Source organism: Heloderma suspectum, chromosome 2 (assembly GCF_057233095.1).
Source record: "Heloderma suspectum isolate Gila_16-S chromosome 2, 16-S_ref, whole genome shotgun sequence".
NCBI classification, from domain to species: Eukaryota; Metazoa; Chordata; class Lepidosauria; order Squamata; family Helodermatidae; genus Heloderma; species Heloderma suspectum.
The window spans coordinates 27385354-28538786 of NC_139459.1; the positions used below are offsets into that span (position 1 = coordinate 27385354).

Genomic DNA, 1153433 nt, shown 5'->3' on the forward strand with positions numbered 1-1153433 from the left:
GCACAAACACCTGCAGTCATGTGCAATTTATTTCTTGACAGTTTAATTCTTTTCCCCTAAGCAATCCAATTATTAAAACATTATCGCTGTAGCTGTAACAGATCATGGTTTTGATGTTCATAGCCAGTTACTGAAATGTCATATTTCCCTTTTTTTCTTTATGTCTCTAGCTTCCATTGTCCCTGATCAAGGAGCACGCACTTTCTTCCTTCTTTTCTGGGGAATTTTTTAACATTAGTAAACTATAAAGAAGATTTTTTCCTGAGATACAGATGACTAAAAGTAACGGAGAAGACGCAAGATCAGGCAATAGGATGGAGCGCTTACAGCAAGGGGTCCGGAAACGTACACTTATGGCAAAAAAGAAGGTGCAGAGCATCACAAAGGATGATGTTAAAAGTTACTTACTGAGGAATTTTTTTGTGCTGTTCACCATCATTGCAGTCATTGTTGGTGAGTAATTAGATTGAGACAACAATCTTGAAAAAACATCACATGGACAGAGCCACTGCTGTTCGCTTTCTGCCCCCATGGAGAAGAACTTTAAGGCTTGAAAACTTTTCTATCTGACTGCTCCATGTTGTTCAAGAGCTGGAAGAGTTTTACTGTTGATAGTCAGGTCTACAATTTTTCAGTTACACATCCCATCAGTTTAAATCAGTAGTGCTCGAAGGGGACTAATTGGAAGGAAGATTGTTGAGTTACTTTGCTGATTCCTTAAAAAAAAAAATCCTGATCAGTCCTGAATTAGAAGCCGCTTTTAATTTTATTTCTTTATATATTTCTTTACAACATTTATATACCACTCCATATCTAAACAGATTCCAGAGTGGTAAACAATAAAAGATAAAAAGAAAAAACACCAAATTAAAAGTTAAAAACAAAACAGAATGCCAATAAAAACCATGCCTGGTGAATCAAGGAAGGTTTCTGGAAATAAAGATGTTATCGGCCCTTAATACTACTTAAATATTAAAGAAAATCAGCTACAAGCTCAGTGCAGTCCCCGTGTGATTCTCGAAGTGTGTTTGTCAGTTATAACCTATAAATGCAGAGGCAGGCAACCTGGCAACCTTCAGATTTTTGGAGTACAATTTCCATCAGTTCCAGTCAGCATGGCTAATGGTCAGGGATTATGGGAGTTGTAATTGAAAACATCTGGAGGCACTGGGTTGCCTGCTGCTGGACTAGAGAGACTAAAATTTCCAACGTCTCTTGATTTTAACAGCCAAACCACAGAAATGAGAATGGACAACCTAATATTTAACTATTTTCTCCTCACAGTCAAAGAATTACAGCCACATGTTCAAGGTCAAGTGTTTCACTACCTATGTTACTCATGCAATTTAATAGCCAATGGGAGATCTACTTCTGCAAAGAAAACTGGATTAGTTATTGCTTACAAAGCTGATTAGGGCAATGTTTGCAAAGGTCTTATATTTTGATTATCTCTAATCAGAAGGGAAAAGGTTGACTTGGGAATTGTCCTCCTTGTATTTAAATATATCCATATTTTTAAAAATGCTACAGATAAGAATTGATGGTGGCCTGGATCCAAAGAATTGTGCAAAAATTTCTACATGGCAAGGAAACTGAGCTTACATTTCTCAATCACTAGTGCCCCCCTTGCCTTGGGGCAAATCTATTTTTGAAACTTTGAAAAAGATATAGCATTGTAGTTTGCCATTCAAATACAATTTCTAAAAACTCCCACCAGATCACCCAACAGGCCTTAGGCACATCTAAAGTAGCTCTTTGGACTGTGGCCGCTGGGTTCCTTTTTGTGACAAAATATTTTTATAAGAAGGAAAGAATTCACTGAAGTGTGGCATGTATGAAAAATATTTGATTCTAGGATTCTGCTGTCTATAAACAAAAATCATTGTATGAATAGTCACTTTCTTTATTTTGGAGAGTATAAAGCACTGGGGTGATTAAAAACAAGAAAGAAATTTGCTTATTCCAGTCAAAGGAACTAACTTGGCTTGCTTCGTTACCCTCTTTAGGTGTCACACATCAAAGTTATTTTTCCGTAGGGGTTTTACAGGAAGGGCAATGCAGGTACCTTTTCAGATTCCAAAACCACTTTCTGAGGGCATGCCTTACATGCATCTTGGTCCAAAGTCTTCCAGCCTTCTGACATCGTGTTTTCAGGAGACAATCTGGTGTGAACCCCTTCGGCATGAGTCCCACTGAAATGAATGGGACCTGCACAACACTATGGGTGGTCTTGTACAGTTCCCATTAATTTCCACTGGTCTTTGTAAAGGAGAACTTCCAACTAGATTGGGCTCTTACTCATTTTAAGAAATAGATTTGACTCTCAAGCTGTCTTGGAGGCATAATATGGTACTTTAAAAAAACTAAGGCTGCAATCCTATAGCCACTTTCCTAGGAGTAAGCTCCACTGAACTTAATGTGACTTACTTCTGAGTAAACATGTATAGGATTGTGCTGTCACTGTTTAGGTCAGTCTTCCCCAACCCGGTGCCCTCTAGATGTTTTGGACTTCAATGCCCAGCAGCCCCAGGCATCAAGGTCAATGGGGCAGTAATGTTGGGAGCTGTAGTCCAAAATATCTGGAGGGCCTCATGTTGGGGAATGCTGTTATTGAAAATGTAACCATCAGAATGCTCACTTTGTTACTCTTTGCTTTTAAGAGTTACAATTCCTTCAGAAAGCAATGAGTGCCTTACATGGAGGATCAGGAAATCTCCCATCCAGGCATTGACTAGACAAAGAACTGTATCGTTTTAACAGATTATGAGTGTAACAGCATCATATGCCCTTAGACTGTTCTCTTGGATGTTAGCTGACTTCCCAAATAAACTTGAAAAATTGTTGAAAGGAGAATTACATGGTTGTACAACTCCAACTGATCACAAAAATTGTCTGGGTTAGGCATTAGAAATCTATGTCCGCAAGCATTGGAGCAGCTGTGAAATTATGGGATACAATTTAAATGGAAAATCCTCAGTGCTTTAATTCCCATTAGAAAAAAAGTAACCAAATGGACAGATGGTTTTACTGAAAGACAGAAAACACTTCCACATCCATTTTACCCAATGGTTATTTGGATTAACCAGCTACACATGTCCTCAAAATATGGTTCATGCAAACAGCCCACTTCTATGTCCAAAGTGCTGTTAGAACCACAAACTCGTGTGAGATTGCGGCTCCCCTTATCTACTGGGGTGGGGCAGGGGAATCATAGCTGGAGATTTTCCTGTTCAAGGAAGGGAAGGAGCAACCTTGCTTGAGCATGTTGCACATATTCTACTGCTCCACATTTAGATGGTTGCTGTGAGCAGGTTTTTATAGAACTAAGCAACTTGCCAATCATCAGAACTGACTGTATTGGTGGATTTGTGTATATTTGTGTGACAATTGGGAATTTTGTATGAGCCGCTTCCTTCTTGTCCGTTGTATTTGCCAGTGTTTGAACATTTGCCAGTGTTTGCAATGTTAGAAGTTCCAAACTTTAATCATACCAGTGCACTAATGTATTCTGAAATGTCTGTTAGAAAGGGTCACATCTGGAAAGCTTAGTTAATGTAGTGCCTACTTTTCTTGGTTTCTGAACTGGAATGATATTAGCAGAATTGCAGGTCTAAGCATACAGTCTCACAGTCACATTTTCAAATGGCTCATTTGAATATTGAATCTGAGCAATATAACTTTACCCCCCGCCCCAATCCAAACAATAGCACTGCCTGATAATGTCTTTATTGGGACCAACTCATGAGCTAGCTTTTGAGTTTCACAGAATTCTTCCTCAGGCTTGATGTTTATTTGTTTTTAAAAAATGATCAGGAGAAGAGAAAAAGACATTGCGGATACAAGGTATGGTAGGATCCCATTGGTGATATGCAACCAGCTTTAGATGGTGATTCAGTGAGCATTTTGCAGACTGGTTTAGTTTCCATCAAGTGCAAAAGATCTTAGGTTGCACCAAATAATTTTTGCCTAAATGGATCCACCTGGTTAATGTTTGTAATCTTAGAATTTGATCTTTTCTTTGTGCATGGATATTGCTGGTTTTAATCAGGAATGCATAGAGTGGCAAGAATTCTTTTCTGAAATGGGGAACCATTTGTTAGCTATGATTCTTCGTGGTGCGGAGATGAACGCTGGAAAAAATTGATGAGAGCAAGGGTGGATGTTTCTACTTAACAGAGGAGCAACTCTCTAGGTAGACAGCTGAGCTGTGCTAAGGGCACTTCAAACTGTCAGGCAACACTGAGGAAGGAAAATAAACCTAATGGTTAAAACTAGGGTGAAAAAGGCTTTCTCATAGAAGAAACGTTGCAGCAGATTTAATAATAAATGCACAAACATGCTGTGTTGTGTGTGATCAGAAATCTGGTTATGAGTGCCGATAGCATGAGAACGAAATGTTCACTAGGGCAGTCCACATTATGATCACTGCTAGCTCACATTGACTAGTAGGACCAGCATGAGGAATGGACATATGATGATGCCAGAATTACAATGATAACTTTAAACCCCACCAACAAAAAGTACTTCTTTTTTTAAAGTACCTTTTTCATATTTGCCAGCTAGCATTGCTTATTGGAGGTACCTGTAGCTGTACAGCACAATCCTAGGTGTGTTTATTCAGAAGTAAGTCCCACTGATTTCAGTGGGAGAGAAGGTGCTTCCAGATGGAAAAAGACATTGTCAAAAGACATTGGTAAGCTTTTCCTCCTTAATCAATTTTTTGTGTGGAAGGGGAAAAGTGGTTGGAAAACGTTGCAGGGTTCCAAGTTGAAGACAATATTCTTTAGACCCTGTAAGATTCCATGAATGAGGCAGGAGGATTATATGACAGAAGCCTACAGTTTAAGTATACGCAGGGTCCAGCCATAGTATTTGACTCCTGCAATATGATCCTTGCTGAACGTTCTATCAACTTTACCATTTATCTAACTGCTCTGTAGTTACTAGTCTACTGTGGTGGTGATTTAAATAAAATTATAGTCTATTCATACACGCTAGGTTTCATCTGAAAACCCTTAAGTTAAACTAATGACCTGAAAACCCTTCCAGTACCATTTCATTGCAATACTGGTGCATCTCATTGGCGCCTCTTCTCTGATAGTAGGACACTCAGTCTTGGATTGTGTGGGTTAATCTGTCTGGGTCTGATGTGTGTAGGATTTCATGTCTGGTAGGAATTGTGAGCAGTCCCTTTACACACTTCTGATTCTATAATTTTGCATCCAAAGGAGTTGTCTTGACATGGAGATTTGGGGAAATAGTTGGGAGGGATTCCATCAGTGAACTGAGATAATTGATTTAATACAGTCTGAACTATTCTCATTAATGAGACTAAGATATAACATTGCCCTGTTTTTAAGGTTACCTCCAGACCCTGTACTGAGCAGCAATGGTAGCACCTCAATTAAGAGGTATTTCCTACTGCAGATGCTTAAGGGGCAGCAGTCTTATTCTGATGTGATGGTAGATGCTTTGACTTGGATTCCTGCATTGAGCAGGGGGTTGGACTCTATGGTCTTATAGGCCCCTTCCAACCCTACTATTCTATGATTCTAGATGCTACTGTATTGAACCTGCTAGCCTGCCTGGACTAGCAATGGACAGCAAGGGGTCAGATTGGGGATTAGAAGTTAGCAGTGCTTTGATTCAGAATACTGATCATGGGCAAATCCACTACATCTGGAATAAGACATAAATATCCATCCATACATCATCTCTGTAAGAACCACCCTGTTCAGTAAGCAAGTACTATTATTATTTCCATATTACAGACTAACAAAGGACAAGTGATCACCATCAAACCTCCTTCCAGGAAGCTCGCCTCTTTCCTTATCCTATAATGTCACATCAAACTTTTATAGACAGGAGTTTCATGAATCCTTTGGCTACTCTGATGTCACAGATGGCCACACAGCTTTGAGCCACTCAGTTGAATGCTCGGGGGAATCTAAGACTCGGTCTACTTTTTAAATTTAGCCACTTTATCAAATAAAGTCAAAGATTTATCATGATGATAGACCAGTATAATTACAACTAAAACCAAAATTTAAAATATTAGATCAGCATTTCCTTAGTCTTATTCTCATTGCATTTACTAAAGAAAGTTGCAAAAACCTCAGTCTGATGTCTGTCGCTTACAGAAATGAAACATCCAGTTATCTCATTCAAGGATTTCCTTACAACTGACAGTTTCAGTTTGGCCTCCACATAAAATGGAAAGCATAATAAGACATGTGTCTTATTATACATGTGACTTCGACTTCTCCAATTCCACAAGGAGATAATCATGCAGCAAAAGGAATACCCTGAAATCTTCTTTGTAGCAGTACATAGGGAAAAACATTGAACCCAGCTAATGTTAGAGCATTTAGGAAGAATGTTTCTTCCAGCGATGTTAACTCCAGCCTTGGCTTCATCAAGCCCAGCACATCGCATGATGTGTTCTGCGTACAGGTTGAATAGGTAGGGTGAGAGTATACAACCTGCCGTACTCCTTTCCCAATCTTAAACGAGTCCGTTGATCCATGGTCTGCTCTTACCGTTGCTACTTGGTCGTTATACAGATTCCTCAGGAGGCAGACAAGATGACTTGGTATCCCCATACCACCAAGAACTTGCCACAATTTGTTATGATCCACACAGTCAAAGGCTTTAGAATAGTCAATAAAACAGAAATAGATGTTTTTCTGAAACTCCCTGGCTTTCTCCATTATCCAGCGGATATTGGCAATTTTGTCTGTAGTTCCTCTGCCTTTTCTACACCCAGCTTGTACATCTGGCAATTCTCGTTCCATGAATTGCTGGAGTCTACCTTGCAAGACCTTGAGCATTACCTTACTGGCATGTGGAATAAGTGCCACTGTTGGATAGTTTGAACATTCTTTGGTGCTTCCCTTTTTTGGTATGGGGATATAATTTGATTTTTTCCAATCTGTTGGCCATTCTTTATATAATTCTATGAGACAGTAAATAGCATAAGAAGCCCCCAGTATTATGCTTTATCTTTGTCCTAATGCCGTGGGCTTTCAAGTGATGCCTAAATTGATAGAAATTCATTGTGGGGGAGGTGAGCTGACACTGAGAGATACAGGCTTGCCTATGACTTCCCTTCATTTCTGGCTGAGGCAAGGTGTGAATTGGAGACTTCCAGTTCCTGCTCCAAACCACCACACTGCACAAGCTCCAAGAGCAGGAAGTTTCTGTCTTGTGTACTAGTGAAGGAACAAATTAGTCTTCAGGATGGCTGCCATATCGCATCCACATTTTGGGATTTGGTTGCTGAATGGGGACAAACCCATCGAAACTTGTAGAAACGTACTCTTCCTTGTGGTTTCAGTGTAGACCATGAGCCCAGCAAGCCACATCAAGACATGCTATAAAAAGCAAGTGAATGCCATGAACCTCTTTAATTGATGCCTAAATTCTTCTTTGATTTAATATCCCTGAATTTTTCATTTAATTCCTTGTGTCACATTATATTGCCTAATTGCATGTACCAGTGGCTCCAAAGCTAAATAAATAGGTGAGGGGAGAGTGGGCATTTGTAGTTCCATCATTAGTCTGAGTTCTCAATCTGTTGTCCAGACTAAGCAACCTTTCAGGTGCTATAAGAGGAATAGGATGCCATTGCTTGTCAACAAAGAACTTCACAATTCCTATTTTATTTGCTTTCAGTACTGCCCCCTTATACCATATGGATTGAAATTTCGCATCTCTTTTCTTTGGAATAACCAAGTAGCTAAAGAAGGCTTTAAAACAGCTATTTGCCTACTCACCTATGGCAAATAAAATTTTCTTCCAGACTACCATACAGGGAATTTTTTGCAAAATGAAAGAGAGTTAGTTCTTTTTACCCCTTTTAAGGCAAAAAGGGATAAATGAATAGTTTCCATTGAGATGTGTGGACTAGTATCTGAGGTAAAGAATGATGCAGGCTGACAAATAAGTACTTAGATAGACCTGATGAAAACATACAAAGTTGCCTTATATGGTGTGAGACTATCGTCCAGTTAGCCCAATATGTCTATTCTCCAAGGTCTCAGGTTGAGGCCTTTCCCAGCCCTCCTGCTTGAGATACTTTTTAGTAGAGATATTGGGCATGGAACCTGATACTTTATATACACAAAGCATGCACTCTACCACAAAGCTATGACCCCTAACTGAGAACAGTGTTTTCTGAGAAACTATTCTTAGGAAAACACTTAAGGATAGGATAGTGCTGGGATCTACAGCCTCCAAATGTATGCTTTTGATACTTTGAGGAAAAGTTATTTGCAAACTTATTATTAATTACATTTTATCCCACCCTTTCTCCAAGAACCTATGTGGTACACATGCTCCCCCTCCATTTTATCTTCACAAAAACCCTGTAAGATAGGTTAGGTTGAGAGACAGTGGGCTGCTTTGTGCATAACACTAACTTGTGGTTTATTTAACCTATGGTTAACCCATGGTTTTCTGCCCTACCCAAGGTTTTCCAAGCAGATGACTGAAAAAACTGTGGCTTGTTTTCTCAGTCCCTGGGTTGTTGGTTTGCCTCCTCCTCTGTCTGCTCCTTCCCTGTATCCCAAATGCCGTTGAGGCACTGTAGTACTGGCATGTAGAACAGCTGGGTGTTTCTTTTTACCGCTCTTGGCTGCCACCTCTGTAGCCTGGCAAAACAAACCATGAACAACCCACAGTTCTGGGTTCACATGTAACAACAACCCATGGTTTAAACAACCCAACAATAAACCATAGATTCTCTTACGGGGTTCTTCATGGTTGACAAACCATGGTTGTTAATGCAGCCATATTCATACATCACAACAACCCAGAATTCAATAAACCATGGGCTGGCATGGAGGTCTCCAACCCACCAAAGACCCTTAAGGAAAGAGAGTCTTTGGTGGGGTAGATGTTTGCCCCCCCCAGCCATTTTTTTGGTAGGGGGGCTTTTCCTTCCCTATTAAACCCAATGGGACGATTTGTCCATTGACTTGTTTCCAAGCACTTAACCATTCTTCAGGGCTTGCACATCATGGGAAGCTATGAGTAAGAGCTGAATTGCAGCTTGTTTTGCCACTTGCATGAAGGGAGGAGTGAAGCATCAGGTAGATACCACTTGTTCACATCCTGGCTTATTGTGAAGCACGGATTTCGCCATAGCGGAAAGCTCTGGAAAGATCAGTGCAGTGTATTGCAGCAGGGAAATAAAGCAAACCAAGTGTTAAAAACATTACGAAAGGAAATGAGAATAAAACAGAAAAAGTATCATAATGCTGTCATATAAATCTATGATGTATCTCTTTTTAGAATTGTTGTTGTTCAGTCGTTCAGTCGTGTCCAACTCTTCGTGACCCCATGGACCATAGCACGCCAGGCCTTCCTGTCCTGCGCTCTCTCCCGGAGCGTGCTCAAGTTCATATTCATTGCATCCGTGATGCTATCTAGCCATCTCATCCTCTGCCGTCCCCTTCTCCTTTTGCCTTCAGTCTTTCCCAGCATCAGGGTCTTTTCCAGGGAGTTTTCTCTTCGCATTAGGTGGCCAAAATATTGGAGCTTCAGCTTCATTATCTGTCCTTCCAATGAGCACTCAGGGTTGATTTCCTTTAGGATGGACTGATTTGACCTCCTTGAAGTCCAGGGGACTCATAAGAGTCTTCTCCAGCACCACAGTTCGAAAGCATCAATTCTTTGGCGCTCAGCCTTCCTTATAGTCCAGCTCTCACAGCCATACATTACTACTGGGAAAACCATAGCTTTGATTAGACGGACCTTTGTCGGCAAGGTGATGTCTCTGCTTCTTACTATGCTGTCTAGGTTTGCCATAGCTTTCCTCCCAAGGAGCAAGCGTCTTTTAATTTCATGGCTACAGTCACCGTCTGCGGTGATCTTGGAGCCCAAGAAAGTAAAATCTGTCACTGCTTCCATTTCTTCCCCTTCTATATGCCAGGAAGTGATGGGGCCAGATGCCATGATCTTAGTTTTTTTAATGTTGAGTTTCAAACCAGCTTTTGCACTCTCCTCTTTCACCCTCAACAAGAGGCTCTTGAGATCCTCTTCGCTTTCTGCCATTAGGGTGGTATCGTCTGCATATCGGAGGTTGTTGATAATTCTCCCAGCAATCTTAATTCCGACCTCTGATTCATCCAACCCGGCATTTCTCATGATGTACTCTGCATATAAGTTAAATAAGCAGGGTGACAATATGCAGCCTTGTCGTACTCCTTTCCCAATTTTGAACCAATCGGTTGTTCCATGTCTGGTTCTGACTGTTGCTTCTTGACCCTCGTACAGGTTTCTCAGGAGACAGGTAAGGTGGTCTGGTACTCCCATCACTTTAAGAATTTGCCACAGTTTGTCGTGATCCACACAATCAAAGGCTTTAGCGTAGTCAATGAAGCAGAAATAGACGTTTTTCTGGAATTCTCTTGCTTTCTCCATGATGCAGCGAATGTTGGCGATTTGATCTCTAGTTCCTCTGCCTCTTCTAAACCCAGCTTGTACTTCCGGTAGTTCTCGGTTCGCATACTGCTGAAGCCTAGCTTGTAGGATTTTGAGCATCACCTTGCTGGCATGTGAAATGAGCGCAATTGTGCGGTAGTTTGAACACTCTTTGGCGTTGCCCTTCTTTGGAATTGGAATGTAAACTGACCTTTTCCAGTCTTGTGGCCACTGTTGAGTGTTCCAGATTTGTTGGCATATTGAATGCAGCACTTTAACCGCATCATCTTTTAGGATTTTAAATAGCTCTGCTGGAATACTGTCATCTCCGCTAGCTTTGTTGTTACTAATGCTTCCTAAGGCCCACTTGACTTCACTCTCTAGGATGTCCGGCTCAAGTTCAGTGACCGCACTCTTATGGCTATCAGGGACATTCAGATCTTTCCTGTATAGTTCTTCTGTGTATTCTTGCCACCTCTTCTTAATCTCATCTGCTTCTGTTAGGTCCCTGCCTTCTTTGTCCTTTATCATGCCCGTCTTTGCACAAAACGTTCCCTTGAGATCTCCAATTTTCTTGAAGAGATCTCTAGTCTTTCCCATTCTGTTGTTTTCCTCGATTTCTTTGCATTGTTCATTTAAGAAGGCCTTCTTGTCTCTCCTTGCTATTCTCTGGAACTCTGCATTCAGTTGGGTATATCTTCTCCTTTCTCCCTTGCTTTTTGCTTCCCTTCTTTCCTCAGCTACTTGTAAAGCCTCATCAGACAGCCACTTTGCTTTCTTGCATTTCTTTTTCTTTGGGATGGATTTCGTTGCTGCCTCCTGAACAATGTTACGGACCTCCGTCCATAGTTCCTCAGGCACTCTGTCTATCAGGTCTAATCCCTGAAATCTATTCCTCACCTCCACTGTATATTCATCAGGGATATGATTTAGGTCATACCTGAACGGTTTAGTGGTTTTCCCGACGTTCTTCAATTTAAGACGAAATTTTGCAAGAAGCAGCTCATGATCTGAGCCACAGTCAGCTCCAGGTCTTGTTTTTACTGACTGTATGGAGCTTCTCCATCTTTGGCTGCAAAGGACATAATCAATCTGATTTCGATATTGACCATCTGGTGACGTCCATGTGTAGAGTCGCCTCTTGTGCTGTTGGAAAAGAGTGTTTGCTATGATCAGCATGTTCTCTTGGCAAAACTCTATGAGCTTTTGTCCTGCTTCATTTTGTACACCAAGGCCATGCCTGCCTGTTATCCCGGTGATTTCTTGACTTCCTACTTTAGCATTCCAATCCCCTATGATGAAGAGGACATCTTTTTTTGGTGTTAGTTCTAGAAGGTGTTGTAGGTCTTCATAGAACTGATCAACCTCAGCTTCTTCGGCCTCAGTGGTTGGGGCATAGACTTGAATTACTGTGATGTTGAATGGTTTGCCTTGGATTCGTACTGAGATCATTCTATCATTTTTAAAATTGTACCCCAGTACTGCTTTTCCCACCCTTTTGTTGACTATGAGTGCTACTCCATTTCTTCTAAGGGATTCTTGCCCACAATAGTAGATATGATGGTCACCTGAATTAAATTCGCCCATGCCTGTCCATTTTAGTTCGCTGAATACTTTTTAGAATACTGTGTGTAATTGTAGATTCCCCATCTGATAAACAATGGTATAGAGCTACAAAGTAGGAGACACCAAAATGATTAAGGGCTTGGAGCATCTTCCTTATGAAAAAACGTTTGAGATTCTTCTTAGTTTAGGGGTGGAAAAAGGGGGCACCCATCACTGAAGTTTAAAAAATTATGAAAGATTTGGAATGGATATATTCTTTCTTGCAAAACACTTGAATTCACTGCCATCCAATGAAGCTGACTGCACTTGGTTCAGGACAAACAGAAGAAATGTTTCTTCACATACGGAATTAATTCCAAGAGCATGTTGTGGTGCTCAGTAAAGAGACTGCTAAAGAATGGACAAGATCAGCCATCCCCAAGCTGGTGCACTCAACTCCTATCATCCCCAAGTCAACATACCATGCTGACTGGAAAATTAGACAAATACCAAGTCAACTGACCATGCTGACTGGAAAATTAAACAAATTTCTTTCAATAGCTGCTGTCTGTGAATGTTAAGAACACTTGCAACATGGTGGGTGCTTCCAGATAGAGGGCTTCTAGTGCAACTAATCAGAAAGCATTGTGTGGCAATTCCACCTTTTTTCTTCAGGGATTTTGTCTGGTAAGAGAAAAGATGGGAAAAGAGGTGGGAAAACACAGGAGGGTTATGAGTGAAAGACAGCAATGTCTGGACACACTGTAAAATTCTGTGAATGAGGAAGGGTGATGATGCTATAAAAGCCTTCTCTGGTAGCACTACTTTTAAGTTAGGACATAATCCAATAGGGATAGTTGGCCGCCTCAGAACTCAGAGGTGGTCAACTACCCAAGGCAGGACGGATGGAGAATGGAGGGGATCCTCTCCTCCACGCTCTGGCCACCCTGCATTTGCGGCTAGACAGCCAAGTTTGGCTGTTTAGCCAGGGTATGTTGAAGTGGGAGGAAGGGAGGCTGGATGGTGCATAGGAAGTGTTATAATGATGCTTCCGCATGTCTCCTCCCCTCCCCACCACTGGGAACACCCCCTTTTCACCTGCTCCACGCTGCACTTATGAGCGCGGAGATGGGGATGAACTGCACTGCCTAGGAGGCGGTGGGGGCAGGGGTGGGGAGGGGGAGTGAGGTTTCTGGGAACCGAGCTTGGAGCCCTGGCTCGGAGCTCAGTTCCCAGAAACCAAAAAATCCTATGGCCATCTAGATGCTGTTTAGCGACCATAGGATTGCTCCCTCCATTATCAGAGCAACAGATTTAAAGATTAAATGCCTGCTGGAAGAGGAAGGTCTTAGCCTGGCATCTAAAGACGTATAGTGAATGCACCAGATATATCTTCCTGGGAAGCGCATTCCATAGATGCGGCGGTGGTGGTGGGGCACTACAGAGAAGGTCTTTCCCTGGTAGCCACCCATTGCACTATTGTGGGTAGCGGCACCCAGAGAAGATCATCTTCGCAAGTGGGCAGGAACATAAGGGAGAAGGTGCTCCTTCAGGCTGACTGGTCCTGGGCCATTTAGGGCTTTGAAGGTCATCACCAACCTTTGAACTGGGCCTGGCAATTGGCTGGCAACTGGGGTGATACTGGCCAGTCCGAGGATGCAGCCTAGCTGCTTGCTCTGTTCTGCACTAACGGAACCTTTCTTGCTGTTGAGGTGTGAAAGGTTCTTGAATTATCTTAATTAGGAAGTGGTTGATTTAGTGCCGTTCCATGCTTATTTGCATGGTGCAAGACTTTAAACAGTATCAACAGAATGCAATAGTTTGCTAATAGCGGCCTGGTTCAGAAGTCACAAGCAAACCATGGGTGATCTGTCAGAGCAATGCCGTGGGTTTGCACAATCTTATTCCCTCCCTCACTTCCTGTTTCATTCTAACTATGTGCCATGATGTCTGAATCAGGCAAGCTATGGGTTTTAAAAATATGTATGTATTATGTTTAGATCGTATTGTTACATGGGCCTCCCTGCAATCTCCTATCCAAGGGAGTGAACAAGTCTGCAACTGCCTAGCATCAGCAATCCTGCAGCCCACTGTGTGCTCCCAGATAATTTCCTGGACCCTCAAATATGGTTACTCCAAGAATTGGAAGCCTAGTTCTAAATGTTGCCTCCAGTTCTGGTTTAGAGGTAAACACTAATTTACAGTAACCATAGTTTGAACAACTGGGATGTAACAGCAAATGGTACTTAGTGCAAACCGGAGAGGGAACTGGAGTGTAAGAGAGGAAGAAGGGGGAGGACACAGAAGCCTGAGGCACAGCCTTGATAGCTAAATCATAGTTTGGATGTGACATCTGAACTGAGCCACTGAATTGGATGTGTATGTTATCAAAGGAAAATGGACAAAACTGAAATAAGTGTTAATTCTTAGTATCTGAGTTCCTTAGAGGATAAGTAGGATTTACATGTAATAAGTGATGCGAGGAGCCATTTTATTCAGCAGCAGCTTATCCTTCCTGTTCCTTTGTATAGTGCACTGCTTCTTAATAGATGATCCTCCACAACTCATGAAATCATGTTCCTGATTAGTTTTTATCTATGTTTTTCTGTTTCAGCTTATTTTGGATAGGAAGCATCATTATTTCAATTTAGTGATAACACTTCCCCGACACACTGCTCTGCATAAGAGAACATCATTTTGGATGACATATAAAAATGAATTGTCATCTTAAGTCTGAACTGCTTTCTAGAAGCCACTCCCCCATGAACTTTCTTTGTTCCTGTCTCCTCTGTGTATCCTGGCTACATCCTCTGGACCTTAGGACAGTTCAGAAAGTCTAGGACACTCTGCTGTTAATTATATTTCACTGTACAGTGAAATAACTAAATGTGTAGCTTCAGCTAAATGTGCAAGCTTCACTCAGTTTAATCAGTAGATTAATAATCTACTCCTTCCGTCTCTCTTATGCCCTGCTGACAAGAATCAGGTGGGACAGAAGGAGGATGGAGGCAATTTTGTCTCCCATTCATTCTCCTCCTCTTCAAAAATATCTTCAGCTAGATGATCCTCTGAGCCCATCTTGCTCACTTACCAATGGTGGGTAGGAACAGGTGATGGAGAGGCCTTAGGATCCTGGGATACTGGATCCCTTCCCCACTCACTGGAATGCCCCCCTTTTGACCTCTACAGAGTCAGCTGAGGTCACTTTTCTGACCTTGGAAAGTGGTTGCCATGGTGCTTTCTGTGGTGGTTGTTAGGGGTATACGATCTGAGAAGAATTCAATCTCAGATTCCCCCTGCCAAGGTTGTAGGAGAGTCTGAGTAATGGTTTGAATGAGGAGTAAGTTGAACTGGATATATTGTTAGCTGGATGGTCCAATGGATCTGAGAAGTGGTGTTCAACTTGTTTTGGATGGGGTTGCAATCCCCCTGAAGGAGCAAGTTTGCAGCTTTGGAGTGCTGTTAGCCGTGGCCCTTACCTCAGATGCCCACGTGATATCCGTGGCATGAAACACCTTTTGCCAGCTGCACCCCCTCTTGGGCAGAGATGATCTTGCCACAATTATCCATGGCCTAGTAACTCCCAGACTTGACAACTGCAATGTGTTGTACATGGGACTACCTTGAAAAGAACTTGGAAACTTCAGCTGATTCATGATATGGCAGCCAGGTTATTGACTGGTACTAGCTGCTAACACATCTTGCCAGCATGAAAAGACCTTCACTAGCTCCTGTTTCTTTCTGGGCACAACTCAAGGAAGTGGTTTTGACCTATGAAGTCTAATATGGCTTGGGACAAGGTTATCTTGAGGACTTCACTCCCATGTGAACACACTTGTTTATTGAGGTCCACCTCAGAGGGTCTACTCAGCATGCCACCACCATCACAGGACAGGTGGGTGATAATCAGAAATAGGGCCTTTTTGGTGATGGCATCCTGGTTGTGAATGCTCTCCCCAGGAACGCTTACATGGCAGCTATTCTACTGGGATCTGGATGCATGGTTATTCTTGGAAACTTTTAATTAGGAATTTTATTCCTGCTGGTCCTCTGGTTTTTTTATTGCTTCTTTTAGTGTTGCATTTCTGTTTTGTAGATTTTGAATTATTGTTAATGTTGAATTTTAATTTTTGATAGCTGCCTTGGAGGATCTAAAAGGCATTGGAAATAATTTAGATAAATGAGGGATGGGAACCGCCAGCTTGCCAGGATTCCCCTTCCAGCCTATGAGCTTCTTCTACACCCTGCCCCCTCTAGTTCTGGCAGGAAACTCCCACTCACTGTTTGGAGCTGTGATTTACCTGCAGAGCACTGAGGAAAGACAGCCAGCTCAGTGCAGGGAAACCCTTCTTATCTCTGATCAGAGATCAGGTATTTAAAGGCATTTAAATGTTAAATATCCTGCTCCTTAAAGACCTCTAAAATTAAAGGTGTTTAAAGACTTTTAAAATTTAAAGATGTTTAATTTAAAGGTATCTAAAGACTTTTAAAATTTAAAAGTGTATCTAAAGAGTAAGATATTTAAACCAGTGTCTTACTTCTGTACTCTGTAGCTTACTTCTGAGAAGACTTGCATGGAACTGAGTTGTGCTTTGCATGTCTGAAAGCTGTTGCACTTGGACTTAATCCTGAGTAGATCTGCATAAAACTGAGCAGTTGTTTTGGTTTGTTTTGGTATGCTTGGTGGAAAAATGTCCAAAGTGGTACCAATTACATCTGGCCCCTCCCCCTGCTAGAATATGGGATGAGACCCTTCCCAAATTAGAATTCCACCGCTGGGCCAAAAAAGGCTCCCACTCCTGTGATAAATAATTATTTTTAAATGCTGTCTATGAGCCAGCAAACCCAATCACCTCTAAATGCCATTAATTTCAATGGAACTTGCAAGGATCATGCCCAGTATTTCTAGAAAGTGTCACTTACGAAAATGTTTTACCCATTGGACCAAGTCTTTGATGTGAGCTAGTAAAACTTGCATAGTGGCTGTGTATAAAATGGCTGTCTGGGTGGAAGGATAAGGATTGAGGCAAGGAATAAGGTGCAGAGGAATGGACTCTAAATGTTTTTGTGAATGTGGACAAGGAAAGGTACATATCATGTAGGCATGAGTATTGTTGGCCTACAGGACCATGTGACCCAGCCTGGTGATCATTTTATCTACAGGAGTCTCACATAACCCAGTCAGATGATCAGTAGCAGTATTCTGCAATTGGCTTTGGGTGTGGTCAAAGTTTGGTAAACTTTGCTTTGATTTTGCTTTAAAAGTAGTTCTTGGCTAGGGAGGAGTTTCATTCCTAGATACTTGGGTTAAGCCTTCAGTCTGGCCAAGGGGGAAATACAGTCAGGCCAAACACACACACACACACGCGCGCGCACACATACACACACACGGGCTCTATGGTTGGAGACAAGAAGTTATTCTGTTGGCTTATCAAAAACTACCCTAAAAATGTTTAAATGAAGGGTGGGGTATGGATAAAGACATTATATAGTTTAGCTACTACATAGCACTGGACATAATTGTATCTGGGCGGAGTCAAGAGTTTCCTGTGTTCTGTTCATGTTGGAAAGAGACAATAAGTTCTTTTTTAAAAATATATTTTTATTTATTTTATCTATATAAATGAAATAATACCAAAAATACCAACAACCTGATCAATACTACAATTTCCCAACAATACAATATTCTGATGAGGACACCACAATAACAAAAAGAGAAGGAAAAAGAAAAGGAAAAGGGAGGAAGAAAGGAAGGAAGTGAAGAAAAAAAGAAGATTCTTTCCCCTTCCCTCCCCCTCTTCCTCCCCTTTAAAGAATTAAGTTTGAACTCCAATACCCCCCGGCCTCCGATGCCATTCTGTTTTAAAAACTACATCTATAACCTTAACAATCTTACAGTTTAATAAACAACCTTACATTTCAATATCATATCATCAATCTTATAACAAAGACACAGGTCTACAGTTCATTCCCAGTAGCCTATATTATTATTATTATTATTATTAAATATAGTGCTATATAGTAATGAAACTTAAAATAAACCTTCAACAGTCAGTAATATATTTTATACTAGATATGTAAGTGCACAATATACCCTCAAACAATAAATTTAAATACAGCATACCATATCTCTTTTGAAATAAAAAATATAAAGAAAAGCAAGAAAAAATGAAAGATGAAAGAGAATAAACGAATATATGTATAATCATTTATCTTCTGACCTAGCCTGGATCATGTAGACTAAACAAAAACAGTTAACAAAGCTTATTTAAAGATTCCAGTTCATGGGGTTGTAACAGAAATCTCATGCATTTTTACATTCAGCCATGCCTCCGCCATTTCATGATTTAGAAACGTCTTCATCTGACCTTCAGACACAATACAAAGTGTTGTTGTTGTTGTTGTTCAGTCGTTCAGTCGTGTCCGACTCTTCGTGACCCCATGGACCATAGCACGCCAGGCCTTCCTGTCCTGCGCTCTCTCCCGGAGCGTGCTCAAGTTCATATTCATTGCATCCGTGATGCTATCTAGCCATCTCATCCTCTGCCGTCCCCTTCTCCTTTTGCCTTCAGTCTTTCCCAGCATCAGGGTCTTTTCCAGGGAGTTTTCTCTTCGCATTAGGTGGCCAAAATATTTCAGCTTCAGCTTCAGTATCTGTCCTTCCAATGAGCACTCAGGGTTGATTTCCTTTAGGATGGACTGATTTGACCTCCTTGCAGTCCAGGGGACTCATAAGAGTCTTCTCCAGCACCACAGTTCGAAAGCATCAATTCTTCAGCGCTCAGCCTTCCTTATAGTCCAGCTCTCACAGCCATACATTACTACTGGGAAAACCATAGCTTTGATTAGACGGACCTTTGTCGGCAAGGTGATGTCTCTGCTTCTGACTATGCTGTCTAGGTTGGCCATAGCTTTCCTCCCAAGGAGCAAGCGTCTTTTAATTTCATGGCTACAGTCACCGTCTGCGGTGATCTTGGAGCCCAAGAAAGTAAAATCTGTCACTGCTTCCATTTCTTCCCCTTCTATATGCCAGGAAGTGATGGGGCCAGATGCCATGATCTTAGTTTTTTTAATGTTGAGTTTCAAACCAGCTTTTGCACTCTCCTCTTTCACCCTCAACAAGAGGCTCTTGAGATCCTCTTCGCTTTCTGCCATTAGGGTGGTATCGTCTGCATATCGGAGGTTGTTGATAATTCTCCCAGCAATCTTAATTCTGACCTCTGATTCATCCAACCCGGCATTTCTCATGATGTACTCTGCATATAAGTTAAATAAGCAGGGTGACAATATGCAGCCTTGTCGTACTCCTTTCCCAATTTTGAACCAATCGGTTGTTCCATGTCTGGTTCTGACTGTTGCTTCTTGACCCTCGTACAGGTTTCTCAGGAGACAGGTAAGGTGGTCTGGTACTCCCATCACTTTAAGAATTTGCCACAGTTTGTTGTGATCCACACAATCAAAGGCTTTAGCGTAGTCAATGAAGCAGAAATAGACGTTTTTCTGGAATTCTCTTGCTTTCTCCATGATGCAGCGAATGTTGGCGATTTGATTTCTAGTTCCTCTGCCTCTTCTAAACCCAGCTTGTACTTCCGGTAGTTCTCGGTTCGCATACTGCTGAAGCCTAGCTTGTAGGATTTTGAGCGTCACCTTGCTGGCATGTGAAATGAGCGCAATTGTGCGGTAGTTTGAACACTCTTTGGCGTTGCCCTTCTTTGGAATTGGAATGTAAACTGACCTTTTCCAGTCTTGTGGCCACTGTTGAGTGTTCCAGATTTGTTGGCATATTGAATGCAGCACTTTAACCGCATCATCTTTTAGGATTTTAAATAGCTCTGCTGGAATACTGTCAATTCCGCTAGCTTTGTTGTTACTAATGCTTCCTAAGGCCCACTTGACTTCACTCTCTAGGATGTCCGGCTCAAGTTCAGTGACCGCACTCTCATGGCTATCAGGGACATTCAGATCTTTCCTGTATAGTTCTTCTTTGTATTCTTGCCACCTCTTCTTAATCTCATCTGCTTCTGTTAGGTCCCTGCCTTCTTTGTCCTTTATCATGCCCGTCTTTGCACAAAACGTTCCCTTGAGATCTCCAATTTTCTTGAAGAGATCTCTAGTCTTTCCCATTCTGTTGTTTTCCTCGATTTCTTTGCATTGTTCATTTAAGAAGGCCTTCTTGTCTCTCCTTGCTATTCTCTGGAACTCTGCATTCAGTTGGGTATATCTTCTCCTTTCTCCCTTGCTTTTTGCTTCCCTTCTTTCCTCAGCTACTTGTAAAGCCTCATCAGACAGCCACTTTGCTTTCTTGCATTTCTTTTTCTTTGGGATGGATTTCGTTGCTGCCTCCTGAACAATGTTACGGACCTCCGTCCATAGTTCCTCAGGCACTCTGTCTATCAGGTCTAATCCCTGAAATCTATTCCTCACCTCCACTGTATATTCATCAGGGATATGATTTAGGTCATACCTGAACGGTTTAGTGGTTTTCCCGACGTTCTTCAATTTAAGACGAAATTTTGCAAGAAGCAGCTCATGATCTGAGCCACAGTCAGCTCCAGGTCTTGTTTTTACTGACTGTATGGAGCTTCTCCATCTTTGGCTGCAAAGGACATAATCAATCTGATTTCGATATTGACCATCTGGTGACGTCCATGTGTAGAGTCGCCTCTTGTGCTGTTGGAAAAGAGTGTTTGCTATGATCAGCATGTTCTCTTGGCAAAACTCTATGAGCTTTTGTCCTGCTTCATTTTGTACACCAAGGCCATGCCTGCCTGTTATCCCGGTGATTTCTTGACTTCCTACTTTAGCATTCCAATCCCCTATGATGAAGAGGACATCTTTTTTTGGTGTTAGTTCTAGAAGGTGTTGTAGGTCTTCATAGATCAACCTCAGCTTCTTCGGCCTCAGTGGTTGGGGCATAGACTTGAATTACTGTAATGTTAAATGGTTTGCCTTGGATTCGTGCTGAGATCATTCTATCATTTTTAAGATTGTACCCCAGTACTGCTTTTCCCACCCTTTTGTTGACTATGAGTGCTACTCCATTTCTTCTAAGGGATTCTTGCCCACAATAGTAGATATAATGGTCACCTGAATTAAATTCGCCCATGCCTGTCCATTTTAGTTCACTGATTCCCAAGATGTCGATGTTCAATCTTGCCATCTCATGTTTGACCACCTCCAGCTTACCTTGATTCATTGATCTGACATTCCAGGTTCCTAAACAATATTGTTCTTTACAGCATCGGATTTTCTTTTCACCACCAGACACATCCACAGCTGAGTGTCCTTTCGGCTTTGGCCCAGCCGCTTCGCTCTTTCTGGCACTACTTGGAAATACCCTCTGCTCTTCCCCAGTAGCATATTGGACACCTTCCGACCTGAGGGGCTCATCTTCCGGCGTCATCTCTTTTAGCCTTGTGATACGTTCCATGGGGTTTTCTTGGCAAGAATACTGGAGTGGGTTGCCATTTCCTTCTCCAGTGGACCACATTTTGTCAGAACTCTCTGCCATGACCTGTCCGTCTTGGGTGGCCCTGCACGGCATAGCTTATGGCTTCACTGAGTTACGCAAGCCCCTTCGCCACAACAAGGCAGTGATCCATGAAGGGGAATACAAAGTGTAGCAGGATGTTTTAAGTAATACTGTAAGTTCATTTGTTTTGCCATGTTTTTTGCTTTGATAAATTGCCTTCTTTTATTTGCCACCTCTTTGATGTAATCTGGAAATAACATAACTTTATCTTGTTTCCAGGAAAGGCTTCCACCCTCTCTTGCCAAACGCATGATTATAATTCTTTGTGGAGACTTTTGCAAATTGGACTATGATCGTATAGTCAGTCCTTTTAGCATTTGGCACACGAAATGCCTGCTCAATATCAAGTAAATAATCAGATGGGAAAGAGAGTATCTCCTGCAAAAGTTTATCCACAAAAATAGGCAATTTTACATCATTAGACAGATTTTTAATCCCAATAATACGTACATTGGATCTTCTCGTGAAGGCCTCCAGTTGAGAAATTCTGTCAGAGGCATTTTTAAAACAAACTTGTATCATAGTTTCATTCCCTGCCACTCGGTCTTCTAGCTTGTTAATTTTCGTCTCCATTTTTTTCCATGATGCATTAATTAGATCCACAGCTCCTTGCAAGGCAGTGATGGTATTTTGGATTAAATCCAACCTTTTGACTTGCTCCATAAATTGTGAAGATAAAGTCTTTATAAGAGTAAATAATTCCCCTATATCTTCTGTTTTCAAAACTTTTGACACAGGAGGAACGGGGCGAGTTGGCGGTAATGCCAGCCCCTTTCTTCTCCTCGGTGTAGTCATGTTTCTCTCAAACAGATCTTGTAGGTCCTCAGATGTTCTCAAATATTGTTAATATTTCTTAAATCATCCCTCAGGAGTTGTTGATATTTCTTAAAGCATATATTATTATGGAACACGTCAGCCCTGTTTTCTCCTGTGAAATAGGAGTCTCAGAACGGCTTTTTGCATTGGTAAAGCTCTGGGGAGATAATCCTGGAATCCAGCCCCACCACTATCTCGAGGTATCTTCTTCAAGATATTCATCTTCTTCAAGATGTTATCCATATGCTACCTTTGTTGTTGTTCAGTCGTTAAATCGTGTCCGACTCTTCGTGACCCCATGGACCATAGCACACCAGGCCTTCCTGTCCTCCACTCTTTCCCGGAGTGTGCTCAAATTCATATTCATTGCATCGGTGATGCTATCTAGCCATCTCATCCTCTGCCGTCCCCTTCTCCTTTTGCCTTCAATCTTTCCCAGCATCAGGGTCTTTTCCAGGGAGTGTTCTCTTCGCATTAGGTGGCCAAAATATTTGAGCTTCAGCTTCAGGTTCTGTCCTTCTAATGAGCAGTCAGGGTTGATTTCCTTTAGGACTGACTGATTTGACCTCCTTGAAGTCCAGGGGACTCATAAGAGTCTTCTCCAGCACCACAGTTTGAAGGCATCAATTCTTCCAGCCCTCGGCCTTCCTTATAGTCCAGCTCTCACAGCCATATGTTGCTACTGGGAAGACAATAGCTTTGATTAGACGAACCTTTGTCGGCAAGGTGATGTCTCTGCTTCTTACTATGCTGTCTAGGTTTGCCATAGCTTTCCTCCCAAGGAGCAAGCGTCTTTTAATTTCATGGCTACAGTCACCGTCTGTGGTGATCTTGGAGCCCAAGAAAATAAAATCTGTCACTGCTTCCATTTCTTCCCCTTCTATATGCCAGGAAGTGATGGGGCCAGATGCCATGATCTTCGTTTTTTTAATGTTGAGTTTCAAACCAGCTTTTGCACTCTGCACTTTCACCCTCCACAAGAGGCTCTTTAGATCCTCTTCGCTTTCTGCCATTAGGGTGGTATCATCTGTGTATCTGAGGTTGTTGATCATTCTCCCGGCAATCTTAATTCCAACCTGTGATTCATCCAACCTGGCGTTTCTCATGATGTACTCTGCATATAAATTAAATAAGCAGGGCGACAATATTGAATATACAGCCTTGTCATACTCCTTTCCCAATTTTGAACCAATCAGTTGTTCCTTGTCCGGTTCTTACTGTTGCTTCTTGTCCCTCATACAGGTTTCTCAGGAGACAGGTAAGGTGGTCTGGTACTCCCATCTCTTTAAGAATTTAGTGTAGTCAATGAAGCAGAAATAGACATTTTTCTGGAATTCTCTTGCTTTCTCCATGATCCAGCGAATGTTGGCAATTTGATCTCTAGTTCCTCTGCCTCTTCGAAACCCAGCTTGTACTTCTGGTAGTTCTTGGTTCACATGCTGCTGAAGCCTAGCTTGTAGGATTTTGAGCATAACCTTGCTGGCATTAGGGATGTACGAAAATCACTTACCTTTCAGGGATTATGCTGATGGTGGGGGGGGAGGCGTTCCATCCCTCCCCCCGGAATCCTCGCCGGGGGGGGCACTCCGTTCCTCCCCACCCGGAATCCTGGCCAGCCGGCTGTGCTCCGCAGCGATTCTGTGGAGCCGCCGGCTGGCTCCGCCAGCAGCCGGACATCTGGCCGCTGGCTAGCAGGGATGCAAATGGCGGTTGCCGTAGCCGCCGCCGTTTGCGTCCCTGCAGTCAGCCATGATAGGCTACGTAAATGTTTACGTAGCTTATCACGGCTGATTAAAAAACAAACAAAAATGCGCGTATGCAAATGGTGGCGGCCACGGCCGCCGCCATTTGCGTTCCTTATTTTGGCACGTCTTAGTCTACATAAACATTTACGTAGACTAAGACGGCGAAAATAAGGGGAACGCAAATAGCGTAGCATCTACGCTATTTGCGTTCCCCTTATTTTTGCCGTCTTAGTCTACGTAAATGTTTACGTGGACTAAGACGTGCCAAAATAAGGAACGCAAATGGCAGTGGTCATGGCCGCCGCCATTAGCATACGCGCATCCAGAAACAGGCATAGCTCAAAAGTGAAGCAGTCCAGAAACAGGCATAGCTCAAAAGGCAAACAGAGGTCCAGAAGTCAGCCGCACAGGAGGTCCGTCAGCAAGCAGAGCAGAGTCCGGTAACATAATTTGCAAGGGTCTGGGAGCTGAAAATGGTTAGCAGCTCCCAGGCCTCAACTGAGAGCTTATACAGTCTGGTCTCTTGGATCCTGCCCAGGTCTATCTGCAAGCACTTATTCTCCTCCACTTTACTCCCAAGGAGCTGCCTACTCATGAGCAGCTCTGTTACTTTGGGCTTTCAGGCGTGCACTCATTCTCTAGGTGGCTGCCTTAACCTGCTCTTTCTGGTGTCTATACTCTTTGGGGCCAGGAGGCAACTCAACCTCCCCCTCTGACTCAGAAAGGGGTTCTCCTGATGCAGTTGAGCTGGGAACCCACCCCAAGGGTCCTTCCGGGACATTCTCTGGAGACAGGTCTGCTGAGGTCTCTCCCTGAATATTGGGATCTTCCTGGCGGTTCCCTGACTTTGGGGGTTCTGGGTCCTCATCTGAGGAGGATTCCTCCTGGGTCAGGCTAGGTCTCAGGCATGACAAAAGCAATGAGAACTGGGAAAGAAAACATGTGGTTGCTTGATAAAACTATACAGTCCAGTCTCTCCTTCCCTTTCTTGGGAGAAGCCATTGGTGAGCCGACCTAATTCACAGTTCCTGAACAAATATGCAAACTAGAACACAGTTATCCTTTGGTTTTCACACAAAACCACCATCCAATCACAGAGCACATCTGCCTCCAAGGACTGAACCAGAAAAATCACGGATCTGCCACTCGCAGGCACAGTCACAGTGCAAAAACAGGGAAAAATGACTCCCCCATTCCTCGAAACAAGAGAGCTGCCAGTCTGCATCCAGAGGGCCTAGGAGCTGGTGGCGGCAGTGGCGACAGCCCACTCTCATTGGCAGAAGTCATCCTCCAACTGCGTGCCCTCCCCTCTTTCCAAAGAAGGGAGAGAGCGCAGTTGGAGGGTGACTCCTGCCCTCGTGCCTATTGGTGGTTGGCGGGCTGTGACAGGCAGCCTTTTCCTGGTAGCATTTTCCATGGCAGCACTGGGAGTGCCTGTAAAGGGCTCCTTGGTGGCCTCTTTCAGTCTAATCCAGTAGCCAAATCCAGACACAGACAAAGGGATTCTTTTCAAAGCTTTATTCCTCTTTTACAACTTAACAACTCTACTGTTAGCAACTAGATATGAGCAGCAGAGTACCTATGCCCTAAGTTGGAACAGCTGGTCCCCGTTTGAAAGGGAATCACTGGCAGACCCTGAACTTATGGGCTAGGGAGAGTCCCTCCCCTTTTCCCTTGGATCCTCTGGGCGCAACCGTTGTTTGCGCGCCAACCAGGCACTACGCCTCCTTTCCGCGCCCTCCATTTGGCGCCACTCCCTGCATCGGTGTCGCGCGTCCAGCAAGCCCTCTTCCCGTGCTCTCTCACTCCCGGGACCTCTATCTATGTCAGGAATGCCGGTGGGAGGAATCTCTGCCAGCTGTTGGCCCTGGGAAGGATGAGCGCGCTCCTGTCCCAGGAGCAGCTGCTCTACCTCAGAATCAGAACTACTCTGGGATTCTATGGGCTCAGTGTCCACCCTGACAGCGCCTTCCCTGGTGGCACCAGCAGCTGTGGTGACGGATCCCCCCCCCCGCCCCTATGGAAGAAGGGCCCAGGTAAAGAGCTGGGGGCTGGGCGGTGTGTTGAGGGGGCTAAAGTGGGATTTGGATGTCTGAATCCCGCTTCAGCTTTGTGGGCCAAGGTGGGTTGCGGGGGGGGCCTTGAATCAGTCCAAGCTGAATCAGGCCTACCTCAGAAGCCCCCAAGCAGCTTCTGCATCGGATCAGGAGGTCGTTGCACAGTATTACAGAGTTTAGCTTCTACAGCCCTATTTGGGCATTCAGTCTCCCACATGATTAAAATTGTCTCCCCGCCACCACCTGTCACTCAGCCCCACTGTCATCCACACATTGGAGGTTAAAGGTCTGAAGTAGAGAGAATGCCCTACTTTTTTCTGTTTAAACATGGATAGGATTATACCCTTAATTGTATCTGAGTGAAGTCAGGAATTTCCTGTTGCTGTTCTTTCTTATCAAAAGGTTTTATATTTTAATATGTTTGGTGGTTATACACATCTGCATGTGTTATGTCTTCACTTTAGTCTCTGTTTTATATTAAGACTGCAGCCCTGAAAAGTTTCTTTAAATATATGGTTCTCCAGGAAAAATCAGAGATATGGAATTGCTTTGCCATTTGGAAATATGTGCTTCTTCTGTCCTCTTTCTGAATGTTTGCTCTCGCCTTCCCATGTGAAAGGTCAAGGGAAAACTTGTAGAACAGCTTTGGGGGATTTCTCACAAGGCTTTGTTCTATTGAAGTGCTCACAAATTATTTGGAAACCTGAAACTTCTACTGAGAAGGGTTGCTCCAGATCACATCTTTTCAGGGCTGATCCTGCAGTGTGTTAAGTTTCTCTTGAGTGATACTAGGGATGGACAAATCTATCTGTTTCACTTTCTATAATGTCCACATTTTTTCAAGTACAGGTTTATTCAGTCCCCTTTCCACATCAGTTGGCAATTTAATAATAAATCCACACAAAAGTTGTTACACATGTATGAGCACATGAAAATCCATGTGCAGTTTTGTGCCCGACTTTCTTGAAGAGATAGATCTTTTGCAAGTGCTTTCCCCTGATTTATGCATTTTTTTATGTTATTTTCCCTAACGTGTGTATTTTTGTACACAATTTTGATTGGAGAATTGCACTGCAAAATTCAGAGGAGTGTGAAAACCAAAGGATAACTGTGTTCTAGTTTGCATATTTGTTCAGGAACTGTGAATTAGGTCGGCTTGGATTAAAATGCAAACCAAACATATTTCGCCCCATCCCGAAGTGATAGTAAGCACCCTCATAATTTTCAGAGAGGTATAGTTGTAATTTAATATTGCTCACATGGTGGTGGTAAAGATCCCATCTACGCAGCATTATAGGCCATTTACACCTGTAATGTTGCATAGATGGGGCCTTTATGGCTGCCATGTGCGCAATATTAAATGTGCGGAAGTTCCCAAATCACTGTTTTTTTTCGCAAAATGACAGGCGCTTGCAGATGGCTCAAGGTACGTGTGGGCAGCTTGGCGAGCACGGGAGGCTCAGGAGTGGGAGTGGGGTGTGCAAGTGGGAGCAGTGGCTCAGCAGGTGGGGCCCGGAGGCGTGAGTGGGGGGGGGGAGTCCATTGGGCTCCCAGACCCAACCAGGTGCCCGTGCCATGCCATGCCATGCCATGCCATGCCTATCATCAAATAATAAAAATATACATGTGGATAAGGCTTAAGAATGGTATTTGATTTTTTTTTATTTTTTTGCTTATAAATCACATGAAACAACCTAACTGACCACAATAATTAAAGATGTTTGAATTAAAAATGTATCTCTTCTGTTTTTTCTGTTACTGCATTGGCCACATTCAGAAGTGACGGATTGTAGACTAAAAGGCATTCAAAGCACCATTTCTGAAATGTTCTGTTCTATCTTTAACCCTAAATGATTTGGGCCCCAAATACCAACTTTCTCCTTCTTACCAAATGTGTCTGCTTTTTAAGATCTGCAGGGAAGGCTTTACTCTATGTCCCAATGGCGGTGGAGACACAACTGGTTAGGATGTGGAAGAGAGTCTTTTCTGGGACCATACCCACACTCTGGAACTCACTGCCATAGAACATCCATCTCGTCCCCTCCCTCTTGATTTTATTTTATTATTAATTTTTGTCCCCTTGTTAGGGCATTTCTCTTCTGGAAGGCTTTTAGCTTACTGGACTGAAGAATTTTTAGTGGACAGCTCTCCTGGGCAAGATGCTTTTATCTGTGGTACTTGTCTCTGTTTAATGTTTCAGTGGTTTATTGTTTGTTTGATTTTAGGGCGAGGGGAATGTAAACCCTACCCCATTGCAACCGCAGTAGAAGAGCCTTCCCCAACCTGCTGCCCTCCAGATGTGATGGACTACAACTCTTACAAGAGTTGCAGTCCAATGCTGTCTGAGGATTGTGGGAGTTGTAGTCCAACACTTCTGGAGGACACCAGGTTGGGGAAGGCTGCAGTTAAGGGTTGGCATATAAATTATCTTAATACAGAAAACAAATAATACCTCTTTCCAATCTTACATACTATGGGCACAGTCTTGTAGCTGCAAGCCACACACAGCTGTACAAGCCAAAGCATTTTCAATACTGACAAGAAGACGCACAGCCTGATGTGCCTGCTCTGTGTTCTTCGGCCCTGTACTTCAATGCAGAGTTCAGGAAGGCACCAGAAAGGTGCACTGTGTGGGGAGACTGTAGCAAAAGAGGCAAAGGATGCTTCTGCATCCAGCAGCATCTGGCACCTTCAGATGAGTTAGAGGCCCTTTCTTGCACACAAACTATTTTCATGTAGGAAAATGCCATAACATGTGAAAAAGAAGCCTTCAGGTCCTGACTCTGACTCTTTCTGCATACCAGTGCCATGCTTGGATACTGTCTGAAGCATACCAAGCTGTGGGCTTGGCAATACAGCATCTTCGGCTCTGTGCTAAGATTCTACCCACTTTGGCATATTTAGCAGACTTGAGAACTTAGGCTGCAATATACTCACTTATCTGGGAGTAAGCCCCATTGAGCTCAGTATGACCGACTTCTGCGTATATTTGTAAACTAACGCACACTATGGTTAGCATATAGTTGTTGCACATCATTTATTTTATTTATTATTTTATTATTAAATTTATTAATCGCCCATCTGGCTGGTCACCCAGCCACTCTGGGCGATTTACAGTATACAATAAAACAGTTTAAAACAATAAAATTCTACAATAAAAACATTTTCTAAAATACCCTAACCCACCCCAAATGCCTGCCTGAACAACCACATTTTTAATGCACGACGGAAGCTCATTAAACATCATGCAGCCTTCCAGTTTAAAAGTAAGATCACTCCTTCCACAGCCGTTCCTCTTGCCTTGGAGCAAAACAGAAGCAAGCTATAGATTTGGCACATGCATGGCCTTGGGGATCTCAGGCCTGGTGCACAGGACCACCCTGCTTGTGGCAGCCACACTGATTTGCAAAATGTCAACGTCTCCTTGTGGTGCACAACCCAGATGACCCATTCACCATGGGAAGGAAAAGCCACCATGGCAGGCCAGAAAAGAAATCCACACTTCCGTAAGCAGGGCAGTCATGTGCACTGGCCCTCAATGACTGACTGTTCAAGTGCAAATTAAGTTAGCAGAAGAAAATAAAAGTTTATGTGAAGGTTCCTCTTCGGAGCAAGACCTATGCAAATGAACTCAGGGCATGTTTATGCCACAGACAAACTGGTGTAATGGTCGTCATTCCCTGTCTCTGGGGAACTCTGGGAACTGTAGTTTTAGGATTCTTTAACAGGGAGTGTTCAGCTGCTTCACCTCCCAGGATTCTTTGCTGGAAGCCATGACAGTTCAACTGATATAAAACTGATTCAACTTTGTCATGTAAATTATATGCTTAGTATTTCAGTGAGCCCACTATTCAGTTACAGCTGCCCAGAACCCATGTAAATTATACATTTTTGCTTAAGAAGAAAGTTTCATGGTTTTCCTTTCTCCTCAGGTATCATCCTTGGATTTGGTCTCCGGTCGTACCACTTCAGCTACCGAGAAGTGAAGTACTTTTCCTTCCCTGGTGAACTCTTAATGAGAATGTTGCAAATGTTGGTTTTGCCTCTCATTGTATCCAGCTTAGTAACAGGTACAGTTGTCTGTCTGTCTGTCTGTCTGTCTGTCTGTCTTTCTTTCACTGCTATTGCTGTTAAATTTTAGATTCATTTTGTTTGTGTGTAAATTTGTTAGTGAAAAAACACAGCCCTTACAAGCAAGTGCATTAAAGAATCCAGATATATGGTGTTTTGATTCCATAATCCATGGGAGAGATTTCTGATTCCATAATCCATGGTAGAGATTATTAGGAAAGGGTCCAAGAATAAAACCCTTCATATATGCAGGGAAGGGCAATGGCTCAGTGGCAAAGGATGAAGCTGGACAGCCATCTGTCAGGGTTGTTTTGACTTAGATTCTAGCATTGAGCAGGGGGTTAGACTCGATGGTCTTGTAGGCCCCTTCCAACCCTACTATTCTATGATTCTATGACTTGCTTTATATATAGATGGTTGGATCCAGATTTATGCTGGATCAACTGTGCCGATAGAAGTGGACTTCACCGCTCCCTCCTTCCCATAGCAGCCCCACCAGTCCTTTGAAAGCGCTACACAGAGGCCCAGTTCACATGTAATGAGAAGCCACCATGAAGGAATTTCCCTGTGGGGTTTTGTTGTTGCAATGGCAGCTGCCATTTTGAATTTTTAAGCAGTGTATCTTGTTATGTGCAAACCTGGCAAGGGTGGGTTGTTGGGGTGCTTGACAAGCCACCTGCAACCCTAAAACCACCCATGGGTTCTGGGTGGTTTTAGGGTGGCTTGTCAACCACCCCAACAACTTATGTTCACTGGGTTTGCATGTAATGCCAATCTATGGCACATCCCCACTGCGGCTCGAATATTCAGAATTGCAGCTGCCACTGCAACAATCACCCCCATGGGGAAATTCCCCCAAGGTGGCCTCTTGTTTCATGCGAACCAGGTCAGAGAGTTAGGAGACCCTGCTGAATGGGGTGAACTGTAGTGTGTGAGGGAGGGAGATCCCCAAAAGCCAAGTAGAGGGACCTTATGCAAGTGGAGTCCATCCTCTCGTAGAAGACAGATTCTGGATCCAACCCAGAATGTCACAGGTATAGTCCCTGACGTTTCCAGTTAAAACGATCAACAAAAAGTATTCTCAGTTGAATGGAATAATAATATGAAAGACTGTATAATGGAAATATGCATAATATCTGACATAAAGATAAAAATAAATGGAATATCTATATATATTTTTTTAAATGATCAAGAAGCAGATGGTGGGAAAGAGCCCTGTCTGCCTGCAGTCTTGGAGAGTTGCTGCCTGTCAGAGTAACAATAGTGGATTGCATGGACAATTAGTCTGACCTGGTATAAGCTTCCTTACGGTGTAATCCTATGCATGTTTAGACAGAAAAAAGGCCTACAACTCCCAGCATGCCCCAGCTAGCCTTCAACTCCCAGCATTCCCCAGCCAGCATTGTAGGCCTTTTTTCTGCCTAAACATACATAGGATTGCACCCTTAAACTGCTATTATCCTAATCCTTTTAGAAAAGGTCAACCCAAATTACCAGAGGGCCGCAGAACCTCCCTTAAGAGGAAAGGCTACAACTTTTAGGGCTTTCTGGCTTAGAAGAAAAGGTGATTAAGAGAGGGGACAAAAACAGAGGTTTATTTATTTATTTTTTAAAGATGCAAAGTGTGGAGAAAATGAATAGAGTTATCTTTTTATGTCTCATAATATTGGAACTAAACAAGTAGAGTCATGCACTAAAACTGATCAAGATGAAATTCAGGACAGAATAAATATTCTGAGCATAACTAGAGATGTATGAGAATTTTGTTTTTGCACGTGTTCACTGAAAATATTTGCAAGTTGTCAAACACGTGCTCATGTTCATCTCATTCCTGATTCCCAGTTCAATTTGTGCAGATTTCCTAATTTGTGCAAACTTTCTCTGTAGACTGAATCAGCCCCACTTTAGCCTATGGAGAAAAGTTGCACAAATTAGGAGATTTGCACAAATTTAGGGAAACTTGCACAAATGCCCCGTTCAAGTGCAGCTCAATTTGCGCAGGTTTCCCATTTGTGCAGAGTGAGCAGTGATCACAAATGCGAATGGGAACCGGGCAGGACAAAGTTTGGAAAATCCTAGTGGTCTTGAACATCGCTCCTTCGCCCATTCCTAAGCATAACTGGTGTATAGAATAAACTCTCGCAATGGGTAGTTTGGTTATTTAATTGATGTATGCTGGGTTATTTAACCAACTTTTAAAAGATGAGATGTGAGATGTATTTCTAGTTACACTGTAGAAATTATAAATGTGCAGTTCTACATATAAATTAGCATAAGTAAGTTTTATGCAAACGGGCATCCTCTTTTTTTCTGTTGTATTTCCTCTTTTGGAGGGCAGTGCATAAGGGCAATGTTTGATGGAACCTGTAGTTTGGCTCTGAGTGCCAGTTGCTTGTGGGAGCAAGGATGGGAGAAGTGCTGTTCCTTTCATGTCCTGCTCGTGGACTTCCGGGATGCATCTGGTTGGCTGCTCTGGAAAACAGACTGCTGGGCCTTTTGATCAGATCCGGCAGCGCTCTTCGTACATTCACAGTCAGCTTGGTTACTGCCATGTCCCTAACAGCAACAAAAAGGAGCTATACGTAGTAGCCCTTTTCTACTATGTGCATCCATAGTACCCTTCTGGATGCACATACACGGAATGCATGCAGGGGAGTGGGATCACACCTGCTGTCCCCAGTGCCAACCTCCTGGCAATTGTTCTTCATTTGAAAGGCCTACATATGCAGAAGTTGCATGCGCCATTTGGGATGCTGAAACAGCCTGTGCACGTGGAATTGTACGTGTAGTCAACTCTGTTCACAGAGGAACAACAAACACCTGGAAGGGAAGAAGGTGTTAACCCTCTCTGTATGCTCTTTTCCCAGTCTAAAACCTGAAACTGCTGTTAGCCCTAAATGGGGAAAAATAGAGGCCTCTGATATGAACTGGTGTACACTATTACGTTCAGGACTGCTGTCATAATGCTGAACAAACAATGATCATTTTGAAGCTGTGAGATGAGGATTCCGAATTGATAACCCTGCGCCACTACCGTAACCACTGTGCTTTCCTGACCACAGTGCATCAGTAGTTTAAAGAGAAATATTCTCCCTGCCACCCTCTTATAGAATAACCTCATGCCTTTCTACGCCAACTTGCTGAGCGATCCTGCTTACAATCCACATAGACCAGATGTAGTGAACCTCTTTCAGCCAAAGGGCTAAATTCCATTTTGGAGAAACACTTGGGGGCCACATTCCAGCTGTGGATGGAGCCAAAGGCAAATGGGCGGAGCCAAAAATACCAGCATCTTTTCTCTTAAAGCTCGTACTGCCAGTAACTAAGCCTTAGGAGAGAGGAATGTCAACCTTTTAGAATGGGGGGAAAACTGCACAAAGGCCAGGAAGCCACCAAATAATTGGTGGTTGGGGGAGAGGGATTGTCAATCTGCAGAGTCCCGGAGGACCAGTTTGGGACCCTAGGTGGGCCAGATTTGGCCCCCAGGCCTAAGGTTCTACACCCCTGACATAAACAGAAAGTGTTCCTACTTGTGGTAACAACAGCACTGAAGCAAAAATCAGAACAAAAAACCCACCCTCCAACGCATTCTCCTGCTTATGCTCTTCCTTGAGACTTACTGGCCCCAGTCGCAACTGCTCCCATGATGCCCAAATCAGTGCTGCAGTGTGCCCTACTTTACAGAGGATAATCCTCTATTTGAAGGTATCCTCTATTCGAAAGGCTGTCCCATCCAAATGTTGTTTAAAGATAAAGATTGTTGCCTATCTATAGTTGCTACCGGGACAGCAGACTGGTCACCTGGTCATAGTCTTCCCCCCCTATGGTGAGACGTACTGTATTTCTATTTAAATTATAGCAAATATTTCCAAATTAGCATTGCTATATAAAAATTAGCGTATTTAAATTTTATGCAAACATGTGCCCTCTTTTGTCCTCTTTTTTGGTGATGCGTCAGTGGCCACCCTAACTGTAATATATTTGCATATGAGAGTGCAAAGCCTTGTACTCTGCACAAAGGCCCTTGACTGTCAGGATTCTCTCATGTCTAGTAACTATGTCGGGAATGCACCAATGAAAGGAAACTTTTTTCGGAGTTAGGTCATACCATTACGCTCAGTTTTTTCCCACCTGCTTTATTTCATATCTGTAATTTTGGCACATTTTTCAGCTTGGCATTGTGTATATCACTGTCCATTGGAGAATATTTTAGCCACATCTAGCCCTTTCCTCCCCTCTCAAAAAATAAAACAGGGAGATTAGGATTTTACACACCCTGCCTACAAATTCCAAAAAGGTTTGCTACATAAGTAGTGCTTGGAGTGTTGTGCCTTGTATTGAATAGATATGCAGTGGCTTAAAATAGGCTTAGAATCTTCTCAACTTCTCTGTATAACTATAAAATCCAACAATATTATTAATATTATTATTATTAAAGATAACCTTTCCTTTCATGTGTCCCCCCCTCCTCCAAAAATCTTCAATGTTTTCTTGGCAATGATGGTCTCCTACATTCCTTTCTAACGCTTCCAACTGTTCACCCCATCCCTTTTTGTAACTGAAATGTACACAAAAGTTGATTTTGTTAGACATCCCTTTGAGCCAGAAGCCATTTTGGGGTGGGGAGGGGGCAGTGGGGTGTTCACTGTATTCCGGTGGCTTTCAAACAGTTCCAAGAGACCTTGGAGTTCCTTAGTGAGAAGATCTCACTCAGGAACATATTTCTTGATAAGACAGCTTACTGGGGTTGGATTCGGGTTAGCAGGGTTCCTCAGCAATGTGGTCTCTGATGGGTCCCGTCCCACATCAGTTAGGGACGGAACCCAGGGCTTTATGAAGGTGAGCCCTGGTGGGCTTTGTGGCATCAGGCAGCAGCGGAGCTCTCATCAGCAGTGGACAACAGAGAGTCACCACTTAAGCTAAAGTTGTTTTTTCTTAGCTTGCAGAGGAGACAAAGGGCCACACCAGATATGTGTGTGCTTGCTAAACACACGCTTGCTGGTTCAACTATAAAATGGGGTTGGGGGTCCACTTTTATCACTGAATAGAGCATACTGGGAATGGGAACAAAACCTGCCTCCTCTCTGCTGTACCTCCCCATGTTTATTATTATTTATTAAATTTATTAATCGCCCATCTGGCTGGTCACCCAGCCACTCTGCAGCTTTCATTCCCCCCCTCCTCAGCCTGACTCCAATACTGGAAGTGAGCCAGCCTCGGGCAGGTGAGGGAGAGTCTTCAAGCAGTGGAACATGGGGAGGTGAGTTTATAAAACTCAAGTTGTTTCTCTTTTAGCCTGATTAAAAACTGGAAAGCTGTTTCTGTCAGACCCTACCCAGATAGGCAGGATGTGACCAAAAATGCAGTGGCTTGGAGTAGTCACAGCCATCAATAACCATTAATAAAGATTGATTGATTTGATTTGTACCCTGCCTTTCTGCCAAGAAAACTGACAGTCAAGCCAGCTTACAGTCATTAATAAAACTTGATTAAAGCAAAAACAAAACAAATGCATTAAAACAATTAAAAACACAATAGGAGAATAAAAGCAGCAGCAAACCCAACAGACCTGCTTACACACCAAAGGCCTGCTTGAATAAAGAGGTCTAGTTTCCCTCCGCAGGGAGGTGCACAGCCTGGGAGTGGCCACTGAGATGTGTTTGTCTACTATTAATACACAAAGCCTAGAGAGCAGCAAGGGCGGGAGTGCAGTGTGCAGAGCCAAAGAGGATGCCTGCAACAATATCTTAGGTTTACAAATAGGTGGACAATGGAAAACATTCAGCAATGCTGTTTCAAAATCACCGTTCCTTGAGGCTTTTGAAACACAGCTGGATATAAACCAGTAAGGTTATTTAGGTCTAGTGAATTCTGGTGTTAAATATAATTTATTCAGGATCCTTCATTATCCCACTCAGATCTATGGTGCGACCACACTTGTGTACAGTTCTGTGCACCGCATCTCAAAAAAGATATTGTAGAACTAGAAAAAAAGTGGGAAGTGGCAACCAAATTGATCGAGGGGTTGGAGTAACTTGCCTGTGAGGAAAGGTTGCAAATATGGAGCTTTTTGGCATGGAACAAAGATTAGTAAGAGGGACATGATAGAAGTGTATAAAATAATGCATGGTGTGGAGGAAGTGGTTAGGGAGATAACCAGATAAAAAGGAGTCTTTCTTCGGAGACTGCAGAGTTAAACGAGGGAGTTAAACTACCACATAGTGTAATGATGGCCACCAACTTGTTGTTGTTCAGTCGTTAAGTCGTGTCCGACTTTTCATGACCCCATGGACCATAGCACGCCAGGCCTTCCTGTCCTCCGCTCTCTCCCGGAGCGTGCTCAAGTTCATATTCATTGCATCGGTGATGCTATCTAGCCATCTCATCCTCTGCCGTCCCTTTCTCCTTTTGCCTTCAGTCCTTCCCAACATCAGGGTCTTTACCAGTGAGTTTTCTCTTCGCACTAGGTGGCCAAACTATTTGAGCTTCAGCTTCAGGATCTGTCCTTCCAAGGAGCAGTCAGGGTTGATTTTCTTTAGGATTGACTGATCTGACCTCCTTGCAGTCCAGGGGACTCGTAAGAGTCTTCTCCAGCACCACAGTTCGAAAGCATCAATTCTTTGGCGCTCAGCCTTCCTTATAGTCCAGCTCTCACAGCCATACGTTACTACTGGGAAAACCATAGCTTTGATTATGCGGACCTTTGTCGGCAAGATGATGTCTTTGCTTCTTACTATGCTGTCTAGGTTTGCCATAGCTTTCCTCCCAAGGAGCAAGCGTCTTTTAATTTCATGGCTACAGTCACCGTCTGCGGTGATCTTGGAGCCCAAGAAAATAAAATCTGTCACTGCTTCCATTTCTTCCCCTTCTATATGCCAGGAAGTGATGGGGCCAGATGCCATGATCATAGTTTTTTTAATGTTGAGTTTCAAATCAGCTTTTGCACTCTCCACTTTCACCCTCCACAAGAGGCTCTTTAGATCCTCATCGCTTTCTGCCATTAGGGTGGTATCATCTGCATATCGGAGGTTGTTGATAATTCTCCCAGCAATCTTAATTCCGACCTCTGATTCATCCAACCCGGCATTTCTCATGATGTACTCTGCATATAAGTTAAATAAGCAGGGTGACAATATGCAGCCTTGTCGTACTCCTTTCCCAATTTTGAACCAATCGGTTGTTCCATCTCTAGTTCTTACTGTTGCTTCTTGTCCCTCGTACAGGTTTCTCAGGAGACAGGTAAGGTGGTCTGGTACTCCCATCTCTTTAAGAATTTGCCAGAGTTTGTTGTGATCCACACAATCAAAGGCTTTAGCGTAGTCAATGAAGCAGAAATAGATGTTTTTCTGGAATTCTCTTTCTTTCTCCACGATCCAGCGAATGTTGGCGATTTGATCTCTAGTTCCTCTGCCTCTTCGAAACCCAGCTTGTACTTCCCGTAGTTCTCGGTTCACATGCTACTGAAGCCTAGCTTGTAGGATTTTGAACATAACCTTGCTGGCATGTGAAATGAGCGCAATTGTGCGGTAGTTGGAGCACTCTTTGGCGTTGCCCTTCTTTGGAATTGGAATGTAAACTGACCTTTTCCAGTCTTGTGGCCACTGTTGAGTGTTCCAAATTTGTTGGCATATTGAGTGCAGCACTTTAACATCATCATCTTTTAGGATTTTAAATAGCTCGGCTGGAATACTGTCATCTCCGCTAGCTTTGTTGTTACTAATGCTCCCTAAGGCCCACTTGACTTCACTCTCTAGGATGTCCGGCTCAAGTTCAGTGACTGCACTATCATGGCTATCAAGGACATTAAGATCTTTCTTGTATAGTTCTTCTGTGTATTCTTTTCACCTCTTCTTAATCTCATCTGCTTCTGTTAGGTCCCTGCCTTCTTTGTCCTTTATCATGCCCATCTTTGCACAAAACGTTCCCTCGATATCTCCAATTTTCTTGAAAAGATCTCTAGTCTTTCCCATTCTATTGTTTTCCTCGATTTCTTTGCATTGTTCATTTAAGAAGGCCTTCTTGTCTCTCCTTGCTATTCTCTGGAACTCTGCATTCAGTTGGATATATCTTCCCCTTTCTCCCTTGCTTTTCACTTCCCTTCTTTCCTCAGCTACATGTAAAGCCTCATCAGACAGCCACTTTGCTTTCTTGCATTTCTTTTTCTTTGGGATGGATTTCATTGCTGCCTCCTGAATAATGTTACGGACCTCCGTCCATAGTTCCTCAGGCACTCTGTCTATCAGGTCTAATCCCTTAAATCTATTTGTCACCTCCACTGTATATTCATAAGGGATATTATTTAGGTCATACCTGAATGGTTTAGTGGTTTTCCCTACGTTCTTCAATTTAAGCCAAAATTTTGCAATAAGAAGCTCATGATCTGAGCCATACTCAGCTCCAGGTCTTGTTTTTACTGACTGTATAGAGCTTCTCCATCTTTGGCTGCAAAGTACATAATCAATCTGATTTCGATATTGACCATCTGGTGATGTCTATGTGTAGAGTCGCCAACTTAGATGGCTTTAATTAGACAAGTCAAATTTCATTGGACAAATTCATGAAGGATAAGGCTTTCAATGGATACTGCTCATGATGGTTATGTTACCCTCAGTATCAGAGGCAGTATTTAATATAAACAAAACTCAGTAAAAAAAATGCTACAAGGAAAGGCAACACTTCCACAAGGGGTGCTTCCAGACAAGAGGTTTTTTTGTGCAATTGCCCTGCTTCCTTCATGGAATTTTATAGGGGTCCAGACAACAATGTCTTCCATTTGTAACCTTCCCGTGTTTTCACACTGCTTCTTCCAACCCCTTGGACAATGCATTTTCATGTGTACTTTTCCCTAATATACACATTTTTGTGCACATTTTCCTTAATATATGCATATTCTGCACATTTCTTGAATTGCAACCTGCACTGCAAAATTCTAAAAAGTATGGATTTCAGTGTTGGGTCTGTTCTGACTCACAGATAGGTTCAGGAGGTGCAAATGGACCAAATGTGTATAAAAATTCAGATCAAATTAATTTCTCCTCCATCCCTACTCACAGTTTTTTCTGCTCATCTTTGTCCGTTGCAGTCTTCTGTGTCTTCTTCACACAATCTCCCAAGCCTTTGTCCCAGATCCCACCCCTGAAGGTGAATTTGCCAAGCCAGGTGAACAGCCTCAGCAGACCCAGTCACAGTAATGGGACAACAAACTCACAACGATAAATACCTGTTGATGTGTTTTATTTGGAGTTGGTGGTTTTTGCTGTTGCTGTGGCTTACTTCTAAAACACCTTACAAATAAATCCAATAATATACATTTTAAAAAGAGGGAAATGTGGCTGTGACCTTTCTTGGTAGATGAGAGAAAGCATATGGCAAATGATTACTGTAATCCCTGGGACCAAAGCACTTGGAGCAAGGTCCCCCATATGCCATCCATCTGCTTGCCCAGTGGGGGTTCCAAAGAGTTATTTTGGTGCCTCTTGTCAAATTCTGACAGTGTAACATTCATGCAATCATAGAAATCCAAAAGTGGAGGGTACTTTGGGGGTCATCTAGTCCAACTCCCTGCTCAGTGCAGGAATCTTGCAACTACAGGATCCCTGACGGATGGCTGCCCAGACTCTGCATAAACACCTTCAGCAAAGGTCACCATGTTCCGAGGCACCCTGTTCCACTGTCAAACAGCTCTTGCCTTTGGGAAGTTTCTCCTAATGTTTACCTGAAATCTGGTTCCTTCCAATTTCCACTCATTTAGGTTCAAGGCAATTGTACCCCTAGGTGTGACTGCTAGGATGCTGCTCACCTTTACCTTGCTGTTCCCAAGGCTTCACTCTCTTTCAGCAGTGCTTTGTTCTTAGCCCATTTCATGCAGCCAGATGCTCCAATAATGCCATCCTTAAGCCCTATTACTTTCATGCGATAATAGATGATGAAGCACCATCATGGTAATATGGGAATTACCCTCCCAGGAACATGGTGTGATTATTTCTGAGCTTGCTCTGTAGCTATCTGCAAAGAATGGTGCTGACCCACAGTCTGCACTTTCAATGAGGCCATGATCTCTGACTCACATTTCCAGAGGTCAGAATGCAATGCCTGATTGTGTAGCTGGAAACCTGGGTTTTTATATATGACACTGTGACCCCATGCCTGCAGCTACAGGAGAATAGCTCCATAGCTCATGTTTCAAGGGAATGTTGTCTTACTGGTTTGCATTCTTTTTCCATCTCCAAGCATCATTGTCATCTATTTTAGGGAAAACGTTACTCTCTAGTTTTGGTAGAAATGAGAGCATTTGGAAAATCTGGTCTAGGAACAGACTGAAAAGGCCTCTACAGTTTTGCCACCCTATTCACAGCTTGCAAAGTTGGGGAGATCATTTTGGCAATTTTCAGGAACATGAAAGGGGACAAAGCTGGCCACAAACTTACCACCAGTGACAATAGTGCTCCCAGGAGTCCTGGTGCTGGGTGGCCACAATTGTTTTCTCCCCAAAAGCTTTGCTACATGAGGCTGTTAATCTGCTGTATCTACTTTCAGTTTTGTCACAGAATTGAGATCCAAGCACTACACAAGGAATGTTTCCTTTCCTGCTTTTCTGCTACATAACCTCTAGGTGGTACTGTGGTCTAGCAGAATAGTGCAAATACACAAGAGGGAATCACACCCCTATTGCTTTCACAATTAAATGCCGCATTTTCCCTGCTCTAAAAATTTTTGCCGAAAGTGCTGGTTAGATACAGAAGTGAAACCGGAGGGTCACGACATTGTCTAATGAACCTGTAAACAACCGTAAGTAGGGAATGACAAGCTTATAATAAATTCCCCGTGTAGAAAAGCCCCAAGACTTTGTACATTGAGGGCAGGATGTCATCAGATAGCGTTATCATGAAGCCAGTCAGAGTGAGAATAATATTTCTTATCCTATCAGGCTAGGACAAGGGTGGGTAACTTGTGACCCTCCACATGTTTTGGCCTACAATTCCCATCAGGCCTAGCCAACATAACCAATGGTGAGGGATCATGGGAGTTGTCGGCCACAAGTTACCTGCTTCTGCTCTAGGGCATCGGGGTGGTGGAAGGTGGCCACCATGTGCTGGGATTCCTAGATACACGGTTGCATTGTTGGCAGGACTGCAAAATAGGCAGTAGCAGCCAAAAAAATTTGAACAGGGCTGGTGATGAACCAGGGTGGGAGGAGTGCAATCTCAGGAAATTCCACCCACCCAGAGCTTCCAAATTTTGAATCAAAAGTTCATCTAGGACAATTTTTGGCATGGTCCTAATGATGATGGACTTGGAAGTTCCCAATTTGTGTGTCTGCTCAGCCTTGAACTTACTGAGTAACCTTAACCAAGCTTTAATCTTTCACCATCAACCACTCATTTAAGTATGGTAATAATAATACTAATCTAACTTCCAGTGTTGCTTTAAAGAGGGGCCATAGCTCAGTGCTACATCACCTGTTTTGCAGGCAGACGGTCCCAGGTCCATTCCCTGGCATCTCCAGGTACAGCTGGAAAACTCCTGCCCGAAATCCATTAGAGCTGCTGCCATTCAGTGTTGCCTGATGGTCTGACTCCATATAAAGTAGGACTGTGCACCTCTTCAGCCCGAGGCCTGAACCAAATGGGCTGCTCCAGGTCACTTTGTGCCCCTTCCAGGTAAAGCAGAGGGGGCACGAAGTGACCTGGAGCAGGTCGGGGGCTCTCCAAAGCACTCGGTGCACTTCGGAGCTTCGGCCCCCAGCCCAGCCCCCCCAGCACCACCTGGTCCTCACCTGAGCTGCTGCCACTGCCTTCTCCTTGCTGCCGCTGCTGCGCCACCGCCTTCTCCACTGCCGTGCCGCCACCTTCTCCATCGTCACCACCGCCGCCTTCGCCGCCGCCGCCTGCCACCACCGCCGCCTGCCACCACCATATTCTCTGTCACCGCCGCCTGCCACCACCATATTCTCTGTCACCGCCGCCTGCCACCACCATATTCTCTGTCACCGCCGCCTGCCACCACCATATTCTCTGCCACTGCCCGCCACCACCGCCACTGTCTTTTCCACCATCTCCTGAGGCCTGGACACACGGTGACTCATCTTCTTGCAGGGAGTTGCCATTTTTAAAATGGCAAGAAGATCAGTTGTCGTGCGTCCAGGCCTCAGGAAATGGCAACAGCAGAGAAGGCGGCAGCAGCGGCAGCAGCGGCAGCAACAGAGAAGGTGGTGGAGAAGGCGGCTGAGAAGGTGGTGGCGGTGTGGTAACAGAGAAGGCAATGGCTGTGGCAGCGGAGGAGGAGGCGGCACAGGTAAGGAGATGGGAGGTTGCACGGGGGCATCAGGAGAGGAACCGAACTGAACCGGGGTTCGCCACCTGAACCCTGCTTCGGGGCCAAGGCGGATCAGGGCCCCCCCGAATCTGCCTGAGCCAAATTGGCTGCCTGAGCCGCAAAGCGGCTTCCAAATCGGATCGGGGGGGTCTCTGCGCAGCCCTAGTATAAAGCAGCTTCTTGTGTTGGTATAATATATGCCTGGCCTGCACAACTTGCGAACCCCTGAACCTAAGATAGCCCACCAGCCACATATTATCATGTGCCCTCTTTTTAGCAGCCCTGCTCCAGCTTTTGCATTTCAAGGGGGGTTATTATTTTATTTTAATGTCGAAAGTTTATATCCAGCTTTTTCACTGTAAGAACAGTGCTCAGTTCCTAGTGGGCTGCTGTACATGGATATCGGGCTGCTTTCAGCTTGTTGAGCCTTAAGTTGTGCGGGGCCGATGTATGCAGCACACTTAGGAAAAAGCATTCTATAAATGAGGCATAATTATGCGGACTGGTTGTACAAATCCACACATACAGTACTTCTGGCTGGTGAGTTTAATGTGAGAAAGACGGTAACCTCTGGCCAAATGAATATAATGATCTTTCAAGCAGATACAAGTCCCTCTTGTTTTACATGTATCGAGGATTTGCTTCAAATGTGTTGTTTTACCAGGATATTAATTTTTCTGCTACGCTGCTCTGCATTCTGAGAGATTGGGCTCTTTGTCCAGCTTAAGAAGTTACTATGATGAACTCGCCTCTCATTAAACAAAAGTAATTCACTGCATTACATCATGCTTACTTTAACATTAGGAGATCCAACAAAATCATCAACTGGCAGTCCTTTCTCAGAAGCAAGTGGCCTTTGAAATGGGAAGGCTGTTGTTTCCGCCACGCCACCGCCACAACCAATCTTGGTGAATGGGTGTCTTTAAACTTTTTAGTGAGGAGGGGAAATGGCTCTTGTAGAAGAGCGTGCTAATTTAAATGTCACATTCCTAAAAGGATGGCCTTTTTGATCTCTACTAAGCAGGTATCAGCTGTGTTTTGTTACTGAAAAATTTTGTGCTGCTCTTCGCCATGGCTCCTGCATTTCTGCTTCTTGGCCCTGGGACAGTAAGTCCTTTGTACTCTGGTATTACAATGAGGCAACCCAAGAGAAAGAGTCTTGGTCTGAGGCTGTCAGCTGTTACTAATCACTCTTCTATGGCTTGCTGTGAATCCCTGCTAGTGCCTACCTCCTGCTCTGCTTAGCACACATAAAGAAGTTAAATTACCCCCTTAGTTTCCTTTAAAAAGCATATTGTGTGGTGCATTCCAATACCATGAGCAAAAGACGGAAAAATGCAAAGAGTTAAATTGGTATCTAAACAGCCTGCACAGCAGGCCCCTGCCCTGGCAGATGTGAGGAATAGGAAATGTACCGCTGGGCCGAGCATCCAAAAGTGTCTTGTTATCTTGCACTTGAGTGTTTAAATGAGACGCCTTCCAAAGGACAACATGGGGCTTATTTTGAGCCAGGGGGCTCCAGCTGTGGAAGTTGGGCTCCATGCCAAGGGTCTCAGCATCTTAGAACATGGGAAGTAGTAAGAGAAGACAAGAGCACATCCGATCATGTACAAAATGCCTTCCATATATATCTCTTGAGTAAGATCAGCCCACAAAATCTGACATTGGGGGAACCTGACTGAGGTCTTGACTCCAATGAAGGATTCATGAGCCATGGCCCAAATGAATATATTTCTTCATCAACTTCACTCTGAGAACCCTCTGCATTACATAGTGAACCTAGCTAATACCAGATTTGTTGTGTTTTATTTATATTTACAATTGTATAAACTTTTTTGGACCTGTGGGCACATTTGGGAATTTGAGAGACGGCTTTGGCATCTACCTGTCGCCGCATCTATGGTTCTTAGACTGCTTCTTACTCAGCAAAAACTTTTGTTTTGTGTCTATTGGACACGGCAGCGTCTCTTTAATAAAGGATTGTCTAATTCAGCTCATTGCTGGTGGTGCAATACAGCTAATGCTTCTTTTAAACATATGTTTTGGCAATATCCAATAGTTGCTTCTTTTGGTGAGGAGAATATTATACAGATAAATTTTGTACTGGAACACTCTTTAATATTCCCTGATGTACATGCTCTTTTAAATGATTTACCTGCTTCATGGAAATTAACAAATGGTCAGCATAAATGGATTCTCTGTGCCCTTTTGACAGCTAAAAGACTGATATTACAACACTGGAAAAATAAACACCTCCTATAATGCAATGGATTAAGGACCTTACAACACTTTGAATGGGTGGCATGTAGACACCACCTTGAAATAGAAACTTCTTTGGATATTTTGTCTGCTTTTGTTGAAGCCTATATATAATTCCTACAAAGCTGTATGCATTTCATACAAATCCATGTATGTATATTTTAAAAATGAGACAAAATAAAATATAAAAATATTTTTAAAAATTGGGTGCCTACAGGCACTTTGTTGGGGACCCCTTCACGGGTGCCATTGGAGGCGCTCAGGGTGCCATGCTGGGGACCCCTGCTTTATTCATATACCCTTTTTGCTGTTAAAGTCAGATTTTCACTTCCTCCCTGGCCAAAAACAGACGTTACTTCAAATCTGTGTCTAGCAGTTATGTCTTTTTTTCATTTTTACTCTAGACTTGTAGAGTGGCCAGGTCTCCCTTTTACGGAGAGCAGTCCTCTTTGGCTATTGGGTGGTACAGAAATTTTATTTGTTTGAAGGGCTGCCAGAGGACCATCCTCTATTTTTAGGTGTCTGCTATTCAAAGGGATGTCCTGTTCAATTCCAGTTTAAAGATCATAAACCATAAGAACTCTTTCCCATGAATCCCATCCACAGTTAGCACCTGATAGGCTGAACAGGCAGGGCACTCAGGTCACCTGGTCACAGTCTTCCACAGTATGGTGGAGGGGAGTGTATTCGTACTGAAATTACAAAAATTTCTAAATTTGCATCTGTGCCTATAAATTAGCATATGCAAAGGTTATGCAAATCACTGTCCTCTTTTGGGGTAGTTCAAAAGTGGCCACCCTACTTTAGAATAGATCTTAAAAGTCCCCTCCCCCCCACACACACACACACTAGGGTCCCAATCTGGATTTGGACTCTATAGAGTAAACATTTATCTGTGTAATAATTTCTAAATTTGCATCAGTACCTATAAATCAGCCTATGCAAACGTTACGCAAACCACTGTCCTCCTTTTTGGTGATGCATTTCCTCCTTTTTTATTATTCAAGTGTCCACCCTAGTTTGAGGGAGAATGTCAGCAGCAGAGGGCCTGGCTACTCTATTCATGTAGCCCCCCCCGCCATTCAGAACCCCGATCTACTAGGGTTCTAAACCACCTGGGCTCACTGCTGCAGACATTTATCCTCCAACTCATAGAGGGCAATAGGGACAGTGACAGAAGGGCCTCAGTTAGCACACTCATCCCTGCTCTCCCGCACACAATTCTAATGATGTGGGGAACTGGAACACCTGAATAGGGATTGTGTCTGTCCTGTTCTGGCTATGAGCAGAAGCTCACAGGTTCTATGACAAACAGAGCCATTAGAGAGTCAGTGTGGTGTAATGGTTTGAATGTTGGACAGACCCAGGAGATCCGGGTTCTAGACCCTACTTGGTGATGAGGCTCACTGGGTGACTTTGGGCCAGTCACTGACTCTCAGCTTAACCTATCTCACAAGGTTCTTGTGAGGATAAAATGGAGAGGAGGGTATTCATGTTTGCCAGCTTGGGATCCTTGGAGAAAAGGTGGGATATAAATGAAACAAACAAATGGATAAAATGGAGTGGAGGAGGATCATATAAGCTGGCTTGGATTCCTCAGAGGAAGAAAAAAGACAGAACATTATGTAACTTGGCTGCAAGTAAGTTAACAGCTAGGCACCAAAACCAACCATAATGCATCCTTATGCAGGGTCGGAGATGCATCCTCCCCGTATAAATTTCATTCTCCTTTACATGTGTCGGCCTAGTGTCTTGCTGGGAAGCTTCAGAGTCATGTCAATGTGATCTTGAAATTTTATATTCTTTTTACTCTTTGTAACTTTGTCTGCTATTTTTATCAAATTTTATCTACTATTTTGTTGTATTCTATTTTAGCCTATCCTCCTATATGTATTTTATTTTAAATATATCAAATTGTGATGGCTTATCACTTCTGGCAGTAAAGGTTTTATCATTATCATTATCAAAAATAAAATAGAAAGTAGTAGATCAGGCCAGGGTTACAGGACCTCAAACAACTCCAAGTTAGCAAGTTGCTCCCAAAAGATCTGGAGTTCAGTTGAGCCTTCAGGTACACCTCCTGGGTCTTGAGTACTTCTGCCAGGCTCCACCCACTTCCTGAGCAGTGGAGAGCCTTAAACTGGCCTGGAGCTTACCACACCTCTGCCCTTCTGCTAACTCCCACCAGATGAATTGCTTGCAGTGCTGAGGAGGCCTCCAGAAGCATGAAGCCCCTGTTGTAGAGGTGGCTGGTCCCTTGGCAGATTCTAGTCCAGGCGTGCTGTCCCCAGGGTTTCCAGTACAGGGGTCTCTGGTTCAAGGAGCTCCTTCATGGCAGGCTCAGCTTGGTGTCAGGGCCTGGTTCTGAGTTCTCATTTGGCTCCTCGTCCTTGGGTTTTAGAGTCTGGGCTGCTGCTTAATCACCAGACATGCCATTGTCTGGTGATTATCCTCTTCTATTTGGCTGCTTGTGCATGTGGGCTTTCTACTTACTGACCTCTCTCTCGTGAGCCTGATGTGTAGAGAATCTCATATGGCACAGACTGGATTGTGCCCTTATTGTTTATTTTCTATTGCCTATTCCTTCTGCTTCCTAATAAATAGTTTTGATATGTATTTTTGTGCATTTGCCTTGGAATTCAAGGCTTCTGCCCTAAGTCATAGATGTTTTGGTTATTGCTGGTTTTATCATGCCATGGTGATCCAGATCCATGAAGAGTGGTAGATGGTTGAGAGTGGAAGGTCCCTGTCTAACTGAGTTGATGGCAGTACCTAGCCTTCTCAGATGCTTTGCTCCCTGATTTGCCTGACAGCATGGATGGCAATGCCACGTAGCCATTTTTAAATCTGAAACAAAAAGTCAAAATGGCTGCCTCACATTGCTGATTTTAAATTGCACACAAAGTCTGGTTAGAGTTGTTGGATAATAGGAACAACCCTGCATGCTTCCAGACGCTAGGGGGAGATAGAGAATGTCCTGTAGCTTGATTAGTTCCTATTTCCTGCACCCTCCCCTTCCCCTTCCTTCTGCCTGTGCCTCTGCAGCAAGTGCCATGTGGCTTTCTCCTGGAAGGAAGCAAGTAACCGTATCTCATGCCTTTGCTCATATACACTCACACACACAGTTTTAGGGGGTGCCTGTAGTTAAATAGTGTTAGATAGCCTTCTCTGATGATGTGTATAAAAGCTTTACTAAAGCAAGTTGATTTGAACCTTTTGAACAGGCTGTAGCCTGCATTTATTGCCTTTGCATTTATTGCTAAATGCTGTCTTGCCATGCTTTCTTTATATAAAGCAACTCTGCTGTAAATTACACCAGACTTTCCAACAAGGAATTCTGACACCTTTGGAATCTACTACCTTTGTCAAATTGATGCAGACAGAAATGCTGTCTCTCTTTGTCCTTCATTTGAGAAGCTTTTTCTTCCTTTATTCTTTGTGAATGTATAACATTTTACCCATGTATCCGTGGGAGTACTGGTATATGGATGTACTCACACAAGTTCAGCGTATATTTAAAATTGCAACTTAAAGAGGAGTACATCTGTTGGAAACATGATTAAGGCACAGTAAGAGACAACACTAGCTGGATATTTTACATAATAGTATCTATAGTCAAATACATAATGTTCATTATGTAGTGTTTTAAAGATATTATTTTGTACAGTTTTGGAAACATGACTGGTTCATTTTATAAACAAATAAGAAATTCAGGCACAAACTTTTATTGTGTACTCCTCAGTAGAATGCAGTGCATTCTGAAAACATAGATATGTTCCTGACTGTTATTTCAGAGTCACTCTTTCCCAATCCAAGGGAATTGGATTCTGTGCACGAAGGAGAAACAGGACAACTTCCACCCTATCTATGTGCTGGTGGATCCCTGATTGCTGGCATGAAGCACACTGTGCCCAACTTTCAAGGGAGATGGTAGAAAATGGTAGAAATTGACCATTTTCACACTTTTCTAATAAGAACATAAGAAGAGCCTTGCTGGATCATACCAAGGGTCCATCTAAGCCAGTATCCTGTTCCAACAGTGACCAGCCAAATGACTCTTGGAAGTGCAAAAACAGAGCACGATAGCAGCAGCCCTGCCACTTTTTGTGGGCATCTCTACATGAAGCAAAACCACTGCACCATTACCAGGCTTTCTTCTTCCAGAGTCTTTCCAGGTTCATGATGGGCTCCTTTAGACGGTGAACATGTGATCTGGAATTGAAAACTTCCCTTCTCAGCAATGCTCTATATGTTCAATGAAACAGTGCCATCTAGTGGTTGTATTATAATGCAATGCCAGCTTTACACACTGCCGATATAGCGGCATTAAGGTTTATTTCAGCTTATCTCCAATCTTTATAAAAGCGAGATAAAGGGCGGAAAGTACGGGAGACATCCTGGAGGGTGATGACGTCATGTAAAGGACCCACAAAATTCTGTGAGTGGCCAATCATGAGCGTGCAATAAATTGCTCGTGTAGAGAAGCTCTGTATCTCCAGCATCCAGTATTAAAATGATATACTGCCTCTGGACAAAAGATAGTGTCTCTTGCACCACGTGCGCACCAAATTTTAGCTTGCTGTCTGTTGTGGAGGTATGAGGGACAACATCAGGGGGTGGAAGTATCTGTCCTGCTTAGGCTCAGCCAGACTCAGCATAAAAGTAATCAAGGGACTAAATAACTGACCTTGATCTACTAGATCAAGATCAGTTATTTAGGCTTTACTTTTTATTATTACATTTATATCCCAACTTTTTCCTCTTGTAAGAAACCCAGAACAGCTTACATGCTCCTCCTCCTCTCCATTTTATCCTCGCAACAACCCTGTGAGGTAGGCTAGGCTGAGAGCCAGTGACTGGCCCAGTGAGCTTCATGGCCGAGTGGGGACTAGAACTGAGATCACCCAAATCCTAGTCCAACTCTCTAACCACTACACCACATGGGCTCTCATTTAGACTCTATGGGACATGCTCAGTCACAACCCTTTCAGCTGCCCTCATTCGCAACTTCCCAGGAAGATTGATGGTCCCAGTGATTGAGGCGATCTTGTGCTTGAGGTGGGAGGGGCGGAGTTGAAAAATGGTGATACAGTAGCCTCCATAGAGGAATGGAACCTGTGTTGTGGTCATCTTTCCACCAAAAAGCATTTGATCTGCCATGTCTTTTCACAGTTTACTAAGATGTATAGCCTCTAGCTTTACACTTGGGCTTCCATTTGCTAGGAGTTGCTGCCCTGGACAGTAAAGCCTCAGGAAAGATGGGACTCCGAGCAGTCGTGTACTACATGAGTACCACAATCATTGCTGTCCTGATTGGAATAATCATGGTGGTCATCATCCACCCTGGGAAAGGGTCAAAGGAAAAAATGCACCGAGAAGGCAAGATTGTGCGAGTGACAGCTGCAGATGCCTTTCTGGACTTAATTAGGTAAGGTGGCATTTTCTATGGTGTTAGCAAAATTGTTTCACTAGGCAAAACACTGTTATGGGTGACACTGTATGGCTAAATGGATTAATGTCATGATGGCACACTCAGAGTTATCAATCCTTCCCCCCCCCCAAGATGGCACCCTGAGCTCATTAATAATATACAAACATAGACCTAAGGCAGCCTTGTATTTAACAACTCCCCTGGTAGCCATAGGCGATCAGAAAATTCCATGTAGGCAAGTGTGTGAGCTGGTGGAGAAAGGACAGAGTGCTCCATTCTTCCTATACCACTTTGGCTTTTGTGCTAGCCACAGAGGAAGGAAAAACTTTTCCCTAGTGGAAAACAGTTGTGTGTTTTTTTAATTGGCCTGCTCAAAGGCTAGTTGCTTGCATTTCCATGTTGGCTGTATAGGAGGGGACTTGATTCATTCATTCATTCAAAACTATGTTTTGTCCGCCTTTGAGGGTGGGATCCTACCAAGGTAGTGTACAAGATAAAAGAAACAATGTAACTCAATAAAATTCAATCCAAACAAGGATGATAAATAAAACCAGCAACTGAAACATTAAGAAAAGGACAGTGAAAACAGGTGGGCCTTCAGGGGCCTGATGAACCCCCAACGGAAGCTTGTTCTAGAGGTATGGGGCCACTACCGAAAATGCCCTCTCTCTTAAATTCACCAACCTAACTCCCCTTGGCAGCAGGCAGGTAAGAAGGCCTCTGTTGATTACCTTGAAGTACAGGCAGGTTCATATGGGTGAAGACTTGGGCCCAAACTTTTTAAGTAACTTGGGCCCAAAATGTTTAAGATTTTACAGCAGGGATGCGGAATGTGTGGTCCTCCAGATGTTGTTGGACTGCATCTCCCATATAGGCCATACTGGGTAGGGCTGATGGGAATTGCATTCCCCCAACATCTGAAGTGCCACGTGTTCCCTGCCCTCCTTTAAATGTTAAAACCAGCTTTTTAAATTGGGCTGGAAATGCAGTGGCAACTACTACAACTGGCACAGTATCAGTGTCACATGAGCTGATTGTCCAGCCCGCACCAATATCTGGGAAGCCATATTCTGCACCAGCTGAAGTTTCCAAAATATCTTTAAAGGCAGCCCCACATACAGCACATTACATTAGTCCAGCCTGGATGTCATCAGAGCATGAATAACCAAGGCAAGATCATCCCTCTCTAGATTTCATTTTCATTTCATTTATTATATTTCTATATCACCCCACAGCCAAAGCTCTTTGGGCGGTTAACAAAAATAGAGTTGCAGCTGCAATACCAACTTAAACTGGTAAAAAGTACTCCTCACCACTGGCACCACCTGATTTCCCCCAGTTAACACTGAATACAGGAGCCCTCCAAAACTGTACCCTTAGTCCGTCAGGAGAAGTGCAACATATAATCCTCTATCCAGATTAGTCGGCTTCCCTACCCACAGTACCTGTGTCTTGTCTGGATTAAGTTTCAGCTTGTTTGCCTTCATCCATCCAAAACCAACCTCCAGATACTGGTTTAAGAGTTCAACAGCTTTCCTAGTCTCATTAGATTGAAATGAGTGGTAGAGCTGAGTGTCATCCGCGTACTGATGGCATTTCAGCCCAAAGCACTTCCCCCAGCAGTTTTGTTTAGATATTGAAAAGTATAGGAGATAGGGATGGCTGGACGCTCCCCAGCTTGGGTCCTCCGGACAACCGCCCAGATGCTGACGCAGCTTGTGCCCCCTGGACCGACATCCAAGCCCCCCCCCAGGCTCATCAAGCCGCCCACACTCACCCTGGACCTGTCCATCAAGCTCTGGGATCGCCATTTTGTGAAAGAAAATGGCGATTGTGAAAATGCACACATCTGATCTTATGCAAAATGGTGCCGTGAATGGCCGATATATGCAAGATTATAGGTGTAAATGGGCCATTTACACCTGTGATCTTATGTATATCGGCCATTCACAGTGCCATTTTTCGTAAGATCAGATGTTCGCATTTTCGCAATTGCCATTTTCGTCAGCAAAATGCAATCGCAGAGTTCGCTGGGCAGGCCCAGGGTGAGTTCAGGTGGCTTGATGAGCATGGGGGGAGCTCAAGTAGGGCAGGGGCTCGGCAGGCACAGCTTGGGGCAGTGGACAGGGGGAGTCCGCCAGATTCCTGGACCCAATCGGCTGTCTGCACCATCCCTAATAGGAGATAAGGTGGGACTTTGTGGCTCCACACAGGCCAATGGAAGGGCCAGAATCACTGTAACACCATGGCACCTATGCCCTGCCTGGATAAATGATCCGAAAGGATTCCATGGTTGATGATATCAAAAGTCACTAAGTGGTCGAGGAGAACCAACAGAGTCACAATCCCTCCCCCCGCACCATCCATTCCTTAGCCTTGGTCACTCTCCATCCTCAGGCTTGACTAGCAGACCAAGGTCAATAACCAGGAGGCCCTTGGAGTTCTACACAGATTAGAGAGCCTCAATAAGACAGGCAGCAAGAGGACCAAGGCATCACAGCAAACAGGGTTCAGGCAGGAAGAATGGTCAATGGGAAGTCCACAAGGTAGTTACTTGAGATTCACTCCAAGGGGGAGTTAGGTAAGACCCCACAGCTGATAAAGCAGGAAGTGTAGTCAAAAGCCAGTCCAGAGGTATTCATGATGGGTTCAGTCCAATGGGAGCTAGGGATTCAAAGGCAAAAAGGGCTGGCACTAGATCAGTAGGACAGACATTGTTTCTAGCAACTCTTCCAGCTCCCAACTGCTGTTTGTAAGCAGACACTGTCAGAACCCAGCCTAAGGTCCAGCTGAGGCTTATGAGTAGCTTCTAGAAAGAGTCTCCTCTTGAAGAGTCCCCTTTCTCTCAATGAGCCCTCTACTACAGCCGGGTACTTCTCTTGGGCACAAGGAGCCCGGCTTGCCTCTTCAGTCTACATTGCTCCTGAGGGCTTGTGGTCTCTCCTCTTCTGTCTTCGGGCCCTGTGTGGACATTACCAAGGCCCAGGCTCCTCTAGGCCTTCTGTCCCTGACAGGTCCTGAGCCTCAGCAGCTGTGGAGGCTCTGGGTCTTCCTCTGAGGAGGACTCATCCAGTGTCGGCATGTTACCCTAGTAGATGACATAAGTCATCTACTAGGGTGACCAAGGCTGTTTCTTTCCCAAAGCCAGGCCTGAACCCAGATTGGAATGGATCCAAAGTATCATCTAACACTACCTGGAGCTGATCAGCCACCACACATGCCGACACCTTGCCCAGGAATGATAAATTTGACACCGGGTGCTAATTATAAAAAAAAATGGGTCTAGACTAGGTTTCTTCAATAGTGGCTTCAACGCTCTTTCCTTTAAGCTAGTGGGGACTAGCTCAAGGAGGCATTAATCACCTCCGAGGCCCAAATACCCAGCCTACCCCTGACAGATTTCACAACTCAGGATGGGCAAGGCTCATCATTCACATTCTCAGACTGTACAGGTTTAAATGCATCCATGATAATATGGCCAGACAGCACTCTGGTCATATTGATCTCTGACTCTGTTAAAACAGTAGAGTCTAAGTCAGCACAGATACGAGCGACTTTATCTGCAAAATGTCTAGAAAATTGGTCAGAGAAAGCTTTTGAAGGCTGAAGCTGTTGCTACCCAGGGCTCACTCCACGAAGACTCTTCACCATTCTAAAGAGCTCTGCTGGATGACACTGAAGAGACTCAACGGTAGCAGACATGTAGGATCTCTTCACCGCTATCACCACAACAGAATAAGATCAACAATGGATTCTTAACTGTGTTCAATCATACTCAATATGAGTCTTTTGCTATTTGCACTCTAGTTGTTCACTTTGTCATTTCATTGCCCTCAGCTCCCAGGAATGCCAGGGAGCAGATGTAGCTTTATGACTAGATTGAGGATGTTTGGGAAGAATTGTATCAAGGTCCCTAATCACCCCTTCATTCCAAGCGGAGACCAGAGCCTTGGCAGGACAACAGGCTGAACCTACAGGAAAGTCCACAAGAGTCCTCATCTGGATTCACCAGTCTCCTGGGACAGACCGTCACATTTGGTCCACAACCCCTGCAGAGCTTACAGGCAGCATGAAGGTCAAGACTGATCAGGTGATCAGGCCAACAGAGTCACTACTGGCTCCTCCCACTCAGATCATTATCCCCTAGTCCAGTAAAGAAAACCAAATCTAAGGTGTGTCCTGCTACATGCGTTGGGCCAGATATTAACTGAGACAGGCCCGTGTTTGGTGTGGAGGCCATGAAGTCCTGATCCACCCATATCAAGAGAGCCTCAGCATGAATATTAAAGTCCCCTGAGACCACCAACCTTGGGGTCCTCAACACCACACTCAAGACCACCTCCATCAGCTCAGGTAGGGAGACCATTAGGCAGTGGGGTGGGTGGTATACCAACAGAATCCCAATCTTGTCTCAAGATCCCAGCACCAAATCTAAACATTCAAAGCTGCCTGAGTGCTGGACTGGGTACTTGATCAGGAGATGGATTCCCTGTAGACTAAGGTTAGCCCCCCTCCCCACCTCTCGAGTTGAGCCTAGGGCTGCACCAAGAACCCTGGTGAACATATCTGGGAGAGGCTGAGTCCTCCCGCTTAGGGTAACTTCCCCTAATCCACAGCCAGCATGGAAACACAGTGCAGGCAAATATTTTTTTTGCCTGCTAGTAACTTTTGTGGACTTATTTGCAAGGCTGATTCACAAGGGTTTATTGATCAGATCTATAACCATCTTTAAATTAAGTTGTGCTGTTTATTAATGAAGTCTAGCATTGAATAACTTCCCAATTCTTCCCATAGTTGGACCTTGTAAAAGCATTTGAAAATTTTGAGAATTACTTCTATGAATTGATTGCAAGGCATTTTTGTAATGCATTTTTGGCACTAGTATTTAAACCATGTCCACACAATATTTGGTGGGATGCTATCATAAAATATCAATGGAATAGTGCCTCATTATTTGTGGTAGATTATTAGTGTCATTATTCACTATATTGTTCATTATATTCTGAATGGAGAAGTTCAATTTGAACCTCTATGTCCAATGCCAATGATCAAATTAAAATCATACTTCTATTGTTCAACCAAGACAGACTTATTTGTTTGTTTAAACTGCTTCTATTCTGCTTGACATCCTAGAATGTCTAAGCAATTTACACATACAGTACAGTGTAATAACCACATACAGGATAGTGTAAAAACCGATATAAAAACAGTATAAAACAATAAATACCATAAAAGCATTACAACAAAAGCTGTAAAGCAGAGCAGTGTGTCATGAGTGATTACAAGTCAGGGAGAGCCTGAGTGAACAAATGCATTTTCAAGAGGCGTTTGAAGCTCGCCACAGGTTCCACCTCTCGAACCACACATGGGAGAGTGTTCCAGAGGGTGGGAGCTACTACCGAGAAAGCCTGCTAACTTGCAGTGACCTGGCAACACAGTGTTGGTCGTGGAATGACCAATAAAGCCAATAAGAAGTCCTGACTTCTAACAGAAAATAGTTACCAGGTTTGTAGTGGCTGCTCAAACATTAAGGGGGATGTTCACTAAGATTAATTTGGGGAGCTGCAAAGATGTACATGGTAGACAGTGGAGGCTGGTGGCTCCGATGTCAGTGGAGCAGTGAATCTGCTCCGGGTTTCAGTCAGAACTAGTCAGAACTCTAAAGGAACTATCCAAGCATGTTGAATAGCTCCTTTAGAGTTCTGATGGGTTCTGACTGAAACCTGGAGCGGATTCACTGCCCCACTGACATCGGAGTCACCAGGCTCCAGTGGTGGTAGATGACACACTTTTTATATTCATGCATCTCCTGTTAAATAGATCAGGTAGCAGGCAATGGGAAAGATGTTTTTCTGTGACCCTTGAGAGCTACTAGCAGTCAAGGTAAATAACAGTGGCTAGACGCACAGTTAATCTTCCCTGAGATAAGGCAGCTTCCTATGTTGCTATGGATGGTGACCACACAACCCAAACCTATACTTGTTTTCTTGGATGTAAATCCTACTGAGTTCAAAGGGGCTTACTCCCTAATACATGTGCACTGGATTGCACCTTGTCTCAAACACACTTTATCTCTGCACTATAAACCAAAACTTTGCACCAACTTTACTATGGAGCAAAAATAAGTTGATTTCTTCCCTTCTTGGTCTTGAAATCATGGTAAAAGATGTGTAATGCATCTCAAATAGGTTTCTTTTCTTCTTCACAGGAACATGTTTCCCCCAAATCTGGTAGAAGCCTGCTTTAAACAGGTAATAGTGTGCTGCTCTTTTCAAACAAGAGTCCAGTAGTTTATGTTTTGTGTTACACAGAGCTCTTCTGCTCGATGAAGAGCTCTGTGGAGTTTAGTAGCTTGTTCACTCCTACATAAGGTTCACATTATGGAAACAAAAGCATATTATCACATTTAGATGGCATCAATGTGCACGTTTTTATGGCCACATTATGTTCCGATCTGGTCAAAATACATTTTTAAAAATTGTGTAGGAGTTAGAAGGGCCAAAGAGAAGCATGTACTTGAAGAGGGTTTCCATCTCATGCTTTGAAAACTCAGGAGCCAGAGCAAACTGAGAGAAAAAGAGTGTAAGGCTTCAAATCCTTCCCTATCATTTTTCTAGCAAATCCTTTTGTGGTTGTTCATTCTTATAAATGAGCTCCATTTAGTGAAATATGGATACAACTGTAGGTGATTGCTCTATAATACTTAGGGGTTGGACTTGATGGTCTTACAGGCCCCTTCCAACCTTACTATTCAATGATAATGATACATTTCAGTCTCCCCTTGTCAAACTGACTCCCCTTGTCAGTCTGGCTCAGTAATGCTCTCAAAAAATGAACTATCCCTCTGCCCAACTCTCCCAAGGTGCATGATACTTCCTTTGTGGGGTTGCACTCCCCCAGAGGGACCAGCTTTGAAGTATGGGGAATGCTACTTGATCCATCTTTGTCACTGGACACATCCTGGCATCTCTAGGGAGAGCTAGATGTCAAGATGATTAGCCCTCCCTCTAAACAACCAGCATAACAGAGACTCGAACTTCAAACTAGTCATGGCTTTTCTTAGGCTAATTGGCGAGGTTTTCCACAATACAAGGAAAGGAAAAAACAAAGGTTCCTCCTGTGCAAGCACTGAGTCATTGCTGACTCCTAGAGGGACACCGCTTTCACTGGCATTTTCATGGCAGGCTGTAGCGGGGTGGTTTGCCATTGCCTTCCTCAGTCGTGACTACCTTTCCCCCAGCAAGCTGGGTACTCATTTTACTGACCTCGGAAGGATGGAAGGCTGAGTCAACAATACAACTTCAGTGAAACTCAAAGACTGCCCCAGCGCCTAAACAGCTAATTTTGAGCTCTCTATTAGGGAAGGCTTTGCAAGGTAGAGAAGTGGCCACCCAATTGAAGATAGGCAGGCAGCTATGGTGAAATCTGAAAAGCAGCTTATGCCCCTACCTTAGGGAGGCTGCCTATTACGTATGCTCCAGTGAGAGGCTATTCTGGGCTGGCAGAGCGTCTCGAGCCACTCCCTAACCCTGCCTGCTTGGACTGACGACATGCCCTTGCATCCACCAAGTCACACCCCTCCTCCTCAGAAGGGACTAGGTTTCCCACCCGGTGGGGAGGCAGTGTCTCTGCTTGGGCCACCTGGTTGTCAAGGCCTTGAGAAGATTCTTCACCAACTCCTGGAGACTCTCGGAGAATTTCTTCCCCCACTCTCTGGTCTAACTGTTCTAGTTCTGGCTCTGAATCAGAATAATCAGAAACTGCAGGGGCCCTGGTCTCAATCCTGACACTAGGAAATAATTATGCCTGAAAACCTGGAGAGCCACTGCCAGTCAGTGTTAACAAAACTGGGCTAGTTGGACCAATGATCTGACTCAGTATAAGGTAGCTTCCTATGTTCCTATGAGGCACACATAGCCTCTGTTACACAGAACATCATTTACCAGCTTTACCCTGCCTCAGGGGTGGGCAACATGTGGTCTGTGAGCATGCAAATTTGCCACAGAAATTTGGCAGTGTGGCAGCAAAAGGGCTAGTGGTTTGTTGCCAGAATTCAGCAGTGCAGCAGTAAAAAGGGTCAATTTTAAAGACAAATTGCCCCCTTTTTGCTGCCATGGTGGCAAATTCAGCACCATGGCGGGCGGGGGGGGGGGGTGCAGCCCACAGTGGGTTGCAGGGAAGAATTGGACCCCAGACCCCCAGAAGTTTCCCACACCTGCCTTAGTTCAATACAGATAGCATGGTCCAGAACTGAGATCAGATTTGCCAATTGCATCTTCTACATAGGCCCCGTGGCTTACCAGGAAAGCTATATAAATGGTCCTGTGATTACTGTTGGTATATCAATGTCGGAATAAGGAGAATAATATATTGTTTTGTTCAAAATCAAAATTAGAACACTGGAAGCAGGGAAGATTTGATTGCCTCTATCTTAGTACAGCAGGTTTCAAGTAAATCGTTTGAGTGTGGCAACTGAGTGGTCTTAGGAATAATGTTTCCTGAATGCCTGGAAAACAATATCTATCCTTTCCCCCCCATCTCTGACAGTTCAAAACAAACTATGAGGAACGAATACCTAGTACAGGCCATGATTCTAATGAAACATCTGTCCTTGCTGGCATTATAAACAACGTGTCAGAAGCAATGGAAAATCTAACTCAATTGAAAAAGGAGATTATCCCTGTTCCAGGGGCTGTAAATGGAGTAAATGCACTTGGACTGGTTGTGTTCTCAATCAGCTTTGGACTGGTGATTGGGAACATGAAGGAACAAGGACGGGCACTGAGAGACTTCTTTGACAGCCTTAATGAGGCTATCATGCGATTGGTAGGACTAATCATGTGGTAAGTATTGAATGCTACTCTCTTGCCAGCTGCAGCCCCTCAGAGTTCCTTACCTCATTAGGCTACGCTCAACTTCCATCTTGGGCTTTCAGACAGACCTGAAAGGCTTGAGCGGGGAGTGAAAGGCCAATCTGGGCAGCCCACCCATGCTTCCTCCTCATTGAGCCCCCTCCTGGTGCGTTCTCTGACTGTTCAGTGAAGCGGACACCCTTGGTGCATGCCACCGCCAGCCAGCCTGCGCTCTCCTCAGAGAGACTCCATAAGCTGGCTGTGGCTCCCTCACCACCTCATTCCAATCTGACTATGTTTATTTCCAGCCAGATAGGCAGTGTGGGGTAGTGTCCCTCTCCACCTCATCACAGCTACAACTGTTTGTTCATGTGTTTATGCACAGCTCTTTACAGAATACAAGAGGATAGCACCCTGCCCTGAGGGCCTTGCATTCTGTAATTCAACACTGGGGGGGGGGAAGAGGAAGGAGAGGGAACATCGATTACTTCAGTTACACACACTTAGACCAAGTTCAGTGCTGGCTCTGGGTTTCTGAGGGCCCTCAATGGGCTCATTCCCTCAGTGAGTCTACCTTCTCCCCACCGTTGTCACCAGCTGGTTTTGCTCCTCATCGTTTTTATCGTCATTCCTACCACTTGCTTGCTGGACAGGCAGAGAGCCAGTGAGCAAGTAGGCAGTGGCATCTCCTGCTCCACCTTCTCACCACCATAGTTGTCTGGGCCAGAGCGAGAGGCAGATGAACAAGCAGGCTGGAGTGGTGAAGAGGAGGAGCAACTCCTGGGGCTCTTGTCAGCCCTGGCTAAGTTATAGTAGTGTATGGGCACTAGGAGGTTGTTGTGCCAAAGTCTTTATGAAACACTAGGGGTTTCTTGAGGGATTTGAAGGAAGAAACAGAGGACGCTGTTCCAGGCATAAGGGCCAGCAAGGGAAATGGGGGAAAGTCACTGGGGGAGCAGGAAGCCTTCAAATTGTGGAAGTGGAGGAGTGAAGGCTACAGGTAGGATATACTGGAATATAAGAGTGGAGAGATGCAGAGTGAGGAGGGGGGCAAGGCCATTGAGGGATACAGTAAATTATTTGTTAAAACTACAGTCAGTGTTACCACTAGCAAATAGGCCAGTTCCTGAACTGGTATAAGTTCGTGTAACATTAGTTTACTTCATGCTGGCTGGGGAACGCTGGGAATTGTAGACCTTTCTTCTGTCTAAACATGCATAAAAGGATTGTGCCTTTAGAATGCAGCAGGGAAGTTCTGAGTGTGAGAGAATAAGGATGTGTTATATCAGCCACACATAATTTTGCCCATATATAGTCTTGTAATCAGATAGCAGGATAGCACAGTATTAACTTTGCAATTTGTTTGTAGGTACGCACCACTTGGTATCTTGTTTTTGATTGCTGGAAAAATTGTTGAGATGGAAGATATGGGTGTGATTGGAGGACAGCTTGCCATGTATACCATTACAGTTATAATTGGCTTACTCATCCATGCTATTATTGTTCTCCCACTACTTTATTTTCTAATTACTCGAAAGAACCCTTGGGTCTTTATTGGAGGATTGCTGCAAGCTCTCATCACAGCCTTGGGAACATCTTCAAGGTAGGAATATTTACAGCCAAGTCAAGTTTGGCTTTGGGTTGAATTTTTAATGGGATATGTATTGAACTGCAATCATTGAGGTATGGTTTCCATGTGTGTGGACATTATTTCATCAGTCCACAGTTGTACCCCAATCCAGCCTTAGTCATGCTTTGCAAAGGTACCTACACATGACTAGTTCTACCAGAGTATGGTACTAGTACTCTGGTAGAACTAGAGTACCAATAATATGTGAATTCACATGAATTGTGAATTCACATATCATTGAAAGCAGTGCACTGAATATAAATGGTATCCACCTTGGCATGCATGTTCCAGTGTGCACTTGAGTGCACATTTGATTTACACCCATGGTTCCCGATCCAGTAAGTGAACATTTGAAGCTGCCTTATCCTGATTCACACCACTTAGCCCAGTACTGTCTACTGTGATGGGCATCAATTCTTGAAGGCCTCAGGCAGAGGTCTATGGTCTTCAGCTGAAATGACAGGGATTGAACAGGGAAGACTAGGTTGTGATGTTATACACACACACACACACACGTGTGTGTGTGTGTGTGTGTGTAGTTTGTAAGTATAATAATGTATTCCTGTTAAAAGTGTATGTTTATGCTGAGTATCTCTAGGATGAATGGCAGGAAGAATGGTGGATTTACATATGTATGATGATTGGCTGAGTGAGTGAAGGGGGGAGTGAAGTCTGTGTGCTATATAAACAGTGTGTTGTGCTTGTGTGGGTCAGACAGAGTTTGTAAAAGAGATGAGATATGGATATAGATAGGATTTTAGGATTGAAAACAGAGAGAGAGAGAGAGAGAGAGAGAGAGAGAGAGGTCTGTGGTGATTGTGAAGTGTTTGATTTGAGAGTGGAATCTGGTGTATGGTGTATGAGAGAACATACATTAATAGAACCATTAAGAGTTGCTTATTTACTGTTCAACAACTTATGTGCTGTAATTAATAAAGTTTGTTTGTTTAACCAAATCCTACAACTTCTGCTCTGAGCTATGTAAGGGGAAGGTAATAAAGGAAACAATATAGGTGATATTATAAACAAGTGTGTCCTCGCAGATAGTGGATTGAGTGTGGGTTGGACCTGAGCTTTAAAGGTCCTGGTGTTAGCTTGCTTGTATGGGGGAAGGTGTTTCCTGCTAGGGGTGAGAAAAGCCTTAGAGAAGGGGTATTCTCACTGAGAAAAGGGAGGAACACCACAGTGGTCTACCAGAAAGATATGGCCCCTTCCAGTAATATACACACAGAAGGTTGACTATGCATGCAGATATCCTTAGCCAGATGGGGACATTGGGCAGTATCTAATGCAACATGAATGCTAATGTAAATCACGCTGTGCTAGCATAGGGAAACTCTAGCACAACACCAATAGCATTAGCTGGTGCAATGGGATTCCCTACAAAACCCGTCATGTTAGCTAGCGCTATTAGCGTTGCACTAGAGGTCTTTTACACTAGTGCAACGTAATTTATGTTAGCGCTCGTGTTGCATTGGATACTCACAGCTCAATGCTGTGAGACAATTGCACTGAAAAACATAGTCTTTCAGATAATTTGAGGTGACAGGAATTTCTGTTTATGATATTTCTTCTGGGTGGATCATTCACACATGCAAAGCTCCATGGTGTCAGCACTATTGTTTAGTCATCGTCCACGTCAATTTTCCTGCTTTTTCCAGTGTTGTAATGCTATCTTTCGCCCTCTTTGCTTTTAGTTCTGCCACCTTGCCAATCACGTTTAGGTGTTTGGAAGAGAATAATGGAATAGATAAACGCATTACAAGATTTGTGCTCCCTGTGGGTGCAACTATTAATATGGATGGAACAGCATTGTATGAGGCACTGGCTGCAATTTTCATTGCACAGGTTAATAACATGGATCTAAACTTCGGACAGATTATCACAATCAGGTTGGTAAACCTTGCAAAAACCTCCAAGTTTGAAAGGCCGTGAGGTCTGCTTATCACATTGTGTTGAAATTAAGGTCGGCTTATCACATTGCATGGCGGAAAACACATTTTTCTTTCACCACATGTACACGTATTGGGGACCAGGGCATATTTCAGCTCCTGGACTTTTTTAAATCAATTTTTATTGTGAGTTTCAAGAAAACAAAACAAACAAAAACATAACAAAACCAAAAAACTGAAAGTATAACAACGTACTCTAAAATCCTCAGTTTCATATATTACAACATTTGGGCGGGGCAATAGTTTACACAGTAAAAGCAGACCAGATATTCAACTATAAATCCATGTGCAAGTGACACCTACATACCATTCTTTCAAATGTTGCTAGTGTTGTTAAGTCTTCAATCCATTGCATTATAGGCAGTAAACTTTTCATCCTTCCAGTAATATCAGTCTTTTAGCAGGCAAGAGGGCATGAAAAATCCATTTACGCTGACCATGTGTTATATTCCAAATTGCAGGTAAATAGTTTAAGAGAATATGTACATCAGTAAATATTAAAGAGCTTTCCAATTCAAAGTTTAGCCATATGATAACTTCCTCCCAAAAGGAGGCAACTATTGGGCATTTCTAGAACATATGAATAAAAGAAGCATTAACTGCATTACACTTCCAACAATTAGCCAAGTTTGACAAACCTTTGTTAAAGAGATGTTGTGGCATCTAATAGACCCAAAACAAAAGTTTTTGCAGAATAAGATGCAACTGGAGGTCCATAGAGATATCAGATACAGATGCCAAAATGGTGGTCCATTGATTAAACAAAATAGGACATTCCAATTCCCTGTTCCATTCCTACTGTAGACCCCATGTGTTACAAGCTCCCGGGCCCCATCTACATGGCACCGCTTTCACCCCCCACCCCATCGCAACTGTGCAGCAATGTAGCGTCAAGCTAGCATCCCCTGCGATACACTTGCGATTTACTGCGAGCTTCCCTAATAGACTTGCAGTGCCGTTCTTCTTTTTTGCCATTATACTTAAATGTGCAGCTGTGCAGTCCCATGAGCATGGGGGTGCAACACTTCATTGGCTGTTTTGTATTTTAGGGGTCCTGTTGTATCTTTCCCTCCCTTGTTAGTTAAAAATTGGTTGTTCTGTGTTCCTTCATTTCCACGCCATCTGTTTGTCAGTTCCTCAGCCAGAGACTCTTGCGATGGCTCACACTCACAAGCACGAGACGTACGTGCCTACCTGTCACTCCAAAATGGTGGTTGGAGCGAAGATATTCCTCCCCCAAGACACACACACCCCTGGCCCTTGGGCACTGAGTCCAAAAGCAACTGTTGTGAAGATTGTTGTTGTTGTTCAGTTGTGAAGATACAAAGCTGCAAAAATGTGCGAAAGTGTGATTAAATAACTGGAAACGCCTCTCTGTGCCTCTGTAACTGCGCAGCTGTGAAGGGATGGGAGGAGTAAAGGGGCGTCACAGAGCGACGCAAGCACTATGCATGCCTACAACATGCCCACAGCAAAATGTGAAGTCAGTTCGGGGAAGGGATAGACCCAAAGCAACCCCCCAAAATCGCAGCAAAACGCCACCTCGGAAATCCGCATTTTCCGGGAGAAAACCACGGATGGCTTCAAAGTGGCAACTGTGTCATCTATCCCAAGGGAACTCGACTCACAGCTGCCCCGGAGTAAAGGCTCATGTAGATGGGGCACCAGACTTGTGTACCTCATTATATCCATGACTTAACACAGGGGAGCAGGCTATTGTTGGGGTGGGGGCAAGATTTCTTCCCCAGACCCTTGGCAGGCCAGATGATGTGAGTAAGTGTGGCCACAGCCACTAACATCCTCCTCCTACCCAGCACGCATTTTCACTTTCTTTGTGCACATAAGAGGCACTAAGTTCCATGTATTCCCTTTCGCCACTTCAGTTATTTTCCATGGTGTGTCAAATGTGCTATCAAATGGATATAGAGCAAATCATCATCCCTGATGCATAGGTTTGTCATTAAGTATCGCTGCAAGCTTCAACTAGTTTAATTTGCAGATTGCAGCACAATTCTATCCATGTCTACTCACAAGTAAGTCACATTGAGTTCACTGGGAATTAGCCCCACTGAATTGCAATGCTGTACTCACTTACCTGAAAGTAAGGCCATTGAGCTCAAGGGGACTTACTTCTGAGAAGGCGTGCATAGGATTGCATGGTTAATTGGTTACAACTGTAATTATTTGCTCAATTAACTTTTAATCAGGAGGATTGTGAGTTAAGGGCACATTAATTAATTGTTTGATGCCATGTTGGTTCTGGTGTATTACTGTAATAGGGAATCATAAAAAGAAAGCTTTAAAGACAGCCTTTCCATCTAATGATGAGTGTTGGATCATTGTTTACTAGTTCTTTATCATACATTGCTGTGAGAACTTTTAGTAGAACTGTGACTATTTCTCTTTCATTTTATTTATTTATTTATTTATTTCTAAGTTGCCCTAGAGCTAATAAGTCTCAGGGCATTGTATTTAAGAATACAAATAAAATCCAAAATCCATATCAATCAAAACAAAAGCAACATAATAAAACAAGAACCAGAAGCTAAAGCAACAGACATCACAGCAAGAAGATTTTAAAAAATATATCAGAAAGATATATTACTTAAAAACACAACATAGCAGCAAGAGTATACAGAGGATTAAAGGCCTGAGATAATACGGTCTTTGCCTGGTGACAAAAAGATAATGAAGTAAGTGCCAGGCAGACCTCTCTGGGGAGGGTATTCCATAATGGGGGGTGGGGGTACTACTGAAAATGCCTGCTCCTGCCACCCACCATACCTCGGAGGAGGGCCTCTGATTTTTATTTTATTTATTTACAACATTTATATACTGCTCCACATCTAAACAGATTCCAGAGTGAAGATGACAATCTCAAGACCCAGGTAGGAATATAATAAATGCAGTTAATTAATGACACAATCCTACCCATATGCAGAGACAGAAGCTTCTTTTTCCCTCCCATGCACATTCTTAGCATGCATAAACAGGCATGTGCAGTAGCACACCTGGGCAGTCTGGGGAATGAGACGTCTGTGCATGCTTTTCATATCCCCATTTAGCCTTCCTTCTCCACTCTCTTACTCCAGTTCCAGATACATGGAGACATGCCCAGACCTCCAGTTCCCCCCAATGACTGTTTACACTGCCTGCACACATGCCCAAGTGGGGGACAAAGGTGTGGGGGACAAAGTTCAGTTGAGACCTATGAGGATCCCTGCACTACCAAAGTATTAAGAATATAAGGGAGCAATCCTATGTCGCCTAGATAGTGTCTGGGGGACATAGGATATTTCGATTTCCTGGCTCTGAGCTCAGAGACAGGGCTCCAAGCTCAAAGCCAGGAAACCGCACTCCCCACCTCCTCCCCCTCCCCCTTGTAGCCTGCGCAGAGAGAACCATGCCAGCTACCTCTCCACACTCCTAAAACAGAGCATGGAGATGAGGAAAAGGAGTGATTCCCAGGGGAGGGGAGGAGACTGGAACAGCATATCCTATGGCCGCCCCAGCCTCCTTCCCTCCCCCTCCCTGAAGCATCCACAAGACAGGCGAAAATGCCCGTCTAACTAAAATGCAGAGTGGGAGGTGAGATGCCTGTCCTGCTCTGCATTGGATACTTGTAAGGGTCAGAGTTCGAAGGCTTAGGAGTGTCCAGGGCGCATCCCATAGGATTGCACCCTAAGTAGAGTTGTGCTTGGATAGTTCAGCATTCTGTTCCCACAGTGGCCAGCCAGATGCCTCTCGGAAGCCCACAAGCAGGACCTGAGTGCCTCACGTTCATGTTCCCCGATGATAGGTATTTAGAGGCATACTGCCTCTGATCTTGGAGGTAATGTGTTCATAACCAGTAGCCGTTGATAGCCTTATCCTCCCTTATCCTTCCTGAACATTAAAGGCACCTATATATGTTTGGTAATACGAAAATGTAATACGAAACAGATTAACTTGCAGTTAATCAGTTAAGAGCCAGGTGAATTTATCAGCTAACAATTCATACATTTGTTGACATTCTATCCATGCTCTTATCGTTGCATATTAGCTGCCATTCAATCAATTCAGTATGAAATTCTGCTTTGGCATTCATTTGTATTTGGGATTTGTTGTTCTGTAAACATGCCTGAAATGCTCTATGAGTGTTTCATCTAGCTGGTGAATACAGTATTCATTCTGTATTCACCAGCTAGATGTACTCATTCATACGGCATATATACAGACTGAAGTATTCATTCATACAGCATATATGCAGTATCCCAATATCTTATTGTAACTGTTTTAGCTTTTTACATTGTTTCCAATTTTGTAGGTTAACATAAACGTTTATGTTAAAGATTCTGAATTATGTTTTAATTATCTTATATTTCTGGGATGTATTTTTTATGAACTGCCCAGAGAGCTTTTGCTGTTGGGTGGTATAGAAATGAAATAAATGAAGGGAAATGAAATATGAAGTGTTGGAGGGAGCAATCCTGTGTCCCCTGGACAGCTTCTGGGGGGGGGGGGCATAGGATTGTTCGGTTTCCTGGCTCTGAGCTCGTAGACAGGGCTCTGAGCATGGAGCCAGGAAACCATGCTCCCTGCCCCCAACCCCTCCCAGCCAGCATGGAGAGAACCGCACCAGCTACCTTTCTGTGCTCACGAAACAGAGCGTGGAGATGAAGAAAAGGAGGCATTCCTGGGGGCAGAGAGGGGAGGAGACTGGAGACATGGGGCTACGAGGTATCCCCAGCCTCCTCCCCTCCCCCTCCCCAAAGCCTCCGCTAGGTGAGCAAAATTGGCTGTCTAGCTAAAAAGCAGAGCGGGAGGCATAAGGCACCTCCTGCTCTGCATTGGATACATGTAAGCCTTCGGGTTGGGAGGCTTAGAAGTACCCAGGACCAAGCCCTTAATGAATGCTCTCTCTGGGTTATTAACATTGTATGGTCTAATTGATGAAGCAGAGAGGCATCATTGCTGATTATTTATCTAGCCACAGGACTCAAGCCACAGCATTTAACTCCGCATCCCCAATTCCTCTAAAATGAGTGGGTAACATGCATCCCGCAAGCCACGGGAGGCCCCTGCCATCCAGCATGACCCCTGCCACCGACCTGTCAAAATTTGGAGCGGCATCCAAAAAAATGCCTATTTGGCTCCAGAATTCAATGAGAAACTGCTGCAGAACACTATGCTGGCTGAATGTAGCTTGTTTCCAAGCTAAATATGGCCAGTATAGCATTCTGTTGTGGTTTGCCGCCAAAAATTGGCAGCAAAACTCTGTGTTTTTTCTTGTTGGCAGTGGCAAAGGTCTGGCCTGTGTGCGGGGATGTGTGTGTGGCCCCTGGACCTCCCAAGGTTCCCCAGCCCTGCTCTTGGGACATTTGCATGTTTTTAAAAAGTTACAAACTCACCCCACACTGGAGGCATTCAAGATGAGGCTGGACAGCCATCTGTCAGGGATGTTTTGACTTAGATTCCTGCACTGAGCAGGGGGTTGGACTCGATGGCCTTGTAGGCCCCTTCCAACTCTGCTATTCTATGATTCTATGATTATGATTGTGTTGGCGTTTCCTTTCTCTGAACAGCATCACAGCTACAGCTGCCAGCATTGGTGCAGCAGGAATTCCTCAGGCTGGCCTGGTCACTATGGTGATTGTATTGACATCGGTTGGTTTGCCTACAGACGATATCACCCTCATCATTGCTGTGGATTGGTTTTTGTGAGTATTTCTCACAAATGCAGTGTAAGGTGTATTATAACATGAAATAAGCTAGGGGACTCTTGTGAAAACTAAACTTTCAAATAATTTTAGTTCGTTTCTCTATGGATATATTGCGTTCCTTTAAATCAATAATAGCCAGAAATGGTCACTTCATATACAAAACAAGCCAGCATGGTGTAGTCCTTAAGATCTTTACCTGGCCCTGGAGACATCAACTCTCTGTTCACCCAAGAAGCCTGCTAGTTGGCCTCCTCTCTTTCTCTCTCTCTCACACCCCCCCCCCCACATACACATCTTTAACACATAGGGGTACTGGGATGCAAAAAAGGAAGATAACCCCATGTCCACCATTCCTAAGACAAGGGAACAAATGCAGATGTAACAAATAAAAGTCTTTGCATATTTGTGTAACTGCATGGCTCCCCACCATGGTGCTTTTTCTAATCTGTGTTGTTGAAAAGTTCCATCATGACACAGATAGTCTCACTGGCCATCACATTTTCAGCAAGAAAAAATTAACTTCAAATGTATCCATTGCATGATCGATCCTTCCATATGAAGGATCTTCATCCATATCGATGGCATTTTACAGAATAACATATGCAAAAAAGGATTGGTCCCTGCTCAGTAGAGCATATGTACAGTGGTAAAAGCTCATTCTCCTGGCTTTCTGGATGTGCCATTTAATTATTTAGATATGCTTCTTAGTTGAGATCAGAATTGAATTTTGCCTGCATACTGTCAGTGTTCTCATTATTACAGTACCAACACTGAAACAGATTAAATTCTACTGCAGATTATATTTTCCTTTCCTAATTTCGGTGAATAAATGTGTACATGTGTTTTATCATCTAGTAGTTGCCTTCAATGACTGTTTTTAAATGGTCATTCTGCCTAGTTTATTTAAAATGCAACCTATTCTGTAGGGATCGTCTGCGTACCACTACCAACGTTTTGGGAGACTCTATTGGTGCAGGGATTGTAGAACACTTATCACGGCACGAGCTGAGGAACAAGGATGCTGAGATGGGTAATTCCGTGATAGAAGAGAACGAAATGAAGAAACCTTACCAGCTAATCTCACAAGAGCATGAGAATGAAAAGCCCTTAGACAGTGAAACCAAGATGTAAGGTAGAGGAAGTTCAACACAAAGCACTAAATATATGAAAAATGTATACTTTGCCCAGTCCTTACTGTATCCTGACTTATATCTCTCTATACAAACAGCACTGAAAAGACTTAGGGCTTAACTAGACATAATGAGAGATATGAAGCTGTCACACAAGGTCTCTTTGCCTCCTCTTCCTTGAAACATCTAAGTAAGGACAATGCACAATGTGATGCCATCATTCTGTGTGAGTTGCCCTGCAGTAATTAATGTGAGGCAGGAGGAGGGCAATGCCAGCAGGACAATAATATCAGGTCACATGTTGTTTTACCTAGATGTTATTTGGAAGAAGAGGAAAAAGATGTGGAATGGTAACAGCTTCACATTTCTTGTAATGTCTAGTTAAGCCCTTCATGAAAAATATTCCTAATTAGTAATGACTGAGGTATATACAGTAATTGCATCCCATTTTTAAAACATAAGAAATAGCATGCAAAGTTGTGATGTGATGTGCTGAGGGATGGAAAATATTTTGTAGTCAAATTAATAAGAATATTGAAGTGTACATGTTTCTTAGTCCTGTAAATGTGATCTTACTTAATATAAGCTCAAAGGGCAAAGCATAGAATAAATCCTGAAAAGGATTTTATTTGTTTAAATGACGGTTGCATGTTTTTAACACCACAAAGGGTGCAATCCTATGCATGTTTAGACAGAAAAAGATCCTACAACTCCCAGCATGCCTGGCTGGGGAATGCTGGGAGTTGTAGGACTTCTTTCTGTCTAAATGTGCATAGGATTGTGCCCTAAAACTGCAATCTGATACCCTCTTACCTGGCAGTAAACCCCATTGGACTCAATGAGAGCCAGTGTGGTGTAGTGGTGAGAGTGTTGGACTGGGAGCCGGGAGATCCGGGTTCTAGTCCCCACTCGGCCATGGAAGCTCACTGGGTGACTTTGGGCCCATCACAGCCTCTCAGCTCAGCCTACCTCACAGGGTTGTTGTTGTGAGGATAAAATGGAGAGGAGGAGGAGGATAACGTAAGCCGCCTTGGGTTCCTTGCAAGAGGAAAAATGGTGGGATATAAATGCAAGCAAGCAATAAATAAATAAATAAAATGGGGCTTACTTCTGAAAAGACATGTAATACAATAAGATTGTATTGCAAGTCAACTTTTTACACTTGATACATTCCCGAGAGAAGTGAGTAGCAAATTTTTAAAGCTATGATTTCCTTATTTTACTGCTATAGGAGCAGTACAAGTATAAATACTGATTTTTTTAAAGGATGAAATATATGGATAACATACCCCACACTTGTTACCAGCTAAGCAAAAAAAAAAAAAGGATGTATCATCATTTTCACTTCTATTCAATGGGATATTTTAGGACTAGGAAGAGTCTGATACTTCCTGGTACTGTGCACCTTCAAGCCCCATTGACTTCCTAGATCATGAACCTGCAAATACCTCTGTGTATGTGTAATTTTACGGTTCCTCTTTGGACTACTACTTAACACAAGTTATGCTATCCATGCACACTGTCTTTTCAGGATCAGAGATCTAATATTTGTATTTGTATTTGTATATGTATATGTGTGTGTACATACATACATACATACATACAGCACACACATGCACTTTGGAACAGGAACTATATCTTCACCCCTTTGGGGGATGTTAAACTGTTGGTACTGCATCAGTGTGGGCTTTTGAAATAACTACTGAGCATCCAGCTCCCTTTGGATACCATTATCAAACCACTCTGAACATTCCAGTGATCTGACTAGATCAAGCCTGCATAAGTTGTGACTCACCTAGCCCCAAATGTAGCCCACTGGCCACATATGGTGGCCCACCAGAAGTTAAAGAAACTGCCTGTTTTTGCTGCCGGCCTGGGACTGCAAAAACCAAGGATTGCCAACCATCAGACAGACCTGAATACACAGCTGATGAGCTACATTCAGCTTCATCATGGGTCATAAATTGTGTAGGCCTGACATAAATTGTATAGTTTATAGCTGCACAGTGAGTGATTTTGACAGACAATTTCAGTGGAAGTTGGGATCCTAACCGACACTTTTTAAAGGAGTCCCTACATTATGCATGTATATACCCATGTAACTGTTGTGGCTTTTCCAATTGGTTCTGGAAATCGTAATTTAGTCAGCTTGCTGGGAATTCTGTTAAAGAGTCCTGACCCACCCACCGACCCACTCCCACAATCACCCAAAGTCAAACTACACATTACACGAATCACATACTGTATAGCGGAAAGTCAGTGTTTTATTTACTCTTGCGTAAGCATGCACATCCCCAATTCAGATCAAGGTTACATTTCTCTGGCGCACACACACACACATACATGCACACACACACACTGCCCCCATACACACATACCATTTCCCCCCTAGAAATCCCCACCTTTTGTGGGGGGGGGGAGTTTTTTTAAAGGGTAGAAGTAACTTTTGGTATCAATAGAGGCTTGTTTTCTTTTCTCCCCACCACTACCGCCACCACCAATGGAGGGGGGTGGAATGGAGGGAGATGGTTTAATTGTCTCCTCCCAGTGCATGGTGGTCCTGATCTGAACTGGGGCCATACATGCTTACACTAGAGTAAATAAAAAGCTAACCATCACCTACATGCTATTTGATTAGCATAACATTTAATTTGGCTCACACACACAAAACAAGAGCTTCCTGGAAAGAGAGACTGACTATTAAGCCAGTTTAAATCTGTGATACAGATATTATCTAACTCTTTAGGATCTTCCTTCAAACTGCTGTTACATGTCCATTAAAATTGGCCATCTAAGGGTGAAGACAGGTATTTTAAAGTGCGGTGAAAATGGGTTTTGAACACCTATTTGTTGTATTCCAAGCCATTTGTTTTCAGAGCAGACACTGGCTGCATTCACATGTAACACTAAACCATAATTTAGCACTAAATGCACTTCCCCATCCCGCATGACCAGGATAAGGAATAAGAAACCTTATTTTAATTTCACTTTAGCAGGTTCCTGGCTTGTCATTGACGTACAAACCAGGGGCAGGGTCCGGCTGTGACATTCCATTAGCACAAATGAGGTTGTCTTAGTGGAAACTAGGTTCTGAACTATGCGCAAGAGGAGAATCCAACTAAAGTTACGTTTGTGTAAGTATGGTTGCCCAGGCGGTTGTGCATTGTGCTTGTGCAACCCTTGGTGCAACCAGATATACATAACTCCTGTACAACCTGTTGTGTGACCTATCGTGCAACCTGTTGCGCATTCTGCTTGTGCAACCCTTGGTGCAACTAGATATACATAACTCCTGTACAACCTGTTGTGTGACCTATCGTGCAACCTGTTGCGCATTCTGCTTGTGCAACCAGTTGCACAAGTGTAATGGGCTACCGCCTGCACAACGGAAAGATTCCGCAGAACTGCGCTAGTGCTATTTGAATTTGTGGAATGACACTGTTTGATACCCCCAGGAATCATGATTTAAAATAAATTCTAGTTCATGCACACAAGCCAGCAAAACAACCCAGGATTTGTTGTTGGCTTGTTTCTCAGTTGACTAGAGTTTATTTTAAACCACAATTCCTGGTTTTCATATAACAGTAAGCCAGCAATCTGCTAAAGTGAAACTTAATTGTGTTTTATTTCTTCTCCTGGTTGAGAGAGGGGAGTGGGGAGTGTGCTAGTTCATGATTGTGTGTGGGCTCTTTTCTGCTCATGCATGTAGCACTAAATTATAGGTTAGACTAGAGTTGCATGTGAATGCAGCCAATGTGAGTTCAAACTACTTCTGCACAGTTAAAATGTCTGTCTGTCTTCACCCTTCTATATTTTAACGGGAGACACCATTGAAAATTCCTGCCACTATCTAAACAAGAACGTGTAGAGAAAATGGTAGACAGCAGAACGCACAGAGCATCCGACAGGGTTCAGTAACATTTCCACTGTCATTTTGGGATTGCAGAGGATAAGAGAATGCTTTTGGGAAGAGTGACCTTCCAATCAATTTGGTCGGTTTCATTCTGTTGATAAACAAAGGGAAATTGTTGCCAAATGCATTAAAAAATAACATTTGGGGGTACAAGGGAAAATTGCTAAGTTCTCCATACTAGCAGCATCTCCCCTGTAGGGGGTAATATTTTAGAACAGTAAAACTAATGTGGTGCTTGATTACTGTTTACTAGGAAAAAGAATATATAAACAGCAGAACAGTGAATACATTTAATAAATATTGAAAATATAAGAGAGGATTTTAAAAGAGCAATATTATAATATCTTCTTCAGGGTATAAAGACAGGGCACATTTTAAAAATTGTGTTGAGATCCAAATACTATGATTTATTATTATTATTGTCCATTTCAGGCTTACTCCCTGATGAAGCCCATTTATTAAAATAAAATGAAGAATGATTTTTATATATTTAACATGCATTGTTGTAGGAGTCAGACAGGAAAGGTTTATGGAAGCAAAACAGGTAGAGTGCAGAAAAACACACGTGCGCACACACGCACACACACACTGATTAAATAATAATCGATTTTTTTAAAAATAGCATTTCTGTGAGATAGGCACAATATATTCCTTTAATCACAGCTGCCATGCTAACATTTCAAGGTTAACGCTTGTAACTTTTGTCCTTGAGAGTTCATTCATTTGGTCACAGATTTCAAAGAAACATGAAAGACACAAGATCTGTGGTGTGTTTCCTCCCACCTAATTCTCAATACACTGCAAAGTTAAACACTGATTTCCAGTTCTGTCACTTCCCTTCACAAAATGCTTGGGGTAATCATGGCTAATCTAAGATGACATGCTTCCTATGGCACTTCCCCAGTGAAACAGTAGAGGTTTCAAAAACCAGTTGTGAGGTAGAGGAAAATTCAGCCTCGTTATAATTCGATTAATTATTTCCTGTGCCATCCAGGTATTAGAGACAAAACTAAGTTGAACAAAAGAGGTGTGGTTGGCATTCCCAAATTCTGAATTTGCAAGCCACCGTGGGTTTTCTGAAATGCATCCAGCATCATTTGTTCAAAAGTGTGACCTGTGAATAAGCCCTGCAGAAGTAGAAATGTTAAGATTGTTCTGAAAGTGTCAGAATGCTGGACATAGGCAGGTCTTTCCTTTGGAGCAATGAGACAGGCTCCTTATTCCACAAGTAGCAAATCCTACTCACTTAGCCTCACCTTGAGCACTTCCGTATAGAAAGTGAATCGGAGTTAATCTAGCGCATTCAGGAATCGGGGGTGCCTTAAACAATGCAAAGCTCTTGAGTAATCTCTGACTGAATGCAGTAATGGATTCTCCTTTTTATGATTTGTTTCTTATTTGTTCTAACAAAAAGGAAGCCTAGGTTACGGACAGGCATCTTCTGATATGTAACTAGATATATTTTTATAGAGATACTGTATTCAGTATGTGTGTACAAAAGTTAATATTAGATTATATGGAGTAACGTTTTAATTATGTTTGTGCTTTTGATTGGATACTATTTCTGAAAATACGCTGCAAAGAGGATTTCATGTAAAAGTTTGTCCTTCCATGTCATCAATATAGGAACAAAAATGTGTTACAAAGTATGTCAGCTTTTTAATCATTTTTTACACTAACTCTGTTTCTTACAGAAATCAGGTACCATAGAACAATCTCTTTTCTGTGCCCATTCTGGGTTGGCAGCTGGGTGCACCCAGTGTGGCTTGAAAAATATTACTTTGTAGGTGTATTTTCAATAAAAATAGTTTTACATTATTATTTTTGAATGGTGTGGTATTCTCCCTGACTCCATCCCCAAGAGAATAACAGGCCACCAAATATGATGGATTCTAGACACATCCTCACACTTATCTCAAGTTCTCAACACCCATGTTGACCCCAGGCCTAAGAATGTTAGCTTCAAAGTAAGTTTCAGTTGTTCAAAAAAGCTAAAGCCAGGTCTAGAGTTTATTCTTACCACATTGTTAGTCACTGACATGGGAAATGAGGTGTAATATTGCCATGTATGTTGTTTGCTCTAAACCACTCTTATGTGATGGCAATTCCCACATAGTCAAAATTGTCCTTTATTTGTGGGGAGTTTATTTTTACTGCATTGTGGAAGCATATCGCATCAGACATGGGTAGTATTGAAAAGGAAATTTTGCCTTCTGTTCCCATGGTGTCTGCCCTTCACTAATATGGCCACTCTGCTTGGGCAGATTCATAACTCCTTCCCCTTGAGTCTACTGTGTGACTCAGTCCTTCCCACGCATGCATTACAATTGTGGCAACCAAGTGTTGCATTTTGCATTGCCACATAACCCAACCCCACTGATTCTACAGTTGTGTCTGCACAGCCTCCCTATCCCCACCCCAAAATCTTTTATTTAGCGCTCCTCGTCTATGCAGTTGTAGAGCATGGGAGGGGGGGTCAGCCAATGCAATTGCCAGGCCCATGATAGACTTCTGCAATATGGATGGGCAGATCTGTCAATTTCGATTTCACTCAGTTTCTCATTTTCACTGTCTCCACTAGATTGGCCACTCTGGCCACTGCCTAAACAGGTCTGCTCTCAGGCCACATCCTGGGGTTTCTCGGGGTCCACCATTACTGAAGGGCCAGATGTAGCTTCTCCACAGCTGTCAGGGGTATCACTAGAGTCAGGGTCTTCGGGCTCTCCAATGCCAGGATCTTCATCCAAAGAGTAATCCTCGGTGAGGCCTGACAACTTCATCTCAAGCCACATCCTATGTGAACTTAATGTAAATATTACACATCATATGAGTAGGACTGCATGTCAAAGGATCATGGAATTCCTGAGGTGGAAAGTCAGAAACTCAACATGCCACCCGCACATTATACACATTGCAAATAGCAAAGTCATCCTATGAGAACTCCAGACATCACGAGGCGACTGTAAAGTGCACTTTCAGATCACAGCTGTTAATTCTGTGCATGTTCAATCCTATGCATGTTCACTCAAAAGTTAGTCCCACTCTGAGTGCTTCCAGATAGAGGGCTCATAGTGCTACCAATCAGAAAGCATTGCACAGCAATTCTGTCGTCTTCTTTTTTCTTAACTGATCTTCTGTGGCAAGGAAAAAGATGGAAGCAGCGGTGGAAAAATATGGGATGCTATTTGTTGAAAATGACAACATCTGGATCCCCTGTAAAATTCCATGATGGGAAAAATCCTCATCTTGAAGCCCTCTGTGTTCGATGGGGCTTATGTCCATATAAGTCGGCATACAGCCTCAGTTCTATCCAGACGTTCCAGCACAGGTTAAATCACAAAGATGAGAATAGTATTATACCCCACCCCCATGCAGCAACAAAGCACTGGATGCAGAAGAAGGTTTCTGCACATGATGACAATGGTTTTGATCCAGATCCATCATTCCATTAGTGGAAGGATGCCACTTGTGGAAAGGGCCATCTGTGTCCTCCCCGCTGGAACCCCCAGCACACACCCTAAATCTGCTACAGGGGGTCCGCCTTCTACTGGTAGAACAACAGATCTAAATCCAACCTAATTTGGATATGGCTGCACCTTTGTAATAGCCCCTGCATCTACATTGCAATGTTAATCAGTGACCCACTGGACTTGGTATACAGATTTATTTATTTATTTGTTTATTGCATTTGTATACTGCTTCACATTCTAAACAGGTTCTGGAACGATGAAAAGCAAGATAAAATGAACAAAAGATAAAAAGGATGAAACATATTAAAATTATCCTTTAAAAAACAGAGTGCCAATAAAACTGAGGTTGGTCAAACAAAGGAAGGCTTCCTGGAAAACAGCTGTTTTCAGGAGGCATGGAAAACAACACAGTGTTGGCGCCTGCCTGACTCCAGAGTAGGGATGTATGAAAGTAACTTACCTTCTCATGAAATTGATTCGCGGTGGGGGGGAGGCGCTCCGTCCCTCCCCCCCGAAATTCTGGCTGGGGGGGGAGGCGCTCCGTCCCTCCCCTCCCAAATCCTGGCTGGTTAGGTGCGCAAATGGCAGCGGCTGTAGCCGCCGCCGTTTGCATCCCTACAGTCAGCCGTGATAGGCTACGTAAATGTTTACGTAGCCTATCACGGCTGAGTAAAAAAAAAACCACGCGTACGCAAATGGTGGCGCCCACGGGCGCCGCCATTTGCATTCCTTATTTTGGCACGTGTAGTCTATGTAAACATTTCCGTAGACTACGGCGAAAATAAGGGGAACGCAAATAGCTTAGACGCTACGCTATTTGCATTCCCCTTATTTTCGCCGTAGTCTACGTAAATGTTTACGTAGACTACACGTGCCAAAATAAGGAACGCAAATGGCGGCGCCCATGGGCACCGCCATTTGCATATGCGCAGGTTTGTTTGTTTTTTACTCAGCCGTGATAGGCTACGTAAACATTTACATAGCCTATCACGGTATTTTTTTAAAATCTAGCTGTGATAGGCTACGTAAATCTTTACGTAGCCTATCACTTTTTTTGTTTTGTTTTTGTTGTTACTGGAAATGGCGGTGGCAGCAGCCAGTCGGAAGACCGGCAGCTGCAGCTGCCACCGCTGCACCACCACCGCACCACCACCTGAGCCGCCGCCGCCAGGAGGATTCGCCCAAGGTAAGTCCCATCCCGGGGGGGTGGCGCAGGGGTGGCAGACCGTTTCGCCACCAATTTTGGGGGGCCGAATGCGCTGGCATTCAGCCTCCCCGAGAGTCGTGGCGAAATTCTCTGACATCCCTATTCCAGAGGCAGGGAGTTCCACAGGAAGGAAGCTGCCACACTGAAGGGTCTTCTCCAGGTGGACTCCATTCAGGCCATTGGTCCATGTGGAACCACCAGGAGCATTACCTCTGATGCATATCCCATATCTGAGGACGCTGGTTGGTGATGCACAGGGAACTAAAGCTGGGTTGAGGTCATATTTTTAAAGGAAAAAATAGAGGGACAAATGACATGTAAAAGAGGTCAAGTTGGTTTGTACAAGGCTTGGATATTCTGTCTGTTAAAACCTTAGTTTTGCTAATCTTAAAGAAATAGCCATGTTATTAAAGTATTTGCAGTTTCACATCCAACCAAAGCACTGAACAGTATATGACAATTTTGCTGATTGTGGCTGGAGTCTAAAACCTGGAATGAAAAAGTGCACTCCCTCACTTAGGATTACTAAATTATGGTTTATGATCACAACAAATGGGTTCATGTACTATTAGTGGGTACTGTGGGATGAGTGGAATGAGAATGGCACATTCCAGGATATATGGAGCTCTTGAATTACTTACCAAAATTCTGTTGATCCAAATTGTACTGCTGAATAACATATTTTGACTTATGTTGTAAAAGGCATTTTCTTCATAGTATACATCTTGTCTGTATTGCTGCAAAAAGGTAGTCACTCATTCTTCCTACACTTCTAGTGACAGGAAGTTTCAGGAGTGACCTATTGACAGGGAGCCTCTCTACATGAGGCTTTTATCCTGCAATTGAGATTGGTTACTCATGAAAGTTTACTTTCGTTACTCACGAAAGTGCTCACATCCTTTACATGACATCGTCAGCCTCCTTGGCCTCTCCTGTGTCTTCTGATCTTTATCCCGTTTTTTTTTAAGATTGGGGATAATGAGCTATTAAAACACAGCTCGTTGAATTTCTCCTTGAAAAGAGGAAGTCACGCAATAACAGGAGCTATACCACAGTGCCATCTTGTGTCTGCATAATGAAACCGGCAGATAAAGCCGGGGGGGGGGGAGTGCATGTAAAAGACTGTCTTAATCCCACAAAGAATCCAGAAGCAAAAGCCCCAGTAAAATTGCGGGATAAAGGCTCTGTATGGAGAAGCCCAGGGCCTGTTTCCTTGTAATAAGAGAGCACACTGCAGCCTTCATGCCTACTCAGAAATAAATCCCAGTGTGAGTTCAATGGGGCTTACTGTCAAGTAAGTGTGCATGCAAGTAAATGCATAGGATTGGGTTGCATGTAGTGATGGACGAATTCCCACCAGCTCAATTTGGATCTGGGTCAGCAATTCTGTGCATCATCAGAGAATGTCAAACAATAACCCTTGGTTTCCCTTCCCCCAAGTTCTAAATTGACTCATGATATTGGTTACACCTTACAATGTCTTTAAAATCTTTGCCCAAGTCCTGGACTAGAATCACGGAATCATAGAATAGTAGGGTTGGAACTTGGATGGGGCCTACAAGGCCATCGAGTCCAACCCCCTGCTCAATGCAGGAATCTAAGTCACAGCATCCCCGACAGAAGGCTGTCCAGCCTCGTCTTGAAAGCCTCCAGTGTGGGAGAGCCCGCCACCTCCCTAGGTCATTGGTTCCATTGTCGTCTTGCTCTAACAGTCAGGAAGTTTTTCCTGGTGTTCAGCTGGAATCTGGCTTCCTATAACTTGAGCCCATTATTCAGTGTCCTGCACTCTGGGATGATCAAGAAGAGATCCTGGCCTTCCCTCTGTCACAACCTTTCAAGAACTTGAAGAGCACTATCATATCTCCCCTCAGTCTTCTCTTCTCAAGTCTAAATATGCCCAGTTCTTTCAGTCTCTCTTCATAGGGCTTCGTTTCCAGTCCCCTGATCATCTTTGCTGCCCTCCTCTGAACCCTCTCCAGTTTGTCTGCATCCTCCTTAAAATGTGGTGCCCAGAACTGGACACAGCACTCCAGATGAGGCCTAACCAGTGCTGAGTAGAGGGGAACCAGTACTTCCTGGGATTTGGAAGCTATGCTTCTATTAATGCAGCCCCAAATAGCATTTGCCTTTTTTGCAGCCACATCACATTATTGGCTCATATTCAACTTGTGATCTACAACAAATCACAGCTCAGACAGAATGCCAGGGGACCCATAAATACTGGTTTTGTTCCCTACCCAGCCATGATTTGTGGTTGCCACCAGTTCCCTTCTCTGCATCCTCTGGTATTCAGAGCGGGCTTGGGAGAGAGGCATGCTCTTCTCTCATTTGTGTAGGGGAATAGAGAAGGTAGAGGAATAGAGAAGAAGAAGCAGAAATCTCTCAGACTGATTGGAAGGAACGTCTGCTGTTTCCTACTTGCTTGGAAACTGCAGTGGAAATTAAACCTCTGGGGTAGAGATCTGCATGGTGACGGGTGCCCTGCTCACCAAGACTGAGGACACTTGCCCCTGGTGATCTGGTGAGTGGATTTGTGGATGCTTGTAGAACCAATCTCTACACATGTGCAAAATCTTTTATATTTCAAGTTATTGGAGAATTTTCAGTGGGTGGGGCATGGTGCTAAGTGAGTATTACCAGCAACTGAACTTTGTGCATCAAGTGCGATAATGATACATTTTGCCAACAACAATAGCTCTACGTTACATGTTTCAATCTAGCTCCATTTTCTTGCATTAAAGTACAAACTATTCTTCTTTACACGAATCATGGCAGTGTATCTTTTGACAAGAAATAATATTCAACTGCTTGTCTAAGGGAGCAATCCTATCTAGATAGGCGGCTGCTTCCAAACTCGGAGGCAACTACCTATCCAAAGCAGGGCAAGAGAAGCACAGAGGGGATCGTTCCCTCCACGCTTCTCCTGCCCTGGTTTTTTGGCTAAGCCAATTATGGCTGTCTAGCTGCAGGAGGGCCGAGTGGCGGAGGAGGGCGCTGTACGATACATTGGATATGTCATTTCTGCCCTCCCCGCCCCAGAATGTCCTCTGGGAACGCCCCTTTTCGGCCGCTCCACACTCCTCTTGCGAGCGTGGAGCACAGGGCTGTTCCCCACTGCCTCTGAGGCAGTGCGGAAGTGGGGGGAGATCAGTTCTCTGGGAACCGAACTTGGAGCGCAGGTTCCAAGGTCAGTTCCCAGGAAACAGCATATCCTATGGCCGTCTAGCAGCCATAGGATTGCTCCCTTGATATCCTTTAAATATAATTGAGTTAGCTGTGATGTGCACTTTTTAAATTCGTTCATCTCCATTGCATGGAAGAGTTGTCATCACCATTACATTGCGTGATTCTTGAATAATTTGTGGCAGGTGCAAACCCCATGGCTGCTTTGTAATGGCTTTAGATAAGGTTTTTTTTTTAAGGTATCAAATTCAGATGCTAATTGCAGACATTAAAAAGTGACAACGTATTCTCAGGAAACTAATATATTAAATTTTGTTTCAATTTACACATACAAATGTGTGTTCACTTCTCTAAAGAAAATCATAAAGAAGGCAAACCCATCAGAGGTCTTTCAGTAGGCTCCAATGCTATATACTTACTTTCTACTAATAATGCTACCTAAAGTATTTATTCCCCTTCATGGATCACTGCCTTGTTGTGGTGAAGGGGCTTGCGTAACTCAGTGAAGCCATAAGCTATGCTGTGCAGGGCCACCCAAGACAGACAGGTCATGGCAGAGAGTTCTGACAAAATGCGGTCCACTGGAGAAGGAAATGGCAACCCACTCCAGTATTCATGCCAAGAAAACCCCATGGAACGTATCACAAGGCTAAAAGAGATGACGCCGGAAGATGAGCCCCTCAGGTCGGAAGGTGTCCAATATACTACTGAGGAAGAGCAGAGGGTATTTCCAAGTAGCGCCAGAAAGAGTGAAGCGGCTGGGCCAAACCCGAAAGGACACTCAGCTGTGGATGTGTCTGGTGGTGAAAAGAAAGTCCGATGCTGTAAAGAACAATATTGTTTAGGAACCTGGAATATAAGATCAATGAATCAAGGTAAGCTGGAGGTGGTCAAACATGAGATGGCAAGATTGAACATCGACATCTTGGGAATCAGCGAACTAAAATTGCATGGGCGACCATCATATCTACTATTCAGATATTCATAATTCAGGTGACCATCATATCTACTACTGTGGGCAAGAATCCCTTAGAAGAAATGGAGTAGCACTCATAGTTAACAAAAGGGTGGGAAAAGCAGTACTGGGGTACAATCTTAAAAACGATAGAATGATCTCAGTAAGAATCCAAGGCAAACCATTCAACATCACAGTAATTCAAGTCTATGCCCCAACCACTGATGCCGAAGAAGCTGAGGTTGATCGGTTCTATGAAGACCAACAACACCTTCTAGAACTAACACCTAAAAAAGATGTCCTCTTCATCATAGGGGATTGGAATGCTAAAGTAGGAAGTCAAGAAATCACCGGGATAACAGGCAAGCATGGCCTTGGTGTACAAAATGAAGCAGGACAAAGGCTAATGGAGTTTTGCCACGAGAACACGCTGATCATAGCAAACACTCTTTTCCAGCAGCACAAGAGGCGACTCTACTCATGGACATCACCAAATGGTCAATATCGAAATCAGACTGATTATGTCCTTTGCAGCCAAAGATGGAGAAGCTCCATACCAGTCAGTAAAAACAAGACCTGGAGCTGACTGTGGCTCAGATCATGAGCTGCTTCTTGCAAAATTTCGGCTGAAATTGAAGAACATAGGGAAAAACACTAAACCATTCTGGTATGACCTAAATCATATCCCTGATGAATATACAGTGGAGGTGACTAATAGATTTAAGGGATTAGACCTGATAGAGTGCCTGAGGAACTATGGACGGAGGTCCGTAACGTTGTTCAGGAGGCAGCAACTCAATCCATCCCAAAGAAAAAGAAATGCAAGAAAGCCAAGTGGCTGTCTGATGAGGCTTTACAAGTAGCTGAGGAAACAAGGGAAGCGAAAAGCAAGGGAGAAAGGGGAAGATATACCCAACTGAATGCAGATTTCCAGAGAATAGCAAGGAGAGACAAGAAGGCCTTCTTAAATGAACAATGCAAAGAAATGGAGGAAAACAACAGAATGGGAAAGACTGGAGATCTCTTCAAGAAAATTGGAGATCTCAAGGGAACGTTTTGTGCAAAGACGGGCATGATAAAGGACAAAGAAGGCAGGGACCTAACAGAAGCAGATGAGATTTAGAAGCGGTGGCAAGAATACACAAAAGAACTCTACAGGAAAGATCTGAATGTCCCTGATAGCCATGATAGTGCGGTCACTGAACTTGAGCCGGACATCCTAGAGAGTGAAGTCAAGTGGGCCTTAGGAAGCATTACTAACAACAAAGCTAGCGGAGATGACAGTCTTCCAGCCGAACTATTTAAAATCCTAAAAGATGATGCTGTCAAAGTGCTGCACTCAATATGCCAACAAATTTGGAACACTCAACAGTGGCCACAAGCCTGGAAAAGGTCAGTTTACATTCCAATTCCAAAGAAGGGCAATGCCAAAGAGAGTTCAAACTACCGTACAATTGCGCTCATTTCACATGCCAGCAAAGTGATGCTCAAAATCCTACAAGCTAGGTTTCAGCAGTATGCAAACTGAGAACTACCGGAAGTACAAGCTGGGTTTTGAAGAGGCAGAGGAACTAGAGATCAAATCGCCAACATTCGCTGCATCATGGAGAAAGCAAGAGAATTCCAGAAAAACATCTATTTCTGCTTCATTGACTACGCTAAAGCCTTTGATTGTGTGGATCACAACAAACTGTGGCAAATTCTTAAAGTGATGGGAGTACCAGACCACCTTACCTGTCTCCTGAGAAACCTGTACGAGGGTCAAGAAGCAACAGTAAGAACCAGACATGGAACAACGAATTGGTACAAAATTGGGAAAGGAGTACGACAAGGCTGCATATTGTCACCCTGCTTTTTTAACTTATATGCAGAGTACATCATGAGAAACGCCGGGTTGGATGAATCACAGGTCGGAATTAAGATTGCCAGGAGAATTATCAACAACCTCCGATATGCAGATGATACCACCCTAATGGCAGAAAGCAAAGAGGATCTAAAGAGCCTCTTGTTGAGGGTGAAAGAGGAGAGTGCAAAAGCTGGTTTGAAACTCAACATTAAAAAAACGAAGATCATGGCATCTCGCCCCATCACTTCCTGGCATATGGAAGGGGAAGAAATGGAAGCAGTGACAGGTTTTACTTTCTCGGGCTCCAAGATCACCACAAACGGTGACTGTAGCCATGAAATTAGAAGACGCTTGCTCCTTGGGAGGAAAGCTATGGCAAACCTAGACAGCATAGTAAGAAGCAGAGACATCACCTTGCCGACAAAGGTCCATCTAATCAAAGCTATGGTTTTCCCAGTAGTAACGTATGGCTGTGAGAGCTGGACTATAAGGAAGGCTGAGCACCGAAGAATTGATGTTTTTGAACTGTGGTGCTGGAGAAGACTCTTACAAGTCCCTTGGACTGCAAGGAGGTCAAACCAGTCCATACTAAAGGAAATCAACCCTGAGTGCTCATTGGAATGACAGATACTGAAGCTGAAGTGCAAATATTTTGGCCACCTAATGCGAAGAGAAAACTCTCTGGAAAAGACCCTGATGCTGGGAAAGACTGAAGGCAAAAGGAGAAGGGGACGGCAGAGGATGAGATGGCTAGATAGCATCACTGATGCAATGGATATGGACTTGAGCATGCTCCGGGAGACAGGAAGGCCTGGCGTGCTATGGTCCATGGGGTCACGAAGAGTCGGACACGACTGAACGACTGAACAACAACAACAAAGTATTTATTGAAGAACATAAGAAGAGCCATGCTGGATCAGACCAAAGTCCATCTAGTCCAGCATTCTGTTCACACAGTGGCCTATCAGCCATTTGTTTACTTATCTGTTGAATGTATAACCCACTTTTCAATATAGGCAGTTTCCCAAAGCAGTGCATGAAGGCTTTGTTAGCTATGTCAATGACAAGACCACTTTCTTGTCACTATGCAGCATTCATAGGGACACTTTAAATTAAACTGGAAGCACGTTTATTGGTAATACATGATAGAAATTGCAGGCCAACACATCTAGTGGGCATCTAGTGGGGAAGACTGGTCTATTATTGGGGGTCTCAGGTGGAGAGACACCTTTCCTGCCATTTACTACCTGATCCTTTTTTTTCCTTCTTTCCCATCCGCTGGGACTGAACCTCAGAGAGCTTTTGCATTCAAAGCATATGCTCTACCAGTGATCAGCATTCACACACACCCTCACTTTTTAAAATCTGGATTTCTCCTTCACCAGAGTGCACACATAATTAAAAGGGCCCCCCAAGCAGTATATTTACTCCTCCAATCTATTACATATATACGTGTGGATGGGGATAGCACGCCTGTTAGCACTGAAAAGGAACTTGCAGGGGTCTGGCACGAAACATGTAGGTTGGGGCATGCTTTGGTTATATGTTGTGAAACGCCATCACATGAACCACTGGGCTTTTCTACAAGAGGCAGTTATCGTGTACTCATCATTCCCTCTGCATAGCTGTTCATGGGTTCTTTAGATGACGTCATGACCCCCCAGTTTCACTTCTGTGTCTAACCAGCACTTTCAGTGAGTTTTTTTCAGAGCAGAAAAAATGCGGCATTTCGTATTTCCTCTTGTCTATGTGCACTACTCTGCTATACCGCAGTGCCACCTAGGGGTTATCTAGCAGAAAAGCAGGAAGAAACACTCCTTGTGTAGTGCTCAGATCTCAATTCTGCAACAAAACTGAAAGTAGATATAGCGGATTAACACCTCAGGTAGAAAAGCTCATTGTTTTGTTCCAGGATGTGAACAACTTAGTTAATGCTGTGGGCCAATTCTCTCTCTCTGTCACACACACACACACACTCACACAGTTAAGATGAAGTAAGTACTGAGCATGTTATGTGGCACTCCCATCCTGCTACACTATTCTCAGATTTGGGAGTGTGTTCCTTCTTATGCATGTGTTTGGAAGACAGGTGGTTAAACACCACTTTTTTCCTTCCAGAAAGCATTTTGCCTGTCTCACTTAAGGCTATTAGCAGGCCCCACCCCTTCTCCAAACAGAACAGAAATGCTTGCTCTTGCGAGTTCTAGTGGAACAAGCAAATCCTGCTGTGAAGTTGCAGTTCTATTACAGCAGTAGAGGAGAGAACTGGGAGACTGAACATAGTAACATGGCTGATTCCATGTACAACCTCAGTCAAGTTTATTGTCATGCCATGTTGCATACTTGGCATTTGTGAAGTAGTAAAAATAAACATTTCATATCATATTAAGAGATGGGAGGGAAATGCTAACGTACAGTCATGGAAAAATATGTTCTCCTGGGGTGAGCGTTGTTTCAAAGGTAAAAGAAATGTATACACATTTGCCAAAAAACTGAATGTACGTTGGCCTTGGTCCAGCTATAGTCGTGTTGTATGGGTTGCATATAACCAGTAGCAAAATTAGGCAGATGCACCCTGAAGAACTCACCCTAAACAGTAAAGTGCAATGTGCATCTGGATCGCATCTTGATGAGATACAATTGTGCCTTTGCATCACATCTGCTCTCTATACACAGGAAGCTCAATATATGTATAGACATTGCTGGACTGGAGTTATTATGTTAAATTGTGTTGGCATTAGTCCTGCTGCTTTTCAGTGACCAGTGCGAGAGGGTAACAACCTTCCAAAATTGTGTCTTTCGGCCAACTAAATATCCTGGAAATTGAGTTGCTGTCAGCATTTGGCCCAACTTTAAAAAATGGGACTTATTACAAAGGGGAAGGACCCACCCCCTCCGAGATGTTTCAGATATAATCACTCTACCTGTTAAACAGTTAAACTCCTAAACATCCCCCCACCCCCAGAATAAAAGGGCTCAAGCAATTTTGCAATGTTTCAATAGCGCTTTTATGCAGGAGCTGGGGAACATAATGAGCAACCTATTCAGAAACAAGAGTTTGTGTCTGTGTAACAGCATGTGGGAAGGATAAAGGAGAGGGCCCATTCATGTGGAAAAATCAATTATGGGCCCAGCAAAGTGCTTCTGTTCCTTGCTTTGAAGGACTATACTTTCAAAAAAATTCCAGACTGAAACTTGTGCTCCAATGTAGCTGTAAATGCTGAGAACTCTCATTTTATCCCTCTTGCACCATACAACATCCCACCCCAACAGGGAAGTACAGCAGGCTTTTGCCAAGTATTTATTCAGCACCCCCACTCCAATTCCTTTGTTAATTTTTGAGTCAGATGGATCTCTCCAACGAGTGCTTCAGTGTTGATCAAATGCAGCAGTTTGCATTTTGCTGCGGTTTATAAGAATGATTCGAAGCTGCCAGTACAGAGTACCACAGGAGGAGGAGAAAGGTGGACGTGTATGGACGAGGCCTAAGGTGAAGCTGGATGCTGCTGCTTTTTTTCTGTACATTTGAGCATGTGCAGAATGACTTTCCTTTCCTATTGACTACTTACAAACAGCTCCTGCACAGCTAAGCACTATGGGGAAAGGCTTTCAGAAGAGAAAGTCACTTCGACCAGGAAAAGCAGTAGATGTTGCTTTTAGGTAACCTTGAGCCCTGGCATTTTATTTTTATTTATTTACCGCATTTCTATGCTGTCCAATAGCTGCATAACAACTGGCATAAGTGGAAACAATGGGATGTGAATTACTCAGCATTTTGGAACTACGTTCTCTATAGCACTGCTTTTGAAAGGCAGGGATGCATTTAGCCCTGGGTAATATATTTTAGGGACTCCATCCAGTGTCACGCAAGCAGACCTCTGCTTGCTCAACAGCCTTCCCTTGCTCTCCTCCCACCTGCATTCCCCCAGATCTCCTCTGGAGGCTCCCGCAACCCACCACTGCAGATCTGGGTCACGCGCAGGGGGCAGTCCGTTCCGCCAGCTGTTTCTGTTCCACCGGCGGATGGAAGCGTTAGATCCAACCACCGGGGAGCAGGGAGGCAAGTGGCTACTTACGAACTTGGCTCAAGTGCTCTCTCTGGTGCTAATGGGGAGCACAGCCTCTGGATTGTAGCTAACTGAAGGGTAACTGAACTTCCTGGAACTAAACAAGAAAGTACTAGAAGCAAGCAGCCTGTCCCGATATTACGTCTAATTTGACATCTAATCTGGAAGGCGCAAGGCTGTCTTCCATTCGTCCATGAAACAGGACACAGATATAAAGAAATTAATTCACCTTTAATGGAAGATGTTGTTGTTCAGTCGTTCAGTCGTGTCCGACTCTTCGTGACCCCATGGACCATAGCACGCCAGGCCTTCCTGTCCTGCGCTGTCTCCCGGAGCATGCTCAAGTTCATATCCATTGCATCGGTGATGCTATCTAGCCATCTCATCCTCTGCCATCCCCTTCTCCTTTTGCCTTCAGTCTTTCCCAGCATCAGGGTCTTTTCCAGGGAGTTTTCGCATTAGGTGGCCAAAATATTTGAGCTTCAGCTTCAGTATCTGTCCTTCCAATGGGCAGTCAGGGTTGATTTCCTTTAGGACTGACTGATCTGACCTCCTTGCAGTCCAGGGGACTCGTAAGAGTCTTCTCCAGCACCACAGTTTGAAAGCATCAATTCTTCGGCGCTCAGCCTTCCTTATAGTCCAGCTCTCACAGCCATACCTTACTACTGGGAAAACCATAGCTTTGATTAGACAGACCTTTGTTGGCAAGGTGATGTCTCTGCTTCTTACTATGCTGTCTAGGTTTGCCATAGCATTTGCCCTTCTTTGGAATTAGAATGTAAACTGACCTTTTCCAGGCTTGTGGCCACTGTTGAGTGTTCCAAAGTGGTTGGCTTACTGAGTGCAGCACTTTAACATCATCATCTTTTAGGATTTTAAATAGCTCAGCTGGAAGACTGTCATCTCCGCTAGCTTTGTTGTTACTAATGCTTCCTAAGGCCCACTTGACTTCACTCTCTAGGATGTCCGGCTCAAGTTCAGTGACCGCACTATCATGGTTATCAGGGACATTAAGATCTTTCCTGTATAGTTCTTCTGTGTATTCTTTCCACCTCTTCTTAATCTCATCTGCTTCTGTTAGGTCCCTGCCTTCTTTGTCCTTTATCATGCCCATCTTTGCACAAAACGTTTCCTTGAGATGTCCGATTTTCTTGAAGAGATCTCTAGTCTTTCCCATTCTATTGTTTTCCTTGATTTCTTTGCATTGTTCATTTAAGAAGGCCTTCTTGTCTCTCCTTGCTATTCTCTGGAACTCTGCATTCAGTTGGATATATCTTCCCCTTTCTCCTTTGCTTTTCACTTCCCTTCTTTCCTCAGCTACTTGTAAAGCCTCATCAGACAGCCACTTGGCTTTCTTGCATTTCTTTTTCTTTGGGATGGATTGAGTTGCTGCCTCCTGAACAACGTTACAGACCTCCGTCCATAGTTCCTCAGGCACTCTATCAGGTCTAATCCCTGCATTAATTGCTTAATGCAGGAATCTAAGTCAGAGCATCCCTGACAGATGGCTGTCCAGCCTTGTCTTGATCTTGAATGCCTCCAGTGTGGGAGAGCCCACTACCTCCCTAGGTCATTGGTTCCATGGTCGTATTGCTCTAACAGTCAGGAAGTTTGTCCTGATGTTAAGCTGAAATCTGGCTTCCTATAACTTGAGTCCATTATTCCATGTCCTGCATTCTGGGATGATCAAAAAGAGATCCCAGCCTTCCTCTCTGTGACAACCTTTCAAGTACTTGAAGAGTGCTATCATATCTCTCCTCAGTTTCCTCTTCTCAAGGCTAAACATGCCCAGTTCTTTCAGTCTGTCTTCATAGGGCTTTGTTTCCAGTCCCCTGATCATCTTTGTTGCCTTCCTCTGAACCCTCTCCAGCTTGTCTTGTTGTTGTAGTTCAGTCGTTCAGTCGTGTCCAACTCTTCGTGACCCCATGGACCATAGCACGCCAGGCCTTCCTGTCCTGTGCACTCTCCCGGAGTGTGCTCAGGTTCATATTCATTGCATCGGTGATGCTATCTAGCCATCTCATCCTCTGCCGTCCCCTTCTCCTTTTGCCTTCAGTCTTTCCCAGCATCAGGGTCTTTTCCAGAGAGTTTTCTCTTCGCATTAGGTGGCCAAAATATTTGAGCTTCAGCTTCAGTATCTGTCCTTCCAAAGAGCACTCAGGGTTGATTTCCTTTAGGATTGACTGATTTGACCTCCTTCAGTCCAGGGGACTCATAAGAGTCTTCTCCAGCACCACAGTTTGAAAGCATCAATTCTTCGGCGCTCAGCCTTCCTTATAGTCCAGCTCTCACAGCCATACATTACTACTGGGAAAACCATAGCTTTGATTAGACAGACCTTTGTTGGCAAGGTGATGTCTCTGCTTCTTACTATGCTGTCTAGGTTTGCCATAGCTTTCCTCCCAAGGAGCAAGCGTCTTTTAATTTCATGGCTACAGTCACCGTCTGCAGTGATCTTGGAGCCCAAGAAAGTAAAATCTGTCACTGCTTCCAATTCTTCCCCTTCTATATGCCAGGAAGTGATAGGGCCAGATGCCATGATCTTAGTTTTTTTAATGTTGAGTTTCAAACCAGCTTTTGCACTCTCCTCTTTCACCCTCAACAAGAGGCTCTTTAGATCCTCTTCGCTTTCTGCCATTAGGGTGGTATCGTCTGCATATCGGAGGTTGTTGATCATTCTCCCGGCAATCTTAATTCCGACCTCTGATTCATCCAACCCGGCATTTCTCATGATGTACTCTGCATATAAGTTAAATAAGCAGGGTGACAATATTCAGCCTTGTCGTACTCCTTTCCCAGTTTTGAACCACTCGGTTGTTCCATGTCCGGTTCTTACTGTTGCTTCTTGACCCTCGTACAGGTTTCTCAGGAGACAGGTAAGGTGGTCTGGTACTCCCATCACTTTAAGAATTTGCCACAGTTTGTTGTGATCCACACAATCAAAGGCTTTGGCGTAGTCAATGAAGCAGAAATAGACGTTTTTCTGGAATTCTCTTGCTTTCTCCATGATGCAGCGAATGTTGGCGATTTGAGCTCTAGTTCCTCTGCCTCTTTGAAACCCAGCTTGTACTTCCGGTAGTTCTCGGTTCGCATATTGCTGAAGCCTAGCTTGTAGGATTTTGAGCATCACCTTGCTGGCATGTGAAATGAGCGCAATTGTGCGGTAGTTTGAACACTCTTTGGCGTTGCCCTTCTTTGGAATTGGAATGTAAACTGACCTTTTCCAGTCTTGCGGCCATTGCTGAGTGTTCCAAATTTGTTGGCATATTGAATGCAGCACTTTAACAGCATCATCTTTTAGGATTTTAAATAGCTCAGCTGGAATACTGTCATCTCCGCTAGCTTTGTTGTTACTAATGCTTCCTAAGGCCCACTTGACTTCACTCTCGAGGATGTCCGGCTCAAGTTCAGTGACCGCACTATCATGGCTATCAAGGACATTACTATCATGGCTATCAAGGACATTAAGATCTTTCCTGTATAGTTCTTCTTTGTATTCTTGCCACCTCTTCTTAATCTCATCTGCTTCTGTGAGGTCCCTGCCTTCTTTGTCCTTTATCATGCCCGTCTTTGCACAAAACGTTCCCTTGAGATCTCCAATTTTCTTGAAGAGATCTCTAGTCTTTCCCATTCTGTTGTTTTCCTCCATTTCCTTGCATTGTTCATTTAAGAAGGCCTTCTTGTCTCTCCTTGCTATTCTCTGGAACTCTGCATTCAGTTGGATATATCTTCCCCTTTCTCCCTTGCTTTTTGCTTCCCTTCTTTCCTCAGCTACTTGTAAAGCCTCATCAGACAGCCACTTGGCTTTCTTGCATTTCTTTTTCTTTGGGATGGATTTTGTTGCTGCCTCCTGAACAATGTTACGGACCTCCGTCCATAGTTCCTCAGGTACTCTGTCTATCAGGTCTAATCCCTGAAATCTATTCCTCACCTCCACTGTATATTCATCAGGGATATGATTTAGGTCATACCTGAATGGTTTAGTGGTTTTCCCTACGTTCTTCAATTTCAGCCGAAATTTTGCAAGAAGCAGCTCATGATCTGAGCCACAGTCAGCTCCAGGTCTTGTTTTTACTGACTGTATGGAGCTTCTCCATCTTTGGCTGCAAAGGACATAATCAATCTGATTTCGATATTGACCATCTGGTGATGTCCATGTGTAGAGTCGTCTCTTGTGCTGTTGGAAAAGAGTGTTTGCTATGATCAGCGTGTTCTCTTGGCAAAACTCTATTAGCTTTTGCCCTGCTTCATTTTGTACACCAAGGCCATGCCTGCCTGTTATCCCGGTGATTTCTTGACTTCCTACTTTAGCATTCCAGTCCCCTATGATGAAGAGGACATCTTTTTTTGGTGTTAGTTCTAGAAGGTGTTGGAGGTCTTCATAGAACCGATCAACCTCAGCTTCTTCGGCATCAGTGGTTGGGGCATAGACTTGAATTACTGTGATGTTGAATGGTTTGCCTTGGATTCTTACTGAGATCATTCTGTCATTTTTAAGATTGTACCCCAGTACTGCTTTTCCCACCCTTTTGTTGACTATGAGTGCTACTCCATTTCTTCTAAGGGATTCTTGGCCACAATAGTAGATATGATGGTCACCTGAATTAAATTCGCCCATGCCTGTCCATTTTAGTTCGCTGATTCCCAAGATGTCGATGTTCAATCTTGCCATCTCATGTTTGACCACCTCCAGCTTACCTTGATTCATTGATCTAACATTCCAGGTTCCTAAACAATATTGTTCTTTGCAGCATCGGACTTTCTTTTCACCACCAGACACATCCACAGCTGAGTGTCTTTTCGGTTTTGGCCCAGCCGCTTCACTCTTTCTGGTGCTACTTGGAAATACCCTCTGCTCTTCCCCAGTAGTATATTGGACACCTTCCCACCTGAGGGGCTCATCTTCCAGCGTCATATCTTTTAGCCTTGTGATACGTTCCATGGGTTTTCTTAGCAAGAATACTGGAGTGGGTTGCCATTTCCTTCTCCAGTGGACCACATTTTGTCAGAACTCTCCACCATGACCTGTCCGTCTTGGGTGGCCCTGCACGGTATAGCTTATGGCTTCACTGAGTTACGCAAGCCCCTTCGCCACAACAAGGCAGTGATCCATGAAGGGGCCAGTGATCCATGAAGGGGATCCAGCTTGTCTGCATCCTTCTTAAAGTGCAGTGCCCAGAACTGGACACAGTACTCCAGATGAGGCCTAACCAGTGCTGAGTAGAGGGGAACTAGAACTTCCTGGGAGTTGGAAGCTATGCTTCTATTAATGCACCCCCAAATAGCATTGGCCTTTTTTGCAGCCACATCGCATTGTTGGCTCATATTCAGCTTGTGATCGACAACAATTCCAAGGTCCTTCTTGCCTGTAGTGTTGTTGAGCCACGTATCCCCCATCTTGTAACTGCATTTGGTTTCTTTTTCCTAGGTGCAGAACTTTGCATTTATCCCTATTAAATGTCATTCTGTTGTTTTCTGCCCAGCACTCCAGTCTGTCAAGATCACTTTGAATTCTGTTTCTGTCTTCCAGGGTATTAGCTATCCCACCCAATTTTGTGTCATGTGCAAATCTGATCAGCATTCCTTGCACCTCCTCATCCAAGTCATTAATAAAAATGTTGAAGAGCACTGGGCCCAGGACTGAGCCCCGCGGTACCCTGCTCATTACCGCTCCCCAGCTGGAGAAGATCCCAAAGGTAAGCACTCTTTGAATCTGATCCTATAGCCAACTGTGGAACCACCTGATCATTGTTTCATCTAGTCCACTTTGAGCTAGTTTGCTCATCAGGATACCATGGGGCACTTTGTCGAAAGCTTTGCTGAAGTTGAGATATATGATGTCCACAGCATTCCCACAGTCGACAAGGGAGGTTACTTGATCAAAAAATGAAATCAGATTCATCTGGCAGGATTTGTTCTTGACAAATCCATGTTGGCTTTGAGTAATCACTGCATTGTTTTCAAGGTGCTTACAGATGGATTGCTTTATAATCTGCTCCAGAATTCTCCCAGGGATTGACGTCAGACTGACTGGTCTGTAGTTCCCAGGTTCCTCCTTTTTGCCCTTTTTGAAGATAGGGACAACATTAGCCCTCCTCCAATCATCTGGCACTTCTCCCGTCCTCCATGATTTCTCAAAGATAATAAACAGTGGTTTGTAGAGACCTTCTGCCAGTTCCTTTATTACTCTAGGGTGCAGTTGGCCCTGGAGATTTGAACTCATTCAAAGTAATCAGGTGTTCCTTGAACATATGCCTATCGATCTCAAGCTGCAATCCTTCCCCTCAGCCTGTACTTCACCTTTGCCAGGGGACTCATAGACCCTCTTTTGGAGGAAAACTGAGCCAAAGTAGGAACTGCGCACTTCTGCCTTTTCCTTGTCATCTGTTATAATTTTGCCATCCTTATTTAATAGCTGAACCACCATTTCTTTCCTCTGCCTTTTACTGTGCAGATATCTGAAGAAAGCCTTTTTGTTGCTTTTAGCATCCCTCGCTAACCTCAGCTCTTTCTCAGCTTTAGCCTTCCTGACGCCATGCCTGCAATTCTGTGCTACCTGCCTGTACTCTTCCTTTGTAGCTTGGCCTTCCTTCCACTTCCTGTATGTGTCCTTTTTTGTTTTCAGGTTATCTCTAAGCTTTTTGTGAAGCCACATTGGCTTCTTCTGTTGTCTTCCACCTTTTTTTCTTGTTGGAATTGTTTGTAATTGTGCCTTGAGAACTTCCTTTTTTAAAAACTCCCACCCATCTTGGGCTCCTTTTCTCATTAGAGTCACTTGCCATGGGACCTTATTTATCATTGTTTTGAGTTTATTAAAATCAGCTTTCCTAAAATCCAGGGTATGCGTTTGGCTACACTCAGCTTTTGCTTCCTTTAGAACAAAGAACTCAAGTATAACATGTTTACTTTCCCCCAGAGTTCTCGTAACTGCTACTTTATCCACTAAGTCATCTCTATTGGTTAGGATTAAGTCAAGGATATCCGATCCTCTAGTTCCTTCTCCTACTTTCTGTAGGAGGAAATTATCAGCCACACAAGTCAGGAATCTCTTGGAGGGACCATGTTTTGCAGAATTTGTCTCCCAACAAATATCGGGGAAATTGAAGTCCCCCATTACCACTACATCATGCTTCCTTGAAACATTGGCAATTTGCTTCTCAAAAGTTTCATCCTCATCTTCTCCTTGATTGGGTGGCTGATAGTAGACTCCGACCACCATGTTCCTTTTATTCTTTGCTCCATTTATTTTAACCCAGATGCTTTCGATGGGGCTACCAAGCTCATCCTCATGTATTTCTCTGCAGAGATATGTGTTTTTCACATATAGTGCAACCCCACCTCCCTTTCTGATCCTCCTGTTCTTTTTGAACAACTTATATCCTTCAACTGCTGTATTCCAGTCATGTGAGTCATCCCACCAAGTTTTAGTTACACCTATCAAGTCGTAATTTCCCTCCTGTATAAGAGGTCAAATTTGTTCTGTTTGTTTCCCATACTCTGGGCATTAGTGTGTAGACATCGAAGACCATGTGCTTTATAGTCTTGCTTTCTTCCTACATGTTTGTGAAGACTATTATTGGGTGCTATTAGAGTTGTTCTCTCCATTGCGGTGAATGAGCCTTCATTGTTACCCCCAACTTTATGTCTCCCTCCCCTGTAGGATTCAGTTTAAAGCCCTCCTGATGGAGTTCTTCATGTTGTGGCCATGGACTAGAGGGATCCATGACCAAATTCCCACACAGTCATGAAGATCAACACTATTGATCAACTTAGACTACCTCACAAGGTTGCTGTGAGGATAAAGTTGGGGATAGCCAGTACACCAGCCTAAGTTCCTTGGAGAAGAGTATCGTAAAAAAGTATAATTAATCAGAAAATTAACCTCCTATTTATTTATTTATTTATTCATTCATTCATTCATTCATTTCATTTCTATACCGCCCAATAGCCGAAGCTCTATTTTTTCTTTCTCTTTCAAAGACCATTATCGCTAGCACAATAAATGCACAAAGAGAAACTAATGTTATGGGGGGGGTGTGACCAATTGTGCATGTGTGCATGCATGTGTGTGTGTGCTGGAAATGAGAAAAGATTAGGTGAGGAAATGAAAGAAGATTCACTTGGCTGACCTTCAGCCTCTTGCTCACTCTCATGCAGGTTCCCCTGTAATTCTTCCTCTGCAGGCTGTCCTCCGGTGTCACCCGTTTCCAAGTACTTGAGGATGAGACTGGAGGACAGCCTGCAGAGGAAGAATTACAGGGGAATCTGCATGAGAGTGAGCAAGAGGCTGAAGGTCAGCCAAGTGAAGGCACTGAAACTGTCTACAACAACAAGAAGAGAAGAGTAGTAGTAGTGGGAGACTCCTTGCTGCATGGGATCGAAACCCAAGTATGTCACAAAGACCCGTGGACTCGCCAGGTATGCTGTCTCCCGGGAGGACAGATTAGAGACGTGACTGAAGGGTTGCCTGCACTCATAAAGCCCACTGACAGGTATCCCTTTCTTCTCATCCATGTGGGAACAAATGATACCGCCAAGCGGAGCTACGAAGAAATCACGTCAGGCTTTGAAGCTTTGGGAAGGAAACTCAAAAACTTTGGGGCCCAGATAGTTTTCTCATCCATCCTTCCAGTAGTTAGAAGAGGGATAGAAAGGGAAAGAAAAATACTCCAGGTGAATGACTGGCTATGAAGGTGGTGCCGACAAGAGAGATTTGGATTTGGGGACCACAGGCTATCCTTCCTGGAAGATGGACTGTTGGCAAGGGACGGGTTGCACCTCACAAAGGCTGGGAAGAATGTGTTTGGCCACAGCATGAAGAACTTCATCAAGAGGGCTTTAAACTGAATCCTACATGGAAGGGAGATGTAAAGCGGGGGGTAACAATGGACTCATGCACCGCAACGGAGAGAACAGCTCTAATAGCGACCAATAATAGTCTTCACAAACATGTAGGAAGAAAGCCAGACCATGAAGCACATGGTCTTCAATGTCTATATACTAATGCCCAGAGTATGGGAAACAAACAGAACCAACCTGAACCCTTAATACAAGAGGGAAATTATGACTTGATAGGTGTAACTGAGACTTGGTGGGATGACTCTCATGACTGGCATACAGCAATTGAAGGATATAAGGCCACCCAATCAAGGAGAAGATGAGGATGAAACTTTTGAGAAGCAAATTGCCAATGTTTCAAGGAAGCATGATGTAGTGGTAATGGGGGACTTCAATTTCCCCGATATTTGTTGGGAGACAAATTCTGCAAAACATGGTCCCTCCAAGAGATTCCTGACTTGTGTGGCTGATAATTTCCTCCTACAGAAAGTAGGAGAAGGAACTAGAGGATCGGATATCCTTGACTTAATCCTAACCAATAGAGATGACTTAGTGGATAAAGTAGCAGTTACGAGAACTCTGGGGGAAAGTAAACATGTTATACTTGAGTTCTTTGTTCTAAAGGAAGCAAAAGCTGAGTGTAGCCAAACGCATACCCTGGATTTTAGGAAAGCTGATTTTAATAAACTCAAAACAATGATAAATAAGGTCCCATGGCAAGTGACTCTAATGAGAAAAGGAGCCCAAGATGGGTGGGAGTTTTTAAAAAAGGAAGTTCTCAAGGCACAATTACAAACAATTCCAACAAGAAAAAAAGGTGGAAGACAACAGAAGAAGCCAATGTGGCTTCACAAAAAGCTTAGAGATAACCTGAAAACAAAAAAGGACACATACAGGAAGTGGAAGGAAGGCCAAGCTACAAAGGAAGAGTACAGGCAGGTAGCACAGAATTGCAGGCATGGCGTCAGGAAGGCTAAAGCTGAGAAAGAGCTGAGGTTAGCGAGGGATGCTAAAAGCAACAAAAAGGCTTTCTTCAGATATCTGCACAGTAAAAGGCAGAGGAAAGAAATGGTGGTTCAGCTATTAAATAAGGATGGCAAAATTATAACAGATGACAAGGAAAAGGCAGAAGTGCGCAGTTCCTACTTTGGCTCAGTTTTCTCCCAAAAGAGGGTCTATGAGTCCCCTGGCAAAGGTGAAGTACAGGCTGAGGGGCAGGATTGCAGCTTGAGATCGATAGGCATATGTTCAAGGAACACCTGATTACTTTGAATGAGTTCAAATCTCCAGGGCCAACTGCACCCTAGAGTAATAAAGGAACTGGCAGAAGGTCTCTACAAACCACTGTTTATTATCTTTGAGAAATCATGGAGGACGGGAGAAGTGCCAGATGATTGGAGGAGGGCTAATGTTGTCCCTATCTTCAAAAAGGGCAAAAAGGAGGAACCTGGGAACTACAGACCAGTCAGTCTGACGTCAATCCCTGGGAGAATTCTGGAGCAGATTATAAAGCAATCCATCTGTAAGCACCTTGAAAACAATGCAGTGATTACTCAAAGCCAACATGGATTTGTCAAGAACAAATCCTGCCAGATGAATCTGATTTCATTTTTTGATCAAGTAACCTCCCTTGTCGACTGTGGGAATGCTGTGGACATCATATATCTCAACTTCAGCAAAGCTTTCGACAAAGTGCCCCATGGTATCCTGATGAGCAAACTAGCTCAAAGTGGACTAGATGAAACAATGATCAGGTGGTTCCACAGTTGGCTATAGGATCAGATTCAAAGAGTGCTTACCTTTGGGATCTTCTCCAGCTGGGGAGCGGTAATGAGCAGGGTACCGCGGGGCTCAGTCCTGGGCCCAGTGCTCTTCAACATTTTTATTAATGACTTGGATGAGGAGGTGCAAGGAATGCTGATCAGATTTGCACATGACACAAAATTGGGTGGGATAGCTAATACCCTGGAAGACAGAAACAGAATTCAAAGTGATCTTGACAGACTGGAGTGCTGGGCAGAAAACAACAGAATGACATTTAATAGGGATAAATGCAAAGTTCTGCACCTAGGAAAAAGAAACCAAATGCAGTTACAAGATGGGGGATACGTGGCTCAACAACACTACAGGCAAGAAGGACCTTGGAATTGTTGTCGATCACAAGCTGAATATGAGCCAACAATGCGATGTGGCTGCAAAAAAGGCCAATGCTATTTGGGGGTGCATTAATAGAAGCATAGCTTCCAACTCCCAGGAAGTTCTAGTTCCCCTCTACTCAGCACTGGTTAGGCCTCATCTGGAGTACTGTGTCCAGTTCTGGGCACTGCACTTTAAGAAGGATGCAGACAAGCTGGATCCCCTTCATGGATCACTGGCCCCTTCATGGATCACTGCCTTGTTGTGGCGAAGGGGCTTGCGTAACTCAGTGAAGCCATAAGCTATACCGTGCAGGGCCACCCAAGACGGACAGGTCATGGTGGAGAGTTCTGACAAAATGTGGTCCACTGGAGAAGGAAATGGCAACCCACTCCAGTATTCTTGCTAAGAAAACCCATGGAACGTATCACAAGGCTAAAAGATATGACGCTGGAAGATGAGCCCCTCAGGTGGGAAGGTGTCCAATATACTACTGGGGAAGAGCAGAGGGTATTTCCAAGTAGCACCAGAAAGAGTGAAGCGGCTGGGCCAAAACCGAAAAGACACTCAGCTGTGGATGTGTCTGGTGGTGAAAAGAAAGTCCGATGCTGCAAAGAACAATATTGTTTAGGAACCTGGAATGTTAGATCAATGAATCAAGGTAAGCTGGAGGTGGTCAAACATGAGATGGCAAGATTGAACATCGACATCTTGGGAATCAGCGAACTAAAATGGACAGGCATGGGCGAATTTAATTCAGGTGACCATCATATCTACTATTGTGGCCAAGAATCCCTTAGAAGAAATGGAGTAGCACTCATAGTCAACAAAAGGGTGGGAAAAGCAGTACTGGGGTACAATCTTAAAAATGACAGAATGATCTCAGTAAGAATCCAAGGCAAACCATTCAACATCACAGTAATTCAAGTCTATGCCCCAACCACTGATGCCGAAGAAGCTGAGGTTGATCGGTTCTATGAAGACCTCCAACACCTTCTAGAACTAACACCAAAAAAAGATGTCCTCTTCATCATAGGGGACTGGAATGCTAAAGTAGGAAGTCAAGAAATCACCGGGATAACAGGCAGGCATGGCCTTGGTGTACAAAATGAAGCAGGGCAAAAGCTAATAGAGTTTTGCCAAGAGAACACGCTGATCATAGCAAACACTCTTTTCCAACAGCACAAGAGACGACTCTACACATGGACATCACCAGATGGTCAATATCGAAATCAGATTGATTATGTCCTTTGCAGCCAAAGATGGAGAAGCTCCATACAGTCAGTAAAAACAAGACCTGGAGCTGACTGTGGCTCAGATCATGAGCTGCTTCTTGCAAAATTTCGGCTGAAATTGAAGAACGTAGGGAAAACCACTAAACCATTCAGGTATGACCTAAATCATATCCCTGATGAATATACAGTGGAGGTGAGGAATAGATTTCAGGGATTAGACCTGATAGACAGAGTACCTGAGGAACTATGGACGGAGGTCCGTAACATTGTTCAGGAGGCAGCAACAAAATCCATCCCAAAGAAAAAGAAATGCAAGAAAGCCAAGTGGCTGTCTGATGAGGCTTTACAAGTAGCTGAGGAAAGAAGGGAAGCAAAAAGCAAGGGAGAAAGGGGAAGATATATCCAACTGAATGCAGAGTTCCAGAGAATAGCAAGGAGAGACAAGAAGGCCTTCTTAAATGAACAATGCAAGGAAATGGAGGAAAACAACAGAATGGGAAAGACTAGAGATCTCTTCAAGAAAATTGGAGATCTCAAGGGAACGTTTTGTGCAAAGACGGGCATGATAAAGGACAAAGAAGGCAGGGACCTCACAGAAGCAGATGAGATTAAGAAGAGGTGGCAAGAATACAAAGAAGAACTATACAGGAAAGATCTTAATGTCCTTGATAGCCATGATAGTAATGTCCTTGATAGCCATGATAGTGCGGTCACTGAACTTGAGCCGGACATCCTCGAGAGTGAAGTCAAGTGGGCCTTAGGAAGCATTAGTAACAACAAAGCTAGCGGAGATGACAGTATTCCAGCTGAGCTATTTAAAATCCTAAAAGATGATGCTGTTAAAGTGCTGCATTCAATATGCCAACAAATTTGGAACACTCAGCAATGGCCGCAAGACTGGAAAAGGTCAGTTTACATTCCAATTCCAAAGAAGGGCAACGCCAAAGAGTGTTCAAACTACCGCACAATTGCGCTCATTTCACATGCCAGCAAGGTGATGCTCAAAATCCTACAAGCTAGGCTTCAGCAATATGCGAACCGAGAACTACCGGAAGTACAAGCTGGGTTTCAAAGAGGCAGAGGAACTAGAGCTCAAATCGCCAACATTCGCTGCATCATGGAGAAAGCAAGAGAATTCCAGAAAAACGTCTATTTCTGCTTCATTGACTACGCCAAAGCCTTTGATTGTGTGGATCACAACAAACTGTGGCAAATTCTTAAAGTGATGGGAGTACCAGACCACCTTACCTGTCTCCTGAGAAACCTGTACGAGGGTCAAGAAGCAACAGTAAGAACCGGACATGGAACAACCGAGTGGTTCAAAACTGGGAAAGGAGTACGACAAGGCTGAATATTGTCACCCTGCTTATTTAACTTATATGCAGAGTACATCATGAGAAATGCCGGGTTGGATGAATCAGAGGTCGGAATTAAGATTGCCGGGAGAATGATCAACAACCTCCGATATGCAGACGATACCACCCTAATGGCAGAAAGCGAAGAGGATCTAAAGAGCCTCTTGTTGAGGGTGAAAGAGGAGAGTGCAAAAGCTGGTTTGAAACTCAACATTAAAAAAACTAAGATCATGGCATCTGGCCCCATCACTTCCTGGCATATAGAAGGGGAAGAATTGGAAGCAGTGACAGATTTTACTTTCTTGGGCTCCAAGATCACTGCAGACGGTGACTGTAGCCATGAAATTAAAAGACGCTTGCTCCTTGGGAGGAAAGCTATGGCAAACCTAGACAGCATAGTAAGAAGCAGAGACATCACCTTGCCAACAAAGGTCTGTCTAATCAAAGCTATGGTTTTCCCAGTAGTAATGTATGGCTGTGAGAGCTGGACTATAAGGAAGGCTGAGCGCCGAAGAATTGATGCTTTCAAACTGTGGTGCTGGAGAAGACTCTTATGAGTCCCCTGGACTGCAAGGAGGTCAAATCAGTCAATCCTAAAGGAAATCAACCCTGAGTGCTCTTTGGAAGGACAGATACTGAAGCTGAAGCTCAAATATTTTGGCCACCTAATGCGAAGAGAAAACTCTCTGGAAAAGACCCTGATGCTGGGAAAGACTGAAGGCAAAAGGAGAAGGGGACGGCAGAGGATGAGATGGCTAGATAGCATCACCGATGCAATGAATATGAACCTGAGCACACTCCGGGAGAGTGCACAGGACAGGAAGGCCTGGCGTGCTATGGTCCATGGGGTCACGAAGAGTCGGACACGACTGAACGACTGAACTACAACAACAAGACAAGCTGGAGAGGGTTCAGAGGAAGGCAACAAAGATGATCAGGGGACTGGAAACAAAGCCCTATGAAGACAGACTGAAAGAACTGGGCATGTTTAGCCTTGAGAAGAGGAAACTGAGGAGAGATATGATAGCACTCTTCAAGTACTTGAAAGGTTGTCACAGAGAGGAAGGCTGGGATCTCTTTTTGATCATCCCAGAATGCAGGACATGGAATAATGGACTCAAGTTATAGGAAGCCAGATTTCAGCTTAACATCAGGACAAACTTCCTGACTGTTAGAGCAATACGACCATGGAACCAATGACCTAGGGAGGTAGTGGGCTCTCCCACACTGGAGGCATTCAAGATCAAGACAAGGCTGGACAGCCATCTGTCAGGGATGCTCTGACTTAGATTCCTGCATTAAGCAGGGGGTTGGACTTGATGGTCTTGTAGGACCCTTCCAAACCTACTATTCTATGATTCTATGATGTCATACTGGGAAAAGTTAACTATAATAATTAATGTAATATTTGGACATAAAATTACCATTATACCATTAGTTATGTATTGTTATATATCCAGAACAATATAATGCAATCAACCCAAACAACCCATTACACAGTTGTACAGAATTTGCTGGTTGCTGCTAGAATCATTTGGGCATACTTTTGCAGATGGGGCAGGGAATCATCCTCAAAACTGATGCATATAGATGTTTCCTAAACAACTATTTAAAGGAAAGCAAAATAGACTTCGAAGCCATATGGAAACCATTTCTCCTATATGGGAACAAAGCTCCAATTCTACAGCTGAACAGCATCTGCTTTCTAGTCAATGAATTTTCATCATGCCATTTATGTATATCTCAGGAGAGCTGAATTTTGCCGGGATGAAAAATGAAACAGGCTGGAGAATGCTCCCCAAGTTTCTTGAAAGAAGTTGGTGCTGACAGAGCAAAACTCTTCAGCTTGGTGAGAACAGGTGCTGTACCTGTTTCCTCCACCCTTCCATGCCAGGCTGCATTTATCTTCAACTTTGGCCCCTAAGGCTCTCCTAACCCTGTCCCTGCCAAGCTGAATGGTTATTTCATGGCTGGAATACTGGAATGAATGGAAAAGCCTAGTAGAAAGAGACCACCCATTATGCTTTCATTTATTAGCTAAAGCCAGGATGTAAAAACCATGACTCCAGAAGAAAAAGGCTATGACACTAAACCACTGTAGCTCCTGTAAAGCGGTCAGGGGTGGGGGACAATCTATTCAGACTCTGCCAGGATTTCAGCACCACCCCCATATCCATGAGCTTTGCAACCATCAGCTGCTGCTAGCCACAATGTATCTCAGCCAGATTTCCTAACAGGTTGGCTTATGCTGCCACCCTGTGGCAAACTGTTTTTACCTCAAGGCAAACCTAAAATTAAGGACACACAAAAAACAGAATTCTAAAATCCACAGTTGAGCTATACCTTAGGACTGCACCAACCAAGATGTCACAAAATAGCAAGCAAGCTTTCACTTTCAGGCTAGGTGTTAAGCAAGGCAGGAGAGGAAAAAAGCTGGCTTGGTGTAGAAGTCATAAACTCTGCATTCGCCTCAGTATTAAGATGGAGTGTGGGAAGAGGTGGCAGATTAAGGCTGCAATCCTATGCATGTTTAGACAGGGGGTGGGGGAGTCCTGTGAATCCCAGCATTCCCCAACCACGAGGGCTGGCTGGGGAATGCTGGGAGTTGTAGGACACTTTTCTGTTTAAACATGCATAGGATTGTACCCTAACTGTGCAATCCAACGCAGGTCCACTCAGAAGTAAAGCCCACTCAGTTCCATGATGCTTACTCCCAGGTAAGGGCATAGAAGTGTAGTCTTGATTAGCTTTGCAGGTTTCAGGTTACACCTACAGATGCCAGGATGAAGAAACACACAATGGCCAATTCCCCCTTTTTAAATATATATATATATATATACACCATCAGTTACCCAGATAGGGAAACCATAAAGATTTCTGGAGAATTCAAAACTTGCTTGCTATTTTGTGATGTTTTGGTTGGCCCTAAAAATGGTGTTGCCCTACTGTAGATTTTAAAATGAAGGCATTTCTGCATTCACCTGAGAGTAGTTCCAAAGTAATTACTACATTTAAATTCCATGCTTCCACCAAATTGCTCAGGGTAGCGTAGATGGTCAGTTGGAGTTAGGGGCAAATGACCCAGGCAATCACCCAGGGTGTCAGGATTGGGGGCACCAGACGAAGAAGACCCAGGCTGTTTACTCAACTATCCATCAACAACTGAAGTACAGAACAGTTCTCTTATAAAGCTCAGCAACACGCCCTGCATGGCCAGCACAGTGTTCGTGATAAATGTTTAAATTCAGGGCAAAATGTACGGCATCAGTGCTCATTCAACAAACAATGTGTGTGTGAGCAACTGCATTCACAATTACATAGAATCATAGAATAGTAGGGTTGGAAGGGGCCTACAAGGCCATCGAGTCCAACCCCTGCTCAATGCAGGAATCCAAGTCAGAGCATCCCTGGCAGATGGCTGTCCAGCCTCATCTTGAACGCCTCCAGTGTGGGAGAGCCCACCACCTCCTCAGGTAATTGGTTCCAACTTGCATGTAAGAGTTATCTCTATCATATATGATGATACACTTACAAATGTATCATCATATATGATAGAGATAACTCTTACATGCAAGTTGGGCATCAGAGAGGGCCTACAAGTACAAAAAAGCACACAGTCTATACACTATACTGTACATTACTGGATATGTGCTTATGATGAGCACGTGAACTATTTTTCTCATACGCATACTTTATATTTATGATACTGTTTGGCTGCCTGTATATTCATATCTGTGTCAGCTGTACATAGTTAATTTTGTAACTAGAGATTACATTTCAATATGATGCTATTCTTTTACCATTTCTTATGCATTAGTAAGTAGTTGTTGCAGGCATTTTAATAACACTTCTCTTTAGGTTGTGGATTAAGGAGAAACAGTTACTACAGGTGTGGGGAAAGACACACATTTCTCGTTCGAATCGGACCTTATAATAAGAGAAGAACAAGAGTCAACTGGAGATACCAATTGCTGAGGAACACAAGCAGGAGGGACCTGTTACATTCATGTCCTACTTGCGGGCTTCCGATTGGGGCATCTGATGGGCCACTGTGGGAACAGAATGCTGGATTAGGTACACCTTTGGTCTGATCCAACACAGCTCTTCTTATGTTCTTATATTCTTAGAATTTTGAGAGATAAGGCATGCTGCAGAACTTACAGCGTTGTTCATTATTCAACAGAGAATTTATTTTCAAGTAAGAAAGTAGTTCCAGAAGCTGTCCTTGGACATCTATGCCTATCTCAATCTGTATAAAGAGATAAACTGAAGAGGGAAGTGCTTTGAGAGATACCAACTACTGATACATATTTTCTCTAGGTTCAAACCTAAGTACAGGCTTCAATACCTGCAGCAGCTGTCTCCAACCCGGCACCCTCCAGCTGTATTAGACTACAGTTCCCATCATCACCAGCATTGGCCATGTTGTCTGGGAATGGTGGGAATTGTTGTCCAACACATCTGAAGGGCATTAAGTTGGGGAAGACACACTTAGAGAGTCCACCTTCTGTGAGGAAATGATTACCAACAAATAGGGCTTGAATACAATATTCAGTGTCATCAAGGAAGGTATGATATGCTTGCATTTTACAAAAACCACTTATGCTTTTACATGGGGTCATCACATTTTGTCGGCATCAACCATATACAAGAGTGCAACCTCTAGTGGCATTAATCAAAAACTGATTGGAAATTTCCACGTTTTTTGTTTGGAGTCATTTTATGCTTTGTTCTTTGCTTATTTGACTCTCTCTCTCTCTCTCTCCTCTCTCTCTCTCTCTGTGTGTGTGTGTGTGTGCTTCAAATCACATATTTATGAATAATACATACATAGGATCACTTACACAGGCAAGAAACAAGGTGTGTTTACAGCGGCGCAATTCCCATTTACGTGAATAAGAACATATTATGCAGAGGGGTTTGGGGCATTTCTAATGACCAAACAAGCTTACATCAAGGCCAACCAGGGATCAGTGTGGATCTGGTTTGGAACCCAGCCTATGAATCAATCAGGTAGGAAGGCATTTCTCACAGCAATCAAGTTGTGAGTGGTCCATCCACATTTCATCAAGGATTTAAAAGTCTTGTATGAGGCCTGCTACAAATAAGTTGCGATTAGAATATACAAAAGGCAGTGGGAGTGATCCTATGGCTGCTAGTCAGCGTCTAGATGGCCATAGGATATGTGGTTTTCCAGGAACCGACCTTGGAGTCCACGTTCTGAGATCGGTTCCTGGAGAACTGACCTTCCCCCCCACTTCCGCACTGCCTTGCACTCCACACTCGGAAGAGGAGCGCGGAGCAGCCAAAATGGGGCGTTCCAGGGCGGGGAAGGCAGAAATGCCAGTACGACACTTCCTATGTGTTGTCCAGCAGCCTCCTCCTCTCCTCCGCCTTCCCACAGCTAGATAGCCAAAATTGGCTGTCTAGCCGCAAATGCAGGGCAGGAGAAGCATGGAGGGAACAATCCCCTCTGTGCTTCTCCTGACCTGCATTAGATAGGCGGTTGCCTCCGAGTTCAGAGGCAGCTGCCTATTCCCATAGGATTGCGCCCTAAATTGGTTTTCAGCATTAAAAAATGACAGTATGGCTTTGCTTTTAACTGTTATAGTGTATGATCTGATCTGCATGATCTGATTTAGGGGTGGGCAGAAGGTATGTCTCTAGATGTCATGCAGACAATGGAGCAGACTTGTTTCTGTTGCTCTAGAGGGTAGGACTAGATCCAATGTGTGGAAATTGCACATAAGCCGATTCAGCTAAACGTTAGGAGAAACTTCCTAAGAGTGAGAGCTATTCAGCAGTGGAGGTGGTGGGTTCTCCTTCACTGCATGGCCATCTGTCAGGGACACTGTAGGTGCACCCCGTAGTGCAGAGCCTGCATTGAGCAGGGGGTTGGACTAGATGATCTCCAAAGTCCCCTTCCAACTCTATGATTTTAAGGTTTTGGACTTCAACTCCTGGAAGTCCCTGCCAGCATGGCCAATGGTCAGGAATGCTGGGAGTTGAAGTCCAAAACATCTGGAGATCTTCCATCTGCCCACCCCTGACTGATTAATGAACATGTTTTGAAAAGTTGAACTAGTTCCCCTGGTCATTTTTAGCTGCAAGATCATCCAGGTCTTGAACAAGGAATCTGTGGGCCAAACTACATGTGTGCACATTGCATCAGGGGTGCCTGAGCAGCCATGGGAGTAGGGAGGGGAGTTTTAACACTGGGCTCCTTCACACTGGGCTTTTATCCTGCAATTGAGATTGCTCCTTCATGGAAGTTTGCGGGCTCTTTACATGAAGCTGTGAACCTCCAAGGCATCTCCTGCACTAAACGCCCTTTGTTCCATTTTTAAATAGATCGCAGATAATGAGCTATCAAATTACCCTGTTGTGTTCTGCTTTAGTTCTCTCTGTCAAAAGAGTTAGAGCGGCAAGAAGAGGAGCAAGATCAATGGAAGATAATGGAAGACTCAGCTACCTGGGAGAAAGCGGGGGGAAGGGGTGGGGGGAAAGGAAGCACGTGAAAAAGAGAGTCGTGATCCTGCATTTAAAACAGAAGCAGAAAGCCCCATTTTAAATACAGGATTTTAGGCTGGTGTAGAGATGCCCACTGTGGGCCAGTTTGGACAACATGAATATGCAACCCCTGTCTGGGGGTTGCTTTGGCTTGTCATGTCATCCGAACCGAGCCAGGGAGAACAGACCTTGGGTTATGAGAGTAGTAGGTGATGAGGGCAACAGAAGAAAACTCCATTTTATACCTCTAGTCAAAGGGATGCTAGGATTTAAGATAATTTAAAATGCAAAACTCCACATGATTTAGAGTATTTTTTAAAATCAGGGTTGGCAAACAGTTTTGTTGTTGTTATTCTAACATTATCAGGAATGTAGAAGCAGTTATAAAGTATGGAATGGTAGTAGCAGGGGAGAAAAGTTAGTTTTGTGCTCCACAACTGAAGTAAACACATGACTATCTAAAGCACCCCCTTCATGGATCACTGCCTTGTTGTGGCGAAGGGGCTTGCGTAACTCAGTGAAGCCATAAGCTATGCCGTGCAGGGCCACCCAAGACGGGCAGGTCATGGCAGAGAGTTCTGACAAAATGTGGTCCACTGGAGAAGGAAATGGCAACCCACTCCAGTATTCTTGCCAAGAAAACCCCATGGAACGTATCACAAGGCTAAAAGAGATGACGCCGGAAGAGGAGCCCCTCAGGTCGGAAGGTGTCCAATATGCTACTGGGGAAGAGCAGAGGGTATTTCCAAGTAGTGCCAGAAAGAGTGAAGCGGCTGGGCCAAACCCGAAAGGACACTCAGCTGTGGATGTGTCTGGTGGTGAAAAGAAAGTCCGATGCTGTAAAGAACAATATTGTTTAGGAACCTGGAATGTCAGATCAATGAATCAAGGTAAGCTGGAGGTGGTCAAACATGAGATGGCAAGATTGAACATCGACATCTTGGGAATCAGTGAACTAAAATGGACAGGCATGGGCGAATTTAATTCAGGTGACCATCATATCTACTATTGTGGCCAAGAATCCCTTAGAAGAAATGGAGTAGCACTCATAGTCAACAAAAGGGTGGGGAAAGCAGTACTGGGGTACAATCTTAAAAATGATAGAATGATCTCAGTACAAATCCAAGGCAAACCATTCAACATCACAGTAATTCAAGTCTATGCTCCAACCACTGAGGCTGAAGAAGCTGAGGTTGATCGGTTCTATGAAGACCTACAACACCTTCTAGAACTAACACCAAAAAAAGATGTCCTCTTCATCATAGGGGATTGGAATGCTAAAGTAGGAAGTCAAGAAATCACCGGGATAACAGGCAGGCATGGCCTTGGTGTACAAAATGAAGCAGGACAAAAGCTAATAGAGTTTTGCCAAGAGAACATGCTGATCATAGCAAACACTCTTTTCCAACAGCACAAGAGGCGACTCTACACATGGACGTCACCAGATGGTCAATATCGAAATCAGATTGATTATGTCCTTTGCAGCCAAAGATGGAGAAGCTCCAAACAGTCAGTAAAAACAAGACCTGGAGCTGATGGTGGCTCAGATCATGAGCTGCTTCTTGCAAAATTTCGGCTGAAATTGAAGAACGTAGGGAAAACCACTAAACCGTTCAGGTATGACCTAAATCATATCCCTGATGAATATACAGTGGAGGTGAGGAATAGATTTCAGGGATTAGACCTGATAGACAGAGTACCTGAGGAACTATGGATGGAGGTCTGTAACATTGTTCAGGAGGCAGCAACAAAATCCATCCCAAAGAAAAAGAAATGCAAGAAAGCCAAGTGGCTGTCTGATGAGGCTTTACAAGTAGCTGAGGAAAGAAGGGAAGCAAAAAGCAAGGGAGAAAGGGGAAGATATATCCAACTGAATGCAGAGTTCCAGAGAATAGCAAGGAGAGACAAGAAGGCCTTCTTAAATGAACAATGCAAAGAAATCGAGGAAAACAACAGAATGGGAAAGACTAGAGATCTCTTCAAGAAAATTGGAGATCTCAAGGGAACGTTTTGTGCAAAGACGGGCATGATAAAGGACAAAGAAGGCAGGGACCTAACAGAAGCAGATGAGATTAAGAAGAGGTGGCAAGAATACACAGAAGAACTATACAGGAAAGATCTGAATGTCCCTGATAGCCATGATAGTGCGGTCACTGAACTTGAGCCGGACATCCTCGAGAGTGAAGTCAAGTGGGCCTTAGGAAGCATTAGTAACAACAAAGCTAGTGGAGATGACAGTATTCCAGCCGAGCTATTTAAAATCCTAAAACATGATGCTGTTAAAGTGCTGCATTCAATATGCCAACAAATCTGGAACACTCAACAGTGGCCACAAGACTGGAAAAGGTCAGTTTACATTCCAATTCCAAAGAAGGGCAACGCCAAAGAGTGTTCAAACTACCGCACAATTGCGCTCATTTCACATGCCAACAAGGTGATGCTCAAAATCCTACAAGCTAGGCTTCAGCAGTATGCGAACCGAGAACTACCGGAAGTACAAGCTGGGTTTAGAAGAGGCAGAGGAACTAGAGATCAAATCGCCAACATTCGCTGCATCATGGAGAAAGCAAGAGAATTCCAGAAAAACGTCTATTTCTGCTTCACTGACTACGCTAAAGCCTTTGATTGTGTGGATCACAACAAACTGTGGCAAATTCTTAAAGTGATGGGAGTACCAGACCACCTTACCTGTCTCTGAGAAACCTGTACGAGGGTCAAGAAGCAACAGTAAGAACCAGACATGGAACAACCGATTGGTTCAAAATTGGGAAAGGAGTACGACAAGGCTGCATATTGCCACCCTGCATATTTAACTTATATGCAGAGTACATCATGAGAAATGCCGGGTTGGATGAATCAGAGGTCGGAATTAAGATTGCTGGGAGAATTATCAACAACCTCCGATATGCAGACGATACCACCCTAATGGCAGAAAGCGAAGAGGATCTCAAGAGCCTCTTGTTGAGGGTGAAAGAGGAGAGTGCAAAAGCTGGTTTGAAACTCAACATTAAAAAAACGAAGATCATGGCATCTGGCCCTATCACTTCCTGGCATATAGAAGGGGAAGAAATGGAAGCAGTGACAGATTTTACTTTCTTGGGCTCCAAGATCACCGCAGTCGGTGACTGTAGCCATGAAATTAAAAGACGCTTGCTCCTTGGGAGGAAAGCTATGGCCAACCTAGACAGCATAGTCAGAAGCAGAGACATCACCTTGCCGACAAAGGTCTGTCTAATCAAAGCTATGGTTTTCCCAGTAGTAATGTATGGCTGTGAGAGCTGGACTATAAGGAAGGCTGAGCGCCGAAGAATTGATGCTTTCGAACTGTGGTGCTGGAGAAGACTCTTACGAGTCCCCTGGACTGCAAGGAGGTCAAATCAGTCAATCCTAAAGGAAATCAACCCTGAGTGCTCATTGGAAGGACAGATAATGAAGCTGAAGCTCCAATATTTTGGCCACCTAATGCGAAGAGAAAACTCCCTGGAAAAGACCCTGATGCTGGGAAAGACTGAAGGCAAAAGGAGAAGGGGACAGCAGAGGATGAGATGGCTAGATAGCATCACGGATGCAATGAATATGAACTTGAGCACGCTCTGGGAGAGAGCGCAGGACAGGAAGGCCTGGCGTGCTATGGTCCATGGGGTCACGAAGAGTCGGACACAACTGAACGACTGAACAACAACAACATCTAAAGCACACACACCCCTAAATAAGATAATTAAGTCCAGGGCCTAAAATTACCTGGCTGCACCAGTGTTCTGTACACTAAGGCCTCAGAACCTCCTTCAAGCACAACAGGGGAAAAGGGTGCCCCTAACCTCAACTCCTGTGATAGACAGGCAGTAAGCACCCTCTGGACGGGTGGAGCAATGTGTAATTACCAGAAGCTTGGCAGATCATCTTTTCTTGGCTACTGGAGTGGGACGCCCTGCCAGCTCCAGTTCCTGAGAATGACTACAGTGACCTAGTTGGTCATAAGTAAGGCCATCAGCAGCCCTGACCCGGCCTTGACATTAGCAGGTATATACAGGAAGGCAAATATCAGGGAAGAAGTCAAACAGCTTTACCCTAAAGGCCACAATCCAACCAAGTGTGAACTGAGAGTTTAGGCAATTGTATTCTGCAAAATCACATTTGTGGCATCTCCCTGGGCCAAACTAGGCAAGACGTTAAATACATGATGACTTTAAATATGTGTGATTTTGTTCTTTTAACTAACAGCTGTGGGGGGAACCCAATTGCAGCATGCAGGGAAGGGGTTAACCCTTCCCCAAGCCTATCACAATCCCAGTTAAAATCACCCAGGATTAAAAATCTCCCAGTGGGAAGCTAATAGTAGCTTGGGCAGAGGTTAATCAGGGCAATGGGGAAGATTTAACCCCCCTCCCCACATCCTAATCCTGATTTCCACCCCAACCCCCCCCCCCCCCGCAGCTGTTATTCAGAAGAACAAACATAGACACATTAAATGGAATCATGAATTTAACATCATGTCTAGTTTGGCCCTATCTGAGAAAATGGAAATAGCGTTGGTATCAGTTGGCATTGCTATGCCAACTATCACCAGATGTTGCGTAGCATTGTGTGCAAGAGTGGCCAAAGAGAGGGGCAGGCAAGAGCAGAGATAGGGGCAATATACCTCCGCATCTTAACACCATTTTGGCTGCCACAGAGAAACCTAGGGCTGATCTACATGAGGTTTTTTTTTCATCATTGTAACACTTTGCTCACTCGCATGACTCACAATGCACTCCTTACTCCGTTTTTCTCACCCTACCTCAGCCCTTATATCCCAGAATTTTTATAACAATTTTTGGCTGTCTTGCGGTTTACTTGCAGAGTACGAGCGGTGTTTGTGCATCTTATCATTGAGGCTTCACTGCCTGTCCTGGAGGGAGTGGCTTCACCTGTGGAACTTCAGCAATGGCCAATCCCTGGCAGGGGGCCAGGCAGGTACTGCGTGGTTCTACGGGGGGTGGAAGTGGGTCTGTCCTCCATTTCCTGCTATCCTCAGTGGCGGATCAAATCACCAATTAAATTTGGGGTGGGAGTGTTGCAGTCTTCCTGAGCACCTCTGCATCTGTGAAGAATGGGATTTGTGGGCAGGAATCCATGCTTATACAGCAGTTCATTGCATAGATCAGTTGATTTTCTCCATGGCACTATACATAGCAGCATGGAAAAGGTTGCCCAGTCTACAAGGTGGTCTGAACAACTCTGACAGTGGCAACAGCCACAAAGTGGAGTGATGCAACCACAGCACATGTACCAGCCCTGACACACAGTACAGCACCAGTTGCTAGTCACCGGATGTCACCATAGCCTCGTTGCATTGTACACCATCATTGCTAGGGTGGCCCCTTACACATTGGCAAAAAGAGAGGAAATGCATCACCAAATAAAGGACACTACATAACATTGGCATATGCTAATTTCTATGTATGGACGTACATTTAGAAAGAATAACTATCATTTAAATAGAAATGCAATACATTCACCAGCAAGATGGTGACCGCTCAATCTGTGTGGCTGCTCAGTCTGCTGTCCAGGTGCTAACTGCTGACGGACAACTTCAAGGCCTCTTCCTGCTCTCCCTCCTTGCAATTCTTTATCTTTAAACGGCACTTGGACTGGGCAGGCTTTCAAATAGAGGATTGTCCTCTATAAGTAGGACACCTGGCCACCCTACGGTTCATATTGAATTACTGGAGTTGCCAGGCTTATTTCAAATGGGAAAAGACAGTGGATAGTACCCTATTGTGTCCATGAGCATGCGGGAGCAACCCTCACACAGCGGAGTTTTTGCACTTCTAAGAATAACCCTGAAAATGAGTGGAAATGCTAGTTTCCAGATCAGGACAGGTCAGCAGAGCTCCCAGAAGGGAGCTCCGCTCACCTGCCCCGTTCAAGAAACGAGCATTTCCACTCATTTTCAGGGTTATTCTTAGAAGTGCAAAAACTCCGCTGTGTGAGTGGTCGCTCCTGCAACCACAACAGAACCAACGGAACACAATGGCAGAGCAGCACCTTTGGACACTACCCGATAAAACCAAATAAGAAATACTACGATTTTGGTTCTCCAGAATGAGTATATATAATCAGGCTTGCACAGGTTGTGATCACCCAAACTGAATGCAGCACTCCAGGCATGGATGGTAGCTTACCAGATACCTCCCAGATGCACATTCCGTCCCTCCTCCTAGTTTTTACAATACCAGGCAGCCAGCAGAGATAGGAGGTTTACTGAGGTCCCTGTGGGCCACTGTGCATGGCTGCTAGGCTTTATTCAGCCTGGCAGGTCACAAGTTGTATAAGCCTGGTGTAAAAGACTAACTGCAGGAGAACTTTAAGCACTATGCTATATTGCAAACAATTACTATTCAAGAAGCATTTGTAACTCTGATATTCTACTGTAACTATTTCTAATAGTCAGACTTCTTATAATCTATCATGGGAATTCAGCTTTCCTGTTTCCCCCACTCCCGCCCAGTGAGTCTCAGCTGTGACTTTCTACCCCACCGCCTTACTGTCATTATATTATTCTACCAAACTATATATTATTGACAATATCATTTAACACAAAAGAGCAAATATAATTCCAAAAGTGGGAAAATCGTAATACAACCCATTAATAACCATGCTTTTTTCAATTCAGTACGTCTTACTTTATTCCAGTCAAACTTACATTATAATTAATTATAGTTATTTTACCAAACTTAAGCCACAGAGTGTATAGGCTCTTTAAAACAACAGAAGAAGAAGAAGAAGAAGAAGAAGAAGAAGAAGAAGAAGAAGAAGAAGAAGAAGAAGAAGAAGAAGAAGATTGGAGTGCTCTTCTGCCTAGTTTCATGGATTTTTAAAATTTCCTTCCTGTTGAGCCAATTTTACTTTTGGAAATCTGTTTTCCCACTTTGTTATAGCAGAGACAAGAGGACGTTTTGTTTATAAGCTTCCTCTCTCCGTCCATCCTTTCCCAGCGGAGCAAGAACTTGCTCCCTTGCTACCAGCCTGGTAACTGCTCTTGCATCAGCTTATTGGCTTAGTCTGTACTCCTATTGACAGAACAAAGTGATGAAAGAGGCTGCACTTCTGATGCAAGGTCTTAAGCCCTCAGTGGCCGTTGGAGTCGATTCACTGTTTCTGTGTTTGCCACTGAGCCTGGTTTGGTCCTCTGCTGGTGCAGGTTACTGGTACGGAGAAGGCACTTCCAGGCATCTTTTGTTATCTTTTGCTTCTTTTAAAAAAACATTTTATTCGTTTTCCAAATACAAAGACAAACATACAAAGAAAGAAAGAAAGAAACATCAAGTTTAAATCTAGTTCATGACAAAGGGCAGTATGTTTAACTTTTTTCCCCTTCTTTATTTTACAGGCAAAAATATGGGTGGAATCTATTGGCTGCTTGGAGATTTTCTTTATATTTAGGATTGGATCCAGAATATGCCTTCTGCAAGATGAAGAGAATCATTCATAGAAGGTCCCTCCACCCAGTTTTGGGGGATTTTCCCTTCCCACAACACAGCTCACCCCATTCAGCAGGGTACTCTGACTCTCTGTATAATGTTTTCAGGGGGCTGGAGGGGCTGCTGTGGGAAGGAGGGGGCGGGGAAGTCCATTTCTGCTAATGCAACTGATTCAGCTTAAATCTGGATCCAACCCTTAGAGCTTCTTCACACAGGGCTTTTATTCTGTGATCAAGATTGGTTACTCATGGACGTTTGCGGATCCTTAACATGATGTCATCAAGTTCCAGGGTCTCTCCCATGCTTTGTGACTTTTATCCAGTTTTTTTTAAGATCACAGAGCTACCTAAATATGCCAAGTTGATTTTTCCCATGAAAAGAGAAAGTGGCACTATAACACAGCATCATCTAGTGGCTGTATAATGAAACATATAAAGCTTGCAGATAAAGGAACTCCTCTAGGGGGAAAAGCAGAAGTGTGTGAGAAGGCGCGAGCTTAATCCCACAAAGAATACAGAAACAGAAGCCCCAGTAAAGTTGCGGGATAAAGAGTCTGGTGTGGAGAAGCCCTATGTCTCTTTTCCACATACTGAGGAAAGGCTTTGACCGATGTTTGCTGCACATGTCCCTGAAATATTTTAACTTAGTATCTTTAGCTTTTTATTAACAAAGTTTGCTTACTTTTTACTGGCCCTCATACGTGCCTTTAACAGCAGGCTGAACCACACAATTAAAGCTTTTCCTGCCCTTTATCTCCTTGCCTGAAAAAGCTGCGTGCTTCCGCTGGCTCCCCCTATCTGCAGAGTGCAGGATCCCATTAGCAACAAGCCGAGTTCCCCTCTTACCAGGGAGCCGTGATTGGGGCGGGGGGCCCACAGGCTGACAGTGAAGGAAGGAAAGGCTGAAGAGGAGCGGTGGCACAGCCGCAATGTCAGCACCTTCACAGGCAGAGGACTGCTGCGCCAATCGGCGCTCCCCTGGGCTTGATGGGAGTGGGGCCAAAGGGGCAGACCCACTGGAATGAGAGCTCTCCTTTGTTCCTATTACAGTTCACCTGAAGCCCCTAAAAGCAGGCCTGCCACACGGCTGCAGGATTGGTAACTTCCTCAAGAGTAAATCCATGGGAGAAAGAGAGGACCGAGCTTGCAAAAGAGCTCTGGAAGATGAGCTGGACAAGTAGCATGCCCCTCTGCCTGCCCATAGAGGAGGAGCAGGCAAAAGAGCTCAAGAGGCCAGGCAAGGAAGAGCAATGCCGCCGCTGCCGCCTTCAAGACGAGGTCGTTTTCAAAGAGCAGAGGAAGAGGAGCAAACTCGCTTGTTTGCAGGGAGGTTTGGTGAAAGGAAAACCGGAGGTGGGGGAAAGAAGCAGGAGAGGAGGCTGCATAACAGTGCAACTGGGGCAGCAAAAGACTATGACTTTATGGCTGCTCCTGCCCAGGAAGCAACATGCCCCCTGCCCTCCCCCCCGCCCTTAATATTTCATTAGCTCAGGCAGGCTGAAGGAGGATGGGTACAATACCCCCATCCCCACACTCAGTACAGCATGTGGCAGCCACCATTTGAAAAGGATAGGACACATGGTGGTTGCCATTTTAAAGGAGCCACAGGCCGGGGGCAGTGGCCACGTAAGTAGGAGGGCAGGCGACAGTAGCAAAGGTGCGAGTTACTACCCGCTTTTTTCACTATAAGAGAGGGTCGTGGTCCCTGCCATCCTGCTTTCAACACGTGCAATGCTCCCTCGGCCCAGCTAAGCTTATGTGTGGCTGCTAAACTGTTATTAGCTGCCACTCAGGCACTAAAAGGCCCTAAGCCTTTGTTCCTTCACGAGGCATGAGGACCCGCTACCCAAGCCCCTTGGTTCTGCCCAAGAGGCTGGTAGGGGCTGCCAGCTTTCCCCGCCATGCGGTGGCCAAACAACCTATCTGTATAAGGCTGCCACTAGGCCTGAGGCCGAGGCCCTTCCCTCCCCTACATGCCCCAAACTGCTGTTCCGTGATCTAGGGCTGCACTTAGCAGCAGCCAGAATGGAAAGAAATCATCACCAACTGTAGAGAGAGGGCAGACAATAAAGCAGCCATATAAATGGACATTACAGCACTCTCAATACTCTTCCCCCCCACCCCAATACACCCTCTCCTATGAATGCTTACTGGAGGGGCTGCGGCTCAGTGGTAGAACACATTCTTGGTAACTGGAAGGCTCCCACAGCGCTTTAAAGGGGGTGTGTATTAAGGCTGCAAAAAGCACCCAGGCATAGCCACAACCAGGCACAAACCTACACACACACACACCCCGGGGAGGGAGGTACATAAGAATAATAGCAATATGGTTTAGCATCTTCTTCATATGCAGCAGGTTCCAGTCTCAACCCCCTGCCCCAATACTTAGGCATATGTAAAATTATGTATAATTAGAAAAGGATTTTTTTTAAAGTGCCAAGCTCAGACTGCCCCTACACAAATATGTGGTGCGACCACACTTAGAATACTATGTTCAGTTCTGGTCACACACCTAAAAACAAACAAAAAACGAACCAAACAACGGGTATTGCACCATCGGGAAAAGTGCAGAAACGGCAACTAAAATCATCAAGGGGCTGAAGCAACTCCCTTACAAGGAAAGGTTTCAGCATCTGGGACTGTTTAGCTTAGAAATGGGGCAAGTGAGGGGAGACATGGTATGCATGTTGTGGAGAAAGTGGATAGGGAGACATTTTTCTCCCTATCCCATAATACTAGAACCCAATAGGATCATCCCATGCAGCTGATTGATGGGGGATTCAGGGCAGATCAAAGGAAGTTCTTCACACAGCGCATAGTTAAAGTATGGAACTCACTACCACAAGATGTTGCAATGGCCATCATTTTGGCTTTAAAAGGGGATTGGACAAATTCCAGGAGGAGAAGGCTATCAGTGGCTACTAGCCCATAGGCACCTGGTTGGCCAGTGTGTGAGTAGATTCCTGGACCGGATGAACCTTGGTCTGTTCCAGCATGACTCTTTATGTTCTTATGTGAAAAGTTGCATGTGTGGGTTATAGAGGTATAAGCACCAGGGAAACCAGACCCCAGCACCGGCTCTGTACACAGTATGCCTCAGATGGAGGGTTGGGAGCATGTGAACTGGCTTTCCATGTAGTAGGTCCCAGAGCCAACTCAGATATTCTTGAAAACGGGGTCAGATCTAGCAGAAGGCTGCACCTCATGATAATTAATCTCACAAGGGATAAGACATTGAGGAAGAAGTAGGTATAACACACTGACAATGTTTCTTCTCAGCATAGTCTTTGTTCAACAGGACACCACCTGGGAAAGCAAACTCAGGAAGGCATCATACTCACCACCTCAAACCAAAGAGCATAAGCAACAGTAGACCCAGTTCAACCAACAGAGAATGCATAGAGGGGCTAGGTGAGTAGGAGTTGCAATAACCAGGAGCTACAGGAGCAGGACTGCAACATGCTGAGGTCTGACTCTGGTCCTGACCTGCATTAATGAGCACACAGAGTAGATGCAGGGAGAGCCAATGAGGGGTAAGGGTTAGAGATGGGACTGGGACTCAGGAGATCTGGGTTCTGGTCCCCACTCAGCCATGGAGCTTGCTTTGGGCCAGTTGCTACACTCAGCCTAACCTACCTAACAGGTTGAAGATGACATCTTCTCCAACTGCTGTGGAAACCAGCATGCGTAGGCCGTACAACCCACTGGAGTGTTGGGCAACAGAATCCCACACATCAGCTCAAGAACAGAGCAAGTAAGAAAGGCCCAGAATGGGTAGGGCCAAAAGGACCAGGAAGAGCCAGAAAACCAAGGAATCACCTTAGAAACAAAGAAGGGGTACCCACCACAGGCATCACATGCGACCTCACTTCTCAGACAGAGTCATGCAGCTAGTCAGGAATTTTGTATTGGTATGTTTTCAGTCAACACAGGGTTTTCAGCACATGTTCCAGGTGTAGATAATATTGCAGAACCCTTCTCTTACTTCCAGGAGGAGAGATTTCCAATCTGGGACACTAGAAGTTGGAATCAGCCTAGACCCCTTTCTGAGATGACCTGTGGGCACTTCAAAATCCACACTGAGACCAGGCATCTGGCCCCCATCCGAACTGATGGTCTTTCAGTATCCACAGTTCTCTGGAACCAAGGTCCGGCTCCCCAAATCTTGAACATCCAAGGGGCAGCCATTTCCCCCTTTTGTAAAGCCCATGGTAGGCCTGAGCCCTGACCTCCTGTTGGGCTAGAAGGACAGTAGAGGGCTTGCGCTAGAAGTGACCAGCACACCCAATGGGAGAGACCCGTAATGATGACTTTGCTGGCTCAGCGGGGCCATATCACTGCTAAGTTATGGTGGTCACAGTTCAAGGCCACACTATGCAGGGCAGCCTTCAGCCTGGCAATTTTGGGGCCTTAAGTTTATGCAAACTAGTTGCTGCATACCAGGTAGATGCCACAAGGTGAACTTTGGTGTCTAAGATATGACACCACTGGTAAAGTGGGTATGCCTTAACATTAGGAGTTAAAAGACTGCTCAAAAGGGGGCACTTGGTTCACCTGGAGACCTTGACTAAGAGCCCATGCTCCACCCCCTAAAGGCAGCATGGGAATGTTAGCAGTACAGTTGATGAGCATACTATGGGATGGTATCAGCTTCTTGGGCCTCTCTCTTCATGAGTTTTAATTCAGGATTGGGGCAGCCACAACAGCAGCTGACTGGGGCATGCTGGGGGACTACATAAATAAATGAAAATAAATAAATGAAAAACAAAAAAGCCAGGCAATTGGCTGTTGGAAATCATCCACCAACAGATCATCTACCAGCCCACGAAAGGCCTTTTATCATTAATCTCATCCATTTATAGCTGCAGGGCAAGAAATGCCACCTCAGTGTGAATGTGCAGACACGGTATCATACACTGGAAATGACAACAGGCTTTAAGGAATAGCTGGGTCTCGGATTGAACTCCTGAAACACACGTTTGGAGGTGGGCCAAAGACCTGGCCAGAGTGGAGGTGGCCAGATGGAAGATGAATAAGGCCATACAGTGCCTTGTGCAAGCCCAGAGCAGGCAATATACCCAACAGAAACTGTACAGTCCTGATGGTGTCCACCTGTCTGAGAAAGGTTGGAAGATGACCAAGACAGTATCATGAATTGGCTGCAACCTGCAACCATGGTGGGGACTCCTGTAAGGGACCTTGGGGAAGTGGCACCAAGACCAGACCAGCGTGGGGGCTGTGAGCTGACCACATCTGGGGTGGTGAAAAGGGGCTCACATTAGCAGTATATGCCGTGGTGTGCTCCTTGCCCTGCCATCCACCACCAGCACTCCTGGCACATGGGCAGGAAGGGGGAATCGGACCGCAAGCAGGCTGGCCAATGACAGGATCCATGCCGTATACTACCGCCAAGCCTATTCAAGTGGAAGTCAATAAAGTTGCGGCCAATTTATTATCCCAGCTATGTCTGTGTGTCTAATTTGTTCTCTTCCCCTTGCCAACCGGATGCAATTAAGCATTGCTCACACAACAGTCCCTCTCCAGAAGAAGAGACACAACTGCAGAGTGTCAGGTTCCATACACTCGCAGCCCATGGTCTCAGTGCAATTTGGGCTCCCCCTAAATTCAGTGGGAAAGCTTTCAAACATTTGAGATCCTTGTTTATTGCCTTCAAACTCCCCATTGCATTTGCAAGGAAAAACACTCTTCAACCCAAATCTGTTTAATGTTTTTATTGACTGCCAAGGACAATTTCTTTGTTGTTGCCTCTGCCTGATCTTCGAGAATATCAGGAGGAACAGACAATCCTAGATGTAGGTCATTTTCAAGAAAGTGTATAACCAAGCAATCTAGGTAAGCTATTTTGTGAAACATGCATGTAAAACTGGCACTCTTAAGATACAACTTTTATTAAATAAAAAATAGTACATTAGAGAGAAGCATAATACACAGAAATAGCATAAAAATAGCAAAAATATGCCTTTCTTCACTGCTGGGCTAGTGAAGAAACCTACGTTTCCAAAATTCCTTTGTTCAGGCTATTTCAGTGGGTTAAATCCAATGTCTCATAAGCAGCTTTCACTCTTGCAATGGGAGTTCCCCATACTGCCTTTCCACTGCAGCCTCTCATGCCACTCCAGATCTGCTCCTGAGGGTCTCCAACCCTCCGGACCAGATTTGGGGATAGAGGGGCTGCAGTGAGGAGGGGAAACATGTTCCACCAGCAGTTTCCATTTCAGTGGCAGCTGGCCAGAGCTGGATACAACCCAAAGAATCCAAGATGGCACTGACCACATGGTACCAGGGTTGTCTCACCAGCTATCAGGTAGAATCCACTACAGGTGGGAGGAGGGGAGAGAAGAGGCTGAACAATCCAAATTTGTTCTTGTTCCCATCTTGGTATCAATATCATACATCCATTCCCCCAGGCCCTGGGCCAATTAGAATTCAGCAGGTCCTGGATGACATCAGACACAGGAGCAGAACAACCACTTCACTCTTAATTTACAAACATTAACATCTAAATTGAGATTGCCCAGAGGCACGCACGCACACACACACTATTTCAATTCCTGGAGAAAACACTGACTGCACTGTCTTGCTCTAATTTTTATAGAAACATAAAGAAACTGGAATTTTTTTATCTTCTCTCATTCAAATGGAGACTACAAAGGATTAAAAACAAATCTAAATGAAGAGAGCACATATTCCGTTCATGCTTAACTCAGAAGAGTTACTTATGCATTCCTATAGTGGGAGATAAGGAGTTAAAATGTAATTTGAACTAATGGTTCCCAGAAGTTTAATATTCATTCAGTAAATACTAGTCAGGAAACACACACGCACGCACACGCCAACAAGCAGTAGTCTTCTCTCCGCCACCTTTTCTCTACCACCCCATCCCGTCTTGTCTAGTTGTTCTCTTTGGTCACCGACATCATATTTACCAGTCTACTTTAGGCCAAGCATGATAAGTTAATCAAATATCAACCCAACATTTTCTCGCAGAATATTGACAAAGAAAATAATGGCGTCATTAAACAGCACACTGGTATGAACTCATTAACAAATGCAGCCACCAGTCAATCAGAAGTAGCGTCTTAATTAAAACATAAGTTACTCTGATTTGGGATCATGTTTTTTTGTACTTATGAACATGCATATGATAGAGGAAGCAGTCATTTTTATTTTTTTATTTTAGTTCCTAGAAATGATTTGTTGTATGCCCAGTAAATAAACTTGGCGCTGGTTCACACATGCATTTTATTATTTGATTTCTAGTGCATCAAACGATCGCTTGCATGTCCGAATGGGCCATCACCGAACTAAACATCATAGTGTCCTGCTCCAGAGCAAGTCTTGGCTGTTTGCAAGCAAGTACAGGGAGCGATGCGATAGAGCAGTCAAGTTGGCAAGCAAAGGTCAAGCACACAGGTTTCAGTCCAAGGAGGTTTAAGCTAAGGCAAGAGTGGTCAAAATCCGGGCAGAGATCAGAACGCAGGCAGGCAGGCAGGCAGGCAGGCAACAAAGATCAGGCAGCAGCAGGAGCAGTCAAGATAACATGCAAGAGGTTAAACACAGTAAATCAGTCAGGTATGTTACATGGCCCAGAAGCAGGGTCATTGAGCAGTCCAGAAGGTCAGGAAACAGAGCATCAGTCACAAGGCACAAGGCAAGGTACATAGCAGAGGCTGGATGGACCAAGTTGTTCCAATGCTGGCTGAGTTTCCCCCTGAAGACTTATGCTCCAAGCCAGCCAGACCCCACCCAGAGCCCAGCTGTAGCAATCAGAGCTCCCTTCCCAGAGCCTACTCCTGAGGAGTCCCTTTCTCCTGAAGAGACCTCTTCTGGAGGCAAGCACTCCTTCGCACAGGAGCCCTGCTAGCCTGTCGCTTGAGGCGATGATGCTCCCAGGGATCAGAGAGTGGCCCAGCCTCTGCCTCTCTCCTGACCAGGATGGCCCTGCAGCCACTTCCCCCGAGGGTTCAGGCTCCTATGGGTCTGGTGGCAGTCCCTGGCCTGGGGTATCCTGGGCTTTGAGGGCCTCTAGCTCCTCCTCTGAGGACTCTTCCAGTCAGGGCATGACACTTGTATAGAACTTCCATATCACTTCAAATACAATGAAATGAATTTGGGGATTGGACTCGATGGCCTTGTAGGCCCCTTCCAACCCTACTATTCTATGACTACTATTCTATGAACTCACTTTCTCTAGGTGCCTGAATGCGTGGAAAAGGGAGTTGGATAATTCCCATTGGCTTCAACCCTGACTTCTTATTTATTTATTGCATTTATATCCCGCCTCTTTCAAGGAACCCAAGGCAGCTTACATTATTCTCCTCTTCCTCTCCATTTTATCCTCATAACAACAACCCTGTGATGTAGGTTGGGCTGAGAGGCTGTGACTGGCTCACAGTCACCCAGTGAGCTTCCATGGCTGAGTGGGGACTAGGACCTGGATCTCCCGACTCCCAGTCCAACACTCTAGCCGCTACACCACGCTAGCTCTCACTGGCCCACACATGTTCAGCAGAAGGCAAGAATGGGGTCTATATGCACACAGAAGCCCCATTCTCACTTTCATGGGGAGGCTTTAGGGATGTCGTAGGTGCCCAACTGGGTCCAGAAGTCCGTCAGGCCCCCCCCTGTCCGCAACTCCCAGACTGCGCCCACCAAGATGCTGTCTTTGCTTGCATCCTCCAGGACTCACCACGATCCTGTCTAGTGAGCACCCATTTTCCCGCCTTTGCTGTGTGCGCAAAAAGGAAGTTAAAAAATGCTCATATTTAAATATGTGCAGTTTGGGGGACAGGAAAGCTTAATGTGCACCATGTTAGAGGCATAATGCCTCTAATATTGCGCATACTAAGCTTTCTTGGCCCCCAAACTGCACATATTTAAATATGAGCATTTTTAACTTCCTTTTTGCATAGACAACAAAGGTGTGAAAATGGCAGGCGCTCACTGAATGGGATCGCGGTGAGTCCGGCAACTCACCAAACTCATGGGTGGCCTGAGCGCAGGTCCAGGCGGGAGCGAGCAGGGCCGTGCTTCTGCGGGCGCCCAGAGAACCTGAGCTGGGATGGGTTCTCACATCCCTAGGAGGTTTGGAGGCAAGGCCAGTTGATAAGATCCCGCTCTCCTCTCAATATGCATTCACTTTATGCATATAGAAAAGGCGAGAATTGTATTAATAGTTTTCAGTTAAGCCAATTCATACATTCAGCTACTAGTCATTAAGTGATATACATGCACCTGTGAACCAAAGTATAATCTGTTAAAGAAGTATTTTTGTTTGTTAAATTTATACACCGCCCAACTGGCAAATGGCCGTGGGATGGTTTACAATCATAAAATAACCACAGAACAATAAAATAACAAAAGAAAAAAATATATAACTACATACTCAGAGAAGAACTTCCAGAGATAATCTCTGCAATTGGGCAGGAATATATGGGAGAAGGCACTTTGGGCTCAGAAATTGATTGGCAACCAGTGCAATTAACGCAGCACTGGAGTAATATGTTCAGAACAGCAAATCCCAGTAAGATAGTTGGTTCACATAGTATATAATTCCTACATGGATATGTAGAATTTAGCATCAAACTTGTATGTAGATTGTCACATCTGATTATTTCAGGGACATTTTTCCCCTCACTGCCTGAAAGGGCTGAATATTGTAAATTTATGTGGATCTCATTTGCCACTAACCCTCTGGAGAAATAGCCTCCCACTTTGGGACTGGCCTAAAGACATGCCCAACCCTGCACTAGAAAATGGTTGAAACAGTATATTCAAGAATGTTCTGAACATGCCTCATATGTGTCAAGGTGCATACAGATATTTGGCTAGCTACTAAGGGATTTGTGCTTGATTAAAGACATAATGAACAAGCTTTCTCTGGCTTTTCCCAAGCCTAGACATCCGCAGTTTTTGAACCTAGCTGGAAATCCATGTCCTAAAACAAAGAAACTTATTACTTTGGTATCATGCAATGCGGGAATTGTGCAACCCAAAATAACATCTCCCACCTGTCCCTCCTTTAACATAGCACCATTGAAGAAAGGTTTAGCACAATTTCATTTCCAACAGATTATAAATATGTTCTGGTTAGTATTAAAATGTACAGCTCAACATTTAGTTTTTCAGTGGTTCAGGTACAGCACAGAAAAATAGCAGTAGTGATTGTGGCAAAAGTACCCTGCCACTTTGATTCTCTAAGGATGTAATCCTATGCATATTTAGACAGAAAAAAGTTCTAAAGCTCCCAGCATGCCCCAGCTAGCATGGCTGGCTGAGGCATGCGGGGAGTTGTTTTTCTGTCTAAACACGCGTAGGATTGCGCCCTAAACAGGTGAAGGTTCAGTAAGTCATGTGTAGATGCCACAGGGGCACAGAGAAGAGAGTCTGTGAGATCTGCATACACTTTCCAGTTATAATATTTAGCAATTCTCTCCCTTCAAAATGCTTTACAGGCACTAATTAATTAAGGCCCCTTCTACTCTATTCTCCTGTGAGAGCAAATAAAAATAAAGTAAAGCCAGGAAGGTGCACAGAACAGACAGGGAGAGGGTGGAAGAAAATGTTACTTTGTCTTCCCCAAGCTGGTGCCCTCCATATGTGCTGGACTACAACTCTGAAGGATGAGTGACATTACATGATCCAAGAGTTGCACATCACCACCATTTGCAAAAGATGTTGGAACAGAACTCTGGGCTCGCATAAAACTGCACGGCACACGTGGTCCAGAATATGCCAGTTGCATGCCAGAATATTTTCCAAGCTTGCAAGAAATGCTGAGGCTCACCTCTCATATCGCACAGTGCTTTAATTGGGGCTCCTCAACACTTTTTTTATTTATTACATGTCATAGATGCCTTTCTTTTAAAAAAGGCAACTTTCAGTAGAATTAAACATACAAAATTCAAAACAGCTACAACTGTTATCCATTAAAATATAACTATCCTGTAGTTACAACTAAAACACAACCATAAACAATTCAACTGATGCATTTAACAGCCCATCCCATGCCATCAGATACCTGGGAATAGAGGAAACTCTTAATCTGGCACCAAAAAAAAGGCAACATTGGTGCCAGGCAGGCCTTGCTGGGGAAAGCATCCCATAAAACATAAGAGTTGAATATTGCTGCTTAAAGCATATGCTTGGGTTGCTTGCATGGTCAGTCCAACTCTGGAGGGAAACAAGATAAGATTGAGTGGACAGTTACAAAAAGAAGGCGCAAGAGTCTTGTCACACCATTGCATGTAATATAAGATCATCCAAATGCATTTTGAGCAACAAAGGCTCCTTGGAGTGAGTGGGAATCTGATGTGCTCATTAATATACTGCAACACAACATACTTAAATATAAGAGGAGTGAAACCTTAGCTCAGTGGTAGAGCATATGCTTGGCATGAAAAGAGTCCCAGGTTCAATCCCTGGCATTTCCAACTAAAATAAAGGATCAGGAAGCAGGTGATATGAAAGACCTCTGCCAGAACCCCTGGAAAGCTACTCCCAGCCAAAGTCAACAATATTGGGCTAGATGGACAAATAGCCCAACCTGGCGATTGATGGGATTATTTAGTAATGCTGCCTTTTGTTAGAAAGACAGAGAGAGAAAACAAAAGACAAAACAGAGTGTTTACCAGTCCCACATGCATAAAACTATCTTAGCACAATAAAAGGTTAGACCACACCCTTCCTCAGAGGAAGAAACAAAACAGCTTTACTCACAGATATTCTTGGATGCGGGTACAGCGTACAGTTTCAAAAGAGTTTGTTCAGTCCATTTTGTACACTGGCAGAAGCAAGAGAGCAAACAGGAAATCACAGGAAACCACATTGTGGGCTACAGAGATCCAAAGGTTAGCTGTGGTCAACCGTCAAAATGCCCATGAACTAACTGCAACACTGCCCCCTGCCAGTAACTTGCAGATGAGATTGCAACAGCTATTTCCTAAGTCCCTATTGTTTTACAATAGGCAGAAAGTAATATGAAGTTCCCATTAGATCCAGAGAAATATAATGCATTCAAGATATAAACCACCACCACCACGGCCCTGATATCTGTCTTGACCTATCCTAACAAGGACCTTTCCTGGCATGGGTATATTAATGCCACTTAGGGTGCAATCCTATGCACACAATAGGAGTAAATCCCATTGAACACAGTGGGCCTTACTCCTGAGTAAACATGCATAGGGTTATGCTCTCTATGTCAATCTATCGGAAACAGCACCTCACCAAATATTGCGGCCACCAAAGAATCAAACTTCCTGCTATTCAGGCTGAGCATTTCTGGCTTTTCGCAACATCACAAATGACAGACAATCTGTTGATGCATTCAAGCACTTATTTTCCCACACAGTCATGGCTAGAACAAGGCCTTAATAATGTATTAATATATATGTCTAAAAGGGATAAGAACAAAGGGGCAGGTTTGCTTGTATGTTATTGCAGAGAAATTCACTTGAACATAATTCTGATGAAACCAAATGGCTTAATTTCTTCATCAGGGAACTGTTTTGTTAATTCTGTACTGAGAGGCAACTTGGGGTGGGGAGACCATTTACCTATTAAATTGGTTTTATTTATCTGATGTCACTTTCCCTCTGCTTTGTAAGCAAGCACTTTCCACTTTTGCTAAAATCGGTTTCAAAGTACCAAGATACACCACCAGAGGGCAACGCTACATGGTCAATCTGGCTTTATCTTCTGTCTAGAAAGATTGAATCCCAGTTTTGCCCCTATTCGACTAACTGGCTGCCTGTGGACTGAGAAGAGCCAGAGATCACCTTACCTGAGACTTTTAGAAACAGAGTTTAAAAGCAGCAGAGCAACAGGAACAATTTAAACAGATGACAATCAAGGCACCCTAGTAAGTTGTTACAAAGAGCCCAAGGCTGTAACAATTCCTACTAATGACTGATCACAGATTTTGATCCTGAGGAGACAATCAGGTACTGGTAGTATTAAGTTACTGAGAACCTGGGGGTCCTGGGAAGGCCCTGCAAAGAAAGCTTCCACACCCGTACCCCTAAGGAAGAGGGAGCTGATTATATGCAGCCAAAAACTATGATTGTCCTAAACTTCATTTCCAATATTCTTCATTCAACCTGATTCAGTCATTTCTGCTTCTCCGAGGCTCTTTCCATCTGCTGCTTTTATTTTTTGGTGTTTCTGCCCTGTTGACTCCTTTCCCATCCCCACCACCACCAAAGTTGCCACTTGCCAACTTATTTAGTAGCCATGCTCCAATGTTTTCAGTCCAACTGAAATTAATCAGGTGAAGGTTTCCTGCCCATCCCTGGAGATAAATTGATAGAGAAAATATTACCTGCTAAATTTGAGTGTCAGGTACTGTTAAAGGCTCAGGGACAGGGACAGTAAAAAAGTTAGCAATCTTGCCTTCATCCCACCTCGTTTGCATTTTAATTTTAGATTTGAACAGGTAAAGGTTTGTTTCTGTTGTCCACCACTTAGAATGTTAGGACTTTGTTCTTTTATTTCTCATTCATACTTACAGTCTGCTTTTCAAAATAGTCCCCCCCCCCAAAGTAGCCTTCAAAACCAAGCAAAAATTAAAACATTCTTAAAATTAAAAAGCAACAGCAACAATAAACATCAACACTGAAAACATTGAAATATACCCTCAAATACACATTCAGACTAACCAGATAAAAAAAATAAAAAGGCAAAACATCAGCATGAAAGACTAAAACCTCCTTAACCAAAGGCAGCCTAGAATAAAACTTCCTCTTGTATTTCTTTTTGGCTCAACAAACTGGACCTACTAGCCCACCTCCATACGCTCACCTGTTCCTATTTAGGAGGGACACTTCCTGTTTTCTGGGGCTTGTCCCTGGTAAAACACTGCCCTTATTTTGCCCTATTGGAGAGAGATGTTGGAGGATACTTTTACATGTTTTGTTAATGAGTATATACATGCACTTCTGTACTTCAGGTTTCAGCTTCCCCCTCCAGAGCTAGATATTAAATAGATGGGGGTGGAGTGAGGCTGGCCCTACCATTAGGGAGAGTGACGTGGCTGCCTCAAGCAGCAGATTTTTGGTGTCATGAAAAGGCAGCCAATGGTTAGTTACTGATGATATTATTTTGTAATAGTTCCTCTGGTTAGAAAGGCAATTAGCCTAAAGCAAAAGGCAGAATGAGCATTTATCAGCCCCACATGCACACAGGCCAACTTAAAATAATAAAAAGGAGACCACACCTTTCTTCGGTGAAGGAAAGAAAACAGTTTTACTCACAAATATTCTTACATATACAATGCAGGTGCAGCATAAAGTTGCCAAAGAGTTTGTTCAATCCATTTTGTACACCGGCAGAAGCGAGACAGCAAACAGGTATGCTCCCAATGGTGGAAGTCCCCCCCCCCCCGAGGGGGGCGGGAATAGAAAGGAAGAAGTCACAGGAAATGACATTGTAAGCTATAGAGATCCTAAATCTTGCTGTGGTCAAAATTCCCATTAATTAATTAACTGCAACACTGCCTCCCTTCCAGTAACTTGTAGCTGAGGTTGCAACATTCCCAACAGTTATTAACATATTAGTATTGTATTATTGGATTCGACCTTGGGGGAGCTGGGGGTGGCGACGGCCGACAGGAAGCTCTGGCGTGGGCTGGTCCATGAAGTCACGAAGAGTTGGAAGTGACTGTCCGAATAAACAACAACAACAATTGTATTATTAGGGGGAGAGGCATGTGTGTGATTTTCTGCCTCAAGAGGCAAAATAACTTGGCTGGCCTTGGGTACTATGCACCTTGAGGGTGGGGTGGGGTACCATTTGATGCTCTGCCTCAAACAGCAAAGCGTCCTGAGCTGGCCCTGGCAGATGCATCTCAGCACCAGTATAAGGCAGCGTATAGGAAGCTGCCTTATATGAGGTCTGACTATTGCTCAACTAGTCCAGTATTGACTACTCCAAGGGTGGGGAACCTATGGCCCTAAAGATGATGTTGAACTCCAGCTCCCATCAGCCCCAGCCAGCATATCCACTGGTCAGGGAGGATGGGTGTTGAAGTCCATCAACATCTGGATGGCCACCAGTTCCCCACACCTGGTCTGTTCAAACTGGCCGTGGTTTTCTGTGGTCTTTGGCAGAGATCTGTCACCTCACCTGCTGCCTGATCCTTTGTTTTAGCTAGAAATGCCAGGGGTTGAACCTGAGACCTTCTGCATGCAACACATATACTCTGCCATGGAGCTATGGCTCTTCCCAAATTCAGGCAATGAGCCTAACATGAATTTAAAACATCAGTATACTACTTCTTTTACATCTCTCCCATTAGGATCTGTACAGTTCATGAACTTTGCTGAATGTATTCTAGTTGCAGCTGTTTTATATGAAGTACAATTGGATCCATTCTGAGATTATGCATTCTATTCAATATCCTTACATTAAAAAACCAAACAATGGTCAGTTTCATATACAGCAAGCAGAGATCAATATGTAATGGGGGACACTCAGATAGTGGCCCTTGATGTGAGCACTGTTGAGTTAGAACTATTTCAGTTATTTGTATTTATTCAAAGATTTATATCCCTCCCTTCTAGTGCATTTGCATTACTCAGAGCAGCTTACAACAATCGAAATACCACAATCCATAATAAAAACAGCAGCATAAAAACCAAACAATATAAAAACAGACTCAGCAGATATAAAAACAGGCTCAGCAGATTTTTAAAAGAAGCCCTAAACAGGGCTCACCATCTAAAATCCCATCTGCCCAGCACAATAAAAGCTTGTCAGAACAGGAACGTTTTCACCAACTGATGAAAAGCAGAAAGGGAGGGGAACAAACAACCGTCATGGGGCAAGGTATTCCACAATCTGGGTGCGGCCACTGAGAAAATCATTTTCCCGCATCCCAACCAAATGAACCTTCACCACAGGTAGAATACATAGAAAGGACTCCCAACCAGATCTTAGGGAGTAGGCAGGAAGAAGCAATACCTAAGGTTTCCTGGACAGCCCTATTTTCAACTGTGCAATGTTGGAGAATAGGAATCAACCTCTTGGGTGTAGAGGTTCCCAAGAACCCCACTCTGTTCTCTCATTCTCTTGCACTAACGCCCACACGTTGTTACATGCACCCCCAAATCCATGTATATTTACTTGAAAGAAAGTCCCACGTAGTTCAGTGGAAGGTACTTCTCTGTACATGCACATAGGATTGCAGCCTTAATGGCATTATGTCATTTCTGAAAAGAACACTGGCTTTAATTGATAAAAGACTTTTATATACAAGTCTTGTTATTAAAAGTAATGTTACAAAAATAGCTCTTCAATATGCAGTTTTCAATATGCAGTTAAAACTTCATTCATTAAAAGATGTGTGTGTGGGGGGGAAAAACTACATTCATTAATATAGGCAGCTGGATACTTAACACCATCATTATCTATGACTGGATTTTGGCAGCTTGGTTCCCGATGGCGTATACACTGCTGCAAAGGGGAGCATGTGAACTAATTGACTAGGTTGAATACAAGAAGTCACTACCTATATGTAGGTTACTTGCTTCATGGAAAATTTCTTTCTATATTTAAAAAAATGCTATACCTTTCAGTGGCAAGAGTGTAGATGCAAAATTGAAAAGGTGTGGTGAACCTGCAGTATTCCAGTCATCAGAGAAAGGACTTTTATTTCTTGCTTCTAGGTGACCTGATATAGTACAAGTAGGGTTACCAGCTTCTCAACCAACCCCTTCTCCTGTGTCTAACAATTGTTGGATATACAGACATTGGTATGTGATGTTTATCTCCATGCTCTCAACAGTTTTATTTTATGAATTCTACAGAACAAGGTAGGAGGACAATCCTAGGAGGAGTCTCTGCATCACAGAAACCAAAAGGCTTTATCTGTATCTAGTTAAGGTTAGCAGGAGTTGTGCTGTTACTCTGGCTCTGCTCCTGTGTCTTTAACAGCAGCCTAATGCAAATAAATTTAAGGTGCAATCCTATGCATGTTTAGACAGGAAAAAAAATCACCCTTAGGAGATGCAGAGTTTTTCTTAGAAGCTTCACTGGCTAAATTTGTGTCTCAGACTGCTGTTAAAGGCACAGAAACATGGTCTGAAGAACAGGTGACAACCTTAGCTATAACAAGGAATTGATCCCTCACTGAAGTAGTTCTATGCTGGATTATCCACTGTTAACTGATTCCTGCAATGTACAAACACAGGCCCTGTATGAGAGTACTGTGGTTTCTGCTTCTTCCCTGCAGTAATACAATAGCAAGAGACAATTCTTTAACCTGTTCTAAACACTATTAACTTTGATTTATTATACATATATAACACCTGTCATCCAGAACAGTCTCTTCTCCTGTTGAGGGACTTTTGTTGTTAAGGGGAGCCTGCAGTCTGCTGCCAGGGGACACACACCTGACAGGTGCAGATGGCTCCCTAATCCTCTTTTATCTAATAGAGGCAAGCAGGCACCTGGCTTTCTGACTTCTTCTTCATATCCATTGTTATAGCCCTTTAATACATTTGACCCCTGCCGATCCCAAGCTGTTAACACTCCCATCTCTGCCCTCTCACACTTGAGTCTTTGGAAAGAAAGGGGGGGCAGTCAGAGCCGAAAATAAGAACAAAAAGATGCCTGAGCACGGTTTTATCTGTTCTGCCTTAGGGACGTACTACATGTGACCAGGCCATGTTTGTTGTTCATGTGAAAAGATGACATCCTAAAAAGAACGAAGGTGAATAGCCATTGAGATGCACTGATTCCTTCCAAACGGCCATGGGAATATGTGAGATTCTGAGTAGCTTTAGAATGCATCCAAGTGGCCATTTCGAAAGAAGAAATATATTCCATGGTGGTCATTAGCTGTCATTCTTTTTAGAATGTCCTCACATGAAGAGCAGGATAAGGTTGTTTGTTTGTTTTTTTACAATAGAAGGTGCACAGAGGTAAGATAATCTGAATCCTCCCTTATTGTGTTCCATCACTGCTGGAAGTGTTTCCTTTCCCCCCATCCCAGCTCCAAAAGTGGAATTAGTTATATTGAGGAGCAAAGTGGTGGAGCATGGTGAGGTAAGGTGAGAGAGAGTCTTGCTGGATGAAGAGAGTAGAGATGCTGATAAGTGAAAAGGAAAAAAGGCATACAAGAGATTGTGCAATGGAGGGTGGCTACAAGAGATAAGGCCTTTTCAGTGGTAGCACCCTGAATGTGGAATGCCCTACCCAGAGAGACTTTCCTGGCTCCTACGTTATCATCTTTTTGGTGCCAAGTTAAGACCTTTTTATTCTTTTATTCCAGGTATTATAAAAATGGTTTTATTGCTTTAAGCTCTTGAGAACATAAGGAGAACCATGCTGGATCAGACCAAAGGTCCATCTAGTATCGCATTCTGTTTGCACAGTAGCCAAAAAGCTGCCTGTACGAAACCCACAAGCAGGACATCAGTGAAAAGCACCCTCCCACCCATGTTCCCCAGCAACTGGTGGTCATATACTGCCTCTGATACTGGAGGTAGCATATAGCCATCAGCACTACTAGCCATGGATAGCCTTATCCTCTGCGAATTTGTCCAGTCCTCTTTTAAAGCCATCCAAATTGGTGGCCATCACTACATCTTGTAGAAGTAAATTCCATAGTTTAACTATGCACTGTGTGAAGAAGTACTTCCTCTGATCTGTCCTGAATCTCCCACCAATCAGCCCAGGTTCTAGTATTATGAGAGAGGGAGAAAAGTGTCTCCTTATCCTCTTCTCCACACCATGCATAATTTTGTGCACTTCTACCATGTCTCCCCTCACTCATCTTTTCTCTAAGATACACAGTCCCTGATGTTGTAACCTTCCCTCATAAGGGAGTTGCTCCAGCCCCTTGATCATTTTAGTTGCCCCTTTCTGTACTTTTTCCAACTCTACAATATCATTATTATTTTTAGGTATGGTGACCAGAACTGTACACAATATTCCAGGTGTGGTAGTACCAGTTATATAACGGCAGTATGATATTGGCAGTTTTATTTTCGATTCCTTTCTTAATTATGCCTAACATGGAATTTGCCCTTTTCACAGTAGCTGCCCACTGGGACAACATTTTCACTGAGTTGTCCATAGAAAATTTGCAGAAAATTTACATATGTTAATTTTATAATTTGAAATTATTGCTATACTTTTAAGTTGAAATACGATACATTTCTTTTTATTTTATATATTTATAGTGGAGAAGACTGTGACCAGCTGGCCTGTGTGCCTTGCTCAGTCTGGTGTCCAGGCAGTGGACAGGAAGACTATTAACTGGGACTGCCTGATATGATCATTTTACAACAGTACGTTTGTATCTGCGCTAGCAGCCAATCCATTTCTGGGCCTAATTGAAAGTATTTGTATTAAACTTTAAAGTGGTAAATGGCTTGGGGGCAGGTAACCTGAAGGATTGCCTCCTCCCACATATACCTTGCTTGACCATAAGACTGTCTTCAGAGGCCTTTCTCTGGGTGCCCCCACCAAATGAGGTGCAACAGGTGGCTACCAGAGAAAGGGCCTTTTCAGTGGTGGTGCCCCAGTTGTGCAGTGCCCTTCCCAGACAGGCTCACTTCTCACCCATGCTGTGCTCATTTCAGTGCCAGGTTTTAATCTTAGGAGCTTTTAGTGCCTTTACGTCTGCTGTATTAATGTTTTGCTCCTGATGGTTTTATGTATTTTAATTTACATTGTGGTTTTATTCTCTCTTGATTTTTCTGAGATCAATGTGTCCCCAAGGACATAACTTTCCTTTCCTGTGAGGAACCTTTGAGATCAAGCTGGCTTCCTTTGCCCTATTCTTGTCCTTAACCACAAGCGTTGTGTTAGGAATCTTCATATAATACCTAGAAACTCCAATAGTCAAGATTAACAGTCATGACCTCTCCTACATTCTCCTCATCTCCCTCCTGCTGTCCTACTTGTCCTCCTTCATGTTCTTCGGCCATCCAAGCAACGCCACTTGCCTTCTCCAACAAACATCCTTCAGCATCATCTTCTCAGTTGCCATCTCTTCTGTGCTGGCCAAAGCGATCACTGTAGTGCTGACCTTCCTGGCCACCGAACCAGGGAACAAGAGGAAGAGATGGCTGGGGAAGAGCCTTGCCCACTCCATTGTAATTTCTTTTTCCAGTGTCCAAGTTGTCACCTGCTCCATCTGGTAGGGGATCTCTCCATCATTCCCTGACTCTGGTATGCTCTCCCAGCCTGGAGAGATACTACTGAAATGCAGTGAAGGGTTGGTCACTATGTTTTATACCACCCTTGGCTACATGGGCTTCCTAGCTGCCACCTGCATCATGGTGGCTTTCCTAGACAGGAGGCTACCTGGGGCCTTCAATGAAGCTAAGCTTATTACCTTCAGCATGTTGCTCTTTTGCATTGTTCTGTTTTAATCTTTATGGATTTAAATTTTATTGTTAACTGGCCAAAACATCAGTTATTGGGTGGTATACACTGGAAATAAATACATACATAAATAACAAGTCAACTCGGAGTGGAAACACCAACTTCCTTTTGCCGTTTCACATGTTAAAGGATTTTGACCAGGATTTATCTGATCAACACTGAGCATTTTATGTACCAGCCTATTGTTTTCATGCTACAGATAATTCCTCATTTCAGAGATTTGAACCCTGTTTCAAAGAGGAGCTATGGTGTGCACATGCATCCTACTTTCACCTCTACTAAACAGGTTTTGTAGGATTTTGGATTGATATAAAGCTCTGCTTGAGCAGAGAAACAACAATGGGACAGAAGAAATATATCCATAACCATAGGAAGCAAAGTCTCTCTCAAACTAGTTTGTACTCTTTTAAAAAGTATTGTTTGTCTCCAACTTTACTCTCTTTTATTGAGACAGTGTTTCCATTCCATCGCCTGGCACCTACTTTGTACTCCTTTCAGTGCCAGGTGAAGACCTTTTTATTTTCCCAGCATTTTAGCACTCCGGTCTTTTAGCTCTGCTGTTTTAAATCTGTATTTTAAATCTCTGTGTTCCTGTTAGGTTTTATTCTGGTTGCACTTTTACGTTGTAGTTTTAAGCTTTTATATTTTATAATGTTTTACGTTGTACTTTGTGGTTTTAGTTTTTGTGAACCGCCCAGAGAGCTTCAGCTGTTGGGCAGTATAGAAATGAAACAAACAAACAAACAAACAAATTCCTGCAAACACTTTGGTGGCTCTTAATAATATCAACCTGGAGACTGCATACTTTCACAGAAGAAGCATGTCTTCAGAAATTGTTTCACATGTAAAGGCACTGCTGGTTCCAGGTTTTCGGGGGTCCTTGGGCAAGATGCTCTTGCTGGGGCCCCCTCCTTGAGTACACCCACCACCTCCTCTTCACCACCAGGGGCATTGTTAAGTAGAGGCCCACCTGGGCACAAGCCCCAGATCTTTTCTGAGCTGTGCCCCGGATCTTTTGAGCTGTCCTAATTGCCATTTCTTTACATTTTCCCATTGACTTGCATTGGAAAACAGAAATATCCATAACTTTTTTATTTTGTATGATAAATTATGAAATTTGGAGTGCTGATAGCCCCCATGGGGCTGCTTGAACCTACCCAATTTCAGGTAGTTAGGTCTAGTGGCTTTTGTGTTAGACACAGGTAAAATTTGCTATTTTCAAGAAGATCTGCCAAAGCAAAGAGCTATATTTTTGTGTGCTTCCACATACATGCATGGAATTTGGGGACCTGGCAGCCCCTATGGAGCTGACTGAACCTGCCAAATTTCAGACAGTTAGGTCCAGTGGCTTTTGTGCTAGCCATGTGTAAAGTTTCCTTTTCTCAAAGACTAAAACAAAAAGTAAAAACTGCCAAGCCACACAGGGGATTAGAGATCCTAATCCAAGGGTATTTAAGGTGACCATTAGGAGGTCACTATCCCTAATCTCTGGTGTCAGTGTTGTTGTTTTTTTGTTTTTTAAGGTGCAAAAAACCTCTTTCCCCCTACTTTTCTGCTCTTACATGCCCACTGTTGGGAGCTTGCTTACAATGACATTTTGAAGAGGGACAAGGAAGGGAAGAAAGAGCTGTATGTGAAATACTAGTATTTCACACAGCACCTGATTTTACTGCCCCAAAGTGGAACCTTTGGCTTCTGCAGAAGTTTAGTAGCTTCAGTACAGCAAAGGATCCAATCAGCCTCCACAAACTTCTTTCTCCCCCTCCACTTTAATTTCTCCGAAATAGCGGTAGGACTCAAATTGTTTCAAAAGAAGGGTTAGGACTATGTGGCATCATGATCGAGGAACTGCTAAGGCTTTTAAACAAGTTCTACAGTTTTAAAAAGCTAGAAAAAGCCCTAAGCCACCTCACCTCATAAAGTTAATTGAAGTACTGCAATCCTTACAAACCCTCCACAGCCTCCAGAATTCCTCTGAAGTACTACCTCTCTGAAAGGAGCCACTTGGCTTAGGGAATTCTCTCTACCCCCCCTTGCATTTCCAGTCACCATTCTTCTTTTCTTCTCCCCTCCCCTCCCCTATCCTGTTCTTTCTTTCTCTTCTTTATTCCACCCAGAGCATATATTGGGGAATTCTTAAAGAGAATTCTCTTCAGTGGGTAAGAGAAGTTCTGAACTGTATTTGACTTTTTACAAACAGTCAAGAGGGTTGGTTTTTCTCCTTCTCACTCAAGTCTTTGAGAAAAGTGGGTTCATATGGTTGCAGAGAAACAAATCTGGGGCTGTTTTGTTTGTCAGTTGCCATTATCCAGCAATAGGAAGGGCTGTAGCTCAGTGGCAGAGCACATGCTTGGCATGCAGAAGGTCCCAGGTTCGATCCCCAGCATCTCCAGGTAGGGCTAGGCAAGAATCCTGCCTGAAACTCTGGAGAGCCGCTGCTGCCAGTCAGTGTCAACAATACTGTGCTAGATGGACCCAGGGTCTGACTCAGTATAAGGCAGCTTCCTATGTTCCTATGAACAGAACGCTTTAATAAAAATAGGAGGCTTGGGTTTGTTTTTTTAAGTGGAGGGGAGACAAATACTGCTCATTTATACAATCCTATGTATGCCTACTCAGAAGCCCCATTATGTTTAATGAAGCTTACCCGCAGGAAAGTGTGCATAGGATTCCAGCACAAGTTACTTTTGCAGTGAGGTTTGCACCTTGCTGTTCTGCATGTTTACTCAGACATAAGTCCTGAGTTGTGAGCATGGTACTGCAGGCTTAATACAGTGCCTACCCAATTCAATCTAATGAATTGACTACCCTTTCAGCTCAGTCCTATGCATGTTTTGTCACTTGTGTTTTCACTTTTTTTCATTTTGCGTGAACTCTAGCTTCAGTGGTGAAGGAAAGACACTTAGTACATGCTCAGAGTTTCTCCATAAATGAGCCCTAGTTTTGAAAACAGACTCATTGGCTGAATCCTGGTGAAGTCTTGGCACAAATGAAGTTATGGGGAGGAAGATACAATGAGAACTTGTGCATAACAAGTTTTTGTGAACCGCCCAGAGAGCTTCGGCTATTGGGCGGTATAGTAATGAAATAAATAAATAAATAAATAACAAGGAGGAGGTAGAGGAGAGTTGCACAAAACAAGACATCTGTTTTTATGAAGAGTTGCTGGAGGATGGTAGGATGAGGAGGGATGGTTGCATAGTGGGGAAAAGAGTTGGTAGTGGGGAAATGTAAATGCTTAGTGGTGAAGGAAAAGCATTCTGCATATACTCAGAGGCACTCTATATTTAAGAACATAAGAGCCATGCTACATCAGACCAAGGTCCATCTAGTCCAGCATTCTGTTCACACAGTGGCCAACCAGGTGCCCATGGGAAACCCACAAGTAAGATACGAGTGCAATAGCACCTTCACACCCATGTTCCCCTGCTGCTAATATTGGTGAAATGTAAATAAATTTTAGTCATTCTAAATCCTTCAGAAACTTTGCAGGTTTCTTGCCTGGGAGACACCTCAAATGACTTGTGCATTTTCATACAAATTTGCTCAAAAATCTTTTGGGGAAGGGGTGAAGGGAAAGCAAATCACTCCCTCCTCAAACTGGAGAACTCCCCTTCCACATGAACTGCTGCACGTGTCCTTCTGAAACTTTGCTGGTTTCTTACTTAGGGACAACTCTAGGCTGTCTGTAATTTTCAGAACAATGGTCCACAAGGAAAATAAGGAGAGAAGTATGTCCTCTTTTGGAGACCTCAAAATGTCAAGGCCACCCTTGCACAGAAACCCTTGTGGCTATCATTCTGAAATTTGGAGACAAGATCTCCTCTGATGGGGCAATGAATCCTGAAATGTTTATCCAATTCTTCCAAGTAATAAAAATGTTATTGGCAGTTCCCTTTAAAATAAAATCAAAATATAAACCCTGCACCTATTTTTCTGACATTGGGCAGGTGTAATCCCCTCTAGGGGGCTACTATACCTGAAATGATCATCCAGTTCTAACCAAGAGAAAAAAGTTAGTTTTTTTTTTTAAAAAAAAATTCCAATGGTAGTCAACAGGAAGCACAAAGGCTCATTTTTCCAAACCTTGACTCAGGTTTGGTGCTGAGTTGAAATGGTCTGACTACAAATTGGCCCGAGCAGAAGTAGGATGTTTTCCAAAATGCTGAATCGGGGTCTGAGTTGAAGTGGGGTAGGGAGGTCAGTGCACACTTCTTATGTATGTATGTAATCTATACACACACGCAAGCACACCACATGCACGCATGCACGCACGCACACACACACACACACATATACATATATATATATATATATATATATATATATATATTAGAGGTGCACTTAGACTCGGATATTATATTTATATTGCGCAAATTTGTGTTATGGCCCTGTGCCCTGGATCTTTTAAGAACCTAGCAGTGCCCCTGTTCACCACTATTGCCACTGCCCATTTGCCTGGCTGTCCCTCTGGAGCCAATTCACACCACCTCCCAGAGAAAGCATGTAGAGATTCCTGCTCCTTGTTCTTAATTCTCTCATGGCTTGCATACTTGGAAAGGGCAGGTGAAGAGGCAGCAAGAGCAAGGTGAGGATGAGTAAGTGCAGGAGACTCCAGACTGACTCAGGAGGCATGAGCCTTGACAGGTGTCCAGTTATGCCGACCTTTGGTACTGGCCCTGTGTAAAGATCACACACTGAATTACTACTATACAGGAGCAATAGATTCACGGACAACAGCGTAGGAGCACAGGGTCAACAAGTTCAGGGAAGTGTTACTTACCATCATTATACTGAGAAAGTATTGTCGTTGAATGCTGAGATTAATCTTTGATCTAATCCTATTGAATAAGCTATTAGCATCAAGCAGGTTGCCTTAAATACGCAGCAATTTCCCACTTTAACAGGATTATCTATCAAGATTACGTTTTATCTCTTTAATTATCTAACTGAACAAGGATACTGCCTTCCCCTCCTGTCATAAATGAACTACAAGACCTGGAGCTGATTGTAGTTCAGATCACGAACTTCTTATTGCACAATTTAGAATCAGACAAAAGAGAGTAGGGAAGACCCACAGATCAGTTAGATATGAGCTCACTAATATTCCTCATGAATATGCAGTGGAGGTGAAGAATAGATTTAAGGGACTAGATTTAGTAGATAGGGTCCCGGAAGAACTATGGACAGAAGTTCGCAACATTGTTCAGGAGGCGGCAACAAAAAACGTCCCAAAGAAAAAGAAAACCAAGAAGGCAAGATGGCTGTCTGCTGAGACACTGGAAGCAGCCCAAGAAAGAAGGAAAGCAAAAGGCAACAGTGATAGGGGGAGATATGCCCAATTAAATGCAAAATTCCAGAGGTTAGCCAGAAGAGATAAGGAATTATTTTTAAACAAGCAATGCACGGAAGCGGAAGAAGATAATAGAAGAGGAAGGACAAGAGACCTCTTCCAGAAAATTAGAAACATCGGAGGTAAATTCCAGGCAAAAATGGGTATGATCAAAAACAAAGATGGCAAGGACCTAACAGAAGCAGAAGAAATCAAGAAAAGGTGGCAAGGATATACGGAAGATCTGTATAGGAAGCATAATAATATCGGGGATAGATTTGACGGTGTGGTCAGTGAGCTAGAGCCAGACATCCTGAAGAGTGAGGTTGAATGGGTCTTAAGAAGCATTGCTAATTACAAGGCAGCAGGAGATGACGGTATCCCAACTGAACTGTTTAAACTCTTGCAAGATGGTGCTGTCAAGGTGATGCATGCCATATGCCAGCAAATTTGGAAAACACAAGAATGGCCAACAGATTGGAAAAAATTAACCTATATCCCCATACCAAAAAAGGGAAGCACCAAAGAATGTTCAAACTATCAAACAGTGGCACTTAATTCACATGCCAGTAAGGTAATGCTCAAGATCTTGCAAGGTAGACTTCAGCAATTCATGGAACGAGAATTGCCAGATATACAAGCTGGGTTTAGAAAAGGCAGAGGAACTAGAGACCAAATTGCCAATATCCGCTGGATAATGGAGAAAGCCAGGGAGTTTCAGAAAAACATCTATTTCTGTTTTATTGACTATTCTAAAGCCTTTGACTGTGTGGATCATAACAAATTGTGGCAAGTTCTTGGTGGTATGTGGATACCAAGTCATCTTGTCTGCCTCCTGAGGAATCTGTATAATGACCAAGTAGCAACGGTAAGAACAGACCATGGAACAACGGACTGGTTTCAGATTGGGAAAGGAGTACGGCAGGGTTGTATACTCTCACCCTACCTATTCAACCTGTACGCAGAACACATCATGCAATGTGCTGGGCTTGATGAAGCCAAGGCTGGAGTTAAAATCGCTGGAAGAAACATTAACAATCTCAGATATGCAGATGATACCACTTTGATGGCTGAAAGCGAGGAGGAGCTGAGGAACCTCATGACAAAGGTGAAAGAAGAAAGTGCAAAAGCTGGGTTGCAGTTAAACCTCAAAAAAACTAAGATTATGACAACCAGCTTGATTGATAACTGGCAAATAGAGGGAGAAAACGTGGAGGCAGTGACAAACTTTGTCTTTCTAGGTGCAAAGATTACTGCAGACGCTGACTGCAGCCAGGAAATCAGAAGGCGTTTACTTCTTGGGAGGACAGCAATGACAAATCTTGATAAAATAGTGAAGAGCAGAGACATCACACTGACAACAAAGGTCCGCATAGTTAAAGCAATGGTATTCCCCGTAGTAACCTATGGCTGTGAGAGCTGGACCATAAGGAAGGCTGAGTGAAGGAAGATAGATGCTTTTGAACTGTGGTGCTGGAGGAAAATTCTGAGAATGCCTTGGACTGCAAGAAGATCAAACCAGTCCATACTCCAGGAAATGAAGCCAGACTGCTCACTTGAGAGAATGATATTAAAGGCAAAACTGAAGTACTTTGGCCACATAAAGAAGACAGGATACCCTGGAGAAGATGCTGATGCCAGGGAAAGTGGAAGGCAAAAGGAAGTGGGGCCGACCAATGGCAAGGTGGATGGATGATATTCTGGAGGTGACAGACTCGACCTTGGGGGAGCTGGGGGTGGCAACGGCCCACAGGAAGCTCTGGCGTGGGCTGGTCCATGAAGTCACGAAGAGTCGGAAGCGAATGACCAAATAAACAACAACAAATATCTGGCTTGGGCAGCTATCAATAATATATGTAATTTCACTTTGTGCAAATGACAACCAATGTTGGAAACCAAAAATTCCATTACAAAATATATATATTTAAATCCTGATAGAATAATTCCAAATATGTTTAGTCAAAAGTAAGTCACACTGAGTTCAGTGGGACATGCCACTCAATGCTATGCATATTTGCTTTAAAGCTAAGACCCACTATGCTGAATAGGGTTATTCCAATGTAATTGTGTATAGGATTACAGCTTTACTGTCTAGAAATGTGTTTAGGATTGCAACAATGAAACGAAATCCTATGCATGTTTACACAGAAGTAAGAACTATTGAATTCAATGGGTTACTCCCAAGTAAGTGTGCCTAAATTTGCTGCCGTCTTGGAGATTAGCAGATGAACATGTTTTCCTAGGAAAGGATTCCTGTGTGTAATACAATAAGACTCTGCACCATTTTTAAAATATGTCAACACTCTATTTTCGAAATTATAGAGCAGTGTATGAGATGAGGCCATTTGTGCTTTGCCAGTGGAATTCAAAAGCTACAGCTGATGGAGCATGTGTGAAAAGAACATGTTATTTCCATAGTTGTTCTGTCTGCTCCATGTTATTTCTGCAGTTGATATATAACCTTAACTGTATCTATTCAGCTGTGGCAATGTGCAGGAAGCATCAAGTACGTACAAAACAGTAAATTGCAATCCTCTAATACCCACAGAAAAGCATTAAGCAAAAAACAAACCAAGCATTAGTGTGTTATGAATTTTTTTAAAATGGGAGAAATTAAGCCTATATTGCTGAAGTGCAAATAAACACAAAGGAACAGATGCTCAGACCAAAAATGATTTGTGAGTACAAGAATATGGATGCAATTAAGTGCAGGTGCAAAACCAGAGGCCCAGCTGCTAGATATAGATATGTGATGCTCCGTGCCATTTAAATAATAGCAAATATTTACATTTGCCAAATATTATTGTGGACTGCCTGATTCTATCGTCTAGAGGTACATGCAAGTCCATATTCTATTGTCATCCAGCGACAACATACCACAATTGACACAAAGACGTGAATATCATGTGATGTCTTGCACATGTGAAAAGGCCATTTCAGATGAATTATCACAGACATAGCTTTCATATCATCCAAAGTCAACTTAAATAAACTATTCTTCAGTGGAATCATTTCACACATTTGGTTGAGACTCATTAAATGTTGAGAAATCTAGGAATGAAGTATCACATGTCATAAATATATCTGTGGAACAATCCCAAGGCCATATATTCACACATCCTTTTTCAAGCATTGGTCATGGAGCCATTGGCTGTCAAGATGCAGATTTCATCAAGCTTGCATGAGCTGACATTGTAGTCTTTATTCATTTCAAAATCTAATTCATCTGCTAAGGATCAGGAAGCTGATGAGTAAATCCTGGTATATCATAGCACAAAAGCTGACAGTTCTTCGACACTCTGAGACAAAAAAGTATGTACAGAGCTGGACTACCTGGACTATAGACTGGAAGCCTTTCAAGAACAGCTAAAATCCCACCAACCAAGCTGAATTCCTCTCCCACTCCCTAAACCGCCGGCTGTTGGAATTTTAACAATTTTGAAAAGATTCTTTCCCTACTGTAAAACCCAATTGTTGGATTGTAAAGGGGGAATAATGGATACAGGACAGATTTGTGCATGCAGTTCCCTATCCAGCTGGGAAATATGCACTTGAAAACCAATATATACACGTATGAATGTTTCCTAGCTGAATCAGGGGAAAAGGATGCTGTTATAGCATTTAGTTTATTTAATAGTAACTAGATAAAGCTAATCAGATTTTGAAATAATAATTACAAAACTTAACAGCTGTCAGAATATATCTGTTCAGTCTTGCAGTTATATTGCATTGTATATATTTATATCAGATTGTGATTTTGGGGGGAACCTCATGACAATGGAATGAGAAGCACATTGGAGTATTATCTGGATTTTCATGCAATTGGCCTTGGTCTGTCAGGGACACATGAAGCAAGAAAAGCCAAGTGTACCATACTTTTAAAATCTGGTTATCACGGATCACACAGTGCTTGAAAGGACCATACTTCCAGGTTGGGTCGGGCGGGAGTGGAAGTGAACATCATCAACTGGGCAGGGGCTGCTCACCAAAGAGAGAGGCTTGCTTCCCAGGCCATGTCCATGCTCCCCACCCCCACTACTACATTATTATGAATGGAGAGTAACTAATTCACAATTCTCCAGAAATCACCCAGTTATCTAGTGCAGCATCAGAAGGCTCCCCGTGAGAGAATCCCACCACCCAATTTCACCCCATTCCAGCAAACTGTTGTGGAGTTATTGCTCCCACCCCATTTTCCCCAATGGGCGCAGATTTCCCCAAAGAAGCCAAAATCCCTGACTAACCAGTGCAACATCTGAAGGCCCACAATTTCTTCCCATTCCAGCAAACTGTCATGGAATTATAGCTTCCAACTCCCCTTCTCCTTCTCTGGGCACTTTCTCCCTGCTTGCAATGACAGGCTCCCTTGATCTCAAGACTTCGTCATAAAGCTCTTACACAACATCAGAGAAACAACTTTACACAACATCGCAGAAGCAATTTAACATAACATTGGGGAAGCAATGCAAACATCAGAGAAGTGCATAAATACTGAGGCTAATTGCTCCCATTGGCAAAAGAGAAGTGCAGGGCGATTCTGAAAGCTCAGAAGAGTGCTCTAGGGCTTTGATGTGTTGGAAAGGCAGATGAGTTACTCTAGTTACCTAGGTTACCAAGGGCATGGCCAGGTGAAAGACACACCCCTAGGAACCCCCTAATCATACCAAATGTAAAGCAGAGGGATGGGCACACAGCGGTTGAACCACAGGGGAGTTGAATTAAAGAAAAACAATGAAGTAAAAGTATTCTGCAAAAATGTGGCTTCCCCATGGGTAAACTCCAGCATGGCTGCAGAGTGGGCATGACATCATGTGTTCCTAATGACTTTAAGCCACAGCAGCATCGGAGAAAACCTCCCATGTAGATGGGCCCCTAGTTATACACACACTTATATTTAATTTATATTTTACCCATTACCATCACTGCATCCTTTGGGAGCACTCATTTGTGTTAAATGAGGAATGGGTTTAACATATAGGTGTATATGGTTGGGTTATCTATTCTAGCCCCTGTCCCAGAATGTCCTATACCTAAAGCATCCATACAAACCAGTATAGTATGATAGAGAGATCATTGGACTTGGACTGGAAGTACCTGTTAAAATCCCTGCTCAGCTATGTAGGTCACTGGGTGACCTTGGGTCAGTCATTACCTTTCGGTCTAACTTACCTTACTGGATAGTTGTGAGGATAAAATGGAGGAGGCATATGTATGCTACAATAAAATCCTAGGTGGGATATCATCATAAAATAACAATCCATTAATTCCTGAACTTCGAAGAAGGAAATGCTACAAACTCATATTAACCATTTTTCCATTGCTGAACTCATAGGTGTTGTTATAGTAGGTATCCCAGATCTTCTGAGCTGCCCTAAACAGCTTGGGGCCAGGTTACAGGTAATATCCAATGATATTACCTGCCTTAATACAAGCTTGCCTCTTCCCTCCAAGCTCAGCAGACTTGCAGTGTCTAGGACACCTCAGGATTCACTCCCTCAGCATACTAATAGGAGGTATAGCATGAAGGTCTTTTAAAGTATAGGAAATACTGCTACCTTTCTTTCCATAGTCAACTCATTTCTCTCTCTCTCTCTCTCTCTCTCTCCCTACCTTTCTACTCTTATATTCTCCCTGCAGGGAGCTCGTTTGCAAGGAAAGTTTGAAGAAGCAGGGGGAAGGGCAAGAAGAGCTCCCTATGAAATACTTATATTTCAAACAGTGTCCAGTTTTACTGCCCCAAACTGGAACACTGGCTTTTGCAGAAGCTCAGTGGCTTTAGCCCAGCAAATAATTTAATTAGCCCCCACAAATGCCTTTTTACCCTTCCACCTTTAACTTCTCCCACATAGCTGCAGACAACAGAATATACCAAAGGAGAGTTAGGACTCTATGATGCCATTCCACTCTGTGGAATTCCCTCCCTAGTGACCTCCACCATGCCCCCTCTTTGATGAGCTTCCACCAGGCTTTGAAAACCTGGCTGTTCAGGTGGGCATTTGGGGTGGGGTTTTTTTAGAGCAATGTTTTGTTCAGTTGATTATGTAAATTTGTTGTATTTCATGTTGTTATTTGTACTGTATGCCTCCTGGAGTGGCTGGGTAGCTGGCCAAATGGGCGGTTAATAAATCTAATAAATAAAAAAATTAAAATGCACTTTTATCAGCTTAGGCTGATATATCAGTGATGAACCTATCTGGACAGAGATAGCCTGGCTATAGTTATTCATGCTCTGGTAACCTCTCATTTGGATTACTGCAAAGTGTTGTACATGAGGCAGCCTTTGATAATGCTCTGGAAACTTCAGCTGGTCCAAAGTAGGGAAACAAGATTGTTAACAGGGGCTGGTAGATATTATACCACTATTCCATGTTCTTCATTGGCTTCCAATCCATTTCTGGACCCAATTCAAAGTGCTTGAATTAACTTTTAAAGCCCTAAACAGCTTGGGGCCAGGTTACAGGAAGACTCAGATACAGGGAGAAGGAGCGGGGAAGAGGAGAGGGAAAAGGAAGCATGTGAAAAAAGGAGTCGTGATTCTGCATTTAAAACAGTATCAGAAAGCCTCATTTTAAATGCAGGGTTTTAGGCTGGTTTAGAGATGCCTCATATCTTCTATTATCTTTCATTGCTCTCACTCCTCTTCTTGCCTCTTTTCCTCTTTTCAGGGTGGGAACTCAAGCAGAACACAACAGGGTAGTTTGATAGCTCATTGTTGTTGTTCAGTCGTTCAGTCGTGTCCGACTCTTCGTGACCCCATGGACCATAGCACGCCAGGCCTTCCTGTCCTGCGCTCTCTCCCGGAGCGTGCTCAAGTTCATATTCATTGCATCCGTGATGCTATCTAGCCATCTCATCCTCTGCCGTCCCCTTCTCCTTTTGCCTTCAGTCTTTCCCAGCATCAGGGTCTTTTCCAGGAAGTTTTCTCTTCGCATTAGGTGGCCAAAATATTGGAGCTTCAGCTTCATTATCTGTCCTTCCAATGAGCACTCAGGGCTGATTTCCTTTAGGATGGACTGATTTGACCTCCTTGCAGTCCAGGGGACTCGTAAGAGTCTTCTCCAGCACCACAGTTCGAAAGCATCAATTCTTCAGCGCTCAGCCTTCCTTATAGTCCAGCTCTCACAGCCATACATTACTACTGGGAAAACCATAGCTTTGATTAGACGGACCTTTGTCGGCAAGGTGATGTCTCTGCTTCTTACTATGCTGTCTAGGTTTGCCATAGCTTTCCTCCCAAGGAGCAAGCGTCTTTTAATTTCATGGCTACAGTCACCGTCTGCGGTGATCTTGGAGCCCAAGAAAGTAAAATCTGTCACTGCTTCCATTTCTTCCCCTTCTATATGCCAGGAAGTGATAGGGCCAGATGACATGATCTTAGTTTTTTTAATGTTGAGTTTCAAACCAGCTTTTGCACTCTCCTCTTTCACCCTCAACAAGAGGCTCTTGAGATCCTCTTCGCTTTCTGCCATTAGGGTGGTATCGTCTGCATATCGGAGGTTGTTGATAATTCTCCCGGCAATCTTAATTCTGACCTCTGATTCATCCAACCCGGCATTTCTCATGATGTACTCTGCATATAAGTTAAATAAGCAGGGTGACAATATGCAGCCTTGTCATACTCCTTTCCCAATTTTGAACCACTCGGTTGTTTCATCTCTGGTTCTTACTGTTGCTTCTTGACCCTCGTACAGGTTTCTCAGGAGACAGGTAAGGTGGTCTGGTACTCCCATCACTTTAAGAATTTGCCACAGTTTGTTGTGATCCACACAATCAAAGGCTTTAGCGTAGTCAATGAAGCAGAAATAGACGTTTTTCTGCAATTCTCTTGCTTTCTCCATGATGCAACGAATGTTGGCGATTTGATCTCTAGTTCCTCTGCCTCTTCGAAACCCAGCTTGTACTTCCGGTAGTTCTCGGTTCACATACTGCTGAAGCCTAGCTTGTAGGATTTTGAGCATCACCTTGCTGGCATGTGAAATGAGCGCAATTGTGCAGTAGTTTGAACACTCTTTGGCGTTGCCCTTCTTTGGAATTGGAATGTAAACTGACCTTTTCCAGTCTTGTGGCCACTGTTGAGTGTTCCAGATTTGTTGGCATATTGAATGCAGCACTTTAACAGCATCATCTTTTAGGATTTCAAATAGCTCGGCTGGAATACTGTCATCTCCGCTAGCTTTGTTGTTACTAATGCTTCCTAAGGCCCACTTGACTTCACTCTCGAGGATGTCCGGCTCAAGTTCAGTGACCGCATTATCATGGCTATCAGGGACATTCAGATCTTTCCTGTATAGTTCTTCTGTGTATTCTTGCCACCTCTTCTTAATCTCATCTGCTTCTGTGAGGTCCCTGCCTTCTTTGTCCTTTATCATGCCCGTCTTTGCACAAAACGTTCCCTTGAGATCTCTGGTTTTCTTGAAGAGATCTCTAGTCTTTCCCATTCTGTTGTTTTCCTCGATTTCTTTGCATTGTTCATTTAAGAAGGCCTTCTTGTCTCTCCTTGCTATTCTCTGGAACTCTGCATTCAGTTGGGTATATCTTCCCCTTTCTCCTTTGGTTTTCGCTTCCCTTCTTTCGTGAGCTACTTGTAAAGCCTCATCAGACAGCCACTTGGCTTTCTTGCATTTCTTTTTCTTTGGGACGGATTTCGTTGCTGCCTCCTGAACAATGTTACGGACCTCCGTCCATAGTTCCTCAGGCACTCTGTCTATCAGGTCTAATCCCTGAAATCTATTCCTCACCTCCACTGTATATTCATCAGGGATATGATTTAGGTCATACCTGAATGGTTTAGTGGTTTTCCCTACGTTCTTCAATTTCAGCTGAAATTTTGCAAGAAGCAGCTCATGATCTGAGCCACAGTCAGCTCCAGGTCTTGTTTTTACTGACTGTATGGAGCTTCTCCATCTTTGGCTGCAAAGGACATAATCAATCTGATTTCAATATTGACCATCTGGTGACGTCCATGTGTAGAGTCGCCTCTTGTGCTGTTGGAAAAGAGTGTTTGCTATGATCAGCATGTTCTCTTGGCAAAACTCTATTAGCTTTTGTCCTGCTTCATTTTGTACACCAAGGCCATGCCTGCCTGTTATCCCGGTGATTTCTTGACTTCCTACTTTAGCATTCCAATCCCCTATGATGAAGAGGACATCTTTTTTTGGTGTTAGTTCTAGAAGGTGTTGTAGGTCTTCATAGAACCGATCAACCTCAGCTTCTTCGGCCTCAGTGGTTGGGGCATAGACTTGAATTACTGTGATGTTGAATGGTTTGCCTTGGATTCGTACTGAGATCATTCTATCATTTTTAAGATTGTACCCCAGTACTGCTTTTCCCACCCTTTTGTTGACTATGAGTGCTACTCCATTTCTTTTAAGGGATTCTTGCCCACAATAGTAGATATGATGGTCACCTGAATTAAATTCGCCCATGCCTGTCCATTTGAGTTCGCTGATTCCCAAGATGTCGATGTTCAATCTTGCCATCTCATGTTTGACCACCTCCAGCTTACCTTGATTCATTGATCTGACATTCCAGGTTCCTAAACAATATTGTTCTTTACAGCATCGGATTTTCTTTTCACCACCAGACACATCCACAGCTGAGTGTCCTTTCGGGTTTGGCCCAGCCGCTTCACTCTTTCTGGCGCTACTTGGAAATACCCTCTGCACTTCCCCAGTAGCATATTGGACACCTTCCGACCTGAGGGGCTCATCTTCCGGCATCATATCTTTTAGCCTTGTGATACGTTCCATGGGGTTTTCTTGGCAAGAATACTGGAGTGGGTTGCCATTTCCTTCTCCAGTGGACCACATTTTGTCAGAACTCTCTGCCATGACCTGTCCATCTTGGGTGGCCCTGCACGGCATAGCTTATGGCTTCACTGAGTTACGCAAGCCCCTTCGCCACAACAAGGCAGTGATCCATGAAGGGGTGATAGCTCATTATCTGCGATCTATTTAAAAATGGAACAAAGGGCATTTAGTGCAGGTGAAGTATTGGAGGATCACGGTGTCATGTAAAGAGCCCTCAGACTTCCATGAAGGAGCAATCTCAATCACAGCATAAAAGCTCCTTGTGAAGAAAGCCTAAGTTATGGGGGGGAGGAGACAACAAGAGCTTGCACATAACGAGTAGGAGGTAGAGGAGAGCTGCAACCCCACCACACCAAAATCTGTTTTTATGGAATGTTGCTGGAGGATGGAAAAATTAGAAGGAACTGTTGTGTGGACAGGAGCAGAATGTACGTGATCTGGTTGTGGTTTCCTTGCAACAGGTGTGGTCAGTGCTTAATCTCTAAAAAGGGAAGGCTAAGGCTTTGCTCTGTGTGGGATATATCCCGTAAATAATAAGTATGTAGGGAGGAGGAGACTTTAATTGCTTATTTGTGAGAGAAAAGCATTTTGCATGTGTTCAGAGACACTTTAAAAAATTTCACTGCTATTTTTGCTAACATTTGTGAAATATAAATTCTAGCAATTCTAAACTTGCATGTGTGTGTGTGTGCGCGCGCGCACACACACACACACACCCATGAAAATGTTGTGTTTTTTTAAAATCTTAACCACACTCTGCCCTCTAGTATTTTAAATCCATTGTTTCTTGTCCTGTTATCATTGGGATAACAGGTCCTTTTTATATATTTATAGGTCCTTTATCATCTTTTTAACTTTCCTCTGAACCTTTCCCAATTTTTCTTGATTCTTCTTGAATGATGGGGCCCATTACTGAGTTTTGGAATCTAATTGGCTCCGTAAGTCTTCAGGGGAGAACAATCAAAATAAACTACCATACAGCCATAGTATTAGAACACAGAAATCAAAGCCTTTGGGAGGTGATGATAGAACTGTCATAACAGTATCTTCTCAGTAGCCCAATAACCAAAGAGCCTGTTGCCAGATAAATGCAAAATGTTAGATACAATGTTTGTCCCACATTTTAAGTTAGGCAAGTTATCATCTTGAATCTAGCTTAATTCAATGGCCTTGTGTACAATTTTAATTCAATATCCTCCCTACTTGCTAACTCATGAGACTATTAGCTCTACAAATACCCTGTATTATTTACACAGCCAATATAACTTTGCTTTGTTCTTATTATCAGATAAATGATTCCCTTCTAGTCTCTCTTAAGGATTCAAATTCACATTATTTTATTTACACAAACCTGTGACATACTGATCTATTAATGTCTCTCTTGAGAATTGAATTCATGTACAAACAGTGCTAGCTTTTGACACAGATTACAGTACTCTTTATTTCTTTATATATTGCCCTGCTAATTTGCTTCTGGGTTTGCTGTAGATATTATGTCCTTCACCTAAAGAAGATTCCTTAGGTTCTAAAACAGGGGTGGGCCAGCCGACACCCCCCCCCCCCCGGCCACACTGTCAAATTTTGTGGCAGCAAAAAACCCAAAAATTTAACCAAAAAAAGAGGTGTATTTAGTGCTACAGAGTGCTAAAAGGGTTAAATTTAGCTTGTCCTGAAGCTAAATCTGACCCTTTTAGCACTCTGTAACTGCTACAGAACACAAAATGATCAAATTTAGCTTGGGAATACGCTAAATGTAACCCTTTTAGCACTATAGCGCCATTTGCTGCCAAATTTCAGTGGCAAATTCTTCTTTTGGCCATTTTTTTCAGGACTGTGTGGTGCTCTGTAGAGCGTGGCCTGGAGGAGGGCAAAAATGGCCCAAAAGTTGCCTACCCCATGCTAAAACAAAACAATGTGCTGGTCCAGGGATGGCCAATTTCTGTCTTTTTGGAGGCAACTGTATTATCCAGGACAGTGGTTGCAGGGGGAGGGTGGGGGGAAGAGAAGTGAGGAAGTTCTATAACAGCCTTCCCCCACCTGGTGCCCTCCAGATGTGTAGGCTCCAGACTGGGGAAGAATGTTGTAACAGAACATTCTTCCCCAGTGTTTGCTATGATCAGCGTGTTCTCTTGGCAAAACTCTATCAGCTTTTGTCCTGCTTCATTTTGTGCACCAAGGCCATGCCTGCCTGTTATCCAGGTGATTTCTTGACTTCCTACTTTAGCATTCCAATCCCCTATGATGAAGAGGACATCTTTTTTTGGTGTGAACAAGTGGGTTGTAATGGTGAAGAGAAGGAGCAACTCCAGGGAACTCCTGTCAGTGGGCCCCTACTGGGGTGTAGTGCCAAATGATGCCTACCCTTGATGCCAGCCCAGAGGGGTGTTCAGAAAAGCGAGAGCCCATGCTCAAATGATTGCAACCATGATCAAGGAAGCATAGCTCTGCTCACAGCCTACTTTAAGCAGGGCTATTAGGGCTGTGCTTGCCTTAAACCTGAAAACCACCTCTACCTTGCCCTGCGGAAAAACCCCTCACTTTGGGGGAAGGTGTCATCAGAGGGTGCTCATAGATCCCTACTAGAGCATCTTTTCAGTGGGAAAATTGGGAGTGGGATGAGCAGTACCAGAATCCCCAGAGAAATCCTGATCATATGGAGCCCTGCTACCACACATGGATGTACATTACAGACACGCGTTTCAATGTGCAGATGGCAAGGGCAGACCCTACCATTGACCACACTCTGTAGATTCATTCTACACATGGAAAAGAGCCCTAATGACTAGAACAGGGCTTGTATGTTGACATAAATCTGCACACCTGATATGTATCCTGCTAAAGTAGCATTGCAACTAGCAAGCAGCATAGAAATGTGAATTTATTTCACTTGATTGTGATAGCATGATGTTGTATCTCTTTTGTCAAAAACGATTATGTGCACCATTACAGCTATGCAAATTTTTAGAATAGTGATATCAGCCATTAAAAACAAAACAACACACAACCTCAAGGTAGGGATGGGAGAACCAGTTATTTTTGAGCTTGCCTAAATTCTCTGAAAATCACTTTGAAGCTTATTTCAGCTCCCTCCCATTTTAATTTATGACCTGTTTTTCAGCTCGTTCAAATGGGGAAAGCATGCATTTCTGTATTTTTCAAAAGCATGCACTTTCCCCCCATTGACTAAAGCGTGAAACTGCAGATTTAAAAAACAACAGCAATGGGCATTTCAAAAGCACATTTTTCTAATGCAATTGCAAATTCAGGAATTTGAGAACACTTCTTGGAAAAAGGCACTCCTGTTCACACCTGCACTCGGGATTGTGAACAGGACATGTGAACAGAAGTAAAATTCTCATACATCCCTACCCAAGGCAAGTAACGTTCCCATTTCAAATGCTTGGGTCAAATACAACCAGGCAGGTTCACAACAGCTGCTTGCTAACGGTACTTTCTCTCCACTTCCTCCATTCTCCTAATAGATCTTCTCCTCTCGAAGCCATAATTGATCTCATACTTTGCATTTGTCAACCACCCATGAGTGCTGAAGTGGCATTGTGTTTATGTAACTATGCTAACTGCAGTAATCAATAAATAGCACTTTTAAAAGCTTGTCCTAGTCAATATTATTCAACTGAAATGTTCACAGTGACACAGTCATTGTTTTTAGTATGTGCTGTTTGTCTTTTTTAATTTTAAAACAAAAGATGGAACATGTGTAATATTGATTATGCTTTCTCCTGGTAACTGTATAAAAAGTGTGACTCTGCTAGTGGAATTAATATTTTATTAAAATAAGGATTTTATTTTTCATAGTTACAACTACTCTAATGTAAGTTAAATGTTTTGAATTATTGTGGCAACCTTATATGCTTGGGCAGCTTTGAGACACTGAGGCATAAGCTTCTCCTTGCACTGTACTAACTAGTGAAGCAGCAAATGAACAGGCTGTTGGAAGGATTTTGCACAGCACTAGAACCTGCACTATCTAGGGCAGAGTCTGAAAGCACATCCTGCAGCAACCTTATTGAAGTTAAGGAGGTCTGGTATGGTCAGTGCTTGGATGGGAAGACTGCTGGTGGCTCTCTAGATGTTGCTAGACTGCAACTCCCATCATCCCTGCTCACTGGCTATGCTGGCTGGGACTGATGATGGGAATTGGAGTCTAACAACTTCTGGAGGGGCACAGATTCTCCACCCCTGCCATATGTACACCATCTTAAGTTCCATCATGGAAGAAAAATGTGTGTGTGAGAGAGATAATAATCAAGTGGGAACTGCAACAAAATATTGTGATGTATGATTAACTCCTACAAGCTCCTGTTCAGGTTCCAGCCAGCTAACTAGCCATGCTCTCCTCTAGGATGCTCCAGGGCAGGGTAGGCAATGTGGTGCCTACAGGCACCAGTGGGCTCCGGACACCTTTCTTGGTGCTTGCCAACATGTCCGCCCCCTCTCACTTTTTACAAAAAAATAAAACATTTCCTTACTGGCAGCTGGGATCACTGTGAATTAGGTTTTTCTTGGTGCTGAAAACTGTGGGTTCAAATGAGTTGTTTAGTATGTTGGGGCTCAGACTCCATCTCTGCCTTGTACTTGTTTTTTTGGGTAGGTTCCTTGTCCTTTGCAATGCTTCCCACAGCAGCCATTTTGTGGTGGTGCCCAGGATAGTTTATCAAATCACCAAATGTGCCCACAGCCCCAAACAGTTGCCTATCGCTGCTCTAGGGGATCAAGCAAGCGACTCCATTTGTGTCTCCCATTTTCTAGTCTCTTCTAATTCCATGACTACAGAGTATGCTCAGTCTTCATTGGTCTGTGTTTCGGGGGGGGGGGGTGCCCCTTTATTTTTTAAAAAGATTTTTTGTACTTTTGCAAACCTCCAAGTTTCCCCAACTTGCTGAGCATTTTGTTTCTCAGTGGCCCCATCTTGGCTTCAGTCCTGTTTGCACTCTCCATCTTAGTTGCTATTAAAGGCAGTAATAATTATTCCCACCCTAATTGGGACTATAATTATCCAAGAACTCCTCTATGTGGAGAGTAGATCTATCCTACTCCTCCGAGGCTCCTTCACAAATCAGAACATCACCTAACAGGTAGGGGTGTCATCCCAGATTGTGATGAATTTAGGGAATCTCCAATTCACACTGCTAGGCTTCTGTACATTTAAGAATGACCTAGTGGGGGAAATTCCACCAGATGTAGTTTATCTTCTCACTGAAAAATGGTGATGGACAAAACAAGCATCTGGTGAATTGGCCATTCTTGCAAATGTTAAATGTTTAGGAGCTCTCTTAGAGTCTGAGCTTGGAGAACCTAACTGGGGAAATATCTAGGGGTGGACGAAAGTCACTTACCTTTCGTCGAAGGTTGTTTGCGGTGGGGGGGGAGGCGCTTCGCTGCCCCCCCCATGAAGTTCAGGCCAGGGGGGGAGGCTTCCCGCCTCGCCCCGGCCGAAATTCAGGCCGGGGAGGAGGCTTCCCGCCTCACCCGGCCGCGAACTCGAAAGTTTTTTTTTTTAAAAAAACGCCCCCGTGATAGGCTACGTGATGATTAACGTAGCCTATCACGGCTAGATCTGCAAAGTCAGCCATGATAGGCTACGTTAATCGTCACGTAGCCTATCACGGGTAACTTAAAAAAAAAAAAAAGCGCATACGCTAATGGCGGCCCCCATAGGGAGCCGCCATTCGCGTTCCTTATTTGGTCGCTGTAGTCTACGTAAATCTTTACGTAGACTACGGCGAAAATAAGGGCAACGCAAATAGCGTTGCCCTTATTTTCGTCGTAGTCTACGTAAATCTTTACGTAGACTACAGCGACCAAATAAGGAACGGGAATGGTGGCTCCCTATGGGGGCCGCCATTATCCGTACGCGCTTTTTTCTTTTTTTTTTAAAGTCACCCGTGATAGGCTACATGACGATTTACGTAGCCTATTATGGCTGACTTTGCAAATCTAGCCATGATAGGCTACGTTAATCGTCATGTAGCCTATCATGGGGGCGTTGTTTTTTTTTTCTTTCATTGGAATGGCGGTGGCGGCGGCAGCTGGTCAAAAGACCGGCTGCCGCTCCCGCCCCGCTCGAACACCCGCCGAACCGCTGGCCGGACCCGCCGCCGGGAAGGACATTCGGCGAAGGTAAGTTCCGTCCCGGGGGGGGTGCGGGGGACAGGGGGGTGCGGAGGATTTCTCCCCGAAACTTGTTCGGGGGGCCGAACACGTTGGCGCTCAGCCCCCCGAAGTTTTGGGGAGAAATTCTCCGCCATCCCTAGAAATATCTTTCCTGTGGCCATGGAAAGGTGCTGGCAGTTAGAAGAGACAATACTGGGCTAGAGGAACCACTGGTCTCTCTCGGTAGCTCTCTTCACATATTATGATAAATGTGTATAGAGTGGGGAGTAGGATGCCCTACTAATGTTCTGCATAACTTATGCAAGAGTCTATATTCATACAAACCAGGTATGCATAGGTTGTACATTTGTATAGTTTGCATGCACATAGGTTCTTTCACAAGTTATGCTGAAAGTGAATGGGGCTGGGGTGGAAACAAGAGTAGCAGTCACAAGATAATTGAAGAAGACTGAAACTATCATGGCATAGACAAGGGGCATGAGTTCAGAATCATGAGCCCGAGGATCAAACTAGACATGACATCATTCACGTCATAAAACAAATAGCTGATGCGGCAGCTCAAGCTGGATCAGGACCATGGCATGGGGGAAGGGGACTTTAACACTTTGCCCCTGTTGCAGCCCTGATTGGACTCTCCCTCCTCTGTGCCTGTTATTTGCTATGGAGGAAAAGCTTTCACTCTGTCTGAACAAGTAAAATTGTAGTATTACTAGGAAATTTGAAGGGGTAGGAGAGGAGACACACAAAGCATAATTGACATGCACAGCTTTCAGCTCTGGACTATAAAATCAGGAACAAGGCACTCAAATCATTGACACAATGGGAGAAGAGCTAGTAGGTTGCTCCATAACCTCTGTCTGGCTAATGCCATAATTGTTTTTGACAGTGATTGCTCTTTCTCCCTATCTGACTTGGTCTCAAGTAGGGAAAACAGCTGGACAATGGTGCGAAGCTATGTGAGAGGGAAGCACTACTAGGTTATCAAACTTAAAACAGAGGAAAAATCCAAAATGGTACAAGCCAATATTTATCAGAAGGCTCTCCAACATATTTTAAGCACACAGCTCTTCTTCGTGGTAGCAATTCTTTTAAAGCCAACATGCCCTGTTTTCTATGAATGTAGATCCTGGTAAAAGAGCTCTTTGTCATGCTTCCTCTGTAGAAGTTTCTTGTGTTCAAAACACACCAGGGGTGGATCTACATTGTGACTGCTAGCGCATTGAAGTTGGTAGACTCCCGAGTTAAATGCCATCACATTGAAACGTGATTATTCACTCTCACCCTGTTTCCCCATTCCAGTACTTCATCGAATGCACAAGCTCGGTTCACACTGGAGTGCTGTGCTCTTTTCCTGCTCTTAAAGAAGGCAGCTCTCATTGGAGGAGCAGTAACTTTTCCTGTTTTGGCCAATTCCCCACCCACCATCCCTCTCTTCCTCTATCCCTGTGTGTGTGTAGGGATGGTGCGAGCATCGTCTTGGGGCTTGAAGCCTAGCAAGAAGTTGCCACTCTGCCCCCACACACACACCAGTTGCCTCAGCAAGAAGAGGGGAAGAAGGCAGCACCTCCCATCCTCCCCACATCATTGCTACAGCAGCAGTGGCGCGGGAGAGACTGGTCGTTTTCCGACAGTTTTCCTGGCCTTACGGAAAATGACCACCTTGTCCCTTGCTGTGACAACTGTGACTTGCTGTGACAGGTGGGGGTGGAGGGAAGAAGGAGGCACCTATCCTCTTCTCCCCCCGCACCCACTGAAGGCCAGGGTGAGAGGCTGGGGGGTGTCTGCCGAGGCTCTTTTCCCCGCGCCAGCCCTTGACAGCTGGCGTGAGGAAGAGGGGTGGCTGTGGCAGCACCCCAGTGCTCAGATTTGGGGAGGGGGCTGCTTGCATCTTTGAAGCTTCAAAGACTGTCCTGTTTTTGTCCGCCGTGGAGGGAAATCCCGTTGAAAGCAAATTGCCTTCTGATTTGGAGGTGACAGACACTGCTTTCCCACCCAAGCAGTAGTGCCTAAAGCAACTGCTTTTAAAAAGTATCTTAAAAGATGCCAAGCTCTCCCAGATGAATTGCATGAACGGCACAACCCTATGCATGTTTAGACAGAAAAGAAGTCCTACAACTCCCAGCATTCCGCAGCCGGCTGGCTGGAGAATGCTGAGAGTTGTAGGACTTTTTTTCTCTCTAAATATGCATAGGATTGTGCCCTAAGTAGCGAAATCATAACTTTGAAGGCTTTCTCCTGCTTGGCTGAAAAAGAAGACTCCTCCATCCACCCAGGGACCCAATCTGTTGGGAGGTACTGGGTAAAACAAGGGTACATAAAATCAAAAAAGGGATCCTCATAATTTCATATGATTTTTAAAGGGGAGACCCACAAAACCAGTATCCAATCACAGACCACATCTGCCTCCACGGACTGAAGTTGAAAAATATGGATGTTCCACCAGCCTAAAATCCAGCATTTAAAATGTGGTTTTCTGCTTCTGTTTTAAATGCAGGATCACAACTGACTGCCCTTATACATGCTCCCTTACTCCCTCCTTACCCCCCTTCTCCCAGTAGCTTAACTTCTGCTGTACTGTTTTCTCATGGCCCCAATCCTGGGCACTTACTTACATGGGAGTAAGCCACATTGAACTCAATGGGACTTACTTCTGAGTGGACATAAGATCACCCTGTAGGTCTGCAACCTTCCAGTAAGCCCCATTGAACTTAATAGGGTGCTCTGAAACAACAGAGGACGTTGCTTCTGAGCTTGGTGGGGTGGGGGATCAGATGTGTCTCCCTTCATTGCAGGGAAGTGTTTTACCCTCTTCTCCCTCCAATTGAGAAATGCAGAGGCAGGGGTCGCTTGGATTTGTGGGGGGTGTACTTGCGTCTTCGAAGCTTCGAAGACTGCCCTTTTTTCCCCTGCCGCTCATGAGATGATGTTAAAATTGTCCACGGACATTTTTATTGATGTTTGTCTGTGAATAGTGATGACTGTCTGCCTGGATGTGTCTGTGTGTCTTTCCATTCAGGACAGTGAGCTGCAAGCATGGAGGGGACTGTGAAAAAATGCATGGTTGCCAGGGCTGTGCAAAGAAATCGGGCTGGAAGCTATGATTCTTCAAAGATTTGAAGATAATTCCTTAATTATTTTTTTTAAAGCAGGGGATAGAAGGAGGTAAAAGTTAGTGTCATTTGAAGGGATAGAACAACCCCCTGCTAAGTACAGGAAGCCTGATTCCCAGGTGGTCTCCCATCCAAGTACTGACCAGAGCTGACCCTGCTGAATTTCTGAGATCAGACAAGAGCAGGCACATCCAGCCCTTTGCTTATTGGCAATAAAACTTTGAGTGCTGGGGAAGCTATGCTATCAGTAGCCAGAAGACCACATGGGGCCATTGAGAGCTGTGATCGGACAGGAGGGAAATACAAACACCGCCGTATATGGACAGGCGTGGGAGGGGACTACGACCTTATAAGGTAATGAACATGGAAGAGCAGAGCACATGAATGAAATCTACTCAGAGATCATGAAATATCAGGGTAATGAAAGTGGTAACAGGTCAGCGGGAAATTGCAGTTCCAATACAAAACAGAGGGAGCATAATGTGAAAGGAGGGGAATGAAGCCTCATCAGAAGTGTAAAAAACTGTAAGTCTAGATCAGCCCCAGGACCTCCTAATAATTATTGGCTTGCACCACTTTGGATTTTTCCTCTTTTTTGTTGCTGTAGTTGTGTAGAGACCCCTTTGCAATATACTGGTCTTCTCAATCATCTCTATTCATCAAAGCTGCAGGAAATGCAGAACTGAGGCAGATTCAAGATTTCCATTATGAATCAGGGACTTTCCAAGGATAATAAAGACATAGGAATACATTTAACAATTAGCTTAAGAATCAGACACATCCCTGAAAATCAAAGATACCTGAGAGGTCAGTTGATAAGATCCTTTGGGCAGTGTTCAGTGATAATTTGTAATGAAATTGTACTTTTAATTAAGCACAATCATCTTCAGCAACAAGCGAAATATTCAGAAGAGTGAAATGCCACAAACAACATTTATGACATTAAAGCAACAAACTTAGTTTAAATATTTCTCTAAAAAAATAAAAATGTCTTTGAAAGCTCAGGGTAGCTTATTTGAATTTCCTCTTAGAATCCTATCCAAGCTCTAGTCAAGCCTATAGTCTTAGTTACAACAATGCTACAGCAACGAGTGCAGGATGCCCATTTTTGGAGCTTTATAAAAAAAACTGCAATTGTATCAATGGGATTTACTTCTTTGTAAATAGATAAAGGACAGTAGTGTTAGCTTACTAAAAAAATAAGATTTTTTCATTCCATGGGCAGCTTTTATGAAATTACTCTGAACGTGGAGAAAAATAACAGCCTAATGGCTACATACAGATACCTCAATGCCCTAATCTTAGCAGTGTCTGCTGGAAGAAGAATTGCTGTAATCTGAGCACTTTTGGAATAGTACCCAGGATTGCATATGCCTTATTTTTACAGTATTGTCTCTGAACAAATAAAAATTATTGATAAAGGAAGTCACAGAGGGCACAATCCTATGGGGATAGTTGGCCGCCTCCAAACTCGGAGGTGACCAGCTATCCAATGCAGGGTGTGTGGAGCATGGAGGAGATCCTCTCCTCCGCACTCTGGCCATTTGCTGCTAGACAGCCAATTTCAGCTGTCCAACCGAGGTGCCTCGGAGCAGGGGGAGGGAGGCTGGATGGTGCATAGGAAGCATTGTAACAGTGCTTCCATGGACCCATCCCCTCCCCTCCCTGCCCCAGGAATGCCCCTTTTCAGCCACTCCACACTGCTCTTCCAAGCGTGGAGCTGGGGATGACCCACACCTCCAAGGCAGCAAGGGAAGGGATGGGCAGTCAGATTTCTGGGAACTGAGCTTGGAACACTGGCTCTGAGCTCAATTCCAGAGACTGAAAAATCCTATGGCTGACTAGACAATATCATAGAATCATAGAATAGTAGGGTTGGAAGGGGCCTATAATACCATCAAGTCCAACCCCCTGCTCAATGCAGGAATCTAGCCAAAGCATCCCTGATGGATGGCTGTCCAGCTTCATCTTGAATGCCTCCAGTGTGGGAGAGCCCACTACCTAGGTAATTGGTTCCATTGTTGTATTGCTCTAACAGTCAGAAGTTTGTCCTGATGTTCAGCCAGAATCTGGCTTCCTGTCACTTGAGCCCATTCTTCCGTGTCCTGCACTCTGGGATGATGGAGGAGAGATCTTGGCCTTCCTCTCTGTGACAACCTTTCAAGTATTTGAAGAGCACTATCATATCTCCCCTCAGTCTTCTCTTCTCAAGGCTAAACATGCCCAGTTCTTTCAGTCTCTCCTCACAGGGCTTTGTTTCCAGTCCCCTTATCATCTTTGTTGCCCTCCTCTGAACCCTCTCCAGTTTGTCTGTAATGTATCCTTCTTAAAGTGTGGCGCCCAGAACTGGACACAGTACTCCAGATGAGGGCTAACCAGTCCTGAGTAGAGGGGAACTAGTACTTCATGTGATTTGGAAGCTATACTTCTATTAATGCAGCCCCAAATAGCATTTGCCTTTTTTGCAGCCACATCACATTGTTGGCTCATATTCAGCTTGTGATCTACAACAATTCCAAGATCCTTCTCGCTTGTAGTATTGTTGAGCCAAGTATTGCCCATCTTGTAACTGTACATTTGTTTTCTTTTTCCTAGGTGCAGAACTTGGCATTTATCCTTATTAAATTTCATTCTGTTGTTTTCTGCCCAGCACTCCAGCCCATGTCTAGTAACCATAGGATCACGCCCTAAAGGATTGCGCTGTTACTGTTGAAAGCACTATTGTCAACACTTTATGATCTTCTTTCAACAGATAGAGCTGTTCCTTAAAAGAATATGAGGCATAATAGAAACAACTATTCATCAGAATGTCCAATTATAAAGACAGATCAGTCACTAAAAATAATAAAGTACCATTGGACCATTACTTAAATTCCATTGGCATGCCTGACAGGTACAGAATAATGTAAAAATCTTATAAAAGCTCAATTTCTTTTAAGTGTTTGGTCTCAGCACTGAAACATTTATTCAGAAGTATGTTACAAACCTCCTTGATTATCAGATACTGAGTTATATTGAAATAGGACTCTAAGGAGGTGCATAATGAATTCATTACATTTTGAGTAAATTTGTTTTGATGGAATTTAGTGGGTCTATTTGCAAGTACGGGTAGGTTTGCAGCATTTATAATTAATACACTGGAGTCCATGGTTTTTTGTAGGTGTGATATTCAACACAGACGTATAGATTCAGAGTGTGAGCTTTTAATGACACTCTTTGATAACATACCATGGAAGGAATAGCGTGCACCATCTGAGCGAACAGTGAAAAATTAACTGATACTGAAATGACATACTAGAGTATGTTAAATAAGTGGTTTTCAAACTGTTCCCAGCAGCCCTGTGATTCCTCAGAATCTTTTTAGGGATATCTCAGCAAGAAGATCAGTCATGTCAGAAAGGTATCTTGTCAACCTCTACTGATGTTCCCCTACAATGTGCTGCCTTGGGGAACTATTGGAAACATTCTGGTTCATATACTCAGTTTGTGTAGGGAATTCCGCTTTTGGTGTCACTGGCACTCTAGAATGAGTTCCCAGAATACTTTACAGCATATAGGGGTTATATAGATTACATATATGAGGGATTTCTTGGCAGACAAACCAATGTGGGAAGGAGGTTTGGAAAACACTGTGTTAAATACACGTGTAAAAACCATTCTTTGTGATTCATATTTGTAGCTGTAACTGTTTGTGATCTAGATTGGTGACATTTGGAAGCTTTATCCAGTCCTGAATTCTCATTTTACATATATTATCTTTAAATGGAGGACATAAATGTTACTTTACTATTGTTATTCTAAGGATGCTTTTATTTACCATATTTCTCATTATATATTTCCTGCAATCATTTATCCTGTGACAACCTGCAAGGGATGCAATATTGTGAAAAAGACATACCTCCTCTGTCTGCACCATTTGTTTTATTTATTTTACGTTTCTGTCTCATCCTTCCTACAAGCAGCTCAGGACACAGCAGGGGGAAGGGGTATCCCCTTTTATCTCTACATCAGTTGTGTGAAGTAGGTTAGAGAGAGAGAAAGTGACTTACCTAAGGCCATATAAATGGCTGTGTGTGTGAGCAGGGAATCCAGGGGGGTTTCTCCACAAGTAAGTTACTCTGAGCTGGCTGCATTTGGAGGTCGTTAGGGATATATGATGCCGTGGCCATGCAGCAGCCACCCTGGAGCTTATCACGGAAAAACCAGATTTCCTGAGACTGCTTGAAGTCTGATTCTTTTCCTTAAGTCAGGTTCTCCTCAGTATAGTTGTTGTGTGCCCCAACCCCCGCATTTACCTTGGGTGTGCTAGCCCTGCCTTTCACCGTGACCCTGATCAAGGGGTGTTTCCCGTGTGTTTCCCATTCCTGCACGAACCAGTTAGGGTCTACACAGAAGTAACTCCCATTGTGCTCAATGAGGCTTGTCCCCTGAATGCACACATCAGCATTTACAGAGATCCCCTCAACTGAAATGGCACAGTTTAAAGCACAAAGTCCCTTAAGGCTGTAAAGCGCAATCTTGAGGTGCTGATTCTCCATTGTTTGGTTTATTGCCTTAAGAAGTAACTACTTCACACCTTTGTTATAGGAATCCTGTGCAGCATTGGGTTAGAAAGGGGGCTGGTTTCCCATTCCTGTGTTCGCCCACCATCTTTCCCATCACAAGCATATGTGTGTCTACTTGGAAGTAACTCCTGTTGTGCTCAATGAGCCTTGTCCCCAAAATGCGCACTCCAGGGAGTCACTGAGATTCCCATGAATTGAAATAATGCATTTAGCAGCCTTAGTGTTGAAGCTTCGAAGCTTCGATTGATCCAGCACAGCAGCTAGAACACTGTGTTCCTAGTGATTGTTTATTTAGCACTCTGTTCTTTTAATGATTGTCACTTTAAGAAAGTACTTAATGGGGGTGCAGGGAGGGGAGGAAGAGAGGAGGAGTGGTTTTTATTGAGACAAAAGGTGTTTCCTGTTTCCAGCACAAACATGTGTGTGTCTTCTCAGAAGTAACTGCCATGGTGGTCAATGAAATGCAGCTTCAGGGGAAAGAAGAAAGGGAGAGAGCCTGAGTGGGGAGCCTCTCTTATTGGTTGAGCAGCCCCTGCCAGTCAGATGATGTTCACTCCACCCCCCGCCCCTACCCAGAAATATTTTCTGTGAAGCGATTTTACTGGTGCGGAGAACCTGCTCGTGGAGCCCTGCATGGACCAAAGTGCAGCAAAGCTGATTTCTTTATAAAAAATCCGGTACTCCTCCATTCACTTCTCCTTCCATTCTCATGGAAATACCGCCCAGGTCTCTTCCACTCTTGACCAACACTATCCAAGTTGATTCTCAGAATCTCCAAGATGATTGGATGAATGATAGTCTTCTTTCTAGAAGAGCTGGCAGAAGTGCACTGTCATATCCCCTCTGGAGGACTCCTCTTTGGAGGATGACCTGGAGTCCCCCAAGCTGAACGTTGAAGAAGCTGCCTATGCCAAGGAACCTTGAGGCAGATTTGAGGGATCCTGGGCCCACCAGGGAGACAGCCATTGTACCTTCCTCTCAAGACACACTTGGTACAGGCTTGGCTGGCTACCAGATGCAGGAGTGCCCACTCCTGCATCTGAGGAATAGGGACTCCTCATATGAGTAAAAGTATACTTGTGAGCAGACGATTCCTCAAGTGGCACTGATGGCCTGCAGTTGTGCCCTGGGTGGGGGGGGGTCTGAGAGCTCAGGCTTAAAAGCCTTCAGGTCTAGGCACAGCATGCTGGAACAATGTTTGTGCACCACCCCACAGAATCCTGATAACAGTGCTCTTCTATGGACCTCCCTGTGTTTGGACTACCTACTCACCTTGCCTTTGTTCTTCTCTGGACTTCCCTATGTTTGGACAGTCTACTGACCTTGCTGTTGGATTCGATCCTGGCTATATCTGCCCCTGTGCCGCTGTACACAGGACATACTGATATGTTCACAATCAATGCATTGGATCCAGATTTATGCATGTACAACTGGGCTGGCAGAAGCAGACCTCCCCTTCCCCTCTGCCTCACAGAAGCCCTGGGAACCCTGCTGAATGGGTTAGGCAGTGGTGTGAGGAGAAGGGGATCCCTGAAAATTGGGCAGAGCCACTTGACTGGAACTCATCAAGTGGCATTAGTATTGGCTCTTCATCTTCAATCTGTGGATAATAATACTTACTTACATAGAATTCTTCCAAGGATAATATATGTGATCTAAACACTCTAAAGCAATAAATAACAACTTAATATTATGGTAAATGTGCCCCTACAACTATTAGAACGACAATTCTGTTCTTGACTGGGCAGAATATGTTGATCACATGGCAGTTGTGCTAATCAAAACCAGTAGTACCCATGTGAGACACCCAGCATGGAAACAAGATTACAACTTCTACAGTTCAGTATTTTATACATTTTCAAGTAGAACTGAATAATGAGTGCAGACAGAAGACCTACAACACCTTCTAGAACTAACACCAAAAAAAGATGTCCTCTTCATCATAGGGGATTGGAATGCTAAAGTAGGAAGTCAAGAAATCACCTGGATAACAGGCAAGCAGGCAAACAAACAAGACCTGGAGCTGACTGTGGCTCAGATCATGAGCTGCTTCTTGCAAAATTTCGGCTTAAATTGAAGAACGTAGGGAAAACCACTAAACCATTCAGGTATGACCTAAATCATATCCCTGATGAATATACAGTGGAGGTGACAAATAGATTTAAGGGATTAGACCTGATAGACAGAGTGCCTGAGGAACTATGGATGGAGGTCTGTAACATTGTTCAGGAGGCAGCAACGAAATCCATCCCAAAGAAAAAGAAATGCAAGAAAGCCAAGTGGCTGTCTGATGAGGCTTTACAAGTAGCTGAGGAAAGAAGGGAAGCGAAAAGCAAGGGAGAAAGAGGAAGATATACCCAATTGAATGCAGAGTTCCAGAGAATAGCAAGGAGAGACAAGAAGGCCTTCTTAAATGAACAATGCAAAGAAATTGAGGAAAACAATAGAATGGGAAAGACTAGAGATCTCTTCAAGAAAACCAGAGATCTCAAGGGAACGTTTTGTGCAAAGACGGGCATGATAAAGGACAAAGAAGGCAGGGACCTAACAGAAGCAGATGAGATTAAGAAGAGGTGGAAAGAATACACAGAAGAACTATACAGGAAAGATCTGAATGTCCCTGATAGCCATGATAGTGCGGTCACTGAACTTGAGCTGGACATCCTAGAGAGTGAAGCCAAGTGGGCCTTATGAAGCATTACTAACAACAAAGCTAGCGGAGATGACAGTATTCCAGCTGAGCTATTTAAGATCCTAAAAGATGATGCTGTTAAAGTGCTACACTCAATATGCCAACAAATCTGGAACACTCAACAGTGGCCACAAGACTGGAAAAGGTCAGTTTACATTCCAATTCCAAAGAAGGGCAATGCCAAAGAGTGTTCAAACTACTGTACAATTGCGCTTTCACATGCCAGCAAGGTTATGCTCAAAATCCTACAAGCTAGGTTTCAGCAGTATGTGAACCGAGAACTACCGGAAGTACAAGTGGGGTTTCGAAGAGGCAGAGGAACTAGAGATCAAATCGCCAACTTTCGCTGCATCATGGAGAAAGCCAGAGAATTCCAGAAAAACATCTATTTCTGCTTCATTGACTACGCTAAAGCCTTTGATTGTGTGGATCACAACAAACTGTGGCAAATTCTTAAAGAGATGGGAGTACCAGACCACCTTACCTGTCTCCTGAGAAACCTGTATGAGGGTCAAGAAGCAACAGTAAGAACCGGACATGGAACAACCAATTGGTTCAAAATTGGGAAAGGAGTACGACAAGGCTGTATATTGTCGCCCTGCTTATTTAACTTATATGCAGAGTACATCATGAGAAACGCTGAGTTGGATGAATCACAGGTTGGAATTAAGATTGCTGGGAGAATTATCAACAACCTCAGATATGCAGACAATACCACCCTAATGGCAGAAAGCAAAGAGGATCTAAAGAGCCTCTTGTTGAGGGTGAAAGTGGAGAGTGCAAAAGCTGGTTTGAAACTCAACATTAAAAAAACAAAGATCATGGCATCTGGCCCTATCACTTCCTGGCATATAGAAGGGGAAGAAATGGAAGAAGTGACAGATTTTATTTCCTTGGGCTCCAAGATCACTGCACACGGTGACTGTAGCCATGAAATTAAAAGACGCTTGGGAGGAAAGCTATGGCAAACCTAGACAGCATAGTAAGAAGCAGAGACATCACCTTGCCGACAAAGATTCGTATAATCAAAGCTATGGTTTCCCCAGTAGCAACATATGGCTGTGAGAGCTGGACTATAAGGAAGGCTGAGCGCCGAAGAATTGATGCTTTCAAACTGTGGTGCTGGAGAAGACTCTTACGAGTCCCCTGGACTGCAAGGAGGTCAAATCAGTCCATCCTAAAGGAAATCAGCCCTGAGTGCTCATTGGAAGGACAGATACTGAAGCTGAAGCTCAAATATTTTGGCCACCTAATGCAAAGAGAAAACTCTCTGGAAAAGACCCTGATGCTGGGAAAGATTGAAGGCAAAAGGAGAAGGAGACGGCAGAGGATGAGATGGCTAGATAACATCACTGATGCAATGAATATGAACTTGAGCGCACTCCGGGAGAGAGTGGAGGACAGGAAGGCCTGGCGTGCTATGGTCCATGGGGTCACGAAGAGTTGGACACGACTTAACGACTGAATAACAACAACAACAGTATCTTTATCTGTTTGACATTACAGCTGGGAAAAGTTGTACTTTAAAGATGCTCACTGGCACTGTCTTTCAAACCCACTGTCACTTTACTGCCTGAGCTTTCCAAATGCTATATTTGTCAGTTTTTATAATATGTATTTATCAAATGGTAAATCAAATGGTTGAAGAAAAATAATCAGTACCAAAAAAACACATTTTGTTGCCAAGGAGTGGTGATTCAGCCAAAGCAAACCCTATAAAATGTTATAGAATGTTATATAAAGCATATGTTTTAGAGTGCCCCCCACCCCCCACAAGCTAGCTTGTCTGTCAGTTGCTGTCACTGCTCATTTGCACCTAAGTGGATCTCCTTTATCAGGAAAGTTGTGAATATAATATTCCAAATAATTGCTACAGCAGTTGATTGCATTTGATATCACCACAGTGTGCCGGATGTTTCACAGAATAAGAAATGACATGGTCTCTATTCTGTTCCTGTCTGTTCTCCAGCCCCCAAGCCCAAAAACTCTCCCTGCTCTTCACCCTCCCTATCCATCACTGTCTGATGATGCCATCACCTCAAGCAGAGGAAGGGACAAGGCCATATCTGCTTTTCGAAACTTGGTTTCAACGTCAAATATAACTTCCATCCCCTGAGGAGGAAGTCAGGAATTCTCTTTCCCATTTCTGTCCAGAAGCTTCATTTTAGGTGATGATAGTAAAACATGCTTTGGCTCTTTTTTCTACCCCCATCCTCAAACAACTTCTTTCTGGGGTGGGGGGAGTGTCAGAAACGCATTGCCTCTTCCCTGCAAATCTGAATTGCTTTCATGAGAGGGAGGAGTGGCATTGTATCTCCAGTGGGTTCAGAGTGATGTGTAAATTTTGGCAGTGTTATTACTAAGTGCAGCTGTGTACCCACCCCTGTATCTGGCGCAAGAGCTGCTTTTGTTTGTCCCCTCTCAACCATATCCCTGATTACCACCCATTTACTTTGCTTCATAGAATTTACTAGGAGACATTGAGAACCAAACCATCTTTTTGTTTCTGTATAGTCTTCCTGGTTTCTGTTTGTTGCTGGATTGTGATGGAATGTGTTGAGTCAGCATGCTGGAAACCAGCTTATTATGGAGATATATCCAGCACAATCATATGCATGTTTACTCATAAGCAGGGGCATAAGATTTGGTGAAACCTCATGAGATTTCAGGCAAGACATGGGAGGTCTACATAAAGCCTATTCCAATGAGGCCTGGCCTCTGCAGGAGGTTGCTACTAGTTGGGTGTTCCACCTGCTGGCCTACCCAGTTGGGTGCCAGCCATAGAGGGCCTGGCCAGGTAGCAGGCAGTAGTGGGCAGTAGTGGTTCAGAAGTAAGTGTCACTATAAGTGTTTTTAGGATTGCATCCATATATCACTTTTAATTAGATATCACCTGTGTATGAATGTTTGGAATACTGACTAATGGGAGCTTGTCTCTCTGCTGACCTGTGCCACTTCATATTCCATGTATTCCTAAAGGGAATTATAATTTTGTGGCGTTTCAACCTATACTCTTCCTGATTTTTTTTGTTTTATTTGAGGAAAATTAACACTGCATTCTTATTACTTCTTATTACACAATAACTTCTTATTGCACAATTTATAATCAGACTAAAGAGAATAGGGAAGACCCACAGATCAGTTAGATATGAGCTCACTAATATTCCTCATGAATATGCAGTGGAGGTGAAGAATAGATTTAAGGAACTAGATTTAGTAGATAGGGTCCCAGAAGAACTATGGACAGAAGTTTGCAACATTGTTCAGGAGGTGGCAACAAAAAAGTCCCAAAGAAAAAGAAAACCAAGAAGGCAAGATGGCTGTCTGCTGAGACACTGGAAGCAGCCCAAGAAAGAAGGAAAGCAAAAGGCAACAGTGATAGGGGGAGATATGCCCAATTAAATGCAAAATTCCAGAGGTTAGCCAGAAGAGATAAGGAATTATTTTTAAACAAGCAATGCACGGAAGCGGAAGAAGATAATAGAATAGGAAGGACAAGAGACCTCTTCCAGAAAATTAGAAACATCGGAGGTAAATTCCAGGCAAAAATGGGTATGATCAAAAACAAAGATGGCAAGGACCTAACAGAAGCAGAAGAGATCAAGAAAAGGTGGCAAGGATATATGGAAGATCTGTATAGGAAGGATAATAATATCGGGGGTAGATTTGACGGTGTGGTCAGTGAGCTAGAGCCAGACATCCTGAAGAGTGAGGTTGAATGGGCCTTAAGAAGCATTGCTAATTACAAGGCAGCAGGAGATGACGGTATCCCAGCTGAACTGTTTAAAATCTTGCAAGATGATGAGGTCAAGGTGATGCTTGCCATATGCCAGCAAATTTGGAAAATACAAGAATGGCCAACAGATTGGAAAAAATCAACTTATATCCCCATACCAAAAAAGGGAAGCACCAAAGAATGTTCAAACTATCGAACAGTGGCACTTAATTCACATGCGAGTAAGGTAATGCTCAAGATCTTGCAAGGTGGACTCCAGCAATTCATGGAACGAGAATTGCCAGATATACAAGCTGGGTTTAGAAAAGGCAGAGGAACTAGAGACCAAATTGCCAATATCTGCTGGATAATGGAGAAAGCCAGGGATTTTATTGACTATTCTAAAGCCTTTGACTATGTGGATCATAACAAATTGTGGCAAGTCCTTGGTGGTATGGGGATACCAAGTCATCTTGTCTGCCACCTGAGGAATCTATATAATGACCAAGTAGCAATGGTAAGAACAGACCACGGAACAACGGACTGGTTTCAGATTGGGAAAGGAGTACGGCAGGGTTGTATACTCTCACCCTATCTATTCAACCTGTACGCAGAACACATCATGCGACGTGCTGGGCTTGATGAAGCCAAGGCTGGAGTTAAAATCGCTGGAAGAAACATTAACAATCTCCGATATGCAGATGATACCACTTTGATGGCTGAAAGTGAGGAGGAGCTGAGTAACCTTATGACGAAGGTGAAAGAAGAAAGTGCAAAAGCTGGGTTGCAGTTAAACCTCAAAAAAACCAAGATTATGGCAACCAGCTTGATTGATAACTGGCAAATCGAGGGAGAAAACATGGAGGCAGTGACAGACTTTGTCTTTCTAGGCGCAAAGATTACTGCAGACGCTGACTGCAGCCAGGAAATCGGAAGACGTTTACTTCTTGGGAGGACAGCAATGACAAATCTTGATAAAATAGTGAAGAGCAGAGACATCACACTGACAACAAAGGTCCGCATAGTTAAAGCAATGGTATTCCCCATAGTAACCTATGGCTGCGAGAGCTGGACCATAAGGAAGGCTGAGCGAAGGAAGATAGATGCTTTTGAACTGTGGTGCTGGAGGAAAATTCTGAGAGTGCCTTGGACTGCAAGAAGATCAAACCTGTCCATACTCCAGGAAATAAAGCCAGACTGCTCACTTGAGGGAATGATATTCAAGGCAAAACTGAAGTACTTTGGCCACATAATGAGAAGACAGAATACCCTGGAGAAGATGCTGATGCTAGGGAAAGTGGAAGGCAAAAAGAAGAGGGGCCGACCAAGAGCAAGGTGGATGGATGATATTCTGGAGGTGACGGGCTCGACCTTGGGGGAGCTGGGGGTGGCGACGGCCGACAGGAAGCTCTGGCGTGGACTGGTCCATGAAGTCACGAAGAGTCAGAAGCGACTGACCGAATAAACAACAACAACAACAGCAACAACAACACTGCATTACCAAGGTAAAACATGGTGAAAAGTCTAATCTGGCAACACATTTGTTACTTTATATTGACAATGCAGTAATTAACCTAACGAACTGTTAGCCATTTTTGTCGTTTTAAATTAGTATCCAGGAGACTGTCGGTTGAATGAAATTGTGCATGAATAAGTTATCAGGAGACTGCTATATCCTATAGGAATTAACACTGGATTTTAGAAACCCCAGATACCATACACTGTACTGGGACAATAATCCTTAGTTATTGTATTAATACAATTTTTAAAATGTTTACATTAAATTGGGGTCATTGTCAAATATCAAAGAATCATCTTTCATTTTCTATTACTAAATTGGGGTCTATTTGACACCAAAATCTGCATTTTCCTCTTCAGTGTGCTTTTGAATTGAAGTGATTGTTCCAGCCTGACAGCACAATCCTATGCATATTTTATTAGGAAAGAAGTCTCACTGTGTTAAATGGGCCTTATTCCCAGGTAAGTATGCACAAGATTGCAGCCTGACAGCACAATCATGTACATACCTTCTCAGCCATAAGTCCTACTGAGGTAAATGGGACTTACTTCCAGGTAAGTGTGTACAGGATTGCAGCCTTAGTTGGGAATAAACTCCAAGTAAGTGGTGCTTTCTTCTGAGTAATGAAGCATAGGATCAGGCAGCACATCTTGACATGAATTAATGCTTACTAGACGTCTCATTTTATTTTCTTAAAAAAAATTTTAGAACTGAAACTTAGTTAATGGGAGATAAAGTACTGTCTGCCTAAGGAAAATGGGTCCCAGCGGTGATATTACACAAAAAGCATGAAAAATGCTTTTGAAGACACTAGAGTGCATAAAGCATTAATGAATATTAGTGTCTTAGAACTGTATATATCTTATGAAAAAGTGTGCATATGTTTGTAAGTAATAAAACGCATTTCAGCTAATATTGTATTTGTATCCTTTATTATGCTGTTAAAAATTACATGATGGAACACCACATATATGCTAATAAACAGGTTAATGTTTAAAAGATTATAATAATTTGTATTCTTTAAAAATCTCAAGTTAAGTCTAGTCCATATTATTTGGTTTTCCATGCATTGACACAACAGAAGAAACAAAGAAGCATTTCACTTCATGCTGCTGAGAAAAACTTTACTGGACTGTTCCACTAGCCAGACAAGAAGAGAGATAACTTATTGTTTTCAATTAATTGATGCATTTTCTTTTAAAAAATATTACAAATGAATCCACAATATCCTTGTAAAAACTGTGAGATATATGCCTATGAAATAAAATAGTTAAACCTGAGGTAAATTTTTGAGGGCATATATGTGCTCTTTCTTATAGCAGTGGAATAGTCTGGAAGTTGACTGAGGAGAGGAAAGAGGAGGGAATTCTTCTCACTCAAGAAGGCCACACTAGAAACCTCACAGGGGATCATAGCTAGCTCTTAAGAGACTTTATGAACCTCTGTTAAATATTGTGATGGTATGGAGTATTATAAGGTCTGTTGGGGGACTACATTTGACAAAAATATTACTGCTCTTTCTATATTTTCTGCATGATGAGATAAAAAAGGGATAAACATGACAGACTTTCACTTTAAATACTCTTTCCAACTTTGATCATTTTTAAATTAAAAGGCAGTTTGTATTAAAAATATAACTAATGAATAAACACACCATGATGCCGCAAATATTTAGCCCTTCTGAGAGATACAGATTACCACAAATTACGCAGACGTTTCGGTTATGTAATGATGAGGGGAGAGCATATTCTAAATATACTTAAGAAATATTTGCAGTTCCTAGATAAATTTAGGGCGCAATCCTATGGCTGCTAGTCAGTGGCTAGATGGCCATAGGATAGGTCGGTTTCCGGGATCAGACCTCAGAGCCCGTGCTCTGAGGTTGGTTCCCGGAGAACCGACCCCCCACCCTGCGCCGCCTCGTAGGCAGTGCGTATCGGCAAAAATGGGGCATTCCTGGGGGCAGGCTGGGGCGGGGAGGTTGGAAATGCCGGTATGACACATCCTATGCGTCATCTGGCTGCTGCTTCCCGTGCTCTGAGGTCCCGCGGCTAGACAGCTGAAATCAGCTGTCTAGCCGCGAAAGCCGGGAGGGGCGAGCGAGGAGGAGATCCACCCCTCATCACTCCTCCTGCCCTGGATAGGCAATTGCCCCCAGGCTCGGAGGCGACCGTCAATCCAGATAGGACTGCTCCTTATTTACTTTAAAAAAGGTTCCTGTGAAGGTGTGCTATGGAGCTGAAGTGCTCTGAAATTAGAAAACTCTGCTAAGCTCTGTAGGGCTTTAATGTTTTGGGATAGTACTGGGGCCTACTCTCCTAAGGAGAGGAATATGGCTTTTACTGTTGCCACTTTTTTTTTAGGGTCTAGTGATGGGTCTTCTGTATCTGTGCTTCCAGTATGACTGTAGGCTTTACTGTGCAATGCTTCTCAGAAATAAGCCCCATTGAGCTCAGTGGGACTCACTCCTGGGTAAGTGTGTATAGGATTAAATCACTTAAGCTTTAATACCAGATTCAAATTTTCCACTGAATAATCAGTGGGCTGACAAGAAGTAAGATCTGTGGTACTCTTGGAGGGCCTACTCCTGTGGGGGACATATAGGTTATTCAGCCCCGTTCTCCCTGCACTGAATTTGATGAAAAAGAACTGTAAGCATCTCTTACTTTCTTTTTGGCTTTTACCCAAACTGATAGCAACTGTCCTTTTCCTTCAGGTGCTTAAGGTATAGCCCACATATACATACACAGCAGAATGGACAGTGGCATTTCACACTTCAAGCAGGGAATAACATCTTTGAATGTTCCCTCATGTAGGCAAGCAAGTAAGGGCTCCAATCCAATACTCACATACCTGCGAGCAAGCTGCATTGAACTCAATGGGATTACCTTCTGAGTAGAGGTATATAGGATTGTGACTTAGGCAAAAGGCAGAGGAATCTTGGGTGAGGAAGGGGGTAATGATGGGACACAACTTCCACAGCATCCCCACCAGTTCATGTCACCCAGGGTGAAAGATTGTGAAGTGGGCAATTTCAGCAGGTTTTTCAGCCTGGTGGATCCTTGAATTTCCAACCCTAACCCCCTTAACAACAATCCTAAACTGTTCTAGCCATCAACATTTGGGGGTTAGGACTGAGCTCTCAGTAAGTGAGTAAATAAATAAATTTAGCTGTGGCAGAACATTTCTTCCTGCTGTAGTTTTCTACTTGGAGGGAGGGGTTTCCCCCCTTTCTTTTTAAACATTTGAGCATTCAAATTGGCATCTGTCATTTGCTACCTGAAATCCATTTTATTCATTCTATGAATCCATTTTATCACCTCAGGCTTGTATTATTTTACTCTGCTACATGTGTAGAATGCACTGAATAATTGTAATATGTAAATATATTTGAATTTTATTAATTGTTGAAAAACAGGTAGTTAATAATGTTTTTTTTTAATTAGTTGGTGACAGCCCTAGTTCTAAGGGGTTGCTTTATTATCTTCCTAAATGTTTGTCTTATTTTGGTATCAGGGAAGCAGACTCTGATCCTCAAAACTAATGTTGTTGAATGGTTCAGAGGCATTGGGTTGCATACATTCATTTTTATGTACACCGTCCTCAAATTCTCTTTGGGTAAAGATGCAGTTTTTAAATTTTAAAGCAAATAAATAGATAAAATAAAACAGATACATGCACAAATATATGCTGATGAAATCACCAAAATGCTCTGATCAGGTGTTATATACTAATACCCATGCTGGGCAGTCCACCATTCCAAACTCCCCACTATAATTTATGCTAGGGAGGCATAGAAGTAGTAGCTAATTCTCATACATTTCTCAGCAATGTTGTGGTACAATCCCACACTGCAGTTTTTTAATAGATGGCCTATCTGTAGAGGGATTTTTTCCCCTTTTACATCTGATGAGCCCACAGAGACGTCTCAGCCCCTTCTCCAAGCTCAAAATAAAATGCTCTCAGTTTAGCCCAAGAGCATGTGTAAATAGTTTGGTGTAGTGGTTAGAGCGTTAGACTGGGACTCTAGAGATCTCAGCCATGAAGCTCTAGTCTCCACTCTGGTGATTTTGGGCCAATTGCTGACTCTCAGCCTAACCTACCTCACAGGGTTGTTGCGAGGATAAAATGGAGAGGAGGATGATAATCTAAGCCATGTTGTGTTCCTTCAAAGAGGAAAAATGGTGGGATATAAATGTAATAATACATCTGTAATAATAAATAATATCTGCCACCCGTACATCCTTACAGAAGCTTTCTACGATATCCATATATAGTGGATCTATGAAATGTAAAATATGAAACTATGGCAAATAAAAGTCACAAAAGATTACATTTTGGAACTTACTGCTAAATTAAAAAGTAACAAGTCATTTTAGCTTGAGAGCTCTGTCCCAAAGAATTCAAATATGCATGGTTAATCCATTAACTAAATTATGAAAGATCACTAAAATCACACTCCTTGTTATGTTGAAAGGTAGGGATATAGGGCGATTCAGAAAACTACAGACCTATTGGCCCAAGTTCTTTCTCAGAGAAAATATTGTTAGAATAGTCAATCCGGGAGACAAACATGTCTTGCTGTTGCTTAAGAGGAATCAGTGTCACTTGTGAAACAAGGAAGTTTTGCTTTATCAGTTTTATATTTCTTAGACAATGGGAACAAACAAGTAGATAGGTGTTATTTAACAGATGTAGGGAGCAATGCTATGTCCCAATGAAAAAATACACCTAATGATATATTTAACTTATACTACATTATTATGAAATAATTAATCTTAACATATCAAAATCTTACCATGTCAGTGGCATATGTTAAGGCAGGAGATCTTCAGACATCTCTAACACTTGTGAGATCAAGGAAAAGGAAGTGGGTATACACATATATAATACCATGTCAGATTGAAGGAGAGATAATGACACTATCACTTGTTGGAAGTTACTATAGTATAGATATGTTTCTATGATGGTGGGTTTGGGTAACCCCCTAAGTTGTGCTGATATGGTTTGGATGACAGTTCCATTGAAATAAAGGGGATTTACTTCCAAGTAAATGTGTTTAGAACCATGGTGCCACTTTAGTCCATTAAGGGCACAATCCTAACTAAATAGGCAGCTGCCTCCGACCTCGGAGCTTTGCCTATCCAAAGCAAGGCAGGAGAGGGGACCGACCGGGAGAGGAAGCTGCCATACGACACATTGGATGTGTCATGTGTGCAGCTCCAGTCTCCCCACACCGGAACACCTCCCAGCCCCACCCCTTTTCAGTCGCTCTGTGCTCCTCTTGCGAACGTGGAGGATGGGGCTTCTTCACGCTGCCTCTGAGGCAGCGCGGACGAGGACAGTGATCAGTTTTCTGGGAACCGACCTTGGAGCACAGGCTCCGAGGTCGGTTTCCAGAAAAGAGCATATCCTATGGCCCTCTAGACAATGTCAAGTGGCCATAGGATTGCTGGGCTTAGTGGACTGCTACACTTAGTGGATTGAACTAAGTTTTAGTAAGGTTTCTATTGTATTCTTAGAAATTCTTCAATATTAGGTCCCTCAACACTGCCAGCAATAGGAAACTTGTGAATGCAGGCCTTCTGTCAAACGCAGCATGGTGGGGCAAATTCTGGGGCCAAGGACCCTAGCGGCCCCACCATAGCTGACACTGGCCTCTTTTTCTTTTCTTTACTTTTTTAATGGCCCGGTGCTGAAAAGAGAAGTGTTGGGCCATATGGCTGACGCTGCTACCTTCCTTATTCCCAGTGCCTCTATAGAAATCACCAAGGAGAGGCCTTTTGCTTTCAAAAATCTCACTGTGAGTGCCAATCGAACAAGGGTATATAAGGGCGCAATCCTATCCAGATAGGCGGCTGTCTCCAAGGCAGGGCAGGAGAAGCACAGAGACGATCGCTTGCGCCACGCTCCTCCTGCCCTGCATTTTTGGCTAGACAGCCGATTGCAGCTGTCTAGCTGCGGGAAGGCTGAGCGGGGGAGGAGGCTGCTGTATGACACATTGGATGTGTCGTACAGGCATTTCCGCCCTCCCCGCTCCGGAACGCCCCCAGACATGCCCCTTTTCAGCCACTCCACGCTCCTCTTGTGAGTGCGGAGGACAGGGCTGTTCCGTACTGCCTCGGAGGCAGCTTGGAAGTGGGGGGAGGTCAGTTCTCCAGGAACCAACCTCGGAGCATGGACTCCCAGGTCAGTTCCCGGAAAACAGGATATCCTATGGCTGTCTAGCCGCTGTCCAGTGGCCATAGGATTGCTCCCTTAGCTACTTACTACTATTGAATCACAGTAAGCTGGTTTCAGTACAAATATGCTTAAGTGCTTGATAGCCCACAGTTGCCTTCACTGCATTAGCTTTAAATGAAAAATCAACATTCGGTCCCATCTTTCTCTAGCTTTGTTTTTCAGAAAGTATGCCAGAGTCTCAAAGCCTGACAAAAAATGAAATTGCTATTGCAAGATTATCTGATGCTTTGATATTAATTTAACAAGGGTACGTATAGTTTTGAAGCTTCACTGGAACTGCAAAAAGACCCCAGTTCACATGTACATAACGCATCTGCTTTCCCTTCACTGTTGTTAGGCAACATTTGCAATCACGATTAGGATTGCTCTGTTAGTCTTTAAGGTGCCACAGGACTCTTTGTTGTATCTTATTTGCTGTAGTTGTATCCTAAGGAGTTTAGAGCAGCATTGCATCTTGAGAGGTAGCAAATTCCAGGGGGCTAGGCTATGTTAGTCTGTTAGAGCAAACACAGAGTCTTGTGGCACCATAAAGACTAACATATTTATTCTGTCCATGAAAGCTTATGCCAGAATAAATCTTTTATCATTTAAATTACAAGGCTTCTTTTTGTGTTTCCATTGAGCTGATGACTTGCTCAAGGCTATCCTGTGAATTTTGGAATCAAGTAGGGGTATGAACCTGGGCTTTCTGTATCCCAAGTCAACACCTCTACCTATTGCACCATACAGTAGTAAAGTGTATATTTATACCCTCATCACACTCTGCCTCTATCTATTTTGTGCTGCTGGTACTACTAGTGTAATGTTTTTCACATTTGAGAGTAACAACAACTTCAACAGAAAAAAGTTTATTGCACTTATTATATATTGTTGTTTATTCGTTCAGTCGCTTCCGACTCTCCCTCACGGCCGAGTCCATCACCTCTAGAATATTATCCATCCATCTTGCCCTTGGTTGGCCCCTCTTCCTTTTGCCTTCCACTTTCCCTAGCATCAGCATCTTCTCCAGGGTATCCTGTCTTCTTTATGTGGCCAAAGTACTTCAGTTTTGCCTTGAATATCATTCCCTCAAGTGAGCAGTCTGGCTTTATTTCCTGGAGTATGGACTGGTTTGATCTTCTTGCAGTCCAAGGCACTCTCAGAATTTTCCTCCAGCACCACAGTTCAAAAGCATCTATCTTCCTTCGCTCAGCCTTCCTTATGGTCCAGCTCTCGCAGCCATAGGTTACTACGGGAAATACCATTGCTTTAACTATGCGGACCTTTGTTGTCAGTGTGATGTCTCTGCTCTTCACTATTTTATCAAGATTTGTCATTGCTCCCAATAAGTAAACTTATTACATACCATTATAAAATTGGTAAAACTGGTCTAGCAGCCACAACTCATCAGCTATAATATTCATGCAAATTGTATGCCTGATACATTTAGAAAACAGCTTTGTAAACGTGCTGAAAATGCAACTCAAGATATTGTATTCTATTTGACTCTCACTAGTAATGATGTCCACCCTGCACCTAGACTTTAAGAAGGGTGCTGGTTCCTGTATTCTTTAAAGGACAACATATTGGCAAAATATATATTTTGACATTTATTACTGTCTATTTTCAGCTTTTCCAGAATACATGTGTGTAAAGAAGGAAAATATTCATTTTTCCATTGAGATTTCCTGAAAATAACTCAAGAGTCTTCTGGCCTTTTTGTAGTTTTCCACAGGAGGGCACAATTTGGCTCTTTACATTCCTACTTAGTTTGAACATTCTCCACTAGAAAAAGTTTTGTGACTGTACAAGGCTAAAAATATCTAAGGAGATTTTTAGATCTGTCATGTTAATATGTAATATTTGCATATCTCAGAAAATATTCAGCTTGTAAACCCACAAAACATTAAACATTTAACTAAATATGTTTTATTTCACAGCCTTCAAAAGATGTTTTAAGTGTTGATATTTGCATCACTGAAGACCTATATTTAGGATGATATCAAGTATCTTACCAAGTGATCCACACAAAAATGGAGCACAAAAATCTACCAAAGGGCATAGGGCCAACCATGTATTAAGTTCATATATAATCTATAGATGAAGTGTAATACATGATTTTGAAGCTTCTTTGCAACATGTTCTAAACTGCCAGGAATTATAACTCTATTTCCCCACATTTTTATCAGAACGCACCATGTACAGAACTTGGACTCATAAGAATCTTACATACATTTTACATAAGACAAGCATTTTGCAATGTATTATTTTTTTGCCATAGGTCATAAGAACATAAGAGCCATGCTGGATCAGACCAAGGCTCCATCTAGTCCAGCATTCTCTTCATACAGTGACCAACCCAGCTGCCCACGGGAAACCCACAAGCAGGACTTGAGTGCTACAACACCCTCCCGCCCATGTTCCCCAGCAACTGGTGTATACAGGCATACGGCCTCTGCTACTGGAGACAGCATATAGCCATCGGGACTAGTAGTTATTGATAGGCTTGTCCGCCATGAATTTGTCAAATCCCCTTTTAAAGCCATCCAAATTGGTGGCCATCACTACATCTTGTGGAAGTGAATTCCATAGTTTAACTATGCACTGTGTGAAGAAGTACTTTTATCTGTCCTGAATCTCCCAATCCACTTTCTGCACATCATGCAGAATTTTGTACACCTCTCTCATGTCATAAACTTATAGTAAAACTTACACATTTGATAACACTTTTAGCCTCAACGTTTTAGGTAATGGGGAAATATGGTCTCTCTCTAAGTTTCTGTTAGGAAACCAACTGCTTACAGGTAGTGTCATTAGCCTGAGATCTCTAACCGGTGGTCTTCAATAACACTAGGAAAACAACCCATTTTAGTTTCTTTAAAAACTTAGGATAATCTACATGTTAATTATACATCTCACATGTACAAGTACAACTTGTAGGATAAATGCAACCAACATACGCTGGCCTCAACCCAACTAACGTCATGACTACATCCAACTAAAATAAATGGAACAAGTTAGTTGGAAGCCCCATTGCTTTGTATGGAATATCCAGCCCAATCATACACGTTTTAGTCAAAAGCAAATCATACTGTGTCCAGTGGAGCTTATTCACAGGTGAGCGTGCATAGATTGCAGCCTTAGTCATAACCGTAGGTGGACTGGAGTCTTTTAACCTAGTATATCTATACTATACCTTGATTATTCAACGACTTGCAGCACAGAATTCTACAAGCAACCTAATTCAAATCATAATCACAGAGTATTATGCATATACTTAAAAACTATTCTTACCTGTGGAGGACTGATTTACACAGAATAGTCTGCATGAACATGCTGTACAGAATCACCAACTTCTGTCTTAGGTTTGCAGATCTTACTGTACAGAACATTATGGGGAACTGACTCTGATAGAACTGTTGTGTTTAAAAATAAACACCCAGTCACATTTTGTGGGTGGATGGGCTACAATGTTCTCGAATCCTTCAAACCTTTCAAAATAATTAATCAAGGTGTCTGGCTGAATAATAGGATGCCAAACGCTGCATAAAGGAGCAGGCATTTAAGTAAACTTACATGAATTACCTTTCATTTCTATTCAGTAATATTGCACACAATTTACCTGAAAGGAAAATAGATAAGCTTTCAAGGTCGTCACTGTCCCCTTTTCCAAAGACTGTTTTCACAACCCATAATTAGACTATTTGCAGGAAATCTGTCAACAGCTGTATGAATTTCCAGCGAAGGAGCCTTCACCTCACATCAGGGATTCCCCCCCTTTCATGTTACCTCAGAATACACCATTTTGGGGGAAAAACACATGCCCATCTGGAAATCAGTCAACTCGGAATTTTCAACACCGGGAGCTTCAAATCCAACGATATCAGGACCATCGCCTTACAAGAGCACACGTAAAAACACCAACGTGGCATTCAATGGTAAAACAAAAAGAGCTGCACGCGGGAGCCGCCTTTCAATAGTCCATCTGGGCATGGAAGAATGTAGCACGCATTTCCCCCCACTTCCACTTCTTTCTTAGACGTTCTTTGTATCTTCAATCCTCTCATAGGGCGTTGGTTATTAACAAACAAACACACAAAATACACAACAGAATTATTTCAACGAGAAAAAAAAAGAGACTTCGCTTCACAAAATTATTTCGGCCGCGTTCCTCATCTTGACAGATCGCCGAGTTCCTTTCCCCCTCGCAATTCCAGGCCTTGTCTGCAAACTCCCCACCTTTCCTTTCTTATGCACATCGGAAAGACAGGAAACAAAAGCGCGACCGAGAAAGCAGAAGAAGAGGAGACAAGAGACGCACGGACACACAACACAGACCAGCCATCAGCTGTCGCTACGACGAGGCGTCCGGAAGAGCCGCTCCAGCTGTTCTCCGTGCGTGGACTTCTCGGCAGGGAAGGACGGGAGCGGGCGGCCGCAACAGCGGCGGAGAGAAGCGGGGAGGCTGTTGGTGTTTGGCGCCGGCGGAGGGAGTCATTCCTGCAGCTGCACTTCCGGTCGGCATTTTGTTCTGGGAGGGAGCGAGAGCGACGCTCGCGTTCACGCAGGATCCTGTTTTCCCTCCCTCCCCCCCTTTCCTCCCTCCCCGGTACCGACTCACCGTAGCCCAAGCGATCCCCGCCCCGCCCGGCCCCGCCCGCGCACACAGAGGGAGAGGAGGCGGGGGTGGCGCTGGTGACGACGGCGGCGGAAGAGAAGGAGCGAGCCGCGGCAGAGGAGATTCCCCCCTCCCCTCCCTTGCGCTCGCTCCTTGCCTCCCTCCCTTCCCGGGGTTGGTCGGTCGGTCGGTCGGTGCGTGAGGTGTTTATCGAATCCGGTTCGGCCCGGCCTGTGTGGATGTTGGTGTGAATTAGGCTTGGTAGGAGGACGACGGCAAGGAGGAGAAGGAAGAAGAAGAAGAAGAAGAAGAAAAAAAAGAGGAGGAGGAAGGCGACGGCGACTTAAGGGATTCGCTTCGGCCGCTCTCCCCCCTCCCCGGCTCTACATGTTCGCTGCACTGAGGAGGAGACGGAAGAGGAGCCAGCCCCCCTCCCGGCCCGGATTATTGTTGTTATATTATCTCCCCTCCTCCTCCTCCCGCTCCGCGGCGGCCCAGCGGCGGGTCTTCTGAGGAGGGAGGGGGGCGGATTTTTTTTTCTCCTTCCCCCCCCGCCTGGCTTTCGGTTGGATTGAGACGGCGTTTTGCTCAGGTAACTCCCCCCCCCCCCCTTTCGGGTTTCTTCTCCGTGGAAGGGAAACAGCGAGTTGGGCCTCCTCTCAGGCGAGGCGGCCCAGTCGGGAAGCAGAGCGGGGATTAGCCCTTTCGGCCGGTGTGGGAAGGGGAGGAGGGGGGAGCGAAAGAGGGAAATAATGAGTGGCAGCCGGGGGTGTTTGCTTCACGTTTCTCTCCGTCGCCTCCTCCTGGGGCTTGGTGGATGAAGCAGCCGAGCTGCTGGAGAAGCGCAGGCCCGGAGGAGGGCGCAGGCCCAGCGGCCAGCGCTTTCACTCAAGCTCGGGGATTTGAGAGGCGAAGTGCCTCTCTGTGACAGGCCTCGGCGCCCGAGAGCAAGAGTGGGAGGAGGAAACAATACAGTTAAACAGCGACTGGGCACCGAACCTGTGCCATATTTACAACTTCACCGGCCGGGGGGCGGGGGAGAAGAAGGAGAGGAAAGAAAAGGCCCCGGCCAATTCGGGCAGCGGGGAGAGAGACGGGAACTCGCACGCACGCCGTGTGTGTAAAGATCTTTTATTTATTCTTGGACAATCTCAACGCTCAGATACTTAATATCTGTACATTTGAATGGTTGGAAAAGATCATTACTATCTCTACATGTGTATATCTCTTTGAATGCGTATATTTCATTGGTAGATAAAACTAGTACTTATTGCATGATTGACAGAACACAAACATCTGCCCAACTCACAAAACTTACACGGGTTGCAGCATGCTACCATTATTACTCTTTTTAGTTCGCTGTGCACAGAAAGATACATAGTAAGCGATTATAGCCCACGGGAAAAAAATGTTTATTCTTTGTAACAACGGATGCCCAAACAGAGAAGGGGTCATCGATGCAGTTGTTTGACACTTTCGGAGCCAAAGGTTAATCTGGAATCTCCTCACAAATCGTGGTAATTAAGGCTGCAATCTCAAACATACTTATGTGGGAGTAAGTCCTGCTGAAGCCAGTGTAACCCAGTTGTGAGTAAACATGGTTAAGATTGGACTGAAAAATGGTTCAAAATCATGCAAAATCGAGTTCTCGTAATTTCGTATAAAGGTAGATTAGTTTCAGATTCATATATGTTGTTTGTGTCCATGCTGTTTGTTTAACAGGGTGACCTCTATAATTCAGATGTCTGAAAGTTCATTAAGTCTTTTAACAGTATTAAATGGTAGTAAATATAATAATACTTTTTGGAGAAACTTTAGCATATTTTAGAAATTAAAGATATGTTAGATACCTGTAAATGTTACCTCTAGGTACAATCCTTTACCCACTTACCTAAGAGTAATCCCTATTGAACTCAATGGAACTTCCTCCTGAGTAGGCATAGAGAATTGTGCTGTGTACAGACCAAATTGTTTTGCATAACTATGAAGAATTGGGTTCATCAGCTGGTTTGGTAGCTATTTTTAAATAACTAATTGCCAAATGAAGTCTTCCAATGGTAGTTAGAGAATAGGAACATTTCTCAGTGTCCAGCTTTCATAATGTTGTTGTAGGTGTTTTAGTTGTTTCGGGAGCTAGCTTCTGATTAGTACGTCTCATCGGTAAAGTAACTTTTGTTGTTCAGAAAGTACTATTGTGCTTTTATGGCCTGATACAGGTTTAAAAGGGTGAAGTTAATATAGCTGTCACGTAGGAGGCGTGTTTTTAATGCTGTAAATCCATGTAGTAGTCAGTATTCTGTCCGTGATTTGTATTGGTCAGGCAGCAGTTTGAATTTTAAAAAGCCTGAAGATCCTGCTGAGCCCCAAACCCGGCCTCCCTCCCTCCCACCCACTAATCTGCCATTCCTGTCTTTGTGCTGCCTGGGCCTGTTAGACACTGTTTGCAACAGGGCCTCAGGCCTATATACATGGGAGAGGAACCATTTTCAGTTTGAAAAAGCAGCTTTTATTTCTGAACTTTATGAATTACTGAACAAGTCATGAGTTGTTTCTAATTGTGTGTGACTGTATCTTTGTTTTCTTTTGAGCTGAGGTGTGTGTGGAGGCCAAGCATAGTCTAGGTTACAGACAAGAAAGGACTGTATGGAAAGTAGTTGTACTAAAGCGTTTTTCATCATCAGAAAGCGACAGTAGATCTGATAAATTCTTTTGTCGCTTAGGTTACACATGTGTGGCTTTGCTTAATTTGCAGTGGGGTTTATGCTCATATCTTGTGTATCCTCAGAGGTTCTCTATTTTAGTTCCAGTTTTGATTATGAATTAATTTCCTATACATGCTTCTTGCCATACCCTTCTACTATTTTTAAAGGTTTCATGCATTTTGAAATTATCCAAGTTATACATTGTGAATGGAAAATTCAGGACCTTAAGCCTTAAGTTTTTTCCCTTAAGCATTTCTAAATGTATACCTATGATCTAGACTTTGACAGTGCCATGGTATGTCTTAAATTTAATTTCATGCAAGATTATAAAGTGCCAGAGTTGCTGTTGGTAGCTAAGGGAAAACTTTTTTTCCAGAAATATCTGGAAATGTTAAATAATTGTTGGTTAAGTATGTGTGATTAGTATGCCTTACTGATGAACATTTTTTGCTTGCTTCCTAAGGATTTATAGGTAATGCACAGTTTCTGGATTTTTTTAAGGCCTTTAATAATATTTTTTCATAGGAAGTCATATAAGGGAGAGTATATTAATAAAGAGTAATAAACTTCTCTAATTTCCTAATCCCAGTTAATCTTAAATTGAAACTGATTTATTCTCATTGAAGTTAACAGGAAAAAGATGGTTCAAAGACTGAGTAGTAGGTTTTACTTGTGTAAGCGTTACATTTTATCTGAAAGGAGAGGGTTTTTTCTCCAAGTTTCTGTATGCTTTTGGGAATAGTGAATGTGTTTGTGCAAACAGCAGAGGTAGGAATACATTTTAAATACTCATGCTTTGCAGTATGAAATTATATAAAACCTACAATTGTTTGAAATAATTGCATTTTAGGTGTCCACCGAGGATAACATGCACCATGTTTAATTGTCTTAACAAAACAGCTCACAAATTAGTGTAGGCCTTAATTCTGAGTTCTAACACTGGAGCTGCCACTACATGCCTACACACTCTTGCACCCTATTTATTTTGGTAACATGGCATATATTCTAATTGTATGGATTAAGTGTGCAATCAATGCCTTGTATGCAATCAATCTAGGTCAAGGACAATGTCCCTTTCTCGTATCTGGTGCCTAGGACAATGCCCCTCTGATCCTGAATGAGCACACAAGATGTGCCCATTCACATCTTGTGTGCTCTATAAATATGACAAAACTAGTTATTGCTGAGTAGGTTAAAGAATTTACAGTGAATGAGACAAATGAATTAAATATCCTACATCAGTGTTTTTAGAGGTAATGTAATGCAAGTAGTGCCATACTTCATTATGCAGAAGTCTTGATGTTTATCATGTTATATTGCAGTCTGTCTCAAAGATCCTGGAAAATGAACAAAATTAGTAAAAGTGATCGTTATTCACTTTAGGAAGACAAATGAATTGTAAATTATTATGCCTTGAGAAGATTGGACTGAAGTCTGCAAGGTAATGATTCTACCAAATACTTTTTAGTCTATGGTCCTAAGCACAATTTTTTAGAAATAGGTTCCACTTGAATTTCTGTGACTTGCTTCCATGTGTTCAAGCCAGGATTGGAGATTTCCAGCATATGGCAATTATGTATATATACGTATAGTAGCTAAGAACAGGGCTGGAAAAAACCTACAAGCCTTGGAACTATTTATTTAGCCTTGCAGAATCCTCATGCTTAAAATTGACATTGGCTGTTAAATGTTGCTGCTGGGGCTTAAATATTACTGCAGTTTAGGAATAATTTGTAAATAAGTCAGATGTGGTGGTTTTTCATCATGCCTTTTCTATTTCAATCATCTGACTAGCAATTTTAGTTTTTTTCAGACGTGCTATACTAAAACCAGTAACCAGTCTTGGAAATGACTGCAAAAGTTATTGAATACTCAATAAAAAAGTTAAAACTAGCTTCTCTGTCAGTCTATTCCTATGTTAAGCATTTATGGCTCACTGATAGTCTGCAAAGCAAAAGGAAGAAGCTCTTCCAGTTTACTAGTCTTCCCTCCTACAATTAACAGTTTTATTCCAATGCTTATTTTAAATTTGGGGTTGGAGAGATGGAGGTTGTATCTTTGTTACAAAATGGATCCAGCCTGATTTCTAAAGGATTGTTGGCATCTGAATTGGGTTACTGTGGAAGCTCAATGTGTTTTCTAGTTATAAGATTTGCTTATTGCAGAGGTTACTAGCTTTGTCATACATCCCAAATGAAGCTTAAGGCTACACTCTTGTGCACATTTATCTGAGACTAAGATAGTTCTTCCGGATAGTTCTTCAGAACTTGAGTTAGCATTTGTTAGATTGCACACTAAATCAGCCTTGTGAAGTATTGCTCAAGGAGTAGGTGCCTTCTCTTGGCCTTAACGGGCCATTGGCTCTTTCTCTAGAGTCAGCATACACCACACATCCAGCCTCCATAGTGTGATTCTGCATTTATCACAGAGCTGGGGATCACTCTTCTAGCATTAAAGAGCCAATAAAATAACAAACGTGCTAGGCCAGGGTAGATACAGACATTGTTTTATCATGCTAGGGTAGTGTGACCTTCATGCCTCCTTCATGGGCAGCTTCCACCAGGGTAGTGAGGAATTGCACAGCTGGCATAAATACTTTCTACAGTTGTCCTGAAATTTTGGGCATGGAATGTGTGTGTTTCAGTTGTAGACTAGCAATTTCCAAGCCTGCTCACCTGGAGTAAGTACCAGTTATTTCTAGGTGAGCTTCTCAACTGTGTGTATAGCTGACCAAGCGCTGCTGCTTGCTGTGCATGCAGTTCAAGACTGGATGCTCCGGTTATGTGCAGTTTTCCCCATCTCTGTTGTCTTAAGGGTTACTTGCCCTTTAAAGCAGAAGAGAAGTAGAAAGAGCCATGCTTTCTACTTAAAGTGGCAGCACCTTGCTCAAGCATGCTGCTGTGTTTTCCTTCTTTCTCTCTGTCCTGTCTGGTACCGAGCCAGGAAACGCACTGGCTAGCATTTGCCAGTGTACTTTATAGAAGTTTGTCAGGAAACACAGTAGGTCTCTTGCAGGTGGCTCTCCTTTCTTCTCTGTACCGCTACCAGAGAGATATAGAACATAGAGGCCCTACCTGGCTTTCTCTATGCCTTCAGTTCTTAACTTGAAGGCACAGTAGAGTTGAGTAAAACTGCCACCTCAGAATAACACCCTGAATGTACGGCAGCTGTATTGCATTGACTGTACCTAACTTTCTGCAGTGTTTGAAAATAAAACAAAAATAAGGAATTGTCAACAATATGGCCCAAATATGATAGTTTAACAAAAAAGATAAAAATTCCAAAGCCTTCTCAGGGCAAACAATTCTGAATAGCAAATTGAAATGTAACTCCTTCTGCACTCTGATGCATCTGTACTGTATGTGTGGGGTGAAGGAAAAGCTTTGCTAGGTAACAAGTGGTACTGAATTAGTGTATGCTTCTCATCACTGAGATGTGCATCAGGTGCATCACTACAGTTCACAGAGTGTAGCCACTGGAAATGCTTCTGTGTGGTGGTGCTTGTAATGTGAGTGATGTGTGAACATCACTCACAGTGGGGAAGATTGATATGGTGAACAGCTTTCACTGAAGAGTTGAACCTTAAAAAAATTAGGTTTAGTTGCACTTTAGTTCTGGTTTAGTTTCAGTTCAGCTGCTAATTGTTGCACTCCACCAAGATTAGACAGTAGCTTTAGTCAGCAACTTGTTTCTACTACTGTGACCTTGCTCCAAAGTATTTCATGTAGATTAATGTCATATACCAGCCCTCCCCAACATCCTTCAGATGTTTTGGATTACAATTTCCAACAGCATCAGCTAGTGTAGCTAATGGTTAGAGTTGGTGGGAGCTTAGTTTGAAACATCTGGAGGGCACAATGTTGGGGAAGGCTGCCATCTACTTGCTTGTGGTGTAACTTCTATGCAATACTAAATAAGTTGAGCTATTTCTTAAACATCTTGGCTAGGATCCAAAGAGTTATACTGGGTTCTTCTGCATATGCAATGGCACTTTTGAGAATCTCCTCCCAATTCTTATTTCAATTCCTGGGCCACCCAAAAAGCGGCTCCTGATAGTCAAGGGCAGCTCGCAAGAAGCATGAACTTAAGTTGGGTGGGAAAACTGGAATATCTCATATATACAGAACTGCTTGGTTATATGCATGGGATGTTTGAATCACAATTGTTTGTGTGCAGTAATGCCATATCGAGAATTCTTATCAGTCATATGTGACCATGGGCTGCATAGTGAAATTTGGCTTTTGAACTGCTCTTTTTATGACTACTTGCATTAACAGGAACAGCAAATACAATTTTAAGTGTATTTGAGATTCAAGTATCATTTTTGGTCTCTTCCAACACTGAAGAATATTTTCAGTTTTGCTGAGACAAGGCTCACTGATAATGGAATTTAGGAAAGGACTAATGTATTTTGTAACTTTGATTTTACCAAGAATTCTCACAGAGTGGTATCCATCTAGTGTCTTCTCCAAGTGGAAAGGTGTATCTCAGCAGAGCAGATCTCCTCTCCCGCTGCAGCTTCCTGTGCCCCCCAAATCTGCTCCAGAGAGTTGGGGGACCCTCCAGAACAGATTTTTTTTGTGGGGGACAAGGGCATACAGGGTGGAGGAGGGGAAGGGAAATTTTTGTCAGATTTCACTCACACAGTATTCAGTATCACTCTTACTTTTTGTGGTTGTCATATGAACAAACTGGATTTTTGAACAAAAGATGAGCAATCCAGTTTACCTTTTCCAAATTAGCGAACGTACTCGATTCATCTTAGCTTGGTCCTTATCTGTGAGAAACAGTTTGTAGCTAAGGTCTAAGTAAATGCAGGAGAACTACCAGTCTCAGAACTCTGTCTTCCACTTCTCCTTTTCTTCTTCTGTGGCTTCTTAGAGAAAAATATTGTTCTCCTTTTTCTCTCTGATTAGAGCATACGGAGAGCATAACTCTTTTTAACAGTCCCAAAATAACTACTTAAGTACATGATCATTGAGGCGGCAATCCTGTGCCCATGTAGTTGAGAGGAAGCCCCACTGAAATCAATGGGACTTATTGAGTGGATATATTTAGGATTGTCCTGTGAACTGCTTCTTTTGAACCAAACACCATATTTTGAGTTTGGAAGTTTAATTTTGGTTCTACTTCAAGGGAATTGAAACGTTTTAGGTTTTGGTTCAGTTTACTGAAAAAAAAATGTCAGGGGTAGTCTGAGATACCGTTGTCAGCTTATGGAGCAGCAGCCACATGAATTTTTTTAAAGTAGCCTCTCCTTAAAGCAGCCTCTCCTTAATTACTGTAATGTAAGAAGAATTTATGCAGAATAGCTTGGTCCTACACATGTTTACTCAGACCTAAGCTCAATTTAATTCAGTGGGACTTCCAAGTACGTTTGTGTAGAATTTGTAACCAATGTCTGGGACACAGAGAAACAGCAGTGCCTATGTATTGTCTTATCTTTCCCCTCAGCCAGCACTTTTAGAGAAGTTGGAGTAAATTGGAAGCCTTTCTGGTGGCCCCCTTCCGTATGTCGTATGAAGATCATATGAAGCTGTCTTCTCCTTAATCAGATTATTGGACCATCTAGCTCAGTATTATCTACTCTTATAGTGGCTCTCCAGGGTCCAGTCAGAGGTCTTCACCATTACCTTTTAGCTGCACATGCTGGGGGTTAAAGGTGGGGAGGGGGGGTTGGTATGCAAAGCATATTCTCTGCAACTGAGCTATGGTTACTCTCGAAGTAAATGTATTGGCTTACAAATAGTTGATGTAGAAGTTGAAATTGTTCACATATATTATCTTGGTGATACAACAAACCTGCAAGGTGGATTAATATTGACAGAAAGGCTTGCTTACCTAGTGAGTTCATGTCTGAGACAAGATTTGAACTTGGTGTGGGTGTTTGATTAAAATTAATACTCTTAGAAGTACGCTATACTAAAGAAAAGGCAAGCCAGAATAGTGGTCTTCAATGTAGGAGATAGTAAAATGGGTAAAGAAATCACAGTTATTGTACCACTGGAACATGAAGACAAAGAGAAAGAGGCAATACTATTGATAAAGTACTGTATAAACAACCAGAACATATGTGCATTGGACTTGAAGCCTCATTCATAAGATTGAGATACTTGACTTAAGCAGACGTATGTAATACTGTGAGTGCCTGCTAAGGGTTGCTGCTTTTCTAGCTCATATATCACTACAAGCTAGTCAGTGCCCTTTGGATCTTTGTACTTGGGACTCAGATTCTTAATAGGACAGCTCTGGTGCAAGTGGTCAGAGAGGGTCTTGGTTCTGTTGATGTGGTTAGGATTGCACTTAGTGGTGGCCCTAGACTGTTTCCCTCTGCCATATTATCTCGTCTGCATTTGACTCATATAAAACATTGGATGATGCACCTTCACTGTCTTGTGACCCTGGTGCAGTACGACGTTCCATAAAATCACAGTGGTGCAAATCTCCCACCTCATTGTATCTACTTCTGTATTATACAGCAACCCAAAGGAATGGGTTGTTGATCTAACAATTGTTAGTCATTATGACTATATGCTACCTCCAGGATCAGAGGCAGTGTGCTGATGAACAGTGGGAGAGGGCTGTTGCTCTCATGATCTGCTTGTGAGCTTCCCAGGGCCATCCAGTTGGCCACTATTTAAAACAAGACTAGATGTTAGGCGTTTCATCTGATCTGGCATGAACTCAGTGGGATCCCAATAGTAAAAGTTACTTGAAAGTAAGCCCCATTGAAGTTGTTTGAGTAAGTATGGGACATAGCCTCAAGCAAACATGTTGGACATAGTTAGCTTCAAGCAAAGAATTTAACTAGTTTGCTGCTAGGCCTATATAACTACTGGTAGCTGAATTTAATGTAACAGATTATAGTGGTCTAGATACAGCATAAAATGGTGATAAGTGATGTGACACCATTTGAGTATGTGTGAGTTAACTGCTGTGTTGGAGGCAGATGAGGTTCCTGGAAGTATTTTGCATTTTTGTTTCACTATTCATTCTTTTCAAAGTACTTAAAATACTACTACTACTTTGCTTTTATTTTAAAGAGGCAATAATGAGCTAGGCACTGTATAGCCAACAAGTAGTGTGGTTCTGAGCAGACAGCTTTCAATCTATTTCTTTAATATTTTTATATTGCCTTTTAAGCAAAGCCTCCTCAAGGTGATTTACAAGATAAAATTATCTTCCAGGTTTTTAAGGCCCATTTAAAAACAGGGAGGGAGACAGACATTGGGCAAGATATTCTATAAAGATGGGGGCACCACAGAAAAGGCCTTATCTCTTGTTCCCACTGACCTGATAGATCTTATCTGCAGGCACACGAGCAGGGCCTCTTTGGCTAATCTTAAGACCTAGGCAGGGATCATACAGGTGCGGGCAGTTCTTCAAATTACCCGGTACTCTGCTATTTGGGGCTTTAAAGGTGATCACCAGCACTTTTCATTGAGCCTGGAGATTAATTAGATCTGCAAATCTATTTTTTAAAAAAAATCTTTGCTAAGTCATGTGGTTATATGTTCATATTTGTATAACCTTTTCTAACTTTCCTTTGTTCCTCCCACTGTAAATAAGCCGTAGTTCAGTGTTATGAGAATGAGCAGAAGTACCTACCCCAGGCTTTCATGTTCTCTCTCATTTCCCTCCCCTTCCTTTCCTCTGGCATGGTTGCAAGGAGGAGTTTGGAAGTTTTCAGTTCTATTTTACAGCTTGCTGTGTTACCTGAACTCAGACAAACTGAAGTTAATCTTAACTATGGTTTATGAAGCTGGCTTATCTTCACTAACATTGTTAAGTTTAGTGTCTGGACAACATGCTAAACTACAGTTAATCTAAAATGGAAACTTCTGCTCTCCTCTTCACAGTCCTGCTAGAGGAAGAGAGAGAATATGTAAGCCCAAGGGGAGGCTACGCTCATTCTCATAATGCTAAACCATGGTTTAGCATTATGTCTGAACATAGCCACAGTCTTCACAAGGATAAATGTTAAGAAGCTAGAATACATTAAATGGGAGTACTTATGGTCATGTTGCCCTAAAATGTATGTTAGTATGTATGTAAAATGTACCCTTATGGAACTTTTGAAATGGATTTGGCATTCATCCTGAAAATATTGAATATATAGAATTTTCTGCACAGGGTAAGCATGTGTATTCTTTTCGGACAATAAAATACCCCCCCCCCCGGCCTCCCCTTGCCGCAACCCCCATTTAGACAGGCTTAGATCCTGAGTTCCCATGAGCAGAACTCCACTCATAGGATGCTCTTGCTTGAGGAAGTGTTGGAAGGTGATGTTTGCCAGTTCTTCTTTTACCCTGCAGCCCCTGAAAAGCAGATCTAGAGGGTTATGGGAACCTCTGGAATAGTGTGGGAGATGGCATGGGGGGCTCTAGGGGATAGATGACAATCATTGTCCCCCCCCCCAAAAGCAGGAACCTCTGCTGGACTGTAGTCCCTCCTGTGAACAAAAGGAGCCCTTCCATTCATGAAAAATACATTTTGGATCCAGCACATTGTAGCTAACTATGACTGTAATTGATATATTTGTAGGTGGCACTTCTTTCCAAGATATCCAATATCTCTGATGATTCATAGCCATGTTAGCTGTTGGTTATTTAGTTTTGGTTTTGAGCACGGTCAGGTTATATAATATAGACTTGTATTTTGATTACTAGGCTCTTCTCTGGCTTTAGCTACAGAGCATCATCTGGTCCAGTTTTGTGTGATCAGTTTCAGTTGTTGATGCAATCTGAAGATGTGGGCAAGGTATTTAGAGGTCCAACCAGTGTTCTTGACCCTTCCCATCTTTGGCCTCTTACATCAAGCCTGAGGGGATTGACCCCCCAAAGGGATTGGTCCAGGAAGTTAGTAATGTCTTGAAGCAGGTGGTTGTGAGACAACTTCGTAACAAACAATCTTCTGAGTCCATTGAGGCCAACAACTGTTGCCAGGTCATAAATATCCCTTTTGGGGGCTAGGTGCATGAGAACATGTTGGTAGCCCAGCTTCAGGTGCTTTGGATGAAACAAATAATCCAGAACTACTTAAATCCAGGTTTATGCTGGGGGCTGGCACTGAAACAGCCTTGGTCACACTAAGATCTATCTGAAGCTACTGGGTGAAGTAATCCAGGGAACTGGAGTGAGGTGTTGTCAGTATGCTGATAACATCTAGTTCTTTCTCTCGGTGTCATCTGAATCAGGTGAAGTTGTGGGGGTGCTGATGGGATGGATGTAGGTCAATAATCTGAAGCTATACTTGTGGTTTTAATTTTTGTGAACTGCACAGAGAGCTTGGGCTATTGGGTGGTATAGAAATGTAATAAATAATAAAATAGATAAGCTGAATCTTGATAATACAGGGGCACAGTGCATAGGTGATTCCCAGTCTGGGAACTTCATGTATTACTCTTCTGGGTAGGGTTTCACTCCCCCTGAAGGAACAAGTACACATATTGGGGCTGTTCCTTGATTCAACATAGTGGGGCTGTTCTCATGACACGACAGTCCACTGTGGGTGAGGCTGTGGTGTGTGTGGACACTGTTTTGAATATGCAACCCCTACTCAGGGGTTATTGTGTCATGCAAACCTGGCGAGTGTGGGTTATGCAAGAGTTAAGCAACCCTTGCATAACCCATGTTCTGTTTTAGGATTATGGTAGGGCTGCTTAACACCCATATGACCCACATTTTCTGGTTCACATGACACAATAACCTCCGAGCAGGGGTTGCACATAAATAACCCATGCTGAACTGTCCAAACCTGGTCAGTTACTAGAGGCTGAAGTAACCTTGGTGACCTGGAACACCTTTTACCAGCTTCAGCTTATTCTCCAGCTGTGGCCTTCCCTAGATAGGAAAAGCCTTGCTGCGGTGATCCATGCTCTGGTAATCACCAGGTTGGATTACTGTACTGCCTTTAGATGCAGTGCTTCTGTTGAAAATTGTTCAGAAGCTTCAACTCATGCAGAATTTGGCAGCTAGAATGCTGACAGTTTTACTTGGTTGGAGCAATGTTGCATCAATTCTCAAGGAATTACATTGGCTCCATATTTGCTACCAGGACCAATTTAAAGTGCTGGTTATCACCATTAAAGCTCTAAATAACTCACCCTCTCCCATATCATTCTGCCTGTGCATTAAGATCTTCAGAGGCAGCCCTTCACCAAGTGCCATCAGTGGTAGAAATACATTATCCATTTACAAAAGAGAGGGTGTTACTTGTGGTGGCACCCTGAGTTTAGAACGTCCTCCTGAGGGAGATACAGTTGGTGCCAACCTTGCTTTCTGTTTGGCAACAGATCGAAACATTCCTTATTGTCCAACATGTAAAGTTTTTTTAATTACTTGATTCATTTGTTTTTTGCTGATTGAATCATTTATATGTCTCTTATTTTGTAATTTTATTACTGCCACCTTCCCCAACCTGTTGCCATCCAGATATTTTGGACTATAGTTCCCAGCGTTCCTGACCACTAGCCATGCTGGCTGGGGCTGATGGGGGGTTGAAGTTAAAAACATCTGGAGGGCACCAGGTTGGGGAAATCTGTTATATTGTTTTTGCCTTTTTAAAATGTAATGTACCCTGCCATAAGATCTTTTTTGGATTTAAAAATAAAGTAGGATAAGAGAACCATAACAATGGTGGGCTGCTTATTCAGAAAGGCACATAGCCAGTTTGAAAAAATAGTTAACTGCATGTTTTGCTTGTACATGTTTCGGTTGCATTTTCTTATTTCTAATTAATATGGTAGGTGTGACAAGAGACATGTTGCATTTTCTGATCCAGCCTGTTGAATCTTGGGTTAGGTATCATAGAACTTGAGAGAAATAGTTCTCTTATTTATATTGACATTTTTAATGTGCAGAGTCTCAAAACTTTGTTCTTGACAATCCCATGAGGTTGGTGGGTATTCCTGTTTCTATTATGGGAGCAGCTTTCTGAGAGAGTTGCCAGAGGTCATCTAACAGGTCCCTGGCAAGCCATAGTCTGTAGCTACTGGGGCTGTATTACATCCTTCAGGTTTTATTACTATCACATATTTGAGTTTCTGTACAACTGTGGGGCCTGGAAACACTCTTATTAAAAATAATTAAATGGAAGGTGCAGTTCTTTGCATACTAATTAGAGAAGGCAGATGAAAAAAAAAGAATGTGTGTCTACTTACATTTTATAGAGGTGAATGCTTTCAAGTTATGATTTTCTAGGCATTGTTTGTACTCTGGTTGGTGTATAATGTTTTAATGTTTCTTACTGCTTTTAATGTTCTTGTGTTTATTATTTTAAGAATTACTGTTTTAAATTGTGGTATACTACCTTGATGGCTTTTTAGCAGATAAGGCAGTATATAAATGTTATAAATAAATACTGTAGCGCTGAATGGGGTTTGATGTTTCCTGCTTAATAAAAGTTGCACATTATAAATCTATGTGTTCTATATCTTATAGAGAAGATTTAAATATTATGTTGCTGAAAGAAATCTTTGCATTCTCTCTACAATTTCACAAACGTTATGCTGCCAAGTTGGATTTGCATCATCGTGTTTAAAATCTTCCTGGCTGAAACTTGGCAGACACCTTTCAGAAATATTTTATTTTATTGACTGTAAATAATGCTTGAGGTGAATTCTTCCTCAATTAAATAGATATTTCTGCAAGGTCAGGTGTAAATCCTCCTCCATCCCATCTTGCAAAACATACATATCAGATCTTTATTATAGGATCTCAAGGGCATATATTCATATTTATGTTTTGAAGATAGAGGTCACAATGCATTGAAGAACACTTGTTTAATTCTGTAAAAATATATTAAGGAAAAGCATAAATGCAGGTTATCAGTTTGTGTACATAGTATATTAGGGAGCAATCCTATGGCCACTAGACACTGTCTAGAGGGCTGTAGAATTGTTTGGTTACCAGAAACCACACTCCCTGCTCCCTCATAGCCAGCGTGGTTCTCTCCGCACCAGTTACATCTCCATGCTTGGAAATGGAGTGCAGAGATGGGGAAAAGGGGTTGGTCCTGGGAGGAGAGGGAGGAGGCGGCTCTACTCAACCTCCTATCGGGTCTCCAGGCCCTTTCCCTCCCTAACCCACGCCTAGATGGGTGAAATCAGAGTAGCATACTGTATGAAATCACCAGTCTAGGCAAAAATGCAGGGTGGCCCTCCATGCTCCAGGTGCCCTGTATAGGATAGTTGGCAGCCTCCAAACTGCAGCATGGGCCCACTTCAGAGTTTTTCTTGTGTATACCCATTTTCTCTTTATGTGACCTGGTGCAAAGGAGGGCAAGAATCCTAGATTTTTATAATTTATATAAAGTAATTCACTTCTCAGGTACATATTATTCAGTTGTTGAAAAACCTATATGAAACGTAATACCTCTTATCTACACAACTGTAACAGATGAAAGAACTCTTTTCCTCTGGTTACCCTTTTCTGTTTCTCTCTCCTTGTAAAAAGCCTCCACTCTCCAGTAGTGGTGGTGCCACTGGTGCAATTCTGTTGAGTCTTGAACCACCAGTTTAAAACAAATGGTATAGTGGAGAGTGTGCTGGGCTTGGGAGACCTTGCTTTGAGTTCTACTCGGTCACAAAGCTCATAGGGTGGTGATTTGTCACTCGGGAATTCTTAGCTTAATCTATCTCTCAGGGTACGGAGAGGAAAGAAAATTCGGGTAATATACTACCCTGAGTTCCTTAGAAAAAAGGCAAGATAAAAAAATGTGTAATATTTAACATCCCGCCTTTCCTCCAAGGAGCTAAAAGTGGTGTTCATGTTCCCCCACCCCGCAACTTATCCTCACAGTGGTTCTGTGAGATAGGTTAGGCTGAGAGCTTGTGATTGGCTTCATGCTTGTGAGCATTTCCAAGTAGATTTGAGCTAGTCCCAGAGTAACACTAACCACTATATAATGACATGGTTTGAACAATCAAACAGCCCATGGTGAACAAATCATGGGTTGTTCGTCAGCATGTACATGTGCTGGTTCCCACTTGCTTCCCTGCTTTTGGAAACAATCCAGGAACAACCTACTTTGCATGTTACGAGTGAAGTGATCCCTGTACCCTTGTCATTTCCACTTTCAATTAACCCACATTCAGTTAACAACAAATAACAAATTCCTGGGTTGTTGTTGTGACGTCTGAATCCAGAACTCTGGGTTGTTTAGGGGTTAAACAACTCAGTTAACCCAATAATCATCCATAGTCTGTTGTTGGTTAACTTTGGGTTATTTAACCAATAAACATCCCAGAGTTTCTGGGCTCACACATCATGAAACAACCCAGGAATGGGGTGTTCCTGAGCTGTTAATTGAAATGATGAGAGCTTGGGAGACTGTGCACTTGTCACTTTGCTTGTGTCTGGCAATTCCTGGGTTAAACAACCTGGGAATTGCAGTATGATGTGCAAACCAGGTGATTATTTTATTTCAGTGGTGAGCAGGCTTCAAGTTGTTTTATTCCTAGATCCCTGAGATCCACCAACTGGACCCAAGTGAAAAACAGTGGTTTAGAAAGCACCGTGGACATAGGCTTAAAATTAAGGAACAGAGCAGGATATTTTCCTTTAGAATTATGAATAAAATGTTTAAGACAAGGTGTTCATATATTGTCACCCAAAACTTTACTCCCCTCAATTATTTCTAAAAACTATGTAATAACACTTTTATAAGCAGTGTAGAGATGTAACATTTCTAGAAGTAATGAAGTCATAGGGGGGATTTTTTTTTAATCCTCTCTGTAAGATTATCAGCATATTTATTACTTCCATTCCTTATCAAAGTTATTGATCTAATGTATCTTTTCCTGTTAGACATTTGGGAATGCTCCAAGTCATAATCGGTTTCCCAGCATGTGAGTTTGGTCACCATGTCATAATGTGGAAGAAAATATGCATTCTTGACTGTTTGCGTTTTGTTCTATAAAGTCTTGTGTTTCTGGGCTTGTTTTGGTTTGATGCTGTAAGTCAATTAATGTAGTTCTAATCTAAAACCCACATGTGAAAGAAACAGTGTAGGTTATTTCACCACTACAACCAGATGTGACAGAACAGCTGCAGTAGCTTTTCTTTCAGACCAGACTTCCCTAAGTTCTATCCCATAAACAGGAACAGGTTTAGGAATTTGCCTAAGCTTCCTTACTAACAGGAACAGATGCTGTACACCAGTCTTGCCTCCTAGGACGATTCAGATGTTTCAGGGAGCACTTGCTGAACTTTCCTCTGGTCAGACATAAAATAGGAATCTAAAATTATAACTTGGCTTGTTCATAAAATTATGTTTAGTATATTAAATTTAAAAGTAGTTTATTGAGACAATAATTACAAATTTACTGAGTTTATTTTTAATAGTTTTTAAAGTTAATGATAATTTTATGAGCAAACCAAGTTATACATAATATAATTTATGTTGCTAAAGCAGCCTTCCCCAACTTGGTGCCCTCCAGATGTTTAAGACTACAACACCCAGGATTTTTGACCATTGACAATGCTGCCTGGGGCTGATGGGAGTTGAAGTCCAAAAGATCTGGAGCACACCATCGTGAGGAAGGTTGTCCTAAAGCAACAAAGTGACTTTAGATCTGTAAATAGAGCTAAAGAAAACAAGTATTGCTTATTTTTCTATTTTCCCCATAATCGCCCCCCCCCACTATTTTTTTCCCTTGGCTTCAAAATTTCTTGAATATTTACATCTCTAGAATCCTGTGGGGAAAAAGAATGATCTAGGACTGCAGATATGCACCATACTACATTGAAGAAGGAGTAAAATGTATATAGTTCCATGGGAAGGATCATGGCTAGAAAGTGCTATATGGATTTTGTTGTACTTAATTTTAAGTGTACCTAAAATTAAAGTTTTTGTGGAGATGGAAGCATCAGACATATACTGGAGCCTCTCCTTCAGGAAGGAGAACAGGGACATTGCTTCTCCTTTCGCCTGCAACTCTTGGTATCCCTATTGGTGTTGAGCAGGTTTTACCCCTACTATCATAGTTGTGTTCCCAAAGCAGGCAGCATTTTACTTTTTCCATAGAAATGAATGACAGCCACCTATTTATACTGGAATAAGCAATGGTGAAGGGAGTTGCATGTTTAGGGCAGGGGCTATACCTGTTCCCCATGATCGCAGTAACTGGAGTAAGAAGCAGGTTTTTCCTTCACAGTTGTGGAGAAGTTAGGGCTATCACAGGTCTGCAGTGGATTCAGATGCGTTCAGATTCCTATCTGAATCCAACCTGCAGATTCTGCAGCGGACTGTTTTTTTATTTTTTGCCTGGGGGGGGTTCTGTGCAAACGTGCACTAGCGTAAGTGCACATTTGCAAACAGGAACGAATATGCATTGTTTTGCTTTTTTATATGCATAAACCTTCATTTCATAGTTACGCAAGAGTGTAATAGAACGTTGAGAGAGTGAGGCCCAATATAAATGACCAGCTCACCAGGTGGTAATGTAATGTTTTCCACCATAGATTTGCTTTGTCCTCAAGTGTTGACAAAAGCATAGTAAGACGTTTTCCGTCATGGATTCTTGTATATGCCAAAGGCTGGGGTTCCTCATTAACTACTTGGTGAGTTGCTTGTTTATATTCGCAATCTGTGGCAAGTCACATTGATTGAGGAAGGTTCTCTAGAGTTTTATGGCTAGAGTTGTCTTTTAAGGAATAGGTTTGACTTCTGGCTTTTTTCTCCAGGCTTTTCAGGTTTTAAAACTATGATTTCTATTCCAAGTGCTTACGTATTTTGAAATATTGAAATATTTGCTGTTTTCTGCAGTACTTCTAGTTTTTCATTAACATTTTGGTGATATGTGTGAGGAGCTCACACACAGAGTCACATTTATGAAGTTAAGTCTTTTTTTATATTGTGTGGTGAGAGGGCAGGATGGAGGGAGCGTTTTTGTGATTGATTTTGATTTCAAGGTTTAAACTAAAATTACGTTTTTCTACCTTAATTTTTTATTCTGAATGTGGTGTATGCACATATGCACACCATCAGTATTTTTCAGTCATTGGTCATAACAGTGATTGTGGTGTTTCCTGGGTTTTTGCTTAGTTACATACATTTTGGAGGATTATTTAAAATGATCAATGTTATATGCTCCCTTTTGTGTGTGGAAAGTAATTGCAGTTTCTAAAGATCTCTGATTGCTTTGACTGCATTGAAAAGAAGTCCTTAGATGGTAAGGATAGGCTGTCAACTTGTTAGCTGTGATTTCATATGGGTGAAAGTGTTTTTAGGCTATTATCAGAGTACTAGAGGTAAAATCCTAGTAATAAAATTTAGAATTAGCTGACTTACCAAATTGCCGTTACACTTGGAAGTGACTAATCCAAAATGGTTATAGTATGTAATAGTTTCCCGGACCTCTGGATTGTTTCAGCTTTGAGAATATAGTGAGAAAAAACATTACTTGAGGCTACAGTCTTATACGCACTTTCCTAGGAATAAGTGCTGTTAAACCTGATGGGACTTACTCATGAGTAAATATGCTCATGAGGATTGTGACTACATGAGTAGCACAGACTGGGATTATAAGAAGAGAAAGTTTGGATCCTGCACCCTTGGCTGTGTGGAAACATCTTTAATATTCATGTATTAATATTTGTTCAAACATTACACATTGTAGGTAATACTGCTGGGGAGAGCAAGGGAAACGTATCTGCTTGGGGAACCTTCTTCACAAGTAGATCTGCTGCAGGAGATCTGGTTCCCCAGAGAGTTCCTGCTTCCTTGAGAGGGCTGGCAGTGATTCCGCATTTTTTCAGCAGCCTTTTTGTGTGTGGTTTCTGTGGTGAGCTTTTAGTACTGCTTAGACCTCTTACAACAGGTATCTTTAGGAGGTTGTTTTAATGCTGCTATAGGTGGGCTTTTTGCCATGTATCTTAGAGAGTGGGGAAATGGGAGTAATTTGGGAGCGACTATTCAAATGGCAGGGGGAGATGTGGTAGAGATTCCAACCTAGCCATTGCAGGGAAAGGAGAGTAGGCTGCTGTTTGTCCTTCCATCCTTTCAGGTTGTTATCTACTGAAAGAAGCCATGGTGACTGTGAAGGTAGTCATCCCAGCCTAAAGGCCCTGCTCTTTAATGTCAGATCAGTTATTAGGAAAAGATCACTCATCCAGGATTTAATTATGGATGAAGATGTGGACACGGTGCTAGGTCCAATCCACATGTATTATGGAGAAGAGCGGGAAGTGTGTCTCACCCAGCTCTGACTCTGTGGTACAGCAGCTGGGACTGTAGGGCAGGGATGTGAAGTGTCAGCAGTCTATAAAAATTCTGGCTCACTAACGAGATGCTCCATCTAGCAGCCCATTAATTTTGAGTGCATGCTGCTATGGTTGGGTAGCTAGGACATTCTGTTGGTGTGCCATCCACCTCGCTGCTCAACAGTCTACCTTCCTGAACTAACTGGGGTGATCTTGAGGCTGGTGCTGTATCAATCCAGGGTTCTTGTTCCGGGGGATTTCAACATTCATACTGAGATCACTCAATCAGGAGCAGCTCAGGATTTCATGTCCTTCATGGCAACCATTAAGCAGTCCCAGTTAGTATCTGGCCTTATGCATGCAGGAAGGCATATTCTCAATTTGGTATTCTGTTCTAATGGAGACCCATTTTTCATGGACAGATTACTGTCTGGTTAGCTTTGAGCTGGTTGCTGGTATGGACCTCTGTAGGGATGGAGGATTGGTTAAAATGGTCCACCCCAGGTGCTTGATGGATCCGGATGGTTTCCTGAATGTGCTTCCTACCTTGTTCGTTGGTGGTACTGTCAAAGCCCTGACTGATCTGTGAAACATGGAAATGGCCTGGGCCACGAACACTATCACTCCTAAGTGTCCACTCCCTCCTGATGGAGCCAAGTCAGTTCCTTGGTTTAATAGGGAGTTAAGGGCAATGAAAGAGGAGGGAATTTGGCTAGAGCACCATTGGAAATTTTTTTTGGGATGAATCCAGCCAAACATGGGTGACAGACCATTTAAAGACCCATACTGTGGTGGTGAGAGCAGCAAAGAAAAATTACTTATCTACTGCCTTCATGTCCACACAGAATAGATCAGCAATGCTTTTCCACACTTTGTGAGGCCACCTTCATCAGGATGCTGAAGAGGGGGAACCAGAGCAGTCTCTGAAAAATGTGCTTCTTTTTTTGCAGATAAACTTGCTCAGATTAGTCTTGACTTGGAGGTTAATGGCAACCACTTGTCCCGTTGCTTTGGGTTCTTTCCAGCTTGTAGATCTCAAGGATGTGGACAGGATATCTGGAGCAGTTAGGGGCACAGCTGGTGTACTTGACCCTTGTCCTTGTTGGCTGATGACAAGGTGGGACTGATGCTGTGGCTAAGGGAAGTCAGTGAGTCAGACCACTGGCCTGTGTAGCCCAGTATTGTTGACACTGACTGGCAGTGGCTCTCCGGGGTTTCAGGGAGGATTCTTTCCTAGCCCTACCTGGAGATGCCAGGGATTGGACCTAGCACCATTTGCATGCAGAACATTTGCTCTACTATTGAACTGTGTGAAGCCCAGAACTTTCAAAAAGCAAGAGATGGTGGTTAGGTTGGACAGAGCCATTTTTATGAGGGGAAAACTGAAATGAATGCCCCTGTTTAATTGTTATGGGTGTGAGTGTGACAGAGCCATTCATTCATTTTTATCAGACTGTAAGTATAGGTTTAGGATGGTTGTGATTAGATTTAATTGTACGTATGTTATTTTTTAAATGAGAGAAATGTAGTATTTTATTAATGATTTAAAAATTAAAAATCTGATGTAAATTAAACACTAATTAAAATAAAAATGTGATTTTAAAATTATTTTTTAATCGCTGCTGATTTTTATCCACCCTGGATAACCATAGTGTTTTAGTTTGAAGTTGGTAATAACTTTACAGAAATTGTTTCAAAGAGAAAGTTTGTGCATGTAAAATCAGATGTCATGGAGCAAAAACGATTCATTCAGTTGTCTCGGTTAATAAGCGATAGCCTCTTCAGGAGCTTCCTCTTTACATAGAGGATTTTTGACAGTGTTTTTTCCACACTGGTGCTGAGGTTTTTTCCCCTTCTTTCTTTTTCTCTCCTCATTAGGCTTGCCTTGTTTTGGTTGTTGCCTAAAAAAAAAAGTTGTCTGTCTTGTTAATTTTTTGGTTTTTCACTGTGGCTGTGGTCTTGTGGCCATAAAAGGTGCCTTTTTTGAAAATGCGTCAAAATGTGGGAGTAAGTTGCCCCCCACTGACCCTCACTCTTAGCCTTTTTTATTTGGGTGAGGGTCATTTACCTGGCGCCTGTTGTTTGTGCCAGTCATTCACCAAACAGGCTCAGAAGAACAGGTCAGACAGACTCAAGGCAGAGCTGTGAAGGAGGGTGTTGTTGGCCACAGATACAAAAAGCTTGGCTGACTCCCGTGTAAAGGGACAGATAGTGACTACTATATCATTGTCAAAGCTGCTGTCTCCTCATCCCCCAGGTTCTGCTGAGCAATCTGCCCTTCTGAATCCGGGGTGCTCCTTAGCACTCTTCAGTCACAAGGAAGATTTCAGAAGAGGCTAAGGTGCCAAAGTCGGGATCTGATAGCCTGAAGAAACAAAAGAAAAAGAGAGTTGGTGATAAGCTTTCGAAACCGAAGATTCCAACCCCTCCACTTTTACTGGGCTCAACTATCTGGGTGTTGTCGTCGGTACTGAAAACTCCTGTAATCGAGCCAATTTCTACAGTGTTGGAAGGTGAAATATTAGAGCTGTCTCCTTCGCAGCCAGTTTCTTGAGACTGAGAAACCACTCCGTTGGAGGATCGCCAGTTGTTGTCCTCCATGAAGGAAGAGGCTCCTCAACAGTGATTACCGTCTCCTAGGGATCGAGGAATTTCTTTCCTCCTCCTGAGGTGTTTAAATCCCCTTATGGGGATTGTCGTCATGAGTATCCCTATAGAGAGAGGTCCATGTCTCCTCATGGAGATTGGGATAGGAACTCTGAGTGGTCTTAACCTCTGTTACGGCGCTGTGTTTTCGAGGATTGGTATTATTCTCAGGATTGAGACTATTATTCTGATCAGGCAAGATACTTTGGAGCCCCTTTGCCTCGGTACCTTCCTCAACTGTTGGTGACTCTTTCTTGTCCTATGATAGACGACTTGATTCCACCGCCACCTGTGCTCATTGTCCTTACTTTGAAGCCAGGCTACTTTGGCCAAACCAAATTAGCTGTCACCTTCACCTGTGGGGCAACCTGATCCTCAACCTGTTCTGGCTCCTTAACCATCCTTGCTTCATAATTCCACAGATGATTACCAGTCTGACACCTCTTAGTATTCTTCCATCCTGCCATTGGTTCCTTCTCTGGATGATGTTGCAAGAGTGCAGGAGGGAGCTTCTCCCTCGAAGGATATGTTTACTTTTGGTGAGCAAGTTAGCAAGATGGCCCATTTGCTCAGTATTGATGTTCAACATCTGGAGCAGCATGTTCGAGTCCTGGTTTTTGATACAGTTCATACTGAATCATCGAAGCTGGTAGCCGTCCCCTTTGTTCCAGCCCTTCATCAGATGGTGCAACAATCATGGAAGGCTCCGTCTTCGATGGCGCTAATGTCTAAGCGACTTGAGTCCCTGTACGGCATACAAGAAAAAGATGGAGCGTTTTTATAGTCCCATCCACAGCCGAATTCTATTATTGTTGAATCAGCACAAGGGAGGTTGCAGAAAGTTCATGCTTCCCCCGTCGATAAAGAAGGTAGAAGATTGGATTTGTTGGGGAGACGGTTGTCCTCTTCTGCTGCCCTTGGTCTCCGTGTGGCGAATTATCAGGCCATGATGGCCAGATACCAAGTGTGGTATCTAGCCTCTTTTTGTGCTTATCTCCCAGAGGACCAGAGGAATCTCGCCAGAGGTTTTCACGTGGAAGCTGTCACGTTGTCCAGCAGCAGATTAACAGTTCCTGACATGAAGGTGATTGTAGCACCAAATAGATGGTGGGTGCCGTTGCGCGCTGGAGGCATTCTTGGGTGTGGTCTGTGGGTTTAACCCCTGAGGCTCAATCAAGAATTGAGGATTTGCTCTTCGGTGGTGAAGGGCTCTTTAATGCCAAAACTGATGAGCAAATGGACTCTGTTCAAAAGGCAAAGACAACCATCCTAAAAATGGGCTCGGGTCCTCAACCTCTGCAGCAACTATACAAGTCGCACAGGTGGTTCCACCATCCACTGTATATGAACAAGCAGCAGTTTGAGTGTTATCCTCACTAGGAGCCTCCTCAGCAGCAGAAGAACCAGTCTGCTGTTTCTTCAAAATATCATCGGGGCCGTGGAAGACCTGACTCTTCTTCTAAGTGGCGCCTTTGACTCTTCGGTGCTCGCTGTTCTTCTTCGTGGTCTCTGTGCATCACACATATGGGCTCTGTGCCTGTGTGGAACCTCGATTCGGGAAACTTCTAAAGCTGAGAAAGTTAGGGTGGGAACCCTCCCCCACCAACTCATTGTGCATGTCTGGATGGGTTCCTGCCTATTCCCTCAGTTCTTCGACTGCCAGCTGTGGTGCCTCGTTGGGAACTTTGCCCATTATAGGACTGCATTGGCTATTGTGCTGAGGTTTTTATTCTGTCTGTATCTTTTTCTTTCTGTCATTATTTCACTCTTTTGAGTTTTATTTTACTTTATATTGGGTATTATTTTTTGTTTTTGAGAAGAGAGCGATCCTTGATTGTGCGTTGTTCGCCTCAAGGCGTATGGCCTTGAAGGCGCCCTTTTGGAAGTGCTCACAGTGTGGGAGTAAGTTGCCACCCTCGGATAGGCACTTCCTTTGTCTCTTCTGTCTAGGAGAGGGACATGTGGTAGAGGCATGCCCACTCTGCCAGGGTTTCTCAAAGCAGGCCCGCAGAAACCGAGTGGGCAGACTTCGCACAGAGCTTTGGAAGAGGGCATTGACCTCTGTTAAAGCCTCCAAAGCACCGATGGCACAGGCACCTGCCTCTGTAAAAGAAGGATGTGTGCCCCAAACTGAAGAGAGAGAGAGCCCAAACTCCCTCCTCTCCTCCTGTGCCAGCTGTAGCCATGGGCAGGATGGAGAAGCCTCTTGCTCCAGGGAGGTCCTTACCATTGTCTACAGCTCAAAAATCATCAAAAAAGGCTCGGATTTCAGACCCAAAGACAAAGAGGAGAGTTGACAAAAAATTGCCAGCAGAATGTCCAAAGGATCTTCCGCCACTGCTGCCTCTATTAATATACTGAGAAGACCAGAGATGTTGGTACAGAGGCCCGGGACCGTGGAGGTGTCGATACTGAGGATTGACATGATACAGATTGCCTCAACATCAAAGGGCGAAATCAGAGATTCAACTTCTCCTCCTCCTCCTGACAAGGAACAGGACCAGATTCATCAACCACCTGCATACTTACCTCAACACCGGGACTCTCCTGAATCCAGATCTTTGATTTATTACACTCAGGACCATAGGACGAATCCTGCTTATGTACCTCGCCCTTGACATTGTTCACCGATGTCAGATTGGGATAGACGGTTGGAGTGGTCTCTCCCTCCTTGTCCTACCTACTTTTGGGATGACTGGAGGTCCCACAATAATTTCTGTGACTATATGGACTTGGCTTCACATCGCCCAAGACCCATTCCGACAGCCACTTTGCCGCAACCCCCTGCAGAGGACATATCTCACCAGTGGAAGGAAACTGATCTTGAGCTGGTTCCTCAGATGCCACCACCTTTACCACCGATGGCTCTGCAGTCTCCAGTACTTCCTCAGGTTACTGCTTTAGCATCTGCTAGGGTGTGTGACGAAGATCTCCCATCTCGTCCAGAGGTGTCTCCACATTTTACCACGGATGACTACCAATTTGACTCTGCCTCCTGCTCCTTGGTGGCTCCGTCAGTCTCATCACCAGATGGAGCAGTAGGATCACAGAACCCAGTTTCGCCTTCAGAAGACTTGGGCCAGTTCTCTGAGCAGATCCTGAGAATGGCGCAGTCTCTTGGGATAGAAACCCTGAAGCCCATTGAAAGGCTACAAGATAAGGTGTTTGACGTTGTTAAAGTAGAAACATTGATGTCTGTTGCCATTCCTTTCTTGCCTGCGCTGCTACAGACTGTCAGAACAGTCGTGGAAGACACTGGCATCCATGGCCCCTATTTCAAAGAGGTTGGAGAGCATGTACAGAGTTTTGGAAAAGGACGCTGAATTTCTATTTACACATCTGTGCCCTAGCTCTATAATTGTTGAATTGATGCAGAGTCGTCCCCACAAGGCTCACTCTGCCCTTGTAGATAAGAAGGGATGAAGACCTTATGGCCAGCAGGATTTATTTATCTGCAGCATTGAGTCTTCAGGTCACTAACTATCAGGCGACAATGGTGCAATATCAAATGTTTCCCTCTGGGAAAAAGTTTGATCACTTTGTGACCACTTACTGATGATCTGAGAGAACTGGCCAGGGTGTTTTAGGAGGAAGCAACCTGGGTGGTGAGGCAACAGATACACCGCTCATCATCAGACAGATTGTGGGGTGAATGCAATGATTGGGGCAGTCGCTTTCCATTCAGGAGGCATGCCTGGCTGAGGTCAGCTGGTTTGTCTCAAGAAGCCAGGTCCAGAATTGAGGATCTCCCTTTTGATGGCGCGGGTTTGTTTAACGCAACTACAGATGACGTCATGGATTCTGTCCAAAAGGTGAAAACTACAGCAAAAAAAAAAAAAATGGGACTTGCTCAACCTCCAGTCCCATTCAAGCCTCGCTGTTGGTTTACACACCCAGGATTCCAGCAAGGCGAGACCTACCAACAGCAACAGCAGCATTCACCTGCGTCCATGCTACTGAGGCCACCTGAGCCTCAGGTGACAATTATGGCTCCAGGAGAACCCCCAAGCTTTAGGGGGAGTGAATCCCCATTCAGAACACGCTGAACACCCTCCATCCGGTCAGAAGAACCACCCACTAACAGTGTCTTGGTCTTGTCTGGCCTGAGCTTCAGTTTATTAGCTCTCATCCAGTCCATTTTTGCAGCCAGACAGTGATGTAGCACATGCACTACCCCATCCGATGAAAATGAAAAGGAGAAATAGTGCTGCATGTTATCAGCATACTGATGACAATGCATTCCCAAACTCCTTATGACCCCACTCATCAGTTTCATGTAGACATTAAATAGCCTGGGGACCAAACTGACCCCTGCAGAACCTCATTGTGGAGAATCCATGGGGCCGAACAATATTCCCCAAGCACCACTTTCTGGAGCCAACCATCCAAGTAGGAGCGAAACCACTGCAATGTAGTACCTCCCACTCTGAAGTCAGACAATTGCCCATGGTCATTGCTGTTGAAAGCTGCTGAGATATCAAAGAGAATCAACAGGATCACACCCCCTCTGTCTCTCTCCTGACGTAGGTCATCATTATACAAGGTGGCCAAGGCTGTTTCTGTGCCAAAACCCGGCCTAATCCCCAACTGAATTGGATCTAGATAATAGGTTGGCAACCACCTGCTGAAGGACCATGTCCAGGAAAGGACCATTATCTGTTCTGGATGGGGTTACATTACCCTCTGGAAGCTGTGGCTTTTCCTGGGTGGGAATAGCCTTGCTGTGGTGATCCATGCTCTGGCAACCTCCAAGTTGGATTGCTATAATGTGTTGTACTAGACTGCCCTTGAAAATGGTTTAAAAGCTTCAACTGGTACAGAATTTGGTTACTAGTATTCTGATTGGTTTACCTAGGTAGAATCATGTCACACCAATTCTCAAGCAATTAACATTTGGTCCCTATTCACCACCAGGCCCAACTCAAGGTGCTGGTTATCTTTAAAACTCTTAAATGGCTTGGGGCCCAAATACCTGAAGGAATGCCTCCTCCCATATCATCTTGTCCATGCATTAAATTGTTCAGAGCAGACCCTTCTCTGAGTGCCTTTGTTGGGAGAAATACATCACATATTTACCAGAAAAATGGCCTTGTCTGTGGTGGCTCTCCAACTCTGGATGCCCTCCCAGGGAGATATAATTGGTGTTAACTTTGCTTTCTTCTCAGTGCCAAATCAAAACATTCCTGTTTTGCATAGTTTTTTACCTACAGAGGAGATGTCATTAAAATATTCCTATATAGGATGTTTTTTTACTATTAGCAGCCATGACAGTTTGTGAAGTGTAGTGTGGCTATAAGAAACTTGTATGCTGGAAATTTTGTGATTTTCCCCCAGTGTTGTTCCTTCCTGCAGTGCTGTGGCTTGGCCCACCCACATCCCCACCATCACAAAACCAAAGTAGTGAACAAAATTAAATGTCTGTGCCTGATAGGTTGAAGTAAGGCCTGGTATTTATTGGGCAGAATAGTGCAGTTTATTTTCATGAGGTAAAAATGAAATTTCTATCTTTGGTAGGTAATGGTTTGAGAAATGATCAAATTGGTTTGTCGTTTATGTAGAAAACCAAAAGCATTGATTGTGTTTAAAGGGTTAACATAAAAATCTACTGAGTGAGGTCATCTGGGAATTTTGAGGTTGCGTGCCCTTAGTATGGTAATGATATCAGCTTTTTTCTGCTTTTTTGGTCAAATTTGGATGAAACTGTGGACTTGCTGAACTATGTCTGGGATTGGTTATGGACAGGATGGAGGCCAACAAACCCCACAGGATTGAGGAGGTAGTGTTTGGCTTCAGCCTGCTCTTCTGGATGCAATGGCATTTCCTTAGAAGATTCAGGTCCCTAGTCAGGAGGTGGTTTTAGATTCACTATTGTCTTTGGAGGCTCAAGTGGCCACTGTGAAGCATTTTTAACAATGAAGGCTGATGTGTTGGCTGCGACTGCTCTAGGACCTGACAGTAGTTACCTGTGCTCTGGTAACGTCTTGTTTAGATAACAGCAGTGTGTTCTACATGGGGCTGCCTTTGGATGCTGCCTGGAAACTGCACTTTGTTCAGAATACAGCTAGGATAATGGACCGATGTATAAAACACATCTTGCCTGTTCTCAAAAACCTAAGTTTGGAATCTAGGTACCTATGAGGATCACTATCAAGAGTGGATAGGGTCTTTCACTGAGTAACCATGTCATCAGCACTTAAAGCTGGTGATGACCAGAGAGAGATTTGCTTGGTGCCATCTTTGTTTTCTTTCTTGTGCTAGGTGAAGACCTTCCCATGTTTTGTTGTTGCTTCAGGCTTTTTAGCCATCAGCTTAAATTTTAAGCTTTGTTGGTTGATTTTATTGCATTTTTATCTGATTTGGTTTCTTATATTTTTATATAAGCCATTCTGAGAGCGTGTTCAGCTGAAGAGCAGCAATTGCATTCTGGAATAGTAATAATCTGTCATATTTTGAGCCATCATTGTACTATCTAAATTGTATATTTGACAGGCATACGATGAATAAAAATCACTTAAAAAAAACTTAAATTGATTTTTTTTAAAAAAAACCCAAAGTAAGTAAAATACTATATTTCTCTCTAACTTTACAAATAACATAGTTATAATTAAATCTCATTCTAAACATGCTAAACCTACACTTACAGTCCCATAAAAATGAAGTTACCTACTAGAATGGGTAATAATTTAATTTTTTCAATCTCATGAAGATGGCTCTGTCCAGTCGAACTAATAGCTCTTGATTCTTAAAAGTTCTGGGCTTTCAGTTTCACTGACTAAAGTCACATGTGCGGAGACACACAGGCTAGATGCGATTGTTGTTCTGTGCTTATGTGGTGTTGGTGTTGGGCAAAGCAATGCAGAGGAATTAAGACAGAAAGACAATATAGCAGGGTGGATACAAACTGATGCCTTAAATGTATTTAATTTTTTTTAATTAGGTTTTTTTCAGCCCAAACCTTGCTTTGACCTATCATGGGCATATAATTTTTTTGCTACTTTGTTTCTATAAGGGTAAGGCTGGGCCATGACATTGTGAAGCAGAATGGAGCAACACTAGAAAGAAAAAGAGAAGACAAAATTGTCCAGTGTGCATCTTCCTGTATTCTCATACTAAGACTGCAATCTTATACCCACTGACATGGGAGTAAGACCCACTGAACGCAATGGAACATATTTAGGAGGAGAGATGGATAAGATTGAGCTGTTAACCTTAAACTGTCCTGGGTGCTGGTCATAAGAAAGACCCTATATGGGTATATTTTAAAGACATTCCCTCTATAGGTAAAAAGAAAAGCATGCCAAATATATGCAGTGAGACAAAGAGATGTGAAGTATGTTTGTAAGAATGAAACTGTAAATAATACTCTAGTTGCAAATTAATATGGCTTAGTGGTCAGGTTTACATCACTTGTTCAGGAAATATTTGAAAAAGTTTCAGTGCGAAACTTAATTTAAATCAGTGATTTAAATCACCCTTTTTTCTTGCTAATTTAAATCATGATTTAAATCAGTGTTTTAAATTGCCTTCATTTAGATCAGTCCACCTTGGACAGAGAAATGCTTTTGTGACCATGGTACCCGTTTACCACATGCCAGTTATGATGGTTTACAAAGCAGTTCATAACAGTCTCCTTTTCAGTGACAGGTTTGTGGTAAGAGATTTTTAGAGAAACGGTATTACCTTCTTAATGTGTTAGTACCTTGTTGTATGTTATAACTTCTAATCTCTAACATTTGAATGATATATCTGGCCTTTTACTTTTTCACCAAAATTCAGAATATCTTTTAATGTTTTACGAGACACCAATTTGGTGGTAAACTACTCACCATGAGTATGAAGTATGATGTTAATACTAGTAGTTTAGATCAAGGGTGGGCAAAATGTGGACTGAAATGTCTGGAGGGCCACAACTCCCATCAGCCCTAGTCAGCATAGTCAGTGGTGAGGAATGATGGGAGTTATCGACCAAAACATCTGGAGGGCCACAAGTTGCCCACCCCTGGTTTAGATTTTTAAAATATATATTAGGCATTGATTTTTGTAAGTCAGATAATTGATGTGATGTCTGTCTCTGGTGTATCGTGAATAGTGAGCAGACTTTGGCTGTGCTCTTGATGTAGAGATGAGAAGGCCTGGACCCCCCCCCCCCCAGAAAACAGTCGTTCTCATCCCCCATTTCTCTCTCCAGAGGTATGAAATGGAAACATCACGGGGAGGGGAGTTGAGAAGAACATTGTGCAATATTTCTCTCAAAATGAGTGAAATACTTTGTAAAGCAGTGTATGGAAATGATACTGAGCTGTTGCAAGATCTTGGATCCAAGATTCAAAGGTAGCAATATTAGTGGCAATAGCATTGTTCCTCTGTTTGGCTGGATTACTAATAGTCAAACAATACACTTGATATTGGAAAAGTACTTTCAGGTATTTTACAGTACAAGTATTTGGCCCAGAGTGCCAATTGTTTTGTTTCTCTCACTTGGTGGCAGGGCCTTCTGTACAATCCAGCCTTTGACTTCTCTTGCTTCAAATGCCTTCATCTTCTGTATCTAGTCAAAGAAACTGTTGAATGTTTGCAAATTTGCTCGCAAGAAACAGTTTACAAATGAATATGCAGAATCATCTTTTAGTTCATGCAAGCCACTCATTTTCTGAAGTCCATGAAACTCAGTATCAAACTCTGAATCTTTTCAGACATGGTTATGATTAGAGAAATAGTTATATCTTTGAGTATTTTTTTCAAGGGTATATTTATTGGGGTGGAGCAAGATATAAACAAATAAGTATCCAGGATAACTAACTTTGTCTACAGTTACTGTGACATTTGCAGCCTGACTCCATGCATATTTACTTGGAAGGAACTCTTACTGAGTTCAGTAGGCTTAATCCTAGGTAAGCGTGTGTAGGATTTCAGCTTTACCATGTGTTGCAGTATACTATTGAAGAGTTCAGTGTTACTATAAAGTTTTAACTGAATACTCACACTTAATGTTATTCACAAAGAGGGAGATCTATTTTTTTTTAGCTTTTTCCTTTTTTATTTCTTCATGATGATGTTGAACAGTTGCCAGGATCCAGAGAGCTATTTTTGATGGGCTCAGGGGACTGGCCATGCCCAGTGGAATAATTTTCTTTGAAAAAGCAGATCCACATACCATATCAGAAACTGATTTTGCAATTTCGTTGTTTCAGGAGAGATTTGCCATGTGGGGCTTGTGTTCAAGAGAGATGAGCCAAAAGCCTCCTTCGGCATAAAGGACTAGTTGCATGGGTCTTTGGGTTCACTCTACTTTTTCTAAGCCCAGATAACAAAATCTTCTGTTTGTTTACTACACTGTTGATTTTCAACTTTGATTTCTATTTTCCCAAATGGCAAAAACTAAGATACACTGGATACCTTAGGACTGAGCAGCTTGTAGCTCCATCGGTAATATTGGGTATATTTATTTGAAAAAATTAAGGAATTTATATTTTTTAATTGCATGATTATAACAAAGACTACAATAAACTCTGCTAAGTTTTATATATAATACATTGCACGTTCTTAAGAGTAGTAAAGTAAGTTTATATCTAATGGATTATTGCATTTCCCCCCAAAATGTCAGTTTTGGGGTGTGTGCGAGGGTTGGAATAGGGCACAATTTTTTCCATGGCTTCAGACATTCTGGAAATTACCAAGTAGGTAGACTTTAGACTAGGGATGTAAACATGCACAGGACTGAGCTATTTTATGGTCATTACTGACAATTTGGGATGATTTTGAAAACACTCATTGGAACTATGCTTATGTTCTTTTAATCTCTAAAAAAATCTTCTATGACTGACATAAACAATGTCATGGCAAGATAGAGGGGCTGTTTCCATGTAACGGTGGCAAATTGTAGGTGAATTAACCAATGATTTGCCATGGTGTGTGATTGGTGTGTTCTGCAGCCTTTTTTTAATATTCAACCCCCCATTGGGTCTATCGGGGCTTGCTATGTGACATCCGGACCAAGACTCTATAGGTTAATTGTGGGTTAAACATCCACACTTAACCTAACTACTCATTGTAGGTTAACTGTGGGTTGTTAAAACCATGATTAACCTATAGAGGCTATTCAGACGATCATCGGGGGGGGTGTCATCGTGACTTCTCCCCCCATTTCTGCATGTGCTGCACACCAGTTGTTTGCATATACCCGCGCTGCAGCACAGGTTGGCATGTCACCCAAACCTCGTGGGCAGTACAGCAGGGGTAGCTTTGTACCTACTCTACAACCCCTAGAGTAGGTTGTAGGGTGGGTATGAAGCCACTCCCACTGTGCTATAGCAGTGCGGGTAATTTTGTAAATGACGGGTGGGGGCCAGGGGAGAAGCCACCATGGCTTCTTTTCTCCCTTTGATTGTCTGAACCCAGACATAGTGTCCAGGTTTGGACATCATGTAGCAACACCCAGTCGGCCTGATCAAGGGTTGAATATTCAGAATGGCTGCACTGTGGTGAATAGTGGGTTAATTAACCCAATATTTGCCACCATTATGTGCAAGTGTAGTAATCAGAGTGTAATAATAAGCTTCAGGACTTGAAGACAAAAGGATCATAGTGCAGCCTTCTGCTGTTCTTGAAGCAGTGTGTGATTACTGAGTAACTGTCACTTTAATCAAGTTCCTGCTGGATCTACAGTCCAGTCAGCTATATATGGGTATCCACTTTGTAGAAATGGAGAATTTAGGGATGCCTAAATGTAATAAGTACCACACAAATATTCTTCTTTGCTGTTTATTAGAGAGATTGGTGTACCTGATTGAGCGCAGTTCAGTGACTTGGGCCAGTTTTGATCTTTCATTAATTCATGCATTCTAGATCAAATATCAAAGTGTTTGAAATCATATACGGCTTGAGGGTTAAATATGTAAGAAAAAGGTATAACACATACTTTTTAATTCCTAATTGTTCTTGTTTTGGTAATCTGAAGCCACAGTGTCAAAGAACGTGTTTTTGAAAGAAACACATCTTTTGAAAATGTGCCGTATTTGGCTTTGAGTAAAGATGGATAACATAAAAAAGTTACTATTTTTCTAAAAGTTAAATCAGCAGACTTTATCAGGAACTGAATTCATCACACAATATCGCTTGTTGAGTTTTTCCCTTCATTTGCACTGCAGAGTGATGCGTTTACAATGTTTCTTGAATTATGGAAATAGCTACTTGTAGGTGTATCTAGTTTCCCACCTATTAAAAATGCCTATTATCTGTACCTTTTGGAACTTCAGAGTTTTGGATTCCTAGCCAGTATAGGATGACTTAGAAGATAAGAATTGGTTTTGGAGTACTGTGTTCTGTTCTGGGTTCCACAGCTTACGAAGTACTCAGAGGGAGAGCTACAAATATGATATAATAGATGTGAGAAAAGAGAGTGAGCTAGTTATATTTAGCTTATAGCAAAGATGCTTTAGAAGGAATTGGGGGCACATCATTCTGATAGTGTTTTGGTTGCTTTGAAGGATGGAACATGATAGTATACAATTATCTGGAAAGGAGACATGTGAAGGAATGGGAAGGCTCAATTAAACACAAGTAAAATTTCTTATATCCAAGGGATCCGCATTGGGACAACTTTCTCAGGAATATTATTGCATTTGCTTTCTCATATATTTCAAGAGAAGTTTACACAGGTATCTGCTGAAGGCACTTGAGATATATGATGCTTGACCTTTAGGCAGGACTGGATGAGAACTCCTTTAACTAGTTTTTCACTCTGTTTCCATCGCTCAGGCCTTTAGGACAGGTGTGGGGAACCTGTGGCCCTCCAGTTTTTTGTTGAACTCGAACTCCCATTAGCCCCAGCCAGCATGACCAATGGCCAGGGATGATGGGAGTTGTTCCCCATCCCTGCTTTAGGGTCATTAAAACATTTAGAGTGACATGATATTCCCATTAATAGCTGTTGATATATTGTATTTGGATTATATCTCTTTTAAAATGTAGCTATATTAGTGCTTTCACACTATTCTGCAGCAGTGAATTCCACAAGTAAAGAGCACTTAAAATGAAAATCTATTCCTCTCTTTCTTTGTTTCAATCTTAACGTTAATTTCTTTTCAAATACCTTTGTTCATAGGCTCTTGCTAAGATTGTGTCTTGCACCTGGAAAGGTGTATGTGATCTGTACAGACCCTACAGTCATAGTGCGATGTGTTCCTGGTGAGCTGCTCTGTTATCTGAACAGTTTTGTTGGGAGCACCATGTAGAACATTCTGCACAGATCAATTCTTGACAAAAGTCATGTCTGGTGGTATATAGATTTGTAATAGAGTGTCTTAGAAGATGCAGTACTCCTAGCCCTTTATATGATTGAACTGATAGGTGACATCCACAGCTCTCTGACACTATCTTTGCCAGCTATCATTTATCAGTATTGTCTGGGTTCAGCTTCAGTTGGCTATCCTGCTGCATTCTTTCTGTAGGCATGCCTGGATGTTGCATAAGTACAAACACTGTGTGGGTGGAAGTAGATGAATGGTTGCCTTTTGTGTCGATGTGTACCTTTTACTTAGTAAAATTAAGTTTTTTTTATTGTGTGTAGACCATTTTCCAGCTTTAGGTTTCTAAAAATAAAGGCATAGGTTGAGTATAGAATATGAAAATGCTACTTCTCTAATGAAAATTGCATGGTTGCTCTATTTTTGTGTTTCTAATGCTGTTCTCATCACTTTGAAAATAGTAATAATAAGGAATAGAATGGCAGGATTCTAGTTTGTTTTCAAATGCTGGTTCTGTTAAGAGGCTAGTATTTTATACATTAATACAGGTATGTTCTGGGAATGCTCAACAGGAAGGAAAATGACAAGTTCCCAAAGACTATCTGAAACAGTTGTGGGAGGCTAAGCCTGTCCCCCCTCCCCTTGACAAATTAGTGCAACCTTCTTCTGTTGACTTGTGTGTGTATGTGTGTGCACAGGTAGACCCCCCCCCCCCACATATCATAATGACAAGCACTTTGCTGGTTATAAATAAAACTAATAGCTGAGTTATCAGGTTAGAGGGAAATATTTTATGTGACATTTTGTGTCATTGACTTTCTCTCGGTTTCTTCTGTGTTTTTCAAAATCTAACTATGTGTTCATTTACTGGTCTGAGATTTGAGAGAACACTTCTGGTAATTCAAAAATGAGCAGTTTTGTTGCATAGAAGCTTACTTTGTCAGCAGATGAAGACACATTTGTTCAAAATAGCAAGAATACTGAATTGAGGAGTTCTGAGGCTGAATGCAGAATAAAAGTTAATTCTTTTTTTTCCTGGCAATATACTAGAAAATATGTTTATAGTGGAACAGATATTTGAGGATGGAGGCTGTATCAGATGGAAACGAGGATAGGATTTGGTGCTAATTTTGCTTTTACCATAAGTAGCCTTAAGTATTATAACAGTCAGACAGTGTTAAAATTTAGATAGTAAGCTTCTGTGGCCAAGGACTTCACTTGTACTTAAGTTACTGTGTAAAGCACCATGTACATTGATGGTGCTATGTAAAGAATAAAGTAACATTTATTTGTATTTAGAAAGATTTCGTAAATTGTTCCCCTGAAAGAGCCCTCTTTTTCTGCTTATTTATGTTATATATGGTTTGTATTAAATGTTCAGTATCTTCTGTAATATGAAAGCACCGTTTCTCCAGTTCTTGATGCTAGTAACTGGACAGAAATTGACTGCTTTTAAAAGGAACAAGTGCAGTATTTTGGAAGTAGGGATTATCCATATAGTGGAAAACAGAGAATGAAGTTTTCCCCTAACAGGTCAAAAGCTTAAAGATACAATGTAAACTTTTCCTCATACGCCTTGGGTTGAAATGTGCAGCAGTAATCAGTGCTATCTTCCTGTTATGATCTCTGGAGCTATATTGAAATGTTACTTTTAAAAAGTATGTTGGTGGGGAAGGGTAGTGCATGTCATATGCACAGCACCAGTAGGGCCTTTATTTGTTAAAGGAGCAATCCTATGGCCGCTAGACAGTGGCTAGATGGTGATAGGATATCTTGTTTTCCAGGAACCGACCTCGGAGCCCGTGCTCCAAGGTCAGTTCCCGGAGAACCGAATTCCCCCGACTTCCGCGCTGCCTTGGAGGTAGCATGGAACAGACCTGTCCTCTGCGCTTGCAAGAGGAGCATGGAGTGGCTGAAAAGGGGCGTGGCTGGGGGCATTCTGGGGTGGGGAGAGTGGAAATGCCTGCACGACACATCCAATGTGTCGTATAGCAGCCTCCTTCCCTGCTCAGCCCTCCCAGTGTCTAGCTGAAGATGCAGGGCAGGAGGAGCACGGAGGGAACAATTCTCTCTGCGCTTCTCTTGCCCTGCATTGGATAGGCAGTCACCTCCTGAGTTCAGAGGTGGATTGTGTCCTTAATTATTTATTACATTTCTATACTGCCCGGTGCCAAAGCTGTCTGAGTGGTTCATAACAATGAAAACCGTAGAATACAACATGATAAAATACAATATCAAAGTTTAAAACTACAGTACAAAATAAAAACCAAAACCAAATGACTCTCCTTTCTCATCATCTAAATAGTTGCCCAAGGCCTCAGTACGGCATGCTCCTTCTCTTCTATGCTCCCTCTGGCTCTGACAAACTCAGATCTTTCTTCCTCTGCCTCTTCCTCATTTTGATTCCTTTAAGCAACTCTTGAATACACATTTAATTTCCTATTCCATCTCCAGCCTCATGCTCACTTGGATGAAGGCTCATCTCCTGGTTGGATAATGATTTTAAGCTGCTGCACCTGCAGTTTTGTGCTCTTTGCCACAAATGCACAGCCACCTGCTGCTTCAGGTGTCAGGTGTTTTCCTGTGTCTCAGGGCCTCAGTGCAATAGGGGTGTCCCTGACCTCCCACAACAAGCATAGCTAGTCTTGAAAGTCTCTCCCACCATGATTACTGTAGGCTTATATTAAAAAAAAAAAAATTTTTCCCCAGGTGGCTTTCATGGACTTCCTCCTCTCCATTTTATTCTCACAACAATTGTGTGAAGTAGGTTAGGCTGAGAGTCTGTGACTGGCCCAGAGTCACCCAGTGAGCTTCATGGCTGAGTGGGGACTAGAACCTGGATCTCCCGAGTCACAGTCCAACACTCTAATCACTACACCACACTGGCTGTCCCTAATCCATTTCAGTCTCAACCAGAGAGGTGTAATACTGATGACTTTAATGTGGATACCCACCTCAACCATGCACCTATTAGGCCAGATGTGCCAAACCATTGTGTGTGTGTGTGTGTGGGGGGGCAAATTGCCTTGCTCTGGTCCCTCTGTGGGCTGGATGATGTCAGTCGGCATGGCCATGCCCAATGACATCTTCCCCTCCCATTTTGCCTTTCTCTGTGTTGAGAGAGGCATGGAGTTCTGTATCTCTCTCAGCACAGAGAAAGAAATTTGGCTGGCACTGAGAAGAGTGGCTGCTGTTTCCAGTGTTGGCTGAGTTCCTGGCTTTGTGTGGTGCATGCTGTGTGAAAGTACTCTGCCAGCACCGGAAATAGTGGCAGCTCCTCCCAGCACCGGCCACTCTCATCCCTGCTGTTATCTTCAATCTCAGATGTGAGATAACAGCAGGAATTCCTTCAGGGAGGATTGGTCAGGGGGGGGGAGTCTCACCCCTGGAGGCTCTGTGGGCTGGCTGAAGAACATTGATGGGCTGGATTAGGCCTGTGGGCCTGAGGTTCTGCATCCCAGCCTTATGGAAGTCATAATCCCCCAATTTAGTAACCTATTGTGAGATAGATGAAATTAAAAATGGTAAAAGCATTTGTATACTGGAAAGTGATATTGCCTCTTTCCTCATATCGTATAGATTTTGAAAGAGTCCCAAGGTTTAAATTCAGACACCCTCTATAGCAGGGAAAGTTGAGGGATAGGGATGTCTGACTGAAGAGAACCACTCCCAACCGCAGTAGTTATTGCTAAGCAGTTTGTTTTTGCTTTTTAAAACAAATATGGTATAATTACTTTTGCATTTAGGTTTCAAAATGATTTGAAACTGTAATTCTGAAGCTCTTGCCTTTTTCGGGTATATAAGCTGTCTTCATTGATAGACAAATTGTCAGAAAGTCAACTTCCACAAATGTGGGCTAATAATCCTAAAAAGCAGCCTGATTTCTGAATTGAGCTACTGTAGAGGTACACACTCTCTTTTCTATTAGTTAAGATTACTATTGTGTCTTATCCCAGTGGGCAGTGACACACATTTTCATTGTAAGAGTATTCCTTAAAAGCTCTTCGGAATGTGAACAGTGGGGGACTGGTGCCCCTTTGCTGTTTTTGCTGATAGATCTGTTCTGAGAGGACATGCTGTTAAGAACAAGAGAGTTTTGTGGCAATTTTAGACTTGGGCTGATCTCCCACTTTTTGCTCAAGTTGTTTGCAAGCAGACTAGTTTCTCTAAATCGGGGATTAACAAATTTAACTTCAAGTAGAAAGTGGAAATTTTAGTTTAAAAAATCATTACACTCCAGGTCCTCTTGCTATCTGGTTAAATTCCTTTATCTCATTTTTAAATGTAGGAATACAGGGACCTGGGTTGGCTGTACACCATGCTAAAAAAAGGTTTAACCAAAATGATTAATTTGTCAACGTTTATACATCAAGTGAATTGAACAAATTTGCATAATATCCCATGTAATTGTTTACCATATTACATAATTCTGGTTCTGTTAGTGATGGGCCACAGGTGAAAATCTACATGCCAGAGACATCTGGAGAGGGACATCAGTATTTCTGTGTTAATGCTGGACTCCTCTGAACCAAGTTGGAAGAGTTAGAGTGTTTGGTTTTACAGGAGAACATAGATCAAGTGGGCATAATTGAAACCTGGTGGAATAGAGAGAACCAGTTGGATATGGTAATCTCTAGATACAAGGTCTATAGGAAGGACAGGGAAGAGTGCACTGGATGTGGTCTGCATGGTGTCAAACTAGAAACCTTAAAAGTGGCAAACTCCTTCACAGAATTGCTGTGGGTGATAATACCAGACCCCCAAACTAATTAAATACTGGGGGCATGCTAAATCCAGCATCCCTGGACTTAATTAATCCAAAGTGGAGCCACCGAGGACCTAGTGTGAGATGTGAGTGTTGAACCAGTTGGAAACAGTGACCACAGTGCTATCACATTTAATTTATATGTAAGTGGAAAGTTTACAAGGAAGTCCAACACAGTTAGATTTGACTTCAAATGAGGAAAATTATCTAAAATGAGGCCCAGTCTAGAAGTGAGTGTTTTAGAGAGAGGCTTATTCTGTCCCCTGAGTGTCTCCCTCCCACATTGTAATGGGCTTAGCACCCAGCAGGGCTAAAATATTTCTTTAATGGCTACCAGCTGCATATTGTAGGTGGAAGTTGTATGCATATGGAACATAATCCTGAGGTAATCATTGAACATCTTTCCAAAGATATTTGCTACACAAGATTTTAGGCATCAGTGTCAATAGAACCAGTCTGAAAGAACTTCTCGCATTCATCCCAGTTCTTTGTGAGGATAACATTCGCTGAGACTTTGTGCTCACATTTGAAGAAGGATGCCCACAATGCCATGTGATGCCTGTAAAAACAATGCAGTCAGTGATGGGATGTTTGTGCAGCAAAGATTACTTGGAGAGACATGTTGGAATATCCCAAGTTTGTTGTGTCTTTTACCCAACAATGCAAATTACTCATAAATAGCCCCATTGACTTCTGTGGGACTTGCACGCTTCATCTGGGCTCTATGAGCAAGTGCTTCCTTGGGTGACTTGCCAACTTACATATAACTTCGACCTGCAATATGCAGCTGGTAGCCCGGAGGGAAAAATTGTGTTCCTATCTAGTGGTAAATTCCAAAATTATTCTTCATGGTGAGGGGGATCCTTGGGTAGCAGCAAGTGAAATACTTTTGCTCTAAGCTCCTGTTGCTTACTTGTGGCAGGATGGGAGTTTATTCTGCCCCAGTGTGAAATAATAGACTGTCATTCCAGCAACATGTGTAACGAGCCTTTCTAAGTGTGGGGGGCAGTCACAGCTGCTGCTTTAACTTTACAGCTTGCTTTATGTTAGCTTAATTTGGGAGGAGAATCATGGAGAGTGATAGAATTTCGCAAGCATGTGAGTGGTGGCTTTGTAATCACCTGAGCAGCCCCTTTCGCTTTCGATTCCTCCTGTCAGCATGAACAGGCTATAAAATTAAAGCTGAAACAGTAGTGGCTAACTAAACAATAGCTGTCATTTGTGCCTTAAGTTTACTGGTATAACTAAGTGAAGTTTTTTTTCCTTTTGAGTTGGTGGCTTTCTTAGAGATTTTGCTTAAGTACTGTCAGTTTCTGAGCCCTAATGTATGTGGATCAGACTTCAAAGCAGATGTTTTGTTGTTGTTGATGCATCTCAAACTTTGAAACAAATCCCTGACTTCTGGTCTTATAAGTATGTAAAGAACTGCCTTATATGGAGTCAGACTATTGATTGTTCTAGACCAGTACTATCTTCTGTTGTATTTGGCAGCAGCCAGTGGTCTGTCTCAACTCTGCTACCTACAGTTTTTTGACTAGAGATGCAGAACATGTGCCTTTTAATTTTCAGCCTTTCCATGCCAATCAGGCAATAAGTTTCCTCCCTTTTATCCCTGTTTTACACTAATGCTTGCTCTCCGCATCCACTCAGCCATCATTGTTATTCACTTCACTCCTCTCCCTCTTTGAAATGTTTTAATGGATTGCTTACTCTTCCCCACAATATTAACAACGCATGTTCTCTATGTGGGGTGGTGTCAGGATTGATTCTGAGCACAGGGAGATAGTTATCAGCTCAGATTCAGAAGAGGAGCAGCCAAAACTGGGGGAGGCATTTTCACAAGCCAGTTCAGATACGGGTAGGTGTGCTTCTCAGGTTACCAACTCCCAGATAGACGGGCATGAAGCTTCCTCCTTACCCTCCTCTGTGAGAAGCAGCAAGCAGGAGGAGGAGGGGATTGAAAACTGTGACATTATTATTATATTTATACCCTGCCTTTTTCACAGTACTGGGACACAAGGCGGCTTACAAAAATTAAGACCTAGGAGACATGAGGTGGCAGCGCAGAGCTAAGAGGGAAACATCAGAGGTGGAGCTCAGACGGTTGACCCAGTTAGCGATGCGTGAGAGGCTATGCAAGGAAGCATCATGTGAGGGGTGGGACCTCCCTCCCTAAGTTAGCCTAGCCAGATAGCCTCCCTTTCAAACTGCAGGCAACTTTCGGTAATCCCATTTGAATCCCCTTTAGGTATTCCTTTGTAGCCAGAGAATCTTCGAGGATTTGCATCTGTAATGAACCTGTGAATAATGAATTAAAGGTGTGAGACTGAAGCTTCTCTATTTGTGTTGTGAGACTGAAGCTTCTCTATGTGTGTGTGCGCGCGTGCATGCGCGCTTACAGATAGAGGGGGCCAAGGGATTTGTGACAGGTAGTGGTATAGATGTACCATACATATATCCAAACATGTGCCTAATGTGGTGGTATTACATTCTCTCCCCCCAACTAATTTCTTTAAGCCTAGAAGTAACACTGGGTGTCTCACAATTCCCAGGTTAAGGCACAACTTGGGAGTTCTGACAGCCGATGAGAACTTAAGAGTTTTTGCTTTTGGCAAGATATTAGAAAGTATACGAGACACTCAAATATCTGTTTTCTCCAGTTCCTATGGTATAACACAGTACAAGAATATATTTCTCAAGGAGCACAAGAGCAAATAGGGAATTTTAATGTCAATATGAAATTGTATACAGACCTGTGCAGCTGTGGACCAAGACTTTGTCTCCATGTACAGATGAACTCTGTAGTAGGAGACATACTTTATCGTTTAGTCAAGTTGATGGAGAGAAAAGACATGCTAAGGCTTACTGGTTCTTGTTTACAAAAGGGAGTTAAATAAAAATATACTTCTTTTAAGGGGGCCAAGTAGCATTTGTTTTGGACATGAACCTTACAAGCAGTAATCTGTCATGGTTGGAATATGAGTGTTTACAAGCAGTTGGAATTGAAAGAATAGAAAGCAATTCAGTTACCTATATGGAGGCCAAACCTCTGTGTAGGATAGAGCAAAATTGTACTAAGGCTGAGCAAACAAAGATTATAGTGCAAAGTCAACTGGTGGAACATTTCCATGTGATGATGTGATTACTACTGGTGTAAATTGTTTAAAAATGATTGATAGCAACTAGCCATGATAGTCAAAAGTGCAAGCTCTTTTACAATGACTGAATATCCTTGGGTGCCAAAGCTGATATACTAACAATGGAATGCATATGTTCATCTTTTCTTTGTGAATTTTCCCTGCAGCATATGTCTGAATACTGTGCATGTCTTGTAGCCGGCTTGGCAGCTTATTTATTTATTTCATTTCAATATCTCCCAATAGCCGAAGGTCTCTGGGCAGTTCACAGACTTATTTTACATAGAGACAATATATTGAATTGACCAAGTCTCTACCCACTGAGTTGTGTTCACATGATGTTACCTTAGCTGCAACTTTGACAGAGCTGCTGTTGCTGTGCGTAAGTGTGCACAAGGTATGAAGGAGTTATAAAATTACACACACAACTGTTTTTTTTTAAAGGGTAAGGTCTTTAGACATTTATATGCTAGTATACATCTCCACCCCTTTCTTCTGTGCAAAATGAGACATGGGCAAAGGGCTTGTTAATTTTGGGTCATGTTGAATGGTATCCAGTTGTTTGGTGAATGCAAAACTAAACCATTAATTTCGGACTATGACCCAGTGGTAATACTTGCAATTAACACATTTCCTGGTTTAGTTGTTTGGTTCCCAGGCATGTGCAATATTAGAATTGCTTTTATTAATAGAAATACTTGAAAATGTACACGTTGCAAAACTTTCTTCTCGATGGGTTTCATTGCAAGCTGATGAAAATAAAGTGATCAATTGATGTGAACAGTAAAGAATGTTCCTTGCAGATTATTTTGTTAGTATGTATTTTTGCTGGGTCAAAGTTTTAGTAATTTGTTTGAAAGAGTTAAGTTCTTCTTCATGATCTCTTTGCATCACACATATGGGCTCTGCGCTTGCGCGGAACCTTGTTCGGGAACATTCTCTAGCTGAGGAAAACACAACCCATCCACTGTCCCCGCTTCTGTGTTGATGTCACGATTGTGCACGATGTCGGAGTGAGGTAATTTCCTTGGTAATGAGACCGTTTACTTGGTCTCAAGGAACTGAGGGAACAGGCAGGAACCCTCTGGATATGTGTGGTAGATGGTGGGGGAGGGTTCCCACCAAAAAATGTTTTCCTCAGCTAGAGAATGTTTCTGAACGGGGCTCCGCACAGGCGCAGAGCCCATATGTGTGAATGCACAGATGACCACTCAAAGAACTACAGTTACAGGAAAGCAACTTGCATTTGTCTTCTGTTTGACCGGGGGTGGGGGTTGCCGCTTTTAATCTTGCAAGTTTCAGTTTTTCTGTAAAAATGTAGATGAAAATTTACACGTGCTGTGAGAAATTGTATGGTTTGAAACTTAAGTTGGCAGCTAGTCTAATCTCTCCTAAGAAACTGATGTTTTGGAAAAGTGTACAAGAGCAATAACAGCACATTTTTTTAAACAACATTAAATGTTAATTGATATGCTAGGCAGAAGGATGCAAGCGAGCAAACTCTCATGCGTGGAGGAGATTTGTCATGTGTAGTGATGGTTGGGGATGAACAACAGTCAGGGATACACAAATGGCCACTGTGTAGGTATGGCTACTCACAAAATGGCCACGACAGAGAGGGGCGTGGCTAATTAGAAGATGGTCACGGTGGGGGGTTATCAGGTCAGAAAAACAACAAAGACTGCAAAATAGTTCAAATATGAAATAATTTACTAATAAACAAAACAGAAATACAAACATCCAAATACTATCAACAAATAATAGAAATACACACATCCAAATATTCCTGGGAGAGAAATACAAACAACAAGGATTCAAACATTCTTGCCATAGAAATACAAACATCCAGACTTGCCGGAAAACCATAGCATGCATAGAAGGATCAGGGGCATGGATCATCGTGGTTTTTTTATGGAATCTGTCTCAAACCAATCTGAAATTGTAGATCACATTGCAGATCTGTGATTTTAAGGTGGTTTCTGGGAGTTCACCTGTAGAAATCATGAGTAAGAGAGTGCCCATTTTAATCCTACTGGGAAACTCAACTTTAAAAGCAACAATGAGGCTTATGTGGCACCATAAAAAAAGACTACTAACATGTTAGTACTAACTGGCATAAGCTTTCATGGGTTATAACCAAATTCAGTTATACACAAGAGACCCTCCATATCACATAAGCACTCTCAAACATATATAGAAAAATGTGCCTTTGAGGAGTCTCTGAAAACATGATGGTGGAAGGATAGAGCTGAAGCAGGGATACCTCTCTGCCATTGGAAAACAGACTTGAGGGGCAAAGGAGGGCCAGGAAAATTGGGGTGGTGGGGTAAACAGAAACAAAGTTGAGGAAAGAGAGTGGGGAAGTGCCCTTGCTTTGCTCATGCCACCTCCCCACTGCATTAAGTGCCAATCCTGGCAGCCACCACCAACAGAAAGAAGTTGGGTGGGCAAGTAAGCAGAGAGAAGCTCTAGCTTTCTCCCTCCCCCATTAAAGACCTCTGCTGCCATGCACTGCAAAACAAATGGGGCTGGGTGGAACAGCCAGTGAGCCCAGAAATCTAGTACGCACAATGAACAAAAACAGCACAGGCATGTGAGTGAGCACGTGGCGAAATCCTTAACTTTGCACGTGCTCACCACATGCACCAAACAACATCCAGAGTGCCACAGCAAACACAAGGCAGGTGGCTATGGGGGAGAATGGGAAATGCCCCCACATCACCACTACCTCAAACACGAAAGCCTGGAGGTAAAGCAACATGGGCAGATGAGTGAACAGGCTGGAAATTCCACTGCTTCACCCACCCACCCACTCCCAACAAACAAACAGAAGGGCACAGAGGACAAGCACTGCACCTACCAACACACAAAAATCAAGGGACAGAGACCAAGCAACATCCCCCTCCCCCCTTAAAAAATGCAAATAGGAGGGTGACCAAGCAGGCAGGAAATGCCCTCTTTGCCTGTGCTCCCCTCTTAGATGGAAAAGACCCCAGCCCACTCGGTCCCATTCTCGTGCTGCTGCTTTGCATTCAAGAGGAACACTTACCTTTCCCTTCAAACACAGCCACCCACCACTCACGCCTGCTCCTAGCAGGCACAGAATGGGACTAAGGATGATATAATGTATTACTTTGGCCAGAGAGCAAGGGGACATGTCAAAACTGCAAGTGAAGGTCCATAGACTTAAAAACAGAGAGCAGCCAGGTCCACAGACTTAAAAACATAGAGCAACCAGGAACTCTGCAGACATGCCTTGTATACATATAAATCACCTTGAGGGCACCATTAAAGGCCTTGTGGGTGCACCTGCACCCTTGGGACCCCTGTTGGGGATTACTGGCTTAATGTCACAGGAAAACCTTGGGAAACTAGGGATATAGTCTGCCAGATTTTGGGCAACCAATGCATGGGAAAGGAGTGGCGGAAGTTGAACTCATCTCATGCATCTCAAGTTCATACTGATGATACTTATGCAATTGGGAAATATTGATCATAGTTCTGATCGATTATGAATTAACTAGAATTTTTTTCCCCAAAAAAGGAAATGGTAGTATAAAGCTCTGGATTTTCTACCAAAGTTCTGTAAGATATAATTGTTGCAAGACAAAATTTTAAAACTCGCTATAGCATATTTTGAATTATGTGTACTGCATTTCTTCCATCTTATAATGTGATATGTACATTTACTTTAATTGTTTTAATTGTTTAAATGAATTTTGTATGCTACCGTGTGATTTTGCAATGAAGGGTGGTATAGAAATATTTTAAATAAATAAAATAATAAATAAGTGTGGATAATTTCACAGTGTCAGAAGTTTGCTAAATAGTAAATGAAATGAATTTAAAAATGAATATGAAGGCACTTCATATTGCTCAAACTTTAAATTTTCTTCTTGAGCTTTAAGAGCTGACCGGCCTGTAACTAATTTTATATCTTTTCTTGTGAGGAAGTTTAAATATATGAAAGCTAGATGTATAAACGTTACCAAAAATAGAAAATTATGTTAGTCTAAGGCTGAGGTTGTCTTTGGATAGATGCCAAAGTAAATAATGCTTATATTTGTGGTAGTTCTTAAATATGAAGATACTTTGAAAAGTGGTTTGTAAAAGACACCTCTTTTTTTCAGTATACTTGACTTTAGCCAACCAGCTTTTACTACATTTTGTTTTGATATGCAAGACTAACATGGCATTGGGAAGCTTAGGCTTAGGCGCAATCCTGTGACTGCTAGACGGTGTCTAGATTGTCATAGGATTTTTTGGTTCCTGGAAACTCCCACCTCACCCCCTCCCCCGTTGCCTCATAGGTGGTGTGGTTCGTCCCAAGCTCCTCGCTTGTAAGAGCAGAGTGGAGTGAGCGAAAAGGGGGTTTTCCTGGGGCAGGTGGGGTGGAGACTGCGGAAGCACCATTATGATGCTTCCTATGCACTGTCTGGTCTCCCCCACCACCTGCTCAAACATGCCGTGGCTAGATGGCCGAAATCGGCCATCTAGCTGCAAATACAGGGAGGCCAGAGCGCAGAGGAAAGGATCCCTCTGCCCATCCTGCATTGGATAGTTGGCCGCCTCCAAGTTCGGAGGCGGCTGATTATCCCCATAGGATTGCACCCTTAAAGATCTTTTCTAAATGATGTGCAACCAGGCATGTTTACCGAAACAGTTCAGTGGGACTTAACTTCCAGGTTATTGTGCATAGTGTTGCACTCTTAGACTGAGCTAACTATCCTGTGAGTAAAATTAATTGAATATGAATTTCAGTGTATAAGTCAGACATCCTCAGAATGTTGTCACAGTTTGCCCATGATCTTTGAAGCAGAAAGCATATTGAAATGTAATATTCATAAAGTTATAAAATGCCAGTTCAAGATTGTGGAAAGATGGAAAAATGTGATGTTTCCATAAATTACATGGGGAAGGGAAGTATAGTCGTATGCATGGTTATTCAGTAGTAAGGCCCATTCTGTTCAAATATGTCCAGGATTACTGTTGTAATTATATATCTGTGCCTTTAACAGAAAAAGGCTTTGTCTTTCCTATTTGGTGCATTTTGGCTCTTTCCCTTTTTTCTTCTCTCTGACAGGAAAAACTACATTTGTGTTGCGCATAGTCAGCAAAAATAGTCCCATATATTCTTTCACAGTGTGCTTCACCCTGTTCTTACCCCATATGGATTCCTCTGCTTCTTTCAACTATATGTCTTGGATACAGGCATTTCTACATAGTCTCACTGTTTGTCCCCACTCCATCCCTGTTCACTCTTACAGTCATACATTTCCCAGAAATTCACACTTCACCACTGTAATGTAGCTTTCCTGTTCTCTTTTCTTTTGTTTATCTGGGCAGGCTTGCTTCCTCTTCCACAAGGGGGCAGTGTAATCACTCAATTCAAAAGAGGCTAGAGAGAACAGCTGCTGCAATTTTGAGTTGTAATGATGCCTCCTGCCCACACAGGAAACAGGCAGCTGAGCCAGGGGAATGTTGCATGAGGGTCAGACATGAGAAGCTTGCTTGCTTGTGCTGCCTCATGAAAACCATACTCTGCACACAGGAACTCGTATATGTCACTAGGGTTTAATATAAATCTAATATGCGCATATCCAGTTCATAAAACAAGAGTTGAACTACCCAGCTAATCCTAATGAGTGAAAGATTCATAGAATCATAGGTTGGAAGGGGCCTACAAGGCCATCGAGTCCAACCCCCTGCTCAATGCAGGAATCCAGGTCAGAGCATCTCTGACAGATGGCTGTCCAGCCTCGTCTTGAATGCCTCCAGTGTGGGAGAGCCCCCTACCTCCCTAGGGAATTGGTTCCATTGTCGTATTGCTCTAACAGTCAGGAAGTTTTTCTTGATGTTCAGCCGGAATCAGGCTTCCTGTAACCTCAGCCCATTATTCCATGTCCTGCACTCTGGGATGATGGAGAAGAGATCCTGGCCTTCCTCTCTGTGACCTTTCAAGTACTTGAAGAGCGCTATCATATCTCTCCTCAGTTTTCTCTTCTCAAGGCTAAACATGCCCAGTTCTTTCAGTCTCTCTTCATAGGGCTTTGTTTCCAGTCCCCTGATCATCTTTGTTGCCCTCCTCTGAACCCTCTCCAGTTTGTCTGCATCCTTCTTAAAGTGTGGTGCCCCGAACTGGACACAGTACTCCAGATGAGGCCTAACCAGTGCTGAGTAGAGGGGAACTAGTACTTCCCAGGATTTGGAAGCCATGCTTCTATTAATGCAGCCCAAAATAGCATTTGCCTTTTTTGCAGCAACATCACATTGTTGGCTCATATTCAGCTTGTGATCAACAACAATTCCAAGATCCTTCTTGCTTGTAGTGTTGTTGAGCTAGGTATCCCCCATCTTGTAGTGCAGAACTTGGCATTTATCCCTATTAAATGCCATTCTGTTGTTTTCTGCCCAGCGCTCCAGTCTATCAAGATCACTTTGAATTTTGTTTCTGTCTTCCAAAGTATTAGCTATCCTACCCAATTTTGTGTCATCTGCAAATTTGATCAGCATTCCCTGCACCTTCTCCAAGTCATTAATAAAATTGTTGAAGAGCACTGGGCCCAGGACTGAGCCCCGCGGTACCCCGCTCGTTACCTCTCCCCAGTTTGAGAAGATCCCAAGGGTGACCATCCAGAAGCACTTGGGGGTGATGTACAAATGTACCTCTCTGGGGTCCAGAATTGGTCAGAGGCCTCCATCCCACTTCAAAATGGTGAAACAGTGGGAATAGAACCTGTCATGAAGCTGGTGCTCCAGGACCCACTCTTATTGCTCCCTTCGCCAGAAGGGTATCCATTTCTGTTAGCAATACCTCCAAAGATACAGTGATTTCTGTTTGGAAAGAGATCATTGAACTCAATCTATAACCCTTTTGGATAATAGGGAGGACCCATGAATCTGAAGGCTTGAAGACAGAATGAGAGACGAGTGCCAAAGCCAGGGTGACAGACAGAGGGATGAAAATGAAGATCCAAAGAGTCAAAGATGATGATTGCTGTTGCTGCCTTGTTTCCTGGGGGTGATCCAAAACGTTGTTAACTGGAACTGGAGTCTCAGAGCTTGTGCCAAACCCTGGCAAAAGGCTTGTCCTGCAGGTGAATAGGATTGTTTAAGATGGTTGTCAAAACTGGATGACTGTTGACCAATAACCATCTGTCTTTCTGTATTCTTGGCCTTCTGTACTGAGTCCATTGCCTTGTTGGTCTTGGCATTAAACAAGCCCTCCCTATCAAATGGGAGGTCCTTTGATTCTGGAGCGAGCTTCTTGTGACATGCCCATAGACCTAAGCCATGCATGCTTTGCAAAGCTATTGACCCACCATGGCCTTAGCATCACAGTCAGCCATGTGCCTGGATGTATTTATAAGTTGCTGAGAGAAACGCATTGCCTCACCCTGGAAGACTTGAGCCAAGTCCTGTTTATCATCTGGGATATGGTTGAAGAGGGATCCTATCCTATCTTCTCCCAAAGCAAAAGCTAATATCAGGGCACTGCGGCCTGATAGTTAGCCACGCTCACCCTCTCCCCACAAAAGACAGAGGAATAAATACGACACCCCATTAAATCCACCCACCCACTCTCTTTATCTACAGGCGAGGAATAAACTTCATAGGATTTTTCTTGAGATTACTCAACAAATATAGAATTTAGGATAGGGTGCTGGAACAAAAACCCCATGTCCATCTCAAGAACCTTGTACATTTGTTCAAGGCACTTTGAAGTGGGCAGAACAGAAGGAAGAGCCTTCCAGGATTGTTGGATGCTTTGCAGTAATGCAGGAAGCAAAGGAATAGCTACAGGTATTCAGACTGCACTTCATCAAATACTGGGTCTATTATTTTTTTCCCACTGATGGTTGTGTCTCCGGACCAAGAGATGGTGATATATAGAGTATCTGCTCCAAGAAGGACATTTTATCTTCAGAAGGGGATGGAGAACCTTGATTCCCACTGCAAGATCTTGTGCTGATATCGATGGAGCCACTGAAGCATAGGACGTCGACTCTCACTGATAATCCTCCATTGCCAACTGTGGATAAAGTCCCTCCTGTTGATGGGAAAGCCAGGACTTTGCAAGCTCTGAAGGGGTTAATGTCTTCATATCTGATGGACGGAACAAGGTGGTATGAATGTCTGTAGGGCATAGCCCAATAGGTAGCAGCATGGTGAGTGGTATCCCAGGAAGTGGAGGGATTTGCAATTCCATTGGTGGTGGCATGAGAACAGCGGACAGGGTTGCACTTGGCAGGTGCATTGGTAGTACTGTGGGAATGGTTGAAGTTGACTGACACATTGAAGTTGAAGTTGACTGACACATTGAAGTTGAAGTTGACTGACACATTGGTGGTACATTAGGTACTGATGAGGGAACCAAAAAGGCCTCCTGATCTCATGGTGGTCTCGACGCTGTCACCAAAGGGACGCGCTGGTACTGATAAGGCAAATACTCCACTGGATAGAGGCTTTGTGGTTATTATGTAGCCCCGCCAACTTCCCGAATGTGCCTCCAGTAAGGCGCTTTGACACAGTATCGGTGATGAGGAGGGTCCCAACCGGATGGAGAACATACAGTCAGGGCCAGAAACATTGGAACAAGGATAACTGCCCCGGCAGCCGGCCTCCACACACCACATCACAGCCGAAAGGAAACACACCCAGACGGGAGCGAAGTCAGGACCCCCAGCTGCAACTCAAAAGGCCTGACAAAAGTGGGGCACCAACCATCCAGGAAGGACAGCCAGCGGCACCCCCCCCCCCCAATTGTTGGTGGCTTATAAAGTAATGGAACAAACCAACATCATTTCAAACTTAAGGATCGCCTTTAATACGTGGATGAAAATCCTCTGCAGTCAATGACTGCCTGAAGTCTGGAACCCATGGAAATGACCAAATGCTGAGTTTCCTCCCTCGAGATGCTTTGCCAGGCCTTGACTGCAGCTGCCTTCAGCTGCTGCTTGTTTGTGGGTCTTTCTGCCTTCAGTCTTGTCTTCAGTAAGTGAAAATTCACTTTTTCCTTGTCATTGTTTACTGATAAGAAAATAACAAGCTTTCAAGCATCACTTGGTCTACAGCAAGAATAAAAAGGAGAATTGCAGTGCAGTCCAAAGTATGTTTATGCTGCAATCCTATGCATGGTTACCAGGAGCTGAAGTTCCTTTACACTTTATGGGGCTTATTTGTGAATAGAAGAGTATAGGATTGCACTGTAAATGCAGTAATCTGCAGCAGATTTTACGCTTACATGTAGTGGAGTGGACATAATCCAAAGATTTACACAACTAGTTCCATGTGACCAAGGGGACTTTGGGCTTCTGTCTCTTGAAAAGTAGCTTGTTCTCTTGATGGTACCATCCCCCACAGTTTTGAATGTCTTATCTAAATTGGGGGTGGGCAGACTTTAGACCTGAGGGATCTGCTTTGTTTTTACTAGAATCCTGAGGTCCACTATGTGGAACCAGGTGCAAGACAGTGGGTCATACTGTTTTGCACCCTAACATACTCTGAGAATTAAGGATCAGCGTGCCACTGAACACATGTTCAGTCTTGGAATTCATTTTCAGTAGCAGAAGAGAATTCAGAGTCCAATCATTTGCCGGTGTGTGTGTGTGTGTGTGTGTGTGTGTGTTAAAAATCCATATGGAAATTTGTATGTATTTATAGTGTGCCCATTTATTTATTTATTTACTTACTTACATGCTTACTTACTTACTTTATTAATTGCCCATCTGGCTGGTCATCCAGCCACTCTGGGTGATGTACAGAGTGTATAATAGAACAGTTTAAAACAATAAAATTCTACAGTAAAAACATATTTCTAAAATTACCCTAACCCACCCCAAATGCCTGCCTGAACAACCACATTTTTAATGTGCGGCAGAAGCTCATTAAAGAGGGGGCATGGCTGAGTTCCCTAGGGAGGGGAGTGGGGGGCCACCACAGAGAAGGCCCCCACATTAATATGCCCATTTTAAATGTACGCATTTTTTCAATTACTTTACATTTCTGTCTTGCATGCATTTTTCTCAGATATATGCATTTTCTGCACACTTTCCATAATTTGCATATTTTAATGCATATTTTCCCCAAAGGAAGCTGTATTGGTAATCTTGCAAAAAAAATGTAGATTTTGTAAATCTGTTAAAAACACACACAAACCAATCCTTGAGTGAGTGAATTTCTCACCCATCCCTAAAAGGATTAGACTGTGACCTGGTTTACTTATCACAGTGGCAAATTGTGTTATTTAACTCACAATTTGCAGGTATGCATGCTACCTGCAAGCCACTTCTAGTCTCTGTAAACAAGCTCTGGTAGGTGGTAATCAGCATGACATACAAACACAGGTTCTCACATCACATTGACAATAGGTGCAAACGGAGGTTGTTTACAGAAAACGGCGTACATTTCCACAAATTATGGGTTAACAATGAATGCTGCCACGACATGTAAACAGCCCCATTAAGATTTTAAAAGCACGTATTTAAGTAATAGGCCTCTGAGTAGAAGAAGACTTGGAGATGTTCGTAGCACCATGGCCTGTATGTGTCTTTGGGATAGGTTTCATTTGGAAAATGCGGAGTTATAAAAGGGGTGGTGTAGCCTTGATAGTTTCCCACCTAGATACTTTTGAGTAAGTTATAACTTGGAAGTGTTGCCTTTCTGTGGGAAATTCTAAGCTATGTGTTCCATATTTGACAGCAAAGTAGTTTGATATATGGCAGTGCTTACAGTTGTTGGGAAAAAGTGCTTTGTACTGTCAGAATATAGCTAAGTTTAGTATTTCTAATCAAACATTATTCTATAATGGATATCAAATCCTAAAATTTGAAGAATACTGTGAGAATGAAAATGTGCTTATCTATGATGACAAACATAATGTTCTGTGCTTGGCGGTTGAGGCAAATGTGGCAAGTGTGACAATGTAAAAAGACCTTGCAACTAAGTGCTGATTCATACATTACATAGCAGAAAATATGTTTGCAACCAAGTATGTACATGCCACAGGGAGTTCCATCCCTGCTCCTTGGTGCCTGTACCTGCACATTAACATCACCTCCAACTGTGTCTTGTTCATAGTTTTGTTAGGTGCACGTGTAAAGTATTGTATATGCACACCTAAAAAGAATGTCTGTGGCAGCTCTAAACAATTAATCAGATGCTGTGTAAAGGTTGGCCTTGACTTGAACAAAGATCTGTAAATCCTTTGTGTGGAACAGCTGTTTAGGGGAGGTGTTGCAGGGGGGAATTACCAGTGCTCCTGAAGTAAGTTGCCAGTGTTAACATGGAGTCAGTTGTCATGTCGTTAGCGCCAGATCTCACAATTAATAGCTGGGTTCAGATGTAATGCAGAATAATAGCTCTGTCTGAATGTGAGCCTGCCCACAAACCATAGTTTGTTTGGGGGCTAACACAGGATCACAGTTTGAAGTTGGTTTGCAAACCACCATTGGTGTGGTAACTGTGATTTCCCATTACATCTGAATTCACAAACAGTGGGCAACCTACAGTTACAGCCGTTGCTCAGCTTTAAGCTGCTACACACCATGGAGATCGGTTGCAGTGACTCAGGATCAGGTTGTAATATAAGGATATTAATCCACTTACCTCTTTTTATTTCCTGGTTTCTGTTTCCTTTCTTATTAAATTGTTATTGTTCGGTTTTATGCTGTAGGTCTTAGGCTGACAGGACTACAAACAAAAGTTTGGCTAGCTTGATGTATATATGAGTGGAGTGATGCATAGAGTGGAGGGAAATTCAGTAGCTGATAGATCAACCAACCCCAATCCGATGCCTTCCAGATGTTTTGGACTCCAGCTTCCATCATTCCCGACCTTTGGCTATGCTGGCTGGGAATTATGGGAGTTGTAGTTGAAAGCATCTGGAAGAAAACAGGTTGGGGAAGAGACTGTAGAAGAATCTGTCAAATGGACAGACAACATTGATGTACAGACGAAGTGATGGTTTTTACCTTGAAATACAATTAAAACTTAAAATACTGTCTGCTTTGGAGCACTTAAACTCAGTTTAATCTTTCATGGGAATACTTAATTTCTATATTCTATATTTGCTTTTAGAGCTGCTGATATTAATGCATACAAGGTAAATGTAATTTTATTTTCAAAATCTAGGTGATTCATATTTTTGTCAAATGACTCTTGAATTACTCTTTTAAACTTCTCTTAAAAGACAACTTCATACCTTGTTTAGATTTTAAATGTTGGTAATTGTTTTTAATCTTATGAGTTCTAATAGCTCTTTCTAAATTGTTTTGTCACATTAATCAACATTGTATCATACCCTGTCCTGAAGAATTAGGAAGTAGAAAGATTTGCAGCATGCCATGTTCCCAAACATATTTGTTGTTCGGCCCATATAGTTCTGTGGGATCTATTCTCTTGTAAGAGTGCCTGGCCTTAGACAAGTGAAGCAATATAATAGCCACAAGATTGTAAATATATATCAAGTTAGAATAACTCCCCAACAGGTTGGGAAATGCTATTCAGGAGGAAACTCAGCTGAATTTAAAATGTAGATATAAAACTTTATTATGACATTGAAAGCATTTTCCTAACTTTTGCTGATAAGCTTGACAGCAAATCTTGGAGAACAAAGTGCAACCATAAAGTAAGAACCAGTGGAATACCTTTCTAAATATTCTCAGCAAGGTAAGGAGCCTGCTTGTTTCCCTTTTTGTGTAAGGACCAAACTCATAAATTCGAATTCATAAGCATATTCTGTGTGCTTGAGGGGGATTTAATTGCTGATTAGGCTATGAGATTTTCAAACTGAAGGGTGAAAAGGCTTGTGATTCCATCTGTTGTAAAAATGCTGATGTCGCTTCTGTACAATTTAGTGAATAACATGTGTTATTAAACGATAAATCTCTTTGTTTTTTTTTCAAGATTAGTTCTGTAGAAGTGTAATGTTTTGAAGTCCTGCATCAATTTTAATTTGTTAGACTACTAAAACTGCACTGAATTAGGTGTTATGACACTGTGCATGCGGTGCATTTAGTAGGGAGATCTGGAGAACTTGTCAGTTGCACAAAGGTGGGGAAAGTGAGAAAAGAGAAGTTGCTGCTATTTTCACCAGTGAATGAAGTACACCTATCCATATCTACTCAGGATTTTTCCTTTTAATTTCCTACATGGATCCTGTTGTCATACTAAATCCATTCCTGAAGAGAAATTTCACAGTAATTTGTTAATGGTAATACAGAGCTTTGCAAAATATGAGGTACAATATTCTGTCTTGAGAAATGTAAACTAATTGGAAAAAGAGCTATGAGAATATGCTAATAGTGTCATATTCCTAATTTTATTACTGCTGTTAAAACTACTACTGCTACTTTATCAACCCCCTTTTTGAGTAGGGAATTTCCATAGAAGGCAGATGTCACATAATTATTCAAAAGTACCCTTGTATATATTTTCAGGGTGTTTATTTTGTCACTGAATTCCAAAATTGTCTTGCCTTTAAAGTATTTGAAAGGCTTGAATTCTTTTTCTGAATACTTGAAGTACTTCTAAATGCATGCGCTCATGTTAGAATATGTAAAGTACACTTCTTTAAAATTTTGGTTGTATTTGAAAACAGACTGATAGCACTGATAAAACACTCACCTGCATCTTGTATTTCTGGAAAGTTCTGGCAAGAACAAAAAGTTAAGGAATTGTAAACAGAGCAATGTCAGATTCGTGTAATAACAAATGGACCCCCCCCCCTCGCTGAAATCTAGTGAGATAACATGTTCAAGTGATGTGTTCTAGCTCACACGTAACAACCACCCACAGTATGCGTTGTTGTCTTACACAGAGATTACCTATGATTTGTTTGCACAAAGCACAGGTTGTTTTTTCCATTCCTAGGTTGTTTGATTCCTTCCTCCTTTGCCTGCTCCCTCCTTGTATCCCAGATGCGTGGTGCTGTAGTACTGGCATGTAGAATGGCTTGCCCGCTGCCTCTGTAGCCTGGTGAAACAATCCATAGTTCTGGGTTCACATGTAATGACAATCCATAGTTAGAACAACCTAGAGTTGACAGCCCAACAACAAACCATAGGTTCTCTTCCTGGGTTATTCATGGTTAAAAAACCATAGTTAATCCATAGTTTTGGGTTCACACTTAATGACAACCCAGGATTCAACAACCCATACTTGATCCATACTCTGGATTTTCTTTAGGTCTTTATTCAGCTATGAAATGGGCTACTAACATATCAGGTGTTGTAATAAGGTTTACAAAAGGTATAAAGTTTCTTTTTCCAATAAGCTTCTTATCCATACAACCTCAGAATCTTACATTTAATTTTAATAAAAAATTTAAACAGTCAGTATTAATTGAAAATGTATTAATTTATTTCATTAATGTTATAAATTGCACTACCTATTTACCAGGGGCCTGGAGCAATGTATAATTAAAATACATAATTAAAAGTTTTCTAAAACCAAGAAACATAGGAGCAAAAACCATACCATACAATAAAATTTGAGAGTGGCATAAAATTAAAACTGAAGAGTGACATAAAACATTACACAGCATTAAAAGCCTGACCAAACAGAACAGTCTTTATAGCCTGTCTAAACCAACATAAAGGAGCTGATCTCGCCTCCCACCGGAGGTAGTTCCACAGGGCCTCCAGTGATGATTGTATATTGTGGGGAGGTTCATCTGGAAGGAGGCAGTCCTTCAGAGATAATTGTGGGCTTTCCATCTGTAGGTATATTCAGTGAGGAAAGCACAATCACTGCTTGACAGAGGTAAAACTAGATGTATTTAAAGCCAGTGTTGATATGCATATTTTGCTGCTGATAAATACTGCTTTCTAAAAAGTTTACATTGCTTTAAATTCTTATAATTATGGAATAAATGGAAGGAAACCAATTATTTGGGTGTAGTCAGGGGATTCAGTTGTCCTGCCAAAATTCTACAGTTTGGATAGCTAAATTTTGCAAGCTAAGTGTGAGGCTGAAATTTTGTAGATCAACCCAATTATGTAAATATTTCATTCCTTCAACTAGTCACAAAACTGTGCTGTCCATGGTAGGTGAAATACCTGTTAAAGTAAAGGAACACAAGCAGTTGTAAAGAGGGGGAAATATTTAATCCGGGACACTGGAAATACATCTTCAGGGCAATGAAATTCCCTCTTTAGGGTCCGTGATTTCCCGTTACTTGTATGACCTGCGTGAGTTCCAGGACCCAGACTCTTTCTCTTGTGCAGCCACAAGGAGGAGATCAAATGTATTTGCTTCTACTTTAAATTAACCACATTTCCCTGTTGAGAAATGTTCCCTGAATTCAGAACTTTGTTTTTCTTTTTTCTTTTTTCAAGAGTGGTTTGTTAAAATCAGCTGCGGCAGATGATGGAAGGTTCCCATGGATAGGGTGAAGGAAAAGATGGGTTGTGATGCTATTGACCTGGTTCATACAGTCATGCATGAGCGGGAGAGAGTCCTGTCACTTCTTCTTTTACTCAGCAACCCACGAGTAGCTGCTTTGTAGATTGCTGAGTGTGTCATCCGAACCCAGACCACTGGATTGTTTAGGGGCTAAACAATGCAGTGGTTATCCCACGGCTGGTTGTTGTGTTAACTGCTGGGTTCTGCCTCTAAACAACCCAGCAGTTAGGTTTTGGACATCAAGCTCAGCAACCTATGAAGGAGCTGTTTGCGAGTTGGGAAGTGTCAGGTATGCCTGCTTTCTCCTGCTTGTCCTCGACAGCCCATAGGTTGTTTAATTCATGGGCTGTAGTTTCATGCAAGCTAGCCCACTGAGTTTATGGCTGGGTTTGGACAATCAGCGGGGAAAAGAAGCCAAGGTGGCTTCTTTCCTCTGCTTTGCATGTGCTGCTCCTGCCCCCACCTTTCCCCTAATTACCCTTGCCACAGCACAGGTTGCCGTGTTGTCCAAACCTTTGGATGTGTGTGGCAGGGATTGTGGCCAAATCACCCTGCAACTCGCACCATGGCAAGGGTAGTTAGGGAAATGACAGGCGCACTAGCAGCACATGCAGGGTGGGGAAAAGAAGCCACAGGGGCTACAGGGTCTTCTTTTCCTCCACTGATAGTCCAAACCAAGTCTATGACTGGATTCACACAAGACGATAACCCACACAATATGATAACCCAAGGGTTAAGAGTGGGTTGTCATTGAGCTGCGGGTTGTTGTTGAAATGTGAGTCACCACGTTGTCTGAACCCAGCCACAATAACAAACCATGCTTAGTTAATCATGAACAACCCCACAGTTCACAACCAGGGTTCTCTTTATGGCTTCTTCACGGTTCAACAATAATCCATGGTTCAAAAACAACCCATGGTTCAACCCATATTTAACTCTTGAGTGTGGGTTATTGTGTTTTCTGAGCCCAGTCTGTGTGTGGATAGCTAGGAGGTGGTTGGAAAGCATGCATAGTCCCAAGCAACTATTGCCAGGTGATTGGAATGTTGGAGGGAAGGAGGGTAGTAGTTAAAACTGTGGAGAAGGAGAGGAAAGGTGTGAAGCTGGTAAAAAGAAATGGACCCCTCCAAGTTCTTCTGGGATCTCTTATAGCAGGGGTGGGCACAAGGTAGATATTCAGATGTTTTCGACTTCAACTCCTAGCATTCTTGACCATTGGCTATGCTGGCAGGGGCATATGGGAGTTGAAGTTCAAAATAACTGGACATCATCATCATCATCTATTTCCCACCTTTCTTCCATCATGGAACTCAAAAGTGGCTATATGTGGTTCCCAAGTGGTCTCCGCTCCAAGCACGGACCAGACCTAAACCTGCTCAGCTTCAGCAAGGTGGCTGCCTCATGTGCCTTCAGACCATGCCCTGGGTCATCTACCTTCCGCCCACCCCTGCCTTAGAGTGCATTTTATTCAGGTAAGAGCTGATCCCAGTGAGGGGGTTGTGGTCTGAAGTTGCAAACTGGCAGCAGAGTTTGGGCTGTAGACTGAGTGATCCTGGTGAATGGGAAACAAGGACGAACTTGCAGCCTGAGGTTCCTTGTTTCTAGGGTATGTCTGTGGGGTCACCTAAAGGAAAACCAAGCTATGAGAGGCAGTGTGGCAGCTAAGAGGCAGGGAAATCAGCAGTCTGTGATGTAGAGTTATCACAGGAAGACTGCTTATCATTGTGGCACCTTGGGCAATTCTTCAGCAAGAAGCAGGACTCTGCCAATATAGAAAACTAAGGTGTCAGCATATCCATTGAGAGGGATATGGAGATTCTGAAGCTATTGGGCATCATGTATCAAAGTAAGGCTACTAATCTTCTCTTTAAGCCTTAAGTTTGCCTGTGTTTTTGCACGCACGTGTGTGTGTGTGGTAGGGGTTCAAACTCTCATCCCAGATCATTTCACAATTGGACCATGGCTTAAAATTGCCAGGAAACCAGGATCAAACTATGGTTTGGGATCATGGCTTATTCTGAAACCAAAGTTTGAAGAACATCATAATTCAGTCGTAATGGAGAACTGATAATTAGTTCAACTGTAAAAGAAGAAGCTTCCAATCATGAGGGGTGGGGTTGGGGAATGTGTGAGCCCAAGACTCAGGCATGTAGTGGAAAATCATGGTTTCCTGTTATATCTGAATTGGCCCTAGATCCCTTGAATCTAAAAGATCAAGGAGTAGATGGGCCTGAGGGATGCAGGAATCATTTTGGCAGCTAGAAATTATAGTGAGGAAAAAGGTGAAGCATTGGTTGCTTATACCCTTTTTTACACCAGAGTGAAAAATACCAGGCACATATTTTCTGGGGCAAACTTGGTTAAAAAGGGGCTTTTGGAGATCTAAAATGTTTACTACACCCACTTCTACATTTATTGCCCTTGCTGGCAGCTGCTTTGGTCTCTCTCTCTCTCTGTCTTGCTGGCTGTGTGATTCCAGCTAATCAGTGATAGGGACAGAGATCACACAGGTACAGGGATCACACAGGCACCATGATAGGCTTATGATGTCACATAGCCAGTTGCATTTGGCTACATTGTGATTCCACCTGAGGACAAGTTAAACCCTTGGATTGCCTCATTCTGAATGGGGAGGAGAGGAGTAAGTTCAGTGGATTTTGTTGAGACAATGGGCTGATGACACTTAACTTGCATTGCTGTGCTGGTAGATGATGAAATGGCCAGTGCAGTTTGGCAAGACAGGCACACTGATCTAGCTAAGGAAATCAGCTGATGGAGGGAACCATGTGCAACTTCCAGTGCTGTTAGATAGTCAGCACCCACACTTGGATGCACATTTCAATGTATAACTTACTGAAGCCATGACTCCTGATGCTGTAAATCAGTGGTGGGGAACTTGTGGCTATCCAGATGCTGGACTATAATGTCCATCATCCCTGAGCATGGGCCATGATGGCTGGGGCTGATGGGAGTTGGGAGTTGAACCAGCAACATCTGGAGGGCCACATGTTCCCCACCCCTGCTGTAACTGATTGGTGTGCAAAAGCAGGCTTTTGTACACCCATTTCCTTTATTATGTCAAGGCAGCTGCCAGCACAGTGTTGCAAGACATGGGGCAGCAGCCTGGTTGTCCCAAAGCGTTCCCTCTCCCCGCCCAACAATTTTTCACCCTTTTATGTCCTGCAACCAATTGGCACAGAAGGGTGCACAAAAATGTTTGCAAAACTGGTACCTCAAGTTTGGCACACTTCTAGAAACTGCAGAGCTGAAGAGTTAAGTACCATTATTCTATATTTCCCCAAGTTGGAGCCCTCCAGATGTGTTGCACTAAATTCCCATCATTCCCAAGCAGCATAGCGATTGCTGCTTGGCCATGCTGACTGGAGATGATGGGAGTTATATTTCAACATATCTGGAAGAATGCCAGGCTTTTATGTACCCAATAGAAGGCTTTTCTATTGGGTACATGGTTTGCTGTGCAATCTGAACTGAATGATTGGCTATTTTCCCCATTTTTTTTTTGCACAGAAAAATATCCTTTGGCTAAGTCTGGTTAAGTTTGTGAACAACCTTATTAAGGAACACTTAGTGTGTTGCATGCATCTTTTAAAAGAAAAGCTATGGTATTCTCTTTTGCTGTTTTCCTTCCTTCCTATCCGAAATGTATGCTTAATGGTATTCCAGTTGTCTGTCTCTGTGGCTTTTTTATTTTATTTTTGAACCAAGATGTTCTCAGTTGCTCTTCTGAATGATGAAAAATCTTTGCCAGCCAAGAAACAATTTGCATTGCATGTCTCACCAGACTATTTGGCAAAAATTACTGTGGTATGAGTTTTAATTAGTTTGCTAGATAGTTTAGATTTCTCTTACTAAAGAGATCATTACTGTTGGGCATATTTTGTCAGATATTAGTAGGGCTTTGTGCACTGTGAGATTTTGAAAACAAATACCACAATTCTGTTGCAACTTGGCCAATATAATTTATGCAGTTAAACACACTTAACATATTTTGTGTAGTTCTGGTGTTGCTGGTCCTGGGGAGAGCAAGGACGTCAGAACACTGGAAATCTTACTGACAGTGTAATCCTATGCATTCCTATTTATTACATTTATATCTCCAAAACATACAAAGTCTTTATTCTTTGTTCTTGACTCCCGCGTGACTATTTTCCTCCATTCTGAAGCGTTTCTGATACTTTTTCGAATACCCAGACTTAGCACCCCCACACACGTTTCCAGTGACTGTTTGTTTCATCACTTTAAATACTTGTAGATGGCTACTTCTTATCTGCAGGTTTAACAATATAGATGCTTTTCCTGAATCTCAAGGTGTTTCATGACACTATAGTATGAGGGGAGGATGCTGCTCTCTTTATACAAATGTACTCTGGCTGCATGCTATGCAGCATTGGCATCTGGGGTAGATGTATCTGCTCTACCACGGACTCTACAAACAGGATAGAATCAAGCCATAGGAAACAAAATTTGAGAGTGATAAACATAAAGATAGTAGCTGAAGTCAAAGATAATTTTATTTATTCCTTTAAATCATTTTAACCAACTTTTCAAGTAATAAAGGTGATACTAAAAAATGTAGAACAAAACTTTTTAAAAAAACTGACAGAAAAGAACAAAATTGACATCACCAAATAATAAGACTGTGAATTAGACTGCACTGGGAAAGTAAAATAAAGAAATAGGGGTCTAGGCCCTGGGCCTTGTTGAACTCTGCACAGATGTAAAGGGAGAGGTGGAGATGTTTGGGAGAAAATATCTAGGAGAGAAGCATGCTATAGATGCAGAGAAGTGTTTTATAGCTCAGATAAGTCAGGAAGAATTAGGACTAAGGGAGACTCTGCTGGTTTTTTAAGTGAGCTCAAATAGAAAAAGTTTTATAGGTATTCTAAAAGATGCTTAGAATTGGACAAAATTTGAATGTTTAAGTTTTCAGAATGTTTAAATTTAGCAACATTTGTGCAATTATTAATTACAAAAAAAAACACATTGGTTTTGAAAAAGAGGCAATGGTCCGGTTCACATGACAGAATAATCCACCATGGTTTATTTAAGCCACAGTGGGCTGCGGTGCGTACTGGCAACTATTTCGAATATTCAACGCCTGGCCGTAGCTTGTTGTGTCATCTGAACCCAGGGACCGTGGGTTATGTGAGGATTAAACAACATGGTCTATTGTTGGGTTATGCGAGGGTTATCCTCGGATAAACCACGGTCCCTGGGTTCACATGACATTATAAGCCATAGTTAGGCATTGAATATGCAAATCCTGCCCAACATGTGCTGCAGCCTACCGTGGCTTAAGTAACCCATGGTGGGCTGCTTTGATCATGCAAACCAGGTCACTGAGTCTGATACTACATTTTTTATGGAATAGCTGGCTGGCTGACTCAGGACCATTCAAATCAGTTTATTTTATTTATTTTATTTCTATACTTCCCAGTAGCTGAAGCTCTCTGGGTGGTTCACAGAAACTAAACCCACAAAGCACAGCATAAAACAATATAAAATACGAAAGCTTAAAACCAAAAATAACAGTACAACCAGAATAAAACATAGCAGCAATGCAGAGATTTAAAATACAGATTTAAAACACCAGAGCTAAAAGATTAGGATGCTAAAATGCTGGGAAAATAAAAAGGTCTTCACCTGGCGAATCTCTCTAGGGATCTCGTTCCACAGCAGGGGTGCCACAACAGAAAAGGCCCTCTTCCTGGTAGCCACCCACCTTACTTCCTTTGATGGGGGCTCCCAGAGAAGGAACCCTGAGGATGATTTTAGGGTCTGGGCAGACACATATGGGAGGAAACTTAGAATTAAGCTGGAATAGTTATTCCAGATTAACATGGAGTATATGCATGTAGCACAGGGCTCAAAAGCAGAGATAACTGTACCCACTTCACTTGGTTCTCTATTTGGTTTTGTGATAAGCGTGCATGGAGTCTGTGTAAGTAGTATTACATCTAGGACAAAGCTTCTGTGGTTATTTTTCTGCATATGCATTTCCCTGCTTTCCTGGGGGTAATTTTTTTTTTCTCTTGCTCCTCTACTGATCTGTCGTTTCTTCTGCCGTTCCATGATATATGATTATAAAAGTCAATTTATAGATGGCAGGTGTGGAATTCTGGAGACAAACCAGAAATTGATGGCTGAAAGAAGAAAACTAAACCACCTAATTTTACTTGAGTTCTCTTTATTTTTACTACTATCAAGGCATTGTGTTTAATTTTCTGTTAGCATGTTATGCTTGAACAGCTTATTCAGCATTGTAATCTTAAGTATATGCATTAGAAGGATGTACCTTATTTTGCATATTTGGTTTGTTGGTAAAATAACTGGTACTTTTTGTCCCAGTAGTTCCAGATCAGTAATGTAATTTCTCTCAGTTAATATTTAAACCTAGAATAGTAAAAAATGCTGTTGTCACTTGGTGGGAAATGAGCAAACCTAGAGAGGCTTAATTAGCCATTACTACATGCTGTGCTTTTCTCTCTTTAAAAATCCTTGAAATCCCTTAAATTTCCCTTCAACACATCGATATACAGCAAGCACACAAACAAGTGAGTTCAGAGTATTCCTTCTGGGGGATCAATTGCATCAGTGCCATTAATTTTCAATATTGTGACAGGATCATAATCTACTTGCATTTTATTATGAATACTTTTGGGGGGTAGGGGGAGAATCTGCTGCTACTCATAAAGTTTCCAGTTTGTGGGATCCACCCACAATCAGACATTGGCTAGCTGTCACTGAATAAGGGGAGGAAGGTGGAACCCTGCAGCAGAAATAAGATGAGAATTGTATACACCAAAGTAGAGTAATCAAAATTAGAGCTTGTTTACTAGGAATAGGGGGGAAAGCCAGTCCTCTTAATACAGCAAGCACACAGCTCTTTGTGATAGCATCTTTCTAGGGTCTGAAATAAACAAATCATACACACTGTAGTTGTATTCCATCAGTTCTGAAATGTAGTCCTGCAACGTAAGGGAGCGAAAGAATTGTGACAACAGACAAGTAGATTCTGCAAAATCAAACAAATTGAAATAGTACACTTTTTCTGAAGTGTGTCTAATTTAATGATAGTTACTATATCTTGTTTACACATTTTTAGAGAATTTTTAAATTCTTTGCATTCTAGCTCCTGTTTCCAAGTTCGACCCCATTACAATTTTGGGAGCTAGCTGAATGTTTCTCAGTAAACATAAAAAGGAAGCAGTGAATGTTGAGAAGGGATCAGAAGGAAGTAAAAGGTGGAATTGCATAGGTGTTCTGGTTTGAGGTTGCCCTACAATCAAACCCAAAGATTCTTCCAGGCTTCTTTTTGTTGTCAAACCACTGTTTGCTGTTACGTCCAAATTGAGCATGTATCATGGACTTTCAGTAGGTTAATGCTTAAATTGGGATGTTTTAACTTGACTATTTTGTTCTAAATTTTGAAGATGAAGTAGTAATATTTTTGAAATATAACTTTGGATTTCATAGCTTACCTTCTATTTGTATTAACCAGAAACTAAAGGCTTTATAAAATTATAGACTGAATTATTTCTATCGCCATTTTACATGGTGAGCTAATATAAAAGAAAGGCTTGTATAAACCAATTGTCCTTACAGGATAAGTGTGTATTTGAAGGCTTTGATACAGACAAAAATATGTAGTGTATACATGACTGGAATAATAACTGAATCCTTAAATGAGTTTGGATCCTTAGAATCCTAGAATAGTAGAGTTGGAAGGGGCCTACAAGACCATTGAGCCCAACCCCCCGCTCAATGCAGGAATCCAAGTCAAAGCATCCCTGACAAGTTGCTGTCCTGCTTCATCCTGAATGCTTCCAGTGTGGGAGAACCCACCACCTCCCTAGGTAGTTGGTTCCCTTGTCGTATTGCTCTGACAGTCTGGTAGTTTTTCCTGATGTTCAGCTGGAATCTGGCTTCCTGTAACTTGTGCCCATTATTCCGTGTCCTGCACTCTGGGAAGCAAGAGCAGAATTCCACTTGCAGAATCGGGTTTTCCTGGCTCCTCCCTAAGCCACTCCTGAGGTTTAATACCACTGTGGGATGAGGTGCTGCAGGAGATCAGGAGAATTGGCAGAATTTAGAGGGTTGCTTTCCATGAGTGGTAAGGTATTTCCACTCAAGCAAGGCACCAGTGGATCCAAACCACTGTGTTCTCAAAACACTGCTATTTTGATTTTTAAAATGCTACATTTAAAATAAAATACATTATTTAGATTATGTTATTATTGAACCAGTTCAGCAACACACACTACATTTTGTGTGTGTTTCTTTTGTTGAGTGTGGAGATAGGTATATTTCATATTTATTTATTAGGCACAACAAGGCAAATGTATCCTACAGATATGTCTTCAAGCCTCAGATATTACTAGACCACTTAGATGTTTCTTTTGCAAACTGTCCCTACTGTATTTGAAAGATCCATAGACGAATATAAAATTGGATTGCTTATATAAACTATATTTGAAATGTATATTCATATTACTATTCTTTTCATTCAAGTGATTTATATGTGGTTATCTGAAACTTAATGTGAGAAGTCAGTCCTTGAGATCTCTTTACTACTGCTTTAATGTGTAATTAACTTTTGGTATTTTTTATTTGATCTTCTATTATTTGTCTTTGAAAAATAATTAGAGAAGTTCTGAATATTTGTCAAGAACAACAAAACGTCTTCCATTTTGTCCTTTAAATTGATCTTTTGACAATTATTTGTAGAGCCTCATCTTCTGGTATTCATGCTCGGTTCTTCTCCCTGAGTGTCCACCAGAGGGCATTGCTGAATTCACTGGAATAGCACTTGCAGTGAACTTTTCATAATAGTTGTAATTTTTTTGAGGTCTTGTATGATGAAAGGAAGTTGTTAGTGCTTTTGCAGCACTGGTAAATCTGTAAAAGCAACCAAATGTTAGTGGGAAAGGAATTAATAGATATGAGTAAAGTGTCTTTTATGTAACTTTGTATAAGCATTATATGGCTGCATCCATAGAGAAGCCTCATATGGAGCATGGCCTATGATTACATGTGTCTAGGTTTGAGGGTTTTTTTGACTCTGATAGCAGCTGTACACGTTAGTGACAAACCAAATATAGAGATTGTGATGTGATAGAAATACTATATAGCACCTGCCCTTAATTTATCGATCCTTGCACACTGAGCCCTGTAGAAGTCCATTTTGCCTTGGATCAGCTAGTCCACCTAAATATATATTTATAAATTATCATTTTTTCTGCAGCCACCACCATGGTTTGGTTTTATGTACTTGGAAAAGTACTATTATATTCCCCCCCCCCCCCGGTCTCCTCTTCTCAAGGGTAAACATACCCGGTTCCTTCATTTTTTCCTTGTAGGACTTAGTTTCTAGTCCCCTGCTCATCTTTGCTGCCCTTCTTTGAACTCGTTCCGATTTATCTGAATCCTTCTTAAAATGTGGTGTCCAGAACAGGACTCAATATTTGAGGTGACATCTGACCAGTGCAGAGTAGAGTGGAACTATTACTTCCCGTGATTTTGAAACTATACTTCTATATTGCCAAGCCAGGTATCCTTCATCTTATCCCTGTGCTTCTGATTTCTTTTTCCTAAATGAAGAACTTTGCAGTTGTCTCTGTTGAATTGCATTCCGTTATTTTCAGCCCAGTCTTCTAACCTATTAAAATAACTTTGAATGCTATTTCTCTCTTCTGAGGTATTAATGATTCTACCCAATGTTGTGTCATCTGCAAATCTGATAAGCATTCCCCCCACCTCTTCATCCAGATCATTAACAAAAACACGGCCCAGGACCAAGCCCTGCAGCACCCCACTAGATACCTCCCCTCAGTTTGATGAAGAACCATTGACAAGCACTCTTTGAGTACATTCTACAGTCAGCTGTGGATTCTACTAATGCCATCCAGCCCACTCTTAACTAGCTTGTTAATCACAATATCATGGGGTACCTTGTCAAATGTCTTGCTGAAGTCAAGATATATTATGTCCACAGCATTTCCATGACCTACTAAGGAAGTTGCCCAACTGAAAAATGAAATAAGCTTCATCTGGCAGAACTTGTTCTTGACAAATGCATGCTGGTTTCTAGTGATCACTGCATTAGTGTCAAGGTGCCTACAGATAGAACACTTTATAATCTGCTCTAGAATCTTCCCAGGTATTGATGTTAGACTGTCTGGTCTATATTTCCCCAGATCTTCCTTTTTGAAGATAGGGATGGCATTTACTGTTCTCTTGCACTTCACCCGTTCTCTAGGTTTTCTCAAAGACAATAGATGTTCCAAGAGTCTTACCTGCTAGCTTCTTCAATACCCTAGGATGCGATTTATCTGGACCTGGGGACTTGAGCTCATTTAAAGTGATTAAATATTCCCTGACCATCTCTCAGTCAACCTCAAGCTGCACTTCTGCCCTATCAGCCTGTTCATCTCCCTCTTTTGGGAGAAGACTAAGCCAAAATAGAAATCAGGCAGTTCTTCCTTTTCTGCGTCACCTGTCAGGATTTTGCCATCTTTACTGTAGAACTGGTCTACCACTGCTTTTGTCTTCCTTTTACTTTTAACATATCTGAAGAAGCCCTTTTTGTTACTTCATCCCATCCCAACCTCAAGCTCATCTTGAGCTTTAGCCTTCCTGATGCCATCTCTGCAATCCCAGTTATCTGCCTATATACTTCCTTAGTGATCTGCCCCTCCTTCCACCTCCTTATATGTGTACTTTTTTGAATTTCAGATCATTGCTAAGTTTTTTTGTGTAGCCACGTTGGCTTCTTCTGTTGTCTTCCATTTTCCCCCTTATTGGGATTGTTTCTGATTGTACCTTTAGTATCTCCTTTTTTAGGAACTCCCATCCATCTTGAACTCCTCTTCCTTTTACGTTTCCTGCCATGGAATGCTACTTATCATTGCTCTGAATTTCTTAAAATCAGCTTTCCTGAAGTCCAAGGTACATGTTTGACTACATTTAGCTTTAGTTTTCCTTAAAATCAAGAACTCGAGCATTACATGGTCACTTTTTCCAAAAGTTCCTGCTACTTTCCTCTCATCAACTAGCTCTTCCCTATTGGTCAAAATCAAGTCAAGGATTGATTGGTGATCCCCTCATTCTACCCCCCCCCTCTGAAAAAGAAAGTTGTCAGGAAGGCAAGTTAGGAATTTCCTAGAGTGACCATGCTTGGCATAGTTTGTCTCCCAACAGATATGCGGGTAATTAAAGTCCTCCATTACTAGTACTTCTTGCTTCCTTGTAATATCTGCAATTTTCTCTTGGAAAGCATCATCCACATCTTCTCCATGGTTGAGTGGTCGGTACTAGACTTCAGCCATAGTATTATTTTAATTCCTTCCTCCATTTATTTTAACCCAGATGCTTTCAGTTCCGCCACCATGTTCATTCTCTTGAGTTACGGTTTAGGTTTATACATTTCTAAAATATAGTGCAACTCCTCCCCGTTTTCTATGGCTTCTCTTCTTTTTGAAGAAGTTATATCCTTCAATTGGTATGTTCCACTCATGGGAATCATCCCACCAAGTGGAACAAAATGTGAGTTATCCAATCTGTTTATTTTCTTTAAAAAACAACAACAAAACCATGAGGCTTGGGTCTATGGAACTCACTGACAGAGTTTTTAATAAAGTTGCAGTTAAAACTCACTATTAGGGAATGTTGCCTCAGCTATAAAATCTTTAACCTCAGCCACTGAGATAAACTATATCTAAAAGAAATTCAGTAGCCTGGTTTGTTCAACATAGGCATGAGATTGACATCATCAGTAGAAAAAACATTTCAAAATGAACAAAAATTAAAATGTATATTAAGGAGAATTATTTACAAAAAGAAATCCATTGTTTAAACCAGCTGTCTCCAAACTGGTGCTCTCCAGAAGTTTGAGACTACAGTTCCCAGTATTCCTGACCATTGGCCATGCTGGCTGGGGGTGATGGGAGTTGAAGTCCAAAACCTCTGGAGGGCACCAGGTTGGGGAAGCCCAGCTTTAAGGTTCTTAAATATACTTGATTACCATTCCTAAAAGTCAAGAGAGTCTTCCCCAGCTAAATAAGCTCTCCATAGCTTTTCTTCCAGATTTCCCTGAACTCAACCCCAACTAATTCCTCACAAATAGCAACAACTCCTCCTGTCTGTTCTGGCTTATAGATGATTCAGATGTCTCAAGGACTACTTGCTGAAGTTCCTAAAATGTATTATTTGTAACCTGGTTTGCTCATAAAATTATCATGTTGTTATATCAGATTAAAAAGTATAATTACCTGAATAAACTATACATTTAATAACTGGGTTTACTTTTTAAATGATAATTTTATGAGCAACCAAGTTATACATAATACATTTTATGTTTCTATATTAACAAAGTGACTTGAGTTCTGTGAAGAGTGCTAAAGCCCACAGGGCTTCAGCTATTAGGCAGTATAAAAATGTAATAAATAAATAAATATTTAAAAAGTATTGCATATTTTTCATTTTTACACACAATTTCTGTTTTGGGGGGAGGGGGGAGGGAATGGAAACAAAATCCATTTTTCCCCATGGCTTCAAAATGTTCAGAAATGTTACATCTCTAAGCATGCCTCATTTGCTTTGTCTGTTTCCTCAGTTTTGTATATGAACCAAATTAAATCAAATGTGTAGTTGAAATAGATTTATTCCCACTCAGGTTCCTCCCTTCCCTGTCACCTCTCACCTAACAGCATACTATTATGCATGATCACTTGAAAGTAATTCCTACTGAGCCAAATGGGGCTTACTCCCAGGTAGTTTTGCAAAGCATTGCAGCCTAAATCTATTATAAACAGGAATATTTAGCAGCATAATATTTCTAAACTGTGTTCAATTGAGTAAATTTCCTATACTATTTTTTTCATTTTATTTTGTTTGTAACGGATAGTACTGGAACTAGTGGGTTCCCTTAACCAATCCCATACAGAGCCAGATTAACACAGAGACTCAGCCACTGATGCTATTAGGTATTAGGTTCTCGGTGCTTCTCATGACACACCACTGAAAAACACCCATTTTGTTTATGCTTGTCTTGTATCTAGCATGTTAAAACAATAATTCTTCAAACCTAAAATCTGATTTGCTACTCATTTAGTATTGAAAAGCATTTCTAAAAACAGTGGCCAGGGAGTTTCAGTGATGTGCATATTGACTTAGAAGTAAGTCCCACTAAGTTTAATGGGACTTGCTCCTACGTAATTCTGTATAGGACTGCAGACCTGAAAATATGAATCTACCTTATACTAAGTCAGGCCATTGGCCTGTTTAGGCCAACATTGTATATGAGTGGCAGTGGAACTCTCAGGGCTTCGATGAAAGCTCTTTCCTAGCTTTGCTTCTTCAGGTCCTTTAAACTATAGATATTATAGAACCTAAACTATAGAAACTGGAATCTTGTGCACACATAGCATGTGCTTTGTCTCCAAATTATTGCCCTCTCCCCTTGTTTTCAGAAACTGTATCTGCCCAGGTGTACAATACCATAAAAGAGGACAGAGCTCATGCTTTCATGAATTGCATAGTTTTTTCCTAGAAACCCAAGATCTACCAACTAGAGCCAGGTGCTAAATAGTGATTTATGGGCACGCACACACACTTCAAAATTAAGAAACAGGGTGCCTCTGAGTACGTACCCAGCACAGGAATTATTTTTGGTATCTAAAGTAGGCATACAATTTTCACACAAAAATCCACGCCTGGGACTCCCCTGCCCCCTCACTTTCTTAATTTGAACAGCCTAATTTAGAAAGATGGCCCTGTAGTTGCCATTGTTTAATAGCTGGGGTCCAGAAACTTTTGAAGAACTACTGCACATTACCAGATATCTTCCACTAGTTCCAGAACTACCTTCTGCTTTATCCTCCTCTAGTATATGGAAGCTCTTGCCACAAAAATTCTACTAGTCTTTTTAAGGTACTGCAGAATGCAGTGTTATTTAAGGATATAGTTCTTCGCTTTTGTAATACATTAGTTCAAATTCTTGTCCAAAATAGACATTGTACTGGCCTTTTAAAACAGTAAATACATAATTTTTCAAAGCGTTCATACTATACAATATGTACACTTTCCTGCTACAAACAAAATCTGAAATGTGGCTAGTTGAAAAGTGGGTCCTCCAAAACAAAATGTTGCAGTGTATCCCTAGCATGCTGTTTGTTACCTGAACCTCTGGCTGAGAGGTCGTGGTAATGGAAAAACATGTTCACATTAAAAGCGGGAGTTCTGTTCTAACTTCGGTCTGTCTTTAATTTTGGGGGAGTTTTTTTAACATTTAAGAGTGCAGCCCATCTCTATCCAGATAAATGGAATGTGAGGCTTCTGTATGAAAATGAGTGCTAGATTTGGATTGGGAGGAGATATTAGGGGCCAATTTTGCTGCAAACTGAGAGGTATGGGGGATTTTTGGCTGGGAATCTAAACTAGCCTCAGCCCCACCGCTGACCTAAAATATTAACCATGAACTACATTGCAGGCTGCCGTAAACTGTACTGTTTCAGCACAGCCTCCCAACCTGCAATATAGATATAACATTAAACTACGCTGCAAGGTTATGGTATACTACACTCTTTTATCATGTCTGGGGTATGCTGGGAGTTGTAGTCCAACACATCGGGAGGGCACCAAGTTGGGGAAGGCTGATTTACTCTCTCCTAGCAACAGCCCTTTCCGACCTGTAATATGAATTGCATTTGCTTTAGAATTTATATCAGCAGGGCTATACTTTCAATTTTTCTGAGATCCTAGAATAAAGTACCGTATTTCCTATTCTAGTTAATTTTAGAAAACGTAGTGTTCATAACTTTGGCCATGCTACATCAAAATATCCTAGGCAGTGAATGTCAAATGGTTAGTGGTACTAGGCATGGTTTCCTTTCACATTGTAGTGAGAAGTCTGCAGTTCTCAGCCACTGCTTCAGTTTGAGTGAATTTTCGTGATGGTGCAGATATGAAGTAATGCTGCCCGTTTATGAGGATTAAGAGAATGGGCCGCAGGCACATTCTAGTTTGTGTTAGTCAGGATTAACATCAGTCAGACAAAATACTGAACTGAGCTAAGATGGGGCTGTGGTATTTCATGTTCAAAGGATGGGGGTAGGCCTGTGTGATCACAGGGCAAGCATTGGCTCACATCTGCAGTATTGTATCTATGCTGTTTCATTTATACTGTTGACACTATAAACAAAAATGATAACTGGCAACTTATGAATTTTCTGACAAGATGTTCAAGTTATGGATCATAACATTTTTTATAGTTCAGCTATATTTAGAAAATTGAAAGTTATAGCAGAACAGCATTTTTTTTACTGACTGGGTAAAATTGCATATTTTCCTTAATATCAGATCACTGTTCCTTCAGGATGGATAACAATACATGTTTTAATATTTAAAATCCATGTTTCAGGCTTTTACTTTTTAAACTGTTCATTTTCTTTAAAATACTTTAAAAATCTGAATTCATGTTAAACGTGAAATCTAGACTTGCAGTCTCTTAAAGCAAAATTCATGGCTGCCAAATCAAGCAAATGGTGGTAAAGCTTACCTTCCAGTGTAAAAGATGAAAACATGGAAACGAATAACTGACTATTAGTGACATAATAGTCATGTATTTTGAGATAATGTGAATAATTCTATCTAAGGGAACAATCCTGTTGCCCCAAGACACTGTCTGAGGGGCCATAGGATACTGGGGATTCCCCCCTCTGAGGTTGGAGTTGGAGATCTGGCCCCCTCCCTCACAGCCAGTGTGGAAAGAACCACGCTGGTTGCGCTTCAAGGTTGGAAAAGCGACCTTGGAGAGGGGGAAAAGGGGGTGTTCCGTGGGTGGGTGGAGGCAACCGGAGAGGCCAAGATACGAGGTATCTTGAGGTCTCTCTAGCCTTCTTCCCTCCCCCTCTGAAGTGCCATCACTAGATCAGCTAAAAAGCCCGTCAAGCAAAAAATGCAGGGCAGGAGGACAGGGAGGTGAAGATTGTCTCTGCCATTCTTCCCACCTTGCAATGGATGATCGGAAGCCTCCAAGATAGGATTGCGTCCTAATGTATCTAAATGTAGCATAGACATTTTGTTTCTACCTTGCAGAGAAATATTGTTCTGCCCAGTAGCTAGAAAACTTGTGTAATTCTGTACAGTTCTAGGCATTTAGTATTCAGGTGTGTTTACAATCCTCATGTGGGTAGCCAAACCATTTATCTTACAGTTGCACCCTGGTGTCTGAGAAGATACAATTTTGTAATGCAAAAATGCAGCTGGGTTTCATGATCCAAAAGTTTTGGATGATGTTCTTAGCTGGTATAAAAGTTCTATTCACTTGCAAACCAATAATACGTGTGAACTGTTATAGAAATCAGTCCAAATGTGTACTCGTTCAGGGAATGTTGTTACATGTATATGTATGTATGTAACATCAGTGACAATTTGTTTTACTTTTTCTTACCTCAATGACTTAATTTAAATATTTGATTTAAATCTACCCACACTAAGTTCTTGTACTAAGGACTGTTGCCTATATCTTCTTAAGGTGACTTAGTTCTGCCTTTAAAGCCTTGCTTGTTTGAGTGTTATATTGTACTTTCTACATATTTCACCTGTTGCATTCAGAATGTCGTAGAAGTAATACACGAATGATAGCTGAAGAGTAACTTTGATTTGAAAATATGCCATGTGCCCTCTTGTGGGCAAACATAGACTTTATATGTAGAAAGACTGAAATTACTTGGCCTTGTGCATATGTAAGGATCACTTTGTATTTGCATGATATGATTGAATGGAAAACTACTTACTAAACCCTTTTCCTACTGCCTTAGTATAAATTGGTGCATGGATGGAAAATGGATTCATTTCTATCTTCTTCGAACAAACATATCCTAAACTGTTGAATCAAAAATAACCTCAATAAGAGTATTTACTTACACCAGTGTTGTTAATATTTTCTTGTGTCTTCAAGAGTGTCTTCTTTCACCTTGCTCCTAAAGATGTACAGCTCCACTGTAGACATGATCATAAAAGGACATATGGACACATTTATTCCAGTATTGTCTACTCTGACTTTAAGAGGCTGTCCAGGGTCTCCAGCAGAGGTCACTTCCATCACCTACTACTTAACCATTTAATGCAAGAATGAACTTGGGACCTTCTGTACGCCGTTTGCTCTACTGCTGAGCTATGGCTGTTCCCCGAATGGGAACATAAATGGGAAATAAACTCTTATATATGCCTGCATTCTGCTGTTTTATCTTGAGAACACCTCCAACATAGTTCTACTTGTTTTAATTTATAGAAACTGCATTTATAGTCTGCCAGCACTAGGGCAGAGAGAGGGGCAAAACCAGCATATCAACATTTTCATTAGATTACTATGGTTCTTATGTATGGTATAATTTTGTTTTGACTGGCGGAAGTTGCTTTATTAGCTTCTTGTTGCAGACCTTAAAGCTGCCAGTAGTAATTAGCATCCTGAATTAGAAAATCATTTATTAACAAGACAGGAATACCAAATTTGCCTTGCATTGTAGTCTGATAGCCTGGCATTGAGATGGTACTTCTAGAATGTGGAATATAATTTCCTCTTCTCTTACTTCTTACTCCAGCTTTCCCTTTAACAGTGCAACACATATATATGTTAGTGGTTGATTACTGTGTGGAAGTGCAGTAATGTATGCCTACATTGTGGTGTTTCAGTATCATCATCAGAGCTGTTTAAGTCACTCTTTCATATCCTATTAAAAGAACTAGACATTTTATAGGTTTCTTAGGCTGAAATAAATGGAAGCTATTTCTGTTTCAGTTGGACATCTTGATAGCATAGTCATTGTGAACTGCTTAGTGTGCTTTCTGATATCCATTAGTAATTAGAAGTATGTGAAATTGTGGGGGTTTGTCTAGATTGCTATTCTGTAATTAGCCACTCATCCAGAAATTATAAGGTATTTTTATGTATGTTGCCTACAGAAAATCAGTCTGAACAGTACCTTTTGCACCACCATTGTCCTGATTAGCAAAGAACTATACCTGGATTAAAGAATATATATAGGTGCTGAGTATGCAGTTTCACAACTTCATCTGTCTTCCCCTCCCTGCTCAACACTGGATCAGTGTGGTGTAGTGGTTAGAGCAGGGGTAGGCAACTAGGTTCCTTCTATATGTTTTGGACTATAATTCCCATACTCCCTGAGCATTGGCCATGCTGGCTGGGGTAGAGTGTCCAACCATATCTGGGGAGACTTTGGTTAATTTTCCCACTCAGACATGAAGCCCATTTGGTGACCTTGGGCAAGTCACCATCTCTCACAGCCTATCCTCCCTCATAGGATAGTTGCAAGGATAAAAGGGAGTGGGCCACAACCATGTAAACTTCCCTGAACTCCTTAGAGGAAAGGCAGGATATAAATGTAAGAAATAAATTGATCAGCATGATTCTAGATTTCTTATTTATTTAAAACATTTATATCCCACCCTATATCATTAAGATTTCAGATTCTGAAAGTACTACTGTGCACACATGGTTGGATTGCAACCTATATATTTTGCAGGGCTTCTTTTCCCAAGCTCATTCATTCTTTGACTTAGGTTTTCAAAAAATATTTTTGTGCGTTGTATAGTGTTTTGCATTATTAACCTCAAAACAGCAATAGATAATCTGCCTAATTCAACAGGTGACTTGAGTCTATAAAGGTTTCGTTCTAATATTCTGTAGTATAAGACATTCTGCAAATGTGTGGAGGATAGTGAGACCAGTTAGGTTTAAATTATTATGGAAATGAAAGCAAATATGATCTGTCTAATCTTTCACTTACTGTGAAACACTTGGGATTTTTTGTTTGGCCAGGAGAGTTCATAGTATTCCCTCAACTATTGTGTTTTCTTAAATGCTTAGAATTTATAATCAACAAATTATTTGCCATCAAAGGCTATCTCTTTCTTTCTGAGTCATTTCGCACATGTAGAGACAAATCCTGGGTTGAGACCAAGTGTGTGCACAGCAGCGAGCCAATCCAGACTCTCTAACAAATGTGTACCCATGTGATACATATGATTACAAAAACGTGTTTATTACCTTCACACTTCATATGTTTTTAGGTGTGCGGTTAACCCATTTTATCCAAAACCCCCTAATGTATAAAAGGATTCTTTCATTCCATGCTTGTTATAGTAATGGTTCATCAAGGGGCAACTGTTTTCATAGTTCAGGGTGCAATCCTATGGGTTGTGCTTCCAATAGACAGGAGGCGCCAAGTTCAGTGCCCTCTGCTTATCCTGTTCCTTGTCAGCAAGAGCCAGGCAGGGGAAGAGAAGAATGGAGGTGATTTTGCCTCCATTCAAAATACAAAAAGCAGTTATACAGGCCTCTGAGCCTGTCTAGCTGACTTAACTTTCAGTGGATGGGGAGGGGACTACAGAGGCCATAGGATACTGCATATACTGGCCTTTCCTCTCCTCCTCTCCTCTCCTCTCCTCTCCCCTCCCCATCCACCAGCATGCTCCCCCTTTTCCCTTTCTGACTTGTCTTATGAGGTCACAGATGCAAGAAGATCTTGCAAGAGAAGAGAAGCTTTCCATGGCGGCTGGGAGGGAGTGGGGGAGGGAAAATCCATGATCAGATCTCCTCCTCCGTGCTTGTAGCTCTGCAGGCGTGGAGGAGGAGATCCCCAGCATCCTAGGGTGCCCCAGACTTAGGATTGCTCTCTTAATGAATTAAACCAGAGCTCCTGGCCCAGCTTACTAGTGACATCTGAATGAAATCTTTTTAAAGACTTTCTGCTTTCCTGCCTTGCAGATAAATACACAAAACTGACCGGCCTAATTTTTTAAAAATTGTCCATATGTTTCTCAGGGTAATTTGACTGGTAGACTGGCAAGCTACTTACCTAGGAGGAAGTGTCATGTGAATGTCTACAAAACTGCCAGTTGTTTATCCTGTGTGTTGATTAAATTAATAGATGCATTGCTTACTTTTACTGTAGCTTTTCTTTTCATGTATTCCTCTGCAGTAAAAAAGTTCAGTAAAACTTTGTGCACACTTGGAAATTTCTTGTGGTCCTTTGCAAATGGAGTCTGTCTTTCTCATTCCAGTGCTTGGGAGATGGGAAGTAATGATAGCTGGCACCCGAACTAAAATCTGTGTGTAGGCACTACCATCCCAGCACTTCAGGATGAATGGGGATATGCCTCATGTTCCCATCACTACTCTTGCAGGGATTGCTAGTCTCACAGACCGTAAGTATCCTTTTTTTGGTTAAAGTTACAGTTCAACAGTTAACTTTATTTAATTTTACTTATGAGTAAAATTCTGAATTATGCTTCAGTTTTATTGAAAAAATATCCTTATGTAAGCTCTCTGTTCTTCACCATTGTATGCATTTCTGTTTGTAAATGAACAGAGTGATGGGAGTTGTGTCCCTTTCCTGGACAGAACACGTTGGAACCTTGTGGGACCTTATTCTGTTCTTAACAGAATAAAATTTTATTCATAAATTTAATGGAAACATACAGAGAACAGCTTGGAATCTTATCTATTGCATGCTGCTGTGTGGCCTGGATTCTGCTGCACGATAATATCTCTACTTACAGTTTCTTGGACAGAAGAGAGGACCACATTAAAGGCTCCTTTATCCTGGATTGAGGAGAAAGTAGCAGCACTTTATTGGGCTCCTTTTATGGATCCATGTGGATCCATGGATATACTCCTCTTGTAAGGTCCTGTCACCACTATATCAAGGCCCCTCAGGATTAGAGAACAGATAGGGGAATGTCTTGCTTGAAGCATTAAGGACTTTGCTTCCCAATTGTCAAAAACAAAGAAGTGAAATTGACAGAATTAAAAAAAAAAAATTCAAGAGAGATGTGTCTAGCTCTCTCCAGAACTGTGTTTCGTCTGTGCAGCAAGGCATTGCTGCAGGGGGAACAGGTAGTTTTGCTGGTATTCATGATGCTTAAGGGCAAGATTAATGTTTTGTCACTGGAATGGTACAGAGAAGTAAAACTTTGGAAAAAAAAAAAAGTAAAATGTTTAATATATAATTATGAAATAGACTAAGGAGTTGGGCAGGTATTGGTACCCACTATTCGTCATGGGCACTCTTTATGGGCGTGCTCACAGTTGCATTCAGGATAGCAATAGGAGTGCTAGGTGGGGGAAGAATTACTTTCTAAAGAGTTATTTTTTTGTAGAATCATTGACATTTTTCTTAAACTTTTCAAAATAGTTTTGAACCAGCTGCCTCTTCCATCACCTTTACCTGCTACAACTACAAAAAGCCTGCTCTTTAATGGACGAATTGCAGAGGAGGTGAACTGTCTTTTGGCCTGTAGGGATGAAAATCTGGTTTCACAACTTGTACACAGTCTCAACCAGGTGTCGACAGATCACATGTATGTATTTAAAGCCACTTCACAATGAATGCCAAAATAGCTTGTCATGAGTATAGAATTAGCAGATAGGTTAAAGACATTGTTGGTTTGTTTAAACTGAGCATTATGCAGGATTCTGTGATTGTACATGATTCTGTATTTTTCAGACATGGATGGCCATTTCCTTATGCTATTATTGTTTTGGACCAAACAACTGCAGTAACTTTCAGATTTTGTGCTCTAGAACTATTTTAGAAAGAAGCAAAAGATGCTCGGATTTTAAACTTAGAATTCTAATAAATGGTGTGGTACTTAGTCACTCTCTCTTTCTGGACTGATGAGGTTAAACATACTAAACATTTTGTCAGACTGTACTGCTAATTACAACCTGTGTAGTTCAAGATGAAGGATTTGGAAAGATTTTGCCCCAGACTGTCAGTACTGGACAGTTCCAAGAGTCCCTTGAGGGCCTCAAGGATAAGGAAAAGATCTCTTGGGAAAGAGTTCTGGTCCAAGAAAAAAGTGGCCCAGACACAAACTTATTATGAGTGTGTAACTTATTAACCAAGAATTTTAGTAGAGTAACCTAATGGTCAGCAACATTAATGTTGCAGTAATGTGGGTGGAATGATGAATTTTAGTATCCTTTTCTTGATCTGCATTTGGCATGTGAAAAATGTCTTCAATTTACAGATGTACAATCTAAATTTTAAAAGCTTGATCTGAATGGAGTAGGTTGTCAGAGCCCAGCTGGCATTGTGTGACCCCAGGACTGCGAGCTAGACCTGATGGATCAAAGAAACCTGATCAAAAGTCCTGTTAGGCTTTTGTCCATAGATCCTCAGATCAAATAGGTAATCAGATCTAGGGCCAGGTACTAAAGGCAGTCAGGATGTTTTTTCTGGCTCCAGTTATTGACAGGATTGAGGCCAGGACAGTATTTTCTAACCAGGAACACAGTTTTCAAAATGATGGTCAGAAGGGCAGCATACTCCACCTTCAGAATTACTCAGATAGGCGTAAGTCCAGACGAAGCAAAATAATGGAGAGCAAAATAATGGGGAGGCAGGTAGGAAATGCAAGAAAACTAGGCGTGGATCTATAACTTATATGGTTATGTTTGCCATGGATACACCAAGACTTCACAGAGGATTAGCACAGCTCATGAGATGCCTGCTGTTTTTGTCCAGAGTATTGCTTCGATAAGCTATGTTACCATGCTATAGTTTGGCCTGACGTTCAGGGAGAAGAGTATTGATCCTCATGCATTGTTATCTGGGTGACTGTGGCAAGCAGAGAACAACTGTAGCCCAGTCTTAACATTGCCTGTTTCATAGCAGTGAAGAGCAAGGCATGGTCTAGATTGTGACTTGTCCTCCTTGCAGTTCAGGGGGCTCGTAAGAGTCTTCTCCAGCACCACAGTTCGAAAGCATCAATTCTTCGGCGTTCAGCCTTCCTTATAGTCCAGCTCTCACAGCCATACATTACTACTGGGAAAACCATAGCTTTGATTAGACGGACCTTTGTCGGCAAGGTGATGTCTCTGCTTCTTACTATGCTGTCTAGGTTTGCCATAGCTTTCCTCCCAAGAAGCAAGCGTCTTTTAATTTCAAGGCTACAGTCACCGTCTGCGGTGATCTTGGAGCCCAAGAAAGTAAAATCTGTCACTGCTTCCATTTCTTCCCCTTCTGTATGCCAGGAAGTGATGGGGCCAGATGCCATGATCTTCGTTTTTTTAATGTTGAGTTTCAAACCAGCTTTTGCACTCTCCTCTTTCACCCTGAACAAGAGGCTCTTTAGATCTTCTTCGCTTTCTGCCATTAGGGTGGTATCGTCTGGGTATCTGAGGTTGTTGATAATTCTCCCGGCAGTCTTAATTCCGACCTGTGATTCATCCAACCCGGCGTTTCTCATGATGTACTCTGCATATAAGTTAAATAAGCAGGGCGACAATAGGGACATACCAGCCCGGTTTACACGTAACAACAATCCAAGGTTTTTAAAAACCTGGGTAGCTGTGAACAAGCAAGTGTGATAGTGTACACATCCTGATCACTCCTGCTATCATGACATGGGAGCCAGAAACTCTGGCTTGTCTGACCCCTGATAAACCAGAGAAATGACCCATGGTTTGTTTTTGGATCCTTGGGTTGTTTAGCCACTCTCATTTGCAGTGTGAGAGATCAGGCAGCATGTACCATTAGGAGTAACAATGCTACCTCTGTATCAGATGTTTGAATCAATAGGAGTGTTAGTACTGGTGAGATTTTGGGGATTACTGTTTATAGATGCAAACTTCTAGAACAGGGGAGAGGACTTGCACACATGTTCTTCCTGTCACAGAAATATGAGTTGCAACAGCCCCCACTTGAAGGGAAAAAAGTATATTTTTTGTTTTCTATTTGTTTATAATCGCTTACAGATTTTCTGCTTGGTGACTTTTGAAAACATACTCACTAGTTCCTGTATGCTTATTTCTTCAATGTCAGAGAATTGAAAGATAACCTTGGCAGCGATGATCCAGAAGGCGATATACCAGTCTTGCTCCAGGCTGTCCTGGCAAGGAATCCTAATGTTTTCAGGGAGAAAAGCATGCAAAACAGATATGGGGTACAAAGTGGTGAGAGTTTTTATTCATTTTATTATAATTTCTAAACAAATTATCCATGTTACTTTTTTATTGTGACAATGCAAATGTGGATTCAACCTCAAATTCTGATATTTGTTGTGTATTTTTGCATGAGAATGTTTGCCCTCCTGGTCACTTCAGGGTAGGGCATGAAAAAATGGGATTTAAACTAACTACACAAGATATTCCCTTTCAAACACATGCATATATTCCTAGGAGATGTACTTTTTGTATGTTTTTCTATAGTGCCTAACATACCTATGGCCCTAAGTAAATGATAATAGTAGTAGAGTAGAGCCAGTTCAGATTTATTGTGAGCCATGTGTTTCGTTTAGGGCTGTCAGGCAGTAATTACTGTTGCGGTTTACTAATGAGTGCATGTGCCCGTCGTCTTTTCATTCACTGAGATCAGCCAGGTTTGAGTTAAAATTTGGTAGTTCTTTGGAATCCTTACCGGGACTCAGATATGAGAAAGTACATGCTGTTTTTTCTCACTGTTGCTCCTTACCTCCCTACTGCCTTTGAGAAGAACTGGATCAGTCAGTATGATTAACAACAGTGTGACAGAGATCATACTCTGGAGCACTATTGAAAATATATAGTAGTAAATAGCAGTGCTATGGCAAACACTGCTTGTAAAACTTCATTCATGTAAAATGGTGTACTTTTGTCTAGTTGAAGCAACTGGTCTAAAATGGAAAGAGTAATGGTGGAATTTTTTGGGGGAAAAGTTAGATAAATTTTTAAGTCTACAGTCAGATATAGGCTGTATTCAGACATCACACCAAACCATGCCTTGGTGTGATGTGTAAGTGGACAAGCCTTGGTCATGGCCGTTGCCCTGTCTCTGTAGGCCTCTGCACTGTAAAGATGGAAAATTTCAGCAAACTGGCTGCTCCAAACTATGGCTTGCCTGTACATTTGGAAATTCAAACTTTGCTTAGTGTACACTGCAGTTTGGTGTGATGTCTGAACTGAACTATAGTTTCCTTGGGCACTATCCAATGCTGCTACTGTGCCTCTGCTCATTCTGTTGTAGCCACAGGATCTTCCTAAAGCAACCATGGGAAGAAGCCCAGATGTTCATTTCTGGAATGAGACAGGTCAGTGGAGCTCCCTCGGGAGCCCTGCTGAACTGCCCCATTCAAGAAAGAAATATTTCCGCTCACTTCTGATTGCTTCAGGGACTGCTAGCTTCCTGTTGCACTAATGGTAAGTCCTGCTAGTGTGCGGGCATCAGTGAATACTGCCCACTAAGTGTAGAATGAAGGAAAGTATAGTAGATTAGATTTAGAGCCATAATAGTGGCTGTGGTCCATCGCTCCATGTGTGCTCCATAAGGATAAGTATATTTAACTGCTGAGAAAATTTGCAGAAAGCTAAGTAGTTATCTGTTGTGCTGAGAATGGGTTTTGTGATTGCTGGGATTGTGTCAACTTAGTGCCTGTAAAATGTTGCTCAAAGCTATTTTCATACGTTCACACCCGTTCCCATGCTTGCCTCAGCTTCTCTGGATAATGGCTGTGGTTGTAAGTATTTTGTCATAAAGCTGACAAATTGGGAAACAAACATAAGGAAATGTTAAATCTACAAGTGAACAAATATTTGCATGAAACTTTTAAAACTCTTTTCCCCCTTCTTTTTTAGGAATGATGATGCCACAGTACAAACTGTCTCAGAATTCCATGCATGGTAGTCCTGCATCTTCCAATTATCAGCAAACCACTATCTCTCATAGCCCTTCTAGGTAAACATAGTTTATTACATAGGATTTTTAAATTGTTTGGTCTCTCCCTACTCTTGTTTAGTCTCTCCCTACTCCCATCCCCAAAATACCACATGTGTTGATGCTCAGCTTATTATACACATTTAATACTTTGAGTAATATCTTTCCAAATCTTGGGGTGTAGTCCTTTGGACCCCAGACAAAATGTATATCCAGATGAAGTACAGTATGGCACAGGACTCCTCAGAGAGCAGGATTCTGCAGAACATGCAGACAGGATGCAAATATTCTACAATGAATCCTCAAAACTCCTGCATAAATTCTTCAGAACTACCCTAGCTGCACTCGAACTATGTTTTCCAGCAAGTTTCTTGTTGGCAATTCTTGTGCTACCCGTCCCTTAAACCAGTTTTTTAAAGTTGGGTGTTTAAAGCAAACCTCTGAAATGCTGCTTAGACAGGTGTATAAATAGAAAGTCTGATAGGTTCTTCAGTGGATTCTCTGTTATGAAAATTCAGTGAAATTGTCATTTTGGGAGAAGAACAGAATTTTAAGTTATCTTGTGAAATACACAGGCTACACTAAAGGAAATGTGCACTAAGTATTAGGCAATAAAAGGAAATTACTTAAAAGTTAATGTGAAGTGTGCTGGCTTAATACATTCCTGGCATTATATAAACAGTACACTTAAAATGACAGGAAAAATGTTTTAATTGCATTAGATTACAAGTTAAGGAATGATCAGAGAATGCATGGTGTAGAATCTACACTGTAAATGAATGCATTTACTAGAGCTTGCTGGCTTAGATATGGACAAGGACAGTAAGTTAGCACAGTTTATGATTAAGGAAGGGAGCAATCCTATGGCCACTAGACACTGTCTAGAGGGCCATAAGATATGCTGTTTACCAGGAACTGACCTCTGTTCTCGTGCTCCGAGGTTGGTTCCCGGAAAACTGACCTCCCCGCATGTCCACGCTGCCTCCGAGGCAGTGTGGAGAAGCCCCGTCCTCTGCGCTCAGAAGAGGAGCACGGAGTGACTGAAAAGGGGTGGGGCTGGAGCGTTCCAGGGTGGGGAGAGCGGAGCTGCATGTATGACACATCCAATGTGTCGTACAGCAGCCTCCTCTCCCGGTCGGCCCCCCCATGGCTAGACAGCCGAAAATGTCCATGTAGTGGAAAATAACAGGGCAAGAGAAGCGTGGCGGGAATGATCCCCCCCCCCCCGTGCCTCTCCTGCCTTGCCTTGGATAGGCAGTCACCTCTGAGTTCAGAGACGACCGCCTATCTTGATAGGATTGCGCCCTAAGTGGGCCTCAAACTGGCTGTAAGCGGTTTTTACATAGACAGCAAGTGTACATCATTTTCTAGACATAAAATTTCTGCATGCTTACAGATTCAGTGGTCATGCTTATTTTCTAAAGGATTTCATATGGGTTCACTAGAAATGTTCATGAACAATATGTACTCTAAACAAGCTAAGGTTGGATTCATATATAATCTCATCCCCCCGTCCCAAATCTGAGGAATGGGGATATTGCTGATATTTACAACAGTACAGGGCTATTCTAAGAATTGCCAAGATAAAAGTATACTTAATACATTTAACGCTAATTAGATCGTTGTGTGATCTTGGGCTGGACACTTCATCAGTGTAACCTACTTAACACATTTTCTCTGAAATAGAATGGTATTCTATTGTACAGGAAGGGTGGGACATAAATATAATAAAAATAAACAATGGTTTGGATCCAAAGAACTGTGAAAGGAAGGACAAAGTATGCAAGCACTGTTGATGAAATCTTGCACAAGCACTAATGGAAGACTTTACAGTGATCCAGTTTGCATGTAGTGGCTAACTCTGGGTTGTTTAACCTGCAGTTAGCTGTGGCCACGCGGTAGTAAGTGTGCGTGCTGCCTGCTGTGCGCTCATCATTTCCGCTTTCCTAAACAACCCAGGAACACCCCTTCCTGGGTTGTTGTGTTGGCTGAATCCGTTACTCCGGGTTGTTCAGGGTTAAATAAACCAGAATTTTAACCCAACAAGAAAGCATGGGTTAAAACTCGAGGTTGTTTAACCCTAAAGAACCTGCAGTGCCAGCTTCAGATGTCACAACAACAACCCAGAAATGGTGGCGTTACTGAGTTGTTTAGGAAAGCGGAAGCTGGCATGCTGGCAGGAACCAGCATGCTTGCTTGCTTGCTCCCATGTGGTCACAAACAACCCATGTTTTGTTAGCCATGGGTTGTTTGATGGTTCAGACTGGGTCACTGTGTAGGGCTGTGTTATTGCAATATGAGAAACATGGTGGACAAGAAAGATTCAGGCTGTGTCATATAAACTCCAGTGGACCATAAAAGGGTCTTGAAAAAAGCTAATGTAAAATGGAAGAAACGTGCTTTTGCAGATTGGTTTTGGTTTTTAATAATAGTCTGACACATCTTGAGCAAGCCCTATTTCCATTATACTATAAACCCAACTAACATAGAGCTTGTATCATTTGTGCACTGAATTGTATAAGATTTGTGAGCATAATTCAAGAAAACGTTTGCTTAGATTAGTGCTCGTATGTACTTTCTTTGGATTTTATTTACAGTCGGTTCGTGCCACCACAAACAAGCTCTGGTAATAGATTTATGGCACCACAAAATAGCCCTGTGCCTAGTCCGTATGCTCCTCAAAGCCCTGCAGGATATTTGCCATATTCACATCCTCCAAGTTACACACCTCACCCGCAGATGCAGCAAGGTATTTATCTTCTTTTTCTCTTCCAGTATATGTTGAGTTGCTCTGTATCACATTCTGATGCCCTTCAATCCAAGTGTGGCTTCTCATAGCAGAAATTCATACCATGCACTCAGCAGTTGTGTGAATGAAGTGACAAAAATCAGAGGAAAATATCCAGTTGTGCTGTTGGAAATTGGTTTTGCTTTTTAAAAATGGGCTGACACATCTTGAGCTTTAAAGTTCTCTTTCCATTGTACCATAAAACAAAATACAACCACATATGCTAATTGCTCCCATTTCCATTTTATACAATGCACTATGTACACAGAAGTTATTTTCTTTAAAATGAAGATAAATATTTTGCTTTTTTTCTCTCTAAATCCTTTCTACCACATATTTGATGAGACGGTGTTCAGCTATAAACTGCAATAATTTAAAAAATATTTTATGAAAATGCTGGTAATGTATTTGACAACACAAAAGAATGCTCACTTTTAGAACCCTCTCCAGAGGAAATCTATAAACATTGGCTACTCTGCTAGTTAAAAACATTAGCAAGTAAAACTATTTTTCCTTTTTAATGATGTTAAATAAATACATTTCAATTACAATTTTTTTATTTGTGAAAGACATAGGCTTTTCCATGGTATCCATAATTTTCAACCTGTGTGAGGAAAATCTTGGATTATACATGTTCTTATGTTTATCCATTTAAGTACACGCAGTGGGCCTGATCTATATAACTGCAGGTATAGAAAATTCCTACATCGACTCTTTGTTTCCCCCCTTCCCCTTCCTGTGTATATGGGAAGCACAAGGAACTGTTGAGATGAATTGTAGAGCTATGTGCTCCTCCCTAACCTTCCCCATTCCTTCTTCCACCTCAGTGCAAGCTCCTTGTGTATCCTGTGCCTGCAGTGCTCTAGATTAGATTGGGTCTAATGTATGTTAGCATAGATTTCACAACCTGGGGTGGCAGCTTACATACATTATATTTATTTACATTTATTTACAGTATTTATATACCACCCAATAACAAAACTCTGTGTGGATCAGGGCTAGAGAGTGTACATATTTTGAGATGAATTGCAGCATTTAAAAAACACACTTTTCAGGCAGGCATTTGGGGTGGGTTAGGGTATTTAAAAAAAAAAAATTATGGTAAAATTTTATTGTTTTAAATTGTTTTATGGGGGTTGTACATCGCCCAGAGTGGCTGGGTGACCAGTCAGATGGGCGATTAATAAATTTAATAATAAATAAATAAATAAATAAACTTTTCAGCTGTATCCACATCTGTTTATAAAAACCTACAGACATACATGCTTTCCTTATACTAGTTACCACCCAGTTCCCTGCAAAATAACATGCCCTATGGACAGTTTCTCAGCTCAAAAAGAACAAGTTAAGAAACTTTGGAGTTTCTTGATTTAAAATATTTCTGAGGTGCCCTTCATCCATTCGGATTCCAGAGTGGCATACAACAGGCATAAATAAAACTATTTATACTGAATACAAGACAAAAAACAGTCATAACAAGCAGAGAAAGCGCAACTAAAGACCATAAAGCAGTCTCAGGCAACATAACCAATTAAAATGTTTATTTGCCTGAACAAATAAAAACGTCTTGACATGGTCACCACGGAGAAGGCCCTCTCCTTTGTATATACATAACATACTTCTACTAAAGTAGGCACTTGAAGAAGGGCCTCAACCAAAGATGTTAAGACATTGTCAGCGTGGTATGGGAAGAGGCACTCCTTCAGGTATTTAGTTCCAAGCTGTACAGGGCTTTAAAGGCAAGTACCACTACCTTGAATTTGGATTGGAAACAAATAGATAGCCAACATAATTATTTCAGAATTGGTATAAAATGAGTCTACCTGACTTGAAGCTGTTAAAACTCTGGCAGTGAAATTCTGCACTAATTGAAGCTTCCGAGTCTTTTTCAAGGCCAGCCCCATGTAGACCTTATTACAGTAATCCAGCTGGGAGGTTATCAGGCAGCCAGGATGAGTTGTGAGTGACAGACTACCCTAAAGAAATCAGGGTCTGAAGTAAGTATATATGAATAAGAAAATAGTGGTTTGTAGCCTAACACTTGACAACTAAAATGATCGGGTGGCTGGAGCAACTCCACTATGAGGAAAGGTTACAATATCTGGGACTTTTTAGCTTGGAGGAAAGGCAAGTAAGGGGAGACATGATAAAGGTGTACAAAATTATGCATGGTATGGAGAAAGTAGATAGGGAGATATTTTTCTCCCTCTCTCATAAGGATAGAGCTATCAATGGCTACTAGTCCTGGTGGCTATCTGTTACCTCCAGTATCAGAGGCAGGATGCCTATGTACACTGGTTGCTGGGGAACATGGGCAGGAGGGTGCTGTTGCCCTCATGTCCTGCTTGTGGGTTTCCTGTGGGCAACTGGTTCGACACTGTGTGAACAGAATGCAGGACTAGATCAACCTTGGTCCTATCCAGCACAGTTCTTCTTATGTTCTTATGTTTTCAACTTCAATGTATTTTTAATGCTTCATATAAAGAATTATATTTTTATAATTCTGGTATCTTCTAGCCTCGTACCAGCTTGCTGGAATAAATCACTTATAATTCATTAGCAGACAAAAAGCATTTTATAGCCTTTGCTCCGTATCAGTGTTTCTTTACACAATTACAAGCCATCGTTTGAACACACAGGTGAGCATTTGAGCAATATTCACAATTAAAAAAACAGGAGCTCCTTTAGTAAATAACTTTTTCCATACACAACAGTAAAAACTCTGAATTATCTTTTTGGGTGATAGAAAATTTACAAAAACTGGATGAAAAATATCTGCTTAAGAGGGAAGGTGTTTCTCCCCTGGTTATTCAGTGGCACTGAAGGCCTATAACAAGTTGAGGAGAATGAATAAGGTTGTACTCCGCGTCATATCCATTATCTGCCGTATGTCCTCCACCGGGACAACTGAGCCTGTTTCAGTCCTAAAATTAGGTTGGAAACCAGACTGGAATGGTCTTCCTGAAAGTGCAGGGGGAGGCAACCTGCAGAAGTAGTTTTCACCCAGTTTTTGGAGATTCTCCCATATCCCTTCAGTCCACTAAGTCACAGCTTGCACCATGCAGCTGGGGTGTCCGAACCTTGCAGGAACCTTGTCTGTTGTGGGAGAGGTAGATGTGGGGAAGTCAACTTCAGCCAGCCCCATTATGCCTGTGTTTATCTGGATCCCACCCATCCAAGATAACTTGACTAGATATATTACTGAGTGTATTGTGTCATTGGGAGCAATTTGTGAATTTTCATCTGTATTTTTGTATTACTGTACTTTTGAAGTAAGACCCGTAACACTTGAAACTCCTCAGGTTGTTAAGTCTTCAAAAGCACCTTTTGGATATTTTCCACTGGTTTGTGTTTGTTTCTGTGCAATGCTGGTGTCTAGATTGTGACTAAAGTGACCAGGTGGGGTCCAAAGTTGACAGCAATAGTAAAGGTCAATAGAAACATAGATATTTGTGGAATCATAGATATAGCCACCAAGTACAGAAAATATTATCTTTCTACATACTGATCATACAGTTCACAATTCAGGCTTTTGGAATTTTCAAAAAATTCTCAGGGTTGCTTCATATAGCCTTTCATTACAAAGGTATACAAAAGTGTCAGGAAAATGACATGTATACCATAATGCAGGGATGGGGAATTGCCAGTTTGCAGTGGTTTCTCATTTGGCCCACAGTTTCTCCTTGTCCCTCAAACAAGCTGCCAGTGGAGGAACCGATCACTCTGTTTCTCCCTCATTAGCCTACTATCTTTCCATGCTAGGCACTGAGAGAAGGAAACCTCTTAGTGCCCAACATGCAATTGCCTCTAGCAGATGTGGCTGGGCAATATCCAGTATAACAGGGGTGGGGAACCCCAGGCCCACAGGCCAGATCTGGCCCTTCTGTGGTCCTAATCCAGCCCTCTGAGGTTCCCAGACAGCCATGCCCCTTCCCTGATTGCTGTTTATTCAGTGGTTTTCCAATGTTTACAGTTTTTTCCTATTCTAAAATGTTGAAATGCCTCTCCTAAGGCTTAGTTGCTGGTAATAAGAGCTTTAATCTAAAATATGCCTGCTGCTTTGTCTCTGCCCACCACTGGAATGCCCCCCCCCAACCTGAGAACTTCTCCGAAATTAATTTCGGCCCTTGGGCTGAAAGAGGTTCCCCACCCCGCAATATAAAGACGTCAGGTTCTTCTGTATGTTCCATGTCCAAGGGTGGTTGGACAAACTCCTGGGTGCAGCCCCGTGTGCCTAGCCCAGAGGAAAGGATGCAGTTGGGGAGGACTGGCAGCACTCCGCTGTGAGTGCAACTTCCTATATTTAACTAATAAATTGTGTGGTTTTTTTAAAAAAAAAACGTTTTATGCCTAATGAAATCAAACTTGGAAAGATTTTTTGTTTTTAAAGATGGCAATGCCTTGGATGTTTCTTAGAAGGGCAATCCCAAAGCTGGAGTATGGGTTTATATGGATGTATGTGAGTGTGATTAGATGGATCAGGTGGATGGAGGGGACATAGATTATAGCTCGGCTGGAATACTGTCATCTCCGCTAGCTTTGTTGTTACTAATGCTTCCTAAGGCCCACTTGACTTCACTCTCGAGGATGTCCGGCTCAAGTTCAGTGACCGCACTATCATGGCTATCAGGGACATTCAGATCTTTCCTGTATAGTTCTTCTGTGTATTCTTGCCACCTCTTCTTAATCTCATCTGCTTCTGTGAGGTCCCTGCCTTCTTTGTCCTTTATCATGCCTGTCTTTGCACAAAATGTTCCCTTGATATCTCCGATTTCCTTGAAAAGATCTCTAGTCTTTCCCGTTCTATTGTTTTCCTCGATTTCTTTGCATTGTTCATTTAAGAAGGCCTTCTTGTCTCTCCTCGCTGTTCTCTGGAACTCTGCATTCAGTTGGATATATCTTCCCCTTTCTCCCTTGCTTTTCACTTCCCTTGTTTCCTCAGCGACTTGTAAAGCCTCATCAGACAGCCACTTGGCTTTCTTGCATTTCTTTTTCTTTGGGATGGATTGAGTTGCTGCCTCCTGAACAATGTTACGGACCTCCGTCCATAGTTCCTCAGGCACTCTGTCTATCAGGTCTAATCCCTGAAATCTATTCCTCACCTCCACTGTATATTCATCAGGGATATGATTTAGGTCATACCTGAATGGTTTAGTGGTTTTCCCTACGTTCTTCAATTTAAGCCAAAATTTTGCAAGAAGCAGCTCATGATCTGAGCCACCGTCAGCTCCAGGTCTTGTTTTTACTGACTGTATAGAGCTTCTCCATCTTTGGCTGCAAAGTCCATAATCAATCTGATTTCGATATTGACCATCTGGTGATGTCCATGTGTAGAGTCGTCTCTTGTGCTGTTGGAAAAGAGTGTTTGCTATGATCAGCGTGTTCTCTTGGCCAAACTCGATTAGCCTTTGTCCTGCTTCATTTTGTACACCAAGGCCATGCTTGCCTGTTATCCCGGTGATTTCTTGACTTCTTACTTTGGCATACCAATCCCCTATGATGAAGAGGACATCTTTTTTTGGTGTTAGTTCTAGAAGGTATTGTAGGTCTTCACAGAACCGATCAACTTCAGCTTCTTCGGCCTCAGTGGTTGGGGCATAGATTTGAATTACTGTGATGTTGAATGGTTTGCCTTGGATTCGTACTGAGATCATTCTATCGTTTTTGAGATTGCACCCCAGTATTGCCTTTCCCACCCTTTTGTTGACTATGAGTGCTACTCCATTTCTTCTAAGGGATTTTTGCCACAGTAGTAGATATGATGGTCACCTGAATTAAATTTTAGTTCGCTGATTCCCAAGATGTCGATGTTCAATCTTGCCATCTCATGTTTGACCACCTCCAGCTTACATTGATTCATTCATCTTACATTCCAGGTTCCTAAACAATATTGTTCTTTACAGCATCAGACTTTCTTTTCACCACCAGACACATCCACAGCTGAGTGTCCTTTTGGCTTTGGCCCAGCCGCTTCACTCTTTCTGGCACTACTTGGGAAATACCCTCTGCTCTTCCCCAGTAGTATATTGGACACCTTCCGACCTGAGGGGCTCATCTTCTGGTGTCATATGTTTTAGCCTTGTGCTACATTCCACGGGGTTTTCTTGGCAAGAATACTGGAGTGGGTTGCCATTTCCTTCTCCAGTGGACCACATTTTGTCAGAACTCTCCACCATGACTTGTCCGTCTTGGGTGGCCCTGCACGGCATAGCTTATGGCTGCACTGAGTTACGCAAGCCCCTTTGCCACAACAAGGCAGTGATCCATGAAGGGTGTGTGTGGTTTTGCACCCCTGCAATAAGATATATGTTGATTTGTGAATATATCTTTTCCAAAGCATATATGCTTCCATTTTCTGCTTTCCAGCGTGCATCCTTGCAATACACTGTAGTGTTCACATTACAGTGTGAAAAGGTTGTTTGATGTATTCATATGAAAAATGTCAAGATTGAAATCACTCTTCAACATAGTCTAATGTCCAGATCTGAGAGTACTGCAAGATCTATATAGTGTTTCTCAAGCTAATTAATTGGATTGAATCAAAGTAGTGAAAATTTCACGGCACAGTCTAAACTATGCAGGACAGCATATGGGTGGCACCCTGTGTATAATTGGATTACTTTCTCTATGAAACTGGATATGCGTATCAGCTGGAGCCCTTGGATCTTTTATTCTAGTAATAAGTAGCTTCTAAGTAGTAAAGTAATGTACTAAATAGGAGCAAATGAAGAATGTTTTGAATTTCAGTTGAAGTAAATCTGCATTTTTAGATAAACATGTTGCTTTATCAAGCAAATATACAGCTATTTGCAGTGTACCCATATTTGATCTTCAGCAGTTTGCTTTTTCTAATCATTGCCTTTTATAAATCAGTGGGCCTCTAACAAATTTATAAAACATCAACTGTCTTTCATAATGATCCTATTCAGACATTAGATCTAGCACATGGTGGTAGAAATCAGGATGTGCTTGTCCTGTTTTGGGGCCTATCCAATATCCACATGTTGGCTTGTATAATGGCTTATCCATGTAAGCCTAAATGTGCGCTACATATACTCATGTGTTTGTGATGTACAGGTTGCCCAGCGCATGCCTACAAATGTTAGGCTCTATGCATGTTAGGCTTTGGCCCTGTGCAAATGCGCTGTCCAACATGTGGGTACCAGGGCAAGCCAGCACAGTGGTATTCCCCTTATGTGTATTGGGTCAAAGTCTGCTTAGGGCTTATTCAAAGCTTAGTTTAGGAACCATCCTCATACAGTATAACTAGGAATCTTGGAGCACTTTCGTGCTCAAAATTCCACCACTGTGAAAGATGTGTTTTCAGTTGAAAATAGTAACATTGATTAAGATCTAATATAAAGTGTGTGCTTTGAAGACTTATGCTAGAAAATATTAAAAAGCATGTGTTCACACCATCTTCTCTTGATTTCAGCTTCGGTATCCAGTCCCATTGTCTCAGGTGGGATAAGGAACATACATGAAAATAAGGTTACCAGTCAGTTGTCAGGCAGTTCAGCTAATCACCATGCTGACAATTCTAGACATGGCTCAAATGAAGACTACCTTCAAATGGTGCACAGAATAAGCAGTGAAGTATGTAACGTATAATTATATAATGTTAGTCTTTAATTTTTAATTTTAACAGAAGTTAGCCCTCTACTAGTGTTTTAGAAACATTAAGGCGTTATTCTCTGAATTACATATATCTTTCTTTAGGTATCAATAGTGTGTTAATTTTAGAACGATGTAAAGTTCATTGTACATACATAAAACATAAGCTCAGGCTATGTCTCTGATTTCATTTTATAAATAAGTTGGGTGAAAATGATATGGAGCAGGACAGCCTTTGCTTAGGATGCATCTGTTTAGCGCTGCATCTGAACAGAAAAGGTGTTCCTGTGTTACATTTTGTCAAATAACTTAGAAATAAATTTCATACAGTCACTGCTGATCCTTATTATTTCTAGAATAATAACTTTCTGGTATGATAACCTGCTGAATTCTTACTTTCTCATCTTTCTTAGTATGTTCTAGAACCTTTTCATACCCTTCAAAAGCTTTTTCAGGGGTGACTCGATGACCAGGTTTGCACATAACAACAGCAAATCGTGGGTTAATTCATGATTTGCCGGGCATGTGCCAGCGCCATTTTGCATATGCAACCTCGGACTCATTGGAGGTTGCTCTGTGATGTCAGAACGTGGACACTATGGGTTAACCTACAATTAGTTATTAGGTTATCTGTGGGTTGTTTAGCCCATGATTAACCCATAGTGTCTGAGTTCAGATGTTATGGAGCAACCTCCAGTCACGCCAATAGGAAGCTGCATATGTAAATTGGGGGCGGCATGTGCCTGGCACATACTGTGGCAAAACATGTGTTAATTAACTCACAATTTGTTACTGTTATATGCGAACAGAGCCAATGTGAAGCACCATCTATTTGGAATACTACGTTTGCAGGCTGATCCAATGGTGCCTTTTCAGATGCTGTAGTATAAATATACAGCTTCTCATTGAAACATTTTTACGCTCCCCTTCTATGAGAATTTCTCATATAGCCTTGAACTATCATTGGGAAATCAGAACTGTTTCAGTCTTTTGGGCATGTGGGAGAGAAAGACCAGAATGTGTGGTCGATAGTGTTTTTTCTTCTTTTGCACTATTTCTTCCTTAAATGAGAAATAGACACTGTGGTCAAAATTCTGTCACCTGAACTAAGGCATGCATTGGTGAAAATTCTGTGGAATAGAGGCACATGCATCACTAATTTAGCCTCCTATTTTACTTTCAAGTGGTTGGTGGGTTGGTCTTTCAACAGTATTTCTTGATAGTAGGCATAACCTGAACATCTGAATTAGTTTAAAATTATTAGCTTTTCCATATATGAAAATCTGCCCCCGGGACGATTCCTGCAACCCTCAGGTGCCATTCAGTGCTTAGCCTCCTAATAAGAATTAAGAACAACTCCTTCATTTGCTTCAGCTGTGATTGTGTATGTATATAGGAATACTGAAACAGAGATTGAAGGGAATTTTGCAGGAGTCTCCAGGGACGTAGGAAAATGCAGAGAAGTGGTCTAAGCAGAGTATGGTTTTTACAACAATATTAGTGTTCAAACATGTACCTAAATTTAGGCCTACCAGAATCTTTCGTGGCTGCTTAATCAGGTCTAGTTTGTGGAGAGAATGTGAGTCCTAAACAAAAACTGACTCAACTCTGCTGCAGATTCTGCTGTGCTAGAACTGCTTCAAAAACATGATGTCAACTTCTAAACATTACAAATTTAGGTCCTAGTAATCAAGGAATCTCTCCTGGCCTTTGCTCAGATTGATAAAGCAACACAGCTCATATATACCTTGGTTCTTCTTCGTGGTCTCTGTGCATCACACATATGGGCTCTGCGCCTGCGTGGAGCCTCATTCGGGAAAGATTCTACAGCTGAGGAACGTTTTTGGCAGGAACCTTCCCCCACCGCCCCTCTGCACATGTTTGAGTGGGTTCCTGCCTATCTCCTCAGTTCCTTTTCGACCACCATCACAGTTGCCTCATCGAAAATGCTGTCTGCATTTTTTGTGCAAGTTAGTGCTGAGGTCTTCTTGTTCTTCTTATTCTCTTGTTCTTCTAGTTCTTTCTACTTCTTTCCTAAAACAAACAAACAAAAAAAGTAGTTAGTATAGTTATTTATTACTTTCTTTTTTCTTCTGGCATATGGCATTGAGGGCTCCCTTCAGAAAGTTTGTCTGCTGTGGCAGTAAACTCACCCTGTCTGATAGACAGCCTTTGTGCCTCCTTTGCGTCAGGGAGTCTGACATTGTAGAGATGTGTCATCATTGCTAATCTTTTTTTAAACAAGCCCGTAGAAATCTCTTGGACAGATTAAAAGTGATTTTGTGGGAAAGGGCATTAGAAGCAGTAGATACCCGAAAATCTCAACCTCAGTTGGGTGCCTCTGTGCAAGCTGAGATGCAGCAACCTACCGCAACTTCACCCCCTCAATCAACATCAGTGGTGAGGCAGACATACCCTCCAACACTGGGTCGTTCTTTGGCTCTCTCGGTGGCCAAAATGATTGCCAAAAAGGCTAAATGTATCAAGCTGGTGCCAGAAGCTGTTCCAAAGAAAAAAGAAGAGAAAGGAGCTTAAAAAGACTCCACCAAGAGTTTTGTAGTCAGAGATTCGTCGTCGTCCTCCTCCTCTTCTAAATTCACCACCTTGAAGGCTCTCATTGGTACTGACGGCTGTGGCTCAGTTAAAGCCTCTCTACAGCTTCTGAGGGTGAGATCAGAGATTTTTCTCCTGTTTAACACCAAAATGGTTCCACTCTTGGGATTGTCGCTCACAATCTCCATCTGTGCCACTGGATCACGACTCAACAGTCACCTCGGTATGGAAGGTCTCAATCATCTGCCGTTCCCAGGGATGTTGTCACCACTACAGTACCATAACAATGAATATTCTGAATAGCCTGATCAACATCGAGAGTGGGATTGCCTTTCTACTTGGTCCATGCCACCTCTAAGATCTGACCAATGTGAGGAGTGCTGGCTGTGTCGAGATTACGATCTGTACTCTGATCAAACCAGGTATTTAGGAGAAACTTCTCCTTGGTACAGAACTGGCCCTTTGGCTACAGTCTCACGCCCACTAGTTGACGGGCTTATGCCACCGCCTCTGGTTCGTCTGTGCTCATCTTCATTGAAAAAGCCACGAGGTTATGTCAACCAGGCGCCGCTAGACCACCCGTTGCTGTCTCTTCTGGCGTAACAGCAAGGGTGATCAACTAAAAGCAATGGACCAGAGACATCTCTCCCAGGATTCTGCAGAGGATTATCAATCAGATTCCTCATCCTATTCCTCTCTACCACCTTCTGTTTCATTGCCAGACGAGGTTGTAGGCATGCGAGACAGAGCTTCCCCTTCAGAGGATATGGGTCATTTCTTGGAGCAGGTGCTGTGAATGGCTGTCTCTCGGAATTGATGTGCAGCAGCCCACGGATCATATATAAGATCCAGTGTTTGATGCCGTATACATGGAAACATCAGTGCTAGTGGCAATTCCTTTTCTTCCCACTCTGCTCCAGACCGTGAAACAAACTTGGAATACTCCATCTTTGATGGCCCCCTACCTCGAGGCATCTAGAGTCTATGTATAAAGTTCAAGGAAAAGATGTTGCTTTTCTTTGTTCCCATCCTCGGCCAAATTCAGTAATAGTAGAATCTACCCAAGGTCGGTCCCAAAAATCGCGTGCATCCCCAGTTGACAAGGAGGGATGCAGGCTTGATCTGATGGGATGGAAACTCTACTCATCCGCGGCCTTAAGGCTTCGTGTTGCAAACTACCAGGCCATGATGTTGCAGTATCAGCTCTTTTTATGGGAGAAGATGGATTCTTTGTGTAATTAACTCCCAGATGACCAGAGAGAGCTGGCCAGGTTTCAAGCGGAAGCAGTTAAACTTGCCCGTCAACAAATTCATACTGCATGTCATCAGGTCAACTGTAATGCAAAATACATGGTAGGCTCTGTGGCTTTATGGCATCATGCATGGCTTTGTTTGGTTGGATTAACACTGGAGGCCTGGTCTAGAATTGAAGACTTACCATTTGATGGGGAGGGTTTATTTAATTCTAAAACAGATGACCAGATGGACTCTGTTGAAAAAGCACGGTCAACAACAAAGAAGATGGGCATAGGACAGCCCCAACAACAACAATCTTACAAACCAAGGTGTTGGTTTGGCATCAGCTATACTTTTAGAGGCAATCTGAGGATCATACCCCTCTGTTCCAGCCACAGCAACAGCAGGAGAGGAAACAGTTCTCTTCCTCTAGGTTTTGTCAGTCTTGGGCTAAGACTGAAACTTCTTCAAAGCAGCGTCTTTGATTTGAAACATTTAAGTACCTCTCCAATTCCTCCTATTCTAATGGTTGGAAACTGCCTTTCTCTCTTTCTGCCAGCGTGGCAGGCAGTCACATTGGATGCTTGGGTGCTCATGATTGTTCGATGGGGATACAAAATAGAATTTGACACCCCCCTCCCATGGGAATTGTCAAAATAACTTTACTGTTGGAACTGTTACATCTCGAGATAGAGTCACTTCTTTGGAAGGGTGCCATCAAGCATGTCTCCTCCACTCAGCCACACAGGAGTTTCTTCTCCTGGTACTTTACAGTTCCCAAAAGGGATGGAGGACTGCATCCAATCTTAGAGCTATGACTCTTGAACGAGTTTATCACCCCCAAAAGATTCAGAATGACTACCCTGGCAACAGTCCTCCACCTCCTTCAGAAAGGCGTTTGGTTTGTGACAGTGGATCTCAAGGATGCTTATTTCCATATCAGCATAGAGGAAGCATATCAAAGATACCTGCATTTCGTGATTGGAACCAACATGTTCCAGTTTTGTGTGCTACCCTTCGGACTAGCGACAGCTCCGGGAGCGTTCACGAAATGCATGTTGGTAGTCTGTGCACACCTCCATGCCAGGGGTGTTGAGATCTACCCGTGTTTGGATGACTAGCTTCTTGTAGGTCTCCCCAAGAAGTTTCTGGATCGTGCCATCGTAGTTGTTTTGAATCTTCTCGACACTCTGGGCCCCTGCCTCAATGAAGAGAAGGCAACTTTGTCTCCAGCTCAGGTTATCTCTTTCATCGGAGTGGAATTGGACTTGAGGACAGGTCACGTGTATCTCCCTCGAAAGTGCTTGGATCAGTTAATCACCTTGGTGACTGCTCTGTACCAGCAGCGACAAGTGTGGCTCACACCATTTAGCTCCTCTAAGGCCATATGGTTGCAAGTGTGGGCATATCTGAGAACGAGACCATTGCAGAATTGGTTTATCTGAGTTTTCCCAATGACAACGATGCTCATTGAACCCAACTCTGGATACCGGACCACATTGCGTCCTTTCTTTGCTGGTGGATGGATCCAAACAATCTCAATCAAGGTGTACTGTTTGTTCAGCCGTCTCCATCTCGAGTGCTCACCACAGACTCCTCTCTCCTCGGTTGGGGAGCTCATTGTGGACAGTTATGAATTCAGGGCTGTTGATCAAGAGCAGAAAGATGGACTCGCTTCAGTTTTTTTAGAGTTGTTGGCAGCGTGGAAAGACTTAAGGGCTTTGTCACCTATCTGCAGGGCAGACATGTACAAATTCTGATGGACAACCCCTATGTTCTTTGGCACCCAGTCAGGCAGGGAGATACTCATTCTTCCAAACTGGTGGGCCTCATTCTCAAAATTTACAATTGGGCCATCCTGAGAAACTTTCGTTTGACTGTGATTCATATTGCCAGAGTGGATAACACTGTCGCGAACTCCCTCGGTCAGATTTCCTGAGCATCCCACGAATGGAAATTGTCTCCCTGCATCCTACGTCATCTGTTTCGATGGTAGAGTCAGCCATCAGTGGACCTGTTCGCCAGCCTGTCGAATGCAGTTTCAAGAGCAGGAGTGGGACGTTTGTTGTTGGGAGATGCTTTTCTCCTGCAGTGGAGCAGTGCACTGTTCTATCTCTTTACCCCATTTCCTCTGCTACCGAAGGTGATAGCGAAGATCAGAGCAGAGAAGACCAACTGCCTGGTGATCGCACCCTGGTTGCCCAGGCAACCCTGGTTCATGATCCCGTCTGATATGGCAGGAGGGAATTTTCTTCATCTCCTGGTCCAGCAGGATCTAATCTCTCAAGACCAAGGACAGATCCGTCATCCGGACCTGCACACCTTGAAGTGGACGGCATGGAGGATTTGATAGAAGAGAATAGAACCCTCATTTCATCAGAGGCACAGCAGGTATTGGACGCAGCACAGAAACCAGCTACTCGGTGATTGTACAGTAGTAAGTGGTTAAAGTTTCAAGATTTTGCCGCTTCTAAGGGGTTTCTCCCTTCCTCCAGCTTGATCTCAGGCATGGCCTATGGCTGCTACTTGTGTCTACTGTCATGGAAGGTCGCCTTTTTAGTGGCTATCATGTCGTCTCAAAGAAGGTGTGAATTGTGTGCCCTCCGCATCAATGTACCTTTTACAGTTTTTCACAAAGACAAGGTTGTCCTTCGATGAGATTTCACCTTTCTTCCTAAAGTGGTTTCTGAATTTCATCTCAACAAACCTATTGTGCTTCCAGCTTTCTTCCAGTTGCTGTCTTTGGACCTGGAGAACCGTCTCCATAATCTGGATGTTCAAAGCGCATTAGCTTTCTACAAAGCTAAAACATTTTGAAAATCAGAAAGATTATTCCTTTGCTATGCAGGTCTTAACAAGGGGTTGCCTGTGTCATCCCAGAAGTTAGTTGCCTGGATAGTTCAAACCATCACACTAGTGTACCAACTCCATGGGCAGGTGCCTTTGCATCGAATCTGAGCACATTTGTCTCGGTCTGTGGCTGTGTCAACAACCTCCAGGAGAGGGGTGGCGCTAAAGGACTTTTGTAAAACTGCAACATGGTCTACCCCATCGACCTTTGTGAAGCATTGTAAGCTGGATGTGCATGCTCGATCGGACTGTATGTTTAGAAGAGTGGTGCTCTCCTCTGTGTTACAACAGGACACGTACTCTCCTCCGGGAAGTTGGCTTGTTAATTGCTCATATGTGTGATGCACAGAGACCACGAAGAAGAAAGACAGGTTGCTTACCTGTAACCGTAGTTCTTTGAGTGGTCATCAGTGCGTTTACAGAACCCACCCACCATCCCCTCTTTCGTGTCGATATTTGATGTTGATGCTGATGCAGTCTCAAGGAACTGAGGAGATAGGTGGGAACCCACTCAGACATGTACAGTGGGATGGGGGGGCATTCCTGCCAAAAACGTTCCTCAGCTATAGGAACTTTCCAGAATGAGTCTCCATGCAGGCACAGAGCCCATATGTGGGAATGCACAGATGACCACTAGAAGAACTAGTTACAGGTAAGCAACCTGTCTTTCTTAGTTGGTACTCTGTGTGTGTATGTGTGTGTGTGTGTGTGTTTATGTGTATGTAATAACAAGCTTATTAAGAAATGTCATTGTTTTTAATCACTGATTTGAAGCACAAAATTCTTACTTCAGAATTACTTGGTAAGTCTTAGGTTACATATATTACAGCTATATCATTAACAATTTTATTTCTGTATAAAATTAAATCCTAGTGATTGCTAAAACCTTGCATGAATTACAAATAGTACTGGTAATTATCCTTGTGGTCACTTCACAGAAAGCAAAAATAGTAAGTCATTGAAAGAGTTGCTCATTTCTAATAATCCATTAATATGATCCTAGGACGGTGATTCTTCAATAAGGAACACTGCATCGTTTTCTTTGAGGTCACCACAGTCAGTATGTTCTCCTGCTGGAAGTGATGGAACTCCTAAAGGTACCTTTATAGCTTTGTTATACTCCTGTAGATAAGAATCCTAGATCTGTCTCAAATGTTCGAGGGGAAAAGGTCATTCGTTGAGCAGTCCTATGATCTGGGAGAGCATTCCAGGGAACATAGGATATTTTGGAGTCTCCCTCTCGAGGCCGTAGACACTCCTATGACCTCAGGAAGGGGACTCTGAGATCCGATCCCACCGCCTTGCAGCCGCCGCAGATGGAGCCACAGTGCCTTCTTTCAAGGTTGCAAAAAAAGTGACCTTGGACAGCTTCAAGGAGGGTGAAAAGGTGGTGGGATAGTGGGTGGGGAGAAGAGAGCCTAGGAACTGAATTACCCTGCAGCCTCTCTGTTGCACATTCCTGCCCACTGCTCAGAGGCCTGTCTAGCTTGGGTTTTTTTTTTTTTTTTGTGGAGAAAGGGGAAGCAAAAATGCCTCTGTCCGCCTCCTGTCCTGCTGGTAATTGTCTGGCAGGGCACTGGATATTCAGAAGCATCTTAGCTTGGAGGCTTCCATCTAATGGGATGCAATCCCATAGGATTGTGCCCTAAATAGATAAAGCCAGAAAATGTGAAGATACCTAGACAAGAAATTGATCTTGTATTAATTAAAAACAAATTTAACATCAACATTTAATATTATACCTTGAAAACTGGCAGTCTTTTAACGCATTGACCACTTAGAGGGTTAAAGTGTATTAGAGATGAATGAAGTGTTTTACTCAGTCATAGTTTAAATCCACAGTTACTCCTTTTAATTCTGACATAACATGGCCTAAAATCATCTGTACTGGCTCCTGCTCCTTTACCTTTCTACAACAGAGAGAACCCCAGATGTTACATCCATAGCTGTCTATACCTCTTGGAACTCTCATATCTCTTAAAGACTTGTGACACACCAAGCAGTACATAACCCATAAACCATGTATTGTGGTCTTGTAGATGCTTGACACCCCCTATTTTTGTAGTCCCTGAAAGGGGGAAAGCACACAAGATTTGTTGAGGTCCTAGAGAGGCACCTGGTGATGTGCATATGGCTTAGTGGGTCACAAGTTTGTAGGCCTGCCTTATGAAGTTGAAATAGTAAATCAGGGTTATTGCCCTTAATTCCTGCCCCCTAAAATGGTAATTCTAGCTCAGTTCAGCACTAAATTCTGATGGAACTGAACATTCATAAATGTGAAAAAACAATTTCTTTATTTGATTTATATCCGCCTTTCTCCCAAGGAAATGGTGTTCAAGGCATCTAACAATAATAAAAACCAAAATATAAAATAAAAATATTGTTAAAACTTTGTTAAAATCATAAATCAAATACATTAAAAACACAGCAATAAAAGAAACAGCACCCAATCCAACTGACCAGCTTAAATGCCAAAGGCCTGCTTGAATAAAAATGTCTTTGCCTGCCAGTGGAAGGACAGCAGAGAGGGAACCAACCTATTTTTCCTTGGCAGGGTATCCCAAAGCCTGGGAGCAGCCACCGAGAAGGCCCTCTCTTTCATCCCCACTAAACACACCTGAGATGGTTGTTGTACTGAGAGAAGGGCCTCCTGCAAAGTTTGTAAAACATGAGCACACTCATTCAGGTGAAGACAGTCTTTCATGTAGCCTGGTCCCAAGCTGTATAGGGTTCTATAGGACATAACCAGCACGTTCAGTTCCACCTGGAAACAAATGGGTAGCCAGGGAGGTGTTGCAACAAGGGGGTTCTGTGTTCCCTATAACCCATAATTCTAATTAGAACTTTTGAAAACTGAAGAGCATGTTCTTTTTCTTCTTGAGCTTTGAAAATTTATGTATGGAAGTGGTCAAAAAGTGACTGTGGAATTGCTTCTTTGTGATGGGATTAATTTTTAGTCATGACACCAGGAAAGAAATGTGTTTTTGACCAATCATTGGGCTGTGAAAAGTTGGCTTAATAGTTCAGCTGGTTTGATCTATAATTATTTCCCATACAACTTATTTTGTAAGACTCTTTTACACCTTTTGTTGAATGAAACCGCTATCTGTCTTTGAGATCTCTAGATCTCTCTCATTAAAATAATATATGTAGGGATCTTTTCTACATACAATGTGTGGCAAGCCGGTATCTAATATTCACTAAAGTAATGGGATGGTGGCATTGCCATTCTTCTGAATGAATCCCTTATCTTTCTAGTTAATGATTAAAACCATAGTGTTATCCTAATTCTTTCCAACAGTATTGTTAGCTTTTAAATTTTGTTAGTAATGGTAAATACTTCCCTCCAAATAAAAAGCTTGCCTGCACATCAGCCGTGCAAGTTGGAAAGGCTTTGGAGGAAAGGAGCCCCACAGCTGGGGAACTGACAACAAGAACATTTTTTTCTTTGTCTTATTTGTTAACACTTTTTGCTACGTATTTGGGATGCCATTAAGAGGCTGTTATATTCTGACAATAGATATTATAGAACAAAAGGAAGAAGGCAGCCCCAGCCCAGCGCTAAGTTGTGTCAGTCTGTCCTAAACAGTATTTCAAAATGGCACTTTTGAATGGTGAATGTTTACCTCAAAGCATCTGCAGGATGTTCATTGCCCCAGCTATTGTGTAGTTGATCAAAACTTCCTGGGTCATCAGTTATACTCACTGAATTGCTGAAGGACCTAATGTCCATGCTTTGATATCAACTTCTGGCATTAAAAAGGCGTGCAAGAATAGGAGGGAGCTGGATGATGAAACAAAGCCTAATCATCACAAGCTAATCAGCTAAGATAGTGTTCAAAGTAGTTATTATTAGCCCCTTATTTGCAGATCTTGCATGATAGGAGCCACATCTGTCAAACATATTTTTTTTACAATTGGCATTAGAAGAAGCTTAATGAGAGTGATAAAATTAACTTAAAATGCAGAATTAAGTATAATTCATTGTTTTGCTTATTAACTTGTGCGTGGATTTTCTACTCAAGCTCCTTGGATTTTACTTGTCACAGGATTTCTTTATTTTCTTCTTAATTGAAACCATGAATAAAGTTACAAGTGTCTTCACAGGACAGCCCATTTCAGAAAGGATACCCATTTTCTTGCTTGTAGATGGCAGCTAATCTTTTTCTTCTAAGGCATAAATATTAGTTTGCATTTACATCACTGTTCTGCTACACTCCATTGAACCAAAGACATGCCTCAGGAAACTGAAGCCGACTTTAAAAAAATGGAATGGCAAGCTAGTTCTTACTCCTAGAACATTGGGAGGGTGTGTGCATTCATTCATTTGAGCCTTCTTGGCTCTTCGGGCCATACACAGACTTAAAAGAATTCCAAGTTTCTGATAAATGTTTTGATAATATGTTACAGGTAAGTAATTCCTCTTTCAGGGATTATATGAAGGCACCTCATACTTCATCTGTTATACCAGATCTGTTCCTCATATCTAGAATATAAACAAGTGTTCATACAAGGCAGAATGTAAACAAATCCATGCATTGACTTGGAGAATATTTTCCTTTGCCCTGATCTAACAAGAGAAAGCTATGTGTCAAAATAGACTTTGCATGTTTAGATATGAAGGTTCTCATCTAGGCCGTCTTGAATTGGCTGGATGAGTTTTTATATGCACACTGAGCCACCACTTGCTATGCGTGACTGGTTTCCTGTGGCTAAAGCTGGGCCAACACATCTGTCTCCACACTGACATATTACTGGAAGAACTGAATTGATTGAGCAGCATATGAAGAGAAGACTGCTCTCAGATTTTACGTATTTATCAGTTTTGTTTTAAGACTAGCTGTGATGTTTAGTTTATGAAATGCTATCTTGTTCTGCAAGATCTCAGTATAAAGTAGTTCTTAACAGCACTTGATGCATTTGAACCATGAACTATTTATACTGTATCAATGGATGCAGAGAAATGATCTCTAGGTTCATATAGTGATCGAGCCTATGTGAACTGTTGTGTTTTAAAATGGAGAAAAAGTTGAATAGATTTTATATTTCACTGAACCTGTATAATATCAGTAAGGTGTGTATGCTGCAAAAATGCTGATTTCTAAAATTTCTAGATTGGTAGAAACCATTATTCATTGGATAAAATTTTTAGGGATGAAACAAGAAAATCAGCACCATTTAGGGACTGAACCTCTTCAAGAGCTAAGAGCAGTATCAGTCAATGAAAATGAAGAATGGTAAGGAACTTTCCTCAATAAAAATAAAAGAAGAAAAAGGGGTGGGAGGAATCCTGTATAGGAGGTGAACCTTGGGCTCAAGGTCTTGACTTCATCTTATAATTATGTTTTAAACAGTAGATAAGCCTTTCAGTTGACCTGCGTTTTTACTATGTATAATTGGATCTTGTCACTAGAAATTCCTCTGACTTTCCTGCAGACAACTTAGCTGTTAATACAAAATATTATTGTGCTGTACTTTACCTCAAAAGAGTAATACTAGTACTATGAATCAAGAACGTATTAAATTGGCTAGCAGCTCTATAGTTAAAAAATGTAGGGGTATTTGTGCTTGTACTTGGACAACATACATATTCGAACATCTTGGTAGCAGTTCTTGTGATGAGTGCATCTTCAAGGCTAAGTCAAGATAGAATAAAGAGCTGTCATTTATTTCCATGTGGAAAATGCTGACAGGATTTGGACTCTAGTATGCTGCTGAATGACATATTCACTGATATGTATTTCCAGTTCTGTGGATTAATTTCGGATGTTAGGTGAGGGCTTCAAAAGTCCCTTTGAACTGTGACCATTCCCAGCTAAAGGGGGAGAGAAAAATGAAGGTACCATCCCGAATGTGTTTCTTCAGTTGGTGGAACCAGCTCGTGTAGTGGCCAAATTTACACTTTTAGGATTCCCAAAATATGTACCATGGTGTCAAACTTTTATGGATGGGGCAACAGAGGCATCAGAGTGAAATTGAATTTCAACTGTAGAAACTACAGAATATTCGCTTTAATAGAGGTGAAGGACCATTCTGGTACTCACAGGATCATCTTAAGAGAAGACAGATTAGTACTTGTGTGCGTGTCAGCACAGGTTGGGGAAAAGAAGTCTAAATACCAAATGGTGTAGATTTACTACTTGACTAGTGGATCATCTATTGACGAGCATACTGATGGAGCAGTGGGCCTTTGCAAGTTTGAATTGTTGCTGAACCTGAAAGTTGCTGATACCAAGCAAGCAGAGCCACCTGTAGTTGGATGTGTTGAGGCTGGACATGAAGGTGAGGCCTGAGAAGCAAACCAGATTTCATAAGAAAATGTCTTTGCTCATCGAGAGTGCTTAGCTAAGGACTCCACCTTAGCTAAATCAACCATACAAGCTTTCAGGTAGATCGTGCTGTCTGGTGAAATATCTGGAAAAAGGGCTCTTGCCAGTTGTAAGTTTGTGCTGATGACCAAGCATTAATCTAAATTTCTGCAAGCCCCACCTACAATCATCTGCAAACACATTCTTCAGAAGACAAGACTGCATATAATAATTCCAAATTGATCTTAATTATCTCCATTGCTAACTTAAAAATATAAAGTGTAAATCTCAGACTTAGATGGACCTAGATGGGCCATGTCGTTGAACATGTATCTAAAACATCCTTATTAGATGCTTGTTTTTGAAAAAATTGTACAAGGGGAATTCCACAATCTTTCTGTGCAGCTTGTTCAATTGCTCAGCTTCTCTTATCTCAAAGTGGTGTGGTAGTGAGAATCCCTAATTGCTTCCTGTGAATGAATTTACTTAAGTACTTCTGAATGCTGGTACATAAATTAGTGTTTCCCCCCTTTGACCTACTATATAGTGTATCTGTTTTAACTGACAAGACTTCCTTACACATGTACTTAAATGACAACAACAACAAAAATGACAACAGCAACAAAGATGCAGAACAAAAATAAAATGTAACTGGTGATTCCGAAAGTACAACATTGGCTGGTAATTCCTATGGCACTTTTTCCCATGGCTGATTCAAAATTAACTTTTATACTTCATCAGGGAAGCCAAAGACATGGTATGAAGCCCATATTACAGTGTTGGAGCCAGATGACTGCCCAACACAATCGCTGTTTGGATGAGGAATGAACAGTGTAGGTAAAACACGCTGCTCTGCAAGACTATTCATCTCAAAGGAGCGCAAAAGGAATTGTCCTTTTGCAGCTGCAGTTGTGCCCTAGAGAAGCAAATGCTCATTTTAGTATATAAAGCTCTAGGAGTTTGGACATTATGGATGAATCAGGATGATAGTGTATTGGAGGCATAGCTCTTGTCTCACACAGTAATATACTATCAAATCTCTCAAATTTGCAGGCTGGAAAATAGAGAGAGAGCAGTTGAAAGGCAACTACAGAAATGTAAGAAGGAAGAGTAATGTACCAGAGAGAGAGGGGCAGATGCCCATGCTTTTAATGTGGACTCTTTTTAATTATTGCGTTCACTTTTTTGATATTATCCTGAAGACTATTAGGTAATTTCAGTTGAAGAATATTACTTCTGCTAGTTTCTTCACAGAATGTGACTTCTCCACTTCTGAGGGAGTATGATTTAGGTGCTAGTGATACTTTGGACTAATTCAGATTCTCTATTGCCGAGTGTTACTAGCTGAAAATACAACCGTGTCTGATAAATTCGTCATCCCTTCCCACCTATCTCTTTAAGTGGAGAAGGACCTATTGTTAGTAATGTATGTGCTATGTTTCAGTTGACTGTCCAGCAGTTTAAATTGTTGTGGATGTTATGCTTAATCAGTTATCCCAGACAGCTTTTAAGATAGAAAAGTAGGGTAACAGGTAGTTTGTTGATGAGAAGAGCTGCATTTTATTAGTGACAGGATGTGATGGCAAATGGACTCTGCCTATTCCTCTGAAAGATATTGATGCTATTAACATCTGGGAGGGAAAGAGTTCTTAAACAATAACTGTGTGAGTAATGACATGGCAAAAAGAATACTTCCAATTGTTTATAAGTAGAAAATAGTGTTTTCATATGTAAGAAATTATGCCAGACTCATGTGCGTCACCTATCTTAGTAGTTGAAAAGAGGCAGAAGCAAGTCATCTGTTAGATTCTTTTAAAAGGTAATTTTCTTCTTGCATATGAAGTATGGAAGTTTTTGTTTTTGCAGATCCCTAAGGGTAGGGATCTTCTACAACACTGTGTTGGTCTTGCAGAGCAATTTGATTGTCTAAGGTAATTTAGGGCTTTCATCATTGGACTCTTGTGGGGAGCTAGCTATCTTTAAACTTTGTTTTTCTTTTGGTCTTGGCTGCCTTTTCATTAAACTTGCTCTCTAATAGTTGAAGCCCTGGCCTGAACTGTGGATGTACTGTGTCAAAAGGGTTCCCACCTCTTCTTAGAGTTATACTAGTTCAGCTAGATGTGGATTGCCAAATTGATAGGAGGTCTGGGCATATTTAACTACAGCTGCTTATAGCTGTGTTGTAGTGAAGGTCATGGGCTTCATTCTTCTGCTGGTTTTGTTTTGTAAGTGCGCATATCTGTACAAATACAAATGACTAATATAGGTTACTATTTGTGTGCTTTCATAGAAATGTGAACCAACATAACTATTCAGTTTTTCTGAATTATTATTCTAGGATCAAGACCACCTTTAATACTTCAGTCACAGCCTCCACCATATTCATCACCTAGAGATGTTCCCCCAGACATATTATTAGATTCTCCAGAAAGAAAGCAAAAGAAACAAAAGAAAATGAAGTTAGGCAAGGATGAAAAAGACCAGACTGAAAAAGCTGCAATGTATGATATTATTAGCTCTCCATCCAAGGACTCTACTAAACTTACGTTAAGACTTACTCGTGTAAGATCTTCAGATATGGACCAGCAGGATGATATGCTTTCTGGTTTGGAAAACAGTAACGTGTCGGAAGGGGATATTTCTTTTAATGTGCAGTATCCAGGACAGACTTCTAAAACACCAGTTACTCCACAGGATATTAATCGCCCACTAAATGCTGCTCAGTGTTTGCCACAGCATGAACAAACAGCATTCCTTCAGGCACAACAAGTGCCTGTTTTACAACCGAACACTTCAGTTTCTGCAAAACAACCTCAAAATCCTTTGGTACAGACACATCAACAGGTTTCGCAACATGGAACTATTACGCCATATGATGAAGTAGAATTGGATGCATTGGCTGAAATTGAACGGATAGAACGGGAATCAGCTATTGAAAGGGAACGGTTTTCAAAAGAAGTGCAAGACAAAGGTAAAAATATTGTGTATACGTGCTATATTACATAACATTTATTTTTCTCACCCTAAATGTCCTTGAAAATGAACATATCACCATATAAGTTCATATTCTTAGCACAAGATGGCTATTAGCGATGTTTAAAATTCTAGAGAATAAAGCTGTAGTGTGATTTATTTCTTTTGGGTCCATGAGAAATACATTTTTGTTGTAATCCTGTGTACATTCACTTGGCAGCAAGCCCTATTGATCTTGGTGGGACATCCAAGTAAGGACTCATAGGAAAGGGATGATAATGGATAGTAACTTGCATTTCTGTTCTCAGAATAGATCAAGGGATAAAAGTCCTTGGTATTGGAGGAATATGATGGAATTGTTGATGTAGAGATATACATTTTACAATATTCACTGTGTGATGCACCAGTTAAGGCAAGAGTGAGCAGGCTTTGAGCGTGCAGGATCTAAGTGTTGTTGTTGTTGTTGTTTGTCCAGAACTTTGGGATTCACCAGTTGCAAAATGTTGGTGGCGGGTGGAGCCAGCTGGAAAATGTGGCTGGAGCAGAAACAATTACCTGCTGTAGTTCTATCCTGTGAGCCATACATTGCAATTTATTGCTACAAATTTACATCTCAGTTACCATGGATGAGAGATTTAACAACAAACCTCAAAAATGCTACACACAAGCTACAGAAAGACCTGGCTGCAGTACTTGCAGTTATAATATTGTTTTAAGTTCAGAAAGATTTAAAACATTATAACCCCAATACTCATCAATTTCACATAATCACTCTTCACCCGTTATTCCATGTGAAGGAAATAAGACAGTAGAAAAGAAAAGAAGGTGAGAGAGTGATTATCAATCTTAACTCAGTGAATGGGCCAGTTCACACAACTGAATGGCTGCAGTGTTTTCCGGTGCATGTGGGCAGCTATATTGAATATTCAAGCCATGGCTTGTCGTGTCTTGCGAACCCAGGGACCGTGGGTTATGCGAGGGTTAAACAACAGACTGTGGTCCCTAGGTTTGCATGACACAACAAGCTGGGGCTTGAATTTTCAAAACCCACCTGGCACATGCTGGCATGGCAGCCCACCATGGCTTAATCATGCAAAATGGCGATGTTTAACCAAAAGTAAAAGCAGTAACGTTATTATTCAGGCATTATCAGAACATCAGTCTCACAGACTTGCTGAACTTTTAATTCTATATTTCTTATTGATTCATTTTAGGTAGAGATAAAACCTAGACCTGTGCAGGTATATCCAGAATTGTCACCAAGATTTGTAGGTGGAAATCTGCAATAGAGCTATGGTTGAACAATTCCATAAGAGTAAGATGAGAGCTGATCAGCATATGACACTTTCAGACATGCAGAGCAATACTATGCATGTTTCCTCAGAAGTCAATCCCATGTATTCAGTTGAGCTTACCTCCAGGTAAAGGTGCATAGGATTGCTACCGCTTTAGGTCTGAAGGTATGTCAGATTTTCAAAGAGTATCAGGATCGCTGAAATGCTTAAGTTTTCAGAGTGGAGAGAGAAGTTTTAAGATCTTTTTCAGATGGATTTTTTGCAAGAGTGATACTAAAATTTTAAATACATTTTTAAAATTTTTTTTAGATGTTTTTGCAAGGGAGAGGTATTAAATAGTTTTTTAAAGGGGGATTTTGGTATAGAGGGGATGAAAAAGGGTTTCTAGAGTGGGCTAAGAAGGAAATGGATGTGGATGGGGAAAATATGAATCGGGCAACTCCTAGGTTAGAGCAGGTTGAGCTCTGTTACAGTGGACTCACAGGCAGAGTTACCCTCATTGCAAATACACAAGGGAGGTGGTGGAGGAAGAAAATGTCATGTGCAACAGCTCCCTCCAACAGAGCAAGCTGAGCTCCATCACAACAAGGGCTGCAGCCAGAGCTCTCCAAAACTCGCCTGAATGGGGCAAGGCAAATAATCTTCCCACAAGAGGAGAGAAAGTGTGAAGGAAAAAATTAGGAAAATAGCCAGATCTCCTCCACGCAGGCTTTGACCTCCTCTTTCTGAATGGCTGTTAAACATGCTTGGGAATGGGAGACGAAGGTGAGCAAACTGCTTCTCTCACCTCAGAATGCTGCTAGTTGGGGCTGTAATCAGGGGGGAGTGATCTAAGCAATTTCTCTTTTCTCTATCTGGGCTGCTAACTTTGCCTTCTCCTCAGAACTGTGAAGTTGGATTTTATTGTGCTCCTATCCTTTTCTGCTCTGTCCTGCTTGACAAAAATCCTGCTGGACATGTGCACATAGCAGCAATAAATGAAAAAGCATGCCAACAACTCAGGGTGATGGTGGTAGACATAGCAGTAAAGGTTGACATATCTCCTTGCAATCTATCAGTAGATCACAATCAGTGTTCTGTCCACATCTGAGTGAAGAGACAAATAGAAGTGCCCACTGCTATTCAGTATTGGAATGTGTAGTCTTGTTGCATATTAATATTAAAGCATGTTTTGGCAGCATTTACTTATATGCTTTATAGATACCTGGGGAGAGAACTTATTTCAGACAAATTGGATGCAAACATATAGAACTGTTCGGTCATAAAACAGTTGTTGTTGTTCAGTCGTTCAGTCGTGTCCGACTCTTCGTGACCCCATGGACCATAGCACGCCAGGCCTTCCTGTCCTGTGCTCTCTCCCGGAGCGTGCTCAAGTTCATAGTCATTGCACAGACATTGGTATGAATGATTATGTAGAGGCATGCTTCTCCAAAAGCTGCTTGAACACTAGCTTCTACACTGGAGGCTTATTCTGAACATGCTGCTGCTGCTGCTGCTGCTAAATCTGTACTTTGTATATACAGTTCATTAGTCTATGTTCTCAGCTATAGGTAACTACTTAGCTCAAATTATAATTGTTGCAATCTTTAAGGCATTTATAAGCAGAGATGCAGCATTTGCTGTCAGGGTTAAAAGTTCATGAATTTAGTCTGGGGTTGGTCAAAACAACTGGATTCTTAGTTATCCTGTTGACTGGCTAGGATGATCCTGCTGCCTATACAGCTGTTGCTACTGCCATGCTATGACCTGTATAAAAGGTATTGCTTCACAGGTCCAGTTAATTTCAAACAGCCAGTTCAGTGTTGTATGACACAATTGTAGTCCAAAGTGTTCAGTGGCAAAACTCCACTGAAGTTTAATGTTCATTTGTTCTCTGTAAAATCTACTATATGTCTACTAAAGTCACATGCTTAGTAATGCTCCTGACTTAAATATCTTTATGCCTCTAATTTCATATTTTTAGAAACACAAAAATTCTTGAGAATTCTTGCTTACTGAGAACGAGCAAATGTGCCGGCGCACACAGCTCAGTTGGTCTTGATTGGCCCCTCCTGCGAGTTGGAGCACTTAAACAAATGAAAGAACTTACATCTGTGGTTTGTTTACTATTATGTCCATACCCAGGATCTCTGGCTTGTTGCTCTGCTATCAAGCCCGAATCATCGGCCAAGGTTTGTTTTGGCTTATGATTCTGGCTTATTAGGAGAGCAACAAGCTAGAGATCCTGGTTTGGATGTAACAGTTAACAAACCATGTTTGGAGGTTCCCTGGTTTGTTTAGCTGCTCCCACTGGCAGAAGGAGCCAAGCAGGTATGATTGAGCAATGTGCACAAGCATGCTTGCTTGTTCACAATAAGCCAAAATTCGCAGCAATTACTGTGACATCTGAATTGGGCCAGTGTGTATTGCATCTTAACTTCAGTGACAGAATGTGAAGAATTGTAGAACTGTCTCCTAAAATCTGTATTTTAATTGCTTGTTAATCAATAATATTGGAATGAAGGGAAATGCATTATTTGAATAGCAAATATTGTTTTGTTGTTGTTCAGTCGTTCAGTCGTGTCCGACTCTTCGTGACCCCATGGACCATAGCACGCCAGGCCTTCCTGTCCTGCGCTCTCTCCCGGAGCGTGCTCAAGTTCATATTCATTGCATCGGTGATGCTATCTAGCCATCTCATCCTCTGCCGTCCCCTTCTCCTTTTGCCTTCAGTCTTTCCCAGCATCAGGGTCTTTTCCAGGGAGTTTTCTCTTCGCATTAGGTGGCCAAAATATTGGAGCTTCAGCTTCAGTATCTGTCCTTCCAATGAGCACTCAGGGTTGATTTCCTTTAGGATGGACTGATTTGACCTCCTTGCAGTCCAGGGCACTCGTAAGAGTCTTCTCCAGCACCACAGTTCGAAAGCATCAATTCTTCGGCGCTCAGCCTTCCTTATAGTCCAGCTCTCACAGCCATACAATACTACTGGGAAAACCATAGCTTTGATTAGACGGACCTTTGTCGGCAAGGTGATGTCTCTGCTTCTTACTATGCTGTCTAGGTTGGCCATAGCTTTCCTCCCCAGGAGCAAGCGTCTTTTAATTTCATGGCTACAGTCACCGTCTGCGGTGATCTTGGAGCCCAAGAAAGTAAAATCTGTCACTGCTTCCATTTCTTCCCCTTCTATATGCCAGGAAGTGATGGGGCCAGATGCCATGATCTTCGTTTTTTTAATGTTGAGTTTCAAACCAGCTTTTGCACTCTCCTCTTTCACCCTCAACAAGAGGCTCTTTAGATCCTCTTCGCTTTCTGCCATTAGGGTGGTATCGTCTGCATATCGGAGGTTGTTGATAATTCTCCCAGCAATCTTAATTCCGACCTGTGATTCATCCAACCCGGCATTTCTCATGATGTACTCTGCATATAAGTTAAATAAGCAGGGTGACAATATGCAGCCTTGTCGTACTCCTTTCCCAATTTTGAACCAATCGGTTGTTCCATGTCTGGTTCTTACTGTTGCTTCTTGACCCTCGTACAGGTTTCTCAGGAGACAGGTAAGGTGGTCTGGTACTCCCATCAGTTTCAGCATTTGCCACAGTTTGTTGTGATCCACACAATCAAAGGCTTTAGCGTAGTCAATGAAGCAGAAATAGATGTTTTTCTGGAATTCTCTTGCTTTCTCCATGATGCAGCGAATGTTGGCGATTTGATCTCTAGCTCCTCTGCCTCTTCTAAACCCAGCTTGTACTTCTGGTAGTTCTCGGTTCGCATACTGCTGAAGCCTAGCTTGTAGGATTTTGAGCATCACCTTGCTGGCATGTGAAATGAGCGCAATTGTGCGGTAGTTTGAACACTCTTTGGCGTTGCCCTTCTTTGGAATTGGAATGTAAACTGACCTTTTCCAGTCTTGTGGCCACTGTTGAGTGTTCCAAATTTGTTGGCATATTGAATGCAGCACTTTAACAGCATCATCTTTTAGGATTTTAAATAGCTCGGCTGGAATACTGTCATCTCCGCTAGCTTTGTTGTTACTAATGCTTCCTAAGGCCCACTTGACTTCACTCTCTAGGATATCCGGCTCAAGTTCAGTGACCGCACTATCATGGCTATCAGGGACATTCAGATCTTTCTTGTATAGTTCTTCTGTGTATTCTTTCCACCTCTTCTTAATCTCATCTGCTTCTGTGAGGTCCCTGCCTTCTTTGTCCTTTATCATGCCCGTCTTCGCACAAAACTTTCCCTTGAGATCTCCAGTTTTCTTGAAGAGATCTCTAGTCTTTCCCATTCTGTTGTTTTCCTCGATTTCTTTGCATTGTTCATTTAAGAAGGCCTTCTTGTCTGTCCTTGCTATTCTCTGGAACTCTGCATTCAGTTGGGTATATCTTCCCCTTTCTCCCTTGCTTTTCGCTTCCCTTCTTTCGTGAGCTACTTGTAAAGCCTCATCAGACAGCCACTTTGCTTTCTTGCATTTCTTTTTCTTTGGGATGGATTTCGTTGCTGCCTCCTGAACAATGTTACGGACCTCCGTCCATAGTTCCTCAGGCACTCTGTCTATCAGGTCTAATCCCTGAAATCTTTTCCTCACCTCCACTGTATATTCATCAGGGATATGATCTAGGTCATACCTGAACGGTTTAGTGGTTTTCCCGACGTTCTTCAGTTTCAGCCAAAATTTTGCAAGAAGCAGCTCATGATCTGAGCCACAGTCAGCTCCAGGTCTTGTTTTTACTGACTGTATGGAGCTTCTCCATCTTTGGCTGCAAAGGACATAATCAATCTGATTTCGATATTGACCATCTGGTGACGTCCATGTGTAGAGTCGCCTCTTGTGCAAGAAAAGAGTGTTTGCTATGATCAGCGTGTTCTCTTGGCAAAACTCTATTAGCCTTTGTCCTGCTTCATTTTGTACACCAAGGCCATGCCTGCCTGTTATCCCGGTGATTTCTTGACTTCCTACTTTAGCATTCCAATCCCCTATGATGAAGAGGACATCTTTTTTTGGTGTTAGTTCTAGAAGGTGTTGTAGGTCTTCATAGAACCGATCAACCTCAGCTTCTTCGGCCTCAGTGGTTGGGGCATAGACTTGGATTACTGTGATGTTGAATGGTTTGCCTTGGATTCGTACTGAGATCATTCTATCATTTTTAAGATTGTACCCCAGTACTGCTTTTCCCACCCTTTTGTTGACTATGAGTGCTACTCCATTTCTTCTAAGGGATTCTTGCCCACAGTAGTAGATATGATGGACACCTGAATTAAATTCGCCCATGCCTGTCCATTTTAGTTCGTTGATTCCCAAGATGTCGATGTTCAATCTTGCCATCTCATGTTTGACCACCTCCAGCTTACCTTGATTCATTGATCTGACATTCCAGGTTCCTAAACAATATTGTTCTTTACAGCATCGGATTTTCTTTTCACCACCAGACACATCCACAGCTAAGTGTCCTTTCGGGTTTGGCCCAGCCGCTTCACTCTTTCTGGCGCTACTTGGAAATACCCTCTGCTCTTCCCCAGTAGCATATTGGACACCTTCCGACCTGAGGGGCTCATCTTCCGGCGTCATATCTTTTAGCCTTGTGATACGTTCCATGGGGTTTTCTTGGCAAGAATACTGGCGTGGGTTGCCATTTCCTTCTCCAGTGGACCACATTTTGTCAGAACTCTCTGCCATGACCTGTCCGTCTTGGGTGGCCCTGCACGGCATAGCTTATGGCTTCACTGAGTTACGCAAGCCCCTTCGCCACAACAAGGCAGTGATCCATGAAGGGGAAATGTTGTTTATATATGGCTTATTTTTTTCTCTTAAGGAAAGCTTAGCAGTCAACATGGCTTTATTCAGAACAAATCTCGCTAGACCTAATTACCTCCTTGACTTAATTGAGTGTAAGAGGTCTCATAGCTTAATACAACTGAATTGTTGTATATCGGGATCATAATGAACTTTTGACCTAACCAGATAGTATCCTTAGGGATTAGATGATACTACTATAGGATTGGTATGCTGTTAATTGAAAGTTTATGTCCAGAAATAGTAATACGTTAGTAATACAACATCAAATCAGACCATTTTTCAGCATTCTGCACAAGTCAGTCCATCTTCTATTGCTGTTCAGTATATTCGTTAATTACTTGGAGTTATACAGAGTAGGAAGGCTTATACATCTTCAGAAGAGAGGCTGAAATTCATGTTGATCTGAAACAGAGAGCTGGAAAGAAATTTAGCAAGGTCAAATATAATGTGTGTACACACACACATGCACGCGTGGGGAAAACATGCTTGAACGTATTCTGGGGATAACTAGCTAGACAACATAACACCAGCAGAAGGTTAAGGTTATAGGAGGTCAAAGATACATCATGAGTCAGTATGCATAAAAGCCCGATACCATTTTTGGATGCATTAACAGTGACAGTTACATGACTGGATGAAAGTGTACTGTTGTATCCAGCACTGGCTAAGCCATGTCTGGAGTTCTGTGTTGAGATAATTATCCACGATCTAACTCTAACTGAAACATCAGGAAAAGTTGTATATGCAGTTCAGATATTCTACAAACTATTCAAAGAAGTTGTGGGCAATCTGGTCCTCTGAGTGTATGCACATGATGCCTATACTCTGTACTATACCCTGTCTTTCACAGAGCACAGGCTTGGATCATGTCCATGCTTTTTACAGAGTGTGAATTTCAGGGTTCTGCAGTAATTGCCAGATTCTGCTGCATGTGCAAATTTATCAAGAATTCCACACGTGAGAAATATTCTTAATTGAAATATGTATGCGTACCTAAGTGAACAAAATGAAATGATACATTAATTTTATCTGTGTTATAGTGTAGTCTGTGTTGTTCTTTTTGCCACCTCTAAATATTAAGCTTCCCAGGATTATGTATGATGTGAATCAACGGTTTGATTTTTGATCTAATGAAAAGTCTTAAGAATCTGATAACACCTTCCAGAGTTCAGAGATAATTGTTAGATGTTATCTATTTCCTTCTACTAGTGTCATTCTATGTTTTTCCTCTCATCAGAAGGATTTAGTGTATACTTTTTTTAAAGACAGCATTTTATATTCTCTTACTAAAATACTAAACACTTAACAGTTTAATTTTTGTTTAGGATGGATTGTGATGATGTTTGTAGTAAAGTGTGCTTTACTAGTATACTACAATTGAAGTTCTCTTCTGATGGGCTATCAGCATGGAGTTCTGATTCTAAACTACTATTGGTAGCTTAGTACGTTTAAACTCCAAATTTCCCATTTTGGGATACAAATCAGTGCATACCAGGAAGGCAAAAATAACATATATGTGTGCATATGTTTGCTGCAATAACAGGCCTGTTCAGCTTGTGACTATCAGTGCACTGACAAATTGTGTTCTTCCTGCTGGTGATTTAAAAAACAGGTGGATTGTTGAGCACCTGGTAGACCATAAGGCATGGCTAATGGTCTGGGTTCTGATTGGTGGATTAGAATTTGTGTAGCTCTGCTAATCTATACAAGGTTTACCGTGATGGAGTGCTTTCTTTCTTAAGATAATGTCTTTCTTAAGATACTTACTGATCATGAATCAATATGAGGGGGTTTCATTTATTTAGATTCCACAGACAGAATGTTGTTGAAATCTTCATATGCGCAAACTGATTTGTGGAAAGCAAGGTTAATCACAGTGTGAGTGTAGAGGTGAATTGTGAGAGCATGAACCAGCAGGTCTCTGTACTACCTCTGTATTTCTAAAGACTGTACAGCCCCATCCAACAGTGCCGGAGTTCTCCCAAAGTTCTGTATCCCCTCTCCCCTGAACAACATTTGAATAGTTAAAGCAACTGGTTGGGCCTATTAGCTCATTGGCATGGCATCCCTCCCTTAAAAAAAAATTATATATATATATATATATATATATATATATGGGCCTTCCATTTTCTCTCTCTTCTTAGTCTCTGTACGTAGGTCTTCCAGCTCCAAAAGGTTTGAATTCTGGCTTGGGGTTATTAGATGGGCCTCAGTTCTTCCTTTTTAGCAATCAGTATATTTATTTATGAAATGTATTATCTGCTTTTCATTATAAAATAATCCAGACACAGGGTACAACCAATAAAACAGAATAAAATCCTACATCGTCAACAAAAAAACAATCAAAGTGGGGAGAACAGTAACAGTAAATATCAGTTTACAATATGCAGCAAAAAATTAAATAAAATCAATCAAATTGAACTTCAGGCAAATGCAACAATATCAAGAGGGCATCCCCACTTAGAGTAGGTGGAATCTATTCTTCCATCTCTTTTCAGTCACATGTATGTAGTGTTTCATAACGAACTGCATTGATTGCTTCTACCCCCAGCCCCAGCAGCTGTTTTGAAAGGCATCTGAATTCCTTGGAAATAGAAGGCTGGACTAGATGGATCCTTGGTACGATTAGCAACACAAATGCTTTGAGGTGCTACCCTGCCAGCTGCCATTTCAGGGACTTCAGTGGATTTTATCACCAAATTGTGGCTGGGATCCATCTGATGTTTAATTGTGGGCATTCTCAATTCACTCCTTCAATTCACTCCTTCACTATCTTCCTAGGTTTGCCTCAGCTAGGCATGCTCAGTTCATATGTACTGTTTATATAAAGTGAATCTACTCACTTGTAGGGGGCACTTCTTTGTGCTATGGAGGCAGGTTTTTCCCCAACTCCTGGTTTCCCCTGCTGCACATCTATCAGTTTCAAATGTATGTTGCATTTCAAGAAATGAAAAGCATTTACTGCATATGGCCTTCACTAAAATACAGTTTGTGGTACTCAGATCTAAAAAGGTTGGAAAATACTACAAGTTTCTATGTCAGGAGTTTATAACGCCACAATGTCACCTCAAGGGCATGTAGAAAGAATGATTTATTAACATACTTATTCCTTAAATAATAAATGTTGAGTGAATGTTGGTGAAATTGAATTCTAGCTTGTTCTTGCTGAACTGTAAGTGGTTCACACAGAACTTAGTACATTCCATAAGAAGTTGATTCAACGTTTATACTTTATCTACGCAGCAGTCCAATTTTGGATTCTAATCTGTGAACATACTAAAATGCATATGTTTGTTTGTGTTTTCTTATGTTCATTAATATGACGAGCACTTTTAACTTATTCTTTCTTTGATCTGCAGATAAGCCTTTAAAGAAACGGAAACAAGATTCCTATCCACAGGAGGCTGGAGGTGCTACTGGAGGAAATAAACCAGCTTCTCAGGAGACAGGTTCTGCAGGAAATGGGTCAAGGCCAGCTTTGATGGTTAGTATCGATCTACAGCAAGCAGGACGGGCAGACTCTCAGGCAACTGTTACTCAGGACTCGGACATCATCAAAAAGTCTGAAGAGATAAAGCAGTGTAATGATGGTTCTGTTTTTGTTCCTCAAGAGGATGTTATTGGAGTACTTAAACTAAAATCTGAAAACCATCCGGAAACTCCTAGGAAAAAGTCAGATTCTGAAAGTTTAAAGGTGGAAATACAACACAATGAGAACAAACAAGCAGAAATGCATCAAAATGAGAGTAAAAGGATAGAAACTAAACACAGTGAAAGCAAACAGCCAGAAATTAAACATGAAAGCAAACATGAGAGTAGGCAGGTGGATGTGAAACAAAATGAGGGCAAGCAAAATAATGGCAAACAGGAAATGAGGCAAAGACCTGAGACTCCAAAACAGAAAAATGAAGTGAGGCCAGATACTCCAAAACAGAAAAATGAAGGCAGACCAGAAACCCCAAAGCAGAAGAATGAAGGCAGGCCAGAGACCCCCAAACACAGGCATGAAAACAGGCGGGATTCTGGTAAATCCTTATCAGAGAAGAAGCCTGATATATCTAAATATAAAATGGACATGAAATCTGATCCTTCCAGGGTGAAATCTGAAAGGCCTGATTCATTAAAACAGAGGCCCGATGGACGTTCAGTTCCTGACTCTCTAAGGCGTGATCATGATAACCTTAAACAAAAATCTGAGGACAGGGGTGAATCGGAGAGATATAGAGGAGACTCCTCAAAGCTCAGAAGACCTGAGTATTTGAGGTCTTCAAGTAAGGGCGACCATGACTCTAAACATAGCATTAAATCAGATAACTCAAAAGCAGAAAAACTAGAAAGAAAACACCGGCATGAGTCTGGTGAGTCCCGGGATAGGCTGTCTTCTGGGGATCAGAGATCAAGACCTGACAGCCCTCGTATTAAACAAGAAAGTAAAAGTGATATTGGTAAATTAAGACAGGACAGACCAGGTTTTAAATCACACAACAGTAAAGATGAACGAAGGACAGATGGTAATAAGAGCAAAATGGATAGTAATAAAGCACACACTGACAGTAAAGCTGATTTTCCCAGTTATTTGTTGGGGGGAAGATCTGGGGCTTTGAAACACTTTATCATTCCAAAAATCAAACGTGATAAAGATGGCAATGTCGTGCACGAAGCAAGGAAATCGGAAATTAAGGGTGAACCGAAGAACAAAGTTGAGAAGATTGGGCTAGTGGAGGATCTAAATAAAGGAGCTAAGCCAGTTGTTGTTCTGCAGAAGCTTTCTTTGGATGATGTACAAAAATTTATTAAGGATAGAGAAGACAAATCTAGGAGCACTTGTTTCAGACCTAACAAGAACAAGTCATCTAAATCAAACAAAGGTAAGAGTCCAAGTTTTTATCTATTACCTTTAATATCCTGGGATGTTTGGCTGTAATTATTAGAAGGGGAAATCTGTTTAATTTTGAAACCTTGATTGCAAATGTATTAGCTTGTCTGCAGTATACTGTATTTGTTCAGCTTATCAAATACAGTTTTGTTCCCTCCTGGTAAGTTCACTGGCAGGAGGAGTCAAGATCAAGCAGCGTTCACTAACACACGTGCTCGTAAATGGTAAGCCAGGATCCTCTAGAAATCTGGCTTATAGTTTTGTGAGAACATGGGTATGACTTGAAGCTTGGCATAACGAAACCAATTTAGTTACAACAGTGTGAAAATTCCAGGTATATAGTCAATAACCTGTCTATATCCAGGTTTCAGGAAATAATTACACGGTCACTTTCTCCTTGCATGTTGGATGTCAGCAGTATAAACTTGGCAGTGCTAGCAGTTCCATTGGTTTTACTTTTTAAAAAGTTTGATAGTGTTTGAGACAAATATCAGTCTTCTGTTACGGTGTGTCCTCTATAATATAACGTGTAATGCGCTTGCCATGGTGAGTGTTACTCTTAACTTCATTGAGTGTGACAAACCCCAGCTCTTTTCCTGGGCTTGAAAAAGGAAATAATCTCAATCTTGTGCTGTGGGAACATGGGGAACTACCTTATACCATGTCAGACCATTTGTCTTTCTAGCTCAGTATTATCTACACTGGCAGGCGGTGGCTCTCCAGGGTTTCAGGTAGGGGTATTTCCTAGGCCTGTCTGGAGAGGGACTGGATGATGGCAACTATAAAATTTAGTGATATGCTAAAAGAAGCCAAAACTTGTGACCTCTTGCTTATCTCATATGATATGGATATGAAAGATATATGTACTTCATTCATAAATTGTCATGGTGTGTGGTTGAAATCATCAGACTACATTTTTGATATGGCTTGCCTGTTTTAAAGTAGGTTTTGCTATGAGAGGACACTTCTTTTTTATGAATAGTAGGTAACTTATTGATTAAAATTATTGATTAAACTGTAGATTAATCTTAGTTAGAGCTTTCTTTATGAAAGTTTTGTGTCACTGTAGACTGGGGCCAAGCTAATAAATCCATAGATCTGCTTCTGTCTAGCCACAGAGTTTGCATTCATTCACTGGTATATTTGGCTCCCCTTTGAACAGCAGCCCCCCATGATGTAGCACAAACTGCCTTTAACCTCCCCTCAGTTTCCAAAGTCTTTTGCCATGTATTATAGCGTGACTGATTTTCAAGAAATATAAGTTCAAAACATCCTTAGGGGACACTGAACTAGTTATGTGAATCTTCAGATCCCATCTAGGAGTATTTTAAGCCATACTAGCAAACAGCACATGTGCAAGAGGATTTGATTATATTTTGTTTACTTAAACTTTTGAAAACATCCATAGAGGACCTGAGAAATGTAAAATAGTGTTTTGTGTAACAAACAGAACCTATTCCAGCAGTGAGGTTATTTTGTTATTTTTTAACAAAAAAATTGTTTTAATGTTCGTTAAGCAATTTTGACATCACATGCCTTGCTGTTACTTAATCCCACCTACTTCTGATAGGGGGAGCCTCTCAAATATTGCTGTGGGCTTGTACATTTTTTAAACTTATTTCCAATTAATAAGTTAACTATTGCAGTAGTGGGATAGTGTATAATATGCTAGTGATGACTTTCAACCCACCATTCACACCAGGGTGCCATTTGAGTCCTGCCCTGGTGCTGCTGCATTTTCTTATTCACCTTCCCGGGGGAGGAGAAAGGAGAATGAAGTGCAGCAGCACCCCTCTTGCAAGGAGATCAGGCAACTTGGTAGTTGCTGCAGGAACAATAATGTTGATCCGTGCTTCCTGGGACCATATGGTGCTTGTTAATAAAAAGTGAGGCAGCTGCATACTGAATCCTTGTTGCCTTTGACCTAAAAAATAAAAACAAAACGGTGTGCTTTTTCAATGTGAAGGTCAACTGTTGTTTTTAATTTTCCTGGTTTCATATTTACTAATATTACATATTTCATTGTCTACTTTCAATTAAGATATATGCATATCTACAAAATATGTGTTTATGAATAAATGTTAATTGATTACTTTACATATCATGGACACTTACCAGGCAACGTTTTGATACTTGAATTGATAAGAAATGTCTTCAAAAGATACAGTTTGCTCTGTTTAGAATGACTACATTTGGAAGAGTCCTGAACAATTTTCATATATATCTTTGTCTCAAGTATAGTGTAGAGATCAGGCAATTAATCTTGCTTTAAACAAGTTTAATCTTGGAGAAGGAGATCAATCTGTTTTTCCTCTTTCAAGTGCCGTGCATGCAGATACGATTCTTTCATTTGTTGGTTTATTTACTTACATTTATATGCCACCTTCTAACAAAGTTCTCTGGGTTGTTCACAGTATAAAAACCAGTTAAAATACAACAATGCAATGCAAAAGCAATACCAAATACAGTATTAAAATACCACCAGATAAGATCAAATTACATCAAAGAAAACAAAGAGCAGAGAAATAAAAATAAATAATCAGAGATAGGATAAATAATCAGAGCTAGGATAAATAATCAGAGCTAAAACAATGTTAAGAGCTACAGAAAAATAAAAGATCTTTGTCTGGTTCCAAAAAGACATTAGATAGAGTAGGCACTTGATGGGCCTCTCTTAGAAGAGGCATTGCATAACCAGGCTGCTACTACCGAGAAACCCTTTCACTTGTAAGTCACCTGCCATACACATCACTTGGCTGGAACAAGTGAAGAAGGGCCTTGATTAAACTCTTAACAGTTTAAATGTATATATGGCAATCTAGTAGCTGAACATTATTTTTTTTAAATTGTGGATCTCTAATAAGCGGGTGATTAGCCATATAAACCTAGATTAACTTCTTCAGCTTTTATTGCATTTCTGTTCCTGCCTTGGTTTTGAAACTACTACTGTGTAACACGTTTTCTCATTTGTGAGCTTTTCTCATTGATTAAATTTCCTTTTAAATGCATGGTGTGACATGACATGTATGGCACATGAATGTTTAATTTTATTCAAATTTAAGACTTCAAAAACATGACTGTAAAAAGTATTAGTGTTTTGTGTTGTGGATTTGTGCAAAAAATAGCTAAATGTAGAACGCCAATCTGCTAATAACTTCAGTGTATGATGAGTTGAAAAATGGTGATGTCGACTCTACAGAGGAGCAGTTACTGTATGCTTGTGTAAAAAACTGTTTCCTTGCCCTAGATAAGTAAGAGTGTATCACTTCACTGATTTGTTCTGTTACTCATGCATAATCCTTCAACTCTTTGAAGCTTGCACACATGGAGATATTTCTCATATCTGTGGGAAAAGTCCTTCTCACTATGGATAAATACAACAGTAGAGGAATGTAGAGTGCAGAAAGTTTCAATTTTTTTTTCTGTGTGGTTTGCTTCTTTTATCATTTATTTAGTTTTGCAATTGTTTGCACAGTATTGTTCACTTATCTACAGATGCACATATAGAGTTGCTCTTTCTGCTATAAGCAGTGAATGTGAATCTTGTCAACATAACTAACATCTATAAACAGGAAAATGACTTCAAAGTTGCCTTCACCTGTTGACATACATAACCTATTTGTGTATGCCAGTATGAAACGAATAATGTGTGGTTGCAAAGAAAATGCTGTGTATTGTGCTTATTAAGAGTCTCCTGAAGTAGGCCTCTTTTGAGTGAGGAAGTTGATTTAAAACATTTTATCTTTTGTTTGTTTTTCAAAGGAGAGATCTTTTGGTTTTTGTATTTCAGAGTAAGCATAAAGGTTTTTTTATGGACAGTGATGCATGTTGCTAGTTGCTGTAGCTTTTCATATTTGCAAGCCACCTTGGGAAACAGTGTGAAGAGCTCAACAAAAATGATAATTAGTATTAACTCGCAGATATTAACGTATTGTGTTTAGATTTATATTCACTTACAGTTTACTCTTCATTGATAGGTAGCATAGATCAGTCAGTGTTAAAGGAATTACCTCCAGAACTGCTAGCAGAAATTGAATCTACCATGCCTCTTTGTGAACGAGTGAAAATGAACAAACGTAAGCGTAGCACAGTAAATGAAAAACCAAAATACACTGAAATCAGTTCTGATGAAGACAATGAAAGTGAAGAGGCTTTTGAAAGTAAGTAGAGTGGTGATTTCTCAATTTGATAGTGGTAACACACTGTTTTTGATTATGTGTTTGTGGTGACTTCGTAGTCAGTCTTGCCAGATAGTTTATGCAGATGAGGCCAAGGTAGCTCTTAGCTATGCACACAGCTCAGATTAAAGGAAAGGCCAATCCCAAACAGGAGTACACATTTCCAGTGTGCTGTAGTCTTCATTGAGTAACCCAATAAACAGCCGTTCAGTTTCTACAGTAAACCGCTGTCAGATGTAGCACAGTGAGGCAGAAGCCAAGTGTGCTATTTGACCATTTGAAACCTTAGAACAACTAAGAGTTGAAGCAACTTTTAAGTGTTCTTTCTCCTTTCCAAGGCTGGATGTTTCCCTTGTCCAGGGCTTTAATATCCTTTTCATACTTACATAAGCACCATAAAGCCTTATGCATAATGAGAGAAGTATAGTACTGTAACCTTTTAGTAAGCTGCTCTGAGGTATGCTGATGTAGTTTGATAACTTCTGGGGAGATATCCTGGCGAAAATCACATGCTGCAAGATTTTTTCCTCCTCCATGCATGAGAATAATTTCTCTGGATTCTATTCCAAAAAGTTTAAGTTGAGAGAGATTAAAACTAGGAAGCAAAGCACAGCAATACCCCAGATGAGAAATAAAGACTAAACAAGCGTTTTGCAGTAACCACAAAGAATAAAGTTTAGTATCTTTGTATATTGAATACTGTGCTTATTTTGAAAATTTTCCATAGGATTTAGCAACTTGTACTTTTATCAGTTTCTCTTTGAAGACTACTATAGTACCAAGAAAGAACTTAGACTGTTTAATTTCTCATAGTTGAAGATGTGCGGATTAAACTGACTTTAGCATTGATAAGTGTGTTAATTTTTAGCTTCTCGGAAAAGACATAAAAAAGATAGAGATGATGATAAAGCTTGGGAATATGAAGAGCATGATAGACGAGGTTCTGGAGATCATAAGAGGAGTAGCCATTATCATGAAGGAAGGAGGACCTCTGGTAGCAGTCGATATCGCAACCGTAGTCCAGAAGACTCTGATGTGGATGATTATTCCCCCCCTCCTAGCCTCAGTGAGGGTAATTATCACTTCTTTATTATATTTATTCTCATATTAGTGATACAGCTGTTAAAGAAAACACTTAATTAATTTAAAGTATTATTAAAAACAATGTCATTGTAAATTTATTTGATTTATACCCTGCCTTTCCACCCCAAAAAATGGTGCTCAAAGTGGCTAACAGTAGTAAAAACCAAGATTAAAATCAACATACTTAAAACAATCATAAAAACATTGTTTGTCCACATGTATTATTTTTATTTATTTATTAGATTTATTAGCCGCCCATCTGGCCAGCTACCCGCCACTCTACCCAGCTACCTAGCCACTCCACAAAATACAACATAATCAACTGAATGAAACAACATTGCTCTAAAAAAAAACAAACCCTAACCCACCCCACCTGAATAGCCAGGTTTTCAAAGCCCGGCAGAAGCTCATCAAAAAGGGGGCATGGCAGAGGTCACTAGGGAGGGAATTCCACAGACTGGGGGCCACCACAGAAAAGGCCCTGTCCTTAATCCTCACCAGCCTAGCTGTCCTGGCTGATGGGACAGACAGAAGGCCTTCTGAGGCTGATCTCATTGAGTGGCATCCTTGGTGTTGCTGGAGGCGCTCCTTAAGATAGACTGGGCCAGAACCATATAGGGTTTTAAAGGTCAATACCAACACCTTTAATTGGGCCCAGAAACAATTGGTAACCAGTGCAATTCCTTCAGCACTGCAGTGATGTGATCTTGCCTTTAATCAGGCAGGCTGCTTGTGTTCTGCACCAGCTGCAACTTCCGAACCGTCTTCAAGGGTAACCCTACATAGAGCGGATTACAGTAGTCTAGGCAAGAGGAAAACAGGGCATGAACTACTGAGGGGAACAGATGGTTATGGAGGTAGGGGTGCAGCCGCCGTATCAGATGGAGTTGGTACAGCACTGTCTGGCTCACGGCTGACACCTGAACCTCCATGGACAGCTGGGAGTCTAAAATGACCCCCAGGCTGCAGACTTGGTCCTTCAGGGGCAGCTGCACTCCATTCAACACCAGGTCAACTTCCCCAACCTCCCCTTATCTCCCACCAAAATTACTTTGGTTTTGTCAGGGTTCAGTTTCAGCTTATTTCTTCCCATCTAGCCACTCAGTGACTCCAGACACTTTGACAGAGTTTCTACAGCCACTCTTGGTGAGGATTTAAATGAGAGTTAGAGTTGCGTGTCATCTGCATATTGGCGACACTGCACCCCAAGCCTCCTGATGGTAGCCCCCAGCGGCTTCATATAAATGTTAAACAACATTGGGGAGAAAATAGACCTCTGTGGCACCATGTAATTGAGCAGCCAAGGATCTGAAGTCTCCTCCCACAGAGCTACCCTCTGGTACCTGCCAGAGAGGAAGGAACGGAATCACTGTAATACAGTATCCCATATGCCCAACCCCTTCAGGTGGTCCAGGAGGATACCATGGTCTATGGTATCAAAAGCTGCTGAGAGATCAAGGAGAACAAGGAAAGAACATTCGCCCCTATCCAGAACCCTCCTCATATCATCCACCAAGGCGACCAAGGCCATTTCTGTCCCATGCTCAGGCCCAATTGAAATGGATCCAGATAATTGGTTTCTTCCAAGTGGGCCTGCAACTGCAACACCACCCCCCGCTCAATCACCTTGCCCCAAAATGGCAGATTTGAGACCAGACGAAAGTTGTTCAGGTCTTGGGGATCCAAAGAGGGCTTCTTTAACAGTGGTCTTATCACCGCCTCTTTGAAGGCTGATGGCATCACTCCCTCCTTGAGGGAGGCATTCACCACTGCCTTGATCCCCTCCCTGAGTCTCTCCCTGCAGCTCATAATGAGCCAAGGTGGGTAAGCATTGAGTAAGCAGGTGGTTGGCCTTAAAGATGAAAGCACCTTGTCTGCTTCCTCAGAAGGAAGAAGCTGGAACTGATCCCACAAAACCGGTCTGCCACTGGCTGCCCCTTGTTCACTAACTGTATCTACAGCGCATGAAACAGCACTCCTGATCCTGTCGATTTTATCCGCAAAGTGCTTTGCAAACTCATCACAGGAGGCCTTACAATTCTCCATTGGTTCTGGAACAACTGGACCGACCACTTGGAACAGCCTCCTGGGATGGCACTCTGTGGATGCGATAGAGGCAGCATAAAAATCCTTTTTTGCTGCTCTTATCACCACGTGGTAGGCTGAAGCTACAGCTCTAACCTGTGTTCACTCGTATTTGGAGCAAGATTTCTGCCACTGGCGCTCTAGCTGTCTCAATTCCTGCTTCAGAGCTTGCAACCGTGGGGTGAACCATGATGCAGTCTGAGCTCTGTTCAGGGGGAGAGGGTGTTTCGGAGCCATCCTGTGATTCCAGCATTCCAGCCATCCACCAGGATCTTGACGAAGCAGCCATTTGTGTGCTCCATAGAATCCCCAGGCACAGTCAGGAATCCATTTGGATCCATAAGATGCCTGGGGCGGACCATCTTAATGGGTCCTCCACCCCTGTGGAGTGGTTGTGGAACCAAGAAGTCCAACCCCACCAAATCGTGATCTGACCATGACAAGAGGTTGGTGTGTATACCCCTGATTTCCAGATCACTCCCCACCTCTCCGGAAACAAACACAAGGTCTAATGCATGACCGGCTACATGGGTGGCCCCAGTTGGAATATGGTGCAGCTCCTAGGAAGCCATGGTCCCCATGAAATCCCAAGGTGCTCCCACAAGGATGGCCTCCAAATGTATATTGAAGTCCCCCAACACCAGTAAGTTAGGGGACTGCACACGCACATCGGAGACCACCTCAAGCACCTCGGCCAGGGAGTCTGTCATGCAGCGGGGTGGAAGGTACACAAGCAGAATCCTCAGACTGCCCAGTTAATTGAAAAAACAACAGCATTTGTATAGTTACAGTGTGTTCCATAGAGGAAAGGATTTGTTGCAAATGTTTCATTTTGTACATTTTATTTTTTAAGTGGCTAGAAAAATGAAGAAAAAAGAAAAACAAAAGAAGAGGAAAGCTTATGAACCAAAGTTAACACCTGAAGGTAACTGGCTTTTTTAGTTTTAATGTCTTGTCATTAATTGTTAATTGCCACTAGTTGTTCATGGCTCCAATGTATTATACTTCCTGTCTTTATTAGAAATGATGGATTCTTCTACGTTCAAGAGATTCAGTGCTTCAGTAGAAAATATTTTGGACAATTTGGAAGACATGGATTTTACTGCATTTGGTAAATACATAACTTTCTTTGTATTCAATTCCATCAGCTTCAGTGCTGCTCGAATTCCTCAAAGCCTTTTGGTGATACTAGTATCCTCTATGGTAGACAGTTGTGTATATCTTTACATGATTTGACTGACATCTTTGGGGTCTGACTCTCCCTACAGAAGCTTTTCTTTCCACTAATGGCTGTTGCCTGCACACCCCTGAAAGAAAACAGCACAAAAGTTACTCCCTTTGAGACAGAGAGAGATGATTTGTCTTGAAGTTTTGTGTGGGGCAACACCTTCTTTTGGTGAAAGAGGGTGCAAACCATTGACTTAATTACAATTTATGCCAGGCAGCCATACCTCTGCTGTAGTTACAGGCACTGATGTAGTAAACGTTTGTTCTCCGTGACCGGATTCTCATGATTAAACAACCCATGGTTTGCTAACCATGGGTTGTTTGGAACTGCGCACTGTTTCTCCCTCAGCAACCCAGAGTTCCAGGTTTGGATGTCATGGAGAATAACCCATGAACAAGGCATCCCTGGGTTGTTTAGCGCAGAGGGAGTGGGCAAGCAGGTAGGAGCCTGCTCACTCCCACACTCTCTCAAACAACCCACTGTTAACATAGCTTTGATTTATACAAATGCCTTAAATGCTTTGAAGTATGTTTAATGATAGAATCCTGTTGGAGAGAAAGGTCTTTAGGCTGCAATCCATGGATAAGAGTTCTAGAGTACACACACTTATTGCCCAATAGTAATCAGTTGAGTCTACATGCAACTTCTTAGAACTATGTAGTTTGTGGGTTACAATTAATATCACCCAGATTTCAAGAGAAACGATCTTCTAGGCTACACTTATGTAGGGTTGAAATATTGGTGTTTATCTTTATAATAGCTCTGTCTAACCACTTCATTAAAAAGTGACTACTTAACCCTTTTTACTCTTTTAGGTGATGATGATGAAATTCCTCAGGAGTTACTACTGGGAAAGCATCAACTTAGTGAACTGGGCAGTGAATCTGCGAAAATTAAGGCCATGGGCATTATGGACAGGGTAAGTTAGTACGCTTTAAAAATGAAGAATATAGCACAGATTTTTTTAAGGAGGGATTCTCCCACAAATACCTTTGACCTGGAAGAGATGTAGGGAATTTTGCATTTGGGACAGGCCATAAAAGACAAGTGTGTGTGCACTCTCAATTGCTGTCGGGACATTTCTACTACTACTTTTGGTTCTCAAGTCCAGACCGAGCTCTGTCTGGTCACTAGAGGCAGAGAAAAAATCCTGAGTTAAACTAGAAAACACTTCCTTTTTTCCTTTGAACCATTTCTTCTCTGCCTTAGCAAGTGAAGGGAGGAGACTGAAACAGGATGAGTGATATAGGTTTGTTTATGTCAAGATCCATCTAAATGCCAGACTCAGAGAGGATAGCATATTCATGAAAAGTAATTGGTTTGATAATTTTTTTCTTTGTAGCTTTCAACTGAAAAAACGGTTAAAGTTCTAAACATCTTGGAGAAGAATATTCAGGATGGTGCAAAGCTTTCTACTCTGCTTAACCATGTAAGTTGTTAAAACTGATGATGGTATTTAATGTATACATTACTGCTCTGTACCTTTGATATGCTGTCATTAATATTTTCCTTTTGGTTATCAGACAGATCTGTTCCTTTCTAATTTGCTTTATTTTGATTTCAAATGAATAGTTTATCTTGACATGAAACTCTGGGCAGTATGACTGTGTCATTCCATTAGTGCAAATGATGTTACGCTAGCAGAAACTAGATTCGGAACTACGCCCAAGAGAAAATTCCAACTAAAGTTGCAAGCACAGTTGGATAACCCGTTGCACATAACTCTTGTGCCACCCATTGTGCAATGCATTGTGCATAATGCTTGTGCAATCCACTCCGCAACCCGCTGTGTAACTGGTTGCACAAGCATAATGGGCCACTGCTTGCACAACGGAAAGATTCAGCAGAGCTCCGCTAGCAATTTGAGTTTGCGGAATGACACCATTGGATACTGCCATCAGTTTCAGTTTTCCATAGTCAATGTTTTTTGAAATTGCACAACTATTTGTATTAATTTTTAACAGTGTATAGTGATCAGGGACTTTTACTAATTATTTTCAAATCATAAAAGTATGTAGGGTGCCTGTATTCCTGAATATGTTGCCAGAATATTTTTATTCTGGATAAATTGGTAAACTTTGTATCCTTAGTTGTCTCTTCTTTAAACATTACACATTATTGCCATCATGTGGCAATTCACAGAAACAACAAAGATTACCAAAATAAGCTAAAACCTTGTATAAAGGAGAAAAAATAACAAGCATATCAAAGCATCTCTCCCACTCCCCTCCATTTTAGGTTTCCAGCAGTCTCAGTTAAGACAACTTGTTATTTTTCAAGTGGTCCTGACCATTCACAGTAATGGATAATAGCATATGCTGCTTGCAACAGTCCTGGAATAATTTTTCACGTAATATAGTTTCCATGCAGGAAGGAGCTCAACCCAGAGTGTTCATCTGAGACTGAAAGGGCCTGTGCTTGCACTGCTGTTCAGTTTCTCACTTCTGGTCAGTTCTTGGCTGCTTACTGGAGATTTTTAAATACAGCAAGTGTATACATACTACTCTGCAACGGGACCCCTTTCCCTCCACAGTAAGAGTTGGTTATTGAAAAAAGCAGCTTATAAAATGCAAGCTTTCTAAAACTTTCTACTGATCAACAAGCAAGCCTCCTTTTAGATTCCCATTGACAGACTGACTTATCCAGCCTGCTAAAAACATTCTCTCAAGCCCTACTTCTGAATCTGAGTTTGCATTTGAGCAGCAATGTCTGACAGCCAACAAACAGCAAGGACTGTATGGTGACTGTTGCCAGTATCACTAAATCATGTCACAGGGGAAGTTATAGCTTAAGCAGCAGGGTGTCGTGATTGGGCCCAGGCTCTCTGGTTTGGTTTCTGACTCTGATTCCGATTGGGAGGCAGAGCTAGAAGACGCCCAGCCAGGACATGGAGCGGTGGAGAAAATTCCCCAAGACTCTCAGCAAAGAACCTTCCCAGGGGCTTATTGAGCAGGAGGGTCAAGCTCAAAGACCGTCTTCTCCCACTCCCCATGGGAACTCAGCCTCTATTGGAGGGGGGGGAAACACTGGAATTGACAGATGTCAGAGCCCACCGCCGAGTTAAGTGGGCGGAGCTGAGAGGAAGTGGGAAGCATTTTTATTTTATTTTATTTATGTATTAAATTTATTAATCGCCCATCTGGCTGGTCACCCAGCCACTCTGGGCAATGTACAACATATAATAAAACAGTTTAAAGCAATAAAATTCTACAATAAAAACATTTTCTAAAATACCCTAACCCACCTCAAATGCCTGCCTGAACAACCAAGTTTTTAATGCATGGCAAAAGCTCATTAAAGAGGGGGTATGACAGAGTTCCCTAGGGAGGGAGTTCCACAGAGTGGGGGCCGCCACAGAGAAGGCCCTCTCCCTCGTCCCCACCAGTCTAGCTGTCCTGGCTGATGGGACAGAGAGAAGGCCATCTGAGGCCGATCTTGTTAAGCGGCCTGTCTGGTGCTGCTGGAGGCGCTCCTAAAGATAGGCTGGGCCGGAACCATATAGGGTTTTAAAGGTCAAAACCAACACCTTGAATTTGGCCTGGAAAACAACTGGTAACCAGTACAACTCCTTCAGCACTGGAGTGATGTGATCTTGCCGGCGGCTGCCTTTAATCAGGTGAGCCGCCGCATTCTGTACTAGCTGCAGCTTCTGAACCGTCTTCAAGGGTAACCCCATGTAGAGCGCATTACAGTAGTCTAAACGAGAGGAGACCAGGGCATGTACTACCGATGGGAGCAGATGGTCGGGAAGGTAGGGGTGCAGCTGCCTTATCAGATGGAGTTGATACAGCGCTGTCCGGCTCACAGCTGACACCTGAGCCTCCATGGACAGCTGGGAGTCCAAAATGACCCCCAGGCTGTAGAACTGGTCTTTCAAGGGTAGCCGTACCCCATTCAACACCAGGTCACCATCCCCCAGCCTCCTCTTGTTTCCCACCAAAAGTACCTCGTTCTTGTCAGGGTTCAGCTTCAGCTTATTCCTCCCCATCCAGCCACTCAACGTCTCCAGACATTTGGACAGGGATTCTGTGGCCAACCTTGGTGAAGATTTGAACGAGAGGTAGAGCTGTGTGGCATCCGCATTCTGATGACACTGCACCCCAAACCTCCTGATGATAGCTCCCAGCGGCTTGACATAGATGTTAAATAGCATCGGGGAGAGGATGGAACCCTATGGCACCCCACAAGTGAGTGGCCACGGGTCTGAAACCTCCTCTCCCAGTGCAACCCGCTGGTACCTGCTGGAGAGGAAGAACCGGAACCACCGCAATATGGTGTCTCCAATGCCCAACCCCTCCAGGTGGTCCAGGAGGATACTGTGGTCAACGGTATCAAAAGCCGCTGAGAGGTCGAGGAGAACAAGGAAGGAGCATTCACCCCTGTCCAGAGCCCTCCTCATATCATTCACCAAGGCGACCAAGGCCATTTCTGTCCCATGCCCAAGCCTGAATCCCGACTGAAATGGGTCTAGATAGTCAGTTTCTTCCAAGTGTGCCTTCAACTGCATCGCCACCACCTGCTCAATCACCTTTCCCCAAAATGGCAGATTTGAGACTGGGCAAAAGTTGTTCAGAACTTGGGGATCCAAGGAGGGCTTCTTTAAGAGCAGTCTTATCACTGCCTCCTTGAGGGCTGATGGCATCACTCCCTCCTCAAGGGAGGCATTCACCACCACCCTGATCCCCTCACCCAGTCTCTCTCTGCAGCCCATAATGAGCCAGGGTGGGCAAGGATCAAGTAAGCAGGTGGTCGGCCTTACAGATGAAAGCACCTTGTCCACTTCATCAGGAGGAAGAAGCTGGAACTGATCCCACAAAACTGGTTTGCCACAGGCCGTCTCTTGCTCACTAACTGTATCCACAGCGTGTGGAGTAACACTCCTGATCAGATCAATTTTATCTGCAAAGTGCCTTGCCAAGGCCTCACAGGAGGCCTTAGAATGCTCCAGTGGTTCCGGAGCCACAGGACCGACCAGGCTCCGGACCACTTGGAACAGCCTCCTGGGACAGCACTCTGTAGACACGATAGAGGCAGCATAATAATTCCTTTTTTGCTGCCTTCACCGCCACGTGATAGGCTGAAGATACAGCTCTAGCCCGTGTCTGATCGTCTTTGGAACAAGACTTCCACCACCGGCGCTCTAGCCGTCTCACCTCCTGTTTCAGAGCTCGTAACTGCGGATTGAACCATGGTGCAGTCTGAGCCCTATTCAGGGGGAGAGGGCGTTTCGGAGCCACCTGATCTAATGCCCCAGTGATTGCGGCATTCCAGCCACCCACCGGGGTCTCGACCGAGTGGCCGTTGGCGTGCTCCAGAGAATCCCCAAGTGCGTTCAGGAATCCATTCGGATCCATAAGACGCCTGGGGCGGACCATTTTAATGGGTCCTCCACCCCTGCATAGGGGTTGTGGAACCAAGAAGTCTAACGTCACCAGATAGTGATCTGACCATGACAAGGGGGTGGTGGATATACCCCCGACTTCCAGATCACTCCCTGCTTCTCCAGAAACAAACACAAGGTCTAGTGCATGACCGGCTACATGGGTGGGCCCAGTTAGAATATGGTGCAGCTCCCAGGAGGCCATGGTCTCCATGCAGTCCCGAGGTGCTCCTGTGAGGATGGCCTCTGAATGTACATTGAAGTCCCCCAACACCAGTAAGTTAGGGGTCTGCACTCGCACATCAGAGACCACCTCAAGCACCTTGGCCAGGGAGTCAGTCGTGCAGCGGGGTGGACGGTACACGAGCAGAATCCCCAGACTGCCCTTCGGGCCCAACCTCCAGTACATGCACTCAGCAACCTTGGTCTCCCAGAGAGGGGGTCTGGTGAAGACCAAGGACTCTCAGTAGATAACAGCCACTCCCCCTCCCCGATCCCCAGCCCTCGGCTGCTGTGCATACGAAAATCCAGCTCGTCACATGGCCGCAAGAGTTGGAGCAGCAGCCTCGGCCAGCCAGGTCTCCGTAATACATGCCAGGTCTGCACCCTCGTCCAGGATCATGTCATGGATGAGGGAGGTTTTCTGGGTAACAGACCTGGCATTGCAGAGCAGCAAACGAAGGCCAGAAGATGGAGTCACGTCTCCCCCAGCCATCCTTTGGCTCTGGACGGGCCCCGAGCAGGGGACAGATACTACACATCTCTCCCTTGTTCCCTTTACCTGGCATGGCCTGCCCCTAGCGCTCCATTAGCGCCCGCCGCCCAGCCTCAGTATGTTCTGGCCCCCAACATTCCCCCCACTGCCTCCATCAGGTGGACACATGCCCCCTCGCTCCTGCCTATCAGGCAGGCTACCCACCCCTAAAAACACAACAGAATCCCCCAGAAATTAAACAACAACAACAACTAAAAAATCCCCTTAAAAATAATGCCAGGCAGAAGTCCACGGGGAAGGCCTGGTGTTGGTGGTGGTGGTGGTGGTGGTGTTGGTGGTGGCGGCGGCAGCGGCGGCGGCGGCAGCAGGCCCAGCAGCATCAGGCCCACCTCTTCTCTGGTGGTGGTGGCTTCTCCTGCAGGCCCTGACTCTCCCAGGCCACCTCAGCCAGCCAGCTTATATAGCCCCTCCAGGGAGAGGCAGGTGGAAGCAGCACAGCTGGCTCAGTACCAGGGGGCCTGGTCCTGCAGGGACTGGCGGTCTGCCAGGCAGAAGTCCGTGGGGAAGGCCTGGTGTTGGTGGTGGCAGCAGCAGCAGGCCCAGCGGCAGCAGGCATGCCTCTTCCCCGTTGGTGGTGGCTTGTCCTGCAGGCCCTGGCTCTCTGGCATTCCACCAGATTGGCTGCCTGTCAGAAATTGGGTTGGGAGGATCCTCCCTGGAGGGAGGATCCCAGAAAAAAAAACTGTCAAGCACAGTGGGAAACCCATCCGTTAGTTGAAAAGCAACTGCCCTGCTTTAAGTAACTTCCTTAACAGCCCCACTATTTAGCTAATTAGGCCCAGAGGACAGCTCGCAGCCTTTGGAGATGCTACAGGTATGAAGAGGTGCTGTTAACTTAATAAAAGAGTTTGTGGATTGCATAGTGAGTCTCTGTTGCCTCGCTACTCAGGAGGAGGGCTTGGAACTCCTGACACAGAATAACCTGAAAGCAATCAATTTGCTAATTTAAACCTCCTAAAAGACATTTATGCAGAGTTCCTGTTTGAGTTGAGATGGAGGTTCTACTAGTCCAGGTATGCACACCTCAGATAACAGTATGGACCATTTCTATGTTTTATTAATGTAACAGGGCTGCATTAACTGCAGACAAGTATTTTTGTTACAATTTTAACCATAGGACGTTCTCTTTAGCCCATCCTTTGTTAAAGCTCTCTTATTTTCTATGCCCCATTCTCCTGTTCCTTCTCCCTCTGTAGTGTTACAGGTTTCTCTGAACCTGTCTCTCTGTTCAACCTGCCCTCCCTCTTTTCACCACTGTAGGTCTGCACTCCCATCCTATTATCTCCTTTCTCATTACATAAGTTTCTATGCACTTCGCGTTACTACTTTTCTCTCTGTCCCACATCTCCCATCTTTTTTTTTTCTTGTTTGCTTTCCTTCACCCTTGCGTTTTATCTTTACTCTTCCTTGTTATGATTAGTGGCAAAAGTGTACAAGGATTTTACTCTCCCTAACAATTCACACACTGAGGGAATTACAGATGTGTTTAAGGTGCCACAAGATGCCTTGTGTTTGCTTCAACAGATGACCATGGCTACCCTTCTGGAATTTGTCATCCTTACTTTGTAAATATAAAATTTATCAGTGGACCACAGAAATTCTAATTGTGTGTGTGTGTGTTTTTTAAGTAGACTGCACAAGACTGAGGTTGGCTCATGCCTGCCCTCTAGTGCTATAATTTTTATTTTATTTTAAAATCCCATCTGAGTTTTTATCTCATTTGAAAACCCCGTCTGAAGGCCCAGGATGGGCAACTAAAATGCATTCATATATTTTGTATGTGAATTAAAAAGCACCTATTCTTAGCCCTGCCCACCAGACGCTTGACCATCAGCTGAAAATTCTGAGTAATCATGAGATGCAAACACAGGATACTGCCTTATACTAAATCAGACTGTTGGTCCATCTAGCTCAGTATGTGTACAGAGGGGTGGGCAGTTGTGGCCTTCCAGTTGTTTTGGCCTACAGCTCCCATCACTCCTCACCATTTGCTATGCTGGCTAGGGAACTGTAAGCCAAAACATCTGTTTTGTAAGCCAAAACACTAGTTGCCCACCTCTAATCTGCACTGACTAGAAACACTCTCCAGGATATCACACAAGAATCTTTTCCAGCCCTATCTGGAGATGCTGGGGATTGAACCTGGGACGTTTTACATGCAAAGCATATGCTCTGCCACTGAGCTGTGGCCCTTCCCTTATAAAGGGTTGCCTCATGCATTACTACCTGCTGAACCTGATACTATAAAGCAGGGATTTACCATGCTCTTTTATAAGTGTATCTAGCAATTAAACTAGTGTTCTGCACTCTCATATGGGCTTAGGTATTTTCCATTTTGAGATAAGGTAGGCTTGTCTCACCCATTAGGTCTTGCCCCATTGTGGGATCCATGCCAAGAGATAATCAGCTTAGGCTTCCCTCATGGTGCTCCTGGCACCTTGACATAGCATTCACACTGGTGATCCTCACTTCTCCCAAAGTGGGGTGCTGGAGGGATTTATGTCAGAGCCCATTGTTCAGGACCTCCTACAGAGAAGAAGGAAACCCTTCAATGTTGTGAACCTTTTTCCCAAGGAAAGAAGAATTCCATCCCATTCTGGCAATCATTATAGCTGTTAGCATCTCTGTTGCTGCATACTTCTCAAGCACAGTGATGTCTGCATATTTTAGTTCCTTAGAGTCCTCCTACCATTGTTGTGATTGACTTCTACAGTTCAGTCAAGATCTATTCTCTCCTCTTTTTCCATTGGATTGCCTAAAAGGTTGGCATGGTATATTAAAGTACTGTATAGCAGCCATCTTCAGAAGTGTTTCATATTTAAGGTGTAAATATATTTTTCCCTTATCATCCTAAAGGTGTTGTGTGGGAAATTCTATCCACAACATTAGATTTTGCAAAGACTTTTTGACCTCCCACCTTGGGAGGGAGCTACTGCTCTCATTTACCTATTAATGCAAATGATTGAATGCATTTGTGCTAGAAATTCAGATTGATTATTTATTGGACCTAAGATTGCTTTTGGCCATTCATATGTTGTTTCCTCCCTCCTTGTCTCTTGATTTCCTTATTGGGCAACAGAGGATTTTATCAGGAATGTAGTTCCATCAGATGTCATCTCCATAAATGAGCAAACACTGTACAACGCTCTAGTCCTGCCAGCGTGTGCCTTACCCGCTGGTATGCAGTCATTTTGGGAGAGACTTCTGAACAGATCGGAAAAAACTCTCATTAAGTGTCTTCAACACATAATAGTAATGGAAAGTATATTTTGTTAAATCAGTACACCTGTTCATATTGTTGCATTAACTTTGCTCACATTTGCTTGCTTTTTAAAAGTTTTTAAAAAGTTAACACTCTGAACTTTTCTGCAGAACAATGACACGGAAGATGAGGAAAGATTATGGAGAGACTTGATCATGGAGAGAGTCACAAAATCAGCAGATGCCTGTCTTACAGCTATCAACATCATGACATCACCCAACATGCCCAAAGCTGTGTATATTGAAGATGTAATAGAAAGAGTTATTCAGTATACTAAATTTCACTTGCAGAACACACTTTATCCTCAGTATGATCCTGTTTACCGATTGGATCCTCATGGTGGTTAGTATGAGAACTAACAGATAAATTCTTTATAACTTTCTGAAATCAGATGATGTTAAAAGTTATACAGGCAGATCCCAAACCTTCTACTGAATATCTTTTAATTGCACTTAATTTCTGTTTGGGGCCAATTTCTGAGATGCATCTGTAGTTCCCAAAGTCTCTGCCCATACTTCAGCTCCTTGAGCCACACTGCCTTCGTTCTTGCTACAGAAAAATTGAGGGAAATGTGAGCAAAGCCAATTGAAATGTAAAGTAAGCCCCTCTCTGCTGTACTTGGGTATATTTTATTTAAAATAGCTACATGCTGACTTCTGATCTCATCATCGGAACACACAAGATGGCTAACAACTACCCCACAAAAATACAAAATTTAAAGGAACAAAACGCAAGGCCAGGTCAGGAAGTGGTATACAGATTTTTTAATTACAGGCCTGAGGCATACAACAAGTAACTTATGCTTTTGGACTATGTTGGCTATAATCCCTCGCTTCAAGTAATTTATTTTCAGAATTTATAACCTGCTTTTCTAACAAATATCTGAAACAGCTTGCAATAAAAATAAGCACACAGTAACAAAAACAAATATAAATAAAACCAATGACAATAATAAAGGTTTAAAAAGTAAGAAGGCATTAATAACATGCAATAATCTGAAGAGGATGTTCTCAGTTTGGTGTGAGGAGACATCTACAAAAGGGTTAACTTCCCCCCACTTTCCAGGAAAGGCAGGAATCACGTGACCACAGAACTTTGCCTTGGGATTGTCATCCTGCAGCTCCACCCCTGCCTTTGGCCCAGGACAGAGCTCTCTTCTTCCTTTCTCTATTTATCCTTTGCACTCTCACATTTATATCTATTCCTTTGTATTCTGTGATCCTTATTCTTATTTTTGCTCCTTAATGTTCTTCTCATAAATAAAAAATTACCTCACCCCTCCAAAAGCCAAAGATAGAAACACTTACTCTGTAGCAAAACACACTGTAGGCTACCGCCAGTTCTGACTTGCCTGCTGCACTCACTTTAGCTGTCACTGGCAACCCAAGTAACCGAAGTATTACTACTGAGGGCCTTTTGGCACTGAGCAACGCAGCCCACAGCTGGCCTCACAGTACTCCCATCCCAGACCTCAGTGGTCACAAGTGCCTAGTCAGGGCATAGATTCTGCTTGTGGTGAGCAGTTGGTTTCAGAGCTTGATCACTGAGCATCTCTGCAGGGTCTGACATTGAGAATAACTGGGACACAGATGGCTGTCTTCGTAGTCGGCCGAGGAGGAGATTTGGAGGAACAAAATGGTGCTTCCCTGTTGTCCTCCTTTTTTTGCCCACCAAAAAGATGCACCTTCTTGTAGCCATTTTGGTGCTGTAGTTGGCCAACAGAGGGCATTCACATCCACTGAGCAGTCTCTCCTCCCCACCACACCCTTGTCTTAGCAGGGCAAAACCAGCATTAATTATGTGCCTTTTGCTGCTCAGATTTGCCACAGCAGTAGTTGGGGGAAGGATTCAACTATAACTTTTCAGTGAGCCCTCTTTGCCATCTAGCCTTCCTTCCTGGAGGAGCAGTTTATTCAAGGAATAAGTCAGGTGATAGAACTTATCAACCAACTTCTGCAGCAGCAGCAGGCCTAGTCTCTGCCAACACAACAGGTTCAGGCCCAGCCGCAGCAACACACCAAACCTCATGTCCTCTAAATGAGATAGGTGAGCTCAGTTCTCTGCTTCCTCCTCTTTCCCATCCCCTGCATGGAGGAATAAGGAGGAGAAAAGGGCGCTTAGGCCCAAGCCTTCCACCTCAAGAAACACAGCCCCCCCCCCTTCTGAGGATTCAGCTGTGGATTTCCCCAGCCCTCATATTTATTTATATTTATTTATTATTAAATTTATTAATCGCCCATCTGGCTGGTCACCCAGCCACTCTGGGCGATGTACAGCGTATAATGAAACAGTTTAAAACAATAAAATTCTACAATAAAAACGTTTTCTAAAATACCCTAACCCACCCCAAATGCCTGCCTGAACAACCACGTTTTTAATGCACGGTGGCAGCTCATTAAAGAGGGGGCATGGCGGAGTTCCCTAGGGAGGGAGTTCTACAGAGTGGGGGCCACCACAGAAAAGGCCCTTACTGGCTGGCAAATTGCATGTAATGTAATTGGAATGATGTTGATTCCACTAACTTCTGCATTCTACAGAAATTATCAGATGAGGAGGAGGGAGAATGGTCAGTTCATAGCCACTGAGGAAAGCACCAACACTAACTAGGCTATTTAGCAATGAAGATTTTCTTTCTTTGCTCTTAAAAGCTGTGGTGTCCTTAGGTATTCAACTGGTTTCACAGGAGAAGGCTCAGCAGTCCTCACAGTCAATTTCTGAGTCAGCAGCATGGGGAGCCTCTCTCTTCCACAGGTTAAGGCACCTAACAGAGAAGTACCTCCTCTGCCTTCCTTTGACAAGGCAATTAAGACAGAGTGGGGTGCGCCCTTACAGAGCTGAAAAGCCCACAACAGTACTCATAGGCTTTATCCCTTCTTGCGCAAACTACATAGCCCTAAAAAAGGCCCATGAGGCAGCAGCATTGGCCATCAGAGGATTGACTAAACTGCTTTGATGGCTTTTTAGCAAATAAGGTGGTGTATAGAGAGTAATACTAAAACAATAAAATATTTGGTCTCCTCATGGGTGTCTCTGAATTGAGGATATCTTACAAAATAAAGACTTAGATTGCAAATCCCTGCAAAGGGGGCTCCACAAACTGTATGCATCTTACTTCTTTATAGCTGATGCCACACTAGGTGTAGTCACTATTGCAGCTAGGGCCATTGCAGCAGTCACAGTGGCCAGACTGTCATTCTGGCTTAATCATTATAACATTATATCATGGAGGGTTGATGTACCCTCCAGGGCTAGTTTGGACACAGTACCCTTTAAGGGTGCTCACCTCTTTAACGCTTAATGATATTCAAGCAGAAACAAGGACAAACACAAAGCCATGTGTACTTGTAATAAGAAGGAGGAGAGAAGACAGCCATCAACCTGATAGTGCCCCCTTCTGCTCCAGAGACATATCAAACTGGCCTGGTCCTGCTTCACAGCTGAGACTCAATCCTTGCTCCCCGTTGCATTATTTTCATCTTGGAAACCTACATGTTGTATTGAAGGCACTTTCCAAGACATCATTTGAGCCACTACATCAAGTCCCACTGTGCCTCCTCTTGTTAAAGGTGGCCTTCCTCATAGCAGTCACTTCAGCCTGAACAATCTCTGAATTGGAGACATTATCTGTCAGAGACCACCTTTGCATTTTCTGTGAGGGCTCGGTTGTACTCCAGCCGCATCCATCATTCATCCCCCCAAGTCAACTCTCTTACAGGACGCATGAACTCATTCTTCCCTCTTTCTTCCCTAAATCCTCTCACTCTTCTGAGAGGGCACAGCACAAGCTGGATGCCCACAGAATTCTGAAAGTATATGTACATTGCACAGCATCACTTAGGCACACTGGCACTCTGTTCATCTTTCACCCCACTTCCTTGGGGGGAAATGGCAACCATGGATAAATGGATCAAGGCCTGCATATCTGTGGCCTATGACTCCCAATACTTCCAGTGCCCTAAGCATGTCACAACTCCATGCAAGTCACAGCTGACTTCTTTATTAACGTTCGTCTTGTAGAAATCTGCGGGGTAGCTACCTGGTGCACACTTGGCATCTTCACCTGGCATTACAGACTAGAAACTTTTGCCTTGCCAGAGACTCCCTTCAGGAGATGAGTTCTCCTGCAAGTTCTCTCTCTGTAATCTCAGGCTCTAATCCACCCTTTCTGTGAAGTAGTGTGCACATCCCATTTGTGGATGCCTCCTCGCACCAAACTGGGGATGGAATTTTGGTCGCTTAGTGTGAAGGTTTCCTCTGGTATGGTGTGACGGGGGCATCCACACTACATCCAGATGCTACACTAAGTGGCTGAGTAACAAGTACGCACACAATTGGTCTCTGCTCTTGGTGAACTCCAGCCAGTGCTGAGCCTCTCCTCTTACCTGTTACTGCCGCCTCTTTGCATGTCTTCCTTCTCTTTCATTGTGCTCAATGGATACCTTTTCTGTCCTTTCTTGGCCATGGGATGGAACTGGGTGCAGAGCTACAGGACAACCAGCCTCGGGCAAAGTTCTGTGGTCACATGATCCCTGCTTTTCCTGGGTGGTGGGGAGAGCTAGCCCATTTGTAGATGCCTCTGCCACACCAAATCGAGAGGAATTTTCATGGTAAGTGTTCTACAAAAGCCGTTTAAAATAAAACATTATTTGCTGCTTGTCTAAAACAGCATAGGGGCCTGGCGGGGCTCCCTTTGGAAGCAGTTGCGGATCTTGGGCACTGCAGTTGAAAAGACCTTGTCTCACATACCCACCACTGTATTTCTGACTGGGGGAGGTGGGAGAGGGAGGACTCAAAGCAGAGGGCCTCAGAAGATGAGTGATGATGTTAGGCAGGCTCAGATGGGAAAGGGTGATTCTTAAGATATTCTGTCCCTGTGTAATTTAGAACTTTAAAGGTCAAAATCCTTGAATTGTACCAGAATTATTTATTAGTTCAAGATAATAGTGCAGTATGATCTGATTAGCCAGCCCCAGTCAGAACTTCGACTTCCACATTTTCGAAGAATTGAAGCTTTTGGAGTGGCTTCAATGACTGTCCTACATAGAGCACATCACAACAGTTTAATATGGAGGTGACTAGAGCAGGAATGTTATAAGCAGCAATGTGAGAGCTACTTCCATGCTGGTCTGATAAGGTTTGAAGAAAGCCAATAATGGGTGGAGATGGTGACATGGTTCCTTCCCATAGTAGCACCATCCCGCCATGTGGACTAGTGACATTTGAATGGGAGATAGCCATGTCTGGCCATGTTAGCAAAGCAGCATGAAAGGAACTGCATTGCTGATGGCTGGTAATATAGGAGTTGAGCTTTATTCTTGTCCCTTCCCTCTTTTTTCCAGCTGCAAAAGGTTTAACTTCTGCTCCAGTTTCACGATTTGCCCTTGAAACCTTCATTCTTCTCATGGCTTTCCATCCTTCTCCTCAAAGTTTTCTTTCCCTTACGCTTGTCTTGAAACTCTTTTTAGCTTGTTCCCCACTATACTGTCATACTCAGTTCTTCCCTAACCTTATAAACCATGGCCTCATGTGTCCCCCTGTCTTCCTTCCACAGTGTCACCAAAGTTGGTGGTGACAGAAATAAATGGCGGTTTGTCACAAATGTTGTGTTCAAGCTAAATGTGGCCTTTATAAAGCTCTGTAGTGGGTTTGCTGCCACATTTTGGCAGCAAACCACTTTTTTCTTTTTGCTGCTGTTGCTGCACCACCCAATTTGGTAGCGTGATGGTGGCAGAAATGTGACTTGTAGGGAGGGTCTGGGGGTGGAATGTGGCCTCTGACACCCCAAGGCTGCCCACCCTGTTACAAACCTTGACCAACACCCCAATTTTCTTCCAACTGCCAACACATCTGCATGTTCATACCCCCCTGCCCCACCCCCAGTATTGGTGCAATTCAGAGCCTTGCTAAGAAATTGAAAAGTTGTAAATATAATATGTTTTGTAATATTGCGATCATTGTAAAAAAAAAAATACAACTTGGTTTAAAATTTTGTAGGTGGTGTGTTAAGCTCAAAAGCAAAACGTGCCAAGTGTTCCACCCACAAACAGAGAGTAATAGTGATGTTATACAACAAAGTCTGTGATATTGTTAGCAGTTTGGCTGAATTACTGGAGATACAGCTTCTTACTGACACTACTATTCTTCAGGTAAGCTTGATCAATTTCATCCTGAGATTCTACACCATCCCCCCCCCCACCATGTTTGCCTAAAACCTTTATTAGATACTTCAAATGATTAGATTTTCTACAGTGCATAATAAATGAAATAATTTTTTATCTGTTAGAGATTTTAAAAAATCTATATAAAATATTGGGGCCCAATTATGAATACTTCAGGAGTGGAAAGTTATGCATTTTTGAAGATTATTAACTCTGCAAGTTCTCACATTTGGCTCTCATCTTCTGAACATCCAAACTCTCTAAGACCCAGTTCACACATAACTGGCGTGTTTTGCGGCCATTGTGAAACTTCAACCCCCAGTCAGGGGTTACTATGCGATGTCCAAACCTAGACACTATAGGTTAATCGTGAGTTAAACAACTCACAGTTAACCTATAGTTCTGTGCTGCAACCTCCAGCTTTTTGCATGTTCCTCTTAAAAAAGAAATTGCATTCTGTGGCTGAAGGATGCTTCTTCATAGCTGAATTTATTTGAGGCTAATCTGGAACAAATTGAAATACCAAAAAGAACAAGACCGAAGTATTTTTTGGCTTAGATCTGAAACTTCATCCCACGTTGCTTTAATAGCAGATGTAAGCTACTACAACTATTCTGTGACGTGGGGCTCGCAATTAAAAAAGACGGTCAGAGGACTTACTCTGTTTAAAACAGCTTTTGTATCAGCATGTCAGTTATTAAAAAAAATGTACACTTTTTTCTTGATAGGTTTCTTCAATGGGGATAACACCTTTTTTTGTAGAAAATGTCAGCGAACTTCAGTTGTGCGCCATCAAACTAGTCACTGCAGTAAGCACACCTTTTTAACCAGTATTTAATTTTAAAGACATCGATCACCCCTGATGTTGTGTGTTTTTTCTTTAAAGAGACTGTGTATGGTGTTCATGAATTACCTATCTTCACCAATAACTGTATGCTTTAACTGCACCAAAGACCTTTTTGATATTAGTAATAGAAAAGTCTCATTTTAAAAAATGTGGAACCTAGTGATTCACTTCTGAGGAGTATTTCAGTCCAGAATTCTTAGCCTTTTGTATATGGAAAACTATTATTGAAGAACTACAGTTTGTTAGTTTGCTTGAGATTATTATTTTGTGTACAGGTCAGTTAAACTGAGTCGTATAACCAGATTTCATAGGTTTTAGGTTTTTCCAAACTCAGTATGTTTTTTCCTCTTAAGTGTGCTCTGAATAGGAAGCAACAAATAAATAGTAATTGACAGAAAGCTAAAGCAATCACATACATTATGTTGCATAAACAATTCAAACTATTGTTATTTCTAATTGCCCTTAGTCTGATTTCCTAAACACCTTTGACCTAATCCAGTGAAGGGTAATCCACATACAGAAACAGGCTTCTGTGGGTGTGTTACTACTTCCACAAGAACAAGGGGCTGATGACATAGGTGAAATTACTTGCATTGTGTGTCACATGGCCCTTTGTGCATTCCCCCTAAGTCAGAATGGCAGCAAGAACAAGAGCCCATCCCTACCATAGATCCTTGATTTGTTGGGAAGCAGGAGGGAAGTCTCAATGCAACTGCATTTGCAGATTTCTGGATGGGGCTGAGTGGTTTTTGATTCCTTTTGAAACTAACTGTAGAATGGCAGCTTTAAAGCAGCTAAGGGGGCAATCCTGCGCATGTTTAGACAGAAAAAAGTCCTACAACTCCCAGCATTCCCCAGCCAGCATGGTGTCTGGAGGAATGCTGGGCGTTGTAGGACTTTTTTTCTCTCTAAACATGCATAGGATTGCACCTTAATTTGTCCAGGATGATAACTCGATATGTGGACGGCAAGGTGAACACACTCTAGGGTTCTTCATTTACTAGGAAAAACTAGAAAACATTTTGAAGTGTTATTTTCTACTATCTTAAAAGTAATGTTAACTTGTCCAAGGCCAGTTTTAAACCTAGTCTTGGACAAGGTATTGTTAATGTTACTTTAATTCTTAATACATTTGAAATGAAATAGTTTTTGCAATCTGAATTCATACTTCTCAGCTGATTTGTTGGTAAAAAGGAATTATGTTTTTTAAAACGTGTGTTTGTAAAACCTTTGTATTTAAGACAGTAATATAAGCAACTATAATATTTAAAAGTTTACTGACTTTTAAACAGGTTTTCTCAAGATATGAAAAGCATAGGCAATTGATACTAGAAGAAATTTTCACTTCACTTGCAAGGTTACCAACCAGTAAAAGGAGTTTGAGGAACTTCAGGTAATGTAAATCACATGTCTTTTGTAGATATTTGGGATTTTAGGGGAAAAGTTTCATACTTAAAATGTATCTAACTACCTGCCACTTAAATCAGTGGCATTTAAATATACTTAACTATGCTGGCCCTGTATTGTTTTCAGTTGGATGGCTAAACAAGAATACCCCCCCCCCCACACACACACACACATATATACATGTACACATGCACGTACATACTTACATACATACATATAATTGTAGTGCTGGGATTTAAAGCTAAGCAACAAGGGTAGGGATTTTGCTTGTGAAGTTTGTGGAAGAACAAAAAGCCCCATCGTACTATGTAAGTCTTCATGAAATTGCCTCCACTGTATTTCAGCTCTGCAATGTGTAATCATTTTCTTCTGTGGCTTAACTGAGTGTCAATTAAAGAAAAGCTAGTGTGGTGTAGTGAATAGAGAATTGAACTTGGACTGGGCAAAGCTGTTTTGGGATCCCCCTTTTCACCATGAAACTCACTGGGTGACCTTGGGCCAATCACTGTCTCTCTGCCCAACCTACCTCACAGGGTTGTTGAGAAGATAAAATGGGGGGGGGGCAGGGGAGAGCCATGCATGCCATCCTGAGCATTTTGGGGAAGGGTGGGATAAAAATGTTGTTCAAAAAGATAAAAAGTCATTTGGGGGCGGTTATGAGTGCTTGGCAGGAATACTTGAATTATGTTGTGATGCAAAATAAAGTAATAACTTTTGGATCAGCTTCTGTCCTACCTGTTTTGTGTATTGTATTCTTTGGTGTGAATGCACCATCATCTCTCTATTTTGCAAATCAAATATGTGGTATACTCCTAATAACTGAAACCAATTGACAATTTGTTATGGATTCTAGTGTTTGCCACTGAGTTCATGTCACAGTAGTAAATAGTTTTGTGTCTTTTTAACAGATTGAACAGCAGTGATACTGATGGCGAACCTATGTATATTCAGATGGTGACTGCATTGGTACTACAACTGATTCAGTGTGTAGTGCATCTACCATCAGGCGAGAAGGACTCGAATTCTGAAGATGAGCCAAATAAAAAGGTGAGATATGCTTTAGATATATGGCAGGGGAGGGAATGTTTTTTGGCTCAAGGGCTGAGTTGGTTCCAGGGAAGCATGTTGGGGGCTGCATACCAGCAGTGAGCGGCGTCACATCCAAAAGTAGGTGGGGCCACATGATTGCTGTCATGTCCTGTGATGTGATTACCCAGGCCTCATTCACACTCCAATGCACACATGTGCACACATTGTCCCTCCCCCACTGCAGCCGGACTTTTAAAAAGCCCCATTGGTACCAAGCTTCCAATCTAAGATTGGAGATAAGAGCAGGGAAACTGGCAGGTTAGACCCAATGGCAGGAGGGGCAGAGGATGTTGGAAGCAATGATGGAAAAGTAAGTCGGTGACAGAGAGGAAGGAGAAGACACTGAAGAGACATGACAGAAAAGAGAGAAAGAAGAAAGTGGATAGTCAAGACACTGGAAAAAAGTACAGGAAGAAAAGTGAGTGTGGGCAACAGAACTGATAGACTGAAAGAAATATGGAAAACTATTATTCAGGTATCAACAGTTAACTGACACCTTGCCATATAATTTACAGTGGTTTGGATTTGGATCATTTTGTGGTAATGGTGTGCACTCATTGTTATATCTGTTAATTAACTGACTTGAGTTAATTGTTTTTTAATCTTTAAGGAGTTCATATTCATAAGACTCCAGAATGATGTGCCTCTCCTTATCCATGCTTGAGAACTGTGTGTGTGACATGTACTCTCACATAAATCTCAATGTTTATGCAATGAAGTAGTTCTATGTTCATTTTTAGGTGGACCAGGATGTGCTCATTACGAACTCATATGAAACAGCCATGAGAACAGCACAAAACTTCCTTTCTATTTTTCTCAAAAAGTGAGTGGAACACAACTGTTGGTGTGTTAATAGGTTTTATTTTTATTGTACAATTGTAATAAGTACCCATTGTAGAATAAGATTTTGAGGTCTAGAAACAATTGCAGTTTTTCCTTGAATCGTTCAGGAATGGGAGCCTATCTGCATAAAGATGGAGATGGCCAAGGTTGTTTTTTTAAAAATGTAGACTTATTGTCAAAGTTTGCATTAAAAATGTTGTGTACAGATTCTTAAGTGTTCATTTAGGAGCTTTTAAAAACATAAGAACTACTGTCTTTGACTGACATATCCAGATTCTGTATACTGATGGCCATATGCAACAAGGGATTCATAAGCAGGACACAATAGTTATGTAATAGTCTAAACTTTATCTCCTCATGATCTTATCCTATGAACTGCTTTGCTATGGTAATGGGCAGAAAGTATTATCATAGATGTCTTGTGCCAGCATGCTAGCAGTGAGTAAAGAATAAATTTGTAGACCTTCTTGAGAAGCTGGGCAGAGCTACCTGGCTTTCTCCTACCCCACCCCCAGTATACATTTTCCAGCTGTAGTAATCTCTAACTCATTGCTTGTGTTTCTGAAACTCATTAGGACAATTAAGTTGAAATGTTTGTTAAACACCATAAACAAAATTTCAAAGCAAATACAAATTCAAAGCTGAAAACTGTCCAAATTGTAGCATACATGGAACCAGAATTCTACCTTCTATAATTTTTCCAGCTTATTCCAAAACTGGGATCATTATTCTAATTTCTGATCATTCCATCAGAGCACCTGTAGAATATATGCACCTATGTCCCCTGTCACATTTCGTAACTGTCCAGAGACTGGCTGCCAGTATCTTTCTCCTTCGGCAGACTAGATATTACATCTTTATCCACTCTGCATTCAAACCCTTGTTTCATAGAATGCATTCCTAAGCACAGTCACTAAGAAATCCCATTCAGTAGTGGACTGGATTCATTTAGTCATTTCTGTGCAAACTGTTATCCAGTATATGGTATCTAGCACTCTCGAGATGTTGGCTATAAGCTTGATCTCTAACTCATTGTGTACTATGTCACCAATGGAAATGGCAGAGGATTTTGACTTGACTTAACTGACAGCTACATTAAAACCTCTTAAAAATAATAGACCTCAGAACTGGTTGAAAAATAGTAAGAATAACTAATTTTGATATTTTTAATTTTCCATTTTTTTGGGTAACACTGAATAAGTTTGGCTGGTTTATGAAATATCGTTAAGTTTATATTATATGTTTTTCTTTTATGCCTTATTTTCCCTTCTTATTGTTTTCTTCAAACAGATGTGGTAGCAAGCAAGGGGAAGAAGATTATAGGCCACTCTTCGAGAACTTTGTTCAAGATCTTCTTTCTACTGTCAACAAACCAGAATGGCCAGCTGCAGAGTTGCTGCTTAGTTTATTGGGAAGACTGTTGGTAAGTCACCTGGATAGTTTGAAATATTAATTCTGCTTCCCTCTTAATAATAGCTTGCTTGTTTTGTTTTAAGTTGTGAAAATATTCTTACAGTACTGAATCTGCATAGACTAATATGCAGTGTAATCTACCTTGCGCTGGTAGGGACATAACCTAATTAAGGGCCACAATTATGTTAAGGGGATCAGGAACAGGCCAATATTATGCTTGCTCCCCCCCCCCCTTGCATGAGACTTCTTTTTCTGCCTCTGTTCTCTTACGACATTTGCTCAGAGGGTCTTAGTGATCCTATTTCTACTGTCCTCCAATGTCAGAGGGAGCTGAAGAAGGGCCTAAGAGGTGGATTGAATTCCCAGTCTTCTGATATAGTGGACAACTGAATCAAATCGACTATTTTTAGTATTCTTATTAAGAAGTTGCATTTTCCTCAGTGAAAAGTTTCAAGTGCAGAGGCATGGTGGTAGGTAGTTACCATTTGTTTAGTTAGTATTAATAATCTAAATGCAATTAGTAATAATATAAAGCAATATAACAAAAGAATTAGCGGAAACTAATTATAACTGATTTCGAATTAATTTGAATTATGCTTAAGCTTAAATCTTCTACCACCAGATCTTTCTCTGATAACATTTGGATCAGCTTTGATTTAATAAGGAAGCTTGAGATTAAATATGTTGTTTTGGATAAGTAAGTATAGAGGAAAACTTCTGGATCTTGAAAGAAGTTGTCTTACTATCTGCTGTAGAACACCTGGAAAATTTTAGGTGCTTTATAAGTATGCATCTTAATCATCGAGCTGCTGTAGTTGGTACAACCATTGATTCATAGGGTGAATTTTATCTGCCCTATATTTTTTGTAAGCTTTATTTTCACTGCTGGAGAAGGAGTTGGTGGCAAATCCTTATAAGATACCTAGTACTTCTTTTCTAGTGGGTTCTGTGGAGATGGGAAACTAGCAAGCTTACATACCTGAAAGGTGGGATAGGTTGTCATTAATAGAAGAGAGGTGGCAGGACTATCCATCTGAAAGTGATATCACCTTGAGACTGAACTTCCAAAGCATTGTGCCAGATGAATATTGAAGGTTGCAACTAAGCAGCAGCGCAATATAGTTCTGAAATGGACACCTCCTTGACAGAAGCAAAAAAAGCCATTAGAAAACTGTATGGCTCGTACTCTCAGACCAGGAGGCAATGGATGCTGTGCTAGCTGGCGGCACAGCTGATTAGTGACTCCACCCACTTGGAGATGTGTTGTGGAAATGGTTTATATGCCCCCTACAAGATATCCGTCAATTCAGAGAACCCATGGTTTGTTGTTGGGTTGTGAACTGTGGGTTGTTCGTGGTTAATAAACCATGGTGTTTTTTTAGCACAACTGGGTTCAGACAACAAGATAACCTATTGTTCAACAACCCATGGTTCAGTGACAACCCACACTCAACCCATACTCAATCCTTGAGTGTGGGTTATCGTGTTGTCTAAACCCAACCAGTGTATATAATGTACTAGACATAACAAGAAAATGTTATTAAATGTCAGCTGCTATGTAATGGATACAAACGTGCTCATTTGTGTACCTATTAAATTTATTTGATAAGTTTAAATTGACAACTGCTGTGTGCTTCAAGCTTTTGGGCTGAGGTGGCCAGAAACATATGCAAAAATTAAATAATATTACTGGGCTTCCATTTACCATAGTATTTGGAAATGATCATGCAATATTTTGTGACAACAGAGAGATAAAATGGAGGTCGATAACTTTTTGTTTTGTTTTTGTTAGGTTCATCAATTTAGTAATAAATCTACAGAGATGGCTTTGAGAGTAGCATCGCTTGACTATCTTGGGACTGTAGCAGCACGATTGAGGAAAGATGCCGTCACTAGCAAAATGGATCAAGGATCTATAGCCCGAATTTTAAAACAGGTTTGAATAAAACTTTGTTGATTACTAAATTTGGGTGCTTAAATAAAAGGGATTTATTGATAAAATATTTGGAATAAACCCTATGCAAAATGATGAATATAAAAATGACATCATAACATTAGAGATTTGCTCTCCAGAACAAATTTTTCTGGGTGAGTTTGCCTGACACAACAACTCACCCTGCCGAATAAGCCATGCAGTGTGGGTTGTTGTCAGAACAACCCATGGTGAGCCCAACAGACGATTGGGCTCACTGTGGGTTGTTCTCCCCCTCCTTCCCTCTCAGTCCTTCTGCTGTCTACAGCAGGTATCCCAGGGGACTTGGCAGCAGAACCTGTCTTGCCTGCCACCAAGTTCCCTTCTCCTTTAGTTTATTTTGTAAGCTAAGTGTGTACAGAGACTCATTTTCAGAGATCTACACGCCACCCCCTTTTCATTCCCATTCTCACTAACCACGGGAACTTCTTACAGCTTCTTTGACAGCTGTAAAAGATAGCTGTGGTTAGTGTGAATGGGAGAGAAAAAAAAGGTTGGCTTATAGATCCATGTGAAAAAGACTTGCTCAAGAATGGTACAAGTGAGTATTGAAGCAGGGCACCCACAAGGGTCAGGGCAGTACTTAAAACTGTGGGGATCACCTTGCTTAAGGGGGTGATCTTGACCCCCTTTCCCCACCTGTCAACTGTCTGAGGCTGTCAAATCAGCCTATACGTGGTCATGTCTTGTCAGTTACCTTTTCTGTTTGATAGCTGAAACATACAAGATCTCAGACAAGGCAAGCCTATATATTTTTGACAGTTGGAAGTTGTGCAACTACACAACTCTGAAAACCTGACTAAAAAATAAGAAATGACATTTGCGCACATTCCTAGGGCCAATAAATAAATAAAAATATTGTTTGGCCCCCATTTGCTGAAATGTCATCAGGAAAAAATTAAAGAAGGGTTAGTGAACGAATGACAGCCCCTCCAGAGTGCCACTTGGGCACCATTGGAGGGGCTGTCACTTGTTCCCAGGCAAGATCACTCAGCAAGAGTGGCAGGGCTTTCTGCTGCTCTTGCTGAACGGCTTGCTCACCAATGGCCGCAACCCATGATGGGTTTGAGTTTGGATGACACACCAACCCATTATGGGTTGAACAACCCCAAAAACAAGCCATGGGTTGTTAGGGTGGCTTATTGCCCATAAACAAGCCACCTTACAAGAAATGATCCGGGTTCACACAACATGACAACCCACCGTGGCTTGTCACCGAAAATGGGTTGTCATGTCATGTGAACCCAGTATTTACCACTTTTATGCTTCTTGGTAGGGGTTTGTAACATCTGTCTTGAGAATGAGAATCGAGAGTTCTTGGGATATCTTAGTTAACTTTAGCAATATAGCAAAATAGCAATATAGCAAAATATACATTGAGGAATGTCCACACAATTCCTTTCTCCTGTGGCTGGTTTTTTTAAAATTAATTAATTAATTAATTAATTAATTAATTACATTTACATCCCACCTTTTTTCCTCTTTGAGGAACCCAAGGTGGCATACATAATCCTCCTCCTCTCTATCCCTCACAACAACAACAACAAGCCTCACAACAACAACAACCCTGTGAGGTAGGTTGGGCTGAGAGTCTGTGACTGGCCCAAAGTCACCCAGTGAGCTTCCATGGACGAGTGGGGATTAGAATCCAGATCTCCTGGCTCCCAGTCCAACATTCTAGCCACTATACCACACTGGTTCATACATGTGTGGCTTCCATGAGATTATCTCTAGGAGTATCCTGCTGCTACACGTGCAGCCTGGCCAGGTTCTTTTAAAATACGTCTGGCCTGCCATAAATTAAAACTTTCAAGGTGGTTGGCAGCAATTATAAAATGAACAAATTAAATCCTTTGATATTGATTAAGAATATCAAGAATTTATACTGTGGGATTTGGCCAGAAACATCTAAAAAATAGAGCCAGAAAAGAATGTACTTATATCTGGGGGGACAAAATTTAACTGCAAAGGTGAAATAAAAATGTATTTACAAGGTATGACCTAAATCATATTCCTTATGAATATACAGTGGAGGTGAGGAATAGATTTCAGGGATTAGACCTGATAGACAGAGTGCCTGAGGAACTATGGATGGAGGTCCGTAACATTGTTCAGGAGGCGGCAACAAAATCCATCCCAAAGAAAAAGAAATGCAAGAAAGCCAAGTGGCTGTCTGATGAGGCTTTACAAGTGGCTGAGGAAAGAAGGGAAGCGAAAAGCAAGGGAGAAAGGGGAAGATATATCCAACTGAATGCAGAGTTCCAGAGAATAGCAAGGAGAGACAAGAAGGCCTTCTTAAATGAACAATGCAAAGAAATCGAGGAAAACAACAGAATGGGAAAGACTAGAGATCTCTTCAAGAAAATTGGAGATCTCAAGGGAACGTTTTGTGCAAAGACGGGCATGATAAAGGACAAAGAAGGCAGGGACCTAACAGATGCAGATGAGATTAAGAAGAGGTGGAAAGAATACACAGAAGAACTATACAGGAAAGATCTGAATGTCCCTGATAGCCATGATAGTGCGGTCACTGAACTTGAGCCGGACATCCTTGAGAGTGAAGTCAAGTGGGCCTTAGGAAGCATTAGTAACAACAAAGCTAGCGGAGATGACAGTATTCCAGCTGAGCTATTTAAGATCCTAAAAGATGATGCTGTTAAAGTGCTGCATTCAATATGCCAACAAATCTGGAACACTCAACAGTGGCCACAAGACTGGAAAAGGTCAGTTTACATTCCAATTCCAAAGAAGGGCAACGCCAAAGAGTGTTCAAACTACTGCACAATTGCGCTCATTTCACATGCCAGCAAGGTTAAGCTCAAAATCCTGCAAGCTAGGCTTCAGCAGTATGCGAACCGAGAACTACCGGAAGTACAAGCTGGGTTTTGAAGAGGCAGAGGAACTAGAGATCAAATCGCCAACATTCGCTGCATCATGGAGAAAGCAAGAGAATTGCAGAAAAACGTCTATTTCTGCTTCATTGACTACGCTAAAGCCTTTGATTGTGTGGATCACAACAAACTGTGGCAAATTCTTAAAGTGATGAGAGTACCAGACCACCTTATCTGTCTCCTGAGGGTCAAGAAGCAACAGTAAGAACCAGGCATGGAACAACCGAGTGGTTCAAAATTGAGAAAGGAGTACGACAAGGCTGCATATTGTCAACCTGCTTATTTAACTTATATGCAGAGTACATCATGAGAAATGCCGGGTTGGATGAATCAGAGGTCGGAATTAAGATTGCTGGGAGAATTATCAATAACCTCCGATATGCAGACGATACCACCCTAATGGCAGAAAGCGAAGAGGATCTAAAGAGCCTGTTGTTGAGGGTGAAAGAGGAGAGTGCAAAAGCTGGTTTGAAACTCAACATTAAAAAAACGAAGATCATGGCATCTGGCCCTATCACTTCCTGGCATATAGAAGGGGAAGAAATGGAAGCAGTGACAGATTTTACTTTCTTGGGCTCCAAGATCACTGCAGACGGTGACTGTAGCCATGAAATTAAAAGACGCTTGCTCCTTGGGAGGAAAGCTATGGCAAACCTAGACAGAGAAGAAGCAAGAGACATCGCCTTGCTGACAAAGGTCCATCTAATCAAAGCTATGGTTTTCCCAGTAGTAATGTATGTCTGTGAGAGCTGGACTATAAGGAAGGCTGAGCGCCGAAGAATTGATGCTTTCGAACTGTGGTGCTGGAGAAGACTCTTACGAGTCCCCTGGACTGCAAGGAGGTCAAATCAGTCAGTCCTAAAGGAAATCAACCCTGAGTGCGCATTGGAAGGACAGATACTGAAGCTGAAGCTCCAATATTTTGGCCACCTAATGCGAAGAGAAAACTCTCTGGAAAAGACCCTGATGCTGGGAAAGACTGAAGGCAAAAGGAGAAGGGGACAGCAGAGGATGAGATGGCTAGATAGCATCACGGATGCAATGAATATGAACTTGAGCACGCTCCGGGAGAGAGCGCAGGACAGGAAGGCCTGGCGTGCTATGGTCCATGGGGTCACGAAGAGTCGGACACGACTGAACGACTGAACAACAAAACATGTTCCTAGGAAAAGCCCATTGGAATTCTTGAGGGAGCAAGTGCCACATTCTGGGCACCATATGTATTGATTGTGCATATGCCCACCCTGTTTGATCCCTCTTATTTTGATTGTAGCTCACTGAAACATATGATATAATGGTGTGCATAATCTTTGATTCTGATGTATGCTGCTATTTTATGTTGAAATTGCAATGGACCTGGAGGCTAGTCATTAAAAACCATTCATCTGGACACTACACTTGAAAACGTCCTGTCCCATTTCACTGCCAACAGGACTTGTGAAGGCAATGGGATACGGAGCAAAGGCTCAGTTGATGAACACAGTTTCCAGCCTCCCTTCCCATAGCAACCACTGCATCCCACTTCTTACCCCACAGAAGCTGCTCATGAAGGTTGGAGGGTACAGTAGCACTTCAGAAATGCACATATAGGGCTTTTATTGTTCAGATGAAATCAAAAGCTATAGATGCTTTTTATTTAGTGGCTAGGATTCAGAGTTCAAATGAGGTAAAATGGTTAAATCTAGTGCTGTAATTTCTATATCAAATTCCCACCAACCAAAACATTCTGATTCCCTGGTGCTTTTTTGACCAGTTGCGTTATTTTTTAAGCTTCTGACAGTCCTGTAATAAATTCTGCCTTTTGCAGAACCACTCCTAGCAAGTTAATTAAAAAGAGCTGATTTGCCAAGAAAATGTATATGGAACTCTTAGATTTTAGGCTGTATGTTCTAAATAGCAAGAATGTGTTGTTTCTCTTTTAAAAAATTGTCTGCTTTGAATACCTTTAGGCATGCTTAGAACACAAATCTATGCAGATCCGTTTTGGTGTTGGCAAATGTATGAACTGTCTAAAAATGTATTGCTGTGTGTTACAGGTCTCAGGAGGGGAAGATGAAATCCAACAGCTGCAAAAAGCATTGCTAGATTATTTGGAAGAAAACACAGAAACGGATGCATCATTACTGGTATGTTGGTTAAAATGAAAGTCTGTTTAAGAGAATAGTTCATCAGAAAGAGTCTGTAAAGAATTTTGTTTTGGAATTTTGTATACCAGTGGCTTTGGTAATCTAATCACATACATTCTAAACTAATCCAAAAGAAACTAAACTCCGCAGAAGCACTGAACTGTAGATGCTCAAAAGAAAATCTACTGTAGATGTTCAAAAGACTCTGTGAGAGATTAAGCACCAGTAACTCATTCTCTGTATCCCCCCATCACCCAGGAAGGCAGGGATTATGTGACCAAGATCTTTGCCTTGGTTTGGTATAAATGAGTCCTCCTTTCCAATTCTCTATCCCTGCCTTGACCCAGGATAAAGCTTATCAATCTCTCTTTCTCTCCCCCTGCTCCCCTCTTATCATTATTGGATCTTTACCATTTTAAAATCTCTGTCCTTACCTCATTTCCATTTTCTGAATCATCTTTCACTTCTCCACAACTCTTTGTTTTAAAAAAAGCCTTGGGGAGAGCTACATTCTTCCAGTTCAATGAGAGCTGTTTTTTCTTTCTGGGAATGCTTTATAACATAAGGAAGAAAAGACAAAGCTATGATTATAACACACTTGATGGTACAATCACAAAAATGGCAGAGGCTGCAATCCTGTACCAGCTTACCTGAGAGTAAGCCCCATTGAGCTAAATGGAACTAGTTATTAATAGAAGCATAGCTTCCAAATCCCGGAAAGTAATAGTTCCCCTCTACTCAGCGCTGGTTAGGCCTCATTTGGACTACAGTGTCCAGTTCTGGGCACCGCACTTTAAGAAGGATGCAGACAAGCTGGAGAGTGTTCAGAGGAGGGCAACAAAGATGATCAGGGGACTGGAAATGCCCTATGAAGAGAGACTGAAAGAACTGGGCATGTTTAGCCTTGAGAAGAGAAGACTGAGGGGAGATATGATAGCACTTTTCAAGGACTTGAAAGGTTGTCACAGACAGGAAGGCCAGGATCTCTTCTCAGTCATCCCAGAATGCAGGACACGGAATAATGGGCTCAAGTGACAGGAAACCAGATTCTGGCTGAACATCAGGAAAAACTTCCTGACTGTTAGAGCAATATGACAATGGAACCAATTCCCTAGGGAGGTAATGGGCTCTCCCACACTGGAGGCATTCAAGACGAGGCTGGACAGCCATCTGTCGGGCATGCTCTCGCTTGGATTCCTGCATTGAGCAGGGGGTTGGTCTCGATGGTCTTGTAGGTCCCTTCCAACCCTACAATTCTATGATTCTATGAACTTACTTCTTCATAGACATGTATAGGAAAGCATTGTAAATGATCTTTCAGATGTTCAAAAGAAACAGAAGGGAGGGCAGACACATCAGAGGAAGTTTCACCACATCCTTTCTGACGAGGCCTGAAATTTTAGGGAGCAGAAGCAGGAGTTGCATCTCCTCAGATGTGTCGTCACAGCTTTGTTGTTTTAGTATGTTATGCTGCATTTGTATGAGTGTAAGTAAAAAGTATTAGATATTTTTGTAGAGTTACTAAGGAGAGCAGGCCTTACTTCTGCAGTGTTCAGACATCTTTGAAAAACAAGAATACAAAATAATGTTTTTCCTACAGGATGTCCCTGTTCAGTGAGGTGGATTGTAGATTATACCAAGTCAGGCAATTAGTCCACCTAGCTCAGTATTGTTTAAACGAGTCTTCCATGATCTGGGTTCCTCCAGATGTTTTGGACTACAGCTCGCATCATTCCTGATGATGGGCAGTCCAAAATATTGGGAGTTACCCTCTTTAGAGAAGTCAGGTCTACCCTACCTGGCAGTGGCTCAATGGAGTTTCAGATGGGAGCAGCACTTACTGGAGATGCCATTGGCTGAACCTTGGACCTTTTACATGCAAAGCATGTGCGCTGCCATTGAGCAATGGCCCTTCCCCACTGCATGATAATATACCAAAGTCCTTGCTTCTGCATCCTAGCATGCAAGCAGCAATATTTTATAGTGGGCAAAGGTACCCTGGGAAGGTGAAGAGTAGTTCCTATTAATACTATTAGTAGGAACTCACATTTAATCAACAATAGAGAAATTGAGGGTATTTATGTCTAAATCAGGAGTCTAATTCTATTCTGTTGTCACTTTGAACGCTCTTGCAGTGCATACATATATGGTCCAGAAGTTAAAGTGCATTTGAAAGTAATTTTGTATATAAATGTGACTTTGGAAAAATTCAGTACAACTTTATGTAATTCAAAATACAGTTGGCTTGAAATATGGTAACCCCTTGGTTTATATAATACAAATCCAGTGACAAGAGCTAAAATACATTAAATTATTCTAAAACACTAGTGTCAATATTTATAAGGGAATTATATCCCACCTTTCTGTTGCCATAGCAATACTCAAGGTGGCTTACAGAAATTAAATATTTAAAGAGAAGTCCATCCAACAAACAATAAAAAATACTGAAAGTTGGTCAGACTTTTTTCCCCATGATCAGTCTCTGACATTTCTTTTTTAATTTATTTTTCTACACACTCTCCTACTACACCAGTTTTCTCGGAAATTTTATATAGCTCAGTGGTTTCGGGACACTACTATGGAGACTGAGAAAGCAATGAAATCTCAGAAAGATGAAGATTCATCTGAAGGAACACACCATGCAAAAGAAGTTGAGACAACGGGACAAATCATGCACAGAGCAGAAAGTCGCAAAAAATTTCTTCGCAAGATCATTAAAACAGCACCCTCTCAGTTCAGTACATTAAAGTGAGTTCTCCAGACTATTTTATTTATTTTTCAGTCTTTTTATGGCTTTCATGTATTGGCATATTTTGTTGATAAAGAAGTCCTAAAGTAATTTTCTGCAACTTTGTTACAGGATGAACTCTGATACTGTGGACTATGAAGATGCTTGCTTGATTGTTCGCTACTTGGCCTCTATGAGGCCGTTTGCCCAGAGCTTCGATATTTATTTGACACAGGTAAACTGTGCCAGAAGTCTTAGTGAAATACAGTTGGTTTCCTGGTTCCAAACGCTTATGCGGTAGTGTGCAATATCTGTTCATTGTTGAGCGCAGGTATTTAATAGGTCATGATAACCTCACATGCTTCCATAATTCTGTATCAACTACATAAACATTTTTTCTTTATCCTGCATGCATTTCACATCTCCTTGAAATATATTTCATCTGTGCATTTTTATATACGAGATCATTAAACTAGAACAGTGTCTTAAAAGGATAATGCTAGAAAGCTCTCCATGATCTTTGCCTTATTAGGAATGTAACATAAACTGTATCTTCAGAGAACATGCTAGATCAGCTTAATAACTCTAAATTAAAAAAAAAAACAAACACATTTCAGTAGCTTGCTTGCAGTGCATGGTACTCTTATGAATATGGCAATAATTTAGTGAAGTGATTACTTATATTTCATAGGAATATGAGCATGTTTGAATGAGTCACCATGTTTGGACTCCAGAAATATCTGTACATTCCTGCTTTGTTCAGTTGTTGGCCTTCACAATGGTTCTTGATCAGAGTAGATGGGGAAAGCAGAGAGAAAACAATGGGATAGGCACTATACAGCTCCTGCTTGAAAATTATATATCACAGGAAAAGAAAAGCGATCCTTAGATGCCTATTGAAAAAGAAGATGACATCATCAGCATGCATTAAGTCACTCTGACCATAATATGCTTAGGTCTGCTGTTGGATAGGCTCCATACATTTTAGGGACCAGACCCTCCACAAATCCACTTACAGGGGCAAGTGCCCCTGGCCTGGCCTGACTGCCCTGGGCCAGATCTCCCATGTGATATGAGCAGTCAAGGCACACTAGTATAGTTGTCTAACAGTGGGATGGACAAGATAGTCAGTTTTCCTGGCCTCAGGCTCAGTTCTCACCTTATGCCCCTAAACTGTGCAACTATGGTACTGCCTCGGCTATGACCTGTGCAGAATTCTACCATCTCACAATTTCAACTAGCATTGATGCTCCATGCCCCCTGGAGCTATCTCCCAATCCACCCCTTTTGGACAGGTGCCACAGGGAGTGAATGCACGTCCCCCACCCCAGGAGGTGAGTCTAGTAGGGCACAGATGCCCTGATGGCTGCACCAGTCCCAAGCAGGCAAAAGCTGGACTTTGGTACAGGCAAAAGCATGGTGGTTCTTCCTGTTCCAAAGCTCAGCAAGACATAAGGCACCCCCTCCCCGCAGTCCTATGCGTGTGTGTGTGTGCACCAGATAACACTGGTCAGGCATGGGGGTGTTGGCTTTTGCAAATTATATCTTGCCTACGGAGTTATGCCACAATTTCTGGACCTTAGTCTGAAGGTCTTTCACAAGGAGAGAATGGGTGGTGGTGCAATCAACATGCTTGACAAAGTGCTCTTTTTGAGAGTTTATGCTAGACTTCTAGTAGTTGATTTTTCATTTTACTTTAATTCTGGCATGTTTTCCCCACTTCATTTTTGTTTGTTAAACATTTGCCAGCTACTTTCCAAAAGCAAATAAAATATCATTTTTTGTTTTCTTATTAGATTCTGCGTGTGCTTGGTGAAAATGCAATTGCTGTTCGAACAAAAGCCATGAAGTGTTTGTCTGAGGTTGTTGCTGTAGACCCCAGCATTCTAGCCAGGGTAAAAAAGGAAACAACTCTAACCATATTTACATTCTTCCATTCTCACAAGCAGCTTCATGGTTTTGCTTACTTTGCATTTGCATTTTGTCTGTTGCTTATAGCTGGATATGCAACGAGGTGTCCATGGACGGTTGATGGATAATTCCACTAGTGTACGAGAAGCAGCTGTGGAGTTACTTGGTCGGTTTGTGCTTTGTCGACCGCAGCTTGCTGAACAGTATTACGACATGCTGATTGAGCGAATACTGGTATGGTTAATTTTAAATTTTAATATTTTATAAAATCCTTTTTACATAGTTTTTAATGATGAAAATAAATATTAAAATATTCTGTTCACCAGGCTAACAATGAAACACAATTATACCTTTTGACAAGCATCTCAAGCATCAGTAGTGAATATTTGGAGGATCTTCCATCTGTAGGAGGATTTCCTCTGTATTTAGGAACATTATATAACTGGATGGCTTCTGCTTATTAATATATTTATGATACTGTACAGTCATGATATACAGTCACATTATTTGTATTGCCTGTTAATAAAGCTTTTTATAGCTAATTTATTTTTTAAAAACTTGGGTACAACATTAATTTTAAAAAATAAAATTAGGAGGGAGCAATCCTATGGCCACTAGACAGCTGCTAGATGGCCATAGGATATCGTGTTATCTGAAACCGACTTCGGAGCCCGTGCTGCAAGGTTGGTTTCTGGAGAACCAACCTCCCCCCACTTCTGCGTTGCCTTGGAGGCAGCACGGAACAGCTCTGTCCTCCGCACTCGCAAGAAGGGTGCGGAGCGGCCAAAAAGGGGCATGGCTGGGGGCGTTCTAGGGTGGGGAGAGTGGAAATGCCTGTACGACACATCCTATGTGCTGTACAGCAGCCTCCTTCCCCACTCTGTCTTCCTGTGGCTAGACAGCTGCAAAAATGTGGGGCAGGAGAAGCACGGAGGGAACGATCCCCTCCGTGCTTCTCCTGCCCTGCATTGGATAGGCGGTCACCTCTGTGTTCGGAGGCGGCTGCCTGTCTGGATAGGATTGCGCCCTATATCAACTTTTTTTTTTCTTCCTCAGGATACTGGTATCAGTGTCAGAAAAAGAGTAATAAAGATTCTTAGGGACATCTGCATTGAACAACCAACATTTCCCAAAATTACAGAAATGTGTGTGAAAATGATTCGCAGAGTCAATGATGAAGAAGGAATTAAGGTATTGCGAACAAATGACTTAATATGTATGTTACTTTTATCAAGGCTTGCTTGAGTGTTGAGTTTTTTCTTCTCAAATTCCCATATGTTTGTGTTGAGCTTCCACCAGTTATCTCCCTGGGGCGGGCAACTGTGGGAGGTCTGGGGGCATTTGTGCATGGGCCCCCCACACCCCGAAAATCTTTTCCTCATATCGGTGGTTTGCAGATAGCTTTAGCTATTGGGCGGTATAGAAATGAAATTAATTAATTAAGCGGCAGACTGCTCCGGTTAAAAGGTTCAGATTTAGCTTGCAAACAAGCAACATTTGGCTGTTTGGGCACTCTGTAGCACTAAAACCATCATTCTCCCTCCATCCAAATTTCACTGCTATTAAATTTGGCAGCGCACCAGGGCTGCATCGGGCGCAGCAGGGGCTGCATGTGCTTTTGCAGCCTGTGTGTTGCCACCTTGAAACCTAGACATTCTGGTAGCTTAGAGATTTTGCAAACTAATTTATCTAATCAATAACTATCTTATTCTTTCCAGAAACTGGTAAATGAGACATTCCAGAAGCTGTGGTTTACTCCAACTCCCCATAATGACAAAGAAGCAATGACCAGGAAAATCCTGAACATTACTGATGTGGTATGAGTTAGAATTCCCCTTGACTAATGCATCAATTGTAATAAACTGTGCTGTGTCTATTGTGTTCACAGGCACATATTCTTATTATCTTTGACATCACTGGTGACCTGGTAACATAAGTCTCCTCTACCCCATCCTCTAGTATTTATTTTTTATTCTTTACAGACATGAGTTCCTTTACTGGTACTCAAGCAAATGCTGTAGTATGTAGCACTCATCTCTCCTTATATTAAAAAAAGGTTAGTTATCCACCTGTGTATGATGACGTTCCCTATAGCAGTCTGAAAAACTGTTTTAGAGCAACAGACATGTTGAATTGAGATTAGTTAATTAAATGTTGAATGAGCATGGCACTTTACAGAACCCAATAGGAGAGAGGTCCCTATTCCAAAGATACTGTAGTGTAAGAACAGGATAAGTACAAGCTAGGTTAAAGAAAGTAAAGCAAGAACAATCTAAAATAATAGTGATAATACTAGAAAGCACTTGTATTCTGTATAGTAAACTGTTTAATGTTTAATATTAAAATCTATTTAGTGTTAAAATGTATTTTTATACTTCTCTTAGGTTGCAGCTTGTAGAGATACAGGATATGATTGGTTTGAACAGCTTCTTCAGAACGTAAGTAATAATTCAGATGTCTTGTATTTTAATTTTTTTAGTAGAACCAAAAAAGCAGCTTTTAGGTGGTTCTTAACAGATAGAAAAGGAAAGCTTGAGGGATTCAGAGGGTCTCACAGCATCCTCATAATTCAGAACCTCTTCAGCTTTTATTTTTATCAATAATTTTACAAAGTTGTTAACAGCTGTGATAATTTTGCTTGATCTTGCACCATATCATTTCTGTACTTGAGAAGTAAGATGTTTTCTGGAGCAACTGACAATAGCTTTACTAGCATTGAAAGCTCATTCAGGCCATTTCCAGAATAGCACATCCTGAACCCCCAGAAGCTACATGTGGATGACAGGCAGTTCCTTCCTAATCTTTTTTAGAGCAACATCTCATCTTGATATTTACTTGTTTGGGGGTTACAGTATCCCCTCTTGGTTAGGGGCCAATCCAAAGACAGTTGAATGAGTGGAAGTATGGACAGACTTTTCATTTTTATATGATCTAGGTATTATCTCATAGTTACGTTTTAAAAGCCGTCATTTAAAATAGTTTTCACGTGATATGTAGTCCATTATTATTTGAGGATACTGCTGTTAACTTCTGTGTGTTTAATTAAATTCCTTTCTATTTGCCTTAGCACTGGTATAGTTGCATAGGAGAAATGCTTACGGGATGACAAGCAAATATTCCTTTGCTGATCCCTTGGCCTAAGAGGGAAACCTGTAGAGCACCTTTAGGAAACCCACTTAGGAATTAAATCTAATTTAAACCTGGTACACTGAGAAAATGTTTGAAGGTAGCTTGTGATCAAAACATATTTGTGTATTTTCCCAGTAGATCTGTCGTAGTGCTTGAGTCTGAAATGAAGAGTGCCATTATAGAAATCCAATCTGAAGTTAATTAAAGGAGCCTTCTGCATCCTGCTGCCCTCCAGATGTTTTGGACTTCATTTCCGATCAGCCCCAATCAGCATGGCCAGTAGTTAGGAATGCTGGGAGTTGTAGTCCAAAACATTTGGAGGGCACCAGGTTGGGGGAGGCTAGATTAAAGTACTCTTTGTAGCCAGCACTCCATTCTGTATAGATAAGAATTTGGAAGCAGTTTGTACAGCCATTGAACAAGTGGTTCACATGATAATCTTACTGTGTGCAAATCATAGCTCTATTCCAATTACTTTCCTCATGTGGTGGTAAGATAGTTCTTTGCTATCTTTCCATACTTCCTTATGAAGATGGTCTGTATAGTCTCAGATCCAGCCATTAATATCAATCTTGCCTATTTTGCAGTTGCTAAAATCTGAAGAGGATGCTTCATATAAGCCTGTGAAGAAAGCCTGTACTCAGCTTGTGGATAATTTGGTTGAACATATTTTAAAGTATGAAGAATCTCTGGCAGGTAAAACAGTTGTTTCCATTTCAGTCGTATGCTGTTTAGTGGACCTTGGGTGTCTCCCCTGTGGTCCACTGATGCCCTAGCTACCTCCAAATTGCAGCTGCTCCTGCCCTGCTGCCCGTTTTTTCCTTTCTGCCAAAAACATTACTGGACCTAACTACAGAGCATACCAGATAGTGTGCTGTTCTACCTGGCATACTCTACCGTCAGGCCTCACAGTCCAGCTGTTACACTAAGTTTGACAGGCATGCATTTGTGGATCATATCTGAAGATCACATTATCTGAAAATCAATTTAAAGTTTAAAATTTAATGTAAGTTCCCTGTGTGTCATCTTATGCAGGAGGATGGGGCTGTTGAAGGAAAAGTTACCCTTCCTTCAGGGCCTGAGATTTGGGGGTGGGTGAGCAAAACAAAAATAGCACAATTTCAAGCCTGTGCTTCTTGGGAATGGGGGTGGTGAAGTAACACTTCTCTGCTCGAGCAGGAGGCATCCACACGGGTCACTCTTTCCTCAGTGCAGTTCAATCTCAGAAAGACTGGTGTTTTTTCAAGTGGAAGAGGGAAGGCTGTGTGTGTGTGTGTGTGTGTGAGAGAGAGAGAGAGAGAGAGAGAGAGAGAGAGAGAGAGAGAGGTGGGGGCAGGGGGAGGAAGATACCAGCCTTGACCACACACACTGAGGCCTTCAGCTTTGCCCTCCACTGGCATGCGGCCTTTTGAGGTTGCCCATCCCTGGTTTATGGAAACAAATCAGTTTCATAAACAATGATTCAAAAGTTGGTTTGTTTCTGTAAACCATAGTTAAGACCAGCTACAGTTCAACCAGAACATTGTAAGCAGCTTCAGTTTGTAATTGCCCTTGTTGACTTACCTAGCTAGCATATAGCCACTTAGATGTAATATGTTGTTCGGTCGTGTCTGACTCTTCGTAACCCCATGGACCCTAGCATGCCAGGCCTTCCTGTCCTGCACTCTCTCCCGGAGTGTGCTCAAGTCCATATTCATTGCATCGGTGGTACTATCTAGGCATCTCATCCTCTGCCGTCCCCTTCTCCTTTTGCCTTCAATCTTTCCCAGCATCAGGGTCTTTTCCAAGGAGTTTTCTCTTCGCATTAGGTGGCCAAAATATTTGAGCTTCAGCTTCAGTATCTGTCCTTCCAATGAGCAGTCGGGGTTGATTTCCTTTAGGATGGACTGATTTGACCTCCTTGCAGTCCAGGAGACTCGTAAGAGGCTTCTCCAGCACACAGTTCGAAAGCATCAATTCTTCAGCGCTCAGCCTTCCTTATAGTCCAGCTCTCACAGCCATACGTTGCAACTGGGAAAACCATAGCTTTGATTATATGAACCTTTGTCGGCAAGGTGATGTCTCTGCTTCTTACTATGCTGTCTAGGTTTGCCATAGCTTTCCTCCCAAGGAGCAAGCGTCTTTTAATTTCATGGCTACAGTCACCATCTGCGGTGATCTCGGAGCCCAAGGAAATAAAATCTGTCACTGCTTCCATTTCTTCCCCTTCTATATGCCAGGAAGTGATGGGGCCAGATGCCATGAACTTCGTTTTTTTAATGTTGAGTTTCAAACCAGCTTTTGCACTCTCCTCTTTCACCCTGAACAAGAGGCTCTTTAGATCCTCTTCGCTTTCTGCCATTAGGGTGGTATCATCTGTGTATCTGAGGTTGTTGATCATTCTCCCGGCAATCTTAATTCCGACCTGTGATTCATCCAACCCGGCGTTTCTCATGATGTACTCTGCATATAAATTAAATAAGCAGGGCGACAATATACAGCCTTGTCGTACTCCTTTCCCAATTTTGAACCACTCAGTTGTTCCATGTCTGGTTCTTACTGTTGCTTCTTGACCCTCGTACAGGTTTCTCAGGAGACAGGTAAGGTGGTCTGGTACTCCCATCTCTTTCAGAATTTGCCACAGTTTGTTGTGATCCACACAATCAAAGGCTTTAGCGTAGTCAATTAAGCAGAAATAGATGTTTTTCTGGAATTCTCTTGCTTTCTCCACGATCCAGCGAATGTTGGTGATTTGATGTCTAGTTCCTCTGCCTCTTCGAAACCCAGCTTGTACTTCCGGTAGTTCTCAGTTCACATACTGCTGAAGCCTAGCTTGCAGGATTTTGAGCATCACCTTGCTGGCATGTGAAATAAGCGCACTTGTACCATAGTTGGATCACTCTTTGGCATTGCCCTTCTTTGGAATTGGAATGTAAACTGACCTTTTCCAGTCTTGTGGCCACTGTTGAGTGTTCCAGATTTGTTGGCATATTGAATGCAGCACTTTAACAGCATCATCTTTTAGGATCTTAAATAGCTCAGCTGGAATACTGTCATCTCCGCTAGCTTTGTTGTTACTAATGCTTCCTAAGGCCCACTTGACTTCACTCTCAAGGATGTCCTGCTCAAGTTCAGTGACTGCACTATCATGGCTATCAGGGACATTCAGATCTTTCCTGTATAGTTCTTCTGTGTATTCTTTCCACCTCTTCTTAATCTCATCTGCCTCTGTGAGGTCCCTGCCTTCTTTGTCCTTTATCCTGCCCGTCTTTGCACAAAACGTTCCCTTGAGAGCTCCGATTTTCTTGAAAAGATCTCTACTCTTTCCCATTCTATTGTTTTTCTCGATTTCTTTGCATTGTTCCTTTAAGAAGGCCTTCTTGTCTCTCCTTGCTATTCTCTGGAACTCTGCATTCAGTTGGGTATATCTTCCCCTTTCTCCCTTGCTTTTCACTTCCTTTCTTTCCTCAGCGACTTGTAAAGCCTCATCAGACAGCCACTTGGCTTTCTTGCATTTCTTTTTCTTTGGGATGGATTTCGTTGCTGCCTCCTGAACAATGTTACGGACCTCCGTCCATAGTTCCTCAGGCACTCTGTCTATCAGGTCTAATCCCTTAAATCTATTTGTCACCTCCACTGTATATTCATCAGGGATATGGAGCTTCTCCATTTTTGGCTGCAAAGTACATAATCAATCTGATTTCTATATTGACCATGTGGTGATATCCATGTGTAGAGTCGCCTCTTGTGCTGTTGGAAAAGAGTGTTTGCTATGATCAGCGTGTTCTCTTGGCAAAACTCTATTAGCCTTTAGATGTAATATAACAAGTAACAATTTCTGTGTTTTTGGACATCGTAATGAATATTAAGATGTGTGTTTATATATCTTTGTGTGTTTGTGTCTGTGTTTGTATCTTTATATATACCTATATCTATTATATTTCCTCTTATTTTTGTAGATTCTGACAACAAGGGTGTGAATTCAAGTCGCTTGGTAGCTTGCATAACCACTTTGTTCTTATTCAGCAAAATCAGGCCCCAGTTAATGGTCAAACACGCGATGACCATGCAGCCATATCTTACCACTAAATGCAGTGTAAGTACTCACTATTTTTCAGCTGAACTGTTTCTGCTAATGGTATTTTAAACACATGACTGAAGTGCATGTTGTTGCTATAACAAGTTGTTGCTGTTGCTATATTTCTTGGCTTTTAAGCACCTGGCTAAAGTAGGCCACTTCCTGTGGCCTTTTGGGTTGCCATGGTTAAATCTTTTATTTTATTTTTTTCATTTCTGTTGCTATTTTCTAACGTTGCTAATTTTATTTTTTTCCAGAACTTGGTATAGTTTATATTACTTGAGATTATTTTTAATAGAGGTGTGCATGGACCCTCCAATCCAACTCAGAAGCCACTTTGGGGCTTCCGAAGCAGGTCTGATTCAGCTCGGGCTGATTTGGGGGGCCCCGGACCCATCTTGGCCTACAAAGCCAAAGCGGGATTTGGACGTCCGAATCCCACTTTGCCCCCCCTAACACGCTGCCCAACCCCCAGCTCCTTACCTGGGCCCTTGTTCCGGGGGGGGTGGGGGGCGCTGCTGGGGAAAACGCTGCCTGTTGCAGTTGCCAACAGGTATGAGGGCAGGAGTCGCCCTCCAACTGCGCACTCTCCCTTCCTTGGAAGGAGGAGAGGGTTCCCAGTTAGAGGCTGACTCCTGCCAATGTGGGTGGGCTGTCGCCACTGCCAGCTCCTAGGCCTTCTGGATGTGCTCTGGCAGCTGTCTTGTTCTGGGAAATGGGGGAGTCATTTCACCCTGATTTCTGCCGTGACTGTGCCTGTGAGTGGTAGATCCGTGATTTTTCTGGTTCGGTCTGTGGAAGCAGATGTCCTCTGTGATATGTTGGTGGTTTGGGAGATTTGCTCAGCAAAAATCATATGAAATCAAGAGGATCCCTGCCAAGGTTCCATGTTTTTGCACTGTGGCTGCACCCATGAGTAGTGGATCTGTGGTTTTTCTGGTTGAGTCCATGGAGGCAGATGTGCTCTGTGATTGGATGGTGGTTTTGTGAGTCTCCCCTTTAAAAATCACATTAAATCCTTTTTTGATTGTATAGATGCTCCTTTTACCCAGTCACCATGGCATGCGCTTTCTTCTTGGCTTTGTTCTGCCAAAGGAGAGTGGGAAGGGTTAAGGCTTCCTCTGCCATACCTGGCAGAGACTGGGGTAGTTGCTCCCAGTGGCTAGGACTGGAGCGGAGAGAGAAATGCCATGGAGCTTCTATCTCAGCTCCTGTCTCATCCTGCTGCTGCTGCCGCCGCCGCCATCTCCATCATTATCATTGCACACAGTGGCAGCTTGTCAGGGCAGTGGGAGGCTGCTCAATTATTAGGCGGCTCGCGCACCCCAGTGGATTGTCTTGCGCCCTCCCTGGGGTGCGTGCACCCCACTTTGGAGCCCACTGCTCTGGCCAAATAACATTCAGACAGTCCTCTCCTCTCCAGTAACACCACCTCTGTCACAGTGAGCAAGCAGAGGCTGACTCACAGCAGAGCTCACACCCTCCTCTTCCTCTTCCTCCTCCTCTCCTCTTCCCTTCCCCTGCCTCTCCCAGTGACCGGACCTCTCTCAAATTGATACATTTGGCGCCTCTGCGTCCTCTTGCCTCCCCCCCTCCCCCCTCCCCCTCCCCCCTCCCCCTCTTGACAGTTCATGTCATCTTTCAGAAGTTGATTGGAGACAGCCTGTCTAGGCTGCTCAGAAGGCATAAGAAGAGCTCTGAATATACGAGCTGGACAAGACACTTCAAGGGGGAGCCGCTTCGCAGCACCTCATTGCTGGTCTGATCCGCTTCATATTATGACGAGGCACCTCCGAATCGGCCTGCTTCGCCTCGTTATTTGGGATTCGTACCGAGGTGGTGCACAGCCCTAATTTTTTACTATATTTTGTTAGCTGCCTTGGAGACGTGGTGCTGAAAGGAAAGATAAACTTTTAAATTAGTAAATAGTACATTAAATTGTGCAAACTAGAATTTATTACAGAGTGGAATTTTCTTGTTTTTAGATCACTAGTCCTCTCTTTTGCCTCCTGAATAGAATGTCCGTAGGCCTCTCATTTACAAGTCTCTTAAACAACCCTCACATAACCCATGGTCTGTTTTAGGTGGTTTAACCCTTGCATAACCCATACTTGCTGGGTTCTCACATCACGACAACCCCAAGCAGGGGTTGGATATGCAGTATGGCACCTGTGGGTGCCATGGCTTGTGATGGGTTAAATAACCCACAATGAGCAAGAGTGTGTTGTCTGAACCTGGTGGTGGTGGTGGTGGGAGATCAGTGCCTAGCTCTGGTAATGGGATGGATGACTGCTAACAAACTGATGCTCAATCCAAACAAGTCAGAGTCACTGTTAGTAGGTGGTTCCTTTGTCTAGATGAATGCTGTTCAACCTGTTCTGGAGGGAGTTGCGGTCCCCCTAAAGGATCAGGTTTGTACCTTGGGCACGCTCTTGGATCCAGCACTTTCATTAGAGGCACAAGTGGCCTCTGTAGTAGAGAGTTCTTTTTAACAGCTTAGGGTCATAGCTGGGATACCAACATATTTGGATGTGAACAACCCAGTTTCAGTGGTCTGTGGTGTGGTAACTTCCTCTTTGGATCACTGCAATGTGTAGCATATGTGGTGCCCTTGAAGACAGTCTGGAAACTTCAGCTGTTGGAGAATATGGATGGCTTCCAATTAGCTTCTGGGTCCAATTCAAAGTGCTAGTTTTGGTCTATAAAGTTCTACAAGGTTTGGGACCTCAGTACCTAAAGGAACACCTCTTCCCATTTGAACCTGCCCATGCCCTACAATCATCCACAGAGCTCCTTCGCAGAGTGCCCTCTCAGTCTGGCGTACTACAAGGGAGAGAGCATTTTCAGTGGTAACACCCTAGTTATGGAATGCTCTCCTTAGATAGGCTTAGCTCATTAATATCCTTCTGATGCCAGGCAAAGACAGATTTATCCTCCCAGGCCATTACCATCATTTTAACATATTTCAGTATTTTTAAAGATTATTTTTACAAATTTCTTTAAATATTGGTGGTATTGATATTATTAGTGTCTGCTTTTGGCAGTGGTTGTTGTTAATGCTATGAGGTTTTAGTACTGTGAGGTTGATTTTAGCTCCCTGCATATGATTTGACTCTGGCATGTTTTACTCTGTACTGGTTCTGTATTTTACTGTTGTAATTAATTGTGTTATTGTATATTATGTTTAGTCTTGTTTTAAACTTATTGTACATTGTCTAGAGAGAGTCAATTAACCATTATAACTAATAAATAAAATACCAAATTCCACATCCATACCTTGATTGCAGCAATGCAGATATCCAAGCCCCTGGGTATGCCGCACACTTACTTAGAAAATGTGACTTTTCTTAAGCTAAGGGGGCAGGACCATCAAAATGCAAAACTGAGGAACACTTTTAAATCTCTCCTTCACAAAAGAAGAAAGTGCTCCAGGTCTCCAGTGGCAAAGCCTGTGTGGAGGTTGCTGGTTGCCAGGAAAATTGGTGGCCGACTTTGGCATTGCTGGTCAAGGCTTTCAGACTAGATTGTCTGAAGTCTTGTGAGACCTGCAATTTGTCCCCATGGTCTTGTGAGACTTGGGGTAAAAGACAGGAACTGGACCTATGTAAGGCCTTGTTCCCACCTGAACCATCCACCAGGCAGACCGTGCAAAGTGAATGGGTTAAAACGCATCAGGTTTATCTGAGGCTTATGCTTTGTGGCACCAGGGTTATACTACCTCTGGTGATCCATACCAGTCTCTTGGAGCAGTACTTTGGGAGAAGTGAGAACTAGCTGATCTTATCTGAATTGCATGCATGCCATGTTTTTTCAAAGAAGTTGTGGCCTGTTTAATAACATATATTGGTGTCCATCTCTTTCTTGCCCTTCTATCTGCAATATACTTCTTAATCTTCCCTCCAAGGTGTATATGTAAAGAGAGATGAGAATTGCTTGCCAGAAGTGGCAGAAGTGGACACAGTCGAGTTAGATCTTTGCTCTACCATGGCACCATTCCATTTAATTATGTGCATATTTTGTTTTATGTCATATCCGTTTATTCAGACCTAATGCAGTATAGCAGTAAGAGCACAGCAAAGATGTTTAATCATATGCAATGTTCTCCTATAGAATCAAAATGACTTCATGGTGATCTGCAATGTTGCAAAAATCTTGGAGTTGGTAGTACCACTGATGGAGCATCCGAGTGAGACTTTCCTTGCTACTATAGAAGAAGATCTCATGAAACTTATCATCAAATACGGCATGACAGTAAGGTTTAATTTCTACTTAAAGTTTATCTTGTTTTACTAAAATGCAAAATGTTATATTTGAGGACCAGTTAAGGACCACTGGACCTGTTAACTTAATTTTATAAATATGACTTGGTTTTGTATTTTTGTAATTTATTTTACTGCATTTTATTATTGTTTTTATGTTTACTTTAAATTTGTGAGCCACCTTGGATGTGAATCTTCCAACAGAACAGCAGGCTACAAATATATTAAAATAAATAGCACAGTATTTTCATAATAGCCTTTATTTTTGTATCTAAAATAAAAGCAAGACATTGATTTTTCCAATAACTGCTTTGGATTTTCTAGATTACTTCTAAGACTGTAATATTATCTGCTTTGTTTCTAGGTGGTGCAGCACTGTGTTAGCTGTCTTGGGGCTGTTGTTAACAAGGTCACTCAGAATTATAAATTTGTATGGGCCTGTTTTAATAGATACTATGGTGAGTTAATTTTTATCCAGAATTTCCAATATTTATGTTTAAAGTTCACTAAATTTTTCATGGAAGGAGACCAATTTTTAATACGCTTCATTTTTTTTCTTCAGGAGCACTTTCAAAGTTAAAAAGTCAACATCAAGAAGACCCAAACAGCACTATACTTACAGCAAATAAACCAGCACTCCTTAGATCCCTTTTCACTGTTGGAGCACTGTGTCGGCATTTTGATTTCGATCAAGAGGATTTTAAAGGCAACAGCAAGGTAAAAGTGCTGCATTTATTTGATTATTGCTACATTAAAAAGTAAATGTGTATGGACTAAAATCCCTGGGACAATGACAGATAAACTTAAGAAAACATGTTTAGGTATTAATGATACTTTTTAATGGAGCTGAAACGTTTCCAGGCTTCTTTCCTGATTATCCATGCTGTTTCCCCTTTAACCAGGTTAACATTAAAGATAAAGTACTCGAACTGCTGATGTATTTTACCAAACATTCAGACGAGGAGGTACAAACAAAAGCCATTATTGGTCTAGGTAAGAACTTACAAAAGATTTTGAAGTCTTTATGTTATAAGTCTTACTTGTCTGAGTACTTGGTTGTGATGGTACAGACCTCTGTTTCTATATAGCAGTTTCCCCCAATGTGGTGTCCTCCAGATATTTTGGACTACAACTCCCAGCATTTCTGATTATTGTCCATGCTGGCTACAGCTGATGAGAGGTGAAGACTGGAGGATACCAGGTTGCAGGGGGTTGCAATGCAGCATTTCATGAGAATGTTAATGCATACAGAGTACTGTAGTAGTTTGATTCTGTACATGTGAGCTGTACACTTCAGAGGACATGTAATGCTTTTAAAATGTGCTAGCATCCATTTTGTATATCTGGGTTTATACTTTTGCTGGGGCCTATCTTAAGGTAGCTGCTAATATCCCACAATTCTGTATTTTTTAAATTAAAAAATGTACATTGTGTACAAAATGTAACATTATGTACCCAATAACAAAGTTATCTGGGCCTCTTATGACAATACAATACAACTATAAATAATAAAATCAGTATAGCTCTCAAGTAGCACTAAGAAATAAATTAAAACAGATTTTAGATTTTAAATGTAAGAGTTTAAATAAAAAGGTCTTCACCTGGCACCAAAAAGGACAGAACGTGCAGAGCTTCCGACAGCTGGAGGGTCACCATGGAAAAGGCCCTTTCTCCAGTAGCCGCCCACCACATCTCACTTAGCTGGAGCAGGAAAAAGGCCTCTGAGGATGATATCAGGGTCTGGGCAGGTACATGTGGGAGGAGGGATCCTTCAGGTAAAATAGGTAAAAAACAGTACTTTGAATTGGGCTCAGAAATAGACGGGAATAGACATGCAGATGACACTGTCCTTATGCTGCACTTTTAAGATGCTCAGAACTTTAAAAAAAATCTGATTCAGTAACAAGGTTTACTAAGTTGTATTTTCTTTCCTTATTTTATTTCAGGTTTTGCATTCATACAACATCCAGGTCTAATGTTTGAACAGGAGGTGAAAACATTATACAACAATATTCTTTCTGATAAGAACTCCTCAGTAAACTTAAAAATCCAGGTGTTAAAAAACCTCCAAACTTACCTCCAAGAGGAAGATACACGCATGCAGCAAGCAGACAGAGAATGTGAGTGATGAGCATTACTGCACTTACTGAACATCCTTAATGTAATTAATGTTATGTAACCAGAATTTGGTTTTCAGGTCCATCTCTGTTGTGTAAATACACAGAGAAACATGGAACACAGTTTACTTATTAACTGCAAGTTTCAGGTATTAGGATAACAAATTAGTCTGGATCTACACACGCAGCAGAATGAGGTAGTCGAGTGGACTGTACTGTCTAACTGCAGGTAGAGAATGGCATACTGGAGTATGTTATTCCTCCCACTTGCTTCAACAAGCAGGGCTCATGCTAATCAGCCCTAATAAGAATCTTTGTCCCTGACAGCTGGAGGACCAACTGCCTTCTTCTATTTTCTGGCCTGCTGGCTTCAGAGTGACAGAGATTCTGAGGACTCTGACACCATCTTCAACTTTATTTGACATGGTTAAGCAATGAACAAGAAACTTTTTCTCCCCACTCAAACCTGGATTGAGTAGGAGGCAGGTTCTTTTAGAAGAAAGACTTGCCTGGTGTTTGGACTAGGAGGTGCCTTCCTCTTGCAGTCTTTCTCCTGCCTCCGTAGTAAACTACAACAGAAATGATACTGACCTGGTTCACATGTCACCTGGTTTGCACCCATGGTTTGTTCTTAGATTAACTTTGGGTTGTTTAACCCACAAACAACCCAAAGTGTTTGGGTTTGGATGTCACACTGACAACCTACAAATGGGGTGGTTGTTTCTGAAAACTGGAAGCAGCTTGCACATGATGTGGATCCCCACAAATCATGCCACTAAATACTGCTGTGACATGAACAGCTCCACAGTGTGGGGTATCATGAGACAGCTCGCTTTCTCCTTTAGACGAAGTAATGAAGCTTCATCTTAGTGAGCCTCTGCAACTCAAGATAACAAACTAGTTTAAGCCTGACCTGCTTAGACACTTGGGTACAAAGTCTGGGTCTGAGCTGTATTCTTAGTCTTTGATGGAAGGGGAATTCCCCAAAGGCCCCTAGTACTGTTAGTCATGCCAGCTAGTGTGAAGGCGCACAGGAGGTTAAATCCCACATTGCACAAGTGGTCTCTCCCTTTCCCCTGCTTGCCTCCAAATCTCCTCTGGAGGGTGTGTAGGGGACTGCAGGGGGAGGGGAAATCTGTTCTGCCAGTGGCTTCTGTTTAACTGGTAGACGACCACACTTGGATCCAACCCAGAGGCATATGATCATGTATGTCATGGCGATCAAGAGATTTTGTAGGGAAGAAGGAGATGCTGCCTCTTGGTCCAGACAAAGCATACAGAATAACTGGGGCAAGAGATTTGGTCAGGCAGGTGTTAAGCACTCCCGCTAACAATTGCATACACTTCCTTAGAAAGTCTGTCCCTGAAATGTGTTCCATATAGTATGAAAAAGAATATATGTCTATGTAATGTTCTAAAAACATCATCTTTGGTTTCTGTTTTTCTTAGGGAAAAAGGTAGCAAAGCAGGAAGATCTGAAAGAAATGGGTGATATTTCCTCAGGGATGAGCAGCTCTATCATGCAGTTATATCTCAAACAGGTCCTTGAGGCTTTTTTTCATACACAGTCCAGCGTTCGTCACTTTGCGCTCAATGTTATTGCACTGACATTAAACCAGGGTCTTATCCATCCAGTTCAGGTAAGTCATTGCATAATTAAGGCTGCAATCCTATGCAGGCTTGTTGTTGTTCAGTCGTTCAGTCGTGTCCGACTCTTCGTAACCCCATGGACCATAGCACGCCAGGCCTTCCCGTCCTCCGCTCTCTCCCGGAGTGTGCTCAAGTTCATACTCATTGCATCGGTGATGCTATCTAGCCATCTCATCCTCTGCCGTCCCCTTCTCCTTTTGCCTTCAGTCTTTCCCAGCATCAGGGTCTTTTCCAGAGAGTTTTCTCTTCGCATTAGGTGGCCAAAATATTGGAGCTTCAGCTTCAGTATCTGTCCTTCCAATGAGCACTCAGGGTTGATTACCTTTAGGATGGACTGACTGGACCTCCTTGCAGTCCAGGGGACTCGTAAGAGTCTTCTCCAGCACCACAGTTTGAAAGCATCAATTCTTCGGCGCTCAGCCTTCTTTATAGTCCAGCTCTCACAGCCATACGTTACTACTGGGAAAACCATAACTTTGATTAGACGGACATGCAGGCTTAGCTAGGAGTAAAACCCATTTAATTCAATAAGACTTACTTTCGAGTAGATGTGCTTAGGATTGTGCTGTAAATGTTTTTTATTATATTTTTATACTACAGTGTTATAGGATTTCTCAGGATATGCAGCGAAACATTTTAACTAGATTTTAAAAATTATTTCTAGGATTTATATTCCACTTTTCATTAATAATTAGCATTTTCAAGGTGACTCACATTATAGTAGATGTTCTTCTGTCATTATAATAGTGACTTAAAATAATGATTAGAACTTTGCATAGACGCAAAAATTTTAGCCCACTGAGTCCTTCATCCCAACTAATTGTTTAGGTTTGGTTTATGTAATCCTGTCTACTATTTGTCCTCTTGTTCCTTATAGCATGATGTGTAAACACCACCAGATTTAGCGATTTCCAGTTAATACACACATTTCCAGTAAAATAGTGGATTGAAATTGTACAAGGGAGGCAAAAAAAGTGTTCTAACTGTGGACTACTTTCATGTACCTAAAAATCAATATTTGTATAGTTATTTGTGAAGTGCCTGTTCTATCGTTCATAAATACTTTGGAAGCCAATTTCCAACCCATTTGGGGATTTAAGTGTGTGCTGGGCAGGGTGGACTTTGGCCAGAGTAGCAGGATATTGGGCGATGTGCATAACTTGAAGCAGGTAGCTTATTTGTGTGCTTCTCCTGCCCTTCCCCTGCTTAGGAGGAACCAGAGCAGTGGAGATTAGGCTTGATAGGTCAGACAGCTGCTTTGTTTGCTCTAGGGCAGTGTTACCTTGAAAAATGCTAGCAAACAAAGCAGCCCCTTAAACACCATGTCCATCTCTAGTGTTCCTGTTCCCCTGGTGAAAGAGAAACAACAATTAAGGCAGTGACACAAAGAGGTGAGGAGTGGGATGGGGGTGGCAATGATCCAGGGGATGGTGGGGCTTGACAAAAGGGATAGGGGAGCTCGTGAACTCGGGGGAGTGGGGGGGTGGCCTAAGGTCCTGGGAGATGTGGGGATAGGTAAAGGTGAACTATGAGAAATACCCATCCCCTGGAGTCCTCTGTTCACCTACCACTTGTCTTACATTGCTGTTACCTGGTTGTTCTTTGGTTACAACAGGCTATTGCTCTGTCTTATGGTTGAGATGTCATTCACCTACTTCTCATAGTACACTAAGAAAGTTTTTGTCTTAGTGACAGGGCTTGGATTATATTGTAGGTGCTTCTTAAAAGTGCTGCTTGCACTGAAAACCATGTGTGTTGGCTGATACACCGAAAAATACCTTGACAATATTAGATAATACAATTTTTATTTAAAATGGTATTATTGGAAGTTACATTCACAGGATTGAGGTAGCACTCAGAACTCTGATCCGCTAATATCAATCCAGCCACTGTGGCAGTGTGTGCATTGCTCTTGGCAGACTTGCACTAATAAGTAAATAAATCCATTTCAAATTCTTTTCTTTCAGTATTCCAGGCTTTGAATAACTGCATGCAACAAAAGGATTTGAAATAGCTTTTTTAAAATATTAAGAGAGGGTTCAAATTAGACTCAACAGGTAGCCTTGGTTGTTAATTCTTACCTCAAGTGAGAAAATAGGCTATTCACTTGCTTCTCTGTCAACAGTGATACATGAACTGGTAGCGTTCATAACTAGAATCCTTGACCCATGCCATGCCATGCCCCAGAGGTTAGCTGTTTTGAAAACTACCACCTGGCACAAGTGTTGTCATGCTATCATTTTTTGTGTCGTCTCTTTAGATAATATTCAGTTCATAAATTATGCTGTAGCTCTGTGGTATACACGTTGCTGCCCACAGACCTCTTTTTCTTTCTTGTGGGCTTTAGGCTCTGAATATTGTAGCTTAACAACTGTGAAGAAACAATAATTAACAATAATTGGAGAAAAATACAAATGTCCATAGGCAATAACTTTATTTTAAATAACTTTAAAATAACTTTTCTATCTCTTTTCCAGTGTGTGCCATATTTAATAGCTATGGGCACAGATCCAGAGCCTTCTATGAGGAACAAAGCAGACCAGCAGCTCGTGGAGATAGACAAAAAATATGCTGGATTTATTCATGTATGTACACTTCTATTTAGCTTACTATAAAACTATCACATTTGTATTTTCCTGTGGTTCTGGAAGGATTGATTTGATTGATTAATTGCACTTTTAAACCACTCAGTAACTCAAGTTCTCTGGGTGGTGTACTAAAAACATAAAATACAAACTATGAAACAATGAAATAAAAACAGCACTTAATAAAAGCAAGATGAAACCAGCAGCAAAGTGTAAAAACACTACTGTAAAGCCATCGGCAAAATAAAGAAGTGCTAAAACATAAAAGCACTAAAAACAGTTCTTAAAATGCCTGGGAGAACAAAGAGGTCTTTACCTGTCACTGAAAAGACAATAATGTAGGCACCAGGTGAGTTTCTCTGGGGCGAGCATTCCGCAGACGGGGCACCACCATCTCTTTTGTAGCCACCAGCCTTGCCTCATTTGGCTGGGACACCTGAAAGGGGGCCTGAGATGAAGATCAGGGTAGGTAGATAAGGGAGGAGGCAGTCCTTTAGGTAACGTGGTCTCAAGCCATTTAGGCCCTTAAAGGTTAAAACCAGCACTTTGATTTGGGCTTAGAAACAGAGAGGCAGCCAATACAGATGGCAAAGTACTGGCATAATATGAGCACATATCTTGATCACGTTTTGGCCAGTCCCAGTTAGCTATCTAGCTGCCCTCTTTTGGACTTACAGAAGTTTCCAGACTATTTTCAAAGGCAGCTCTAACACATTGCAATAATCCAAATGGGATGTTACCAGAGTATGAATAATGGTCACAAGGCTATTTTTGTCCAGTACGGTTATAGTTGGTATATCAGTCAAAGCTCATAAAAGATGCTCCAAGCTACTGAAGCTACCTGTGCCTCTCGTAACAGTGATAGGTTTAAGAGAACCCCAAAACTACTCCTTTCCTAAAGGAGTGTCTCCTCCCATATCTACCTACCCAATCTGCTCCTTCAGGGAGACTGCAACTTTCTCTATAAGAGGCTGAACACTACTTAATCGGACAGACAAACCACCCACAACAAGTATCGCCATGTTATCTGGATTGAGTCTGTTGGTTGGCCCTGATCCAGTATATTACCCTGCCCGTGTACTAATTCAGAACATAAACTGTCTCACCTGTATTAGATGAAAAGGAGAAGTAGTGCTAGGTGTTACCCAAATACTGGTGATACCTCAGCCCACATCTCTAGATAACTTTTCCCAGAAGTTTCATGTAGATGTTGAAAAGTATGGGGGATAAAATAGAGCCTTGGGAAACACCACAGTATAGTTGCCATGGGGGCAGAGCCATAATCCCCCAGCACCAGCTCTGGAATTGGCCATCTAAGTAGAAGTGAAACAACTGCAATAGAGTGCCCCCACATCCCCACTCAGACAGCTTATCTGGAAGGATACGATACCATGGTCAATGGTATCAAAAGCTACTAAGGCATCCAAGAGAACTGATAAGATCCCATTCTCTGTCCCTCTCCTGGCACCTGTCATCCTGCAGGGTGCCCAAGGCAGTTTGTGTTCCAAAACCAGGCCTAAAACCCAATATTAATGAATCTAGAAAATCAGTTTCGTCCAAGTGAGCCTGGAATTGATCAGCAACCACTCATTTGAGCACCTTGCCCAAGAAGGGAAAGTTAGCAACTGGCCTATAGTTGTTTTCATCTTCTGGATCCAGGTTAAGTTTCTTCAGGAGTAGCCCGATTAATGAATCATTTGAAGATGCTGGTACCACCCCCTCTCTCAAAGAGGAATTTACAACCTCCTGGACCCAGCTGGGCATTGGATTGTAATAAACCAAAAGGGGCAAGAGTCGAGCATAACAAGTGGTTGTTGGCTGAACATGACCAAGCACCTTCTCCACATCCTCAGGCCTCAACAAATGAAATCCATCCAACACAACTGGACCAGAACGTGTTCTGAATGCCTCCGCTACTGGAATTGATGATGGATGATGTCATCATTAGTCATTGCATCATAATGGATGAAAGTGACTTTATTTTTAAAGTGTCTCACAAACTTGTCACAGCGTGCCACCAACCGTACAACCAACTCTCTGGGCCAGATTGCAACAGGCCCCTCACTGCTCGGAAAAGCTCCACTGGACAACACTCCAAAGATGCAGTGGAAGTGGAAAAGAAATCTTACGTTGCCACCCTCACTGTCACGGAGTAGGCTTGATAATGGGTTTTAAGCTCATTAATTCGATCAGATTCAGAACGAGTTTTTCTCCACCTGCATTCTAGCTGTTGTCCACTTGCCTCATTGCTCAGATGTATATGAAGACACTGCCTGGGCTTTTCCAAGAGGAAGAGGGCACTTATGCATGATTGTTTCAGCTGCCTGGGACATCTGTGTTCCACAGAGTGACCAGGGCATCAACAGGAGCACCAGCCAGACCAATAGGAAAATCCCCCAGAGCCCTCTGGAATCCATTAGCCTCTTGGGGTGGGCCATTTTAATAGATAGATCCCTCACCCTTGCAGAGGGTAAAAGCCATAGCAAGTATAAATTTCAATAGGAAATGACAAGGGAACAGATGTGAAATCCCCCACCTTCCAGATCCTCCTCCCTCCCCCAATGAGAAAACGACATTCAGATTGTCCTGCCATAAGTACAAATGCACAAATATAAATTTGTATATTTGTTAAATATACAAATTAAATTTGCCAGCCCAGCCATGGAATATATAAGGAGCATCAACATGTACTCAAAATAAAGAGGGCATTTAATTTCAGCAGTGGCAGCTGGAACAATTGAATTGGAAGTGCAGTCTCATTCAGATATACAAAACCCTGCAAAATGAAACACTTGTGACTGACTGAGATGGAAGATCAAAATAGTTAGGCTAAATTAGGCTAAATAGTTAGGTAGATGATTTACGCCATCTAGAAGCCCAACGTTTGTTAAACACGTGCTCCAAGACTCTCTGCTTATTATAAAAGTCTGAAAATGAAACTTTGATATATCTCTCCCTCAAAACAGGGAGCCTAATGATCCTATTTTGGAAAGGGATGAATTTAGACCAGTCCGCACAACATAATAAGGCCAAACGTCCATTGTTTGGGGCCTTTTGCCACTTCTAAGACTAGCCTAAAAGGCTTGCCAGAAAACGTGGGTGTGAGAATGCCTGCTTCGCTATATCAGAATTGCTCTTCCTCCTCCCTGGATTCTGAGTACATGGTGTGGTTCCTCAGGCTGTCATGCTAAACAGCCTACCAGCCTGTGTCCAAAATTCTTTCAGCATATGAATTTTTGGGAGAGCCTTGTGTGCATTACCACTGAACTTGGTGAAGAGTAGAGATGGGGTGTTGGGGGCTGGAAGCAAAACAGAACAAAAGAAGACTGAAGGTGGGGTGAAGAGAAAAAGGGACCTGAGGGATGGGGTTGCAGAAAGACTTTAATGTGAAGAAAATTTGGGGGACTGAAATAGGGTGCATGCCTATGGTTGTAAAGAGAGGGAGTCCTATGAGGTGGAGAGAGGGAAGCAGGGCAATATTTATTTATTAATAACACTTATATACTGCTTAATGTAATAAAATCTAAGCAGTTTATAGATCTCTAAGCAGTTTACATTAAGAGGAATCCAGAGATATGGGAGCATAGAGATGGAACAGTACACTCTGAGGCACAGAAAGAAAAAGGAGTAACAGGAAATCACGTAAAAAACAAATACTGAGTCCGGCCAAGAACAATTCCTGATTTACTAAATTACAAGTTAGTGTTACAGGCCCAAATATTCTCCCCTCACCTCCCGTTTCAGTGCCCTAATCCTGGTGAGATTAAACTACAGTTCCCTCTGTGTCTTTATTAACTAGAATCTTAAACCAAGAGTTTCCTAGATGCTGGTTAGTAAACTGATATTAAACTATAGTTCCCTGTTTCAGACAGAACAAGGAGCTGTATTTTATGTTGGGTGCATAGGCCCTATACTCGGTCCCAGGCTGCTAAACTGTAGTTGAGCAAGCTGGGAATGTATATACAATCTGTGCCAGAATTAAAATACTAAGAAACATGCTTTTCTTTCTTTTTTGGACATAGCAATGTAGTACACTTGACGTCTTGCAGTGATTTGAGTTGTGCATTCCAGCATTGTCCTTCCTGTTTTATTATATTCCTGAACCTCCTCATTCTCTGTCCTTTATTTTCCCAGCCTGTAGATTAAGTTTTGTACTGGGAAGGTATGCAGACAGGATGACTTGATCTCCTTATCTTTTGTATTATAAGAAAAAGTATTTTATACCGCTGTCCTTACTACTTTCATTTTAACTGCTGAAGTAGCAGTAAATATCATGTTTGCTGTCAGCATTTCAGATTTTGGGGAGCTGTGGATATAACACCCCATTTATTTTGTGCAAGCAATTAGAAGAAGGAAGTTGAACTTCCTTGTGCATTTTGACAAAGTAATATTGGGAAAACCAGCTCTCTAGCTGGCTTCAGTATACTACCTGGAATTACATTTTGTTGTTGTTCAGTCGTTCAGTCGTGTCCGACTCTTCGTGACCCCATGGACCATAGCACGCCAGGCCTTCCTGTCCTGCGCTCTCTCCCAGAGCGTGCTCAAGTTCATATTCATTGCATCGGTGATGCTATCTAGCCATCTCATCCTCTGCCGTCCCCTTCTCCTTTTGCCTTCAGTCTTTCCCAGCATCAGGGTCATATGCACCATCTAATTCTCATCTTTGACCTAGAAACTCTCTAAATAGAAAATCAACTCTCCATTAATAGAAATTCAACTCTAAGTCAATTCTGCATATCAGTATGTTGATATTGTGCATAATTCTGCTATAAATGTTTTGAAAATTGTTCACTGGAAACCAATTGGGGAAAATGGAAATAAAATGATTCTGAGCTCTGTTTGTTGTGGAATGAAAACAACTATAAATACTTTAAATTCCAGATGAAAGCAGTGGCTGGTATGAAGATGTCTTACCAGGTACAGCAGGCAATCAACACCTGCCTAAAAGATCCTGTGAGGGGCTTTAGGCAGGATGAATCCAGCAGTGCTTTGTGCTCACATCTTTACTCCATGATCCGAGGGAACCGGCAACACCGACGAGCCTTTCTCATTTCTTTGCTCAACCTCTTTGATGACACAGCTGTGAGTCTAATGCAGACTTTCTACACTGTTATGTAAAGTTGTTTTAACTATTTAAAACTTTGCCATATGTGTGTATGTATATATGTATATTCGATTTATTTCACTGCTAAAAAAAATTCCCTGTGAGTTCTTGGTGTTGGATATGGCTTGGTGGGTTGCATTTATTAATCTGGCCTTGACAGTTCCTAGTTGTACCTGAAGATACATTCCCACCCCCACCCCCCAGCAAGGTCCTAAACTGAGTTTAGCAACATTTACAAAAAAACTTTCTTTGGGTTGACAAGGCAGTTGCCAGGGGGTGGGGGCATCTAGGTTCTTGTTGCTTCATTTATGTTTCTTCTTGACAGGAGTGGTCACCCTCCACCCCACCTCTGCTTTGTAGCTTCCCTGGCTCAGCTTAGCTTCCTTCCAATACCTGATGGGCTCTTTTTTCTCTTCTGTTTTGGCCCTGTACTGGTATGCCTAGCTGGTGTGAGTAGAGGCATCAGGAGACAGAATTCCTTCTTGGCACTTGTCTCAGTGAGAATAGTGTCTCCTCTTCACAGAAGTAGAACTTGGCATCTAGCACAAAAATGCTGATTAGTATGGATGGTTATATATTTTTCCTTTTACTTTCACAGAAAACGGAGGTGAATATGCTTTTGTATATAGCAGACAATCTAGCCTGTTTTCCTTATCAAACCCAGGAAGAGCCACTTTTTATAATGCACCATATAGACATTACATTATCAGTTTCTGGTAGTAACCTTCTGCAGTCATTTAAGGAGGTAAGTAAAATTATATTTTAATATCTTGTTGGGAGTTGCCTATCCCATAAAACCTTTTATGGTCCAGTATTCACCTTCAATCATTCAGTATGCATTAAAACATGGTGGCCAAACTGACTTTGGACAAGTCTGGTACTGCTGAAGTCCATATTATGAGAATGCTACTCTGTTGATCAAAATAGTATTTACATAGCCCACTGTGTCTTAGGATGGTTTTGCCTCTAGTCTATGTTGTCTAGGAAGAAACACAGTGTTGGAGAGGGAAGCAAGAGGAGTTTGCTTGAGTGTACTGTAACCAATTCCTTGAGCCTTTTCCTGCTTTCCAAAAGTGCTTCTCTGGTGGTGCCCCTGCTGCAGATTGGCCACCCATACACTAAACATCTTGCAATAAAATTTAGTGTTGTAAGCTACTAAAGGATGTAGAGAAAGGTATACTTTAAGTTGGAGTTGGCTCTTGTCAACAGGGAGCTTAGATAATGTAACTCCAAAGCGGTCTGTTCTCTGCACAATCTTTGTGGTGCTAAGTTGTGCATGGTCCTTGAAATATGCACCTTGCAGGGTCTCTCTGGTTTAAGTAAAGATCTGTGCAAGAAGTTTGTCTCAGTAGTGCCAGTGTGGTGTAGTGGTTAGGATGTTGGACCAGGACTTGGGAGACCTGGGTTCTAGTCCCCACTTGTCCATGAAACTCACTGGATGACTTTGGGTCAGTCAGTGACTCTCAGCCTAACCTACTACACAGGGTTGTGGTGAGGAAGAAATAGAGAAAAGGAAAACCATGTGTGCTGCCTTGGGCTCCTTGGAGGAAAGGCGGGATAGGAATAAAAAAATAAAAAATCCCTCTCAAAGTAGAGTTGCCTTTTTGTAAGATTTCATCTGTTCCCAAAAATGTCTTTCCACCTTAAGTATTCAAAGAAAAGTCATTTCTAGCTCTTACCAATGTAATGCACAACGTTCTTCATCAGTGTCAGTTAATTAAGCCATCAAAGTCTTTCAGAATGGTTAAATTATGAACCTTATTTGTAGCACTCCTTTCTAAAATATTTAGAATTTGTAATGTAAAGAATTGGATTTTTTTTTGCACAGTAATGCTGTTTTAGGTATGTGTTTCAGGTGTCCTCTACCTGCATACAAACGTACATGCATGCACACACAGCAGAATAGCGGCCACTTCCATCTGAAGTGACCCTACATTGTCATGTGGGCAGGAGTTAATCATGTGGATCTTTCCCATGGAATCTGCACTTGGAGGGAAAGGCCAATCCCATTGGTCCCACTCATGTTCTTCACACATGCATCCTTTGAGTGTGGGTTCGCATCATGTGGAAGCAACTCCCACACTGCTGGGAGTCTGTGAAAGGGGCCTAATGTTATCAATAAAATGGTTGTGTTTAAAAGGCTTCATTCTGGATCTTCCATGTTCTTTCAGAAGAGTTTTTATAACACAGTTAATTACATGAGATTAATGATGTTGCAAAGGCTTGTGAGAACAGATTTTTTTCTTTTACAATTTACCATGTGAGAGAAAGTAGCTTTATCCACTGAATAAAATGCTGCAACAATATATAGGTCTGCTAATAATCAAGTTTACAAATCTTAATTAATTGTGGACACATCTAATGTCAAAAATGTAATAGCTTGGATGGATATGTGTAGGATTCAACCTTTATGTGAGCCTGCTTTTTCTGATATCTTGTCATTAAATTCACCATGATCAGGGAATTGGTAGATCACATTTGTGAATGACTGTGTGTTAGAACAGTTTTCAGATCACTTTCAAAAAGGTTATAATGGTGTTTGCTATTCTTCTAAAGCACCTGTGTCATCCTCTTTCAGTCTATGGTGAAATATAAAAAGGAAAGGAAGCCTTCATCTGATGAAGAGAGTGAGAGTGAAAGTAACAGTGAGAGTGACAGTGAAAGTGAGGAGGAAATTCACAAACCCCGGAAGTCACGAAAACGTGCAGATTCTGATTCAGACACTGATGAAGAGAACGATATAAATGCTGTCATGAAATGTTTGCCAGACAATTCAACTCCTCTAATTGAATTTGCAAATGTCTCCCAGGGTATATTGTTGCTTTTGATGTTAAAACAGCATTTGAAGAACCTCTGTGGATTTTCTGATAGGTAAGGATCTTTTTAGTTTTGTTTACTACATCTGATAATCTCATATTATCCATATTCCTTAGATTTGAACTCTTCAGGACTTGAACAAATTCTGGATTATACTTGTATATTTAGCAAAACCTAGTGCCTTAAGAAAGTTGAAATTCTGTTTATATAATGCTAAGAATGTTTACTCGTATAACTTTGATTATAGTTGCTTCTTTCAAAGAATGTGGGCAATTGTTCATAACTTCTAGCATTTGTTTTGTTTCCCTGGTATAGTAAAATTCAGAAATACTCTCCCTCTGAATCAGCAAAAGTATATGATAAAGCGATAAACCGGAAGGCAGGAATTCACTTCCATCCAAAACAGACACTGGACTTCCTTCGAAGTGATATGGCTAATTCCAAGCTCACAGAAGAAGTGAAGAGGAGTATAGTCAAACAGTACTTGGACGTAAGTATTAAGATACTGCAGAATTTTGCTTTTTATTAGCTTCAGTATAAAAAAAGTTTTGAACTGTATTTTGAGGTCTTTTAAGTCTTCATTATTTAGAAAGATGAACTGCAGTGGCCACAGGCTGAAACTAGTTTTGTTCCAGGTGAGGGGAATGGGGGCAGCAACTATAAGCCATGCTGACTCCTATAGCAAATTGCCCTCTTCAGTTTAATTTTGTTTGTCACATGCCATTATTTACCTATTTGTTAGCCTACTAGAGACTATCCTTATGAGAGCAGTTTGAAAGTCCTTCAGTTTTCAGATGTAGGTGAGGGTGTTGGTGCACAGACATTTTATGTTTCAGTCATGTTGTGGATTCTAGATAATTGGTTGGTTTGAAGGAAAGGGTATGATGCTCTCAGCAAAATTTGTTACCTAGCCAAGAGCTAAAGATAACTGAGAACAGTGAACGGTGGTGTGTTGAGTTGTGGTAAGTTTAAGCTAATGACCTGGTTCACATGATGAAACAGCCCATGGTTTGTTTGGGAGTGAGCAGGAATGAGTGAGCATACTGGCTCCTGACCATTCACCTGCTTTCGGTGTGCTAAACAACCTAGGGATGCTGTGTCCCTGGTTTGTTTTACATGATGTCCAAACTTGGAACTCTGGGTTGTTGGAGGAGATCCCAGAATTAGCCCATGGTTTATTTTTGGGTTATAACTCTGGTTGTAGAGTTCTAGGTTTGGACATCATGGAGAACAATCCCAGGGACAGAGCATCCCTGGGTTGTTTTAACACACCAGAAGTGAGAGAGCCAGCACTCAGTTGCTCCTGCTTTCTCCCAAACAATCCACAGCTAACAAACCATGGGTTGTTTCATTATGTGTTCCTGGTCTTTATGTGCACCACAAATTGGTTTTCTTTAAAAAGTTATCCAAAAGAAGCCTTATGTGTCATCTCCTTTCCGCCTTTTCTTTTCTGTTTCACGGCTCCTTTTAAGATGGTTTCTAATGTGATCTCCAATATCCTTTCTTAGTTCAAACTTCTTATGGAACACTTGGATCCTGATGAAGAGGAAGAAGACGGGGAAGTGTCTGCTAGCACAAATGCTCGCAACAAAGCTATTACCTCGCTGCTCGGAGGAGGCAGCCCTAAAAACAATGCAGCTGAGACAGAGGATGATGAGAGTGATGGGGAGGATAGAGGAGGAGGCACTTCAGGGGTGAGGCGGAGGAGGAGTCAACGTATTTCGCAGCGTATTACGTAAAATGATTTTTATGTGCTTATAAATGTCAGTCTATAATAAAATGTACACTGAGTAATGTAATCCATATGAAAAAATTTGTAGATAGAAATTCTTAACCGTTTATACAACTTTTTGTAGAAAGTTTTAACAAAAAACAATAAAAAACATAGAGATTTTATCTAGCATAAAATTTTTAATTTTCCTTTGGAATGTACTGTGTGTATCCTTTTTATTGTTGCCAAGTTTTTATGTAGCTTTATGATTCATTTGTACATATAATTTTATATATCAATAAGAGTTAAAAGACACGGGTACAAATTAAAATATGTGATTTTGCAAGGATATGTTAACCCCTTGGCGCTGGCGGTCGCGGTGCGTCTCATTGCCGGCAATGGAATGTGTGCTGGGAAATCCCCACTCCCGGCGTCAAGGGATTAAAAGCAATAAAAGCAATAATTTCACTCAAGTTCTTTTGTGTAACACTTGGTCTTTTTTCCCCTCCCAATGTTTTAGTCATTGAGAAGGTCAAAACGAAATTCAGACTCTACGGAGTTGGCAGCACAGATGAATGAAAGTGTTGATGTCATGGATGTCATCGCTATTTGCTGTCCAAAGTACAAAGATCGACCACAAATTGCAAGAGTAGTACAGAAAACCAGCAATGGCTTCAGTGTTCAGTGGATGGCAGGCTCCTACAGTGGCTCCTGGACTGAGGCTAAGCGCCGTGATGGCCGCAAACTGGTGCCTTGGGTAGACACTATTAAAGAGTCAGACATTATTTACAAAAAAATTGCTCTAACGAGTGCTAATAAGCTGACTAATAAAGTGGTTCAGACTTTACGATCGCTGTATGCCGCCAAGGATGGAACTTCCAGCTAATGCATTTGTATATGCAGCCAAATTTTACAGGAAATGAAATAACAGAAAAAAAAAACTTGAAATACCAACTTTCTGGCAAAAAAAAATCATTAATGAAGAGTAAGAATGACACCTGGGATGCAGGAAACAGAAGGAAATGTTTGGTAAACATTTTTGTGGGAGCTTCCTTCGCTGTTGTGCAGCAGAAACTTCTCAGTTCATTTTTACTCCCACTGTATAATAGTTTAACAAAAATTGTTTATATCTTGAAAAAAAACCTTTCTGTTTTAAAAAAAATAAACAAGTGAATGTTGGAAATTAGTCTGTTAATGTTCTTAATAAAGTGTTCTTGGAGTTTAACCTAGCAGCGGATGGCTTTCTTTAGCTTAGCCCAGTTTCCAGGGAAGCATTGTTTTTCCAGGCTGTAAAATGGCAGAATCTCCTGGATATATAATTTATTCTGTTGGGGGAAAAAAGCATGCAGTATCTATGACCTATCTGCAGGAGGAGTTTTTGTAAATGTAGATTTTGATGTATTAGGTCACCCTAAAATAATACAAGAAAAGGGATCCCCAGCAAATCTGGTGGAACGAATACTGCAATAAATTTTTTTACTTCTCTTTGTTACTTGTCTGTTTCCATTTGAATTTCTTATTGTAAAGATCTGTTTAAATCCATTTATATTATTTTGCAGTCTTTTATGTAAAATTTACTATATCGGTGGTTTTCAAAGCAAGACATAAATATTGTTTATACAGTTTGTATAGGCTGACTTCTGAATAATTGGTATCTTTTATTTTTATCCCTTAAAAGGGTGTAAACACAAGTTAACTCCAGGGTTTTATTGTATCCTGCAATATTTAGTATTAACTATATATGATTTAGCACTGTGCCAAACACATTTTCAAGAGTACATTTTGATATAAAAAGAAACTATAGTTTATGCCTTGTACGCTTCAATTTCTTTCTAATGCTGTTCACATAGGGAAAAACAACCATCACTCTGGTCTGAGTAACTAGCCATGTATAGATTTCACTTGGTTAGGACATCATAGCGTTTTGCTCCAGGAACAATTGTTGTGATCAAGAGCACCGTTTGTGCACCTGGGTCCTATTGTCGCTTCGGCTTTCATAGCTGGGAACCAGAAAATCCTAGCAACACACATGATACTCCCTTGCTGAATTGCAGACTGAGGCTGCAAATGGCAGGAATGAATATGGATTTGTAACTTATAGTTGCGCTACCATGTCTTCTTAAATGATTTTTTGAAAGTTGGGTGGGAATACTTGGTTATATTGTAGACAGGTTTTTTAATTAATTAATCTTTTTTCACATTTTATACACTGAAAATGCTATTTTAAACAGTCTCTGGAGCGGTCACTTCAATATATGTTGTCACCAGCCTTTCATAAACTGTTCTAATTTCTGGATAGTGACATAAGGAAGTTGAGTTTTGCATAATGACACAAGCAGAAGAAATGAATAGTAGCGAAATAATTAACAGATGACTATTTTAAATCTTTTTGTGTTTTCAAGCTTATTTAAAGGTGGGTGTTCATCAAACAAAGATTTTGGATGCATCCATTTTCTTCTATAAAACTAATATATGATGGGATGTGGTTTTTATTGCATTAATTTACAGAACTCTTGTGTTACTTGATCTGTGAGGAATAGTGACACAACTAATTTAAATATTTTCTTGTACAGAATTAAAAAATTAAACTGACATGATTAATAATTCATCAGAATCTATTTAATAATTCCTCTATGAAATATTTTTCATTTCCTCCTCTTTGTCTTAAGCGTCTTGCTGCAAGTACTTCTGGGACAAAATAATTTTTTCAAGTTGGGAAAACAAAGGCTATGCTCGAGTACGTTTTACCTCTTTATAATACAATGCTGCAGTTAGTAGTTACTTGTTTATCTTCCTAGGTGCTTGCAAATTAGTTTTATTACTTTAATTTTACCTAAGGAAGGTATTAGAATAGCTCTGTATTACTTGACACATCTATGTTGTTGCTGTGGAATACAGCTAAAAAAATGTTTGTAATGTCTTGGTGATATAGTCTCATAGCTGAATAAGCCTATTCCTCACAGTGATTGGCCCAGGATACAGAATATCCAAATGAGATTGTGTGGGTTTTCACAGAAGCCATGCTGAGTGGTTTAGTTGGCTTCTAGCAACGTTCCCAAAGGGAGGGGGTGCTGCTGGTTGGTGGTGGATGAATTCTGGGGATGTCTCAAGGATTCCATTCTATTCTACCCACTGCTGTTACATATGTAAGTTATGTCTGTGTCCAGGTTGATCTCTTCATACAGCTTGAATCTTGGTGCTTAGTCTGGGTCTGAATATGGTTGAAGATTGCATGTAAAGTCAAATTGAAGCCAACGCCAGACAAAATTGAAATGATCATGGTTGTCAGGATTTTGCTGTCTCCAATCACAATGCATTTCATGTTCACAAATATGATAGTGTTCTTGAATATTCAGATTGGCGGCATAGACAATAGCAGTTATTGCATTTATCTAGTGGGAAATCAATGACCTTTTCCAACTCAGATCTGGCAACTATTATTCATCCATTCAGTTAGTATCACAAGAGGCTGTCTTTGCTGAACACTTGCGAGTTGTCATTTTAGTTCAGTATATGGCTGCCTCATGGTGCGTAACCATTAACCATGTAACCATGTGTAACCATGGTGTGTAACCACTTCATTAACCAGTGCTCCATATTTTCCATTAGCTCTCTTAATAGTCTTCAAGGCACCATAAACTGCTAGTCATAAATAGATTGTATTGTGATGTAACAAAGATGTACAGAAACCAATCTAAAATAATATTGAAAGTCTTGGCTTGGAGAAAGTTCTTATCCGTTTGGCAGCCTGTTGGGCCAGATTATCCTAAGTTTAGTTGTCCAGATATTCAGATTTCTACCTCATCCTTGATGCCCAACAGTTAGTCTTTTTTACTTGTCTCTAGTTCCACCAACTGGCAAAAGGAGAAGACGGCAGAGGATAAGATGGCTAGATAGCATCACCGATGCAATGAATATGAACTTGAGCACGCTCCGGGAGAGAGCGGAGGACAGGAAGGCCTGGCGTGCTATGGTCCATGGGGTCACGAAGAGTCAGACACGACTGAACGACTGATCAACAAAAAGTTCCACCAACTAGCATGAACTAGGGTTTTTCTCCTTGTTTAATATCTCTTAATTTTTCATCCCCTTCAGACTTCTTCACTTGCTCCCCAAATTTTCCTTGTCCAGGCACATGACAACCACAGCCTTCTAAACATTACAAAGGTTACTGTCCTTTTAAGAATTTGTAGTTAACCTATAGAAAGGATAGTTCTGGCCAACTGAGGCAGCATCAGGTCAGTGATGTTCAAAATCTTATTCAGCTTGCTAGGCTTCATGATGTCCTGTGAGCACAATATTTCTGTGAACACAGTTCTACCTTCACTGCATTCATAGCTCCATCCCAGGACCTCATAATAGGGAACATCAATTACTTACTCAAATTCCTTGTCCTTTCTCTGAGCAGAAGAAATGAGTTCATTTCCAGGGGTGAAGCTGGACATTCTGACAGTATCAGTTCGCATGGGATGGGGGAATCCCTGAATCTCAATACAGTGCTCTAGGGCAAGTTTCATAACCCTGGGAGTTTCAAACTGTCTTCTCATGTGGTCCAGAGTCCAGATGTTCTGGTCTGAGAAGGGATCAGGTCCACCAGACTAGCTGGAGGCGCAAAGGTTGCCTGTTTGGATGGCAATCCTAAATGCCACCCATATTGGAAACATCAATTGCAAAAAAGTGAATTGACAGTCAACAGGAACTAAAATGGAATGAGAAGGGCCTCAGTCAGCAGGTGTTAAAACATGGCAGTGGTTAAGAACCGTAAGAAATGGAACCAGAAGCACAGGTTCTACAATAGCAGAGACCTTGGTGTAGACATGCTATCAAGGATGATGCAGAGTTTTGTTATGCTTCATTATTACCAGTTTGGGGCAAGACCCTCCGCACTATAGAAACTACAAGATTACAGTAGAAGTGGGCCAGTACTGCAAGTAGTTTTGCAGGCCTTAGTTCTCCAAGATGTTGAAAATTAGTGTACAGATTACTGTTGTGCTGGAGCAATCTCCAAATCTACTTCAGTAAGGGCTGGCATAAAAAGAAATATATTGAAAATGCAATGGCATCTGAGATGGCGGTATATCATGCCTTACTCCTCAGGGAGCTCTAAGGTGGGAAATGACAGCTTACCTAGGAGCACAAGAAGCTGCCTTATACTGAGCCAGACTAGCTCAGTATTGTCAGCACGGACTGGCAGCGGCTCTCCAAGGTTTCAACAGGATTCCTTCCTAGCCCTACCTGGAGTTGCCAGGGATTGAACCTGGGACCTTCGGCATGCAAAGCAGGGGCTCTGCCAGTGAGCTATAGGCTGTCCCCAATTACCTCATGCATAATCAGTAATATTTAAGAAGTTGTGAAACTTTGTGATGTGGTGCCAGAATTGCTCATTTCCCCATGGCCAAGTGCAGGTATGCCCCATCTACAATTTTCTCCCATGTGGGATGGGTAAAGGACAGAAGCCCACCATAAAAAATAACAAGAATCAGCATTTGGCGATTCTCTCCTGTAGGTCAACACAACAGGATTTTATGCATGTGCTGATGCTGTATATATCCACACTGCAATTGCTTTCTATGGGATATACATTTGAGTACACATCCCCACCCACATTCTGGTGCAACTAGTTACATAACAATGCCCTTTTTGAAGAGTGACTAGCGGGGCTGGGGCATTCATTATGTGTATTACCCATTCTATGAAGCTCTAGAGAAGATTTCCTAGCTGGATTTTATATTAAGATTATTAGGAATAAACAGTATCTGAGATTTGTCAGAACAAGACAAATATGTAACGTAAGGCAGCATAAAAGGTGAGGCATAAGTTTATACAATCACATGATATACCTGTCAAGGAGATAACGGGCTGTAAAAAACTGCTCTGGTTAGGTATACTGACTTGTACTACTTGTTTTGTGATGACCTGTGGCTACAAATGAATAAATTGAACTGTACTGGCAACTTTAACTCTCCCGGGGGGGTTATGCTTTGGTACAGCCAGGTCTAGGGTGGCACTTGAGACAACCAGGAGAATGGCCAACTCACTTTCCATGCAGTTGTACTTCTTAGTCAGTCTCTAGTTCCAACCCATGCCACCAATTGGGATTAAATCACATACACTCTATGAAGGGGAAAAGGTAGCAGCAGATCAGTAAAACTGCATAAATTGATTTCTGCTCAGTCACTGTGCTTGGACAATTGGTATAAAGATAAATCATATTCCAGGCATGGTGCTTTGGAATGGGGCAGAGGAAAGAACATTCTTCCCTTTTGAGTTAAAGTTCACTTTTCAGTTAAGTGCTTTTACTTTTCTTCAACTTAACAATATATTTTTGCAGTGGCATTTACAGCTTTTGAAGAAATCACCTGGAAACTAAAAGAAAGGGTGCTTCTGGAAGCAAATAGCACATTTGGGACTCTGACCTACAAGGTTTACTTGCTCTGAAGTGCCAACTGAGAACAACTCAAAGGTAAGGAACTAAATTTCTAAACAATTAGGCTCAACACAACACAACCTTGTTCCCTCTCCAAAAACACCTCACAAAAGTATCAAACAGTTAAAAAAACCCATTTTATTACATGCATACTATTTAAATATAAAACATAATTCAGGATCTTAGGCAAGAGTTAAATGTAGACCCTTTAATCACTCTGCAAGTCTGGCCATTTAAATTCTATTTTAACTGCATAATTGTTTTCAGAAATAAAAATTAATAATACCCCCAAGAATCTTGTTTGCTAGATTTATTCAACACCTGTATGTTCCAAGAAGCCTAAGCACACTTCATAATTGAACATTCTGCATAATTCCACAATTTGGCATTGATATATTAATCTCAGATTATTTATTTGAGGAGAACAAGATTTTTTTTTATTTCCTTGGAATTTTGCTGCACTATTTTGCAGAATTTCCTGTATGGATGAAGACTGGTCCTTGATGTTAACTTGGCTGTACCTTTCCTTGCAATCTCATCTGTTATTTCTCCAAATTATATTAAGCCTAATGTCCCTTTAAAGGGTAGAGCAGCCAAGAAACTGTGGCTTTATTTTTCTTTCACATTTGCTACCATGGCCTCCACCGCATTCCAGTCAAGCCTGCTAAGGATGCTGCTGGTACTGTCAGACACACTGTCAAAGTTGTTAAAGCTGGCAATGGAGCAACCATCTTCTTGAGGTAAAGATTCCTATGGAGAAACAGAGGTATAAATGAGAGAAGAGGCAGGGAGCCCAAGATCCCAAAAGTACTTGTTCTACATGGGCTAAAACAAAGCAAATTATAGTAATGTTTATAAGAATAAATGCTCCAACAAGGCCTAATATACTTGACAACTACCAGAAAAGATCAATTTTTCCTTCTCCTTCCGGGCTCTTGTTTAAATTATCCCCAATCCACATTTTCCCCTGTGGCTCCAAGAGAGCTTTCCAAACTTTCAAGATAGCAACTCCTCTGGAGCAGCAGCCAGGGTCCTATTCTTGTAACAGAAAGGAGAGTCTACCTTGCCATTCAAGACCGACTATCCCTAGTGACAGTGAAGTAGGGTTTATGTGGAGCTCCTGAAAGCCCATGCCACTTACTTTCCATCATCTACCCCTTGACACAGCAGGAGCAAAGAACTGGCAAGCCACTGCAGGGTTCCAGCTGTGCTGCAGCACCAACTTTAGGGTAGACCAGACATCCAAAATAAAAAAAGGAACAGCTGCACCAACTGAATTCCCAACGTGTTTTGACACACGCTTCTATCAAGGGAAAACCTGTTAGAGACTTTTCTGGAGGATTCTCTCTCCCTCACTTCTTCCAAAGAAAAATCCCGTATCTTAAGTGGGTTTCCCTTGATAAAGAGCCATGTCAAAACTGGTTGGGAATTCAACTGGTGTAGCTGTTCCATTTGTTATTTTGGTTTCCAGTCTTCTGTTTTTTTCTGATCCCTATTGGTACTGTAGGCCAGACATCCCTCTAGTAACATGGCAATATGGCAAGGCACTAGCACCAAAAGAACAAGCTGCCTGGGCCTCCAGCATTGCTTCTGAGTCTCCCCTCCATGTAGGCAGGAAGGAAACAATGCCATACTTATAGCAGCCTCCAAAGGGCCCCTTTTCAAGCACAGGGATGGTCACAATTTCAGCGCTAGATGAGAGAGGTGTAATTTAGGGGAAGGCTTAGATCCCCTAAGCTCTTTAGACAGCTGTTTGCTTCCAGAACATGGCATGTAGCAATCGATGGAGATTTTGAGTATATACGGGACTACTGAGTGCCCCGACCATCTTTCCAGATCTCAGTGGGGTTTGTGTCTACCTCCTCCTTTGATTGAAGGCACTAGTGGCTCAGGAAGTGTGAGAGACTATTCCGTTTGGGGCAGGGAGTAGAAAAAAGCCACAAAAGGCCTCATGAGCATAAAACGCAGCTGCCACAGCCGATCCAGAGGTAGGTCCATGCACATGCATGTAAGAGGTGTCTCAGATCATGATTCCAGAGCTTTTCATCTGACAGCCACTCCAAGCGATGCTAATGGGAGCCCCAATGGCAGTTGCTTTGGAGCAGATGCAGGCTGTAAGCCTGCCGTGCTCTAGATTGAGTCTCATCTGTTTGCAAACAACTACAGAAAGCGAGGCAATAGAGTAGTCAAGTTGGCAAGCAAACGGCCAAGCACAAAACAGGTTTCAGTCCAAGGAGGTTTAAGCTAAGGCAGGAGTGGTCAAAATCCAGGCACAGGTCAGAATGCAGGCAGGCAGGAAACAAGGATGAGGCCACAGCAGGAGTAGTCAAGATAACAAGCAAGAAGTCAGACACAGTAAATCAGTCAGGTACGTTACATAGTCCAGAAGCGGGGTCATTGAGCAGTCCAGAAGTTCAGGAAACAGAGCATCACTCACAGGGCATGATTCAGGAGACAAGGTACACAACAGAGGCTGGATGGACCAAGTTATTCCAACAGAGTCTGGGTTTCCAGTGAAAGCTTTTAAGCCCCAAACCAGCCAGACCCACCCACAGCTCAGCTGCAGCAATCAGAGCTCCCTTTCCAGAGCCTACTCCTGAGGAGTTCCTTTTTCCTGAGGAGACCTCTTCTGGAGGCAAGCACTCCGTTGCACAGGAGCCCTGCTAGCCTGTCTCTTGTGGCAACGATGCTCCCGGGGATCAGGGGGTGGCTCAGCCTCTGCCTCAGAGGCAGAGTCCCTTTCTCCTGACCAGGATAGCCCTGAAGCCACTTCCCCCAAAGGTTCAGGCTCCTGTGAGTCTGGTAGCACTCCCTGGTCTGGGGTACCCCACACTTCTGGGGCCTCCAGCTCTTCTTCTGAGGTAGCAGACTCCTCCAGTCAGGGCATGACACCCAGGCAACCAAACTGAGAAGGGCATAGCTTGCGCAATGGCAAGGCATACTTTCTCCGAACTCTGGGAGCAAAAGAGACACTGGAAGAGGAGTGGGCAAAGATGTGGTGCCTAGGGGGTCATACCCAGGGCTGCTCATTTTCTACTTCCCTGCCCAAGCTGAAAGCTTTCATAGCCTCTGATACCAGAGAGGAAGGGAAGCTGTCTGAGGACCACCTTTTCCCCCACTAAACCTTTTCTTCCCTTGCACTTTACAACAGCAACAGAGGGAACAATTCTCCCGCCCAGGGGTTTCAGGGCTGCTTTCTCCAACCTCTTTCAAAACCTCTAAGGGCATCTTTTCCTGAATTTTTGGCAGGGTGTGAAAAGGAGAATGGGACAATCCCCCCAGAAGCAAATTTACAAACTGGCTGATAAACTTTACTCACTCCCAGACACCACTATGGAGACTCTTAAAGTCCAGTTCTCACTAAGGTCTTAGGACCCATCAATCCACTTAGCAGGTTGGGGGGCAAAACTCTTAGATATTCAAGCAATCAAACTTGTCCCATGGATTCTATTTGATTATTTTTTCTTGGCTTCCAAAAGAATGGAGTTGTGGGGACATCTTGGGCTTGGAAGTAGCTGAACAGCTTTTTCTGAAGGACGCACTTCAGGATAAAAATCTCAAGATCCATAACAACCATCACTAAATGTGATTTCTGGGCATGCATCCAGTCCATCCGAGGTGTATCTTCAATCACAGGAGTTACTTCTGGTTCTCTTAAAGCCACCTTTATTTTAATACAGGGCACTACCATTCAGGGTGACATTTTTTGTGAATTGCTTAGAACTTTGGCTATGGGGCAGTATAGAAATATAATAAATGAAATTAAATCAGGTCCCAATGTTCACTAAGGTCCTGCTTGCCCTGGTAGTACGTCTGAGGGATGTACAGCACACATTGTCTTGTGTTCTGTACTGAACATAAGGCAACTACTGAATCAGGGCTTAGTTGTCATAGACAAGAGTTCCCAGCATCTAACACAGTGCTTAGAGCACCTGGGAATAGTTCTGCCACACTTTGGTACAGGATGTTTGTCTCAGGTGAGGGACAATACAAGATCCTACAGTTGGTGTGGTCAGGCAAAGATATTGAAAGAGTGGACCTCATGACCCTAGCTAAATTGTTGGTAACACCAAGCTGCTTCAAGAGATGCTTTTACCTCTTCAGGTATCTAACCAAGCTTGCTGGTTGGTGGAGGTTTCCCACAGTTTGCAACTTTCCTTGGTGCCTGGTAGTTAGTCTTGCAACAACCACTTGGAGTGGAGCCAGCCTCACAATACGCAGAAGGATTGTAATCACCAGAGATGTATTTTTTTGTTCTCGCTGCCCCACTGTCTTCGCAAAGGGCTTCCACCAACAGGGTATATAGGGCTACCTAGAATGCATACATCACTTGGTGCACCTGAGCAGGCACGAACACTCCAAACCATCCCAAATATTTTAGAATCCTTGGATCAAGCCTGGCACATGATTTAAGCACAAACATGCTCAAGGGCCAGGAGGCAGCCCTGAGTAGTACCTTGAGATGTGAAGGAGAGAGGGTTTGCCTCAAGATACTCCCATATTTGTAGGTTTCATAAAGGGACAGTCCTTCTAAGTCTGCACATAGTCCACAGGTTTCCTACATGGAAGTGGAACTGTATTTTACAGTGTTTATAGGGGGTCCTTTCAAGCCTATGGCTACATGTATTCTTAAAATTCTGTCCTTTAAAACAATCTTCATGTTGGTAACCTTCCTGTTCAGCAAGAAGGGTGCCTAAATTAGGAACTTTCTCCTTTGATTTATGTTTTTTTTTAATGCTGATGCTTAGACCCAACCACTGGGACATTCCTAAGATTGTTTTTCCAAGGAACTGTTCTTGCAATCCTTCTGTCCAATGTCTGTACCCCTGCAAAAAAAGCCTGGCCCAAGGCAATTATCTCTTAATGGCTCCAGGAGTGTATCATGCTAGCCTCTCAGAGCCTAGAAAAGCAGCTGCCTGCACGGATCATGGCCCATGCAATTTGGGAACTGGCTAGCACAGTAGGTTCCCTTTCAAAGAGATATGTAAGACCTTGCTATGTACCTTTGCCAGACACCATAAGAATAGTTGTTTGCTTCTGCAGCTGCAGTCTGTAGGACAGGGTGGGCAATACAAGGAACATATGTGGCCCCCCCATAGCCATTTTTGCAGCCCCCATCTGTGTTCCCCAGCTGGCACTGCTGCTGAATTTGGTGCTGCAGCAGTATGGCAGCAAACATTATGGCAATCTTTCAGGGAAAGAAAGCACACAGGGAGCTTATGTCTTGTTTGCAAGCAGGTTCATGCTCCTGGAAGCACAATTCTGTTTGGAAACAAGGCACGCACACCCCATACACCTTGTTTCCTTGCAAAATCACTGTGATTTTTGCTACCACCACCGCCACCACCACCACTGCAGCAGTGGTGGCAAATCTGACTGCGTCAGGTACGGCACCCAGTGGGTTCTGGGTGGGCAATGTGGCCCCCCAACCCCTGGAAGTTACCCACCCCTGCTTTAGGAGGAGAAGTGCAAATCTGTATTTTCAGTCTACATAGGACAATATGGCTCTGATGCATCCTGAATGTTTGGAATCTCCTCCAGGAACAGAAGGGAACAGGGACATTTCTTAGAGCAGATTCGTGTGCTGTAATGCTGAAATTTGGCAGCATGGTTGCAGCAGGAAAAAAAAGCTTCAAAATAGCTCCCTCTTTTAAAAGAGGAAAAGGGGGCTATTTTGCTTTAAAATAGCCCCTTTTTGCCACAGCAACATTTTCCGTTTAAAATAGGGAGCTATTTTGAAGCTTCCCCCCACCCCCATCAAAGGAGTGTGTGCAGCATTGAATAAAATACCTTGTGTGTCAAAATGTTCTATTGTTTGTTAAACATTACATTCATTGTCATCATTTCACATGATTAGTATAATCACATTTTTATTCTGTAATTTCTTCAAGCAGCTCAGGATGCCTTCAAAACAGCTCAGCAGTTTTCCCTGCCCATTTCATCCTCACAGCAGTATCTGTCCTAAAGTCACCTAGAGGCTTAATGGCTAAGCAGGAATCTGAACCCAGGTTCTGCTCTGATGGTCTCCACTACACCACACTAGGGCAGTGAAACAGCCTCCATTTCTTCTCAACTGGGACTACATATAAAACTTGCAGTAAGTTTCTTTGATATACTTGTCATGGCTTACATTAAAAATTGAACACAAAAGTGATTAGAAGAAAGTAACTATCCCAAAGCTGCAGAGTGGGTCACTGCTAATTATATTTCCTACCCTCACCTTTTTGAAATGGAAATTAGAACTGCCATACAGTATCTGCTGAATCTCATCAGGGACACTCCAAACACTCACAGCATCATCTTCACTCTCCTCATTGGCCTGAGTCACTGTGTCAGTGGTTAGGAACCTTCTCTGACTCGCTGATTCTCTTGTCTGATCAGAAGCTGAAAGGGAGCAAATTGTGGTAAGGCCTTCTCAGTGTTGCAAAAGTCAAAGGCCCCCAAATCTAGGATCAAGGAAGCACAGCCCAATGCTCTATCCCTCCTCCATTCTGTGTTCAGTTTTATTGGAGTGGACAATAATGATTACTCTTCATGTTGCCAAAAGTCATAATTAACCAAATACAAATATGTCCTGTTCATAACACTCAGATGCAATACATAATCCTCATGTCCCTCAAATGTTCTTCTACAACTCAGAATAGTAGAGAGAGAACAGAAAATGTACTCCTTCATGGATCACTGCCTTGTTGTGGCGAAGGGGCTTGTGTAACTCAGTGAAGCCATAAGCTATGCCATGCGGGGCCACCCAAGACGGACAGGTCATGGCAGAGAGTTCTGACAAAATGTGGTCCACTGGAGAAGGAAATGGCAACCCACTCCAGTATTCTTGCCAAGAAAGCCCCATGGAACGCATCACAAGGCTAAAAGATATGATGCCGGAAGATGAGCCCCTCAGATCAGAAGGTGTCCAATATACTACTGGGGAAGAGCAGAGGGAATTTCCAAGTAGCACCAGAAAGAGTGAAGCGGCTGGGCCAAAGCTGAAAGGACACGCAGCTGTGGATGTGTCTGGTGGTGAAAAGAAAATGCGATGCTGTAAAGAACAATATTGTTTAGGAACCTGGAATGTCAGATCAATGAATCAAAGTAAGCTGGAGGTGGTCAAACGTGAGATGGCAAGATTTGAACATCGACATCTTGGGAATCAGCGAACTAAAATGGACAGGCATGGGCGAATTTAATTCAGGTGACCATCATATCTGCTACTGTGGGCAAGAATCCCTTAGAAGAAATGGAGTAGCACTCATAGTCAAAAAAAGGGTGGGAAAAGCAGTACTGGGGTACAATCTCAAAAACGATAGAATGATGTCAGTACGAATCCAAGGCAAACCATTCAACATCACAGTAATTCAAGCCTATGCCCCAGCCACTGATGCCAAAGAAGCTGAGGTTGATCGGTTCTATGAAGACCTACAACAGCTTCTAGAACTAACACCAAAAAAAGATGTCCTCTTCATCATAGGGGATTGGAATGCTAAAGTAGGAAGTCAAGAAATCACCGGGATAACAGGCAAGCATGGCCTTGGTGTACAAAATGAAGCAGGACAAAGGCTAATAGTGTTTTGCCAAGAGAACACGCTGATCAGAGCAAACACTCTTTTCTTGCACAAGAGGCGACTCTACACATGGACGTCACCAGATGGTCAATATCGAAATCAGATTGATTATGTCCTTTGCAGCCAAAGATGGACTCTATACAGTCCGTAAAAACAAGACCTGGAGCTGACTGTGCCTCAGATCATGAGCTTCTTATCGCAAAATTTCAGATTAAATTGAAGAATGTAGGGAAAACCACTAAACCATTCAGGTATGACCTAAGTCATATCCCTTATGAATATACAGTGGAGGTGAGGAATAGATTGAAGAGATTAGACCTGATAGACAGAGTGCCTGAGGAACTATGGACGGAGGTCTGTAACATTGTTCAGGAGGCAGCAACGAAATCCATCCCAAAGAAAAAGAAATGCAAGAAAGCCAAGTGGCTGTCTGATGAGGCTTTACAAGTAGCTGAGGAAAGAAGGGAAGTGAAAAGCAAGGGAGAAAGGGGAAGATATATCCACCTGAATGCAGAGTTCCAGAGAATAGCAAGGAGAGACAAGAAGGCCTTCTTAAATGAACAATGCAAAGAAATGGAGGAAAACAACAGAATCGGAAAGACTAGAGATCTTTTCAAGAAAACCAGAGATCTCAAGGGAACGTTTTGTGCAAAGACGGGCAGGATAAAGGACAAAGAAGGCAGGGACCTAACAGAAGCAGATGAGATTAAGAAGAGGTGGAAAGAATACACAGAAGAACTATACAGGAAAGATCTGAATATCCCTGATAGCCATGATAGTATGGTCACTGAACTTGAGCCGGACATCCTCGAGAGTGAAGTCAAGTGGGCCTTAGGAAGCATTAGTAACAACAAAGCTAGCGGAGATGACAGTCTTCCAGCTGAGCTATTTAAGATCCTAAAAGATGATGCTGTTAAAGTGCTGCACTCAATATGCCAACACATTTGGAACACTCAACAGCAGCCACAAGACTGGAAAAGGTCAGTTTACATTCCAATTCCAAAGAAGGGCAATGCCAAAGAGTGTTCCAACTACCGTACAATTGCGCCCATTTCACATGCCAGCAAGGTTATGCTCAAGATCCTACAAGCTAGGCTTCAGCAGTATGTGAACCGAGAACTACTGGAAGTACAAGCGGGGTTTTGAAGAGGCAGAGGAACTAGAGATCAAATCGCCAACATTTGCTGGATCGTGTAGAAAGCAAGAGAATTCCAGAAAAACATCTATTTCTGCTTCATTGACTACGCTAAAGCCTTTGATTGTGTGGATCACAACAAACTGTGGCAAGTTCTTAAAGAGATGAGAGTACCAGACCACCTTACCTGTCTCCTGAGAAACCTGTACGAGGGTCAAGAAGCAACAGTAAGAACCGGACATGGAGCAACCGATTGGTTCAAAATTGGGAAAGGAGTACGACAAGGCTGTATATTGTCGCCCTGCTTATTTAATTTATATGCAGAGTACATCATGAGAAACGCCGGGTTGGATGAATCACAGGTCGGAATTAAGATTGCCGGGAGAATTATCAACAACCTCAGATACGCAGACGATACCACCCTAATGGCAGAAAGCGAAGAAGATCTAAAGAGCCTCTTGTTGAGGGTGAAAATGGAGAGTGCAAAAGCTGGTTTGAAACTCAACATTAAAAAAACGAAGATCATGGCATCTGGCCCCATCACTTCCTGGCATACAGAAGGGGAAGAAATGGAAGCAGTGACAGATTTTACTTTCTTGGGCTCCAAGATCACGGCAGACGGTGACTGTAGCCATGAAATTAAAAGACGCTTGCTCCTTGGGAGGAAAGCTATGGCAAACCTAGACAGCATAGTAAGAAGCAGAGACATCACCTTGCCGACAAAGATTCGTATAATCAAAGCTATGGTTTTCCCAGTAGTAACGTATGGCTGTGAGAGCTGGACTATAAGGAAGGCTGAGCGCCAAAGAATCGATGCTTTCGAACTGTGGTGCTGGAGAAGACTCTTACGAGTCCCCTGGACTGCAAGGAGGTCAAATCAGTCAATCCTAAAGGAAATCAACCCTGAGTGCTCATTGGAAGGACAGATACTGAAGCTGAAGCTCCAATATTTTGGCCACCTAATGCGAAGAGAAAAGTCCCTGGAAAAGACCCTGATGCTGGGAAAGATTGAAGGCAAAAGGAGAAGGGGACGGCAGAGGATGAGATGGCTAGATAGCATCACCGATGCAATGAATATGGACTTGAGCACACTCCGGGAGAGAGCGGAGGACAGGAAGGCCTGGCGTGCTATGGTCCATGGGGTCACAAAGAGTCGGACACGACTGAACGACAACAACAGAAAATACTTTTCAATGTAAACCTATTGTTACTGCAAGTTTTGGATTACAATTACTACTTGCACTGAGCTAACCAAGTACACCCAACATGGATTTTTAAAGCCCTCTCAAACAGTGGGCAGACTTCAGTGATGATGCCAAGATTTGTGGGGGGAAAAACTGCCCAGACCCTGACCTTGTTTAACCAAGCTCTGGAAAGTGCTCAAACCCAAGCAGTCAAAACCTTAGGTAAAGCCTCTTAGTACAGGCTTTGCTAATTACCCCACTAGCCTATCCTGTGTCTTTTTGACTCTTTAGCTTATGATGGGACAAAAAAGTTTTCCTCCCGAATGCCTCGGCATTCAGTGAAAATTACAGCATCCAACATAAACACAGAGGCATCCAGAAGAACAACGCAGATGAGAACCGGTGAACAGCACTGGAATTTGTCCAATTACAAACCTTGACTTCTTAAGTCAAGACTGCTACTTGACCAGTGCTTGTAGCTTCTGCTGCTTTTCCCTCGTTTCTCCCTTTGACAGGATTCTGATTCCATTCTTCTGTAAGGAGCTTGGCATATTCGGCCTTAAGCAGAAAATACAGCAAAACTACTCATTTTACATAATGGACCAGGAAGTAAAAAGCAGAATAATATAATCCCAATACAGTTCAGTGTGAACTAATGATGGTGTCTACCTCCAGCATGGTAGCACTGACCCACCCTGCTGGTATTTATGCTTACAGTCCCCCAAACACCCCCAGCAGGCTGTGATGTTACATTCCATCCTAACCATTTTATTTATTTAAAGCATTTTTCCCCTGCCCTTCAGCCAAAAAAGTTCTGAGTGGCTTACAGATCAATCCAAAACAAGAATCCCTAGATAGTCCGTGTCCTCAGGCTTACAATCTAAACATGCTCCTTGTAATTGTATTGCAAATCTAATAATGACTGCTACTGCAAAATGGACCATTGGTACTTACCAAGACAGTTCCTTCTGGGTTGGTGCGTGGAAGGCATCTCTACAATGCATTATCGTTCTCTATTGCCCAGGAAAAGCAGGGGCCACATGACAGAGTTTTGTGTAGTCTGACAGTCCTAGACTCCTCCCTCCCAGTTCTGTCCATGGCTACAGCTCAGTAACAGAGATCAGGAAAAAAATTCCCCAGTATAAAGATCCACAGAGGAGAAAACTTTCCAGGGAGGACAAATATATAAAATAAAGGAAATCAGATCCCAAGGTGAAGGCCTGACCTGGAAGATGCAGAGGCAGGTGATCATGGTGGACAATAGACTCAGGAATCAAAAAGTTTGGGGTGTGGCTGGGATGCCTCTGCACATCAATCCAGAAAGAAGCTTCTCAGTAAGCACCAACGTTCCATTCTCCAGGTTGGTGTGAGGAAGGCATCCCTATGAAGGGATCCCTATGAAGGGATCTGCTAAAGCAAAGTGCCAATTAGGGTGGGAGAACTTGTAAGTACCATGTCTACTGAGAACTAACTACCTGCTGGAGAACCCTCCTGCTGAAGGAGGCATCTGCAGATGTGTGTCTATCTTATAATGCCTGGTATAGATCCCAAGTCACAGCCTTTCATATTTCTGCTACTGAGGCGCTGATGAAAAGGGGCGCTGAGATTGCTGCTGATCTGGTGGAGAGTGCCATGACCTTTAAAGGTTTAGGACGGCATGAAGTCTTGTAGGCATAAAAAAAATACATGCTCTGAGCCACCTGGCTAGTGTGGATCTGGAAACTTTCTTACCCATGGCTGTGGGATGAAATGGAAACAAAAAGGGAGTCAAATTTGCAGAAGGACTGTGTGCATTTTAGGTAGTCTTTGATAGCTCTGCATGTGTCCCGCTAGCCCTTCTCCAAGGGGTGAGGGCAGAAGGAAGATGAGTTCTTATGAAACAAGGTACTGACTTTAGGAATGAAGGTAGGGTCAGGTCTGAGGGTGACCGTCTCCTTCTGAAAGGTTATCAAGCCCTTCCATACTGAAAGGGCTTAGAGCTCTTGACACTCTTCATGCTGATGTAAAGGCCATTAAAAACAATACTTTTTGAGATAAGAGCCTGACTGGAATAGTCTTGAGAGGCTCAAATGGCAGTTTTGTGAGTGCAGACAGAACGGTTTAGAGACTCCGAGTTGGGAATCTGTGAATGGTAGGTGGAGGTAACATAGCAACTCCCATGAGGAAGCGCTTGAGGTGAGGATGGGAACTGAGAGGTGGACAGCCTGGTTTTGATAGGACAGAGGAGATGGCCAAGCTCTGTTACCATAGTCGTGGCTGGTTTGAGACCCATGTAGAGGCCTCTTTGGAGGAATGGCAGGGGCTCTTGGATACCTGCAGACTGGATGTCAATGGTTTTTCATCTGCACAATCTGGTAATGGCAGTTCCAGGTGGTCTTGTATATATGCATAGTAGAGTACTTAGAAGATGCTAGGAGGGTGCTGTTTACTGTGTCTCGGTATCCTAAGCTTATGTAGGTAGACTGCTCAACTTCCAGGTGGGTAGATGAAGCCATCTTGGGTCCAGGTAGAAAACCGGTCCCTGGGAAGAGGAGGTTGAGTTGCCTTGGAAAAAACCAGGGTTCTTCCTGAGCAATATGTAGCATTTTTGTAAATTGTGGTCTTCTGGGCCAGAAGGGTGCAATTAGATTGACTGTTGCTTGCTCTGTCTGAATCTTTCTGCGCACCCTGGCCAATAGTGGCAGAAAGGCATAAAGGCTTTCCCTGGGCCATTACTTGTTTAGACCATCCATATTCTCTGCTCCGTAGCAGCAGAATCTTGAAAGGTACCAGGGAAGATTGTGGTTGTGGCGTGAGGCAAACAAGTCCATCACTAGTGGTCCAGAGCGTGTCTGTATAACTTGGAAGATGGAAAGGTGCAGGCGCCATACCTCCAGATCTAGTTGCTGCCTGGTGAGGTAGTTCGCTGTGTGGTTTTGCTTGTTCTAGATGTGCTGGGCTGAAATGTAGATTAGGTTTTGTTCAGCGCAGAGAAGCACTGATTGTGCCTCCTTGTGGAGGATCCTTGATGAACTGCTGAGTTTGAGCCAACTGATGCTATGTCCTTTTTCTGAGTCCTACCAGTGGCTTTGGGTGACCTGATGGTGGCAATGCATACCCAACCCTCCAGGCTGGTATCTGTGGTCAGTATAATCTTCTGAGGCTTGTGGAATAGAATTTTGTGTTGCAGGTTCTGGGAATGTTGTCGCCATAGAAACAAGTCTTTGACTTGGTGAGGAAGGTATATGAGATTATGCTCTTTCAGCATGATCTGTGTCTGAAAGAGGAGAAGCAGTCATCATACAGGGCAAGAATGTAGGTATGCCCAAGGGACTATGCCTAGGCAGGCTATCATCAGACCTAAAAGGTGAGCAAGTTCCATCAGGTCTGCAGTTCTTCTGTGACTGAGTTGTTCCACCTCTTGCTTGAGTTTTACTGCCGTCTCTGGGGACAGATAAATGTGGCCAGTTGAGGTATCGATGACTGGTCCCAGGTGAAGAAAGGTTTGGGTTGGTTGGAGGTGTCTTTTTTTGTTGATGACAAGGCCGTGATGGTTGAAAGAAGCAAAGGTTAAGATCACAAGACCCATGCTGAATCAGACCAAGGGTCCATCTAGTCCAGCATTCTGTTCACACAGTGGCCAACCAGCTGTTGATGGGAAACCCACAAGCAGGATATAAGTGAAGCAGCACCCTCCTGCCCATGTTCCCCAGCAACTGGTGTACATAGGCTTACTACCTCTGATACTGGAGATAGCATATAGCCATCAGGACTAGTAGCCATTGATATCCTTCTCCTCTAGCAATTTGTCTAACCCCCCTTTTAAAGCCATCCAAATTGGTGGCCATCAGTATGTCTTGTGTTAGTGAATTCCACAGTTTGACTATGTGGTGTGTGAAAAAGTATTTATTTATTTATTACATTTCTACACTGCCCAATAGCCAAAACTCTCTGGGCGGTCTGCACTTTTTCCAGCTCTACAATATCTTTTTTTAGGTGCAGTTACCAGAACTGTACACAGTAGTTTAAGTGTGGTCACACCACAGATTTATATAAAGGCAGTATGATATTGGCAGTTTTATTCTCAATTCCTTTCCTAATTATGCCTTAACGTGGAGTTTGCCTTTGTTACAGCAGCCGCACACTGGGTCGACATTATAATCGAGCTGTCCACCACAACCCCAAGATCTTTTTCTTGGTAGGTCACTGCTAGTTCAGATCTCATCAGGTTATACTTGAAGCTGGGATTTTTTGCGCCAACGAGCATCACTTTACACTTGCTTACATTGAATTGCATTTGCCATTTAGATGCCCATTCTCCCAGTTTGGAGAGATCTTTTTGGAGCTCTTGACAATCCCTTTTTGTTTTCACCACCCTAGATAATTTGGTGTCATCGCAAACTTGGCCACTTCACTGCTCATTCCTCAGTGTAGATCATTTATGAACAAGCTGAAAAGCATTGGTCCCAATACAGATCCCTGTGGGACCCCACTATTTACATCCCTCCATTGGGAGAATGGACCATTTATTCCTACTCTCTGCTTTCTGTTCTTTAACCAGTTACTGAACCGTAAGAGGATCTGTCCTCTTATTCCATGACTGCTAAATCTGCTCAGGAGTCTTTGGTGAGGGTCTTTATCAAAAGGCCTTTGGAAGACCAAGCAGACAATGTCTACTGGATCACCCCTGTCTACATGTTTACTGACACTCTCAAAGAACTCTAAAAGGTTAGTGAGACAGGGTTACCTTTGTGGAGGCCATGTTGATTCTTTTTCAGCAGAGCTTGTCCTTCTATATGTTTATTGTTATCTTTAATAATGCCTTCAACTAATTTACTCGGAACAGACATTAAGCTAACCGGCCTATAAGTTCCTGGATCCCCCTTGGATCTGTTTTTTTAAAAAAAAACACCTAGTGTTACATTGGCCATCTTCCAGTCCTCTGGTACAGAAGCTGATCTTAGGGACATGTTGCATATTTGAGTTCTTTAAGAGCTCTAGGACGGATACTATCTGGGCCCAGTGATTTATTTACTTTCAATTTGTCATTAAGGTTGAGAGCGTCATCTTTTGTCACCACTATTTTCCTCAGACTCCCTTCTTGAAAGCATCAGTTCAGGCACAGGTCCTGTCCTATATCTTCTGCAGTGAAGACAAATGAGAATAATCCATTCAGCTTCTCTGCAATCTTCTTATCCTCCTTTAGTACTCCTTTAACTCCACTGTCATCCAATGGTCCAACTGCCTCCCTAGCTAGTTTCCTGCTTCAGATATATTTAAAGAATTTGTTATTGTTGACCTTGATGTTGTTAGTGATACGCAAAAAAGCATTTGGAGGAGCATCTCTTATTGTCTGTTTGCACTCCCTTTTGTTTTTCTCATTTGGGCCAGACTTCCATTTTCTGGAGGAAGCCCCCTTTTCAATAATAGCTCCCTTGACACCGGAACATAGGAAGGGGCCTTATACTGAGTCAGACCATTGGTCCATCTAGCCCAGTACTGTCGACATTGACTGGCAGTGGCTCTCGAGGGTTTCAGGCAGGATTCCTTCCTTGTCCTATCTGGAGAAGCCAGGGATTGAACTTGGGACCTTCCGCATGCAAAGCATACGCTCTATCACACTGAGCTATGGCTCTGCCCTCGTTAACCATGCCAATGACCTCTTAGTCTTGGTGCTACCTTTCCTAACGTGTGGTATACATTTTAGCTGAGCTTCTATTATTGTGGTTTTGAATAAACTCCAAGCATTTCAAAGGGATTTAACCCTCAACTGCCCCTTTTAACTTCTTTTTCACCAGTTCCCTCATTCTGGAGAAGTTTCCTCTTTTGATGTAAAATGTGGTATGTTGGACTTCCTTGGCAATTTTCCACTTAAATATATATTAAATCTAATAGCACTGTGGTCACTGTTTCCAATTGGTTCAACAACATTTACATCTGGTACTAGGTCACATGCAACACCACTTAGCATTAAATGGTCATCTCCCCTCTGGTTGGTTCCATGATCAACTCTTCTAGGGCACAGTCGTTTAGGGCATCGAGAAATTTAACCTCTTTGTCATGGCTAGAACATGCATTTATCCAATGTGGGGGTCTCTTAAATCTCTTAAAAAGCAATCACATTTCACCTTCCCCCTTAGGTGCAACTTTACTCATTCTCTTGAAGGACACAATTTCCCACATTCTAGCTAGCCTTCCCTGAGACATAAAAGTTCTGTCTGTCTATTTATTACATTTCCATATTGCCCAGTAGCCAAAGCTCTCTGGGCAGTACACAAATTAAAACCACAAAGTACAGCATAAAAACAATATAAAATATAAAAGCTTAAAACTACAGTATAAAAATACAACCAGAATAAAATCCAGCAGCAACACAGAGATTTAAAATACAGTAACAGTTTTAAAACAACAAAGCTAAAAGTCTAGAATGCTAAAATGCTGGGCAAATAAAAAGGTCTTCACCTGGAGCCGGAAAGAGAACAACCAGACAATTAGATGCCAGGCAAACATCTTTAGGGAGCTCATTCCACAGCTGGGGTGCCACAGCGGAAAAGTCCCTCTATCCTGGGCAAAAAGCAGGAACGAACTACGAGCGACTGTCTAGGACTGGCAGACTTCACAAAACTCTGCCATACGGTCCCTGCTTTTCATGGGCAATAGAGGGAGTTAACCCATTGTAGGGATACCTTCCTCACACCAACCTGGAGAATCTGATCTTTCCATTCTTACCTTTTCTCTGAGTTATATCACAGGATAGACTGGAAAAGGATCTTGACTGACCCAAGCCAACTTCAGCAGCAGCCTTGTTCCTTGCAGATTGGTAGCTCTCATGATAACGTCTAAGAAAGATATACCCTATCATTGCAATTATTTCAGAAATAATATTCAAAAGCACACTAGAATAGCTTCTCACAACACTAGACGTGTCTGTGCTGGGTCTAACCTTGTAACATTACACTACCATTGTGTTTGAGACTTGCTATTGCCCAACTGTGGATTTTGGATTTCTCCCAGATGGACCAGCAAGCGGCTTACATACAATCAATAAAATACATTCTTGCTCACAGGCTTATAATCTAAAAGAATCAACACAAAAAGAAAAAGGGATGGGGAGGGAAGGGAAGGGAAGGGGAAAAAAAGAAAAGAAAACTCAGGTACTAATTCTAAAGGTTAAATAGTAGTTCTTTCTTATAATGACCAGCTGGAATGGAAACAGTTCAGTAGAGGAGCCCAACGGAGTGATCTTTCTTTCAGCAGAGGTGATGGAATGGCCCTGCTTCCCATCTCCTACTTCTTCCATCAGGTTATTGCTACAGCTTGATGGAATGGCTGCTGGCAAGTGACAATTGAGGGAGAAGCCTGATGGGGATGACAGCAATGCTGTAATAACAACAAGGTACCACACACTGGCTTTGCTAGGACACTCATCCTGAATCATAATACACTGCAGTAAACAAAAGATAATCCTCTCAGTGTGCAATCTTACTATATTTTTCTGGGAGTAAATTCTATTGAACTCACTGGGACTTCTGAGTAGACATGAACAGGATTTTGTTGTTGACCTGGCAAAATTAAAGGTGAGGGACATCTTAAAATACTTTACCTTCCAGTAGAAGAGATACATGGCCGCTTGAAATCATGAGATGAACTTGTTTTAGACAACAGATTATATTCACTTGAAGAAAGTTGCACTGTATCAGACAACAGCTCATGCATCAGGGTGAGGGCTTCAGAGACTCTAAGATGATAATGCTCAGATAACAAGGCCCTTAAAGGGAAAAATCACGATGCCTATTAAACTATTGTTTACTACATAATTGTAGAAGTCTGTTTCTTTACTGACGTTTCCTCTAGCTTACTAAAAGAAACCTAAGTTTGTCTTTGATGCAATTAAAAAATAGACTATTTTACATACGAAACAGAAAAAAGGCTTAAGTATTACAGATTTTTGCCCCTCTGGAAAAGATTTCATTTTAGTCAAACTAAAAGTCAAAAATTTAACTAAAAACAAGTACTAACCTGTGAAACTGTGCTGAAAGGAGTTTTTAAGAACAGAGCACTCACCTTATTCACACACACACACACACCATATTCACCTATACCCTCTCTGGAAATACCAGGGATCCTGTTTCAATTACAGGCATTGTAATTGAACAGGATGGCTTTATTTCATCATACTTAATGCACCAGGTACCTCAAGATGCACAGGAGGGAGTAAGGAAGGATCTTTCTTTGCTGCTCACCTTCATTTGGCAGGGCTTGGGTAGGCCTCGAATGTTCTCATAAAATATGAGAAAGGAATCCAATAAAATGATATTTGGAATTCCTCCAATGGCTCAGATACAGAGACAGGGGACTGAAGTAACCCACAGGCCTTAAGTTGTCTAGGCTTGCTTTATCATTTCTCCAGCAGAGCAGACATTTCATTCATAGTTATTGGACCTTTTAAATGTGACATCTTTCCGCAGCACAAAGGGTTAGATCAGACTTAGTCATACTTTGAACAGACCCATTAAAATATATGAGACTTAAGTTAGTTATTGCTAATTTGTCCCATTGATTTCAGTGGGTATACTTTAAGTATGACTAAGCCTGGATCCAAATCAAGGTACCCTTTTCTCATCACTTTAAAACTGTTCTACTGATTATTTCCCAGTAACTCCGCGTTTTCCTTTCATGGGGGTTCAGAATGCTAATATCTCTGACAGAAAGAAACCTTCCAAAGCCTTCTACCTGGTTTATTTTTTAGTTGGCTTTTCTTCAGTGTTCTCTGATTCCCATGGTAACTAGAGTTAACCAAAAGCCTACCTTTCTTCTTCTGAGAGTCACGTTGCCCAAGCATAATACTGGCAAATCTTTTAATGTTTTCCCTCTCTGAATGGGCATTTTCTGCACTAAGCCTATTTTTTTAGCAAATCACCAGGGTTGGAGTGTCATATCAAGCCTTAAGTCAACTACCTTTACCTAGAAGAATTACTTGGGGCACAATCCTATGCATGTTTAGATAGAAAAAAGTCCTACAACTCCCAGCATCCCTCAGCCAGTCATGCTGGCTGAAGGATGCTGGGAGCTGTAGGAGTTTTCTCTGTCTAAACATGCATAGGATTGTGTCTTTAATCTGATTATCATATTATATTGGCAGGCTACTAAAAGCTATATGACAGAATGTCATTAATTTACACCCAACACTCCAGAATTAAGACAGTTAATGTTGGCAGTCAGAGCAATAGAAAATTAAAAGACTAGAATGGGTTTTTTGGGGAAAAAACTTACTTATTTTTCTCATCTTTCTTTTTCTGCTGTAATTTAATATCCCGTGTTGAAAATCCAAGTGGCTACACAAGAAATGCAAACAGATATTAAAATTATCTTCTCTTTCATCTCCTAATCACTCTTCTTAGACACTTATTACAAGTACATTTTCAGAGCTAGGGGTTTGCAACTGTGCCCAAGAGGAAAGTTGTGGACAAGCAGAAACTCTGCACCTAGTTGCCTTTAAATGTTCCAAGCCAACAATGTACCACAACTGTACTTTCAACCAGAAAAAATGAACTGTAGGCACAATTCACTCCAAATATTTAGTCAATTGCTCTTAAATAACTACATTGTGACTTGGTAAGACAGCAGTATTTTTCACAATAGTCACTGCTGCCTAAGTACTCTAGTATACCCAGGGCTGTATTTATCACCTTGAAAATGTATGCTCCTGCTTTCCCCCTAAATGGAATAACTGCAGTCTTAAGACAGTAGGTTTCCCACATTAGTTTTATATAATCCACTATTAAAGGCACAGATCAGATTTGGCTGATAGTTTTGAATTGGTTTATGAAATGTTGCCCTCTCTGCATCTCACTTAAGTAGTCCAGCCTTCCCCAACTTGATGCCCTCCAGCTGTTCAGGACTAAAACTCCCAGCATTCCTGATCATTGGCTATGCAAGCTGGGGTTGATGGGAGTTGAAGTTCAAAACATCTAGAGGGCAGCAGGTTGGGGAAGGCTGAACTAGTCCCTTCTGTAGGCCCTGTGTGAAGTATCCCTGCACCTCCCTTTATGCACTGTAACAACCACAACCATCTCCCTTTTTGCCTGTCTGAGTCATCCATTTCCAATAGTAAGACTCAAAACAGGAAATAAAATATACTTAAATCGAGTCCATTAATTAAAACAACCTATTCCATCTGTATGTCTAGCTTCTGAATGCCAAAACAAAGAAGACTTTGCATTGATACAGGAAAATGCCCAGGCTCAAGGTTTGGGTAGGTACCAAAGAGAAAGGAACTCCACAGTGCTGGTAATGCTTCTGAGGATGCCTCTCTGAGAATACTCTCAGGGCTGGTGGAGTACGAATGATGGAACATGGCTTAAAAGATCAGGAATCATACACTTTCTCACTCCACCCCCAAGTCTTCTCACCTGTGGTTTGCACATGTGATCCCACAGCCCAACACACCATAATTAATCTACGATTTGTCATGCCATGTTCTGCTGCCATTTTGAACATGAAATCTCCAATCGGCCTGACCGGAGGTTGCTTTGTGACATCTGAACCCAGATACTATGGATTAATCGTGGGTTAAACAACCCAAACTTAACAACAAATGGCAGGCTAACTTTGGGTTGTTTAACCCATAATTAACCCATAGTGCCTGGCTTCAGACTTTATGGAGCAACTTTCAATTGGGCTGATCCAAGGTTGCATATTTAAAGGGATAGCGGCACACGTGTAGCGCGTGACCCAGTAAATTGTGGGTTAATTAACCCACGGTTTGCTGCCATTATATGCGAACCGGGTCAGCATTTCTCTTTTATCACATTAATGTGGTACATTGTTGTGGCTTAATAATTCAGTGCAAATAGGCTTACCATTTTTTTCCTCAAATGAAATGGATTATGTTCTTTTGCCCTTTGTTCGGCCAGTGTTTGCAGATATTCAGCTAGTCTTTCCTTTCGTTTTCTTTTCATCCAGGTTTGTAACTCTTTTTTATCCTTTTCTGTCTTAAGTGAATGTTTACTCACTGCACCTGAGAGGCTGAAATAAGGCATGAAATAAACAAAGACTGAACTGCTGACACATTTTTTACAACACTGTTATTCATATACATGTTGGGGAAACCATGTAAAAGTAACATGTACATGTTAGTCTCTGTATTGTTCCCAAATTGCTACAAAGATTCCATAAATACACATAGTCACACTGAAAATGAAAGCCATTCCTGAATTTATAGCATCAGTATAAAAAGGAACGTTGGTACTTATCATGATATGCTCATTTTCTGCAGTGGATGGAGGCTATCCTTATATGGGTTGCTCCTTCCACTTGCTCCAACAGGCAGGAACATGCAAATTAACTGAATTGCTTCTCATGTGGGAGAGCAACCTACTTCCAGTTTGGAAGATGTTTCAGCCTCAAATATCCAGTAACTTTATTAGTAAAAACATTGAACAATACCTTCAGAAGAAGAAGTGATTGAGGAAACCCTCCCTCCCCCAGGAAGCAACAGATTACTGCTGTGTGGGCAGGATGTTCTCCATCCACTGCAGAAAATGAACGTGTCATGGTAAGTACCAACGTTCCTTTTTCCTGCAATGGAGGAGGATATCCTTATATGAGAAGCCTAACAGCGGTGCCCCAAACTGGGAGGGTAAGTCGCTGCTAATCCTGATAACGAAACTGTAACCATCTGCTGAAGCAACCTCCAGGTGAAAGATGCCTTGGCCAAAGCAAAGATGTTTGACTTGTAATGTCTCACAATGGAAGACACAGAAGCCCAAGCCGTGAATGACAATGAGGGGGGCATTGGTCCCGAAGGCAGCAGGGGTGGCTACGCTCCTACAAAGTGAGCGGAGATTCCCCCCTGCCCCCCAGGCCAAGCAGAATCAGAAGTGCAACACAGAGGAAAATGCAGGTTTTAATCCACCATGGTAACGTTGACTTAGAGACCTTCTTGCCCATAGCGGAAGGCTGAAATGAAACAGAAAGAGAGTCAAAGCCACAAAAGTCTTTAGTCCTTTTGAGATCGATGTTAACTGCATGTTTTATGTCCAACATGTGCCATTCTCTTTGTAGGAGCCAACTCAGCCTAGGACAAAAGGACAGCAGAACTGTGGAAGATGGAGTTATTTTATTATTATTTGGAATGAAAGTCAGATCCAAGTGAAGTGTAACTGCATCCTGCTGGAAAAAGCATAATTCCTTTCTAGCCAATACCCTGAAGGCCGACATGATGGCTATGGGAAAAAAGAACCTTCCAGTAAAGAAAGGTCAGCAAGACCCTTCGTAGAGACTAGAAAGAGGGCTTGGTAAGAGCTTTGAGAACTTTGTGCAGATCCCAAGTAGGGTACCTGTGGATAGGTGGTGGCTTTAGTAAAGAAACACCCCCTAGAAAACATTTTATATGGGGGTGCACTGCCAGGGATCTATGGGAAGACTCAGGTAACACACAGGATAATGCCATGAACCACCTCTTGAGATTATTGGGCCGAGACCCTGATCCAACCCATTTTGTAGAAATGCCAGGGCCACTCTGATGTCATCCTTAATTGGATCCTCCCCTTTTCTCCTGCACCTCCTGCAAAAAGCTCTCTACAAGATCTCAATGTCATATTTGTGGATTCTCTGCAGGAAAACAAGAAGAGACTAACTTGTCTTTGGAGTTGTAACTGGTGCATTCTAGTACTAATCTTTCACATACCAAGCATGGAATTGTAAACCAGCTGGGGTCAGGATGGATTTTTTTTTTTTTTTTGACAGAGAAGGTCTGGAGCTGTTGGTAATTGCCGATGCTACTAACAGCTGTAAAAGGTCCAAGTAGCAGGCCCTTCTCAGCCAGTATCATGTAGCACATGCTCTGGCTGGATTCTGCACAAGGGTTGAGCTATCCTGGAGGTTGGACTAAAAGGTGTACAGGAAGTCTGTAGGCAGACATGCGAACAAGTCCACAACTAGTCAACTGAAATGTTGAACTACTGCATGAAAGACCACCGAGTTAAAGTTCCATTCTGTCCAGTGAACATCCAGTCAGCTCAGCCAGTCTGCAAAGGAGTTTAAATCCTCTTGAATGTACTTGGTTGATAGGGATACGAGGTTTGACTCTGCCCACTGCAGGAGGCGGTCTGCCTCGGCCATGAGGAAGCACAATCTGGTCCCTCCCTAGCACTTCACATGCGCCTGGCCATCATGTTGTCTGTTCATACAAGCACTACCTTGTACTGGATCAGGTGGCTGAAGGTAAGGAGAGCCAGATGGATTGATACTGTGCAATGCTTCCTCTGGGCTCCATCTGCACTGGGCCATGGTGGATCTGCAGTGGGGCCCCCAACCTCGAAGGCTGGCATCTATTGTACTTTGGACTGAGGGGCTCTCTCTAAGGGACTGCCCCCTGAGGATTGATGGGGAGAATCACCGAGTCAAGGACTTCCAGAGATAATTGCCTTGGTCCGTGTCTCTGACAGCTATATCCTTCTGGGAAAAGGAGGATAAGCCACCAAAGAGGCCTGGAGCTTTTTCTGGCCATGGGACACATCTATGGTAGCGATCAGAACCCCTACAATTGTGTTAGGCCATCAGGTCTGGGGTGGGATTCTGAAGGATCAGTCTTATCATGGCCTGGAGCATTTTTGATCTCTCCAGCAGAAGACAGAACTATACCTGATTGAGTATTCAGTACCAACTCAAGGTGCTGCAGTTCCCTAGAAAGGCAAAACTGACTTTTCCTGACATTCACCAGGAAAACACATGACTGAAGTCATGCTAACGTCCTGTGGACATCTAGAATTCCCTATTGGAGTGAAGGAGACTTGATTAGAATGCTATTGGGGTGAATCTGCTGCCTTCTCAGGGGTACTACCAATACTACCCTGGGGGCAGAGGAGAGACCAAACGGGAGGACTCTGCATTGATAATATTTCCCTGATAGGCAAACCACAATATTGTCTGTGAGCTGGGTGAATCAGGACATGCAAGTACACTTATGTGAGATCCAGAGATGCCAGAATATCTCCTGTATGGAGACATTCAAGAATAGTACAAGTGTCTCCAACTAAAACATTCTGGATTTCTTTTTAATCCACCCATTTCAGGTAAAATAGTATCCTCCAGTCTCTGATCTTTTGGGGGGGACAATGAAAAATACTGAGTAGCAGTCTTTCCAATGATGGCACTGGCTTGATCCCTCTTGACATTAATGAGGTGAGATATGGCCTGCAGGACTAAGTGGTTCTTCCATTTCCTGGACCTTGGGAAGGAGATGAAAAACTTGTGAGCCAGTTGAAGAAAATAAAATATGTATAGCCCTCCCTGATTGTGCATAGCACCCATTAACCTCAGGTGAAGACTTTCCATTGATGATAAAAAGTCTGAAATCTCCCTCCTACTGGGGGAGCTGGATGGTCATGCTTATTGCTGTCCCTTAGGCGCTGTACTGGGGTGGTGGTGGTCAACACCCCTAGCTCTACTGTTGTCTGAGTATGGATCCCCATCTGGCCCAAGTGGACCTGGACCCTCTCCTGTCTCAGGATCTATAGCTTGGACAAAAGGAATTAAAAGAAGACACACACACAAAAGGGCTTACACTTCTCTTTCTTAGAGGTAGAGGGCATGGCTTCTTTCTTTCCCTTTTTTTCTACAAGGATGTTTTCCAAGAGTTTTCCAAGAGCTTATCACCCCCAAAGGGACCCAAGATCAAACTGGATTTGAACACACAGAAACATTCCAATTTTTTAAGCCATATTTGGTGTCTGACTGACTTGGGCTCTGGCAGTGAACTGGCCAATATCCAAACTGGCATTGGCCATGAAGGCTATTACTTCAGCAGTTTATTAACTCCCTGGTGGAGCTTGATATTATTCCCTGTAAAATCTTTAAGAATGTCCTTCACCCAGAGATAGGAGGCTCTAGCCATAATCAATTCTGTGAATGAAGCCCTCAGGGCAGCCTCATGAGCCTCACAGAGGCCCAGTTCTCCCTTTCAGTCCTCTGGGTTCTTTGGGGTATTGTCCCCATGCTTTGAATGTATTGCGCCCAAAACTGGGGCAGCCACAGGGGCAGCCACCAGGCCACCTGTCATTTGTTCATCACCCTTTTTTGGCAAATTATAAAATGTTTTTGTAAAGGAGCTATTTAGTCTGGATGAGCCTGGTTTAACCCATTCTTCCTTTATCGTTCCATAAAGGTGCTGGGGAACAACAGAGGGGAAGAAGTGTGGTTAGGAAAAAACATCTGCCAACCCTTCCGGAATTTCAGAATTCTGCTTCTTTTCCTGTCCTCAACCCTCAAAATTCACATCCAGGGTGTTAGCGGCATTATTTAATAAGACTAGGGAATCCTCAGTCTGACAAGGCCTGTGAGAGGCTGGGCTTTCAGTAGGGACCTCCTCTGCTGAAAAGGCCTCCCTGTTCTCCCTCAGACAGGAATGTAGAAATAGCTGCCTCTGAATCCAATGATCTGAAGGCAGGATGTATGGTAAAGGAGAAGGATCCCCACCCTCAGTGGACTTGTGTTTGCTGCCCTTTGCAGAATAGGCTGGCCTCGGAGACGTGTGGAGGGAGGGAATCGGCCTGTTTGTTCAATGTGGTCTGCCCAAAATGGCAGCTGTACTGAAAAGATGGGAATGTAAATGGTGGCAGGGCACCAGCATAGGGACAACCTCAATGCCTGACTGGGGGGAAGAGGGAGGAGAAAAGATTATTCCCTCCCCTAGTCCCTGTTATCTCTCCAAAGCTTGCACCCAGTTGGCTCTGAAAGAAGTCCAGAGGACTTACCCCAAGCTCTGACTTGCTACGGGAGATATCCAGACAGTTTCCCTCCCTTGCAATGACCTGCTGGATCCTTCAGCAGAAAAGGACTTGGATGTTGATGACTGGTGGTGGGGGTGAATTGGAGGCAGTTTGCTGGGATACAGCCCCCTTGGGACTTACCAGTTCTGAGTCCTCCTTGGATCGTTCCCAGTCCCCAGGCAGGGTTGGGATACGATACCATGCTAGGCCCACCTTGCTCCTACTAGGCCCACCTGCGCTGAGGAGGCCAGGCTTTGCTTCAGCCTGTAGCTGGATGGTGCTGGGAGGTGTCTTATCTGGTTGAACAGACTTGCTCCCGGAGCCCCTGTGGCCCTTTCTTTAGGTTCCAGAAAGGAGTCCCCCAACATTATGGGCTGGATATCTCCAAGGTGAAATCTTGCAGGCGCAGGCCTGGTCACCACTGTAATTAGAAAAGCTTCTAACTCTAAAAAGAGGGGGAAAAGTTTTTGTTTTGGAAACTAAGGGAGAGGTAAATAGGGACAGAGAAGAAGAAAGAAGAAAAAGGTTAGGCAAACTGTAGCTATAAAGGGCTGGAGTGCTGGAGGAGCTACTCCAGCAACCTGCTCGGAGCTGAGGCAGGAAACGAGAAACTGGAAGTAGGTGGCTCTCCCATGTGAGAAGGCAGTTTAGTTAATTTGCATGTCCCTGCCTATTGCAGCAAGTGGGAGGAGCAACCCATATAAGGATAGCCTCCTCCACTGCAGGATAATTAGTAAGGACAATGTAATAAAGAGAATCAGAATGGCAGCACAGCAATAATGGCCACGGGATTAAAGAAACACAATTTAGGCCTTATGGCTACCACTTATATTTTTAGTTACCTATGTTAGTTGCCTAGTTAACTATAATTACTCTGATCTGCCAATGGAAATCCACATGCGGAAGCAGCTTCTTGTGCATATAAGTGACGTGGATGCATTGTTGAACTGTTTGCCTTCTGATGCCATGGGATGAGCTTCCCCATCCAGAGCCACCAGGTATTAGGCACAATAGAGCTAGACTGGTGTCCCAATATATAAAATTTAGGGACAAGTATGAGTGCATACACCCATATATATCTAAGCTTCTTTCATCATTGGTGTGTAACACTATTAACTGCTGTCACGAGGCTCTATAACTCAGGCTGCTGCCAAATGAGGCTTTTATCATGCAACTGCCCTACTTCATTCATGAAATTTTACAGGGAGGTCCAGACAACAATATCTTCCACTTGTAACCCTCCTGTTTTCCCACTGCTTCTTCTTTCTTTGTTCTTTCCACAGAACATCCGTTAAGGATGAAGAGACCAAACAGCTGCACAGCATCTTTGGACTGCTAGCAGTAGGAGCCCTCTGTCTTAAAGCACCCTTCATTTAAGTAAAAGTGTAAATGTAACATTACCTGGAGATCTTTTTAGCCTGTGTATCTGTGAGGCCCAGTTCTGAAGCAGAAATGCCACCCTCAACTATAAGATCAGTAATGATGTCAGAAACACCACTCAAGCCAGTGATCTGCAGGCAATCTTTTGAAAAACTAGGAAAAGCAATTGTATTACTACAAACAGGAAAAATAACTTCTAAGGCAAACTAAGGTGTCAAACCAGACAATAAATTATATGCGTGATGACCCTAACCCTATCCCACGTTTCCAGAGAGTCCCCTATTCTCCTTCTCTGTTTACCCCAGACAGATACCTTAGTACCACATACCTAGAGAGAAAACTTTGTCTCCTGGTAAAGCACCCCACCAAGTCCAACGGAGGGTTCTATGTATAACACAGCACAACCTGCCAGCTCTATACAACCATTCTGGTGCCTGGCTGTGACCTACGTGGGAGTGTTTAGTTCTGAGTCCAAAGTGTGGAAGTGGTCCCGTAGGAAGCACAAAGCACTGGGAAGTAGCTAACAAAAAGTGTTGAGTGAATGCTAACTTCCTGAATTTAATTGGAAACTAAGGAGAAGCACCTTTGGCAAGGTGCTCCATCTAAATCTATTTTTAACCAAAATTGTGGAGGCATTAAGGGTCCTCAATAACAGCTTAGCTTCTGTTCAGTCTCTCCATCCTTGCTCACCAGACACCTTTGTTTTGGATGCTTATGGACAATGTGGTGCAGTCCATTGTCAACAAGGTCAGATTGGTGTGAGGCTCTTACCCCATTTTTGTAATCTGGAACTAAGCTGAGAAAACCACGGGTAGTCTGTGCTCACAGCATTTTTCTAATTTTTGGCAACCAAACGAGTGGTTAGTTGCCAAAGTGAAGTCAGGTAATTGTAGCCAGTCCAATTTGGCTCTATTTCTTCTCCTTTCCTCCTAAATCTATCTTTTTCCACTCCTGTGGCCCACCATTTTCATCAGCACTCAAGCTTCTTGGTCATATAGCCTCCCAATCCCCTGCTTTCCCATTTTCACAGCACCACCCTTCCTTCCTTATTTGGTAAATGCTAATTTCCTCTATCCTTATCTTTTCCTGTCTTCTAAGATAGACCTATTATATAACTTTTATACTGACCCATGTGCTAGGAGGTGGGTACACTTATCAAGTCAGTTTTCTCCTTTGTATTCAATGTCCATGCATGTGTTTTTGAAAAAACCATCTGTAAAAAGTTCATGTTTATTTTTGAGCAGTAGACATTTCCTATTTCGTTCAAACATAGTGCATAAGTCCACTGCATGTGTACTACATCTCAGGTTAAATAACCCCCTTGACCCACGTTGGTCATTACAGATGTGCAAGTTGCATGTCCTTATGAACAAGGTGCACAGCAACAGTGCACATGCATGAGAAGGAGGGAAAAGATGTGTGTGCATGTCCAGTTCCCCAATATGACTCTCCCAATTTCAATACAACTTTAATGAAATATTTTCTGATACATACCTCTCATCCAGTTCTTCTATTCTAAAATTAGTATCTACAAAAGAAATAACTTATCACTAAAATACATTGTAGGAAATATATGTATAATATTAAGCTGTGACCAATATGAGAGGCTGTAAGGATCCATTATTGCAGCCTTCCCCAACCTGGTGCCCTCCAGATGTTTTGGATGACAATTCACAGCATTCCTAACCTTTGGCCATGCTAGTTGGGGCTGATGGAAGTTGAAGTCCAAAATATCTGGAGGGCACCAGGTTGGGAAGGCTGCATTAGGGCTTTCAAAAGTAGTTACTAATTCCATATTAGATAGTGCTACATTACTCAGGACAACTATCAGCTTTAGTTAGTGAGAACTATGGCAAAAATCACTCATTCAAAAGTAATAGCATGTCTTTTCTTATGTGATAATGCTCTGAAATAAATGGTGAATGGGTTGCTACTACTTTTATGTTAAATGGCATCCACAGAATTTAAAAAGTCATGATCTGTAATTTGAGGATGAATGGACCAATCCTATTCACCTTGGTGATGGCAACAAGGTGTAAACCAGGGCTGTGCACTGCTTCAGCTCAAGGCCCGAACCCCGCGTTGAAGCGGGCTGCTTTGGGCCACTCTGTGCCCCTTCCGAGGCGAAGCAGAGGGGGCACGAAGCGGCCTGAAGCAGGTTGGGGACTCAGTGCACTTTGGCCCCTGGCCCAGCCGCCCCCCAGCGCTTCCAGGTCCTTATCTGAGCTGCCTTCTCCTCGCTGCTGTAGCGCCTCTGCTGCCACACCTCTGCCGCCACATCTCCTGAGGCCTGGACGCATGGCGACTCTTCTTGCAGGGAGTCGCCATTTTTAAAATGGCAACTTCCTGGAACTTCCTGGAGGTTGCCATTTTAAAAATGGCGACTCCCTGGAAGGAGAGTCACCATGCGCCCAGGCCTCAGGAGACGGTGAAGATGGCGGCAAAGACAGCAGCAGTGCGCGGCAGCGGCGATGGTGACAGTGGCAAAGGTGGCACAACGGAGAAGGCGGTGGCGGGAGAGTCGGATCAGGGGGTCCCTGCAAAGCCCTAGTGTAAACTATCAGACACTCATGTTATGCGCTAGTGCAAGACCTCAACCATCCAACATGAAGAGCACAAGTGCCATCTTATGCGCAGCACTGTCACACCAAACCTTTCTGTGGCAATGTAATAAGATGAGGTAGGGTGTGTGGGATTATGGAGGGGAAACTATGATCAATATTCTGGCCATTTTATTTTATTTTCTAAAGACAGAAGGTTGGAACCAGATTAAGTGTGAGCAACTGAGCTGGTTGAAGTGGATTTCCCAGCCCCTCTACTCCCCCGCCCCCCCGAAAATTCTACACAGAACATCAGGAGGCTCTGTTGAATGGGGTGAGCTGTGGCAGGCAGAGGGGGGAATCCCCCCAAATCAGGCAGAGGGCCTTTCTGTGAGCAAAGCCCTTCCTTTTGCAGAAGGTCCCTTCCTCTGGTGGAAGACATATCCTGAATCCAATCCAGTGCATGTACATTGCAGAGCATAGGTAACAGAATAGGAAGGAACAATTTGCCATTCTGGGCTACCACAGGAGACCATAAACAGCCAGCCTAGGGAACTAGGCTTGTAATTAAGCATCAAGCCCACAATGCTGCCAGGGGAAACTGTTTTAATGACAAATCAACAAATTGAACTGGCATAGTTAAAATAGCTGTAATTATACATAAGGTTGTATCAATGTTAATTCTACTTAGGGTAGACCCATTAAAAAGATGACGACTTAAGTTAGATTAACAATGGATACAACCCATAATATAGAATCTCTACAGATATTCTGAAGGGGGAAACTAGAAGGATATTGTGGGTGCTCACTGGAACTGATTAGAGTTGTGAAGTTGTATACTATTAGAGTCAGTAGGACTAGCTGCATGAATAATTAGCTGCAGATTTGGTATTAATTTATTATTACATTTATATCTCACACTTCCTCAAAGGAGCTCAAGGAGGTTAAGTGGGGATTTCAGCCTAGCTGTCTCTGCTACCTCATCACTCGATCCAGTATACCACACTGGTTCATTCCAGTTTAACTTTTCTCAACTATAAGTACATGGAGCTGTAAACTTAGAAGTCCTACAGAAGCAGAATTATCACACACAGGTTAAAGTTAAGAGTTTTAAACTGGCTCTTATGAAAACATGGCTACCATGCAGTATAGCAAATAATGATTACTAGAAACAACAGACAGCACAATTGCAGAATCAAAGTAAAACACAAGAACAATTAGAGGATCGTACCAGAAGATGGCTTTTTAACCCTGGGAAGATTAGCAGCAGATGTTGAAGGAGAAATAGAGGGTGTCTGCAAAGCAGTGTAACTGGTTTGATAAGATTCAGTTTCTAAGCTCTCTTCTTCCTCTGTAAAATTCTCTACAATCACACGTGTTGAATAACGTTCTGTTTCAACAGAAGAATAATTGAAAGCAAATGAGTATAAGTTCATTGCGAAAAACACACAATACAAACAGGTGTTCAACCTTGAGATGAGAAGCCATATTAACTGCTGGGGATCAGCAAGCAAACCCAGCACGAGCCAGCCATGTCGTGCAAACTAGCCCATTTTCACCTCTAGCCCATGACCCTTTCTCTCATGCTGGTGACTATTACGCTCCACTTCCCATAGTTCCACCAGGGGAGCCCAAAAGACCCACCTTCTTTGGAAACCTTAACACCTGGTGCAAAGAGTAAAAGGCCATCTTCTCCTGGATCAGCTATCACACCTACATCCTCTACTGTTTCCACTAGCTGAAAAAAGAAGTAAGACTTTTAACACTGATTTTAACACAGGCACTTCCAACAGCAATAAATATGTAATGAATGTATGCACAAAATGATTGCCTTAAAGAGCATTGTTTTTTCTCTCTCTCAGAAACTTTTTCCATTTTAATGACTAAATCTAATGCTTTTAAATTAATAACTCAGGTGCTCCTAACACAGAAAAATCTGTGTGTTCTCCTAGAAGTCTTATACTAACCAAGCATGTACATACCATCAGAAACAGCCACAGTAACACACGAAAGTATATCCTTCCACACAACATTAACCTGTAGCTGCTTTTTGCTGATGTGTGCAACCATGGTACCAGAACACAAATAATTCCTTGCAGAGGTGTGGAAGTCTCTAAGCTGGACTTTACTCCTGCTTCTAGCTCAAGTTAAGCTAATTCTTGATACTTCTATCTACCTAGAGGACACCTCACCTGACCCTTAGAGATGTCCCCTACAGCAGCTGTAGTCAACATGGGTTGACTGAACAACAGATCTTGAGGAATTGCAGGGCTGGTCAAGCTCTGGGGCAGAGTGCATGCCATGCTCTGAATCGCTGCCTCAGGCACCCTGATGGTAGCTGTGGCCAGTATTGGTGGGTTCTGGCAGGCCCTGATAGTGGCCAAGGCCTGAATTTGCAGGCTCCCAAGGGAATTCTGAAGGAGTGTGAGTGTACTGCGAATGGGCTGGTGCTGAGAGCAGTCTGCGAGGTGCGCTGTTTGTTCTTAACCACTCAGACACGCTGTTGCCTTTTGGTTTGCAGTCTTGGATAGCTTCCTCACTGGGGCCATGCCAAACTGGGGGTGGGGGGAAGGGAAGCAAAGGAAGGTGTAAGGCAGAGAACAGTTTTTTACAAAAGCAGGCTGAGAATGGAGTACGGTGAAAAGGACCAAGGAGTGAAGGATTAAGGATAAAGGAAGAATTAAGAACAAGGGAGCTAGAATTGATAAATTCAATCATCTTAAATTGAAAAGAGCAAAGAAAGGACGGACATGGGTGAAATGGAAGGAAGAATTGTGTGTGGAGCCACAGGGTACCAAGCCTAAAGCACTCTTGTCACGTGATCTCTGCTTTTCTGTGAACTGTTGGAGGGCTTATTAGGGAGCGTCCACAGAGCCATCTCTAGAGATGAGGATGTAAGCCTAGTGCTTTGGATTCTGATTTTGAAGGTATCAATAATAGGGCTGATGTCTTAGTGTGTTTGGTTTAAGTCCAATTTGTAGGCATGACTGAAGGAAAGCTCGGAGTCCCTTAAAGCCAGATATTTCTCTGATGGAGCCGCTGGAACTGAAGTCGGGGAGGAGGAGAAGAAAGATATAGGATTGGTGGGGGGGGCATAAATATAAGAAAACAAACAAGATGCAGAGAAGAGTAAAGTAAGAGGGAAAAGAATACAAGGAAAAAACAGACCAAGTAGAAGTGTGTTTTTTCTTTAGGTGAGAGAGAAAATCATGTCTGGTTTCTGAGCTTGGCAGGGAAGGAATTAGAAGAGGATTCCTCTGGAGAGGCAAAAGTATTAAAAATTAAGTAACTTTATCCCTGCACCTTGAGCTAGTAGGAGTAAAACCCAGCCTGGAGACCTTCTCGCATCAATACAAAAATGAAACACTACACATCCAAGGTATTGGGGTTCAAAAGACTAAACATAGTGAAAACTAACATAAACATCAGCAACCGGAGTAAATAAAAATTAACCTTTCATTACTAATTTTTGCTCACATCTGCAGAGGTTTTTGTGTTGGGGATAATGCACAAGGAAGCCCAGATACTTGAAAGCATGGATCTATGCTTTCAACACTGGGGACACTGCAGATTCCAGTGTGTTTTTTTAGTATGATTGTTCCCTTGTAATATAAGTGATAATCCATAATATCACTATTTTTATACATTACATTGTTGTAACTGACAAATGTATTCCATGTTTTAAAAAATGTGATTTATATTAGAAAGTACATATATCATTGATAAATTTAAATTTTCATCCTATTTGTCACAGGAGAGAAAAGAAAGCTCTGAGCAGAAGAAAGTATATAAAGCTTAAATTTACCAGTTTAGTATCGCTAAATTCTTTCTCCATTCTTTCTGCCACGTTCTGTAGGTTCAATAGCTGTCTATCCATTTCCTGTAGTTTGGCAGAAAACTGCTGTCTGCTAATTTTTCTAGCTAACAATTCTGTGGAGAAATTAGTGCTGAAATCTTCATGCAGGAAGTTCAAGGTTAGGTGATCACCAGCAGTTTCTGTCTCTACAATCTCTGGTGGCACTCGCAGTGATTCAGTTTGAAGAATATCTACTTTAAATTTAAAAAAAAATGTTAAGGATTGACCTATGCTATCATTTTGAGCTTCCAAAAGTCAGTACTGTACATGACTACAAGGTTTATTTATTTATTTATAAAGTTTCTCAGTTGCTTTCTCACCAAATGCTAATAAAGTGGCATACAACAATGAAATATACAGTTTTCTGGCAAGAACAGAAAGAGGATTGGAAGGGGTACACCTTTCTCAGGGTGAACAGTAAATGCTATTAAAAGGAATGCATTTTAAAGGTAACTACAAGAAATTGAAGATGTTCACCTTCACTCTTGAATTCTTCCGGTGGAATTGCATTAGTAACAGATGCTGCCATGTGATGCAGTTTTGCAGAAGTTGGGAATTCAGTCTTCACAGGTTGTGTGGTAATGTGTTTTGCAGCAGACTCAGATATATCAGGCAAATTTTTCAGAAGATCACCATTTTCAATATCAATCACATTGATATATTTCCTTCCAGTCTAAACCATATCAAAAAGCACTGTATTATGGAGAGGAAGCAATATTAAAGTATTCAGGATTTTTACAAATAAGTTGTAGAACTGAACCTCTCTCCCTGTAGCTGAACTATTAATGAGATAGACACAGATACATTCTAACTGTTGCATTATTGGCAAATATTTCTCATTACTGACCAAATCAGATGACGTATCAGATAATGAGGATGGCCTAGGCTTCTCTGCTGCTTCAGTAGGGAATCTGAGGTTCAGGTACAGATCTGGTGGCAATGTCTGAGGAACACTTGAAGGCAAAGGTTCTGTGAGAAGAGAAGAAAATGGTCAAAGTCACCATGGGCAGTAAATACCCTGGGATGCTAGAAACCCTATCTAGAAACAATAACAATAGCACTGGTAAGAATACAGCAATGCTTAAAAATGCAATTAAGACATTTTACTCAAGATCTAAGGCAGGGGTGGGCAACATGTGCTCCCCCAATTTATCGAAATTCATTTTTTTTTAAATGGCAGATGTAGTGGCTACAGAGCACCAAAAGGGTCAAAATTAACTTTCAAATGAGCTAATTTTGACCCTATAGCCACTACGGATGCCTTATTTATTTATTAGGCACCGTGAGGTGTTTGTGTGTGTCAAAAATGGCCCCCAGTCCTCTCAAAGTTGCCCAGCCCTGATAAAGCTTTATAAAGGCTCCAGTGTGCATGGAGAACTCTGCAGAGGTTAGGACTTCTTATTTTCTTTGGTTAAGGGCACAATCCTAGGCCTTTTCCCTGTCTAAACGTGTATATGATTGTGCCCTAAAAGGTCTTTGTGCATATATGGAGATTCCTAAACTGCAGGTTCCTGCAGAAAAGAACAGGCAATACCTTGCACACATGGTGTACACTAATGCCTTTGTACATACACAAGAGCCACTAAATTGTGGGCTTTGTTGGCTATCCAGAATGTATTATTCTGTAATTACATTTATATAATGATCTACTGCTTGAGGGGTAACTAATAACTTTGATGACACTCTGCATTCTACAAGTGCTAAACAGTCTTTATTACATTTACATCACAACATGCTCCTAGTCCGTTATTCTTTAAAAAGGCAAGCTTAAAATTCAATGTAATCTCAAACTGGGCATCTGATCTGGTAGCGTAAGCAGACTGGCAACAAAACAATAACATGAAATTCAACAAAAGTACAGAATTACATAATACTTATGCAATCAGAAATGCCCAATGTGCTCCCTACATGATCTCACAAATCTTTGTATGGTAGGCTAGTATTTATCACTTCCACATGATAAGTTAACACAATGGTGCTGAAAAATAGTGACCTGTCTAAGACTACTCATATGATTATAGTTGAGCTGAGATTAGAATCAAAAGATTTCTAGTTGCACTTAACCACTACACTATATATAGAAAAGAATAATCAAGAACTCAGCACCCTAAAATATCTAGTCTTTTCATGCAATTCACTCCTGACAGAAAATTCAGGGTCAGCTGTATATATACCCCAGAAAAACTTGAACTATGTTTCTAGGGGCCACACTACACAAGATGCAGGAGATGCATTACAGAATCTCTTACGATGTTTCTTTCTTTTCCTTCTTCTTGCATTAACAGCAACCATGAGTGGATTCTGATTCTGTTTGTAGCAGCAGCACTGGGGGAGGGGGGTTTAACCCCTTCCCCATCTGGGCAAACAGCAGTTTTGGAGGGGGGATATAGCCTGAGAAAATGGAATGTGGGGAGGAAGTTAACCCTTCCTCTCCCAATGCTGAGCCAATCAAGCATCATAATGAAATAAGTTGTGTGGTGGGGAGTTAATTTCTTCTTAATGATAACATTTGAAATACAAAAATAAACTTTGCTCATAAGTTTTTTTTTCTGAGATCAATGACATGCTCAAGGAAGGGCAAAAGCTAAATATGAACTTCTCAGTGTATCTTTGAAAAATGAATGTCCATGAAAGAGGAGTATGTAAGTGAAAAATGTAGTCTACAAAAATGTGGTTAGCTGTGACAATTAGTCAAGATCAACATGAGCTTTAAACACATATTGACAGGGTAAAGACATTACTCCCCTGTGCAATACTATAGCCATTTTATACATAAAATCTCTCTTTAGATTTTAAGAACGGTGAAATAAGTTAAGACTTTCCTGAAGGAAGATACAATGTACATTAAAAAAAAAGTGAGAACAAATTCACACAAATAGATTGACAGGAAGCACACCTGTTACAGATGCAAAAGCAGAGGTGACTGGTTAGTTTTTACTATATTCTGAAACTATTTAATCCGTGATATTTTGCATATCTGGATGTGATTTAAGAACTAGATAAGAAAAATAAATAAAATAAACATTGATTAACAGAAGGGCAAGATGGATCAACATTCTATCACATATTAAAGGAGAATTATTCCTGTGGGAAAGATGAAATAATTTGGCCTTAAGAGAATAACTGAATGATTTAAAGTTTAATATAAATTAGAGATAATGTAAAGATTAAATGTAAAGATGTAGGCTTGAGTCCAGAGTAGTCCCTTCCATGAACAGAAGGGATCCTTTGCAGAAAGCCTAGCAGTCCAGCAATAACTTCTGCTCATGGAAGAGGGAGGGCAGAGGCGGCAATTTTCACTGATTCCCCCTTCAGCACTTCCAATTTTGGTGATCCCTACAACCCTCCCGAGATGTTTGGGGGAGAGGGGATGTGGGGGTTAGAGGGGGAGTTGGAATAATTTTAAAAAATAACTTCTTCCTTCTGTGGAGTGGGTGGTTCCCTGAGTTGAATTCCGCTCACAGAGCTCTGGATCCAATCGAGTGTGTACAGATTTAAAAAAACACAGTATGTACATTAACATACACAAACAGAAAGCATACCTGTTGCAGATGCAGACGTGACTGGTTGATTTTTGCCAGGTTCATACTCTCTTTCTTCTGAGACAGTTTGTATATCTTGATGTGATTTAAGAACTTGATAAGAAAAAAATCAGAAAAAATAAAATCAAGATAAATCAATAGAAGACAAAATATTCTATTAGCTTATTAAAGGAGAGTTGTTCCTGGGGAAAGATTGGTGGATTTGGCCTGAATAGAACAGATTTCAAATTCAAAATTTAATATAGCAAAAATGTTCTTATTGTCATTTCTTCTACAACTCCTAGGCTGCCAAATTTTCCAGAAGTCAGTCCAGAAGTCAGTTCTGAGTAGACATAGCATTGTGCTCTCAGGAGATATTCTAAAGTAAATTATCTTAGCTGGAAAAAATAGTTTCAAAAGCTTAAAAACAACAACAGCATAACAATTTCTTGCAGGTATTTTACCAGTATCTGTATTTGTGCTAGCATCTTGGAGATCAGCAGTCCTTTTTCTTACAGAAGCTAAGTAATGTAATCCTGCTGAAGAAATAACTGTCTCTGGATCTAAAATGGAGGATCATATAATTACTATTCACATCAAAAGCAGAAAAAATATCTCAACAGCTGTTGGTAATTGCATTTAAGGAGAAAACATAAGAACATCTGCAGTACCCTTGTTCATCTGCCTTCTCCCACCTAAGCTTGCCTGATTGCTACATTTGTCACCCAAGACTTTTCTTTATGTCCCCCTGCCCAGGGCCCGTTTCTTTGGTGGTGGTGGGGGGGACAGGGTGGCTGCCTTGGGCGCCAAATTTTGGGAGGACTAAAACAACCCCCTGAAGGTGGTGGCAGATCCTCCTCCATGCCGGCCACTCCCCCGTCCATGCTGCCCAGACAGCCCCCAATCTCTCGCTCTGAGGATTCTTCTAGAGTGAGAGATTGATTGGGAGGGCTCTCTGGAGAGCCAGCAAGGCCCAAATGGCATGCTTCAAGGGGTCCTTCCTTAAAGAAAGGCATTCTGGGTGAGGTGGTTATGAAGACTGCCTGTGCCATGGCAGGAGAGGCAATCTTCATAGCTTGAGCCACCTCACCCAGAATGCCTCACTTTAAGGAAGGGCCCTTTGAAGCTCAGAATAGTGGGGAGGCAGGCAGTGGGGAGAGTAAAGAATAGGAAGAGGAGGAGGATGCCTGCTCATTCCTATCAATAAACCTGTGAGGTAGGTCACAATGGGCAGTATCCAATACCGCTGCTGTGCTAGGAGGAATGATCACTAGCACAACAGGCAAAGACAGGTTGCTTCCCTGTAACTGCAGTTCTTTGAGTTGTCATCTGTGCATTCACATATATGGGCTCTGCAACTGCATGGAGCCTCAATTCGGAAAACTTCTATAGCTGACACATTCTGGTGGGAACCCTCCCTCACTATCCACTGCATATGTCCCAGCAGTTTCCCACCTATTCCTTCAGTTCCTTGAGACTGACACTGCAGCCTCGGAACCGAAGGGAAAACATCCTTTGGTACTAAAATTCAAAATTGACAATGACACCAAAGACGGGACAATGGATGGGTTGTGTAAAGGTACAGATGACCACTTGAAGAACTATAGTTACAGGTAAGCAACCTGTCCTCCTTCTTTGTGGTCTCTGCATCACACATATGGGTGAGTAACAAGCTGACTTACTGGACATGGGTCAGTGTCCTAGGTAAGTATTGATGACAATACCGCATGTCTGAAGGAGCAATCGGCTCTAGTTCTGATGTCTAGGTGATGGTGCCGAATGAAGGTCAATGGTGTAGACCAAGTAACAGCCCAGGATAGGTCTGGAAGTGCCGTACTTCTCTTGAAAGCAAGACACAGTCATCGCTTGGGTAGACTGACCAGGGATCGGACCTGACAACTCAAGTCTAGCCAACTCATAAGCCAATCTTATGGTTCTTACTACCCAAGATGCGAAGCACTGCAAGAAGAGGGGTAGTCCTTTACAGTGTCCATCACTCCCCCTTCTCTAGTAGTGTCTAAGAATTTCTTGCTGTAAAATGGGCGATGGAGTGGTAACCCTCATGGTACCAACAGATGGAAGGGCATCAAACTCTATCCTGTAGCCTGTTTGAATAATCGAGAGAACCTAGGAGTCCAACATGATTTCTGTCCAGGCAGGGAGGAAAGAAGACAGGATAGCACCAAAGATGGGAGGATGAGCAGAGGGGCAAAGAAGAAGGAAGGAAAAGTCAAAGCCGCTGCTTGCTGCCACCATCACTTTCGCGGTGAGAGCCCCTGAACTTGGACACCGTATACTGTCTGCAAGTGCCCTGTCTTTGCCAAGAGTGTTGAAAAGGAACTGATTGTTGGGGCTGGTATTGGCTTGGTGCTGGTTGGTACCAACATCTCTGTCAAGGCTGCTGTTGCTGTATAAAACCCATACGATGGGCCATACTGTGTGCTTTCTGTAATGAATCTAGGGCTTCATCAGTCTTGGCATTGAAGAGGCCCAGACCACTGAAGGGAAGGTCCTTTAATCCTGGCCCTTGCCTCCTGTGAAAGCCCCACGGATCTTAACCAGGCATGTCAACCCCACCAACACTGTCGCCTCGCAGTCAACCATGCAGTATGAATCTGTTGTCTCAATAGTTTCAATGCTTCATTCTGAAAGACACAGGCAAGTTCTTTCTTATCGTCAGTGAGATGGACAGACAGCTTGCCAACTTTATCCCACAACAGGAGCTGGTATCCTGACATGGTCGCTTGATAATTCGTGACTTTAAGCCCTAAAGCTGCTGAAGAGTAGAACACATCTGCCTAGTAAATCAAGCCAGAACCCCTCTTTATCTACTGGTGAAGAGTGTTGCCTGTGGGATTTTCTTTGGCAGCTTCCACTACAATAGAGTTAGGAGCTGGGTGCAGGAGAAGAAATTCTACATCTGCCTCCTGTACCTTATACATGCGCTCAAGACATTTTGATGTGGCCTGCATGGTAGAAGGAGTTTTCCAGAACTGTTTTATCACTTCCAATAACTCAGGCAATAGGAATTGATACGGGCTGAGCCAAGTCTGTGCTGACAGCATCCAAGATAGGATCTTGCACTGCCGGCACCACCTGTTGATTTGCTAAGCACAGTGACTGCGCAATCCTCAGAATTTGGTCTGCAAATTGACCAAGGTCCTCTGATGGGGAAATAACATCTTGTGATGCCACAGTTGCATCAGGTGATGAAATAGAGAGTGGACAAGAAGAAGGGGAAGTCGATTCAGAAAGATAAACCTTTGTACCAGAAAGTAGAGACTCCTCTGGCCAAGGTTGAGTTGTGGGGAGGGTTTCTGTCACTGCTTCAGCTGGTGCTGGATAGGTAACAGGAAACTGCACACAGGTCTGCTCAGACAGGTCCCTAGGACGAGGAGGCAACCTGCTGAGAAGGAGTTTTTGCTGGCAGCATAAGAGACATCTGAGAAATGTGTGGATCCAGGTTAACTGGAGGTGGGGCTAAGTAAGTGCCCTCAGTATTGGGTGGCCTTGATACTGTCGCAGTAGGGCAATGACAGTAGCGACTTTCCTTCACATCACCCCACTGACACTAGTATGGGTGCTGCAGATAGACTTCAGCTCATTCCAGCTCCCAATAATGTGGATGGCATCATGGAAATCCCAGTCTGGGCGTCGATCCTAACCTTGTGGGGATCAATCTCGAGGCTGATCATAGCAAGGTGGGTAGCCCCGTGCTAAAGACCCTGAAAACATCAAGTCCAGTGACCCCGTCTATGCTCCCATCCCATCTGTTGCCACAGTGAGCTGTATGGCCTTGGGGCTGGAGATATGACTGGAGATATGTCTCTTATTTCACCCTCAGAAGTTGAAGCGATTGGGTGGGTGTCCAGTTCCAAAGTCAGTGGAAGCTGAACAGTCGGCAACGCCAGTATAAGTGGGATTGTTGGTATAGTCTTTGGTATCAGTGATGGGCAGTCCCAAGGAAGAATAACCAGCACAGGAGATTGGGACTGAGGTCATGATGGTGACACTGTTGGCATCGGACCTGAAGGCCCCTGTTAGTCCCGATCATGTTTTACAGAATATTTATTTTGCTTTCTTTTACTCTCAGCAGGAGGTAAGTTCACCTGTTTTGAAGATCTTGCCTTTTTAGTTAGCTTCTTAGCTAATGGTAGCGTAAATGACCGACCCGGAGTAGGGGGTTGGTCTTGCGTGCTTGCCTGGCCTGAGCAGGATGCTGAGGGGATCTTTCTCCCTCTTGTGCAGGCGGAGATACAACTGGTGGTAGAACAGGCTGAACTTGAGCCATGAACGATTTCAGGTCCTCAACAGCCTCAAATGCCTTACTCCACAACACCACCTTCAATCTATCTGAGCAATTTTGTCATGCCTGCTTGGAAAATGCTTGGCAATAGGGGCAAGACTCCTATGCCCTTCTCCCAAACAAAAAACACAGAGGGAGTGGCCATCCGAAGGTGCTAATTACCTCCAGCACTGCACACACTTTCTAAAGGGGGCCCTGAGGGCCATTCGCCATTTCAGGTGATATCTAGAGTGTGAAACCAAAAACTAAAATAAAAATACGCAAAAGATAGAAGAACAATAGCTTGAAAAAGACAGAATAAAACACCTCAGACTGGTACAATCAGATAACCGATCAGGAGAAGCTCCCTTACGAGGCTGCCACAATGGTGGATGAAAGAGAACTGAGGAAACAGGCAAGAACCCACTGGGACATGCACAGTGGGTGGGTGGGTGGGGATTCCCGCCAAAATGCCTCAGCTATAGAAGTTTCCCAAATTGAGGCTCTGCGCAGGTGCAGAGCCCATATGTGTGATGCACAGAGAGCATGAAGAAGAATTACCTGAAACTTTCACTTCCTGAATGGAACTAATCAGCAAAGGTTGCAGAAGAGAGCTCCACTGGCTTATCCCATTCCGGAACTGGTAGCTCTGGGTAGTTTCTTTCCCTTTGTGCTAGCAGTTGTTCCTATGAATGCAATGTTTTTGCAGCTGGCAGACTGCCAGCATTGAATACTGCCCTATATTCCCATTGTAGATAGGAAACTGATGCTGAAAAATAGTGATTTATAGTATAATGAGACCACAGCTGAGAATTGTTTTGAACTCATGACTCTATTCCAACTGTTCATCAATAAAAATAGTGATTCCCAAACTATCCTCGACCACTTCAAAACGCTGGAAGCCATGGCAGATCCCTTAATATACTTTTTTTGGGTCCACTTCCGGGTCATACCAATTTAGAAAAAACACGTTTCACTTCTGGATTAAATATAAAGAAATATAAAACATTTTTTTTCTTCAGTGCTGGCACCATTGTCAAAACCACCATTTTATTATATAAACCACAAGCCCTAGGTCAGGCACTGAGAAAGCCCCCTCTAACAGGTAAAGTTTTAGGGAAAAATTAGTAGACTACAGCAGTGTCATATTATGAAATCATAGGCCCTTAGCCAGGAGCCTGTTCGATAAGCTGGCACTCATCAAAACAGCCTTGATTTTCATCACCAGAAAAAATACATCAAATGGAGGACCAAGTACAGACTGTTTCGCAACCTTTCCATGGACCACTTGAATGGAGCCTATGCAACACCAGTGGTCCATGGACCAGTTTAAGAACCTCTGTTCTAGATCATACTGGCTACTATTGCCATGTAAGATGAAGACCAGATTGCCAGGATTGCACAAGTCCTAACTGGATTTTCCATTTTTTAACATAATTTTGTTGGAAATACTCACTTAGTAAGGAGTCACCATCACTGAGGTCATAGCTGAATTTTGCTTGGTTATCCTAAAGTATAATTAAATACATATGAATGGTTCAATTTACTTGTCACTAGCAGACTTCAATATACCAATAGTACTATTTCAATATGTATAGCTAAGACATAATAAGTGTGCCACACCTTTCAATTAATGTATGGTACCCAGTTTGGAGTTTTCACCATGTGCTTATAAATCATATTATTAAATTAATTTCCTTCTCTGATTCACACCATAATTTTAAAATACTACCTCTATGAAGCATTTGAAAGGGGAAAGATCAAATATATTATGTTCTGATTAGTCCACCCAGTTTGGAAGATCTGCTGCATTCCGAACAAGATTTTATGTATTTTAGCAGACTGCTTATTTCATAAATTGTCTCAGAATTGTTCTGGCTCAGAATAGTATGTATTGGCTGAAATGGTCTGTCCGTATGGTCTGTCCCTTTCCTACAGAGTTCACTTCAACAGGTCAGTTAGGCTGTGAAAACAGCTTTTTTCTTAATTCAGGAACTACACTGACATTTTATCTGTGAGAAAACAGTTCATGAAATAAGCAGAGAAGCTCAAGGGGGAACTATTGCTATACTACACTAGAAGTTAAAAAAGGAACTAACTATACAAGAAGATACAAATGTCTAAACTAAATATATAGCTACAGGGGAAAGGAATGTGTGAGAGAATAGTGGTCTAGTTGTTCACAACTTCTGAAGTGTATCATAACTTAAAAACAAATGATATAACTAACAAGATGATTAAGAATGAGCATTTCTATATCACTGTACCTTAGTTTGCTCTACAATATCAGCGAAAACAATGGAATCATCTTGTTGAAAATTCACAATTGTTTTCTTTGTTTCTTCCTTCTCCTTGATCTGTTTCTCAACACGTCTCTTCTGCCTATCATCACATTAACATTTTAATTACATCCTGATTAAAACAGTATTTCTCTGTTACAAGGCTAGTAGCAAATGCCCATCATTCTAACAGGCCAGGACTGGTTCCAAAGTTGAGGGGGCTCTTAGCAAAGTGGGCCTCCTCCTCTGTCAGTGTGCTCCCCTGACAACAAGCTCACTTGGAAAGAGCACTAGGCAGTTGGGAAACTGCTATTTTAGAAGATAACTGAGGAGCCCACAGAGAAGGTAAAAAAAAGCAGTATCTGCCAAAGAGACAGGATTCAGGGATCCAAGAGAAGGAGCTAGCGAAGGAGCTAGAAAACTGGACTGGAGAGAGTTATGGGAGAAATAGCTCCATCCTGGGCAAAAGGCAGGGATGAACTGGAGGAGGAGCCCTAGATCACTGGTACTAGACAAAGATGTTTGTCATGCGATCCCTGCCTTTCCCAGGCAATGGAGAAACTTAACCCATTGTCAGATGCCTTCTCACACCAAACTGGGAAGTCTGTGGACTACAACTCCCATCATCCCCAATCATTAACTGGGGCTGATGGGAGTTTGAGTCCAACGTCTGGAGGGCAACAGGTTCCCCCTCACCCATCTTACACACTTTGTATGACCAACAGACTGGACAACATGATGGCCCACAGGACCTGGCCTCTCTCTCCCACTGCTATTCTGCACAACAAACTGTGCATGGGGAGAATTCAAGATTTGGTTGCAAGGCTGATGTGAACAGCTCCTCCCCAGTCCTTTAGGGTTCGGAGACCATTTCCTGACTTCTTAAAAGGAGGAGGGACTCTCTAGAGCTAAGAGAATCTTCTTAAAAACACAAGGGAATAAACAACAACAACAACCAGACTTAAGCTCAGTTTGGCAGGCTGAAGGGGAAAAGATGTAAGCATCTGCTGACAGCAAGGCAACTGGCAAAGTCTCTGTGATACTTCCGCAGAAGCAGGGATAACAACTTAGTTCTCTGAAAGAAGGTACTGTGCCTCCTAGTTCAGACCAGAGTCAGTCCATTATCTTCACATATTGTCTCCTCTTGGGCAGAGGAGAGAGCACTGTTTCTGGACCGGCAACTAATAGGGAGAAACTATATTTTCTCTGCAGTGTATCATGAGGCTGTAGGTATCCCTTTTCTTACTACAATAAGCACATTGACATTGACATGATCAAGTTCAGATTGTTGGTCAGTATGACCAAATCAAGGTATATCAGTACTGTTTGCTCTTACCTTTTTTTATTATTCCTATCTTGTCGTGCTTCACATAGTTTAACGTTAGCTTTTAATAACTGATGGTCTTTATGCCCAATATGTGGGGCTTGGACAACCTGGCGGCTTTTCTCAAATGCAATGAGATTTTGAAGTGGTATGAGTTTTGGTATTTGAACCTGTTCACGAAAGCAAACAGAATATGATAGTTATGTTAAGCATGTTTCCCTTCCAAATCCATGGTGAATGGGATAAGCAGAAAAGTTCAGACTCTGACAACATTTGGTGGAGAATAAAGCATAGGCAGGAGTCATATTTACAAATGTGCACTTAAATCTCATGCGTGTATGTTAAAGGAAGTGCTAAAAGGTTTTCATTCAAAATATTATGAACATTTATAAAACCCATTACCTTGGTGAGAGGAGGTAAAGTAGCATAAAGCAATGGTAATCCTGTCTGCCAAAAGGGATCTCTGGAATTTGTTTCCTTTCCTGCAAGTTTATCAGGAATTAAAGCTGAAGGTTGTTTGAATTGTGAGCGGGGCTTCAGATACAGCAGGGGAATGTCAGCAAAATGTTTGTAAGTTTTATGCAAGGGAATGTCACTGTCAACCAGTGGTTTCTCTGCCCTTAAATGTGCACCAAGCTGCTGTGAAGGTGCCACGTTTCCTTTTTTTTCACATTCATCCAGGCGAAGATATTCAGAAGTCTCCTTATTTATAGTTTCTGCCCAATGGTTCATCTGCTCTTGTGTTTGCCTTCTAACTTCATGTTCATAGTTATTCACATTTAGGTGCACTGTTTCCCCATTTTTGTGCCATGGTATCTGTAAACCCTGAAGATTTTTTAGTATAGGAGGAGGTGGACCCCAGGCTTCCCTTTGTTGTGGGAATGGTCCAATAAAAGGTTTTGGGGGTTTTACTGGGCAGATACTGAGAGGCTGGAACTGATAGTTCGGTTTAAGTTTAAGCAAAGGAAACGCATCTGCATTATTTAAGGGTCTTGCCAGTGGAATAAGCTTAGGCTTCTTCTCAGCATGTAGGGAAGCAGATAATAGAGGTAGTGGTCTGGCTGTAACTTGGTGAAGCAAGCTTTGAAATGGTGGAATTAGCCTGGTTTCACTGGACTGGCTCTCCAGTAAGCCTGAAGAACTGTTGATGTGTGAAGAATTCTAAATGAGAAAAAAAAGTTACACTGCAATATTTATTATATGTAATATTTACAAGCATTCTCTTAATATATCATCCAAAAATATTGAAAGCACTGCATGAATTATAACTTTTTATTCTAAAAATGCAAATCTGTACTTACTAGAATATTTCCATTATGGCTTTTTTCATTTAAGCTTTTATTTTCCTGAGGACTGGTGTTTTTCTTATTAACATTCCCACTGTTTTCTAGAGTTGGTGTCTGTGTATTTGGAAAGAAATCTGATGGATGTTTAGGGAGAAAACTTTCTACATTGGTCCCTCCATTTGAAGCCTGGCTTCTTCCCAACTGAAAGGGCTGTGACTGCTGCATCTGCTGTGATATACTTGGCAGGTTGGCAAAGGATGATCCTACTACTTGCATGAGGCTCATAAAGTTGATTTGCTGCAGCTAGAACAGAAATTAAGATTTGCTAAAATGTGTCTTATCTGAAAACCATATACAAAGTATTTGTTGTTGTACAATTATACTATTAAAACAGGTAACATCAGAAATTTTCTCCTGCTTCCTGGTCATACTTTTCTTATTCTAATACACCAATTTTTGAAGTGGCACAAAGTTATCTAAATTCAGTGAAATCAGCAGCTGAATAATACCAAGCATTGTGCTGGGTATCCTCAAATTTATTTATTACCACTTCAAGAGCACAGCTTTGGCCTGTATAATTATTATAAGTACAGTTATTGCCAATGCAGAATTTTTACTGATATAAGAATATGTTCAAATGATTAGTTTACTAAAGTACATTTTCTCACTCATAGTATCATCTGAAAGAACATGACACTGCTTCATTATTCAAAAGCTTCCCCCACACATGTATATACTTAGTGCATGGAAACTTAAGTGGAATTGTGAACCCAGTGCTGAGTGGGTGTGCTCCCAACTATGCCTCTGATCTCCAAGCATTCATTAGAGAGGGGTGGGCAACTGCGGGAGTTCCAGAGGTCTTTCTTGCTCCCTGGGCCACACCTCCTGGGCAGCCACAAAAAATGAAAATAAAATTAAAAATAGCACCTGTTTTGGCTATGGAGCGCCCAATAAGGGTCAAAATCAGCTTGTTTTCAAGCTAAATTTCACCCTTTGGGCATTCCATAGCAGCTACAAAGCACTAAAATGGTCAAATTTAGTTAGGAAACAAGCTTATTTTGACCCTTTGGTTGCTCCATACAAACGCTATTTCCTTCAGGGGGAAATCCCCCCCCCTTTAGGGGGTTAGCGAGGGCTGCATGCAGCCTGTGCGTTACCCACTCCTGCAGTAGACTATTGGAAAGGAGTGTCTATGTATGTACAGCTGTATGCACATAGGCTCTCCATGCAAAGAAAAACCCTGATCATACAGTATTCATGCTGAACACATGGAACTCAGGGTTCAGCTGACATTAGAGGCAAATCCTGCTTCCCCCTTCATGCTTTACACATATACCCCTTCTGTGTTTGCCCTGTAAGCTTGCCTGCGAACCACATTTATTATAAACGTATTTTTGAGTCACCCTCACGGCAACTTACAATTAAGGGTGCAATCCAATTGGTTGCTTCCTTGCTTCTCAGAAGCCTATGAACTTGGAGGCTTCCAAGATTCCTATGCCCTGCTGGGCTGAACCTGGCTCACTGGGATGAGTGGCAGAGGCAATCTTCTCCTCCCTGCCCTCCATCTTTGGTGAGTTTTGCTAGACAGACTTTTCAGCCTTTCTAGCGAGGGCGCTTTGGAGGGGGAAGAGAAGGAGGCTGCAAGAGGCTCAGGATATCTCGCATCTTGGCCTCTCCAGTCTCCTCCCCTCCCTGCCCACCAGAACACCCCCTTTCCTCCACGTCTGAGGATGCTTTTCTGACCTCGGTGCAGTTCTTTCTGCACCAGCTGCAAGGGGGTGGGGGAGGGGGGTCGGATCTCCAACTCCCCCTTCTGAGGTCAGAGCACTGGGTTTTTCTGAGCAATCCCATTGTCCCTGGGAGAGTGTCCCAGGGACCACAGATTGCTCTCTTAGAAACTTTAAACCTCACATGCAGCACAATTAAGAAAAGGGGTAAAACAGTATTTAAAAACAGAGTGTGGAGTGAATAAATTTAAAATCACCTGAAAACCATACAGAACAAAAAAAAAGTAAGACACTCTGAGGGACAGCATGATTTAAGTGTAATTAATGAACAAATAATGCACAAACAACCAAGAAATTATTTCTACTACATTTGGTTCAGATATCCCCAGGAGTTCCACAAATTTTACAGAACTATTCTAGCAGGGTCTGTAGCCCTTGTACTTGTATCCATATTTTGTATAATGAGAAATTTTCACCTGAACCAGTTTAAACATTTCATCCTCTAGCATTTGTCTGACGGCCTCTGAGGGGTTCAATGGTGGTGCTGTCAGATCTCTTGCATCAGCCTCTTCTTTCTTTGGACCAGTGGGATCACTTGAAAGAACACTGGACACAACAGTGAAAGGCTGATCATCTGAGACAGAGATCTCTATGCTGCAGAGATGGAGGGGGAAACATTTTTGTAATAAACCGAGAAACTTACAAAATACCTAGATTCTGGTCCCTTCGCTAGATACATGTAATGTGATATAGACCTGGTTCAGATGTAACAACAACCCATCCGTTTTAAAACCAAGGCGTCGTTGTGCATGTTCAGGAGAGAGCAGGTGTGCTGCCTGCACCATGCCTGCCTCTTCTGCTTTTACTCCACAACCCACGTTTGGCTCCTTTGTAGGTTGTGGAGCATTACATCCATGGATTGTTTAGGGGCTAAACAACTCAGTGGTTAAACCATGCTTTGGACAGCACAGTGCACAACCTACAAAGGAGCCAATCATGGGTTGTAGAGTAAAAGTGGAAGAGGTGGGCATGCTGCAGGCAGTGTGTTCACTCTTTCCCGGTCATGCACAACAACCCATTGGTTTTTAAACTGATGGGTTGTTGTTATGTGCAAACAGGGCCATAGAGCCTGCCTTCAGTCTTTCTATTGCTAGAGCAGCATTCTCCAGCCTGGTGCCCTCATGATGTTTTGGACCACAACTTCCATCAGCCCCAGCCAGCATGTGCAATGGTTAGGCTGGAGCTGTAGTCCAAAACATCTGAAGGGCACTAGGTTGGAGAGGGCTGTGCAAGAGATACTAACTTTCTGGACACAAACAAGTCATTTATAGGAACAGCAAGACTTAGCCAAGTGTTCTGCTACTTTTATCAATCACTGTGAAAGACAGAAAAATAGGCTGTACATAAGATACATGATCCTTAATACTGAACAGACATCAGATATTGTTAACTAGGAACTGACTAAAGGAAATTAGTGCAATCTGGAGCTTGGTAGTAGTGGTGCTTCCTTGAGCACTTAACAGCTCCTTAAACTGTCTACAAACCATGAAATTGAACATGTGACCTGGTGGAACCACTCAGGCTGATTCACATTAATGCTTGTTTGTTTGTTTGGAATGCTTACCACATATCAACAGCACTTATGTTTCTGAAGGAATAAAAGCCACCCCTGTCTTGAAAGCCATTGATGCTGAAAAGCAGGTTCTTAGACTGAAACTTGATGAACTAAAGCTCAAAATTAAACCCAAGAGTTCAGCCATCAGACGTAGGTAGTACTAGACAATGTGATGCAAGTTTATGAAGTGGCCAACTTTGTAAATGATAAGTTTAACTGGTCATATGAAATGGCCACAAGTGCAATAGATGGGGAGAGCCATCCTATGGCCCCTAGACAGCATCTGGGGGAGCCATACGATTCTTCGGTTTCCTGGCTCCAAGGCTGGAGACAACCTTCCCCTCATAGCCAGCACAGAGAGAACCGTGCCAGCTAGCTCCCCACGTTTAGAAAATGGAGCATGGAGATGGGGGAAAGGGGGCATCCCCGGGGACAGGGAAGGGAGTAGAACGGGGTAACTGTGTTATGCCATTTCCAATGCCACCCCAGCCGCCTTCCCTCCCTGTTCTAGGTGCTGCTGCTAGAGGCACGTCTAGCAGAAATGCAGGGCAACTGGAGCACAGAGCCACTGCTCTCCTCCTGCCCTGCACTGGATACTTGGCAGCCTCTGAGTTCTGAGGCTGCCGATTATCTGGATAGGATTGTGCCCTAAGGTGACAAATGACTGTATGGGCGGTGTGTTCATATTAAGTTGAGCAACTTAGTTTCTTTTACCTAGCAGTTTTTGCCTTCACTCCAGGACAGAATGAAGGAGGTACGTTGCTGGGAATTGCCTCACATGTAGTTCTGTAAATGCAGTAAGAATGGTATGTCAGAATTATTTCATCATATTATCTTGATCTGAATGCATGTCAATTATTTTAAAAGAATTTTAATGTAAAATTTCAAGACATATTACTTACAATGCAAACGAATTCATTTTCTGTCAAGCCATGATATTTTTTTTTCTAATTGTAAACAAACACTGTTACCTTGCTCACAACATTTCATTGTTTATATCTAGCCTCCATAGCCATTAGCAACCAACTCAAACAGAAGTGTCTAGTTTACTCACACAAATCTAGGGTGCAATGCTAAGCACACTTAAGATATCAGAGATGATGCCATTTAATTTAGCAAAAGCAAGAAAAATACAAGGGAAACCGTCCTATTAAGATACTCAAAATAAGTGTTTCTGAAGAGAAAACCAATAAACTATTCTTCCAAAGGAAAAGAATCCTTAAAGACATTAGCAAAACCATTTTTACAATTACTTAAATATTAAAGGGGTAATGTCACAAAAAGGGCAATTGTGCTATGGATTTTCATTTCAGTAGACCTCCAGTTTTATTGAGTCTATAAGAACATACCTATTGAACTCTAGCATGCATTCATACAATAAAACAATTCATAACTTAGCAAATATGTCATCATATACACACACACACACACACACACTGTATTTGCATGTGTGTGTGTGAGCAAGCGAGTGAGAGAAAAGATTTCTCACCCATTCAGTTTCATAAATTCTTCCTCCAATGTTTCCTTCAATGGTTGTTCCTGTGGGCATTCAACATCTGATATAGACAGCTGTAATTTAAAAGAGTAATATTTAAGGGCATATGAACATATCATACAACTGCTTTATAGCAATCTCTTCTTTAAACCTATGAAGTCTACTCCATGAATTTACTCCATTTATACCCTGCTTTTCAGCCAATTGCTGAACTTTCAAAAGTAAATAGTATTCTATTTACAGAGACTGCTCTGTAACCACAGCTATGACATCATGTGCTCATAACCACAAGACTCTCGGCTTTCTATTTAAAAAGAATCGTTTTCAGATCTTATTGTGCAGACACAACATGTAACGGACTGAAAGTATGTGGGAGCCCGGCAGGTCTCCCTATAGACAGCAGGTTGGATTTGAGTACATCAAACAACATTCTGTGGCCTCTGCATCTTCCCTGTAATTAGAACAATGCCCATTTTCCACTAGCCCTATGAGTCTCCTTTGAGAAATTTAAAATTCTGCACCTATCTACTAATTTGTCTATTTTCCTTAGCAGTTGAGGATCAGCAACAAGGAGAATGAGACAAAGGATGAGTCTACATTCCAGTGTGTCAGCTGTATGTTTCTTCTGACTAATTTTCCTGTAGTCTGGCTGAAGAACAGTATAAAATCAATATACATCTGCCATGACAGTTATCTCCCAAACCAGCATGTTGAGCCCCTCTTCATCTGCTGTCAGGTTCTTGGTCCAAAGTATTAGCACTTGAGGGAGCTGCCCCACTCCTGATGGCAAGGATGGATGCCTTATGACTCTCTCTGAGATCCAGCTAGTTTCTTCTACATAAATCCCCTTGGGGGCTCATTTGCATTCATAGGAACTTCTACACTAAGTCAGAGCTTCCACTGGGCTGTCTTACTGCCTATACTTGCTTGACAGGCTGGGTTATGCTGGGCCAGCATCAGACTTGTAACATTTTCTTTTCCCCTGTTTGCAGAGCCTTATAAAGGAACAGGCTGGAAGGCAAACTTGATACATTTATGGTTTTCTGGATGTAGCAATTGGAAAAAGCCCACACTTCCAATCTTTAATTTTTTTAAGAACAAAGACTCTGGAAGTTTCTGGTTTTAACTAATTTTCATCAAAACCCACAGAGATTCAAAACTGTTGAAAAATGTTTTCAATGTTTTGATTTAGTACTTTCTCAAAAATCCCACAGGGAACCCCCCCCCCCCACCAGCCCAGTTAGCATGTAATACTACACCCTTGTTTAGTGTTATGGGCACACACTCCTGCCCTCCCATCCCCTTTTCCCACATGATGAGGGTGAAGACTTTGGCAGCATTTAGTTTTGCTTTTACAGAATCTCAGGTTGTCATTGCATATGAATCAGAGGTTTATAACAAACTTTGGTCAGTTTCAAGACAAGCCAACTTCAAACCATGGGTTATGAAGCAGGCTTGTTAAATTAATCACTGTCTTCTTAATAAACCACTAAACTATCTCATTCAGCTATGGCTGAATGGCAATACTTGCAACTGAAGCATTTGTTAGTATCTATGTTTGGCCCTGATGCTTTTATAGCATCAGAGTCTCCATCATTATTGAAAGTATTTATTGAGGCTGGCCAGGTAGAGTGACCCATGATCCATGTCTATAAATACTTATTATTGGCAACTAAATATGATATACAGGGTTCTAAGCAGGAATGGGATAGGGAACTGGATTGCTGCTTTGGTGTTCATACCTATCACGTCTATGGATCTTAGGTTGCATCTTATTCAGCAAAACCTTTTGGTTTGTGTTCACTGGACGTCACAAGGTCTCTTTAATAAAAGTTTGTCTAATTCAGCTAATTGCTGGCAGTATGATGCATGTAATGCTTCTTTTACACATATGTATTGGCAATGAAGACTCTTACGAGTCCCCTGGACTGCAAGGAGGTCAAATCAGTCCATCCTAAAGGAAATCAACCCTGACTGCTCATTGGAAGGACAGATAATGAAGCTGAAGCTCCAATATTTTGGCCACCTAATGCGAAGAGAAAACTCCCTGGAAAAGACCCTGATGCTGGGAAAGACTGAAGGCAAAAGGAGAAGGGGACGGCAGAGGATGAGATGGCTAGATAGCATCACGGATGCAATGAATATGAACTTGAGCACGCTCCGGGAGACAGCGCAGGACAGGAAGGCCTGGCGTGCTATGGTCCATGGGGTCACGAAGAGTCGGACACGACTGAACAACAACAACAAATTGGCAATGTCCAGTAGTTGCTTCTTTTTGGGAGAAGGTTATTATATGGATAAATTTTGTATTTGAACAGTCTTTAATATTCACTGATATACATGCTCTTTTAAATTATCTACCTGCTTCTTGGAAATTCATGAATGGTCAGCATAAGTGCAATCTTTTGACAGCTGAAAGACTAATATTACAACATTGGAAGGATAAACGTTTACCTCCTGTAATGCAATAGATTAAGGACCATACAACACTTTCAATATTTGAATAGCTGGCATATAGATGTCACCTTTGAATGGATACTTCTTTGGATATCTGGTCCACTTTTGTTGAAGCGTATGTATAATTACTACAAAGTTTTATTTCATATATATACATTTCATATGTATTTGTTGATCTGTTGATATAGATACAGATCTATGTATGTATATAATGTTTCTTTCTCTCTCTTTTTGGTTGAAATTTCAAAATAAAAAAGAATTTAAAAAATAAACTAATATCTCTGGCTTGTACACAAGGCAAGATTGTGTGAAAGCAAAATTACACGCTGCTGAAGAGGGAAGGGTGTGAGCCCAAGTCTTGCTCAGGCTTGTTCTAGGTCTGCGCACATAGCACTAAACCATGGTTTAGTGTTATGTGTGAGCACAGTCAATGTGTGTGCGTGTGTAAATACAGGTTTTACAAATATTGAAATAATGAGAATTTACTAATCTTTGTGGCAACTTACCTCTTTTTGTTGTTGTACTGATTTAATGCTGACAGAAATGGTAGGACTCTTTGAAACTGCAAACGGACCTTCATAGTAATCTTTAAAATCAACATACTTAATAAGAACAATTAAATTACTAAAGTGACAATCCAGTCCCTTGACACGTCCTTCCCTTCCCTTCCCCACCCCACCACTGACCCACCCTTCTCTTGTCAATGCACTTGCTGCACGCAGATTTACAGACTGACAGTCTCTTAGGATTATTTATATTCTAAGGCCAGCAGCTCTGAGACTTTGACAACTGGGACCTACAACAAAATGTTGCAGTATATCTTCAAACCCTAAGATGACTACTCCTATCCATAGGTCCACACAGCCTGGAACATGAATGCTGTAGTGCTGTTCGGGCATCTTGAGCCTTTTATTTTCTTCCAACTCAGTGCTTTTCCTGCTGTGCTATACCGCACTAAAGGACAACCAGCCTCAAACCTGTACACTTCATAACAGGGATGGGGAACTGAAACTGGATGGGGGCCAGATGACCCTACATCCAGCCCTCCGTGGGCAGAATGATGTCAGGGGGAGGGACCACACCCCTTGATGTAATTTGGTCCTTGGCCGATGTGCTGGTAGATGATCAACCTGGTGTATCAGCCAGGCCTTGGCTTTGCCAAGGAGCTTTCCCCATGGAGCAAGGCGTATTAGCAACGAAACAGAATTCCGACTGACACAACAGGTGGATCATCCACCTGGTGCGTCAGCTGGGACTGGGCTTTGCCTGCCCTGCATTTTCTCTCCAACATATAAGGCATGGGGCAGGCAAAGCCACCCCAAGGTGCCTGGTGGATGATACACCTGATGCATCAGTCAGAGTGGCTTCATCTGCCCACCTTCTCCCACTGGGGAGAGGACATGGGGCAGGCAAGGCGAAGCTGGCCAGGACCTCCTTTGTGTACCACAGGAGGCACATGAATGGAAGGGACTTGGCTGGTGCTTGCAAGAACTCCTGCAAGTGCTCAGGCTTCGCTCGTCCTTTGCCTTCCCTGCAAAGACAAGCAACGTGCACCTTGCTGGCGCTTGCAGGAGCTCCTGCAAGCACCATCCTCCCCTTGTTATCTCCAGGCTGTGATCTAAGATAACAATGGGGATTCACAATTCCCCTTCATGCAGCATGTGGAGGAAACATCAAAGAAACCATCATCTTTTTAGCGATTTTCTCTATTTTCATCACAGTCACAAGAACCATCTGAAACTGCACTAAGAGCAGCTGTCTTGGAGTGCAATCATTGGCGGACAGGGTTAGGTAGGAGCGAAGCAGAGGATCTACCACCTCACCCAAGCCTTGCTGGCTATGTCAGAAGGTGTGTTTGTGAGGAGTAGTTTTGCCAGGCTTTTTAGCCTGGTGGACTTTATTTTAAAGCTCCCTCCACGCCCCTGTCCGCCACTGGAAGTTTCAAGCTGGTGTAGGTGCAGGGCTCAATCCAGGGCCCCTGTTGGGAGAATGGTTCTGACCTACCCCCACAATACTCTGTTTCAGGGCCTCATGCTTGCAGCCACTGGCAAGAAGACTGCCAGCAGTAGCTTTCCACCTTCTGAGTTCTCTGCAGGCAGATCTGGGCTGCCAGGGTGGACACAGCCTTCTTGCCAGTAGAGCTCCTACTTGCTGGTGGGAGGGTGCCTCTGCCCCAGCTGGTGGCTCTGGGGTTAGGACTGCTCTGCCTGGGTTTAAGGATAAAAATAAATGAGGACAAAATGCAGGGTTTTGCATTATTCTTGTAGCAGTACCACTTTACATAGAAAAATAAGTCTTTGTTACAGAAAGCCATAGTATTACATTTCCCTTATAAAAAAGCTCCCTAATTTCATATATGTGGCATTATTTTAATTAATTTTAATTTAACTAACCTTCATTTTCAGATGTCACATCTATTTCATTTTGTATGAATCGTCCCAGTTCTTCTATCAAACCTGCATCAAAATCTGTTCCTCCAATCTCTGTGTCATGTGTTACAGAATGCCCCTTGAAATTAATGTCTTTCTTCTCAGACTGTTTTTCATACAAAGATCTGTATGTTAGAAAAGATTACAAAAACAGAAGCTTATAGACAGCATTTCTTGGCACCATCCCCAGCTTCATGGCATTCTAAGCTCTTACATGGATTTGAATATTGAATTATTACCTTGGAGCACTTTCACAAGGTTCACTATAGGCGTGTCCATCCCGGATACCAACTGGAGTCCCAACTGGTGGAGAATAGCCTGTGTCCACACTGATGTCTTTCTCTAGTCTGGATCTAAGTGCTGAGGAATGGGTACTTGCAGACTGTTTGTGTGGTTTCTAAAAAAGAATACATTTAGTTTATATGTTGAAATCATATTTGAAGTTGAAATCGTCAATAACAAATCCTGCCAGACGAATCTGATCTCATTTTTTGATCAAGTCACCTCCCTTGTGGACCGTGGGAATGCTGTAGACATCATACACCTCGACTTCAGCAAAGCTTCCGGCAAAGTGCCCCATGATATCCTGATGAGCAAACTAGCTCAAAGTGGGCTAGATGAAACAACGATCCGGTGGATCCACAGTTGGCTACAGAATCAGACTCAAAGAGTGCTTCTCAATGGGACCTTCTCAAACTTAGGAGAGGTAACAAGCAGGGTACCGCAGGGCTCAGTCCTGGGCCCAGTGCTCTTCAACAGTTTTATTAATGACTTGGAGGAGGAGGTGCAGGGAATGCTGATCAAATTTGCAGATGACACAAAATTGGGAGGGATAGCTAATACTTTGGAAGACAGAAACAAAATTCAAAGTGATCTGGATAGACTGGAGCATTGGGCAGAAAAAACAGAATGACATTTAATAGGGATAAATGCCAAGTTCTACACCTAGGAAAAGGAAACCAAATGCACAGTTACAAGATGGGGGATACGTGGCTCAACAACACTACAAGTGAGAAGGATCTTGGAATTGTTGTCGATCGCAAGCTGAATATGAACCAACAATGTGATGTGGCTGCAAAAAAGGCAAATGCTATCTGGGGCTGCATTAATAGCAGCATAGCTTCCAAATCCCGGGAAGTACTAGTTCCCCTCTACTCAGCACTGGTTAGGCCTCATCTGGAGTACAGTTCTGGGCACCGCACTTTAAGAAGGATGCAGACAAATTGGAGAGGGTTCACAGGAGGGCAACAAAGATGATCAGGGGACTGGAAAGAAAGCCCCATGAAAAGAGACTGAAAGAACTGGGCATGTTTAGCCTTGAGAAGAGAAGACTGAGGGGAGATAGGATAGCGCTCTTCAAGTACTTGAAAGGTTGTCACAGAGAGGAAGGCCAGGATCTCTTCTCAATCATCCCAGAGTGCAGGACACGGAAGAATGGGCTCAAGTGACAGGAAGCCAGATCCTGGCTGAACATCAGGACAAATGTCCTGACTGTTAGAGCAATACGAGAATGGAACCAATGACCTAGGGAGGTAGTGGGCTCTCCCACACTGGAGGCGGTCAAGACGAGGCTGGACTGCCATCTGTCAGGGATGCTCTGACTTGGATTCCTGCATTAAGCAGGGGGTTGGACTTGATGGCCTTGTAGGCCCCTTCCAACCCTACTATTCTATGATTCTATGAAATGTGACTTGCAATCATATTTCATTAGAACTAATACAATATTGCCCTCTGTAGATGTTCATGTCCTGATCCAGCAGGTGAGATCTGCCCGCCTAAGAAGGATTCTGTGCATGCAACCAATGTGGATCCTCATTATGACGTTCCTCTAGGCTCTCTGAACTGGCTGGATGTGGGATTCTGATATGAATCTCCATTGATGGCACTAAAAATCATGTACAAGTAGCTGTGTGCTACTAGAGTTGGACTGAGATTAAAATTTTGTTTGAAATGTATGTCCCACCCCCATAATCATAATTTAGTCCCATGGTCATATTTAAATGTAAATCTGACAGATTTGTCTCAAATACATTATTTAATTAGGCCATAGCTTAACAATTTTCTCTTGAGAAATTTAAGAGCTTTTTCTTCATAGAAAGCTTTGCTTCTGTATTAGTTACCCAACTGCTATATTCAGTTTTAATTATATTTCTTCTCAAACCAGGTGAAAAACAATGAACACCATGGCTTCATTTTTTGTATAGTAAGGTACTTAGATATGCCAAGTCTTTTATTAAACCAATACCATAGCCTAGTATTTCTCACTCAAGTCTTCTTGGCCATCTAAATGCATTACAGAAAGAATTTCTGCATTCATGGAATGTTTGTTATTTCCTAGCAACTGCTTTAGAGACAAGTTGATTACTTCACATTCTAAACACTCAGCCAGCATGAAAGCACTTTAAGCAATCAACAACAAATAATGTATGATAGCATTTGCTATAAACATTTTGAATTAATTTATTTCTATAATGAAGTCAACCCATCTCAATATATTCATCTAAATATGTTTCTCACTGAAGTAAAAAAAAGAAAAGAAGCTATTCCCTGAGGATACAGCTGAACTCTACAGGATCAAAGAAATCCAGAAATCAGCCTTTTCCTAACGGACAACCTAAGGGTTTCCTACATCCTAAATTTATATGGGTAGGTCAAGAGAAAGTCAATCTTTAAAGGGAATACAGTGCAACATCAATCCTCTGATCATCTTCATGTGACAGCAAGAGAGTTCAAAGATTATGTATTTCAAACTCTGAGGACCCTGAGTCCAAAAAAACCTTCTCAGGAGCCAATTCTGCTTTCCCGGGCACCTTATTTTGAAACAAAATTGCTGGCTTTTTTGCTGCTGTGGCAGCAGTTTGAGCAGCAGAAAGCAGCCCCCCAGTGGGTTCTGAGGAGGGCAATGTGGCCTCCCCAACCCCCAATCCTATAAATGTTTACTCAGAAGTCCAACTAAATTCAATGGAGTTTGAGCCCAAGTAAGCATACATACATTTGCAGCTGAACATGGTACAGTGTGGAACAAACAATGAACCACAGAAATCCCTACTGCTGTATGGATGCTTGGACTGCTTGTTTTCCTAGCACTCACAGAGATGGAAAGAATGCTGTGTGACTACTTATGTTGTTGCTTACAGTGGATAATTATCACTGGGATCCTACTTTCTGGGGAAATCGCATTGAAAAGATGATACAGAATACTAATAATGCTATGTCAACCATTTGAATTTGGACAATGTATACTTTAAATTTGTTGTCTTTCTGTATGCACATTTTTATTTTCATGCAGATTAATACACATTGACTGAGATCCAAACCTATGCCTGTTGTGAACCACTCAGAGAGATTTGCCTATTGGGTGGTATAGACATGAAATAGATATATAAGTGAAGCCCCGTAGGTTTGATTTTTCTTGCTTACCCAAAGGCATACATTTTCATCTTGTGATCTGTTGTAGTAATGTTGTTCCAAAATCCACAATGAAGCAAGTATAGCAGATGCAGATGTTTTAGCGTGCATCATTGGCTGGCATTCGTGATATGGCTCTGTTGAGATGGAATCATAAAGCAGTCTCCTATCAGACCATCTGATCATCCATTCAAGCAAGCGAGCTACACTGTTAAATTTAACCTTCATCTCTGCAGTTGGTTCCTCTCTCTGTATAACATCATTCGCCTGAATTGCTTTGTAGAAATATTTATAAATTGGAGCTGTTTTGGGGATTGAAGAAGCTTGTTCAGACCAACGCGGCGTTAATACTGGTGTAAGAGTTATTTCTTTACTGGAATCATGTGCACCATAAATGGACTGCTGGCTTAGACCAAATAATCCTCTTCTTGCAGTGAGTCTCATCACTGAATCATGAACAGAAGGCTCAATTGGTTGTTGAATGGAAACAGGCAGTGCTTGTTTTTTAGAATCTTTTTCCTTTTCAGCACACATAGGAGCTACTTTACAATCACTGGGCTCAAAAAGAAGAGTATAGCAAGAACCAGCTCTAAACACATTTTGGCCTTTAGTTTTGATCTGCCTACGTTTCAGTGTTGTATGAACATCAAAAAGAAGAGAGTTGAGTTCATATTCTCTAAGAAGTGCTGAAAAGCTTATCAGAAAAGGAACTGCAGAATCTTTGTGACTGAGCAGGTCTCTTTCAAGCAAGTAAGTTAAAAAGAGGTCCAAAAACTTAATGTATTCATCATCATCACGTTCAAATTCCCATTCGCCAACCAGAGGCAAAAAGTGCTGATTGGAGAAGTTGTTATTGTACTCTTTTTTGTTACTTCTTCCTTCCACATTGAAGTCTTTTATTTTTTCAGTAGTTTTATTATATTCTGTCAATTCTTCTGCACAGTTGGGAACTGCTCTACAACAGGGCAAATCACAACAATGGAGAATAAAAAAGACAATCAACTAACAAACTACTCCTTTTTCTTCCAAAGCAAACTAATTCAATTCAGAAATATTGGTCTTCTGTTTTCAATACAGGTAAGTGGGCGATCCTATGGCCCCTAGACAACATCTGAGGAACTATAGGATACAGGGGATTCCCCATTCCAACCTCGAAAGGGGGCACTGGAGATCTGACTCCCCTCCCCCACCCTCTTGCAGCTGGTGCAGAAAGAATTGTGCCGGCTGGCCTCCGAGGTCAGAAAGTGATGTCTGAGAGGGGGAAAGGGGGCATTTCGGTGGATACGAAGGTATCCTGAGGCCTCTCCAACCTCCTTCCCTCCCTCTCTGAAGCACCATCACTAGAAGGGAAAAAAGGGTCATCTAGCACAAAATGTAGGGTGGGAGGAATATCGCCTCCGCTGCTCCTCCCGCCTTGCACTGGATGATCTGAAGCCTTTCACTTCAGGGACTTCCGATTATCGGGGATGCACTCGATAGGCCTGCACCCTAAAACAACTTTAAAAAAAACCTATCTAGATTAAAATAATACTGCACAAGTTATGGCTCTCAAACTAATGTTAACTCCACATAGAAACACAAGTATAAGTTAAATAGCAAAAAGAATGTGTTAAATATGTTTTTTAATCATAGTTTCATAATATGCTTATTATGTGTTTCTAATAGGGAAACAACACTCTGTGAATGAGTGCTGGAGCTAGGTTCACTCCAGTACTGCTGTTCTCTCACTTTGCTGAGATTCCATATGATCCCCAGACACTAATGGAGCCCAAGAGGAGCAGAAATGAAATGACGCAGTGCTTTCAGGCTGCAATTCTATGCACATTTACCTGGGGGTAAGCTCCAGTGTACATGGTGCAACTTAGTTACAAGTAAATATGCATAGGATCACACTGTTAGAGTAACATGAGACTGTTCTAGGATGAAGGTTGCTGCCCTGGTATTAACCTTCTCTGAAAGGATGGGAGGTGAAATGGGACTATATTCTTATAGACTGTATTCTCACGTTGGATTGCCCACCACCAGGGCTAGCCGACTGCCTTGGGGGTAAGAAGGAGTGAGGGAGACAGGAGCAGGCGGAGGGAACGTTAGGGCCTGCTCCATTTGGATGGCCCCACCTTCAGGAGATGAGGGGCGTGGCAGGGCCTTTCCAACTAGCACTGCTGAAAATCTATTTAATTTTTTCCTTTTCCCTCCACATCCTCTTTTCCTTGTGTTTTATGTCTTTTCAGGTTGTAAGCCTATGAACAGGGACTGTCTTATTTTACTGATTGATTGTAAACTGCTCCAGGAATGTTGTGGGTTGTGTTTTGTTTTTTTTGCTGAGGAGTGGGATAAAAGTACATTAAATTAAAAAGATATATTCAGAAATATATACTTGTGATCTTCTTGCATCTGAGAAGGAATATATTTTCTGGTTTCCTCCATCAGTAATGCTTCAGAGAGTGAATCTGCGGTTTCAGCATCGCTATAAACCTGAGGGTTTCCCAGATCTGAAACTGTGCTTCTGCTCAGACTAGTCCCCAATGAGAATCGATCACAGCAATAAATTCCAGGATCTTGCATCTCCTCTTCTGGTGGCTCCCAGATGTTTCTCTGATGGGGTCCTATGTTTCTTATCACACGCTTTAATGTTTTCACATTCACTTTGTGAGTACTCTGTATAACAGTAGACATCAGTTCTTCACTGTTGGGGCCTAACCATAAAGATAGAGTATTTGTTATTATTATATCTAGAGAAACTACATTAACTAGACATTGAAACTGGGTGATTTAAACTTTGCATGATGAACTCCACATGCAATGGGTGCCATCTTGTATGCATGTATTTATTTAATTTACATATTGCCCTTTGACCAAAATCTATATTCAATGTATCATTTCTCCTGTTATAACAACTTAGGATAAGTATATCTGTATCTTAGACACAGAGGCTACAGCTTGTATTATGCATGTATACTTGTATTTTCCAAAGAAAACTTTTGGGATTTTTAAAAAAGAAAATGCTGTATGTTAGTTGTTCTTTTCATTTCCTTCAGCACTATGCATGGTACCTTTGACTATGCAGTGTCTCAGTCTCTGATGCAGAGCATTATATTTCTCCCTTAATGGGACTCTTACATCTTCAGGGTTAGGAAATGCTTTCACCAAAATTTCTGCCACCTGTACAAAACAAAAAACAAAAACAAAAAGTCCAAATCACTTTAAGCTACTTAGCCAAGTGTCAGAAATACCTGTACATAACTATAAACATGAACATATTTTTATATGTTTTATGAATATTTATAAAGTAAGCTAAACTCTGTAATCCTGTATACCTTTTTGATTGGTGGCAGTTCTCCAGTAAGGCTCAGGATTACATCCTGGACAAGTTCTTCAGCATTCATGAACCTAGCAAAAGGGAGCATTCGACAAGCCCACTCCAATGCACTGAGAGAGTGCTCCACTACACAGGCATCAAATTCAGTCTTCTTGCATTCCTAAAGAGATAATACCAAGTAACTGGTACAAAATATAATTTATCAAAAGCTCTTTTAATAAGAATGGAAAGTTGATACCCTGCATGGTTCTTTAAGGGATTAAAGTTCTGTGCTTTTTATAATTACTTTCTGATCCTCCAAATTCTCTCTTGCGCTTTGGTACCGTCTGCAACTATCAGATAACCTTTCACGAACATGAAGCATCCAGCATAATGCACACAATTCTCTAAAGCACCCTGTTAGAAACAGACATAGAAAGTTTTGATCAAACAAGAAAAAAGGAATGTCACAACACAAATATCAATTATTTCTGCATTTTCTCTTAAAACAGTTGACTTATAAGTGGCAGAATCTATGAGTAAGAGTCCTAATGTGGGTTTTTAATGGTATTAGCTCACTCAGAATTCTGTAGTGGCATGTTTTGTCAATAAGTCTCAATTGGGGATGAATCTTTTACAAGTGATGTTACTCATCCTAAGGTAAGTAATATTGGACAGAGTCTCTTAGAACAAGACAAAAAGGAATAAGCTGATTTCAGATGATTAAATGGTCCATTACAACTTCCAGATCCTTAAATTAATCCGATCATGTTCACAGATTTGAGGTAATATAAAGTGGCTACCAACTACTATTATTTATAATGGTGTATTTACATTTATACTAAATGACAATTTTGTGTCAGATAACATTTCACCAGGACATAGTAGATACAAATGTTTCTCTCAGTAACACTCATGTTGATCAGATTATGTTAATTTTGGGGATCATAGAATAGTAGGGTTGGAAGGGGCCTACAAGACCATCGAGTCCAACCCCCCGCTCAATGCAGGAATCCAAGTCAGAGCATCCCTGACAGATGGCAGTCCAGCCTCGTCTTGACCGCCTCCAGTGTGGGAGAGCCCACTACCTCCCTAGGTCATTGGTTCCATGGTTGTATTGCTCTAACAGTCAGAAAGTTTCTCCTGATGTTCAGCCGGAATCTGGCTTCCTGTCACTTGAGCCCATTCTTCCGTGTCCTGCACTCTGGGATGATTGAGAAGAGATCCTGGCCTTCCTCTCTGTGACAACCTTTCAAGTACTTGAAGAGCGCTATCCTATCTCCCCTCAGTCTTCTCTTCTCAAGGCTAAACATGCCCAGTTCTTTCAGTCTCTTTTCATGGGGCTTTCTTTCCAGTCCCCTGATCATCTTTGTTGCCCTCCTGTGAACCCTCTCCAGCTTGTCTGCATCCTTCTTAAAGTGCGGTGCCCAGAACTGGACACAGTACTCCAGAGGAGGCCTAACCAGTGCTGAGTAGAGGGGAACTAGTACTTCCCGGGATTTGGAAGCTATGCTTCTATTAATGCAGCCCAAAATAGCATTGGCCTTTTTTGCAGCCACTTCACATTGTTGGCTCATATTCAACTTGTGATCGACAACAATTCCAAGATCCTTCTCGCTTGTAGTATTGTTGAGCCACGTATCCCCCATCTTGTAACTACGCATTTGGTTTCTTTTTCCTAGGTGTAGAACTTGGCATTTATCCCTATTAAATGTCATTCTGTTGTTGTTTGCCCAGCACTCCAGCCTATCCAGATCACTGAATTTTGTTTCTGTCTTCCAGGGTATTAGCTATCCCGCCCAATTTTGTGTCATCTGCAAATTTCATCAGCATTCCCTGCACCTCCTCCTCCAAGTCATTAATAAAACTGTTGAAGAGCACTGGGCCCAGGACTGAGCCCTGCGGTACCCCGCTCGTTACCTCTCCCCAGTTGGAGAAGGTCCCATTGATAAGCACTCTTTGAGTCCGATTCTGTAGCCAACTGTGGATCCACCTGATCCTTGTTTCATCTAGCCCACTTTGAGCTAGTTTGCTCATCAGGATATCATGGGGCACTTGGTCGAAAGCTTTGCAGAAACCACAAGGGAGGTGACTTGATCAAAAAATGAGATCAGATTCGTCTGGCAGGATTTGTTCTTGACAAGTCCATGTTGGCTTCAAGTAATCACTGCATTGTTTTCAAGGTGCTTACAGATGGATTGCTTTATCATCTGCTCCAGAATTTCCCCATGGATTGATGTCAGACTGACCGTCTGTAGTTCCCAGGATGTCTACAGGAAGCTCACTGAACTCCTGCTTCAGCACTGTTGCATTATAGAAACACCGCAAAGAAATGCTTCATTGCCTGCAAGGACTGAGCTGGCAGTGCTCAGCCTGAGGCAGTGCTCAGCCTGAGCACCCAATCCCTGAAAGTGCTCTAATAGATACACCCTTCTATTGCTTGAGGGGGTCAACAAGAAAAGAACTGGAGCTGAGAACCCAATTCATTCTTTTGGTCTTTTTTTACAGCAACAGAACTAATATACTCTTCTTCACAGTTGTATCCAGCACATCAATCACAAGTCACAGATAGCTCTCTCACAGTAAGCAATTAATGAAATGGCACGGAGCTTGAACAAATGGTCCTTGCTATTTTCTCAGCTCATTTGCTAGACTAGTGGTCAATACCCTTAGAATGCAGCATGGATGTTTCAACAGGGCTACTGAGAGCAAGTATCACCTCTCCGACATCTTCTCTTATTCCAGTGTAACACTTTTCAGTGTTCTTACACTTCTGTAGATACAAACCTATAGTTTTACATGAAACTTCATCAAGTCTGTGGTCTCCAGAAGATGTAGGCATTAAGAATACTGTGTGACATTTGGAATAATTAAGCAAATTTTCTGGAAGAGCACTTAATGAAGGAAGAGCCCCTTTCTTGCGAATCTGAAAGCATGAGAAGAAAGCCAAGGTTATAGAGAACAATTTAGTTTGTGGTAAGTTAGAGTAAGTGTTCCTCAACACCTTCAGATGTCTTCACATTTCAGGGTCTGCATTAAATCCATTTATTTTAAATAGGGCAGACCATGAACTCCTGTGTTCTGGGAATAAGTAACAAAACAAGAGAGAGAACAGGCAGATTTCTCTTTTTACCTGAAAACATTTTTTTTCAATTTTCCCAAGGGAACAACTGGAATTTTAGGGGAACATTAAAAAAATCCTATGTGAATGAAATGCTTTTTCAGACAAGTTTTTTCTCACTCAAATGCATAGTGTGAAGATTTGTATGTAACACAATTTACAGCATTAGAGAATGGTAACCCCTATGTATACTGCATATACAACATTCAAATCCAAGATGCATTTCTGTATGTGAGGAGCATATAGGGCTTTTATTGCTTGTGAATTGCTATTTGCCTTCTAGTGACCTTTGATCTAGTTTGGAGATGCTACAAGCAACTAACCTGTGCCTGCTATCATTTTGATCTGGTGCAGTGGTTGACCTTTTCAACTCTCCCCTCAAAACTACTGACACACTATGCAGGCTTACCTGGGAGTAAGCTCAACTACACAAGCATGGGTTTTACTTCTGAGTAAACATTCATAGGATTGTTTTATACATTTGTCCCTCTTGCTGTGCTCCTACTCTTCTTTTATTTCTTTGCTGCTTTTTCTTTCTGCCACACAGAGCACACTGCAGCACAGATTTCTTTGCTGCCACACAGAGCACATTGCAGTAATCTAGTCTCGAGGTTACTAATGCCTGTACCACCGTGTCCAAGCTATCCCTGTCCTGGAAAGTCTGTCGCTGGTTTTTGTACCTTTGATTTCTTTTGAAGAGAAACTGGGATACACATTTTATAAGTAAATAAACAAAAGGAGAAAAAAATGACAAACAAACCTCTGTAGGAGTCAATGAGACACTTTTCTTGCAAAAGGAAGTATAAATTAAAAGATCATCAGACTTTTTTGTGGTCTGTCATGTAATGGAAACTACAGGCTTAAGATAAACAACAGAGAAACACTAGGACTACTGTGGGGCAGTATCCAAGTGGGCCGCTGAACAAGTGGAGCCCACCACAGATTCCATTCCACAAGTGGCGCCCACCACTTGTGCAGTGGGGATTTAGCATGGCGGTGGGCCTGCTTGCAGAATAGAATCAGCAGTGGGCTATGCTTGTGAAATGGAATCAGCGGTGGACCCCGCTTGTGGAAAGGCCCGCTTGGATACTGCCCTGGAGTATTTCTGGTCAAAAAATTTGCTTTTAGTAAATTAGCATCACTATGGGCATACTGAAAAGCAATTTCATTAGTATACCTTCTGCATTATTTTTCGCGCCCATTTCAGCTTTACAATATACCACTGAGCAGCAGGGAAAGAACAATGAGCAGCCCGGAAAAGCAGAAGAATTCGTTGAATAACCTCAGACAACTTCTGCCGACAATCTCTCTCCATTCTTAATGGTATATCTGTGTATTCTTCCTGAATATAGCAAAGATTAAAAGGGCATAAAGCATATGGCAATTCATAAGGAAGGAGTGTATACAGTGCAGACTCTCCATCCTAATTCAGGTATCTCCAGCCTATACTCAGGGCTGAAGTTCTAGGAAAAGTTGAATTGTTTCCCACACCCCCACCTCAAAAAAGCAAAGCAGGATGATTTCAAAGTATCTATAAATGTGTTTTAAGGTCAAGTTAATGTCACTTATATGCATGTGCTCAGATGTGCTCGCTGATCTTTCACATCTATAGGAGACACAACTCATTTCAACAGAAGAAAGTGCTGCATACACAAAGAAATGCATGCACAATTACATTCCTCCATAAGAGCCAATGTAGAAACCATTGCAGGAAGGGGAGTTCTATGAGTTCCCTACAGTGGATCACAGTGTGCCTCTCTGCAGACTAAACACCCCAGGACAGACATGCAAAAGTGTAAGCAGAAGAATGGCTTCTTCTCTATGGCACTTCTTATGTTAATAAAGACACATTGCTAATGTTAATTTGAAAGAGAAGCTGATCTAAAATGCAAAGGAAAATAAATAACTGAAGTGTAGGCAAAATTAAATCAACATTCATATAACTCAGGATGCTTACTTCACTAGGAAATGCTGGTTGAGGACAATATAACGGTGGTGCAGGAAGATATAAGCCATCTGGCACCAAACCGCAGAACTTTCTACTAAGATCTTTGGCGAAGTCCACTAATAGTTGAAATGTCTCTGACAGAATGTCTGCTTCTGCCATAACAGCTGCTTTCAGTATTTCTTCTACCGACCTAAAAAGCACATTTGCATCTTCCTCTTCAATAGGGTCTAAAGAAAGTCAGCAGAGCAAGCAATAAAGCAAAAAAAAAAAGCATTGGTAATGCTTCTTGAAAAGTTGTAGTGCTAAATCTGGAAATTCGTTTGTTAGGGCAAAGTCATAATTTTACTGAATTACTTACATCTTGATAAGTTTTCTATCAGAAAGCTAGGCTTTGCACTTGATTCTAAAAACGTTGTTTGTATTCTGATCACTGAGTAGTTAATATAAACAACACATGATAGCAATACCACATTAGGCTTTCAAACTTCTTCCTTGTGTAATTTGACAATATTACAATAAAACAGCATTGCCAAAGCCAAGAGTTTAAATGACAATCCATTTTTTAAAAGCTGCCCATTTAAAGTTTGTATACTAAAGATTTTACACAGGGGACCCATTAACAGAATTCTGATCCATCTATTAGTTCCAACTCCTGGTCCAGAAAATAAATTCCTTTAGCCCTTTATACTGCATTGTAACCAATAATAATTGGGGCAAGACTATTGCAACAACTCATGACAGATCACTAGAATAAATGGACTTCATGTTATGAATTTTTATAGAATTTTTATATATATTTATATGTCTTTCATACCAACAGCTTGAACTAATGAACATATGAAACTGTCCTACACTGAGTCTGACCATCGTCTACTCTGACTGGTGGCTTTCCAAGGTATCAGACAGAGGTCTTCCCTAGCTCTATTACCAGAGATCCTCTTAACTGGAGATGTTAGGGACTGAATCTCAGACATTTTACATGCAAAACATTTTAGAGCCCTACCCTTGGTGGTATTAAACAGGCAGTTATAGTTTTAATTCTCCCTAATAATTTTTTCAATCAATAGCTTTTTTCCTGAATCTATGCTTTTTACTATAGTTATTTTGTTTTTCTGAATATTTGCCTATAAAAACACACTGAAGAAACATTAGATAAATACTCTGCATGTAGAGTATGTGTAGAGTATGGAGGGGCACTCAGTGATCACAGAAAAGGAAAAAGGGTACTTTTTTTGTTTGGTATTATATACTTAGGCTGGAATCCCAGAAAGTTCTGTGTGCACGTGAAACACTCTCTGGCTATGTGCAGGGTTCTCTCTGCTTGCACATAGATTTGACGTACTGCAAACTAAGTGGACATATTATGTAAGATTATATAGGCCTCACTGAGTTAATAAACCTATGTCTATGTTGTATCATTACAGGTAGAGGCTTGCATAATTGAATGTTCCTCCATATAAAAAACCTCTGCACAAAGGAAAGTAGTCAGGGAGAAGGCTACGCTAGAACATTTATCCCAGACATCTAGTATTCTGTCTGCAGGGATTGTGCATTTGATAGGGGTATTCAGTCATGTGGGCCCCCACCTGCAGTCTGACATGGCATAGTTCAAACACAGGCTTACTACCTCAATAAGAACTGGGGCCATTCCAACTCAAAAATGCAGAAGAGTGGTAGGAATATGGGCATGCAGAAACTCCAAATCTAATAAAAGGCATTTGCATTAAAATGTTTTTTAATTCTCAAGAAAACAAACCCAGATGAGGAGATTGCACACCTGTAAGTTGTTTGTATTTGGAGTCTCTGTCATTTGATGCTTCATGGTTGACAGGCTGGCCCAAGAAAGACTGTAGCTTTTCTTGAAAGATTTGTTTCGGAGTCAAGTGCAATGGCAGCCATAGTTCTACTTTTCCTGACCTGAGAGCATATAAAGGGAAACAGGTTAGTTTGCCTTCAAGTGTTGTTCTCTGAATGGCCTCCATGCAGTCACATATGGGATCTACACAACAATGCAAAGCTCTGACAGGAACAGATAACATTTGCACCATCGTATATTATGTGATGATCTGAAGGTGTGGGAATAGGTCTTTCCCACTCAATACCTTTGCTACTGCTGTAGATATATATCAACAAAAGAAGCCACTATGGGGGACCCTTGTCTTTCAAAGACACAGATACTTCATACCATATTTGCATACAGTATGAGAAGTGATGTCTGGTTTACTCAGCAGATGTTAGATTACTGCAGCTGTCAGCTAGAGGCATTGCCACTGGAAGAATAGAACAGAAGACGCCACTCCCACAGGCAAGATAATTCCAAACTAAGATCCTAGGCAGCCTGGGTTCCCTGTTAGCTGCAGTGGTTCGTCTGTTCTGATAATTCCATTACCTGTCTATACTGCATCCCTTGCAGTGCATTCTTAATCCCCACATGAAAGCATCAGGTTGAGGGAAGGAGTCAAAGCAGCAAAAAGTGTACCCTCGTCCAAACTAGTACAGGCCAAGTCACCAACACAGCAATGTCAGAACTATTTCCAGGACCACTGAACAACTTGTTGAAGGCATCTCCAAGAGTATCAACACTTCTTAGGATTCAGAGCTGTAGGTTATGCACATATAGTGTGGCAAAGGGCAATATAAAAGCAGCAGACACCATAGATCCAACGTTTGCTGGGTTGATGTCACCCTCTGGGCAGAAAAAGAGAGGGTATTCATAATTATAAGAATGAGGAGATCTATTTTCTCTGAGTGAAGGCTCTGTCAACAGCAGCATTCATAATTACCCCCATACAGCTCTGATTTCTCAAGTTTGAGCATAAGAACCTAAGAAGAGCCATGCTGGATCAGACCAAGGGTCCATCTAGTCCAGCATTCTGTTCACACAGTGGCAACAGCACCCTCCCGTCCAATTTCTCCAGCAAGTTTTCTGCTGATATATTTAAAGAATTCTTTATTGTTCGTCTTAATGTTGTTAGCAATATGTTCTTCAAATGCTTTTTTGCATCTCTTATTGTCTGCTTGCATCTCCTTTGTGCAAGGTTGTACTCCCCTTTGTTTTCCTCGTTTGGGCAAGACCTCCATTTTCTCCAATAGCTTTCTTGACCCTACTCATTAACCATGCTGTGTTTGGACTTAGTGCTATGTTTCCTAGCCTGAGGTATACATTCTAGCTGAGCTTCTATTACTGTGGTGCTGCATAACATCCAAGCATTTTGAAGGGATTTATTAATCCTCTTGTTTCTCCCTGTCAACTTCTTTTTAACAGTTCCCTCATTTTTGAGAAGTTTCCTCTTTTGAAGTCAAGTGTGACTCTGTTGGATTTTCTTGGCAATTTTCCACTTAAATATATATTAAATCTTATAGCACTGTGGTCACTGTTTCCAATTGGTTCAACAACACTCACATCTTGTACTAGATCCTGGGCAACACCCCTTAGGATTAAATTCAGGGTCTCCTCTGTCTGGGTGGTTCCATGTCCAACTGTTCTAGGGCATACCTCAAGGAAGCCAAAATCTCCCTGCTGAGCTTTCTTAAAAGTGACTGAGATGGGGCTACTAAGAGCCAGACAGCTATATCAGAGAGTGGATGCACCCCCGCTTCACAACTAGTAACTAAAACTGAAAAACCAGTGAAGAGCAAATCCTGTAAGCTATGTTTTGGACAAAACATTAAAAATTCCCCAGCTTCGTGCCCAAGGACCTGCAGAGGGCACGAAGAACTACCAAATAAGACAATAGCCCTCTTCCTCTTCTTCTTTTTTTAACACAGCAGCAACAACAAAATATGTGTTAAAGAATTCAGTTAAAATTCTTGTATACAGTTGATATTCTGTCTCTATATAATAGAAAAATAACACCGCAGTACCAACTTCTATCATTTATACAAACAGGACTCACCTTAGGAAGCAGTCATTACTCTGACAATGCAGATTATAAGCCACCCCAATTGAAACAGCCATTTTCCAGTCTCCAAGTTTACGTGCTAGCCACACAGCTTCTGGGATTAGCCCACCAATAAGCAACAAATCAAGAGCATATTCAACTGTCCAAACGCAAGAGAGGCCATGTTCCCGAACTGCATCAGTGACTATGGAGCGCTGCAGGGGAACAACACGATGACACCTGTCTAAGATACAAAAGAAATTTGTTGGTCCTCTAAGTATAACTGACTTCTGGATGACTTCCAGCTGTGTTGCATGCTTACTCAGAAGTAAGACCCACTGAGTTCTATCCCAAGTAGGTATAACAGCAACCTTCACAATGCAGTATATCATTTTCAGACTATGCTTTCTAGAAGGACAAAAGTTATCATGATCCTTTACGGTGGTAATATTTGCTGCTATTCCCTCTTCACTAACATCCTGCCCCACCCCCTCAGTGCATCACCATCTAATTTTTAATTGTTGTGCTGGAATGGAAATCAAAATGCACAGCAAAGACAAATACTGGGTGCATTTATACAGAAAAGGCACTGTTTGTTCAAAAGAGTAGACAGAAAAGGGAAGAGAGGAAGTATTATCTCAGTGTACAGAAAGAAAAGGTGAGAAACAGACTAATTTCAGTAAATTAGACAGTTATATGGTAGGTCTGTGGCAGGAATAGACTCTAAAAACAATAATATCAAAAACTGAATTCTTTAAGTAGGCAGAAACAAAGTTTTGAGGGAAAACCTCTTCTCATGCTGACATCAATGGGGCTTAAAAAGTGCTACTCTGGCTGAATGACAGTAAGCCAGAACAAGTGCCAATATTAACAGAATACCTGTCCTGATGTGAAGTGGAGGTAAAATATCAACATTGTGTGGAGGAAGCACATAAAGTGGCTCATTCGTGAAGTAGGCTGCCATGAATCGTCCAAGAGACTGAACCACTGCCAGAGCAGCCTCAGTATGAACATCTCTTATCATCCATTCAGCATCTAAAATAATTATTTAAAGACTTAAAATATGATACAGAAATGAAAAGATGCCACTGAGTAACTCAAGTCTATCAACCCTCCTTAGTAAAGTACTCACTGTGCTCTAAGAACTCCTTTGCCTTTCAGAAATGAAACCCTAAGGTGTAATCCTATACATACTTTCCTGGGAGCAAGTCCCATTGAACCCTATGGGATTTACATCTCAGTAGACTTGTACAGGACTGCACTTTAGACTCTTGTGTACATCAGCTAACATTCTCCTCCATGATGACAATGTGTCGTTAAGCTTCACTTTGTAAAATTCTTCACGAAGGAATTCGGTGACCACAAGATCTGATTAACTGACTTGTTTAACTGTGCAGTCCTATGCATGTTTACTCAGAAGTAAGTCCCTCTGAATACTAAGTAGGTGTGCATAGGATTGCAGCAGTAGACATATTATTTCAGTGGAATTACTCCAGAACATGTGGTTATCAGATCACAGCTAGAATGGACAACCTTCTATTGAATTAAAGGGCCTTTGAATCTGGCCTTTTAACAAGCCTACTAACTCTAGAAGAAAACTGTCCCCAAATACATATTGGTACAATTCTGAGGAATTCATTGAGGGTTCTTTAAAGGGGCTTTACAAAGAAAACCATTAAAAGATGCTTAATCTATTCTTAAAGATCTATTCTATTATCCACATTATTAAAAAAAATGTTGTAGGAACAACTCTTTTTAATAGTGCAATGTTACAATTCTTAAAAATACCATAAAAATGACAGATTTATTATATACTAGGTTACGTATCACAGAATATGAACAACTTGCTTTACTAAACTGTGGTTTTCTGCATTCACATACCTGCTGCATCATATTTCTCTCTTACAGAAATTTGAGTCTGTTTTAGAAGCTCACTCACTAGATGATCACACAGCCCCTGAGCCTCACTTAAACTGTAGTGATACAGATGGCAATATAATATAGCAAGATAATATCGAGTTTGAAGAAAGGGCATTCGCTTTCCTCCTGTATAAAAAAGGAAAAGGCTTTGTCTAAAGCTGAAAATACAAACCCTGGTATTTAATGAAAAAATAACCCTAATATACAGGAGTACTAAGCTCACCTTGCCCACCCACAGAAGCATCATATACATAAATAGGAATAAATAATACTAATAAAATGATGATTATACAGATCAGTAATGTGAACGGTAATACAAATGGGATTGACTCTGCCAGCACATTACTTGAAAATAGTACTTTACTGTTAAAGTCCAGGACTTTAACAGGCTCATAGCAAAGAGAAATTGGATAGATGCAGCTTCTTAGTTACCCCGACAGGAGTTTATGCAACTGTCAAACATAACATTTTCTTTAATTTACTTATTACATTTATATCCAGCCTTCTTCCAAAGAGATCAGGGTGCTGCATATGGGGTTCTCCCTACCTCATCTTTTTATCTATAAGGTGTGCTAGGCTGAGAGATAATGACTGACCCAAGAATATCTGGTTAACCAGAGACTTGAATCTGGATTTCCCCAATCCTAGTGTAACTACTACACCACACAGATTTACATTTTTTGTATTTATATCCTGCCTCTTCACTATGCTTGATGCCTGCCATGAAGATATTTAAGGAAAAGAAGTCCTCTTTGGTGCAGGAGTCATATGAGCTACTCTTTACCCCTTTTTTTACTGAAGGAGGCAAAAAATGTACAGGCTGACTGGACAGACAAGCAGCAGTTTGCCTGTTGGGAAGGACTGCACCCAGGGAACACAGCAAGATGGAACCATGTCTATAAAATCCATTGGCAGGATGAGGGAAAATATCTTCTCTCTCAGCTATCCAAAATGTTATGCAGCACTGGAAATTTTAAATGTTAGCTTGAAGAACAGCTTGTCAGTCAATTAAACTACTTAATGAAAACTGTTTCTTTTAATAGATATTTCAGTGCACTGTTATATTTTAAACTTCCTCCCCTTATTTACTAAGCTCAGTTCCATATCATGAACAAGTAATAATTAATCTAAATCCAAGATGTTCTGGCGGCTAAATATAGATTTTACTTAGCATGAAATTTGTTTCATCAAGACTGTTAAAAGTACAAACACTGCAATGTAACAGCAGCGAACATCTTCAGAAATCAAATTTCTAAGATGTCTGTGCTGATAGAAAGGAGCTTCATCAGCAGCCATTCCACCATGCTGTATCAGAGGGAGAAGTAGTGCTACCATCAGCTCACCTGAGAGACCAGCAGTTTTTGGCTCCTCCTCTCTTTGAATTTATTTCCATTCCAGCTGGTCGTAAGACCATACTAAGACTTCTGGCTGCAATATGGCATTATATCTGCATTACAGCTGGTCATTATAGGAACTGCATAACTAAGAATTGGTGCTTGAGTTTTCTTGTTTTCCTTTTCCCTCCTTATCCCTTTTTCCTTTTGGGTCATGTTTTTTGGACTGTAAGCCTGAGGGCAAGTCTTGTTTTCATTGATCTGTAAGCCACTCTGGGAGTCTTTCCAGCAGAAGAGTGAGGCTTAAGTGCTTTAAATACATAAATAGCTATTTCCACTGAGGGTTGTGCCCAAACACTGAACATGTACCTTACCATTTTCTTTTGTTTCTCGAAGTGCTTTCTCCCATGCCTCTACCGATCCTTTGTAAGACCCTATTAGAAATTGCTCCTCACCTTAAAAAACAAACTAAAATTCAGCACGTATACAAGCCATTTTATAATCATATGATTGTACTGAATTATAACAAAGCAATCCTAATGCCTTCAGACAGCTGTCTGAGAAGGGATAGGATGGGGTGGCAGTCCTGCTTTAGTCCTACTCCCACTGGATGGCAAGTGGGGGTGGCATATGCTCGAGACCTCTGTTTCACCCACAGGAAGCCATAATAGCATAAATCTACCACTAGCAGATTTCCTTTCAGTGGTAGGCCCCCAAATAGGGTGTTCTAGGGACAAGGCAGGGCCAGTCTTGGATCTGATGGATTCAAAGCTCCTTTGTCAGCCAGGGAAGCCCCATTCTTTCCCACCTTCTCTTTATATCAGCCTGGAGCTGGCACAACTAATTCCCTCCATTGGAACCAATGGGGGGGGGGTGAATAAAGGAAAATAAAAGCACAAGGGTGAAACACACCTCCCACCCTGAACAACACAAGCCAGCAAGGCTTTGGAATTGGTGGCAAATTCACCCCCCCCACACACACATAGGATTGCACTGCAAGTAATCATGCCACAGAAAGCCTCATAAGGCTGTAACAAAGTTCAAAGCTAACTTCAGCTACATGCTGTAAGATGTTTTCTTTTAGGCAAAGACAATTTGGGGGCAATGGAAACAAATGAGAAAATGTGGGTTTTCTATGCTGGGAATTATTCCCAGCAAAGAAAATCCAAGCAGGCTTAAACATTAAAAAAGGAAGGTTAAGAGAGCAATCCTATGACCCCTAGATGGTGTCTGAGCTTGAAGACAGGAAACTGTGCTCCCCACCCCCTTTGAGAGAACTGCGCTGGCTGCTGCTACAACCTTGCAAACATGAGCTCATAGGGGGTGAAAGAGGGTGTACCCGGGGCGGGGACGTGGGGCTACAAGGTGTCCTCAGCCGTCCCCAGCCTCCTTCCCTCCCCCTTCCCAAAGCCTCCCCTAGACAGGCAAAGTCACCCATCTAGCTAAAATGTGGGCCGGGAGGCATTGGATACTCATAAGCCTCCAAATTTGGAGGCTTATGAGTACCCAGGGCACATCCCATAGGATTGCACCTTAAGTGAAGGAAGACTTTAGGACCCATTTAGAAACAATCAAAGGGGGGACCTGATGAAGATCTCAGGGAAGGGAGTTCTATGTATGTGGAGTCACCACTGAAAAGGCTTTGCCTTCCAGGGCTGTCAACTAGATATTTGGCCCAGGCAGGTTTGTATGATGTAGGTGATCCTTCAAATAACCTGGTCACAAACCACTTACGGGCTTAAAGGTCAAAACCAGTACCTTAAATTGAGCTGGTGAACAAACTGGTAATCAAAGTGATGCAGGTTTGGTGTAAAAGGTGTATCAACTGATGGTATAGTTCTTACAAGATACTAACCAATCACAGAGTTGAGGTTCAGTATTTGTTCCAGCCTCTCTCCTGAAAACTGTAAGATTGCCTGAATATGACTTGCAAGTACTTCAATTATTGGTCCTTCATAAGCAATTTGCGTTTCAGTTACTGGCTTAGTTGAATTATGTGCTTTTCTGTTTAGCTGTGCCCAATAACAAACGACATGCTTATACAATAGTCGCCACATAACAATTAACCTAAAGATGAAAAAAAGGATTGAACACTTATAGCAAAATCACAAATGAAAGAAAATTAGTGATGGGTGGTGTAATACATTGCATATCAGAAGAAACTTGAAACAGTGCCTTAATACTTGCAACTTAATTAGAAACGTATCAGCAAATTAAACAATTGAATGAAAATAGTCTCTTTTAGTGCTCATCAGATATTTCAGTGCATGATCATATTTTAAACTGTGTCCTGCTTTTGTGTACTAACCTCAGATGTTCACTATGCCTAGTAATATTAAGTTTAACTCCAAGATTTCTCTGCTAAATACACTTTGCATAAATTTACTGTCATCAAGCAAGACAAATTACAGGCCAAGACCTCATTGCAACAGCACTGAACTTCTATATAAATTATCTTTTTATTTATTTATTTATTTATTAAATTTATTAATCGCCCATCTGGCTGGTCACCCAGCCACTCTGGGCGATGTACAACAACAGAACAGTTAAAACAATAAAATTCTACATTAAAAACATCATAAAAAATACCCTAACCCACCCCAAATGCCTGCCTGAACAACCACGTTTTTAATGTGCGGCGGAAGCTCATTAAAGAGGGGGTATGGCAGAGTTCCCTAGGGAGGGAGTTCCACAGAGTGGGGGCCACCACAGAGAAGGCCCTCTCCCTCGTCCTCACCAGTCTAGCTGTCCTGGCTGATGGGACAGAGAGAAGGCCATCCGAGGCTGATCTTGTTAAGCGGCCTGTCTGGTGTTGCTGGAGGGGCTCCTTAAGATAGGCTGGGCCAGAACCTCATAGGGTTTTAAAGGTCAAAACCAACACCTTGAATTTGGAAAACAACTGGTAACCAGTGCAACTCCTTCAGCACTGGAGTGATGTGATCTTGCCAGTGGCTGCCTGTAATCAGGCGAGCCGCCGCGTTCTTTACCAGCTGCAGCTTCCGAACCGTCTTCAAGGGTAACCCCACGTAGAGCGCATTACAGTAGTCTAAACAAGAGGAGACCAGGGCATGTACCACCGATGGGAGCAGATGGTCAGGAAGGTAGGGGTGCAGCCGCCGTATCAGATGGAGTTGGTACAGCGCTGTCCAGCTCACAGCTGACACCTGAGCCTCCCTGGTCAGCTGGGAGTCTAAAGTGACCCCCAGGTTGCAGACCTGGTCTTTCAAAGGTAGTCGTAACCCATTCAACACCAGGTCAACATCCCCCAACCTCCTCTCGTCTCCCTCCAAAAGTACCTCGCTCTTGTCAGGGTTCAGCTTCAGCCTATTCCTCCCCATCCAGCCACTCACCGTTTCCAGACATTTGGACAGGGATTCTACGGCCAGCCTTGGTGAAGTTTTGAATGAGAGGTAGAGCTGCGTGTCATCCGCATATTGATGACACCGCACCCCAAACTTCCTGATGATAGCCCCCAGTGGCTTCACATAGATGTTAAATAGCATTGGGGAGAGGATGGAACCCTGTGGCACCCCACAAGTGAAACCTCCTCTCCCAGTGCTACCCTCTGGTACCTGCCAGAGAGGAAGGACCAGAACCACCGCAATACGGTGCCTCCAATGCCCAACCCCTCCAGGAGGTCCAGGAGGATACTGTGATCAACGTTATCAAAAGCTGCTGAGAGGTCAAGGAGAACAAGGAAGGAGCATTCGCCCCTATCCAGAGCCCTCCTCATATCATCCACCACGGCAACCAAGGCTGTTTCTGTCCCATGCCCAGGCCTGAAGCCCGAGTGAAATGGATCTTGATAATCGGCTTCTTCCAAGTGTTCCCTCAACTGCATCGCCACCACCGCTCAATCACCTTGCCCCAAAATGGCAGATTCGAGACTGGGCGAAAGTTGTTCAGAATTTGGGGATCCAAGGAGGGCTTAAGAGTGGTCTTAAGGCTTTTTAAGGCTGCAATCCTACACCTAATTTCCTGGGAGTAAGTCCCATGAACCTTAGTGGGACTTACTTTTAAGTAGATATGAACAGGAGTGCACTGTCTGTAAAGGGAGCAGATAAAAGTCTACCTCAACATGTATTACATTTTCTCTGCAAGATTCTTCTTGAGCCATAAACCCACTTCTGTCTGGTATGGTCAAATACCACTGAACATTGTAGCTCATTTATCAAACATCCAGCCCCAGAAGTTCTTTATTTATAAAGCAACTGGGTAAAAACTACCAGTGCTGTATGTATGAACACAGCTTTTGAACATTTTGCTTTGAATATCTAGGCCTAAGTAAGGCCATTTCTGGCATTCAGTAGTGTGCAGAATGTGGTCTAATAAAGACTACTAGATGAGATCTAGGAAACCCCACATGCAGTCTCACATATCCACTTGGAATTGTCCACAGGTCCTAAGAGGGGAGAACCCTGCTGGCATTCAGTGGCTAAGAGATGTTGGGGGGGGGGGGTGTCTCCATGGGTGATTTGCTGTGAGCTGGCTCCATTTTGAGGTTGTTTGGGGCACAAGACATCATGGACATCCCGCAGCCACCCTGGAGCCTTCCGTGGAAAAACCAGTTCTCCTGAGACTACTTTAAGTCCGATTGTTTTCCTTAAGTCAGGTTCTCCACGGTGTAACTGTTGTGTGCTCCAACCCCTGCATTTACCTCGGGTATGCTAGCCTTGCCCAGGGGTGTGTCTTTCACCATAATTTACAGAGATCCCAGCACAAACATATGTGCGTCTAGTCAGAAGTAACTCCTATTTTGGTCAATAAGGCTTGTTCCTGAAATGCGCACTCCAGAAGTTACCAAGATTCCCATGCATTGAAATAACACATCTAGGAGTCTTAATGTCAATACTGTGTGTCTTTGATGTTTCCTTCCTTGTTCTTTGGAAATAATTAATTCGCAGCTTTGATCCTTTGCAGCATCTGGAGCTTCAGCGGAAAGGAGAAAAGGGATTAGAAAAGGGGCTGGTATGTAAGTATTCAGGGGGTTAACTCTCCTGAAGGCTGTGAAGTGCTATGTTGAAGCTGCTTTCCCAGCTGTAAGGAAGTAATTAACGCAAAGCTTCAATCATTCGCAGCATCGGGAGCTTGGGGAGGGAGGGAGAAGGTTGCAACTGTGTTTCTTTAATGTTTGCTTTGGAGTAATTAATGTGAAGCTTCAAAGCTTCTATCGTTTGCAGCTTTGTCAGCTGTAAGGAAGGATGGGGGAAGCCTCTTGGATGGGGCGGGGGGAAGCCTCTCGCAATGGTTGTTCAGCCTCTGCCAGTCTGATGATGTTCACTCCAATCCCCCCACCCCACCTGGAAGTATCTTCCTGTGAACGGACTTAGAATGGTGCAATGCACTCGTTTGTAGAGCCCTGCACAGACCAAAGCCAGCTCCTTGAAAAATCTGGATAAGCCATCACTGGTTTCTCCTTCCGTTGTTGTGGAGACACCCCCTTGGTGACCTTAATTTGATTGGGTCTTTTGTTTTATTTTTAACTGCCATTACCTACCCCAAGGCCCTGGGAAGGGGTGGGAAAGTAACTGAATCATCTTAACTAAATCATCTTTATCTTTTTGCAATCCACATATTATGCAATGAAACACAACAGTTGGGATCCAAAGAACTGTGTAACTAAGGAAAGTTGTAACTAATTTGGATGTTAGGGGGGTTAACAGCTGCTCCTGAAGTGTAATGGCAAACAGCTTTTGAAAATGAAGAGGAAGGGGGAGCTTGTGATATGGAATGAGGGACTGCTGTTAAAGAAAGCGAAAAATCTGACTGGGTACAAGTAAACCCCTAGCCACACCTAAAATACCCACACTCTTTGCATTCTGGCTAATGTCAGAACTCTCATTTAAAATATTTTGTTTAGAATTCAAGTAAACTGATGAACTCATTTTTTCTCTTAAAATAATTTTTAAAACACTGAAATTCAATTTTAAAAACAACTTCATGCAGAACAGAAATACCTCTTTTCTGGATGCTTGGTCAGGTTTACAGTTGGAGGAGAGAGCTTTAGAATGGAATTCAATGCACAGAAATTTTGATCACTGCTCCAATCCATAGCTTGAAACAGAGGCACAGCCATGGAATCTAGCTCCGCCTTATCACCAGTATCCAGGACTGTGGAAAGGATCTCATACTGTGGTGTGTTTCTGCCATTTAAACAATGAGTAACCATCTTCAGCAAAGAGAAGCCTCCCAAAAGATTACTGGAGAACATGTGATCTTGATGTTCAGCAAACATCAGTTTTAGAGTCTGTGATGTGAGTGTCATCAAATGCCCCAGAGTTTGTCTGTGCTTATCCTCCCAACTCAGTAGAGTCAAAAACTGCTGGAAACATTTTAAGACACACTGAATCCATGGACGATTTTTCACAGGGTTATCTAAATGTATAGAATTAAGTTTTGCATACTGGAGAATGTTAAAAAAGTATGTAATGCAGCGTATGGTACAATTTAACAACATATCCCTTTCTTGTATGCTTCTTGAAATCCCGACTCTCCAAGCTGCAATTAGATTTTTTTGGATATAGTTCAATTCCAAAGATGTGTCATCATTTTCTCCAGTTTCATGCATTGCATGAATAGTGTCGAACATTGATGCAAATTCCAAACGGCCTTCATCACATAAAGAGGTATCTGCTTTTTGGCTTCCCAAAATAAAAGAATGACTTTGAAACAGCTTGTCATCATCAGATTCTTCATCGTAATCCTAAATGTAAGAGAAACTTCATACATCATCTAAGAGATGCCTATTTCTGATACATTTGTAGAAAATATGGGATTAGATCCAAAGAAGCGGTGTTCCACAAACTGTGGAAATCTGAAAGATTTTGTCTGTTCTCTATATGAAACAATTGAAAACCACAGATATAAAATATGAAATCATACTATGTGGAAGAACAAATACAATGGGCGCTATATACTATTATTTTAATTCATGTAATATTATAAAATTATATGTATCAACAGGCTAGTTAAAAAGGAATTTGAATACCTGTAAGTGTGTTACTTCTCCATTTAGTTCTGTTGCTCTCTCCTCATCTTGCAGAAATGCTGGAATGTCAGAGAAGGCAGAACTTTGATTTTGATGGTGTTTTAATAAATTAGTTCTTAGGGAGAATAGTGACTGCAATCGCAGCCTTTTCCCTTTAGGCTGTAGAAAACAACACATTGATATTATTATTTGTTTATTTGTCTTTCTGAAAGAGCTGAATGGTATGCTGAGACTGGCAGCATAGGTAGATCACAAAAATTACATCCAGAGATGAAACCCCAAAAGGAATATAAGTAGCATGGCCTTGCTGGTCATTAAAAAGAGCATTCATTGCACGCAATGTCAAAGTTGGTAGCAATGTCAATATGGTTAGAAGAATGAAGAACTGAAATGTTAACCAGCAAATAAAATCACAGTTAATATTCAGAGAGTTAAACTGGTAAACGTTTTAAAATGCCTGGATAAATAAAAATGTTTTGCCTGGTACCTAAAAGACAATAAAGATGGCACCAGGCATATGTCCCTGGGGAGGACATTCCATAGCTAGAGCACCACACCTGAAAATGGAACATTCGATACTTATTATGCTCCTTCTGGTTTGATGTAACAGGGGTATCCAACAGTGGGTTAACTCACCCTATCGCTCAGGAAAGGCAAGGATCAAGTGATATATTTAATTACATTAGGCTCAATATCTGCAGACTCTTCCCAGTTCTGTCCTGTGGCCGAGCCTGAGATAAGAGTGTGACCTGGGAAGTCTTGCAAGGTAGACCAACAGATGAAAGCCTTCCAGGTCATTTTATATATCCTCCGTGTGGACGGTTTCCCAGAAGCAAGGTGTGAATCACCTCCTGTAGGTAACCCAGGCTTACGAAGGTATCCCTCTCAGATGCCAAGTAACTAGCCTGTGCCACATGCAAGATTCCTGAAAACCATGTTCTTTGGCCAGTGAGAAGCTACAAGGATGGCTGTGGCTTCTTCTATCCTAATTTTCCCCAGAACCCGGGAGAGCAGGGGAGTTGGCAGAAAAGCACACAGAAGTCCTCTTGGTCAGGGGGCATTCAGGGTGTCTAGGGCTTCTGATACCTGGAGAAGTATAAGGGTAGCTTGTGGTTCACTTGAGATATGAAGAAGTCCAGGACTAGGGGACCAAAGCATCCTGGGAGAGTTTGGAATATAGCCTTATCGAGACTCTACTCCCATGGTCTAGTGGTGATTACGGTGTCAGCTGTGACATTCAGAGTCCTTTGAATGTATTGAGTCACTATGGATGAAATGATGCGTTCTGTCAATGTTATCAACACTGACATCTCCTTGCAGAGGAAGCAAAATCTGGTCTCACCTTGTCTGTTCAGTTGAGCTTCCATTGAAACTTTGTTTGTCCTGACTGGAATGTGTGAGTTCTGAATTAGAGGAGCTGCTAAAGCGCAAGGTTGACCACTCACAGCTCCAGCCAACTGATGCTTTGGTTGGACGCTTGACTGGACCAGGTCCCCTGAATGACTTGGCCCAGGCAGTGCACCCCACAGCTGGAGAGACTGGTATCTGTTTTAACTATAATCCTTGGGAGATCGTGCAGAAGCATGTCTCTGCGCAGATTGCAGAGCCTCCCTGACCACTGCAGAGACATCTTGAACTCAGAGGGGAGTGGCACCTGAAGGAGGCACTTGTGGGCAATTTCATTTTGGTAGAGGAGGAACAGCCACTGGAGGTGCCCATGGGAGAAGCTCCAGACAGGAGATCCTCAGTCCTAAGATGCATGCTAGGGATATAAGGTCTGTCAACCTTTGGGTTTGTAGGACTCTTATTTCCAGTAATGGTATCTGAACCCTCTCTGGGTGGTGAAGCAAGAAGAGTGGAAGAGAAGTGAAGTGAGGAGAATGGAAAGTCACAGAAAATAAGAATGTTTTGTTTTTATTTTTAAAAAAACAGGAATGAAGAAAAAGGATTTACATAAGAGATTTACCAGGGGACTTCCTGGACAGGAACAAGGAGTAAGGATTTGAAGCAAACAGCAAGATAAAGTTATTAAGATTGAGGTCGCAATCCTATGGGGACAGTCAGCTGCCTCTGAACTTGGAGGCAGCTGACTATCCAATGCAGGGTGGGCGGAGCGCGGAAGGGATCCTCTCCTCCGTGCTCCGGCCGCCCTGCGTTTGCGGCTCAGTGGCCAATTTCCGCTGTCTAACTGGGGCACCTCGGGAGGGGGGGGATGGCACAATGGTGCTTCCATGGTCCCCTCCCCGCCCCTGGGAACATGCCCTTTTTGGTTGCTCCACACTGCTCTTCTGAGCGCGGAATCGGGGATGAACTGTGCCTCCTTTGAGGTGGTGGGGGAGGGGATGGGGAGTCAGATTTCTGGGAACCGAGCTCGGAGTGCAGGCTCCGAGCTTGGTTCCCAGAAACCAAAAAATGCTATGGCCATCTAGACGCTGTCTAGCGGCCATCGGATTGTGCCCTAAATGTATATTAAGAAGGATTAAAAATACTGGAGCCAGAAATTAAAGCTAAAGGGAGTGTTCTGTCCTGGGCAAAAGGAAGGGAAGAACTGAGAGGAGACTGTGGATGCTGAGCCAAATGCAAATGCAAAAACCTATTATCACGTGATCCCTGCGACCGGGGTCTTGGGCCACTGAGGGAGCTAACCCACTCTTGGATGTCTCCTGACACCAAATAGAGAAAGCCCTCTCCCTAGAGAAATCCCTCACCCTTTGTTCTTCACTGCAAAGTTGAGGACTTGCACATTTTAAATAGAAACATAGATGTAACATTCCCTCTCAACACAGAATAGGCCAAAGCAATATACAGTATAAATATTTAATAATGGACTAAAGCAAACAGGCCTAATGTGACCAATATGTCCTGTCTACATATGTCCATTTCCAGGTAAGAACCTGGGAACCCTAATTGCAACCCTATGCTATAGTAGAAAACTAATGAAGTCACGGTACCTTAGATGTAATGAGACTGTGATGTAGCTTTTCAAGCCTCTGGGCTGAATCAAGAAGTAATGACCTCATATATGTTGAAGGTGAGAAACCATCAGAAAATCTAAGAACTGTGACTATGTAACCATCAGAGGCAATGAGGTAGGGCAAGCTTGGGTGTGATGTTACAGAAAATCTCTGCCTCATGAGGTCTCCTTCAGAGGCTGATGAATCATGAGTGTGATTCGAATCTTGCAACAAAGAGGGCTGTGATCTAGCAGATAAAATAATACATTATGAGAAAATAAAGAAGCAAATGCAAGCTTATGATGCAAAGACATTAAGCTAACCTCCAGATTCACCCCTTTTCACACTAGGGTATTTCCAATCCCCGAATGTGCAAAGTTCTCCCCCTAGGAATAGGATCCGTTCATCCCCATATTTTTTATATATGATATTAAAAATGTGTTCAAGAAAAGCAGCCTCTTATTATAATGGAGAACATAATCCACAGAACCAAACAACTAACTCCTCGTGTCCAGTGGTATTTTCAGCTTTGTGAAATTTTATGGTAACATGTATACTACAAAACATGTAAGGAAGTAACACAACGGAAATGTGGAAAGGGGTGAATATAAGATATTGCAAAACGATGTAGGGTACAATTTCAAGCACAAAAATTATGCTTAGATTGCACTTATACATATACTTTGTATTTTCATTGGACTTTGAGATTTGGGCAGATACTGAAGTATGCTATACATCTATTTTCAAAATACAGATTTTTTATTATTTCTCAACAACCATACAATAATGTAACAACTGACAAGAGTACAATAATAAAAAGTGTCTTGTCTACAACATGGCCAACATTTAAGACCATGACAGCGGCTTTATTTTACAGTAATACACTCTATCATTTCCCTCTATGCCGCTTTTGTATTAAATCTCTCCAAAAGGACATTTGGTCTGTGCTCCTCAGTGTGTTTGTTCATATATGTTATAAACGGAAGCCAAATCTACATAAGAACATAAGAAGAGCCATGCTGGATCAGATCAATGGTCCATCTAGTCCAGCATTCTGTTCACACAGTGGCCAACCAGCTGTCGACCAGGAACCCACAAGCAGGGCATCAGTGCAATAGCACCCTCCCACCCATATTCCCCAGCAACTCGTGTACATAGCCTCACTGCCTCTGGTACTAGAGGTAGCACATAGCGATCAGGACTAGTAGCCATTGATAGCCTTCTCCTCCAGGAATTTCTCCAACCCCCTTTTAAAGCTGTCCAAATTGGTGGCCATCACTACATCCTGTGGTAGCGAATTCCATAGTTTAACTATGCACTGTGTGAAGAAGTACTTCCTTTTATCTGTCCTGAATCTCTCACCAATCAGCTTCATAGAGTAACCCAGGTTCTAGTATTTTGAGAGAGGGAGAAAAATGACTCCCTATCCACATTTTCCACACCATGCATAATTTTGTCCACCTCTATCATGTCTCCCCTTACCCTCCTTTTTTCCAAGATAAACAGTCACAGCTGTTGTAACCTTCTCTTGTAGGGGAGGCTCCAGCCCCTTGATCATTTTAGTTGCCCTTTTCTGCACTTTTTTCAGGTCTACAATATCTTTATTAGGGGCAGTGACCAGAACTGTATACAGTATTCCAAGTGTGGTCGCATCATAGATTTGTATAAGGGCAATATGATATTGGCAGTTTTATTCTCAATTCCTTTTCTAATTATGCCTAACATGGAGTTTGCCTTTTTTACAGCAGCCACATCGTCATCGAGCTGTCTGCCACAACTCCAAGATCTCTTTCCTGGATGGTCACCGCTAGCTCAGGTCCCATCAGGCTATACTGGAAGTTGGGATTTTTTGCCCCAACGTGCATCACTTTACACTTGCTTACACTGAACTGCATTTGTCATTTAGATGCCCATTCTCCCAGTTTGGAGAGGTCCTTTTGGAGCTCTTCACAATCCCTTTTTGTTTTAACCACCCTAAATAATTTGGTGTCTTCTGAAAACCTGGCCACTTCACTGCTCACTCCTAATTCCAGATCGCTTATGAACAGGTTGAAAAGCATTGGTCCTAATACAGATACCTGTGGTACCCCACTATTTACTTCCTTCCATTGGGAGAATTTACCATTTAATCCTACTCTCTGCTTTCTGTTCTTTAATCAGTTACTGAACCATAAGAGGATCTGTCCTATTATTCCATGACTGCTAAGTTTGCTCAGGAGTCTTTGGTGAAGGACTTTGTCAAAAACCTTGTGGAAGACCAAGTAAACAATGTCTACCGATCACCCCTGTTTACATATTGACACCCTCTAAGAACTCTAAAAGGTTAGTGAGACAGGACTTACCTTTGCACAAGCCGTGTTGATTCTTTTTCAGCAGGGCTTGTCCTTCTCTATGCTTACTAATTTTATCTTTAATAATGCCTTCAACCAATTTACCGGGAACAGACATTAACCTGACCGGCCTGTAGTTTCCTGGATCCCCCCTGGATCCCTTTTTGAAAATTGGTGTTACATTGGCTCTCTTCTAGTCCTCTGGTATGGAGGCTAATCTTGGGGACATGTAGCATGTTTGGGTTAGAAGCTCAGCAATTTCATATTTTGAGTTCTTTCATAACTCTAAGATGGATACCATCTGGGCCTGGTTTATTTGCTTTCAATTTATCAAAGAACTTCATCCTTTGTCACCACTGTTTGCCTCAGTTCCTTAGACTTCCTTCCTGAAAACATCAGTTCAGGCACAGGTATCTGTCCTATATCTTCTGCAGCGAAGATGGATCTCATACTAGGTCCTGGGTGACACCACTTAGGGTTAAATCCAAGGCCACCTCCCCTCTGGTCGGTTCCATAACCAACTGTTCTAGGGCACAATCATTTAGGGCATCGAGAAATTTAACTTCTTTGTCGTGGCTAGAACTCGCATTTATCCAATCAATGTGGGGGGGGTCTCTTAAAAAGCAATCACATTTCATCTTCCCCCTTAGGTTTTTACTATGATGCAATTTTACTCATTCTCTTGACGGACACAATCTCCCACATTCTAGCTAGCCGGCCCTGATACATAAAAGCAGCTTGGGTTTTCCAGTAGCATACTGCCTCTATCCATCCTGCTGCCAATAGGAACATAACCAGGTTTTATGAAGAAGGTAATCTTGCAAGTCAGTGACAATTGATAAAAGCATTAATATGGGATCTACCTCAGCAGTTATTTCTGAAATTAGGGTAAATATTTTCTGCCAGAATTTTTTTATGTTTGGACATTCCCATCACATATGGGTTAGGGACTCTTTTGGACAGGAGTGCAGAACCTTCAGCCTGTGGGACGCATCCAACCCACCAGGCACCCTAATCCACCCTGCGACGCCTCTGGGGATTCCTCCAGAGAGTGGGGCTTAGGCTCTAAGCCCCACCCACTGGATGAATACCTTCAAGGGCATCCTCCATTGGTGCGTACCAGATACAGAACCCCTGCTGTTATCTCTGATCTGAGATAACAATGAGGATGCTGAGCAGTAGGACTTGCTTGCACCAGTGAGAGCGGCTGCTCTCCTTAGCAAGAGCCAAGTCCCACTGTCTTGCATCTTTCCATTCCTGCTATTATCTCTGATCAGAGATAAGAGCAGGGATGGAGGTGCGGAGCAGCATTCTGCTTCACCCATCCCACTTCCTTCTCACAATGGGGGAAGGAAAAGGGGTGGGCAAAGCTGGCCGAGTCTCAAGTCCATTGGAGAAGCAAAGAGCATCTGGTCACTCCTGCTTCACCCACCCCATCTCCTTCCAATGAGGGAAGGAGACATGGTGGGCAAAGATGGGGCAGAGCTGACCTAGTTGGCTTTGCTGTGGGGGGGGGGGGCTTCCCTAACTTGGAAAGCCCATGCACAGTGAAACCTGGTCCCTGGCTAGGGAACAAATGACATCAGTTGGGTGTGGTTACATCCACTGATGTTGGGAGTGTGGTGACGTGCACCTGATGTCATACAGCCCACAGAGGGTTGCATAGGGGGTCATCTGGTGCCCCACCCAAAAATGGTTCTGCACCCCTGCTTTAGGATCACACCCCCTTCAGCAGTATGGGGAAACGAGTTATTGATGGGTTGCCATTTTGTAGTGGTGTAATGCCAATGATGCCCCAGTTTAAGCATAGCCTCTTGGATTTTGGCTGAAGTAGTTTTGATTGGCTTTTTAAACCATATGGCATCCCATGTACTAGTTGCTATGGATACATTTAGGTCAGACTTCCATGTGGTTTTAATCCTTGGGTGCCCCCAGAGGATTCATAGTTAAGCATCTTATAAACTGTAGATGTAATTCCTTCCATATTAGTGCGAGATTGGATTCACAGGCTTTCATGTACTGTAAAGGATTATGGTTACCCAAGCTGCAATTTTTTTCTTTTGCAAAAATCTCAGAGAATCTGGAACCATGTCGGGTGTCCCTCCCTGCACAGGACTATACGTTTGGCTTCTTTTATTCGTCTCTCCCTATCAAATAGGTCTTGAATTCTGAATAGCCCTTTGGCTTTTCTCTCTTTAAACTGCCTATATTTGTCCTGGAAAACTGGATGATCTAAAAAGCACTGTAAATGGCTGCATTTAGCGTAAACTAAGACTTTTACGGATGCAAATGGCGTCCTGGATGTCATTTGCCTCCCTGCTTTTTTTTGACGCAATGGGCTATGCAAATATTTGTGTAGCCTATCACGTAAAACAGGGCCGCAAATGGCGTAGTGGACACTGATGGAATCCTGTTTTTTCACGCAATAGGCTACGCAAATATTTGCATATTTAGCAAATATTTGCTAAATGCAGCCATTTATGGCTGCATTTACCTTAAACTAAGATCTTTACAGCCGCAAATGGCGTCCTGGACACCATTCACATCTGCAGTCAATCCCCTTCAGCCAGCAATACGGCATGACGGCCGTATCGCTGGTGGAAATGCCTTGGAGCAGAGCCGGCTGAAGAGGATTCCGGGGGGAGGAACGGATTGCCTCCCCGCTGCGGGTGGATTCCCCACGGACCAGCAGGTAGGAAATCCACCCATCCGTAGCTGGGTGGCAACTAGGGAGAGGACCTTCTCACTGATGGAATCCCACCTAGGAAACTATCTCCAAAGAGAGACTTATTTGGCACCTAATTTTATGTTTTTCTAGCACCAGGTAAGCACCTTTTTATTTTTTCCAGGCCATTTAACTTTTTGCTGAGATCATTTTATGCTACGTTTTCACTATTTTTCACTATTAAAAATAAATCTACTTTATTTTTGTGTAGATTTCTTGCTGCTTTGTTTTTTTAGATGTTATTGTTTTTTTCTATTTCAGAAGTATTTCTATTAGAAATACTTATATTTCCATGCTTATATATTTGGAAATATAAAAATTTAAAATAAGAAATAAATACAAATGAATATTTTGGTACAACAGGAGCAATACAAACAAGAAAATATTAGGAAGTGGGAAGAAATTATTTTTCCTTTACTTTGTTTCCTCAAATCATCCAACTTTGTACTTAGAAGAGAAACCCTTGAAAACAGAGAATGATATTGATGAAATTTTCGTAAGCCACTGTGAGCCCATAAGGAAGGTAAGGATATAAACATACATATGGGGGACATAACCCATAGCAGATGCCTACTTGCTCGAACAGGGAAAGAATGGTTCTCACATTGCCTGTTTCCTCAGCAAAATTGTTTGGTGGAATAGTTCCCTACTGAGTATTTCCTTGTGTTTAGGTTTCTCTCCTTTCCTCTTAATTTGCTTACATACAACAGGAAGTAAATAATTAGTATTATGTTCACTCCTATTTCAAGATACTTCTTACACTTTACTTAACTCTTAATCTTACTATAATTCTGGTGCCAGGTTAAAACCTATTTGCCCAAGCATGTAAAAAGTTTTAAAGCTGGTTTTTATGCTTAGGATACTTTGCTGTTTGATACCTCTGATTGGTTTTGATTATGATATTGTTTCACTGTTTCATTATACTGTATTTTCATACCTCTTGTATACCACCTTGATACCCATTAGGATGAACAGTGGTTTAAAAATACTTCTAATAAATAAAATATAAAGTATTAAGAAAATATATTTGAAAAAAAATAAATCTAAGAATAAAATTCCATATAGAGATCGAACTGGCTATTTTATTCATGTAAAATTATCTACATATACATCCATCTTCAGGATTCTGTATCTAAATGTATATCTTCATTTGGTAATTAGGCTGCAGTTATAGGAATCTCACATTTTGAATGTTTACGTCACACAAGTTTTTTGGGAAGAGTCACTGAATTAATTGAGTGGGTTCACAGAACTGCAACGGATTTTTAGTCAAACGATTATTTTGTTTGTTGTTTTGCTATTGATTATATCATGCAGATTACTAATTTAGCCTCTGAATAATCTATTGGTTTTTTTAAAAAAAATAACTGATCCTAATAATTGCTTAAATAACTTATACTTACATGATGAAAATATCATTTGTTCAGCAGGACAAAGCCATTATAAGAAACAGAAGAGAACTATGAATGAGAAACAGATATTGAGAAGAAAGACACAGAAAAAGCAAAATAATTAATTGAAAGATAAAACATTTTAAACAGAAGAAAATATAAGAAAGACAGATGTGATCAAATGATTGTAATAGACCCCATTTTAATTATCTCACCTGTATGTTATTAGTGGATGCAGAGGAATAAATTCTGCTGGTCCAAATTCTACAGAGCAACCGCAAATAACTAAAGTCAGCAATTCACCCAAACAAGAAATTAAGACCAGTGACCCACGTTTTAACATACAAGCCAAAAAAAGGCTATCTGGAGTCCAGCTCATATCAGCAATCCAGTAAGACCTAAAATAACACAATAAATAACAACTTCAGGAATCACTATCCAGCTACCCATACAGGTTTTTTTTTAACCTCTTCTGAAAAATATGATTAATGTTGATTTCAGATACTGACCTTATAAACTTGGATGGAATTTTCTGATTCTTGTTACCGCAGCCTTTAAGACTACCAGAAGCAGTAATAAAATTCATGGTGCTCATAAACAAAATCTGAGTTGCCTGATTTTTTTTTAAATAGCAAGAGAAAGAATGGTTAAACTGCATGTAAACATGGAGAAATAAAATGCGAGGGTTTATTAATGCTTCTCAGATGTTCCTAGCTTTTACCATGAACTTGATAGATTAATATAACGTATGTAGCACATAGGTTACCATTTGCTGAACAGAAGTACTGATATAATGAACACCATACAAAATGTACTACAGACTCCCATTCTCTGTCCTTGATTTGACTACTACCCTTTTCATAAAAATCTTGCTGGATATATCCTTAAAAGGCGACATCCAATGTCACTTTGGCGGAAGCTGGAAGGAGTTCCTGGAGGCAAACTTCCCCTCCATGTCCCTTGATAGCTTCCAGAACCCCTGAAGATGCTACACAGAGGGTTGGGGGATTCTCCTGAATGGCTGGACTGTGGCACAAAGGAAACTGGAGGTCCCCAAAAATCAGGTGGAGGCACTTTCTGCAGATGGAGCTTCCTTTTCTGGAAAGTGCTTCTGTCCAATTTGAGGGGATCCTCCCATCCCCTTCAGCCCCATTTAGCACAGCTCACCTGATTAAGGAGGGTCCCCAACATGCTGTGTAGCATTTTTGGAAGGCCCTGCAGGCTGCCAGGGGAAGGAAGGGGCAGGAAAATTAGCTTCCAGGAACTCCCTTCCACTAGTGCAACATTGGATGTCACCCAAAGTGATTTACAGTGCCACACTTAATAAATTGCACATGATTAACAGAGTTATTTTTTTCTATTATGCCATTAATGTCCATACCTGTAGATCTTTCTGATTGACACCTATTGCTAACACAAGACCATCATGTGAAAATGCAGTAAGCAAAGCACCTCTTGATTTCACTGACTCACAACGGGGAGCCAGACTAGACAGGGAGCATATTTTTTGTGCCCAGTGTATTTGACATGGAAAAGAGCTACATAAAACAAAGAAGGAAATAGGTAAGTAGATAAAGGGAACATCAATTCTGAATTTCCGTGCTAAATGTGCCTTGAAGTGCCAAATGAAAACAATTTTATTTAGACTTCAGTCATATGCATATTTACCTGGACATAAACACTACTGAACACAATGGGACTAACTTCTGAGTAAACATGCATAGGATTTTATGCTGCTATTACTGTTGCTGCTGTTTATCCTTGGCTTTGTATCTATCTTTATTATTATTTTATTGGGCTGGTTCACATACGATGCTATACCATGGTTTAGTACTATATGCAAAAGCTAGAACGAGCCCAGCAAAGCCTTGGGCTCATGTGCGCCCCACTCTTCCTTCCATATGGTCAGGGGGACCACTACCATTTCCTTTTCATTTCAAAGTATCCTGACTTACTGTTACGTAGGAACCAGAAATTGTGGTTGTAACAAACTCTAATTAAACAAGCCTGCTTCAAAACCCATAGTTTGTTAGAAAATGACCAGAGTTTGTTTTAAACCATGTATGTAACACTAAACACGAATTCTTTGAATACAAGTAAAAAGCTAGTAAAGGCCTTCTTTGAGCTCTGCAGGAGAAGGCAGGGATGGAGCTTCACTCCGTCTCTATCTAACCCACGCACGAAGCACTAAACTATGGTTTAGTTAAGCAGTATACATTATGACCTGGTTTGCACAACATGACAGCCCATCGTGGCTCAATTTACCCATGGCTTAAATAACCCATGTCTTGTTTGAGGGTTACTTGAGGGTTGTCTAACCCTCAAACAATCCCTGCCGCCTGGGTTCTCATGACCAGACAAGCCATAGCAAGCCAGGCACCCATGGGTGCCATGCAAAAATGGAGCCTGTGGGCTCCCAGCATAATGAAAGCCCACCCCCCCACACATGGGTAAATTAGCTCACGGTGGGCTGTCATGACCTGCAAACAGGCCCTATACATATAAAACAAACAAAGCGTCTTGTGGCACCTTAACAAACTTTCGTTATTTTTACTTTTTAACAAACTAACACAGCTACCCTCTGGAAAACACATACATATAAAACATCCAGATTCATGCATATGGAAGCATTTTCATTCATTAAACTATCTCTATGCTATTCAAATCATTTGGTAGCAAACAATCAATTTTTAATATTAGGACGCATAGATCTGTGTTACAATTTAATAAATGTTTTAAACTTACCTTGCATTCTCCTGCCACTTGATTTCCAAAAATGTAAGCATCAAATGCTCCTCAGAACAAAATGCAAAAGAACACAAGCAGCAGTCCCCAAGCATCTGCCAATGAATCAGAATAATGTTTAATAACTTGGCTTAAATGTATGCAATGATTAATATACAAACTATGCTTTAAGTCCTAATTATCTGAAAATTATTCCTATTTTACCAGTGATTGGTAAAACATGAAGCAGCTGGCTAAATAGAAAAGGAAATTCTTACTGTGATTTCTGGAGGGCATTTATTTGCCTCTTCAGTCCAGTACTTGATATGGGGTGGTGTTTTAGGACTTCTGCCTCCGCCGTATATGTTGGGTGTAGGTAGTTTCCTGTGATTAAATTTTGTCTCTCTTGATAATTTTTGACTTATCAAAATTAGTGTCTTTGAAGATGGTTGGTTTTTTGTTTTTTTTGCTGGCATGTTGCCAGGAGTTATAGTGTTAACATATATTCTGTAATTCCTTCTTTTTGGACGTAGTAGGGTTTTTTACTTTTCCAGTACTGGTCTGGAGTAGAAGGATATCCCTCCCTCTGGAAGAGATAGCAAGACGTTGGCCCTGACTACTGACGGAAGAGGAGGGGCTATCTCAAAGAATAAAGAGTGATGAAAGCCTTCCAGGAGTCAGGGCCAACGTCTTGTCATCTCCTCTAGGAAGAGGGATATCTCTCTACTCCAGACCAGTACTGGAAAAGCAAAAAAACCCTACTATGTCCAAAAAGAAGGAACTACATAATATATGTTAACACTGTAACTCCTGGCAACATGCCAGCAAAAAAAAAAAGCCTTCAAACACACTAACGTGAGAAGTCAAAAATTATCAGCAGAGACAAAAATTAATCCCAGGAAACTACCTACCACTCAACATATATGGTGGAGGCAGAAATCCTAAAATACCACCCCATATCAAGTACTGGAATGAAGAGGCAGACAAATGCCCTCCAAGAGTCCTGGAAACAGGAATTCATGATGAGAATCTCCTTTTTTCCAGGACTCGGGCGGGGGGGGGGGGCATTCATCATTCTTTATCCTTCGGGATATACAAGAGCACTGCCATCTGAGGGTGGGAGTCCAGTTAAAAATCTCAAACCTGCACAACCCTTTGCAACACCCTTCTATCAAAAGCTGCATCAGCAGAAGAGAATTTATCAACCTTATAGTGCTTAGAGAAGGTATGTACAGAGGCCCAAGTGGCAGCCCTACAAATCTCTTCTATGGAGGACCTACCCCACAGTTCAGCAGATGTAGCTACCTCCTGGACAGAATGAACGGCCACCCCTTGAAGATGTCAGTTCCCCAAGACCAATATATGCCAGATGAATGTGCTCCCTAAGCCATCTCGAAATGGTTGTCCCTGACACCTTCTTGCCAAAGGATGCATCCATAAAGAACAAAAACAATGATTCAAACTTCCTATTTGCAGCTGTCCTGTCTAAACAGAAATGGAGAGCTCTTCTAATATCAAGCATATGCCAGTTCTTTTCCTGCTGATGTTTTGGCTTAGGGCAGAAAGATGATAGAACCTCCTCCTGGGACATATGGAAAACTGGATTTACCTTGGGAATAGAAGTTGTATCAGGGTGGAGAACCAACTTGCCATTGTGGAAAACACGCAACTGTGGATTAGAGGTCAATGCCACCAACTTCATTCCCCTGCGTGCAGATGTCACAGCCACTTGAAAAACCATTTTCAAGGTAAGAATTCTAAAAGGGATTTTATCTATAAGCTCAAAAGGTACCCCCATAAGTGCTGTAAGAAACCAATTTAAATTCCATGAAGGAAACCTATGGATAGTTGGAGGATTCAGCAATGTTGCCCCTTTTAGGAACTGGCGGACATGGAGATGGGAAGACAGACTCACTCGGCCTCTACACCCAAAAACACTATTCAGGGCTGCTGCCTGCCATTTCAGGGTGTTCATACTCAGCCCTTTTGATAGATCTCCCTGTAGGAAATCCAGGATATCCTGAACCTGCCCCTAAGGATTCTTTTACTTGCACTTACACCACAACAGTAATGCCCTCCAAGTGTTGGAGTGTACCCAATTAGTGGCAGGCTTATGTGGGCCCAGGAGAGTAGCAAGGACCACCTGGAAATAGTCCAGCCCCCCTAACTATTGCTGCTCAGCCTCCAGGCTGTCAGATGAAACATCTGAGGGTGTTCACTGGTCCCTGGGTAAGAAGGTTCACCCTGGTGGGAAGCCTCCAGCCCTGCTATAACAACACGTTGACCAGATCTGGAAACCAAGGTCTCCTTGGCCAGCATGGCGCCACCATTTGTCTTCCCTCTTGGTGGTAGGAAGCATCCTGGCTTTGTCCTTACCTTCCGCAGGGACTTTTTCACAGGATTCTCTGAACAGCTTTGCACCAGTGAAAGGAGAGCTAGCTAGTCTGGCCTGTGAATCTGGGTCAACGTCCCAGCTGCACAGTCATATGTTTCTGCATACTACCACATTAATTGCCATGGCCCTGGATTGGGCATGAATAGCATCCATAGAAGAGTCAGCCAGCAACGCAGCTTGGTGTATAATCTTCTGCAGCCCATCCTTCACCAGTTTGGGAACAGATTCCATTGCACCCAGATATAGACTGCTCTGGAAAACATGGGAGTTTGTGGCAGATGCTCAGAAGGCTGTTGCAGAAGCCTTAAAATCCTTGCGGAGTACCGTCTCCACGCGCTTATCACATGGGTCCCATGGACCGTCTTCTCTATCTGCTGGATTAGCTGCGCTAGAGGTGAATGCACCACTGGAGCATCAACCAGCGGCACCTTCAGCCGATTCATAATTTCCTGAGGAACCATGTAAAGCTTGATAGCCAAGCAGCTGGATGGTCTGCACTTGTTTGGGTTGTCCCAATCTGCCTTACAAAGCTCCTTGAAGAAGGAAGGGGACTGTTAGAGGTTGTTCATCTTCTTGAGGGAAAACCACCTTAGAGAAGGCTTTGTGTCTTCCTCCCCCTCCAGGTTCTGATCCCCTGTGAGCTGGATGGCCCTGCAGGCATGGGCCAGCAATACTGGGAACAGCTCTGTCTGGAAAACCTGTTGACCCTGGGGAGTCACTGGTGTCAAATCCTCCTCTGACAGTTCACCCTCTTCCTTAGGATCAAAGTCAGATTGGACATCTGAAGCATCTAGAGAAAGTTGTGAAAGCACCCTGGAGTCTGCTCTGTTGTGGGCCACCCCAAGGGAGGGGACTTATGCTTGTGTGCCCTGGAGCTGGGGGAAGGTGTCTTACCCTGTGAGTCTGATGGCTCTTGCGCCATCATTGTACACATTTCCCTCCTTTTTTCCTTGCTAGATTGTGGCCTCGACTCAGACGATGAGGGCTGTCTAAAGGATGGACTTCTAGATGAAGAAGAGCGGGATCTGCACCCCCTCTTGTGCTTATGCCTTGATTTGCTGTGACTACGCTTGCATTTTTTCTTCCCCTTATGGGGTTTCTTATGGGGGAGGTTGATCTGGTGGAGGATACCCAGTCAGTCCACACCCCTGGCCTCATGGCCCCCCCTTACCTCCTTGAGGACTAAGGCTTGCACACACTGTAGAAACTCAGGATCGGCCCTGTCCCTACTCAAGTCGGGGGGGGGGGAGGGGAAGAATAATTACTCACCTCCTCCACTGCCCTGAGAAACTCCTCTGGCACCATGCAGTTCTGGCCATCATTGATGTTGGTAGCCATTTCGCTCATGCTGTTGAGGCACTTGGCCTCCATCCCCGTCCCAGCTGGTGCGGAGGAGGAAAGACATGTTCTCCTGTCTGCCTGCCCTGTGAGGACAAGAGGTGGCAGGGCCCACTGCTTCCTGGCAGACTCACAGAGCAGCAACTTTGGCAGCAGCGTGCGGCCTACTGTCTGAGGAAAAAGGGCAGGAAAACACCAAATGTTGCCCTACTGCAGCCCCGGTGGCGAGGTGGGGGAGGTCACAGCGAGAATAACACTTCTTCCTTTGTGCCTTTGAAGAGGCCCCACCACAAACTAGTCCATGTAGGGAAGGGCTGGGAGAGGGAGTGGAGGAGACTCCACAGCTAAAATAAAAATTAAAAAGACACAGAGATCACAGAGCTTACCAGAGGCCCTGCTGTACTGCCAGAGGGCAGGGATGGTCTGGAGAAGAGGGATATCCCTCCCACTAGAGGAGATGGCAAGACCCTGGCCCTGCCTACTGACAGAGGAGGAAGGGCTATCCCAAAAGATAAAGAATGATGAATGCCCTCCGTGAGACCTGGGAAATGTATGCTTTCACATTTTATCCCTTGAAAATTCAAGCTACAAGTATACTGAACTGTGTTGTGTTTGCAGTATAATTGTTCTAAAGTGTTATGGAAGGATCCTAAGACCTGTTGCCTGGGAAAAGGCATGCAAAGTATAGGGCATATTTACTGCTGTCCCATGCACAAACTACAGTGACACACACTGAGTCAGTTCACACATCATGGTGGCAAATCATGGGCTAATTAATCATGGGTTAATTAGCCCATGATTTGCTGGGATGCGTGCACTTACTGTAAACAACCTTTGATCAGAGGTTGTCAGTATACCATGTGAACCCAGACCGATGGGTTATGTAAGGGCTGTTGTTGAGATTAACCCAACAACAAACTATGGGCTAACTGCTGGATTGTTTAGCCCTACACAACCCATAGGTCCGGGTTTGCATGGCACTCTGACAACCTCCAGTCATGCCAATCGGAGGTTGTTCATAGAAGCCAAATGCTCACAGATGGCACATGTCCCTGCAAACTGTGGGTTAAATAACCCATGATTTGCATAACCCATGATTTGCTGCTATGATGTGTGAACCAGGTTACTTGCTGCAGGCAAACTGCTGCCACGAAATGTTAGAAACAAGCTCTCGGACATTCGTGTGTCACAAGTGGGATCTGCAACAAATATTACAGTGTGGAGGGCTTCCTGTTCAGGATTCCAGCCATTCCATTCCATTACTCCCTATTTTCCACACACATGCGCAGTCAGCATTCTGTGGCCACTCAGTCCTCATTGGGCTGTTTGGTTTTTTCCCCCACCCTCCACCTTAGGGTTTTTTTCCCCTAACCTTTTTGTCCTTCTGCAAATCTCAGGGCTTCCCAAGCCTCCTGATATCTCCCTCTTGTGCACGGATGGTGCTGTTCTGGCTACATAAACAGCACCACTCACAGTCTGAGTACTGGAAATAGTGGGAATTATTCAGTCATACTGTACAACCAAAACCTCAATATTAAGAACTTTTACTCACTTAAATTAGTTGATAACAAATATGCAATGTCTTTCCACAATTATCAGAATTACAAGGTTGATACCAGAAAGTTCACTACACATTTTATAGACTGTTTATTGAATCTTGGTAAACATCTAGATGAGACTTATTTTATATTTTACCTCATTTTTTATAAAATCAGCACTCACTGCAGTTTCTTTGTCTTCAATGGATGGCAACACAATAGATGCTTCAGGAATAATTTGTGACCACTGTCCCATGACTGGATTTTTAGATGGTGTACTTTTACATTCTATGCTTTCCCACAGAAAAACACAGACAGTTGGAGTAGTGAGAAGCACCTTATTTCCATCACCGGAAACATATAGGTACAATCTCATAGAACATTCTGGAAAATAATGTTGCGTTAGAACAGCTTCTCAATCTTCACATTCTCTATGTGAAATATTTTGATAGCATACTAGCTGTCATCAGAATCTACTGAAAGTAATTCTTTATTGTATCAAAGTCAACAAACACAAAACAAAGATTAAACCTGCAATGTAGTACATGTTTTATCCTAGAACTAGAATCTCTCCCCACACTGCATTAATAAGTAGGACAGCCTATTAGTGGTATTTCTCAATAAGGTATATCAGCTTTCCCCAGCCTGGTGCCCTCCAAATGTTTTGAACCAACTCCCATCAATCCCAGCCATCATGGTCAATGGTCAGGATTGTTGAGAGTTGTAGTCCAAAACATATAGAGGGCACCAGGCTGGGGAAGGCTGCTATATATGCTAAGGTTTAGCTTAACAAGTCTTTATTTCTGTCATCAAAACTAATTATTATTACATAATCCCAGAATTTATGAATAAATCACACATATTCATTTTCATTTATTAACCTTTAAGCAAAATATTTGATAATTTTTAAAAAATAGAACAGAAAAAAGAATAGTTTCAACAAGTATATTAACTGAATACTCCTACCTTGTGCTGCTATAACGACTTTCTGAGATTCTTCAACTGCTGGGACAGTTTTTATAATGTCTTCGTCTTTGTTCCAAAGAAAGAGCTCTCCTGTTTTAAGTATCCCTGCCAACCAAGCTCCTGTTTGAATAAGGAGATGTTTAAAAACATTGCAACATTTTAGATAAACAGCACACTCCTATGCATATTTACTGAGAAATAAGTCCCATTGCATTTACGTAGGCTTACTCCCAGGTAAATGTACATAGGAATGCATTGTAATTTTTTTCACTTTGATCCCACTTGATTAATAGCTTTAGATCAAGAGTATGCTTATGACAAGCAAAAGGTTCGACAGTACCAGTGCAAGCTATTAGAGAACATGTACATTTTTATTGTTAGAAACATAGTTTAATTTAAATAAATTCAAAAAAATATAATCACAGTTCAACTTCTTAAGTGCTAATACTTAACCATTTCTTGATGTTGTTAAGACAACAACATTCTTCAGCAAGGGATATAACAGTGGAATCTTCTTCTTTGTCCTTCCCGAAAGCAGGTTAATTTCATTAATGTTTTTGTCATCTAAAAGAAAAACAGCCTCCTTTTCCTATTATTAAAAAAAAGTGTCAGTCTTTTATCCAAGAATCTACTTTCTAGTTTTTCCTGAAAATTAATGCCTAACTAAACACAACTATTGTCCTAGAGTTACAGAGATAGCACAAAATTAAATGTCAACATAATGTGTGCAATCCAAAACCTCATGTGTAGGTGTGACCAGACCCTTGCTGGTCATGCCTACAAAATGAAATGCTCCACGTGTTCATGAAAATTCCACACTGTCCAAATTGACTTTTTCCTTGTCACAGAAAAGATGTGGCATGGAAGCACCCATGCACATGGGGTACTGAGGACACTAGAGCTCCCAGATCATGGTTAATGTCTTTTGATATATGGAAGCAAATAATATGAAAAGTAGAATTAATAATATAGAATTCCTAAACACACACACAATTTATTTGATAGGTGAGCAGTAGTCCTGTAGTCCTAAGCGACAGTTGTAGCAATAATGGCATTGTATTTCCTCAGAAACCTCTATCTTTGCTACTGTTCTCTGAATAATGACTTATTTGCTAATATAATAAAATCTAGGCTAAAATCTAATAAAGATTAAGCACTTTTTAAGTCATATTCATTTCAGTAAGGAATCTTAACTCCTTACTGAATTGTACGTCAATTGTATGTCAGTTGTGTCCCCACTGTACGTCATATAAAAATAACAAATGATTACCTGTCCCAGCCAAGTAATTCGAGGCCATGGTTTCTTTTGCTTGATACATGTAGAGGCTAGAACTTCTAATTTAATTTCCATGATCACAAAGCAGTAGGGTAGCCATAAAACTTGTCATCAATGAAAGTCTGCAAAAACCTGTTAAAAGTATTTAGGTATTAAGATATTCAGACCTGAGGAACAACTTCTATGATATTTACATATTATAAAAAGGAATTCTTTTGAAATAAAATGCAATTATTAGTTGTCACACTACTTATTTTTATTTATTTATTTATTTATTTCATTTCTATACCGCCCAATAGCCGAAGCTCTCTGGGCGGTTCACAAAAATTAAAACCAAACAGCACACAATAAAACAATTTAAAATATATAGAACATTAAAACCACAGTATAACAATACAACCACAATAAAACAATTTAAAATATACAGAACATTAAAACCACAATATAACAATACAACCACAATAAAACCTAGCAGCAGTGGAGTTTAAATACAGATTTAAAACACCAAAGCTAAAAGTCTAGAAAGCTAAAACGTTAAAATGCCTGGGAAAATAAAAAGGTCTTCACCTGGCGCCGAAAGGAATACAATGTAGGTGCCAGGCGAACCTCACTAGGGAGCTCATTCCAGAGCCGGGGTGCCACAGCAGAAAAAGCCCTCCTCCTAGTAGCCACATGCCTCACTTCCTTTGGCAGGGGCTCACAGAGAAGGGCCGCTGACGATGATCTTAAGGTCTGGGCAGGCACATATGGGAGGAGGCGATCCTTCAGATAACCTGGCCCCAAGCCGTTAAGGGCTTTAAATGTTAATACCAGCACTTTGAATCGGGCCCGGAAATGGATTGGCAGCCAGTGCAGCTGAAAAAGTACTGGCGTAATATGAGCTCGCAGGCCAGTCCCTGTTAACAATCTTGCTGCCCTATTTTGGACCAGCTGAAGTTTCTGGACCGTTTTCAAAGGCAGCCCCACGTTTAACGCATTGCAGTAATCCAGACGAGAAGTTATCAGAGCATGGATAACTGTAGCTAGGCTGTCAAAGGGCATAGTCGGTATACCAGCCTAAGCTGATAAACAGTGCTCCGTGCCACTGAGTTCACCTGTGCCTCAAGTGACAGTTCTGGATCCAAGAGCACCCCCAAACTACGAACCTGATCCTTTAGGGGGAGTGCAGCCTCCTCCAGAACAGGTTGAATATCACCTAGCCAGGCAGACGAACCACCCACTAACAGTACCTCCATCTTGTCTGGACTGAGTTTCAGTTTATTGGCACTCATCCAGTCCATTATTGTGCCCAGGCACTGATTCAGAACAGCCACTGCCTCACCTGGGTTTGATGAGAAAGAGAGGTAGAGCTGGGTGTCATCCGCATATTGATGGCACCTCAGCCCACACCTCTGGATAACCTCCCCCAGCGGTTTCATGTAGATGTTAAACAGCATAGGGGATAAAACAGAACCCTGTGGAACCCCGTGGCACAATTGCCATGGCACAGAGCAGTAATCCCCCAGCACCACCTTCTGGAATCAGCCATCCAAGTAGGAGCGGAACCACTGTAGTGCAGTGCCTCCAACTCCCAACCCAGACAACTTATCCAGAAGGATACCATGGTCGATGGTATCGAAAGCCGCTGAGAGGTCCAGGAGAATCAACAGGGTCGCACTCCCCCTGTCCCTCTCCCGGCAGAGGTCATCCCAGAGGGTGACCAAGGCAGTTTCCGTTCCAAAACCAGGCCTGAAGCCTGATTGAAATGGATCTAGATAATCCGTTTCATTCAATAGTGCCTGGAGCTATCCTACAACCACCCACTCAAGCACCTTCCCCAGGAAGGGGATGTTGGCCACTGGCCTATAATTGTTAACATCCTCTGGGTCCAGGTTAGGCTTTTTCAGGAGTGGTCTAATTACCGTCTCTTTTAAAGCGGCAGGCACGACTCCCTCTCTCAAGGAGGAATTTACAACCTCCTGGACCCAGCTGGATATCCCCTCCTTGTTTGATTTAATAAGCCATGAAGGGCAAGGGTCAAGCACACAAGTGGTCGATCGGACTTGGCCAAGCACCTTGTCTGCATCCACAGGCCTCAGTAACTGAAACTCATCCAATAAACTGGACCAGACGGTGCTCTGAACGCCTCTACCAATGGAACTGCATTAATCGTGGTGTCCAAGTCATGACGAATCTGAGCGACTTCATCTTCAAAGTGCCTTGCAAACTTATCACAGCGTGCCACCGAGGGTTCCACCGTCTCTCTCCCTGGCCCAGAATGTAACAGGCCACGAACCACTCAGAACATGCTGAGTGTAAAAGAACTGTCTCTTTGCCACCCTCACTGCCACAGAGTAGGCTTGATAGTGGGTGTTATTAACAATGTTAATTATAATAATAATATAATAATTATTATAATTATTATAATAATTAATACATTATTAATAATGTTAATAATAACATTATTAAAGGTTTGGCAGCATTAGTGAGATCCTGTGTTCTACAGGGTCCCACTCCAGATAAACCCATATGGTGGCCCCCTTTCTTTGGAACTCCCTGCCCCTGGAGGTCAGGCAGGCACCAACATTGTCTTGCTTCTTGTGCCTCCTGAAAACAGCACTGGTCCAGGAGGCATCCCTTAACTGACGAGCCATGGTTTTATTGGTATTCTGTTTTTAAAAAGCATAATTTTAATATGGTGTTTTAAACTTCTTATCCTTTTCCTATTTTACCTTTTATGTTCACCGCTCCAAAATCCGTTTTAAATACTGTAAATAAATAAATATGGGACTGGGGTGGGGTGGGGTGGGGAGGACAATGGGCACAACAAGTGTTGAAGATTTCTTATAGTTCATACTAGCTGCTTTGCTAGCTTGTCAATGTCTGGGTGGAAACTGAGCCCATAGAGCCCCAGAGCAGTTCTGATTCTGAGGAAGAGCAACAACCCGTGGGAGAGGAGCTCGCTCATCTCTCACAGGCACAGCGGCAGGGAGAGATTCCTCCTGCCTGCATTCCTGAGAGAGATGGTGACCCTGGCAGCAAGAGAGAAGGGGATGGGGCCTTGCTGGACGCTCGGTGCAGACGCAGGGAGCGGTGCCAGATGGAGGGCGCCGAGAGGAGGCGTTCTGTTCGCTTGGCGCTAAAACAACAGTCGCGTCCGAGGACCCAAGGGTAAGAGGGAGGACCTCTCCATAGCCCATAAGTTCAGAATCTTCCCGCGGTTCTCCTTCAAACGGGGACCAACTGCCTTACCTGAAGCTTAGGCTACTCTGCTAACTACCCCAGTGCAGTTCCTTGCTTAGTTGCTGGTTATTAGCATCTGAAAGAGTTAAGTTGTAAATGGAATAAAGCCTTGGAAAGAATCCTTTTTGTCTGTGTCTTGAGTTGGTTATTGGAGGGGCCTGTAAGAGGCAGCTAGGGCGCTCTCGACAGCCAAGCTGGGAGCAATGAGAGCTAGACAGGCATCCTGGGTCCAATGACTGCAGGATCCACGGTATCTGAATGTACAGACTTACCTGTAGAGGCTGTAAAGACCTCTCTGGCACGCCTCTCCCAGCATGACCCCCTCTGCATCAGCTTTAGTTTGGCTGGGCCTTTAATAAGGTCCAGGCATGAGTGGGTTCTGTATCTCAGAATTGCACAACTAGATGCCCTGATATGAAATGGAAAGAGCATCTCACTGATGCCCCTAGCCTCAGTAGCAATGGCACCATACAAATGCTTTTTGAATACAGGCCCTGGACATGAGCAGCACATTTTACACATGGAACCTCTGGGGCTTGTTTAACTTCATGTGCCCAAACAAGCCCTAGAGACTCTGTGGGTAAAATGTGCAGCTTATGTCCAGGGTCATGTCCAAAAAGCATGTGTATAGTGCCATTGCTGCTGAGGCCAGGTGTATTGTGCCCTCCATTTGTCCAACAATAGGCTGCCCAAAAGCACGCTATTGTTTTTTTACATCCAGCTGTTTCTTAACTCCATGAGGAATAGCATATATGATAACAGTGACCACACTGGCATCTCACTAAATCATCAACGAAAAGGTGAAGGAACCAGATGATAATCTTGCAAGTGGCAAGTCACCTGTGCAGAGTAAAAACTACCTCTAGGTGACCATCAACATAAGAACATAAGAAGAGCCATGCTGGATCAAACCAAAGGCCTATATCTAAGCCATATTCTCTTCCCACCGTGGCCAGCTAGATGCCTATGGGAAGCCCACAAGCAAGACATGAGAGCAATAGCTCCCTCCCACTCATGTTCCCCAACAATTGGCACTCAGAGGCATACTGCCTCTGATACTGGAGGTAATATATAGCCATCATGACTAGTCACCATCATAGAATCATAAAATATTAGGGTTGGAAGGGGCCTATAAGACCATCGAGTCCAACCCCCTGCTCAAGGCGGGAATCCAAGTCAAAGTATCCCTGATAGATGGTTGTCCAGCCTCGTCTTGAATGCCTCTAGTGTGGGAGAGCCCACTACCTCCTTAGGTAATGGGTTCCATTGTCGTATTGCTCTAATAGTCAGGACATTTGTCCTGATGTTCAGCCAGGATCTGGCTTCCTGTAAGTTGAGCTGTAACTTATTCCATGTCCTGCCCAGTTCTTTCAGTCTCTCCTCATAGGACTTTGTTTCCAGTCCCTTGATCATCTTCGTTGCCCTCCTCTGAACTGTCTCCAGTTTATCTGCATCCTTCTTAAAGTGTGGTGCCCAGAACTGGACACAGTACTCCAGATGAGGCCTAACCAGTGCTGAGTGGAGGGGAACTAATAACCTTATTCTTCATGAATTTGTCTAAAATCGTTTCAAAGCCATCCAAGTTGACAAGCATCACCACATGTTCAAAATTACCTCACAGAGGAGATGCTCCAGCCCCATAATCATTTGGTTGATCTTCTCTGCACCTTTTCAAAATCTACAATATCCTTTTTGAGGCTGAGACACCATATTCAAAGTGTGGTTGCATCAGAGATTTGTATAAAGCCATTGTATCAGTAGTTTTATTTTTGATTCCTTTGATCCCCAACATTAAATTTGCATTTTTCACAGCAACATGGATCAATGTTTTCATTGACCTATTCATGACAATGCCAAAATCTATTTCCTGGTTAGTCACCACCAGCTCATACCTCAATTGAAACATTGGATTTTTACTCTAATGTTCATCATGTTACACTTGCCTACATTTCCCATTTTATTACCCTTTGATTCAGTTTGGAGAGATCCTTTTGGAGTTCTTGTTGTCCTGTTTTGTTTCAACAACGCTGGATAATTGGGTATCATCAGCAAACATGGCTACCTCACTGCTCACCAATACCTCCAGATCATTTATGAACAAGTTTAAAAGCACTGGCCCCAATACAAATCCTTGGTGGACCACGCTCTTTTGTTTGTTGTTACAGACTCTCAGTACAATCCTATGCATATGTACTCAGAACGTATGTACCCTTTATGTTCAATGTGGCCTCCTCCGTAGCATGTGTGTCTAGGATGCCACCTTGGTAGTTTACCCCTCTGGAATTTATAGGAAGAACCTACAAAAGCTCCAAATTACTTCATGTGGAAAAACGTTACAGAGGCACCCTTCACCCCTATATTTTGAGTTATGTTAGGTGAAGAAGAAAACGGCTTTAAAGCACACTTAAGCAGGACACACACTGTTATACATCTCTATACCCTTCACCCTACTTTATGGCTGAGATTTCACATGGTCAGCAGCTCAGCATTTTTTAGGCCCAGGGACTATTGAAAAGCCTTTTATCAATCCCCACCTCCATTTTTCTTGCTAGTGCACAAACAAGGGCAATAAACTCCCATGCACATTAGTGGCAGTAATCTTTGGAGTGATCTACATCTCCAAATATATATTAAAAATTGAAATTGAAATATATTAAACTAGGAGTGCAACAAGCTTTTTTGCCCTTGCATGATCCTGCCTCTAATCTCAAAGCAGTGCTTGAATGGAATTATGTAGTGGGATAAGAGAAAGCACTTTGCATGTTCTCAAGGGCACACAATTAATTTGTGAAAGTCACTGCCACAAGACATGGTGATGGCCACCAGCTTAGAAGGCTTTAAAGGAGGATGAGACAAGTTCATGGAGACTAGATCTATTAACCATGAGATGCAAAAAAGCATTTTGAACAGCATATCGCTAACAACATGAAGGCCAAAAATAAAGAATTCTTGGAGGGAGCAATCGTATGGCTACTAGACACTGTCTAGAGGGCCATAGGATATGCTCTTTTCTGGGAACCGACCTCGGAGCCTGTGCTCTGAGGTCGGTTTCTGGAAATCCAACCTCCCCCCTTGTCTGCATTGCCTCAGAGGCAGCGCGGAGAAGCCCCATCCTCTGTGCTCGGAAGACAAGCACAGAGTGCCTGAAAAGGGGAATTCCGGGGAGGGGGGGGGTTCCGGGGGGGGCGTTCCGGGGCAGGGAGAGCGGACCTACTCATACGACACATCCAATGTGTCGGCCCCCCCACTGCTAGACAGCCGAAAACAGCTGTCCAGCAAAAAATAACAAGGCAGGAGAGGCGTAGAGGGAACGATCCCTCCCATGCCTCTCCTGCCTTGCTTAGGATAGGCGGTCGCCTCCGAGTTTGGAGGTGGCTGCCTATCTAGTTAGGATTGCGCCCTAAATATATCAGAAGCAGAAACCCAGCTTGGGAGGCAGTTGGACCATTGGATGACAATGGAAAGGACTACTGAAGGAGGACAAGGAGATTGCAGAGAAGCTGAATGAATTCTTTTCATCTGTCTTCACTGCAGAAGATATAGAACAGATACCTGTGCCTGAACTGATGTTTTCAGGAAGGGAGTCTGAGGAACTGAGGCAAATAGTGGTGACAAAAGATGAAGTTCTCAACCTTAATGATAAACTGAAAGCAAATAAATCACCAGGCCCATATGGTATCCATCTTAGAGTTATGAAAGAACTCAAATATGAAATTGCTGAGCTTCTAACCCAAATATGCCACATGTCCCCAAGATTAGCCTCTATACTAGAGGACTGGAAGATGGCCAACGTAACACCAGTTTTCAAAAAGGGATCCAGGAGGGATCCGGGAAACTACAGGCCAGTTAGCTTAACGTCTGTTCCCGGTAAATTGGTTGAAGGCATTATTAAAGATAAAACTAGTAAGCGTATAGAAGGACAAGCCCTGCTGAAAAAGAATCAACACGGCTTGTGCAAAGGTAAGTCCTGTCTCACTAACCTTTTAGAGTTCTTAGAGGGTGTCAAAAACATGTACACAGGGGTGATTGGTAGACATTGTTTACTTGGTCCTCCACAAGGTTTTTGACAAAGTCCTTCACCAAAGACTCCTGAGCAAACTTAGCAGTCATGGAATAATAGGACAGATCCTCTTATGGTTCAGTAACTGGTTAAAGAACAGAAAGCAGAGAGTAGGATTAAATAGTAAATTCTCCCAATGGAAGGAAGTAAATAGTGGGGTACCACACGTACCTATATTAGGACCAATGCTTTTCAACCTGTTCATAAGCGATCTGGAATTAGGAGTGAGCAGTGAAGTGGCCAGGTTTGCAGAAGACACCAAATTATTTAGGGTGGTTAAAACAAAAAGGGATTGTGAAGAGCTCCAAAAGGACCTCTCCAAACTGGGAGAATGGGAATCTAAATGACAAATGCAGTTCAGTGTAAGCAAGTGTAAAGTGATACACGTTGGGGAAAAAATCCCAACTACCAGTATAGCCTGATGGGACCTGAGCTAGCGGTGACCATCCAGGAAAGAGATCTTGGAGTTGTGGCAGACAGCTCGATGACAATGTGGCTGCTGTAAAAAGGGCAAACTCCATGTTAGGCATAATTAGAAAAGGAATTGAGAATAAAACTGCCAATATCATATTGCCCTTATACAAATCTATGATGCGACCACACTTGGAATATTGTATACAGTTCTGGTCACCGCCCCTAATAAAGATATTGTAGACCTGAAAAAAGTGCAGAAAAGGGCAACTAAAATGATCAAGGGGCTGGAGCATCTCCCCTATGAGAGAAGGTTACAACAGCTGTGACTGTTTATCTTGGAAAAAAGGAAGGTACGGGGAGACATGATAGAGGTCTAGAAAATTATGCATGGTGTGGAGAATGCAGACAGGGAGTCATTTTTCTCCCTCTCTCAAAATACTAGAACCTGGGGTCACCCTATGAAGCTGATTGGTGAGAGATTCAGGACAGATAAAAAGTACTTCTTCACACAGTGCATAGTTAAACTATGGAATTTGCTACCACAGGATGTAATGATGGCCACCAATTTGGACAGCTTTAAAAGGGGGTTAGACAAATTCCTGGAGGAAAAGGCTATCAATGGCTACTAGTCCTGATAGCTATGTGCTACCTCCAGTACCAGAGGCAGTGAGGATATGTACACGAGTTGCTGGGGAATATGGGTGGGAGGGTGCTATTGCGTTCATGCCCTGATTGTGGGTTCCCGGTCAACAGCTGGTTGGCCATTGTGTGAAAAGAATGCTAGACTAGATGGACCCTGGGTCTGATCCAGTATGGTCTTCTGATGTTCTGATGTTCTTAGCCATGATGGTTAAATGGTACTTCCAGATTCAGAGGCCAGATGCTAATGGATGCTAATTGCTGGGAAGCAACAGGAAGAGAAAGCTATTATGCCCTGCTTGTGGAGTTTCCGAAGGCATCTGGCTGGCAAGGAGCAAAAAGCTTGACTAGATGGACTCTTGATCTGACCCAGCAAGAATCTTCTTATGTTGTCAAGTTCCAGAGGGGTAGCTTTGTCAATCTGTTCCAGCAGCAGCAACAAAACTACTCTGAGAATTGTGATCACAGTGGAAAGCCAGGGTAACAACAAGCACAAAAATAAAACACTAACCAATTTTGTGCAGCCGACTGTAGGCCACAAAAGCTATTTAACTGGCACACTTATATCCCACCTTCCCCCCAAGGAGCTCAAGGTGGCATACATGATTCGCCTTTCTCCTGCACACAATTTTATCCTCACAAGAACTCTGCGAGGTAAGTTAGGCTCAAAATTACGTCCAGCCCTTGGTCACGCAGTGAGCTTCATGGTTGAGTAGGGATTTGAGCCTGGATCTCCCTCTCCAATACTACATCACACTGATGCCGGAACAGCACAATCCTCTGCATTTTCACCTAGAAGTACGTCTCACTGTGTTCAATGGGGCTGACTCCCAGGTAAGCGCGTGGAAGACTGCAGCATACATCTTTCAGGGCGCAATCCTATGAGTTTTAAGTCTTTCAGGGTGCAATCCTAGGCATGGTTAGTCAGAAAACAGTCCTACAACTCGGGCATTCTGGGAGTTATAGGGCTTTTGTTTGCTTGTTCGTTTAAACATGTACCGGATCGTGCCCTCAGACGCTTCGTTAAGCGGCCACAGGCAGCCAGCCAGCCAGCCAGCCTGCCTGCCTTTATTTTTTATGCCCAAGGGCAAAAGCGGGACTCGGAGGAGGGCCCACAAAACCCGCGGCTGGTCCCGGGAGCGCCTAGAAGCAGGGCAAGCAAGAGGGCAGCTCCATCCCTTCTCGCCGCTGCGTGGTCGGGAAGAAGCTCGCCCTCAGCCGGCGCCGCGACCCTGCCGCCCCCGCCTTCCCCCAGCCCGGTGCCGGGAGAGAGAAGCCGCCAACCAGCTTTGCCTGCCCGCTCCCCCCTCGGGACTGATGGGTCGGCCTCTCCGCGGCCAAAGGTCTTTCCAATGAGGTGAGGGCTGGGGAAGCAAACTACCCTTCCGTCCCCTCCGAGGGCGCCCGCGGACCCACCGTGTGCGTCGAGCCGCCGCCGCGCGCCGCCGCCTCCTCAACGGCAATTTTGCCTTGCGGCCCCAACAGCTGCCGAGCTCCCAGCCAGGAGGGGCGCGGCGGAAAGCGCGACCAAGCGCGCATGCGTACCACGGTGACGGTCCAACGGCAGAGGGCGGGGCGGAGGGAGAAGCGGCTTCCCTCCCCTCCCCCAACTCCTTGCGTCGCGTAACTCGCGACTTCCCGGCGTAGTTGCTTGACCCGGGCTGGGACTGGTCATCTCGTCAGAACTCCCACACGGGGGGGTAGGTCACCCACAGTGGAGGCTGGTGGCTCCAATGTCGGTGGGGCACTGAATCCGTTCTGGGTTTCAGTCAGAACTCTAAAGGAGCTCTTCAAGGTGCTGAACCTATTTTGGGGTTAGGGTTCAGAACCTTGGACAGCTCCTTTAGCAGTCTGACTGAAGCCCAGAGCGGATTTACCGCCCCAGTGACTTCGGAGCCACCAGCGTCCACTGGTCATGCAGAAACAATAGTCTTATGTGCCGCCTTAAAGACCAAACACATTTATTTGGGTATGCAAGGGTATCAAAAGGCAGTTCTCCCCCCCAACATGTTCCTGCTGGGAACCTTAGGCCATCTTTAGAGGCCCTCCTCCAGATGCCCCCACCAAAGGAAGCTCAGGGGGTGGCTATAAGAGAGAGAGCCTTGTCAGTGGTGGCACCTCACTTATGGAACACGGTCCTGCAAGAGGTTTGCCTGGCACCTAAATGATCTTTTTGGCACCAAGGAAAGACCTTTCTTTTCTCCCAGGCATGTTAGAATTACTTCTAGGTTATCATGGCTGTTTTATCAGTGCCTGTGCTGTTTACTGTTTTGCATTATATTGTATTGTACTCTTTTAAGTATTTGTATTGTATTTTATCTTTTTAACTGTTGCATGCCATTTTAGTTTTTTAACTGTTTGTAATCTGCCCAGAGAACATTAGTTATTGGGTGGATTAGAAATGTACTAAAAAACGTGGTCAAAGAGGATGAGCTTTGTAGTTCAAAACATCTGGAGGGACCCAGGTTGGGGAAAGCTGCATTAAAACCTTGGTAAATCTGCCCTCTTCAAGCTCAAAAGTTGTTTTGATTGGACAGTGCTCATTAAGAAGTGGTGCCAAAGGAGAATAAGGGGCTCCTCCCAAATCTGTATAACAGGGCAGGAGTAAATTCTCACCTGCTCCAACAGTAAGGAATTGTGTACCTCTTCCCCCCACCTCCTTGCAAGCCATAATTTCTAGTGACTGTTATTGTTAAAGCCCAGTTGGCTATTGCATGAAAATGTCTGACAAACTTAAGGCTTGCTTAAACCAGTTTGCTCATAAATCAAATTCAACTGGTTTATATTGTGTTTAGATGTAAATGCAAAGTATGGTTGGCAAAGACCTGCAAACCACTTTAGAAAGCCTGGCACATGAGGGGAGGAAGAAGTGTGCAAGCCCAAGACTTGCTGCTGCTCATGTATTTAACACTAAACCATAGTTTGTCATTGTCTGTGTAGTCAACATATGGAAGTGACAGACTGGCAAAACTGTCTAATGAGCATGTTATGTAGCTTGCCAAGAAGTCCATGGTTAAGAGTATGAGTCACTCATCCATTCCCCAATACAGCTTTCAGATGAGGTGATCTCAACAACTAAAACGCATTCAGCCATTTTTCTCAGTGCAGCAGTAGCTCCTTAAAAGGAACTGGGAGGGCTAGTTACGGAACTGGAGAGGCCAGAGTAGCCTCATCTCTTCATTCCCCATTAAGTGGGGAATATAAATAAGATACAGTGAAGTCTAGCACCACTATCAGTGGTACCAGGCACAGGCTATTAACTATGACAATGTAGTATACAGCTGGAATGGGCAACCCACAGCTCCCAGAGGCTGCCTGCGCAGCCCACTACAGGGGGATGAGTCCCTCCACATTCCCCTTCCCACATCAGAGCATGACTGTGCTGGGAAAGAAGGTACATGGACTCTCCCTGCATGTCCTCTTCCCCAGCTCAGTTGGACTTCTGACATCTGTTTGGCAGGCTGTTGGGCACCCGACTTGAGCTAGGGAAGGTGTATGTGGGGAGAGGCACCTCTAGTCACCCTCTTGTCCCCCTCTTGTCCAGCACAATAAATCCTCAGTAACAGCAGCACAGACACTGCAAACCTAATCAGGATAATAGAATCATAGAATAGTAGGGTTGGAAGATCACTAGCAGGAGGGGGGGGGGGAGAAGTGGCTTAGCCTACCCTTCCCTCAGCAATCCCACCACATGTACGTGTGTCCTAATCCAACACCAAGCATCACATGGTGGCCCTTGGCTTTCCCTGTGATCCTCCACCGTGTACCTTTGTCAGGACAGCTTCATCTGCACCGCACTGCACTACACTGGGGAGGACGCAATGCTGGCAAAGCAGCCCTGCCTGAAGCATTCCCCCAGTTGCTGCCTCATCCCTTGTACACCGAAGTCGCCCTGACCAAGAATACTTGGCCAAGATGTGGCTGCAGCGCACGTGGGCTTTCCCTGGTCAGAGGATAGAGTGTGGCTAAAGCAGCCCCAGCCAGGGCTTTGGCCAGGGAAGGGCTGTCAGGGGATGTGGTCTTTGACATTATCCAGCTGGCAGAGGGATTGGCAGAGGGTCATTCAGACCCCCAGCCAGAAGTGGTCCACTTCTGGTTTACAGTATAGTCAACCCTCAGGCAGGTTTATGGTCAAGTAACTTGCGCAAATTCTATTTAAAATTTAATTATTTTACAAATAATTCTAATTGCCAGGGTGAGATTATACAAGGCATCTTAATCCGAAGCATATAAAACTGGTTTACTATTAGAAAAAAAAGGCAGTAGTAAAAAAGAAACAGCCTGCCATTTGTACATTCTGATACGTGTCGTTAAGAACATACAACGCAGAACTATAATATTTCAATCATCCATTCCAGCAGGAGTTTGATTGTTGTCATGTTTCTTTATAAGCATTTGCCTTTTCTGATTCCAGTGTAGTGACAGTTCATTCCACCTGGGCAAATTGTTTAGTATCACTGTATTCAATGAAGCCGCTCTAATTTAGCCTGTAGAGATTTAAAGTTCCCTGTGATGGTCTGAACAGCTAGTGTTGGACTTATGGACTGCAGTTCAACAAGGTAACAACTAACAGCATCCAAGCAAATATTTGTGAATCGCCGTCTAATAAGGAAGAAAGAAAGAAAGTTAATTTGGTTTCTGGTTCATGTTATTAGTATTGTACGCCACCTAGAGTTGCCAGGTAGCTGGCCAGATGGACAGCTAATTAATTAATTAATTAATTAATTAATTAGGGGACCTCAAATTTTCCTCTTCCTAATTCCAAAGCTATGTTCAGGATCGATCTTTTGCAGACCGTGCTAGCAACAGGATAGACAGAACTGTGTCAGTTCTTAGAACTGGTGTCAATGGAAGACTTTTTTCAAGCATAACTGCTGCACTGGTGTGTGTGTGTGTGGGTGTGTGTGTAATCGTCATCTGTGTGTGGTACGTGTGAATGAACAGGTACACATTATGTGTGGGGGTCTATTGGAAATGCATATCTTTTATTGTGAGAAGATTAACTGAAAACTTTCCCCCCTATTTTATCTTGATATCAAAAATTAGATACACACTAAAATAAACAAGAATGCTTATTTCAACAACTGCACCCTCCTCACCCACCTTATAAAAGATAACCATCCTATTCCCAGCATATACAACGTCTATTTGCAGTGTTTGTATGTTCAGATTAAAGTTACCTCTCAAAGGCAAGCACTTTGTTAGGGTCTTGCACATATCCTGATAATAATACATGAATGCATTCCAAAAGGTGCAAAGGCTTCTTCATTTTGCTCCAGTAAGGGTCCTATAAGGGGGCGGGGGAGGGGTTAAAAGAAGCTCCAAATGATTCATCAAGTTGCAAGTGCATTCAGAATGTTAGTACATGAAATATTAAAATCAATGCATTTGTTAATATTCCTATTACAAAGGAATGACTGAGGATGATTCTGGGCTGAATTTACTTACATGTCAGGCTTTATTATAATTTCACAAGTTCTCAGCAAACTGAAATGTAAAAGGGTTTCTCCTATCCTTACACAGCATCCGAAATTCTCTCTCTGCCTTCCACCCCAGCAAGCAACACAAGCCTCTTGATCAGTCCAGGCACCCACCACAAACTCATATCCTGAGGAGGTACTTACTTGTGGAGGACACACCTTAACAGATACAGCTCTATCCAACTTAGAGCAAGCCCCTTTCTACCATGCTGTGCTACTACACAACATGCACAGACAGGGCTGGTGTTACATCTAAAATTATAAAAATACTCTTGTGGCACCTAAAAAACTGACACATTTATTCTGGCATAAGCTGTCGTGACTATAGCCCACTTTGTCCATGAAAGTCTTTAGGATGCCACAAGAGTCTTTGTTGTTTTTATGGCAATAGACTAACACAGCTACCCTCTGGAAATTATAAAAAATGATGATTCTGAACATCACTGATCACTTTCAGCAATAGAACAGCTAAGAGAAGGTTGTTGCAAAGTCAATGAAGCTATGGCTTATAAGGCATAGAATAAGCAAGGAACTCCTGAGCCACAGGAATTCTTCACTAAAAAGAAGAAACAAAAGATGACATCATATCCCTGAATCTTTATTTTCCCAAGAAATTATTCTGAACCTCTTCTGCAAACAATGTTTGCAGGCAGGGTGTCCCTTTTTGCTCCTTGTATCACCTTGCATGCCAAATTTAATATCTCCCAGACTTTAATCTGGTGCTGAGAGGGGAGATGAAGCCATACAGCAGCTGCTGAACCCCCGGATTACTTGCCTCTCTTTCTTGAGGCTCTCAGCCCCAACCCCAAGCGGGGAAGAAAATGACTCCCTCTTCCCTCTCTGCTGTGTGGAAGAGAGGCAGGGAACCTGATGCTTCAGCAAGCTGGCGCTGGGTTGCGGTAGTCAGTGCCGAGCATTGGTTGAATGCGCCCCTGCTTCTCTGGCCCACCCACCTGCTTCCCTCCATCCCTGTAGCTTATAGTATCCAGAGAGCAGGCCATATGTGGCCCGTGGGTTCCCCACCCCTGTTCTAGAGCATTGGTCTTCAAGTGGTGGATTCTACTCTCATTTAAAAGAGACTCACACCAGTGGAGCCACCACTTTTCTTTCTTGGATTTATCACTTTTTAAAGAGATTGAGAGAGGCTGCCAGGAAAAAAAATGGAAGTAGGGGAGAAAGGGTAACCAGATACAAAACCCCCAATTTTCTTTAATAGCTGTATGGAACTATCTTACCCGTGCTTTGAATAGCTGATCATATACTTCAAGAAGCCTCGGTAATGGCACACCAATTCCTTGCATTGTGTAAGTTACAAATCCCACGTCCCAGTTCAAAGAGCAAACCTGCTGTTCTAGATATTGCACTAAGAAATCTGAGGAAAAAATCATCAGGCAATGAGGTATTAATTTTTGCAGCAAGATGTTAATAGCTACAAAGTTTAAATTGCTACTTTAACCCCTTTTCTTGTAAGCATCTTCACTCAGTTGATTTTGAAAGATAACCTGCTGTGCCACAGGCATGTGGGCTTGGTTGAAGGGAAAATGTCCTGAAGAGAAAAAAACCTGAGGACTTTGCCCATGCAGCTTCTCTAACACACAATAACTAGTTCTAATGTAAAACCAAAGAGCTTTTGCTGTGCTCAAGGTGGTTCGAAGAGAAATGACTGGGAAGGTGCTTGCCTCACATCTATACATATGGAATCACAACTCTTTAGCCAGGGTGAGGGAAGAATGTCTGTCGCCTTATAGTTCAAGAAGGTTCCAAAATGTGGTTTATGCAAGTGAGGCCATATAGAAGCCAGGAAGGAGACTGCCTATTTTAAAATCTTTGGGGAAGGTTCAATGGGATGCAAGGACATCGGTGTAAGATTCAGAGGAGCTTTTCTTCTCTCCCTCCCCAGCTGTCCCTGGGGCATCTATGTAGTCCATCAGGGGTGGGCAGAAAGTAGGCCTCCAGATGTTTTAGACTTCAACTCGCAGCATTCCTGACTGTTGGCCATGCTGGCAGGGGCTTCTGGGAACTGAAGTCCAAGACATCTGGCGATCTACCTTCTGTTCACCCCTGCTCTACATTGTGTTCTGCTCATCCCATTGTTCCTGTCCTCTATGGGGCCCCTGGGTGCAGGTACTTCCAAATCTATTCAGAGCAATTCAGATGATGCTTTGAGCTTGTGTACGTGCAAAATATACTTAAGACTACTACAGTTTTACACCATAATCTACGACATTTCCAATGACGAGGCTGTTGACAGCTAGAACCGCTCAAAATATTAACCCCTATTCCCTAGCCTGAGACGTCTCTAGGCTTTTCACACTTTCATTAAATTTTGTGTTACTATTTTCCTTGAAATGTTGTTCCACCGTGGCCCAAGGCTTTAATAAACACTTGCTATAGAGTTCAATAGCTCAGTTCTTCCAGACTATGCCATCTGAGGCTATTCAACAAGAGGTATTGGCATTGAACTAAGATAAAGTAGTGAAAGGCTTTGGGATTTGTTCCTATTTTTTCCTCCTGTTATTATCAGCTCTACTCTATATTATTTGATTTTACAGTACCTCCCAAACATTTCTAATTTGAATTATATACCTAAAGGGAAATAGCGAGGCGTCCCAGCATAGATTTTTCCAAGCATTACCATCTTCAGGCTAAGAGCCTGCATCCTATCAGGAGCACTCAGAGTCACACTATCACTCAGTGCTGAAAGAGAAAAGATACACTATTTTAGGAGATCTGTTAAACGCTTAAATTTTTATCATTTCCATTTTCTGTTCAACACACAGTACAATTTTAAAAATCGTGACAATTTACTGCCCTATGGGTGGGCTATAAATGCATATCCCTGTTACAGAACACCAGGCTGTAAACATTATTTTGGTAGTGCAAACTATGCATCTCTTTAGGCCAAGAACATAAAGAAGATCATGACACCAAGTTTATCAGGACATTTGTAAAATGTTTAGTTAATGAGAACAATTATTAGTGCCTTACACAGATATTTTCTTTTTATGACAAAATGCTGTTTGTTGTTAACAGCTGTCTTAGCAAGATGACATCTGTGGCAGGCCCAGCATCAGCACCCAGCAGAATCCCTATGCTGGTGGCTGGGCCTGTGAGCTGCCATTTTACATTTTCCAGGGGGTTGCCATTTTTGATTTCCCACAATGCTCCAGGCTAACACTACACTGAAAGTACTGCGAGAAATTTAAAGTGATGGTTTGTAGCCACCTGCTGCTGTCTCATAAGTCCACAGCACTGACCTAAGAGAGAGCCTACCAGAGGGCACTTTGCCAAGGGCACCTCAAATCTGGAATGACCCTGCTCTATATTACAGTTTGTAGCTCCACCATAGTCCTGGAGGTGCCACTGAGTTTTAAAGGGACTCTGATATAATAGGACATAATAATTACACAGCATTTTGTGTGTTTAAAGTGCTTCATGTGTGAGGGGAAAAAAGAGAGAAAGAAACACGCTGAAATGTATTCACTGTATTACCACCTTTAGAAAAATAAAGTCCTGTCCAGACTAAGGGGAAACCTACAACATTTCGCCTCCATTTGCAAGGATTTCTCACTAACTAATCTGTCAGCCTGCTTGTTGAAGAACATTATGCTATGCAAATATACCTTTAGGGCCACATTTTCTCACACAGCTTCACGCCAATTGCTTATTTCTACTGTTGAATACAGAGAATTACAGCCTTTACCATACATGATCTAAAGTGGTCGACCTTCAGAATCAAAAACTCCATCCTACAATATTCTTTCTTTTTTAATTGAAATTGTTAACATTCGTGTGTGTGTGTGGATGCACATTACCCTGGATAGACTGATGACCAACACAGGAATACATAATTTTGTGTAGTTCTGTACTCCTAAGCATCCGTGTTACTAGCTGAACTTACCCTTTTCAATTATTTCTTGCCAAAGAGTCTGCACTAAGATAGGGTCTGAATGACCAGCACAATGTATAATGGCCAGCTTGCACTCAGAGAGTTTGAATGGGTCAGCAAATTCCCCATAAAGCTGTAGTTTAAAAACAAACAGTTTGATTATTCACATATAACGAAGAAATGATGAAATAAAAATGAATTGGCAGCTTACACTAACAAAGTAATGAACATACTGAATAATGTACTTCTCTATCCCAAGTGACCACCAATTAGAGCTTTTATAAAAAGCCTGCTGAAGCTTTCAGCGAGAGTGCTTCACAACAGGAAATATGTAATGTATAAATCTGTATTTTTCATCCTGCACGTAACAGGAGTAGTGGTGATTGTTAAAGACAGAACACAACAGCATATTTTACAAGAATAAAAATGATACACTAGCAAGTCAAAATAATTGTTCTTGATTTAAATACAAAAAATATTTCAGACACACATTATTTATCCCTTATACTGAAGCTTTGGTATTGTTATTATTATTTATTTTAAGAGCACCTTGCTAATTTCCATCAGCTCAGAATCCAGCTGGGAAATTGCATCTTGCACCGAAGAATGATGGGAACACTGATGGTGTAATGCTTCTTGTATTTGAAACTGTATCCTGGCAACCTGGTTAAAACATAAAGATCAGTTTTATGAAAAACTCAATGAACACCAACAAGCTTCTATAATTAATTATAATCTATCATAAAACATTTGATCTATTATAACTATACATAAAATAAATAAAATAGAGACTTTGAACTTAACAATTTAAAAGATGACCTCTCCATTGTCAAACAGAACCATGAAGGCTAGGAACTTACTTTAAAAAAAAAAATCCGTGCTGTACAAGAGTCTTTGAGACCACATACTGCCTACTTCTGACCCATGCTAATATCAATGTTATCTAAATTAATTGTTTTACTTACTTCCATTTTCTCTTCCAGTTCATGTAAAAATTCGCCATCTGCAGCTATTGGCGATATGGCTGTGGAACTCTTTGCACTCAAAATGGCACGTGCAATATACTCAAGACGCTGCTGAAGTGAAATCTCAGTGCTGTTAAATTATAAAACATGTGACTAATATGGTAGCTTCCACGAACAACATTCACAGAAGTGTTATCTGTTTTCAATCTTTTAAAATTTGAGTTCTGTTATTCTGTCTGTCTCTTTTTACTCATCTGCAGTACACCATCCTTCCTTTTGATAATTTACAATTCTATCGTCATAAAAAAATGTCATTCTTTTGATTCCTTTTGCCAGTCTTTGGGTTCCTGTTATTGACCCCTCTGCTTGGCCACCTATACTATCTAGAAATGCACAGCAACCATATTTATAACCATATACAACAATATTTTAGATGTTTCACTTGAAGATGCATGGTTTGACAAGCACTTATCAATTACTATCCTCAATGCATTTATGAAATGTATTTCAATACATTTATGCTGCTGGCCATCACCATGTTTCTTGCCAGAAAGTCTGCCATGGAAAAGAAAAGGTTCCTTTTTAATACCTTTCAAAACTTCTACCTTCAAAACTTCTACTGCTGCCAAAAGGCTAGCTGATCAGATGATACTTTGGGAAAGATTGGGAGTAGGCTTTAGTCACTCCTCTTACTCATAGATAGAAGGTAGCCAAATGCATCTCCAGATCAATACAGCAAAGATGCATTTTCCAAGTTCGCTCATTATCTTTGTGAAGGAAGAGGGTGTGGAGAGGCATATGCTGAAGCCCTAACCCTCTCACGTGGGTACTATACAATGCTACAAACCTTTACCCCCAGTAATGTGTGAAAGATAAAGCTGATGTTTCCCACTTGGACTTTTTAAACCACTCCCAATTTATATATCTCTACCACCTTTACTGCCACATCTTTTATAAATTAAATGGGTTTAATCACTGTAGCTTTGCTGTTGTTAAGACATGGTCAGGGACATCTTCCATTTAAGACAGAATGCAAAAACATTTGACGACCATGCTGAAGCATCACTAATATATAAGTAGATTATACTGACCATCCAGTCCGCAAAATTATACTAATAGTGCAATACACTATTTATACTATACATGTATAATCAGAAGTCCCACTGAGATTAATGGCGCTTACACCCAAGCATGTACAGAACTGCAGCTTAAATCATGTGTTCAGTTCTTCGCAGCATTAATTGTATATTAATTAATTATACAATTAATTGTATTAATTGTATAACGTATTGTATGTTCATATACATGATATAAAAGCATTTAAAAATGTATTAGAACTCATTAAAAACTTCATTTATCTACATAACGATTTAGGGACCAATCCTATGGATCCTAGAAAAAATTTGGGGGCCCACAGGATATTTCAGATTCCTGGATCTGAGGTTGAAGACAGTGCTCTGACCTTGGAGCCAGAAATCCACGCTCTGCCCCCACCCCCTGGAAAGAACTGCACCATCTGCCTCTCCGAGGTGGGGAACACAACCTCAGAGAGGGGGTAAAGGCTGTGTTCCAGGGAGTGGGGACTGGAGAAGCTGGGACATGAGCTATCTTCAGGCATCTACAGCCTGCTTACCTCCACATCCAAAGCGTCCCAGCTAAATGGGCAAAAAAGCCCATCTAGCAAAAATGCAAAATGAGAGTTGCAGGGAGGTGAAGATAGTTTCCACTGCTTCTCTGGCTTTGCATTAGATTACTGTAAGCCTCCGAACTCCTATCCCGATAGGACTGTGCCCTTAATAGCTTTTAGCAACCCTGAACACTTTGTGACTCACCGACCCAGATACAGCTTACCGGCCATTATGGTAATCCAGCAGGACTCAATAAACCTATTTTTGCTGCCTGCTTTGGACCACAAACATAGCAAGGTTGTCAAGCACCTGGAGCCCACAGTACCCAGATGGCGGCCTTGTTCAGTTTGATGAATTGCAATTTGTTTAGGGCTGGCTTTTAGTAACTGATCCTATCGTGAAGATTCCTTTGCAAACATTGTAATATAATAAAACAACCAAATAAGCCAGACATTAAGCCAATGTGACCATATTATGTCAGTACTTTTCCAGCTGCACTGGCTGCCAGTCCATGTCCAGGCCCGATTAAAAGTGCTGCTATTAACATTTAAAGCCCTAAACAGCTTGGGGTCAGGTTATCTGAAGGATCATCTCCTCCCATATGTCCCTGCCTGGACTCTTAAGTTCATCTTCAGGGGTTCTTCTCTGGGAGCCCCTGCCAAAGGAAATGAGGTGGGTGGCTACCAGGAAAAGGCCCATTTCTGCTGTGGCACCCCGGTTGTGGAATGAGCACTCTAGGGAGCCTTGCCCCTATGTTGTACTCTTTCTGGTGCCAGGTGAAGACCTTTTTATTTTCCCAGGAATTTTAACGTTCTAGTCTTTTAGCTCTGTTATTTTAAATGTGTTACTGTATTTTAAATCTCTGCACTGCTGCTAAGTTTTATTCTGGTTGTACTGTACTGTAGTTTTAGGTGTTTATATTTTATACTGTTTTTATGCTGTATTTGTGGTTTTAATTTCTGTGAACTGCTCTGAGAGCTTTGGCTTTTGGGTGGTATAGAAATGTAATAAATAAATAAATAGTTTCCATATTAGAAGCACTGACTGCTGACAAGCTACGCTTACCTGTGCATGTCTGCCAATTTTGCTAGCACCCTGGCTGCATTACTAAAACTTCTATTTTTCTCAAAAAACCTCCACAGGAGATCCATATAGCGAACTTTGTTTTGATCAACTTTGGCCATCCGTGCCAGATATGGCTCCAAAAATGGAGAGTTTATCTGCAGGAATCAGGAAAAAAAGTAAAGTCCTATCAGTTTTCCACTGCTGCATTTTATCCATTCTGACTATAAAGTTCAATTCTCAAATATCAAAAATAGTATCAAACACTGTATTTATTGTTAGCAAGTTCAGTGTGATCTTACCTGCAGCAGTTTATCTGAGAGATCAACTTGGACCAACCAGTTGTAAAGAGCAATACTAAAAAGTTCATCTGTGGAACGTTGAGCCAATTTAAGCATGTGTTCAAACTAGAATCAGGGAGGGAAAAAATATTAAGATAGGTGTGCATAAATGTACACAATAAGTTTCCTTTCAATATATATTACCTTAAAAAGAAGACGAAATATTTAACTGTACATTTTATTATATTTGCAGTCCTATAGAACATTTCCAATTCATCCTTGAAATACTTCCAGCAAATATTGTGTAGGCTAGTATGCCATAATAAAAGTTTTTCAAAAGATTATGGTATGTTATATTGACCTGGACCTAAGGAACCATATGCATCCCCAAAGGATCCTTGGGCATGTGTTCCTCTAAGAGTAGCCTCTACCATGTCACATGTCAAACTTCTTTTGAAATCAAGGGTAGTTTCAATAGCAGTCGCTGATATTGCTTGGGGTCTGCTGTTCAAATGAAAGACATCTATGAGACATGATCAAACCCTTGGGCACACCTAAAGTTGTTCTTTAGATCCTGGCTACTGGATTTAAGAAAAGCAAAGTTAATGACAATTCAGTGTATTCCTTGCTTGTTTCTTACATGAAGTCCTGCTTCTTCATTGCTCAGCATATTGGGATCAGACGACAACACAGGAGGACCAGGTTTTTTGGGCACACTGGGAGACTGAGGAGCAGCTTTACTTTGATTGACTAGCTCCTGAAGAGTGTCTGTGATGCACTTATAGCTGTTTAATCTGCAAAAAGATGCATGACTCATGAGCAAAATCTTCAAGCATTCACAGCAACATCTGGAGCCATAATAATTTTGCCATCCCACTTCTTAAGTATAGGATTTCCTACAAGACAGCAGAAACTTCACTCTGGGTATTGCTTCCTAGAGAGCTAGAGATGAGAATGGCTGCAGAAAGTGCACAGGATATCTATAGGTACAGACCAGGGGTGGGTAACATGTGGCCCTCCAGATGCTTTGGCCTTCAACTCCCATCAGACCTACCCAGCATAGCTAATGGTGAGGGATAATGGAAGTTGTAGACCAAAACACCTGGAGGGCCACAAGTTGCCCACCTCTAGTATGGACTGAACTTCAAAGCATTTAGTGAACAAAGTCACATAAAGAAACCTGTGCTGGCAACCCACTCTGCCGCTGTTCCTTGGGTTGTTCAGATGAGCACAATGACATTACCAAAGAGAAAAAATTAAGGAGAAAGTTGATATCTTAATACAGTTTGTTGCCTGCTCTATCAAAAAGATTCAAGGGTGATGTGAACATTCTGATCATTATCCCCAAATCTCTAAAAGTGCCCAGTCCGCTAAAATCCAACACACTAATGTACAGTGGAACAATTTTTTAAAAAAATCGTTACTGAAATTCCACTCAATTGTTCTGGTGAATTAAATTCCACAATGATCAATCAAATTTGGTATCTTCATAGCAGAATCATCCTATCCTAAACAGATAAAAATATGTATGAGGCATTCATGGTCGTCTTAACTTTGGCACAGTTTATGGAAAAACAAGGAGTATAGAGTCCTATGTTATATGGAATCCTATATTAGGAGCATTTAGTTCCATGTTACATCATGGGAAGCGTGATCCACCCTCACACACTCCCAATGTCTGGCAGCAACCTTATGCTCAACCATCATCTATAGATTTCTGCTGCCCAAAATTGGATTTCAGCTCAGATAACTAGCGTCGTATTGATAATTTGAAATACATACTTACATTACTTTCAACCTATTAATGTTAGGCTATTTCCACACATTCATAACCCCAGTAAATTACTACCACCATCTTTGTTCTGAAGAAAATTTCAATCTGTATCCCAAAACTTACCTCTCTTGGAAAGCCTGGCACCCAGTGACATCTTCTTCCGGTTCTGCATTTTTGTAATAATGGAGTCCAAGACCTTGGGGATCCTTTTTCTCTGCAGCAGTGAGAGAGAGTTCTACCACACCCTCATAGAAACGCACTTGAGATCAAAAAGGAAAAAAAGGAACAACAGTGATAGTGTGTGCATAAACTAATACAAACAACATTCTTCCAATTATAAAATATAACGGACATCACTCAAAGGCCTAATTCTACGCTGTGATGCTGTAGACTGCCGGGGTACCATCTACCCACATTTTTCAAGGAATTTCCACTTAAGAGTCTTGGAAAACTACATTTCTCACGTTTTCATTGCTTTTATATATTTGTAAAACACAGTTTTATCCAAGTATATTATATGTATAATTTAAAACACACACAAAACTCTGTAGAGGTTTAATTCTATTCACAAGTACTGTGTGGTTGTTCTGATAAAAACAGACCCTATTTTAGAACCTATAACGGGATACGTGATTCCTGTCTGAAACATCTCAATTCACATATTAAGTCTTACTTGAAAGATAACACTAATTTCTTAAAATGGTAAAATATCCCTGAAGTACAAAACATAAACATTTATTATAGGGTATAGGTAAAAAGGTCACTTATTTGGACTTCGGGGTAGGGGGCGGCAAAAGAACTGGTGACTAGGAAAGGGCTGTGAAGCCAAACCCAAGGGTTACGAAGAGACGAAACACATCTACCAGGAAGCTGGCTGGAGCCAAGTAACCCGTTACTCTATGAATCCTATCTCTTCCTCCTATTTTTAAATATGCTCTGTAAAAAGCAAAAGATGGAGACATGCATCCATTCACTGCAGAGGCAGAAGAAAGAGTGGTTTCAGAAGGGAAGTGCCTTGTAGGGATGGCGGAGAATTTCTCCCCGAATCTTCAGGGGGCCGAGCGCCAACGCATTCAGCCCCCCGAAATCGGCGGTGAAATTCTCCGCCCCCCCCTCGGGATGGGACTTACCTTTGGCGAATGTCCCTCCCGGCGGTGGGTCCCGGCAGCGGTTCGTCGGCCTTTCGTCGGGGGCGGCAGTCGGTCTTCCGACTGGCTGCCGCCGCCGCCATTACAAAGTGTAAAAAAACAAACAAACCCCATGATAGGCTACGTAACGATTAATGTAGCCTATCACAGCTAGATTTCCAAAGTCAGCCGTGATAGGCTACGTAAATCGTTACGTAGCCTATTACGGGTGACTCTGAAAAAAAAAGAAAAAAGCGCGTATGCAAATGGCGACGCCCTATGGGCGCCATTTGCGTTCCTTATTTGGTCCCGGTAGTCTACGTAAAGATTTAGGTAGACTACGTTGTAGTCTACGTAAATCTTTACGTAGACTACCGGGACCAAATAAGGAACGCAAATGGCGGCACCCATAGAGCGCCGCCATTTGTGTACGCGTTTTGTTTTTTTTTCAAAGTCACCCGTGATAGGCTACGTAACGATTTACGTAGCCTATCACGGCTGACTTTGGAAATCTAGCCGTGATAGGCTACGTTAATCGTTACGTAGCCTATCACGGGGGGGGGGGGGTGTTACACTTTGTTTCGCGGCCGGGGCGCTTCTCCCTGGCCTGAATTTCGGCCGGGCGAGGCGGGAAGCCTCCCCCCCCCGGCCTGAATTTCGGCCGGGCGAGGCGGGATGCCTCCCCCCCCTCGCCTGAACTTCGGGGGGAGAAGCGAAGCGCCTCCCCCCCACCACGAAGCACCCCTGCGAAAAGGTAAGTGACTTTCGTACATCCCTAGTGCCTTGAGCCAACTATTTCTTCAAAAGAGCTGCCTCCTAGTGGATGGAGCAGACAGCACACCCGTGTTCTGGACCAATGAATGGTGACAACTAAAATTTCAAGTATTTCCCCCCATTTTTTGGTTTTTTTAAAAACATATTTGTTATTTACACGCATCACTTTCTATACTGTATCGTCTTCTTGATATTTCTGCTATAGAAGACATGGAGGGACACAGGCATGTTGACATAGAAAGTGATGTTTCCAGCTCACCTTGCCTATACTGTACACAGACGTTTGCAAGATCCACCTGTGTGCTAATCTTCTGATATTCTTTCAGTGACTCTCTTAGCATCTTCTCTTTTTCAGATTTGTTCTGAACTTGTCGGGATCTCTGAAGTAACTCATTTGCCTATTAAGACACAAGCAGACATTCAAGACTTCATCTGAACCAGGGCCACTTCACATGAAAACTTTACATTATTGAAAACTGAAATGGAGGTCTATGCATGTCACACATAATGAATACACATTCTGACTCACCTTTTTCCTACACAGAATTAGTCTTGTGATAAGCAGCCCATATCCTTCTATAGACAATCATGATATAATGCTCAATTGTTTAAGGATACCCTAGCTACCTACTTAATTAATAAATCCATTTTCTGAAACACTGTAGTAATTCATTTGCAGTTTGTTTTTTTAAACTCACAGACCAATCTTATACATGTCTACTCAGAAGTAAGTTCCATTGGGTTCAATGGGGCTTAGGTCCAAGTAAATGTGCACAGGATTGCAGCCTAGTAGAAGTATCTTGTTTCTTGAGAGTGTAAGACACAGTAAATATGAAAGATATACCTTTTACTCATATACTCCCCCCCTCATGACTGGCGGGATGGCTGCAGCAGCTTTTACTTTCAATTTCACTGAATCTAGGCTTACCATGTATGGCTGTGGGAGCTGGACTATAAGGAAGGCTGAGCGCCGAAGAATTGATGCTTTCGAACCGTGGTGCTGGAGAAGACTCTTACGAGTCCCCTGGACTGCAAGGAGGTCCAATCAGTCAATCCTAAAGGAAATCAACCCTGACTGCTCATTGGAAGGACAGATACTGAAGCTGAAGCTCAAATATTTTGGCCACCCAACGCGAAGAGAAAACTCCCTGGAAAAGACCCTGATGCTGGGAAAGACTGAAGGCCAAAGGAGAAGGGGACGGCAGAGGATGAGATGGCTAGTTAGCATCACTGATGCAATGAATATAACTTGAGCACACTCCGGAAGACAGCGGAGGACAGGAAGGCCTGGCGTGCTATGGTCCATGGGTCACGGAAAGTCGGACATGACTTAACTACTGAACAACAACAACATGGTTATTTTAAACAAACCAACTTCATAACCCATGCTTTGAATTTGGCTTATTTTGTTGCTGACCACAGTAATAATGTGAGAATTACAAAATGTAAAAATACCACTTGACAGCAAAATACACAAGTAGCCAAAACCACCCTTGTTTCTTCTCATTGCTTGCTATACCATACCTTGGAACAGATAGCATCATCTGTGCTGTAGAGCAGTGGACAGATGTCTTGTAGATGTGAACTGATACCATCCACAGCAGCATGGTCTCTGATGTAACAATTGATAAGGGAAGCAATGAGGGCTCCAGTTAGCTCTTTGTCTCTAATTACCAAGTCTCTGAAAGTTGTAACCTTCAGATGATCTTGAAATTCCTATGTAAAAAAGCACATCCACAATTTTACTGTAACTCAAATGGTTTTAAATGTCTTAAGCACATACATGCTGTACTCACAGCAAAGGAACAAGGAACTATTGTGGAGAGCACAACTGCTCCAAAACCACTAAGCGCTACCGAATTTCTAGAAGATTCTGACGGAAGAAAACAGTCTGCCTTTAGCAACAAAAAGTGTATGTTTTCTAGCACAAGAAGCTAGGAGTGCCTTTACACATACCTTCTGAAGCTCACCGACAACAACATTGAATTGATGCTCACAAAGAAGCTTCCACAATGCCAAAGCCTGGCAGGTTTTCCGAACGAGCTGCTGGATGCCTTGTAGGGAGGCTTTCTCAGTTAATTGTGCCTCTGCTGCAAAATTGAAACACACACCACTAAGTTACAACCAATCCATGTCCTCCCAACTTGGCTTCCTTAAAGTTTTTCAACTCCATGATTTCCTTTTCACAAAACCTTTTCAAGGAAGCATCAAAGAACCACAGGATGACATGGCCTGAAGGGACTAATCTCCAGGCTCATCTAGTTTCCACCCTCTCCCCACTAGGCAGGATTCACCAGGTTTAAGCAATCCCCAAATGTGGTAATGCAGTAACCTTGAAAAAGAACTCTTACTGCCTCGCTTATCACTGTACGCTGACACTTGGAGCTACTTTCCATAGGCATTGAGAATGCCCATAATTATAGGCATAATTATAGGAAATTATGCCTATAATTTCCATAGGCATGAAATTATAAATCCTATAATTTCAATGAAAATGGCTATGCGCATCAAGACAGACAAATAGATCCCCAGGAAGGCGGGGGGTGGGGGGAGAGCTATTCTTCCATGCAGTAAATGCTATCCTAAAAAGGTTTGGAAGCAGTGCAAATATATTACACACTACTTCCAATGGATAGGACTATATGGCAAAACGAGAAAGGGAAGGAATATATGAATGCGCACACGTGCGTACACACACACACACACACACACACACACAGAGAACAACCTCCTAATTGGCCCTGGAAGGGTGTGGAATTCAAAATGGGTGTGTGTGTCAGATACCAGATGTTGTAGTGTGTTATTATTATTATTAAAACATTTATATCCCTCTATTACAACAGAAACATACAAGGTGGTTTATATCAAAAATTTATTAGGAAATTTTAGGTGCTTTATAAATTAATAATAATTCCTTCCACTGTCTTCTACCTTAATAAATGGAGGGAGCAATCCTATGGCTGCTAGAGAGCAGCTAGACGGCCATAGGATATCGTGTTATCCGGGAACTGATAACTGCCTCGGAGGCAGCGTGGAACAGCCCCATCCTCCGCGCTTGCAAGAGGAGTGCGGAGCGGCCAAAAAGGGGCATGGCTGGGGGCATTCCGGGGTGGGCGGAAATGCCTGTACGACACATCCAATGTGTCATACAGCAGCCTCCTTCCCCGCTGTCCTCCCGCAGCTAGATACCTGCAGTTGGCTGTCTAGCCGAAAATGCAGGGCAGGAGAAGCACAGAGGGTACGATTCCCTCCGTGCTTCTCCTGCCCTGCTTTGGATAAGTGGTCGCCTCTGAGTTCGGAGGTGGCTGCCTATCTGGATAGGATTGCACCCTAAGGGAAGTGGAGGAATGATGGGGAGGGTTCTCAACAGGCATTCCAAATGAGTGTGGGGTGATATAGTCTTGTGACATAATCTTGGCTCCAGAACCAATCCAGATTTCAGATTATGTTTTTGAATTCCAGAAAGTGTTTGCCAATAATCTGATTTCTCTGGATTATTTACAGAGCAGATTTGGGTGGATCTGCTGTCACTAACTATTACTAAGGACCAGCCTCTTTCTTAGGAGGAGAGACAATTCCTCTCTAAACATTAATCCTTGAGAGAACATACATTGTTAACTGTTAAAGTTAGATGGAAAAACACATTCTATCAAAAATAGAGAACAAAGAAGAGGCAATAAAAATGTGAGCTTCTTCTTTACCATGAAACTTCCTCTGGAGCTCTTGCTGCATTTGCTGAGAACTTCCACCATCAGACCTCATGACTCCAAGTAATCGTTGCTGCAGACTAGCTGGAGTGGCGAAACTGATTCAAGAAAAAGAACAAACAGGTATACAGCACAGGTTTAGGCGGTTGTAGCCATACTGTACCAAATGTATGTCAGCAAAAATAGATCAAAGCAATAGTAGAATAATCTCTAAAGGTCACTGCAAAATATCACAAGCTACTAGATGTTAACATAATACCTATCAGAATTTTATTTATTTATTTATTATTAAATTTATTAATCGCCCATCTGGCTGGTCACCCAGCCACTCTAAACAACTAAACTGTTGTTTAAACAACGCTCTAAACAACTAATACTAAACAACTAGTTTAGTATTTTAATGACTAGTGTTAACAATCTACTGTTCCATATGAAGTTTGTTGTATTTTATTGCATTTTGTAAGTTGTTACGAAAACCCACCAAGTTAGTCAGGAAAGTATCAAAATGTTAGAAAAAAAATTAATGCATAAGAGCATAAAAATCCATTCATAAATATTGGAGACACATGGGTTTACTTCAGTAGCACACAGAACAAATTGAACTTTTGTACTAATTATGTATACAATACAACTGGCAAAACAGTAACTTCCACTGCTTGCTTTATTTTCCTTAGCAAAATAAAGAGCTCTTACCTGTGATTTCTAAGCGATCCTACTGCAAATTGTGAATTCCTATCCAAAAAATCCTGTAGTCCTTTTAATTCTTGTAGCACAGATTCTAACACCTGTGCTGGAACACTACTTTCAACCTAAACAAGGAAGAGATTAACTGAAATGAACTTATCCAAAACTTTTACCAATTTTAATTGAACAAGAGATACAAATCTTGTAGTGAAGTATGTATAGGAATATCCTGAGAAGTCTGTATCCATAGACTAATGAATCACATTTATTACTAATATTTTAATTGCACTTTGTTATTTGATGAACAATTGAACAGACTCCAGATCTACACTCACACGCTCTACCTCCCTGCTTCCTTGCATTACTTCCATACAGAAAATTAAAAGACAGTTCAGTCTATCTTTCCCCCCAAATTCTAGTTTTGTAGTGGAGGGTTTGTGTTTTGTTTTTTTTAAAGGAAGGGGGTACATTCAAACTTGCAACCAGCACAACTGGAAGCTTGAGGTGGAGCCATACAGGAAAGGGTTATCACTTACTTGATTCTGAAGAATTAGACAACTAGCATTTTAAGAGTGAGAGTTGGCTGAGCCCTTCTATCTGATATACTATTTTTCCGTGTGAGGGGAATTTGGGACAGGGGAGGTGTTTGGGAAAGCATTCAAAGACACAACTTGCCCCCCATCACCATTTGCTCTTGGACAGTCCAGAAAAAGCTTTACCTTTTGATTCTGCAGTTTGCATAAACTGGCCTTTAAAGGCCTGCATTTAGCACTGAAATAACCTTTTTTTTTCAGGAGCTCTGAACAAGTCTCTACCTGGAACGGTCAAGTGCTTTCCTCTGCTTCACATTAATGTAATTAAAACAGAACTTGGTTACAGTAACCTCTGCTGATTTATCCTGCTCCTAAGGCCAAGCCAAAAGTATTAAATACAAAGGTATATAAGTGAATTACAGGGATAACAATGTTAATACCAAATCCTAAACCATCTTCTCGAAATGAAGAAAATAACTGTACAGCTCTCACACAGAGTTGTGCTTTTTGATTTCACACTAAGCATCAGGCACCAGCATGTGCTTGTCAATATGGTAAGCCACAATCAGGCTATTAGAGGACCCAAGTAAGAAATGCCGAGAGGGAGAGGAAGGCGTGAGGGGAAAAACTGGGAGGGGAGAGACAAAACGGATGGATTGATGGAAGGGGGGAACCCTTTGTAGGTGATCAGACCTCTGTAAGTGTGGTTTATCCCTCCCTGGGCAGCCTGCTCGAACAAGAGGGAGGGCTGGCAGAAAGGAGAGGGAAAGGGAAAAGGGCTAGCAGAAAGAAAAGAAAGAAAAAAGGAAAAGGGGCAGCTTCACCAATCATTGGCATGCGATCCCCAACAGATTACTCCTGAAGGAATGCAGTCCTTGTCAGAAAAAAAGGTTCCCTATCCCTGCTATACAGAGATTAGAAAGCTTATATAAGATTCTGAGAGAAAGAGGCATTAATGCCCAGTAGCACTTACAGCTACAACCTCTCGATTGCCACTCTTGAAAACTCTCTCCACAACGATACTTCCATCCCAAATGTTTCTGAAAAGCAGGAAAATACAACTTTGATCCTTTTTGCTATCATCAGCCCAGCACGCAAATGTCCACTGCATTAAGAACCAAAGACTATTCATACCCCACCTCCACCCTAGCAACAACTAAAAGGCCAATTCATTGCAAAAGTTTGCATCAAAAGATTAGCCATGCATCTATAAAAAATAGTTTGTGTGTGTGTGCGCGCGCATTTCAATATAGCAGCAATTCCTTGGTTTCTTTCTTGACTAGTCTTCCTATACTTTGTGTTGTACCACTTAAGCTGTCTTTGTTTCCCCTCCTTTGTTCTGTATAGGCATCCATTCGTCAAAGAGCCAAATCATATATTCATACTACTGGTTCATGTAGGTAATATAATACAAGAATTGTTGTATTTTCCTCCACTTATTACCAATGGTATAGACTACTGAATAAACTGGTTATTACTGTTGTCTTCCTAAGTGGGTTATTGTATCAAGGATAAGTTATCTACAGATGCTACATGGACAACCTTTCCAACCCAGCCTACTATATTATTGGCTACAGTCTGGACCTGCCTTGAATCATGTATTTAGAATAATAAAACCATTATCTGCATAAGCAGCTGTGAGAATTTACTTCAGCTTGCCATGACACAAGGAAAGTAAAACCTTTACTTCCACAAAAAGTTATTTGTGGAAGTCAACTGAAGACTGGAAAGCCAGAATAAAACGGGTTGCCTAATTTACAAGTATATTGTTTATATTCTTCTACCAAATATAAACCTATAACTATAAAACAGGTGGAGCTTTTAATTGTAAGTGATGGTTACAAACAGGCTTTTCTATTTTACAATGACAATGTTTACAATATTGTTTAATATAAACACAATGCGGCTGTTTGAAAGTCACGGGAGGAAATAATGGATTAATTAATTAACCCATTTGCAAAGATGCACGCTGTGAACAAACTGCTTCCATTTTCTGTAAACAATCTCTGATTGGCGTAATTGGAGGTTGTCAGCATGATGTGCTGACCCAGACCAATGGGTTGTTTAAGGGCTAAACAACCCAGGAATTAACCCATGGTTTGCTGTTGGCTTAACTGCTGGGTTGTTTAGCTCCTAAACAACCCAATTATCCAGGTTCGCACGTCACACTCACAACTTCGGATAGGGCTGATTGGAGGTTGTTTACAGAAACTGGAAGCAGCTCACAGACCGTGTGCATCCCCACAAATCATGGGCTAAATAACCCACAATTAGCTGCCATGACATGTGAACCAGGTGAATCCCACACAATGCTAACTATGTTTTGGCATTACAAGGACAAGCTGCAATGAGCCTTGGACTCACATGCTCCACTCTCCTCTGGTGTGGCCACGAGGAGATTGGATGCTTCCGTGTCAGATAAACCACAGCTTAGCATCAACATGCTAAAACCCTCAATAGTGGTTAATCTTAACTACAGTTAGTGAAAATAAGCCAGCTTTATAAACCACTGTTTGAAGTTGGCCTGTTTCCACTAACCATAGTTAAAATTAACTAAAGTTAAAACAAGTTTGGATTTTTTGTGGAACTTTTGCTGCTTTTGTTACTACGTTGGTTTTTTATTATGAATTTTATTATATGCATTTTATTGTCGTATGCCGCCTTGGAAGGACTCCTGCCTTGAAAGGTGGTCTACTAATATTTCAAATACATAAATACATACATATAGCTTGTTGGGATCAAAAGACACATATACTCACATTTTCACTTACCCAATAATTCGAGAGAAATATAAGCAGATGCCATTGTGCTTTCCAGAAAACACTATCTCAGGACATATCATGCCACTAACTGAAGCACCATGCTGAGGCATGTGACTGCCCGAAGCAAATACTGGAGTTGACACAGCAGGAGGCTGTAAACCTGAAACATCAACATGTGTTTTTTAAAAAAATAAAATTACAATTACAACACAAGTAAAAATATAAAGAATTAAAAGGAAATACCTTGTGCTGGTGTTGCCAAAAAGCTTGGATTAGGGTAGGGACTACCCGCATGCATAGGGGAACCTAACGGAAGAAGAGCAATATATATTATAAAGCAACCATTTTCTGTCAATAATCTAGGCACAGATTTTAAGACACCCTGGGCCATTTTGCACATCACAACAACCCATGAGTTGTTTAACCCCTAAACAACCAGAGTGTCCGGGTTCAGACGCCACAATAACAACCTACGAATGCGGTGATCATGGCTCGTTAACTAGCAGCAGAAGTGACGAGCATGCCAGAGGCAATGCACTTGCTCATTCCTGCTTAGTTTTGGCAATTCGTACGTTAAATAATCCACAAATTGCCATTGCTTGATCTAGGGTCCACCCCCTTTCGCGGCTCCCATTTGGAGGAGTTACTGCCGCATTTAGGATGAATGGGAGTCACAAAAAGAGGGTGGACCCCAGATCTCTCTTAAAAGGATTTGCTGGAGATCTAGGAAGTGTGGAACAGAGGTAGAGCACCCACAAGCATCAGCCCAACACTTAAAACCCTGGGGAACAAATTGCTAAGTGGGCGATCTTTTTCCCGACCTGTTAACGTCTGTCAAATTATCCTATATGCAGTCTCCTCATGTCAATTTCCTTGTATGTTTCATACTGCACTTCATTCCCTTTGACAGCTAAAACATACAAGTGCATTGACAAGGCAAGGCCATATATGGTTTTACAGTTGCAAGTGCGCACTTGCGCAACTGTGAAAGACTGACAAAAAATAAAAAGTAAATTATGAACATATTTGTGCAAATTTCTGGGGTGTGTATATATAAATATATATATATACACACACACACGCATGCACAAATTTCAGGGGCCTATAAAGTAATTTTTAAAAGGAGCGAAAAGGGTCACAATCAGAGAGGGGAGGGGGACGGGATGGGCAGGCAAATTGTGTTCTGCTGTGCAGGACCCTGGGAGGACCAAGGGGATAGGAGTGGGAGAACAACCCACGGTAAGCCTGATCATCTATTGGGGGCACTGGGGGTTGTTTTGTGAATTGTTGTATGAATTATTTGCAGGGTAGGTTGTTGTGTCATGCGAACTCACCCACGGTCAATGCCCTTGACAAGGGCATTCATATGTTCTTTGAAAATGTACTACTGAATCATGAACAAAACAGTAGTGAATACATTCTGACATCCAGCATTACTACAGCTACAAGGAAAAAACATGAAAGGATGGAGTGTATAGAAAAATAAACTTGAAAATTAAACAAACTCCTGCTAAAAGGTAAAGATGTAACATATGAAAGTAAATATGTCATAGTCACATTCATTACTTACTAGGTAGAACAGGAGATCCCAGTACAGATCCTACATTACTTGGGGGAGGCAGGAGAGATGGAAACCGCATCTGTGCTTCACCACCATATCTAAGATTTACCAGATTAAAGTCTCATTATCACAACACTACAACCGGTTTTCTGACGTTTTAAAATGGAGTCCAGTATGCAACAAATACCTTTTTGGTAGTTAAATTGTAAAGCATGTAAAAAAAACCTGCATGCCCACAATAGGGGTATACAAAACCCCGCTTACCTGGCTCCGCCGGGTTCCGCAGGTGGGGGGAGGCAATCCGTTCCTCCCCCCGGAATCTTCGATTGGGGGGGGGGGAGAGGCGATCCATTCCCCCCCCCCCGCCGGAATCCTGCCCGGCTGGCTCTGCTCCGTGGCCAGGCCGCGGAGCCGGCGGCCGGGCCAACCCGCAGCGGGGCCTCCAGCCACTGCCGGGCTGGTGCGGACGCAAATGGCGTCCTGTGTAGGGAACGCCATTTGCGTCCCTACGCTGGCCCGTGATAGGCTACGTAAATACTCACATAGCCTATCACAGCTAAAGCAGGGACGCAAATGGCGTCCCCTATGCCATTTGCGCCCCTCTGTTTTGCCGTGATAGGCTACATAAATAATTACATAGCCTATCATGCCAAAAAAGAAAAAGGGAACGCAAATGGCGGTGGCTACGGCAGCCGCCATTTGCGTTCCCTTTTTTTCCCGCCATGATAGGCTACATAAATATTTACGTAGCCTATTACGGCAAAACAGAGGGGCGCAAATGGCGACCACTACGCCATTTGCACCCCTCTTGCCATGACAGGCTACGTAAATACTTACGTAGCCTATCACGGCTTCCACAGGGAAGCAAATGGCGTCCCTGCGTTAGCCGTGATAGGCTACGTAAGTATTTACGTAGCCTATCACGGCTATATGGAAGAAGCGAATGGCGGCCCAGATGCAGCTGCCATTCGCAATGCAGCGTGGACGGCAGCAGGTAGGTGCTTTGTTCTGGGCCCATTTCGCAGGGTGGGGGGCAGGGGGGCTTCGTTCCACCACGGATTTCGGGGCCCCGAATACACTGGCATTCGGCCTCACTAAGATCCGTGGCGGAATTCTCCGCCATGCCTAGCCTACAAATACAAAGACTGGCCATGTTCTGATGTAAAAATACAGTGTGGTTTATCATTATAAGCCTAGGCAAGCCTCATTCTTGCTAAGTGACAGAGCACATGCTTTGCATGCAGAAAGTCCCAGGTTCAATCCCTGGCATCTCCAGGTAGGGCTGGAAAAATTCCTGCCTTAAACCTTGGAGAGCTGCTGCCACTCATGTTAACAATACTGGGCTAGATAGACCAATAGTCTGACCCAGGCAGCTTCCTATTGATGTTCCTAAGCTCCCCACTTCTCCTCTCCTCCTGCAGTAAGGCTAAGAGATCAGAAACTTTCACTTCTACTTTTGATTACCTGCTGTTCTTTTTTATCATTGTGTATGAATCCTAAATTATGGTTAAACTTAACCATAGTTTACTGAAACAAGCCAACTTCATAAACCATGAAGTTAGCTTGTTTCAGTAAATCACAGTCACAACTAAACACAGTTTGTCTGGGATCAGACAAGATGACAACCTGATTAGTTAAAAAGAGAAGCAAAAGCTCCCAATCTCCTCCTTCCAGTTGCACCGGAGGCTCAAGTAGAGGGGTGGAGCTCACAAGTTCCCATGATGATAAACCACAGTTTATCATTACAGCTGAAGGAGGCCATTGTGTGCTTACCAGTTAAATATGAAAAGGGCCATTTCCATATAAATCATAAACCAGAACAAAAGGATTTCTCCTTCAAAGTCAAACTACTTTCCTCATGTATCACAGTTTAGATCCATGATAACAAAATGAAATAAATCATAATACTGTTACCAAGGTAACATTAGCCAGCTCCTCATGATAAAGCTTCATGCAAAGTTTAGTTTAACAGTTCATATGCTCCATCCAGAGTTCAATGCAGCCTGAAGCAATAGATTTTTAAGTAGCATCTCCTGACATAATGCAAATATGAATCATTTTACCTGAAAAATGCTCTAGTAGCCCAACCTGATACTTCTCTATCACAAGCCGCAGCAGAGCAGGCAAGGATTAGGCAAGTAGCACAAGCCTGTTCTTCCTGCAAGAATCACCATAAAGAAAACAGTAAAATAACATGTCTCATTTGACATAATTCTAATGCATATTCCAGAAATTAATAAGGACTTGGGGCAGGAAGGTGTAACCCTTTCTACTCAGAAATAAGCCCCACTGAGTTCAGTGGAGATTAGTCCCAGGTACATGGGTATACAATTGCAGCCAGAAACATTCTGTTGCCACAAGATGTTAGGTACATATCTACGGGCCCTCACTATAGTGGATAGGTGTGCTGAACTGGTGCAGTTTTTCCAAATAAGAAAAAATAATGCCTGCAAATCAGTGTGGAATAAGTCCCACTGACCTTTGCACGATGTAATTTAACAGACTTTACTATAAGTCACAAAAAGTCATAGTTCACCAGAACATCTATCTTTGACCAACATTTGCACAAATCTATATATGATACATAAATGATAATCATGCACTTAAAATAGCATAGGTAAAGTTTCAAAAACAATTCACTCCAAGTTGCTCGGAAATTTTTTGCTGCATCTATAGTCTAATGCATCATTTTTCATGATTTTCAGGTTCAACAAATTTTAATGTTATTATGGAAGTTCAACTTGATACTGCCTGCTTGAACCTACAAACGAGTCTGAATTTGCTGCTGGGTCCCAAAGGACCAAAACTGTCAAAGATTTGTCTTTCTGTGCAGATTTGCTAAAAAAATAAAATAAAAAATACAAATGAGAAGCTTGGGCAAGCTAAAGACTGGAAACATTTCAGTGGCCCTCAAACCATGGGCCATTACAGTCAACATAACTAGCTTGGAATGCTCACATTTTTAACTGTCCCACTTGTTCAACACATTTCATAACTCGCTCATAGAATCTATTACTGTAAAATAAAGTGAGGGCCACTAATCAAGACCACTTAATAGAGAGTTATCAGAGCATACACTAGTTTCCACTTAGCGAACTGAGCTCTGAGAACGTATGGGGTGTTTTCCTGTTTCAGCTGGTAAGGGAGAACTCCTGCTTCTACGTGTAGGGGTAACCTTCTAGGATTGTGTTACGTAGCCTTCTAAATTAGCAAACCCCATGTGAATGGCAAATGGAAAGGAATAAGGTATGCAGCAGGGGAGGGTAACCTACAGGCTATACGCGGCCCTCTGTTGCTTTACATGTGGCCTGCATGAGCCTTACCCACTTTTCCCTGAAGCCCAGCAGATCAGCTATTAGCTGCGCCAGGACAGCAGCACCAAAGCATCTGGGATCAGTTTCCCTGCCCCTAATGGCAGGATCAGGATCATGGGAGGGGGAGGAAGGAAGCAGCTTTAGCCTCCCCCTCCTTCAGCAATCCACCTCTCCCCCCTTCTCTGTGTGTGCTGCCCTGAGGGCTGGAAAGCTTTGCTCACCCCTAGTATACAGCAAACTCTTGTGAACAAATTTCAAATTGTAAGTATCATTTAAGAGCAAGTAAAAAATTCTCACCGGGTGCAATTTGAAAAACCTTTCAATATCTTCTCCATCACCTCCTGCATTGCACACAAAAAGATGCCGCAGCTGATCTACTGGTCTGAGTTTATGGAACATAAAACTCCCCTACAGGGAAAAAATCAACTTGGTGATGATTTTTATAGCAAGGTCAAAATAATTTACAGTTCTTACACCTTGTTCAATTTCACAACTGCCATTAATAATTCCATTTTACAATAGTGGATAACTGAGCACAAAGTAGTGGCACACCATAGGCTATCCAGAAAATCTGTGGCTGAGCTTTGAACCTGTACTGTGACATGGCAACTAAAGGGCAGTATCCAATAATGCCACTGCACCTCTCCTGTTTGTGTTGCATCAGTGGGACCCAGCATTAATGCAATGGGAAGCTACTGCTTCCTAGAGCAACCCTGGAAATGATCCAAAACACTTGTTTCTGGAACGGGCTAGGTCAGCGAAGCTCCCCTCTACTAGTTCCACTGACCTGTTCTGGAAATGAGCATTTCAGCTCGTTTCCAATTGCATTAGGAAACACTAGCTTCCTGTTCTGCTACTGATGGGTCCTGCTGGCAGTATTCGATATTGCCCATGATGTACAGTACTGTGAAATTTAAGCTACAGTAATGGGATGTAAACCCTCCACCTAAGCCTTAATTTGAGACAGGAATTAGCCTTGAGCCTAGTTTCAGGGATGTGTGAAGTAGTAGTCAATATACTGATCCAGTTCACATGATCACTGCAGCCTACCATGGGATGTTCTAGGGTTATGCGAGGGCTGTTTAACCCTCCCAGGTTTAACGCCACCTGGGTTTGGAGGACATGATAAGCCATGGTGCACACACCACTGCTTGCATATTCAAAATGGTGGCTGGGGCATGTTGCGAAGCCCCATGGGATAACGAATTCATGGCGGCTTGTCATGACATGCAAAGAAGCCCACTGTATCTGTCTCTGACCTTATCCTAACTACCTGGTAACCACAACTGTCTATGTACACACGTAGGATTACGGGATAGTGCTCACAGGTCAACAGGTACTAGAGCCCCATCACCTCATTTTAAAAATTAAGCACTTCTTCAATTCTGAAAATCTGTTTATATCATGTAATGCAAGCATATTGAGGACATTTTATTTTGCATTTATACTAACAAAGAATTTTTCATTTATTTAATGATATTTATTAATCGCTTACATTAAATGACATTCCTAAATGATGTACAAAATATAGTATATGATAATAAAATATTGTATATAATTACAGTAAACTGAAGACAAGATTACCTTTCTGGGAATGCTTGTTGGAACAAGTATGTTTTCAATAGGTACCGAAAACTCAGAAGGGCCAGAGCCTGTAAGTTGTACTGGTAGAGAGTTCCAGAAAGTGGGCGTGGCTACCATACTAAAGGCCCTTTTTGAACCATCATGGACCAGACCATGTTTTACAAATTTATGCTTTACAATTATTATATCCAATCAGCTCCAGCATATCTAAATAATTAACACATCTGATATAGAAAGGGATCTAATAATTTACACCACTGAGCAAGTTTCTTGGAGATAATGATTATGAAGATATGGAAAGCGTAGGCCTCTACGGGTATTGCTCAAACACAAACGCTTCTGTATGTTTTGAGAAGTAACACACATGAATTAAATAAAAATCTTAAACATTATGCTAAATAGTCCAGTCTTGTCAAGAATAATCACAGAAGAAAATATACACATCTGGGCAGTAGATTGTAGCCTTAAATTAAAAATTGTCCTACATACCTGTGCAGAAAGGAGAACAAATTTCTTTGGCGGTAACATATGTTGCTGCACAACTACAGGATAGTCAGTTATCGGAATTAGATCTTTATTCAAAGGTGTTAAAATCCTCTGAACTTTCTGTTCATCTATTGCAGAAAGAGCCCAAGAATGCCCATCAACAGGTGTTTTTGTCTGAAATAAAAACATTGTAGCGTGAGAAATTATACAATGACTTACAGTCCAACTCTATGCTCCAGCTAAGGTGGTTGCCAGTCAATATTTGCCTGTACCTGTGCAAGCCAGCTGTCATAATACCCTTCACTCTGTGCAGTCATTTTATGCCATAGCTGGGCCAGGCAACAGAGTCTACAGCTGTATTTTTAAAAGAATTTTAACACTAATTTCACAAAAGTGCAAACCTGGACATAACTTGTGATATGCCTATGATTTCCGTTGTAATATGAAGTTTTTAAAATAAGAAGTGGGTGGGGAGAGAACATGAGAACTGGAGAAGTCCCAAAGGTATGAAGAGATTACGGAACATTAAGATGAAAGAAATCTAAGCAGGCAAAATTATTATCATCTCTCACAACTCCTGCTTTCAAAACACAGGGTAATATATACATATATAAATTACCTGTGTTTCCATCATTGGCTTTTGGAAAGGAAATGAATCATGATTAATACACCACAGGATATCGTTATCCTCATTTTCTGAAGCAGCCATTAGGAGAACGCCTGACAAGATAATAATAATAATAATAATTAAACTATGATAGATCCAGATCCTAAAGTCAAATCTTACAATTCATCACTGTCTTTCTAGAAGAGAAAAAGAGGCTATATTGAACACAGGAGCCTTAAATTAATGACAAAAAATCATCTCCAAAAGCTACCTTTGCTATAAAGAGCTCGATGCACTTTAGATGGCTTTTCCACATTAGAAGCAGCAGAAAATCCTGGGGGCAGGCGGATGTGAATCAATGTTAATGTTGAAGGACGAGCAAAAGGATGCCTAAATGGGCATACGCTAAAATACATTCGTACACCTAAGGAAAAAAGCATGAGATACTATTAAAGCGCTATGAGCATATTTTGAAAAAGGATTCAATTCAGCTGTTGAACTAGTTATTCTACTAATAAAAAAGTTAGAGAAGAAAGCCTAAGATATTTTTAAAATCCAAAATCCATAGTTGGGCATTACCTTATTTTTATTTATTTATTTATTGCATTTATGTCCTGCCTTTTTTCCTCCAAGTAACCCAAACCAGCATACATAAATAATCCTCCTCCTCTCCACTAGGACCAACCAACTAATTACGTTGGTCTCCATTAGGACCAACCTAATTAGGTCCTCCTCTAATTAGGACCAACCAACATGTTACAAGAGTGTGAAATCTTTCAAGTTCTCAAAAACAGGGTATGGGGAAAGAAACTTTTTGCCACATCACCTCACCTTTGTAGAAATTAAAAGTTTTTCATCCTAAAAGTAAACTAAACCTGCTTCCCACAGTGATGTGAAGGTAATTTTTTTTTCACTACTATATTTTTCTTTGAACAATTTTCTACTTTTAGAAATTTGCTCTGCTTGCAGGCAGGAATGGAGCTAGGTGGGGACGGAAAAAAACAAAGGACACAAGTCAGAAAAAGTTGTGACAACTTTTTTTCTGAACGCCTTTCAAGTAACATGTTCCCAAAGCATAACATGCAGGCATGGATAAAGGCAACCCACATGCTGTCAGAAATTGCACGATCCAGCTCACCTGCTGGGTAAAAGTTGGAAGGTGGAAAGTAACAGTCCTCAGCAGCTTGCGCTGTGACCACTGCTGATGGCATCAGATCCTGAGGTAGACCAGACCATGCTCCCCAAGGCCCTTCTTTTGGGTGAGGAAATGGAGGGCCGTCCCTCAGTCACCTGTCAACTAAGGATTCTGCCAGATGCCCCAGCACCAGATGTCAGTGTCAGCAACAGTTGTGACCGAGGCAATAATCCCCACAGGGGGAAAAAGTGTAGGTAGTCAGAGGTTGTTATGGAGAAGACAAAACCCCCAGAACCTCACAGGAGCCAACTGCTAACATGGAAAAAACTCCTTCTGGGCCCATCAAAATGGCAGCTAACAATATGTTGATAGCAGGGTGTAGCCTGGCTTCAGTGGCAACAGCAAGAATAAGTAAGGAAAAGACTGGGTAGAGCAGAAAGACACTTGTTGGGTCTGCACAGGCCTGATTTTAAACAAGCAGTAGGAAGACTGGAGGGGAGATATTCTCACCCAGGTCCATCCAGGCCAAGTGTTGGTCCTCCCGTGAGCCATGATCTGATGGCTGAGAAGAGGCTAAATTTGGCAAGCCAAGCCAATGCCAGCCAGGGCAGCTGACTGCCTCACATGCTAAGCTCCTTCCACCCCGCCCTCAACTTAGCACACAAAGAGGGGAACCAGATGGGTTTCATAAAATTCATAATGAACTAACACAGTAGGTCAAATTGGGAGACTGGACTAGATACAAGTCAAATCTAAAATCGAGTTGTAATTAACCTTTTTGCAGTTGACTCCCCCTATGAAGCTCATATAGTCACATGCACAACTATTCAAGGAGGCTAAAATCAGGCTGCAATCATATGAATGTATAGGCAGAAAAAGGTTGTAGGACTTTTTTCTGTCTGAACAGGCATAGGAGTAAAGCCTTAGTGTAGTATTTTTCAGTGCCTTTATTTTCCTTAAAATCTAAATAACTTAAGAGAAGTGTACGCTACTAAATTGTCTTAAAATGGTATTCTAATACAATGTCCATTTGCTTTCAATTTGTTTGAATGTAACATTTAATCTACACTAAGTGCATTTTATTGATTTGTACCCTATATCTCATATTTCAGATCAACTACTTACGGCTGTTGGAAAAGCTCTTTGGAAGACGCACATCACTGGCTTCCCATGGTAATGCCTGGACTTTGTGTCTTGAGTTATGAGAACAGAGCTACACAGGATGTCCCCAGTTCTAGTACTAATAACCAATTCCTTTACTATCTCAGAACACAGACTTGGATTCATTTTCCCACTTTAAAGATGGTAGTATATATGCTAACAGAAGCCTGACTAATTCAAATCAATACACAATTTTTAGCCCCAGTCCCTGCATTGCTTAACCGAAAGTGTCCCCTTATGGTCACAAGGTCACAACAGCACAGTGACTGAGGCCACAACTAGCAGCATTTTCCGGTCAGAATCTAGACTCAAGACCTAGCAACCCTACACCACATTGGCTACCTCCATTTCTGCCAACTTCCTTCCACTCAATAGGCCCTCCTATCTGTAGGACCTAGATGTAGTTTTGCCACAGTCTTACTTTCTTCTTTGCTCCTCCTACCCTCAATTGTATGTATCTTCACCACCCACTGATTCTTCAGGTAATGCCTTTCCAGATCCCTGCCCACTCTGTCCCACTATCTTTGACCAGCCTCCTTAGCACTCCTCTCTCCCTCCTCCTATAGCATATAGCCTGCCGTTGGCTTAAGCATTGTGAAGTTTCTTCAGAACTGCTTCTTTGCCTCTATTTCCTCTCTCCTTTTCTCAAGCCTCATTCACTACCTATTGTCTCTTTCTCAGTCCATTGCCTACCTCAGTCACCTGGCCTCTAGTCATTTCCCCTTAGCTTCCCTATTCTGCACCCTCTTCCCATCCCTCATATGGGGTTTTAATCCCAGCCAAACTGACAACATTCCATTCCCTCACAGAAGCTGTTCTGCAAACTGCTCTGTTTTTTGAACAGCTGAACATTCCCTGCCATCATACAGCTCAAGCAGCATCAGAGGCTTAATTACTATAAGCATAATACAATAAGGGTGTTTAAAGTGTTAGAAAATTTTGAAAATATTCACCCATACTTAAGAGTTCATTAATGAATGGATTACCTGTAAAGCATATGAACATTTTCTAAATTCTACTCAGTTCAGACACTCACCGACTCACGATCTTCCTCACGCTTTATGTCTCCACCTACCCTCCACCATGGACATTATGTAGACATTCAACATGGGAATGCACTTGTCTGAACCATCCTTTCACCCTCAAAAAAGGGGCAAGGGAAGGACAATGCAAGGGAAGAACATAGGTCTCCACATGGAAAATCTACCTCATATGGCACATTATGTGTGGGATAGAGGGAAGGAATGTGCACCTGCTCCTGCACCACGTGAGAAAAATTGCCACCAGTAAGTGTATGAACCAGGGCACAGATATGGTACTTTGCAATAAAGACAAGAATACAGAATTCTTACCTGCATGAGTGATTGCCAATAACTGGCAATCTATAGATTCAGAATTTTCAATCACTGCTATCTGAACAATAGGCTTAAACACAGAACGGTCTATTGTCCTAAAAGAAAACCAAGACAGCAGTTCATGTACCTTTACCATGTCAACAAAATAATCCCAAATTTATGTGTAATGTAATAACAGAGACAGTTAGCACCTCAGGCACCATTTCTTCGTGCATACAGTTACCTGGCAATCTTTCCAGCTGCTGATACAAGAGCATTCTGGGAAACAGAAGCAACCCTCATCATCCCTTGACCATCAGGACCTAAGTCATAAACCTGTAATTTAATTATGTACATTTTAGTGAGCTTAAAATAAATTTGCAGAGCATTATTCCATGTTGTAATGTCTAGCTCACATATGCCATGAGACAAATTAACCCTCAAGAGAAAATAGTATATTCCAAGATATTTCCAAGGAGGAAAATACAAGCCCTCTTTAACTGAATGCAGGTTGGATGGTGGAATGGATAGCCTATCCAAGCCTGGATAGAGTACAGAGACAGAACCAGCACACAAGGAAGCTGAGGATAGGGGAGGATAGGGATGAGAGGACAAGGAAATCCTGGAGCTAAAGGGCAGAGGAGGCCTGCAAATTAGTAATAAAGGAAAGGGTATCAGAGGTTCCAGAAGGAAAGACACAGAGTGGAGGAATTTGTAGTAAGTATGTATGGTGAACAGGATATAATCCTGCCATCATCTTTGCATGAAACCTTAATGGTTTGTTTTGTGAACTATCCAGAGTGCTTCAGCTCATGAGAAGCATAGAAACATAATAAATAAATGGGATTTACGCATAAATGAACAGGTACAGGATTGATGGCTAAAGGGAAGACGATAACTTTATGCTGGCAAGAGAAGAAAAAAGAGAAGAGTGCAGAACGAAGTACAGCCAATGGTAGGCAACCCCCAACCCCAACAAATGTATTTGCAAGTCTGTATTAGAACTATGTTCTGTAGCAAGCTTCTATTAATGTAGTCAAGTTAGAATTCTAAAAACAAATTTGTGAACGCTGGGGAGTCAGAATATATTAAGAGTCATACCTGTATCACACCTTTTTCAGAGCGTGTGTATAAGATATTTCGGGAGTTATCGATGGCAATTTGAACAATGGGATCTACAAAATGAATTTTAAAAATCCAGAATTGTTTGGTTAAACCTGTTAACATTTAGGATGCTGTATTAAGAAAGTCTTTTATTCATAATGAGCATCTGCCTAGAAGCCATTACTCGACTACCAAAATATTGCTTCTCTTACCCAAACACTACGTAATTCCAAATTTAAGACCAGCAAAATTACCTGTTACCCAAGGATCCTAATTTATGTAAGATGAAACTGATTCAGCAGTAAAGGTCAGTATTTCAGTGGCTCCGAGCTTGAATGTAAGTAATCAATGTATGGATGTATATATCTAAATAAAAGCATCCAGCTGGGCCAAAAGAGCCAGGCCTCTGAAATGTATTATCTAACACAAATCCATCTATGTTTTATTGTTAGTATTTTATTTCGTTAATATTTTAGCTAAGGATTTTTCATTACCTACCATCTTCGGAGAATGTGAACTGAAGCAACGATGGAACAAGGAAAGAAAGAGTGCTCTTTGAATGATTGATCTTCCTACAACGCTGGCTGAACCAGCCCGCCTCAGCCTACAAAAATAAGGAAACCATTAAAATCTGATAATCATGCAAACCTGTGGATTGCTTTAATTGACCCATCAGGTTATCAATAAATTCAGTAGCTGAAAAAAGTCACATCATATTTTGAAATAGAGTGGGCCAACTGGCACTCTCTGAAAGAATTTTCAGTGCATTCTTTGCAATGAACTAGGTCAGTAGGACCTGCAAATTAATATTTCTGCGCTAAGAAACTCAGTAATCAATTTTTTTTTAAAGAGCTGCAATATAAATATGCAAGAAGGGAGACAACAAGAGCACAGCGTTTTCCATTCCCTGCCTACCCCCTGCCCCCAAGGATCTCTAGCAGACTTTACTTGCCTGGTAAGCGACTTCATACAAACAACCATCCTTGCCAGCCAAAAAGATACGCCCGTTTTCAGTAGAGGTTATAGTCAGCAGATAGGTGTTATCAGTAGGAAGTGAATACAGAGGATCTGGAAGAAGCTGCATTCCACCACACATACTATCATTGAGGGCTCCAGAACCTAATAAAAAAAATATTTCTTGTTGTTTTGCTTGATTAAACTAAAACCATTTCAAGAAATAAGGAAGACCTACAGTAAATCTGTGTATCTATCAGGAGATCTTAAGCATTATTTTCTAAAGGGCACACTGTAGAGTTCACAATGCTTGCTATTATGGCTGCAGTCCTAAACACTCAGAGTAAACAAGTTTAAAATCAAGCCAAAAGTCTCTGTTAAATACTCGTACACACACCTTTACAAAATGAGTCAAAATTCCATTTCATCTCCTTGTGATCAATTAACAATATCAATTTTTTTGCTATTAATACATTTCATGCTATCCATTCCATGAGACAATGGATGAAAACAGGACAAGTGGGAGATTTTATCAGAACATAACCCTTGTGAGTTATCTTGACATATGTTTGTTAACAGAGACTTTTTTCTCGATCTTAAATTTGTTTATTCTTAGCACTCCCAATTGGCAGCCTTAATAGGTCATTACTTCTAGTAAAAGTAGCAGCAGGGCTGGCCTCCCAACAGTCCTATGCTAGCAGCCCCACCTACTGGTTGCTGGCCAGGCACTTGCATCAGTAAAACAGGAAGCTTAATTCAAGAGGAGGTGGGAGTGGGTAACATGAACCAGTCTCAGCCCAGGTGGTAGTGGGGAGATCCTTCAAATTCATTTTACTGCCTCTCTACATGAGCAACTGTGTTTATCCACAAGACTAAGAATTACCCGCTTGCAAGGTAGCATAGCTGAGTCCTAGAATTACTATATCCACAGGAGTAGCCAAAACCAAGAGGTGCCGTATATGGGGCTGAAAGATACCTGTGGATAAAGACATGAGAAGACATCTAAATAATGTTATAGCAGCCTCAATAATCATAATCAAGATCCAAGACCATGAAGAGTCATACACAACACACACTTCTCAAGCACACAGCTTTGCCAACCCCAAGAGCCATTACATATCACTTTAAGCCCTGTAACCAGTACATATCCTACCCCGGACTAATTTCAGTAATGCATATAGCATTGATTTACACTACATGAAGATATCCAGAAAGCACAATTTGTATGAAAATGTTGTTTCTAACATAGAACAGAGATCAATGGCAGCTGGTTCTCAGAAGGATTAAGACAAAGTGATTTTCTCCAAGTGGATTTTGTTACACAGCCTGTTACCTGCTTTTGGTTTCACCAGGCCCACAGAGAGGATGGTTTCACTGAGACCATCAAAATAAGCCAGGTCCCCTCTGTAATGAACAACAGAAAAATCTTTATTAAACAGAAAAGATGTAGTACATAATCATTTCTCAAGGTATCTGGAATTTGTTAGCACAACGATCTGATTCTTACACAAACACTGTATTTTATAATCTATTTCAAATTTAATATCATGCAAAACAAATTCCTAGACATAAATTCTTTATCTACATACCCATCTTCATAGTTCCACATAAAAATGTCACTGTCAATGGTCAGCCATGCTCTACTAATCTCAGGAAAAACTCCCATCATACAATTGCATTGCATATCTGAAATATCCAGATTTAAGGAGTAAATGCATGAAGGTGAGGAGATACAAGTCTGAAATTGTCTGTGCGTGGCAGTGGGCGGGGAAAGAGTTGTAAAAGTCCAGCCTTGAAAGATCATTGAGGTTGCAAGCCTTGGGAATTAGTTGAATTGAATTCAATGACCTGGTTCACACATAACTCTAACCCATGGTTTAAATAACCCATGGTTTGTTGCCTTACCTAGGGTTTGTCTGGCAGATGATCAAACAAACCTTGGTTTGTTTTCTCAGTTCCTGGGTTGTTCATTTCCATCCTACTTCACCTGCTCCCTCCCTGAATCCCAACTGCCTTTGTAGCAGTGCAGTACTGGCATGAAAAGCGGCTTTTTTTTTGCCCGCTGCCTCTGTAGCCTGACGAAACCACCCACGATTCTGGATTCTTGTGTAACAACCAATAGTTCACAACCCAACAACAAACCATGGGTTCTCTTCGTGGGTTGTTAATAGTTAGCAACCCATAATTACCCCATACCTCCAGTTTCACAGGTAACGACAACTCACGATTCAACAAACCATGGTTAAAGTATGGTTTGTTGTTACATACAAACCAGGTCAATGGGACTTACTTCTGAATAGACATGCATAGGATTACACTGTCAGGGTGGTTGCAGAAGTTCAAAGCTCAGTATTTACAAGCGTAAAACTGAAAATACATGTAGCAATTGATTACAGGAATGCTCAATTGACACATTCCTGAATCTTGATAATCATGAACTTCAAAGAAAATGTGGAAGAGATTGGGAGCCAGGCATAAGATTGTATGCTTCCTCCATCCAGTCCCTCTCCTCTCAATTGCAAATTCTACCCACTAGTCTTAACCAAGACTAACCATACAAACCTATGCATGTTTACCAAGAAGCACGTCCCATTATGTCCAATGGGGTGTACTCCCAGGTAACTGTGCAAAGGATTGCAGCCAGCATCAGTCTAATCAAGGTTTGTGACCAGTATTTGCTAGCCTGCTTCTGAAGCAGATGTAAGCCTTAACCAAGACAAGGGGAATTCTTGTGACAGAGGAGAGGCAAGGATGGAAGGAGGAAAATGCAATTCAGGTGTTACACCTGCAGCAGCCTGCACACTCTAACCTCTGAAGAGTGGTATATTTATCTTGTTGCAACTACAGATTGGGAAGCCGATGCACATGTTGTGTACTCATGCCTATATAATGTACACAGTTGCTTTCACGTAGAGATTACCTGTACAGGAAAAATATCATGTGTGAAGCAGCCTTGAGTAGCATCAGTGATTTATTCCAAATAGCAAAATTCGGTTTCAAGAGCAGAATGTCATATTGATGATTATGCAAGTATCTACTCATAATTATTTATATGCACCAAAACCAGTTGCCAAAGTTTTATTTCACTTCTCTCACTTCTGTCATCATCTTTGAAGGGCACAGCAGGCCATAAGTGAAAATCTGGCAATGGATGGAGGGTGAGGGGCTTTGCCCGTAAGGCTATACCCTTAAGGCAGAGGCCTGCTTCTCACCATGCCACACTGATTGGACTTCTGCCATCACAGCCACTACTGAGTGAGGAAAAGATGGGCACTGGAGATGAGGCTATGAGGCATTATGCTTATTTTAGTACAGAGACAAAAGACCACCCAGACCATTTCCAATGCTCTTTTCATGGTTCAGAGAAAGGATGCTGCAGCAGGGGCTAGGCATTAGCAACTACTTGAGACAGAACTGGATGCAACAGCAGAGTACAGCAAAGGTGGGCAACTTGTTTTTCCTTTCTCCACTAAGAAAAAGTAAAAACAAATCAGGGTCGATAGAGAGGAAAAAAACAATCCTAAGGGATGGGGAGAATGCTGGAATGAATAGGCATGAACCAGCAGCCTGGAGCTGACCTTTCAGCTCCATCCTTCCAGCCTTGTGAAATTTCACGGGCCTTTCATTAATATTATCATAATGAGGATACGTCCAAATTGTTCAACCAGTTCAGGGGGTAAAGGAACTCTTCGAATTGAGCTTATTTCTGGAAGACTGGGAATCAAAAGAAGACCAGGTCCCTGTAATGGATAATCCATATCCGACATTCCAGAAACTGAGGGACTACCTGTAATTGTGAAAAAAGTGAAATAAATAAAACTAGTAAAAACAAAACAAGCAAAAATGCTTGGGTATTTTTACTTCAGTTAAATCTTTAATCCAAATAGATTAACTGTCTCTCAGTATATAATACACAACTGCTTCTCTCTACAAACCTAGAAACCAACAAATGTATGCACATCTTTAGATTTAAATCAAGTAAACTGACCTTGCAAGATATACCATCAATATCTTCCAGAAATTGTTAGTATACATTCTTAACATGACAGGCTCGTTGATTTCTGCACCACCTTATGAGTCCATCCTTCCAAAAAGGATCAGAACCACCATAATACCATGCCTCCAAGTCCTACCCCAGAGAGATGACCCAGAAAGGGCAATGAATTGAAAGCTACTGGGAGGTCCAGGAGAACTGGGCTGTACTCCCAGTGTCTATTCCCTAGCACAGATCATCCACCAAGGCAATCAAGGTGGTTTCCATTCCAAACCAGCTCAAAAGCCAGACTAGAATGGATCCAAATAATCAGTGTCATCCAAAACTGCCTGGAGTTGAGAAGATACCACCCACTCCAATACCTTGCTCAAAACAGACAACATTGATACTGCATAAAAGAGACTAGTTCATACACAACAGTAACCCATGGTACCATTTTCAGCCATGTGCCTTATGATGTAATTAATGGTCTCCATTACCCCTTTTTGGAGGGATCAGAAAGCCCCAACAAAGCCAATCAGATTGGACAGTTTGGAATTGTGTACACTATTCCCCAGCATGTACTTCTTGTTTCATCCATGTACCTTATGACATAATAATCACCCCCAGAAAAGGGTTTTGGCGGACTGCCACCCCTAAATGCCCCAGCAGCTGCTAATAAGATTAGCAGTTTTGGAGATGCCACAACTTTTGTAAGATCTCTAGGTAGGCAAATCGTTTGTAGCTTATGACATAAGCGTAACCACGAGTTCTTGGACTGCCTAGAATGCACTGCCTCTGGCTTGATTAACATTACATCCAAACCTGGAACTTTGACTTGTCTCTTCCTCAAAAGCCAGAGTTGCAACTCAGAGTTCATTTCATTTATTATATTTCCATACCACTCCAAAGCCGGAGCTCTCTGGGCGTTCAAAGATTTTAAAAAGTAATTCTCGAATTACAACTCTAGCTTGTTGGTTTGGACATAATGCTAATGTTGCATGTGAACTAGGCCCAGTTGTTCAAATCAGTACGGTCCAAACTAGGTTTCTTCAACAAAAGCCAAAACATTGCCTCTTTCATGGCAGTAAGGGCCACCCTTATTAAAGAGGCATTCACACAGCCTAGTTTTTAACAATTTATCTGTTTGCCATTGGTGACTAGGAATTTCACCCAGGTGGGCTGCCAGAAGAGGGATGGAGCACTGGCCCCTCTTCCCTGTCCAGTGAAGAAACCAAGCAGACTGCTGGGGGAGGAACGGAGTGCTTGGCCCCTCCAATAGCCCATTGCACTGCTATGCTGGGCAGGGAGGAAAGGAAGCCCCTCTTCCCCACCCAGTGCAGAAATGAGGCAGGCTGTCAGAAGAGGCATGGAGTACTTCATCCCTCCTCCAGCAGCCCACTGTCTTTCCATACAAGATGTGCAGGAGGCTGCATATCAAGTATGTGAAAGATGGCAGGTTGGGAGTAGAAGGACAGAGTGATCCATGTTTCTATGCTGGATGTGCAAGTGAGCCCCTGCCAACGGAAGTGAGGCAGCTGGCTACCAGGAAGACAGGCTTTTCTGCTGTGGCACCCTGGCTGTGGAATTAATTCCCTAGAGAGGTTCGCCTGGTGCCTACGTTGTACTCCTTCTGGAGCCAGGTGAAGACCTTTTTATTCTCCCAGTATTTTAGCATTTTAGGGCACAATCCTATGGGGATAGTTGGCTGCCTCCGAACTCGGAGGCGACTGACTATCCAATGCAAGGCGGGCGAGTGTGGAGGTGATCTTCTCCTCCATGCTCCAGCCACCCTGCATTTGCTCTAGCCGGGGTGGCTCAGAGGGGGCGCGCGAACAACGCATAGGAAGCATTGTACTGACGCTTCCACCATCCCCTCCCTGCCCCCAGGAACTCCGCCTTTCCCCCCACTCTGCGCTGCTCTTATGAACACGGAGCTGGGTATGAACTGTGCTGCCTACGAGGCAGCAGGGGTGGGGAGGTGGTTTTCTGGGAACTGACCTTGGAGTGCTGGCTCCGAGGTCAGTTCCTGGAAAACGAAAAATCCTATGGCTGTCTAGCCGCTGTCTAGCGGCCATAGGATTGTGCCCTTAGCTTCCTAGTCTTTTAGGTCTGGTGTTTTAAATCTGTAATTTAAATCTCTGCAATGGTGCTAGGTTTTATTTTTAATATGCTGTTATATTCTAGTTTTAAGCTTCCATATTTTATATTGTTTTATATTGCACTTCATGGTTTTAATTTTTGTGAACTGCCCAGAGAGCTTAAGCTATTAGGTGGTATAGAAATGAAAAAAATGAATGGCAGGCTGGCAAAGCACAGCGCTCTGTGCCTCATCTGCTAGCCTGCTTTGTTTCTAACCTGCAAAACTGTTTTACTAGCCTGCCTTTTATTTATGAGAGGGGCTGGCAAAGGAGGGATGGGGTACTATATCCATCTGCTCTTATGAGTGAAAACAAATGCACCTTCGGGCGCAATCCTAATGTTTAGACAGAAGAAAGTCCCACAACTCCCAGCCAGCCATGCTGGCTGGAGAATGCTGGGAGTTGTAGGACTTTCTTCTGTCTAGGATTGCGCCCTTAGTAACTTTCGGGTGGCTAATTTACAGGCCTACATTAACAAGGATTTGCTGAAAACTTTTTTTCCCCAGGTAAGCACTCTGACTGAAGAGTAAATTCCACCCACTGTCTTAGTGACGTACTTGCTTTTACTGTCGAGTTTTCCATTTTGCATTTTAATTCATTGCACACTGCTCTGCTACCTGTCAATGTGGATCGATGGATACATTTTATAAAAATAAATGAACCTTTGAGGTTCGAAGTGAGAGCTCAGCCCTGGCAGATCTCAAAAGCCAGGAGGAGCAAAGATCCAAGAAGTAGGTTTACTTCCGATAGGGCTGTTACCGAGCAATACGACAATGGGACCAATGACCTAGGGAGGTGGTGGGCTCTCCCACACTGGGGGCATTAAGATGAAGCTGGACAGCCATCTGTCAGGGATGCTCTGACTTGGATTCCTGCACTGAGCAGGGGGTTGGACTCGATGGCCTTGTAGGCGCCTTCCAACAGTACTATTCTATGATTGCCAGTCCTTGCTGGTTCTTGCTAACCACTGGACAGCACTGCCATGGCATGGAATATAAGCAGCCCACGTGACACACCGTGATCAATCTTACGGGGCCGGTGAGCGGGGGGAATATTAGTGCGGAATGTGGACATTACACCCGAGCGCAGGGGCGGGGCGTGACGGGGTCGGTAGAGAGATCGACCCACTGCGAAGGAAGGCGAGGGCGCCCCCTCAACTGGGCTTTCCCGCCCCCTCAGGCTCGGCTCACCGGGCGCCGGCACGGACAGCAACTCGGAGAGGTCCGGGTAGCAGCGGTCATCTTGGATCTGCCGGTCGATGATGCGCCCCGCGTTCTCCAGCGCCTCCTGCAGGCCCGGGACGGCCGCCGGGCTGAGGGCAACCGGCATGGCGGCGGCGGCGGCGATCTAAACGGAGCTTTCCTCAGGAGAGCTGAAGCGAGACGAGAAGGACCCTCCCTCGCGCGCGCCAAATCCCGTCAGCCACCGCGCGCGCCGACGCAGTGGCTGACCATAGAAAGGCAAAGGCTAGAGGAACCGTAACACCTGCACTTCCGGCGTAATCGCCGAACCTCGGCGGCGATAGGAACGTAATGAGAGAGCCGGGCGTGCTGGATCAGGCCGAAAGGTCCGTCTAGTCGCGGCGTAGGCAACCTGCTGCCTTCTCTGGATGTTTTGGGCTACAACGCCCATAATCCCTGGCCACTTGCCACACTGGCTGATGGGAGTTGTAGTCCAAAACATCTTAAGGGCCCTCAGGTTGCCTACCCCCTGATCCAGGAGCCCATCATCTTGTTTTCCATAGTGGCCATCTCGCGAGCAGGGTCTAAATTAACGGGGGGGGGGGGAGGCAACTTGTGGCTGGACTACAACTCCCATCAGCCCAATGATGAGGGATGATGGGAACTGCAGTCCAACTACATTTGAGGGGCCGCAAACTGCCCATTCCTGGTCTGAAGGCAATTGCCTTCCTCCGTCGTGGGGCCTCAGCGAGTGCTTTCCAGACCCTGTGTCTGAACATGGAGGCTCTAAAGAGGCCTTGTAACCAATGGTCTTTCCTGAAGTAAGAGTGCAATCCTATGCAAGTTTAGACAGAAAAAGGTCCTACAGCTCCCAGCACTCCCCAGCCAGCATAATGCTGGGAGACGTAGTCTGGCTGGGGGATGCTGGGAGTTGTAAGACTTCTTTTTCTGCCAAACATGCATAGGCTTGTGCCCTTAATGTGTCTCACATTAAAGGCGCAATCCTATGTATGTTTAGACAGAAAAAGGTCCTACAACTCCTAGCCAGCATGGGGAATTAATCAAAGCATCCAAGCAAGCTGTTGGTGCATGTGCGTGTGCATGGGAGTGGTGGAGAGGAACTGGTCTGTAGCTTAAAATATATATTTTTTAAAGCCTAAGCGAGCTCCAGAGGTTTAGCAAAGTTTCTTATCTCCTATTACACTTAGAAAAAAGTCTTACAACTCCCAGCACGCTGGCTGGAGAATACTGGGAGCCGTAGGGCTTTTTTTCTGTGTAAACATGCATCGGATTGCGCCCTAGCAGTGCAATCCTATACCCACTGACATGCGAGTAAGACCTATTGGACCCGATGCGAGCAGACATGTATAAGGCAGCGTTGTTCACGGCACAGGAATGAAACCCGTACGGGTCTGGGGACGAATCCAGTGGGTCCCCACGCGCGGTCCGCACTTCCTCCGGCCACGAGGGGCCTCACAGTGGCGGACGAGGCGGGGAAGCGGCTCCCTCTCGCCCAGCAGCCGCTTCCTCGGCGACTTCCTCCTGCCAGAGGCAGCTGCTGCGGTTCCTGGAGCAGGCCGGGTGCGCTCTCGGCATGGAGCAGCCGGGCATGGAGAGCGGTGAGTGGCAGGCAGGCGGCTGGGAAGGGGCGCCGGGGAAGGGCCGCTTGCTCGCAGGAGATCCCCCCCTGAACCTTCTCGTTCTCCTTGCAGATGCCGAAGCGGTGGCCGGACCCGACCCGGAGCTGGCCGCCACCATGGGCTTCTCAGGCTTCGGTGAGTTGCGGGGAGACGCGGAGGGGTCGCGGCTTGGGCTGGGAGAGGAAGGAGAGAGGGCGGGCGAGCCCAAGGGGCCGCTGCCGGGCAGCAGGCGTTGCGTGGGCATCCGTGCAGCTAAGGGCGCAGTCCTATGATGTTTAAACAGGGGGAAAAACCCTGCACCTCCCAGCATTTCTCAGCCAGCCGTGCCGGCTGCGGGATGCTGGGAGCTGCGGGGCTCTTTTTTTCATGCCGCCTGGGGGATGCTGGGAGCTGTGGGGCTCTTTTTCATGCCGGCTGGGGGATGCTGGGAGTTGTGGGGCTCTTTTTTTCATGCCGGCTGGGGGATGCTGGGAGTTGTAGGACTCTTTTTTCATGCTGGCTGGGGGAAGCTGGGAGTTGTGGGGCTCTTTTTTTCCATGCTGGCTAGGGGATGCTGGGAGTTGTGGGGCTCTTTTTTTCCATGCTGGCTAGGGGATGCTGGGAGTTGTGGGACTTTTTTTTCTGTCTAACATGTATAGCATTGCACCCTAAGTAATTTTCAACCCTGAATGTACTGGTCTTATGGGAGCCCCCTTTAGATGGCCCTGTGCATTACTTCAGCTGCGAAACACACAGCTAATGTTTCTCTTCCCCCTTCCTGACATCATGCTTTAAAATTGCTTCTGAATTCCTGATATATTAGAACAATGATGACAACAATACTCTGAGCATGTACAGTTTCTAACTTTAAACGTGCTTAAATCCTAGCACCATCAGGACTACAGGAATAAAAGTGCATTTACGTTTGCTGTCCTGATGCTCTCATTATCTGCCACTCTCTGGGTAGCCCCCTGGGCTGTGGAGGCCCTGGACTGTGTCCCAAGGTATACCCCCAGCGGCACCACTGGTGCCCATGTGATTCTGAAGTTGCAGTTCTCTGCGCATGTACTGGGAGCGTGATGCCAGTTTCGATATGTTTGGGTAGGCCTTGATAGCCAGTCAAACCTTGCAAATGTCACCTTGCATCCCATGGGTTGTATCCAGTGTTAGCCTAACTTAAGTCCCATTCAATTCAGTGGGTCTACACCCATCACCAGCACCACCCCAACTCAGAGAAGGGTCAGGGTTCTTTGTCTGACGTGGCACTGGGCTTCAGCGACACCCGCAAGCAGCAAGACGATTTGCTGCCAGAGTGCCTCTGACACTCAGCATAATGTCAGGGATTGAATCCTAGCCCTTCTTCAAAGATGCAGGTTCTGGAGAAAGATGGGGGTGTAGTTGTGGTGATGTGCTAATCTCACATTAGGCAGCCGCAGCAGAGAGCCCTCAGAGGACCTTAGGTGGCAGACTGGGACGTAGGGGAGAAGGCGCTCCCTAAGGTACCTTGGACCTAAACCATGTAAGGCTTTAATGGTAAGAACCAGCACTTTATATTTTGTTCAGAAACAAATTGGCAGCCAGTGTAAAGATTTTAAAACTGGTGTAATATAGTCTCCACGGGATGTCCCAGAGACCAACCTGGCTGCCATATTTTGCACCAGTTGGAGTTTCTGAACTAAATATACAGGCAGCCCCAAGTATAGCGCATTACAGAAATCAGTCCTAGAGGTTACCAGCGCGTGCACCACCATTACCAGGTCCACTTATTCCAGGAACGGGCGTAGCTGGAGCATCAGCTGAAGTTGTTAACAGGCACTTCTCACCGTTGCCTCCACCTGGGGTGCCAGGAGCAGGGTGGGTCAAGAAGCACCCCCAAGCTACAAACTTGCTCCTTCAGTTGGAGTGCAGCCCCATCCAGAACTGTTTGACATACCTCAATACCTGAATTAGGACCCTTCATGATGAGCACCTCTGTCTTGCCTGGATTCAACTTCAGCTTGTTCTCCCTCATCCAGCCCATTACCGACTTCAGGCAGTCATTCAGAGGAGCCATACCTTTCTTGGATAAAGATGTTAAGGAGAAATAGATTTGGGTTTCATCAGCATACTGATAACACTCAGCCCCAAACCTCCTGATGATCTCTCCCCGCAGTTTCATATAAAGGGTACATGAAGGGTATAGCTAAACTGAAGGGTATACCCCCCCCCACCACACAGCTTTTGCTGATTTGTTTGCTAAATTAAAAAATATGGTTGCCCAGTGCTGACTTGGCAAATGCAGTTATAGCGTCATGTTGATACTACAAAGTTCTGTACTGGGGGAGGATAAACTTGCCTCCTTGTCTTTACTTCTCCAAACAGTCCCATGCTGTTCTTTGTGTGTGTGCAGTTGCACCCACAAAAAGCAACTGATTTACTCATGGGTAAGTACTATTCCTGCTTCTCAGATAGTTGATGAGCATCCAGCAAAGTCCTCCAGCATCCTGGGAAAAGCTCCAGCCTGCTGCTTCAGAAGGGCTGTGATATAGCAGCTGGCTGAGAATGGCTCTATTTCAAGCAGCAAGATGGAGTCGTTCTTGTCATTGGGTCTACTGATGAGTATGCATCTGGGGGATTGTGAAGGTTTGAGGTCTACACAGGCAAGGAAAAAGGTCAGTTCTAGAGGCCTGGGGGTTTTTTATTGGGAGGGGATATCCCTGAGAACAGATACTGAAGCTGAAGCTCAAATATTTGGGCCACCTAATGCGAAGAGAAAAGTCACTGGAAAAGACCCTGATGCTGGGAAAGATTGAAGGCAAAAGGAGGACGGCAGAGGATGAGATGGCTAGATAGCATCACTGATGCAATGAATATGAACTTGAGCACACTCCGGGAGAGAGCGGAGGACAGGAAGGCCTGGCGTGCTATGGTCCATGGGGTCACGAAGAGTCAGACACGACTTAACGACTGAACAACAACAATCCCTGAGAGGAATATTTTCATTTCCCCAGTTAAGTTTCAGCTTAATTTCCCCAGTAAGTTTTATTTCTTCAGGTTTGAAATGGTAGTTTTGGTTTTGAGGGAGAAGGGTATATAAAGAGAGTGAGAGAGCAGTAGAGAGAGTTGGGGAGAGCAGAGCCTGAAGGAGCAGGAAGAAGCAATATGGAGAAGTCTAAGTACAGCTAGGATAAAGGAGCTTGTGTTTTTCAACTTTTGTTTTCTCTTAAGGCCTTTTTATCACTCAGCTCTATTGTGTAATACCTTTAGTTGTGATTTGCTTACTTTACTTTACTAGGAAACTGTTGTGGTTAAACCCCTTTGTCTAGAGTGTCAGTCCACACCTATAGCCTAAACCCCACGTTCTTCGGAAGGGGAAGTTTAAAAGAAGGAAGGTGGGACTCTTAAGGAAGCAAGAGATCTTTAAGGAGTTGTTCAGGTGGCCCAGGTCATAAGGGGAGCCCTGACAGGGATCTAAGGGCAGAATTCAATGGGGTGCTTCTGCCCCCACCAATTCTCTTGTGTCCTGCCAATTTCATTTCACATGGGGCCCCCAACACCTGTGCAACAGTGATTAAGCACTTCTGGGGCAATCCAAAATGAGCAGAAACATTTCTGGAAGGAAAGCTTGTGCAATGGAATCAGTGGGACCCACCGCTTGCGGAAGGGAATTGGCAGGGGCAGAAAGGAATTGGCGGGGGCAGAAGTGCCCCGTTGGATTCTGCTCTAAGAGAAGAGGAACTTCTGATCCTGCTGTTCAGACTCGATGGCCTTGTAGACCCCTTCCAACCCTACTACTATTCTATGACTCAGCCTGGCCTTCTGTTTGGTCTTTCCCTCACCTTTGTTTCACCTACGTGTTCTGTCTTCATACTTGCTTCTGTACTCCATGGCTGTTTTGTGCAAAGCAATGAAGCTTTCACAGGGCACGCAACATTATTTTTGCAGGGAGAACTGTGAAATGGCAGTTTTATATCCATGGTCTGCAGCCACAATAAATAAGTGATAACTGTATCTACTCCATGTGTCCATTTTTCACTTCTATTTACCTGCCTTATGCTGGAGACAATGCTGGAAGCTGTTCAGAATAGAGTTGTGGCGGGGGGTGAGTTGCCTTAAAGGACATTTCCAAGTATAAGGAGACTCAACAAATACCTGGTTTTAACTGTTTCGAGAGCTTGTGGTTTCAGGGTGGATTGATTTCAATTAGTACCAAACAAGGTCAATTTAAATCATTGATTTAAATCAAGTTTCCCATTGAAACTTTTTCATATATTTCCTGAACAATGGTGCATATCTGACCACTAAGCCGTGTTAATTTACAACTAACTAGAATATTTTTCTAGTTTCATTCTTACAAGAAGGCTTTACATCTCTTTCTCTCACTGTACATATTTTGCATGCTTTCCTTTTTACCTATAGAGGGAATGTCTATAAAATATTCCTATATAGGCTCTTTCTTATGACCAGCACACATGACAGTTTGAGGCAAACAGCACAGCCTTATAACTGTCTTCTCAGAAATAAGTTCAGTTGAGTTTAATGGGATTTATTCCCAAGTAAGTGGGTATAGGATTGCACCCTTGGTAAGAGAATACAGGAAGATGCACGCTGGACAGTTGTCTTTTTTTCTGAGTGTTGCTCCTTTCTACTTCTCCCTGTCTTCACCCAGCATTGCTCTCATAAAAAATAAAGTAGCAACCAAAAGCAAAATGCTCAGGTTTGATAGTTACTTGGCTGAAAAAATCTAATTTTGGATTTATTTTAAGCATCTATTTTTATCCACCCTGCTATATTGTCTTTGTCTTAGCTAACTCCTCTGCCTTGCTTGGCCCAACTCCACCAACACATAAGCATAAAGAGCCTTCTTCAAGCAGATCCCGTCATTCTCCCCCCCCCCCCCCGTTTCCACTAGGCATGCTGGAGTTTGACAGCTCCTTTGACAGCTGTCAAACTCTGCTGCAGTTAATAGAAAATCAGCAAAAAAGGGGTGGAATGTACTTTTATATGAACACGATCTCCTGCCAACTTAGGGTGGGGTGGACCAGAAGCAACCCCCCCCCCTCCGGGTCAGGGCAAGACTTTAAATCCGGGTGGGGGAACTTGGCTAACTCAGTAATCTTGAGCACTTTATCCACCTGTCAAATCACTCAGTTAGCCAGGTGACCCCAGGGATTTAAAATGTCATCCCAATTCTTGGGGATCCCCTCCCTCTGGTGCACCCCTCCCTGAGTCTGCAGCACCCCATTTGTGTATAAAAGTGCACGCCACCTCATTTTTCTACCCCAAAGGGAGTAACTGCTCCTGGTTTGACAGCTGTCAAAACAGAAGTGGTTACACGATCTGTTAAAAAAAAAAATGGGGTGGCATCTTGAGCACCCTTAAAACAGTTGCTGGGGTCTCGGGCTAGTGGGGATTCCTAGCAGGTGACCCCCAAGGTTCAGGGCAATGCATTGAACCCAGGGTATGCCTTTGCTAGGGAGGTGATCTACTCCCCATTTCCCAACCTGTCAGCTGTGCAAAACTGTGAAAACATCATAGCTACAGTTTAGCCTTGACTGTTACCTTGTATGTATGACATACAAGGGAGCAGCCAAGTCAAGCCCCTATATTTTGGATGCCTGCAGTTGCGCAAGTGTGCAACTGTGAATAACTGAATAAAAAAATAATAAAGGGGCTATTTGCGCACATAAAATGGGGCTGGGAAAATGCGGGGGGAAATCCTGGCCTCATTTTTGCGCATTTAAGAAAAAGAAAACAATACAAACAAGGATCTGATCATGATCAAAGCGGGGACAGAGGCTTGGTGGCAGGCAAGATTGGTTCTGCTGCTAAGCCCCCTGGGATGCCGAACGGAGCCAGCTGGAGGACTGATGGGGTGGGGTGGGGGGAAAACTAACGCACTGTGGGTGGTGCGCCCAGTCATCTGTCGGGTGCACAAACCACGCACTGTGGGTTGTTTGCAACCCACAATGGGTTGGCGTGTCATATGAATGTGCCCATTGTGATACTAGCAAGAATAAGCTTATTGGAAGCATTACCTCCATGACCAAATTGTAGACATTTTGGAGGTACCTCTGGCCACTGTGGGAAACAGGGTACTGGGTTAGATGATCCTTTGGTCTCACCCAGCTTACTATCTTGGGAGTAAGTCCCATTGAACTCAGGGCCTATACATGTCTATAGGATTGCACTGTAAGAAGCCATTATTGCAGATGCTTAACAAGGCATCCAGTTCTCACTGACTTTCATCCTCCTGTTTGTATTTTGGTAAGTCTCTCGGGGTCTTTTCTTTTCATGTAGTCTGGCCTCTCGGTTAATCAGTCTCTCTCTTTCTCATCACCTAGGAAAGAAAGCACGAACATTTGACTTCAATGCAATGTTTGAACAAACTCGAAGAACTGCTGTGGAAAGAAGTAGGAAGATTCTGGGTGAGAGAGCCTATTTCATATCAAGGTTATATTTATTAATTAAAATATTTCTAACCCACCTTATATCAATTTATCTCTGGGTAAGGTACAACAACAACAATAACAATTTCAACATAAAACTAATCCATTGAAATCATCCACAGTTCAAGCAAGCAAGCAAGCAAACCGACAACTGAGCTACGGTCAGTAAAACCCCAAGCCATAAGCCAAGTCTTAAACTTGGCACCAAAATGAGGCCAGTGCCAGCTTGTTTAAAAAGAACATAAAATCATCAGTGTTAGTATTGAATTATGTTTTTATAACAACATACAGTCTTTCTCCTATGTTTCTCACCTCCCCCATTCCAAGGCATTGGGCAACAATGTTACTTATTTATTTGATTCATATCCTGTTTTATCACATGGGCTCAGAGTAGCTTAGAGCAGTTTTTCCTAATTGTTAATAAACCAGTCCCCTAGGGGCTCACAGACTAAGGCAATGAAATGGTTCAGGCGAGAAAAGAGGCCAAATGAAAAGAAAAATGACATCAAGGGATAGGCCGAAGAATTCCTTGCAATGTACTCTTGCTGTCTGAACTTGATGTACTGGTTGCGTAGAGAAGATCCTTTGATTCAGTTTTAGGAATGGATGGGACAGGTGGTTTCAAGGTATGTTTGGAATGCTTTAATTGGGTAAAACCAGCATCTTGAATTTTGTACAGAATACTATAGGGTAGAAAGCTGAAACACCCAAACGTTGAGTAAATCTCTTGATTTATCTGCTTGCTAGGAACTGGAAAAACAGAGGGTTTTTAAGTACCTGGGAGGCCAAACTACCTGGCTGGTGGGCTGCCTTCATCTTGGTGGGCCATAGCCTGCGTAGGCCTACTTTAGCATCCAAAATGGGCCAGGTGATTTGGAACTTGCTAATCTTTGAGCCTTCCATGGGATTTTTGATCTGAGCAAAATTAAAGGCCTGTCCACACTCTGCAGGCTCAGTTGTGTAAGCTGAGGGGTTGATTTCTATTATTTGGTCCAGTTCTGAATAGTGAGGTAGCTTATTTAATTCATGGGCTTATAAATAGAATTTTTTTACAAAAGACAGAGGGGACTCTAAAAGCCCCCCCCCTTCTTTGAGGCTTGTCTCTTAAGGGTGTAACAATGACGCCATGAAAACTCAGACATGGTAGGCTGTGTGAATTTCAATATTACACATTTTTAGAAAATGATTTACTTGATCATCTTTCCAAACATCTTAAAATGCAAGAGCTTCAAAGCTGGTACAGATCTCTCTCTCTCTCTCTCCACATTTTTTACTCTACTTATTCAGAAGATCGTGAAAAAGAGGCAGCTGAGAAAGAAAAAGAATGTGGAAGCCAGCGTGAAGCTGATTCATCAGCTGCAGACTCACGTCCAGTAGTGAGAACATCTCCCAGGTACAGATAGAAATTTTATCCTATAAGTGACTTCTAGTTCTATATCTTTTGCGAGCTTGGAAGGCACTCGGTTGACCTTTGTGCAAGATGGTGTTGCATTATAAACCAGATTACTTAAAATTGCTGTTTAGAGTTAGGTGGCACAGTTTTAAAGAACTGATTTATTTGGTTTTCCAGTATTTCTATGTGCGGGCTGCAGTAGTTCTTGTTGGCTGTGGTAGAAAAAGGCTGTGATGTTATGCACACTCACTTGGAAGTAAATCCTATTAAATACAGTGAAAATTTCTTCTGAGTGCACCTGCTTAGAAATCAGGCCTAAGACTTTTAGATTTTAAATGGCTGTTTGTTTATTAAATTTATATCTTGCCTTTCCATGAGAAGGTTCCCAAAGCAAAATACATTCTAGAAGAGGGATTAGAAACCTTTTTTCTGTTGAGGGGCACATTTAATCAAGGATAATTTGTTGGAGGCTGCATGAGCGCTGAGCAGAGACATACCTTTCTTTCTCTGTCTCTGGCTGGATTCATAGCACACGACAACCCACACTCAGGTTGAGTATGGGTTGAGTGTGGGTTGTCGTTGAACTCTGGGTTGTTGTGTTGTGTGAACCCTGCTGGGCTAACAACCCATGAAGAGAACCCACGGTTTGTTGTTGGGTTGTGAACTGTGGGTTGTTTGTGGTTAATAAACCATGGGTTATTAGCTTGGCTGGGTTCACACATAACAACCCACAGTTCAACGACAACCCACGCTCAAACTTGAGTGTGGGTTGTCATGTTGTGTGAACCGAGTCACTCTTTCACTTGTTCTCTCTGAGAATTTGGCATCTGCCACTTCATAGTATCATGGGTTGTCTTCCCCCCTCCCTGGGCTTTTCTTTCCAGAACCCTCTCCTTCTCATTTTCACCTGTTCTCTCTGCTTTCCCTGCCTACTCATCCTCTGTACCTCTCTGTCCATTTTGGCTGCAGATGCTGCTATGGACCAGACAAAGGTGATGTTCCCCACCTCTTTCTACACCCCCTCCCCAAACACAGGAAGAGGAAGGGGGCAGTCCCTAGAGGCAAGAGCAAGCCCAGAGAGATAAATGATGTTACAAGCTCTCTTCCAACAGCTTGTTTGGTTTCTGTGCTGGCTGTGGAAGGAGGTGCTTCTCTTTCTCTCTGGCCAGGAGCCAAATACAGTGGGTTGCTGGAGAAAGGACAGAATGACCCTTTTCTCCACTGCCAGCCCACCGTGGTTCTGTGCTTACACACAGTGGAGGAAGGGGGAGATGTGGCTGAGGATGGGAGGCTGTGGGCTGGATGAAAAGACATTACAGGCTGGATCTAGCCAGTGGGCCGGCAGTTCTCCAACCCTGTTATAGAAAACAGAGATAAAGCAAGTATTAAAATAAGGTGGGCTTTCCCTTACAACACAAGCATCTATATAAAAAAGCCCAGTTGGCATTGGGTCCTGTTGCCCTTCGGATACAGATCGTCATCCTTCCATTTAGGATGTGTGTTGCAAACAGAAACATTCAGCTTCATCATATTGGGGTGGGGGGCGGGGGTATTCCAAGCTAGATTTGTGCATGTTTGGATTCCCATTCAGCGCCATGTGGCTTCTCCTCCAGGATCAATGATTGGGCATGGTCAGTCCCTTGCTGGGGCCCATAACCTACCGTAGCTGCTGCTTGTTGCTGCTACTGCTACTCCTCCTTGCTATTTGTTATTCAGCTTCCCTCTCCTCAAGCAGCAGCAGTGTGAAGAAGGAGAAGCTGCGGCTCTGATTCTTCTTCCTTGCAGCCACTCCCTCCCTCTGCCTCTCCTGGCTCACAGGTAATGACACCCCAGAGTACAGCTTGAAGCGTGGGTTGTCGTTGAATCGTACACTATGCACTACGGTATATCTATAGGTTGCTAACCACGAACAACCCCGGAAGTTGGGTTGTGAACTCTGGGTTGTTTGTGGTTAACAACCCATAGTTAAGCCATAGTGCAGGCTTCATGTGTAATGATAACCCACGATCCAACAACATCAACTCACGACGCAACAACCCATACTCAACCTGTACTCTGGGTTGTCGTTACATGTGAACCAGCTCACTGTGGTAGAGGGTGAGGAAGAAGGGCAGCTGTCACCAGATGCTTGTCTCTCTGTCCTCGGTGCAGGGAATTTGGGAGGGGACCCCACTCTCGTTAAGGAGACCAGTTGAGGATACCTTCCCTCTAGGCCCCCAAAAGCCTGGAGCTGACCCTGTTCTCCCCCTTGCACTTAAAAAAAAAAAAAGTGCTGTGTAGGAAACCGGGATGCAGAGGGAGAGGCGCTTGTCTCTCATTGCCCAACAGATGGACCTCCTTACAACCATTGTCATCAGCCTACTGCTACTGACAGGGTCAAGGCCAGGGATCGCTGCAGCTGAGGCAAGAGGAGACCATCACATGCCCCACAGTGCTCAGACAAAGCCCCATTCCTCACAAGCTCTGCCCTCTTTTCTCACCAAGCCTGCACCCAGTCGCTTGACGTCCCTTGCACATGGTGATCTCCATTCCCCAATTTGCAGCACCACATGGGCAGATGTGCTGGAGGGAGAAGAGTTTCAGCAATGACCCCATCAGGGATTTCAGCAATGACCACATTAACTGGAGAGGAGGGTACCACAGGTAACGTGTGCGTGCCATTTCACTTCTTGCCATTCTTTCACCTAGAGAGTCAGCTAGTAGTGAAAGCAAGGACAGTTCGGATGAAGAGCTGATCGGTCCCCCTCTGCCGCCCCAAGGGTCAGCAGAAGATTCTGACGATGAGCTCATTGGCCCACCACTTCCGCCTGGGTATAAGGGCAGCGAAGAGGAGGATAGCGATGAGAACATCCAGGAAGAAGAAGAGGTCAGTTTTTAATCCCTCAGTGGATACATTTGCACATAACGATAAGCCAGGTTATCCTGCCCTTTTGTGAACAAACAGCGTGCTGGTGCATGCAGCCCGTTTGCTTCCCCCCTTCACATAAGCAGGTAAAATAAACCGGAAGGGTTAGCTTTTCGTGACGTCCAAACCCAGGATCCTGGTTTGTTGCTCCTAAACAAGCCAGAATCGTAAGCCAGCAACAAATAGCATGGCTTAACATTTTCTCTAGAGTACTAAGCTCCCCAAAATAAGCCTAAGCACACTTTTAGGTGAATGCCCAAAAGAAGTCATCAGCCATGATATTATCCTTTCCCTTGTTATGCATGACGTTGTTCACTTAACAAGTGAAATGTGCCTGACGCTGCGCCACCCATGGGACTGGCGTAGTTGTTTCCCAATGGGAAACCTGCCCCCTCTCTGCCCTGTCTGCAGAGACCCGGCAAGACTATGGTGGACCCCCTTCTCCCACCACCCCGATAGGCAGGATTGCTGTGTTATTTTATTTCTTTCACACCTCTTAAGGCAGCACTTGCCTTGTAGTTTTTATAAGCATTGGCACTGAATGACTTTGTTGTTGTTGTTTGCAATCAGCTGGCTAATTAACTAGGGGCACTTTTTTTTTATTTGATCAAAATGTTTTCCATCAACTAAATATTGTAGCCAATATGTAGGACGTACTGTTAGAAATTATTTCACTTAAAATGCATCTTACTCTATTATTGTAAAGATACATGCAAACTACATTGTATGGCCAGGGACTAGAGTGGATCCTGCAATATGTAAAATGGTAATAGTTAAGTCTAGGAATGAATGGATCCACAGCTATTTGTTTTTGAGGCTTGGGAATAAATTATCACTCATCAAATGTTTGTGAGGACAAGGAAGAGAAACAAGTGAGAGACAACTCATATGGATCATGAAACTTCTGTCTTTCTGTAGTTGGCTACAGGAGGCTTAATTCAATTTTATAGATCAGAACTTTGAATGTAAGGATATGATCATGGGATCGCCCTCCAACAGCAGAATCTCCTAGTTCTGTTAACTTCTCCCCTAGTGAAAGGGTAAAGGGAGAGGGACGTCTCCTGATCTCTCCCTGGAGACAATCCCAGAGATTTTTGCAGGAAGGCAGAATGTCAATTTACTTTTCTACATCACAAGGACTGTAGCATATTGCAAAGGTTCTCAAATGGTCAGTCATATCATGGGAACCAATTGCAGCAGTTATTTTGGCCTCTAATTTATTCACATTTTATTTCCATATGATACTTCATATGGATGCTTTGTTCCAATATACATAGTAGTGTAACAACTTCTTTAAACAGTTGTTTGATGAAGACAAATGTTTGCTTCTTTAAAGACCACTGATTTTAATTTCAGAGTTAGATACATGCATGCTGATTATTAACTGTTAGATGATGACGGTGTTTGAAGTGGGAATATTTTTTTATTTTTATTATGCTTATATCCTGACTTTTTTCCTCTTGCAAGGAACTCAAGGCAGCTTACATGATCCTCCTCCTTTCCATTTTATCCTCACAACAACCCTGTGAGATAGGTTAGGCTGAGAATCAGTGACTGGCCCAAAGCCCCCCAGTGAGCTTCATGACTGAGTGGAGACTACAACCCAAATCTCCTGAGTTGCAATCCAGCACTCTAACCACTGCACCGCGCTGGCACTAATACTTTTGCTTATTATCTTTGGAGTTTCCTGATAAGATAATACTTTTGGGAAGGGGCAAGTAGGTTTCCCCATGTTCAGCACTGATCCTGCTTTCACATTACATTAGTAAGCTACAATGTAAATGAGTGGCGTACATCCCAGTTTTGCTTGTTTTTTTATGCACGCAAACTAGCAACTCCCTGGATTTGTCACCTAAACATAGCTTCCCGTGGTGTGTGGACCTGAGTTAAGTGCCTACAAACAAGCGAGGATTTATAAGCCACCTATAAAAGCTGTCTTGCAGACTGGCATGCGCTCCCACCTCTCTCTTGCAGAAGGACCAGCTGAGTGGCGTCCTTCATGTTCCTTACGCCAAAGTAGCAGGCACCCAGCCCCAGTTATTCACTGGCCACTGCAGAGCTCTGGGGACTCCTGAGAGTAGAGAAGCGACACTTGCCAGTTCTGCTGGTCACACCAGCCCAGGCCTAACTGCTGTTGACGTTTTCCTCTCCTTAAAATAATTAAGAGTGTAGATGAGCAGTTAGGTGAATGGGTAGGATAGATCCTGAGTCCCCGCATACAAGACACTTCAGGAGGTTCAGTTTCAGCATCTTTAGCCAAGACAAAGACTGGTGGAAAAACAGCAAGTTGCACTAAAATTGAAAGATAGCAGTACTTTCTAACTGTTTCTACACTGGTATAACTTCTGAGAGAGGTCTCAAAACTTACATAGGAATGTGAGTATATTCCTTCATGTGCATTGGCATGCATCCCATCTGGGGGGAGGGGATCCAGCAGAGTTTCCCCACGGAATGAAAATGGAGACAAGACACCTCCAAGTTGTAGGGTTCTGTGGGGGCAGGGGTGCAAGGACCCAATAGGTTAGGATTCTGTCTATGGCAATACTTAACACAATTGTTGAATTCATTCAGTCCTGCTTACTTCTGAGTAGACAGGCAGAGACTTGTCCTGCTTTCATAAGAGTAGACATATAGAGGTTTGGTATTTGGGATACTATTTGAAAATGCTGCTGAGTCCTGCTTACTTCTTGAGTAGGCTGAAAATTACATTTGGTCACGTTCACTTTACCTTTAACCATGCCCACAGGCAGAATGCGGCCCCAGAGACTTTTCCTAGACTGGAATTCAGCTTTTGGACTGAAAAAGGTTCCCCACCCCTGCTCTAAGAGATGTAAAGTTGAGATGTTTTTCTTCCTTCCCTCTCAACGTGGAAGAATGCAAAACACTGTGAGGGCTTGCATTGGGAATTATGAATGGAAAATGTCTTCAACGCTGAAGACAAATAGGCCATTTGGGTCTTGAGTTCTTATACAGCAGACTTCCAGTCCTGGTTTGGAAGCACTTAACCATAGCTTTGGGTTTTGCACATCACGGGAGACTGCTTAAGTGCCAAATCCCGGCTCGTTCTATTGCTTGTGCCAACGGAAGAGCAAAGCGGCTGGAGAAGTGCTCTATGGTAATGCTTGCTCCTTGTTCATATCTGTAGCTTATTAAGCCAGGATTTGTGGCTTACTGCTGATGTGCAAACACACCATTATCTGAATACTGTTGAAACCATAGTGGAAGCAACTCAAAACATCCATGAATTCTTTGGTTAGTTTGCAGTTGTCTTCTAATGCTTTAATGAACACTGTTTATAGAGGGATTAAACTTGCTGCTTTTTTCTTTTTCTCCCAGTTTTATTTCTTGGAATCTAATTGACAAAACTCTTCCAGAAGAGCAAGATTTTGAATACTCTTTTAGATATGGATGAATGTCTGTAGACTTCAATGACAACTATATAAAGTTGTTGTTTTTTAATGTTAGAAATTTGAAAGCACTACACTACAACCAAAAGTAACATTTTTAACTTCCTTTCACAAATCATATCAAATTGCTTCCTCTAAAGGAACACAGCAGTCGTAAAGTTTTGAATCTTTTTTTAAAATCAGTTTTATGAGGCTGTTACTTGATTGAATTGTATGTAAACCTCTCAATTGAACCCCAGTGGGTATTCTGAGTGACATTTTAAAATATTGGTGCTGTTTAATGTTTTTGCTTGTATTTTTTTAAAGTAGCTTTTCTGAGGATTTATTGATAAGCACTTCTACTATGTAGATATTGTAGCATAAAATGTTTGGAAATGTTGACTGCAACTGAAGCCTTAAAGGAATATTTATCCATCTACTCTATTTTTAAAGCTAGAATTTTAAAGTTAGAATTCAGCCTGTGCACATTCACCATTGAATTCAATGGAACTTCCTTTTGAGTAGGCATGTGTAGGATTGCACTGTTAAGAGTAGGTGTGTATAATCTGATGTGAAACTGAGACCAATGTTCAATACAGAATGGCTTAGCTGCTGTTTCCTTCCTGTGTCAAAGGCAATGAATATGTTGAAAGCCATCTTTCTTTTCCTTGATCCGTAACGTTTTTTAAAAAACAAATCAACAGTTTTCGCTTCTGGATGATAAATTGGTTAAATTACCTTTGCACATTGCTTTTTCATGCTCCAATGTGGGAAATGTGACAAATGCTGTGTTGCATGTGTATATCCTGAAGTTGGTGCTCAAGGTAAAGGCAGATTGGTTGTCATTTGGAAGGGACAGGTGCAGGAACCAGTAGGAAGGTTGGACAGGTGGATGGAGAGCAGCAGATCCCTCAGCTCAGTGTGCAAGGATTTCATGGCTGATGGGCATCCTAGGCAGAATGGTAGGAGCGGGGAGCCTTGTCACCTCTGCATTCCTCTTGTTCTGCATTTCAGCTAGACAGGTGTTTTTGCCCATCTAGCTGAGGTGCTGGGGAGGGGGAGGGAAGGAGGCTGAGGAGGCCAGAAGATTCCTCATAAGCCAGCCTCCCCAGTCCCCTCCCTTTCGCACCCATAGAATTGCCCCCTTTACCTTCCTTCCGAGGTCGCTTTTGTGACCTGATGCTATCAAGGGGAAATAAATTCTATTTTATTTTTAAAAAAATTCTGTACAAACTTTACTCTACCTTTCCACTAAAAGTGTTCAAGCTGGTTTACAAGTTGACCCGTTCAGGTTCAAATACAGAACAGAACTAAGAAAAGAAATAACAAACCATATAATTAATTCATAGCAAGTGTATATATAATTTTTTTAAAAAGTTAGCTACCTGCTCAATAATAAAGTGGGCAGGACCACACTGATGATGTCATAGGAGAGGGAGAGCTTTGAGTGGGGTCCTGCCCCCCTGACGTTATCCAGCCTGCCTGGCTTGGTCTGAGGAGTTAGCTCAGCTCCTGGACCAGAAGAGGTTGCCCCCCACCATTTAATAATTGAGCTAGTGACTTAGCTTTAAATACCCTGAAAATTGTGGAAATGCTATGGCCATCCTGGGTATAATGGAAATGAACAATTGCAGGTGTTCTGCCATTTGTAGATTCAGTTGGATATTTATGTTGTAAATTCCCTTTGGATTTATATTGAAAATGGAGCCCTAAATACTTAAATTCTTTAACCTGTTCCAAAGCATTCTTCCTTAATGTCCAGTGAAATCTTTCCCGTAATTTGGAGAAAACCGTAATTTTAGAATTTGCAAAGTTTTAGGTCAATGCGTTTTTATCACAATCTGAAAAGGCCCATAATAGTCACTTTAAACCTTGTTGGGTTAAAGATAATATGCAACAGCATCTGTGTATAACAACAGTGGAATTTGTCTCAGACCAGAGATGCTTGTTATGTATACTAGGAAGGCGTCATTGTTGGGAGTGGTAGCGGATGATTGGTACTCATGTGAGCCATGTGGGCCCCCGGACTAGGAGATGGTATGTAGTGTTCAAACTAAAGATCAGTGCACGTGGAATATAAATACAGTTGTTAATCCTGCATCTGCTATCCCTCATCTCTCATCAAAACAACCAGCGTATCCATATCCAAACACTTGCAGCTTTAGCAAAGCTGAAGTCGTGACAGGACTTGATAGCATAGTCCATGATAATGAAATGAAACTGAATGTATGTCATTGTTCTCATAGAAATGGTATTTGCAGAGAAGAAGAGCTTGGTGTAAAGCACCGACAGCATATGGCTTGGTCTTTATAAAAGGCTGATGGCTTTCACAAAATTAAGCACTGGACTTGAAATACTTGGATAACCTGGAAATTCTCTGATTTCATGGGATTGGCCAAGCTGTATATCAGTGCTGGCAGAAGAGTGAGCACAAAACATGGAGAGTTATTGTTATTGTTCACGAGCAAGCATGCTGGTGTATGCTGCCCAATCATGCCAGTTTGACTTTTCCCACCAGGGAGTGGTGATCCAGTAACCAGCACCTCACCAGAAAGAAAAAGCTTAGAGTTGCATCTGAAGTGATACATCTAGGTTGTCGCTCCTCTAGCAAGCCAGATTGCGAAGCCAGGGTTTGAAATTGACTTATGATTCCTGGCTTGTTTGGGAGCAGCAAGCCAGGCGTTGGGTTCAGACATAAAGCTATACTTTTTCTTGCTGGTGAGTTCCTGGTTGTTTAGGCTGTGCCTGCTGGTGGGAGGAGCCAAGTATGAGCAATCATACGCAAGCGCACTCGCTCCTGAATTATAAGACTTCTGGCTTAGTGTTTTGTGTAAACGTGGTCAAACGTGGTCTGTTTCAAAACATTAAGTTCTAATTTTAGTTCTAATTGCCCTTCATTTCTATTAACGTTGTTATACATAATGAAAAAATTGAATGAACTATTGATATGGGGAAAAATGTGATTTGGGAGCAGCATGTACTAAATGTATTTAAGTAAAAAGAGGCTAAATACACTGCTTTGTGTCTACACAAATCAATTACAGGCTGAGTTGCAGAATTTAACAAGATTGCTTTTGAGGAAATGGGAAATAAACAAGCCATGCATGAGTTAAGCTAGAGCTTCTTAAAATTTCAGGGAAGTGAGTGTCTTTATTTCTGACTTAATACATAAAGATGCTGTGTAATGCCCAATCAAGATGATAGGCCTCTCCTCATGCTGATTAAGTATAGTTGTCACTCTAAAGCAGGTATCTGTCCAATAAAAATGGATATATAACCATGATGCTCAGATAAGGAAACAAACATCTGTCCAAAGTATGAATAGTGAACTCATTCCCTGAGTAGATCCTTACGTAGCCAAAAGCACCATCCATGCACAAGAGGTATTGGCAGACTTGGTTTACAGAAGTAAAAAAAAAAATGGGTGGGGGAATCCAAAATAATGGGGCAGGAGGGTGGGAAATTCAATGAGAATGGAGTATGCTCAGTTGGGGCAGAATACTGACTGACTGACCGAGCATTGGGGAGAGAGAAAAAACCAGAAGGGAGGGGATAAAATAGAAGATCCTGACAAAGGGCTGGTGGATGAAATTCTGAACAGGACCCCTTCACACTACAACATTTTGCTGCAGGGCCCACTTGTAGCTGTCACTCCTCCTCCTCCTCTTTCTGAACACTTACCACTTTAAGGCATTTTGCTTCTGGATAGTCTGGAAACAGTAAGAGCATGTTTGGCTATTCTTTCTGTCCAGTGTGCCTGCGATAATTTATTTTCTCCCAAATCAACCTGACATTTACACTTTGGTGGCCTATATTTTGCTCTCTTTCTTTATAATCAACCATGTTGGACCAGCAAAGAGACTATTTCCTCCTCAGGAGGGGCATTGCTAGGTACTTAAAAGATCAGGGGCACAGGCCCATAACACAAATTTGCATCTATCATCTATCTCTTTATAATATATCCAAGTCTAAGTGCACCTCTAATATATATATGTGTGTGTGTGGTGTGTGCATGTGGTGTGCTTGAGTGTGTGTATAGGTTATGTACATACATACATACGAAGTGTGCACTGATCCCCCCACCCCACTTCAACTCAGACCCCGATTCAGCATTTTGGAAAACATCCCGCTTCTGCTTAGGCCAATTTGTAGTTGGACCATTGCAGCTCAGCACCAAACCTGAGTCAAGGTTTGGAAAAATGAGTCTTTATGCTTCCTGTTGACTACCATTGGAAATTTTTTAAAAAACCTGTAACTTTTTTCTCTTGGTCAGAACTGGATGATCATTTCAGGCATAGTAGCTCCCTAGAAGGGGATTACACCTGCCCAATGTCAGAAAAATAGGTGCAGGGTTTATATTGTGATTTTCTTTTAAAGGGAACTGCCAATAAAATTTTTATTACTTGGAAGAATTGGATATACATTTCAGGATTCATTGCCCCATCAGAGAAGATCATGTCTCCAAACTTCAGAATAATAGCCACAAGGATTTTTGTGCAAGGGTGGCCTTGACATTTTGAGGTCTTCAAAAGAGGACATACTAATCTCCTTATTTTCCTTGTGGACCATTGTTCTGAAAATTACAGACAGCCTAGAGTTGTCCCTAAGTAAGAAACCAGCAAAGTTTCAGAAGGACACGTGCAGCAGTTCATGTGGAAGAGGAGTTCTCCAGTTTGAGGAGGGAGTGATTTGCTTTCCCTTCACCCCTTTCCCATTAGTTCTTTGGGTAAATTTGTATGAAAATGCATATGTCATTAGAGGTGTCTCCCAGGGAAGAAACCTGCAAAGTTTCTGAAGGATATACATACATGCAGATTTAGAATGACTAGAATTTATTTACATTTCACCAATATTAGCTGCAGGGGAACATGGGTGGGAAGGTGCTATTGCACTCATGTTCTACTTGTGGGTTTCCCACAGGCATCCGATTGGCCATTGTGTGAACAGAATGCTGAACTAGATGGACCTTGGTCTAATGCAGCATGGCCTTTCTTATGTTCTTAAATATAGAGTACCCCTGAGCATATGCAGAATGCTTTTCTTTCACCACTAAGCACTTACATTCTCCCCCTACCAATTCTATTCCCCTCCATGCAACCATCCCTCCTCATCCTACCATCCTCCAGCAACTCTTCATAAAAACAGATGTCTTGTTTTGTACAACTCCTCTCCACTTCCTCCTTGTTATGTACAAGCTCTCATTGTAACTTCCTCCCCATAACTTCATTTGTGCCAAGACTTCACCAGGTTTCAGCCAATGAGTCTGTTTTCGAAACTAGGGCTAAGTTATGGAGAAACTCTGAGCATGTACTAAGTGCCTTTCCCTCACCACTGAAGCTAGAGCTCATGCAAAAAAACACACACCCAAACCCACAAATGACAAAACATGCATAGGACTGAGCTGAAAGGGTAGTCAATTCATTAGATAGAATTGGGTAGGCACTGTATTAAGCCTGCAATACCATGCTCACAACTCAGGACTTACTTCTGAGTAAATGCCCAGAACATCAAAGTGCAAACATCCCTGCAAAAGTAACTTGTGCTGGAATCCTATGCACACTTTGCTGAAGGTAAGCCTCATTAAACATAACGGGGCTTCTGAGTAGGCATACATAGGATTGTATAAATGAGCAGTATTTATCTCCCCTCCACTTAAAGAACAAACCAAAACTCCTATTTTTATTAAAGCGTTCTGTTCATAGGAACATAGGAAGCTGCCTTATACTGAGTCAGACCCTGGGTCCATCTAGCACAGTATTGTTGACACTGACTGGCAGCAGCGGCTCTCCAGAGTTTCAGGCAGGATTCTTGCCTAGCCATACCTGGAGATGCTGGGGATTGAACCCCAGACCTTCTGCATGCCAAGCATGTGCTCTGCATGTGCTCTGCCACTGAGCTGCAGCCCTTCCTATTGCTGGATAATGGCAACTGACAAAACAGCCCCAGATTTGTTTCTCTGCAACCATGTGAACCCACTCTTTTCAAAGACTTGAGTGAGAAGGAGAAAACCCAAGCCTCTTGTCTGTTTGTATAAAGTCAAATACAGTTCAGAACTTCTCTTACCCACTGAAGATAATTTTCTTCAAGAATTCTTTAAGATATGCTCTGGGTGGAATAAAGAAGAGAAAGAAAGAGCAGGATAGGGGAGGGAAGAAGAAAAGAAGAATGGTGACTGGAAATGCAGGGGGGGGGGTAGAGAGAATTCCCTAAGCCAAGTGGCTCTTTTCAGAGAGGTAGTACTTCAGAGGAATTTAGGAGGCTGTGGAGAGACTGTAAGGATTGCATGTGCTTAAATTACCTTTATGAAGAGAGGTGGCTGAGGGCTTTTTCTAGCTTTTTTAAACCCGTAGAACCTATTTAAAAGCCCCAGCAGTTTCTAAATCATGATGCCACATAGTCCTAACCCTCCCTTTGGGATTATTTGAGTCCTACAGCTATTTAGGGGAAATTAAAGCCGGGGGAGCGGGGGGGAAGAAGTTTGTGGAGGCTGATTGGATCCTTTGCTGTACTGAAGCTACTAAACTTCTGCAGAAGCCAAAGGTTCCAGTTTGGGGCAGTGAAATCAGATGCTGTGTGAAATACCAGTATGTCACATGGAGGTCTTTCTTTCCTTCCTTCTTCCTCTTCAAAATTTCATTGCAAGCAAGCTCTCAACAGTGGGCATGTAAGAGCAGAAAAGTAGGGGGAGAGAGGTTTTTTGCACCTCAAAAAAACCTACACCAGGGATTAGGGATTAGGGATAGTGACCTCCTAATGGTCATCTGAAGTAACTTCTGATTAGGATTTCTAAACCCCTGTGTAGCTTGGCAGTTTTTACTTTTTGTTTTAGTCTTTGAGAAAAGGAAACTTTACGCATGGCTACCACAAAAGCCACTGGATCTAACTGTCTGAAATTTGGCAGGAATTTGGTTCAGTCAGCTGCATAGGGACTGCCAGGTCCCCCAAATCTATGCACTTATGTGGAAGCACACCAAAAATATTGCTCTTTGCTTTGACAGATCTTCTTGAAAATAGCCAATTTTACCTGCGACTAGCACAAAAGCCACTAGACCTAACTTCCTGAAAATGGGCTGGTTCAATCAGCTCCATGGGGGCTACCAGGGGTCCAAATGTCATGTATTTATCATGTAAAAGAAAAAAGTTATGGCCGTTTCTGTTTTCCAATGCAAGTCAATGGGAAAATGTAAAAAAAAAAAAAAAGTCAATTAGGACAGCTCAAAAGATCCGGGGCCCATGCCCAGGTGGGCCCTTTTCTAACAATGTCCCTGATCCTCAGACTTGAGGAGGAAGAGCTGATCTCAGGAAAGCGAGCTTGTAGCAGGTGTCTGTTTCTTTCCTCTGGTTCCCTACTTAAGAAAAACGATAATGCCATAAATATATTTTCCCGGTCATCGTTGGTTGTGAAATTCATGCACATATTGTCAGGAGGCAGAAGTGGAGATGGCACAGATACTTCCAGGAGGCCAAGTGAGGGAGGAATTGGCAGCTGGTGCACAGGGGTCCTCTCTTGCGTAGGGGGCGGATTGGATTGGGGCGGGGGAGCAGTTGCTGACCGCTATCACTGTGCCATGCCCTTTGCTGCAGTCGTTCCTCCCAAACAATTCTGTCTCACTACTGCGACTTCATCCGGCATCGCATCCTGTAGCCAGCTCTACTCCTCCCACCCCCAATGCAAGGCCAGTTCAGGATCTATGCGACTATTTTAAGGCTCTGCTACTATCTCATTGTCCTGCAGTTCTGCTGTGTGATGGCGGTGGAGAACAAGGGTGTGGCTCAGGTATTTCTCCTATGGCCACACTTGAACAACTTGAAAACTATGCATGGTACCGGAATCTCAATCTAGACACTCTTGTTTATGTATTTTTAATTGGTAGCATCATTGAGTTAAACTTTTGTGATCTAATGAAGGAAATTAAGCTAAACCTCTGATTCCTTGTGCTGACAAGCAATAGAATTGCTTCCTTCTGTGCTGTGTACTAAAGCAGACATAGCCAGCTTAATCATGTGGTGTGAGTGCACAATGCTGGGCAGTATGTAATGCTGCTGTGCTAGCGGGAATGACCGCTAGCACAACAGGAAGATGGTTCTGGTTAGTGCAACCAGAAACTAGCCAAAAGTACAGCTTCTGGAATGGGACAAGTCAGCGGAACTTGTTTCCTGTTGCATTAGTGGGCGTTCCTCAAAGCGCACTGTGTTTAGAGCTGGCAGATTGCCAGCACTGGATACTTCCCACTCTTATACTGTAGTTATATTCAAGATAGATAGCGTAGTTATACATAACACTGTAGCCGTACTCAAAACAGTAGATATGTTAGGTATATTAAGAGAGCAATCCTATGCCCCTTAGACAGCATCTGGGGGCGGGGGAGCATAGCATTGTTCGGTTTCTCGGCTCTGACCTTGGAGCCCAGAAACCACGCTCCCCTCCCCACCACCTCTTGTAGCTGGTGCAGTTCTCTCCGTGCTGGCTACGTCTCCACCCTCAAAAATGGAGCATGGAGATGGGAAAAGGGGGCAGGAAGGGGAGGAGATCATGGAAGCTGCTTTATGCAGCTTCCTGTTGGGTCTCCAGACTCCTTCCCTCTCCCTCCCAAAGCTGCAGCTAGACAGGTGAAATCACCCATTTAGCCAAAATTCAGAGCAGCTGCAGCATGGCTCAAAGGATCCCCTCCCCTCCTGATTTTGGAGGCTGGTGACTATCCAGATAGGATTGCAGCCTAACTGTGTTATCCTGTCCATGTCTACTCAGAATCAAGTTCCATTTAATTCAGTGAGACTTACTCCCTGGGGAGTATGTATAGGACTGCAGCTTGAGCTTACAAAAGAGTTGTGTGTGAAGCTTATAACAACATTTTTCCTCTGTACAGACAATATTGGTCGCTTAGCAATTTCTTTTCTCATATCCCATTACATAAAAATGCGCGGTTACAACAGTTCATAATACAGGTTAAATATTAATGTTTCTAAGGCAATTTATGGGTGGCATGGGAGAATTACTAATCAAAACAGTAATAGGATTGGAACCAGCTGTGCATGGTCGGGACAAAATTGCCCTTCCTTCCTTCCTGCAGTATGTTAGACATGTTGTAATTTTTCCAAGGTTTTAAAAATATCTGAGAGAGATTTCATAAATTTGCTGTTTAAATCATTGTGTTTAGCGCTGATACCTTACTTGATGATCTGAAATCTATTTATACTGCCAGTTGCTGTTAGGGCTGAAATGTTTAATTTGATAGATTAATTTAATTAATAAAACATTCTGATTTTTTTTAAAGGTATCCCTAATTAATCATGCAGAAGATTTTTTCAAAATATTATTAGCTGGTTATTTTTCATAGAAGAACTTTACAGAATTTGTGTGTGGCAAGTGACATCTTCAAACAGGCATTCCTCATTCTACCTCAGCAAGGGAATACCTCTTCTAAGATAGTACCTTTTGCCACATGTGACTGCGTTATCTGAATTAACAAGATTTGTCATCTGATTTAAAGAAACCTTACTTGTTTTAATTGTATGAATTTTGGTTAATCTGCATAAATTTGCAAATGAATAAAACACTAGCACCTGAAGGAAAATCCAGCTTCTAGTCCCCAGTCAACCATAAAGCTCATTTGATGACTGGGCCAGTCATAGATTCAGCCTAACCTATCTCACAAGGTTGTTGTGAGGATAAAATGGAGAGGAGGGGGACAGTGTAAACCACCTTGGGTTCCTTGCAAGAGGAAAAAAAAAGTGGGATATAAATATTATTATTAATCATTACTATATTTTCTTCAGATGATGTATGTATGTGTCGTAACAGGCATCATCTTAGAAATGGCATTCTCCCTTCTGCCACATGGGAGTGAGTGCATGCCTCTTCTAAATTGAGGGAGTGATGCTATGCCCCCCAAACAGCGTCTGGCGAGGGTTAGAATAGTTCGATTTCTTGGCTCTGACGTCAGAGGCAGGGTTTCGACCTTGAAGCCAGGAAACCGCTCCCCCGCCCCCCGCAGCCAAAGCAGAGATTACTGCGCTGGTTACCTCTCTGCGCTTGGAAAATGGAATGTGGAGGTGGAGAAAAGGGGGCATTCCCAAGGGCGAGGAGTGGAGGAGACTGGGGCAGCTGTGATACGACGTATACTATGGCTGCCCCAGCCTCCTTCCCTCCCCTTCCCAAGCGTTGCTACTAGACGGGAAAAATCTCCCGTCTAGCAGAAATGCAGAGTGGCTGGAGCATGGAGGCAAAGATCTCCTCCAGTGTCCTCCCACCCTGCACGGGACACTCGGCAGCCTCCATGTTTGATAATCCACATAGGATTGAGCCCTAACGGTTTCATTTTTTTTAAAAAAGGGGCTGTTGCCTGATCTATCATCTGCAAATTTTAAACCTGCCAAAAGGCATTAATTAACTAAACATAGCTGCCCTAATAAAAACAAAAATGCCTTTTCTTCAGAGCTATTTTTATATTTGTGTGTATATGGATATATAGATTCAGACTTAGCCATACTTAGAGTACACCTATTGAAATCAGTGGCGTTCAAGTTAATCCTGACTAACTTAATTTCTGTTGAGTTTATTCGATCTGCTCTCAGTTTTTCAGAGAGCCAAAATATTTGAACAGAAATACCGATTAGACAAACGTTCAGTAAAGCAGAATAAGAGCACAGTGTCATACATGTCTACTCAGAAGTAAGTCCCACTGAGGTCAGTTGGACTAACTCCCAGGTAAGTGTGTATGGGATTGCAGTCTTAATGTGGTTTAAACATTACATTCACATGAATTCAGAGCTTTACTTGGAAATTATTCTTACTTGATGTGTGGAGGGGGAGCCGTGGATCCCACCCACTGGCCCTGTTCCCTGATGTCCAGGTGTTCAGCAGAAAGTGAGAATGGATTCTATGTGCTCACAGTTGTACATGTGATCAGCAACCCTGGTCGCATGTGCAAACCCTATACATATAGGGTTTGAGTGTGCACAGGGTGCATTAGCCCATTACCGCCTTCCATTGATCATGAGAAGATTGGGAAGCAAGGGCCAGAGGAAACACGAAGACTTGGGGTGAGGCCAGCAGCTGTAATCACATCCCTGCTCTATGCTTTGATGGAAGGAAAAGTTGGAGCTTGAGAAGAGGGGTGGGCCATTTGAAAAAAGTTACCTACAGCTTTGAAAGGGCCCGGTTTGAGTGGTCTTCTATCTGTTTATCATTTTATCACTTAATTTTATGAAAATACTCTTTTAAAATGGGAAACTCCTCAAGGGGAAAGATTTTCCGCCCCACACCAGTGTTTCCATCTCATCGGTTGTTTGTGAGAACTAGTCCGTTGCCTCTCAGCAGCACTTCCCTCTAACTGGTAAACGTGTGTGATGAGAGAAACCGTTCCCGCTTTTAATCTGCTGATATCATTTGCCAAGAACCATTGTTCTGTTTCTTGACTAGCATGTAACAGGGACCCAGGAGGGTGAGGAGCCATAGCTCAGTGGTAGAAGACGTGCTTTGCATGCAGATGGTCCCAGGTTCAATCCCCAGCATCTCCACGTAGGGCAGGAAAAACTCCCACCTGAAACCCTGGAGAGTTGCTGCCAGTCAGTGCAGACAATACTGAGCTAGATGGATGAATGGCAGCTGATTTGCTCTAAGGCAACATGAAAGCCTGTGAATCAGTATGATCCAAAAGTTTCATACTGCTTTTGACTACGTTGTATTTACCTTTTGGCCTAGTAGCTGCTTATAACTGCTGACATAACTATGGTCATTCCTGTGTCTTTAACTGTGACTCACACTCTCTTCACCTCATTTTAATGTCTCAGCCATTTCCTCCCGCTCTTGTTCCTGCACTTAAATGCAACTTAATTGTTTTGTTTTCCAGACTCTGATCAGTGTTTGTGGAAAACTCTACTTGCAGCCAAGTATTAGCTGTGTCTGATAAAACAAAGGAAGGGTGCTTATCAGACTTGACATTATATAAAGTATTGATCACTGTAGAACTGTAGTACAGACTGGAAGCATGTTAGATGAGATTAGATTTTTTATGTCCACTCCAAAATTTGATTTAATAGAAGTTAATGGGGCTGGAAAGAAATCAGACAGTACAGTGCCCATTATTTGGATGCACACAATTGCAAATGAAAACAGCCTGGCTTGAGAGTTGAGAAATATAGCAGCTAAGGGTACAATCCTATGCATGTGCAGACAGAAAATAAGTTCTACAAGTCCCAGCATTCCCCAGCTAACCATGCTGGCTGGGGAATGCTGGGACTTGTAGGACTTTTTTCTGTCTAAATATGCACAGGATAGCACCATAAGAGACTGAGCCCTTGGTTCAAATCTTGTCTATGCATAAACTAAATACATTGGCATGCCATTCTTGGCCACCCATCTGTAAAATGGGGATAATAATTGTAATCTACCTTCTAGGGTTTTTTGTAAGCCTTACAAGAAGATAACTGTATGGTGTAGAGTAGAGCCAGTGTGGTGTAGTGGCTAGAGTGTTGGACTGGGAGTCGGGAGATCCGGGTTCTAGTCTCCACTTGGCCATGGAAGCTCACTGGGTGACTTTGGGCCAGTCACAGACTCTCAGCCCAACCCACCTCACAGGGTTGTTGTGAGGATAAAATGGAGGAGGAGGAGGACTACGTACGCCGCCTTGGGTTCCTTAAGGCGGAAAAAAAGTGGGATATAAATGTAATAAATAAATAAATAAATTGTATGTCAAGGGCTTTGAACATTTGAAAGTGCTGTATCTATGTGTTTTTTTTATCATGAAAACAAAGCAAGGCAGGGGGATAAGTAAAAGTAGTGGGTATAGTTGAATGCATAGTATAAAAAGCTGTCAAAAGGATAGAGATTTGAGCATAGAAAGATGGAGAATGATTGTTCACTACTTTCCACTTTATCTCCCTCTGCTGCAGCCTGCTGGAATCATCATCATAAGAATGTGTTTATTTATATGTGTTTACACATATAAATAAACACATAAGAATGTGTTTATTCTTATTGTTACACATCATAAGAATGTGTTATTTATATGTGTTTACACATCATTCTGTATGTGGGTTGGGAGAATTCTGTGTTTATGACTAGACAAAAGTAGAGCAACATTGGAGGTAATCTTATTGACCCAATTCAGTCGTAACTACAGACCATGTTGGGTCTATTATTACGTGAACAAGTTGGCATGAGTACCTGGTTCACGTGCTCCAACTTCTACTTTGCACCTGAGGGAAGGAAAACAACCTTAACTTGGCAAATGGTGGTTTTTACAAACCATAGTTTAACAAGCCAGCCTATCAGATATGTATTTGCTGAGTTCAGATGCAGCAGCCAACCGAAGTTTCTTAACTGACCAGGAATGGAAGGTTTAAATTTCCTGTGCCAGCCAAAGACTCGTACTTTTGCTATAACAACAAATTGTGGTGGATTGTTACATCTGAACCAGGTCACTATGTACAATACCTAATACAGAGTTTATGTTCGGTCCCAGAAGTGTGCCTGTTGTATGTGGTGGGGAGCAAGAGATTTTTTTTATTTTATTTATTGCATTTATAGCCCGCCTTTTTTCCTCTTGCAAGGAACCCAAGGCGGCTCACATTATCCTCCTCCTCTCCATTTTATCCTCACAACAACCCTGTGAGGTGGGTTGGGCTGAGAGTCTGTGACTGGCCCAAAGTCACCCAGCGAGCTTCCATGGCCGAGTGGGGACCAGAACCCGGATCTCCCAGCTCCCAGTCCAGCGCTCTAGCCACTACACCACACCGGCTCTGAGATGTATCAACAGTGTGTTTGGAAGTGCTCCATATTAAAAGAGGGCTACCTTTTTCTTTTGATGGCTCCGTTGCCCAACTTCTAAGGTTGAGGTCATGGAGGTACTTGTTCTTACTTGCTTCCATCTGAGGAATTTATGATCTAGGCATAATTGGGGGTGAGAAGAGGAGTGGTGAACATAATTACAAAGAAGTTCAAACTCAGCATGGTATGATACAGCATAATGTCTGAAGCGATACCTGAAATTCTGCTTTATAGAGATCCTGATTAGTCTCGTAATGGCAGCAACAAGTGGACCTGCAACAAAATGTTGCAGTTTGGGGTGTTCTCATTTATCCCCAAGGATACTCCATTCTGTTTTTACCCACTCCTGACAGTCAGTGTCTCACAACCACTGAGCATGCTTACTCCTTATCAGTGTGTTGTTGAGGTTCCCCCTTGATCGTGGGGAACCTCAAAATTTTCTAACAAATTATTGTTACAAATTATTTCTAACAAATTATTGTACTTTGCAAACATTGGGGTTCCCCAAAGCCTGCTGATACCTCTGTCTTTGCACAGATGGTTCCATTTTGGCTCCGTAAGCAGCAGCACTCGCCTCTGAACATTGGGAACGGAGGGAATGATGTAAGGTTCTAAGTTACACAAACAGAGTATCTTATAGCAATTAGTCAGGCTTATGGTACTGCTCAACAAAGTGTAGAGGGCCATCTGTCAAAGAAGTCATTACTCCTTATACTGTACTACCTAAATGTTTTCCTTCGAAGCATGAAATATTCTTCTCTGGTGTTCCTAATTCTTGGAACGAAATCCCTGGATTCATCTCAACTTGCAACTGAAATTGTGTTCATATATAGGCATTTTTGGGGCGGGTTTGAGATATTTATAGTACATTCTGCAATGTAGGAAGTTTGGAGTTACCTAAAATGGAACGGGGTCACACTGATTCTTCATAAATATTTGGCTATTTTTAAGAGATGTTATGCCAAGGGAGGTTGTTATCTTAATTTTAGTTTTGATTAAACCGTTTTGTTTAAAACTCTGGAATCCCTTGGACAGCACAGCTAATGTTCCCTCTCCAGAATGTGTTTTCAGCAACTTGCTCTTAGAATTCCAAGAGTGAATTTGCATATTTTTATGCTGCACAGGTGGCAGTTGCAAATGTCACTTAATATCTGTAGGTTGGGAATGGCTCCAGCTCCTCTGCTTAAGTTTCTCTGCTCTTTTCGTTTCCAGATTCCTAGCAGTCCTTTTAAAAGGGGGGCGGGGAGAGAAGCTATTGGCAGGCTGATCAAATACATCTATTTAGAACTTATTCTTCTGTTGCTTGTGCCTTGCTCTGCTCTGTCTTCCCCTGAACCTGGTTGGTATGCCTGTTTCCTGTCTCTTTTCCCCTTCGTTTCCCCCCAATCCAGCTAGACTGTCCACATCGTGGGTTGCCCCCAGCACTGCCAATCTGTGAAAATTTCTAGTACTAGTCATCATTTGACAAGTAACCACAGCCCATGACCCTTTACCACTTCAAATAAATATTCTGAATCTGAATTTACACAGGCAGATGAGGTGGTAGGACAAACTCTACCACTTCAGGCTGGAGGTATGATGAATCAATTTCGAAAGCTCCCTCACATTCCCTGCTGTATTCTGCACTAGCTGTAACCTCCAGGCCAGTCTTAAGGGCAGCCCCATATAGAGCGTGTTGCAGTAGTCCAGCCTTTAGGTTACTAGAGCCTGTACCACTGTGGCCAAGCTGCCCCTATCCAAGAGAGGCCATAGCTGGCATACCAGTCAAAACTGCAAAACTAGTAAAAGGTTCTCCGAGCCATTGTGGCCACTTGGGTCTCCAGTGGCCACAATGGTGGCTCTAGGAGTAACCCCAGACTATGAACCTGATCTTTCAAAGGGAGTACAACCCCAGCCAGAACAGGGAATAAACAGATTTGGGAAACATTTACCCACAGGGCTTCTGTCTTGCCAGGATTCAGCTTCAGTTTATTGGCCCTCATCCAGCCCATCACTAAGTCTAGGCGCTGATCCAGGACTTGTGCAGCCTCACCTGATTCAGATGTCGCAGGGAGATAGAGCTGTGTGTCATCAGCATACTGATGGCACTTTGCTCCAGATCCCCTAGTGACCACTCCCAGCAGCTTCATATAGACATTGAACAACATTGGGGACAAGATGGTACCCCACGGAACCCCATAGCTCAATTGCCAAGGGACTGACCAATAGTCATCCAATGTTATTCTCTGAAATCGACCCTGTAGGTAAGTCTGGAACCACTGTAACACAGTGCCTCCGATGCCCAACCCATGGAGCTGAACCAAGAGGATACTCTGGTCGATGGTATCAAAAGCTGATGAGAGATGGAGCAGAATTAACACGATTGCACTCCCACTGGCCCTCTCTTGATAAAGGTAATCCATCAGGGCAACCAAGGCTGATTCGAAACCCAGACTAGAATGGGTAATCATTAGCCTCCAAGAGTGCCTGTGGTTGTTCCGCCATGACCCTCTCAGGTACCTTCCCTAAGAAGGGCGTAGTCACAAGTAGGCAGTAGCGTCAAATACTGTTGGGTCCAGAGTGAGTTTCTTTAGGAGTGGTTGCATGACTGCCTCCTTAAGGACAGCAGGAATCACGCCTTAGCGTAGGGATGCATTTGTCACTCCCTGGACCCACCCTGTCATACATACCCCTCAGCTAGCTTTTATTAGCCAGGAGGGGCAAGAATCAAGAGGCCACATGGTCAGTTGCATTGCTGCAAGCACTCTGTCCACGTCATCAGGCTGCAGCAACAGAAACTGATCCCACAAAATCTGCCAGGCATTAGACACCTTGACTGGAGCTGCACTAACATCAGCATCAAGTTCACCGCAGAGACAAGTTATTTTGTCCTCAAAGTGTGATGCTAAAAGGTCATGGTGGAGCAAAGACTAGATCAAGAGTATGCCTCGCTTGATGAGTTGGGCCGATGACAAACTGAGACAGCCCCATGGTTGTCATGGAGACCCAAGCTGGAACTCCAGAGACAGCCTCATGTGGAAACTGAAGTCACTCAGAACTACCATCCTGGATTCCTCCAGCACCGCACTTGAGATCACCTCGGTCAAGATGAATGCTGGGTAGGAGGGGAGACGATACACCAGCAGCATCCCCAATTTGTCTATATGGCCTAACATCCCCACAAGGCCTGCTCTGAGGTGGAGTGGTTTCCTGGTGAGAGAAATGGAACCTGTGTAAGCTACAGCAATTCCCCCCTCCGGCCCTTCAACCTATGTTGGTGATGCACCGAGTACCCAGGTGGGCAGAGCTGGGTCAGACTAACCCCACCCAACTCACCCACCCAACTCTCAGTAATACACCCCAGATCAGCCCTCTCATTCACAATTAGATAAGTGATGTTCTTTGTGAGTAATGGTTTAAAGGGGTGGGACCCAAACATGTGAGAGAAAAGCCTGAGAAGATGCTTAGGTTCTATTGAATGAAAGCCACCAATTGGAAGAAGTCTGAAGGTTATTGGCAGGAAAGAATTGTTTCAGCATGGATTGTTTGGGAGCAAAAGGAGGCTATTTTTCAATTGGGAGCTAGTGAGCATTTAGTTCAGTTTGTGAAGGAAAGGGAAAGAAGAGTGCTTGAACAGAAGAGGGATTTTCTCCCTAGAAGATGTACATCATTCAAATGGGAATGAGAATGATGGGATTTGCAATCCAACACATTTGCTTGGGGGAGGCTGATGTATAGCGTAACATCTGTAAGTAATACCATTAGGAATATGGGGAAGCGCCATCAGTGGAAGAGCTCATGCTTTGCGTACAGAAGGTCCCAAATTCAGTCCCCAGCACCTCCACATAAGCCTGGGAAGACCCCTGTTTGGAACCCTGGAGAACTGCTGCCAGTCATTGTCGTGTACTGACCAGTGGTCTAACTTAGTATAGGGCTAAGGTGGGAAGGGCTCATGCACAAGCATTTTCATGCTCGCACTCCCTTCGATACAACTGTTTGCGTCTTACTTGGAAACAGCTGAAATAATAGAATCTGAGCATGTAGACCAGAGATGTAGAACCTCAGGCCTGGGGGCCAAATCCAGCCCCAAATGGTCCCTCTTTTCCCCAAACACTGATGGTTTGGTAAAGGGAGACATGATAGAGGTGTACAAAATTATGCATGGTGTGGAGAAAGTAGATAGGGAGATATTTTTCTCCCTCTCTCATAATACTAAAATGTGGGTCATCCCATGAAGCTGATTGGTGGAAGATTCAGGACAGATAAAGGAAGTACATCTTCACACAGCACATAGTTAAGCTATGGAATTCGCTACCACAAGATGTTGTGATGGCCACTAATTTGGATGGCTTTAAAAAGGGATTGAACATATTCATGGAGGAGAAGGCTGTCAATGGCTACTAGTCCTGATGGCTATATGCTACCTTCAGTACCAGAGACAGTATGCCTGTCTACACCAGTTGCTGGGGAACATGGGCGGGAGGGTACTGTTGCACCCAAGTTATGCTTGTGTGTTTCCTTTGGGAAGCTGGTTGGCCACTGTGTGAAAAGAATGCTCGACTAGTTAAACTCTTTGTCTGATCCAGCAGGATTCTTCTTTGTTCTTATGCTGGTGGTTTCTCAGATTTTGTACAGTTCTGCCCCCCTCCCCCAGTTCTAAAAGGTTGAAATGCCTCTCCTACAGGAGAGGCATTACTTAGTTACCAGCAGTAATAGCTTTAAGCTAAAATATTCTGATATTTTTGATATTTGTCCCTACTCCTTTTTCCCCACCCGCTCCTGGAATGGGGCCCCCAAGAGCTATTCTGAAATGGAATTCAGCCCAGGCTCAAACACGTTCAACACCCCTGAGGTAGACTGTCTACCTTTTGACTGCAACAAGAATGGTTTTGGCCCAACCTTGGGAAAGAAGCAGACTATCACGAGTAATTGTCTGATTTTATATAAAGTGGGGAATGTTATGTATAAATTGATCCTATTATGTAATGGTGCATGAGAGTAGGTAAATTGGTTTAACAATGGGCTTTGTTCTTAACCCAGCAGGTGGTGCTTCTGCTTGTACATTCAGCCCAGTAGTTCTGCTAGACGCAGAGGTTTCCTGTGTCTGTCTTTCTGTCCCCAAGCACTGGCTAGACTTGCCAGGCGGGTGGGGGAACCTTTGGTAAAGGGTGGTCTGCATAAATCACCATTTGCTGGTCACTTGAATGCTTCTGCTGGAAAAGAACATAACATCGTTATTAGTCATTGCATTACATGATAATCGTAGTTTATCTAATAGCTGTTATGCACTCATGCTCTCATTTCAAAAAGGAGTTTACCAGCGCAGTGTATTTCTGTCTTATCTGTTGAACATGGACAGTGTCATTAATTACTTGCAAGTATGTTATTTATTTATTACATTTTTATACTGCCCAATAACCGAGGCTCTCTGGGCAGTTCACAATTAAAACCATAAAATACAACTTGACAAGACATAATATAAAACTTTTAAAAGTTTACAAGTACCATGTAAAACCACGTAAAAGTAAAACCCAGCAGCAGTTACAGCCCAGGGAAAGCCTGTGTGTTTTTAGGAAGTGTTTAAAAAATGTTCCATTTTCTGCCTCCTCAGGGTTTTCCAGAGGATGGGTGCCACTTCAGAGAAGGCCTGCCATCGAGGTTCTTCATGGCGACATTCTGTTAATTTCAGAATGACCAGCAAGGCCTCCTTAAATGTCTTCTGGGTATATATAAGGGAAGGTATCCTGGTCCCAAGTTGTTTAGGGCTTTATATGATAAGAACATAACCTTGTACGTGGCTTGGGAGCAAATAGGCAGCCAGTGCAGTTCTTTTAACACAAGTGCTACGTGAGCATAGCTAGGTGTCCCAGTGAGCACCCCAGATGTCCCAAGTTGAGTGGGGTTTATAAGAAATAAATAAAAAATAGGTTTTAAAATCCAAAGTTCTGGCAGCAGAAAGCTAGATGATCTGTCCCCATAAGTAAATTGTTTTTGCTTTTGCAGCTTGCAAAATAGTTTTGTAGGAATTGCTGAACTAGGCATCATGAAAACCTCCTTCCCCTGCCCCTGTGAACACCCCAGGCACTTTTATGATATTCATGAGTAATTGCTACCATTCTTAAAAACAACAATGAAAAACAAGTGGGACTTACTTCTTAACAGACATGTGTAGGACTGCACTGACAGTATTCTGTGGGGATTCATTTATTTCTCCATTTCTATATTTTATTCTATTCTTCCCTTTATTATGCAGGAGAAACAAGTTTTATACACATACTGAGTATTTCTCTTAACACTATTGTCCTTGTTAGGACCCTGTGAAGAAGATTCCTGACTCACATGAAATTACACTGCACCACGGAACCAAAACAGTAAGTATCTTGGCATCTCACTTTCTTTGAGCACTGGGATAAAAAGCTTTGGATACAGAGCTTTACATTATTACTTCTTAAATTGTCTGTTAATCTGCAGCATATCCAATGATTTTCATGTGTGTGTGTATTAACTGCATATAAATGCAGGAGGCTTGATCCTCATGAACAGTGTGGGTATGTTCAAGAAGATGTGCTTGAATGGAAAATAAGTCATATGAAGGAATTCCAGTTTGAAGGAACTGGGAATGTTTAGCCTGGGAAAGAGAAGACTGAGGGTCGACATATAGCACTTTTCAAATCTGTGAAGGGCTGCCACATAATAGAGAGCAAAGGATTGAATCCAAACTTAGTCATACTGAGAGTAGATCCATGCCCAGAGTAGGCTTGTCCCATTGATTTCAGTGGGCCTGAGTTTGACTAAGTCTGGATCCAATCCAGTGACTTGATCTCTGCTGCCCCAGAGGATAGGACTAGATCTAATGGGCTTAAGTTACAGGAGGGTAGATTTCAGTTGGACATCAGGAGAGAACTGCTTGATGAGAAGAGCCGTTTGACAATTACCTAGACGGGTGGTGGGCTCTCCCTCATTGGAGGTCTTCAAGCAGAGGCTAGACAGCCATCTGTTGGGGATGTTCTAGTTCTGGATTTCCTGTATTGACCAGGAGGTCAAACTAGATTGCCTACAACGCACCCTCCAACTCTACAAGTCTATGATTCTATGAATTCAAGAACAGAGCCACCATCTAGCAAAAAAGCTACTGTAGGGCTTTTTCTACTGAGGGCCAATTCACACAGCCTTCAGAACTGTGGGAGCCACCTTCACATAGTACACTCCCATGCTGCTTGGGGCCACCAGCCTCCACTGGTGATGGGGAATGGCCAAGCTGCTAAATGGCAATCCCAATGATATTCTTGAAAAAATATGTTTCTTTATCCTTTTTCAATTTTCAGTCTGTGACTTAATTTTGTTGAAATATATTTCACTGAAACCCAAAGCTCCCATCCATCCTCCCTCTTGCGTAATAAATCAGTCAGTTGCTTGTGCGGTAGTTTGCACTGCACCACCATTCCATGACAGCCAGGCCAAGTTTGCTGTGCCCACTGCTCATTCTCCTTCTGTCACTTGCTGCCCAGAGCCAAGGTTTTAAGGACCCACTGCTCCCCTTGGCCTCCTCTCCAGCTCTCCTGTAAGGTCAGGTCACCAAGACTCCCATCTGTGTCTCTTCAAACTAATGAATTTAAGCTGTTGATTACTGTGTTCCTGTGCAGCTGAGAAATATCAGAAAAGATTTCCCACGTTGAAGATCCTTTCCAGAAACCTAATTAATTTCCCAGTTGCTTTGCCTGTAACAAGAGTGGTTTTCCCAGTGAAACTGCAGGGATAAATTTTCTCCTGACAATTTTGACATGTAGGTGAGCAGCGGAAAGTGTTACATAATCAACTGAGATATTCCACGTGTCATGTTTTCTGTACTCACAATTTACAGCTGCTTCAGCTGTGTACACAGCAACTGTCTAATGTGGTTTTGTCCTCTGTGGCACGAAGTATAGCGCAATCCATTTATACTGGCCTTATTTGCAAAGTCGGCTGGTGTCACCAATGAATAGGCCGGATGGTACTGGCCTGAAAAAGGAAACTTGGAATAGTAAAGGCTGTTGCATTTGTTTTAGAAAAATAACAAAGGAGGATAATTCAGAACAGAAATTTTGATATTGTGTTCAAAAGAATCTGAAGTAAATTAAGAACCAATGGGTACATTCCATTCCTTCCGGCCTAGTGGGAGGAGATCTCCATAGAGATCTCAACTGAGCCTTTAATCCTCATCCGCAACCAGCACAGGCATGTGTAGTACCAAGCACATCCATTATCTAGAGTGGGAGATAGATGAGTGCTTCCCTTAGGTTATTCAGCTGTCTTCCTTCTTCTCAAGGTCTCACACATATGCTCCTCATGTTGTATGTATGAGTAGCATGCACACATTGCTCTTGGGAGGAGAGAATATCATTACAATAATTTACCGTTGTTGTTGTTGTTATTTCATTTATTTATTTCATTTCTATACCACCCAGTACCTGAAGCTCTCTGGGCGATTCAGAAAAATTAAAACCAAAAAGTACACAGTAGAACAATACAAAAATATAAAATCATTAAAACCACAATATAACAATACAACCAGAATAAGACCAGAATAAGACCTAGCAGCAATGCAGAGATTTAAAATACAGATTTAAGACAACAAAGCTAAAAGACTAGAAAGCTAAAAAGCTAAAATTAAAAGCTTATTAACATTTCTATACCACCCAATAGCTGAAGCAATGTAAATATCTAAAAACACAATACATTAAAAAAAAAACTGAAGGAATAAAAGACATGGAAGAATACAGAAGTGCTGAAAAGACCTCAATGTAGGTGCCAGGCAGGTTTTTCTGGGAGGGCATTCCACAGATAGGGTGCTACCACTGAAAAGGCCCTCTCCTTAGTAACCACCCACATCAGCTTATTTAGCAGGGGCACCTGGAGGAAGGCATCTGAAGATGAGAGTAGGTAGACGTATATGAGAGGATATTTTTTTTCAGGTCCCGAGTGTTTATGGCTTTAAAAGTTAATACCAGCACTTTGAATTGGGCCCAGAAATGAGCTAGAAGCCAGTGCAGATCACAAAGCACTCACATAATATGATCATATCAACAAGTCTCTGTTAACAATCTCACTGCCCTATTTTGGACCAGGTGAAGTTTCCAGACGGTTTTCAAAGGCAGCCCCACGGACTAATCCATTGCACTAATCCAGATGACAGGTTACCAGAGCGTGGATAACTGTAGCTAGGCTATCTTTGTCCTTCCCAGCCCTTGTTTTCCTTTTATCATCTTCTGTCTTGTTCCTTATCTTCCTGCTTATCTGATTGAAAACAGAAGACTGGAGTTTCAGTAATTCTGCAGAGATGCATGAGTGTAACAACGGGGATGTAATTTAATCATCAGAAGTCTCTCTTCTTTCTAATAATTTTCTACCACACTAAAATTTTCGAAATATTACGTTTTTCTTTGAACTTTAGTTGCTCGAGTAGGAGGTCTACACACACAAGCTGTGTCCTTGATTTGGGCTGACTGCTGCCTTCCATTGCAGGGGAGGCTAGCGGGGAGGGCTGCAGTGCAAAAGAGGGGTTTTCCTTCTTTTGCACAGCATCGGATGCAATCTAATGAAAGATATTAATATATTACCCATGTGAGACATACATACATGTCGTTAAATAGATCACTCATAAATTGTTCCTATAACAGTTTGTTTATCTTGCTTTATAGGTGTCTGCTTTAGGATTGGATCCTTCAGGGGCCCGTTTGATAACTGGAGGCTATGACTATGATGTTAGATTTTGGGATTTTGCTGGAATGGATGCATCTCTTCAAGCTTTTCGATCCTTGCAACCATGTGAATGGTACGTCCTGATTTTACCCCTGCAGAAACTAATGATAACTTAGTAGCAGTACTATATAGTATGGTAGCTCTCCCCAAACCACACATTTTTGAGATAAAAGGGTGTGGTCATATGTGAGGGTGTTTGGGCCAATAACAACAAAGTGACTCTCCAATCTGTGTGCCAAAATTGCCATCACGATTTTCCTTCAGTGAAAATGAAAATATAATGAAAAAATAAGGGCATCATCTCTAAAATTGGTGCCAGACATTGAAAAAAGAAATCTTATATTTTACTTTTCTAGTTCTTTTCCTGTTGGTTTACCACAAATGTTCCAGAAACGAACAATAAGAATTCAGAAACAGTAGCCTTTCAAATCTTAATGGAGTTTGTGTTGAAAAGTAAGATTGCAAACAGTAAGATTGTTTTTAAGACTGGAATGAAGACTTAAGGCATTGTTGGTTGTGCTGTGACTTCAGATGGATTGCATGATGGATTGCCACCATTTTGTAGCTCTTTGGGGAGGGCAGGAAACAGAGAGAAGATGAACATACATACTAGAAATGAATTGGAAGTTGCACTTTGAGTATTTAAAGTGGGTCTTCCAAGTACTACTACACTTGAAAATATTTCACATGCATGAAAGTGTAGTAGTGCAAGACATTTTTGTCTCATTTGTTTTTTTGTAAATCTAGGGTGGGACATTTCGTATTAGATCACTACTACTTCGTGTAGCCTATTGGCTCTTCTGAGTTCTGAACATATTTTTTTTTAAGTACATGTTGTAATTCTCATACTTGGCTGAGCTAAGTTGGAAGAGGTGCTAGGAAAGATTTCAGACGTTGCCCTCCTTGGCACAGTACGTATTGTCCACCTTTTGCTCTGCATCTCTCCATTTCCCATGACCTTATAACTGTATTGCTTTATTTACTGACAGATTTAGAAATACCCATTTACTGATAAATTTGGAAACACCAACTGAATATATTGCCATATTTTATGAAAAAAGGGAAATAATTTTAACAGTGGTAGTTCTGTTAAGTCTAATAAAAAGTTTGGAATGTGTGCTTCTCACTTGAGTGAATCTTCATACTTTGAAATTTTATCATGGCCAAGCTAGTTAGGTGCCTTATTTCATATCCCTGCATTCTTCTCTTAAGGTCAAGGTAGTTGTAAATAGACAAATCACATTAAATCTTTGGAATTGTGCTTTCTTTTGAGACACGGTCTGTATTTAAATCAAGAAATGGTTGCATTTTGAATAATCACCAGGAGAGAAATTGTTACATCGTACTTCACTCTGCATCTGACAACATGAAGTACTTGTTGTCAGACGGAGTTTCCAAGCAGTTTCTTCTACGCTAAAGATAGATTTGAAGACTTGTATTCTTCTGGAGAAGCTTCTGAAATGAAAGCAGAAATATATTTGGCCAGTCGCAAGACTGTCTGCATTCACATGGAACGATAAGCCAAGATTCTGGCAAATACTGGTTTACTGTGAATTGAGCTATGTGCTGTTGCACTTTGCCTATTCCCTCCCACTTGGCTCTTCCCACTAGTGTGAATGGGTAAGCAAACCAGAAATGGCTTGCTTAGCATGTTATCTGAACCCAGAATCCTGGCTTGTTGCTCCCAACTAAGCCATGATTTGTAAGCCAAGAACAAATTGGTTTAAAGTCCTGGCTTGTAAAGGGTGCAACAAGCCAGGATCTCAGATTCAGAAGACATGATAAGCAAACCCTTTGTGGATTGTTTAGTCATTTGCTCTAGAGGAAAGAGCCAAATGGGAGTGAAAGGGTGGTGTGTGCAAGCATGCAGCTAGTTCACAGTATTCCATTCCGTGTGAATGTGTCCATAGACTCTCTTTGGATGTAACTAGTGAATTAAACCTGATGATTTCAGAGTAGAGCCACATGGGCTAGTGTTACGGTGGGGAAATGTGGATTGCCTTTAGTTTATTCTATGATACGTTTTTACAAAGAGAAGTAGGGTAGGGCAGGAAAAGCACACACCATCTCCCACTTTATGGTTTTCACATCAAATCCTCAAAACTCCTTGTTGAACTTGGGGCAGATTAAAGAGCAGTTTGGTAGCTTTGTAGGGATGGGGCACCTTCCAAAAGGGGAAGTTAAAAGAAATATGCAGTTGCATGTGCAGATAATGTATGCGCCCTTACAGCTTGCAGTCTCAATGCTTAATATCACAGCAGTATGATAACATGGTTTTAATCTTGACTAATAAAATAAGCAGTGTTACTGACTTCCATTCTGAATGTTTCTTAAGGTCTGTAAAGGTGATAATATATTTTTAAGCTTGAATGTTTTATTTAATGTGTAGGTATTAAAAAAGAAAGAGCTCCAGATAAGTCACATCTCTTTCCCTTGAAATCATATGTGCAAGCACTTGTATCATGCACTCTTTCTCTTAACTCCCCCTTGTCCCCACTCCTCCACGTTAATATTTGGCTGCAATAGTATCAACAGAACTGTGATGTCTGCATTTTATTCAACTCTCTGCGTCAGGAATCTTCTCTTAGGGTCACTGGATGTTGTAAATGCTCTCTAATACTTGGACCGATGTTGGCTTTTGCATTTTGGCAGTCCTGATCTTAAACACTCGTCACTATATATTCTCTTGAAGTTTCCCATGTCTTCTGGCTTGAGAATAATAAGGGAGAGGAGGGGAAAACCCTTTAGCTTTGGAAGCTCAAAAGTGGCTGATTCTAGGCCTTTTTGAACATTACTATCTCCCTTCCACTCCCGCTCACTATATATGATGGGATTTGGAGTGATCTTCAAGCTTGCACTCTTCCTTTGTTTTGTTGTTGTTTATTCGGTCAGTCGCTTCCGACTCTTCGTGACTTCATGGACCAGCCCACGCCAGAGCTTCCTGTCAGCCGTCGCCACCCCCAGCTCCCCCAAGATCGAGTCCGTCACCTCCAGAATATCATCCATCCATCTTGCCCGTGGTCGGCCCCTCTTCCTTTTGCCTTCCACTTTCCCTGGCATCAGCATCTTCTCCAGGGTATCCTGTGTTCTCATGATGTGGCCAAAGTACTTCAGTTTTGCCTTGAATATCATTCCCTCAAGTGAGCAGTCTGGCTTTATTTCCTGGAGGATGGACTGGTTTGATCTTCTTGCAGTCCAAGGCACTCTCAGAATTTTCCTCCAGCACCACAGTTCAAAAGCATGTATCTTCCTTCGCTCAGCCTTCCTTATGGTCCAGCTCTCGCAGCCATAGGTTACTATGGGGAATACCATTGCTTTAACTATGCGGACCTTTGTTGTCAGTGTGATGTCTCTGCTCTTCACTATTTTATCAAGATTTGTCATTGCTGTCCTCCCAAGAAGTAAACGTCTTCTGATTTCTTGGCTGCAGTCAGCGTCTGCAGTAATCTTTGCGCCTAGAAAGACAAAGTCTGTCACTGCCTCCACGTTTTCTCCCTCTATTTGCCAGTTATCAATCAAGCTGCTTGCCATAATCTTGGGTTTTTTGAGGTTTCCCTGCCACCCAGTTTTTGCACTTTCTTCTTTCACCTTCGTCATGAGGTTCCTCAGCTCCTCCTCACTTTCAGCCATCCAAGTGGTATCATCTGCATATCTGAGATTGTTAATGTTTCTTCCAGCGATTTTAACTCCAGCCTTGGCTTCATCAAGCCCAGCACATTGCATGATGTGTTCTGTGTACAGGTTGAATAGGTAGGGTGAGAGTATACAACCCTGCCGTACTCCTTTCCCAATCTGAAACCAGTCCGTTGTTCCATGGTCTGTTCTTACTGTTGCTACTTGGTCGTTATACAGATTCCTCAGGAGGCAGACAAGATGACTTGGTATCCCCATACCACCAAGAACTTGCCACAGTTTGTTATGATCCACACAGTCAAAGGCTTTAGAATAGTCAATAAAACAGAAATAGATGTTTTTCTGAAACTCCCTGGCTTTCTCCATCATCCAGCAGATATTGGCAATTTGGTCTCTAGTTCCTCTGCCTTTTCTAAACCCAGCTTGTACATCTGGCAATTCTCGTTCCATAAATTACTGGAGTCTACCTTGCAAGATCTTGAGCATGGTCTTACTGGCATGTGAAATAAGTGCCACTGTTAGATAGTTTGAACATTCTTTGGTGCTTCCCTTTTTTGGTATGGGGATAGAAGTTGATTTTTTCCAATCTGTTGGCCATTCTTGTGTTTTCCAAATTTGCTGGCAGATGGCATGCATTACCTTGAAAGCATCATCTTGCAAGATTTTAAACAGTTCAGCTGGGATACCATCGTCTCCTGCTGCCTTGTTATTAGCAATGCTTCTTAAGGCTCATTCAGCCTCACTCTTCAGGATGTCTGGCTCTAGCTCACTGACCACACCGTCAAATCTATCCCCGATATTATTATCCTTCCTATACAGATCTTCCGTATATTCTTGCCATCTTTTCTTGCTCTCTTCTGCTTCTGTTAGGTCCTTGCCATCTTGTTTTTGATCATACCCATTTTTGCCTGGAATTTACCTCTGATGTTTCTAATTTTCTGGAAGAGATCTCTTGTCCTTCCTATTCTATTATCTTCTTCCGCTTCTGCGCATTGCTTGTTTAAAAATAATTCCTTATCTCTTCTGGCTAACCTCTGGAATTTTGCATTTAATTGGGCATATCTCCCCCTATCACTGTTGCCTTTTGCTTTCCTTCTTTCTTGGGCTGCTTCCAGTGTCTCAGCAGACAGCCATCTTGCCTTCTTGGTTTTCTTTTTCTTTGGGATGTTTTTTGTTGCCGCCTCCTGAACAATGTTGCGAACTTCTGTCCATAGTTCTTCCGGGACCCTATCTACTAAATCTAGTCCCTTAAATCTATTCTTCACCTCCACTGCATATTCATGAGGAATATTAGTGAGCTCATTTCTAACTGATCTGTGGGTCTTCCCTATTCTCTTTAGTCTGATTCTAAATTGTGCAATAAGAAGTTCATGATCTGAACTACAATCAGCTCCAGGTCTTGTTTTTACCAACTACATAGATGTCTGCCACCTTTGGCTACAAAGGATGTAGTCTGATTTCGGTGTAGACCGTCTGGTGAAGTCCATGTATAAAGTCGTCTCTTAGGTTGCTGGAAGAGAGTGTTTGTTATGCGCAGTGAGTTGTCTTGGCAAAATTCTATCAGCCTATGTCCTGCTTCATTTTGTTCTCCCAGACCATGCTTGCCTGTAATTCCAGGTGTCGTTTGACTACCCACCTTAGCATTCCAGTCTCCTGTAATGAAAATAACATCTTTTTTTGGCGTACTATCCAGTAGGTGCTGCAGATCCTCACAGAACTGATCTACTTCTGCTTCTTCAGCATCTGTTGTTGGGGCGTATATTTGGATCACTGTGATGTTAAATGGCTTACCCTGAATTCGAATGGAGATCATTCTGTCATTTTTTGGATTGTATCCAAGCACTGCTTTAGCCACTTTATTATTAATTATGAAGGCTGCTCCATTTCTTCTGTGGTCCTCTTGTCCACAGTAGTAGAACTGGTGGTCATTTGATGTGAAGTGGCCCATTCCAGTCCATTTCAGGTCACTGACACCCAAAATGTCTATATTTAATCTTGACATCTCCCCAGTAACCACATCCAATTTGCCCTGGCTCATAGATCTTACATTCCAAGTTCCTATGGTGTGTTGATCTTTAGAACATCGGATTCGTCGTTCACCACCAGCACCATCGGCTGCTAGCCGTCCTTTTGGCTTTGAGCTAGCTGCGTCATCACATTTGGGGCTAGTTGAACTTATCCTCTTTCCTCCCCAGTAGCATTTTGACCATCTTCCGACCTGGGAGTCCCATCTTCCTATGGTATACCGCCATATCTCTGGTTGTACTGATCCATTTAGTTTTCATGGCAAGAATACTGGGGTGGGTTGCCGTTTCCTTCCCCAGGGATCGTATTTAGTCTGACCTCTCTGCCATGACCTTCCTGTCTTGGGTGTCCCTTCACAGTTTAGCTCATGACGTCATGGAGGAGCTCAAGCTCCAGCACCATGACAAGGTAACGATCTCCTTTGCTGGAGATGGTTACCTTTCCTTTGTTTATCCCTTTGCTTTTCTCACCACTTGTTCAAAATACCATCCAAAACAAAATGAAGGCATACTTTAATAAAGTAACAATAATAAAAAATGATTGCAAGTAAAGACAGCCAAAAACTGCTAAAGCGCACACAATTGATATAGCTCTTAATGTTTATGCAGAAGTCATGTATACATTTTACTGCAATTATATGTAATTTACATGGAATAAAATCCAACTATTTAATGCCTGAAGGCTAATAATTTCTTTTATCTATTAGCAATATTTCTATGCTATTTCTCAACCCTAAAAAGAGATCGAATAACTGAAATGTTGGAATAAAGACAGAGAGTTCTAAATTCTTGAATCAGTACATGTATATTCTTAATGAAATAACATATTGGCACAGAAATCATGACCAAGTTCTAAATTCCTGAATAGACAAGTATTTTTTTTAAGTGACTCATTAATAAGGGAAGCAAAGTACAGGCATCTGGTAATATCTTGTTTCATTCTCATGGCCTAGGATCCCAAACCCTCATCCTCAAAGGATCCCAATCCTTTGTCCTCTGAGGAAGCTCCAGGGATAATGGTTCTAGGAGATACCTTGGCCACAGAAAGGCATCATGGGGCTTCCACCTTTCTAGGATCCAGTTCATCAGAAAACCCTCAGGGATCAGCTCCCCTGCATTCAGAAGTGTTGCATTACTGTCCTCAGACTTTGAGGACCCCGACCATGAAGACACTAGCATACCCCAGCCACTCCCATGTCCTTGCATCCTGAGATTGCTAGAACAGGCCAGGGCTGTGGCAGGGCCAACCAGCATAAAGGCTCTACATTTCTATTTAAGTCTCAGTCTTGCTGTGCTCCTTGTTGGAGCAACATAGAGACAACCCTGTCTAGTTCCAGCCCCAGCACCATTCAGAGCTTTCCGTTGTGCTGTTCTCTTTCCATCTTGCTTCCCGAGAAACCTGACCAAATCTGACCCCTGCTCAAGATCAGATCTGTAGCAGAATCCTGCAACCCCAACTACATCACAGAGCATCGTCCAAACCCACGGCCTGAAATGGTACATTCATTGAGTTTCATCAGATGCTGTCATGGAATAACCAAAATGCTTCCTCCATATGCACCTGTCATAGATCAGGACCAGGACCCCTTGGAGATGGAAGCCTCCAGCAACAGTGACTGCCAAGGAAGCACCAGAACTGGTCCCTGGTCTGAAGCCCACTTCCTCAGATCTCATGTCCTATCCACATGACCCCCCAGGAGGAGCCACTGTCCTCTGACTCCTCTTTGAACACCTGTAATGAACAGGGAGATCCTGAGGTGTAGTCCCTAAGCAGCTCCTCATCCTCCAACTCTCACTCACCAGGAGAAGCCAGTGCTTACAGGAAAAGGCTGCTGGCCTTTAACATCTAGATGCAGCACCGGAGGGGGTGGAGCTTCCAGAAGGACTCTCCTGGCCAGACTATAAATCCCAGTCTGTTGCTTCCAGTCAGTGCTGGGTTAACTTGTCTGGGTTAATGTGCCAGTCCTCCATGACTGCTGTCCTTGGTCCTGAAATTAACTCCCATCTCAGATGTGATCCAGCCACCTGTCCCACATCGTGCCTCCCACCTAGAGCAGACAACAGACTCCAGGATGGAGCAGGACAAGACCACTCTTTCAGGGCTTTCAAAAAAGTGGCCATCAGCTACCCAAAACCCAAGACCTTCTTAAATGGTTAGTAGTTTTATCCAGTGGCTATCATTCTTAAAATAACCAAGTCTACTGGCTTCATCTAGCACAGTATTATCTACACTCGTTGGCAGCGGCTCTCCAGGGTCAGGAAGAAATCCTTCCCAGGCCAATCTGGGACCTTTAGCATGCAAGGTATGTGCTCTGCCCCTGAGCTACAGCCCTTTCCCTTGATGGTTTGCTAATGGGAAGGTATTTCTGGATGCTGCTTGGGCATACACCCAAGATCAATATTTTCATTTCAATTAGCTGATCTAGAGTAGTGACTGCCACTCTTGCAGGGATTGCTCTATCCATAAAATTTCAGTGAGCAATTTCAGGAACAGGAAATGCATACAGTCAGGGCCAGAAATATTGGAACAAGGATAACTGTTTTGGCAGTTGGCCTCTGTACACCACCACATTGAAGCTGAAAGGAAACACACCCAGATGGGAGTGAAGTCAGGACTTGCAGCTGTAATTGAAGGGGTTTGACAAAAGTGGGGCACTAACCATTCCGGAAGGACAGCCAGTGGCTTACACACACCCCCGTCGTTGGTGGCTCATAAGTAAAGGAATGAATGGCTGACAAACAGCTGCATGGCCAGGTGTGGCCTGTTTCCTGGGTACCCCATGACCAATCAAGCAGATAAAAGGCCTGGAGGTGGTTCTGAGTGTTACATTTGCCTTTGGTAGCTGTTCACTGGAACTCCCAACAGAGGTCCAAAGAGGTGTCCATGCGAGTGAAGGAGGCCATCATTAGGCTGAGGAAACAACATAAAGCCATCAGAGAGATAGCAAAAACAGTAGGAGTGGCCAACACAACAGTTTGGAACATCCTGAAAAAGAAGGAATTAAGCTCAGCAACAGCAAAAGGCCTGGAAGACCACAGAAGACAACGAAGTGGATGACCGCAGAATTCTGCTCATGGTGAAGAGGAACCCTTTCGCAACATCTAGCCAGGTCAAGAACACTCTTGCGGAGGTAGGCATGTCATTGTCAACATCTGCAGTCAAGAGACGGCTTTATGAATGTAAATACAGAGGCTTCACAACATGGTGCAAACCACTGGTAACACCCAAGAACAGACAGGCCAGATTAGCCTTTGCCAGAAAACACCTAAAAAAGCCTGCCCAGTTCTGGAATAAGATTCTTTGGACTGATGAAACCAAGATTCACTTTTACCAGAATGATGGGAAGAGAAAAATATGGAGAAGGAAAGGAACAGCTCATGATCCAAAGCGTACCACATCATCTGTCAAACATGGTGGAGGCAGTGTTATGGCATGGACATGTATGGCTGCCAATGGAACCGGGTCACTGGTGTTTATTGATGACCTGACTGCTGATAAAAGCAGCAGGATGAATTCTGAAGTGTAGAGGGCTATACTTTTTGCTCAGATTCAGCCGAATTCTGCCAAACGGATAGGACATCGCTTCATATTGCAGATGAATAATGACCCAAAACAAGCAGCAAAAGCTACCCAAGAGTTTCTGCAGGCAAAGAAGTGGGATGTTCTTCAATGGCCAAGTCAGTCACCTGATCTCAACCCAGTAGAGCATGCTTTTCACTTCCTGAAGACAAGACTGAAGGCAGAAAGACCCACAAACAAGCAGCAGCTGAAGGCAGCTGCAGTCAAGGCCTGGCAAAGCATCTCGAGGGAGGAAACTCAGCATTTGGGTGATGTCCATGGGTTCCAGACTTCAGGCAGTCATTGACTGCAAAGGATTTTCATCCAGGTATTAAAGGTGATCCTTAAGTTTGAAATGATGTTGGTTTGTTCCATTACTTATGAGCCACCAACGATGGGTGTGTGTGTATGCCACTGGCTGTCCTTCCTGAATGGTTAGTGCCCCACTTTTGTCAAACCCCTTGAATTACAGCTGGAAGTCCTGACTTCGCTCCCATCTGGGTGTGTTTCTTTTCAACTTCAATGTGGTAGTGTACAGAGGCCAACTGCCAAAACAGTTATCCTTGTTCCAATATTTCCAGCCCTGACTGTATATTATGTGAAATGAATTGAGGATTAGTATTGGGACAGAGAGGGACAGAAATGAAATGTGATGAGAGTTTCTAGGTAAGCCTAAACTAATAGTAATTAAGGTTGCTCTTTCAATGCAGGTTAAAATGTGTTTGGCTTTTTAATATGATTTGGTGACGCACAGCTTAGGGTAGATTTGCTGTTTGTCCCCTTGAATTACTGTCATGTTAATTTTGTGTTCTGCCTGTATCTGCATACAGGTGGGTTGTGCTGGGAATAAATGAATTGTCCATAGGGTGCACAAGTGGGTTTCCATCATCCTGTGGATTTAACTAAGCTGCAGATGTTGAGTAATGCAACTCTAATTGTGTGCATTAAATGCATTACATAGATTTACATTGATCTTGGCTGAGATTCAGGAATTCACATGTGCACCAGACTCTTCAGCCAGTTTCATTCCGAAAAAAGCTCCCCTGAGTTTACAAAATAAACTTTTTTTCTAAGAAGTTAACTAATATATTATAAATCTATTAATAAATAAATCTATTAAGTTGTCTCCTTGAATACCTTTCAGGAGAGAGGGAGCCAATTTTATTGATCAAATAAGGCCGTAAACTTCTGTTAATTAATAATCAGTTATAGTTATAAATAATAAAGTTATAGGAGTTTCCATTGTTCTGTAATGCAAATTCTTGCTGCTTTAAATAAATTTAATAATTCTAAAATAACAATTTCAGCTTTTGCTTTTAATGTCATAACAGAATTATCTTTTCATCAAATGGAATATCATAGCCCATCATTTTTATTAACTTTTGTTCAAAACTCCCTTCCAAAATCCTTATACATCTGGACAGTTCCAATGCTATGAATAAAATCTGCCTAAATAAAATTACATTGCTTACAGTTCTTAATAGTGTCTGTCTAAAATTTACTCAGTCTGTATGGCATAAGGTGCCACTGATAAAAGTGTCTTGAAATAAATCGTTTTCAAGTTGGCACTAGTTCGTCCGATAAATATATCTTTCAGTAAAGTGTCTCTTGCAATTTAAAGGTTTTAGGGTGTTTTACAGGTATAGGGTTTGGGGTGAGTGTTTTTTTTTTTTTTAAATCAAGGATAAATTTCTTGGTCAAAAGGTGGTGGAAAACATTTCTTGTGTTTACGTTGTTTTATAAAACTACCGTAATATTTTTCTGTTCTCTGACACTCATGATTTCAAGGATGGTGCTATTGACATCTTCATCCCCTAATTTTTCAGTCACCAGATAAAGTCTCTCCAGTATAGCAGCACAGGGGATGTAATTCTTGTCGTCGCGGGCAATTCTCAAGCTAAGGTCCTTGACAGAGATGGCTTTCCTGTAATGGAGTGTGTAAAAGGAGACCAGTACATTGTAGACATGGCAAACACCAAGGTAAGCAGAGAAATGTCTGGCTTAAGCTGTGTGTCTTTATAGACCGTTTCCCTATCCTCAGTGGAGGTTGACAAACCATGTGACAGCTATCTGCACTGCAGATACTGGCAACCCCAGGATGGGCACAGAGGACAACCCCAAGAACTGCCACTTTACACCTTCTATTCCGTTATACTACATTATATCGACATTATACTTCCATTATGACCACATGTTAGTTGGTGATTGCCATTTTCAGCAGGAGCCCCACATTCATCATCACACATTTAGTTCTGTCCTTGAGCTAGTGCTGAGCTCTATAGTAAGTTACTTGAACACACCATGGCATGGTGTGTCTTCATTTGCTGCCCATGAACAAAAGCTCTGAGAGCCATCTGTTGAGCAGACAGGGTGAAATCCTACATTTGGTGAGCAGACTTGGCCTTCCTCTCTTCCCCCCCAGTTGCGCCTCCTGCCCCCATCTGCTTTGGAGCATCCCACAAATGTGTTGAGCTTTGTTTCCTTAAAAATAATGTGGGTATTCTCATTTTATAAATATTTAGAATATGACTGCAATCAAAGGACAAATTTAGTTATAGTGCTATATTTGCTATATGGCGCCTAGAAGTTGCTAAAACTTTCTCCATAGCATCTTTCAACACATTGAGATACTAGCCTGGTTCAGATCAGGTCTCAGCTTAATAAACCAAGATATAAATGAGCCTTTTGCCCATGCATGCAGCCTCTTCTCTTGAGTTGCAATAAAACTAGGAAGTCTGTAGTTAACTATAGTTTCCTCTCTTTTGAGCTGGGAAAGTATGCTTATTAGGTTCAGAACAATCCAAGATCTTAAACCATGGTTTTGCGGGAAACTGTGGTTAGTTAGACACTTCCTGGTTTAATCCTGACTGAAAAGGAAGAGTGGAGGACTATATCTCAGTTTATTAAACTGATGAATGATCATCTGGATGTGTTCTATATCTCTGTTAATTCTGCAGAGCGTTTTGAAAGTATAATGGAATCCAAGGTGTAAAGTGGCAGTTCCTGAAATTCGATTTGCTTGGTAACTACAGAATTATCTTTTACATTAAACATTAAAAAGAACTAGCTAGATACAGTTGTGTATTCAGACAAACATGTTTCATTGCTCAGAATAGCAGTGATTTATGTAAATACTGAAGGGGCATAAGCAAAGATGAAAGAGAAGATATAACTAGGGGCGGAAAGATTGAGAATGCTTAAACATAAGCACTTGAGTGTCAATGTTTTGGACTGTTGCATGATTCTGTTCTGATGCACAATTTGTGTCGACTGAAATGTTTAGAAAGGAAGGGAGCACAAAAAATTGTTCTACAAAAACATTGCTTGCTTCAAGGTGTCATATCCACACCTTCTGTTCCTTAGGGGCACACAGCAATGCTTAATTCAGGCTGTTGGCATCCCAAAATAAAGGAGGAGTTTTTGACGTGTTCCAATGACGGGTGAGTGTTTTTGCAAGACTTTGCTACAGTATTTACGGAATAGGCTTTCTGTTTGGAATTCCGCCCATTCATTTACTTTGCAGAATTTAGAAAAGAGGCTGGGGTTTAACTGGATCGGGTGTCTAATCCGCATTATCAGTGTCTGTACCCTGAAGCTCTCTTACAAATGCTTCACAGATGGCATCCTTTAACTCGATTCAGACATCACACCAAACCATGGTTTTTATTTTTGAATGTACACACCAACCATGATTTAGAATGGCTTGTTTGGTTTGGTTTTTCATCTTTTCATTTGGTTTTTCAGCTTATGGAAGCAGAGCGAGAGCCGTAACTATGATTTATCAATTCAAATGTCACTTTAAATCATGATTTGAAAATCATGATTGCTGAAACTACTATTTATAATCCCAGGAGACTGATTGCAAACTACGCTCAATGCCAAAATAATATTGAAGCTCCTTTTAACTATGGTTTGCTGTGATGTCTGAAGTGAGCTGGAGAGATTTTTTTTAAAAAATGTTGTTTGTAATGACATTTGCCCCAGTCTGGAGCACCATGTGTGTTCCAGCATGCCCGTGAAGTCCCCCCATTCTCAAGGACTTCTCCACTGAGCTTCTGCATAGTGCACGGCTCAAGAGTGTAAGAGGATGTGCATTTTGAGCTGCCCTTTTCATTAAAGTGAATGAGGAAGTCATTCAAACAGTGGTGTTTCATGTGTGCATTGGAATCCTCATGTCCAAAAGGCCAAGTATCTCATGATCAGTTTGCAGGGAAGGAAAGATAATTATAAAATTAAAACAAAAAAAAATGCAGTGTGGTTGGAGTATTTTCTTGTTTTTAAAACTAAGAAGATATTGAGAACTTTCAGTTCCTAGCACAGAAAATAAACCAAGTTTTAATATCTCAGTAGCTACTAAGATTAGACTGAATAACTTCTGTCTCCTAGGATTATAAGTAGTAAGGTGTTTTGCTGTTCCGACACATCTAAAAAATAGAATTTTTACTTAGCAGGACAGCTTTTGACAGTGAAAAATAAGAAACAACATAGTCCAGACTTTCCCATTTTCTCTGTCTAAAAGTGTTTAGCAGTTATTCCAAATATGGGTTCAGGGAACATTTCATGTTGAAACCTCTATCCTGATCACGGGATTATAATTATGTTTCCAAAGACACCAAATTGCCTTACTTAATAAGAAAAGTATTTGAAACTATTCCCTACTAGCGGTAAGCGTCTCTTATATGTTCACACGCCAAGGATCGGGACTTAGGACGCAACAATGTAATACCATAACAGACCTTTTATAGATTAACAAGAGTCATTTGTCAGAATGACAGGACTACTTTTCATATTAATTGGAGTGAAAACGATTTTTCTCCGAAATTGGCGGTACTCTGCAGAGGGGCCCGTCCTAGCACAGTTGGAAAAAGCATGTATTGAATTTTTCTTGAGGTGGGGTGTGTGTGTTATTTTTTGCTTTATCTTCTAAGCTGCAAACAATTAAATATTTAGTCACATGAATAAGGTGGTGTGTAACCCAGGCCAGTTGCACAGTCCATGTGCTGAAAAAGAGCACATGTGCGTCTCAAACCACCTGTGATTTATACGTGGCAAGGGCATACATAAGCCTGGGACTTCCCCTCACATCACACAGTCATCCACAGCCCATGTGCCAGGGGCCTACGTGATCTGGCATTTAATAATTTGGTTGTTGACGCAAGATCCCCGGAAATAGGGAAGGCTTCTCTTAATTAGATAGCTGGTAATGTCTGGCAGTCATTACGCTTTTGGAGCATGCTCACTGACAAGTGAACTGATACAATTAATCCGTTGGGTCAGATGTGGTTATATTTGAGATCTCCAAATCACCCGAAATTCGCAAGGAGAAAAATGGACCTCTTTGCAGTGGGGTACCTTCATGCAGTTATATTCGTCCCACATGTGGATCAAACTTATAGAACTGGTGGTTTAACTTGGTGTTGTCCAGTTTTGAACATGCGCCTAGATATGTTACATTGTGCTAAGCCAATTACTTGTTTCCCTCGGTCCCCTACAGAGGATTAGCAGCCCTGCTAATCTCTCTAGAAGATGATGGGTTGGTTGTGACTTGCGACAAATTTGGTTCCCTGCTTCACTATCCCATGAGTCAATGTAAACATTCATTTTTACTCCTTTTGGATCTTTGGTTTATGAATTAAACCAATTTCACATCCCAGCTACTGTAACAATGAATGCATCTAACTGCGGTCTATACGGTATTGTGTACTTGCAGTACTCACAGGGGAAAATGGGCTTCCTGTATATTTGTCTGCAATGTTATCAGTATCCCTCTCAATCCTTTAGCCCAGCCTTCCCCAACTTGGTGCTCTCCAGATGTGTTGGATGACAAAGCTCATCAACCATGGCCATGCTGGCTGGGAATGATGGGATTGTAGTCCATCCCATCTGGGGGCACCAGGTTGGGGCAGACTGCTTTAGGCCTTGGTGGAGATTCACCTTTGACAGAGTAGAGGATTTCCAAGCCAACTGTTCCAGTCTTGGCCCTGGTGGTGCTGTAGAACTGATTGATATGACCCAGACTTCCTTTTTCTTTCTTTTTTCTGAGACCTTCAATATATTACAACTTCAGTATATTACGACTGAGTGTTCAATTTTATTTTATTGTATTTTGCTTCATTCTTGCTTACCAACGAGAAACTTCGCATCTTCCATTTCATATTTCTGTTGTGTACTCATATCTTACCACTGAAACATTTACAGCAAATGCTGTTTTGTACAATGGCTACTGGGTGGTGCTCAAGCATTGTGAAATAACAAAAACTTTTCCCAGAGAACTAGTCTCAACTCTGCAAAGGTTTCTGGTTTCCATCAACCTCAGGAATAGAAATCCCAAGGTTGTTCCCAAAGTCTCTATTTTTCTTGGCAGCCTGTTTTCTGAGTGGCTAATGGAAACAAATGCCTACTTACAATGTTCCTTCAGTTAATGCGTTTACTGCTTCAGCAAATTAGGCTTCATTATTATTATTACTGTAGGCTATAATCTATGAGATGTGGCTTTTGTTCTGAAGGACACAATCAATTTTTCTTGTTTTCAAGAATGTAACTACGGTTAAAATGTTTTCAAAAGTGCAACAGAAAAGAAATGGGAAATTGCTGATATTTGGGTAATACAGTCAGGGCCAGAAATATCGGAACAAGGATAACTGTTTTGGCAGTTGGCCTCTGTACACCACCACATTGAAGTTGAAAGGAAACACACCCAGATGGGAGCGAAGTCAGGACTTTCAGCTGTAATTCAAGGGGTTTGACAAAAGTGGGGCACTAACCATTCAGGAAGGACAGCCAGTGGCATACACACACACCCATCGTTGGTGGCTCATAAGTAATGGAACAAACCAACATCATTTCAAACTTAAGGATCACCTTTAATACCTGGATGAAAATCCTTTGCAGTCAATGACTGCCTGAAGTCTGGAACCCATGGACATCACCCAAATGCTGAGTTTCCTCCCTCGAGATGCTTTGCCAGGCCTTGACTGCAGCTGCCTTCAGCTGCTGCTTGTTTGTGGGTCTTTCTGCCTTCAGTCTTGTCTTCAGGAAGTGAAAAGCATGCTCTACTGGGTTGAGATCAGGTGACTGACTTGGCCATTGAAGAACATCCCACTTCTTTGCCTGCAGAAACTCTTGGGTAGCTTTTGCTGTATGTTTTGGGTCATTGTCCATCTGCAATATGAAGTGGCATCCTATCAGTTTGGCAGCATTCAGCTGAATCTGAGCAGAAAGTATAGCCCTGTACACTTCAGAATTTGTCCTGCTGCTTTTATCAGCAGTCAGGTCATCAATAAACACCAGTGACCCGGTTCCATTGGCAGCCATACATGCCCATGCCATAACACGGCCTCCACCATGTTTGACAGATGATGTGGTACGCTTTGGATCATGAGCTGTTCCTTTCCTTCTCCATACTTTTCTCTTCCCATCATTCTGGTACAAATTAATCTTGGTTTCATCAGTCCAAATAATTTTATTCCAGAACTGGGCAGGCTTTTTTAGGTGTTTGCTGGCAAAGGCTAATCTGGCCTGTCCGTTCTTGGGTGTTACCAGTGGTTTGCACCTTGTTGTGAAGCCTCTGTATTTACATTCATAAAGCTGTCTCTTGACTGTAGATGTTGTCAATGACGTGCCTACCTCCTCAAGAGCGTTCTTGACCTGGCTAGATGTTGTGAAAGGGCTCCTCTTCACCATGAGCAGAATTCTGCGGTCATCCACTTTAGTTGTCTTCCGTGGTCTTCCAGGCCTTTTGCTGTTGCTGAGCTTGCCAGTTAATTCCTTCTTTTTCAGGATGTTCCAAACTGTTGTGTTGGCCACTCCCAATGTTTTTGCTATCTGTCTGGTGGCTTTATGTTGTTTCCTCAGCCTAATGATGGCCTCCTTCACTTGCATGGACACCTCTTTGGACCTCATGTTGGGAGTTCCAGTGAACAGCTACCAAAGGCAAATGTAACACTCAGAACCACCTCCAGGCCTTTTATCTGCTTGATTGGTCATGGGGTACCCAGGAAACAGGCCACACCTGGCCATGCAGCTCCTTGTCAACCATTCATTCCTTTACTTATGAGCCACCAACGATGGGTGTGTATGCCACTGGCTGTCCTTCCGGAATGGTTAGTGCCCCACTTTTGTCAAACCCCTTGAATTACAGCTGCAAGTCCTGACTTCACTCCCATCTGGGTGTGTTTCCTTTCAACTTCAATGTGGTGCACAGAGGCCAACTGCCAAAAAAGTTATCCTTGTTCCAATATTTCTGGCCCTGAATGTATATTTTAAATACCCATTGATGGTGCTGAAGGTAACCTCGGAAGAAGGCAGGTGCAAGTCAAAATATATGGATTTGTACTAATTGCGAACTCAGGTGATGAGTTAACAGTGGCTGTGTAGTGAAAACAGAGCCACTGAGAAGCAAAATGGAAGGTATTGGCATGGTCAGGGGAGCCAAATGATTTGCAGAAGTAAGCCCCCACCCCCTTTGAAAAAAATAGCCCAACAAGAACTGAGCATGTTGAGCGGCCTCAGAATTCTGACTTACTATTAGAGGGATGGGACAGTAAACAGGATGGGAGGGGTGTATCCTAGAAAAGGGCCTGGCTGTTTACCTAGGATCCTAAACAGGAACACTGCCCACTGCAAGAGTTTGTTGCAGACCCCCCCCCCCCCAATCTGATTTTCAAGAAGGGTAAATGCATACAAGCATCGGTTTGCTAATCCCAGAGTGTTCGGAAAAGATGAACTGGAAAAGGAAGCAAAACCACAAAATGCTGTTTTGGAAAACAGAATTTTATAAAATAGCAAAATGTCTTTATAAAATGCCCAGCATGTTTTGCTAAGGCCTTAAAACCCTTGATTATACATTCTGTTGTTGTTGTTGTTGTTATTGTTATTAACATGGGTTGTTTTATTATAACTAGTTGTAGTGTAAAATAATCTGTTATGGTTGGTTGGTTGGTTTCAGTGCCCCTGAAGGGCTTACCAAAATGCACCCGGCATTTTGCTTCCTTTTTCTGCTTACTTGGGAGGAATCCAGTGGTGATTCTGATGGAACGCATCCATCAGTGGAATGGATTCCCCTTTTCCACTGCAGTCCCCAGCCATCCCCAGTCTGCTCTGAACGAGGGAGGTGCAGGCTTCTGCTCATACAGCGTTGGATGTCCCTTGTGTTTGGTGCTGCACTCCTCCCCCCCCCCCCGGAAATCATGAGCCTCAGCCCTGTTTAAGTAACTCAGATTGATAAGTCAATTAACTTATTGACAATTTTTCTTTCTCAAAATATTTTCAATAGAAAAAATGTGGACAGCTGTTTTAAACGGGGAAAATTCATACATATGTAGTTATAGGTGTCCTAGATGCTAAGGGGGACTGTGGCTCAGTGGCAGAGCACCTGCTTTGTATTCAGAAGATCCCAGGTTCAATTTCTGGCATCTCCAAGTAGGGATAGGAAAGAATCCTGCCTGAAATCCTGGAGAGCCACTCTGTGTCAACAGTGGTGGGCTAAATGGACCAATAGTTTGACTAGGTATTTGGCAGCTTCCTTTTGTTCCTATAAAGCTCCAGCAGTTGAGTCGTATAGAAATGTTATAAATAGGTTTAAATACTCTTCACTAAAACAACAAAAAGGAAGCCTGTTAAGTGAAGGTGTGCATTTGTGTACGTGTGTGTTGTGTACTCCCTGCTGTTTTCTCTCAGGAGCTTCAAGTGGTTCACATATAGAAACACAGTTTCTACGTAGTTTTGCATCCAGGTAGCTTAGAGAGTCAGCCATCCTTACCTCCAGCAGAAGAACTGTCCTGTGTACATTCAGACCATCCAGTGAGCCAAGCCATGAGCAGCATGCATGGGGCTCCCCGTGGTCTCCACCTTTGCATCCAGACCAGTGTGTGGTGCATTTCGGCCTAGCTGTCACTGTGCCATAAACTTTGTATCTACCTACCCAGCTCCCATCCAGGCCCCCTGATGAGGTCCATTCCTACAGCATCAAATCCTCTCAGACCATTCCATCTAGCATCAGCCGATAGGTACTAAAGCTGTATTATATTCATCCTGAATCATGTGACCAATATGGTTGAGAAAGAAACAGTGAAACTTCCTGAATCAGCCATTGGGGTGCTTTGGAACAGAACTTTCTAGACACTTCAAGGTTAAGGCAAAAAAGATGCAGCAACTATTAAAAAAAACAGGGAAAGTAAAACTTTGGTATGAGCAAAGCAGTTGCATTAAATGTGTCTCAGTGACTCTTCAACTTGGTGTGGTCCCATTCCTTTGCTACTGCTACTCTAGTGTAAGTGTACTCTTATCCTTCCCTGTAGTGAGTTAAAACATAACTTCATCTGGCTAATTTAATGCCATATTTTTTGTTATTGTTTTTACTGTGGAGCAGACACAAACTTAATTTTTTGACGGTGGACTTCAGCAATTGCTGATAATGAAACCTTCTACAATCACTTAAATTAGGTGGTTACCAGCAGGGGGCCCCCCAGGGTTGTGAATGGTTGTTCAGAGAAACTTAAACTACACAGATGTATGAGAATTTTGCTTCTGTTTTCAAATCATGTGAATGCGTCCTGTTTGCAAACACAAGTAGGAGCTCTTTTTTTTCTGAGAAATGTTAGCAAATTCAGGTATTTGTGATTTTGTTAGAAAAAATGTATTTTTTTAATGTGTATTTTTAGAAAAATATGTATTTTAACTCTTTATTTAATGGGAGGAGAGTGCACACTTCTGAAAATATACACAGAAATGTGTACTTCTCCCATTCAAAATGTGCACTTTTCCCATTCGAACAAGCCAAAAAACAGGTCAAAAATGAAAATGAAGCAAGGTTTGAACTGATTTTCGGAGAGTTTAGGTGAGCTTGGAAATTGCTGGTTCTCCCAACTCTAACCTAAACACGTCTGACATAAACTCAGTTACTTTGGTTCTTTTTTCTGTATTAGGTAAGAAGCACCTGTTTGCACACATATATATATAAAACCAGACATTGGTTCTGAGAATTTGGAGGCAGGTCGGGGGAAGCCTTTGGTATCCTGCTGTCTGCAAGATTAAGTCAGCGGCCATCCTGTTCCCAGTAATAAATAAGATTATTTGACACATGGTAGATTTTTTCTTGAAAGCATTTCAGATGATACCTCTTATAGCTAACAATGGGTTTATTATGAAAAAGTTGTGCTGCCATTTCTCCCTCTGAAGAAATGAAGCACCAGCACATTAACGTTCACTACATTTCCATCCTGTTATTGTCTCTGAAGTCCTTTCACCATTTTCTGGACTATGCCCATGGAGGAGATGGTACTTGCTGATCTATGCTAACCAACAGTAACACAGGAGGAGGCTGAGAAGCAAGCGAGCACACACACATACACATGAACACTCACACTTTATATATGTTAGTGTATCGTTAGGATAAAATTATAGCAGCATGGTGAGGCGAAAAGTTTTCATAAGTAGAAGTCAGAAATAACGTGACAGAGCAGCTTTAGCTAAAATGAGTTGGTTTTTACCTTAAGAATTAAAAGAGTTCATTTTCTTGAGTGTTTTGCATAATGTGCTAATGGCTGTATTTGCACATCACTTTAAGCCAAACATTGTGGCATAATAAACCACAATGTGAATGAGCTACATGCTGGTACATGCAGCCCATTCATACCCAATTCACTCCTCTCTTCACAAGAACAGCTGAACAAACCAGGAAAAGGTATCTGCACGTGATATCTGAACTCGGGATTATGGTTAAGTGCAGTCAAACAAGCCAGGATCGTAAGCCAACTTTAAATCAGGATTTGTCATTGGCTTACAAATCCTGGCTTGTTCGGGTGCACATAACCATAATCCCATGTTTGAAGCTACCCTTCCTTGGCTTTTTTTACCCACTCTCACGAAGGGAGGAGCAAAGCAGCATCAAATGGGCTGCATCCATCAACATTCAGCTCATACACATCATGGTTTATTAAACCCAGGCTTGTAGTGTTGTCAGAGGTCACCGGAACAGTGTCCCGGTGCTTGCCCAATAGCTAATGCTCTGATGTCACCAACCAGGATGGCCCCTTTTCCCTTTCACTCCTTGCTTTGCAAGCTGTGGGTGGCCCTTTTCCCCTTCCCCACCTCCTTTCTTTGTGAGCTACAGGCCAAGCTGAGCCACTGAGCAAGTGAGACATCAGTGCCTACCCTTTCTGCTAGCGGAGAGAGCTCTAAATCAATCCAACACCACCTTTATCCACCTTTCTCCTTTCTTTCCTTCATCTCTCCTCCGCTGCTGGTGAGTCTGCGTTGGGTAAAAAAAAGTGCTTGTGCTGGGATTGCCCGCCACCAGCAGCACTTGCTGTGGCAGGATCCTCCAGCGGGGTTTGGAATGTTGGACTGTCTGTGTCCAAAACTGAGTCAGATTTCTTCCAAGAAGCTAGCTTGATTGTTGTTGGTTTAAAAAAGTGTTTTTCCTGTTGTTTACTCAGAAATAAACTCTACTGAGTACAATGGGACTTACTCCAAGGTAAACGTGTAAAGGGTTGAAGCCTGAGCAATACTTGAAACCCGGGGGTGGGGGAGGGGAGGCTGGCTTAATAGTTTCTTTTAACAAACGTTTTCTCTGTATGTCAGGTATTACGTTTGGTGTGGTTTTGTTTTGTTTTTTATAATTAATTTGTATTGATTTTTATACAAAACATTAAACAGTAGGACAGCTTGGGAATACCTTGGCTACCATCTGTCATCAATATCCTACATTACAATACAGAGATTGCCTCACCTATATGCTATTCACAATTGAATGTATAACAAATTAGAACTGTATATAAGTGAAACACAGTATGGATTTAGAAGCGGGATGGGAACAAGAGAATTTGGAGTTAACATTTTAATTCAAAGATGTCTTGATATGAATAAAGACATATATTTGGGATTTATTGATTATGAGAAGGCATTTGATAAAGTTCGTCACAAGCGATTGATTGACATAGTGAGAAAAACCAATATTGATAGTCAGGAGATTCAGATTATGGAAAATTTGTATTGGAAAATTTGCTTTTCCATAAGAGCGATTGACCAAACTCTAAGGTACCATTGGTATAATGTGGGTTTGTGTATTCCATTCCAGCTGGCTGCAATTTCCATCCAGGCTGCTGCCCATAAGAAAGTCAGTTTGTTTTGTAGATTGTTATTGTGTTTGTTTTGTAGATTGTTGTCATGTTCGTCATATATTGATAGCAGACCCATAGCTGGAGACAGATCAATCACTTGTCCTGTTATTTTACCAGCTTCTACAAAATCCCTTCTGCCAAAATTGTTGTATAATGACACATGACAACCACATATGAAAAAATGTACCCGTCATATTACAGTTCTGCCAACACTTAGGGATGGTTAATTGGTATATCCAGCTTAACTTTTGTGGTGTTAAGTACCACCTCTATAAAATTGTAATTGTGTTTTATTTTTGTAGAAATACATTTCATTTGACCCTGTCTCCATAATTTTACCCATTCTGTTTGCTCAATTTGTCTGCCCAGATCCTTTCCCTGTATTTGTTTGATCCCTTCTGTATTTCAAAATTGCAAATCAGAGAGAGGCCCATACAGAATTGAAGTGATTACTTTGATTTCCATGTTTTCCTTTATTACTAATGTCTCAAATTCCATTAGTGGCCATACCATTTGTGCCTTTATGGCTAGATTGTTTGAAAAAATTGATGTATTCGCATCCAGTTGAATTTTACTTCCTGTTGTTGATTTGTGATTTGTGTTCCTGCTTTAGGAGATAATCCTGTGTATAGATCTGTTATCCTGTGTAAATCTTCTGAACCTTATAACTGGAATTCTTGAAGCTTACCTTTGTTGTAAAACAAGGGATGTAACAGAGTGGGGATAATGGAAGTGGGGTCACGCATGAGTTTATCTTTTATGCCAAGCTAGTAATATGCACTTAAGGAGAATGGATTTTCTGTTTCCTTGAGGGTTTTTTAATTTAACTGTTCTGCATATCAAGCCTTGTATTTCTTCTATAGATTTCAGGTCTCTTTCCATGTGAATCCAGATTTTGTTTGTTTGTTTGTTTGTTTTTAGAGCTGAGGTGGATTTGGGGGAACATTGTGCTTTAATTTTAATGGGTGAAAATGGATTGTGATTTCTTCCCCATTTGGGCTGTGAAATGACGGATAGGCCTTTCTCAAAATTGTGGGCCAAAGGCTCCAGACGGAACTCTTCAACAGTGCAATCCTGTGCATGTCTCCTTGGAAGGAAACTCCATTGAGTTCAGTGGAACTTATTCCCAGGTAAATTTGTCTTAGATTGCAGCCTGAGCAAAACTGAAACCCTGAAGTGTGTGTGTGTGTGTGTGTGTGTGCGTGTGTCATGGAGAGTAGAAGTTTGTTGTTCTGTGCAACGAGTTCTTCTCTGCTGCTTTAAGCATGCTTTTTAAAAATGCATATTCAGTGTAACATGCAGTTTGCTCCTAAGGCTTGTGTAACCACATGTTCTACCGCTCTCTCTGTGTGCGTGCGCATGTACGGTCAGGAAGCTATCTTTGACTCCTTGTAGCAGAACCCCAAGAATAATTTACACCCAGTTGGGGCTCCATCTAGGACATACCCGAGTTCTGCATTCCCAGAACTCTGAGCAAGGCAAGAGATCATAAGTTCATTTTTATTCTCTAATCGTAGAAGAGATGTGGCTTTGGAATCTGTGGCTTTGGGGGTGTCACGAAAAGCACCTGCACTTCAGAATTTACCACTACACCATTGATTAAGCTACAATGTTTGGCTTAGGGTGATGTGTGAATGTGGCCAAGGACTTGTTAATGAAGTAGCACAAGGACTTCCATGACAGCAAAATGGGCACTATTATAATCAAAATGCTGTATTTGCTCTCCAGATTCTTTACAAACGCTGTTTATAACCAACTGCTAGTCAAAATTATAAGCAATAAAGTAGGTTACAAATGAACACGCAGTAGCCAATTTTATTAAATGAAAAGCACTGACTTGTTCTCCCTGTGGAAGGGCTGTCTACCACAGTAAGCTTATATTAATGTGAAAAGTATTTCTAGTACTTTCTGCTGGGGATTGATTTTGTGCATATTGGAAATTTAGAATTGGAAAACTAAATTGAAACATTTAGTGTGATTTAGCCAGGTTTGTTTTCTTACATGGCTACAAGCTCCTCATTGAGGAGCAAATTCTGAAAAAGTGTGGAATTTTCCAAACTTTGTGTGTAAGGTTATGTTTACGACTAGGTCACTTAATGAATACGCTTTTCTCAGGAATTGGTAAACACGTTCATTTCTTCTCTTTTTTTTTAAGTGTCACTATTTGAGACATGGTCATAAACAGAAAGTAATTTATGGGATTCCAAAAGTCCTGGGCTTTCATGTGGAAACCAAATGGGGATATGAAATGAATTGTCAGGGGTCTTTGGTTTTTATCTGGCTTTTTTCTTACCACACATGTGATGGCTGTTCTTGTGAATAAGCAAGATGGAACTGAGTGATATTAAATTCCCGCACAGCAGGTGTTCTATGTCCCTAGCCTCCCTCTCCTCACTCCACCCCCGTTTTAGAAATAGAATTGCAGCCAACCTTGAAATGTAGCAGTCTTGAGTTTTGTGATTTGTCATCGGAGCCAGTAGTGCGGTTTATCTTGCAGCTGGTTTATTGTAGAAAATTCCTTTACCGGATCAGCCTCTTTCTACCTCTTAGCTACCCAAGTTAGCACTCAGATAAACAAGCAAACAAAGAAATTTGTAGAAAATGTTACTTCCTAGGGTTGTCTTAATAATGCAGCTGGACCTTTTCTGTTTTTACTGTAGCATACTTTATTTATTGTGTTTTTACCTTCTTCCTCCAAGGAGCTCATGGTTTCCCTGTTTAATCCTCACCACAATCCTGTGGAGTAGGCTAGGCTGAGAGATGGCAACTGGCCCGAGATCAACCAGTGTGCTTTGTGGCTGAGAGATCAAACCTAGGTCTCAAGCATGAGGCTATGAAATTAAGTGTAAGCTTGATTCTCAGTGATTGGGGTTTCTAGGCACAGGATTACACCTTCTTTAATTTCTGTCATATTAGTGAACAGTTAAATAGGAAGCTACCTTTTTCCAGATCTGTTATTCCATCTGTCCCAATGCTACCTACTCTGCCTCATTTGCTGCCTGATCCTTTTTTAACTGCAGATGCCAGAAATCAAACCTGGTAACTTTGGCACGCAAAGCATGGGTTCTATCACTGGGCTATCCCTCGTTGTCATTCATGCTAATGGGAAATGTAAAGCACTGTGTTGTTGTTGTTGTTATTATTATTATTATATTAATATATTTCTTAACTGACTTTCAAGACCGTAGTCTTCCTCAGGCAGCTTACAGTATAAAACAGTAAAACTCAGTATTAATGAATTATAGAATCACTCTAAATTGAGACAACTTTAATATAAGACAGTTAAAATACAATACAGTACAATAAACATACATAGCAGCAGCAAATACAATAAAGCCCGATCAATTAAAAGCCAGAGAAAACAGGTATTTTTAATGTCCTCTTAAAAGCAGCCATAGAGGGAGCCAAACATATATCTCTTGGGAAGGAATTCCATAGGGCAAGGGCCACCAATGAGAAGGCCCTCTCTCCAGTGCTCACCAGCCTTTTTGATCTTAGTGTTGGGCCAGAGAGTAGGGTCTCCAAAGATGATTCGAAAACCAGGGCAGGTTCATACGGGTGTAGGCAGGCCTTCAAATAAACTGGACCTAAACCACTTAGGGCTTCAAAGGTCAACATCAACACTTTGAATTGGGCCCAGGATCCCACTGGCAACCAGTGCAGCTGGTGCAGAATTGGTATTGTATGACCTGACCATCTAGCCCCAACAAGGACATAGATGGCCACATTCTGTACCAGCTGAAGTTTCTGAAGTTTCTTCAAAGGCACCCCATGGGGAGTGCATTACAGTAGTCCAGCCTAGGGCCTTTGTAAATGAAGCCAGGTTCGCTTTCCTTAGATAGGGTTGCAGCTGATGTACCAGCTGATACTGGTCAAAGCACTCATGGCTACTGCCTCCACCTGTGCTTCCACAGTCAGCAAGAAGTCCAGAAGGACTCCAAGCTACTGACTTGGCCCTTCAGGGGGAGTGCAACCCCATCCAATGTAAGTTGAAGTTCTCTATCCTGTTCAGTAGATTTCACCCAAAGTACTAACGTCTTGCCTAGATTAAGCTTCAGCTTGTTTCCCCTCATCGATCCCCAAACCACCTCCAAGCACCTATTCAGGAGTTCCACAGCTTCACTGGGATTAGGTAGTGGAAAAGAGAGGTAGAACTGTGTATCATCCACGTGTTGGTTCACATTGCAGCCCACACCTCTGGAAGACTTTACCCAGTGGTTTCAGGTAGATATTAGATAGCATGGGAGACAAGATAAAATCTTGCTTGGTACCCCTCAGACAAAGGCTACAAAACAGAGCAGAAGTCTCCCACACCACCTTCTGAGACCAACTGGCCTGGACACAGCGCTTGAAAACAAGACTCATCCCGCACCCCAGGTGTTTGGACTTTCACTGACAAGGATCCTCCAAGGGATATCGTGGAAGGGGGTGATGTGCACTCCAACCCCTAGAAGCACCTTTCAATCTACTAGCACCTCCCACTGCAGACTTGGTCAAAGACCATCATTCAGTAGCAGGCTTTGCATGCATGAGGTCTCAGGTTCAGTTCTTGGCATGTCCAGTGAATAGGATCAGGTGATGTGGAAAACCTCTGCCTAGGCCCCTGGAGAGCCATTGCCAGTCAAAGTAGACAATCCTAGGCTAGATGGACAAATAACTGGTAGAAGGCAGCTTCTGATGTTCCTAACTTCCAGCACATCATAATAATGGACATTTTGCTAGTCTTTGAGTAAGTTTCAGTAACATTTTGTTCAGCAACACTGGAATACCTGGACCAAAGTGAAGGGCTTTGTCTAATCTTTCTGACTCTCTCTTGTCCTCAACAGAAGCATGTTGGATCTGGGCCAGACAGATAGTGGCACTGCTGTGGAAGAAAATTATTCACCCTTCAGGGCATCCTGAAGTAAAACCCCCAAATTATAGCCAGCTCCAGATATCTTTGTTGAAAATAAAAGTTGTTTTGCCTAAGTCATTGGGAGGGGGAGGGGGAGGGGGCGGAGTGGAGGGATGTGAAATGAATCTATAATACAGGATCACCCTTATAAGTGTCTCCTTTGCTCTAAATTTGTCTCATGCAGCGATCTTGCAAATTAGGTAATACGCTCAGAAGCGGGAAGGACGTTTTTAAAATTTCAGAATGCTGTTCATCCATTTCAGTATGCAAATGGCTCTTTCTGCCGTGGTTGTGGTGCATAAAAGCTGAGGATGAAAGTTATTAGTCTGAACACCTCCTGCGTCATCACAGTATTATACAAACATTTTGTGCTTTGTACACAGCTAACACAGGCCAGGCTGTAGCTCTCTGAGCAGCTGGAGTAGCAGGGAACTCACGCCAAGGCCAGTACCAGACATTTGAATAAACAGCACATATCTCTATGGTTTTGCTGAGATACAGCATTTGTCTTCAGCATTTGAAGACCTGCTGACAAAGAGCACAGGAAAATTGAGCCACCGCATTTCCGTGTTGCTACGCTAGCTTTTATGTTCAAGTGGAAGATCTCTTTGATTTAATGGGTCAGCTTGAAGCTCTTTGCTGTTCTGCACTTATTCTTGTATGGCAGTCTTTCCCAACCAGGTTCCCTGCAGATGTTTTGGACTACAACTCCCAGAATTCTTGACCATTAGTCATGGTGACTGAGGCTGATGGGAGTTGAAGACCAAAACGCCTGGAGGGTACCAGGTTAGGGAAGGCAGCTGTATGGTGCCATGGTAGTATGGTGTGGAATTCCCAAAACTGGTATCCGTGGAATGTGTTTAAGACTGCAGTCTTACTAGGAAGAAAGTTCCAGTTGAGGTCAGTGGGATTTACTGCTAGAGAAAGCGTGCTTATGATTGCAGTGCATAACTGCTCAGACCTTGGAAATTGAAAGACCACCAGCTTCTACAATGCAAACATATTTATTTATTACATTTTTATCTCACTTTTCTTCCAAAGAGCTTAGAGTGGCACACACAGTTCTGTTTCCACACGTATACACACAAATACTTTTATCCGCACAACAACCCTGCAAGGTAGTTAGGTTGAGAGTGAGGGACTGGCCCAAGGTCACCCAGTAAGCTTTTCAGCTGAGTGAAGATTTGAACCTGGATCTCCCTAGTCCTAGTCTGACTGCTGAACGGGCTACTATACTGGCTCTCATAGATCATAGATTGACTTAGAACTGACACCATGTTTCACTTTGATATAGCTATAAGGAATGTTTGTTTTACATATACCGATCGGTTCCGTAGCACGGAATTTGATGAGGGAGAAATGGTCAGGCGATGGAAGATTGTGTGGGCATCATAAGTCAGTGGAAATGAGCAAAAGCCTAAATGCAAGTACTCTGGAGTTTTAGTGCATTTTTATTAAATAGCTGTAATGAATTTCACTAAAATAAACTTTTTGTAAAAAAGAAAGAAGAAAAGGATCCAGCTGCCCACTTGTTCTCAAGCAAGGAAAATAATGCCCCAGAGCCCACCCAGAAGGAGAACACCTACCAGATACTCACCAAGCTGTTCCCAAGCCAGGAAAGTTGATGCACAGTCTGCTGGACAGGAAACTAATACAGGCAAGGTGAACTGGAGCAAAATCGCTGCTATTACAGGCAAAGGAGGGAGTCATCCTTCCCCCATGTCAATACATGCAGTGGAGGGAGAGGTGAAGTTGGACAGCATTGCTTTCCTTGCTTGTCATATCAGTTTTTTGCATGCATTACTCAGAACACTAGGAGGGTTAGAGTAGTTATGCAGTTCATGAGCAGTTAAATGGAATATTCCCTGCATGTCTTTTTTGGTATTATTACCGTAATGACTAGAGACTCCTTTTAAACAAAAGCTGAACATTTAGAGAGCAGGTCTGGGGAATCCATGATGAGGCCTGGCCCCTGTAAGCCCTGTGTGCTACAGAACTGCGGCCAGTAAGTAAGCTTCGACCAGTTAACCCAGCTGCAATGCTAAACCTCTCTGTTCTCCAGGCCCAGAAGGTGTCTGGAATTGAAAACATGTGTTCTGCTACTGAGTTACAGGTTCCTTAGAGTCCTAAAGGATATGAGTCTGATACCTACTTTATCTATTTTATTAATAATACTTTTATACCGCTTAATATAATCTCTAATCTCTAAGCGGTTAACATATCAGTATTAAAAATATATTTAGATACACTATGAAAACACTATTAAAAACAATTTCAGTTAAAATAACAATACAAATACACTTAGAATACACTATTAAAACAATTTAAAACTACAATAACTACTTTCCACAATTATATGAAGAAAGTGGGGAACGGAATGTGTTAATGCCATATAAAAATGTTTAGATTCTTCAGCTTTAAAGGCCCTTTGTGCCTGATTCTTTTTGTCTTCCATGTGCATATGTTTTAACTTGCCTGTTGTAGTGCCACACTGCAACCCAAATGAACCCCATCCCTCCCAAGGTCCTATGCAAGCCCCATTCATCTCAGTGATGGAGACAGCGCCATACACACACAGAAGCACATGGGTAGACCTGTCTCCTCCATTGAAGTGAATAAATTGGAAAGCCCTTGCTATATTGGACTGCATTTCTAGTCTGCTCATTGCTGAGTTAGACTCACCCAATTTCTACAGGCAGTTTTTTTTAACTGGGCCTCTCACGCTTTGTTCTAAGTGAGTTTTAAGTTTTAACAAACCTTTTTAAAAAGAAACTCGCTCAAACACATTTTACTGGTACGTTTAACCCAGATCTTAGATCACATGCATAAATACTATGTTTCTGAGATACTGAAAACCAAAAATATAGTTATACATGTTTTTTTTGCAGCTGTAGATGAAGATTTAGAGTGGATGCACAGTATTTTCATGCAGGAACAGAATAAGAAGCAGTTCCATTTCACAAAATGTAATTTTTTGTATGACATTAAATAGTATTCCTGAGGGCTGTTGGCTTAACGCTATGAAAACTCTGTCTGTATATTTCTACTTTTTATCTCCGATTGTCTTACTGCTGCTTTATTCCTGTATGTTTTAATCATGCATGTGGGAACATTTTTTCCAAGAACTACAATATTTTTCCAGTGGCTCCTGGAAGAATATGTAGAACTGTTGCTGAAAAGTTGAGTGGATTTGTGCTTTTAAATTGTGTGTGTTCAGGGGTAATTTTTATGTCTTTGTTTAAAAATAACAACAATACGCTTTATTCGTTTCGGTGCACTCCAGAGAATGGTAAGCATGCTCGAGTCCTATTGAAATAAATGTCAAATCTTTAAATATCACCAGTGCCCCACGTTTCTTCAGATTACAGGTATCATTAATAATAATAGTATCAGTATAGCTTATTTTTATAATAAAGTTGTTACGTATATGAGGAACGTAAATTCAATTACCAGCATAAGACAGGAGCACACTGTTTATTCAGACTGGCAGATTACATGCTAGACCAACACTACCCTTGTTTGGTTTTTTAGAAACCTCATTATCTACAAGCTTAATTATTATTACAAATCAATGGAAACTAACATCTGTGGCCTTTCTCAAGGAGATAGTTATGCTGTCCTCTTCTGAATTTAACTTACACGTCTTCAGCAAGGGTGGGCAATTTCTTTGGGTCGAGGGCCACTTTTGATGTTGGGCAACTGGTTGGGAGCAGAACAAAACTGAGTTTAATCTTTACTGTAGTTTCCCTTATAGTTCCTTTTTTCAGTTTTTAGGTTACATTAATTTATTTTCTTAATTTCCATGTATTCTCCTTTTATTTTTTCTTAATTTATTTCTACTGTCCTTTACTGTAACCTCCATCCCCATCCTCCCTCCACCCCCTCACTTACTTTTAATATGTGGCTGTCAGTCAATAGCAGGAGCAGTAGGCAGCTCTATGGTTACAGAGCAGGATGCAGGCAGCTCTTTGGTAAAGGTGGGTGACAGAATATACTCCTCTACCACAGAGCCCCGTGACAGTGCAGACCAGAGCATATCTCATAGGGAAGAGACACTGGGTGGGTTCACATGACACAACAACCCACCTTGCAAATAAGCTAAGCAGAATGGATTGTTTGTGGAACAACCCATGGTGCACCCAACAGACGATTGGGCTCACCATGGGTTGTTATCCCCCTACTTCCACCTTGGACTTTCAGCTGGTATCCCAGTGTTCTTCATGGCAGAACCCATCTTGTCTGCCCGTCCCATCTGTCACAAATCCCTTGGCCCCCTCTATCCTTAAGCTCTCTCACACACACAAATAGAGAGGCTTCAGTCTCATGCCTTTAATTCATTATTCACAGGTTCATTACAGATGCAAATCCTAGAAGACTCTCTGGCTACAAAGGAATGCCTCCAGGGGATTCAAATGAGGTCACTGAAAGTTACCCGCAGTTTGAAAGAGAGGCTATCTGGCTAGGCTAACTTAGGGAGGGAGGTCCCACCCCTTGCCTGATGCTTCCCTGCATAGCCTCTCACGCATCGCTAACTGGGTCGACTGTCTGAGCTCCGCCCCTGATGTTTCCCTCTTAGCTCTGTGCCACCACCTTGTGTCTCTTATGTCACAGTCCTCAATCCACTCCTCCTCCTGCTCGCTGCTTCTCACAGCAGGAGGTAAGGAGGAAGCGTCATGCCCGTCCATCTGGGAGTTGGTAACCTGAGAAGCATGCCTACCCATATCTGAACTGGCTTGTGAAAATGCCTCCCCCAGTTCTGGCTGCTCCTCTTCTGAATCTGAGCTGCTAACTATCTCCCTGTGCTCAGAATCAATCCTGACACCATCCCCCTCCCTACTCTGATTGCAACACCTTTTTGTTCCCCAGCTTTAAAAAAAACAAATCAGCCCCTTAAATTTGCACAAATGGGCTGTGATTTTTGTATTTTTTAATTGTTGTTGCTCTTTTGGAGGTGTGCAAGTTCACACTTAACAGCTGTCCAATATATATAGCCTTGCCTTGTCAATGTCCTTGTATGTTTCAGCTGCCAGAGGAGGAAAAGTACAGTAGGAAACATATAAGGAAATTGACAAGATGAGACAGCATATAGGCTAATTTGTGCACCGTAGACAGTGAGAGGTTAGAAAAAGGGGGAAAGATTGGGAGAAGTGCACCAAAAAGGTGGGGGTGACAATATCGCCCACTTAGCAAGGTGATCCTTTGGCTTTTAAACTGACACTTTTCGATGTCCTGCTTCCCTTCATTACTTCCCCAAGTCTCCAGCTTCTCAAGAAGGGGAAGATCTAGGCTTCCCCCCATTTTTGCAGCTCTCATTCAGAGTTGTTTGAACCCCACCACTGGGATGGAGATTCCAGCTTTTGGGGGTGGGGATGGGGTGGGTCAGTAAAAGCAGCAGCAGCAAGTTCAGCAGTTTTGCTCCATGGGAGGGTATGAGGAAGAGAGGATTTGAGAACAGCCGCCATGCTTTCTGTGGTGGTATAATGCTGCAGTCATGCCAAGCAGGGAGGAGAGGAAGTAACAGCCCTGGGCACTTTATTTGGCAGCTTTTTCAGTGGCAACTTTGGCAAAGGGAGTACATTGGAGGCTGCACAAAAGCCCATCAAGGGCCGCGTGTTCCCACATGACTTGATGTTTCGTATCTTGGGGGGGGGGGGAATGCAATGAGTTGCTTTGCTACATAGTTTTGTAACCCAGTGATAACATGCTGTTAATAGTATCCTGTACCCGTGTTTATTTTTTGTGTTGCTGCCTAAAATCTTATGTTAGGTAAGTAGTAAGGAGAGGGTGCTAGCAGATTTGTTGGCCTTTCTTTACTTAGGATGTTTCCTGTCTAAAATCTTAAATTTACACCATGTATTTTGAAACAGGATGATGTACAGTCTACACCTTAGTTCATTTTGTGATTGTGGAAACTTTACTGTCAGCTGTCCATATTGAGATGTACATGCAGTGATGTCCTTGTGATTTAGCATCTCCTGGCAAATGTTCCACTCTTTCATGGTTGAACTCTGAGATAAGATGCAGATCTCCTTATGTCGTCGTAAAACTACTAGACCATGTACATTCCTTCTTCCCAAAATAAATACTTGCGTGTAGAAGATTCTGTTGTCTTTCTGTTGTGAAAGTGAACAGGCATTGAGTTAATAGAAAGCATGGGGGAAAGTTAAGATTATGAAGCACCAAAGGATGACTTCAAAAACAACCACCCCTTTGTATGTGTGCTAAAATGTTATAACCAAACAGACTTGTAGCTGGAAATTAAAGTGAAATCTAGATAATTGCAGCATCAGATGTAGTCAGTCGTCATCTAAATTCACATATTCTGATCCAGAGAAGGCCAGAAGCCCCAAAGTGCTTAGTGCAAGTAGTTCATATCAGCTGTCAAGTGCAGAAACTGGAGGCAAGTAGCCGTTCAAATCCTAGACTGGAAATAATCCTACACTCCTGAGTTCATAGGCGGATAGCCTCTGGTGCCTGCTGTGTAAGGTGCATTTGCAACAGAGCTGGAGATGTCCTCAGGAAGTTATAGTTTTCTATGCACGGTGGGATTCTGGGTGGGATTGATTGGTGCCTAGTTCTGTGATCATCCTACACTAGGACAGGGTGATCTTTTTTTATCCCTCCTCCACTGAATGGCATAGGGACAACCCTTGGGAAATATAAGCTGTAGGATCCCAACTAAAGAAAAAATATTTGTTTCAAAGGTGTGATGGCAATGAATGCTCTCATGTTCCAGATTTCATGTGGTTATTTTTCAGGAGCACCTGTCTTTTTGGTTATTTTAAATGTGTGTGTGGCGGGGGATATATATGTGTATGCATATCCCAAATACATGCTCAAGTAATAACATTTTTGTCACTTTCTGTTGGCAGTCATTTGAAACTTTCTGTGAATCTTGTGCATCCCTCTCCTGAAATATGAAATGGCGGTCTGATATCATTTTAATAAGTTATACTTATTATGCAAGGCTCTTCTTGAGCACTGAAGATGGAATCCAAAGTGATTCTTAGACATGCTTAACCACTTCCAGCCATACAACAGTGGTCTCTCTGCACACTTTCCCCATCCTTGGAGATCACAGCTAATTAAGTTTCATTGAAGGCTACTCCCAAAGTTCTTGGTTTTCAGAGGGCCAAGCTAAACGTGTTGTTGCATTTAACAAGCACATTTTTTTAGTGTAAATAGGTGCCACAGGAGGGAGGGGCTGAGCAGAATTGGGACCACAGTGGGTGAGGAGGGAGAGAGAGTTTAACCCTTCCCCCACCCGATCTCAATGAGAATCCCCCCATGAAGCCATTTGCATCAGGCAGGAAGCTCCCATTGATCTCAACACATTCCTCCTAGTGCTAATAGCATTCACACCATTGAGAACATGGCAGGGAGAGGGGTAAATGCTGTCTTTCCCCTACCTGCCATGATGCCAGTCCAGCTTAGCCATGCACACTCACCCTCCATGCTGACTACATTTGTTTAAAATTGTGAAATGCAGTAATGTATTTAATTTCACATGTCCAGTTTGGCCTAGGATAGCTTGCTGTGGAGGCTGCTTTCAGAAAGGATCATCTCAGAAGTCCCATTGCACACATGGAGTTCTCTGCGCAGTTTGGATCCCAGCTATTATGTGAAAATCTGTGAATGGGATTGTCAAATAATGGAAAGTGAAAATAATGGGACAGGTGTGTTCCACCTCTAGTGTAGGTTGCAATTTTTCATGCTGAAAGGGTTGGGCTTTGCCCCCCAAAGTTTTATGTGCATGTAGCAGATAACTGCTTAAAGTGGCTTAGCAAGTAAACTGGCCTAATGCACAAAACTGTGAATAATGTCTCTCACAGTTCTGGCCCTTGTTGAGTGTTGTATGTTTACAAAAGGTTTAGTAAAGCTATTTTTGTCTTTATAAACAATGTCTGTTTATGTGAATTTCTAAGGTTTGTCTTGATTAAAATGTTAGCTGCTGTGCTGAAAAAGTCCTTATGGAATAGTTTTGCATTTTGAGATGCGTCAAACTGCGCGTATAGAGGGGCATAACTTTTTTTAGCATATTAAAGACTGAAAAAAGGCAAGCCTTTCTCTTCATGCTTCTTGAAAAGTATGAAAATCCATGCTTGATGAAAAAAGTTTTTCTAAATACGGTAATATGGCCCCAGAGACTTATGAGAAGTAGGTTTGAAGTGAATCATACTGCTTTGACTGTCATCAGCAAGGTCACCAAGCTCTTGCTATTCTGTTTTCATTACATTCTGAAAAGTTTATTTCACGTTGATTGTGGCCATGTCATTTTAAGTAGTTACTTTGATAAGCACCATGGGTATGGGTGACCCTGTCCCCATGTACACAGTTCTTAGAGCTCTGTGAGTGGCAGGGAATACCGATAGAGAACTATCAAGTTCTTCCCCCACTGACCCTTGGCTGAGCACACATAGTTCTGGGCACACTGTAATGTGCCCTGCCATTCCCACATGGGGAAAGCTTGTGCATCTCCTGTAGAAGGATTTGGTGGCCCCATTCCTCCCTGGGGCTGCATCTACAGACTGTGCTTGATGTGCATATAACTTTCACATAAAGTCCTAGAGAGCAGTACGGATGCTGGATTTGTGGGAGGATTGCACAATCTTCTCTTTGCAGATAATGGCTAGGGTGTATTGCCATGTGCCCGGCACAATGTGCTTACCCAGGGAGAGAAAGGACTTGCTAACCCAGGGTGATGCCATTCTAAAGAACAAGCCAGCTAAGGCTCTGTAAGTACAGAGCTGCAGCAGAGATGGTCTGATCACAGGACATCTTGGTGGACAAACATCTTATTTGAACAAGATATGAACTAGCATACCGTGTTACTCTGCTCTTCTAGAAAGGTATTCAATACTACAACAGACAGAATAAACATAGTGGTGGTGGTGCCTCCAGTAAATAAGTTAAGAGCAGGAGTAGCATGATACCATGTACTTTGTACCCGCGTTAATGAAGTATAAAGTATTTTTATGACCAAGAGGGGGTAGACCATCCTATAGTCACCAGTGTCCATTGATGGGAGGAAAAAAGTCCTGTATTGATTTTTTTTTGGTGCACAGACACATTTTGAGGACTATACTTCTGCAGTTAACATTGCTTTCTTGTTCTGACCATGTTAAATATCTATTCAGTTTTTCCACAGACAGCTGGAAAGTTCCACCTCCTTGAGTGTCACAGCAAAGCCACAAGGGAAAGGGCTTCTTTTGTCTCCAAGTCCAGCATGCTAAGTGTGCATGGTGCAATGCCGAGGCACTGCCTCAGGCAGACCCACTGTTGTATACCCATCAGGCTTGATGGAAGTATGTGGGAGGGGTCTCATACTCAGTATCGAGGCACCACCACTTTCCCCAGCCCCAGCCACCATCCTATATTGATGATAACTGCCAGGATATTTGATTGGGTTACTCAGTCACCTCTTTATGATTGGGTGTCCTCATCATAACTAGTAAGTTAACTGTTATGTAGTTATGTTAACCCTCTCCTTAGCATAAGGATTGCCTAGACGGGGGGGGGGGGGGGGCAACTTGTAGCCCTTGAGATGTTTTGGCTTACAGCTCCCATCAGCTGTAGCCAGCATAGCCAATGGTGAGGGATGATAGTTGCATTCACACCATCCTTAGAGGACAGTGCAAGAGTTCATGAATACCTCTAGAGCAGGGGTGGGCCCTCCAGATGTTGTTGGACTGCAATTCCCATCAGCCACAGCCAGCATAGCAAATGGTGAAGGATCATGGGAGTTGTAGTCCAACAGCATCTGGAGGGCCACAAGTTGCCTACCCCAGCTCTAGAGGGACCTTGGCCAGCAAGGTTCTGGATGACACCAGCAACATTTGTTATTATTTCATTTCATTTTATTTTATTTGCAGTATTTCTACTCTACTCTTCGGCCCAAAAAGGCTCTCTCAGCAACTTACAAAGTGTAATAATGAGACAGTACGTTCCCTCAGGCTTACAATCTAAAAGACACGGCACAAAAGGAAAGGGGATTGGTAGGGAGGAGGAAGAAAGCAAAATTCAGACACTAGTTCTTAGTTTCAAGTTCTTACAAGTGTTCCTCCTAGGAGGAAAGTGCAAGAAAAGCTCCCTGCAGCTGTTCCTCTTCTGGCCAGTGTATGGGGCTAGCTTGGTCTCCCCTTGCCATGATGGCCTTCCTGGGAGGCAACCTCCCAGTGGCCCTTGGTTCACAGGCCAATGAATGAGACCAGAGTCTCTAGTCCCAGGGAACTGAGTATGAGATGTTAGTATAACAACTTAGTTTACACTGTAGCAGTGCAAACTGTGCTCATGTTGGTTATTTACTATTCTCCCTCTCTCTCTCTCTGAGCGCGCGTGCGCGTGTGTGTGTGCGCGCACTCACCCCACACACACACACACACATGCATACATAATACAGGGGTCTTCTGAATGTGAAGCCCTGTGCCATCAGAAAACATGGGGACTGAGTTGCAGCTTTGTATGAAATGCCCCGTTTTATGGCAATGCATCAAGAGTCACCGTTAATCCCTTAACTTTATTCAGATGCTAAATTTTAGCCATGTGTGTTGATTTCATGGCCAGGCTCATGTTGTTCTGCTGAAATGATAAATGTGGGATATAATGTCCCTTTGATCCATGTTTCTAGTTTACATATCTGGAGTGCTCCTCTGTTTATTAGCAGCGCATTTTAAAACTTTCATTAGAAAAGAGAGTATCCACGGAGTCTGAATCATAAAATCAAGCCTTTTTATAGTTGAATCCCAGCTGTTTACATACACAACTCTGAAAAACATGCCTCTTGGAAATTCATTGTCAACATTAAATCATGCACTTCAATCAAACATTTTTGGAGGCCTCTTTTACATTTTTAAATGGATATTTAATCATTGATGGTTTTATTTTTGAAAGTTGTATGTTGTATGCAGCAGATAGTTCTTCCGATTCGTTCAGCTGTACGTGGAGATTTGATGCATTGTTGGGAAAGCCAAAGGCGGTGAGAATCCTTTGTGTACAGTTCAACGGTGTCTTGATATGCATTAACTGGTCTATGTTCCTCTGAATGGATTTTTATAGAGAGACCCGTGTGTAAGGAATGATCAGAAAATTTGCTCCTGTTCAGCCAGTTACCAAAGCGGCTTGCAGATATTCTCTTCCACGTTTTTTGTGAAATACATCTGGAGCGGAATGCCACTTGCCGCAACTGATGGAAGAATGAAACACAGCAAGGCCAGGCTATTCCTGCAGTGTGAATGATGCCTTCTGCTCTAGCATTACTGCATTCATTCTTCCTTCCCCTATCACAGGGATGCACAACCTGGGTATCTGCTGGGGGTGGGGGGTGAGAGAAAAAATGCTGTAGGAACAGGCCCTGTGGTTTCTGCTATAGAACAGAAACCTCATTCTTAGAGCATTCCAGGAAGTAGGCAGGAACAGTCAAACACTGCTACCTGGGATGCTTTAGGGATGCGGTTTGCATCCTCCCCTGTTTTGAGGGGGGGGAATAGCTGGGGGTCTGGAGGGGGCCAGACAGGTGCTTGGTGTGCCCACCTTTGTCCTGCAGGCTGCACTTTTTGCACCCCTGCCCTACGAGGTCAAGCAAGTAGGACTTCCAAGTTCTACCTCACCACTTGTAGGGAAGGAAGGTGGCAAGATCTAAAGCAGCAGTGCCAGGACAGTAGATGGTGGGGGAGTCCTCTTGATGGCTCAGTCATCAAGATATTTGCAGTCTCTGTTCAAAAGTGGCTTCTCCACTTGTGTGTTTTAAGAAATCTGAACAATTTCCCTTATTTAAGTAAAATGTAACTGGACCACTAACTGGGAAAATATAAACAAAGTCCCAGGTTTTTTTAATTGGACTAGAATGTTCCAGCAATATCAACATTTGCTTACGTTGTTGGTACGTTTTAGGCAGTGCTTAATTGCTGTCAATGATGGCAACTTTCAAGTAAGCTTCGGTGAAATGCACTAATGCAGTGATATGGTTGAGTTATAAGTATTTATATTGGGTTATGTCAGCATCTGGGGGCATTAAACCTATTTAATCATTGTTGCTGCCCAAGTCCTATGTTTGCCTAAAGAAAAAAAAAATAGATGGCAACAGACATTTGCTCTTAATTATTGGAAAAAGACATGCATTAGGGCAGTGTCTAAGCATCATTCCTCTGAGACCGGTACAAACTTGTAAGACAGGTCACTGTCCCCACCCCACCAATGCCTTGTCTGTTTTGAAAAATTGACAGGAAAGGCCTTGGCAGTTTGAAAAATTGGACTCCTGATTGTTGCCCTTCTTTAAGTTCCCTATGTTTCTGGACACCTGATTTGTATTTATAGGCAGACATTATAGGCATCCTTGTATATTAATTATAGACAAATGACCCTCAGGATCTGCTCTCTGTCCTTAGGATCTCATGTTGGTTCTTCTGTGCACCTTGGAGACCAGAGGTTTAATTTATTTCCTCACAAATGGACTGGGACCCATAAATCCTCTCAGCAGCATTGGGTCCCACTGGCCCTGGAATCTCAATGTCCCATGATGTATTTATTTATTGAAAAATTTATAAACCACCTTTACCCACAATACCTCCCCACTCCCCACCCACACACACAGTGTACAGAAAAACATTAAAACATATTCAAGAACAAAAAAAAAGAACAGAACTGTTTCTAAAAGGTTAAGATAGAATAATCTCCACATTAAAAACAATTAAAGGCTGAAGGGAACAAAAGAAATTCACCGCCCACCAGAAGCTGAGCAGTGGAGCTGGACCAGTCTAACCTTTCTTGGGAGGGAATTCTACAGTCAGGGTGCTGCCACAGACAAGGCCCTGTCCCGCGTTCCCATCAACCTAGCCTCCCTTGGGGGCAAGAGATACAACAGATGCCCAGCAGATCATAGAATAGTAGGGTTGGAAGGGGCCTACAAGACCATCGAGTCCAACCTCCTGCTCAATGCAGAAATCCAAGTCAGAGCATCCCTGACAGATGGCTGTCCAGCCTCATCTTGAATGCCTCTGGTGTGGGTGAGCCCACTACCTCCCTAGGTAATGGGGTTCCATTGTCGTATTGCTCTAACAGTCAGGAATTGTTTCCTGATGTTCAGCCGGAATCTGGCTTCCTGTAACTTAAGCCCATTATTCTGTGTCCAGCATTCTGGGATGATCGAGAAGAGATCCTGGCCTTCCTGTCTGTGACAACCTTTCAAGTACTTGAAGAGTGCTGTCATATCTCCCCCTCAGTCTTCTCTTCTGAGGGCTAAACATGCCCAGTTCTTTCAGTCTGTCTTCATAGGGCTTTGTTTCCAGTCCCCTGATCATCCTCGTTGCCCTCCTCTGAACCCTCTCCAGCTTGTCTGCATCCTTCTTAAAGTGTGGTGCCCAGAACTGGACACAGTACTCCAGATGAGGGCTAGCCAGTGCTGAGTGGAGGGGAACTAGTACTGCCCAGGATTTGGAAGCTATGCTTCTATTAATGCAGCTCAACATAGCATTTGCCTTTTTTGCAGCCACATCACATTGTTGGCTCATATTCAGCTTGTGATCTACAACAGTTCCAAGATCCTTCTCGCTTGTAACGTTGTTGAGCCACGTATCCCCCATCTTGTAACTATGCATTTGGTTTCTTTTTCCTAGGTGCAGAACTTGGCATTTATCCCTATTAAATTTCATTCTGTTGTTTTCTGCCCAGTGCTCCAGCCTATCAAGATCACTTTGAATTCTGTTTCTGTCTTCCAGGGTATTAGCTATCCCACCCAATGTTGTGTCATCTGCAAATTTGATCAGCATTCCCTGCACCTCCTCCTCCAAGTCATTAATAAAACTGTTGAAGAGCACTGGGCTCAGGACTGAGCCCTGCGGTACCCCGCTCATTACCTCTCCATAGTATTAAAGAAGATCCTATTGATAAGCACTCTTTGAGTCCAATTCTGTAGTCAACTGTGGATCCACCTGATCCTTGTTTCATCTAGCCCACTTTGAGCTAGTTTGCTCATCAGGATATCATGGGGTACTTTGTCAACAGCTTTGCTGAAGTCGAGATATATGATGTCCACAGCATTCCCACAGTCCACAAGGGAGGTTTCTTGATCAAAAAACGAGATCAGATTAATCTGGCAGGATTTGTTCTTGACAAATCCAAGTTGGCTTCAAGTAATCACTGCATTGTTTTCAAGGTGCTTACAGATGGATTGCTTTATCACCAGAATTTTCCCAGGGATTGATGTCAGACTGACTGGTCTGTAGTTCCCAGGTTCCTCCTTTTTGCCCTTTTTGAAGATAGGGACAACATTAGCCCTCCTCCAGTCATCTGGCACTTCCCCCGTCCTCCATGATTTCTCCAAGATAATAGACAGTGGTTCTAAGAGTTCTTCTGCCAGTTCCTTTATTACTCTAGGGTGCAGTTCATCTGGCCCTGGAGATTTGAACTCATTCAAAGTAATTAGGTGTTCCTTGACCATATGCCTATTGATCTCAAGCTGCAATCCTGCCCCTTCAGCCTGCACTTCGCCTTTGCCAGGGGGGTCATAGACCCTCTTTTGGGAGAAGACTGAGCCAAAGTAGGAATTGAGCATTTCTGCCCTTTCTTTGTCATCTGTTATCATTTTGCCATCCTTATTTAATAACTGAACCACCATTTCTTTCCTCTCTCTTTTACTATGCATGTAGTTGAAGAAAGCTTTTTTGTTGCTTTTAGCATCCCTCACTAACCTCAGCTCTTTCTCAGCTTTAGCCTTCCTGACACCATCCCTGCAATTCTGTGCTACCTGCCTGTACTCTTCCTTTGTTGCTTGTCCTTCTTTTCACTTCCTGTATGTGTCCTTTTTTGTTTTCAGGTCATCTCTAAGCTTTTTGTGAAGCCACATTGGCTTCTTCTGTTGTCTTCCACCTTTTCTTCTTGTTGGAATTGTTTGCCTTCAGAATTTCCTTTTTTAAAAGCTCCCACCCATCTTGGACTCCTTTTCTTGTTAGAGTCGCTTGCCATGGGACCTTTCTTATCATTGTTCAGAGTTTATTAAAATCAGCTTTCCTAAAATCCAGGGTACATGTTTGACTACATTCGGCTTTTGCTTCCTTTAGAACCAAGAACTCAAATATAACATGGTCATTTCCCCCCAGAGTTCCTGTAACTGCTACTTTATCCACTAAGTCATCTCTGTTGGTTAGGATCAAGTCAAGGATAGCTGATCCCCTAGTTCCTTCCTCTACTTTCTGTAGGAGGAAGTTATCCACCACACAAGTGAGGAATTTCCTGGAGGGGCCATGTTTTGCAGAATTTGTCTCCCAACAATTATCGGGGAAATTGAAGTCCCCCATTACTACTACATCATGTTTCCTTAAAACATAGGCTATTTGCTTTTCAAAAGTTTCATTCTCGTCTTCTCCTTGATTGGGTGGCCGGTAGTAGACTCCGACCACCAGGTTCCTTTTATTCTTTGCTCCATTTATTTTGATCCAGATGCTCTCGATGGGGCTACCAAACTCATCCACCTGTAGTTCTGTGCAGAGATATGTATTTTTCACATATAGTGCAACCCCACCTCCCTTTTTGTTCCTTCTGTTCTTTTTGAACAAGTTATATCCTTCAATTGCTGTATGCCAGTCATGAGAGTCATTCCACCAAGTCTCAGTTACACCTATCAAGTCATAATTTCTCTCTTGTATTAAGGGTTCAAGTTCATTCTGTTTGTTTCCCACACTCTGGGCATTAGTATATAGACATCGAAGACCGTGTGCTTCATAGTCTGGCTTTCTTCCTACATGTTTGTGAAGACTATTACTGGGCGCTATTAGAGCTGTTCTCTCCGTTGCGGTGCATGAGCATTCGTCCATTGTTACCCCCAACTTTACATCTCCCTCCCGTGTAGGATTCAATTTAAAGCCCTCCTGATGAAGTTCTTCATGCTGTGGCCAAACACATTCTTCCCAGCCTTTGTGAGGTGCAACCCGTCCCTTGCCAACAGCCCATCTTCCAGGAAGTATAGCCCGTGGTCCCAGAATCCATATCTCTCACGCTGGCACCACCTTCGTAGCCAGTCATTCACCTGGAGTATTTTTCTTTCCCTTTCTATCCCTCTTCTAACTCCTGGAAAGATGGATGAGAAAATTATCTGGGCCCCAAAGTTCTTGAGTTTCCTTCCCAAAGCTTCAAAGTCTGACGTGATTTCTTCGTAGCTCTGCTTGGCGGTATCAGTTGTTCCCACATGGATGAGAAGAAAGGGATACCTGTCAGTGGGCTTTATGAGTGCAGGCAACCCTTCAGTCACATCTCTAATCCGTCCTCCCGGGAGACAGCATACCTGGCAAGTCCACGGGTCTTTGCAACATACTTGGGTTTCGATCCCACGCAGCAAGGAGTCTCCCACTACTACTACTCTTCTCTTCTTCTTGTTGTAGGCCTGAGTTTCATCACCTCTGCTTGACTGACTTTCAGCGTCTTGCTCACTGTCATGCCAGTTCCTCTTTAATTTTTCCTCTGCAGGCTGTCCTCCAGTCTCATCCTCAAGTACCTGAAATCGGTTCCATAGCTCCACTGCTTCCACTGGTGCAGACTGGTGTCTAGTTCTTCTCCTAACTGTCACCCTTTTCCACGGAGTATCCTCTACTGCATTTTTCCTCATCTCAGCATTTCCCACTTCTGCCTCAGCTTGCTGTTGCTCTTCAAGCTTCTGGTCTTCCCTTTGCTGCTGTAGTTCCACCATTCTGTCCAAGAACTGTTTGTGTTCTCTTATTCCCTGGAGGGTTGACAGTCGCTGCTCCAGTCCTCTTACTTTTTCTTCCAGCAGCATGATCAACTTGCACTTGTTGCAGGTGTAGGCCATGTTGTTCTCAGGCAAGAAAAAAACATTGCACACACCTTGCAGGTCACCACCACTGGAGAGTCTTGTCCTTCTATAGCCTCTTTTCCCTTTTTGTGTATAGCTTTCTGATTGTTCTAGACTAGCCTGTGCCTGGTCCTCTACTCACTAGAGTTTAAATGCACCACATTTTATAAAATGTTATAAAATGCACCACATTTTAAGAAGGATGCAGACAAACTGGAAAAGTTTCAGGGGATGGCAACAAAGATGATTAGGGGACTGGAAACAAAGCCCTATGAAGAGAGACTGAAAGAACTGGGCATGTTTAGCCTTGAGAAGAGAAAACTGGGGGGAGATATGATAGCGCTCTTCAAGTACTTGAAAGGTTGTCACAGAGAGGAAGGCCAGGATCTCTCCTCGATCATCCCAGAGTGCAGGACATGGAATAATGGGCTTAAGTTACAGGAAGCCAGATTCCGGCTGAACATCAGGAAAAACCTCCTGACTGTTAGAGCAATACAACAGTGGAACCCATTACCTAGGGAGGTAGTGGGCTCTCCCACACTGGAGGCATTCAAGATGAGGCTGGACAGCCATCTGTCAGGGATGCTCTGACTTGGATTCCTGCATTGAGCAGGGGGTTGGACTTGATGGTCTTGTAGGCCCCTTCCAGCCCTACTATTCTATGATTCTGTGACTCATCCATTGAAGACCCAATCCACTATCACAAATTACTATTTCATATCTTTATTTAAATATATACACTGCCCTTTTCACTAAAACTGCACGCGTGGCTTATAAACATTAAAACAATAATACAAACCCCTCAGAGTTTCAGAAGTGTTTCTTAATGCACTACGTATATGCGTGCTTCCTGATTAATTTTTTTTTTAAAGCATTACAGGTCTCCCGAGCACAGAGTAAAAAATGTGGTGCTGTATCTGGATCATGGCCCCCCATGTGCAAATAGTGCATCCCTAGTACTTACACATCTGTTCTTTCCAAAAGCATCATTCCAATGCACGTATACATTTTCTTTGTGGTAGCTTTGTAGGGGAACCTGCAGACCAGTCTCACAGTGATATGCCCACTGCCATATGGATTGAATGGCTCATGTTTCCATCTCCTTTTCCAGCAGGTGGAAATGATTGGATCTTCTTTCAGCTGCATACATACTCTGAATGAACTCTTTCTTGTGTGGTTGGTTTCAAGGTGGAAGAAGGCAGTGCAATGAACTCAGAGGGATTTGGGAACAGATGAAATTTTAGGGCTGGAGGCAATCAGAACCCTGGCGCATCACAAAAATAATGTGTTTCCTCTCCAGGGACCGTCACAGACGTATGGCTTAGGGCTCAGAAAGGACCTATTTCCATTTTATTCAATTAAAAATAAGGCTGTTGGTGTGCAGGTGGGAAAGTGGGGACTTTTTTTCCAAGAATAAGTCTCTGCCTTAATAAATAATGGGAGTGGTGGTGATGATAATAATACAATATTATTTACAAATTGCCAATTGCTTTTCACTCTTATGGTCTCTTAGCCCTGGATAAATAGTATAGCTTTGAACTCAGGAATAAAACTATCTGGGTTGTGTGTGAGTTTTATAAAATTTGACATGCTTTACTAGTGTTTAAAGTAGTGATAAAATATGATCAATTGCTATCTAAAACAGGCACTTTGCTATTTTAGAGTCTGTTGTCTCTGCCTATGCTCTCCATCCCTTTTAATGTCCCTTTCATTTATCCTCATTCCAAAGTTTGTTTGTTTATTTATTTATTTATTGCATTTATATCCTGCCTTTTTTCCTCTTGCAAGGAACCCAAGGCGGCTTACATTATCATCCTCCTCTTCATTTTATCCTCACAACAACAACCCTGTGAGGTAGGTTGGGCTGAGAGTCTGTGACTGGCCCAAAGTCACCCAGTGAGCTTCCATGGCCGAGTGGGGACTAGAACCCGGATCTCCCGGCTCCCAGTCCAACACTCTCGCCACTACACCACACTGGCTCTCAGTATGACGTATGACGTTTCTGTAGTAACAGAAAATGTTAGGTCATTATTTAAGTTTTGGGATTAACTCATGGGAGCCTTCACATCCTGCGAGAAATCTTCTAGTGATGATAATTGTCCTTTTAGAGTAAAGGTGTTGATATTTATTCCTTCAAATTCTTCGCTTTGTACTGAAGGCAACAGTCATGAAACCATGTCTTCCAAAATAGGATACAGGTTCTGGAATGTAGCCTTAGGAGCCCCTGTTGAATTTCCATGCATTCAGGGTCTTTCCACGCAATGAATTTCCATGCATTCAGGGTCTTTCCACGCAATGAATTTCCATGCATTCAGGGTCTTTCCACATGTCAAAGCATGCTCCAACTTCATTGTGCAGTAATCCATCAAATCCTGTGCAGCAACAATAACTCAATCTCCCATCCGGATATAAGGGATGCATGGGGGCACACAGTTTCCCCCCGAACTGGGGAGGAACATTAGCACAAGAGAAGGTGCACACACTGTAAATGTAAAAAGGAAAAGGGTTGTCAATTGATTAAAAAAAAGTTGCTTAATCGCATGGCTATTGACTGGTTAAATTTAAATAAGTGACTTTTGAGCCATAGGGATGGGGGGAATAGTGAAGGAAGTGTGAGAACTTACGACTTAATAAACAAATGGTATTGCTCATTGTTAAAAGGAAAGGCCATCTTTTAACATTTCCTTTTTCCATTTCCTATTACAATAACAAACCAGAACCACAATAGCCTCACAGAGTAGATTAAATAAACAAATCATATTTAATATTAAATCATTCCCCCCTTTTTATCTAAAATAAAGGATTTCACTAGGTTAACTTCTCCTACATCTCATCATCATGTTGTAAATGTGTACATGAATCTTGGACCAAAGGGGCAGGGGGACGGAAGAAAAACATAGTGCAGAGTGTTCTTGCTTTTTTTTTGGTTGAGTCCTTGATTTCTGTTCATTGTTACTGTAATTGCCTGTGATGGTGAGAAATAAGATGGCAGCATAGGGGCTGCAAAAACAAATCGCTAATGCCTCCATTTGTCAGTGTACAGAATTCCTTTTGAGAGCTTTCTGTTATCGCCTATGGTTGTGGCTGTTTCATGTTAGTCCCAGTCAAAAGTTCTGATTTGGATGGAGATAATTCTAAACCCAGATAAACTGCAAAGCTATTTACAGCCTTAACTAATTGGGATCTTTAGGAGCCATCCTGTTTTCCCAGTGATTCACTCTTACTCTCCATGCTTCATGCAAGGCTACATCTCAGTAATTTCTAATTGAATTGATGATGGTAACCTGAGCTGAACTTCCTGTATCAGACTTCCCCTTTGATCATAACGATGTGTTCATCCTATTTTTCTTCTTATCCTGGAGATTAGTTTGAAATATATCGAGACCTTCCCCCAGCCCCCTTATCAAAAATGGAAGCACAGCATCTTTTTCGTCTCTCCACTTTTTGGAAACCACCAGCCAAATTACATGTTTCTTATCTGATTGTAAAAATAATAATACAAAAACAGGCCAGAATGTTGGTTAACCCAGAAGACCACAACAGATTTTTTTTGCCATTGCATTTTCAGACATACCTTTGCAGCCTTGAAGTAACTTATGAATTACACAGTATAGGCATCTCGAAATTATTGAGCGACCATAATTGCTGTGTACTACACCTGTTTGTTGCCATTAACTTGTAAAGTGTGGAAGGTACCCTTCTATATACTCCTCAGTTTGGATCCAGGACCTGCCTTCCATGGCTCCGCTCATGGAAGGTCCTTCTACCTGATTTTTGGAGATCCCCCCTCCCCACACATGACAGCTCACCCAATACAGCAGGGCCTCCTGACTCTCTGGTCTGGTTTGCACATAATAACCCTGAGAATGGTTTGAGTGTGGGTTGTTGTTGAACAGTGGAGTGCCATTCCGTGTGAACCTTGCATTATGGCTTAACTATAGGTTGTTAACCCCAAACCAGGAGGAGAACCCATGATTTGTTGGGTTGTGAACTCTGGGTTTGTGGTTAACAACCCATAGTTAAACCGTAGTGCAGGGTTTCCATATTACAACAACCCACAATTCAATGACAACCCATTCTCAACCTGTACTCTGGGCTGTCATTACTTGTGAACCAGGTCAATGTATAGCATTTTCAGGGGGCTGGAGAGGCTGCTGTGGGAAGGAGGGGGTGAGGAATCTGGATCTAACCCTTCATCTTTGAGTGCCTGTGTGTGTCTGCAAACCCATTTGGACTGGACTAGAACTACCTGATAACTCCCAAAAGGCCTTCCTAAACTGAAAGATCTTGCCAGTCTGCTAAAAGTCACAAAGGGAGCCTACCTGGCAAACATTTTTAAGGGAGGGAATTCCACAAAACTGGCACCACTACTGAGAAGGTCATGTTCCTTTTCCCCATCCTTGTTACTTCTGCAGGACCAGATATTAGGGGTAACACTTCCCTCATGACCTTAGGGATCAGTGGGGCTCATAGAGGAGAACATGATCCTTCAGTTAACTTAACAAGGCAACCCAATAAGCTTGGTGGATGAGGTATGTGAACCTGAATCTTTTACATGCCATTACAATATTTTATCACAGTTGTTCATGAGCCCCCTGACACCCACCTCACCAGAAAGACAACTCAAAACTTGCTTGGGATTTTTTACATCAATAGTAAGATAATATTCTAGATAGCACTTAATAAACAGAAAGATGTCTGGGCTGCATGCAGACTTCTCTAGTTACTTGTTAAAAAGATGGTGGTACTTCTGTGGTGATGCATTGCAGCCTATTAAATCACATGATGCTGATATTCTTAATAGTAACTGCTGCAGTGTTCTTGTGTTTTAATCCTGCAGGCGGCCAGAAACATGTGAGACTCCTGGAGTTCTGAATTATAGATTGAGAAAGCTGATAAGTCATACTTTAATTTTCTGTGGAGTGTTCCTGCAAAGATTTCTGAAACAGACAGTGTCCTTCAGTAATTCGTCTTATATAGTAAATAGTGCCAAACAACGGCATATCAAAGGTTTTGGTTGGACAAGGTGAAAAAAACTGGAATGGGAAGGAGCTATGTCAGGCCAAGAGAGGAGCTATAAAAAGGATACAAAAGATCAACAATAAATCTTAGAAGGTTAAAAATATGAAAATCTTGGCAAAACATAAAAGAATGGCCCTATGTTGCATGTCAGCAGTTATTTAGGACACTTAAATAGAAGTCATCCTTATGGTTGTTTCTGCCACTTGGTGAACCCTACCATTATTTTGCAGTAAACCTGATGCCAATAGAGGCATTATCTTTACTGGTATGTAAATTGTATTGATCATAAAAGGGCAGAGCTATGATATACAGTACACGTATGACGTAGGATATACTTAGTCAAAGAGACATTGGAGAATGGGAGATTTCATTTGCCGATAAAAAAGTCAGGAAAGGTATGTGTGTGTGTGTGTGAGAGAGAGAGAGAGAGAGAGAATAATTTTGTACCTTTATCATAAATTGTGCCAATAATAATCATGAGTATTATTTTTTTGTATATAGAAATTTGCCTGTTTTTCAGGTTAACATTGGGTTAGAGTCTGTACACATGTGTTAATGCTCACCTCTTTCACAGGATCAATATAGCACATCAGGTGAAAATTTGCAGTGAGTTGAAGCTTCTGTGAGCCCAGATGTACATTTCATGAGTATCTGTAGATTATAGAAATTGCTGCAACCGACATCTGAAAGCTACCACTGGCTCACACATTTCATTGGTCTTGCAAATGCCAAACTGACTTGTTGTTGTTCAGTCGTTCAGTCGTGTCCGACTAACCTACTATAAAAATCCAATCTTTGGATATTGAGTTTATAATAGGTTCTAGCTTTCAGATTGTTGGGATACATTATATTTATTTATTTCAAGATTTATATCCCACTTTCTTTTTTTTTTAACTAATGTTTCCAGTTGGCATTGCCAGCTAGCACTGTATTGGTTGAGAAGGGGCGTAGAGCCAATGGTCTTTCCAATGCTTGCTTCAAGGAAGACTGAGAAAGGATGTAGCTATGAGCGGGTCAAGAAAGAGCCTGTGTTTCTAGTGCTTGTCTCTTTAAAGAGACCTTCCTCACACTTTGAGAGCCACAGTTGTGTATGTTGCAGTTCTCATAAGATTTAAAGTATTTGTGGATTTAAGTTAATTTGTAACTTTGTATAAGGCATTCCTTGGAGGTTTTATTGACTATTCCTCTGAATTTTTCACCACTCCATTAGACTTTATGGCTCTCTTTAGTGTAGTAAAACTAATTAGATATATAAAATAAACAAAAGGATCCCATTTCCATAAAGCCTCTCGTAAATAACTGTCCTTTTGAAGCTTCATAAGGCAGGTCAGCTCTGTTTGTTTTTTCTTCAGATAAGTGTGAAGAGTTGACAAATATATTTTGTCTTCTTTATCCTAAGAATTTCTCTTTCCAGAACCTATGAAACTCTGAACTTGAATGTTTGTCAATTTGTTAATAAAGATGGCACAACAGTAACTGGACTGATGCTGAGTGTTTCTGGCTGACTTACAAGTTCTTCATTTGGATATCATATCAAGGGCTCCCTTCTTTGATTGTAGTTCATGGCCAGTCTGCTCTGTATACTAACAGAGTATGTGACAAATAGTATGCTTAAACCTAGGACCCTTTTTGATGTAATCTTTAGTAACACTGGATCCACTACAGCATGACTCCTTCTTACACTGCTCAGGGACTTTGGAAGTCTGCAGTTGTGTCTAAAGAGACCATGCCAAGGCCTCCTTCCCATGTCAGCTTGCTTCAGTTTTTGGAAGGGCTCCTGTAGCATAGAAAGGAGCCATGTCAAGGACTTCTCGCATGTGACTTTGGACACTGATGTTGTCAAATAATACAAGAAGGAGTTTGACTACAATGGCTGCCATTCCACGAAGGGTAACAAAAAAGAGTTCCTAGCAACACTTCCTACCTAGCACACTTCCCCGTTATCTTCACCTTGTGTATTCAGTATAGCTGCATCAGAATGCAAAAGAAGCTTGAGTCAATTTGGAAGCCTTGCAAATAGCCGTAATATAAAAAAAAGTGGTCTGTGTTCTTAGGTTAAGCAAACCAAAACTGTGGGCATGCAGCACAACAAAGTTTAAGAATTATCTAAACTGGAGCATGTATTGTTCTAGTGTCCACATTTTCTAAATCAGACTTTCCTTGGCCCCCCAGATGTTGTTGGACTACAATGTCCACCATCCTTGACCATTGGTCATGCTGCCTGTGGTTGTGGGAGTTGTAGTCCAAACCACAGGAAGTAGTGATGGGATGGCTTTAAAAGGGGGTTGGCAAGCCCCTGGAAAAAAAGGCTATCAATGGCTACTAGTCTTGATGGCTATGCTACCTCCAATACCAGAGTCAGTGAGCCTATGTACACCAGTTGCTGGGGAACATGGGTGGGAGGGTGCTGTTGTGCTCATTCCCTGCTTGTGGGTTCCTTGTCAACAGCTAGTTGGCCACTGTGTGAACAGAATTCTGGACTAGATGGACCCTTGGTCTGATCCAGCATGGCTCTTCTTATGTTCTTAACATCTGGGAAGTCAGTATTGGGAAAAGCTTTTCTAAATGCTCGCCAAGCTTCTCTGAGAACCCAGCCACACAATCTGCACCATGCAGCTCTAGCTTGAGATTGGATGAAGATGTTAATTTTCATGCTTTCTTCATGTGTATAAAAACAATGTTTTGCTTGCTTGCTTTTCTTAGACAATATTGAAAAACTCTCAGATAAGCTTCCTTGGTTGTCAGATTTGGCTACCAGACTCAAAAACTAAAACTCAGCCATTATACTGTCAGATTTTTCTTAAGCAGTGATTCTGATTTTAAAGGACTTTAAGGGTGCAATCCCATGCATGTTTAGACAGAAAAAAGTCTACGACTCCCAGCATTCCTGAGCCAGCCTTGCTAGCTGGGGAATACTGGGAGTTGTAGGACTTTTTTTCTGTCTAAACAAGCATAGGATTGCACCCTAAATTAGCAATATGCATTAGTTATCGTAATAATTGAAGTTCAGGTTCTCTCCATGGATTGAAGATCTTCCTGTTATTTTTGTTAAGTTTTTTTGCATATGGCCAGGAATGAGTTTGTCTTGTATAACATGGTTTAAATTAACTTAATTCCATTCAGATGCATACTTTTCTGGTACATAGTTTACTCGGAGAATCTGTTGCCAAACAAGTATGGAAAGCTCCTCTTGGTTCCTTGTAGTTTTACAGTACATATCTACTCAGAAGTAGGTACCATTGAGCTGGCTCACATGATCACCGCAGCCCACCGTGGCTTATCAGGCAGAGTGGGTGGTGGAGTCCACATGCACCAGGTTGCCAATCCAAGCCCCCGCTGCTGTAGGTTCTCATTACATGCGAACCCAACAAGGATGAGTTACTGGTGTGGTTGACAAGCCACCCAGAACCTATGGGCTGTTTTAGGGTCGCGGGTGGCTTGTCAAGAACCCCAACAGCTCACCTTTGCCAGGTTCGCACATAACAAGAAGCTACAGGGTGCCCTCACCCTGCCCTGAATATTCAAAATGGCATCCACCACCACAGTAAAAAACCCTGTGGGGAAATTCCCCATGGTGGCTTCTCGTTACGTGTGAAAGAGGCCACTGAATTCAATGGGGCTTAACTCCCAGGTACGCAAATATAGGATTGTAGCCTACGGGTTGTTATTTTCACCTGTAGCTTCCAGTTCTACCACCTTTTGTGTCCTAAGAGCAAAGAGGATCTAAAGAGCCTCTTGCTGAGGGTGAAAGAGGAGAGTGCAAAAGCTGGTTTGAAACTCAACATTAAAAAAACGAAGATCATGGCATCTGGCCCCATCACTTCCTGGCATATAGAAGGGGAAGAAATGGAAGCAGTGACAGATTTTACTTTCTTGGGCTCCAAGATCACCGCAGACGGTGACTGTAGCCATGAAATTAAAAGACGCTTGCTCCTTGGGAGGAAAGCTATGGCCAACCTAGACAGCATAGTAAGAAGCAGAGACATCACCTTGCCGACAAAGGTCCGTCTAATCAAAGCTATGGTTTTCCCAGTAGTAATGTATGGCTGTGAGAGCTGGACTATAAGGAAGGCTGAGCGCCGAAGAATTGATGCTTTCGAACTGTGGTGCTGGAGAAGACTCTTACGAGTCCCCTGGACTGCAAGGAGGTCCAATCAGTCAATCCTAAAGGAAATCAACCCTGAGTGCTCATTGGAAGGACAGATACTGAAGCTGAAGCTCAAATATTTTGGCCACCTAATGCGAAGAGAAAACTCTCTGGAAAAGACCCTGATGCTGGGAAAGACTGAAGGCAAAAGGAGAAGGGGACGGCAGAGGATGAGATGGCTAGATAGCATCACCGATGCAATGAATATGAACTTGAGCACACTCCGGGAGAGAGCGCAGGGCAGGAAGGCCTGGCGTGCTATGGTCCATGGGGTCACGAAGAGTCGGACACGACTGAACGACTGAACAACAACAGCCTCCTGCTAGTCCAGTGGGTCAAAAGATTTTTTTAAACCATTAACAGTAAATGGTAACAGTAACACCTAATAAAAACATATAATAATACGGATACCCAGATACTCAAAGACACATATTTGTTTTATTGCATTTGATTTTACAATCCTAAAAATAGTGTGTTGTGATTAATTGGCAAAGGCACCTAAATTCATTTTCCCTGTAGATTTTTTATTTCTGCAGTGCTTTCAACTGTATGGAGAGCTTTATGTTTTAAATTCATTTATTCTCACAGAATGAATTGGAGTTGGTGTAAGGAGAATACTATGTAAAGTGAAGAGTTTGTCATCTTCTGTTTAAATTGCTTGTTTGCTAATTGTTAAGGGATTGATTGTTTTATGCCAAAATGGGCATCGATGGCTGATGGCTAGGACAAATAACCTTACATGCTCAAGTGGGAACTGCAGAAGCAGTTAGCAGTTGTAAAATAGCCAGCAACAAAGAATCAGGTCTAAAGGAAGGAGCCTTGGGAGGCTCCAACAAGATGCTGTTTGCTTTTTGAGGAATCGATGCAGATCAGGTCTGGGCCTACCTGGGTACATCACCGCTCCTCCATATTCCATGTGTATATTTGCAAATAAACAGATATCGCAAATAGCAGTGTAGGTCTCCAGTGATCCAGAAGGCTACTGAACGCTATAGTGCTGTCTCTGGAACTTCTCACCATTTTGAGGAAGCGGGTAGCATATAACACGATCTCTAGAATTTCCCCATCTGCTGTTTTCAGATCTCCATGCTGCTTTCCAGTTCATTGTTTGTGGGATGTTGTAAAGGAGGAAGTAGACAGAAACGTCAAATCCTTGAAAGTTGAATAGGAACATTCCATTACAGAAAGGTAGTCCTAAGGCAGCTTTCTCCAACCTGGTGCCCTCCAGGTATGTTGGACTGCAACTGCCATCATTGGCTAGGGTGATGGGAATTGTAGCTGAACACAGCTGGAGGGTGCCAGGTTGAGGGGAGGCTGTGCTAAGCAGTACAGAAGCACTCCACATACAAGTTTGCCTATGTGTTTGGGGGGAAGGTATTTCAGTTGGTTTATAGTTTGCCATCTGACTATATTTAGTTCTATGTGGGGTGATAGGCTAGATTTATTAAGCGGGGGCGGGGATCGCACTTTGGCAGCGAGAAAATATAGCCCAATAAATACCCATAATCTGTGATAATAGCCTACTGTACGTATTTTTTTTTCTATCCATTACAGTATACAGGGTATACCAGCAATACATTAGTAATGGGTCTCTGTGAAATTAAAAGGAAACACACATTTCAGGAACTTAAAATTTAACCCAATAATAGAGTCAGCTGTTTACAGAAATTATTTACATTCTCAGATCATGAATATATTCCTATTACCTTCCAAGAGAGAGTTCCAATCCCTTTTAAAATTGCTTTGAATCACTCTTTGGCACTTAGGACATTTTACAAAATCTGTTCTGCAGATGTGGAATCTACCACTGTTTAAAAAGCCAGCTACACGTAAAACGTATATGCATTGTGTATTACGTGTCAGCCCTTCCAGCTTACAAGTATTGTGTAGATCGTAAGGTTTTTCAGAGTTAATTTTTGCTTGTAGCCTGTGACACAGGCACAGAACTGAATCTAAATGTACTGTGGTTATATTAGTGTTTTAAATCTAAAGTGTGTTTAAATTTGGCAGATATTTCTGATGCTTAGCCTATAGCGCGTGAGCATTTTTTTCCATTCTAATTTTGTTCTGAGTAGTGCATTTGCTTTATTAAGTGTATGCTGAACAAAAAGTAAAGTGGCCAGCAATTCCTTTTCTGATCCTGTTTGTAAAATAACAGAATAAATGTTTAGCCTTCATCTGACTGCTGCATTAGCTCCTGGGAAGTATGTCAGAGGCAGTGCCAGTTAGAGGATAGGACTTCACACACTAGTCATACACTCACACACCAGTCATATGCTCAAGGTGCTTTCAGACAGTGGACTCCTGGTGCTACCAATCAAAAGGCATTGTGCAGCTATTCCATCTTCTCTTCCTTAATGGGATCTTTTTGGGGGGAGGCACACGGAAGGGTCACAAATGGAAGGCCACATCATCTGGACCTCCTGTAAAATTCTGTCAATGTGGCAGGGTAATTGCATAATAAAAGCCTCACCTGGAAGCATCCTCACACACCCCTACAGCAGCAGCTTCTTCACGGTTGCAGCAGTGGCAATGAAGGAGCAGCTCCTTCAGGGGCCTTGAGGCACTGGCTCCTGGATGAGATGGCTCCACTCACCCCTCACTTTTCCAGAAAGGTGAGGGACCTTTTGGAGCTGCTATGTCAACTCCCTTATGAGGAAAGGTTACAACATCTGGGATTGTTTAGCTTAGAGAAGAGGTGAGTGAGGGGAGATATGATAGAGGTGTACCACATTATGCATGGTGTATAGATAGTGGCTAGGGAGACATTTTTCTCCCTTTCTCATGCTACTAGAACCCAGGGTCATCAGGTGAAGTGGATTGGTGTGAGATTCAGGACAAATCAAAAGAAGTACAGTCAGCAAGACCACATCACTCCAGTGCTGAAGGAGTTGCACTGGTTACCAGTTGTTTCTGGGGCCAATTGACATTGACCTTTCAAACCATATATGGTTCCGGCCTAGTCTATCTTAAGGAGTGCCTCCAACAACACCAGGGATGCTGCTAATCGAGTTTGGCCTTGGAAGGCCTTCTGTCTGTCCCATCAGCCAGGACAGCTAGGCTGGTGAGGACTAGGAAGAGGGCCTTTTCTGTGGTGGCCCCCACTCTGTGGAATTCCCTCCCTAGTGACCTCTGTCATGCCCCCTCTTTGATGAAGTTCTGCCAGGCTTTGAAAACCTGGCTGTTCAGGCGGGCATTTGGGGTGGGTTAGGTTTTTTGGGTTTTTTTATAACAGCAGTGTTGTTTTGTTCAGTTGATTATGGGCATCTCTACACCTCCAGTTTATTGTGCATTCATGACTGGCCACTCACTGAATTGTGCGGGTCCGTTACATGATGTCGTCATTGTCCAGTCATTATCTCACCATTTCTACCCACCTATCCTGTGTTTTCCTCAGAAGGAAAAAATGTATTTTTCCAAATACGCGCAAATTGAGTGCCATGACCTCCCCATGTATTCTCCCCTAGCGCAAATGAACCGCTGTGTGTTGGCAGCTGTGGGCGGTTGTTTTCAGTTATTGGGGGTGCGATCATGATGGCGAAGGTGGTGACGATGGGATGTGGGGCGTGTCGCCTTCCCATGCCTGCACCACTTTGGGCCCTTGCCATTTTCAGTCTGCAGCGTTCTGAACAAGGCAGAAGGTAGGCAGACCAGCATGTCGGCCTGCCAGGATGCCACCCTGCTGTGCATTCGCAGTGAGCAAACGACTGAGTAAATGGCAGAGATTGTAAAAACCAGTGAACGGGGAGGCGGGGGTGTCCAGGGAGATCGGTGGGGGGACTGTCTGCCTGTCAGTGCCCATCCCCCAGTAACATGCAAGGGGAGGGAAAGGGGCAGGAACCAGGGAGGAGCTGTCGCTACACCCCAAACGTGTGTAATGCTTCTTCGCAGAAAAGTAGCAATGCCTCTGAGCAGCATCACTACCGCCGTGAGAAGGAAAGAAACAAAAAATAACATGATGGAGACAGACATCTAAAGAGAACGACCCAGTCCTGCAATGATACTGGATGGGGAAAGAACCGGCATTGATGTGGAGTGCTCTTCCTGTGTAAATTTATTGTATTTCATGTTGTTATTTGTATTGTACACTGCCTGGAGTGGCTGGGTAGCTGGCCAGATGGGCGGCTAATCTAATAAATAAATAAAGTACTTCGCACAGCGCATATGGAATTTGCTACCACAAGGTCTAGTGATGGCCACCAATTTGGATGGCTTTAAAAAGGGATTAGACACATTCATGGATAATATCAATGGCAACTAGTCCTGATATACTACCACTAGCATCAGAGACAGTATGCCTGTGTACACCAGTTGCTGGGAAACACAAGTGGGAGGGTGCTAAATTGCACTCATGTTCTACTTGTGGGTTTCCCACAGGCAGCTTGTTAGCCACTGTACAAACAGAACGTTGGACAAGATGGACCTTGATCTGACCCAGCATGGCTCTTCTTATGTTCTTAAGGTTCTCCTAGTGACTTGAAGTGGGGGCTTGTGATGGAGCCAGCTTTTCTACCCTTCACCTTTCCCAATGCGAAGGCCATGGGGCAAGCAGAGTCTTTGGGAACTGCTGCTTCAAAGTGCAGCACCTGAGGCGTTGACTCCCGACAAGCCAGCTTGACTCTCCCCTTGCCCTTCATTCCTTGCCCAGGGAAGGGGCCATTGCTCAGCGTTAGAGTACATGCTTTGCATGCAGAAGGTCTGAGATTAGATCCCCAGCATCACCAGGTAGAGCAGGAAAAACTCCTGCCTGAAACCCTGGAGAGTTGCAGCCAGTCAGTGTCGGCAATACTGGGCTAGATGGACCAAATAGTCTGACTCAGTATAGGCAGCTTCCTGCATTCTGTCAGGGGTGTGGCTTCAGGGAGGAACCTCCACCAGGGCCTGACCAAAGTGGCTGCATCACGTGCCATTAGACCAACATTGTTTCAAGGCTAAGGAGAGAGACATCAGTTGTACATAAACAAGAATAAGCATGGGCAGGGAGTGTGTGAAATGTGGTGGAAGCAAAGGATAACATGTGTTGCAGGGAGGGGACTCCCTTTGCACACAGACTCTCTTCTTTATGACCTTCAGCCCCATCCATACAATGGTTGGTCACCATGGAACTTGTATCTAGATCTGTGGACCACAAGCACCACTTCCATGTTCACTATATCACCGAGACAGTTGAGCAGAGAAGGGAATCGAAGGCACTTCAAGTTAACTAGCAGAGTTAGCTGGTCAGAACACTCTTGAGCCTGGAGGTTAGGTGACCATGGGGATCCAGTCATACTCTGCTTTTGGCTATACATCTTCCATGATCTGCTACAGTTTACCAGTTTAGGCAGCTTGTGGCTGAAGTAAGTTTCCAAACTGTTTCTTCTACTCCTTCTCAGATCTTTCTGTCCCACTTCTTGTGCCCTGTGCCTGTTCTTCTGCTTGACATGGCCTGCCTTGCCTTTTCCTTGCACTTTGTGGGTTGTTCCCCCATCCTAGTGGAAAATTTGTTGTTGTTGTTCAGTCGTGTCCGACTCTTCGTGACCCCATGGACCATAGCACGCCAGGCCTTCCTGCCCTGCGCTCTCTCCCGGAGTGTGCTCAACTTCATAGTCATTGCATCGGTGATGCTATCTAGCCATCTCATCCTCTGCCGTCCCCTTCTCCTTTTGCCTTCAGTCTTTCCCAGCATCAGGGTCTTTTCCAGAGAGTTTTCTCTTCGCATTAGGTGGCCAAAATATTGGAGGTTCAGCTTCATTATCTGTCCTTCCAATGAGCACTCAGGGTTGATTTCCTTTAGGATGGACTGATTGGACCTCCTTGCAGTCCAGGGGACTCGTAAGAGTCTTCTCCAGCACCACAGTTCGAAAGCATCAATTCTTCGGCGCTCAGCCTTCCTTATAGTCCAGCTCTCACAGCCATACGTTACTACTGGGAAAACCATAGCTTTGATTAGACGGACCTTTGTCGGCAAGGTGATGTCTCTGCTTCTTACTATGCTGTCTAGGTTGGCCATAGCTTTCCTCCTTCTCCTAAAGGCCCCAAACTGTAGCTATATCACACATAGTCATTCCAATAGCTTCCTAGAGTAATAGCCAGGGAATGCAACTGCCTGGGACTCTTAATATGTTAGAACAATAGGTTTTAGGAACATAGGAAGCTGCCTTTTACTGTGTCAGACCACTGGTCCATCTAGCCCAGTATTGTCAACACTGAGTGGCAGCAGCTCCTCACGGTGTCAGGAAGGATTCTTTCCTGGCCCTACCTGGGGATGCTGGGGTTTGAACCTGAGATCTTCTGTATGCAAAGCATGTGTTCCACCACTGAGCTACAGCCCCTCTCCTTTCATTGATTGGGAGGTCAATCACAAATGGGTACATTTTGCAGAATGCCAACATATTTCATAGTCGTAGATGGAATCCATAGAAATTAAGTGTACAGATTATGGAGGGGGTGGGCAGAAGTGTATTTATGGGCTATAGGAGACTTCCTTCATTTGGCCAGCCCAAACAATTCTTGGCATATAATTATCTGTACCCTTTTGGGATCTTATAACTTGTGCTAATTTGCTAGTGTGTGGTCTACGCATTATGTATGCCCAGTCTGGTTTTGCAGAACCTGCTAGAAATGTTACTCTTGGTCCTCACTCATACAGCCTTATCTTCTTGGAAGATGGTTGACTTGATACAGTAGCATTTGCCTTGGCAAGACAACCGATAAATTGCATATTCTTGGATCCCGAGTACTGTTTGTGTAATCTAAACAAATGAGCTTTGTCCAAAGCGCACATTGATTTCTTTATAATTAATTATCTTCCTGGCCTGCCAAATATTGAAATGTTTTTATGTGTTGGATGCCAGAAGATATTTGAGTTATAATCTGGAAGTAATTCAGCATTCTGAAAGGATAGGAGTCTTTTGTGCATAGAAACGTTTAGCCAGTCCACCTGTATTTTTGTACTTTTTCCTCCGCATTCCCTAAATCTCAACAGTTTTTATGAGTATCTAAGAACCAGAGTAAAACCAAAGGTATCATATATATTTTTTCTTGTAAAATTATTTATGAAATAGGTTGAGGAGGAAAGGTAACTCTGAAAAAGAAATGTCTTACATTAATGAATCACTGTCAAACATACAAAGAGCACAGTATTTAAAAGCTCAATATTACTCCAGAACTCTTCAGCTCATCTGTGTCTTTTCCTAACTGGAGACTGTCTTCCTCTGCATCTATACTCCCACCCCCAACCTTTTGCTGGATTCCTAGGCATGTTGAAATGAAAAGCAACCAACTGGCTCTCCCGTCTGCCAAAATGGCAACTTGCCTGGCCATTAGGCCAGGCACAGATTCCTTTTAGTGAGTTTTAAATCTAAATTGGCATTGAAGTGGCTAGGTTTGTGAGGAGAACAAATGAGCAACAAGCTTTTTGAACTGAAGCTTGTGCTGCAACTGTGATCAAAAGGACTTCCAACGTTTTTCTTCAGGTACAACCGTCCTGTTATGCAGACTCTGGATATAACTGTATTTCTGGTCAAAGATGTTAATCTGCATGCTGTCTTTAACATACCCCCCCCCAAAACCTGGAAATAATATACTACTAGAATGCAATATAAGGCAGATTCCTATGTTCCTCAGGGCGCAATCCTATTGGATTTGCCCTCGATACTCATAAGCCTCTGAACTCGGAGGCTTACGAGTATCCAGCGCTGAACAGGAGGTACGATGGAGGTGATCTTCACCTCTGCCATGCTTCCCACTCTGCAATAGCTGAGGTGTCAGGGAGGGGGAGCGATGGAGGCTGGGGAGGCCTGGGGGTATGGCGTAAGACCTCCCCTCCCTGCCCACTGCCACGCATCCTTTCCCTTCCCCCCAAGATTGCCTTTGCGACCTCGGAGAGGCAACCAGCACAGTTTTGTCCACACTGGTTGCAAGGGGAAAGGAGCAGGGAGCTCGAACTCGTGAGTCAGAGGTCAGAGTGCTGTGGCCAACCTCGGATCCAAGAATCCGAAGTATCCTATGGCCCCCCCAGACTCTGTCTAGGGGCCATAGGATTGCTCTCTGAATCACCTAATTTTTTTTTAACATGCTGGGTGGTGTTTGGAGATGTAAACTGTGTTGTCAGAAGGAACTGAAATGCAGAAAATACAGTGATAATTACCTTAACAGTTGCCATTCACAAAACATTGTTGGGTAATAACACAGACATCATTGCAGTGGTGATCCGATTAACCTATGTGGTATGATTTTTAAAAATAGTCCTTATTCAAATCACAGGAAATAGAGTTGCATCCTTGATCAATTGTACTTCAGCAATTTTTCGTTGATACCTGTCTTTGAAATTCCTTTGTTTAAGAATAGCTACAAGGTGCACATTTTCCCTTTGGGGGAGATTTTGGGTGTATCTTTTAGAGAGAGAAAATTGTATTAGTGTACACGCATGTGCATTATAATGCACTAGATTCTCTTATCCAGGGGTCCCCAACCCCTGGGCTGCAGACTGATACCGGTCCGTGGCCAGTTAGGGATCGGGCTGCAGTAGGGGTATGGGAACCCCCCCCTTACCTTGGGTCTGTGGGGGGGGGAGGCGATCCATCCCTCCCCCCCGGAATCCTCGCCGGCCCTGGCCGGCTCTGCTCCGTGGCAAGTCTGCGGAGGTGCCAGCCAGCTCCGGCCCTGTTCTTTGCAGTAATAGCCTATTACTGCAAAGAACAGGGATGCAAATGGCATCTGCTATGCGGACGCCATTTGTGTCCCAGTGGCCGGAAGTCCGCCCCCGGCCGGAGCCGGCCAGCAGCTCCGCGGACGCGGAGCAGAGCCGGCCAGGGCCAGCGAGGATTCTGGGGGGGGGAACGGATCGCCTCCCCCCCCACGGACCCAAGGTAAGGGGGGGTTCCCACACCCCTACTGTGGCCCGATCCCATCCCCCCCACTCCGTGGAAAAATTCTCTTCCATGGGACCGGTCCCTCGTCCCAAAAAGGTTGGGGACTGCTGCTCTTATCCTAAGCTCATCCAGTGGCCTATCGAGATATAAAATGCTGATGAATGTGGTTTGAGTTGCAGCTGTTCAGTAATAATTATGCCTGATCAATTGTGAGGTTAAGCATTCTATTAGACATTCTTAATATGGGGGGAAAAAACCTGGTTACAGTCAGTTTTACTAATATACCATACTTCAGTAGCCATTGCAGGACAGGCTATTACAGGATAAATAAGTACAGAGTGCAACAGGTCTTCAGTAATGTGTAAAAGGGGTGGGTGGATGTCAGGCTGTGTGGAATCCTTGATGTGGGAATAGGGGTAACATAAGTACATAAGCCAAGTGTTCCGATTTCCATCTGTGAAATGTTGGAGGATATCTGATTACTATTAACTGCTCTGCCTTTCATATTGTGTCCATATGATCATTTTGGATGCTTCATATATAATCCTGCATTTCATGCAATATGGCCTAGCAGTTGCTTACTCCAGAGCACCCAAGTCTTGTCAAACCAGTCAGATCAGCTGTGTTCAATTACACCTATGGTCTGTATGCAGTGGACTATTACTGCCTAATAAGGATTAATTGGTCAGCTTTGCACTCAGTCACATATGAGTAGATTGATCATTGTAGCATCAAAATAACTAATTGGTTATTATGGTTCAAGATGGTATATCGGAAGAGGAGAGGTGGGGGACGGAGAGATACTGTCTAGCCATATTCACACTCGCTGATCACATGGAGGGGCCAGTGGAAATGTACCCGCTGCGCCTGCTCCCAACCCCCACATGTTTAGTTGAAGCTATGAATAGATACATTCTCTGTGCCATCAGGAACATAAGGTAAAATGCGTTTACATTTGTATATGTGTAAACTCTACTCGTATCTTCAACTGAACCCAAGGAGGACTGGGGATAGGATAGTCGGCACAATCCCACCAACTCCACTTTCACGTGTTCAGTGAACGTGGATTTGTTTGTGGCTTAAGCTATGTTTGTAACTGCAAGAGGGCTTGAGTCTATCTTGTTTCAAGTTCTGCTTAATTGTTTTGTTCGTTTGTTTGGTGTTTTGAAAGACTATCTGTGGTTTGTATAAGAACGTAGGAAGAACAAGAGCTTTGCCAGCTAAAGTTTAACGTTGGGAGATATTTGAAGCAAAATCCATTTGTAAAATCAATTCATTAGAATCTACCTTTTTACAGTCATATTTTCCTCTTCACTTAACATTAGGGTTGAGGGGTGTATATATGTGTGTTTTTGTGTACTCCCAGGCTTTCAGCATTGAGCACATGTAAAAAGAGATTATGTCTGTGGTTTGTTTGCATCATAATTAAAATGTGTTTTTTGCACATAAATAGGAATGCATTTTTCATATATATATATATATATATATATATATAATATTTGGCTATATTTAACTATTATTTCTGTTGGACTCTTGCTAGGACTGTGAGAACATGGGATGTTACCAATGACAAAAAACACAAAGGTGTGTTTAAACCACGCTCAGCTCAAGGTAAACGGGTGATTCCTACAAGCTGCACATACAGCAGAGATGGTAAACTCATTGCAGCTGGCTGCCAAGATGGATCCATCCAGATCTGGGATAGGAATATGAATGTAAGTGATCATCTTCTCATTGATCAACTGAAAATTTGAAATGCTGAATTTGTAATCTGGTAAACCCTTTAGGTTAAGGTTACCATAATGCCCATTTAACTTGGTTTTACCCACATCCTAGCATGCTACCCAGTACCTGCTTAGACAATTAACTGGCCCAGATCTCCAGCTTTCATTTTTTTTAAAGTAAGTGTCTAGTTCTTATAGAACCAGAAATAGAAGGCAAAATATGCAGATGCTGTTTTGCCCAATCATTTTGTGAGAAATGAGCCCATTCCCACCTTTCATCGTTTTTAGCCAATAAATGATATCACAACAGAGATTGGCGTTAGGGATGTATTACTATCCACAGAGATTTTGAAGGTCCCACCTATTTTCTGGAGAAGAGACTTCCTGATTCACTTTAAATCCATTTCTTGATCTTCCATGGTGATGTGAATACTGTCCACAGAATGGAATTTGAAATCCAGAATTTTAATGTAGCTGTAAAATAGGATATCCACCCCAGGTAGCAAAGACAGGGGGGTTATGCTCTTTCTAACTTACTTCATGCAAATAAAATGTGGATTCTTCCCCTCCCCTACAGTTTGTAAGTATTTAAAAATTGCCCTGAGAGTGCAAATAAATCCACCATTATTATACTCATATTGTAGAGAGATTGTGCTGTGGCTGAGCCCACTGTTGTTATTCCCATATTGCTGGGAGGTGGGGTTGGAAGAGAACAGTGTATGACAACTCTGCAGTGTAGTCCAGTGTTGTTATCCAGGCTTCTGGAGTGCTAGGGTTTTGGTGGTGGTGTTGTTTTCGAAAATGGACTCAGAGGGGCAGCAGTGAGGGAGTGGGGGCACTGTTAAGAAACCCGTGTGTGTGTGTGTGTGTGTGTGTGTGTGTGTGTGTACCACTATGCGTGTCTTCCAACTGAGGTAATACTTCACGCATCTGATGAAGTGGGCTCTAGTCCAGGAAAGTTTATGCCAAAACAAAACCGTAAGTCTTTCTCAAGGTGCAACTGGTCCCTTCTTTGTGTGTGGGGTGTTTTTTTTGCTACTACCACCCTTCTGGAATTTGCATAGCAGAATTAGGTCTTAAGCCCTCTAGCTGAAGCAGGCTGGAACACCTAAATTTACTTGTGATACTGTGAACTTTGTTTACCATTTTCTCAAAAGGACTGTGGCTGAAAATAATTCAGGATTAAATCCCACAAGAGCAGATAAAGGGGATGACTCTTTTCTAGTCATCAGCAAATGTATAGAGATATCAGCAGCCTGATCATCAGCTAGCTGTAGCAGCTGGTTTGTACCAAATGTACTCAGGGGCAAAATGTCACTGAAATTTCATGGGTCTCCTCCACTTGTTTGTAAATGCTGCACAGCGATGTATTATGTGGTTTTTTTTAAGGCACACAGGAGTTCATAAGGAAAAAGACATGCATAAGCAAACTATTAGGAGTGCTATTGTTAACGCCACACTAGAAACCTTAATATTTGTATAGTGTCTGCGTTTACATCAACAGCCACACAGGTGATGAAAGCCAGCCTCTGAAAAAAATATTATTCTGTTGGAGCAAGTTTACACATTGAATAACTTCTGCAACTTCCATGCCATTAAGAAGTTTTGCTAGGTTTATAGTGGAAATAACAATGGAGATAAAAAGCTGACAATCAAAATAAATTGGGATGTAGCTGGACTAGCATCACTGTGGATTTGTGGCTGAATATTTAGGATGATGGAACCTTTCTCAATTCATCTGCACCCTCCTTTTGCAAGCAGTGTGAAAATTTGATCCAGATTAGCATTACAGTGCTAAGCTATCTGACTTGTAAATTGTTCCTCAGACTAGATAGATATGTTGTGGAGAATGTTGTTATGTCTTTAGGGGTTTGCTGTGTATGCTTGATCCTGAAAAGAAAAAAAAAAGCTGTATGCTTGCTTGATTTTCTGAATGTAAATGTCTTACACAACTATTAAAACACATACAGGGCTAGTTGTGGAATATTATGTCCCCACACAGTCCAGGTGTAACTTTGCTACTAGTGGGAGGGAAGGGTTCTTTAGCCATGCTCAAGAATTAAGGGCTGTTCGTTTATTATATAAAACTAGCGAACTGGCTCGAGGGTTGGAATAGCCTCTAGTTTCATACTGTGAAGCCTTCAAGTAAACTTACACACCTGTCAGAGTTGGACACATTGCGCCTGCCTCGAATGAGTGAAGCCATGCTAACAGGCTTTCCTAGGCATGACCCCTCCCCTGGTGCACCCCTATAGCACCCTGAGGGTGGGGTCTATCTACTCTGTTCCCCTAAAGGAGGGGCACACCACAGCAGGGGGTAGAGGGCAGGTGTATAACTATATCTCTTGGTATATTAATCTCCCCTGGCTTCAGACTGTATGAACTGCAAAGCTATGTGCTGGTTAGGGAGGTCTGCTCCCTAGTGGCTGAAGATGTTACTGCAGGTTTCAACCACATGGACACATTTAAATTAATTAAAATTAATGCATTTTAAAAACAAAATAACCCTGCAGTGCAAACCCCTAGGGTCCCCTTGGTATACATGTCAAGTTTTAGGTGTCTAGGTTTCATGATCTTGGCACAGTGGCCCAGACAGACACACATCCTCTTTTATTATTATAGATATATCTTTCCATTCCTTAAAAGTTCAGGGTGGCTAACCATAATAAAACATAATAAAAAGTTTTTATTTATTTAATGGGTTTTAAGCCACCTTTCAGGATATATTTTTCTCCCAAGTATAAAATGACATACATATCTATCTGGCAGATGTAACTGACAGAAAATAAAAAGAAAATAAAGAAGAAAGTAAAAAAAAGTAAACTTTTCAGCACTGGAATGGCCTAGAATGAAGTCTGAAAAGGGAAGGAGGGAAAAAGGAGGGGGCTTACAAAATAGTCCAGCACTGAGGAGAAGGCAGTGTTTCTGGCTTTGTATTCTGCCCTGGCCCTAGGGCTTGAAGCAGGTAAGACCTTTAAAACTCTGCTTGTCTATCAACAATAAGTGGAAGTGTGCGCGGGGTGGGGGGAGAAAGAGAGACTATTCTTTACTTATGAAGCTTCAGTGTGACAGAAAGGAGAGCATGACTGAGAAGAAGGGGGCCCAGTGTAACTGCTCACAGAGTCATACTACCTTCCCCTGTTGCTCCATTTTCCCTTGATGTCTGTCCATCTGGAAAAAATTCATGACTTCCTTGAATTTTAATAAAGGAAGGATAATATGATGTTCTCACAAGGAGATAACGAAATCTAAGCAGGGCTGTATTATATGTGTCTCTCTTCAGGGAATGCCTCTTGGTAAAGTTGGTAAAACTTTCTTTTGATATTTCACATGCAAGCTTTCTAACATGTAACAAAAACTTCATGAATTTTACTTCTGGTGTACACAGGGAGCACATTTGCACTTATGCGTAATTTAGGAAGGCATGTTATGTAACAAAATAATAAACTGCAACTGAAAAAAAAATCAAAAACTGCACCAACAGACTTAGCTTTTTTAGTTTTATTGAGACATTATTGGTTTTTGAAATTTGATTCACCAGCTGCTGATTTCCCCCCAGCCCATTTTCTATGCCCTTCTGTAAAAGAATGCCCTCCCAATCCTTATTTTCGGCAATTTCCTGGCTGCCAGTCCCTTTCCGGGCCCGATTCAAAGTGCTGGTATTAACATTCAGAGAGCCAGCATGGTGTAGTGGTGGGAGTGTTGGACTGGGAGCGGGGAGATCCGGGTTCTAGTCCCCACTTGGCCATGGAAGCTCACTGGATTACTTTGGGCCAGTCACAGACTCTCAGCCCAACCTACCTCACAGGGTTGTTGTTGTGAGGATTAAAAAATGGAGAGGAGAAGGATAATGTAAGCTGCCTTGGGTTCCTTGCAACAGGAAAAAGGTGGGATATACTTGCAATAAATAAATCACAATAAATAAATGCAAAGCCCTAAATGGCCTGGGGCCAGGTTATCTGAAGGATCACCTCCTCCTATACGTACCTGCCCAGACCCTAAGATCATCTTCATGGGTCCTTCTCCAGGAGCTCCTGCCAAAAGAGGTAAGGCAGGTGGCTACCAGGAAAAAGGCATTTTCTGCTGTGGCACCCTGGCTGCAGAACGAACTCCCTAGAGAGGTTCGCCTAGTGCCTACATTGTACTCTTTCTGGCACCAGGTGAATACCTTTTTATTTTCGCAGGCATTTTTAGCATTTTAACATTCCAGTTTTTAGCTCTGCTGTCTTAAATCTGCTATTGTGTTTTCAATATCTGCACCAGGTTTTACTCTGTTGTATTTTTATTCTGTAGTTTTCATCTATTATATTTTATATTGTATTTTCTGTTTGTCTGTGTGTGCGGTTTTCATTCTGTGAACCACAAAGCGAGCATCAGCTATTGGGCAGTATAAAAATTAATTAGTTAAAATAAAATAAATAGATGGCCTTTTTAGCCTGTCTAGCAACAGTGCTTCAAAGCGGGAGGGAAGGAGGCTGGAAGAGGCTCAAGGTAACTCATGACCTGGCCTCTCTAGTCCCCTCCCCACCCAGGGGAACACCCCATTTACCCCCTCTCCAAGGTCATGTTTCCGATCTCGGAGGCCAACCAGCGCGGTTCTTTCCATGCCAGCTGTGAAAGGGAAGGGGTCGGATCTCCCACTCCTCCTTCCAAGATCAGAGCACTGACCAAAATTGGAGGGGGGAATTCCCAGTATCCTGTGGCCCCCTTAAATAATGTGTAGGGGCCATAGGATTTCTCCCTTAGAGTATTGGTGGTAGGTAATGTGGTCTCCACAATGTTATTACAGAAAAGCTAATTTTAATAGAAAACAGTCAGTCTCTTCTTTTTTGCTTTATTATTTTTTAACAATTATAATACCAATATATCACTGAAATAGGTATTTCAGTAGTTCAGTGTGTTCATCCTTATACACCAGAGTGTTCTGGTTGTTTTTCCTTTAAGTAAAGTTTTTTGCCTTGTGTCATCCAAGCCAAAATACTACAGTGCATAAAAAAATAAAAATGTACAGAGAGGGAGTAATTTAAAGATCAATAGATAAAGATGATCCATGCATGTATTACTAAAAATGAATGGACATGTGCTTTTTCTGGAATAGCAAGAAAAGCTAGTTGTGTTAAACTAAAGGAAAACTTTTATAAACTATTCTATAAACCATATTTCAGGAATAAAATACCACACATGCTTACTGGATGTACAGTTTAGTAGCAGCAAATCATCTCCACCTGTGGGGATACTGTCCGAATAGTCAGATGTTTTGGATCCAAGTAAGAAGACATATTCAGAACTCATGTTTGAATAAGAAACAATGCTTTTAGAAATCAATTATCTAAATATACCCACAAACACTGAATCATAATTGCTTACTTATTGACAGCTGCTGCAACAAAAAACTGGAAAAATACTAAGGGTGAAATCCTATCCATGTTTAGACAGAAAAAAAGTCCTACAACTGCCAGCGTTCCCCAACCAGCTGGTTGGGGAAGGGTGGGAGTTGTAGGACTCTTTTCTGTCTAAACATGCATAGGATTGCACCATAAAACTCCAACAAGCAGGGATTGGAGAAGAAAAATTGGGCAACTGGAACATCTAACTACGTTAACAGTACAGTCCTATGCATGTCTACTCAGAAGTAAGTAACATTGAATTCAGTGGGTCTTATTGTAACCTGAATGAACTTGTTAGATTAAGAAATGGAAGATAACAAAAATCAAAATTAGAGGTAAAGTTGCATCCTTTTATTGACTTCTCGGAGGATGGACATCATACCAGTGTTATTTGTTTCTCCGCAATCTGAGTTTAATAATTTGAAATATTATGCTGGATTTTTTCATTTTAGACAAGTTTGGTTATTTAATTGGTTTTTGGAAGGTGGGACATTTTATTAAATATCTTTCTATAGTGTACATGTCAGAGTTTGGTTGTTTATCTAAGACAGGAATTCATTTGGATTTTTTAGAAGGATTTTTTCCATTGTGTTTTCCTTGAAATAGATGTTTGCCTTGTGTCATGCAGCCAGAAATACTACTTGAGGTGCAAATTATCCTGTAAATTAACAAGATGTTTGACTATTGGTCACAAATTACTAACAATGAGGGATCGCCAGTTTGCCTTTCTTCACATAACGAACTATAATGGTTTCAGATGAGCCTTTGAAGAGTACCTAGCTACATCTGGAAATTTCTTGAGTAAATATAAGATGAAAGGCATCCAAATAGACAGTATATTTTCCTTGCAAGCTGAAGGTTAAGTTTCCATATCCATAAGTATCCCACTCTTCTTATTCCAGAGATATGTGTGCCAGACCTCTTCTTCAGAACCTGAAAAATCACATGTAGCATGCCAGAAACAAATATTAACTTTTCTTTCTCTGTATACATCTGGTCCAGCTAGTACTTCCTAAAATCTAGCCTGAAAATAGCACCATATGATCATCAGATGCTCCTCCCTTCAGCTAAGTTGAAAAAGGGCCCTGTTCTGTTTCTAAATATATTCTCTCTTATATAATAAACAGTTTATAGTAAGGCGCTATCCAGTTTGTTTGTATTAGATTATAAAGTGATGAGAGGCAGTTCTGAAGCTTGAGCTCTGTCACCCCAAATGAACATAACTCAATCAGTCCTCTTTAAGTCTGAGGAAGATTTTTTTTTTTAGATTCTGCCACAGATAACTTCCTTAACACAATAAATGTTTGTACCTCTCTATGTGCAGAGCTGAACTTGCCATTAGGCAGAATGAGGTGGTACCTCAGGTGGTATATGCTGGAGGGCGCCAGTAGCAAGGTGTTGGACAGAGCTGAGTGTAGGGGTGCACGAAAGTCACTTACCTGGTCTCGCAGCTTTTCGCGGTGGGGGGGAGGCGCTTCGCTGCTCCAACCGCGAAGTTCAGGCCTGAGGGGGGAGGCTTCCCGCCTTGCCTGGCCGAAATTCAGGCCGGGGGGGAGGCTTCCCGCCTCGCCCGGCCGAAATTCAGGCCGGGGAGGAGGCGCCTTGCCCGGCCACGAAATTAAAAGTTAAAAAAAAAAAAACAACCCCGTGATAGGCTACGTGACGATTAACGTAGCCTATCACGGCTAGATCTGCAAAGTCAGCCGTGATAGGCTACGTAAATCGTCACGTAGCCTATCACGGGTGACTTTTTTTTAAAAAAAAGTACGTACGTAAATGGTGGCCCCCATAGGGAGCCACCATTCGCGTTCCTTATTTGGTCGCTGTAGTCTACGTAAATCTTTACGTAAACTACAGCGAAAATAAGGGCAACGCAAATAGCGCTTTTTTTTTTTTTTAAGTCACCCGTGATAGGGTACGTGACGATTTACATAGCCTATCATGGCTGACTTTGCAAATCTAGCCATGATAGGCTATGTTAATCGTCACGTAGCCTATCACGGGGGCGTTTTTTTTTTCTTTTATTGGAATGGCGGCGGCGGCAGCCCTGGACGAAGACCCGACGAACCACCGGCCGGACCCGCCGCCGGGAGGGACATTCGCCAAAGGTAAGTCCCGTCCCGGGGGGGGGTGCGGGGGGCGGGGTGTGTGTGGAGAATTTCTCCCCGAAACTTGTTCGGGGGGCCGAACACGTTGGTGCTCGGCCCCCCGAAGTTTCGGGGAGAAATTCTCCGCCAACCCTAGCTGAGTGTGCCATGAGGCTCATTCTGAATCCTCTAAGCTAACTTACTGCCTTCAGGTGCAATGGAAGAAGGAGGATGCTGTCCCTCGCCAGTGTTGAAGTAAGATTCAGCTCCCGGTCCAGTTGGTTTCTGTATATGCAATGTGGAGGGGGGGGGGTCATTTGCCTCAGGCAGTACAATGTTGGGCTGGCTCTCATGTAGTTCATACAGGAAAAAAAGAAAGAGCAACATTTCAGCTTTTAGGGCCTACCATTGTTTGGAATTTGAGAAGAAAGGAAATAAAGCTATAACTACATTAGGGACACAGAGGGTCGATCTGCAATATTAAATTCCACCAACAAAAAAGAAGGTTTGGGTTGGGTAGCTGAGAGAGGGGCTTTTTCATAGCAGTACTCAGTTACTGAACACTCTCTCTAGGGGAGTTAGGCTAGCCTCCTCTTTATTGTCCTTTAGACATCATTGGTCCACCAAACTTTTAATAGTTAACTAACAAACAGACCTGGCTTCGCACAGGTTGGAATAGTCCTTAGTTTGTTACAGTGAAGTCTTCAAGCAAATTTACACAGCTCTCTGAGTTGGACACATTGTGCCTGCCCTGTCTGAGTGAAGCCATGCCAACTGGAATTCCTAGACATGGCCCCTGCCATAGTGTGCTCCAATTGCCCCAAGAAGGAGTAGTCTGTCCACTTCATTCCCCTGAGGGTGGGCTGCCCCACAGCAGGAGGTGTCCATATAATTCTGTCCCTCAGCCTACTAATTTGCCCTGGCTTCAAACTGTATGGACTGCAAAGTTATGTGCTGGTTAGAGAAGTCTGCCCGAAGGGGCTGAATATATTATTGCAGACCGTAGCCACATGGTCACATTTAAATTAATTAAAAAGAATTAATGTGTTAAAAAAATGACTCTGAAGTGCATACCCCTAGGTTCCCCTTAGTATGCATCCCAAGTTTTAGGTGTCTGTGTTTCACAGTCTTCGCACTACAGTCCTGATGGACAGGCAGACATACATCCTCTTTTATTAAAATAGATATTTCAGACTACAGTTCCCATTGTCCCTCACTATTGGCTATGCTGGCTGAGGCTGATGGGAACTGTAGGACAAAGCTGATCTATATGTTGTGGAGAGAGCTACTGCCTGTGCTTCTGTGTGCCCTGAGGCAGTTTAGCGGCTCCTTGGTTGAGTGATATCCCCTAGATTCAAGAGGACATCATCAATATCCTTCTCCTCTCCCACTGGCTGCTTACAGCATTGCCCCAGTTGTAAAGGGGAGTAAGTAAATAAATGACAGACATTAAAAATGAAATGAGAAAACAGTATGTTGGTCAACTCTTGAGTCTGGAATATGCTATTATGTTACTCAGCATGAAGTACAGAGAGGAAGAGAACACATTTTAAAATTTGCTTAAAACAACAAAATTACATGGGTTGGCCCTTCTTTAAGAGTTGGAGAATGTAGACTAATGTGATTCTAGGAGAAGCCATAGAGCATGACAGAATTTAACACCGACCAACCATAGACATATTCGTAAAAAGGCATGTAATTAAATTAGGTCAGATATGTGATACATAGGATCTCAAAAACTAGAATAATGATTTTGGCATTTGGACTGTTGATAACACTTTTAGGTTCACACTCCTTGTTTTTTCACATAATAATGAGAAACATTCCCTGTGAGCAGAAGTGGAATGTACCCTACAGATTCCAGATTTTGCTGCTAACAGTAGCCTATAAAGATGTTTAAAAATAGCTGCTCTTAAGATATTTAAATCAAGCTATAGGGCTAATGCTTTGTTTTAAGGAGTCTTATAAATGCATTTAACTTGTGTGGGGCTCAGATTATTAGAACTGCCTTAGAGCTAACTTCGATTGGTATGAATCCAACCAGGAAGCACACACAGTAGCTAGCTTTGTACTATAAGAAACTAAACTAATATGATTCAAATCATTTATTTCCTGAGCACTGACTTAGAGTAGCCTTTTCCAACTTAGGGCCCCTGGCTATTGTTGGATTACAACTCCCATCTTCCCCAAACAGAATGACCAATGGTTGGAGATGATGTGTGTTGTAGTCCAACAATGTCTTGGACCTAAGGTTAGGAAAGGCTGATGTAGACAGATCATTTGGGGGTGGGGGGATCATTCCCATTTTCTGGGGAAACAGAAGAGACCATGAGCTGTTTTAACTATTTGCAATAATTGGACTGGGTTATCCCCCATGTACCTACCCATGTACTCTGGTCAATATATGAGGCCCTACTCCATTCTCCCTTGCCTTTAGAAGTGAGGCAGGTGAGCATGCGAGATGGCACCCCTTCAGTTGTGATATTGCACCTAGGGAATTCCCTCCTAAGGGATGCCCAGCTAGCCCAATTGCTGCTTGCCTTTTATTGTGCAGTGAAAACCTGGTTCTTCAGGAAAGCTTTTGGATGCAGACTGTACTCTGATTTTACAACAAAGATGCCTTTACAAGTTTTATTGTAAAATAAAATAAATAAAAACTTTACAAGTTTTATTGTATCGTTTTTGTTCTTTATTGTTTTCTTATTTGTAAGCTGCCTTGGGACCTCTTCAGGACCAAAGTGCATAATTTGACAGGGACCCTGAAAAAGGAAAGAGGCCCCCATGGTTCCTTGCAATAAGGGACTTTTATCTGTCTGTTCCCATCATTTACCTAGTCAGTATTAAGAAGTGGGACCTGCAACAGAATGTTGCAGTGTGAAATGCTCCTGTTCAGTGCTCCTGCTCCAGTTCAGCCATGCCTTTTTTCAGGATATTCCATTCCATTTCTGTTCCCCCAGTTTTCCACTCCACCACCATCACTCTCCCCCACACACACACCCCCCCACACAGAACAGAACAGACACTCAGCATTCAGCCGTCACTGAGTAAACTCAGTCCTCACTGGACAGTGTTTTGTGTGTTGGGGTTGCCCACTCTCAGGGTTTTTTCCTAAAGTATTTTCTACTTCTGCAAACCTTGAGGTTTCTCAAGGCTGACTAGGGATGTACGAAAGTCACCTGTTCGCGGATTATGTTGATGGTGGGGGGGAGGTGTTCCATCCCTCCCCCCAGAATCCTCACCGGGGGGGGAGGCGCTCTGTTCCTCCCCCCCGGAATCCTCCGCGGCCGGCTGTGCTCCGCGGCACCTCCGCAGAGCAGCCGGCCAGGCCAGAGCCGTCCGCAGCCGGATTTCCGGCCGCGGAGGGCTCTGGGTAAAACAAAAAACAAAAAAAAGTGTATGCAAATGGTGGCGGCTATGGCCGCCGGCATTTGCGTTCCTTATTTTTGCCCTCTTAATCTACATAAATATTTACGTAGACTGTGACGGCGAAAATCAAGGGGAACGCAAATAGCGTAGCAGGTGCTATTTGCGTCCCTTTTTAATTCCCCGTTTTGGCCTATGTAAATATTTACGTAGGCTAAAACGGGGAATCAAAAAGGGACGCAAATAGCGCCCACTACGCTATTTGCGTTCGCCTTGATTTTCGCCATCATAGTTTATGTAAATATTTACGTAGATTAAGAGGGCAAAAATAAGGAACGCAAATGGCGGCGGCCGTAGCCACCGCCATTTGCGTATGCGGTTGTTGTTTTTTTTAACCCACTCAGCCATGATAGGCTACGTAAAGATTTACGTAGCCTATCGCGTCTTTGTTTTTCTTTCTTTCTTTTTTTTTACAAGAGTGGAAATGGCGGCGGCGGCAGCCGGTTGGAAGACCGGCTGCCGCAGCTGCTGCAGCCGCTGCCGCCACCCAGAAGATCCGCCCCAGGTGAGTCTCGTCCTGGGGGGGATCCGCGGGGGGGTGGGGGGGCAGGCCGTTCCACCACGGAGTTCGAGGGGCCGAATGCACTGGCATTCGGCCTCACCGTGATCCATGGAGGAATTCTCTGTCATCCATAGCTGATACCTCTCTTGTTTCTTAATAGTAGTATATATGCTAAGTCCATCCATCTGCTATCCCATCCCCACTCCTAAATGTTTTGAGTGTCCTCTCTCTGGGACAGATACTTACCTGTTTGCGGTAATTACTCTGAGAAGTGATATGGAAGAAACTTGCTGAAACTAAGCAAGCTCGGGTCTGTCTAAATGGGAGTCTTCCTGGGAACCGCATGTATTCCAACTTGATTGAAAAATATGTGGTTGTTGTTAAATTGTTCTTATACCTTGATCCAATGTGTGTAGCTAAAATATTATTATGACAAAGCAAGGAGGATCAAAGCAGGTGAAATGGTGATAAACAGTAGTGGTGCCACAGAATAGTTACACAAGTTATCTTGCTGCAGGAATAATTGCGTAAGATGGGGAAAAAAGAATTATTCTATATTAACAAGATTAAAACTGTTGTGCGTACCCAAATGTGTCCTTTTTGCTAAACAACAAAACAGAAAAATGGGAATCATTTCCCCCCATAATGTTGCTACTACGTGAAGTTTGTTTTCAGCAGATGTTGATACTAGGCAGAGTGATTGGTGAAAAGATGGAGTATTTTCCAGCTGTATTTATTTAACATATGACTTGTAGTGATGCTACGCAGACTGAAACCAGATACATCCATGGAACAACTGTCTCTCTAGAACTAAGTAATTTTTTCCTTAGATACAGAGTTAGATGTAGTGATGTGTGGGTGTATGTATGTAGACCATGTATGCTTAAATCTGGCATAGAGTTAGGCACATGTTGGGGTTGCAGGGAGCCTGCCAGAGGCAGGAGTAGGGTCCCTCACCAAGGGGAAGGAAAACAATTGTAAAAGGCTGATTGGAGAAGGGAGCTGTAGGGGAAGCAATAGCCCTGTTGTGGAGGCTACAGTCAGTCAACTCCTTCTGTTGCCCAGTTCCCTTAAGCTAGAGGTGTAGAACCACAGATCTGGAAATCCAGCCCTCCAATCCGGTCCTCCAAGGTTCCCCAAATGGCCATGTCCCCTTCTCTTGGACCCACCCTCTTTTCCCCAAACACCAATCATTTGGTGGTTTCCCACTTTTTGTGCAGTTTTTTTTCCCCATTCTAAGAGGTTGAAATGCCTCTCTCCTAAGGCTTAGTTACCGGCAGTAAGAACTTTAAGCTAAAATATGCTGGTATTTTGGCCACACACCCTTTGTCTTTGGTCCTGCCCATCACTGGAATGTGATGAAAGCCCCTGAAAGCTTCTCCAAAATGGAATTTGGCCCTTGAGCTGAAAGAGGCTCTAGGGGAGGCTGACTCATAAACAGCCTGCGAGTAAAGGCTTACTCGTGAACAAGTAAAGAATGGCAGAAAATAGACATGTCTGGAAAGCCACCTACAAAAAGGGAGAGAGGCTGAATCTGTGAGAAGAAGGAACTCCAGTTTCCTGTGAATAACCCTTTTCTCTGCAACTAAGGCCAAAGGGAACACAACCTCCTTTCTCACGGTGCACTTGAGCCTGTTTGTTTGGCCTTCAGTGTGCCTAATACACTTTGTGTTGGATTGTAGTCATTATGTATGTGTATGCACATGATCATAGCTTTCCACAACTTGAGAGTTTTTCTTTCTGATCTTGTGTAAAATATTATTGCAGAAAGGACTCACTGACACCAAATTGCACTCTCCATTCTGCTTAAATGGACTAAGAATCAGCTTGTGCTATATTCGCATGAGATTCAAGTTATATTTGCCACTCTTGGTTTTTCATTTTCGTCATCGTTTCCAAAGTAATAAATCAAATTCAGTTGAAAATTTGGGCTGTTCATTGAGGGGGAAAAGTCTGCACACACATGAGCCTTTACAGTACAGGCAGTGGTATAAAGGAGCCAGAATGGTAAAAATGTAGGGTGAATGCAGGCAACCATTTACATAGGGCCAGTACAAATCGAAAGCCACTGACCCCTTTAACCATGATTTAGGAATCGAGAGGACCATTGTGATCCCATGTTCCCTTTCCCATCCCCTCTCATGCAGCTTCCTTCTGTTGCTTTCCTTCCTAGCACTGGGCGTATCCAACGCTGCCTCTCGGCTTAGACTATGGACGTAGTGCTAGTAACCAACTTCAGTCTATCGTTTCTCTTGGTTAGGAAGAAATTCTGATAGCATTAACCGCAGTTGACTATGCAGACATAATTACTAACCACAGTGAAGGGCAGGAGGTAATTTTATGTACAAAAAGAAATCAGCAGTCCCATGGCCCAAACCCATAACTATGGTTAAAGAGTGGGAAGCATGATATTTACATCAGATACAAATGATAGCTTATCATGGAGGGCAGGGGGAGGTATTCATTTGTGTAAACATTTGGTAAGCTGGTCATCTGTATTGTCTTGCTAAGTAGCAGTGGGATTTTAGGTACCTCTTGATTCTCCAGATTTCAAGTGCAGCTGTCTGTTAAGCTTCGTCTCATCACTTGGCAGGACAAGATGAGCAATAACCTACTACACGTACATAGTGGTAAGCTCATCTGTATTTGCCTATTGGCGTGACACCCTTGGGAGGGCTTTCCAACTAAGAAACAATCACATTTTATATCAAGCATTCAAAACAAAGCATATAATAGGATTGTATTTCCACAGTACTAGCCAAGTAAAAGGTTAATTTGGTGTTGGGAATGAAAAGCATAATTTAGTGAGAGAATAGTGAGATTTTAGTACTTTTATATGTATGAACATTTTTTGTGTACAACGTAAAAATAAAGGAAGGCCAGTTGAATGCTATCCAGAGGCATTGTTTTTATTAATGATATTTTTCTTTCATGTTGGCCAATTTGCATTATCATTTTCAGATATAAAAGCTTAGCAAGACATCCAAATGTTTTACAAAGGGTTTCAGTTTTTATAATTGCTAGGATGATATTATTCATGGCTGTTCAAGAATATTTTCCCAGAAAGTAGTTTTGGCGGCTTGACTTTCAATAGCTAGCAGTTTTTACTGGATAAGAATTTAAAAAGTGGCAGATTTGTGAAGCAATGTAGCATTTTACCTTGTCTCTTTTAAGGATAACATGCTTGTCAGCTTCTTTATACATTTCCTTAATTGTTTTCCCCATTTCATATGTTTGTCAGAATGGTAGAATATATGTGTGTTAATCTGTGTTCTGACTAACAAAATGCCGTGTGGGTTTTGTCATTTCTTTCAAGAATATTGTAAATTATTCCTTTGTCAACAAAAAGCGGTCTAATAAAATGGATTATCATACCTATTTTGTGTCTCTTAACGTTGGTATAATTGGCTATGACTTTATACCAGATTTCATACTGTGGACAATTCTCATAAGGAAATTTCAGCCAAAGCCTAATGGATTAAAAAAAAAAAGCTGGAATATGGTAATTGTCTTTGATTCCTTCTTGAGCCTTTAGCAACACATGAAACTTCTTTATACCAAACCAGTTCATTGGTCCATCTAACGCAGTATTGTCTACACGCACTGGCTGAAGCTCTACAGAGTTTCAGACAGGGGTCTTTCCTAGATGTGCCTGGAGAAGTCAGGGATTGAACCTGAGAAAGCATACACTCTACCAGCCCTTCCTCGTAGTCTTCCCCTGTAGTTATGCACTGAATGACTAAGGCTGTTGCTAGAAGTGTTTTGCACCATCCTACCCTTTTTCTTCCCTAGACCTGCACTGCCTTACTAAAATGCCATACAAGCAGTTACGAGTATAAAATTTTTGTTGTTGTTTATTCGGTCAGTCGCTTCCGACTCTTCGTGACTTCATGGACCAGCCCACGCCAGAGCTTCCTATCAACCGTCACCACCCCCAGCTCCCCCAAGGTCGAGTCCGTCACCTCCAGAATATCATCCATCCATCTTGCCCTTGGTCAGCCCCTCTTCCTTTTGCCTTCCACTTTCCCTAGCATCAGCATCTTCTCCAGGGTATCCTGTCTTCTCATGATGTGGCCAAAGTACTTCAGTTTTGTCTTTAATATCCTTCCCTCAAGTGAGCAGTCTGGCTTTATTTCCTGGAGGATGGACTGGTTTGATCTTCTTGCAGTCCAAGGCACTCTCAGAATTTTCCTCCAGCACCACAGTTCAAAAGCACCTATCTTCCTTCGCTCAGCCTTCCTTATGGTCCAGCTTTCGCAGCCATAGGTTACTATGGGGAATACCATTGCTTTAACTATGCGGACCTTTGTTGTCAGTGTGATGTCTCTGCTCTTAACTATTTTATCAAGATTTGTCATTGCTGTCCTATAAAATATTATAAAAATACAATAAAATATTGTATAATTTTTATACAATATAAAATACAATACAAATTGTATAAAATACAAATATTATATTTAATTATATTAGTATAAAATACAATACAAATATTTAAAAGAGAAAAATACAGTACAAAACCAATTGAAGATGAGGGGTGGTTTTGCTAGCTGGTGGCTCTGGTAGCAGCAGAGTGATCGGAGAAGGAAACATTTAACTTCCAGTAAAGGGCAGTTGAGACCTATTCCCCTTCATTTTGCAATCTTGGTTCAAATGTCCTTGGAAGAAGGATGGGAGACAAACATAATAGATAAATGTAGCCCTGTGCCATCCTTTAAAGTACTTCTAGCAAATAAAAATTAAAAATGGAAAGACTAGGGCTTTTCTCATTATTTTTATTTATTTGTTATATTTATATCCTGCCTTCTTTACTGCAAGGAACCCAAAGTGGCTTACATAATCTTCTTCCCTGTGACGTAGGTTAGACTGAGAGTCAGTGACTGGCCCAAAGTCAACCAGTGAGCTTCATGGCTAAGTGGGAACTAGAATCCTGATCTCCCGAATCCCAGTCCAGCACTCTAACCCGTATGCCACACTGGCTCTCTGTTACCCACCACACCATAATAAGCACATTGGTAGATCAAATGTGGGTAAGACATCACTTTACATGATGGGCCATTCCTCCCATTACTGAGGAACTCGAAGAGCTTTTTAGGAACATAAAAAAAAGCCCCAGTGGAAGAGGATAAGCATGAGATGAGTTGTACAGATTGCTGTACCAGGGATACAGGCAGCCTCAGCGTTCTTGAGCAGCCTATTGTTTCATTTGTTGATCTGAATGGAAAAGCAGACTGGAAGCTTCACTTATGTGGAGAAAGCAGCTCACACGGTGGCAGGAGTATAGTTTTCTCTACTCATTGCCTACATCTGGAGACAATATCTGCTGGCTTGTGGCTTCCATTTGTGTGCCTAGTTGCTTTCAACCAGTTGTAAAATGCCTGCACCTAGGAATTTCTCTGTTGCATTAAACATGCAAAGTTGTCGTGCTGAGTCAAAGCATTGTCTAATCTGACTGGCAGTGGCTTTTCAAGGTCTCAAGCGGGAGTCTTTCCTAGAGATCTCAGAGATGCCAGAGATTGAACTTGGGATCTTCTGTCTTAAGTTATAGCCCCTTCAATACATCTGTGTAACTGTGGCAATGGAGCATCACCTGTTCCAATGTCTGCCCTATAACGCAGGCCACTGGCAAAGTGTCTTCCATCGTTCTTCAAGTTGCCAGCACTACACCCTTTGTCATCCTGAGTCAGGAGCAAATGCACTCAGAAGTTAGTGGGGGCACCAAACTCCAGCTACTCAAGCCTCAGCCTGTCCCTTTTTACTTCCTTGTGGCTTGAAGCCCAGGAATGTGACTTCAAGTGGTTTAGGTGGATGGAAGGAGAATGCTTCCTTGGGGCTCATCAGAAATTCATCCCAGAACCCCAGACCCAAACTGAAAGACAGGTATTTATTAAGGAATATAATAAGGGAACAAGGCAAAGCAGACATGTACTTTGTAAATAAAACAAAGAGTACACAACTTGCTAATGTACGGTAAGCACTTAAGAAAAAAACTCGCAACAGATAGGGGACACCTTCAACACACAGCAACCTTGAATGGTCAGAGCAGTGGTAAGGAGACAAAACATTAAAGGGAGCCTAGTCCCTTTTTATACTGCTTTGTCGGCGTGGTGAGGTGACTGCCTAACTTATTTTGCCAATCGCAAAAGTTTCATGTGGGCAAAAAGACCCTTTGGCCTAGGAAATGCTAATTAAAAGGTATGTGCTAAATGAAAAGGAAGGGGCTAATTAACCAAAAGATGGCTCTGGCTTCCTGTCGCATGCTGCAGGAAAGATGTGCAGTAGACTATGTGTAGCTATAGCTGCTATTTATAGATTTCTTAAAGAGAAAAGACACTGGGGTGACAGGGTCTGCATTACAATAACCATTTTGCAAATCATAAATAATTAAATTTATGATTTGTGGGATATTTGCATCCCACACTCAGTGCAGCATATGTATTATGTGGGGCACTTTGTGCCAACAGATAACATCCCCCACAACCACGTGATGGGCTTCAAGGCTGAATTAAGGTGTTCTCAGTCCACCCAGAGCTCTATCCACTAGAATACAGTGACTGTTTTCATTACTACAATAATGACAAGGGATGGAGGAGAAATCCGCTGTGGATTCAAATAAGGCCAGATTCTCAAGACTCTGACCTGCGACGTCCACAGCGGACTGACTCCACTCACCTCTGGGTTTGTCAGATTTCCCACAAGGCTGCTCTCCTCCATTCTAAATGGTACGATTGGCTAATAGAGGCTGCCAATTGTAGCATAAACAGCCACAATTTACACAGAACGAAGTACTTTATGGCCGCAAATGCCGTAAATGACACAATTTACAGCTGCATTTTTCCTGCGATTGGCTAATGGCAATCGCCATTAGCTGATCAAGCCGTTTAGAATGGAGGAGAGCTGCCCTGCAAAATCCAACTCAGTCGGGCTCTGAGGAAATCCACAGGCCCCCAAGCGGCCTGGATTTCCACGCTGCAGATCCCCTCCCCCCTGGCCAGAAGTTGTGGGGTTCGTACATCCCTAGTAGTGACTATAACCTGGTTCGTACAAAACGCTAACCCATGGTATGGGTTGTAGAATTCTGGGTTGTGATGTGTGAATGTGGCCACACTGATAAGCCATGGTTTGTTAACCATGAACAACCCAGAAAGAGAACCCATTGTTCTTTGGGATCAGAACCCTGGGCTGTTTAAACCATAGGTTGCCGTTAACTGCGAACCCAGAACCATGGGGTATTTCGCCAGACTACAGAGGCGGCAGGCAAAAGCAGTAAAAAAAAATCTAGAAAACCCAGCTGCTCTACATGCCAGTACTTTAGTACTGCAAAAGCATTTGGGATACAGGGAAGATACACTTGGAGGAAGGAAACAGCCCAGGGACTGAGAAAAGAAACCATGGTTTGTTTGATCATCTGCCAGACAAACTCTGGGTAAGACAACAAACCATAGGTTAAATAAATGGGGGGTTGGCGTTGTGTGTGAACCAGGCCTATGACTTCATTACCGGACTGCTCAATACCTGAAATTAGTCAATATGGCATTAGCATTGCCAACTTTCCTCATTAACTCAATTTGTGACATTGAGGTTATTATTAGTTGTTGTTTTTAACCATTTCAAAGGCCTGGATGAGTCAAGGAAAAATGGGTTTGTAAACAAATAGCTCACCTTTTAATAAGTAAAAATTATTGTTTCAAATATCTTCTGGTACTGCTTGAAGAACATATTTTTTTCAAGACCTAGAAACTATTCCCGAAGTTGCATTTTCCTCTAGCCAAATGGCATCAAACTCAAAATATTTGTACTCTGTTCTAAATCTACAACCCAGACTTTTTTTTTTTAGCACTTCTTGGTTTGGCATATGCAGTTTTCCCAGCTTTTCTTCCTTTCAAGATACATCCCAAAGACAGATGATGTATTTTGTCGTCTTAAATCTTATATTCCTGTCGTAGGAAGGATGAGAATGCTGTCTCCTGATTTTAAAAAATTGTTTTTGTATCTAAGCCATGCATATTTCCTTTAAGTCACTTAAAAGGGAGTGATACTTGAGTATTAATATAACATAGTTGCATTAATATTTTTCTGGACTCTAAAACTGAATATTTGGAAGTGTTACAAGTCCTTTGCCTCCCAAATATACTTAAGCTGTTAAAAGTACATAAAAGGTGTTGAACAAGAATAGATGGACATCAGCTGTGCCTCTGCTCTCTCCCTTGCCCAAGTTTAAAATTGCTTGGGTTTTGTTGCTTTTAATCCAAGAAATGCAATAAAAAGCATTTGATATTCTAAGGGAACCAGGTGTGTGCAGTCTAAAAGTTGTTCAGTCGTTAAGTCGTGTCCGACTCTTCGTGACCCCATGGACCACAGCACGCCAGGCCTTCCTGTCCTGCGCTCTCTCCCGGAGTGTGCTCAAGTCCATATTCATTGCATCAGTGATGCTATCTAGCCATCTCATCCTCTGCCGTCCCCTTCTCCTTTTGCCTTCAATCTTTCCCAGCATCAGGGTCTTTTCCAGTGAGTTTTCTCTTCGCATTAGGTGGCCAAAATATTTGAGCTTCAGCTTCAGTCTCTGTCCTTCCAATGAGCAGTCGGTGTTGATTTCCTTTAGGATGGACTGATTTGACCTCCTTGCAGTCCAGGGGACTCGTAAGTCTTCTCCAGCACCACAGTTCGGAAGCATCAATTCTTCGGCGCTCAGCCTTCCTTGTAGTCCAGCTCTCACAGCCATACATTGCTACTGGGAAAACCATAGCTTTGATTATGCGGACCTTTGTCAGCAAGGTGATGTCTCTGCTTCTTATTATGCTGTCTAGGTTTGCCATAGCTTTCCTCCCAAGGAGCAAGCGTCTTTTAATTTCATGGCTACAGTCACCGTCTGCAGTGATCTTGGAGCCCAAGAAAGTAAAACCTGTCACTGCTTCCATTTCTTCCCCTTCTATATGGCAGGAAGTGATGGGGCCAGATGCCATGATCTTCGTTTTTTTAATGTTGAGTTTCAAACCAGCTTTTGCACTCTCCACTTTCACCCTCAACAAGAGGCTCTTGAGATCCTCTTCGCTTTCTGCCATTAGGGTGGTATCGTCTGCGTATCAGAGGTTGTTGATAATTCTCCCAGCAATCTTAATTCCAACCTGTGATTCATCCAACCCAGCGTTTCTCATGATGTACTCTGCATATAAGTTAAATAAGGTGGGTGACAATATGCAGCCTTGTCGTACTCCTTTCCCAATTTTGAACCAATCGGTTGTTCCATGTCTGGTTCTTACTGTTACTTCTTTACCCTTGTACAGCTTTCTCAGGAGACAGGTAAGGTGGTCTGGTACTCCCATCTGTTTCAGAATTTGCCACAGTTTGTTGTGATCCACACAAGCAAAGGCTTTAGCATAGTCAATGAAGCAGAAATAGACGTTTTTCTGGAATTCTCTTGCTTTCTCCATGATCCAGTGAATGTTGGCGATTTGATCTCTACTTCCTCTGCCTCTTCGAAACCCCACTTGTACTTCTGATAGTTCTCGGTTCACATGCTGCTGAAGCCTAGCTTGTAGGATTTTGAGCATCACCTTGCTGGCATGTGAAATGAGTGCAATTGTATGGTAGTTTGAACATTCTTTGGCGTTGCACTTCTTTGGAATTGGAATGGGAAGGAGCCTGGGGAAGGAGGACCAGCCAGCAGCTGCACCGGGTGATCCTGAGCCTGAGCCTGCTTCTGCCCCCGCCCACAGGTACTTAAGGCGGGGCTGCCAGAGGCTGCTCGGGAAGGAGCCTGGGGAAGGAGGACCAGCCAGCAGCTGCACCGGGTGATCCTGAGCCTGAGCCTGAGCCTGCTTCTGCCCGCACCCACAGGTACTTAAGGCGGGGCTGCCAGAGGCAGCGCCTCGGCGTGCGCCTCAGCATCGCACCAAGTGCGCACTTAGCGTCGCACTTGGAGTCGCAAGATCTACCCACCTGCCTCTCCAGAGACACCAGCAGCCACAACACCAGCAGCAAATAGCAGCAGCAGCAGAGGGCAGCAGCTTTAAAGACCAGGGGAAGGGGCAAACGTGGACTATCTGCTCCTTCTTAGCTGCTGTTCTCTTTTATCTCTTTTATATTCTTTTAAACTGTTGTATATTTTATATCTTAATATTTTAATATGTGCCTGGGAGGACTATTGGACAACTCAGGGGGTGGGGGAGGTGCCACCATAACTGTGGTCACGGGCAGGGGGAGGTATGGCGTTGGGGGATTAACAGGCCAGCTGAGGAGAAGAGGGGCTAGACACCTTACAGCTGTCCCCTCTTCTGGTTCTTCCCCCAACCTGATGGTTCCTGGCAGCCTTACCAGTCTGCCCTCGGGTCTGGTGGTGCTGCTGCTGAATGCCAGGTCGGCCCAAAATAAGACCTCCCTCATCCATGATTTGATTGTGGATGAGGGGGCTGACCTGGCATGTATTACTGAGACCTGGGTGGGGGAACTGGGAGGGGTCACTCTCTCCCAGCTGTGCCCTCCTGGGTACTCAGTGCAGCACCAACACCGACTTGAGGGTCGGGGAGGGGGGGTTGCCGTGGTCTATAGGAATTCAGTCTCCCTCTCCAGGCTTCCTGCTCATTCGAGTGCAGATCTTGAGTGTCTGTACCTTGTGTTGGGTACCCGGGACAGATTAGGGATTCTGTTGGTGTACCGCCCACCCCGCTGCCCATCGGACTCCCTGCCTGAGCTGACGGAGGTGGTCTCGGACTTGGTGTTGAGGACCCCCAGGATGATGGTCCTGGGGGATCTCAACTTCCATGCCGAGGCCGCTGTATCCGGGGCGGCATGTCATCGGCCCAACGCATATAAAAGGACACACGCTTGATCTGGTTTTCTCGACTGGGCAGGAGGATGGTGATCTGAAAGTAGAGGAATTAACATCTGTCCCTTTGTCATTGTCAGATCACTTCCTGCTGTGGTTTAGACTTCTGGCAGCCTTTCCCCTCTGCAAGGGTGGGGGACCTATTAAAATGGTCCGCCCCCGGAGATTAATGGATTCCGATGGATTCCAGAGGGCTCTGGGGGATTTTCCTGCTGGTATGGCTGGTGCTCCTGTCGAAGCCCAGGTCGCTCTGTGGAATGCAGAGATGACTCGGGCGGTTGACACGATCGCACCCAAGCGCCCTCTCCCTCTGAGCAGAGCCCAGCCAGCTCCTTGGTATACACCTGAGCTGAGGGCAATGAAGCAAGAGGGGAGACGGCTAGAACGCAGGTGGAGGAAAACTTGTGCTGAGTCTGACCGAACACAGGTAAGAGCCCACTATCGAGCCTACTCTGTGGCGGTGAGGGTGGCAAAGAGGCAGTTCTTTTCCACCAGCATTGCATCTTCTCAGTGTCGCCCGGCGGAGCTTTTCCGAGTGGTTCGCGGCCTGTTACATTCTGGGCCAAGGAGAGAGACGGTGGAACCCTCGGTAGCACGCTGTGACGAGTTTGCGCGGCACTTTGAGGATAAAGTCGCTCAGATTCGTCATGAATTGGACACCACCATTAATGCAGTTCCATTGGTAGAGGCGTTCAGAGCACCGTCTGGTCCAGTTTTATTGGATGAGTTTCAGTTACTGAGGCCTGAGGATGCGGACAAGGTGCTTGGCCAAGTCCGATCGACCACTTGTGTGCTTGACCCTTGCCCTTCATGGCTTATTAAATCAAACAAGGAGGGGTTGTCCGGCTGGGTCCAGGAGGTTGTAAATTCCTCCTTGAGAGAGGGAGTGGTGCCTGCCGCTTTAAAAGAGGCAGTAACTAGACCACTCCTGAAAAAGCCTAACCTGGACCCAGAGGATGTTAACAATTATAGGCCAGTGGCCAACATCCCCTTCCTGGGCAAGGTGCTTGAGCGGGTGGTTGTAGGACAGCTCCAGGCACTCTTGAATGAAACGGATTATCTAGATCCATTTCAATCAGGCTTCAGGCCTGGTTTTGGAACGGAAACTGCCTTGGTCGCCCTGTGGGATGACCTCTGCCGGGAGAGGGACAGGGGGAGTGCGACCCTGTTGATTCTCCTGGACCTCTCAGCGGCTTTCGATACCATCGACCATGGTATCCTTCTGGATAGGTTGTCTGGGTTGGGAGTTGGAGGCACTGCACTACAGTGGTTCCGCTCCTACTTGGATGGCCAATTCCAGAAGGTGGTGCTGGGGGATTATTGCTCTGTGCCATGGCAATTGTGCCATGGGGTTCCACAGGGCTCTATTCTATCCCCCATGCTGTTTAACATCTACATGAAACTGCTGGGGGAGGTTATCCGGAGGTGTGGGCTGAGGTGCCATCAATATGCGGATGACACCCAGCTCTACCTCTCTTTCTCATCAAAACCAGGTGAGGCAGTGGCTGTTCTGAACCAGTGCCTGGGCACAGTAATGGACTGGATGAGGGCCAATAAACTGAAACTCAATCCAGACAAGACGGAGGTACTGTTAGTGGGTGGTTCGTCTGCCCGGCTAGGTGATAATCAACCTGTTCTGGAGGTGGTTGCACTCCCCCTAAAGGATCAGGTTCGTAGTTTGGGGGTGCTCTTGGATCCAGAACTGTCACTTGAGGCACAGGTGAACTCAGTGGCACGGAGCACTTTTTATCAGCTTAGGCTGGTATACCAACTACGCCCTTATCTGGACAGAGATAGCCTAGCTACAGTTATCCATGCTCTGATAACTTCTTGTCTGGATTACTGCAATGCGTTATACGTGGGGCTGCCTTTGAAAACGGTCCGGAAACTTCAGCTGGTCCAAAATAGGGCAGCAAGATTGTTAACAGGGACTGGCCTGCGAGCTCATATTACGCCAGTACTTTTCCAGCTGCACTGGCTGCCGGTCCATTTCCGGGCCCGATTCAAAGTGCTGGTGTTAACATTCAAAGCCCTTAACGGCTTGGGGCCAGGTTACCTGAAGGATCGCCTCCTCCCATATGTGCCTGCCCGGACCTTAAGATCATCATCAGCGGCCCTTCTCCGTGAGCCCCTGCCAAAGGAAGTGAGGCGGGTGGCTACTAGGAGGAGGGCTTTTTCTGTTGTGGCACCCTGGCTCTGGAATGAGCTCCCTAGTGAGGTTCGCCTGGCGCCTACATTGTACTCCTTTCGGCGCCAGGTGAAGACCTTTTTATTTTCCCAGGCATTTTAGCTTTCTAAATTTTTATCTTTGCTGTTTTAAATCTGTATTTTAAACTCCTGTACTGCTGCTAGGTTTTATTGTGGTTATATTGTTATATTGTGGTTTTAATGTTCTATATATTTTAAATTGTTTTATTGTGTGTTGTTTGGTTTTAGTTTTTGTGAACCGCCCAGAGAGCTTCGGCTATTGGGCGGTATAGAAATGAAATAAATAAAATAAAATAATAAATAAATAATGTAAACTGACCTTTTCCAGTCTTGTGGCCATTGTTGAGTGTTCCAAATTTGTTGGCATATTGAGTGCAGCACTTCAACAGCATCATCTTTTAGGATTTTAAATAGCTCAGCTGGAATGCTGTCATCTCCGCTAGCTTTGTTGTTAGTAATGCTTCCTAAGGCCCCCTTGACTTCACTCTCGAGGATGTCCGGCTCAAGTTCAGTGACCGCACTATCATGGCTATCAGGGACATTCAGATCTTTCCTGTATAGTTCTTCTGTGTATTCTTTCCACCTCTTCTTAATCTCTTCTGCTTCTGTTAGGTCCCTGCCTTCGTTGTCCTTTGTCATGCCCGTCTTTGCACAAAACGTTCCCTTGAGATCTCCGATTTCCTTGAAAAGATCTCTAGTTTTTGCCATTCTATTGTTTTCCTCAATTTCTTTGCGTTGTTCATTTAAGAAGGCCTTCTTGTCTCTCCTTGCTATTCTCTGGAACTCTGCATTCAGTTGGATATATCCTCCCCTTTCTCCCTCGCTTTTCGCTTCCCTTCTTTCCTCAGCTACTTGTAAAGCCTCATCAGACAGCCACTTTGCTTTCTTGCATTTCTTTTTCTTTGAGATGGATTGAGTTGCTGCCTCCTGAACAATGTTATGGACCTCCGTCCATAGTTCCTCAGGCACTCTGTCTATCAGGTCTAATCCCTGAAATCTCTTCCTCACCTCCACTGTATATTCATAAGGGATATGATTTAGGTCATACCTGAATGGTTTAGTGGTTTTCCCTACGTTCTTCAATTTCAGCCGAAATTTTGCGATAAGCAGCTCGTGATCTGAGCCACAGTCAGCTCCAGGTCTTGTTTTTACTGACTGTATAGAGCTTCTTCATCTTTGGCTGCAAAGTACATAATCAATCTCATTTCGATATTGACCGTCTGATGATGTCCATGTGTAGAGTCGCCTCTTGTGCTGTTGGAAAAGAGTGTTTAAAAGTCTAAAAGTAGCAAAGCTTTTTAATTTTTTATTGTCTCCACAAACAGGTTCATACCAAGTTCCACTGCAGGCAAGCACATGCTCCAGGCTGTGACACTTCATGCTTGACATTTTCCTATGATGGCACTATTCTTGCCAGCCGAGGAGGTAAGTGACCACATTTCCTTCCATATATAGCGCTGGATACAAGTTGGGCTGAACTTTGTGATGAACTCATATAGCAGAATTTGGGTGCTGTCTCTAACTCAGCTTTCTCCAATCTGGCAGCATCCCTGTGTTTATGATAATGTGTTCTTTGTTTGTGCTACAATGTAGAATAGGAAGTATTAGGTGCTGGTTCCTGTGGGACTATTCAGATCTCCGTATAACTTAAAGATATGCACATAATCATTAAGGCAGCATTTACCAAATTAATTCGCTTTTGCAGGCATCCTGTCAGATTTCACATTTGTAGTGTCTCCATATTTGTGACTCTGTTCTTTCCCCTTTGTTGATTTTCCTTTTCTTCTCTGGTGCTGCAGCCTTCAACCGTCCCCAGGATGTCACAGGTATCCAGGTGGCTTTTCATAAATAAATTAGCATCTAACCCAGATGCTATACTTTGATCTAAAATCATTTTGAAACTTGGTATTTCATGTGCAGGTTCCAAAGCTGCTTTTAAAAGCATGGTGTATTGGAAAATACTAATGTGACCCTGGACAGGTTAGTCTAATTTTAGCCATTTTCATATGTGCTAAAGAATGAGCATTTGTGCTTTATGTAATGTAAGTATTACTCTGGACCTTTACCAACAAAAGCAGATGTCTAGTCAGCAGTTAGTCTTAGATTAGCACACCTGCCCAAATGCAAGGGATCAAAGAAGGGATCATGTTTTGGGGAATAGGAACTTCCAGTGAATCCCTGATTGTATCCCTTGGTCTGTGATGCCGTTTGCTGTCGGATATGAGAGAGCTGAGATGGGGCTCAGCTGCAGGCAGAAGGGAAAAAGAGCAACCGAAGAATTGCTTATGAGTGTTCCCAGTCTCATTCCAGTGAGAGTAAGCTTGTAACTTGACAGAAATGCAAGCAAGTGATGTTTAAAGATCCACTTCTGACCCTGAAAATAGTTCTTTGAATGTGTTTTTGGTAACACAATAATAAAAGATGGTTCAGTAATGCATGACCAGCCTGATCATAAAAATGGGACTGAATTAATCAAGAGAGGTGTCCTGTTTTTCTGCTGACATGATGGGAATTTACACAGTTAACTTCTCTTGTCACTTTACAACAAAATAAAAAATGTGGCCATGATGTGGACTGTGATACAACTGATGGTCCATTCCCATTTTCTGCTATGGGATATAAAAATCTACAAGCGCAAATCTCATCAGGTTACCTTGCCTATGAAAACAAGCTTTTCCTGATTAGCTACAAAGAGGTTTTATTAACACCTCAACAAGACTCACCCCTTCATGAATCACTGCCTTGTTGTGGTGAAGGGGCTTGCATAACTCAGTGAAGCCATAAGCTATACCGTGCAGGGCCACCCGAGATGGGCAGGTCATGGTGGAGAGTTCTGACAAAATGTGGTCCACTGGAGAAGGAAATGGCAAAAACAATTAAAGGGCAAAATATACCTAAAGAGATGCACCTTGAAATAATAAATCATTTTGGGGGGGAAAGTTATCATAAATATATACATTTTTAAAAGCCAAAGAACAACCCTTTGCTCAAGGATGTGCGAGTTTTGAATCCTTCACTTCCTTTTAACCACGAGGCTCTGAATTTGACATGTTAACCCCCAATTTCTTGCTCTCAACACTGGGAAATATAGGTCATGTTCAGATGACCTATAAGCACAGCTTCTTGCTAGAATAACAAGCCATGGAGAGCCTCAGGCTCTCTTGCTTCCCCCCGCCCTTTTTGTACCTGTGGTAAGGGGACTGAAAGCTTCTGCTTTCACTTTTAAACTAACCACAGTTCCCTGTGAATTCTGAACTCAGGGAACTATGGTATGTTTAAACTATGGTTAGTGAAAATGAGTCAGGATCAAACATTGTTTGCACTAACCATGATGTAAACAAACCTCAGTCCTCCATGTTTTTAGTTTAAAAATGAAAGTGGAAGCTTTCAATCTCTGCCTTGCAGGTACAATGGAGGAAGGGAGGGGACCATATGTGAGCCCAAGGATCTTTTTTGTAGTGTGAAATCATTGTTTTCTCTTATGTTTGAAGCAGTCCATAGGCTTTCTCCAAACTCTCTGTACTGCTGTCTGTTCCTGCAGTGCCATTTATTCAGAGGTTATCTGGCCAAGGATGCAAGGAAAGATTCTAGTTGTGGTCTAGGAAGTTTTGAATTGTTCATGAGTTTATTTCATTTTCTGGAGGCAGACAGAACAACACATTCCAGTCTTCTTCTGGGCATCTGTACACAAGCCATAGTGATAAACTACCAGGATACCACCAGGTGAGATCTAAAGTGCTGTATCCGTTACCACAGTTCCCTATTATGAAGGGTGATGAAGACCTATACCTATCTACCATGAATGGAAGTCCCCATTCTGAGATTCCAGAGCCCATTGGAAAGAGGGAGAAAGGTTCCACGTGCCATGCAAAAGCCAAGACAAAACCTCTTATTGACCAAGAGTGGTAACGAGAAGTCAACTGAGCTAGTTGTTATCTCAGAGGGAATGTTAACATGTGGATAATACGTGTTGCTCTATCTGCCTCCAGAAAATGTAATAAACTCACAAAGAGTTCAAGACTTCCTTATACTCTTGTCAGAGTCCCATCCTTGGCCAGGTAACCTCTGAATAAATAGCACTGAAGGAGCAGTCAGCATTACCGAGAGTTTGGAGAAAGCTTATGGATTGCTTCAAATATGAAAGAAAACCATGATATAACTCTGACTGTAGTACAAGTTAAGATTGCTAAGCTCTGTAATACAATTCCACACTGTGCCCTTAAAGCAATTCCCCACACCGCACACTGGAAGCTAAGTAATTTCAGCTTTTAAAATGCTTACAGGACAACAAATGTCTGGCAACTCTTCAAATATGCTTCACAGTAACAAATCGCAATCAAGGCTTCTTTGGCCTTGATGGACTAGGCCTTGACATGATCTTCTCTCTGGAGGATTTACGGAATTATAGGAGAGAGAAATTCAGTCAGATGGCTGTTACTGAAGTTTAAAAAACATGCTAGGAAAAACTTCTTGGTTCTGCATCACATCAAACTACCAGGCCAGTCTATAGATATTTTGGTGTCTAAGGCAAGGTACCATTTTGGCACCTTGGTAGATATGCTGCCCTCCTCTTCTCCCCACCCATTCTCCGGCCAATAATCTCATCCCCCACGCTCTGATCTCTTCTTCTCCAGCCACTGCTGCCATCCTGCTCCTTTACTCTCTCCACCACCTGGCTCCCCCTCTATGTGTTTCAAGGGGTCCTTCCTTAAAGTGAAGCATTTTGGGTGGGGTAGCCCTAGAGATCGCTTGTGCTGTGGCAGCACAGGTGATCTTCATAGCCACCTCACTCAAAATGCCTTGCTTTAAGGAAGGACCCCCTGAAGTGTTGCATTTGGGTCTGGCCATCTCTCTGGAGAGCATGCTCACCCGACTGATCTTCAGGGTTTGTTTTGGCACCCCCAGAATTTGGTGCATGTGGGAGCTGCCCTGTTCACCCCCCCCCCCAAGAAATAGCCATGCTCTGGGCAGCATGGATGAGCAGGTGGCTGGCACGGGAGGAGCCGGAGCGCCGCTGCCACTGCCACCTTCGGGGTTTCGTTTTGGTGCCCAATGCAGCTGCCCTGCTCATCCCCCCACAAAGAAACAGCCCTGCAAACTACAGCCCAGGGCTATGGTCTGAAGGCACATGATACAGCTACTTTGCTGAAGCTAAGTAGGTCTGAGTCCGGTGAGTGCCTGGATGGGAGACTGCCTTGTAAGCCTATGTACACCACGTTGACTTGGGGAATATAAATGTAAATAAATAAACTTCAGGGACCATTTCAGTTTGGAAAGGATATCATGGCATCTGGCCCCATCACTTCCTGGCATATAGAAGGGGAAGAAATGGAAGCAGTGACAGATTTTATTTTCTTGGGCAAGAGCACTGCAGACGGTGACTGTAGCCATGAAATTAAAAGACGCTTGCTCCTTGGGAGGAAAGCTACGGCAAACCTAGACAGCATAGTAAGAAGCAGAGACATCACCTTGCTGACAAAGGTTCGTATAATCAAAGCTATGGTTTTCTCAGTAGTAATGTATGGCTGTGAGAGCTGGACTATAAGGAAGGCTGAGCGCCGAAGAATTGATGCTTTCGAACTGTGGTGCTGGAGAAGACTCTTACGAGTCCCCTGGACTGCAAGGAGGTCAAATCAGTCCATCCTAAAGGAAATCAACCCTGACTGCTCATTGGAAGGACAGATACTGAAGCTGAAGCTCAAATATTTTGGCCACCTAATGCAAAGAGAAAACCCACTGGAAAAGACCCTGATGCTGGGAAAGGTTGAAGGCAAAAGGAGAAGGGGACAGCAGAGGATGAGATGGCTAGATAGCATCACCGATGCAATGACTATGAAGTTGAGCACACTCCGGGAGAGAGCGGAGGACAAGAAGGCCTGGCGTGCTATGGTCCATGGGGTCACGAAGAGTCGGACACGACTGAACCACTGAACAACAACAACAGCAAGACCCAAGGGAGCAGTGCAATTATGTACATACATTATCTTGTAATGATCCTTACAGCAACTTCTAAACAGAACTGATCCTGAGATGATAGTTGCTTGCCTAAAGCCACTTGGTAGGTTCAGGGCAGACGACTCCCTAGGAACTAGAGGTTTCCTAAATTTGTACCTTAGTCTCCCAGCCATTGAATCATACCGGCTCTTTTTTTTTACTTCGTGACAGTGCTTTTATACTGAACATTTCTGAGCATGTGTAAGCATACACATGAAACAACAAGAGAAATGTGCACTTGTAGACGGAGTGGAGGCAAGGCGTTACGACCAAAAATGGCACTCTTGTTTTGAGCTCCCCTCCAGAACACATAGTAAAACTAACCCCATGTTCTGATGGCGTCACATTGTGAAATACCCCATTGCTACTTCACAGTTTGCTGCCACAGGCCACCAGGGCGGCCCAAGACCTTTTGCTGCTTGAGACGAAGGACAAGATGACCCCCCCCCATTCCATGTACTAAACCCAACTGGACTGGCAGATAGATTGGTCAACACTGCAGCCTTAAGGGGCAGTATCCTCCACTGCCCCTGAAGGCTGTGGTCTAACTTAGGGGGAGCAGAGCAGGCCGCATGGCTCACAGCTCTCTCCTACAACACCTTGCTGCCGCCTCCCAGCATCTGATGCCTGAGGCCACTGTTTCATTCTGGCTAATGGTAAGGTTCAGCAAGGTGGCTGCATCACATACCTTCTGACCTTCTTGCACTCCCTTTAAATGTATCTGGGATTATATAGATGCCATCTCTTCCATTTTGCTACCCATGTTATTTCCAGGGGGGAAATATAATACATATTTATTTATTTATTTATTTATTTATTTATTTTCTTCCCCTTCTGTATGCCAGGAAGTGATGGGGCCAGATGCCATGATCTTCGTTTTTTTAATGTTGAGTTTCAAACCAGCTTTTGCACTCTCCACTTTCACCCTCAACAAGAGGCTCTTTAGATCCTCTTCGCTTTCTGCCATTAGGGTGGTATCGTCTGCGTATCTGAGGTTGTTGATCATTCTCCCCTTTCAAAGTTTTGGAAAAAAAAACATTCAAAAAATCCACTGATGGTGGGGTGGAACCTCTAACTTTCCTTTTGTAACATTATGGTCAAGAAATAAAGTGTTATTCTTCATTATTGCACATTAAAACTTCCTTTTCTATTTCATAGGTGATGATACCTTAAAAACCTGGGACATCAGACACTTTAAAACACCTCTTAATTCAGTTGTTGGTCTACCTAGCTTCTTCCCCATGTAAGTAGCTTAATAATTTAAGGCAGGAGGGAGCTCACATACGATCTTTACATGCTGAAAATGAAGACTGGTTCAGTGGAGGCATACCTCTTGAACTGGTGTTGTTGTATGCATGCAATGCAACACATGTCCAGGTTGTGGCTCACCAAAATCGCTTGAGCTGTCATGTAGTGAGTTGTAATATGGTCACATTTACAAGACTGGTTCGGAGGGTGCAAATTAGTGCTGTACCTGTGCCAATAATTTCAACCAATGGTTTTTCAGCCATTCACATTTTTCCTCGAAAATTAGGGAATGTGTGGGGAGAAATTGTGATGAAATTTCACAGAGGGGAAACAGTTTTGAGCTTACCTTAATAAAGTAACAAGGTAGCTTGGGTTGGGGGGTGTTCTTTTCCCTTTAAAAATAAAATTCCTTGCAGTGTGGTCAGCAGCTTCCTCAGTTGCCTGTACTTCCTAGAATGCCCAAAGGCCGACATTACGTCATGATGTCCCCCCATAGCCATTACAGGAAGTGTGGGCAGCTGGGGAGGCTGTCTTTGGAGTGCCTAAGAGTGGCGCATATTTTTTTTTTAACATCAGCATTAGACATTTAAACTTTTTAAAGTTTTGCACTGCTTTCAGGCACTCCAGAGACAGCCTCCCCAGCTGATAAATTTAGCTGAATGAGTTTGATGAGGGGATTTGCTATGATACATTTATATTTTGGCAGACACAGTTGTGGATGTGTTGAGAAATACTGAATAGACAAGTTATTATCTTTTGCAAATTTTCAAGTTAGTCAGATTCCTTCATCAGGGAAAAAGAGGCCTTAGTTGGCATGAAAATAACCAGTTTTGCTCCCCATACAGCTGTAGTAGTGGAGCTCCTTTCTGCCTGATCAAGAGGGCTGTGTAGTTCAAAAGCTTAAGTACTCCGACACCAACAGAAGTTCAGTTATCCTCACAACAGCCCTGTGAGGTAGTTTAGGCTGAAAGAGAGTGGCTGGCCCAGGGTCACCCAGTGAGTTTTATGGCTGAGTGGTTATTTGAACCCAGGTCTCTCAGCTGTAGTCAAACACTGTAACCACTACTCTGGCTCTCTATGTCATTCTTCCCCTAAGGGAGTTATGTAGTTGTAGCAGGGATATGGCTACAGTGGGTATTGCTATGGGGGCTCTTGTGATGAACTCCTACACTTCTAAAAAGTATTTATTTATTTATTACATTTCTGTATCGCCCAATAGCTGAAGCTGGCTACCACAAACCCAACAAAAAAAGCAGCTCTTGTTGGCAAGGTTAAACAAGTAGCACTACTGCTCAGAATGTCAGACATTGGTCTAGACCTCTAGGTAGTGATGGCTTTCCCAGGGATGTTAAGCATTTGGCCTTTAATTCTGCCCCTCCTTCTGTTCCTAATACCTCATCCGAATGACTTGATAGCACACTCTGTTCAGCATCCAGTGCCCTGAGCTATAGTCTATGTTGGAACATTGCCAGATGGTTTGATAAGCAAATTGGCAAAAAAAAAAAAATGTATCCACCCCACCCCTGGATTTCATTTTCCTTTAACGTGTGGGTTGGTTGTGTAAATTACATATTATTACAATACTTCATAGGAGTGCTACATTGGATGGCTTGCATGCTGTGTTTCTGAAGGATCCATGAATCTTTTCTGAAGGATACGTGAATCTGAAAGAAATCCAGGTTATTTTTTAACAGCACAGATGCTAATATCCTCCTCCTAACTTACTAACATATAGAGACATAGTTACTCAATGGTAACTATGAAATATACGGCATGAAATTGGCCGCCTAGTAGCCCTGTATTTGGTGAAGATGGGTCATTGTAACCAAGAAAGAGTATGCCATATTTTAGATCCAGTGAGGATGGGTCACATATGTCCAAGTAAGAGTACGTCATGTTTTAGGTCCAGGGTAGGCACATCTCTTTGTGCCCCCTTTCCTTTCCTTGTCAGCCTTAGCCATGATTTATGATTTGACTTGTGTCCTGTGTTCAAAATGTGATGTAGGCAGGTTAGCATCTGTGCAGTTGTAGTGCTATATCTTTGCCAAAAGATATAGCACTATATACTATACATAGATACTAGGCAGTACTTCTTCACACAGCGCATAGTTAAACTGTGGAATTCACTACCACAAGATGTGGTGATGGCCACCAATTTGGATGGCTTTAAAAGGGGGTTAGAGAAATTCCTGGAGGAGAAGGCTGTCAATGGCTACTAGTCCTGATGGCTCTATGCTACCTCCAGAATCAGAGGCAGTAAGCCTATGTACACCAGGTACTGGGGAACATGGGCGAGAGGCTGCTGTTGCATTCATGTCCTGCTTGTGGGTTTCCCATTGTGGGTTGGCTACTGTGTGAACAAAATGCTGGACTAGATGGACCCTTGGCTTGATCCAGTATGGCTCCTGTTATGTACGTAGGGGAGGAGGGAATTGGCACTGGGAAGAGGTAGAGAGAAAGGGAGTCTGTGTTCCCATTCCTGGCCTCCAATCTGCATAGTTTACAGGGAGCCAGGCTCTCCACCAGCTCTTACTGTTATTCTGCTGGAATTCTTTAAGCTTGTGATTCAAATTGATCTAAGCATGCTGTTTTTACTCACTATTTCCCTATAGCTCTTACCTCAAAATTTGAGATTAATTTTAAAGAATCTAAAGAGAGCACTATTTAATCTCAAACTATGAACTTGCAGAATATTTGTTTCGTGCTTTAGGAGCAAACAAGGAAAACAATGTTGTAAAGTAATCCTCCATACAATTTTGCATTGCCATTTAAAATGGTTGGGTATTGTGTTGATGAAAATAGATATTATGACCTACTTACTTACTGAATGATAGCCATATTTTGAAACTGTTTCTGATTTGGGGTGTGGGATGGGGTAGGTAAACCAGCCTTTTTTTCTTCCAGCACTGAAAACTTGACGAGACATCTCATTTAGTTGTTTTTGCAATTTTTGTTTATTTTGACACGGCTGTGATTATAGTTGTCATACACAATTAAGGATTTAACATAGATTTGACATAATACATAAATAAGAATTCCAGAACATCAATTCAAATGCTCTGTATTTTATTTTCAACAGGACTGACTGCTGTTTTAGCCCAGACGATAAACTACTTGTTACTGGTACTTCTGTTAAGAAAGGACATGGCAATGGAAAACTTCTTTTTTTTGAGCGGGAGACGTTTAAGAAAGTGTATGGGATAGATGTCACAGATGCAGTAAGTCAGAGTTCAGTACAGAACTTGATTTGTTTCTCTTTTTCATACATGAAAGTGAGGATTGTCTTGTCTCTCTTGCATGTCTAACTATGATCAATGTTTTTGTTTTAACGTATGTGCATACAAAATACATGATTGATATTCCTGTAAGATCAGGATATCATGGAGTATATACCACAACAGTGATGCTAATTACACGGGGCGATATCCAACTGTGTCATTCCATTAGCACAAATGACATTGTGCTACCAGCAACTAGGTTCCGAAGTATGCACAAGAGGAGAAGCCTGTTGAACAAGTGCAGTTCCACAACTGGTTGTGCATTAAGCATGTGCAACCTGGTGTGCAACACGTTGCACAAGCATAATAGACAACCTCTTGTGCAATGGAAAGATTCAGAACAGCTTTGTTACCACCATTTGAATTTGTGAAATGACACCATTGGATACTGCCCACACATACATAATAATACCAAAAAAAAAAATTCTGTATTATAGGTGAGTATAGCAGTCAGGGTGCAAGAGGCATACTGTATTTCATGCCCCAGCCCCCATGTTTTTCGTGGGCATCCTATGGTGCGGGGTGTCCCTAATGCTTTTAACTTAATCAGGGTGGTAACTTACTCAGGAACTGAAGGAGCAAGAAGAAGCTAATAGCATTGTGTGCTTCCTGGATCCCACAAGCAAGAGCTTCCTAAGCCTTGCAAATTGTGTGCAGTCACAGGAGGGCTTTGGGCACACCTGATACAAGCCACTCCTTCTCCCTTCCAGCGCTTTGGACTGTAGCCTGGTAAGTCAGGGACTCCCGGCAAGGGTGAAGAGAGCCTCTGGCATCACTTCCCCCTATAACCCTTTCCCGTCTTCTCTATCAGACCTTCTCCTTACTGTGAATATGCAGTGATTCACCCATTCCCTTACAGCACAATCTTGTGCATATTTCCTCTGAAGAAAGTCACACTGAGTTCAATGGGGCTGACTCCCAAATAAATGTGCATGGGATTCCAGCTGCAGACAACATTTTAACGTGATCTGCTAATTTCTTTTAGTAGCAGTGAAACCTGTCACTCTTAGAATCATGACTACTTCATGATACCATTCTTCTTTTTTGTTTTGCTTTGCTTGTAAACTGGGTCACATTTCGTGGGAGAGTATGTGTGCAATTGCTCAAATCGGTATTTTAGCTTTAGCATTTAATAAGGTCCTTTTTCTCTCAAGCGGCAGTGTAAAATGAAGATTTGTGCATGGCATTTGCAAGGATTATTAATATTGTACCTCTTCTCTGGTGCCCACAGGCAGAGGGGAACTGATAAATATTATATATAAATACATCAACAAGTTAAGAAAGCTGAAGTGTGCTTGGATATTAAAGATGTCCTAGGCAAGGCCAGACACCTGCTGAGGGTCCTAATGACAAGAGCCCTCTGGACTTGCTCCTCTTCTTTATCATTGCAACCAGCTCGTTTAGCTTCCTCTTGCTCTGGCCCAGACAATGGTGTTGGTGAGGAAGAGGAGCAGGAGATGCCACTGCCTACTTGCTCCCTGGTTCTCTGCCTGTCAAGCAAGCAAGCAAGCAAGCAGTAGCAGTGATGAGAACGAGGATGAGGAGCAGCAATAACAGCTGATGGCAATGGTGGTGAGAAGGTAGACTCACTGAGGGAAGGGGCCCACTGAGGGCACCTTGCCCAAGGGCCCTCAAAATCCTGGAGCTGGTACTGGACTGCGGTTTAAATAAAAAGATGGATGAATATCCTGGGTGTGGATTATAGAATGTTTCTTTCAGTAGTTTGGTATGGACATTTCTAAAGCACACACTCATTCCGATCCCTGAAGTTACCTGAGATATTTCCACTACCACCCTTGCTAGCCAGGCCAGTATACTGCTTGACTCACTTGCTTGAGTAAGACTCCGACTCTTAATGGCATGTACTTTATTTCTCTTGCTCCTCACTTCAGCCATATTCTGATCTCATTTGAATTGTTTCATCTATGATCTTTGAACAGTCTACCTTGCTACCAGGTTTGAAGGGTTGTTGGGGGGAGGTTAGAAGATAGAATTCTGTACCTGTTTGATACCTTTCAGTCCTATAATTTGATACGATATGTACAATTAGGGGAAAAAATGTGTTGGCCAAAGGCTATATATTCCTTTTTTGACTCCCACAAGTAATCATGTTGACTTAAATAGAATTCAGATGCAGTGCAAATGGCTGAGGAAAGTTCAGGCGAATGTTTGTGACCCATGTATTTCATCTGCAAACAGAATAATAGGGCTTATTAAGTTAAATGATAAACCAGTCCTAATGGGTTCAGCACATGAAATGGGATGCAAAAGAATGCTTTTGTGTCAAATTTAAATGATATAGGAAATACATTTTTACAGCTGTTTAGCTTTTCTCTATCAGACAGCGGGTGGGGAGAGAAGGTCCAGACAATATAGATAATTTTACAATGCTTAACGGCTGTGAACTTAATCTTTAAAACTGCTTGGTAAATAGCCAATAGATTCTGGCCTGTAAATGAACCTGATCTTTAATGGAAACTTAATGGCTACTTTTAAATGCTTGACCAAAGTGATGACTAGCACTCCTTTCCGTCATATCAACCAAGCCGTTGTTCACCTCCTTTCTTTTACGTTTTTATGGGAGAGTACATTGTTATTCCAGACCTTTTGTTTTTATGTATAGGCTAACTTGAGGACTTACAGCCCTGTCCAGAAGGCATTTTGCCAGCACAGTCCACATTGCTGAAGTGAATGAGGCATGGACAAAAATTAAGGAGTACATATTGTCTTGCACCATTACAGATAGTGACTTTAGCTTTATAAAACCAATGGTCTATAGATTTGACACCATCAACAATCCTGTGGTGTGAAGTCATAGCAGCCTGTTTGTAAGAAATTGTACAAACATAGAAACATAGGAAGACCGCTGAGCTACAACCCTTCCTTGATAGTCCTGGTTGCCATTGTAATAGCTTACAAAAAAAAAAAAATCCCATTTGAACTCATTTCTTCATTTGTTCATTCAAAATATTTATATTCCAGCATTCAGCCTCAGTTGTTGAGCCAGTTCACAATATAATACAAATCCATAGAAAAAATAATGATTAAAACCAGAATAAAAACAACAGCAGTAAGAACAAATTGTCAACAACACCTTAAAATGCATTTAAAACTAGAACAAAAGAGATATTTAAAACATCCTAAAGTCTATTAAAAGTTTGCATAAAGAAGTGTTTTTAACCAGCACTAAAAACTATCAGAGAGAGTGCTGAACAAGTGGACAGGAGGAGGGTGTTGCGCGGTCAAGGTGCCACAGCCGAGAAGGCTCTGTCTCTCATAGCTCACCTACCTTACCTCCAAAGGTGGGAGTGCTCTGCGCATGGCCTGTGAGGAAGATCTTAATTAATCTGGCAGATAGAATGGAAACAGATGGTCTTTCTCCAAATAGATACTGGAAGAAACACATATCCAAATTCATGATATAGGACTTATAATTTCCATCGTTGCATTGTGCAGCTAAAATGTTTCCCATATAGAAACTTTTAAGACGCTTCTAGTTATTTTCAGTACAAACAATAGTGTGTTTTACATAGTTCTGAAATCAGTTTTCCCAAGACAAATACACTGTATTTCTTCCTAGCCTCTTGAGCATTTTTGAATCTGGTGACAGTACATTCACAGCATTGTAGATAGCTCTTCAACTCCCACCTTATTTATTGTAGTTGGCTAATTTCATAGGATGAGCTCCAAAGGAGTTTCACACTTGAGTTATTTGGTTTGTCTACTTTTAGGCAAAACTTTAACATAATATTGTGATGTGCAGACAGCCTTTCTATTCCAGAGGGTAACAATGGACATTCCTACTCATCTTGGTAGACTTGTCATGCATTTTGCGGAAAGGGTGAGGGTATATTTTCCCATCCTTATAAGTATTCCAAAATGAATCCATTTAAAAGAAATTATTTTACAGTCTTGATGTTTTGCATGCCAGTATTAGTTGGAAGAACTTTTCTTTTAGTTTCTAGCCAGATTTAGGAAAAATAACAGCATTATTAAAATGCTGGTTGTATAAGGTCTATTGTAGTGTTAAATAGATAATTCTTTTAAAAGCAATTTATTTGTTTAATTTAAAACAGTTGTCCACTCTGGAATTAGGGTTCTCCAACCACTAAAGGAACAAGTACTGTGCATGCCTTTTACTTGATATGTAGAAGGTGCTGTTGAGAGCTCTTAGTGAGACCACCTTGTTCATCATTGCTAACATGAAAGCTAGCTTTTATATGGCCCATGTCACTATAGTGTTGGATCACACCATTTAGGGATTTAGGGCATCTGTTCTTTTATTGTTGATTGTATCAGACTCAGCAGCACAACTGACCCAGCTGGAAGTAAAGACAAATAAGTTTGGAAATGGTTCTGGCAAGCCGTCACTCCAACACACACTCTCAAGAGCTATATAAGTTGCCACGCAGTTGACTTAAAAGGGGAGCAAATGAATAGAGGGCTGAGTAGAGGGTCAGAGAGCCCCAAGCCACAGTTCCAGCAATGACATGGTTGAAGGCCCAGCAAGGTCCCACCCACTTGCTAGAAGGAATTCTAGTGTGGTCAGAAGTGGAAGTTAAGGGTGAGGAAAACCACCAATTAAGAGGTGACTCCCAAACAGGGGCAGATAGGAACTCTGGGTACCCATTGAGCAGACATTGAGGCGTGGTTGTAGGGAGGGCTGGGCTGGGCTGCTGCTATCATCACAGATTGTAGAGAACTTTCAAAAAATGATGGCATCAGCATTTGCTTCACCGTGTGAAATTTATCCTGCCCTTCCTCTGAAAGGGACCAATCAGTATGCATGGGATTATCACATTTCAACCTTGCCACCTTCCTGTATGGTAGATTAATCTCACAGATAGCAGTGAGAGTAATGGCAGAACTTACATTTAGGGACATGAGCCTAGATTTCCCACTTCTGAACCAAACTTTCTAGTTGGCACACTACACTATGCCATGCCAGCACCCAGTTAAAATATTATCTGTACCAAAGTATGTTTTAGCATCTTTTAGGCACAATATTTTATTTCTTAATTTTCATTTGTAAGTTGCCCAGCCCACAACCACGTAGAATTCAACCTTTATAACCTGAATGTGTAGTATTATGGTACAGGTAAGTGTTGAATCCCCTTCATGGATCACTGCCTTGTTGTGGCGAAGGGGCTTGCATAACTCAGTGAAGCCATAAGCTATGCCGTGCAGGGCCACCCAAGACGGACAGGTCATGGTAGAGAGTTCTGACAAAATGTGGTCCACTGGAGAAGGAAATGGCAACCCACTCCAGTATTCTTTCCAAGAAAACCCCATGGAACGTATCACAAGGCTAAAAGAGATGACGCCGGAAGATGAGCCCCTCAGGTCGGAAGGTGTCCAATATACTACTGGGGAAGAGCAGAGGGAATTTCTAAGTAGCGGCAGAAAGAGTGAAGTGGCTGGGCCAAACCCGAAAGGACACTCAGCTGTGGATGTGTCTGGTGGTGAAAAAAAAATCCGATGCTGTAAAGAACAATATTGTTTAGGAACCTGGAATGTCAGATCAATGAATCAAGGTAAGCTGGAGGTGGTCAAACATGAGATGGCACGATTGAACTCAACATCTTGGGAATCAGCGAACTAAAATGGACAAGCATGGGTGAATTTAATTCAGGTGACCATTATATCTACTACTGTGGGCAAGAATCCCTTAGAAGAAATGGAGTAGCACTCATAGTCAACAAAAGGGTGGGAAAAGCAGTACTGGGGTACAATCTTAAAAATGATAGAATGATCTCAGTACGAATCCAAGGCAAACCATTCAGCATCACAGTAATTCAAGTCTATGCCTCAACCACTGATGCTGAAGAAGCTGAGGTTGATCGGTTCTATGAAGACCTCCAACACCTTCTAGAACTAACACCAAAAAAAGATGTCCTCTTCATCATAGGGGATTGGAATGCTAAAGTAGGAAGTCAAGAAATCACCGGGATAACAGGCAAGCATGGCCTTGGTGTACAAAATGAAGCAGGACAAAGGCTAATAGAGTTTTGCCAAGAGAACACGCTGATCATAGCAAACACTCTTTTCCAACAGCACAAGAGGCGACTCTACACATGGACATCACCAGATGGTCAATATCGAAATCAGATTATGTCCTTTGCAGCCAAAGATGGAGAAGCTCTATACAGTCAGTAAAAACAAGACCTGGAGCTGACTGTGGCTCAGATCATGAGCTGCTTCTTGCAAAATTTCAGCTTAAATTGAAGAACGTAGGGAAAACCACTAAACCATTCAGGGTATGACCTGAATCATATCCCTGATGAATATACAGTGGAGGTGAGGAAGAGATTTCAGGGATTAGACCTGATAGACAGAGTGCCTGAGGAACTATGGACGGAGGTCCGTAACATTGTTCAGGAGGCAGCAACTCAGTTCATCCCAAAGAAAAAGAAATGCAAGAAAGCAAAGTGGCTGTCTGATGAGGCTTTACAAGTAGCTGAGGAAAGAAGGGAAGTGAAGAGCAAGGGAGAAAGGGGAAGGTATAGCCAACTGAATGCAGAGTTCCAGAGGAGAGCAAGGAGAGACGAGAAGGCCTTCTTAAATGAACAATGCAAAGAAATCGAGGAAAACAACAGAATGGGAAAGACTAGAGATCTCTTCAAGAAAATCGGAGATCTCAAGGGAACGTTTTGTGCAAAGATGGGCATGATAAAGGACAAAGAAGGCAGGGACCTAACAGAAGCAGATGAGATTAAGAAGAGGTGGCAAGAATACACAGAAGAACTATACAGGAAAGATCTGAATGTCCCTGATAGCCATGATAGTGCGGTCTCTGAACTTGAGCCGGACATCCTAGAGAGTGAAGTCAAGTGGGCCTTAGGAAGCATTAGTAACAACAAAGCTAGCGGAGATGACAGTCTTCCAGCTGAGCTATTTAAAATCCTAAAAGATGATGCTGTTAAAGTACTGAACTCAATATGCCAACACATTTGGAACACTCAACAGTGGCCACAAGACTGGAAAAGGTCAGTTTACATCCCAATTCCAAAGAAGGGCAATGCCAAAGAGTGTTCAAACTACCGTACAATTGTGCTCATTTCACATGCCAGCAAGGTTATGCTCAAAATCCTACAAGCTAGGCTTCAGCAGTATGCAAACCAAGAACTACCGGAAGTACAAGCTGGGTTTCGAATAGGCAGAGGAACTAGAGATCAAATCGCCAACATTTGCTGGATCGTGTAGAAAGCAAGAGAATTCCAGAAAAACATCTATTTCTGCTTCATTGACTACGCTAAAGCCTTTGATTGTGTGGATCACAACAAACTGTGGCAAATTCTGAAACAGATGGGAGTACCAGACCACCTTACCTGTCTCCTGAGAAACCAGTACGAGGGTCAAGAAGCAACAGTCAGAACCAGACATGGAACAACCGATTGGTTCAAAATTGGGAAAGGAGTACGACAAGGCTGCATATTGTCGCCCTGCTTATTTAACTTATATGCAGAGTACATCATGAGAAATGCCGGGTTGGATGAATCACAGGTCGGAATTAAGATTGCCGGGAGAATTATCAACAACCTCTGATATGCAGACGATACCACCCTAATGGCAGAAAGCGAAGAGGATCTCAAGAGCCTCTTGTTGAGGGTGAAAGAGGAGAGTGCAAAAGCTGGTTTGAAACTCAACATTAAAACAACGAAGATCATGGCATCTGGCCCCATCACTTCCTGGCATATGGAAGGGGAAGAAATGGAAGCAGGGACAGATTTTATTTTCTTGGGCTCCAAGATCACTGCAGATGGTGACTGTAGCCATGAAATTAAAAGACACTTGCTCCTTGGGAGGAAAGCTATGGCAAACCTAGATAGCAGAGTAAGGAGCAGAGACATCACCTTGCCGACAAAGGTCTGTCTAATCAAAGCTGTGGTTTTCCCAGTAGTAACGTATGGCTGTGAGAGCTGGACTATAAGGAAGGCTGAGCGCCGCAGAATTGATGCTTTCGAACTGTGGTGCTGGAGAAGACTCTTACGAGTCCCCAGGACTGAAAGAAGGTCAAACCACTCCATCCTAAAGGAAATCACCCCTGAGTGCTCATTGGAAGGACAGATACTGAAGCTGAAGCTCAAATATTTTGGCCACCTAATGCGAAGAGAAAACTCTCTGGAAAGACCCTGATGCTGGGAAAGACTGAAGGCAAAAGGAGAAGGGGACGGCAGAGGATGAGATGGCTAGATAGCATCACTGATGCAATGAATATGGACTTGAGCACACGCCGGGTGAGAGCGCAGGACAGGAAGGCCTGGCATGCTATGGTCCATGGGGTCACGAAGAGCTGGACACGACTGAACGACTGAACAACAACAAGTGTTGAATAGATGTGCTCTTAAAACTACTATGAAATTGCAGTTGTTTTTTTTTTAAGAGTTTAAAAAATATTCCCCTTGTACTACAGTGTTAAATAGCATAGTGGCAAATTTGCCTACGATTATCTTGATGCTGTAATCTCTCTGAGGAACCTTAAAGTCTGTGGCTTGTATAGAAAAAGATGGTATGCAGTGTTCGTAAACATTCTAGAGATTTTCAGCCTCCTCCCCTTCCCAATGGACCATCTTGCGCTTCCTGGAAAGCTACCCTGGAAGGTCAGGGGATTCTCCCAAGCACAAGGGGCTATTGTGGACAGGAAAATCAGTATTCATTGCAGCACAAGGGCTACAGCAGACAGGAAAACCATCAACCTCTCTGGGTACATGCCTATGGTGTTTCCACACAGTCAGCTCTTTTGGATTCCTGCCTATAAAATCAGGGTTTAAATACAGAGGTAATTGGCAGTCCTTCCGGTTTGCCAAAAAGACCCCAACTTGTGAATTTCTCATTCTCTCTTTACTTTTTAAAAAGCAGAATGTCAATGCAGCGCTCGACCATCACTGTCAAAATATCTCCTTAAGCGTTCAGAGTCTTTGGCTTTGACAAGCTGCTTATCTCTCTGCACGGGCAGCCAAGTGCAGCAGATCATAACAGTGCTCTTCAAACAGCCCCCACCACATAGCCTCACCACCACTGAGGCAGAAAGCAAAAATTGGAAGTTGTGAAGCAAGTGTGTAAAGCCAAAATGTTTTCTTAGCAGCAGTTTTTGCTGACAGCTTTATGTCTTCTGATCCATGCTGGAGTCTTAAATGAGACATTTTAAACCATCAAACCTGTGCCAGATAAGATGCTGTGCTAATGGTTTTGTTGTTTTTTTTCAAAAGCAGGAGGCAATAGCCTATTTGGGATAGGTAATGTAGTCAAATGTAACCAAGTTCTCTGCTCCTAAGGTTCAAAGAGCATATATAGTTTAGCCCAAAGAGTTCATGATGGTCATTAGGCCAGAGGTCTACTGCCTGTCTCAACTGCCCCATCCAGACAGGACTGTGTTGTCCTCATTTTCTATGGCTCCATCCATTCCCATCATTTTCTGGTGATGGCAGCCTCAGTGCTAGTCTTTCAGGCAGTAGAAGGGCTTAAGGAGACCTCTTGTACTTTTTACATTCTCCACAAATCTGTCCACTAAATTGTCACCTTCTGTAGCATCCTTGCAGTGTGTCCCCTCTGGCCTTAAAATGCACTTTGGATGTCCCAACGTTCATGTTGATTTTAAGGGTTTTTAAAAAATGTCTTAGTGGAAGCTGACTTTTATGTGGCCCATTCTGCTATGGCGAAGTAGTATAGTATTATGCAAGGATTACACTAGTGCAGTTGGATTCATTCTTCCAAGTAGCTCTGATTTAATCAATATGCGTTCCTGCATCAGACTGTGAACATGGCAAGGACTGGATTTGCTTGCCCTCACTCTTCTCCCCTATGTATGTAGTGGCCTACCCTCCAGTAATTATCAGATGAAATGGGGTGATTTACTGTGTGATGAATAATTCCTCAAAGTATGGAAGGAGAGGGTGTAGCTAACACAGCTCCGCTCTAGAATTTTGGAAATCCCCACTTCAAAATGTTTACATGCCTACAATCCAGAAAGCCCAACTTTGTATATTAGCATCCTAAAAATTCCTATATGAGTAGTTACGCCACTAAAATCTAGCTTTCAAGTAACTGCGATTTTTCGGAATATCAGAGCCTAAGATATATGGAAGTTGTTGGATCTGCAAACTTCTGAAAAACCAATGGAGGAAGGTTTTGGACCTAAAATTTGGGATTTTCCCACGGATCATTGTTCTGTCCCCTACCCACTTATATATGGCCATCTCCCCCCCACCACTTAATTCATAATGAAAGCAAAAACAAGAAAACCCGGGGAAATTGCATCTTGTTGTTGTTGTTGTTGTTGTTCAGTCGTTCAGTCATGTCCGACTCTTTGTGACCCCATGGACCATAGCACGCCAGGCCTTCCTGTCCTGCGCTCTCTCCCGGAGCGTGCTCAAGTTCATATTCATTGCATCCGTGATGCTATCTAGCCATCTCATCCTCTGCTGTCCCCTTCTCCTTTTGCCTTCAGTCTTTCCCAGCATCAGGGTCTTTTCCAGAGAGTTTTCTCTTCGCATTAGGTGGCCAAAATATTGGAGCTTCAGCTTCAGTATCTGTCCTTCCAATGAGCAGTCAGGGTTGATTTCCTTTAGGATGGACTGATTTGACCTCCTTGCAGTCCAGGGGACTCGTAAGAGTCTTCTCCAGCACCACAGTTCGAAAGCATCAATTCTTCGGCGCTCAGCCTTCCTTATAGTCCAGCTCTCACAGCCATACATTACTACTGGGAAAACCATAGCTTTGATTAGACGGACCTTTGTCGGCAAGGTGATGTCTCTGCTTCTTACTATGCTGTCTAGGTTGGCCATAGCTTTCCTCCCAAGGAGCAAGCGTCTTTTAATTTCATGGCTACAGTCACCGTCTGCGGTGATCTTGGAGCCCAAGAAAGTAAAATCTGTCACTGCTTCCATTTCTTCCCCTTCTATATGCCAGGAAGTGATGGGGCCAGATGCCATGATCTTAATTTTTTTAATGTTGAGTTTCAAACCAGCTTTTGCACTCTCCTCTTTCACCCTCAACAAGAGGCTCTTGAGATCCTCTTCGCTTTCTGCCATTAGGGTGGTATCGTCCGCATATCGGAGGTTGTTGATAATTCTCCCAGCAATCTTAATTCCGACCTGTGATTCATCCAACCCGGCATTTCTCATGATGTACTCTGCATATAAGTTAAATAAGCAGGGTGACAATATGCAGCCTTGTCGTACTCCTTTCCCAATTTTGAACCAATCGGTTGTTCCATGTCTGGTTCTGACTGTTGCTTCTTGACCCTCGTACAGGTTTCTCAGGAGACAGGTAAGGTGGTCTGGTACTCCCATCACTTTAAGAATTTGCCACAGTTTGTTGTGATCCACACAATCAAAGGCTTTAGCGTAGTCAATGAAGCAGAAATAGACGTTTTTCTGGAATTCTCTTGCTTTCTCCATGATGCAGCGAATGTTGGCGATTTGATCTCTAGTTCCTCTGCCTCTTCTAAACCCCGCTTGTACTTCCGGTAGTTCTCGGTTCGCATACTGCTGAAGCCTAGCTTGTAGGATTTTGAGCATCACCTTGCTGGCATGTGAAATGAGCGCAATGGTGCGGTAGTTTGAACACTCTTTGGCGTTGCCCTTCTTTGGAATTGGAATGTAAACTGACCTTTTCCAGTCTTGTGGCCACTGTTGAGTGTTCCAGATTTGTTGGCATATTGAATGCAGCACTTTAACAGCATCATCTTTTAGGATTTTAAATAGCTCGGCTGGAATACTGTCATCTCCGCTAGCTTTGTTGTTACTAATGCTTCCTAAGGCCCACTTGACTTCACTCTCTAGGATGTCCGGCTCAAGTTCAGTGACCGCACTATCATGGCTATCAGGGACATTCAGATCTTTCCTGTATAGTTCTTCTGTGTATTCTTGCCACCTCTTCTTAATCTCATCTGCTTCTGTTAGGTCCCTGCCTTCTTTGTCCTTTATCATGCCCGTCTTTGCACAAAACGTTCCCTTGAGATCTCCAATTTTCTTGAAGAGATCTCTAGTCTTTCCCATTCTGTTGTTTTCCTCGATTTCTTTGCATTGTTCATTTAAGAAGGCCTTCTTGTCTCTCCTTGCTATTCTCTGGAACTCTGAATTCAGTTGGGTATATCTTCCCCTTTCTCCCTTGCTTTTCGCTTCCCTTCTTTCGTGAGCTACTTGTAAAGCCTCATCAGACAGCCACTTTGCTTTCTTGCATTTCTTTTTCTTTGGGATGGATTTCGTTGCTGCCTCCTGAACAATGTTACGGACCTCCGTCCATAGTTCCTCAGGCACTCTGTCTATCAGGTCTAATCCCTGAAATCTATTCCTCACCTCCACTGTATATTCATCAGGGATATGATTTAGGTCATACCTGAACGGTTTAGTGGTTTTCCCGACGTTCTTCAATTTCAGCCGAAATTTTGCAAGAAGCAGCTCATGATCTGAGCCACAGTCAGCTCCAGGTCTTGTTTTTACTGACTGTATGGAGCTTCTCCATCTTTGGCTGCAAAGGACATAATCAATCTGATTTCGATATTGACCATCTGGTGACGTCCATGTGTAGAGTCGCCTCTTGTGCTGTTGGAAAAGAGTGTTTGCTATGATCAGCATGTTCTCTTGGCAAAACTCTATTAGCTTTTGTCCTGCTTCATTTTGTACACCAAGGCCATGCCTGCCTGTTATCCCGGTGATTTCTTGACTTCCTACTTTAGCATTCCAATCCCCTATGATGAAGAGGACATCTTTTTTTGGTGTTAGTTCTAGAAGGTGTTGTAGGTCTTCATAGAACCGATCAACCTCAGCTTCTTCAGCCTCAGTGGTTGGGGCATAGACTTGAATTACTGTGATGTTGAATGGTTTGCCTTGGATTCGTACTGAGATCATTCTATCATTTTTAAGATTGTACCCCAGTACTGCTTTTCCCACCCTTTTGTTGACTATGAGTGCTACTCCATTTCTTCTAAGGGATTCTTGCCCACAATAGTAGATATGATGGTCACCTGAATTAAATTCGCCCATGCCTGTCCATTTTAGTTCGCTGATTCCCAAGATGTCGATGTTCAATCTTGCCATCTCATGTTTGACCACCTCCAGCTTACCTTGATTCATTGATCTGACATTCCAGGTTCCTAAACAATATTGTTCTTTATAGCATCGGATTTTCTTTTCACCACCAGACACATCCACAGCTGAGTGTCCTTTCGGGTTTGGCCCAGCCGCTTCACTCTTTCTGGTGCTACTTGGAAATACCCTCTGCTCTTCCCCAGTAGCATATTGGACACCTTCCGACCTGAGGGGCTCATCTTCCGGCGTCATCTCTTTTAGCCTTGTGATACGTTCCATGGGGTTTTCTTGGCAAGAATACTGGAGTGGGTTGCCATTTCCTTCTCCAGTGGACCACATTTTGTCAGAACTCTCTGCCATGACCTGTCCGTCTTGGGTGGCCCTGCACGGCATAGCTTATGGCTTCACTGAGTTACGCAAGCCCCTTCGCCACAACAAGGCAGTGATCCATGAAGGGGAAATTGCATCTATTTAAGTTCTGTTGCTGTTGCCATGCTATAAGGGTGAATAAGCATATGCAAGATTAATTTTCTGTCTTCATAAATTATAATGTAGACATCTCCTGATTAATCAGTTCCTTTGTCAGCAAGTTGGAGAGTTAAACTTTCTAAAATGTTAAGCCTGATTGACATGGAAACACAAATCTAAAGTTAAACTTGTAGCTGAACTTATCTTAATTAACATGGAGGCCAACTGCAAAGCTTGTACAATCTTCAGAGGAGCTGAGCTCTCTATATATTTGCTGTAACCTAGCAAGCTCAGCTCTTGGGCAGTTTACCTGACCTAGACAGGGGCAAAATTAGGGAGGAAGATTAATCGTAAAATCCTCTCTTCCAAATGAGGGTGGTTTGGGAGGTCTGGTACTTAAGCACTGTATACATTACCTCAATCAGTTAACCACCACTCTCAAGGCAACATGGCATGTGGGTAAATGTGGCTGAATGTGGACCACAGTGTCATTAAACACACAATCATATGCGTGTTTAGATGGAAGAAAGTCCTATGATTCCCAGCATTCCCCAGCCAGCATGGATGTTGATCAAGGTGTCTCCCCTGCCAGGTTGCTGGGAGTTGTAGGACGTTTTCTCTGTCTGAACATGCATAGGATTGCTTCCTAAATCAGTCTCTGCTTCAAACTGAAGACTTGAAGATTTACAGAACTCTTAAAAGAGTTCTGTAGAAGGGATTAGTATGACTTGAGGGAGAAGTTCTTTGTACTATTGGACTTCCCCACCAGAGGCTCTTGCTGCTATTGAGGAGCAAAAAAATATGCATATTCCAGCCTCCCCGAGTCCACTATATTACTATATTAATAATACTATAGTGTTTTTTCTTACCAACAAAGCATGTTATATTCCCATTTCAGTCAAAGTTTTCGTAGTTATCCCCGCAATCCTCTCTTTGGCTTGGTTATCTTTCACCACCGGAACATGTGAGCAGATACTGACAGGAGGATGGAAGAGTGAGCAAATTTCATAATCCCTTTCCATCAATTTTAGATTTTAAGGCCATCTGTAATGGAAAGGAGTCAAGAAGAACAAACATGCTTTCTCCAGAACAGACTACTGCAGCTGAGAAAAGCCTCGGGCTTTTGCTTCTTGGCTCGTATCTTACAGTGAATGTGGCTGTCGTATGACATCACCAGTGGTTTTTGGTCGGGGGAGGGGGTTATTTAGTGCAGATTTCATCCAAATGTGAGTAGACACATTTTTAAAACATTAATCAGTTAAAAGCCAGATAATCCTCTAAAACCTCTTTAAGGAGTTGACAACTCCAGGTTCGGCATGTAAGACAATAAGTAATAGTTGAGTTTATACGTTCAGTGAGTTCTCAATTTACTTCTAATTATTAGGATTCAACAGATTATCCTCTTCCAAATTCTAGTTGCATATTATTTTTTTGTCATGAGTTGTCCAGCCCAGACTTTGAACTTTGTTTGAGTAATGTTTCCTTTTTAGAGTAGGATTTGCCACCAGGGGGCTATCTAAATGGAAACGCTTTGTGAAACGATTTGGGCAGAATCTTGATTTGCACAGAGTCAAATTAGCTCTTTCCACAGTACACGCAGTGCTATTTTCCTCCACTTTTGAAGTGTACATGGGAACTGAAGCTGCATTAGTTGGAGTAGGGTGGGCGAGTTCTGCCGCAAGTAGAAATAAATGTCGGCAATTACGTAGGTGTGGGGCAGCCAATGAGCAGAGGCTTGCTCCCCCTCCCTCGGTGTTCAGTGAAGAGCAGTGCAGGACTTGCTTACGAGTAGACGTTCATAACAGACTCCGCATACCCCACATGGACACACACATTTCTGAGGCGGGCAGGTAGCCGCTGCCTCCCGAGACTGAGCAGGCGCTGAGAGCGGGGAGCTGGAGGCAGGGAGAGCAACTAGCACGTAGTCTTTGATGTATATTAACTGCCCAGTCAACAGCCCCCCCCCCCCACACAGGCTCAATGAAGTGTTTCTGAGTACATGTTTATGAAAATAATCCACCCTGCCATCCACCTTTTCTCAGTTGTGCAGCTTCGAATCAACAGGCTTCCACCATTTCTCAGCTGTGCTCCTGCGTAGCTGCACAGCTTCAAAACCGCAGGGCTGGCTCCTGTCTCCACTCTCAAGCTTGACTACTTAAAGTGAGAGGCAGTGACATGGAACTGAAGGTAATGAGTTACGTCCGGGTAGACATGTTTACCCCTCTGCTCTCCCCCTGCCCACACTACTTTCCCTTCTGCCAATCAGCACCACTTCCACCAGCCCACACCGAAGCCAGCTGAGGACAAAATGGGTTTGAAACACACACACACACCATCCCAGATTTAGGGCAAGAAATGCCGGGCTAGCTACGGGGAGCAGTATGCATCAGCTGTCATGATGGACTTAGGGGTGGAGTAGAACTGGAATAAAAGCCCCATATAGATGGGGCCCAGCTTTTCCCAGACTTCAGCTTTTAAACACACACGCATGTGCACATACACACCTCAGCATGATCCAGATCCCAGCGTTGCATTTTATGTAGAGAGCAGCAGATTGGTGACGGTATGGCTGGAGATGGAGGGAGAAAACTGGAAAGGAGATTGACCGATGAAGGAATTCCTTTCACCATTCTTGCTTGGAGGCATGTGGAATCAGTAGCAGAGAGGGAAAGCTGTGAGAGTGTGAGCTTTGCATCGGGTAATATCCAGTGTTAGTCCTACTTAAAGTAGACCCATTGAAATGAACGGGGCTTAGGTGACTAAGCCCCATGAATAAGCTAAACCCCATTCATTTCAATGGGTCTACCCTGAGCTATGGCCTCTCCCCCAAGAACTGAATTTTCTGCACTGGACATCCTTTTTCATTCCAGCTCCACCCACCCACCCTCCTTTTTTCTCTCAGCTTCCTGACTGCCCCTCCTGTGCTTTCATTTCCCCTTCTTACTTTTCATTAAGCGTTTAAATGGGTGGAACTGCATTTGCCCTCCTGATTGGCAGGGCAAGCACAAACCTTAGTTTGCCTAGTTCTAATATAACACAACATCAGAAGTGAGAGGGGAAATCAAAGTGGATGGGGGGCGGGCACATGACCGCAGAACCTACGTGCTTCCTTTTAACTCGGTGCCCTCCACTTGGGATCAAACTAGATGATACGTTAAGAGCATGCTTCCATATAATGTGTCTGGTTTTTTTCCTTTAAAAATGGCCGCCATGGGGGCAGGGTTTAGGGCATGAAGGGTGGGATGTTTAATCCTTGCAGAAGGATTAATCCTCCCCCAGAAGGTGTTATTTGCACCATGAGCCAAGCTGGCATTAACACCAATGTCAGGGAAAATAGCATCGAGGGAGAGGGTTCGTTGCGACTGTGATGTAGGGGGAAAGGTTTAACCTTCCCCCGCTTCTTGGCCTTTGTGGTCCCAATACTGATCCCTATGATGGCTATTTTTTAAAGGAAAAAGTGCGCTTTTAATGGAAGTAAGCATTAATGTATCACCTTCAGTCCTTGGTTTGGTCCTTAATTGTTAGTTCCTGGTTTGTGGAAGGCCATGTAGCGTGGTGTTAGATTCGAACCTGTAAACCAGCATCAAAATCTGATTTGCAGGCAAGCTCTTCCATTGCCCCCACCTCACTGCTCTTATCCCTGCACATAGAAAATTGACAAGACAGGTGGAAGGCGCAGCTAAAACATTTTCCTGGCATGGCTAGACACTAGAGCCTTCTCCCCGCCTCACACCTGAAGTGGTACAGTCCCAACACAGCCTTACCTCCAGCTTTGCAGTCTGTGAAAACAAAACGTATGTTAATTGGATTACAGAAAGTCGAGGCTTGCCGGTAGGATTCAGATTACAGCAGTCCTTCAGAAACAAAGCAGTAAATGAGAAAAATATTCCCTTTGGGAATGTAACAGCAGCGCATAACGACATCCAGCATTTTAAAGGCTAGTTGGTCCAATAAAAAGTATCATCTGACTTGTTTCGGGGACTTAGCCTTCGGTGGCAGCAACATGTCTATTAAAATCCTTTTTACGCAAAGAAAGTCGGAATGATCAGTATTTTAACATGGAGCCACCTTAGCATTCAAATAATGTCCCTTCCAGTGATGGTGCTTCTGCGATGAGATGAAACTGCTGCTAGAGAGAACCCATCCACAATGGAAGTTGTAAGAAGTTGTTTGTTTTTACATTTATATCCTGCCTTTCCTCCAAGGAGTCCAAGGCAGCATACATGATCTTCCTCCAATCCACTGTATCTTCATAGCAACTTTGTGAGGTAGGTTAGGCCGAGAGTCGGTGACTGGTGCAAAGTCACCCAGTGAGCTTCATGGCTGAGTGGGGATTAGAACCTGGATCTCCCAAGTACCTGCTCAACGCTATAGCCATTACATCACACTAACTCTCAATCACAGGACGTGTAGGCTGGGATCATGAGAGGATGCCTGCCTGGGAGGTTAGCTGGTTTATTTTCACCTTCTGATAGCGTCTCCTTGCATGTAATGGAGCGCTTCTCCAGAGCGTCTTCTAACCTGGCGGTGGAGGGGGGCTGCTCTGGATGATAAAGGTGAACTGCCCAGAGAGCTTCGGCTATTGGGCAATATAGAAATGTAATAAGTAAATAAAAAATAAATAAGGTGCAGCTCTTTAGATCTTGGCTGAAATATGGTGGCATGAATCCATCCATCCTTGGTATTCATATTGTCTAAATTTGCATTGGAACCTTGGCCACAAAAAGTGAAGGTGTGCACTTAGCAAATGATGAAAAGTCTGCCTTCTGTTTAGAGATGAAAGATATAAAAGGCTTCACATAATGGGGCTAATGTAAAACATTCAGCAAAATGTTTTGAGGTTTGCTGATGGTATTTCGAAGTAGTCAAACTGTACCTGTAATGGCTGTATAGAAGAGGGCATTTTGTCAGGTTCAGTTTGCCATGATGGGTAAGAGCAGTGGCTCTTCCTTGTACAAAACCATCAAAGATACAGAAGCCTTCACTTCTGCCATCTGATCACTTACAGTTATCTCAGGAATCTTAACGGCAGCTATGGAAGGTTAGCCAGGATTATTATACAGTTGTAGGGTTTGAGGCTGGGGGTTCATACCTTCCCCAGTGAGCTCATGGCTGAGGAGGGATTTGAACAGCGGAGATCCCAGCTCAGAGTCTTAACTTCTCCCTGTGCCTTGCAGGGTATACTATGCTAAACCAAACTAGTGTGGCTTGAAAGCCATTTGAATTCAAGGGTGGGAACAGTATGGAACTTGTAGTGGAAAACTGACATACTGGGAGTAAGGGCCATGGCTCTTAGGAAGCTGCCTTGTACCATCTAGGAAGTTACCTTGCACCAACCATGCTGCCTTGTTTGTCCATCTAGCCTGCTAATGTCTACCCTGACTGATAGTAGCCACTCTACAATGTCTCAGGCAGAGGTATTTTCTCATTACCTGCTTCCTGATCTTTTTGACTGGAGATGCCAGAGGTTGAAGCTAGGATATTTGGCATGCAAAACATATGTTTTATGACTGAGCTACAGCATTTCCCATTCAATATAATGGCACACACACACCCTCCCTGACAGCCCTTAAGAACATATGAAGCTGCCTTATACCAGGTCAGACTACTTGGCTATTTAGCCCAGTATTGTCTACTCCAGCCGGCGGTGAATTTCCACAGACTCGAACAGAGCTCAGCAGAAGGGCATACTTTATTTATTTAGAATATTTATATCCTGCTTTTCAATTTATATATTACATCTACAAGACAACTTCTATGTCAAAAAGATCATAAAATAAAAACACTAGTAAAGCAATAAATCACAATAGTACAATAATAAAACTGCAATGCATCATTAAACAGGATAATGTATCAGTAAAGTCCAGTGAAAATTGTTAAAAACAATATCCTCAGTGTTTAATTAAAAGCACTAGAATAACTAATTATTTTAACCTGATGTATTACAACTAAATAAAGCTCGTGCTAGGTAAACCTCTCTGGGAAAGAGATTCTGTAAATGGGGTGCCACTACAGAAAAGACCCCTTCCCTAGTTGACACCTGCCTCTTTGTAGAGGATCTCACATAATGGGCAGGAGCAGGTGGTCCTTATTTATTACATTTATCTTTCCTCCAGTGAGCTCAGGGCACTATATGGTTCCCCACTCCCACCTCATTATATCTTTAGAACAACCATGTGCAAGCCCCACCGAGCATTTTTTAACATGATTTGGAGAGCAAAGACCTTGTGACTTCTCTGCTTGGAAATAGCTAGCACCTGGAAAGCAACATATCTACCTACACTTAATCATTGGTTCCAACCATCACGGAAACTGGCTTGGTTGGGCAAGTTTGCAGCCAGTGGTCGTACATCATCAGATTCCTTCATAGAAAGATGGTACCTCTTCATCTCACATGTTAATAAACACTCAAAAAGGCAGAAAAATCACAAATAAGAGAGGCCGTTCTCATTTGCTCACCCATGAGAGAAGTAAGGTGGGTGATCACCTGTGAGAGGGCCTTCTCTGCAGTGGCCCCACACCTTTGGAACAAGGTGCTATCAGAGGTCCGCCATGTTCTGTCATTGCAGACTTTTAAGAAGGCCTTGAAAACATATTATTTTACCTTGTCCTTCTCTTGATATCTGCTGTTGTTGCTGTTACTGCTAACATTGTTGCTGATTTTATTGTTAGCTTTTATTGTTTTTATTGTTTTTATGTTTTTATCACTTTTAATATTTTAACTGTTTTTATGTATTTTATAGCTATAAGCCACCTTGGCAGGGCTTCTGCCTTGAAAGGCGGCCAATAAAATAAATAAATAAATAACCCAGGACATTGTGCATACTATAGAAGTACATGCATATGCCTGCATAAAATCTTAGGTCATATGCAGTATATGGCCAGGATCTCTTCTCGATCATCCCAGAGTGCAGGACACAGAATAATGGGCTCAAGTTACAGGAAGCCAGATTCCGGCTGAACATCAGGAAGATGAAGCTGGACAGCCATCTGTCAGGGATGCTTTGACTTGGATTCCTGCATTGAGCAGGGGGTTGGACTCGATGGTCTTATAGGCCCCTTCCAACCCTACTATGATTCTGTGATTCTATCAGATGTCTGAACTAGACCATGGGTAAGTGTTCAAACACCAAGGTGGAGGTGGCTGGTCCCTAGGCTGACAACCTTTAATCTGGGTTAGCAGTGTTAACACAGATCTAACTGCCATCATTGCAATAGCGCCAAACTCCATCAATAGCTAGTACCTCCTTCCTTCAAGTACTTTCTTCTTTGCTGTCTTTTGGTGCTGCTTTGACAACTGGAAGTATCGTCGTTCATGATCTCCTAATTATTTTATATAATTATATCTTATTTTGGGAAACCATCAGTGCATATGTGTTTGAAATACAACAACAGCCTTTTATATTCTGTAAAAGAAAATGGTAAAAGTATTTTTAAACTATTGATAACTACAGCAATAATCTGTTTCAGCAAAATCTATTATAGCTTTTTAAAGTTATAGAATGTTCATATTGTATCTTCACATATAAAGAAGATTTTACTTTTTACTTTTTTTGAGATCAGAATTTACAGATTCACAAACTAACAGACAGTGTCGGAGGTTAACTCAATATTTTGTGCTGGTTTAAGCAAAACGCTATGAATCTAATTGCCCCCTTCTGTTGATTTAGTGCAAGAAGTAAAATCTGATTGCAGAGGAGTCTCGGATCCTGTAACTTGCTTTTAATTACAGTGCTTACAACTCTGACTCAACTCATTTATCTCTTGGGTGCAGTTGAAATTTAAGCATCAGCTTGCCGCATTTGCAGCATTATTGCAAAACTGAGAAGTTAAAAGGAAGTAAAGTATTTCACTCTTCTTAACAAAGAATTATAGACTTAAATGGGGTCCAGACTGAAGCACAAGTATGGCAATTTGGAGTCTTTAACACAGAGAAGTGTAGGCCCTTCCTATCTGCTCCTTTTAATTTCTGTTAGCATGAGAAATTAAACCAGACTTCCCCAACCTGGTGCCCTCCAGATATGATGGACTACAGTTCCTGTCATCCACAGCCGACATAGCATACCCATTAGCCATGCTGGCTGGGGGGTGATTGGAGTTGTAGTCCAGCACATCTGGAAGGCAGAGGTTGGGGAAGGCTGCAATAAACAGCATCAACATGCTGATGATATTCAGCTCTATGTTTTTAATTAAGGATAAGGTCTGGGAGCACTGATTTGGTTTTGAACCTATCTACGTCTGACAGCTGTGTTTTACTGGATTAACAGAGCTTAAAGCAAAAGTAGAAACTGCTGGTTGCCTCAAAGCAATTCTTGCTCAGCATGGGCAATCAGGGAAGGGGCTATTTGAGAGACTGCACGAAAGAGGAAAGGCACAGTTCCCTTTTGATTCTTTTATTAGTGTTTGTTTTACTATTTATCTATTAAAATATGTATATCTCACCCTTTCAACCAGGAAGCTCCGCATATTTGATATCCAAATGCACAATAAAATCCAAATGCACATTTTATAACAGCAAAACAGAAGCAATCATTTTAGATTAAAGATGCCACAGTTTATTTCGCCACTCTTGCTCCCCTCTTCGGGGGTCGGGCAAGGACCATTGCCACAGTTACCCTGCACTTTGGAGGCCAACTGAGTGCAGCACAACTGTGGGGATGATCCTTGTCCCCCTCTCCAGTTCCAGAGTTTGGAGAAGCCTGGAGTTTGTTTTGGGTGTTCCCCCTTCCCAGGTGCTCAGAAGCACAGCGCAAAACTGCAAACCTCAAGCTTTGTTCAACCTCGGAGCTGCAGACGGGGGCAGAAATTTTCTCCGCAGTCACATGGGGCTTCGAGGCTGTCTGAGCACCTTGGAAAAGCCAGCACAATTGCAGAGAGGATCTTCCCTGTTCTCTGGCTCTACATTGGAGAGGGCTGGGCACTGCTGGTTCCAGGTTTTTGCAGGCTGTTGGGCAAGGCACACTCAATGGGCTCCCTCCCTCAAAGCCTACGTTCTCACCACCATTATCACCAGCTGCTGTTGCTTCTCTTTCTCATCAATCCTACCACTTGCTTCCTTGACAGGCAGGGAGCCACTGAGCAAATGGGCAGTGGCATTTCCTGTTCCTCCTTCTCACCACCACCATTGTCTGAACCCAAGTGAGAGGCAGGGGAATAAGTAGGTTTAAACGGTGAAGAGGAGGACCAGCTCTAGGGGGCTCTTATCAGTGAACCCCTGCTGGAGTGTGGGCCCTTAGCAGGTACCAGACTATGCCTACCCTTGACACCAGCCCTGGGATTGGGACTTGTTTTCATGCTGCACCTCTGAAGCCCTTGAAGCACCTCAGAAGCTCAGTATAATTCCAGAAACAATTCTGCCTCCCCAGCTTCACCTATAGTGCTGGGGAGGCGAGTAGAGGACTGTCTGTGACCTCATCAGTATACCCTTTGCAGGAAGGACAGTTTCCTGGAGACCACTCATTTTTGGCTGGCCAGCAAGGCCAACCAAACTCTGTGGAGACCTTTTCGGAATAATTATAGCAAACATGGAATAGGTCTTCCTATTGAGCAGGATTGCACTGAGTGCCTTTAAAGCTAAAAACAGAACCATGGGGTAGGAAGAAACCTATTTGTTTGTCTACAACAACTCCGTATCTAAAAGCGATATTCATATACTAAAGCATTCCCAGCATTTGCTCATGTTTTTATCCAGTTGCAAAAATGTATTAGAATCACCGTCACTCCACATTACAAATAAATCTCTGATAGAGTAGCAAATTTTCCCCCATTTCTCCTCCCCTTTTAAAAAAAATATAATGTTTTACCTGGCTTGATTGTGCACATAAATATTTTCCTGGAGCTTGTTAGCAGGTAACCATTTCCCTTATTGTTCCACATGATGTCTAAATTAATTTACTTTACAGCCGGTTGGTACAGGCTAGAAAATGAACCATATTTAACATTTGAACAAAGTGGAAATGAGTTCAGGATTCATGAAAGGTAGGATGGTTGACCAAATGGTCTAGAAATTGGTAATTTGATATGCCTACAGAGTCCCTTTGGTCTACCATGTGGGACTTTTATAATATAATATCATAAGCCTCCAAAGTTATATTAAATTTAATTTAGGCTCCCCTGTTAGAATAAAATGGTACTTTATGCTCCTTTGTTAACATATACAATGAGATTTTTATATATATACAGTGCATTAGCCTAAATTTGGGAGCCCTTTTTCTGCTCCAGCTGGCACAGGACCCTGGTTAGGGATGCAAGTTGTATTTCTAAACATGCTGGCTTGCTATTGCTGCTCTAAGATGTTCCTAGCTTGCAGGGAAAGATGGAAACCCTTGAAAGGTAGTGGTGATTCTTTACTTGTAACTGCCGTCTGAGGAGTAATTGTTGTAGAAGTGTGTTAAGATGTAGCATCTTAAAAATAAACATTGGCTTCTACTTGATCAAGCCTATGGAGCCTAAGGAACAATTCTCACATTACTTTTCCTTGTAGAGGTTCATAATTGAATAGGTTTGTTAGCAAATCAAGATGGCACATGTTCATAATTGTGCACATCATAAAGCCTTTGTTATTACTTGTATTTATGAATTGGCAGAATCCAACGGGGTGCTTACTCCCCCACCAATTCCTTTCTGCTCTGCCGATTCCCTTCCTCAGGCAGTGGATTCTGCCAATTCCATTGGCTTACCTTGGAATGGGAATGGGAATGGGACCCACCGCTTATGCAAGGGAGATTTAGTGCTTCCTAGAGGAAGCCCCGAAAGGGGTGGAAATACTCATTTCTGGAAGGAGGCAGGTTGGCGGAGCTCCTTTATGCGAGCTCCGCCAGCCTGCCTCCTTCCAGAAACAAGAGTTTCCACTGCATTCGGATTGCCCTGAAAGCACTAAATTGCCGTTGCGCAAGCTGTGCAATGGAATTGGCAGGGCATCAGTGAATCAGCGGGAGCATAAGCATCCCATTGGATTCTGCCCATGGTTTACATTTTTTACCTGGTTGTCCTTAGAACATGTACTCAAGGCAGGTTACAATTTAATAAAACAAAACTAATACCAAGAAAACAATACAAAATATCCCTTCCTTCAAATCCTTCCTCAAGTCCCACCTTTCCTACATGGCTTTTGGCTTAGCCTCTTAATTCTCATTACCAACTATAACCAAGCTTTAAGGCAGCAGTGGGGAATGTGTGATCCTCCAGATGTTGTTGGACTCCAGCTGCCATTATCCCTGATCATTGGCTGTGTTAGCTGGGACTGATGGGAGTTGAGGTCCACAGGTTCACCACCCCTACATAAGGACTTGTGATGGCATTTGTCCACATTGTTTCCCCTTTCCCCTTGCCTGTCCCTTCCCTTCTTTGAGGTCCACATCCTCCAGATGTTGTTGGACTCCAGCTGCCATTATCCCTGATCATTGGCTGTGTTAGCTGGGACTGATGGGAGTTGAGGTCCACAGGTTCACCACCCCTACATAAGGACTTGTGATGGCATTTGTCCACATTGTTTCCCCTTTCCCCTTGCCTGTCCCTTCCCTTCTTTGAGGTCCACATCCTCCAGATGTTGTTGGACTCCAGCTGCCATTATCCCTGATCATTGGCTGTGTTAGCTGGGACTGATGGGAGTTGAGGTCCACAGGTTCACCACCCCTACATAAGGACTTGTGATGGCATTTGTCCACATTGTTTCCCCTTTCCCCTTGCCTGTCCCTTCCCTTCTTTGAGGTCCACATCCTCCAGATGTTGTTGGACTCCAACTGCCATTATCCCTGATCATTGGCTGTGTTAGCTGGGACTGATGGGAGTTGAGGTCCACAGGTTCACCACCCCTACATAAGGACTTGTGATGGCATTTGTCCACATTGTTTCCCCTTTCCCCTTGCCTGTCCCTTCCCTTCTTTGAGGTCCACATCCTCCAGATGTTGTTGGACTCCAACTGCCATTATCCCTGATCATTGGCTGTGTTAGCTGGGACTGATGGGAGTTGAGGTCCACAGGTTCACCACCCCTACATAAGGACTTGTGATGGCATTTGTCCACATTGTTTCCCCTTTCCCCTTGCCTGTCCCTTCCCTTCTTTGCTCTTTCCGCATTGTCTGTTGGGACTCGTCTGCGTTGCTTACAGTGCAATCCCATGCATGCCTAGTCAGAAGTAAGTCCTATTGAGTGCAATGAGGCTTACTACAAGGGAAGTGGGTATAGGGCTGCAGCCTAAGTAAATGTTTAAGGAAACATAAACACTACAGGTGTGGAATGAATGAATGAATGAATGAATGAATGAATATTAAAGCAACATCGAATCATTTACAAAATCTTCTCTGAAAGAGGAAAGGCTTCACAGATGTGTTGGAAAGAAACCAAGGTTTGGACCAAGCAAAAGTTTCCCAGGGCATTGAATTCCTGCTTCTTGTAGCCACAAACCAAATTCCCAACGCTAGCAGTATGTAGCAAGGGGCTACGTATTGCTACCATAGTGCTACAGAAGTAGCACTGTACTGCTACCAGGAAGTGTGCACATGCAAGGAGCTTTATATGGGAGTAGATGCGAGTATAAGGTAGCATAATATCTAGCGGTGTCAACCACAGCACAAGCCAGTATTTGCTTTGTCTTGCTTGTGTACATTTATCAGGCACATAGTGTACATTTATCAGGCTTGGGGAGGGTCTGTGGCTCAGTGGCAGAGCACCTGCTTTGCATGCAGGAGGTCCCAGCTTCAGTCGCCGGTGTCTCCAGGTAGGGGTGGCAAAACCCCTGGAAAGCTGCTGCCAGGTGACACCAGTCAGTGTCAACAATACTGGGCTAGATGGACCAATGGTCTGGCTCAATATAAGACAGCTTCCTATGTTCCTATAGTTTCAAATGACCATCCTCGCATATAAATATGAATGCTCGTATAGCAGCCTTCCCCAATCTGGTACCCTCCAGATGGTTGGACTGTAACTCCCAGAATCCCTCCAGCCAGCATGCTGGTCAGGGGTCGTGGGAGTTGTAGCTCATCTGGAGGGTGGCAGGCTGGGGAGTCTGCCATATAGGATCAAGCAGCCATTAAATTAAAGGGAGGTAGGGGCATCTGACCACAGATCTCCTACCATCTTCTCTTTATCTTCACACTTGGTCTTATCTGAAGATAAGATAATGTACGCATGAGGAATGAAGAAACACGTTTTTCATAAAACTGGGTGATATGGATATTAGCCCAGGTTTCTAAACTAAAAATCATAGACCAAAATCGAATATTATTTTTCAGAGTGTTGTTCGTTGTCTCTGGCATCCTAAGCTGAACCAAATCATGGTTGGTACAGGGAATGGATTAGCTAAAGTATACTATGACCCCTTCAAGAGTCAAAGGTATTTAATTTATTATGTCTGAATCTTATTTCTTAACATGTGTAAAAGCTTGTTAAAATGTGGAGAGCTTTCTTTGAATTTTGTCTGCATAGTTTCATTTTTAAAAGGAGGGGGTAGCAGTTTGTGTTTTCAAAAAAAGCTGTCCCCCCTATTGAAACATAGGGGAAAATGCTATACATATTTAGGCAGAAAAACGTCCTTCATCTCCCAGCATGCTCGAGCCAGCCATGCTAGGAGTTGTAGGACTTTTTTCTGTCTAAACATGCATAAGATTTGTTGTTTATTCGGTCAGTCACTTCTAACTCTTCGTGACTTCATGGACCAGCCCACGCCAGAGCTTCCTGTCGGCCGTCGCCACCCCCAGCTCCCCCAAGGTCGAGCCCATCACCTCCAGAATATCATCCATCCACCTTGCCCTTGGTCAGCCCCTCTTCCTTTTGCCTTCCACTTTCCCTAGCATCAGCATCTTCTTCAGGGTATCCTGTCTTCTCATTATGTGGCCAAAGTACTTCAGTTTTGCCTTTAATATCATTCCCTCAAGTGAGCAGTCTGGCTTTATTTCCTGGAGAATGGACTGGTTTGATCTACTTGCAGTCCAAGGCACTCTCAGAATTTTCCTCCAGCACCACAGTTCAACATGCATAAGATTGCACCCTTAGTATTATATATATTAACATGTCTAGAATGTTGCATCTAAAATGTTGCATAAGTTGCGTCACTGAGATTCCATCTGTGTAATGAATGTCTAATGACAGCTATATCTGACACATTGGATGTAATGATCCTGCCTCAATAAACTATGATTTATTAAGCTGGGAGCAAGCATTATGCGTGTGCACTCTCAATGCACTCCTCCCATCTCACAGTGGCATGGGTGATTACATCAGGGTTACTTTAAATAACAGTTTCCCATTATGTCCAAAACATTTAATCTTGGGCTCCAAACCATGGTATCAAACCATGATCATCATTTCAAGTCCAGGATTAAGCCTCTGTTTCCCATCTCAGATGTAGTGGGAAACTAATTCATAGTAACTGCTATACAAGTAGACCGGTTGCACAAGAGGAGGGTGGCGCACACAGGCATAACACTCATCCCCCTAGCTTAATAAAATATGGTTTATTATGCTAATTGTTTTGTCTGAACTGGCCCATTCTCTGTAGATTCCCATGGGTTGCAAGGGGCACAAAGCATATAGCACACTTTAATTTGTCTTGTTATATTTAATTAAATAAACATTTAGTGTAGTGAAGCTAAGGAGCAAGTTTCTGAACTTACATTTTTGTGATCTATGTATAGAGCTGTGCTCTGCACTTATGTTCAAGAAGAGGTTAAGGAAATGGAAGCAGATTTCTAGTCTGTTCCACTGTTTTTGTACCCCCTTCTGATCAACTTTACATCAAAAAGGTAGTGAGAAAGTGAGAAATGACAAGTAGATGGTTCAGTTGATTTCTTCACTAGTCTCATCTCTTTTAGTGTAAATTTTTTATATCATCTCTGATCCTGGACTGAGGGTCCATACTGGGTTGTTCGAAGAGTCTTGCTGACATCCCATAGTACTGCTGCCTCTAGCTGAACTGCAGAAATACTTTGTTATGTTTTTCCTTGCCCAGATGTTGATTTGCAAGCCAGACATTGGCCCTGTTTGCACGATCAAACAACCCATGGTTAACAAACCATGAGTTGCTTATGAACATGAGCAAGCATTCTAGCTCCTGCCCACTCGCCCACTTCCGCTTTTTGAAACAACCCAAGAATGCCCTATTCCTGAGTTGTTATGATATCCAAACCTGGCACTCTGGGTTGTTTAGGATTAAATAACCCAGAGTTTTAACCCATGGTTTGTTGTTGGGTTAACCCTAAACAGCCCAGAATATTGGGTTCTCATGTCATGACAACAACCCAGAAACGGGGCATTCCTGGGTTGTTTTGGATAGCTGATTCCAAGCGGAAGTGGCAAGGAGGCAAGAGGCTCACTCCCGTTTGGCCACACTGATTCCTGGGGCTGTTCAACCCAGGAATTTGGTGTTACGTGCTAACCACGTCAACAAAAATTGTTTCTCCAGCACAACAGACAACTCTCCACCTTAAACAAGCCATGCTTATAGAGAGAAAGGAACCTAATGCTACAATAGGCCTAGATCCCATGATTGCAGGGGAAAAATATGAATCAACTTCCCACATATGTGACTGTACAGGCCAAGACATGGAACCTCCCATAGTTCTTGAGAGGAATTTGACATGTTTGCATATATTATCGTAGCCACTGTTAACATATATAAAAGAGGCTAATGTTGATTGTTTGGATATTTTTAGCATAGTTTATTTAAATACCATTGGACTGAGTGTCAGCTGTCCCTGGAATATCTAATTCAAGGTACTGGTTACCATTTTCCAATACTTTGCTGCTGTCTCGCAGTGCCACTGCATATGGGATGTAAAACATATTCCTATGAAGCATGGGTCAGTCTGAGGTGGCTTGCTTTAGACAGTCTATATCTTCATAGGGATGTTTAACACCCCACAGCTCAGGATGACTGAAGGCCATTTGGTCAACAAATGCAGTAGCAGCCCGCAGATATTTGCAGCTCTGTCCAATCATTCATAGAGCTCTTAAGAGCTGTGTTGCTAATTTGTGAAAAAGAAGAGAGAACCTCAGAACATATAGCAACTCGCTGGACTGACTGAGCCTACCTAGACCAGGGGTGCAGAACCTCTTTTAGCCCAGTGGCTGAATTCTGTTTTGGAGAAGTTCTCAGGGGCCGCATTCCAGTGGTGAGCAGAGCCAAAGGCAAAAGGGGAGAGGCCAAAATATCAGCCTGGAGGGGAAGTTTGGAAGTTTTCACTTCCACTTTCAATTCATCACAGCTCACCATGCTGTCCAGATCCAAAACTGTTGTTAAACTTAGCAGTAGTTTGTTTGAACAAGCCACTTCAGTAACTGTGGTTTGAAGTTGGCTTGTTTGAAACTAACCATAGTTAATGTTAACCACAATCTGTTGGTCTAGACACAACACTAGAACATCATTCACATACAATTGGTGTGTGTGTGTGTGTGTATACACACGCAAATACACACATGCACACACATACTCTCTAACAATACTGCCCCCCAATACTGCCATTTAAAATCTAATCACAGTTCATTTTGTCACACATAGGGAGTAAGTTATGTAGGATGTAACGTATAGGGAGCAAGTTCCATTGAACACAATAGGGACTTGTTTCCTAGTAAACATACATACGATTGAACTGTAAATCTGTTTTTGGACTTTGCCAGGAATCCTTCTCAACCAGACTCTTTGATTTTTTATTATTCTTAGGGGAGCAAAATTATGTGTTGTAAAGACAAAAAGAAAAGAGAGGCAAGCAGAGACACTCACACAGGACTACATTATAACACGTAAGTAACTTCTAAATGTTTATTAAATATAGGATTTTATCTCTGTATGTTAAGGCTCGGACTTATTATTATGTAATAATATTACATTATTATAGAAGTGAAATAATAATAAATAATTTTTATTTGAGAAGGAATCTCCCACCTGCAGTCTCAGGTGTCACAGTCAGGGTCGAAGCATGGGGTTGGGTGGGGAGGGTAAACTTTACCTTGGCCTGGGCCAGGCTGCAACTTCATTACCATGACGGGGAAAATTAATGCTAAGTTTTAGGTTGTCAGGTCTTCTGAGATTTTCTGAAGCCAATCAAAGGCCGTGCAGAACAAGCAATATTCTGAACAGTCAGTTGCTGGTCCAGGTCCTTTTCTAAAACTGATTGACCTGGTGCACACATCACAGCCGCCCAGGATTTAAACAAAAACTGGGTAAACTGTGAATGACCAGGAGTGAATGAATGTGCTGGCTTCCTACTGCCCATCCACTCCTGTTAAGCTAAGCAACCCAGCTAAGCAATCCAATCTTGAGTTGTTGTCCATGACATCTGAACCCAGAACTGTGAGTTTTTGGGAGACAAACAACCCAAACTTGAAACCCAAGAATAAATGGAGTGCCCATGGGTTCCCCTAATCCCTCTGCAGCACCCTCTGCAAGCCCCACCCCTGGCATGGGGAGAAGAATTCCCATGTTATCTCCAGTCTCTGGTTAGAGATAACAAAGGGATTCCCCAGCACTCATCCAAGGCTTGCAGGACCAGGTGCCTTCAAGTGCCTCTTACACCCCAAGTCGAGTTACTTTCTCCATTCACGGAAAGGGATGGAACTCCACGGCTCTCTGAATGGAGAAGGAAATGGGCTTCAAATGACATCATCCACCCCCTCAATGTCATCTGACCTGCCAGTCTTGGTCCATGGGGTCACTCAGCCCCCAGACCAAAAGAAGTTGCTCCAACTGCAATAGGGTCTATCTGTGTTCAGCAGTTTCCTTCTAAATGGGACTTAAAACAACCTTATTGCCGCTCAAAGTAGATTGTAAGTGGGATCTCAGCTTTGCAGCCTCTGACTACAGCCTTAAGATTCAGTATTTTCACTTGAGGGGATTAAGTGTTACTTTTAAAAGTGAGGCATAGTACTTAGATGGATTTTCCTCAAGGCTTGCCTCCACATATGGGAATGTTTTTTAGTTACTTCAGATGTTCTGTGCAAATTGTATAGCATACCACTTGCCAACAAAAGGTTGACTCTTCACGTTTCATGCAACATACAGATGTAAGAAATAACTGTTTATTCATGGCTTTATGAATAAGCCATCTGAAACTAGAAGGTAGTTTTATTAATGCTAATAAATTAAACCACCCCTAAAAGCAGGATAAGGCTATATCTACAGAACTTCTGTATCAGCTTGATGCCCATGCATAACTTTCCTGAGTGTGGCTTCAAGCCAAAGGATTCATATCGCCTGTGAGCACTTGGTTGCAGGAGCACTGTTGACAGTGGGTCATCCTTTACTATCCCAAACCATGTTTGGCTACAAGGTATTTTATGTATCATATTTCCTGCTGCATTGAAGTGGCAAAAATAATCGCTTTAGGACCGGTAGATGTAACACTACCTAAATGCTTATTATAGTTTAACAATTGGGAATGATTTGCAGGATCATATGCTCAGTCTTCATCTCTTTTGCTCTTGAATTTCCCCCAGCTGCTCTTAAACATGGTTTGACATTATGTCTGAATATTGCTAACCATGGTTAAGGCCAGGCTTCCACATTTAGACAATTTGCTGCCTCCATCTAGCAAGTGTGGCAATCCCCAGCCTTCCTCCCAACCTTGGACCTGCAGAGGTGGGTGAGAATTGTTCTAGTTGTGTGGCAATGCCCACCCTCTCCCCAACTCCAGTATTGGAAGAAAACCAGGGGTGGTTTGGCTGCTGCCGCATTGCTAGCATCTTCATATTTTAAGTTTGGAGAGGCCTCTCAGACTACCTGCCCAGCCCAATATATTCACTTATCAAGCTATGTATGGTTCTTGATGTAAAACTGTTGGACCCCATTAACCTTTAAGCCCTCTGTTACTAAATAAAAATATGTTTTGCTGTTTAACAACTTGCAGCTCATGCTCTTCCAATGTTTCGTGAACCACGCCAGCGAAGTACAAGAAAGCAGTTGGAAAAGGATAGATTGGATCCCATGAAATCTCACAAACCTGAACCTCCCGTAGCAGGACCAGGTAACCACATTTATTTATTTTTTAACTGCTGTGAACAAAAATGTTGCTTAGGCCGTTGTGCACTCCTTTGTGGAAGACTGAATCATCCCTGTAAAACTCAACATAAAACATATGTTAGAAGCCGGAAGATGCTGATGTAACAGGACAATAGTTGACTTCTCGTTTGTGCAAATGCAGTTTTTTACGTTTTATTCTTGACCTTTGTCTCTTCTGTTCGTTCTTACCACTTTGCACATCTGTTCATTCTCTCCTATATTAGGTCGTGGTGGTCGTGTTGGAACTCATGGCGGTACTCTGTCTTCATACATAGTCAAGAATATTGCACTGGATAAGACTGATGATAGCAACCCTCGAGAGGCCATTTTACGGCATGCAAAGGAAGCGGAGGAGAGCCCATACTGGGTTGCTCCAGCATATTCTAAGTAAGGAAACTATCTTAAGTGGGGCTGGGTGCGGGGGGACCCATATGTAATATGTCTTAAAGCCCTGGTGAACTTGAATATAAGCAGAAGACCTATTTAACAACTCCATTCTCTGCCTTTTTTGGATTGTTGCCACTAATGTAGAAAACTGATAGGATGTCAGCTTCTTTTTTCTTTTCTTTTTTTTAAGGAAAGCAAGTTTGCAACACATTAGAATACTACATGAATAAAGTAGAATTAGAATTTTTTTTAAAAAAGCTTCCTTAGGGTAAAAAACCCCCTAAACTATAAAGTTGTCGTATAAAACACCTTTAAGTATTTTACATAATTTCTGCATGAACTCACTTTTAGTTTGCAGAAACGGGGGATGTTACAGATGTTAGCATGTTCATGTCTTTCTAAAATAACTGTACTACAATCCAGGTCACAGACCACTAGATGATTTTAATAGGAGTGTGAATGAACAGTGGTGCAGGCTTGCTGCTTGTACATAATCCCACCCTCCCCTCAGCCATCCCTCTATAACAGGTCCAAAAATCTCTTTGTAGAAACAAAGGTTTTTACATTGTCAGCTTTCAGCAAGGATTTGTACCGGTGGGCACATTGATAGTTCTCTATAAATAAATAAATAATACACGTGAATGGTTACTTAAACTCCTTAGATTCTGCCACCCATTTAAACTTCATTGCAGCTGTGACAGAGTCCCTTTTCCTTGGGTTTATCCCATGGTGCTGCTGTAATATTTAAGACTACCCCCACCATGCTGGGTGGTGGTTATGGAGTTGTAGTCCCAACACATCAGGCAGACACCAGATTGTGGAAGGCTGGGCTAGACCAATGAAACGGGTCCTTACCATGTACTCTTCACTCAGCTGGAATGAGGGTGGTGGTGTGGGTGTTGGACTGGAACTTCAAGAGATCTGTATTCTAGTCCCTGCTTGGCCATGAAGCTCACTGGGCAACTTTGGGCCAGTCACTGTCTCTCAGCCTAACCTACCTCACAGGGTTGTTGTGAGGATAAAATGGAGAGGAGGAGGAGGACCATGTAAGTCACCTTGGGTCCTTTGCAAGAGGAAAATGGTGGGACATAAATGTAATAGTAAATAAACAAACTCACCTAGCAATTGCCACCCACACGGTGGTGGGTGTTAAATTTTACACTAGCACACTGCTCCTGTAACTTCTAAGAGCACCTATGAAAACTATTAAAATAGAAGTTACTTGTAGGTCCAAAAGTACGTCCTTTCCTCAAGTCCTACACAGAAATATGCTGCTGTGCCATGCAGTTCTCCCCAATTCAATTTGCTTGAACTCCCCTCACCCACTTTTACACGAGCTTATCCTGCTATATTCTTGCTTGTCTGTGTGTGTGCATGCTCATGTGTGTGCAAGTAGATCTTAGGAGAGACAGAGAAGGACGGAGGTACTCTTTGCTGTTAACAGTGTGTAGAAGAGGGGATTCCACCAGGTACTGCTTGTCATAGGGTGTGTGTGTGTGTGTGTGAAAAGAACACCTGCTGCAATTCTCTCACGTGCCCAACGTTAACTGTACAAAAGCACTATCCTTCTTTGCATCTGGCCAAGCTAACCCACATACCCAGGCTCCATCACCACTGGAGTAGTGAGCCAGAATGCACAGGGATGCAGCATCAGCACATTTTTAATAGCAGGGACACTAATGTCATTTGCCACCCCCGCTCAGACTTAGCTGTTCCTTCTCAGCTTAGCTGCAAACCTCATAGTAGCTGGAGGAAAATGAACGTTCCCAGAAACAACATACTGTGCCCTGTTGTAATGCAAAGTAATTAGCAGTGGTTTGGTCTTAACAGGCAAGTAAGACCCATTAGCTTTACACAGGACTGCTCCTGATGTAGATGAAAATTGCTAGAACTGGTTTGTTGTTATGGAACAACACAGTTGCCTGCATTTTTGGACTCCCCTGGGAGGTGTGGCTATGGAGACGGTCGTGATGAGTACCTGCACCTCAAAATGTACAGCTATACCACTCTCCATCTCTCACCTAACTCTTGAGAGTTCCATTCCCCTCTCTCAAGACCTAAACTAGCAGACAATTATGTCTGCAATCCTGTGCCCAGTTACCTGGGATTAAGCCCGAATGAACGCAATGGAACTCACTTCTGAGTAAGATTGCACTGCCAATCAATATGACATGTTTGATTGGCTCATAAGGCTGTTTCTGTTACCCATATTTCTGAGGTCCTCTTCTACTTTAAGGAACGCTTCTGAAAGGTTAGTAAAAGTAATGGAATTGCCAAGGATGGCGACCTTTTCATAGGGAAGAGATAAAATGTACCAATGGTTTAATTTTCTTCTCATTAAGAATGTAATTTTTTCCCATCTCAAAAGCCTGCACTCTATTTCATTCCATCTCACTAATAGGATCTCTGGTGTGTGTTTGACCTAGTAGCTTCATTGATTGAGCATTAGATTTCATCCCTGACACCTGCAGTGTAATGAACATGAAAGTTTTAAAATGCAGTAGCAATTCAGATGGCTCACTGTCTCCATTGGGCAGTTCACATTACGGTTTCTTGTTAAGAACAGACGTGGCTGAGAAGTGAGCAGGAAGCAAGTCCAACATGCTGTTCATTTATACATCTGATGACAACATTTGGGAGGGAGGTGTTGGGGCAGTAATCCTCATATTGATGTGATGTTGAGGATGTGCAGTTTTGTGGCCAAGAAACTACCATTCTTTTTGCATTGCAGAGCTTGCTCTGCAAGGACTCTAATAATAATTGTTTAGAAGCAGAGTACAACAGTATCTCAGGTACCAAGATTACAGAATCTAAAATCCACAGGTGGGCAATATCTTTATTAGGACCAACCAAAATCCCTCACCCTCCACCCTAGTTGTGCAAGCTTTCGAGTTCTTCAGAACTCTTTATCAGGCTAGATGGTACAAAAAGCCAAAGGGCAGGGGAAAACACAAAAGTCCAAAAAAATTGGCAAGATGTGGCCATGGGGTCTGCATTTTAGATAGACCCAGTCTCAAGGGGGATATTGCAGACTGAATTAGCCTTGCAGGAAAAGCATAAGCAAACTATATTTTGGTCTGACTTGGACTTTTCCTGATAAGCCCGACTTATCAATGGTCAGAGCTTTAAACACAGCAGCGGCTGCTTTGAATTAAGCCCCGCTGAAAGAGAAAAACAGGGAGGCAGGAGCTCATGAGATGTTCGGAAGGGAGATTAGGATACTATCAGAAGCACAAGGAATCACAGCAGAAGGGAAGGGGGACTCAAGTCAGGACCAGGGCTATTTAATAGTAGGACTAGAGATCGCTTGGGTGCCAAATGTTGATTGAAGACTGTCAGACAGCAGGACAAGACCATTTCTCTCCTGGGATATTTCTCCCAGCCCTTTCTCCTGAGAACCAAGAGTCAAAGGTATTTCATATTTTTCTGTGCCTTCAGTGAGGAAAGGGCTTGCCTATTAAACCGTTTTCTTCCCCTTTCTTATAAGCAGTCAGATTACGTAGCAGGACAAAACCAGAAGGAGACCACAAACAAGTTTTCTTGGCTCCAGGCTGGTCTTCAAGTGTAGTTATTCCAGTGTTGTTGTTTTAAGAAGCCTTATTAACCTTTTTATCCTGGGACAACCTTTCCTGCCTTGAAGTCTCTCCTAAACTATGTCTGAACCTACCATTCTGTTGATTGCTAGATAGTCAGTACCCATCTGTGCATTAAAATTCCCACAGAGGAAGATCCACTTCTGGGTAGCGTACTGAAATATTATGTAATATATCATCGAATTTAGTCCATGTAAAGAGTATTTTGTTGTTGTTCAGTCGTTAAGTCGTGTCCGACTCTTCGTGACCCCATGGACCATAGCTCGCCAGGCCTTCCTGTCCTCCTATAAATAAACAAATGAGTTTGGCAAAACAAGAGCCACCAAGCTGGGCTACCGGTATAAATTTACATATGAGCCAATCTCACATAATGATTTCAATAACTAGCTTAATCAAGATTGGCCCTTTTTGAAAAACCATGGAAAATGTCTCATTCTTGTGTTTTAAAGAATATTCTTACATTTTTAAAATGTCATCTGCTTTTTTTAAGCATTTAAACAGGGCCCAAATAGCTCCATGTTATTCTTGGTGCAGTTGTTCATTCGTTCAGTTAGAAATTCTATGTGAATATGGGGCCGTCTATTTTTCCCTGACTCATAGAGGTAGTGTTGGTCAATGAGGGTATCAGATTATTGAGCCATGACTATAATTGACATGGAATTTCCAGGCTTCCACACTGCCAAGAAAGTTGTTGTTTATCCTTGCATATCACAAGTGGTACAAACGACTTCTCTTTGCATGGTCACACCACTTGTCTGCAGCAAGTTTTTATTCTTTGTGAATGAGTCCCATCAAATGAGTAATAATAATTGACCAGACTTAACCTATGGCTTTGAAATCTCCAGAAGGCATTTGAGCTGATACTACAGGAAGATGAGTGGGTTTTCTCACTCAAGTGTGATAACTGTCTGGTGAACCACTGCCCACACTTTCCACCTGTGGTAGGGCACCATACAGAGTGACCTACCACAGATGGAGAGGCCAGGGTGGAGGAAGCAGCTTTATGACATGTCAGATAATTGGTCCATCCATTTGAATTCAAAGCTGACTGCACCAACTAACTGTTAGGGGTTGCTGGATCCTGGCAAAGATAATTTATAAACAGGTCTAAAAATGTCAAGTTGTTCCACTGCCTTTTCCTTTTCAATTGCAGCGCTTAGAAGCGAGGATGTTTAAAAGCCAGAAGTGGCAAGTTCAGGGCACGGTCCTTATCAAATATGATTAGCAAAAGCAGTCTTTAACAAGAGATGAAAGCACAACCTTGTGTTTTTATGGACATGGCAGAATCTGCCCAAAGTAACTGTAATCCTACTTGGTCACCCATGACTCATTTTTATAGTAGCTACCTTACAGTTCTTCTTCATGTTCTCTGTGATGTGTTCTGCACCTGTGCAGAGCATCATTCAGGATATTCTGTAGCTGACCAGAGTTTTGGCAGGAGCCCTCTCTCCCTCTCCATTGCAAATGCTCAGAGCATGGCTCCTGCCATTCCCATTCAGTCCCTTGTCATAGACTGCAACCACATTAAGAATGCTCTCTGGTCTTTCTGAGATTGCTGAGCACTCAATCTCCCCTTTTAAAATCTGTTGTTTTCTCTTCTGTTCTCCTCTTTGTTACATCTTGCTTTTCCATTTGTGTCTTTTATTTGTTCAGTGGGGGGTAGGGGGTTGGTTTTTCTTTTTTGTAGTGTATCTTAGGAGCTCTTGGTCTCCAAGGCATTGTTTGAGAAAATTCCCCCTCACATTTATTTATTTATTACATTTATATCCTGCCTTTTTTCCTCTTTGACGAACCCAAGGTGGTGTACATAATCCTCCTCCTTTCCATTTTAGCCTCACAACAACAACCCTGTGAGGTAGGTTGGGCTGAGAGCCTGTGACTGGCCCAAAGTCACTAGTGAGCTTCCATGGCCAAGTGGGGACTAGAACCCAGATCTCCTGGATTCCAGTCCAACACTCTAGCCACTACACCACACTGGCTCTCACATTTGGACATTCCACGTGTCTACTCTGCTTCGGAGAGTAGACACAAACCAACTTCCTCTTGGTTGGTTCTTGACCTCATTGCTAAGCCTTTATGAAATGGTCATGGGAGAATAGATTGTCTCATCTGTGGGCCCTCCTTTGGGAGAAAGCCCTGAAGGCTGCTGATTCCACGGTCCAGAATCGATCTCTCCATATTGCCTTTTCATCAATTTTCTGGTCCCATCACTGTTTTTATTAACATTACATGCACACTTCATCTGAGCCTATGTCTTCCAAAGTAGAGGCCACCCCTCAAGCGATTTCTTCCCTTGAACCTGGGGCTTCGGTGTCAGAATTTATGGTGGTACCAAAGCATCATGTGATTCAGTTTGAACCCGAGGCACCTCTGACTCCATGGCAATCTTTGACTTTGGGATAGCCTAAGAAAATGAGCAAGATCTCCAGCAAAGAGATCAAAGACGATCTCCAGCAAAGGAGATTGTTACCTTGTCGTGGTGCTGGAGCTTGAGCACCTCAATGACGTCATGAGCTAAACTGTGAAGGGACACCCAAGATGGGAAGGTCATGGCAGAGAAGTCAGACTAAATACGATCCCTGGGGAAGGAAATGGCAACCCACCCCAGTATTCTTGCCATGAAAACTAAATGGATCAGTACAACCAGAGATATGTCGGTATACCATCGGAAGATGGGACTCCCAGGTCAGAAGATGGTCAAAATGCTACTGGGGAGGAACAGAGGATAAGTTCAACTAGCCCCAGATGTGATGACGCAGCTAGCTCAAAGCCGAAAGGACGGCTAGCAGCTGTTGGTGCTGGTGGTGAATGACGAATCCGATGTTCTAAAGATCAACACACCATAGGAACCTGGAATGTAATATCTATGAGCCAGGGCAAATTGGATGTGGTTATTGGGGAGATGTCAAGATTAAATATAGATATTTTGGGTGTCAGTGACCTGGAATGGGCCACTTCACATCAAATGACCACCAGATCTACTACTGTGGACAAGAGGACCACAGAAGAAATGGAGCAGCCTTCATAATTAATAATAAAGTGGCTAAAGCAGTGCTTGGATACAATCCAAAAAATGACAGAATGATCTCTATTCGAATTCAGGGTAAGCCATTTAACATCACAGTGATCCAAATATACGCCCCAACCACAGATGCTGAAGAAGCAGAAGTAGATCAGTTCTGTGAGGATCTGCAGCACCTACTGGATAGTATGCCAAAAAAAGATGTTATTTTCATTACAGGAGACTGGAATGCTAAGGTGGGTAGTCAAACGACACCTGGAATTACAGGCAAGCATGGTCTGGGAGAACAAAATGAAGCAGGACATAGGCTGATAGAATTTTGCCAAGACAACTCACTGCGCATAACAAACACTCTCTTCCAGCAACCTAAGAGACGACTTTATACATGGACTTCACCAGACGGTCTACACCGAAATCAGATTGACTACATCCTTTGTAGCCAAAGGTGGTGGACATCTATGCAGTTGGTAAAAACAAGACCTGGAGCTGATTGTAGTTCAGATCATGAACTTCTTATTGCACAATTTAGAATCAGACTAAAGAGAATAGGGAAGACCCACAGATCAGTTAGATATGAGCTCACTAATATTCCTAATCAGTATGCAGTGGAGGTGAAGAATATATTTAAGGGACTAGATTTAGTAGATAGGGTCCCGGAAGAACTATGGACAGAAGTTCACAACATTGTGCAGGAGGCGGCAACAAAAAACATCCCAAAGAAAAAGAAAACCAAGAAGGCAAGATGGCTGTCTGCTGAGACACTGGAAGCAGCCCAAGAAAGAAGGAAAGCAAAAGGCAACAGTGATAGGGGGAGATATGCCCAATTAAATGCAAAATTCCAGAGGTTAGCCAGAAGAGATAAGGAATTATTTTTAAACAAGCAATGCGCGGAAGCAGAAGAAGATAATAGAAGAGAAAGGACAAGAGCCCTCTTCCAGAAAATTAGAAACATCAGAGGTAAATTCCAGGCAAAATTGGGTATGATCAAAAACAAAGATGGCAAGGACCTAACAGAAGCAGAAGAGATCAAGAAAAGGTGGCAAGAATATACGGAAGATCTGTATAGGAAGGATAATAATATCAGGGATAGATTTGACGGTATGGTCAGTGAGCTAGAGCCAGACATCCTGAAGAGTGAGGTTGAATGGGCCTTAAGAAGCATTGCTAATAACAAGGCAGCAGGAGATGACGGTATCCCAGCTGAACTGTTTAAAATCTTGCAAGGTGATGCTGTCAAGGTGATGTATGCTATATGCCAGCAAATTTGGAAAACACAAGAATGGCCACCAGATTGGAAAAAATCAACTTCTATCCCCATACCAAAAAAGGGAAGCACCAAAGAATGTTCAAACTATCGAACAGTGGCACTTATTTCACATGCCAGTAAGGTCATGCTCAAGATCTTGCAAGGTAGACTCCAGCAATTCATGGAACGAGAATTGCCAGATGTACAAGCTGGGTTTCGAAAAGGCAGAGGAACTAGAGAGCAAATTGCCAGTATCCGCTGGATAATGGAGAAAGCCAGGGAGTTTCAGAAAAACATCTATTTCTGTTTTATTGACTATTCTAAAGCCTTTGACTGTGTGGATCATAACAAATTGTGGCAAGTTCTTGGTGGTATGGGGATACCAAGTCATCTTGTCTGCCTCCTGAGGAATCTGTATAATGACCAAGTAGCAACGGTAAGAACAGACCATGGAACAACGGACTGGTTCAAGATTGGGAAAGGAGTACGGCAGCGTTGTATACTCTCACCCTACCTATTCAGCCTGTACGCAGAACACATCATGCGACGTGCTGGGCTTGATGAATCCAAGGCTGGAGTTAAAATCGCTGGAAGAAACATTAACAATCTCAGATATGCAGATGATACCACCTTGATGGCTGAAAGCGAGGAGGAGCTGAGGAACCTTCTGACGAAGGTGAAAGAAGAAAGTGCAAAAGCTGGGTTGCGGTTAAACCTCAAAATAACCAAGATTATGGCAACCAGCTTGATTGATAACTGGCAAATAGAGGGAGAAAACGTGGAGGCAGGGACTAGGCGCAAAGATTACTGCGGACACTGACTGCAGCCAGGAAATCAGAAGACGTTTACTTCTTGGGAGAACAGCAATGACAAATCTTGATAAAATAGTTAAGAGCAGAGACTTCACACTGACAACAAAGGTCCACATAGTTAAAGCAATGGTATTCCCCATAGTAACCTATGGCTGCGAGAGCTGGACCATAAGGAAGGCTGAGCGAAGGAAGATAGATGCTTTTGAACTGTGGTGCTGGAGGAAAATTCTGAGAGTGCCTTGGACTACAAGAAGATCAAACCAGTCCATACTCCAGGAAATAAAGCCAGACTGCTCACTTGAGGGAATTATATTAAAGGCAAAACTGAGGTACTTTGGCCACATCATGAGAAGACAGGATACCCTGGAGAAGATGCTGATGCTAGGGAAAGTGGAAGGCAAAAGGAAGAGGGGCCGACCAAGGGCAAGATGGATGGATGATATTCTGGAGGTGACGGACTCGACCTTGGAGGAGCTGGGGGTGCCGACAGCCGACAGGAAGCTCTGGCGTGGGCTGGTCCATGAAGTCACGAAGAGTTGGAAGCGACTGACCGAATAAACAACAACAAAGAAAATGAAGTTCAAGTGGCCCTTTCAGGCTTGTCATGGATGTTAGCACTTCTTGAAGTTTCTTGAGCACCAGTTTCGTGGGATGAAAGTTAAGTAAGTTCTGATTGAAATGGAAAATGTCTCGAATTGAACACAGAAGTAGAAGTAGCATAGTGTCTTCTTACTGAATGAAATGTCCAGTAAGTACTTTGTGTTATATGCAGGTGGCATCTTGATCAGATTTCCATTGGGTTGAGCTTTTGGGCTGGATACAGTATGTGTTCATATGAAAATACTTATCAGGATAGTGCACAATCATGTTTCTCTAGAGGAGATGTTTCTTCATGCATAGGCCAACAAGCCATGCTTTCTTTGTTTTTGTTTTCTAGCAGCTGTCAAAATGCAGTGCACTAGTAATGTATTAACCGATGTCATGAGATACGTGCACTTAAAAAAGGGGGGGGGGCATTTCCATCTGTCATCTTAATTATATTCCAGCTGAAAAGTAAGCAGAGTTTGGCAGATAAGGAGGAGAAATGTCTCATTCAAGCAGTAGTGTGACTAGTGTGGGATGATGGAAGACTTATACTGGGCACAGCCTAGACAGTGAGCATTAAAAAAAAGCCTGTCCCTCAAGAATTGAAACCCTATACGATTGAAAAATACCAGAGATAATGGTAAAATTAAATACTTTGAATAAGATGCAAAATTGGCTTGAGATTGCCCCGAACACAACATGATAGGTGTTCTAAGGTCTTTGCTGGCTTGATTAAAGGTGCTGGTTTTGTCCTTTAAAGCCCTACACATGCTGGGACTGGATTCTCTGAAACACTCTCTTCTCCCACATTAAGTAATTAATTAATTAATTAATTAATTTAAAGGGGTTTTTAAACCCATCTTCCAGGCCGCACTGTCCCTTCACAGGGTAGCTTACAAGATGCTAAAACACATGAAAAGACCATTACAATTTTAAAGGAAAAACAGCAGCAGCAGCTAAAAATTTCTCAGGCACAGAATGATTCAACCAAGTGTAGACTGGAATATGTAAATATTTCTTTATTCCACATAGAGTTTAATTCTACCTTTCTATTACCTATGCACTAATCAGGGCGGCTTGTAACAATTTAGAATCACAACCATAAAATAAAAACAGATTACATTTAAAGTTTAAAAAAAGAACTATAGACATATATGGGGAGATCACAGATAAAGCATAACCTTTACATAAAATAGCAAATACTTAGCAGGCCAAATCCTGCCCAAATAAAAATGTCTTTATCAAATGGCAAAAGACAGCCAGAGAGGGGTGTTATCTGTACTTCACAGGCAAGAGGCTGCACAGTATTGGTGCAGCCACTGAGAAGGCCCTGTCTCTTCTTGCAATGAGCCATGCTTCCACCCTAGGTGGGACACAAAGAAGGGCCTCTTCTTCTGATCTGGGGAAGCTGGCAGGATGTATGGAAGAAGGTGATTCCTCAGTTATCCTGGACCCAAGCTATTTAGGCCTTTAAAGGTAATTACCAACACTTTGAATTGGGCTGAAAGCAAATTGGCAACCAGTACAGATACTTCAGGATAGGTGGTCCCATCCTGGGGCTGATGGGAGTTGACGTCCAAAATATCTGGAGGTTGCCCTGCTGCGGGAGGCTGGTCCAAAGCCTACCAGGTAGTGATCTGTCCATGACAAAGGGATTACATACTGTTCCTCCATACCTAGATCACCCTCCTCCTATCCAGAACAACAACAAAATCCTGCTGTATGTATGGGCCCCAATATCATTTGGGACAGCACCATAATTACCATGGGGGCCAAGAAGTCCTGAGCCATTCCCAACAACATAGTCTCTGCATGGAGATAGGTAGGTAGGTAGGTAGATAGATAGATAGATAGATAGATATTTAAAAGCCAGCAGTGATGTGACCATATCTATCTCCCTAGGGAGGGAGTTCCAAAGGTGTGGGGCCACTACTGAGAAAGCCCTACCCATAGTAGCTGCCAACCAGATTGCTCTTGCTGGTGAGCTTGGACATGTTCATACAGGTGTAGGCAGCCCTTCAGATAAATGGCTCAAACCATTTAGGGCTTTAAAGGCCAAAAACAGCACCTTGAATTGGGCCCAGAAACAAATATGCAGCGAAAGCATATAGGTGTAATATGATCTGAACCCCTCCTTCCCGCAAGTGTTCTTGCTGCTGTGTTCTGTATCAGTTGCAGGTTCCAACCCTCTTCAAGGGCAGTCCACATAGAGCACATTACAGTAATTAAACCTGGACGTAACCAAGGCATGTATCCCCATAGCTAAGTGAGTTTTCTCTAGGCAGGACCGCAATTGCCAAACCAGCCTCAGCTGGTAAAAAGCACTCCTGGCAGCAACACCACCTGTACTGTGCCGAGTCCAGCAGCAACTTCCAGGCTGCATACCTGGCCCTTCACGGGGAGTGTGACCCATCCAGAGTCAGGTCTAAACCTCCATCCATATTACAGATTTCCCAACCAGCAGTACTTCTATCTTACCCGGATTAAGTTTGAGCTTAGCCTGTATCCATCCCAATACTGCCCCTAGGCACTGGTCAAGGGTTTCAGTTGCCTCCCTGGGGTTTGATAATGAAAAATAGAGGTACAGTGTACCAGCGTATTGATCCAGTGCCAACACCTCTGGATGACATTCAAGTCTTTAATCTGCCTTTCTTCCTACAGTGTTCATTACTTAATATGGAAGGGATAAAAGTAAAACAATTATGCCCAGGTTTTCTTCTCTTCTCCCTGCCCCCTCCCCATTTTAAGGGCAATCATGAAGTTGTCCAGTTTTGCAGAGCTCCTGTTTAATCATTATTCTTCTTTAATACCCTTTTAGGACTCAGCCAAAAGCAGTTTTTGCAGAAGTGGAATCAGACGAAGATGAAACAGATGACAAGCCAGAGTGGAAAAAACGTAAAATTTGAAGAATTCAGATTGGAGGAGGCTCATAAAGGATTTGGGACAAAGTTGAACTCGTTTTCCTTATGCAAGAGAAGTCAAATTTCTGCAAGCAAAATTACTTTCATGTGCAGGGCTATTTACACCAATTTGAAAGACTATACTCACCATAGAGTGAAGTAGAATAATTTAGCATTAAGTCTACATTTTGTAAAGGGAGCGAAGTTCATAAATAAAAGTTCTTAAACTTTGATTTCTTTAAAGCCTATGTGGTGGTGGTGGTTTTTGTTTGTTTACTATACTAGATTATCCTTGACATAAAAGAAAACTGATGCTATACATTTGTCTTACACTCTCATGACTTTTCAGATGTGGTGACATTATCATATGAAGACATTGAGGAAATAAGATATTTGCAAGTACTGACTATCACCTAGAACAATTTAAGTTCCATGTTTGTTTTTAATAATTTTATTTCACACACTTGCTTTTAATATAGTGACTGTTTTCTGATATATGTTTGCAATGTGCATTGTGAATTGTACAGGATCTTATATTATTGACAAATGCATTTATTTTCAGCTATCTATAATAGAAGAGAATATTTCTAAACAGATGTCTCTAATAGAAATGTAGAGTCTCTTTTTCTAACAACAGATGTTTTTTTCAATCCAATTAATTGTTACTGTGTACTGCGAGGCAATAACATCTTGCTGCCTATGCATTCCCTAATCAGTAGGGACATGCCTTTGTCCCTGATTTTGTATATATTTGCTGATAATATTAAGCTCTGGAGTGTGGTAGCAACTTCTATTATACAAAAATACCAGTTTTAACACCAGGCTTATTGTTTCATGAAAGAGTGATTGTGAGAATCTGGTGGGGGGGAGGGGTACAAGAAGAAAGACCTTGAAGCCCACTGCTTACCTCCAGAGGAGGTCCTTCTTGCCCTTATCTCAGGGTTAAGAAGAAGGTCTCATCACTGGGACTTCTTCAGTGCCTTATAGCCAGAAAATTCCGTGTTCTCCCCAATCCCCTCTCAATCCTGTCCCGCCCACTGAAGGAGAAGAGACCAAGAGAGAGAGGATCTTGTTAGCAAGAAAGCACCTCTTGGTAAGTTCATGACTTACCACCAAGTGTTTGCTGCCCATAAAGGCCCCTTCCAACCCTACTATTCTATGATTCTATGAAATTTCACCCTGCTGTCCTCCCTGGGTTCCAGTGTGCAGCCTAGAATTGCACAGCCTGCTTTGTCCCCAGCTGAGGGTAAAGCTTTCCTGTCTCTTGCAGCCCTCAGTCACTGCCATCTCCTTTCAGCCTTCAACACTGCTGCAGCCTCTGCCATTGATGAGGCCACAGAGAAGGTGGGAAAGCATCAGGCAGCCAGCTGCCACCGAGCCACTGCCACCCCAACCGTGTTTACTTCCAGTTGGGTCAGCAGAGGCACAGTGTGGAGGCATGCTCCAGCTGAGCCCAACTTCCCACAATTATGTTTATATGTTCTTTGAAGGATATTTCTAAAAGGTCCCAGAGGACCTTTTAAGACAGACAGCATCAGAAGATAAACAGGGAGGTGCATGGCCATCAGGAGAAGCTACACAAATTCTGTGGTCCATTATACTAACAGGCCCTTAGATCAGGGTGGGCTGCATGCATCCCCCTTGCCTTCTGTGTGACCCCCACCGCCACCAAAGTTGCTGCAGCAGAAAAAATTATTGGCACTTCGCTGCTGGAATTTGGCTGTGTGGCACAAAAAGGGCCTGTTTAATTTTAAAACCAAGCTCAATAGGCCCTTTTTTGCCTGTAACACACTGCCCATTTTTTGTGGCACAGCAGTGTCAGGCAGGGATGCAGCCCCAGATGAGTTCCAGAGGAAGGGACAAATTGACCCCCAGACACCCGGAGGTTCCCCGTCCCTGCCTTAGATAGTGTAACATATGCATATTGCATTGGGCTTGTTACAGTGGACCTTGTGATATTTGGAGTCTGAACTGATGTGATGGCATAGAATGTTATTCACAAACTTTCTGACTAGTGCTGGGAAATCTCCCTTCCCTCCAGACCCCCCAAAAAGCAAAAGAGGGAAAGCAGTTTTTCTTGAAACCCTCCCTATAACTCAGCTTTTCGCCCCGGCATAATTCTAACTGTTCAGGGAACAAATCTGTGGGGTTCTTTGCAGTCTCAGTTCTGTGAAGGAAGGCAATGTGGTGTAGTAGTTAGAGTGTTGGACTGGGACTCAAGAGATCTGGGTTCTAGTCCCCACTTGGCTATGAAGCTCACTGGGTGACTTTGGGCCAGTTGCTGTCTCTCAGCCTAACCTACCTCACAGGGTTTGTTGTGAGGATAAAATGGAGAGGAGGAGGACGATGCAAGAGGAGTTAAGGCACAATATAAATGTAATACTAAATAAAATAATAAAATAAATAAAAATGTCAGTTTGGGAATAAGCCTCTGCAGTTCCAGAACAATGGGTAGATTTGCAATCTTCTGCAAATGCCCCACTTAATATTGCCTCCTGGTATCCCTTTGACCCCTTTCCCCAGTCAGTCAAAGATGGAACCATGTGGTCTGAGCAATGGCAAGGCTTCTGAATTACCCCATATCTGCCAAGTGTAGTGCTACCTGTATTGGGTTCCCAGTGTGTCCTTATTCCCTCCCTCAGAACAATGTAAGTACGCACATACCAATCCTGCACAAAGCCTCCCTACTCCAGTGAGCATGGGAGAATGGTGGCTACTTCCAATAGGATGGCTTTATTTTTCAAGGCACATATTAGCCCTTTCCTGTGCCCTGGCTTGGTTTGGGAATCTCTGGTACAGGGTTTTACTCAGCTTGAGGAATACACAAAGTAGAAGATAGAAAGGGAAAGACGTGCTAATACCATACACTGCAACATACTATACCAGGCAAACGGGGCCGTCCCTGCCATTAGGCAGAGTGAAGCATTCACCTCAGGCGGCAGATGCTGGGAGGCAGAAGCAAGGTGTTGGAGGAAAGTCCTGTGTGCCATGTGGCCTGCTCTTCATCCCCTACATCAGCCTGCTGTCTTCAGGTGTAGTGGAGGATGCTGCCCCGTCATCAGTGTTAAAGACAGATTCATCTGCAAGTCCAGTTGGCTTGTGTGCATGTGATGGGAGGGGGCACCCTCTTGTTCTTTGCCTCAGGCAGTAAAATGTCTTGGGCCAGCCCTGAAGGTTAATCTTTTATTCCAGTAGCCATCCTGCTGTGCTTGTTGTCAGAACTGGTTTTGCAAGAGGGAATCTTCTTTTTCATTTGATAGACATTTGTTTAGAGCAAGGTGGGTTCCCTCCCTTTAAATATTTCCAATCTAGCAAAAGCACATGAGGGTTATTCAAGGACTCTGTTGACTCGGTTTGACGTAAATTCAAGGTCTCTAATTATGATTCTGTTTCTTAGAACATTTACACTTAATTCAGTTACCATAATTAGTGGTTCATCAAGTGTACTTTCTCTTCATTGTAAGATTTAGGATAGTGTCGTTTTCCCACAGACTACCTTCCAGCTGGATGAATCTTTGATTTAAAAGGCTGTATCACTTAACCCTGCTTCTTTGTTGATATTTGGCAAGCAGGTCTCTTTAAAGCCCAGAAAACAAGTTCCCTACTGCTAAAAGGGCCTGAAAGATGGGTTCACTAGAAATTCAAGTTTCCTTTTTACTTATTGATAAGATCAGCAAGAGTGCAAAGGAAACAGAAAGTTGGCGGAAGCCACACTCTTTCACATGCATCTACTACCTCTGGAACTCTTAGCGAAGTACTTGACCCTGCAAAGAAGATGAGAACCTTTTTCAGGTGTTCAAGAAAGTGTACAGCAGGGGAATAGCAGGTTCCACCTCTTTCTGAGCACACGTTCATTGACACATCTGCCATGTGCCTATGCACATTCACAATTAAAGGTGTACAGAATTATGCACGGTTTGGAGAAAGTGGATAGGGAGACATTCTTCTTCCTCTGTCATAATACTAGAACCGGGGTCATCCCATGAAGCTGATTGGTGGGAGATTCAGGACAGATCAAAGGAAGTACTTCTTCACACGGCTCATAATTAACCTATGGAATTTGCAACCACAAGATGTAGTGATGGCCACCAATTTGGATGGCTTTAAAACGGGGTTAGACAAATCCCTGGAGGAGACGGCTATCAGTGGCTACTAGTCCTGAAGCTACCTCCAGTACACCAATTGCTGGGAAACACAAGTGGGAAGGTGCTATCACACTCTTGTCTTATGGGTTAGGGTTTTCCAGAGGCAGCTGGTTGGCCACTGTGTGAACAGAATGCTGGAGGGGTTGGACCCTTAGTCTGATCCCGCATAGATCTTTTTATGTTTACACTTCTTCATGTGATCAGGGTTGCTCATAGAGGGATGCCTGTACATGTACAAGTATACACATGTTGCGGGTACGTGAAGGATGGCACATACAGCAAGGGTGGAGCATGATACCATAACGTTGCCTCCACCAATACACACCTTATGAGCATTCACAGAGGATCTCCAAACATCTGAAGGGGTTCTAGAAAAGGCCGTCGTGGTGGTAGCACATTTTCATGATTGTGCCTTCTAGGTGCAAATAACCTGTAGCCAAATACATCATCATCATCATCATCATCATCATCATTATTATTATTATTATTATTTATTACATTTCTATACCGCCCCATAGCCAAAGCTCTCTGGGCGGTTTACAAAAGTTAAAATTTTAAAATACAATATACAAAGTTTAAAATCCATTTACATAAAAGCACACAGATGATATACACAAACAACATATACCTAGAAACAACTTTCAACAGGCAGTCATAACTAAAGACACATCCAGGACCGATGATAACTGTGAAGCTCTTCCGATCAAAGCTACGACTTCCTCCATTCGCTTCTGTTTGCTGAAGTCAGTAGTGCCAAGGGATGAGCACAGGAGCATTCCCGTCTTCAGTTCTGTTCACTCAAGCTGCCGGTCCCATATGATATAGTGTGGAGGGAGAGAATCAGCAGCAGCCGCTGTTTCCAATTTCTTTACTCCTCAGGACCAGCAATGGCTCTGGAGACCAGCTTCAGCTGGATGGGCTTTTTGGGTTGCAGGAAGCCCTTGGTGTCCAGTTCCATGGGGATCGGCGTCTCTCTGCAGACTTGGAAGGAAAATTTCTGCAGCAAGTCCACCACAGCCACTTTCATGACCAGGAGAGCAAAGCGCATCCCAATGCAGTTCCTGGGACCGAAGGGCAGGAAGACGTACGGGTCGATGCTTTCCTTGTTCTCTTTACGGAACTTCTCGGTCCTGAACTCTTCTACATGCAATGCAAAAATATTGAAGACTAGTGGGAAATTGTATTGCTCTTCTAAAACTGTATGTGTGTATGTAATACACACACACCACTTTTCACCCAAAGCAGTTTATGATTAAAATCCATACAAAGGTGTAATACAGTTGGTGACGTGTGGTGGTGGTGTAAGGGCAGTCTCTTCTAGTGTTTGGCTGAGGATAATACAGTCCAGATTCCAGCCCATTTCACCCATAGGGAGGTGACAGAAGGAGCTGTCCAAGACTCAGGCTGGTTGATAGTAAGGATCTGGTGCACAGAAACAGTCCTTGCATTGATCTGCAGAATTTTCTGAGAAAGTTTACGCTTGTGACACCTATGGGAAGGCAAACCTAATCTTAATTCCCATCTATTGGAAGAAGTTAAAGGCCAAATTATGTAGCTAGAGCAAGAATAAATGAGCCGTTGTTAAAACTCTTGAAACAGCATATGAGAATGAGAATAATAAGATACGGAAAGCTAGATGGGCCATGAAATATGTAGCCAATATGGGAGGCAACTATTGGGATGATACAAAAAGCTTTGTCCAGTTTTTACCCTGCATCATCATTACGGTTCCACTTCCCAGATCATAGGTGGTCAAACATGAGATGGCAAGATTGAACATCGACATCTTGGGAATCAGCGAACTAAAATGGACAGGCATGGGCGAATTTAATTCAGGTGACCATCATATCTACTATTGTGGGCAAGAATCCCTTAGAAGAAATGGAGTAGCACTCATAGTCAACAAAAGGGTGGGAAAAGCAGTACTGGGGTACAATCTTAAAAATGATAGAATGATCTCACTACGAATCCAAGGCAAACCAACATCACAGTAATTCAAGTCTATGCCCCAACCACTGAGGCCGAAGAAGCTGAGGTTGATGGGTTCTATGAAGACCTCCAACACCTTCTAGAACTAACACCAAAAAAAGATGTCCTCTTCATCATAGGGGATTGGAATGCTAAAGTAGGAAGTCAAGAAATCACCGGGATAACAGGCAGGCATGGCCTTGGTGTACAAAATGAAGCAGGACAAAAGCTGATAGAGTTTTGCCAAGAGAACATGCTGATCATAGCAAACACTCTTTTCCAATTTCACAAGAGGCGACTCTACACATGGACGTCACCAGATGGTCAATATCGAAATCAGATTGATTATGTCCTTTGCAGCCAAAGATGGAGAAGCTCCATACAGTTAGTAAAAACAAGACCTGGAGCTGACTGTGGCTCAGATCATGAGCTGCTTCTTGCAAAATTTCGGCTGAAATTGAAGAACGTCGGGAAAACCACTAAACCGTTCAGGTATGACCTAAATCATATCCCTGATGAATATACAGTGGAGGTGAGGAATAGATTTCAGGGATTAGACCTGATAGACAGAGTGCCTGAGGAACTATGGACAGAGGTCCGTAACATTGTTCAGGAGGCAGCAACGAAATCCATCCCAAAGAAAAAGAAATGCAAGAAAGCCAAGTGGCTGTCTGATGAGGCTTTACAAGTAGCTGAGGAAAGAAGGGAAGCGAAAAGCAAGGGAGAAAGGGGAAGATATACCCAACTGAATGCGGAGTTCCAGAGAATAGCAAGGAGAGACAAGAAGGCCTTCTTAAATGAACAATGCAAAGAAATCGAGGAAAACAACAGAATGGGAAAGACTAGAGATCTCTTCAAGAAAATTGGAGATCTCAAGGGAACGTTTTGTGCAAAGACGGGCATGATAAAGGACAAAGAAGGCAGGGACCTAACAGAAACAGATGAGATTAAGAAGAGGTGGAAAGAATACACAGAAGAACTATACAGGAAAGATCTGAATGTCCCTGATAGCCATGATAGTGCGGTCACTGAACTTGAGCCGGACATCCTAGAGAGTGAAGTCAAGTGGGCCTTAGGAAGCATTACTAACAACAAAGCTAGCGGAGATGACAATATTCCAGCCGAGCTATTTAAAATCCTAAAAGATGATGCTGTTAAAGTGCTGCATTCAATATGCCAACAAATCTGGAACACTCAACAGTGGCCACAAGACTGGAAAAGGTCAGTTTACATTCCAATTCCAAAGAAGGGCAACGCCAAAGAGTGTTCAAACTACCGCACCATTGCGCTCATTTCACATGCCAGCAAGGTGATGCTCAAAATCCTACAAGCTAGGCTTCAGCAGTATGCGAACCGAGAACTACCGGAAGTACAAGCGGGGTTTAGAAGAGGCAGAGGAACTAGAGATCAAATCGCCAACATTCGCTGCATCATGGAGAAAGCAAGAGAATTCCAGAAAAACGTCTATTTCTGCTTCATTGACTACGCTAAAGCCTTTGATTGTGTGGATCACAACAAACTGTGGCAAATTCTTAAAGTGATGGGAGTACCAGACCACCTTACCTGTCTCCTGAGAAACCTGTATGAGGGTCAAGAAGCAACAGTAAGAACCAGTCATGGAACAACCGATTGGTTCAAAATTGGGAAAGGAGTACGACAAGGCTGCATATTGTCACCCTGCTTATTTAACTTATATGCAGAGTACATCATGAGAAATGCCGGGTTGGATGAATCACAGGTCGGAATTAAGATTGCTGGGAGAATTATCAACAACCTCCGATATGCAGACGATACCACCCTAATGGCAGAAAGCGAAGAGGATCTCAAGAGCCTCTTGTTGAGGGTGAAAGAGGAGAGTGCAAAAGCTGGTTTGAAACTCAACATTAAAAAAACTAAGATCATGGCATCTGGCCCCATCACTTCCTGGCATATAGAAGGGGAAGAAATGGAAGCAGTGACAGATTTTACTTTCTTGGGCTCCAAGATCACCGCAGACGGTGACTGTAGCCATGAAATTAAAAGACGCTTGCTCCTTGGGAGGAAAGCTATGGCCAACCTAGACAGCATAGTAAGAAGCAGAGACATCACCTTGCCGACAAAGGTCCGTCTAATCAAAGCTATGGTTTTCCCAGTAGTAATGTATGGCTGTGAGACCTGGACTATAAGGAAGGCTGAGCGCCGAAGAATTGATGCTTTCGAACTGTGGTGCTGGAGAAGACTCTTACGAGTCCCCTGGACTGCAAGGAGGTCAAATCAGTCCATCCTAAAGGAAATCAACCCTGAGTGCTCATTGGAAGGACAGATAATGAAGCTGAAGCTCCAATATTTTGGCCACCTAATGCGAAGAGAAAACTCCCTGGAAAAGACCCTGATGCTGGGAAAGACTGAAGGCAAAAGGAGAAGGGGACGGCAGAGGATGAGATGGCTAGATAGCATCACGGATGCAATGAATATGAACTTGAGCACGCTCCAGGAGAGAGCGCAGGACAGGAAGGCCTGGCGTGCTATGGTCCATGGGGTCACGAAGAGTCGGACACGACTGAACAACAACAACAACAACAACGATGAAATTAGCAGATGAAAAGTGAGCACTGCTTATGCCATTATGAATAGGAGGAGACAGGAAATGAGCAAAGTGACATCTCTGTTATATATTGGATAACCCAGCTGCAGAAAAAATAATTTAACACATTTTCCCCCTTAGGGAGAGGAGAACATTAAGGATCGGCATTGTCAAAGGAGGTTCATTGACAGAGAGGGAATTTGGTAGACGGTGATTAGTAAATCAGTGTGCTTCTAAGAGACATGTAAGGCTTGCTCACCTGAATTGCCCTGCATAAATGCTACTTTTAGGTATGGTAATAGGATGAAGTCATGCTAAGTAAAACTGAGATATGGCCCATACAATTCCAAAGTCCCCAGATAATTAATGCCTGAGAATGTTCTGTCCCATCTCCTCTGCAACTCAGTATACATAACTATTGTGGCATAGGAGCTGCATCAGTGTGGTTTGGTCCCATACCACACCAGTAACAGCTATAAAAAGGAACTGTGTGGGACAGATTAATTGCATAGTTCCTTCTCATGCCATTATTGTTGGGTAGCTTCTGAAACTTACCTGGAAAACAAAGCGGAAAAACAAAGCTAACTCTCCTATTCTCCTTTCCTCAAAACCATCTTTTTCCTATCCTTGTCAATCCACTGAGTTCAATAGGACTTACTCCCAGATAAATATGTATAGGATTGCTGCCCAATCCTCATTCCCAACTATAAAGACACTTTAAGCACGTGTAACTACATTCCTCTCACTTTCCTGCGATGTTCCCTATTGTCTATCTTGACTGTAAGCTGCTTGGGAGCAGAGTCCCATCTGTTTTGCCTTTGTAACTATAAGGCACCATGTTCACTGATGTTGCGTGCAGTATTCATAATGAGCTTGTGTGATGAAATGCCAGGAACTTGCTTCGAGAGAGATCGAGTACGTATTACTATTTCAAACATAGAGAGCCAGTGTGGTGTAGTGGCCAGAGTGCTGGACTGGGAGCCGGGAGATCCGGGTTCTAGCCCCCACTCAGCCATGGAAGCTCACTGGGTGACTTTGGGCCAGTCCCAGACTCTCAGCCCAACCTACCTCACAGGGTTGTTGTTGTGAGGATAAAATGGAGAGGAGGAGGAGAATGTAAGCCGCCTCGGGTTCCTTGCAGGAGGAAAAAAGGCAGGATATAAAAAATGCAATAAATAAAATAAACATGATAGTATGCTTTTCCACTTCTCTGGCATTGATACATATAATATCCTAAAAGGTACTTTGGCCCCCAGCAACACTTGGCGAGCAAGTGAGCCCACTAACGTCTAACATGTGCACATTTCTTTGGCAATCAAACTGCCTCCTAGTTGTTCAAAGTCATACAGCTAGTGACAAAACAGGGGCCCAAAGGAGCTCCTCACAACCCCACCCCTGCATGGCAAGCATCCTTGTTTCTAGGGCAATGTTTTTCTCTATGCTGTGCCATACATATGCACATGTGTTATTTATTGCAGAACTTCCCATGACTGTTTTTGAAGTGGTTTTTTTTTTTCACCACTGGAAACGCATCCTTTGAAGCATTTGATTTGCAGTATATAAACAATTTCATGGGTGATTCAAGCAAAATAATATACAGTCATTTTAAAAGGTAGGTCAGATACTCGGCTTTCCAACTGCATTTAAAGCTCTGTGGATTGTTATGGGAAAATACATTTTTACCAAAGCAACCTAAAGACTAGCGAATCTGATTGGTGGTACTTGAGCTACAGAGGTTGACGCTATGCATCTGAAGAATTTTTGTATTGATTCGTGGCATTCAGCAAGATCGTTCAGGCATCTTGAGTTTTGGACGCAGGGCACATGGTTTGTCATAAAATAATAATTCTGAAACTGCACGCCATCTTGCGCCAATTTAAAAAATGTGGTGTTGGATCCAAAGGCAGCCTTCTGCTCACAGAAAGGCACCTTTTGGATACAATCCATGGTCGTTATTTTTAACGTCTCATGCTACTATTTCCCTGTTGTATTAATGTATTAAAAACCCAAAGGGGTCACATGTTAGTCAATAAGCAATGTGCAGCATCTTTAGTATATTTTGTCTAAGAAGCAGTAATATCTAAAATCCCAATCAAATGCAACATCCAAGATCCCAAATCAGATGCAATCAGATATCTGCCTAGAGCTGGTGTTATGAGGCCTTTCTAGGTTATGGTTTTGTTGTGCAGTAAATATACATATGTTACTCATTTCAGATGGCATCTCTTTACAAGGTAGTGTTTCTGTAGTAGACATGAACTAAAATAGATACACCATGTGGCTAGAGTATTATACTTGGTATTGCAGCAGGAATCTGAGTTCAGTTCCCAGCTCTGTTATGAAATCATCAAGTGGCCTTGAGCCTTTCTAGCCAAGTCTCAGTTTCCCCAACTGTAAAATGGAAATAGTCATGATATACCAGTTCTGAAGAGAGTTCTGAATCACAATGATAATTGAATATGAGCCAGCAGTGTGATGTGGCTGCTAAAAAAGCTAATGCAATCTTGGGCTGCATTATCAGAAGCATAATGTTTAGGTAGGTCATGGGAAGTAATAGTTCTGCTCTATTCTGCATGAGGCTTTGGAGTAGTGTGTCTGATTCTGGGCATCACATTTTAAGAGGGACATTGACAAACTAGAGTGCATTTCTAGAGAAGAATAACCTGGATGGTGAAGAGTATGGAAACCAGGCCCTATTCATTCATTCATTCATTCATTCATTCATTCATTCATTCATTCATATTTATTACATTTATATCCCACCTTTCTTCCATTGTGGAACTCAATGTGGCTACATGTGGTTCCCAGGTGGTCTCCCCTCCAAGCACCCAGACCTACTTAGCTTCAGCAAGGTTGCTGCCTCATGTGCCTTCAGACCAAGTCCTATGAGAAATTATTGAAAGAGCTGCATATGTTTTGCCTGGAGAAAAAAAGACTCAGAGGAGACATGACAGAAATTTTCAAATAGGTCATCATGCAAAAGATGGAACAGACTTGTTCTCTATTGCTCCAGAGGGCAGGATTGGAACCAATAGGAGGAAACTGCAGGTGAAGATATTGTGGTTAAACATCAGGAGAAACTTCAGAACAAGAGGTGTTCATTAGTGGAACAGACAGCAGCTGAATGTGGAGATATGCAGTGTGTGTGTGCCTCAGCCATTGATGCTTGTGAGAATAGCAGTGATACATGTTCACAGGTGAGACCCTATTTCATCCATAACACATTAGAAGGTAGACTCAAGCACTGCAACTTTGCACAGGATTCTGGGCATATCCATCTATATAAAACACAAAAGCTCCATGTTTATATACCTCTCCTATATTTCTGCCTTCTTTCTAGGGGAGAGAAGGGATATGAATGTGCAGACAGAGATGGCTGGATGGACACTGATGATTCTACTCTTCCACATTGGCTAAAGGCACATGAAGATGGTTACAATAGGAGCGAAGAGGCAAGATAGAGCAACCTCTGAAGCATTACCAAAAAAGAGGGCAAAAGAGGCACAGATTCACATAAAATCTGCATATGCTAATTTTTAGGTATAGTTGCACATTTAGACATAATTACAACACTTTAAATAGAAACGCTCTATATTTCACCATAGTGGAAGACTGTGACCAGGCATGCTCTGTGCCTGCCTGCTCAGGCTACTAAGTATTAATGGGCATCTTCAAGGCCCCTGCTGCTCTCCCTTCTCATGGTTCTTTATTTTTTAAACCAGACTTGGATTGGACAGCCCTTCAAGTAGAGGACTGCCCTTCATAATGTAGGACATATGGCCACCATAAGATAAAGACAGCTTCTGAGGACATAGAAGAACTTTGTATTCAATAGGGGATATAGTTTATATAAATGAAAATAAAGTAACATTAAAATCAATCAACTAGAAACTGGTCAGCTATTAGCGGCTTCTAATATATCATTCTATTGTATAATGATCACTCAGAGCCTAAAATTAGTGGGTTATATAAGGGGTCCATGTTGTTCATTTGTATAGCTGCTGTATTGGCTTGCTGATGTCATCTATCTGGACTGAGCCCTTCATTATTGAAGGGTTTAATTAGGGAACAGGGCAAATGGAAGAGTCATGAAATCATAGTCATATTAAGCATTGGGGCACCAAACAGTAGGCTGAGATTTAAAAGAAGCGAGTGAGTGAGCAATGACACTGCCTCGGTGAGTCTCCCAGCTTGGCCATTACTGGAAGTGCTTCTCCATTAATGGTTCTGTGTGTGTGTGTGAGTTTATTTTTTTAACAATCATTTTGGAAATTAAGTTCAATGGAGTATTTTGTAATTTTGTTTTAAAAAAAACAACCCAGTGAATCGCTCAGAAATATGTATTCTGCCCAGCTCTGGCAGTATGTATATGTGAAGGGCTGTTCTACACCTACACACAAATTTGTTTACAGCACAATCCTGTGCAAATATACAGATGTGAAAGTGGGGAGGGGGGAAATGGCAGGGGGAGATTTTTTAAACACTTTTTCCCATTGGGGGAAAATGTTTCCCACTGGAATTTTTGATCCCGCCCCCTCAGTCCCCCCCCATGCCTTCACATGTCTGTGCATGTCTACTCAGAAGTAAGCCCCATTAAGAGCAATGAGATTTACTCCCAGGTAAGTGTGTACAGGATTGCAGTCCTCATATTATCATCACATATTCATTCCCTGTTTATCCTTGCCTTCTTGCCGATTCCTCTTTTGTTTCCACTAAGTCAAATTTTAAATTGTATCCCCCTCGGGGCAGGGACCTCCTCTTGTACTCTCTAAAGTGCCATGCAACCTTGATGGTGCTATATAACTAATAATAATAATACAGCACTAGCTATAGAATGTTCAAGCCGCTGCACATGTATTGATTCAATCTTACAACAACCTGATAGGATAGTTCAGGATTATTATTGGCTGAGGCTTAAACAAAATAGGAATAAAGCACTCCCTTATTCCAAGCTTTTGAATCATGTTCATTTTTTCAAGTACATGTGTGTGTTTGACGTGCACCTGCATTTTGTATCCATGTGTGCACTTTTACATACATACACACCACAGTCAAGATGCATCAGCCCCACCACTCAGAGATTTAGCCATAGAACTCTGGTGCATTGGTGGAAGCAGGGTCCATTGGGATCCTCTGGTAGCTCTTTGGGTGATTTGCAGTAAATTGGCAAGGGTTTCTGATTCCCAATTGTCTAACAATAGCAACAAGTAAAGTCACAATCCTATGCGTGTTTACAGAAAAAAAAATCCTACAACTTCCACCATTCTTCAGCCAGAAATTTCCCCTGTGTAAACAAGTGATGGATGTGAATTTAGTTTTTGCTCGCAAAACATGTGAGCGTGCCCTTTTTGAAGTTCTGAATGTGAGCGCAAGCATGTGTCCATCAAAAATATTCATAAATTGTCAGACACATGTTCGCGTTCATCTCATTCCTGATTCCTAGTTCGATTCGCGCAAATTTCCTGATTTGGGGAAACTTGCACAAATCTTCCGTTCAATAGCTGCTCAATTTGTGCAAGTTTCCCATTTGTGCAGAGTAAGCAGCAATCTCAAATGCGATGAGCAGTGAGACAAGCAGCAAGGTGATATTTGGAGAATCCCAGTGACCTCAAACATCATTCATTTGCCCATCCCTGGTCTGTACATAGGACTGTACCTTAAAGCAGTCCCCCAACACAAATTAGATTGCTTTAAAAGAACACGTGGTGGTAGAGGGGAAACCAGGAGTGGATTCTTTTGTGAAAGGACTTGTGGGCTTGGTCCTGGGCTGAGCATGTGCTCAGAGGCACCCTGTTCCTTTATTCTTTAGTCTTAGCATATGTCTACTCACCCATGCCACTGTTTTGTACCTGGGCTCCACATCACTGGCACAAAATGTAGCAATGGCCACCAACTCAGAAGGCTTTACAAGGGAATTAGACAGGGAGATTAGACAAATTAATGGAAGATAAGGCTACCAAGGATGGCTATATATTACCTCCCACATCAGAGGCAGTATGCCTGTGTACACCAGTTACTGGAGAATATGAGTGGAAGAGGACTATTGCACTCATGTCCTATTTGTGGGCTTCCCATGGGCATCTGGGTGGCCACTGTGTGAGCAGAATGGTGGACTAAAGGCCCTTGGTCTGGTCCAGCATAGTTCTTATGTTGCTGAACTTTGGGGTAAAAATAAAAACATTTTAGTGCATTTTCAGATCTACTTCATTTTAAAATGCACAATTGCCACTACACTCACAATTATTTTAAAGTGCAACTGGGACTTTTAGAAATGCAGGGATATGCCTTTCATATCTGATGCACAGCATGTATAATAATCTGGGTATTCGTATATGACTATTAAAAATGTCATAAGAAAGCAATGCTAATGTTATTGTGAGTGCGGAAGGAGGGGAACATCAATGGTACCAAGTAACGAACAGGGAATTAGAAATAAGTCAGTTCTCCATTTCCTCAGGAATGACATTTGACAGTTTTAAAAGACCTGGCAATAAAACACATGATTGAATGAGCACTAGAGAGTGGACTTTGCCATAAAACAACGCATTAGCAGTGTGTCAGCTAAGCCACAGCAGTGCTTGGGTGACTTATGCTGTTGGAGAGGATGAATAAACTTAGACTGAGCCCAAGGGATATTTGGGAGTGGGGGGTACTTTTACTTTTTAGACAGGTGTTGCTATACATTGCATTAAAATCTTGACATATAGTTTTACAGTACGCTTTGGGGTTCAATGTTAAAATGTCTGCGGAAAACATAGGAGCACAAATAAAAGCTATGGCTCGGATCCTAATACAAGTTAATCTAAGGAAGTCTGTAGAAGGAAAATTTCCCAGCCCCTTTCCTCCTGCTGCTGCAGCCACCTGCATCCTCCCACCCCTAAAGTCTCTGTGGGGCTAGAGGGGCCCTTTTGAACAGTGTGGGATAGAGCTCAGGGGGAGGGGTGAGAAGAGGAATTGCCCAAATTCAGACTTCCATCCTAAGAAAAGCTAACATAAGGAAGTTCCCAGAAAGGAACTTTCCCATCCCACACCCCTTCCAACATTGTGCAGAAGCCCCCCCCCCCCCAGTCTCTGGAAAGGCCTTTCAGGGTGCTACAGGAGGGAAGATGGGATGGGAAACTGTCAGTCTATGAACTTAAGGTAACTTATCCTAGAATCCAAGCCTATGAGTTTTTGGCTGAAGAACAACCAAAGTTCAAGATCCCAAACCTATGGGTTTAAATTTTTGTAACAACAACAACGCGGTGCTGGAGAAGACTCTTACGCATCCCCTGGACTGTAAGGAGGTCAAATCAGTCCATCCTAAAGGAAATCAACCCCGACTGCTCATTGGAAGGACAGAGACTGAAGCTGAAGCTCAAATATTTTGGCCACCTAATGCGAAGAGAAAAGTCACTGGAAAAGACCCTGATGCTGGGAAAGATTGAAGGCAAAAGGAGAAGGGGATGGCAGAGGATGAGATGGCTAGATAGCATCACCGAGGCAATGGATATGAACTTGAGCACACTCTGGGAGAGAGTGCAGGGCAGGAAGGCCTGGCATGCTATGGTCCATGGGGTCACGAAGAGTCGGACACGACTGAACGACTGAACAACAACAACAACAACAACAATAATTTAAATCCTGTCCTTCCTCCAAAAGCTCAGGGTTGCATAGATGAGCCCCCCTTTTATCTTCACAACAACACTGTGAGGTAGGTTAGGCTAAGAAAGAGTGGCTAGGCCAAAGTCACCCAGTGGGTTTCACTGGTGAGAAGGGATTTCAACCTAAATCTCCCAGGATCTGGGTCAAAGTCCAGCATGCTACCTAGCCAGTGAATATACTTGCCATCTGATTCTGTAGAGTTCTTGGTGTCTCTGAACAGCAGGGAATAATTGAACAATGAAGCAATTAAAAATGCAATAGCAACCCCATCACAATCTCTATTTCTCTATAGTTCTGGGAGTGTAAACTTCAATTTAATTGGTACATCAATCAAATAAGGTTTTCCTTGATTAGTTCATGAACTGCAAGTTAAAGGTACATTTGCTTGCTTGTTTTTGAAGCTCTTTTGGTGTTGATGCGTTACTGTAATAAGGAATGAAAAAGAAAATATAACTGTTCTTTTTCGTAAGTGATAGTTTTTGTTCATGTAAATGGCCAGTTCTTGTACTTCTTTCTATATTTCAGTAAGGCATATTGTATGGACTGTTCCAATTCTGTATTGAAATATTTAAAGGCGTGCTCTGCTCAAAGTTAATATTTGGGCAGACCCATCCTATGGTTCACTTATGGTGGAGCGGGAACTTGTATTTCTTCCCTCCCATTGAGTTCAATGGAAAGGGATGAACTGTGCCACCCCACAGGTGGCATAATGTTGGGTCAGTTCTGTGGGCATGTTGGGGGAATGAGGGAGGTTTGGACCGGGTAGATCCAAGGCCACCCCTGATACACCTGGCTAACTCCTGCACAACCAGGAGAACACCACTGTCCGAACATCTACGCTGCTTAGCAGAGGATGTTGGGTGGTGTTGGTGTGTCACTTCGCCAGCAAACCTTCACCTCCACTAGCAGAGCAGCATTTCCTCTGCTTCGTAAGGCCCTTCAACTGGCTTTCTGGTAAGCACAGGACTGCTCCGTAATACCTCTTGATTGCAAAAGAAGAGAGTTAAGGAAAACAGAATCCAATCAAGCAATCTAAAAAACCACAACTATAATAATCAGCAGGTAAAAGGGGGAGAAAAAACCTACAGTGTTTCGAGGAAGAACAAAATGCAGTGGCTGCCAGTCCATTTCTGGGCCCGATTCAAAGTGTTGGTGTTAACATTCAAAGCCCTTAACGGCTTGGGGCCAGGTTACCTGAAGGATCGCCTCCTCCCATATGGGCCTGCCCGGACCTGAAGATCATCATCAGCGGCCCTTCTCCGTGAGCCCCTGCCAAAGGAAGTGAGGCGGGTGGCTACTAGGAGGAGGGCTTTTTCTGCTGTGGCACCCCGGCTCTGGAATGAGCTCCCTAGTGAGGTTCGTCTGGCGCCTACATTGTATTCCTTTCGGCGCCAGGTGAAGACCTTTTTATTTTCCCAGGCATTTTAGCATTTTAGCTTTCTAAATTTTTATCTTTGCTGTTTTAAATCTGTATTTTAAACTCTTGCACTGCTGCTAGGTTTTATTGTGGTTGTATTGTTATATTGTGGTTTTAATGTTCTATATATTTTAAATTGTTTTATTGTGTGTTGTTTGGATTTAATTTTTGTGAACCGCCCAGAGAGCTTTGGCTATTGGGCGGTATAGAAATGAAATAAATAAATAAATAAAAGCCTTCCTAGCCCAGTCTCGGTTTCCTGCCGCCTGTCAAAACAGGTAATGGTGGAAAACTAGTGGCAAGGGGGCTAGATGGATCTTCTGAGGCAGGGAGGTTGACTTCTAGGATACCATAGGTGAGATCAAATCATGGTGGAACATTCAAAAGGACCTCTTCTGTTGATCTCACTGGATGGGCAAGATTGTATGGAAGGAGATGGTCCTTTAGGTATCCTGGTCCTAAGGCATTTGTTTTATTCTGGCTAGGGATGGTGGGAATTGTAGTCCAACACATAACTGGTGGGTGCCAGGCTGGGCAAAGGCTGCTGTATAGGACTGTAACAGCCCTATAATAATAATTCCTAGGCACATAACTGACTTGTTGCCAACTCCTTATGTAAGGAGCATTATGTAAAATGCATTATGTATTTTGTTGACAGCATTATGTAAAATGCTGTCAACACGCATCCATGATTGTAGGACAGTGTAATATGCCCTATCCATTTTGCCTAACCGATGCAGGAAATGGTTAGAGCAGCCTTCCCCAACTTGGTTCCCTCCAAATGTGTTGGACTACAACTCCCAGCCTGCTTCCGCCAGCCCAGTTTCACGTGCCTAAATCTGGATCCGCCCCGCTTGAGAAAGCAGCAAGCTTGTTTCATGCCAGAGTCAGCCCTCTGCAAATGTCCCCCCACCCCCGCAACAACAGCTTTCATCTGTCCCCCGCCTGGCAAAACAGAACAGAAAGAAGGGGGAAAACAGCAACTGACTAGCTTGTGGCGAACTCGAAAATCATTCATCAGCAACCATTTATGTAACGGGAGGCTGGCTCTTGTCATCTCCAGCTAAGGACAAATGCAGATGTGTTTGGCCTTGGCCTGATCCCATCCCCATCTTTTGAAGGACAGCACAAAGTAGCGCTTGATGAAGGCCAATGATTTCATAAAAACAGGATCCAAGGGCTGAAATGCTACCCTAACCCCACCCGCCCCCAGCTTCGGCACTTAGGGAAGCTCTTCTTTTCCCCAGTTGATTTCAGAGCTGTCAGTGGTCTCCCCAGCTCCGCCGCCGAATGGCTGGCCTGACCCTCTTCCAGCTCTCCACAGGCAACGTATCACTTGCTCTCCTGGCTAATGTCCGGAGTGTCAATCTCTCTGGAAAGTAGCACACTTTAGAAGGCATTTCCATTTGAAATGCCAGCCTCCTCTGAATATGAATGAATTTAGAATGTACCTCATTGAACGTGACAGCACTTTATGTTCCAGAGTCTACATCTCTCTCCGTGTTTGTGTGTGTGTATGAGAGAGAGAGAGAGAGAGAATGTCACACGCTCACACCATTGTGACTTGCCAAATGAAAACCAGAGCAAATGCATATATCATGGTGGTCTTAAGAGTGCAGGAGGCGTGTGTCGCTCAGCTTGGGTCTCTGGCTTCTGCTAACACAGGGGTTCTGAAGCTTCTTAGCTTGCACCCTACTTTCGTCTTTTGGCTCCCAGTAGGGTGGGACAAGATGAGGGCATGATTAGATGCTGTGTTAATGGGGTGGGGGAGGATTTGGGACAAGGCATTTCTGTGGACATATTATCTGTTGGACAGTGGGGGGGGGGTTAGTGCCCTTTGCCCTTCTAGATGTTGTGAACCACTCTGAATTTATTAAATGGGGTAGGATATGGGAATTGGGCTGTAGTATGTAGTATGACAATGGGAGGAGCCATGACTCAGTGGTAGAGCATACAGTCAGTGCCAGAAATATTGGAACAAGGATAATTGTTTTGGCAGTTGGCCTCTGTACACCACCACACTGAAGTTGAAAGGAAACACACCCAGATGGGAGCGAAGTCAGGACTTTCAGCTGTAATTCAAGGGGTTTGACAAAAGTGGGGCACTAACTATTCAGGAAGGACAGCCAGTGGCATACACCCCCCCCCCAATCATTGGTGGCTCATAAGTAGTGGAACGATTGGCTGACAAGCAGCTGCATGGCCAGGTGTGGCCTGTTTCCTGGGTACCCCATGACCAATCAAGCAGATAAAAGGCCTGGAGGTGGTTCTGAGTGTCACATTTGCATTTGGTAGCTGTTCACTGGAACTCCCAACATGAGGTACAAAGAGGTGTCCATGCGAGTGAAGGAGGCCATCCTTAAGCTGAGGAAAGAAAATAAACCCCTCAGAGAGATAGCAAAAACAGTGGGAGTGGCCAATACAACAGTTTGGAACATCCTGAAAAAGAAGGAATTAACTGGCAAGCTCAGCAATAGCGATGTCAGGGTGGACACTGAGCCCATAGAATCCCAGAGTAGTTCTGATTCTGAGAAAGAGCAGTTGCTCCTGGGAGGGGAGCGTGCTCCTCTTTCCCAGGGCCAACAGCTGACGGAGATTCCTCCCACCAACATTCCTAGCTTAGGTAGCAGTCCAGGGAGTAACAGAGAGCAGATAGCAAACTTGGTGGACGCGCGACGCCGACGCAGAGAGCGGCGCCAGATGGAGGGCGCGGAAAGGAGGCGGAGTGCCCGGTTGGCGCGCAAACAACGGCTGCGCCCAGAGGATCCAAGGGAAAAGGGGAGAGACTCTCCCTAGTCCTTAAGTTCAGGGGCTGCCAGTAATTCCCTTTCAAACGGGGACCAACTGTTCCAACTTAGGGCATAGGTTCAGTGCTGCTCAGATCTAGTTGCAAACGGTATAGTTGTTAAGTTGTAAAAGAAGAATAAAGCTTTGAAAAGAATCCCTTCATCTGTGTCTGGTCTTGGCTACTGGATTAGACTGAGAGAGGCCTCCAAGGAGCCCTTGACAGCTTGGTCCCCATTCCTCTTTTTTTTTTTTCTCTCCTCTCTTCTCCGATTGCCTTATGGAGGGTGCCGGGGACCCAGCGGTGCAAGCTCTGGCGCAAGAGAACCAGTTGCTCCGTGATCAGATGGCTCAACTGACGGCTGCCGTGCAAAATCTACAGGCTGTGGTTCAACCCCCCCCCACCTCCGATTCCCCCAAGCCGCAAGTGCCCGGTGGCATTGCCAGAGAAGTTTTCTGGTGAGAAAGGACTTTTTCAGATTTTCAGGGCCCAATCAGAGCTGTACATGCATCTTAGACCTGAGGATTTCCAGACGGAACAGGTTCGTGTGGGTTTCATCATTAACCTACTGTCAGGCATGGCAGCTAAATGGGCTTCGGGGCTCCTGCTCGTTAATGACCCCCGGCTCGGGGACTATCGAGGTTTCATGACAGCCATGGCACATTTTTTCGGTGACCCCCTGCGCACGCAGACGGCTTCTTGGGAGATTCGCCGCCTCCGGCAGGGCAAGGACTCAGTTTCCAGCTACGCGACAACCTTTCGCTTGCTGATGCAGGATTTACAGTGGAATGATGCCGCGCTAGTGGCTCAGTTTTTGGATGGTTTGAACGATGAGATCTTGGATGAGTTGGCGCGCACGCCCAGCCCACCTACTTTGGAGGACCATCCAGACCTGCCTTCAGATAGATAGTTGGCTGGAGGGGCGCCGGCAGACCCGGCAGGGCGCCGGGGGCCAGGATTTCCCTCCTCCCATTCCCCCACGTTTCCTGCCTCCTCCCCCACCCCCCGCTCCGGCGCTGGGGGTGGAGGAGACCCCGATGCAGCTGGGAGCTACCCGAGCCTCGCTGCCGCCAGAGGAGTTTGAGCGCCGGCGTGCTGAGCGCCAATGTTTTCGATGTGGAAAGCTGGGGCATTTCGCCAAGACCTGCCGAGTGAAATCCACAGCTCCGCTGCCTCCTCCTCCTCTCCTTCCCCCTCCTCCTCCTCCTCCTCGTCCCCAGGCCTGACTAGACTGCCCCCCAAGCTTGCTGGGGGCCTCCAGTGTGGGGGTCAGTTCCCCACCGGGTGGTGGGGAACCCTCCCATCTGCTGTTGCATGTTCACCTCCACTCCTCCCAGTGGGGGGGGGGGGTGGAGGCCCTAGCTTTAGTGGACTCGGGGGCGACGACCAGTTTCATGGATGACACCTTCGCCCTTTTCCACAAGATTCCTACCCTGCCCCTTCCTGCCCCCTTGGCAGTGGAGACCATTGATGGGCGTCCTCTCTCTTCGGGCGTGGTGACCCATATTACAGTTCCGCTCACCCTACGCATCCAGTCCCACGTTGAGCAGATTCAGTTTCACTTAGCCAAGGTTCCCTTATACCCAATTGTGCTGGGTGTTTCCTGGCTCTCTAAGCACAACCCTCAGATTTCTTGGGGGCTTCAGCAAGTGGAGTTTGCATCTCCCTACTGCCAGGAGCATTGCCTCCTGGAGGAGGCGCCAGTCCCAGCCCAGGCATTAACCCTTTCCTCCCCCTCCTTGTCTGCTTCTGGCAGTCCTTCAGCTACCGTCATCCTCCCAGAGGAGTATGCAGCTTTTCGGGATGTGTTTGACAAGAAGGAGGCTGACCGGCTTCCCCCCCACCGCCCTTTTGTCTGTGCCATTAACCTCATTCCGGGGGCGACCATCCCCGCTGGCCAGCTGTATCCGATGTCGGAGCCGGAACTTCGAGCTCTGCGGGAGTTTTTGGACACAAATCTCAAACGCGGTTTCATTCGCCCCTCCTCCTCCCCTGCCTGCGCTCCTACCTTCTTTGTGGCCAAGAGATCTGGAGAGCTCCGCCTGGTGCACGATTTCAGAAATCTAAATTCCGTTTCCATCCCTGACAAGTACCCCCTCCCCCTCATACCTGAGATGCTGGAGCGCCTGGGGCAAGCCAAGATTTTCACAAAGTTGGACCTGCGTAACACATACAATCTCATTCGCATCCGGGAGGGGGATGAGTGGAAGACCTGTTTTGGGACCTGGTACGGAGCGTACGAATACCTAGTAATGCCTTTTGGGCTCGCCTGCGGCCCCCCCCCCACTTTTTCGCATTTTATGAATGCCATCTTCAGGGACTATTTGGACACTTTCCTCATTGTTTATCTCGATGATTTACTTATATTTTCTGAGGACTCCGATGCCCTTCAGCACCATGTCTCTGCCGTACTCCAGCGCCTCCGCGAGAACCATCTTTATGCCAAGCTGGAGAAATATGCATTTGACCTAACCTCTTTGGACTTTCTTGGCTACATTATTTCGCCTGACGGTATCAGGATGGATCCTGCAAAGGTCCAGGCTGTCCTCTCCTGGCAGGCTCCATCCACCAAGAAGGACTTGCAACGTTTTCTGGGTTTTGCTAATTTTTACAGAAAGGTCCTGCCCAGTTTTGCTCAGCTCACTTCTCCTCTCACGGACCTCCTTAAGGGCAAGAAATCTCCTTTTCATTGGACGGCATCTGCCCAACAGGCTTTCGAGGAACTTAAGAAGCTTTTCAGTTCTGAGCCAATCCTGTTACATCCCGACCCGAGGAAGCCTTTTGCAGTGCAAACTGATGCCTCTGACTTTGCAGTGAGGGCGGTGCTCTTTCAGCCAGATCGGGAGGGCGGCGGGCTGCAACCCTGCGCCTACCACTCCACGAAGCTGAACATGTCTGAGAGGAATTATACCATCTGGGAGAAGGAACTGTTGGCCATCAAGTCCACTTTGGAGACCTGGCGTCATCTCCTGGAGGGGGCGCAGCACCCAGTCGAAGTTAGAACCGACCATCGCAATCTCGAACATCTTCAGACAGCCCGTGCCTTAAACCAGCGGCAGATTAGGTGGTCGCTTTTTTTTTCTTGGTTCCACCTTAAGATTTGCCATGTGAAGGCCTCAGACAACCTACAAGCGGATGCTCTTTCTCGTAAGCCTGACTTCCAGCCAGGGAGTGAGGAAACTCCCCCCCCCTCTGATTCTTCCCCCCCAAGGCCTGGCGGCAGCTGCAGTGCCTCATTCTTGGGAGGAGCTCCTTCTCTCTGCACAGGCTCAGGATGCTTTTGTTCGCACAAAGGTGGAGGAATTGGGGCTAGCCTCTGCCCCCCCCCACTCTACCCCCTTCTCTTTGCGAGGTGGCCTGCTTTACCATTCCGGCTGGGTCTATGTGCCTTCTAGACCCCTCCGCGAGAAGGTCCTCCATCAGTGCCACGACTCCCTCATAGCTGGGCATTTTGGCATCGCCAAGGCCTTGCATGGAGTGACGAGAGATTTTTGGTGGCCTCGTGTGTGTCAGGACGTCAAGTCCTATGTCGCCTCCTGCCCAACCTACCAGCGGGCGAAGGCCCCCTCAGGAAAGCCCACAGGCTTGCTTCACCCCCTGCCTACCCCCTCAGGACCTTGGAAACTGCTCTCCCTTGACTTCATCACTGACTTGCCTCCCTTGAGCAAGCCAAGACAGCCTACAAGGCCTCTGCAGACCGGCGGCGCCAGCTGGGTCCGTCTCTGCAACCGGGGGACTGGGTTTGGTTGTCCACCCAATACCTCCCCTCTCACTCGCCCGCAAGGAAGCTCGCGCCTCGCCGCACGGGGCCTTTCCAGATTACGGCCCAGATTAACCCTGTTGCTTTTCACCTGGCTCTCCCACCCTCCATGAAGATCCATCTCGTTTTTCATCGGTCCTTGCTGTCCCCCCTGGTTTCTGGCGACCCTCATTGCTCAGTTGGCTCCCCCCCACCGCCAGTGCTGGTGGAGGGGGAGGAGGAGGTTGAGGTCGCAGAGATTCTGGACTCCCGCCTTTCTCGTGGCCGCTTGCAATATCTGGTGGACTGGAAGGGGTACGGGCCTGATGAGCAATCCTGGGAACCCACGGAAAATGTGCATGCTCCGTTGCTGCTGAGGCGCTTCCACCAGCTGTACCCCCACAAACCTGGGGCCCCAGGGGAGGAGCACGAGGGGGGGCCTCATGGGAGCAGGGATGATGTCAGGGTGGACACAGAGCCCATAGAATTCCAGAGTAGTTCTGATTCTGAGGAAGAGCAGTCGATCCTGGGAGGGGAGCGCACTCCTCTTTCCCAGGGCCAACAGCTGACGGAGATTCCTCCCACCAACATTCCTAGCTTAGATAGCAGTCCAGGGAGTAACAGAGAGTGGATAGCAAACTTGGTGGACGCGCAACGCCGACGCAGAGAGCGGCGCCAGATGGAGGGCGCGGAAAGGAGGCGGAGTGCCCGGTTGGCGCGCAAACAACGGCTGCGCCCAGAGGATCCAAGGGAAAAGGGGAGGGACTCTCCCTAGTCCTTAAGTTCAGGGGACTGTCAGTAATTCCCTTTCAAATGGGGACCAACTGTTCCAACTTAGGGCATAGGTTCGGTGCTGCTCAGATCTAGTTGCAAACGGTATAGTTTCTAAGTTGTAAAAGAAGAATAAAGCTTTGAAAAGAATCCCTTCATCTGTGTCTGGTCTTGGCTACTGGATTAGACTGAGAGAGGCCTCCAAGGAGCCCTTGACAAGCAAAAGGCCTGACAGACCATGGAAGACAACTAAAGTGGATGACCGCAGAATTCTGCTCATGGTGAAGAGGAACTCTTTCACAACATCTAGCCAGGTCAAGAACGCTCTTGAGGGGGTAAGCATGTCATTGTCAACATCTACAGTCAAGAGACGGCTTTATGAATGTAAATACAGAGGCTTCACAACATGGTGCAAACCACTGGTAATGCTCAAGAACCGAAAGGCCAGATTAGCCTTTGCCAGCAAACACCTAAAAAAGCCTGCCAAGTTCTGGAATAAGATTCTTTGGACTGATGAAACCAAGATTCACTTGTACCAGAATGATGGGAAGAGAAAAGTATGGCGAAGGAAAGGAACAGCTCATGATCCAAAGCATACCACATCATCTGTCAAACATGGTGGAGGCAGTGTTATGGCATGGGCATGTATGGCCGCCAATGGAACTGGGTCACTGTTTTTTATTGATGACCTGACTGCTGATAAAAGCAGCAGGATGAATTCTGAAGTGTATAGGCCTATACTTTCTGCTCAGATTCAGCTGAATGCTGCCAAACTGATAGGACGCCGCTTCAGATTGCAGATGGATAATGACCCAAAACATGCAGCAAAAGCTACCCAAGAGTTTCTCAAGGCAAAGAAGTGGGATGTTCTTCAATGGCCAAGTCAGTCACCTCATCTCCACCCAATAGAGCATGCTTTTCACTTCCTGAAGACAAGACTGAAGGCAGAAAGACCCACAAACAAGCAGCAGCTGAAGGCAGCTGCAGTCAAGGCCTGGCAAAGCATCTCGAGGGAGGAAACTCAGCATTTGGTCATGTCCATGGGTTCCAGACTTCAGGCAGTCATTGACTGCAAAGGATTTTCATCCAGGTATTGAAGGCGATCCTTAAGTTTGAAATGATGTTGGGTTGTTCCATTATTTATGAGCCACCAACGATGGGTGTGTGTGTGTATGCCACTGGCTGTCCTTCCTGAATGGTTAGTGCCCCACTTTTGTCAAACCCCTTGAATTACAGCTGAAAGTCCTGACTTCGCTCCCATCTGGGTGTGTTTCCTTTCAACTTCAATGTGGTAGTGTACAGAAGCCAATTGCCAAAACAGTTATCCTTGTTCTGCTATTTCTGGCCCTGACTGTATGTGGTGCATGCAGAAAGTTCACAATTCAATCCCTGTCAACCTATGTAGTGGAGCCAGAACTCACAGGATCTAAGTGCCAAGGCTTTTTGATTATCAGGGACGTTGAGGTTATCTGCCCCCTGTCCCACCCCACCCGGCTCAGGTGTCCTTGTTCCCTCAGAGTTTAGCTGCACAGTAGCTGGAGGGGTAGTGGTGGACTTCTCCTGCAACAGTATATTGTCATGAGCTATCCCTCTTGTAAGTCAAAGTATTTCGGGGTGGCCTGGTCTTAGACGGGCAATTAAGACCCATTAGCTTTACAAAAGGCCTGCTTCTTGTGGAGATGAACAGTACTAGAAGTGCCTGCATTTTTGGACACTCTTTGGAGGGGAGGGGCGTGGCTATGAGGACTGTGACGATGAACATCTGCACTTTAAAATTTACAACTGCTATCATCTCCTGTTAAATGGATCTCAGGTAGCAGGTGGTGGACCTGGAGAGTTACTGCCTGTCTGAGGAGACAATACCAGGCTTGAGAGACCAATGGTCTGGATGGATACATCTCTTATATAGCTTCCAAAATAAGTAGGAGTGCTGATGAAGTGAGCAAATAACAGGTTCAAAATGATTGGGAGGAAATGGCTTAAAAAAAACCAGAATTCTGAATTGGCTTGCAATATCTTAACACATGCACTTTCTCGCAAAGCTGCTTGAGAACTGTTGTGCTGGGATGGGCAGGCAGCAATGCAGTCCCTAAGCTCTGGTTTACCATGTGCCATGAGTCCTGATGCTACAGCCTCTGACTGGGTGCTGAAATGTGAAAGTGGAGCTGGAATGGTGCCAGTAAGTGACATCATGGGTAGGAATGTTGGCGAAATCCGCAACAGAATCAAATGAGTTTGGATTTCCATGAATCCAACCCATGGATTTCACAGCAGACCAGCTTTTCCTGAGTCACACGGATTCTATGGACTTGTAAAATAAAAAAAAAACCACCAGCTGAAAATGCGCATTTCCCTCATAGGCTAAACCGTGAAATTACGGATTTTGGAACCATTTGTGCATTTTGAGGGATTGGTATATTTTGGGAGAGTTGGGCATTTTCACAAGTGTGAATTTGTACAAATGTGAATTTGGCCAAATTTTGGAAATTGGAAAAAATCCGATTCTGTCAATGAGCAGATGATGGAACGAAAGGCACCTGATGAACTGCGAAATGCAGACAGAATGGATTTTACAAAATCTGTGCATCCCTAATCATGGATTTCCATAAGCAATTCCCATAAACTGGAATTATAGGGGTGGACTTGGTGATTCAGGATTAGAATTGGGGATACTAAGTCTAGATGATGAAGCAATCAGGAATGAGGCATAATTTCTCATTGAGACAGAGGAAGGGCAACTAAACCCACCTATGGCCTTGGCTGATGAATGCTTACTACACAAGAGCAAGATCAGAACAGCAGCTCAAAATGCATCTTTTTATTTTATGAATGGAATAAGAGTTTAGCAGCCTTCCCCAACTTGGGCCCTTCAGGTGTTTTGAACTGTAGCTCCCATCAGCCCTAGCCAGCATGACGTTGTAGTCGAAAACATCTGGAAGGCACCAGGTTGGGGAAGGCTTGTAAAAGGACCAAGAATTGGAGGAGTGGAAATGTGTATTTAGAACCTATGGTTTGCTAACTTTATCAGCCCTGTGGCTTATTTTAGAAGTGATGTAAGAGACAATCTACACAGCAAACATACACTTGACTACTGATTAGCTGTTCTGAGTCTTAATGACCACAACAGAATGAAGATAGTGGTGGAAGCAGACAGACCAGAAACTTGTTATTCTGCTTAGATTTGAGATTCAAAAAAGGAAGAGAGGAAAAATAGTCCATTAGGTTGTACAAGAATGAAGACTATAGTCCATGTAACAGTAGAAATTAGCTTTATTTCATAAAAAGTTTATAAAATGCATATTGTACAAAAATAAAGTCTGTAGAGAACTTTGGTTGGTTAACACAAATGTTTGAGACGTAAATTGTAGGTGAAGTGAAAATCCCTAAAGAAAGATGCTCTCCTGGTATTATTATTATTATTATTATTATTATTATTATTATTATTATTATTATTTGCTGGGGCAGGGAGAATCACAAACTTTACCTTTTTTGTATATTAGCATTAGGCTGCCTTGAGAGGTTGAGCCAATCTGAAAAAAAAATGCTGAGGGCAAACCATCAACCACTAATGAAGGCTCACAGCAAATGTTGCATTGATGCCTGTTAAGGTGCTAAAAGCTAATCTAAGCAAACAGTATTACTCAGAGATCATGCTTATGTAGTCATGGCTATACTAAGTGATAAATGTACACTAGAGTTCAGTGCAACATAAGAGTAGGAACCAATGTGCATGCACTGGGTTGCCAAAAGGACTGCTATTAATGTCAGACACAAAATTTCAAATTGCTTCCTAGTGATCTGGCCTATCAACTGAGCGGAACAAGTTATGTCAGCACAACACATCTCGCATGTTCACATAACTGATCAGAAAACACATCCCACTGAATCTCGGTTTTCTACTGGTTCATCTCAGCAGGCAACACAGTCTTGACTTGCCCCAAACAAGCAAGACTGAGGATGAGTGGAGGGCAACTTGTGGCCCTCCAGATGTTTTGGCCTACAACTCCCAGCATCCCTCATTATTGTCTATGCTGGCTATGAGTTGTACGCCAAAACATGCGGAGGAGGACCACAAACGGCTCAGCCCTAGCGCAGACCCACAGTTTTTCATCCAATCCACTGCTAATATTTGTGCAGGGAAGGGGGTGCAATCTCTGAATCCAGTTTGTGCAAAACTGTGTGTCTTGTTTAAAAGGCAAAAGCTTTTGTGTCATCTGGACAAGAGTCTTACACACTGTCCACCTTTGCAGCCATTAGGCTGCCGCTCTTCCTTCATCATCAGAGTTTCCTTTGGGCACAAGCCAGCCAAATTATGGCCTCTTGATTGCAATGGGGATGTCAAGCAAAGGTTTAAATCCCACCTACTGAAATCAATTGGACTTTGACAGGAAACATCAAAGGTTTCCTGTCATCAAACAAAAGCAAAATTGGTAGGAAATGAAATGTGTCAAGAGCACTGGCCAGGGTGCATTCTTAGGCTGCAATCCTGTACCTAATTACCTGGACATAAGCCCCACTGAACTCAGTGGGACTTGCTTCTGAGTAAACATGCATAAGACTGTGCTGTTAGTGTCTTTTTCAGTATATGTAGAGCTCTTGCTACACAAACATGTGTCTAACATTTACTTTTAATACAACCCTCTTATACCAAAGAATGCTGTTTGGATTCAACAAAGTGTATACATGCTTTAATTATTTCATAAAATGTTTCATTTGCCATTAATTTATATCTGATCTGGACTAGGGTTGCACACCCATGCATGCTTACTTGGGAGTAAACCCCATTAAACTCAGTGGGACTTCCTATGCGTGTTCACTTGGAAATAATGGACTGCACAAAACTCTGGAGCGATATGGGAAGAAATAGTTTAAAAGACAAGGGGGAGAGTAAAACGCTAGTCCTGCCTTCCCCAATCTGGTCCCCTCTAGATGTTCTGGACTACAACTCCTATAAGCCATGACCATTGGCTGTGCTGGCTTGAGGCTGATGGGAGTTGTAGTCTAAAACATCTAGAGGGCACCAGGTTGAGGGAGACTGTGCTAGGCACATGAAAGGTAGAAACCCCTCAGGACAGGTTTACATGTTTTGTTTTTATTCCCTTTCCCATGTTGTGTTCTACTCAGTCAGCATCCTAAATAAATTGAGCAACTGGCTTAAATCCCACCCATTGCTTTCTAGCATCTTTTCCCCCTGACCCATATATTCTCGGTATGCTTACGTTCCAAAGACAGATGTCAGTGACATGGTTTATGCATGATAGAGCATGTGGAATCCCCACAGGTTATTATTTTTTAAATGTCTGGCATCATGTTTAAACCACCTCTAACCCACCTCCCAGGAAATCAGCTGAATTTACATCTCTGATTTCAATGAAAAAGGACAATGCAATTCTATGTGGGTTTACTTGGAAGAATGTCCCCCTAAATTCAATTAAAGTTGCTCTCAAATTAAATGTGCATAGGATTACAGCATTAGGTATGGTAAATTTCCTCTGGATTACAGTTATTTATATTTATAGGAGAATAGCAGTATGAAAAAATGAGAGTCCCAAAGGGATAGAAATTGCACTTAAAATCATCATCATTATTGTTGTTTTTGTGGTGGTGGTGGTCCCCCAACCCTGCCCATTTTAACTGTAGGTCCAATTCTGTAGTAGTACTTCAACGTTAATAGTAACATGCATGAGTGGACATGAGCAGAATGTAGCATCATGAGTGCTACTGTACTATGCTGTTAAAAAGAAGGGCATGTTTGTGTGTATCTTTCATTACAGGATAAATTGGTGTTGAATGTATTTTTCAAACTTAGTTCTAAATTGGAAATTCACCTCTCTGCTATAGTTCTTGGCAGGATGGATAAATCCCGGCTTTCCTTTGCTCTAGCCCCTAATCTCATTAAATACCAGAGAATCTGGTCAATATCCTGTATGAATTGTTTTCTCCAGGGTGATGCAATTGCCAATAGTTGCTCTAGCCGCAGCAAAGAAACACACTACCTATGAATTTCTGCAGAGACACAGAGCGAGTTGATGTACATTGTGGGGCCATAATTCACTCTGGCTTTTGGGAGGGTAGGAGGAGAAAGCATCCTAAACACTGCAAGACTTGTGGGATTTCCTCTCTCCAGTAGTGTCCACATGGCAGTTTTAACTTGGGAGAAAAAGCACCAATGTACATGCAATTTATACATGTGCTCCAAAGCCAACCCACATTGGTAGAGTGAAAGTGTTGGTGCTTTCGCCTGCACACCAGCATTGTGATGGGCGAGGAGCAGTATTTAATTGCCAGCATGGATCCATCAGGCAAGAAGCGTGTGAGAAAAGGAGCTTGCTTTGTGTCACATCCTGTTTAGTGCAAAAGCCTTGAGAAGCTGCTATGTGGACATGCTGTAACATACAGCATTTAAGGTGGGGGGAGAGGAAAGCTTCATTAAGGAATAAAAAGGTAAAGGTGTCCCCAAACAGTTGTGTCCGACTCTAGGGTGTGGTGCTCATCTCCATTTCTAAACCAAAGAGCCAGCGCTGTCTGAAGACGCTTCCGTGGTCATGTGGCCGGCATGACTGAACACCGAGGTGCACGGAACACTGTTACCTTTCCCGCTGAAGCGGTGCCTATTTATCTACTTGCAATTTCTTGCTTTCGAACTGCTAGGTTGGCAGGAGCTGGGACTGAAGACGGGAGCTCACTCCGTCACGCGGCACTCAGGTCTCGAACTGCTGTCCTGCCAACCTTCCGGTCTGCAGTTCAGCGTCTTAACCTCTAAGCCACCGCGGCCCTAATTAAGGAATACATGGACGTAAATTGTTGATGTTCATGAGGACTGCCCATAGCTCAGGGGCAGCAAACAGGCTTTGCATACAGGAGGTCACTGGTTCAATCCCTGACATCTCCAGTTAAAGGGTATTAGGGAAGAGGAGCGGGAAATACCTCTTGGAGAGCCGCTTCAAACCAGAAGAGACAACACTGGAGAAGGTGGACCAATCGCCTGACTCGGTGAGAGGCAGCTTCATATGAGTTCTAAAGTTTGTACTAAAAAGACAAAGTTAAAAAGAGCCCAGGAAAACAAAACAAAAACAAATAGCAGCAATACACCAATGCCTATAAAACTGGCTGTCATAAAAGTTATTTAATAGGCAATCAAAATGAGAAATGGAAAAAAGAGAGCCCCATCAGAAAAAAAATAATAAATTACTCGGTGTCTTCAAATAACATTTTTTTTTTTTAGCAGCTAACACCAACTCCTAAGGCCTGAGCTTTTTGCAGGACTGCAGAGAGATGTCCAATTTCTCAGCACAAGTGTAAAATATTTGAAGTGCTCCGGGACATTTCCAGGCATATGATGCTAATATAAATACTTTTTAAAAAAAGAGCTTATCAACTCTCAGTGAATCTGTTTCATTTACACTATAATCAAGCATAGGGGGAATTTTTTATATTTCATCTGAAGTGGAAAATTGTTCAAAATGAATTGTTGGGGGCCATCGAAATTGAGCACTTTCAAGTCCATTTCAGTGGAACATGGTTAAGCACATTAACTCTCCTGTTGAAGTCATTGGCAATTAAACTATGGCTGGATTGTATCCTTTGGTTTCTACCACTCCTTATTCTAGGTAATATTAAATAGCATTTTAATAATATAATTTGGGGGTGTTAATTAAAAAAAGGTGGGGGCTTTGATCCAGCTCTAGTCAGATATAACAGTTTGTGGCATCAAAAGACCCAGAAAAGCATCATGATACAAATGTAGATGCGCATCCAGCAGCTTCATGCACATAACTCTGCATTTGTAGGAACATCTCCCTTATTGGATTGGGGCAATGGTCTAAACCCTTGTGTCCCAAGGTTTTTCAATAGCTCATTGGTTGATGGCTATCATGGACTTCAGTAAAACTTGCAACTGCTTCCCTACGTTGAATGAAATTCCTGTAGTTTGTAGTCCCCCCTCTTGGGATGGTTGGGAACTCCTGGTCATCACTGGTCATCAGGTTGGGAACTACTGCCTCTCTTTGCTTCCTAAGAGAGGCAGTAGAGGGATGCCAGCTCCTTTGGCCATCACAGCACCCATCCCTCCTTAATGGCATCACCAGAAGTTGGCAGACCCTTAGAACTTGCAACTGGTTGAATGAGTTCAGTGATTGAGTACATCACTCTGTGTGTGTGTGTGTGTGTTTGCGCGCGCGCTTGTGTGTATGCAGAAGCACTACAGAACTGGGCTCTCAGTTTTGAGGTCCTTCTGTGATTTTTGTTGAAAAGGTAAAGTAAGTGATTAAAAAAAAAAAACCATTTGCATTCCTGTTATTAATTCTTAATACTTAAAAATAACAACAACCATGGACCGTTGTTCCCAGCATCACTGTCTCATTGTAATTTTGGCACCTGTTTTGAAGAAAGAAGCTTTAATAAATAAAGGAAAGGAAACTCATGACCGAACTGTAATAAATAATAATCATAATAACTTAAATCTCAATAAATATTTTCTCTAGATTTGTCTCTCACTGGATGCATTGCATCAAGTAGTCTCTGTTCACTCACGACGACCCCAAATAGTAATGTAGTTCATTAAGTAAGTGACCTTAGTCCTTTTGTAAACCAAAAAAAAGATCCACATTCTTTTCTCTTTTTTTATGGTGTAGCCAAGGCAGGAACAAGTGATTAAAAACACAACTTGTTTTCATGGAGAACAGGAAAGGAGAACAGAACTCTCTCTCTCTCTCTCTGTCTCCCAACCCCCAGCAGTAATCACTTCAGAATTCAATTCTAAATGAGACAGAATTAATAAATCATCCCTTTTGCAACTGTTGGGTTGGAACTGGCTTTCAAGGCTGAGTGGAACTTTAGCTAGCTAACTGAAACCCCTGCTTGACTTGTCCCCAACAGACTAAAAATATTTTTGCTAGCATCTTTGGCCTAGTCCTCATGTTACTCCAGTGGTGCGAGCGCCTCAGTAGTGCCACTGCTTTCTATTCCGCCACGTAACATGAGAAGCCCAGTAGCATGTGGAAGAAGTCTGTGCTGTGGCACCTATCCAAGCCGGTGTTAACACGATTTTCTGAAGGATGACACTGGTGTGGAGAGAAGCTGCCACATATGGGCATCTTCTGCATGACCTGGGGCTTCTCTCCTCACTCCAAGCGATGCAGGAAGGAGAGGTTTTCATGTTATCTTGATGGTACAGGAAGGAGTAGTGCTGTACTGGGTACTATGTCACTAGGGTAAGCTGAATAGCGAGTCAAAATTATGTATTGTGTCACAAATCTTTTAAACCATTGGTTTTCAAGCAGTAGTCCCAGGAACTCTGGGGTTCCTTAGAATTTTAGCAGGGGTTCCTTATTGAGAAAAAGAGTAATGGCAGACACATTTCCCTGATAGGTAGTTTCCTCGCCATTAGCAATCTTAAATGCACAGGCATAGGAGATGGTAGAGAGAATTCTAAGGCACATTCTCAGTTTGTATGAGGTGACCCAGCTAGGCCCAACAGGCCTGGCCAGCAATCTCCATGAGCTGCCCCCTAGAATATGCCTCCCTGCAATATACTGAGCACCCTTGATTGATTGATTGATTGACTGACTGCAATGTTTGTATATTCCAGTGTGTGCAGATAACCCTGCCCAAACCCAAACATGCATTAGTCTCCTCTTTCAAATACGCTCCCTCTTGTGACTAGGACTATCTTTTCTTCTACCATATTGCTTCACTTCTTCTCATGTTCTTGCCTGCTCTACTCTTGGGATCTTCATCTGTACCTAGTGGTAAATGCCCCAGTGGTAAATGCTAGGTATTGTATCTGTTCAAACTATACAACTCCCATGGGTAAAGGTGGTTGACAGAACAGATAGCTGGAAAAGATGGCTCTACCAGAAATAGGGGGAAGGAAGGCATTCATGCCTAAAGTTCTCAGACACTTTGCCAGCCTTTTGCCGTATTCTCTTTCTTAATGGGTCTAGCTGCCCATAAAGAACAAAATCCTTAAATGACCACATTATCTCTTACATGTGAAGGTCAAATTGTGTCCATATTTTGGGCTTAAGGCCAGCAGTATTTGGTTGTTACTTCCAATTCTACAACTGGAAAACAAAGAGCAAAACAAGCTATCAAACAGAGGTTGTGTTGTTAAGCACCTGCCAAGGCAAGTTTTGCCAATGGTGGATCACCTCAAAGTAAATTGTGTAGGTAACCTCCTTCCATCCTGGATCTCTGCCCCTGAGCATTGATGTCTATTTGCCTTCCTGTAGAAACTAAAAGCTCCAACGGTCGTATCTTCTCTGATTATCCTGTGCTGTATGTCAATCAACCAGGCTCCCACAACTGTTGTTCTCCGGTATGCTTGGTCCTGTTCCTTCTTTCAAAGCCATCATTCCATCTCCTTGGGAGCCTTGGTCCCATCTTTGCCATTTTAGCAGGAATGCAATATCTTAGCAATGTCCTAACACAAAAGGACATCAGACGCATCCACATTTTTTAGCGGAATGTTTTCTTAGTACATGGTAAGTTGATAGGTCATCGTCCAAAAATGAAACATCGTCATCGAAAGCAATGGGTCTGCAACAAGGCTGTGGTCTGATTTTGTCACTGACCAACTTTCTATTTTGGGTTAAATTGTTTAAAATTTGGTCATACAGGGTTCCAGCAGACTCGCATGAACCACTACAATACCGGAAAATAAGTTCTTCTTTGGTACTGTATCCCAAACCCAAGTCAGTCACATTTAAGTGTATCTCAGTTAAGACACAATCCCGGGTTTTGCCTCTTTGACCTCTCCGTCCCTTTCTGCTGCTGGAATTATTAGTGTTCTTTGCTGCATTTTGCCGGTTTCTTTCCCGTTTAGAGAAAAACTGAGTCGGTTTATCTGGTGACCTCTTCAGTCTTTTTATAGTGGCTTGAATAAAATCCACCACATCACCAAGCTGGTTGGGATAATCCTCAGGGATATTAGCTGTTTTGAAAAGACAGAAAGGAAACAGTTTGTCAGATGAATATAGATCTCCCCCCGACCCCAAAAAACAACCTGGTTTATATATTTAAAATTGATTTAAATTTCTAGTTGTCCCACTATAAAGTCTTGGAGTTCCATGGCTGCAAAATTCAATACTCCTATAAAGATTTGTGAATTTTGAAAATACATCTATAAAACATGATAAAAGGCATTTTTCATTATTGCAAAGTTGGTAATTTCTTCATCTTTCTTTCTTCCACTTTTAAAAAACGTTTTACAACCTTGGCAGCAAAGGTACTGCAAAGATTTGAACTTAACCATTGAAAACAAAGGATGTGCATCAGTTAGTTGAACTGTGCCCGAGTTAAAATGTATCTATTGGATGACTGGGCATTTCCAGTACAAACTAGGCAGACCTGATCTAGTGGTCCTTATGTGAAAGATTAGATGGTGTATAGATGCACACCATCTAATCTTTCACATAAGGACCACTAGATCAGGTCTGCCTAGTTTGTACTGGAAATGCCCAGTCATCCAATAGATACATTTTAACTTAGGCACATAGATACATTTTAAGGCACAGATGCACACCATCTAATCTTTCACATAAGGACCACTAGATCAGGTCTCATCAGAAAGATGAAGAAATTACCAACTTTGCAGTAATGAAAAATGCCTTTTATCATGTTTTATAGAAGTATTTTATACATCTATAAAACATTTTATACAGCAGCAAGTCACTCCTGAATAAGGATGGATGAATCTGTCTATTTGGGGTCAGTGTCAAATACTTACGTTTTTCATTTTTTACAGTAATCAGCTTTTTAAAAAAATCATATCAAAATATATATTTAAATCTGTATATTCATACGTGCATGTATACTTTCTCTCAAAATATTCAAATGCATATTTTTATCTCAAAATATGTATTTAAACGTGTATTTTGATACATTTAAACTAGGCCTTCTCAGCCTGTTGCCCTCCAGATGTGCTGAATGAAAACTCCCATTATCCCTAGCCAGTATGGCCACTACTACATAGCCTAACACATCGGGAGAGCACATGGTTTAGGAAGGCGGGTTTAACCTGACAAGAACTGTGTTGTAATAGTCAGAGAAGCGCAACACCTGGTAGATAGCTAAGTTCTCTCAGGCCAAGAGATGAGGATCAGGTCATTTCATATGGGAATTCCTAATGATCAAACTTCTCAAGCAGCCCAACTCCAGAATGTATGAACAGGGTGTGCTTGGGTTCATCCAACCCACCTTCCATGTACTTGTGATTGGGGAGGAGCCATAGCTCAGTAGTAAGCACGTAATTTGCATGCAGAATGTCCCAGGTTCAATCCCTGGTGTCTCCAGGTAGGGCTGGAAAAACTCCTGCCTGAATCCCTGGAGAGCTGCTGCCAGTCAGTGTTGACAATTCTGGACCAGATGGACCAATGGCCTGACTCAGTAGAAGACAGCTACCTATGTTAAAGTGGTCTTTGGCATCTCCCATTCTTTTCCGTGGGGACTGAGTAGGTTGACTGTGGTGGTTTGTACCCTAAATCAATATCTTTCCTGTTCTCCCCCACCCCAGTATAATTAGATGCTGTGCAACAGTTGTCCCTGTGGAAGCGTGTTCAGTCGTTATGACATGGCATGGTGTGAATGAAGAAAACCAAGCGGGCTCTGAAGAGGTAGATAATACCGGTATACTGCAGACTCCTTTTCAGCAATGGAGGTTATCAGAAAGGAACGGAACTTCATCTGTCAGCATGCCGATATGTTAGCAGGACTTAAACAATTAACATAACATCTCAGATTAAGAACGGGCTTCACTGCAAAACGCGTGAGGCTCGGGTGAAGTGGAAACCCATCTGCGGCACTCATTAATGAAATGTAACATCAAAGGTGCTGAGGTCAAATCATCTTTAAATGATTCATGGTGGTCTGGTTCATTACCTGCCTCACTGGCTTGCCACACAGAAGGGAAAGCTGGGAGGGCTTTGCCTACAACTTAGAATTCCCACAAAATCTGACACCATCACCAGTGTCATCCCTCTTGCTCTCGCATCAAGGTGAAATGCTAAATGTCCCGATGTGCCTGATTCCTGATCCACTTACATGAATGGCAGTACTGGAAAAAGCCAGTATAGCTTAATTGTTTTTCCAATTATGGTTCCAAGTGCATCTCTTTTTTTATGAGACTTTAGGCCAGGGCTTATCAGGTGAGGGGGAGGAGAAACCAATAGGCTCTTTTTAAACCCCAGCTATAATTAATGTTCTCATGTATAACCCATAGTTTCACATGTCGTTGATGTAATCAAAGAAAATTGGGTGGGGATGCACCTAGGAGTTGTTGTTGTTGTTGTTCAGTCATTCAGTCGTGTCCGACTCTTCGTGACCCCATGGACCATAGCACGCCAGGCCTTCCTGTCCTGCGCTCTCTCCCGGAGCGTGCTCAAGTTCATATTCATTGCATCCGTGATGCTATCTAGCCATCTCATCCTCTGCCGTCCCCTTCTCCTTTTGCCTTCAGTCTTTCCCAGCATCAGGGTCTTTTCCAGGGAGTTTTCTCTTCGCATTAGGTGGCCAAAATATTGGAGCTTTAGCTTCATTATCTGTCCTTCCAATGAGCACTCAGGGTTGATTTCCTTTAGGATTGACTGATTTGACCTCCTTGCAGTCCAGGGGACTCGTAAGAGTCTTCTCCAGCACCACAGTTCGAAAGCATCAATTCTTCGGCGCTCAGCCTTCCTTATAGTCCAGCTCTCACAGCCATACATTACTACTGGGAAAACCATAGCTTTGATTAGACGGACCTTTGTCGGCAAGGTGATGTCTCTGCTTCTTACTATGCTGTCTAGGTTGGCCATAGCTTTCCTCCCAAGGAGCAAGCGTCTTTTAATTTCATGGCTACAGTCACCATCTGCGGTGATCTTGGAGCCCAAGAAAGTAAAATCTGTCACTGCTTCCATTTCTTCCCCTTCTATATGCCAGGAAGTGATGGGGCCAGATGCCATGATCTTAGTTTTTTTAATGTTGAGTTTCAAACCAGCTTTTGCACTCTCCTCTTTCACCCTCAACAAGAGGCTCTTGAGATCCTCTTCGCTTTCTGCCATTAGGGTGGTATCGTCTGCATATCGGAGGTTGTTGATAATTCTCCCGGCAATCTTAATTCCGACCTCTGATTCATCCAACCCGGCATTTCTCATGATGTACTCTGCATATAAGTTAAATAAGCAGGGTGACAATATGCAGCCTTGTCGTACTCCTTTCCCAATTTTGAACCAATCGGTTGTTCCATGTCTGGTTCTGACTGTTGCTTCTTGACCCTCGTACAAGTTTCTCAGGAGACAGGTAAGGTGGTCTGGTACTCCCATCACTTTAAGAATTTGCCACAGTTTGTTGTGATCCACACAATCAAAGGCTTTAGCATAGTCAATGAAGCAGAAATAGACGTTTTTCTGGAATTCTCTTGCTTTCTCCATGATGCAGCGAATGTTGGCGATTTGATCTCTAGTTCCTCTGCCTCTTCTAAACCCAGCTTGTACTTCCGGTAGTTCTCGGTTCGCATACTGCTGAAGCCTAGCTTGTAGGATTTTGAGCATCACCTTGCTGGCATGTGAAATGAGCGCAATGGTGCGGTAGTTTGAACACTCTTTGGCGTTGCCCTTCTTTGGAATTGGAATGTAAACTGACCTTTTCCAGTCTTGTGGCCACTGTTGAGTGTTCCAGATTTGTTGGCATATTGAATGCAGCACTTTAACAGCATCATCTTTTAGGATTTTAAATAGCTCAGCTGGAATACTGTCATCTCCGCTAGCTTTGTTGTTACTAATGCTTCCTAAGGCCCACTTGACTTCACTCTCTAGGATGTCCGGCTCAAGTTCAGTGACCGCACTATCATGGCTATCAGGGACATTCAGATCTTTCCTGTATAGTTCTTCTGTGTATTCTTGCCACCTCTTCTTAATCTCATCTGCTTCTGTTAGGTCCCTGCCTTCTTTGTCCTTTATCATGCCCGTCTTTGCACAAAACGTTCCCTTGAGATCTCCAATTTTCTTGAAAAGATCTCTAGTCTTTCCCATTCTGTTGTTTTCCTCGATTTCTTTGCATTGTTCATTTAAGAAGGCCTTCTTGTCTCTCCTTGCTATTCTCTGGAACTCTGCATTCAGTTGGGTATATCTTCCCCTTTCTCCCTTGCTTTTCGCTTCTCTTCTTTCGTGAGCTACTTGTAAAGCCTCATCAGACAGCCACTTGGCTTTCTTGCATTTCTTTTTCTTTGGGACGGATTTCGTTGCTGCCTCCTGAACAATGTTACGGACCTCCATCCATAGTTCCTCAGGCACTCTGTCTATCAGGTCTAATCCTTGAAATCTATTCCTCACCTCCATTGTATATTCATCAGGGATATGATTTAGGTCATACCTGAACGGTTTAGTGGTTTTCCCGACGTTCTTCAATTTCAGCCGAAATTTTGCAAGAAGCAGCTCATGATCTGAGCCACAGTCAGCTCCAGGTCTTGTTTTTACTGACTGTATGGAGCTTCTCCGTCTTTGGCTGCAAAGGACATAATCAATCTGATTTCGATATTGACCATCTGGTGACATCCATGTGTAGAGTCGCCTCTTGTGCTGTTGGAAAAGAGTGTTTGCTATGATCAGCATGTTCTCTTGGCAAAACTCTATTAGCTTTTGTCCTGCTTCATTTTGTACACCAAGGCCATGCCTGCCTGTTATCCCGGTGATTTCTTGACTTCCTACTTTAGCATTCCAATCCCCTATGATGAAGAGGACATCTTTTTTTGGTGTTAGTTCTAGAAGGTGTTGGAGGTCTTCATAGAACCCATCAACCTCAGCTTCTTCGGCCTCAGTGGTTGGGGCATAGACTTGAATTACTGTGATGTTGAATGGTTTGCCTTGGATTCGTACTGAGATCATTCTATCATTTTTAAGATTGTACCCCAGTACTGCTTTTCCCACCCTTTTGTTGACTATGAGTGCTACTCCATTTCTTCTAAGGGATTCTTGGCCACAATAGTAGATATGATGGTCACCTGAATTAAATTCGCCCATGCCTGTCCATTTTAGTTCGCTGATTCCCAAGATGTCGATGTTCAATCTTGCCATCTCATGTTTGACCACCTCCAGCTTACCTTGATTCATTGATCTGACATTCCAGGTTCCTAAACAATATTGTTCTTTACAGCATCGGATTTTCTTTTCACCGCCAGACACATCCACAGCTGAGTGTCCTTTCGGGTTTGGCCCAGCCGCTTCACTCTTTCTGGCGCTACTTGGAAATACCCTCTGCTCTTCCCCAGTAGCATATTGGACACCTTCCGACCTGAGGGGCTCATCTTCCGGCGTCATATCTTTTAGCCTTGTGATATGTTCCATGGGGTTTTCTTGGCAAGAATACTGGAGTGGGTTGCCATTTCCTTCTCCAGTGGACCACATTTTGTCAGAACTCTCTGCCATGACCTGTCCGTCTTGGGTGGCCCTGCACGGCATAGCTTATGGCTTCACTGAGTTACGCAAGCCCCTTCGCCACAACAGGGCAGTGATCCATGAAGGGGTGCACCTAGGAGACTTGGGTTCAAATCTCTTCTCAACCAAAATGTCCATCAGCCTGAAATCACCATCTGTGAACTGATGTAGGGTGGCCCGGTGTCTCATTTTACAGAGGACCACCCCCTGTTTGAACAGCTGCCCTGTCCAATTCCAGTTTAAAGATAATGAGCCATAACAACTGTTGCCCATCAGGACTTGAGGTACAACAGGCAGGCACACAGGAGACCTAGTCACAGTCTTCCACAGTATGGTGAGATATTTCTATTTCAGTTATAATGTCTAAGTTTGCATCTATACATATAAATTAGCATATGTAAATATTATGCAAATCTGTTCTCTTTTTTGGTGATTCAAAAATGGCTACCCTATAGTAAAAAAAAAAAAAAGGTAAAGGTGTCCCCAACCAGTCGTGTCTGACTCTAGGGTGTGGTGCTCATCCCCGTTTCTAAGCTGAAGAGCCAGCGCTGTCCGAAGACGCTTCCGTGGTCATGTGGCCGGCACGACTGAACACCGAGGTGCACGGAACGCTGTTACCTTTCCCGCCGAGGCGGTGCCTATTTATCTACTTGCAATTTCTTGCTTTCGAACTGCTAGGTTGGCAGGAGCTGGGACTGAAGACGGGAGCTCACTCCGTCACACAGCACTCGGGTCTTGAACTGCTGTCCTGCCGACCTTCCGGTCTGCAATTCAGCGTCTTAACCACTAAGCCACCACGGCGCCCTACCCTATAGTACCTTCCTGTTACATGATGGTTGTGGTAAAGGCTGTATCGACACATGTCTTTTGAATGCATTTAATTTACTTTAAAAAATAGTACATTTCACCATCCAGAATAACTGACTCTTATTTTAAACAAACAAACCCTAAAACTATCCAAAGATTCATGTTTATGTGAATATTTTACATATATAAAGCACAACCTCCATATGGCAACAGCAGAATATTCTTTTAAACCAGGATCTATTCCAGTCAAGTATCAAGTATGATGGTGGTATGTTTATTGTTTGGGGCAGGGCATGGGGAGGCCACACAGGTAAGGGAAGCTGAAATCTCCTTGCTCCTCCCACTTACCTCTAGGGCAGGGGGCGGGGAAGTGACACCGGGGCAAAACAAGACTGTCAAATGGAGGAGGGCTAAGCACCCGTGTCACATTCCCTTGGCCCCCACCTTCCTCATGCACACACACAAGATGAGAGGCTTCAGTCTCACGCCTTTAATTCACTATCTACAGGTTCATTACAGATGCAAATCCCCAAAGACTCTCAGGCTACAAAGGAATAACAGCAGGGAATCCAAATGGGAGCTACAATGTTGCTAGCAGTTTGAAACAAGACTTGCTGGCTAGACTAACTTAGGGAGGGATGGCCCTCCCTTCCAGTGAAGCTCCCCTACGTTGACTCTCACACATCGCCAACCGGATCGACTGTCTGAGCTCCGCCTCTAACTTATCCGGCTTCGCTCTGCGCCGCAGTCTAGCATCCCTCACGTCACACCCCGTACTCTCCTCCTCCTCCTGGATTCTCATGGGGGGGGGGGGGCTTCAGGCCCAGCCATCTGGGTGCTAGCCTCCTGAGAAGCACGCCTATCCATATCTGAACTTGCTAGGGAAGATAACCTCCCCCTGTTCTGGCTGTTCCCCTCCTGAATCTGAACTGCTAACTATCTCCATATGCTCAGACAGCCTGATCCACATGTCCCGTTTGTTCTAAGAATTGCCCCCCACCCCCATACCTTGCTTTAGATGTGATTGGGGCAGACATGGGATTAAACAAAAATACATATAGTGCACTGAATTTGGATATTGGAAACCAACGTTCAAATCCCCACCCTGCTATGAAGCTTAATTTTCTAAGCATAAGCAGTATCTCATTCCGGAAGTAAAGAGGGTATTTATATCTCCCCGATCAAGCTCTCAGCCATACACATGCAGCGGATGCATATCCCTAGTTGGATGAGGAATCACGGGGGCAAATGGGTGCTGCGCATGCTGTTCCTTCCCTTGATCCAGCTGCCGGGGCTGCATGCACAGAGCCCTGTTAGGAAATCGGCAAATGTGCCAGTCAGCTATTTGGGGGAGTGGAAGCACTGGATTTAGTTCTGCTGCCGTTGCCTGTCGAACAGCTGCTCAGCCCGGTTGTTGGTGGTTCTTTGCACGCAGCCCTGGCCGCTGCACAAATACGCAGTCCGATGGGGGCCATTCCCTATTGTACCTGCAACACCGTAAGTAGATGTTCCCACCGCTTTCTCCCAGATCTGTTCCCATATGTGGCTAACATCCAGTTCTGAGCCACGCACTTCATTCCCCATCAACGTGCAGTTGCTGGATTGTATGTTGGTTTGCATGGCGCACGCAGGAAAGACTGCAGGTGAAGCGATAAAGGAAATGCTGCCATCTGTCTGTCTCTTCTACTTGCAAGTCATCGTGGGAATGAAAGAAATCTTTCAGTGTGAGAACAGTTTAATCACCATTCTTTTGTAGCAGGGGTGGGGAACCTCTTTCAGCCCGAGGGCAAAATCCAATTTCAGAGCAGCTCTCGGGGACCACATTCCATTGGTGGGCGGGGCTGAAGGCAAAAGGGGGCAAGGCCAGAAATACCAGCATATCTTAGCCTAAAGCTCTTCCTGCCAGTAGCTAAGCCGTAGGAGAGGCATTTTAATCGTTTGGAATAGGGGGAAAACTGCACAAAAGCCAGAAAACCACCAAACGACTGTTGGTCAGAGGAAAAGGGGTGGGGCCAGGGAAAGGGGATGTGGCCATCTGGGGCCCCCAGGTGGACTGGATTTAGCCCACAGGCCTGAGGTTTCGCATTCCTGTTTTATACCCTCCGCTACCAAGAAAAAGCCAGATTTTGCAATGCAACCAAAATTCTGCATTCAGAATTTATTACGCAAACCCCTAAATGGTATGCAGATGTGTCCATTTTATGTAAGCATGGTCAGTCACCAATAGTAACTCCCGCCCCCAAGAAACTGTAATAACTGAGGTTTTTAGAAGGTTCAAAGTTGCGAAAAACAGCAGTTTAGCGCAAGTTGTAAGGAACCCTAGTCTTACATGTGTGCGAAAACAAGACTGGAGACCTAACATCTCTCATGGCTTTCATAGATACTCCCTGTGTATTTACAAACTTATCTCCACAGCAACAAGGCTGAGATGTTCAGGAATGCAAATGCTGTGACTACGGACAGCGCAGTGCAATTATCAGTGCAGTGCCATTAGGCACAGGAGCAGTTGCATTAACAGGGTAAGGAGATAGGGATAACCCAGGCCCAATATGGATAGCGGTGCAGAACGAGCCTCAAACATCATGTAAGATCAAAATAACGTCTTCTGTCCTGTTTGGAAAATATTAGATATGTTCACTAGGTTGAAAGGCCAAATGTCAGCTTGCTTGGGGGCTGAGTGAGAGCAGCTGGCCAGGCAGAGTTATATTCTTGTAGTGTCTGATTGGGCCCAAGTCTCAATGGCAACACAATAATGTACGTTCAACAGATTGTGTGGGGATCCGACAATTGGAGACATGTGAATGTAGCCAGCTATTCCTGACTGGACAGCAGCAGCAGTCTAAGCCAGAGGTAGGCACCCTAGTGCCCTCCAGAGTGTTTGGACTGCAACTCCCAACAGCCTCAGCCAGCATGGCCAATTGTCAGGCATCATGGGAGTTGTAGTCCAAAACATCTGGATGGCAGGTTGCCTACCTCTGTTCTAAGTTAACACGCACACACTGGACCTTTCAAATAATTATTTCTTAGCCTAGTTTCCACCAACCGGGCTGGCATGTGAAGAAATTTGGTAAAACTATAAAACACTTTAAAATATCAAATGATTAATAATAAACTGTCCTGATTATAATTAATTGGACATAAAACAATAGAGCAGGAGGACCCTTGTGCTTTTCAGATATAGTTGCCAAGATTTCTTATTTGTAAAATGTTTTTCATTATACTCCCTAAAGCTGCCAAAGGTGGATTCCAAATGAGAAACCTGCCATCGCACAGAGCTGTAAGTGGGTCTTCAGAACACAGACAGAGACTCTTCAAACATTCAACAATCTACTCACTAGGCAGAGGGTGAGAAAGGAGAAGAGAATGGTGAAAGTTAAATCTTTTGGCCAACTTGCATCATTTGTGAAAGAAAATGTGGCCTCTTTCCAACATATGAAGAGGGAAGCCCAGGAAAGATTCCAGTGGGAAGAGAGAGAAGGAGGAACAGACAAGGCAGAAAGAGGAAGAATGCAGATGTGGTTTTGCATCTGCTGGGAAGATGCTGAAGAGGCAAAAGCGGCCTGAGAATCCCTCTGTCACAGGAAAGCAACGGTGGAGACTACTGTGTAATTTGCAAGACAAACCACCCTGGGAGCACAATGGTCTATGCACTACAAAGACCATGGGTGGCCTATGGCACCATGATGTGGGTGTATGTGGCACTTCTGGACAGGCGCATGCAGGCCCTTGAGACTGGGTATGGCACAGTCCCTCTCTTCCTTATGCTATGTATGTGCCCTCTCCCAGACTCAACAGAATTGAAGCAAAACCACTCCAAGTGTGGGTGGTCTGCATATGTAGCTGCAGTCCTCACTATAGTGGCACTGTCTCAGACATTGGACTTGACTTGTGGCACAGTTGCCCAAAAAAAGGTGGCCACCAGTCACATAAACATCAAACTGCTTTGTAATATAGTACTCAACCATGGCAATAGCTGTAACAAGAGGAGCGGACACTACGAGTTGGATCCAGATTTAAGCTGGATCAATGATGCTGTTGGAAGTGGACTTTCTCTCTCCCTCTTTCCCATGGCAGTCCCTCCAGTCCCCTGAAAAAGCTACACAAGGAAATCAGGTGAGTCTCTTGAATGGGGTGAGCTGTGATGTGGAGTGTCACACTCCCGCTGAAGGAATCCTCTTCTGAGGAGGAACTAGAACTCCCAGAGACAGACAATGCCAAGGACCTACCCATCTCAGAAGATCTGGGGCAGTCTGGACTCTCAGGGGAGATCACCGCTAGTCCATCTCCTCAGGATGAGGGGAGTTCCACCTCTGAGGTGGAGGCTGGACGATCACCTAGCCCTCTAGGGCATTGTCACCTCAAGAGGGAGGCCAATAGGGCTCCTTTGAAAATAAATGCTCAATTTTACAAAGGAGGACTCCTACTGAGTAGGACTTTTGCCAGAGGACCTATGACAAACTGCAGCTGAGCTCTTGGTGGGGCTCAAGAAGCTCTGGCTGTATGCAACTTCAGTTTTAGTCTAGCCACGCCAGTGCTGGAACAACATTGTTCTATCAGAGCCTTGTATTCTTGAATTTGAACCTCCATGCTACTGCCCTTTGGGCTCTTGCTTGACTCTCTTCTGGGATGTGTATTGTATCTGACTTCTTAACTGTGCTTGGACCATTCCTTGTATCGCAACCACTCCTGCCTTAGCCTGATCTCATACTGGACTGAAACCTTTGTGGTTAACCTGCTTTCTTGCCTTGCTTTGCCTTGCCTTGCTTTGCCTTGCCTTTTGGATTGCTCTGTAATTTGCCCTAACACTGAGTCTGGTTCAAAACCACAGCAGGACAGGGAGGATTCCCCAAAATTGGATGGAGGGACCCTCTGTGAGTGGAGCCCTTCTTCTTGCAGAAGGTCCCATCTTCTTGCAGAAGGCAGATCCTGGTTCTAACCTGATGGGTGTTATCTTATTCACCCCTATGCATTCTGTGAACTGCGGTGGGGGTGGAGAGTGCAGAACTGTGTCCAGTGGCCCTGCCCCCGACTTTGGGATGTACAGCCACCCCCTTGCCATCTGTGCATTCAGTAGAATACATGAAAGGGATCTACATGCATACCACTGTACCTGTATAAGTCTCTTCCATGGAATTAGAAGCCCTGGGGATATCAGAGTTCACAATGGCACAGAAGAACTGTATAAATGTAGGCCCCTTTGAGCATTCCATGGAGGAACTGACATCAGAGGTGGGTGGGGGATGGCTCTCATTGGGTGTGGGACCAGCAGGTGCAATCCCACATCCCCCTCCAGTCATCAGCCCTATATTCCAAGTCAGAGGAAACTTATACTGCTGATCAGTGGAGCCTAGTGGCTCCGATGTTAGTGGAACGGTGAATCCACTCCAGGTTTCAGTCAGAACTTTAAAGGAGCTATCCAAGGAGCAAAGCACCTTGGATAGCTCCTTTAGAGTTCTGACTGGCTCTGACTGAAACCTGGAGCGGAGTCACCACCCCACTGACATCGGAGCCACCAGACTCCACTGCAGCTGATGCAAATATATAATGTTATCACTAAAATGCCAATGAGGTTCAATGGGCCTTAGTTTCAAGTAAACACACACACACAGGATGGCTGTCTCATGCTGAAGTCCCATGTATAGTTATTTGGGAGTGAGCCTGAGTGAACTCAGTGGGATTTACTTCTGAGTAAACATACACAGGATTATGCTGCATGGCTATAATTTGTAAACCCCTTAATCTGAAGCAGTTCCACTGAAAGCATATGTGGGTTAAGGGTTGTAATTTCTGCCCCAACAACTATAGGGTTTTAGCAGAGCTCATGGCAACTTGAGTTAAAACTAGATTGTTGCTCTCAATCAATTTCTTTTAATTTGAAGTTTTTATTCTCTCCAATGTAGTGCAATATAATGTACTTTAACATGACACTTGTCAGTTTATTAAAAAAAATCAGTGTAAATGGCACAATGGCTAAAATCCATAAACTACTTAAACCGTCTATCAGGTTAATAAACAACCCAGTTAAAACTGAAGTTTTTGGATTTCAGCCCGGTGAGGTCTAGCAAAATTAGTGGAACTAAAGTGTCTAAAGTCCAAAGTGCCTCAGTGTAATACAGGGGTGTCAGGGTTGCGTCACTAAACTGAAGTGCAATGTTCCAGCTTGGCAGGTGGGGGAAGAATCACACTATAAACCCGTCTCAGAATGGCCGGCCTTTCAAACCACAATTCATTTATGTCAGAGAAATCTTGGCAGAACTCTGTAGATTTCAACACTCTTTAAATCAGAATTCTACAAAATATGTGGTTTGGCAACTTGGCTAAAGACTCTATAAAATTTACTCCAGAGATATACTCATTCACTTTGATGCTAGTTTTTTTTAAAAAAATTCTAAAGTAGTCTTGCTGAAGGACTTTCCATTTTGGAGTGGGTTTCGAGCCTGCCATTCTCCTATTCTGGCTGCTTCAGAGCAGGATGAAATAAGCCTGCTAACATTTTTCTTTTAGATAGTGATGAGGAGTGAAAACAGGGCAACTGAAACAAGTGAATGTATTGTATGGAGAATGATCACAACAGGCCTCAACTAAGCCCTGCCCAGGTTTTAAGCATGTCAACTGGTCCTTTTTCAGCTAGAACAGGCGTGGGCAACACATGGCAGACTGCACAAAGCCTCCCTGGTCTTTTTTGTGGCCACTACCACCCCATCCCCCCAAAATTCAACCTGCAGCATCAAAAAAGGTCTGATGTGGGAGTGGCGGGGGTGAGTGTAGGGGGATGAGGAGGGAAAGAGGAATTCACAAAAATGCCCTTCCCTTCCGTCCGTTCATGGAAGCCTCTGCTGAATGAGAGAGCATTTCATGGATGGAAGGACACCATTGGATATAGCCCAATAAGTGTAAACAATTTTGTAGAAAGATCATGCACAGGGCCAGCCCTACCATTAAGCAGAGTGAGACAGGGGATGCTGGGGGATGAGTGGGGCAGTGGCAGCAGCCTCCCCTCCCATTTCTCCTGAGCTTCCCTGGCTATTTCCTTCTGTTGGAGAACAGACCTGTCTTGGTGTCCTCAGATATGGTGGAGGATGCTGTCCCATCGGCAGCATTAAAGTAAGATCCCATTGCCAGGCCAGTTCTGTATGTGGAAATTGGGAGTGGGTGGGTGCCATCTTGTCCTTCACCTCAGGCAGCATAATGCATTTGGTTAGCCATCCCTACACTGAAAACTGACATTATACTGTAGGATAACAAGGGACTATTGTGGCTATTGAACATTAGAGACCAATTTTCCAGCCTAGTGTTGAGTAATGAAAACTGTAACTAGATGCCGATGATTATACCGTGATCACAACTAGCCATTTTGGTGGTCCTACTCATTTGGCTCCACTGATGTGGCGGAGGACCAGGCTGTTCATAATTTGTGGCAACTGTATTTATGGTGGCCTGTGCAGCCCCATTCAGGTATTTAAATTACTGACATGATGAGGGAGACTGGGGATGAGCACATTAACTCTGTTGCGCTGTGGTATAGCAGAATAACGCAAGTATACTGGTGGAGACTAGTGCTTTGTTTCCCTTGGGCAAAAAATAATGGATTTTCCCTGCTCCACCCCCACCCGCCAGTGAAACTGCTTTTAAAAAACAGAAGTGAAACTAGATGGTGATGACAACTAAAGCACCCATAAACAACCATGAGCGAGGAATGATGAGTGCACAATAAAAGCCTTTTCTAGAAAATCTCTCTTAGTTACTTGCAGGAAGAGCTCCGTGCTAAAATATGTGGGTATTTTGGTGGTTTTTTTGCACTGCCCATCACTGGAATGCCACCTCTGAGAGTTTCTATGGAATGGAATTTGGCCCTAGAGATTCTGTGCCCCTATTCTAGATGATGTCACCCCTGAAACTGCAATGAATCTGCGTATGCTTACAAGCTGTGAGAAGCCAATGTTCTTTGACTTAAGACCAATTATGGTTGTTTCCCGCCACCCCTTTGCCCCCACCTGGCCATTGGTAGCTCCTTCCTCTTGGTGCCCTCTGACTCATTCTCCAGCAACAGAAGCTTCCACCTCACTGAAATCATTAGGGACAGTTTGCACACTCAGCAGTGGTACTGAATTTCAGAACAAATACATGAACAGCCATAGGCTTTTGCACTTCCTTGGGTTCACATGGAGGAAGTAGCAAGTAAACTAAAGGTACGCATATACCTGGTTATTTGGAATTGCTGCAGTGGCTTTAGTTATTTATTTTGGAATACTATGATTATAGGAATCCAGCAGGCATTTGTGAGAATTCATGTAGATTATATATTTGAATTTTTATATTTTTATTGTACATCACTTCGAGCACTCATGGACTGGAGGGGTGATCCAAAACTATTCTAAATAAAAAAAATAGACACTCCTGGTTCACAGATTGTCTGATTCATACGTCATGATAACCCACCATGGGTTGGTTGTTCGCTCACCAACCCACATTACTCCTGAAAGATAAAGGGCATGCGGTGGCTCAGAATGGCTTGTTTCCCCCTCAGTCCTTCGGCCCTCTCTCTGCATGTATCCCAGTGTCCTTTGCATGGGAACCCATATTGTCTCCTCATCCTGGACCCCTACCTGCTCTGATTCCTACCCCTTTTCATTTGTCACTTCCCCCCGTGCCTCAGAATTACACAGCTGGAGACATGGGAGAAATAATAGTAAGAGAAAGGAGGAACCCATTTCTGCAATTCAGAAGCACCAAAAATTGGGGATGGGGGGAAGGCGAATGCAGTAACTGCACAAGGTGCAAGGGCAAGTGGGAAACTTGGTAGTGTCACTGGAGGAATACACCTCAAAATTATATTCGGTTTATAGCAATTTGATTGTCCTGGCTTCCCCAAAAGAATCTTGGGAACTGGAGTCTGGTGAAGTTGCTGGGAATTCTCTTTTAGAAATCCCTAAGGTGTCCCCAACCAGTCGTGTCCGACTCTAGGGTGTGGTGCTCATCTCCACACCTCACAGGGTTGATGTTGTGAGGATAAAATGGAGAGGAGGTGGATGATGTAAGCCGCCTTGGGTTCCTTGCAAGAGGAAAAAAGGCGGGGTATAAATGCAATAAAATAAATAAAAAAATAAAAAAAAATAAGCCAAAGAGCCAGCGCTGTCCGAAGACACTTCCGTGGTCATGTGGCCGGCATGACTGAACACCGAGGTGCACGGAATGCTGTTACCTTTCCCGCCGAAGCGGTACCTATTTATCTACTTGCAATTTCCTGCTTTCGAACTGCTAGGTTGACAGGAGCTGGGACTGAAGACGGGAGCTCACTCCATCACGCAGAGCATCACTCGGGTCTCGAACTGCTGTCCTGCCAACCTTCCGGTCTGCAGTTCAGCATCTTAACCACTAAGCCACCATGGCCCCATAGAAATCCCTAGCATCCGTCAAAGAAATATAGGTCTCAAGAGTTCATTGGGGAAGCAAATGACTATTAAACCAGTTTAAGTCTTTGGTGAACATATGCCCCATATTTTATTTCATTTATATTTACAGTCAGGGCCAGAAATATTGGAACAAGGATAACTGTTTTTGGGTGGGGTGTATGCCACTGGCTGTACTTCCTGAATGGTTAGTGCCCCACTTTTGTCAAACCCTTTGAATTACAGCTGAAAGTCCTGACTTCGCTCCCATCTGGGTGTGTTTCCTTTCAACTTCAATGTGGTGGTGTACAGAGACCAACTGCCAAAACAGTTATCCTTGTTCCAATATTTCTGGCCCTGACTGTATATCTTGCTCTTCAACTCCACAGGGTTCCCACAACAGCTCACAATTCATGAAAATTAAAACCACAAAAATAAAACGCACAAGGACAGGTATATGAGAACTCACCCTCGGTCCCACTGATGCCAATGGGACTACAGCTTCAGAGTGAATGAGTCAGACTAGTAGAATCATAGAATTGGAAGGGGCCAGTTAGGCCATTGAGTCCAACCCCAGCTTGGTTAAGTAATCCAGTTTAACGTATCTCTGACAGGCTGTCTTGCCTTGGCTTGAATACCTCCAAAGATTGAGACCCACCACCTCCCTAGGCAGCTGGTTCGATTTTTTGACTGTTAGATAGTTTTCCCTGATGTTCAGTTGAAATCTGCCTTCCTGTACCTTATGCCTATTTCTTTTGACAGTCTTGGATGATAGAGAACAAGCTCTTCTGTGTGACAACTAGGGATGGGGGAGAATTTCTCCCTGAAACTTCGGGGGGCCGAGTGCCAACGCATTCGGCCCCCCAAAATTGGCGGTGAAATTCTCCGCCCCCCGCCCCCCCCCCGGGATGGGACTTACCTTTCACGAATGTCCCTCCCGGCGGCGGGTCCCGGCGGCAGTTCGTCGGGTCTTCGTCAGGGGCGGGAGCGGCAGCCGGTCTTTCCACCGGCTGCCGCCGCCGCCATTACAAGTGCAGTAAAAAAATCCAACAACCCCGTGACAGTCTACATAATGATTAACGTAGCCTATCACGGCTAGATCTCCAAAGTCAGCCGTGATAGGCTACGTTAATCGTCACGTAGCCTATCACGGGTGACTTTGGAAAAAAAAAAAAAGCGCGTACGCAAATGGCGGCCCCCATAGGGAGCCGCCATTTGCGTTGCTTATTTGGTCTCTGTAGTCTACGTAAAGATTTACGTAGACTACAGGGACCAAATAAGCAACGCAAATGGCGGCTCCCTATGGGGGCCGCCGTTTGCGTACGCGTTTTTTTTTCTTTTTTCCCAAAGTCACCCGTGATAGGCTACGTGACGATTTACGTAACCTATCACGGCTGACTTTGGAAATCTAGCCGTGATAGGCTACGTTAATCGTTACGTAGCCTATCACGGGAGTCGGGGTTTTTTTTGTTTTTTTTTCGCGGCCGGGTAGACGGGGCACTTCTACACGGCCTGAATTTTGCCGGCGAGGGATGGGGCGCCTCCCGCCCGGCCTGAATTTCATCCGGGCGAGGCGGGGCGCCTCCCCCCCCTCACATGAACTTCGGGGGGAGAAGCGAAGTGCCTCCCCCCCACCGCGAAGCAAGCTTCAAGGACAGGTAAGGGACTTTCGTCCATCCCTAGTGACAACCCTTTAGGATCTGGAAAAGTGCTATCATATCCCTCCTCAATCTTCTTGTCTCAAGGCTAAATATACCTGTTTCCCTCAACCTCTCTGCACAGGACTTGGTTTCTAGTTCTCTGATCATCTTTGTTGCCCTTCTCGGAATGCATTTCAGTTTAAGTGAATCCTTCTTAAAATGTGGTGTCCAGAACTGGACACAATATTTGAGCTGAGCCCTAGCTAGCGTAGAGTGGAACTATCACTTCCCATGATTTTGAACCTATACTTCTATTGATACAACCCACAACTGCATTTGCTTTTCTGCAGCCACATCACACTGCTGTCTCATATTCAGCTTGTGATTGACTCCAGCTCCAGGATCTTTTTCACACATATTATTGCCAAGCCAGGTATTCCCCATCTTATAACTGTGTATTTGATTTCTTTTTCCTAAATGAATAACTTTAATTCTCTTGACTTCTGCATAACTGGGGCTGTGGTCTGAGCTTGTTACCTATCTGTCTTTGTGTTGGAGCTCTCTTTTTTTCCGGGCTGGGAAAGTAGGAACCCTGGCAACAGAGCTGGTTATCCAGATCTGGCACTAGGACGTTAGAAAGCACTGACAGCAGTTAGATGACACGGAAGTGGCAAGGAGGAAAGGGAGCTTTTTCTTACAGTCCATTTGGCCAGCGTAGGGAGTCAGCAGCCTGCTGGAGGTCTGTTCTTCTTTGGTTCCTTGAAGGATGGAGCGGGCCCTCTCAGGAAGTGTCTTACCAGCGGGAAGAGGAAAGGTCGAGATCACGTTGAGTAGCACCACACAGACAGCCACCACATCCCATAACTTCATCTTAAATTCCCTTCCAGCACAGGACCCTGGCAAAGTGGAGACATTTGTTTTGTTATTTATTTAAAATACTTACATACTGCCCTTTATGATCAAACCAGAGGGTGGTGTACAAAATGCATTAAAACCACAATTAAAATAAAATAGAAAGGTAAAAGCAAGAACAAAGACAATCTACCAAGCTAGGTATTAAATTCAGCAGATGGCTGGGTTTAAGGATCAGGTTTCAACAGTTGCCTAGGCACCATCAAGGATGGCACATGTCATGCTGCGGGGGGCAGGGGGGAGGAGAAACTTTCAAGTTGGGGTCCCACAGCTGAAACAGCTTTCCTCCTGGTTGCCATTAGATGTACCTATGCAGGTGACAGGACAAGCAGGAGGCCCCGATCTGCAGATCTCAGTAAATGGGCAGGTTGATATGTGCTACTAAGCACTGGTTAGGCCTCATCTGGAGTACTGTGTCCAGTTCTGGGCACAACGCTTTAAGAAGGATGCAAACAAACTGGAGAGGGTTCAGAGGAGGGCAGTGAGGATGATCAGGAGACTGGAAACAAAGCCCTATGAGGAGAGACTGAAAGAACTGGGCATGTTTAGCCTTGAGAAGAGAAGACTGAGGGGAGATATGATAGCACTCTTCAAGTACTTGAAAGGTTGTCACAGAGAGGAAGGCCAGGATCTCTTCTCGATCATCCCAGAGTGCAGGACACGAAATAATGGGCTCAAGTTACCAGAAGCCAGATTCTGGCTGAACATCAGGACAAACTTCCTGACTGTTAGAGCAATACGACAATGGGACCAATTACTAGGGAGGTGGTGGGCTCTCCCACACTGGAGGCATTCAAGACGAGGTTGGACAGCCATCTGCCACGGATGTTTTGACTTGGATTCCTGCACTGAGCAGGGGGTTGGACTAGATGGTCTTGTAGGCCCCTTCCAACCCTATTATTCTATGACTCTGTGATATGTGTTTTATATTGTATGTTATTCTTTTAAATATTTGTATTGTGGTTATTCTTTTAACTCTGTTTTAAAATGGCATTTTAATTTTTTAACTAGTTCTAATCTGCCCAGAGAACATTAGTTATTGGGCTGATTAGAAATGTACCAAATAAATAAATGAATAAAAATAAATAAATATGGAAGAAGATGCTCCTTCTGGTAGCCTGGTCCCATGTTGTTTAGGCCCTCAAATGTCAGCATCACCTTGAACCTGGCCCAGTAATATATTGGCAGGCACGAAATTAGTTTTTGCTTCTTTCCTCTGAACTCCAAGGATATGACTTACATGCCAGTCGCCTCCGGCCTCTCTCCTACCTCTATCTTGGCAGCCTCTGTTGTAAACTGCCAAGCCCTCTGAGCTAGAACCCTGCCATTTTAATGTGTGGTACAATAACAAACACAGACTGTGTTTATTAGGAGCAAGGAATAACTTGTCTCACTGGCTGCCTTGCTGTGACTCAGCTGCTGGTCAGGGCGGGATAAAAAAAAAGGCCCACATCCTCTCTCTAAAATCTGGAGAAGGAGACCAAAGATGCAGTACAGGAGAAATGACCAGAGCTGGTGTCAGGGCCCAATGCTGATGCCTGGCTTTGATGGCACCAGGCAGCTGGCTATAGCCAACATTTAAATTTCCCCCAGTGACCCTAATATAGCATCTAAGGTGTCTGTGTGTCCTACTTCGCAGAGGACAATCTTTTACTTGAAGGGTCATCTAGTCTGGCTTAAAGATAAAGAACTGCAAGAAAGGTGAGCAGATGCCTTGATGATACTCATCCACAGTTAGCACCTGGGCAGCAGTCAGAGCAGGGCACCGGTGGTGTAGTGGCAAATTCTGAAGTGCAGGAGCCAGGGGTGTTGCTAGGCACTTAAAAGATTCAGGGCCCAGGTCCATTGTAGGACACACATCTGCATATGCTAACAGATCTATATATGCTAGTTTAGAAATAATTCTGAGGATTCAAATTTCACACATGTCAAAGCCAGCCAATTATTTAATTGGGGGGGGGGGTGTTGTGCCATGTGGGGAGGGGAGAGTTAACACTTCGCCTTCAAAATCCCCCCCCTCCTGGATGGCAATTCAACTGAGAAAAAATGCCTTCTACGGGCACCAACGGACACTCAGCGCTCTGTGGAAGAGATCCGGGCCCTCGGAAATAGATTTGGGGCTTGGGCCCCATGATCCCAGACCTTAGCAATGCCCCTGGCAGGAACTCATCACGACAGTCCCCATAGCATACTCCCAAGAGTCCAAAAGTGCAGGCAGCTATGTCCATCCATATCGTCAGACCAGTTCTAGGAGTTTTCATCTACTAGGAGCAGGTCTTTTGTACAGTGAATGGGACTTAATTACGCATTCAAGACCAAGGTACCCCAACATACTTTGGATGATAACAGGGAGCTATATAGTGTTGCAGGGAAAACCCATTCCTCCCCTGCCAGCTATGGTGAGGATTGCACCTAAGCTCAGGGGGAACAGGGAATTCTGAGGGGTGGGGGGTGGCAGATGACATCAGCATTCCTGCTAATAAAAAAGGTGTTGGTGCTGCCTCCCTGTGAGCCCTGGCCCCACTACACCTGGCCACACACTTCCCACTACAGATGATGAGATGTACTGTACATTATAGTGATGATTTCCAAATTCATCTCTACATATAAATTAGCCCATGAAAATGTTATGCATACCTTTTTCCTCTTGAATTGCCTCTCTTTTGGTGGTGCATAGATGGCCACCTTAGTAGCATCGCCTCAGGGCATTGTGGGAAATGGAAACAGCAGCTAGACCTAACCATCCAGCAGGGTCTGGAGCATTCTTGCTGCTGTCCACCCCCACTGCCAGGTAAGCCTACCAGGACCCGTCCACGGAGAGTAGCTCCACAAGAGGGCACTTTGTCCATGGCCTCATCTGGTGATGACATTCTCCCAAGCCCTGTCCAGCTTACCTCGGTCCACTTGACTGAATGGAATGCAAGTCATCTGGTGATGCAGTTACCACCTACAATCTGAAATGGCTAGCCCATACCTGGGAGTACCACTTCAGTGAGGATTTACCCAGAGACTTTCCAGATGATCACTGAAAATGTGCCACAAGCACATGATCCAGCAAAGGGCTTTTTAGCAACCAATCATCCTCCTCCTCATCATCACCTCTATACTTCAGGGCAAAACCCCTCACAAAGCAGATTACAATTTAATTAAAAATACAAAATACATAAACCATACAATTATATATTTTGAGGGACATGGGGAGTTTGACTTTGCTGGTTCTCTTGGACCTCTCAGTGGCTATGGTAACTTTCTGCGTAGGCTGTCTGGATTGGGATGTGGGGGCAATGCATTGCAACGGTTCTGCTCCTACTCGGGTGGCCAATTAGAGAAGGTGATGCTGGGGCATTATCGCTCTGAACAAGCGCTTCAGCAGGGTAAGGGACTGGATGAGGGGCAATAAATTGAGACTCAATCCAGACAAGACGGGGATGCTTGTGGGTGTTTCATCTGTCGAGTTAAGTGGCGCTTAACTTGTTCTGGAGGGGGTTCTATCCCCCCCAAAGGGGCAGGATCATAGTTTGGGGGTGGTCTTAGATCCAACATTATCAGTACAGGCATAGGTGGTCTTATTGGCTTAGAGTGCCTTTTACCAGCTTAGACTGATCACCAACTACGACCCTTCTTGGACAGAGATAGCACCGCAACCTTTATGCTCTAGTACCCTCCTGTTTGGCTTATTGGAACACATTATAAGTGAGGCTCCTTTGAAAATGGTCTGGAAACTTCAGTTAGTATAAAAAAGGGTGGCTAGACTGCTAACCGGGACTACTAGCCAATGTGATCATATTATGTGATCATACTTTGCCAATTGCATTGGCTGCCTGTCTGTTTCAGGGCCCAGTTCAAAGTACTGGTCTTAATCTTTAAAGCCCTAAATGACTTGGGTCCAGGTAACTTGAACAAATGTCTCCTCCCATATTTACCTACCCAGACATTAAGATAATATGCTGAGATCTCCTCCAGGTGCCTCTGCCAAATGAGACTAGGTAGGTGGCTACAAGACAGGGCGTCTTTTTAGTGGTGGCACCACTGAAAGTGAAATGCTCTCCTCAGAGAGGCTTGACTGGTGCCTACATTATGATCTTTCCAGCAAAACTGAAGACATTTTTATTCTCTCAGGAATTTTAGGAATGATTGCTTTTAGTCCTTTATTCTGCTGCTGGTTTTAATTCAGTTTTTATATGCTGAAATGGTTTTAGTCTATGCTGCTTTTCTTTTTGGTTTTAATGTTTGTTTTTAATGCCAGAGAACTTTGGTTATTGGGCTGTTTAAAAGTCCAATAAATAAGTAAATAGAATAATTAAAATAACAAATAAGGCATAACAAATAAAATAACAGCAGCGCAGCCAAAACCTTAGTTAAAAGCACAGTACACCAAAATTAACCAAATGCAGATTGGAATAAATAAACTTTTTATTCTAGCCTGCATTTATTTGATTATTATTGGTTATTAAAAAAAATAGCTCTATATCACATCCACATGTAGTAAATGGGTGGATGTGAGCATACTGCTGTTGCTCTAAGATCTGTTCTAAAATAAAACTGAAGTTAAGGTCTTTGTCATTGTTGCAACCTGCAGGGCTATCTCCAGGTTTGAGGGGTCTGTGGACAAAGTGTCCGCTGGTGGGTCCTGTCTTATGTTGATGGGCAACAGCAGCAGTGCTCCAAAAGTTACTGGGAGCTGGCATTTTAAGTTCTCAGAATGCTCTCAAGTGTCTGAAGTAGGCAGCTCCAGGGCATTCTGGGAAATTTAAATGATAGCTCGTAGACCCAGCCATCTAGCATAGTGACCCAAGGCTGGTATCACTGCTGGTGGGCCCTACTGAAGCCCTAGCAGCTGCCCTAAGTTGCCAAATGATGGCACCTGGCCTGCTGCAGAGAGATATTTTTCTTTCTCTTTGCCTCCTTAAAAGAAAACCTTGCAAGTTATGACCTCCCAAGTAGACGTTATACAACAGCGGGCCACAAATTTAGATGGTTTTAAAGGGGGATAAGACAACTTCATGGAGCATAAGGCTATCAGTGGCTACTAGCTATGATGGCTATAGATCACCTCCAAGATCAGAGGCTCAAGATCTACTTGAGGGCTTCCCAAGTGGCATCTACTGTGGAAAACAGGATGCTGGACTTGGGAGGCCTTTGGTCTGATCCACCAGAACACTTTTTGTGCTCTTAAATTCTTCCATTCTCTTAGTAAAAGAATTTGAACCAGGAAACAACCCTCAAAATTAAAACAAATGAAAGCAGATTCATAAATAGTATGTGGGCACGTCAGCTCCACCAACAGCACTTTCACATGTGAGACTGAAGGTGCGTTTCAGTTCCCCTCACATGCATTTCTGATTGTTGCATTAACACATGACAGCAAATATCAGAGTGCCATTTTGAAACTGACTGTATGGCTTAGTTGACGGATGGTGTACATTTGCTTTACAGCCGTGGGAAATGAAAAAAAGAAGAAGTAAGTCTAACATCATGTAAAAAACAACAACCACACGCAGGCCTTGCAGGGCTTAACTTGAGTGTGAAATAATAGCAAAAGAAGAAAGTGACTTAGGGCACAATCCTAGGCATACTTAGACAGAAAAATGTCCTACAACTCCCAGCATTCCCTAGCCAGCAAGGCTGGCTAGGGAATGCTGGGCCTTGTAGGACTCCCCCCCCCATCTAAACATGCATAGGATTGTGCCCTTAGAGCATGTGCAGAGTAGCCTTCCCTCAGCACCGAGTAACTACAGCTCATTCACCCATGTCTGAGAGAACATGTCCAGATCAGAGGTCAGGGAGGATTGGCTGAGACATGACAGAGTTCATGCTTGTTTTTTAAGAAATTAACTACTGACTGTGTTATTCTTTGGCTCATGAACATAGAATCCACACCTAATAAATGCTTAGCCTAATTTAGGGTTGGGGAACTGTTTTCAGTCCAAGGGGCAAATTGGCATTTCAGGGCCCTCATGCTAGCGGTGAGTGGTGCTGCACCCCAAAGTGGGTGGGGCCAGCCCACTGCTAGCTTGTGACCCCAATGTGATTTCCCAGATACCATTCACTCACACACTCATATATACACACACACACACTCCGACATAACACTCTCACATCACCCCTTGCCACTGTATCCAGGCTTTAAAAAAACCTAAATGCAGCAGGAAAGGGGCAATGTGGGGAGGGGTGCTGCAGAGTTGGGGAGGGTTAGCCCTTTCCTCCCCAAATGCCCCCTCCCACACTGTAATTAGGCTTTTAAAACTGGTGCGCCATTGACACCAGTTGATGCTAGTTGATCTCTCTCTCTCTGTATGTGAGAGAGAGATTGAGAGAGAGAGAGAAATTATGAGCCCTTTTTTTTTTTTAACCAGTAAGGCAAGACAGAGTTATGGGTGCACTTAATTTCTTCAATGCTATTTCAGTTCTGCTTTGTAACTGTAATAAAGAATTAAAAAAGAAATTCTTAACAATGTCTTTTGTTTCTATCAGTCAGTAGAAGACCTTGTTTATTAAGGGTGCAATCCTATTCATGCTTAGACAGAAATAAGTCCTACAACTCCCAGCATCCCCCAACCAGACTTATTTCTGTTTAAACATGCACAGGATTGCACCTTAAGTTAGAATTCCCCCCTCCCCCAAATGGTTGCTGACAGATGGGCCAAAGCTCAGTGGTAGGGCCCCTGCTTTGCAGGTGGAAGGTCCCAGGTTTGATCCCTGGCATCTCCAGGTAGGGCTGGGAAACAGCCCTGCCTAAAACCTTGGAGAGCTGCTGCCTGTCAGTGTAGACAATTTTGAGTGAAATGGAGCAGTGGTTTGACTCGGGATAAGGCAGCTTCATGTGTTTCTAAGCCATTTACTCAGCAGTAAGGATGGGGAGAAATCTGTTCATAGCTAATTTCATACTTTCAAACCTATACGCAAAGTAAAATTCAGTTGTCCTTTGAAATTCACGTTTCTCCAAATTTTGCTATGGAGTTCTCCAATCAGAAAATGTATACAAAAATGCATGTATTATGGGAAAGTGTGCACAAAAATATGTATATTTGTGGAAATAAAATTTTAAATTTTTTTTAGGGGAAATTGCTTGCAAAATGCATATACTAGGCAAAATTGCATACAATGCATGGGTTAGGACAAATGCACATAAAATGCATTTTTGTGCAAACTTTAAACAATAATCTCAAACTGATGTGGAAAAAGGATGAACCAAATTTAAGATGGGAAAAATAAGAAACTGCAATTGACAGATTGGTCCATCCCTACTCAGGAGTAGACTTGCACCCTTGAGCCTTTCACGGCATCTTTGGGCATGCACATGAATGTGATTGAAAACAGAAAAGACCAATTAAAAATCCAACATAAATCTAGATTCTACCTTTCCTTTATTGGAGGGTACATAAAAACTCAATTTAAGCATCACGTGTTTGAAAACTCAAAAGAACTTGTTTCTGTCCTAATGTCAAGACACAGTGCTTAGATTTAAACTCTACCCCCCACCCCCCAGCTAAATTAATTGGATTGTGGTTCAGGCTATACAAGTCTGTTGAAACATATGTGGTTTCAGGGCTTTAGCCAAAAGCTTCCAAGTTTTGTGGTGGACAAAGAACAGGGATAGCGGAGAACGGCAGAACGGAAAGAATCAGTGGAAAGGCTATAGACTAGGTCTTTCTCCTCCTCCCAAGGAGAAATCGCTTCTGAGCATGATGACTGTTTCAGAGAAAAGCTGGTGGGAGGAGGTACTATGTGGCAAAGCACAAGAGTACAGGATGATAGGATGCAAAGGAAGATATCAGGGCTCCTTTACCTTTGATAGCTGCATCAACAAGATGAGGTGCAGATTGTGCAGACAGGAAAAGAAAGAAGTGCAAGCATTAAAGATACAGGACACCCATCCTCTTTTACAGCTGGTTACCCTATCAGAAATAATTTCCAAAAAGAAAGGTTCTGGGGTTTAAATATACCTGGAAGTAATGCTGCCTGATCCCAGAACCAGATGTGTGGTTGTTTACATCTTTCTCCCGTGTCACTCACAAACTGTGTAATGTGCTCTCCCAAGAACTACAATTCTCACTCTCTTGGCTTTTAGAAGACACATCTTTTTAATTTAGCCTTCTCACTGATGTACTTTTAAAGTTTTACTGTTTCTAATGTTCTTAGTTGCTGTTTTTTTTAAAGTGTTTTAAGATTTTATTGTTTGAAATGGTTGTACTCTGCCTTGATGGCTCTTTAGCAAATAAGGCAATATATCAATGTTAATAATAAATAGAAAAATAAATAGGAATGAAGGAAGCTGGCTTACACGGAATCAGAACATGGGTCCATCCAGCCCAGTATTGTCGACACTGACAGGCAGCAGCGGCTCTCCAGGGTTTCAGGAAGGAGTTTTTCCAGCCCTACCTGGCAATGCTGGGGGTTGAACCCGGGACCTTCTGCATGCCAAGCATGTGCTCTGCCACTGAACAATGGTCCCTCCCTAAAATAAAAGTATACATGGGTGATGGATAGGGCCTTTGAACATGCTCACAGACATACTCTTTATTTCTAGTCCCTGTGCCCTATGCATCACCACTGATATTTGGAACAGTTTCTGTGGCTCAAAAATAAACCCCTCTGGTTCTGTGCTTTTTACTTTTTAAAGGGAATTCAGACTGGGCTACAGTTAAAGGGCCTTGGATACGTTTACAGAAAGAAGGATACTCTGGCCTTCACATCAAAGAAGCAGCCATTTGGCAATTTTCAGTCATAAAACATTATATGGGTACCAGTTGTGCCTGGTAAACTGGGGATATGGGATGGGGGTGTGTGTCATCTGCAAAGCTAGAAGAACGTGTAACTCTCTTTTGGCTGGATTTTCCTATCTCCGTTGAAACTATTATCCGCCTTGCAAACAGGCAATCTGGGACCAATCAGGCATTTCCCATTTTTTCAGCTTGCTCACCAGAACAAGCTGGTGTGAGGAACTGCGTTAAATTCCACTGCAAATATTTCAAACTGTAGTTCTACCAGAGATGAAATTTCTGTCTCATTTGACCCCTTTCTTGGAAAGTTTTTCTTTTTGGACACCAAGCAGATCAGAAATCAAGGGCAAGGGAAGTGGGAGTTGCTTGCAGGTGCTAATTAGAACCAGCATGTAGCCCCCCTCCTCTTCCAATCTGTTTCCATTGCCAAGGCTTAGCTCTGTAATGATTAAAGGGTGTCTTTGCGCTCGTGCAGAGTGCCTTTCCCTCACCACTGAGGAACAGCTTGCAGTATCCTCACAGCTCGGATTAGGGCTTCCAAGGCAAAGGGCACAAATGAATTCTAAACTACCAGGAGATCCAAAACATCTCGCAGCACTTAGATTTCAACTGGATTACAGCCTCATCCGCAACCCATTGAAGATGAGACGTCTGGATTTAACCCAATTAACAGCACATCCTGAACCAATTAGATCGGCCTAAACTACACACACAACACGTAGATGCAACTCTCCCCCTCCCCGCAGGGTTTCAAATGCCTGTTTATCCTCATTAGTCTCATTACTTTTGGTGGAATTCAACTTCCAAGTACTGGGTTAAGACTTGCGATTTGCCCTGGCCTGGAATCTTTAAGCATGTTGCCAGAAATAGGTGCATTTAAACCCCTGCAATGTTCAGTCGGGCATACATGGGACTCAGGAGCTAGACATAAGCCTAGTGTTGCAAACATGAATCCATTCTCAGCAAAACTTCTCTGACCAACACCCCAAATTCTAGCAACCCTGTGCAACTTTACTCAGAAGTGGTGGTGCAGGGAAATAATTTTAGATCATGGATTTAGAGAGCAATCCTATGGCCTCTAGGCAGCATCCGGGTGTGTGTGTGTGCAGGATAGTTCAGATTCCTGGATCCGAGGTCAGAGTCAGTGCTCCAACCTTGGACCCAGGAGTCCGAGCTCCCTGCCCACGCCCACGCCCCCTTCCAGTCGGCATGGAGAGAACCGGGCTGGCTCATTCTCCAAGGTCGCGATGGCAACCTCGAAGGGAAGGGAAAAGGGGCATGCCAGTAGGCGGGGAAGAGAGGGGATGGGGGAAGTGGGGAGATGAGCTATCCCAGCCCTCCCCAGCCTCCTTCCCTCTCCCTCTGCAGAGCCCTTGCTAGATGGGACAGAAACGCCCGTCTAGCAAAAACGCAGAGTGGGAGAAGTGCGGAGGCAAAGATTCTGCGCTCCTCCCGCTCTGCAGAGGATGCCCAGCAGCCTCCAAGTTTGGAGACTGACAGGCATCCGGATAAAACTGCACCCTTAACGGTCTCATGGGGGCTCCCTTTAGATGTCCGTGTGTATGACTTCACTTGTGAAGCACACAGCTAACATTTCTCTTCTCCCCACCATTCCATGCTTTCCAACTGCTTCTACATTCCTGACACATTCGAGCAAAACAAACAGACAAAGAAGGAACTGTTTGCCAACCCTGATTAAAAACGAAATCTTCTGAGCATGTGCAGTTTTGCATTTTAGACCCACTAAAACCATGACACCATCATGACCACAGTTAGACAATAGTGTTTGTTTCTGCTGCCCCGACGCTAAACACATTTACGGGGGAATAAGCCTCGTTTTGCTGTAGAAAAGGACTACACGTTCTAAAAGTAAAAATAATAACACGCGCATCTGTAACCACGGATATGCCCAGCCATCAGCCACCTGGCTATAACATACTTCTTTAATTAAGAGGAAAAGATGCTGCATAAACAGCATCGGTGCTAACAGGCCCCACCATGCCCGTGCTGACCTTGGGCCTGTTTGCTGCTGCCCCATCACCTGCTGCTCTCTGGATGGTCATTTGGTCCCCCCTGGACTGTGGGACCCTGGACTCTGGCCTTAAGGTCCAGCCCTACTTGCCCCACTGCTCAGAATTACGTCCCACTGTGTCTCATTTCTAAGCTTTCTCACCATTAAGTGTATTTAGGATGCAGTGTCAGTTTCAAGGCTAACATACCCATGATGCTCATTTGTATTCAGTTTGTTCCCAACTCTCACCCCGTCCCTTTATAATATGAACTGCTGAAGCTGCCAATGGGAGGAGCTTCTTAACCCTTCTTAGCCCTTTCCTCTCCAGCAGTTTTACTAACACCCCCCCCCCCGGTGCTGCTGCTTTTTTTTCCTCTGGGGAAAAAGCAGTGTGGAGTGGGCATTTATAGCAGAAAGCCATTAGAAGGAAACGGGCTAAGGGGCAGCCCGCCCCGCTCCTGCTGCATGGGTCTTTCCCTGTAAAACTGTGTCGCAAAGTATGAATGTAACATGCATTGCTGATAAGAATTCATTGTATTTCATTGGAGTGCTATTCCTAATAATTTATTTATTTAAAACATTTGTATCCTGCCCTATATCACTGAGATCTCAGGGCGGCATATTATCTGGGTATGCTAACTGTTAACGATTAGTGACAGAGTGATTAGCTATGCATGCTATACGCTAGTTGTGAGTACTGGAATGTGTTCTTGGAAATGGGGCAAAGAGAGTTGCCCCAAGTGGGTTGGTTGACCACCTCCACCAAAGTGAAAAGCTGCTTGACTTAGGAGAGATACCTTCATTAAGGAGCTTCTGAAGTCAAGGATAAACTTGGCTGCATTGGGAGGCAGCCGTGTTAGGGTTAGGATGAGGTCATCAACATAGGGGTTATAAAAGGCAAAGGTCTGATCTGTTTGAGTGAGAGATCCTGGGAGAATGAGAAGCCCACTAATCATTACTGCCTAAGCTCTGTCAACCATTCTTGCCAGATAGGTAACTATAAGGTCTTAATGACAACTGCTTTGTTGGCTGAGAGGAACAGAACTTCAGTTTTACTAAGAAATATGCTAGCCACTATTTGTATTATGTATATAGTAATGTGTTTTGCTTGTTTTATCAAGATTTGTTATTCTCTAATACTGTTTGAATATATATTTTGTGATACCCTTCAAGCCAAATAACACACTGGTGGTTCGGGGACCACAACCCAGACCAATTCCTTCTTGAAGCCCAGAACACTCAGCTGGGATTCCTATGGCTGTTGCTGAGCGGGGTCTGTCCAGACAGCTGCTGCTTTCTCTCTTGGTCAGGTGAGTCACAGACACACCTGTTCAGAGAAGAGAAACAAGCTAGTTGGAGGGAGCAGGAATGGGTCTCCTGGCTCAAGTGCAACTTCCACAGCTGCATTTTGTAAAAGAACATTTTTTTTACACTGTGGTGTGGTGGTTAGTGTTGGGCTGGGATTTGGGAGATCCGGTTTCTAGTCTCCACTTGGCCATGAAGCTCATTGGGTGACTTTGGGCCAGTCATGACTCTCAGCCTAACCTACCTCTCAGGGTTGTCATGATAAAATGGAGGAGGACAACGACTATGTAAGCTGCCTTGGGTTCCTTGTAAGAGGACAAAAGGTAGGATATAAATGCATGAAAAAACAAATACATTTGCAGGGGTTGGGAGGACTGCACACAGTTGAGCAAGGGCTGGATGTGCCTGATCTCATCTGATCTCATAAGCTAAGCAGGGTCAGCCCTGGTTAGTACTTGGATGGGAGACCACTTGGGAATCAGGCTTCCTGCATTGAGCAGGGGGTTGGACTTGATGGTCTTGTAGGCCCCTTCCAACCCTATGATTCTATGATCATCTGTGCTTTGATACTCAGAGATACATCATGTTCCCAGTGTTCAGACACTCTCAGATAGCAGAGCCATTGTGATCAGGGGTGTAATCCTGACCGTAGTAGCAGGAGTGTCAAGAGCACCTATTGGATAGTGTTAGCGACATCACAGATGATAAGCAACACACTGTGCTGTTTTCCCACATGCCAGCACTCAGACGGTAGGGTTTCTAAGTCATAGCCACGAGTTCTGCACTATAGCTTAAAATGTCCAACAAAGCAGGTAATAAAGCAGCCCTAACTTTGCCCACCTGTTCCACCCTGGTGCTTTCATATGCCCCTTACCAGAAAGATGTCATGATCAGGATCCCAGGTGTGCTGTGTTCGCACATCAGGCAGAGTGCCTGCGGGAAGGCAGATGCAAAAACGAGGTGCAAGAACCTATGGCTCCCTTGTATCCTGTGTCATCAAGGAATTTAAAACTACACTGTGGATCTCCAGGTTGCAGTGTGGCAACCCTGAAAGACCTTATGCAAGAATTGAAATGGACAAGCCTCTAGGCAAAGTGTATTCCCTTGTTCATTTCCCTCCTGGCAGTCAGTCTTAGACTTGGCCTTGAGTCTATGCTGAGCTGGCAGCCAAGTGAAATAGACATAGAGTTTCTGAGCACTATAAACCATCTTCACGTGCGTCAAGCTTTAGTAAGAGCATTTGTGTCCCTCTCGTGCTATTTATGATGAGTGTCATTGTTAATGAAGAAAAGAAAGCAGAAAAGAAACTGAATACTCTCTGGCCAAAAAATCAAGATAGTTCAAATCATAGGTCGATTTATGTATTACCAATAAAAGCCTCCTCTATACAATAAAACTTCCCTGGCCATAGGAAACTAGTATATCAGGGAGAAACAGCCTAGAGTTGCCCCTTCCCTGACATGCTAGTTTACCATGTGCAGGGATGTATTTATATGCTTTGTACAGATGAGCATTCAGTCATCCATAGTCCAAAATGGTACAACCCAGAAACTATTTTTGAGAACTAGGCAGACTAGTCAGTTTCCATTCTCAATTGAAGCACCTACTGAAGTCCAAAGCATCTGGAAAGCATCAGGTTGGGGAAGGCTGTCCTAACCTAAGACTTTTCCAGGTTAACTTAGGATGCAATCCTATGCATGTTTAGATAGAAAAATGTCCTACAACTTCCAGCATCAGCTAGCCAGACAGCCATGCTATTAGTTTATCTGTGTTATATCAGTTTAACCATCATGGCTGCCCCTAAGAATCCTTGGTACTGTAGTTTGGAGGGTGTGCTGCTGAGAATTCTTCATTAAAGTTTCCTCATCTCCACTCACAGAATTGCATGGCCTAAGAGTTCCTTGAGGAAAAGGAATAATTAAAAGCAGTTTGTATCATGGATATGCACAATCAAAGTAAATGAGACCTGGTTTTCTTAGCAGGGGTTCTGCATGGCAAGAAACTTCAACTCCCATCAGCCCCAGCCAGCATAGCCAATGGTTAGGAATCTGGGTAGTTGGAGACCAAAACATCTGGGGGGCATCAGGACAGGAGAGGCTGCCGTCAACCTGCTATTCAGACATCTAACTGACCTGCCAGGAATTGAACTTGGAACCTTTTGAATGCAAGGCTACAGGACACTTCCCCTTAAAGTTCCTGCCATAATATTGCCCATTGCAGCTACCTGTAGTCCAGTTTGCACTGAGATGTCAGACTTCCTGATCAGCACATTACTTGAATAGTTCCTACATTTCCATGTAACAAGTTTAGGAACCAGAAGTAAAAAATTGGCATCCTCAAATCTTTTCTGCGACTTCTGTTGTACTCAGTGAATGTACTTGGGAGTAAATGGCTTGGAGAATTACCTCCCCAAGGACATGCAAAGTCACATATTCGCATTCCATCTAAACTAATCTGGAATAACTACCGTCTCCTTGGTCTGTATTCACAATCTCCATGGTGGATTAGATGACACCACCACCCCTCCCTTGGCTTTGGAATGAAAGACCTGTAGGAGCACATGGTGATTCAAAGGAAGTAACAAACATCCTTTCCATCATTTGTATCCAGTGTCAGTCTAACTTAAGTCGTATTCATTTTAATGGGTTTACTCTAAGTAGGGCTAGCATTGGATACAACTCTAAGTACTTATTTACAAACCTCACGATACACCCATTCATTCCATTTTAGCACCTCAACCATAAAACAACGTTCACGAGTATTTAAGGTACAATCATGCCATAATTTGCCCAGGTACACTTACTGAATTGGTCTGTGCATGACAGTCTGAGAAATACCTCTCAAGCCATATCTGATATGAGAGGTTAGAAGACACCTCTGTGATAAACTAGTCTAGTTCTTTGTAGGGATATCAGAGAATTCTGCCATGGATCTCAGTGAGGTCCGAAATCTGTGGCAGAACGGCCTGCCACCCCCCCGCGGATCCCCCCTGGGACGAGACTTACCTGGGGTGGATGTTCTGGGCTGTGGCGGCTCCAGCAGTGGCGGTGGCGGCTGCGGCGGCTGGTCTTCTGACTGGCTGCCGCCGCCGCCACCGCCGCCGCCATTTGCAGTCTGGAGATTTTTTTAAATTTTTTTTTAAAACATGGACGTGATAGGCTACATAAAGATCTACATAGCCTATCATGGCTGGGTTAAAAAACAACAACAAATAGCGGGTGCTATTTGCGTTCCCCTTTATTTTCGCCGTAATAGTCTACGTAAATATTTATGTAGACTAAGACGGCCAAAAATAAGGAACGCAAATGGTGGCGGCCATAGCCACCGCCATTTGCGTACGTGGGTTTTTTGTTTGTTTGTTTCACCCAGAGCCCTCTGCAGCTGGAAATCTGGCTGCGGACGGCTCTGGCCTGGGCCTGGCCAGCTGCTCCGTGGAGCCACTGCGGAGCACAGCCGGCCGTTCGAGGATTCCGGGGGGGAGGAACAGATCGCCTCCCCTCCCATTGAGGATTCCGGGGGGAGGGACAGAATGCCTCCCCCCCACCATCAACATAATCCATGGAAAGGTAAGTACATTTCATACATCCCTAGTTCTTTGTATCGTCCAAGTTTCCTTAGCCTGAAACGTCCATAGAGTGCAATGCCATTACTCTCCTGGCAACAGGTTCCATTATTCAATACATTGCATAGTTAGGGTTCTGCTGTGGAATCCACTGACAAATTTTGACATGGCCACTATTTGAACAATGTTCTCTGGCACAATTTCACATAGGAAAGCTTCCTGGCATAGGATGCCCTATGCAGTTTTTCCTGGTACACTTTTTTGTTGTTGTTTTTAAACAAATGATCCAGTTGTCTCCCTAATTCCAGTCAAGAAAAGGAACCAGCAGCCATCTGAAAATGAATACATTATAGAGGACAAGGTTGCCAATAGACATTGGATAGAACAGGCCATTGGCCAAGGAATGATGAACTTCAACTACAGCACAATCCTATGGATGTCTACTCAGAAGTAGGACTCACTACTTCACTGGGGCTTACTCCCAAGTAAGTGTGTTTGGCAGGAGTAGGCAACTTGTGGCCCTCCAGATGTTTTGGCCTACACCTCCCATAATCCTCACCATTGGCTATGCTGGCTAGAGCTGATGAGAGTTGTAGGCCAAAGCACCTGGAGGGCCACAAGTTGCCCACCCGTGATGTACAGGATTGTGGCCTTAGAAGTTCAAATGTTGCTTCTTGACACACTACATTTTTAAGAGACTCACTGGTAAAGGCACTGTGTGCATATGACACAGTGCATGTTTTCAGCCATGAATATGAAATACATGGCTCTCTATAATGTACACTTAATGTAATTTGTACACCGCTGTCTTTTTAATTGTGATTTAATCTAATTTTTTTTCTGTTATGCTTTAATGTTATGTTTAAAAACAGAATCTTGTTTTTAATCTGGAGTTTATTGTTAGCTGCACTAAGTGCCTTTTTTGGCAGAAAGGCAGGATATAAATAAACAAACAGTGTGTGAGAGTACGTGTGTATATGTGCCTGTATATATATGCGCATGGAGTTTTCTGGTGCATGACAAGTAAAGTGTTCTCGGGTTCAACCACAGAACAACCACAGAGGCAGAAGCAACCATATTAGTAAAAAGACATATAAAGGGGCTGAGTTGTAGCTTCTACAAGCAGCATATGTATATTCCCAGCACACCCTGCTAAGGAGATTTAACACTGTATCTTCTGAGAGTAAGTTTCTCTCACATTACACTGCTCAAGCCAGCAGGCACTCCATGTGAGCAGATATCCATGCATCCAAGAGCCGATTTGATGCATACGGATCAGCTCTCAAAATAATGCAAAGGTGGTGGGAGGAGCAATGCATGAAAACGACTACAGGTGCTTTTATTGTTCAGCTGCCCTGACTCATTCACAGACTTCTACAGCAGCCGCCGCGGTCCTTGTTTTCTATTCGTAAGCCACCCATGTTTTCCCATCACATCTCCCATCTTTTTTCTTACTAGAAAAAACAAAAACCTCATAAAAGAGGAAAAGAGGAAATAGCAGCACTATGTCTCTTGATTGGTAGGAGCTCTCCATCTGGAAGCACCTTAGGACAAGGATATTCATCAAGGGGCCAGATTATGCATTCATATCTTCAATAAAGTCACTAACAATGAAGACCTGGCAATATTTACAATTCCTAAAGCAAGAAGCGCTGCTCTGATCTAGACTGCCTGCCCAGAAGACCTGATCTAAACTCATTGCCTTTTACTCCAGGTATGCAAGGGCTGGTGGTAATTATTCAGTGGTGACATAAACGTGCTCTGCACATGCTCAGGGGGGCAGACTGGCTTCATGCCAGGCCAGAACATCTTGTTGCCTGAAAAGGATCCCAAATGGCATCTACCCCCACCCACAGCTATAGTCAACACTTTAAAAAGTCTTAGGCTGGCTAAGGGGCATGCTGGGAGTTGTAGGCTGGCTGGGGCATGCTGGGAGCTGAGGCTGGCTGGGGCATGCTGGGAGTTTTTTTCTGACTAAACAGGCATAGGATGGTGCCCTTCCTGTACCACCATTCAGACACCATTCATTCCCCCTTCATAGGGTTTCACCATGCTCCATGGCAGGAACGACACTGAGTAGCTCTTAGAACACACCTTGTGGCTCATCATATCAAATGGAGCTATCTCCTGTGGTATGCCTGGCGGGTCACCAAGGGATGGGGCCCAGGGGCTGCTCAGCAGGTCACAAGTTGTGCCATCCTGTTTTAAGATTTGGGCTAATACCCTTCTGAAATTACTATTTAGAACCTGTCGCTAGAGGGCAGTAGAAGCCAAACCACTTGCTTCGGTTACACTTACATTGCACAGGCCTCTGGCTCCTTCTCTCCCCTCCCCCATGATGATTTTGGAAGGATGTCCCTACCCTGTATAACTTTGGGAAGCCAAGCAGCCTCATCATTGCCATGGATACTGCCTTTCAAATCCTAGCCAAATTATTACGAGGCTCTTTTGCACATGCAAATCGCTCAACAGGAAAAGGAGAGAGAGAGAAATGCCCTCGGCCAGTTCTGGACTAAAAAATGTCAACTAGGTGAACACTCCAGTCTATGCAATTATCCTACAGATGCCCATTTGTTTGAATGGCTCCTATTCCGCCCAAAGCACGGGTCTGGTTAATATTGTGATTTTATGCATGTATATTGGGCGTTGAACTGGCGTTGAATTCAAGGTTGCTTACTTCCAAGTAAACATGCATGCGATCTTTAGGTCTTTCATTCTCTCTCTCCCCTCACCCGCCCTACCAGCGCCTCCCTAAAGCAACGAAGGCTGGTGGCTCTGATTCTGGTGGAGCTGTTATTTCATTCTGGGTTTCGGTCAGCACCAGCCAGAACTCTAAAGGAGCTATCCAAGGTGCTGAACCTACTTGGGGGTTGAGGTTCAGCACCTTGGATAGCTCCTTTAAAGTTCGGATGATTCTGACTGAAACACAGAATGGAATCACAGCCCCACTGAAATCGAAGCCGGCTTCCTCCGCTGCCCTAAAGATGAAACGCTGGCTGAGCTGGCAACGAATCCATACCAGTCACTTTCTCTAAACATCGCTGGCTGAAGCCAATGCAAAGTTCCTCCAGCTTTACCACAGTTTTCACCCGTAAGATGATCTTTACCAACCTGCTTTGGGGATGCACTAACTCCACTCTCACTCTAACATGCCATTTCTTATTCTGGAAGATAATTTTGACACCCCCCTTGCCCCCCCCCAAAGAGATAAGCTGTGCTAGGGACACACACCCTTTCAGAAAGGTGTGTGATGTATTCCTGCTACCTCCAAAATTCAGTGGAATCTTTAGGGAAATAACCTTGTCAATTACAATGGTCAATTGCAGCCAAAATTTCCGTCCCTTCTGATTCTAAAGCTCACAAAGCTGGTTTGGCATTTGCAAAACTTTGCATGGATTTCCTCCATGGAAATGTGTTGATTTCAGGCAGTGGGTTCCTATGTTGATTTCAGGGTCTGTGTGTGTGTGTGTGTGTGTGTGCGCGTGCGCACGCTTCCCATTATTATCTGGCCATTGTGGGGTGGGACACGTTCCTTCCAAACAGACTGATCGTCATGGGTTTGTTGCGACTCTTCTCTGGACAAACGATGAAGCATTTGCTCAGCCCACCAGCCTGATGTTGCTATCCCAGGCTGAGTATAACAAAGCAAGGAGGAAGCTCTGGTTCTCTGTTGCGCAGGAGTGATGGGAACAAGGCTGGTTCTTCACTCACACTCAGAGCAGTCACGCCTTTGGAGAACCCATCTCAAACACACACTGGCACTCAGGCACACTTTCCTGAGCACTCTTGTTTTCTTTCCCTAGGTTGGAGGCTGCTAGTTTAAGTGAAAGGACAATCAACAGCAAGTCTGAAAGCTGGAGGAAAGTTTTGGCACTCCTCCACCTACCGCTGAAGCATCAAGCCCCCTTGAGGGATTTGGTAGGACTAAACTGGTTTGCGGTTTACATGCTTTGCAGATTGCAGGGTTTCTTGATTCCCCTTTCCGCAACCCTCGGGTTCAGCGTTGTTGACCCTTGGCACACACTTGCTCCTGGAGCTTCAGTTCTAAAAGGGGTTACTTGGTTCACTGAAACTCCCTAACAGCAGCGGCTGAGGATAAGGTGCTTGGCACATGGTGACAGCATTCTTTCATATGTCTCCAGGATCAGGCCCCTGGGTCAACTGAAGCCTGTCACCTCCTAGAGGACTTCTGGAGGGAGCAAGAATGAGAAGACCTGGCACGTGGAAAACCTGGACTGCAAGTGTAACAGACTTGCCTAGGAGTAAGACCTGTTGAACTCAGTCAGTCTTATTTCTGAGTATGCATGCATAGGCCTGCGCTGTTAATCAAGGATGCAGCCCTCCACTCTTGAACCTGAGTAAAACCTTGGCACAGCAGTTAAGAGTGTTGAATTAGTGTGGGGGTGAGGGGGCAGAAGGGAAGCCTCCGGTTCAAATCCTCCCTCAACCCATGAGGTTCATTGGATGATGTTTGGCCAGTCACCATCTGTCACTCTAACCTACCTCACAGGGTTGTTGTAAAGATAAAGCAGTAGGAGGAGAACCAAGTAGGGGCCAGAAAAGAAAGGAATGGCTTCCCAGGGCCCTCAGGTGGAAAGGCTGTAGGCAAAATGTTCAGATTTGGGGTAGATAAGAGATTAAAGATGCAATTCTATGCATGTTTTGACAGAAAAAAGTCCTACAACTCATCATTCCCCAGCCAGCTTCTCTGTATAGGATTGCATCCTAAGTCTTCAAATGAACGCAGCCACAGTCATTTGGATCTGGCGTATAGTCAAGAAATGCATTTCCCTTCTCTACCAGAATTTAAACTAACTGTTGTGCCTCACCGTCAGAGAAGCACCATAATGAAATTCCATTCCAATGTACACCACTCTTATCTCCCGGGCTCCTCAGTCCGGCGTAACAACCTCTCTAAGTGTTGGCAGTAGTTACTTGAAATGCACTCACCACCTTGATGGAGATCATTTCTCCAAAGAAAGTTGATCATTTAAAAATCCGGTTTAAATATCAGGAGATTTGGGTTGGGATGGGTCTATTATTCCCAAACTAAATCGTTCCCGCAACCCTCCGAGGGGATTTTTTTTTTTTTTTCCATAGAGGAAAAGGGCCCGTCTAATTGACTGGTGGATCCAAATGCGAGATGGGGGTGCGGGGAAGAGAGAGCGAAAGAGAAATGGAAGCAAAACCTAGCCTTTTTCAAGTTTCCACCCTTCTTTCTCGACAGCCCGAACTCTAAGGCCGATTCTCTAGTGCGTGTGAACATTTTCAACCCAACTCCGTCGGTTCAAAACGCCTGTATGCTGCAGATCCAGAATAGCCAAGGGAGGGAGGATGGTATTTATCACCCACCCCCAAACTCCTGTCCTAGGAGTAGATCTCCCTCCCCCCCATCCTGCTAACCCTCAAATTCCCTCCTGCGCGCTCGGGAAGGGGCGGTTATCTCCACGAAATCTCCCCCCCCCCCGCCCTTACCTTTGATCTGGTCTCTTCAGACCCAAGGGTGACATGAACGCCAAAATCCCCGCGTTCTCCAGCTCCAGAGATGCAGACGGAGCCCCGGGCCGCAGAGATCCTCCAAGTGGGTGGGCGACTCGCTTGAAGGCGCGCGGGGTGGGAAGGAGAGACTTCGAGTTCACAATCCAGGCGGGGGAGGGAGCTGCCGCCGCCGCTCCGCGCCCTCCCCCAGCAGTGGGCCCCGCAGGTGCAGCGGGGGGCTCCGCTCCTGCCCCCCCGCCCCGACTCCCAGCGGCCGGCCCACGCGCCAAAGCTCACGGCAGACGGCGGGAGGAGCTTGCCTGGCCGCACGCTGCGCCGCCTGCCAGGTGGATCCTACCGTTGCGACGTCGCCGGTTGGAAACCGGAGAGGGGCGCCCCATCAACAGCGGCGCAGCGTCCAGGGGAGACATCGGGGGGCCCCTGCGACGCCAGCTGCTCCAGGCAGAACCTGGAGGAAGGCGGAGCGTCGGCCGCAGGGAGATGGGGGGTGGAGGGTCCGAGAAAGGCGGCGATGTTCAAAGCTGGTGCGACTCCGAAGCCGGCAGAGCGGGGCGGCGACCCCCGATGGCAACTCCACGGCCGAGATAGGTCCACGTGGGAGGATGCGTCGCGCCAAAGCGGCGATCGGCGGCTCCTGCAAATCCACAAGGCTTGGCTAGCCTCCCTCCCTCCCTCCCTCCCTCCCCACCTTTCCTTTTCCTTTTTCTTCCCCAGGTAACTCTGTAAAATCCGCAGGAATTAAGGGGGGGGGGAGAGAAAGAAGGAAGGAGAAAGTCCCGCCGCAGGGGGAATAGCCAAGCGATCGCGCCCGAGGGCGGAGGCGGGCGCGCGAGCCGTCCGAACCACGCGCCGAGCGGTCCCCTTGCCAGGCAGGAGCGCCGCTCCAGATGCCTTTATAGGGTGCGGGCTTGGTGACGCGCCCGCCCCGGCCGCCTCTGATTCGCCCGCAGACCTAAACACACACACACGCACGTACACGAGCGGCCCCGCCCGCCCCCCCGCCCCCCATCGGACAGCGCTGTAAGATCCAGCGAATATCTCTTGCCTGAAGTCAGCGGCTCCACATATCATGTATTACAGGGCAAGCAACGGAGAAGGCTTCTGAAGCTGGCCCGGCATCTTAGGCTTACATTTTCTTGCTGATGTAACACAATACCGCGCTTTGGTGGAAGCCGCCCGCGGGCCACGCTGAAGCGCGCCCCTCCTCTGCCCCTAATTCCAAAGCGCTCGCATCATTTCTAAAGGGGCAGGTCACAGGAGGCTTTAGCCCAGCTGCGATCGGTTTCAACCACGGTTCCCCGCGGCGAGGTTTCCTAAACCGCAGTCTCGTCCCCGTCCCCCCCGTCCCCCCCCCCCGCGAATCTTGTTTGCCGGTTGAGTAAAAAAGATGCGATGGCGAGAACAGGGAAGACAGGTGAAGTTGTACAAGAAGCTCCAAGGCTGAAACCTCTCTGAAAAGCCCCGCCCATGGCCTGCAGCCCCTCCTCCTAATCTCAGGCACGTGGTGGTGGTTCTGCACCCGGGCCTGCTCAGGGGGGCATCACAACCAGCCTGTGGACTAAGGTGGGGGGGGGGAAGAAAAGACATAAAGCCCCACTCTCAGCTCTCTGTAATAATGCTCTTACTGAAGACGCTGCGCATCTCCACACAAGTGTCTTTTAAAGCATTTTTGATGTCTTTGGCAGTCTTTTGTGCACACGTGAGCATCCATCAAAAGTAGGAGAGAGATAATTTGAAACTAACCAATTCATGCTAACCAATTCATGTTTACATTTGGGTAATGGCTGGGGAGGGGAGACAGGACACACTCAACAAGGTCCCAAGCCCTGCTGCTGTTCCCTAAAATGCTATCTGAGATCCATCTTTTAAATGGCTATTGCACTGATAGACTATGGTGAAATGTCAGAGCTTCATACTTTGGATCCTGAAGCACCAACATGACTGACTGTTCAAAATATAATGATCTGGTGCAGAATGTTACTGTGGCTGTCAGTCCCAAACGATCCACCTTCCTTGCTGCATGACGCACCTCCACACCAAGTCCACCAGGAGAGCAAGAAGGCAAATACTCCCTTTGACACTCTCCACATGATGGAGAATGGACTTGAGCACACTCCAGGAGAGAGCGGAGGACAGGAAGGCCTGGCGTGCTATGGTCCATGGGGTCACGAAGAGTCGGACACGACTGAACGACTGAACAACAACATGATGGAGAACTTAAACGTGGAAGCTGACATGGACATATTTGGGCAGTGGCCTTGATTTTGACTAAGATGACATACCATAAGAGAGCTAAGAACAGATAAATCTGTTTAGAAATTGTGTGTGTGTGTGTTTATTTATTTATAAATTGAGTATAAATATCAAGACAACATATATCCAGATACTTTATTTGCTCTTATACAATGTATACACCTACATAACACTTTTAATTCTTGATACATGTCTGTTTTAAAGAGATCCATGTCTATCATCTCTTGTAATATTTTAATGATAAAACATTTATAGTAAAAAAGAAAGGGGAGACCAATGTTAATAACTATATTAATGTGGGTTGTGTCCAATGTTAGTCCTACTTAGAGTGGACCCATTAGAATTAAGTTAGACTAACATTGGATACAACCCTATGAATATAATGTTTTGAGTGTTCAAAATGCTTCGTATATAACAGTAATGCTTGCAACAAACCTGCAGGGTAGAGCACTTTTATTTTGGTTTGCCTAACTCAAAGCTGGAGATTGGAGAACAGTTACACACGTTTTAAGTCTCTCAGTGCAGCAAGAGATCAGACAGCCTTTCCTGCCTGTTCCCTCTCTGGTCCTGTGCTGCTATAAGTGATCAGAGTTCTAAGTGGGCCACATGACAAGAGGGGTGGATAATAGGGCTGGTGAGAGAACAGGCAGGACTGAGAAAAAGCTGTGGGCTGCGACTGCCTTGTCTCCTGCTACATCAAGAGATTTAAAAGTACATGAGTTCTCTCCGGCTTTGAACCTTGGTTTTGCCTCATGTGGCAGACAGGTAGCTGTCAATGCCAAGGGACCAAGCCAGAACCAGGGAGGCGTTATTGCTCAGGTAACCCAAACAGGAAGCTTTTATAGCATTTCCTGTCCAGGAAATGGCCAACCTGGGTGGGCGGAGTCAGTACTTCACTGCCAAGATGGTCCAAGCTGCAGTTTGTATAGCTCACCACAGAGGTCAGCTGCACACAGAACTGAGGGTTCCCAGCTGAAGCCCTCAGGGACTGAGGTTGGGAGTCCATGATGGCCATGCCATGAGTGAGTTGATGGCTGAGGTGAAATTTGGACCACCGTATATTTTTAGCCACTATGTGGCACTAGATTTACATGTGAAAGCTGTGGCAGCAGTGGTATGGTGTCATGGAGAGGCCATTCCTACAAGATTCTTCTGCAAACCTCTCTCACATGTATTTATTTCCCATGCCTCATTCAAGGCACTCAGGGGAGTGTGTAGATAGTTCTCCTCACAACCCACATTATTATATATTCTCAGAATAACTCTGTGAAGAGGCAGGTTAGGCTGGAATAGGCCAAGGTCACCAAGCAAGCTTCACGACTGAGCAGGGACTGGAAACCAGGTCTCCCTGGATCTAATCCAATACTCTGCCCATTACAGCATTATATGTACGCATTTTCCATGGGCACAGGGGAGTTAGGCGATGTAGGCACCAGTGGTGGAAAAGGGGAGCACACAACCATTTCCTTTTAAACAAAATTTGTATCTGAAGGGTCTGTGCTTCCCTTTTCCACCGCTGCAGTGCACAACTGTCAGATATCAATTTTGTTTAAAAGGAAAAGGTTGTATGGAATGGTGTCTGTCCTGCTGTGTGGGACACTAGGCAGAATCCAATGGGGCACTCAGGGCTGGCCTAAGGGGTGGGCGAGCTGGGCTGTCGCCTAGGGCGCCAAGCTGAGGGGGGCACCAAGCTGAGCTCTGTGGATGTGTTTTTTGAATGTACTGTCTGCAGTGACCTAGGATAGCAAAAAGCATGTGTCTGTATGTAGCCTTTTTTTTTCCTGGGTACTAACTACAAAAATGAGCTTCCTTTGATTAGCTTTAAAGTATGTTTCTTTTTCAATTTCCACTTTGATGTCATTTGTGCTAGGTAAAAATGAGTGGAACAGTGGAAAAATCAGTTGGGACAGTGTTACCGAGCACTTAGCGCTTCAAATACTGTAAGCACTATGTCAATAATAAGAATAATAAGAATAATAATAATAAGAAGAAGAACCTGTAAGAGCTGGATATCTTTTTTATTTATAACTTTTCTTTATTATTTTTAAAGATAAAAATAATGGCTATTCTACAATAAAGAATGCGTACCAAAAGATAGGAACTGCTACAAAACAAATTAAAAGTAAACCCTGTGATAGTTCTGTTGTGTTGCACAGTGCACTGCCACTGCCCAGAATGTGCTTTTTGAGCATTGGCTGTGCAAGCTGTAGCACAGTGGCTGTGTGATCAAGTTTTTGACCCTGCAAAACTGATGGGGGGGGCACCAAAGGCACTCCTCACCCAGGGTGCTCTTTAGCTTAGGACCAGCCCTGGAGACACTTAGGCCCCCACCAGTTCTCTTCTGTCCGGCTGATTGTGTTGCGCAATGGGCCCCCACTGCTTGCGCAATGGTGATTTAGCACTTCTGTGGGCAATTTAGGGCACAATCCTATGCATGTTTAGACAGAGAAAGGCCTACAACTCCCAGCATGGCTGGCTTGGACATGCTGGGAGTTGTAGGCCTTTTCTCTGTCTAAACATGCATAGGATTGCGCCCTTAATGTTTGTTTCTGGAAGGAGGCAGGTCAGCAGAGCTCACATAAGGGAACTCTACTGACCTGCTTCTTTCCAGAAACAAGTGTTTCTGCTCATTTTGGGGCTTCCCCCAGGAAGCACTAAATCTCCTCACCTAATCAGTGGGTTCTGGTGCGCAATGCAGTTGGTGAGACTCACCACTTGCGGAAGGGAATTGGCAGGGCATAAAAGGATCAGTGGGGGCATAAGGGCCTCATTGGATTCAGCCCAAGAAGTAGTTTTGCTGATATTTTCCTTTGTTTAAAGACCAAGGCAAACATTCTATAGCTTGAGTGATACAACAGTCTCTGACTGAAGTCTCCAAAGATTTTTTTTTTTTAAAGAAATAGATGCAATACAAATGTAAAAAGGTATACAAAATGGTGCAAGGATGGTTTGGAAGTGAGATGGTCAACTTTTTTATTTAAAGAAATATGGGCTCCTGAGTGGGTGGACCCAGAGCAGACAGAGACAGGGTAGAATCTGGTGGCCTGGGGTGGAGCTAGGATGGAACCTCATAGGAAGGAGGTAGAGTCAGGACAGAATTGAGTGGGTTGGAGCAAGAGTAGAACCTGGTGGATCTGATGGAATCTCACAGGGTAAGAGCAGATTCAGGACAGGACAGAACTTGGTGGGTCAAAGATGCAGCTAGGAGCAAATCTTGGGAAGTGCCTGGGAGATCAAAGAGCAGCCTTCTCCAACCTGGCGCCATCCAGATGTACAGGACTGCAACTCGCATAATTACCAGCCAACACAGCCAAGTAACTATGCTACTTTCTTTTAAAATAAAAAGTGCATGAACAGGCTTTTCTCTGGTCTCTTCCCCACATCCCTTACATTAGAAGTGAGGAATCTCTGGCCCTCCACATGTTGTTGGACTGCAATTCCCATCAGCCCTAGACAGCAAGTGGTCAGGGATGAAGGGAGTTGTAATTCAACAACATCTGGAGGGCCAAAGGGTCACCACATCTGCTTTACCTGGTATAAGGATATTGCTCAGTTGAAGGTTGTGAAGGTTTTCCTGAATGGATCTTGATTGGAATGATTATTTTTTAATTTTTTTATATATACATATGATTTTTTATATATCCATGACAATGAATACATATGAAATGCATATATATGAAAATACAGCTTACCAGCAATTATATATAGGCTTAAACAAAAGCAGACCAGATATCCAAATAAGACAGTATCCATTTGAAGGTGGCTTCCATATGCCACCCATTCAAATGTTGAAAGCATTATAAGGTTCTCAATCCATTGCATTATAGGAGATGAGCATTTATCCTTCCAATACTGTCATATCAGTGTTTTAGCTGTCAAGAGGTAGGGATGTTAGATAATTCCGCCACGGACCCCAGGGAGGCCGAATTCCAGTGAATTTGCCCTCCCGGAATCTGTGGCGGAATGGAGCAACCCAGCCCACCACCCTGTGAAAGCCCCGCGAAATGGAGCCTACCTGGCTGTGGCTCCGGTGGCAGCGGCTCCGGCAGCGGTGGCTCCGGCAGCAGCGGCAGCTCCAGCTGCTGCCGGGCTGTGGCCACAAATGGCGGCCACTACGCCGGCCGCCATTTGCATCCGTGGCAAGCTGTGATAGGCTACGTAAGTATCTACGTAGCCTATCACAGCTCAAGGCAGGGACGCAAATGGCATAGCCACCATTTGCATCCATGTCTTTAGCCTACGTATACGTAGCCTATCATGGCAATAGGAAGGAACGTAAATGGTGGCCGCCGTAGCCGCCGCCATTTGCGTCTGTGTCTTTAGCCGTGATAGGCTACATACCATTTGTGTCCCTGTGCAGCCCAGCGGCTGGATGTCCGGCTGCGGGTGGCCCTGGCTGGCAGCTCCATGGAGTCGCAGCGGAGCGGAGCCGGCCAGGGAGGATTCCGGGGGGAGGGATGGAGCACCTCCCCCTCACCGTGGATTGCCCGGCGTGGAGCCAGGTAGGCATTTCGTACATCCCTATCAAGAGGTCGCAAAGAATCTATTTATGCGGATTGGTCATTCATTTCCACGAAGCAGGTAAATAATTCAAAAGACAATGTACAACAGTGAATATTAAAGACTGTTCCAATATAAAATTTATCTGTATAATACCTAGATAATAACAAATGCTGCACTTGTAAGAATTGCCATTCATCCATAGCTGGCAAGACAAATGTGGCATATTTGACAGGATAAAAAATGACAAGAACTCATCAGCTGCGCCCACCAGTTGATCCAAAGTAAAAATTGCCTTATCTGTCCATGTCCACCACAAAAACATTTTCTTATCAATTTTTAGATCTGGATTGCTCCATACAGTCAATTTAGCATGAGGAAATGGATCAAAGTGTAATTGGTGTGACATTATATGCCACACATCTCTAACTGTAGAAACTGTAAATACTTGGGAGGAAACCTATGCATTCTTGTATGTCTAGAACCTAATGCCAGCCATTTAGAGAGAGGAACCAGAGAAGAAGATTCCAAAACTGACCACGGTGGAAGATTTGATGCAGACAGGAAAGACCAAAATTGGAATGATTCTTAGCCCTTGTTCAGGCATCCAAACCATGCTTTATGACAACTCCATCCCCCTTCCATCTCTGCTCTTGTCACCCTCCTTGTGTTGAGAGCAAACCTCTGAAGTGGAGAACTTCTTCTATCTGTTAGGGCTCTCCATGCAATGGAGAAACTTGATTTCCAGGATTCAACATTGCACAGAGAGCCTTCACGGATAGAAGAACTTCTCTCTCTGCCTCAGAAATGTGTCCTCAACATGAGGAGGGCAATGAGAATTGGATGGAGGGGGCAGACCTAGTGTGCTCATGTATCCTTCGTAGCAGCATAGAAGAGGGCAAACTAGAACTTTTCACCAAGCAGTAGCTATTCCAGTAGGCTGCAGCAGAGGGAGATGGGAAGCAGAGCTGTTCCATCAACTCTGCTGAAAGACCAGCTCCATCATATTCCTCCTCTCCCTGTTTCCAGCTCATCAGGAATACTATTTAACTTAAGAATTGGTGCCTAAATTTGCTTTTTCCCTTTTCCCTTCCCTTCCCTTTGTCTCATACCTTTTAGATTTTAAGCCTGCAGACAGGGACTGTCTTGTTTTTGCTGACCCAAAGTGCTTTAAATAAATAATAAATAAATAGAAATGTCTATTCATTTGGTTCAGACTTCAGCTCTGCCAATTGAAGATATACTTCATGTGCCTGATGGTCCACAAAAGCAATTTGACAATAAATCTGCCAGTGTTTAAAGTGCCACAAGAACTTTTGTTGTTGCGTTGTTGTTGACCTTTTATCACTTCTGGGATAATCAAACTACTGAAGTCATCGGACTTCCTTCTATGCAAACTAATTTGCTTTTAGCATTCTATGCTAATTGAGCATGCTATTGGTAAAAGCTTATAGAACCAGGCAGCCTCTTCTGGCCATTCACTTCAAAGAATGTCCTGCTAAAGGAATGTTAAAACTGGCTAATTGGATGTAATTGTGAACAGCTGTCACACATTGCCACTGTTTTAATTGACAGTTTCCTCTGCTACATCTTTGCCTTTTCTGCTGCCACAAATGTCACAGGGATTTTGGCACATTTGTTATAGTTTCTGAATTTGTCACCCTCCCCCCAGTTATAATACCATTACTCAGAAGTTTGGAGATAACATCTTCCTTACTAGACAGAGTTTGAAAAGAGACCAGGATCTATCCAGTCCAGTGTGGTAATGGAAATTCATGGAGCTTTTTACAGAAAAATGCTGTTGATCTGTTATTTGAAAGCATAATGTGGGTGATGCATATGCTTACCCTACCCCAACCTGGTCCTTTCCAGATGTTTTGGATGTCAACTCCCATCAGTCCCAACCAGCATGGCCAATGGTGAGGAATGATGGGAGCTGTAGTTTGAAACATCTGGAGGGGACCAGGTTGGGGAAAGCTGGGTTGAGACAATTTACACGTCCTCCTAAAAATGGGACTGTCCAAAATGGCACTAGAGGAAAAAGCATTAGGCAATGTGGGTCTTGAACTAGGGCTCTTTATTTGACCAGAGATGACAACAGTGGGACAAAAGGAATGAGTGTACACACTATGAGCAATGATGCCTCTCTCATACCGCATTCTACTCTCTGAAAAAAACTATTGTCTGTCTCCAGACAGACCCTCAATGCCATGCATATTTGAGAGACATAGACTGTGAATGAACAGAGCTTTCTTTGGGTCATTATTAAGGGTGGATGCTGAGAACCAGAGGTTCATGGTTGTCTATAACCTCTGACCAAGTAGTTAAATCCTCCACCACCATATGGAAATTTGGGAAAGCAGAGGTGGTAACCAGTGGAGGCCGGTAGCTCTGATATCAGTGTGGCAGTAAATCTGCTCCGGGTTTCAGTCGGAACTCTAAAGGAGCTATCCAAAGTGCAGAGCTCTTTTAGATAGGTCCTTTAGAGTTCTGATTGGTTCTGACTGAAACGTGGAGCAATTCACTACCCCGCTGACACTGGAGCCACCAGCCTCCGCTGGTGGTAACACTTGGCTTAATCATGTAATTGTGGGCTGCAGATATCCTCTTTGCCATGTGGTAAGCTTTTAAATCTCTCCCAGATTTAAAAGCCAGAACAGCTTTTAAATCTGCACCCAGCTGTCCCCCCAAAGGGCAGAATACCAACATCCTTCAATCTAATTGATTTTCAACAATAGCAGTGGGGCTTGGCTGCTGACAACCTAAATATGGTTGGCCATTTGGTTGGCAGCTGGTCCTTTAAGAGGAAGTTTCCCCCATACAGCTTGGCTTGTTGTGTTGCTTCCTTTTATTAATGCTGCAGTATCTTTATTAGGCCACTTAGGGTGCAATCCCATGCAGGTTTAGAAAGGAAAAAGTCCTACAACTCCCAGCATGCTGGGAGTTGTAGGACTTTTTCCTGTCTAAACCTGTGTAGGATTGCAGCCTTAAAAGACCACAAAACTGTGCCAGTTTCAAGATCTCTGGATCTCTTCATCACAGGGCTGTCTCAAGATATTTTGGCGCCCTAAGCGAGGTACACCCCCCCTGTTACTGCTATTACTTCCTTAACAGCATGAAATGGGTTAATGGGAGGGGGGAAACATGAGTTTCTGGGATTTCTTATATCTTCTATTTTTATTTTCTTTCTTTAATATTGCAACATTGCAACATTGATCATTGTCACTGTTGGGTATGTCAGAGAAATCTGCAACGGAATCAAATGATTTTGGATTTTTATGTATCTGATCTGGGGATTCTGCATTCTTATCCCCAGTTGGGCAGATTCCTCAGACTTGCAGATCATTTATCTAACTTCCCAGAATTTTGCACAAATTTAATTTAGTAATAGAAAAATATGCAATTTTTTTTTAAAAGCCTGGCCAAAAAATGCACATTTCCCCCATAGGCTAAAGTGTGAAAATGCACATTTGGGGGGAAGATTTGCCCATTCTGGGGGGATTTGCTCATTTTTGCAAATGCAGATTTGCACAAATGTGGAAACTAAAAAAAAATCCATTGATGAGCAGATGACAGAACGAAAGGGGCCTGACCATCTGCGAAATGCAGATGGAATAGATTTTACACAATCCATACATCCATAGTCATTGTATTGTAAGGTGCTTCAAACATTTGTTTGGAACACAGTATGAGCATCTTTTAAACCAGTGGTCTTTGACCAGTCCAGACCCAAGACCCATGTCTGATTCCCAACATGCAACAACACTCACATTTTCACCTTTTGCTTATATGGGGGTTGGAGAAGGGGAGAATCCACACAGCCACACAAAAGCGCTTATTTGGACACACATTGTCCTTTCCCACAAACAACATCCATTGCACTCCCATGTCCTTATTGGCTGTGCACCCTGCAAAGTTAGCTAGCTGATTGGTTCAGCTTATTGCCTCTGACATTAGGGAAAATATTGTGATTTAAAATGGCATGTGACTGCAGCCCGGACAGGAAAATGCAACACTTTCTTTTATTGCATGCCAAGCCTTGCTCCACCACTATTCTTGCTGCCTGCCTGTGGGTCATTCGGCGCCCTGGATTTCTTGGTGCCCTAGGCAGCCACTCACTTTGTCTCCCCTAGAAACAGCCCTGCTTTATCGGGCAAGATGTTACAAAAAGCAGATTGGATCTGGAGGGGGGATAGGAGGTGGGAAAAAGAGAGGTGAACTGGATGCAATTTATTTGTAATTTTTAATTTAAAAACAATGCTCTGAAAATGTCAATCCCCATTTTGCAGGTTAGAGATGTGGCTGTGGCTGAGAAAATGTAACATTAGTCTACCATTAATATTGCAGGTTAGGGGTCAAGCTGAGGCTGGTTTGGATTCCCCACCAAAAATCTCCCCCATAAGACACCCCTCAGGTTGCAGTGTAGATATATTGACTTAAATGGCTCCTCTCATCCCAGCTACATACAGAATCCTTGTGTTCTATTGACTTACATGCAGACATATTGCATTTTTAAATGTTGAAACTACTACGCCGATGACTGCTACTACTACTAGTGATAATACAAGGCTTCTCCATTAGCCATGTCAACAACAGGCCTTCAGCTCTTTAGCTGAAAGTCATTTTCTTCTCAAGAGAACATTAAAAAGCATTTCATACATCTGAATACTGAAATATCAAGCTGTCTAATAGCTACAGTTATGCAAGTGTCAACCACAGTAATGTAAAAAATGGCATTCGGTTTCTTAGAAAGACCTCACACACAAAACCCCAGTATCATTGCAGACAGTGAGGAAAAAGTAATCTATTCCCATTCGTAAGCTTGTATCGCTCGATTGCCTTGTGTAGGCATTATTCTGGTATTAATCATGGTTAAAAACACTGGGGCGTGGGCTATGAGGCTATGGGTTTCTTCCTCTTCCTCTCTCCAGCACAAATTCAGCCTTAACGATGGTTGAGGGTTCCGAAGTCACTTCAAACCCTGGTTTTCAAATCCTAGTTAAAATGGGATCCCTAATTAGCATTGGTGCTTGTGTAATGTTGAACTGCAGTTAAGCCAATAAGGGAGGGGGGGGGGTGAGGGCAGGAAGAAAGAGTCCCAACAAGAGTTCCTAGTCTTTTAACCATAGTTAGGAGATCAGTGGCATGATCTCTACACCAAGCCTACAGCATCAACCTTCAGCTCAGTGTCTTTCCTTATAAAGTGATCACCTTGTTGTAAACACATTTACTCCCACACTCCTTTACTTAAAAGTCCAATTCAATGGACCATGCATAAATGTTTTTTGATTTACAGGTGGAGTATTCTTGCATGTAAATCACCCATAACTCTGGTCAATTTGGTTCCTTTCTCCATCTGCAATCTACAGACTACTCCAGTGATTTCCACTGATTTCACAAATTCCACTGATTTCATTGAAACTGGTTTCCAATTAATTATGTTTAGGGTTACAACTAGAGCTGAGCCAAAAGCTTGCACCAATGCTCCCTTTTCACTGGAAAAGCAGGTGGGGTGGGGTGCAATGGTAAATGTAATATTTGTGGCAGATCCATTCCTGGATCCAGCCCAGTATTTAAGAATGCCCTGGGTTAATCACATCCCCGACAAGCATACTAGACTAAAAGGAAGAATAAGAGCCTACTCATGGTTTTATGTGAAGAAGCATCCAGAATATTACATTCTTCATCTGTTGAGTTACACCTGCATCCAGATTTTTTACTTCTAAGCATTCCAGCTCCTCTAAGGGCATTCCAGGATTTAAATTCATAGGGTGCAATCCTATGCAAGTTTAGACAGAAAAAAGTCCTACAACTCCCAGCATAGCTGGCTGGGGAATGCTGGGAGTTGTAGGACTTTTTTTCTGTGCTTAGAGGATCCATTTGGCAATCATGGTTAATGCTGTGGACAGATCCTCCACCATCAAGTGAGACTTTCCAACTCACATTCTTATGGCACAACTAGACACGATGAAGGAGATCCATGAACAGGATCTCCCTCAGTTTTAATAGCAGCTATGGGATAATACCAGGAGCTGGTATTCAGAGGTACATACAGGACTTGCAATAAAATTTTGCAGCATGCAACGCTCCTGTTCAGTCTTCTGGCCAATCAGCCATACCTTCTTCCAGGATCCTCTATTCCAGTTTCCCCTCTGTGGTGGCCATATGCCCTACTTTGCAAACAGTCAAAGGGCTGTCTGGTCTAAGTCTGGTTTAAAGATAAAGAACCATAAGAAGGGAGAGTAGAGGCCTTGAAGATGCACATTAATACTTAGCAGCCAAGCAGCAGACTGAGCAGGCAGGCACATAGGTCACCTGGCCACAGTCTTCCCCACAATGCTGAAAGGTATTTCTATTTAGCTTGTAGTAATTATTTCTTAATTTGCATCTATACCTATAAATTAAGATATAAACATTTTAGGCAAACCCTGAAAGCCATGCCTTCTTTTGCCTTTGCTTTTGGTGACACAATTCCTCTTTTTTGGTGATGTGTAGGTAGCCGCCCTATATGGGAAGCACTGAGGTCTATATAGATGCTAATATGGTTATTGTTTTGAAATCATAGATAGTATCATACATTAATATTTGAACCAAGGAAATATTACAAAATACCTTTATCTTTGTGTACGAGTATAGATGTGCTGGAACAAGAACGTATTATGAGAATTAATTCTTATATATTAACAGACATTTTGAAGAAAAGAAAAAAAACATGTGCCCAACCATGTGGTTTGAGCATATGTGCCACAGCGGTGTGTCATCTGAGGAAGCATCTTCTCAAAGGGTAGTTTTCCAAATTCTCCAGTCCGTGGGGCGTCAGTGGGTATTTAATGACTTATCACGCCATAACATGTGACAGCTTGGCCCTGGGAGTGTCTCCTCATTCATGGACTTTAAGCCAGAATGAAGTGATGCTGGTTAAACAGAAATAGCAGGTTCTAAATAGCTGTCCTATTAAAGCATCTTCATTCGGAATAGTCAATGGTGGATTTGTCATATGATCATCTCCTGGCTTTAAAACACAGGTGTAAAAACTGACCTTCAATGTTGTCTACATGAGCCTGATTTAGACCTGTCACACATAAAAACAGCAACTATGGGCAAAGGGAGGACTTCTACTTCATATAGAAGCACCTGATATGAAATGTAATAGCACAGTAATAGCACTTAATAATAGTAATAGCACTGTAATAGCACTTCATTTAGGTAAAGAAGATGAAATAATGTTGGGGTATTTTTTGAACAGATATGGTTGAAATAATCATAATATTTATCAGTGTAATATTTTTTGGTGTATTGATGTTTCATTTCATTTCTTATATTTTTATACCGCCCCATAGCCAAAGATCTCTGGGTGGTTCACAAAAATTAAAAACCATTAAAATACATTATATAAAATATCAAAAACCATTCACATAATGACATAAAACAAATAACACACACACTAACAGCATATATCTAAAACAATGAGCCAGAGACAATCAAGAGACTCATTACACGCTGCCAAATGCTTGAGAGAAGAGGGCAGTTTTAACCTAGTGCCAAAAAAATGGCAATGTTGGCGCCAGGCAGGCCTCATCAGGGAGATTATTCCATAAATGGGGAGCCACCACTGAAAAGGCCCTCTCCCTTGTTGCCACCCTCCGAGTCTTCCTTGGAAGAAGCTTCCGGAAGAGGGCCTTAGATGCAGAGTGCAGTATACAGGTCAGTTCATGGCGGGAGAGGTGTTCTGCCAAGCACTGTGGTCCCAAGCTGTGTAGGGCTTTATAAGTAAAAACCAGCACTTTGAATTGAGATGTTTATTGATTTTTGGAAGGCAGGATTTAATATAAACTTTAATTGTTTTTATATTGTTTGATTCCTTCCTTCAAAATGGAGTTGATTCAATGGAAGAATATTATTATACATACATTATAGGATTATCTATCTATCTATCTATCTATCTATCTATCTATCTATCATCTATCCATCTATCCTGTACATAGAAGATCCATTTAGAATCAGATATAGATGATAGAATATAGGAATGTTTTATTATATTGCACTTTCTTACCTATTTATGATATTTATGGAATATGCATATAAATGTAAATAATATTGGTGTATTGATTTTGTAGAAGTTATATAATTAATATTATAAATACATTTTAAATAGAATATATGTTTAGGTATCTGAAGGTGAAATATCTTTAGATGTTACACACACACAAGGTGTGTAATTATTTTATTATTATTTACCTTCATATCCCACCCTTCCTCCAAGGAGCTCTGGGTAGTTTATATGGTCCGTGCATTTTATCCTCACAACAACCCTGTGAGGTAGGGTAGGGTGATGGAGCGTGGCTGGCCCAAGGTCATCCAGGGATCTTTATGACTGTGTTGGGAGTTGAATCTAGTTTTCTCTGGTCCCAGTCTGGCACTCTAACCACAACACCACACTGGATCTCAGAATTTTATACTCCAATCAAGCTAAAGAGATCCACATGTGTGTCACTTGGTGGATCAGAAACTGTGGGTGCAAATCAGTTATGAATCTAATTTTGCATCAGACTATGCATCCAAGTGTAGATCCCATCTATCTGGATTTCATTGTTTTCGTTGGGATGCCCATTGAAAGGTACATCCCCATCCCCATTCTAGTACAATTAGTCATACATAAACATTAATGGAGGAGAAATTTGTTCAGGTTTTTGCACTTTTGAAGCACAGTGCCAGGGGAGGTCTACAACTTTTGGTCTGGGGACCAGATTACCTCCCCCACCCCCCGGACCAAGCCATTGAGCCCAGAACAAAGGCCACCTCCCATGATGTAATTCACCTCTGTGTCACGTTTCCCTTGGACCTCTTCTTTCCTTATGTGCTCACACACACAAATAGAGAGGCTTCAGTCTCAGGCCTTTAATTCATTATCAACAGGTTCATTACAGATGCATATCCTCAAAGACTCTCAGGCTACAAAGAATGCCTCCAGGGGTTTCAAATAGGAACACTGACGTTGCCTGCAGTTTGTAGGGATGTGTGAAAGTCAGTGCGAAAGTCACTTACCCTTTAGAAGGGGTGATTCGCGGTGGGGGGGAGGTGCTCCGCACCTCCCCCCGGAATCCTCCCTGGGCTGGCTCTGCTCCACGGCAACTGTGGCCGGGTGCATTCGCAGGTGAGAGGAGCCTGCGGACGCAAATGGTGGTGGCTATGGTGGCCGCCATTTTCGTTCCTGTTTTTTTGCCGTGATAGGCTACGTAAATATTAGGGATGGCGGAGAATTCCGCCACGGATTTCAGTTAGGCCAAATGCACTGGCATTCGGCCCCCCTAAATCCGTGGCGGAACGGCCTCCCCCCCGCCACCCCGCGGAATCCCCCCGGAATGAAACTTTCCTGGGGCTCCGGTGGCGGCGGTGGTGGTGGCGGCGGCTGGTCTTTCGGCTGGCTGCTGTGGCCGCCATTTGCATCCTGCTAAGCAGCCATGATAGGCTACTTAAGTATTGGTGCCTGTGGAGCCGCCGCGGAGCAGAGCCGGCCCAGGGAGTATTCCAGGGGGAGGGATGGAGCACCTCCCCCCCACCACGAATCTAAGCTGCGAAAAGGTAAGTGACTTTCGTACATCCCTGTATTATTTACGTAGCCTATCACGGCAAAAATACAGGGGTGCAAATGGCGTAGCGGCCGCCATTTGCGCCCCTGTCTTTCACCGTGATAGGCTATGTAAATATTTACGTAGCCTATCATGGCAAAAAAACAGGGGTGCAAATGGCGGCGGCTATGGAGGCCGCCATTTGCGTTCCCTTTTTTTGCCGTGATAGGCTACGTAAATATTTACGTAGCCTATCATGGCCTCCACAGAGACGCAAATGGTGTCCCTGCGTTAGCCGTGATAGGCTACATAAGTATTTACATAGCCTATCACGGCAAAAATGGGGAAGCAAATGCAAAGCAGCGCAATTCGCAAAGCAGCGCAAACGGCACCAGGTAAGTGCTCTGTTTCGTGTGCCTTTCGCGGGGTGGTGGGGCGGGGGGGGCTTTTCGTTCTGCCACGGATTTCGGGGGGCTGAATGCATTCGGCCTCACTGAGATCTGTGGCGGAATCCTCTAACATCCCTAGCAGTTTGAAATAGAGATGTCAGAGAATTTCTCCATGAATCTCCGGGAGGCCGAATGCCAATGCATTCGGCCCCCCGAAATTGGTGGGGAAGTTCTCGGCCCCCCCGCCCCCCCTGGGATGGGAGTTACCTCGTGCGAATGTCCCTCGCGTCAGTGGGTCCCGGCGGCGTTTCGGCGGCGTTTCGGCGGCGGCTGGCCTTCCAACCGGCTGCCACCGCCGCAGCCATTTCCAAGTAAAGTGTAAAAAAAACACACAATGTGATAGGCTACATAAAGATTTACGTAGCCTATCACGGCTAGATTTTCAGAGTCAGCCGTGATAGGCTACATAAATCTTTACGTAGCCTAACACGGCTGACTTTGAAAAAAAAAAAAGCGCGTATGCAAATGGCGGCGCCCATGGGCGCCGCCATTTGCGTTCCTTATTTGGGCACAGGTAGTCTACGTAAAGATTTACGTAGACTACGGTGAAAATAAGGGCAACGCAAATAGCATTGCCCTTATTTTCGCCGTAGTCTACGTAAATCTTTACGTAGACTACCCGTGCCCAAATAAGGAACGCAAATGGCGGCGCCCATGGGCGCCGCCATTTGCATACGCGCTTTTTTTTTTTTTCAAAGTCAGCCGTGTTAGGCTACGTAAAGATTTATGTAGCCTATCACGGCTGACTTTGAAAATCTAGCCGTGATAGGTTACGTAAATCTTTACGTGGCCTATCACTTTTTTTTTTTTTTACACTTTACTTTTTTCTTTCGCGGCCGGGGAGATGGGGCGCTCCCCCCCGGCCAGAATTTCGGCGGAGAGGGATGGGGCGCCTCCCCCCCGGCCAGAATTTTGGCTGGGAGGGGCGGGGCGCCTTCCCATCTGCCAAGAATTTCGGGGGGAGAACTAGAGCGCCTCCCCCTCCCCGAGAAAAACACTGTGGGACCAGGTAAGGGACTTTCGTCCATCCCTAGTTGAAATGAGGCTTGCTGGCTAGACTAACTTAGGGAGGGATGTCCCGCCCTTCCAGTGATGCTTCCCTGCATCGCCTCTCATGCATTGCTAATGCTGCGACTGTCTGAGCTCTGCCCCTGATATTTCCCTCTTAGGTCTGCGTCACAGTCTAGCATCTCTTAGCTCACATCCCCTACTCTCCTCCTCCTCCTCCTCCTGACTTCTCACAGAGGGGGGCCAGGGCGGGGCTTCAGGCCCAGCTATCTGGGAGTTAGTAACCTGAGAAGCACGCCTACCCATATCTGAACTGGCTTGGGAAAATGCATCCCCAGTTCTGGCTGTTCCTCTTCTGAATCTGAGCTGTCAACTATCTCCCTGTGCTCAGAATCAATCCTGACACTGTGCCCCCATCTATCTATCTATCTATCTATCTATCTATCTATCTATCTATCTATCTATCATCTATCATAAATATTTTCTCTCAGTGCAGAGAGAGACATGAGTTGGGCTTGCTCCTTCGCACACCACTTCGCACACCGATCAGGGCATGAGCACTGCGGGAACGGACCCATTCTGGACTTGAAGGGTCTGGTTCCTGCAAGCCCTGGCCAAGTGGTGCAGGAGAATCCTCAAGTAATCTCTGATTGGAGATAACAAAGGGATTCCCTTTTGAGCTGCTTTCCCTCGGGTGGTGGGTGGGTGATGCAAAGGGAGAGATAGCATGGGGATCCCTCTCCCTCAGGGACTGGGGCTTGGGAGGGGATGAGGCTTGGGGATGGTAGGAGGCAGGGTCTACAGAGAGTGCTCAACCCTCTACTGGCTGGATTAGGTCCTGTTGTATGCTGGATTAGGCCCGTGGGCTGGAAGTTGCCCTCCCCTGCACCATGTGAACTGAAATTCAGTTATGCTTCGCAATTTACACTTCTCTGAATTTTGCGATGGAGTTCTCCAATAAAAAATGCACACAAAAATGTATTTATTAGGGAAAATTACATTAAAAATTCATTACGTTTGGAAAATTGCTTGCAAAAATGTGTATATTAGGCAAAATGCATACAAAAATGCACGTATTAGGGGAAATGTGCACAAAAATGCTTATGAATTTTCATGCAAACTTTATTAAATCCTGGAAGTTTGGGATGAAGTGAACTTAAGACTGGAGAAATGAGAACAGCTTTGTAAATACAATCACAATATTTTTTAGCCTGCAACATGTTTTTACTAGCCTCCTGGGGGCTGGTGGAAGTGGGGTGGGGTGGCGAAGAGAACTCTGCTGCTCCTGCAGCAGCCCCTTGCATTTCTATGCTGGGTACAGAGGTCTTTCCTCTGGCAGCCTGCTTGATTTCTATGCTAGCCAGAAAGGAGGGATGGAACCCTCCACTTCTCCTCCACCCATCCACTCATTCACCTGCATGGAATTCCATTTACTCACTTCCATCTCCTTGTTGGCTATGGCAACCAGGTGAGTGCTTAAATACAAGGGTGGTGTAAGTAAGCTTTCATGTGCACAGTGGATGCAGGTGTGAAAGTGCTTCTGGATTCACATCTTCATTTACATAGCAATGCTTGACCAGGTACTTTTGAACTGACCAGATGAGGATGTCTCTCTATCACCATCGAGGTTGTTGCAAAAGCTGGATTGGAGCCATTGGGGTTTCCATTTTGTATCACGCCTGCCTCGTACATCACCTATTTTTCTTTCTGCAGCTATTTCTGTGGTTGCTTGGCACTTTGGTGTTGCCACTGGGGCCTCTTGGTTTGTTGGATTTAAAGTTGAAGTGAGGTGATTATTTCCATTTCAATTAATTAACTGGAAAAAAATGATACATTGTAATATTGCTGTTGCCCCAGGTGGAGGGGCTCACCTAAAGAAAACATCCACCATCAAGAAGGAAAGCTCCTTGTATCAATGGATGAACTCTGAAAAGGTTAATAAAATATTAATTCTTATTATGGGTACAGAGAATTAAATCACCTGGGAGTTCAGCATTGCTGAAGTTAGGCAGGTGTGCACCTGATCAGAAAACCTGGAAAGATTAGTAGGAACCTCACGTAAGAGTAGGATGCAATTAAGATTCATACGTATTTAAAAGTGTTCTAATCTTGTAACCAAGTGTGCTTAACCTTTGCTGGATTGTTGTTGTGTATTTCCCTTCAATGTGGGAAAAAATCCCCTTCTGGTTTGATTTTTGGAGTTGCAGTGTTCCCCTTTTGCCCGCAGTACTTTAACTTGTAGAAAGACCAGCAGGAACAGAATTAGACAAATCCCTATGTAGAACCAACTTGAGATGCAGTGTGACGGGGTGCTTAGAAGGTCGGACTAGGATTGGGGAGATCCAAGTTCAAATCCCCATTTAGCCATGGAGCTCATTGGGTGGCCAAGGTATCACAGCCTAATCTACTTCATAGTGTTGTTGCGAGGATAAAAAAGAGGTAGCAGGGGCAGGGGGAGTGACTATGTGTTCCGCCTTGAGCTTCTTGGAGGAAAGGCAGGATGCAAACGTAATAGCTCCTAAAATGAATTGCTGTGACGGATGGGCTTCTCTGTAGCTATTCTTAACTTGCTAGAGATTCTATAACCCCCTGAAATCTTTATCTTAAAACTCCACACTCAGTGAGTTATTTCAACACAGTGATCAGACTATTTGCATGGTGTGGAGAAAGTGGATGGAGAGATGTTTGTCTCCCTCTCTCATCATACTAGAACCGGGAGTGATCCCATGAAGCTGAATGGTGGGAGATTCGGAACAGATGGAAAGCAAGTTCCCTACTGCTAAAAGGGCCTGAAAGATGGGTTCACTAGAAATTCAAGTTTCCTTTTTACTTATTGATAAGATCAGCAAGAGTGCAAAGGAAACAGAAAGTTGGCGGAAGCCACACTCTTTCACATGCATCTACTACCTCTGGAACTCTTAGCAAAGTACTTGACCCTGCAAAGAAGACGGGAGCCTTTTTCAGGTGTTCAAGAAAGTGTACAGCAGGGGAATAGCAGGTTCCACCTCTTTCTGAACACACGTTCATTGACACATCTACCATGTGCCTATGCACATTCACAATTAAAGGTGTACAGAATTATGCACCGTTTGGAGAAAGTGGATAGGGAGACATTCTTCTTCCTCTGTCGTAATACTAGAACTGGAGTCATCCCATGAAGCTGATTGATGGGAGATTCAGGACAGATCAATTTATTTATTTATTTATTTATTTATTTATTTCATTTCTATACCGCCCAATAGCCGAAGCTCTCTGGGCGGTTCACAAAAACTAAAACCAAACAACACACAATAAAACAATTTAAAATATATAGAACATTAAAACCACAATATAACAATACAACCACAATAAAACCTAAGAGCAGTACAGGAGTTCAAAATACAGATTTAAAACAGCAAAGATAAAAATTTAGAAAGCTAAAATGCCTGGGAAAATAAAAAGGTCTTCACCTGGCGCCGAAAGGAGTACAATGTAGGCGCCAGGCGAACCTCACTAGGGAGCTCATTCCAGAGCCAGGGTGCCACAACAGAAAAAGCCCTCCTCCTAGTAGCCACCCGCCTCACTTCCTTTGGCAGGGGCTCACGGAGAAGGGCTGCTGCTGATGATCTTCAGGTCCGGGCAGGCCCATATGGGAGGAGGTGATCCTTCAGGTAACCTGGCCCCAAGCCGTTAAGGGCTTTGAATGTTAACACCAGCACTTTGAATCGGGCCCGGAAATGGACCGGCAGCCAGTGCAGCTGGAAAAGTACTGGCGTAATATGAGCTCGCAGGCCAGTCCCTGTTAACAATCTTGCTGCCCTATTTTGGACCAGCTGAAGTTTCTGGACCGTTTTCAAAGGCAGCCCCACGTTTAACGCATTGCAGTAATCCAGACGAGAAGTTATCAGAGCATGGATAACTGTAGCTAGGCTATCTCTGTCCAGATAAGGGCGTAGTTGGTATACCAGCCTAAGCTGATAAAAAGTGCTCCGTGCCACTGAGTTCACCTGTGCCTCAAGTGACAGTTCTGGATCCAAGAGCACCCCCAAACTACGAACCTGATCCTTTAGGGGGAGTGCAACCCCCTCCAGAACAGGTTGAATATCACCTAGCCGGGCAGACAAACTACCCACTAACAGTACCTCCGTCTTGTCTGGATTGAGTTTCAGTTTATTAGCCCTCATCCAGTCCATTACCGTGCCCAGGCACTGGTTCAGAACAGCCACTGCCTCACCTGGTTTTGATGAGAAAGAGAGGTAGAGCTGGGTGTCATCCGCATATTGATGGCACCTCAGCCCACACCTCCGGATAACCTCCCCCAGCGGTTTCATGTAGATGTTAAACAGCATGGGGGATAAAATAGAGCCCTGTGGAACCCCATGGCACAATTGCCATGGCACAGAGCAATAATCCCCCAGCACCACTTTCTGGAATTGGCCATCCAAGTAGGAGCGGAACCACTGTAGTGCAGTGCCTCCAACTCCCAACCCAGACAACCTATCCAGAAGGATACCATGGTCGATGGTATCGAAAGCTGCTGAGAGGTCCAGGAGAATCAACAGGGTCGCACTCCCCCTGTCCCTCTCCCGGCAGAGGTCATCCCACAGGGCGACCAAGGCAGTTTCCGTTCCAAAACCAGGCCTGAAGCCCGATTGAAATGGATCTAGATAATCCGTTTCATTCAAGAGTGCCTGGAGCTGTCCTACAACCACCCGCTCAAGCACCTTGCCCAGGAAGGGGATGTTGGCCACTGGCCTATAATTGTTAACATCCTCTGGGTCCAGGTTAGGCTTTTTCAGGAGTGGTCTAATTACTGCCTCTTTTAAAGCAGCAGGCACCACTCCCTCTCTCAAGGAGGAATTTACAACCTCCTGGACCCAGCCGGACAACCCCTCCTTGTTTGATTTAATAAGCCATGAAGGGCAAGGGTCAAGCACACAAGTGGTCGATCGGACTTGGCCAAGCACCTTGTCCGCATCCTCAGGCCTCAGTAACTGAAACTCATCCAATAAAACTGGACCAGACGGTGCTCTGAATGCCTCTACCAATGGAACTGCATTAATGGTGGTGTCCAATTCATGACGAATCTGAGCGACTTTATCCTCAAAGTGCCACGCAAACTCGTCACAGCATGCTACCGAGGGTTCCACCGTCTCTCTCCCTGGCCCAGAATGTAACAGGCCGCGAACCACTCGGAAAAGCTCCGCCAGGCGACACTGAGAAGATGCAATGCTGGTGGAAAAGAACTGCCTCTTTACCACCCTCACCGCCACAGAGTAGGCTCAATAGTGGGCTCTTACCTGTGTTCGGTCAGACTCGGCACAAGTTTTCCTCCACCTGCGTTCTAGCCGTCTCCCCTCTTGCTTCATTGCCCTCAGCTCAGGTGTATACCAAGGAGCTGGCCGGGCTCTGCTCAGAGGGAGAGGGCGCTTGGGTGCGATCGTGTCAACCGCCCGAGTCATCTCTGCATTCCACAGAGTGACCTGGGCTTCGACAGGAGCACCAGCCATACCAGCAGGAAAATCCCCCAGAGCCCTCTGGAATCCATCGGAATCCATTAATCTCCGGGGGCGGACCATTTTAATAGGTCCCCCACCCTTGCAGAGGGGAAAGGCCGCCAGAAGTCTAAACCTCAGCAGGAAGTGATCTGACCATGACAAAGGGACAGATGTTAATTCCTCCACTTTCAGATCACCATCCTCCTGCCCAGTCGAGAAAACCAGATCAAGCGTGTGTCCTTTTATATGTGTTGGGCCGATGACATGTTGGGACAGCCCCATGGTTGTCATGGCGGCCATGAAGTCCTGAGCCGCCCCGGATACAGCGGCCTCGGCATGGAAGTTGAGATCCCCCAGGACCATCATCCTGGGGGTCCTCAACACCAAGTCCGAGACCACCTCCGTCAGCTCAGGCAGGGAGTCCGATGGGCAGCGGGGTGGGCGGTACACCAACAGAATCCCTAATCTGTCCCGGGTACCCAACACAAGGTACAGACACTCAAGATCTGCACTCGAATGAGCAGGAAGCCTGGAGAGGGAGATTGAATTCCTATAGACCACGGCAACCCCCCCTCCCCTACCCTCAAGTTGGTGTTGGTGCTGCAACGAGTACCCAGGAGGGCACAGCTGGGAGAGAGTGACCCCTCCCAGTTCCCCCACCCAGGTCTCAGTAATACATGCCAGGTCAGCCCCCTCATCCACAATTAAATCATGGATGAGGGAGGTCTTATTTTGGGCCGACCTGGCATTCAGCAGCAGCTCCACCAGACCCGAGGGCAGACTGGTAAGGCTGCCAGGAACCATCAGGTTGGGGGAAGAACCAGAAGAGGGGACAGCTGTAAGGTGTCTAGCCCCTTACATCAAAGCAAGTACTTCTTCACACAGCGCATAATCAAACTATGGAATTTGCAACCACAAGATGTAGTGATGGCTGCCAACTTGGATGACCTTAAAAGGGGATTCATGGAGGGGAGGCTATCAATGGCCACAGTGGGTGGGGGATATTGCAGTCATGTCCGACTTGCGGGTTTCTCACAGGCATCTGGTTAGCCACTGTTGGGAACAGGACGCTGGACTAGATACACCTTTGGTCTCATCCAGCAGGGCTCTTCTTATGATCTTACATTGTTATTTTTCAAATTACACCTATTCTTTATCAATAGCTGTATTGTTTGCATATATATTGCAATATATTGTTTGCAGCAACTACTTCTTGCTGCACTTGGCAATCAAGTTTCTCTCATTTGCCACTGAACCGTGACGGAATTCTTGTCATTACCAGTCATACTGGCAATAGTGCTTCTGTCAGATTCCTTAGCTGCTCATTCATGCTCTTTAGAGATCCTTCCAGTAACCAGTAGAAGTGAGTTTACTCTATTGTCCAGCAACCCATTGCTCTTCATGGCAAATTTCTTGATCTTTTGCTACGCTCTGTGCTTGTTCTTCATTTGTTTTTCTGTCTGCTGTTATGGCAGCCTCAATCAGCAGACTTCTTGTCTCCGTTGCTAAAACACCAAGCCCCATCCACCTTGTGTTTTTATATCTATGACAACTCTCAGCAATTTGCTGTGCTGCTTGGTTCATCTAACCCAGCAGGCCAACCGCAAACATTGGATGTTATCCTTGTATCTGTTCTTTCCTATTGTGTATTTGGAACCTGGGGTTTGCTACAGGCTCAGCGTCTCACATTTAGAACTCAAGAACAGCCAAAACGGTCAAGAATCCAACAGTTTAGTTACCCTTGCATATTCTGGGTCTGTCTTAGGGTGGCCATGTGTCCTCTTTTACAGAGAACAGTCCTCTATTTGAAGGCTTGCCAGAAGACTGTCCTCTGTTTTGAAGGTGTCTATCTATTTGAAGGGCTGTCCAGTTGAAAGGCAAAGACCATCAGAAGGAAGAGCCTGGTGTTGAAGCTACCCATCAACTGCACCTGGACAGCAGACTGAGCAAGGCATATAGGGCACCTGATCACAGTCTTCCACCTAATGGTGAGATGTACTGTATTTCTATTTAAATTATAATAATTATTTCTAAATGTGAATCTCTATATGTACATTACCATATGTACATTCGGTGTCCTCTTTTGTCTTCTTTTTTGGGTGATTTGAAACAGGTCACTCTTGTCTGCTTTGCTAGGACATGGTGGGGCAAAGGAAACCTGCAGCTTGTTTGTTGAGGGAACTGCACTGGCTTAGGGATGTCAGAGAATTCCACCACAGACCCCAATGAGGCCGGATTCCGTGGCGGAATGGAGCACTCACCTCCATGCCCCTCCGGAATCCATCCAGGCCGGCTCCTCCATGTGGTGATCCTGCGGAGCCAGCCACCAGCTCCGCAGCGCTGGCGATACGGCTGGCCGCCATTGCCGTGCCGCATCGCTGTGCTAAGTCCGGATGCAATGGCGTCCACTACGCCATTTGCGTCCCTGTTTTCACGCAATAGGCTACGCAAATTATATTTACATAGATATTATCTTTTATACTATCGTGTGAAAAAACAGGGACAAAAATGGTGTAGTGGACGCCATTTGTGTCCAGACTTAGCACAGTGATGTGCTAAGGATCACTGTGGAAGGGAGCCTCGATGGATTCCAGGGGGAGGGAGGGATCGCCTCCCCCCCGCAGACCCCCCCACCTGGAATGGGGTAAGTGAGCTGCCTATTCCTATCCTGGCTGCTCATTAGCTACTGGGCCAAGTTTAAGGCTTTGGTATTAGTGTATAAAGCCCTAAACAACTTGGGACCAGGATACCTGAGGGAGTACCTTCTCCCCTATCAACGTGCCCAGTCACTGGGGTCAGCAGAGGGCATGCTCCTGGTGGTTCCACATGGACCCAAGGCCCAATTGGAGTCCATTCAGAGAAGAGCCTCCAGTGTGGTGGCCCCTTTTCTATGGAACTCACTACCTCTGGAGGTCAGGCAAGCACCAATACTGTGTTGTTTCCAGCGCCTCCTGAAAACATCTTTATTCCAGGAAGCCTTTCTTGGCTGACCAGCCATGGTTTTTATCAGTTTGTTGTTTATTCGGTCAGTCGCTTCTGACTCTTTGTGACTTCATGGACCAGCTCACACCAGAACTTCCTGTCGGCCGTTGCCCCCCCCAGCTCCCCCCAGGTCGAGTCCGTCACCTCCAGAATATCATCCATCCATCTTGCCCTTGGTCGGCCCCTCTTCCTTTTGCCTTCCACTTTCCCTAGCATCAGCATCTTCTCCAGGGTGTCCTGTCTACTCATTATGTGGCTAAAGTTTATCAGTACTCTGTTTTAAAACAACAACAATAAAACCCAAACAAGCAAAAAAAAACCCAATTTTAATATGTAGTTTTATTTCTTTTATCTTTTTATCTTTTTATCTCTTATTGTTCACCACTCTGGAATCTGTTAAGATGTGGTGTGGTATATAAATGCTGTAAATAAATAAATAAATTTAAGGATCAAGGAAATAGTAGGCATTTGTTCATTTGCTGTTGTTTTTTTTCAGGTTTAGCAGACAAGCTGCATAGCTGATATGGTACATTTGCTACTAGACTGAACCACTGCAGTGCAGCGGCAGGGCAGATAGTCCCAGGTTCAATGTTTGGCATCTCCAGTTAAAAGGATCAGGTTGCAAATGACAGAAACTTATTTGCTATTTCATTTACATAATTAGCACTGAGCTGAACATTTGGGCTTTTTTGACACTGAATGTGAATTTTCATTTGGCTCAAAGAGACTTAACCACTGATGGGGGTAGCAGGCTGCGGTCTTTGACTGTATTTAATTCTCTGATACTGGAGTATAATTTGCACTTTTCCTCTAAATTTAGAACTGTTCTTTTGCCATCCAAGAATTATTAAGGGAAGAAACAAAACAAAACCCTAAATCAAAAGACTATGTATCTCTGTTCATACAGTTGAGCCATTTTTATTTCCTTACATACCAACCATTTAACCTCAAACTGACCTTAATGTAGGCAAAAAGGGGTAGTTATATACAAGATTTAGCAAGCAGTAAACAAAGGACATAATTTTGAACAATGAGAGAAAAAAAAGAAGCAGCACTCTCTGCCCCGACTTTACAAACCCTATATTTTACTGGTTATAAGTAAACTGCTCTGAGACTAACCATAATATGGAAATTGGACAGTGGGAAGTTCTGATGACAGTGTCCTTAGCTTGGCGATCACTCGTGATAGAGTTTCTGCTGCATCTGTACTGTACAGCATGAGAAGCAAGGTTTACAATAAGTGCCAAGGAATGTTCTAGCTTTGTAAATATATTGTCAAAGAAGGTGATGCGGAAAAAAAGAAAAGAGGCATCTCGGTGTGTCTGCCTGATTCAGGTGTCCTGGTTGTCTCCACTCACTGATTATAGGCAGCCATGCTGGTCATTTAGGAAAACAATCCCAAAGCCATGGTAAGGCAGAACTTTTATCAGGACCAACAAGACATGTCACAAAGTAATAGGCAAACTTTCAAGTTCTCCAGCACTCCTCTTCAGGCACAGTGTTAAACACAATAGAATGGGAGAGATAATAGGCTGGGCCGCAAAGTTTGCAGTTTGTAACAGCCTTAAGATGGAGTGCTGGACGTGGTAGGTTAGATTTGACTCTGCTAGGTGCAAAACTGATTTCAGGATGCACTGCTTGGAGGAAGAAACAAGAATGACTCTTTCCCCATTAATTAAACAAAAACCTAGCAGTTACTAGGATCTGTTTCCAGCACTAGGTAGAACACACATGTTTCTTGTGAGGCAGAAAGTGGAAGTAAAGCAAAAATAATCTAAAGACTACTGCTGTTTCTTTGCGCCTGCTATGCTTGTTTTATAATTGTGGAGAGATTTTAATGTAGGGGAACACTGAAAAAAATGTGAGTCAAAAGGATACCACCTCCAAGCCAGTGTGGTCTATTGGTTAAAGTGTTGGACTGGGACTCAGGAGACACGGGTTCTGGTCCCTACTCAGCCATGAAACTTGCTGGGTGACGTTAGGCCAGTCACTGATTTTCCGCCTAACCTACCTCACAGGGTTGTTGTGAGGATACAAATGGAGAGGAGAAGGGCCATGTAAGCTGCCTTGGGTTCCTTGTAAGAGGAAAACAGGTGGGATATAAATTTAATTATAAATAATAAAAATAAAATTCACCACCCCCATTCACAGGTGGCTAATGGGGGGTGCCATGTCAATGCCATTTTGGGGACTGTGATTTGACCCTCCCCCTTTAAATGGTTGTGTGGCTATGCTGAGCTGGCCCAAGACATTTTGCTGCCTGAGGCAGAGCAGCAAAACAGTGCCCACCGTCCCACCCAAGTCAAGGTGCATAGAATCCAAAGCCAGCCAAGTTATTTTGGCACAGAAGGCAGAAGAATCCCCACAAGCGCCTCTCCCTCTCCCTAGCAGTAAGAATACAATAATAACAAATGAAATAACAACAGAATTTGCTGCTCTCTCATGACACCCACAATCTGTTGCCTGAGGCAGCTGCCTCACTCTGCCTAATGATTGGGCTGGCCCTGTGGGTAGAGGAGATATCATGACATTGAGAGAGGGCTCCTTGGTTCCCCTTTTGCCTTTCTTTTCATCATTTCTGCCTTCCTTTTCATCATCAATGGCTGATTGGTAGCTGGAGTACCCCTCAAAACCAGGCATAGCTCAACATGGTGGTAAAAGGAGACCCACCTAATGCCCTCACCTGCATTCTGAAGACCCCCGCCCCCATACAGCCCTCTCAACTTCCCATCTCCTCTTTCTGCTGCATTGGTGGGCTACATGTCACAAAGGAGAGATGTGAATGTGTCGTTGTCTCACTAATTTTTGCCCAAATTGCTTCTGATGGTTGTGTGTCTGTGGTTGTCTAGAATACTGTATATATCATGACTGCCAGTAAGGGAAAGGGGCTCTTTGCCCCCATGTTGTTCTTCTGGCTTAAATTATCTGCCCTCTGCCAACTGTGCTATTACTGGAATGGGAAAATAAATAGCACCATGGTCCCAATCCAGATCTCACCCCCGCCTCCTACTCTGCGGCTGCTATTTGAAAAGGGAAAAGACATGGAGAGTTGTAATTGTGGAACTCCCACATCGTGTCTAGTTTGGCCTTTCTGTGAAGCAACTCCACCCATCCACCAACCCCACCATCATACTGGACTTTTTCCCATGTTCATCATTTTTTGTGTGCACATCTGGATTTTATTTATGACATTTTTTATCCCAGCCTTTCTCTGAGGAGATGGGGTGGCATACATTGCTCCCCCCTCATTTCTCTTCACAACAACCCTGTGAGGCAGGTTAAGCTCAGCGGTGTAGTGGTAAATTTTGAGGTGCAGGTGCTCATCATGACCGTTCCCATTGTCACGCCCTCAAGGAAAGTCCAAACTTGGAGGCAGTTGCGTCGATCCATATCAACAAACCAGTTCTAGCAGTTTTTACCTCTGCCAGGAGTAGGTCGTTCATAAAGCTGATGGGTCTTACTTGCCCATTCAAGAGCAAGCCACCCCAAAATACTTTGCATTACAAGAAGGAACAATATATTCTTGCTGGGAAAATTCACTTGTCCCCAGCTACTGTGAGGATTGCAGCTAAGGTCAGAGGGAACAGGGAATTCTGAGGTGGTTGATAGACGACATCAGCATCCCTTCGAATAGAAACGTGGCAGCGCTGTATCCCCATGAGCCCTGCCTCCAGTACCCCACTGCCTCAGCTTAAGCTGAGAGGCAGTGACTGGCCAAAGGTCATCCAGCCAGCTTGGTGGCTGAGCAGGGATTTGAACCTGGGTCTTTTTGTCCTCATCTGACCCTCTGACTGCTGCTCCACAGTGGCACTGGATCAGCCATCAAATCTCTAGCACCACAGATTGAAGTTTCATACTGTGGGCATTTCTACATGTGGCTTTTATCCTGCACCTTTACCAGGGCTTCTGCTTCCAGGTTCTTTGTGGGATTAAGATCGGCTCCTTTACACGTGCCTTTTCTATTCTCTCTCTCTCTCTCTCTTTGCCTTTCTATCTGTTTCATTATACAGCTACTAGATGGTGCTGTGCTATAGCAGAATTGCGCAATTACACAAGTCTCTTATTCTCCCATTTCGAAGTAGTACCAGACTTTCCTCATTAGGAAAGAAATGCAATAATGCCTGCAAAGCATGGGAGAGGCGCTGGAGGAGGATGTCGTGTAAAGGACCCACAAAATACAATGAGTGAGCAATCATGAATGCACAATAAAAGGAAAAAAAAGTGGCAAAATGGAGGGTGCTTGCCGGATGGGCCCTGGGTGAGTGTGGGCAACTCGCTGAACCTTTGGGGGCTGAAGCGCAGGTTTGGGGGGGCAAGCGGGGGGGGGCTTCAGCAGGTGCCTGGAGAACCCAGGCTGGGGTGGGTTCACACATCCCTATGTACGCATGCCTGTGAACCTGCCACTATGTTTACCACTAAAGCAACCTTTCCCTCCAGATGTGTGTGACTACATCTCCCAGCATTCCCCAGCCAGCTATGGGGATGCTGGGAGTTGTAATTCAACAGACCTGGAGAGCACCAGACTGGGGAAGACTGTGCTAATGTGTCAAACCAGGAGTGTGGGAATCTTCCCGAGTTACACCCTTGGTGAACCGGGAACATTATGGGATGCTGCTGGAGCTGCAGAGAGGCAGCAGCTGAGAAGTTTTCTTTGGAGTGTGGAAGACCCCCACAGTGTGCCAGAAGACATATAAGGCTTCCATTGTGTCCTCAATTGGCCTCATTATGGAGTGAAGCCTGCACTTAATTTTTAGTCAACATGAGCATACCCGGATAATAAGGCACTTTAAATGTCTGTAAGCAGCTTCTTTTGTAATCCATTGGGCCTTTTAGCCTGTGGTTTAAACTTTGGCATATGCTGTATTACAATACACCATGTAACCAAATGCCAGTTATGTGCCCTGAGGCAAACCCCCGAAAAATTAAACTTGAAACCCATGATCACCCATGGGCCAATACATCTGGTTGCAAATGAGCACATCTGCCGGAGTACATGGCATTGCTGCAGGGCTGCAGCATTTTGCTTCTTTCCCATATCAAACAATATACATTAATAATTTATCCGCTCGTAAAAGAAGAGATTGATTGGAAAAGGTAGTTGAAATAAAGATAGGAGCTGATCCTTTAATTGGTAATCTCTGAATTACAGTGCTATTTTAATGAACTGGAACAAGTAAAAAAAGATAGGGTGCAATCTAATAAAAGACAGTCACAAGTATGAGCTCTGACTTACATGTGTATTCTTAGAAGTAAATCCCCCTTGAGTTCAGTGGGGTTTAAAAAGGTAAAGGTGTCCCCAACCAGTCGTGTCCGACTCTAGGGTGCGGTGCTCATCCCCGTTTCTAAGCCGAAGAGCCAGCGCTGTCCGAAGACGCTTCCGTGGTCATGTGGCCGGCATGACTGAACACCGAGGTGCACGGATCGCTGTTACCTTTCCCGCCGAAGCGGTACCTATTTATCTACTTGCAATTTCTTGCTTTCGAACTGCTAGGTTGGCAGAAGCTGGGACTGAAGAAGGGAGCTCACTACGTCACACAGCATTCGGGTCTCGAACTGCTGACCTGCCGACCTTCTGGTCTGCAGTTCAGCGTCTTAACCACTAAGCCACCGCGATCCCCTCAGTGGGGTTTACTTCTAAGTAAAAGTGCATAGGATTGCAGCTTGAGCCACTTTGAAAACAATTTGGAGCTTTTTAGCTTAGAAAAAATGGGAAGTAAGGGGAAGATGACAGAGAAGTATAAAATCATGCAAGATGTAGAGAAAGAAGTTTTTCTCCTATTCATAATACTAGCATTGCAGAGCAAATTTATTCCAACCACACTTGAGACAGAAACAACGGCAAGCTTTAAGCAGGACCTTCACATAACATTAACAGGCATCTTCTTGTTAGCAGCCAAAGGGAAAAAAAGAAAGGGGGAAAAAAAGAAAGGCAAAAATGAAACCCAAACCAGCATCCCAACTTTCTACATGCTCTAACCATTCGTTGGTTTTCAACCAGTTATTTCTCTGTCCATGCGTATGTAAGAGATGGAGTCCTATAAGTCTGGAAAGAGTTAACAGGAGTTAATTGGGAGTTAATGTGGGTGGGCTCATCCTGACCACGTGTGCATTTAAATAGAAGCCTTGAGGTAGAAAGGGACAAGGCATATCTGTGGTTGTTGTTAGTTCTTGGTCAACAAGGGTGCTGAAAGAAGAAGAAATACATTTTTTGTGCTTTCTGGAGAGGAAAGACAGCTGTGCTAATTCTGCTGAGGCCAGAGACTGCCTGCAAACCAGAAGCCAGGAGAGCATTTTCTTCAAGAAGTGAGGACTCCATTGTTGCAAACCACAACTGGGTGGCTACTACAGAGTTTGGAGTCTGGGGGCTTGTCTGCCCTTCTTGGAGCCGAGACTGACCAAACATATATTGCTACCTTTTGTAACTGCTACAAGACTCTGGGTTTATGATGTCTGGGACTCATCTGCCCATGAAGAAGATATGAAGAATTGAGTTATGCTTCTCAGTTACACCTGGCCATCCTGCTAAGGGCGTATTGGGGTGTGTCTTGATGTTTTGTTGGGACTGTAATATTTGTCTAGTGCATCCTTTGTCCAATGATTTGGCCTTGTCTGGGTGCATGAGTAAGGTGGACTGCCTGGGGTTAAGTGGTAAGACTCAGGTTACACATAGAGTGGCCAGGTGTCCTCTTTTACAGAGGATAGTCCTCTATTTGAAGGACTGCTAGAGGCTGTCTGCTATTTTGAAGGTGTCCTCTATTTGAAGGGCTGTCCAGTCCAAGTCCAGTTGAAAGATAAAGAGCCATCAGAAGGAAGAACTGGGCCTTGAAGCTGTCCATCAGCAGTACCTGGACAGCAGACTGAGCAAGGGCACCTGGTCACATACTATGGTGAGATGTATGTGTTTCTATTTAAATTATAACAATTATTTCTAAATCTGCATCTACACAGAAGTTAACATATGCGAATTTTATGCAGACTGGTATCCTCTTTTGTCTTTTTTTGGTGATTCATAAGTGGCTTTTCAGTGGATTTTAACTAATGGCTGTTCCTTAATTCAACAACTAGAACCTGGGGTCATCCTATGAAGCTGATTGGTGGGAGATTCAGGACAGATAAAAGGAAGTACTACTTCACACAGTGCGTACTTAAACTATGGAATTTGCTACCTCAAGTTGTAGTGATGGCTCCCATCTTGAACAGCTTTAAAAGGGAATTAGACATTTTCTCAGTGGTACTTAATACCTATCAAGACACAGAAAACCTTTAAAACAGCTTTGAAGAAATGTTGGAGTGGGGTGTCATGGGACTGGTACACTTATCCACATGTGGTGGTCATGTCCTCTTCTAGAGCCATTTTGGACCAACTTTTCAAAGAAAGTAACAATATATGACCGAACAAAATTTCACCAAGACTCCAGTACTTGCGATTCTGGATATCTTTCCAAAGGATTTACAGTCTACCCTGCATAAATAATTGGACACTCTTGAACAGCTGCAAGAGCAACAACTGCAAGCCAGTGGAAAAGCTCAGTGGACTTTTCTATCAGGGCTTGGTTTCAGAGACTTTGGTGTCATTTATTAATGGACAAGCTTACCCATCATATGAAAGGTGTAAAAATGTGCCCATTTTTGTGGTATGTTGATCATCCATCCCAGAGCCAAGTCCCTCCAGATCATTTTAAGATTTTGCTAACCAACTAAGAAAAAATAATTTCAGCTTGAAGGTTCTGTGATTCTGTAGTCTATGCATCCAAATTGAATTGGAATATGTTTTCTTTAACCTTTTTTTCCTAGTATGTTTATCCTATGTTCATTGTACTAAAGAAATGATACAAAAATCAAGTTAAAAGGGGAGGGGGTGTTAGCCTTACCTTCCATGAATTTGTCTATCAATGGCTACTAGCCCTGATGGCTGTATATTTCCACCAATATCAGAGGCCACATGCCTCTCAGTATCCCTGGCTGGGGAACAGTGGTGCAGGGGCCTATGACATTCATGTCCTCTTGTGTGCTTCCCATGGACATCTCATTGGCCAATGTGAGAACAGAATATATGATAGCGCTCTTCAAGTACCTGAAAGATTGCCACAGAGAGGAAGGCCAGGATCTCTTCTTGATCATCCCAGAGTGCAAGTCACGGAATAATGGGCTCAAGTTACAGGAAGCCAGATTCTGGCTGAACATCAGGACAAGCTCCCTGACTGTTAGAGCAATATGACAATGGAACCAATTCCCTAGGGAGGTGGTGGGCTCTCCCACACTGGGAGCGTTCAAGACGAGGCTGGACAGCCACCTGTCGGGGATGCTCTGCCTTGGATTCCTGCATTGAGCAGGGGGTTGGACTCAATGGCATTGTAGGCCCCTTCCAGCCCTACTATTCTATGATTCTATTCTATGATTCTAGATCGTCCTTCGTTCTGATTCAGCATGGTGCTTCTTTTATGAGCTTTAGACAGTTTTCATGTGTGGGGCTTCAATTGGCACTGAACGTCTCTTGTGCTATCTATGTTGATGTCTGTTGATAATGTGAAGGACAATGTTGAAGAGAAATATTCTGACCAATGTCGGTTTTTGATTCACAATGCAAAGTGATTTTTTTATAGCATGAATTGTTTCAAGCCTTTTGGATAAAAAGCCCTGAGTTGCAATATATATATATATATATATATATATATATATATATATAAAGGAATAGAAATGCGAAGTACAAGAATATAATAAAAAATCACAGCAGGCAGCAGCACAAAATGATTAGAAAGTAAAAAGCCTGGGAGAATAAAGCCATCATTGTCTGGCACTGAAAAGGTAGTAACGTGGATGTCAGGCAAGCCTTCCTGCTGAGGGAATGACACAAGTGAGGTGTCACTATGGAGGAGGAGTCTTTTTTCTAGTTCCAGTGGCCTTACCTCGGATGCTGTGGGCATTTGGAGAAGATGGTCTCAATACACAAGAAGGCAGATATGGGAGTGGGCTTTCCTTCGGGCATAATGCGCTTGTTTGTTTGTTTATTGGATGTCAGGCAAGCCTTCCTGCTGAGGGAATGACACAAGTGAGGTGTCACTATGGAGGAGGAGGTCTTTTTTCTAGTTCCAGTGGCCTTACCTCGGATGCTGTGGGCATTTGGAGAAGATGGTCTCAATACACAAGAAGGCAGATATGGGAGTGGGCTTTCCTTCGGGCATAATTCGCTTATTTATTTATTTGTTTGTTTGTTTGTTTATTTAATACATTTATAATCCACCCAATAACTAATGTTCTCTAATGTATCTAACTTAAACCCCATTGATTACAGAGGGAAATGGGGGAGCAGAGAGAGATGGATGATAATTTGCCATAGGGTAAGTTACTCACAGTTTGAATGTAACCAGTTGCTAAATCAGTAGTGTCTAGCCCCCTACAGTCATGAAAAATGAATGTGTGAAGAATGCTGTGGGGCTGCCTCCAGAACCCTGCCCCCAATGTCCCCATCCCTGCAGGAGGGAACGTCAGAGTCTCATGGGCTTCTAAGGGCTTAAAAACCTCTGCACAACCAGGAAGGAAACCTGCATTATCAAGTTCCTTCCTGATCATGGATCTTTCATGGGAAGATGGATCTTCTAAATTGGATCTCTCACCATGGGAAATGGGAATGCTGTGCGTGGGGCTAACATGTGTGAACCAGCTCCTCACTTCATGCATTCACTTTGAATACCCAAAGAAGGTTTCTGTGCTCCTGGAAAATGCTAAGTTGTGTTTTACCAAAAATCATGTACAGATGTCTGATAAAGCATGTGCTGTGATGGTTGCTGAAATCCAACTTTGGTCACCATTATTTTTTTCTGGATTTGTTGGCTGCATCAACCAAGGATAATCAGTCTATATGGCTCAAGGCATATATATGGCTTATAAGGCTGTCTTCTTTGGCCTAGGAGAAGCTGGGGCTGAAATATATTATTCTGGGATTCCCCAGAAGGCCAAGCCCCTTTCCCTGACCACTGATCATTTGGTGGTTCCCCAGTTTTTGTGTAGTTTTTCCCACGTTCTGAAAGGTTGACATGCCTCTCCTAAGGTTCAGTTACTGGCAGTGAGAGCTTTACGCTAAAATATGCTGGCAATCCTGGCCCTGGCCCTCCCCCTTTTGTCTTCAGCCCTACCCACCACTGGAATGCCAAAGGGAGGGGGAGAGCCTGGACAGGGGTGGGAAACTAGCCTCTCTTATTGGTTGAGCAGCCCCTGCCAGGTTGATGATGTTCTGTTCTACTCCCCCCACCAAACCCAGAAGTATGTTCCTTTGAAGCTCTGTGTGATCCCCGAAAACAGTACACTCGGCTTTTCTTGCTTCATGTGTCCCTGATGGACAAAAGACGATTCCATGAAAATCTGAATAATACTCCAATACTCTTCTAGTTCTGGATTGCAAGATGGGCAAAACAAACAGCACAACTCCTAGTGCAATTTTGTGGTTTCCTTAATTTAAGGCTGCATCAATACCATAAGAGGGTGGCGAAACTGCCTCAGGGTAATTGTCAGTCCAAACCATGTGAGCAAATATTTTGCTGAATGTAAAGCTTTGAATGCACTTATAAAACTTTCCTTAATCAACTAGATGGTAATCAAGGTAGTAGCAAAAGTTTTGACTTCTGGAATGGAAAGAGGGTCTAAGGTTTGTTGTTGCATTAACAAACAGAAGCTTCTTGTGGTCACCAGATGCTATGGCTAGCAATGCACATGAAATTGACGCTTTTGTTTTTTTAAAAAATCCTGTTTCCAGCATTTCAGAAGCAGTCAAATTATTGGCAGCTAGAGCTGTGTGGGAGTTGAAATGCAAAGTGAAGAAAAAAGTTCTGGGTTATTATTTTTGTTACACCATCATAAATCTAGAGAAGTTCCTTGGAAGGCAACAGAATTTACACCAGGTTAATAGAGATGAGAATCCACTTCTTTGTCCCAAACTATCATTTTCACTGAGTGAATATGCTGGATAATTATACAACTTCCCATTATGTGATGGAGTAGTCTTCTATCTGTAATTATATTAGACTGAATAAGAGTAAAAAGAGAGAGAGAGAGAAGTCAAAAGAAAGCGAAGGACATAAAAAAGCACACTGCACAATAGAAGTTCCAAACAGAAAGTTTTAAAAATGGAGAAGTATCTGACGGGGTTGTATTTCTCTCAACATCAATCTCAAAATGGTACAGCGTCAGGGATGGCCCATGGGCAGCAGCCTAAGATGAACTAGAGGCAGAAGCCATGGGACAAGTCATGAGTCTGCACCAAAGAGCAAATCTGAAGGCGCAACCAGGAGACATGGCGACCAAGCAAGCCAGAAGTCAGGACCGAAGAATAACCAAAGGTACACGAACACTCCAGAGGGCAGGAAGACTGTGTTCCTCAAGGAAGGCTGAACTGGAACAGGAAGTACTTTATAATCATTCCTGCACAAGAGGATCCAATGGCCAGCTGGGTGGGCAGAGTTAGTCCAGGCCCTGAAGGTATTTCTTTGAGGGTCAAACAGTGGAGGCTGGTGGCTCTGAAGTCAGCGGGACGGTGAATCTGCTCCAGGTTTCAGTCAGAACTCTAAAGGAGCCCTCCAAGATGCTTCACACCTTGGAGAGCTCCGTTAGGGTTCTGACTGAACATTATTTTAAAGACACAGATGGCAGCTATGCATTTTTGCTCTAGAGTAAGTGTAAGGGATCTGAACTGAACCAGGAGCCTACTGTAGAAGGGAGGGGAGCTTTTTTCTTTCCTATGCACCTGAATGAGAGTCAGTTCTTTTTCTGTCAACCTATTCTAATTTCCATATATCTGAAGGAAACAAAAACAACAAGTTTGGTTCATTCACACACACAGCTGCTCTTCATAATTTACACCATATACATGTGCTTTGTACTTGGGTATCAGCATTCCAGTACAAATGTCAGCCCTAAAATTGACATTGCTGTTTAAATCAAGAAAAGATTTAATAGTAGGGCATGATTATGCTGTACTGTATGTACTAACGTATACCAAGTGAGTGTAAGATTTAAAAATACATTGAATGCTGACCCATATTTTGGATAAGTACATAGTAATGCTGAAACTATTTATATAGTGTTTTATTTCCCTTTGCCTGGGAGGAAGTTAGGTGGGGTCCCCCCCCCAAAAATCAAATGAACTTTGCACTGGTTGGATTCATACAACATTCTTTTCCTATATGTGTGAGCAACTGCATCCCTCTACCACAAATGGAAGATGGGGGGATCAGTATCTGAGCTGCGAGTGGCAGGAGAAATGTTTCCTAGAGCAAGTTGAAGTTGGTTTCTTGAAGGAACACATTTTTGTTTGTCTGGTTGTTGAAAAGACAAACACCTGCGACTGTAGCCCTAAACCAGGAATCACATGGATCAAAGGCTGGCTTTCTATACGAGGGGTGGGCAGAAGGCAGATCTCCCGATGTTTTGGACTTCAACTCCCAGAAGCCCTTGCCAGCATGGCCAATGGTCAGGAATACTAGGAGTTGAGGACAAAAGCATCTGGGCATTTACTTTCTGTTCTGTACCACAGGAAGTGCTGGATGGAGGAGGGAACTGCAGGCAGATCCAGCTTGGAGATTTGCCCAACATCCAAAAATCATCCTGGCCAGGAGTCAGGTGACATTATAGGGCCAATCCAATGCCATTGTCTGAAAGAAAGCTCTTAGATCTTCTGTCTTCTCTCAGTCTGGCCAATGTACAGGCAACTAGGTTCCTTCTCTGACCTACAAGACTTCTGGTCTTTGGCCTGCCTATTCCTAGATTGACTTCTGCCTGTCTGCTTGCCTGCCTACCACTTCCCAGAGTCTGCCCAAGGTACTCCATCCATCCAGTTTCTATACCTCCCAATAACCAAAGCTCTCTGTGAATTTCACAACATGATCAAATGTAATATAAAGCCTTTAACTTACAAAAGTTTAGAATAGTTTGAAAGAGTAAAAAAGAATTAACAATAAAACTACCAGAGTCAGATAAAAAACTAGCATCAAGAAGCCCCATCATATGCCATCAAATGCCTGGAAGTAGAGGAAAGTCTTAATCTGGAGCTGAAAAGATGACCATATTGGCCCCAGGCAGACCTCACTGGGGAGAACATCCCACAATTGAGGGGCCACCACCAAGAAGGTCCTCTCCCTCCTGCCATCCTCCAAACTTCCTTTGGAGGAGTCACTCAGAGGAGGGTCTCAGATATTGATCATAGGGTACAGTTGGGTTCATACTTACCCTTCTCTGAGCACCTGAGAGAGTCTTGAGTAGATAATTTTCTTGAGCAGCTGAAGTCACACAAATTATACGGCAATAGTCATGGTCCCTGTGTGGAGGTACCAGTTCACAGAAATGGTGCTTCTGCCCAAGTGGTCCAGAGTGTCTGCATTGTATGTTTGGCTCTGAAAAAGGCACTGAAAAATAAACTGGGAGAACTGGGTCAGGGACTCTTTCCTGAAATACACTTCTTTTTGGACCTAGAAGAGGACAAATGGCAGGTAACTATTTGGTACCCCTTATGAAGGTGGCCAAGAAACTTGGAAAATGATAATGTAGGGGGAACATTTGGTTTGAAGGACATATGCCAACTCAATTCCTTGCCCTCCAGGCCAGGTCAAAACCAGTCTTTGAACCTGTTAGGGTGGATGTTGAGCGGTGTGTGTTGATAGTGTCATTATTTGGTCTAGTCAGTTGGCACTGGACTTAGTTGTATCAGGAGTTTCTTGTTCCTGTTTTTTTCTTGTTTAAGAGAGACAATAAAGTTCTTATCTAGCTTTCTGACTGGTGTGTTCTGTAAGCTTTCCACAACAGATGGATCATATAAAAACCTCTAAACAGAAGGGAAACTGCCAATAAGGTTCTGGTGGAGAGATTCTGAGGTAGTCTGAGTTGTACAGGAATGACTGGGTGAGTATATCCTCTCCTCAACTGGGTGAATCCCTCACAGCCCCATTTTATTCTCCATGTTATTCAACATGTATGTGAAAAACAGTCCAGAAACAGGTGAAGGCAGGTTTAATAGATCAAATAAATGTATTATTTGATCTATTAGGATGTAGCAGGGTTATCCATAAATCAAAAGGCACAATGCCTTTTGATTGGTAGTGCTAGGAGCCTTCCATCTGGAAGCACCCTTTGTCTGTTTGTTTTCATTGTTAGGAATTTTAAACTGATTCAGGGTGCAATCTTATGCTCATTTAGACAGAAAAAACCCATGCTACTTGGGGAATGCTGGCAGTTTTAGGGCTTTTTTTCTGTCGAAACATGCATAGGATTGCACCCTTAGTGGCTAATTAACTTCCAGCAATCCCAAGGACATTTGGGGTTTGAGGTGGAAAATCCAAATGGCACAGACCATAATCGTTCCCTTGTGGAGTTCTGCTTTTGTACAGTGGCCATTCATTTCAGTGGGGTTTGTGGAGGACAGCGTTCATGTCTTATGAGTAAAATCTCTTTCTCCTAATCTATTGCCCTCAGTGTTATCCAAAATCTGCTGCTTGAAGTTCTGCATTACCTTGCTCCTGTTATGGCTCGAACATTCTCTGAACACTCACTTTGGAAATAGTGTTATTCAAGGTCTTATTACTAATATAAGAGGAATACAAAGGAAAACACTTTGTATATACAAAGGAAAACACTTTTACCATAACAGGTGCTTTGTGTGACCAAACAAAGATGGTATTAAGAGGGAACAAAAATTTTACTGCTGTAATAGGAATGTCGTAGTGAGAACTTGTAGGTGTTTTTTTTTTCGGATTGGAGGCACATCAGGAGAGGATGTAGCAGCCTACATATGTGACAGGCTCAGAAACCACAGCACGTAGAAGTAGGAATTTTGCTAAGGTGCCAGATATCACTGGCAGGGGAATATAATTTATAGGTCAGAATAAACTTGGATTAGGATATGTTGGGATCATAGTATATCGTGAGCTCAGCAGAAGAGGCAAGGAAGAAGGGAAACTGGTAATTGTCTGGGAAATAGACAGAGGGAGCAACTTTATTAGCATTAAGAGCCTGACTGGATATTTGCCATGCTTTATGTTCCATTCCTTCCTTGCATGTACTTTGTCTGCCATTTGCCTGAGCAAAGCAGGTGCCAAACTAAAGATGAAAGTCTCTGAGAGCCAGTGTGGACTTTGAGAACCAATTTCATTTGAGCAAATCACTCTTTCCAATGGCCAGCAGTAACCTCTGGCAGGGCTGGGTAGCCTTGGGCTCAGTCTCTGGAGTGATCCCTTGTCAACCCTCCTTACTTCTCTCCCACCATTCAGGAAACCAGGAGAATGCATGGAATACTCATGGTGGAAGAAGTGAGTGGAATGCTCTTGCTGGGAGGAAGGTGTGGCTTTTCTCTGGATGGTGGTGGTGGACCAATGCAGGTCTTTTAAATGGGGTCCCATAATGGCCTGCAGCCTGTCTCTCAACTTCAGCTTCCTGCTTATAAAATGGGAATAATGAGCCACACCGTGACTGTCATATGGTTATAAATAACTTAGTATGCTAAATGTGCTAGATGTATTGATTAATAATCATTCACTCTATGCTCTGCTTATTTCTGAAATTATTATCCTTGCATATGAAAAATCACCCTTGACAACTGTACACACTTGGATGAAGAAAAATTAAAATAAATAAAAAATTGTAGGATTTGTGCATGTAGCAGACGGTGAAAGAGCTCCATCTTTCTTTTTAGTATTGGGCATTTACTCCACAGACACAAGAGGGATACGTCTAGCATATTTACTAGCAGTGGAAACAAGTGAAGCAAAATTTACTCTTATAGAGGTTTGTGTGCATGGATTAACAGGTAATGAATCTGAAATTTTTAAAAATGTGCCCTCTTCTTTCCACTCCTTTACTAACTTGCATTAACATTTCTCCACACTTATTTGTACAGCCATGAAAGTTAGAAACATACCTGTTTTAAATTCCAGGAAGTCCCTGGATCGAATCTCGTTTCTCAGTAGCCTCACTGGATAGGTCTATCTGAGAGTCAAAGTATAGATGGCGATGGCAGATGTGTGTTTAAACACAGAGCAGACTTTGAAATCAGAGGTGGGTGATTTTAATAGCAAAAGGGATGCATAGTGAGGGGTGCGGAACCCTTCTCACATCTACAACTTGCCTCCTCACTTTCTCCCCACTTTTGGCACACTTCTAATGTCAGAGTTTGGAGGAGGAGAAAAGATTTTACAGAAGCTTAGCTGCAGGCAGCAGAAAGGTTTGCATTCCTCACCCAGCCATAGGCATGAGAGAGAAATTTGTTTGGGTCACATTTTGCACTTTCTGAATCTGCGTGTAAACACATGTGCACACACACACAGCAACACAGTTATATGGTGACATTCATACTTTTCAGCATGTTGTGATGCAGTTCACAAATTTAAAAATGTGCACAAAAATACATATATCAGGAAAAGTGTGCACAAAATGTGTACATTAGGGGAAAGTGCACACAAAAGTGCATTATATTAGGGGAAATTGCTTGAAGAAAGTGCATATATTTGGAAAATGTGCATACAAAAAAAGAGCTCTCTTGTCCATGTTCAGTTGGAGTCATTCTGAATTTTCCACCAGGATTGCTCTAGTTTTCATTGATGTTCATTGCCTGCAGTGCCCAGGAAAACCAGGGGGCTCATTTGGCTCCTCTCTGTGGGAGAGGATGCTCGGGAGCAATTATGTCAACCGCCCAGGGCATTTCTCCATTCCAGAGATTAACCAGTGCTTTGACAGAATCTCCTGCTAAGGTGAGAGGAAAATCCCCAAGCATCATCAGAAAACCATCTAGATCCATCAGTCTCTTGGGGCAGACCATCTCAATTTGGCCCCCATCCCTGCAGTGGCTCTGAGTCCAAGCAAGTCTAAACTCTACCAGGTAGTGATCTGTCCATGACAACGGAACTACAGAAAGTTCCTCCATGTAGGAATGTACGAAACACTTACCTGGTTTTGTCCAAGGACATCCGCGGTGGGGGGAGGCGTTCCGTCCTTCCCCTCGAAATCCTCGACAGGGGGGGAGGTGATCCGTTCCTCGCCCCCGGAATCCTGCCCGGCCAGCTCCGCTCTGCAGCCAGGCTGCGGAGCCGCCGGCCAGGCCAACCCGCAGAGGGGCCTCCAGCCGCTGCCGGGCTGCTGCGGACGCAATTGGCGTCCTGAGTAGGGGACGCCATTTGAGTCCCTATGGTAGGCCGTGATAGGCTATGTAAATATTTACGTAGCCCATGACAGCTAAAGCGGGGATGCAAATGGCGTAGGGGCACCATTTGTGTCCCTGCTTTAGCCGTGATAGGCTACGTAAATATTTACATAGCCTATCACGGAGAAAATGGGAACGCAAATGGCTTAGGGGACACCATTTGCGTCCCCGCTTTTTCCGTGATAGGCTACGTAAATATTTACGTAGCCTATCACGGGCTACCATAGGGACGCAAATGGCGTCCCCTACTCAGGATGCCATTTGCGTCCGCAGCAGCCCGGCAGCAGCCGGAGCCGCCGCCGGAGCCGCTGCCGGAGCCGCAGCCAGGTAGGCTCTGTTTCGCGGGGCTTTCACGGGGTGGTGGGGCGGGTTGCTCCGTTCCACCATGGATTCCAGGGGGCTGAATTCACTGAAATTCGGCCCCCCTGGGATCTGTGGTGGAATTCTCTAACATCCCTATCTAGGGCTGTGCACCAAAGTTGATTTGGGCTGCTTCGGAGATGCCTTTGCGTGATCCGAAGCGGGATCAGAACAGCACCGAGAAACTCTGAAGTGAAGTGGCTCATTGCTGAGGTGCCTTGGTCTGCCTCGGAGCTTCGGAGCTACTGAAGCCATTCCCAGTCAGCCTGTCTCTCAATTAGGGATGTCAGAGAATTCCACCATGGCCTCTAGTGAGGCCAGATTCTAAAGAATCCCCCCGGAATCCGTGGCGGAACGGCCTCCCCCCCGCGGAAACCCCCTGGGACGGAATGTACCTGTTGGCGGATCCAGCAGCTCTGGTGGCAGTGAATGCAGCGGCGGCAGCTCCGGCTGGTCTCCCGGCTTCTGCTATGACCGTCATAGCAGCCACCATTTGCAGTAAGATGTGATAGGCTACATAAATACTTACATAGCCTATCACGGCAAAGAGCAGGGGTGCAAATGGCGGCTGCTACGCCATTTGTGTCCTTGCAGTAAGCCGTGATAGGCTAAGTATTTTTGTAGCCTATCATGGCAAAAGGCAGCCACGCAAATGGCGTAGTGGCCACCATTTGCTTGGCTGCCTTTTGCTGTGATAGGCTACGTAAATACTTATGTAGATTATCACGGCTTACTGAAAGGTTGCAAATGGCGGCTGCTATGATGGCCGTCATTTGCGGCCACAGCAGCCCGGCAGCAGCCGGAACTCCAGCTGCGGCCGGCCCTGGCAGGTGGCTCCACGGAACCAGCCGGGGAGGATTCCGGGGGGAGAGACAGAGCGCCTCCCTCCACTGCGGATTGACCGGCACGGAGCCAGGTAGGGATTTCATACATCCCTACTCTCAATGTATCAACTTGCAAAGGATGAGGGAGGGGGAGAGGAGGAGAACGGATGGGGGGAAGGGGAGAGGAGGGGGAAGAGGGAGGGGGAAATGGTAAACCCTGGCAAATGGCAACTCTGGTTGCCAAATTTGGGATTAACTTAACCCAGCATTCTCCAATCAGTGACAGTGGTGGAGGGTGGGTGGGGTGGGGAATACTGGATATATTGACGAGATGAACCTGCTTTCATTTCATTGTGTGAGAGAGCACACTGCTTAGAGTTAGAGGTGGTGGTTTATGGGTGGTTTGAGAGAGTTGTGTGTGTGTGTGTATTGCAGCATTATCTGTCTTCTTCCTTCTCAGTTCAACTATTCCTTTTCTTTCTTTTATACATTCTTTATTTTAAAAAACAAACTTTTAAAAAGTACTTAGTTTGAGTTTCCTCCTTTCCTTGCCTGGTTCTTTGCCTCTCCCCACTCCCCCTTCTCTAATAGGTTTTACCTTTCATTCTTTTCTTGATTGTTTATTTAAAAAAACTGTTAAAAAAAACCAAACATGTACTTTTTTTTTGCCTTGCCTTGTTCTTTAGCTTCCCCCTTCTCAGTTTTCAACTATTAGTTTTCCCTTACTTTCTGTCTAGATTTTAGATAGATCTTTCCTTGTTCTTGGCCCCCCTCCACCCCCCCTCTCAATTCCTGAATTCTTTCCCTTCCCTTCCCTTCCCTTCCCTTCCCAATTTATTTTATTTATTTGTTCCATTTATATCCCACTTTTTTCCTCTTGCAAGGAACCCAAGGCGGCATACATAATCCTCCTCCTCTCCATTTTATCCTCATGACAAGAATCCTGTGAGGTGGGTTGGGCTGAGTGTCTGTGACTGGCCCAAAGTCATCTAGTGAGCTTCCATGGCCAAGTGGGGACTAGAACCCGGATCTCCTGGCTCCCAGTCCAACACTCTCACCACTACACCACACTGGCTCTTTTGATCTCTTTTCCCTAAAAAAAGAAAAAAGAAAAAGCCAAGCTGGGTCCAGATAGTGTGTCCTGATGTAGGGCAGCAGAGTGTGGAGGCCAATCACAGTGCCTGGAGGTCACTGTTTGAGGAGGCTGGTGCAGGCCACTGCAGTAACACTCTTATAAAAGGAGCAGCATCTTCTTCTTTAGGAGAAGAGGGAAGCCCGTTGTTGCTCTCAGTTCAAGTCAGTGTGCCCACCTGGCAAGGTTGCTGTGTTTGTTTCCTGCCTCTGTCAGACAAGAGACCACTGTCGTTCTTTGTTGAAGTCAATGTGAAGCTGAATAAGAAAGTAATACTAGGGGAGAGGGGTTCTATGCACTTCAAAGAAACCTACAGCAAAGATTAGGGATAGCGTCATCCTCCTAATCACCACTTAATCACCTAACTTCGCTGATTCTCTCTTTATGCCCTTTAGTTTGAGTTTCTGAGAACAGCACATTTTATCTGTGCTTAGCACAAAAACTACTGGGCCAAACTGTCTGAGGTTTAGCAGGTTCAGTCAGCCCCATGGGGGCTGCTACGAGCCCAGATTTCATGCACTTCTGTGGAAACAGTGAAAAGTTACAGCTCTTTGAGAGTTTTGGTTGAAAAAAAATCAAATTTTAACTCCTCCTAGCACAAAAACTACTGGGTCAAACTGTTTGAAATTTGGCAGGTGGAATACCCTCCATGGAGGCTGACATATCCCCAAATTTCATGTATTTCTCGTGAAAACTGAAAAGTTATGGCCATCTCTATTTTCCAAGGCAAGTCAATGGGAAAACATAATATCAGAATGATTAGGATATCTGAATCTTGTTTGGGATCTGAATCTGAAGCAAAGCAGATGGGGTCTGAATCAGTCCACTCCAAAGTGAAGCAGGGCTGCTTTGGAAGGTCCATAGTGGCATCTGAAGCAAAGTGGGGGGTCCATGCACAGCCCTATTGTTTTCCCATTCCCCTGGTGTTCAGCAGCATTACCTTCAACCCAGGGGGACTCTCACCAAGGCTACTCAGGCTCTCTGATATGGGAGAATTTAATTAACGAATAATGAAGCAAGTCTTTAATAATGAAAACTAACACTGGCCCAGTTTTGTAGGGCTACTCATCCTCCCCCCCCCCAAAAAAAATGTGTTTTGCTGCTTATATAGGGTAAGTGAATTTCTCAGAAATTGTTTTTTTGTGGGGTTACCTTATCTTCGTTTAGACAAGGTGGCCATGTTTTCTCCCATTTTCACAATTAAAATGTTTTGCTTCTACTTGCAGTGGCATCAAGTCTCCACATAGCCTCCCAGAGATGTGTCCTGGTCTAGAATGCCCCTGGAAACACATTCCAAAAATTTCTGAGAGATTCACCTCCTCCCAATCTTGGGGTGGGGGGAGAGGGCATTTTTACCCTCCGAAAAGATGCTGGAAAGAGCTGGTCCGAAAGCTTCAGCCCAGCTTTAACAAAAAAACAAGGTCTTACTGAAGTGACAGCTAAAAAAACCCTATAGACCACACTGGTTTGTGGGTCTGTAGGAGAAATAATTTATGGATAATAAACCTAATTAAGCAGATCTCCTGTTATCTTGACAGCTCCTACTTCCTGTGTATATCTGGGTCCATAGAGATGTGTTTTTTCTGAAGCTGAGAAGGACTCAGTCATTTTACGCTCAACACAGTTACTGTATAAATAGATACTTATAGACCATATTTTAAACATTTATTAACAACAAGCAAGTCTACTTAAGACAATGATAGAAAGAAACTGATACCTTGGTATTTGTTGACAAAGGTTACATCAGGAAAATAAAGCAAGACAAAGCATAGTGCAAACATTGCCAATGCAGATTTCTGCCAGCAGAGGTTACCCCCTTCTGGAAGCAACTCCACCCAGTATCTTCCCTTTACTTTTATAGTTTTGCACTTGAACGTGATATGTGATGTGATTGCTTACTGTACTCTGATTGGCTACTGTGCACCTTTAATTCCACCTCTTCATATTTTTTCACCTGGGCATAACATTATGTTTATACTTACACAGTCCTATAGAAATTTCCCAACTTGTTCTCTGCAGTTTTGATCTCTGTCATGTCTAGGGGCATGACCCTTACTGAGCAAGAATTTTTCTCATAATGTTCTCTTTTCCCCAGGTCAAGCATTCTGCCAGTAATATGTCAAAATCAATCTTTGGTTCAGACAACCTGTTTGATATGCCTGATATGACCATTGCCTTAAAAAGTAGAGCTAAGGCCTGCAGGAGAGGCCACCACCACCACCGGGGAAGAGGCGTGCCTGCTGCTGCTGGGCCTGCTGCCGCTGTTGCCGCAGCCGCCACCACCACCAGGCCTTCCCTGTAGACTTCTGCCTGGCAGACTGCCAGTCCCTGCAGGACCAGGCCCCCAGGTACTCAGCCAGCTGTGCTGCTCCACCTGCCCCGCCCTGGAGGGGCTACATAAGCTGGCTGGCTGAGGTGGCCTGGGAGAGCCAGGGCTTGCAGGAGAGGCCACCACCATCACCGGGGAAGAGGCGTGCCTGCTGCTGCTGGGCCTGCTGCCGCCGCCGCCGCTGTTGCCGCTGTTGCCGCAGCCGCCGCCACCACCACCACCACCACCACCACCACCAGGCCTTCCCTGTAGACTTCTGCCTGGCAGACTGCCAGTCCCTGCAGGACCAGGCCCCCAGGTACTGAGACAGCTGTGCTGCTCCACCTGCCCCTCCCTGGAGGGGCAACATAAGCTGGCTGGCTGAGGTGGCCTGAGAGAGCCAGGGCCTGCAGGAGAGGCCACCACCATCACCAGGGGAGAGGCCTGCTGCTGCTGCTGCTGCTGCTGCTGCTGCTGCTGCAGCCACCGCCACCACCAGGCCTTCCCTGTGGACTCCTGCCTGGCATTATTTTTAAGGGGATTTTTAATTGTTTTTTTGTTTGTTTTGTTTTGGGGGGGGATTCTGTTGTGTTTTTAGGGGTGGGTAGCCTGCCTGATAGGCAGGATTGAGGGGGCATGTGTCCACCTGATGGAGGCAGTGGGGGGAGTGTTGGGGGCCAGAACATACCGAGGCTGGGCGGCAGGCGCTGGTGGAGCGCTAGGGGCAGGCCATGCCAGGTAAAGGGAACAAGGGAGAGATGTGTAGTATCTGTCCCCTGCTCCGGGCATGTCCAGAGCCAAAGGATGGTTGGGGGAGGCATGACCCCATTTTCTGGCCTTCGTTTGCTGCTCTGCAACGCCAGGTCTGTTACCCAGAAAACCTCCCTCATCCATGACATGATCTTGGACGAGGGTGCAGACCTGGCATGTATTACGGAGACCTGGCTGGCCGAGGCTGCTGCTCCAACCCTTGCAGCCATGTGTCCAGCTGGATTTTCGTATGCACAGCAGCCGAGGACTGGGGATCAGGTAGGGGGAGTGGCTGTTATCTACCGAGAGTCCTTGGTCTTCACCAGACCCCCTCTCCGGGAGACCAAGGTTGCTGAGTGCATGTACTGGAGGTTGGGCCCGAAGGGCAGTCTGGGGATTCTGCTCGTGTACCGTCCACCCCGCTGCACGACTGACTCCCTGGCCAAGGTGCTTGAGGTGGTCTCTGATGTGTGTGTACAGTCCCCTAGCTTACTGGTGTTGGGGGACTTCAACGTACATTCGGAGGCCATCCTCACAGGAGCACCTCGGGACTTCATGGAGACCATGGCCTCCTGGGAGCTGCACCATATTCTAACTGGGCCCACCCATGTACCCGGTCATGCACTAGACCTTGTGTTTGTTTCTGGAGAAGCGGGGAGTAATCTGGAAGTCGGGGGTATATCCACCACCCCCTTGTCATGGTCAGATCACTATCTGGTGACATTGGACTTCTCGGATCCACAACCCCTATGCAGGGGTGGAGGACCCATTAAAATGGTCCGCCCCAGGCGTCTTATGGATTCAAATGGATTCCTGAACGCGCTTGGGGATTCTCTGGGGCACGCCAATGGCCACTCGGTCAAGACCCTGGTGGGTGGCTGGAATGCCGCAATCACTGGGGCATTTGATCAGGTGGCTCCGAAACGCCCTCTCCCCCCGAACAGGGCTCGGACTGCACCATGGTTCAATCCGCAGTTACGAGCTCTGAAACAGGAGGTGAGATGGCTAGAGCGCCGGTGGCGGAAGTCTCGCTCCAAAGATGATCAGACACGGGCTAGAGCTGTATCTTCAGCCTATCACGTGGCAGTGAAGGCAGCAAAAAAGGAATATTATGCTGCCTCCATCGCGTCTGCAGAGTGCTGTCCCAGGGGGCTGTTCCAAGTGGTCCGGAGCCTGGTCGGTCCTGTGGCTCCGGAACCACTGGAGCATTCTAAGGCCTCCTGTGAGGCCTTGGCAAGGCACTTTGCAGATAAAATTAATCAGATTAGGTGTGTTACTCTGCCTGCTGTGGATACAGTTAGTGAGCAAGAGGCGGCCTGTGGCAAACCGGTTTTGTGGGATCGGTTCTAGCTTCTTCCTCCAGATGAAGTGGACAAGGTGCTTTCATCTGTACGGCCGACCACCTGCTTACTTGATCCTTGCCCATCTTGGCTCATTATGAGCTGCAGAGAGAGACTGGGTGAGGGGATCAGGGTGGTGGTGAACACCTCCCTTGAGGAGGGAGTGATGCCATCAGCCCTCAAGGAGGCAGTGATAAGACCGCTCTTAAAGAAGCCCTCCTTGGATCCTCAAGTTCTGAACAACTTTCGCCCAGTCTCAAATCTGCCATTTTTGGGCAAGGTGATTGAGCGGGTGGTGGCAGTGCAGTTGAAGGCACACTTGGAAGAAACTGATTATCTAGACCCATTTCAGTCGGGCTTCAGGCCTGGGCATGGGACAGAAACAGCCTTGGTCGCCTTGGTGGATGATATGAGGAGGGCTCTGGATAGGGGTGAATGCTCCTTCCTTGTTCTCCTCGACCTCTCAGCAGCTTTTGATACCGTTGACCACGGTATCCTCCTGGACCGCCTGGAGGGGTTGGGCATTGGAGACACCGTATTGCGGTGGTTCCGGTCCTTCCTCTCCGGCAGGTACCAGAGGGTAGCACTGGGAGAGGAGGTTTCGGACCCGTGGCCACTTACTTGTGGGGTGCCACAGGGTTCCATCCTCTCCCTGATGCTATTTAACATCCATGTGAAGCTGCTGGGGGCTATCATCAGGAGGTTTGGGGTGCAGTGTCATCAATATGTGGATGACACGCAGCTCTGCCTCTCGTTCAAATCTTCACCAAGGTTGGCCGTAGAATCCCTGTCCAAATGTCTGGAGACGATGAGTAGCTGGATGGGGAGGAATAAGCTGAAGCTGAACCCTGACAAGACTGAGGTACTTTTGGAGGGAGACAAGAGGAGGTTGGGGGATGTTGACCTGGTGTTGAATGGGGTACGGCTACCCTTGAAAGACCAGGTCCGCAGCCTGGGGGTCATTTTGGACTCCCAGCTGTCCATGGAGGCTCAGGTGTCAGCTGTGAGCCGGACAGTGCTGTATCAACTCCATCTGATACGGCGGCTGCGCCCCTTCCTTCCCGACCATCTGCTCCCATCGGTAGTACATGCCCTGGTCTCCTCTCGTTTAGACTACTGTAATGCACTCTATGTGGGGTTACCCTTGAAGACGGTTCAGAAGCTGCAGCTGGTACAGAACAAAAGGCTTGCCTGATTAAAGGCAGCCGCTGGTGAGATCACATCACTCCAGTGCTGAAGGAGTTGCACTGGTTACCAGTTGTTTTCCGGGCCAAATTCAAGGTGTTGGTTTTGACCTTTAAAACCCTATATGGTTCCGGCCCAGCCTATCTTAAGGAGCGCCTCCAGCAGCACCAGACAGGCTGCTTAACAAGATCAGCCTCGGATGGCCTTCTCTCTAAGATCAGCCAGGACAGCTAGACTGGTGAGGACGAGGGAGAGGGCCTTTTCTGTGGTGGCCCCCACTCTGTGGAACTCTCTCCCTAGGGAACTCCGCCATGCCCCCTCTTTAATGAGCTTCCGTCGTGCATTAAAAACGTGGTTGTTCAGGCAGGCATTTGGGGTGGGTTAGGGTATTTTAGAAAATGTTTTTATTGTAGAATTTTATTGTTTTAAACTGTTTTATTGTTTGTTGTACATCGCCCAGAGTGGCTGGGTGACCAGCCAGATGGGCGATTAATAAATTAATAATAAATAAAATAAATAAATAAAAAATTGCCTACAGGTCCCACTGTTGGCGAAAATAAAAGAAGGTTGCCATATGGGGACTGGATGAACAGCCATATCTCTTTTACCTGTGCAGAAAAAGATAAAGAAAGAAGGTAAAAGAGATGTGTGGAATTGGAAAGGTTATCTCTTCAGGCCAAAGGGTGTTTGTTTTTTGCTTGATATCTCATTGTGTATTTAAACTATGCCACTGGATGCCTAGAGGTTTACCAGAAAGAGAGGGTCATTCCAGTGCTCTGTGAAAAGGCCAGCAGCGATTACTGTAGCTACTGTTCTGGCATGGGACGATACAAAGAAAACTGATTTAGGTCTACTAATGGAAACCCCGCAAAGAGAAAAGTCTCTGTTGTGACACGCGGCAGATTAACTTCAGCTCATGCCCCATGCCGCGGATATCTCCGTTTAATATCTGCAGAGCTGCTGGACTCCTGTCAGACTGCCTCAGGCAGTCCTCCCGGATGTCAGTTGATGCTGGGTGTGCTAGAGTTGCTTCTAGGCACCAGTTTTATGACAGTCCTGTCTCAGCAAAGAGATTTCTGGGTTTTCTGTTGCTGTGTTTTGAAAGTGACCTCTCTGGTTCTGGGATTAGTTTTTAATGCCTGTGGAAGAAATTATTGAAGCATGTGCCATCCTGATAACAGACATGCAGCTCTCCGTTAAGTAGAAAATATTCTGGTTATCTGTACCTAGAATGCATGAGATTGAAGTCTGAGCTTGAATAGAAAAAACATATTATCCTTCACTGTCCCGCTTCCTGGAAAGTTTGGAAATTCTGAGAAGTCAACCTTTTATAGGTTTAGTTTTCTTGTAAGAAGAGAGTACTGGAGACTTATGGTGGTTTCATAATATCTGTTGATTATATACACATTGAATATGGGGGAAACAGGTTTGCATCTAGGCAGACAATGCCAGCATCACTTCCCCTCCCCCAAACCAGCATGCATTTCCAGCCCCCAAGCCTTTTTGTAGATAACCAGCTGCCAAACTCATCCTTATTTAATTTATGTACAACATTTGTATACCGCTCCACATCTAAACAGATTCTGGAGTGGTGAACAACAAGAGATAAAATGAACAAAAGCTTTCCCTGGCTATGTTCCTAACTGCCAAAGTAGGTAGGTTGTATTCAGCAGCTAAGCACCCACCAGCCATCAAAACAGGGAGAGCAAGGTCATTCTACCAGCCCTGTGGAAGGCATCCCTCATGAAAGCTCCTCCTCCCTCACCTGTCACCACCAGCAGCCATTCCAGCAGGCTGCGCAGAGGGAGATGAGAGGAGTAAGCAGGGCCATTCCACCAGCCTGGCTGAAAGAATATTTCCTGCCCCCCCTCTTCCCTCCCAGTTCCTTTTTCCTTTTGTGTCATGTCTTTTTAGATTGTAAAGAGGGGCTGTCTTGTTTAGTTGATTATATGTAAACCACTCTGGGAGCCTTTTTGACAGAGGAGGGGTATAAAATTCTTCAAATAGATAAACAAACAAACAAACAAATAAAATCAATGCTCAATTAAGCAAGTATCTGCCAGCTCTCAGTGCTCACCGAGGAAGCATATTGAGTTATTAACTTATCAAAAGACTAGAGAAAAAGTAATCTTACTCTGTACTTTATTTATTTATTGTTAAAAGTTAATGCACTCGAAGACCAGGTCACTGCTCATGAAACTGCAATGGATGCCTCTCATAGTTTATCATCTGCTTGAATTTCTCAATTAGAAGTCGTCACTCCGAGAGCTAATCTGTGTATTCTCTGCCTTAGAAAGCTGGCTACAGATTTCCATCTTGCTGAGTTTATGGATAAATTTCTGTGTGAGTTATCGGTTTTGCCTTCTGATTTTCCACTTCATATTGAACGTGCTTATCGTGTTCCTGGTTCTACGTGAGGTTCTAGAGCGAGGTCAGTTATCATTCAGTTTCTACTAGGGATGTACAAATCCCCTTACCTCGTGTCCATGGGGGGGTCCACCGGGGGGGGAGGCGATCCATTCCTCCCACCGGAATCCTCGACGGGAGGGGGGAGGTGATCCGTTCCCCCTCCCCCCGGAATCCAAGCTGGCCAGTTCCGCTCCGCAGAGCCGCTGGCCGGCTCCGTCCCAGGTGCTATCTGCGTGGAACAGTGCTCTCCAGATGCAAATGGCGTCAGCTACGCCATTTGCATCCCCGTCTTTCCTCGTGATAGGCTACACATCTCTATTTACGTAGATACTTACGTAGCCTATCGTGTGAAAAACCAGGGATGCAAATGGCGTCCACTACGCCGTTTGCATCCCTGTTTTTTCACGCGATAGGCTACGTAGGTTTCTAAGTAAATAGAGACGCGTAGCCTATCGCGAGGAAAAACGAGGACGCAAATGGCGTAGCAGACGCCATTTGCATCCAATCACTTACTTTCGGGTTCTGCACAGACGGTGGAATGGAACCAGCCAGGGGGCAGGATATTCGGTCAGGAGAGGCACAGGTAAGTGTGTTCGTTCCACTGCGGACTTCGGGGGGCCGAATTCACTGGAATTAAGCCTCATCAGATTCCGCAGGGGTTCCGCGGACATCCCTAGTTTCTACGGGCCTCCACTAAAGAATATCTGCTGCGTACAGCGAGCCAGAGAGTAGACCTTTGGTGGGGGCCAGCCAATGATAAGATTATGCTCCTTCCTGATAATACTAAAGAAATTGCTGATAGAAGAAGACAATTTACCATGGGGAGAAACCTGGCAAAGCAAATTATTTTGCAATACCACATCGGATATCCTGCCAGAATTTGCGGGTTTTTTTAAGGCCAGATGAAGAAGTTTTAAAGTTCTGATACTGCAGAATCATTTGTCACTGGCATTAAAATTAAAACTAAGGATCTGTCTTCCTCAGCTCCCTGAATTTGGACTTCAGCTACTTTTTTTGGTTGCTAGTCAGTATTTTCATGTCTTGTTTTGTTTTTGCACTGGCATTTTCTGATATCAAGTCTGGGTGACATGCCAGACCTAATTGCATCACATTCTATTGCGTCTTCCTTTCCCCCCTCTTTCTTCTCCCTTTTTCTTCTTCTATTCTTTCCCCCCTCCTTTTCTTTTCTTTTTGCATATGTATAACTACATATATATATAATTTGTGTTGCTGAGTTGCTATTTACAGATTTTGATTAAACATAGGTTGTATGTAACTATCACATTAAACTTAGTTTAATAAGGGTATGTATGTGTGTGTGTGTGTTTGTATATATCTCCAGATAAAATATTACTGAAAATACCCATTTGTTTTTAATTCCTTTTTATCATTATTATTTCTTGCTGGTTAAATTTGCTTTTTTGCTGTATGCATGTATCAATATGCAGGAGGGGCCTAGCTGAGTACTGTGGTTGCATGTACTGTCCAAATGGAAGGCAAAAGTTTTTTTATTTTTGTTTTGTCAAGGTTTTTTTTGTTTTGTTAGGAGTTTTTTTTTTAGCACTTTTTCTTTATGGTATTAGATAAAAGATGTGGACACAAATGGGATTATTTGATTTTTATTTTGGAGTTTTTTATTTTCAATTATTGTTTATATTTTTGCATAAGTTTGTTTTTTTTCAGTTTCTATGCAATAAGAACTATTCTGCTGATGCTTGAAATGGTTAGTCCTAAATGTAAACTAAGGATGTATTTGTCATACCACTTATGTTATACAAATTTAGTTATTTTTTGTAAATCTGGAAAGATGTGTTTGGGTGGAGGGGCAAATAATTTGCTTTTGCTTTTTCAATGCTTAACGTGACTTCATGGAATGTCAAGGGGCTGTGGAATGTAAACAAGCAGAAAAGACTTCTAAGTTAAAAGAGGTTAATGTTGACATGGCTTTTTTTTTGTTTTACAAGAAACCCATTTGATGACTGCAGATGGACAGATGGTGCGAAAGGGCTGGGTTGGTGAAGCTTATGTCACAGATACTGCAACCCCATGTAAAGGGGTTGCAATTTTAATTCATAAGTGACTTTCTATTTTAGTTCAACAGGTGATTCTTGATACTGAAGGGCATTTTTTGATTCTGGTAGGGAAGTATATGGGTAAATTAATTGTTATGTCCAATGTATATGGGCCAAATATTGATTCTCCGGCTATGTTTCATTACTGTTTTTCTGAACTGATTATATAGGTTATGATTATTTGATTTTGGGTGGGGACTTTAACGAGGTCTTCGATCCTTTGTTAGATAGGACTAGGGGTGTACGAAACCCCGCTTACCTGGCTCCGCCGGGCTCTGCAGGTGGGGGGAGGTGCTCCGTGCCTCCCCCCTGGAATCCTGGCCGGCCGGCTCCGCTCTGCAGCCAAGCCGCGGAGCCGCCGGCCAGCTCCGGCCACCCGCTGGGCAGCCCTGCAGGGACGCAGATGGTGGCTGTCGTAGCCACCCTCATTTGCGTCCCTGCAGTGAGCCATGATAGGCTACGTAAATATTTATGTAGCCTATCACGGCAGGGGGAAAACCCCAGCATACGCAAATGGTGGTAGCCGCCACCATTTAAGTATTTACATAAGTATTTACATAGTAAATAAGCAAATAAGTATTTACGTAGCCTATCACAGCAGGGGGGGGGGAAACCCAGCATACGCAAATGGCGGTAGCCACTGCCATTTGTGTACGCTGGGGTTCCCCCCTCCCCCTGCCATGATAGGCTACGTAAGTATTTACGTAGGCTGAAGAAGGAGGAAGCGAATGGCGGCTGCAGGACGGCCGCCATTCGCACAGCAGCGCGGACGGGAGCAGGTAAGTGCTTTGTTTCGCACACCTTCCGTGGGGTGGGGGCGGCGGGCACTTTGTCCCGTGTGTCTTTCGTGGGTTGAGGGGGGCAGGGGCTTCGTTCCGCGACAGTTTTCGGGGGGCCGAATGCACTGGCATTCGGCCTCATCGAGATCCGTCGCGGAATTCTCTGACATCCCTAGATAGGAGTATACCTTCTCCTAAGACCCAATCTGCTATGGGACTGGCACTCCAGGCTTACGAGATGGAATATTAGTTTAAATGATGCTTGGAGAATTTTACATCCTGCCGAGGGAGAGTACTTTTATTTCACCAGTTCACCATAACTGCTTTAGATTAGACTATTCTTTGATCTTTAAATCTTTAGTATGTCAAGTTAAAGACTGCAAGATTGACACATTGATAGTGTCAGATCACATCCCAATATGTTTGGAACTACAATTTTCTGACACTCCTAGGGCCCCCGGTCTTTGGGGCTTTAATGTTTCTCTTCTCAATGATGAGAAGTTTAAAACTCAGATGTTAGCTGATCTAGAAGAGTATTTTAATACTGATGAGGGTATAGCAGGTTTGTGTGCCATTGAGTAGGAGGCCAGTAAAACTTTTATAAGGGGCTGAATTATTTCTTATGCTTCTTATAAAAAAACTGTACAAAACAGACTTTTTAAATGAGAAGCTGAAATCTCTTATAACTCAGTCTGCCATTTCCCCCACTGCACAACTTTATTAAGAGCTGCAGAACACTAAGCATGAACTGAATAATATTCTTTCACAGCAGGCAGAATTTGCTCTGACTTGTCTATGAGAGAAATATTGAGAAAATGGTGAATGTCCTAGTAAGATCCTCGCACATCGTCTTAAACAGCGTCAACATCAAAATGTCATTTGAGCTATTAAAGATGAGAGTGGCAAAGTATATACTTTTCCTATAGACATAAACTCTATGCTATTTAAGTAGCCTATCACGGCAAAGAGCAGGGATGCAAATGGCGGCCGCTACGCCATTTGTGCCCCTGCTCTTTGCTGTGATAGGCTACGTAAGTATTTACGTAGCCTATCACGGTAAAGGCAGCCACGCAAATGGCGTAGCGGCCGCCATTTGCGTGGCTGCCTTTACCGTGATAGGCTACGTAAATATTTACGTAGCCTATCACGGCTGACTGCAAGGATGCAAATGGGGGCTGCTACAACGGCCGCCATTTGCAGCCACAGCAGCTTGACCGCAGCCGGAACTCTGGCTGCGGCTGGCCCTGGCCGGCAGCTCCATGGAGCCACCATGGAGAGGAGCCAGCCGGGGAGGATTCTGGGGGGGGGGGAGGGACAGAGTGCTTCCCCCCACCACAGATTGCCCGGCACGGAGCCAGGTAAGACTTTTGTACATCCCTACACTAGACAAGGCTGTCCACTTTCCCCATTGATATTCAGCTTATGTTTGGAACCCCTGTGTGTGCTTTTAGACAAAATAGTAGTATCATGGATGTGTCCATTAGCCTTTATGCTGATGATCTTTTGTTGTTTATTTCGAAACTCCAGCCGTCGGTTCCAGCTTTGATGAAATTGATTAATATTTTGGTGAATTGTCTGGCTATTCAATTAATTGGTTGAAGTCAGAAATAATGCTGATTGGAGATAGGGTATACTCGATTTTATTAGCCAATTGGCAATTTGGGAATCTATTGCCAATAGTCTATCGCCCAGAGTCTATTTTGGGGCCGAGGTGGCTTAGTGGTTAAGACGCTGAACTGCAGACTGGAAGGTCGTCAGGACAGCAGTTCGAGACCTGAGTGCTGCGTGACGGAGTGAGCTCCCATCTTCAGTTCCAGCTTCTGCCAACCTAGCAGTTCGAAAGCAAGAAATTGCAAGTAGATAAATAGGTACCGCTTCGGCGGGAAAGGTAACGGCGTTCCGTGCACCTCGGTGTTCAGTCATGCCGGCCACATGACCACGGAAGCGTCTTCGGACAACGCTGGCTCTTCGGCTTAGAAATGGAGATGAGCACCACACCCTAGAATTGGACACGACTGGTTGGGGACACCTTTACCTTTACCTTTTACCAGAGTCTATTGCCCAGAGTCTATTACTGATTTGGGAATAATTATCTCTAGAGATATATCTCAAATGATTAGGTTAAATTTAAATAAGTTGATTAATGATATTTCATGAAATATAGATAGATGGGCATCTTTAAAGTTGAATTTATGGGGTAAGGTTAATACACTTAAGATGAATACTATACCTTGAATTATTTATGTTATATGTGGGATCCCCATATTTATACCTGGCACATATTTCCAAAAACGTAATGCTTGTTTTGTAAATTTTTGGGGGGTTCTTTTCCACCAAAAATATATTTGAAAAGGATGCAACCTCCAATTAATGAAGGTGGGTTCGGTTTTCTGGAACTTGCTACATACCATTGGGGTTATTTGCTGACCTGTACTAAATTTTGGTCTTTTCCTATCAGATTTGATTTTTCACCTTGGTCAGTGTTGGAATCTTCTTGTCTGGATGTCTTCTTGTCTTCTTGCCTCTCTCTAAATGGATGGCATTAGGTTCTCAGCATATTAAGGCAGATAGAGCTCCTCCCACAATCTTGGCAGATGTGTGACATATAATGTCATGCCAATTACAGTTTGACCCATTTTCCCCTGCTAAATTGACTTTTTTGGGGAGAATCCAGATGTAAGAATTGGAAAGAAAATGTTTTCGTGACAGACCTGGTCAGATAAAATGATCTTTACCCTGGATCAATTACTGGGTATCAATGATGAGTTTTTGCTATTTTCAGCTTTGTGAGATAAATTTGATTTGCCTGCTACAGCGGAATATTGCAGTATTTGCAATAGAAACTTTTGGATTCGGTCCTGCTGCTTTTACTGCCTTGGAGTCTCCTTTGCTATTGGAGAGGTGTACTGAAGCTGACCAGATATATCAACCTATTCATGTTTACAAATACTTATTATCAGTGAATAGATATGAGACACATGCTCTACAGCAGGAATGGAACAGAGAACTGGAATGTCCCATTTTGTCTAATCAATGGACCACCATTTTGGCATTTGTATCGGATATCTCTATAGATCTTCAGTTATGCTTTATTCAGCAAAAGCTTTTGTTTCAGGTCTATTGGATGCCACAATGTATCTTTAACAAAGGTTTGTCAAACTTGGCTAATTGTTGGAGGTGTAATGCAGCTAATGCTTCTCTTATTCATATGTTTTGGAAATGCCCAATTGTTGTCTCCTTTTGGGAAGAAATTATTATACAAATAAATTTTGTATCGGAACGCTCTTTAATAATTACTGATGTAAATGTTCTCTTAAATTACTTACCTGCTTTTTGGAATGTAACACATGGTCAGCATAAATTATCTTTTGAGCCTTTTGGTTGCTAAAAGACTGATACTACAACACTGGAAGGATAAAAACTCACTGCCTGTAATGCAATGGATTGAAGACTTAACAATGTTAGGAACATTTGAAGGAGTGGTATATAGGCATAACTTGCAAATGGACTTACATGTGGATATATGGTCTGCTTTTACTGAAGTTTACGTGTAATTTATTCTTTCTCTCTCATTTTCTCCCTAGAATATATTGTAATATTTAAAGCTGAGGACTTGAATATGTTGTATTTTTTAAAAAAATGTTTTTGTTATTTTATGTTTTAATTATTTGTTTCTCTGTTATTTGTTTTATTTTGTTAAAACACAATAAAAATTGATAAATTTAAAACATTTATTTATTTATTTATTACATTTTTATACTGCCCAACAGCCGAGACTCTCTGGGCAGTACACAATTAAAACCATAAAGTACAACTTGACAAGACATAATATAAAACTTTTAAAAGTTTACAAGTACCACGTAAAACCAAAGTAAACCGAGCAGCTGTTACAGCCCAGGGAAAGCCTGCGTGAAAAGGTGTGTTTTCAGGAGGCATTTAAAAGATGTTCCATTTTCTGCCTCCCGAACTGCACAAAGGAGGGTTTTCCAGAGGGTGGGTACCACTTCAGAGAAGGCCCCCTGTCGAGGTTCTTCATGGCAATATTCCATTCATTTGACCAGGAATGACCAGCAAGGCCTCCTCTGAAGATCTTAAATGCACTACCTGAACATGGCTTGGATATGTATGTTTTTAGGTTCTGACAGCAACGTTTTGAGGTTGTTCCTTTAATGGGCATAATTTCTGTTGTAAGTTGCCATGAATACCCGAGTAGAAAGATGAATTGAAATAAATAAATACATAAATAAATAAGAACACAGGTAAGAGGATGCTGAAATCTTGGTGGAAAGGTTTGATTATACAGTCAAGGCCAGAAATATTGGAACAAGGATAACTGTTTTGGCAGTTGGCCTCTGTACACCACCACATTGAAGTGGTGGTGTACATGTGGACCTCATGTTGAGGGCTCCAGTGAACAACTACCAAATGCAAATGTAACACTCAGAACCACCTCCAGGCCTTTTATCTGCTTGATTGGTCATGGGTTACCCAGGAAACAGGCTACACCTGGCCATGCAGCTGCTTGTCAGCCAATCGTTCCACTACTTATGAGCCACCAATGATTGGGGTGTGTGTGTATGCCACTGGCTGTCCTTCCTGAATAGTTAGTGCCCCACTTTTGTCAAACCCCTTGAATTACAGCTGAAAGTCCTGACTTCGCTCCCATCTGGGTGTGTTTCCTTTCAACTTCAGTGTGGTGGTGTACAGAGGCCAACTGCCAAAACAGTTATCCTTGTTCCAGTATTTCTGGCCCTGAGTGTATATATATATTTGAGGCAGCATCAGATGAGAAGATTAGGGTAAGATTGACTGAGGCAATTAAAAACCCATCACACAAAGTAGGATAGCTTTGAAGAAATACACCTGTAATAATTTCCCAGAAATGAATTTGTAATAATTTAGATGAGAAATATCTTTTAGGGAGCAATGTGATGGCCACTAGACACTGTCTAGGGGGCCATGGGATATGTTCATTTCCAGGAACCGACCTCGGAGCCCGCATTCCGAGGTCGGTTCCTGGAAAACTGACTGCCCCCTTTGTCCACACTGCCTCGGAGGCAGCGCGGAGAAGCCCCATCCTCCACACTCAGAAGAGGAGTGCAGGGAGACTGAAAAGGGGCGTTCCAGGGGGATGTTCTGGGATAGGGAGAGCGGAGCTGCCTGGATGACACATCCAATGTGTTGTATGGCAGCTTCCTCTCCCGGTTGGACCCCCGCCACTAGACAGCCGAAAATGGCTGTCTAGCGAAAAATAGCAAGGCAGGAGAGGCATGGAGGGAATGATCCCCCCTGTGCCTCTCCTGCCTTGCTTTGGATAGGTGGTTGCTTCCAAGTTCGGAGGTGGCCACCTATCTTGATAGGATTGTGCCCTTAAGCTTAATACTTACTGGTGCGTTATAGATTTTGTAGAGGAAGCTAACCAATTAAAGAATATATTAAGAAATTCACTGATCAGGGCGAGGTCCATGCCAGAATAGAAGTAATAGTGTTCTCATATTTTAATGACAGTTTGAAGTGTTTAATTATTTATTTAATAATTAAATAATAAGATTGATTAATTTAAGATTAAATTAGTACATTTATTCATTTATTTATTAATATCCTGCCTTTTAGAATCACTTTTTACAAAGGGCTTACCATTTTTTAGCACAATGAAACGTCTTATTTTATTAATGAATAAAAAGCAATAAAATAAGGATATAACAAAATAATGTAAAATTGCACCGCTGAAATGTCTTCTTAAAAATCATTCCAGCACATCCAGCTTAACAAGTTACAATAGATAAATGTATATAATGTCTTTTCTTTTAACTTAAAACTACTCATGCAAAAGGATTAAGAGACGATATTACTAAAATGGGAGAATAGGTATATTTTCCCCACTCTGAGAGACAGATGTAAGAGAGCAGGTTGTTACATAGTTAGAAGCAATGGCTCAGGAAAATGTGTACCCAACTCGTACACCTCCAAAAACCATGGGAGTGGTAATACTGCAAGCTACTGCTACTACTATTAAAACAAATTCGCAGCCTTATAATCTAAACTTAAGACATGACACACAAAGAATAAGGGATGGTTTTACAATCTAAAATTCAACACAAGGGAAACAACAGTAGGAGGAGAGGAAAGTGGAGGAAATGGTAGAATAAATACTACTATGAAGTAATGAAATACTATTGTACCGAGTCCTTGGCTGACCCTAATGCCTGCTTTGTGTATGTGAGATGGAAAGGATGTGTTTATGCTCCTAACTCTGGCTTCAGTTGAGACTTAGTCATGCTTAGAGTCGACCTATTTAGATCAACTGGACACGTTAGTCATGACTAACTTAAGTCCCATTGATTTCAGTGGGTCAACTGTAAGCATGACTAAGTCTGGATCCTCTGTATTGTGGTCTTCACTCTGGATCAATAGCATTCTCATCTTATTTATTAATAGTGCTAGATGGATTCAGGGAAAAGGGCTTTTAATAGGAAGAGATTTTAATGGAGCCTCCTAGGGTCAAGATTTCAGCCACCTCCTCTTTGTTTACCAAAGAAATGTAGGAGGCACTTAAGAAAAGAATACTATAAAAGCTGTTTGGACAACTTTGGTGCTAGAGGAAGGGCTGGGTGGGGCCAAAGGCAAGGGGGCAGTGCAAAAGGCAAAAGGGGTGGAGCCAAGATACAAAAAATGTCAGCATATTTTAGCGTAAAGCTCTTACTGCTGGTAAGGCTTAGGAGAGGCATTTCAGCCCTTTAGAATGGGAAAGAAATAGAGCAAAAGCTGAGAAAGCACCTAATGATAGGTGGTCAGGGGAGCAGAACCACCTGGTGATGTGGGGAAGGGAGCGGGGCCATGTGGGGAGCCATGGCAGGCTGGAGTGGGACCCCAGTTGGGCTTAATTTGGCCCCTGGGTTAGAGTGTCAGACTGGGACTGTAGACTAGGTTCAGATCCCAACTCACTCCACTGGGTGTCCTTGTTATGTGGATAAAATAGTTTGAGTGAGGTGAACTGGGTAATGTTACACAGCTTGGGAACACGATACCTGACAGAATGCCTCTCCTGACATGAACCTACCCAGACACTATGATCAACATTTAGGACTTTCCTCTGAGTGCCTCCTCCAAGGGAGGCTTGGAAGGTGGCAACAAGGGAGAGGGCCTTCTCAGTGGTGGTCCCCCGACTGTGGAATGAGCTCCCCACTGAGGCCCTCCTGGTGCCAACACTGTCATCTTATCAGCACCAGATTAGTACTCCCCTCTATTCCCAGGCATTTACTGGCATACGGTGGGGCACCGATGACAGCTGTCTTGAATAGGCCTTACTGAAATTGTGTATTGAAGTTGTTTTAAGCTATTTAAATTTTTTTTAAAGCCTATGTTTTATTAAAATGTTATATTATGTGATGTTGGGTGTTTATAGTGCTGCGATTGTATTCTTTTGTGAGTTGTTGTGAACCACCCAGAGAGCCTAGGCTATTGGCTATTAATATTGGCTATTAATATCAGTGGTACTTAATTACGACTGCATAGGTTGTTGTTGTTGTTGTTCAGTCGTTCAGTCGTGTCCGACTCTTCGTGACCCCATGGACCATAGCACGCCAGGCCTTCCTGTCCTGCGCTCTCTCCCGGAGCGTGCTCAAGTTCATATTCATTGCATCGGTGATGCTATCTAGCCATCTCATCCTCTCATAAAACACATTCAGCTTTAACAGCCAGCTGAAAAACAAGCTTTAGCTTTTAATAAAAGAGGCAAACAAACTTGCAAAGTGTTGGCATTTAAACTAGGGCTGTGCGCTGCTTTGGCCTGACACCCGAGTTCTGAGCTGAAGTGGGCCGCTTCCAAACAGAGGCGGAGGGGGCACGAAGTGGCACAAAGTAGGTCAGGTTGCTCTGAAGCGCTTTGGCGGTACTTTGGAGTGATCTGGAAGCCCAGTTATGCCATCGCCGCCACCCAGTCCCCAGCTCCTTACCTGGGCCCTCAGGACGTGTGCTGGCAGCCATCTTCCTGTACCAGGGAGTCACCATTTTTAAAATGACAACTCCTTCTGGAAATAGATCCTGTGCGAATGGTGCAGGATCTATTTCCAGAAATACAGGGAGGCGCCATTTTAAAAATGGGAACTCCCTGGAACAGGAAGATGACTGCCGATGTGCGTCCTGAGGGCCAGGTAAGGAGTTGGGGGGTCGTGCGGCAGGGGGTGGGGAAAGCGGAATCCAGCCATCCAAATCCTACTTCATCTCCAGTGGCCAAAGCAGGTTGCCCCCACCCAAGCAACCTGAAGCTTATCGGGGGGCTCTCAGAAGCCCCGAAGTGTTCTCTGAGGTGGATCAGAGAGTCCCTCCCCAGTCCTAATTTAAACTGCTAACATGAAGCAGGAACCCCATCAAAGATAAGACATTTCTAGCCCCTGCCGGATTATTTTCCTGATTCTCTGACTTCCTCTCTGAGAACCTGTCACACACAATAGTAAAACGTGAAAGCCCTGTTATCACCTCATTCACTTGCCAATTACCCCGGTGCTCCAGTGGAGAAGGGAACACTAATTACCCCGGTGTTCTGCAGATAATGTCGTTGCTCCTGTTCTGAAAAAAGTCCCAGAGCTGCGCTCCTCCACATTCTCTTTCCATCACACCACCAAAAAAAAAAGGCAAAAGAAACAAAAAAGAAGTTTGCTCAAGCAAATGGTTGATGGTTAATGGGGGATTCTCCCATTATGCTTCATGGATTCTCCCACGGAGGAGGGCTGGAAACCTTTTGCCAATAAGCACTGAGACCAGGAAACTTTGAAGAACTGAATTAATTGGGTCCTACCTAAATAGAGTATTTATTTATTTATTTATTTATTTATTACATGCAAATCCCGCTCCTCCTGTTAGGGAGCAATCCTGTCAGGATAGGCATCCACCTCTGAACTTGGAGGTGACCACTTATCCAATGCATGGTGGGAGGAGCGGCGCGTGGAGGGGATCCTCTCCAGCCACTTTGCATTTGCGGCTTGATGGCCGATTTCAGCTGTTTAGTTGTGGGACACTGGAGTGCGGGGTGGGAAGGCTGGATGATGCATAGGAAGTATCATACTGGCATTTCTGCACTCCCTGCCCCCAGAAATGCCCTCTTTTGTACCGCTCTGCATTGCTCTTACGAGCCCGGAGCGCAGGATGATCCGCGCTACCTACAAAGTGGCGGGGGAGGGGGCAGGGAGGCGGTTTTCTGGGAACTGACCTCAGAGCGCAGGCTCCAAGGTTGGTTCCCAGAAACTGACCAGGCCTATGGCCATTTAGCCGCTGTCTAGAAGCCATTGGATTGTGCTCTAAGGAGCTCATGTGTAAATGGTTATTTTCCCTGAGTTTTTCCTCCTGAAATTTTACTTTATTTTGAAATAAAGTTAACAAAGTAAAGGCAACAACAACAACAAGAGGATCGTACATAATAATAAATGTCACTAAAAAAAAAAAAGGAATTCACTAATTATAATTCTTAGTTTATAACCAATATATCTAAGGAACATCTACAGTAAAACGGCCTAAGTAGAAGCTCAACATCTAATGAAGGATTAAAAACACAATTTATACAGCAATTTTTTCCCACAAGGACCCTGCAAGATGGGCTAGGCTAAAAGAGATGGGCCTAAGGTCACCCTATGAGGCTCATGGCTAAATGAGGGTTTGAACCTGAATCTCTTCACACCTGGTCTGATACCCTAACCACTACAACACATTGTCTCTCAGCAAAGGTTTTCATATTCTGCAAAGCCAATTAAGGCTGCAGTCCTAGACCCACTAACGTTGGCATAAGCCCCATTGAACTCAGTGGGACATACTTCTGAGTAGACATGTGTAGCATTGCACTATAATTATCTTGCACTGATTATCCAGGAAATTAGAATCATTGATCATGTTTCTTAATGTCAACTTAGTATTTTGTCCGTCACTTTCTGTTGATAAAAAATGGAACATCGGATCAGATATTCTGAATTTCATTAATTAAAAACACAACAAACGTTTCCGGTAATAACATTCCAGACTTCCTCCTTCTCCTCCTCTGCCCTGGGATTTTCTTTGACTTTCAGAAAAGGAAAGATCTAATCTTCTGATAGTGTTCTGTTAATTCACCTCCATTTTAAATATATTGTTCTTTCCCAGCTGTTCTAAGCGAAACTTCTTCTTTTTTTTAAAGATATACTGCAATTACTGGTTTGTTCTGTTTATTTTAAAGTGCTGTACATTTTAACATTATACATTATTTTTCTCTCTGAATACTAAATGGGCATATTTTACTGGGCTGTAATTTCCACCTATCACCCATTAACCTTGACATAGGAGCCACCCCTCATACTTGCTAAGTTTACAGTCTCTCCGAGGAATGGCTGTCAGGCCATTGTCTTCATGCTCAGCCAGTTTCCTCACAGACATTAAAATTAAAAATAGAGGGAGATAGACAAAACAGGAGACAGGCAGGTCTTTCCTCTGCTTCCAGAATGGATGACTCTCTCTCCCTGTTTTTGTTCTCGTGTAAAGGCCTGGCTCATGCTTTGGCAGCTTGTAAACCTCTGGAATAAACTGTTTGTGTTTGTGTATAGAGCTGGAGTTGCCAAAGGGGTGCCTGTGGGCACCATGGCACTTGTGGGCACCTCCAATGGCACCTGCACAGCTCTTCATTGCCTTCAAAATTGGTTTTAAATAAAATGTTGAAAAATGTTAGGGCGCCGGGTTCTCCTTCCTGTGCCTGAACCTGCCACTGATCAGCTGTTCAGAGGGCATGAAGAGAAAGCAAGGCAAAGGTGGTAGAAGGGAGAGAAAGAGTGAAGCAGGAGGCTAGGAGGAGGGAGAAACAGTGAGGTAAAGAGGTGTGTGGAGGGAGAGAAAGAACGAGGCTAGAGGCTGGGAGTGGAGAGAAACAGCAAGATAAAGGCTTGAGTGGGAGAGAAAGAGCAAGACTAGGGGATAGGAAGGGAGAGAAAGAAGGCAGCTATGGATGAGGAGAGAGAGAAATGGTGAGGAAAGGGGTTGGGGGAAAGAAATAGCAAGGCTAGAGGCTGGGGCGGAGAGAGAGAAGGGAGCAAAGGGGCAAGGTGGGTTTGGATGGAAGAAGATTGGGCAGGCTAGGAAGCAACTCACTCTATTTCCTCCTCCCTTCAGCCTCTAGCCTGGCTATTTCTCTCCCTCACACCTCTTGACTAGCCAGGCCTCCATGGCAGCCATTATATGACTAGCCACATCCTACATGGGAGCCATTTTGTGGAGACCCCCACAGCAGTTTCTCAAATTCCCAAATGTGCCCATGGGTCCAAAAAGGTTTGGTGTAGGGTTTATAGGGAGATACTCTGACGCACTGATTCAGTGCATATCCAGTCTCATGTACTTCTCACCCTGACCATTCTTGAGAATCAGAGGGTATTATACCATCACCACTTCTGCCACAATCCACACTGCAGGAGGACATATCAAAACAGATGCAGGGATGGGCAAATCTGTCTATTTCAGTTTCTCTCACTTTTTCATTTTTCCAGTCTTAAGTTTGGTCAGTCCCAAACTGGAGAATTTTTTAATCTTAAGATCCCAAACTTTGATAATTTTTAAAAAAAGCTTCATATGCATTTTTGTATGCAGTTTTGCCTAACATACACATTTTTGTGCAAGCTGTTTCCCTGAGGTAATGCATTTTTGAACATTGGTTTCACTAAGAGAGCAATCCTATGCCCCCTGGGCAGTGTCTGGGGGAGATAGGAGTTTTGGTTTCTCAGCTCTGAGCTCGTAGCTGGAACACCGTGCTTTCCTCCCCGCCGTAGCTGAGGCAGAGAGAACTGCAGTGTCTGCCCCTCCATGCCTGTCCGTGCTTGTAGCATGGACAGGGTGAAAAGGGGGCATTCCCAGAAGCGGGAGGGGAGGAGACCACAGAAGCTGCTTTAGACAGCTTCCTATGTGGTCTCCAGCCCCGTTCCCACTCTGTCCCCGAAGCTGCATTAGTCTAAGGCAAACTGCATGGCATCCAGTGTACAGAAGGAATCCTCTCCTCCATGCTTCTGCTACCCTGCATTGGATAGGTGGTTGCCTCTGACTTCAGAGGAAATCGGAGGCAACCATCTATCTCAATAGGATTGTGCCCATAATATATGCATTTTGTGTGTGCACTTTCTTCTAATATACAGTTTTGGACACACATTTTGATTACAGAACTCCCTTGCAAAATTCAAAGAAGGGTGAATTTAAAAGGACAACTGAGTTCACATATTGGTTCGACAGTGCAAAATTAGGTACATTCACATTAAAATGAGAACCAAATGACTTTCTCCCCCATCATTAACTCATGTCCTTCTGTTTTGGAGTACAGCTTCTTGCACTTCCTATTTAGTTATAAAACACCAATTTGGAGATATGGAAAGCTCTTGATTGGAAACAGCTGCCCTATCTTTGGTTTGGACTCTCTTCTGTCCTCTCCCACCCCATATTCTCTTATCCAAGACTAGGGTTATGTGGACCTGTTGAATCACACTCTTTTGGTGGGCACCAACAACAGGGCCTTTTGTGCAGCAGCACCCAGACTTTGGAATTCTCTCCCCAGAGAAATCTGACATGCCCCCTCTCTTTGTGCATGAAAATGCTTTTTATTAAGGAGGTGTTTAATGATTAGTTTTCAGTCTGGACATGCTGGCATGATTTTAAGATTTTTGTGGGGCTGTGCTGTTTTATGTCATTTGGCTTATACTGTTTTGATATTGGATGTTTTTAATTTTTAATGTTTTAAAGTTAAAGCAATTTTTAAAAGCCTCCTTTCAAGGAGTTATCCTAAAAGGCAGGGTATAAAATACTGAATAAATATTTACATGTTCAAAAGAAATATGGATCACACCATACTACATTAATGTAACGTTTAGTTTGACCCTTTAGCACCTTGCAGCTCAATCAAAGCCCCTGTTCAAACTGCTGGCAACATCCTAGCTCCCATTTGGATCCCCTGCTGTTATTCCTTTGTAGCCTGAGAGTCTTCCGGGATTTGCATCTGTAATGAACCTGTTGATAGTGAATTAAAGGCGTGAGGCTGATGTGTTTGCATGAAGAAGGTGGGGGCCAAGGGAACGTGAGAAGAAGAAAAATCTCTGATATATGCATCTTGTCTGAAATGGTCGAATAGGTTAATGCATGTGAATGCTGGGCCAGTTCCAGGTTTGAGAGAGCTCTCAGCCAAGTTTCCCCGCCTACGCCAGTGGGCTCACCTTATAGTAGTGGCAGAAGCAGCAGTTTCCCTTTAGTGTCAGGCGGCTGGGGCAGAGAGCCACCATTTCAATTTCCTACAATGCCCTGGGATAACTTTACTTCAGGGGCATTGTGGGAAATTCAAATGGCATCTCCCAGATCAGCTGCTTTTTAAAGGCGGGGGGGGGGGGCAGGAAGGGCAGACATCAGCAGTGAACCCTGTTGGGATCCTGGCAGCTGCCCAAGGTGGTGTGTGCTTATTCTGGGCCTGAATTATGATCCCTAAGGCAGACACAGTGCCCAGCCTATCATTCTAAACATATCCTTCATATCCAGGTATTATGTTTTTCTAATGTATCTTTCACCTAAAGAATAAATGCTCTCTTGGCTTTTAAATCAGTGCCAGAGAGGCTATTGCAGAATAACTGGGGGAGAGGGGAGGGCGTGTAGCTCAGCAGTAGAACACATGCTTTGCAAGCAAAAGGTCCTGGTTTCAATTCCGTACATCTCTAGGTAAAGGTGAGGAAGAAATCTTGCCTGAAACTCAGGAGAGCTGCTGCCAGTCTGTGCTGACTACACTGGGCTAGATGGAATCATGGTCTGACTCAGAATAAGACAGTTTCCTATGTTCCTATGATACGTAATACTGACACTGGCCTACCTCACAGGGTTGTTGTAACTGATTACTGAAAGAATATACGTGAAGTGCTTTGAACACTTAGGAAAATGCCATATCAATACTAAATAGCACTAATATTTTAAAATAAACTCACCCTTTTATATGCACGTTTACAGCCAAATCTCTTTCTTAGATCAGTAGCTTCTCTCTCTGACAGACAATTGAGGGTAGAGTTTAATTTATCTTAGTTTGCTTCCTTCACTCCCCCTGCCCCCACACATTCATTTTGTTATTTGGTAGGGAAAAGCTAGAATGGTAGAGGAAGAGACACAGTGTAGAAACAAGAAATGCTATTCATGTAATCGTTGCTGGGTCTACCTGTCTTATTATTGTACAAATAGAGACATTTGAACCTGGCACAGGCTACTTTGGAGCAAGAGTTCTTAGCTGATATATGTGCTGTGGCTTTCTGTTCTATGATGGCACCATCCTTGGAATAACTTCTCACTCAGCGGTGATGTTGATGCTGTCTCCTGTCAATGTGATGGATGAGTCCTAGTTGCTTATATGGGCATGCAGATGAGAGAAAATCCCAGTGCAGGATGCACATGGTCAACCACAGACGCCAATTGTAACTAGATTGTAACTGCAAGGGAGGAAGGCACAACGGGCCTCATGTGCCAGGCGCCTCGTAGCCCGACAAGCATGACGCCCTTTAGTCCATCAGTAACTATGCCTTGCAAGGTGATAATTCTGTTGGACTTCAGGGTGGCCTTTAACGTATCCTTATAATGTTTCAGCTGCTCACCTCTCATTTGCTATTCAAATTGTAACTCAGGGCAGGCATGTGAGCTGGCTATTCAGTTTTGTATCTCCTTACATCATGTTTCCAATTCCAGAACACCACCATTATCCGGCGATTTCGGCCCAGTTCATGCATTATCTAGGCAGCATGGTGGCTGCGGAAACCATTGGCCATGCTGGCTGAGGGTGATGGGAGTTGTCATCTGGAGGGCACCAGGTTGCCTACCCGTGGTGTAGAAGAATGACTAGGGTAGATCTGCTTCCGCCAAGGCCTTTTGCTCCAGCATCCCATTGCCTCTTAGCAGAGCTGGCCCTACGTGGCTCAGGCAGCAGATTAGGAGGAATGGCACCCCATTCCACCGAAGCTGGCCAATTATGAATTGTCAAAAAAGAGGAAATGCATCATCATAAAAAAGGACAAAAGAGAGCAATGATTTGCATAAAATTTGCATATGCTAATTGATAGGTATAGATGCACATTTAGAAATAAGTATTAGAATTTAGAGCACAATCCTATGTGTGTTTAGACAGGAAAAAGCCCTACAACTCCTAGCATTCCCCAGCCAGCCATGCTGGCTGGGGAATGCTGGGAGTTCTAGGACTTTTTTCTATCTAAACATGCAGAGGATTGTGCCCTTACTTAGAAACAGAGTAATCTCACTACAGTGTGGAAGTCTGTGAACAGCTGACCTGTGTGCCTGCCTGCCTTTTCAGCCTGCTGCTCAGGTACTACCTGTGGGTGGGCAAAAGTTCTTATGGTCCATTATTTTTAAACTAGAATTGGACAGAACAGCCCTTCAGATACAGGATGCCTGAAAACAGAGGATGGTCCTCTGGTCACCCTACTTTCACCACCAGCAGGGCTCTTGAAATAGGGGACTGTCCTCTCTAAAAGAAGACACATGGCCACCCAACTTCCCATGACCCACAGGGCTACCTGTTGCCAATGGCACCACTGTCACCACCATGCCCCCCAGCTGTGCAGCGCAGCAGCGTGAAATACTGTTCAACTTGAAATAGTATTTGCCATGGCAGGAAAGTGGCCAGCAGCAATCCGAAAGGGCTCTCTGGAGCACCCATGCCTCTGTCTTAGGAAGAATCCCTTCCTTGGGCCATGGCATTGGGGGTGGGTGGGTGAGATGGCCTGAGTGCAGGGTTGGTCCAAGACACTTTGCTGCCTGAGGCAAAGGACAAGATGGCGCCCCTTCCCATTCCATGTAGAAAAGCTGGCTGGGCTGGCAGTTGAATCTTTCTTTGACACTGGCAGTTGGACAGCATCCTCCACCACACCCGAGGGCAGCAGGCTAGCTTAGGGGGTGCAGAGCTGGCCATGTAGCCCACAGCTCCCTTCTCCAACACCTTACTGTCACCTCCCACCATCTCCCGCCTGAAGCGACCACCTGACTCTGCCTAATGGTAGAGCTGGCTCTGCCCTGGAGATCCTAAGAGCGCCTGCACTGCCACTGCTAACACAATAGAAAAATGGTTTAAAAGGCTGAGAAGGGGAGCAGCCAGCAGGTGCGCGGGTGGCGGCTGAGGAAATGGCACCACCCGTGATGACGATCTGCCTCAGGGGGTGCAAGGTCTTGCCCCAGTCTTGCATCTTAGGGCCAAACTAGATGGGAAAATGTACATGGCCCGTATCAAACAGCGTCATTCCGCGAACTCAAATAGTGCTAGTGGAGCTCTGCTGAAATGTTTTGTTGTGCAAGCAGTTGCCCATTATGCTCGCACAACCAGTTGTGCAACCCACAATGTACAATCCATTGCAACCAGTTGTGCAACCCACAATGTACAACCAACTGCAACCAGTTGTGCAACCCACAATGTGCAACCAACTGCAACCGATTTTGCAACCCACAATGTGCAACTCATTGCAACTGGCTGTGAAACCCACAAAGAGTTGCAAAATAGCTATGTTTTCATTTCCTTTTTGTTTTGCTTACCCTAACACCAAGCAGACAATGCAAGCTGAACTGCCTGGTATGCATGAGGGGAGGCTCAGACAGACATTTTGTTTGGACATAGGGAGATTCAGTGTGACAAAGTTTGAGAATCTCTTTTCAGGGGAGGCTGGTGAATCCAATTGTGGTGGGGTGACGATTTCATTCTGGGTTTTACTTACAACCAGACAAAAGCCTAAAGGAGCTATCCAAGGTGCTGGGCCCTTTTTTGGGAATATGATCTAGCACTTTGGATAGCTCCTTTAGATTCCTAGCTGGTTGTAAGTAAAACCCAGAATAGAATTCCCACCCCACTGAAATCAGATGCATCAACCTCCCTTGTCTCTTTTTGTAGTAGGATGGCATGATGTCTTCAGATAAAGTGAGGGATGTGCGAGTCAGCACAACCTGAGCTCATTGAGGTTCTCCAAATTCCACCTTGAAGCTTGTTCCACTTTGTGTCCATAGTGGTTTGAAAGCTTTGTTCCCCCCCAACATGAAAAATGGTGCACATTTTCATGTACATTTTTCCAATTGGACGCATCAGTTGCATGCATTTCTGAAGTGTATGGATTTTTCTCCATTGATTAAAGCATGTCTGTGTGCATTTTTTAAAAAAACTTGCACATTTTTTTAACACATTTTGTTGGTGGTGCAAATTGCATTGCAAGCTCAGAAATGTGTGGACTTCAGACCGCAGATTGCGTTTGGGTCCACGTTTGGTTTTGGGAGGTGTGAATTGGATAAATTCTGGTCAAAGACGAACTGAAACAAAATTCTCATCCAACCCAAGTTAAAGTCACTTTCATTCATGAGCTGACCATTCGTTCCTGACTAAGCATGATTTAGCTAACTAAAAACAGAACTATCCCTGCCAATGTTAAGGACATTGTCAATCAAACAGCCTTCTAGAAACAAGACTGCCAAGATAGCAAAATTTTGGTCTATGACCTTGAGTAGTGCATTATGAATGGGAGATCTGGCTGAGCTAAAAAATACCATAGAGTGCAAGTTCAATGTATCCTTAAGCAGACTATAAATGCCAAGCATTTGCCTAAGCAGGGCACACAGGGACCGCGGTGGCTTAGTGGTTAAGACGCTGAATTGCAGACTGGAAGGTCGGCAGGTCAGCAGTTCAAGACCCGAGTGCCGCGTGACGGAGTGAGCTCTCGTCTTCAGTCCCAGCTTCTGCCAACCTAGCAGTTGGAAAGCAAGAAATTGCAAGTAGATAAATAGGTACCGCCTTGGCAGGAAAGGTAACAGCGTTCCGTGCACCTCGGTGTTCAGTCATGCCGGCCACATGACCACGGAAGCGTCTTCGGACAGCGCTGGCTCTTCAGCTTAGAAATGGGGATGAGCACCGTACCCTAGAGTCGGACACGACTGGTTGGGGACACCTTTACCTTTTTAAGCAGGGCATAAGAAAAGAAGAAGAGCCCTGCCGGATTAGACTGAAGGCCTATATAGTCCAGCACCCCACAACAGCCAACCAGATACCTTTGGGAAGCCCACAGGCAGGACACAAGCACAATAGCAACCTTCTGCTCCAGTTCCCCAGCAACTGGTATACAGAAGATTATTGTCTCTGATACTGAGGTAATACATCGCCACCATAACTAGTAGCCAATGATAACCTTATCCTTCATGAATTTGTCTAATCCCCTTTTAAAACTGTCCATGCTGGCAGTCATCACTACATATTGCAGTAGCAAATTCCACAGCTTAACTACAGTATGTGCTGTGTGAAGAAACATGTCCTTAACAGAACATATGTGTCTGTCCTGAATCTCTTGCTACTTCATTGGATGATTCTGGGTTCTAGTATTACGAGAGACTAGCCACTTTCTCCGCACCAGGCATAACTTTATACGCCTCTATCATGACTCCCCTTACTTGACTTTTTTCTAAGCTATAAAGCCCCCAAAGTTGTAACCTTTGCTCATAGAGGAGTTGCTCCAGCCCCCTGATCCTTTTAGCTGCCTTTTTCTGTACCTTTTCCAGTTCTACAAATATCCTCTTTGGGGTGCAGTGACCAGAACTGTGCACAGCATTCCAAGTGGAATCACACCACAGATTTGTATAAATGCATTGGGTGACATCCAGTTAAGTCGCCCTGCTGATGGAACTGCTTCTATCAGTGGGATAGAGAGGGGGTGATTCCCCCTCTCTCCTGCAGCCTCCATGCATGACCTCAAAATCTGCTCTGGAGGGTTGGGGCACCCTTCTTGGGAAGCAAAACTGTGGGCTGCAGGGGGAACAAGAAGAAGAAAATATCCTCTTGTGTGTGGGGATGTCCACTTGCACGTTGTTAGATTTCATCCATTATGATATTGGTAGCTTTATTTTCAATTCATGTCCTAATGATCCCTAACCTGGAATTTTCTTTTTTCACTGCAGCTGCACAATGGATCAGAGTTTTCATTGAGCTATCCACTACAACCTCAAGATCAGTTGGCAGTAATCTTATCAGATTATGCACCAGCAATGGGTAACTATGAATAAAGACCCAGTTCATAAACAGTTGTGTGTTCAACAACATGCATAATAAGGAGGAGGAGGAGGAGGAGGAGGAGGAGGAGGAGGAGGAGGAGGAGGAGAAGATGATGATGATGAAGAAGAAGAAGTAGTTGAGGTTTATCCTGGTCTTCTACTAAAAGAACCCAGACCTGTATAATCATAAAACCATATAATTAATAGAAATGAAAGTACACACAATTTAGAAAAGCAATTAGGAAAATATAACCTATACTTCAAACAAAGCAAAACACAAACCTAGCTGCAGCAAGACTAAAAGATGGTATACATTAAAAAAATAGCAGCAATAAAACTCTAGAAGTTACACATTAAAAGCCCATGTCATGTGAATTTTGAATTGAGGAAAAAAAAAGATTCTTGCCATATACTGGAGCTTGAAACACAATTAAATGAATATATTTGTCTAGGCAGAAGACCATTCCATTCCAGAGACCCAAGTAAAATGCAGGAAAAAATTCCTTACACAAGTTCCCAATGCAGCAAGAAGAGCACACGCTTCCCATGTTTTCTCTGACAACGTGTGGATTGTTTTGCTACAGTGATGTAAAACTAACTAAAAAAGAAGAAAAACATGACATAAGGACACTTCATGTTGATTGTTTACCAACACTGCATATTTCCTAGAACACACCCCCGTTTCAGTTTGACTGTTCAAGCACTTAGTCTGCATTCCTTCCTAGATACACTTCACTGAAATGGTTGTGATTGTAGGAGATTTTGAAATTATTCATAGAATCATAGAGTTGGAAGTCCATTGTCTGTAGTGGTTAGAGCGTTGGACTAGGACTCGGGAGATCTGTGTTCTAGTCCCCACTTGGCCATGAAGCCCACTGAATGACTTTGGGCCAGTTAGCCTAACCTACCCCAAAGGATTGTTGTGAGGATAAAAATGAAGAGGGGGAGGACTGTGTAAGCTGCCTTGGGTTCCTTGCAAGAGGGCCTTTTTTGCTGTGGCATCCCAGTGGTTGAATGAGCTTCCCAGAAAGGTTTGCCTGGCGCCTACATTGTGCTCATTTCGATATCAGGTGAAGACCTTTTTATTCTCCCAGGTATTTTAGTGTTTCAGTTTGTTCTTACCTGGTACTGTATTTTAAATCTTTTGCTGCTAGCTTTTGTTTGATGATCTTGTTTTTATATTGTAGTTTTAGGGCGCAATCCTATGGCCACTAGTCAGTGGCTAGAAGGCCATGGGATAGGTCAGTTTACGGGAACCAACCTCACCCGCGCTCTCTGAGGTTGGTTCCCTGAGAACCGACCTCCAATGCCTCCCTTGCTGCTGCGTAGGCAGCATGGAATGGCTCAGTGCTCAGAAGAGGAGCACAGAGCAGCAAAAATGGGGTGCTCCTGGGGGCATGCCAGGTAGGGATGTACGAACGTCACTTACCTGTGACGAAATTTGATTTGCAGTGGGGGGGAGGCGCTCCGTCCCTCCCCCCAAAATTCTGGCCGAGGGGGAGGCGCCCCGTCCCTCCCCTCCAAATTCTGGCCGGGGGGGAGGCGCCCCGTCCCTCCCACTGCGAATCCTGGCCGGCCGGGACTGCAAATGGCGGCGGCTGTAGCCGCCGCCGTTTGTGTCCCTGCAGTCAGCCGTGATAGGCTACGTATATGTTTACGTAGCCTATCACGGCTGAGTTAAAAAAAAAACAAACCCGCGCGTACACAAATGGTGGCACCCATGGGCGCCGCCATTTGCGTTCCTTATTTTGGCACTTTTAGTCTACGTAAACATTTACATAGAGTACGGTGAAAATAAGGGGAACGCAAATAGCGTAGCATCTACGCTACATCTGGAAGGCACCTGGAAGGCATCCAGTTGGGGAAGGCTGTCCCATAAGATCCTTGGGCTTTTCTTCATGAGCGATTTATCATGCACTCGTCATTCCCCTACTCACGGTTGTTTACAGGTTCTTTACAAAATGTGGTGGCCCTCCAGTTTCGTTTCTGTGTCTAACCAGCACTTTTGAGAAGGTTTGTAGAGCAGGGAAATGTAGCATTTAATTGTGAAAGTGAAAGAAAGTATGATTTCCTCTTGTGTATTTGCACTACTATTCCTCTATGCCACAGTGCCACCTAGAGGTTATATAGCGGGAAAGGAAAGGAAATGGTCCTCATACAGATCTCAATTCTGCGATGAAACTGAAATAGTGGATTAACAGCCAATTAACAGCCTTGTGTAGAAAAGCTCTTTGTCTCAACAACATGGGGTGTTGTGTGATGCTTTTTCAGGTAGCTTTCTAAGGGTAGTCACTGTAGATTCTTCACAGATGTTGTGATCCCAGCTCTGCAATTTCCCTAAAGAAGCAACTTGTACAGATATGCATACCATCAACATGAATGCTGGATCAGTGAGTTGCTTCCCATACTAGGGAGGTGTGTCAGTCTACAATCTTTCCCCACACCTTGTGCATGATGTAGGCTGTTCATTTGTGTTCAAAGTGGATGTGTTTGTTCCTATGTGTGTGTGTGTATATATATCTATATATATATATCTATATATATATATATATATATATATCATTTAGGTTACTAAAAAGAATAAATCACAAAGATTTTTAAAACAGTTGCAAAAATGCTTTGGGAAAATGGGATAGTGGCAGCTGTGTGGGTGGTGCACAGGCACTAGCCAGTCTTTCCTTGGTTCAGATTAAATTGTGCTGAAAACCTGCTGAACTGTTTTTCCTGCTCTTCCATATCTTTCCCCTAAATGACAGAAATAAAATACACGCATGCTTTGGAAGGCAGTACAAGTGCTGTCAAACTACCTCCACTGCTCATAAAATTTTTCAAGTGGCTTCACCCTTGGAACCAAATTGGCATGATGGTAGCAGACTTGCATGCAAATCTGGGTTCGTCTGCCACTGAATTTCTGTGATGGAGTATAGCGGCAGGGAGGGGGGCAATGTAAAGCACAGCATAGGTGGCTGGGAGAAGCCATTTCTTCTACTCACCTATGCTTTTCACCCTGAAACCATATTTTTAGCTGTTTTTATCCTGGTAGGTTTCCATGAATGAGTAACCATCCCACTGGGAGAAAAATGGTTGGGTCAAAAAAGCCATTTCAAGTGGAAAAATAAAAGCAAGTGGTAGTAATGTTCAATTAACCTCCTTTGTCCATCCAAAACCAACCTCTTTCATAGGGAATCAAGAGAACCTGGGTTGGGCCCTTCTGTTGTCATGTCTGAACATGCTCTTGTTGACAGCTGTATTGATTTGATATGCTACTCCCAGTGCCTGGGGCTTTGACAACAGGAACAGAATGCATACTATAAAACTGTTGAACCTTTGGAAGCTGGATTCAGATTAAGTGCATACCAATGAATTGCTGTGTGCATAGAAATATTGATAGAAATATTGTTTAATCAGGTTATCTGTTGTTCTTTATCTAGGATTATGGGGTTAGATTAAGATCTAAGGACATTTTAGGCTGGAAATATGGGACAGTCCCAAGGGGTTCACAAACTATTTCTTGCCACTGTACTTGCTCCCTGGCTCTCTGCGTGTCAAGCAAGCAAGTGGTAGCAATGAGGAGGAGGAGAAGGAGCAAGAGCAGCGGGTGACCATGGTGGTGAGAAGGGAGACCCCCTGGGGGAGGGGCCCATTGAGGGTGTCTTGCCCAAGGGCCCTACAAAAACCTGGAGCTGGCACTGGTCAGGTCTTTTAAATATATGGTCCCTAACCAAAACAGATTACTCTGTTAATCAGAACAAGTGTTCCCCGTTGCCTGCAGCTCACAGGAAATGTGCATTTATAAAAGGGGAGCAGAAAAAATCAGTACAAACAAAGACGATTTATCTCTGATAAAAGCTTTGATAAAAATAAAGATCTGCAAGTCCGTTTTTTGCAGAGGCTTGATGAAAAGTCAAGGAGCCAATTAATATTTTGCTTGAAATCGGGAATACATTTAGGTAGAAAAGCCCACCAGTTAAGGGTATAATTGGAGGTGGTCAGATGATGCATAAATATCCTCTCTCCATGAGATGATATGTTGAGATCTCTCTTTAATTTCATTCTCCTGCTCTAGCACTGCCTTGCAGTATGACCTTGGGTAAAGCAATGGAACTTTCCCCCAGAGATAAAACTAGATCCAGCTGTCCCAGACTGTAGTCTGCCTGTCTTTGCCACCGTCAAAATCCTCTGTGCATTCTGGTAGCAATCTCATACAAAGCTCCCATTCAAATGAATGGGATGTCAGTACAAGCTGGGTATATCTAGTTGCACCGAGTAAGTGCACTTATTTGGATCTCTAGGACATGGCACTTCAGTAGGGCAGCAACACTCTGTGGACATTGTTGATATTGCCATGGCTGTAATTAGAGATCTAGAGATAAAGTTCCATTAAAACAGATGTGGGAAATTTTCAGCGTTATCCTAATGCAATTGTTTTTAGTACTCGCCCATGCGCTCAAGAGGAGAAGAGTGAATTTCAACGGCAGCAGAACATGTTATTTTTATTTATTCATTTGTGATATTTATATACCACTAAATATAATAAAATCCCTAAGTGGTTTACATATAAATATTAAAATTGCATTTAAAATGCCATATTTAAAACAATTCCAATTACAATAAGAGCAGTATGATGGAGCAGCATTGATGCATTTAACTGCAAGGTGAGGAAAGCCTGGGTGAACAAGTGCGTTTTCAGGAGGCATTTGAAAGATGCCACATTTTCTGTCTCCCTGGTGAAATGCACAGGGGAGGGTGCTGCTACTGAGAAGGCCATTGCATGGTGACATTCCATTAATTTCAGAATGACCACCAAGGCCTCATCTGACAATGTTAAAGGTTGGCTCCGTATATGGAAGAGAAGGTGGTCTGCTAGATATCCTGTTCTCAAGTTGTTTAGGGTTATGACAATATAACCTTGAGCATGGCTCAGTAGCTAATAGGCAGCCAGTTCAGTTCTTTTAACACAGATCATATGTGAGCACAGCTGGGTGTCCCAGTGAACACTCTAGCTACTGCAGCTGAACCAGGCACAAGGGCAGCCCTACAGAGCACTTTACAGTAGTCTAAACATGAGGTTACCAGCACATGGATCACTGTGGCTAGGCTGTCCCTATCCAAGAATGGGCATAGCTGGCATACCAGCCAAAGTTGGTAATGGGCGCTCTGGGCTCCCGAGGTCACCTGGGCCTCCAGTGATAAAGATAGATCCAAGAGCACCTCCAAACTACATACCTCCTCCTTCAGAGGGAGTGTGATCCCATTCAGAACTGGCAAACAGCCCAATTCCCAGACCTGGGAATTGGCAACCCATAGGGTCTCTGAGCTTCAGTTTATTAGCCCTCATCCAAGCCATAACTGCATCCAGGCACTGGTTCAGAATGTGCACAGCCTCTCCTGATTCAGATATCACAGAGAAATAGAGCTGGGTGTCATCAGCATACTGGTGACACCTTGTCCCAAATCTCCTGATGACCACTCCCAATAGCTTCATATAGATATTAAATAACATTGGGGACAAGATGGTACCCTGTGGCACTCCACAGTTCAGCTACTATGGGGCCAAGGCACAGTCACCCAATGCTATTCTCTAGAACCGACCCTACAAGTACAAGCTGAACCACTGTAAAACAGTGCCTCCAACTCCCAACTCATGGAGGTGGTCCAGGAGGATACTGTGGTCAATGGTATCAAAAGCCAGTGAGAGATCAAGAAGTAACAGGGTCGCACTCCTCGTTCCTCTCCCAAAGAAAGTGATCCCTCAGGGTGACCAAGGCCAATTCCATCCAAAAACCAGGCCTGAATCCAGACTGGAATGGATTGAGATAATCAGTTTTATTCAAGAGCACCTGCAGCTGAGATGCCCCCACTCTCTCGAGCACCTTACTCAAGAATGGGGTGTTTATGACCAGATGATAGTTAGCATAAATCTCTGGATCAAGAGAGGGTTTTTTCAGGAATGGTTGCACCACTGCCTCCTTCAAGGCAGCAGTGACTACACCATCATGCAATGATACATTCACCACTCCCCTGATCCACCTGGTCAACCCCCTGCAGCTAGTTCGATTAAGCCATGAACGGCAAAGGTGAGGGAAAACATGTGATGGGTCATACAGATGCAAGTGTCTTGTCCACATCCTCAACTGAAACTGATTCCACAAAACAGGATAAGATGATGTACTGGACACCTCAGCAGACACTGCATCAATAGCAGTGTTCAAGTCAGCACGAAGGTGAGCGACTTTATCCTTGAAGTGTCTTGCAAACTCATCACAGTGGGCCTCTGAAGGTTCCGGTATTGGGTTCACTGGGTTTGATGAAAGCAACCCCCAAACCACTTGAAAAAGCTCAGCTGGATGGCTACTCAAGGATGTGATGGAAGTGGAAAGTAAGCCTTCTTTGCTGCCTTCACCGCCATGCAGTAGGCATGATTATATGCTCTTACGCATGCTTGAGCACCTTCATGATGAGTCTTACACCACTTAAGCTCCAGCCATATTCTGACCTGTTTCATTGTCCAGAGCTCCCCAGTAAACCAGGGAGCCTTCCAAGCTCCACAATGCCAAAGAGGGTGCCCAGGAGCGATTGTGTCAATGGCCCAACACACCTCGCTGTTCCATAGTGTGACAAGGGCCTCCACAGAATTGCCAGCTCTGCAGAAGCTTTACTAGGGCATGTAATAAGAATTATGGGTTTCTCTTTCCTATTTCTCCACTTCATATCTGGATGTTCTTGCAGCTAAAGATAAGATATACCAGATAAGACTATTTGTTCATCTACTCAGGGGTAGGCAGAAAGTACAACTAGACCTACTGGGTGATTTGCAGTAGATTAGTCAGGATATCTGACTCTCTGCCCTAAACTGTACTGCTGAAATGAAGAGAGGGAAACCAGGAGTGAATTTTGTGGGGAAGGATTGTGAGCTCTGTTCAGTTCTGGTACTCAGAACAAATTTCTGGCTCAGAATTCTCCAAATCTTAAGGCACTTGCTGAGGAGTGCTGGCTGAGGACTGGGAGTTGTAGGACTTTTTTCTGTCTAAACATTAATGGGATTACACCCTATGTGTATGTCTTTTGGACTAGGCTCCCGTTGGTGGAACTCCAGATTCTGATGAAAGACAAATTAAATCTGAGGTCTGCCAACCCTAGTCTACTGTGACTGGCAGTGGCTCTCTAGGGTCTCAGGCAAAGGTTTTTCCCATCACCAGCTACCCGATCCTTTTAAGTGGAGATGTGAAGAATTAACCTTGGGCCTTCTTCATGCAAAGCATGTGGTGAACCACTGAGCTAGGATCCCTTCCACTTCAGTCTTCTTTGTCCTTCCTCAGTTGGTTTCTCCAATTCTTCTCAGACTGTAACTACATGTTACATAAAATGATCGCATGAAGGCCTGGTTTGACATGATTTCCTCCTTTCCCAAAATGCAAGGGGACAACCATGTGAACTGGGCTTCCATGTGAGTTCACGCAGAGGGCCTGGCTTTGTTTAATTAAAAGATTTATATCCTGCCTTTTGGATCTAGGCCCCACAAACAGCTAAAGCAGCTACCAGAACCAATGTTAAAAACAGTGCATTAACTCAACCACTAGATGACTTAATTATGACAAACAGGCTGGTAGCAGGAAGTCCAGAAAAGACAAGAAAAGACAAGAAAAGACAAGTGTGGCAGAAGAATGCTTAAACAAAAAATGACCCAGCATAACTCAGAGGAGCCTGAAGAAAATCCTCCAACCTCACAGAACCCCTAAACCCCTCTGAAATAAAACTGCTTTAAGCTGACATCGGAAAGACAACAAGGCTTTCTCTATGAAGAAGCAAGACTTTTGATATCTTTTTTTTTTTTTTTTAAGAAACAACATCATTTATTAAAATGTAAGGAGAACATTTACTACCGTGGAGTTCTCTCTACAGCTGTCTTCTATCTCTATAGCAGCCAGCTAGTAAGTGTAACCAGTCTCAGCCAGATCTTAATAACATTAACAACATATACACAAGTCTTAAAAGGGTAGTATACTGTTCTCACAGAAGTGGCGGAGCGGTCCCAGGGCATAGTCTGAAGGCACAGGAGGCAGCCACCATGCTGAAGCTAAGCAGGTCTGGGTCTGGTCTGTGCTTGGAGGGGAGACCACCTGGGAACCCCATGTAGCCACCTTGAGTTCCATGATGGAAGAAAGGTGGGATATAAATGCAATAAATAAATAAATAAATAAAATAAACAAACATCCTCCAGGAGAGAGTTCCAAAGTCCTGGTGCCACTGCTGAAAAGGCCCTGCTCTGGATCATATGCATGTCCATGTTGAACAGGAAGAGGATGTGGAACAGTGGACACACACACACACACATTATGTGGTGTAGAAGGGGCCATCTGTGTAGTGGAGAGAAGCATCTCATGGCACAGCCCCCCTACACTATTTCAGTGCTGCCCCAGGAACTCTGCCACAGGGAGGGGCCAGAACTAGCAGATGAACTCACATGTAGAAGGTCTCTCAAGTTCAATTCCTAGCATCTCTAGTTGAAAAAATCTCTGGCCTAAGACTTTGGACAGGTGCTACCCTTTGGATCAGACAGTATTGGTTAGATGGATGGTCTGACTCAGTATAAGGCAGCTCCTTATGCATTTATATTAGTATCTCCTACTAAAATAAAGACAAACCCCTAATGCGCTTCCAGGAAAACGTTCCCCTCTCTCTTTATAATGGGTAGGGCAGCTTACCTGGTGTAGCTAGCAATAGTTGCTGGTGCTGCTGGCGCTCACCATTTTAATTCCCCCCCAATGCTTCTGGTGTTCTGATTCAGGAGCGAGAACTACATCATGGCCCCAGAGACACTGTGTGAGAATTAAATTGCCAAGTACCAGTAACAGTGTTTGCTGGCTAGACTGGCTTTTGATACAGCTGCTCAAGGAGAGGGGAGGGGAGGGGAGGGGAGGCCATGGGCCATCCCAATGGTTCAGTTTGTTGGCAACTTCTGGATGGGGCTGGGCCTGCACCTGTGAATGGGCCATTACAAAGAGCACTTTTACACAATGCTTTTAAATGGAGTCAGTTCACTCCCTAGAGAGGTTCGCCTGGCATCTAGGCTCTTTCTGGCCTTTTTATTTTCCCAGGCATTTTTAGCATTTCAGCATCCCAGTTTTTTAGCTCTGCGTCTTAAATCTGCAATTGTGTTTTAAATATCTGCACTGCTGCTAGGTTGTACTCTGGTTGTATTTTTATTCTGTAGTTTTAATCTATCATATTTTATATTGTATTTTCTGTTGTATTTTTGTGGTTTTAATTTTGTGAACCTAGAGAGCTTCGGCTATTGGGCAGTATAAAAATGAAATAAAGAAATATAGAGAAATCAAGTATTATGTGCATGTGTAGCCCTATTCACTTATTACCCATGTGTTGAGAGTAGGACTGTGTTCCTGGCCTGGACCTAATGTCATGTTTCTGAGCTAGTCTTGCCCTCCAATGTTGGCACGCTGAGCATAGTCATCTGAGAAGGAGCCCCTACGAATGAGCAGCTGCTTGAGTGTAGGGACTCCACGCGATCGGAACACCTGGCTGTGTGGGTGCCCTGATTAGGGATTGGTGAGAAATTTGTTGGGTTCATATTTTAAAGAGAGAGTACAACATTTGCTCCTCTTGGACCCAAATGCAATTTGTGAGCTGGAATCTACACATTTCCAAAACAGACAAACAAAAGCATGCATTCGACAACATGTGCACATTTGAAAAAAATGTGCAAGAAAAATGCCTACATGTCTAAAATGTGCACCAACATACTTGAGTTATTGGGTGTATGTGTACAAAACTGAGTATATTTGAAAAATGTGCACATTTTGGGAAGTGAGAGAAACATATCTATGAATTTCTATGTGGAGAAAAAAAAAGCTTGTATGGAATCAGGACAGAATGAACTTAGCAGTGGAAAATAGAGAACAAGAATGAGCCTGAGCTTCACAGATGTACCCATCCTGAGTCCTAATCACATGAAGCCTGTATGCGTGAGCAGCTGCTCATGCATATGGGTTCTTTTGCAGATGGCAATGCTCAATGTATGGACATCATAGGATGGGTTAGCCTGGGGATCCAGCATCAGGGGAAGAGCCTGGAGTATAGCCTCACTCCTGCATCAAACCATGAGGGCTCTATATGCCAGGAACATGTGAATAAGGCTCATGTATGAACCAAGACAAGCGTATAATAAATAAGTGTAGAGAAATCGTGTGACATATATACATGTGGCAACTAGTCTTTCATTTTCTTACCTAAACTTGAGTCCATCTTCAATAGTGAAGGTTCTTGGACATTCCCTGTGATACTGGGTTTGGGTCCAGTTCTGCGAAAGAGCTACTTTGTCCTTAAGAGGAATTAATTTAACCAAGAGGAACTTTATCTTGTAAAACCCAAGCAAGATTGCAATAGATGAGTCAAAGTAGCAATGCTCTCCATTGACATTATTTATTACTTTGGTATCTGACCAATGTACCTGTTCAGAATTACCAAATCCCTCAGTGTGCTCTCCAGAGTAATGTAGACAAAAATATAAAGGCAGGAAACTCTCTGTAATCCTCCATCTATATTTGCGTACTGGATATATATACACACACATACACACACACATATATATGAGACATAGTAAATGCTACCTCCCTAGAAGAAAAAATATTTATTCTGTGGTTTCAAAGAATGAACTCCAAATGTGTGGGGAACGAGGAAGGGAATGGAGAGGGAGGATTAGACAACATTGCTTCTCCTGCCACCATCCTTCTCCAGTCTCCACTCGCTCAAAAAAAATAAAGAAATATTTAGACAGGAAGTGCTTTACTTCCCTAAGGGAGGACTGCTTCCATCCCCAGCCAACAAGGTATTACAGGCCATGTCAAGTGAGGTCAAGCAAGTGCTTCTAACCTCCAGTGTACTGTTGATTTATTCTGTCAGCTGTTAGTTGACAGGCAGCTCAAGACCCTGAGTGCTGGAATACTGGAGCAGTGTAAAGTGGTGGGAGAATGCTGGCTTAAACAAGGCTAAGCAAGTTAAAGCGAAAGGCACGCTCTGTGTCCTGCTGGGTGATTATGGATATCACGGGGCATGACTGAGGAGTGGTATTTTAGCACAGCCAGTTTATGTACTGTGCTGTTTCCTCGTTTGAGGAACATAGTACTGTGACATCCTTCTCTTTGCTCACACACCGTGGGAATCCCACAGAGGACAATTAAAACAAACTGCAGGTGGGGGGTGGGGAGAAGGTGTAGTTAAAATGAGGCATGACAGCCAAATATTGTCAAAGAAGGGCACGATTAATTTGGATGGTCTATTGCAGGGGCACCCTCCAGATCTTTTGTTTGTTTGTTTATTCAATGAATTTATTTATGACTAAATGCCCTTCAGATTTTTATTTATTCATTCATTTTATTTGTACCCCACCTTTCTACCAAAAAATGTCACTCAAGGCAGCTTCCAGAACTAATTAAAATTGATTAAAACAATACATTAAAAAACATAACAACTGCAGAATAAAACAGCACCTACCCCACCAGATACATGTAGAGGTTAAAGGCCTTCTTAAATAAAATATTATTTGCCTACCAGTGGAAGGTTATCAAAGAGGGAGCAAACCTAGTCTCCCTTGGGAGGGAGTTCCATATCCTGGGAGTGGCCACCGAAAAGGCCCTCTCTTGGGTCACCATCTCTGAAGGCTGCAGTCTCAAAAGAAGGGCCTCTCCAGAAGATCTTAGGAACTGGACAGGCTCGTAGAGGAGAAGGCGATCTTTCAGGTAGCCTGTTTTGGACTATAATTCCCATAATCCCTGACCATTGGCTATGCTTGCTGGGGCTTATGGGAGTTGTAGTTCAAAAAAACATCTGGAGGGCCTATCCCTGGTCTATTTCAATCTCCCCTGGATTTCATGTGACAAAATTCCTCTGCAACTCTTTTTTCTCTTAGTACAAAGCATTCTGAAGAGGCCTCTCCTTCCTGCTCTGGTGTGAGGAAACGTTACTGTAATTATGATTGCTTTTCAAGAAATCATTCTAATCTGCCTCTGTCTTTCTAATTAATTAATTAATTAATTAATGTTAAGCATGTATAACCCACCTTTCATTTGGTGGGGATAAAAGTCAAGTTAGGCTTCAATCCTATAACTGAGAGTAAGCCCCACTGAATTCAATGGGACTTACTTTTGAGTAGACATGCATAGGGTTGAATTTTTAGAAGCTAAAACAGATTTGAAGGCTGGAAAAATAAAAAAAGGGCTTCACCTGGCACCAAAAAGACATCAAAGTTGATGCCGAGTGAGCCCTTCTGGGGACAGCATTCCATAATTATGGTGCCAAAACTGAAAAGCTCCTATCCCCAGTGACCCCGCCCCCCCTGCCTCCGCCCATGTCACTTCACCTCACCTGACAGGGGCACTTGGTAAACATAAACTCACAGCTGTTGCAGTGGAGGCTGGTGGTTCTGATTTCGGTGGGGCTGTGAATCCATTCTGGGTTTCAGTCAGAACCAGCCAGAACTCTAAAGGAACTAACCAAGGTACCTTATCCCCCAGATAGGTTCAGCATCTTGGATAGCTCCTTTAGCGGTCTGTCTGGGTCTGACTGAAACCCAGAATGGATTCATAGCTCCACCGAAATCGGAGCCACCTGCCTCCATTGCAACAGTTGTGAGTAGAATGAGCATATGGATGGAGGAGAGGGATTAAAGGGGCACAGGAGTGCCCCTTCAATTAAGGCAAGTTGTAAAAATAAAAGCCCTGCCTCAAACTTCTACTGCTGATAAAAATGACATCTGTTGAACTAATAATGTGAAACGTGGCAGCATGCATGCTGGATGGCAGGGGTAGGTAACCTTTTCAGGCTGTGGGCACATTTGGAAATTTGAGAAACTCTCCTGGGGTGCCATGGGAGGTGTGGCAAAGGACAAGTAACCTGCCCAAAAGACAAGGCAGAAGTGGGGTCTGAGCCCCAACATACAAAACAACTCATTTGAACTCACAGTTTTAAGCACCAACAGACACCTATTTCACAGCAACCCCAGCTGCTGGTTAGAAAATGTGTTAATTTTTCTTTTTTTTTTTAAGTAAGAGGGGTAAAGCACCTTGGCAGGCACCAAGACAGGTGAAAGGGGATATATTGGTGTCTGCAGGCACTTTGTTGCCCATATGAAGGGATCTATGAACGTGCAAAATTTCAAGCTGATCTGGAAAAAATTGTCACAGGTACAGCAACAGGTTCAGAAGTGCTGAAAATTGATATATTTACCCTTTTTGCTCTAATTTGTGAACAAGTGTATTTCTTTCAAATGTGGGTAAAAACTACTGGTGTACTTTATTCTGACTTTTTGAGGAAGGAAATCCTTCATTGGTTTGGTGAAGTTTTGAGCAGAGGTTCAAAGTTATTCAGGTTTTCCTGCCCCGTTAAAGCCCATGGCAGCAACTTCTGGCAAAGTTATACAGTGGATTATAGAATCATAGAATAGTAAGGTTGGGAGGGGCCTATAAGATCATCGAGTCCAACCCCCAATTAAGCAATTGGATGCTCAATTTCATTCTGACGCTAGAATGCTGGCACTACTACAGTGTTTATGGATGGAGCCACATAGGGGTTTCTATATGCAATGTCCATTTAGTTATGGACTGTGACCTCTCAGGATATTGGAGGGTGTGTGTGTGGGGGAATGCCTTCTGTGAAAGTGCAACAGAAAAATATAGGGCCAAATATGTAGTTTGGGGCTTGAACTCATCTCTGCCGTGTGCTTTTCCACATTTGCATCATTTACACTGTTTGAGGTCCTGTCTCTTTTCCTGCTCTTTATATGTGGAACCTTCCAACATGTTGATTTTAGCTTCATTATATCCCACATGGCTATAGGAGATCCATAGCAAAAAGCAGCAAACTGAGCCAGAAATCAAAGTCCCTCTCAGCCCTGCTGGGAGAAGATATAGCATAGAATCCAAGGAAAATCTTTTCGTTTTTGTTGTTGTTGTTGTTGTTGTTGTTGTTGTTAACTTCAGGCTGAAGACCTCTGACAAAAGATCTGGCAGTTTATTTATAGGAAACCTGGCTGTGAAACTGATGCAGAGGTGTATCCTGATTTAGGAATGGTTCTCTGGTATAAAAAAAGATGTTGTCTCTTGTCTTTGTGTATACTGTCTGTTTGTGTGTTTCATATATTTTTAAATTTTGCACATTGTATTTTTAATGTTTTAACCTTTGTAAACTGCCCAGAGAGCTTCGGCTATGGGGTGATATAGAACTGTAATACAACAACATCAACAATAATAATATGGCAGAGCAAGCCTTGGTGTGTCCTAGCCAATGCACATCGAGTATGATGGGATTATTTAGTAATGTTGCCTCCTGTTAGAAAGGCAATTAGCAGAGAAAACAAAAAACAAAAAGGCAAAACAGAATAAGCATTTACCAGTCCCACATGTACAAAGGCTATCTTAGAATTAAAAAAAGGAAACCACACCCTTTTTCAGTGAAAGAAAGAAAACACTTTTACTCACAAATATTATTGCTTATACAACGCAGGCACAGCATAGAATTTCAAAAGAATTTGTTCAGTCCGTTTTATGTTCCATTATACCTGTAGGAACGAGACAGCAAACACTAGGGGTGTATGAAACCCCACTTACCTGGCTCCGCTGGGTTCCGCGGGGGGGGAGGAGATCTGGTCCTCCCCCCGGAATCCTCGATGGGGGGGAGGCAATCCGGTCCTCCCCCCGGAATCCTGCCCGGCTGGCTCTGCTCCGTGGCCAGTCCGCGGAGCCGCCGGCCAGGCCAATCCGCAGCAGGGCCCCCATCCACTGCTGGGCTGCTGCAGACGCAAATGGCGTCTTGTGCAGGGGACACCATTTGCGTCCCTACGCTAGGCCATGATAGGCTACGTATATATTTACGTAGCCTAACATGGCTAAAGCAGGGACGCAAATAGCGGCCCCTACGCCATTTGCATTCCCGCTTTAGCCGTGATAGGCTACGTAAATATTTATGTAGCCTATCACAGCTACAGCAGGGACGCAAACAGTGGCCGCCACAATGGCAGCCATTTGAGGCTGCAGCAGCCTGGAAGACGACCCTGAGCCGCCGCCGCATCCGCCGCTGCATCCGCCACCAGGTAGGTCCGTTCCAGGTGGTGATTGCAGGAGGGGCAGGAGGGTGAGGCCATTCCACCATGGATTCTGCGGATTCTAAAGAATCCGGCCTCACTGGAGTCCGTGGCGGAATTCTCCAGCATCCCTAGCAAACACATGTGCTCCTAGTAGGGATGTACGAAACACTTACCTGGTTCCGTGCTGGGGCATCCGTGGTGGGTGGGAGGCGCTCCATCCCTCCCCCCAGAATCCTCCCTGGCCGGCTCCTGGCTCCATTTGTGGCTGCAGCAGCCAGCCGAGAGACCAGCCGCAGCCGCCGCAGCCACTGCCAGAGCTGCCGCCACCTCCGCATCTGCCCCAGGTAAGCTTCATCCCAGGGGGATTCCGTGGGCTGGTGGGGGGTGGGAGGCCGTTCCACCATGGGTTTCAGCGGGCTGAATGCCAGTGCATTCGGCCTCACTGAAATCCGTGGTGGAATTCTCCGCCATCCCTAGCTCCTAGCAATGGTGAGGCGGGGGGAGGAAAGGGAGGAGTAAAAGGAAGGAATCACAGGAAACCACATTGAAGGCTATAGAGATCCTGAGGCTAGCTGTAGTCAATATTCCCATGAATTAATTAACTGCAACACTGCCCCCTTCCAGTAACTTGCAGACGAGGTTGCAATATTCCCAACAGAGTATCTGAATGAAATAAATTCTACCTTACCTCCTGAGAGGCTGGAGGGAAATTGGCCCATTCAGGCATATGCTAGTGTTGTATGTGTACCACAACCATGTAAGTGGGGTCAATTGGGTGGGTCCTTCCTACCTAACTGTAACTCTTCCTGCCATCCAAATGATGACTAGGTGGGAAAGGACCAAGTAATTCAGGGATGGCCACTTTACCACATCTGGAATCCACCATGGGCTGCAGGCCCTGTGGCACTGAAATTGTCACAGCCAAATTCAGCAGCAATTCAGCAGCATGGCAGCTGTGATTTGGGGGTGGCAGAGGCCACAAAAGAGGTCAGGGAGAATCATAGAATAGTATCATAGAATAGTAGGGTTGGAAGGGGCCTACAAGGCCATCAAGTCCAACCCCCAAGCCACATGCTGCCCACCCCAGATATAACTGGTCTGACCCATGTAGTTCTGATAGGCAGACACCTCAGCCTAAAAACTGGATTGAGAACATATAGCTAATAAATAAATGATTGTACGAACATACTCAGCTCTCTTTCATTAATGTCAATGGAACATAGAGCTGGTTCACAGTTGCTGGATGGAACACAACGTATGGTTAAAAATTAAGAGTTTCCACAATTTTATTACATTTTTTCATTGTCCTAAGAATGCTGGTGGTCTAGAAGCAGCACTATGCAATAATATCATAAGATTGCGATTGCTTTACAAATCATTATATTTGAGCAGAAAAATCAATGCACCAAGAATAAATGCTATACAAGATAGCAATGTAAAACGATGCATCTCTGGAAGATCTGGCAACAGTGGGTTTCAGCAACATTTTCAATGTGGTTAAAATAAGCAAGATATTTCCTGCAATTAGAAAAACATCTAGAAGATGAGTTATGAAGTGCAAATTAGAGGACCAATATAGAATTTCAGAAGTTGCACAAAGTTGTTGTTACTCACTTTCGAATACATGAGTAAGGAACTTGAGTCACAGATATCCATCGCCTTATTCAAAGGGATCTATAACACCAGTCTTCTTGTGCAATCCACAACAACAGTCTAATAAGGAACAGAGAAAGACATGGAGAGGGACAGGGAGCAGAGGAATGATTCTTCTCTGAGTAATGTGCAGCATCAGTGCCAGTTCCAGGTTTTTGAGGGCCCCTGGGCAAGATATCCTGAATTTGCCCCTCACTGAATTTGTGAGTCTTCCTTCTCACCACCATTGTCACCAGCTGCTATTGCTCCTCTCCTCTTTCTCATAATTGACACCACTTGCTTGCTTGACAGGCAGAGAGCAAGTAGGCAGTAGCATCTACTGCTCCTTCTTCTGTTGTCTGGACCAGACTGAGAGGCAGGTCAGCAAGTAGGTTGCAATGGTGAAGAAGAGGACCAACTCCAGGGGGCCCTTGTCAGTGTGGGCCCTCAGCAGTTGCCCAACCATTCCTACCCTTGATGCCGGCCCTGTTCAGCATTTTAGGCAGCTTCTGGGTAAAAAAGTGGTGTCCGCCAGGAAGATCACTAGTCTGGCTCCTTCTCCCCCACCCTAAATGTTGTCCACTGAATTCCCAAAATTGATGGGGTTTAAGCTGCCATGTCTCCCCCACCCACCCCTTAAATACCAAGAGGGATGTTCTCCCATGCAAACCTTCATCTCAGCCTGACTTTTCTTATAAACTTGCAGTTTGGATTTATTCATGTTTGAAAGTGACTCAAAGACAAGCAGATACCTATCGCTTCAGGCACACACCTCTGCATTCACTAATGTTCAGACTGAGCATCACTTGTTCACCTATACAATGTCGCATGTGCCAAAATAAAGGTAAATCATGCATGTGGAACTTTAAGGATATTTGATATGGAAATGTAAAGTTCTCAGATAAATGGTTCTTGTTTGAAGCTGTTACACAGGAAACCCACCGGCAGCTGCTGGACCATATGTCTCTGACTTTTTCCTGCTGCACCAGCAGTATCCAACAATTCAATATGCTTTGTTGTTGTTGTTCAGTCGTTCAGTCGTGTCCGACTCTTCGTGACCCCATGGACCATAGCACGCCAGGCCTTCCTGTCCTGCGCTCTCTCCCGGAGCGTGCTCAAGTTCATATTCATTGCATCCGTGATGCTATCTAGCCATCTCATCCTCTGCTGTCCCCTTCTCCTTTTGCCTTCCGTCTTTCCCAGCATCAGGGTCTTTTCCAGGGAGTTTTCTCTTCTTTACTGTGTTACTACTGTTAGGCTGCAGGCACAGGGCCAATGAGCAGGCTCTGCCTGGTCTGCTGCCCCTTCTAAGAACATAAGAGGAGCTGTGCTGGATTAGACCAAAGGCCTATTTAGTCCACCATTCTGTTCACACAGTGGCCACCCAAATGTCCCAATGGGAAGCCCACAACCTCTGACCTTAGCCTCTTCCTAGGCTTCTACATAATCTGGCTTTTCGCCTACCATCTTGGATGTAGGCGTAATTCTTCCATACTAAATGGAAACATTGTATCACATTATATTAATAAATGGCAATATACCATATGATCTTTGGCCATTTTGCACTCCCATCAAGGTAGCACCCAGGGAAAGTGCCCCTCAGAGTCTATCCTAGAATTGTCTTTAAAAATTGTCAGCCATTTAGCATCTAAGCTTACAGTGGCACTAGAGAAACCAGGAGGACATCAACCAATGGATCAGATGAAAGCAATCTGAATGTTAACTAAGCACTCAGATACAAAGGTGATGGGAGCAGAGTAGGAAGGAGACTACATAGAATGGGATAATATTGAGTTTGTGAAGAATGGCTGGTATTGTTGCTGTGCCAGGATTTCAGTTTCTCCTGCCAATCTGAAACATATTGAGCTTTGTTCTTCTATCGTGTGTTTTCATTGTTGTATTAAGATAATGCCTCTTCTTCGCAGAGGAAGTTACCAGATGGTCTGTTTTAAATGGCGAACTTCTCTGCTAAGGTTTGCAAATATAACTTTATGAGGTTATATTTTTCCCATTACGGTGGCCAATTATGAAGCATCAAAAAAGAAGAAATGCATTACCAAAAAAGAGTACAAAAGAGGGCACCAATTGGCATAAAATTTGCATATGCTATTTCATATGCATAGATGCAAATTTAGAAGTTATTATTATAATTTAAATGGAAATGCAGTACATCTCACCATAGTGTGGAAGACTGTGACCAGGTGACCTGTGTGCCTGCCTGTTCAGTCTGCTGTTCAAGTGCTAGCTGCTGATGGGCAACATTTCTTATGGTTCATTATCTTTAAATGGAATTGAACAGGAGGAGGGTCAAATAGAGGAGGTCCTCTGGCAGCCTTTCAAACACTGTCCTCTGTCAAAGAGAACATATGGCCACTCCACATCTGAGTTCTGGCACAGCAGCAGACATCGCCAGGGTGTGCTTCAAGACCCGCTCATTTTTTGCAGAAAAGCTGAAATGCTTAAAGCTCAACTCTGCATCCCATCCATTCTAAAACTAAGATATAGCTATGCTTTGGTGAGGACTCTTTCACAATTAAGCAACAATTTCCTTAAGTCTATTCCATATATAGGTTTTTCTGCATAGAAATTTGGGTGCCAGGTTACAAAAGTTCTGCTTGCTTTCTCCAACTTTTAACATTTCTGATGTGTTTGGTTTTTCCAGTGCCTGGCTGCAATGGTGTCTTCTTATTGTTGCTTTTGTTTTCATTGCTTTTTTGGGATGTTGGAGAAATCTGCAATGGAACCAACTGAGTTCATATTTTTACGAATTCAAGCAGTGAATTCTGCAATGGACTGGTTTTTCCCCTGTTGGGCAGATCCCTCAGACTTGTGGACAGTTTTTCTAACTTTCGGTAGAAACATATGCAAAAATGAAAAAAACAAAACAAAACAAAAAAACCCTGGCTGAAAATGCACATTTCCCCCATAGGCTAAAGAGTGAAGATGTGCATTGGGGGGGGGGGGGGATTTGCACATTTTGTGAAAAATTGTGCATTTTGCACAAGCAAATTTGTGCAAATTCAGAAACTAAAACTAAAACTAAAAATCCAACCCTGTCGACCGGTGGATGATGGAACGAAAAGTGCCTAATACCCATGAAGCACAGATGGAATGGATTTTACACAATCTATACATCCCTATTGGTTTTATGTTCTGAAAGTGGCTGCACTTGGATCTCCTCGCATTGTGCAAATTCAGAAACTAAAAAAAAAATCCAACCCCGTCGACAGGTGGATGATGGAATGAAAGGCACCAGACAACCCACGAAGCACAGAAAGAATGGATTTTACACAATCTATACATTTCTATTGGTTTTATGTTCTGAAAGTGGCTTCACCTGGATCTCCTCACGCATTGTGCAAATTCAGAAACTAAAAAAAAAATAAATCCAACCCTGTCGACAGGTGGATGATGGAATGAAAGGCACCAGACAACCCACGAAGCACAGAAAGAACGGATTTTACACAATCTATACATTTCTATTGGTTTTATGTTCTGAAAGTGGCTTCACTTGGATCTCCTCATGTATGTTAGGGGGTTGCTAGATCTGTTCTGCATAGCCCTGGGCATGCTGGCCATACCCCTCTCTGACCACCCATTTGGCAGTTGTGTGAAGGGGCCCTACCTGCATACAGAAGTATGCGCGTACAACTCCCACATGTGAGGGGGGATCCTAATCTGCCCAGGATTCCCCCTGATGTGGAGGAGCTCTAAGTGCATAGGTTGGTATATGCACAGGGACCCTTGTCACAGATGCCCAACACATGGCCAGAGGGTGGTGCACACGTGGGGCAGGGCTACACAGTGCAACCTCATCACCTTCTCATGTGGTCTCTGCAAGGGGTTTAATTCAATCCCCTGATGTCATCGCTTATCCTCTCCCCAAATTCACTCTTCATTCGCACTCTTTATCTCATTGATTTCAGTAGTGGGAGGGGTAGAAAACCAATGTTTTGAAAATGGTGTGTGAAGCAACAACATTGAGCGGTGGGTTCCTCACCAGCCACAGCAAAAATGGTGAGTGGTGGGTTCCTTTTTGAATTTTTGTTTCCTTGTCTGGGATGGGAGGAAAATGTTTGATTTGCCAGTGCCTGCAGCAACAGCAGTAGGAACAGAAGAGAAGTTGTTTTGGGTAGCTGGAGGTTGTCATTCCTAGGGATGTCTGAGAATTCCACCACGGACCCCATTAGGGCAGGATTCCAAGAGTATTTGCGTAGCCTATCACGTGAAGAAAAAGCAGGGATGCAAATAATGTAGTGGATGCCATTTGTGGCCATAAAGCTGGTGGATTAGCCTAAATGCAGCCGTCAATGGCTGCATTTAGGCTAATCCACCAGCTTTACGGCTGCAAATGGTGCCCAATACGCCACTTGCATCTGGATACTTAACATAGCAATACTGCACGGCAATGGCAGCCGGCTGTATTGCCAGCATTGCGGAGCCGGTGGCCGGCTCCGCAGGATCATCACAGAGCAGAGCCGGCCTGGATGGACTCTGGGGGGAGGGACGGATTGCCTCCCCCCCTGCAGATGCCCCCTTGGACCTGGAAGTAAGGCGTCCACCCACCCCTAGTTATTCCTCCCATCACACTGAATGCTCCTGGAATGACATAGCATCATTGGGGGCTGCCAAGCACGGTTGGCCCAAGACATTTTGCAGTGTAGGCAGGGACAAACAGTTACCAGTAGACTGCCACCACTTATGGCCACCTCAGCCTGAGCCAGGGGACTCTCAGACCTTACAGGACACGGCTTCAGAAATAAGGAGTCAAGCCAGCACCACCTATTTAAAGCTCTAGGCCTAAAATGTAAAACGATAGCCAGACCAAACAGAAGAAAATTAGTACTGAGGTTCGAAGAAAGCACACACAGCTCTAAAGATAGAGATTAAGTTTATTTACATAGGGAAGGGGGAAAAAGATTAAAAGGTGTACAGAAATCAAAGAAACCAGAGAAACCCTTTGGAAGGGTTTTTGCTGTGATAGGCTACATAGCCAAAAGCCTATTGCTGTGATAGGCTACGTAGATACGTAGCCTATCACAGCTTGGCAGGGACGCGAATGGCGTAGCGGCTGCCATTTGCGTTCCTGCCTTTTGCCGTGATAGGCTAAGTAGATACTTACATAGCTTATCATGGCCTTCGCAAGGACGCAAATGGCAGCCACTATGGTGGCCGCCATTTGCAGCTGCAGCCCGGCAGCAGCTGGAAGACAACCCGGAGCCGCCGCCGCCACCAGAGCTGCCGCTGGAGCTGCAGCTGGAGCTGTCGCCGGAGCCGCCCCCGCTGCCAGGTAGGCTCCATCACAGGGGCATTCCGCGGGGTGGCTTGAGGGATTGCCCCGTTCTGCCACGGACACCGGGGGAACAGATTCTAAAGAATTCAGCCTCACTGGAGTCTGTGGCGGAATTCTCCAACATCCCTAGCATTTGCGGCTAGATGGCCGATTTCAGCTGTCTAGCCACAGTGCTTAGGAGTGGTGGTGGGGCCCCTGGCTGGATGATGCATAGGAAGCATCGTATCAGCCTTTCCAAGGTCCCCACCCCTCCATGCCCCCAGGAATGCCCCCTTTCCTCCCACTCTGCACTGCTCTTACAAGTGCAGATCCTGGGATGATCCAGATTCTTACAAGTGTAAATCCCGGGATGATCTGCGCCGCCTATGAGGTGGTAGGGGTTGAGAGGGATTTTTCTGGGAACCAACCTCGGAGTGTGGGCTCTGAGGTCGGTTCCCGAAAACCAAATAATCCTATGGCCGTCCAGTGCTATCTAGTGGTCATAGGATTGCACCCTCAGTTGTAGAAAAATACATAAAATAAAAACACTGGCTGAAAATGTGCATTTCCTCCATAGGCTAAAACATTAAAATGTGCATTTTGGGGGGATTTGCACATGAGGGGATTTGTGCATTTTTGCAAGTGTGAATTTGTGCAAATTTGGGAAACTGGAAAAAATCAAATTCCATCAAAATGCAGATGGAACAGATTTTACATAATCCATACATCCCTAGCAGAGACAACACATGACCATACTTGTCCATAGCCAGCACAGCCTCACTGCTGGATCTTCTAGGGTCTTATGAAAGTCATCTTCTAGTTGCATGCTTATAACCCAATGACTCAGAGAAGAATCATTCTAGACTCAATCGCGCTTCACGACTTTCTCTGTTTCTTATTAGACAGAGATGAGTCCAAATGAATAAGATTGTAGATATTATCTGTGACTCAAGTTTTTAGATGAGTAATGACTTTGTGGAATTTCCGTGATGACAATGCTGTAGTGGTCTTGCAATTTGCAACTTGCAATTCATAACTTATCTTCTAGATTTTTTTCCCAATTGTGGAAAATATCTTTCTTGTTTTAATCACATTGAAAATACATCTGGAGAGTGTTGTTGCTAAGTCTTCCAGATATGCATTGTTTTGTACTGAGTGAAGAAGAAAGGTTCCTCCTGTGCAAGCACCGAGTCATTGCTGACTCCCAGAGGGATGCCGCTTTCGCTGTCGTTTTCATGGCAGACTGTAGCTATTGCCTTCCCCAGTCGTGACTACCTTTCCCCCAGCAAGCTGGGTACTCATTTTACCGACCTCGGAAGGATGGAAGGCTGAGTCAACCTGAGCCGGCTACCTGGGACCCAGCTTCCACTAGGATCGAACTCAGGTCGTGGGGAGAGTTTCGGTTGCAATACTGCTGCCTACCACTCTGTGCCACACGAGGCACTGAGTGAACAATCTTATTAATAGCATTTATTTTCAGTGTATTTATTTCTCGCTGGCTAATTTTCTTTTTTGTTTTTGTAAAATAAGCCCAATCTTGTAATATTATTGTATAATCCTGCTCGTTGACCACGAAGTGCCAATGTTCCCAGATCAATAAAGGGAAAAAGGGAAAATATGATGGAATCTATATACATTTCTATTGATCACCTCTCAGGAGCTCCCAGTGTTTAGAATGGGAGCCTTTGAGTTTGTGTACAGCTGTCCTGTGTGGTGAACCATTGAACTACGTGTTGCACTATTTGCTTAGGCCTGGGGTTTCCGACTTGGTACCCATTCCTGATTTTTATTTGATTTCTTAATATGGGTTTTTAAAAAATGAAAAAAAAAATAATTGGGAGGCTGGTATGCTACATAGCAAAATGCTGCCCTCCAGCGCCATCTTTGGGTTCATCAGAGTGTTTTTGTGTTCTGGAACTAGACTCTACCTCTGCCTTGTACTTAGATTCTTGGGAAAGTTACTTTTTTTTTAGTCTCACCAGTTTGCCTTCTGGGAAATGAATGTTTTGTTATCAGCCATGCCCACCACGGCAGCCAGTGTATGAATGGGCAAGTCCCACCACCATGGCAGCCATTTTGTGATTGCATCTTCAACACACAAAATTCCAAACATGCTTACTGACCCCAAAATTTGGGGATTTCTGGCTTAGGCAATTTAGAATACTCAGGCTCTGGATTGCCCTCACCTGTTCAGGTTAGCCATTGGATCCTCCTGGATGGGAATGACTATGAGAGAGCTTACTGTTACTTGCTTGAGTAACAAGGTCTTCTTGAGCTCTGGTGTGTTCCTGTATCCATTGGTCCTTACCAATGTCTTTCTCTCTGGTCTTTAATCCTGGTTTGTCCTTCAGCTATGACTTACTCTTTGGTCCTAACTTCTGGCTTGCTTCTCAGGCCTGCCTCATAGTTTGTTCTTCGGTCCTTACTATTGACTTTGGCCCTTGGGTCCTGGTTTCTGGCTCCCAGTTCACCTCAGGACTGTGGCACAGCCCTGAAATAATCGTACAGTGATCACAATCCAGCCAACACTGTAAGTCCAACTGATTGTAATACAAGAGAGTTGAGCAAATGCACATCATCTATTTTTCATATGCCTGTGTTCAATCCATTTCTTATGCTAAGGTGTGTGAATACCAGAACTCTGTGAGTGGGGACAACAATCACATGGATTTTCCCCTCCCAATCAGTACTTGAATGGCAGCCTGGGCAACAGTCATTTGGGAAGAACCCATCCAATTGGTCCCACTTACCTGGTTCTGGTGCACAACCATAGTGGTGATCAAGAAGACAGCTCTAGAACAGCCTTACCCAACCAAGGGCTTTCTAGATGTGTTGGACTATCACCCCCATCACCCCAGCCCACATGGGAATGCTGGCTGGGGATGATGGGAGTTGTAGTCCAACAAATCTGGAGGGTGCTAGGTTGGGAAAGGCTGCTCTTGAAGAATGCGTGAATGGGGTCATGTTCCCGTTTGTTCAGAAGGCTTTTTCAAGTAGGAGTCTTTAGCAGACTATACCTTTAGCTGGCTGGAACAGCTTTTAGCAGACTGTACAAATGGGAGATCAGTATGTAACTATGGACCTGCATGAAACACCTTCAGTTCTGATGTAAAATCAGTACTTTTCCCAAAACAATAGGACTCCTGCTTCTTTTCATTATTCATCCCAGCTATGCCAAACACTCTCTAGTGGATCTGCATTTTATCTCCTGGATGTTGGGGCCTAGCAATACAACGACAAGCCAATTGCACTGGCATAGCTTTCTTCAAATAATTTCGGGAATTGTAATTTTGTGAAGGTGTCGACTATACTCTGGATCTCTAGCCTGCCCCCTACAGAGCTACAGTTCCCTGGGTTCCCCAAGGTGAAAAAATGACTGTTAAACCAGTTAAGTCTGGAGTATAAATACACAGTTTGTCTACTAGACAAATTTGTTCTCTCTTTCTCCCTCCCTCTCTGCCCCCAGTATACCTATTTGTACATATGTTCATTCATTATTATATTTCTACACTGCCCCATAGCTGAAGCTCTCTGGGTGGTTCACAAAAATAAAAACACACACATTAAAATACACTATATACCCTTCAATGCTCATGGCCACTTCAGGTATCTGTGATGAAGCAGGGCTGAGACTAGTTAATCTCATGTCACTTTAGGTTTGTTAGTTTTGGAGGTGGCACAGGACACTTTGTCATTCATCTTAGAACAGGCTAACACACCTATACCCTACAGCTATACCCCACTGTTGTTAGACCCCTCCATCATGTCCTAAAGTGTAGTCTTTGACTGCAGATATCAATGAAGATGACAGTGCAACTGAATTTGCAGAAAAATAAAAAACAGAATTTGCAGAGCCTGCAACAGGAAATAACAGAATTAACAGGAAAACTGGCAGTTGGGCAAAGCCCGGGCTATAAAACCAAGGACAAGGTAGTTTCTTCAAAGTCACTGCAAGATTAGTCAATAAAGAGTTTCCTTTCCATGTAGAAGGTCAAGCATCATGATATGAAGGTACTGATGTGGGGATGCATTGACCCAAAGATGTTAGTGTTCCTCTGACAGAGTCAGCTGGTGAACAGGGCTAGCCCATGACATTTTGTTGCTTGGGGCAGAGCAGCAAATGCACCTCTCCAAACCAAGGTGCATAGTTCTCAAAACTAAGAGTGCAGTCCTATGGGGATAGTTGGCTGCCTCCAATCTCAGAGGCAGCCAACTATCCAATGCAGGGCAAGGGAAGCATGGAGGGGATCCTCTCCTCCGCATTCTGGCTGCCCTGCATTTGTGGCTATACGGCTGATTTCAACTGTCTAGCCAGGGTGTGTTGGAGTGTGGGGGAGGCCGGACAGCACGTAGGAAGTGGCGCTTCTGCGGTCCCCTCCCCGCTCTGCCCCCAGGAACACCCCCTTTTCACCCGCTCTGCACTGCTCTTATGAGGCACTGGAGGAGGGGCCAAGGAGTGAGGTTTCTGGGAACCGAATTTGGAGCCCAGTTCCCAGAAACTGAAAATTCCTATGACCATCTAGACACTGTCTAGTGGCCATAGGACTGTGCCCTAGGTTAGTTTGACAATTGAGGCTAAATACCCACAAGTGCCTCTCCTTTCCCCTGGCAGTAGAAATACAACAATAATAAATTAACTATCAGTTCATTGCATTTTCATGACACCCCAAATCAGTGGCCTGAAGGGGCTGCTTCACTCTGCCAAATGTTAGAGACAGTCCTGCTAATGGATTTGATTCAAAGGTGCTATTTCTAATATAATACAATTTTCTCATGTAACTTCTACCACCTCAAAATTTGTGTGCCATATGTGTGTGTATGCATGCAGGCATGTGAGTATGTGATTTCTTGTTTGAAACCTCCCACATGATAAAATTTTGTCCTACATGGATATGTCTCACATATCTGGGAGAATATTTCTACTCTGGTCTTTTGCCAGATGAGTTCTTCCCCTGCAGTTTGATGAAATACACCATGTCAGATGTGGTACAGCCCTCACACATAACTGTATCACCCCAGAATTCAGGTGGAAGTTGCTTTCTTGAAAATCCTCTGTGTCAGATTCTAAGTGGAAAGCCACCTTTGCCCTAGGCATGTAATTTCTTCTACATGGGGAGAAGAAAAGTACACCTTGCAAATTGCAAACAAATTGCAGGAAATTTTTTTTTAAACAAGAAAGTGTGTAATTTGTTAAAACAACATGGAATTCACCACTTTGTTACCCATAATGAAGTCAAAACTGCAATAGTTGAGAGGTTTAACAAGATTTTAAAGTCATGAATGTGGAAATATTTCACATAACAATGTTGTAGTTGTTGTTGTTCAGTCGTTAAGTTGTGTCCGACTCTTCGTGACCCCATGGACCATAGCACGCCAGGCCTTCCTGTCCTGCGCTCTCTTCCGGAGCGTGCTCAAGTTCATATTCATTGCATCGGTGATGCTATCTAGCCATCTCATCCTCTGCCGTCCCCGTCTCCTTTTGCCTTCATCACATAACAATACCAGAAGGTATATTGTTGTGCTACCTGAATTTGCAACAGCTACAACCCCAGTTTTCATAGAACTACATAGGCTAGGCCCCCCACGTATGTTAATCCCTCTAATTTTTTCCAGGTCTGGAGTACAGTGTACAGGCCTGGTTTTAAAATAAAAAAGCATAGGAAAATATTCTTAAAAGAATATTTAATACTTGTAAGTGTACTGATAAGTAAAGGAATTTTTGAAAAACATTATGAAGGAATGTGTTTTCATGATATGGCAATGATGAAGTCCTCAGAAGAGAGAAGAGACCCATGTTTCTGTTAAAAGATAATGATGGTAAAGTAGTGAGGCAGGGGGAGGTCTTCTACTCTGAGGAATTACAGAAGGTGAATGCCCAGCAGGACAAGGTATATCACATTGAAAAAATTATAGCCATATAAACACAGAGAAAGAAGGAAAATATAAGCTGGTGAAATGGCTAGGGTGGTATGATAAGTTTAATTGTTGGGAAGCAGCTACAGACATTGGCAAACCTAAACAGAAAGCCTAGATTGGTGTCAGCAGTGGTGGCATTAGAACTCATACACTCCATTATGAGAAGCTGTTCCCTACTTTCTAAGACACTCATTTGCTAAGGATATTGAGTAGGGGAAAGACTGATACATTTTATGAGGAAGCAGAAACCCTGTATGCGTTTAAAAAAAATGCTGCCTCAGAACGAGTCAGCATATTCCTACTGGTCAGGTGCACTGAACCAAGCACATAGAGGGGTCACAACCCACTCCTGGAAAATGGTATCGTTTACCCTCAAAATGGCCCCTTCCAGGGAGAATACACAAAATAACTACACTCTTGGGGGGATGCAGAAAATGGCTGTTCTGTGGGGACATGGGGGGAGGGACCAGTGGAAAGGGGGATGGGGCAAGGGACTGGGTGGGATGGAAGAAAGAGCAGGGGATCTGGGGGGCTGGGGGACAGGACAACTGTCAATTTGACAAAAGGTACGCTCATTCTTCTGTGGGGCATGATTTTGATGCAAAGCAGCTTTCAAAAAGTAAACCTCATGCAAGTTATGAGATAGCAAAGCCATATCAGAGGTCTCTACCATGCCAGATAAAGCATGTTTTCACTGCCACTACTCGTGACATTATAGGAGTCATTCAACTATTCTTTGTCATGTCAGGGATGTGAGCCAAGCGCATTTGGTTGATTTTCATTTGCAGTGTTGTGGTTGTGTGAATACTTTGCTGTGCTATCCGTTCACCCCACATTTTTCAAATGAGTTGGTGATGTTGCCCTAAGCATGGGTGGCACTATGTTCTAAGCACTAAGTGAAGAAGATGGCACAACCCTCTTGTCACATACCTAGGTCATCTCAGGTTCACTGTACCTGCGATTTGTACCCTAGCATGCGATAATTCATTTAGCAGCAGGTCTCTTGGTATTTCAAGAGGGAGCACAGGCAGGTCCCATCTTAAGAGACTTCACATGTCAAATGTAAGCGCTACCATTATAATCATTATTTCAAAGCTGATAATATTGTCAGCTGTATAATTTTTCCCAGAGTAAGATTGCCAGAAAGCATTCAAGAAAGCAAAATAAATAATATAGAATGTGCAATTGAATTAATTACAACAGTGTTTAACAGAGCCATTTTATAGCAGTGTTTTCTCCCAGCATTGAAAATATGAAATATTTGCTATTCTGATGATGCTTTGAGATGTTCCAGATTACTTCTCTCATATATTTATGTATGTATGTCATTATATAACAAGACTCAGCACACCCTAGGTGATCCTGGGAAATAGGTTTTTTTTTTTAATGGCTCTGCCAAATGTTCTCCAGTGAGCATTTTTTTATGGGAAAAAAAAGTTTGATGGAAGAGCAGAAAAATTTAAAAGATCCCAAAGCTTATTTTCTTCATATCAGATCTAGGGATGGGGGAGAAAGAAATTGATTTACTTTGTATTTTAATGCGAACTTACCAAATTTCACAGTTTTGGATCAAGACATGAAATGAACTCAGTTGTCCTTTGAAAGTCACACTTCTCTGAATTTTTCAATAGTCTTCCAATAAAAAATGCATACAAAAAAGCATATATTAGGGAAATGTGCACATAAAATATGTATATTAATTAAAATTAGGAAAAAAATAGATGTGTTCAAAAATGCAAGTACTATGAGAAATATGCACAAAAAAGCACGCAAATTTTCATGTGAAGTAAAAAAAATCTCAAAGTTCAGAATGAACCAAAATTTAGATTGGAAAAATGAGAGGGAAAAAAAAACAAATTTGACAGATTCTTCTATCCCTAAAGTCCTCTGGTATTCACAGCCCCAAATAACTTCAGATTCAGTGTCCCTTTTTGCTTGTAAATAGCCCTTCTTCATCCTAATAATAATGGTAGCATCACCCTGTGAATCAGATTTGGCTATGTGACAATATCATGGAAGGCAAATGAAGCTAACTCAGAGGGATTTCTTGAAAAGACATTAGGACTGTACATACATTATATGTGTCTATATTGAATATGCACTGGGGAGCATGGGATAGTTGACCCTACCCCCGTGCATGTTCAACATAACTTCTGAAAAAACTTATCTGTGCACAAATTATATGTTCATAGGCTCTGTCGGTATCCCAGTCATCCCAGATGACGGTATCCCAGCTGAACTGTTTAAAATCTTGCAAGGTGATGCTGTCAAGGTGATGCATGCCATCTGCCAGCAAATTTGGAAAACACAAGAATGGCCAACAGATTGGAAAAAATCAACTTCTATCCCCATACCAAAAAAGGGAAGCACCAAAGAATGTTCAAACTATCCAACAGTGGCGCTTATTTCACATGCCAGTCAGGTAATGCTCAAGATCTTGCAAGGTAGACTCCAGCAATTCATGGAATGAGAATTGCCAGATGTACAAGCTGGGTTTCGAAAAGGCAGAGGAACTAGAGAGCAAATTGCCAATATCCGCTGGATAATGGAGAAAGCCAGGGAGTTTCAGAAAAACATCTATTTCTGTTTTATTGACTATTCTAAAGCCTTTGACTGTGTGGATCATAACAAATTGTGGCAAGTTCTTGGTGGTATGGGGATACATACCAAGTCATCTTGTCTGACTCCTGAGGAATCTGTATAACGACCAAGTAGCAACGGTAAGAACAGACCACAGAACAACGGACTGGTTTCAGATTGGGAAAGGAGTATGGCAGGGCTGTATACCCTCACCCTACCTATTCAACCTGTACGCAGAACACATCATGCGACGTGCTGGGCTTGATGAAGCCAAGGCTGGAGTTAAAATCGCTAGAAGAAACATTAACAATCTCCGATATGCAGATGATACCACTTTGATGGCTGAAAGCGAGAAGCTGAGGAACCTCATGATGAAGGTGAAAGAAGAAAGTGCAAAAGCTGGGTTGCAGGGAAACCTCAAAAAAACCAAGATTATGGCAAGCAGCTTGATTGATAACTGGCAAATGGAGGGAGAAAACGTGGAGGCAGTGACAGACTTTGTCTTTCTAGGCGCAAAGATTACTGCAGATGCTGACTGCAGCCAGGAAATCAGAAGACGTTTACTTCTTGGGAGGACAGCAATGACAAATCTTGATAAAATAGTGAAGAGCAGAGACATCACACTGACAACAAAGGTCCACATAATTAAAGCAATGGTATTCCCCATAGTAGCCTATGGCTGCGAGAGCTGGACCATAAGAAAGGCTGAGCGAAGGAAGATAGATGCTTTTGAACTGTGGTGCTGGAGGAAAATTCTGAGAGTGCCTTGGACTGCAAGAAGATCAAACCAGTCCATACTCCAGGAAATCAAGCCAGACTGCTCACTTGAGGGAAGGATATTAAAGGCAAAACTGAAGTACTTTGGCCACATCATGAGAAGACAGGATACCCTGGAGAAGATGCTGATGCTAGGGAAAGTGGAAGGCAAAAGGAAGAGGGGCCGACCAAGGGCAAGATGGATGGATGATATTCTGGAGGTGACATACTCGACCTTGGGGGAGCTGGGGGTGGCGATGGCCAACAGGAAGCTCTGGCGTGGGCTGGTCCATGAAGTCACGAAGAGTCGGAAGCGACTGACCGAATAAACAACAACAAGGCTCTGTCAGTGGGATTGTGGATCCTATAGCCACTATACTTTGCTTCAGAGGGGTGGGGGGGAAAGGGTGTGTGTAACTGATAGATCTGTACTGATTACATTGCAAGATCTTTTTTTTAAAAAAAGGAGCCACAACAAATGCTCTTAAAATACACTGCTTCGCCATTTACTCTTGAATTTAATCAAGTTTACATTTGAACTTCGCCATTTTGTTCTTGGTAATTTAATCAAGAACAGGCCCTTATACATTGCCTAGAAATCCCCCTGCCCCCGAACACACACACACACACACACACACACACACACACTGAAATCCATTCCCCATCTATTGACATGTGGCATCCCTAGACATGTTGAATAGCTGCTTGTTTTTGCAATTGGAGCAGTTGATAACATGAAAAGGCAGTGGATTTCCTTCACTTTCCTTTGCTCTGGAGAAGTGCTGAAGCAGAGGGAGCCATGCTTGGGAGGAAGAAAGAGAAAATATTATGAGTATATTTCAGTATAGCATGCTCCTATTCATAGCTGGCTGGCAGGAATCCTGCCCCTTTCCAAGTACTCCATTCCATTTCACTTTCCCCTTCCCAATAGTCAGACAACATTCCATGGCCAGTGAACATATGGAGCCCTCATTTGGGCTCCCCCTCCCCACCCTGAGGGTCTTTCTAAAGAAGTTTTTGTACTTCTGCATACCTTGAGGTTCCTCCAAGCCTGCTGACACCTCCCTCTTCTTTGTGGATGGGGCTGTTTTGACTTCATAAGAACTGGCATTCAGAGAACTGAGATCTCCATTAGTATATATTATTGGATGTTGCTCAGTGTTTAATAGATTGCTTGATGGAAGCAGGATAATCACAGCTACAAACAAACAAGAAACTGATTTACACCTAAATGCTGAACCATTTGCCCACTCGTGAGACTAGTCAGGTAGGTGACCACATGTGAGAGGGACCTCACCGTTATAACAAGTTGCCAGCGGAGGTCCGCCATGCTCCATCATGGCAGACTTTTAAGAAGGCCTTAAAAAACATATTCTTTTACCATGGCCTTCTCTTGATATGACTGCTATTGTTGCTGTTACTGCCATTATCATTGTTGCTGGTTTTATTGTTAGCTTTTATTGTTCTTTTTATTGTTTTTATCGCTTTTAGGGTGCAATCCTAAAACTTGACTCCAAACTTGGAGGTCACCACCTATCCAATGCAGGGCAGGAGAAATATGGAAGGGATCATTTCCTCCGTGCTTCTCCTGTCCTGTATTTGTGGTTAGACAGCCAATTTCAGCTGTCTAGCTGCGGGAAGTAGGGATGTACGAAAGTCACTTACCTTTTCGCGGAATTGATTTGTGGGGGGGGTGCTCTGTCCCTCCCCCCGGAATCCTTGATGGGGGGAGGCAATCCGGTCCTCCCCCCCGGAATCTTGCCTGGCCAGCTCTGCTCCGCAGTGGCTTCGCGGAGCAGCCAGCCAGGGCCATCCGCAGCCAGAGTTCCGGCCGCAGACGGGCTGCTGTGGATGCAAATGGCGGCCACCATAGCGACCACCATTTGCGTCCAGCCAGGCTGCCATGATAGGCTATGTAAGTATTTATGTAGCCTATTACGGCTGGGCAAAAAACCAACCCTCCCCAAAACTGTACGCAAATGGTTGCGCCTACGGCGGCCGCCATTTGCATTGCCTATTTTTCACCATTTTAGCCTACGTAAATATTTACGTAGGCTATTAAGGCGAAAAAAAAGGGGAACACAAATAGCGTAGTGGGTGCTATTTGCGTTCCTTTTCCCCCCCCGCCGTAATAGCTTACGTAAATATTTACATAGGCTAAAACGGCGGGGAAAAAAAGGAACACAAATAGCGTCCATTACGCTATTTGCGTCCCCCTTTTTTTTCGCCGTAATAGCCTATGTAAATATTTACGTAGGTTAAAACGGCAAAAAATAGGGAACGCAAATGGCGGCCGCCGCAGCCACCGCCATTTGTGTACGCCGTTGTTTTGGGGTTTTTTGCTTGGCTTGCCGTGATAGGCTACGTAAATGCTTACGTAGCCTATCACAGCAAAGACCAGGATGCAAATGGCGGCTGCTGGTCGAAAGGCCATCTGCCACTGCTGGAGCCACTGCCAGAGCTGCTGCCATCCGGAACATCCGTCCCACGTAAGCTTCATCCCGGGGGGAATCCACGGGGGGGCGGAGGGGCAGGCCATTCTGCCACGGATTTTGGGGGGGCGAATGCCAGTGCATTCTCCGCCATCCCTAGACGGGAAGGCAGAGTGGGGGAGGCGGCTGCCGGACAACACATAGGATGCATCGTACCGGCATTTCTGTCTTCCCTGCCCTGGAACGCCCCACAGAATGCCCCGTTTTCGCCACTCCATGCTCCTCTTTCAAGAGTGGAGAATGGGGCTGTTCCATGCTGTCTGCGAGGCAGTGTGGAAGGGGGGGAAGATCAGTTCCCAGAAAACCACATATCCAATGGCTGTCTAGCCACTGACTAGCGGCCATAGGATTGCTCCCTTAATATTTTAACTATTTTTATGTATTTTATTGCTGTAAGCCTCCTTTGGGATGGTTTCTGCCCTGAAAGGCAGCCAAGAAAAGTTTTAAATAAATAAATAAACCACACAAACTATCCTGATAGAAATAATATTTGTGCCAGCACAGCATTTTGGAGGATTACAGCCAAATTGTTTTTAATTTAAAGTCCCAATTTCGGTTTATCATATAGGAAAGATCAGATGGGGTTGGAACCTGTGAGGAAATGCTGGTCATCTGACAAACCATATTTAAGAGAAAGAGTTGCTGCTAAGCCATAACAAAAGTTATTTCAGATTCACAGAAAGTTTTCTAGGTTTCCAAGCAATAGCAGTGTTATTCCAATGAACAATAATATTTTTTTAAAAAAACTTTGATGCAACGGTAATAGTAAAAGGAACCTCAGGCTTTGAATCACCAGCTGTGCATTAGCTGCAAAAGCTTAATTTTGGGTGCAATCCTATGTGTGTTTAGACAGAAAAAAGTCCTACAACTCCCAGCATTCCCCCAGCCAGCCAGTTGTAGGATTTTTTTTCTGTCTAAACACACATAGGATTCCACCCTTACTTTTGTAATCTTAGTACATATACCACGGGTGTCCATCCACTTTCAGCCCAAGGGCCAAATTCAGGGCCCAAAGCACCTGAAATACTAACCATACCAGAATATTTTAACTTAAAAGCTCTCACTGCCGGTAACTAAGCCTTAGGAGAGGCATTTTAACCTTTTAAAATGGGGGAAAAGACATGCAAATGTCAGGAAACCACCAAAGAATCGGTGGTTGGGGGAAAGAGGATGGAGACAGGGCAAGAGGTCGAGGCCTTCTGGGGAACCTCAGAGGGGTGGATTGGGACCTAAGCAGTCTGGGTTTGCCCCACAGGCCTGGGATTTGACACCTCTGGCATACAGAAGAGTGAATGTGCAGCCCACTGGTATATTTTTCTTTAAGAATTCTGTGTGGGAATATTCCTGCACGTGCTCAGTAAAGGAGTGAGATAGGGAGCAGCCACCATTTTAGGTGGTCACCAAAATGCAGTTTGGAAGAAGCTCGCTTTCTCCTCGCTGTAAGTCCCCCTGAACCCTTGAGACAGGGCTGCTTGCAAAGGTTGCTGCTGTGCTATTGGACTCATCCATCTTGAGAAGATTGCTGCGGAGCTGGAGTGAACTGAGTAGAGACTGTTTTCCTTCTTCAGCCAGCAGAAAAATCAAGCTTCAAGTTTAATTTATATTTTTGTTGTGGACTCAAGCTGAAAGACAGAACTTTGGGAGGGCTGTGCTCTGTTTTATTATTGTAGTGATAAGTGAACTGTTATGCATGTAAAATTATTACATGTGCATTATTATTGCTTTTAATTATGAAATTAAAATGATATATGTTAATTATTCCTGTACAAAGCCTTCGCTGTGAATCCCTTTAGAGACCCTGAAGAAAAGTGTTACACATTCACTATTCTTTAGAATGGGCAGTTATGCAGAAGATTGTTTCATGCACTATAGAGTAACAAACCTGGGTCTACCATTGAGTGTACATGTACCAGGGTGTCACAGGCCCTATGTTGGTGTTCAGCCTACTCATGTGAAGCTACAAGGCTGGTGGAGGTGAGGACACACAGGCAACCCCTACCCCCAATGTCGCTGCCCCAGTCCCTGACCTTCTTGTCTTGATATGGAAGGTTAGAAGGGGGCCTCTGTTTGTGTTCACTTGAACATCAGTAGAAGCCTCTGTGTGGTTGGGAATCCTGATAAAGCAGGGGTCTCAGTTTTATGGAGGTGTTTACTTGTGTTCAAGCAAATATAACTACAAGCACCTCCAGACCTCCCTACTCAACATGGGAAGTTCAGAGACTGAGAACATTGGGGTTGGGGCTTCACACACCCTTCTCTCCCCCCACCCCCGCCACCTTTTTAGCTCTCATGTGAGCAGTCTGAATGCCTTTATAGTCAATCCATAGAATCATAGAATAGTAGAGTTGGAAGGGGCCTGTAAGACCATCAAGTCCAACCCCCTGCTCTATGCAGATATCCACATCAAAGCATCCCTGACAGGTGGCTGTCTAGCCTCATCTTGAATGCCTCCAATGTGGGAGAGCCCACTACCTCCCTAGGTCATTGGTTCCATTGTCGTATTGCTCTAACAGTCAGGACATTTTCCCTGATGTTCAGCTGGAATCTGGCCTCCTGTAATTTGAGCCCATTCTTCCGTGTCCTGCACTCTGGGATGATCGAGAACAGAGCCTGGCTTTCCTCTCTGTGACTACCTTTCAAGTACTTGAAGAGCGTTATCATATCTCCCCTCAGTCTTCCATTCTCAAGGCTAAACATGCCCAATTCTTTCAGTCTCTCCTCATAGGGCTTTGTTTCCAGTCCCCTGATCATCTTTGCTGATCGTTACAGCTTTCTGATATCCTAATCTATATGATGTCCTTACCTGTACGATCGATGTGTTTGTAAACCATTGGCTGTTGAGGTGCGCTTGACTTTTTTAGTTGCACACTTTAAACAGGTGTAGACTTAAAACATGTCACATGTGCAGTGATTCTAAATAAGCGGCAGTCTAGGTATTAGTTTAGGTAATGAGTTACCAAGGGCCAAACAAAGTAGATACATCAGAGCCACTGATTTATTATTTGATTTATAACCCTAACCCTTCAAAAGATTCCCAGGTGGCTTACAGAAAGTTGAAATTAAAATAAAACAAATGAAAGCAAAATCATTAAAACAAGAACATTAAACCACCACAGTATAAAAGAGCTGTATAAAAGGTAGTGGAATTAAAACAAACACTGAATGTCATGAAAGGATAATCCATACAGAGGATTAAAAAGGCCTGGGAAAATAAAAAAAAAGGGTTTTGTCTGGGGCTGGAAAGAGACCAAGGTAGAAACCCTGAGTGAGCATTCTCTAGATGGGGTGCCACCATTCAGTAGACTTTTTTCCCTGTAGTCATATGTTGCACTCCAGTCAAGTGCCTGCCTTGTTCATGCACAAGTAGGGTGGTGATGGAAGGGTTTTTCCTTTAACAGTAAATCAACCATGTGGGATACGGATGCTGAACCATCGCACCTTCCACAACTTACCTCCTGTGAGTCTGTTTTCTCCTTCCTGGCCCCAGTACTGGAAGTGAGTTGGAAATGGAGAAACATGCCTGGAGCAATGCTCCTTTTGCTCTTAAAGAAAGATCTCCACAAGCCTCACTGTACTTTTCAGTGGATCAGACACATGAAAGGATGTGCATCACATTGAGTTTGGCTGTGAGTGAATTGATCCCATGATGTCGGATGTGGGCTGGGGAAAGAGAACAAACAGAAAGCTACAAGGGCACCAAATATCCTGTGATTCCTTGCAAGCACAGAAGGGTCACAGAATCAGAACTAAATTCAGCATCAGCTTCCTCTTTTCCTTTTTGAATTGGCAAGTGCCTAGTCCTTATGGCTGCAAAAATAGATGCGAAAGTGTTTTAATGAAACCTTGCAGAATTTCTGAAGCCAGTTGAGTCAAATTTCCAGGGATGAAGGACACAGCTTCCACACCTCCTTGTATCCTCTTCAGGACAAGAAGGAGCAGAAATTAGCAAATATACAAAATTAGCAAATATATTTGCTTGAGCCGCATAGGGGCAGATCCAGACTTAGTCATACTCATAGTAAGCCCATTGAAGTCAATGGGACTTAAGTTCATCATGGTTAACTTGTGCCATTGATTTCAATAGGTCTACTCTAAGCATAAGTAAGTCTGGATCCACCCCAGGTCATAGAATTCAGCTTGGCTCAGCACATCAAAGCATTTGGCTTCTATGTGTAAAAAAGGAGCTGTTGGAATAAACCTTCAACATACTGGAATGAAGCCATTGGTTGATTTCTTGGACACTATGAGGCTGACTGATCAGTGGCATCAACAGGACAATGAATACAGCAATATGCTTACTACAGTTACATTCCAATAATGAGTCTGCTTGTTTGCCAAAAGAGAAAATTTATGAATAATATTATTTTGTTGATGTCCTTTCTCTCTGCTCCAACTTTTTTTTTTGGCAGCTTCCCCCATCTTTTCATAGATGCTCTGGGAATTATAATTGCATTTATTGAGAAATGCTATCACTCCCAGCAGTTAAAGCTGGTGACTGGCTTGTTAACCTCGTTAAAGCTGGCTAGGTTTTCATGCCATTCTTAATTACTAGTAAAACAACAACAGCAACCCCACAACTTTAAATCTATATGTTCCTTGCTCTCTGCCAAGTCTTTCTTTTCCTTTTGTTTTGGTAGGGATCACAATTTTCATGAAATTCTAATCGGATGCAGCAAATGTAGTCTTCAACCGTTATTCTGAAAATCCAATAGCTTGATATTATGCCACTTCATGGTGATAACTATCTGAATACGCTTTTAGCAGACTGAAGTGCAGCTTAGTTACTGTTGCCAATAATCATATGTGTTCAGAATAAAATATTTCTTGGGCAAGATTTTGCTTTGAACTGTTTATCAGATATAAATACCAGTCTTTTGCCAGCTAGTTCACAGCAGCATACATGGGGTGGGTGGGGGTTAAACTAAGGTTATGGAAATGATGTGATCTGTCATCTTCAAAAAGCACTGAAGAGCATCAGTGTTTTTACACTGATATATCGTGGAACCACACATTTTTAAATGCCTGGAATTTGCCACAAGCCTTGTTTCCCGGGGTGGACTGTGTTTCTCGGGGTGGACAAATCTGTCAGTTCCTCCTTCTCCCACATTTGTATTTTTTTAATCTCAAATTCTTTCCATCCTGTTTATGAAGAAATTTGGAAATTTTGGTAAGTTCTTATAAAGCAAAATTGAACAAACAAAATTCTCACCCATCTGCACTGGCCAAATTCAATGGGTACAGCTACTCCCAGCATGGAGAGGAAGATGTTATACCTGCCTGCCATGTAGTTATTAAAGATAATGAGCCTGTTCAGAAAAAAAGAGAGAGGAGGCAACATGCTTTGCTGAATAACAGGGATTCATAGCCAGACTTTTAAGAGTTAAGTGCTCAAAGCACTCTGCCTTGATGGATGAATAGCTCAGTTTCACTTTCTCTTACATTAAATTTTTAAACCTTTTTTTAAAAAAAGTTCTTTCCATCCAATTTATAAAGACATTTCATATGTTTTTGGTAAGTTCCTTTCAAAAAAGCCAACCAATGGAAATTCTCACCCATCCTTAGTGGCACTTAAGGGCTTTCTAGTTATACAGCCTCTGCAATTGGGCCTGGCCAGGCCATTGCATCTCAAGTTCTTTATGAAGTAATTTGTGGATTTGGGTAAATCTTATCAAAAACCAAACTGAACAAAATTCTCATCTTTCCCTAGTTTTTTCTAGGGTGCCACAGGACTGGCTACTTACTCAGTGGGCCCAAAGTCCAATACATCAGTGATGGCTTCAGTTTAAACTGATGGCTCAGTTCTAACACTCTTTGTCTTCCATGCTGATGGCTTAGTCATTCTCCTTTATTTCCCTCAAACCTGCTACAGGCCATCCACATGCACAATATGTATATAGTAAAGGTTTGTATACGTGTATGGTGGCTGGTATGTGTCTGGAATGATCGACAGGTGAGTGTGAGGCGGGGGTTTGGCAGAGTGTGGGCAAGAATGACAGTTTGGCAAGTGGAAGAAGGAGGTGGTGGCTGACTGGAATGCAGTGTGATTGGATGAGAGCTTGTGCAGAAAAAAGGTGGGGGGATTGCTTCTAGGGAGTCAGATCAGTCTGGGAGGAAGGTAGATTGGGTACAGCTAGAGAAGTCTTAGTTGAGACTTGGAGATAAGAGCGAGAACATCTAGTGAGATAGTCCATGGGATACAGGGTGTGTCAGATAGTGGGAGAAAGAGCGGGAGAGGATTTTTGAACATAGAGGTAAAAGCAAAAGTTATATTGTGTAGTTTATAGTGTTGACTTATTTTAATTATCATCCCTGATATCCTTTCCTCATCCCAACCCTGTTTCTATTTCTAGTCCTGTTGTACCAAATAAACCTTCTTTGTTTTCGATTTTAAAAGACAGTTTGAGTTTCCTTGTTTTGTGAATGGCAGCAACTGTCCAGGGTTTTAGAGAGGGGTCTTTCCCCAGTCCTACCTGGAGATGCTGGGAATTAGGCCTGTGCACAAATCCCTTGATTTGCTCTTGAAGCCGATTTGGACCTTCTGAATTGGCCCCGCTTCGCTTTGGACTGATTCAGACCCAATCCAATTCACTTCGGATTCAGATATGAAGCGAGATTCGGATATCCAAATTATTCGGATTTTATGGTTTCCCATTGACTTGCATTGAAAAACAGAAATGGCCATAACTTTTTCAGTTTTTATGATAAATACATGAACTTTGGGGACCTGGCAGCCCACATAGAGGTGATTGCACCTGCCATACTTTAGACAGTTTGGCCCAGTAGTTTTAGTGCTAGGTGCAGGTAAATTTTGCTTTTTTCAACAAAAACTCTCAAAGCAAAGAGCTAAACTTTTCACTGGGTTCACAGAAGTGCATGAAATTTGGGCATCTGACAGCCCCAGTACAGGTGACTGGATCTGCCAAATGTCAGACATTTTGGCCCAGTAGTTTTTGTGCTAGGCACAGGTAAAATGAGCTGTTCTCAGAAACTCAAACCAAAGGTAATAAACTAAAGGGATAATCCAAGAAGTTAGGTGCTTAAGAGGTGATTAGGAGGAGGTCAGTGTCTCTAATCTTTGGTGAATGTTTGTTTGAAGTGCAAAATAACCCCTCTCTCCTAGTACTTTCCTATTTAGCTTCACACTGGATGACCTCAGGCTGTCTTTGGCCTAATGAAATTCACTGTACCTGGGAAAGCAGATCTGCCCTAGACCAGGATGCACTATCCAGACTGGGGGCAAACCAGCCTGTCTACTGGTGCTGCTGGTCCCTCCAGCACCTCACCAATCTCAACCCTTAGATGCCTCATATTGGGCTTGCTTTGCATCACAGGAAACAAACAAATTGTGTGTGTAGTGCTTTGCACACTATATTATATATTGTATAATGTCTATGTGTACTGCTTTGCCCACTATACTGTATGGACTCATGTGTAATACTTTGCACACACACACACACACACACACACGAGCAAAAGAAAAGGAAACACAGAAAGAAAAACTACCTACAAATGTGTGTGTGTGGGTAAATATAAGAGTTGAAATGTGTGAAGGGAAGGAATTAGGGATGTTGAGAGCACCCGACTTAGTCTGGGAGGCTGGCGAAATCCCTCACATCCGGCCCCCTGGCCTCTGCTCGCCAAACTCCAGGGCACTGATGGGCCCAGCCAACAAGCGATCTGTAGCTCGGCGAGTGGCTGGGAATAGCTCAGACTTGGCTGCCTGGTCAGCTCTCCTTGACAGCTGCCTAGGCAACAGCAAGAAGAGGCGTGGGGCACCCCTTCCACTGGCTGTCTCCTGCTTGCGAGCAAGAGATGGCTAGCAGCCTGTGTGCCCCACGCCTCCTACGGCTGTTGCCAGGGTGGCTGTCTTTGACAGCTGCCTGGGCAGCAGCAGGAGCAGATGACGCCAGGTCACAGGCACCCTCCCGGATGCTCTCCACACTCACCCTGGCCCCTTCTGGCCAGCACCAGCCATTTTGCTGCTTTTTTTTTTTTTAAAGGAAAATAAGGAAGGTAAAAGAAACTGTGCATATTTAAATGTGCACATTTTTTAAGCTCCCTGTTTTCATAAGAAAATAAGGTGGCAAAATGGTGGGCACTCGCCGGACAGGTCTGGGTTGGTGTGGGCAACTCGCCGAGATCCTCAGGCCTCGAGCATAGGTCTGGGGGGGGGCAAGCGGGGGCAGCGCTTCAGGAAGCACCCAGAGAACCCGGGCAGGGGTGGTTTCGCACAGCCCTAGATGGAATAGAAGAACTGAGAAGGGCATGGGGTGGGGGGAAGCCAAAGAACAAGGCAAGGAAACTAATGTTTGTTTTGTTTTAATAAAGAATCTAGTAGAAAATAATGAAAGGGAAGGCTAATAGGAATAGTTGAATTGAGAAGGGCTGGGTGGGAAGGAAGAAGAATGACAAGTGAAGCTGCAGTAGAACACAGACACACCACATAGATCTAGCTAGCCAGCTCTCTCTAACCAACTCTTTCTCAGAGTGAAATGAAAGCAAACAGATCTCCTGTTATATACAGCATTCCCCCCACTGTCACTGATTGGAGACTGCTGGGTTAAATTTACCGCTAATCTAGCAACTAGAGTTGCCATTCCCCAAGGCCAACCATTTCCTCCCTCTGTCTTCCTCCTTTGTCCTTCCCCTCTCCATCCTCCTCCTCACCCACTCCCTGATCTTTTGCAAGTTGATACATCTTAGAGGCAGGTTGCCTGGGCTTCAGAATGGCTTCAGAATAGCTCTGAATCTCCGAGGTGCACTGAGGTGCTTTGGGGGTGACCTGCTTCGCTTAAGACCACCTCAGTGCTATTCTGATTCACTTCGGAGCTCAATGAAGCACCCCCAAAGCACCCTGATTCACTTTGGGATTCGGACCAAAGTGGTGCACAGCCCTACTGGGAACTGAACCTGGGACCTTTTGCATGCAAGTCATGTGTTCTACCACTGAGCCACGGTAGAGCCTCTGAGTCTATGTCCTTCCCTAAAGAGGACATAAAGGTATTTGTGCTCAAGGTGGTACATACTGTACATATAGCTCTCCACTTAGGTGGTGACTTACTGCATGTAGGGTAGCCACTTACGAATAGCTAAAAAAGAGGGCAAAGGAGGACACCAGTGTGCATAAAATTTGCATATGCTAATTTATAGGTATAGATGCAAATTGAGAAATACTTATTATAATTTAAATAGAAATGCAGTACATTTCAGTTTCACCATAGTGCAGAAGACTGTGACCTGGTGACCTGTGTGTGCCTGCCTCTTCAGTCTGCTGTCCAGCTGCTAATGGTTGATGGGCAACAGTTCTTATGGTTCTTTATCTTTAAACCAGAATTGGACAGGACAACCCTCCAATACAGGACTGCCCTGTATAAAATACAACACATGGCCACCCTAACTGCATCTGACATAGTGGTGTCTGGACCACAAAAAAGTATGTCACAGCAAACTTGTTATTCGTTAAGGTACAGCAGGACTCTTTGTCACTTTTGCTGCAACAGAATAAACATAAGGCTGTGTGTGCCTGAAACTGGGCCTCCCAGGCTCTGTTGCCTTCCCTACTGAATAGCCAGGACTGTAATTCTGCCACAGAGGTTGCAAACTGAACTGTGTTCCATAGGGTGCCATCCAGGCTGCAATGAAACCCCCCCCCACCAATGGACGCCATAAGCCAATGAAACTCTTCCAGGCCGTATAACAGCAAGCTCTGAGGGTGTGGCCTTCAGGCTGACCACCGTGCCTTGTTGTGAGATGATTCTGCCAAGCTAAGCTCCTGTGCCTTTTTTCTTTTTTCTGATTTTGGAACCTTACCTTTCTTAGCCCTGGAGTTAGGCATTACTTAACTCTGGCTGAGAGGTGACTCCTTGACAGAGAAATCTGACAAGAGATGTTGTCAGCCTTTGAGCAGGAACAAGGTGAATACAGTCCTGCTCACAACCTGCTTCTAGTAGGGCTGGGCTCATCTTGATCCTATGAGTCACCTCCTCTGCCTCTCTCTTCCCCTGGTCCAACCCCTCAAACATACCTTTGGAGCAGGGGAAGGAAAAGGTGGTGGAAGCAAGCACATTTGAACCTTTTGAGAAAGAATTGAACTATTGCAAAATGCTCAAGCTTTTGCAAGCATTTGGTTGGAAGTTTTGCAAAACTTCAACCCCTTTAAGGGTGCATAGTGGGATGCTCATGCATCCCTAAATCTGATTGCTTAAAGACTAATCCCTGATGGACGCTAACATGGCTACCCATAGGGAATAGTTCTGGGGGAGAAGTATAAGTGAGAACGTATTCTTTTATCTTCTGCAAATGCCAGTTCTTGGCCAATACATTTGTTGGAATTCCAGTTTCTTACTTTGAGGTTTATTTATTTATTTATGACATTTTTATACCAACCATCAACCAAGTCCTCTGGGCAGTTCACAAAATGTATAAATCAATGAAATGCAAAATAAAATAAAGTAACATCAAATACATTTGAAACAATATCAGTACAACTAGCATAAAACCCTTAAAACCCAGCATAAAATCAGCACAAGGTCAGCAGAAAATCCCACACAAGTCAACAGGAAATCAGTATATAAAGTCAGGCTGAACACCACCAAGGGGAAAAAAGATTAGTGTCAAAGATTTAAAATGCATTAACAACATATAAGTAAAACACTTGGGAAAATAAAAAGGTCATCATGTAGCACAAAAAGATTGCAGCATAGGCTCCAGATTATACTCCTTGGGGAGTTTCATCACACTACATATGTTAACCAGCTCATCATTGCCATGATGACTGTGTTATCACTAGGGATGTCAGAGAAATCCACAGTGGAATCAAATGAGTTCAGATTTCTATGAATCTGACCCATGGATCCTGCAGCAGACCAGCTTTTCCTGAGTTGCATGGATTCCAGAGACTTGCAGACCATTTTTTTTTAAATTTCTGGAATTTTATGGAAATCTAGGCATAGAAAAATATGTAAAATAAAAAATGCTGGCCGAAAATGCACATTTCCCCCTAGGCTAAAGCATGAAAATGAACATTTTGGGGGGATTTGCGCATTTAGGGGAGGATTTGTGCATTTTTGCAAGTGTGAATTTGCGCAAATGTGAATTTGCACAAATGCAGGAAATTGGAAAAAATGTATTTCATCAATGAGCAGACAAGGGAACAAAAGGCACATGACAATAGGCAAAATGCAGACAGAATGGATTTTACAAAATCCATACATCCCTAGTTATCACCCAACAATGTTTCATGAATGACAGTTGTTAAGGTAATTACATCACCCCTCCCTGCAGCAGGTGTATGTAAATCTTCCAATCTGAGGTTATCATGTCATGCATCTGATGAAATGGACAATGTGAACAAATTTATTATGCCAGAATAAATGTGTTCGTCTTTAAGGAGCCACAAGTGTCTTTGTTGATTCTCTCTGGGCCCATAACTGGGCCACCATCAAAAAGGCCCTTTCCCTAGTGGTCACCCACCTAAGATATTAGGCAGGCCAACCTGGAGAAAGTTGCTTGTGCGATTCTTTGCCTTACATGGGTATCTTGTTTTATGGTTCAGGGAGCGTATTACAGTAAGGAAAAACTTGGAAGCCCCACTATTCATGAAAACAGCATGATCCTTACTATATTGTTGTTTTGGATCATGGCCATCATTGCCTTCATGAAACAGCAATATCCTCAAATATCACATGTACTGAGATCACTCTGATTAGTTAAACTGTTATAATTTATCAGTTAAATTATTTTTTTGTCAGTGAAAAGCAAGCCAGTTAACTCCAAAATATTTTTTTAATCAGCTGTTGTTTAAAAAACAACACCCTATTCAAATGAAGGATATTGCTTTGTATCTCATTTCAAAGGGAAAGAATGATTTTCCTATTATGTTTGAACAATGTTTTCCAGAAAGATTTAACATTTTAATATGCCAGCACGTAGAAGACGGCATAAAGCTGCTCATATTGCAGAAGACTGGGAAAGTTCAACTTTGAAATGTAGCATATTTTTTGACATAATTAATCTTGGATGAATGACTCCAGATGTTCTTGTAAGATTTTATAGAACAGATTTCTTGTGTACCGATACTTCTGAAACAAGGTGAAGGGAGTTATAAAAAAGTACAACTACAATCTTATCAGCAGTTTAACACTGACTTGATGTTCTGAAGCAGAATTCTCAGGGACCTAGAATAGCGTGCCAGTTGTGCAAAAAGCTTTAGTTTAAAGCTGCATTCTCACTGTACTTCAGGCCGTAAGGCTGAACATGGCTCTATGAGACAGTGGTTTTTGAACTGAGTTCCAGGAAAATGTGGGATTCCTTGGAAGTTTATCGGAAGTATATCAACAGCAAAGGAGGGTTATTACCCTCATGCCCTGCATGCTGGCTACCTGGAGGCATCTACCAGACCACAATGGAGACCAGGATGTTGGACTAAATGAACTTTTGGTCTGATCCATCAGGGCTCTTCATATGTCCTTAGGGGCTCCTCAATTATCAATGTTGGCAAACTTTACTGAAAGGCAACTTCCTAGGTTGGCTAATGGCCACTTATGAATTGCCAAAAAAGAGCAAATGCATCACCAAAACTGATGGCAGTGATTTGCATAAACTTTGCATATGGTAATGCATGTATATAGATCCAAATTTAAAAATAATGGTTATAATTCAAATAGAAATGCAGTACATCTCACCCTAGTGTGGAAGACTGTGACCAGGTGACCTGTGAGCCTGCCTGTTCCAATTGCCCACTTTGGATGGGCAACAGTTCTTATGGTTTATTATCTTTAAACTGGAACTGGACAGGAGAGCCCTTCAAACAGAGGACTGTCCACTGTAAAAGAAGATACCTGGCCACTCTACATCTTCCTCACTGCTACCCATCTTCCTCAGTGATGTGCAAATATAGTGGAGCTTTGGGTATGTTCTGGGCAGTGGTGAGGCCCAACAGCCCTGAGGTGAGTGCTCCACATGAGCCCTAAAACATGCTCCCCAGTCCTCCTTAGTGCACAGGGGGATCTGCAGCAGACAAGCAAATGTGGGAAGTGTTCCCTAAAAAGAGAAAGTTTAAAATCCACTGGCCTAGAAGGCTCAGGTTCAATTCTTCCAGGCACTATCGGGCTTTAATTGGGAGCTCTGCAGGACAGACACCAATTCCTTGTTTTCTCACCCAACAAGACAACCTTGGGCATTTCAGGCTAGGCAATAGGCCCTGTTGGCAGAATCCTCTGAGCTGGTAAATTAGGAGATTATGTAGGGCTGTTACTCACAGATTTTTTTTTAAAAAGAGTATAGATACTTCAGTACATAAGATACACTCATAATTTGCAACCAGTGAGTGAGCCAGGATTGTGTCCTGATGCATAAGTATGTTCATAGAGCTCCTCCATGTAAGGGGGGCGGTGGTCCTGATTGGTGCAGGATCCCCCTCACATTGTTATAATCCCCAGCCCTTGTAACCTTCTGGTGTGAAGAAGAGGATTCTGGTGAGGATGAGGTACAGGCTACTTCCTTGGGGGTAAGACAGTTAATGCTGTATTCTGGCCCCTCCTGGCCAGAGGATACAGATCTGCAATCATCCTCTGGCTCACAGGATGTGTCCCTGGCAGAACATCCATCTCCACTGCCTCATAAAATCTAGGGATGGTGAAGAATTCTGCCATGGATTTCAGTGAGGCCAAATGCACTGGCATTCGGCCCCCCGAAATCCGTGGCAGAACAGCCTCCCCCCCCGCCCCCCCGCTGATTGCCCCCCAGGACGAAGCTTACCTGGGGCGGATGTTCCGGTGGCGGCGGCTCCGGCGGCAGCTCCACCAGCAGTGGCGGCGGCTGGTCTTTCAACGGGCTGCTGCGGCCGCCATTTGCGTCTGCTGTTTGCCGTGATAGGCTACGTAAGTATTTACGTAGCCTATCATGGCAAGCCAAAAAAACCAAAACCAAAACCAAACAGCGTACACAAATGGCGGCGGCTACGGCGGTCGCCATTTGCGTTCCCTATTTTTCGCCGTTTTAGCCTACGTAAATATTTACGTAGGCTATTACGGAGAAAAAAAGGGGAATGCAAATAGCGTAGTGGGCGCTATTTGCGTTCCTTTTTTTCTGCCGTAATAGCCTACGTAAATATTTACGTAGGCTAAAACGGCGAAAAATAGGGAATGCAAATGGTGGCCGCCGTAGCCGCTGCCATTTGTGTACGCTGTTATTTTTTTTTTTTTTTGCCTGCCATGATAGGCTATGTAAATATTTACGTAGCCTATCATGGCAGCCTAGCTGGACACAAATGGCGGCCACTATGGCGGCCGCCATTCGCGTCCGCAGCAGCCAGTCCGTGGCTGGAGCTCCGGCTGTGGACGGCACTGGCCAGCTGCTCTGCAGAGCTGCTGCAGAGCGGAGCCGGCCAGGCAGGATTCCGGGGGGGAGGACCAGATCGCCTCCCCCCTGTCAAAGATTACCAGGGGAGGGACGGAGTGCCTCCCCCCCCACCATGAATCATATCCGCGAAAAGGTAAGTGACTTTCGTACATCTCTAGTAAAATCTCAGACTACAAAATCAAGCAAGGACCCTTTGGCAGTCCAGTGAGCTCCTCCAGGAGGAGCAGAGCAGACCACTCTAGAGATCTTGTCACCTATATAAGGCTTCAGTTAGCTTTAGCTCCCTGCTGAGACAACATCCTCCTATTGTTCTTGTAGGAGAGAATTCAGGCCAGCAGGACCCAGCTGGAGCTATCCAAGGTTGTATTTTCTTCCTGCTTTGGTCTGATTGCCAACTGATGCTATCAGGTGCTGTGAGCCTCAAGGAACCACAGAACAGAACACAGACAAAGGAGCTCTATGTACACATGTCAGTATGCATGTAGGACCTCTTTCTTGTGTGCACCAAATGCTCAGACAGGACACGAGAAAGATCGATACACAACTGCATGAATCAACGCACATTGTTAGTGGGACGATACGACCTACTCTCACATACTGGCTGCCTGTTTTGAGCCACATATCACCTCCGGATGCAAGATGAAAGAGTGCCCTTCTTCAAGAATATCAGAAGATTATTGACAATCTCCAGCTACCATTATTAAATGACCTACTTGGAGCGAAACAGTCTAAGATCGAGACATCCAGCCATTTCTACCGCTAAAGCTCTTCTAGAAGATGATTTTAATATCCACAACACATGGAAACAACATTGGCTAGGAAACTGTCCTCCACAATGCCGAAGCTTGCCCTGCATCTTGGAAATACCACCTGGATTTGACCAGCTCCATGCAATATGGACAACCTGGAACGAATTTGCACGGGTCATGGTAGATGTGCAGATACCCTTTATAAATGGGGGGAAATAACATCATCAAATTGTGATTGTGGGGCTGAAAAACAAACTATCCAACACATAGTGACAGAGTGTCAAAACCGAGCCTACAATGGAGACTTTGCTGATTTCCTGGCTGTGACAACTGAAGCAAAAAACTACATCTGTAACCTAGGCATACGTTTGTGATCTTCCTGTCTATATTTTATATTTCATATTTATTATGCTCTATGTTTTTATTGTAACGCAATGTGAATGTGCCATTGCTGTTGTTGTTCAGTCGTTAAGTCGTGTCCGACTCTTCGTGACCCCATGGACCATAGCACGCCAGGCCTTCCTGTCCTCCGCTCTCTCCCGGAGTGTGCTCAAGTCCATATTCATTGCATCGGTGATGCTATCTAGCCATCTCATCCTCTGCCGTCCCCTTCTCCTTTTGCCTTCAGTCTTTCCCAGCATCAGGGTCTGAATGTGCCATGCAATAAATAAATAAATAAATAAATAAATCAGACAGGAAGCCCATGCAGCCCTGCAACCCACTCCTGTGTTCTTTGAATGTATGATGGGGGTTATATGAACTCCCTTATGTGGACATAGAATTTCATGCCTTGGGAGTGGTGCTCATATTGGACACAGAATTTACAATGCAATCTCACACCTGTCTTATGATGCAGATGGGAATAAACATATTCATCTACTGCCTTGGGCTACTGGTTGCATGTAAGACATATCCGAACTGGTGCCACAGCCTCAATAGTGCATCCAACATAAATATTTAAATCAATAATTGTTTATTGCATATATTTACATGCTACTTTCTGACCCCGAAAGTGACTCAAAACATAATAAAAGCAGCAACAATTTAAAAAATGCATTTAAAATGAACAACAAAAATAGTAAAATAGCAGCATGATAAACAATTGCTCTGGAGATCAGACAATGTCAAAAGCAAGCCTGAAAAAAACAGTTTTGGCAATCTTTCTGATGGCTAGGACAGAAGGAGCTACATGGGCTGCCTGAAGGAAGGAGTTGCAGAGCTGAAGTGTCCCAAAGAAGAAGATCCTGTACTATGTACTCCCCAAACACAGCTCAAACAGTGGTAGGATGTAGAGCACAGCCTCTCAAAGAGACCTTAATGGGCATGCCGGCCCTATCATTAGGCAGAGTAAGCTGCTGCCTCAGGTGGCAGGTGTTAGGAAGACAGAGCTCTGTGTGCCATGCGACCTTCCCTGCACCCTCTAAGCTATCCTGCTGCACTCAGGTGTGGTGTAGACTGTTGTCCCATCACCAGTGTTGAAATAAAATGCATCTGCCGCTCAGCTTTTGTACAGGAAGGGACACCATCTTGTCCTTCACCTCAGGCAGCAAAATGTCTTGGACTGACCCTGTTTGCTGGTCCTCCCATTGTTGTGGGGCAAACAGAGACAGCACCTCTCTGTGTGCCCTTGCACAAGATTTGGTGCATGGAAGGTTGATCCAAGATGCGGGTATTCTCTACAGTGGAGCTTGAAGACCATAAAGAAGCTAAGGGAGGAAGTGTTTTCACTGGTTCATAGCAAACCAGGTTTCATATACCAAGCAATAACCAGAGAATGTAAGAACTTATCCTAAGCAGATATACCACAACAATATATGTGGGTTCCAAAAGATGCATGGTAAATTACTTGAAATCTCTCAACAATTCTGGAGGTAATAAAAGGACATTTATTTGATTATTGTGGTAAGAGTATCACACACAAAGCAAATCAGATAATTCTTCTCTTCAAGTCAACACATTCATTTGTAGAGCTGAATTACACGCTAGAGTTTAAAAATGAGTAAGACAAGTTGGAGAAAGTTCAAAGGAGAGCAGGAAAAATGATAAATGTTCTGGAACGTGGGGTTAAAGGAGAATTTGAAGGAAGTATGGATCCTTAATGAAGGGAACAAGACTGATGGCAACACGATAGTGATTGCAACAGTGTACATCAAAGAGCGTAATGATATGAGGTGGGATGAATAATCTGTTTTAGTCACTGATGATAAAAGTGGTAGGAACAGGAAAAGTTGTAAAGAAAATACAAATAAATAAAAATGCCTTGTGAGATCTGAAAGGTTTATGCAACTTAAGCAAGCAGCCAAAGGACTTTGTAGAACAATGTCACAGAAATTACATTGAAAGGAAGATGAAGAATCCTGCTTTCTGGGTAATATTAGTAAAATACACTCTTTTTAATGAGAAGATGAAATGAAGAAGGTTAAGGTTTGGTGTTGTTTATAGGCTGGTCACCCAATGAGAGAAGCCTTAGTCAATTAATCAAATGAGTTTTAATTGATTAATTGATTCAATCCTAAACTTGAAATGTGCTGGGTGAGGCGCTATTCTTCTTCCTTGGGGAAGCTTGGGCCTTCCCTAAGCTGGTGCCCTCCAGATGTTTTGGACTAACTCCCATCAGTCACATCTAGCATGGCCAATGGTCAGGAATTCTGGAAGTTGTGGTCCACAGAAAGGCTGGGTTATATAGGACATGACAGAAGCCAGCACACCAGATACATTACCTCGATGAAAGGTACGCTGGTGCAACTGCTAAGGTATTCATTTGGAACACTCTGCTGGTGCATTTGCTGGCCAGCAAAAATATGCTAGTGGAACAGCTAAAATGGGGTAGTCATAGCTATGTTGGGGGTGGTGCAGGGGGAAAGCACATTAGCAGCATATCTGATATGACTTCAGATCATGAGAATGCTCTTGTCCATGTGCAACTTTACATTGACCCAGAGTTAGTGCTAGGGGTTTCCCACCATTGAATTCAATGGAGAAGGATTTTTTTTTTAATGCCCCCACGATGACGACCGCCCTGCCCACACTGCCACCACAGAGTATAGGAAAATCAGGGAGGGATGAATCTGTTTTCTCATTTTTCCATGCTGAAGTTCAGTTGGCCTGAACTTTGAAAATTTTTCTAATCTTAACTTCAGTTTGTCCTGAACTTTTAGATTTTTAAAAAAGTTTGCATGAAGATAAATAACCATATTTGTGCTTAATTTTCCTAGTACAGGGGTGCAGAAAGCATGCCCTGTGGGCTGCAGGCACCCCTCAAGCCTTGTCTGGCAGCTCTCAATACCCCTAGCCTCTGCTTCTGAAAAAAAAATGTGATGGTGGACTGGCGGCATGGTGTGCTGGTGAGATGGTTGCTAATAGTGTTGGTGAAGCAGCAGTCAAACAAGGGTAGCTGGAGCAGGGATGCGGCTACAGCCTTGCTTCCCCCAGGAAGATTGAATGTGCATGTGTGAAATATGCATGTGAATGACTGTGTGTATATGTGCATGCATCTGCACATGCACACACATGTTCAGCCCGCAGCACCCCAGCAACTTTACACCCAATGAAGCCCTTGGGGCCAAAGGTTGTGCACCCCTGTCCTAATACATGCATTTTTGTATGCAATATTTCTTAATATGCACATTTTCTATATGCAATTTTTCTAATCTGTTGCATTTAGGAAAGCTTTTTCACTAATATGTGCATTGTTGTGCTCACATTCCCCTAACATATGCACTTATGTATGAATTTTTTTGATTGGAGAACATGGGAAAATGTAAGTTTAGAAGGATAACTGAATACTTTGGTTCAAGTATTGAAACCTTACTCAACCTGGTGCCCTCCAGATATTTTGGATTTAACTCCCAGCATTCCTGATCATTGGTCATGCTGGCTGGGGCTGATGGGAGTTGAAGTCCAAAGCATTTGGAAAGCTCCAGTTTGGGGAAGGCTGACATATTGATTGGATAGTGCAAACATCACATTAAAATGCACAATGAACCAATTTCTCCCCCATCCCTATAAAGGTGGTAGCATAAGCCAGCATTAGATCACAGCACACCACCACCAGTATGTAAACCCAATAATGGCAACCCATTACTCATAGAAGTGCCTTATACTGAGTCAGGTTGTTGATCCATCTAACTCAATATTGCCTACACTGACTGGCAGCAGCTTCTCAGGGTTTCCGACAGAGCTCTTTCCCAGGTATAGCTGGAGTTGCTAGGGACTGCATCTGGGATCTTCTGTATGCAAAGCACATGCTTGACTCGTGACCATGGCCTTTCCCATAGCCCAGGTGACAGGCACATGGCATGGGGCTATATATCTCTCTGGCCTTAGTGAGGCAGTACCTGGCAAAAGGGGACTTGAACGCCTGCCTGTAGGGATGCCTGGCAGCAATGTCTCACTTGTAGAATGAGAGACATTGCTGCCTGGACCATTGGTGCTCATGGAGTGGGGGCACAGTGGCATCTGGTGTGCGGTAGTGCAGGGAGATGCCCTGGGGGTGCGCACTTGTCATTGTGAGTTCATTGGCTCCCTCCATAAGTAGGAGGAATATGGCCTTTGTCACCATCACAGACTCTGGTGGACACTGGCAGGGTTTCCATGGACATTGGGGGACGGCTGTCATTTTTGCACCATTTTGTGATTTTCTCAAGTTATGAGTTTTTCTCTCCCCTCCTTGTGGAGAGTGCATGGGATTTGGTAGCCACTGCATGGCACTGCCCCCCTCCAGCATAATTGGTATACATGATTGCTTGGCATGCCTGAAATCTGCATAAAATTGTCCAGAATGTTAGTTCTGAAGGGGGGGAAAAAACACTTTAAAAATGGTCTCAGTAGCTCAGTAGTACTATCCCACTCTGACAGTTTTCAGTGTGAACATAAATATGAAAGCTTAGCGCTGTCTTCCCTAGCATTTGGTAACTGGGCTATCATATTGCACTTGCTTGAACTCAGAAGCCCTATTCAGGTGTTCAACTTAAAGAAGCTTTACCCCTGACTTTAAGCACATATAGCCCCTCCCCCTGATATCTCTGTATATGTGTGAACTTCTGCAGAGGCCTCCATGTGATAACACAGTCAGAACTTTGCTCTAAAAACAGAGGCCTCCATGTGAGCCAGAATGATGGATGCCTCCATGTGTACACCTGTACATGCAGAGGCCCCCTCTCTGCAGATGTTCATGCTGTATGCATGGATGTCAAGGGGAGAGGCTACATGTCATGCACAATGTTGGGAATGGACCCACTTGGCATGGAGCTCTTCCCAGCTGATGTGTTTACTTAAACTGTAAGTCGAATGCCTGAATAGGGCTGGAATATATTCCGAGAGACGTGGCAATTTCAAAATCAGCTCTGTTGGGTTACTCTGGCCAGAGAGCTGGTCTTTACTGGTGATGTTGTTGCTCCTGAGTTTGTTTCACGAGACTTGAAATATTATACAATGATGGCTCACCCACAGAAGTCCCATATTCCTGTGAACTTTTCCATTTTTAACTGTGTTGCATAAGACAGAGGGACTTGTGTCTTTTGCACTTCAGCCCACAGAGAGGATTTTCTTGAGGAAATTTGAAGAGGTATCTTTGATGATTTTGGAGATCAAAGAGTACAAATAATAAGAAACCAGGGATTTTAAGGTTCCCCCCCCCCAGATTTACATCCTATTTTTCTACCATTCTGTAAAGTACAGATAATGTGTGGCGTTATCACAAAATCTTTTTAAAGTCAGCCTGCAAGCAATTGTTTAGGGTGTTGCCTACCCCTTATTCTGCTCACTTACTTTTCCTGCTCAGCTCTGTCCATGCCTTTGCAAACCATCCCTCACTGCTCCTCTCCCCTCTGAGCATGTTTGGAGCACGCAGTCACTGCAGGGTTTGAACTTCCCTCCCTGTAGCCTGAGAGTATTTTTACACTATTAACTTATATCTATTTTATATGTTCAATGGCTTCCAACAAAGAATCCTGGGAACTTTAGCTTTGTGAAAATGCTGAAAATTCTGAGTTAGAAATCCCCAACCCCTTTCATAGAACTATAGCTTCTGGGAGGGAGGGAAATTTAAATCAGCTTAAGGACCAGTTGAGGCATTATACCAAGCCATGGCTTGTTGTGACAAGGACAAACAGGCACCAGCCTTGGGTTCACATACTCCCCCCTTCTGTTTCCTCCTCTTTCATGCACAAGAAGAACAATGTTAAAGTTTCCAGTTACAGTTTTGAACAAACCATAGCTTCCTGTCATGTCTTAATATGAGAAACTGTGGTTTGTTCTAATCATAGCTAGTTCATGAACAAGGCTCTGAAACCAGAGTTTGATCCTAGGTTGTTTGGACTCACTGTGGTTAGAACAAGCCAGTTTCTTATATTCAGGGGTAACAGAAAAATGCAGTTTGTTCAAATCCATGACCGGAAGGTGTAAAATTCTTCCAATAGTGCACAAAGGGGAAAGGAAGGAGAGCATGTGAGCCATATTTTTAATGTGAGTTCAAATTTTCAGAAGTTGTCACGAGTTGATTCCAGAACAATCTGTCAAATTTGAGGGGGGAAACCTCTTGCTGAGGACATACATATCAGTACCCATTTGTTGTAGGCTTAAATTAAGATGTTTGAAAGAGCTGCAGACTTGTGTGTGGTGAAAGAAGCCTGTAAGAAAAAATAATGAATTGCAAAGAACAGCCATTCCTATTGGGGCGAGGAGTGGTGTTTTTCACTGGCTTTTCCATATTTTATTCATTTTTGGTTTGCATTTTTGTCACCCTCCCAGGTCCCAGCTTAAGCATGGAGATTTTGTACTGAGACTAATTTCTTTCAGCTGATATTTATTGGCAAACAGTTCTGCGACTGAGTGAAAATAAACACAAGCATCGTGGCAAGTCACTTGATGCAGAAGCTTTCCCTTTTTATAGCAATTCTCAAAGGGCAACCACCACTACACCCACATCATACCATGTATTGCTGTCCCTCCCACCCCGCCCCGAAGTTTCAGTAGTGCATCTTATTGACAAAATCAAGTGCAGAAAATAAAAGCAAGAGGGACAAATTGCAACATTTGCTGTAAGCTGTTAATATTCTTGACTCTTGTTGGGCATGACATGCTTCTGAAGGGGCTCAAAGATCCACTTATCTCCTTAGGCCTATTCAGGCATTATTGTAGCTGGTAAAGCTCACCATATGAGCTGGGATGGGGCCACACCAAATAGCCCTGCTGAGGTTCTGAATTATATGGAAGCCCATGCGCATTCAGGCCTGGCTTCCACTGAGATGGCCCCCACAGAGAGTTACAATGTGGCTTTTTTCTTCAGAGCACATGGCCACTTTGTGTGGCCACAGAGGGCTTAGTGATAAATTAGAATTTCCAGTCAACTGAGGAAGCCCTGTGGTATGTCCCTCCACTCACTGTCAAGGAAAGTTCAGATGCCCGCCTTATGCCTTTAGAATGCAACCTTGGCTACTTAGAGTACTCTGCTTGAAGGCATCTTCTATTTGGTTTAAGAGAAGGATCTATCAGAAGGAAGAGCTGGGCCTTGAAGTTGCCCACCAAACAGGAAGACTGAGCAAGGCACCCAGGTCCCCTGATCGCAGTCTTCCCCATCATGGTGAGATGTCCTGTATTTCTATTTAAATTACAGTAATTACTTATAAATTTGTACCTCGACCAGTTAGCGTACACAATTTCTTTATCATGGACAATGACGCATGTTCACCTTTTTGGTGATGCTTAAGTGACTACCCTAGCTTGGTTCCAGTATGTTACTGCTGCTGTGTTGTTGTCATTTTCGTGTTTTCATTATTGTTTATTATACTGTTGTAAGCTGCTCTGGGGGATTGTCTTTGGAGTGAGACTTCCGCCACCGGTGCTCTAGCCGTCCCACCTCCTGTTTCAGGGCTTGTAACTGCGGATTGAACCATGGTGCAGTCCGAGCCCTGTTCAGGGGGAGAGGGCATTTCGGAGCCACCCGAATTAATGCCCCAGTGATTGCGGCATTCCACCCACCCACCAGGATCTCGACCGAGTGGCCGTTGGCGTGCTCCAGAGAATCCCCAAGCACATTCAGGAATCCATTCGGATCCATAAGACGCCTGGGGCAGACCATTTTAATGGGCCCTCCACCCCTGTGGAGGGGTTGTGGAACCGAGACGTCCAACGTCACCAGATAGTGATCTAACCATGACAAGGAGGTGGTGGATATACCCCTGACTTCCAGATCACTCCCCACTTCTCCAGAAACAAACACAAGGTCTAGCGCATGACTGGCTACATGGGTTGCCCAGTTAGAATAGGGTGCAGCTCCCAGGATGCCATGGTCTCCATAAAGTCCCGAGGTGCCCCCATGAGGATGGCCTCTGAATGTACATTGAAGTCCCCCAACACCAATAAGTTAGGGGACTGCACACGCACATCAGAGACCACCTCAAGCACCTCTGCCAGGGAGTCAGTCGTGCAGCGGGGTGGACGGTACACAAGCAGAATCCCCAGACTTCCCCTCGGGCCCAACCTCCAGTACATGCACTCAGCAAACTTGGTCTCCCAGAGAGGGGATCTGGTGAAAACCAAGGGCTCTCTGTAGATAACAGCCACTCCCCCTCCCCGATCCCTAGCCCTTAGCTGCTGTGTGTACGAAAATCCAGCCGGACACATGGCCGCAAGAGTTAGAGCAGCGGCCTCGTCAGCCAGGTCTCCATAATACATGCCAGGTCTGCACCCTCATCCAGGATCATGTCATGGATGAGGGAAGTTTTCTGGGTAACAGACCTGGCATTGCAGAGCAGCAAACAAAGGCCAGAAGATGGAGTCATGCCTCCCCCAGCCATCCTTTGGTTCTGGGCAGGCCCGGAGCAGGGGACAGATATTACGCATCTCTCCCTTGTTCCCCTTACCTGGCATGGCCTGCCCCTAGTGCCCCACCAGCGCCTGCTGCCCAGCCTCGGTATAGTCTGGCCCCCAGCACTCCCCCCACTGCCTCCATCAGGTGGACACATGCCCCCTTCCTCATGCCTATCAGGCAGGCTACCCACCCCTAAAACACAACAGAATCCCCCCCAAATTGAAAAAAAAAATTAAAAAATCCCCTTTAAAATACTGCCAGGCAGGAGTCCACGGTGGTGGTGGTGGTGGTGGTGGTGGCGGCGGCGGCACAGCAGCAGGCACGCCTCTCCCCCAGTGGTGGCTGCTTCTCCTGCAGGCCCTGGCTCTCCCAGGCCACCTCAGCCAGCCAGCTTATGTAGCCCCTCCAGGAAGGGGCAGGTGGAAGCAGCACAGCTGGCTCAGTACCTGGGGTCCTGGTCCTGCAGGGACTGGTGGTCTGCCAGGCAGAGGTCTGTAGGGAAGGCCTGGTGTTGGTGGCAGCGGCAGCCACAGCAGGCCCAGTAGCTGCAGGTCCAGCAGCAGCAGGCACGCCTCTTCCCGGGTGGTGGCAGCTTCTCCTGCAGGCCCTGGCTCCTGCAGTTCCTGGTTACCAGTTGTTTTCTGGGCCAAATTCAAGGTGTTGGTTTTGACCTTTAAAACCCTATATGGTTCTGGCCCAGCCTATCTTAAGGAGCGCCTCCAGCAACACCAGACAGGCCGCTTAACAAGAACAGCCTTGGATGGCCAGGACAGCTAGGCTGGTGAGGACTAGGGATGTACGAAAGTCACTTACCTTTTCACAGGGGTGCTTCGCGGTGGGGGGGAGGTGCTTCGCTTCTCCCCCTGAAGTTCAGGCGAGGGGGGGGAGCCGTCTCGCCTCGCCCGGTCAAAATTCAGGCTGGGGAGAAGCGCCCCGTCTCCCTGGCCGCGAAACAAAGTCTAAAAAAAAACAAAAACAAAAAAACCCCCGTGATAGGCTACGTAACGATTTACGTAGCCTATCACGGCTAGATTTCCAAAGTCAGCCATGATTGGCTACGTAAATCGTTACGTAGCCTATCACGGGTGTTTTTTGTTTTTTTTTACACTTTGTAATGGCGGCGGCGGCAGCCGGTCAGAAGACCGGCTGCAGCCCCCGCCCCCGACAAAAGGCCGACAAACCGCCACCGGGACCCGCTGCCGGGAGGGACATTCGCCAAAGGTAAGTCCCATCCCGGGGGGGGGGGCGGGGGGCGGAGAATTTCACCGCCGATTTCGGGGGGCCGAATGCGTTGGCGCTCGGCCCCCCGAAGATTTGGGGAGAAATTCTCCGCCATCCCTAGTGAGGACGAGGGAGAAGGCCTTCTCTGTGGTGGCCTCCACTCTGTGGAACTCCCTCCCTAGGGAACTCCGCCATGCCCCCTCTTTAGTGAGCTTCCACCGTGGTTTAAAAACGTGGTTGTTCAGGCAGGCATTCGGGGTGGGTTAGGGTATTTTTTTATGATGTTTTTAATGTAGAATTTTATTGTTTTAACTGTTTTGTTGTTGTACATCACCCAGAGGGCTGGGTGACCAGCCAGATGGGCGATTAATAAATTAAATAAATAAATGGATGAATAAATGAATAAATAAATAAATCTGGGGTGGGAGAGTGGGATAAGATGATAGATAGGTAGACAGAAATATAGGCCCTCTTTCCACCCCCACCCCCGCACTATGCTACTCTGTAAATGAGAGACAGACAATCTTTTTGGGTCTGCGGGCACATCTTACATTTTGAAATGTGTCCCCAAGCACCACCAAAAATTGCTTTCAGGGTGGCTGCTGCCTCCTCCTCCTCCTCTTCCTCCTCCAAATAGTAGGGACTGTATGCAGTTGACAGATTAAACCAATGGCAGCCATGAAAAGTTCTGAATGTTGAATGGAAGAGTTTTAGACCAAAACATCTGGAGGGCCAAGAAAACCAAGAAATGATATCTGGTTTAAATTCCCCAAATTTAAAACTGTGTTATTTTGGGGGTTCGATTAAGAAACAGCCTAACCTGGCATTCATTAAGCATACAGTGAAAAATAACATCTGTGTCTTATGAATGAGGGATAGGGTCTCATTTTCATATCTCTTCTTATTTGAAAACAATATCTTTGCTAGGAAAATTATGGTTTTGTGCCGTTCAGAAAAATAACATGAAACATGACAATAATTCAACGATACGGTATTAGCTACATGATATTAGTGGGATCTACTTAATGGAAAACATAAACATTTCAGGCACTCAGTTACAATAATTCTACCCCCCCCCCCCCGCAAGCAAGCAGTTGACCCTCTGGGTTGTTCTAGCATCTCTGTTTATGTTCCATTAAAACCCCTATGCACCTACTACATAAACTTTGGCTGACATATTCCCCACTTCATCATTGATAAGAATGTATACTGCCAAAATCAAGCAGCATTACAAACATACAAATGCGGTGTTAATAGGATTCATTTTGCAACTGTAGCACCCGAACAGTGTAATCCTATACTCCCAGGAAAGTGTGTAAAGCAGGGGTGGGCAACTTGTGTCCCTCCAGATGTTTTAGTCTAAAACTCCCATCAACCCTAGCCACCATAGTCAATGGTAAGGGAGTTGTAGTCCAAAACATCTGGAGGGGCACAAGTTGCCCACCCCTGGTGTATAGGATTGCACCCTAAGTGGCTTGCAGGAGTTGCTGGTCCCCCTTAAATTCATTAGCTGATCACATGAGCTATTCATAGCTTCATATGTATCACTTAGGGTGATCCTAGTCAGCAAGGCTCTAGTTGCTTCAATAAGAAACACTAAGATCAGTTGTTGTATTCCCTTGCTCCTATGTGACCACATAATGCATTATGCATCACCAGTGTTTTTTTGTTTGTTTTTTAAAACAAGAAAAGAACAAAAAGCATTGGTGTTGAATTCCACACTTTATTGTTCCTAACCGGGAACATGGAGATATTTTAAAATGTAGGAACATGGAGATATTTTAAAATGTAGCAAATCAATACATCATTCATATTCTCACCCTGCTCTTAGAAATTTAATGGCCACCATTTTGATTGCAGAAGAAGCCTCCAAGAGGACATCCTAGATCAGGAATAAGCAACATGCAGCCTGCATATGCCCCCAGCCTTTTATGTGGCCTCTGCTGTCCCCCATGTCACTGAAATTACTGCCACTGAATTGCCACTGCAATTCTGCAGTGGCAAAAAAGCCGCATTTTTACTTTACAACAAAACTCACTCCCCCAGTGCTTCCAGGAACACAATTCTGTATTAAAACAAAGCATGCACTCCCCCATGCACCTTGTTTTAAAGCGAAAATGCGGCTTTAAAGTTAATTTTCAGTGGCAACGTGATGGTGACAGTTTCGGTGGTGTGTGTGTGTGTGTGTGTGCACCCCCCCCCCCGTGGATTCCTGAGAGAGGAAATTGGCTTCCACACCCTCTGAAGTTGCCTACTCCTGTCCTAGATAGTACTAAGTTTCTTTGTAGCCAAGTGCAGGACGCGTTGAAGGAAATCCATAAGCTGGATCGCTTGCATCTTCAAAAAAGATAAAAACAGCTCTGCGTGTGTGTGAGAGAGAAATAAGGACTGTGATCAGGGCTAACTCCAGATTCAAGGGCCCTTCCAAAAAATGCGATGTGGTGGCTCCCTCCGCCCCAATATCTGCCCACTGATGTCTGTGGAGGGCCCTGACATCAGTGCCTTCCCCCATGGTCTACCAGCAGAAGCAAGCAGGAGCAGCAGTTGGGGACAGCAACAGTGGTGCCTTGATGTGCAAGCCACCCATCATTTAAAGTGTCCCACAGTGTCCCAGCACAACATCGCTCTCGGGCAGTGAAGGAGATTTTAGATGGCAACTGGCTTGGGGAACAGGTGGGTGGGGAGACCCAGCAAGAGCAGGTGTTAGCACCTCTCGAGTTCTTAGCAGCTGCCTAAGGATGTTGGCGGCTGATGCTGGGCTTGCTGTGGTATTGGGAGAAGAGGGTTTTATCTTTCTCCTCACACCATTTTCCAAATTGCAGTCCCCAACCCACACCAAAGTTTCGATTTGCACTTTATTTATTAGACTCAGGGTCAACCCCTCCCAGAGCATTTAAATTAGATCAGTTTCTAATAAGGATGTACAATAATTTAATTTTAGTTCACAAATCGTCTGAACTTGCCATGTTCACAACTCCAAATGCAAACGGAGCGCATTTCCCCCCAAAACATTCACATTCTTCTGAACTTGCAATTGCATTTGAAAATGCACATTTTTTTAACAATGTCTACTTTAAACAAGGGATGGAGGAGAATTCCACCACGGACTCCAATGAGGTCGGATTCTTTAGAAGTCCGTGGCAGAACGGAACACTTACCTCCGCCTCCCTGCGGAATCCTCTTTGGACGGATCCTCCAACTCCAGATTGTCAGCAATACAGCTGCCATGCCATCACTGCCTGAAAGGGACTGACTGCATATGCAGTGGCGATCATGGTGACTGCATGGTGACTGCATGGCGACTAAGCCATAAAGGTCTTGGTTTGAGGTAAATGCAGCCGTAAATATTTGCGTAGCCTATCATGTGAATGAAAAGCAGGAACACAAATGGTGTCCGGGACGCCATTTGAGGCCATAAATGCACACTGAAGCGCATACTTTCCCTGATCAAAATGCACTTTCTTCCTATTCAAGTAAACCAAAAAACACATCACAAATGAAATGGGAGTAATCCAAGCCAAGCTTCGAATGGAAGTTCGGAGAATTTTGGCAATGTCAAACAACCCCGGTTCTCCCATTCCTAATTTCTAAGGACTCTTGATTTTTTTTTCATGGTTGCTTTGAAATGTCAAAGCCCTCCACTCTGTTGAAGATTTTTTTTAAAAAAAATGTTCTTAAGGGTTAAGACTGTCCTCTGGAGTCTGCGGACTTGCTTCAGGTGATCCCCAGGTTCTATACCTGTAACAAAGTGGAAGAACATAGGCCTTAGATGCCAGCATCAACCTTTGGCATCTGCCATTAGAAAAAGGAGCCCCAGGTATCAAAACCTGGAAAGAACTTTTTCTGAGACCTTAGAGGGCTGTATCACTGTCAGTGAGAGGAGATAAGACATGAGCTATTACACTCATATTTGTGGGCTTCCCATAGGCAGCTGGTTGGCTCCTGTATGAACAGGACGCTAGACAAGATGGACGCTTGACCTGATCCAGCATAGCTCTTCTTATGTTCTTATGGGCTACATATGTCTGGCTTCGCATAAGGCAGCTTCCTATGCAAAGGATGAAACAAATGTGTCCTCTGTTCCATATGTGGAATGGAAATTAGAAAAAAAAATTAGCGAGCGTCTTAAGTTTTCTGCTCTTCTCTTTTCATTTAATGTGAAGCTTAGAGGCTGCTGGCCTCAAATCTCATGTCATTCCAGTAATACAAAAAATACATTTTAAAGCTAGAGGTTGGAGGAAGGCTAGTCTGTCGCACAACCGCTGCGTAATACAGACCAGCGCGTTTGGCTCATTTCTTGGAAAACAGCTTGTTGAGGGACAAGTTATTTTGATTAAGTCTTTTAGTTCTCTATAGATGTTTCTTTATGTTTTCACTTGCATTGGTAAAATCGACTATAATGCCTTAGAAGGAACTGTTCCAATCTGCCTTGTCAAAATGTATTTTGGACTCCTGTTATCTCAACAACCCTGGAAGTAAAAAAAAAAAAAAAGCATTAGAGTTTCAGGTTCACTGCTCTCAGTATGGAAGTAAGATTGTACTGGTAAACCCTGATGACTCCAGTTTTTCAAATTCTTCATCATGCATTTGAAATCTAGACTGTACACCCAGTGGAGGCTGGTGTGTGGCTCTCATGTCAGTGGGATGGTGAATCCACTCCGGGTTTCAGTCAGAACCAGTCAGAACTCTAAAGGAACTATCCAAGGTGCTCTGCACCTTGGATAGCTCCTTTAGAGTTCTAACTGGTTCTGACTGAAACCCAGAGTGGATTCACCATCCCACTGATATCAGAGCCACCAGCCTCCACTGTGTGCACGAGTGTCTTAATTTAGATCATGTATAATCAATTGGGACAAAATGAAGCTGTGTGGAGTGCTCTGATTCAGAGCTCCAACTGGCCTTGCTGTCATACCCTCTTCTGTGAGACTCCATTCCATTCTCCCTCTCTCCTAGTTTTCTCTCCCCCTACCCCAGCATTCAGCATTCTGTAGCTGCTGAGCATGCTCAGTCTTCACCGGACTGTTTTTTGTTGGATTTCCCCCCTCCCTTTTTTTACAAATATTTTTTGCACTTCTGCAAATGTTTTGGGCTCCAACAAGCATGCTGATACCTCCCACTGGTTTTTCAATAGCCCTGTTTTGGCTACATAGCTACTGGCACTCAGCACCTAGGTTCACTGTTAGAGGGAGTGATGTTGGCCATCTTGCCATGGAATTATAAACATTTCTCTCACGTGGAATGAGCATGCTTGTCTGTGCCTGACTACACTGCAGATCTAAGTTGGTTTAATAGTTATCCCCCTGCCTAGGGAACCATGGGAACACATCTATGTGGAGGGTCTAAAGATCTCCCATTTCTTAGCACCTTACCAAGTTACAATTATCAGATGTCTCTGTGGGAAGCTACAATAGTTAAACTGGCATATAACTGCTATAGATTTGCAGTGTACATAATATTCCTTGAATCTCTGCTTTTCTTTCAAAAAAACAAAACCTTGCCCCTATAACCGTGGATAAATTGTTGAGAATACTTTTGATTCATCTTCAGCAAAAAAAAATAAGAAAATGCGATAGCACTCTTGTCACATTATGCCACATTTACAGCTAAATGTTTTTCCAAATTGTTATGTTGTACCATCATCTAATTTTAATTCATTTACTCTCAAAATGCTAGATCTCAGGGTCATTCAAAGCAATTGGCAGCATCTTTAGGAAAAATAAATAAAAGGAAGTTGTTCTTTGCAAAGTGCATCATTAATTGCCACACAATATTGTGATGGTCACTGGTGATATTTTTGAAAGAGTAGGTAAAGTCATGAATTCATAATGGATCTTGGCCATGAGAGTTAGGAATAGAAGCTCTGTGTTCAAGGGCAGCACACCTCTTATCACCAGACGTATTGTGCAAACAGGATGGGGAGTGATGTGGAAACCCAGTCCCTTGAGGAACAGTTGAAAGCACTGGATGGGTTTAGCCTGGAGAAGAGAAAATGAAGAAGAAACATGAAAGCAGTCTTCGAATATCTGAAGGGTCGTTCTCATGCAGAAGACAGAGCAGGCTAGTTTTCTCTTGCTCCAAAGCAGGGCTGGCATCAAGGGATGGCATGGCTGGGTGCCTGCAAAGGGACTGCAACCCTGCAGTGAGGCTACAGACAAGACCCCATGGACCTGCTCCCTGTATGCCCCATTGCAGTCTGCTTGCTCATTCTCCTCTCACACTGGCCCGCACAACGGTGGTGGTGTGAAGGAGCAGCAGTAGATGCCACTGCCTATTTGCTCGTTGGCTCTCTCTCTGGCAAGCAGACAGATCGTAGCAATGCTGTGGAAGAGGAGGAGGAGGAGGAGCGGCAGCAGCAGCTAGTGAAAAGATGGACTCCCTGAGGGAGGGCGGCACTGAGGGTGTCTTGCCCAAGGACGTGCCAAATCTGGAGCCGACACTGCTCCAAAGGACATGAGTAGAACTAATTACAAGGAAGTAGATTTTGGCTCAACTCTAGGATAAACTCATAAGAACATAAGAAGAGCCTCTCTGGATCAGACCAAGAGTCTATCTTGTCCAGTATTTTATTTACACAGTGGTCACAGTGGCCCACAGGAAACCCACAAGCAGGACATGAGTGCGACAGCACCCTCCTGCCCATGTTCCCCAGCAGCCGGTGTACATAGGCATACTGTCTGCCTCTGATACTGGAGGTAGCATATACTAGTAGCCATTGATAGCCTTTTCCTCCATAATGGTATGAGCTGTTTGACAGCGGAACACAGGCTGCCTCGGGAGGTGATATGCTTTCCTTTGCAGGAGGCATTTAAGCAGAGACTGCTTAAGGGATGCTTTATTTGCATATGGGATGCTTTATTTGCATCCTACATTGCAGAGCCTTCATTGAGCAAGGGGTTGGACTAGATGATCTCAAAGTTCCTCAACAACTCTATGGAGTTTGCGTCCGCTGCCCTGATGCGGAACATATTTACTTGGGAATAAGCGCCATTCTGTTGTACAAAAGGATAATATTTGAAAGTAAAAATAATAAAACGAGCAGCTGTAACAGTGCCCAGCCTGTTGTCCCCTGGCTATAAAACGCTTTTAAAAATAAGAAGGAAGAAAGGATCCTGCAGCAACCAGCACCTGTCCCAGACTTTGGTGCTGAGGTCCAATCCTAGCTGCACCACTGAAGATAACTTAAAGAATGTTGATTTATCACAACAAACCTATCCAGTTGGGTATTCTATTCAGTGTGAGGGACGGTTTGGATGCATGAAGAAACAGCATGCAGATAACAAAAATAGATCTTGTGTTACAACTTCATAGTAACAAAAGGTGCAATTAAAAATGAAAGCATAAAAAACCCACAAACCTTAACATTAGCCAAATCATCTATGGATGCCTTTGGATACTTAAATTTTGCTACTGGTTTGCCGAATTACAGCTGAGCGATTGGCTTCCTGTTCCAGCTAAACATTTTAAGGATCTCTATTCAAAATGGATTTAATAAAAGGTGGCTCAACTTCCAGTAGCAATGGCAGAGCTGAAATTACATAGGGAAAAGATTTGTGATGCAACCACTGGAATACATGCACGGACGTTGCACCTGTTTTCAATATACCTAAGAGCTGGCGTGCATTTATTCACTTCTCATAACTTGAACTGGAAAAGCGGGGAGACATGTCCATTCAGCGTATTTTCCCTTTAACTGGATGAAGTCTGTATACATGCACAAATGAAGGAAATGCTTTTTCCAGTTTGAGGTTGAAGGATGGGAAAGAACAATAGCGTTTGATGTGCCAAACAGCACAGACTGGAAGTAGACTGTCAGATGGAGAGGAGCAGAGAATCTTGCTGCTTGAAATGGAAATGAAAAAGCTGAGCGATTTGAGCTCCATTCAGGACTTCAGCTCACATGTCCAGTGAACGCATGTAGGTGACACAAGATGCCCAAATGCACATTTATTGAATGTGCATGTTAATTGAATGTGTGAATGGAGCCCCTGCATGTACAGCTGTACGTCCAGAGGGCTGTATGCATGGGTTGGAACAGACAACATTTTTCTCCCAAGCCAGCTCAGTGTGTGGAAGGGAGTGAATTTTCTTCCCCACCCAGCTGGCATGCTGTTCTCGCCTCCAGCTCATGCACATTTATTTATTTACTATCAAACAGGCCCAGCTTTGCATGGGTTGGAATAGCCCTTAGTTTGATACACTGAAACCTCCAAGCAAACCTACATAGCAGTCAGATTGGGATGCATTGTGCCCATCCCTTCTGAGTGAAGACATGCCCACAGGCACCCCTAGGCTCCTATAGCCCCCTGAAGGAGTAGTCTGTCCACTTCATTTCCCTGAGGGGGGCTGCCCCACAGAGGGGCGATGGGGCAGGCATATAACTTTGTCTCTTAGCCTACTAATCTTCCCTGGCTTCGAACTGTATAGACTGCAATAGGGCTGTGAATGGACCCATTCCCTTTGGAGACCGATTTGGATCTTCTGAATCAGCCCTAATCTATTCACTTTGGACTGATTCAGATCTGATCCGATTCAGATTTGGATCCGAACCGAGATTCGGATATTTGAATTATTCAGATTTTACGTTTTCCTATTGGCTTGCATTGGAAAACATAAATGACCATAGGTTTTTCAGTTTGTATTAAATACATGAAATCTGGGGACCTGGCAGCCCCAATAGAGGTGACTGAACCTGCCAAATTTTAGACAGTTTGGTCCAGTTGTTTTTGTGCTAGCCATTCATAAAATTTCTTTTTCCCAGAAATTAAAACAAATGGTAAGAAACTATCAGCCACACAGGGGATTAGAGATCCTAATCAGAAGGTGTTTAAGGTGACAATTAGAAAGTCACAATTCCTAATCGCTGGTGTAGGTGTTTTTTTTTTTTTTTTAGTGCAAAACTATTTTCCTTTTGTCTGCCCTGAATCTGCTACTGACCCAAGGCTCTCATTAAGGGAAGAAAGAAAAGTTAAACATCCCTTTGGCTGCAAATTGCAATACTCATTACCTGGAAAAATCACACTGACTGAAATCAGTGGGGTTTATTTGTTCATTGCGTGGCTGCACTTTGTCTACTCCATATAATTTTATAAACCTCCCCCTTATTTGCCGTTCTTCTAAATTAAATAGCCCAAACACTGAAGCCTTTTACGGAGGAACTGTTCCAGCCCCCTGATCATTTTGGCAGCCCTTTTCCCCAGGAAGGGTAAGATGAAGCAAACATTTCAAAAAACTACATATAGCCTTGCCTGATCATATTCTTCTTATGGTCATTTGATGTACACAAAGCAAAACAAGCAATAGGCATAGTGACTTGGAAAATCAGCAAAAGTATTGATACTTCATATTATGTGCCTTGTGTAGCGCTTTGCCCCACAGTATATAGCAGCGATGCACTATTTGCTTGTCCGCAATAATGTGTATGATGAACTCACACAGCACACACACACACACACACACACACAACCAAAAGAAAAGCAGATACAGAAAGAACCCCCCCCCCCTACAAGCTAAGAAGTGAGGGGAAGGGAAATAACACTAAAGCCTAACAGAAGAGAAAAAGGATTGTTGGTTTTTTGTTTTTGGATTCTTTTTTTATATATAAGAATATAGAGAGTTTAAAAATAGGAAGGGGAGGAATAGTAATTGAGAAGGGCGGGGAGCCAAAGAACAACCAGTACAAAGCAAAGAAACAAACTGCTGGGTTAAAAGTTCAGCCCTATTAGCACCTAGAGATGTCACCTTCCAAGGCTCAGTTTCTCCCTTCCAACTCCCCCCTGCCTTCTCTAGCAAGTTGTTACATTTGCTCAGACAGGCTGTCTGGGCTTCGGAATTGTCTGAAGCAATCCAAAGTGCTTCAGATCTCTCCGACCTGCTTTGGACTGCTTCGGACTGCTCTGCTTCGAAGAAGTCCGAATCACCTCGATTCACTTCATAATTCGGGATTCGGACTGAAGTGGTGCACAGCCCTAGACTGCAAAGCTATGTGCTAGTTAGGGAAGTCTGCCCTTAGTGGCTGAAGATGTTAGTGCAGGCTTCAACCACATGGACACATTGAAATGAATTAAAATTAAAATTAAAAATTAATTAGGGCATGATCCTATGGGGATAGCCATCTGCCTCCAAACTCAGAGGCTTACGGCCATCCAATGCAGAGCAGGAGGAGTGGTGGAGGCAATCTTTGTCCTACCACTCTATATTTTGGCTAGACTCGCTTTTTTTCGCCCATCTAGCTGGAGCTCTGCAGAACGGGAGGGAAAGAAGCTCGGGAGGCCTGAGGATACATTATAAGCTGGCCTCCCCAGTCCCTTCCCTTCCCCTCTCCTTCCCACCCACCAACACCCCCCCTTTCCCTAGTCTCCATAGTTGCATTTGCGACCTCGGAGAGGCAGCTGGCACAGTTCTCCCCATGCTGGCTGCGAGGGGACAGGGAAGGGGCAGGCAGCTAGCTTGGATTCCTGGCTCCAAGGTCAGAGAACTGGCTTTGACCTCGGATCCAGGAATCCAAAGTATCCTATAGCCCCCCAGACCTTGTCTAGGGGCCATGGGATTGCTCCTTTTGTATTCTAAAGCAAAATAATTCAGAGGTGCACACCCTTCTTGGTATGCATGCCACATTTCAGGTGTCTAGTTTTCACTATCTTAGCACTATTGCGCTGAAGAATGGATGGACACACAGACACACATCCTTATCCTATAGATACTGGGTCAGTTTGCATGACACAATAGTGGTTAATAAGCCATGGTGGCATGTTAACCACCTCTGCTCACGCTGGTTGCATGTCAGCTCATTGCTCTAATTACCTTCACCAGGTGCGGCTTGTCATTACATGTGAACCTGGCAAGGGTGGGTGGCTGGGCTGGTTAACAAATCGCCAGCAAACCTACAACAGAACATGGGTTCTGGGTGGTTTGTTAATCACCCCAGCCACCCACCCTCACCGGGTTTGCACGTAACAACAAGCCACACCCAGTGAGGGTAATTAGGGAAACTGGGCAACATGTGCCATGGTTCATTAACCACCCGCACACGTGCAAACTCAGTTAATGTCTAAAAGGGGATAGTCAATTACAATATTCAAGGGGACCTGTGAACACTGTTGGAGGAATCTATCCGTGGGGTAGAGCTCACCAGACTTTAATCAGCTAAGTCCCCTGGACTTCAGCTCATTTCTCCATCAGCTGGCCTGATGCGATCTGCATCAAGTCAGGCCACCTCACGGATTTTTCTTGGCGTTAAAAATTTACGTAAATAGAAATGTGCATAAATTGTGGGGCGCAATTTGTATGATGCAAATTTTAGCTATAATTTGCATAATTTGAGGCCCAAATTTGTGTAATATATGCTAATTACAGCTGAAATTTGAGAGCCAGTGTGGTGTAGTGGCTAGAGTGCTGGACTGAGAGTCGGGAGATCCAGGTTCTAGTCCCCACTCAGCCATGGAAGCTCACTGGGTGGCTTTGGGCCAGTCACAGACTCTCAGCCCAACCCACCTCACAGGGTTGCTGTTGTGAGGATAAAATGGAGGAGGAGGATTATGTACTCTACCTTGGGTTCCTTAAGGAGGAAAAAGGTGGGATGTAAATGAAATAAATAAATAATCACACAAATTGTGCCCTGCAATTTGCACACATTTCTATTTATATAATTTTTCTTTTTTAAAATGGAAAAAGTTCCAGATTTCGGGAAAAGCTCCGCTGCTCAGTCTGCAAATGTCAGTGGCTTGCCAGGAGCTGAGTCAGTTGCTCGCCAGGAGCCTGTCGACCCCAAAAGCAAAAGGTCCATATTCTGCAGTGATGGACATCCATAGCAATCACTTCTGTGTGCCTGTCTGGGTTTGCCTCTGCAGTAATGTGTGAAGTAAGCCTGGCTCCAAGCAAGCTGAGCTTAACTGGAACAAGTCTTTAGTGAAATCCTGAAGATTTAATTCAGTCACAACTAACTTCTACTTGCTTCTGTGAGTCTTAATAATAGCTAACTTTAGTCGTCCTAGAGCAGAGCCTCTGAGCTTCATGATTCATGTTAGGTTATATTTTTGTAGAGCTCTGTAACATCTTGCCAGCGCTCTGTATCAATCTATTTCTGGCTCACTTTCCTAACTGTAAATGATTATAGACAATGGCGATGCCAATTTAAATCAACGCATTGCAATTAGGCATCGGGTTCTCAATAACACCAGCCAGCATGGCCAAAGGTCAGGGATGTTGGGTGTTGTAGTCTAAAACATCTGGGGAGCAGCAGGTTAGGAAAGGCTGTTAAAGATTTTTGGGCCTCACTCACTGGTTGGCTCACAGGGTATCAAAGTTTTAAGCTACTCCCACAAGAGTTAGAAAGTTGGAATTTGATAAATTAAGTTGGAATTTGATAAATCAAAATAGTCCAGAGCAGACTCCTTCTTGGCATTCTAGGAAGTGACATCAGTGCTAGTAGCCACTTTAGGTAGTGGGGGCTGAGATGCTGCCCCCCTATTCCTTATGTACTTTGTTATTCAAAGAGGCTCCCTGAGAAACTTTGTTGCTGACCAGGCTGATACACCAGCAATCCATGGAAGTTCTTTCTCACTGAAAGGCTATTAACTCAATTTTCAAAGGGGGCAAAACCCTGGGACTGACCTCCTGTATCATGAGTGCTCTAAGATAGCAAATAGGGATGGAGAGGGTGCCCGATTGTGTCCAGGAATCCGGCAGAACCGCCCCTGCCCGCTCCCCCGAGCCCCGCTCACTGAGCCCCTGCTCGCCCTTGGCAAATGGCCTGCACTCACCCTGGAGGCCTCATTGAGTTTTGCGGTCCCAGTTTTGAGAAAAAAAAAATAGGCTAGTGATCACAAAAAAAGCACATATTTGTGTATGCGTGAAAATGCGCAAAACTGCACATTTTGTGAGTGTGCATATTTGTGAAAGGGGCAAAAATGCTCACTTTTGTGAATGCACATATTTGTGGATGTATCAAAATGCACATTTTTGCAAAGATGTGTATTTTTGCACATACACAAATATGCTCATTCACAAAAGTGCACATTTTTGTCCCTACTCAAATATGCACATTTTGTGATTTCCATTTTATTTTTCAAAAACTGGCAACTACAGAGCTGAATGAGGCTGCTGGGGTGAGTGAGGGCTGCTTGCTGAGCGCAGGAGAGGCTCGAGTGTGGTCCAGGAACTGGCGAGCAGGGGCTGGGGCTGGGCGGGCGTCCAGAGAACCTGGAGAGGGGTTGGTTTGCACATCCCTAATAGCAACAAAGGAAGCTGTGTTATGCTGGATTAGATCTCTAGCTCAGTACTAGGGGTTCTCAAACTTTCCATCCCAGTAGAGATATCGCAGGAGTGCAGGAAGGGAATGGAGTCTGGTGGACTTCCCCCTGCTTGGCCTCCCAGATTCCAGTCCTTGGACTGCCACACTTGCCCAACTCACTGCTGGCCGAGCCAGGCAAGTGCGGCAGTCTCCACTGGTCTGCCAAGCCACCATTTTGTGTAGAAACGGTGGCTTGGCCTTAGTTATAAATCCCCATTTAAATAAATGGCAGCCGTAGGGATGTCAGAGAATTCCGCCATGGATCTCAGTGAGGCCGAATGCCAGTGCATTCGGCCCCCCCAAATCCATGGTGGAACGAAGCCCCCACCCCCCCACCCCGCGAAAGGTGTGCGAAATGGAGCACTTACCTGCTGCCGTTCGCGCTGCTTTGTGAATTCACTTCTTCATTATAGCCATGATAGGCTACGTAAATAATTACGTAGCCTATCACGACTAATGCAGGGACGCCATTTGCGTCCCTATGGAGGCCGTGATAGGCTACGTAAATATTTCTGTAGCCTATCACGGCAAAAGACAGGGGTGCAAATGGCATAGTGGCCACCATTTGCGCCCCTGTCTTTTGCTGAAATAGGCTACGTAAATATTTATGCAGCCTATCGCAGCAAAAAACGGGAACGCAAATGGCAGCCACTGTAGCTGCTGCCATTTGCATTCCCTTTTTTTTTTTTGCCGTGATAGGCTACGTAAATATATACGTAGCCTATCACGGCAAAATACAGGGACGCAAATGGCAGGGGCTACGGTGGCCGCCATTTGCGTCCCTGTGCGGCCCAGCGGCCGGATGTCTGGCTGCGGGTGGCCTTCGAAAAGGTAAGTGACTTTTGTACATCCCTAGGCAGCCATAAAGGGGCCATTTATGCAAGATTACAGGCCTAAATGGACCATTTACACCTGCAATCTTGCGTAAATGGGGATTTACGTAAAAGCTGAGCTAATTTTTATGCACAATGGTGGCTCAGTGAGGGATCAGGCAGCTGCACGCCACTTGCCAGGTGCCTATGGACCACCTGGTGGCTCGCTGTGCACCACAAGCAGGCTCAGGTGGTCAGTGAGGGTCCAGTGAGTGGTGCGCGGCATGGACAGGGGCAAGTTCAGCCACCGCTACCCCCAAGGCCCACTTGAAATAGCTGAATATGAGTGAGGACCACCAGTCACAAAACGATGACAGTTGGAGGTGGAGTCTGGCATAATCATCTGATAATTGCTGATATCATTTTATACTGATATCCAATCCCTCTTTGAAAATTGTTCCTTTTTGCCACATCTATTTCCTTGTTACAGGGAGTTCCATAGTTCAGCTTTCCTCAAGTTAAATACAGTTATTGGCTCTGGAGTTATCATTACTTAGTCTCCCCATTCCAGGAAGAATTTCCTGATCAGGCAGCTCTACGTGTGGGTTTCCAACATGGTGCCCATGGGCACTGATGTGCCCATCGACACCTCTCTTGGCACCCACAAGGCTCCCTGTCTCTCATGATTTTAATTCTATTTCTGGGCATTATTTAAAAGTATTTTTTTTAACTGGGAGGTTTGAAGAAGTCACGGGCATGATACTTTCGGGGAGAGGGGCAGCCTCTCCTTGATACCCTGCCAGCAAGCCCAGTCCTGTTTGTTTTTTCACTTACCAGAGGCACCTGGTCGTCCTCCTGCCATGCCACTGCCAAAAGAAATCACCGTGACTATTGGGCAGTCAATGCTGCACCGCAGCCTCACGGTACATCATTTAACTTTTAAAAAAAAACCTAAGTTTGATTAACAGTGAACTGAACCAATCTGATGCTGTCTTTGTTGGTACACAGCCAATGAGGGAACTGGAGCCGTGATGGGTGGTCCTCTCGCTGCTCTAGTACCATCCCCCTACCCCAAGGCAGCAGCTGATTGGTTCAGCGTGCCTTGATCAACCTTAGTCAACAATAATGGTTTCATTTAAAATAGTGTGCCATGGGGCTGCAGCCTTTACCAGTTGCAGCAGTGGTGCTTCCCTTTAGCAGTGACACACCAGCAGGGCCAGCCCTATCGTTAGGCAGAGTGCGGCAATCATCTTCGGTGGCAGATGCTGGGAGGTGACAGCATGGTGCCGGAGGAGAGAGCTGTGGTTCATGCAGCCTGCCCTATACCTCCTAAGCTGTCCAGCTGCCTTAGGTGTGGCGGAGGAATAGGATGCCCTTCCTGTGCAAGAAAGATTAAACTGCCAGTCTAGTCAACTTTTGTATATGGAATTGGAGGGGGCACCATCTTGTCCTTCGCCTCAGGCAGCTCTGCGCACCAGAAGGAGGAGGAGGTGGTACCGGAGAAGTCATCACCTGCAGCCCATAGCGCCCCCTACAGCACTACCGCCACCTCTCAAGGGGGAAAAAGATGGCAGAATGACATCTGGACCCCCCCAATTTCATGACTGATACAGGGTGATTTCACAATAAGAGCATAATTTGGAAGCACACCTACTCCTGACCTTGAAGTAGTTTTAGATTAGCTAATTCAGGAGGAGCTAATGGATTGCTCTGGAGGTGGAGCCATGATGGGACCTGAGAAGAAACTACTGTTTCTTCTTCCTCCTTGGGTCTGTAGTTTTGAATGGCTTAGCACATAGGGCACCATAGCACAGAGCAGGATGACCCTGAGGGTCCAGGTTTATCCCAATAATATCCAGTAGTGTAGTGGTAAATATTAAAGTGCAGGTGCTCATCATGACAATCTCCATAGCCATGTCCCCAAGGACAGTCCAGAAATCCAGGTAGCTGTGTTGATCCATGTCAACTAACTAGTTCTAGCAGTTTTCATCTCCATCAGGAACAGGTTTTTTTGTAAAGCCAAAGGGCTCAATTCCACATTCAAGACTAAGCCACCCCTAAATACTTTGCATTACAACGAAGATAGTTCACAAAAGCATGTCATTGCTGGGAGAATCCATTTCTTCCCAGTTACTGTGAGTACTGCAGTTAAGCTCAGAGGGAGCAGGGAGGCCCAAGGGGGATGGAAGATAATGTAGTTGTTCTGTTCACGAAAAAGTCCTGGTGCTTCAGCCCTGTGAGCCCTGACTCCAGTACAACAGTGGTAATATGGCATGATTTCATGTCAAAAGGCATGGCAGAAAGAGGGAGCAGAATACTATTAGACAAGGAATTTGTAGAGGAAGAGGCCTTTTTGCTGTTGTGGTTTGACACCCTTTGTCTTTCTACATGTTCTTGGTCAACAAGAGAATCCAAGATGTTATAGAAAAATGCAGCTAGTCCTGCGGATCTTTCAGTTAACAGGATGATTCCTTATTCTGGACTCCAGCATTATGGACAGCAAAGCAACTGATGTAGTCAGATGAGCTCTGGCAAATAGCATTAACAATGCAGACAGTAGTCATGACAATCAAGACTAAGCAGTGGACTTCAAAAGGAGAAGAACATTCTGGGACTGTGAGATCACAGCAGAACTGGAAGAAGTGGTGCTTCCCTCCCCTCCTTTTTGGCAGTTTTCAATTATTATTTGGAGCAATAAGGAAAACAGGCCGCATAGAGCTTTCTGGCTTGTAGATTAGGGTGTTGGTGGTTGTAAAATATTTAAATCTTAAAAGTATGTTTATTCTATTGTGCTTATATCTTGACCGAGTTTTATTTAATTTTGGCAAAATGATACTGCAGGAGTGTTGTGACATGGGGGGGAACCCAACTGGGCTCAAACACTGAACAATTGGAAACAATCTTTTTACTTCCTTGCCAGAAAGACAAATAACTGCAAGAGTCCACTGAAATCTTTTCATACAATATTGTGCAATATTATTGAATCTCAGTCAACAAAGCTGAACTTTTGCATTGTCAAGAAACCTTGAAAAAGCACGCGTCGTGCATTGTTCTTAAGATGACAGTAACGCAAGATGTAATCAGTTATATTGGAGGAATGATGTGCCAGGCCAGTTAAAAGAGGCATGCAGTGACCATTTGTTGTTCAGGTAATAAGATGTCATGCAAATTGTTACATGTCCAACACTACCATTAGGTAGAGTGAACCAGCCACCTCAGGCATTGGATGCTGGGGACACAGTGGCAGCTCTTCCCAAGCTGTTCTTCCGGAGCTCCCAGTCATTCACATCTTCATGATTTGGTACCCTGGTGGTGGCAATGCTTGCTTGTTGTGTTGGGCTGGCTGGCTGACTAGCCTAAATGCCTCCTCCCATTATGTCACAGGCAGTGCTGCTGGGGAAGGCCCCTGACGAAGTAAGCAGGCAGAGAGGCAACCCTCCCAGACCACATACTCCAGCAAGCATTGTGTGTGCACATGAGTTGACCTGCTTGTGTGATGCACACTGATGCTTCCACTGATACACTGCAGCATTTGTCTGAGCAGGCAAGGAGCAGATAAAGTGGTGAGCGAGTGGCAGTGAGGTGTTGGAGAACAGAGGGTGTATGTCTGCCTACCCTGTGCCCCATAAGCTAGCCTACTGCCTCAGGTGTGATGGAGGATGCTGAACTGTCATTAACTGAGGTAAGATTTAGCTTCCAGTCTGGTTGGCATTTGCACATGGAATGGAGCGGCGGGAGGAAGCAGCACTATTTTGTCTTTTGCCTTAAGTAAAGATCAACTAGGAAGTGTGTGTGTGTGTGTGTGGGGGGGGGGGGTTGGCAGTATCTTGCCTGATGAACCAGGTCTGGTGATCTCAGAAGCTTGCACATTGGTTTATGATTTTTGAGTTGTCCTAATAAAGACATTATACTATATGGATTTTTGAATTTTTCCTATGGCCAACATGGCTTCTGTCTGTCTGTCTGTCTGTCTGTCTTTCTTTCTTTCTTTCTTTCTTTCTTTCTTTCTTTCTTTCTTTCTTTCTTTCTTCTCCTCCTCCTCCTCCTCCTCCTCCTCCTCCTCCTCCTCCAGTATGACTTGGAGAATACTAAATGTATCCAATCAACAGTGGGTCTATACACTGGAAGAAGAGGATTTTTATATCACCGTAGCTGGGACTTTATTCTCTGAAGGTTCATCTCCTCCAGTTACTAGGTATTTTTTTATACCTAGTACAGCATCTAAATTTATCCTCATCTTTCTTAACATGATGACTGCCAAGCTGATTTCCAGTTCTGTTTTCCAAGGAACCTGTCTGATTCACCCAGGATGGAGACAGTTTTGAGTTAACAGTTGGATTTTATATTTTCAAAAATGGAGGATCAATAATTGGGTGCTTCTTTCTTGTTCCCAGACATCCTAAGGGCACTGAAACTTGAAAATATCACATCACCTGTCCAGGACCCTGCTCTTCTGAATTTGCCACTACACTACTGGAGCACGGAGCCAGTCCTAAGACATTTTGACAATTTCCACAAAGCACATTGGTCTTGTTTGTAGTAGTAATCACCTGTTTGTTGGTGTCAATGTCTGCTAGCATCATTGCCAAGAAGGAGAATAATTCAGTCTTGTTGTCATCAATGCAGAGAAACTTTTGCCAGTTTTTGGTACTGGATTTGATGGCTTGACATGTTTCTGAACAATTTTCTCTCTTCTGCTGCTTTCAGGTTTTCAGGCCTATACAATTCCCAGATGATGTCTAATCTTGTTACATACTAAAGCTGTGATTGGACATACGGAAGGAAAACATCAGTGGCATAATCCTGGAATGTTTTTGCAAGCCCTGGTGACAGCATGTTGATGATGACAGAACCATCAAGAATGGTCACCTGCACTATAGGACTGGAGAAATTTTCTTTCACGTGTGTGAAAAGAAAATGTGAGCTCATCCAAACAGTGCAACAAATCAGGCTTTGATTCTGTTCTCAGTCTCCCCATCTTTGACAGTGCTGGGGGATAGTAGGGATAGTCTGGTCCAGGTGGGAATCCACCCTTGGGGGATGTTGTTGTTGTTGTTCAGTCATTCAATCGTGTCCGACTCTCCGTGACCCCATGGACCATAGCATGCCAGGCCTTCCTGTCCTGCGCTCTCTCCCAGAGTGTGCTCAAGTCCATATTCATTGCATCGGTGATGCTATCTAGCCATCTCATCCTCTGCCATCCCATTCTCCTTTTGCCTTCAATCTTTCCCAGCATGAGGGTCTTTTCCAGGGACTTTTCTCTTCGCATTAGGTGGCCAAAATATTTGAGCTTCAGCTCAGGATCTGTCCTTCCAATGAGCACTCAGGGTTGATTTCCTTTAGAATTGACTGATTTGACCTCCTTGCAGTTCAGGGGACTCGTAAGAGTCTCCAGCACCACAGTTCGAAAGCATCAGTTCTTCGGTGCTCAGCCTTCCTTATAGTCCAGCTCTCACAGCCATACGTTGCTACTGGGAAAACCCTAGCTTTGATTATACAAACCTTTGTCGGCAAGGTGATGTCTCTGCTTCTTACTATGCTGTCTAGGTTTGCCATAGCTTTCCTCCCAAGGAGCAAGCGTCTTTTAATTTCATGGCTACAGTCACTGTCTGCGGTGATCTTGGAGCCCAAGAAAATAAAATATGTCACTGCTTCCATTTTTCCCCCTTCTATATGCCAGGAAGTGATGGGGCCAGATGCCATGATTTTAGTTTTTTTAATGTTGAGTTTCAAACTAGCTTTTGCACTCTCCAGTTTCACCCTCAACAAGAGGCTCTTTAGATGCTCTTCGCTTTCTGCCATTAGGGTGGTATCGTGCGGGATGTTAAGTTAACCTAAATGCAGCCATTTACATAGTGGACACCATTTGCATCCCTGTTTTTTTCATGTGATAGGCTACGCAGATATCTACGTAAATATAATTTGTGTAGCCCATTGCGTGAAAAAACAGGGATGCAAATGGTGTAGTGGACGCCATTTGCGGCCGCAAAGCTATTAGGTTAACCTAAATGCAGCTGTAAATGCCTGCATTTAGGTTAACCTAACAGTGTTGCAGCCACAAATGGTGTAGTGGACACCATTTGCGTCTGGGGTTAGCCCAGCGATACGGCACGGCAATGGTGGCCGGCCGTATCGCCAGCAATGTGGACCTGGCGGCCGGTTCCGCAGGATTGCTGCATGGAGGAGCCGGCCCGGATGGATTCCAGAGGGTGGCGGAGGTGAGTGCCCCATTCTGCCATGGACTCTGGAGGCTGGATTCTTTGGAATCCAGCCTCATTGGGGTCCATGGAGGAATTCTTCACCATCCCTAGGGGATAGGCTTGATTCTTGTGGTGAAAGAAGTCATCGAGATCACCACTGTGTATCTGAGATGCAATGTAAAGTCTAGAGAAGAGCGAGCAGTCATTCTTTAGGGATATCAGTTGCAGCTGTTTACTTGACTTTCTCTGACTAGAGGATGGCTGAAGATACGGATGTTGTTCCATTTGATAGGATTTGTGATAGGTTTGTCTTGGTTGATAAGCCTCTCACTGACATATGTTTCATATTGTGCAACTCCAAGTTTCTCAGTGTTGAGTAGTGTGTCTGCCACTGCTGGATCTGCAATGTTCCTACTGTCAAGTACAATAAGATCACAGCTGTTTTCACTCAATAGGTTTCCCATATCTTCTATAGCGTGAGGGAGAGACTGAACAGATTTTGCAAATGTCATCTGTGAGTGCATTTTGGCCTCATGGTGACACTCATCTGTGTCCCATCTCTTATTACTTGAATTCTCAAATGCTTCACTGAAGCAGGTCATCTCGGGACTAGACACCATCTATTGATGCAGATCTGCTGGGTTTTCTGTTAGGCCTGCAACTCCACCATCACCTTTTACAGATGCATTATTCTGCTCATGGACCTGGTCAATGGCAATAGCAGAGAAGGCACGTTTTGACTTTTTTTGTGACAAATTTCCCTTTCATTAATTCTTCATAGATGTTACAATGGTGCTCTTTCAGTGAAAACATATCACGTAAGTGACAGGGATCCATGTTGCAAAATGGGTATGGTCCAAAGCAAAGAATCAGGGAACAAACTTGGTCAGGGCCTCAATATAGAACTGGAAGTTATTTATAACGTTATAATAACATTATAAATAAGGTTATATTACATATATTCCTTAACTCTATTTTGCATGTGGATGCGCACACGTGTGTGCGCTCCTGTGCTTGTGTGTATGAGTGTGCACATGTATTTACACACCAAACTCAAGCAAAATTACATTCATTTTGACTCGCAGAACATCAAAGATACAATAGGGTAGATTGAAAATGTTTCTTAGGAGGCCATTTTGAAAAACAACTGCCATTGCTGTTAGGGGGGAAATCTGTGATGGCCCTATAGCCTAAAATATTCCTGAGAATATGTCCTACCTGTGCCCCAAGTCTCATGCTTTTATCATCAAAAGCACAATTTGGTTGGGATGTCAGAGAATTCCGCCACGGATCTCAGGGAGGCCGAATGCCAGCGCATTCGGCCCCCCGAAATTGGTGGTGGAACGGTCTTCCCCCCGCCCCCCTGGGCCGAGACTTACCTGGGGCGGATCTTCCTGGCGGTGGCGGCGGCGGCGGCTGCGGCGGCAGTTTGGCGGCCGGTCTTCTGACCGGCTGCCGCCACTGCCATTTCCAATTAAAACAAAAACAAAAAAAGTGATAGGCTACGTAAAGATTTACGTAGCCTATCACGGCTACATTTTAAAAAAAACCGTGATAGGCTACGTAAATCTTCACGTAGCCTATTACGGCTGACTTTAAAAAAAACCAAACAAACACGCGCGTACGCAAATGGCGGCGGCCATGGCCACCGCCACTTGCGTTCCTTATTTTGGCACGTATCACGGCTGACTGCAGGGATGCAAACGGCAGCGGCTACGGCTGCCACCATTTGCGTCCCTGCTAGCCAGCGGCCGGATGTCCGGCTGCTGCCAGAGCCAGCCGGCGGCTCCGCAGAATCCCTGCGGAGCGGAGCCGGCCAGGCAGGATTCTGGGGGGAGGAACGGAGCGCCTCCCCCCCCGGCCAGGATTCCGGGGGGCGGGACGGAACACCTCCCCCCCAGCATCAGCATAATCCGCGGAAAGGTAAGTACCTTTCGTACATCCCTACAATTTGTCCAATAATTGCACCTATCTGCTGGAGTAAGAGCCCAATCTGAATGTCTGAAAATCCTCCTCCTCCATATCATCTTAAAAGTCTGACTATGCAGATATCGTGACTACAACATCCAGCCAATCTATCATTTCCCCACCTCCTATTCCACCCCTTCCCCCGATCTGATTTTTGTATCATCTTGCCTGAAGAGTTCTGGAATTCTTGAAAGCTTGTACATGTTTTGTGATCTTTGAGTTAGCCTAATAAAGGTATTACACTATATGGATGTTGGAATTTTTCTTACAGCCAAGATGGCTACACAAAGCATGTATGATCCTCTAAGCTTACAGTTTAAAATAATTCTACAGTTAAAACTACTAAGATTAATTAATTAAATCAAAGTTCCCTAGGTGACACAATGACTAGACTTAAAAAAAACACCCTAGAAATTATTATTTTATATTACAGAGGCAAAATTAACACCACCATAGCAAAACAGCTTGTGTATTTTCATTTTATTTTTTTTTCCTTGTATGGAATGTCATACTGTGCTTCCATTAAAAAAGTATTTAAAAATCTGGAGTAGGCCCCGCTGAACTTCCTTATACAAAAATGTATATATGTTTGCATACATAGGAATCCTATATAAAATAATAAGAGTCTCAATCTTTTTATCCAGCTTTTGGAATGTGGGTTTTTTTGACAAGTTCCAAGTGGACAATTCCAATGAAATTTACTCCATTGTTTGGGGATCTAAGAACTGTCTTGTGTATGAAATTTCATGTTAGTCAAGAGTTTTAGTTGCGAACATATATCCCCAAACTCTCAATAAATCCCAGTTTAGAGTTGTGACTTTCTGGCCCAAAATTAATACTTTCTTCCTTTGTGCTAGAAGAATCCTTGTGTACCAAATTTGGTTCAGATCAGTAAACTTGTTCTTGAGTTATTGTGACAACACCAACAAAAACACTAATTTAATTTTAACATTTCATGCATATGGATTTCTATAACACTCACCATCTAGGTTAACAAATGTTTACTTCATTTGATTACAAGGCCAATAAATCTCCAAAATAACAAATATCAAACCCATACTTCCCCCCCTAAAGAATCTGCACAACACATTCCTGCACTAAAAAACAATTTTAACAATCCTTGAGCATCAGGGCCACCAAATATGGACATAACAGCCCCCACCATTCAGCCAGAGCTAGCAAGGTACAGGAGTGGTTGAAATGGTTTTCCAGAATCCAAAATGCTTCAGGATTCAACTTCCCAAATCTACAGAGGCAGACCAACCACAAAAATCTTGTTATTTCCAGATCATGGCAACATCCCAACACGCTAGTGGTATTAAGGTATCACTAACTCTATACATAAATTTAAAGAAACACTAAAGTTGAAGATATGTCTCTGAAAGTATTCCTTTTATAGAAGCCTTTTGTTTAGCTTCCAGTGTGCCTTGATTAATAGGCTTTCTCTATATTGTGTCATGATTTCTATGTAGTGTATGGGTTTTTTTCTGTTTTATTTTTAATGCTTTATGAAAGATGACTGTGTAAACACAGGTGGACTGGATGAATGATCTCATATTAGTTAACATATACAATGGTTTTTACAGGGAAAAAAGATCAAATGATAACACACCATCATTATTACTCCTCATTTACCCTTTTCACAACTGCCATAGATAACAGTTGCAAACACCCCCCTCCAAACAGCTCTCACTTGCAACAGACATGGCTATGATACAAATATGCTACACCTGCTGTTCTATAACCGCTCCATATCTGAGACTAAGATAACTGTCCACAGATCTACACATTCAGATGGTCACATGCTACAGTGCTCCTGGGGGTTGGACTCGATGGTCTTATAGGCCCCTTCCAACCCTACTATTCTATGTAGGGATGTCAGAGAATTCCACCACGGATCTCAGTGAAGCCGAATACCAGGGCATTCACCCCCCCCAAATCCGTGGCGGAACGAAGCTCCCCCGCCCCACCACCCCGCGAAAGGTGCACAAAACGGGACACTTACCTGGTGCTGTTCATGCTGCTTTGTGAATGGCGGCCGCGTCTGCGGCCGCCATTCGCTTCACCATTTTTGCCGTGATAGGCTACGTAAATACTTACATAGCCTATCACGGCTAACGCAGGGACACCATTTGCGTCCCTGCGGAGGCCGTGATAGGCTACGTAAATATTTACGTAGCCTATCACGGCAAAAAAAGGGAACGCAAATGGCGGCCGCTGTAGCCGCCGCCATTTGCATTCCTGTTTTTTTTCCGTGATAGGCTACGTAAATATTTATGTAGCCTATCATGGCAGAAAAAGGGAACACAAATGGTGGCCGCCGTAGCCGCCGCCATTTGCATTCCTGTTTTTTTTGCCGTGATAGGCTACGTAAATATTTACGTAGCCTATCACGGCAAAAAAAGGGAACGCAAACGGTGGCTGCCGTAGCCGCCGCCATTTGCATTCCTGTTATTTTTTGCCATGATAGGCTACGTAAATATTTACGTAGCCTATCACGGTAAAAAAACAGGGGCGCAAATGGCGTAGTGGCCACCACTTGTGCCCCTGTCTTTCGCCGTGATAGGCTACGTAAATATTTACATAGCCTAGCATGGCCAAAACCATGAATGCAAATGGCGGCTGCCATAGCCGCCATTTGCGTCCGCAGGCTCCAGACGCCTGCGAATGCACCTGGCCAGCGGCTCCACAGAGTTGCTGCGGAGCACAGCCGGCCGGGTTAGGATTTCGGGGGGAGGTGCGGAGCGCCTCCCCCCACCGCGAATCATCCCTGCGAAAAGGTAAGTGACTTTCGTACATCCCTAATTCTATGATTCTATGACTATTCTATGACCTACAGAGTGCATGTATTAGGCTTCATACTCAAATACTTTCTGACATAAACTGCTCCCAGCACATCAACAACAAATGCATCTGGCTACACTAGAATGCTTCTCCCTGACAGGCTAGTTTTCCACAATCAACAACATCTTGCTAGGTGGGCACTAGAGACAGAGCCTCCTTAGGAGTGGTCCCCATATTCGCAGAATGTTCTCCCCAGGGATATACATTTGGCTCCATCAGTACAAGCTTTTAATCAGGACTTGAAAATGCATTTTCAAGCTGCTTTTAACTAGGCATGGCAGAGAATTCCGCCACGGATGTCGGGCATTCGGCCCCCTGAAATCTGCGGCAGAATGGCCTGCCACCCCCCCCACCCCTGCGGATCCCCCCGGGATGAGACTTACCTGGTGCGGATCTTCTGGGTGGCGGCGGCTCCGGCGGCGGCTTCGGTGGTGGCAGCGGCGGCTGGTCTTCTGACCGGCTGCCGCCACCGCCATTTGCAGGTGTTTTTTTTTTGTTTTTACACCAATGTGATAGGCTACGTAAGTTTTTACATAGCCTAAAACGTCTGGGTAAAAAAAAAAAGGCGTAAGGAAATGGCGGCGGCTACGGCCGCCGCCATTCGCGTACACCTTTTTTTTTTTAACCCAGACTTCTGCTACGCTATTTGCATTCCCCTTATTTTTGCCGTCTTAGTCTACATAAATATTTACGTAGATTAAGACGTCAAAAATAAGGAACGCAAATGGTGGCGGCCATAGCCGCCGCCATTTGCGTACGTGGTTTTGTTTTGTTTTACCCCAGAGCCCTCCGCGACCAGAAATCCGGCTGCGGACGGCTCTGGCCTGGCTGGGCCTGGCCAGCTGCTCCACAGAGCCGTTGCGGAACACAGCCGGCCAAGGAGGATTCCGGGGGGGAGGAATGGAACGCCTCCCCCCCGTCCAGGATTCCGGGGGGAGGGACAGAACACCTCCCCCCCCCATAAACATAATCTGCAAACAGGTAAGTGATTTTCGTACATCCCTACTTTTAACTGAGATGCTGGGCTGAATTTTCTGATTCTTATTGTTTTATTTTGCTGTGGGTCTTCAATCGTTTTTCCTAATAGTTTAAACTAGTAATGATTTGTGAAATGGTTTAGATAATTAATCTGTTGTTATTTGAAACAGGATATTGTGTTTGATGTTTTTATTTGCAAGCTGCCATGAGAGGGTTTTGTCCTAAAATGTGGCCTAGAAATATTAACCTTGAGAATCCCCACAGGCATTTTGAAGTAGTAGAGTCCCAGGAAAATTACATGATTCTTCTGAATGTGTAAATTTGCTCTTAGAAACTGAAATGACTTACATGGTCCCAAGGAAGTCAAGAGGAGTTCCATAGAGGAGAACTATTAAAACAGAGTTTATTAGGCTGTATCAAATGCTTCCCCTCCCCTGTTTTAATCATGGCAGCCCAAGATCTTGCAGTGATATACCATAGTGAGGGCAGAACAGGACAGCGATATTAGTTTTTATGGGGAGCAAATCAAAGCCCCGAGATCATACAGTGATGCAAAAATGAATGGATTAATGAATAAAAATATTGTATTGTATTGTATTGTAGTGTGTGTGTGTGTGTGTGTGTGGAGGGGGGATTAGGCAGGATTAATGGAGCTATAAGTAGTATTAGGGACTGCCTTAATGGTCCTGGCAGGTGTCTCTCTTGTTAGGAAAATCACAAGTAAAAGGCCCACAATGACCAGGAAATGGTTGTAGACTTCTCTAGAAGGTGGGGGAGCTATTTTGGCAAAAGGACATGCCATTCCCTTCCCCCGCCCACAGTTGAGTTACAGGCGATGTAATCTAGGTGTCTGTGAAGAGAACAAAGGCAGACTGCACTTTAGAGAGAAAGACAGAGACAGAGACAGAGACAGACAGAGGGCAGGTTTGCATGTAATGAGAAGCCACTGTGGGAGAATTTTCCTGTAAGGTTTCTTGTTGCTGCGGTGGCTGCCATTTTGAATATTCAAGCTATTCCAGCGCTTATCATTATGTGTGAACCTGGTGAGGGTGCGTTGTTGGGGTGCTTGACAAGCCACTTGCTTGTCAAGCACCCCAACATGGGTTGGGTTCTGAGTGGCTTGTCTGGATAGGTTGTCTGGGTTGGGAGCTGGAGGTAGGGATGTCAGAGAATTCCGCGACGGATCTCGGTGAGGCCGAATGTCAGTGCATTCGGCCCCCCGAAATCCATCACGGAACGAAGCCCCCGCCCCCCCAACCCACAAAAGGCACGCAGGATGAGGTCCCCGCTGCCCCCACCCCACGAAAGGCGCGCGAAACAGAGCACTTACCTGCTCCCGTTCGCGCTGCTTTGCGAATGGCGGCCGTCCTGCGGCCGCCATTCGCTTCCTCCTCTTCATAGCCATGATAGGCTACGTAAATACTTACGTAGGCAATCACGGCTAATGCAGGGACGCCATTAAGTATTTACGTAGCCTATCACGGCAGGGGGGGGGAACCCAGTGTACGCAAATGGCGGCAGCTACCGCCATTTGCGTACGCTGGGGTTTTTCCCCCTGCCGTGATAGGCTACGTAAATATTTACGTAGCCTATCACGGCTCAATACAGGGACGCAAATGACGGCAGCTACGACAGCCGCCATTTGCGTCCCTGCAGGGCTGCCCAGCAGCTGGATGTCCGGCTGCGGGCAGCTGGAGCCGGCTGGCGGCTCCGCAGCTTGGCCGCGGAGTGGAGCCGGGCAGGATTCCGGGGGGGGGGGAATGGAGCGCCTCCCCTCCACTGCGGATTGCCCGGCGCGGAGCCAGGTAGGTGTTTCGTACATCCCTAGCTGGAGGCACTGCACTGCAGTGGTTCTGCTCGCTCCTACTTGGATGGCTGATTCCAGAAGGTGGTGCTGGGGGATTATTGCTCTGTGCCATGGCAATTGTGCCATGGGGTTCCACAGGGCTCTATTTTATCCCCCATGCTGTTTAACATCTACATGAAACCGCTGGGGGAGGTTATCTGGAGGTGTGGGCTGAGGTGCCATTAATATGCGGATGACACCCAGCTCTACCTCTTTTTCTCATCAAACCCAGGTGAGGCAGCGGCTGTTCTGAATCAGGGCCTGGGCACGGTAATGGACTGGATGAGGGCCAAAACTGAAACTCAATCCTGACAAGACAGAGGTACTGGTAGTGGGTGGTTCGTCTGCCCGGCTAGGTGATATTCAACCTGTTCTGGAGGGGGTTGCACTCCCCCTAAAGGATCATGTTCATAGTTTGGGGGTGCTCTTGGATCCAGAACTGTCACTTGAGGCACAGGTGAACTCAGTGGCACGGAGCACTTTTTATCAGCTTAGGCTGGTATACCAACTACGCCCTTATCTGGACAGAGATAGCTTAGCTACAGTTATCCATGCTCTGATAACTTCTTGTCTGGATTTAGGGATGGCAGAGAATTCCGTCATGGATCTCGGGGAGGCCGAATGCCAGTGCATTCGGCCCCCCGAAATCTATGGCGGAACGGCCTGCCACCCCCCCCGCCACCCCCACGGATCTCCCTGGGACGAGACTTACCTGGGGCGGATCTTATGGGCGGCTGTGGCAGCGGCTGCGGCGGCAGCTGGTCTTCCGACCGGCTGCTCCCGCCGCCATTTGCAGGTTTTTGTTTTTACACCCACGCGATAGGCAACGTAAGTTTTTACGTAGCCTAAAACATCTGGGTAAAAAAAAAAAAAGGTGTATGCAAATTTCCTTTGCGTTCCTTATTTTGGGCTGTCTTAGTCTACGTAAATAATTACGTAGACTAAGACAGCGAAAATAAGGGGAACGCAAATAGCGTCCACTACGCTATTTGCGTTCCCTTTATTTTCGCCGTTTTAGTCTATGTAAATATTTACGTAGATTAAGACGTCAAAAATAAGTAACGCAAATGGTGGCCGCCATTTGCATATGCGTTCCCCCCCCCCCGAGCCCTCCGCGGCCAGAAATCCGGCTGCGGACGGCTCTGGCCTGGCTGGGCCTTGCCGGCTGCTCCGTGGAGCCGCTGGGGAGCACAGCCAGCCAAGGAGGATTCCAGGGGGGGAGGAACGGAGCGCCTCCCCCCCCATCCAGGATTCCGGGGGGAGGGACGGAGCGCCTCCCCCCCTGTCCAGGATTCCGGGGGGAGGGATGGAACGCCTCCCCCCCACCATCAGCATAATCCACGAACAGGTAAGTGATTTTCGTACATCCCTATCTAGATTACTGCAATGCGTTATACGTGGGGCTGCCTTTGAAAATGGTCTGGAAACTAGGGATGTTAGAGAATTCCGCCATGGACTCCAATGAGGCCAGCCCCCGGAGTTCGTGGCGGAATGGACTAACCTCCTCCGCCACCCCCTGAAACCCCTCCGGGACGGACCTACCTTTTGCCGGCTGGTCTGGTCCATCTGCTGCCCTGGTCTGCAGCCGCCGACCACAGATGGCAGCCGCGAATGGCTGCCGCTGTCTGCGGTCACCATTTGCCTCCTTCCTTTGCCATGATAGGCAAATGTAAGTATTTACATAGCCTATCATGGCTAACAGTGCGGACGCAAATGGCGTCCGCTACACTGGATGCCATTTGTGTCCCTGGCCTGGCAGAGGACGGATGTCCTGCTGCGGGTGGGCCTGGCCGGTGGCTCTGCGGACTCGCCGTGGAGCGGAACCAGCCAGGCCAAATTCCGGGGGGGGGGGACTGGATCACCTCCCCCCCACTGAGGATTCCAGGGGGACGACCGGATCGCCTCCCCCCCCGCAGACTGAAACGGACCTGGGTAAGTGGCCTTTCGCACACCCCTACCAGAAACTTCAGCTGGTCCAAAATAGGGCAGCAAGATTGTTAACAGGGAATGGCCACCGAGCTCATACTACGCCATACTGATATTACTGGCTGCCAGTCCATTTCCGGGCCCGATTCAAAGTGCTGGTATTAACATTTAAAGCCCTTAGCGGCTTGGGGCCAGGTTATCTGAAGGATTGCCTCCTCCCATATGTGCCTGCCCGGACCTGAAGATCATCATCAGCGGCCCTTCTCCGTGAGCCCCTGCCAGAGGAAGCGAGGCAGGTGGCTACTAGGAGGAGGACTTTTTCTGCTGTGGCACTCCGGCTCTGGAACGAGCTCCCTAGTGAGGTTCGCCTGGCACGTACATTGTATTCCTTTCGGCGCCAGGTGAAGACCTTTTTATTTTCTCAGGCATTTTAGCATTTTAGCTTTCTAGACTTTTAGCTTTGCTGTTTTAAATCTGTATTTTAAACTCCTGCACTGCTGCTAGGTTTTATTGTGGTTGTATTGTTATACTGTGGTTTTAATGTTCTACATATTTTAAATTGTTTTATTGTGTGCTGTTTGGTTTTAATTTTTGTGAACCGCCCAGAGAGCTTCGGCTATTGAGCGGTATAGAAATGAAATAAATAAATAAATAAATAAATAAAATTGTCAAGCACCCCCAAAACCCACCCTTACTGTCTTGTATGTAACAACAAGCTACGATGCCCCCATGGCCTGAATTTTCAAAATGTCGGCTGCTACAGGCATGAAAACGCCCCAGGGAAAGTCCTCCATCATGGCTTCTCATTATATGCAAGCCCACTCAGAGACAGAGACTCAGAGATCTGAGTTTGGATTCTGGAAGCATCTTAGGGTGCAGGGTGTCCCCTGGAGATCTCATGAGGGAACAGTGGGCATTGACAGTCTGTTGGAGTGTTTTAGCTGCGCACCTCCACCTAATCCCAACCTGCATGCGTTAGTGCTGCACCCCAGGACTCCTCATCGCTCAGAGGAGATATTATATCTTTGTGATGAATGACATTTTCCTGAATTAGATCTCATAGAAAAACAAAACAGGTAATATATAGAACTGTAGACTGCAGCAAGTACTGAGTAAATATTTACGTAGCCTATCATGGCAAAAAAAGGGAACGCAAATGGCGGCAGCTATGGCGGCTGCCATTTGTGTTCCCTTTTTTTTGTTGTGATAGGCTATGTAAATATTTACGTAGCCTATCAAGGCCTCCGCAGGGATGCAAATGGCGTCCCTGTGTTAGCCGTGATAGGCTACGTAAGTATTTACGTAGCCTATCACGGCAAAAATAGGGAAGCGAATGGCGGCCGCAGACGTGGCCGCCATTCGCAAAGCAGTGCGAACAGCACCAGGTAAGTGTCCCGTTTCGCACGCCTTTCGCGGGGTGGGGGGGTGGGGGGCTTCGTTCCGCCACAGATTTCGGGGGGCCAAATGCACTGGCATTCGGCCTCACCAAGATCCATGGCGGAATTCTCTGACATCCCTACCTAAATCTTATTTAAGTTTAGAGATTTACGTTAGATGAAATGAACTACATAAAGGATGCTTCCTGCGCTATAATGCCATTAGGAGAGTTGGATAATTAAAGCTTAGAGGTATACCATGAGAACTGTTCCTGAGCTAATAGCTCTTAAACCAGGGATTCAGAACTTCAAGCCTGAGTGCCAAATCTAGCCCACCTGAGATACAAATCTGACCCTCCAGGTTTTCCCAGATGTCCCTACCCCTTCCCCTGGTCCCACCCCATCCCCCTAGCCACCAATCATTTCATGTTTTCATGGCTTTTGTGCAGTTTTTTCCCCATTCTAAAAGGTTGAAATGCCTCTCCTTAGTTATCGGCAGTGAGAACTTTATGCTAAAATATGCTGATACTTTGGCACTACCCCTTCTGTCTTTGGCCCCTCGCCTTTTGCCTTTATCTCCTCCCAACATGCAGCCCCAAGAGCTGCTCAAAAATGGAATTAGACCCTCAGACTGAAAGAGGTTCCACACTCCTGCCTTAAATCCTTAAAGATGATGTCAGTAGAGAAGCACATGGGATGAGTCCTTAAAAATTAGCTTGGCTCAGTAGCCACCAGCCTTTCCCACCCATCCTTACATGCACGTCCTTTGGACATGCCAAAGAACGCAGGGGAGGGAAGATGGGTCTCTCATATCATGTCAGGCTTTGGGAGGAGGGAGAAGGAACAGGAGACCGAACAGGCTCACACCTCACCTAGTCACAGTCTTTCCCACTATGGAAAAATGTATTCTGTCTCTATTTAAAGTACAGTAATTATTTTGAAATTGCCATCTATACATATATATAAGCAGGTGCAAATGTTATGCAAATCAGTGTCCTTTTTTGGTGAAACATTTTCTCTTTTGGGGGGATTGGATAAGTGTCCACTCCGGACATATGTGCTGCTGGATGTCCTCACCAGGAAGCAGGAGGGGTCTTGTTCCTGGGGAGCTGTTGAGTGGATCTGTGGAAGCCTGACTTGAGATTCAGCTTTTCCATTTGTATTTCCTAACTGTAGGGATGTTGCAAACTCTTCAGCGGGGAAATATATGGATACACTGGGGGATCTTTCCCCATGTCGCTCCTCCTCCTCTTCTACCAGCTGCCTGTTTTGGACTATTAATGCATTCTATGTAATACACATTTCTTTTGTGAGACCGACGTCTTACCAAAGAAAGGACTCCGGCATACAATGGAGAGGTTACAATCTCACTCCATAAAGGTCACAGCAGAATTGGTTTTACATCATTTTAATTGTTGACTCTGATTTCGAAGAGTGATTGTATTGACTTTTGGCCTTGTAGCTCCAGTGCTGGTATTTAGACAGATGTGAAAAGCAACAGGGACTTGGGCAGACGTTTAAGAGAGCCAGAAAGATCCAGACATTCTTGCAAACTGACGGAATCAAATCATTACAGGAGATTTCAAGAAGAGCCCCAAAGACCCTGTTATCTCTTTGTCTCTTCCTTTCCCTAAAATGTATAGTGCAAGTGCAAGTAGCCACTAAACTCCATCCGGATGTCTGGATGTATTGTAATTCACAGGTAATGCAAGATATATGGCGCTTCCTTGGATAATTTTCAAAGAACACTAAAATTACATCTCTACTACTGATGAGGTTTTTGGGGGTTCAGAAAAAGGCAACTAAGGTGGGATATGATACAGGTCTATAAAATTATGCATGGTGTTACCTAATGTTCTTGTTTGCTCATGTATACAAACTCAGATTCATGTACATGTGTGCCTGATGAACCCAGAAATATAGGGTTCTTTTGCAAAAGCTTACTTTGGCAAAATGAGGAAATTAGTTCAAGGACACTGATAGTTGAAACACGGAGGTTTTGTTTTACCATACATGTTTGAAGAAAGAAAATGACTGGTTAGTACACCAGCGCTCTAGCACTAGACCATCAGACTATTTCCAGTTACAGTGATACAGCAAGAAGAGCTGGTGGTTGAGTTATGGTTCACCAATCAAGGAGTGGGAAGGGTTGTAGGGAAATGGTGAAGCCAATGAAATGGTGGTGGCTCGGACGGCAATGGTGAGGAGGGCAATGGCGGCGGCGGCTCAGGTAAGGACCTGGAGGTGCTGGGGGGGGGCTGGGCCGGGGGGGGGCAAAGATCTGAAGCGCACTGAGTGGTTCGGAGAGCCCCCAACCCACTCCGGGTCACTTCGTGCCCCCTCCACTTTGCCTCAGAAGGGGCACAAAGTGACCTGAAGCAGCCCGCTTCGACTCGGGGTTCGGGCCTTGGGACGAAGTGGTGCATAGCCCTAGTTATTACGTGAATGGTTTGATATTTTATATAATGTATTTTAATAATATTTAATTTTTGTGAACTGTCCAGATAGCTTCAGCTATTGGGCAGTATGGAAATATAATAAATGACATGAAATGAGACAGTATGTCTGTGGGTACCAGTTACTGGAGAACTACCATGAGAGACGGCATTGTTCTGCATTTGGGTGGCCACTGTGGGAAACAGGATGCTGGACTATTAGATGGACTTTTAATGTGATCAAATAGGACTCTTTTTATATTATTTTGATGGTAAAAGATTGACAGGCAATGGCTTGAGCCATGGATGAGCTTCTTAATATTAAATAATAGTATTTTTTAATTATTAACATTTTATTTGGATATTTTTTTAAAAATTATACATAAACAAACTGCTACCATGCATATCACTTAAAGGAAATAAATCCACAAATATATGTGGCATCTGTTACACATCTTAAATATACAAAGAAATGTATACAAAGTGTTGACGTCAGACACAAAATGTCATGTTGAAGTGAGAAAACTTTGGAAGAGTGCTGTTAATAAGGTCAGAACACTTTAGGATTTCTGGGTTTTGAATGCTTTTTTGTTGTTGAAAAAGAGAGAGTTTAATTTTGGACTAAGTACTATTTTTATGCAAATATGTATCCCACACTTTGTCCAAAATGCTCAGGGCGTTCCATTTTATCCTCACCATGAATCTTCTGTGAGGAAGATTTGAGTTGAGCTATAGTGACTGACCCAAGGTCACGCAGTAAACCTCATGATCAAGTGTTCCAAAAACTTTATCCACTACTTCACACTGGCTTTGGAGAAAATACATTATTCTAAATATAAAGTTATCGTAGAATCATAGAATCATAGAATAGTAGGGTTGGAAGGGGCCTACACGGCCATCGAGTCCAATGCCCTGCTCAATGCAGGAATCCAAGTCAGAGCATCCCTGACAGATGGCTGTCCAGCCTCATCTTGAACGTCTCCAGCATGGGAGAGCCCACCACCTCCCTTGGCAATTGGTTCCATTGTCATATTGCTCTAACAGTCAGGAAGTTTTTCCTGATGTTCAGCCGGAGTCTGGCTTCCTGTAACTTGAGCCCATTATTCCATGTCCTGCACTCTGGGATGATCAAGAAGAGATCCTGGCCTTCCTCTCTGGGACAACCTTTCAAGTACTTGAAGAACGCTATCATATCTCCCCTCAGTCTTCTCTTCTCAAGGCTAAACATGCCCAGTTCTTTCAGTCTCTCTTCATAGGGCTTTGTTTCCAGTCCCCTGATCATCTTTGTTGCCCTATTCTGAACCCTCTCCAGTTTGTCTGCATCCCTCTTAAAGTGTGGTGCCCAGAACTGGACACAGTACTCCAGATGAGGCCTAACCAGTGCTGAGTAGAGGGGGACTAGTACTTCCCGGGATTTGGAAGCTATGCTTCTGTTAATGCAGCCCAAAATAGCATTGGCCTTTTTTGCAGCCACATCACATTGTTGGCTCATATGTGATCGACAACAATTCCAAGATCCTTCTCGCTTATCGTGTTGTTGAGCCACGTATATATTATATTATTGAAATACTCATTAAAGATCAAAGTTATATTATTGAAGTACTCATTAAAGATCAAAGGTTGAATCTAGGATCAGCCTTCCATGAGAGGGACTTTCTGCAAGAGGAATGGACCCTCTGCCTGATTTTGGGGGATCTCCCTTCCCCTCCACACCACAGTTCACCCCTTCATCAGGGTCTCCTGATTCTCTGTGTACCATTTTGAGGGCTTGGAGGGGCTGCCATGGGAAGGAGGGGGTGGGGAAGTCCACTTCCATCAGTGCAGTTGATCCAGTGTAAATCTGGATCCAACCCCAAGAAACACTACAAAATGAAAGAAAATAAAAAAGAGATCCTAATGAGGAAAGACAAACAATCAGAAAACCAAGTGAGATTTAAAAGACATAAGTTTGTAAAGCTATGGATTCTATAACACAAATGGCTCTACAATTTGATTTTCAAAATTCAGGCGGTCGGTCCAGCTGGATTAGGAAATTTGAGACATATAGGGTGACTTCTGGGAAGATGCATACACTTATAAGGAGCTTATAAGGAGCAACCATGCTTTTAAGGAGCAGGATAGTTGTGTGAGCATGAAAGGTACAGAATTGTCTGGTGTCACATTAACCAATGCAATAGCAAAAAATGAGAATGCATGCAGAACCAGAACAGTATCATGGCACAGGTGCTGTGTTGTCCCCACACCATATTGTTCCTTTTAAAACAGGTACATTTTATCCCAGGACATTCTGTCCCACAACAGCACCGACACAGAAACAGGTGCAAGGGCGGCCTAATGCTCTGTTTCCTTTCTTCATCAGCTGTGACCACAGAACCTTGGAAGGCGATGAAAACCATTCCCCAGGCAAGTTCTCTCTCTCTCTCTCTCTCTCTCCCACCCCACCCCCGCCTTCTACAAATTCCCATTTTCTTTCTGCGGTCTGATGCCACTGACTTGCACTTTGAAATGCATCTGCATGCAATCCCCTTTTGTAACGCAAACAAGGGTGAAGCTATGAAACATCATATAGCTGTCATAATAGTACAAGATGCCTCTTGACTCACGGTTAGCTTTTTCTGTTTTTTGAAGCAATGTGTGCATCTGAGAGGCATTCCTCTTGGGGAGACAGCTGCACTTCTATACAGCCATTAGTCAGGCATGTTAAGGATGGAACTGATGACAAAAGGGAACGTTGAGACATCAGACTGGGAAAAGGTCATTGCGTGTTTTAAACTGCTGAAAAAGAACAACAGTGACCCAGGATGAACAGAACACAGAATAGTGAGGGATGGACTTCCCTGAGACCAAGTCATAAAAGGTCCATTAAATGGATTAAGATGACGTTCCATGGAGAGTAAAATCAATCCTTTTAAAGCAGGGCCTCTAGCTCTATTGATGCTATCAGGATTGTATGGGGCCTAGAAGCTTCCCTGAGCCTATGACTTCCATGGTGAGACCTTCCATGCCCTCCTCCCCAACTTTGGATTGCTTACTGGAGGCAAAGGATCTTGGACAGAGTCCCATCTAAGTTGGGAGGTGCACAAGGCTGCAGGAAGGCCTGTAGGCCTCATCACATTCCTGATTATGTAACTGGAGCACAAGAGGGTCTTAAAAACCTCAGAGCTTGCCATGCCCTTCCCAGAATGGATCAGGCCCTACTCACTGTCCTTGCCACAGTATCATCTGAGGGGCTGGGAGGTTTGGAGGGCCCAATCCATATTGAGTGGAGAATTTAAGAGCACATTTTAGTTGCGGGCGGCCTTCTGCTGGATTCTAAAAATGGCACTGCAAAAAATGTACCCTCAGGATCCACCCAGTCCCTAAGAAGTAGCAGTTTTATACTGTCCTAACAATCTGTTGTGGTCAGAGAAGCTCTGATGGATGCATGGAGCTTCCCTTTTGAACAAAGGGCTCCCCGTTTCTTCTTGTCCCCAAGTTAAAAGATTGATTTCAGCACAATACTTCAGTCTTTCTTGGGCGTTTTTCCTTCGGCACCCACAGCAGGGCCTGAAAGTGAAGTGAAATCTTTTCTTGGAACAAATAACTCATAATCTGCTGAAAGCAAACTCTGAGTTTATATTGAGTACTTCTGCAGATCTTCTCACTCTGACTATCCCCATTATTACCCTCAATTCACCAGCTGATGCAAGAACTCTTTGTTCTCTAGGACCCCAGCAGGACACCTAGAACTCTTTCTCCCAAAGACTTGGTTCAAATTCCATCTGACTTCTCTCCCTAAAACAGGACTGGGCATCCATTTCATGTCTGCGAAGGGAGGAGGGGAAACCTATGCCAAAGTCTGTGTTATTATTTTGACATATTTTAAATGTACAATTCTAGGAATTGCCTTTTATACATGATGGGGTGTGTGTGTTGCATAAATATTTGTGCGCAACATATTGCAAGAAAAAAAGGCAATACACCAAAAAAAAAAACCAGAAACAAAAACAAGTCTTCAATAGAATGGGACATAGCAGATGCCAGCTAAAATGTTTGGTTAATTGAGCTGAGAGAGAGAGAGAGAAGGAAATAACAAGGGCTACATTCTATATACCACTTACTCCAGAGGAGTTCAGCTGGGGTCTATAGGTCTATTCCATAAACTTAGAATACATTGAAAGCTCATGAAATACTTACGTAGCTGTAATGGATGATGTGGTTAAATAGAAGTGGTTTCTGGAGACTTTGGCAGATAAACCAGTCTACTGTAGTTCTTATTTGTTTATTTAAAACATTTATATACTTTCCTTCATCATATTAGATTCCAGGGCAGTTCACAACAATTGAAGAACTTCATCAGGAGGGCTTTAAACTGAATCCTACGGGGAAGGGAGACGTAATGTTGGGGGTAACAATGGACGTAGGCGCATGCACTGCAACGGAGAGAACAGCTCTGATAGCGCTCAATAATAGTCTTCAGACACATGTAGGAAGAAAGCCAGACTATGAAGCACACGGTCTTCGATGTCTGTATACTAATGCCCAGAGTATGGGAAACAAACAGAACGAACTTGAACTCTTAATACAAGAGGGAAATTATGACCTGATAGGTATAACTGAGACTTGGTGGGATGACTGTCATGACTGGAATACAGCAATTGAAGGATATAACTTGTTCAAAAAGAACAGGAGGAACAGAAAGGGAGGTGGGGTTGCACTGTATGTGAAAAATACATATCTCTGCACAGAAATACAGGAGGAGGAGCTTGGTAGCCCCATCGAGAGCATCTGGGTTGAAATAAATGGAGCAAAGAATAAAAGGAACCTGGTGGTCGGAGTCTACTACCGGCCACCCAATCAAGGAGAAGACAAGGATGAAACTTTTGAAAAGCAAATAGCCAATGTTTTAAGGAAGCATGATGTAGTAGTAATGGGGGACTTCAATTTCCCTGATATTTGTTGGGAGACAAATTCTGCAAAACATGGCCCCTCCAGGAAATTCCTGACTTGTGTGGAGGAAGGAACTAGAGGATCGGCTATCCTTGACTTGATCCTAACCAACAGAGATGACTTAGTGGATAAAGTAGCAGTTACAGGAGCTCTGGGGGAAAGCGACCATGTTGTACTTGAGTTCTTGGTTCTAAGGGAAGCAAAAGCTGCGTGTAGTCAAACGCATACCCTGGATTTTAGGAAAGCTGATTTTAATAAACTCAGAACAAGGATCAGTAAGGTCCCATGGCAAGCGACGCTAACGAGAAAAGGAGTCCAAGATGGGTGGGAGCTTTTAAAAAAGGAAATTCTCAAGGCACAATCACAAACAATTCCAACAAGAAGAAAAGGTGGAAGACAACAGAAGAAGCCAATGTGGCTTCACAAAAAGCTTAGGGATGACCTGAAAACAAAAAAGGACACACATAGGAAGTGGAAAGAAGGCCAAGTAACAAAGGAAGAGTACGGGCAGATAGCACAGAATTGCAGGGATGGCGTCAGGAAGGCTAAAGCTGAGAATAAGCTGAGGTTAGCAAGGGATGCTAAAAACAACAAAAAGGCTTTCTTCAGCTATGTGCACAGTAAAAGGCAGAGGAAAGAAATGGTGGTTCAGCTATTAAATAAGGATGGCAAAACGATAACAGATGACCAAAAAAAGGCAGAAATGCTCAATTCCTACTTTGGCTCAGTCTTCTCCCAAAAGTGGGTCTATGACCCCCCTGGCAAAGGTGAAGTACAGGCTGAAGGGGCAGGATTGCAGCTTGAGATCGATAGGCATATGGTCAAGGAACACCTAATGACTTTGAATGAGTTCAAATCTCCAGGGCCAGATGAACTGCAACCTAGAATAATAAAGGAACTGGCAGAAGAACTCTCAGAACCGCTGTCTATTCTCTTTGAGAAATCATGGAGGACGGGGGAAGTGCCAGATGACTGGAGGAGGGCTAACGTTGTCCCTATCTTCAAAAAGGGTAAAAAGGAGGAACCTGGGAACTACAGACCAGTCAGTCTGACATCAATCCCTGGGAAAATTCTGGAGCAGATGATAAAGGAATCCATCTGGAAGCACCTTGACAACAAACAATGCCGTGATTACTTGAAGCCAACATGGATTTGTCAAAAACAAGTCCTGCCTGACAAATCTGATCTCATTTTTTGATCAAGTCACCTCCCTTGTGGACTGTGGGAATGCTGTAGACATCATATACCTCGACTTCAGCAAAGCTTTCGACAAAGTGCCCTATGATATCCTGATGAGCAAACTAGCTCAAAGTGGGCTAGATGAAACAACGATCCGGTGGATCCACAGTTGGCTACAGAATCGGACTCAAAGAGTGCTTATCAATGGGACCTTCTCAAACTGGGGAGAGGTAACAAGTGGGGTACCGCAGGGCTCAGTCCTCGGCCCAGTGCTCTTCAACATTTTTATGAATGACTTGGAGGAGGAGGTGCAGGGAATGCTGATCAAATTTGCAGATGACACAAAATTGGGCGGGATAGCTAATACTTTGGAAGACAGAAACAAAATTCAAAGTGATCCGGATAGACTGGAGCGCTGGGCAGAAAACAACAGAATGACATTTAATAGGGATAAATGCCAAGTTCTGCACCTAGGAAAAAGAAACCAAATGCACAGTTACAAGATGGGGGATACGTGGCTCAACCACACTACAAGCGAGAAGGATCTTGGAATTGTTGTCGATCACAAGTTGAATATGAGCCAACAATGTGATGTGGCTGCAAAGAAGGCCAATGCTATTTGGGGCTGCATTAATAGAAGCATAGCTTCCAAATCCCGGGAAGTACTAGTCCCCCTCTACTCAGCACTGGTTAGGCCTCATCTGGAGTACTGTGTCCAGTTCTGGGCACCACACTTTAAGAGGGATGCAGACAAACTGGAGAGGGTTCAGAGGAGGGCAACAAAGATGATCAGGGGACTGGAAACAAAGCCCTATGAAGAGAGACTGAAAGAACTGGGCATGTTCAGCCTTGAGAAGAGAAGACTGAGGGGAGATATGATAGCGTTCTTCAAGTACTTGAAAGGTTGTCACAGAGAAGAAGGCCAGGATCTCTTCTTGATCAACCCAGAGTGCAGGACACGGAATAATGGGCTCAAGTTACAGGAAGCCAGGTTCCGGCTGAACATCAGGAAAAACTTCCTGACTGTAAGAGCAATACGACAATGGAACCAATTACCTGGGGAGGTGGTGGGCTGTCCCACACTGGAGGCCTTCAAGACGAGGCTGGACAGCCATCTGTCAGGGATGCTCTGACTTGGATTCCTGCATTGAGCAGGGAGTTGGACTTGATGGCCTTGTAGGCCCCTTCCAACCCTAGTATTCTATGATTCTATGATTATAATAAAACATAGTATAACATTAACGTACAAAATTTAAAACAATTTAAGCAGCTAAAAACCTTTTAAATAAACAATTTGAATACTTGACCTGTTCAAGACAGCTGACATAGGTGCCCCATCATATGCCATTAAATGCCTGTGAGTTGAGCGCAGTCTTAACCTTGCGCTGAAAAGATGACAGTATTGGTGCCAGGCAGGCCTCAGTGGGGAGCTTGTTCCATAATCAGGGGTCGCACCACTGAGAAGCCCCTCTCCCTTGTTGCCACCTTCTGAGCCTCCTTCGGTGGATGTTGATCATAGTCTCTGGGTAAATTAATGTCGGGAGAGGAGGATCATGTCAGGATGACCCACTTGGGAGGACCGAAAAATTACTGAGGACCACCACCAGTTACAAAATTATGGCAGGTAGTGATGGTAGGGAGGACTGAGCCTGTCACAAAATGGTGATAGAGATGGTGGAACGAGTCACAAAATGGTGGTACAGCGTTTTATGACTCCCAGGTTTGGTGTGCTTTGGAGAGCCTCACCCATTTCATGGCAGTAAAAATGCATTAAATAACCAACAATTTTCTGCCCATTCATGATGCCCAGAATCAGCTGCCTGAGGTGGCCACCTCACTCTGCCTAATGGTAGCCACCCTTCCCACATGCACTTGTTTTAAAGTTTTTGTTTTTGAACAGAACCCTGGGGATCTCATCTCAGTTCTCCACATCATGTGTGGTCTGGAACTTAGGGTGCTTTCAGATTTTTTAAAGAAGCCATTGAATAAAGTTGGTAACTTGAGGTCCATGGAGTAATGGGTTGTACTGGCCATTTTAGAAATTGATGTGTGTGTGTTTTATGAAAAGCAAAACCCAGGGGGCTGACCTGTTGACTATTCAGCACTAAGCTGGACACTTCAATTAGCCAAGGGAAGAAAGAAACAAGATGGCCCAGGCCCTGTGTCCTTACATGGCTGGCTCTGCCTTGCCCATCGGAGCACACATGGCTTGGTTTCCAGAAGCTGTTGTTATTTCAGTGCTTCCTCACCCTTCTCCTGCTGCTGCTGGGATGCTGCTTCTGCATGTTTTTTGATGCCAAGACCGCTAACATCTATTCCAGCATCAGCAGTGGCTAGCTCGATTCAGCAGGCACTGCTATCAGTTCCAGCTCCCCTGAAGCTCAAAGCCCCAGCAGCGACAAGTCCTGCAGGAGCAAGTGTTCCAGCAGCAACAACTCCCATAATCCCTTACCACTGGCCATGCTGGCTGGGCTGATGGGGGTTGTAGTCCAAAGCAACTGGAGGGCACCGCTTTGCCTTTCCTTGCTCTAAAGAAAGTGGTTTGTGTATTGGAGAGATAAATTAGGTCCTGATTGATGGAGGGGACCATGTTAAAAATAATGGGTAGCAAATGCTAACTGTCTGTGCACTATAAAAAAGCAACATATCCTTCCTGTGAGAAGAACATATAATATACAACAGAACACATAATATTAATATACAACAGAGGGCTGCCAGAAAAAATGAAAGCAAAGTTAAACGAATAAGTTTCTCAGCTAAAGATTACAACACAATGTCATCTGGCTTAATGAAGCAAGTCATCTAAAGCTCTTCCAGTATGCTTTCTAATTCATTTTGATGTTTACAGAAAACCATTTATGATTAGGGACCATGGCAGGAAACCCAGAACACTACCTGAATTTGAATTCAGTTACCTTATGGCATTTTGGGTGTGTGTGGTGGGGGGATGTATATAGCTTATAAAATAGTGACATAGTTTTAGATGGGTGATGGTTGCAAACAACACAAAAACAGCCACCTTGAACAGAATGAGTTTAATACTAGGAATACTGTCTTTTAGGGTGCAATCCTATGCATGTTTAGACAGAAAAAAGTCCTACAACTCCCCCCATGACTTAGTCAGCATGGCTGGCTGGCACCTGCTGGGAGGTGTAGGACTTTTTTTGTGTAAACATGCACAGGATTGCACCCTTAACATGACAAATGATAGGTATTCTAGCCATTAGTGCAGTAGTAGAACAAATGCCATTGCCACCAAAGCCATATCATTCACACTGTATTTTGGTTCGTAATGATTAAACATGGAGATTGAAAATAGTTCACTAAGGCCTGATTATTGCCATTACCCCTTTCCTAACCTAGACAGCAATTTCACTTTTCAGATTGGGTATGATCAGAAAAATCACAACAAAGTGTACTATATTTCTTCAGAACAATTTATCCTCATTTGTTTTCATCTTTTGAAGGCATACTTGCTATGCTCTTTGCTGCTTACATTCCACACCCCAACCATATTTATATAAACTTGCAACTAGGGATGTCAGAGAAATCCACAACGGAACCAAATGCGTCTGGATTTTTATGAATCCAACCCATGGATTCTGCTGTGGATGGGCTTTTCCCCTGATGGTCAGATTCCGTGGACTTGCTGACTGTTTTTCTAATTTTCCCTAATTTTACGCAAATTTTGTTGTAGAAAAATGTGATTTTTTTTTAAATGGCAAAAAATGTGCATTTCCCCCATGGGCTAAGGCATGAAAATGAGGGGGAATTTGTGCATTTTCACATGTGTGAATTTGTGCAACTGCATTTGCGCAAATTTGCAAACAAAAAAAATCCGATTCTGTCAATGGATGGATGTCGGAACGAAAGACGTCTGACAATATCTGAAATAGAGATGAAATGGATTTTACACAATCCATACATCACTACTTGCAACTGAGGAAAACACTTCATGCCTCTGATGAAGTGGACTCTAGTCCACAAAAGCTTATGCTGCAATATGAAGAGAGACTGAAAGAACTGGTCATGTTTAGCCTTGAGAAGAGAAGACTGAGGGGAGATATGATAGCGCTCTTCAAGTACTTGAAAAGGTGTCACAGAGAAGAAGGCCAGGATCTCTTCTCAATCATCCCAGACTGCAGAACATGGAATAATGGGCTCAAATTACAGGAAGCCAGGTTCCGGCTGAACATCAGGAAAAACTTCCTGACTGTAAGAGCAATACGACAATGGAACCAATTACCTGGGGAGGTGGTGGGCTGCCCCACACTGGAGGCCTTCAAGACGAGGCTGGACAGCCATCTGTCAGGGATGCTTTGACTTGGAGTCCTGCACTGAGCAGGGGGTTGGACTCGATGGTTTTATAGGCCCCTTCCAACCCTACTACTCTATGATTCTATGAATAAATGTTAGTCTTTAAGGGTGCCACAAGTAGGGATGGAAGAATCTGTTGGGTTTGCTTTCTCCTACATTCAAATGTTTTCAATCTCAGTTTTTTCTCATCCCATTTATAAAGAAATTTGCAATTTGTTGGTAAAGTCTTGTAAAAAATGAACTGAAACAAAACTCTCACCCGTCTGCACTAGCCAAATTCAATAGCTACAGCTATTCCCAATATGGAGAGGACTAGGTCGTTCCTGCCTGCCATATAGCCATTAAAGATGAGGAGCCTGTCAGAAAAAGAGAGGTGGGAACTGGAAACTCTAATTCGGCACCACAAATATGGTTAAATAAACAGAGATTCAAAGCCAGACTTTAATGAGCTCACCCTTCAATGCCCTCTGCCTACATGGATGAATCTGTCCATTTTGGTTTCTCCCACATTCATTTTTTTTTTTAAAAAAATCCTCAAGTTCTTTCTATTCTGTTTATGAAGAAATTCGAGAATTTTGGTAAGTTCTGATAAAAACAACAATGAATCAAAGGAAATGATCCCTAGCTGCAAGGCTCTTTTTAGGTGTTGCTGTAGCAGGCTAACTCAGCCACCCCTCTGGAAACCTTCTTGAACTGTAAAACTGCAGGCAGGATTTACTGGAAATTGTTCATACACTTGGTTCTGCCTTTACAAAAAGAACAGGAAAATAGCAGAGGTTGACATATCCATTCACCAGTATTTACCTAAACATTGGACTAAGCAGCTGGCATCCAGGTTGCTGGAGAGGGCACAATGCAGATTTGCACTTCTCCTATGTGTGTTGCTTTATATAGGTCCCGGTCAGGACCAGCCCTGCCATTAGGCAGAGAGAAGTGGTTGCCTCAGGTGGCAGATGCTGGAAGGTGGCAGCAAGGTGTTGGAGAAGAGAGCTGTGAGCCACACAGCCTACCCTGCATCCCCTAAGCTAGCTGCTTTCAAGCGTGGTGGAAGACAGTGTCCCAGCAGTGTTAAAGAAATATCCAACTGCCTATCCATTTGGCTTTTGTACATGGAATGGGAGGTGGTGCCATCTTGTTCTTTGCCATAGGCAGCCGCAGCAAAATGTCTTGGGCCGTCCCTGATGCTGGTTGCCTCCTTTTCCCATGCAACTCTACCTGGGCATCCTCTGCCCACTCTGTGATTCTTTATTTCACTCTCATGTCTTGCCTTTTCCATTTCTGTTCACTTCCTCGCCCTCCCACCCTCTTTTTATACATTCTCTTTCTTCTGCTCTCTTTAATGACGCACACTAGAAGCAGGACATAATGTGAGCCAGGCCCCAGCTCCAGGACTCCTTCAAATGCTACATCTCAGCTTCGGAAGATATAAAGTAGTAATCATCAGATGGATATGCAGAACAACTTGCCCTCACCCCTGTGTAATCACACACAGCGATTAGTTTTGGAAGAAGGGCTCCCAAAGCAGCCAATGGCTTCCAGATTAGCTTGGGCCATGGCAACCCTCAAAGATGGTGGGTCAACACGGTTTGGGAAGGGAGAGATTAGAATATACCAATGAGAACAGGATCAGTTATCTCACTGATGCTGGTACATCAGAATCTCCACCTGCCTCTCCCTCCCAACCAGCTCCTAGAAAATCTGGCTACCTCCAAAGTTTTGCAAACATTTTGCACCTCTGTATAATCCCTTTTCAGCTTATTATTGGTTGCTTGCACACTGACCTTCTTCTCTGGAATTGCTATCATCTGGTCACTAACTTTTCATGAAGAAGCTAGATGACATCACTGACACATCTTTTCATTCCAGTGGTTTCTGTGTTGTCCTAGCACATTTCCCCCCAGAACTGATATATGGTATTAAAAAAAGTAAAATTTTATTTATTTATTTATTGCATTTATATCCCACCTTTTGTCCTCCAAGGAACCCAAGGTGGCGTACATAATCTTCCTCCTCCTGTCCATTTTATCCTCACAACAACCCTGTGAGGTAGGTTGGGCTGAGAGTCTGTGACTGGCCTAAAGTCACCCAGTGAGCTTCCATGGCCGAGTGGGGACTAGAAGCCGGGTCTCCTGGCTCGCAGTCCAACACTCTAATCACTACACAACACTGGCTCTCTTTTTAAATATGTTTAGCGGTATATAAATCTATTACATAAATAAAATTAATAAAATTGTAGTGCTATTGAGGTTTTTCAGCACTCTTGTGCCTGTAATTAAAACCTTCTGGTCTGCAAGTTCTGTCCCTTTATTCCTGCAGAGCATAGTTGAGGGATTACTGATAAATATCCTTAAAATGCTTATTTAATAGCTCCTCTTAATTGTCTTTTATGGTCAGTTTCTGATGTCATAATGGTTACAGATTTTCTCTCATTTTTTTTTAAAAAAATAATAAATAACACTATTTGCCAATCAAGGTGTAATTAACAGGGTATTCAGCAGTAATCCTGCTGCTATACTCAACAGGAAGCAATAAAGGGGCAGAACCTGCAAGCAAGAAGTTTACTGTTGCTGAGTAGGACTTACTTCAGAGTAAATATTATAACAGGACCTTGGCTATGGGGAACGCTCCATAATATATGGCAATATTATCTATTAAGTGCAGTGCAAAACCTACATTTTAATTCTGCTTCCATTTAAATGCAGAAAAGCAATGCTTCAGCAATAAGAGAGAGTCTCTCTTCTGTCCAACCATGGACAGAACTCCTGAAACATGAACAGACCTTAAGAATAATCGTGGCAACCTTTTTAAATGCTTTTAAATATGGAGCTAGTCTGGATTAGCTACTCAGCTGATAGATATGGGTCTGAAAGATTTGAGTTGAAATCACGGTTGGTATTGCAATGTTATCTCATTTTTACTGGTATTGTTTTGCTTTGTACTTGCTCTCTGGAGGGCATAGGATTGCAACAACATCACTGTGGGACAAAAGCAGCTGCCATCCTGGTGCACCCATAGGATTGCTCTTCCCATGCTTTTAAACTGGGCCATTAGATAGCCTGTGTGAACACTATGTTGAAAAGATAGAATGTATAGAAGCCAAGCTTCCGTTTTTCTTCCCATATGCACAGCTATGCCATTTCAACCTGCTACAACAGATTTCAGTTATTTCCACTCTCTTCGATTTACAAAGCCTCTGTTATGTACAGCCTCACATTTGTTTCTAGATAAAAATAAATTCATGCTCTTTGCCACTTAAGATCTGTCAGCTTATTAACGGGATCAATTGTGAAGTTTGAGAATACTTAATTACTCTTCGGTAGTTTTAAAATCCTAATTGCCATGCAACTGAAGCTCTGCAAAGTGCAAAATGCATTCAGAACTAGTTGCTTAGCTCCCTCTTGAGTCCACACACAAGCTTTTAGATACAAGTGCTTCCACCTAGAAAGACTATCGTCTGTGCTTTTTTTGTGGTTATGTTATACAGTGGAGTTACTATTGCGATATAACTGAGTTCTGAAGGCTTCTTTTCTCTATTCCTATAGAGAAAAGAACATCCCCCATTTCACAGGTGAAATTCGAATTAGGGACACCCATGTATTTCTAACAACTCAGTCTATTATTACTATTATTATTTATCCCACATTTAGTTTCATCAGGAAGCTCACAGTGGCATTCATGGGGTTCCCAAGCAGCACGCTCCCATCCAGACACTGACTGGACCCAAACCTGCTTAGCTAACTGTGTTATATGTCCGCAGGCCACTGACAACATCTGGGCACTTTGGTTTCCACTATTAATTGCTGAATGCTCTTGTCTGCCTGCTATGTTCCACATTTATCTCCCCGGCACCTGTCTGTCCTGCACTGTAGGAATCTGAAGATCCAGCAAAACAGAAAGTAGGAGTCAAGTGGTACCTTTCTTGGTGGTGTAGTATCTTTACAGGTGGCCTTCCTGGCCGTGACTCTGTTGGATGGTCTCCTGTATCTGTGTGGTCAGAAGAACCACTTATACAAAATACTCCTCCGCCCCCTCAACACGTGAGCATGGTAAGTGTTGAAACTCAACACCCATGGACCCAAAGCTCTTTGCCTCTGTCTATTATATCAAGAATTTAAATGAGGAGGTGCTCCGTGATCAGAATGAATATAATGGTTGAGCCGTTTTCCTCCCACCCACCTCTCATGTCTACATGATTACATCAGGGGCTGTCTGGAGGGGCCTTGCTAACTAATCAACAGACAAAGGGTTAATTCTAGTATAGCTCGAAGCAGTTGCACAAAGCTGAAGCACTTGCGTCTGTCAGCCTGAAGGACAAGAGATTGCCCTAGGGAAAGTAGAGCTCTACACCTGGGTTAGAGGACTGGAATCAGTCCCAGACTAAGGATTTTTTTCTTCCTTAATGTTTCCCCTTTCCCCCTTTTCTTACAACAAGCATGATTATTTTTCCCCAAGGAAAAAAAGGCCCTTCACTGTCTGTCTTTCTAATTTTGTTTTGTTTTGTTCTGTTCAATCTTGCTATCATCTGAAGAAAAAAAAATCTGTTCCTTCCCATAAACACATCACGGAAAAAGAGTTCAGCTAGATGCAATGGCTTGAGAGAATTTCATTCCTTAATTCTTACGTTTCTCTTTACATCTGCATTCTGTTGCTGCCTAACGAATATGGAAACATTCTGATGCAATTATGCCAGTGTTTATGCATGCGTTTTTGCCTATCAGCATTGCAAAAACAGAAGTGAAAGGAATGAAACCCAACCAAAAGGCATGGGATTCATTATGCAAAATAAGTAATGCAGTATCTTTTAACGGGCTAACCTCTCTTGGAGTATTCTCGGGGGGGGGGGGGAGACCCTGTTCTCCAGGGTCCCAGTTCTTTCATGAATGATCAGGCTCTCCATTAAAGTTCATGCCACCCAGGGATGGATGAATCTGTTACTTTCGCTTTCTCTCACATTCTAACTTTTTAAATCACTAGTTCTTCCCATTTATTTTATGAAGACATTTGCAGATTTTGGTAAGATCTTATCAAGAACAAAGTGGACAAAAATCTTACCCATCTGCACTGGCTAAATTCAACAGGTACAACTATTTCCAGCATGGAGAGGATCATGTTATACCTGCCTGTCATATAGCTGTTAAAGATGAAGAGCCTGTCATAAAAAAAGAGGTGGCAACCCTAATTCAGCATCATAAACACTGCTGAATACTCAGGGATTGAAAGCCAGACTTTTAGGAGTTAAGCATTCTGCCTGGATGGATAAATCTGTCAGTTTCACTTTCTCCTTCATTCATGTTTTTTTAAAAATATCTCCAGTACTTTCCATCCTGTTTATAAAGATTTTGGGTAAGTTCTTATTAAAAAAACAAAACCCAAACAACCATTGGAATTCTCACCCATCTCTAGTGGCACATAACATTAAGATGTGGTCTGAAGGCACATGAGGCAGCTACCGTGCTGAAGCTAAGCAGGTCTGGGTCTGGTCAGTGCTTGGAGGGAAGACTACCTGGGAACCACATGTAGCCACCTTGAGTTCCACAGTGGAAGAAAGGTGGGATACAAGGGTAATAAATAAATAAATAAATAAAGGCCTGCCAGTTATATAGGGGATGTGAATTGGCTTGGCTGGGCCATTGGATACAAAACGGAAAGAGAGATGTAACATTTAAATTTATCTCAGTAGCCACTCCACCTGTTTGCATCATGGTGCAGGTGAGACAGCGCGTTCCACTGCATTGGCATGGCTGGGCAAAATTGCCATTTGGCCACTCCCCTCCCAGAATTTAATCAGCAGTCATTCCCCCTAGCTGCATCAGAGGTGTGAAAGCAAGGCTCACTCCATCAGCTCATGGAGCAATTGCCATTTGGTCCCTCCTATTCCAACTTGAGCACACTCCGGGAGAGAGCGGAGGACAGGAAGTCCTGGCGTGCTACGGTCCATGGGGTCACAAAGAGTCGGACACGACTTAACGACTGAACAACAACAACCCTCCTATTCCAGAATTGTCTCATTCAGGATTTAGACTTGCTTATGCTGCCATCTTGAGTGCATTAGCGGAAAGGTGGGATACAAATGTATTAAGAAAGGAAAAGCGGGTTATTTCCAAATTTTTAATTTATTTATTTTATGTATTTAATGCATATCTTAGCTGCTTTTCAAGACTGCAGTCTTGAACAACTCACATTTCCTGTATGAGTGAAGCCATGTGCAAATCTTTTACCGTGCCTTGATTAAAAATTGGTAGGCCCACAGGAGGACCCAATAAAATTGCTTTGTGGGCCATGTTCCTGGGTAGTTTGCCATGGTCCTCTTAACTTTTGCATGAGGGGAAAAAAATCACCCACTGTGAATAATTGTGTGGAGCTTTAGAGAAACCTTGCATTCTGATGTGAATCAACAGCACCATCAAGAGTGTTTGGGGACTCACAGACCTCTGCTGGAAATGAATGTCCTTGGGTTTAGACCCAATCCAGGTCCCCAGTTTAATCCCCTTTTCACAATAATTGGTCGGACCTGCTGGCCCTTTTTGTTATGGAAATTCAACTCATAAGGAAGATGGAAACATCATATTAAGTAGTTTCTGATTGGCAACACAAACAACTTCGTCAGAGATGGAGCTGATTGGTTCATGATTGGTTGAAATGACATTTCATCTCAGAGAGGAGGCCGGCTTCCACTGGTCTCAAATTCCCATAAATATATGGAAGATAGCCATAGTGATTGGTCTCCTTGGGGAATTGCATGCTCTGAAGCCCAAGGCTCCACGAAGTAAAACCTGGAGCCATTTTGCAGGTAAGATCATGTCTTTGCAATTCCTATTGGCTGGATCAGGTATGGTACCATTTTAAATAATTAATAGGAGGAATTCCTTCTGCCACCTGCTGGACCAGTATATATTGCAATATTCATAATTTTTCTGTATTTCAGTGCTCTCAATTTTTGCACCTTGGCAGAGCAAACAAGGGATCCCATCTCACTGACCCCAACTCACTGCATCCTTCTATGAACTGTCAGTAACGCTAAAGAACACGGACTTTCATTAGTACATGAAGTTATGAACTTGGGGATATCTTTGTGTATTTGTCATATGTTACTGTTTTCTTGTTGCTGCTTCTACTGTTGGTTAATTTGAATAAATACAGTTGTTTGGCCATATCTCAGGGGAGTGTGCGGCAGCTACCCAGATGTCCAGATTGGAGTTCCAGGTTTTCCTGGGTGGGGATTCAACCCAGCATTAAATACAATAGAAGGAAAATAACCCATAGATGTGGAACCCAGCCCTGGGTTTTGACCCAAGGGTTACTCTTGTTAAGCAGCTGTTAAAAGCAGAGAAAAAACAGTTGACTCCTCATGGAGGTGGGGTAGTACAAGATTTTTTTGTATTATTGTATTCAGTGAGAAGTAGATGGATTGTTGATGCGAAAAAAGCATTTTTAACCACAAAAATCCCATTCTTTCTGTATTCTTTAGAAGCCACACAGATTGCTTATGTGATAGCTGAACTGGGGAAGATTGCATTCAAATATAAGAAGGGGGTTATCATGATGATCTCTTGAATAAGTGGATAATGAATTATTGGATTTTGGATTATGCTTTATTTCACTACCATATTTGTTTATTTCACTGCTATACAGTGGAGGCTGGTGGCAAGAGTGTATTGTAAAAAAAGAAGCAAGAGTGTATTGTAATATAGCTTAGACTGAAAGAATTTTAACAAGTGACAGAAATTGCTGAAATGTATAAATACAGTGATTGCGGTTACTAATATTACTGCCACTACCTCTGGGTCTGAAACAGCGTAGGTTTTAGGAGTGCTTTCTCACTGCTTTCAAAGCTGGTTAAGTAACAGTTCACAATGCCAATTCCCTCTATGCATTGTGTACATAAAGAGTAGTGTAATGTAAACTGTATCAATGGTGAGTCTTCTGCCATTTCTGTGAGTGCAGTTGCTGGAAAAAGTGCACGTGCCACAGAGTTGCATGCAGAAGAAAAAAGGATAGGGCCCCTTAATGTCAACCAGTGTGGTTTAATGACTAGAGGGTTGGGTTATCTATGTCAAGGCCTGCTCCAGGTCTGAGGGGGCCCTCAACAAAGTGCCCTCTGTGGGCCCACTCCTATGTTGGTTCCTCGCACAACTGTGGCTTTACTTGGCTCTGGGAGTTGACTAAGAGTACCAGATATTGATGCTGGGGCTTGGCTTTTTTTCCTTCCGTATGTGACTCTGCAGGTGCACTTTTTCCAGCAACTGTAATCACAAATGGCTGTAGATGCACCATAGTCAGATCTAGCTTCAAATCCCCTCTCAGCCATGAAGGTAAGCAGGTGACCTCAGCTGTCTGTCTGTCTGTCTGTCTCTCTCCCCCCCTCTCGGCCTAACTTACCTCACAGAGTTGCTATGAGGAGAAAAGGGTGATACTGTTTGCACTGTCTTGAATGTCTTGGAGGAAGGGTAGGCTATAGCTTAATGTCATAAAGAATAAATGGCAGGCCAATGCTTATGAGATACAAATAGATGGATTATGTCATGATATAAAAAGTCTGTTATCAAATAGAAAGAGCCTAAGAGCATTTTCTTTAAATGCTAGCTCCTCAACAGTTTACTCCTCCTCAGAATGTCATATCTGGCGGCATGACAATGAGTTGCCATCCAGACAGGATCTACCTTCCACAAGAGAAAGGACTCCACTCGTGGAAGGCACCTCCGCCTGATTTTGGGGGATCCTCCTCCCCCCAATGCACCACAGCTTGCCCCCTTCATCAGGGTCTCCTGACTCTCTGTGTATCAGTTCCAGGGGGCAGGAGGGGCTGCTGTGGGAAGGAGAGGGCAGGGAAGTGCACTTCCACCAGCCCAGTTGCTCACGCTTAAATCTGTGTCCACCCTCCATCTCCATGTATACTGTGTATTTCTCCAAAATTCAAAGAGAAGCCAGTCTTTTACTCATCTGGGAGGGTATATATATATATATATACCATGAAGTCTGAGTAATAATCCTGAAAGACCATTTAACAATATTGTCCACTATAGTGTTTGTTAAGTCCTCTTGGAACAAGAACATAAGGAGAGCCATGCTGGATCAGACCACGGGTAGGAATGGGTGAACTCACCGTGGTCCAGGTTGCACACCACTTGCCAGACCCCTGCCCGCCAGCCGCCCCTGTTTGCTGTGCTGTGCGAGTTGCTGGGCAGTCTGCAAACACCCGGTGAGTGGTGCACAGGCAGCTGCTTCCTTCCTCACCAAACCACCATTTTGCGGAAAAATGACAGCTTGTCCTTCCTTGTTGTAAACATTCATTTGCATGAATGGTGGCCATAAAGTGGCCATTTATGCAAGATTTACACAAGATTCCACCTGTAATCATGTGTAAATGGCCCCTTACGGCCGCCATTTGCACAAATGGACATTTATGAACAAGGACGACCCACCATTTCCTCGCAAAATGGTGGCTTCACTAGGAAGCGGGTGGCTATGTGCTTGCCCAGCTTGGCACGCGCTGAGCTGGCAAGCGGGGGGATTAATGGACTGGTGTCCAGGGGATTGAGCTGGAGATTTCTTGCCAGGCTTCGAGCCCCAGCTGGAAGCATGCAACATCCCTAAGCCAGGGTCTGTCTAGTCAGCATTCTGTACACATCGTGGCCAACCAGCTGCCCATGGGAAACCCACAAGCAGGAGATGAGTGTAACAGAACCCTCCCACCCATGTTCCCCAGCAATAGGTGTACATAGGCATCCTGCATCTGATACTGGGGGAAGCATATAGCCATTAGGACTAGTAGCCATTGATAGCCTTCTCCAGGAATTTGTCTAACCCCCTTTTAAAGCCGTTCAAATTGGTGGCTGGCTTTACAAGCAGCTCCTTCACTTACTTTCACACATGTTTAGGTGTCTGAAGTCCCAATCCTAAACACACTGACCAGGGGAGTAAGCCCCACTGAGCACAACCATGGGATTTACTTCTGAGTAAATATACTTAGGATTGTGTACCCAGGAAGAGACCATGGCAGTGGGGAAACACTCCAGTATAATGATGCCAGGACACCTGGTAGGTTGAACTAGACATTAAGCAGGGAAGGGAAATCTCAAAGTGGGGCTGCTGTATTCAGCGGTAACCCCATCAAAGAGATGTGTCGCAAATTACAGCCTTGCTTATAAATGGGAATGGCATGGCTCATCAGCTTTTGTACATGGGTAAGTTGAGCTTCCAGAAACTTAAATGTGGAGGCAAAAGCCTGGCCAAGTCGAGTAAATGAGACTTGGAGTAGACAGTTTAATGCCAGCCAGCTTTCGTTACAGCAAAGTTAAAACCAAAATTAAATTATTCTGTTGAGGCTTGGGGAGAAGCCACAGCTCACAGGGGTAGAGCACGTGCTTCATGTGTACAAGGTCCCAGGCCTTGACATCTTTGTCGAAAATGTTTTGGGGTTGGGAAGGGCTTCTGGGAGAGCTCCTGCCAAATTGGAGTACCTGAGTAGTGGGTTAAACGGATAAATGGTTTGATGCACACAGCCTCTTTATTTCATGATTCAGAAATGGGGAAATTAAAATGGCATGGTTTTCCTGATCAGAGTAATAGTAACCGAGTTTGAAACCGTTCCATGTCGTTTGTGTTTGATGGTTTGCATTAAAGACGCGCAGCAACGTATTAGTGGCTTCAATGAAAGAAATGAATAAGCTGTGCCACAGTATAGATGACGGGGAGTTGAGGCAGTGATGCTAAATTCTCTGAATTCCTAAGAGACCTTAAAAATACTTTGTCTCTGCTTCAACAAAGCACACAGGAAACAGCTGGGGCTGTGCATATGCAGCGTTTTGTTTTGTTTTTTTAAACAGCCTTAATGCTGTAGATCAGCTGCTTGGTGAAGGAATAGCTGGGTAGGACTGAAAACAGCCTAGCTGCTTGTCCTATAGAAAAGCTCAGTATTGGCCTTCAGTTCTTCAATAGAGATGCACAAATCTGTTAATTTTGGTTTCTACCAGTTTCTCATTTTTCCAATCTTTTCCATTTTTCCAGACAAGTTCAGTTTTGTCTGAACCTTTGAAATTTCTCATTTGAAGTTTGGTTCATCACAGACATTGATTTTTTTAAAGGTTCACATGAAAATTCATAAGTGTTTTAGCACATTTCTCCTAATATATGAATGCATATTCTTGTATGCATTTTTGCAAGCAATTTTCCTAATATAATGCATTTTAAAAACATTGTTTCCCATGCCTTTTTAAATGCATTTTTAATTGGAGAACTCCACTGCAAAATTAAGAACACAAGAAGAGCCATGCTGGATTAGACCAATGGTCTATCCAGTCCAGCATTCTGTTCACACCATGAACAGAACATCATGTTGTTGTTGTTGCTGATGGTGATGATGACAACATCAGGCAGGCCAGTATTCCTATATGTGCACAGTTTTGCTTCTATCCAGCAGAACTTAGTTACAACCAAGTCACATTGAAATCAGTGCAATTTAAGTTAATTATCTCTATATTTTATTCTGTTGCTTTAATGAAAGTTACAAGACAATCCTAACCTCTACTAAAGGCCAGTTGAGGGGGTTAGCTTAGAAATCTCCGCTGGTGTAGGAATTAGAACATAAGAACAGCCATGCTGGATTAGACCAAAAATCCATCTAGTCCAACATTCTGTTCATACAGTGGCCAACCAGCTGTTGACCAGGAACCCACAAGCAGGGCATGAGCACAACAGCACCCTCCCACCCATGTTCCCCAGCAACTGGTGTACAGAGGCTGACTGCCTCTGGTGCTGGAAGTAACACATAGCCATCAATTCAAGACTAGTAGCAATTGATAGACTTTTCCTCCAGGAATTTGTCTAACCCCCTTTTAAAGCCATCCAAACTGGTGGCCATCACTACTTCCTGTGGTAGCAAATTCCATAGTTTAACTATGCGCTGTGTGAAGAAGTCCTTCCTTTTATCTGTCCTGAATCTCCCACCAATCAGCTTCATAGGATGACCCCAGGTTCCAGTATTTTGAGAGAGGAAGAAAAATGTATCCTTATCCACACTCTCCACACTATGCATAATTTTGTAGACCTCTATCATGTCTCCCCTTACCCTTCCAAGCTAAACAATCCCAGCTGTTGTAACCTTCTCTCATAGGGGAAATGCTCCAGCCCCCTGATAATTCTAGTTACCCTTTTCTGTACCCTTTCCAGCTCTACAATATCTTTTTTTTTAGGCGTGGTGACCAGAACTGTACACAGTATTCCAAGTGTGGTCACACCATAGATTTGTATAGGGGCAGTATGATGTTGAATTTTATTCTCAATCCCTTTTCTAATTATGCCTAATATGGAGTTTGCCTGTGTTTTTTTTTTTTACAGCAGCTGCACAATGGGTTGACATTTTCATTGAGCTGTCCACCGCAACCCTAAGATATCTTTCCTGGTTGGTCTCTGCTAGCTCAGGTCCCATCAAGCTGAACTTGAAGTTGGGATTTTTTTGCCCCAACGTGCATCACTTTACACTTGATTACATTGAACCACATTTGCCATTTAGATGCCCATTCTCCCAGTTTGGAGCTCTTCACAATCCCTTTTTGTTTTAACCACCCTAAATAATTTGGTGTCATCTGCAAACTTGGCCACTTCACTGCTCAAAATTCAGCAAAGTGTGCATTTCAAAGGATAACTGTTTCATTTTGCACAGTGGTTTGAAAGTGCTACCCTACCCCTATTCTGTAAAAGGAGCTATGTGCCTGCAGCCCTATTTGTTGCTGTTGCTTGCAGCACCCAGTTTGACATCTAGCTAGAGATCTGTATGCATTTTTCTTTTGTGAATCTCTTGCACTTCTATTTCATTGATCTTTTGAAGCCACATATTTTGACCTCTGTTTTAAGGCTTCAGTGTTAGAAATGGCAGAGCTAGAGAGGCTATTTACGTGAGGTAATATTGCCTGGTGGGTGGTTTTGGACTTGGAGATGGGAAATTTGGGTTCAAATATCTAAACAGCTACATCTTCAGTGGATGGCCATGAGCAAATAACTATTTCTCAACTTCAATAGGGTGAATGAAAATGAGATTTTTTTTTTTATCATCTTCAGTCCCTGCACTGAAGGTGAGAAATAGTTATTTGCTCATGGTGGTACCCAGAACTGTACACAGTAGACCACACTTGGCATAGTGTATACAGTTGTGGTCTCTACACCTAAAAAAGATATTGTAAGAGTTGGAGTAAGTGCAGAAAAGGGCAACTAAAATGATCAAGGGGAGACACAACAGAGGTCTACAAAATTATGCATGGTGTGGAGAATGTGGATAGGGATACATTTTTCTCACTCTCTCAAAATACTAGAACCCGGGGTGATCCCATGAAGCTGATTGGTGGGAGATTCAGGACAGATAAAAGGAAGGACGTCTTCACACGTTGCCTAGTTAAACTATGGAATTCGCTACCACAGGGTGTAGTGATGGCCACCAGTTTTGATGGCTTTAAAAGGGGGGGGGGTGGACAAATTCCTGGAGGAAAAGTCTATCAATGGCTACTAGTCTTGATGGCTATGTGCCACTTTCAGTACCAGAGGCAGTCAGCCTCTGTACACCAGTTGCTGGGGAAAATGCGTGGGAGCTTGCTGTTGCGCTCATACCCTGCTTGTGGGTTCCTGTTCAACAGCTGGTTGGCCACTGTATGAACAGAATGTTGGACTAGATGGATTCTTGGTCTGATCCAGCATGGCTGTTCTTATGTTCTAAGTCCTACACCAGCGGAGATTTCTAAGCTAACCCCCTCAACTGGCCTTTAGTAGGGGTTAGGATTGTCTTGTAACTTTCATTAAAGCAACAGAATAAAATATAGAGATAATTAACTTAAATTGTATTGATTTCAATGTGACTTGGTTGTAACTAAGTTCTGCTGGATAGAAGCAAAACTGTGCACATATAAAATAGGAATACTGGCTTGCCTGATGTTGTCAGCAGCAGCAGCAGCAGCAGCAGCAGCAACAACAACAACATAATGTTCCCACAGCCATCAGCACAGTGGTCAGTAGTGCAGCTCTGGGCTTCAATAGGGCAACGGAAATAAAACAGGTAGCTGTGTTGGTCCATTCATCACAGGGACGTGAATATAATCTTCATTGCAGCAAATCAGCGCTCATAACATGGCATGAACATTTATACAGGAATCCTCCTTAGCCCAGATGTCAATAAAATGAAATGGGGAAGATGTGTGCCACTCAGAAACATTTGTATTGCCTTTTAAAATGTGTTGTGAACGTTGGCTGGTTCTAATAAAGGTATAATATTTCTGCCCCTGTGAACAGGGCTAGGCTGTGTTAACCTATGTACAATAAAGTTGTCCAGTGTGGAACTCTCTATCCACGGACAATTTAAATATCTTGGGCTCCACGTAACTAAGATAATATGACCTCCTTCCACATCTTCTCACAGTTTCTAAGGGCCAGACTAGATGTGATGCTAGATATGATGCTGGATGTGAGAATCAGTGTGGTGTAGTTGTTAGAGTGTTGAACTGGACTTGAGAGATCCGGGTTCTAGTCCCCACTTGGCCATGAAGCTCACTGGGTGACTCTGGCCCAGTCACTAACTCTCAGCCTAACCTACCACACAGGGTTGTTGTGAGGATAAGATGGAGAGGAGGAGGGCCATGTTAGCCTCCTTGGGTTCCTTGGAGGAAAGGTTGGATATAACTGCAATAAATACATAAATAAATAACATCTAGTTCAGGCTTCAACTAAAGATCACTCGGTGCCCTTGGGGCAGTCCACTTCTTTTTGCTTAGCTTCCTGGTATGAACCTACCCGTCATCATCTGAGGCCCTGTTCCAGGTGCCAAGGGAAGCTCAGAGGAGGGCAATAAGGAAGAGGGCTTTCCCGGTGGTGGCCCCCCAATTGTGAAACGCTCTCCCCACTGAGATACACCTGGTGCCAATGTTATCATCCTTTCAGCACCAGTCTAAGACTTTCCTCTACTCCCAGGCATTGTCAGCATATGATAAGGTTTTAACTGGTTCTGGGATGCTTATTGTTGTGTGTTGTACATGGTTTTGTAAATGGTTTTGATTTTGTGTTTTATATTGTATTTTTAAGGTTTTAATCCTTTGTAAACTGCCCAGAGAGCTTTGGTTATTGGGTGGTATAGAAATGTAAATAATAACAGCGACAACCCACCTCACAAGACTGTTGTGAGGATAACAATGTATGCTACAACCTAGCTGCTTGGGGGAAGGATACCAGTGTAATAAATAAATAATAAACTTAAATAAACAATGAACCTAGATTCACCTATGCATGCAGTGAATGAAAACTCGATGTGTATAAAAAGTGCAAGGTTGTTTTTCTCAACCTATTTCCTCACATCATGAATAGTTCTGGTAACCCAATGCATGTCGTAGACTGAATGCCAGTTTTATATAGTTGCTGCTCACATTTCATGTTCCCAGAATTCTAAATGTATTTCACTTAGCTTGGTCTTTCTTTCTTTCTTTCTTTCTTTCTTTCTTTCTTTCTTTCTTTCTTTCTTTCCTTCCTTATTTCACTGTCCATTTCCAAGCCTTGCCTGCTTTATTCCCCCCGCCTCCGCTCCTCTCTTTCCCATGGATAACGTTTTATTATATTTTGCTGCCAATTTGGTTGGGTTTGTTTGTTTTCTTTTTTTGGTATTTTGCTAGGCAGTCAGGCTTGGTTTTTCTGTTCCTTTCATTTGGTTCCCCTTAACTACATTAGTGGTTTCTTCTTCATTTCTAAGGGGTGGGAAAAGAGCAACAAGATCTCTTGTGCACCCAGGGTTGAGTTGGTGTAAATGAATCATATTCTATTCTTTTAAAGTACTGATGGGGTTTGTGTGAACCACCCCCATACACAAACATACATAAAATAAAGCAAACTCGCATAACTCACTCCGATTTCAAGTATCGAGTGTTCCAAGGAATCAATTGCGGGGGCTGGGGCTAGGGTGGTAGAGGGCCAGCAGGGCCAGCATCAAGGTTAGGCATGGTTGGGCAGCTCCCAAGGGCCCACACCCCATCAGGGGCCCACTAAGAAGTGTCCCCTGGAGCCGACCCTCCTCACCTTTGCACCTGCCTCTTGCTTTGGCCCAGATAACAGTGGTGGTGAGAAGGAGGAGCAATAGATGCCACTGTCCACTTGCTCCCTGGCTCTCTGCCTGTCAAGCAAGCAGGCGGTGGCAATGATGAGAAAGAGGATGAGAAGCAACAGCAGCTGGTGAGAATGGCAGTGAATAGGGAGATGTACTAAGGAAGGGGGCCCATTGAGGGTGTCTTGCCCAAGGGCCCTCAGAAACATGGAGCTGGCACTGAAGGAGAGGACAGAGGGAGTGACATGAACATTCAGGCTTAGAGGCAGTAGGAGAGATTCATTGAACAATGCTTCATAACAAGGCCTGGGCTACACATGTGGCAAAATGTGGTGGTAGAATGCTGCAGTGGTAGAATGGCTTGAACCAGATTGCAGGTGGGTGGGAGGATCACCCAAACAGAAAGCCAGCGTAGTAGGAAGGGCTGAGATGGAAGGTTCCTCCCTGATATAATAGGTTTCCATTTGCTGGGAGTCTTTTATGTAAGGATGCAGTCACAGGAGTTATGCTCCAACCGAAGCCTGGAGCGGTACTGTCTATTCTGACCATCTCAGCATTCTAACACCTCCTTCTACTGCATGTATAGACCCTGCCTGAAGCTTCATCCTACTGTGGGCAAGTTCGCATGTCACTCTAAGCCACCAAGAGAATAAGCCACCATGAGTTGGTAGTTCACCCTGTGGCTTTCCATAGCTTGTTTCCCCCCTAAGTCCTCCTGCTACCTCCCAGCACCACTTTGCCACTTCCTGAGTGAAAGGGTGGGGTGGGGGATTTACAAGTTCTTTGACAAGTATGGAATAGGGCTCTGCTGGGCTAAAGGAAGAAGTTTGTGGCGAGAATGAAACTGACAAGGATATTGACAAGAAAGGAAGTATCTGGACCCATTTCAATTTGATTTCAGGCCAGGGTATGGCACTGAAACGACCTTGGTTGCTCTGACTGACAGTGACAATCTTGTTGTTGTTGTTCAGTCGTTCAGTCGTGTCCGACTCTTCGTGACCCCATGGACCATAGCACGCCAGGCCTTCCTGTCCTGCGCTCTCTCCCGGAGCGTGCTCAAGTTTCCCGCCTCCCAGCTGAGCAGAGCAGAGCAGAGCAAGCTGCTCCAGCTGGTCCAGGGACTACAGAAGCAGGCAAGCTCCCAGAGAGCGAGCGAACAGAGCGAGCGAACAGGGGGAGCAAACAGGAGTTGGCCAGGGGAGTTGCAGTGGTTGAAGAGACAAAGGAGACAAAGGAGACAGAGGCTAAGAGGTAAGTGGGTTGCAGGAAGCCCAGGGCACTGCCCTTTATCCTTCTGACTGGCTGTGAGCTCACCAGGAGCTTCTGAGAGCTCCAACTGAATTGGAGGGGTGTGGCCTGAGTACTCCCAGCAGCTGACTGGGCGGGAAGCTTCAGTCTGTTTCCCGCCTCCCAGCTGAGCAGAGCAGAGCAGAGCAAGCTGCTCCAGCTGGTCCAGGGACTACAGAAGCAGGCAAGCTCCCAGAGAGCGAGCGAACAGAGCGAGCGAACAGGGGGAGCAAACAGGAGTTGGCCAGGGGAGTTGCAGTGGTTGAAGAGACAAAGGAGACAAAGGAGACAGAGGCTAAGAGGTAAGTGGGTTGCAGGAAGCCCAGGGCGCTGCCCTTTATCCTTCTGACTGGCTGTGAGCTCACCAGGAGCTTCTGAGAGCTCCAACTGAATTGGAGGGGTGTGGCCTGAGTACTCCCAGCAGCTGACTGGGCGGGAAGCTTCAGTCTGTTTCCCGCCTCCCAGCTGAGCAGAGCAGAGCAGAGCAAGCTGCTCCAGCTGGTCCAGGGACTACAGAAGCAGGCAAGCTCCCAGAGAGCGAGCGAACAGAGCGAGCGAACAGGGGGAGCAAACAGGAGTTGGCCAGGGGAGTTGCAGTGGTTGAAGAGACAAAGGAGACAAAGGAGACAGAGGCTAAGAGGTAAGTGGGTTGCAGGAAGCCCAGGGCACTGCCCTTTATCCTTCTGACTGGCTGTGAGCTCACCAGGAGCTTCTGAGAGCTCCAACTGAATTGGAGGGGTGTGGCCTGAGTACTCCCAGCAGCTGACTGGGCGGGAAGCTTCAGTCTGTTTCCCGCCTCCCAGCTGAGCAGAGCAGAGCAGAGCAAGCTGCTCCAGCTGGTCCAGGGACTACAGAAGCAGGCAAGCTCCCAGAGAGCGAGCGAACAGAGCGAGCGAACAGGGGGAGCAAACAGGAGTTGGCCAGGGGAGTTGCAGTGGTTGAAGAGACAAAGGAGACAAAGGAGACAGAGGCTAAGAGGTAAGTGGGTTGCAGGAAGCCCAGGGCGCTGCCCTTTATCCTTCTGACTGGCTGTGAGCTCACCAGGAGCTTCTGAGAGCTCCAACTGAATTGGAGGGGTGTGGCCTGAGTACTCCCAGCAGCTGACTGGGCGGGAAGCTTCAGTCTGTTTCCCGCCTCCCAGCTGAGCAGAGCAGAGCAGAGCAAGCTGCTCCAGCTGGTCCAGGGACTACAGAAGCAGGCAAGCTCCCAGAGAGCGAGCGAACAGAGCGAGCGAACAGGGGGAGCAAACAGGAGTTGGCCAGGGGAGTTGCAGTGGTTGAAGAGACAAAGGAGACAAAGGAGACAGAGGCTAAGAGGTAAGTGGGTTGCAGGAAGCCCAGGGCGCTGCCCTTTATCCTTCTGACTGGCTGTGAGCTCACCAGGAGCTTCTGAGAGCTCCAACTGAATTGGAGGGGTGTGGCCTGAGTACTCCCAGCAGCTGACTGGGCGGGAAGCTTCAGTCTGTTTCCCGCCTCCCAGCTGAGCAGAGCAGAGCAGAGCAAGCTGCTCCAGCTGGTCCAGGGACTACAGAAGCAGGCAAGCTCCCAGAGAGCGAGCGAACAGAGCGAGCGAACAGGGGGAGCAAACAGGAGTTGGCCAGGGGAGTTCGGCAGGGGAGGTCAAGGGGGAGGCCCCTAACATTTTTTTTTAACTAACTTTTCCCCATTTATTTGTCTTGTAACACACACTTCCACACCAGTGGGACTCTGCTTTTAACCTCTACTGAGTAGAGGAGCAGTCACAGGCTAGTCTAGAACAATCACAAAGCTAGACACAAAAAGGGAAAAGGGGCTATGGAAGGACAAGACTCTCCAGTGGTGGTGACCTGCAAGGTGTGTGCCATGTTTGTTTTCTTGCCTGAGAACAACATGGCCTACACCTGCAACAAGTGCAAGTTGATCACGCTGCTGGAGGAAAAAGTAAGTGGACTGGAGCGGCGACTGTCAACCCTCCGGGGAATAAGAGAACACGAAGAGTTCTTGGACAGAATGGGGGAACTACAGCAGCAAAGGGCAGACCAGAAGCTTGAAGAGCAACAGCAAGATGAGGCAGAAGTGGGAAATGCTGAGGAGAAGAAAAATGGAGTAGAGGATACTCCTTGGAAAACGGTGACAGTTAGGAGAAGAAGAACTAGACGCCACTCTGCACCAGTGGAAGCGGTGGAGCTGTGGAACCGATTCCAGGTACTTGCAGATGAGACTGGAGGACAGCCTGCAGAGGAAGAATCACAGGGGAACCTGCATGAGAGTGAGCAAGAGGCTAAAGGTCAGTCAAACAGAGGCGATGAAACCCAGGCCTACAAGAAGAAGAAGAGAAGAGTGGTAGTAGTGGGAGACTCCTTGCTGCGTGGGATCGAGACCCAAGTATGTCGCGAAGACCCGTGGACTCGCCAGGTATGTTGTCTCCCGGGAGGACAGATTAGAGACGTGACTGAAAGGTTGCCTGCACTCATAAAGCCCACTGACAGGTATCCCTTTCTTCTCATCCATGTGGGAACAAATGATACCGCCAAGCGGAGCTACGAAGAGATCACGTCAGACTTTGAAGCTTTGGGAAGGAAACTCAAGAACTTTGGGGCCCAGATAGTTTTCTCATCCATCCTTCCAGTAGTTAGAAGAGGGATAGAAAGGGAACGAAAAATACTCCAGGTGAATGACTGGCTACGAAGGTGGTGCCGACGAGAGAGATTTGGATTCTGGGACCACGGGCTATACTTCCTGGAAGATGGGCTGTTGGCTAGGGATGGGTTGCACCTCACAAAGGCTGGGAAGAATGTGTTTGGCCACAGCATGAAGAACTTCATCAGGAGGGCTTTAAACTGAATCCTACGGGGAAGGGAGATGTAATGTTGGGGGTAACAATGGACGTAGGCGCATGCACTGCAACGGAGAGAACAGCGCTGATAGCGCCCAATAATAGTCTTCAGACACATGTAGGAAGAAAGCCAGACTATGAAGCACATGGTCTTCGATGTCTATATACTAATGCCCAGAGTATGGGAAACAAACAGAACGAACTTGAACTCTTAATACAGGAGGGAAATTATGACTTGATAGGTATAACTGAGACTTGGTGGGATGACTCTCATGACTGGAATACAGCAGTTGAAGGATATAACTTGTTCAAAAAGAACAGGAGGAACAGAAAGGGAGGCGGGGTTGCACTGTATGTGAAAAATACATATCTCTGCACAGAAATACAGGAGGAGGAGCTTGGTAGCCCCATCGAGAGCATCTGGGTTGAAATAAATGGAGCAAAGAATAAAAGGAACCTGGTGGTCGGAGTCTACTACCGGCCACCCAATCAAGGAGAAGCCAAGGATGAAACTTTTGAAAAGCAAATAGCCAATGTTTTAAGGAAGCATGATGTAGTAGTAATGGGGGACTTCAATTTCCCCGATATTTGTTGGGAGACAAATTCTGCAAAACATGGCCCCTCCAGGAAATTCCTGACTTGTGTGGCGGATAACTTCCTCCTACAGAAAGTAGAGGAAGGAACTAGAGGATCGGCTATCCTTGACTTGATCCTAACCAACAGAGATGACTTAGTGGATAAAGTAGCAGTTACAGGAACTCTGGGGGAAAGCGACCACGTTGTACTTGAGTTCTTGGTTCTAAGGGAAGCAAAAGCCGAGTGTACTCAAACGCGTACCCTGGATTTTAGGAAAGCTGATTTTAATAAACTCAGAACAATGATCAGTAAGGTCCCATGGCAAACAATGCTAGCGAGAAAAGGAGTCCAAGATGGGTGGGAACTTTTAAAAAAGGAAATTCTCAAGGCACAATCACAAACAATTCCAACAAGAAGAAAAGGTGGAAGACAACAGAAGAAGCCAATGTGGCTTCACAAAAAGCTTAGGGATGACCTGAAAACAAAAAAGGACACATATAGGAAGTGGAAAGAAGGCCAAGTAACAAAGGAAGAGTACAGGCAGGTAGCACAGAATTGCAGGGATGGCGTCAGGAAGGCTAAAGCGGAGAACGAGGTGAGGTTAGCGAGGGATGCTAAAAACAACAAAAAGGCTTTCTTCAGCTACGTGCATAGTAAAAGGCAGAGGAAAGAAATGGTTGTTCAGCTATTAAATAAGGATGGCAAAATGATAACAGATGACAAAGAAAAGGCAGAGGTGCTCAATTCCTACTTTGGCTCAGTCTTCTCCCAAAAGAGGGTCTATGACCCCCCTGGCAAAGGCGAAGTACAGGCTGAAGGGGCAGGATTGCAGCTTGAGATCGACAGGAATATGGTCAAGGAACACCTAATTACTTTGAATGAGTTCAAATCTCCAGGGCCAGATGAACTGCATCCTAGAGTAATAAAGGAACTGGCAGAAGAACTCTCAGAACCGCTGTCTATTCTCTTTGAGAAATCATGGAGGATGGGGGAAGTGCCAGATGACTGGAGGAGGGCTAACGTTGTCCCTATCTTCAAAAAGGGTAAAAAGGAGGAACCTGGGAACTACAGACCAGTCAGTCTGACATCAATCCCTGGGAAAATTCTGGAGCAGATCATAAAGCAATCCATCTGGAAGCACCTTGACAACAATGCCGTGATTACTCGAAGCCAACATGGATTTGTCAAAAACAAGTCCTGCCAGACAAATCTGATCTCATTTTTTGATCAAGTCACCTCCCTTGTAGACCGTGGGAATGCTGTAGACATCATATACCTCGACTTCAGCAAAGCTTTCGACAAAGTGCCCCATGATATCCTGATGAGCAAACTAGCTCAAAGTGGGCTAGATGAAACAACGATCATGTGGATCCACAGTTGGCTACAGAATCGGACTCAAAGGGTGCTTATCAATGGGACCTTCTCAAGCTGGTAAGAGGTAACGAGTGGGGTACCGCAGGGCTCAGTCCTGGGCCCAGTGCTCTTCAACATTTTTATGAATGACTTGGAGGAGGAGGTGCAGGGAATGCTGATCAGATTTGCAGATGACACAAAATTGGGAGGGATAGCTAATACTTTGGAAGACAGAAACAAAATTCAAAGTGATCTGGATAGACTGGAGTGCTGGGCAGAAAACAACAGAATGGCATTTAATAGGGACAAATGCCAAGTTCTGCACCTAGGAAAAAGAAACCAAATGCACAGTTACAAGATGGGGGATATGTGGCTCAACCACACTACGAGCGAGAAGGATCTTGGAATTGTCGTCGATCACAAGCTGAATATGAGCCAACAATGTGATGTGGCTGCAAAAAAGGCAAATGCTATTTTGGGCTGCATTAATAGAAGCATAGCTTCCAAATCCCGGGAAGTACTAGTTCCCCTCTACTCAGCACTGGTTAGGCCTCATCTGGAGTACTGTGTCCAGTTCTGGGCACCACACTTTAAGAAGGATGCAGACAAGCTGGAGAGGGTTCAAAGGAGGGCAACAAAGATGATCAGGGGACTGGAAACAAAGCCCTATGAAGAGAGACTGAAAGAACTGGGCATGTTTAGCCTTGAGAAGAGAAGACTGAGGGGAGATATGATAGCACTCTTCAAGTACTTGAAAGGTTGTCACAGAGAAGAAGGCCAGGATCTCTTCTTGATCATCCCAGAGTGCAGGACACGGAATAATGGGCTCAAGTTACAGGAAGCCAGATTCCGGCTGAACATCAGGAAAAACTTCCTGAGTGTCAGAGCAATACGGCAATGGAACCAATTACCTGGGGAGGTGGTGGGCTGTCCCACACTGGAGGCCTTTAAGACGAGGCTGGACAGCCATTTGTCAAGGATGCTCTGACTTGGATTCCTGCATTGAGCAGGGGGTTGGACTCGATGGCCTTGTAGGCCCCTTCCAACCCTACTATTCTATGATTCTATGATTCTATAAGTTCATATTCATTGCATCCGTGATGCTATCTAGCCATCTCATCCTCTGCCATCCCCTTCTCCTTTTGCCTTCAGTCTTTCCCAGCATCAGGGTCTTTTCCAGGGAGTTTTCTCTTCGCATTAGGTGGCCAAAATATTGGAGCTTCAGCTTCATTATCTGTCCTTCCAATGAGCAGTCAGGGTTGATTTCCTTTAGGATGGACTGATTTGACCTCCTTGCAGTCCAGGGGACTCGTAAGAGTCTTCTCCAGCACCACAGTTCGAAAGCATCAATTCTTCGGCGCTCAGCCTTCCTTATAGTCCAGCTCTCACAGCCATACATTACTACTGGGAAAACCATAGCTTTGATTAGACGGACCTTTGTCGGCAAGGTGATGTCTCTGCTTCTTACTATGCTGTCTAGGTTGGCCATAGCTTTCCTCCCCAGGAGCAAGCGTCTTTTAATTTCATGGCTACAGTCACCGTCTGCGGTGATCTTGGAGCCCAAGAAAGTAAAATCTGTCACTGCTTCCATTTCTTCCCCTTCTATATGCCAGGAAGTGATGGGGCCAGATGCCATGATCTTCGTTTTTTTAATGTTGAGTTTCAAACCAGCTTTTGCACTCTCCTCTTTCACCCTCAACAAGAGGCTCTTGAGATCCTCTTCGCTTTCTGCCATTAGGGTGGTATCGTCTGCATATCGGAGGTTGTTGATAATTCTCCCGGCAATCTTAATTCCGACCTCTGATTCATCCAACCCAGCATTTCTCATGAAGTACTCTGCATATAAGTTAAATAAGCAGGGTGACAATATGCAGCCTTGTCGTACTCCTTTCCCAATTTTGAACCAATCGGTTGTTCCATGTCTGGTTCTTACTGTTGCTTCTTGACCCTCGTACAGGTTTCTCAGGAGACAGGTAAGGTGGTCTGGTACTCCCATCACTTTAAGAATTTGCCACAGTTTGTTGTGATCCACACAATCAAAGGCTTTAGCGTAGTCAATGAAGCAGAAATAGACGTTTTTCTGGAATTCTCTTGCTTTCTCCATGATGCAGCGAATGTTGGTGATTTGATCTCTAGTTCCTCTGCCTATTCTAAACCCAGCTTGTACTTCCGGTAGTTCTCGGTTTGCATACTGCTGAAGCCTAGCTTGTAGGATTTTGAGCATCACCTTGCTGGCATGTGAAATGAGCACAATGGTGCGGTAGTTTGAACACTCTTTGGCGTTGCCCTTCTTTGGAATTGGAATGTAAACTGACCTTTTCCAGTCTTGTGGCCACTGTTGAGTGTTCCAAACTTGTTGGCATATTGAATGCAGCACTTTAACAGCATCATCTTTTAGGATTTTAAATAGCTCGGCTGGAATACTGTAATCTCCGCTAGCTTTGTTGTTACTAATGCTTCCTAAGGCCCACTTGACTTCACTCTCGAGGATGTCCGGCTCAAGTTCAGTGAGCGCACTATCATGGCTATCAGGGACATTCAGATCTTTCCTGTATAGTTCTTCTGTGTATTCTTGCCACCTCTTCTTAATCTCATCTGCTTCTGTTAGGTCCCTGCCTTCTTTGTCCTTTATCATGCCCGTCTTTGCACAAAACGTTCCCTTGAGATCTCCAATTTTCTTGAAGAGATCTCTAGTCTTTCCCATTCTGTTGTTTTCCTCGATTTCTTTGCATTGTTCATTTAAGAAGGCCTTCTTGTCTCTCCTTGCTATTCTCTGGAACTCTGCATTCAGTTGGGTATATCTTCCCCTTTCTCCCTTGCTTTTCGCTTCCCTTCTTTCCTCAGCTACTTGTAAAGCCTCCTCAGACAGCCACTTGGCTTTCTTGCATTTCTTTTTCTTTGGGATGGATTTCGTTGCTGCCTCCTGAACAATGTTACGGACCTCCGTCCATAGCTCCTCAGGCACTCTGTCTATCAGGTCTAATCCCTGAAATCTATTCCTCACCTCCACTGTATATTCATCAGGGATATGATTTAGGTCATACCTGAACGGTTTAGTGGTTTTCCCGACGTTCTTCAATTTAAGCCGAAATTTTGCAAGAAGCAGCTCATGATCTGAGCCACAGTCAGCTCCAGGTCTTGTTTTTACTGACTGTATGGAGCTTCTCCATCTTTGGCTGCAAAGGACATAATCAATCTGATTTCGATATTGACCATCTGGTGACGTCCATGTGTAGTCGCCTCTTGTGCTGTTGGAAAAGAGTGTTTGCTATGATCAGCGTGTTCTCTTGGCAAAACTCTATTAGCTTTTGTCCTGCTTCATTTTGTACACCAAGGCCATGCCTGCCTGTTATCCCGGTGATTTCTTGACTTCCTACTTTAGCATTCCAATCCCCTTTGATGAAGAGGACATCTTTTTTTGGTGTTAGTTCTAGAAGGTGTTGTAGGTCTTCATAGAACCGATCAACCTCAGCTTCTTCGGCCTCAGTGGTTGGGGCATAGACTTGAATTACTGTGATGTTGAATGGTTTGCCTTGGATTCGTACTGAGATCATTCTATCATTTTTAAGATTGTACCCCAGTACTGCTTTTCCCACCCTTTTGTTGACTATGAGTGCTACTCCATTTCTTCTAAGGGATTCTTGCCCACAATAGTAGATATGATGGTCACCTGAATTAAATTCGCCCATGCCTGTCCATTTTAGTTCGCTGATTCCCAAGATGTCGATGTTCAATCTTGCCATCTCATGTTTGACCACCTCCAGCTTACCTTGATTCATTGATCTGACATTCCAGGTTCCTAAACAATATTGTTCTTTACAGCATCGGACTTTCTTTTCACCACCAGACACATCCACAGCTGAGTGTCCTTTCGGCTTTGGCCCAGCCGCTTCACTCTTTCTGGCGCTACTTGGAAATACCCTCTGCTCTTCCCCAGTAGCATATTGGACACCTTCCGACCTGAGGGGCTCATCTTCCGGCGTCATCTCTTTTAGCCTTGTGATACGTTCCATGGGGTTTTCTTGGCAAGAATACTGGAGTGGGTTGCCATTTCCTTCTCCAGTGGACCACATTTTGTCAGAACTCTCTGCCATGACCTGTCCGTCTTGGGTGGCCCTGCACGGCATAGCTTATGGCTTCACTGAGTTACGCAAGCCCCTTCGCCACAACAAGGCAGTGATCCATGAAGGGGTACTCCAGGTGAAAGATAGGGGGAGTGCTACTCTGTTGACCTTCTTGGATCTCTCAGCGGCTTTTGATACCACTGTTCATGGTATCTAACTGGATCGGCTCTGCAAGGTGGGAGTTGGGGGCACTGTGTTACAGTGGTTCCACTCCTACCTGCAGGGCCGATTCCAGAGAGAGGTATTGGGGGATTTTTGTTCTACTCCATGGCTATTAAGCTGTGGGGTTCTATTCTATCCCTCATGCTGTTCAACATCTCTATGAAGCCATATATACATCTATATGGGTGAGTTCATTAGGAGTTTGGGGTGGGGGGTCACCAGTACGCTCTACTTCTCCTTGTCTACTTCTCAGTCAGCTGAGGTGGTGAAGGTGCTGGACCAGTGCTTGGAGGCTATAGTGGGCTGGATGAGGGCCAATAAACTGAAGCTAAATTCTGACAAGACAGAAGCTCTGTGGATTGGTGGTTTCTGAGTCCGGGAATTGGGTAAGCGACCTGTCCTGGACGGGGTTGCACTCCCCTTGAAGGAGCAGGTGCGTAGCTTGGGAGTACTCTTAGACCCATCCCTGTCATTGGAGCTCCAGGTGGACTCCATGGCCCGGAATACTTGGGGCCAGCTTCAGCTGATCCACCAGCTATGGTCTTTCCTGGACAGGGATAACCTAGCCACAGTAGTACATGTGCTGGTAACTTCCTGATTAGACTACCGCAATGCACTTCACGTGGGGCTGCCCTTGAAGATGACTTGGAAGTTGCAGCTAGTGCAAAATGTAGCAGCTAGACTGCTGACTGGAACATCTCATAAAAACCATATAACACCAGGTTTAAAGGAATTGCACTAGCTGCTAATATGTTTCCGATCAGAATTCAAGGTGCTATGATGTTTAAAGCCCTAAGCAGCTTGGGAGCCTGATATTTGAGGGAGTGCCTCTCCCTATATATGCCTGCCCATGGACTGAGAGCTGTTGGAGGGGCCCTCCTCTGCATCCCACCGGTGCGAGACATACATTATGGTGGGATGTGGGAGAGGGCTTTCTCTGCTGTGGCACCCCAGTTGTGTAATGCCCTCCCCTTGGAGGTCCGATTGGCGCAGACATTGGTCTTGATTTGGCGACAAGTAAAAACATGGCCTTTTACCAAAGCCATTGAGGGCTAAATGTAATTGGTATTAGCTTGTTTAATGTTTAATATGTTTTAGCTGGTTAAATTATATATTGTTTTATACTGTTTAAATTGATTTTATCTGTATGCCACCCTGAGATCTTAATGATATAGGGTAGGATATAAATGTTTTAAATAATAAAATGAATGAATGAATAAATATACCTCTGTGGGGCTACATAGCCGACAGCTGGACTTGTGATCATGGGCACTCGTGCAAGATTACCAATAATTTTTTTTTAAAAAGTGACACTATTTGCAAAATTTCAAGACCCCCTCCCAAATGTGCAGATTGTCACCATTTAAAAAAACAAGCAGAACCTTCGTATCCCCCTGCCCCCCAAATGTGCACATTGCCACCATTTAAAAAACAAACAGAATCTGTGTTTGATCTGTAGTGCTCAACTCACTACAGATCAACTTGATGCCAGTGGGGGGAAATGGAACAAGGTCTGCAAGGCCGAACAGGAAAAATCCGTCAAGTTTTCACTCGCCAAGCAGAATTCTCATATATCCCTACCTGGCAATGGGGAATCTCACTAGATGTCTTGCCATATTGCTGTGCCTCTTCCTGCTTCTCTGCTCACTTGGGATGTGTGTTCTGTCTCTTCTGTGTCAGTTCAGCTCTTCAGGCAGGAGAAGCTTTCAAACTTAAGCAAACACTGTATAAAATAGATTTTATTTATTTATTTATTATTGCATTTATATCCCTCCCTATTTCCTCTAAGGAACTCAAGGCGGCGTACATATCCTCCGCCTCCTCCATTCTATCCTCACAACAAGAACCCTGTGAGGTGGGTTGGGCTGAGAGAGTCTGTGACTGGCCCAAAGTCACCCAGTGAGCTTCCATGGCCGAGTGGGGACTAGAACCCGGATCTCCTGACTCGCAGTCCAACACTCTAGCCACTACACCATACTGGCTCTCTAAATCTATAAAATAGATTTGTGGTGTAGATATGCTCCACACGCTTCTACTAATTCAGTTAAGGCTTATGAAGGCCAGTTTCTATTTTCTTTCTTTCTTTCTTTCTTTCTTTCTTTCTTTCTTTCTTTCTTTCTGAAATGCATGTCCTGCCCTCAGGGATAGCCCAGGATATTTTACTGCCTGAGTTGAAGAACAAGATGGTGCCCCCCCCCCATTCCATGTACAAAAGCTGAATGGACTGGCAGCTGAATATTTCTAGAACACCTGAAGATAGTAGGCTAGTGAAGAGGATGCAGGGCAGGTTCACAGCTCTCTTCTCCAACACCTTGCTGCAACCTCTCAGCACCTGCCACATGAGGTATTCGCCTTACTACTCCTAATGCCTCTGTCAGGGCTGGCATTTTAAGGGTAGCTCACAAAAGATTCCCCCCACCCCACTCAAAAGTAGGGATATTGCAAGAGTCCGAGAGGTGGGTGGATTCTGGCAGACGTCCCCCCTACTCAGCCCCTTCAACTGCTTGCTGAGCAACTGCCACCTACTGGACCTGTCCACGAACGCCCAGTGGCCACTCATCCCTTTAGCAAGCCGCCATTTTGGGTAAAAATGGCAGCTGGGCTTTCTCCATAAAAATAATGTTGCGTAAATGATGGCCATAAAGGGGCCATTTATGCAACATTGCAGGTGTAAATGGAACAGTCACATCTGTAATGTTGCATAAATGGCCCCTTTATGGCTGCCATGTATGCAACATTACTTTTGCAGAGAAACCCCAGCCACCATTTTTATGCAAAATGGAAGCTTGCTAAGGGACAGGTGACCCTGCAGCGCTCGCTGGGTGCTTGCCCAGCTGTCCAGGGGCTTACATGGCAAGCGGGCAGTGGTGGCTTGGGGAGCACCTGGCGATTACAGATGGAGGTGAGTCTGTCCATCCCTACTCAAAATATTACAATAGAAATAAAACAGCTAAAACACCAATCAATCACAGTAGCTTAAAAGCATCAATCACAAAAAAAAACGGAGCAGCTTAAAGAATTTGTTGTTGTTGTTGTTGTTCAGTCGTTCAGTCGTGTCCGACTCTTCGTGACCCCATGGACCATAGCACGCCAGGCCTTCCTGTCCTGCGCTCTCTCCCGGAGCGTGCTCAAGTTCATATTCATTGCATCCGTGATGCTATCTAGCCATCTCATCCTCTGCCGTCCCCTTCTCCTTTTGCCTTCAGTCTTTCCCAGCATCAGGGTCTTTTCCAGGGAGTTTTCTCTTCGCATTAGGTGGCCAAAATATTGGAGCTTCAGCTTCATTATCTGTCCTTCCAATGAGCAGTCAGGGTTGATTTCCTTTAGGATGGACTGATTTGACCTCCTTGCAGTCCAGGGGACTCGTAAGAGTCTTCTCCAGCACCACAGTTCGAAAGCATCAATTCTTCGGCGCTCAGCCTTCCTTATAGTCCAGCTCTCACAGCCATACATTACTACTGGGAAAACCATAGCTTTGATTAGACGGACCTTTGTCGGCAAGGTGATGTCTCTGCTTCTTACTATGCTGTCTAGGTTGGCCATAGCTTTCCTCCCAAGGAGCAAGTGTCTTTTAATTTCATGGCTACAGTCACCATCTGCGGTGATCTTGGAGCCCAAGAAAGTAAAATCTGTCACTGCTTCCATTTCTTCCCCTTCTATATGCCAGGAAGTGATAGGGCCAGATGCCATGATCTTAGTTTTTTTAATGTTGAGTTTCAAACCAGCTTTTGCACTCTCCTCTTTCACCCTCAACAAGAGGCTCTTGAGATCCTCTTCGCTTTCTGCCATTAGGGTGGTATCGTCTGCATATCGGAGGTTGTTGATAATTCTCCTGGCAATCTTAATTCCGACCTGTGATTCATCCAACCTGGCATTTCTCATGATGTACTCTGCATATAAGTTAAATAAGCAGGGTGACAATATGCAGCCTTGTCGTACTCCTTTCCCAATTTTGAACCAATCGGTTGTTCCATGTCTGGTTCTTACTGTTTAAATTTTAATTTTAAAGAATTAAAAACATATAAAGAAATGTCTTAAATAACACTTAAATAGTGTTAAAATAATGCAGAAGGTATCAGGCTCAGTCTCTGGGATCTCCAGTTAAAAGAATGAGGAACTCACTGATTGGGAGCTCTGGCAGAGGTCTCCCAAGAGCCCCTGTCAGTCAGAGTAGATGGGACTCCCCCCCACACACAACACACACACAGCCCTTTGCAATGAAAACTGCCCTTACATATGAGAACATGTGGGGTGGGGGGGATGGGATAACCAGCATTTGCAGGATCCCAGACACATAAGCAGGCACATTGCCAGACTTGAAATTATTATCCTGGGCATCCTCAGAACCTACATGTTCTGTCAGCTTATGTTCTCTACTACAACATCCATGATTCTTGTAGGAAGTGAAGGTTCTGAGCGTGCTCAGATTTGCCATTTCTTGCAGGAATCATGGGAATTGTAGTAGGGAGTAGAAGGTGTTAGAAGCAAGGATCTTGTTTAAGATCATTGTGGAGAAGAGAGGAATCTCAGAAGCTTGACACCAAACTCTGGGGCCATTTACGGTGTTGGTTTGTTTTAAATAGCAAGTTTGTTGATGTGAAGAAACTATTTGAGCCATGTGAACTAATCCTCATGAGAACAAAAATGTTATATGAATGAGGCTGATGGAGGGGCGGGGGAGGAGAATGCTAAGGACTAATTGTCTTGCTATGTCAAATAGTTGACCTTTGAGAGAAACACCCCCCAAATGACTGAGAAATATCTCGATGGATGCAAGCATAGTTCATCTATCTGGCTTTACTTGTTAATCAAATTTCTCTGTCAAAAAGCAAGATTTACTTCTTTTTAATGAACTGCAGTTTTGCGGATCGCTGTTTCATCTTAAAATAGCATCTGTTTCAGGTCAAATTGTGCTGGGCATTTTGACATTTCCATAAACTTTACCAAATGACAGTGGAAGAATTAATTGAAAAGAGAGGAGACAAACAAAATAATAGTGCAAAAAATATCGATGGCAGATATGCAAGCAGTCCTTTGAGGAAAATTTTAGGTAAGTCTTTTCCACAACTTGTGACTCACAAACCAAATGCAGACCAGCAGTCATTGTACTGTGGCCTGCTGGGTATTTCCCAGGCAGGAGGAGGTTTATCGATCTTCTGGTGGACTGGATTGGGCTGTGTTTGAAACCTATATTTAGTTTGCTGGAGACTATAGCCACTACTATCACCAGTGCTTCAGGAACAGTCTGGAGAGTTGGGCAATTCAGCCTTGCCTTGAGGCTTTGGGGCAACAACTCTTATCCAGTTTGCTAGAGACCCATATCTTGGCCCCCAGCAAGCTCCTTTCCTGATTTTAATTTTATTTCTTGAGATTTGTTTTGTATTAACTGGGAAGTTACCATAAGAACATAAGAAGACCCATGCTGGATCAGACCAAGGGTCCATCTACTCTGTATTCTGTTCACACAGTGGCCAACCAGCTGCCCAGGGGAAACCCACAAACAAGACATGAGTGCAAAAGCACCCTCCCGCCCATGTTCCCTAGCAACTGGTGTACATAGTCATCCTGCCTTTGATACTGGAGGCAGCAGATAGCCATCAGGACTAATAGCCATTGATAGCCTTCTCCTCCAGGAATTTGTTCAATCCAAAGCCATCCAAATTGGTGGCCATCACTATGTCTTGTGGTAGCGAATCCCATAGTTTATCTATGGTGTGAAGAAGTCCTTCCTTTTATCTGTCCTTGTAGGCCCCTTCCAACCCTACTAATGTATGATTCTATGATTCCTATCAATCAGCATCATGAGATGACCCCAGGTTCTCTTATTATGAGGGAGAAAAATGTCTCCCTATCCACTTTCTCCACACCATGCAGCAAAGCAAAGTGCAGTCCTCCAGTACCATCTCTATTTTGGTTCAAAAAGAGTGGTTTTGTGTTATGGAGGTCAGCCCCCACCTCTGCCTTGTACTTTGGTTCTTGAGAAAGTTACTTTTCTTTTAGAGTCACCTGTTTTCCTTCTGGGAAGTAGATGTTTTGTGACCAGCCATGTCTACCATGGCTGCCATTTTATGAATGAGCAAGCTCCCCACCATGGCAGCCATTTTGTAAGGGCACCCATGAGACTCTGTCAAAATTTGACATGTGCCCACTGTCCCAAAAGGGATGGGGACCCCTGCTATTAGAGTGTCAGGCTAGGGGTGAGGAGACCTGGGTTCTAATCCCCTCTCAGCCATGAAGCTGGACACCCTTGGGACAGTTGCTAATTTTCACTCTAGCCTACCTCACAGGCTTGTTGTGAAGAAAAAATGGGGAGTGGGAGCCATGTATGCTGGCCTGAGCTTCTGAGAAAAGATAGGATAGAAATGAAATAAATAAAAATCAATGTAACTCCTTTAATGGGTGAAACGTATACCTATTATATTAATTATTGTTTTTTATATTGTTAAATTTAACCCAGGTAAGATAGGGCTAATAGTATGCAAGAGAGTGAGTGAAAGATGGGATGGGCTGGATTGTGTGTGAGGATTCTGAGGTTATATAGGGAATGAACTGACAAGATAGATAGGGCTTATGGGATCATGGAAGCAACATCTAGTTGGTGGGGTTTGTGTTTAGGATTTTAGAAGGGGTAGAGTAGGTAGGGAAGTTAGGACCAAGTATTAATGCAAAATAATAACATATAATTCTTCTTGTGTTAAATACAGTTTTGTTTGTTTTTAAAAATCCAAATTTCCACGTGTTGTTTGATTTTACGCTACCTTTAGTATATCTGTTTCCTGGTTACTTCTCCTGTAGTGGGTTGAGAGAACCAATTGAGCATATTGAGTTTCTCTGGAACCCAGAGAGAGTAAAAAGGCTGAAGCTTGTGGGTACAGCTGTCCCAAAGAGAAAGCAGGCGTTCCTGAGGGGTTTGGTTCTCAGTTTCTGAGGAGGAGGATGGGGAAAGGTGGAACCTCTGTCAAGAATGCCACAATGGGCCTGTCTTTCCTTCAGTGTTTCTACTTAAATATTTTTCTTGCCACATTTTTAAGGTTGTTTGTATGTTTCCCTACTCCATTACCATGTGGGGGAAGAGATAATGTTCAAGGGCTAAGGGACTAAGAAATGTAATAGACTGCATTTGGTAATTTTCCCACGAAAAGGCCAGATAATAACATCCCTTCCCTGAAACATGGAAACCCACAAATCAATACCTTCGTGATATCAGCAGCCAAAAGATTAACCTCCTCACACCTATTTGCATCTTTGCAGTGCCCACCAACTGACATATAAATCTAAGCTAACTCAGACAGCTACCTAGCAACCAAGAGGCCTCAATCACAGACTGAAATACCCACATGGTTGGAGGGGCCCTGGTCAGGGGCCAGTGATTACTATATGTAACAGAACTCGGGAAGTAATCATAAGCCTGGCTTCTGTCTAAATCTGAGGCTCCCTTCTCCCAGAGGACTAATATAAATATGCAGGACAGGTTGAGTTAAATCAGTTTATTCAAATGTATACAATAGGTTCTGGGCATCTTACATTTCTTATATTGCCTCTGTAGTCTGATTATGGCAGTCAGTGAATGAGAACAGGCAGCAGGTGCTTATGGGTCAAGGGACTGACTGAAGATGTGCATGTGCAGATGCTCGCAGACAAGACAAATGTGTAGAGGCTGTGGAGAGTGACTGTGGGACCATGGAACTGGACTGGGAGGAGAGCCAGTGGATGTAGAAGAGGCAGGTGGCTATGCTCACAAGGGAGAGTGAGAGGAGAGTGAGAGGAGAGTGAGTCATCAGCTTGGACAACATTCTCCAGGGGAACATAAAGACAAGCACTGTAGAATCAGACCAGAGGCCTATCTAGTCCAGCTTCCTGTTTCCCACAGTGGCCAACCAGCTGCCTGTGGGAAGCCCACAAGGAGGACATGATTGCAATAGCACCCTCCCAGTCGTGTTCCCCAACAACTGGCATACAGATGCATAGTGCCTCAGATACTGGAGGTAATAGATAGCCATCATGACTAATAGCCATTGATAACCTTATCCTCCATGAATGTGTATAATCCCCCTTGAAAGCCATCTTTGTTAGTAGCTTTTGCCAAAGCAGACACAGCAGAAGGAAAGAAGGAAGATGACCCCTACTGCACCAAGTAGTCATACTTCACTTTTGGGTTTTTTTCCATTCTGAGATGACACCCTACAAAAATGCAAATGTTAAAACACTGAGGTATTGAGAAAATCCTTTCTCTTTTAGGTGCCTCCCTGATTTCATTCTCCATATCATGATGGCCCTGAGTATTTTGTTGTCAGGGAAATAGTATGTCCCCGATACTAAATTCCTTTTGGGGCCTGGTATTGCCACCCACAGTGATTCAGTGTCGGAGTCTGCCCATTTTGAGGTTTCTAGTTGAAACTATGCCCTCTGTAGTGAGTGACACTGCCCCAAAGGCACTCCTGTCCTTCCTTTAGAGCAGGGGTGGGCAACTTGTGGCCCTACAGATGTTTGGGCCTACAATGTCCATCAGCCCTATGCAGCATAGCCATCAGAGAAGGATGGTGGGAGTCATAAGCCAAAACACCTGGAGGACAAATTGCCTACCCGTTTTATAATTTGTATTCAGAGATGACCATGTTCCATTTGTTTCTTCATTCCACTAGGTTTCTGTTATGCAGTGGGTTCGTTCCATATTTAATCATATGTCAAATAGAACTATTGAAATAAGTGGGACTTCCATTGATTTCAATGGGCCTACTCTATGTATGACAAAATCTGGAAAAAATGCACAGTATCTATGCTCTCCTTTAAAACAAGTCACTCCAACTCCCTCATTTTGGGCTCAGTGGATTCTAGCATTAACATATAAACATATACACATGTTGTCCCTCTCCAAATGTCTTTCTCTTATGCATTTTCCTCTATGGCCCATTGGCCAGCTATCATGTCCTACTGTAGGCTCATTACCTAGTTCTACCCTATCTCTCTGTTTGGATGATGAAAAACATTTCACCCTCATCCCCAATATCTCTCTCAGTATCTCAAATTCATGTCAGTATACCTAGTACGTCAGGAGCTATACCACATAAAGCTATCTACCAAGTGTCAAGTTAATTATTTTGTCCTGTCTTGTTGTGAAGACCATTTGATCAGAAAGAGGGATATAAATCCTTACAGTAAAAAAAAAAAAAGAATAAATGTGCAGAGATCCACATTCTGTGTCATGAAAAGCTGAATTCTTCGACCTGTGTATATTATGCAAATTAAAGTAATTTGCACATTGCTTATTTTGCGTATCCATGATCCAGAGGGCCATGTGCTTCTACCCCCTCTTTTCTGCTGCAGGTTCTTGTGCTCCTCTGAAAAGCTGCTTCTGGAAAGTCAGGATAGAGCAAGAGTCAATGTAGCACAGAGGGCTGCACCTAGAAAGAAAAAATGGCAACCCCTGCCCCCATGAGCAGAAGTGCTTTCCCCTTGTGTATTATGCTCTTTGACTCTCAGCCTCTAATTTATTGTGCCTATTATGGGGATGCTGCTTATGGGTGCTGAAGAACAAAAGAGGGGGAAACCTCGAAGGCCCAGAAGGAGAAAAAAAAGTAGTTTAGTGAGGCCTAATGTGTTTTGAGCAGCGATGCTGCCAAATTTCATAATTAGTTGGCTCGCTGGTCGATTAATTGTTAGGAACAATTAGTCTGTTCCTAATGCTCTTCTTTTTAACGAACTTCAATTTGGTCTTAAGCTTGGAATTGATTGTGAGCTTCTGATCATGTGTGGTCTGTATCTCAAGAACACTATTTCCACGCGTGCACTGAGTTGATTGGATTAGCTCTTTTCTTGCTTATGGTAAACTGTGATGATACCACATCTCTCTCTTACTCTCATCGTCGCATCAGATTTGGGTCATTGTTGTTCAGACACTACTTTCTTTATTTTTTTCAGTAAGTAAAATAGTAAATGTGTTTTACTTACTGCTGCTGGTGGGTGGAGCATTTCTGTGAGAGCCATGGGAAAACACCCAATCAGGAAGGGAATACATAATGTGGTGATGCATAATGGCATGATGCACCGTGTGTTTCCAAACTACAGCTTCCAAGAAGCGCTTTGATACGGTGCATGCACAACAGCTCATTTACGTGGAACAAGAGTTCATTTCAAGGGATCACTCTTGTTCGAGCTTATATGTGTGAGTTTGTCATTATCCGAGGAAATAACAAATTCACCCAGGATAAGTTCGCCCACCACTAGTTTTGAGTTGAAGCTCTAACATAATTGTGTAAGCATTCAGAACAACAATAAAACCTGTCGGTTGGATCCAGAATCTGCCTCCCATGAATGGAGGGGCTCCTTCTGTCTGCAGGAGGCTTCTGATCCAGTGGGGGATGTCTCCAGTGGAATGGAGAAGGACAACCTTCATAGATTCCCCTCTCTCCCTACAGTCCCCTATGCCCCCACCAATCTGCTCCAGAGGCTTGGGGGACCTTCGGAAATAGTAGACATGGTAGCACTGGGGGCTGCAGAGGAAGTGGGGAACGGGTGAAGATCACCTTCCTATCTGCCAGCAGAAGCATTCTCAATCTGGATCCAACCCTGTGTGTTTAACTCATAAAACCTTTGCTATGAATAATCCTTCATAACATCAGTCACATATACCTAGTCAACATTTAAAGATTAAAAACAGTTTATAGCATGCAATAATACCAAGTAGTGTTAACGCTTTTTTTTAAAACACACACCAGGTTTTAATCCAACAGCCAACAAATAGACCCCTTTAACTCCATACACAAGTTCAGATCTGTTTGGCCACAACAACGTTGTCTCCAGGAAAAGAAAGGAAGAAGAAAGAAAAAATATAGCAACATAGATTTGGCTATATCAACCTCAATGCATACATATGAAATCTATCTATGAAAATACAGATTTCTAAGAACTATACATGAACTTCAATAATAGGACAGCAAATATCCAAATAAGTATCCAATCATAGATGGCATATATACACCACTCATTCAAATGTTGAAAGCATTGTGAGGTCTTCAGCCCATTGCATTATAGGAGGTGAGTTATGATCTCAGGGCAAGCCCAAGAGATTTTGCTTCCTGAGGCAAAGAACAAGATGGCGTCTTCTCCTATGCCTTATACAAAGGCCAACTGGACTGTTCTTCAAACCTGGCAATGGAACAGCATCCTCTGCTGTTCTTGAAGGGAGGAGGTTAACTTACGGGAGGAGGTTAACTTACGGGCAGGCTGCTTAACACTCAGCTCTCTCCTCCAGCACCTTGCTGCTTCCTCCCACCATCTGTCGCCTGAGGCAACTGCCTCATTCTGCCTAATGGTAGGATCAGCCCTGGCGTTTATCGTTCCAATGTTGTAAAATCAGTCGTTTAGTTCTCAGAAAGGCCCAGCGAATCCATTTGCACTGACCATGCATTAACTTCCAGGAAGCAGGTAGATAATTTAAAAGAGCATGTACATCAGTATATATTAAAGAATGTTCTAGTACAAAATTTATCTGTATAATGATCTTCTCCCCAAAAGGGGTGACTACTGGGCATTACCAAAACATATGCTTAAAATAAGCATTAGCTGTGTTACACCTCCAACCATTAGCCAACTTAGACAAAGAGATGGAGGGAGCAATCCTATGGTCGCTAGTCAGTGGCTAGATTGCCATAGATAGGACATGTCGGTTTCCAGGAACTGACCTTGGAGCCCATGCTCCAAGGTCAGTTCCTGGAGAACCGACCTTCCTCTCCTCCCGCGCTGCCTCGCAGGCAGCTCAGAATAGCCCTGCACTCTGTGCTCGGAAGAGGAGTGCGGAGTGGCAAAAACGGGGCATTCTGGAGGGCGTTCCAGGGCGGGGAAGGCGGAAATGCCAGTATGACACATTTTATGTATCGTCCAGCAGCCACTTCTCCCACCCACTCCACCTTCCCGCAGCTAGACAGCCGAAATCAGCTGTCTAGCCATAAATGCAGGGCAGCTGAAGCACAGAGGGGATGATCCCCTCCGTGCTTCTCCTGCCCTGCATTGGATAGGTGGTCGCCTCCAAGTTCGGAGGCAGCTGCCTACCTATTCCCATAGGATTGCACCCTAAGTTAGTAAGATACCTTTATTAAAGAGACGTTCGGTGCCCAATAGACACAAAATGCTGAATAAGATGCACCTGAGATCCATAGGTTAGGCACACTTAAAACCATTCATTTCAATGGGCATTTGCATACTTAGCTCCGTGTTGGATTGTGGCCCAAAAATATAACAGGGCAGTTGCTTTTTTAAAAAGTGTTCTACTTTCTTTCTGTGCATGTTTAAAAAGGTGGTCCTAAAGATATGGCACAAACCTGCAGTTTGCTACTGGGAAAAGCCTGCAAGAAACCAGTAAATTTAACAGTTTCCCACAGAGTGCTTTTTCCCAGTACAGGCTTGCTCCTTTGCCTCAGCTTCTCCTTTAGCACACTGTTGGGATTAAATAACCCCAATTAGTAGAGGCACCTACCCTCTGGAGCATTCTCCCACATGTGGTTCAAGAAGCAGAATGGTGGCAAGCTTCAAATGCCTCTTGAAAACATATTTGTTTACACAGGCTTTTCCTGGCCCGTACTGGTCCATGACACTGCTCTGTTTCATTGTTGTTTCTGTGGCCAGGTTTTTAATTATTTATTATTTTATATGGATTTTATATTGTCCTTATATTGTATTAAACATGCATTTCAGTGTTAACTGCTTTGAGATTTCACTGTATTGGGGTCCCCGACCCAGGGCTGTTGGGTGACCCCTGTCTTGGAGGCCATGGATCTTGGGGTTCTGGTAGATGATTGGCTGTCACTTTGTTCCTTTGAGAATGCGACAACCAGGGTATGTAATTTTCGTCTTGCGAACATCTGCTGGATCCGCTGTTTCCTGACCCCCCTAGATGGCAGGGCTTATTGTTCATGCCTTCATTGTTTTGGATTACTGTAATAGTCTCCTGGTGGGTCTTCCTTCTTCTTCGCTCCATCCTCTTATTCTAGTAAAGAGCAGTGCTATACATGCTGTATTAGATTTGCCCCATTATTCCCATGTTTCCCACAATATTTACAGGGCATTGCATTGGTTGCCTGTCAGGGCAAGGGCACATCTGAAACTCCTTGCCTTGACGTTTAAGGCCCTGTGTCTTTCCCTTCCCAGTTATTTGGTGGAGTTGGTTGTGTGGCATGCTCCTCTTAGGAGAACTCAGTCCACAGATTCTGGTCTCTTGATGGTTCCTTGGACTAAGGTGGCAAACTCTAGGCTCTGGGCATTTTCTCATCTTCATAGAATAGTAGGGCTTGAAGGGGCCTATAAGACTATCGAGTCCAACCCCCGATCTTACCCCACAATTGTGGGATTCTCTCCCTTTATACTTCTGTATGGAACCAGAGTTGGACAAATTTAAACAAGGCTTGAAAACTTATTGGTTTGGGTCAGAACCGTAGGCATTGGTGTATGGAGTGAGGAACAATCGGTTTGTAATTGTGCTTCAAATTGGTTTGTTGTTTTAAATGATTGGTTGTAAGTAGTTAACATTTTGATTAGTGGTTTATTTAATGTGTAATTATTGACTTTGTTTATATTATTGTGTTGTATGTTTGAGGGTTAATTGGAATGCGCTCTGGTATAGAGCACAATATTTATTATTATTATTATCATTATCATTATTATTTTGGTTTGGTGGGCACATTTGGAATGTCGATAGTGTCATGGGCACTGTCATAGAATGGCTGCCATGGGTGGATTGCCCATTCATAAAATGGCTGCCATGGTGGCCATGGCTGGTCACAAAACATTCCTTTCCTAGAAAGCAAACTGAGATTAAAAGAAAAGTCTGAGCAGTCTGATCTCCAAAACACAAAACCACTCTCTTGAACCCAAATTAAAATGCCACTGGAGAGCAGCTCTTCTCTTTGCAGTATGCCAGCATCCAAGTTTAAAAATAATTTTTAAAATCTTAAGGAATGAATAAAAATCAGGAGGAGCAGGGAGCCTGGTGGGCACCAAGAGAGATGTCTGTGGGTACAGTGGGGCTGTATAGAAGTATTATATAAAAATAAATAATAAAATAGTGAAAACAAATGTTGCATATAGCAGATGAGCTTTCTCACTAAGAACAGAAGCAAGTGATGGAAATACAAACCCTTAACAGTAGAGGGCGGTATATGCCCCCCCCCTGCCCCGGACCAAATCCAGCACCCTAAGCCCACCTTGCTTCTTAGTTGCCAATTCACATTTTTCTTCTGCTTCTTTGCTGCCAGAAACAATATTTTCAGGAAGTGGGGAAGGAGGACATGAGAGAGAGAGAGAGAGAGAGAGAGAGAAAGAGAGAGGTGCAGATGCATGAATAAAAGATGGCAATTCAAGTGTGCACGCATTTGGAGGGACATTTTGATGTGGAGGCAGTCAAACAATTCTGCCATATGCATTCTGGGGTGGTACAGTCTCTTGGCTGACTGTAGCACATGCCCACTGGAAAGCTTGAATGGAGTCGTTAGAGCTATTTGTTAGATTAAGCACCCAACACTTGTCCACTTTAGAACTGACACACACACAAACTAAGCTAAGTAGGTAAATGTTGAATGACTCAGTATTCATAATGAATGTACTTATATTCTTCCTGAGCATCTAAAGGAAAACAATCTGGTGAAAACATATTAATGTGCTGTAAGTAATGATTGCAAACAAGTGGTTTATGTGCTTTTTAAACCACACCACAATGTTTGTTTTCAGCTCCCTGGTCATTAGACGGCAGAGATAACACTTAAATGGTGGGAGCTGATGATGAAGACAATTAATCCAATATTTATCTTTGGCATAAACATTGGAGACAAATAATGACTTTGGCTCAAACCTCACACACCCCTCGAAATTTTAAGAAGGTTAAGCCTGCAGACTCAAAGTAAAAGCCCTATAAAAATATCTTTCAGTTTGTATGGTATTTGTTGATTTATGATGAAATCCAGTCTGCAGTCTTAACAGATTTAACACAGCTGCATGATCCTGGAAAATGTCATATCCTGAGCATTCTTATTTTTTGGATTTATTTATTTTTTGGCATACATGTATCCTACTATGGTAGGCAAGGAAGCTTGTTTTACCCCATTAATCTCCCACTGCCTTCCAATGCTATTGTAAGAGTCTGTCATCAATGAAATGGACCCGTCCAGTAGATGGTAAATCCCAGAGGAAATTGCTCAGCATACATACAAAACAAAAGCACTTTAAAAGAAAAGAAAGGGAAATTCAGTTCGCTTCCTTTTTAAGATGGTTGTCACTAGTTTTTAATTTATCCCACAGTCTGAATTCCCGAAGAAGCCAAGACCGCAAATGCTTGGCATCTCAATAAAGTTATACAAGGATGGTCAACACATGGAAATTTTAAAGAAAAATATTTTTGCTCACAATGAGCAGAGATGGAATACAATAGGCGCTTGAGGTATCTGGTGGTATAATTCCAAACTGAACATGCAATCTAATTGAATGGGTTCCATGATTTAAGTGATTTTCCATAGTTTTAAAGGGGCTTCTTCTTATTAGGAACAAATAACAGACTTGACACTTCATTGTTCATTTAGATTAAAGGGTAACTTCTTAGCAGCCAGAGGTCAAGTCAAAGTGAAAAGCTAAATGGCTGTAGAATGCAGCTCTGTCATGAACATATCACACACCTACAGTCCAAAGAGGAAGAGGAAGCAGAAGCAGGAAGTTGGAAAAGCACCTGTTGCATCTGTAAGGTCATCGTCATATAACTGATAAGTGCTGGAGGAGAAGGGCAGGGGGAAAAAAATCCAAGTTTAGGAAGAGTACTATTTTCCCAGTAATGCTGGGCCAGCAGCCAAGAATTGCTCACCATTACCAGGCCACTATTCAGACAATCCATAAGCCTTCCTAAGGAAGCTATACAGGCAGAACTGACTCCAGCAGAACAACTGCTAAAGTGGAAGATAGACCCACTATGATACATGAGGAAAGATGGACCTACTTACTCAACAAATTCCTTAGTGATTCGTGAAATAATTGGAGGGATTGGGAGGCAATGGCATGAATACGAAAATATATACAGGAGAATATCTTACTGTTCCCTAGCAATGTGTGCTGTCGTCCTGGTCTGAATTCAGGGACAGGGGACTGTGCCTACAATTTATTTGTAAAAACCAATTCATGCAAACTGGATGAGATGCCAATGCCGTGAATGGTGTCTTATCTAGTTTTGCCCATAGTCCCACTCTCTGCCATGAGAAATGGGGTAGGTGGTGACCAGAGACACAGGGCCTTCTTAGCTTTGGTGCCTCATCTCTGGAACTCTGTCCCCGGGAAGGATCACCAGCATCATCTTTGTTTTGCAGTGGTAGTGGAAATAAAGAGACGAGACAACTGTACTGGATGGAAAATGGGCCACATTTATTTAATAATTGACCGCAATCTGCAGAAAGGGGGGAAAGTGATTGTTTGGGAGGCTAACTAACTCAGGTCAGGTCAGGCATCAGCCTATGAGCAATTAGGGTGACACACCCTGCCCCCAGACAGGAGTGGGTCAGGTAGTCCCACTCCTTCCTTAAGCTATTCCTTCAAATATGGAGGGGGCAGCCTTCCTGGGTCACCCCCCCCCCGGTGCCACATGGCTGCGAGTGGATGATTCAGGTTAGCCCCAGAAGCCATTCTTAACCTGCCACTGGGTCACACAGCCCCAAGTAACAAGTCTCAGGAATGGTTAATCACCATAAAGGTGCCTCAGGGTGCTCACTAATCCCTAAACCTACCTGCTACTTCCCACACATGCCTGCCAACCAAAACATCAAACCAAATTATCCTGCCTCAACTTTAACTAATTTAACCCACCTCCTGCAACTCAGTACAGACTAGGCAAAAAATACACCAACAAGGCCAATCAGTTGATGAAAAAGAAATCCCACTTGGCCCCCATAAAGAGCAACCAGCTAATCGTGTACTGAAAATAGAGATAGAGGGAGGGTGCAGCCAGAAGGAAAGAGGCCTAATCAAGGGGGTGGAGCCATCTTATAAACCCTAATGCTGCCCCCCATCACAGCTGCATGATGTGCAGCCACAAACCATGCAGACAAGGCCTGCAAATGCATCCCTGAATGGACCGTTCCATCTGGGCAGGTGGAACACTCTTCTTTTCAGCACCAGGTGATCCACATATGTTTAATTACCCATGTTCTAAAATATTGGTACATGCTCCCCACTTCAAGTGGTCGGAAGTTTGAAGAGCAATGCTTACCAAGATTTGGTTTCCTTTGGAAGAAGGGTTGCTTATGGCATTTTGGTAACATTTGCTTTATTTACAAATAGACAAGTAAAGCATAAGTGGAGGCAAGCACCCCTATCAAGAAGAAGATCCCCTACTAGCCATCAGATCTCCAGAGAAAGGCACCCAGACCCTACACTCCAAAATACTTCCAGCCTTCAACTAAGGGCCACACAGACATTACTTGAATAGCATGATTAACAACCATGGCAGGTTTTGAACTAAAATTAAATATCAAAACATGTGAGGGAGGTCATAGAATCATAGAGGTGATTTTCAATAGGACTACAGTACATGGAGAGATGAAGTTTATCCTTTCCCTCCCCAGCCAAAATCTTAATGAAAATCGCCCTTACCTCATGGCAATTAGCATTAGAAAAAAGGTCCCATTAGCAACAATGGAAGCTTTTTTTGTAACGCTAATTGTCATTCAGAGGTAGGGAGAATGTGTCACTTTCCTCAAGCTGTGGTGGATTTCCTGTGCCAAAATTTCCAGACAGATTTCTGTAAACAAGAATTCATCTTCTATCTCTCATCAAGAAACATCAGCCCATACCCAATTATCTGAGAGTAAGTCCAACTGAAGTCACTGGGGTTTACTTCTAAGTAGACATGTATATGTTTGCACTGTAAGAAACTTTAACATTATTTTGTCAAATCGCAGATTCTGGTCAGGCATAGCTCGAAAACAAAGCCATAATTATGGATCTATTTACTGCAGTCAAGCAGCAACCCCACAACAGTATTATCATGCTTGATTATATGGACCAGACATCCCTTGGTTACACTATTTTATGCATGCACGTGGCTGACCAATGAATGTGGGGAAAGCTATGTGATGATAACAGTGCATATACACTGAGCACGGGGGCTTTTGGTGAAGATTTGTTTTATTGCACAGAGAAGCACTGAATGACTGGGATTTCATTTCAGGTGTAAGATGGGAAAATCCCGAGAGGTGTCACCCTACAGCGGGGGTGCACAACACACGCCCCTGGGCTACATGCACCCCCAAGGGCTGTTGTGTAGCACCGCATGCGTCCCCACCACTGGGCAGTTCATGGCTCTGCCGCTGGCAAGGGGTCCTTGGAGGCCTCTCTCAGTCTAATCCAGTAGCCAAGTCCAGACACAGACAAAGCGATTCTTTTCAAAGCTTTATTCCAGGGATGTACGAAAGGGACTTACCTTGTCCCGCAGCTTGCTTCACGGTGGGGGAGAGGCGCTTCGCTTCTCCCCCCCGAAGTTCAGGTGAGGGGGGGGGAGGCGCCCCGCCTCACCCGGCCAAAATTCAGGCCGGGGAGAAGCGCCCCGTCTCCCCGGCCACGAAAGAAAAAGTGGGGAAAAAAAACCCGTGATAGGTTACGTAACGATTAACGTAGCCTATCACGGCTAGATTTCCAGAGTCAGCCATGATAGGCTACGTTAATCGTCACGTAGCCTATCACGGGTGAGTTTGGGGGGGGAAAAAAGCGCGTACGCAAATGGCGGCGGCCCATGGGCGCCGCCATTTGCGTTCCTTATTTTGGCACGTCTAGTCTACGTAAAGATTTACGTAGACTACAGCGAAAATAAGGGAACGCTATTTGCGTTGCCCTTATTTTCACCGTAGTCTACGTAAATCTTTATGTAGACTAGACGTGCCAAAATAAGGAACACAAATGGCGGTGCCCATGGGCCGCCGCCATTTGCGTACGCGCTTTTTTTTTTTTTTCAAAGTCACCCGTGATAGGCTACGTGACAATTTATTCTAGCCGTGATAGGCTACGTAAATCATCACGTAGCCTATCACGGGTGTGTGTGTGTGTGTTTGTTTGTTTACTTTTTTATTTTGTAATGGCGGCGGCGGCAGCCGGTCGGGAGACCGGCCGCCGCCCCTGCCCCTGACGAAACGCCGCCGAAACGCCACCAGGACCCACCACCGAGAGGGACATTCGGCCATGGTAAGTCCCATCCCGGGGGGGGGGGCGGGGGGCCGGCGGAGAATTTCCCCAACACTTTCGGGGGGCCGAATGCCTCAGCGCTCAGCCTCCCGAAGATTCGTGGAGAAATTCTCTGCCATCCCTACTTTATTCCTCTTTTACAACTTAGCAACTCTACTGTTAGCAACTAGATATGAGCAGCAGACTACCTATGCCCTAAGTTGGAACAGCTGGTCCCCGTTTGAAGGAGAATCACTGGCAGACCCTGAACTTCTGGGCTAGGGAGAGTCCCTCCCCTTTTCCCTTGGATCCTCTGGGTGCAACCGTTGTTTGCACGCCAACCGGGCACTATGCCTCCTTTCCGCGCCCTCCATTTGGCACCGCTCTCTGCGTCGGCGTCGCGCATCCATCAAGTCTGCTTCCCGCGCTCTGTCACTCCCAGGACTGCTATCTAAGCTAGGAATGCTGGTGGGAGGAATCTCCGTCAGCTGTTGGCCCTGGGAAAGAAGAACGCGCTCCTCTCCCAGGAACGACTCCTCTTCCTCAGAATCAGAACTACTCTGGGATTCTATGGGCTCAGTGTCCACCCTGACAGCCGCTGGCAAACAATGACAGACCCCCCACCCCGAGATATCCATGCCATCACTGCTACCACCACCAACACTTGCCTCTCTCACCCCCTCACTGTAGTTGACCCCCCCTTTGCTCTCCCCCTCCCTGCCAATGGGCCCCACCTGTCACTTCTGAGGACGTAGCTAAATAATTTTAGACCTTAGACTGAATGGCCTTATGCCCCTCTCCTTTTAGATGGCCGTGTTGTGTTACTTCAGTTGTGATGCACAGAACAATTCTCTCCCTGCCCCCTGTCCCATTGCCATTCCGTGCTTTAGTTTATAGCTGCTTTCACATCCCTGTTTATGTTAGCAAGCAAGACTGTTTGCCAACCCTGATCAAAGAAGAAATACTCTGAGCATGTGCAGTTTTGCATTTTGAACTCACTTCTATCATAGAACCATCATGGCTACAGAAATAAAAGGGAGTTTGCTTCTGTTGCACTGCTACTCAACACATTTACCTGGGAATAACCACCAGATAAGATAATATACTTTTTAAAAGAAAAAATAAATAAATGAGCATCTGTAAACATATACATGCCCAGCCAGCTGCTAGAAAACATAAGAAGAGAAAAAGGATGCTGTGTCAGCCCCAGTAGGTTCCAGCATGCCCAATGCCGGTTGAGGGGCTTATAGTGGGCTTGTTTGCCACTGGCCCCATCACCTGGCTTTTATGGGGGGGGGCTGGGCTTTGGGGGTCCTGGACTTTGGCACTGAGTTCCAACCCTAGCTGCATCACTGCTTCCACAACTCTCCGCTTTTCTTGCGCAAGCCTTTCAAGGTACACATATGTCTCCAGCTTTCTAAAAGATCCTTAATTTGCTTTATGTATTGTATCCAGGCTTTACTCTTGCTCTTCTTTTGTCCAGTTCCCTTCAATTATATATCTTCCAACTAGTTTCGTATTTCATATTTGATTGTCTCTTCATCACACCTTGCATCTGTCTTCGACCCTTTCCGTTTTTAATGATCAGTCCTGTTTGATATGGACTACAATCTCATTGGACTTTTTTGTGCCTCCATGAACAATTACACTGGGTGACCAGTTGCTCCAGAAATTCAAGGGATGTCATATTTCCTTCTAAGAAAAAGGAAAGAAAGTGTAGTAAGCTTTATATCATATAAAGACAGCATGGCGCTGGAATGACTAATACCTGTTCTGTATAAACTGTGTGACTTAAGTTTAAATATTTTAATTTACACTATATTTAGACCTGGCAAACTGCCAGGCAAGCTAATTCCTGTTGCCATTCTGAAAGACTACAATGGAGGTCAAGAAAACAAGCAGAATTTTTTTAATCCAGGTGTTGTGGGCTTTTAAAAAAAATTAATAAAAAATAAACATGACATGTCATGTTATTTTATTTTATCAAGACTAATTAAAAACTGGGGGAAAACGTTTATCAAAATGGAGGTAATCAGAGTTGGGTAGGGAGTTGTGCTGGTGAGGGGGGTTTTGCAGCAAGAAAATTGTGTACCCCAAATCCATAACTCAGTTGAGTTACTTTGATTTAAGCTAGTTTAGACCTACCATGGGACATCACCCTGACCCTAATCAAACTAAGTCTGTTCCACAGATTTGTGAGGGCAGTAGAGCTCATGGTATCAGAATCTCCCCTTGCTCCTGCTGAACAGATTATCACCAGAAACAGGACAGATTTAGCGAGCAAAACCTAAAGTTAGTTAAGTTCACTCAAAAGTCTCATTGAAATCCCCTTGATTGCAACAAGTCTTGTAAGTGACGAAGTGTTTTCTGGATTGCACCTCTGGTGTTAATTGGCAACACATGAGTCTGAGCTGATTTTTAATTTTATTGATCTGGCAGTTACTAAATTGCACAATCTGTTTATCCAGAGCTGCACTTGTAGGTAGGCAAAACTGCAAGATTTCTGAACTCTTTATTCATAGACAAGTTCTGACAGTGATCTATGACCAGGAAAGTACCACAAACAATTTAATGTGCTCACCTGATGGCATTTCCAAGTATGTAGAAGTGTGTGTAGGACGTAGGTACGGAATGTACACAAACCTATGGTGCACCCCCACTTGGAACACTGTGCACAGTTCTGGTCACCACACCTCAGAAAAGATACTGTAGAGTAGAAAAAGGTGCAGAAAGGGGCAACTAAGGGAGCAATCCTATCTAGATAGGCAGCCAGCTCCAAATTTGGAGGTGACTGCCTATCCAAAGCAGGGCAGGAGAAGCACAGAGTGGATCCTTCCCTCCGTGCTTCTCCTGCCCTGCTTTTTTATCTAGACAGCCGATGGCGACCGTCTAGCCGTGGGAGGACGGAGCGGGGAAGGAGGCTGCTGTACGACACATAGGATGTGTCGTACAGGCAGTTACGCTCTCCCTGCCCCGGAATGCCCCCAGCCACGTGACGGTGACAGTGGGGGAGTCTGCCGGACTCCACCCCCCTCCTGGACTCCCGCAAGATCCCTAGTTGTGGTCACCAACATGGCTTTAAAAGGTTACACAAATTCATGGTGGATAAAGCTATCGATCGTTGCTAATCATGATGACTATATATTATTTCCAGTGTTGGGGTCAGTATGCTGCTCTGTACCAGTTGCTAGTGCACTCCTGACCTGTTTGTGGGCTTCCTACAGGGAACTGGTTGGCCACAGAACAGAGTGTTGGACCAGACTGGCCTTTGGTCAGCACATCTCCTTTTATGTTCTTATATGGTTATTCATCCCTGCAAACCTTTAAGCATGATCCCAAAGCCAACAAGATTCAGCATGTACAAAATGTGGTGGCCAGATTGATAGCCCAGACCAGAATGTTTGAACATATAACACCAATTCTGGCCCACTTGCACTGGCTGCCTGTATGTTTCCAAGCCCAGTTTAAGGTGTGGATTTGTCCTATAAAGCTCACACAGCTTGGCACTGCAATACCTGATGGATCGCTTTTCCTGGTATGAACCTACATGTATACTATGCTCATCATCTGAGGTCATCTTCCAAATGCCTCCCCTGAGGGAGGCTTGGAGGGTGGCAACAAGGGAGAGGGCCTTCTCAGTGGTGGTCCCCTGATTGTGGAATGCTCTCCCCACTGAGGTCCACCACATGGTGCCAACATTGTCATCTTTTTGGTGCAATGTTAAGACTTGCCTCTACTTCGAGGCATTTGACAACAACAGCATATGATGGGGTGTCCTAGTCTTTATTAGGTCCTAGTAGTTTTATTGTCAGTTGTTTTTATTTTTCAGGTGTTTTAAATTTTTGAATGTTAAAGGTTTTATATTATGTTTTATCATGCTGTGACCTTCCAGAGAACGTTGGCTATTGGACAGTATAGATGACTGTAGACAACTGGAAAGCATCCACCACAGATCAACAGAGAGGGAACACATCTCAAGATGCTGGAAAATATAACTTTATTTTCAATAATATCCAATACATTTCAGACCTATTGTTTTCTTCAGGAGCTATAAAACAACAGTATTTAAAACCAAATTTCTTAAAATGAGCAATAAACTGCAGCAAATAAATTCAATACAAATTGCATACATCTTTGTACTACTTACTAGCTTTAAAATTGGCTTCTGAGAACTCAGAATGATCTATCTTTTTGATTCAGTCTTCTCTTCTCAAGGCTAAACATGCCCAGTTGTTTCAGTCTCTCCTCATAGGGCTTTGTTTCCAGTCCCCTAATCTTCTTCGTTGCCCTCCCCTGAACCATCTCCAGTTTATCTGCATCCTTCTTAAAGTATGGTGCCCAGAACTGGACACAGTACTCCAGATGAAGCCTAACTGGTGCTGAGTAGAGGGGACTCTACTCATGAAGAACTCTATTTATTCATTTGATTTATACCCCACCTTTCCACCTCAAAAATGGCATTCAAAATAGCTAATAGTAATAAAACCAAAATTAAAATAAACTTAGTTAAAACAATCATAAAACAAATAGATTAAAAACACAATTAAAAAGCAAGAATAAAATTAACCCATCAGAACCTGCTTCAAGCAATAGACCAGTTTACAAGGGCCTGCTTGAATAAAAATGTCTTTGCTGGTGTTGTACTGATGCTGCATGTCTCAGTGTGGTTTTCATTTTGCTACTTTGCTCCCACAGTCCTCAGCCATGTCAGGATTGATTCCGAGCATATGGAGATAGCTAGCAGTTCAGATTCAGAAGGGGAACAGCCAGAACCGGAGGAAGCATCTTCCCGAGTGAGTTCAGATATGGATAGGCATGCTTCTCAGGATGCTAAACCCAGATGGCTGGGCCTGAAAAAACAAAAAACAAACCCATCCTCCGTGAGAACCCAGGACGAGAAGGAGGAGGAGGAGGAGAGCATGGGGTATGACCTGAGGGATGCTACACTGTGGTGCAGAGCGAAGCAGGAAAAGTTAGAGGTGGAGCTCAGACGGTCGACCCAGTTGGCGATGTGTGAGCGTCAACGTTGGGGAGCATCACTGGAAGGGAGGGCCATCCCTTCCTAAGTTAGTCTAGCCAGCAAGTCTTGTTTCAAATTGCTGGCAACATTGTAGCTCCCATTTGGATCCCCTGCTGTTATTCCTTTGTAGCCTGAGAGTCTTCGAGGATTTGCATCTGTAATGAACCTGTCAATAGCGAATTAAAGGCATGAAACTGAACCCTCTCTTCTTGTGTGTATGTATGAGGAAGGTGGGGGCTAAGGGAACGTGACAGGCCACATATGCTCTTCTGTTTTCTATAGCAACCCATGTGATTCTTTTGATGTTGTTATAGTAACATGATAATGCTCTTAATTACATAATCATTGACACTCCTAATCACATGACACGGGTCACCACAGCCAATTCAATTCAACAATAGTATGGATGAACAAGACCAAGTATGGTCAGGGAAAAGTAGAGGAAGGAAAATGGTGCCAAGAAGCACCCATCGCCATGAGAACCAAAGGGCACCAACCAATGTCAAAACACCCCAGTGGAGGCTGGTGGTTCCAATTGTGATGGGAATGAATGTGAATTCATTCTGGGTTTCAATCCGAACCAGCCAGAACTCTAAAGGAGCTATCCAAGGTTCTGAACCCTAGCCCCAAAGTAGTTTCAGCACCTTAGATAGCTCCTTCAGAATTCTGGCTGGTTCTGACTAAAATCCAGAATGCTTCCACAGCCCCACCAAAATCAAAGCCACCAGCCTCCACTGTCCCATCCACTTTTCCCTTTAGACCAGCTGCTCAATTGGGCTGGGGGGAAAGACTGGAGAAAGGAGGGCTTCAGAAAGACAGCAGAGAAGAGGCTTTCTTCAGCAGAACGTAGGGAAACCCATTCTTATTTCCTACCAGGGATGGTGTTCATAAGCATAAGATCAGAGATAAGAACAATTTAAAGACATTTAAACTTTAAATAACTGTCCATGTATGTAAACATTAAATACCTTTTCATTTTAGAATTGAACTGTGTACTTAGCATGACTGCAAGCTGTTGCACAGGTGACTATCTGAGTAGACTTGCATGGAATTGAACTGTGCTTTGCAGGCCTAGAAGCTGTTGCATTACAGTTTACATCAGAGTAGACATACATAGAATTGTGCTATGGTTTGTATGCTTGGTGGGAAAATATCCAAATTGATAAGAATTGTGTGTGTGTGTGTGTGTGTGTGTGTGCACGCGCGCGCACGTGCATCCCTCAGCATACCCCAGATTTGGTCCCCAGAGCCAAAATGGTTGTGCACCTCTGTTTTAGGTGAATACCAACAGTGGAGAACCTGTATGATGCGGGTCTAGTTGTTTTAATTGTCACCTTGGTAGAAAAATTCAACATTGCACTAGCAGAAATGAAACTTTGGTACGTGTTGTAATGAACATAATGGACTTGGCATGAAGCTGTGAATGGCATTATGGAGTATTCAAAGGAATATGGAATGTGTTATTAGGGATTAGTTAAAGGCTCCTTCGTTTTTGGCTCTTCCACATAATAGTGCTCAGGCCACAATGTAATATTGGGCTACGTAGCCTGACAAACTAGTTGAAGGTGAAAATTGGGTGGAAGCTGAAGCCTTGTGAACAGTTGTTCTTTATTTGTAATTACAGTAGTAGTACTAGTAGTTGAAGAATTAAATTAATTGCTCTTAAATCTTCCATCATAAAATCTCAAGGGTTCAATAGCTAAATGTGAGTGTGCATGTGTGTAAAAACAGATGTAATATTTCACCAATAGTTTCATTTCAGTTTCACAACATGCCTTATACATACACATAGAAGCAATCTGAATGCTGGTTCTGTCGTCATTTTTGCTCATCTTTCCTACTTAATCCAGGGGTATTGAACCTCAAGATGGCAGGCCAAATCCAGCCTGCCTGGGGTTCTAATCTGGCCCTCTGGGAATCTGCCCCCACCCCCTTTCCCCTGACTACCAATCATTTGGTGGTTTCCCAGCTTTTGCTTGGTCCTTCTCCCCCATTCTAAAAGGTTGAAATGTTTCTTTTAAAGCTTAGTTACTGGAAGTCAGGGCTTCAAGCGAAGAAATGCTGGGGTGTTTAAATATATATTTTGGCCCTGCCTCCTTTGCCTTTGGCCCCACCCACCACTGGAATGCAGTGCCCGAGAGCTTCTCCAAAATGGAATTTGGCCCTCGGGCTGAAAGAAGTTCAACACCCCTGCTTTATTCAGTGGGAATATATGTGTGTGTGTGTGTGTGTGTGTGTGTGTTTCATCCACTTATAAACCCCTCACAAAGTTAACCTCCCACTACTCCAGGGACTGAAGTGTGGAGTTGTGTTTGTGATCTTATGGGTGCTAGCAGGGCCAGCTCCTGGTTTCAGGGGACCCTGGGCAAAGTGTCCTCCAGTGGACCCTGGTGTGTATACCTGGCTGTGATGGCAGCACAAAAAGCCATGTTGAGTGCTATGTAGGGATTGGGCCCAGCACCTCTGCAGATGCACCCCAAGAAGATGTGGGAGCTGATGAATGTCAGGCAGGGAGGAGGGAGAAGAGGTTGTTGAAGCATCAAGGTTGCAGGAGATTAACAGTCACTGAGAGGAGGATGTCCAGATGCAAACTAATCAATGGGAAAGTAGCCAGCCAGAATCCTCTCCACCCATGGGAATGCAGGATTTTAAGGAGGAGGAGGAATTGGGAATAAGAGATCCAAGGGTGAGATGTCAGGCAGGCCACACAGGACAGGAGGAGCAACACCAGTTGTAAGGTGTTCCATAAGACTGGCAGCTCATGAGAGGTCCCTATGGAAAGACTCACCTTAAGGGCGGGGCTTAGTAAGCCACTCAGGACACAAAGACATGACTGGTGGCCATTTTTGTTGCAGCTGTCTAACATAGTGCTTTAATCAAAGGGAGTTCCTTGTAGCCTAAGTGGTCTTGTATCATGCAAAGCTGCCTAGGGACTTAGCACCTTGCTGCTGTTTGTGGATTCCGATTGTAACCTGAGGCACTGTTGATCTGGCTATGGTTTGGTTGATAAAGGTAATTGTCTAGCATTCCAACTTCACTGTTTGACTACAAAGGAGACCAGAGGCTGGACATTTGACATGGGGTGATCTCGCCACCCTCTGAATTTCCCACAATGCCCCAGAGCAACACTATGTGGCTTCATCCAGCACTGCTTGGAACACTGGACCAAGAAAATAAATGAAAGCTGAGCCTAGGGCAGGCATCAGCAAGGGCCCCTGTCAGGGCACTGGAAGCTGCCCATGAATACCAGGTGCTGAGACTGGCCCTGTGTGCTGGCCAATAGATGCCCTGCCAACTATCCCCCCCCCCCCGGATCAAACTGAACTGTGTTGAAAGCTTGCAGACCAGCTCACCTCAGGACAGAAAAAGGGTTGTTTGTATTCAGTGCAGTGAGGGTGCTTTCAAAATACTCCCACTGTTCTTGCAATGTTATGTCTGCCTTCACCCACAAAAGTAAACATTGCTAGCAATGGTCTTATTGGTTCCTGAATAACCCAAAAATAGCATCTATGAGAGCATTTTGTCTAATGAAATTCAGGGTTGCAATGTTCATAAAATTAAACAACAATGAGAATAGGGAAAGGTGTGTGTGTTTTGTTGCATGGACTTTTCTTTAATATTGGCAGCATGCAACTGAAGTAACCGAGAAGATATTAGAATACTACAAACATAAAGATAATGACTAGATATCATGCCAAACACTGTGTCATTTCATGGTTTCTTCATTCAGAACTTTCCCAGGCTATCACCTCTTGTAGTGACTTTTCTGAAGTATGATGTCTGCCAAAATGTGTTCTTCCTTAAAATTTGGCAGCCTGAACAATTTAATTTGAACAATTTAACTTTATGTAAACTCAAAAGACCAGTTTCCCCCACAATAAAAATCATCACTTTCTCCTCTATGGAATCTATGGGAAGATTTTAAATCTACCTTTTAAATGAACTGCTATGTTGTTATTGTTGCTGCTACTATTGCTGTTGTTTTAATATGAAGAATTAAAATATACTCTAGAAATAATGCTAAAAATATGGGGATTCTGCGGGCACTACAGGAAATTCCACAAAATGTCCATTCTGTATCATGACAGGAGACAGAAATAATGGAATGAGTTCCAGTCTGAACATCTCCAGATGTTCCATGGCCATTGTGTAGTATATCTTGAATGCAAAAGACAGGACATTCTGTACAAAGTAATGATGCCTACAGCTTCTTTTCACATGTAGTTTCCTATTTTTGTAATACTTTATAAGTTCTTGGGTTTCCACTTATTAAAATGACAAACGTAGTCCCCTGGATTGTCCTACTTGGGTCTGGGAGGTGAAAGGATCAAAAAACTTTGCAAGAGATGACACTCTGTAGTGAAGATAGAAGATACTGTTGAAGTGAGAAACTCTGCAGGATAAACATGAAGAAATCACTGTGCAACCCTGAACTTACCTATTCAGATAGCCTCAGATGTCAGATACAAGGGAGGATAGGGTATAAGATGATTATGTGTCCTACTTTGCAGTAGGGATGTACGAAAATTCCGCCACGGAATGCCAGCGCATTCGGCCCCCCGAAATCGGTGGCGGAACGGCCTGCCACCCCCCCCCCGGGACGAGACTTACCTGGGGCGGATATTCCTGGCGGCGGCGGCTCCGGTGGCGGTGCGGCGGCGGCTGCGGTGGCCGGTCTTCTGACTGGCTGCCGCCGCCGCCATTTCCAGTTAAAAAAAAAAAGACGTGATAGGCTACGTAAAGATTTACGTAGCCTATCACGGCTAGTTTTTTTTTAAAAAAATTTAAATTTAAATTAAAAATTAAACATTTTAATATTTAATATTAAAAAATTAAAATTAAAAAAACATTTTAAAAATGTTTACATAGCCTATCATGTCTGACTTTTTTTTAAAAAAAAAACCTGCGTGTATGCAAATGGCGGCGGTCACAGCCGCCGCCATTTGCGTTCCTTATTTTGGCACGTCTTAGTCTACGTCAAGATTACGTAGACTAAGACGGTGAAAATAAGGGGAATGCAAATAGCGTAGCAGACGCTACGCTATTTGCATTCCCCTTATTTTCGCCGTCTTAGTCTACGTAAATCTTGACGTAGACTAAGACGTGCCAAAATAAGGAATGCAAATGGCGGCTGTGGCCGCCGCCATTTACATACGCGCGTTGTTGTTGTTTTTTAAGTCAGACGTGATAGGCTACGTAAACATTTACGTAGCCTATCACGGCTGACTGCAGGGACGCAAACGGCAGTGGCTATGGCCACCGCCATTTGCGTCCCTGCTAGCCAGCGGCCGGATGTCCGGCTGCTGGCGGAGCCGGCCGGCGGCTCCGCAGAATCCCTGTGGAGCACAGCCGGCCGGCCAGGATTCCAGGGGGAGGAACGGAGCGCCTCCCCCCCGTTGAGGATTCCAGGGGGAGGGATGGAACGCCTCCCCCCCCACCATCAACATAATCCGCGAAAGGTAAGTGACGTTCGTACATTCCTACTTTGCAGGTGAAAGTCCTCTATTTGAAGGACTGTCGAAGTACAGCCACAATTTGAAAGTATCCTCTAGGGCTGTCCTATATAAGTCTGTTTTTAAAACTAAAGAACCATGAGGGGGGAAGAGCAGGGGCCTTGAAGTTGTCCATCCACAGCTAGCACCTGGACAGCAGGCTGAGCACACAACTCACTTGGTCAAAGTCTTTCCCAAAAAAGGTTGAAGTATTTTGTATTCCTATTTAAATTATAGTAATTCTTTCTGAATTTGCATTTGTTCCCTTAACCTATGCAAATTGTACACAAATCAGTGTCCTCTTTTTTTGTGATGTATAAGTGGCCCCCCAACTCACCGTTGCATAGCAAGCTTCACCTCCCAACATAAGCTCCTGTATACCAATTCAGACCATTGGTCCATTTAGTTCAGTATTGTCTACGCTAACTGGCAGTGTGTGAATCTCCAGCTAGATTCAGCTCCTTGCTGTGAAGCATCCAGATAGCTTCGGCTATTGAGCAGTATAGAAATGTAATACATACATACATACATACATACATAAAAGATTGCTATGCAAACAGATACAGTTACTTGCAATGGAGGAGTCTATTAGGCAAACCAGGAATGAAGCAGAGTTTTTACCAACCAACAAGGATTTTGATGAAATAAATCAGGGGTATAGCCAAGGTCAAGCACACAGGATATCAGGAAAGTATAATCAGAATCCAGAGGCAGCATCAGGCAGAAGTCCAAAATTGGTGATACAGAGGTCCAAACACAAGTTAAGGTCAGAATACAAGAAGCTGGAGCTGAGCAGGCTTATATTCCCAGGGCCTCCTGAGCTCCACTAGGGATGTACGAAAGTCTTCCCTGGCTCCGCGCCGGGGCATCCACGGTGCGGGGGAGGCGCTCCATCCCTCCCCCTGGAATCCTCCCCGGCTGACTCTGCTCCGCGGCGGCTTTGCGGAGCCACTGGCTGGGGCCAGCTGCAGTCAGCTGTGATAGGCTACGTAAGTATTTACGTAGCCTATCACAGTAAAGGCAGCCACGCTATTTGCGATCCCTGCTCTTGCCGTGATAGGCTACGTAAATACTTACATAGCCTACCACAGCTGACTGCAAGGAAGCAAATGGCGGCGCTACAACGGCCGCCATTTGCGGCCACAGCAGCCCGGCAGTGGCCGGGAGACCAGCTGGAGCTGCCGCCGCATCCACCCTAGGTAAGCTCCGTCCCGGGGGATTCCGCGGGATGGAGGCAGGGGAGGCCGTTCCACCACAGATTCCAGGGGGATCTTTAGAATCCTTTAGATCTTTAGATTCTTTAGAATCCAGCCTCACTGGAGTCTATGGCGGAATTCTCTGACATCCCTAAGCTCTACACATGGCTCAGCTAGTGATGTCAGAGAATTCCGCGATGGATCTCGGTGATCCGAAATCCATCACGGAACAGCCTGCCACCCTTGCCCCCCGCGGATCCCCCCTGGGACGAGACTTACCTGGGGCGGATGTTCCAGATGGCGGCGGCTCCAGTGGCGGCTTCAGCAGTGGCAGCGGTGGCGGCTGGTCTTCCGACTGGCTGCCGCCGCCGCCATTTGCAGTCTGGTCTTTTTCTTTTTTTCCCCCCATAGACGTGATAGGCTATGTAAAGACTTACGTAGCCTATCACGTCTGGGTTTTAAAAAAAAATAACACGTACGCAAATAGCGAAGGCTATGGCCACCGCCATTTGCGTTCCTTATTTTTCACCGTCTTAGTCTATGTCAATATTTACGTAGACTAAGACGAAGAAAAGAAAGGTGAATGCAAATAGCGCCCACTATGCTATTTGCGTTCCCCTTTCTTTTCTTCGTCTTAGTCTACGTAAATATTGACGTAGACTAAGACAGTGAAAAATAAGGAATACAAGTGGCGGCAGCTGTGGCCGCTGCCATTTGCGTACGCTTTTTTTTTTACCCAGAGCCCTCTGTGGTCGGAAATCCGGCTGTGGACAGCCCTGGCCTGGGCCTGGCTGGCTGCTCCGTGGAGCTGCCGCGGAGCACAGCCAGCCGTCGAGGATTCTGGGGGGGAGGACTGGATCACCTCCCCACCATCGAGGATTCCAGGGGGAGGGACGGAACGCCTCCCCCCACACCATGAACAGAATTCACGAAAAGGTGACTTTTGTACAACCCTAGGCTCAGCTGGTATATGTATATTATACAATCCTTGTTCCGTAGATTTGGGTACCTCATCTTAAAGGAGCCCTACTGATTGGCCTCTTAAGGCCACGGCACTCTCTGGGACTGGGTGGGCACTCAGCCTCTGTCTCTGAAGCAGAACTACCCTCTTCTGGCAGTGGCACTGTGGCATTCCTGCCTTCTCTTAGTGAGAATTCTCCTTCTCTAAGGCCTTTCTCACCTCCAGCAGGAACCACCTTCTCTCACACACATCGAGTTTCTCTGCCACCAAGACCTTGCTTAGGTCCAACCCTTTACTCAGTCGGCCCTCTATCTGCGAGACTTTACTTATATCCTTGTACTGTTCCTTTATGTAGCCAAGAGCAGAAGGAGTAGGATTTGGTTAAACAAATAAGCTTTATTAACTACAGCAAATAAGGTGTTGAATAGGGGTGTATGGATTACTCACCCCGTTCCGGTGGGGCCGTCCGCTGGGGGGGGATTTGTCCCTCCCCCCCGGAATCCTCCCTGGCCAGCTCCGCTCCACGCAAGCCCGCGGAGCCGCCGGCCGGGCCTGTCCGCAGCCGGACTTCCATCTGCTGCTGGACTTCCATCTGTTGTAGCAGCCGCCATTTGCATCCCTGCGTTAGCCGTCATAGGCTATGTATATTCTTATGTAGCCTATCACGGCAAAGAGCAGGGACGCAAATGGCGCCATTTGCATCCCTGCTCTTTTCGTGATAGGCTACGTAAATATATACGTAGCCTATCACGGCTAATGGAGGGATGCAAATGGTGTAGCGGCCACCATTTGTGTCCCTGCGTTAGCCGTGATAGGCTACGTATATATTTATGTAGCCTATCACAGCAAAGAGCAGGGATGCAAATGGCGCCATTTGCGTCCCTGCTCTGTTCGTGATAGGCTACGTAAATACTTACGTAGCCTATCATATCTAAAGTAGGGAGGCAAATGGCAGCCGCAGACTGGGGCAGCACATGGACCGGACGGCCGACAAAAGGTAGGGTCCATTCCGGGGAAATTTCACGGGGTGGCGGGGGGGGGGATTGCTCCGTTCCGTTCCACCAAAGAATCCGGCCTCATTGGAGTCCATGGCGGAATTCTCTAACATCCCTAGTGTTGAATAATAAACAGGTAACTCTTCATGTATCAATATACATTCTCTCATAAACTGTTCTCTACATCACACTCTCAAACAATCACTTCACAAATCCCCACAGACAACCACCAACCACCGTCCCTCCCTCAATCCTGTCTCTATCAAGTCATATCCCTGTCTCATCCCTATCTGCTTCTCACAGCAAAGCCCACAGTTGATATAGCCACATGCTTCACCCCCTTTCACTCTCTCAGCCAATCATCACACATATCTACCATTCTCCCAGTCGCTCATCTCTCTCTCCCTCTCCACAGAAGTACTCACCTTAAAATACAGAGAATACATAACAGGAATACATAACCATAGACATAGTATATACAGACATGTGACGTCACAGGCACACTCGTGGGCCTCTCCCTCATGTCTCCTGACGAGTGTCAGCTGCCTCTTGCAGTCCCTTCCAATAGCCAACTCAGGACACAGACGACGAGGATTCTTTCCAAGGCTTTATTCCTTTATTACTTTATGACTCTTTCAGAAACTAATCACTAGCGACTAAGCAAGGAACAGCACTGGGGAAAGATAGCAGAGTAGCCTAAGCTCTGGGTAAGGCAGTTGGGCCCCATTTCAAGGAGAACCACGGGAAGACTCTGAACTTATGGGCAATGGAGAGATCCTCCTTCTTTCCCTTGTGTCCTCAGGACACGTCCGTTGAGTGCCAAACAAGCGGAGCGCCTCCTTTTGGCGCCCTCCATCTGTCGTCGCTCCCTTCGTCTGCGCCGAGTCTCCAGCAAGCCCCTCTCCAGCACTCTTTCACTGCCAGGGTCACTATCTATCCCAGGAATGCTGGCAGGAGGAATCTCTGCCAGCTGCTGTGCTTGTGAGATGAGCGAGCTCCTCTCCCATGGATTGCTGTTCTTCCTCAGAATCAGAAGTGCTCTGGGGCTCTATGGGCTCAGTTTCCACCCTGACAACGGGTGGCTCAGTGGCTTCATCTGTCTCAGGGAGTTCTAGCTTGTCAGAAGAGGAGGAGGATTCCTCCAGCAGGGGCATATCATAGTGGCTCTCCAGGCTTTCAGATGGGCCTATTTTCTAGGCCTACTTGGATATGCCGGGATTGAACCTGGGACCCTCCAGGCGAAAGGATGAGGAACAACAGCCTATCTGTCTGTCTGTCTGTCCGTCTATCTATCTATCTATCTGTCTATCTATCTATCATAAACCCTGCTCTTCAAAATAATTTTCCCCAAATATCAATAAAGAAATATTAATGAAATACAGCCCATTCAAACTATGTAATACATAAAGACAATGTAAAAAAGAAAGATAAAAAACCAGCTATGTGGGAGTAAATCTATTACAAGGCCTGGCAGAATAAATAGGTTTTTCCCAAAGAGATAAGAAAGTAGGGAAAAGGGGTGAACTTCCCTGAAAAGAGCATTCTACAACTAGGGTGCGACCACTGCGAAGCCCTCTCCCATAACACCACCTACCTCAATTTAGAGGTGGGGGGCATCTGGAGAAAAAACATGTGGGAAGGCTGATATGGAAGCTGGTGATCTCTCCCCACCATCCACATTAGAGAAATGCCTACCAATGCCACCTAACACTGTGAGAGGGACCCCACATTGCTGCTGTGCTGGCAAAGCAATATAACAATGGGTGAAGACCAGAGGGAGCTGTAGGAGCTGAAGCAAAGACTTGCCTTGCACAGAGAGCTGATTTAGCCACAGCAGCTCAAGAAAGAAAGAGTGGAGATTTCCAGCTGTGTCCTTCGATGCACAGAAGGCTTTTTGATCCAGTGGAGGCTTGCATGAAAATTGGAGGCTTCCAATTTTCACATCTTCTCCCTTTCTCCTGCAGCCCTCCTGTATACCCTTGGGGGGCCCTGCAGCAAAAAGGAGGTGTTGCAAGGGGTGCAGAAGGAGAAAGGGTGAAGATACAAAAATCACCTCCTCCTTCCACCTTGCATTCATGGAAGACTCCATTGGTTCAAAAAGTCTCCATGAAGAGTTGGATGCAACCATAGATGGTATATGTCACCGTTCAAACTGTCTAAAATGTATAAGGCTGTTTCGGGAAAATGTTGGAAATGTGAAGATCAGGATGGAACATTTTATCATTTTTGGAGGACTTGTAAAAAAGCGAAAATATTTTGGAAATGCATACAGTCTTTAGCTCAAAGAATACACTCTTTAGCTCAAAGGCTACTATAGAATTAAAGCCAGAAACTTTTTTATTGGGGATAACAGATAAACATGTAAAAGAGAAGGGGGAACCCTCTTTCTCTACATGACAACGGCTGCAAGGTTATTGTATGCCCAAAAGTAGAAGAATGAAACAATACCAACTGTGAGCGAGTGGATCATGAAAATGATGGAGCTGGCAGAGATGGCAAAACTTACTATTATAATTAAAGAAGGGTCAACAACTAAATTTCTGTTAGATTGGAAACCTTTTATAGAATTTGTACAAGAAATAGAGAAAAATGATATTTATATATGTGGATTTTGAACTTTGAGATGGTTAGTTCTCCTTTTTTGTTGTTGTTGTTAAAAATTAGGAGAGAAATGAGATGTTTGTGAACTCAATGTATGATATACAACTAAGATAAGAATAATAGAGAATAATAATAAACATTTGTTGTGTAAGGGAAGCCAAAGGTAGATATCTTACAATCTTAAGAGATATTTTAGTGTATGTGTATTGTGTTTTTTCTTTAAAAAAAAATTATTATATATATATAAAAAAAATAAGAGTTGGATGGAACCCAGTGATTTCAGTGTCCCTTGTGAAACCTGTTGGAGGTTGTTGCCCATTTGACAGGTAACACGCACAACGGTGAGGCCAAAGGAGGTTGTTCTTTGGCATATATAAATATTGAAAAGCGAAGGTTTTCTTAAAAAAAAATTAAGATGGTGAGGCTGACAGGTGCCGTGGAACCAGAGGAAGACTCGGCACTGAGGCTACTGTAGTTGATAAGATCTGTGCTTTTTAGTGGCCACATTCTTTATGACTACATGAAAAACTGCCCGGCTCACACCTGAATTTCCGTAACTCAAGGTCTTTGCCAGAGAGTCCTTTGAAATAACTGGAATGACTCACATTGACTCGAGAGCAGGCTTTGAATAAGTCTCCCATGGCTTCACTTTGACTAAACATAGAAAAGAGATTCCAAACAGTACAGCCTGGAAGGGTGACAGAATTTGTTCCCGTAACTGTCATCCCTGTGATAAACTGAGTTAACATGGTTCTGCAGCCACCGAGTATCTTGTAAACTGCAGCACACACCAAAGCTGTGTGAGTATTAATATTTACATACCACCCATACACTCGGCATGATTGCCGTGTGCTGTACTTGCATGAGCTCTGTTCCTTCCAAGAAATGCCAGAGAGTATTTGAACAAAGTCCCCACCATCACCCTGGTTGAATGTGGGCAGAAAGATAAGAGTCAGCCTCCTCTGAACAGAATCCAAGGGCACTGCTGAAAAGCCAGGCCTATGAAGCAAGACAAGAGGGAAAGGAAGACAGCCATGTCTCAGTCTGTGTTCCAAGACAAAACTCAGGGGCTGCATGTGTAACCCAAGTCCAGTTTCCCCACCTGAGCCACCAGTGCAAGCCATTACTGAGGGCACAAGTTTCTCCTCATGCCTGGGCCAGGCATTGGTGATGCATGAGAGGAGGAAGTGAGGGCTGAGGATTGCTGAAGAAGTTTCTCCTCATGCCTGGGTCTGCCATTGATGGTGTGTGAGGGGAGGAAGTGAGGCTGGAAGAGCTGTTGTGGGAGATTCTCCTCATGCCTGGGTCAGTCATTGGCAGTGCACGAGCGGAAGAAGTGAGGGCGGTGTGTGTGTGTGGCATTATTGAAGAAGTTTCTCCTCATGCCTGGGTCTGCCATTGATGGTGTGTGAGGGGAGGAAGTGAGGCTGGAAGAGCTGTTGTGGGAGATTCTCCTCATGCCTGGGTCAGTCATTGGCAGTGCACGAGCGGAAGAAGTGAGGGCGGTGTGTGTGTGTGGCGTTGTTGAAGAAGTTTCTCCTCATGCCTGGGTTGGCCATTGGCAGTGTGAGAGGGGAGGGTTTCCCAGGTATGTAGAAACCTTCATTTTGTTTGTGGATCCCCCTTTTTTCTTCCCAATCAATCAGTGCCAGGCCACCCAAGTATGCTTTTAGAGGGAGTTCTATTTAGAATAATTGTGCCCAATTAACACGGGGCTCCTTACAACAGTAGATCACTATTAGAGAACGGAGGCAGAGCTGAGGCTGAGAGACGGGGCCACCTAGTGAGATCACGACAGAGCTGAGAACTGAACTAGGGTCAAATCCTAGTTCACTGCTTTCATCCATTTTGCTTCTCCTCAGAATCCCAGTGAGCTTTGTGGCTAAGAGGGTATTTGAAACTGGGTCTCCCAATACTAGTCCAACACTCTGACCATTACACCATACTGGCTCTCACTGCTACATCATGCTAACCTTCCTGTCAGGGTCTGCAGAGGAGGAGGAGAAAGATATCAGGGTGAGGAGCTATTTTCTGCTTGGCTTCAGAATCTTGGTTATTAACTCCATTCAGGCTCTATCTCTGACACAGCCAGGTTCTGTCCCTTACTTCTCAGTGGCATCTTCTGCCAGGAGTAGGGTGGCTGTGCTTCCTCTTTTATCTCAGGGGCTTCTAGCAGCCTGTCCTCTATTTTGAAGGCATCTTCTATTTGAACGGCTGTCTGGTCCAAGTCCAGTTTAAAGATAAAGAACCATCAGAAAGAAGAGCCAGGCCTTAAAGTTTCCCATCACCAGCACCTGGAAAGCAGGCTGAGCAAGGCATATAGGGCACCTCATCACAGTCTTCCACCTAATGGTGACATGTACTGTATTTCTATTTAAATTATAACAGTTATTTCTAAATTTGCATCTATGCATGTACATAGCAAATGCAAATTGGCGTCCTCTTTTTTGGTGATGCATATCCTAGGGATGTACGAAAGTCACTTACTTTTTCGAAGGGTGACATTCATGGTGGGGGGGAGGCGCTCCGTCCCTCCCCCCGAAATTCTGGCCGGGGGGGGAGGCGCTCCATCCCTCCCCCCCGAATCCTGTCCGGCTGGGTCTGCAAATGGCGGCGGCCGTAGCCGCCGCCGTTTGCGTCTCTGCAGTCAGCTGTGATAGGCTACGTAAATGTTTACATAGCCTATCACGGCTGATTTAAAAGAAAAAAAACACGTGCGTACGCAAATGGCGGCGCCCATGGGCACCGCCATTTGCGTACGTGCATTTTTTTTTCTTTTAAATCAGCCGTGATAGGCTACGTAAACATTTACGTAGCCTATCACGGTATTTTTTAAAAATCTAGCCATGATAGGCTATGTAAATTTTTTAAATTATTTTTTACTGGAAATGGCGGTGGCGGCAGCTGGTCGGAAGACCGGCTGCCGCAGCCGCCACCGCCACACCGCCACCGGATCCGCCGCCGCCAGGAAGATTCGCCCAAGGTAAGCCCCGTCCGGGGGGGCGGGGGGGCAGACCGTTTCGCCACCGATTTCGGGGGGCCAAATGCGCTGGCATTCGGCCTCCCCGAGATTCGTGGCGAAATTCTCTGACATCCCTAATCCTCATCTTTGGCAATTCATAAATGGCATCCCTAGGCAGGAGCTATTAAGGTTGGCCATATTGCAACAGACTCTACCTCCTAGTTCCCAGTCCTACCCTCACTCTACATCTGAAACCTAAAGCTGAATCTACACATAGCAGTTATACCATTATCATACCGTTATCATAACTATCGGTGCCCATTGGTGTCTTGTGTACCAATAGTTTCGATAATGGTACGATAATGGTATAACTGCTATGTGTTGATTCAGCCTAAGAAATCTGACAACCCTGAAGTCAAGACCCCCAGCCTATTTAAACTTTGACCTGGCTCCCTAGTCTGAGTGGCCTTATTCTGAATGTAGCCCAACCTGCACTTATACTGTGCTTCCTAGCAGACCACCAGCTCTGAACCTCCTGTTTACCAAACGTCACAAGTGTACCTATTTTCCTTTTTGCACTCTTAAAAGGCACTGACCTTAATGGCATTGTTTTTACAGTCTGTTTTAATTAAGATTTCGTTTTTAAGTTGTATTTTTATTCCTGTTAGCCACCTTCAGCTACATTTTGGGCAGAAAGGCAGGATATAAATTAAACAAACAAATCAATACCCTTTAGGAGGAGAAAGAATTATTCCTGGGAAAACGCAGGAGGTTCCACTGAATGGCAATTTCCCCTCTTGCCCTGATACATGTTGATAAAATATTTTTACAGAAATTCTATAGTCTTATCCCGCAAGGCATTCTAGGTAAACATGGGTCACAGACAAAGTATAAGTGCAGTGACCTTCTTGAGGGTAAGGCTAGGAAACCCTGTGTGTGTGCGTGTGTGTGATATCAGAGGGCAAAGAGTTCACCACATCACCCCCTAAACGTTTACATATACATTCCTAGAAGAGGCTTAACAGTGGACTTCCCCCATTATAGGCTGAGCCTGAATACTCTATATGTATTGAAGGTAAACACTTGGATCAGTCTCTTTCCCATCATAAGGCAGTCTCTTTCTCATGTAGCAAGAGGGGATTGCATTTCACACTTCACGCACAGCTTCCTCCTTTGATGCTCCACTGAAAAGAAAACCTTTTCATGAGAATGGGTTTCACCCCAGATATCTTTTTCAGGGCAAGTCCATTAATCCGTGCCCTTGCAATATTACTAGCTTTGTTTGTATGCTAACCCTGCCCAGAAGGAATTCAGAGTGGGTAATTTTATAGTCACAACAACTTTGCAAAGTAGGCTAGGCTGAGAGACAACTTGCCCAAGGTTACTCAGAGGCAGGGATGGATGAGTCTGTCAGTATCTCATTAAGCTTTGAAATTTATCAAAGAACCCAAGCAAGTGTGCTGGTATATATGTGTGTCGGGGTGGGGAGTTGGTTTATAGCTTAAGGGCGGAATCCTATGCATCTTTAGAGAGAGAAAAGTCCTACACTTTCCAGCATGGCTGTCTGGAGGGATGCTGGGAGGCGTAGGACTTTTTTCTGTCTAAACATGCATAGGATTACACCATTACTTGCATTCACTTTGAAGATTTCTGTGGGTCAGTGTCTGAATCTTCATGCACATTTGACAAATATTTGATGCCTTTATAATATGCTATACTAAAAATGATTGATCTAAATAATCCTGCATGTTGGAATGTAAAAAAGTAAAATATAATCTGTACTGGGATGATTTTCTTTCTGTCTTTCCCCCAAGACAGAACAGTGAGAGCAATTACGTTTAAATGTGTGAGAAGTTTCTTCTTCAATAGTGATGCTCCTTTTAAAATTTGTCAGGCAAGTCAGAACCAGTGATTTCCCTTGAAAATAAAATCAGACATCAAGACTCCAAATTAAAAATAATTTCAAGCTGTCTGCTTCTAATTTTGTTCATTTTTTGAAGTGTCAACACTATCTTGATAACTATCAAGCTTTGAAATGGACACCCTCCTCGGATAAATGGCTGAAGTTAACACCTCAGTTGGCATCGTTGCTTGAGTCTGTCTAGTTTAGAGACCTCCAAAATACAGAATAGATTGCTTTAAAGGTTGGAGGTTATCTTCCCATGCGATGGAGCAAATCTCTTGCTTTATTCAGTGGTCTGCTTTCTGTAGTGAAAACCACAGGAAGGAAAGCTCCAGACAAGGACAGTTTTCAAATGTTCTATCTTTAACAGGTCACAGCACTCACCTTGATATTCAGGGATAGAATTAGATATTTAGGATGCAATCCTATCCATGTTTAGACAGAAAAATGTTCTACAACTCCCAGATTCCCTGACCAAGGAATGCTGGAAGTTGTAGGGCTTTTTCTATCTAAACATGTATAAGCTTGTTCCCTTAATTAATCACCACGAATAGATGTTGCTCCTAGGGGAGTGTGTAATGCAGCCTTTACCAGCCTGCCACCCTCCAGATCCTAGCTAGGAATTATGGGAGTTGTAGTCCAACATATCTGGAGGGTGCCAAGTTGGGGAAAGCTGGTGTAATGTGACTGTCATGTCCCCAAAGCCATGATCTGCCTTCCTCCCAAACCAAGGTTCTCTCCTTCTGGTAGTTATCACCAGATTTTGCCTAAAGCAAAAGCAGAAGCCAATATTATCTATTCATTTTTTATTTGTTTCTTACATTCATATTCTGCCTTTCACTTCAGGGAGCCCAAGGCAGTGTCCATGATCCTCCGCTTCTCCATTTTAACCTCACAACAACCCTGTAAGGTAGGTTAGGCTGTGAGCCAGTGACTGACCAAAGTCACCCAGTGAGCTTCATGGCCAAGTGGGGGCTTGAACCCTGGTCGCCCCAGTCCCTGTCTAACATTCTAACCAGTACACTGAGCTGGATCTCAGATTTGTAGGCTTCTTCTCAGATCAAACATCTGAGGAATGCTGAGGCCTTCCAAAAGAGTTTTGAGAAGATCAGATTTCTCAGAAGGGGGAGGTGGAGATTTGCCCAACTGCAGAACAGCATTGCAAAGAAATATTTTAGACCCACCTGCTTCCTTGCCCATCCAGTTCATCTCATTCATCCTTTGTTCCATCTTTCTCTGTCTCCCTAGTGCCATCTCTGAATCCTGAGACCAGCACAAGTGTACCTCTAAGCTGCACACAAATTCTCTTGCCCTTTCCCTCCTCATAAAAAAATGCTTTCTCATATCTCAGATCATTAAGACATGGGGAGCCAAAGAACCCTGAATTCCTCATTTTTATCAAGCTAATACCACTTAGGGTGAAATCCTATGCATGTTCAGGCAGGAAAAAGGCCTACAATTCCCACCATGCCCCAGCACGGCTGGCTGAGGAATGCTGGGAGTTGTAGGACTTTTTCTGTCTAAACATGCATGGGATTGTGCTGTGCCCCTAAAGCCCAATGAGTCCATTCCTAACTTACACTTAGGGCCAAGCAAGATATTCTGCGGCAGACCTGTCTCTAGAAATCCAGGTATCTGCTGAACATCTGAAATGGGTGATGGTGCAGTTTAGAAGGGAGGAGGGGGTGGAAGGGTGCTTAACCCTTTCCCCATCCACTGCATCTCTCCAGTACCATCCTGCCCTCAGCCACTTTTTCTTAGCTGAAGTTTCCCAGATGTATTTTGCTGTGGGAGTGGGAAAAAGCAGCTGGGGACAGTTGCGTGTGTGTGGGAGAACCGATGCAAGAAGGATTAAGCACCTTCCCCGCCCCTGCTTCTTCACTCCAAATTATCCCCTTCCCCAAGCACTTACATTCAATATTTAGTCAAAATCCAGGGTCCTAAACTCCCATCCCTGCTGAGTGTCTGTCCTTCAGGGGAAATGGCTATCGTTCAGTGGTAGAGCACATGGTTTGCCAGAAGAAGGTCCGAGGTTCAGTCCCTGGCATCTCCAGATGGGCTGGGAAGGACCCCTCTCTGAAACCTTGGAGAGCTGCTGCCAGTCAGTGTTGACTATACTAGGCTAGCTGGACCTGTGGTCTCACTCAGGATAAGGCAGCCTCCTACGTTCTCTTAAATTTGACACCCACGCACCTCCAGCTTTTCCAAATGAATTTCCCCTGGGAAATTCTCTTACAATATCGCAAACTAGCTGGGTCTGTGTCTTTCTTCCCTGTAAAGTACCAAGATGTCTTTCACAGTGTGCAGTTCTGCGGTATTATTTTCACCATATTCCCTTAATAGGTGCATTACAAGGTAGGCTGCCACACTGTTGATGTTTTTTAAAACTGGATCTGCTATTGTGCGTTTAATTAGCAGCCTGATTTGCATACATTCCGATGGCAAAGATTTTCCTGATATGGAGGCAAAGTGATGTTTAATTTCTGTATGCAGAAATTGGTATCCATTGGTATCCTGTTGGTATCCATTATATAAGATGTCATTTGGTCTCGAGGGCTACTTTATAACTCCTACTGTGCCCCCCCTAAAAAACATCATTCACAGCATTATGCTTTTAATGAATGCCTTTTGCCTTTCTGGAGGGGAAATTTGATAAAATCCCAGTCCGTCAAAGACTTTGTACTTGTGGGTCTGGGGAGATTGAGGATGTTTCTACTAACTCCTAAGACATTCCCTCTATGACCATCCTAGGCAAAAGTTTCTTGCTAATATTCTTCGGCCGCTGTCAAACAGTCCCCCCTTAGACCTGATTTTTCCTGTTCTTTCTGGCATCGATGTTTATACCACTGGCCATTCCTTGGCAACAAGGAAAATACATGCTAAATCCCAAACAGCTTAGGGGGGGATGACCTGTTGGAGATGTGTATGTATATACATATATACAAAGATGTGGCTGTATTGTTTTTCTTTTTATGGATACTGTGGTGGCCTACGGCTCCAAGCAATAAAGTTACTACTCTATATGCCAGGCTGCTGTTAAAGGCACAGGAGCAGGAGTTAGTAAAAATGTAGTGACCCTAGTGACAGGCAGCCATTCAGCAAACACAGCTTTCCCCAATATGGGGATGAAATAACCCTTTTGATTTCTGCCTGTCATGGAGTTGACAGAGGTTCAGGAGGATAAAATAAAAAAGGAGAGGTGAGAATCCTAATTCTGACTGTGCTCCAGGTTTGAAATCTTGAAATTAAACAACTATTTATAAAGTCCTGTTTCAAAGGAGTGGATATTGAGATCTAGATCTAAGGATAATACTGTTTCATGGTTTATGCCAGCACCCTATCTCATGGGCCCCTGTTTAATAGGTTTGATTGTTTATATTGTAAGCTGCTCAGGGAACATTTTGCTTTGGGGAGGCATCTAAACGATATAGATAAAGAAGTAATATCCAATTTATTTCTTTTGGAAGAAATACTGACATATCCTCTATGTATGGAGGACATTAATTTGTGACACTGTCCTTCCTGAGCCAACTGGAGAAGCAGTCGCTTGTGTGGAGATCTTGGCCCACCCAGAGGATAAAGTGTAAAAGTGCCCGTGGAGAGCCTCTTCCGAATGGTATGCTGTGCCGGAGGGACTTCTCATTAAATGGCTGATTGGGTGTTAGCTGGTGTGCTGGGGAAGGGGAAGTTTTATTGCTGGCTGGAGATCAAGGGCTTTTTTGAATATTGCGGTGTCTATTTAGGAAGCGTATTTGTTTACACAGCCTTTGACAGCTGTGGTGTTAATAGTAGGGCAGCTCTAATTTAAAGGCACAGGATGCTACAAACTTTGGAGGATCTCTGTTTCAAATGTATCAGTCTCTACCTCTGTGAGATCTGGGAATGAAATGCATAAAAGACTACATGCAATACACTATAAGGCTTCATACATGTTAGATTTTAGGAAACGTAACAATGGTGCAACACAGTTATCATAGCTTACAGATACATATTATTTCATTTTATGGTCTCTTATCTTTGGGCCGATCTACATTGCACCTGCCATCGCAATGAATTCGGTGTCCCGTCGGGTTAAACACTCTCACATTAAAACGTGATTATTCACACTCACCCATTTTCCCCGTTGCAGTGCTTCATTGAATGCGTGAGCTCGGTTCACACTCAAGTGCTGTGCTGTTTTCTTGCTGTTTTCCTGCACGTGCTTGTCTGATCTCGGATGCTAAGCGGGGTCGGCCCCGGTCAGTAGTTGGATGGGCGACTGCCTGGGAATCAGGCTTCCTGCACTGAGCAGGGGGTTGTTCTATCCCTTCAAATGAGACTAAGTTTTACCCCCTCCTATCCCCTGCTCTGGATGTTTGTTTGTTTTTAAATTGAGGCATTATCCTCGCAGAATCAGGGCTTCTCCGCCATGTTTTTTTTTTCTAATTCAGGTATGATCTTCGAAGATTCAAAGTTGTGAAGCTTTACAACTTCGAATCTTCGAAGAACATGCCTGAATAGGGATGTACGAAAATCACTTACCTTTCGGGGATTATGCTGATGGTGCGGGGGGAGGCGTTCCGTCCCTCCCCCGGAATCCTCGCTGGGGGGGGAGGCGCTCCGTTCCTCCCCCCCCGGAATCCTGGCCAGCCGGCTGTGCTCCGCAGCGATTCTGCGGAGCTGCTGGCCGGCTCCGCCAGCAGCTGGACATCTGGTTGCTGGCTAGCAGGGACGCAAATGGCGGCGGTCATAGCCGCCGCCATTTGCGTCCCTGCAGTCAGCCGTGATAGGCTACATAAATGTTTACGTAGCCTATCACAGCTGATTAAAAACAAAAACAAACAAACACGCGTATGCAAATGGCGGCGCCCATGGGCGCTGCCATTTGCGTTCTTTATTTTGGCATGTCTTACTCTACGTAAACATTTACGTAGACTAAGACAGCGAAAATAAGGGGAACGCAAATAGCGTAGACGCTACGCTATTTGCATTCCCCTTATTTTCGCCGTCTTAGTCTATGTAAATGTTTACGTAGACTAAGACGTGCCAAAATAAGGAATGCAAATGGCGGCGCCCATGGGCGCCGCCATTTGCGTATGCGCGTGTTTTTTTGTGTTTTTTTAATCAGCCGTGATAGGCTATGTAAACATTTACGTAGCCTATCACGGTGTTTTTTAAAAAATTTAACCGTGATAGGCTACGTAAATCTTTACGTAGCCTATCACTTTTTTTGTTTTGTTTTGTTTTTTAACTTGGAAATGGCGGTGGCGGCAGCAGGTCGGAAGACCGGCCGCTGCCACCGCTGCACCACCGCCGGAGCCGCCGCCAGAGCCGCTGCCACCGCCGCCACCACCAGGAAGATCCGCCCAAGGTAAGTCCCGTCCTGGGGGGGTGGCGGGGGGGTGGTGGCCATTCCGCCACCAATTTCGGGGGGCCAAATGCGCTGGCATTTTGCCTCCCCAAGATCCATGGAGGAACTTTTGTACATCCCTATGCCTGAATTAGAAAAAAAAAATTGCAGAATAGCCCCGATTCTGCGAGGATAACACCTTAATTTTAAAAAAAACATCTGGAGCAGGAGATAAGAGGGGGTAAAACTTAATCTCATTTGAAGGGATAGAATAACCCCCTGCTCAGTGCAGGAAACCTGATTCCCAGGCGGTAGCATATCCTCCCAGGTGGGGGAGGGGACTACGACCGGATATGGTAGTGAAGGTGGAAAATCAGAGCACGTTAAGGGAAAACACCGGGATATTAGGGTATTGAAAGCAGGAGCACGGAAGTGGGAAATTCCGGTTCCAATTCGAGGCAGGTACTGCGTAGTGTGAAAGGCGGGCGGTGAAACCTCATTGGAAGCGAGAAAAGGCAGTAAGTGTAGATCCAGCCATAGTTTCAGCAGATACTGGGGTTGCTGTGGCTGATCAATCAAGGTAGGCTTCTTGAAATAAAGATGTTCCCAGGAGGTGCCAAAAACTGGGGATGTCAGAGAATTCTGCCATGGATCTTGGTGAGGCCGAATGCCAGTGCATTCGGCCCCCCAAAATCCGTGGCGGAATGAAGCTCCCCACCCCTCACCCCGCGAAATGGTCCCGGAATGGAGCACCTACCTGCTACTGTCTGCGCTGACTTGCGAATGGCTGCCGCGTCTGCGGCTGCCATTCGCTTCTGCCATATAGCTGTGATAGGCTGCGTAAATACTTATGTAGCCTATCACGGCTTAACTAAAGGAATGCAAATGGCGGCAGCTACGGTGGCTGCCATTTGCGTTCCCTTTTTTTTTTGCCGTAATAGCCTACGTAAATATTTACGTAGGCTAAAACAACAAAAAAAAGGCAACGCAAATGGCAGCCGCCGTAGCCACTGCCATTTGCGTCCGCTGTTGTTGATTTTTTTGCTGTGATAGGCTACATAAATATTTACATGACAAAATACAGGGACGGAAATGGCGGCGGCTATGGCTGCCGCCATTTGCGTCCCTGCCAGCTGCCCAGGGGCCGGATGTCCGGCTGCGGGCGGCCCCGGCTAGCGGCTCTGCGGAATCTCCGCGGAGCAGAGCCGGTCCGAGAGAATTTCAGGGGGAGGGACAGAGCGCCTCCCCCCCCACCGCGAATGTCACCCTTCGAAAAGGTAAGTCACTTTCGTACATCCCTACCAAAAACAAAACAATGTTGTTGTCTGCCTGACCTCCAGAGGCAGGGAGTTCCATAGAAAGGGGGACACCACACTGAAGGCCCTAGGTCCATGCGGAGCCACCAGGAGCATGCCTATGATGACCTCAGTGACTGGGTGGGTTGGTAGGAGAAAAGGCGCTCTCTCATGTATCCTGGTCCCAAGTTGTTTATGGCTTTATATACTAGTATCAAAACCTTAAACCTGGTCAGGTAGTGAATAGGCAGCCAGTGCAGTTCCCTCACCAAAGGAGTTGGCTTTGCTCTTCTACTTTTAGCAGCAGGCTTACATGCAGAAATCTAGCAAGTGAAACTTTCCCCACTATATTTCCCAATGAGAGTGGAGCAATTTTTCACCATCTTAATTTTGGCATGTTGGGCTAGTGTTAAGCGCACAAGAGCAGAGCCAGTATAAAACCATGGCAACCCTACCAGAGGCATAGTAAGTCAGGGGGGTGGGAAATGATTGCATATGCTGCAGACAATAATGATTATCACATCATCTTCAAATCCCTGAGAAAATATTATTTGCTCACAGCTTAGGGTTAAATTTATTGGAAAGGTTTGGTGGGCTATAGGGAGCATGATTCTGAAGGGGGGGAAATTAAGTGATGACAGCTAGAGGGAATTTTGGTGGAGCCTTTGGTGCCCATGGGGGCCACTCTGAAGGCCTCCAAGGGCCACATGCTATTTGCTGGGCTGCAGGGAGTATATGATATTCATGGGGAGTACTGAACACGGGAATGAATGTTCCCGTGTGCCATCTTCCCCGTGAATATTGCGCTCCCAGCAGCAGCGGTGCAGTGGAACCGAACCTTGCAGGGATGCAGCACCAGCACTTTTTTATTAGCAGGGATGCTGATGTCATCTGCCACCCCACCCCTCAGAATTCCCTGTTCCCCCTGAGCTTAGCTGCAGTTCTCACACTAACTGAGGGGAAATGAATTTTCCCAGCAACAATATATTGTTCCCTATTGTAATGCAAAGTATTTGGGGGGTGGCTAGGTCTCGAATGGGCTATAAAGACCCCTTAACGTTACAAAAGACCTGCTCCTGGTGGAGATCCAAACTGATAGAACTGGTTTGATGATATGGGTCAAAACAGCTGCCTGCATTTATGGACTCTCCTTGGGGGTGTGGCTATGGAGACTATCACGAGGAGTGCCTGCACTTTGACATTCATCAGTATGCTACCACCCAGCAGCCCGCCAAAGAGTTGGGTGGGCGGCAGGAAGGACAATATTCATAGGGAAGATGGTGCACCAGACGGGAGGGTGTGTGAAAATGGGGGAAGGCTGTGTGTGTGAGGGTGTATGTGTGAATGGGAGGAAGGCACTGTGTCTGTGTAAGTGTGTGTCTGCCTGTGCATCAGAGGGGGTGAGGGGGATGCCAGCCCTGGCTGTGCCCACAGCCAGCTCAGGCCCTGCCCACCTCTGGGCCCAACCACAGTCATGTGGATCTTAACCCACTGCCAACTGCCACAGGCAGCCCTCAGAGGCAAAAAGATTGCTCCAAACCAGGTTTGCCACCCCTCATTTAGAGAAGCAGTATATAACTGTGCTTCTTGGTTAGCTTATCTTATTTTTTTATTGTGAGTTTCAACAAAAGAAACAAAAACAAACCCCAAAGAAATTATCAAGTATAGCTACATGCTTTAAAGGCCTCAGTTTCAAATATTACATTATTCTAAAAATAGAAAAAGAAAAGAATAAAGAAGGGATGGATTATACATAAACTTCAGGAAAAGCAGACCAACTATCCAAAGTCCATTCGCAAGTGACACCTGTATACCATCCTTTTAAATGTTGCCAGTGTTGTTAGGTCTTCAATCCATTGCATTATAGGTGGTGAGCTTTTATCCTTCCAGTGTTATAGTATCTGTCTTTTGGCAGTCAAGAGGGCATGAAAAAATTGATTAGTTTATCTGAAGTTGTGGACTCATCAAATATCAAGACCTCCTTTTTGGTAACTGCAGAAGCTGTTAGAGTGAGGGCCACAATAGACAATACTTTAAATGTGTGTATAGCAGCTATGTCTTTCCCCCCATTTTTAATCTAGAGTAACTGCAAGGGTCTCCAATCTGGACTGGGATCATAACATGGGGAGTAGGGGTTTTTTTTTTTGGTTTTTTTTTACAATCCAGATTAAACCCTATTCAGTTACAGTAAGAACAAGCAAAGTTCTCCTGTGTTCAGTTGGGTTTACTCTCAGATAAGGGTGTGTAGGACTCACTGGAAAAGACCCTGATGCTGGGAAAGACTGAAGGCAAAAGGAGAAGGGGACGGCAAAGGATGAGATGGCTAGATAGCATCACTGATGCAATGAATATGGACTTGAGCACACTCCAGGAGAGAGCGGAGGACAGGAAGGCCTGGTGTGCTATGGTCCATGGGGTCATGAAGAGTGGGACACGACTTAGCGATTGAACAACAACAACAAAGGCTTGTGGGATAATAATGGGATTCAGCACACATATTTGTAATCTTATGAATTCCATATAATTACAGCAACAAAAAACCATAGAACTCCCATCCGTATTCTTCCTAGTTTTGAAATGATGGGCTTCTAGGGTTATCGCCTTTTTATCTACTCTTGAACAGCAGCTGAGCTCACAGGAATAGAAGACTTTCCTGGCATGGAAGCAGAGCAATGAGGAAATTTTCACTTCTTAATTCTTTGGAGGTCAGGCTGCTGTTAAGGAGCAGGGTGAGTAGAAAAACGGGAAAACTTTATGAACTTTATCAGAGGCGTTTTAGGGGCAATTGCTTTAGGCAGTGTAGGCAATCTGGTGCCCTCCAGAACTTTTCAACTACAGCTCCCATCATCCCTGACAATTTACCATGTTAGCTGGGGCTGATGGGAGCTGTAGTGCAACAACATCTAGAGGGCACCAGTCTACTTACCCCTGCTTTAGGGATTTGCGGAACCCCAAAGGAATGTTGGTACCAGCAAATTGATAGCCTCCCTCTCTCTTTCCCCCTTAAAGGAGTTACAGATGAGAACTAATGTTTGTGCAACCATGGGCAAAGAGTACAGGCCTTGCTGGGAAGCATGCATTAAGGAACCTGGAAGAATGATTTATATCCTAGACACATTACACACTGACCCACAAAAGTCACTGATATATTACTGCAAGGCTGGAAGCAAATGGAACATTTTGGAATGACCTGCCAAGTGATTTGTACTTGAAATATAAAGAAGGCCAGTGCCTGACAAGTTCACTCGGTGCAATCCAAGAGTAGTTAAAAGAGATGAAGATTTATTATTATTACTGTTCTTTTTTAAATGAACAGCAAAATAATAATACTAATAGTGTTAATTATTCTTTTTATTGATGTCACTTTAAAAACAAACAAAATAATGCAATGAATAATATTATTTATTCTTTTTTATTAATGTTATTTAAAAAACAAACAACAAATGTATTTGTTTATTTTCTTTGGTCTTTTAAAAAGATCACCAGTGCCTTAGACCATTCATTTTCAGTCCCCACCCCCTGGCCCCGAGAACCCCTTTATGTCTGCCATAGGGACCATAGAATGTTACAGAGGAATCTGGGGTTGGAGGAATGTTCTTCTTGGGTACTTGTTCAGTGAATGTGGAGTACTGCTCAGGGCTCACCATCACCATGCAAACTAAGGGTACATTCTAGAATGGGGTAAGAACATAAAAAGAGCCATGCTGGATCAGACCAAGAGTCCATCTAGTCCAGCATTCTGTTCACACAGCTGTTCTGTTCACACAGCTGTTGACCAGGAACGCACAAGCAGGACATGAGTGCAGCAGCACACTCCTGCCCATGTTCCCCAGCAACTGGTGTACATAAGCTTACTGCCTCTGGTACTGGAGGTAGCACAAGGCCATGAGGACTAGTAGCCATGGATAGCCTTCTCCTCCAGGTATTTATCTAAACCCCTTTTAAAGCCATTCAAATGGGTGGCCATCACTACATCGTGAGGTAGCGAATTCCATAGTTTAACTATGTGCTGTGTGAAGAAGTCCTTCCTTTTATCTGTCCTGAATCTCCCACCAATCAGCTTCATAGGATGACCCTAGGTTCTCATATTATGAGGGAGAAAAATGTCCACATATTGTCCTATCCACATTCTCCACACCACGCATAATTTTGCACACCTCTGTCATGTCTCCCCTTACCCTCCTTTTTTTCAAGCTAAACAAGCCCAGCTGTTGTAACCTTCCCTCATAGGGGATAGGCTGTGGCTCAGTGGTAGAGCATATGCTTTGCATGCAGAAGGTTGCAAGTTCAACTCCTGGCATCTCTAGGTAGGGCTGGAAAAGTTCCTGCCTGAAACCCTGGAGAACCACTGCCAGTCAGTGTCAACAATACTGGGCTAGATGGACCAATAGTCTCACTCAGTATAAGATAGCTTCCTATGTTGCTAACACTCCCAAACACCCCTATGGTTGCCCATTTCAGGGGATGTTTGGTGGTCATAGGCATGTTATCATTCAGGAAAACATGTCCGCCATTACTGATCTTCTCATTTAGACATTTCCAAAGACCGTTTAGGAATCCCGAGAGAACCCAATTTGAAAAGAAATTGGCTTAGCCCATGCCAGGACTTCACTGAAATAATTTGGGGGTGGTCTCAAGTTGGTCCTGCATAGCAAAAGCAAAAAGATATCAGATATAAACATGTATGTTGAAGCAGGGCAAAGAAAGTGCCTAAAGAACATAATTCATGCAAGCCTGGAACAGCAGGAATAGGCAATTCATTCCCTTCATCTGGAAGCATTTTGGGAGAGTTTTAGCTCATGTAAAACCTTCCCACAAACAATGCTGTTTCTTGGGACTGCCGCAAATCACATCAGTTTGTGGCAAACTGTGCACTGTGTCCTTGGCAGGAGGGGGGGAATGACTTGTGAGACTCATTTAAAAGTGCTTGTAAAAAGATTCTTTATTTTAAAAACAACAATAACCCACCTTTGACCATTTAAATAATATTTTCTAGATTTCTTTTGGTTGAATGAGTTTGCCATCTCTCCATCTCTGTAAACTGACAGAAGTACTAGACACAAAGCCTGAATATATGCTCCCATGGCAGGACAAATATGTTTTTCCCAAAATATCCAGGTCAATTCAGAAGGGTAGTTTAGAGCCAGGGTCAGCATTATGCTTTCTATGGGGTTTTGTTGTTGTTGTTGTTGTTTTGGAATATGGTGATTGCTATAACATGTTGTCACATGTAACCAATTTCGCATGAGATGATGTGTGATGTGGCCTTTAAAAACAATAAAACTATGTTATGGTGATGTTGCAGCTTTATTCCCCCCCCCCATTCTCTTTCAAGAAATCACAGCCCATGAGTCACTGGTAGCATTTGAAGGTCATTGCTGAAACAATCCGCAAAATCGTTGCCATTATCCAGTACGGTGCCTCTACCGCAGTATCTCATTTCTTCCATATTTTTTATGCCTGTGCTAAATGAGGGGAAACAGGTGGCTTCTAAAAATAGGGCCTTTTCAGTGGTGGCACCGTGGTTGTGGAAATCCCTCCCCCTCCCTGAAGAGGTCCACCTGGTGCCTACATTGTGGTCTTTCTGCACCTAGTGAAGACCTTTTCTATTTTCCCAAGCTTAAAAAAAATCGTGTAAGTGCATTTTTAGATCATTGCACTGCTGCTGGCTTTCACTCTGATTTTTACTTTGCTTTTGTTTAAACATAAGGCTCCAAGAATCGTGCCTTCTCCAGCATGATCTTTGAAGATTTGAATCTTCGAAGATTCGAATCTTCAAAGATCATGCCTGAATTAGAAAAAAAAATTGTGGAGAAGGCATGATTCTTTGAAGATAACACCTTAATTTTTTTTTTTAAAAGCTGAAGGGAGTAAAACTTAGTCTCATTTGAAGGGATAGAACAACCCCCTGCTCAATGCAGGAAGCCTGATTCGCAGGCGGTCAACCATCCAACTACTGACCAGGGCCAACCCCGCTTAGCTTCCGAGATCAGACAAGCAAGCGCACATCCAGGCCTTTGCTTGTTTCTGAGGAAACTTTGAGTACTGAGGAAGCTATGCAATCAGTAGCCGGAAGACGACATGGGTAGGGATGGGGGAGAATTTCTCCCCGAAACTTCGGGGAGCTGAGTGCCAACGCATTTGGTCCTCCGAAGGTTGTTCGGGGAGAAATTCTCCGCCCCCCCGCCCCCCGCCCCCCCCGGGATGGGACTTACCTTTCACGAATGTCCCTCCCGGCGGCAGGTCCCGGCGGCAGTTCGGCAGGTCTTCATCAGGGGTGGGGGCGGCAGCCGGTCTTTCGACCAGCTGCCGCCGCCACCATTACAAGAAAAGTAAAAAAAAAAAAATGCCCCTGTGATAGGCTACGTAACGATTAACGTAGCCTATCACGGCTAGATTTGCAAAGTCAGCCGTGATAGGCTACGTAAATCATCACGTAGCCTATCACGGGTGACTTTGAAAGAAAAAAAAAATGCGTACGGCTAATGGTGGCCCCCATAGGGAGCCACCATTCGCGTTCCTTATTTGGTCCCTGTAGTCTACGTAAAGATTTACGTAGACTACGGCGAAAATAAGGACAACGTAAATAGCGTTGCCCTTATTTTTGCCGTAGTCTACGTAAATCTTTACGTAGACTACAGCGACCAAATAAGGAACACGAATGGTGGCTCCCTATGGGGGCCGCCATTTGCGTACATGCTTTTTTTTTTTTCAAAGTCACCCGTGATAGGCTACGTGACGATTAACGTAGCCTATCACGGCTGACTTTGCAGATCTAGCCATGATAGGCTACGTTAATCGTTACATAGCCTATCACAGGGGCGTGTGTTTTTTTTTCTTTTGAAGTTCGCAGCCGGGGAGACGGGGCGCTTCTCCCCGGCCTCAATTTCGGCTGGGCGAGGTGGGAAGCCTCCCCCCCGGCCTGAATTTTGGCCGGGCGAGGAGGGAAGCCTCCCCCCCCGGCCTGAACTTTGAGGGGAGGAGCAGCGAAGCACCTCCCCCCCACCGCGAAGCAAGCTGCGAGACCAGGTAAGTGACTTTCGTGCATCCCTAGACATGGGGCCGTCGAGAGCTGTGAGTGTGGTGGGCGTAGAATCAGCAGAAACAGGAAGAGTTTCTGATCCTCCAATGACAGCCTCCATCTTTAAGAGCAGGAAAACAGTGCAACGCTCGAGTGTGAACCAAGCTTGTGCATTCCATGAAGCACCGCAATGGGGAAAATGGGTGAGTGTGGATAATCACATTTTAATGCAAGAGCGTTTAACCCAACAGGACACTGAATTCATTGTGATGACGGGAACAATGTAGATTGTAGAGATGTTAGAGAATTCCGCCACGGATCCTAGGGGGCCCGAATTCCAGTGAATATGGCCCCCTGGAATCCGTGGCGGAATGGAGCAACCCTCCCCACCACCCTGCAAAAGCCCGGTGAAACAGAGCCTACCTGGCTGCGGCTCCGGCTTTGGCTCCAGCGGTGGTGACAGTGGTGGCAACGGAGGCAGCAGCTCTGGCTGCTGCCAGGCTGATGCGGACGCAAATGGCGTCCTGAGTAGGGGACGCCATTTGCGTCCCTATGGTAGCCCGTGATAGGCTACGTAAATATTTACGTAGCCCATCACGGATAAAACGGGAACGCAAATGGCATAGGGGATGCCATTTGTGTTTCCATTTTAGCCGTCATAGACTACATAAATATTTACGTAGACTATCACGGACTACCATAGGGACGCAAATGGCATCCCTTACTCAGGACGCCATTTGCATCCGCACCAGCCCGGCAGCAGCTGGAGGCCCCGCTGCGGGTTGGTCTGGCTGGTGGCTCCGCGGCCTGGCCACGGAGCGGAGCCAGCTGGGCAGGATTCCGGGGGGGAAGAATGGATCGCCTCCCCCCCTGTCGAGGATTTCAGGGGGAGGGATGGAGCGCCTCCCCCCCACCGCGGACATCCCTGGACGAAACCAGATAAGTGTTTTGTACATCCCTAGTAGATCGGCCCTTGCTCTCTCTGGAGAAAGGGAGAGAATGGTAGCAGGGTAGCTCCCTTAAAGAGAAATTGCCCCTGGATGGACACTAATGCTTACTACTATGGAGCTTTGGCTATTGGTAGGGGTGTCAGAGAATTTCTTGCTGAAACTTCGGGGGGCCAAGTGCCAACGTATTCAGCCCCCCGAAGTAGTTTCGGGGAGAAATTCTCCACACGCCCCCGCCCCCCGCCCCCCTCGGGATGGGACTTACCTTTCCCGAATGTCGCTCCCGGTGGCGGGTCGCAGCGGTGGTTCGGTAGGGCTTCGACAGGGGCGGGGGCGGCAGCTGGTCTTTCAACTGGCTGCCGCCCCCGCCATTCCAAGAAAAGTAAAAAAAAACAACACGCCCCCGTGATAGGCTACGTGACTTTTAACGTAGCCTATCACGGCTAGATTTGCAAAGTCAGCCGTGATAGGCTACGTAAATCGTCACGTAGCCTATCATGGGTGACTTAAAAAAAAGAAAAAGCGCGTACGGCTAATGGCGGCCCCCATAGGGAGCCGCCATTCACGTTCCTTATTTGGTCGCTGTAGTCTACATAAAGATTACGTAAACTACGGCAAAAATAAGGGCAACGCTATTTGCGTTGCCCTTATTTTTATTTATTTATTTTTATTTATTTATTGCATTTATACCCCGCCTTTCTCCCTCTCGCAAGGAACTCAAGGCAGCTTACATTATCCTCCTCCTCACCATTGTATCCTCACAACAACAACCCTGTGAGGTAGGTTGGGCTGAGAGTCTGTGACTGGCCCAAAGTCACCCAGTGAGCTTCCATGGCCAAGTGGGGACTAGAACCCAGATCTCCCAGCTCCCAGTCCGTCACTCTCACCACTACACTACACTGGCACAGTGTAGCTACATTTTCACCGTAGTCTACGTAAAGATTTACGTAGACTACAGCGACCAAATAAGGAATGCGAATGGCGGCTCCCTATGGGGGCCGCCATTTGCATATGCGCTTTTTTTTTTTTTAAAGTCACCCGTGATAGGCTACGTGACGATTAATGTAGCCTATCACGGCTGACTTTGCAGATCTAGCCGTGATAGGCTACGTAAATCGTCACGTAGCCTATCACGGGGGCGTTTTGTTTTTTAAAAAAACTTCTTATTTCGCGGCCGGGCGAGGTGAGGCGCCTCCTCCCCGGCCTGAATTTCGGCCGGGCGAGGCGAGGCGCCTCACCCCCAGCCTGAATTTTGGCCGGGTGAGGTGAGGTGCCTCCCCCCCCCGGCCTGAATTTCGGGGGGAGAAGCGAAGCGCCTCCCCCCCACCGCGAAGCAAGCTGCGAGACGAGGTAAGTGACTTTTGAGCACTCCTAGCTATTGGGCGCTATACAGATGTAATAGATTTTTTTAAAACATGATCTCTAGGAATAGAGCCGGGACTAACTAGCAATTAACTTTTGTTTCCTTTTCAAAGGCCTAGTAGATGTCTGCACAGATTCAGACATCACTATGGAACATCTGAGCCTTGAAATATCTCAAGAGTGGTGATGGAGGGGTTTCTTGGGTGCCTCAAAATATGTGACAGTTTACTGAAAGCACCAACCCTAGGCACACTTACATGATTGAACTCAACTGGACTCAGTGTCTGAGTAACAATATGTAGGGTCATGCTACAATATTGCTTTATTCATCCAAAGAGATGGGTGGCTCAGGTTCCATGATTTGGTTCACTGTAGAACAAAACTTTGGCTGACATCTAAGTGTTTCGGACATGATTAAAACAAGGGAAATCCTTGTAAAGCCATACTTTTACAGCTTCATTTAAAACTTTCTAATCTTTGCAAGGTTCCATATTTTAAAAAAACTATCTAAGCACCTGCTTAATCACTTCTGGCATCCCCTGGACATGTATTTAAGTGCTTTTCTGAACCAGGGCCTAAGAAGCTTTCAGCACCAGCAAGCTCAAATTCTGAACTGATGTTACAAGTTTACTTAATTATTTTGGCAAATCAAGAAATGTGTCCAACCTCCTTTCAAAATTCTTTCTCCTATGAATAGCCTCCCCCGTACTTGACTGCTCTTGAGCTAAAATTATAATCGCCACAAATTATGATTGCTACAATTATGGCAATAAGAAATGTAGGAATTTCTACATTGTCTCCTATGAGTAGATGTGATTATCAGATAGAGATGGGGGAGAAACTTGTTTGGTTTGCATTTCAATAAGAAGCAGCCTAATTCACATTTACCAAATTGATACAAGAACTAGAACAGAATTACCCTTCAGTTTTCTCACTTCGGTCAATTTTGCAATACAGTTCTCCATTTAAAAATACAAACATTAGGAAATATTGCACACAAAAAAATTGCATTTTTCTTTATTCTGTATGCATTTCTCCTAATGCATACATCAAGAGGGAAAAAATGAAAACAGGTGAAATGAATACAGAATGCATACATTAGGGAGAAAGCATATAATGCATATACTCTGAGCAATGCCTACAAAAATTCATATAATTGTTCATGCAGACTTTCTACCAAAACATTTGCAAACTGATGCAGAAAAGGAATGGAACCTTTTGTGCTTGTGCTTCACCAAGTTTGAAAGACGTAGAAAAACAAACAGATTTGTCCACCCCTATTCTGTGATCAGTCCAATAGCACAATCTTAAACATGCTTACTCAGAAATAATTACCTTTGATTTCAGTGATTATTTCGTGAACTTAAATTCCCCTTTTCTAGCCAAGTTCCCAAAGGAGCTCACAATATTGATAAGATGAATACTCAGTGTTCAACTTCCACTTTTCTGGGGCGGCGGGAGCAGAGTTGACTGTTCATCTGAAGCTGGAGTGTACTTTCTTGTAAATGCATTTAGGGCACAATCCTATGCATGTTTAGACAGAAAAAAATCCTACAACTCCCAGGACTCCTCAGCCAGCATGAAAAAAACACTATAACCAAATAACACAATTACTCTGCAATTGGAGTATCTTGCCCTGTTTACAGAGAGAGAAAAAACTGCTGAAATTTGGAGGACATGCCAAAGGCTTCAGGGAAATCTACTGAGCCCCAAGAGGGCTTGATTTCCCCACAAGGGACCCCCTCAGACCGGATGTTGGGGGATTTGCACATCCCTAATTGATAACCAGTTTATCATTTGTTTCTTCCTAACAGAATCACAGGCCATAATTTACATGATGGTCCAAACCTATCTAGAGGGTGTCAGAGGTGGGGTGGAATAAATTTGCTTGCTTCCCCACCCCTCCAAATTGCATAGAGGACTAATGTAAATTAAATGAATTTCCATTTAAAATAAAATAACAAGGACATTCGATCATTTAAGGAAAAAGACCCTTTGGTTTAAAATGAGTTAAGGCACTTATGATTTTCACTCATGAGCCAAAAGGCATGGAAATGGTGAGTTAAGGGACACACCTTAACACACATGCCATGTATGCTGCAGACATTTTGTACAATTTTCCATATTATGCTTGCTTACAAATTAGTGTTTATGCACCCACAGGCAGAAATTGTACAGGTGCATCTTCTTCAATCACTAACTATAGCAGCATCTGATGAATTTCTGCCTAACAAACAGGCATGGACAGCGCAGTCTATTTCTGGTCTGTGTTGGTTTCACATGTGCTTGTTCTGTTCGTTCTGTGATTTCTAAAATATCCTCATGAAAATTTGTATTCAAATACGTACTTTTGAATGTATTTTCTCTCATGCCTCCTGTTCTGTGTTGGATACTTGAGTTCAGAGGTTTAAACTTTACGAGTACCCAGGGCAAATTAGGGATGGAACTCCCCCGTGCCCTGTTCATGCGCTGCTCACTGGACTCCTGCCAGTTGCCCAACCCTAGAGGGCACATGGGTCAAGCTGCCAAATGGTCCACGGGGATCCAGTAAGAGCTTGCAACTTTTTTTGCCACGACGAGCCATGGTTCTGTGCAAAATCGCAAGTATAGCTATTTATAGAAATTGTGATTTGCGCCAAGCTCCACCCCCAAACTGGATTCCTACAACATCCCTAGAGCAGAACAAAATAGGGGTGGATGAACCCACCTACGTCCGGTATTGGCGGACGCCTGCTGAAGCGCTGCCCCCATTCGAGCCCCCACAACCTGTGTTCAAGCCCCACAAGCTCGCTGAGCCACCCGCACTTATGCTGGATCCCATCTGCGATCCCATCTCCCCCATCCCTACTGCTAGCTGTATCTTCCACTGTCATTGCGGCATTGTGACCCACCAAATCTCAAGGCCTCTCTAGGCTTCCTGCTCATTTGAGTGCAGATCCTGAGTGTTTGTACCTTCTGTTGGGTACCCGGGACAGATTAGGGATTCTGTTGGTGTACCGCCCACCCCACTGCCCATCAGACTCCCTGCCTGAGCTGACAGAGGTGTTCTTGGACTTGGTGTTGAGGACCCTAGGATGATGGTCCTGGGGGATCTCAACTTCCATGCTGAGGCTGCTGTATCCAAGGCGGCTCAGGACTTCATGGCTGCCATGACTACCATGGGGCTGCCATGACTACCATGGGGCTGTCCCAACATGTCATCGGCCCCAGACATATAAAAGCACACACGCTTGATCTGGTTTTGTCGACTGGGTGGTGATCTGAAAGTGGAGGAATTAACATCTATCCCTTTGTCATGGTCAGATCACTTCCTGTTGAGGTTTAGACTCCTGGCAGCCTTCCCCCTCTGCAAGGGTGGGGGACCTATTAAAATGGTCTGCCCCTGGAGGCTAAGGGATTCCGATGGATTCCAGAGGGCTCTGGGGGATTTTCCCGCTGGTATGGCTAGTGCTCCTGGTGAAGCCCAGGTCACTCTGTGGAATGCAGAGATAACTCGGTAGGGATGGACGAAAGGGACTTACCTTGTCCCGCAGCTTGCTTCGCGGTGAGGGGGAGGCGCTTCGGTTCTCCCCCCGAAGTTCAGACTGGGGGGGGGAGGCGCCCCGCCTCGCCCGGCCAAAATTCAGGCCGGGGAGAAGTGCCCCGTCTCCCCGGCAGCGAAAGAAAAAGTGAAAAAAACCCCAAAAACCTGTGACAGGCTACGTAACGATTAACGTAGCCTATCACGGCTAGATTTCCAAAGTCAGCCGTGATAGGCTACGTAAATCGTCACGTAGCCTATCACGGGTGACTTTGGGGGAAAAAAAAAAGCATGTACGCAAATGGCGGCGGCCCATGGGCGTCGCCATTTGCGTTCCTTATTTTGGCACGTCTAGTCTACGTAAAGATTTACGTAGACTACGGCAAAAATAAGGGAACGCTATTTCACGGGTGACTTTGAGGAAAAAAAAAGCGCGTACACAAATGGCAGCGCCCATGGGCCCATCGTCAATCCAGACGAGACGGAGGTACTGTTAGTGGGAGGTTCATCTGCCTAGCTAGGTGATATTCAACCTGTTCTGGAGGGGCTTGCACTCCCCCTAAAGGCTCACGTTCATAGTTTGGGGGTGCTCATGGATCCAGAACTGTCACTTGAAGCACAGGTGAACTCAATGACATGGAGCATTTTTTATCAGCTTAGGCTGGTATACCAATTACGCCCTTATCTGGACAGAGATTAGGGATGTACGAAACACTTACTTGGCTCCGTTCCAGGGCATTTGCGCTGGGGGGGAGGCGCTCCGTTCCTCCCCCCAGAATCCTCCCTGGCCAGCTCTGCACCACGGCGACTCCACGGAGCTACCAGCCGGGGCCAGGTGCAGCCAGAATTCCGTCCACTGCCGGGCTGCTGAGGCCGCAAATGGTGGCCGCTATGCTGGCCACCATTTGCGTGGCTGCCAAGCCGTGATAGACTGCATAAATATCTACGTAGCCTATCATGGCAAAAGGCAGGGATGCAAATGGCATAGGGGATGCCATTTGCATCCCTGCTTTAGCCATGATAGGCTACGTAAATATATATGTAGCCTATCACGGCCCAACATAGGGACACAAATGGCGTTCCCTACGCAGGATGCCCTTTGCGTCCGCAGTGGCCCGGCAGTGGATGGGGGCCCTGCTGCAGATTGGCCTGGCTGGTGGCTCTGCGGACTGGCCGCGAAGCGGAGCCGGCTGGGCAGGATTCTGGTGGGGAGGACCGGATCGCCTCCCCCCCCATCGAGGATTCTGGGGCGAGGACCCGACTGCCTCCCCCCACGTGGAACCCAGCGGAGCCAGGTAAGTGGGGTTTCATACACCCCTACTGCCTGGACCTTAAGATCATCCTCAGCAGCCCTTCTCTGTGAGCCCCTGCCAAAGAAAGTGAGGCAGGTGGTTACTAGGAGGAGGGATTTTTCTGCTGTGGCACCTCGGCTGTGGAATGAGCTCCCTAGTGAGGTTCGCCTGGCACCTACATTGTATTCCTTTCAGCGCCAGGTGAAGTTTTTTTTATTTTCCCAGGCACTTTAGCATTTTAGCTTTCTAGTTTCTAGGCTTTTAGCTTTGCTGTTTTAAATCTGTATTTTAAATTCCTGCACTGCTGCTAGGTTTTATTGTAGTTGTATTGTTATATTGTAGTTTTAATGCTCTATATATTTTAAATTGTTTTATTGTATGCCATTTGGTTTTAATTTTTGTGAACGGCCCAGACAGCTTCGGCTATTTGGGCGGTATAGAAATTAAATGAATAAATAAAATAAGGCCCAGCAACACAGGCCAAGAAGTACAATGAAGAGGAGAATTAGTATGAGTTGGGCAAATGAGGATTGAATTTCACATTTTGGTTTGATTTCTTGGATTTACAGCTCTTTGATTGCAAACTTTAAAGTCTTTTTTAAAAAAGAAAAGAATTACACTCCTACACTCATAACACCCCACTACCCCAAAGAGCGCAGAATGACTTACATCTGGTTTCCAGGCTGTCTCCCATCCAAGCAGTGGAAGCTGGTTGCGCCAATGTCAGTGCAGCTGTGAATCTTCTCTGGGTTTTAGTCAGAACCAGTCGGAACTCTAAAGGAGCTATCCAAGGTGCTGAATCCGGCGCTGAACCCTATCCCCACAATGGGTTCAGCCAAAGCGAATTCACAGCCCCACTGGCATCGGAGCCACCAGCCTCCACTGCATCCAAGCAACTTAGGATGCAATCCTATCAGATCCGCCCTGGGTACTCATAAGCCCCCTAACTTGCTTGCCACACACCACCCTCTCCGCAATTTAGTTAGGCAGGTGTTTTCGCCTGTCTAGCTAAGGAACCAAGGAGGGGGAGCAAAGGAGGCAGGGAAGGGCTGAAGATACAGCATAAGCTGTCCCCTCCCCTCCCCACCCATCAGCATACCTCCTTTCCCTCCTCTCCATGCTTGTATTTGTGAGCTTGTAGAGGCAGCCAGTGTGGTTCTCTCTGCACCGGCTGGGGGAGGGGGTGGGGAGCATGGACTCCTGGGTCCAAGGCTGGCGTGCTGTCTCCAGCCTTGGATCCAGGAAACCAAAAAAATCCTATGGCCCCCCCAGATGTTGCTCTTTTACAGGATCAAACCTGCTTAACTTAAGTGGTAAAACTTGATCAAGGGCGTCTAGAGTATTCTCTGGGCCAATATGTTCCATGCAGCTTATTGTGGACATGAAATACATGTTAAATAGTAGCAATAGTGATATTAGCTTTAGCAGCAGGAATAAATCATGGCTTTCTCATAAGTGAGATCTCTTGCTCTCACTCAGCTTTGTCGATTCTTACATTTAAAGAGAGAGAGAGAGAGATTCCCATAGGAAGAAGAAAAACAATTACTTAATTCTTTCTAAAACAAACTTGCACAGAAGGTGGGAGGAAGCTGTCATTTAAATCTTTAATTTATAGACATTCCACCCAAAATATTAGCTGGATTTCGCCTCTGAACATGTGTAAACTATTAAAAGAGACCATTTTCAGACCTCGGGCTGCATGTTAATCTCTCATGGACAGGAAATGGAAACGAAAATTTCTACTTCTTCCATCAGCTATAAGACTTTTATGAGATTTCCAGATAAAATTATTATAAATGGTGACTATTTCACCGGACAAAGGGGTTAACGTAAAATGTTAAAATTCGTCTAATAAAACAGTAGGTGAAGAGAGCAGATTTGATACATAAAGAAAACTTGGCTTGCTTTCCTGCGACAGAAAAGGCAACAGTTCTATATAGGGGTGTGTGGGTGTGTATAGACTAGTTGTGCTGGTTTTTGCTTACCTCTAGGCTTATTAAGCATGGCAATCTGGTGCTAGGCAAATATACCGCAAATGAATTCGTTACTTCCTCAGAAAGTAGCAAATTAATCTGCGTAATCTCAGATGAGAGTTCTCCTTTAATCTGAGATCTCATTCTGTGTATATGAGTTTTTGTACGTATGCAATATCAAATTGCATCTTGGGAGGTGTAGTCTGGGGTCATGTCATGCATCACAATGTCACACATCACCAAATTATGTACCCCTTCTTGATTGTTTGTTTCCATGTGTCCTTTCTATGTAATGTTTAGTCACTGTCGCTGATTGGTATATGGAGAAAAGATATATGGATCTGTATATAGAGGTGTATACAACCTGCGTGGCTGTTTCTTCAAATGTGATTGGCTTGTAGAAAAAGTTCAAATGCCAACCTTTGCTAATCCTTGAAATGACATCATTACAGTTCCTCCTGAAAGAAAATGATTAAACCAACAAGTCAGCAGATGTGCAGAATTAGATTAGATGCAGACTGCACATGCTCCATAGCTCACTAGCTATTCTGAATGTAAGTTAGTGATCCAAGCTCCCTAGAAAGGTAACCATTACAAATGCGTGAATTTCGACCAACAAGATGGCTAATTATGAAATTTTGCAGCATTTCTAGTAGGGATGGCGGAGAATTTCTCCATGAATCTCCGGAAGGCCAAATGCCAACGCATTCAGCCCCCCGAAATTGATGGGGAAATTCTCTGCCACCCCCCCACCCCCCGGGATGGGACTTACCTCTGTCGAATGTCCCTCTCGGCGGCGGGTCCTGGCGGCATTTCGGCAGCGTTTCGGCAGGGGCAGCGGCCAGTTTTCCGACCGGTTGCCACCGCCGCCATTTCCCAGTAAAATAAAATTTTAAAAAAACGTGATAGGCTACATAACGATTTACGTAGCCTATCACGTTTTTTTTTTACCATTTACTTTTTTATTTTGCAGCCGGGGAGACGGGGCGCTTCCCCCCCAGCCAGAATTTCGGCGGCGAGGGATGGGGCGCCTCCCCCCTGGCCTGAATTTTGGCCGGGAGGGGCGAGGCGCCTCCCCCCTGCCAAGAATTTCGGGGGGAGAACCGAAGCGCCTCCCCCCCACACCGAAAACAGCTGCGGGACCAGGTAAGGGACTTTCATCCATCCTTAATTTCTAGTCCTTGCTAGAGATGGACGGACTCACTGGAGTCTGTGCTCGGCGGGCTCGAACAGCCTCTATTGCATCTTGCCAACACAAGCCAGGCTGCGTGAGCTCCTGGAGGGCTCGGAGAACTGTCTGGGAGCACGCCACAGCTGCCTGCTCCTCCACGTGAGCCACCATCTTTTACGCAAGATGGGGCTCTATATTTTTGTATATTTACTGTTGTGGACAATGGCGGCTATAAAGGGCCATTTCCACAATATTAAAGACCTCTAATGTTGTGGAAATGGCCCTTTGTGGCTGCTGTTGTGCATAACAATAAATATATGAAACTATAGAGCCCCATCTTGTATAAAAGATGGTGGCTTGAAAGGAAGATGGGTGGTTGCTGGGCATGAGCGGATGGGTCCAGACTCTATTTGCGTATAAGTCTATGGGCATATCCTCCTGATCGCCTTTTTTTTTTAAAAGACATGGCAATCGTCAGGGACAGGGAGGAGGTGAACAGCTCTGGCTGGCAAGAAGCAGCTGAGTGCCGTTCCGCCTCCAGTTCTCCTGGAGCAGAGTTAAGTGTTCCTGATCCGCTGCGGATTCCTGAGGCCAGATTCCAAACAATCTGGCCTCATTTGAATCCACAGCAGATTTCTCTGACATCCCTACCCCCTGCTCAATGCAGGAATCCAAGTTAGAGCATCCCTGACAGGTGGCTGTCCAGCCTCATCTTGAATGCCTCCAGTGTGGGAGAGCCCGCTACAAAACAACCACTCTTAAGCCATGATCAAAGCTAACTAAAAAACACATATCTGTGACTCTGGACATCCCCAAACATAGCAACACCTACCCATTACCTAGCAATTTCTTTTTTCTCTTTCCCTTTCCTGTACAATTGTACTGCAGAGCAATAGGAGCTATGCTTTGGTTTCAAACCATCATCACACGTGGCAGCTGTTAGAGAAGAGAAATGTGGCAGCATACAGAAATGAATCAAAGCAGTGTTCCATGATCAGGAATGAAGGAGAAATTCATCTCATTCACATTTTAATATGAAATGAGCTAATTTGCACTTTCCAAATTAATATACAAACTGGAAAGCAATTATCCTTCAGTTTTCACACTTCTTTGAATTTCCCCATGCAGTCCTCTGATCAAAGATTTGTACAAAAATGCATGTATTAGGGAAATTTGCATACAACAAGCATAGATCTTGTGAAATAGCATATAAAAAGATATATATTCGACAAAATTACTTGTAAACATTGCATATCTTGGGGAGAAATACGTACAAAAATGTATACACGTTTTCATGCATATGAAAATGCACATGAGAATGCATACGAATGATTGTGTGGTCTTAAAGAAAACATTTGAAAACTGAGGTCAAAGAAGAACAAATGTGTGCTTGCAAAAAAATGAGAACATTGTAGAAAGCCAAATAGACAGAAGTGGCCACCCCTATCCATGATAACAATAAAGGTTTTAAATAGTCTGGTCTATTGCATCACAATGCAGTGCCAGAAATATGTCTCCTATATTAGTGCTTATCTAATTCCAAGCACTTAAGAACATAAGAAGACCCTAACCGGGTCAGACACTTAGTTCAGTATCCTGTTTTGCATGGTGGTCAGCCAGATGTCTCCTAGAAGCCTACTGCTTATTTTTATTAATTTAATGTGTTTATGGTTTTCTTGTCATTCATATACTTTATATTTGTTAGCCACCTTGTGATTTATTGGGCAGTTTCCAGTTGGACACATACAGTGCTAGCATAAATGACATGGTGCTCATATAAGGGACCTTGAGCACAGTACCCATAGCATTAGCTGCTGCGACAGGTTTTCCTGGGAATCTTGTCATGCCAGCTAATCCTATTGCCATTGCGCTAGAGGTCACTTACATGGGCGCAGCGATAGGTGAACACCCCTATACCCTGTTTGGGCACCACTCGCCAGACTCCCACTGCTTGCCCGAAACTGGTGGGCACGTGGGGTGAGCCACCAGATGGTCTGCAGGAACCCAGCAGAAGCTCTCAGTTTCCCACTTTTTCGTGAGCTGCCATTTTGCGCAAAATCATAGGTATAGCTATTTACAGAAATTGCGATTTGTGCAAAATCACGGCCATAAATAGGGTGATTCATGCAAAATTGCAGGCATACATAGTCTAATTAGATCCATGACCTGGTGTCCGGGGGGCCGAGCTGGCCAAAACTCACCAAGCTCCACTTCAAAGTTCAAACTGGATTCCTCTGACATCCCTACATGAGTGCAACATAATTTATTTTAGCACTTGTGTCCAGTTGGATACTAGTGTCTGTGTATAAGAGGAAAACTATAAATATGTTAAAACAACAACAAAAAAGATGATGAAGATGAAGATGATACAGGGCATTGAGGCAACAGCCTGTCCCTATTAAATGTTCCAGAATCCCAGTGCAGAGCTCTAGATATTTGGAGCACTCCTTCTAAAAGCATAGGGCTGCGCTGCACCCTAAAGGACAAAACCATCTGTTATCCAGCACAAGGACAATAAGAAGAACCACCAAAGCTGGCCATTAAATCATCCAAATGTCCAGGAGATGTTGGTTGGTGCTTTCAGTGTTTAAAATCTTGATGCAGTCCTTGAGAAGATGTTTCGAAGAGAGCTTCGGCTATTGGGCGGTATAGAAATAAATAAATAAATAAATAAATAAATAAATAAATAAATAAATTTCTTAATTGCCTTTGTTTCAACCCCAGTTAAGCAATTCTAATATACTTAGAGCTCCCCATTTTGGTCCAGAGTCTGTATTTCAGTACGATCATGTAACTAAACATTTGCCGTTACGTGAACTTTTCCAGACTTAATGTGCAACACGAAACATTTTTCAAATCCACACTACATCTGGACTTCATTGTTAAATAATTTGGTGACGTCAAGCAATCCTTCTGTTGCATTGTTTCCTTGAAATGATTATTAGCATTTTTGTAATATGCTTTCTAACTGTTAAATGTTATGTGCTATTTTAGCACTTTATTAATATCAAATTCAAGTGTGAAAAATGTTCCCTCGCTTACTGAAATCAATGGGACTTCAATGTGGTCAATTTTCATTGGCCTGTGCCCATGATGACTTGCCACACCTTCCTAGTGAGACTGGAAGAAAAGATAACATATCTACAAGTTGGGGATCATTTGATCAACACCATTGCCGCCCACAATCTGTAGATAGGTTTTCTTTTTTTATTTAAGTCCTGTAATGATCTCTGATTAAACTGCTTTTGCAAGTGTTTGCCACAATCCTCACAGAAACTGGACAAAACCTGATTTCTGCTCTTAGAAAAGAAGCAAGGCCATCTGAGGGTCAAATAACTTACCATTAACACCAGTGCTTGGTCCACGATTTGGAGGGTCCTTGGGCAAGACACCCCCACTGGGCCCCCTCCCTCAATGAGTCTGCCTTCTCACTGCCATGGTCACCAGCTGCTCTTGCTTCTCCTCTGGACCTCCTCCTCTTTTTCATCATTGACATCACTTGCTTGCTTGACAGGCAGAGAGCCAGGGAGCCAGCGGACAGTTCTTACCACCTCCTTCTTACCACTTCCATTGTCTGGGCCTGAGCGAGAGGCAGGTGATCAAGCAGATTGCAAAAGTGAAGCGGATGAGCAACTCCTGGGGGCTCTTGTCAGTGGGCCCCTGTTGGGGTGTGGGCCCTCGGCAGTTTCCAACCATGCCTACCCTTGACGCTGACCCTGGTTAACACATAACACACAAATGTATCAGTTCTGTTTTGCTACTCAGAAGTCAGCTTGGGGGACCTGAGCTGGACTGGGATCCTAGCATGCGGGATAGGGGGGCGTTAACCCTTTGCCCCTCACTGTGGTCCCCCAAGACTGCCATTTGCATAGGGAAGCAGGCCTCTATTCATTGCAATGGAGATTTTTTGTAAACCTGAGGGCAGGGACTGTTTCCTTGTTAATCTTCGTAATCTGCTCTGAGCGCCTTTTTTGGCTGAAGAGCAGAGTAAAAATACCGCAAACGGTCCACTAAATCAATCAAGAAGTTAATCTTTGGATTTTGTGCTTCCCTGCATGTTGCGATGCAGTTCTCCGCTCCAAAACTGCACCAAAGTGTATATTAAAAAGAGCATATTAGGATAAAATACATTTAGAAATGTGTACTTTGAGCAAAGTATGTTAAAAAAATAATACTTAAATTGGAATTTTCGTACGGTTTAAAAAGATAAGAGATGAATGTGGAAGCAGGATGGATAGGAAACTGACATGGACTAGAAATGGATTGATTTGCCGATCTCGAATTAGGGCCCTGTGCATAGAGTCACAGTGTTCCGTTAACTGCGGTTTGGATAGTGGGGGTTCGACTTAATGGTGCTTTGGAAACAGTGTAGAACTGTATATATCCTGTGTTGATATGCATGATTTTCCAATCTAAAACCTTTCAGACATATTTAAGAAAACATCCTATTCCTCAGAGAGGGCATTTGTTCAATATTATTGTCATTTATTTCAGTGAAGCTGGAGGGAACTATATGTTTCAGGAAATAAAACATGAAATGTTTCTGATGTTTGTTCTGTATGTTTTCCTTTGCGTTTGACCTTTAAAGGGACACTGCTGCCATCGTCTGGGTGGGTGGAGAAGAAAACCTCAAATTCAAAGCCATATGTATTTTCCTCAGCTCTTTTTGCATTCTCTCCCCGCCCCGCTGCCGCTCTAAATGTCAAATGGTTTGCACAAAAGTTAAAGTGGATGTGAATGGGAAGGGCCCCCACACATTTGATTCTTATTATGTTATGGAGCTGCTGGTTGCTATTACAAACAAAATAGTTTTTCTGTAGAAAAAACAAGGAGGAGGACATGTATACCTCTCCTCCTTTAGGCAGAGTTCCCAGCGTTTTGCTACCTGGGATCGGGGGCCAGAGCAGAATCCACAGAAGGGCTCTGTTCATCTATGTTGTACAGCCATTCAATCCATTACGAACCCCCTGCCACCAAGCTGTGTTTTATTTATGTATTTATTACATTTCTATACTGCCCAATAGCCGAAGCTCTCTAAAATTTAAACCACAAAATTCAAAATATCTTTGACACATACCAGGCCATCACATGGAAAGAACAGAACAAATTTGGGGAGGGGGTAGAAAAATGGAAAACTTGAATGAGGCAGGATTAAATTCTTCTTCTTCTTCTTCTTCTTCTTCTTCTTCTTCTTCTTCTTCTTCTTCTTCTTCTTCTTCTTCTTCTCCTCCTCCTCCTTCTCCTCCTCCTCCTCCTCCTTCTCCACATAAGAACATCAGAAGAGCTATGCTGGATCAGACCAAGGGTCCATCTAGTCCAACATTCTGTTCATACTGTGGCTAACCACCTGCCTACAGAGAACCCACAAGCAGGACACGAATGCAACAGCACCCCACCATCCATGTTCCTCAGCAACTGGTATACATAGGCATACTGCCTCTGATAATAGAATTGCATATAGCCATCAGGACTAGTAACTATTGGTAGCCTTCTCCTCCAGGAATTCGTCTCCCTTTTAAAGCCATCCAAATTGGTGGCCATCACAACGTCTTGTGGTAGTGACTTCCGTAGTTTAGCTATGTGATGTGTGAAGAAGTCCTTCCTTTAATCTGTCCTGAATCCCCCCACCAGTCAGCTTCATGGGATGAGCCTTTGGGTTCTAGTATTATGAAAGGGAAGAAAAACATCATCTTCTCCTTCTCCTTCTCCTTCTCGTTTTTGCATTTTTCCGAGTCTCGCCTGCACTTTGTGTTGAGTTATTTATAATTTCTGGTAGTCGTTTGGCTTAGTCAATTTTTTGAACAACCACCGAAGCATCTTCCAAAAACACATTCAGTCTGAAACTATCCAATTCACTCAACTTTTTCATTGGTTTATGCCTAGCTCTCACAATTCACTGAATAAAATCTATCCCACAGGATTTTTAAAGGAAACCCACTGACTGCCTCCGCTTTTCACTGACAGTGAGTCATATATTAAACGTCCGCAGAGCAGAGGCAAGAGAAACACTTGCAGAAGTGTTGTTTCTCTGAGTCTTAGAAATTTGATTTGAAATGCTATGAAACCTTGAAACCTTGTAATTTTCTTGAATGCTGGGCCATAAAAGCAACAACACCTAAACATGCTGGCTGAAGAATGCTGGGAATTGTAGGCTTTTTTTGGTCTAAACATGCATAGGATTGTGCCTTAAGGGAAGGATCCAAAGGTGTCCAGCCACTAGTGCTATTACATTGTACTAGTGGAAACCAATGCTTGCTCAATGTCAATAGCACTTGCTCGCGTGATGTGTTTCCCAGGGAATCCAGTAAGTGCTATCGATGAGCAAAAAATAAAAATTAAGTGTGCGATCCTAGTTGGGGAATGCTTGGAGGTGTAGGATTTTTTTCTGTCTAAACATGCATAGGATTGCATCCAAAGATAAAAATTCCCTTTGCTTATATGAAACCAAGTGCCAAATGTCTAGCCAACTCAGGAATGCCTATATTTGTCTGATAGCAATTGACTTAAACACAGAGCTTGATCTAGCCAGCCAATTAACCGGATGATGAATTAGATGCGGCTCACACATTAAGGGCACAATCCTATGCGTGTCTAGACAGAAAAAAAAAAATCCTACAACTCCCACTGCTGGCTGGGGAATGCTGGGAGTTGTAGCATGCATACGATTGTGCCTTAAGTTGAATAGTCCCATTGACATCCGTGAAACTCCTCTAGAAGAAAGAGGTTGAGACTAACGGTCAACATCTATTTTCAGAAGGTTCTTAGTTGTGAGACCACCTTTAATAGGAAACTCTTTGTAATATGAAACTCGTTGATTCCCTGAAAAACATTAGCTTCCCGAGAGCATCCCTCCAGCGGAAGTTTGGTATTGTCAGGCGGTGTGAAAGGACAAACCACAGCCTAGTGAACTGCATCTGTTCCTACAGGGCAATTCATTTGTGTATTTGCTGAATGGAGGGCAATATATTTTATTTCTTTTAAAAGAAATAAATTTTAAATCTGTTCAGCAAATGTCATTTTTCTGAGTCTGTGGTGATGGAGTTATTTAATTAACTTAGGATAAACACACTTGCTAGAGAGTAAGTGCCATTGAACATAGTAGGATTTTCTTCTGAGTAAGCATGCACAGAGGTCTGCTGTCAGAAAACTGGGGCTAGGAATGTTTTATATCAGTATAAGCAAAACACTTAGATGGATCTAAGTTTTCAGATCTAGCTGGTGTTTTAAAGAGAGAGTATTTAAATGCCACAGTATTTTCAGAGGTTACTGAACAATGGTCAGTGCTTAAACCAGCAACCTCAGAAGCTGCAGGATCTATTTACTTTTAAAATGTGTATTCTGCTTTCTCAAATACATCTACAAACACATGGCATGTTACATCTAATCAGGAAGGGCTGTTCCCTGAAATAGTTTTAGCACCTTGGATACCTCCTTTAGAGTTCTGACTGGTTCTGACTGAAACCCAGAGCGGATTTACAGCCCCACTGACATCAGAGCCACCTGTATCCACTGGTCTAAAAGGTTCCACATTCCTCCTTGAGACAGGAAGTGGTACCAGCCTTTTTGAAAGAGGTAATAATCAGACCACTCCTGAAGAAACCTATCCTGGACCCGGCTGGAAGTGGGGGACAACTATAAACTGATTGCTAACATCCTCTTCTTGGGCGGGATGCTCGAGGGAGTGGTTGCCAATCAATTTTAGATTCTCTTGGATGAAGTTGATTTTCTAGATCCATTTCAATCCAACTTTAGGCCTGGTTTTGGGTAGGGATGTCATGGGCATCTGGCTGGGGCTTGAAACCCTGTGAGAAATTGCCAGCTTGCCCCTCCCCCTGCCCCTGGATGCCAGTCTGTGAATCCCCCCACTTGCCTGGTTCAGTGCATGCCGAGCCAGGCAAGTGCACTGCCACGCACTTCCTCACCAAGCTGCCATTTTGTGGGAAAACGTGGCTTGTCCTTGTTCGTAAATGTCCATTCATGCAAATGGTGGCCTTAAGGGGCCATTTATGCAAGATTACCTTTAATCTTGTGTAAATGGCCACTTTACAGCCACCATTTGCAGAAATGGACATTTATGAACAAGGATGAGCTGCCTTTTTTCCACAAAATGTCAGCTCAGAAAGGAAACGGGGGCCCACTCACTGCTCACGGGGTCCTCGTGGACCGCCTGGTGGCTCATGCAGTGCAGGGCTCCAGTGAACGGTGTGCGACCTGGGCTGTGGTGAGTTCACCCCTCCCTAGTTTGGGGGCAGAAACTGCCTTTGCCAAGTTTCATATTACTCCTTATGCCACAGGAAAAAAAATAGTGCAAGCTTCCGGAAGCCCCTAAATGGCATCACTTGTGGCTACATTTTGAGGGCTGATACCCACATTTCTCAAATGTTTTACAGTGCACACACCAAACATAGGGCTTGCAAGCTGGGAGGGCTCTATTAGTTCCAGTCACCAGTTGGGTGGAAGACATGTACAGCTCTGCCAGAAGTCAATAAATGTCAGGGGTGCACAGGGAGTGGGATAGCAGTTAAGATTCTGAAGGAGAACCATCAGACATGGCAGAGGTGTTTTCCCAGGCTAGTCCAGATATGAGTAGGCCTGCTTCTCAGGTTACAAACATACAGATGGCTGAGCTTGAGGGTCCCTCCTCACCCCATCCCCATGAGAGGCAGCGAACAAGAGGTTGACCAAATAGATGCCAGGCACAGGCACAGAGCAAAGAGAGAAAGGGCAGAGGCGGAACTTAGACGGTCTACCTAATTGGCCTTGCATGAAAATCTGCACTTAGAGGCCTCACAACAAGAGAGGGACCTCCCCGCCTTAAGTTAGGCTAGCGAGACTGCCTCGTCTTCAAACGGTGGGCAACTCTCATAAATTCCATTTGGATCCCCTGAAGGCATTCCTTTGTAGATGGAGAGTTCTCTGAGAATTTGCATCTGTATGACCCTGTGAAGTAATGGATTAAAAGCTGTAGACTGAAGCCTCTTGTCTGTGTATGTTTGGGCTGTGAAGTGAAGTAGGGGCTAAGGGAATCCTGACAGCAAGTCAGAAGTCATCCTCAGCGGTCCTTCTCCGTGAGCCCCTGCCAAAGGAAGTGAGGTGGGTGGCTACTAGGAAGAGGGCCTTTTCTGCTGTGGCACCTCAGCTGTGGAATGAGCTCCCTAGTGACGTTCGCCTGGCACCTACGTTGTATTCCTTCCAGTGCCAGGTGAAGACCTTCTTATTTTCCCAGGCATTTAAGCATTTAAGCATTTTAGCTTTCTAGTCTTTTAGCTTTGCTATTTCAAAACTGTATTTTAAATCTCTGCATTGCTGCTAGGTTTTATTCCGGTTTCTGGTTGTATTGTTATATTGTGGTTTTAATATTTTTATATTTTATATTGTTTTACTGTGTGCTTATTGGTTTTAATTTTTGTGAACTGCCCAGAGAGCTTCAGCTATTTGGCAGAATAGAAATGAAATAAATGAATAATAACACGTTTCTATCGATGGTTTAAAAGCTAAAAAGGGGTTTTCATCATTGTGTTGCCCCAGTGACCTACTGTGTTTTTTCAAGTGCCATTTCTAGTGCATTTATTTTCAATAAATCCCCACTCATGGGCTGAGTGGCAGGAAGTACCAGTCCTTGGTTTCTTGTGAAGCACAGCGGCTTCCTATGAGATTAATGGTAATTTCCCCATATTTGCAGTTTTTCCCATAGTTGCTCCCATTGCTGAGGAGAATGAAAGTGTGTCTGCTGCTTGGTTCACACATCACTTGACTTCTGCGCAGCTGGATGCATGAACTGACTCCACTGAAATGTATTGAAAGCTCTGTCCATAACATTTTATTTGTGATGTCCCATCACAGTGTGTGAATCATGATCACGCATGTGTGAATAAGCCCATACACAGCTGATAAACATTGTTTTCAGGATTGTGCATTCTGCCACTGTGTATATTCCCCCAGCATCTTCTCAAATTTTTTCTTGCCTGTCACTTTTGAACACTGCCACCTACCACTTGAGCCTAGACTATGGATGCTTGAGGAATTCGCTCTTTGTGACTTTAGTGTAGACTGATCTGATCTGCAGCTCTAATGTGCAAATTAGGAGAAAATTATCCTTCGGATTTTGCACTTTTCAGAATTTTGCAACACAGGTTCAAAAAAGTACCAAAAATGCATGTGGGGGGGGGGGACATTTAGAAATGCATAAAATAAATGGGTATTTTATTAGAAAATGCATTAAATATGTATATATCCATTTTCATGTGGATCTTTTTTTAGGGTAAGGACTAGGGTTAGAGAATGCAACAGATTTCTGGACTAACTAATGAGCATTTGACACGGTCTGGAAAAAGACTGATTGGTTCCATTCCTAGACTAGACACACCCACATTAGTGGACCGAAGGGAATGGGGAAATTGCAAGGTTTTCTTTCCAGATCCTGCACAATAATGAGGCTGTCCCCTACTTCCACTGTCCTTGCTGTTTCTGCTTGGGCCCCATCTACATGGCGCCGACTGGGTTTATTTCATTGTTGGAGCTGTGCAGCTCCTGTGCTGTGGATGCTCAATGACCTAGATATACAGGGGCAAGTTACTACGCAGTTTTGCTGTGGCACAGGCGAGGGGCATAATTGTTGGCAGAGAAGAACATGGTTGCTCACGGTGGTGGCACGAAACCCCGCTTCCCTCCCCCATCACAGCTGCATCGCTCTCTGCCGAGCAAAGCCCAGCAGAGAGGGACACAGTTGCTCGCAGTGATGGAGGCATGAAGCACTGCTTCCCTCTCCCATCCCCTCTTCCATCACAACTGAGGGCAGGATGGGAAGTGATTGGGAGGAGAGAGAGGGAAGAGAGGGGAGGAGGAAAAAGGCATCACACTGTCACTCACTGCCCACTGCAAACCGCATTGTCACCCTGAGGGATGGTTAGACAGCACACCCCGCTGCAGTGAAGCTTCAGCAGCTGAAAAATTCAGAGGAAAACGACATCTTGGAAAGCCACATTTTCTGGGCGGAAACCACAGAAGACTGCGAGGTGGTGACTGAGTCGTCTAATCAAAAGGACCGATGCAAGTGGAAGTCCTTTTGATTAGACGACGCAGTCACCACCTCGCAGTCTTCCGTGGTTTCCACCCAGAAAATGTGGCTTTCCAAAGTATAGTTTTCCTCCGAATTTTTCAGCTGCTGAGGTTTCACTGCAGCAGGGTGCGCTGTCTAACCATCCCTCAGGGTGACAGCGGGGTTTGCGGTGGGCATGAAGCGGGCGGTGAGTGACAGTGTGACGCCTTTTTCCGATTACATACACTTCAACCATCCCTCCTTACCTGGGACAGTTCCTTTTTTCTGGTATTTGCCCCGGTAAAGGACTGCATCTGTGTTCCCTTTTGGGGACATATGGGTCTCTAGAAGTTAAATCCTCGAGATGGGGTGATTGTAAAAGCACATTGTAAAGGCACATGCCCGAATATGATATTCCAGGGCACATAATCTCTTCTCTCTACCCTAACCACCTTTAACCTATTGTGTAGCATTGTTGACTTTGACTGGCAGCTATTTTAGAAGAACTCCAACCAGATCCATTGTGAGAGCCAACAGTCAATTAAAACAGTAAACAATTTTGATCAGCTTTTGTATGTACACGAGGTGAAAAGAGACTTCAGCAATGGGTAATATGGCGTCCTTTGCATAGGCATTGATCCTTGATGTGATAAGTGGAGTGTTGAACCCTAATTTCTTCTGTGAAATGTTAGATGGAATGCCTTTATGCTTGACCCCCAAGCATGATATATTTTGGACAAAATTAGCCACCTTCTAAATTTAGGGGTGCCATTAACAGAGAACCCAGCAGGCTGCTGGGCCTGCTGTTGCTGGACCTGCTGCTGCTGCTGCTGCCGCCGCTGCCACTGCCACCACCACCAGGCCTTCCCTGGAGACTTCTGCCTGGCAGACCGCCAGTCCCTGCAGGACCAGGCCCCCAGGTACCGAGCCACCTGTGCTGCTCCACCTGCTCTCCCTGGAGGGGCTACATAAGCTGGCTGGCTGAGGTGGCCTGGGAGAGCCAGGGCCTGCAGGAGAGGCCACCACCATCACCAGGGAAGAGGCATGCCTGCTGCTGCTGTGCTGCCACCACCACCACCTGGCCTTTGCTTCCCTGTGGACTCTGGCCTGGCATTATTTTTAAGGGGATTTTTAATTGTTGTGTGTGTTTTCTTTTTCTTGGGGGATTTTGTTGTGGTTTTAGGGGTGGGTAGCCTGCCTGATAGGCAGGAGCGAGGGGGCATGTGTCCACCTGATAGAGGCAGTGGGGGGAGTGTTGGGGGCCAGAAGATACCGAGGCTGGGTGGCAGGTGCTGGTGGAGCACTAGGGGCAGGCCATGCCAGGTAAGGGCAACAAGGGAGAGATATGTAGTATCTGTCCCCTGCTCCGGGCCTGTCCAGAGCCAAAGGATGGCTGGGGGAGGTGTGACCCCATCTTCTGGCCTTCGTTTGCTGCTCTGCAATGCCAGGTCTGTTACCCAGAAAACCTCCCTCATCCATGACATGATCCTGGATGGGGGTGCAGACCTGGCATGTATTACGGAGACCTGGCTGGCCGAGGCTGCTGCTCCAACCCTTGCAGCCATGTGTCCAGCTGGATTTTTGTATGCACAGCAGCCGAGGGCTGGGGATCGGGGAGGGGGAGTGGCTGTTATCTACCGAGGGTCTTCACCAGACCCCCTCTCTGGGAGACCAAGGTTGCTGAGTGCATGTACTGGAGGTTGGGCCCGAGGGGAAGTCTGGGGATTCTGCTCGTGTACCGTCCACCCCACTGCACGACTGACTCCCTGGCAGAGGTGCTTGAGGTGGTCTCTGATGTGCGTGTGCAGTCTGCTAACTTACTGGTGTTGGGGGACTTCAACATACATTCAGAAGCCATCCTCACAGGAGCACCTCAGGACTTCATAGAGACCATGGCCTCCTGGGAGCTGCACCATATTCTAACTGGGCTCACCCATGTAGCCGGTCATGCACTAGACCTTGTGTTTGTTTCTGGAGAAGTGGGGAGTGATCTGGAAGTCGGGGGTATATCCACCACCCCCTTGTCATGGTCAGATCACTATCTGGTGATGTTGGACTTCTCGGTTCCACAACCCCTCTGCAGGGGTGGAGGACCCATTACAATGGTCCGCCCCAGGCATCTTATGGATCCAAATGGATTCCTGAACGCGCTTGGGGATTCTCTGGGGCATGCCAACGGCCACTCGGTCGAGACCCTGGTGGGTGGCTGGAATGCCGCAATCACTGGGGCATTAGATCAGGTGGCTCCGAAACGCCCTCTCCCCCTGAACAGGGCTCGGACTGCACCATGGTTCAATCCACAGTTACGAGCTCTGAAACAGGAGGTGAGATGGCTAGAGCGCCGGTGGCGGAAGTCTCGCTCCAAAGACGATCAGACACGGGCTAGAGCAGTATCTTCAGCCTATCACGTGGCGGTGAAGGCAGCAAAAAAGGAATATTATGCTGCCTCCATTGCGTCTGCAGAGTGCTGTCCCAGGAGTCTGTTCCAAGTGGTCCGGAGCCTGGTCGGTCCTGTGGCTCCGGAACCACTGGAGCATTCTAAGGCCTCCTGTGAGGCCTTGGCAAGGCACTTTGCAGATAAAATTGATCAGATTAGGTGTGTTACTCTGCACGCTGTGGATACAGTTAGTGAGCAAGAGGCGGCCTGTGACAAACCGGTTTTGTGGGATCGGTTCCAGCTTCTTCCTCCTGATGAAGTGGACAAGGTGCTTTCATCGGTACGGCCAACCTCCTGCTTACTTGATCCTTGCCCATCTTGGCTCATTATGAGCTGCAGAGAGAGACTGGGTGAGGGGATCAAGGCGGTGGTGAACACCTCCCTTGAGGAGGGAGTGATGCCATCAGCCCTCAAGAAGGCAGTGATAAGACCGCTCTTAAAGAAGCCCTCCTTGGATCCTCAAGTTTTGAACAACTTTCGCCCAGTCTCAAATCTGCCATTTTTGGGCAAGGTGATTGAGCGGGTGGTGGCGGTACAGTTGAAGGCACACTTGGAAGAAACTGATTATCTAGACCCATTTCAGTCGGGCTTCAGGCCTGGGCATGGGTAGGGGTGCAGGAAAGTCACTTACCTGGTCTTGCAGCTTTTCGCGGTGGGGGGGAGGCGCTTCGCTGCTCCCCCCGCGAAGTTCAGGCTGGAGAGGGGAGGCTTCCCGCCTCGCCCAGCCGAAATTCAGGCCGGGGGGGGGAGGCTTCCCGCCTCGCCCGGCCAAAATTCAGGCCGGGGAGGAGGCGCCTCGCCCGGCCGCGAAATTAAAAGTAAAAAAAAAAAACGCCCCCGTGATAGGCTACGTGACGATTAACGTAGCCTATCACGGCTAGATCTGCAAAGTCAGCCGTGATAGGCTACGTAAATCGTCATGTAGCCTATCACGGGTGACTTTAAATCTTTACGTAGACTACAGCGACCAAATAAGGAACATGAATGGCGGCTCCCTATGGGGGCCGCCATTATCCGTACGCGCTTTTTTTTTTTAAAGTCACCCTTGATAGGCTACGTGACGGTTTACGTAGCCTATCACGGCTGACTTTGCAAATCTAGCCATGATAGGCTACGTTAATCGTCACGTAGCCTATCACGGGCGTGTTTTGTTTTTCTTTTATTGGAATGGCGGTGGCGGCAGCCGGTCGAAAGACCGGCTGCCGCTCCCGCCCCGGACGAAGACCCGACGAACCGCTGGCCGGACCCGCCGCCGGGAGGGACATTCGCCAAAGGTAAGTCCCATCCCGGGGGGGGGGTGCGGGGTGTGGGGGGGTGCGGAGAATTTCTCCCCGAAACTTGTTCGGGGGGCCGAACATGTTGGCGCTCGGCCCCCCGAAGTTTCGGGGAGAAATTCTCCGCCATCCCTAGGCATGGGACAGAAACGGCCTTGGTCGCCTTGGTAGATGATATGAGGAGGGCTCTGGATAGGGGTGAATGCTCCTTCCTTGTTCTCCTCGACCTCTCAGCGGCTTTCGATACCGTTGACCACGGTATCCTCCTGGACCGCCTGGAGGGGTTGGGCATTGGGGACACTGTATTGTGGTGGTTCCGGTCCTTCCTCTCCGGCAGGTACCAGAGGGTAGCACTGGGAAAGGAGGTTTTGGACCCATGGCCACTTACTTGTGGGGTGCCACAGGGTTCCATCCTCTCCCCGTTGCTATTTAACATCTATGTGAAGCCGCTGGGGGCTATCATCAGGAGGTTTGGGGTGCAGTGTCATCAATATGCGGATGACACGCAGCTCTACCTCTCGTTTAAATCTTCACCAAGGTTGGCCGTAGAATCCCTGTCCAAATGTCTGGAGATGGTGAGTGGCTGGATGGGGAGGAATAGGCTGAAGCTGAACCCTGACAAGACCGAGGTACTTTTGGTGGGAGACAAGAGGAGGCTGAGGGATGTTGACCTGGTGTTGAATTGGGTACAGCTACCCTTGAAAGACCAGGTCCTCAGCCTGGGGGTCATTTTGGACTCCCAGCTGTCCATGGAGGCTCAGGTGTCAGCTGTGAGCCGGACAGCGCTGTATCAACTCCATCTACGCCCCTTCCTTCCCGACCATCTGCTCCCATCGGTAGTACATGCCGTGGTCTCCTCTCGTTTAGACTACTGTAATGCGCTCTACGTGGGGTTACCCTTGAAGACGGTTCGGAAACTGCAGCTGGTACAGAACGCGGTGGCTCGCCTGATTAAAGGCAGCCGCCGGCGAGATCACATCACTCCAGTGCTGAAGGAGTTGCACTGGTTACCAGTTGTTTTCTGGGCCAAATTCAAGGTGTTGGTTTTGACCTTTAAAACCCTATATGGTTCCAGCCCAGCCTATCTTAAGGAGCGCCTCCAGCAGCACGAGACAGGCCGCTTAACAAGATCAGCCTCGGATGGCCTTCTCTCTGTCCCATCAGCCAGGACAGCTAGACCGGTGGGGACGAGGGAGAGGGCCTTTTCAGCCCCCACTCTGTGGAACTCCCTCCCTAGGGAAGTCCGCCATGCCCCCTCTTTAGTGAGCTTCCGTTGTGCATTAAAAACGCTGTTGTTCAGGCAGGCATTTGGGGTGGGTTAGGGTATTTTAGAAAATGTTGTTATTGTAGAATTTTATTGTTTTAAACTGTTTTTATTGTATGTTGTACATCGCCCAGAGTGGCTGGGTGACCAGCCAGATAGGCGATTAATAAATTTAATAAATAAATAAAATAATAATAAAAAACAAGGGCAGTTGACCTCACTGTGTTTCTGACTAGATGGGATTAGTCCTCAGGAACACCTATAACTCTGCAAATGTTTTCATTTTTTAAATGAAGCCTTTGTATTGGTGACCTTCTCAAAGCCCCTAAAACACATCCATTCATTTGCTTTCTTTATTTCTGCCTTCACTGCTGCTGAAATATTAAATTCCAGGACAAGAGTCAGCAGAATTTGCATGCCATTGGCAACGTCTTTAGCCGACGAGCGCACTCCTCCATTCCTCCTGACACATGAAGGTCTGGTGCTAAGGACTGTTAAAAATAGCTCCACATACAATGGCTGAGTCAAGCTTCTTGTCCTCTGTTTATACCAAGGTGCAAATTAGTGGGCATCACTAATAAAAAAAACAGAATTTAAAAATAAAGTCTTGTGAATCACGAGAGCAGTGATAAATATAGCAGGCCTACCCTTTTCAGACACGAGTCCTGTGTTTACTTCGTGACTCATCAAAGCCTCTGTCCTCTTGACCAGTGTGTCGTGGAGTAATCCCACTGCAGTCAATGGGACTTTTGCAGATTAAATTGTTTGTGGGTTGTAGCCAAAAGGATCTTGAGAGGCCAAGCAAGGAAATGGAGATTGAATTCATTGAGTCAGTGATTCAGTCATCTTAGCTCTGTAAGGGTTTCTCTGTGAAGAGGGTTCCTGTCCTCACTCTTATTCAGCTTCCTCCCCACCGCTTGCCCCACCCTCAGTGTTCATTGAACAGGCCTGTGAGTTTGCTTTGAAGCGACAATGCTGCCCATTGTTTTGTGAGTCTAGGAATCAAAGCCCAGGGTTCATCATAGCAGAGAGCAGCAAGCAACTTAAAATGGAAGGGAAGGGGCAAATCAGGGGTGGCAACTCAATGTCATGTTGAGCAGATGAAACAGAAAGGCCCTCTTTTAAAAAATATACTTCTATATAATCGCTTCATATAATAAAATATCTAAGTGGTTCTCACTAAAATGCATATATAATACAGTATAAAAATGCTATCAAACCAATATAAAACCAACATAAAATAAATAATTTAAAACATTACTGCAAAGGCAACAATAAAACAGGGCAGTGTCATAGACCCTTACAGGTCAGGGAAAGCCTGTGTAAACAAATAGTTTTCAAGAGGCGTTTGAAGCTTGCCCTAGTTTCCACCTCTCGAAACACGTGTGGGAGAGGGTTCCAAAGGGTGAATGCTGCTGCTTAGAAGACTCACTGACATACCATCACCTTGTGACATTGGCTGTAGAACAACCAATAATGCCTCCTCTGAAGTTCTCACTGGTCGAGCAGGTGTATAGAGGTGAAGGATGTCAGCTAGGCATCTGAGTTATTTAGGGCTTTGTATGTCAACAACAAAACTCTGAACATGGCTTGGTAACTAACAGGCAACCAGAATTCTTTTAACACAAGTGTAATGTATATATAGCTAGGAGCTCTGCTGAACATCCTAGCTGCTGCATTCTGTACTAGCTGCAGCTTCCAAACCAGGCACAAGGGCAGCCCCACGTACAGCTCATTACAGTAGTCTAATTGTGAGGTTACCAGTGCATGACTTGCAGTGGCTAGGCTATCCCTATCCAGGAATGGGCATAGTTGGTGCACAAACTGAAGCTGGTAATGGATCCAGGAGCCTCCCCCCACCCCTCGCCCCATAAGTATGGACCTGTCCTTCAAGGGGAGTGCAACGCCATTGAGAACAGATAAATGACCCAATTTCAGGATCTGGGAACTGCCCACCCATAGATTCTCTGCCTTATCAGGATTCAGCTTTGGTTTATTAGCCCTTGCCGAACATTACTGATGCAGAAGTGGCTGAAACTATGTTTACCACAGGCAGAGGCAGTACACCTCTTGAGTTCCAGATGCTGGGGACAAGCAACAGGGAAGGCTGTGACCTAAGCCCTATATGGATTAGGACTCAGGTTCCTGAAGGAATGCTGCTCCCAAAGCAAGTTGCCTGTGCACTGAGGTCAGTGGTGCAGTGGTAAATTCTGAAGCGAAGGAGCTCAGCCCCTATAACCATGCTCCCAAGGATAATCTATCATCATGTCTCACAGGATGTGTGTGTGTGTGTGTGTGTGTTTATATCCTGCTTTTCTATTATTTATATGCAAAGGAGCTAATGCTCTGGTTAAGAACTCCATCATATAGCAAAGATAATTAAATGTATGGGGCATGACTGCAACCCTATGCATAGTTACCCAGGAATACGCTCCATTGAACTCATGGTGCTTATTTATTTATTTATTAAATTTATTAATCGCCCATCTGACTGGTCACCCAGCCACTCTGGGCGATGTACAACCCACCATAAACAATTTAAAACAATTTAAATTTAAAACAACAGAAGCTTACTTCTGACTTCAGAGGTTCCGCTTGTAAAACACTTTGCACATTCACAAAAGCTTCAGCCAGCTGAAATGTGACTATGAGCTCTCAATTAGAAATGCAAATACTCTTGCAAATAATTGTTCCCATTTCAATTGCTAGCATGATGTAGCAACCCCATCTAAGAAAAGGCAACATGTATCCAGCCGCTCTGTGTTTATTTTCCTCATTCTCTGACTTCCTCTGTGCCAACCTGTCACAAAGAACATAGAAACACAAAACCCTTGTTATCACTGCATTCATTTCCCAGAGCAAGGCGGGATCATCCGCTACTCTGGCAGATGATGTCATTGCTCCTGCTGCTCTGAAAAACGCTCCAGAGTTGTGCACCCCTGCGGTGGTCCAGGAGTCATTTTCAACCCCCCCCCCCAGCCCTTGCCATGGGCCACAGTCTGCGAAGCATTGTGCAGTCTGTGGGGATGCCATAAAAAATTAAAAACTGGAGGTGGGGGTGCACTGGGGCTGCACCAGGGGCAGCAAGAGTTGCATACAGCCTGTGGGCTGCAAGTTGCCCATCCCTGCACCACACTGCTGTCTGAGGTAATCTTAGAATCATAGAATAGTAGGGTTGGAAGGAGCCTATAAGACCATCGAGTCCAACCCCCTCCTTAATGCAGGAATCTAAGTCAAAGCATCCCTGACAGATGGCTGACCAGCTTCAGTCTTTGGAGGGTTTCCTCTAGGTGCCCTTACATATGGGGTACGGCAGGTAGCAACTAGAGAGAGAGAGGGAGAGAAAGAGAGAGAGAGAGGGAGAGCAAGAGCAAGAGAGAGAGAACTGTCTCAGTGGTGGTGCCCTATTTGCAGGATTCCCTCCTAAGGCCCACCTGACACAAACTTTATTATCCTTTCAGCACCAGCCAATTTTAAAATTTCCTGAGGCTTTTAAAATGTTTTTAAAAGTGTTTTAAAAACAACTTGTTATGTTTTATTTATTTTATTTATTTATTACATTTATATCCCGCCTTTTTTCCTCCAGGGAACTCAAGGTGGCATACATAATCCTCCTCCTCCTCCTCCATTTTATCCTCACAACAACAACCCCCCTGTGAGGTGGGTTGGGCTGAGAGTCTGTGACTGGCCCAAAGTCACTCAGTGAGCTTCCATGGCTGAGTGGGGACTAGAACCCTGATCTCCCAGCTCCCAGTCCAGCACTCTGGCCACTGTATCTTTTTGTTAAATCACCCAGAAAGCTCTGCTGAAGGGCAGAATATAAATCTTCTAAACATACAAATAAAATACCTTTGTGTTCTTCTTCCGAGCATAGGATTGTTCTGCTCAGCATATGCCGCTCTGGCCAGGTCAGGTCTTCCCAGGATAGGTGCATATGAGGCCCCAACCTAAACTGGCAAAAGCATCCCCGGCTAAAGCTGCTATTTGGGCATCCAGGCACAAACTTGGAAATGATATTTGTTGGAATATCTACCTATCCATCTATTCTGTACGTTTCAAAACTTCATCTCTTGATCATTTGATTTTGTCACTACGCACATGCACACACACACACACACACACACACACACACACTCCCACGGAGAAAATTGATTCCAATCAATTTTGGGAGATGGGACTTGCTTCAGAGAGGGTATACTCTAATCTCCACCTGTCCCTGGACTGTCAAGAATTTGATCTGAATTAACTCTTTGCCTAGCATGGTTTTTTATTATTATTATTATTGTTATTATTATTATTATTATTATTATTATTATTATTATTATTATATTTATATCCTGCCTTTTTTCCCAATACTGGGACTCAAGGTTTTTCACATTTATCTTTAGCTTTGTTGGTATGTTCTTCTGAACAAATCCAGACCATTGGAGATCAACATAGTTCTAGTTTAAACCATTTTGCTGCCCCGCTCGAAAATGTTCTTACTCAACATCATCAAGCAACGCCTTCCTTTATTGTTTATTTGTTTGTTCTGAACACCTAGACCTGAAATATTATGTACGTTTTAAAAGCTTATCTCTTGATTGTTTTGATTTTGGAAAATGTCTTCTATAACATCTCATAACCACTCATCTGTGAAGTACTGTCAAATAGTAAATACCATTGTACGTTTTCTTTCAAATTTTGTCTAATGCTTAAGATTAATATTCATAACAGTTATCAAATATTAAATGCCATTGCATGTCTTATAACCAAATCCAATATATCAAATATTAAATACTGAAGTAAAATATCATGTCAGATATTGAAATCAAATACTGGATATTTATGTTGAATACCCAGAGAATATTCAGAGAATATTCAGAGAATGTCAAGTGAATATTTTATAGAATATGCAGAGAGAGCAAATTCATTTCATCTTCAATAATCTGGAACAGTCCCCCACATGTGGCAGAAAACATGGTAAGTTTGAAACCCCTCTTGAAGACATATTTGTTTACACTCACTTTACTTGACTTGTAATCGGCTACAGACATTGCTCTGTATTGTTGTTGTCTTTGTTGTAGTGGTTTTTAAAAACAAGTTTATTAATGCACCTTTAGAAAGAAAATATATGCAAAATAGTATCACATAATATGAATATAGTTCCCAGAAAAGGATTACGAATTGTAAAATGACGCATACAGAAATTGCAATAAAATAGCCAGTATAAATACATGCAAAACAAAGGAACCACAAAGCAGATTGATTCCTTATATTAATGTAAGCAATGGGTAGGGTTGTACATCAATGTCAAATTTATTATTCTAGAAACTAATAAAAATTGACCACTTCCTTATAAATTGATTTTCATACATTCATTTTTCACAAGCCTGAACATAATATGTTAATTTATGCATTATATTTATATCCCAAATCCTACAGAGGGGTGTGTGTGTGTGCCGTTTTCTTTTTCCGATACATAGCAATTGACATTTTACTGCTATTAATAAGTCTGTAATCACTGAGATGATTTTTTTGTACTGATTTTATATTAATTTTATACTGTATAATATATGCATTTTGATGTAAACCACTTACATATTTTAGGGTATTAAGCAGTGTACGAGTAGTATAAGTAAATAAAAAATCTCATTAAATAATCTCAATAAACAGATTTCTCATTCTGTGATCCTAACAGGGATTCTACAAATGCTCTTCTCTACATGCCAAAAGGGTATCCAGAGGTGTCTGCTTTTTTCAGACATCACAACAAGGTCCTTACGAGATCTTAGCAGGTGCACTGGAAATTTCCAGAGGACCTGAGAAGGAGGGAGGGAAGGGTAACCAAAACAAAGCCGTCTTTATTCATCTGGGCATTCAAGTTGCCCACAAAAGTCAGCCATAAACCTGACACCTCTCCCTCTGAAATAACCCGGGAGATCTCCTTAATACCCTCCCCCAAGCAAAATCTATATTTATAATGCACAGTATTGAATTTAGAGCCAAGTGCAATTATTACAGCAGCCGTTCAATACAGTATTTGATCACTTGTCTGATTTCGGCATATGAACTTGACTAGCACAACCTGCTTCTGTAGTGCTGAACTAGTGTTCATTTGGCCCGGGGACTTTTGTTACACAAGGACGAGATGCAGTGCTCCATTGCTAAACTAATGGCGAACTAGTCAAGAAAACCATTAATGCTCAGTCCAGTATAGACAGACTGGGACTCTCTGAAGAAGGGTCATTTAGTGTGACGCATGCTCACTGAAGGGGGATTAAGGCTTCTGCATCTCTTGGCATTCCTTTGTAAATACCAGCCCACGTTCTTGTGGCCAGACTCATGCACTGATGACTGGAGCATCTGTAATGAGACAAAGAAATTTCCATAGCCCCAAACACTTCCATTCATTTTTCAAAAGCTAATGACAAGCATTTCTGGGAATGGATTCACAATTTCTGACTCAATTATGGAAGAAATTAAATTAGGAGGTAGAACTGTCCTTCAAAGACAAAATTGAACAATGCCATTGTTGTTGAGCACTCAGAGACTGGCTGTCAACAGCTCCATCTAGTATACTTCTATGGGGCTGAGTAAATGAAAATGTTACTGCTCTGCCTTAGAATAGAATGAATCATGGCCCGTGGGGATTCATTAAGCTCTGTTTTTGAATTAACGAAAAGGCCCTCCCCCTCAGTATTGATTGAGCCCTCGCCACTTGGAAGCTGCTGAACTTGGAGGCTTCCAAGTTCCTATACCCTGCTGGGCTGAAGCTGGCAGGGTGGGAGGAATGATGGAGGCAATCTTCCCTTCCCATCCTCTGATCTCCTGTATTCTTGCTAGATGGGTTTTCAGGCCATCTAACGAGGCCGCTTTGGAGAGGGAGAGAAGGAGGCTGCAGGAGGCTCAGGAGAACTCAAATCCTGGCCTTTCCAGTCTCCTCCACTCCTTGCCCACTGGAATGGCCCCTTTCTTGAGGCTCTGAGGTCACTTTTCCGACCTCGGAGAGGCAGTTGGCACAGTTCTCTCTGTGCCAGCTGTGAGGGGGAGGGGTCTCAGGTTGGATCTCCTTCTCCCCCATCCGAGGACGGAGTGCAGTCTCCAACTTCGGAGGGGATGCTCTCCTAGGGACCTATAGGAGTGCTCTCTTAACCTGGACGTCTGGCTTGTCTCTCTCCTGACAAGCCAGAGAAAGAACCCATGGCTTGGTAGGGCTCTTTCTAGACCAGCCTGGTGCCTTGTTCATGACAATCCACATTTTTTAAAAAATGTAGGTTGTTGTGACATGTGGACCAGATCCTGTGTGTGTGTACATACGTGTGTAGCTTTTGTTCATTTCTTGAGGAGGATCCAGATATCTTTCCTCAAGGTAACAGTGCCTTCTGGCAGAGATGATGCTACATTTTCCAAACCTTCAAGGAGCAAACATTTTGCACATGGAAAAAAATGCATTTAGGCAGATGGGAAGCTGTCTCGGACTGGGTCAGACCATTGGTCCATCAAGCTCAATCTTGTCATGCTCAGCTACACCTGCTGAAATCCCCCTCCTCTACACAACGATTAAAGATGCAGAAGTCTGGTCCTCTTTTTTAGCTGGCCATCCTACAACTCTTGTGAGGCCCCAACAAGGTATGGCTGGTGAGCTGTTTTCAGCTTGCTAAGTAAGTATCATAGACTCATAGAACAGCATGGTTGGAAGGGGCTTATAGGACCATCGATTAAAGATGCAGAAGCCTTGTCCTCTTTTTTAGCTGGCCATCCTACAACACTTGTGAGGCCCCAACAAGGTATGGCTGGTGAGCTGTTTTCAGCTTGCTAAGTAAGTATCATAGACTCATAGAACAGCATGGTTGGAAGGGGCTTATAGGACCATCGAGTCCAACCTCCTGCTCAATGCAGGAATCTAAGTCAAATCATCGATGACAGATGGCTGTCCAGCTTCATCTTGAATGCCTCCAGTGTGGGAGAGCCCACCACTTCCCTAGGGAATTGGTTCCATTGTCGTATTGCTCTAACAGTCAGGAAGTTTTTCCTGATGTTCAGTCATCTGGCTTCCTGTACCTTGAGCCCATTCTTCCATGTCCTGCACTGGGATGATCAAGAACGGAGCCTGGCCTTCCTCTCTGTGACAACCTTTCAAGTACTTGAAGACAGCTATCATATCTCCCCTCAGTCTTCTTTTCTCAAGGCTAAACATGCCCAGTTCTTTCAGTCTCTCCTCATACGGCTTTGTTTCCAGTCCCCTGATCATCTTCATTGCCCTCCTCTGAACTGTCTCCAGTTTGTCTGTATCCTTCTTAAAGTGTGGTGCCCAGAACCAGACACAGTACTCCAGATGAGGCCTAACCAGTGCTGAGTAGAGGGGAACTAGTACTTCACATGATTTGGAAGCTATGCTTCTATTAATGCAGCCCAAAATAGCATTTGCCTTTTTTGCAGCCACATCACATTGTTGCCTCATATTCAGCTTGTGATCTACAATTCCAAGATCCTTCTCGCTTGTAGTGTTGTTGAGCCAAGTATTGCCTGTCTTGTAACTGTGCATTTGGTTTCTTTTTCCTAGGTGCAGAACTTGGCATTTATCATTATTAAATTTCATTCTGTTGTTTTCTGCCCAGCACTCCAGCCTATTAAGATCACTTTGAATTTTGTTTCTGTCTTCCAAAGTATTAGCTATCCCTCCCAATTTTGTGTCATCTGCAAATCTGATCAGCATTCCCTGCACCTCCTCCTCCAAGTCATTAATAAAAGTGTTGAAGAACACTGGGCCCAGGACTGAGCCCTGCGGTACCCCACTCGTTACCTCTCCCCAGTTTGAGAAGGTCCCATTGATAAGCACTCTTTGAGTCCGATTCTGTAGCCAACTGTGGATCCACCGGATCGTTGTTTCATCTAGCCCACTTTGAGCTAGTTTGCTCATCAGGATATCATGGGGCACCTTGTCGAAAGACCTTGTGCAGACTTGCTCCATCCTGTGTTTTACGTGTAACTGTGTAAGGTACAGCTCCTTTGAGGAGTGAATAGTCCAAAAGTGGCATATATAAATGAGAATAATAAATAATCCTAAATAATGCTGATATGCTATAGCCCCTTTTTGGGGAGTCAAATTAATGGGACTTACCTCTGAGTAGACATGCCAAGTATAGGACTGTATGGTAAAACTACATTTTATACCTACATAAAGGTAAACTTCTCAAGTCAACTGAACTGAACGGGCTTAGCACCAAGTATTCCAGATTGAAAAGTGCTGCAGATGGGATGTTCATGACAAAACTCTTTTCTGCTGTAGCTCTATAGAGCTGTCAGAAAGCATACAAGGGATGTAGTGTAGTTTCTGACTTTTATAATATTTTTATAAGGATATGTTCCTTAATTTCCATTTATAGTTACCATTTAAAATAACAAACACAGACAAAGATGAAGATAGCCACTTACACCATGCTTAATCTTAATTCTCCCAGCAGCATAGGCAAGACCTAGAATAATGTTACTGTAACAGTGGCCAACAGTAAGATTAGCATGCGCAGTGGAATGTTTGACTTTTCCCCCCTTTGAATGTCACCCCTGATACCGTGTCAAACCTTCTTTTCCAGTTCCCTTGGCTTTTCTCACATGGGGCTGATAGTGGAGAAATACAAGTACAAAATTCCCTTGGCCCATGAAAGGTGCTGTGTGGTTCTTTGGATCTAGGCCATATCCCAATGCCATCATATCAGGACGACGTGATAAGTATCTTTATTGCTGATTAAAAATAAGGGTTCAGAAGTAAAAACAAAGTAATTGTTTTGGAGCTTCCAATCAATTGCCTAATGAGCTTTTGTGTAAACTAGAAAAGAGACCTTCAGCTCTTGGGCGGTATAGAAATGTAATAAATGAATAAAATAAAATGAAATTTATAGAAGGATTCCAGGTTCAGGATTATCAAGTGTTCCTTTTGTGTTTTGTAAGAGATTGCCTTGATAATCCATTTCAAAATTCTGTTATATGTACCATCTTCCTTTAAGTTGCCATTTTGACACACTGACTTCTCTCTCTCTCTCTCTCTCTCTCTCTCTCTCTCTCTCATTCTCTTCTCCCTGCCATCTCTAGAGGGACTGGGAGAGTGTTTTGGATCACTGGCCTGCAATGTGATTCATCCTGGGATAAGCTAAAGTCAGATGCAAGGGGATACGGTCCCGCCGCCGAGAGCTATGTTATCATGGTCTATGCCTATAATGCTATCCCTTACAACCATCTCAATTTGATCTGGACATCCGGATTTTGTAACCTCATTTTATAGCTGTTCCTCTGTCCCTAATTCCATCCTGTAGAGTTCTGAGGACATGTAACAAGAAGCCGCAGAGCTACTTTCCCTGTACTGCTCTGGGCCAGCGTCACCTGCTGTTTCGACATCACCGTGCAGGCATGCGCTTGCTGCACTCCTCGCTGGAATGTCAGCTCGATGTTTGAGTTTCACACCCGCGTTCAGAGTGCACAGAGGGCTGGCTTCTGGAGCCAGGGGTGGTGTTTGGGAGCACATAAAAGTGCCGGAGTCCCCTCGCTCTTTGGCAGCACTTCAAGGGCTTTCTCAACGAAGAGGATCTTGACAGCATACTTGTAAACTCCACGGGCCCCAGTGGGGCTCAAACACCATGATACTTATGCGAGGCGGTTGGGATCGTACAAATGCTTGGCCTGTTATGCAGACATAGGTCTCCTGGTAAGAACCAGCATTTCTGACACCTGTTAATTGGCATTTAAAAGTATAAAGACTGTCAAAAGTCCATGAGGGAAACAGAGCACAGTGCTGTTTGTTCTTCCTCCACTCAGCAACAACAACAAAATACATTAAAACTCACTGACCCAGTTCGCATGAACAGCCCAGCACACTGTGGCTTATTCAAGCCACAGTGGGTTGAGGTTCATGCTGGTGGCCTTTGTGAATATTCAAGCCCTGGTGGCTGGTCACTGTGGATTATTGTAACCTCTGAACCTGGAGAGGGCGGGTCGTTGGCATGGTCAACAAATCACCCACAACCTATAAGCTGTTTTAGAGTTTTGGGTGGTTTGTTAACCATGCCAGTAAACCACCCTGTGCCAGGTTCAGATAAACCATGGCTACTGCCTGCCGTGGCTTGGATATTCACAATGGCCACTGGCATGTGCTGCAACCCACTGTGGTTTAAATAAGTCACGGTGGGCTGTGCCGATAGTGGGAACCAGCACTTTGTATAACTGCAAGATCTGACAGAAGCTGGACAAATTGGCTGTCCCAATGTGGGGAAATTGGACAGAAAATATATGTACAGTGAATGGTATATCCAGGTTGCAATCATCTGTACACTTATCTGGGGGTACACCCCATTGAAACCCATGGGAATTACTTATGAGTAGGCACATATAGGATCACAGTGTAAGTATCCTTTCTGCTTGGCCATGCATGTAATCATCCATGTTATAGCAAACAGATGGTGCCAAAGTACTTCCAACTGAAATCAATGGTAATATATTTGGGGGTAAAAAAAAGAGAAAGGAAATCCTTGTTTTCACAAGCATTCTGTGAACTAACCTATTTTCGTCATTTGACCAAAGGAGCAGTGTGACTGAGAGAAAGTGACTTGACCATCATTTTTTGATCAAATAACCTCCCTTGTGGACCGTGAGAATGCTGTAGACATAGTATACCTCGACTTCAGCAAAGCTTTCGACAAAGTGCCCCATGATATCCTGATGAGCAAACTAGCTCAAGGTGGGCTAGATGAAACAACAATCCGGTAGATCCACAGTTGGCTACAGAATCGGACTCAAAGAGTGCTTATCAATGGGACCTTCTCAAACTGGGGAGAGGTAACGAGTGGGGTACCGCAGGGCTCAGTCCTGGGCCCAGGACTGAGCCCTGCGGTACCGCAGTCGTTACCTCTTCAACATTTTGCTCTTCAACATTTCTAATAATGACTTGGAGGAGGAGGTGCAGGGAATGCTGATCAAATTGCAGATGACACAAAATTGGGCGGGATAGCTAATACTTTGGAAGACAGAAACAAAATTCGAAGTGATCTTGATAGACTGGAGCGCTGGACAGAACACAACAGAACGATATTTAATAGGGATAAATGCCAAGTTCTGCAACTAGGAAAAAGAAACCAAGTGCTCAGTTGCAAGTTGGGGGATACGTGGCTCAACAACACTACAAGCGAGAAGGATCTTGGAATTGTTGTAGATCACAAGCTGAATATGAGCCAACAATGCGATGTGGCTGCAAAAAAGGCCAATGCTACTTTGGGCTGCATTAATAGAAGCATAGCTTCCAAATCCAGGGAAGTACTAGTTCCCCTCTACCCAGCACTGGTTGGGCCTCATCTGGAGTACTGTGCCCAGTTCTGGGCACTACACTTTAAGAAGGATGCAGATAAACTGGAGAGGGTTCAGAGGAGGGCAACAAAGATGATCAGGGGACTGGAAACAAAGCCCTATGAAGAGAGACTGAAAGAACTGGGCATGTTTAGCCTAGAGAAGAGAAGACTGAGGGAAGATATGATAACGCTCTTCAAGTACTTGAAAGATTGTCACAGAGAGGAAGGCCAGGATCTCTTCTCCATCATTCCAGAGTGTAGGACACGGAATAATGGGCTCAAGTGACAGGAAGCCAGATTCCGGCTGAACATCAGGAAAAACTTCCTGACTGTTAGAGCAATACGACAATGGAACTAATTCCCTAGGGAGGTGGTGGGCTCTCCCACAATGGAGGCGTTCAAGACAAGGCTGGACAACCATCTGTCAGGGATGCTCTGACTTGGATTCCTGCATTGAGCAGGGGGTTGGACTCGATGGCCTTGTAGGCCCCTTCCAACCCTTCTATTCCTATTCTATTCTATTCTATTCTATTCTATTCTATTCTATTCTATTCTATTCTGACCATGGACACACAGAGGAGAGCTGGAGGACTTTGAATCCGGGTTTAAACCAAGGTCTGAGGCTGCTCTCCACTGGACCATCACTCAGGGTGAAAAACATCCAGTGAACAAGTTGCTTTGTTCTCAGCACCTGCTAAAGCTTTTCCTGAAAGACCAGCCATGGTTTTATTGGTGTAACACGATTTTAAATATTTTTTATTCTCTTGTATGCTTCTCCTTCCTTCCTTCCTTCCTTCCTTCCTTCCTTCCTTCCTTCCCTGTCACTGCTCAGTAATCTTTTAAAGATATAGAGCGGTATATAACTTTTGTACATAAATAAATAATATGTAAGTGGATATGGTCCTCCAGTAGAACTCTCTCACACTCTGGCACAAAACACATCATTCCATTTATACCACAGAAGAAGATAATTAGTCATCATAGTTGGTGGAAAGCAAGGGTTTAAAAATGTAGTAAGCCAACTGTATCTTTAAAATTAGCCCTGGTAACTGGTACCTAGGGAGCTGAAGGGTTAAAGCTCAGTTGTGGGCATGTGCTTTGCATGCACTAGCATCCCTTCCAGCAGGCAGGCTGTGCAGAGGCAGATGAAAGGGGAAACAGGGCCATTCCACTAGCCCTGCTGAAATACTACTTATTTCTTTTCCTCTTTCCTTCCCATCCCTTTTTCCTTTTGTGTCATGTCTTTTTAGATTGTAAATCTGCAGGCAGGGACTGCCTTGTTTTATTGATGGCATACGGGCTGTTCTGGGAGCCTTTTGGGGGTGAGGAGCAAGACAAAAAAACCTTTAAATTAATAAATATGAGGGCAGCAAGAAGTCTTCTACTTCTGCTATGTGTAGGACCAGCCTTACCCAAACTGGTGCCCTCCATATGATTTCCACTACAACTCCCAGTATCCCTGACCTTGCTGACTAGGGCTAATAGAAGTTGGAGTCCAAACATTCTGGAGGCCACCATGTTGGCAAGGTTGGTGTAGGACATGGCCACCACCTCCTCTTTTTAATATGCAATTCTCTCTATGGTCATCTTCTCCACTTTACCTTCTTTTATTTCTGCTTGTGATCAATCTATAAAATCCTTTAAAAAACAAGAGAAAGCCAACAATAACAGTTAAATGGTAAATAATCCCAGAAGAACCTACCAGCAGCAACTTAGTTAAAGAAATAAGTCCCACATAGGCAGGACTCTCCAGACCACTTTCAACAAAGCCAGTGTGGTGTAGTAGTTAGAGTGTTGGACTGGGACTTTGGGAGAGCCAGGTTCTAGCACCCATTCAGCCATGAAACTTGCCTGGTGACTTTGAGCCAGTCACTGACTCTCGGCTGAACCTACCTCACAGGGTTGTTGTGAGGATCAAATGGAGAGGAGGAGGAGCATGTACGCCGCCTTGGGTTCTTTGGAGGAAAGGCGGGACGTAAATGTAACAAATCACCCTCATCATTATTCAGTCTTCTCTTAGGCTGACTGCCCTGGGCTTTTGCGTTGGACAGTTTTGATTGCATTAGTTTTAGCACCGGCGTGCAGCAGTGTATTGCAAAGGTTTTCAAACTATAGCCTGCAAGCTCTGTTCAGGTGATCTGCGGAAGGGCTGTGGAAGAGACATGAATATCTGTCCTTTGTCCGGCACTTCACAGAACTTTGTTCACAAAAACAGGCAGAACCATTGCATGAGAAAGGCCAGACAATGGTTATTAAAATATGAGTTGTATATGCTCTTTGATTGGTAGAACAAACAAAAAAGGGAAGAATTTATTATGTTTCAAGCGGTCTACACACAGACACATTTGAGAACTCCTGGTTTGTGTGTTGCATATGGAGCTGTTCTGACATTGTCCCAGCAGGATCTGGTAGTAACAGACGTTTCTTGTATGGAAGGGAGGAGGAGGTGGTGTTATCCACTTCCTGACTGTAGACTGGATGAGCTCCTGATGGTGTAAATGGAGGATATGCCGTTTGGCCAGCCTTCAGAAAGTACTCATTAGTCTCTGGGCTTCTTTGAGTTACAGCATGCTGAGTGACAGGTGCTTAATAGGACTGCAGGAAGTCAGGTAAGTGGATGGGCATAGCACACAATTTCAAAGAAACAGTACCAGAGTCCTTAAGGCATCCTCCCTGAACCTGGTGCCCTCCAGATGTGTTGGACTACTACCCCCAGCACTGCTTAGCCAGCCATCTGGCTAGGGGATGCTAAGAGTTGTAGCCCAACACATCTAGAGGGCACCAGGTTTGGGGACGATGCCTTAAGGGTTCATGATGACAGAAGACAAGTTCTACAAAATGTGAGGCCAGTGAGGACTGGGAAACTGTTGCTGATAGGTCTTGGCCTAGTAATTTAAGAAGGGTGGAGCAGAGTAGCCTACCTGGAAAAAGACGACTGAAATGGTTGTTGCTAGGTTTGGGCCTAGTAATTAAACAGAACATTTATTTATTACATTTATATCCCACCTTTTTTCCTCTTGCAAAGAACCCATGCTCCTCCTCCTCTCTGTTTATCCCCACAACAACCCTGTGAGGTAGGTTAGGCTGAGAGTCGGTGACTGGTACAAAGTCATCTAGTGACCTATATGGCTGAGTGGGGACTAGAACCCGGATCTACTGAGTCCCAGTCTAACACTTTAAGCACTACACCACCCTGGCTCTCACCTTCCGTTCCTTCAAAGAAGAGAGAGATAATAAAATAGAGCTGGCTTTGCCATGCAGCAAGGTGAGGCAAGCTGTTTCAAGGAGCATTGGGTGCTAGGGATGCATAAAGGTAGGAATTGCTGTCCGAATGGAACAGCAAGACTTTTGTAATGTGCTGGCCCTCCCAAGGAGGAAAGGAAATCATTTAGGCTCAACTTCATGTAACAAAATGTCTTCGTCTGCAATTAAGGGAATATCTCCTAGTTCATGCAACCCCTAGTTTAGGACCAATCAGGGCCAGCCCTACCATTAGGAAGAGTGAGGCAACTGCTTCAGGTGGCAGATGCTGGGGGGCAGCTGCAGCAGCTCTCTGCTATTGATGCCCCAGCCATTCCCGTCTGTTGGAGGACAGAGTTACGTGTCCCACGTGGCCTGTCTTGCACTCCCTAAACTAGCCTGCTGCCTTGAGGTGTGGCGGAGGAAGCTATCCCATTGCCAGTGTTGAAGTAAGATTCAGTGGTCGGTCCATTCGGCTTTTGTAGTTGGAGGGGAGGGGCACCATCTTTGCCTCAGGTGGCAGAATGTTTTGGGCAGCCCTGGGACCACTGCACTTCCACAGCTCTATTCCTCTTATTGTTACTGTTCACAGAGAGTAATGGGTTAGCAAACAACTAGTATTGTCTAGTCCACCTGGCAGCCATCTCCAGGGTCCCAGCCAGGGGTCTTTCACAGCCCTGCGAGCAGATATCCTTTTTACCACTGAACTCCAGCCCCTTCTTAAGCACTCGTCAAGTTCCCTAGGGAGCAAGGGTGTACCCAGCTATTGAAAAGCTAGCATATGACAACCAGATTATAAAGTATGTTTCATGGTATGCCCATTCTTCAGAACTTTGCATTCCACTTTCTCCTGGGATAGCTGATCTCAGGGGAAGCAAAAAGAGAAAATGAGACACGTTTAAGCAGTAGAAAGCAAGCAGAAAAGAAAGGCGCACAGTTCCTAAATTGGAATAAGTGCAAGACATTCAGTGATGCTGCAAAATGGGTCAGCTGCAGAGCTGTCTAGCTTGACAAAGAAATTATTGCAAATTTGGTGTCACAAACAACTGTTGGCATGGACAGCACTATGAACCCCTTGCAAGGGATACTGTTTCAGGCTGCATGCAAAGCCTAGAACGCTTCCCTGCCTTGGTTTCCCATCACCTCAAATTTTCTGGGTACTCGAAGAACTACATATATTCTTTGAAACGAAAGCTAGGAATTGGGAGCATGACTTTGCAACCAGAGTTCTGCTGCTAAGAAAAAACAAATCCATATAGGCCAACAGAATATATTTATTATTCTACCTCAGCCCACTTAGGAATAATCAACCAAAATTCTACCTGCATTGATCCGATGTGCCTCTCACTTCAGTGGAGATGCACCCTCAAAAAACCTGCCTGAGTGACATGAGATGCAGAGCCTAAGTATAGTTGGGCCTGCAGCCATCTTCTCAGACATCCAATCCCATGAAATGCATCCAAGCTATGTCTTACTATGAAAACCATCTTGTAACTTTGATCACTGAAAAACAGCTACGTGGAAGTCCTCGAGACTCCTGAAATAAATCTACCCTGTCCCATTTTTTTTGGCTAAGAAGGAGTATGAGACCTTTGAACAGGGAGAGCACTCTTTCTTAAAGTTGCATATGCAAACACTGTCTTATCACATTTTTGTTTGCTCAGCAATATGGAGATCCTGCATGAGTACTTGAATTCATGATAGCCAGATGCTTTTATCTGATTTTCTCCTGAAAACAACATACTTGACTCAAGAGTCCCATAATACCTGGTTTTACACAAAAATTGAGGTTAAAATCCTAAACATGCCTATCTGGAGGTGATACAAAACTTAGTGGGATCTACCTCCAAGTAAACCTACTAAGAACTGGGCTGTAAATCTCAGTTTATTTCTCCATCCCCCAGGTTGTGTGTACTCCATTCATTGTACAGAACAGATGCAAATCTTCAAGCTCCAGCTGTTCTTATAGATTAGATCATGTTAACTATTCTGTTATTAATTACATTTATTTATCATCTCTCCTTCAAGGAGATAAAGGTGGCATACATGGTCCCCCTCCCCCCTCTTTTAACCTCACAATAACATTTTTTTCTGGAGTGACTCGATCTAGATTGGGACACCAAGTGTCAGAGGTAGAGGCTGTAACCCTTTGCCCCCCATTGTGGTTCCAATCCAGATTGAAGCCCCCACACCTGCAATTTCTTTTTTGTTTTTTGTTTGTCAAAAAATGATCCACTTGTTTCAATGTTTCGTATTTTGGCATCAGACCCAATTTGGATTGGGTCTGATGCACTTACTTTTGAGTAAGTGGGGAAAAGATGTAGCTGCTAGCTACATCTTTAAGGATGCAATCCTATGCATGTTTAGATAGACAAAAGTCCTACAACTCCTAGCATTGGCCAGCCAGCATCGATGGCTGGAGAATTCTGGGAGTTGTAGGACTTTTTTTCTGTCCAAACATGCATAGGATTGTGCCCTAAAGTAACATGTAGTTTGATGTTCAAAGAGAATGACCGGCCCAGGGGCACCTAGTGAACTTCATGCCTGAGTGGGGATTTGAACCTGGGTCTCTACTGCTCTAGTTTAAAATGCCAACCATTCCATGACACTGTGCAGTCCAACCTATATGAGTATGCCTACAGGATGCTGATGGGTACTAACGTTGGTCCTAATACGGGACCCTGCTTTTAAAAGGGTTAGACAGATTCCTGGAGGAGAAGGCTATGAATGGCTACTAATCTGGTGCCTATATACTACCTCCAGTATCAGAGGCAGTAGGCCTATGTACACCAGTTGCTGGGGAACATGGGTGGGAAGGTGCTGTAGCACTGATGCCCTGCTTGTGATTTCCTGGTCGACAGCTGGCTGGCCACTGTGTGACAGAACGCTGGACTAGAAGGACCCGTGGTCTGATCCAACATGGCTGTTCTTAAGTTCTTGTGCTTTCCAACTGCATTGACTGGCATGCTGTTGTTTGTGCTTGTCTTGGGCATTTCTAGCATGTAATGAAATTGTAAAATTCTCAAAGAAGTTAATATTTGGAAAATTAAATATTGCATAAATATCAAATTGCACATAGGTCTGACTTTGTGGAAGATAAACATGTTTTCTACATTGTAGGGATATGTATAACTTGATAACATTTTGAAGATGGGATGGGGGTCACTGGCGGTGTTCCAGGTGGTGGGGAGGGAGGCCTTGCATGGAAGCCTCCAGCATGACTTGCCACGTTCTACCGCCACCAGGCACATAAGTGAGGAGAGAAGGGAGCTCATGGGAAGAATGGCTGCTTACAAACTGCCAAAAGAAAAAAAGAGGAAACGCATAACTAAAAAAGAGAACAAAAGAGGACAGAGATTTGCATAACATTTGCATACGCTAATTTATATAAATAGATGCAAATTTAGAAATAAGTATTATAATTTAAATAGAAATACAGTGCATCTCATCAGAGTGTGGAAGACTGGGACTAGGTCACCTGTGTGCCTGTCTGTTCAGTCTGCTACATAAATAGAGGGTGGTCCTCTTGCAGCCTTTCAAATTGAGGACTGTCCTCTGTATAGGAGGACACCTGGCCACCCTATGGTTGGGGGAGCTTACAGGGGAAGTTCAGGTGTGAGGGAGGGAAGTATAGGCACTCTGGCTCAGATTCAATGTGATCCAGAGAAGAATTTGGGCTCGCCTCATAATGCAGGCAACGATTATGAGCAGGCAAGTTTGTACTACAAATGGTATAACTGTGGACTGTGGTTGCATCACTAGAGTTGTGGGTTTTTTAAAAAAAAAATTATTAAGGTCTAGCAACTGATTCTATTTCTGACTTGCACTGTAACCTCTGACATCAGGCAACCAAGGCTGGATCTACACTTACCGCCTTTTTTTGCTTCCAATGAGGTTTCACCACCCGCCTTTCCCACTATGCAGTAGCTGCCTAGTAGCTGAATTGCAACTGGAATTTCCCACTTCCGTGCTCCTGCTTTCAATACCCTAATATCCCAGTATTTCCCCTTAATGTGCTCTGATTTGCCGCCTTTGCTACCATATCCGATCGTAGTCCCCTTCCCTGCCTGTCCATATATGGCGGTGTTTGTATTTCCCTCCTGTCCAATTACAGCTCTCAACAGCCATGTCTTCTTCCGGCTACTAATCGCATAGCTTCCTCAGCAGCCCCCGTTTCCTCAGCAATAAGCAAAGGGCTGGATGTGCGCGCGTTTGCCTGATCTCGGAAGCTAAGCGGGGTCGGCCCCGGTCAGTAGTTGGATGTGTGACTGCCTGGGAATCAGGTTTCCTGCACTGAGCAGGGGGTTATTCTATCCCTTCAAATGAGATTAAGTTTTCCCCCTCCTATCCCCCACTCCTGTTTTGTTTTTGTTTTTAATTAAGGTGTTATCCTTGCAGAATTGGGGCTTCTCTGCGATGTTTTTTTTCTAATTCGGGCATGATCTTCTAAGATTCGAAGTTGTGAAGCTGAAGGGAAGTTGTGAAGTTGTGAAGCCGAAGGGATACAACAACCCTCTGCTCAGTGCAGGAAGCCTGATTCCCAGGTGGTTGCCCATCCAACTACTGACTGGGGCCGACCCCGATTAGCATCCGAGATCTAGGGGTGGATGAAAGTCACTTACCTGTCATCGAAGCTTGTTCGCGGTGGGGGGGAGGCGCTTCGCTGCTCCCCCCGCGAATTTCAGGCCAGGGGGGGAGGCTTCCCGCCTCGCCCCGGCCGAAATTCAGGCCGGGGGGGAGGCTTCCCGCCTCGCCCGGCTGAAATTCAGGCCGGGGAGGAGGCTTCCCGCCTCGCCTGGCCGCGAACTCCAAAGTTTAAAAAAACAAAACGCCCCCGTGATGGGCTACGTGACGATTTACGTAGCCTATCACGGCTGACTTTGCAAATCTAGCCATGATAGGCTACGTTAATCGTCACGTAGCCTATCATGGGGGCGTTTTTTTTTTTCTTTTATTGGAATGGCAGCAGCGGCAGCCGGTCGAAAGACTGGCTGCCGCTCCCGCCCCGCACGAACACCCACCGAACCGCCGGCCGGACCCGCCGCGAGGAGGGACATTCGGCAAAGGTAAGGCCCGTCCCGGGGGGGGGACGGGGGGCGGGGGGGCAGAGGATTTCTCCCCGAAACTTGTTCGGGGGGCCGAACACGTTGGCGCTCAGCCCCCCGAAGTTTCGGGGAGAAATTCTCTGCCATCCCTACCGAGATCAGACAAGCGTGCACAGGAAAACAGCAGGAAAATAGCACAGTGCTCAAATGTGAACCGAGCTCATGCATTCAATGAAGCACTGCAACAGGGAAAATGGATGAGCGTGAATAATCACGTTTTAATGCGAGAGCGTTTAACCCGACAGGACACTGAATTCATTGCGATGGCAGGCGCATTGTAGATTGGCCCTATGTGCTCTGAGCTGTCTTAGGCTGCAGTACTAACCTGAGAATAAACCCCAGTGAACACAATCAGATTTCCTTCCAAATCAACCCGTATCACTGGTTTGATTTAAAATGGTGTATTGTGATTTTGTTAATGTTTATTTCATTGTATTGCTTTTATGCTGTAAGCTGCCTTGAGGAGATTATGCTCTTGAAAGGCAGCTAAGAAATGGATTAAGTAAATAAATAATAAATACAGGATTGCACCATTAGGCTGCAATCTTAAGCACATCTACCAGGGAGCTGCATATGTCCCATTGACCACTGTGGGTCTCACTTCTGAGTAAACATGTATAGGATTGCACTGCACAGCTAAGTGACATTATTAGGGCTGGGTGCAAATGGCTTTGCGAAATTCTCCACCCTATTTGTGGGCAGAGAAATGTCACTAAATTTCTCCCAGGCGAGGAGAAATTCTCTTACAGCTTCTCAGGGGATGTGGCTTACTGGCAGTAGTACTGTTTCTTTATTTTTTCCTGAAGTGTTTTGTTTTCGTTTTGCTGACTCTACAAGTGGCAGGCGGCAGCAGCAGCAAGTGTGTCACCACGCTGGACACCATTTTGCACCCACCACATTGTCCCAGACCTAGCCTCATTCTGGGCTGTATATGGGGGCAGCGGATGGTGACTGGCACAAAATAATGGTGAGGAAGATTAGGAGAATGTTTGGCCTAGAGGCCTTCTTTTTCCACATGGAGTGAGAAAAAGAAAAATCGCAGAACTTTTCTAAGGAAAATAAATTTTCTAAAATTAAATTTTCTAAATTTTTCTATTTTTCTCAATTTAAGTTTAATTTTTTTCTAAATTTTCTTAAATTTTTGAAGTAAAATATCTTTTGAGAAAATTGGACTTGGCTAGAGATTTTATATATTGTAATCCATCCTTAGCTCAGTAAAAGTAAATAGGATTTGTGAAACGTTACAAAACTTGCCTTTCTAGATTCACTTTCAGGGATAAGTTCTCATATTGATTTAAAATAACCTGTTAAACTAGGGATGTACGAAAGTCACTTACCTGTAATGAAATTTGATTCACGGTGGGGGGGAGGCGCTTCGTCCCTCCCCCCGAAATTCTTGCTGGGGGGGGAGGTGCTCCGTCCCTCCCCCCCAAAATTCTGGCCGGGGGGGAGGCGCTCCATCCCTCCCCCCCGAAATTCTGGCCAGGGGGGGAGGGCCCATGGGCGCTGCCATTTGTGTACGCGTGGGTTGTGTTTTTTTTTTACTCAGCCGTGATAGGCTACGTAAACATTTACGTAGCCTATCACGGTATTTTTTAAAAATCTAGCCGTGATAGGCTACGTAAATCTTTACATAGCCTATCACATTTTTGTTTTTTTTGTTTTTTTACTGGAAATGGTGGCGGCGGCGGCCAGCCGGAAGACCGGCCACCGCAGCCGCTACTGCCAAACCGCTGCCGAACCGCCACCAGAGCCGCCGCCGCCAGGAGGATTCGCCCAAGGTAAGTCCCGTCCCGGGGGGGGCGGGGAGGCAGACCGTTTCGCCACCAATTTCGGGGGGCCGAATGCACTGGCATTTGGCGTCCCCGAGATTCGTGGAGAAATTCTCTGACATCCCTAGTTAAATCTAGTCTGTAGTGTGTCTTTATTGCCTAAAAAGACATATGAAGGTGTGGCATACTAGGGATGTACGAAAGTCCCTTACCTGAACCCGAAAGTTGATTCACGGTGGAGGGTGAGGCGCCCCGTCCCTCCCGCCGCGAATCCTGTCCTGCCGGGATGCAAATGGCGGCGGCCGTAGCTGCCGCCGTTTGCATCCCTGCAGTCAGCTGTGATAGGCTACGTAAATGTTTACGTAGCCTATCACGGCTGAGTGAAAAAAAAACACAAAAAACCGCACGTACGCAAATGGCGGTGCCTATGGGCGCCGCCATTTGCTTTCCTTATTTTGGCACGTGTAGTCTACGTAAACTTTTGCGTAGACTACGGCGAAAATAAGGGGAATGCAAATAGCGTTCCCCTTATTTTCGCCATAGTCTACATAAATATTTACGTAGACTACACGTGCCAAAATAAGGAACGCAAATGGCGGCGCCCATGGGTGCCGCCATTTGCATACGCGCGTTTTTTTTGGTTTTTTTTCACTCAGCTGTGATAGGCTACGTAAACATTTACGTAGCCTATCACGGTGTTTTTTTAAAAATCTAGCCGTGATAGGCTACGTAAATCTTTACGTAGCCTATCACGTTTTTTTTTTTAACTTGGAAATGGCGGCGGTGGCAGCTGGTCGGAAGACCGGCCGCTGCCCCGCCGCCGGAGCCACCGCCGCCAGGGACATTCGCACAAGGTAAGTCCCATCCCGGGTTGGGGGGGGGGCAGACCGTTTCTCCACCAATTTCGGGGGCCGAATGCGCTGGCATTCGGCCTCCTCGGGATTTGTGGAGAAATTCTCTGACATCCCTATGGCATACAAACCTGTGTATTTGACTTGGGAACCTTTCAAGCTCATGTGAAGCTCTCATGATTTTGAAGAGAGAGGCATCTATTATTCTTCCTGGTTATTTCCAAAAGTTATTTATCTGTTAATGCTTTGTCTTTGGAGGGAATTTCTGCAACTTGAATTTTAACAGCAATGCCCCTCCTTTTTAAATTAACATTGTAGCAATTAAATAATTTCCCACTTCTTTGTGTCTTGAAAAATAGCTAGAGAAACACTTTGAGTGTATACCGACCAGGATTTGGTTCAGGCTCCGATTTGGCAATATGGAAAACAGCCCAATTTGGCTGGACTGCTTCAGAGGACACCCAATTCGACTTATTTGGGTCCAAATCAATATGCTGTTTCAGAAAATCTGAAGCTTCGTGACTCTTCATGTGTCTCCATTGATGATCATTAGGAAATCAGCAAATGGCTATAATCTTTTTGTTGCTTGACAGAACAGATTTTTTTCATACATAGTGCTCCCTTCTGAGCAGATTAAGGGTGCAATCCTATGCGTGTTTAGACAGAAAAAAGTCCTACAACTCCCAGCATCCCTCCAGCCAGCCATGCTGACTGGACATGCTGGGAATTGAAGGACTTTTTTTCTGTCTAAGCATGCATAGGATTGAGCCCTAAGCCTGTTGTGCAAACAGCCTTTAAATTTTGCTTTTTTAAAAAAGGGAGCTGCTGATAACCTTTTTTAATTTTGTGACAGAATTTTGCTTTCATACATAGGGCAGTACCTAATACAGCCCACGTGCTGATGGGACCTACTGCTAGTGCAATGGGAACTTAGTGATTCCTAAATCAACTGGAAACAAGTGGAAACACTCATTTCCAGGACACAGATCCATTGAGCTCACAGAAGGGAGCTCCCCTGACCAGCCCTGTTCTGGAAATGAATGTTTCTGCTAATTTCTGGGGTTCCTTTTGAAAGTGATCATCCCTGTTGGACTAGTGTTGGGACCTGCAAGCAGAGCTGAAATGGCAGTATGGGATACTTCCCATAGTTATCCATTCTGAGGGGATGAAGCATGCCAGATTTATGGAGTGGATGGATGATGCTTTATTGAGAAAATATATGGAAGTGTACATTGTAGAACTCGTGCACACTGGATAGTGCAAGGGTAGGCCTTGAAGTTTGGGGTGTTTTTAGATGGGATTCCTTCCCCATGTCTGTAGAGAATTTGCTGTGTTCTTTGTTGTGTGACTGTATTACACACATGCACGCACCCCCCCCCCGTGTGCTCGCTCGCTACGTGGAGGTTGTGTGCAGGGCCAGCGTCAAAGGTAGGCATGGTTGGGCACTTGCTGAAGGGTCACACCCAAGCAGAAGCCCACTGACAAGACCCCCCTGGACTCACTCCTCCCCTTCAGCATTGCAACCTGCTTGTTCACCTGCCTCTCGCTCTGGCCCAGACTGTGGTGGTGGTGAGACGGAGGAGGAGGAGATGCCCCTGCCTGCATGCTCCCTTGGTTCCCTTGCCTGCCAAGCAAGCAAGTGGTAACTATGATGAGAAAGAAGATGAAGAGCAATAGCAGCTTTGCCAATGTCAGTGAGAAAGTAGACTCAGTGAGGGAAGGGGCCCATTGTAGGTGTCTTGCCCAAGGGCCCTCAAAAACCCGGAACCAGCATTGCCATATCTCCTATCTTAAGTTGCTGGCAGGCACCACCTTTAGCTGGAAGGTTGGTGCTCTGCCATAGAGAAATGCTGGGGGAGCTTGGCTCAAGTGAAGGGGATTTGGTAGAACCTGGTTGGGGAGTTGGAGTCAGCAGCAACCCATTGACCAAGCAGCAGAGGATTCTGGCATCTCCAAGTTACTGCTGGCTCTCGAGTAAAGCCATTCCTGGAAGCCCTGAGCCTCTCCTGCCAAGACACAGCGTCACAAAATCACATGAGCATCCTCTGATAAGTTCCTTCTTCAGCATACCCAAATGGCTAAAAAGAAGAGCCCTGGTAAAGCTATTCCCTGGTTGGAAGCTTGAGCTGTAGGTCACAAAACTATACTCTCCCTCTCCATCCTGGCATTTTCCTTGCAGTGGGGAAATGTATCCATTTTTGCAGGCATACTGTCTTATTTTTGTGTCCCTCTGAATTGCTCACAAAGCTTATGAAAGGTGGAGTTGCTTTAGAGTGACATAGGACTCTTGCTTTGCTTTGGTTGAATCCCAAATCTTTCTGAATCAGCCTGATTCAGCTTGGGGTCGAGAGCACACCCCTACTAAACACTTCGCTAAAATACAATAGCCTTTTCTCTGTCTTTCTCTGTCTCCACCCACCCCGTCTCTTTTTGTACCTCTAAGCCTGAGAGACGCTTTTGTATGGCTGAAAAGTTTGCTTCTGGCTATTTAAACACTAATTGGACTAAATAAAGAACATTATATCTTTGGTTCAATGCCCATCAGAAAAATATACTACCCATTTAGGGTCAAAGAACAGACAAGCATGTGTGGTACAGAACAGAACCATACACACAGCCACAGTTTGGTTGTTGTTTTCCACACATTGATTTCACTGAAAAAGAGACTAGCCACTTTTTTTAAAATGTTGCTCACCTCTTTGGCAAAAAAAGAGAGTAAATAGCCCCAGGGAAGTCTGAGCAAATGCAAGTAGGCCCTTCAGATATATATTTGTTGGGATTGTGGCAGGGAGAGAAAGATTTAAACTCCCACCCCACCCCACAGTCTGAGGCTCCTCAGGCTTCCCCAAGGCTGTTATCTGCATAAGAAAAATGTGTACATTAATTGTGCATTAATTTAATTCTGCTGCGTATGTAGACCAGGCCTGAGTGACTGTAGAAGGGAGCTATCGCAAGGGGTTTTAGGGCTGGGTGAAAATGGCCTCCCAGTATGTCTGCCGTATTTGTGAACAGCAAAATTGAGGGGGGCATCCTGCCAAATATTCTCCTGGTGGGAGGAAGAATTCTCCAACATTATTGGGGGAAGCGGGGGTGAAAAGGAACATTTCTCAGACAATTCTCTTCAGAGAAATTTTGCCTCAGTTCATGTTGAATGAAACAATATTGTTAATTCATTGTGGTGGGTGAAGGAAGCAATGGGCTAATTGGGGAGACTGGAAGGAGAAGGGGCCAAGCCTTCAACAACATTAAAATAAACTTTAATTTATTAAAATTATAATAAATAAATTATTATTTATGAAAGGCAGCTGGGAACTAGGTGGTAAGCACCCATGAAATTGGTCCTGCAGTCTATGGTATAGAGATGCTTGGCACAGCAATACTATGGTAACCTGCCACAGAGAAACATCTGCCATGCTGCTCAGTCAATAAGAAATGTTGCCATCCACACCTCTGTCTGTGACAATCACTTTGCTATATGGCAGTGACTGAATGTTATCATGTGCTGGATCCTTTAATTTGCCTCTGTTCCACCTCAATCCCAGTATGAAGTAATGGCAGAGCTACGGTCCTGTGGGAAAGAATGGTCTTCTGAATTCACCCACAGCTTCAAATTATTCTCACACTCAGATATACTGCAGATAATCAGCACCCTCTGGTGTGCTTTAACAGAAAAGCACCACCACTTTCAACGACCATTTCTCGTTTTCGCAGACTTGGAGCAGCTTGAGGCTGACTGAGTTTCTGCCTAGTGTACCGACCATGTCCTGGAATACTTTTGCCCTTCCCTGCCACCCCATCCACATTTTTTTTCTTTCCAGAATCCCAATAGATTATTTACAATTGTTAAGGATACCGCTGGAGTTACATTAAAGTAAAACAGAAGCAAGATTAGTTTCGGAAAGACACAAGAAGAACTCAAGTTCTTAGATGTCCCTGCTGGTGATCCATTTATCCTATCTAGAAAGCAGCTTTGCATGTTCATTTTTGCTTTGATTAAATCCCTGCATCGTGCGCCCACCATGCAGAAAGGTGAACATGCAAAGTGTGAACGCAAGGCTTCCTTCACAATCACGCTTCTCTTTTCATTGCTGCTGATAAATGGTGAGACAGGGCCATAAGCAGCATGTACTTATGCTTGTCAGAAATTGTTCTTCATTGTTCTCTTGCTGGATTCCAGTTAAGCTCACTGGGATATTACTTTGCCTGGTCTTATCTCCTTGGCCATTGTCTTCTGGCAAACCATGTTAAAGAAAGCAGGGTTAAACTGGACAACAATCCATGCTTGATGCTGTTTTGCTAGTATCCCAGAACCTGTAGGTTTTATTCTTCTGTTTCTTTCTCCTTCACTGTGTCATCTGTTAGACCCTTTCCTAAGCCTCTGTCTGCCCTGAATCCTGCCCAGTCTTGTTGGTTTGTCTGCTCCCTGCCCATCCACCCTGCATTTTCCTGCTCCTCATCCGGTCCAAAGTTACATCCCTGGCTCCTGGTCCAGCTATTCTGCTTATGTCCCCATGAGCCTCTGGCACATACATATGTGCTTCCGCAGGATGACGATGGAGGGCGGAATTAATCAGCCCGATTTAGCCTATCATTGAGTTTCTTTGCTGCTTTCCTCTGCTGGTCCCTGTTTGAACCATCTTACTTAGTGTACTCAGTGTCCTGCCACAGAGGTTTCCGAGCTCTCTTACCTTTAGGAAATCTTCACCTGCAAAGGAATCCCTGTGCATTGTAAATGATTCTGGGACATGGTGTAGGTACACGTTTTCATGGGCCAGGACTACTAGACTCAGTCCTCATTGTCAGTTGAGGACTGAGGGTGCATCCCTACAAAATCCTCACACATTCTTGTGGCTGCTTATTGCAGGTGAAGATTTTAAGCTCCTCGGGACAGGGACCCATCCTCTTGTAAAGCACCGTGCACATGGATGGCACAATTAGTAATAACCATTAAGATAAATCATAGTTGTTTTTCTTATATCCTGCCTTTTTCCAATACTGGGACTCAAGGCGGCCTTACAACATTGAAACTGCTACAATTAAAACCTATAAATAGAAATATAAATACAACTGTACAGAAGTTAAAAATATAATTAAATCATCAATATGAACATTGTAAAAATATTAAAACATTAATATTTGCAGTGATTGAAGTGAGAAAACTTTTCAGGGATGTTTGTCCATCATTATTCATCCCTTAAAAGTTCTTAAGAGCCCCAGGTTTCCTTAGGTCATCCCTGGAAAACCACTGGCATACAAGAACCTTCAATCCTGACACTAGAGTAACTCCATCCATGTGATCAAAGAACTTTGTTCTCTTATATGGCTTAATTCGTAAGGCAGCCTTGCACAACCTGATGTGTTGGACTACAATTCCCATCACCCGCAGCCTGCATGATATAAGGAATGGCTTATACTCCATGACTTCTGCTGGATGACTCTTTTGAGGAAGGGCTGTAGCTCAATGGTAGAGCATATACTTTGCACGCAGAGAGTCCTGGGTTCAGTCCCTAGCATCTCCAGGTAGGGTAGAGGGAAAAGCTCCTGCCTGAAACCTTGGAATGCCACTGCCAGTCGGTGAGGACAGTGCTGAGCTAGATGGACCAATGGTTTGACTTGTTATAAGGCAGCTCCCTAGGGTCCTATGGCTCATTGAAAATGGATGAATTAGATGACTTCTGAGGTCTTACGACTCTCCAGGATTGAAAAGGCGGTGGCAGCCCAGTCGATTTTGCACACACGTTACTAACGGTAGTGCATGGAATATTGTTTATGGTCTGACTATTTACTGTATCCTTTAAATTGTGTTGTATAATCCTCTTTGACTCTGAAAAGCAAGAAATTCACCAATAAATGACACACGCACACACACATCCCAAAGGACACAAGGACACAACTTGAAATGAATACCCACGAGACCCGATTCCAACTTTTCCCAGCATGAAATTATTTGTGTGTGGTTCCTTAAATGAATGCGGCAACAGGAATGCAAAGATCATAGATGAGCATCCTAGATGATGGAAGGAGAGGGGATGAAATGTTCTCTGGTGTAACACTGAACTACATGGCAGGGCCTTCTGCTACACATCAGTCAGTATGATTCAGAGGGCTCCACACTTACAAGCACCCTAGAAATAATTTTAGATAGATGTAGATAGAACACAACCATGCTGCAGGCAGAGGACATGAACAGTCAAGTGTATTTCAGTAACATGCTCGAAGGATGTGTTTCTCCAGATCACTCCTGCATATCAGCCAGCCCTTGTCCTACAAGGGAAGGCAAACTCTCCCCCCCTCACACACTCTATATATACACATACGTGTGTGTGTGTGTGTGCTGGAACTTGAGCAAAACTCTTTCAAGAACCTAGTTAAGAAGAGTGCAGGTCCAAACCAACGAGCATCAAGCAGTTATAGTTGTTTTTGAAGCCCTAGAAGAAGGGGAATAAGCACACATATATTACAAAAGATGAGCAACGTATATTGCCAGATCAATGATAAAATGCATAAGAATGAAAGACAATGACATCGCTGTAACTCAGGAAGTTCAGGGCTATCCTGCCATGGCATTTAAGGAACCAAGGCAGGCATGCCTGATTCCAGTTGCCACATGCATGAGATACCTCCAGCAGCTGGCCCTCATACCTTTACAGGATCAGATTCAGCCTTCCTTGCATGGCACATAGAACGAAAGTCTGGTCTAGGATTTAACTGTACCTGGTGGGTAACCAGTCTGCAAACAATAACGCCTGTGTGAAGATCAGCCAGTCTTGCTAGAGCTTGTGGGACTCGGTCTTGGTTGCAATTTCTGCAAGCTGTTCACTCTGCACATTGCTCTGCAAATCCCTATCTTGATCTCAAATTGCATGCCCTAAATAACATGGTGTGTGTGTGGGGGGGGGGGAGGGGGCCGAGATCTAGTGGCATGTTCTGAATGCTGTTTTGCTAGAAGAAAGATGACTGTCTTATCGGGTAAAGTTTCTTTTTCTCTCCGCATCCTACACGGGGCTGCCTTAAGTGCCTGGATAAATCACTCAGCCAAGCCATTAGTTCCTGGGTGGCAAGAAGACAGATATCATGTGCTTAGCTGTCAGTCTGGAGGTGAAAACATTGGACAACTGTGCAAGCAGGACATCCTCGGCTAAGGACCTTACACTGTGGAACTCACTTCCTCTGGCAGAAGATCAAAGGCAGATCTTTATCCCACAGGGCATGGCACCGGGTTTATCTTTTGGGCCAAGTCTTTGAATTATTTTAATGTGTTGTTTATTAGTTGCTTGCAATATGCTGCAGGCCCAAAAAAGGTTTCAGATACATGTAACACATTGGGATTACAGCTGAGCCTAGGGAGGAGTTAGGATTTCGCTGAGATAATTTCTGAAAAGATTCCAAGAATGTTAGAGATTGGAAGGGAAGATGTGTATGTGTGTGTGTGTGTGCGTGTGTTAGGTGCATCAGAATGACAAGGGTATCTCATACTGATTTTGGAGGGGAGGGGGCGGAAGGAAGGCGGAGACTGCAAGAATGTGCTAAAGTAAATGCAGTAGAACCTCGTGCGCTGCCCACATTAACTTAAGTAGTTCCTTCCATGTAGATAATCATTCATGTGCTTCAGTGCTTGTTCATTTCTTATTGAGAAATTATTTGCACGGCCATGAAAGCAGACTGGACTATGGTTGATATTATGGAGGCTGAGTCTGAGATTCCCCCACTCACATTGCTGTTTTACTAAACTCCCCAAAGTTCTGTTACGTCACCCCACCATAGCTGATGAGTTCTGAGCAGGCTTTGCTGTAAGGTGTCTGCTTTCACTGGTGAAAAACATGGAACTTGGCTGTGCCCACAGTGAAGCAATCACACAATCCCTTTACTGCATATTCAAGCCCAGTGTGGTTACTACCAAGCCACATTTCACCATGTGTCCATAATCCTGTGCATCCATACTTAGAGGAGCAAAATTGAAGAGGGGAAGGGAGGGGGGAAGTGCTGACAGTTTTAAGTAACCTGACAAAGAAGTCAGACGTCTTCTAGTGTTTGTTTACATCTGTCTTGTTAGTTGAAACAGAAGAAGCTACCGGGATATGAAGGTAACCACTTACAACCACTAGTGACTGCAACTGAGAAGATGGGTTCTTTGCTGGGTGGAGTTATCAACAGATTAGAGCTGCTGGGGTCTGTGAACAGTAGCAAACTGGTGTGGAAAAGATACAGATGGACAAATCAGGCTATCTCCACACGTTTATTTATAAATGTGTTACATTATAAAACGTATTACCTACTTTTCACTATAAAATAATCCCACAGAGAGGGACAATACTAATAAAACACAATGCATACCATCAAACCATCAGTAACAAATAAACCAATAAAACATATCCGCCAGCCCACAGTCAAAATGGATGTGCTGGCGTCCACTTCATATAAACATGGAGTCTAAAAGGATGGCCCTCTAGAGTGCTTCTTCCAATGGAAGATGCAAGCCAAGTGGTCTGTCCTAAGCAGTTTCTGCCTATAACTTCAGGCAGACGTACACTCGGGATAAAGGCCCAAGCCCCCAACAGTAGCCTTCGTAGCTCGGACAAGTGTTGGAATAGCAGTGGCAGGGATCGCATCAAATAAAGGTGCAAACTAGGGGTTATTTTGTTCTTGGAGTTTTTAATGAAGTTAGGTGCAGTGATGGGTCAGTTATGCAGCAGAGCTGCCACTTCTGCGTACATCCATCCCCCCCCCAAATCCACATGTACATTCACACTGGAATACTTCTGTTCCTTAAGCTAGATCTAGATGGTGTCAGATGGCATCAGATCCCAATTCATTCAGCTTCTGCTAAAAAGACCTAACCCAGAATCAGATTTTCCCAGCCTATTTCCAACTTTCCCTTCACAGGGAAGAGAGTGGAGCAGATATTTCACCTCAAAATCTTGGTGTACATGGCTACCATCAGCTTGCTAGAGTCCTCCTACTCTGATTCTGTTCTTGTGTCTTAAGTCAACATCTTCATGTGGAGATCACTGAGGCCAGCATTGGGAAGGGAGCACGACAAGGCTGCATACTGTCGCCCTGCTTATTTAACTTATATGCAGAGTACATCATGAGAAACGCTGGGTTGGATGAATCACAGGTCGGAATTAAGATTGCCGGGAGAATTATCAACAACCTCCGATATGCAGACGATACCACCCTAATGGCAGAAAGCGAAGAGGATCTCAAGAGCCTCTTGTTGAGGGTGAAAGAGGAGAGTGCAAAAGCTGGTTTGAAACTCAACATTAAAAAAACTAAGATCATGGCATCTGGCCCCATCACTTCCTGGCATATAGAAGGGGAAGAAATGGAAGCAGTGACAGATTTTACTTTCTTGGGCTCCAAGATCACCGCAGACAGTGACTGTAGCCATGAAATTAAAAGACGCTTGCTCCTTGGGAGGACAGCTATGGCACACCTAGACAGCGTAGTAAGAAGCAGAGACATCACCTTGCCAACAAAGGTCCACATAATCAAAGCTATGGTTTTCCCAGTAGTAATGTATGGCTGTGAGAGCTGGACTATAAGGAAGGCTGAGCGCCGAAGAATTGATGCTTTCGAACTGTGGTGCTGGAGAAGACTCTTATGAGTCCCCTGGACTGCAAGGAGGTCAAATCAGTCCATCCTAAAGGAAATCAATCCTGAGTGCTCATTGGAAGGACAGATACTGAAGCTGAAGCTCAAATAGTGTTTCATCAATATGCGGATGACACACAGCTCTACCTCTCGTTCAAATCTTCACCAAGGTTGGCCGTAGAATCCCTGTCCAAATGTCTGGAGACGGTGAGTGGCTGGATGGGGAGGAATAAGCTGAAGCTGAACCCTGACAAGACCGAGGTACTTTTGGTGGGAGACAAGAGGACGCTGGGGTATGTTGACCTGGTGTTGAATGGGGTATGGCTACCCTTGAAAGACCAGGTCCGCAGCCTGGGGGTAATTTTGGACTCCCAGCTGTCCATGAGGCTCAGGTGTCAGCTGTGAGCTGGACAGCGCTGTATCAACTCCATCTGATACGGCGGCTGCGTCCCTTCCTTCCCGACCATCTGCTCCCATCGGTAGTACATGCCCTGGTCTCCTCTCGTTTAGACTACTGTAATGCGCTCTACGTGGGGTTACCCTTGAAGACGGTTCAGAAGCTGCAGCTGGTACAGAATGCAGCAGCTCACCTAACTAAAGGCAGCCGCCGGCGAGATCACATCACTCCAGTGCTGAAGGAGTTGCACTGGCTACCAGTTGTTTTCCGGGCCAAATTCAAGGTGTTGGTTTTGACCTTTAAAACCCAATATGGTTCCGGCCCAGCCTATCTTAAGGAGCGCCTCCAGCAGCACCAGACAGGCCGCTTAACAAGATCAGCCTCGGATGGTCTTCTCTCTGTCCCATCAGCCAGGACAGCTAGACTGGTGGGGACAAGGGAGAGGGCCTTTTCTGTGGTGGCCCCCACTCTGTGGAACTCCCTCCCTAGGGAAGTCCGCCATGCCCCCTCTTTAATGAGCTTCCGTCGTGCATTAAAAACGTGGTTGTTCAGGCAGGCATTTGGGGTGGGTTAGGGTATTTTAGAAAATATTTTTACTGTATAATTTTATTGTTTTAAACTGTTTTATTGTACGCTGTACATTGCCCAGAGTGGCTGGGTGACCAGCCAGATGGGCGATTAATAAATTTAATAATAAATACATAAATAAATAAAATATTTTGGCCACCAAATGCGAAAAGTCACTAGAAAAGTCACTGATGCTGGGAAAGATTGAAGGCAAAACGAGAAGGGGACGGCAGAGGATGAGATGGCTAGATAGCATTACCGATGCAATGAATATGAACTTGAGCACACTCCAGGAGAGAGCGGAGGACAGGAAGGCCTGTCATGCTATGGTCCATGGGGTCACGAAGAGTCGGCCATGACTTAACGACTGAACGACAACAATGTACCGGTGAATGAGATTGTATGCCATACAATGTACAGTGATGTGAAGTTCACTGCCTCCAGTCAATACACTGATCTCTCAAATCAATGTTTGGTTTGGCATATACCTACAGACGTTGGGGTCCCCAAACTGAATACAACCCATCAGCCATGTCTTGTGGCTGCCAAGGGGTTGACAGCCCTGAGGCAGGCCAAAGGATCAGGAGATTTATCAAGCCACGGGTGATCTGTGTTTGACTTGATGTGCAGGCTTAGTTTGATGTAAAATTATATACAGTAGATGCTGCTAAAAGGAGCAAAGGTGAGTGCAAGTATTGGTTTAGTGAACAAGTGTGACAGCTGTTCTCTTTTCCATAAATACAAGAAAGAAAGAAAGAAAGAAAGAAAGAAAGAAAGAAAGAAAGAAAGAAAGAAAGAAAGAAAATTGCTGCGGTAGACAGAACTTTTGGAGTGCTTTCAAAAATGGCCCAAATTCTTGTTTTTAGGGCATAACTACAACATAGATATGGGGAGAGCAATACTATCCCCCCCACCCAGACAGTATCTAGGGGAGGTGATAGGATAGTTCAGTTTCCTGGTTCTGAGGTCAGAGACAGGACTCCAACCATGAAGCCAGGAACCACACTCCCCACACCTCCTCCATCCACTCATAGCTGGTGCAGAGGGAGCCTCGCTGACTACCTCTCCACACTCAGAAAACAGAGCATGGAGAAGGGGAAAAGGGGGTGTTCCATGGGGTGGGGAGGGGAGGAGACCAGGGTGGCAGCTGTATGACATATCCTATGCCACCCCACCCTCTCCCCTCCCCCTCCCAAGGTGCCACTGCCGGATGGGTGAAATCACCTGTCTAGCAGAAATGCAGGGCGGCTGGAGTACGGAGGCGATGATCACCTCTGCTCTCTTCCTTCCCTACACTGGATACTCAGCAGTCTCTGAGTTTGGAATGCTGACTCTCCAAATAGGATTGTGCCCTAAACTGGTTAAACAAGCATTTCTTCGGTTATGTGAGGAGGGCAGTGATTTATAATATATTTTTTATATTCTTTGCCAAATTGCAATTCCCAGGTCAGCCTCTTTCAGGAAATCTATGCCTATTGAACTGGTATAAAACAATGTAAGACCTTGTTGTTCAGTCATTAAGTCGTGTCTGACTCTTTGTGACCCCATGGACCACAGCATGCCAGGCCTTCCTGTCCTCCGCTCTCTCTTGGAGGGTGCTCAAGTTCATATTCATTGCATTGGTGATGCTATCTAGCCATCTCATCCTCTGCCGTCCCCTTCTCCTTTTGCCTTCAATCTTTCCCAGCATCAGGGTCTTTTCCAGGGAGTTTTCTCTTCGCATTAGGTAGCCAAAATATTTGAGCTTCAGCTTCACTATCTGTCCTTCCAATGAGCAGTCAGGGTTGATTTCCTTTAGGATTGACTGATTTGACCTCCTTGCAGTCCAGGGGACTCGTAAGAGTCTTCTCCAGCACCACAGTTCGAAAGCATCAATTCTTCGGTGCTCAGCCTTCCTTATAGTCCAGCTCTCACAGCCATACGTTACTACTGGGAAAACCATAGCTTTGATTATGCGGACCTTTGTTGGCAAGGTGATGTCCCTGCTTCTTACTATGCTGTTGAGGTTTGCCATAGCTTTCCTCCCAAGGAGCAAGCGTCTTTTAATTTCATGGCTACAGTCACCATCTGCGGTGATCTTTGAGCCCAAGAAAATAAAATCTGTCACTGCTTCCATTTCTTCCCCTTCTATATGCCAGGAAGTGATGGGGCCAGATGCCATGATCTTCGTTTTTTTTTAATGTTGAGTTTCAAACCAGCTTTTGCACTCTCCTCTTTCACCCTCAACAAGAGGCTCTTGAGATCCTCTTCGCTTTCTGCCATTAGGGTGGTATCGTCTCCATATCTGAGGTTGTTGATAATTCTCCTGGCAATCTTAATTCCGACCTGTGATTCATCCAACCCGGCATTTCTCATGATGTACCCGGCATTTCTCATGATAAGCAGGGCGACAATATGCAGCCTTGTCGTACTCCTTTCCCAATGTTGAACCAATCGGTTGTTCCATGTCTGTTACTTCTTGACCCTCATATAGGTTCCTCAGGAGACAGGTAAGGTGGTCTGGTACCCCCATCTCTTTCAGAATTTGCCAGAGTTTGTTGTGATCCACACAATCAAAGGCTTTAGCGTAGTCAATGAAGCAGACACAGACTTTTTCTGGAATTCTCTTGCTTTCTCCATGATCCAGCGAATGTTGGCGATTTGATCTCTAGTTCCTCTGCCTCTTCGAAACCCAGCTTGTACTTCTGGTAGCTCTCGGTTCACATACTGCTGAAGCCTAGCTTGTAGGATTTTGAGCATAACCTTGCTGGCATGTGAAATGAGCGCAATTGTACGGTAGTTTGAACACTCTTTGGCATTGCCCTTCTTTGGAATGGGAATGTAAACTGACCTTTTCCTGTCTTGTGGCCACTGTTGAGTGTTTCAAACGTGTTGGCATATTGAGTGCAGCACTTTAACAGCATCATCTTTTAGGATTTTAAATAGCTCGGCTAGAATACTGTCATATCCACTAGCTTTGTAGTTAGTAATGCTTCCTAAGTCCCACTTGACTTCACTCTCTAGGATGTCCGGCTCAAGTTCAGTGACCGCACTATCATGGCTATCAGAGACATTAAGATCTTTCCTGTATAGTTCTTCTGTGTATTCTTTCTCTCTCTTCTTAATCTCATCTGCTTCTGTTAGGTCCCTGCCTTCTTTGTCCTTTATCATGCCCATCTTTGCACAAAACTTTCCCTTGATATCTCTGATTTTCTTGAAAAGATCTCTAGTCTTTCTCATTCTGTTGTTTTCCTTTGCATTGTTCATTTAAGAAGGCCTTCTTGTCTCTCCTTGCTATTCTCTGGAACTCTGCATTCAGTTGGATATATCTTCCCCTTTCTCCCTTGCTTTTCGCTTCCCTTCTTTCCTCAGCTACTTGTAAAGCCTCATCAGACAGCCACTTGGCTTTCTTGCATTTCTTTTTCTTTGGGATAGATTGAGTTGCTGCCTCCTGAACAATGTTACGGACCTCTGTCCATAGTTCCTCAGGCACTCTGTCTATCAGGTCTAATCCCTGAAATCTATTCCTCACCTCCACTGTATATTCATCAGGGATATGATTTAGGTCATACCTGAATGGTTTAGTGGTTTCCCCTACGTTCTTCAATTTAAGCCGGAATTTTGCAACAAGAAGCTCATGATCTGAGCCACAGTCAGCTCCAGGTCTTTTTTTTACTGACTGTATAGAGCTTCTCCATCTTTGGCTGCAAAGGACATAATCAATCTGATTTTGATATTGACCATCTGGTGATGTCCATATGTAGAGTCGCCTCTTGTGCTGTTGGAAAAGAGTGTTTGCTATGATCAGCGTGTCCTCTTGGCAAAACTCTATTAGCCTTTGTCCTGCTTCATTTTGTACACCAAGGCCATGCTTGCCTGTTATCCCGGTGATTTCTTGACTTCCTACTTTGGCATTCCAATCCCCTATGATGAAGAGGACATCTTTTTTTGGTGTTAGTTCTAGAAGGTGTTGTAGGTCTTCATAGAACTGATCAACCTCAGCTTCTTCGGCCTCAGTGCTTGGGGCATAGACTTGAATTACTGTGATGTTGAATGGTTTGCCTTGGATTCGTACTGAGATCATTCTGTCGTTTTTGAGATTGTACCCCAATACTGCTTTTCCCACCCTTTTGTTGACTATGAGTGCTACTCCATTTCTTCTAAGGGCTTCTTGCCCACAGTAGTAGATATAATGGTCACCTGAATTAAATTCGCCCATGCTTGTCCATTTTAGTTCGCTGATTCCCAAAATGTCGATGTTCAATCTTGCCATCTCATGTTTGACCACCTCCAGCTTACCTTGATTCATTGATCTTACATTCCAGGTTGCTAAACAATATTGTTCTTTACAGCATCGGATTTTCTTTTCACCACCAGACACATCCACAGCTGAGTGTCCTTTCGGCTTTGGCCCAGCCGCTTTACTCTTTCTGGCGCTACTTGGCCAGCGCTACTTGGCGCTACCTCTGCTCTTCCCCAGTAGTATATTGGACACCTTCTGACCTGAGGGGCTCATCTTCCGGCGTCATCTCTTTTAGCCTTGTGATACGTTCCATGGGGTTTTCTTGGCAAGAATACTGGAGTGGGTTGCCATTTCCTTCTCCAGTGGACCACATTTTGTCAGAACTCTCTGCCATGACCTGTCCCTCTTGCGTGGCCCTGCACGGCATAGCTTATGGCTTCACTGAGTTACGCAAGCCCCTTCACCACAACAAGGCAGTGATCCATGAAGGGGAATGTAAGTCCTTAGACTACCTCAGAATATCACTTAAAAAAAAAAAATCCACCTACAGTTCTTTTCACAATAGAATAGATCCTGTACTTGATCATTTCCGTTTTTGTCCACTAGATGTCACACAAAGGCAGCACATCTCTACCATTTCTCTGACTAGACTTTTCCTGGCTTTCCTGATTTCAGGTTCGATGCTGAAGCTATCCGTGTTGTTTTTCTTTTCTTCTATTATGTCTGTGTATAATTTGCAGAGTTTGATAAACACAGGTTTCCATCTAGGCAGGCACACAACATAGTTAAAAAAGGACTGTAGGAGTTTCCTATTGGCCCTTCGAAGCAGCTTTTCTAATGCATGATGTACGGTTGTAAGGATTTTCTTGGGCCTTGCAATTTACATTTTGGTACACTATGGGGTATGGGGAGTTTAAAGTTTAAAGGGTAAGAGATGGTGCTTATAAGGTGCTGTTTAAGTTGCAACGGGGCAAGTAGGGGAGATGGGTACATTACATGTTTGCTAATGCTTAGAGGGACAATAGAAAATTGGGGCCTAATTTTATGTTAGGTGGAGCTGTATGTATCTCTAAGGGTGAGGTGGGTCTAAGTAGAAGGTTATCACAGGATATTTGGAGGGTGAAGAACAGAGCTGGTTCCAACTGGTTTTAGGAAAAGGGAGAAGTAGAGAAGTGCCGTTTGACCACAGAAATGGGGAACTGAGGTACTTCTGGGGTAAACAAGATGTGTCAGAGGTAGGAGGGAATTTCTGAGAAATGTGTCATGAAACAGGCATATGAAATCATGTGGACCAATAAAATAGATAATTTTGGAATATGTATTAGGAAGGAGGTCACCAAATTTGTGGGGATATTAAAATCGATATGTGGAAGAGATCCAGGCCTTCCTTCTTTACTCAGGGTCGAGCCTGCTACACTGTGGTCTATGTAATAGGCCATGGTTGAAGCCGGGATTTAGAGTAGGAGAGACTCCCTTTAGCCTTCCAGGTAAAGAAAGTACAAGCATGAGTATGGCTTTGCTTGGCTGAAGGTTTGTGTGCTTATTAAACGTTACCTTTATTTATCTTTCTTTAATAAATACATTTACCTTATGTTGTTTTCATTCTTATTTGTAGAATTTAAGTAAATCTGAGTGAATGTGAACACTCTGGTCTTAGTCTCCAAAGGAACTTCACCTACCACATCAGGGGCAAACTGAGGCTGTTAAAAGTAGGTGTGCCTAGGCATCCAATACCAGGGACCCCGAAATTTTAGCCTCCAGTTTTTCCTTTACAGGGTTTATGAATAACATTCATAATAGAGTGGAAGAAAGCATTTTTTTCTCATTCTATAATGACAAAAGGCAGTGTCTGCACATAATTCACTTGTGCACCAAACCACTTACTTGGTCCTTCTGCAAGAGCCTGCTAAATGTAACTTATTTATTTATTTATTTATTTCATTTCTATACCGCCCAATAGCCGAAGCTCTCTGGGCGGTTCACAAAAATTAAAACCAAACAACACACAATAAAACAATTTAAAATATATAGAACATTAAAATTACAATATAACAATACAACCACAATAAAACCTAGCAGCAGTACAGGAGTTTAAAGTACAGATTTAAAACAGCAAAGATAAAAATTTAGAAAGCTAAAATGCCTGGGAAAATAAAAAGGTCTTCACCTGGCGCCGAAAGGAGTACAATTTAGGCGCCAGGCGAACCTCACTAGGGAGCTCATTCCAGAGCCGGGGTGCCACAACAGAAAAAGCCCTCCTCCTAGTAGCCACCTGCCTCACTTCCTTCGGCAGGGGCTCACGGAGAAGGGCCGCTGATGATGATCTTAATGTCCAGGCAGGCACATATGGGAGGAGGCGATCCTTCAGGTAACCTGGCCCCAAGCCGTTAAGGGCTTTGAATGTTAACACCAGCACTTTGAATCGTGCCCGGAAATGGACTGGCAGCCAGTGCAGCTGGAAAAGTACTGGCGTAATATGAGCTTGTTGGCCAGTCCCTGTTAACAATCTTGCTGCCCTATTTTGGACCAGCTGAAGTTTCCGGACCGTTTTCAAAGGCAGCCCCACGTATAACGCATTGCAGTAATCCAGACGAGAAGTTATCAGAGCATGGATAACTGTAGCTAGGCTATCTCTGTCCAGATAAGGGCGTAGTTGGTATACCAGCCTAAGCTGATAAAAAGTGCTCCGTGCCACTGAGTTCACCTGTGCCTCAAGTGACAGTTCTGGATCCAAGAGCACCCCCAAACTACGAACCTGATCCTTTAGGGGGAGTGCAACCCCCTCCAGAACAGGTTGAATATCACCTAGCCGGGCAGACGAACCACCCACTAACAGTACCTCCATCTTGTCTGGATTGAGTTTCAGTTTATTAGCCCTCATCCAGTCCATTACCGTGCCCAGGCACTGGTTCAGAACAGCCACTGCCTCACCTGGTTTTGATGAGAAAGAGAGGTAGAGCTGGGTGTCATCCGCATATTGATGGCACCTCAGCCCACACCTCCGGATAACCTCCCCCAGCAGTTTCATGTAGATGTTAAACAGCATGGGGGATAAAATAGAGCCCTGTGGAACCCCATGGCACAATTGCCATGGCACAGAGCAATAATCCCCCAGCACCACCTTCTGGAATCGGCCATCCAAGTAGGAGCGGAACCACTGTAGTGCAGTGCCTCCTACTCCCAACCCAGACAACCTATCCAGAAGGATACCATGGTCGATGGTATCAAAAGCCGCTGAGAGGTCCAGGAGAATCAACAGGGTCGCACTCCCCCTGTCCCTCTCCCGGCAGAGGTCATCCCACAGGGCGACCAAGGCAGTTTCCGTTCCAAAACCAGGCCTGAAGCCCGATTGAAATGGATCTAGATAATCCGTTTCATTCAAGAGTGCCTGGAGCTGTCCTACAACCACCCGCTCAAGCACCTTGCCCAGGAAGGGGATGTTGGCCACTGGCCTATAATTGTTAACATCCTCTGGGTCCAGGTTAGGCTTTTTCAGGAGTGGTCTAGTTACTGCCTCTTTTAAAGCGGCAGGCACCACTCCCTCTCTCAAGGAGGAATTTACAACCTCCTGGACCCAGCCGGACAAACCCTCCTTGTTTGATTTAATAAGCCATGAAGGGCAAGGGTCAAGCACACAAGTGGTCGATCGGACTTGGCCAAGCACCTTGTCCACATCCTCAGGCCTCAGTAACTGAAACTCATCCAATAAAACTGGACCAGACGGTGCTCTGAACGCCTCTACCAATGGAACTGCATTAATGGTGGTGTCCAATTCATGACGAATCTGAGCGACTTTATCCTCAAAGTGCCGCGCAAACTTGTCACAGCGTGCTAACTTCACGCACATCAGTCTCATTCTTGGGATTCTTTCTTTCTTTCTTTCTTTCTTTCTCTTTCTTTCTTTCTTTCTTGGTTTTTGTAAAGATAATGATGGTTTGATTGAACCGTTCCCCATTCTTATGGAATTCATTGGCACATGGTGTAATGACGATTGTTAGCTTAGATGGCTTTTAAAAAAGCTTAAACAAACTATGACCTGGTTCACATGACATGGCATGGCTCATCATGGGCTATTTAACCCATGATGAGCCATGGCACCCATGGGCACCACTTTGCATATCTAACCCCCGCTCAGGGGTTGTTGTGTCATGCAAACCAAGTGCACATAGGTTATTCAAGAGTTAAACAACCCTTGCATAACCATGGTCTGTTCTAGGACCCACATGTGCCACAGCCACACCATGGGTTAAATAAACCATGGTGTGTTGTCTCATCAGAAAGCTCCATCAATGGCAGTTAACAACGATAGTTAAACTTACATATTCAGAATTGCTTTTGAAGGTGGATGTTTATCTATTGTTGTAACTGCCACTGATAGAGCTTTCTCCCAAATTTGACTGAGAGAGCAATCCTATAGTCTCTGGGTGGGCATCCCCAGGACCACAGGATTGTTTGGATTCCCCCTTCCAAGGTCAGAGACAGACCAAGGTCAGAGATCTGACCTCCCATCCCCTCACAGCAGGCATGGAAAGAACCACTGCCTTCTGAGGTCAGAAAATTGACCTTGGAGAGAGGGGAAAGGAGGTGTCTTGATAAGTGAGGAGGAGATGAGACCAGAGAGGCCAGAATATGAGTTATTTTAAGCCTCCTTCAGGCTCCTTCCCTCCCCCTCCAAAGTGTTCTTGCTTAGGGATGTCATGGGAGTCCAAGAGGAGAGCGGAGTCTGGTGGACTCCCCCCTGCTCGGCCTCCCAGACCCCAGTCTGTGAATTGCCACTCTTACCAGGCCCAGTTTGCCGAGCTGCCACAGGGTCTGCAAGCACCCAGTGGCTGCCCATTCCCTCAGTGAGCCACTATTTTACCAAAAAAAAAAAAAAAATGGCAGCTCGGGTTTTGCGTAAATGTAATGTTACATAAATGGCATCCATAAAGGGGCCATTTACACAACATTACAGGAAGAAATGGTCCATCCCTATTTTCCATCCATCACTCCTCTCTCTAAAAAGCCCGTCTAGCAAAATCTGCAGGGTGGAGGGACATGGAGGTGAAGATCGCCTCTGCTACTCCTCCCGCCCTCCATTGGATGATTGGATGCTTCTGAATTTGGAGGCTTCCAATCACCTATCGATTGCACCCTCAGGCTTTTAAATAGCCCTGTAAGCTACCCCTGAGTACCAGAGGTTAAAGAGGAAAAGTAGGGAATGGCCAATCCCTTTTTATTCTGCTTGTGAGCTAGAGGTATCTGGGTTGATGCTGTTCTGATATTGCAAGGCAGTTCTTGTTTGTTTGCCAGAAGTTAGAATAAGTGTCATTAAAAACTTGGGAGATAAAGCTACAGAAAGTAGAAAGTATTCTTTGCAAGATAAGCATAGAGGTCATCCTGTTGGCATTTTCCATCTAAAGATGACGATCTTCATTTTCAATTGAAGCCTTTGCGGCTATATGCTTTTCATCAGGCACCTTAATAATTTTATAACTGCATATTTTTAACTTTATGAATTGAGCTGTGTAGCATGACAAAATGATGGCTCTTCCCTGATAGTTCCAGTTGGTTGTGGTGTTTTGCTATAACTATTCACATTTTGATATTTCCTGTATTTTCATCTTTTGAATTCTCAGCTTTAGTTTAATGAACATCTTAGGCTTCCTTCTCTACACACTCACGTGCATGCACACACACACACAAAATGGGCCATAGCCAAGAGGAAGAGCACACAGTTTGTGTGCAAAAGGCTCCAGGTTTAATCCCTGGAGTCTTCAGATAGGTCTGGGGAAACCTGTTCGAATCGGTAGGGAATCTCTGCCAGTCAGTGTGGACAATGCTGGGTTAGATGGACCAGCGGTCTGACCTCGTTAAAGCAGCTTCTTGTGCCATGTTTTCCCATGGTATGATCCTGTACTGCTGGGGAATGTGTGTGAATAAAACAACCACATGGGTGTGGCCAATTATGTAGGTTTCCCCCACTTTATTAGTGCCCATCAGCACAGAATTGCAGCATGAAGAAGCAGCTCCTATGCCAGGGGTGCAGAACTCTTGGTCTGCAGGCCTATTCTGGTCCAACAAGATCCCCAATCTGGTCCGTGGAGCCCCTGGGTTCTTCCAGGGGATGAGGTTTGGCCTCCAAAGCTAAAATGCTCAGGAGGCAGGGTGATGACATCAGTGGGTGTGGCCCGCAGAGCACCTGGTGGGCAGGCTTAATCTGGCTACTAACCCTTATATTGCTCTGCACCCCTGTCCTACACCATTATATTTATTTGAGAAGGGACCCTGGCCTGCATCTATAAATGAGAACAGTGGCTGATGGATCTTTAGTATCTGTTATTGATGCTTTCACTTCAAGAGAAACTAGTCAGTAGGTTTTTAAGTTTCTTGGGGACATTCATCGATGTATTGGGGCCAATTTGGAATGGGCAAATGAACTATGTTCGAGATCTCTAGGATTCTCCAGATATCATCTACTAATCATCTCGTGCCCAGTTCTCATTTGCATTTGCAATCCCTGTTCGCTTTGCACAAACAGGAAACTTGCACAAATCAAGCCGCAGTCAAATGGGAGATTTGCACAAATCTCCCCAAATTTGTGCAATTTTCCTAATTTGTGCAGATTTCCTCCATAGTCTAAAGCAGGGCTGATTCCATCTACTAAGGAAATTTGTGCAAATTAGGAAATTTGCATAAATTGAACTGGAATTGGGAACAAGCATTTCTTTGACATTTTGAGTATATTTTTGGTGGACATGTGGTCAGGCTTATGTTAGGAGCTTTGAACAGGGCATGCTCGCATGTTTTGTGAGCAAAAACAAAATTCTCATACATCCCGAGGGCCAATTGGCTTTATAAAAAAATGGTGCTGGCCATATGATGAGTTCAGTGCACTTGGCAAAGTTGTAGTCTGGTTGCTCAGTCACTGGGTCCTGTCAGACCAATTTTCAGGCAGCAGTAAAATTGGTTTTAAAGCCATGTGTGTGCTTTCAAGCCTATCAAAATAAGACAGAAAGCCAAGAATTTGGCCTTGTTTGGCAGTGCCAGCCATTTTCCACAATATCTGCTTGTACAATGGGTGTATTTTGAATAATTTCTTATGGGAATTGCCAAAGCTGAAGCGAGACTCTGAGTAAGCAATCCCACTGTAACAGTTGCTGCAATAAGTGTACACACATCCATTTTTGGTATTTTATTTTATTTTACATGAGTGCACTGCATACTATAATTTCATCAGTGATGCTGACATTCCCACAAAAATAGATATGTACATGGTAGTTCAATCTACCGGCAGGAAGAGTTTTGCTTACCTTCCTTTCCTCTCATGGTGCAGGCCATAGTCTGTGCCACTACACTAGTGAACAATAGTGGGAAAATCCTATTGCCTGCATGTCCTATTTATGGGCTTCCCAGAGGCATCTGGTTGGCCATTGTAAGAAACAGGATGTTGGACTAGATAGGTCGAGCTGGTCTGATAGATACCCTTCTTAGGTTCTTAGAACCTTATGGAAATTAATCCATAAGTAATGCTGAAAGTAATCATTTGTGAGAAGGTTGCTGTCCCTCAATTCTGTCACAACTTCTCTCACTTGACAGTTATGTCTGCCTTTGTAAGTGTATCTTTTTTAGTGCCACCACAGAAAATACACTTGTTTGTTCGCAGCCGACTTGTTTATTTGCAGTAAAGCCCTCCAGTTTTCTAATTCTAACAGGACTTACTGAACTTGTTTGTAAGGGCTAGCTGTTCTCTTGTGCTGTGAGATATGTACTGTTGATGAGTTCTATGCATGATTTATGCCACAAGGCTGAATGTGATGCTACATTTTGCCCTCAATTCTTGGACCGGAATTAAATTTGCAGAGGTTTCCTTCAAATGGCAAAGCGCCAACCTTGTGGAACTCCCAACATGTATTGTGCAAATATATACATAACTGGCACCACCCGCTGGTTTGCTGCATTTTGGTCTTGCTGGGCTTTGAAGTTTTTCATTCCTTTTACACTGGCAAATCACACTCTCTGTCCACACAATTGGAATGCTATTATCACTGCGTGGTTGATCTGTTGTACAATGAACAAGATTGATTTCCTTTGCTGCAGATGCCTCGTCGATTTGAGAACATTACCTGCTCATTAAAACCACTCATTTAATTGCAAACCTGAAATTGTAAAGAAATTAACAAAATCAATCAGTGTGTGCTTGGAAATGAACCACTTCAGAATGAATAGTGTTCAAAATTAGAATTGGCTCTATTTCATGGAATCATAGAATCATAGAATCATAGAATAGTAGGGTTGGAAGGGGCCTACAAGACCATCGGGTCCAACCCCCTGCTCAGTGCAGGAATCCAAGTCAGATCCAGTTAACATTTTAATCTGTTAGCAGCAGGCAAAATACAAGATTTGAAGAACCCAAGTGACCATTTTGGGAAATGGCTGCTAGTGACAAATGAAGTCTTGTTGAATTGGGCCTGTATCCCATTTTGACCAGCATGATAAACACTACATTTTACCCAAGTGTCATGTGTCGGCTCCTAATGACTTTAGTCATGAATAACTTGTCCTGTTAATTTCAATGGGTGTGTTCTAAGTATGACTAAATTTGAACTCAACCCTGAGCATTTCCACAGCAGCTTACCAAATGGTATATATGTTTTGCAAATGCTAGGGTTGAAGGAACACCTTGACACCAATAATTCTTCCTGCTGGGCTTCTCCCTTGTAGACTTCCCACAGTAGCTGGGGCAGGAGCATTTCTATGCAGAGTCTTTAGGGATCTTTTCTGTATACTTCCAAACTTTTGATAGTGGAGCATAATGACCCATTCTTATGTCAACCTTCTCATAAGAATGGCCTTGTTGGACCAGCCCAAGAGAATCTCTAAACATTGACCAACTAGATGCCTCTGGATCTCAAATTAGAGATCATGGTAATCACAGGTTTGTCACCCAAAATGCATCCACTTATGTTAAAGATATGGGAGAAAGTGCTCCCTAATATACCCCACAGCCAGGGCCTTTTAGGGTTTTCACTTCATGCTTGTGAATTTCTGAGGCTCAAGCTAGATACTGACAGTAAATGTGTGTTTGCTGCTAAAAATGCAGCTGTGCTTCTAATCCTCCTTCTTGCTGTAATTGATTTATGGATTATTAATTAAAATATTTATATCCCACTTTTTATCCTCTCATGGGGCCTCCTAGTTCACAATATCAATTAAAACAATATACAGCCCATACAAAAAAAAAAAGCGCCAGATGTTAAAACCACACTGAGGTGGGCAAAATTAATAAATGAAATAAAACAAAAACACAGCAGAACAAACTGATTTTGATGGCTTGCCCAAATCCTAATAAAGTGGAGGTTAATTGGGCCTCCTGCGCTAGGGGGTTCCACAATGTAGAAGTCACCACTGAAAAGGCTTTTCCTGAGTCTTCACTAACTGGACTTCCAATGGGAATGGGATGTGAGACAAGGCCTTTGATGAAAATCATAGTGAGTAGACAGGCTCCTGTGACATCCTATCCCCAATCCATTTTTTATGGATTGTGGATTTATGGATTTTTAATGGATTTATCAGAACAGATAAAAGGAAGCAATTCTTCACACAGCACATAGTTAAACTATGGAATTCGCTCACACAGGAAGTAGTGATGGCCATCAGTTTGGATGGCTTTAAAAGGGGGTTAAACAAATTCCTGGAGGAAAAGGCTATCAATGGCTACTAGTCTTGACGGCTATGTGCTACCTACAATACCAGAGGCAGTGAGCCTATGTAGACCAGTTGCTGGGGAACATGGGTAGGAGGGTGCTGTTGCGCTCATGTCCTGCTTGTGGGTTCCTGGTCGACAGCTGGTTGGCCACTGTGTGCACAGAATGATGGACTAGATGGGCCCTTGGTCTGATCCAGCATGGCTCTTCTTATGTTCTTATGTTCATTTAGGGCTTTATAGGTAACAACCAGCCCTTTGAATTATGCTCCACAATGCCATTTGAATAATATTAGAGTCATATGCCCCACAAAGGAGGCCCCAAGCATCTTGTTTACTTGGGGAAATGCATGATGTGATTGTACATTTTCGCAACCCCACTCCAATGTTTTAGCTGCAGCAGGGTAAGGAACATTTATTATTATTATTATTATTATTACATTTATAACTCACAATTTTTCCCTCCTGCAAGGAACCCAAGGTGGTTTACATGGTCCTCCTACTCACTATTTTATCCTCACAACAACCCAGTGAGGTAGGTTATGCTGAGAGCCAGTGACTGGCCAAAAGTCACCCAGTGAGCTTCATGGCCAAGTGGGATCTAGAACCCGGATCTCCTGAGTCCCAGTCCAACATTCTAACCGCTGTACCACACTGGCTTTCAACATGTGGAAATGCACAATGTTGTGATGATACATCACATCTCTTCCTTACTAGACTTACTAGAGTGGGGGAACTAGACAAGCAGCTGCCATTCTTTGGTGAGAGATACACATTCATTATAACATCTACCTTGAGCCACAGAAATTCATAAGTAGGAAATAGAAACCCTAAATGACATGGACCTTTTGGTATCTTACTGGGGATCTTCTCCTATATGTTTTTTTCCTGTTCTTTGGGAACAGCCATGATTAATGTCCCTCTATTTTTTGAGGTGAGGTCAAGACAGAGAGCAGGGCATCTTCTGTGTTGTCACCTATTCTTTGAGACTCCTGGTCAGTCTATAGGCTCTCTCCATAGCTCCTGCCAGCAAATGCAATCATTTTTATATTGGAAAGCTTTTCCTGGTTATCAGCTGTGCTTGTTGACATACGAATATGCTGCTGCTTTTTTCATTGGATTTGATACTTTGTTTTGTCAGTGTCTGCATTTTATTGGATTTATTTGTATGTTGCGATGTGTGCATATGACATTCTCATGTATAGCCAGAAATTGCTACATCTCTGGATACTCTGCCTATTTGGTCCAGGTACAGCAAAAATATTTAGTTCATCTTCAGAAAGCCCTGTTATCTGCTATCTGTACATCATCTCCTCCATTTCATCACTAGCAAACTGATGTAGAATTGTACCAGTTCCCTCTCATGGGTAGTTATAAATACCTGGAGCTCTGTGTGCTTCCCAGGCTCAAGTACAGCAAAATATAATCCTACTGATAGTGAACTCAGGTTGTGAGTGCTGATAAAAACTGACCCAAACTGGGGCCACTGAGAAACAAGTGGGAGGTCTCAGCATGACGAAGGGAATCTCAATGTTTCCAGAAGTTAAAAATTAAGAAAAACATCTTAATTTAGATGTCCCCAAACATCGAAGGGGACAACTTGCCCCCCCCCCAACAGCCCAGTGAAGACTGAGCACAGGATATTGTGTTAGTTGTGGAGGGTATACACAATGGAGAACCAGGGCTGGGGAGAGGTATGCTCTCCTGGAGATCCTTATAGCTATGGTATTGGTTTCTAGAAGAGAGCATGGCTGGCATCAGGAACCCTGAACAGAAGCACTTCTGAAGCACACCGCAACATTCTGTTCCAGGTTCCACTTGTGGTAGCTGGTTCTCAAAAGCCCCATTTCTAAGGATCTGTTGCTCGTACATCCTTCACTTGGGGGCAGCAAAATGAAGTTGGGTGCATAGGGAGGAAAATGTGTGTGTATTCACCCTGAATTCTACAACGTGAAGTGGACAACATGACATAGAAAGGTTAGTTGTTCAGTCGTGTCCGACTCCTCGTGACCCCATGGACCATAGCACGCCAGGCCTTCCTGTCCTGCACTGTCTCCCAGAGCGTGCTCAAGTCCATATTCATTCATCAGTGATGCTATCTAGCCATCTCATCCTCTGCCGTCCCCTTCTCCTTTTGCCTTCAGTCTTTCCCAGCATCAGGGTCTTTTCCAGGGAGTTTTCTCTTCGCATTAGGTGGCCAAAATATTGGAGCTTCAGCTTCAGTCTCTGTCCTTCCAATGAGCAGTCAGGGTTGATTTCCTTTAGGATTGACTGATTTGACCTCCTTGCAGTCCAGGGGACTCGTAAGAGTCTTCTCCAGCACTACAGTTTGAAAGCATCAGTTCTTCGGCGCTCAGCCTTCCTTATAGTCCAGCTCTCACAGCCATACGTTACTACTGGGAAAACCATAGCTTTGATTAGACGGACCTTTGTTGGCAAGGTGATGTCTCTGCTTCTTACTATGCTGTCTAGGTGTGCCATAGCTTTCCTCCCAAGGAGCAAGCGTCTTTTAATTTCATGGCTACAGTCACCGTCTGCGGTGATCTTGGAGGCCAAGGAAATAAAATCTGTCCCTGCTTCCATTTCTTCCCCTTCCATATGCCAGGAAGTGATGGGGCCAGATGCCATGATCTTCGTTTTTTTAATGTTGACTTTCAAACCAGCTTTTGCACTCTCCTCTTTCACCCTGAACAAGAGGCTCTTTAGATCCTCTTTGCTTTCTGCCATTAGGGTGGAATCATCTGCATATCTGAGGTTGTTGATAATTCTCCCGGCAATCTTAATTCCGACCTGTGATTCATCCAACCCGGCATTTCTCATGATGTACTCTGCATATAAGTTAAATAAGCAGGGCGACAATATGCAGCCTTGTCGTACTCCTTTCCCAATGTTGAACCAATCGGTTGTTCCATGTCTGGTTCTTACTGTTGCTTCTTGACCCTCGTACAGGTTTCTCAGGAGACAGGTAAGGTGGCCTGGTACTCCCATCTCTTTCAAAATTTGCCAGAGTTTGTTGTGATCCACACAATCAAAGGCTTTAGCGTAGTCAATGAAGCAGAAATAGACGTTTTTCTGGAATTCTCTTGCTTTCTCCATGATCCAGCGAATGTTGGCGATTTGATCTCTAGTTCCTCTGCCTCTTCGAAACCCAGCTTGTACTTCCGGTAGTTCTCGGGTTGCATATTGCTGAAGCCTAGCTTGTAGGATTTTGAGCACAACCTTGCTGGCAGCTGGTTATTATTTGTCTAGCCAGATGGAACACACTGGAATTAAAAGAAAAAAAAAACTGAAGTGGGTGAATGATTAAACTGCAGTATCTGTATTATTGATGGAGAGAAGATTTGAAATTTTCAATAAATGCTATAATATTTACCAATTGCTCCAAGAGCCTACCAACATGTAATCACTACATACCATTTTCCTACTGTAATATGACAATAACAGGGGGTTGCTAGGCAGTATATTTGTTGTTTTCTCCCATTGCTTCTTCCTCTTAATTTCCCTATTTATTTACCTACACTTAAATCGTTGGCTTTGTGACTATGTGTGTGCTGTGAAAAGCCCATTGAGATTCAGTTTGGGTGAAAAATGCTATAAGAAATAAACGTTTTTATGAAATAAAGTGTTGTTCTTAGATGTTAGTCATATTGTCCATTGATTTGATTTTTATTGCTCTCCAAACTCACAAGCCACTTTAGTAGCAAATTCTGATCTCCTTAACATCGAATAAAGAAATAAATGAATAATATATTTTATGTTTCTTCTTTCCACAAGTTTTGTCTGAGCCCACCAGGCTGTGATTTCATTTCAGCGTGGCTAGCAGTTATACATCTATAATCTCCCACGCAGTAAGTAAGATATTTGTATTGAAGATGGGTTTCTTCCCTCCCTCCACAATTCTATACTTCTTTTAGATTCATAGATATTGAGTTTATATTGAGCAGCTGGCTGGGGAATGCTGGGAGTTGTGGGACTTTCTTCTGTCTACACATGCATAGGATTGCACCCTAAGTTGGGTTGTGGGGCCAGATGCCCCCCCAACCTTCTGTATTTTGAATGATGTCAGGGGGCGTGGCCATGGTCCTGACATCATTTGGTCCACAAGTGATGAGGTATTGCATTATTATAGAGCAGTTGATGCTCTGGTACAGAATTCCCACAAATGCAACAGCTATACAGTAAATGTTTTAGGCTGCAATCCTGTATGTACTTACCTAGGAGCAAGTCCCATTGAACTCAGTGGGGCTTGCTTCTAAGTTGATATGCATATGATTGCACTTAGCTGATCTTTCTCTGTGGCATGCCATTCAGAGAGGAAGCGGAGTGACAATTTTGTACTTTACACAATTGCGAAGCTGCACTACCGTTTCCCCCCCAATAGCTTTTCTCATTTTCAGATCAGTTTCAGAAAAGCCGCCATTGCTGGGCTCAACGTCAGATGCCTGTCACCAGTTAGGATCACAGAGGAGCCACAATTGAAGAGAATGACTAATTGCCTTTCACACCGTTTAAATTTTAATTTAGGAGCTGCTGCTGAGAAAAAAAGCTAGTTGATCAAGGAAAGAAATTGATCAAGATACTTAGATCAATATTGTTTGGATTTTAATCTCCCATCAAGAAGTTTAAGGTTCGTAGTTTATAACATTCCTTCTCACCCAAAGGTTTTAGAAACATAAAAAATAATAATAAAAGAAAACTATGCTCTCTATGCAATTGCATTATTTAAGCAATTTAGGGCACAATCCTATGCATGCTTAGACAGACAGAAGTCCTACAACTCCCAGCATTCCCCAGCCAGGCTGGGGAATGCTGGGAGTTGTAGGACTTTTTTCTGCCTAAACCCACATAGGATTGCAACCTTAGGCTCTAGGAAGAGATCATAGTGTTTTTGCTTGAATTGTGTCCTGTGTGAAATGCACTTGAACAACAAATTCAAGTTTTGAGTGACTGTTTTAGGTGAAGACGAGATGTTCAGTTAGTGGATCTAGAATACAGTTCACTCTCGACATACTGATGAGATATCACTGCACGGGTCTCAGTACTCCATGTTCTGTACTATAAGAACAATTTCCCCCCTTTTCTAAGCCAAACACACATTTGTTGCAGCCTTGTATATTTGGGTATAATCCTAACCCAATTGAAGCCAAGGACCCCAATTCAGGTCAATGAATTGGAATGGCACCCACCCATTAGCACCTCCTTTCTCGGTTTCCATTATCTTCTATCTTGCTATAATGTTTGCTCCTAATTAATTCCCATCACCAGTTTTTTCTTCTTTGCATGCCCCTTTTAAGTGGCTAATTTCTTTCTTTGTAACAAAGGCCCCTTTTAATATATAAAATACCTTTGGGGTACAAAGTGATATTTTTTAACAAAGCTGGGTATTTTCAACCTAGTATGTTCACAGCCCATGAACTAGGAGTCTCATTCATGCCAATTTCGTAGAGACAGGTCAAATTTGGTCACATGTACAGTATCCCACAGTGACATGTCAGAGACAAGACATCCTTTGTTAAAGCATCCTTTGAAAGCCTCCAATGAACCTGGACCTCCACTTGCCTTCTAACTTGATATCCTCCTTGACTTCTGACCTGTCTCATCTGATGCCATTGGCCGATTGACCATGATGTTATAGTGGAGCTCTATAGCCAAGAGGTTACCATAGCCTTTGTGGCTGCTCTGTTGTCACAGAGGTTGTGGCCAATCTTGGGCCAAATAATTCAGTACCAAGGAGGGCATGGGAATTTCAAGGCCCATGATAAAACTTTTAAATTAGGGGTCCCCAACCTTTTCGGGGGCCGTGGTGGCTTAGTGGTTAAGTCGCAGAACTGCAGACTGGAGGTTCAGCAGGACAGCAGTTCGAGACCTGAGTGCCACGTGATGGAGTGAGCTCCTGTCTTCAGTTGCAGCTCCTGCCAACTAGGGGTGTACGAAACCCTGCTTACCTGGCTCCGCCGGGTTCCACAGGTGGGGGAAGGCGATCCGTTCCTCCCCCCCAGAATCCTGCCTGGCTGGCTCCGCTCCGCGGCCAAGCTGCAGAGCCGCCAGCCAGGCCAACCCTCGGTGGGGTCTCCAGCCGCTGCCGGGCTGGTGGGGACGCAAATGGCATCCTGTGTAGGGGGACGCCATTTGCGTCCCTACGCTGGCCCATGATAGGCTACGTAAATATTTACGTAGCCTATCACGGCTAAAGCAGGGATGCAAATGGCGTCCCCTACGCCATTTGCGTTCCCGCTTTAGCCGTGATAGGCTACGTAAATATTTACGTAGCCTATCACAGCAAAAAAAAAGGGAACGCAAATGGCGGCGGCTACGGCAGCCGCCATTTGCATTCCCTTTTTTAGCTGTGATAGGCTACGTAAATATTTAAATAGCCTATCATGGTGGGAAAAAAAGGGAATGCAAATGGCAGCCACCGTAGCTGCCACCATTTGCGTTCCCTTAGTTTTGCCATGATAGGCTACATAAATACTTACGTAGCCTACCACGGCTTCCGCAGGGACGCAAATGGCATCCCTGCATTAGCCGTGATAGGCAACGTAAGTATTTACGTAGCCTATCATGGCTATATGGAAGAAGCGAATGGTGGCCGCAGACGTGGCCGCCATTCGCAATGCAGCGTGGACGGCAGCAGGTAGGTGCTCTGTTCTGGGCCCATTTCGTGGGGGGGGGCATCGTTCCACCATGAATTTCACGGCGCCGAATGCACTGGCATTCGGCCTCACCAAGATCCATGGCGGAATTCTCCGCCATGCCTACTGCCAACCTAGCAGTTCGAAAGCAAGAAATTGCAAGTAGATAAATAGGTACCGCTTTGGAGAGAAAGGAAACAGCGTTCCGTGTACCTCGGTGTTCAGTCATGCCGGCCACATGACCACGGAAGGGTCTTTGGACAGCGCTGGCTCTTCGGCTTAGAAATGGAGATGATCACCACACCCTAGAGTCGGACACAACTGGTTGGGGACATCTTTACCTTTACCTTAACCTTTTTGGACTTGTGGGCACATTTGGGAATTTAAGAAACTGCTGTGGGCACCACCACTAAATGGCTCCCGTGGAGGATGTGGCTAGCCTGGCTAGCCAAGAGGTTGGTGGGGGAGAGAAATAGCAAGGTTAATGAGTGAGAGGGAAGGGGAAGTGGAAAGAGTTGCTTCCTGGCCTGCCCTATCTTCTTCCATCCATACACCCTTTCCCCCTTTGCTCTCTCTGTCTCTCTCTCTGTCCACTCCCAGCCTCTAGCCTCGCTCTTTCTCTCCCCTCTGCCCCCTTTGCCTTGCTTTTGCTTCATACCCACTGAACAGGAAGGAGAACCTGGCGCCCTAGCATTTTTCAATTTTTAAATTAAACTTTCTTTTTTTAATGGCGCAGGGACTGAGCAGCTGTGCGGGCACCATTGGAGGTGCCTGATTTAAATGGTTGCACTAGTTCTAGTCTGCTTGGACGCCTTAGACATTAGAATAACACTTTTTTCTTTTCTTTTTAAGGCGTATATCAGTTGAATAGTTTGGGGGAACGGGTAGATTGGGAATACTTGCTTGCTCAGTAGAAGGAAGTTCCTTATATATCACAGTCTTTTGTACAGGGCCTGATACAGAGATGGGCAACTTGTGGGCCTCCAGGTGTGTTGGCCTACAACTCCCATCAGCCCTAGCTAGCATAGCCAATGGTGGAGGATGATGGGAGTTGTAGATCAAAACATATAGAGGCTCACAATTGCCCATTCCTGGCTAACGACAATGTTAAAACTGCTTTTTATTTTATAATTATGGTAATTTTTAATATATCTATTTGATTATTCCAGGCAAAGAGTGTCCTTTTCTAGTTTTGTACATCACTGCACAATTCATTAATGTTTGTTTATTAAATATCATTAATTATTGTTAATACTGCTCTTATTGCATGTTAACTTACCGTACAGCACATTCAGCTTAAGAAACATGTATTCCCATCTGTATTCGATATTAAGGATATGGATGCTACTTTAGACAGCCAATGAGAATACCAATCAGTATATAGTGGCCCTATACATTATGTTCTCCAGCCAAATAGTCTTCTGCAAAACAATGCCCCCTCTCACCACACCGAGCATATAGAGATGCAGAAAACAATGTGGGACTGTGTTGAGAGAATGTTTAATAACGTTGTTCTATGTATTTCATCAGCTATATACAGACGGGGGGGGGGGACGGGCTATGGAAATTCATACCAAGAACAAGACATGCTTCTTAGGTTCTGAGACGAAGAGCTATTATTAAAGAAGAATCAGGGTGTAAAATCTTATTTTGTGCAGGGTTCAAGAAAATGTGCTGTTTTTAAAAAAACCACTACTACATAAAGCACAATTGTGCAACAGTAAGGCAGTAAGACTTCATGGATCACTGCCTTGTTGTGGTGAAGGGGCTTGCATAACTCAGTGAAGTCATAAGCTGATGCTTTCGAACTGTGGTGCTGGAGAAGACTCTTATGAGTCCCCTGGACTGCAAGGAGGTCAAATAAGTCAATCCTAAAGGAAATCAACCCTGACTGCTCATTGGAAGGACAGAGACTGAAGCTGAAGCTCAAATATTTTGGCCACCAAATGTGAAGAGAAAGCTCCCTGGAAAAGACCCTGATGCTGGGAAAGATTGAAGGCAAAAGGAGAAGGGGACGGCAGAGGATGAGATGGCTAGATAGCATCACTGATGCAATGGATATGAACTTGAGCAAACTCCGGGAGAGAGCAGAGGACAGGAAGGCCTGGCGTGCTATGGTCCATGGGGTCATGAAGAGTCGGACACGACTTAACGACTGAACAACAGCAAGGCAGTAAGATGAATACACAGCAGTAGCCACCAAAAGCCTTAATTCTTTACTGGGCAGGTCTTTCACCAGGCATGCAACATGAACTCAAACTCACTTTTTTCCCACATGATCTGCTACTGATAAATCATGTGAGGATGGGATACAGTCCCAAGATCTGTCACCTGTTGTTTCTGCTTTCTGCTCCAGTTCTGAACTTTCTTGATGGATGTAATCCCATTTTATTCTCCCAATAACCCTGTGAAGTCAGTAAGGCTGCATATTTTGTTGCTTAACATTGCATTGTTGCTCTTTGTGGCTGTTTCTATGGAAATGTGATGATCAAACCCAGTCAAGTCCTATCCAGGAGGATTGGGGGCTGTATCTTTATAATGTTTTGGTCTAGACCATGGGTGCCAAAACTCTTTCAGCCCAATTCAATGTTGGAGAAGGTCTCAGTGTTCACATTCATTCCAGTGGCAGGTACGGCCAAAGGCAAAAGAGGTGAAGCCAAAATACAAAAATACCAGCATATTTTAGCTTAGAGCTTTCACTGCCAGTAACTAAACCTTAGGAGAAGCATGTCAACCTTTTAGAATGGGAACCCCACCCCACTTCACCCCCCACAAAAGCTAGGAAACCACCAAATAATTGGCTGTTGGCAAAATAGGGTGGGGTTATTTCAAATTCTGCACAAATTCATAGGAGCACAGGAAGCTGCCTTACGCTGACTTAGACCATTGGTCCATCTAGGCCAGTACTGTCAACATTGACTGCCAGCGGCTCTCCGGGGTTTCAGGCAGAAATATTTCCTGCCCTATCTGAAGATGCTGGGGATCAAACCTGGGTTCTGCATGCAAAGCATCTGCTCTGTCACTGAGCTATGGCCCCTCATGCAGCCATAGAAAGGAGAGCTGTACCTTGAATAGCTGTTGTCAATCAGTAGACAATACAGGACTTTGTGAGCTACAGCATCAGTGAAACAATGTCACAAACAGGCGGGCTTGCTTTTCTATTTGCCTATAACTCTCATTGGCTGCCATCTGCAGGAAGTAGGGAAGCAATGAGTTAAGTCAAGGGTTGCCAGGCATTCAGGCTCCATATTGTTACACAGTGATCATACTGAGGCAGTATGATTGGTGGAGACATTTCATAGTGCTATGGATGGTATGGCAGCGATTGCTGTTCCGTGTTTATTTGTACTTCAGCATTGTTGTAACGCTGTTGAGTTGAGGTAAATAAATAAGATAGGATATCTACCTAGGTCTAGTGCAAGCAGCAGTAACATCTTGGTGACACCACTGAATCAGTATGCCTGTGTTTCTAGCTATAGCAACTTCAAGAGTTTATTTCCACTAGGAATGGCGAGAACTTAATTCACACTTCCTGAACCAATATATAATTTGAAACATTTATACTTCAGTGTTCACATTTTTCTAAATTTTCTAGTGCAGTTCTCCAATCAAAAACAGCATACCAAAATGTGTATATTTGGGGAAAGTGTGCAGAAATATGTGTGGAATAGTGAAAGCAGTTTACAAAAATGCATTGAACTGCTTGCAAAAAATCATATATTCGGCAGCATTGCATACAAATATGCCTATATAAAGAGAAATGCGAACAAAAATGCATGCAATTTTTTTTAAATTGCAAACTGATGCAGAAATGGTACAAAAATGAACTTGAGATTGGAAAAATGAAAAGTGAAGAGAAACTGAAACTGACAGATTTGTCCATCCCTAATTTCCATGGTTGTTGTTCAGTCGTTCAGTCGTGTCCGACTCTTCGTGACCCCATGGACCATAGCATGCCAGGCCTTCCTGTCCTGCGCTCTCTCTGGAGTGTGCTCAAGTTCATATTCATTGCATTGGTGATGCTATCTAGCCATCTCATCCTCTGCCGTCCCCTTCTCCTTTTGCCTTCAGTCTTTCCCAGCATCAGGGTCTTTTCCAGAGAGTTTTCTCTTCGCATTAGGTGGCCAAAATATTTCAGCTTCAGTTTCAGTCTCTGTCCTTACAATGAGCACTCAGGGTTGATTTCCTTTAGGATTGACTGATTTGACCTCCTTGCAGTCCAGGGGACTCGTAAGAGTCTTCTCCACCACTACAGTTCGAAAGCATCGATTCTTCGGCGCTCAGCCTTCCTTATAGTCCAGCTCTCACAGCCATACGTTACTAATGGGAAAACCATAGCTTTGATTAGATGGACCTTTGTCGGCAAGGTGATGTCTCTGCTTCTTACTATGCTGTCTAGGTTTGCCATAGCTTTCCTCCCAAGGAGCAAGCGTCTTTTAATTTCATGGCTACAGTCACCGTCTGCGGTGATCTTGGAGCCCAAGAAAGTAAAATCTGTCACTGCTTCCATTTCTTCCCCTTCTGTATGCCAGGAAGTGATGGGGCCAGATGCCATGATCTTAGTTTTTTTAATGTTGAGTTTCAAACCTTTTTGAAACTCAAAAAGCTTTTGCACTCTCCTCTTTCACCCTCAACAAGAGGCTCTTTAGATCCTCTTCACTTTCTGCCATTAGGGTGGTATCTTCTGCGTATCTGAGGTTGTTGATAATTCTCCTGGCAATCTTAATTCCGACCTGTGATTCATCCAACCCGGCATTTCTCATGATGTACTCTGCATATAAGTTAAATAAGCAGGGTGACAATATGCAGCCTTGTCATACTCCTTTCCCAATTTTGAACCACACGGTTGTTCCATCTCTGGTTCTTACTGTTGCTTCTTGACCTTCGTACAGGTTTCTCAGGAGACAGGTAAGGTGGCCTGGTACTCCCATCACTTTAAGAATTTGCCACAGTTTGTTGTGATCCACACAATCAAAGGCTTTAGCGTAGTCAATGAAGCAGAAATAGACGTTTTTCTGGAATTCTCTTGCTTTCTCCATGATCCAGCGAATGTTGGCGATTTGATCTCTAGTTCCTCTGCCTCTTCGAAACCCAGCTTGTACTTCCGGTAGTTCTCGGTTCGCATACTGCTGAAGCCTAGCTTGTAGGATTTTGAGCATCACCTTGCTGGCATGTGAAATGAGCGCAATTGTGCGGTAGTTTGAACACTCTTTGGCGTTGCCCTTCTTTGGAATTGGAATGTAAACTGATCTTTTCCAGTCTTACGGCCATTGTTGAGTGTTCCAAATTTGTTGGCATATTGAATGCAGCACTTTAACAGCATCATCTTTTAGGATTTTAAATAGCTCAGCTGGAATACTGTCATCTCCGCTAGCTTTGTTGTTACTAATGCTTCCTAAGTCCCACTTGACTTCACTCTCGAGGATGTGCGGCTCAAGTTCAGTGACCGCACTATCATGGCTATCAGGGACATTCAGATCTTTCCTGTACAGTTCTTCTGTGTATTCTTGCCACCTCTTCTTAATCTCATCTGCTTCTGTTAGGTCCCTGCCTTCTTTGTCCTTTATCATGCCCGTCTTTGCACAAAACGTTCCCTTGAGATCTCCGATTTTCTTGAAGAGATCTCTAGTCTTTCCCATTCTGTTGTTTTCCTCGATTTCTTTGCATTGTTCATTTAAGAAGGCCTTCTTGTCTCTCCTTGCTATTCTCTGGAACTCTGCATTCAGTTGGGTATATCTTCCCCTTTCCCCCTTGCTTTTTGCTTCCCTTCTTTCTTCAGCTACTTGTAAAGCCTCATCAGACAGCCCCTTGGCTTTCTTGCATTTCTTTTTCTTTGGGATGGATTGAGTTGCTGCCTCCTGAACAATGTTACGGACCTCTGTCCATAGTTCCTCAGGCACTCTGTCTATCAGGTCTAATCCCTGAAATCTATTCCTCACCTCCACTGTATATTCATAAGGGATATGATTTAGGTCATACCTGAATGGTTTAGTGGTTTTCCCTACGTTCTTCAATTTAAGCCGAAATTTTGCAATAAGAAGCTCATGATCTGAGTAGGAGTGCACGAAAGCCACTTACCTGGTCTCGCAGCTTGCTTCGCGGTGGGGGGGAGGCGCTTCGCTGCTCCCCCCGAAGTTCAGGCCGGGGGGGAGGCTTCCCGCCTCGCCCGGCCGAAATTCAGGCCGGGGGGGAGGCTTCCTGCCTCGCCCGGCCGAAATTCAGGCCGGGGAGGAGGCGCCTCGCCTCGCCCGGCCGCGAAATAAAAAGTTAAAAAAAACACGCCCCCATGATAGGCTATGTGACGATTAACGTAGCCTATCACGGCTAGATCTGCAAAGTCAGATCTAGCCGTGATCTTTACGTAGACTACAGCGAAAATAAGGACAACGCAAATAGCGTTGCCCTTATTTTCACCGTAGTCTACGTAATCTTTACGTAGACTACAGCAACCAAATAAGGAACGTGAATGGCGGCTCCCTATGGGGGCCGCCATTAGCCGTACGCGCTTTTTTTAAAAAAAATTTTAAAGTCACCCATGATAGGCTACGTGATGATTTACGTAGCCTATCACGGCTGACTTTGCAAATCTAGCCATGATAGGCTATGTTAATCGTCACGTAGCCTATCACGGGGGCGTTGTTTTTTTTTTACTTTTATTGGAATGGTGGCGGCAGCCGGTCGAAAGACCAGCTGCCGCCTCTGCCCCTGTTGAAGACCTGATGAACCGCCGCTGGGAACCACCGCCGGAAGGGACATTCGGGAAAGGTAAGTTCCGTCCCGGGGGGGGGGTGCGGGGGGGTGCAGAGAATTTCTCCCCGAAACTACTTTGGGGGGCCGAACATGTTGGCACTCGGCCCCCCAAAGTTTCGGGGAGAAATTCTCCCCCATCCCTATTTCTGAGCCACAATCAGCTCCAGGTCTTGTTTTTACTGACTGTATAGAGCTTCTCCATCTTTGACTGCAAAGGACATAATCAATCTGATTTCGATATTGACCATCTGGTGATGTCCATGTGTAGAGTCGACTCTTATGCTGTTGGAAAAGAGTGTTTGCTATGATCAGCGTGTTCTCCTGGCAAAACTCAATTAGCTTTTGTCCTGCTTCATTTTGTGCACCAAGGCCATGCCTGCCTGTTATCCCGGTGATTTCTTGACTTCCTACTTTAGCATTCCAATCCCCTATGATGAAGAGGACATCTTTTTTTGGTGTTAGTTCTAGAAGGTGTTGTAGGTCTTCATAGAACCGATCAACCTCAGCTTCTTCGGCATCAGTGGTTGGGGCACAGACTTGAATTACTGTGATGTTGAATGGTTTGCCTTGGATTTGTACTGAGATCATTCTATCGTTTTTAAGATTGTACCCCAGTACTGCTTTTCCCACCCTTTTGTTGACTATGAGTGCTACTCCATTTCTTCTAAGGGATTCTTGCCCACAATAGTAGATATGATGGTCACCTGAATTAAATTCGCCCATGCCTGTCCATTTTAGTTCGCTGATTCCCAAGATGTCGATGTTCAATCTTGCCATCTCATGTTTGACCACCTCCAGCTTACCTTGATTCATTGATCTGACATTGATCTGAAAATTTCCATGGGCTTATCCCAAAAATATCATTTTCAGGGCATTCACAACAAACACTTGGGTGGAAGTGTGATGCCCCTGATTCTATCAGTTCCAACATGAATAAATAAACCTCCTTTGTCATATCCAGCCAAGACAGAGAGCAGCAAGGACAATGAATAAGTAGCTCTGTGTTAGCATGAATTCATGAAACAGGGGGATCCTACTGATGATCAATTTCACAGGGAGTCCTGTTGAAGACTTAATTAGAGTGTAAGGAATACCCACCAATGGGATTCTTCATCTTTTTTAAAAAGCTCCATCATGCATTTGATCCAAATAATGTTCTTTTCCCTTAAATTTATATATGTTAGGACAGGAGTGGGAAACTTCAGGAGCTCTGAGGGCCATTTGTGCTTGATGAATGCCCCTGTGGGCTGCTGCTGCTGCACATACACACCCATGAGTGCCAAAAATGGGGAGGGGGGAATGCTGTCTGTAGCTGCCTGCTACAGAGCGCCCAAAGGGTCAGACATAGCTTGCAAAAAAGCTAATTTTGACCTCGTTGGGTGCTCTGAAGCAGTTACAAATGCTACTTTGTTTGCAAATTATATAGGGATCCCCCAAATTTTGGGGTGGGTGGGAACCACACTGGGCGTGTGTGCAGGGACTGCATGTTGCCCTCCACTGTGTTAGGGTTTTGTTAAAAAGTATCTGAAAGAGAAAGAAGACACTTCCCCACCCTCTGTTGCTACACAGTTTCTGTCAGCTACTTAAGTAATAAACAGATGAATGTTCCCTCTGTGGAGCTCCCCAGAAATCTCTTTGATGATTCTGCTACTTTTGGCAGTGTCCAGATGTCGGCTTTCTGCACTGGTGATTGCACAACTTAGCCCTGAAACAGAGATGCAAAAAGTTGTTGCAGCCCTAGAAGACTAAGCAGCTAGAAAATACATAGAAATCCGCCCCCCCCTTCTCTTCTCATATTGAAAGGGACTGCCCTGTCAATTTTTTTAGGAGGATATTCTGTGAACTTTGGTGCATTACCATTAACATTACTGCTCCCATTTTTCTGAATACTCTCACTTGTCCCAGATTTCAAAGGAGCAAACCCTTACAAAATTCTTTTTGGAGAGATCTCTGCTTTCTGTTGTGTAATTTCAGACGTAACATTTAAGTGTCAGTCACCAGTTCAAAAATCTCCTGTGGTAGGCTTCCATCCTAACACTGGCTTGAAGTATCTAACAGCTGGCTTGTGAGGCACCTAAAGTTACCAGTGTCTATTACCAAACAACCAGGGTTCAAGAGAGACGGTGCCTGGTGCTGGCTTAATTCATCAGCTTGAGTTCTCTGGTTCCATCTATTCTGCAGACACCTTGGCTAGTTCTACCTTGCTTTCTTTCTGATTTTGGCAATAGATGGGTTAAATTGTGGGGGAATAAAATATAGTGCTAGCATTGGTAGGTAGACTTGATGGCTTCCATCTCTGTAATTCATTTATTCTATATACAAACACCTCCCTCTCTCTCTGTCTCTCTCTCTCTCATATTCATTTATTTGTTCCTAGCTAAATTATTGATATGATACATTGCAGCCACCCACAACTCTCTGGGCCTTTGAATCTAATGAGGATTCTTTTGTTTCTTTTTCATGCTATATGTGGGAGTTGGTGGAGAATCTGATGTCTCAGATGCAGCTCAGTAACTAAAAAAACTACAGGTAGGTGTGTGTGTGTGTGTGTGTGTGACTCATACAGGGAGGAAAGAGAGAACCCCAATCCTCCCTTAGAGCCAGCCCCACATCCACCCTGCCCCTTTTTCTCAGGAGGCATATAAGATGGGGGAAGAGTGACATCCCTGGGATATGGACCAATCAAAAACTCTTCCTGGTATGAAAGAGGTGGGGTGGATGTAGGGGTAACATTAGTAAGACAGGCAGAGTTGAAGAATCCCATTGAAATAAATTGTGTTTCTATTAATAGACACTGAGGGCTTAAGCCCATAGAAAGGAGCAAGGGAAGGGAGTGCTCAGTCTGCATTCCTTCCCATGACCACCAGGGGCACTGTAGCTAAGTTCCATATGTCACCTCTAGGGCGAGTCCATCTCCTTAGGCCTGTGTCATCCTACATGAAATGATGGCCATGCTTCGGAGCTCCGAATCCCAATCCGAGGCAGTGCACAGGCCTAATTTGTACCACTGGGACATCATGACCCCTGATGACCTTCTTATGGGAAATTGATTGATTAATTCATATTCTTCACAAGGGCATCTGGACTGGCATATAATGTTGCAAGTATCACCAGAACATGAAACAGTTTGAAACAATAGGTTAAAACAAAGTGTGCAGCATAATTAACCAACCATCATGTTCAAACGCCCAAAAGAATCATGAATCCAATGAACTATGCGCCTTCCTAACAAAGGAGGTCTTGGGTTAATCAGCTGAAATCTAGAAGAGTTAATCAGGTGTATTTCTTTGAGAAGTTTCAAAGAGATGTTGTCCCAGCACCACAGAGTAGGACTACAATCTCACTGCTCTCATTCACATCTCAATGAATGAGTAAGGCTATAGCAATGAGCAACCAAAAATAGCTGCAAGAAGTAACCAAAGCGAAAAGAAACCACCTGCATGGATTAATCTTTATTCCCGATGTGTTTCGATATACAGCATCAAGGAAAAATTCAGTGGGACTTGTTTATGAGAAAACATGCTTAAGATTGTAGTGCACTTCTCCAGGCTAAAAGCCAGTGGTTGCTGACACAAATAGTGCCTCATTGTGAGGACTATGCCCAAATAGTGCTCCTCTCAACAATGCCCCTCCAGAAAACGTAAGTCAACAGGACTCTCCTCATGTTGTCTTTCAGGCTACTTACTATAGCCATTTCCAGTCTCCAGCATGGCTGTGCGCTGTAACTCCGTCTGACTTAACCTCCAGATGATCATATATCTGCACCGACTCTGACCTTCCACAAATCCCCTTGGGATGAAATGGGATTAATTCCCCCTGCTGACTTCATGTTCTGAGGCAGTTTCTAAAATGCTAGCTAGCAGTACAAGATGAGGACCTCCACTCTGACACCAGATATTAGTCCTCATCTGTTCTGACATCAGATCGCTCTGTATATTTGAAATAGCTTTGGGGGATATGACCCCAGCTTAGCTGTAGATCTCTGTGAATAATGGGTTTCTTTGAAATCATAGTCCTTTAAAAGAAATTAATTGAACATCCGTTAAGGAAGCTTCCACATTTGTGAGGTATGCGTATTCAAAACCCTGCTGTGTGACTGGTTGCAAAAGGCACTTTCTGGAGACGACATTACTCAGTTAATTTCTTTCCACCTGCCTGGGGGCATCCTTGTTTAACTTTGGCTCTAGGTATGCTGAAATTTGTGATTCACAGAGAGCTGGTTTACACGAGTGTGCAACAGTGTTGCATGGTCTGCATCGTGACATGGGTCTGTTGTGCACCAGCTCTGTTCCACCATGTACTGTAAATAGCCTAGCTGTATCTAGGGACATATGGGAATTTCATTCCTATTTGCAAATTATGCGAACATGTCCTGTTCACAATCCTGAATACTAATATGAACAGGAACACAATTCTTGCATTTGAAAGTGTGCACTTGCACAAGTGTGCCCTTCCAAAAATGTGCACTTGCGCATTTGCACAAGCACACACATGCGCAAGTGTGCACTTGCATACATGCATAAATGCACACACACACCCCATGCCAAATCTGTATTTTCATGCTTGACTCTGTGGGGGGAAATGTACATTTTTGGTCAGGAAAAAAATGTGCATTTTTAAAAATGCACATTTTTTCCCCAATGGCAAAAAGGCATACTTTTTAAAATGTGATTTTTTTCCTGTTCGAAATACACATTTTTTCCCAATAGAAAAAAAAAATGCTCACATTCAGGAACACAAACAATCCGTATCTGTATCCTAGCTGTAATACCTGAGCTATAGACAAGTATGATTGTCAGGGCTACAATAAATGATCTAGGAGGAGGAGTAACTTTATTGCGTGGAGCCATGGGCCATCATAATATAAATTAAAAAAGAAGAGAACACACAAATCACATATTTGCATATACACATCTCCAACTGAGTCATGCCCCCTAAGCCGTTTGGGATTTGGCACATATTTTCCTTGCTACCAAGGCAAATTTTGCTACCTGGACAGTGGTAAAAACATCAATGCCAGAAAGAAGAACACATATCTGGTCTAAGTGTGGACTGTTTGACAAGGCCCAGAGAATAATAGCAAGAAATCTATGCCTAGGATTGGCACAGAGGGGACATCTTAGTAAGTAGTGGGATACATCCTCAGCCTCTCCAGACTCACAAATACAAAGTCTTTGATGGACTGGAGTATTATTAAATCTTGATTTTCTTATGAGGGCCCACAGTAAGAATTACAAAGTTACTCTTCAGACCAAATGACATCTTATATAATGGGTACCAACAGGAATAAGACATATGTGAGATTGTATAGGGATGTCGGAGGAATTCAGCGTATTGCTGGCTCCCCACCCCCTGACTCTGGTTTGTGCATCCCTGAACATGCTTGACTTGTGGCACAATGAGTTGGGCAAACTCATGGTTTTCTGCCACCTGTCAACCCCTCGCGCTCTCCTTGCAAGGGTTGAGAATGCGAGGGGTTGACAGGCACCGGGGCCGGGAGTCCTCGTCACTGCCCACCAACCACTTGCAGTCACCTTGCAAGGAGAGAATGAGGGGCTGGTGGGTGGCGTGGGACTCCCCCCCGCACCCGCCAGCCCCTCACGCTCTCCTAAAAAATCCAGGCAGGTTCGTATGGGAGAAGGCAGTTCTCAGGTAGCTTAAGACTCCATGCATAGTTCAAATTTGCTGAAATTTGTGATTCATCAGGGCATTTAGGATGCAATCCTATGCATGTTTAAACAAAAAAAGGCCTACAACTCCCAGCATGCCCCAGCCAGCATGCCTGGTTGGGGAATGCTGGGAATTGTAGGCCCTTTTTTCTGTGTAAACATGCAAAGGATTGCCCGTGCAATGTGCCGGGTGCCCCAGCACCTGCCTTTAACCCGCTCTCAGTGTCTGTTCCAGGTTTCTTTTTTTAAGGGGAAGGGCTTGTGAAGGATGGTTTCAACAGGGGCCTCTTCCTGAGTGTGCCCCCTTCCTTGCCACTGCCAATTTACTGGTTCCTTCCTCTGGGCCCAATCTGCAATTCTGCACCAACTCCCCGTGGGGGAGAATGAGGTGTGTGCCTTGTTCCTGCTCCTTCCTTCTCCTTGTTCTTCTCATTTCTTGCTCACTCCAGTGAGAGGAGGTGAACAGGCAGCAACAGCAGCGAGAAGCAGCATAAGAAGCAGGAAGCGCCAGGGTTTGGCAATGCCCCCCCCTCCAATTGGAGCATGGACTGGGCTGGCGTCAGGGGTAGACATGGTTGGGCACCTGCTGATGGCTCAGGAGAAGCCCACTGAAAGAGCCCCTTGGAGTTGCTCCTCCTCTGTGCCACTGCAGCATGCCTGTTCACCTGCCTCTTGCTCCAGAGCAGACAACAGTGGTGGTGAGACGGTGGAGCAGTAGATGCTGCTGCCTACTTGCTCCCTGGCCCTCTGCCCATCAAGCGAGCAAGCGATAGCAAGGGTGAGAAGCAACAGCGGCTGGCGACAATGGCAGTGAGAAGCTAGGCTCACTGAGGGAGAGGGCCTATTCAGGGTGTCTTCACCAAGCACCCTCAAAAACCTGGAGACGGTGCCTTGGCAGGTGCCCAGTAATGCCAACCTGTCACCCAGCCTGCCTAATTCCATCCATCCATGCCCTCCACTCATACTCCTTTAGTTTTTATCTCAGAGCCCACCAATCTGCCTCAATAGATAAATGCTGTCCTGGAGATGTGCTTCAGTGCTACCTTCAGTCCTACGAGTAACACAGTATGTAGCAACTTTGGATGGGATATTCTCTCATCCCACCTTATATATCCCCCTCTCCCCTTGCTCCCTATTTCAGCTGTTTTTCTTCTCTGCCTGTGCCCTCAATTGCCTGTCCTTGGAATGATTTTTTTTAAAGAGTTTCATTATAGTTTAACACTTACAACCATCACTTTTATCCATTATTATACTAAGATGTACCAGACGCATATTGAGTTATCGATATATTTTCAAAGCCCTAAAATGCCTGCCATTAACTGAGAAACAAACCAAACAAACAAACATATACAGAGTATGAGAAAGTAAAAGTAAGAAGGAGTTTATATACATTATATGACAATACTTACAGCTTGGTCCTGCCTCCTGCGACAGAGTCTGCTGCAATTCTATTCCTCGTGTTCCTCAGAGTGCACAAGGGAGATGTTTTAATATGTGTCTTGATTTATGTTTTACTGTTTTAACAACAGGAAGGCCAAATTGAATTTAGTATGTTTATGTTGTGAAGAGGGCCCCTACAAGAGTTAAGGGATTTTAAAAAATAAAATCCTATCTCCAAGATTATTATATGGCATGACATGAGATGTATGCCCCTAATCGAGATTAGAACTGTGTGAGTGAGAGCAGGTTTAGTGCTCCAACCCTACCCCTTCTGTCACCCTTGAAGCCCAGGCTTCTAAATTATGCAGGGGACCTACATGAGTATTTATTTAAAGTTTTTTTTTTTTTTTATCCTGCTCCTCAGCGAAAAAGGATCCCGAAGCGGCTTATATGCAATCAGTAAAACAAGACAGTCTCTGCCTGCAGGCTTACAATCTAAAAATGACACACAAGGAAAAGGGGATGGGGAGGGAAGAGGAAACAATTAACTAGTCTTTCAGCAGGGCCGTTACAATGGTGTAGCTGGTCCCCACACCTTGAAAAAGATATTGTAGAGCTGGAAAAAGTGCGGAAAAGGGCAACTAAAATGATCAAGGGGCTGGCATAACCATTCAGTGGCTGGCCATGCATCTGCTGTAGTGCTCTTACACTCAAGTTGTCTTGGAGGTGGAGTCAGGGCTTGGTATTAGCAGGCAGCTGCTCAGGCCCACATGCCATTAGATGGCCCACTACCAAGACGTAGAGCTTTATGGTCCTCCTGTTGTGTTTCTTTGTTGTTGTGCCGTGTTCAGCTGAGTGAGCAGTGGGAAGGAGTGAGGAGAAGGAGCAATAACCTCATACACTTTGTCCCTACCACCACTCTGGGAGGTGGTGCTGACTGGGCATTCTGGGAGAAGCAAGTGAATGGGAAGCAGCAGCAATGAGGGGTGGAAATAGTTACTCTTTTAGCTTTAGTGAGCTTGCTCCAGGGAGCTGGTGGTGGTAATCGGGAGGGCTGTGCACAGACCCCCCGATCCATTTAGGATGCTGCTTTAGATCGTCCAAAGCAAACCCGATCTGCCTCGGACCGATTTGGACCCCTTCCAATCTGACTCAGATCCAAATCCGAAGTGAGATTTGGATATCCGGACCGTGCGTTTTGGGTGTTTTCCCATTGACTTGCATGGGAAAACACAAATGGTCCTAACCATTTCAGTTTTTATGATACAGGCATGAAATCTGGGGACCTCTCCACACCCCTGAAGAGGAGGCGACCTGAAAAATTTCAGACAGTTTAGCCCAGCGGTTTTTGTGCTAGACAAAATTGAAATCTGATATTTTCCACAGAAACTCTCAAAGCAAAGAGCTGTAACCTCTCCAAACATGCACGTGACACCTTGGCCTCTCCCAGCCCGCCCCCCAGGGCATTGCACCCCCAAAGCCCAGGCAGTTTGGCCCATGAGCTTGTGTGCTAGGCACTGGTGGAATTTGATTTTTTCCAGGAAAACTCCCAAAGCCAACATAAGAGCCAACTTCTCCCTATTTCCACGGATGTGTGTAAAACCTGGGCTTCTCCCAGCTTCTCCTCCAAGGCATTGCACCCCCCAAAGCCCAGGCACTTTGGCCAACTGGCTTGTGTGCAAGGTGCAGGTGAAATTTGATTTCTCCCAGGAAAACTCCCAAAGCAAAGAGCTGTAACTTCTCCTCACCTCTGCCCCTGCCAACAGCGGTGTAGTGGTGGCAGGTCACGCCAGTGCAACGCTGTAGCACTTTTTTTGAAGCCAGGCCCCAGCTGGGTCGCAGTCTGCTAGTGAAGGAGGAGGGAACAGAGGGGGTGCGAGCGGCTGCCTCTTGGCTGCTGGCCAGACAAACGGAGCGAGCGAGCGAGAGAGGGAGCCTGAGAGAGCTCTGCAGCCCCCTCTGGCCCCCCTTCTCCTCAGCTCTTGGCTTCTCCGCCCATCCCTGCTCCGTGCCTGTGTACCCCGCGCTGCCCTCATCTCCTGCACCCCAGCCACCCATTCAAGGCTGCTGCTGCTGCTATTGGCCACAGCAGCAGTGTGTGTGTGTGTGGGGGGGGGCGCTGCCACCATTATTTACTTATGGGGCAGGGCAGGTGGCTGGTTTGTGCCAGTGTTTAGGATTTATCACACAATCCTGTGCATGTTTACTCAGAAGTCAGTCCCACTATGTTCAATTGTCACTTGGGCTTTCTCCCAGGTAAGTGTGTGTAGGACTGCAGCCTTAGCTGCCTTCCCAAGATCTCTGTAAATTTAATTTGAAATAAACACCTGTTGGATTGCACTGTTAATTCTTGAACATTAATATCTACAGGAAGCAGAATTGCCAAATGCAACCTGCTCTGCGAACTACACTTTTTGGTACAAGGTTGGCACGTATCTGGGCAAACAATCCCTGGTGGAGGGAAGGGAAACAGGAAAAAATCAGTTGGGGGGAGACCGGGAGAGGATAAAGAATGTGTGTGTGTGTGTTTCAATCCAGCTGACTGTGTGGACGTTTCTGTTGCGGGATGGGAGAGATATAATGAAGGAGTTTAGGAAAGGCTAATGGGTAATGTTGGGGCGCTAAGGGAGTGTGCAAGAGGGCTGTTTAAATGAGAAGGGATCTGTCCATGAGGGCTGAGCTGAGTGGTTGAAGCTTCCATACAGTATATTTTGAAAACCTAAAATGTTTGTGTTTGAGTGAGTGAGTGAGTGAAAAAGATTAACACCCCTGCATTTTTTCCTCAGACATCCAATTGAAATACTCTCAGCTGCACTGTTTTTGGACCCCAGTTGAAGGCTGTATATCTTAGAAGGTTGTACAATCTTAGAAGGGGGCGTGGCTGTGAGGGGGCCTGGCTGTGACTGTCACAAAGGGACCCTGCACTATTTGCCACTACACTACTGCCTGCCAACACCCCGAAGGTGCCTCATATTGTGCTGAATGGCTTTGCCTCACAGTGGACTGTTCTTGGAATAAGAAGGTAATTAATATAAATACTGTGTGGCTCATAGGGATGTACGAAAGTCACTTACCTTTTCGCGCATTCTGTTCGTGGTGCGGGGGGAGGCTCTCCGTCCCTCCCCCCGGAATCCTCGATAGGGAGGAGGCGATCCGGTCCTCCCCCCCAGAATCCTTGATGGCTGGCTCTGCTCCGCGGCGGCTCCGTGGAGCAGCTGGCCAGGCCAGGGCGGTCCGCAGCCGGATTTCAGCCAGGCCAGGGAGCCGTGATAGGCTACATAAGTCTTTACATAGCCTATCACGTCTGGGTAAAAAAACACAACAAAACGGCGTACACAAATGGCGGCGGCTATGGCGGCCGCCATTTGCGTTCCTTATTTTTCACCGTTTTAGTCTACGTAAATATTTACGTAGACTATTACAGCGAAAAAAAAGGGGAACGCAAATGGCATAATGGGCGCTATTTGCGTTCCTTTTTTATTCGCTGTTTTAGGCTACGTAAATATTTACGTAAAGACTTATGTAGCTTATCACGTCTGGGTAAAAAAAAAAAAAGACCAGACTGCAAATGGCGGCCGCAGCAGCCAGTCGAAAGACCACCCACTGCCGCCACTGCTGGAGCCAGTGCTGTCCGGAACATCCGCCCCAGGTAAGTCTCGTCCTGGGGGGGATCTGTGGGGGGGTGGGGGGGCAGGCCATTCCGCCACGGATTTCGGGGGGCCGAATGCCAGTGCATTCGGCCTCACTGAAATACGTGGTGGAATTCTCTGCCATCCCTAGTGGCTCATGCTTTTTCAACACTGCCTTGAAATTTGGACATATAGTGTTGGTGGAACTACACCCGAGCACGCACACAGACACTGACAGAGACACACAAAAGCTAAAGAAAAGCAGAACTACCTAAGCAAATGATGGGTGTCTTTAATTTATTGTTTCATATTTCATGTTCTTTTATAGAAGGCAGGATAACTTCAAGAAATACAGGGCGATGGTGCAGGCGATTAGATAACAGCCAAATCAAACCCTAATTTTTTTTTAAAAAAAAACTTTTTTAAATTTCTGTTTTGGGAGGATCAACACAGAGAAGACACACATGGTTCACTTCAGCACAGGGGTGGGGTGGGGCGGGGGACAAACACTACACAAATAGGCTGCTATAATATGTCTTTCTTTAAGGATTTAGAAAGAAAGAAAAAACTGAATGCTTGAATATGACTTAAAAGGGAGGGGGAACATGCCCAGAAGTCAATGTTTGTTTTTAAAATTCTGAATAAGAGTGTGTTTGTAAAAATCTAACAGAGACACAGTTGACTGACAAAAACAACAAGAAAATAGAATGGAAGAAGCAGAAGTAAGGCTCCATGGTACACAACAAACGCAGCCTTTTCGAGAGTCCAAAATCGAGATAAACAAACACACACACACAGGAATGGTGGAGGAGGGGAGCATGGCAGCAATTTGCAAAGAAAACCTATGTTAGCTTGAAAAAATATGGAAAGGAGAGATAGAATCTAATCAAATACAAATAACAAACAAGTTGGAGGTACAAAGATATAAGAGAAAGCGGCTGGAAGAGCTGCTGCAAAAGACACTGTCCCAACGGGACAGATGATCAAGGAGTGAGGGAAGGGAATGCTCCCAGTACAACCACGCTGTTTCCTTTTAATTTAAATTCTGAGCAAAGCCTAATGGCGATAAAAATTGAATAAATTGAAGGAACAATTCCTAGGAATGCACGTGCTCACACACGCACAAATGATCATCTACCCACACCAGCCCTCTCTCCCAAAGACACAGGTAGCGCAATAACTGAACGCAGCCTTTCGCCGAAGTATATACCCCCTTCCTCCAACGCTCTCTCTGACTGGAGACTGCTAGCGTCGGTTCTGGCTGAGGGTTCCTATTCGCCAAAGCACACTCCCTCCTCCTCCTGCGCTCGCCTTCCTGCATCCCCGCATCTGCTTGCCTTCCCCCTCCCTCCCCATCCCCCTCATGCCCCTCCACATGAGCATTGAGAAGCTGATACATTTTGGAGACGGCCTGTCTGGACCGCTGAGGCATTCAGTAGAGCTCCGAATATACGAGGCAGAGGCGGCGCTTCGTGGGGCACGTGCTTCGCCCCAGGGCACCTCGATACTGCTCTGAACCACCTCAACTGTTTGCTCCAAAACAGTTCGCTTCACCTCGTTATTCGGACTTCGTAATGAGGCAGTGCACAGCCCTAGTAACCGGGAAAGACCACAGTCAGACCAAATCAGTAAAATAGATTGGAAAAATTTATTTAATGGCAAATGATGAAAACACACAGATTCAGCAATGAGATAGGTGGTGTATTTTATTTTATGTTTTACATGTGGAAAATAATAAGCTATATATACAGAAATCACAGAAAATGTCTAAGTGAGAAGACCATACCATGGTGATATAAAGATAGCAGCAATTTTATACAAGAAATAACAACAATCAAACAGCTACCAGTAAAGTATGTATATTATTATCAGGACTTGTTTCTTGTGTAAATGTTTTGGGAGCAATCCTATCTGGGTCAACAGTCGCCTCCAACCCCAGGGCAACCACCTATCCAGTGCAGGGTGGGAGGAGTGGTGAGGAGTGGATCTCCTCCTTGCTTCCCCTGCCTGGCTTTCGTGGCTAGACAGACAATTTCGGCTGTCTAGCCATGGGACCTCGGAGCGCAGGAAGCGGCAGCCGGACAACACACAAGGTGTGTCATACTGGCATTTCTGACCTCCCTGCCCCGCCCCACCCCTGAGAAT

At 43.7% G+C, this 1153433-nt stretch overlaps 6 protein-coding genes across 29 annotated transcripts; 3 read left to right on the forward strand and 3 right to left on the reverse strand.

Moving 5' to 3' along the window:
- The first annotated feature begins 272 nt into the window (after positions 1-272).
- SLC1A3 (solute carrier family 1 member 3) lies at positions 273-69463 on the forward strand. Its single transcript, XM_084832052.1, has 9 exons — positions 273-453; positions 30053-30190; positions 49989-50193; positions 56405-56447; positions 58744-59039; positions 60418-60651; positions 62376-62570; positions 68195-68329; positions 69259-69463. Exons 1-9 carry the CDS (start codon positions 273-275, stop codon positions 69461-69463), a joined length of 1632 nt encoding a protein of 543 aa, XP_084688178.1.
- A 114200-nt stretch (positions 69464-183663) lies between these two features.
- NIPBL (NIPBL cohesin loading factor) lies at positions 183664-377291 on the forward strand. 6 transcript variants are annotated; one of them, XM_084833085.1, is made up of 48 exons: positions 183682-184363; positions 187796-187914; positions 261982-262125; positions 263115-263280; positions 265749-265879; positions 267536-267635; positions 270212-270363; positions 277838-277998; positions 285659-285752; positions 293302-293934; positions 304364-305872; positions 309858-310040; positions 310927-311130; positions 314080-314151; positions 314248-314337; positions 315270-315373; positions 315797-315883; positions 323982-324213; positions 329866-330017; positions 330758-330838; positions 332169-332269; positions 333192-333330; positions 334113-334195; positions 335506-335638; positions 337421-337564; positions 342528-342617; positions 345151-345365; positions 345478-345580; positions 347142-347240; positions 347344-347490; positions 348313-348447; positions 348975-349073; positions 349641-349694; positions 350973-351081; positions 354324-354460; positions 358553-358693; positions 359066-359159; positions 359264-359418; positions 359604-359694; positions 360648-360821; positions 362268-362458; positions 364946-365053; positions 369935-370135; positions 370756-370902; positions 372736-373028; positions 373290-373464; positions 374483-374668; positions 375206-377291. In XM_084833085.1, the coding sequence occupies exons 3-48, from the start codon at positions 262062-262064 to the stop codon at positions 375569-375571; spliced, it is 8325 nt and encodes a 2774-aa protein (XP_084689211.1). In that variant the 5' UTR covers positions 183682-184363; positions 187796-187914; positions 261982-262061; the 3' UTR covers positions 375572-377291. The 6 variants fall into 6 exon arrangements, with proteins under 6 accessions (XP_084689209.1, XP_084689212.1, XP_084689211.1 ...); XM_084833083.1 differs by lacking the exon at positions 187796-187914 and having other exon boundaries at positions 183664-184363; XM_084833086.1 differs by lacking the exon at positions 187796-187914 and having other exon boundaries at positions 183664-184363; positions 374483-374709; positions 375206-376492.
- A 2882-nt stretch (positions 377292-380173) lies between these two features.
- On the reverse strand, positions 380174-492311 carry CPLANE1 (ciliogenesis and planar polarity effector complex subunit 1). Of its 16 annotated transcripts, none has more exons than XM_084833070.1 (53): positions 492223-492311; positions 482466-482603; positions 481649-481784; positions 481196-481315; positions 480414-480613; positions 474980-475074; positions 473616-473772; positions 472744-472847; positions 472450-472632; positions 465786-466035; positions 462835-462993; positions 461804-462549; positions 457702-457913; positions 456221-456301; positions 454474-454638; positions 453472-453627; positions 452608-452836; positions 450489-450628; positions 448721-448938; positions 447941-448105; positions 446430-446568; positions 443950-444059; positions 443662-443823; positions 443398-443506; positions 442722-443040; positions 440357-441299; positions 437176-437333; positions 436901-437061; positions 435014-435093; positions 432045-432124; positions 431270-431341; positions 429417-429594; positions 427229-427516; positions 426330-427088; positions 425940-426097; positions 424592-424706; positions 423781-423832; positions 418504-418602; positions 418061-418153; positions 415366-415487; positions 414996-415191; positions 414468-414712; positions 412307-412400; positions 411894-412052; positions 409617-409650; positions 408144-408275; positions 401832-401997; positions 400243-400304; positions 398573-398737; positions 397699-397808; positions 391426-391548; positions 387333-387496; positions 380174-381862 (listed from the first exon to the last, which is right to left on the reverse strand). In XM_084833070.1, the coding sequence occupies exons 2-53, from the start codon at positions 482544-482546 to the stop codon at positions 381722-381724; spliced, it is 9585 nt and encodes a 3194-aa protein (XP_084689196.1). In that variant the 5' UTR covers positions 482547-482603; positions 492223-492311; the 3' UTR covers positions 380174-381721. The 16 variants fall into 16 exon arrangements, 14 of the variants coding, with proteins under 14 accessions (XP_084689196.1, XP_084689194.1, XP_084689198.1 ...); XM_084833068.1 differs by having other exon boundaries at positions 414468-414709; positions 480387-480613; XM_084833072.1 differs by having other exon boundaries at positions 397750-397808; positions 480387-480613.
- A 2644-nt stretch (positions 492312-494955) lies between these two features.
- On the reverse strand, positions 494956-536259 carry NUP155 (nucleoporin 155). Of its 3 annotated transcripts, XM_084833089.1 has the most exons (35): positions 536017-536259; positions 532362-532499; positions 530302-530398; positions 530046-530116; positions 529596-529688; positions 528711-528877; positions 528257-528362; positions 527756-527829; positions 526899-526990; positions 526673-526770; positions 523296-523448; positions 523037-523137; positions 522421-522591; positions 520645-520755; positions 519097-519191; positions 517043-517131; positions 515716-515778; positions 515482-515632; positions 513684-513750; positions 512187-512302; positions 511488-511591; positions 509743-509876; positions 509311-509502; positions 508046-508184; positions 506009-506144; positions 504752-504905; positions 504133-504237; positions 503834-503988; positions 501141-501270; positions 500725-500838; positions 500188-500308; positions 498873-498983; positions 497522-497658; positions 495987-496093; positions 494956-495408 (listed from the first exon to the last, which is right to left on the reverse strand). In XM_084833089.1, exons 1-35 carry the CDS (start codon positions 536153-536155, stop codon positions 495270-495272), a joined length of 4170 nt encoding a protein of 1389 aa, XP_084689215.1. In that variant the 5' UTR covers positions 536156-536259; the 3' UTR covers positions 494956-495269. The 3 variants fall into 3 exon arrangements, with proteins under 3 accessions (XP_084689215.1, XP_084689216.1, XP_084689217.1); XM_084833090.1 differs by lacking the exon at positions 532362-532499 and having other exon boundaries at positions 536017-536238; XM_084833091.1 differs by lacking the exons at positions 530302-530398; positions 532362-532499 and having other exon boundaries at positions 536017-536250.
- Positions 536260-537554: 1295 nt separating this feature from the next.
- WDR70 (WD repeat domain 70) lies at positions 537555-721408 on the forward strand. 2 transcript variants are annotated; one of them, XM_084833092.1, is made up of 18 exons: positions 537555-537626; positions 537720-537782; positions 543950-544033; positions 545342-545447; positions 548136-548313; positions 571800-571859; positions 575166-575299; positions 586269-586422; positions 587806-587882; positions 638820-638994; positions 664758-664857; positions 670585-670669; positions 673754-673892; positions 700684-700784; positions 704109-704188; positions 706291-706407; positions 706667-706829; positions 718906-721408. In XM_084833092.1, exons 1-18 carry the CDS (start codon positions 537602-537604, stop codon positions 718991-718993), a joined length of 1929 nt encoding a protein of 642 aa, XP_084689218.1. In that variant the 5' UTR covers positions 537555-537601; the 3' UTR covers positions 718994-721408. The 2 variants fall into 2 exon arrangements, with proteins under 2 accessions (XP_084689218.1, XP_084689219.1); XM_084833093.1 differs by having other exon boundaries at positions 545345-545447; positions 718906-721371.
- A 31244-nt stretch (positions 721409-752652) lies between these two features.
- GDNF (glial cell derived neurotrophic factor) lies at positions 752653-773154 on the reverse strand. The gene is made up of 2 exons (XM_084832054.1): positions 772963-773154; positions 752653-754952 (listed from the first exon to the last, which is right to left on the reverse strand). Exons 1-2 carry the CDS (start codon positions 773132-773134, stop codon positions 754459-754461), a joined length of 666 nt encoding a protein of 221 aa, XP_084688180.1. The 5' UTR covers positions 773135-773154; the 3' UTR covers positions 752653-754458.
- Positions 773155-1153433: the final 380279 nt, after the last annotated feature.

What these genes read in the sequence shown, in the direction of transcription:
- NUP155 (XM_084833089.1), bottom strand. Translation starts at nt 536,155, where the DNA reads ATGCCGGTTGCCCTCAGCCCGGCGGCCGTCCCGGGCCTGCAGGAGGCG. An exon ending in GGGATCTCCTGTTCTACCTA is followed by an intron (nt 515,779 to 517,042) that starts GTAAGTAATGAA and finishes TTCTTCCGTTAG; the next exon opens with GTTCCCCTATGCATGCGGGT. An exon ending in GGATCGCTTAGAAATCACAG is followed by an intron (nt 511,592 to 512,186) that starts GTAAGAGCTCTT and finishes TTCTTGAATCAG; the next exon opens with TTTCGCCACTCCAGCTAGTC.
- CPLANE1 (XM_084833067.1), bottom strand. Translation starts at nt 482,546, where the DNA reads ATGGAAATTAAATTAGAAGTTCTAGCCTCTACATGTATCAAGCAAAAG. An exon ending in TCCACTTCACATCAGGACAG is followed by an intron (nt 452,837 to 453,471) that starts GTATTCTGTTAA and finishes TTTGTATCTTAG; the next exon opens with ACAGGTGTCATCGTGTTGTT. An exon ending in CCTTGTGAAAGTGCTCCAAG is followed by an intron (nt 437,062 to 437,175) that starts GTAATAATTCAA and finishes TCTAACATACAG; the next exon opens with ATCTTTGTATGAAAAACAGT.
- SLC1A3 (XM_084832052.1), top strand. Translation starts at nt 273, where the DNA reads ATGACTAAAAGTAACGGAGAAGACGCAAGATCAGGCAATAGGATGGAG. An exon ending in GCCTTTCTGGACTTAATTAG is followed by an intron (nt 50,194 to 56,404) that starts GTAAGGTGGCAT and finishes TCTTCTTCACAG; the next exon opens with GAACATGTTTCCCCCAAATC. An exon ending in GCCTTGGGAACATCTTCAAG is followed by an intron (nt 60,652 to 62,375) that starts GTAGGAATATTT and finishes CTTTGCTTTTAG; the next exon opens with TTCTGCCACCTTGCCAATCA.
- WDR70 (XM_084833092.1), top strand. Translation starts at nt 537,602, where the DNA reads ATGGAGCAGCCGGGCATGGAGAGCG. An exon ending in CATGGGCTTCTCAGGCTTCG is followed by an intron (nt 537,783 to 543,949) that starts GTGAGTTGCGGG and finishes CTCATCACCTAG; the next exon opens with GAAAGAAAGCACGAACATTT. An exon ending in TAGACATGGCAAACACCAAG is followed by an intron (nt 586,423 to 587,805) that starts GTAAGCAGAGAA and finishes TCTGTTCCTTAG; the next exon opens with GGGCACACAGCAATGCTTAA.
- GDNF (XM_084832054.1), bottom strand. Translation starts at nt 773,134, where the DNA reads ATGAAGTTATGGGATGTGGTGGCTGTCTGTGTGGTGCTACTCAACGTG. An exon ending in CTACGCTGGCCAAATGGACT is followed by an intron (nt 754,953 to 772,962) that starts GTAAGAAAAAGC and finishes TTTTCAAAACAG; the next exon opens with CTAATATCCCTGAGGATTAT.
- NIPBL (XM_084833083.1), top strand. Translation starts at nt 262,062, where the DNA reads ATGAATGGGGATATGCCTCATGTTCCCATCACTACTCTTGCAGGGATT. An exon ending in CCATGGGCATTATGGACAGG is followed by an intron (nt 315,374 to 315,796) that starts GTAAGTTAGTAC and finishes TTTTCTTTGTAG; the next exon opens with CTTTCAACTGAAAAAACGGT. An exon ending in CTGACACTACTATTCTTCAG is followed by an intron (nt 330,018 to 330,757) that starts GTAAGCTTGATC and finishes TTTTCTTGATAG; the next exon opens with GTTTCTTCAATGGGGATAAC.